This window comes from Lissotriton helveticus, chromosome 3_2 (genome assembly GCF_964261635.1).
Source record: "Lissotriton helveticus chromosome 3_2, aLisHel1.1, whole genome shotgun sequence".
NCBI classification, from domain to species: domain Eukaryota; kingdom Metazoa; phylum Chordata; class Amphibia; order Caudata; family Salamandridae; genus Lissotriton; species Lissotriton helveticus.
In genome coordinates, this window is record NC_136062.1 from 273,117,985 (window position 1) to 274,117,869 (window position 999,885).

Here is a 999,885-nt window from a genome sequence, read left to right on the forward strand (position 1 = left end):
ATTGATTGATTCAAATCTATCCACAGGACCCTTTGATATTTTCACAAACCTGTCAACCTGTCTGTACCATCCCACTGGTTTTTCCCTCAATTTTGGAAAATCGTTTGTGAATGATGCAACATCACTTGAATATAGCTTCCACCAGGCACTTCTCTCATAGGAAGGATTTGTGTATCCTCTTCCTTTGCTCCAGACGGAGGCAGTTCTAGTCTTACTTTCCTTGGTTCTTCTTTGTCCACCTACCTTCACATCTTTCCAGCTCACTCCAAGGTTGGATATGGCCAATTAGTCACTGATCTGTAATTTCATTCCCGATGGTCTCTTGCTAGTGAGATCACGGCCATTGAAATTTAAACAATAACTTCTCTGTAAGGCATTGGATCAATTTGGGCTGGACTGTTCCCATGAGGCACAGGGTCAGACTGATTTGCATATGGCCATGTCTGAACTGGGGGTGGCTGAGTCGGCTAAAGAATGGTGATGGATTAAACCCAGATCATTGACTGGAGGTGAATGTTTGATTTGCTCAAACGCTCCGTCCATCATCCCCTTTTGTATCGCTTTGTTCGCCCTAAGTGTGGCAGGGTATGCTCAGACGTGAGTCCCTTGCTCACTTGGCCACTGGATTCAAGATAGCCTGGCTGATGAGGATTATGAATCCGAAACCGGTCCCAGGATGCTTGTTTCCGGTCCAGGGAAGACATGGCTTGGCAGTGCGGGCTGGACTGTTCCCATGAGGCACAGGGTCAGACTGATTTGCATATGGCCATGTCTGAACTGGGGTGGCTGAGTGGGCTAAAGAATGGTGATGGATTAAACCCAGATCAGTTGACTGGGGGTGAGTGTTTGATTTGCTCAAACGCTCCGTCCATCATCCCCTTTTGTATCGCTTTGTTCGCCCTAAGTGTGGCAGGGTATGCTCAGATGTGAGTCCCTTGCTCACTTGGCCACTGGATTCAAGATAGCCTGGCTGATGAGGATTATGAATCCGAAACCCGTCCCAGGATGCTTGTTTCCGGTCCAGGGAAGACATGGCTTGGCAGTTCGGGCTGGACTGTTCCCATGAGGCACAGGGTCAGACTGATTTGCATATGGCCATGTCTGAACTGGGGTGGCTGAGTGGGCTAAAGAATGGTGATGGATTAAACCCAGATCAGTTGACTGGGGGTGAGTGTTTGATTTGCTCAAACGCTCCGTCCATCATCCCCTTTTGTATCGCTTTGTTCGCCCTAAGTGTGGCAGGGTATGCTCAGACGTGAGTCCCTTGCTCACTTGGCCACTGGATTCAAGATAGCCTGGCTGATGAGGATTATGAATCCGAAACCGGTCCCAGGATGGTTGTTTCCGGTCCAGGGAAGACATGGCTTGGCAGTTCGGGCTGGACTGTTCCCATGAGGCACAGGGTCAGACTGATTTGCATATGGCCATGTCTGAACTGGGGTGGCTGAGTGGGCTAAAGAATGGTGATGGATTAAACCCAGATCAGTTGACTGGGGGTGAGTGTTTGATTTGCTCAAACGCTCCGTCCATCATCCCCTTTTGTATCGCTTTGTTCGCCCTAAGTGTGGCAGGGTATGCTCAGACGTGAGTTCCTTGCTCACTTGGTCACTGGATTCAAGATAGCCTGGCTGATGAGGATTATGAATCCGAAACCGGTCCCAGGATGCTTGTTTCCGGTCCAGGGAAGACATGGCTTGGCAGTTCGGGCTGGACTGTTCCCATGATGCACAGGGTCAGACTGATTTGCCTTTGGCCATGTCTGAACTGGGGTGGCTGAGTGGGCTAAAGAATGGTGATGGATTAAACCCAGATCAGTTGACTGGGGGTGAGTGTTTGATTTGCTCAAACGCTCCGTCCATCATCCCCTTTTGTATCGCTTTGTTCGCCCTAAGTGTGGCAGGATATGCTCAGACGTGAGTCCCTTGCTCACTTGGCCACTGGATTCAAGATAGCCTGGCTGATGAGGATTATGAATCCGAAACCGGTCCCAGGATGCTTGTTTCCGGTCCAGGGAAGACATGGCTTGGCAGTTCGGGCTGGACTGTTCCCATGAGGCACAGGGTCAGACTGATTTGCATATGGCCATGTCTGAACTGGGGTGGCTGAGTGGGCTAAAGAATGGTGATGGATTAAACCCAGATCAGTTGACTGGGGGTGAGTGTTTGATTTGCTCAAACGCTCCGTCCATCATCCCCTTTTGTATTGGATCAATTCAAATCAATTTAATATTTTTGAACTAATTCGGCTAACCTTTCATGAGCCTGTCCAGCACGTCTTATAATATCTTTACACATGAAATGGGCTTATTGTCTTGGTAGGTTTCTAATTGGGACATGTCACTATTTCCAAGTATCATTTCATTTAATTCTAGTTTTAACTTAGCCACACCTACTGTCTTTTCACTCACTGGGGTTTGAACAGTCTTTCCACTTGATCCTGAACCTTCACTTCAGATGTCTATACCTTTAAACCAATCATCTAATTCTTAGGCACTAAGACCAGGTTGTTTTGCAGGTTTATTAATTATCTCTCCTCCAGAGGTACTAGGATTTGCATTGGCTAGTGAATTCCAAATGCACATGTCAGATTTTGGCAAACCCAAAAGTATTCCTGTCCTAGGGGGTGCTGGAAGGTGCACTTGGAGATACATTTGTGTCGGGTATGAAAAATCTTTCTGAAAACCTATTTGTGGAAATTCCTGTATGATTTAAAGTCTGATCTGCACTTACAGCAGGTGGAGTATTCACTTGTGTCGGGGCCAAAGGCATTTTTCTCACTGTCGAGCCCAAAGGATTGTCATCTGAGGAGCCCATCTCAGTAGGAACAGCCAAAGTATGTGTAGTATTTGCTGCCAATCCAGGTTTCTACAAAGAAACTACAAGGTCAATTGTGACAGAATGGTCAGTGCATATGCGGTATTTAAGACAAATTTGGAGGGACTGTCATTCCTGAACCCTCTCCCATCGAATTAGAATCTACATCTACTGGTGCCGTAGGCACATCAGAATTCTCACTGGCATTTGCATTACTCCCCCAGTTTGGTTTATATTGTATGGTGGTGGACGGTTTAACAATAGTTCATTTATGGAATCCTCATCTGGATCACTATCACTGTCCTCACCTCAATTCTCTATGTCATCTATCTCTTACTTTTTTTTCTCTTCTTTTTGTTTGCCTTTCCCTTCTTCCTCACACGTCAATGCTGGGTACAGTTTAGTTCCCTCGATCATATCAGTTCTCTATGTCTTCTGTTCCACGTCCCACCTAGCATCTGCCACAAGTGAGTATTGATGCCTTGACCATTCCTTCATATCCTTCCTTGTGTCTAAGGTGAGCAATTTTTTTTATTTCATGGAGTTTTATATAGGGCAAACTTGACCCGAAGGTATCGGATATCAGAGTGCTTTACACGAGCACCAGTTACCTTACATTAGGACACATTAATTTTTTTGTTAGGCACAGGAAGATTAAGTGATTTGCCAAGAATCACAGAATGTTGCACGTTCTTGCCGAGACTCGAACCCGGTTCCCCTGTGCCAAGGTCAACCGCCCTAGCCCTTAGGCCAACTCTTCTCCCCAAGCTATGTGTCCCAAAGCCTTAAGTGCTTTGTATTGTGCAGGTCTAGGAGGCAGTTTCATATTATACAGATCCCACCTTAAATGTTCAATGATTCTCAAATTATGTGTGCCGTAGCAGGGAAACAACAGTGCACCCACTTTTTCTGTGATCTTATGCCATTGTTCAAGCCAGATACTTGTGTGAAGACCCTCTTTCATTGCCATATAATGATCTAGTGTACCTTCAGGCGGTGCTTCTTTTCCCTTTCTAACAGGTATAGTCATATCTCCCTTCATTAGACTTTGTAGTGCTTTAAAGAATTTCATATTCAGTCGAGATATACAAAATTCACAAATAGCTTTCTTTAAACCAGGAAATTAGTCTTCACCCACAGTTCTTTGTCCGGCGTCCACAACCAATACCAACGCAGCTCTTCACCAACTTATACTAGTGCGGCACCCTGTGACGTCAATCTCACTCCTTGCAGCGGGCCACACTCATTTACAATTTTTCATGAAAGCATTCTCTCATCAATTTACGCGCAAAAACAAATGCAAAGCAGCTTCAACAACTAACTTTGTCTGCTCCTCTAAAGAAATTAAAGTATTCATACACACAAGAAACGGTCTGGAGTAACACTTTCCAACCTACCCTGACGCACACTTGAACAAAACCTCAACCAACCACACCTCAAAATCATGCAGAGATAAAGTCTCTATCTCAGTTGTGTTCTTGACAGCGTCTCACGACTAGCATCACAACACAGCAGACAACTACATTATAGTGCGTTCTACACTTTTTAATACCATCCAGGGATCTTCGGCCACATCGGACCCGATAACCACTACAACTTCTAGATTAAGCGCAACACTCACACAACAATCTAAAAGCACCTCCATAGAACACCACACAATCACGGCAAAACACCACAAACTAAGCATTTGCAAAGTGAAACCCTATTGATACTCACACCTTGGCTGTTACAACTCACTCTCGAACCACTGAAACGCCATTAATCCTCTGAATGAACCATGTGCTTTAGGGGTTTGGACTGAGTTTTAGCAATTTCTGAATTGGACACCCGGACTCCCTCATTTCAGTGACAAACCTTCTGACAAGCTACCAGTTGACCCAGCGCTGGGCCAACTACTTAACATTGATTATCTGATGGGTCTTTTCTTTGTCGACTGAGAAGTGAAGGGAGCTAGCATAAGTCAAACACATCAACTTCATAGTATACCCCATCTAGCTATACAATTAGACAGCCGCGGTGCGTCCATTGGGGCGTAGGGGCATAGCCCCACAAGCCCATGGACGACGCTGCTCGGATGCTGCAAGAAATTATAAACACACACACTGACTGATGAAACATTTAGTAAAAGTCGTGCGCGCGCCGCCAGGAATCCGGGAAGAACCCGAGTAATCTGGGAGAGCGCTGCGCAGGGGGGCTGGTCTGGACTGCTGCGCAGCTTGAGTGACAGTCCACGTGACGCAATCACTCAGCTGCAGCAGCAGACAGCCAGGCCAGCCAAGGTATCTAGCGTAGCGCGCAAGTGATGCTTGGGGCAGAAACTAGCCCGAGCATGCGCATGAAAGGTCCCCCATAGAGAGTGACCGGGGGGGTGCTCGTTTAACCTGGCCGCAGCCCCCGGCTTTACTGAGGCGACACAGGGCGAGCAGTCAGTGAGCCCCCCTAGCCAATCCTGGCGCTGCTTGCAGCGCCAGGATTGGCCGGTCACCGCGCAGCAGGGCAGGGCAATCCATTATTGGATGCCGCGCGTGGGTAGTGACACACACACTGCATAATGGCCAATCACTGTGTGTGACTTCATGTAGTCATACAGGGATTGGCCATTTTGTGGCACTGCAGAGCTTACGTCAGATCATCTACTCGCCACCATTCTCGCCTTGTGTGGACCGTGTGCATGAAGGACTCCTTCCCTGTGAACGGTGAGTGGTTTGACTGTGTCACGGAGCACAATTTTAGGCGAAGTTGTGTTTTAGCGACCGGTATTTCAAACATTGTAAAAATTAATGTGTCCCTGTGTAAGGTAACTGGTGCTCAAAAGCGCTCCAATACCTTCGGGTCGAGTTCGCGCTATATAAATCTGCGAGAGAGAAAAACAAAACCCTGAGGGTAAAGCATGATGTAGCTCTGCGCTTTCTGCTTGCTAGAGACTTGGGCCCCTCCCGTGTGACAGAGCACTGTTGTGTCAGGTGGCCGGTGCATCCATGCAGTCCTTTATTTAACGCGTACAGGGAGTAATTTCAGCCAAGGTATTGTGTGACCTACATTCGTGGTGTAATAAAGGTGTAGTTGGCCCTGAAAGAAGCAATTAAATTTGGTCCACATTCCCTAGATTTACAGTACAAAAAAAATACAGGCACTAATTGGGATGGAGTGATCTCCTCACACCACCCATGTGCCCTACCTAGTGTAACTGGGCCTTCTACATTATTGACAACTCCCCATGGTCGCCTGTTGCTGCATCGCGAGATGGTGGTAATCCCCATCTATAATCACCGGCTTCCTTTTTACTCACCACTGTAAACTAGAAGTGCAGTACAATGTATTCTCTTGAAGCAAATAGACTTCAACTCCCATAATGCTTCTGTCAGTAGGTCACCAGCCAGGTTCTCCCTGTTTGTTTTCTTTGTCTGCTTCTCACATAAAATAAACTCGACTACCAGGTTCCACATTATCACTCCAATCACCATGACAGTTCCTTTATTCCATCAAAGAAGACTACCAATGAGACAGACATTCCGAAGGGAAGAAAGGTAAAAACACTGAAAATGTCAAATTTGAATCTCTGTTCTTACTTTACTTTTTGCTGGATGATTGTACACTGTCCTGCGCATTTCTTTTGTATTGACTATGCATCCCCGACCAGTTCAAAAATAAAACTTCCACCAAGTAACAGCACAGATGTTTTTTTACGTGGAAACGCTTTGCAGTGATGGGGTACATTTATAAAATGCTTCACTGCGAACGGATATATTTGCACCACTTTCGTGCATTGTAAATTACTTTAGCAATAAAACACTGCACATATTTTCTTCTCAGTGTAAATGCTAAATATCTGCTTAAAACCATATGCATTAATCATTATAATTGATTAAAGGTTAATTCCACTCATTTTGCCAAGGCATTCTGGAGAATATGCTGTAGCATTCCCTGAAGCTTCAGACAATAACTAGCATCCCTTATGCATCAGTCGTCTTATTTACATTTAGGGTCCTGCTATGGTTAGTAAAATTGCTGTTAGGTGCTGCCTGATTTTTGTTTGTAATGTGTGTTCTCCTAAGCGGTATACTAACAGCTAGAGTTAACTTTTCATTGATATACACATTAAGGATCACTGAAATATTATCGACGGTCACATTATCGACTAGCAATAATATCGTTGAATAATTATCGACTACAAAAATATCGACTTTGTATACTTATTACACAAAATACAAAAATATCGACTAAAAAATATCGAGTATTTAGAATATCGAGTACATAAATATCGTCTTATTAAATATCGACTACTAATATATTGTTGTTCATGAAATTACACCTAACACTACAAAAATATCGACTACTAAAATATAGAGTACAAAAATATCGTTTCTAAACAAATATCGAGTTATTTTTTGTACCCTTTCATGTCTAAAATACCATATTAATGGTCTATAAAAGTCATTGCTCTATACAAAAAACATTTTACATATAATACCTGTGACTTTTATAACATTACTATTTATCATCATTTGCTATACATTATATTAAATGCGTTCTATCATTTGAAAAAGAATCTTTACATGTAACTAAAATTTTCATAATATTTTTACACTTTCACATGTATTTTATTTAACAACTAACCTGCTTTAATGCGGAAAGCACCACTTACCACCATTCTCACATCAACAAACACACCAATTAACATAAAAAAATTCAAACTAGCCTATACAATCCTTCCTTTCATCCTACAACCAATCAAATCCAAGCACACAAAATACACATACTATAAAAGGGATACATGCATTCTACCATTTGCTGCTGCTAACTCCATAGAAAGAAGATGCCAACACTCTGAAGATTTTGTTCCTGAACAAAGATCCAGGTCACTAGCTAATCATTCAAGTAAGTTACATTCCATTATTTAAAAATCTAAATTAGTAGTCTATTATTTTACTTATATCTCCTAACTCTTCCACTTATTTAATTTTTATCTCCTCCTACTTTTCTGATAGAAACTACTACAAAAAAATTCCTAATACATGCTCCTATTTCTTCCCCTGCAAAATAAGATAGTAAGTATATATTAATGGTCTGTTATACAACAACAGCTGTTTTTAAACATTATTTCACAAGATTCATACTTAATTTAAAACATTTTATTCACAGATATTCAGCGATTTTCCGATTTCAACACTACAAATGTATAGAACTACACTAATTAAACATGTAAGTATATATGTTTTTGTTAGTAAACAACCAATATTTAAAATGCTATTTTCTAAACAACATATCTTGCATATTACATCTTCCCTACAGATCCAATAAAAACATCCTACATCAACTATACCAAAAGACAAGACTACCCTTGTAAAAAATGTAAGTGTACTTCAATTTGTCTAAAACTTCATATAAAAACAAGAACTATGTTCTTAACAGCATGTTATGTATTTTATATTTCCTCTACAGATATTGTGAATACATCATACATCTATTCTACCTACAGCAAAGAAAAGTACATATTTAGAAGTTAGTATAGTTTTAAATATTTCCAATTTCCCAACGCTTCAAAATAATTTTTATCATATGTGACATGTATTTATTCTATCTTCTCTACAGATCTAAACTTTACTACCTTGATGTACTCCACCAAATACTACAACTCAACTATTTAAACAAGTAAGTATATGTAATGTTCACATCAAATGTAGTACTAAGCAAATTAAAAAACTGCTTTTTCCTAGGAAAAACGTTTGTTATGTATAAACATTAATTTAGCATTTCTATATTTTCATACCAACAGTAAATAAAGAAATACATACAAGAAAGTCCTTCAAAATACAGTTCTGCATTTGTGATTACTACTTTTAGTAAACGTAAGTATAAATACAACATTAATTATGTTAGCACCACTAAGTGAAATATATGTTATTTGATTTTGTTTCTTTCTACTCTTTCCTAGAACAAGTAAAACAAAATGACAGAAGGTGCAGAATTTGTTATGTCACAGAAAAATAAATTACTGTTATGTTATATGGGTTATGTTTATAGCCAGGAAAGACAAAGTGGTAGAAAAGTTTTTTGGAAATGTACAAAATATTACTCAAACAAATGTTATGGAAGGGCTACTACAGAGGAAACTAATGTGCTATTTACCAGGGAACACAATCATCCCCCCAATGTCACAGAAATTGAAATAAGAGATGCTTTAGAAAGTATAAAGACTGCTAGCACACAAAGTGATAGACCAACAACACAAATCCTTAAAGAGGAACTGTTAAAAGTCCCAGCCCATGCTTCAGGTCAACTACCCTCTATTGACTCCCTAAAACGCACAATTGCATACACTAAAAGACACACTTCCACTACCCCACCCAACCCTACTACTTTTGAGGAAATTATTATTTCACCAGAAATGTCCATCACACACAATAAAGACAAATTTATCCTTTTTGACAATGAAAGCAGTACAAACAGAATCATAATGTTTGCAACTGCAAGTAATTTAAGAAAAATCCAACAGTGTCCCCAATGGATGATGGATGGAACATTTAAACCATGCCCAAAACCTTTTTATCAACTATATTCCATCCACGGGTTATACCATAACTATAACATCCCTTTCATTTACTGTTTGCTACCAAACAAACAGCAAAACACTTACACAGAAATATTAAATGTTCTCAAAAATGAAATCAATAATTATTTTCCAGAAAAAATAATTATTGATTTCGAATTAGCTATGATTAATAGCATTTTGAAAATATTTCCCCACACAGCAATCCAGGGTTGCTACTATCATTTCAATCAGAGCAAAAATCAACTTTAAGTATTTTGTACTCAACAGATAGCACCTTTGCCTATCAAATTAAAAAATTGATAGCACTGGCCTACGTTCCTGTTACCGATGTAGCGGAACACTATAATTTATTAATTGACAGCACATATTACAAGAGGAATGAAGATAAACTAACCCCATTACTGGATTATTTCGAAGATACTTGGGTGGGAAGGTTGCACAGGTCTGGACATCGACGCCAACCCAAATTCCAAATCCCTTGGTGGAATGTCTATCTTAGTACTTTAAACCAAGAGTCTAAAACCAACAACAGTGTAGAGGGTGGCATAATGCTTTCCAAGCTACCACAAGCAGAACAAGACCCACATTCCATAACCTACTAGAAGCTTTGATAAAAGAACAAAGCTATCAAGAACTAAGAATGGAACAATCTGTGACCCAAATTGGTCCAAAACTAAGTAAACAAACTAAACAAATGTTCCGACTACTGCAAAGTCAAGTCACACTATACCCTACAACTAGAGGATTAGAATATCTGTCAATAATAGCTAAAAACCCTACTATAAAAATGTCGACAAAATATACTAATATCTTCTTACAATAATGATACATATAACAATCATAAACATTTCTAAACAATTATAAATAAGACATATTTGTTTTACAAACTTATCAAAATTTTGCCCATTATTTCTGAACAAATATGCAATATTTATAATTACATCACACATACACATTACATAAAGATCGACATTTCCCACCCAATAAATAGAAATATAAAAATACTTACAATTTCTGTAGATGAAATAGACGTAATGAAGCAAAATACAATCCATACAATCCATTACAAAGTAAGAAAAATCCAATATGGGAAACCATCAAAAACCCGAAAATTATGTAAAAATAAAATAAACGCTCCAGGAAATCCCGAAAACAGTAGTGTGGACACTTTAGTATTTAAAGTGATATACACACAACTTTAAAAAAAACGGTGACGCATACCAATGTATCAATCCAATACGAAACCCTCAAAAATCCCGAAAAAAGGTTAAAATTATTAAAATCCGCTCCTGGCAAACACGAAAAATAGGAGATACACGTAAAAATATAACCATAATAAGTCATACATTAGTATCTCCGAAAAAAAACACGCTTCCTTCCATGTAGTTTTCATGCGAGGAACCGGAACCTGTTAAAAAACATACATAACCAAACCCACCCACAAATAGCCCATAAAATTTGTAAATACACTCACAATTAACATTAACCATGTAAGAAGACATTTCCTAACAATTCAAATAACACTAGAACTAAAACATACACGACGCATCTATAACGACGACATTACACCTAAACGCTACATTAACAAATCATACATACACACAAAAACACTACACAGTTCGAATATACCCTCAAACATTACCACTCAGTCATAAATGGTATATAAAATTTACCTTACCTCTCTCCACACGAAGCAACTCCCAACCGCGAGCTTCTCCTGTCTTGAATGAAGCGCAATAACCTTACGCGGTAAAAAAGTAGTCCCCTTAAACCAATTTTGAAAAGGTATCATAGAAAATACAATGTTATAGTATAAAAATATAATACATACACATTGTTATTGTAACAAATTAATACAGTAGACTCATTATAATTTAAAGTGTTAAAAAAATGTAAATTTCTTTAATATTAATTAATATATAGTAATTAATATATATTATTAATATTAAATAAGTATGTAACACTTGAAATAATATATGTAAACATTTTATTTTTGTGTACATTTATAGGAATAAGTTTGTGTTTGTTTATAACAAAAAATTGTTAATTGTTTTGTAAATAATTAATAATAATAAATAATATAACTTATTTATTATTATTAATATAAAGATTATAACCATTTACTATATAAATAATGCCCTTAAATAATGTATTTTTATTTCTCTGAATGTATATATTTCTGAAAAGAAAAGATAAATGTTTAAGTTTATTAATTAATAATAATAATAATAAATATATTTGTTATTATTTTTATTAATAATTTTTTTTTATAATAATGTCTAAGTATTATAAAAGTATATAATTGCATAAATAATCTTTTACCAATACCAGATATTATTATTAAACATATTATTCCCCTTTACAGTTATAAAGTTAACAACATAATATATTTATATGTATAATTTAAAAACAACATTGTCAGAAATATGTGAAAAAAAATGTCTTAATTAGTATAATATATAATATTAACATTATTAAATATAAATGGAAGAAACAGAAAAATAACTTGATTTTTATTTATTTCAATATAAATACTTGTTACAGAAAGTGATTGATAATAATATTTTGTTTTGACATAAAAAATGTTGTGAAAAATTTTTGTGTGACAAATTAAAACATGTACATAAATGATAATGTGTTATTCTGCAAATACAACATTTCCAAAAATGTTTATGTTATATTTGATAGTGATTGTATTGTATTACACATGAAAAAATTGGAAAATTGTAATAAAGTTTTGTGAAAACATCCATTTTGCATTGTCTTGTAATATAATAACACACTAATGTAAAATTATATGCAAATGTGCTGGACACTGACCAATTAATAATTGCTATTCCTACTCCAGTCAAAGTATTATCAGAGAAGTTGCTGGACACTTACCAATTATTATTTACTATTCCTACTCAAGTGAAAGTAATATCTGGAAAGGTGCTGAAGACTGACCATGTATAAATTAGAATAGCTACTTTAGTATAATGTTATAGTGTAAAATTTGTCAAATATTTATATATATTTTATAAATATTATTAACATATATTAGTAGTATCTTTTTTGCTGAGTAGTTCACAAAATTATTATTAGCATAAAAATGAGCAACTATTTTTCACAAAATTTTTTCAACTATTTGTAATATTTATAAAAAAAATTCTCACACTTTATATACACAAAACAGACCCTGAACCCTAAAAATACCCCTTTACCCTAAAACTGAAAAGTGTCCATGAACTCAAAAATATACTCCTTTACCCAAGAACTGGAAACTGACCCTGAACCCTAAAAATACCCCTTTACCCAAAAACTGAAAACTGACCCTGAACCCAAAAAATTCTCCTTTACCCAAAAACTGAAAACTGACCCTGAGCCCTAAAAATACCCCTTTACCCAAAAACTGAAAACTGACCCTGAACCCAAAAAATTCTCCTTTACCCAAAAACTGAAAACTGACCCTGCGCCCTAAAAAATACCCCTTTACCCAAAAACTGAAAACTGACCCTGAACCCAAAAAAATATCCCTTTATCCAAAAACCCAAAACTGACCCTGAACCCTAAAAATTCCCCTTTACCCAAAAACTAAAAACTGACCCTGAACCCAAAAAATACCCCTTTACCCAAGAACTGAAAACTGACCCTGAACCCAAAAATATACCCCTTTACCCAAAAACAGAAAACTGACCCTGACCCATTAAATATACCCCTTTACCCAAAAACTTAAAACTGACCCTGAACCTAAAAATATACCCCTTTACCCACAAACTTAAAACTGACCCTGAAGCTTAAATAAACTCCTTTACCCAAAAACTGAAAACTGACCCTGAACCTTAAATATACCCCTTTACCCACAAACTGAAAACTGACCCTGAACCCTAAAAATACCCCTTTACCCAAAAACTGAAAACTGACCCTGAACCCTAAAAATACCCCTTTACCCAAAAACTGAAAACTGACCCTGAACATTAATTATACCCCTTTCCCCAAAAACTGAAAAGTGACCCTGAACCTTAAATATACCCCTTTACCCACAAACTAAAAACTGACCCTGAACCCTAAATATACCCCTTTACCCAAAAACTGAAAACTGACCCTGAACCTTAAATATACCCCTTTACCCACAAACTGAAAACTGACCCTGAATTCTAAAAATACCCCTTTACCCTAAAACTGAAAACTGACCTTGAAACATTAAAATACCCCTTTACCTAAAGAGAGAAAACTGACCCTGAACACTAAAATTCCTCCTGTACCCAAATGTAATTAATATTATTTAATTAACTATTAATGATTAATTAACTATAATTAATAAGTTAATATATTAGCAAAATAGCTGTAATTAATTAAATATAATTATTTATAATATTTATTCCCAAACAAATATTTAATAATAACAAAATATGAAAAAAAGTATTAATAATTAAATCAACTAATTAATATTAATTAATTACTATTTATTTACTAATGATATATATGTACCAAATTATATGAATTAATTAACAAATTAATATTTATTCTTTACCAATTAATTCATAATTTACATTAATCACAAACATATCATAATTAATTATTTCTTTTTATTTACTCCCCACCCTTATCCCCTATTAACCCAACATCCCGCTCCTAAACATTAACTACAATTTATACCAATAACAAAGATGAAAATATTTTAGCACATTAGCTGTAATTATTTTCATGTAATTATTAATAAATGTTTCCCCAATTATTTAATGAACTATAACAAAATATTATATATATAACAATTACTCTAAATAATGTAATTAACTAATTAATATTAATTATTTACCAATTAATTACTAATACAAAATTTATACCAAATTATAATAATAAATTAACTAATTTATATTATTTATTTTCCAATTAACTAATTAATACTAATTAATTACCAATTAATTACTACATAAAATTGTATTACCAATTATATTAATTAATTAAATAAATATTAATATTGTATTTCCAATTAACTAATTAATAATAATTAATTACCAATTAATTACTACATAAAATTTTATTACCAATTATATTAATTAATTAAATAAATATTAATATTTTATTTCCAATTAACTAATTAATAATAATTAATTACCAATTAATTACTACATAAAATTTTATTACCAATTATATTAATTAATTAACTAATTTATATTATTTCTTTTCCAATTAACTAATTAATAATAATTAATTACCAATTAATTACTACATAAAATTTTATTACCAATTATATTAATTAATTAACTAATTAATATGATTTATTTTCCAATTAACTAATTAATATTATTTAATTACCAATTAATTACTAATAAAAATTTTATAGAAATTTATATACATTAATTAACTAATTAATATTAATTATTTCCCAATTAATTAAAATATAAAAATATTTACAAACATGTATAAATTAATTAATTATTTTAAATTACTCCCCACCCTTATCCCCTATTAACCCAACATCCCGCTCCTAAACATTAACTACAATTTATATTAGTATTACAATTTATTTATATTTTTTACCTTTTTTCAACATATTATCGATATTTTTTACTTTGACTATTAATCGATATTTTGTCATGTTGATATTTTTGAGTCGATATTTTTGGACTCGATATTTTATTATCATTATTGTAATCGATATTTTTAACAACGATATTTTTGTTCTCGATATTTGATTATGTTCGATATTTTTTACTCGATATTTTGTCCATTCGATATTGTGGAGTCGATATTATGTCTGTGCACCACACATTAACACTTTGCTATTTTAAATTCACATCTTCAATTCTTAGGCCTCGCGTACAAACAGCTTCAGCTGTGTGTTGTCAATGATTCATTGTCTCCAATACAAAATACATAGAGTAAGCCAGAACCTAGAGGATGATTTAATGGCTTTCTTCTCTGTCTCAGTTCCCTGCTCCTACTTAATTGCTTTCTTCCATGTTCTTGATGTTGTCCCCCCACTGCAGCATAGCTTCTATAATAATTTTTAGGTTGATTTGTATCCTTTCACTGCTCTGAGGGGACTATTTTTTCACTCCCTTTCAGCACTCCATGGGAGCACATGATTTCCTTGCTGACTTCCCTTTCCCTGACTTAATTACTATTATTATTCTTTTTTTGCGAGGACCCAGCGGAACACTGCTACTGGGCCACTCACTATGGAGACCCCAATTGGAAAACCAAAGAACCAAGGCATTCAACAAACATATTATGCACCTTTTTGATGATGCTTTTAAATGCTTTTATGTGGCTGGTGTTACCCTTTCGCAATACATCAGTCTGTATGCATGTTGGTAAAGAGGATATGTTTGTATTTTCTCCTGTCTCAAAAATGAACTGAGCTGGCCTGATTGATTTGTGTTTTTCTGGGCTTCCCTGCGTTTTTTCTGTTGTGAACCTGAGTCCACAGAAGGTGCGGCACATTGTATTAATGTCTGTATTCTGTGTTTGTGCTTACTTTTTATGGTCCTGGTGATGACTATTTGCGTGCACAGTAATGTATAAAAAACAAACTGTAGTTCGGACCGAATCTGTCCCCAGTTTCTGAGAGGGCCGTTACGGGGTGTGACCTGTCTGAGTGAGGCCCCGATTACCGTCGTGTTTTCAGCCTGAATGGAACTGGAGGTGAGCCCGCTGCCTACACATGGCCTGCCAGGGAGGTGCCTAATGTGCTACAGGGCTGATGTGATCCCTCAAAGACAGATACTCTGCAGATACAGTTAGTAGTGGGCTGCTATTGCTGGTTACTCCCTGTCATAGGTTCATGAGCCTCCTGGAGCTGACAGTGACTCATTGTTTATCACAAGGTCAAGGGGACCGAGCACGATATCTGCATGAGGCCACATGTGGCTGGACTGGAATCAGGCAGTTCTGTGTGTCTGTGTGTGTTTGCTAGATCCTTTATTTGCCTTTTCGAAAGAACAGTGGAAAATGTAAATCGCAATGGTATATAACCTGTTTGTGCCCATGGCCACTCTGGTGTATTGGCTTTTGAATTTAGTTTGATTCTTGGTGCCTAATAACATGTACAACTTTCTCCCCAATTCCAAAATGCCTCATCATTAGTTGTCATCTTGTCTTGTATTGTGTCCATGTTGTACACAGGCCTGCTCAGCTTTCTGGCTTCTGATGTTTACAGCCTCCTTCTCATGTTTAGCCTCTCTGAGTGAGGTTTCACAAATGACTAGGTCAGCATCTGAGACTATATATTCGTTGTATCTTTTTCAAAGTAATTTTTTGTTCCTTTCAGGAGAAGGCTGTGCAACTGCTAATGAGAGTTTTGGTTTCTGTTATGCGTGCCTCATTCGAAGCAATATATGTAGAAAATATTTAGGTCATGCAAATTGGGGCGTGGTTTGCCTTATTTGCTCATTGCTAGGGGGCTTGTCGCTGCATTCACAGTTTTGTACTCTGGTTACTGTGTCGGATAAACTTGTGCAGACTTCCAGAAAGAGTGCAGGAGTGCAGGGGGTAGAGCAGGCCCCTGAAACCACTGTAGGTACACAACTGCATTTGTACACTCCAGCCCTGGCCGAAAGCCAGATTTGGGAGACTCGAGGGCCCTCATGACACACTGCAGGGAGCCCCCATCATTTTGGACGTGTGGGTTCATTCTCTCTTCCAACAGGAAGTGTGCTTCTCTTGGGTCATTTATATGCCAAGTTTAGCTGGATCAGGACTCATCTGGCGTGCAAAGGGGCTGCACATTTCTTTCAAACACAAGCGTTCTTTATAGCTTTCAACTGTGTTGGGCCAGAGGATGCTATACTCAGCTTGTAAGTGAGAGCAATGCTCACGCTCCTCCTGTTTTATTGGGCTGCTCAGATTATTGATAAACGTCACCTGTACACACTCTGCAGTGAATGTGCTATGAATAGGCGGTGCTTTGGGTGTGAGTGAAAGAGACTGCTTATTAAAAGTTAATAGGTTGAACGTTGTTAGAAAAACAGAACCAATGCCAAAGCAGTAAAATCAGGTCATCTTCAATTTCATGTGACTAAAGAGCACACAATGGCTGCCAAAGTGCCACCATATTTTTGTGGGCCCGCTGCTTCCATCTTTCCCTTAGCCTGTAAGACTACACTGCTTCAGAGTTGGCCTTGCTACAATATTTATGGTTTTGCGGTTTTGCTGGTGGGATGTGCTCACTTTTGGGACACATCTAAGATGTAAACAAAGACGGACTGTAAAAACTGGCTGCAAGTACTTAGGCCTCAAACAGCCTGACAGCAAGCTCCCTGCAGGAACACAATCTGCATGAGTGTGTGTGTCTGTGAGTGTGTGTGGGAGTGTGTGTGTCTGTGTGTGTATGCTAGATCCTTTATTTGCCTTTTCGAAATAATAGGCATGTGTGGTAGCGAGCTGGCACCTCATGTAGTGACTGTGGAGAGTGGAATCTATCTAGATATGTGTGTGTGAGCATGTGTGTGTGTGGGGGGTGTCTGTGTGAGTGTGTGTGTTGATTGATGTGTGGGTGTGTGTGTGAGTCTGTATGTGAAAGCGTGTCTCTGTGTGTGGGCGTGTGTTTGTAATGTAATAACTGCACTTTCGCAATTGCTTTATTAACCTTCCTGCTTTCTAAAATTTGCTTGAAAATGCACAATTTTTCTTCTCTTTTTTCAAAATTTTCCGAACCCCCCTTATGGGCAGAAAGGCACAAAAAACGAGTGGGACAGAGGGCAGAAAGGCACAAAAAACAAAAACAAGTGGGACAGAGGGCAGAAGGGCACAAAAACGAGTGGAACATGGGGCAAAAAGGTACAAAAAACGAGTGGGACAGAGGGCTTTGTAAAGGCTGTCTCCCAACTGCTATGCAACTTCTTCTACTCTTAGAGCTGAGATTTTTCTTCTTTTTTTTCAAAATTTTCTTGGGGGGGGTTATCCCCCCAAACACCCCTTAAGGGGTTTGGGCTCGCTAGCTGCGCTCGCTCGCTACGGTGCTGTATGCAAATCACTTTGCGCCTCACCACTTTCAAATGTCACCCACCGCCCCTGCAATTAGAACTAGGAATCAAAGAGTAAAGTTAAAGTTTTATTACGAGATAAGTTAGGATATTGTAAATGAATCTCAATACCATGCTGTAGAGATACAAGACAACAACGGGACAGCCAAACCTCCTAAAGAAGTTCAGTCACAGCAATGCAGAAACTTAACAGTAAAATCTGGTGCTCAGAGAAGAGTCTCCGATCCTCTCTTTTAAACATGAGTAATGTCTAAAGGTATTTAATTTATAATGTAAACCATCATGGGTGATTAAATCTAAAGGGGTCTAAAAAAGGTTGGGAAAATGTAGAAAAAGAATTTTGGCAGTGCGGGAAGGTGTCAGCATTTCAGAAGCTCGAGGATAGGAAAATAAGTTTTAGTCTAAGCCACACTTCGCAAAGAATCAAAGGGGATAGCATAGAGGTCTGTACCTCTAAAAGTCCTAAGGAATAGTTGCAAACATCAACCTGTGAGAACACCAGTTACTCCCACACAAATCTCCTGGGTAACACACCTTGTTCCTACCATCAGGGGCTTCATTGTCCTTTCCATTCTCACTTTGTGGGCTGCAACATTAGCGGATTCTCCCAGACCAAAACTGTGAACGATATCGACCATGGGTACCTGCAACTCCTCAAAACATTATTGAATAGGGACTATCATTTAACGCTCTGGTTTTCCATGTTCTTTGTCAAGGTCCTCTTCTCAAGCTCTCTATCACTAGTACAGTGCTACATCTATTCTCATCCTAACAAACCATGTGAACGTACCTGCAAGGAAAAGGACACGCAAGAAGAAATGGAAAAGCAGTATTTTATGCAGAAAGAAATACAGACCTTCTCCTGTCAACATTTAGCGTATAATTCAATGATGCACATTAATACATGTCATTTGTGCACATATAACTACAAATAAATGAAGAATGTCAGTACAAAAAATTCAGAACTAGATTGATGTTGCAATTTAAGAAAATGCAATTAAACTTTGAATGCATGAGCAAGTATCAATGTAACTGAGAAGTACATTATAAATTGAAATATGAAAACTTTAGTGTGCACATTTACATAAAACACTCTTGTTTCCACTGTAAATACATTTTAATAGTGTGAGGATGATTTTATCCCATCTCAAAAGACTATGGTGCACATGCATCAAAATTCGGTAAAGCGATTCCTTATTAGCGATACATAAGGAATCGCAAATAAGGATTCGTTTTTCGGTACGCATGTACAGATTCGGTAATTTTTAGCGATTTGGTAAAAATCGCTAAAGAAATCCGAATACACGATAGCGATTCCTTAAATAAAAAATGAGCTATTACCGAATTCGGTATTAGCTATTTCGGCAATAGCAAAATCGGTAATAGCGAATTTGTAAAAAACGTGTTGCTCCGGAAGCAGGCTGATGACATCACAACCAGTAAGTCATCCAGCCCATGCTTCATTCAGTGCCCTGAGGAGCTCAGAGGAGGAGGCAGAGCACAGAAGCTGACCTGAGAGACTTCACCCTCACAACCCAGCTACACTACACCTATCCAGGATGGACAACAATGCTGCAAATACATCTGCTCCGCCAAGGAGGAGGAAAAGAAAGTTCTCTGATAGGGAACTTGAACACTTGATAGAGGGGGTGAGCAGCAACCAAGATACTTTTTGGAAAGTTGTCCCTCAAGGTGCCAGAAGCTGAGAAGTGCAAGATATGGCTGCGCATAAAGGAAAGGGTAAATGCTGTGGGAGTCACACACTGCAGCATTGACGTCCTGAAGAAGAGGTGGTATGACCTCAGGAAACATGCGAAGGAGCGCATTGCAGAAAGTACCCGCCAACACAGCCCTGAAGGACCTCTCTGAGGGGACTTTTGAGCCAGAGGCAGTCGTGAGAGTCACCCAAATGGACACTTCAGGCGCAGCTACCACACAACAAGGTAAGATGCAAGCCTGCGCTAATATGCTGCGTATTGTATAACATGCACATCCCCTCAGGCTAATCAGTGTGCAGGAAGAAGTGCATTACACATATACCCTCACATACGAATTGCATCATGGGAGTTGTAGTCATGTTAGCCAAGTGTGAATGTATGATCACCAATGCGCAAGAAATGAGACCAGCAGTACAAGTCCAACAGTGTTTCTAAATATGTTATTTATTATGTGAAAAGTAGGCTAAATGATAAACAGATAGAGTAATAAAATAATATAACAATGCATCTCCGGTGGACTCAGATGACAAGCGAGCGCCTCATCATTTTGGAGACACCGGCAGAGACAGATGGAGAGACTCCGCAGGACCCTCAATCCACACCACCACCACCACAACCGACAACACTACCACCACCACCGACAACACCACCACCACCCCTGACAACACCACCACCAAGACGCAGGGCACATGTCCCCGCCCTGCAGGTAATGGAAACAGAGCTGAGCCCAGCACCCACAAGAGTTTCCAGCTAGATACGTGTTACTCCGCCAGCTCCAACACCAGCATGTGGCCGAGTCAGACAGCGGCGCAGGTCCATGGGCAGGATTGCGGCAGGATCCGAACTGGCTCCAAATGTCTATGGTGGGGTAGAGTCCCAGATGCTGCGTGTTCAGCTCCTGCAAGGGAGACATATGGGCACAATGAACCTCAATATCTCAAAACTGGCCAAACATGATGACAGACGCTGTGTGTCACCTGACCACAGTTGTAGCGGAGGGGAATCAAGAAATCAACAAGACCCTACAGGAGCTCACCCGTGGTGTACTAGCAGGACAACACAGTGAGCGTAGGAGGCATCGGCAGAGCTTGCTTCGTTCTTCTGCGTCTACTAGGGCCATGACCAAGCTCTGCAAAAGCACTGCTTTCTTATCACGACGCTCCGTGTCACTGCAGATAGACCTAGGAGATTACTGCAGGGATGTACCGAAGGCCGTAGGCCAGGTGACCACTGCTGTGGAACATCTACAGTCTGGGACATTCAGTGCTAGCAACTTGGGAGAGGAGGAGGGCAGGGAGGCGGCATCAAGCGTAAGTAGCGTGTCCGTGCAGGAGACCAGTAGCAGGAGGTGCAGTTCACGCAGCTCAACAGCCACAGGCACACATCGTGGTGATGTTGAGGAGGCATGCGACAGGAGGCAGGGGGTACATGGCAAGAGGCGCTAGACAAGCAGTTCCGCCTGTTTGTCCATGGTGGTGTAACCTTGGGCCACTGAAATATTGTGACTGCACTCCAGTGCTGTTAACGGATATATTTCTTTTCACAATGGATTCAATCACCGTCATGTTTCCTAAATATGAATATTTACTTTGACAAGTGCTCATGTGAATTAAACATTTACATTCAACAATATTTTGTGATGGCTCATTCTTAACCGGCTCTGAAGTGATGTTGTGTGATATATGTCCGCCTCCTCTGACCTCCAGCTGTGTTTGGCACGTGTGACTGTCGGTGTTGTGTGGGTGGTTGGTCATCCCGATCGTTGTCATTTCCATCCATCTCAATTGGTATCCCCCTTCTGGTTGCAATGTTGTGCAGCATGGCACATACTGCTACAATCCTGCAGCAGGTCCCGGGGTTATATTGCAATGCACCACCAGTCTTATGTAAGATCCTGGAGCGACTTTTCAGGATCCCAAATGTTCTCTCAACCACATTTCTGGTGCTAATGTGTGACGCCTTGTAGCGTTGAGGTAGGGGGTGAAGATATATTCCCGCAAGGTGATTGCGCTGTCACCTACAGGGGGGGAAGCAAAGGCTTAGCATCAGTAATGCAAATACATATGTGATAATGGTGTAATGAATAGATATATGTATGTACCAAGTAGGTGTCCCTCTCCGAATTCACTGTTGAGCAGACGCCTGTGGATGCCACTGTGTCGGAATATATATGCGTTGTGTGTGCTCCCTGGAAATTGTGCCACTATGTCCGTAATTATGTGCTTGGCATTGCACAAGACCTGCACGTTGATCGAGTGATAGGCCTTCCTGTTACGGAAGATGTACTCGTTGGCTGAGGGGGGACAGATGAGGACATGCATGCAGTCAATGCATCCTATGACATGGGGGAATTGGGCCACCTGGTAGAAGTCCTGTTTGGTCTGGTTCAACTGCTGTGGGGTTCTGTGGAAGGTGATGTGGGTATGTATCATTGTCAGCATGGCATCAATGATTTTACGGAAGAAGCGTGAAAGTGCGCTTTGTGAGACACCTCCCGCTACCTCTACGACCCCCTGGAAACTTCCAGACGCCAGTAGGTGCAGGCTGCATAGGACCTGAACGTGCGCAGGAATGGGATTGGTCCTACGGGTCTGGTGCTGCAGTAGTGGTTCCAGGTCAGCAATTAGGAGCATTATCATGGCACGATTCAGACGGTACTTGTCATATACTTCATCCACATTTTGGCCTAGCAATGTAATGCGCACTCTGAATACCCTCTCCTGGATCCTCCTCCTGCGCTGTGCTGCTGCATTTATTCTCATCCTCCTTGCAAGCACGTGGAGGGCTGCCATTTTGAAAAAATTACGGGGTCTCCAGTGCCATTTTCGAAGGTTTTCTGATTCATTACACCTGTGGAAAACTTTGAATTTTTTTTTTGTGTTTCAGCAACTCCTGGTTGAGATTCCCCTTATTCTGCTCATGCTAAATAGCGATTTGATGATTTTCGGTATTAGCAAATTTTGATGCATTCATTTGTGATTCTTTGTTTGCTAATCGCTATTGGCATGCGTAATTGTTGTTTTCGCTATTTCCGATGATTTATTTTGCGATTCGGTAATTTACAGTTTTTTTTAACGATTCTTTAGTTTTTTCGCTATTGGGGTTGATGCATTGGAATATGTTGTTTGATGCTCGCTAACAGCCTATTTTACCGATTCAATAATTAAGCGAGGACAATTTTGCTTGATGCGTGGGCGCAGTACAATTCTTTTTAATAAGGTTAAGGCACACCGTGTGTAGGAAAGTGCCCTTTTTTGCATTGTTACCCCCCACTTTTTTCCTGATGTTGATGCTCTTTGATTAAGTGTGTCCTGGGCTTCTGTCTGCCAACCAGGTACCCCAGGCCTGAGTTCTTTGCCTAAAACTGTACCTTTGCACCCGAAATTGGCACCTCTCTGGCCACACGTAAGTCCCTGATAAAAGGTGCAATGGGTACGAAGGACAGGTGAAGCCTCTAAGGACTCTAAGGACTGCAGCATATATTGTGCCACCCTTAGAGGTCTGTACCTTAACCCACACACACTGCCCTGGCAGGCTGTATGTAGTGGTGCAGAGAAAAGTGAAGTCGACATGGCACTTGTGTGACATGCCTACAACCCACTGCCTGTGGTATAGGTAATACACTCCTCTAGATGGGTGCATTACACCACTGGCGAGGGTACAGGTGCATGAGCCCTGTACCCCTACAGTGCCTAAGTCCATTATTAGGAATTGTAAATGCAGTAAAGTCATATTGCGTATGTGGTTTGGGAGTTTGTCATTAGGAACTCCACAGCACCATAATGGCTTTACTGAATTCTGGGAAGTTTGGTATCAAACTTCTCAGTCCAATAAACCCACACTGATGCCAGTGTGGAATGTAATGCCAAATGCATTCAGAGGGCATCTTAGAGATGCCCCCTGAAGAACAACCTAACTCTAGTGTCCTGGCTGAGTGGCTGCTCATCAGCTGCCACCCCAGACATGTTTCTGGACCCCTGGGTCAAGAACCTCCCGCTCCCGGGGTTCTGAAACAAAGCACATCCTGAGCAAAGGTGCCAAGACTCCTCCCCCAGGATGAGCAGGGTCCATGAAGGAGAAGCTTCAAAGGCTTGCCGCCTTGGTGACCTGACCCAGCCATTTTCTGCTCCCAACAATTGGCCCCACTGGTTCTAACCCCCATTTTGGGAGGCAGAATCGGCAGGAAAACCAAGAGGAGGAGAGGTGTGCCCACCTTTGCCAACTCCACCCCTCAGGTGAAGGAGGTGAGGCGACGCACACCTCTCTTGAAGATGGGATAGGGTGGCTGCCAACCAGAACCCTGCCTCCTCAGACAAGCAAGAAGAAGAAGGACCGAAGAGCTGTGCTGAGGGAAGAAGAGTAGGACACCATCTGCCCCGGCCCCAGCCCTACCGGCCTGCTCTGTCTTCCCTACAAAGACTTTGTCTCCCATGAACACCTGACTTGCTCAGGAGACAGACTCTGGCTCTGGCCGAATCCGCAAGTCTGCACCTGATGTCCGCAGTCCGAGTTCTAGTGGTCCAACACCACGAGGAGGCCCCCCACAGTGAACCTGATCTGGTGATTCCTGACCAACCTCAAGCCTCCCAAGGACACCTGCAGCCTCTATCTGGAGGTTCCCCCACCCCAACCGTGACCGGAGCTGGTAAGGAAATCCAATACCTAAAGACAACCCTGCACCTGACGTTCCACGGCCTTGGGTGGCCCAACCAATGGTGTCCAAGCGACCCCCTGCATCCCAACTTACCTCTCCAACTCATGGTTGCCTCCAGTAAGTCTCCTGGATCCAACCTGCAGTGTTTGTTCCGACCGGAGATCTCCATCGAAACCAACAGGGCACCAGATGCCAAATCAGCACCCTGCACCCTGCCGCTCCTGTGCCGCTACGGGTGCACCTTGATAAAAATAAAATACAACCGAAGAAACATTTTTGATACAAAAATTGGTCTCAAGTCAGTCTTTGAGTGTGTGACATCATTTCTTGCCTGAGTGTGTACAATAAATGTTTTGCTTTGATAAAGCCTTACTGCTCACCCACACTACCACAAGTAGAGAGTAAGGTATTATCTACTTTTACCTCTGTAAGCCTTTGGGGATCCACTGGACTCTGTACACACTATATCTTACTTTGGTATAGTATATACAGAGCCAGCTTCCTACACTGTATATCAATCAATCAATAATACTTTTATTTGATTTCGTTAAAAATCATAAAAGAATGGCAAAAGCACATAATACAAAAATGATTTAAAATAGGGGTCTGTAAAGTGCTAAAGATAAAAACACAGTGCGGTCATATACTCAATCATTATCAACAGTTAAAAAAAAAGTATTACATTAGTAATCAGTGCAATTTATAAACAATATAAGGCGGTTCCAATCGTGTCAGTGCAGTTGAAGAATGTCCAGGCAGTCATGTCATAGCCACTCGAGTTAATTCATTTTTTTGTCCAATTCTTTGGCTGCCATTTTCCAAAAGGTAATGGCTCGGCAGGACAGCTGGATTGACAGGCCTCCAAAGTATGACTGCGGCTCTGCATGTCCTTAATAGATTTTTCCTAAAGATCTCGCGAAGGACAGCTTTTTGAGTTTGTAATTGTGAGAAGGTGTAGTAGCGTCTCTTCTCCTTGACCGCACCATCAGCATTCTTTTGTCGGCTAGGTAAACTTCCATTTCTGGGTCAAGTCCTTGTGGGGAATGACCCTAGCCGCAACAGCGTCAGATAGTGCTTTTTATGATGAGAGAAGTGTTCACACAAATACGGTTGGGGTTTCAGCATCTGATATGATTGAATCACTGGCCATGCATGATTTTTCTTGGAAAAGGCAGTTTTGTCTATTAATAACAAGATTCGTTTGGGGGCACTATTCACTATATTTTTAAACCCAGAATAAGAGGTAGTTGTGTGCCAGGCCTCCTCAAGGTGTAGGTCCACAAGTGATTCTTTTAAAACTGTAACAATGGAGTTGTTTAGCCACGCTTGCTTCTCAATATCTTTCCAGCAAAAGTGTGCTAAAGAGTTGTCTTCTGCTTGCCACATCCTCCAATAATTTTTGACCACCGCCCCTTGCTTGGCTGTTTTCTGGTTTTTAAGCCCGTATTCCAATCAAATTAGTGCCTGAGAAATGTGCTGGGGAATTGAAAACAGGCTTTTGAAGAAACTCAATTGGGCTTGATTTAAGGCGGCGGCGTCTTTTGTGTTCATGATTTCCGACCCATACGATATGGTTGGTAGGAATTTTGCTGCAATTACCTTAAGCAGTTGACCGGTTGAGCAGCCTTTTAGCTTCCTCTGTAAGATTTTGAAAGCATAGAGGAGTTGTTTTGCTTTCATGTTCCCTTGGTCCAGGTGTTGCTTAAAGTTAAGGTTGTGGTCGAGTTGGAATTCTAGGTATTTGTGTGAATCTACCTGGGATATTGGTTTATCATCAAGTGCTTTATACAGTTTCGGGCATATGCATATCAAATTTTTGGCTACCACAGAGTCGACACGCTGTGGTCTCCAGCTTGGATAATTTGCTAATGAAGGAATCTTTCCAAAGTGCAATGCCATCAGTTGTTTATTTAGGTGGACCGAAAATGTATGGTCTAGATAGACCGCTGGTTTAAGAGCTTCATAGTTGTTGATCACCATCCAGGCGTGGGATCTAAGGCTAAAAGTACTTTTGCCAAGTATTAAAGAAAGAAGTTTGTCAGCTTTATTTATTACTATTTTGAATGTTGTGAAAGGCAGATTTATGTTCCAAAGGTCGCTGGTGCAAGTTGACCTAAGCGCATTATAAAGGATTGATTGTACACTGATTTTTTTGTCTTTCTCAAGTTCTAATCATATTGCTTCATTAAGTCCAGAACTCTCTATGTTTTGATTTAGTCGATACCAGACCTTTAAAGATGTTTACATTCTGCCTATTGTTTCATTCATGAGCCTGAATTCAAGACGCACTTGCGCCGGCGAAGCTGTCTGGGGAAGTTGTTATTAATTTATTAAGGAGAGCTGAATCTTTTCTGCATGAGGCAGTACTAGCAAAAGTTACAGATGGAAGAGTTGTTGCTGCTATTACAGAGAGCAGCGGTCTGAACGATGGACCTTACAGTTTTTTTGCCAGTGACCTGTATGCAAAGGTTAGTTCACACGCACGCTAAGCCATATAATTGTTCTGCTCATGGTGGTTTAGTTTATTGTCAATACAAAATCCCAGGTATTTGTAGGAGGATACTTCCTCCAGATTTTTACCATCTATCCAGATGTTCTGATGAAGACTAGACCTATTACTAATGTGCATTGAATACATTGATTTCTAATTTGTTTGCTGTTAAGATGTCTGTCATTTCGGAAAGTAATCTTTGTAAGCCAATCTTATTTAGACTCATTAAGAACATCATCTGCATAGGAAAGATGTGATAGAGGTAACGGACCCAAGTGCGGTGGGTGGGAGTTGATCTTATTGAGCTTATCGGACAAGTCTGACATAAACAGGTTAAAAAGATGTGGTGCCAGCACACATCCTTGTTTCCAGCCCTTGTTTGTGTTAAATTTTCTCGAAACTCTAGAACCGTTGCCAAGTTTTACTCTCAGCCAAGTTTGGGAATAGAAGAGCATTATTCCTTTTAGAATTCTGTTGGGTATATTCCAGGTCCAGAGTTTGTTCCACAAAAGGTGCTGGTCCACACTGTCAAACGCAGCTTTTAAAACAATAAAACAGAGGTGAAGGCTCTGTTTTTTTCCTGATAAAATATTGGAGATAGTTCCAATCCCTTTTCTAAATCCAGTTTGGTTGTTTGGGATCAAATTGAGTTTGTCCGACCAGTTCACCCGATCTTCCAGGATAAAGGAGACGTGATACTTTGCTTCTACATCCAGCAGTGCAATAAGCATGTGATTTGATGGATTTGTTTTGTCGCCTCCTTTGTTTACAGGTGTAATGATTGATCCTTGCCAGCTGGATGGTATTTGGTTTTGGTACTCCACTTCTTTAAAGACCGCAGCCAGGTGGTTGCTCCAAAAATATGGTTTCTGTTTAAAGATGGCTTGCGGGATGCCATTAGGCCCTGGAGCACCATCTCCTCTAATTTTGTTTATTATATTTGTTATTTTCTCCACGAAGTAGGGAGAGTAGTATATTTTATTTTCCCCTCGAATATCAGATCCCTCATTCCTGCCTGACAGATGTGCTAAAGTTTCGCTGGACTTCGCTAGGTCTTGGTGACTCGGGCCGTCCGCAGGATTCTGAGTCAGTCATAGAGAATATGTGTTCTCTATACATTTCTTTGTTATATAATTAGCCCAATCATGTTCTTGTACATGGCCTGTTCAGATGGTTTATCATTTGCCAAAATTTACTCGAGTTAGGTTGCCTTGCGCTGTATAATAATTTGGACGAAAATATCTCCTTAATCATTCTTTTGTCTTCCCATAGTCTCTTTTTGTAAAGTTTCCTCAGTTGCTGAAATGCTTCCCATGTGGTTCCATCATAGTCCGTTGAATGAAGTTTCCTAATTGATTTTTTTAGGTCATGTTTCAAGTTTTGGACTGTCAATAGTACTTCTCTGTTTGTTGGATTTAGCTTCAGGAAATGTATTGCCATCAGCTAGTGAAGTATGGCAAGGGATGAGGTAACCACCATGCCCGGTGGAATGAAGTGCAATCCTCAACACTTCAAAAGAAAAAGTGGGCGAAGTAAAAGTGTGCTCTTATTTCAGACCTATTGCCCTGCCCTCTCTGAGGTATTTATGATCTTTTGAATTAATTTACTTGCCTTTTCATTACTTAAGGTGGCCGCTGCATTTGACAAAGTAACAATGGGTTTTGGATGAAAAATATCTGGGACATATTGGCAGCACTTTTTGGGTTCTCGTTTGTCTTTTATGTCAAATTTGGTTTTTTTGGTTTTAGAGTTGAAACAATACAAGACAAACATTGGCGGAAGACACCAGTACAACTTACAGATCAAGAGTTACAGAAAGCTGGATAACAATGTTCAGTTTGTGTACTAGGACTCGATCTGCAATGATTGCTCACTCCATGACCCCTGCTGGCCCAGACCAGGCAGATCATGTGTCACTACTCAAGAAGCCTGCATTGTTAATCATGTTATTCTTTGGTATTTTCATCTCCCCCTCCCCCCAAGCCCCTTCAAAACTCAATGATAAACAAAAGTAAATATACTATGGTATCCGGTCAAAAAAAAGTTCAAGCTTGGTCGTGAGTGAGAACAAGTCAATGGGGACAGGGAATGCCCTGAACCTCCAAGAGCTCCCAACCCCAGGTCATGGGCCTCTCGGGAATACTAGATATGGAAGAGGTGGAGAGCCCTCAATGTGGACCCATATGCAAATAAGGGTAGACCCTTTGACAAATATTCAACCAGGGGGCCCAAACATAGTCAAACCCCTTTCTCGAGTCCTCCACTATATCCGCCATTCATTCAATCGCTAGTGCTTGCCATAACCTGGCGTGCCATTGCGTAAGGGAGGGGGCCTCCACCTTTTTCCAAGCTGCTGCTAATGCCATCTTGGCTGCCCCCAAGCACAGCCCCATCACGGAGCGGTCCCCTTGTGTTTGACGTTTCAAGCTGGGATCCCGAACCCCCAGGAGAGTGTGTTCCATGGTTGCAGGAATTGGCTAGCCCAGGATCAGCTGATTGGGGATAATGTTTCCTTTCAGAAGAGCTGGATGCATGGGCAGCCCCACCAAATGTGCCTGAAGTCCCCCAGTAACCCGCAACCCCTCCAACATCTATCTGAGGCAGCAGGAAATATTGTGTGCAGTTTCTGAGGGTGTGGGTACCAATCGTACATAATTTTATAGTGAGCTTCCCTTAAGAACATGGACCGGTTGTATTTGGGGATGTCCCTGCATAGGGAGTTCCATTGTTTTTCCTCCAGTGGAGTGGTCAAGACTGAGTCTCAGAACCTTTGCTGTCTAGGCGTTGAGTGAGACCCCAGATCCCGTATGAGTGAGTAAAGGAAGGAGATGGTCCCTTTCCTGGAAGCCCCCGTTTGTGCAAACTGTTCAATGGGAAGTAACTCCTTAGTTGCGGCTAGCCGAACTTGTGGTTGTTGAACCCAGTGTTTGAGTTGTATGTAGTGGTATTTTTCGGAAGGCTGGAGTTTAAATGTTTTAGTGCAGTCCTCAAATGTAAGTAGCTTCCCCTGTTTATAAAGATCAGATATCATGAGGCAACCACCCTCTCCCCAGCTGTCGAATGGCCCCTCCTGAAGAGCTGGAGGGAACACAGGGTTAAAGTGGATGGGGGTATAGGGAGATGGGAAGATGGTAAGGGGTGTGTATCTGGCAAGGTCATCCCAAACCCTCAGGGTGGTAGCCGTGGGGGTGCTAATATAGGCATTTCATGGCCGATTGTATTTCTTTTTCCACAGGAGATCCCAAATTGTCCTGCCCACTATTTGTCGGTCCATGTGAAGCCAGAATTTGTCCGATTCACGGAGTGACCAGTCAGTGATCACTCTGAGTTGAGCCACTCTGTAATACCCCAAGAAATCCAGCAAGTCAATCAACCTTTCCCCGCGCCTTGGTTAACACTCGATGCGACTCTGACCCTGCCAAATGAACTTAGTGATCATTTTTTTCAGGTCGCTAATGAGAGCCCTTTCTTCCAGAATCGGAAGACCCGGGAAAAGATAAAGCAGCCTAGGGAGAACGTTTATTTTGATGGCGTTGACTCGCCCTATCCAGGAGATGTAGGCTGTTCTCAATCTGGCCAAGTCTGCTTTTAGCTGGTGTAGCAAGGGAGGATAATTAGCTCCATAGAGGTGCATTAGCTTAGGAGTGAGTCTGATACCCAGGTGTGTGATGTCTTTGAGTTTAGTTTGGAAAGGGGACATTGTTTCTGTGCTCCGCATAGTCTCCTTGGGTAAAGAAAGATTAAGGAGATAGGACTTCGAAAGGTTTACCTTAAACCCCGAGGCTTGCTCATATAAGGCGAGTTCTGTTTGGATGGCTGAGCGAGAGTACATCGGCCTCGTGATTGGGAGCAGCACGTCATCTGAAAAGAGAGATATTGTGCTCGTCTGTTCCGAACGGGACCACCCCCCTATGCAAAGATTGAACTGGATGCGTTCTGCTAGGGGCTCGATGCTGAGAGCAAAAAGCAGGGGAGATAGTGGGCAGCCCTGCGTAGTTTCCCGGGAGAGATCAAAGGGTCCAAAGCCACCCCATTCACCAAAACTCAGGAACTCGGAGAGGAGTAGTTGGCAAGCACCATACCTATAAAGGTCTTGTTGAACCCAACCGCCTCAGTGTTTGAGTCAGAAAGTCCCAGTCGACCCGATCAAAGGATTTCTCTGCATCTAGCGAGAGAAGGGCTGTTGGAATAACTTTCCTCTGCACCTTCTCAATGATGTGTACCACCCTCCGTAGATTATCATGAGTTTGCCTCCCCTTAATGAAGCCCGCTTGATCTGGCTTAATGAGCAACAGCATGAGATGTTCTAAGTGAGTGGCTAAATATTTTAGAGTACAATTTTGCGTCCAAGTTCAAGAGTGCGATAGGCCTGTAAGAGGCACAACTTGTGGGATCTTTTCCTGGTTTGGGGATAACGGCAATCAGTGCTTCCCCCATGGAGGGGGTCACCCGCTGTGATGCAGCCATGTCATTATAAAGTGTCACTAAATGGGGAACTAGCTCTGGCACGAAGGTACCATAGAAGTTGGCATTTAACCCATCTGGGCCAGGTGGCTTTTGAAGCTTAAGCATGTCTATCGCCTTTTGAACTTCCTCACTAGAAATAGGTCTGCTTAGATCTTCGTTTTTGGAAGCCGGTACCTGAGGCAGAGCAAGAGCCTCGAGATATTGCTCCTGGACTGCAGTTTCTAACGGGTCAGTGGTACTCTGTCTTTTAAAAGACCAATTGTCACACTGAGCCATTTGCGTTGTGTTTCATATTTATTTATTGTTATATTACAATTGCTTTGAAATTATACAAGATTATGCCGAAATAATGGGCCTTCTTTCAACCCAGGTATACTGAGTACAATAAATGCCTGTCAATACATGCCTTAATAGGGATGTACTTTAAGTGCATTCAAGGTTCTGGGTATCAAAATCTTGTTAACTCTATAACTAGTCAGATGTGGTCCTGTATGACATTTTTCCTCGTTTCACCCTCTACCAAGTTGGGCACCTACCAAAGTAGCTCTGTGGTGTGAGGTATCTTTGACTACTCAGATCTGCTAAGTAACTTCTTGCACTATTTAAAGTGCACAGCATTGTTTACTAAGGCAGAATTATCTTAAAATGCATTTCCCTGCTTACATCAGAACTATATTCTGATTGCTATTAGTTTGCCATCCTGTGATAATAATTTTGTCGGAATTTGTCAGCCTGGCAAGGAATCACCCATCACCATTTGATTTTGAAGATCCATTGCATAATTATTTTTATTTGATAATAGGAGACATGCAGTGCTTAATAATATGAATTGTATGCTTTCTTTTTAAACTTAGGTCAGGTATCAGAGGTGAAATTCTGTTAAATATCACATCTCGTACTGCACTTTGGACTTGATTGATCCTGTCCAAAGTCATCATTTTGGGAGACCTTGATTAGCCTTATAAAAGCATTGTGTATTACCAAAAATGTACTTGCACCTCTTTCCTCACAGCAAGCAGATGATCTACAACATGGATACTTCTCAGTAGTGATGCTTCCAATAAGGGGAGCGTTATGTTACATATATCTTTATTAAAATACTTGAGGTTCACTTCTTATTTGACCTGTACTTTGATGAAGATGCTGCAAAGACTGCTTTCTCGAAACATTGCCCAATCCATTCTTTTTCCCAGTCTCGCACTGTAGGAGGGAGCGGCGCTCCCCATCGCTGGGCAATGTTTCTCTTGGCTAGCATTAGTCCCAATGTAACCCATTGTATCAAGCAGACATTCAAATCTGTTGGCTCCCAAATGTTTAATAGGCACCTGCGGGCTTCAATTCGAAGTTGCACGGACAAGACAGTATTAATTATGTCATGAATATTGCACCAATAGGGTTGGATCAGCTCGCATTCCCAGACTATATGAAGAAAGGTTCCCAGCTGGCCACATCCTTGTCTACAGTCTCCCTTGTCTGCCCTCCCCATCCACACCAATTGAGGCCCTGTTGCATATACCCTGTGTAGGAATTTTAGTTGGATAAGTTGGAGACAAGCTAGTATCGCCACCACTCTGGGAGAGGAGATAGCCTCCTGCCACTCGTTGTCGTCCATCTCAATGCCATCTCTGGTCCACTTCTCTCGGAGAGGCTGGAGAAGGATCCAAGATGTTGTTGACCAGCTTTTTGTATATCAGTGAAATGGTACTTTCAGGAATGTGGCCGTCTAATATTCTATCTTCTAGTGGGGATTTTTATGGTAACGTGACCTCGGGCTGTAGGTGAGTGCGTAATGCGTGTCTGACCTGCGTGTAGCAGAAGCATTCCGAGTCGGCCAACTTGTACTGTTGCTGCAATGCGGCGAATGACTTAATGTCTGATTTTCCCCACAAATCGCCTATATGGGAAATATCTAGAGATCCCATTTGTTGAACCCCTTACTCCCCGTAAGTGGATAGCGCCGGGGCCTGGAGTAGAGGGCTCTGTTAAAGTTCCCCCCAGAGAGGAGCCATCTATCCATGCTATAACCTGGGTCTCCAGGCTGGGCGTAAGTGCAGTGGTTAATGGAGGACAGGTGAGCTGCCCAATAGTACAATTTGATATTGGGAAGGCTGATGCCGCCATCATACCAGCTCAAGGAAAGCTTACCTAGGGCGATACGTGGTTTGCCATTCCACAATAGATCCCTTTGGGGGCCCTCTAGTTCGCTGAAATAGGATGCGGGTATCGGGTCCAAGGAGTTCTGGAGGGCATACAAGAAGCGGGGTAAAGACATCATTTTAAAGAGCAAAACAACGAGTGGTACGCAGTTCCCCAGACAGGGAGGCTAGAAGAGGGGGAAGTGAACCAGGAAGTGGGTGGAGGCACACCTAAGGGGGAATCTCCCCTTTGGAACTAAAACCCTCACACACCCAGCAAGCTAGGTGCAATGCTTCATCATATGGGTTTGCCCCTTGTCGGGTCGGCGGTGCAATACCCATTGGGCACCCATAAAGGGGCTCTTTAACGGAGATCTTTTGTTCCTGCCGTTTGGTGCCGTGGGTGTGAGGGCCCTAGGGAAAGAGTGTAGATGTGGATGGGTGGTGAATTAAAAAAGGTTAGATAGTCCACTGGGTAAGTTTAATAACATGATAATCTGCCTTATTAAAAATTGTGAAGAGAGGCTGCTCGCTGGTGCAATGATCCAGAAGAGCAATGCTCTACTCTGTGTTTTACTGGTCAACATGTTTCATGCTGAGTGTTCAATAAGATACGGTGTATTTCGTCAGGACCTAAAAAAGAAGCTATCTACACCGTGGTATGGTGAAAGTGTTCTACCCACCACTGGACTCTGGGGGCGGACAGAGAGTCCCGCCACTTCTAGTGATACCCTATAAACCAGAAGCGCTGGCTTCAACGGTCTTCTCAGTATGAAGCACCTCAAATGTAGGTGCCCTGTCCTTTTGAAGGACTCACTCTTCAAACCTACCCGCGCGCTGGGAGAAGAGAGAAGCCATTTTAAAGAGGGCAGCCTTCCCTAGCAGGGAAAATGGGGGAGCGTCTTGTTATGTTATGTTATGTTATGTTATATGGGACTTTTATAGCGCAACGGCTACTCCAAAGGAGTGTCCCGGCGCTTTATGCTCCAGACCTTAAGAGAGACTAGAGAACATAACAGTAAAAACAGAAACCAGAAAGGGAGAGGCACACTAACCAGAGAACAGCCAGGTCTTTAGACCCTTCCTAAAGACAAGCAAGTTAGATGTGGCCCGCAAAGACAGTGGTAGGGAGTTCCATAGCTGGGGGGCAAGGAATCTAAAGGACCGACCGCCCAGTCGGGCCCTCTTTATACGTGGCACCACCGCCAGAGCCAATGACTCCGATCTTAAGGATCGTGCAGGCCGGTAAAGGTCCAGCCTCTTCTGGAGGTATTTTGCACCATTGGCATGCAGGGCTTTATGGGCTAAGGTCATAGCCTTAAACATTATCCTCTTCCGTATAGGAAGCCAATGGAGGGATAGAAGTAGGTTTGAGGCACTAGTACGGCGATGCAGGCCAAAAATCGCTCGTGCTGCAGCGTTCTGGGTCACCTGCATGCGCTGTAAGAAATATTCTGGCACACCCAGATACAGAACATTTGCAAATTCCAATCTGGATCCAATAAGTGCCTGAACAGTTATCCTGCGATGTTCCTCGGAAAGTAGGGGAAAGAACTTTCGAAGCATCCTGAGGATCCCGAAACACGTTCCTGTAAGAGTAGCCACCTGGGATTTGAGCGAAAGCTCATTGTCGATTTTAACTCCCAGGTTCTTAGCCCATTTAGATGACTGAGCTGGGGGGAACATGTCAGCGGGCCACCAACCATGCCAATCCGGTTCCGATGGGCATCCGAAGAAAAGTATCTCGGATTTATCCGAGTTGCACTTGAGGCTGTTAAGTTGGAACCAATTAAAAACAGCCCCAAGGCACTCACGGATACTTTCCCCATCGAAATCTTGGCTCTTACGGCAGGTGAACAGAAGCTGGGTGTCGTCAGCATAAGAGACGATCCGGGCCCCATAGGATTCCGCCAATGTCGCCAGAGGGGTCATGAGGATGTTAAATAGAGTAGGGCTCAATACTGAGCCCTGAGGAACTCCGACTCCCAATGGCGGCATTTCGGCAGATCCAGACGGGACCCAGATCGTCTGTCGGCGGTGGGCTAGAAAGGAGCGAAACCAATTGAGCACCGTCCCCCCTAGACCGATGTCATGTAGCCTAGTGAGGAGATCCCCATGGGGGACGGTGTCAAACGCCGCCGACAGGTCTAACATGACTAACATCACCCTGCCTCCGGTGTCCAGCACCTCCTTCACAATCTCAGAGACTTCCAGGAGCGCCGTCTCGGTGCTTAGGTTCGATCGAAAGCCCGATTGGGACTCATGGAGCAGCTCGTTCGACTCCAAGAAGTTGGAGAGCACGCTGTGAACGTGTTTCTCTAAGATATCTACAGCTGCCCCTAAGGTAAGCTACTCACGTCGGGAGCTACTAAGCCTCAGACCCCCCACCTCCCCTTGTGAATACATTCATGACCTAAATGGACCTTTCATCCGCTGTTCCCTCTGCAAGCCAGTCCAGCTCAAACTACCTACAAAACCTCACAAGCCCGCTGGCCTGAAACTGGCATCGTTAAACTGCCGATCGCTCCCTAAACACGCGACGCAGATTAACCACCTCATAGAAGACCAGGAGATTGACATCCTCTTCCTCACGGAAACATGGCTCGCCCCACATTCGGAGTCAGACATGGTGCTAGCTACCCCACCGGGCTTCCTCATTCAGTCCCTACCCCGCCCCTTAGGCCGAGGTGGTGGTGTTGCCATCATTCATCGGGACTACCTTCATTGCAAATCCGGCGATGCGCAGATCCCTGACTCTGAAAGCCTGCAATTTGCAATCAAGCTAGACCCGACCAACTCACTGACAGGAGTCCTTGTTTACCGCCCTCCCGGTCATCCAGGCCCTTTCGCTAGCTCTCTCCTGGACACTGTAGCGACCCAGGCACACTCCTTATCAAATTTCCTGATCGTAGGGGATCTAAACATCCATCTGGATGACCCTACCGACCCGGCAGCAGCTGACCTGATCTCCGATCTGGCAGCACTTGACATCCACCTCCTTAATTCTGGAGCCACTCATACTAAGGGTCACCTGCTGGATCCAGTGTTCACTAACACCCCTGCGATGCAAGTGAAGGAGGCCTCTCCCTTACCCTGGACAGACCATTTCTTAGTCTCCTTCCTACTACCAGGATCTTTCAGGACACCTCAAAAACCGCCTACCTACATCAGAGACAGGACCTGGTCCAGACTTCCCACCGAACAATGGGCCAGGAATCTTAAAAACACCATCCCTGGACACGCAGAAGACCCGGTTGTCGCAGACAGTAATTTCAGAGAGTGGATCACCACCTCCCTGGACTCCGTACTCCCACTAAGAACCAGGGAGGATAAAAACGGTAAACCCGGGTCCGCCCCGTGGTACACTTCGGACCTCCGACTACTCCGCAAAAACTGTAAAAGAGCCGAACGGCTCTGGAGGAAAGACTGGCAGCACACCAACAAGGAAGCATACCATAATACAGTCAGACTCTACAAAGATGCCATTAGGCACGCCAAAGCTTCCCATTATGACACGCGGATAACAGAATCCTCCAATTCGGCCAGGGAATCCTTCCTAATTGTTAAGGAGCTGCTTAAAGTACCTAACTCTCCTTCCTCCAGTTCCCCCCCGGTGGACAGAAGTAATGATCTAGCCACCTATTTCGACGACAAAATCGCCCGTATTCTAGCTTCCCTCCCATCTCCTGGTCCCGGCAGCCATTTGGACAATCCTCCACCTCCCAGCCAGACCGAAAATAATCCCCGCCCTCAACTTGCGACATTCAGGCCAGTAACATACGTAGAGGTAGAACGAACCATGACCAAAATGAGAAGCGGATCACCTCTGGATCCGGCTCCCATTAGATTCCTCAAAACCGTGGCCCCTGTCATCGTCCCCACGGTCATGGAGCTTATTAATAGCTCACTTGCCCAGGGATCTGTTCCTGCCAGCTGGAAGAGCGCCGTGGTAAAAGCACTCCTAAAAAAACCCCAGCTCGATCCAGCAGATATGGCAAACTACCGACCAATATCACTCCTTCCGGCAATCAGCAAGGTAGCTGAGAAACTGGTCAACGGACAATTGTCCCAGTTCTTTGAAATAAACAACGTCCTACGGGAATCCCAAACTGGATTTCGCCCGGGTCATGGCACAGATACTGCCCTCCTCGCCGTCATCGAGGAGGCAAGGCGCATACTGGATTCAGGAGGGTCAGTGGCAGTGATCCTCCTGGATCTCAGTGCAGCCTTCGACACAGTTAACCATCGTGTCCTTCTCCACCGACTCGCGGCAGCAGGGATCACCGGGACGGCACTCAGCTGGATAGAATCCTTCCTCACCGGACGCACGTTCCAGGTATGGGACGGCAATTACCACTCATCCACCCTCCCCCTCACAAGCGGGGTCCCTCAGGGATCTTCCCTGAGCCCGACGCTTTTTAATGCATATATGGCCCCTCTTGAAGACGTGGTGACACCATTTGACATAAAAATGGTAAGCTACGCTGATGACACTCAACTGGTCGTCTCCCTATCCCAACTAGTCGACCACCCAGAGAACCTGGCCAACTGTCTCACACAAATCCACAGCTGGATGAGTGATTCATCATTAAAATTAAATGGGTCTAAGACGGAAGTGATGCTCCTGGGAAAACAATGGGCGACCATCCCCCCAACAGTCTGGCCTGACGTGTACGGAGAAATCCCTCCTCCGAAGCGTGAAATCAAAACCCTTGGAGTGTGGCTAGAACCTGAGCTCACCATGAAGACGCAAGCGGCCAAAACTGCGGGGACCTGTTTTGGGCTCATGCGTACTACCCGTAAGATTCTCCCCTTATTACCACCTGCTTCCAGGAAACTCCTTATCCAGGGACTAGTATTGTCCCGTCTGGATTATAGCAACATGGTCTACCTCGGAGCCCCAGAAGCCACATTGACGAGACTGCAGCGGACACAGAACGCTGCGGCACGTCTGCTCATGAACCTTCCCTCGAGAGTGTCAGCAAAACCAGCCCTCAAGGCCCTGCACTGGCTCCCTGTGCGCCAAAGGGTGGAATTCAAAGCCATGTGCACGACACACAAACTAATCAACGGATCTGGCCCTGCGATCCTCAGCAGCTTGGTCACCCCCTACAAAGCATCCAGATCCCTCCGTTCGGAGAATGAGCACTTAGCCAACATCCCCAAATCCAAAAGGACACGCACAGGAGGACGACGATTCTCGGTTCAAGCGGCCATGGGATGGAACTCCCTCCCACGCACCCTCAGACTGGAATCCAGTTACCTGGTTTTTCGCAAAAAACTGAAAACGCACCTATTCCCGAAATAGAAATAGTCCCTCCTCCCTTCCCTTCCCTCAATGGATATCAGCCTTTTTACAGCGCGGGGATGCCCTTGGGTCACCAGGCGCTATACAAATCGCTAAATAAATAAATAAATAAAAATTTTGGTAAGTGCTGGAAGAAGCGAGATCGGCCTGTAATTGGATGGCACTTCTGGGTCCAGGTTGGGCTTCTTAATGAGAGGAATAACCATAGCCTGTTTCCAAGGAAGAGGCAAAGCTCCCTGACTCAGGGAGAGGTTAAGAATGGGATTGGCTAAGGGGTTGACAACATCTGCCATTCTCGCTAGAACTTTTGCTGGGCACGGATCACGCGGTGAGCCCGATTTAAGGTTCCTCATCAAAGCTAGGGATGCGGATACCGTAAGGGGCGGGAAGTCTAACAGGACTGGGCCCGAAGTCGACAAAGGAACTGTCTCGATCGGCAAAATCTGAGGATCGTCTATTGGTCTAGGAGGAAAGGAGTCCTGGATTTGCCTAATTTTGGTGGTGAAAAAATTAGCAATGGTGTTAGCCCAGGTCTCGGCCGGGGCATCCTGAGCTGAGGGTAAGCGCGGAGTGGTAAATTCTCGAACAATTGCAAAGATCTCCTTGCAGGAGTTTGCTGCTTCCTCAATTCTTTTGGCCAAGTAGCATTTCTTGCCCTGAAGGATTAAATCATGATAGGATTTCATCATGGATTTATAGATCTGTTTAGCCTCAGTATCATAATGGGCTCTCCATGCCCGTTCGGCGACTTTACATTGTCTACGGGAATGGGCCAGTTCCTCCGTAAACCAAGGGGCCGAGATCCGTTGGGTAGCAGATCTAGGTGGCTGTAATGGGGCAAGTTCATTTAATCTAGCTAGGAGCCAGGATTGCAGACTCTCAAGGTCATTATCCAGATCACCCATGTAGGACAGGGGATGATCCACCAGAGCCTGAGCTAGCAGATCTGGTGTCACCCGATGGAACGCCCTGTGGCTGCTGCCCTGTAGCCTTGTAGCACTGACCGTTGGTTTCACAGTGGCAGATATTTCGAAATGGACGAGACAATGGTCAGACCATAATACCGGCAAAAGTGTAACAGCCATAATAGGTGAAGTGGAGAAGACCTGGTCAAGCGTATGACCTTTATCATGGGTCGGGCCGAAGAGATAGGGGAACAGGCCCAGAGTAGATGTAATATCCAACAGCTTGATAGCATCTTGGTCTTGAGGATCATCCATGTGGAAATTAAAATCTCCAGCCAATAGACACTGCTCAGATCTTAGAGCAAGGACAGACAAAGCCTGCTGGAGATCATCAAAAAATGATCCCACAGGGCCTGGAGGTCTGTAAACGACAAGACCCTTCACCGCTTGCTGGGGTGATAAGGAGAGGGTGAAGGCGAGAGAGTCAGCCCCTGCGATTGTGTTTGTGTGCGTGACTGTGCACGAGAAAGATTTTTTCACAACTAGGGCGACTCCTCCCCCTCTTCCCTTGTCTCTGTCTTGTCGATGGATAATATAATCAGAGGGAATGGCTGCCATTATGTCCGGATGGGAGGACTCGTTGAGCCAAGTCTCAGTGAGCATCAGACAAGTTGGACTGGTCGTAGAAAGGAGATCAAAGATCTCCTGAGTGTGTCTATGCAGCGACCTCGTATTAAGGAGTAGACAGAGATGTTTAATGCTACAATCCTTGATCGGACAGGTGGAACGGAGGTTGCTGGTAGGATGCCATTTACAAACAGGGCACTTATATTTACCCCTATAACGGCCTGGGAATACTGAGTGACAGGCAGCATCCACGGCTCGCAGGGAGTAGAGCTCCTGCGCGGAGTAGGAAAGCATAATGGCCAGAAGTCCCTGCCACGCCGAATGCCTCCGGGACGCTGACGGGCGCAGACGGGCAGGACTCTGGCGCGACTCCGGCGCAGGTCCGGCGCAGGTCCGGCGCGTCCGCAGTACGCGTCCGCTGCGCGGAGGGAGAGGGGAGCTTTTTATAGCGCTACTAGAGCGCGAGGGCGGAGAGTCCTACCCCCAAGATGGCAGCCGGAATGAGATCCCAGCCCTCGGCGTCAACACTCAGCCGAGGGCGGTCTAAAATCCCAAGCAGGGGAGAGGGAGCAGGCGAAGCGCTTACAAGCGCTGGGAAGTCTAAGGCAAGGCAGCAGCACGCTTATAACTCAAGCGCGAACATAAGCTGCACAAAAGTACAATAAAATTGACAAGCATGAAAGTCACAACACACTCGTTTAAAATTGCCAAAGAATAGAAAAGAGACCTCCCGGCTTCCGCCTCAGGAGGGAAAGGTAAGGTAAGGTAGCAGTTGTTAATCACATGCACGATGTTGCAGTTCCCTTTTATAGCGCTACTAGAGCGCGAGGGCGGAGAGTCCTACCCCCAAGATGGCAGCCGGAATGAGATCCCAGCCCTCGGCGTCAACACTCAGCCGAGGGCGGTCTAAAATCCCAAGCAGGGGAGAGGGAGCAGGCGAAGCGCTTACAAGCGCTGGGAAGTCTAAGGCAAGGCAGCAGCACGCTTATAACTCAAGCGCGAACATAAGCTGCACAAAAGTACAATAAAATTGACAAGCATGAAAGTCACAACACACTCGTTTAAAATTGCCAAAGAATAGAAAAGAGACCTCCCGGCTTCCGCCTCAGGAGGGAAAGGTAAGGTAAGGTAGCAGTTGTTAATCACATGCACGATGTTGCAGTTCCCTTTTATAGCGCTACTAGAGCGCGAGGGCGGAGAGTCCTACCCCCAAGATGGCAGCCGGAATGAGATCCCAGCCCTCGGCGTCAACACTCAGCCGAGGGCGGTCTAAAATCCCAAGCAGGGGAGAGGGAGCAGGCGAAGCGCTTACAAGCGCTGGGAAGTCTAAGGCAAGGCAGCAGCACGCTTATAACTCAAGCGCGAACATAAGCTGCACAAAAGTACAATAAAATTGACAAGCATGAAAGTCACAACACACTCGTTTAAAATTGCCAAAGAATAGAAAAGAGACCTCCCGGCTTCCGCCTCAGGAGGGAAAGGTAAGGTAAGGTAGCAGTTGTTAATCTATCAATATCTTTACGCTGACTAAGCAAGGGGGGTGGAGGTTTTGGGAGTAACGGAGAGAGGGATCTAAGGAGAGGAAAATACCCATATATTTAAAACCGTCTGTACAGGTCTGTATAGGACACCCACGTGGTGGGATTGGCGGTTCACCCGCCACCACGAACATGAGGGACTTGCTCCAGTTTATGGAGTAGCCTGAGTATCTACCAAAGTTCGTAAGGATATCTAAAACCACAATCAATGATCGTCTCGGAGAGGTCAAATAAAGGAGAATGTCATCAACGTAAAGGGAAAAACGGTCCCCCCATTCCGGAGATCAGCGCATGCCCCGAATCATCGGGTCCCTGCGTATCCAAGCTGCCAACGGTTCTAGCGCCAAGGCAAATAGGAGAGGGGATGGGGGCATCCCTGACGGGTCCCCCTACCCAACTCAAAGGCGGCTGATTTTTTATTGTCAACCACTACCTGGGCCAGAGGTTGAGAATACAGTAGCTGCACCCATTGTATGTATCTCGGGCCGAACCCCATTTTCTCCAACACTGCCCACAAATATGGCCATTCGAAGGTATCAAACGCCATGGCAGCGTCTAAAGAAACTATGGCCGCCGGCTCCAAGATGGAGTGGTTAAGAAAAAGGGGTAACCCTGTGTCCCTCAGAACCTGGGTATTAGTAGTTTAGAAAGAAAGTGGTTCTGTTGGGTTGGACCAATTGCTTTTAGACACATTCATTAAATGGAAACAAAAAAGGGGGCTCTCTGATACTGATACAGTGCATTGAGAAAAGAATGCTCAAAATCTTGAAGTCGTGTGATCAATCAATTATATTAAAAAGAAGAAATCCAAAACATTTGGTATCTGAATTGTAATCATTCAAGGATAACAATCAATGTATCTGGTGACTGTCAAGTGCAAAGTGACTTTTTACAACACAAAGTATGTACAATTATATACAATGTCTTCATTGGCCAGAAACTGTTTTTAAACCAAGGAATCCTAGGGTTCTTGTATGGATCCTGGTCACTCTGGGCCTATGGAGTTCGTCGACGTTTCGACCCTCGTGTGCCCCGGTTGGTGGTCACGGCGGGTCTTTTTCAAGACGGGGGAAAGACAGTTTGTTGTTCAGGCAGGACCAATTCAGCCTGAGGCCGGTGTGGGATGAATGCCAAATTGCTCTTGTGAGCGGATTCTACACGGTAAACGGAGGCGCTTCTTTCCTCTCGTGTGTACCGCTGCGGCCAGAGGTTGAGAATACAGTAGCTGCACCCATTGTATGTATCTCGGGCCGAACCCCATTTTCTCCAACACTGCCCACAAATATGGCCATTCGAAGGTATCAAACGCCATGGCAGCGTCTAAAGAAACTACGGCCGCCGGCTCCAAGATGGAGGCCGCTCTGCCCAGAACACCATGCACCCTACGCAAGTTAAGTGTGGTGTTGCGGTGGGGTATAAAACCAGACTGATCCGGGTGAACCAGGGTCTCAACCACCGTCTAAAGCCGGTTGGCAAGGAGCTTAGCCAGAATCTTGGGCTACACGTTCAATAGGGATATCGGCCTATAGGACCTGCAATCGGTTTTAGGCTTCCCCTCCTTGTGGATGGTAACGATAGTGGCCGGCCTTTGGTCCAGGGGTAGGAGTCCAGAGTGTCTCGATTTCTCATACATAGCCTTTAAGTACGGGGCCAACCTGTCTGGCTTGCGTTTGTAAAGTTCGATCGGCAACCCATTAGGGCATGAGACTTTGCCTGGCGTAAGGGACCTTATTGCTGCTGCTATTTCATCATTAAATATGTTACTCTCCATGAAATCATGACCAACCACCGACAGTCTGGGCAAAACTATATCAGTGAGCATCTGGCGGGAATCCTCCTTGGAATAGGGGGAGGCTGAGGTGTTGACTGCCCCAAAATGGGCCGTGAACTGGTCCACAATACCTTGCGAATCTGTAAGGGACTCATCTTCATGCCTGTGGAGCTCAGATACTAACCTACTTGCCCAGTCTCTTTTATCCAGCCAGGCCAATAGTTTCCCAGCTTTGTCACCTACATCATACAACTGCCCCAGCGCCGCTCTCCCCAAGGCCATAGCCTGATCAGTCGCCAGTGCCCTATAGTCCTGCTGTTTGAGTTTGAGAAGGTGGAGCTTATCAGGTGTGACATCTGAGTCTAAATCTGTTTCTAACCGCCTTACTTCCTCCTCCAGAGCCTCCAGCTCCCTCCGGCGCTCTTTCTTCTTCCCCGAGATTAAGGAGAGGGCCTGGCCCCGAATTACCGTGTTAAAGGCCTCCCAAAGCGTCTGCGGGGATTCCACAGGACCCTCATTCTCATTGATGTAGTTATCCATGGCAGCGAGGAGTTCGCAGCGGATGTGGGGATCCCGAAGGTATCACGGGTAAATGGGGCCACTCGCCCCACCTGCTTGTAATTAAGAGCCACATGCAGCCATACCGGTGAGTGTCCAGAGATGCCTCTAGCAAGATGTTTTACTTCCCGGACATTGGTAATTTGAGACGCAGGGACCAAAAAATAATCAATCCTAGATAGGCTCCCATGTGCTCCGGAATGAAAAGTGTGTTGGAGAGTGTCAGGGTGAAAGGCCCTCCAACTGTCCATCAGCCCCATGGATTCGAGGAAATCAGGTAGCCTACAAGATGAGTGAGCGAGATCGCGTGCTAGGATGGCGAACTAAGTCACCGGAGACCACAGAATTCAAATCCCCACCCAACACCAACAAGCCCTCAGGGATATTTACCAACAGTGTACCCAAGTCCCTAAACGTGACAACTTGGAGGCCCGGGGCACGTAAATCGAAAGGAAGGTGATAGGGTGTCCCTCCCAAGTGCCCGAGACCCCAACGTATCTCCCTCTGTCATCCTTCCAGGTTACCTGCACTACCAGGGGAAAGGACTTCTTCATCAATATGCCAACTCCTCGGGAACCCGTGGTAAAACCTGCATGGGCCAACAGTACGTAACCCCCTCTATGCAATGCCCTACATGCATTACTATCTAGATGAATTTCCTGGAGTAGGATAGCGTCAGAGGTGTGGCGCTTTATATATTGAAGGACCACGCTACGTTTGATTTTGTCCCCCAGTCCATTGACATTCCAACTTAACAATTTAACACTACTGTCCCAACCTGAAACCATCGCAAATTGTACAATTTGAGATTACAGTACGTGTTTCTACTCCCCCAATCAATGTTGCAATAGTAGATGCTGATGTGGAAAACTCTTCAAAAACATAACAAAACACCCCCGCCCAACAGCCCCCTACCCCGCTACCCTGCACTCCGGACTTTGAACTGCCTGTCGCCATGAAAGAGAATTCAAGAAAGAAAGGAGAAGAAAAAGTGGGGAAGTTAAAGCGCACCCTTCCCCGGCCCCAAAAAAGATAAATATAAACCCACCCAAGTGCAGATACCTCAGGTCCAACAGAGTCCACGAACACCAATACTACGAAAATAGAGCCCTCCCACCCAGGCCCACCCTCCCACAGCCCCGTCTACTTAGTTCAAACTCAGCCACTGCAAGGGTCACCACATCAGGCCGGTTGACTGTTCTCGTTTTCACCACCGTCACGGTCCGTCGGGCTCCTCGCTCCACGGCTCTCGATCCAGTCTGCCGCAGCTTCGGGGTGCTCAAAGAACCACACCCTCCCCTCTGCCTCGATCCGAAGACGTGCCGGAAACAGCTTGGAATATTTCAGTCCCTGCTCTCTGAGGTTGTGCTTGACCGATAGAAACAACCGTCTCTGCCGTTGCACCCTCTGCGTAAAATCCGGAAAGAAGGAAATGTCCGAGTTTTCGTACCGCAAGGGTGCGCCCGCCCTGCAATTTTAAAGGATAATGTCTCTGTAGCGGAAGTTCAAGACCCGCGCCGACATGGGCCGCGGGGGAGCACCCGGTTTGGGACGGCCGCCCGGGACCCTATGGGCACGTTTGATAACAAAGAACTTACTGAGGCCCTGGGCTTGCAGATGTTTCAGAATGAGGTCCTCAACAAAGAGGTCTGGGGTTTGTCCCTCTGATTTCTCCGGAACCCCTAAGATGCGCAGGTTATTGCGATGCAGGCAGCCTTCGTAGTCGTCCAGCTTGAGGTCAGTGAGTTTGCGGATGTCCTGAAGGTCTGCGCAACATCACTGAGACTGGCAGTAGTAAGTTCAACTTGATTGACCTTCTCGTTCAGTTTGCCCATATCGGCCCTGATGAAGTTGACATCGATTGCCACTGTATCCAGGGAGGCCTTAACACCGGTGATGCCATCCATTATGTCTTTTAGCAAGATTTCTTGCTCCTCCTCACCCAAAGCCTCCGAGTCTTTGGGCAACCAGGATTGTTGCGTGTCTTTTCGGACAGTATAGCGGTCCAACTTGTTGGATTTCGTAGTCTTTGATCCACGGGCCCCTGCGGCCTTGACACGCTCTATTGTGACCCCCTCCGTGCTCTACCAGTCTGGCCACAGGCACCCCGACAAAGCGGCCACACCGCCTCCAGTAACGAGTCAGGAGTCGGCGGATGTTGAAGGTGCCAGAGCGCCCCTGTGCACAGTCTATTGGTCCTCAGTAGGGCCATTCACCAGAAGGAGATCTGCCCCCACGTCAGCCGCGAAGGTGGCGGCAGCTCAAGGGGTCTCACCAAACAATCAAAGTCTATGCGCCCTCCCTGTGGCTCCTGGAGGTTGCAGACCCCCCTCACCCCTGTGCAATGGGCCCACCGATCACACGTTGTCAATTCAAGGGCTCGGCAACGCAGTTTCCGCTCCCTCGAGGGTAGTCCCAGCACGGCATAGGATCGTGGCGGTGCAGTCTAGGGTCCCCGGGAGGCTGCGTGTCTCACCTGCGGCCACTGATGCAGTATGCAGCTCTGGGGGTGGGGTGCGGGGAACAAGGCACAACGGATGCCCGCGGCACCAAGGACCGCCCCTGGGTCCGACTCAGGCGGTAAGTCAGAGCAGGCAAACGGCCTGCCTACACCGCACGGAGCAGTCCTGGGACGCCTCTGTCAGCAGCGGGGTCGAGGGGGCCCTGGTCCTTTTAAGCGGGAGCGATCTTCTCTTCCTAGCGGCGGCGCGCTCCAGACACAGCGCCACCGTAAGTGCGGGCCAAGTCTCCCGGAGCTCTGTCTCGGCCCCACGCAGCACTGTGGATCCCGGCGCGATTGTGCGAACTGAATATCTGTCGAGAACAGTGTCAGACCATAATCTTTAATTAATCACTATGCAGTGGCTCCCTACCGTCTCCAGTGTCCCTACTTGGAGGCTGCGTCCGGAAACACTGGAAGATCCGCTTTTTCATGATGTGCTGGAAGAACGGATCACGCAATACTTTGACGACAATGCTGACACGACTGGAGCAAGGGCGACAGAATGGGATGCCTTCAAGGTAGTCATCAGAGGGTTTTGTATAGGGAAACATGTTGGGGTGCGGAAACTTCTCCTGGATGACCTGGAACGGGCTGATAAGAAGCTCCGTGAGGCAGAACTCCTAAGACCTGGTCACCCTGAGCTGCAAAGAAAGGTTAGCGAGGCGAGAGAAGCGGTTGCAGCGGAAACAGAGCGCCTCCGCAGTTTCGATTATAAAGCGTATACAGCAAGGACCCACGCAGAAGGGGACAAAGCAGGGACCCTGCTGGCTTGGCTTGCCAACCCCGCGAAAAGAGAGTCCCCCATAGTGACCATGCGCACAGTGAACGGAGACGAGGTCTACACCCAGGCTGAGATTTCACATTGCTTTACGAGCTGTTATGAAACCTTGTACAAAAGCACATTAGCGACCGGTAATCCAGACACGGATGTTTTCCTAGAAGGGCTCTGTTTTCCGGAATTGGACCACGACCAGGCGAAAGAACTTGGCAAGAAGATAGAGCTAGGGGAAATACGGAGCGCCATAAAACGTATGGCGCACAACAAAACCCTGGGTCTAGACGGGCTTCCCATAGAATTTTATGGAAAGTATACTGACCTTCTAGCACCCAGACTGCTAGAAGTCTACAAAGAAGCAAAACGGTTGGGGCGATTACCACAATACATGCGCGAAGCATTGGTAATACCCTTATTGAAGCCAGGGAGGGAGAGCGGAGACACCGCATCATATAGACCGCTGTCGATGCTCACCACTGATTATAAAATATTAAGTAGCATCCTGGCGTTTCGCCTGTTACAACACATGACTGCGCTGGTACATGAGGACCAAGCTGGTTTCATACCAACGCGCAGTACGGCCACGAACATACGGCGATTGATGCGATTACTGGAGGGAGATCCTCCTGGTGCTCGGCAGCCAATAATATTATCGGTAGACATAGAGAAGGCATTTGATAGCCTGGAATGGGAGTATCTTTATAAAGTGCTGAGACGCTTCGGAGTGGGGGAAGATTACCTGAAGTGGACGACGGTGCTATATACCTCAGCAGTGGCCAGAGTGAAAACGGGTACGTTAATATCGCCTCAATACCTGGTGGAAAGGGGCACGAGGCAGGGATGCTCACTGTCTCCCCTGTTGTTCGCGTTCGCAATGGAACCCCTTGCGATGTCAACCCGGACGGGAAATCACTATGGGGGATTGTACAGCGGGGCAGGGCGACAATACATATCGCTATATGCAGATGACCTCCTGCTCTTTCTTGAAGATGCCGGCGAGGCAATGACGAGAGCCGCAAACCTACTAACGAGCTTTGGGAAACTATCCGGCCTGAAGGTGAACTGGTCCAAGACGTGTCTGTTCCCAGTGCGTCGGGGGGGAGTTCCAACCCCTCACGACCCAAGAGGTGCGATGGGAACCCAATTGCTTGAAATACTTGGGTGTATACATTTACCATACGCCAGCCGACCTGCTGGAGGGCAATATCGGACGCGGACTACGGGCATTGAAAGGCAGCAAGGCCTTTTGGGCTACTCTCCCGCTGTTAGTGGCGGGCCGAATAGCACTACTGAAAATGATGGCGCTTCCACGGCTCCTATATTACTTCAGGACACTGCCAGTATGGATAACCGCCAAAACCTTCCGCCTTCTAAAGTCCATGATAGTGTCCTTCCTTTGGGGGACGGGGCGCCGAAGGGTAGCACTAACAACGTTAATAAGACCTAAAACGGAGGGGGGACTAGCGGTTCCTGATTTTGAACTATACTACTTGGCAGCTCAACTGCAGATCTACACACAGGAAATAGCGTGATAATTCAGTGGTCCGGAGCATAAAAGAGGCCTAGGCATACCTCGCCATGTTCTTTCTTTTATAGCACTACAGCAGAGATTAGACCTTAGGGATCTGACGCAGGAAGAAAAAACTATCCGGTTATTTTGGAATCGATCGCAGCGCAGGGTGGGCGTATTACACCCATATGGCCCCGAAATCCCAATCGGGATGCTAACAGCGCTACCACATGGTGGCGATTGGTCGCAGCTGCGAGATTGGGAGGAGGCGGGAGTTCAAATGCTGGGGGACCTATATGAAAACGGAGAACTAATACCATACCCGATACTCCTAGAGAGGTTCAATCTACCTAGAGGGGGTTTCCTGCTGCATGCAGCACTCCTGCGAGCAATACAGAAGCATTGGAGAGAGGGTTTGGAGGAGCCAAGAACAACAATGGCTTGCCAATATACTATGATGGCGGCGGGCACCTTTAAGGCGGTCACGTGCCTCTACTCCAGAATGCTCGGTGAAGGGCTACCACCTCTGGCAACACTGAAGGGAAAATGGGAAGCTGACATAGGGAAAGATATTCCCGAGGCGGTGTGGGCACAGTTACTGCGGAGGGCCTGGAAGAGCACGCGCAATGCAAGATTCCAGCTCGTGCATTTCTATATCCTCCATCGGGAATACCTGACACCAGGAAAGATCAAAAAATACTTTGCAATAGACTCGGCAGCGTGCCCCAGGTGCACGACGATGGGGGCAGAATTAGATCACATGCTATGGATGTGCCCTATGTTAGCTCCTTACTGGAAGGAGGTGGTAGACACTCTGAACGTGATAACGGAGAGGGGCCTGGAATTTGATTTAGCCGTAGGTGTCTTGCACTGGTTCCCCCATACTCCCAAGAACAAGATCACGAGTAAATTCACAGATATGGGTCTCATATTGGCAAAACGCGAAATAACAAAGCACTGGAAAGCGACAGCGGGACCCAATAGTACTAGGTGGAGGAATGAATTCCTTAAATGGGCCGGAGGCGAAAGTGTGCTAAGATTCCAAACTGCGCGGAGGCAACGCAATGAAAAGGCCTTAGAAGCAGCTCAGGCGTGGGACGCATTAGTGCAATCTCTGCGTGACTATGGTATACAAGATGAACACAGTTGGAAATATCCCCGAGACATGACAGGCACATCACCCAGAACATTACTTGCCAACTCCTGTGCACACAGAATACTACGACTAGTGCTGATTGTACACATCGATGATGGGGATCTGGGGAGGCGGTAGGGTTTATAGGGGAGTTAATTACGAATCTGGAAGAGTGTGTTGGAGCTCATCCTTTATTGGGGTTCCGAATATTTTATTTTGTTCGCATTCTAGCCTGTTACCCGAAATGTAGCTAAGGGGGGCCTATACTGGGGGAGTAGGAAGCATGGGAATATAATTGATTTTGTATGCTGTATGGAACAAAACCCAATTAAATTTGTTTAAAAAAAAAAAAAACACAGCTATCGCCTATTAGCAAGGCAGACTGTGCGATTAAAAAAGTTGCGCTAAGCGCGATTATTGCCAGAACCTAATGCCTGCTCAGACCATGACTTAACCTGTATATCCAATGGGAGGTGGATATTCAGGTTAAGTCCCCATTAGCGTTAATGCCTGAATATCGCTGGATTTCCAGCGATATTCACGCATTGAGCCGCTATCGCAGGATATTTCATCGCATTAGAGATAAACGTTGCTAATAGCATGTTATCTCTGCGGTAATATCCGGTGATAGACAGCGTTAATACAAAATGCGCTGAGCGCATTTAGCGATAAATATCGCTATTTGTTGCTAATATGCCCCTAAGTTTTTAAAAATTCTATTTCCTAACTATAACGTCCCCATGACCTCTGTATTTTTCAGTCAATTTCTACAATTTTTTAATGATATTTGCTAACTATAACATCTTGTAACCTTAGTTTTTTTCAGTGAATTTTTTTTAATATATATATATATATATATCAATATAACCTTGGTCTTCTAAATAGCCATGAAGAAATGAAGAAACAGCAATTCTCAGTTGAGAATATAGTCCCATGGTGCACCAGCTTTTATTTTGATCGCCATGTACGGCACTTACAAATTTAACTAAAATAAATAAATCAATTTCACACATATGGATTTATCTATTTATGACTTCACATCTCATAATACATTTTCAGTGAAGCATCTTCCTTAATCTCTGTATTCCATAAAATGGCGTTGTTGCTTTATTTATTCAGAATCATAGCCATGTATCTTGTGTAAGATATTTAAAAACACTTTTCCCGTCCACGCAGGACAAAAGACTCTGTTAATAACCCTAATGCACGTTGGACTACTATGGCCCATCGTCAAGTATACCTCTAAGAAGTAAAAAAAAATAAAGCATTTGTTTGCCACTTTAATATGTAAACACTCACCAGATCATCTAATGACACATCAAAAACAAAAACCTGGCACATCTGCAAACTATAACTTATAAACTAAGCATTTATTTAAAAAATATGGTTGATTATAAAGTGTAGATACTGATGCCAATCCCTTCAAAGAACAGACTGTGTGTGTGAACACATTGACCACTATTAAAGAAGTGAATATTTTTTACAACCTCACTCTTTTTTGTGTACTAAATCGTACAAGAGAAACCAATCTTGAAAATCGTGTGTGTAAAAATCAGAAAAGCCATCCCCCAATTTTCGCTTGGTCATGTAGAGAACCCCTAAAACATCATTCAAAGTGACTTTCTTACAAAACATCTTTTTTTAGATAAATGCTATTGCCACTGCCTCCCTACTACCTGCAAACAGGCAGCATTGCAAAGGAAGAATTGCACAAATATTTAACCACATTACTTCCAACCACAGATCCATACATTATTATTAAAGCTGCAAGGCAGTCCGGAACAGTGGACTTTGCGCTGCTCCAGGTCCCAGTTGCAAGGAAGGTACTGGGTCTGCTCACAAGTCATTCCTGCCAGGCATGGTCAGGTTACCCCTCACAAGAAAAAGAAAACCAGGAAGTTAAAGGCTCTTCGACTGTGTTGTGCAGGTCCAAGTGATCGAATGAGGCTCAGAAATGACACCACAAATCTAGGCCCTGTTTCCACAAGTCAGTTGTGGAGTCTGAGTTTGGGTTCGATCCGTGCCTACTAGAATTTCCCTGAGGGTCTCCTTGTTGGAAATCAGGACCTCTTTGCAGTGTTCCCCACTTTTTGCCTTATTTCTGACTCTGAGAATGCCCTGGGCTCTGCTAACCAAGCACAGGGCCAGTGCGATGTGGAAAACACACTTACAATACAATGAAAACACCTACATATACTAGGGTACACTATGGGTTAGAATACCCCTGTTGGCATGCCGTCCCCTAGAAAGCCCTAGTGCATAATAAGGCACGTTGATTAAAATTAAATTTAAGTTTTACTATATTTATTTATTTATTTTAAAGGTTTTATATAGCGCTGATGGACCCAAGAGTATCAGAGCGCTTTACATAGTAAATAAACATGCTAAAATACAGAATACAATTGTCAATGAGCAGAAAAATTAAAACGAGATAAAAACATTGCGTTAAATGGGTGAAGGGGGCAAAGGAACAGAGGGATAGTAGAAGGGACATGGGGAGTTAACAATTAGAGAGAGAGCGGGGGTGAAGTGAGGGAGAGTGAGTGGAAAAGGGGGAGAGGGGTTAGGTAATGATAGCAAATCAGAGCAGAGAGGTAGAGAGCGGGGACAAAAGTCAGTAACATTAATAACCCCAATATTTATTGAGGAGGAGAACTTTGAGTCTTGTTTTGAAGAGAGGGTAAGAGGGGTTGCAGCGAAGATCTTTGGGGAGTGAATTCCAGATCGTAGGAGCGTTACAAGAGAATGCACGAGATTGGGTCTTATTGCATTTTAATCTGGGAGGGATAAGGACAAGGGAGTTTGTGCTCCTCAGGGACCTGGAGCACCCTGCCTTTTGTAGTTTGCTTGAAAGGTAGGAAGGGGTGTTTTGGTGAAGAGCTTTGTGCGTGATGCAGGCAATCTTGTAGGTGGATCGACCTTCAATTGGGAGCCAGTTTAGGTTTTTAAGGACAGGAGAGATATGGTCAAATTTTAAAACAGTCAGAAATAAGTCTGGCAGCTAGGTTGAGAACAGATTTAATCGGTGCTAGATGGACTTTAGGGGTGCCAGCAAGAGTGGCGTTACCATAGTCAATCCTAGAAAGGACAAGAGATTGGACCACGATTTTGAAATCATTGCTGGAATGAAGGGTTTGATTTTTTTGAGGTGGTGAAGAGAGAAAAGAGCACTTTTTGCTGCATTTTTAATGTGGGGGATGAGAGTAAGATTATGATCGATGCTGATACCTAGGGATTTGACAGAGTTAGAGGCGGAGAGGGAGCAATTAAGTGCTTTGATATCATTGATCCATAATGGGAAGGGAATTGTTTTTGGGAGTGAAAAGGATGATTTCGTTTTTTTTAGGATTAAGTTTGAGATGATTATGATGGAACCATAATTGGACTTTAATCAGCGTGTCATTAATGTGGAGGATGTCATTGTGGGATTTGATCCTATAGTATAGTTGAGTATCGTCGGCATAGAGGTGGTAACTGATTTTGGCTTCTTTGAGAATGAGGGTGAGTGGTTCCATAAAAAGATTGAATAGGGTTGGTGAAAGGATAGACCCTTGCGGGACACCGAATGAAACAGGTTGAGGTTTGGAGAGTCAATGACTGAGCTTAATTTGTTGTGATCTATTTTGAAGGAACGAGGAGAACCATTTGAGTACAGTGCCTTCAAAGCCAAAGCAATCTTTGAGGGTGTTAAAAAGGGTGAGATGGTGGACAGTATCGAAAGCAGCTGAGAGATCGAGGAGGATTAGTAGTGAGGATTCGCCTTTGTCTAAAGAGCGATGAATGTCATCTGTAATATTGAGCATAGCAGTTTCGGTGATGCACCCCTTTCTAAAACCAGATTGGAAAACATCAAGGAGATTGAAGAAGATGATATGGTCATCTAATTGAGATAGAACACATTTTTCAAGGGCTTTAGAGAGGAGAGGAAGGTTTGAGATAGGGCGTAGATTGTTCAGGTCATTAGGGTCAGCGGTGGGGTTTTTAAGAATGGGGGAGATTTGACCTAGCTGAAGGGAGGCAGGAACACAGCCAGTGGACAGTGAGGAGTTGATGATATCGGTCCATAATGGGGCAATGATGTATTTGAGTTCTTGAACTAAATGGGCGGGGAGGGGGTCTTTGGAGTGAGAGGATGGTTTGAGTTTGGAGATGATGTTAATGATGGTGGTTTCTGATATTGGACTAAATTCGTTCCATAAGGCCTTGTTTTTGGAAAGGAGATCAGTCCGAGATGAGTCAGGATGGGGTAAAGCAGGGAGGGGTTGAGATGAGTCGAGATGGGGGGAGAGGAGGCCAAAAGTGGATTATGAATGTTCGGGAGGAGGTTTTGGTTGAGGGGAGGTTGGAGACAGAGAGGGGGGGAAGAGAAAGATAGTTCGATGTTGTTGACTTTATTCGAAAAGAAGCTGGCAATTTCTTCACACCTTTCCACAGAGGCTGCTAATTTAGGAGGGCCAGAGGAAGTTTGTTTTTTAACGATGTTAAACAATTCTCTGGGGCGGTTTCTGACCTGGTCAAGTTGTGAGCGGAGAAAGGAGGCCTTTTCGTTGAAGATATGTTTTTTTAATGGGCTCTGGTGGTTCTCAGGAGAGCCAGGTTGTCAGCGGAGGGATGACTCCTCCAAGCACGTTCTGATTGTCTGAGGGCCCGTCTTTCATTATTGAATTCGGTGTTGAACCAGGACTTGGGAGGGATGTTTTTTAGTTTTTTTAGTTTAATTGGGGCAATTAGGTCAAGGGCACTAAGAATAGAATTGTTGTAATGGTCAGTAAGGTCGTTAGTGCTATGAGAGGGAGGGGGAAGAAGTAAGCGGGTTTTAATTGCGGATTCCAATTTGCCAGGTGGGATAAGGTGAAGATTGCGAGTGGGTTTCATAGGTAAAGTACTAACGGGGGCGGGGCGAGTGATGGGGAGACTCAGGGTGAAAAGGTTGAGGTGGTGATCAGACCAGTCTACAGGAAGAATATTAGAGAGAGAGGCCAGATCCTTCTCGTCACAATAGCATTGAGGGTGGCACCTTTGGTGTGAGTCGGTGCATGGCAGAATTGGGACAGGTCAGTGATGTCTAAGGTTTCTTTAAATAGGATGACAGTAGGGTCATCGGTTTTGTTCCAGTGGATGTTGAAATCACCAAGAAGAGATTCTTGGAGTGGGAGAGCGATGCTTGAATAATAAGATCGGTCATCTCTTCGGTGAAGGAGAGACCATTTAGAGGGGGGTGGTAAATGGTGTGCAGTCGAGTGGTGGGAAAGCCCGGAAAGGAGAGGTCGGCGCAAAGGTATTCAAAGGACGAGGGGTCTTGGAGCTGGACAAGTGAGATGTCGAGTTCATCCTTAAAGATAAGGGCAAGGCCTCCTCCTGTTTTGCTCGATTCTGGCAGTTTAGAGGCCAGCAGCCCTTTCTGCACTTGCATGTGTGCACTGCTGAGAGTCTGAGGTCAGTTTAAAAGCAGCCCTGTGTTACAGGACTGCTTTTAAAATGTGATTCGTGCCTAAACTCGACTTTGGTATTTAGGGCACTTAAAAATGTATAAACTACAATATTTTGGCATATTAGGTACCCCCAGGGTCTCTATTAGGTGTCACAGTGGTGGGGGTTCAGGCACTTATAAGAAGTACCCTTATAAAAGGTTCTATATGCCTTGGTGATAGAGAAATTGTACATTTCACTTCCCTCATTGTAGTAAAGTTCTTCACAAAATCGACTTTTGTGCTACGAGCACCATGGAGTGGAGATCTATGTACATTTTGTATATTCGGCACCTGTAAGGTCTCCCCTAGATGTTCAAGGGGTTGGGGTCTTGTAGTTAGTTATAAGCAGGGTCCTTATAAAAGCATTTTCTAGGCCCTGGTGCTGGAGAAATTGGACATTTCATTTTCCCCATTGTTGATCCCCAGCCACATGGGTTAACATTGCAATAGTTAAATTGATAACTATGGCAGGGGACAACTGAAAAATATCATTCAAGGTCTAAGGAGAATGGTTGTCACTTCCTCTCGGTTTGAGTGCTTCAAAACATCTACACCACTCCATGCATGAGTTGTTTTTCCTCCTTTCTTTTCCTATTCTTTTCTTTTCCATGGTTTGAATTAAGTTACTAGAATGGTATATACACAAACATAAGTGGTATGCGTATACGAAGGACTGATGTTGGGCGTCTGCCCACCTAAATGATGTGCTATAAATGTAACAGTGGAGCAAGCATTGGAGAATGTAGTCAATACTTGATGGTGTAAGCAATTTCTTAGACTGCTGCGAATGGCGTATTAGGCACTGAAACGGGTATTAGACGAGTAGAAAATCAGTTACACTGAGCCAATAGTATTTATGGTTGCTTGTAGTGCCAGTGGATAGGAGTCTGCAATTATTTACTGTATAGTCTGGACCTTATAGATGTACTATCTTCCTTCCTTTCCTTTTTGTATCCTGTGTGATGATTTGTATAAAATGTCAATACAAATATGCATTATAAAAAAAGGACTAAGAAGAATTGTATTGATAAATCCAGAAATATGCTGTTGTTAAATGTATCCTACCATTTGCATTAAAGAAGTTATAAGACTTGCTTGCAAAATTCAGCCTTCCAGTGGTCTGCCCTGATTGGTCAGAATTAAGTGGATTTGCCAGGCTGCTTTGATGAAGTGATAAGTGGCACCTGCGGTGAGGATCCATCTGGGAGGAGAGGGTCCTGCTGCACAGGAATGTCTGAGCAAGGGGAAGGGGTTGTAAACCATGAGCTTCAAAGGAAGATGGGGACAGGCAGAAGGGGCCAGGTCCATCTACACCTTTGTCCTCTGAACCCAGACAGATGGCAGGCAGATGCCAGGGGGAGGGAGGCTATGTAGATAAGCCATCTTGGAGGTTGGTTTACTAGCTCTTGCCACTCTGCTGAAACTTCAGCCATATTGAATTTCGGAATAACAGTGCTTTCTGGGAGACCATTGTGCCACACTTTGGAGAAATGGTCATGCTCTGGTGTGCTGCCTAGCACCTCATTGGACAGGAGTGCCCTTCTGATTGACCTCTGAGAACACGGAATAAGTATCCGAGAGGGGCAGAGTCTCGAAGCTCTGCTGCTTGAAACTGAGAGAAGAAGAAGGATTACCAAGCTGGAAACTTAATGTGCAACATCAGGCCCTGCGATTTTGACTGACTGTGCCTGCTGCATTATCTGGAACTACAGCCCTTTGAATGTACCTTGCTTCCATCGGAATAAAGAGTGGCCGCCAAGCTGGAAACTTGATTTGCACCATCAGGCCCTTCCTTCTAACTGACTACATCTGCTGCATTATCTGGAACTACAGTCCTTTGGATGTACCTTGTTTCAGGAGGAATAAAGAGTGGGTTCCCTGCAAGCTACAGGTAAACAGAGCTCACTTGCGTCAACCCGACCAAGAGTTCCCTGCCTGGAGTGTTTCCTCCGCCAGTCTCGCATTACGATTGGTGAACACTGCATGCCTTTTGGGCCGTTATTCCCATTCTAAATGGGATACGATTGTGCACGTGCAGCCCAGGGTCTTGGAGGAGGACCGAGCCTTACTCGCCTTTGAATGTACCTTGCTTCCATCGGAATAAAGAGTGGACGCCAAGCTGGAAACTTGATTTGCACCATCAGGCCCTTCCTTCTAACTGACTACATCTGCTGCATTATCTGGAACTACAGTCCTTTGGATGTACCTTGTTTCAGGAGGAATAAAGAGTGGGCTCCCTGCAAGATACAGGTAAACAGCGCTCACCTGCGCCAACCCCACCAAGAGTCCCCTGTCTAGAGTGTTTCCTCCGCCAGTCTCGCATTACGATTGGTGAACACTGCATGACTTTTGGGCCGTTATTCCCATTCTATCCCGGCTTTCCTGAGGCAGAAAGCCGGGAGCTGGAGGTACTAATGTATTGCAGGCACTTGTGGTAACTTTAAAAAAAAAACGAAGCTCATTTTTAGATTTGCGTGGTGTCACTTACTCTGTTTTTAATCTTGCACCACAGCCAGGATCTGCTATTCTTGAGCGCACAGCCGAGCTGAACGCTGTCACGCTCCCACCATCCCCAGCGGCCGCCATCAGACCAGGCGTGCACGCTGACCACGCCCACTTAGGCCACGCCCCCCGATTAACCTACAAAAGCGCTGACCACTAGCGCTTCTGTATTCTCTTGACCCAGTTCCTGAGGCGGAAAGCCGGGAGCTGGAGGTACTAATGTATTGCAGGCACTTGTGGTAACTTTAAAAAAAACGAAGCTCATTTTTAGATTTGCGTGGTGTCACTTACTCTGTTTTTAATCTTGCACCACAGCCAGGATCTGCTATTCTTGAGCGCACAGCCGAGCTGAACGCTGTCACGCTCCCACCATCCCCAGCGGCCGCCATCAGACCAGGCGTGCACGCTGACCACGCCCACTTAGGCCACGCCCCCCGATTAACCTACAAAAGCGCTGACCACTAGCGCTTCTGTATTCTCTTGACCCAGTTCCTGAGGCGGAAAGCCGGGAGCTGGAGGTACTAATGTATTGCAGGCACTTGTGGTAACTTTAAAAAAAACGAAGCTCATTTTTAGATTTGCGTGGTGTCACTTACTCTGTTTTTAATCTTGCACCACAGCCAGGATCTGCTATTCTTGAGCGCACAGCCGAGCTGAACGCTGTCACGCTCCCACCATCCCCAGCAGCCGCCATCAGACCAGGCGTGCACGCTGACCACGCCCACTTAGGCCACGCCCCCCCCCAGGGTTAAATATGTGCATTTACAGGAAGCGCAGCAGACGAGCGCAGCGGGAGCGCCATTTGCGCGCCGAAGGCGCGCCTAAGGCAAGCCCGTCTGCGCCCGTCCGCGACCAGATGGGACCCGGGGCCAGAAACCTTGGCTCCCACCCCACCCAAGGCATGACTTACAGCTCGGCGGACCTATACAACATAGGTAGGACTGTCACTCCCCAGTGCTCCCATATCTTTGCTCCCACAGAGCTACCCGCCCATTGCCCGGGGTGCAATCACTTCTTCCGTAAATCCCCGTCGACCGCGGCACAAACATACCATATGTATGCGCTCAACTGCCGCTCCTTACCTAAACACAGCCTACAGATTGCCATGCTGCTCGAGGAGCAAAAGCCTGACGCGGTTTTTCTGACAGAAACGTGGCTCACTGCTCACTCTGAACCTGATGTGGTTCAAGCCTTACCCATAGGCTACCATATCATTAGAGTGGATAGACCGGCAGGGAGAGGCGGAGGGCTGGCGATCATTCTGAAAAACCAGTACCGATGCCGTACTACAGCAGAAACTATCCCTGAGTTCGAAAGTGTAGCATTCTGCATTGAGTTCAATGCGAATAACTCTTTCTCCGGCACCCTGATCTACCGCCCCCCTGAGCCTGTAAAACTGTTCCATAGGTCTCTCCCAGAAATTATAGCGGAAAGAATTCTTTCTTCCGCCAACCACACGATCCTAGGGGACCTCAATCTTCACTTTAACTCCCCCTCAGACCACATTGCCCAGGAATTACAAGATGACCTGGAAGCCCTCCAACTGTCACAACTGGTTACAGCCCCGACCCATGACAAGGGTAATTTACTTGACCCTATATTTAGCAACTGCCAAGATCTAACTGTTGATCAACCCACCCCCCTTCCATGGTCGGACCATTTTTTGGTCCCATTTACCTGGACCAAACTCAAAACCCCCCAGCCACCGCCCCAATTCACCACCAGGAGGAACTGGTCAAAACTCCCACTGGAGTCCTGGCTGCATAAACTGGACTCCACTCGCCCGCTACCCTGCCTAGACCCCAATGCGGCAAACGCCCACTATGAAAGCTGGATCACCCATTCGCTAGATTCGATCCTCCCGCTTCGTAGATCCTCCTCGAAGAGACTTCAGAAATCAGCCCCCTGGTTCTCTGACTCTCTAAGACAGCTAAAACGCCTTTGCAGGCAACGAGAGAGAGCTTGGCGTCTAGACTTCCTCCCAGATAAAAAGGCTTCCTACAAAGAGGCGATCAAAGCCTACAAAGAAGGGATCAGAACGGCCCAGGCAACCTACTACTCTGCCAAAATACTAGAGGCAAAATCCAAGCCCAAAGAAATTTTTCAAATTATAAAGCAATGTTCCAGTGCCAGCACAGCACCCTCTCCCAACAAAACTCAGGACCAATGCAATGAGCTTGCGGATTTCTTTCACGACAAAGTTCTAAAAATTTACTCTACCTTCCCAACGGCAGCCACAACCCTGGATGCTATTAATCCACCTCCCCCTAGACCACCTCTTCACGCAGACCAGTCTTCCCTCGAGGACTTCCCTCCTCTGGACCTCGACACTTTAAGCAAGGTGGCACGACAAGTCAAGTCTGGCTCTCCTTGTGACCCTGCTCCGCCAGAAATCCTGATGCAGGCAAGCGAAGGTACCCTGCCGGTAATCTTGGATCTTCTAAACACATCCATATCCACTTGCTCAGTCCCCACAGCTTGGAAGCAGGCCATGGTACGGGCGCTGTTGAAGAAACCCAGCCTGGACCCTAATGACCACTCCAGCTATCGTCCCATCTCACTTCTCCCTTGGGCAAGCAAGGTGTTAGAGAAGTATATAAACGCACAGCTGGTCCAGTTCCTGGAGGACCACGCTCTTTTACACACATCCCAGACAGGTTTCAGACCGAAGCATGGCACGGAAACCGCCCTGCTAGCGGTCACCGAAGAAACCAGAAGGATACTGGACCAGGGAGGATCAGTGGCAGTGATCCTCCTCGATCTAAGTGCCGCCTTCGATACGGTCAGCCACACCATCTTGCTGGACCGTCTCTATAACATCGGGGTTTCTGGTGACGCTTTAAGGTGGTTTGACTCCTTCTTGTCTGGGAGGTCGTTTCAGATCTTCGACGGAGAGACGATATCCTCAAGCAAACCCCTGAGCTGCGGAGTACCACAGGGCTCCTCCCTGAGCCCTGTATTGTTCAACGTGTACATGGGACCGCTGGCGGGTGTTGTCGAACCATATGGCATTAAAATCGTGTCATATGCCGACGACACCCAGCTTGTGGTCTCGCTGGCCACGGAGAACAACAGGCATTCCCCAGCCGACCTGCTAAAATGCCTAGAGGACGTTAAGGGTTGGATGACCAACTCCTCCCTAAAACTAAACGGAGAAAAAACGGAGCTTATGCTCCTAGGTCCAACCTCTCCTGTGCCTTTTTCCTCCCTGTGGCCCAGCACACTAGCCCCCCCCCACCCCTAAGGAAAGTGTCAAGAGCCTGGGAGTGTGGCTGGACAACAAACTCTCCTTCTCCACCCAGGCCACAAAACTGTCCGCCACCTGTTTTGGCCTACTTAGAATCTTGAGGAAGGTTCTCCCGCTACTTCCCCTAGAGGCCAAAAAGGTGGCGATACAGGGTCTCATCCAGTCTCGCCTGGACTCAAACAATGCCCTATACGTGGGGGCACCTGAGATGACCCTCCGGAAATTGCAGGTTGTGCAAAACTGTGCAGCACGCACCCTGCTGAAAATCCCACGCACCCAGTCAGCCAGACCTGCTCTAAAAGATCTTCACTGGCTGCCAGTGAGGCAGAGAGTGGCCTTCAAGGCGCTATGCTTGGCGCACTGCGCCTTCTGGAAGATGGGTCCAGCCATTAACACCGACCTTGTCACCCCCTACCACCCTAACAGGAACCTTCGGTCGACGGAGGCGTTCCTCGCCGTTGTCCCCAGAGTAAAGCGAGCCAGGTCTGGGGGTAGGCTGTTTTCTCTGAACGCCGCCAGGCTCTGGAATGCTCTCCCCATCTCACTCCGGTCTAACCCAGACCTCCTCCCATTCCGGAAAAACTTAAAGACACTGCTGTTTGCAAGTTCCTTCGTACCTTAGCCTCCCGTCTCTTCCTTGCTTCAACCCAGCGCTTGGACGCCTACGGGCAGCAACCGCGCTTAATAAATATTTTTACAATTACAATTACAATTACAATTACATATGATTGTGCACGTGCAGCCCAGCCCAGGGTCTTGGAGGAGGACCGAGCCTTACTCGCCCAAGCTATTTCCAACGGGATAGACACTGCGAAGTTCGCTATCAGATGTGGCTTGGACACAACAGACTTGCTGGGCAGAGCCATTGCTGCTTAGAGCCGTCCATCGCCACGCCTAGCTGAGAACGTCTAGCTTCTTGGGGAGAGTCCAAGCTAATCTCATGGACATGCCCTTCGATGGCTCCCCTCTCTTCGGAGACAAGGCAGATGCAGAATGCAGCACACATAAGAAGAGGACCAACGAAGAGAAAAAAAGCTTTTATTCATTGTTATACCATCCTCTGTGAGGTGAAGCGATTGTAAATCTGGGATTGCATGAAATCCATGGGTGGATGCATGGAACGCCCATGTCAGCCACCCCTGCCAACATGGAACTCCTCCCAGAATTAATTGTAATGCAATGCAGCACAAGTCACTGCATTGTGTGTTTTTTCACAAAGCCATGCAATGGGGCGCAAATCACACCTTGCGTTGCTTTGTAAATACCTACAAGCATTTAGCATCATAGATGCACCACAAAAGTGGTGCAACCATGACTCAAAATGTTAGTAACCTAGGGCCTGAGTGTCCAGGTACAAACAGTATATTCCCAACATACTACTTAGGAATGGGTGGTTTTATGACGAGCGTAAGCGTATGACCTCTTGTATACTTTACTATACTTCTCTTGTGGGCTTAAAGCCATCCCCTTGCTTTTGATTTGTTTGTTTAAGTGTCCTTTAAAAATCATTGCTTGTTAGTGGTCAGTCCTCCCTCTTTGTTATGTTATGTTATGTTATGTTATGTTATGTTATGTTATGTTATGTTATGTTATGTTACCCAGCATTTATAATGCGCACGGCTACTCGGAAGTGTCCCGGTGCAAAATGAAAGAAGCGACAAAAGAGGTAAAAAAGTCATGTTTTTAACTGCTTTTTGAACACCCTAAGATCGTGGATGTTCCTGAGCTCAAAAGGCCAGAGCTGCCTTTACAGAGAGGGAGCACCCTCCTTTTCTCTTCCATTCCTCCCACAGAGCAGGGACTAAGTACTCTCTCATTCTGCTATGGTTCTTGATCTGTTCTTTCAGGTACTATGTTTTTCTTGGTTTCCTGCTCTGTTACTGTTTGCCTGTGTTCAGCTTAAGCGCATAGTTGCTTACATTTAAATATCGCATTCCTTCCCCCGCCTCCTCTTAATGCTACAGTTGTGTTACTGCTGCCTCCCGCCTCTGTTTTTTTTGGGGGGCGGCTTTTTGCACTTTTAGATGTTCACCATCAGTAGGGCTCGTTTTGGTAGGATACTGGTTTGGTTTAGGCTTCCTTTTAAGGGGGATTGGGCTTGTTGAAGTCGAGTTTGTAAAAAGGCATGAGGCATTGTAGCCCCTCATACTCCTCCTTGTGCCTGGTGCTCCCGTCTGATCCCTCACCCCTCCCACCACCATGTTAGAAGAGCTGCAGCCACGTAGGAGCCACCCAGGGCTCGAGTCGGGGTACCACGCAGGTGGACGGCATCCCCCCACTTATTTTACCGGTAGCTCGATAACTGGAGCAAATGGAGCCACACATTCACTCTTTGGCCTCTCTGGGGCGAGATAGGAGCGCTGTCACGCGCTGGCTTCTCTGATGCAATCGCATGAGGGAAGGCAATGAGGCTGATGGTGCAAGCCACCTTTCGTGATGTCACTTCCTGTCGTGACGTCAGCATCCCCCACTTCTTTTTTTAGGACTTGTACCCTGGAGCCACCTGCATCCACAGTTTAAAAAGGCTTCGCTTTTTGAACACAATCAGTAATAAAAGTACACCAACAGCTCATGATGGGGAATAATATCTGCTTAGTTTTGTTTGTGTGCTTTGTAGGGGTTCTTTTCCCGCATGTTCTGGTGATGTATGTCTCGCGATTAGGGCATGTGTGCTAGAAGGTACGTGTTGTTTCCATTCCCCTTAGAGCCTCATTGTTCTTCCTCTCACGGTGAGGAAGCTACTTCTTTAGATTTTTGGGAGGTCATCTCCCATTGAGTACAATCAGAGTGTGACACTTCGAGAAGAGAAACATGGGCTGCCTTCAGGTAAGGTGCGTTACGCTGCCTTCATCTATTGTTTAGGGGTCATGGATCTTCTAACTTTCTTATGTCCAGTGATAATAAATAGGGAATGGTGTAACTCCTGTAGTGACTGGCATTAAATACTCTTAACATTGTAAGTTAGCAGTTAAGTGGTGTTTATTTGCAGTTATACTAAAAGTAAGGTAAACATGATAATCACTGACACGCAACACCTATTAGGCTGAGTGGGCTTTAGTTCCCCCAGCTGGCCTGACTGAGCTGGGGTTGTCAACCCGACCTGATTAATGTATATTTCTCTGGTCCTCTAAAGGACTTTTACGTTGGACATTTTTTTTCCACTTTCTAATAACTAAGGAAGCACCTCCCACCACACTATGCCAACCACATTCCACGAGGCCTGACGAGAATAAACTAAACCCTTTGACTATCACCTCTCTGTCGTCCTTGAAAAAGAATGTGTATTTTTTTTAATGTATTTATTGTAGGATAACACACTAATTTTGCATCTAACACAGGCTAAGAATTAGTTTAAACGTTTCGTGGTCAATGGCTAATTCGGTGCTTAAATTGTTTTTATGGTTTTTACGTGAACAGTTGATAGCGCACCCTTTCAACCCTTTCAACATGGCAGCTCATTTGAGAAAATTGTAGTAACTTTTTTTTTTTTTCACAACAAAATTTTTATTTTATTGATCAGGTAAGGCATATATGCAGTTCTCCACAGTCAGGAGAGTCCTGCCAAACGTCAAAACATGTATAAGCATCTCACAGACCCAACCAAAAACAACCGCACTTGTCCCCCCCACCTCCCACATCCACCCAGCGACCCACCTACCCACCCCTTATCCCTCCCTAACCCCGTGCACATGATCCCAGTAAGCCTCTAGTAACTGCTTGTGTCAAGCCAGGAAACATGCGCCTCCTCAGGCCTGAACTCCATCTTCCAAGTCTAGACCATCGCCAGGTTCCACTGGAGGTACCAGAGCTAAACCCCTAAATTCCGCCCACCGCTTCCAAATTTTGTAATGTTTCCGGGGGCATCCTCTGGCCTCAAACACAGGGCGCTCTAGCCCCATAAAATATTCCATCCCTGCCTTCCACACGTTCAACGGGGGGGCACGATCACTCTTCCATGCTCGTGCCAAATCCCGTTTGGCCACGACAAGACCCAGCAATAAGAGGTGGCGCTTGTAGGTATTCCCCCCACGCCCTCCAGGACATGTAGAAGGCCCAGTCTATGAGTACGGGGAAGATCCCACCCCAGCACCTCCGACAGACAGCCCCATACACCCCTCCAGAACCTGGTCAGGCCAGCACACGACCATACAGTATGCTGCAGGGTACCCATCTCAGCTCCGCATCGCAAACACTCCGGGGACCCAATCAAGCCTGCTTTCCACAGCCGCTCCCTCGTGTAATAAGCCCTATGCAGATATTTAAATTGGACTAGCCTGAAACGCACCGCGATAGCAGTCCCTCGCGGGGACGCCAAGGCCTCCCTCCAATCGTCCTCATCTAGGGGTCCAACGTCTCCTTCCCAGGCTTCCTTTAATGCGCGTAGGGTAGAGGAACAATGGATGACTAGGGTTTGATAAATACGTGACACCTTCTTGTCTCCAAGGTCTCCCATGAAAACTTTCGCTTCCAGGGGGCTGAACTCCGGTAGCGAATCCAGACCCACCAAACTGGGCTCAAGTGCGTGGCGGAACTGCAGGTATTTGAAAAATTGGGTATTAGGCATATGGAACTCGTCTCTAAGCTCCTGGAACGATTTAAGGGCTACTCCGGACACAACATCTCCCAGCGAAGAGATCCCTATAGAATCCCATCCGCCAAACCCTGTCAGCGAGGCCAACGCGGGGAGTCGCCCATTTCTTCACAGAGGAGTCTCCGCCGTCAATCTGCACCACCAGCCCATGCGACGCAGCACCTGTCGCCATATCACAAAAACCACTTGCGTGGCACGGGGCTACTGCCCCCGCATTCTGGCAGAGTACAAGAGCGTGTGCAGCGTGTTAACACCCATCAACGAGCGCTCTAAAGCATATGCCGGGTCTCCTCTATCTCCGTCCCACCATTCATTCAACACTAACAAGTGGGAGGCCTGGTAATACGACAGCACGTCAGACGTTGCAAGACCACCACAATAGGTGGACAGGAAGCAGGTACGCAGCGCCACTCTGACGGCACCTCCCGCCCACAAGAATCGTCCCAGTACGGAATTAACTTGCCGGAACCACTGAGGTGCGACCAAGTGTGGATGGTTCTGCAGCTGATACAAAAGGCGCGGGAGTGCAACCATTTTAAAGATCGCAGACCTACCATATATAGTAAGGGGCATCCGGGATCACGTTCTAATGTCCAACTGGACCTTTTCCCAAACCGGTATCATGTTTCGCTCCCAAGAGATCGCCACGGACTCGGACAGGAACACGCCAAGATACAGCAGGCCTCCAACCGCCACCTGCAAGGCTGACGCCCAGGAGCCCGCATACGCCCCGTCACCCAGCACCCACAGGGTGGATTTACGCGGGTTAAGATACAGACCCGATACCTCGCCAAATATGCGCATAATTTCCAACACCCGTGGGTCCGATCTATCCAAGTCCGTGAGGAAGAAGAGAACGTCATCCGCATAAAGTGCGATCCTGTCCAAGAGTCCCCCGTCCCACCTGAAGCCCCATAGCTGCGCATAGATTCGCACCCAAGAGGCCAGGGGCTCCATGGGCAGCGCAAATAAGTACGGAGACAGCGGGCAACCCTGGCGGGTTCCCCGACCATTTGGAAACCTCTCGGAGACCGCCCCGGAGACTCGCACGGACGCCGTGATGTCGGTATACAGCAGTTTGAGATACGAAATAAAAACAGGGCCCAGGTTAAGACGGGGCAGGAGCGCAAACAGGTAGGTCCAGCTCACGGAGTCAAATGCCCTATCAGTGTCTGCCAACAGTAGGGCTGCCTGCTCCCCCGTGGCCCCCATCGCGTCCACTGCCGTCTGTGCCCGTCTAATATTGTGCGGCGTTGCCCTGTGCGGCATAAAGCCAGCCTGGTCCGGGTGGACCAGATCAGCCACGTAGGAGAGAAGACGGTTCGCCAACGCCTTTGCCAGCAACTTAGCTTCGATGTTAAGCAAAGATATAGGGCGGTAGGAGTCATGTCGATCTGGCGGCCTACCCGGTTTCTGGAACACCACCACTTCAGCGTGGCGCCAGTCAGCTGGCAGCCGACCCAGCTCCCGCGCCGCTTCCAATACAGCCCTGTAGTGGGACCCCAATTGGAGTTGGAATTTCTTATAGAATTCGCACGGGAAGCCACTCGGCCCAGGTGCCTTCCCGGTGTTGAGGTGTCCTAGCGCATCACCCAGTTCCTCCGCCGTAAGAGGGAGGTCCAATGCCGCTCGCGTCTCGTCAGAGACGGCCTTCGGGGGCAAATCAGCAATAAATTTATCGACCGCATCAGCTGGAAGGCAGTCCTGTGGCGCATATTGCCCCACGTAATATCGGGCAAAACTAGCCGCCAACTCCACCGGATCCGTCAACGTGACTCCGTCGTCATCCGTGAGTCTGGGCAGTGTAAGTGGCTGCAGGGTACGTTGACACAGCCTATGGAGCATAGTGCAGGACACGTCCCCCCACTGGTAAACCCTACTTCACGTGGCTAGCCACGCCTGTCGGGCCTCATCCAACAACATGGACGCATAGGACTGCTGCGCCTGCAGGAGTAGCCGCACCGCCACATCGTCTCTCCCTCCCTGACACCGCCGCTCAAGAACCTCCACGCGCGCCGCAGCAGCAACTATGGCCTCCTTACGTCGGCGACGGGCCGCCGCACACCACGCTATGTCGACTCCCCTCAATGTGGGCTTCATGGCCTCCCAGACTACCGTCACATCCACGTCTGGCACCAGGTTCTCCTGCCAGTAATGGGCAATCGCCCCCCGCATGTGGTGTACATAATAAGCCTGCTGAAGATGCCATGAGGACATCCTCCACCTAAACGGTTGTCTCCTCCTGTGCAACTCAATATCCACAGCTACTGGGGAGTGGTCAGACAGCCCCCTAGGCAAAATATCTGCCCCTCGCACCCTACTCAGAAATGCACAGGGCACAAAGACACAGTCCAGTTGCGAGAATGAGCCATGCACAGCTGAAACATAAGTATACTCACGGACCTTAGCATGCAAGTGTCACCAAACATCAACCCAGCCCAACCCTTCCACCATCGCACTCAACCGGGTGGGGGTAGCAGCAGTCAGTGTCCCCTGCGGTCTCCGACGGTCCATACTCGCATCCATCACATCATTCCAATCCCCTCCCAGTACTGCCAGGGACTCTGGGATTTCCACCCACACTGCAAACAACCTCTCAGCCAGGGACCACTGCAACGAGGGAGGGGCATATATACTCCCAAACTCAACAGATTCTGAACCCACCATTCCCTTCACCAAGACATACCGACCCTGCGGGTCAAGCCACTGTCGCTCATGAACATAAGCCAGCCTGCGGTGGACCAATATGTCGACCCCCCTGGAACCCCTAGAAAACCCAGCATGAAAAACGTGTTGTTACCCAAAGCGTTGCAGACTAAGCACTTTCGTCCCCATCATATGCGTTTCTTGTAGCAGTAGAATATCCGCTGCTTCCCTCTTCCCCATCGCAGAATTGCTCCCCTCTTGATTTTATCCAGCATCCCCCTAACATTCCAACTCAGTATGCGCATGGACGCCCTAGGGAGTCCCGGAGTTGATGCATCAGCCATGATCCCAGGGGACACAAAACCAGAGCACCCAGCAGCAGGCCTGAGTAGACAGCACAATCAGTAGTAAGGCAGTAGAAATCACGGGCACCCCCCACCAACCCCCCCTGTCCCTCCCACCCCCCCACAGAACACCCCCCTCAACACCCAGTCCCCCTTCCCCCGCCACCCACCCCGATACCTCATAGAACACTGAAGTATCTGTCGCGGCATGGGCAACCTCGGGCCCAAAACAGAGCGCCCAAGGCCAACCATACCAATGGATCTCAACTACCCACTCAACCAAGAAGAACCCCCCCCGCCAACTCCTACCCACGTAGGAGGCAAGAAGCCCCTGTATACAAGCTCCCCGAACCCCACCCCGCAGCCCCACACAATCACAAATATGCAAAGCGAACAGTCAGAAGCATGGCATAAGTGCCATATTATATCTAGATTTATGGGTAGAGTATACCAAAGAGTTAGAGGAAAAGTATAGATGGCCTGTGTCAGGCACATGGGATGCCGAGTGCATCATGAGAGTAGAAGAAGCATTATGGAAAAAGAAAGCCAGACAGTCACAGAAAGATGCCATCGAGTTATGGCGCAAAGAATCTCATAAAAGAACCGAAAAAGAAATCAGAAAGTCAGAATTAAGTAGAGAATCCTTGGAACGAGCCCAAGAAAGGGAATTGATCGAGATTGGTGAACGAGTTAAAACCGAACAGTCTGACAGACAGAGGCATGCTCTTATTAAGGGTATGTATCCTCTTCTTGCCGAGGGCCTGCCAAAAGCGACCCCGGAGGCATCCAGTAACTTTCCGCCACCATTAGTTCCGACCAAGTTACGTCACAAACCGACCGCAGCTGATATTTTCATCTCGTCCTATTTGGACGACACAGTCCCAGAATATGCAAATCCTGTTACTACTCCGCCAGTCCCTGTAAATCAGGCACTTCCCACTCCTCCAGACACCGGAGTACCTGTTACGGTACCCCCGGTCCAGCCCGCCATACCAGTTCAGCCCGCATTTCAATTTCCTGCCACACTAGTACGAAGAGCATCAGTAGACGATTCTAGTTTAGGGGCCGCAGGAGGTCCTCCTCAAACCCCGCCGCCACACAAGCGTTTAACGTTAGTCGAATTACATGCTCAAGCGTCACAGCGTACGCCCAGATATCAGTCTGTTGCAGAAATAAGGAAAGCCCTTAATGAATGCGGCTATGATCCAGTCCCAGGCGAGGATAATATGGTTTTATATTCATTACGCATAAGAAAGGTGGCCGAGTATCTAGTCACCCTACCGAATATGAAAGAAGATCTAGACAGAATATATCGTTTCATCCGTACAGGGGATGATCCAGAAAGCATTGGCGAAGTCATGTCTCAAAGGAAAGCCGAGATCCAGCTCATGATACTAAAGTTTTTGATTAATTGTTTAATAAGAGAACAAGATTACCCGTCCAAAGATCAAGCCGAAATGAGAACCCTGACAAAGTGGAGTGATAATATAGCCGAGGGTAAGCACAAGACCATCAGTGCTATGGAAAGTATGTACAAGAAAATCCGTAAAGAAATAATAAAGTTACACGAACAGCGTAAAGCAGCACAAGTAAGCGAGAAAGAAAGTAACTCTGATACTGAAGAGGTAGACGACGAGAATCCCGCCAGAATAGCGTATGTAGGAAAATCTAGATTTCCAGATCGCCATTTTCGCCTAGAACACAAGTCAACTTTCCATCATCCAGCACCAGAACAAGGTTCTCTAGAACAAGTGTTTCAAGCTACCGATCACATTCTGAAATCACGAATCGGTTATAGCGAGTTAAGTACTATGCATGAACAAGAACTAGCCCGATCAGCAGTCCGATGGATTACTGATTCTACCACTTTTCCAGACGAAATAGTGGCACAAATGTTTCTGAAAATGCCCCCAGCCGAGCAACGACTGGCGGGTATGTATATGATTCAGCACCTCATTACATTGTATGAGGGTCAGCACTCTGATCCAGGCCCGTTACATGATATCCTGAACGAGTTACTCCAGTATAGATGGAAAGGTTTAGGTACCGATTTAATTAGTGTCATTCTAGAACAGCGTCACAAATATAGAACGTTTTTGAACCCGCATTTTGTTCATGTCTCACCCCCAGAAAGTAAACCATTTTACATGGAGAGACAGAATCCGTTACGAGAAGTCCACCCAGTTAGAGGAACGGGTGGCGAACTAGAACGAGTGTTTGTTTACACCCCGATCACAAAGATGGAACTCTTAGAGATGAAAAAAATAATCCCCTGTCATGATAAAGATCCAGCAGGGTTCCATCGAGAATTAAAAGACATGCTCCGTATGGGAGAATACACGTATCCAGATATAATTAAAATGTTAAAGGTTCTGCTGCCCGCAGGGGTGTATGAAAAGCTCAAGGAAAAAGAATGGGAGGTGGGAGAGAAAAAGATAGATTGGGCAGTTCTAGAAGCTGAAGATAAGGCACGAGTACCAGGTACCGGTCTTGGAGCGAAATGTAAAGAATTACCTGAATTATTGATTCAAGTTTTACCCAGATTGTTAACAACGAAAAAGGAAGACTGGGATGCAATCTCAGCCTGTAAACAGAAACAAGACGAAGACATTAGTGATTTTTATTCTAGATTTGAGAAATGTTTTAGCATCAACAGTGGCCTCAAGACAAGTAGTGAGTCATACCCTCACCTCTTTCTTACTAAATTAGTCGAGAATTCAAGTCCACAAATTAAGAATCGAGTTTTGAAAGTCGAAAGTACCTGGCAAGCTAATACCCCGTCCCAGATGTTACAGATGCTCCAATACCACCAGAATAGAATCAGAGAAGAGCAAGAACACGAGAGAAAACGTATGAAAGACACGAAAATGAAAGTACTAGTTGCACAATCTATTCCACAAGACAGCCAGAAGAGGGGTCCGAATCAAGCCAGTCATCCTGCAACTCCCGTTAAAGGGAACTGCAATTATTGTAAACAGCCAGGTCATTTTATAAACGAGTGTGCAGTTCTGAAACACAACATAGCTACTGGTAAGACTAAAGAAAGACCACGTCCGCCTAGACAAGAGCAAGTTTCACAGATTCCTCAGTCACAGAATGCACCACAGACAGTTACAGCACCGCAGCCCATCGCTGCAACACAGCACGTTACACAGCAGATGTACCAGTATGCACAGTCTGAGTATCCAGAGTATCAGCCATATTCATGAAACAGCCTAGAGAGGGAGGTAGGCTTGCCTCTCATCGAGATACCTGTAGATCAAGAAGGTCCCTATGTTCACAGTCAAGTATTAGGGAAAGACAGAAAGTTTCTGATTGATACAGGGGCAAGTAGGACCACAATTAGTCACGCCGAAGTTCCAGGGGCTCCGCTCTCAGGCTCAAGAAATGTTTCCCTTGGATTTTCAGGAAAACCCATTGTAAATGAAATATCAAAGCCAGTTACTCTAGAAGTAGGTCCATTGTCCCGCACTACTGATCTGTTACTTACTAAGTCATGTCCAGAGAATCTATTAGGCATTAAAACACTGAAAGAATTAGGTGCAGTTATATGCTGTTCCCCAGAGGGAATACGTCTGTTCCTACGTGACTTTAAGGGTCACTATGTATTACGAGATTTTGATCCCAGATTGTCTAATGTTCCGCAGCATTTATGGGCGCAAGGTCCAACTGATGTAGGGTACATGCAAATCACACCCCATCGTGTGACTCTCAAGCCAGGTGTAGTGTTACCACGAATCAGACAGTACAGATTGCCACCTGAGGCTGTAGCAGCCTTATCCAAAATTATTGACGAGCTCATCGCTCAAGGAGTGGTTGTAGAAACTGACTCCAATGTATGCAATTCTCCGATCATTCCAGTCATGAAACGTACTGATCCAAATGCACCCCCAGTATATCGATTAGTGATTGACCTACGAGAACTTAATAAATGTATTATTCCCCAGTACCCAGTTGTCCCAGATATCTCTTCCCTATTGACAGCCATTGATTCAGAAGCCTCATTTTTTACAGTCATAGACCTCAAGAATGCATTTTTCAGTGTTCCCATTCATCCAGACAGCCAGTTTCTTTTCGGATTCTGTTTAAATGGAAGGAGCTATATGTTCACACGAGCTCCTCAAGGTTTCACAGAAAGTCCTAGTATTTACAGTCAAGCACTTAAGAGACAGCTTGATAATGTTCACATGCCAACTGACACTGCCCTGCTCCAGTATGTCGATGATCTACTGATCACAGCCCGTTCTGAATGTGCTTGCGAGCGAGCATCCCTTACAGTTCTGTATTTCCTAGCCGAGATGGGGCACAAGGTGTCCCCTTCGAAGCTTCAATTCTGTGTCCAGCAAGTGGTCTACTTAGGACACTTACTGTCCAAGAGGGGTAGGCAGTTGACACCAGACCGTATTCAGTTAATAGCGAGTCTTCCTCAGCCCAAGACCCAGAAGGAGGTACGTGCTTTTATCGGCCTTACTTCTTATTGCAGACAATGGATTCCTCAGTATGCATTTCTAGCCAAGCCACTGATACAGTTAACGACACAGGAGGCAGCCGTATCGACTGTCCTCCCTTGGACATCTGAACATACACTTAGCTTCAATGAGTTAAAGAAAGCTTTATGCCAAGCTCCAGTTCTAGCTACACCAAACTACAGTAAGCCTTTTACACTTTTCGTCACAGAACGTGAAGGTACAGCATTATCTGTCCTCACACAAGATCAAGCAGGACAGTACAAGCCCTGTGCTTATTTTTCGAGCACATTAGATCCTGTAGCCCAGGCTCTGCCTGCGTGCCTCAAGTCAGTTGCAGCCACAGCACTAGCTATCAGACAAAGTGATTCCATAGTATTAGGACACTCCCTGACAGTACAAGTTCCACACTCCGTGGAAGTTCTTTTAAATCGAACACAGACCCAGCACTTGACAATTGCACGTTTAACAGGTTATGAATTGACACTGTTCCAGCCACACATAGAAATCAGACGCTGCAACGTTCTCAATCCTGCTACACTGTTACCATCAGCTAATCCAAATCCTGCCACACATGACTGTGTGGAAGTAGTCAACATCACGACCAAGCCAAGACAAGATCTGACAGATATTCCATTACCAGATCCCGACCTGACACTTTATGTGGATGGTTCATGTATGAGAACAAGTACAGGAGAACTAGTCGCCGCGTATGCAGTGACCACTGACACTGAAGTTATTGAGACACACCGTATTGACACCCTGTCCGCTCAAGCAGCAGAGCTAGTTGCTCTGACACAAGCCTGCATACACGCCAAGAACCTGAAAGTTAATGTTTACACAGATTCACGCTACGCATTTGGAGTCGTACACGACTTTGGAGTGCTCTGGCAGGAGAGAGGTTTCATGACTTCTCATGGAACCAAGATTCAGCATGGTCTCCTTATTCAAGCTCTGTTAGATGCAATACATTTACCGACATCCATTGCTATCATGAAATGCAAAGCACATACGAAAGTTACTGACATTATTTCCCAGGGTAATGATCTAGCAGATCGCACAGCCAAGCTTACAGCTCAGACTCCAGACATTCCAGCTAACATGACACACACTCCAGATCCGACTACATGTATGACAGTTAAGGACCCTACTCAAGATGTCATAGATATCCAGTTACATGCTACTCCCGAAGAAATCAAGAAATGGTCCGAACAAGGAGGGGTCCAGACAGATCAAGGATGGGTGACGAAGGGAAAAGCCACATGGTTTCTCCCCGACTCTATGGTTCAAGTCATTATCAATACTGCACATAGTCCAGCACATTTAGGAGAAAAAGCTATGTTAGACAGTATCCAGAACATTTGGTTCAACAAGCATTTACGAGCTGCAGCCAAGCAGAAAGTCCGTACCTGTATGATATGTTGTCAGTTTAATCCAGGTAAAAGTGTCCCGGTGGAACAAGGGGGATTCCAACCTCCTGACCACCCTTTTGAAGTCCTCCAGATGGATTATATTCAGATGGAGCGATGTCGAGGTTTCAAGTATGTCCTTGTAGTTGTATGCGCTTTGTCCAGGTGGACAGAAGCATATCCAGTCCCAGATTACACAGCCGCGACCACTGCCAAGCAGTTGGTTCGTGAGTTCTTCCCCCGTTATGGACTCCCTAGGGTCGTATATTCTGATAACGGCCAGCCATTCTCCTCAGAGTTAATGAAGCATGTTTCCCTTTTGTTAGGGTACCAGTGGAAGTTCCATTGTGTACGCCACCCTGAAGCAGCAGGTCTCGTAGAGAGACATAACCAGACCCTGAAAATTCGCATCGCCAAAGTATGTAAAGAGAAAGGTGTGGACTGGCTAGTAGCTCTGCCAGTCGCTTTATTTTATATGCGTATGGTCGCACATTCTAGATCAGGTCTGTCCCCGTATGAGGTCGTATTCGGCCGCCCCCCTAACATGTGGGGTACTCCTAGACCCCGAAGTATTACTGATGTTTCATGTAATATGCTGACAGATTACCTAGCTTCCTTGATGTCTGCCCTCAACTCATGTCGTTCACAGGTTGCCGCCACATTTCCAGACAATACCGAGGTGGCACCGCATGAAATCGTTCCAGGTTCGATGGTGCTCGTACGTAACTTCGACAGATCAAGTCCGCTGGAGCCACGTTGGAAGGAGCCCCGTCAGGTCCTCCTCACCACCCGTACAGCTGTGAAATTGGAAGGACGCCGCGGCTGGGTGCACCTTTCGCACGTCAAGAAATTCTACGGATTGAAACCGGTCTCCAAGAACATTTCCCAGGATATCAAGACTTGTCAAAACATTGTTTCTAAGGACTGTCCCGCAAATGACATTGACACAACCCCTCCCCTGTTAGAGAAAACTCCGCAACAGGAGTATAAACAGAAATTAAGGTCTAGTAAAATAAGTCAGCCAGTTTGATTGTCTAAGTCCTCCCCTAGGTGAAACGGTTAGACTGTTTCTGACATGTATAAAATAGACCCCCATAGTGAGAGAGTTAGTCAAAACTCAATCCGATGTATCGTTTTTCTAAGTTTCATATTATTTCTCAGCCTTTTGATATCCTGCACTAGTTACGCATTTTTCCTGTGTTTTCCAGTTCCTCATGTAAATAAGCCTTCTAATGTTACAGTAGAGCACACGTTTAGTGATCTGCCTCCTCACGAATATTCATACCGCCTCGCTATGCGTAACAATACATTTATCCGCATGTTACATTACTCACACCAGGCCAGCAATGCCACTAATTGTTGGGTGTGTGGTCGACTCCCCCCTTTTCAGACGTCAAAGGGAGTTCTGCCACTTTTTCCTTATCCTTTTTCACATAATGGTTCGTGTGGAGCATGGTCCACGTTAACGTCATCCTTAACAGATATGTCTTTTCTTAACAGCACATGTTTCCCAGACAAGCAAGGTTTCCCCCACAGAACAGGTTTAGATCTAGAAAATGAAGTGTATAATTTAGGTAACTATTCTTCGAATTTCATGGTCCTGAATGTTCAGTCTGATACTACTCCAGACTCACCTGCTATTTCAGTATTACCAGTCAAAGGCGAATTATGTGTCCGTAATTATGGTTCTGTACACGTAGGACATAGTGATTGTACTACTATTATCCAGTATAGTGACAGTGGGAAATCTATTTTTAAAGCTTCACGTCATTCTTATTTTGTTTGTGGTCAAACCGCATATGTTCGTCTGCCCCTCGATTGGGAGGGAACCTGTTACATTGCCTTCCTACTGCCACCTGTTTTCCTAGCCCCACCTGACTACCATAGGAATTCCTTCCTAGTACATACTAGACACAAGAGAAACCTCCCGATTGTCGATTATACTGAAACTGCTGCAGAGCAATTCATTGATATCGATAAAGGTGTGTTCCCTTATTTAGGTACAGTTGTAAACAGTAAGCTAATCCGTAGGTTAACAAGAACCCTTGAAGCTGTAGTAGATGAGACTGCCTCCGCTCTAGGTAACTTAACCGAAGAGCAATCCTTTATGAGAATTGTTGTGCTCCAGAATCGTCTCGTCCTTGACGTCATACTGGCCGATAGGGGCGGGGCCTGTAGAGTCATCGGATCCAGTTGTTGCATTTTCATTCCAAATAATGCGCCGTCTGTTTATTCAGCTATAACCAGACTTCATAAAATTGCCCATCTGTTACACCAGGATCCAGGCACCTGGACATGGTCCGGTTGGTTCTGGAATATAATTTCCGCATGGGGATGGAAAGTCCTGTCCTTTCTAGGTATCGCAGTAGCGATCATATTCAGCTGCTGCCTCTGTATACAATGTGGCCCTGCGATTTGCGGCATGTGTGCTACCACTTGTATTCCTAGTCCCAAGCCCTGTTCTAAATCCCGTTCCAAGACAATTCGAGATGAACAAATGGTACTGTATGAAATGATAGATGGTATCATGAATATTGATGTTTCCTGATGGAAACGTAGTGACAAGGAGGGAATGTGGAAAAGTAAATTTTGCCATGTTCTGTGTCTCTACGTGTCATCCATCATATGTTATGTGTGCATGACCAATATGCATATGTTATTCCCCATGTCCGATTCAAGACGCAATTACAGTTGTGTCCTCCTCTAGTATGCCAGTTTCCAGTCCTCGTGAATACTACGAATATCAGGCCTATGTAAAGCTACGTTGCCACGTTTCTCAGTGTGCACGTTATTTCATTATAAAGTCCCCGTTTCCAGGCCTCAACAGGGCCCGGACATCAGATTCAGCTCCTGTCTCCTGAACCCTTGCTGAGGAGCGATCCAGCCCCCACCTGTATCCTCGACCCTTCACTTACTTCTGCCTCGCAGTGCCCGGTGCAGCTTGGCTCTGCCTCTGAGTCTGCCAAGACTATGTTATGATTCCAGTTATCAGTTTAGTCCTCCTTCTCTGCATTCCTAAGCTACTGAACTACATCAATAGTTTCCGTCATTGTCTAGCCTATGCGGCTCCATGTTAAGAGAAATACTGTATTTAATGGTCATTTAATATTCTTCATCACGCACTATATGTAGAATAAATGCATGCTCCAGTCTTAGAGTCAGTTAGCTTTTCCCCTCATGACTTCTAGTTTATATCAACATGTTCCCTAAACATCAGATACTAGATAGGGTTTAGGTACATGTCGCTCCGACCCTCCAGACTTTAGTCTCTGCTCCTAGCACAGAGTTCATAGCCCCCAGCTTCTCCTCGTAACACGTCATTGCCAGTTTGCGCGCACCACCAGGTTAGAGGCCCCGGCTCCTTAGGTAGCCCCCTCCTATGTTTCCGCCCATTCATGACATATTCTGTTACGTTTGTATCACATGTCTGAGTTACACCTTCTTTTTACTCTTATCTTTCGCGACTGCTACGCGTCACGCCTTCTGCTCCACCCACTGCTACGCCTACTGCAATGTCATGCTATGTGTTTGCGTTATGTATATATGCTCATGTATTGTTATTAAAAGGCAGCGCGCTCATCCCAGACCCAGCCCCAGCAGCTGCTGGGCCCTGTCATCCTATTCCTATGCAGGTTGTCCTGTTCCTGTCCTTATGCTGTATTAAACCTGCAAAAACTCCTACTACCTCGAATCTTGACTCTTATTTATTGAGCTATCTGTTATGATATATGTCTAGTCAAAAATAGGGTATTATTTATTTATTTACCACATAATGGCGCCCGAATAGGGACTTGCCCTTTCCCCACGCGTCGGTGAAGCCACGCCGACCCCCTGACCCTCTGCAGTCGTGACGGAACTCTTCTGCGCAGTGGCAGATATTTCTGCTCAAGTATCCCTCAGGCCCACGGAGGAGACGGAGGAGGCGGTCCAGCATCCAGACGAGACGGTGGAGGAACGCGGCGAGTCCCGACCAGAGCCCAAGCCAAGAGTCCAAGGTCCGAGGTATCCGGAGGTCCACCCGTAACTGAAGTCCGAAGTCCGAAGTTCGTCGTCGTAGCAGTCCAGTCCAGTCCGAGGCCTTCCGTTCTTGCTGCCCGGTGAGTACCGTTACTGGGGTGGTATCTAGACAGGGTCAATTTAATTGACTCTGGTCTGTGGGTTGGTGGTACACAGTCCCACAAACGAAGTGTCCACTTCGGTGGATGCGGGTCCTGACGTGTCTCTTTTAAGAGACCGGTAAGTTTCGTACTGTTTCAGCAGTGCATCTAGTTTCTGTTCTAGTCAGTTCTGTTCTCGAGAAATTTCAAGTATTTTCAGGTGGTATTCTGTTCGAACTGTTATTCATAATGTTCTTCATGTATTTTAATGTTGTGGTATGAGTGCGACGTGATTTCATGTTTTCATTGTGTATTGTATTATGTCCAGATTATAGTCCAGTCATGCCGCTCTTCTCAAAATTACGTCAGTTAAAAACTAGAAAGGGTCTGCTGGAAGCAGCAGTTCCCGTCCCGCCCAGGGACAGTCCAGGTCACTTTATGTATCAGAAGCATGGCATAAGCGCCATATTGTATCTAGATTTATGGGTAGAGTATACCAAACAGTTAGAAGAAAAGTATAGATGGCCCGTATCGGGTACATGGGATGCCGAATGCATCATGCGAGTAGAAGAAGCATTATGGAAAAAGAAAGCCAGACAATCACAGAAAGACGCCATCGAGTTATGGCGTAAAGAAGCTCATAAAAGAACCGAAAAAGAAATCAGAAAGTCAGAACTAAGTAGAGAATCCGAAGAACGAGCCCAAGAAAGAGAATTAATCGAGATAGGTGAACGAGTTAGAACTGAGCAATCAGACAGACAGAGGAATGCCCTCATTAAGGGTATGTATCCTCTTCTGGCTGAGGGCTTGCCAAAAGCGACCCCAGAGGCATCCAGTAATTTCCCGCCACCATTAGTTTCGACCAAGCTACGTCACAAACCGACCGCAGCTGATATTTTCATTTCGTCCTATCTGGACGACACAGTCCCCGAATATGCAAATCCTGTTCGCGCTCCGCCAGTCCCTGTAAATCAGGTAATTCCTGCTCCTCCAGACACCGGGGTGCCCTTAACAGCCCCCCCGGGTCAGCCCGCCATACAAGTCCAGCCCACGTTACAATTACCGACCCTGCCAGGACGAAAAGCATCAGTTGATGATTCTAGTATAGGGGCCGCAGGAGGAGGTCTTCCTCAAACTCCGCCGCCATACAAGCGTTTATCAGCACTCGAATTACATGCTCAAGCATCGCAGCGTACTCCTAAAAGTAATAAGTCTGTTGCAGAGATCAGGCAAACCCTTGGCGAATGTGTCTATGACCCAGTTCCAGGCGAGTTTAATATGGTTTTATATTCCGTACGCGTAAGGAGAGTGACCGAGTATCTAGTCACCCTGCCGAATATGAAAGAAGATCTAGACAGGATATATCGTTTCATCCGTACAGGGGATGACCCACAAAGTATTAGTGATGCCATGTCTCAAAGGAAAGCCGAGATTCAGCGCATGATATTAAAGTTCTTAATTAACTGTCTAATAAGAGAACAGGATTACCCGTCTAAAGACCCGGAAGAAATGAAAACTCTAACAAAGTGGAGTGATAATATAGCCGAAGGAAAGCACAATACCATTGGTGCCATGGAAAGTATGTACAAGAAAATCCGTAGAGAGATAATAAAGATACACGAACAACGTAAAGCAGCACAAGTAAGCGAGAAAGAAAGTACCTCTGATCCTGAAGAGGAAGACGACGAGAATACTGCCAGAATAGCGTATGTAGGAAAACCTAGATTTCCAGATCGCCATTTACGTCTAGAACACAAGTCTATTTTCCATCATCCAGCACCAGAACAAGGTTCCCTAGAACAAGTATTTCAAGCTACCGATCACATTCTGAAATCACGAATCGGTTATAGTGAGTTAAGTACTATGCATGAACAGGAACTAGTCCGATCAGCAGTCAGATGGATTACTGATTCTACCACTTTTCCAGACGAAATAGTGGCACAAATGTTTCTGAAAATGCCCCCAGCCGAGCAGCGACTGGTGGGTATGTATATGATTCAGCACCTCATTACTCTGTATGAGGGTCAACATTCTGATCCAGGCCCGTTACATGATATCTTGAACGAGTTACTCCAGTACAAATGGAGAGGTCTAGGTACCGATTTAATTAGTGTCATTCTAGAACAGCGCCACAAATATAGAACATTCTTAAACCCGCATTTTGTTCATGTCTCACCCCCAGGAAGTAAATCATTCTACATAGACAGACAGAATCCGTTACGAGAAGTCCACCCAGTCAGAGGAGCGGGTGGCGAAATGCAGCGAGTGTTTGTATACACTCCGATCACAAAGATGGAACTCCTCGAAATGAAGAAATTAATTCCCTGTCATGACAAAGATCCAGCAGGGTTCCATAGAGAATTAAAAGACATGCTCCGTATGGGAGAATACACTTACCCAGATATCATTAAAATGTTAAAGGTTCTGCTGCCCGCAGGGGTGTATGAAAAGCTAAAGGAAAAAGAATGGGAGGTGGGAGAGAAAAAGATAGATTGGGCAGTTCTAGAAGCTGAAGACAAGATACGTGTACCAGGTACTGGTCTTGGAGAGAAATGTAAAGAATTACCAGAATTATTAATTCAAGTTTTACCCAGATTATTAACAACGAGAAAAGAAGACTGGGATGCAATCTCAGCCTGTAAACAGAAACAAGATGAAGATATTAGTGATTTTTATTCTAGGTTTGAAAAGTGCTTTAGTATCAACAGTGGTCTCAAGACAAGTAGTGAGTCATACCCTCACCTTTTCGTTACCAAATTAGTCGAGAATTCAAGTCCACCAATTAAAAACCGAGTTCTGAAAGTCGAAAGTACCTGGCAAGCAAATACTCCGTCCCAGATGCTCCAGATGCTCCAGTACCACCAGAATAGAATCAGGGAAGAGCAAGAACACGAGAGAAAACGTATGAAAGACACGAAAATGAAAGTACTAGTTGCACAATCTGTTCCTCAAGACAGTCAGAAGAGGGGTCCGAATCAAGCCAGTCATCCTGCAGCTCCCGTTAAAGGGAACTGCAATTATTGTAAACAGCCAGGTCATTTTATAAATGAGTGTGCAGTTCTGAAACACAACATAGCTACTGGTAAGACTAAAGAAAGACCACGTCCGCCTAGACAGGAACAAGTTTCACAGATTCCTCAGCCACAGAATGCACAACAGACAGTTACAGTACCGCAGCCTATTGCTGCAACACAGCATGTTACATCGCAGATGTACCAGTATGCACAGTCTGAGTATCCAGAGTACCAGCCATATTCATGAAACAGCCTAGAGAGGGAGGTAGGCTTGCCTCTCATCGAGATACCTGTAGATCAAGAAGGTCCCTATGTTCACAGTCAAGTATTAGGGAAAGACAGAAAGTTTTTGATTGATACAGGGGCAAGTAGGACCACAATTAGTCATGCCGAAGTTCCAGGGGCTCCGCTCTCAGGCTCAAGAAATGTTTCCCTTGGATTTTCAGGAAAGCCTATCGTTAATGAGATTTCAAAGCCAGTCACTCTAGAAGTAGGTCCATTGTCCCGCACTACTGATCTGTTACTTACTAAGTCATGTCCAGAAAATCTATTAGGCATTAAAACACTGAAAGAGTTAGGTGCAGTTATATGTTGTTCCCCAGAGGGAATACGATTGTTCCTACGTGACTTTAAGGGTCACTATGTATTACGAGATTTTGATTCCAGACTGTCTAAAGTTCCGCAGCATTTATGGGCGCAAGGTCCAACTGATGTAGGTTACATGCAAATCACACCCCATCGTGTGACTCTCAAACCAGGTGTAGTGTTACCACGAATCAGGCAGTATAGATTGCCACCTGAGGCTGTAGCAGCCTTATCCAAAATTATAGACGAGCTCATGGCTCAAGGAGTAGTTGTAGAAACTGACTCCAATGTATGTAACTCTCCGATCATTCCAGTCATGAAACGCACTGATCCAAATGCACCCCCAGTATATCGATTAGTGATTGATTTACGGGAACTTAACAAATGTATTATTCCTCAGTACCCAGTTGTCCCAGATATCTCTTCCCTATTGACAGCCATTGATTCCGAAGCCACGTTCTTCACTGTCATAGACCTCAAGAACGCATTTTTTAGTGTTCCCATCCATCCAGACAGCCAGTTTCTTTTCGGATTCTGTTTAAATGGAAGGAGCTATATGTTCACACGCGCTCCTCAAGGTTTCACAGAAAGCCCTAGTATTTACAGTCAAGCACTTAAGAGACAACTAGATAATATTCACATGCCAACTGACACTGCCCTGCTCCAGTATGTCGATGACCTACTGATCACAGCCCGTTCTGAACGTGACTGCGAGCGAGCGTCACTGACGGTTCTGTATTTCCTAGCCGAGATGGGGCACAAGGTGTCCCCTTCGAAGCTTCAATTCTGTGTCCAGCAAGTGGTCTACTTAGGACACTTACTGTCCAAGAGGGGTAGGCAGTTGACACCAGACCGTATCCAGTTAATAGTGAGTCTTCCTCAGCCCAGGACCCAGAAGGAGGTACGTGCCTTTATCGGCCTTACTTCTTATTGCAGACAATGGATTCCCCAGTATGCATTTCTAGCCAAGCAACTGATACAGTTAACGACACAGGAGGCAGCCGTATCGACTGTTCTCCCTTGGACATCTGAACATACACTTAGTTTCAACGAGTTAAAGAAAGCTTTATGCCAAGCTCCAGTTCTAGCTACACCGAACTACAGTAAGCCTTTTACACTTTTCGTTACTGAACGTGAAGGTACAGCATTATCTGTTCTCACACAAGATCAAGCAGGACAATACAAGCCCTGTGCTTATTTTTCGAGCACACTAGATCCTGTAGCCCAGGCTCTGCCTGCGTGCCTCAAGTCAGTTGCAGCCACAGCACTAGCTATCAGACAAAGTGATTCCATAGTCTTAGGACATACCTTGACAGTACAAGTCCCACACTCCGTGGAAGTTCTTTTAAACCGAACACAAACACAGCACTTGACAATTGCACGTTTAACAGGTTATGAATTGACACTGTTCCAGCCACACATAGATATTAGACGCTGCAACATCCTGAATCCTGCTACACTGTTACCATCAGTTAGTTCAAATCCTGCCGCACACGACTGTGTGGAAGTAGTCAACATTACGACAAAGCCAAGACAAGACCTGACAGACATTCCGTTACCAGATCCTGACCTGACACTTTATGTGGATGGTTCATGTATGAGAACTAGTACAGGAGAACTAGTCGCCGCGTATGCAGTGACTACTGACACCGAAGTTATTGAAACACACCGTATTGATACCCTGTCCGCTCAAGCAGCAGAGCTAGTTGCTCTGACACAAGCCTGTATACACGCCAAGAACCTGAAAGTTAATGTTTACACAGATTCACGTTACGCATTTGGAGTTGTACACGACTTTGGAGTGCTCTGGCAGGAGAGAGGTTTCATGACTTCTCATGGAACCAAGATTCAGCATGGTTTCCTTATTCAAGCTCTGTTAGATGCAATACATTTACCGACATCTATCGCTATCATGAAATGCAAAGCACATACGAAAGTCACTGACATTATTTCTCAAGGTAATGATCTAGCAGATCGCACAGCCAAGCTTACAGCACAGACTCTAGACAGTCCAGTTAACATGACACACACTCCAGATCTGACTACATGTATGACAGTTAAGGACCCTACTCAAGATGTCATAGATATCCAGTTACATGCTACTCCCGATGAAACCAAGAAGTGGTCTGAACAAGGAGGGGTCCAGACAGATCAAGGATGGGTGACGAAGGGTAGGACCGCATGGTTTCTCCCCGACTCTATGGTTCAAGTCATCATTAATACCGCACATAGTCCAGCACATTTAGGAGAAAAAGCTATGTTAGACAGTATCCAGAACATTTGGTTCAACAAGCATTTACGAGCTGCAGCCAAGCAGAAAGTCCGTACCTGTATGATATGTTGTCAGTTTAATCCAGGTAAAAGTGTCCCGGTGGAACAAGGTGGTTTCCAGCCTCCTGACCACCCTTTTGAGGTCCTCCAGATGGATTATATTCAGATGGAGCGATGTCGAGGTTTCAAGTATGTCCTTGTAGTTGTATGCGCTTTGTCCAGATGGACAGAAGCATATCCAGTCCCAGATTACACAGCCGCGACCACTGCCAAGCAGTTGGTTCGTGAGTTTTTCCCTCGATATGGACTCCCTAGAGTCGTATATTCTGATAACGGTCAGCCATTCTCATCTGAGTTGATGAAGCACGTTTCCCTGTTGTTAGGGTACCAGTGGAAGTTTCATTGTGTACGCCATCCTGAAGCAGCCGGTCTAGTCGAGAGACATAATCAGACTCTGAAAATTCGAATTGCCAAAATATGTAAAGATAAGGGTGTGGACTGGCTAGTAGCTCTGCCAGTCGCTTTGTTTTATATGCGCATGGTCGCACATTCCAGATCAGGTCTGTCCCCGTATGAGGTCGTATTCGGCCGCCCCCCTAACATGTGGGGTACTCCTAGACCCCGAAGTATTACTGATGTTTCATGTAATATGCTGACAGATTACCTAGCTTCCTTGATGTCTGCCCTCAACTCATGTCGTTCACAGGTTGCCGCCACATTTCCAGACAATACCGAGGTGGCACCGCATGAAATCGTTCCAGGTTCGATGGTGCTCGTACGTAACTTCGACAGATCAAGTCCGCTGGAGCCACGTTGGAAGGAGCCCCGTCAGGTCCTCCTCACCACCCGTACAGCTGTGAAATTGGAAGGACGCCGCGGCTGGGTGCACCTTTCGCACGTCAAGAAATTCTACGGATTGAAACCGGTCTCCAAGAACATTTCCCAGGATATCAAGACTTGTCAAAACATTGTTTCTAAGGACTGTCCCGCAAATGACATTGACACAACCCCTCCCCTGTTAGAGAAAACTCCGCAGCAGGAGTATAAAGAAAAGTTACGGTCTAGTAAGTCAGCCAGTTTAATTGTCTAAGTCCCTCTCGGGTGAAACGGTTAGACAGGTATCTGACATGTATGAGATAGACCCCCATAGTGAGAGAGTTAGTCAAAACTCAATCCGATGTATCGTTTTTCTATGTTTCATATTATTTCTCAGCATTATGATTTCCTGCACCAGTTATGCATTTTACCTGTATTTTCCAGTTTCTCATGTAAATATGTCTGCTAATGTTACGGTGGAGCACACGTTTAGTGATCTGCCTCCTCATGAACTCTCTTACCGCCTCGCTATGCGAAATAATTCTTTCATCCGCATGTTACATTATTCACACCAGACCAGCAATGCCACTAATTGTTGGGTGTGTGGTCGACTCCCCCTTTCCAGACACCGAAGGGAGTTCTGCCACTCTTTCCTTATCCTTTTTCACATAATGGTTCGTGTGGAGCATGGTCCACGTTAACGTCATCCTCAACAGATATGTCTTTTCTTAACAGTACATGTTTTCCAGACAAGCAAGGTCTTCCCCACAGAACCGGGTTAGATCTAGAAAATGAAGTGTATAATTTAGGTAATTATTCTTCGAATTTCATGGTCCTGAATGTTCAGTCTGATACTACTCCAGACTTACCTGCAATTTCAGTACTACCAGTCAAAGGCGAATTATGTGTCCGAAATAATGGTTCCGTACATGTAGGACATAGTGATTGTACTACTATTGTCAAGTATAGTGACAGTGGGAAATCTATTTTCAAAGCTTCACGTCATTCTTATTTTATTTGTGGTCAGACCGCATATGTTCGTCTGCCCCTCGATTGGGAGGGAACCTGTTACATTGCCTTCCTACTGCCACCTGTTTTTCTAGCCCCACCCGACTACCATAGGAATTCCCACCTAGTACATACTAGACACAAGAGAAACCTCCCGATTGTCGATTATACTGAAACTGCTCTAGAACAATATATAGATATCAATAAAGGTGTCTTCCCTTATTTAGGTACAGTCGTGAATAGTAAACTGATACGTAGATTAACCAGAACACTCGAAGCAGTAGTAATTGAGACTACTTCTGCTCTAAGTAATTTAACCGAAGAACAATCCTTTATGAGAATTGTCGTGCTCCAGAATCGTCTCGTCCTTGACGTCATATTGGCCGATAGGGGCGGGGCCTGTAGAGTCATCGGATCTAGTTGCTGCATTTTCATTCCAAATAACGCGCCGTCTGTTTATTCAGCTATAACCAGACTCCATAAAATTGCCCATCTGTTACACCAAAATCCAGGCACCTGGACATGGTCCGGTTGGTTCTGGAATATAATTTCCGCCTGGGGATGGAAAGTCTTGTCCTTTCTAGGTATTGCAGTAGCGATCATATTTAGCTGCTGCCTCTGTATACAATGTGGCCCTGCGATTTGCGGCATCTGTGCTACCTCTTGTATTCCTAGTCCCAAGCCCCGTTCTAAAACACGTTCCCAGAAAATTCGAGACGAGCAAATGATACTGTATGAAATGATAGATGGTATCATGAATATTGATGTTTCCTGATGGAAACGTAGTGACAAGGAGGGAATGTGGAAAAGTAAATTTTGCCATGTTCTGTGTCCCTACGCGTCCTCCATCATATGTTATCTGTGCATGATTAATATGCATATGTATTCCCCATGTTAGATTAAAGACGCAATTATAGTTGTGTCCATCTTTAGTACGTCAGTTTCCAGTTCTCGTGAATACTACGAATATCAGGCCTATGTAAAGCTACGTTGCCACGTTTCTCAGTGTGCACGTTATTCCATTGTAAAGTCCCCGTTTCTAGGCCTCAAAAGGGCCCGGACACCAGATTCAGCTTCTGACTCCCGAAGCCTCGCTGAGGAGCGATACAGCCCCCACCTGTATCCTCGACCCTTCACTTACTTCCTGCCTCACAGTGCCCGGTTCAGCCTGGCTCTGCCTCTGAGTCTGCCAAGAGTATGTTATGATTCGAGTTATCAGTACAGCCCTCCTTCTCTGCATTCCTAAAGCTACTGAACTGCATCAATAGTTTCCGTCATTGTCTAGCCTTTACGTCTCCACGTTAGAGAAATACTGCATTTAATGGTCATTTAATATTCTTCATCACGCACTACATGTAGAATAATGCATGCTCCAGTCTTAGAATCAAGTTAGCCTTTCCCCTCCTGACTTATAGTTTATATCAACATGTTCTCTAAACATCAGATACTAGATACTGTTTAGGTACATGTCGCCCTGACTCTCCAGACTTCAGTCTCTGCTCCTAGCACAGAGTTCATAGCCCCCAGCTTCTCCTAGTGATACGTCATTGCCAGTTTGCGCGCACCACCAGGTTAGAGGTCCCGGCTCCTTAGGTAGCCCCCTCCATGTTTCCGCCCCATTCATGACATATTCTGTTACGTTTGCATCACATGTCTATGTATACGCCTCTGTTACACCTACTTTCACCCTTATCTTTCGCGACTGCTACGCGTCACACCTATTGCTCCACCCACTGCTACGCCTATTGCAATGTAATACTATGTGTTTGCGCTATGTATATATGCTCATGTACTGTTATTAAAAAGTGATCCCTTCCTAGCCTTCTTGTCCAGATCCTGGCAGCGCTGCCAGGGCTTGCCATCCTATTCCTGTGCAGGTTGTCCTGTTCCTGTCCATATGCTGTATTAAACCTGCAAACTCCTACTACCTCGAATCTTGACTCTTATTTATTGAGCTATCTGTTATTCATTTATGCATTCAAAAAGAGAGGTATTATTTATTTATTTACCACATACTCAGTCCTCAATTGTCTGATCAGCATAGCCATCCGACCACCCCCGGCAGGTGCCCACAATACCAGCAGACAAGCTCGCACCCCGGTGTCCTTCAATGTTCCTTTCCTGAGTGGTCAGAGTCAGCAGGTGCCCCATCCTGTGCTCCACTGCGAGAGGAGGAGCGCTTCCGCGACCTAGATCTCCTGTGCCTCTTGCTCCGGACACTTTGGTCGCCTCGCTCCTGTGACGAACCCCGTGACGGACCCGGATTCAAACCCGGTTGGGCATGTGGCCAGACCCTCACCGTCTCATCTGTCCACCTGAAGACCTCCTCTGGAGTATCAAAGAAATGGGTCTGTGACTGGAATACCACCCGGAGGCGGGCCGGATAAAGTAAGGAATACTGGAGCTTCAGGCCTCGCAGTTTCGCCTTGGCAGCTATGAAGGAGTGTCGTTGTTGTTGTACCATCCTAGTATAGTCCGGAAAGATCATGATCTTCTGGTTCTCGAATGTAAGAGAATCCTTTGCCCTCGCCTCTCGTAAGATAGTGTCTCTGTCATGGAAGTTCAGAATCTTAGCAATCACCGGCCGGGGCCGCTCCCCGGCAGGCGGCTTCTGCGTCAGGGCTCTGTGTGCACGCTCTATTACAAAACAACGTGATAGAACATCCGGAGGGAGCCAGCTCTCCAGCCACTGGGATAAGAAGTGTTCCATGTTCCCTTTCTCGCAGCCTTCGGGAAAACCCACAAAGCGAAGGTTATTCCTGCGCGCCCGCCCTTCAGCATCCTCTACTCGGAGCGCAAGACCTTTTTGGATTTTCTCCATCGCAGCCACCTTCTGCTTTAAGGTCCCCACATCATCTTCCTCACTCAAGATTCTGGATTCTGCCTCTGTGATGCGAGTCACTGCATTGTGAAGGTCCTGATGCTCCTATTTTGGCGTCCAGCATGTCTCTGGATTGAGTTATCGCCGCCATGAGCGGTGCATTGTCCGACCCCGCGCCCTGGCCACCTCCAGATGCACCGGGACCCCCGCTCGGCCCAGTGAATTTGTCAATGGGCCCTTGCTTGGCAGACCTACTGCCCCCTCCGCCTCTGGTCATGTCTGGGATGCACAGGGAGGCAGCCCTCTGTAGTCCGCTTTCAAGACGCCTCAGTTCGGATTCACCGCGCCACCGATATCAACAAGGGCCACTCCACCCTATGGTCTCCACCGCCCCCAGGTGCACGGCTCCTCCACGCAGTCGTCCTCCGATGTCCAGGGACACCTCAGGCCCTCACGCAGCTCCGACCTCCTGCCAAAACGTAGAGCGTGGCTCCGGCGCGGCTATGCCTCCCCGCTCTATGACCTACTGGTCAGGATACTGCCCCTTCTCAGGAACACCACTGCTTCGGCAGGGGGGACCCTCCCAGGGCACTCCCGGGTCGCCCGGATCAGCCAGTCACCCGCACCGCCGTCACTACACCACCGCCCCTGTCGATCGCCGAGGCGTGTGTGCGGACTCATTGGGCCCCACGAGGGGCCTCGTGGTTCTATTCCAGACCCCTCAGTGGTCGGCCGCAAGCTTTGGGCTGTAGGGGCCCCCTCACTCCACTGCCCAATCTTCCGGGGTAGTCCACTGGCACTCAGCAGCGGGCTGCGGTTCCTCAGCCACTCGTCCACACACACAGGGGCCACGGGGACACTCACTTCTCTCTCCTCGCCTCCGCTACAACTGCTTACGGACGCCCTCGGGTCCCGGGCGCCTCCCCGTGTGAGCCTCAAGAAGTCCAGCGGTCAGGGGTCCAAGCGAGCGCGGCATCGCTAAGCCAGGCACACCGGGCAGGACCTCGCCCCGGGGGCCACAGCGCCGGCGGTCCCTCTGCTTCACCACCCAGGCCGCCTCCGAGCACCACCACTAGCAGCCAGGGACCTCCAAATTCAAGGCCCCGGTCTCCGGACCCCAGCGCAGGCCGCAGGTCTCCACCAACGCCTCCGCAGTGCAGGCAGCCACACCTGCAATAAAGGGCACCGCCGGGCTCCCACTCTCCACACTGCCGCCGATCAGAAGCCCAGGGCGAGGGCCCAACAGTCGAGGCGGCAGGCCAGCGCCGGGATCTCCCGACCGGGAGTCGTCAAAATCGAGGCCCCGACTGCACACGCCGGGACTAGGCCTCAGGCCACCGCCGTTGCTATCGCCACTTCAGGGGGTCCGGGAGCTCACCACTCCGCACCGGAAGGCACTCCCCGCCGATCGCCACTACGGCTACACTTGTGGGCTGTAGAGCAGGTCCGGGAGCCAGGATAATTGGTCGGATTAGTGTCGGGCTGGTGGGAGCTTTAGCAGGCTGCGTCCACCATCTTCGTAGGCGAAGCCACGCCCCCATTGTAGTAACTTTTGAACTTGGATTTGTATCTGCCGCTCTTGGCAACAGGGTTACATCTGTTGACTGCCCCACTGTGCCAACTTATCAGGGCATCAAGATGGCATCTCATTTAAGCGGCGCGCTACAGCTGACGGATTTGGATGATTTCAGCAGGTGAGCGCAGTGTTTGGGGGTGTGCAGCTTCGAGAACAGCTCCAACCCCAAGTAAGTTCACCCGCCTGGCTGGGCACCTCTGTGCAAGGGGTGTTGTGATGACCACCTTACCCCGGGGGTGCTGGGCTGACCATAGCTCTTTCGGGGGGCAGGGGTGACCATTTTCTTTAGGCGGCATATGTGCCTCTATATTCATTTGTTGTTGTGCATTTCATGCTTTTTTTTAACAACAAATTTTATTGATTTTCAAGGTACCATATGGGCAAAGCCCAGTGAGCATCAAAGCATGTATAGATACAATATACACTAGCAAGGCACCGTATATCATCCCCAATGAAGTCTGCAGAACAGCAGACCCTAAACCCCCTCCCCCACTCCCAACCATGCACCATACATCATTTATACAACATTATACAAACATAGTGTAAACTTGCTTCTTTACCTCTGCACGACACCACTATCCTGTATCGGTGAATTGCTCACAACCAACCTATCAATTGGATCTCGGAAAGCCACTGACTCCAGAAGTGACAGGTCAATGCCACGGTACGCAGCCCATCTGGCACAGATCTTCTTGTGTTTTTGCGGACATCCCCAGGCCTGAAATAATGCAACTTCAGCGGACAGGCACCTATCCATTTCTTTCTGCCAAGTACCTATACCAGGTGGGAGTGTTGCCTTCCAGTGTTGTGCAATGTCGCGATTAGCTAGTGCAAGCCCTAAAAAGCAATAAATACCTTTTATATCTGTTCCCCCCAATGTCCTTGGTACTGTGTAGAAGTATCAATTGAGGATCAGCCGGAATGCCCCCTGCCAACACCTGCCCCCAGCAGGACTGTATGCCCAACCAGAAATTATGCAGTGCCGCACAGGTAGACACAGTATGGAGAAACGACCCCTCGTCCGAATCACAACGGAGGCACATAGGATACTGAATAGTCCCCATCTTGTAAAGGCGTAAACGTGGCAGTGGGGAGAGCGGACAACCCTGCCGTGTGCCCCTGCGAATGGGGAAGGGGCAGAGCAATGGTCAGCCACTCGGACTGGGGAAATGGCCACTACAACGCGGCCGTTTCCACGAACACCTTTACCACGCATGCATTACAACGCATGCGTGGTAACAACGAGAAGATTTACCACGCATATCTTTACTACGAAATACGTAGTAAAGGTATGTGTGGGGAATGAAAAAAAGGGGGGTTTGAGGGGTCTCCCCACAAAAACGAAAAAAACGAGGGATAAAAAAGGGGGTTTGGGGGGGTTTCCCCCCCAAAAAAAGAACTAACCTGAAGTGACGAACATCAAGCAATCACCGTCGTAAAAGAGGAAACGGAATTAAACTTCCGCTTCCTCTTTAGGACGTACGGCCGACGTACCCAAGAAGAAAGACGTAACAAAGAAGATGGACAGGAGACGAGTTAAAAAGGTAAGGGAAAATGATTTTTTTTTTTTAAATAAGGGTTAATGGCAGGGGTAATTAAAAGGAGTAGAGGCTGGAGGCGTGAAAGAGGACAGATGTAACCTTTAACAAGAATATGCCCTCACCATGCATAAATTAACAACGAAAAACGTTGTTAATCTATGCGTGGTAAAGGAATATTAGTAGTAAAGGTTATGCGTAGTAAACGAATTCCATTGTAACGCATGCGTGGTAAAGGCATGCGTTGCAACTGAATTCGTTGTAACGACATATAACCCTCGGACTGATGCAGTGAGGTCCGTGTAAACAATTTCACGTAGGCCCATGGGGGCCCAAGTTAACCGCCTCCAAGAGCTTAAAAAGGTATGTCCAGCTTAATGAATCGAACGCCTTGTCGATGTCAGCCAACAGGACTGCCACAGGATGTCCCAGACGGTGAGCCACCGCATTGTGAGCATGTCTGATATTATGTCTGGTACAGGGCTGTGGCATGAAGCCCGACTGGTCCGGGTGGTGCATTGCATGCTTTGACAACAATGCAGTTTTGTGTCAAGTGTTTATGAATGTTCAAAGCGCATCAAAGCGCTATGATATTTCATTCACACTAGAAAGTTAGGGCCTCATTTATGAGGACGTGCATCACTTTTACGCCACTGGTGCGTCACTTTTTGTGACGCACCAGCAGTGTAAAAAATGTGCCTTGTTGCACCATATTTACAATGTGACACATCTAGGTCTAGGTAGATGCGTCACTTTGTAAACCCCTGAGCTACATTATACCTACGCCAGGTATAATGTATGCACGGGGGTGCGTTCTGACGCTAGAAAGGGTGATAGAAGTGACGCAGTGAAATCTATAAGATTTCACTGCGCCACTTCTAGGACACAAATGCGTCAATTTCTTAGGCCTGCCTCACAGCAGGCGTAAGACTGACGCAGGCCCTTTCACATGGGGCTTGCCCCATGTGAAAGGACACTTTGCTGGAGTGTAACTCCTTGCGCCATGATGCGTCATACTGCAAATATGACTCATCATTGGAGTCGCATGGAGGGTGCAGTGAAAAGTGACGCATCGCTGTTTTCATGCAGCGATGTGTCACTTTTCATAAATGAGGCCCTTAATACATAGACGAGGGGTAATTTTTGGACACCCCCTGCTTGTTCTCTTTTACGAATCTCGTGCACAGGCCGATGGAAAGTTGTCAGTGTGCTACGCTCTCATCCACCTCATCCAGCATTGGACAGAGGCACGGATGGTTTGCATTAGCGACCAGTGCGTCCTGCAAATTAGCGATTGTGCAAAGGGCAGTTCACCTATGAGTTGATAGGAATTGTTTCACGGCTAGAACCGGGGATGGCTTATGTTTTCAGTTTTGGTTAAACATTTTAGAGTGCCTGGAACTGCAGCACCTTCTAAAGTACACTAGAACTTGAACAACAACAAAAAAAATACTAAAAAAAACGAGACAGAGTTTGTTTTATTTCCTCTGTGTTGAAAGTGTTTTTTCAGTATTTTATTGTTTCTGCCCTTTAACTTTACAATTTGTTGGTTTTCTCCTCACCAAGACCCTTGCTTTTTTGGGGGCCCGAGCACCAATGCCTGCTTAGCAGCTAATGTCACGCCATCTTTCGAGATCTAAAGTGTACTTAGAGATACTGGGGAAAGCTCATATTCTGGACTTAAACCATTTTTTCTTATTTTGTTAATGCTATTTATTCCAAATGATTTATATTATGCAATTGAGACTATCCATTTTTTTACCTTCTGTATTTCACTTTAACGTTTTAATAAACCTTCATGGTTTCTAAATTACTAATCTGGAGCCTTATTGAATAAGTGTTGATTTAAGCATATCAACATTGACTTACACATTTACTGGTATTTGAAATACAGTTTAAATCTATGATTGGTTAGGGACACATTTGCTCATCTAGTCTTGAAGACAGCACTGTCTCAAATCCTGCATGGACACTTTGGGTCTCATTTATGAGGCCCCTTACGCCATCGGAACTTCACTTTTTGTGGAGTTCCGCGGCGCAGAAGCTTGTGTGATATTTATCAGGCAACACTAAGCCGCTTTTTTTGGTGTACTGCTGCCTGATAAATATCTGTCCCCTTAACGCAGTGTTCTACGTTAAAGGGGCGTGCAATGGGTGTTGCTGGGGTTGTTCCCAGCAACATCCATGGCCTTTTGACACAGCCCCAGATTTACGAGAAATCGTAAATCTACGGCAGTGCCAAAAGCTTACGCCTCCCCAGGGGAGGTGTAAGGGAGGCGCAACTGGGAGAAATATCTTTATTTCTCTACGTTTTTCCTTTTTATATGTGTGCTGCATTCTGCAGCACACATAGAATGAGGAAAAGCCTCTTGTGATTATTTTTGTACAGAGAGGTTTCCCTTTCTGTACAAAAATAATCATCCCCGCTATGCAGGCACCCTTGCACCATTGTGCAAATGTGCCTGCGCTGGCAGCCCATTGTGCACCAGCGCAGGGGAAAAGGACAGGACTGCGAAGTATCTTATAGATATAGCACATTCCTGCCCTTTTCTTTTGCCGTAGGGAAGCGCAGCAGGAAGGCCCGCTGCGCTTCCCTGCGGCAAAACCTCATAAATTAGGCCCTTTATTTCTACCTCATCATATCACCTTAGATAGAGACAACACCCTGTATTATGACTTGCAAGCTACTAGCTTCGTGGTTGACAACTGTGGGGCATATTATCAAGTACAGGTGTTACATTATCGCCGCTTTTATCGGCAGGAAACCGCCGATAAAGCGGCGATAATGGGCTTGATAATATGCTCTATGAATTCCAATGGAAGCCCATGTTAGATGTGAAGACATCTAACATAGGCTTCGATTGAAATTCATAGAGCATATTATCAAGCCCATTATCGCAGCTTTATCGGCGGTTTCCTGCCGATAAAAGCGGCGATAATGTAAAGCCCTTATTGATAATATGCCCCTGTGTTCTTCATAAATGTGACGAGACAGATTTTTACAGCTACCACAAATCAGGATATGGCTTCCTTTTATGGTGTTCGCCAGACAGGACAGGAAAAAGCAAATGTATATTTAATTGTTTATGGCCTCTATAGCTGGGGAGGGAGTCCCTTTTCAGTTCGACATCAAGGGTATTCAAGCCTTGAAATATGTCCATAAATGTTTCCGGGAGCAAGCGTATATTCCTGAATCAGACTGCATGACCCAGTGTATAGTAATTGTATAGCTATTCAATCCCTGGCGGCACAGCACCCAGGATCATATAGTGCAGTGCTAAACACGTATTAGGTGCCATAGGCCACTGCACTGTAAAGCAAAGCACATAGGTAAAAGACAGTGTCATCTACACCACCAATAGCTCTAACTCTCGCAAATGCCAGACCTATTGCATTGCAAATGCTTGTTCTGTTTCTGGTTATCTGGAATAGAATTGCTGTGTGAACCCGCTATTTTGGAGATAGAATATATTGGAATGTTTTCCACCAGTCCTACGGAATGGTCTGACTGCCGTGACCAGTTCTGATTTGTTGATGGAAGACAGAATTACTGAAACGTCATATTCATTTTAGATGATATATCTGGTGTCAGACTTACATGACCTAAATGTTTCCAAACACAGTGCCCGCTTATCTTTCATGTCTGTACCCCTTTTAAGTTGGTACTTTCAAGGTTTGTCAGTTGTTTGTCAAGTACTTCAAGACTCAAACTTCCGCTTCAATTTAATTTAAAGGATGAATTATTCTACTGACTGAATTATATGGTGCAATAAAAATGTTTGCCGCTGTCGTGACTATTGCGCTGTCGGAATTAAAGAAGAGGAATATGATGGACAAATATTCAGATTTTAGCCTACATTTTTTTATTTTTTACTTGTGCCGTCCACCACACACATCTGCCATTCTCACCGTACTCTTCAAACGGTACACAGACAAAATATCGAAAAAAAAATATCGGAAAGACAAAATATCGAAGTTAAAATATCGAAGGTAAAAAATATTGGGAAGCAAATATATCGGATACAAAAATATCGTAATAGGTAAGTAAGTAGAAATATCGAAAAAAATAATATCGTATGACAAAATATCGACAATACAAAATATCGTGTAGTAATGGAAAAAATAAATAGTGTAGGAAAAAATATAATAATTGTAAATAAAAATTTGATAAAAAGGTCTATATTAAAAAATTACAATATATTTAATATAAAAATATTTTTTAAAAACATATATAGTTTTAGGAGCGGGTTATTGGGTTTATAGGGGATAAGGGTGGGAAGTAATTTAAAAATAATTAATAAATTAATATATATTTGTAAAAAAAATGTATTAATAATTAATTGGTAACTAATTAATATTAATTAGTTAATTAATTAATATAATTTTGTACATTATTTTATATAATAATTAATTGGTAATTAATGAATATTAATTAGTTAGTTAATTAATATAATATCGTACATAATTGTAAATAATTAATAATTGGTAATTAATTATAATTAATTATTTAATTAATTAATTAATATAATTTTAAATAATAAATAATTGGTAATTAAATAATAATAATAATTATTTGGTAATTAATTAATATTAACTAGTTAATTAATTAATATAATTTTGAATATTTTTTTAAAGAATAAATAATTGTTAATTAATTAATATTAATGAGTTAATTAATGAATATAATTTTTTACATTTTTTTTAATTATAATTAATTGGTAATTAATTAATATAAATGAGTTAATTATATTAATTAGCTTCATTTAGTTTAATATATATTTTTTACTTATTGTAAATTATTTTGGAAAATATAATATTCATAATTAAATTTATTTCTTTACAGCTAATGTGCAAATATATTAACTTTATTGTTATTATTAATTAATAATTAATTTGTAATTACATAATAATAATTATTTTTGGGGAAAGGAGTATTGTTAGAGTTCAGGGTCAATTTTCAGTTCTTGGTTAAAGGGGTATTTCTTGAGTTCAGGGTCAGTTTTCAGTTTTTGGGTAAAGGGGTATTTTTAGGGTTCAGGGTCAGTTTTCAGTTTTTGGGTAAAGGGGTATTTTTAGGGTTCAGGGTCATTTTTCAGTTTTTGGGTAAAGGGGTCTTTTTTGGGTTCAGGGTCAGTTTTTAGTTTTTGGGTAAAGGGGTATTTTTTGGGTTCAGGGTCAGTTTTCAGTTTTTGGGTAAAGGGGTATTTTTTGGGTTCAGGGTCAGTTTTCAGTTTTTGGGTAAAGGGGTATTTTTAGGGTTCAGGGTCAGTTTTCTGTTTTTGGGTAAAGGGGTATTTCTTGGGTTCAGGGTCAGTTTTCAGTTTTTGGGTAAAGGGGTATTTTTAGGGTTCAGGGTCAGTTTTCAGTTTTTGGGTAAAGGGGTATTTTTTGGGTTCAGGGTCAGTTTTTAGTTTTTGGGTAAAGGGGTATTTTTTGGGTTCAGGGTCAGTTTTCAGTTTTTGGGTAAAGGGGTATTTTTGGGGTTCAGGGTCAGTTTTCAGTTTTTGGGTTAAGGGGTATTTTTAGGGTTCAGGGTCAGTTTTGGGTTTTTGGATAAAGGGGTATTTTTAGGGGTCAGGGTCAGTTTTCAGTTTTTGGGTAAAGGGGTATTTTTTGGGTTCAGGGTCAGTTTTTAGTTTTTGGGTAAAGGGGTATTTTTAGGGGTCAGGGTCAGTTTTCAGTTTTTGGGTAAAGGGGTATTTTTTGTGTTCAGGGTCAGTTTTCAGTTTTTGGGTTAAGGGGTATTTTTAGGGTTCAGGGTCAGTTTTTAGTTTTTGGGTAAAGGGGTATTTTTTGGGTTCAGGGTCAGTTTTCAGTTTTTGGGTAAAGGGGTATTTTTTGGGTTCAGGGTAAGTTTTCAGTTTTTGGGTAAAGGGGTATTTTTAGGGTTCAGGGTCAGTTTTCAGTTTTTGGGTAAAGGGGTATTTCTTGGGTTCAGGGTCAGTTTTCAGTTTTTGGGTAAAGGGGTATTTGTAGGGTTCAGGGTCAGTTTTCAGTTTTTGGGTAAAGGGGTATTTTTTGGGTTCAGGGTCAGTTTTTAGTTTTTGGGTAAAGGGGTATTTTTTGGGTTCAGGGTCAGTTTTCAGTTTTTGGGTAAAGGGGTATTTTTTGGGTTCAGGATCAGTTTTCAGTTTTTGGGTTAAGGGGTATTTTTAGGGTTCAGGGTCAGTTTTGGGTTTTTGGGTAAAGGGGTATTTTTAGGGGTCAGGGTCAGTTTTCAGTTTTTGGGTAAAGGGGTATTTTTTGGGTTCAGGGTCAGTTTTCAGTTTTTGGGTTAAGGGGTATTTTTAGGGTTCAGGGTCAGTTTTGGGTTTTTGGGTAAAGGGGTATTTTTAGGGTTCAGGGTCAGTTTTGGGTTTTTGGGTAAAGGCGTATTTTTAGGGTTCAGGGTCAGTTTTCTGTTTTTGGGTAAAGGGGTATTTTTTGGGTTCAGGGTCAGTTTTAATTTAATGTACGCTGGATTTGGTATAGTAATAATTAAATTATTAGACACCAACATATACTCACATTTAATATACAGTGCTAAATTTCTGATAAGATTGTTACATTATAGTAAGATAATGATACAAATAGTACAACATGATTGTAGAAACATTATTTTTATTTATGTTTCACAAATAAAATGTTATTTCATTACAAAATTCTTTTTATTACATTTGGTTTTATAAACATATTTTATAAACACAATGATAAGCAACTATACAGAAGCATTATTATTTTCATACTTTTTGTACAAAAATGAATATTATTTATTATCTCTTTTACATATTGTAATTTAATAAAGAAATGTAGAAATAACAAAAGTATTTTTTACACTTTATTTCAATACATAAAATATTTATTATGTGAGTCACATATTTTTAACACATTTTTCTATTATTATAATTTTTGACAATGTAGTTATATTTCTATACATTGTTAATATAAATATTATTCTTTTCATAATATGTATTTATTACATTCATTTACATATTTGTTAATCAAATCATTGTAGGATTAAAGTAAATATTTCTTTACAATAATAGAAACTTAATGTTCATTTTTGCATATTTAGTGAAGTATATATATTATATTTTATACTTGGGACTATTTTATTGCATTTGGGTGCTTTATTTTGTAACCGGGTTAGGTCGTTTTGGGTTATTTGGAAGAAGGGCTGATCGCGGTTGGGAGACACTTCACGTCGCTTCAGGTAAGGTTTATTTTATATGTTTTATGTGTATTTTAATGATGTTTTGAGATTAGTGACCTTATATTTTGTGTTGTTGAATGTGAGGGAGGTATGTTTTAGATTTCGAAAACAGATAATTACTTATGGTATATACACGTAGTGTTAGTTAGTTAACTCATTATATATAGAGTGAATTTTAGTCTTTTACGGTATATCTACAAGTGAAATCATCTATTTTAATATGTTTGTACCTAATTACTAGCTAATTAATGTGGGTGGGAATGTCTGTTTTCTATGTTTTTGTCATAGGTGTACGCTACATCGGAAGTTCCGTTTTTTTTTAAAGGAAGTGTTTGTTTGTTTCATTCAACACTGCTTTACAAACACTTCTTTACATTTTTCGGTTTTGCTGGAGCGATTCTTTCTATTTTTCAAATTTTTCGGGTTTTTTATGCTTATTCGATGGCTCTGGATAACGTGGATGTCTTAATTTTGGAACAGTTGTATTTTTACATTTTTTTGGGGTTAATTTGGCACTACCTGGATTACTTTGGTGGACAAGGAGGTTATTGGATTGACAACATGATTGGTAAATCCTTGCTTTCTTATTTTGTGTGGGTGGGTAATGTTATTTTTATTATGGAATAGTTTTTTACTTGTTATTTAGTTTTAATGTGTGCATATATTATAATAATATCTCTATATATTGCATACATTAAATACTTTAGAAGCTCACGTTACATATTTTTCAATACTTAGGTGATACTTTTAGTGTTTTATAACATTTTGGGAATTAATTAGAGTAGTGTTTTAGCAATGATATTTAGGTATTCTATGCCTTTTGTACTAGGGTAAAGTTTAACTTGTTCTTCTAGGTACTTGTGCATTTGTTTATTTTGCTTTGATGTTTTAGGGACAAGTTCAGTTACAGATTGGTCCATTCTAAATTCCTGGTAGCTCTGTTCTTTCTGTAGGCATTTAATGAAATGTTCTAGAGTAGGTTTAGTTCTGCCAGTTGATTGTACAAATGCATTGTGCCAACCTTCCACTGCATTGTTAGTTTTTGAATCTCCGTTAAGGGTACTTCTGTAAACGTTCCACCAGGGTATGAGGAATTTGGGATTTCGTCTGTGGCCAGATCTGTGGAGTCTGCCTGCCCAGGTGTCTTCAAAGTAGTCGAGAAATGGACTTAATTTAGCTTCATTTTGTTTGTAGAAGGGGCTGTCTATAAGAATGTTGTAGTGTTCAGCTACGTCTGTTTCAGGTACATAAGCAAGTGCAATGAGTTTTTTAATTTGGAAAGCAAAAGATGAGTTTGTAGCATATTCGACACTTAGGGTAGTTTTTTGAAGGTGTCTCCATAAACACTGGTTTAAATGATAATAGCAGCCTTGAATGCAGGTATGGGGGTGGATTTTTATGATAGTTGAGAGCATTGCTTGCTCAAAATCAAGAATGATACTTTCAGGAGAAAAATCATTAGTTTTTTGTTTAATTATATTTATTAATTCCATATATGTGGAATTATTTTAGTTTGGTAATAGTGCATATAGCAAAGGTATGTTGCAGTTGTGGTAGAGGCCATGTATTGTGTATAATTGGAAAAATGGTTTGGGACAGATGTTAAATGTTCCATCCATCATCCAATATTGGCTTTGCTGCAGTTTAACTAAATTCATACTGGTACCAAAAATTATAAGCCTTTTGTCATTGTTTTCGTTGTCGTAAACTATAAATGGTTGTTTATTTAAAGTTATTATTTGGTTAGCAGTTAAATTTATATCCTGATATGTTCTGGGAGATGGTGTTGTAGAAGTAGTAGCTTTTTTAGTTCGTGCTATAGTTCTTTTTAAGGAGAGGATATTTGGCATTTGAGTTGTGGCAGTTTTTGGGATTTTAGGAATGGCTTCTTTTAAAATGACATTTGTTTGCTTTTGGGAACCAGTACTAGCTTCTTTTATATTTTCCAAAGCTGTTCTAACTTCTATTTCAGTAACATTAGGTGGATGATTGTGTTCCCTAGTATACAGTACTGTAGCTTCTTTAGTTGTTGCTCTGCCATAGCACTTGTTAGAATAATATTTACAACATTTCCAATTAACTTGCATGCCATATTGCTTTTCTTGTGTATAAGTGTAACCCATGTAGCATAGTAATAGTTTTCCTTTCTGGCTGGTCACAAATTCGGCTCCTTCGGTCATTTTGTACTTTGTATATCTATAAAATGTATATATAATAGTTAATGTCAAATTAAATGTGATAAATAATCTATGTCAGTGATAAGTAGGAATGTTTATACTTACGTGTTTTTGAATTTACAGCAAAATTAGGAGCTGCTTGCTTCTTTAGTTGGGGATATTTATTTGTGATGTTGTTGTAGCTGTTATGAAAAACATGAAAGTAGTATATTATTAATTAATGTTTCGGTACATTTGCAATGTTAGAGCTCATTTCTACTACAAAAGTGTATCTTCATGATTCACATTGTGAAGATACTTACATATTTTTTTAGGTTGGTCTTTGCCAGTATAGTTGTTTCTTCAGCTTCTGGAGAGTAGTTTGTAGTGTTACCTTAAATAAAAAAGGAACATATGTATTAGAATAATCACCATGTTGGTATGTTTTTTAATAGATTATCTGGTAATTATGTTCTTTAATATACTTACTTTGTGATTATTATCTGTATTATTCAGAATGTGGAGTTCTGTATTATGTCTGTATATCTATTCGTTGTGTTTGCTCTGTAAATAAACAATATATAATAGAACATATTTAGAACAGTTCTAAATGTTTGTATTGTTTTTCCACATTTATTTCAGTTGCATAATACTTACGTAGTAAAATGTATTGGAGAAATAGTACTGATGTCCTTAGTTCATTAGTAGTGCAGTTTTCAGTAGTAGAATCTACAGAAAAAAAGAAATATGTGGGGCAAAAGTCATTATTTCTGTGTGTTTAGATTTATGTGCACATAATGAATCAATGTGAAATTACTTACATAGTTATTAGAATCTGTATTCCTAGGGTTTGTTCACAGTTATTTTGAGTAGAATATTCAGTACTCGTTGTATCTAAAAAAAATAGTTTCATATAAATATTTAGCATGTTAAGTAGTATGAATAGCAAAGGGGCACTGGGTATTTAGCAGGTAAGTAAGTAGTATTAGCAAATAATGCATTTTCTATTTTATTTACTTACTTAGAAGATGTGATAGTAGGTTGATAGTCTGGTTCTTCTAGTTGTTGTGCAGCAATTCGGATAGAGATGAATCTCCTTCAGTGACTTTTGGCAAGTAGTTTGTGCTTAGATTTTAATTGTTTATATAGGGGAGTGTCAGTAGTAATTATTTTGCTATTGGTTCATTTAAAAAATTAGGTTTGTGATTGGTTAGTTAGTATATTTGAATTTCAGTTGTGATTACTTTGGAATAGAAGTGAAAAACAAAAACAAATTATAAAATTATACAAAGTACTATAGAATATTTTTATATGTGTAGGTGATATAATTATACCAATAGGATATTTTTGACAAATTAATAGTGTGTCTATAGTATTAATTTAAGTATTGTGTGTTTATTTAGATGTGAAAACATATAAAACGTTAATTAATTATGCAAACAGATGCATATAAAAAGTCGATATAGCTGATAATCCGATATTGAAGTGCACGATATTTTTGATGTCGATATTATAGTTAATGTCATTATTTTTTGTAGATAGCGATATTTTTGTTTTCCGATGTTAATGTAGTCGATATAAAAGTAAACGATGTTTTTGTATATCGATATTAAAAAATCGATATTTGTGTATATATCTAGTTAAGTATAGGAACCCGATATTTTTGCTCCGATATTTTTGTACGTCGATATTGTGAATCTCGATATTTTGTCAGACATTCTCTTCAAACATCTTGGGCTCAAATGTGAAGGACTACTGTTAAAAGCAAGTAGGAGTTGTGGAGTACACTCAGTGGTAGAAGTGGGCGAGGACGGAAGGGCACGGCGTGCCCTTACTTTTAAAATTTAACATAGTCCGTTACCCTACTTCTATATTTTAAAAATGCGTCCCAGGATGACAAGAATGGTACGAATGTATAAAGTACGGCGTGATTGTCCAGGCCTGTGTGATGCAGATTGAGGAAAGCCTCTGAAGTCGACACGACTTCCTCCCCCTTCCTGTCTGTATCTGGGCCCAGGAGCCTGCCCGACAATACTGTAGGAGAAGTGTTTCACTGTAGGAGCAATCAATCAGCAGTGAACCCGGCTTCCTTTGATGGCCCGGCTGCTGCAGTGAGCTACACCTCATTTAGTGAGGCGGCCCCCTGCCTGCCCCCACTGTGACCAATACAATGGTCACATCAGGATGCATTTAAGGCACCACCCTTGACCTCATCTGCCCTTTGTTTTGGGGCTCACTCAGACTGACGACACCACAAAGAATTCCTGGCAGACTGTGCCCAAACCTTGGCGCTTTTAAAAATAAGTATTTACAATGCAATAGGTCTCGCATTTGCGAAATTTTAAGGTAATGGAATTGTTAATGACAATGCCTTTTATTTATCTGTTTTCAAAACTAACACAGATAAAAGGTTTGTCATTTACAATGCCAATAGTTCAAAGTCTCGCAAATGCGAGACATATTCCACTGTAAATGCTTGTCCATGTTTGTGAAAAGCAAACTTTGACAATCTTGTATACCGAGCGCTGTTTAGTAAATTTGCATTTAAAAAAGCACATACAAAGAAAATCACAGTATACACGTAAAAACAGCAAACAAAGCAAGAACTTAGGGGCAGATTTACAATAACTGGCGCATCCCAGGGGATGCGCCAGTTATTGTGCGCCATGCCGCCACCACCATGGATGCGCCACATTTACAATGCGGCGCTCCAAGGGGCAAAAATGGCACAGATGCGTGACGCATCTGTGGCGTAAATGCGACGCATTACTGAAGTTGCGTCGCAAGCGCGACACAGCTCCAGCAATGCTCTGGGGGCCCTATTCTCACAATGCTGCGTCAATCCTTACGCCTACTTCAAGCAGGCGCAGGTTTTTGACGAAGCATGGGCCTCAAAGTGACTGAGTGAAATCTTGTAGATTTCACCTAGCCACTTTTAGGAGGCATTCCTGCGCCGGAACGCCCCTCCCCCCTGTGCAGGAACGCCTCCTTCTGGCGCAGGGCTATACAACGTGACGCATCTGAGAGATGCGTCACGTTGTAAATACCCCACACCATGGCGCATCTTTTGCGCCGCCGCTGCTTCACAAAAGTGACGCAACGGCTGCGTAAAAGAGCCGCAAGGGGCATGTAAATCTGCCCCTTACAATGTACAGAGAACAGGAGGGGTTTCCATACAATTTATTATGATCTCTGTCCAACAGCACCGACCCTTATAAACATACTCATGAAGCAATGTACAAAATCTGCCCAGACATGTGATCAGCGTTTATTGAACTGAACTGCACTTCTATTAATTACACATAGTTTCACTGGACCTGGTTAGAAGCATTAGGCAATGCAGTCATTAACAGCAAAGAAAAAGGTTTAAAAGGTGACAAAAACAAAAACCCAAGACTAATGAACGTTGTCCAGCTGGATTTTGGCATAGGCTGGAAACAAAATGGAGAACATCTATGTTCAATGCAGCTGCATCTTAGAATTGGCATCTATTAGTCTATATTGATTTAAACTAGTATTTAACCAGTGAAAATCCCCTTCTTAATTACATACATTCTTTATTTTATACATGTTGTATTTATCATATGTACAATAATACACAATAAACAACTGATAGGATGCAAATGGATCCAGTTTCAACCACTTCAAACCAGTTCAAGTATAGCCATTTGTAATTGTTCAAGTAGAATTTTCACCACAGTCAGCCACCTGACCACAAACTAACAATTTAAAGCTTAACAAAGGTTGTTTTTGGGGTGGCGTGGCCGGCAACTGAACATGGCGGATGCGTGTTGAGGGAGCTCTGGACCCGAGCCTGCATAATCCTGTAATTACCTGCACTTCTGCACTGCGTGGAAGCCTGCGGCTGTAGTCCTCCGTGACTGGGGGGACCGTGGTCGCTTGTCACTGCCCAAAGAGGACATTGGCTCCCAGATTGTGGGGGCACCGCAGTGTAGGCTGATTACCGTCTGACAGAGAGGTGAACCCGCGTGGGCCCGTATCCTGTGGAAAGCTGTCCCCGAATGTGGAGCGCCGCACTGGAGGACACCCGTTTGCGCGGCGGGGCGCTGTGCCCTTGTAGGCCTGGTGAGGGCGGCGGACACCGCGGTGCGAGGCGCGCTGCCTGGCGGGGAGCTCTGTGGACTCTGTGGCCAGGGAGCGCTCCTACGTGAGCCCGGGGCTGAGAGGCCTGCTGCGGTGGGGGCTGGGTGATGCGGCCGAAGCCGGAGGCGGTCTGCTGTAGCCTCGGCACTCCCCAGACATCAGTGGGCACGGGCAGGTAACATTGCCGCTTGCTGCACGGGTGCCTCTGACCAGGGGTCCGGATCTGCCTTGAAGGGAGGCTTACCCGGGGCGCCGGCAGCTACATCGTCACTGCTCAGGAGACTGTGGAGGCACGCCCGAGGGTCGAACAGGAGACCCCCCCCTCGTGTGGACTCTTGCAACGCATTATCCACCCTGGACACTCCCCTCCCCCTCATACAAACATAGGGGGAGACGGAAAAACACTGCAAACACCGAAAAAACAAAGGGGAAACCACTGCGACCTACAGCTCCCCCCCCTTCCGCCCTGAGTGGCGTAGTCAATGACTGGACCCTGCCGAGCCCTCCGTGCTGTTGACAACGACGCTGCTCTTAAAGCTGCAGCTGGAGCCCCACTGGCGGCTGTGCGGAGCCCGAGAGAGTGACACCCATTCGCTTGCCATGTAGGACTGACCTGGTGCGACCAGTTACCGCACTGTTCGGGTGCTATGAGGCGCAACAAGCCGAAACAGCAGGGACAGGCTGGAGCTTGTTCCACGCAGGATACGCAGGACAGTGTGGATGGTACACCGGAGTCCAGCTGTGTCCCCCCCAAGATGGTACCTGCGCAGGAGGATAAGCTGGACCTTATCCTGAAAGAAGTGCGCGACTCCAGGAAGGCTATCGAATCACAGATAGGGTCCCTGACCATGGGCCTGAACCTGCTGAGGGCGGATCACGCGAAGGTAGCGGATACAGTGAAGGAACACACAGCGAAACTAGCGGAGGTGCTCCCACAACAAAAGCAGACTGCAGCTGACGTGAAGCTCCTACAAACGCAGGTGGCCACCTTAATGGATCGAGTAGAGGACGCGGAAGGAAGGGCAAGACGGAATAACATCCGGGTGATTGGCCTGCCGGAGAAAAGTGAATGGACCGACGCAACTGGCTACATGGAGCAGTGGTTTAGGGATCACGTCATGATGGAGGGTCTCTCCTCGCAATACTGCATCAAACGGGCACACCGAATACCTACTGGTAGACCGAAACCGGGTGCCCCACCACGACCTCTTATCGTGAAATTACTGAATTTCAGAGATAGGGATGCGTTATTGCAAAAAGCTCGGGAGATGGCGCTGATTACCTTTGAGAACACAAGGGTATCCCTGTATCCGGACTACACGATGATGGTGCAATGCCAACGATCCTCCTTTGTGGCAGTGAAGCGTCGGTTACGGGACCTGCATGTCCAGTACGCCCTGCTATTCCCTGCGCGCCTCAAGATACTGCATGAGCAGAAAACCTACTTCTTCGAGAGCCCCGGGAACGTGGAGGACTGGCTTGAGGTGATGGAGCTGATCAACGCTGCGGACACCGCCACATGCATGGAAGTCGAAGAAGGGATCACAATTGAATGCATCGACGAGACGTAGAGGTGGTCGAACCCGGCGAACCATCAAGAGCAGACGAGTCACTTCACAACAACTGCAACAAACTAAACAACAGGCGATCATAGTTACAGCAACCTTCACGAACGCCACACGAACTGAAGCTAAATCCTCTACAGAGGGGGAGACGTCACATGGATCGGACTCTGAGGGCGGTGTGGCCGTGTTCCCCTCAGCCACACCGCAACTGATCACGGACTTATTTGGTTGACGTACCCACGCAAGTATACAATGTGTTTTGCTCCTAAGCTGTAACTAGATTACACTGCTATTAATTTACACTGGCTCTTTTGCTGCAGAAAAGTAAGGAATGGGCTCGGGTACCGTTGTAGCTCTAGAGTACCAGATCAAAGTGCTACACAAACGGGGGGCGTGGCTGACGGCCGAGGGAAATGGCCGCCTAGTCTCGGAGCTCCGAGGCCGACACAGCCCGTTTTGTTAAAATCCGCTCAATAATCCGTTACTAGGATTCCACTAAACAGCTCCCCCGACATCGGAACCTGAGCAGTGCAAATCGGAAATACTCCGATCTCAATCCGACACCGGCATCGGTAATTAACATCGTTCGACTGCACGCGGTCTAGCGGGGCCTGCGGAGCCGGGGACCTGAGTGAAGGAGGCGGCCGGAGACTGACACCCTGAGGCCTGAGGCTCAACATAGCTGAGCGCCGGGACACGCCGGCGTTGACATCGCCCCGGTCGCTCCCTCCTACGATTCCCGCATTGGTCCTGGCAGCGGAGGCTTTGTGGTATGATCTGTGCGCACCTACGCTGTGGCTGATTTGACCGGCTCCCGCCCCAGGCGCTGCTGCGTACCTGCTGGCCTCAAGATTGAAGGATCCGGGTGAGAGGCGACGGCACTGTGGCACCTCCGGCACCCTCCCTGCTGCTGCTGGGCACGTTTTTACTCTTCTGGACTGTGCTGACCCTAGTCCCTGAAACCCGCTGGCTCTGGGGTGGGGCCCTTGCCATACAATTGCAGCGGTGCACGTCCAAAGAACCGACCCTGGGATTGTGATGGGCCTCGGGCTGCACTTGTAGGGACACCACACTGCGGGGGTGCTCCCGTTGCGTACTGTTGACACTGCCAGGCACGCTTTACCCTCGAGAAGGCGGGACGGTCTACTAACCTGAGGTGGTGTAGCCTGCGAGATCCTCGTTGAGTCGGCGGTTCCTAAGAGACCACCCCCCTCGCCTGTGGCCCTAGGACTCTCACCTTTACAGACCTCGCTGTACCGACTGCAACACTTGATAATAGCGATTTGTGGCATCTTCTCGGTTGTGTCTGCGACGCGCCTCGCCACTCTCGTTAATATGGAGGGCAGAGGGCCCAGAAAACACGCTGCTCAGACTAAGCTGGACAAGTACGCCTATGAAAAAGGGCCGCACACGACCACACCCCAGGGCAAAACGCAGGAGGGCGATGGCGGGAAGAAAGTCACCCTTGAAGACATCATGAAGGCCCTAGCGAACCTCCAGACGACAGTTGGAACGATCTTCACGGACGTAACCCTGCTTAGGGCGGACCTCCACAAAATGGCGGATAGGGTGAAGGAAGTGGAAATAGTGACAAAATCCCTGGTTCAGGACACCTCAGACCTCCAAATGTCGATGACCCGCCTGGAAAGAGAAAACAAGATGCTAGCGGAGAAGCTGGATGACCAAGAAGGACGTGCTCGGCGCAATAACGTGAGGATTATAGGTATTCCGGTGACGGAGGGGACTCGGGCGATGGATCTCTATGTCGAAGAACTGATAAAAACCAGGCTGCAGCCCAAAGGACTTTCGCACTTTTTTACGGTCGAACGTGCTCATAGAGTGCCCGGAGGGAAGCTAAAACCCGGGGCTCCACCTAGACCGGTACTGGCCCGCCTTTTTAACTTCAGGGACAGAGATGCAATTCTACAGGCGGCGAGAGTTTCTCCCCCTATCCGGATACTGAACTCCAACGTCTCCTTCTTCCGGATTACACGGCGGCTGTCTCTAGGAGGCGCCGCAGCTTCTTCGAAGTCAAGAAACTACTCCGGGCTAAGGAATTACAATATTCTATGCTCTTCCCTGCAAGATTGCGGGTGGTGGCTGAAGGGCAGACCTGGTTCTTTGACTCTCCGGAAGCGACTCACGACTGGCTGGAGGGATGTCGACCGGTACCTGAAGCGGGTCGAAGACCGAGATCGCACCGACGCAAAGAGGGAGAAGATGCCCCGGATGAACTGGACTCTGATAGTCAAGAGGCCCATCGTGAAGTGCCCCCTGAGGAAGAATGACATTGGCAGTGTTGTTGCGAACAATTTCTATGCCCGATGCGGAGAATTGAACATTTGTGTTTTTTGGCTGACTCATGGTCTTGGACTGGGGTGAACCTGGTGGGCTCCGAAAGGCGGCTGCCTCGTAGGACTCTTTCCCCCGACACGCAAGTATTGCAGCTATGGGAGGGAAGAAGCACTCTGCTGAGTTGGGGTGGTGGGCAGTTCTAGGTTCGCTAAGCAGGGAGGCAGGGAGGGGAGATGGGACTAGGGTTGGGAAAGTAACTGATTTACTTAATTCTGTTGATTCCATTGCATATGTGTTTTCTTTTTTTGGTTTTGTTGCACACAAGCTGGACAGGACAGTAATGTTGTTTGCTGCTTTACCCTCTCGGGACGATTGTACTCATAAATGTTTGACATGCCTCGCCTTTCCTAATGGCTGACACTGACTTGCAGGGGCTTAGGGCTCCACTCACGACCCTCACTTTACTGACCTGGAATGTCCGTGGCCTAGGGGACAAGGTGAAGAGGGGTCTGGTACTGCAATATCTGAAGCGCTGTGGGCCTGCGGTGGTCTTTCTGCAGGAAACACACCTGGTGGGATCTGCGGTCCGGGCTATGGATCGCGGGGGGTACAAGATGGTGGCCCATGCAGAAGTTTCCTCAGGCTCCAGGGGCATACTTGTTAGGAAAAACTAACCACTAGTGGTGCATCAAACACGAGTCGACGTTCAGGGCCGATTCGCGGCCCTGACCTGTCAATGGGAAGGAAGATTACTTAATCTTGTCTCGGTCTATGTGTCGCCTTCCCTCCATGCGCAGGCCCATGCGGCTCTCACGACATTTCTACTCACATTACCGGTAGCAACACTTTTGATAGGGGGTGACTTTAATGATAGGACATACGGGGTGGGAGCCGGCTGCTTGGTCTTTTAGACGCCCTGGGACTCACTGATAGCTGGAGATTCAAACACCCGACTGAGACACGTTTCACTTTTTACTCCCCAGTACACAACTGCCTTGCACGCATTGACTATCCTCGGATGCCCTACAGGGTGTAGAGGAGGTCACTATACGCCCAAGGGGTATATCAGATCACTCCCCAATATTGTTAAAATACACCTATCACCAGACCTGTAGGAGATGTATTTTTCCGATTCACGACAGTTTCCTCCAGGTAGCGCCTATCATGTCGACACTTACACTTACTACTAATCGGTTCTTTCAAGAAAATCAAGCCTCGGTGGATTCACCCAGTGTGCTCTGGGAGGCATATAAAGTGGTCCTTCGGGGACAGGCGATGGCCTCCATCACAGGTCACAAACGAGAGCGCCGGGCAGTTTTGGACAGTCTTGAAACTGACCTGGCCTTGGCCACTGTGGAGCAGGAGGCCCACCCGTCTCTTGGTGCCGCCCGCACGGTTCGCCTTAAACAAACTGAAGTCCTCACCCTCCAGAGAGAAATGGCACATACGCAGATCCAAGCCACTCGGCATAGGGTGTACGAGTTGGGTGACAAGGCGGGGAAAATGTTGGCCTGGCTAGATAGAAAAGAAAGAGCGAATAAAGTCATTGCGCAACTACAATCACCTGGAGGCTCCATGGTCTCTGACCCTGACGATATCGTTGATGTCTTAGCTGACCACTTTGAACAAATGTATGCTCCCAGTGCGTCCTATATGGTCGCAGAGGCATATGACTACATTAAAGATCTCACGATACCCAAACTCTCCCCAGAGGCGGCGCTTCTGTTGGAGGCAGACATTACCGCTGACGAGGTGCAGGTAGCTACCTATTATTATTATTATTATTTTGACATTTATTGAGCGCACAGCTACCCCCAACGGGGGTGTCCCGGCGCTGAGGAATGCAGGATAGAGGGGCAGTTGCTTTTTTTTTTATTATTGACTTAGTGGCCTGAAAATAAAAAGGTTTTCAGTTTGCCCCTGAACTGAGATTCAGTGTCAATAGTCCTAAGACTGATGGGCAAAGAGTTCCACAGTTTGGATACAGCCACTGTGAAGGCTCTGCCACCCTTTCTCGCAAATCGAAATCGGGGGGTTGACAGCAGGTGAAGGTGATTCGATCTGAGATTGAGAGTGGAGTGCACTGGTTTTAGTCTGTGACTCAGGTATTTAGGGCCTTTCCCATTAAGAGCTCTAAAAGCTAGTATCAGGGCCTTGAATTTGACGCGAGCAGTGATCGGTAGCCAGTGCAATTTCTTCAGGTGGGGGGAGATTGAGTGACGATAGGGGACGTTGCAAATTAGCCTGGCAGCGGCATTCTGCACAATTTGCAGTCTGTGAAGCAGGTAGGCAGGTAGTCCTACATATAGACTATTCACGTAATCTAAGTGTGACGTAATTAGAGCATGTGTCACTATTTTCAGTGCTTCCTTGGGAAGAAAGGGGGAGATTTTCCTTATCATGTGAAGTTTCCCAAAGCATGCTGAGGTGACTTTCTGAATCTGAGTCTTGAAAGATAGGTCGTTATCAAATTGAACTCCAAGATTACGGGCCACCCTCACCGGGGCAGGTGGAGGGTTGAGTTCCACAGGCCACCATGTAGAGGGGGATAAGGGAATCGGCTGATTAAAAAATAACACCTCAGTCTTATCCGTATTCAATTTTAGCGTATTTGAAGTCATCCAAGCCACGATATTGGAAAGACAACTTCTGAAATTGTCAAAACCTGAGGGTGAGTGATCTTTAAAAGAAAAGATAAGCTGAGTGTCGTCAGCGTACGATATCACTCTTACCCCCAAAGACTCGACTACCTTTGCTAGGGGTGCAACATAGATGTTGAAAAAGAGGGGGCTCAGAGCAGAACCCTGGGGCACCCCGCAGTCGAGTGGTTTCCTGTCTTTGGACCAGAAAGGGCGGCACCAGACTTGTTGTGTGCGGCCTGTGAGAAAGGAAGTAATCCAGGCCAAAGGGGTGCCGTGGATCCCCATCTCACGGAGTCTCCTCAGGAGGATGGCATGGGAGACCGTGTCGAAGGCTGCAGACAGGTCGAGGAGCACTAACATGGCTACCTCTCCCCCGTCCACAGTCTCCCGCACGGTCTCCGCCACCTCTAGAAGTGCAGTCTCCGTGCTATAACCGGTCCTAAAGCCGGATTGCGAGTCATGTAACAGGTCATGACTTTCAATATAGTCCGCTAGTTGTTCCTGTATTATTTTTTCCAAAATTTTGGCAGGTTTTGGTAGCAGGCACTACGCACTACTATGCACTCGCGTCCGGCAAGGCGCTGGGACCTAGTGGACTCCCAGTTGAACTGCACAAGAGAACGATGCAAACTACGGCTCCCTTTTTCTTGAATATGCTATCCAACAGCCTTGAGAAAGGGGAGCTGCCGAGAGATCAGCGGCTAGCCACAATTGTCGCAATTCATAAGCCAGGAAAATCGAAGATAGACTGTACATCATACCGTCCAATTTCTCTTATAAATGCGGAGCCTAAGATTCTGGCCAAATTGCTTGCGACGCGATTGACCCCACACCTAGAGTCTCTGGTACATCCAGACCAGTCGGGGTTCATGCCACATCGGAGCACAGCCCTTAACCTCCGCCGGCTCCATGCGGTCCTAGCGCGAGTCACAGATATCAAGGAACCTGCAGTTATCCTCTCGCTAGACCCTACGATTGCGTTCGATACCGTAGAATGGCCCTATCTATTCGCAGTGCTCCAACACATGGGGTTTGGCCCCAAGTTTTGCGCCTGGATTCGATTGTTGTACACTAAACCCCTGGCGCATGTCACTGCCAATTGACACATTTTGCGAGACTTTCCTCTCGGCCGAGGCACAAGACAAGGGTGCCCACTGTCCCCGTTGCTATTTGCACTGCTCTTGGAGCCACTTGCGATCTGGATTAGATGGGAGCCCTCTATCAAAGGGCTTCGTTGGACTGATGTATGGGAGGATCGCATATCCTTATATGCAGATGATATCCTTCTATATCTCACCTCCCCTAGAAAGTCCATTCTCGAATTATTAAATGTCTGTGAAAAGTTCGGTAGAGTGTCTGGGTACACAATCAACTGGACTAAGTCCATCCTCTATGTACTTGTGGGCCCCTCACCTATCCTACCCCTGAGTTGTCCCCTGAAGACCTCAACGACTGCATTTAAATATCTAGGTATCTTCGTCACACCAGACCCCCACGAATTTTACACCCTAAATCTCTCCCCCCTCCTTGAGAGGTTGAACGCAATGTCACGGTGTGGCAGACTCTCCCTCTCAAACTTTTGGGGAAGGCCGCCCTATACAAAATGATGGCACTTCCTCGCTTCCTTTACGTGCTTGAAAACACTCCATCGACGGTTCCTGTAACGTATTTCAAAGCGATCGCAGCGACAGTATCCCATCTGCTGTGGGGCGGAAGCCCACCCCGAATTGCGCAAGACAAATTAACTAGAAGCTGGTATGATGGAGGGATAGCGCTCCCTAATATCGAGCTATATTATTGGGCGGCACATCTCAAGGGGATTAACTTCTGGCTGCACGCCCCGCAAACCGAACCGGCATATCAGGCTGATATTTATTATTTAATTTATTTATTTATTTAAAACATTTATAAAGCGCAGCTGTCACCTTTCAGGTATCCTGGCGCTGAGACAACTCTCTAAGATGAATGCAGTAGGAGATGAGCAGTAGAGTGATTGGCGTTTAGCATTTTGGATAAAGCCAGGTTTTGATCCGTTTCCTAAAAGGGAGAAGTTCTGTTATTTGGCGGGCATCCAGAGGCAGGCTGTTCCAGAGTTTTGATGCAGTAACCCTGAATGATCTTCCTCCTGTCCTGGCTTTTTTAAATCTTGGAACTTTAACCAGACAGGCTGTTGTGTATCTGAGAGCTCTGGTTGGAATATACCATTCGAACAGAGATTGCAGAGGAACAGGGCCAACTCCGTGCAGAGCTTTAAAAACAAGGCAGAGCGATTTAAAAGCAACTCGCTGTTTCATAGGGAGCCAGTGGAGTTCAACCATTGCCGCAGTAGCCGAGGATCTCCTAGGCCATCCCAGGGCCAGTTTGGCGGCAGCTGATTGAACTCTTTGGAGTCTGTCCAACAGTGCAGACGGAGCCTCAAGCAGCAGCGCATTACAATAGTCAAGGCGACTAAGAATGGTGCATCTGGCGATTAAGGCCCAGGCCTGCAAGGGTAGGAGTGGGAAGATCTTGCGGAGTAAGCGAATCAAAGCAGTGCAGGTAAGCACTGTTTTCGCAACCTGGGCTTCCATGGTGAGCTTGTTGTCTATCATAACTCCCAGATTGCGAACGGTGGTGACCGGCTGTGGTTTTTCCAGAGTTTCAGGGGGCCAGAACTCAGCTGGAAACGGGCGGGGGATCCGACTTCCGGCACAGAACAGAACCTCGGTTTTGGTGGCGTTGAAATGTAAGGAGTTCTTGTGAAGCCAGCAAGCTGTGTCTCGCAGAGAGTCATGAAACGACTCCAGAGGAATCGATTCCTCACCCTCCCAAGAGAGAATGAGCTGAGTGTCATCGGCATAGTTGATTGCTCCTAGCTTGTGAGCTTTGATTAACGTAATTAAAGGTTTTAAATACACGTTAAATAAAATCGGGCTTATGGACGAGCCCTGAGGCACCCCGTGGATCACCGGGGAGAAGGCTGATTGATACGGGGGGAGGGACACAGCCTGCTTCCTATCCCGCAGGAAGGAATGAAACCAACGCAGGGCAGTACCGCCCACCACGGCCTCTTTTAGTCTCTCCAGCAGAATCATATGGTTGACCGTATCGAATGCGGCAGACAGGTCCAACAGGATCAAGGCAGCCGCCTGACCCCTGTCTGCACGCATACGAAGGTCCTCCATGGCAGTGAGTAGAGCTGTTTCCGTGCCATGGGCTGGACGGAAACCAAATTGTAATTCGTCCAGAAAATGATTCTGCTCCAGGTGTTAGGAGAGGCATGAGCTCACCAAGCGCTCGGCAATTTTTGCCGGGAAACGTAACAGGGAGATTGGCCGATAATTCTGTAGACACTCAGGGTTCAGGGAAGGTTTCTTCAACTGTGGCCTAATAAGAGCCTGCTTCCACCGGGCAGGAACTAGGCCACTGCTCAAGGATTGATTACAAATCCTACAGAGAGTGGGGAAGAGTTCCTCTCCAGATGACTTCCAGTATTTAGGGGGGATGGGGTCGAGAGGAGAGCCCGAGGAAATCCCATGAGCTAGTCTGTTAAATTCTACCTCAATAATGGGGGGAAATTCCCACAGGAGATCCATGGGCTGGTGCTCTTGGCTCGCGGCTCCAGGGTCAATGATGTCAGTGTCAGGGCCGATGGAAGCAACCAGAGTGGGGGGGATGCTTAAGTTTCGAATGATGGTCTCAATTTTATCATTGAAAAACAGCGCCAAAGTGTCGCACAGAATTTGAGTGGGAGGGGTAGCTTTTTTTGCGCAATCAGGATGGATAAGGCTGTTTAAGATCTGGAAGACACTTTTGGAGCTGTTGGCGGCTGTACAAATTGTGGAACAATAATAAGCGGCTTTGGATTTCATAGTCGCATTTTTATATTCCAAGAGTTGAGTTTTCCAGATTTGCTTGTTAGCATCAAGGTAGCCCAGTCTCCATTTTCTTTCAGCCTGCTTACAAGCTGATTTAAGAAGCTTTAGAGAGTCGTCAAACAAAGGGGCTGATGCTCTCCCCTTATGCTTACATGTTTTTAATGGAGCTAGGGAGTCAATGGTTGTCGACATCTTGAGGCAAAAATCCTCATAATTATCCTCGGCCGGACGGTGTGGGGAGAAGCTGTCCTCCACTTGGAACATAACGTCGGTAGATCTGCGCCTTTCCAGAGCCTTCCAATCTCTATAGGTAACTTCAGAGGGAATACTGTGTGCTAGTATTTTAGTTCCCTTACAGTTAATGAAAAATTTAAGGAGAGAGTGGTCTGTCCAGGCCATGGGCAGAATGTCATTCAAGAGTACTAGCCGAGGGGTGGAGAGAATAAAATCAAGTATATGTCCTGCCCTGTGAGTGGGTTCTCGGACTAGCTGTTTCAACCCCACGCTCTCACAGGAGAGGAGAAGGTTATGTAGTCCAGTATCTAAAGAACCGTTAGGCCATAGATTGAAATCCCCTAGAATAATTAACTTATTGTGGGAAATCGCCATGTTGGACAGGGGAGTGAGTAGCGATTGTTGGTGCTGGGCACTGAAAGCCCCCGGTGGGCGGTAGCAGATGATTTCCGTGAAGGTGACTCCTGTTTGACTGTTGATTGAAAGTCCGAGGAGCTCAGTCCCAACAACCGGGTCCATATCCAAGATGTTAACGTGCCAGGAGGCTCTATAGATGATTCCCACTCCACCCCCCCGACCTTTGGGTCTGGGTAGATGCAGGATTTTGTAGTCCTGCGGGCAAGCCCAGTCGAGCTCAATTTCACAGTTAGGATGGGTCCAAGTCTCGGTACAAAAAAGAACATCTAACTGATGAGTTTCTACTAGGAGTTGAATTTCAGCGGCATGTTTTGGCAGTGATCTTACATTGAGGAGTCCGCCAGCTATCAGACCACTGGTCACAAAGTCACTCAAAGGGAGGGCGGTGGCGGCAAAAGAAAAGTGTCCTTCACACGCATGCTCCCTCAGATGGAGCAGAGTCTCCCGAGAGTACAGTGGAGGAGAGGCCGCATGGTTAACGATGAGTCGGGCAGGGTGGCTCGCGCTCGTCGCGGCTTGGTCGCGGACGGGCGCAGATTGGCACGCCTTTGGCGTGTCTTTGGCGCGCCCGCTGCGCTCGTCCGCTGCGCTTCCGAAAAGTGAACATTTTTAATGGCGGGGCTGGGGGAGGAGATGGGGCGTGGCTTGTGTGGGGGGCGTGGCCTATCGTCTCGAGGGCGATGGCGGCGCTGAGGAGACCCTCCCTGCAACAGCGCTGGAACCGCTGTGCAAGTACCCCCAGTCAAAGCAGCAATCAGAATAAACACAGGTAGGCACACAAGTTTAAAATCAGAATGAGTGCAAATGGCAATTTTTTAAAATATTACTGAAGACTCCCGGCTTTCCGCCTCAGGAGAGCTGTCTAAGACGCCTGCTCGCAGTCAGCGTGGCGTTTTATAGCGGCGAAAAAGGGGCGTGGCTTGTGTGGGGGCGTGGCCTATCGTCTCGAGGGCGATGGCGACGCTGAGGAGACCCTACCTACAACAGCGCTGGAACCGCTGTGCAAGTACCCCCAGTCAAAGCAGCAATCAGAATAAACACAGGTAGGCACACAAGTTTAAAATCAGAATGAGTGCAAATGGCAATTTTTTAAAATATTACTGAAGACTCCCGGCTTTCCGCCTCAGGAGAGCTGTCTAAGACTCCTGCTCGCAGTCAGCGCGGCGTTTTGTAGCGCCGAAAAGGGGGCGTGGCTTGTGTGGGGGCGTGGCCTATCGTCTCGAGGGCGATGGCGGCGCTGAGGAGACCCTCCCTACAACAGCGCTGGAACCGCTGTGCAAGTACCCCCAGTCAAAGCAGCAATCAGAATAAACACAGGTAGGCACACAAGTTTAAAATCAGAATGAGTGCAAATGGCAATTTTTTAAAATATTACTGAAGACTCCCGGCTTTCCGCCTCAGGAGAGCTGTCTAAGACGCCTGCTCGCAGGCAGCGCGGCGTTTTGTAGCGGCGAAAAAGGGGCGAGGCTTGTGTGGGGGGCGTGGCCTATCATCTCGAGGGCGATGGCGGCACTGAGGAGACCCTCCCTACAACAGCGCTGGAACCGCTGTGCAAGTACCCCCAGTCAAAGCAGCAATCAGAATAAACACAGGTAGGCACACTAGTTTAAAATCAGAATGAGTGCAAATGGCAATTTTTAAAAAAAATATTACTGAAGACTCCCGGCTTTCCGCCTCAGGAGAGCTGTCTAAGACACCTGCTCACAGTCAGCGCGGCGTTTTGTAGCGGTGAAAAAGGGGCGTGGCTTGTGTGGGGGCGTGGCCTATCGTCTCGAGGGCGATGGCGGCGCTGAGGAGACCCTCCCTGCAACAGCGCTGGAACCGCTGTGCAAGTACCCCCAGTCAAAGCAGCAATCAGAATAAACACAGGTAGGCACACAAGTTTAAAATCAGAATGAGTGCAAATGGCAATGTTTTTAAATATTACTGAAGACTCCCGGCTTTCCGCCTCAGGAGAGCTGTCTAAGACGCCTGCTCGCAGTCAGCGCGGCGTTTTGTAGCGGCGAAAAAGGGGCGTGGCTTGTGTGGGGGCGTGGCCTATCGTCTCGAGGGCGATGGCGGCGCTGAGGAGACCCTCCCTACAACAGCGCTGGAACCGCTGTGCAAGTACCCCCAGTCAAAGCAGCAATCAGAATAAACACAGGTAGGCACACTAGTTTAAAATCAGAATGAGTGCAAATGGCAATTTTTTTAAAATATTACTGAAGACTCCCGGCTTTCCGCCTCAGGAGAGCTGTCTAGGACACTCATGAGAGCTGTCTAGGACACTGTAATAGACACTCATTGGAGGGCAAGGGACTGCTTCATAATCTCTACTGCGGTCGCCCTCCGCCGGACCTGATAGGTCCGACACAGCATTCCGTGCAACTATGGTATAAAGCCAACAGACGTCTTAAATGCTCAGGAACCATCACCCAAATGACACCGCTGTGGGACTCCTACCAACTGGGATTCCTCTGTAATAGTAAAGGGTTTCAGGCCTGGGACGCAATCGATATTTCGGTGGTGGGTGATCTCTGGAAGAAGGGCAGAGTGGTGGACTTTTCCCACCTTCAAACACAATATGAGATGTCGCAGACGGAGAGGTTTAGATATTTGCAAATTAAGCATGCACTGCAGTCGACTATACCGACAGGCACCATCTTGCAGGAGTCATCCCCTCTTGAGGACAGACTCCTGACAGAACACATGCAGGACAAGGCCACTTCATTTACATATAGGAAGCTTGTCAATAACCTCCCAGATGGGACGTCCACATTGAAACAGAACTGGTCCATGGACGTGGGCTCCTTTGAAGATTCTGACTGGTGGGAGGGCCTTTCCTCACCACGGGACACTGCCATATCCTCCAGGTTGAAGCTGGTTCAACTGAAGGTACTGCACCGTACGTATTATACCAGGACGACCCTCTGTAAAATAGGAAAAGCTGCGCACAAATTCTGCCTGCGTGGCTGTGGGGAGGAGTGGACTTTTTTCCACACCATTTGGGACTGCAGACACATGACATCATATTGGACAGCAGTAATGCACACGATTTCCCAGACAATAGGCATCTCCTTATTGCCGGAGCCTTGTCGTTGTCTACTTAATGTGTGGGAACCTAACGACCTTAACCACCGGCAACAAGACTGGGTGATGCTGGGTATGATGATGGCGAAACGCAACATAGCCATGCTGTAAGGCTCGGCTGTATCGCCAACGCTTAATAAATGGTGTAGAGACATGGATGAGGCGATGGTGGCAGAAAAAGCTGTTTACGTTCACCGTGGCTGTCTGGGGAAGTGGGACAAAATTTGGGGAGCCTGGAACAGATTTTGGGGGAATATTTGTGAGCCACCATGTGTTGTTGGGTTTGAGGAAGGCCTAGACTGATTGTGTATGGCTAGATTCCAGGGGGTGGAGTAATGCAATGATGAAAAGCTATATATTTACAATTATCGTCTTTCGTACGATGTAACTGAGATGCCTGCTGTAGCATGATTAAGTGATGTAGACAACTATGTACAAAACTATCCGAGTTGCTGTGTTTGTCTTTAAACTAAAAACATTTAAAAAGAAAAAAAAAAGTGCTACACAAACGCATGCGAAGTGCAGGCGCCGCCCCCGTATGGCGAAGGCCCTTGGTTTGCTATTTTTGTTCTGCTCACTTCAATGTTATGTTGTGGTCTGGTGTGGTTCCGGAACCAGACCATGTATTGGAAATGTTGGGGGGTGGGTCGGTCACTTTTGTAATGTAACTGCAGGTATATTCGATCTATCGCGAATCATGTTAGCACCCTTGTGGATTTACAGATTGCAACAATGCATGTGTTGGATAACTATACAGTAATTACTTGGAATGTGCGAGGCATGGGCACCACCCACAAAGGACATAGGATACACACATATCTGCTACGCCGCAAAGCGCAGATAGCTTATTTACAGGAATCGCATTTGGTGGGCAGTGGAAGTGAAGTGGTAAAACTTAGAAAGAAATGGAGAGGATAAGTTTTCTCCACCTCTTACTCAGGATACGCTAGGGGTTCCACGATCTGGGTGAGACATGGGGTACCATTTGTAGCGCATGACCAGAAAATCGACAAATGGGGCAGATATGTATTTGTGAGGGGGGTACTGGACGGACAATTGGTGGTGTTGGGATCCATTTATGCCCCTAATTTCGATCAAGACAAATACTGGGACATGATTAGTGGAGCGCTAGCAGGGTGGGATATATGCCCCTGGATAATTGGAGGGGACTGTAATACGGTGATGGATGTGGCCTTAGATAGATCACATCCGCCATTATGTGGTGCGGAGGTGTTCAAACAAACTGAGGCGCTGGTACGATGGGTGACGGGGTGGAGACTGTGTGATATCTGGAGGATGCGACACCCCGAACATCGGGAATACTCATTCTATTCGGCAGTACATGCCTTGCATACTGGAATAGATAGGATTCTCTGCTCTGAGGGTATAGCAATGCAGGTACTCCACTCTACATACTTACCCACGACCTTTTCCGATCACAACCCACAGGAGATCAGTATCACATGGAGCAGGGTAACCTCCCCGGTCCCCACATGGCGCTTATGGCCACAGTTATTGGAAGACTCAGTGTTTCGTACAGATCTGTTGCACACAATAGACCGCTACTTTACAGAGAATAGCAACTCGGCGACCAATAGATTGATTGAGTGGGACGCGTTCAAGGCGGTAATATGAGGCAAGGCGATTAGCGCGACGGTCAGTGCACAACAAGAACTCCATAGGTCTCTGGTGGACACTGAAACGAAAATGGGCAGATTAGAGCAGATGGCGGTGACTGATGACACTCACACAGGTGCACTCCAGTAAGTGAGGATTAAACATGCTGAGCTGTTGGAATCCCTTAGAGTCAGAGATTACCAGGAATATACCCGAAGAACACATGTAGAAGCGGATAAAGCAGGCACTTTACTAGCTAGATTGCTCCGGGATACCCCTCCCACAATAGTGATTAATGAAATCAGGAAGGAAGATGACACGAGAGCCTGCACACAGGGAGAGATTAATGAGGCATTTAAGACATACTATGCTTCCTTATATAGCGCACCCGACGGAGTACCCAACGAGCAGGCGGATGCTTACCTGTCCACCCTGACATTTCCAACGTTGACGCCCTCAGCCCAAAAAGACCTAGCAGGGCCCATAACCTCACAAGAAATCAGAACTGCTTTGAAGGGACTCCCTCTTAAAAAAATCCCTTGGTATGGATGGCCTCCCCATCGATTTTTACGCTACATATGCGGAATCGCTAGTGCCCAAATTAACGGACTTGTATAAGGCGATATGGGAGGAGGGTTCCCTACCTCTTACTACCGCACAGGCACTGGTTATATCATTGCCTAAGCCCGGCAGAGACCATACGGAAATGGCCAATTACCGCCCACTGTCGCTTCTACCTACTGAGTACAAAATACTAAGCAAAGTGCTGGCCAATAGATTACAGCCGTTCCTGACGCACTTGGTCCACGTGGACCAGACAGGGTTCCTGCCGGCGGGTAGCACTTACCGAAACATTAGGAAACTGCACCATCTGATGTTGGTAGCGCCGATGCAGTTCCCCCACGCGGGCTGTCTCTCTTTAGACCTTAGGCAGGCGTTCGACTCGATTCACTGGGAATATATGTTTCGGGCACTACCACGCTTTGGGATACCAGAGGGGTTCATGAACTGGCTGCGAGTGCTATACGAATCTCCGACAGCGCGAACAAGGACGGGTAGACACATCTCGGGCGAATACATGATACACAGAAGGACACGTCAGGGCTGTCCGTTATCGCCCCTGATTTTTATTCTGGCACTTGAACCCCTGCCTATAGCAATGAGACAGTCCTTCCCGGATATGGGAATACCGATAGGACGCACCACCCACCTCTTTTCGGCATATGCAGATGATATTATTATCTATCTGCGCGATCTCCGCCAGCCCTTAACGCCAATTTGTGATTTGTATAGGCGATTCGAGACCTTATCCGGCCTCGCTGTAAACATTACAAAATCGCACGCCTTTTTCTTTACGAATCGCGCTGAGATCACAGAAGTGGAGTTCGGGGATACCACACTACAGGTAGCACCCACTACGTTTAAATATTTGGGTATTCAAGTTTATAGAACACATGCTGATATGTTGGAGGGTAACCTTGATAGAACAATACGGTCTCTACGGTGCAGCGTTGTCTTCTGGACCTCACTGCCCTTATCCATCATGGGGAGAGTTGCAATAGCGAAAATGGTAGTCTTACCGCGTGTGCTCTATTATTTCTCAAATTTGCCCCTAATGGTGCCGCTATCCACTTTTAAAACACTGAACACGCTGCTTGTAGATCTTATTTGGGGTACGGGACGGCATTAGTCTGAAAAGGCTTCAAGTGGGCACTAGACTAGGAGGGCTGGGAGTCCCAGACTTCCAGGCGTATTACTACGTCTGCCAGTTGCAGTGGTTATCATACTGGACGGCGGGATGTAACCTCCATGAAATAGGGTACACTGCTACAGACATTGACAATGGTGCCCTACATACTCTATTACTGCCGGGTCATAGAACACTAAGAGGCCTGCCTACACTGTTAGACGTTGCAGATGCATGTTGGAAAGCGGCGTTAAGGTATGCCAATGCAACCTCCACGTATGCGGGCAATATACCATTGCTGGGCATCCCACTCACCGCTGGTACCCCCACTAAATGCAGGATAACACCCTGGACGGAGGCCGGCATCACCACGGTGGCGGACCTTTTTAGCCACAAGCTCCTACTGGATCATGACACCTTTGTAAATGAGACGGGTGCTCCACAACACTTATTTTTAACACACGCTGCACTGATAGAATACATTAAAAAGCACTGGGCACCACAAGGCCAGTAGCCCGAATAATAATGAGTTGGTAAAGATGGTACACTATATGGGGGGAGGGAGACATTTGGTCCGCTGGATATATCATGGGATCAGCACGCACACTTGGATGCCCCTAGATACTCTGAGAGCTATCTGGGTGGGGGAGATAGGAAGGGAATTGATGGACAAGGAATGGGCAATGATACTGGAACACCCCAGGAAGGTATCCCGGAACTCGAGATTTAAGTTCATTCAAACTATAGTACTACACCAAGCCTATCTGACTCCAGGAAGACTGGACAAAATGTTCCCCCAGACGCAGCACTCCTGCCCTAGATGCAACGCAGAAGGGGTGGGCCTACTACACATGTTTTGGGCATGCCCCAAACTGCTAGACTATTGGGGTATGATTAGGGAGGTTACAGGAGTGGCAGCTCACCACGTGATACAGGCTACAGTGGAGGAATGCTTGCTAGAGCTACACAAACACACGTCCAAACACAAGGTGCAATTTCGATTCATAGACCTGGCAATGCTACTAGCTCTCATTAATATCACTATGCGATGGAAGTCTGGTAGACCTCCGGGGATGCATAGTTGGCATGCAGAAATGTTAAAGTGGGGTAGTGCAGAGGGCGCAACGCTGCGCAGGGAGGAGGCACGAGGACTACGTAAGACGCCAATAGCAATGGAGTGGGAGGCTATTTTGGAGGAGTTAAAATCTGCAGAGGTTGACATGTCAGTTTAAAGGATGCAATGTATGCATAGCCAGTACTACTGATTGCCTAGGCCTTGTTATCTACTGGACTGTAAAGATGCGTTATGCCTTAACAAAATGACCGGGATATTGATAGGGTGCACATGTTTTGGTACTGTTGCTGCATCAGAAATGTGACCAAAAGTTCCTAGGGAGGAGGTGGGGGGGAGGGGTTTACGAGGGGTGTTTTAAGATTATATGTTCTGAGCAAAGGATATGTATTCTGATTTTTTTTTTTCACTATGCACATGGAAAATGTAAATGATAATTGTAAATGTAACACGCCATAAAACATAAGCAAACACTTTGCATGACTGTATATGGAAGTTGAAAATCAATAAAAATATGTTTAAAATAATAATGTATTTGTTTACCGTGGTGAACACTCTGGCATTCCATACAGCACACAAGGTCTGACCCCTCCTGCCCCAGGAAACCCACACAAAGTAGTGAGCCATCAGCCACACATAGGGTGAATTACAAGAGTCTTTCAAGTCTAGCCTGAGAAGCCATTCATTCCCTTCTACCTCGCCCAATGGGTAGTGGCTTTGAACACTCCCATTCGTTCCATGAGATCAGCTACCATCATCCTCTCATCGCGAGAAGCCCTGTCTTGCCCTACAATGTGCTCCCTCAAAGTTCTAACTCTTTTGACTACTCTGAACTCTTCCATGGAAATAAATGTCTCCCAAATCACATCAGGGGTACACTCTTCCTTACGTAATTCAAATAAATAAACAACTTGGAACAAGCTTCCCCTGTATCTTAGAGGTATGTCGAGCCTTATGGCCTTTCGAAAAGCTTTAAAAACCTGGCTGTTTACTGATTAGCATGACACTGGTTCGATCCTCAGGCAAGATTTCACATAGCGCCAGGACACCTACAGGTAACAGTAGCACTCAACAGATGTTATAATAATAATAATAATAATAATAGCTCACCTCATTCAAGCAAGGTCTAACTCGACCTTCAACCTCCCACCACTAGCCTAGTCCTTAAATGTAAATATGTATATATAGTATATAACAGTATGTGCATTATCATTATTTGTATGCATTGACATGCAATGCTGCAACGCATCAAAAAATTTTTTTTTACTACTGGCAACTATCCTTAGCTTTAAAACTAAATAAAGTGAAAGCGCAATACAAAAATAAACACGCGGCCGCCATTGCCGGCTGGGGGAGCCGGCTGGGGGAGCGCAAAACAACAACTGGCTTCGAAGCTGGCATCTCACAAGTGTATTTAAAGTAAACAGCAGGCATTATTAAAGCGAAAGCGCACATGGCGCACTGCTGCAAATACAAACAGGAAGGGTGCAGTTCTTATGCGCTCTGACGTGCCTGCTTCAGCATGACTGGAATTTAGTAAATAGTGCATCCGACCTCTTAATGAAAGGTATAGAGCAGGGATACATGTAAGAGGGGCAGTCCTGATGGGAGGTAACAACAGGAGACAGGGAGGTACTAAGGAGGGACTAATAAGCCCAACATTTACAAAGGACAGTCACAAAAGCCAATACAAAATTGGGGGGGGGGGAGAGTGGATGCAGCTTCAAATCTATACCTCAATACAGCATGTCTCGGAGAGACAGCGCAAGCGTTGCCTAGGCAAAACCTAAAAATAACTGTAGAAAACATTTGATGTCTTTTTTTTTTAACTTTATTTTTATTGCAGAATTAGATAATATACAACCATTCGTTCCAGGTGTCCCACCAGCAAAACAGATAAATGCTTTGCGTTCAACATGAATCAAGCATACCACAAAACATTTGATGTCTTATCAGCTGTTTTCCTTATTTTATTTTATAACATGGGTAATGCTGCTCTGTCTGTGTTCAGGGATGCGGTCTTTTTAAAAATACTGTTTGCCTTTTTTAAGGATATGAAACAAAAAGCAGCCCTAGGTGTCTAGTTCTGTGACACTCAAGCACCAGAGCCACTTGGGTACCCCCTCCAAGGTGGGACTGTACAAACAAATAGGCCCAGGCACCAAGGCAGGACTGGTGTAATGGGCATCGGGTGGGAGGCAGGACGCTGGAGGGGTGAGAGACTGGTTTTGTTACTGGGGGCTGAAAAACCGGCCCTCAGTAACAAAATCAGCAGGACTGTCCAGCACAATTTCTCACTTCTTACTCTCAAAAATTAAGTCACATCCAGGTGTTTATAACTGGGCACATTTGGGTTGTAGCTGAAGGCAACGCAAGTTTATCTCAGTCAGGCAAAAGACGTCCGGGGGGCTGGGGTGGGGTGGGGTGAGATGTGGCACTATGGCCAGAGCTATGGAATTTGAAACTGGAAACCAGGATCAGGCTTCCTGACCAGAACAGTCTCCTGAGGGAGCACATTCCCCTACTAGACTATAGAAGGCCTGGTCTCTTAGCACTAGCAGGTGGACCCTACCGGTGGCCAGGGCGGGTTAACCTTGAAGCCCTGTCCACCACAATTCATACTGAAGTTCACCTCCAGTTTTACAGGCAACCCTGCGAAGCAGCACACCCTAGATAAACAGAGGCTTTGTCACTGAGGTCACAGGACCCTTGAGGCCACTCCGCCTCACCCATTGGTACCTCCATTGGCTTTGTTCCAGCAGTAGCAGTGCAACTCACCAGGGATTGACAATTCAGGATTTGCACGCACACCAAACTAAGGGACCTATTTACGAGGTCCTTGCATCATGTTTGCAACACAGGACGTGATAAATGCACAACACAAATCTCCAAGTCATATTTATGAAGCCACTCATAGCCACTTTGCATAGATTTGAATAGTTTCATAAATATGGAGTAATGCGACACAGCGCAAATCGCTGCTTTGCCTTCCTCTGCAGTAGGCACACTTTGTGGTGGGTGTTCCCATGCACCACCCATGGTTTTTGATGCATTCTTAGATTTACAAGGACTTGTAAACCTGGGAACGTATGGAAATCTTACGCCTCCCCAAGGGAGGCACAACAAGGAGAAATATCTTTATTTCTCACTGTTTTTTTCTCTTTCTAGGGACAAATGGCATCTAGTTCCACTTATAAGCGTATTTGGGACATTCTGTGATTGAAAACGTATCCCACATTGTAAATTAATTTTAATGTCATTAACTCATATATTAAACCTTAAATAAACGTGTATCCATTGGTTGTATTAAATAATGTTATAAGCTGTAACTGGTCAGTGAAATGCCAAACATACTAAAAATTGGTATGTTTTGCTCTTTTTAGCCACATCTCTTGACTCCGCCCTCTAACCCAATCTGTTATTCACGCCTCCTGATACTCCACCCTCAGTTCCCCTACTTTTTTTCCCCCACTTCGACCACTGAGTACACTTGCCTGGGAGGCACGTTCGTGCAATGGAAGTTCTCGGTAAAAGGAGCAGCCGGTCGGTGCCTCGTAGTTTTGGCGGTCTGTATATTTCCTCAGCATTTAAGTCTCTTTCTAGGTCTGAACATTTTTCTGAGGTGCTGCCTGTATTCATTGCTGCGCGCGTGCTCAGGGGAAGAATGTTCTGGGAGCCGCCCGCGCTGAGTGATTGTGTGACGTCATCTATGGAATGTTGATGTGGATTAGAAAGAAAAGCTGTGTGAAGAGGTGACGGACGGTAGGAACATCTGGTCGTTTACAAGAGGGCTTCCATGTGTATTCCCAGTGTAGAGTTTATTTAATTCCCAGGGTAGAGTTTATTTAATTAAACCTATCTGGTACCTTTTACATATTAGTTCATCAAATTTAGTTTTGATGATTTTCATGAAACCAGGATTATGAGCCGTAGAATGTTGTAATTTTAGACTAGTAGTCCAGGGGTCCTGGGCATAAACAAACAACATAGTGCATACTGAAAATAGAAAGGATTCAGCTTATCAATTGAAGTATTATCTAAGAAGAGATTAGTGCCTCAAACCTAGTCTATGCGTAATATGTTCTAATGTCTTACCAAGCAATTGGTTTGACTTTTGTTTACATATCTAAATTTCGTTCATCTCTCTTGTACAATGAATTATTTTGAAGAAGCAAAGACATACATTTTGATGAGTAAAGAAACGTAATCTGCTGGATAGTCATCAGAAAATGATGTTCTGGGGGGCGTGGTTTGGCCGTCGACCAAAATGGCTGCATGGAACTGAAGCTCCGGAGACCGCTACCCTAATCCTGAAGGTTTGTGGACATTCAGCACGCCCATCCACATTGGTTTCCAGAAAGGACACCCTCTGGTCATGCCGCTGGTGCCCCGGTGGTATTGCTGCTCTGGTCCATTGCCGCCAGAGACTGCTGGAGACTGAGGCGGCCCAGCCTGCCTCGGAGGCCCATGGCGACATGGGCTGCAGGCGAGCCTGAGGCCGGGGCTGCATTATCCCGCCGGCACTCCTTCCCTCTGTAGCTCCACCTGTGGGCTTGAGCTGGCGGCGGCCGGTGCGGACGTGCGTAATTCCCACATTTCACTTACGCTGTGAACTGACCTGCCCCTACAGCTCCATGGCGATGGGAGCTGCTGGGGGGCCCTGAGTAGGGGCAGCATGGGTGCACGGCCTAACCGCTAACAGCACAGACCACATTCCCTGAATACAACCAACCCCCTAGTGGGAAACCTCCCTTGCACTTGATCCAGCGCTCTGAATGAAAAACTGTCTCACCAACGCTACCTATCACCACAATACTCACCATTAATCATGAATAATTTACAAAGGCCCATAAACCAACAAGACAATTTTTGAGCAACTGAATCATGTGACCTAATTAATCAGAACTATTCACAAACTATTTACATATTTATATACAACTGCAGTTTAACTTTTCTCACCATGGTTTTTAAACATATATCATTTTAATTAGGCCACTAAGGCGAATGGATCAACTGATGGAAACTAGACCATGAATAAACAAGACCAGATTGTCTTTTCAAATCTAATTTTTATTAATTTTATTATTCAAAGAAAGAGCATTTACAATAATGATTCTTTATTTTATAAGCAAATAAGAAAGCAGCATTTTGATAAGGAAATGATTTATTAGACTGACATTCTCAAGGCAAACTCAGAAAGCATGAATATTAGCAAAATAACAGTTTCCATTCCCTAAATCTATTTCCCTGACTATTCTCACTTCACCTAGAAAGTAAAATCAATTAAAGTCTGCTGTCCTTACGTGAGCCAGAAGTCCGACAGCATGTCACGTCAATCAGGAATCGGAAAGCGAGAAGCGCCCTCCTGCCAATGATGTCAGGTTTTATACCTTTCTGTCTAGCTAAACTTGCTACATTTTACATACTTTCTTAGAAATCCGAGCTTCTTATTTGCTGTCTTATGTCAGTCCACGATAATGTAGTTAGCTCATCTCCGTTTCTAGACCAAATTCATTGCTCCATCAACTCCCTCATCTGGTGATTTCAAAATCACCACATAACACCCAAAACTTAATTTTCTACCCATGAACATGTTTTGGACTTTCTTAATATTAGTATTTCTAAACTTTTGATTCATCTGTTTTTCTGCAACTCTCATATTGAGTTCTACGAAACTCTTCTAATTCTATTTCTTTTTTTTTCTTTATGAGATTGTAAATTCTTTTCTTTTCCATTACATATTTTCTTCTCCTGTGTATCATGCAACTAATTTTTAACAAAAGTATCACTATAACTATGACTATTAAAGGAAAAACTATTTTACCTATGATTGAACTACCAATCTCTAGAAACCAGTTTTTAATTGCTGCAAATCTTTTACTCAAACGTTCTGAAATTTTTTTATCTTCTAAAGGTTCTACCTCACTATGTAATTCTGTTATATTTTTAATATACATTTCTATATTCTGACTCTGGTCAGGTATATACGTACAGCAATGTTGGACATGTAAAATTCCACAAACTCCTCCTTCTTTGGCTAACAAGATATCTAAAGCTAAACGATTCTGCATTACCATAGTTCTCATGGCAATAAGCTTTGTATTCACTAATTGAAATCCACTAGCAGTATCAGTAGACAATCTATCAACAATTGTAGACATTTTTCTAATTTTGTTTGCATTCAGGGTTATTCCTACCATAGGTATTAATGCACCAAATATGTCACCCAATATTTCTGAAAAGCTTTCCCTTCTGAATCTACTCAGATGATTACTAATTTCAAATGAACCTTTTGCATTTCTTTCTACATGAACATTTTTGGGAAAAACTAAACCCACATAGCAGGTCCCATACCAGTGATCGGGAAGATTGTAATAAGCTTTGTTCCCACAAACAAAATAAATCCCAGGCAAAATTGGATATTTGCCTCTTTTAAATCCCCATCCCCCTAAGATACGATAAGTATCTTCACATTGACTAGCACCTACAAAATAATTATCAAACAACGTGTTATCTCTTCTTATACAAAGTTTTCAACTAACAGGTTTATCTATATGAATTGCAACATTTTCATTTCTACCATTGAGCTTTTCATCTTCAATCTGCCAAAACATAGATTTGGTTTGTTTCAGCATCTCATTTCGCTTGTAGATTGCCCTTCTCTCTTCGACCATATTTAACAATGTTTTCTCTTCCGTTCTCAATTTACATGTTAAGTTATTTCTAAAAGCATACTCATAAGTAAGTTCACTAGTTACTATGAAAAATTCCCTCATCTGTTTAGCATGTTTCAGTTTATTCAGGCTATTATCAACTTTTAAATTTGCAAAAATCTCATAAAAATTTGAGTTATAGTATTCTAAATGACCTGTTTGATAAAACAAACTAGCTATTACACTACAGGTTATGCCATAAGTAAGAGGAAGCATATTATATGTAACACCTTCAGACACAGAAGTAGGTAATTTCACACAAATGTAGCAATATTTTACATCCATCTCCTTAACATATTCAGATAAAAGTCTTAAAAAGGTATTACTAGAAAAATCTCCTACAGAATCTCTGGTTTATGCTCAATGATTTTATTAGTCTTGTCTACTATATCATGATTATCTTGTTTAACAACAACTTTACTAGTCATGTTAGTTTTATACATCTCTTTATCTATTCCAAACGGAAAAATGACAGCTAAAATTAACCAAACCAAAATTATCAGGATTACACATATTGAAGACAATTTGCAACATCTTCTGAAAATTGAGCATCTCGAATTATTATTAGTAGAAGGCATCTTTAATTTCAAACAAGAGCCTTTTTAAAAAAAAAAAAAAAAAAAAAATTACTAAATATACACCCCTCTTTTTTTTTTTAACAGAAAACCTTATTTTCTAACAGCTTTTCTTCGACCTTATGTCTTACATCAATGTGTTTTTCCAGCTAACACAATTTCTTCGACCTTGTGTCACCTAACACAATTTCTTCAACCTTGTGTCAAAACAAAATCAATCATTATCACTTGTATCATCTAAATCTTCTTGACTACTATTTACTTCCACTACTGGTGGGATGATTATATAGGTCCATTGGCTTTATTACTCTTTTTGCTCTGCTGTTTATCACTTCAATTTTCTGACCTGCTTGATTTTTCTTCTCTGAGTCTCCTTCCCTTTGACTTGAGATCTCATTAACCTGCTCTTTAGCTTTGTTCACTAATTTGAATTTTAAGCTCTCATTTTCATCTGGCCAATTATCTCCTTTTCTTGATAATTTCTTTTTTGGTTCAGTTAGATTACACTCTACTCTCCAAACTCTTTTCCTTGATCTTTTCACTTTGGATTCATCATCACTTTCATCTGATTCGCTTTCTGTGATATCAGCTCTAGATCCAGGTACTTCTTTACTCTGCAGTTTCACTCTGTTAGGAACATCATCCTTATAGCTGGTACTTGGAATTTCCTCTTCTTCTTCTTCTTCAATTACTTCCAATCCACCAGTTTCATAATTTTCGTTCCTTCTTCCAGAGCTTCCAATCTGCTTTTCAATACTCTCCTGACCTTGAATCACCTCTTGTTTAGACTCCTTTTCTGCTTCTTGATCTAGCAGATCTTCATCATTTTTAGAGTCTTGTATCACAACCTCTTCATTTTTTTCATTCAATGCCTCATTCGCATTTGAATTTTCCAGGTGTCTACCTTCCTGTCGATCTTCAGGATCTGGATTTCTTTCAGGTTCTTCTTCAGAATCTGAATCAGCTGTTGTTTCACCTTCGTCAGGATTTTCAGGTGCTGGCACAAGTATGGTATGACTAGCATGAATCCATCTTTTCAATCCTCTACACTTTACTGCATTTGTTGTGACTAATATCACCTGTCTTGCTTTCTGCCACCTTGGTACTAGGCAATTTCTTCTTCGGTGTACTTTTGTTCTCACCCAGTCTCCTGGTAACAGATCATGAGCTTGTTCTTTCTCTTTTGTAATCACTTCAGTTCCCACCTGATGGAACACAGAAGTTACCACATCAGGTAGATTTTTGCAGTAATCCATTATGACGCTATCATTAATGCTCAACAGTTTATCAACCGGAACAAATGCTTGTCTCATGACCCTGCCCATAAGGATTTCATGGGGGCTCAAACCTGTTTTTCTATCTGGAATGCTTCTCAAAGACATCAAAACAAGAGGAAGTGCGTCAGTCCACTTCATTCCTGTCGCTAAACACATTTTTGCTATTCTGTTTTTTATTGTGCCATTCACTTGCTCAACAACTCCTGATGCTTCTGGTCTGTAAGCACAATGCAATTTTTGCTTTATGTCCAGTGCTTCACAAATCAATTTTAGAAATCTGTTTTCAAAATGTGTGCCACGATCAGTCTCGACCGTCACTGGAAATCCATACCTTGGTATGATTTCTCTCAAAAGCAGTTTTGCCACAGTAACTGAATCATTGTGACGTGTTGGGAACGCTTCCACCCATCTCGAAAACAGACAGATTATCACCAAGACATATCTGAGTTTGTTATGAGATAGCATGTCTACGAAGTCAAGCTGTAATCTGGTAAATGGACCACCCTCCCGTCCTATGGTTCCCATGCTCACAACTGTTTTTCTATTTGGATTAATCTGCTGGCAAACTAAACATCTCTGACAAAAAGATTCTGCAATTATTCTAAATTTTGGATTGTACCATGTTTGTCTAAACAATCTAATCATTGAATCTCTTCCAATATGTCCTGGACCATGATACATGCGAGCCATGTCAGAAATCATGCTGTCTGGCATTACTGGTCTGTCATCTTTGTAAACCCAAATCTCATCTTCTTCTCTCTGTCTGCAACCTGCTTTTAACCATGTGTCTTTCTCCTCATCATCTGCCTCATCTTGCAACTCTTTCACTCCTTGCCAAGTCTCAACTACAGATGTTAGCATAAGTGAGTTCAAAACATGTTCATTGTCTTTTTCCCGATTAATGGACATATTATTCTTTGCACAGAATTTTGCTATTGTGTCAGCATATGCATTTCCCTTTGTTATGTAATCTTCTCCTTTCTTGTGTGCTGTGCACGTTACAACAGCAATTTTCTCTGGTAGCTGAATTCCGTCAATTAGCCTTTTAATCAATTTTGCATTTCTGATTGGTGTTCCCGCAGAAGTTAAATAACCTCTTTGAGACCAGAGCTGGCCATAGTCATGGACTACGCCATATCCATACTGACTATCAGTCACTATGGTAACTTCTAACTCTTTTCCTTTTTCACATGCATGAATCAAAGCAATCAATTCTGCTACTTGAGCTGAACGAATTCCTTTGAGACAGGAGGCTTCAATTACATCTGTAACTGTGCACACAGAGTATGCTGCGCTCAGAACACCTTCATCTGTTCTTAAGCATGAACCATCAACAAATAAAACATAATCTGATTCAGCTAATGGGACATCTTTAATGTCTTGCCTAGGTTTAGTGCAATATTCTAATACATCCAAGCATTCATGATCAATATCAATTTCATCTCTGACTTCTGTTACAGTACCATCAGGTCATTTTGTGTTGCCCTCACGTAGGCCGTGGAGGTAACCGAACGAACAAAGTTGCATGGGCCTCATTGTTCATGAATGCATTAAACAGGCCCTTTTCTGACTTGTGAGTGAACTGCAGGACGCTGACCCCGTCACCTGAAACTGACCCTTCACAAAGCCAATTTCTCTGGCTGATCCTTGTCTGAGATTGCCAATCAATGTTCAGGACCTCGTTAACCTTTAGTTTCCTTGCACATATCTTATCCTAATCAGCATCTGAATTGTTTCTTTCCTTACGACTTTTCATTACATGGGTTGTGCTTTTCAATTATGGGTTTGTCCGGCTTGTGGAAATTGAATCTGGGACAGTCCTAATAATTAACTTTTGGGTTGGGTTACTGTAAATTGGGTTTTTGTTAGTGTGATACTCAGTTAGAAAATGTGTCCTATTGGTCAGAATTTTGCGCAGTGGGTGTGCATTTGTAATGAGAATATTGTGTATAAAAAGAGATGTCTTGCTCTATGAAAATTGAACAGTTTCTTGAGTTGTACACCGTGTTGTATTGCTGAGATTACTGTTACTAGCTGCAGCTAATAAATTTGATCTCTGAAGCCACCTAGAAGTATTCCGTGTCTCTGTTTGCCAAGACAGGAGAACCCGAAGACTTTGGGCGTGTCCCTGGCGCCGCTGGGTTCTAAGAAAACCCGGTTCTTCAGTTGGCGCTCAACGGTGGGGCGACTTCAGCGGTACCGGTCCAAGCCTGATGATCGTGAGGAGCCACGTGAGGAAATTCTGGAGGGAGGCCGCCACTTCATTGACCCCTGCATGTCGACGTGGAACGAAGGTCTTTTCTGCGAGGCTTCCCGCTTTCCAACGGCTACGAAGGACTGCTGCCCTGACTGTCGCCCTGTCTTGGACCCTTGATTGATCCTTTGTAAAGCGAGACGATAGACGGTCTTCTGGTGGCGTGACAGATATTTGGTTAAGTATAAGTCGGTCGCTCCCACGACTTTGTTTTGGTTCTTGGTTTTGATTCGGTTGTTGCAATAATCGAAGCCGAGGGGCTCGTATATTTACGAGTGTATCGATAGTTGATAACCCCTTGAAGTTTGAAGCTAGATTAGTGAGCTATAAGATGCCTGGTCTTAGCAAAATTAGGAAATGGTTTAGTTGTGGTTGCACCAGGGATTCCCGATTGGAGGATTCGTGTCCGATACCTCCGGTTGGAAATCCGACTTATGAGCTCTATTCAAAACACGGAGTGGGTCCTATTACTTATAATGAAGTGTGGGTCCGCTATACTAAAAAGGATGGTGTCTTACGATGGCCCCAACATGGTAGTTTTGAAGTAAATGTTTTAGATAATTTGGAAGTTGCGCTATTTAAGAAGAAAGCCCGGCCGGCAATGTTTGACTCTTTCCTCCTTTGGCGAAGGGAAGCCAAACAGCGAGAAATTAAGCAAGCAAAGAGAGATAGGAAAGATAAGAATATGTCAGTACTACAAGCTGCTAGGCAGTTTAAGTCAGATGAGGAAGATCGAGTGTGTGAAGTTTTAGATAGACAGCGTTGCATGGCCATAGATAAATGTTATCCGGCCTTGCCGTCTTCTCCTCCGAAAGTGACGGAAGACCCTGAAAAAGATCCTTTGATGTCTCATTTACTGAGATTGCCACCCCCTTATGTGCAGGGTGCTACTGCGCCTCCATTACCCCCGGTTGTTCTAGCCTTTGTTGTTCAACCTCTTGCTGTTGTTCAGCCACCCGGTGCTCCACAGATGGTTTTGCCTCCTACTGCGCAACCCACTCTAGAGTCGCAAGCTTTGCTTCCAGCTTTGCCTCAAACTCCTTTGCCTTCTGCATCTCAGACTCCTACTGTTCCTGTTCCTCCTTTGTCTCAAGATTTTAACTTTCCTGTTTTTACGCCTACTTCTTCTCCTTCTGCACGAAAACGAATGACGGAAACTGTTGTTAATCTGTTGTCTCCATTGTTTGGGTCACTGAATATGACCCCTGTTTCGGAGCGTAAGCAGAGTCGTAGTCAGCTTCCTAGTTCAGAGGAACGGACAGTGTTGGATTTGTTGGCTCGTAGATGGATTTTAAATGCTTCTAGGTATAATTTGACAGCGGATTATGGATGTTTTCTTTCAGTAGGAGCCGCCTAAGCAAAGGTACGTTTTTGATGTAATGTGTACTTTTTTGCGTCAGGAATGGGAAGATAATGAGTTGGGTCCGATTCCACAGGAAGTGCTCGATGTTCAGTCAGAGTTTGCTAAAGGGACGGTAGTGGAATCTGATGTTACAGATGCCGTGGAGACGATACTTGTTTTTAGGTCTAGATTACCGCCTCAGACATTGTACGAACCTGATTCCTCTGTTAGGAGGAAAGTGAAGCAGTATCCTATGAGAGAGGTTCCCCCTGTATGGAGAGAGGAAGTTGTTGCTAATGTTAATCAGGGTATTCAGGGTGTACCGGCTCATTTTCAGCAAGTATGGGTACATGTCCCTTGGAAAAGAGCAGAGATCTTGGCTCTTAAGCAGACCTTACCTGACCCCCGTAAGAATCCTACTGGTTATTACAAGGAGTTGTCTCAGACGGTTGAAGCGTGTATTATGAATTTAGCTGACATAGATATGTTAATGGGTAATGTAGTCCCTCAACCTTTGTGGGCGAAGATTCGTCATGAGAATCATGCGGCAGAATTAGGAGATACGTGGGCTAATATTGTTGCTGCAGATGGTCGCAGGTAGGAGGTGCTAAACCTGAACCTTTAGTTGCAGAATTACCAGGTAGGATTATTAATTTGATGAAAACTATGATGCCTCCTTTACGAATGAATTGGGACAAGTTAGCAGCATGCAAACAAAATAAAGACGAGAATGTGTCTGATTTCTTCACGAGGTTTGAAGAAACGTTTATTGATCATAGTGGTCAGGACATGAGTACGGAAGGTGGTCAAAGGTTGTTCGTGGACTAATTTGTCTTTAATTTGCTTCCCGAACTTTCTAATAAGTTAAAGGACTCTGAGAGTTCATGTGCTGTTTCTTCGTCGGCCCAGATATTGGCTACTGCACAATATTATGAGAATAGGGATAAAGATGAGAAGGATAAAATAGAGAACAAGACTAAAGAATTAAAAACGAAAGTTCTTTTGCAGCAAGCTTATCCGCCTCGTCAGAATCAGCCTCAGTTTCAACAACCTCCACAGTTTCAGAGATTGTTACAGAAGCCTGAGCCTTATGCTCAGCGATTCTTTCCTGGTCCTAATCAGTGTGCTTATTGCAGAGAGGAAGATCATTTCAAGAATAGTTGCCCGGCTTTGTTACAGCGTGCGAATGGTGTATCTGGTCAGAGAGGTCGTGGTGGTTTCCAGCAAGCTCCTAGGGGTAGGGGACGTGGTGTGTTACCCCAGAATGAGCGTTCCTCTTCCCTTCAGAATTCTGCGAATTATTTCGACAGACAGAATGTTCCGAGTGTTCAGTCTGCACAGTACTATGTTGATGATTATTATGTCGAGAGTGAGAGTGCTGGTTATAATGATAGTTAGGACAGCCATGGGCAAAGAGAGGGAGTAGTGTCAGTTCCAGTAGACCAGAGTGGCCCTTATGTTGAAGTGATTACATCAGGTGTGGCAGAACCTTTTCTTTTGGATACTGGTGCGACGAAGAGTTCTATTATGCACTCTAAACTTCCTGGCGCACCTTTGTCTGGCTTGACCAATGTTTCCGTAGGATTTTCAGGCGCCCCAGTTCGTAACCCGGTTTCTAGTCCTTTGTCCCTTTCTATTGGTCCTTGTGAATTGGAAGCTCCACTTATTCTAACGACTGGTTGTGGTGAGAATCTGTTGGGTATGGACTTGCTGAAAAGGCTGCATGCGACATTACATTGCTCTCCTGCAGGAGTACATCTTACCTTGGGTAAGAAAGTGATTTCTCCGATGTATTTGTCTAAAGATTGCCTTCCACTGAAATTGCGTTCTCTTCCTGATACACTTTGGGCTACAGGTCCCAATGATGTTGGTCTTTTGCAGATTCCACCTTATGTTGTCACCCTCAAATCGAATGCTAGGCTACCTCGTATCCCACAGTATAAAATATCTAGTGATGGCGAGAGAGCTCTATTAGCGATTGTCTATGATCTGGTTGAGAAGGGTGTAGTTGAGAAAACGAGAGGTAATGTGTGTAACAGTCCGGTTTTGCCTGTCCTTAAGCGTACTGATGCTTCTAAGCCACCTGTGTATCGGTTTGTGATCGACTTTCGAGAGGTAAACAAGATTGTGGTGCCACAGTTTCCTGTTGTCCTGGATATCACTGCTTTGTTGACTCTGATTCCTGCTTCGGCAGCTTGGTTTTCTGTGATCGACCTAAAGAATGCTTTCTTTAGCATTCCGATTGCTGAGGAGAGTAGGGATATTTTTGGCTTCTCTTTAGGAGGTCAAAGCTTCCGGTTTAAGAGAGCTCCCCAAGGTTATTGTGAAAATCCCTCTATCTATAGTCAGGCGTTGAAAACTCAGCTTGATAGTTTTGTGTTGCCTACTGGTGCTACTCTTATCCAATACGTTGATGATTTGTTGGTTGCTGCTGATGACAAAGAGATTTGTAAAAAGGCTACTTTTTCTTTGTTACGACATTTGTCTGACCTTCATCATAAAGTGTCACCTTCCAAGTTACAGTATTGCCGACAAGAAGTAACCTACTTAGGTCATCTCTTGTCGAAGGAGGGAAGAAGGTTGAACCCAGAACGAATTCAAACGATTGCGCAAATGAGTGTACCATCCACACAGAGAGAAGTGCGTGCTTTCTTAGGTATCACCTCGTATTGTAGACAATGGATCCCTAATTTTTTCCTGCCAGTGAAACCTCTGTTGGCGCTGACTCTTAAAGATCCTCCGCATCCTCTCTCTTGGTCTGATGAGTGTCAGAAAAGTTTTTCTGAATTACGTGATGCATTGTGTTCGGCTCCGGTATTGGGAACTCCTGACTACAGTAAACCTTTCGTGTTGTACGTTCACGAGAGAGAAGGTTGTGCATTGTCAGTATTGACTCAACAGTTTGGAGACAAGCAACGTCCATGTGCGTATTTTTCAGCGACGTTAGATCCGGTAGCTAAAGCGTTGCCGAGTTGTTTGAGAGCTGCAGCGGCTGTTTCTATCCGACAGTCTGCTGGTTTGGTATTGGATAATACGTTGATTGTGATGGTCCCACATGCAGTGGATACCTTATTAAACAGGACCAAGACTCAGCACCTTACTAGTGCACGTCTGTCAGGTTATGAGCTGACTCTTTTGGCTAGCCATGTTCATATTAAAAGGTGCAATGTGTTGAATCCAGCTACTTTGTTGCCGATTTCTGTAGAGACGGATGTTCAGGAACAGCATGATTGTGTTCTTCGGACAGAAGAGGAAACAAGGGCTAGAGTCATTCTAAAAGATACTCCTCTTACGAATGTTGATGGTACCTTATGGGTAGATGGTTCGTGTTTCAAGCTCCCGAATGGTGAGACGACTGCGGCATATGCCGTCACAACTTTACATACAGTTGTTGAGACAGCACGCATAGCACAGAATTCTGCGCAAGCAGCAGAGTTGATTGCACTGACTAGAGCGTGTGTGTTGTCGGAAGGAAAGCGATTGAATGGTTACACTGATAGCCAGTATGCGTTTGGTGTTGCCCATAGTTTTGGACGTTTGTGGAGAGAAAGAGGATTCCTTACTTCTCATGGTGCGAAAATTCAGCATGGGCAGTTAGTGAATGAACTTTTGGAATCACTTACTCTCCCAAAGCAGATTGCAATTGTGAAGTGTAGTGCACATAAAGAAGTTGTGGATGATGTAGGTCGAGGAAATGCGTTTGCGGATGAAGTTGCGAAGGAAACGGCGAAAGACATGATGAGCCGTATGTATGTTTCAGGCCCTGCTGATTGGGTTATGGCTGGTGGAATGTGTGAAGACACAATAGAAAGTGTGAAGATGATTCAGGCTGAAGCTACGGAAAAAGAAGTGAGTACGTGGAGAGAGAGTACGGATATGTTGGATTCGACGGGTTGTTGGGCTGAGTTGTCAGAACACCAGCGATGGTTGTTGCCTGATGCGTATGTACTCCCAGTGGTTACAATGGCTCATGGAATGGCTCACATTAGTTCGAAAGGAATATGTAAGTTTTTGGCTCCAGTATGGCAGAATTCCGAAATGTGCTGAGAACGTGGTGAAGCATTGCATGATTTGTTTGAAGTATAATCCTGGCAAGGGAACTCCAAGGGAACTCCAACTCCAGCTGGTCATTTTGCTCCTCCGACATATCCGTTTGAAGTGATACAGTTAGATTACATTCACATGGAGAGATGCAATAATTTGAAGTATGTCCTTGAGGTTGTTTGCGCCTTTTCCAGATGGATAGAGGCCTACCCCCTAAAGGATAATACTGCCTTGTCTACAGCCAAGGTTTTGCTCAAAGAGTATTTCCCTAGGTATGGTTTGCCGAGAATTGTATGGTCGGACAATGGGAGTGAATTTGTGGGTCAAGTCATGAAGAAAGTGTGTGCTGGAATAGGGATAAGGCAGAAGTTCCATGCTGCGAATCACCCCCAGTCAGCTGGACTTGTTGAATGTTACAATGGTACCTAGAAGCTGAAACTAGCTAAGATTCAAGCGAGCACTGGTCTTACATGGCCAGATGCCTTGCCGTTGGCTCTTTTGTCAACAAGGACGACTGTGCATTCTCGTGTGGGACTTAGCCCATACGAAATAGTGTTTGGTCGTCCAGCGAATGTTTGGAGTGTGCCTCGTCCAAAAGAATACAGCAGTATTGAGTACCCTATGTTGGTGGATTACCTACATGACTTGACTGCTAAATTACGTGTTCTCCACCAACAGGTCTATGACACTTTGCCGACAGCTACTACAGATCCAGGCCACGTGATCCAGCCTGGTGATTCCGTACTCATCAAGAACTTTCAGCGAGCAAAAAATTTGGAGCCGAGATGGACTGGTCCCTATTTGGTTTTGTTAGTAACTCGGACTGCTGTTAGAGTAGCTGGTAAAAAGAATTGGGTGCATGCCACCCATACTAAGAAAGTTCCGTTGCCCTTACCGTATGACAAGTGGGTGAGGGATGGAGTAGCTGACTCGGAATGCGAAAGGGTTCCCAGATTTGTGCCTTTTAGTGATGCTCATTTGACATGGACACGATAAGAACGTGAGGATGGTGATGTTCTGCAAGCTGCTGTGCCTCCGTCTTTGAAAATCGACACGACGAATCCGGAACTCCTCTTTAAGGATAAGACTGTGCTTGGCAAAGAGCGCTACAATCTGAGATCGAAAAAGGATGTTTGAAATGGACAAATAAATCTGAATTTTTTTATATAGTGAATTACACCTTGTCAGATCAAGAGACTTTTTTACTTTTTCTTTTTCGAGTCACCATCCGGACTCAGCTGCAGGGTCACGGTATAAGTTCTTAAGGGGTGAGCTGCGTATTGACACAAGGTCTGTGGTTTAGTACGATCTTGATGCACACTTGAGTGAAGAAGGAAAATTGCCGTGAGCAGCACGTTAGAGGATGAGGTCTTTTGAGTCCAACAAGGGTGTTAAAAGAGTTGATTTCAGAGTGCAAATGTGTTTATTGGTTCGTAGCAAATGTTTTTTAATAATGTGTTTTCTTATGCTTTTGAACATTACGTTGGTTTGTGTGGGTTGGGTTTTCTATGTCACACAACAGACGCTTGCATCTACCTCTCAACCTACTCTTTCTTTTCCTACTGTTTCCCCACATGAGTTTCATACGTTGCCTGAACATGAACAGACACGAAGATTAGAATTTGTGAACAATTCGTTTATACAGATGTTGCATCAGCATCAGTTAGTTGTAAATACCACGAATTGTTGGGTGTGTGGTCTTATGCCACATACGACAGATAAGGGAATGCCATATTTGGTTTTGCCTTTTTCGGCTAATGGGTCAGTTTGGGCACTCCAATCAATGTTTATCTATGCAAATGAAGCCTCTTCTGTACGTTCTGTTAAAGACAATGCGAGTAATAATGCCTTGATACGGGGAATAGTTGATATGATTAGAGATATCGATGCGTATAACGCTATCCCTAAAGATGAGGTACGAGCATATGTTGGTTGGAACAAGACGAGATATAGCATTAGTTTGACAGAGAAGGAGAGACAGAAAAGGTCTCCTCCTATTTGGATCGTACCCCACTGAGGTCATCTTTGTCTGCAAGGCAATGGTCAGAGTCCGAGAGCTCAGTTTGGTGAGAGTGTGTGCGTTCACACCTATGTCTATACGTCCCAGAAATCTCCACCGTTCGTGCCAGCCAAAGGCACGTATTTTGTTTGTTACGACAGAGCATATACATGGTTGCCTTCTGATTTTTCAGGCACATGTTATGTGGCGTTTTTGCTTCCCCCTACATATACAGCTGCTTTCAACTACCATAAAACAAGATATGGTAGAGGTGTTATCGGTGTGAAAGACACTGCTGCACAAGAAGTTGGAGACCTCTTTAAGGGTTTCTTGCCCTTTTGGGGTCCTATGGCTAATAGTAGGAATATTCGTTAGCTTACGAGAGTGGTTGAGGCCACTATCAATGAGACTGCAGGTGCTCTAAGCAATATTACAGCTGAGCTTCAAGCGGAGCGCCTTATGACATTACAGAACCGCTTTGCTTTAGATATTATACTTGCAGATAGAGATGGAGTATGTAAATTGATCGGGTCTAGTTGCTGCGTTTTCATACCAGATAACGCCCCGACAGTGTACCAAGCCATCTTGAGGTTACATAAGTCCGCTGAGTCTATACATGTAGATGAAGGGAACTGGTCATTGATAGGATGGTTTTGGGAACTGCTGTCCAAATGGGGATGGAAGATTCTGATGTTCCTTGGTATGGCTTTAGCGATCCTTTTCTCGTGTTGCTTATGCATCCAGTGTGGTCCCGCCATTTGTAGTCTTTGTGCTACAATCTGTGTGAGAAGACCAGTCCCGAGAGAAGCAAAGGATAATAAGATGATGTTACAGCAACACCTTGATGACCTGATGAGAATAGATATAGACCTGGATTCAGATTGACGTGAGTTTAGGTCATTGCCTACGTAATGGCAAAAGGAGGGCCTGAGGTTACGTGGTTTTCGGGACCGGACTCCATTTTGTTTTCGTTGTTCATAACGCCATTTTGTGTTGCCCTCACGTAGGCCGTGGAGGTAACCGAACGAACAAAGTTGCATGGGCCTCAATGTTCATGAATGCATTAAACAGGCCCTTTTCTGACTTATGAGTGAACTGCAGGACGCTGACCCCATCACCTGAAACTGACCCTTCACAAAGCCAATTTCTCTGGCTGATTCTTGTCTGAGAATGCCAATCAATGTTCAGGACCTCGTTAACCTTTAGTTTCCTTGCACATATCTTATCCTAATCAGCATCTGAATTGTTTCTTTCCTTACGACTTTTCATTACATGGGTTGTGCTTTTCAATTATGGGTTTGTCCGGCTTGTGGAAATTGAATTTGGGACAGTCCTAATAATTATGTTATGTTATGTTATGTTATGTTAAGCTGTTTTATAGCGCGCACAATTACTGCCGGAGTATCCTGGCGCGAAGAAGAAGAAAAAAAAAGTGTAGCAGCAGAGCCCTGAAGTAACATAACAAATTAAACAGCTAATCTAAACAAATGAGTTTTTAATGCTTTCTTAAAAGCCGTGAATTAACTTTTGGGTTGGGTTACTGTAAATTGGGTTTTTGTTAATGTGATACTCAGTTAGAAAATGTGTCCTATTGGTCAGAATTTTGCGCAGTGGGTGTGCATTTGTAATGAGAATATTGTGTATAAAAAGAGATGTCTTGCTCTATGAAAATTGAACAGTTTCTTGAGTTGTACACTGTGTTGTATTGCTGAGATTACTGTTACTAGCTGCAGCTAATAAATTTGATCTCTGACGCCACCTAGAAGTATTCCGTGTCTCTGTTTGCCAAGACAGGAGAACCCGAAGACTTTGGGCATGTCCCTGGCGCCGCTGGGTTCTAAGAAAACCCGGTTCTTCGCGACAATAACCTACCATTCCTAGAAACTTTCTGACCTGTCTCTGTGTTTTTGGAGGTTGCATTGCTAGAATCATTTTTATTTTCTCTGTTGTCACTTGTCTGATTCCCTTTGCAATTCTGTGACCAAGATATTTTACTTCTTGTTTGCAAAACTGTAATTTTGCAGGAGACACTTTATGTCCCTCATCTGCCAGATGATTCAGAAGAGTAATGGTATCTGTCACACAATTATCCCTTGTTTTTGCAGCCACAAGGAGATCATCAATATACTGCACTAACGTTGATTTTCCAGGTAAATCTAGATTTTCCAAGGATTTCTTTAACAACTGATTAAAAATAGATGGACTTTCTGTGTACCCTTGAGGGATTCAACACTATGCTAGGATACGCTCTTTGAACCTGAACGCAAAAATTTGTTGGCTTTCTGGATGCAAAGGAACAGTAAAGAATGCATTACATAAATCTATAACTGTATACCATTCTGCATCATGCGGAATCTGATATAAAATTACCGCTGGGTTTGGTACAACTGGGCAACATGGAACAACTATTTTATTAACCTTTCTCAGGTCTTGAACAATCCTGAAAGTTCCGTTTGGCTTTTTGATTCCCATAATCGGTGAATTACGTGGACTGCTCTCAATTTCTTTTAGGACACCTTGTTTTATAAATTTATCAATTACAGGAGTGACTCCTTCAATAACTTCTGCTTTCATTTTATACTGAGGAATGTTTGGATAATCTGCTCCTTGTTTTCATGACCTTTTTACTGGGTCTACATTTTTCATCAAACCCATTTCATCTCCAGTGAAATCCCAAATTTTAGCATTGACTGTCTCTTTTAATTCTTCAGGAAGATTATTTTGATCAAATACAGGAAATAATTTACTTTCTTCTGCTTCAACCATTAACATTGTTAACTTGTAAAGCCCATCTTCTTCTTGAGTTTGGAGCTCAATACCATCCGGTGAGCAATATATTTTACAATTCATCTTACAAAGGATGTCCCTTCCTAACAGGTTTACAGGACTGCTGTCACAAACTACAAATATATGCATGTCCTTAAATTTACCAATTTCAACTTCAACTGGTTCTGTTAAATCTGTTTTAATTTATTGGTTAGCTACACCTACTACTTGGATCTTTTCCCTAGAGAGAGGCAGGTTTTCTATTTCCACTGATCTAACAGTAGAACGGGTAGCACCTGTATCCACTAGAAAAGTGATTTCTACATCATTCACTTTACCATTTACAAATGGACCAGATTGATCTACCTCAAGAGTGGCTCCAAGCACACACTCTTCCTCCTCTCTCAGGCACCGGCAGAAGTAATCCTCAGATTTACTCCCTCCATCTTCTTTCAACCAATACTGTTAAGAAACATTTGACACATTCACTCTTGGCGATCTGTTTACCTGTTCACCTCCGCTGAATCCTGTTTCTGTACTGTATCTCTGCACATTTACAGAGTTTGGAAATGGCGGTTGTGGTATCTGACTTTGCTGAATCACTACCTGTCGCTGTAGCTGTTGCTGCTGATTTATCTCATTCTGCATCTGTGGATTTAATGATGCATTTTTTAAATTTCTGGGCGGATTCTTACATTCGCGCTTCCAGTGTCCAATTTCGCCGCAATTAAAACATGGGAGTTTCTGCTTTAACTCTTCAATATTTCCCATCAATCTTGGCTTATCATAGTTACCTTTAACTTTCCCTTGATTCTGATCAACACTTTTATTTCCTAAAGTTGCTATTTGTTGTTCAGCCACTTTCACCTGTGCCCACATAGCCTTTTCCTTTAGCTTCTTTTGTTTAGCATCTAATTCATCACTACAGTATTTTGCTTTCCTCAAAATATCGTCTACTGTGAGCGATTGCCAGCCAACTATTCCAGATCTTATCATTTCACCAATTTCAGGTCTTAAGCCATATACAAATCTGTATATGAAATGGCTCATATCCTTTTTGCTCAAACTTTCATAACCACTGTATTGTTTAAATACCAGCAGTAATCTTTCATAGAATGAATGTACTGATTCTTTTGGCTCTTGCGTTGTTCTATCTATTTTAACCCAATCTACTTCTTTTGGAGGAATCTTATTTTTCAACCACACAATTACTTTATCGAACACTTTCATTACTTCTGAAGAAGGAGCACCTGTTACTTTATGTTGAGGAGGTTCTTTTGTAGGCCAATCTATAGAAATTTTACATTCTGTCCATAAATCTGATGGGACAACTATATCAAAGAATCCATTGAGATCAACCCACAGAACTTTTGAAACTTTCACAAATCTGTCTACCAGTCGATACCATTCCACAGGTTTTTCTCTCAGCCGAGGAAAATCATTTGTAAACAGTAAAATGTCCTGTCTTTTTCATGGGACATGCACATACCCTCCTCCCGGTATTTCTCTCATTGGAAACTCATTTACTACTTCTACTCTTTCTCTGGCAGGGAAAGCTAAACTTGTTCTGTCTTCCTCTCTTTTCTTTGTCCATTTTACTCTCCATTTACTTAATTCACCCAATCTTTTTAAAAACACAATTAAATCTTTTATATAAATAATTCTTCCTGTGGTAGTCATATTTTCAATGTCTTTTTCAGAGAAATCCACCCTATAATGTTTCTGCAAATTCTTCTGTCTACTTAAATCTACTTCTAATTCAGCAGCCATTTCTTCCAATTGATCATACTTGGTTTTCGTTTTCCATGTTATGCTTTTATAAATAAATAATAACTCATCATACTGATATGTCTTCAAACTGTCAGTTCCAATTGTTCCAATTATTAATTCCTCCAAATCTGCCTTCAATTTTGCAACATCAAGTAATTTACATTCTGGGGTTTGTGGGGTGTGCGTTAAATCTATTTTATTTATGCTCTTTTCTGGAGTTCCAGAATCAGATTCTGCACCAGATGGAGTTTTACATGACAAACTTTGATTAAAAGTTAAATCGGGCATCATTGTTTTCTCTCGGTGAATTTCTGATAAATCTGAATAAAAATTTTCAGCCACTTTCTGAATTCCTGCATTTAATGGAACAGTTAAAGCTGAATGTCTAACTTCCCTTTGATCAAATACTGGAAGAACAGGTCCAATCGTTACTGGTACTGTTACTGCTTCCATGTTTTTAGTTAACTGCTGTATTAATTCATCTTTTGATCGGAAATATTCTGAGGTATTTGGTAATTCCTCACATCTTTCTGTTCTCATTACATTTCTTGGGGTTTCATTTCTCTGAACTGGGGTTTCAGCATAATTTCTATTTTCTCCTGATATACTAGAATTGCATCTTGTTTCTACTCTTTCAGGTGTTTTTCCATTATTCGGATTTGATCTAGGTGATGTCTCATCAATAATTTCTCTTGGAGGAGCACTTGGGGAAGTTCTTGGTGGGACTCTTGGGGAAGACCATGAACAAACTGGTTGGTAAGGTGGCGGTTTTCTAGTTAAAATAATTTCTTCTAATACCGCATCCTCTTGATCACTTTCTTCACCATTTTTCTTTTTCTTTTGAGCATTCTTTTGACCAGTTGCCTCACCAAGTAATCTCGCTGGGTACAAGCCATCACACATGTCTGCACGTCTCCATCGACGCATTCTATCCTCATGTGTTTCCCTATTAAGACCTAGTCCAGTACCTCTTGGTATTCCTCTATTTTCTCGTTCTAATTCAAACATTTCGTCCTCCCATTCAGCTAAAGCCTCAAATTGAATAGGTCGAGGCTTTGGTACAAGGGTTGTCATTTTTTCTCTTAAGTTTTTCAAAACCCCAATGTTAAATAATCCATCTTCCGGCCATGCTAATTCACCATCATTTTTAGTATATTCCATCCAATTCTCAATCCAAAGACAAGTATGATAACCATATTCACCTAACATATAAGCTGCAGGTGTTTTGTACTTATGAAGTAATCTTCCACCTCGTGTTTCAATTTTCTTGTCAGGTTTAATTTTATTTTTCAATTTCTGAAACCATGAAAGCTTCTTTTTCTCCTTTATATAATAATAATCCATGTTTTTAAACAATTTCTCTTACTTCGGAATAGATCATAACTACTTCCTTGTTGTTCCGCAAAACCAACCAATCCGTGCGCGAAACTCACCAACAAGCCAATCAGGTTAAGCTTCGTCACTATTTTGCTCAACCAATAGAATTACTGCTTTTCAGGATGAGCCAATCAGCTGTAAGCCTGCCTAGTCACATGAGCCAATCAGTGTGCGAATACTGTGACGTATGTTAGCCAATCACAGCGCAACACCTGTGACGTATACTGCCGCTGCAGCTTCTCTGTCCCTCGCTCCGCTCTGACACCTCCTTTACAAAATATTTTCACAGCGCCATATTTTACAAAACTTTCAATTGAATTCAGTTAGTAACTCCACAAAAACAAACCATTTGTCTGTTTCTCTAAAAAAAAGTGATAGCTTTCCCAGTCATTCAGGTATTCTTTTGCGTGAAATAGACGACGCTATTCTCACAGAATATTTAAATTCATTGATAAAGTAAGGCTACTCTACCCTTCTAACAAGTAATAACAAACTCGTTTCTCTCTGAATGCACATATAGTGACAATTCAAAGTTTCACTCGATCGTATATTACAAAATCATTTACGCTCATTCAAACGGAAAAAATTCCTAACCATACATACATAAATCTTAATAGGACTTTAACCCACCATTAGAAATCGTCACTCGCCAGTAAGATAGACAGCACTTCCTTACCCTTCATTAAAGCTTGGATAAATTCTACTACTCTTTTCACAGTGAGTTTTAAAACAGGACACCAGTCCCTATACTCGAAAGCTACAATTTTATAGACAATCCTCACTATACATTCTACCTTACACACCTAAAATCCCTAATCTTGTGCTGTACATCCACAACACTAGTGATATATGACAATACCACTATTTTGAAACAGAACAAATGCACTGTGCAACTTCACCTGTTACACTTCACTTGCCAGCAAACCAGGAATTTTCCCACTGCTGGAAAAAACCTTTCAACTACATATAACAACTGAACAAACTTAACATGTTTTAGTCATCAATCCTATGTATTTACCATGTAACATGTCAGTTACCATAGTAACCAAACTCTGCTACCAGGTTATTGATCCAGCGCTCTGAATGAAAAACTGTCTCATCAACGCTACCTATCACCACAATACTCACCATTAATCATGAATCATTTACAAAGGCCCATAAACCAACGAGACAATTTTTGAGCAACTGAATCATGTGACCTAATTAATCAGAACTATTCACAAACCATTTACATATTTATATACAACTGCAGTTTAACTTTTCTCACCATGGTTTTTAAACATATATCATTTTAATTAGGCCACTAAGGCGAATGGATCAACTGATGGAAACTAGACCATGAATAAACAAGACCAGCTTGTCTTTTCAAATCTAATTTTTATTAATTTTACTATTCAAAGAAAGAGCATTTACGATAATGATTCTTTATTTTATAAGCAAATAAGAAAGCAGCATTTTGATAAGGAAATGATTTATTAGACTGACATTCTCAAGGCAAACTCAGAAAGCATGAATATTAGCAAAATAACAGTTTCCATACCCTAAATCTATTTCCCTGACTATTCTCACTTCACCTAGAAAGGAAAATCTATTAAAGTCTGCTGTCCTTACGTGAGCCAGAAGTCCGACAGCATGTCACGTCAATCAGGAATCGGAAAGCGAGAAGCGCCCTCCTGCCCATGATGTCAGGTTTTATACCTTTCTGTCTAGCTAAACTTTCTACATTTTACATACTTTCTTAGAAATCCGAGCTTCTTATTGGCTGTCTTATGTCAGTCCACGATAATGTAGTTAGCTCATCTCCGTTTCTAGACCAAATTCAGGCTTTTACATAAGACCTATTGTCCTTTGCTTTCGCGTCATCCAGCTTCCTCAAAAGAGATACTTTTCTCTCGAGTTACAGTCTATAACTTCCTAGCCTTGGCAGTCACGTTGGTTTCCTGTCCTTGAGCCTTTTTCGCCAAGAGCACGTTCAGCACAACTAATAAACTGCTTTTTCTGTCAAAGATGACAACGTGGTAAAAGTCTCCACATCTGCGCATGTGCAAGGCTCCACTCTGGACAAGTTTTCGCAACTGAATCTCTATTATCCATTTCTCTGTATCAATCTTAGGCCTCACTTGGAAACTATTATTCAAACAAACACAAGACATCAATTAATTAAAGAATTGAGACCCATTCTGTTACCCACCCCCTTTGCTAATTAAACCCGTTAATTTATGTTACCTAGCTAAGCACACAAAAGCAGCGTTCATATTTACTTTTCTTCTTTTGGACTGCAAGAATTCTCCACGAGCTTTTGTCACAGAAAAGACATAACATAAGCACACAAATAAGCACATGCCATTAATTAAACAGCCGCATTTAATACTGACAAGGACAATAGACAAGGTTAGTTTATTATTTTCTTTGTGTTTGCAACATAGAGCACATTAGTTAATCTCACGTGTTCTGATAAAGGCATTTTTAAACTAAGTTGATTAATAATTTCACCACATGCTTGTTAATTCAATTACTTTTATTATGGAAGATTAACTTTGCAAGTTTGAACAAAATCTTGTTCATCACCTTGCTCCATCACACTCAATCACACACTGGGATATGCTACTGCTGCATCCAGGGTGTTGCACCCCACCACGGCTGACCTTGAGCTGAGTTCTACCAGTGGGGCACCCCTCCCTGCCCTCCTGCGCGTGGAGCACCCACTTGATGACTTTCTACCCCTCTGGCTGGATCCTGCACGGGGCCTCATATCCAATTGCTTGACTTCGGTCCCCTGGTGTGCCCCTGCTAAAATATGCGCTGCGGGGACCCCAAGCAGAGACGGCTCATCAGAGCAGGTACTGAATACGGATGCAACAAGGGGACGGACCTTCCCCCTCGCCCCCTTGAGGGTGCGGCAGCCATTATGGCTGAACTCGATCGGGATTCCATGCCATTGATGCCAGATTTGACACCCTTAACTACCCGGCTGGACCGAATGAGATAATGGCTGGATGGGCAAGGTGCCCGATTGGATGTGGTAGAGGAACGAGTTTCCACGCACGAGGACCATTTCAGTGCAATGGCCCGTCGGTTGGAAAAAAACAGAACGGCTCCTGAAGGCAGTTGCGGTCAAATGAAGATCTGGAACCAAGATCTCGGAGAAACAACATGCGTATTCTCAGTTTGGCCGATTCTACCAACATGCTCGAGTCTCTACTCTCCTCTCTGACTTGTTTGGAACACAACACTTATCCAAGGCGTTTATAGTCGAGAGGGCACACAGGTCCTTGCGCAACCGCCCACCCCCCTTAGCCCCTCCACGTCCCATTGTGGCCCGCCTTTTGAATTATAGGGACCAAGACACTATACTTCAACTGGCCTGTAAGAACTGCCCGCTGCAATATGAGGGCACCACGCTCTCCTTTTATCCCAACTACACAGTTACAGTTCAGGAGGCAAGGCGAAAATTCACTGAAGCAAAGGCACAGTTCAGGAATCTTAAATATGGCATGCTACACCCTACGAGACTGCGAGTGACAGTGGATGATAAGCCCAGGTTTTTTGATTCACCCTCAGACGCCCTTGCCTTTTGTAAAAAACTGATGGACCGCAGCCTCTATTCTACACCAGGACACTCATCACCGGACAGACAGTTAATGACTAGCGCGTAACTCTTTCCCTCTGATTACTTGGCAATACCTATGGCTGTGATGTGAGATATGACCAGACACACTGAGGCTACTAATGTTGCTGATGTTTTATGTTTTGTTCACAAGGTTGCATAACCACTACTTTCGTTTAGCACAGATGCTTGAAAAATTTTGCACAGCTAGGGTGTTGGGCCCGTGGCGTTGCCCGCCTCCCACGGATGATTCCGCCTGTTAACTTGTTGGGGTTTTGGTTTCTGGGTCCTGGGCAATGGTAATTGGGAATTTTCTAGGCTTTCCCCACCTGGTGTTGGTGGAGGGTGGGCTAACTGGGGTTTAATCAGATTTGCCTTCTCTCCTCAGTCTTTCCCCGTGTTCATACCATTCCCCTCCGATATAAGCCCCACTCAATACTAGATGCAGAGTCAGCACCATTCTGATGTATAAGAAATGGGAGCCCACAAACCAGCAGTTGAGACCCGGCTGCTAACCTGGAATGTCCGAGGACTTAACCCACAAAAATGTAAGCTAGTCTTATCCTACCTACACAGGAACCACATCAAGATAGCTTTTCTCCAGGAAGCACACCTCCCCCTACAGACCCCCCCCCCATTTGCCTCTACCTGGGGATCTAATAGATACTTGCTAGGTACAGCACATACTCTATGGGTGTGTATATACTCATAGCCTCACATTCACACACCATACCACCATTACAGACAACCAGGGACGGTATGTATTGGTAGTGGGGAAAACTGCCTGGCAGGGAGACACTGTTTTTAAATATATATGACCCACCTGTCCTTGTTTAATAGCATCTCCATTCTCCTTGACCAATTTGATCCAGATGCCTTATGTATAGACCTGAATCTATGGCTGTACCCCAGCCAGGACATATCAAGCTCAGGCCAGGGTAACAAACATCAATCCCTTCGTATTGTCTGAGATCTCTTGGACTCACTGGCTCTTCGAGATGCATGGTGAACACGACTCCATGGAATCCCAGTTTAGACATTTCATTGCGCTCCACACTCGGTATGGACGCGCATCGATTATTGGTTTATCTCCGCTGCCCCCTGTCAGTGGATGCGGTACGTAGAGACGCTGCCACGCACTGTTTCGGATCATCAACAATGCTCGTACATATTATGATATCCTACACCACAGGCTGGTAGTGCAGATGGTCATTCCTTGCGACTGTACTATTAATGAAGTATTTTGCTCGGAACTCCATGATGTCAGCCTTGAATACTTTGCACTCAACTCAGGGTCCGTTACACAGCATCCCATTTTATGGGATTCCTTTAAGGCGTATATTCATGGTATTTGCATTTCCAAGCAGTCAGGCGTGTTGCGGGCACTTTACAGCAGCCTGACCCGACTGGAAAAAGAGATGGCGACCATTGACAGTACATATGACTCAACCATCACAGCGAACACATTGCATAGGCGAGTGAACCTCCTTGTAGAATTTAACAAACTGGCTGACAGGGAAGCCATGCTACTGGGTAAATATAGTGCAGCGCGCAGGTATGGGGAGGGGGAACGCCCCGGGAGGACATTGTCTCGACTCCTGCCACCCCTCCCCCTGCAGGTAGCAAGGCACATCACGTCCCTTTTTTTCGAAGATGGCTCTTGTGTCTCAGACAATGCCAACATAATACGCAAAACTAGCCTTGTATTACAAATCCCTCTATACCTCCAGGCTGCCCACCGACTCAACAGCCCAATTTGCCTATCTTGAAGAAGTTGCGATTGTCTGGCTCGCCACTGGACAGGCCCAATTTCTCAGCAAATCTTTTACGGCTGAGGAAATCACCCAGGCAATAGACTCACTTGATGACTCGAAGGCCCCTGGTTTAGATGGGCTATCGAGCACCCTCTACAAAGCATTCAAACAGATGTTGGTGCCTCACCTATTGGAAGTATACTCGGAATCCTTAAATAAGAATATACTCCCTCCCACGATGCGGGAGGCTGCGAGCACACTATTACTGAAGCTTTGAAAAGATCCTACCAGATGCGCCTCATATAGACCTCTATCTCTCCTTAATTTCGATAATAAGATATTGGCCAAGGTAATGGCAAATAGGTTGTCGCTACTCTTGGATCTGATCCTTTCACAGATCCAAACAGGCTTAATCTCACATAGGTTAACCACGCTTAATCTCAGGACTGTATTCTTGGTAATAAACAGAGTATCCCCTGCGACGGTGCCACTTCTGGATAATGAGAAGGCATTTGATTCACTTGAGTGACCCTTTCTTAAGAAAACGCTCCATAAACTTATCATATCCATTAGTTTTAACGCGCTAGTCTCACTCCTGTACTCCTCACCCATGACTCGGCTGTGGGTAAACGGTTCTCTCTCAGATCCATTTCCGATTTCCAGGGGCACCCTGCAGGGTTGCCCACTATCACCATTACTATAGCCATGGACTCTTTGGTCAGACACCTCCAGGAAAAGTATTTGCATCGGGCCCCCCTGGTTCTGACCAGGCCCTCTTTTAATGCCCATGTATGCAGACGATATTTTGCTGTTTATCAGGCATCCCTGTGAAAACCTAAAACCCTTAGTGGAGGAAATCGTCCGCTTCGGAGATATGTCGGGCTTGCGTTAAACTGGGAAAAATCTGAGCTTTTCCTTTTGACAGAATCAACAACTCCCCCACTTAGTGAGCGCCCCCTTCAGTGGGCAGCTGATTCCACTAAATACTTGGGGATCACACTCCACAGAAACATGGATCAGATTATCCGCCTCAATTATGGCCCTGCTATGGATTAACTTGCAACCCAGGCGGACCGATGGGTCGGCCTGCCGCTCTCCATGGCCGGGCACATAGTGAGGTTCTGTTATTTCCGAACCAGACTCCATTTTGTTTGCGTTGTTCGTGACGCCATTTTGTGTTGCCCTCACGTAGGCCCGTGGAGGTAACCGAACGAACAAAGTTGCATGGGCTTCGTTGTTCATGTACGCATTAACTAGGCCTTTTCTGACTTGTGAGTGAACTGAAGGACGCTGACCCTGTCACCTGAAACTGACCCTTTGCTAGGCCAATTTCCCTGGCTGATCGTTGTCTGAAATTGCCAATCAATGTTCAGGATATCGTTAACTTTTAGTTCGCTTGCACATATCTTATCCTATTCAGCATCTGAATGGTTTCTTTTTTTATGTCTTTTCATTACATGGGTAGTGCTTTCAATTATGGGTTTGTCCGGCTTGTGGAAATTGGATTTGGGACATTCCTAATAATTAACTTGTGGGTTGGTACAATGTAAAGTGAGCTTTTTACGATGTAATAATGTGTGGGAAAATGTATTTCATTCGTCAGTGTTTGTCGCAGTGGGTGTGCATTTGTAATGAGCAAATTATGGATAAAAGGTGATGTCTTGCTCTACGAAAATTTGTATTGCTGGGATTACTGTTACTAGCTGCAGCTAATAAATTTGATCTCTGACGCCACCCAGAAGTATTCTGTGTCTCTGTATACCAAGACAGGTGAATCCGAAGACATCGGGTGTGTCTCTGGCACCGCTGGGTTCTAAGAAAACCCGGTTCTTCAATAGCCCTCATCAGGATGAATGTCTTCCTCCACTTCTGATATCTTTTTGTAAACATACCCATCCCTTTGACAAACGTGTTCTTCCTACAGCTCCGTAACCTGCTGTTGCGCCTTGTGTGGGTGGGCTGCAGGCCTTGTATAGCATAGGACACGCTCATACTCCCCTACAAACGGGGCAGATTTGCAGTCCACGTCTTCCGCTTATACTATTTAGTAGCACAGGCTCTGTTTGCCTATTATTGGTTTCATCCCTATGCCTACATACCGTATAGTAAGCCTGAGCAGGATTTAGCAGACCCTGTACCCCTTAACGCTATATTGCAACAAGGCATTCGACTAGACCCAACTCACGTTCAAACACTATCCACTACGTGCTGGGCCTGGCGAAAACTCAGCAGGCTGCTGGGCATTGGCTCCCTGTACTCCCCTAAATTACCCTTATCTCAAAACTCGTGGATTCCATTAACATCCAAAAGACTGGTGCAGCGCAGCTTGCAGAAACTGTGCCTGAACACCTTCGGGGACCTTTTCCCAGATGGCCATATTGATACACAGCTTGACATCACCCATGACAGAGAATTATCATACATGGACAGATTCATCCTTAATTGGCTGCACAATACTTTGTGCGCTGTAATGCCGTCCTATCCACTATCGCCTGTGGAATTTCCACCTCCCACACTTCCCATAGTGGACCCAGGGGGCTCCCACCTCTTCACTAAACTCTACTGCTCATGTATAGCTTTAAAACAGGTGCACAATAGAGGGGTTTGCTGTCGCTGGGAGGAAGACCTGGGACAGCCACTCTCGGACAAGGACTGGGCCCACAGCTTCGCACAAATAAAACTTGTATCGTCTAACTATAGCCACAAGCACCTCCATTTCCAATTTGTCCATAGATCATATATCACCCTGTGGAAATGGCTAAGTACAATACGTCCAGATCCTCGCAATGCCCCAAATGCCACTCACCCGTGCTGATTTTGCCCACGACATGGACCTGCCCCGAAATCACAGCCTCTTGGTCATCAGTGTTTCAAGCATTATCACTCATGATATCCACAACAATTGCACCCTCCCTCATGCTGGCCCTGCTGGGCATTGTTTCCAACATCCTGGTCTGCTGCAGCAGATTTATAGCTATTGCCCTATTATTAGCTAAGAGGGAATTTGCAGTACATTGGGGGGATTGGTTCCGCCCCACAAAGGAGGCCTGGTTCCAGAGCATGACCTATTGCGACATGCAAACTGAGATATACTCCACACTCTACAAGGGATGGAACAAACCCCCAGATAACATCAGGCATGAAACCAACCATTTGGCTTTCAGGAAGCGTCTAAAGACATTTTTGTTTCAATAGTGTCTTTTACGTCCCCTGGTCTTACAGCGCTGGGATGCTCAAGGGTAGCCATGCGCTTTATAATAAAGTATTCATTCATTCATTCATTCACTACAACCCCCACCTTGCGTCCCAGGGATATTTGGCACGTATATCGGGCCTACCTACTTACCTTGCAATCTGACTCTGATACCTTCCCATCCTACCAATCATGACCATAGCGCTACTCCTCCCACCCCCCTTCCACCCCATGTTGCTAGTTCTCATAGTTTTGTAGGACTATCGCATCAGGGCTCCCCAACACAGTCTCAGATGCACACAGACTCTGCACTGATATACCACAGAACTGCATTATCATTCAAACTGATGGACTCTGAGAGCATGCATAACTACCCTCCCTCCCCCACCCCATTTTGGTGTGATGTTTGTCGTTTTCTCTACAACAGTTTGCTAGAGTGCTACAAATTACGATTTATAGACAAGGTTTATAACAATGCAATGTCAAGCAAGTATGTGGCTAATGTAGCACCTTGAAAGCTTTCTCAGGCAAGATGATGCAGTCAATGTATATCTGTTGTTTTTTCCCCAATAAAACAATAAAATAATTAAAAAAAGAAAAAGAAAAAAACGAATATGAGGATTCGGTGAAAGAAAAGAGAACCACATTTTGTAGACCTGGCTCTGTGCCACAAAATAATGCCCGGTTGAGGCAGGCGCAAAGTAGGAGAAATGTTTTCTTTCTCCAACCTTTTCCCAATTTGCATGTGTACTGCACTGTACAACACACATACAAATTGGGAAATATTTTAAAGTTAGTCTAGACATAATGTTTTGTACATAAAGGGTGGTGTGGGATGGAGCAGAACATGCAGTCTAAGGACCTTATTATGAGTTTGGCGGTGCCAATCGCCATATTACGAGATGGAGGGATTGTCTTTGAGAAGCCTGCCGATGTACTGCCGAGACCACGGACCGCCGGGTTCACGACTGGGGAAAGGCAGCCGTTATAGGGTGGTACAGGAGAGCTTTACTGCTGTCTATATTATGAGTTGCCTGTTTCATAGTGGACCATGGCAGTCCAACCACCTGCTTCAAGGTGGCAGTGAATTGGGGTGCGTTCTCACCTGTTTAGTGTTCTTTCAGGTAGCTTCCAACATGGATCCCTTTCTCCAGATCTCTCCTTCGCTGAAGGATCTTCACGCTGAGGATTATGACCTTGTTTGCTGCGATCAACAGGAAGGTTATTTTCGTATCATATACCTTTTCCAGGACTGCCAACATATGGGCTGAAACCCGGCAATGGGTATGTGGTATTTTTCCACATATATCATGCATTTGTGTGCACATCTGTAGTCGAAATGCACACAGAGGCATTGATATATATGTGAAAAGTACTCACCACCACTGCAAGATCCTTGTCTGCCCACCACTGGCCCTGTGGTCAACTCTTAATGCGGCGGTCTTTGAACTGCCAGCTCCGTGGGCTGCTGGCAGATGCGGTCCTACAGTAGTTGGACCGCCAGTTTCGCAATAAGGTTGTAAGTGCTTACATGCCTGCAGAAACAGACCGATATGCTACACTGTTGCTCTGCAGTGCTTACAACTACCACCTTCTTTTTCATTCCACCTATTTCTCTTATAATGCAACACTGTCCTTATTACGACTTTTCAGCCATACGCTAGAGTCACATCAGTACCTCTAAGAAATGTTTGTGGGTTTAAGTGTCTGCCGGTAAAGAGACAAGAGAAGCAGTGAAATCCACATGTTACACCGCTGATGCTGCTGAAGGACACGTCTAAATGGCTGTCTCACAGGGAGAAGATCTAAGTAGTGCGCCAGATGCAAAGCCATCTGAACGTCCACAAAACAGAACCAAATGCAAAACACAAGGTACATTTGATGAGCATAAGCAACCTTGACCAATTTTTGTTTTTATAAGACTGATAACAATGGTTGGTAACAGCAGTTATTCTGACCTCACTGCTCCTTGTGTTTGCTAGTAATCCCTGGGTGCAAATCAATGTGGAGCACGTAAACAGAACGCTACCAGAATATCGAGTTTTAAATACCATGTTATCAGAACTATTGTAGCAAAAATAATGAATTTGTCATTGGGACGTTTTTTTAAGAATCAGCTAGTTGTGTAAAATATAATTTGGGGGGTTTCCTATAAATGAACGTAGGTACTGAATGGTTTTCACTCTGGTTCTTGTTCATAGAAAGAATGCATGAACTCAGGGGATGCTTAGAAAACCATAATGATTAACACTTAAGGAAAGTAATCTGTGTGTGCCTTGATCTGATGTTCAGCTGCCTCAGTACTTAATCAGTTGTAGGAACACATTTAACATTTAGTTGGCAGCAACATTGACACTTAAAGTGTTAGTAAGTGATGAGAGTTTATTGCAAGGTGATGGTAGCAGAGTGGTAAATTCCATAGTGTGTTGAAAGGAAGCTGCAGACACGTGGTAATGAGCAACTATTTTATTTCTCTACCGGCTCCAATGACCAGCCGCAACTGACACGGCCGACACCCTGCACAAAGTTCCACACAGGGAACATATGCCAACATGCCATGCCCACCATTCCATACCCTCCCTGCACATCCCAACACATCCACTTCCTTCCCAAAATGAAAAGAAATACTAGATGAAGAAACGCAATTTACAAAGAGTACAATTTAACATGAAAAAATGGCATGCAGTAAATACATAAAACCATGATTTAAGAGCTAATAACAGCTAACAGAGCTAATGACAGGTAACAGAACACAAAATGGGGCTAATACAGTGTGTAGTCTTTAAAGTTCACGGGACATAAATTTACTCTGAGTAAAACCCTCCTATTAGAAACAAAATCAGAGTGTACACCCATATTGCTGCCTTCAAACTCAGTTTTGGATTCAGGCATCACTGAGAAAAAAACATGTTCCAAGTTTTACCATTTTCTAATACAACCACATGATCTTTCGCCTCCTTCACCCGATGGGTGCAGAAAACCATGACAAACCCTTGGGAACAAAGCTTCTTGATTCTTACCCAATTCCCAGTCTGGACCGGTAAGGTTCTATGTGGATTGTCCATGGTACTACGGGGCAGATTTACAAGCCCCTTGCACCTCTTTTATGCCGCCGTTGCGTCACTTTTGTGACTCAGCGGCGTCGCAAATCCAGCACCATGGTGCGGGGTACTTAGAACATGACGCATCTGGGAGATGCGTCACGTTGTAAAGCCCTGAGCCACATGTAGGTGTTCCTGTGCAAGGGGGGCGGGGGGGAGCGTTCGGCGCAGGAACGCCTCCTAAAAGTGGCTGAGTGAAACCATGTAGATTTCACTCAGCCACTTTTAAGGCCATGCTGCGTCAAACCCTGTACCTGCTTGAAACAGGCGTAATGATTGACACAGCATTGTAAGGATAGGGCACCCCCGAGCCTTGCTGGAGCTGCGTCGCGCTTGTGACGCAACTCTAACAATGCGCTGCCTTTACGGCAGCAGATGCGTCACGCATCTATCCATTTTTGCCCCATGGTGCGCCACATTGTAAATGCGGCGCATCCATGGTGGCGGAGCCGTGACGCACAATAACTGGCGCATCCCTGCTGATATGCAGGGATGTGCCAGTTATTTGAATCTGCCCCTATATTTCTTCTGAGCTGCTTTTACATCTACTACTCCTGCCATTTTTTTTCAAATCAATGGCCTTTCTGCACATCCAATCTTTGTTCAGTTCGGACCCTGCAATCCTACCTCTTAGTAGTGTAAATGAAGATACCCCTGTTATGATGTGAGGGGTTGTTCTCACGGCCCACAACATATCCTCAATTGCCTCCCTGCAATACAGCCCATTAATGATAGCCAATTGTAACTAGTCCTTAATGAGTAGGTTCACTCTCTCGACTAAACCATTACTTAGGGGATGATATAATGAGGTTAGAATGTATTTTATGCCACATTTGTTCAGGAAACTTTCCATTACTATGGATACTAATTGTGTGCCGCTATCAGCCACTAATTCTTAAGGAAATCCCTCTCTATGAAATACTTCCCTTAAGAATTTAATGACTACGTCAGAATTTACGCTGTCCACAAACTTAACTTCAGGCTACTAAGTCATGTAGTCAACTAAAACTAGAGCATACTTTGCTGAGTTACCAAACACACACACCATAAAGACCAGCCACATCAAATGCCAGTTTACTCCAAAGAGTGTTTTTAACCATGACAGCGTCAACAGGGGTGGGACACGTCACTTGCAATTTGTTACTAAGGACACACATGTTACATTCTTGGACATAACTTTTAATAGCTTTGCCCACCCCAGCCAAAAAATATCCTCCCTTACTCTTTGCTTCATAGCTTGAATCCCAAGATGACCTTCATGGGCTAAATCCAGAACTTTCCTACACAGGATTACCAAATGTCCACCTCTACGCATAATTACCCCAACAGTGGACAATTCCTTCCCTAGCCTCCTGTAAAGCATCAAATCTGAGGTGGTGTCTTTGTTGTTGGCCCAAACCACTGCAATAAAGTTCACCACATCCTTGAGCTCCCTGTTGTCAGACCATGGAACGCCCCTTTCACTCAAAGTGCTGCGTGCAAAGAGGCTGTATTTACAAGGACAGGAAAAGCCACCTGTCAAATCCGCTGACAGTGCATCACAAAAAGTGATGCACTGGCAGCGAAGGGGCTTGTAAATCTGCCCTGAAATGTTTTATTAATGCAGCCCTTTATTTTGGTGGTGGTGCAACACTGTCTAGACAACAACTTTAGGCCGAGCATAAGGCCTCTGCACAACTTTCCTGCATGGCAGTCAATTTTGTTTCAGTGTATAAGCGAAGCAGAGTGTTCCCCATCTGTACTTTTGCCGTGCATGCAAGGATTGCGTGAATGGTACCGACCACAGCAACAGGTTCTGTTCGTTCCAACAAGAACCTCAAAAGTTGTTTTTGGCTTGTAAAAAACACTTAACAGTATTTTCGGTGTGTGCTGGTAATGCAGAGCTCTCAGAAGTGCCTATTTCAACGAGTGACTAGCCTTATCCAGAAAAACAAAATTCTGTGCAAGTGGGCTTGTTTTGTAACCAAACATACAAAAACACGAGGAAAATCAAAATAATTATTTTTAAAACAAAATGTGATGTTTGCAGAAGAATACTTTGCAAACAATTTTAACATTGTCCCTGGACTAACCTGTGCGCTAAATAACATTTCCTCAGCCTTGTTTCTAATAAGAAATTGATATCCAATAAAACTACTGAGTACATCCAGGATTTGCTTAGATCTTTTCCGTGGGGGAAGTACTGTTTGTTACTTCTATGTTAAAGAATGCACTTATCTTCTACATGTTAGTAGTGAAGTTTGACATTGCCATTTTAGAAAAAAACACAATGCCCAACAATATCACTTTCAACTGTAGTACACAGGGCCGGCCTCCAGCATGGGTGGGCTGGGCAAAGGCCCAGGGCGCCAATACTCTGAGGGGCGCATGGAACTGTGTGCAATAAAGTTATGTCAACAAGGGCACTCTTCTCGTTCCAGCCTTGTCACTGCCTGTTCGTTTCTGTATGATTTGCCAGTTTAAAGTGGTTTTAGTCCTTTATTTTCATATGGTGGGCGATGTCTTAAACCCCTTTAGCTCCCTTTCTTGCCCTCCCTTCACCCTCTGACCCCTGCTGCCACCCTTCAATAAAAACATCATCTGCGCGTGGCAGCTAAGCTATGATTTAAGTAAGCTGGGGAAGGTCCAGGGATATTTGTGTTCAGGGGCTGCTCATCCAGGCAGGTACTGATCAGTGAATACAAACGGACCCCCCACAGGCAAAACCCTGCTGCCTAATTTAATTCACTACCATCAGCAAGGGCGACACAGTTCTCTACCCTCACGACCAAGGCGCTATCTTAGCAAAGGCCGGCTGTGGTAGTAATAATGCAAAAACTGCAGCGGCGACATGGCGCAGCGAGATGAACGCTCACCAATTAAACATTTGATCGGCAAGTGCAGCGACATTGCTATACAGCAAACCGGAAGCGCTCTCCTGCTTACTGTGCTTGAAACCGGCAAGGCCGTGAAACCATTCCACAAAAGTAGGCTCTGTCAATCAGACCGTACTGGGCCAATGAACGCGCACGAGGGTTGGATGTTTCGCTATGGGAGCCTTGATCCTACAAAACATGCTGTTATGGTGTGTTAAAATGCCGCCCCTTTCACGCTTTATTTTTTAGACGTCAGTTAGTCGCCCTGTCACGAGCATCACGCTGCCGAAAGAGGAGCGCTGTCATGGCAACGAGCTCCGGATCCGAGAGAAAGGCCACCCTGACGTATCTGTCTCTGACTCATTCTCCGCCATTGACACTGAAGCGAGTTTGCGGACAGAATGCACTTTAGGAGAACAGCAAAACCGACGACACTGCCCGTCCATACCTTTCATACCTAACATTATTTGTGATTGCTGGCTAATCACATGCCTCAGGGTCAGCCCAGGAGCGTAGCTGCTCATGAACCCAGGTGCAAGGGAGGACACAGGCTCCTAGCTGAAATATACGATAGTGCGATAATCAGGGCTCAGAGGGCCCCCAGTCCTCGGCCCGGGTGCCACTGCACTTGTTGCATCAATGGAAGCTACTCTCTTAGCATCCCGCGTTTAAGCACCTGTTCCCCCAGACGTATGCACGTCTATCCACCCTATCATTGAACTGGGCAGCAGTCTACAGACAGCTCTTTGCAACCTTGATGGTACCTGGTTAAAAATGGCATTTCAACACAGATGCTTGGAGATTAATATGTTTGAGTATATCTAGGGTCTCAAATAATTATGTGGCAATGTAAGACCAAACCTTGCAGGAAGAAAAGTCAAATTATGCAGCATAATGCCCCAGTTACTAACCGGTAATGTTCATTACAACTAGTCCATGTCTTCCTCGCCACAGTAATTACTCATGAGCCTCCGGCTCCACACAGAACTCCAAGTTTTAAAAAAAAGCGCTCTAGTCTCCCTCTCCCTCCACCAAGATGGCCCCCAGTGGCTTCAGCCACTCCCATAAAGGGACACGAACACACAGCACGACCTGAGAAACCAAGCCGCAGACATGAAGCCACCACCAGGGCCGGGAGGGAAGGGAAACCATACTGTGGCGAGGAAGACATGCACTCGGAGTAATGAAGATTACCGGTAAGTAACCGGGGCATTACCTCCTCGTCCTGTCTTCCTCGCCACAGTAATTAATCATGAGCCGATACCAAAGCAATCAGCTTCATGCAAGGAAAACACTCCACAGAAACCATGCAGAGAAACATAATGAAATCACGAGTGGCATAAAAATGCCACAGAAACATACACCACAAGGAATCTCAGCCGACAGTACAGAAGAGGCAAAGGAAACAGAGTCCCCATCCCCAACCTGAAGGCGATAACGGGACACAAAAGAATGCGGGGACGACCAAGTGGCAGCCCGGCAAACCTCCACCATGGACACCCCCAGAAAAGCGGCCCACTATACAGAAACAGATCTGGTGGACCGACCCTGAACAGGAAGAGGGGGAAGACCAGAAACAGAACCATAAGCCAACAGCATGGCCTCCACAAACCAACGACTGACAGTGGACAGGGAGGGCATCAGGCCCTGACGAGACAAACCAAAATAGACAAATACATCGTCAACCTTACAAAAGGAGGAGCGCGTGACAAATAAACCAACAATGCACGACGCACAACCAACAGGTGGAGAAGGCAATCCTCAGCCGAGGAAGGACCAGGACAAAGAATCGGAAGAACCACTTCAGCAGAATGGCGAAAATAAGAATCCACCTTAGGAATAAACGTAGGATGAGGGCGCCATACCACACGATCAGACAAAATGACCAAAAAAATGGAGCAGACCGCAGGAAGGCACCCAGCTCACCAACACGCCCGGCAGATGCAAAAGCCACAAGAAACACCACTGGGAGTGTCAAGAACCTCAGGCCCACCGACTCCAAAGGCTCGAAAGGAGCCGACTGCAAGGAACGCAATACCAGAGGAAGGTCCCAAGGAGGAGAACAGAAGATAGGACGGGGACGTCGCAAATAAAGCGACTCAAAAAGCCGAGCTACCAAAGGAGAAACACGAACCAAAGGCAGGACATGAAATGCCCGAATGGCGGCCCAACGAGCCCTGAGAGTGGAAATGGTCAAGCCCAAAAGGAAACTGTAGGAGAGTAGGGTCTGCAATCCTATGATCACCCAGATTTTTGCTTTTTGCTGCACTGGTTTACGACTTTCCCTGGCTGTGGGCCTGCTAATCAGACCCACAGCCTAGCTGTTCTCTCTATCCAAATTGTACTCAGGTACTGAATTGGCACTGGGCCCTCTCCAAGTCCCTGTACCCAGGGCTGAGGTGCACCCAGAAGTCTCCCAGGGGCTGAAGCATGTATTATGCCACCCCTGGGCTGACTAACTAAACTGACACAACTGGCTGCACGACAGCTGGGGCAAGGTGGTGTACTCACCCTTTGCTTTAGATATAGTATACCTATATCTAACCCTAAAATGGACACACAGATCTCCTATCAGTCACTCCTATGGCAGGCCTTAACAATCCTGAAGGCAGAGTGCTTGGAATCGTGTGAGATGGTGCTCTGGCATGAGCTGAGCCTGTCTGCGGCTTTCGGGATCTATCCCTTAGCCGTTTCCATGATATCGCATACCATATACTCTTAAGTGCATTATAATCCTCGCGGTTATATGCCAACTCTGGTATCGCTTTATCAAAACATGTCGAGTAAGGTGTCATACGAATTGGAATACTAACCCCTCGCCAATTCTGGCGACGGGGTTAGCATTCCACCCTTCTAGAGGGACACGACATGTATGTAACCTGTAACCCCGGTTAAAGTCAGACAGAGCCTTAGCATCCACAAAATGGATGCTGCCACCGAGACACAAGTCTGCCCTCCTGCTGCTGGGAGTCCTCCCAGAGCAGGAGGCAAGGACAAAGGGTTTCCTGCCAGGGGCGGTGCCATCACCGTCCCAGACAGGGTTTTGTGTATTCCAGGTAGGCAGGGCTACAGAGGAAGGTGACTGCAAGTGGCACCCCGGTGCTCACTGTGCATAGGCCGGCTGAAACCAGTTCCAGGGGCACTCCAGCCCCTGGCCTGGGGAAAGCCCGCCAAAGGAGAGGGGTGTAACCACCCCCCTCCTGGTCCCACCCATAGGGCAGGACTTAGTCGCGTGCCAGCCCCCTTTTCCCAGATAAAGGTAGGAGCAGGCCCCCTTCCAAATTAGATCATCTTTGGAATCAAGACACAACTTTCTGCAAAAGGACTTCAAGATTTCTTCTTCAAGATTCTCCCTTGTGACTAAGGAGTAGTCACCCTGCATCCGCAGGCACCATCCTAAGAACACTGCGGTCTGCTGTAAGTCCTTCCTCCGGAATCCGACTGCCCAGCTCGACAAGACCCGGCTTCCCTGGTACCTCCGACCTCTACTCACCTCTACAGCCAAGCTGAGAACCGTGAGTGCGACGAGACCTCAAGGGACCGACTATTGCCAAGACTGCACGACTTCTTCACAGCAAGCCCGCCGAGTAATCTCCTGGCGAGTGCTTTGGGGTCCGAGAAGCCCCAACCCTGAGCAGCTCCAGCACCGAAGAGCAGCCCCCCAGCATCTCCACGATCGGCATGGGGCCCTTCTGCTTTTTGCTGCTCACCGCGTTGTTTGGCTACTAGCCCGCTGGCTTGTGGCCTTCTGAACGACGCCCGACGACATCACTGCTGCTGGTCTGGTTGCTCCAGACTGGCTCTTGCTCCCTTCCAGAAGAGGAGCACCCCGGACCCTCCTGGTCCACTCAAGACGCCATTTTGAGTCCACCGCATGGGCTTGAATTAGCCAAGGCTTTGTTGCCCAATCCTGGGTTCTTCGACGCCGACAGCTTCATCCATCGTGGGACAGCTCGCCCCTCCATCCTGGTCGCCGACAATGCCTCCTGGTCCGTGAGATCTGCAGAGCCCAGCGTCGCCCACTCACCTAGCCGAGGTGACTCCCATCCGGTGCCCTCCTGGTGCCCCCTGACTACTGGCTAGTAGTCACAAACTTGGTCCCCTCTGCTTTCAGGTATCATCCATCTTCGAGATCCAGGCTTGGATCCCTTCGAACTCTCTCCACTGGTCGCCTGCCAGCCTCTTTCTTCCAGGCTCCTGGTTCGTCTACGAGGATTCCCGACGTCTTTTGAGACATATGCAGCTGCAGCCCCTGGGCTAGGTAACTTCGGCATTTTGGTGCCCCAGCATAGCCTCACTATCCAAGGGTCAGGATCCACTTTCGTTTTCTCCCTACCAGGTCGGGTTCGCCCGTGAACACTAACTTTACCTTTACTAGCTATCATAGACTTTGTCCCGCATCCCGCGTGAGAGTGCACACTCTGCACCCGAGTCCCCTGGGCCTCCTAGAAGTAATCTAACGATTCCATAGTCAAGTCCTAGCGATTCCAAAGCCTATTAGTACTGTACTTACCTGCTAGTAATTTGGCATTCCACTTTCAGAGTATATGGTTTTTCGTGCCCCTCGGGCATTTGTGTATACTGTGCTAACTTAAGTATTTTTATAAGAGTTTTGTTGTGTGCTTAGCTCCCTGTCTCATAAAGAGCCAGGGTAGTCTTGTTATAAATAAATACACTGTTTATTTTCATAACAACTTGTGTGGTGTCCTTTCACTGGGTGTTCAAGGGGTAATGTGATGGTAAAACAGCTGGCTTAACACGCCCTCTAGAGTCTTAGCCTTAGACTGCTCGTATCCATGCTACTAGGATAGCTGGTCTATAAGGTTGACTTACAACCAATCATCAATAAGGGTTGTTTGGACTGATATATAGTGATCACTAGAATAGTGAGCACTGCACATCAGGCCAACTTCTCACATTGGTGAGCAGTGGTTGGGATTTGAGCTTGCTGTTGTTTTACCACACATATCCTAAGAATATCTTGTGAAAGATCACATAAGTACTAAAGGTACATATAACTTAGCTTAGAATACTCTGAGTTCTACTGAACCAGCTGTTGTAGCTCCTAGGGCCTAGCACACCCTAAACTACAACTCTAGCAAGGGATCAGTAGGCAAACATATAGTGTAGGTAAGTGCACCACTTACACCTCACTAGAAAGAGCATGTCTACCCAAGGAGAATCTACTGAGACTCCCCTTGTGGATGTTGACCCTCCACAGGTCAAATCAAGATATGCAGCTCTCAGTTTTCAGGAGATGAGACAAGTGTGTACCTCCAGGAAACTGAAACAGGGGTCTAACCCCACCATTCCCTTTTTAATAGGTCTCTTAGAGACTTATGATGCGAGAAAGCTTTCTCAGCTAGATGGGAATATGCCAGCCTTAGAGGGTACCTCTGGAGATCCAGACCTCCCCAACATTGCCAATGCAGTTGAGGAGGAGGATCAAGGGGAACTCTCTGGGGATGAGGTAGACAAAGGTCTTGAGGTAGTCAGAAGGCTAACTAGGGCCAACTTAGACTTGCTTGGGCTAGGATCTGGGGGACCCCCAGTACTGACCCTAAGTAGGCCTAACCTTGGAGTTAGGAGAGATAGATCTCTTTCTAGGGACTCCAATAGATCTATGCACTCTAATGCCTCTTCTCAGAGGAGAAGGAACTCTCCCCAAAGGAGATTGACTTCCCCTCAGAGAATGGAGCATGAAGCTAGGATGAGACAGGCTACTCTGAGGATTGAAAGGGAAGAAATTGCCCTGGCCAAAGAGAAGCTTGCCTTGGCTAGAGAGCAGCAGATGAGCGGGTTAGCTCCCACTGGTGGCAGCAATCTCCCAAGAGATAGAGAGAAGGGTTTAGATACTAAACACCTGACTAAGATAGTGCCCCCCTTTAAGCAAGGGGATGACATCCAGAAATGGATGGCTGCTCTGGAGAGGGCCTGCACTGTGCAGGGCATTCCCCGGAGTCAGTGGGCAGCTATACTGTGGCTCTCCTTTGATGGTAAAGGTAGAGATAAGCTCCTCACTACAAGAGTGGAGGATGCTAATGATTACCAGGTCCTGAAAAATGCACTGATTGATGGGTTTGGTTTAACCACTGAGCAGTACAGGTTGCTGTTCAGAGACACCCAGAAAACTCAGTCTCAGGACTGGTCTGACTTTGTGGTTTGTGCCACTAAGGCTTTGGAGGGCTGGTTGCTGGGTAGCAAGGTTACTGATTACACAGGGTTGTACAATCTCATGATGAGAGAACAAATTTTAAATAATTGTCAGAACCAGTTGTTGCACCAGCACCTTGTTGATTCAGATCTGACCTCTCCCCAAGAATTGGGAAAGAAGGCAGACAAATGGGTCAGAACAAGGATCAAGCAGAACCAGAACCAGAACCAGGGTGGTCAGAAGAAAGCAGACCAGAAGGGTAATGCTAAGAGTGAACAAAATGACCAGAAGTCTTCACCAGGTCCCCAACAAACCAAAGAGGGTGGGGGTCAGGCTTCCCAGAAGAAGAAGACTCAAGAAGGCCAGTCAAAGAGGTGGTGCCAGTACTGCAAAAGTAAGTCTCACTGGTTTAGTGAGTGCACCAAAAGAGGAGGACAAACTCCTGCCACTACAGCCCCTAAGGCAACTGCACCCCCTAGTACAGTCAGTAGTGGTAGTGTACCTCCCAAGGCATTAGTTGGGTTAACCTTGGGAACTGAGGGGTCTGACAACTTAGTTGGCACACTCACTCAGGCTGTCCTTGTCTGTACAGGGGATATGGATATATCCCCTGATATAAGTCCCAATTATTTGGGCAAATACAGGCAGACACCTTTGATTAATGGCAAGATGGCTCAGGCCTATAGGGACACTTGTGCCAGTGTCACCATGGTGACACCTAACTTTGTGGACCCTGGACAGATCATGCCAGGTACAGATTTCCTGGTGACCAATGCCAGCAACGTCACTACCAGTCATAGTATGGCGATTGTGGCTTTCTCCTGGGGTGGAGTGAAGGGTCAAAAGAAAGTTGTAGTCAGTTCAGACCTCCCAGTTGATTGTTTGTTGGGCAATGATTTGGAGTCATCACTATGGTCAGAAGTGGAGCAGAGGACTCACATGGAGATGTTAGGCTTGCCAGCACATGTGCTTGCTGTGACTAGCTGTTTAGCGGATAGATGCACAGCTATTGAAAAAGTTGAAATGAGGATCAAAAGTCTCTTGTGGTTTTATAGGTGCTCACCAAGGTGGCGTCGAGGGCCCAACGACGTCAGACTAGATACTGAAACGTGAGGCCAGAGGATCTCTGGTCTCATCCCTTAGTTGGCACACAAACTGTTGTCCCTCCTTGGAAACAAGAAAGTGACTTCCATTCAATGTTCATTATAGTTCATATTTATTCCATATTAAAGTTCTTTTTTGTTTTTTTTGCAAAACTCATTGATGGTTTTAAACAATCATTTGCAGCGTTAAACTTTTAAGCACTGTCTTTCAAGGCGTGTCCAATGCATTTCGGGCATTTTTGCTATGCCCTTCATCAGGGAATTGACACTAAAAACAACAATATACATATGTATTAGAATCATAGTAAATGATATGTCAAGCATCATGTAAAATCAAACTTTTTACAGAACATATTGGTAAGTGATTAAAGGAGAAGATAAAGCAAACGAACGATAAACCATCTTATAACATTGCGTTGTCCAAAAACATTCTACATGGCTACCTATATACATGGAGGTTTGGAAAACGACGTCTCACTTACGTGCTTCTTGTAAGCAGTTATGTGAAAAATCTAAAGGAAAAGTACATGAAACGGTGTTACACTCCGTGGTATAAAAAACCACATTCTACTGGGTGCAGTGTATTAAGATGGTGAAAACTAACCTGAGCGGATACGTCAATGTGCTTAGGTCCGATGTTTGTTTCCTGCAAAACGCCGGCGGGAAACCTTCGTTAGCCGCGCTTCTTAAATTCAAATGGGAGAGTATCACAGGTGTGCTCACGATCTCATGAACAGAGTAAACAGACTAAACTTAACAGTTTAAGCTGTTCGTATCGGGGTTTTCGGTTAGAAGCTTCAAACCATTGTGTTTAACATTACCAAAAAAAACATGGTAATGTAATGTATGAGATGCTAACGAAATATAAAATGTAATGTGAGTTTCAAAAAAAGTTAAAAAAGCAATAAAAGAAATTTGGGCCATGTAAATCTAAACCCAACGTGGGATCGAACCCAGGTCTGTGAGAATGTAAGCGCAAACAACTAACCAGATGGCTACGTTAGACGGTGTTAAGAGTATGCTGTTTTTAGGCAGTGTCAACATGCTAATGAACGGGAATACACACAATAACATCACAAACAGGTATTTAGAGCAATTAAATCATAAGTAACAGGAAAATTCAATTCTTTCATTGAGGCCCATTGGCTTCTGGGTCGATAATTTGTAGATCCAATAGTTCTCTCTCCGAAGCAGAAATTTGTTATTGTCTCTTCCTTCTTGTTTTGTGACTATCTCAAGAATGATAAACTTGATTTGAGATACATTATGTTGAGCTTCAACAAAATGCGATGATAGAGCTGACTTGGAATTTTTGAGTCTGATATTGGACTTATGTTCCGTGAGTCGAACCTTCATGCGGCGCTCGGTTTTCCCAACGTATAGCTTCCCACATGGGCATTTGATTCCGTATATTAAGTTACTGGAGTCACAGGTGGCATTAACATGTAGTTTGATGGAGTTGCCATATCTCGGATGTTGGATTGAATTACCTTTAATAATATTATTGCAATTGCCGCAATTTAAACAGGGTCTAGTTCCATGGAATGAAATGCTCTCTTTAGGTTTAAGTTGTACCATTTCACCTAAATTTCTGGCCCTGGTATAGGCAAATATTGGTGATTGGTTAAAAGAGTTCCCAAAGTCAGGTTCTAAGTTCAGGATTGACCAGTGTTTCATGATACTTTGTTTGAATTTCCTGCTTGAAGTCGAGTATTTAGAGACTACCACCGTCCGTGTTTGTTCAGGTTTGTTGGTTGGTGTTAATAACTTGTCTCTATCAGTCTCCACAATCCTCTTTTTCGTATCTTCTATTAAAGATTTAGGATAACCTCTGTTGGTGAACTTTTTGGACATTTCATTAAGTCTCACTGTCAAGGTAGTTGAATCTGACGAAATTCTTTTAACTCTCGCCATTTGAGAGTACGGTAAGTTCCGTATAAGGTTAGGTTCATGGAAGCTGGAATGTAATAACATATTATTCCTGTCTGTGGGCTTCACGTACAAATCAGTGACGAAGCCTTGTGGAGTTGCACTAACTTTCACATCAAGAAAGTTAACCGAGGTATCTGAGATCTCCCAGGTTAATTGAAGTCGTTGATCAATGGTATTGAATTTGTTAAGTTGCGTTCTTAGTGACTCTTCAGTGTCAGTCCAGACGATGAAATAATCATCGATGTATCGAGATATCATTTTGAGGTGTTTAATCCAATCACTATTATTGAGAATGTGTTGTGTTTCATACCATTGCATAAAAATATTCGCATACACAGGGGCTGCTGAATTGCCCATTGCCATCCCTGTAAGTTGTTGGTACCATTCATCTTTCACTCTAAAATAGCTGTGGTACAAGGTGAAGTACATCAGTTCCATAAGGAACAGTTGAAAGTCTTGATCTAGATCGGTCTTCAAGAGAGCTGCTTCTATTGCTTCAATCCCCATGTCATGTGGGATGCTGGTATACAGACTGCAGACGTCTGCCGTACATAATATCAACTTCTCAGTTGGATCCACTGGTAATTTACGTAATTTGAGTAAAAAGTCGGTTGTGTCCTTGATGTATGTTTGCATTTTTTGTACTGAGGGTTGTAAGTATTTATCAATCAGTTGTCCTATAGGTTGATGCAAACTGCCTATGGTAGAGACTATGGGTCTCATGGGTGGGTTTTTCAAATCCTTGTGTATTTTGGGTAGCATTCTTAAGGATGGACTTTTGGGGTTGACGGTCGTGAGAAAGTTTTTAGTTCTTTCTGTGATTGTACCATGTCGCGATGCTCGTTCAATAATGTTCCTCAAGGTAGTTGAATATTCCATGGTGGGGTTACAAATTAGTTTGCTGTAAGTATTCAGATCGCTGACGTGTTCCATTACTTTGGCATCATACATGTTAGTGTTCATAATAACGATTGCTCCCCCCTTGTCTGCTTTAGTGCAGATGATTTGATCATTCTCTGCTAGTTTTTTCAAAGTATCAAGATCTTTTTGTGTAATATTTCTGGATTTTGGTTTAGTGTGTTTGAGTTTATTAAGATCTTGTTTAACTAAATTCTCAAATAAATCCAATGTCTTGTGGCTCATTGGTGCTTGAAATGAGCTCTGTGGACGTAAGCCCAACAGTTGATCCTTATCTTGTAATGGACGTTCAGGTACGACGTTGTCGAAGAAATGTCTGAGTCTCAGTTTTCGCATGAGCTTGAAGAAGCTCACTTCAAGTTCCAGATGGTCCGTGGAAGTTGTGGGTACGAATGACGTACCTTTCTGTAATAATTCCAATTCATAAATGTTAAGATTTTGGTCGCTAATGTTGATGACAAGTTGTTCTGAGGTTAAATCTTTTTGGGTTTCTTCTCCTTCTCCTTGGTTGTGGCAGTCGTGCTGCGAGTATTTGGAGGATCCCTTTCCTTCTCTTTTTCCTTTTCTCTTCCCTCGCCGGGGTCTCCTCTTTGAGATTGGCCCTGTTCTAAAAAAGGGCTACTGTCGGGAGTCTTACTGGTAGTGGGTTCCACTGTGGAGGTTTGCTCCTGTGGTGTGCGTGTTGGTTGTTGCTTTCGTGACTTTTGACTGGATTCACTCTCGGTGGATGAGGTGTCAGTGTTCGAGTTGTAAGGACGATTTCTGCGTTTTTGAGCATAGATGTCAGCCCACGAATAGACCTCTCCCAGTCTGTAATCCAAGGTGTCCCGCTTGAACTTACGTATTTTTCGTTCATTGATCTCTCTAGAATGGCGATCCAATTGCGTTTTGATATCCTCTAAGGTTGTTTTGAGATCATCTTCAGACATCAATGTGGAAAGTTCTGTGGACACTTCCTGAATTTCCGCCGACAATTCCTCCAATATTGTGGACAGTTCTTGGATGATAAGGAGAATTAAATCTAAAGAACACTTGTTCAAGATCTCATACCAGCGTTCTTGAAATTTTTTTGAATGCTTACATAGAGATGGTTTTAATGCTATTCTTAGGCCACGAGGTATGCGCTGGTTCCTGTGATATTTAATAAGTGTACTGGCATGAAGTTGTTGATTCGTGCGTCTCTTGGATAGGTAAAGTAATTGTTTGATATTTTGCTCTTTTGACCGACTTGGAGTTTCTTGTGTGAGTTCCTCCCTGATTAAAGAATAGATCTGATCCACGTCTTTAGCTTCAAACGCGAATGTGGAGGCTCTGGCCTCAGTACTTTTCGAAATGTCTTCATAGTTACTCATGATATATTTTATACGAATCTATTGAAAAAGTGCGTGCTACCCATCCAGTGGACACTGTAGAGGATACTAACTGTTTAGCGGATAGATGCACAGCTATTGAAAAAGTTGAAATGAGGATCCTCCAAATACTCGCAGCACGACTGCCACAACCAAGGAGAAGGAGAAGAAACCCAAAAAGATTTAACCTCAGAACAACTTGTCATCAACATTAGCGACCAAAATCTTAACATTTATGAATTGGAATTATTACAGAAAGGTACGTCATTCGTACCCACAACTTCCACGGACCATCTGGAACTTGAAGTGAGCTTCTTCAAGCTCATGCGAAAACTGAGACTCAGACATTTCTTCGACAACGTCGTACCTGAACGTCCATTACAAGATAAGGATCAACTGTTGGGCTTACGTCCACAGAGCTCATTTCAAGCACCAATGAGCCACAAGACATTGGATTTATTTGAGAATTTAGTTAAACAAGATCTTAATAAACTCAAACACACTAAACCAAAATCCAGAAATATTACACAAAAAGATCTTGATACTTTGAAAAAACTAGCAGAGAATGATCAAATCATCTGCACTAAAGCAGACAAGGGGGGAGCAATCGTTATTATGAACACTAACATGTATGATGCCAAAGTAATGGAACACGTCAGCGATCTGAATACTTACAGCAAACTAATTTGTAACCCCACCATGGAATATTCAACTACCTTGAGGAACATTATTGAACGAGCATCGCGACATGGTACAATCACAGAAAGAACTAAAAACTTTCTCACGACCGTCAACCCCAAAAGTCCATCCTTAAGAATGCTACCCAAAATACACAAGGATTTGAAAAACCCACCCATGAGACCCATAGTCTCTACCATAGGCAGGTTGCATCAACCTATAGGACAACTGATTGATAAATACTTACAACCCTCAGTACAAAAAATGCAAACATACATCAAGGACACAACCGACTTTTTACTCAAATTACGTAAATTACCAGTGGATCCAACTGAGAAGTTGATATTATGTACGGCAGACGTCTGCAGTCTGTATACCAGCATCCCACACGACATGGGGATTGAAGCAATAGAAGCAGCTCTCTTGAAGACCGATCTAGATCAAGACTTTCAACTGTTCCTTATGGAACTGATGTACTTCACCTTGTACCACAGCTATTTTAGAGTGAAAGATGAATGGTACCAACAACTTACAGGGATGGCAATGGGCAATTCAGCAGCCCCTGTGTATGCGAATATTTTTATGCAATGGTATGAAACACAACACATTCTCAATAATAGTGATTGGATTAAACACCTCAAAATGATATCTCGATACATCGATGATTATTTCATCGTCTGGACTGACACTGAAGAGTCACTAAGAACGCAACTTAACAAATTCAATACCATTGATCAACGACTTCAATTAACCTGGGAGATCTCAGATACCTCGGTTAACTTTCTTGATGTGAAAGTTAGTGCAACTCCACAAGGCTTCGTCACTGATTTGTACGTGAAGCCCACAGACAGGAATAATATGTTATTACATTCCAGCTTCCATGAACCTAACCTTATACGGAACTTACCGTACTCTCAAATGGCGAGAGTTAAAAGAATTTCGTCAGATTCAACTACCTTGACAGTGAGACTTAATGAAATGTCCAAAAAGTTCACCAACAGAGGTTATCCTAAATCTTTAATAGAAGATACGAAAAAGAGGATTGTGGAGACTGATAGAGACAAGTTATTAACACCAACCAACAAACCTGAACAAACACGGACGGTGGTAGTCTCTAAATACTCGACTTCAAGCAGGAAATTCAAACAAAGTATCATGAAACACTGGTCAATCCTGAACTTAGAACCTGACTTTGGGAACTCTTTTAACCAATCGCCAATATTTGCCTATACCAGGGCCAGAAATTTAGGTGAAATGGTACAACTTAAACCTAAAGAGAGCATTTCATTCCATGGAACTAGACCCTGTTTAAATTGCGGCAATTGCAATAATATTATTAAAGGTAATTCAATCCAACATCCGAGATATGGCAACTCCATCAAACTACATGTTAATGCCACCTGTGACTCCAGTAACTTAATATACGGAATCAAATGCCCATGTGGGAAGCTATACGTTGGGAAAACCGAGCGCCGCATGAAGGTTCGACTCACGGAACATAAGTCCAATATCAGACTCAAAAATTCCAAGTCAGCTCTATCATCGCATTTTGTTGAAGCTCAACATAATGTATCTCAAATCAAGTTTATCATTCTTGAGATAGTCACAAAACAAGAAGGAAGAGACAATAACAAATTTCTGCTTCGGAGAGAGAACTATTGGATCTACAAATTATCGACCCAGAAGCCAATGGGCCTCAATGAAAGAATTGAATTTTCCTGTTACTTATGATTTAATTGCTCTAAATACCTGTTTGTGATGTTATTGTGTGTATTCCCGTTCATTAGCATGTTGACACTGCCTAAAAACAGCATACTCTTAACACCGTCTAACGTAGCCATCTGGTTAGTTGTTTGCGCTTACATTCTCACAGACCTGGGTTCGATCCCACGTTGGGTTTAGATTTACATGGCCCAAATTTCTTTTATTGCTTTTTTAACTTTTTTTGAAACTCACATTACATTTTATATTTCGTTAGCATCTCATACATTACATTACCATGTTTTTTTTGGTAATGTTAAACACAATGGTTTGAAGCTTCTAACCGAAAACCCCGATACGAACAGCTTAAACTGTTAAGTTTAGTCTGTTTACTCTGTTCATGAGATCGTGAGCACACCTGTGATACTCTCCCATTTGAATTTAAGAAGCGCGGCTAACGAAGGTTTCCCGCCGGCGTTTTGCAGGAAACAAACATCGGACCTAAGCACATTGACGTATCCGCTCAGGTTAGTTTTCACCATCTTAATACACTGCACCCAGTAGAATGTGGTTTTTTATACCACGGAGTGTAACACCGTTTCATGTACTTTTCCTTTAGATTTTTCACATAACTGCTTACAAGAAGCACGTAAGTGAGACGTCGTTTTCCAAACCTCCATGTATATAGGTAGCCATGTAGAATGTTTTTGGACAACGCAATGTTATAAGATGGTTTATTGTTCGTTTGCTTTATCTTCTCCTTTAATCACTTACCAATATGTTCTGTAAAAAGTTTGATTTTACATGATGCTTGACATATCATTTACTATGATTCTAATACATATGTATATTGTTGTTTTTAGTGTCAATTCCCTGATGAAGGGCATAGCAAAAATGCCCGAAATGCATTGGACACGCCTTGAAAGACAGTGCTTAAAAGTTTAACGCTGCAAATGATTGTTTAAAACCATCAATGAGTTTTGCAAAAAAAAACAAAAAAGAACTTTAATATGGAATAAATATGAACTATAATGAACATTGAATGGAAGTCACTTTCTTGTTTCCAAGGAGGGACAACAGTTTGTGTGCCAACTAAGGGATGAGACCAGAGATCCTCTGGCCTTGCTGTGACTAGGTCACAGGCCAGAAGATGCCCCACTGAACAGGTGCTGGATCCTGAAAGAATGGACCAGACACCTTCCAAGAAGAAGAGCAGTAAGGGTAAGGCTTTGCCTTCCCCCTTGCCCCAGGTTGAGGATCAAGTCTCTGAGGAGGCTGATCTGAGAGAGCTGAGGGAAACTGAGCCTAAAGAGCTTGAACTTGATCAAGTTGAGTTTCTGGGCTCAGGGGGACCCTCCAGAGCAGACCTGGGGAAGGCACAGTTAGACTGCCCTTCCCTTGAACCCCTCAGACAGCAGGCTGCTGCTGAGGCTGCAGGGAATGCCACAGGTGCCCACAGGGTATACTGGGAAGATGGACTCCTGTACTCTGAGTCAAGAGACCCCAAGCCTGGTGCAACCAGGAGGCTGGTCATCCCCTTGTCTCTGAGAGGTTTCCTTCTCACCATGGCCCATGAGATTCCCCTTGCAGGTCATTTAGGTCAGACAAAGACGTGGGACAGGCTTGTCTCACACTTTCACTGGCCCCACATGAATGAGAATACCAAGGAGTTTTGTCGCTCCTGTGTCACTTGCCAAGCCAGTGGTAAGTCAGGTGGCACAACAAAGGCCCCCCTCATACCACTACCTGTGGTGGGGGTTCCCTTTGAAAGAGTGGGGATTGACATTGTTGGTCCAATGGAACCCCAGACAGCATCAGGGCACAAGTTTATACTGGTGGTAGTGGATCATGCCACCAGGTATCCTGAAGCTATTCCACTTAGGACCACTACAGCACCTGTAGTGGCAAGGGCCCTGGTTGGAGTGTTCTCCAGAGTGGGCTTCCCTAAGGAGGTTGTTTCTGACAGAGGTACACACTTCATGTCAGGATATCTGACTGCAATGTGGAAGGAGTGTGGTGTGAACTACAAGTTCACCACACCCTACCACCCACAATACAATGGGCTTGTTGAGAGATTCAACAGGACCCTCAAAGGGATGATTCATGGGCTACCTGAAACTCTTAGGAGAAGATGGGATGTCCTGATCCCCTGCCTCTTGTTTGCTTACAGAGAGGTCCCACAGAAGGGGGTTGGCTACAGCCCTTTTGAGCTTCTGTATGGGCATCCTGTGAGAGGACCCCTGTGTTTGGTGAAGGAAGGATGGGAGAGACCTCTCAAAAAGCCTGCAACCAACATAGTGGACTATGTACTTGGTCTCCGCTCCAGGATGGCTGAGTATATGGAAAAGGCATCTAAAAACCTTGAGGCCAGCCAAGAACTCCAAAAAGCTTGGCATGACCAAAAGGCTGTTCTGACTGTGTACCAGCCAGGACAGAAGGTGTGGGTGCTGGAGCCAGTGGCCCCAGCAGCTCTGAAAGACAAATGGTCTGGGCCCCACACCATCATTGAGCAAAAGGGAGAGGTTACCTACTTGGTGGACCTTGGAACTCCCAGGAGCCCTCTCAGAGTGCTCCATGTAAACAGGCTCAAGGCATATGTTGACAGGAAGGACATGAGCTTGCTCATGGCCACAGATGAGGGACAGGAGGAAGAGAGTGACCCTCTCCCAGACCTGCTCACTCAGAATCCTGATGATGGGTCAGTAGATGGTGTTGTCTTTTGTGGCAGCCTCACTGAGCATCAGCAACAGGATTGCAGGCAAGTTCTGCAATCCTTCAGACATATGTTCTCTCTAACACCCAGCCAAACTGATTGGTGTACCCATGATGTTGACACTGGGGACAGTCTGCCTGTCAAGAGTAAAATCTACAGACAGCCTGATCATGTTAGAGACTGCATCAAAACAGAAGTGCAGAAAATGTTGGAGCTGGGAGTCATTGAGCCCTCAGATAGCCCTTGGGCTAGCCCAGTAGTTCTAGTGCCAAAGCCTCACACCCAGGGTGGTAAGAAAGAGATGAGGTTTTGCGTAGACTACAGAGGCCTCAATGCAGTCACTAAGACTGATGCCCACCCAATACCAAGAGCAGATGAACTTATAGATACATTGGCTTCTGCCAAATTCTTAAGTACATTTGATTTGACAGCTGGGTATTGGCAAATCAGGTTAGCTGAGGAGGCCAAACCCAAGACAGCATTTTCTACCCCTGGTGGGCATTATCAATTTGTGGTAATGCCCTTTGGTTTGAAAAATGCACCTGCCACCTTCCAAAGGTTGGTGAATCAAGTCCTCACTGGGCTGGATGACTTCTGTGCAGCATATCTTGACGATATTGCTGTCTTTAGCTCCACCTGGGAGGATCACCTGGTCCACCTGAGGAAAGTGTTAGAGGCTCTGCAAAAGGCAGGCCTCACTATCAAGGCCACTAAGTGCCAGATAGGGCAGACACAGGTTGTATACCTGGGCCACCTTGTGGGTGGAGGCCAGGTTCAGCCATTGGAGAGTAAAATACAGGCCATCCAGGACTGGGCTCCTCCAATCACCCAGACTCAGGTTTGAGCTTTCTTGGGCCTGACTGGTTACTATAGGAAGTTTGTCAGAAATTATGGGTCCATAGTGACCCCTCTTAATGACCTGACAAGCAAAAAGATGCCAAAGAAAGTTCAGTGGACAGCAAGCTGTCAGAAAGCATTCAATGACCTAAAGCAGGCCATGTGCACAGCACCTATCCTTAAGAGTCCAGATTACTCCAAGCCATTCATTGTCCAAACAGATGCTTCTGAGTTGGGTGTGGGAGCTGTTCTGTCTCAACTGAATTTTGATGGTAATGATCAGCCTATTGCTTTCATTAGTAGGAGGCTGACCCCCAGAGAGAAAAATTGGTCAGCTATTGAGAGGGAGGCCTTTGCTGTGGTTTGGGCCCTGAAGAAGCTGAGGGCCTACTTGTTTGGCACTCACTTCACCATTCAGACCGACCATAAGCCCCTCTTGTGGCTAAATCAGATGAAGGGTGAAAACCCCAAACTGCTTAGGTGGTCCATTTCCCTACAGGGGATGGATTTTACAGTGGAGCATAGACCTGGTACTGATCACAGCAATGCTGATGGGCTCTTCAGGTATTTCCACTTAGAGCAAGAAGACTCACCTGGTCAAGGTTAGTTTATTGTCCCAAAGTTTGGGGGGGGGTCATGTAGGAGAGTAGGGTCTGCAATCCTATGATCATCCAGATTTTTGCTTTTTGCTGCACTGGTTTACGACTTTCCCTGGCTGTGGGCCTGCTAATCAGACCCACAGCCTAGCTGTTCTCTCTATCCAAATTGTACTCAGGTACTGAATTGGCACTGGGCCCTCTCCAAGTCCCTGTACCCAGGGCTGAGGTGCACCCAGAAGTCTCCCAGGGGCTGAAGCATGTATTATGCCACCCCTGGGCTGACTAACTAAACTGACACAACTGGCTGCACGACAGCTGGGGCAAGGTGGTGTACTCACCCTTTGCTTTAGATATAGTATACCTATATCTAACCCTAAAATGGACACACAGATCTCCTATCAGTCACTCCTATGGCAGGCCTTAACAATCCTGAAGGCAGAGTGCTTGGAATCGTGTGAGATGGTGCTCTGGCATGAGCTGAGCCTGTCTGCGGCTTTCGGGATCTATCCCTTAGCCGTTTCCATGATATCGCATACCATATACTCTTAAGTGCATTATAATCCTCGCGGTTATATGCCAACTCTGGTATCGCTTTATCAAAACATGTCGAGTAAGGTGTCATACGAATTGGAATACTAACCCCTCGCCAATTCTGGCGACGGGGTTAGCATTCCACCCTTCTAGAGGGACACGACATGTATGTAACCTGTAACCCCGGTTAAAGTCAGACAGAGCCTTAGCATCCACAAAATGGATGCTGCCACCGAGACACAAGTCTGGTCCTCCCAGAGCAGGAGGCAAGGACAAAGGGTTTCCTGCCAGGGGCGGTGCCAGCACCGTCCCAGACAGGGTTTTGTGTATTCCAGGTAGGCAGGGCTACAGAGGAAGGTGACTGCAAGTGGCACCCCGGTGCTCACTGTGCATAGGCCGGCTGAAACCAGTTCCAGGGGCACTCCAGCCCCTGGCCTGGGGAAAGCCCGCCAAAGGAGAGGGGTGTAACCACCCCCCTCCTGGTCCCACCCATAGGGCAGGACTTAGTCGCGTGCCAGCCCCCTTTTCCCAGATAAAGGTAGGAGCAGGCCCCCTTCCAAATTAGATCATCTTTGGAATCAAGACACGACTTTCTGCGAAAGGACTTCAAGATTTCTTCTTCAAGATTCTCCCTTGTGACTAAGGAGTAGTCACCCTGCATCCGCAGGCACCATCCTAAGAACACTGCGGTCTGCTGTAAGTCCTTCCTCCGGAATCCGACTGCCCAGCTCGACAAGACCCGGCTTCCCTGGTACCTCCGACCTCTACTCACCTCTACAGCCAAGCTGAGAACCGTGAGTGCGACGAGACCTCAAGGGACCGACTATTGCCAAGACTGCACGACTTCTTCACAGCAAGCCCGCCGAGTAATCTCCTGGCGAGTGCTTTGGGGTCCGAGAAGCCCCAACCCTGAGCAGCTCCAGCACCAAAGAGCAGCCCCCCAGCATCTCCACGATCGGCGTGGGGCCCTTCTGCTTTTTGCTGCTCACCGCGTTGTTTGGCTACTAGCCCGCTGGCTTGTGGCCTTCTGAACGACGCCCGACGACATCACTGCTGCTGGTCTGTTTGCTCCAGATTGGCTCTTGCTCCCTTCCAGGAGAGGAGCACCCCGGACCCTCCTGGTCCACTCAAGACGCCATTTTGAGTCCACCGCGTGGGCTTGAATTAGCCAAGGCTTTGTTGCCCAATCCTGGGTTCTTCGATGCCGACAGCTTCATCCATCGTGGGACAGCTCGCCCCTCCATCCTGGTCGCCGACAACGCCTCCTGGTCCGTGAGATCTGCAGAGCCCAGCGTCGCCCACTCACCTAGTCGAGGTGACTACCATCCGGTGCCCTCCTGGTGCCCCCTGACTACTGGCTAGTAGTCACGAACTTGGTCCCCTCTGCTTTCAGGTATCATCCATCTTCGAGATCCAGGCTTGGATCCCTTCGAACTCTCTCCACTGGTCGCCTGCCAGCCTCTTTCTTCCAGGCTCCTGGTTCGTCTACGAGGATTCCCGACGTCTTTTGAGACATATGCAGCTGCAGCCCCTGGGCTAGGTAACTTCGGCATTTCGGTGCCCCAGCATAGCCTCACTATCCAAGGGTCAGGATCCACTTTCGTTTTCTCCCTACCAGGTCGGGTTCGCCCCTGAACACTAACTTTACCTTTACTAGCTATCATAGACTTTGTCCCGCATCCCGCGTGAGAGTGCACACTCTGCACCCGAGTCCCCTGGGCCTCCTAGAAGTAATCTAACGATTCCATAGTCAAGTCCTAGCGATTCCAAAGCCTATTAGTACTGTACTTACCTGCTAGTAATTTCGCATTCCACTTTCAGAGTATATGGTTTTTCGTGCCCCTCGGGCATTTGTGTATACTGTGCTAACTTAAGTATTTTTATAAGAGTTTTGTTGTGTGCTTATCTCCCTGTCTCATAAAGAGCCAGGGTAGTCTTGTTATAAATAAATACACTGTTTATTTTCATAACAACTTGTGTGGTGTCCTTTCACTGGGTGTTCAAGGGGTAATGTGATGGTAAAACAGCTGGCTTAACACGCCCTCTAGAGTCTTAGCCTTAGACTGCTCGTATCCATGCTACTAGGATAGCTGGTCTATAAGGTTGACTTACAACCAATCATCAATAAGGGTTGTTTGGACTGATATATAGTGATCACTCGAATAGTGAGCACTGCACATCAGGCCAACTTCTCACAGAAACCAACATGAAAAAATCCAGAATTCGAGCAGGGTCCAAAGAAGCCAACGACAGCCCATGACACACACATCAAGAGGCAAAGTGATCCCAATGCTTAGTGTAGGATATAAGAGTAGAAGGCCTCCGAGATTGCTGAATGACGCCAGCAACCGCAAAGAACAACCTCCACGCATCAGCAATTCCCTCTCAAGAGCCAGGTCCGTAGACACAGGGACCGGAACACAGGCAGAGGTAGAAGAGGACCCAACAGAGGAAAAGGCACGAACAGTAACGTCCAGCCCGGTGATACAGCCAATTCCAGCAATAGGGGAAACCAAGGACGACTGAATCACCCCGGAGCAAGCAGAAGGACAAACGACCCCTCACTCTTGATCCACCGCAATACCTTCGGAATCAGGGGAACAGGAGGAAAGGCATACAACAGGCCCCTTGTTTAAAGGATCCAGACAAGGCATAAATGTGTAAAAACAGCTGAATGTGGCAGAGGGCCGGGAAGCAAAGAGGTCTACAATCGGAGACCCAAACAACCACCGCAACCATCCGAACATCAAGGGTGGCAGGGACAAAGACCCCATGGATGGAAACACACGGCTCAGACAATCCGTCACAAACACCTCCCGACCAGTCAGGAAAAGCTCAGACAGGGACGCCAGGCCCATCTCCGCCCAACAACAAACCGACGGCCGAGGCAACCAAGGGAACGTGACAGTCCGTCCGGACCCACACACGGTGACCCCGCGGAGATCCAAAAAGGTCAACAGACCCAACAGGAAGGACCCAGCCTCTCGTAGTTGGAAGAACAAAACAACACCGCCAGAGGCCAAACCCCCGATACACAGAAACCCCCAGAGAAGTACCCCACCTCAGCAGGCCGGAATCTGCAGTGATAACCCGGGAGGGAACAATCAGAAACAGGCGGCCCCTGGACAGACGACATTCGGCCAACCACCACACCAGGACCACCCGAACCCCCGGGGACACAGGGAACAAAACACCCATATCAAGGGAACAGGGGTTCCAAATGCAACAAAAGTGCGGGACACCCACTAATATATGTGAAGGCGAGCCCATGGCACGGTCAATAAAGACGCAGACATCAGACCCCGAACCCGCAATCACAGGCTCACAGGATGAGCAGGCCTCGACAACAGGGACCGCACAGCAGACACCAGGGACAGAATCCGAGCAGGGGTCAGGAACAACATCCCCAACCGAGACCCGAACAGAGCCCCAACGAAGTCAACACCAGTGCGGAACCAGGGAGGATCGTGGAACAATCACCAGAAACCCGTGAGGCATCAGGACAAGGCACACCTACCGGACATGCAACTCCGCCTTTGAAGAGAAGAAGCAGAGATCGAAATATCGGCCATAAAGGGAAAAACACCAATGCCCAGCCCCTGCAAATGGCCAATAAGAGGAGTCAGAACCATAGCAAAAAACCTGGGCGAAGGTACCCGGAACCGAAAGGGACGACCCAGGATGCAGAAACAGAGAAACCTCTGAGAATCCGGGTGAACAGGCACATGCAGATAAGCATCCCTCAAGGCCATGGAGGCCAGGAAATCCCCTTGAGACATCAGAGGGAGGAGCACCGGGAGGGAAACCAAAACGAAAGTCGAACGAAGAACGAGAGAATGCACCCATTACAAATCCATCACAGGTCAGAGATCCCACGTGCGTCTTGACACCAGAAAGAGGATGGAACAAACCCCCAACCCCAATAGATCGTTAGGCATGGGAACGACGGCCCCCTACAGAACAAGGGACTCGACACCCCCCAAAAGAGCCAATCGCATCAAGCGGCTCTGGAACAAGGAGTGGACAGGAAACCGTCTGGGGGAGCCAGGGAAATCCAAGATGAACACCTCCTGACACCACCTGTAGCACCCACCGATCTGACACAGACCAGCGCCAAGATACCACGAAGAAAGTGACGCGACCCCTAACTGGACCCACACCGGGAGAGAACCAGCAGGACATGGAAGCGGGAGCGGAGGATGAAGAAGCACCCGAGAACCGGGAGCAATCAAAAGAAAGGCGCACCCCGGACACGCCCCCTCCCACGGAAGGGCCGACCATCACGACCCCACCCGGAAGGACCAAAAGCCCTCCGAGAACAAACGGAACGGACTCAACCAGCCCGTACAGTAGCAAGGACTACACGGTCCACCGCCGTCATCATCACCATTTACAAAGGTGAACCAAAAAGCCAAACCACAGAAAAAGTGATCGTCACCAGGAGACACAGCAGTGCAGCATCGGCCTCCCAGGAGGGAAGCCACAACCGACGCCTCGCAGCGACAGAAGACCCCGCCGCAGAAGCCGCCACCACCAAGTAATCAAAGAGACCACAGAAATTAGGTGAACCCGCAGATCCAACAAAGCCAGAGTAGAAGAGACATCGTCCCCCTGGCCCAACAAGTCAGTCAAAGACTGAAAACCCTTAAGCAAGGAAAGGAGCGCGCAAGAGGAATAGGCCGCAGCCCGAAATAAAATCCAGCAGCTGCAAAATTGCGACAATCTCCCCATCCGCCATACGAACCACAGGATCCGCAGGAGAGGAACCCTCAGAAACAACAGCCCCCTGAGAGGACATACAGGCCAACAATGAAACAACCCCAACCGAGGATGTGAAAATATGAGCAAAGTCCAACAGAGGATAGCGCCTATTAAAAAAAAACGCGAAAAAGAGCCCATGCCCAAAAACCTTCAATACAGAAGAATGCAGAGGCAAAGAACCAGGCTCAGGACGCTGATACCGTGAAAAGGTATCCCCCAGAGGCACGACCAACCCAGGATAAACCCATTACAAGTCGCGAAAGTGACATAGCACCTCCATAAGGACGGCACCCTGCACAAAGCGACCCTGGACATCATTGCCAGAGTCAACCTAAGGAGCGTCAACAATCATCGCCCATTAGACAGGAGGAACTGGCAATCAATCCCGCAAAGCAGGAACCACAGCAGAATTGCCCATATGCTGCAACCATCCCATAGAAGGAATTTGCACTCCTGAACCAGAAGCCTCAACCAAGGAACCAGGAGTAGGACATTCAGGCGAACCACGCTCCATTACAGCCACCCCCTAGTGAAGTAGCTGAAAGAAAACAGGCAAGGAACGGGACAAAAAGCCCGGCATAAAAAGGTCCCGAGGTTGTCAGGCAACCATACAAACTATCCCCCGCCCGACCTCCAACGACATAAAGGCAGCAAGAAGAGCCGCGCGCAAGCGCAAATACAGCCCCATAACGTCACCGGCAGCAGGAGCAATGGAGCCCATATAAAAGAAAGACCGCTAAGCAGGACAAGAGGCGTGGAGGCAGAAGAAGGGGGGAAAAAACAACCTTAACACAAACACAGTATACACAAAACTACTTCCCCCAAACTAGATACCCTAGGACATAAGGGGACTGCTCAAGCAGGACTCCAGCCCCACTCACCTGACCAGCAGGGAACACAGCACTTGGAGAAGTGCAGAAAAAAGCACAGGTCGTTCTGTGTGTTCTGTGTCCCTTTATGGGATTGGCTGAAGCCACTTGGGGCCATCTTGGTGGAGGGAGAGGGAGACTAGAGCGCTTTTTTTTAAACTTGGAGTTCTGTGTGGAGCCGGAGGCTCATGAGTAATTACTGTGGCGAGGAAGACAGGAGGAGGAGGTAATGTGATATATTTTGTGCCAGTATTCCCTCTTTTGCCATTTAAACACATTAATCCTGGCTGGGCAAACGGTGCTCTTCGTTAATGGCAGTTTTACAGTGGAGAAATGCAACTGGCAATTAAAAAGTGACCCGTTAACTTTTACAAATGGTCTGCCCCGTGCCACACTACATGTGGCATCCTTTCTAGTAAGTATTTATCTGTTTGTATCAAAAACTAAAATAATTTGTTGAAATCTTCAAATTATGCTACAGACAATACAACATGTGGCAAATCCTAGGGTTTTCAAACTGGGGACACCAGGCTTTGGCCAAAAGAAGTATTATGCTGATAACAGTGCGTTGTTATCGGGTGGGGGTGTGGGGGGGTGGATTGGAGTGATGGGCCTTCACTAACATGTTTTGTCATTTATTGTTCGCGCTATATAAAACTTTGAATAAATAAATAAATAAATATCATGACTGGGAATCGGTTTCAAAAGGGAAGGGACTCCAAATATTCTTCAAACTCCCCACCCCCATTTTTAACAGTTACACTGTGGATACTTTTTAAAGTTAGTAGGGGCTGCCTGGCCGGAATAGTATGTTCGGCAATTATGTATTTGATTGCATTTTAAAACATTAACAGAACTTAACTGCAATGTTTAAATAAGTCTAGACATATTTAAACATTGCCAGTTTAATAAAATAATTGAGAACATTTTTTAGGGGTCCTCAATTTTTTCCCCCATTGGGGGTGTGCAGCGTTAAAATGTTTGAAGACCACTGGGAAAATCCATAATTATGTGGAAAACAGTGCAACTGATTTAGCACATAATTATAGTGGCCCACGAGAACATGTGTTTTCGTAGCATTATTTCTACCTTCGTTTCAAATTTTATATTGTACTGTAAATTATGTTACAGGCCAGAATTACCCTGATGCAGGGTGCCCAAGGCTAGCCAGGTTTGCACAATACCAAAGAAATAGACCTAACATTTGGTACTAAATTTTTAACGATTGTACCTTCTCAGATACACTAGTTATTAAATGAGGAAATTATACAAAGTTTTGCCTGGGAGATTTAGAAGGGTGTTGTGAGAAAGTAAATTATTATTTAGGTGGTTGTGAGACCTTACCAAGTCATAATGTCACTATTCTGTATCAGGTCCAGTTAAGTTGCTTTAATTTAAACCTTCATTCAGTCCTCATTAGCCGTGGGACAGAGAAGTCAGGCTTAACTCAAACAAATGTGTAAATCACTTATCTGTACCAAAACAGTTAATACGTCAACACCACAGCACATTAGAAATTCCACTCCAATTTATAAAAGTAGGCAAAATTCTAATATACAAATAACCAACAAAACAACAAAAATCAGATATGGGGAACCAGTGGTACAACAAAACGACAAAAATCCGATATGGGGAACAAGTGGTGTGATTTTTGGAAGTTTTAAAGTTTTCTATTTCCAAAAATCGGAAAGCGCCAACCACAGGTATCTTGTCACACTGAGTCAAAGTCAAAAGTTAAGTCTGAGGGCGATGGATTGTGGGTCGGATACAGGGCCAGGCTCATCCTAATGAAAAGTTAATTTTTTTTTTTCAGAATACATTTTATCTGTGGTGGTGTGGGCTGCCGGCTGGATCTGACAAAGGGCTGATCAGCGGCAGGGTGCTGCTCAGCTTGTGTCCCAGTGATATCCCCCACGGAGATGTAGAAACTTTTCTGGAAGCAGGGCAATTTTCAGCGTAGCAAAACAGCAAGTTGAAGCCAACCAGCTACGGATATTGGCAACATTGGTTTGGTGGCGGTCCAGTGGTAACCTCTGGTTCTTTTGGGAATAAAGTTCAGTAAATATTTCTAAGTGTCCACATTTGCATTCCTGAGGTGAAAGATTACACTCTAACACCAGCCAAGGACCCAGGAACGTTTGGGCACCACTTGTTGAGTTAGGACTGAATCTCCATCAGCAGGGTCCAGAGCAAAGCCTGTTGGACCTGGGTTAGCTTGGCTCTTCTTTCTTGCAACCTTATGGAAGCTTTCATGTTCCTGGAGCTTAACAGGAGGCTAGCCAACTACTCCTTGAAGTCCACTTTTCTATGGTGGGTTCAAATGGGCATTCCAGTGCTTTGGTTCATCAGGTGTAGCCCTTCTTCTTTTTACCAGAAGTCCAGCAGAGTTCTGAGGCTGGTATTCAGGCGTGCCGATTTTCAGGCAATTTTGAGTTGGTGGGTGGGAAGGACTCCCTAATCAATTAGGGTAACATTTCCATGTCCAAAAAACCCACAGTGAATCTCTCTCTGCTTAAATCCATAAAGTCAGAACCTTTCCTCACTTGGTCAGTGCTATCAGCACACTGGTGACTAGTCACAATACCGAAAAAAAAATATCGACTGGACAGAATATCAAGTTTTTTATATAGAATGGACAGAATATCGAATTGCAAAAATATAGTGGTGCAGAATATCGAAATTCAGGTAAGAAATATCGATGTTTATAATATCGAAGTTAGTAATATCGACAGTCATAATATAGTTGTTAAAATATCATTTTCTTTGTGTTTTAAGTGTTAGTATATGTGTTAAAAGTATGTATTATTTTAGTAATGTATGTTTGAATTTTTTTAAAGTAATGAATTTTATGTTATTTAATTTTTGCGTAATTTAATTCCGTAACGGGTTGTGAGTTTATAGAGGAATAGGGTGGGAAATAATTTAATACTAGTAAATTAAATATTCATTTTGAGGAATTATTAATTATTTTTAATTTAATTTTGACTTTTAGTTCTGTAGCGGGTTGTGGGTTTAGAGGGGAATAGGGTGGGAAGTAATTTAATTGTAATTAAGGACACTGCTGAGAACTGCTTCACGGAACCGGATTATAGCGCCACAGAAAAGGACCGGCCTCACGCTACCTCTGGCCGCACCCACTTCGCGGGTGCCGCTGCGACGACTGGAGACCCTGTGCACTGGTTGTGTGTGTACAGCAAGGCGGGTTGAGCAGCGGAGCAGGGACTCAAACTCCCAGGAGTCTCTGCTGGTTTACCATCACCTGCTCCTCCATCGACACCGAGACCCGCCCACCACCGCCAAACAGGTCAAAAGCACGATCACCACCCTGCAGACCTTGGGACACTGCTGAGAACTGCTTTACGGAACCGGATTATAGCGCCACAGAAAAGGACCGGCCTCACGCTACCTCTGGCCGCACCCGCTTTGCGGGTGCCGCTGCGACGACTGGAGACGCTGTGCACTGGTTGTGTGTGTGCAGCAAGGCGGGTTGAGCAGCGGAGCAGGGACTCAAACTCCCAGGAGTCCCTGCTGGTTTACCATCACCTGCTCCTCCATCGACACCGAGACCCGCCCACCACCGCCTGATCACCTTTAAAAATATCAGAGACTACCGCTGCGCGGGAGCGCCGGGCGGGCCGTCTGTGGCCGTCTGTGGCCGTCCGGGGACGGAGGAGGACGGGACGGGACACCCCTCTTTCATCCTCACAAGCCACCCAGGCAGTTGGGAAGGTAGGACACTTCCACCATGACCTCCAATTGTGATAAATTGGCGTCTGCGGGGGGTGGTAGTAAAGGAACACTAGAGGGCTATTTTACGAGGACTTCTACGGAGCTGGACAAGGATATTGAGATGGCTGAGCGCAGGTCTGAGCGACGTCGCTCCATCGAATCAATGAAAACTAGACCCTTGTTGGAATTGATGGCCGATTCCACTCTGCCGGTCTCTGCCTCTGTCCCCTCCAGCGAGGACCCACTGTCCCTGGACAAATTTCCATTACTCCTAAGAGACACCTCACCGCACCCAGTTGTTGTAAATACCACATCTACACCCATTGTGGCGTCCCCAAGTATTTATACTACAGGTCCAAATGTATCTAACGTGCCTTCTCTTCCAGCCAGGGAGCTACCTAAAAAGAAGGGCAAGTTGCCCAATGTCCCCAAAGTTCATGGTCCCCCTCCAGCTAAACGGAGAAGAGGGGGGGGCACCCCAGAGAAGCAAGCTCAGTCATTTAGAGTTCGGCAAATCATTAAAAACTAATGTTTCAGTTGTATCCAAGTTTAAGGCCAAAGATACTTCTGTGGTAGTTTCACCGGCCCCTGTGGTGCTGGTACCACCGTCCATTGAGGTTTTGGATACATCTGATCTAATGTCTGTCACTGATTTAGTATGTGAAACGAGGTCAGCCCTTCCCCCTTTAGAGAAAGATTTAATGTCCAATGTTCCATGTGAGTCTATTGAGCACCTACTTAGGTCCTTTATGCACCCAATATTGGATATTTTGAAGAGGGTGGAACAAAGGCTGGGGAATCTTGAGTCTTTGTTTGTTGATAATGTAGAGGCAGGGCCCTTATTGATTAATGATAAGCCAGCCCTTCCATCGAGGGTCACAGTCCAGGCCCAAATTGCTCCTGTCCAGCCCCCGGCTGTCACCAAGGGCCCTGCTAAGGGCACTACTGGAGTTAACAATCTCCCCATTAATACTCACTCAGGAGTACCAGCTACCCAGCAAGTTGTTCAACAGGTCCCTTTGGTGACAGCAGTAAAATCAGCTGCATTGGCGACTAGAGAAACTCTGAAGGGAGGGGAAAGTCTGACACCCCCTAACCAACGAGCGGGCCGGGGAAGGTTGAGTCGACCTATCAAAGATAAATTGCAGGGCCCTAATGTTGAATTGCCCCCCGATTCTGTGCCCTTTGTGGTCGTGCTTACTGGCGTCCCAACCCTAGAGGTTGGTAAAAGGGAGGGGTATTCCCAACTGAAAAACAAAACACTGCACTGGCTGGGACTAAACAGACCACTCCCATACTATGTTAATGGAGAGATTGTTCACGTTAGGCGCATCCCATGGTTGGGTAGTAGGGAAAAATATCTAAAGGGATACCTTATAGTTATAAACTTTAGAGACCCAGAGGCAGTCAGACTTATACTGAACGGGTCTTCGGGGAACTCGAGCAGTGCCATAGTTCCACACGATCTAACTTTTTTCTACCCAAGATCCCTTGTGTGCCCCCCCCTTCTTCCCGGGAGGTTTAGCTGACACTCAACTTAATATGTATATGCCATCCACCAACAGTTACACGGGGCAAGCCTTTAGACCTTTGCCCATTAGGAACGACCTTGGGTGGAATACAGTGCCCGTTAGAAACTATTGTATGCCACCAGGGAGGTTGGACCAAGCGTATGGGGACAGGAGAATGGACCATCTGATTCCATTCACCCCGTTAGAAACTTCCAACAGATTTAATATCCTCTCCTGCTTTGATGGGTGCGATTGACAGCCGGGGCATTCTGTTGGCAGCCCACTGGGTACGTTCACTCCTAGATCAAACCCACTATTAGAACCAGCATATGAGTGGCCTTTACCTGCCTTATCTACTGAGCTCAAAACTGTCCTCCCTTCCGCTGATTGTTGCATATTTGTTGAGGGATCTGAACAGGGGTTATTCGTTGGTTTAAATGCTGACAAAGCCATCCTTGGTGATTTATTATCTCCAGTTTTGCCTGTAGGTTCCCAACCATCTTGCTTTGATGCTAGCCCTACTCTTTGTCCACCATGCCCTGCCATATTTGGCTCGGCAGGAGTGGGGAAGGGGGTAACCGACCTGTGTTTGTCGAAGTTACGGATATGTTCCTGGAACATTGCTGGACTTGAATCAAAGCTTGATTTGCCGGATTGGGGGACCTTTATAGACCACTCTGACATTTGGGCATTCCAGGAAACCTGGGCCCTCGGGCCTATTTTTCGTGCTGGGTTTCTGAACTATTCTAGACCAGCTGTGAAGGGTGCAAGGGGCAGACCAGTGGGTGGTCTAGTTATCTGGGTACGCCAACATGCAGGTGTAACAGTGGAGGAGTTCCCATTGGATAACCCCGATATGTTAGCCATACCGGTAATCTCGTCTTCTGGACTGAATATGGTGATTGTAAATACCTATATGAGGGGTATCCAAGGGGGTAAATGTTCTCCTGTTGCTCTGGTGTTGGACGGATTCCTAAGCTCATTACCGGTGAATACAAACAGGGTGGTATTGGGGGATTTTAATACCTGTTTCGAACCTATGGGGTTGGATGATGGTATGCTTACCGAGGACGAGGATTCTTTGTGGGGCATCCCGGGTCTGGAACTACAACCCATCAAGAAATGGTCTCAATCAGCCATATTTTCGAAGGGTCTTTGTTTGAACCAGGGAATGCGTGCAGTTAATGGGCGTCTGAAGTCCGATAGGTTGGGGGCAATGACTTTTGATAATGGTAGATCTGGCTCTCGCATTGACTATATCCTGGTGAATGTGGAAATGTGGCCCAGTTTACTGGATATGGTGGTAGTAAATAGAGTCGAGAGTGACCATAATCCCTTGGTTCTATCGATTAAAGAAGGTGCTTTTGTAGTGCCCACGGTGGCAGAGGCGTCCCTGCCACAGGTCTTATTAACCAACAATGAAAAAAGGGTTAGTTGGCCCAAAATAGCCCTGGATGAGGAGGTTCTGTTAAGGATTAGAACCATGTTGAGGGATACAATGACCCAAATCAGCGGGTTCAGTCAGGAGTCGGCCCTTCTGGACAATATTACATCACTACATAGGGATCTTTTCTTAAATCTCAAAACCTTCTTTATTAAATCTACTGGCCCTAGTAGGAACAAGCCGAAGCCCCTAACCTGGTATGACAGCGCCTGCAGGGAATCACAAAAGGCGCTACACGCAGCTTTAAGATCAAGAGACCAGACCTTAATCCGCTGTTGCAGGGCCACCTATAAAGTTGTGCAGGCCACTGCTAAGAAGAATTGGGACGAGACCCGTTGGAAGGAATTGTTGGAGGCTTGCCAGAGTAATAATATGACCAAATTCTGGCGGCAGCTTAAATGGGGCAATCGCCCACAGGATAGATCCCCCACAAATAGTGTTGAGCCAAGGGAATGGGTTGAGTACTATGGGAATCAATTCAAAGAGAATGTTTCCAGCCCCGCAAATCTGATGCACATTACTACCAACGAAGGCTTGGTTTTTACGCCTACTGAAGTTAGGGCAGTGTTAAGGGTTATCCCGGGGGGTAAAGCACCAGGTCCCGACTGCATACCAGCTGACATGTTTAAGCAGGAACAGGACCTTTGGGCCCCATATATTGTTCTCTTGGCCAATGCATTGGCAAGGGGTGCGAAAGTCCCTGAATCATGGCTTGGGGTGGAGATCCTCCCCATTTATAAGAAGGGTGACCGCTCAGTAACGGCTAACTATCGACCCATAAGCCTCATTGATGCTGTACAAAAGATTGTGGCCCGCCTTCTTTTGGGTAGGATCCAGACTTGGATTTCTGACCATGATGTTTTAAGTCCTCTCCAGGCGGGTTTTCGGCAACATATGGGGACCTTAGAGCAAGTTTTTAGATTTATGCTAATATATTGGAAGGTGGTCCATCTTGGGGGAGGCCTGTTGTTTGCAGCATTCGTGGACCTCAGGTCAGCTTTCGACCTTGTACCCAGGATTAAGCTCTGGGAAGTTTTGCTGGATTTAGGCATGCCCAAAGAGCTGGTGGTGCTGCTGATCAATCTGCACTCAAATACCTACGCCAAAGTAAGATGGGGTGGTCCAGGGGAAGTCACTGATAGCTTTAAAGTTGCTAAGGGGGTTAGACAAGGGTGTGTGTTGGCCCCCACCCTTTTCTCTTTGTTTATTAATGGGGTGACCAAGTATTTTTCTAACTACCCAACGGACGCGCCCACCCTTGCTGGAAGGAAAATTCCCCTCCCCATGTTCGCGGACTACACGCTTATTATTTCTAAAACGAGGCAGGGACTGCAGTCCGCCCTGGCCCGTTTTGAGTGTTTCTGCAGCGAGCATGAGTTAGAGGTGAATGTCAATAAGACCAAATTCATGGTTCTGCGAGTCCCCAAGGCTGTGAAGGCCAAGGTGTCAATGAGCGGTGCCATTTTGGATCAAACGGAGGTTTTCACATACCTGGGTGTCACATTAAGTGAGAATTTGAGCTGGAAACCTCAAATGGATCTTATGACCCTGAAACATGCGCAACTTGGGGGAGCCTTATTGAAGAAGTATGCAAAATCTCTCACCAAACCCATGGCACCGTTGGTTAAAATTTATGGTTCCAAGGTAATTCCTGCAACTATCTACGGTGCCGAACTGTGGGGGTATAGTGATTTATCCTCTTTGAGGGTGGCTCAGAATAGGTTCCTGAGAATGGCAACTGGCCTCCCACAATCGACACCCTGCTTACCCCTGCGGCTAGACCTAGGTGTCAAATCCATTGAGGATGAGGTACGGTATAGACCACTGGCGTTTTGGCGGCGTCTGTGGACTACACCGGAATTATCCCTGTTCGCTGAGGCCATCGATGATGTGAGGGGTCTTGAAGGGTCTCACAGGGTACCCTGGTTCTGTCACCTCAAGATGCTCCTGAAAAATTTAAACCTGGAGGCACTATGGGTTGATCCAGCACGCGCGACCTTTCCTTCAAAGAAGGCACTTAAAGATATTTACTGGCATTGGATCACTGAGAGGAGATCCGCTATGGTTGATGGTCCTACCATGACACTGGAATTTTTGGTCGTAAAAGATGTCCCTAAATACGAAGCCTATTGGGACTTAATCACCAAGCCAAACGATCGCAAACTGTACCACCAACTACGAGTAGGCTCGTTACCTGTGCGGGGGCTCACGCACTCCTGGACAACTGGTGGTAGTGATAAGTACCCCTTCTGTGTAACAGCAGTAGAGAATATTGAACATCTTTTTTTCTGCTGCCCCATGTATTTGTTACCCAGGAAAGTTTGGCTTTTACCAGTTTGTCGGTTACTAGGCACCAGATCTGCTGTCGCAGCGTTTAGGATACTTAAAACTGATACTTCCCCCTCCAATGCTATTGGTGTAGCAAAATTTGTGAGCTGGGCGTGGTCAATCCAAACCCGTAACCTTGGCAAATGAAGTTCTCATTGTACAGTTTTTATGACTATTTGTTTAAAGTAGCATTGTTTTTATGTAGCAAGGGGTCTTCTCGTTCATCATTGTCTAAAAATTTAATACCTTTTAACATGGTTTTAAAATGTAATGTATTTATTATCTTATTGTAAAATGAATTGTTTTTTTTATATATGTATTTGTCTTTTATGATGTGAATCGAATAAAGACCTCTTGACTTGACTTGTCAATTGGTAATTAAGTAATTATTTATTTATATTTATTGGAATTGATAATTAATTATGTATTGTTAATTATTAATTGGTATTACAATTTTATTAATTGTAATTCATTATTATTAATTGATTAATTGACAATTATGTGAATTGTATTAATTTATTATTCGGATCGGGGTGTGGGTTTATAGGGGAATAGGGGGGAAATAATGTAATTGTAATTAAGTAATTATTGAAATTATTTTTGTGTATTGATAATTAATTTACTGTTAATTAATTATGAATTGGTAATTTTTGTATTACTTATTACTTTTTGGTATTGACAATTCATTTGTTGATCATTATTTATTAATAGGTAATGCATTTTAAACACATACTATTTATTAGTATTTATAAATAATACATTATTAAATATTTTGTAATTGGTAATTGATTTAAATAATTTTTGTATTGGCATTGATAATTAATTTATTTTAATTTAAATATTAAATCATTACTTTTCCTACTGTTGCACTCACTGGAGTGGGATTAGTAATTTTTACCCCAACGCTATCCAACACTTTCCCTACTGTTGCACTCACTGGAGTGGGAATAGTAATTTTTATCCTCCTGCTATCCAACACTTTCCCTACTGTTGCACTCACTGGAGTGGGAATAGTCATTTTTACCCTCCCGCTATCCAACGCTTTCCCTACTGTTGCACTCACTAAAGTGGGTATAGTAATTTTTACCCTCCCGCTATCCAACGCTTTCCCTACTGTTGCACTCACTGAAGTGGGAATAGTAATTTTTACCCCTATGCTATTCAACGCCTGCCCTACTGTTGCACTTACTGGAGCAGGAATAGTAATTTTTACCCTCCCGCTATCCAACGCTTTCCCTACTGTTGCAGTCACTGGAGTGGGAATAGTAATTTTTACCCTCCCGCTATCCAACGCTTTCCCTACTGTTGCACTCACTAAAGTGGGTATAGTAATTTTTACCCTCCCGCTATCCAACGCTTTCCCTACTGTTGCACTCACTGGAGTGGGAATAGTAATTTTTACCCCTACGCTATCCAACGCTTTCCCTACTGTTTCACTCACTGGAGTGGGAATAGTAATTTTTACCCCTACGCTATCTAAAGCTTTCCCTACTGTTGCACTCACTGGAGTTGGAATCATAATTTTTACCCTCCCGCTATCCAACGCTTTCCCTACTGTTGCAGTCACTGGAGTGGGAATAGTAATTTTTACCCTCCCGCTATCCAACGCTTTCCCTACTGTTCCACTCACTGGAGTGGGAATAGTAATTTTTACCCCTACGCTATCTAACACTTTCCCTACTGTTGCACTCACTGGAGTGGGAATAGTAATTTTTACCCTTTCACTATCCGACGCTAAAAATATTGAATATTTCTTAATATTATTAATTTAATATATATATGTATTACAAATTAAAAAGGCATTTTTTTAATGAAATTAATTATTTATTAATTTTAAGGTTATTTAAGTATTTTTAAGTATGTTTTACTTAATTATATTTTTTATTTTATTATTTTACATTACTTTTAAGACATTTCAAAAATTCGATATTTTTACAAACTGTGGGGTATATTATCAAGGGGTTTTATCTCCGCTTTTTTGGCTTTAAAAGCCAAGAAAGCGGAGATAAAATTATCTCCCTATTACCAAGCTGTCGCTAACACCAGTTAGCGACAGCTAATAGGAGATAGCGACCATCATGGGCCCCACTTTGCATGTCAGTGATATTTATCACTAATGATATGCAAAGTGGGCGTGCCAAGATGTTAGCGACTGGAAACAGTCGCTAACATCGCTATCTCCTATTACCAACTTTTGGAGATATTTGCGCTAAGGGCGAATATCTCCAAAAGCTAACACCTGCCCTGAGCAGTTCTTAGCCATGTTATCCAATGGGAGGTGGATAACATGGCTAAGAGCATTTGCTCGATAATGCATGAATATCGCTGACTTTTCAGCGATATTCATGCATTGCGGGCGTTTTTTATCGCATTTGCGATAAACCTTGCTAATAGCAAGGTTTATCTGCGATAAAAATCGCCGATGTGCGGCGATAATTTTTGTCTCTAAACAAGTTAGAGACAAAAATTATCGCTAGTTGTTGATAATATACCCCTGTATTATTTACAACAATATTTTGGATTCAATATTGTTGTACTTACCTGTTTGTAGATAGGAAGTCGATAGTTTGGCTTTACATATTTTTTCCTCGGTACTTTGCCAGGTCGATATTTTGCTCCTCGATATTCTGTCAGTGATCCGGGTGCACCCCTGAATTGTGTCTAGTATAATGAGCAACTCCTTCTGGAAATCCAGTTCTGCAACAGATTTTCCACCTCTGGGCGAGAAGCCAGCCTGTCGACCTACACAAAGGAAGAAGCAGGGTAAAACGGGACTCCCAATTCCCTGCGATAAATGGCTGCCCCTTTGAAGTTTGATCATCTGCCGCTACAGCTCACTCGCCATCCTGTCAGGAAGAGGTCACACCTCCTCCAACCAACAGGCCTTTTGTATCGCTTTCCCAGGAGCCATTCACTCCTCCTGGCAGGACGGCAGCAGGCTGTCTCAGGAGACACTGCTGAAGGTAATGAGAAACTTGTACAAGATATTTGGGATAAGGATGAAGTAACTTTGTAAAGTCATCCTTATATTAAGAGTTACTTTAAATCCGACTTTAGCACTATGTTAGGTTTAATGTAACTATTAATTTGATCCCTTGAAGTACTATATTTGGTGGTCCCAAATGGAAATTAGCACTTAGGTACAGTGAAAATGACATTTAGTTTTCACTGTCCGGTCATATAAAAGAAACAACGGGGCAGATTTATGTCGGACTTGCGCCACGTTTACGCCACCGTTGCGTCACACAACGGCGTGGAAAACGTGGCTCATCCCTGCGACCTATTTACAACGTGACGCATCTAGGCAGATGCGTCACGTTGTAAAGCCCTGCGCCACATGAAACCTGCGTCAGGTTTCATGTGGGCGTTCTGTTGCAGGGTGGGCGTTCCCTCGTAGGAAAGCCCCGTAAAACTGACGCTGTGAAATCTACAAGATTTCACTGAGTCAGGTTTACGACGCTGCTGGGTCAAATCCTTACGCCTGCTTGAAGCAGGCGTAAGGAGTGACGCACCACGTTATGTATGGGTGGCCTCTGTACATTGCAGGAGTTGCGTCGCACTTACGACGCTACTCCAGCAATGCGCCGCCCGTACACCACAAGATGCGTCACGCATCTGCCCTTCCTTGCACCATGGTGCGCCGCATTGTAAATGCGGCGCATCTGTGGTGCCGCAAGGAGGGAATTGCGTGACGCATCAGTTCTGGCGCATCCCTGCTGATTTGCAGAGATGCGCCAGAACTCATAAATCTGCCCCATCCTTTTTTAGGTCGGGCCTCCAGTGCTTGCGCTGCAGGATGATCTGTAGTATGTACTTTCTTGAGGTTTGACTCCTCCCATCACTTTGAATTGACATCTGTCTGTGTCAATAAAAAATGGTACCTTTCAAATGGCTAATGGTTGGTTCTTGTCCCACCTTTTTTCAAAAGTTAACTCTCATGGGGTATTGCCGTGGAAACCAGCGGTGGCGCCTTCTGCAGCGGGACACAGCGGGGCGAGCGCTTCGTTATCCTCCACTCACGCTTGTTATAAATGAAATAAGACTTTCCCTGGTTCAGCGCATCACCCACGAGGTCGCGTAACTCCAGGCATGCCCAGCGCAGCTTAGCGGCAACACTTTAAACTTTAAAGCGGGGGATGAGTCAAATATATTTGAGAGGGGCCTGATGTGCGACTACAGAGCTTTTCAATGCTTGCTCTCTTTAAAACGCTATCAGTGCTATTAGTCTCGGCGTCAGCTTAACATCCTGTGATTTTAGACACATCTCGTAATCTTCCTGTGCCTTAACCGCATGCGTGCGGCATGATTTCCGCCCGTACGCTGGATTTTGCGGATTCGCATGTTACGTGACGAGCTGGGCTCGTCATGAGCGTGCCAGGAGGCTACCTCATGACGAGCCCAGCTCGTCATGAGCGTCGAAGGGGTTAAAAAGAAAAAGAATGTGACAATGTGTAATGTAACTGGTGCTCATGTATAGCAATACAATACCTTCAGGTCAAATTTGCGCTATACAAGGCCCCAAAGGTTTCGTTTGTTCTAGACAGTTAATGATGGGATCTGGTTGCGGGGATTTTTTCGCCCCACTGTGATCTCTACTCTAGACATCTGTGTTAGGGTCGTCAACACAAAGGAGCAGAAGCGGGGCACTCAGAAGATTAGGTAATTCTCACCCACACACTGTACACTGCACAATGCCGCAATTACGTCAAGTGCAATTGTGTTGTTCCACGTTTGGCTTCTACTGATAAGACCCTTCAGGACAACAGGGCTTAGCTTATAAGCAAACACCGCTTTTCGATGCGTGCTCTCTTTAAAACGCTACCACTGCAATTAGTCTCAGTGTCAGTGTAACATCCTGTGATTCTGGACAAATCAAGAAATTCTCCTGTGTCGTAAAAAGAAAATAAATGTGACTATTTGTAATGTTACTGGTGCTCATATATAGTGCTCCAATACCTTCAGGTCAAATTTGCGCTATACAGAACTGCGAAAGGCACTGAAGATTTTGTTTGTTCTTGTTAATGGTGGGATCTGCGTGCCAGGACTTTTTCTCCTCACTGCCATCTCTACTCTGGACATATGTGTTAGGGTCGTCAACACAAAGGCGCAGAAGGGGGCCCTCAGAAGATTGCATAATTCTCACCCACACACACTGTATGCTGCATAAAGCCGCAATTACATCAAGTGCTGTTGTGTTGTTACAGGTTTGGTTTCTGCTGATAAGACCCCTCAGGGTAACAGGGCTTAGCTTATAAACAAACACAGCTTTTCAATGCGTGCTCTCTTTAAAACGCCATTGGTGCTATTAGTCTTGGCGTTGGCTTAAAATCCTGTGATTCTGGGCACATCACGTAATCCTACTGGGCCTTAAAAAGAAAATGAATGTGAACGTGTGTAATGTAACTGGTGCTAATGCATTGCGTTCCAATACCTTCAGGTCGAGATTGCGCTGTACAAATCTGCACAAAAAAATGTTTCGCTGAGGTTTCTCTGACCTGCTTCATTCTATACGCACCTTTGAAAGTGTAAGGTAGTTTCTTTTGCTTTTAACACTCTATGAGAGTGCAAGTGTTTTCTTGCCCTCTCTCTGCCGTTTGCTGCGTCCCACTTAACGCTCCCATCCCCATATCCTTTCCAGGTAGCTCTCCCACCCCTCCATGTTTTTTTTTGTGTGCAAAAAACCCTTCCATTGATTCCCAACTCAACACTGTGCACATCAAAGGCATTTACTTGCTCCCGCCAACTTCCAGCTCCTCCATTCATCTCTGGCTGCTCCATAGTCAATCACATTTAAAAAAAAGTTTGTAGGAGGGCTTTACAATTTCCTTTCTGAACACACACTTTCAAGAACCTTTTATTATTCTTTTTGTTGTTGTTGAGCCAATTAATAAAAAAAATGGTTGCCATATGCGCACATATGTCTCATCATGCTGGGGCCCCTCTAGCTTCAGGACACATGCATACAAATACATATTTGGATTTTTGTTTCTTTTTACCTATACTGAACAGTGTGTCCAGAAAGCACTGGCATAGCCAGTAAGTTAACAGTGGCAAAGCCAAAAGGCAAGACTTATTGGCATTGACAATGCTTGTTTAATATTCTGCCCCCTACCTTTTAAGACCTACATTAGGGGTGATATAAATATTAACGAGCATTGGTAAAACCAATACACCTGGCTTGTGGTTGAAAATGCTTCTTGTGTGTTTAGGCACTCAATAGTTCATCATACATGCGCTCTGTCCCTCATCTTTGATCTCATAGGTCCAATCATCCAACCACTGACTTTTTCTTGCTTTCATCCCCTGACCCACTGACAATTAAATGCACAAAAAACCAACAACTTTTGAAATGGTATACGTTTCTTATGGGCTGCCCTTCTCCCATCTGTGTTGCTGGCAGAAAAAGACACCATACATTCTAAGACACTTTTACAGCATTACAATGTCATGTGTGTGCCCCTGAAAGGTCAAGCTCAGGCAGCTTCATAAATAAAGTGATCACAGCTGTGTTGACGGCAAACACACAACTTCTGCCATATCAAAACATGTACTCCTGGCTCCCAACTTGTCGATGGAATGTAAGCTCCCATCTAGTGATGCTCAGATAACTGTCTGGCGGCAGCTGCTCTGTCAAGCCAAATCATAAACGATAGGTTTGAACTTGGCAAAAGGGTTAATTTGCCAGGTCTGTTGGCATCACAGAAGTAGACCTGGGAAGATTTCACAAACCTACTTCCTGTAAGCATATACAATGAGAAAAATATTCACGGATTGTCATAGTGCCCATGTGTGACACATACTCCAGTACCAACCTTTTTGTTTCTGGCAGTATCACTGCTCCTGTCCACACTCTTTATAGTTCACAGAGAGAGTGATCTCATATGAGAATGTGGGCTAGAAACCGTGACCCATGAAAAAGAAATGTGGTTCTCTGCAACCAGTGGCGGCTGGCAACTATGGGAAGTGGTGAGCCCGGCATATGGGTGGTGGGTGGGTGCCTGCATGTAAATAGCTTATACACTAAAATTAATAGTCACTTACCTTGCCTTCTGCATGGCACATCCTCCTCACTCCGATGTTCTTCTCCCCTCCAGGCTCTAGTGCGGGCACCAGCCAACTCCCCATATGAATCCTGGCTCTGCTCTCATGCTGGTAACCCGCATGAGAGAAGTGTCCGTATTGGGGGGAGCCACCTCTCTTAGCGCTCTCATGGGCACTGTGCTTTCTATGAACCCAGCTGTCTAAGACAGCTGGATTAGAGAGGTATAAAATGTGCATGTCTGGCAGGCTGTCGCAATAAAGCTGGCCAAATGGGCATGTACACTTTAAACTTAAGTGTACCTCCCACCATTCCTCCCAGCTGCTGCCACTTAGCACCAATGGTCCCGCACCGTCCTGACACTCGGTTCGAGATGGGTTGCTGAAATATAAAATGGTAATAAATGACCTTTATTACCATTTTATTTTTCATCTCTAGGTCTTTTCTGGTGCCATTTTAGTTAGTGGGGCGACGCTCCTCCTCCCTAATGGAGGAGCATTTGGCGTTTCAGCGCGCGCAATGAAATTCATTTTATTTATCTATGTGTTTACATTTCTCCAGTCGGCCGTGAGCCAGAGTTTACTACCCCCCACTCTGCCCCTCCACCGCCCCACCCCACTGACCCGCGGCACTCCCTCCACAAGCCGCTACTGGTACTGCAACTGGTAAAACTAATGTGATACCTACCATCACTGATAATATATTTGGACAAGGATCAGGCTTTTGACCTACTTAATATATAATGTATGCAGTCAGTATGACATAACATTAACCTTCTCTTCTCAGTTCACCAGGAATTTTGTGCGCTGTATATACGAATTGAAGCAACAAGTTATGGTAAACCGAAAATGGTGCTTTCACTTTATCAAAACACAAGAACCTTTATTTAGCACAGAAAACAGCAATTGGCTTCCTGGCCTGGAGTTCTAATGTAACCACCTGCTGAATGTCATTGAAACGCATAGATTCAAATGTTTTAGGAGTTAATAGTAAGAGAACAAAAATCAAATCACAAACTTGGTGGTAGGCATCTTCTAATGAGGAGATGTCGATAGATTACTGCTTCAAAACATATTTTACCAATACTGTAAAGAGAAACAAAAATCTCGGATCACAAATCAGCAACAAATACGTAAGGCCTACACCACTCCACCTGCATGCCATAAATGACCGACTAAAGGAGAAAGGTCAAGACATTGTTAAGTGTAGGTAATGCATGCTCTTTCCATAGTGATGGTAAGGGGAGCAAGGAACGATGCCCCACTTATGATTCCTGACTATGGAGCTGATCAAAATGCCAGATCTCCACTTGTCTCACATGGGGAAGGTGTAGAAAGATCCTAAGGTTGGTGTACACAGTAGGGGGTTCTGCCAGAGCTCACTTGAAGCTCCAGTCATACACTAGTGGTGCTCTTGTCATCTACTCAATGATCTGGTCTTCCATAGGCCCAGATCCAGGGCGGGCTTCATTCAAAAAGATACATGAACATGGAAATAGGACAGGATAGCCACAAGATGTTAGTATGCAATATCAACTTCCGCTAGACGATACATGTCCAGAACATGGTGATCCCAGGAATTAGTTTGGTGCACATCGGTTGATTGCAATTTCTGCTCCTGCTTCTTCCCTCCTTAGCAGAGACCCTAGGAATGGGGATCAAACAGAGCACCACAGAGAGGGGTTCCTGTACATTTTGGGATACTTGCACACAACTGATTTAGCCTTCAATCCTTACGACATTGAGAAACTCAGTGCCATTACAATGTGTATAAGTAACATCTTTTATTTACAGTGCTGAGAAACGGCAGCCGTACAGTATAAAGCAATATATAACAAACTATTACATATATCTCATTGATCACAAATTTAAAAGGTGTAATACATCTGCAAAGAAAGGCCTAGTTGATTTTAGGTACCCTTAAAAGAAAGGCTACGAATCTCGCATCATGTCCCAAAACTGACATGATGGTCAACACTCATGCACACATAAGAAATCTTTCATACCAACCCCAAATGAAATAGTTCCAACTCCAATAAAAAACAGACTGTACATAGAGTTTATTTCTTTCCCGGGAACACAAACAATATATCACAATTAATGAAAAATAACCAATAAAATATTGTCCATAGGCATAATTACTTCAGCAACATCTCTAAGAGGATGATTAAAGCGGGAGGGGAATATATAGCACGCTGTTTACAGACCTCTATGCTAGCCAGATTGCTAGAAGCCTTGAGAGCCAGGTGCATTGTGGTAAACTGTGTATTTGCCTCTAGATCCTGTGTGACTTGACATAAGCGTAAGGGCTTCCAATAGTGGCTCAATAATTTTTGTTTCATAACACCAGCGTATCTGTGAGTTATTAGCCAGTAATGGTCCTTGCTCATTCAAAAAAGTTAATCAATCTGATGACCTAAATTCAAAGTCATATTTGCATGAATCTTGTTGACAGAGGTAAACATATCGACAAACCCTGTATCAAGTTGAATTATGACTTCAAGTAATGCCTCGTTGAGCACATACACAGTTACATTTAATTACAAAGTGAAGGTACTTCGGAAAGTCATAATAATTGAGATAAGTAGAAGGCAGGTTAACATTGGTGCAAAACTGCTTACTGTAATATTAAATTATGCAATGTTTATACAAGCAATAGTAAAATACATATCAAATATGTACAGCATTGATAAGAGTGACATTACATAAACTACAGTGTACACCCACATGGGAGGGTACAGCTCCCGAACAACACATATCTGGAATAAAAAGAATGTACCATATAAAAGAATTTAACGGCTGAAGACTTTGTATTTACTGTTAGCAATATGTGATGTATGAACCATTCATGGTTTGGGGCAGTAAAAACTGTATTTTATCTGTGTACTTTAAAAAACACAGTTTTCATGTTGTAAATGTTTAACATTAAGCCATATTGGAAGACTGTGCTCCCTCCGCCAAGAAATCCTTGAAATTCAAATACAAATTATACATGTATTTAAAATAATGATGCATGTCTATCACTATTCGCAGAGGAGTTTTTCGGTTCCAGACAAAAGTTTAAAAGTTGAGCATTTTACGCCTTGCTTTCAGAAGAAGGGAGTAAAATGCACAAATATATATCGGGCCAAAAACATGGTTGAACTTGTAATGGAAATTACCTTTTTAGATTATTTAAACTATGTAATCACATAGGCAAAGCAAACTTTGTTTTTTTACTTTGATGTTCTCTTTAGGCGGATGAAGAAGAGTGACCCTTTGTGGTGCAGTGACTACCACCTGATCGGAACACATTCGTGCCACAAAAGCAGGTGTGGTGAATTGGTCAAAGCTTTGAAACAGGAAAGGTAAATGGCAATGTTGGGTACACAGCTCAGTGTTACATTCTCGATGCAGCAAGCATGTTTAAAAAGAGTCCTTCAGTCAACACTTAACTCTTATGGAGACACAAAGACAATACATCAGTGAAAAGGAAATCAAGATTAACTACACTCAGACAAAGAAGAAAACATTTTGATTCCACCTAGTATCCACCTATAACCCTGTGGAATATAACTATTTAGGCTTTGTATTATTCAGTAAAGAATCCTAGATAAAATAGATGTAATATAATAACATATACGTTTTGAACTTGCTGGTACAAAAATGAGAAATCCACCAATTACAAAGTGAACTGCAGATGAATTTTAGGTGGGACACCTCACTACTGTTTATACAAGATGCTTGCCGATGGGCAGACACTCTTACAAGCTGAATCTGACCTCCTGGTGCCTAATTCCAGCATCTAATTTTAGGTTTGTGTCGGTCAAATTTTTTTCTTTGTTGGTTGACTGAGACCTTTGGTTGGTACCGACCACGATTTTTGACTTCTATAAAAGTTAATTACTTCAGAAGAGCAAATCCCCTCTTTGGATCTGACAGCAGGGCAGCCACGGTACGTGCAGGTAACATCGGTGGGTGGTGGGGCCGTGTAAGGGGGGATTCTGAGGGACGATGCTGAGGGAAAATTAATTATTTATTTACTTTTCCTTCTGCATCGTCCCTCGGAATCCCCCCTTATACGGCCCCACCCCTGTAACCTGCACATACCGCGGCTGCAGCAGGGAGTTGGAAAGTCGGTGGGGTGCTTGAGGCCAAGTCATCTTCATGGAAATCATCATTGTAGTTTATATTCATTTGCCCAATTATTGCTTACCCCTTAAATATTTAAATGTACCATATTTACTAGTAACTTTAATTATGGATACTGTGTTTCAATGTACCTATAATGTGACAGTTGTATCATTAATTTTCATTAATGGCTACAATAATATTCCTCCATACTTTTTTAGTGACTGTTGAGGTGACATAATTGACATCATTTTTCTTTTGTTACATCTTTGTTATTTAGCGCACACTGCCTTCATTATCATTTTGACTATTTTATTTTTTCTCTTGACCCTTAATGCTTTTCAACATATATGTTTTTGGGGATTTTTTTTATTTCGCATTAATTTTAAACCTGGTATTTTTTTAACACTGAGTACTTATTGGCATTATTTGCAAATCACTATATACTTTGAGTCTTTTTACAAAACTTTCATGTGTTTTGCCATAGATTTCTTATTAAATTGTAATATTTCCACTTCCAATTGTGGACAGTGACTTTTTAGGTAAAGCATAGCGGCAGCAGGCATGCACTGCTCTTATTGCAATGCATGCTGTATTAGGGTATGCACTAGAAGCTACGCCCACTCTCCGCCCATTTTTTTAATTAGCTTGTGCCATTGTCCTTCGTCAACGTTGGCTTCCAATTCATTATGAGGCTATTTGAAGGAGGATCGAGTGTCTATTCTCTTTTCAGAGACATCTGCAAGTCTGGAGTTCTGTTTAAGTCTTATGTACTGTGGCTTTATAGAAGCATTTCTGGCGGGATCGTCTTCATTGTTGTCATGTCTGTGAGTGCTGAGACACCTGTACCGGTGTCTGTACTCTTTGTCGAGGAGGGGGATTTATTCTATCTAGCATATTTGTTAACATTTCTTTTGTTTTTACATTTCTTCTTACCATAATTCATTTTTACCTCAATTGAAAATTTCTCTAGATTTCACTCTTGGATGACCATCTGTTGTTGGCATGTATATTGGGGGGGGGAATAGCGGGGAGCGCACTGTGTTGCCTTCTGTATGTGGGGTAGGTGCGCTTTCACGCTAAAGCAGAGCTTCAGATTTATTTCTATTTTGGTTGGCGGCGTTGACTCAGGAACGATTGTGCGACGTTCCATGCAATGCCAATACCTTAAACGCTAGTAAACGCGAGACCTATTGCAGTGAAAATGCTTGTTTTTATTTCTTACTGTATTGTTTTGATGATACTTCATAATCTGGTATATACCTATACTTTCCCTTAAATTGGCCTTGTCCCGATGGTAGGGCTACCAAAAGTGAGCAAAGGACACCACAATGCCCCTGATCAGTCATATGATCACAACACTCTTGAAAAAACACTTGCTTCCAACAGTTTACCAAACTATCTGTGTGAGCAGTCTATGTACTGCATAGAGTATTCAGATGTATGATTAGAAAATTTGAAAGTCTATTATTTTAACTTTTAACTCATTTTTTATTCCACCTCATAATATGTTTCCCAACGCGTCTCTTCTTGATGTAGTCACTTTATACTTTAACTTTATAATTATTGTCTTGAAAATCAGGGAGTAACCCATAAAGCATCTAATGCAGTGATACGTCAAACTTGCTTGCTATGAATATCAAATGTGGACACAATTTCTGTCCACAAATGTTAGGTCTAAGGCTGAAAGCCCGTACATGCGACTAGCATTTTGCTCTTTATTCTGCTGTTCTCTTCCAATGATGTCCCCTGATTTGCTTTTCCATTTGAATTTACTTTCCTAGGTGTCAAACTACTTTCCATTCCTCTCCCACACTAAGATACAACTATGACTATATAAATGGGCCTCCTCTCCATCTGAACTTACTTTCCTGGGTGTTAAACCACCACTGTTTCTAATTATCTCCCTTCTGAACACTAACAGACAGCTACATAAATGGACCTCTTCTCCTTCTGAACTTACTTTCCTGAGTGCCAAAGCACTTATTTTTCCATTTATTTCCCATCTGAACACTAACACACAACTTTGACTGCATGGATGGACTTCCTCTTTTTCTCCTGCATATATACTCAACCAGTCCTATTTCACTTAAACAAACATATAACTGTGTAACTTGTGTACGGGATGATATCGCTCTCACTGATGAAATACAAAACAGCTTCTACTCACCTTCACCTGCCTTGTTTACTAAAATATATGGAATCTAGCCATTTTATATACCTTCCTATGTTAGGCTGAAGAATATTAAAACAGCTGCATCCCAGCTAGTGACTAACATACAAATCTTAGTAGTTATTAATTTACAAGGGTAGTTAATCAACAGTAAAGCAAACACCTGTAAATCCTACAACACAATGCATTATCTATAGGTAAAAAGAGTAGTCTTGTTTTAATTTTGATCACTGGAGCACTTGTAAAAGAAAACTGAACGCAATGTGCTCCCATTTGATTTGAAATAAATGTAAAGGTGATGGATGAAGCACCACTATCCCTTGGTCTATCACGTACTCAGTTCCGTACACTAGTCACTGCACCAGTACTTCAGTCCCTCACCCTGCTCCCATCTCTAGTCCACAACCACCTGTAGCGCTGATCATTGGGCCGCTGTGGGAATCAAGCACCTCCGAACTTCTCTTCTTCACAATATCCTTTTATCGCTAAACCAGCTCTCTCCTCTACTCTTTTCCTAGTCTAATCCTATTTCTTTCTCTAGTAAGAATCCCACTTTCCCTGTTTGTCTACTCCCGTTGCACTCCATGCTATAGTTCTCCCTCTTCTGTTTACTAAACTCTGCTCTGATCTTTCTTCTACATCCAATTTTACTCTCTCCTCTAATTCCAGTCCAGCGCTTTTCTGTAATTTTATGCTTTTCCCCTCCACTTTACCACCCTCATAGAGCCTACCTCACTCCTCTAGTATTCACCCCCCATTCTCCTCTAGTCACTTCGACATCCCTCTACTCACCCACTCCACAAGTGCCACAGGTTTATGATGCTCATGTATGTGAGCCATCTCTTTCATATATTATGTGCCTCACTACCAATTCAAAGGGCTGATTGATTACCAAGTACATTACCATCTAAAAGACATCAACACATTCCCTTTGAGGAACACTATCACGCAGAAGGTGTTAATGACTAACCAAATAACATGAAGATAATTTATGGTAGCTTACTTTTGAACCTTCAAGTAAGAAGACAGTAACTTATTTTTTCCATGAAGCACCTCAGGCAGAGAAGGGATAACTTTTGGAATTCCACTGATGGTGTTATAGCATATGTAGCCACTGACAAAACAGCTTTTCTGGCCAACAGCAGTCGAATGTATGGTGAGAGATGCTAGGTTATTTTACAAGCAGGCCTCTTCTTTAAAGACACGCATCCTTTAGGAAATTCCATCTGTAGCTTTGTTTGTTTTTTGCCTGTGTGATGACATACTTTCTTTTGTAAAAAAAAACAGCAGTGTCAGCTGGTATTTTTTCACATTTTGACTAATCTATAAATCTGGCACTTATTGTGTTAGAAAACGTGCCGAATCAGTCAGTTATGTGCCAGTAACCATGCCCCTAGCAAGGTATTAAAACATTTTCCAAGCACTATTTCTAATATGAATATAAGACTGTTTAGTTGAATAATAGGCTACAGCCTATGTGACATTTCTATACATATGTGTGGAGGTTTCATTTAACAAATGTAATGCTATAAAAAGCGAAGGCTTACAACTGATGCATCTCCTAATGAGCTCTTTCGGTTACAGTGACAAGTGACCCTTCATTCCCTGCTTTAAGACAAAGGAGATTTTGAGCTCTACCGCACCTAATATTCCTTAACTTCTCAATTGAATTCAAACAGATTCATTTTTCAGAGGTACCTAAATGAGAACTCTAAAGTACACCAAAGGCTGCAAGAAGCTCGCTCAACAATTGCAATAATACTTTAAATATTCCCATCCAAGGTCCAGATTGGAACCACTGAAACTAGAAGTCAGAGGCTCGTAACACAGTGCCGACTCGTGTTAAGCCATCACGGCCATTGATGTTTCCTCTGAGGATGCAGTGAAAAAAATGAGAGTGGCCTAAGCAATAATATCACAAGTATTTTTGTTCTTACTTTTAAATTAATTTCTAATTTCTCCTGGATTTGAATATGACAAAGAAGCACATTTAATAACCACCTTCCTTTTACATTATTGCAGTAAAAGTTGCATCCAGGCACAGAAAAAAATTACACTAGCTAGTACATCTAGCTTGTCCTAGTGCATTGTAACCAGCTTGCAATAACACCCACAGAACTGGGCGTCAAAAGAGCGCCTCATACATCATGTTTTAAATAATAGATTTCTTAGCAATAGTATCAATATTATCCTGAGACTTTGAAGTTTTGTGTGAGAGCAGCTTTTGATACACAGAGCTAACGACTGCACCTTGACAGTGGGGAGCACAGCTCTGCCTATAGTCTAAAGCGTTTGAGACGCTAGCACGTTCCACCTTTGCGGGAGAAGAATACGCTGTTAGGATATACTGCTTCTCCTTCTCTCCTGAACTGGCGTCCTTCTCGAGAAGTCTTCCTCGTCACTTTCACAGTTTCGCTGAAACTAGAAATGCAAAGCAGTTAAACACACGCACAAATTAAGAGACCAGAAAAGAGACCGAAGTGACAATTTTGCCCACAAAACAAACACACTGATAAATAATAATTAATTGCCTTATTACTCTATAAAAGTGTTCTACTAAGGTCTTTATTTACAATTATCTATGTTTGCAATTGAGCAAAAGTAAGACAGATATATTTCAACCTATTTTTTGGTTGAGCCTAGGCAGCGCACATGCTCTGTCTTCGAGACATGCTGTATCTTCTCTTTGGGCTTCAAGTACGCTATTGATTTCCATTTGTTCTTTTATTTGACGTTCAGAAATGCTGGCTTTTTTTGGTGCATTGGTTGTATTTGTCTATTCTTTGGGAGCTTGATTCCCTCCATGGCGACTGGCCCTGTTACATGTAGACGTTCGCCTCTGTCCTTTTCTGTTACATTCAGCAAACTTTTTTTTTAATCCAGCTTGAGCCGTGTGATGTTGCAATTTTATGCTTTTGTTGCCCACTAGGCTCTTATTTAATCAGCACGACGCCACACTTCATGTTTCATATTTTATTTTTCTTTCAAGGAGGTAGCGTGTCGTGTGCTTTTGGAGTTGCGCAGATCTGTGAGTGTCCTAATAGTTAAACTTAGAGGTGGTCAATCAATTAATCACAACTCATTGGTAGAGTTATAGTCTGCTCACAAGCTCACTTTCCCAGCATTGCTTGTGCACCCCCTTGTAGTGAGTACCTACAATTTTTTAATTTGAAGAGGGGAGAACCTACACTTATACGCACTTCTGCAATACATTTAATAGGAGAGAATTGGCACTTCTCGAGCATTCTGGCACGCTAGATAGTGAGCACCAGTACTTCTATATTTCAGTTGAAAGCACTGGATATGTTACTGGGATCTGCAATGTTCAGTAGCATTATTAATGCATAGCAGCACATTCCAAACTGGGGCCCTTTCGTGTGGATCTATCAGTGTCAGTTTACAGATTATTTTTTCCTGTGTAGAGAGGGGTACGTGGTTCAACTGAAGTGAATTAAGATTATAGGTCTTAAAAGGCACTGTGGCACTAAGCGAAATACATAGAGCGTGTGTGGATCCTGGTGTGTACCTCTGGCTTGGGCCTTCATTTCCAGTACAGTTGAAAGAGTAACGTGTTGGGCTTTGTTTTGTTTCAATGTCTTAACTTTTCAAACTATTACTTAGTTGTTTGGTTCCGAAAAAAATACATTATAATTTCTTGTCATTTGTTCAAAATACAAATATAATTTACTTTATCTCGCATTCGCCTAGGCTTCTGCATTTAGTTACACAGATTTTGTCATTAATATAGCGGCACATAATAGTTGCTTCGGAGATCTTTCCTCATTCATGTAATTGAATAGAATGTTTGAAAATAGCAATACTACTTGTTGACTTTATTTGTATGCCTGTGAATATTAGTGAAAATGTTCGAACCGATTTACACTGAGTACCGAATGATATCTAGGCATTTCAATGCTGAATATTATATTATTTCTGCATAGTATTTGTTCCTGGAGTTTGACCTGTTTAATAGCACTCCCGGTTGTAACATAAAAGGCAGCTGATGGACAGTGAGACAAAGTGATTTGTCCAATAGCCCACGTTTCTTTACAGATGGGGAAAGCAGAATTAGGACCCAGTTGCGTTGTTCTAGATTTGGCAACTGGGGCACTAGACCACATCTTGTTGTTGTTTTATATCTCTGTTGCCTCAATGTACACGTAATGAATGGCCTATGCCACTTGGAACAGGGTATTTTATTATTGTATTTATAAAGTACCCTATAAGTCATTGAAGCACTTTAAAAATGCATTGCTTGAGTGCATTGCTTGCGAGTTCCAACTGGTGGTTAAAGTATAGGGTACTGTGTAAGGCGGACTGAGAACAGCAGATGTTGCAGCACCCAGGATAAAGTGCTGCATGGATAAATACTTATAAGGTCCCAAAGGCAGAACTTATTGGCTAAGCCAATGCTTGTTTAACTTGCAGCTTCCAAAGTATACCCCATGGTAGAGATTGGATTTTAGAATTATAAAGGGAGTTACAGGTTCAATATTCCACCCCATAATACTATATTTGTAGAGACTGGATGAGAACAAACTGATTTCGCCTTAAAAGATATGCGCTTGCTTTTGAAACTTTGGCTTTTGAAGTGGAACACAATTTCTAAGCTCTATTCCCAGTTACGTATACATAAAAAATACATGACCAAATATTTTGCTGCATGCTGTGCTGTGGTATAAACAATTACAGCCCTGATTAGGTATGTGGGTGGTCTGTACACCGTGCTGTAGGCCTGCTGATGACCATTGGTATGAAATGCCCATATTGTGATGTCTGCAGGCAGCAGAAAGGCAGCCAGGATGGCATCGTTCCTGCATGGCCGTCTCCTCATGCAAAAAGTGCATCAGCATTCATATTACTGCCAGCCAATATAAATTTTTGAATTACAGTTCTGAATCTATCAAAACTAACACCATGGGGCTGGTCGGGTACCCTTTGGGTCTCCCACAGTCCTACTGGCGTGTGGGAGGATTTTGTAGGATTACGTCTGTCATTGGAGATAGGGACACAGAGACCCCCACCCATGAGTGCTATACTATACGGCAGGAAAACAGCAACAGCATTTTCTGTTTTCTTTACCCCTCCCCGATGGAGAGGGAGTTTTTTATGTAACCAATGGACCTATGGTAAGAATTATGGTATTGCAAATTTGACTTAATATCGCCATATGTTACATGCCGTTCAAAAGCAAAACCTGTTACTTCATTCCTTATTACAAAAAAGCAGAAAAATTGGTCCAGAATAGAATTGATACATTCAAGGCCGTGGAGTATTACTTACATTATCTGCTAGTTACTTACAAAAAGTTTTCATTCGGCCAAGAATGGCGCATATCAATTCTGCTAGGTGAGGAACACTTTAAAGAAGCTTCCAGTGGTCAATGTGAAGGTTGTGCCACAGGAAGCCACATTGCTTTATCTATGTCTTGCAGAATTCTGGTTACTAAACAGGACCTTGATATCTGGTGAAGATGTCTGAATGGTAATTGGTACTGTTGGAATGGAGGCATTTGTGCTGTATTGGGAGATTATGGAAGAAAAATGTTCTTTTCCTGCAAAGAGGTTTCCCACCCACGTGGACCTGTCCTAGAGCTGTTTGTTCAAAGGGGTAGCTTTCGAACTGCCAAAGCAAATGTGTAAGAGTCAATGTTTACTCATTCAGTGTTGCTTGCACATTCATGTCACCGGGAAGGCAAAGCCAAGTCCGCATTCCACATTTTTAGGTCTGGATTGACAGTGCAGCTGTCTGCATGACCTGTAATTACCAATTCTTTAAAATCTACATAGAGTAGCCATGTCTCCACACAGAGGAGCATTACCAGCTCCCCTTATGCTATATGGTGGATAATACTTCCCTCGCTCAAACCACTGTTCTATTTATCTGTTCTTGGAACATCGGGGTGGGGGTGTGAGGGGATAGACAGGCAGCTCGCTGTTAGTGGTTCGTGACGTTCAAACATTTTCTAAACACTTTTTATGTGATCTACCTACAGGAGTTATGGAAAACGATGCCATTTGCCTTCACCAATATTTTTGCCTTCGATAAGCCAGATATTAAATTAAAAATGGGTAAACCCAGTGGCGGGTCTGTCTATTTTACATTTCAAAAGTACACTGAATCATAACACCTTAAAGTCTTTATATGATAGATTTGTTATACAGGAAGCAATAATTTTCCAGTTTTTTTTTCACCACAGCAGGCTTTTAAAAAATGTTTTATTCTGGACGTAAAATCCAAGCAAGGCCTATTGGCTTTGTCAACACTCGTTACCAATGCAAATTACAATCCATGAGAAATGTTACAACCACAAGGTATCATTATTACTGCTACTGGCTTAATGAGCAACTGTGTATTTAACAATTGTTATCAGCTTTACAAACCCTGAGATTGTTTGGACTTAGCCACCATCGCCTAATTTCCTTCATGTTCTTTTTACTCGTTTACTACTGAAGTGAGATTACATCTCAGATCACCTCTTCGTGATCCTTGCTCTGGACATTGAGTATGGGGTGCTCTAAAAAAAGGACCAGAATACCAGACTCTTCCCTTGGTATAGAGCTCCCTTAGGAGATGGGAATCTGAGGAGGTCTCTGCTGGGATATGACCTGTTTGACTACTTCTTGATGCCTTCTTGAGGACAGTTGTGATACAGGTGTATGAAGTGGGATAGGAGCAATGGTAAACAACCTGCTGTTTGTAAGCCTGCACTTGGCCCGCGGAATCTGCAAGTGTTCAAGTACTTGGAAGAAGTAGTGGGGAGTAATAGCAGAGAGAGCTTCTCACACACATGCTTGTTGGGAAGGCAACGGGTGTGTTGTGGATTGGTGGTCAACTTGTTGATTAATATTGTTCCGCCAAGTAAGGGCGTCTAATGGAGAGTGGAAGGAGCAAAAGTGCCAGGTCAGCAGAGAGACGCCATATAATTAGTGCACATGCAAGTTTCCCACTTCTGGTTTCATCACACAGGTGCCAGGAAAACCATTAATCTGAGCACATAGAGTTAAAAGTGACAGTGTTCTATTACACCATAGTGGTTGCTTAGAACAAATCTGCGACAAAGGGCAGTTCTTGGGGAAGCGTACTGACTAAAATCATTTGTACAATAAGTTTCTTTCATCGAATAATGACTTCTCCTCACCTCACATGGCGTATAGAAGCAGGAGGCATGGGAAGCCTGCTGATTCAAAAGCAATGATCAAGGTTCTGATTGCAGAAGTAGCTAGACATGGTTTACATAAATTCACAGGTGTTCTGTTGTCTATGTCTATGGAAGGGGACGTATTAAAGGTCCACACGGAAAAGAAGAAAGATGTAACCCTGAAAATGTTCTATAATACAATAAACTTTGACCTCCTGGTGAATACTTTAATACAGCCTATTCAACACAATTCCACAGAGCCAATTCCAAATATCTATTTCAGAAGTAGCGGACAAGTGTTTGATGCAGGGTCGTGGCATTAGCACTGGTATCAGGGGTATTTGTGGCAGTCTGCACATAGATTCTCCCTTATGCCTACTTTGAATCCCCAATTTGTTTTATTAGCTGCTCGCTCAGCTCGGCATCTCCCTAGACAATGTCTCAGCTACCCCGTTTACTCTATCAAAATCTCGGCTGTCCTTAAATGTGTCTGTGAAATCAATCAGAGATCTGCATATTCAGACAATAGACATGTTTAAGAATCCCTGTGACCACAAGTTCTGTGACAAAAATCATGATCCTGAAATGATACTTAATCCCATGATTTCCAACAGGCACACAATAAACTTCACAAAAACAAGGATTTTGTAAAGCAGTTGCCATCACAACTGAAAAGTCTTCATTTCAGCCTAGTCCCCTTTAAAGTAGCACCATATTGATTTTTAGACTATGTAGTTTGAATAGTCAAGTCAAAGTAATAATTAATTGCAAAGGGTCTATACATCTGAAAATATAATGATTTCAGTATAATGGATGCTAGGGACAGCTGTGGTAGACAGCATGCACTAGATAATGGACTATATCTTTTAATTGTAATACTAGGGCTGTGTCGGTGTCCTGCTCAGCAGGTATGTTGGCACTTTAGCAGCTCCAGGGCATCCTTGCTGTGTGACATTGTAGGTCACAGTGTCCACCCGCCTTTGAGCAAACTGTGTTACCACATATCTGTTTGCGCAACCTTTAGTACTTTTGCACGCAGGTCAATTACTCTCTTACAAAACCATCCTTTTGGTGGACATGACTTACTAGATGGTCGCCAAGTGGTCCGAAGGTCTTTTTCTTCAACGAACGACTGAGGTGATTGCACAGTGCGACGATACTGATGGTCAGCTGAAATAAAAAAATAGGTTTTTTTATAATGACATGACCGGGATACAGTGGGGATCATGTAATAGAACTATTCTGGAATGAACCATACCTTCCATCTTCTTCTGGCATATTGTTTTTTGAAATTCTCCAGATTTATCAAAGATTCCCTCCTCACCATTGCTTGACGTTTATCTACTGGCTAGAAAACAAGAAAAGCCAAGCTCAATATTGGTGCTTTCTTTCACTTATTAATAGATGACAAAATGGAACAACTTATTGTACAGTTTCATGTTCATACTTCATAAATCTAAATATACATGTGTGAAGAGCAACGCAGAAAATAATTGTGATATTTGATTTTATATAATCTAGTACATGTTTGCACATCTTTAGGGACTAAAACCTGCAATTCTTACACAAGAGCTGAATCGTGCTAACAGGGCGTTTTACTAGAATAGATTTTACGCAGACGATTGAAATATTTACGCAAGGTCACCAGATATCTTACTGAATCAATTTAAATCTATTATTGTCTGATACTATTTATATCCACACGCTCTTATCAATTCCCGAGTCTATGATCTGCATTCCCAGTTCTTCCTACAACTTTTCCTTTACTTTAAATAATTTAAAGTTAAGCACTTACCTTCTGATATTAACCCCTTCGACGCTCATGACGAGCCCAGCTCGTCATGGAGTTTCCATTGATTTCAATGGAAATTGCATTGAAGTGCAGCAAGGTGCTTAGCATCCAAGTGGTTAACGATCAACTAGCTAGATTTGCCCTATGTATTTCTAAATTCTTGGGAAAAGACCTCCAAGTTTTCTGAAATCCTGCTGCCAGGCCATCAACTGTAAAAAACCAACCCAATGACACAAACCTATTTCCGATATCTGCAAGTTATAACCATATCTCCTTCATACAGCTGTTCTTCCATTTCAGGTTTATGCCTGCCCGCTGGCCAAGGCTGTGGTCTCTCGGTATGAAATGATTATCTTGTTTCTGGGAATTCCACCATATGTACAACCTAGGATCATCCCCCCCAGCCTCACCAGGTCAAAGATGTGGCACTCTGTATTTTTGATACCATATCTACTGGTCCCTTTTGCTAAAAACAGTGGCGTGGATAACACTTGTTTTCACCTTTCAGGTGAATCTTGACCATTCCTGAAACAGGATCCAAGACATCAGCTTCAAATGAATTTACCACATTTTGTAACAGTGCTGCAAACAGTATGACTCAAACTTTGGCGGTTCCAGGCCACCCCTGGAGTAAGATAGTCACAATTGATGCAGTGCTGTTTTACAGGACCCTTACTCCAGTGCAAGGATGAGAGTTTGTTATGTATTTGCTTAAAACAGGTAATGGATATGTATATAGGAGTGATCTGGAAAATAAAATATTCCCTTTGGATGGGATCTAGGTTCAACAAGTCACACTTCAACCAAACTTATACCCCACACATCTCGGACTAATCAATGATTACGGCACTTATAAATCGACTGCTTATTTTAGTCAAATCAAATCAAATCAAAAAGCTTTATTCGATTTTCAAGAAATCATAAAAGCATACAGATAAAATTTATACAAACAATAAAAGAATATTCATATTGACAAAGTTTCCAAGATAAATTCCTCAAGGGATCATAAAACCAGAAATAGAGTCTCTACATAAAGAATATATATAAAAATATTAAAGAAATATTTAATGGAATGCATGATTTCAACAATAGATAATACATTTCTCCTAGGGTGAGAGACTAATTCAGTGCTAAAAAGCATGACATCATTTTGCCCTGGTCTATTTAAGCAGCCCATAACAGTTTAACTCATGGTATTTCTGAATTTCATCACTGCCATTAAAAAACGAGAGACAGCAAAGATAACATTCACATCTTCTAGGAGCAATAATTTGGAAAATGCAAGTTTACATGTTCTTATTCCTAACCGTTTAAGTAAGGGTAAGAGGAATAATTTTCTCGGACTAGTATACAGTTTGCAGAAGAACATAATATGTATGTTACTCTGTAAAGAGTGGTCATCACATGGGCATATTAGCTTCGATGAGGCCCAATCGTTCTGTATTGGCAGAGTGACCAAACGAAAAAAGATCCCTAAGCGCAGCCTAGTTAAGAGAAAACGAGCATAGGTTGCATTTTCAATCCCTAGGTACAATTGCAAACCTTCCGTTGGAGTAATTTGCTGATAGGTTAGAATGTTGTCATTGTGTTTCTTAGTGTCCCATCGTACGCTCTCTAAGTGTGTAAATAGTAATTTTTTAAGGGCAGATCTAGTCATGGTTTGTGTAGACTCTGGTTCATCATAAAATTCCGGGTGACCAATATTAGAGAACATCGTTTGAACATATCGTAACCATTTGATTTTTGATACCCCATCCAAGGCCATACAGTCTTTAATGAGGGTTCTATTCAATTTGCATTGTTCTGTGGTCCAGATCTTATGCCAGAGCAAACAGGGTGATATTTTTATGGTATCGCTAAGGTATTTAACACCGACCTCGATGTGGGTCATAAATGTCGACGTTGTTTTTGGCACACCTAATAGGTAACAAATGAAGGTGTTCTCACGTGTTTGAATTGAGGACACATTCTCGACACCCCATATACCTGCGCCATATGTGGCTGTGGCTATACACTTTGCCTGGTAAATCTGCAGCATTTCCCTAGTGGGTTTACCCCCGATTTTTACAGCAAAGGTTCTTAGAGCGCCTATGGCGCGAACAAAGGCAAGATTCCTGGCTGATACTGCATGTTTCCACCTACCCCACCTATCGAACACAATGCCCAAGTAGCAAAAAGAATCAGTAACTGCAATCCTTTGCTGGTCTAAGTATATTGTACATGCTGGTCTATTTTTCTTTTGGGAGCAGGGCATGGAGAAAGTTTTGGATATGTTCACCTTTAAATTTCTTTTACCCATAAAAGATGAAAATTCATTTACAGCCTTCTGCAGGCCTACCTTAGTTCTAGACATGATGGCCGCGTCATCGGCGTATAAAAGAATGGGTATAGGCCTTCCATTTATAGTGGGGAAATCGCATGACAGAGTTGTTAAACTGTCGGCGATAGAGTTTATATACAATGTGAATAGCAAGGGGGCAAGTATGCAACCCTGCCTAACCCCTCTATTTATTGAAAATTTCTGTGAACATTGCCCCTGGGTCCCGAACCTGACTCTGGCCCCTGCCTCTCTGTATAATTCTTTGATGAATGTGAGGATGATATGGTCCACCCCAATGTCTTCCAGTGTCGACCAAAGCAACGCATGGTCCACGCAATCAAATGCGGAGCTGAGGTCGACAAAGGTGACAAAGAGGTGCCCTTCTTTGGCCTGCGTGTATTTAGAGACCAAAAGGGACAGGTTTAAGCATTGCTCCAATGTCCCCAGGCCCTTTCTGAACCCATATTGGCACTCCGAAATAACCCTCTTCTCCTCTTCCCAGTGTTGGATCCTCTTAAGGACTATCCTTCCAGCTATTTTCATAAGGCCGTCCAATAAAGATATTGGGCGGTAGCAAGCAGGATCGTCCCTATTCCCCTTTTTAAAGATGGGTACTACGATCGCATCCGACCAGGTGGGAATGAGGCCACACTTATTTCCCATGTTTAATACATTTGTTAACAGGGGGACCCAAAAGTCTGGTTCTGATTTATAGACATCCACTGGTGTAAGATCCGGGCCTGGGGCTTTACCTGATGGGCTTTCTCTAAGGGCATCTTCCACTTCTGATATAGTAAATACTAAATCAATGGGATAAGGAGATACTGGGGAGGCGGTGGGTTTGTCATCCTGGTTTAAACTATCTATGAGGGAGATCCGCTTAGAAAGTTTGAAGGGATTACCCTGTATCTTGTTTGAATAAAGGTTGCCATAGTGTTCTACCCAGAGGTCAGCCGTTATCGCCACCTCTATGGAGTTATCCCTGTCTTTTGAATTATACACGGATCTAATGACTTTCCAGAAAGCATTACTATCCTTAGACCTGGCTGCCTCCCCCAAGGATTCCCATGCCTCTTGCTTCAAAGTCGCCCGCCGTTGATTAATTGCCAGCTTGTAATCACGTCTTGCTTGGCGAATTTGTACCCTGTCTTTCGGGTTCGCAGACAAAACTTTCTTAAGATTTTTCAGCATGGAGGTACATCCAGAGTCAAACCACCCTCGGGTCTGGGTCCCCTTGGGTTTGTAATTTCTTGTCAGTGCATTCTTTATGTGGCGCTGAATGTTAGAGAAAGCAGCCATAAGGCTCGCTGCGTCCATGTCTTCCTGTAGGCAGGTAGATATGTCGGTAGGACAAGCGGACATAAGATTACGGAGGAAGGATGCAGGATCCACTTTCTCCCACTTAATTACATACCCGTTGGTTCTAACTAGAGAAATCTCAATATGGTGTGAGGGCCCACTGGATTCCTTTTCCTTGGTATCAGTCAGGTTTACCCCAAAGGTAATTGGATAGTGGTCAGTCATCGGGTCATCCCCCGTTTCCCAGAAGGTTACAAAATCTGGGTCGGTTGATGATATAAGGGCAAAGTCAATTGTGGATCCACAGCCTCTGCCATTGAACGTTGGGGCAAAGGGGACCGGGGGGGAGCATACTTGATTAATAAAGTTGAGATCAAAGGTGAAAATAACGTTATTAAGGAGGGACCCCACAGTGGAATGGGAGAAGTGTAAGGGACCGTCCTCTCCTACATCTGATAGGCCGCACAAACCTAACTCGGATGACGGACAGACGGTACAGTTAAAATCGCCCACCCACAATATTATGTGTACCCCAGAGGCTTGGTCTCTCATTTTATGGATGTGGTGGATCATGGTATTCAAAGTTGATTCCACTTCATTAGGCGGCAGGTTATTATAAAAATTCACGAGGATTACCTTTTGCGAATTGCCCCATTTAAATGATATAATTTGAAAATATTGGTTAGATATGAATTTACAGAGTTTGATATCCCCTATATTCGAGATATATGTGCACAGGCCCCCCTTATTGCGCCCCTGAACTGATGGCGCCGCTGGTGAATGGAGGGTTCGGTAACCTAGCATATGTGCTTCCTCTATAAGCCATGACTCTTGTAGGCATATAATGCCATGCTTCTGGACGGTTTCTAGCCAAGGTTTATGGGTGATCTTACTGGCTAGGCCTGCTACATTCCAGGAAATAAGAGAGTGCATGGGTTTTCCAGTTTCCTTTGAATGTAGCTTTTGCCCACTGGTCCTCCTTGTACCTTTCAGATCTCTCAAAAGCATAGGATCTGCCTGTGTAGTAACCTGAGCGGGAAGAGTGTGCTCTTTTAATAATTCTAAATCCGTCCCCTTGGTGCTAGAGACGTCGGGTGGGGGGTTTAGTTTTTCATTCCGAGTAGTCTCTGTTAGGGGATCTAGGGTGTTGGTTTGAGGAGCAACAAACCTTTTTCCCAGTCAATCCACCTGGTCGAGACATTCAAACCTATTCCTCGTGGGCGCTCCTTCCCACCAATTGTTGGTTGGTTGCCAGCCATCCCCATATCCTTTCCCTCTACGGTTGTGGACTAATGTCCATGTCCCAAATGGATCGATGGTCTGTTTTGGGGGGTAGAAAAAGGTTAAGGGTCTGGTGACGATGGAATGGTCAGTTTCCTGGTTTTCCCATCTAGTGATATATTGGGCTGTATGGGGGTCTGCAAATGAGATCACTATGCAGTCTCCAGGAATAGACTTATTAGTACGACCCACCCATGGTACTCTCCTGGCCATTAGAACCCCTGTCCTGCCGGGGTTGGGAGGACGCCTATTCGTATTGAGCCAGTGAATCACCTTATTCTTTAGAGACCATTGGGTCTCCACAGAATGCGGATCAAGTGGTGGAACACCAGCCAAGATGGCCACATAGGGGCCCGCTTCAGGAGGGAGATCAATATATCCCCCCCGGAAATTCTGACGACCATAATGCTGGTTAGCTATGTGGTCAGTAGAGGGGACAGTGGTCTTGGTGGACTTAAAGGCAGCATTAGTGATAGGCTTGGGTGTAGTCTGGGTTACTGGACGTTTTGGCATTGGTGTGGAGAGCCTTGGTGTTATTGCAGGAGGGACATTTAACTTAGACCGTGGTTTGGGTATTGGATTTGGTTTTGGTAGTGGTAAAGGTGGAGGCAGGACCGAAGGTATTGTTTGTAGGGGGGGGGGACTTACATTGGGTAGAGGGGCCGGAAGAATTCCATCGTCCTCAACCTGGTTACTTCCCTCGACGATGTTAGGATAAGTTGATTCCAGATGTTTTAGAGTGAGGGTAGCCAGGGAGACTAGAGTCTTATCCATATCGAGTAAGTTATTCTCGATACGCGAAAGTCTCAGTTCTAGAGGTGACAATAGCTGTTTTAATGTGGCCCAGACTTTTTTAAGGAAATCTTCGTCTTCATCCCCCTTGTTATTGCCCTTTCCAGTCTCAGATTGTACGCTCTCCATTTGGCTCTCGCTATGTGTGGGGGAAAGCACATGGGTGGGGACAGGGAGCACATCTAATGCAATGTGCGCCTCGGCCCCCCCAGTTGGGTTAATATCCTGATTGGGCGTTTGTGTAGTGTCCCCCAAGATTGGTAGTATTCGCCTTTTATTGAAAAAGTGGAGCCTTGCACTTTTAGCTTTTTTACGGGCATAAGTATTTCTTTTACGGGCATAGGCAGATCTGATACTATTTTTCTTTTGTGAAGTTGTACCGGCAAAATTTTTAACATGACCAAAACAGTTTGGAAGTTTAAGAGTGTCCGAGGGGTTACTCGCCATTCTTGCTCCAAGCCCACTGCCAGTTCCAGTGAGGGCTGTTCCCTCAAAGATGTTAGGGGATATAATGACCGGGGTGGGTATTGGCTCTGGGGGAAGAGGGGCTAGTGGAGGAACAGAATGAACATCAGCATGTATTAACAATAGAGGAGGACAGGGCGGGTGTTGTGGGGATACAGCTGACGCAATTTTCCCTAGGGAAGATTTTTTAGAATTTGCAAAGGTCTGAGAAAGCCTGCGTGCGGCATCAAGCTCAAGTGACACCCTGGTCTGCAGTTTGGTAATCTCATTGTCGATTGCTAAATTTGTCTTTACAAGGAAATCATCTAATGTCCCGCTAGGCTTGCTGAGCCCCATAGCAGTTTTACTACGACTCCCCCGGGTATTCATTTTGTGTTTAAGTGTCAATCCCGGCAATGTACTTACTACTACAAAGAGGAGCTAGTCAGGGCGCACGGTCCAGGGGGAGTGGGCCAGTCCAGTCCTCGGCCGTCCTCGAACGGCCTCAAACGGCCCAGTCTTTGCCCTGTCTTAGCCCGGGCTGCGTCCCGCGCTGCGGGAGTGATGTGTTGTTTTGAAGCCTCAGGAGGGCGGGGGGCGGGCCAGCAGGGAGAGCGGACCGGAAGTTCACACTCGGTCTAGCAGGGACTTCTGGGAATTGAAGTCCCCGCACGCTCGCAGCCCCGCTGCAGCCACACGCCCGGTTCCGCTCCCTCCTTACCGCTTCTGTGCTCCTCTCAACGGCAGGTGTATTTCCCTCCTGGTGCAGACGATGGGGCACCCGCGAAGCGGGTGCGCCGAGAAGTGAAGTTGCGCTTGGCTGAAGACAGGTGAGCCGCTAGGGCAATGCGTTCCTCCGTTCGCTGTGCAAATAAGATTAAAAAGGTCCCACTTGCTTTGGCCTGTAGGTGTGGTTTTGAAGCCTCAGGAGGGCGGGGGGCGGGCCAGCAGGGAGAGCGGACCGGAAGTTCACACTCGGTCTAGCAGGGACTTCTGGGAATTGAAGTCCCCGCACGCTCGCAGCCCCGCTGCAGCCACACGCCCGGTTCCGCTCCCTCCTTACCGCTTCTGTGCTCCTCTCAACGGCAGGTGTATTTCCCTCCTGGTGCAGACGATGGGGCACCCGCGAAGCGGGTGCGCCGAGAAGTGAAGTTGCGCTTGGCTGAAGACAGGTGAGCCGCTAGGGCAATGCGTTCCTCCGTTCGCTGTGCAAATAAGATTAAAAAGGTCCCACTTGCTTTGGCCTGTAGGTGTGGTTTTGAAGCCTCAGGAGGGCGGGGGGCGGGCCAGCAGGGAGAGCGGACCGGAAGTTCACACTCGGTCTAGCAGGGACTTCTGGGAATTGAAGTCCCCGCACGCTCGCAGCCCCGCTGCAGCCACACGCCCGGTTCCGCTCCCTCCTTACCGCTTCTGTGCTCCTCTCAACGGCAGGTGTATTTCCCTCCTGGTGCAGACGATGGGGCACCCGCGAAGCGGGTGCGCCGAGAAGTGAAGTTGCGCTTGGCTGAAGACAGGTGAGCCGCTAGGGCAATGCGTTCCTCCGTTCGCTGTGCAAATAAGATTAAAAAGGTCCCACTTGCTTTGGCCTGTAGGTGTGGTTTTGAAGCCTCAGGAGGGCGGGGGGCGGGCCAGCAGGGAGAGCGGACCGGAAGTTCACACTCGGTCTAGCAGGGACTTCTGGGAATTGAAGTCCCCGCACGCTCGCAGCCCCGCTGCAGCCACACGCCCGGTTCCGCTCCCTCCTTACCGCTTCTGTGCTCCTCTCAACGGCAGGTGTATTTCCCTCCTGGTGCAGACGATGGGGCACCCGCGAAGCGGGTGCGCCGAGAAGTGAAGTTGCGCTTGGCTGAAGACAGGTGAGCCGCTAGGGCAATGCGTTCCTCCGTTCGCTGTGCAAATAAGATTAAAAAGGTCCCACTTGCTTTGGCCTGTAGGTGTGGTTTTGAAGCCTCAGGAGGGCGGGGGGCGGGCCAGCAGGGAGAGCGGACCGGAAGTTCACACTCGGTCTAGCAGGGACTTCTGGGAATTGAAGTCCCCGCACGCTCGCAGCCCCGCTGCAGCCACACGCCCGGTTCCGCTCCCTCCTTACCGCTTCTGTGCTCCTCTCAACGGCAGGTGTATTTCCCTCCTGGTGCAGACGATGGGGCACCCGCGAAGCGGGTGCGCCGAGAAGTGAAGTTGCGCTTGGCTGAAGACAGGTGAGCCGCTAGGGCAATGCGTTCCTCCGTTCGCTGTGCAAATAAGATTAAAAAGGTCCCACTTGCTTTGGCCTGTAGGTGTGGTTTTGAAGCCTCAGGAGGGCGGGGGGCGGGCCAGCAGGGAGAGCGGACCGGAAGTTCACACTCGGTCTAGCAGGGACTTCTGGGAATTGAAGTCCCCGCACGCTCGCAGCCCCGCTGCAGCCACACGCCCGGTTCCGCTCCCTCCTTACCGCTTCTGTGCTCCTCTCAACGGCAGGTGTATTTCCCTCCTGGTGCAGACGATGGGGCACCCGCGAAGCGGGTGCGCCGAGAAGTGAAGTTGCGCTTGGCTGAAGACAGGTGAGCCGCTAGGGCAATGCGTTCCTCCGTTCGCTGTGCAAATAAGATTAAAAAGGTCCCCTATTTTAGTCAAATACTTAATATATTTTATTTAGTAAAAAAGCATTTTCGTACAAGTTCATATGACACACAAGATTAAAAAAACATAAAAATTCATGAGTATTAAAAAACACAATAATCTAAAAATACAGCTAGAAAGGAGAATACTTCTATTGTGGGCGTTGAAAATGCTTTTTTACTAAATAAAATATATTAAGTATTTGAATTGATTAGTACGAGATGTGTGAAGTATAAGTTTGGTTGCAGTGTGACTTGTTGAACCTAGATCCCATCCAAAGGGAATATTTCTTTTAACTTGACAGTTATTGGGTACTCCATCCCTTTGGACTAAATACCCCCTCTCCTTGATTTCAAGGTGATATGGAAAATAGACAGGGATCTGGAGAGTATAATCATTATAGCCAGCAACATTTTTTGCACCGACTCCTTGTAACAATGCTGTTCACAAGTTTCCTGATCTCATCATGGCTGCTAGGGAGAAGCATGACCAAGTCATCGAACTTCTTTAATTCACTCTTAACAATGATGGCCATTTCCCTTTTAGCAACCCCTCCAGCGGCGTCCATGCACGCTACCCCGTGTGGCCCTGCCTCAAGGCTTTCTATCCCCAAGACGAACAGAAGCATTGTTGCAACTAGCCTAGGTGGCCTTCTCGATGGATAGCATGGTTGAGCATGAATATATCCACAATGTCCAGGATCTTCAAGGACTAGGGGCAGCAATACTTGGCTAGGTGCCCAGTATACACACCTACAGGTGATCCATGCTAGTTATAACACACTCCCAAGTTTTTTAATTTGTAAATAAATAAGTATAGAAGTCCAAAGGATTTCTTATAAGCCTGCCACTGGCTCTGCCAAATGTCCAGGGTTGCTGAATATCACGGTTGTATATTTTTGATTCCACCTCATGCCTTTTTCTTACACGACCCTTATTCTCGCTCTTGCAGGATCTTTATTCATCCTGCTTTCACCCTTTGGCAGTTTTCCTATTGTTCTCTAGCTCCTCGTTTCTTCCATTTTCTGAATTACTCTCTCTTACTCTAAGTTAAAGTCTGATGATGAGACTCTGACTCAAAACTAAGTGCCGGTACCCACCACCTGCAACAATTAAGCACTGCCTACACAACTTCCTTTATCCACCTACAGAATTCATCACTCTGACCGACAAATACATTTTTGTGACTGTGAAAGGTATGGGTCACCTTGGTTTACTTTGTACTGGTCTGAAGGCCATGGAGTTTAATCTTATTCTGCCCTTCACTTCTTGAAGTACTAACTTAAGGTTACAGATAAGCCCAACTATTTATCAGTTTCCTTCATGATGGAGAGCAGTGTTTTAGATGGGACTCCAACATGACCCCAGACAGAGTCTTGGGACTACTAGTATGCTGGTGTTGGTAGGGCAAGACCCATTTTCACCACTGTTTAAACACCAAATCTTCCTAGCACTGCCAAGTAATAAACATGACTTTTAAACACATTAATATCAAGGTATACTGTACTGGCAAAATGGGAGTGTGTAACAGGCTGATTAATTTCTAGCTATGATCAATCACTATAGCACTTAGAGACCTGTAGGTGATAAGGCACTCTATAAATAACAATTACATTAAGGTTCATAACAGCAATTTTACTCTCTCTTTCCTTAGAAGATCACTCAAAGAGCAAGGCTTCTTAGGGTGTCTAAGATGGAAAATCCCTAACTAACTCTAAACCCAAGCATATAGAAGCACACAAGCAGAAGGTGCCTAGGCATGAGCCACTGCCCACATGCTTTCCATTCCAACATATTCTCTCAAACTTCCATGAGCAACCTATCTGTACACTACTGTTTCTGCCAACATACACCATTAAAGTTACTTTTCCATAGTGGAATGTTCAGGCCACTCTGCTGCCCCACATCTTAGTCACATGCCTACCTGCCACTATGAGGCTGATGAACATTCTTTTGTACTTAGGATGTTGAGTACTGCCCCAGATACCCAGTAAAGTGGTACTTGGAGAACACTCCATGTACCACCCCGTACCAAAGCCAAGGGTCAGAAAGGCCGTATGAAAGGGCACTGTCTAATTATCTGGAAAAAAAGATCCTTCCATGTCACATCACCTTAGACAAAAAGAGTCTGCAGCTCTCCCAAACCTCATTAGCTATTTTCTGGAGTAAGGTATGCAAGAAAATATTTTTACTTGGACAAGCTGAAATCCAGCATGCATTTCCACTACACGAGCATAGTCACACAAGTCTTCCCGGTCAAAACGCCCCGTTCCCATTCCCATCTGTCTCTCAATTTATCTAGAATATCCACTCAAGTGTTTACAATATTTTATAAGTAAGTAACAGCCCCCCTTTCTGGAGTAGGGTTGACAGTACTCCAGCCTCAAGAGGAGGGCAATCCTGAAAGTCTGGAATGCACAGTGAGGGCATGCTTAAACTGTCAGTATTTAAACCAAGGAGATTCAGCCAGGCTAATTTAACCTTGAAAGATCTGAAAGGCTTTCATTCCCTTCGGTTCCCACTCATCCTACACTCTAGGCGTTCTGATTATATCCCATTTTTTAAATTCAGTCAGTCCAGACACCTCACACAGAATCGCAGCATGGGGTTTCAATACATTATGATCCCTTGTGCCCATCAATGAGAGGGTCTTTCGTTACAGTCAGCACTACCGCCATAGGGTTGGGTAAATGTCATGTCTTTATCTGGACGTATAAAACCTCGACAAAACCGCCAACTCCGAGAGCATGCTTGTCTTTATTAATAGAAGGTCCTTTCTGTGGATCAAAGGCCCTGTTGTTTCCTATTAAGTTAGATGTTCAATAATTTGCTCGCTGGCCAGGTAGAGCAATCACTCTACCATAAACCCCAAATATACTGGATGAACTTCCATCCCAGAACAGACAGAGGTCTAGTGAAGAAATCAAATGGAATTTAGAAATGTGCCTACCGCAGAATACAGAGGAAAATAGTGCAACTGTTAAGCTCTCTTTGTAGGATGAGTTGCAAACTAATAATTCATCAACACTCTTTGCTTGAACTTGATTTGAACATATGACCATTCCATTTTTGAGAAGCTCAACTTTTCGTAATGAAGAATGGGCCAATGGATGAATCTTGAAGTGCTGTTCACTGCTACTGTATTCAATATATTCTGTCTTGGCAAAATAGATGCCACAGCTGTGGAACTTAAAGGTTCATTTACATTTTGGATTGCCGGTTTCCATATCTGTTAGTACATATTTGCTTCCATGAGTTTGTTTTGCCTCTAATTAAAAATCTGTTAAACAGTTATTAGATCTACATTGTGGTGACTTGTCTTCTTTCTTACAATAAAATATATCAGCATAGGGCTGACATTCAGGCCATTGATCAACAACAAACAACTAGTACCGGCATAACAAGAAGACCTGAAGAATTAGTACCCCATTAAATCACAGCTGGGGAATGCTCAGCATAAGAGGAAATGAGAAGCTACAATTCCTTCGCAAAAATAGGGACCTTACGATGGCACGCACATAACAGTTGTAATGGTATGGGTTAATTAGGCAGTGGCCCACAGGTCACAGTGAACATATCATCTGAATGATTTGCTTTAGGTAGATGTTTCCTATGCAAACACAAGGTATGAGCAGCAACAAATGCATTATATGCAAGATGTCCTTCACTTGATCTCCTCCTACCTTTCCAAACAACACCAGTTTGTTTACATGGGCACCTCCAGGTCTCAAAGGATCCTTTTGGCTTGCTTAGTCCCCCCGATTTCCATAGTGTAACCTGCCATCTTCCATCTCTACATGGGACAGTTTTGTGCTGTACTAATAGATAACCACATCAAGAGTCACCAATATGCTGATGATATACGACTCTCCTTGAAAATCTCCTCTGCTTCAGACAAGCAACACCTCAAAGGCTGCCTGCACATCATCCAGACATGGATATCTGATGTCTAACTGAAGATCAACCCAACCATCGAAGAATTCCTTTAATTTGATAAGAACAAGAAACAATATAAACCTGGTTCAATGGCACGAACATTGACAGATTTGACTCCCAATTTTCACTAAATACCAAGTCACATGGATTCACCCTGGACACCAACCTCACCCTCAAGGAACACACTGGAATAAAAATAGACAGCCTTGTCCTAGCTCTTTCTACTAAAGAAAGTAAAACGGTTTCTTCCAGAGAGCGACTGCAAAACTGCTGTTCAGGCCCTTGTACTCTTGTAGCTGGATGGTGGGAACACCCTGCATCATGGCCTCCAGACTCCATACTGGCACCCCTTAAGGGCATCCTACACGCCATAGCAAGTCTCATTCAGAGCCTAAATACATATGATCCAATAACCCATAGCCTGATGGAACTCCATTAGCACCTGTTGTGGAACCACACCATCTTCATTATTTACAAAGTCATCAGGAGCTCTGCTTATCCGCATCGATGCTGATGACGGAACCGCTCCGTCATCAGCCGCGGTGGTGCTGTGCTGATGACGGAGCGGTTCCGTCATGGCCCGCCCGACACGCCTGCGCGGCGCTGAATTTGCGCCTGCGCGGCGCGTTCTATTGAGTGAGCGGGGCCATGACGGAACCGCTCCGTCATCAGCACAGCTCACCCGAGGCTGGTGACGGAGCGGTTCCGTCACCAGCGTGTGAGCGCCGCACGGCCCCCCCGCCCCCTTAGCGCTGCGGCAGAATAGCCGCCGCAGCGAAGGGGTTATCTTGCAGGCAAGCTCCCCATTTCTGGTTCTTGGCACACCACCAAAAGACTGCAGACTAAGAGGTGTAAAAAAGAAAAAAACAAGGCAGCAGGCCTTTTCTATCTGTGCTTCCAGGGTCTGGAACAACATTACTGCATCCATCAGGACTGACACACCTCTTTAAAGAACACTACATCACAATGCATAAACAGTCAATGAACCAGACACAGCTTCACGGCCTTTTGGCTAGGATCGTACTATAGAAATGCCATATACATATACACATACATACAATTAGATATGTCATAGGCACAGATGAAATAAGTAAAAAAGGTATCCTGAGCGATGGGGCTCACTGGCATGCTTGCTAACTTCTAGTGGAGTGTGTTGTATGTTCCTACATTCTGTAATAGAAGAAGCTGCAACAATAAAGGTTTAATGCATGGTTGGTGCATCACTGATGTAAATTTGCACCCGCCGGGAATAAACATTCTGGTGCTTGGCGTTCAGGGGGCTGACAAATGATGGCACTTTGCAGCGGGAGTCTGTACAGCACAGTTTAGGCAGTAAAACAAGTGAAGTTCAGTACACAACTCCTTTGTTTGATGGTGACTTGGTAACTCAGACCATGCTAATGGAAAAGAGAATGGACCCTGTGATGCTGGAGGAAATGCAGTCTTTGGTCCCAACAGACCATAAACTCTGCCTGAAAAATTAGATGCTTTGCTGGATCTCAGTCTTTGATTTCAAAACGGAACTGAGGGCCCTCCTCCTTCAACAATATGTCATAGTTTAGCCAAGACACTGTAACTAATCCTCTCCAGTGGGAAATGTTCACTCACCTCTTGGCACAGCATGACTCACCCTCCAGTTCATCAGGCTGTTACAACTCTTTCACTGCTGTGTACATAGTTCTTGTACAAATTGCTGTTCTATAATGATTTATCAGTATGTAATTCTTAACCTTATGTAACTAATTTTGGTAATATTTAGTAATTATGAACCCTCTGTAATTATCTATGTAACTACTACAAAACGCTCTAGCACCTTTGGTGTCCACGCTTTAAAATAATGCATAAATAAATAAGTAATGACCATGTGGCGTGTCCCTTGCAAACTAGGCTCCTCTTTAAACACCTGGAACCATGAGGTAAGGTCGGAGAAGCAACTTTTACAGCGGATCTGGCAATAGACTGCTCACACCCAATGTCAGGAACCATCGGGAAGCAGCATAATGCGTGTTGTCCTTCCCTTGTATTTAATTACCTGTTCTTTCTCGTTTGTAATTGAGTCAGCCGTAAGAAATAAAGCATTTTGCATCCAAAACTGTGCAGCATGCACACTGACATGCTGAGCTAACTTAGTTGCTCATTTACTTTCACATGGAGCTGGTGCAAGTGCAAAAAAATGAATGTACGTGCGCCTCTAAATGACTATAACTGCTTCTTTAAAGAGGAGGAAGATCTTGTGTTTTCGTTTTGAACACTTCTAAATACTATAGAAGTTAAAAAAAAGTTTTATTATTATTGCAACTCTTCTGTGGCATTAAAATAATTCGGGTTTCAAAAGACAATGGACTTTTGGAAACCAAGAAATGGTAAATGGAGCGTGAATCGGCAGTAGTTTAGTATTGTAGTAAAACGTTTTTGTGATAGTATTTTTAACTAAGTTATATTTGTGAGAGAATAGGTCACACATGTACATGACAAGGATATTGCCGTGTAGAAGGTGTTTTTCTTTCTCATGGAATCCTACAGACCCTCCTTTTAGATAATGGTATGCACACGCCCCTTCAGATCACTCCAAGTACACCTGCCACAGATCACCTCTAACGCACTTTAGCGACTACACCAAGCATCCCTAGCAATGCCCCATAGATACCACCCAAGCCACTATTATGTTCCACCCCAGCATCCTCAACCTCAGGGCTACAGCAGAACACCCTCCACAAACATTCCATTCAGAACCCCCAGCATCTCCCAGGAGGCCACAATAAGCACCCCGTACAAACCTTTATGCCTTCAGACCACTTTGAAATATTTGACACAGACCAATAGAATACCCAAACTCTCCCTTCCTACTCGACATTAGACTCCCTGGTACTCCCTCGAAATGATGAACCTACAGCCATAATCTCTTCTTAGGATCTCCAAGCATCTATACACCCCCCCCACCCTCAAGAATAACCTCTGCTGATCATCGAGGAGCTTGGATCAGTCCTCTCCATCCGTTTGTCTGTTCAGCTGTCCTTCACATTTGGAGCAGTGGAACAGCCCCCCCCCTCAATCGGTGGCTCTCTTGACATATGAGTGACAACATTTTGTCTGATCACCTGTCCCATTCGACTAACCAGGAGTTTACTTCAGTCCCAGTGCTAGTGGGCTGAAATTATACTTTGCCAATTTTTTAGCCTACTTTTTTTTGGGGCTGATACTTGTGTATTTGAACAATGTGTTAAGGTTACAGAATTTCAAAGGCAATAGTAATTTTTCCTTGTGTCATTAAGAATCATACTGGAGGCGGGTACTCGAGGGAGGGGAAGAGAAGTGCAGCAGAGTTTAGCTCACACTGAGCCAGATGGGCAGCCGAGTTTGCAGTCGCAACCAGAGGAGAGGCTGACTAAAAGAGAGGGGCGAGAGCATCCACTTCAGCTTCAAAAGATCCACGATCCACGACCCACCACCACCCGCAACAGGTACCTCACAGGAATTGGAGCAAGATCACCGCAGACCAGCTCACCACCTCCCTCAGCCAGAGCCCACCCGCCAACACAACGGACCCCAACGAAGCAGCCCGCAACTTCATACAGTGGCTGACCGCCTGCGCCGACGACCTCGCGCCACTAAAGAACCCTCCCAGCAGACCCAGAAGCAAGAAGGCATCCTGGTTCACCGACGACCTCAAGGACTCCAAGAAGACCTGCCGCACCCTCGAGAAAGCCTGGCTCCTCGACCGGACCACCGACAACATGACCGCCCTCAAACACGCTACCCGCAAGCACCACCAGCTCATCCGCTCCACCAAGAAGAAATCCCTGAAGGAACGACTGGACAACAACGCCCACGACAGCAAAGAGCTCTTCACTATCGTCAAGGAGTTCTCCAACCCCAGCACCGGCACCAACGACATCACTCCGTCACAAGACCTCTGCGACTCCCTCGCCTCGTTCTTCCACCGCAAGATTTCGCCCATCTTATGCCAATTCTCTTTGAATTTGCCCCTATTTCGGAAAAATGATCTTTGCGGAGGAGGGGGGGAGGCAGGTTGAATCTGCAGTTCAGTTGAAGAGCCAGGTCTTGATGTCCTTCCTGAATTGATATCCAGGATATGTCTGGCGGAGGCATTCTGGATGCACTGCAACTTCTTTTGGAGTTTCTGGGTTGTGCTGGCGTAGAGCGAGCTGCCGTAGTCAAGCTTGTTTCTGAAGAGCGCCTGGGTGACCGTTCTCCTGGACTCGGTGGGGATACATTTGAAGATCTTTCGAATAAGTCAGAGAGTGTGGAAGTAGAAGGACGATATGGCATTGATTTGGTGGTTCATAGTGAGCGAGGAGTGGAAGATGATGCCAATGTTGCGTGCATGGACGGTGGGTGTGTGGGGGAATTTCGAGTGCTGCTGGCAACCAGGAGGATTTTAGTTTTGTCGGAGTTGAGTTTAAGGGAGCTCTCCATCCAGGTGGCTACTGCTTTCATCCCATCGCGGAAGTTCTTCTTAGCGGCTGTAGGTTTGTCGGTAAGGGAGAGGATCAGCTGTGTCATCGGCATATGAGACGATGTTGAGTCTGAGGTTTCTGACGATTGCTGCAGGCGGGGCCAAGAAGATGTTGTAGAAGGTGGGGCTCAGGGAGGAGCCCTGGGTGACTCCGCAGTTGATCTCTGTCGGATTTGAGAAGAACAGTGGGAGCATGACTCTCTGGTTGTGGCTGACGAGGATGAGTGGATCAATTTAGCGCTTTGCCGTAGGTGCTGGCGTCGTGGGGTCTTGTGCAGAGAGTGCGGTGGGAGAAGGTGTCGAAGGCAGCAGAGAGATCCAGGAGGATGAGGGTTGCAGTTTTACCTCGGTTGAGGAGAGTGAGATGTCAGTTTCGGCAAGGAGTGCAGTATCGGTGCTGTGGTTGCTCCTAAATCCAGATTGGTAGGGGTCCAGGATGTGGTTTGTCTCTATGAATTCTGTGAGTTGAGCGTTGATGGTCTTCTCGATTACTCTGGCTGGGAAGAGGAGCAGAGAGATAGGATACCTCTCTAATGACTAGAATTTTTCCTTCTTCTTGGAAACAGATATCTCTTCTACCATTGCTAGAACTCCTAATGCGGACATTACATGGATAAACAGTTATAGGCTCATATCTATTCTCCCAGATCCTGCAAAGGTCCTTGAGAAAGTGGCCAATCGACAACTGCCCACTTTTATGGACGCTAAATCTATTCTCCATGACTCGCAGTGTGGCTTTCGGACAGGTTTGAGTACAGAGACAGCCCTTCTGGCGGTGGCTGAGTTTGTCAGGGAGAATTTGGAAAAGAACACACTTGTCATGGTGTTGCTCCTTGATTTGTTGGCAGTGTTCGCCACTGTTTTGCACGCTATTTGCTGAACAGACTTAGCAGTGTTGGCATTCAGGGCAAGGCACTTTTGTGGGTCAAAACTTTTTAGGAGGGCAGATCCCAATGGACTCTTCATCTTCTAAACGATTGATATGTGATGTTCCACAAGGATCTGCTTTGAGCCTGCTTTTGTTCAATGTATACATTTCCCCCCTTGGCAAATTTAATCGAAACATGGGGTGTTAAAGTAGTGTCTTTTTACCTTCTAAGATAACACAGACGCAGCTTTTCACAATTTTAAAGAATGTCTTAAAGGTGTTGCAACTTAGATGGGTGCAAATTGTTTAAAACTAAATGCAGACAAAACTGAAGTTCTGTTTTTTAGCCAAAATGGACCCTGCCACCTTCCCTTTGGTGGCCAGCTGAACTTGATACTCTTCTTAAGTCTACCTCGTCCACAAGAAATCTGGGCATTATCTTTGACTTCACCCTCTCTGTTATGGTGCAAATTAAACATATTTCCTTTGTTTTTTGAAGATCAAAACGATAAAGAAGTTTCTTGATCAGGTTCTTGAAGAGATTAGGAAAACAGTAGTTCATTCTTTCATCACATCCCGTCTGGACCACTCTTCGTCAGTCTTCCTGCATATTTGATTTGAAGACTTTTGCTAATTCAAAATGCAGCAACATGGCTAATCAGGAGAGTGCGGAGGCTTCATCATATCTCTCCACATTTGAGATATATCTGGATTGGCTACCGGTGGAGCAGCATATCAATTTTAAAGTACTTACGATGGCTTTCAGAGCTTTTCATGGAGAGGCCCCACCTTATCTGTTGGATAGACTGACTCCATATACTCAATGGGCACTTAGATCCAACAATAACCACCTTCTGCGGATTCACAAATTTCTGAAGTTTTGTTGTGGCAGCGACTCCTTTACTGTAAACACAGCAAAACTTTGAAACTGTCTTCCTTTGAAGTAATAGCAAGTTGAGTGTCTGTCAGCCTTCCAAAGACAACTTAAAACTTGCCTATTTTACTCTATTTAGCTTTCTATTACTTCGGCTTGCCTATACTGTCTGTTAGAGCACCAGGACGCTTTCTTCGAAGTAGCTGTGTGCTTTAAGATTGATAAAAAAAAAATCATATATAAAAAAAAAATATAGACATGTAAAGAGAGCCTTTGGTGATCTGCAGGTTACGATTTCAAATCTTGGAAAGGCTGATTTGGCCTTTCTTCTTTCTAGGTTGGGTAAAGTGAGTGCCATTTAAATGGAAATGGATATTTATAATGCCCGTTCTTTACATCGCTTAGAAATGGCAGAAGTGTGGTGTGAAGCACTATATAAAACAAGTAATTATTGTTATAGTACGCCTGGCAGAGCTGGCACCCAGTCATCTCCGGGATGCCCTCTTTAGTTTTAGTAGTTTACAAACTGGGGAGAGAGAGACAAAATTTCTGTCCTAAGAAACAAAGTATGATTCCCATGAGACACAGGGTCAAGAATGATTTGCATATGGCCAGGTCTAAACTGGGGTGGCATGGTGAGCAAAAGAATTATGGATTTAACCCAGATCTATTGACTGGAGGTGAATGTTATGATTTGTTCTGCATTCCGTCCATCAAATGTGTGTCTTTTGTTTGCTAGCCCTAAGTGCGCCGGGTATGCTCAGACGTGGGTCCCGGGCTCACTGTGCCACTGGAATCAACCTATCCTGGCTGATGAGGGGTGAAACCCCGAAACCGGTCCTAGGATGCTTGTTTGCGGTCCAGGGAGGACCTGGCTTGGCAGTTCGGGTTGGACTGTTCCCATGAGGCACAGGGTCATGACTGATTTGCATATGGCCAGGTCTAAACTGGGGTGGCATGGTAAGCAAAAGAATGATGGATTTAACCCAGATCTCTTGACTGGGGGTGAATATTATGATTTGTTCTGCATTCCGTCCATCAATTGTGTGTCTTTTGTAGAACATTTTTTATACCAGCTTGACTACATGGAGTGTGAATCCATAGTAACCAAGGCCAGCCTTCTCAACCTTTTTCCGTCCAGACCATGACAAGTTAAAAAATATTCGGGCCAAATGGTTCATGCAATAGGCACATTTTTCAAATATAATGCATACAAGTAATAGTTCAGTAGAGGAACTCAGGGGCATATTCACAAGGACGGAGTTAAAATTATCGCGGCCTTAGCAGCAGGATACTGCCTTAAAGCGGTGATAATGGATTTGATAATAGGCTCTTGAGAATTCCAGAGAATTCCAATAGAAGCCCAAGTTTACACCCAAACATGGGCTTCTATCGGAATTCTCTGGAATTCTCAAGACCCTATTATTAAGCCCATTATCGCCGCTTTAGCTGCAGTTTTCTGCCGCTAAAGCAGCGATAATTTTAACTCCGTCCTTGTAAATATGCCCCACAATTTTTCAACACTTCAGAGTCTGGTACAGTACTCAAAATCATTACCTAAGGAGACCAACGAATCATGTGTGCCTATATGAAAACTGATTCTTACTTTTTCAGTGATGCGTTTCGGCCTGGATGGACTCAGTATCACGAAGAGCACCCAGCCCAAAATTCAGTCCTCTGTTCTTTAGCGCTATGGAATTTTCGTGTGTTCCACGTGGTCCGTCTAACCGGAATCTGACCCGACAGCACGACCAATGCATATCTCAGTGTAATTTGCACCTTGACTGGCCTTAGTTTTGCTATCTTCCTAGAAAAGGGGTGTGCAAAGCTGGCATAAAGTGACTGGCACTGAATAGGTATGAGTGAGGGCTGCACATGTGGGACTCGAGGAAAGGCACTCACTTGTGTCCACTCTCCACAGAAAACCTTAGATTTCCTGATTTTGTCTCTAGCAAGTCGTCTGATTGGGCTGTCCATCTCAAGTGTCGGGAATCACATGACGTTTATCTACAAATAAGATTTGACTTCTACTTTTATTTCATATAATGTTCTCATGCACATTTCAAAAGGCCAGGGGGTGGCTGTAATTATTTTGCTTGGTCCCCGACTCTCCCACTTGTATCAGACAGATTGGCTTTGCTCTTTACCTTAATGCCCTTCCCTGGATGCTCTTGCTCAGACACCTACAGCAAAAGGTGGACAGACTAAGAGTAATATCAGCAAGAGGCAAATCCTGCTGTCTGTAACCCTGTAAAGTACATGGCGTGGTTTAATAAAGGGAAGGTACTGAAAAGCAGAGCAATACATACTGAGGGAATGCTCTAAATGTTGTATTTAACTGCCTAGGTACTGATAACTGAAAATAAAATGATAGAATTTCTTTAATTGTAAAATGCATTAAAAGCTATGTTAAATATACATAAAACAATTTCACTTGTGTGTGATGAAATAATGCACGCTCCTAGAAATATTATGCATCATTTCTCATCATAGAAGAACAGGCCTCTCTATGCTTCTGCATTTTCCACAATTGGGTGGTGCCAGGTGTATTGGTGAGATGGTATATCAGCTCTTTGTTTAGACAGAGGGAGTTCTCAGGTCTTGTTACAGGCTGCTTTAGCTGTCTGATGTATGAGCCCCCGATTTCGGCAACAGGGGTCAAAAATATGTAGGTCAAATTTGACAAGTACCTACCTTTTAAGCCGACAGTGCGGCCTTAAAGACGACTTCCTTTTCAGTTCTAAAACCTTTAAAAAAGACTATCAAATCACTTCCTGTGCACGTGAGGAAAGACATCGTTCCTGCTCTTATTACAGCCAGACTAGACTATGCCAATGTTCTGTATATGGAGGTCACTGCTGGAAGGTTGTATGTCAGTACAACGCATGCTTTTACCCCCGCATGCCATTACAACGCGGGGATTACAACGCAAGTCGTTACAACGACTTGCGTTGGGGGGCGCTGGATAGTGGAATAGTTTAATTTTCTATTCCAACTCCAGTCCCCGTGGATAGTAGGGAAGGTGTTGGATAGAAAATTAAACTATTCCCTATCCAACAGTGCCCTCCAGTGAAAGTCGTTGTAACGACTTTCGTTGTAATCCCCGCGTTGTAATGGTAGTGCGGGGTAATAGTTGCGTCGTAAAGGATGTTTCGCCTGCTGGAACGGCTGCACAAGCTCCAACTGGTGCAGAATGCTGAACATCCCTAAAAAGCAGTCCATCCACAGAGGCTTTAAGGTAGTGCATTAGCTTCCTAACAGGCAAAGAGTTAAATGAAAAGCCTTATGGATTACTCTCAAAGCACTGCACAATGTAGTCCACATTCACCAACAGGAAAGAGCCAACGTTTATGCGCTTCTATCAGCTAACCAGTGCCATTAATGTATTCCTAAATTCATCAAAGCAAGCGCATGGGGGCAGATCTTTCGGGGCGTTGGGCAGGTAGGCTGTGGAATTCCATGCCAAAGCATTTATGGGACATCAAAATGTAATCTGCTTTTAAATCTGGCCTGAGGACTTTGCTTGGGAGGTTATGAGTCTGGCCTTATGGGTGTGGAGGCAGGATGCTGTTACTGCTTTCACCTGGGCGGACATATCCAGTTTGCTGTCGATAATGGTCCCTAGGTTCCGGACATAAAACCTGGGGGGTAGGATTTAGGACAGCTGGCCACCGGATGGAGTTCCATGGAAAGGTGGTTTAGCCGAGTAGCATTACTTCTGTTTTGTCTGTATTTGAGACCGTTGGACTAGATCTAAGAGGATAGTTCTATAATGCATTAGGCAAACTTTTTTCGTTGTGTTTGGGGTTTTGCCCAAGATGGACGGTATGAGTTGTGTGTCATTGGCGTAAGAAAGGATTTCAATGCCATGGGTGCAGATGACGTAGGATAGCGGGGTTATGTAGGTGTTGAAGAGAGTTAGGTGAAGGAGGAGCCTTGACGTACTCTAGAGATGAGTTTTTGGGTTTCAGAGGAGTATGGAGTCAAGTTGACTGACTGGGTTCGGTCCTTCAAGAAAGAGCAGATCTATTGGAGGGCAGATCCTTGAAACCCAGTTTCGAGTAGGTGCTTAACCCCTTTACTGCGGCGGCAATTCCGCCGCAGCGCTAGGGAGGAGGGGGGGGCCGCGCGGCGCTCCCATGCTTGTGACGGAACCGCTCCGTCACGAGCCTCGGGCGCGCTGTGCTTGTGACGGAGCGGTTCCATCAAGGCCCCGCCCGCTCATTAGAACGCGCTGCGCAGGCACGAAATCAGCGCCGCGCAGGTGCTCCGAGCGGGCCGTGACGGAACCGCTCCGTCACCAGCACAGCGCGACCGAGGCTGGTGACGGAGCGGTTCCGTCACCAGCATGGAAGGGGTTAATGAGGATTGGGTGAAATACTGTGTATAATGCTGCCGCTGATAGGTCCATTAGGATGAGGGCCGCTGGTTCTCCTCTATCCAGGATCATGCAGATGTCGTCAGTGACTGCAGTGGGTGTTGTTTCCATGCTGTGGGTGGGTCTGTAACTGGACTGCGTCGGGTTGAGGAGCTGATGGTCAGCAAGGTGGTCAGTGAGAGGTCTGTTGATGGCTTTCTCTAGGGCACTGGCCAGGTAAGGAAGGAGGGAGATCAGTCGGTAGTTAGTGAGATTCGCAGAGGGCAGTGGCCCTGGCATGCTTCCAGGCTACTGGAAGGTGCCTGTGTCACTTTCAGGATGAGAGTGAGGACTTGCCTAATAGGGGTCACTCTTTTTTTTGTTTGAATATTTTTATTAAGTGTTCAGCTTATAGTCACAATACAATGCAATATATTGAGGAGAGTAACAGGTCATCCTTTCGAATCACAGCAATGATCATGTACAGCAGTAGTATTATACATTACATTTTTCTCATAGCACAACCATTAATGCGGAAAGGGAAACAGGAATGCATGGATCAATAACAGTTCCTCACAGTACGTTATACCGAAGAGTGCTTCCCATCTCCACTGAGCAATGGGTTATCAGCTGAAAGAGAGATGGTGCTTAGGAACTGAGTTAGCGGTATTTGTCGCAAAGTCATGGCCCATCATGTGCTGTAATTGTGTGCCCAGTGGGGTGTCAAAGGGTAGGTTGTCGCCTGGATCGGTTACAGATATGGCTCAAGTCACATGAGCGTATCAATTAAGGCCCAGCATCATGCGCATGTGGCAATTCCGCTTTTCACCTATCTTGCTTAGAAGACCCGTTATGTGGAGTGGCCCCTCAAATTTAGGTGCGAGTATTGCGAACCAATTAAGGAACAAACGTGATACATTCAACGCTACGGTCTTCAAATATTTTAACTAACGTGTCCGCGAAGGAGCTTGTCGGGACACCACTAACTCGGTCAACTGGGGCGGAGAACGAATATATAGGTTAATAATGAAAATGATCTATAACAATAAAAGGGAAAGAAAGAAAATAAGAGCATTATTCTGGGGGAAGTCAATAAGGTGGGTAGGCAGGTAATTTGGTCATACGTGTCGATAGGTGTTGTTATTGCCCCCAGGTATGAGGGTTGCAATGTGGGGGTGGGTGGGTATAACTGTAATGCGTGTATTGTAGAGTATTGGCATCTGGTCTCTTGCATAGGGGGCGGGTCAGATCCACTCATTGGTGACGTGCGGTCAGTATATTGTGTCGCGAGCATGACATTCCACTGGCGGTTGAGACCAAGACCCCCCTCCCAAGTGTACCACCCTCCCTCTCGTCCGTCATGCCAATGACGTCCAGCAAAACAGGCGCCTAGGTGATTCCCTGTTGAAGGCAAGCTTGGTGAAAGGAGCTTAGAATATCATCCCAGGGTTGCGCTATTGGAATGGCCCTCAGTCCCGCTGTCTCCTCCCTGCGTAGGGTTGCACCTTCCGCCACCGCCCAGTTGTTAAAAGAGGTACACCAATGCTGAATGTGCGGTGGGTCCTTGCTCTTCCAGTGCCTGGTGATGAGCCTCTTGGCGGTGACAAGCCCCAGATCCCAAAACCTAGCATGAACTTTATGTTTCGTTCTTTTAAATAAGCCAAGCAAACACACCTCCCATGTTTGTGGCAGCTCCGCGCCAGCCCCCTGTGCTAATAGAGATGTTATGCTGTGCCAGTACGTCAGCAGCCCAGGACAGGCCCAGAGCATATGCTGCAGGTTCGCGTTCACTAGTGAGCATCGTGGGCACATTGACGTGTCAATTGCGAAATATTGGTTAATTTTGTCAGGTGACAAATATGCTCTGTGCATTATATAAAATTGGATGAAGCGCGAGTTGCGTGGGATATTAGTAGGCCGTTCCAGTATCCTTTCCCATTCCTTGTTCGTCCAATCTCTGCCCCTGTCTGCTGCCCATTTGTCCCTCAGTGACTGGAGGGTGCAAGCCGTGTGTGACAACAGTGCTTGCGCTAACCAATGGATCACATGGGATCCATTCCCCATGACATGCAAGTATTGTACTAGTAAATGTGTCTGCGGTTCCTCAGTCATATCTCCCCAAGCGTATCAATGATGTATGCAAGAGAAATTGCCCTGCTGGTAAGTCAGTGGTCGCCGCTATTCTATCGAATGGGAGCAGGGCGCCTTCTGTGTACAGCTCAGCCATTGTTTCTATCCCGGCCTGCACCCATCGTTCCAGAGTAGACGCAGTTATTATCTCTCCATCTCTGGGAGTGCCCAGCAGAGGGAGTGCAGGGGCATAGGGCGTCACCTTTCGTGTGAGCCGCAAGCTACGTGTATAGCACTTGTGGGCCACTGCTAAATGCAATTGTGTCGGGCGAGGCATTTTGGCTAGGGGATGAAACAGAGCAAGGATCTGTGTATGGGTCAGGGTTGAGGCGCCGGAGGTGGTGTCAGTCAGGCACTTCCCACTCAGCCATCCAGCCACCCACTCCAATTGTGCTGCCAGGTAGTACAGTTCCTGATTGGGAACCGCCAGACCCCCCGCTGCTACCGGAGCGTAAAGTTTCATCAGCGCTACTCGGGGTCTACCGGCGCTCCAAATGAGAGCTCTGACCATGGATTCCAATTCACGAAAAATGCGGTTCGGGACGTATATTGGTATGTTGGAATAATAGTATAGTAGCCTCGGTAGTACAATCGTTTTCGTGAGGGTTACTCGGCTGGGGACATTGAGGGGGAGTGTTTTCCAAAAGGTCATTTGTGCTTGCAGGGAGGAAATGGCCCTGACCAGGTTACCCTCCAACACATCCGCGGGGGACCGGTAAATATGGATGCCTAAATATCTGAACGTGGTAGAGTGCCAGGCTAGCTGTACTCCGCCCAGTCGCACCTCGCATTCTGGCATGTCCGGGCTGAAGGAGTACACCCCGGATGTACCCCAGTTAACCCTGAGTCCTGAAAGGGCCGCAAAGGTGCAAAAGGTGTTCGTTAGTGCCTGTGGCACATGAGTGAGATCTTTAATGTATAGAAGCAGGTCGTCTGCATATAAGGAGACCGCATGGATATCGTCCACCAAGGGAATACCCCAATCCGCACTCTGCCCTCTTAGTGATTCTGCCAGTGGCTCCATTGCCAATGAGAAGAGCAACAGTGACAGGGGACAACCCTGCCTTGTGCCTCTCCGAACTCTGATGGTTTCGGACAATAGGCCGCCGGTACGGACCCGCACTGTGGGTGTCTGATACAGCAAGTTGACCATATCTATAAAGGCGTCCCCCAGCTCATACTTCTGTAATACCGCCCTGAGGTAAGGCCATTCCACCGAATCAAAGGCTTTTTCTAAATCAAGCACTAGGCACCCCGACCTTGGCCACTGCTGTACTGCATACTCTTGTACTCTAAATAGTCGGCGGATATTGTGTGAGGTGCTCCGCATGGGCACAAAACCATTCTGGTCGACATGTACTAGTGTGGGTACGAAGGGGGCTAGTCTCTGCGCCAAGGTGGACGTCAATATTTTATAGTCAGTATTTAGAAGAGCAAGAGGTCGGTACGAGCCCAATTGCTTTCCATCCCTGCCTGGTTTTAGGAGGGAGATAAGGGTGGCCTCATTGAGCGTGGGTGGGAGGGAGGAGTCCTCTATTGCCGATTCATACATCCGGATCAACTCCGGGATCAGCAGGTCCGAGTAAGCCTTATAAAACTCCGCTGGCAATCCATCCGGTCCTGGGGACTTGCCATTGGAGAGCGCAGTTATGACCACGCGGAGCTCCTCAGGTGTTAGAGGGGCTTCCAAGTCTCCGCGCTGGGCCTCCCCCAGTGATGGCAAGGGTATATCTGCAAGATATTCGGCATTGTCCAGAAGGGGAGTCTGCAGTTGGGAACGATACAGCGCAGCGTAATGAGCGGTAAAAGCTTTGTGTATCTCGCTTTGCGTATATAGCATGTCGCCCTGGCTGTTATGTATCGCCGTTACCGGCATTGTTCGGTCTTCTCAGCTAATCAGCCAAGCCAGTAGCTTGCCAGGCTTATCACCCATGCTGGGAGTGCGGCCGAGTGGGCCACATAGTTGAGGCAGCGTAGCCTTTCCAGCAATCGCTCATGCTCCGCCTGAACCTCTAACACGCTCTCCTCCCCGGTCTCATTCGCCTCCTGTTCTGTCTGTATGAGGGTAACCTGAATCCGCGTTAGATGTTTTTCTAGTTGTCTCTGTAAATTAGCCTGCGTACCTAAGCAGTGGCCCCTTATCACAATTGGAATGCGTCCCATTCTATTTGGGGGCAGATGCCGTGCCTGTGTTGTCCTCAAAGTAGTGTACGATTTGCGCAGCTAGAGAATCCCGAAATGGGGCGTCAAGAAGCAAATCTGGTTGCAGTCTCCAGGTGGGGATAGGGGTGTGTGTGTGTGTCCACGCAAGGTCCAAGACATGTGGGTTGTGATCTGAGTGTGTACGGCCCATATAATAGGCGTCAGTTACGTGTGGGAGTAAGTCACTAGTCAACATGTATCTGTCCAGTCGTACGTGCAGATCGTGGGCGCCTGAATAGAACGAATATATCCTAACATCGGGATTGCGACTCTGCCATGCGTCACGCCGATCCCATTGTGTGGCCCAGGTTGTAAGGATTTTCATGGCTCCCAACATGGGTGCACCTGGCAGCGGCGGAAAGGAGCGGTCCAACGTGGCGACCAGGATGCAATTATAATCGCCACCTAATAACCAGGGGAGCCCATGACAGGGGGATAGGACTGCAGAGATTTGTGCAAGGAACCCCTGTTGGTCTGTGTTGGGGGCGTATACCGATGCCAGTACTATGGGGCGCCCATCCAGCCGCCCTCTCGCTACCACAAGTCTACCTTCCTTGTCAATGTGAGAGTGTTCCACCTCAAAGGGAGTCCCCGACTTCACCCATATCAATGCGCCGTGGGCATAGGAGGAATAACCCGTGGCGTAGAGATGCCCACGTTTCATTTAAGTGGGTCTCTTGTAGGAGCGCGATTTGGACACGATGTCGTTTCAAGTAAGAATAAATTAGATATCTACGTGAGGGTGTATGCATACCACGTACATTCCAGGTACAGAATTTGATCGCCGCCATTACGTTTGTTTAGGTGATCCCCACCCCCCTCCTCTCCGATGTCGCCATGCCACTCGCAAGGACATTGCCACCCAGGAGTCCCCACAGTTGTACACCAATGACATTGTTATGATTACCTGCAATGTAAGGATAAGGACACAATAAATCAACAAACGATCCAGACAGCTCCATAAACCTGAATAATAATCATGGGGAATAATACCTAAAGGTCGGCTGCAAAACGTGCAGACGTCCAAACACTCTATCGAGATAGTCAACATTCAGTTCTAGGGGGGTTGCTGCTTGCCGAGCAAGGTCGAGGTGTCATAACCAATGGGTAAATGATATTGTATATCCTCCCTCCCGGGGAGTAACTATCGAACACAGTGGTGTGTCATGTGGTAATTCTTACAACATGGTAGTCTGCATGGTAGTCTGCATGCACTCCACCCCCAGTGTGGCAGCCGCTAGCATAGGCGATGCAGTCCCTGTAAGCCTATCGGGCCAGAGGATCAGCCAGTCAGTCCCTGCCGGCTGGAGCAGTTACCTGTCCCTGGCCGCCAGGATTCCTGCCAGCTGCCATACAGTCAGGATCAGTACTCACTGTGTCTCCCGGCTGGTAGCCAAGTGTCCCAGAAGCGGCCCCTCCTTATGATGACCCGGTACCAACGATCAGCTGGAGTTAGATGTGGCCGGCTCTTTCAGCCCTCCCGCTAGGTGCCCAGAGCAGGCACAAAAGTGAAGGGGAGGAGGAGTTCGACTTGGTTTTTCAGCCGAACAGATCCACCGTTTGCGGCGTGACATCCGGTAATTCTGAGGAAATCTGAGAGTCCGGTAGTCCATAAATTGCCTCACCGTCACTGGGCAGGGCCCGAGGGCTGGTGGTCGGCATCGATTGTGCAGTCGGCGAATGGCTGATTTCCGCAACTATACGTAAGGCATCCTGTTGCTCCTGGTGCATGACGTCCTCAGGTGGTCCGGCACCCATCTGTGTTTGGTCTTCTGAAACCGGCAACAATCTATTCTGGCGTCTCCTCCTCGGACCTCGGTTCCGTTTCAGATTAGAAGTTTCTGCAAGTCGTCGGGGAGCCTTATCTGTGCCACTGTCCAACCATGCCTCCACTTCTTCTGAGCTTGTTAAAAAGTGCGTTTTATCATGTGCCACCACACGGAGTTTAGCAGGGAACAAGAGAGAATATTTGAGACCAAGATGGCGTAATCGTTGTTTCACCGCCAGGAAAGAGTGTCTTTGGCGCTGCACCTGGACCATGTAGTCAGGAAAAAACATAATTTTGCTGTTGTCGATCTGGATGTCGTGAAGTTTACATGTTTCTCTCAGGATGGAGTCCCGGTCTCTGTAATTCAGAATGCGGAGGAGGAGTGGTCGGGGATTAGAGCCTGTTGGAAGAGGTCTCGTTGGTACTCGGTGTGCCCGTTCCACCACAAAGTGGGGCGATAATGTTCCCTCTGGTAACAACGTACACAACCAGTCCTCCATGTGCGTCGTGGGATCCTTCCCTTCCCATCGTTCCGGCAGTCCCACTATCCGCACGTTGTTCCGTCTCGCCCGTCCTTCTGCATCCTCCGCCCGATCCTCCAGAAACTCGACTCTGTTGAGAAGTTCCCTCATTAATTTGTCCATCTTGCCCCGCAGTTTCACTCCTCCGGAGCCAGTGCGCGTCCTGGTGCCTCCAGACATGGGCAGTGCCAAAGGTGCGTGCGTTATATCCGTGAGCACAGTGTCTGATAGCGCAGACAATACCAGGCTTAGTCCCAAAAAGTGCGGACAGGGAAGCGCTTGTATGTGGGGGATGGGCTGGGATATGGGTGGCGTCTGGGTTTTTTTCTTGTTTTGCTTTTGTTCTTGTTAGTTGCTTATTACAATGTCCCGTGTCCACTGAAGGGCAGCAAGGTATGTTCTGGTGAGTGAGGGCGAAACTTCCACTATCAGAGATTGTCCGCTGGGACGTCTCGGGCCAATCCGCTGTTCTCCGCGCAGCGTGCCCGGTATCTTCTCCAAGTCCGTATCGCCGGTGCTTCCTGTGGCGCAGCACTAGCAATCACTGCGCCGTGCGCTTGATCCCGGTGAACCTTCCCCCGGTCTCATGCGTCCACCAGCAGTTGTGCCTCGTGAGTGTCCTGGACGCCGCAATTCGATGTATTCCCTAGGCAAGGCCCGGTTGCTGCGTGGTACAGACCTTCACGGAGGCAATCCCAGTGCGTCGCAAGGTCTAGGTCGTCAGCCGCCCCCAGTTGCAGCCACTGTTTCCGCCCACCACAGTAGATATTCCACCATCAGCTACGGGTCCCCAGCAGCGCACTCACGGTCCAGGGGCTTAGCAACTTCGCCCTGCAGCTGCTCCACACTGTTCTGCCGGCGCCACCTGCAAGGCCGATGGTCGCGTCTCCAGCTAGATGTCGCTCGCTGGAGTTGTGTTGTTGGCGCACCACTCGTGTTTCCCGGCCGGGAAACAGTTATCGGTTACTCATGTGGGTGCGGTTCTCGTTTAGAGGGCTGCACGTCGGGGCCTCGGTGTCCCGACCCGTTTCCGCCGCCTCTGTCACTCGCGCCAGGCCTCGCTTCGCGGCCCTGTTCTTCGTCGCAAGCCCTGGGTTTGCGTAGTTCCTGCCGCCGACGCGGCCCTCAGGAGTGCGGCTGCCGTCGGACTGGAGGTCCCGGTGCGGCCAGAGGTCACCCAGCAGCGTGAAATTCGGCAGGGCGACAGCCGGTGGGTCTGGGCTGCAGTTGCCGGAGTATGGACCGGCTGTGGTCAGTATTCACAGAGAATTATCCCGGGGAAGGGGAGCTCACATCGGAGCTCTACCCAGAGACGTCCGACCTCGCTGCGTGCATAGCCACGCCCCGTCTTAATAGGGGCCACTCTTGATGAAGGAGTGGTGGAGTAGGGGTCTGTAGGCGCCCAGAGTGTATGGACTTTATGACCGCGGAGATTTCATCTGGGGTGATGGTGTACTATGTGGTCTGTATATCAACTTGTGTTTGTATTCTTGTTGTTTTATTGCATATAAAGGGGGCCATGATGTCTGCAAACATGATGATCCAGTTTCTGAAGTTCTTGATATCATACGTTACGTTGCTTGGATAGCTCCGGGTGACTTCTGAAGAAGGCGAAAGCCTAGTCCTCCTCTGCAATATTTTTCCAGCAGTGGCATCCAGCCCTGAGATGTTAGGAATTTTATGGTCCAGGATGGTGATGCTGATGAGGGTGTGGTCAGCCCAGGTGCCAGGTGTTGCTTTGCTGTGATGTTACATAGAGTGGAGAAGATAGAGTCCAGGAGGTGTCTGGTGGCATTGATGAACCTATGATGTGCTGGGCGAGGCTGAGGTTTCTGAGGCTTTCGAGGAGGGTAGTCAACTTGGGGTCAGTGCAGTCTTCTGAATGAAAGTTCAGTGTCCGAGAAGGATATATGTAATCGAGTCGATGATGCGGGGCACAGTGAAGTCCATGAGGTAGCAGACCAAGTTGGGTTGGGATTCTGATTGACTGCATATTAATGTTCCACAGAGGGTAAGGCTGGCTGTGATTTGCAGCTGGAAGGTGAGGTGCTTCATGTAGTTAGCTGCAGTGTCCGCGGAGGTGGTGCAGCTTAAGGTGCCTTGAAAATAAAATGATCTTGTAGCCATCTGGAGTATCTAAGGCAATGTCTGGTGCAGAGGCTGGTTTCAGCCATGCTTCAGTGAGGAAGGTCTGGAGTTCAGTCGTGCTGCAGGCCCCAGACGTTCGTGGTTTGGTGCTAAGTAATCAGGTGTTGAGGAGCATGCACGTGAGTGTGTATGGGTGGCAGTTGAAGTGCACTTGAGAGGTGCTGGGTGCTGTGGGTGCAGGAGTGGTGAGAACGCAAGAAGGCTGAGTGCAACAGAATATGCAGGAGGTACAGGTGAACGCTTCTTCCATTTTGTACGGCATGATGCGGCAGCAGTGCAGTGGGCAGTACCTGGGGTCGAGGGCATGGAGGGATGAGGCTAGGTAGAGGTGGGTCTGTGTAGGCCCCCATGGTCCTGACACTGGGAATGGTCCAGGCATGGACGAGTGTGGAGAGGTGTGCAGTTGGCATGTCCACTGCACATGAGGTGGAGAGCACCTGCCAAGTTTGTGGGAGTGCGGAAGGCGGGAAATGGACAAATGCAAACGAGCTGGAGGAGTGATAAGGAGGAGGGGGCAAAGGAGCAGTAAAAAGAGACATTGTGGTGGCGATAGGGGCTTGTAAATAGGCCCCTAAATATCATCTGAAAAAAATATCATATCCTTACTACTGTGTCCAAAAAAATCACCTCATTGTAGTTAATAATGTAATTTTTGCACCCAACGCAACTGTTGCAAAGAAAGTTCCTTTGTAAGCACGATGCAGAATTTACCAGTTCATGTAGTATCCTTCTATATTCTTTATTCCATATAGTTACACATATGCTGCGTGAGGAAGTAGTATGTATGATGTAGATGTGAATACGACACTCCAACAGGAGCAAGGAATTGTCTACTCTGCCTCAGGACCTCTATTGACTCACTCAGCCAACATCCAACACTTAACTCAATTCACGCATCATCACTCAAACAGGCTTGTGATATTGAATATAGGGCATAGTGCAACACATCCCCTTTCCTTATAAGGACAGCAAAGATGCAGATGTAAAAGGGATGATATTTTTGTAAACTATATTTATAACAGATGCTTTTTGGCATACGACTCTTATGAAATGAGAGTGAACAAATGAAATATGGGAGAAATACTGGGGGATGTCTATGTCTAAAAAGTAAGGTGAGAGTGCCTAGGTTTGAGTGGTGTCATCAAAGTAAAGCACTGTGTACCCATTATTCGAATTTTAACTATTCAATACTGCGTAAAACAACTGCCATGTTTATCAACCTGCAGCCATTTCGCATACCGGTGATATATTAAGATGTTTGAGTTCTCTCATATATCTGGTGTACACAGGCCCCATTTTCGTGTTTGGCAGGACAGAGTGAAAATCCTCAATGAACCTACCTTAGCATCTGAGATCTTCACTCTTGTATGATTCTTCAAAGTCTTTTTGCACTATTCTGATGAAAAAAACCTCTACACCTGTTAGTTTCTTCACCTAAAGTTTCAGTTTCTGCCTCGTGTATACTGCTTTTGCTCTCTATGTAAAGAAACGTGTAAAAGTTGGGGACATTCCGGGAGGGATTAGCATTAAATGCTAAACTGCTTAGTGAGTGAATCTCAGGATGTCTACTCGGCAAGATTGCTATTTTTGCTTACCGTTGAATAATAAACGTGTTTTAGATTTTTTAATTTGGCTCGCAGCTATTGTTTTCTATCACGGTACTATTATTGAAGAAGGGAACTGAAACCAGGCAACTGATGAGAAACAGGCTCTTTCCTTCATAAATTCAGACTTCTAATGGTCATTACTTAACATGCTATGACCAACTGGGGATTGTAAAGTTTTGATAAATGCCCAGATTGTGCATGACGAATACTAATTTACAAGTGGTAATATTTTAATGCTGCGTTCCCTACAAAATAGTTTGTTTACATGCCTTATATCTTGCCCCATAATTAGTATTTTGCTGGTGTTTGCTGTTACATGGGGGGGGGGGGGTCCTTATGTCCACTAAAATGAAACAATTCAATGAAAGAAAACAAAATCAATGAAGCTGAGCATGGCTAAATGATAAGCGAGGAGGTCGCGCTGTGGAGAGTTCAAGATGTATTCCTGTGACAACAGTGGCCCCTATAATTGGGGCAAAATATACGGGTCCGCAAGTAGCATGTAGTGTGCTACTTGCCAAAAAGCACTTCAGCACCTCATCGGGGGTGGCAAGCGCTATATAAATTCAAACCTTTTCCTCTACTATCTCCCCACTATTGTTCTCAATCCAAATAACAGACTAACATATCCACCGCTCAAATTCATTTTATATTTCACTATAATAATTCACTAATAATCCTTTTTGGGTTCCAGAGTAGCGAGCTAACTGACGAAAAAATGCTTTGAAGCCTTGTCAGGGGTAGTAAGCACTTTATAAATCAGTGCAATTACAATAAAATACATTGAAGAATGTGGCTTTTGTTGTGATCTGATCTGTTTTTGAGAATTACGAACTCATACACTCACATCAATACCCAGCAATAGATAACACCATGTTTATTTGACTGATCATTTCAAATCCATACATATTTTAATAACCAATCCGTAATGCTTGTGAATGTATTAACGGCACCTTAGTCACATACACATTCCAGAGAGTTGCCGCAACAATCATGCATATATTGTGTTCCGATCTTCTAAATTTCGGGTTTGTTCATCATGAGGGCAAAGTGTACTATGTGTATGTGACATAATGGTTAATCTTATGTATCCATCTTCCAACCTTTGACATGAGGCACTATTTGAAGCAAGTGTTCCCCAATATCACAGAAAGTGCACAATCAGATGCACCATCACAATGATGCTTGGCACAACATTAAAGGACGTACTGCCATGTTACCACATTTTGTTGATGCCGAGTGATGATTAACCCCTTCCATGCTCATGACGAGCTCAGCTCGACATGCAGTACACTGGTCGTGTGCTTATGACGAGCTGACCTTGTCATGAACAATGGTAAATCTGGGCATGCAGCACAGGAGGGGAATTGCCTTAGCATTGAAGGTGTTAAGCACGCACCCGACCCGAAGAGTATACACAGTACATGTAACTCAACGGATATTGGTATATTTTCATTGCATTCAGCATTCACCTTGTGTGTGGACATTCATGATACTCTCCAAAACACTGACAGCAGTGACTCATTTGGCCTCCCCCTGATGGATCTCTCCACAGCCATTAACGAGGAGAATCATCAAACCCTGCTCAACATCCTTACTTAAAGAATGGGCTTTTATGCATTCCCTTTCGTTGGCATGAACAATGGACCCCAACCCAACCAGATGAGACCTTCAGATCAGAGTCTATGCTTGTGTTACATGGAGTCCATCAAGAATCCATTGCATTTCCATATTCTCTATATGAATCCCTGAGAGCCTATCTAGTTGACACGACCATCAAGACCCATCAGAAGGAAGACGACAGCTATTACTATTGTAAAATCACACCAGGAAATGGCAACACCCAGTTCAAAGATTGACTCACCTCCATCCGTGCCTGGATGCCTAAGGAATATTAAAGGTTAACACCTTGAAGAGTTTGTGCTAATCGCTAGTGAAAACCAACAGTAGCATGTGCATGACTGGTACTCTGCCTTGAACATTGATGGCTTGGTCCCCAGGATTCCACATCAGCATCACTTTCAGCTTCATAATGCACATCTTAAAAAACATAAAAGCCTCCTGGTAGCAACTCATCATGCTCCATAATGGGACAACATTTCTACCTGGAGTTGACTTCAGAATACCCCTACAGGCCCTGGTCCTATCTCACCTCAGTGGAGGTAAGACTTTGCTCACTGGCATCCCAAAATCACATCCCCATTCCATGCAGTGAAATGTCATTCAAGCAGCTATCTGAGTAACCTAGGGTCTCAGAAAGGTTGGCAAAATCTCCCCCTCCCACATATTTTAAAAGAATGGACAGGAGGAAAGAAAGCATGGTGTAGCATACAGATGGTCAAAAATATGAAAAGAAACGAACGAATGAAAGGAAAGAATGAAAACAAAATGCAGTCAATAAACAAAGGAATACACAAAGAAAGGAAGAACGAATCAATGACCAGAATTTAGTCATCTCATTTCTCTCCGGTTCGAATCTTTGATTCTATCTCTTCACTCCCTCAATCATATGTCAGTCTTCAATTTTGTGCCTAATCTGATGATCTGTTCAGGAGCTGCAGGATAGCAGAAAGAGTTTGTGGGGTGAGAAGGGTGATAAACGTGAATCTGAGAGAGAAAGGTAGGACCGAAGAAGCGATTCAGATAAGAGAGTGCATGGGGACCGTAATGGAGATGAGAGAAGCTAGGAATTAGAATTGATTGAATCTGACAAAGGTGGAGATGAGAGGAAAATAGACTGAATTTACAGTGATATTGGATGAGACTGGGATGGACATTCTATGCATTATGTTGGCATCTCCCAAGGCTGACTCTTGTGGCATACTGTTAAGATGGTCCTGGTTGGGATACTGACAGCAATCTTAGCAGTATATTGGCTCTGGCATAAGATGGCCCACCTTTACATGTTCTAGTACTTCTACAAACTATGGTGGCACTAGCTTAAAGCGATAGTCCCTGGGATATTGCAGGTAATTTAGGCATTATTGGTATCCAGGCATTAACATGACTTTGATTGACATATTGTGGGAATTCTTGCCATCATGTTGGCCGTGTATCAGATGGCTCTGTTAACATCTTTGCCGTTATTGTTGCAATTGTTGATACCGTGGCCTCCCACGGTCTTTACATGGGTATTTTGGTCAGGTTCTGTCCAAGTGGGCTTACAAGTGAGTAATTGATGAAAATACCAAGCTGGTATTTGGGGAAAAACAGTGGATTTATTCAAAATAAAAAACTGGTACTTTGGTGAGAAAACGTTATTTTAAATATATATATACGGTTTTGTTTTGAGTGGTATATTTACACAATAGGAAACGTTTGCACCTGGGAACTGTGTAGGCACAAGTATTACATTTAAGTATTATATTTAAAGTGTTTTTTTTTAAAGAATGTTTCATGTTGAGCTGAGGACACTTTTTTAATTTGGTTTACTGAGTATCTTAATAAATGACATCAACCAATACACATACAATAAACGAGAAAAAGTACATGCGTAATACATTAGACATTACAAAAGTAATTTAAACTTCCTAAAAAATAAAATCAGAGAATTACAAATATGTGAACACGTACAGGTTAATAGAAAAGACGCCATTTGATTATCATTCATTGAATCCAACCATTACAGTGATTTCATTAAACACCCACAGAGAAAATATAAACAACGTTACAATAAACAAGAATATGAATTAAACAAGATCCAGTAACTTCAGCACAGAATCAACAGGAGAGACTCTAAACAGATATATCCCACTTTATGGATTGTTTTTTGCATAGGAATATTATCAAAATAAATTCACGTTAACACATAATTGCCACTATAGAAACTTTAAAATAGGGCTTCTTAGTTGAGGCTTTGAGGTCACCTTAAAATAAAAGCTTCTTAACAAAATGTATCAATTTCTACTTGAAACAGAGTGGACAGATAGAAGATTGATAGATTGTCAACAAAATCAGATGTAAATTGTAATGTTGACAACCAACGAGGGTGAGAGCAACTGAGGTGAGCGCAGCCCACAGATCTATACATCCTCCTCTCATTGGATAACTCATCAAAGGGTCAGCCAGTGAGAACATCAGGTAGCGACAGAACATGAATCAGCCACTTGCACCTCTTCTATCACCACGGCCTGCCTCCTCCTGTCTTTTATACCTGCACCTGGCCTTCCATCTAACTCCTGGGGTGTTAGCTCTCTGCGTCCGCCCTCTGAGCCCTGGCCCACTCCATGTAGTTGATACGCACTCTCAAGTCTCAAAGGCAGAAAGTGGCAGCCGGCAGCTCCCCGTCTCCTGAACAATCAGTAGTCCTTGCACCACGTGGCTTCCTGGTCCTGAGGTATACAACTCCTTGCTCCCGTCATCTGCACTTGCTGCCATGGGCAAAGAAGGAAGAAAACACTGAACCAGGAGCAAAGGACACCAAGATGGGATTACTGCTGGCATCCAGGAGGTAAGCTGGGAGGGTGACACAGCCTGTGAGACAAAATCTGTGCATGTGTGAATGAGCTATCCTGTGTGTACCTGCTTGCCTATTGCTGGAAGGGTCTGGCTGGAAGATTAATGGAAATTTTGTGCAACAATATTTTGGCTATTCCTGGCATATCAGTGGCCACACTAGGTGTATCGTCGGGATTCTTGGCAACACTCTCGCTCTCTCTGGCATAATGGTGACATATCCTTGACATCTATTGAGCATCCTTGCTGATATTCTGATTATCCTTAACATAACATTGACCTATCCTTTAAATACAGTGAGAACCTTTAGAAACATACTGACCATTCCTGGCATAACAGTGTCCCATTCTGGACATATAGATGGCTTTCTTGGCAACATTCTAGCTATCTCTGCCATAACCATGGAACGTTCTTGACATACAATTATTTTCATATTTCACAATACTAATTAAACACTAATCCTTTATGGGTTCCGGAGTAGCGTGCTATTAGCTGAAAAAGCGCTTCAACTCCCCATCAGGGGTAACAAGCGCTATATAAATTCAAACCTCTTTTCCCTCTTCTATCCTTCCGCTATCCTTCTGAATCCAAATAACTGACTAACCTATCCACAATTCAAATTACTTTTATATTTCATTATACTAATTCAACACTAATCCTTTATTGGTTCCGGAGTAGCGTGCTACTTGCCGAAAAAGCGCTTCGACCCTTCGTTAAGGGTAATAAGTGCTATTTAAATGCAATTACAATACAACACAATACTTTTGGCATGACTGGTTACATTCTGACGTAAAGGTGTGACTCACCTTATGTCTGTTGACATAAAAAGAGCATTCTTAGAAACATTCTAGCTGTCCCTGGTGTAAATACTGGATCATCCCTCACTGAGTGTGATAGTATCGCTATCCATGGCACGCCAATAGCCCATACGTGATATATACTGATGCTTCTTGGCAACACTTTGACTGTCCTTGGCATAATGGTGGCCCATCTAGGCGATACAGTGTGCATCTCAGCAAACATTTTGAGTCCCTGACAAATTAGTGGTCCATCCTTGACATAACGTGGATACTTTTGACCACATCCTCTAGCATAATAGTGGCCCTTCCTTTAATATATTGTCGGCATTCTTGATATAATTGTGGCTGTAGGCTACGTAACGGTGACACTCTCACAGTAGTGCTCATCCTCGACTTAGTTGTGGCCATTCCTAACATCATTCTAATTATCCCTTGTATAGTAGTGGTTAAAATGCCTACCACATGATGAACATCCCTAGTATTTTATGCTAAACTTACATGACATAAAAGACACACTCTCTCTATGTGTGAGTGTAATATATGTGAGTGATTGGTGAAAATGACAAGCTGTATTTGGGTAACAAACGTTTATGTACTAAAAATGAAAGAGGCATTTCAGGACATACAAAGTGATTTTTTTTTTTTAAAGAAAGGGCAGGCTTCTGTTCCAGGGAATTGTGCTTATATGTCCAAACTTCCACTTTTTGTTGCAGGGCATAATATTTCAGAAAATTATGTTTTGGAAAACATTCTTCATTAGGACAAAGTATTTAAGGTTGATAACTGAGTTTAGTATGGTTTAAAGGACCCCCTAGGGAAATTGTTCGGCCTTTAGATAGTTTAAAATAAGGAATCTTCACCTTTAGGTTAAAGTAGGGGATCTTGGTGGACAAAAGTGCTCCAGGTAAGATCAGGCCGACTGCATGCATATCTACTGCAGGGGCTATTGGCACCGGTAGGGTATCACCGCCTTATCCTGACTCTGAACCCATGCTTACAAAAACAAAGAGATATTTATGAAAATCATTATGTTTTGCTGGTTTGAGCACCTTTTCTAAATGAAGATTTAGTACAGCTGTTTTATTGTTACCTTCTCTAGGTATGTTACCTTAAATAAACCCCTACGTGCGAAGCACAGGGACACACATGATGAATGTGCTTCTGTAGCCTGATCAGTCCCTGCTCTTAAGGGCTTGCTTCGGTCACCTCGAGGTTCAAGCCTGCAAGAAATTCCTCACTGCAGGATCTATTTAGAAGATCCATGATAGACTGACTGCCATCCTTGTTAAATACGGATGCAAAGCTTCCATTCAGGCCTCCCCCTTGCCCGTCCTCCACGTGGAAGCCATTCATGACATCCTGGACAAACTTGAGTTCTTCAGCGATCTCTTTACCTAGAGATTCGAACTGGGAATTCAGCTCAGTGTACTTTGCAGTAACATTTGTGACGTTCGAACCCACAGTCGTGATGTCATCTTGCAGATGTTTCTTCATTGACTCCACTTTACGGAACTCATACCGGAGTTGCGATAGCTCATGCCGGACGTTCTCATTCTCCTCTTTGTACCAGGCTTCCTTCTCGTTATATATTGAAATCAAAGCATCAATATCTTCCTGCAAGGAGTCGTGAGACACGGCAAGCATCCCGTAGCTTGATTCCATCTGGGTTATGTCTTCCACCACATGGGCAAACCGTTCAAAGTTGATGTAGGTGTTGTTGGGCGGCATGCTCGAGTGGCTTTTGATGGTGTACTCCTTCAATCGCTTGATCTTTAGCTGTCGTTGCACAAACCTTTTACTTTCAGTGACTTTGGTTTCTTCTTTTGACTGATGAGTCTTCAGACAGAAGAATAGGTTATTATTCACAGTGTCGATAAGCGATCGGGTTAGCACAAACTCAACTCCATGCTTGGACAGGGGTGCACAGCGAGCTGCTGTTTAAAGGATCTGGCACCGCTTTGCTTCTCTGCCGCTGTATTCATGCATTGTTATCCAAATTAACGTGATCAGCAGGGAACGCTTACATATGGCAAATGTAAGTACAAGCTGCAACTATGCGCTGCTTATCCTCCAAATACCAATCGTAAGCGTGTAAGTTAGTACACACTCCAAACTTCCATTTAAGTGTTTACCTACAGTGTTGCTGTAGGTAAAACCAGTTATTGTTAATACAATAGGATGCATCCCAAAATGTTACATGAAAATGTTGGTCACACTCGCTACAAAATCCCTTATAAGACCTGCCAAGTACATCAAAATGTGATTTTTAATCAGGAGGGTATTATAAAACAGCATGTGAATCAAACAAACACACGGAAACAATAAATGTTTATAATTAAAATGGCCGCTACTAAAATATGTTCTGGTAGTAGTTCAAAGTTATAAAACGAGTCTGGATTTGGGAATGTCTTGGTCCTAGTGTAATGCACACCCCACAACATGCATTTATATAAAGCAAACAAAGACAAACAGCAAAAACAAAGGCAACACAGAAATCAGAAAGCAGCAAGTTTGTGTCCTCACAATAACGCTTACCGTGATCCATGGATGAGAAAGGGCTTCCCGGATTGAGAGTCGTTTTCTGCAGACGAAAAAAAATAATAGACTTTCTGAAATTCTAAGTCTTTGAGGTTCTGTGAGACAAATACAAAAAACCCTAATGTGGTTTCTGCAAACCTGTAAACTGTGAATGGCTGTATAATATAAAACCCCAACAGGCAATTTCTAAGGCATGCAGATCTGATATAACTGGAGTCACTGATTTAAACAGCATGACAGTCAACTTGGACACAAAGCAGACGTTCCTGCCTGAAGAAAGATAGATCTTTGGACAAGATGTGGCCAAAAACAACCACATGATGGACACTGATAGGACACAACTCCCATTCAACTGTGAATATCTATATCAATTTGGTTGCAAAACAGGAGAAACCAGCTATGCGGAGAGGAAGAGTTTTAACTGGAAACAGTGGTGCGTTTGGATGGCTGCTGATCAATTCTTGTTAAACTTCACTGAGTCACAAGATGCAAATTTGCACTTGTAAATGGATCCTCTCACATTGAAAATGATTTTAATGAAAACACATGGGCTTACAGGAGGTGGCGTGTGCACATTCCAAAATGGGAAGACCTTACATAGCTGGTAAACAGGGTTGTGGGTATATGCAAACCCTTTGCAGGTATATTCTCATCCTGAAAAGATTCAGAGATTAAGGGCCAGATGTATCAACATTGCATTTTGCGAGTCCATAATAGCAAATTTTACCGATTCACTATTATGGACTCACAAAATTCAAAGTATGTAGGTTTCGCAAAATAAATTGCGATTCCTACCCATTTCTTATTTGCGACTCGCAAATTGCAAGTCGCAAATAAGGAATGGCTTCCCATTCATTCCTATGGGCCTACAGGCCCATAAGAATGAATAGGAAATGCATGCGAAATTTGCGAGTACCCAATAGATACTCACAAATTGCGCATGCAATTTCAAGGGTGCAAGGGTGTCAAATGGACACCCTGTTGCACCCCTGAAATATGCATTTGTGCTGCAAATGTTGCGCACATACATGCCCTAAGGGCATGTATGTACGCCACATTGCACCTAGAAATATGTGAAAAAGGGAATTTTTCTTTGAATTCACATATTACCACCAACTTGAAGTTGGTGGTAATTTGTGATTCCTTAAAGACAGGTCGTAATTTTTTTTTGCTGCCTTCATTTCATTTAGGGAATCGCAAAACGGGGAAAACGCTTGATACATCTGGCCCTAACTCCTCTAATGTGTAGGAATAAATCTTCCTTCCAGGTGGAAATACTGTGAACCTGGTCCTACAAGAATTGTCTCTCCTACTCTTTTCCTACCACTGGCTGTCTTTCAGTCACTTTCTTTCACTTCTATCTCTTTCCCTCTCATTCCCTCCTTCTTGTCACCTCCATTTCCTATTTCTATCTCTCTTATTCTTGACCCATTCGCCGGTACTTTCTTATTTCTCTCTTTTCTCTCTCTATTTTCCATGTGTTTCACTTTCTCCCGACCTTTCTCTATTCCTCCTCACTTCTCTGTTTAGCTCTGCTTCTCCCTCCGTCTTTCTCTTTTTCTCCCTTAATTGCAATGCTCATCTACCCTCTTCTTCCACCTCCCTTTAGGAGTTCACCCAAACTCTCTTTCCTTCACCATTGCCCTGCTTTTTGAGGTTCGCTTCTAAACTAGAAGGTGGCTGGTGTATAGGTCTGGGACCATCAGAGAGCACTATCATTAGACAGGGGAATTTGAGGCATGCGTTGGGCTAGTTAGACACTGAGACTAAGAACCAGTTCTCAAAGATTTCTCTGTGACTGTGTCTACCTCAAGAAAAGTTGTAACATCCACAACTTACCGGCGAGTCACCACTTAAGCATGGGGAAACTAATGCCTAGCTTATTCAAGCACTGTGTAATTTACTGAGTTATACGTTGTACGTTGAAAGAACGGGCAATAAAATGCATAAAAAAATGGAGTGTGAGAGGAGTGGTTAAGGACATTCAGTACTAATTTTGCTAATTAATTATTCATTAATTATTTTGGGTGTATTCTCGACAATTTTAAAAGTAGACTTGGAACACTTTGTTTAAGGGAAACAACTGTTACAACGCATGCTGTTACCCCACATGCCATTACAACGAAAGGGCTTGCTCTGGGGGTATAAGGTGTTTGGTTTAACTCCAACACCTTCCCTACTGTTGCACAGACTTGAATTGGAGTAGTAAATTATACTATTCCAAACTACAGCGCACCACCGACAGCAAGTCATTGTAAAAACTTGCATTGTAACAGCATGCGGGGTAAAAGCATGCATTGCAACGTCATACAACCTTTTTTTTAATATATATCTTTATTTACATTTTTACTTCATCATTCTATTGCCAGCCACATGCTGTGACAAATAAGTATCAGATGTCAGTGTTTCATTCAGACTGTAAGGGAACAATGTGTCAGTACTTAAACTGAGCCTGTGGTTTCAGGTGCTCAGCACTGGAACTTAATCATCAACATCGGCGCTTTTCATGAGCAACAATTAAGGGCACATTCATTTACGGTGAGATTAAGCGATTTTCCCAGAATTGCAGGATGTTGAGCCGACGCCAACACTTTCATGGTTCTGTATTTGGTTCTGTTTTAGGCTGCGCTAACTGGAGAAATGGGCTGGTGCAAGCTGGCTCCTGATGAGAGCCCCAGCACTTATTTATTTTTACAAATTAACCACTGCAATGTGTTACATTAAGGCCCTATGTACAGTGTAGTCCCGTAACCAGCAACCTCAAGAGCGGACTGTTGCTTCTGTAGGTAGCAGATATATTGCCACTATATTTAGTCCCAGAGTCCCAAAGAATCCGTCCTGACTCCCCTGTACTGTAGAGCAGTGCAAACAGCCATTTCCGCCCTAGTCCACTAGACCATCTCAGTGCACCATAGGCTCAAGAGAGGCACTACATCAGGTTTCCAATTCATTGCTATACATATTTTCATCAAAATCAAGGCCTGACTTTGGAAGCGCACAAGGCCCTCTGTCTCTTATTAACAGATCTCACTTCTAACAAGCAAGGGACGGGGTCCAGCGGGAGGATGTAAGAATTCACCTCTGATATGCATTGTACCACCTGTGACCAAAACTGGGATATCGTCGGGCAGGACCACACCATGTGCATATAATCTGTGGTGTCAGCCATGCATCGAGGACATGAGGTTCTTGCTCCCAGATACATTGTCCGAATTCTCTCCTGGGTCAGATAAGTGTGATAGACGTAATTACATTGGAAAAGTCTAAATCTTGTATTCTTCTAAACCTGTTTGACGGAGTGTAAGCATTGGGCACAGGTCTTATCCTATATGTCAGTGTCCAGTGCTCAAACCCACACTGTGTCCCGAAGTCCCTTTAAAATAATGTTGCCGGACTGCCATGTAAATATACTGTATGGCCTTTGGAGTTCCCCCATTGGACAATATCACCTCTAGTGGTGCCACCATGGGGCCACATTCTGATCTGTTTCCTACAGGACACCATCACTCTTTTCAGGGCTGATTGTAACAGAAATTGTCCTGGCCCCAGGTCGTATGTGTTTGTCAAGTTGTCAAAGGTTCTCAGTTTACCGGCCGTCATCAGATCCGCCTAGACCTGTCTTCCACCTCCGTCCAACCTCCTGTCCTATACAATGTGTGAATTAAAGTACATTTTGGGATTATCCAAATAGGGAGTCTCAGGCATAAGGCGTTGTCCTACTGTCTCCATTAAGAAAATGGGGTATCACCCAACACGGCCACAGGACCTGGGTATCAAATGGTATAGTAAAGAATTGGTCCTAGACCTATAATTATATTGAAGAAAATACTGCTAATGAATCAAAAGTATTTCATAGGACTTAATCCTGAAAAGGAAGAAACATGAAAAAGAGCCAAATGCGTTTTAAACAAAATCAAAAGGTATACCCATCAATAATTCAAAGCATGATGTTCCATAGAGACATATTAATTTATTTATAGTATATACATATTCATAAAAACAAAGGGATGCTGCCAGGTGCAGTAGAGAGTGCAAAAAGTCACATAGGAGTTCCAGGATGATAACCAGGACGTTGGTGCCTGCAACTTATATGTGATTCTAAGGGTATATTTCAGTAGAAAAAACTTTACAATCTCTGAACATTGAATAGCAATTGAATAAGCAAGACTGCTGTTGAACTGTTAAAATCTGCAGTTTGCAACATATTATAATTTAAGATAATTTAAATCTATGGGAGGTTATTTAAGTGAACATTTTTTAGTTATTATTATTTAGTAATCATTACATTATAATTGCGATGCAAACAGGCTTGTAATAAAATACAATTTAGGTTAATCTGTTGTTATGTTGGATACTTGTAAAGCGCACTGTTACTCTACCCGAGTGTCCTGGCGCTGTAGACCGCTGGGGAACCCGTCCTGGTTTTCCCTGTGAGATGGTCCCTTTCTGGGTGTCTCCAGGGTGAAACCAGGCATCCCCGGCATCTGTGGGGGGCCGTTGTAGAGATGAGGCAAGCTTAATGCCCAGAGTTACCGAGTGTGTTCCCTGGTTAGAGTAGGCACTGAGGCGAGAATTATCGAGTCCGTTGACCCTGGTCCAAGACCCTGCCGCGTTGGGAATTGAACCCTGGTCACGGGCCGTTCTCTGCTTACAGGTCTGCCGCCTCTAACCAGTGAGCCACACCTCTCCACTCTGCAATAGTTATAATGCAAACACAAACTAAAGTAGCTTTAAGCATAATTCACAGAGCTAGAAGGCGCTCCTAAACATTCAGCAAACGTTTGCCCAAAAAACAATATGTCACAAGGTTGGATCCTGGACCTGGTGGTAATATTTAGAGAACCCCATGTTCCAGGAGAGCATATTGGAGAGAATTTGAGTTTGTGATCTGGAAAGGGTTGGCACTTATAGGCCTCTGCGCATGCTCAGAGAAAATATTCGAGCCAGAACGACACAGTGGGTCTCTTCAATGCAATGTGGCCCCGTTGGTCTCACGTTGTGGTGTTGTATCTGGAGATATCGGCCTTTTGTGGAAGAGTTTGGAGATTGAAAATGGGATGGCTCACAAACCTGATTAATGATGCATAACAGGTTGCAGTGCACCACAGGACCTGGTAGTATGATCTGTGGCCAGGGAAAGGCTGTAATGGGAATGTGAATAGTTTATAAACTGAATCATTGCAGACAGAGAGTGCCCTGGAGCCAAAGGTGGTCAGAACCTTGAATCCGGACGTCATCACTGGAGAGATAATGATTTTGGCTTAGCTTTTCTTTACAGAGCTCTATTAAAGGGAAAGTGCTCAAACTGGCTTTGCCTTGCAACGGGGAAGCATTTGAGAAGAACTGGTGCTATGCTGATGGTGAAGGCTTCAGCCGATCACCTATAATGTTTCCCAGTTACAGGAGAGTTTTGTAGGGTTTTATGCACCAAAGCCACTTTTGAGGCTCCTTTACAGTAAAACCGGCAGAGAGGCTCATTTTCTCATTTTCCTGCTCACTCCAGGCACGTGTGCATGTACTTCTGGCGTTATAATGTTATATGTCTATGTACGAATCTGTGATTTTTAAGACATTGTAATCCGCCCTACTTGCATTGCCCTTGTAATGTTCTAACTTCAGATCAGTAAAATATCATTATCAAAAATGGAGAGCTGAAATTACACGGCTATTGTTTGTTCACAAGAGCTCTGCAGTTACACATAATGACAAAGTCTTTATCATTATGTATGACTGCACAGATCTTGTAGAACATAGGCCTCAAAATATTCCCTGAACTTTATTCCCCACAGTTTCCCCCAGTCCGGAACAGTCTACCTGCTGTGCCTCAGTACCGAGGCCCTGCCAGCTTTAATAATAATTTCGAACCCATCGCAGTTTCACCTCATCATGTCCCGTCCTACTGCTGTCACCCAATCACCCTTCCTCGCCATCTTCCATTTCATTAAAAACCTATAGTTAATTCAAGTGAAAACCTCCTCAGCCCCAGCCTCGATCTGGTTCTCTCCACCACCAACTACACTGTGATCTTACTACTTCACAAACTGCAGTCTGCAGCCTTCTTGTTCACTCCTCCACCCTTGTAACCCCAAATTGCCTCTTTTTTTCCTGCGTGCCCCACTACCAATTCTGGTTCATTATGGTGCTCCCATGTCCACCATACTTTTTTTATTATAAAGTAATTTTAAGCACAGAGACATTCTGCATTACTTGGTGAAATCCATTTGATTCGTAATTGTGTATTAACTTACACTTGGGACAGATTTACAAGGCTATCATATTTCCTATAAGGAGAAATGAGGTAGTAGGTTGAATCCCACGAGGACTCCCTTTGATAATGTGGACGTTTTGAACTGGAGCAATGGACAATGTTCAACTAAGTGGCAAGCTAGTAGTAACTAAACACATTGGGGCTATTGTGTGACAGATGTGCATTCAGCATCACCATACTACAAAACCTCCTCTGGGAACAGTCAGTCAGAGTAGGAACATATTGAATTACTTAATGTGCATAAGGATGTAATGGTATATGTGCTCAGCACTTTACAATTAAGATTTAAAGCTCAAAACAAGACCCTATCATGAAGTAAAATGAAATTCAAAAGTGTTACAAACAGTCCCACAGCAGGTGCAGTATGAAAAGCTGTTATTATCTTGCTTTTGGCTATTCCTGTACCCTCAGCCTTCAGAACCTCTGTAGGGAACCTCCCGCCCTCGCCCGGTTTCCTCTAAAGGACACTGTCTCCGGCAGTAACGTAGCAAGGATGCAATAGGCCCTGGTACAAACAGAGAAAATAGCCCCTTTGACTGCTGTTGGGGTAGTAAAATACAGCAATTGTCAGGGATCCATGGGCCCCTCAAAGCTCTAGGCCCCGGTGCCACTGCACCTTCTACATAAACTGTGGCGTCGTCCTTGCCTCTGACCATTTTGCCTGGGTCTCTCTACACCACCTGCTTTTTATTTGCAGCCACAATTATTAATCAGTGGATAAAAAATATAATGAATAAACCCACAATTCTATTATATCATTATAAAAGGGCATTGAGATGTTTGCTAGATCATAACTTCTCTTTACAACAATCTTATGTTTTTTTTTTATTCTGATCTTAAGCGGGATAATAGAATAAACATTCTTTGAAAACTGGAGAGGAGGTATGGCACAGCCCTTTGATCTGGGTGTTCACTGGAACACCTGCAACTGGAACCTGCACCTTTCAGATTTCCTTAAGCTTTGATTTGAAAAACCCTGACGCCAGAAGCACTGTACCAGGCTTAATGAAACAGAGGAGTTGGAGTCTGCACTTATAATAATTCCAGAACAAGGCGAGGCAGCATCACATTTTTAATTCACAAAATAGATTGCTATCCGATCATGCACACATTATGTATTTATCACTGCATGGTTTTGGTCTTACAAGTTACAAATTACTATATAGCTTTACCAAAGAGAAACAGATAAAAATGATATCCAGCACTACATGAAAATAAATGCATGCAATTTTATTTTAACAATCATATTCATGCACGTTTTTATCGATAAACACACCTATAGGCAATTTGTCTTTTTCTTTTGATTATCTTCAAAACAGCAGTGGTTTCTACATAGGGTCATTGAACCCTAACTGCTGCCATTACATTACTTACATCAAACCATCATGCAAACAGTATGTATGCCACCACACGGAGCTGCCTCTCCTGGCAGACGGTAGTAGGCGTGGCTTTGTTGCCGACCGGCAGCTAGGGCTGTTTGACTGAACTGCGCATGTCCGGTTGGCCGGTACTTTGCTTATGGCCAACCTGACATGCACAGTTTAGGGCTTCCCTAGACAGAGCAGTCAGCGAGCTGGACAAATAACACAGTCCCATCAGTCTCAGATGGAGTGCTGTGGTCAACTGTCCCAGCCAATACTCGCACTGCTCTTATACTGTGTACTGTTTTAAAAAGCATGAGAGCAGTGTTCATTGGCTGAGATGCATGGTGTTTTAGTTTCATTTTGCCGAAATTGCTCCCTGTGGGGAAATCAGCATTCCACTTAGACCACAATACTTAACCTGTGTCATGGTGCACCATCGAGTTGTATATCCTGATGTCGCTGACCAGAAGCATTTTATGAACACCATTGGATGCCGTAGTGAGTCAGAATCAAGCATATCTCTGGTCTAGATTCCACGCAGAAACATAGCCTGGTGGGTCCAGTGCAGGGTGCAGGAATCTGACAGTCACATTTGAAACTGGACAGGGCCAATGGAGGATTTATTTTGCTTGCTAGTAATACCCATGATAAAAGGAGAAAATCAAAATTCAGTTTGCGGTGGGTGCCATATAAAATATCAATATATCCGGAGCAATGCCTCCAGTGTCTGCGCTTGAGTTGGCAGCTCTAAGCTGTCCTGGGGGAGCAGCCAGCCTCGAAAGGTTGGTGCCAGCAGTCTATCTTCTAAAGTCCTTGAAATCCACACACCTCAGGAAGAGCTAGAAGTATCTGTCTCAGTAGTCCCTAGTAGGTCTGATTTAAAGGTATTATACCAGCTGTACAAATGCCGCAGTACAATGCAGGCCAGTGTCCTCTTTTTGCCCCCCAAAAATAATGGCAACTGTTTCACAGTGGCACCGTTGCTGGAGTCTCAGCAAAGAAGGCAAAGATTGAAAGAGCATGACGTCTGACTCCACCTCAAGCATGGTTCATTGGGCAGTACTGGTGGGGACAAAGTCAGGTTCCAGTGCCCAACTTTCTTGAGTGACAAAATTCACACAACTTTCTACACATAATCGATTTTGCAGCTTGCGTTATTTACACAAAAAGCCAACCACCTTCTTTGTTGTCAGGGGAAAGGGTGTGATGCTTAACAGAACTGAAATGAGCTCGAAATCCTACCCATTAGTACTGTGTGGTTTTTCTGCACATTGAACTGCGAGCACATCAAAAGGACAGGAGTGAATGTTGGCAACCTCGAGGTGAAAAGTGCTGTGTTCGTCGCTAGCCCGCCGAGACATGGGGCATTTACCCTGGATTTGCAACTTCTTACTAATCCTCGGTTCTCGTTGTGTGGACTAACATTCTGGAATGAGCCTGGGGTTCCCAAAACAGTGGAAGTCTTTCACCAGCGCACCCTGGAGCCTGTGCAGCAGGTGGAAGATGATCCTACCCTTCGTGCAGCACACTAAATATGTACGGCTATCTGCTGTATGGCAATACAACTGACTCTATCTTCATGCCCTTAACATTAATGCCAAAAACATGGATTGATTTACAAACAATGAATGTTAAAAACGTTAAGGCAATGCATGTCTGCGATTTAGTTCTCTGTTATTTCACATGTTTTACCTAATCTTGCATTCCCCAAGAGTGTTAGCTATATTACCGTGTTGTGTTGCTGTATTTTTCTCAGACATAGTGCATACTTGGAGCCATGCCAGATATTTATGAGGGGCTTTGATTGAAAGCACTGACGCTGAGTCTGAAGCTAAAGTAAAGTGTCTGTCAGTGCTTTGGCTTCTCTGCAGAGTGCACATAACAATGGTAATTTATTCCAGTTGCAATTGAAATTCTGTGGAAATAGTTGTGAAGGGGGTACAAAGATGTCAGAAGGAAAGGCTGTGGGTGCTTCCAGAAGCCTGGTTGGAGCATTTTCTTCCAAAGTTGATGCTGCATGCAGTGCAAGACACGGGGCTAGCACACACCTTAAAGGACTGAAGTTGTTGTGCAGTACAATTTGCACATTTCAGTAACTGTTAAACGTATTAATGCAATACGATATGGAGCAGTTTTAATGTGTTTAATATTTCAAGTTTATACGTTCCCTCAGATTTATAAGCCTGGCTTTATCACTAAATGAATTTGCTTTAATTGCACCATTTGCCAATATTGATTCTATTTTTTCTTGGGCAGACGGCCCACCCTGGACCCCACGTTTGTCCATTGTGCTTGTTTACATCGCTTGCTACATAAAAGTCATACCCAACTTTTACGCCTCACCACTTTCAAATTTCACCAGCCGCCACTGTTCAGAAACATTATGGTTACAGAAAGTGAAAAGCACAACAATTGTAAATTTTCAACATACTTAAATATAGTATGGCATCAATACATCTAGCAGTTGAAATGCAATACATGGGTCCCATCCCCCTGTCAGGGATTATTGCCACACAGACTAAAAAAAACTGATTCCACCACAGTATCATGTACTAACACCGCATGGAGGAAGATAGCCAAAAACTGGGTACACCGATGTTCACCGTTTGCCTCTAAAATATCAACCAGAATTGAAAGTCACTTATGAAGGAGCATGTAGACAAGTTCTAGATAAAGTTCAGGTAGAGACTTGGGGAGAACTGTACGAAGATGGGAAGTTTCTAACAAAAGAACCGTTCTTCCTCAAATATACAACCACAGGGTTGGAGTTATTCATCTTTGTGAGACTTAGGCAAAGTGTAAGGGCGGCCACCCCAGAGTTCCTACATAAGCCACAAGTTTTCCCCCATTACAAGAACTACTGCAATCGGAGCCACCTCGGCACGTCACCTCTCTCATATTTCATAGCACACAAACAGCTTTTAAGGCACCCCGGACACCATCGCGCACAAACTGGGAGACAGAGCTAGGCACGACACTATCGGACCAGCAATGGGAGTACTGCTGTAAGCAACTTGGCAATATTATAGCTAATAGTAGGCTACGAATGATCCATTATAAGTTCTTACACCACCTATACTATACCCCGGCCAAACTGTTTAAGTTCCACTTAAGGGACAGCGCTAAGTGCAAGTGGTGTAAAAAGGAAGGAGCTGGCTTTCTACACCTGGGTGGGAGTGCCCAACAATTAATGAGGACTGGCACCACATATTTGCAGCCATGACACACATGGTGGGAGTCCCACTTCAGATATCCCAGATTACTGCCATTCTGGGCTACACTAAAGAAGTTGAAACAGCAGACAAGAAATATACAGTGCTGGGGTTATTGATAGCTAAGCGCAGGGTTGCCTGTAAATAGGGGAGAGGAAGGGCTCCCAAATTTAAAGACTCGGTCCCAGATCTAATCTTGTGACAACAACAATCAATCACGTATGCAGAATTACTTCCACCCACATCTAGAGCTAGGGATATATGGGAACCCTTGAGGACCTATCTTTTGGCCACATCAGATGCGGCATAGACCATTGTAGATGCGTAGGATGTGGTGGGAGGAAATAATCGAGGAGCCAGATGCACAGTTCCTTAGCGGGCATCATGCTTAAACGAGCCACCTACTGGAAGGTGTACTTGTGAAAGAGGACTAGGGGAACTGAGTATGTAATTGGTATATACAGAAATAGGATGTTGCCATTTAATTGTACTATAATCAAAGTGAATGTATAAGACAATCGGGATACAACGTATCGGCAATGTTTACTGATATGACACAATGCAATATGAAGATGTTTATATGCAGTGACTGCACTATATAAGCTGTGAATGTAATGTTGTGAAAAAGTTTAATAAATAATAAAAGAAGGGGAAACAATTAATATATATATATGGATATATACTGGCAACTGGCAAGCATTGTGAACCGAACATCTTCCCACTGGGGGCTTCAATAACAATTTCACTACAGGGCTGCAACGTATGGACTTACTCTGCACTTCGAGTCCCAGAAGGCCCTTTGGTGGGCCACGCCCACTCGGGCAGGACTTTTAAAGAGAAAATGGTGCGGACATTTCTTGTTTGTTGTAGCAGCGAGTGTGCCACTGAGGAAGGGATTCATCATCCTGAAACGCGTATGGCAAGAATAAATTGATGTTTTGAATTCACCCTGCCTTCTGCAGCCTTCTTCGAAAATTGCGGGGTTAATCGCTTACTAGGCAGCTCTTCCAGGGTAACTCTGCTTTTGAAATTATATAGCGGCCGCCCCGGCTGCAAAAGAGCTGCCACCTCAGGTGAGGGCCCGGGGAGCCATTCACCGATGCCTCCAACCTTTCCGGGAGTAAGCCCCAGGCGATGTGAGGCGTGAAATATGCAACTGGCAAGCATTGTGAGCCGAACATCTTCCCACTGGGGGCTTCAATAACAATTTCACTACAGGGCTGCAACGTATGGACTTACTCTGCACTTCGAGTCCCAGAAGGCCCTTTGGTGGGCCACGCCCACTCGGGCAGGACTTTTAAAGAGAAAATGGTGCGGACATTTCTTGTTTGTTGTAGCAGCGAGTGTGCCACTGAGGAAGGGATTCATCATCCTGAAACGCGTATGGCAAGAATAAATTGATGTTTTGAATTCACCCTGCCTTCTGCAGCCTTCTTCGAAAATTGCGGGGTTAATCGCTTACTAGGCAGCTCTTCCAGGGTAACTCTGCTTTTGAATATATATATATATATAAATATATATATATATATATATATATCCATATATGCTCTGTTACTGTATTCACAGAAACTGCACAATTATTTACTTCTGTGTTTCCCTCTGCAGTCTGTTTTGGCTTTCTGATGCCCTCCAAGACAGCTGTGATTTGTACTCTTGTTTTGGCTTGCGTAGCTCCAAAGCTGAAGGCTGCATTTTGCTGTTTAACAACAAACAATGTTAGTTTCATGTACACTAAAGTTTGCCTGCTTTCCTGTTTTAGTGAGTGCACATTCTGGTTATGTGATAAACACTCAACAATCCATGCGGATTATCTGTGATTTCCTACTTCGGTATTCCTGGAGTCCTTAAACTCGAGAATAGTTTTAGCTGTGTTTAGTAAGGTCTGTGCATTCCCTATAGGCAGTCCTTAATTTGTAAAATGAAATAAGTGCCAGGGCCCTCGCAAGGAGACCACTGCAGCTTACACCACCCATTACCCCTGCCAGCATTGCAAATTACAGTACCATCACAACTACTAGCCATCATGCTCCCACGAGTATGGCAGTACTGACTATTCCAGTTCCCTACAGCTATAAGAATGGTGTTGGGCAGCAGGTATTATTCATTTTTATTGTATGTTCAATTAATAAGTAACTGTTGGTGTGCTCATCTCTAAATTAAACAAACAGCGCCACCATGTGGCAGGCTGTCATAAGTGCTGGTGTTCACAATTAACTGCTGGTCCTGAGTGCCGGAAACCACTGTCTCAAATTAAGCACTCTCTATAGGTTCCTTGTAAATCTCCTGTTATGTACTTGGTTCCAACATGCTTTATAGTATCAGGTTGGTTTCACTTTACTGTCTCTGTGTGGTAGCTTGGTACAACGGCCTAGATTTGCGTCCTGTATCTGCATTGTTGTGATGACATCTTTTCATGATCTATTGCGATGCAGCACCTTAACAGTCAGAGTTATCTCTGTCAGTTAATGCTCAGGTTCCTAATTTCTGCTCAGATTGCACCGGTATAAGCATTGTGCTTTAGTGAGTATATCTTTTCTGCGTGGCATCACTTGCATGTTAAACAAAGATGTCAATGTTGCACACTCTCTTCCTCATAGAAACTAGGATTGAAGGAACTTGTAGAATTTTTGCCTTCTAAAATGAGCATAATTTTCACAAACTTTACGTGAAATTGTGTGTAGTATGCAATAAGCACTTAGGAAGTTTCAGGTGTTATAACTGAGTGCGAGGGCATACCTCGCATGCATAAGTCATGCAAGACAACAGCAGGAGTCTTGTTTGAGCAAAAACTGCATTTTCTACCCAACCCATTTGTGTGTGGGTGAAAAAGATATGTGAAAAACTAAGACTGCTAAACAAAATATGTGAAATACATGAAACCATGCAGTGGGGAGATTAGACTTGTGTAATATAAATTGGTACTTTGTGTAACAGTGACACTGAGGTGGTGACATAGTACAGTCAGTAACAACATATTTGCCTGTTTGACTTTGTGTTGCAGGGTGACTCCTGCAGACCAAACCAGGGCCTTCCAGCTGATATTCAATGAAGATGGTTGACACCTTACTTTATTGTTACTATAGTGCCCGAGAGTGATATTCTAAATACATTAATCACACATTAAGGCTGGATCTGGCATACAAGATACTTATGGTTTTTCTGCAACTTTTATTACTTACCAATTAAGATATGGGTATAATATTCTTCAATACAGATCAGAGAATTTGCAGAATGAAAGAAACACTGTGGCAGTGGATTGTGGGGGCGGAGTAGGGCATGGTGGTGGTTTTAGAAGGATCAAAGCAGGGCGGTCCATCTGAACTACAAGGGATGAGATAGGGCAAACAAAAACTTGCTGGCAAGAGATGATGGAGCTTTTGTCGAACTCGCTGAGCCGAGACTCGCATTTGGGTAAAATAACGAAAGGACTCTGCTTGAAAAACTTCAATAAAACTTACAACCCATATTAATGATTTTAGCATGAAGTCCAAAAACATGCACATATTATATTTTGTGCAGTGGCGGCTGGTGACATTTGAAAGTGGTGAGGCACAAAAGTTGGGTATGACCTTATGTAGCAAGAGAATCGAGCAAGCTAATGGACAAATGTGGGGTCTAGAGTAGGTCCTCTTCCTGAGAAAAAATTAAAAAATATTGGCAAATAGTGCATTTTAAAGCAAATGAATTTCATGATAAAGCCAGGCTTCCTAAACAGTAGGAACGTACAGTCTTGAAATATTAAACACATTAAAATCTGTCTCATATCGTACTGCATCAATATGTTTAATAGATACTGTAAGATGCAAATTGTACAGAGTAACAACGTAAGTCATTTAAAGCAAGAGCTTGACCAGTGTCTTGCACTGCAAGGGTCATCAACTTTGGAAGAAAATGCTCTAACAAGGCTTCGGGAAGCACCCACAGCTTTTCCTTCAGCCTTGTAAATATTTTGACATCTGTGTACCCCCTTCACACACATTTCCCCAGAATTTCAATTGCAACTGGAATACATGACCATTGTTCTGTGTGCTCTGCAGAGAAGCCAAACCACTGACAGACACTTTGCTTTGGCTTCAGCCTCAGAGTCAGAGCTTTCAAACAAAGCCCCTCATAAATATCTGGCATGGCTCCGAGTATGCACTATGCAGGAGTAATAAGATGTCTGAGAAAAATACGGCAAAACAACATAATAATATAGCTAACACTCTTGGGGAATGCAAGATTAGGTAAAACATGTGAAATAAGAGAGAACTAAATCGCTGACATGCATTGCCTTAACTTTTTTAACATTCATTGTTTGTAAATCAATCCATGTTTTTGGCATAAATGTTAAGGGCATGTAGATAGGGCCAGTTGTATCGTCATATAGCAGATTTCCCATTGGACAAGAAGTGGCTTTGCAAAAGGAAGGCCTACATATTTAGTGTGCTGCATCGAAGGATAGGATCATGTTCCACCAACTGCACAACCTCCACTGTGTGCAGGTGAAAGACTTGCACTGCTTCGGGACCCCCCGCGCGTGTTCAAAAATTTTAGTCCGCACAACGAGAGCTAGGGATTAAAAAAGAAGTTGGTCATTTAGACACGAGGTGAATGCTTCATGTCTTGGCGGGCTAGCGTTGAATACAGCACTTTTCACCTTGAGGTTGCCAACATTCACTCCTCATTTTTTGATGTGCTCGCAGTTCAATGTGCTGCAAGTTTTTGTCTCAGAGGTTCCTACTAGACCTGATTTAAGGGCATGATATGCACTGTACAAATGATGCAGTACAATGCAGGCCAGTGTTCTATTTTCACCAAACAAAACAAGGTGGGAACTGTTTCACAGTGGGAACCTTGTAGCAGTCTCAGCAAAGAAGGCAAGGATTGAAAGTGTATGGAGTCTGACTCAACCCCAAGCCTGGTTCAGTGGGCCCTGCTGGTGTGGACGAAGTTGGGTTCCAGTGTTCAACTTTCACCAGCAACAAAATACACACAACCTTCTAGACATGATCCAATTTGCAGCTTGCGCTATTTACACAAAAAGTCAACCGCCCTCTTTGTTGTCAGGGGAAAATATGTGATGCATAACAGCACCGAAATACGCTTGAAATCCTACACATTAATATTGTGCGATTATATGAAATTGCCCCCTGTGGGGAAGTCACCATTCCATGAGACCACAAAACTTAAAATGGTATACCTGCGTCACGGTGCACGATCGAGTTGCACCTCCAGATATCGCTCATCAGTAGCATTTTATGAGCAACACTGGATGACTCAATGAGTCAGAATTAAGCATATCTCTGGGCTAAATTCAATGCAGAAAGATAGCCTGGTGAGTCCAGTGTCAGGAGCAGAAATCTCTGTTACGATTCTATCTGGACAGGGTCAATAGAGGATTTATTTTACTTCATAGTAACACCCAAGGTAAAATGAGCAAAGCAAAATTCAGCTTGTGGTGGGCACCATATAAAATATCAATGTATCCAGAGTGATGCCTCCTCTGTTGACGCTGGAGTTGGCAGCTCTTACCTGTCCTGCAGGAGCAATCGGCCTCAACAGGTTGGTGACAGCAGTCGACGCTCCAATCCCCTGAGCCCGTCTCTTTGAAATCTACATGACTCGTGAACAGCTGAGCAATGCATGCTGGATGGGCAAAATGAAACTAAAACACCATGCATCTCAGCCAATGAAAGCACTGCTCTCATGCTTTTTAAAACAGTACACAGTATAAGAGCAGTTCGAGGATTGGCTGGGTCAGGTGACCACAGTGCTTCATCTGAGACCAATGGGGCTGTGTTGCTTGTCCAGCTCGCTGACAGCTCTGTCTAGGGAAACCATAAACTGAATGTGTTGGGTTGGCCATAAGCAAAATACCAGCCAACCTGACATGCGCAGTTTAGTCAAATTACCCTAGCTGCCAGTTGGCAATAAAGCCACGCCTACTACTGTTTGCCAGGAGAGGCTGCTCCATGTGGTGGCATACATACTGTTTGTATGTATGGTGCAATGCATTGCATGTACGTAATGTAAGGCTGCAGTCAGGGGGTCAACGCCCCTATGCCCCTTATGTGGAAACCGCCACTGATTTTGTGTACTTATGTGATGCTCAAATTCTGTGGAATCCCGTAGGATATGCAGAGAAAAGGTTCAATGGGGTGACAGAGAGACGGGGATGAAAAAATGTGAAAATGAAAGAGAAATACATGATGCCTTTTTATGGTTTAGGTGATATATAAAATAACTAACCACCAGGAGGCCACAAACACGTCAGGCCACTGGTGTCCAGGTGGACTGTTTATGTGGTTGTTGTATTGTAATTATGACCCTGATGTCTAACTAATTTATTTTTTAAATATTTGTCATTTAAACTCTCTGATAAGTAACATTCCATGATCTGCATACGTCCCACCCTGAGCCACAGCCATTGCTGATCATCCTCATGAAAACTAAAGGCAAAAGTGAGAAAAGTAATGTTGGAACCGCAACCCCCAGCCAGGTGCAACGTGGGTTTAAGTAACATCAGTATTCTTAAACATATGGGTTTGTTTTCTAAAAGTTATTTCCACTTTTAGCTCATTTAAAGGCTGTTTTCTCACAACTTTAAATAAATGAGCTATGTGCAGAAATGCCCAAGTAATTCTTGGACTTTTGGGATACCATGAGAAGAATTATACTTAATATACATTTAGGACCACTGATTGCCTGTAGTGTCAGATTGTGGGATGGTTCTAAAATATCTTGAAATGAATCTCCCTTGGTCGCCCCTGCATACTGGCCGTTCTCGCGTACAGGGCTGTCAGGTGTTTTGCAGATTCCCTCTGTCTCCCTTTATAAATAAATAAATAAATAGAGTTGGGGCTCTCATCATTCACCAGGCCTCATGCTTTTTCAGGGCCCTCTGCTGCAAATGTCTTTCAATCAATCCTGCCCTAGTTATTAATTGTAGTGCAGCTAATATAGGAATAAAGCTACAAGCTACCAGATGCTGCAGCTTCATCTTTTGTTTTTCCCTGAAAGATATTTTCTGAACTTACAAATAGGTAATCTTCAACCCACGTCCCACAAAAAAGAATGAAACACCTGCCTACTGTAGGTCTGTGAATGGGAGACAAGTTGGTGGTCGGGAGGGAAGTGAAACTACTTCAAGAAGTCTGTACAGTCAGTATTCGCAAAAGTGAAAACCTGAGATCGAATGAGCGAAATCTCAAATGGAGATAGAAACCTCCCTTTCTGCCCCAAACACCAATAAAATGAAATACACAAGCAGGCTGTGGAACGCAAATGTATAGCATGCATAGGGCCGTGTACAATGGCTTTCAATGACGCTTCCCCTGTCCCTCTTTCCACCATGGGCTGGAGAAAAGAGCAGATGATACCTCCTCTGCATAAGCAAGACATTGGTTTAGCCCGTATTCTTCCAGGGGAAGACACTGTTCATGTTTAGGCATGAATAAACATTGCATCTTTTTCGGCATATATTTCTTGACATCAAAACAAATATTTCTGAAGCAAAATATGTACACACAAACAGAGGCAGGGAACATTACACCCTACCTGGGCAGATCCGCACCACCCACATTTCAGTTATGACAACACCGCAGTTCTCTGGAGGCTCAAGAGCCACAATACTGCAGGATGTAATGTGCTCTCACCTGGTCTCCTTTACCAGCAGTTTTCGAATGAAATCTTTAGCCAGGTCGCTGGTATGACTGAAGAACTCTTCGTCAAATTCATAGCTGACCGCAGTGATGTTTGCCAGAGTTTCCTGCTTGGTGTCACCAAGAAAAGGAGAGGCTCCGCTCAACCTAAAGGAGACAAACAGAATGCATGGAGGCTTAGGGTACCAGAGAAGGCAGCGCCTGGTAGCAGGTGGACCATTATTAGCAACCACCACCACAACTCACCCAACACAGGCAGACAAACAGCCCAACCATTCCTGTTTTATGTATGTCCCTTCCTTAATCTACTTAAAATGACGTCAAAATAAAGGAGCTTGTACTAGTGGTCTATGCATTCTGATTGGCGGAGCAAATCTCAGAATGCTATTCAGGGTGCAAATTAAGCAATTGCTTGCAGGGGGAGGGCAGTCCCAGGTAGTTTTTGACTGCGGTGGAGTACAAGGGCGTTGGGCGCAGATAACACAGTGAAACCTTAACCATACACAAATTAAACTGCTTTTGGACAGTTGGTCAATGTGGCTAAATCATTTTTCAATAGATATGGTGGCCTTTTTTCTTAATATGCATTAGCATCCTCCTCTGTGGCCTTAAAATGCAAATAATTACAGGTAAACTAATAATTAAATACATTAAAGATGGTTTCCTCAGTGTTTTTAAATTGCAGTCAAGTCACAGCAGATTGGTTCTCCTGGCAGCCATATCATAACATATTTAGGTGGTATAAATACACACTGCAGCCCACATTTGAAATTTAACTTCCATTCCAGCGGTGTGTTTTCTGGCTCATCTACCAGAAACTTAAAAGAAAGTTAAATAGCCTAATGAGATGGCACCAATTTTAACAGCACAATTGTAGGGCCCAGTCAAAACTGTGGCACCGCTGCATAAATAGTGTCCTGTACAAGGTAACAAATCTGCAGTAACTATGAAGAACACGCAAATTTCCTCCACAATACTACTATAATAAAGAAAATATGTTTAAGGAGGGCAGACTGAAGGTGAACAAAGCTACAACCCTTTAGGCAAGAAACATCTGTGCCGCACCCAAAACATTACCTATTAGTTCTAGTGTTTAATAAACATATTTCCCAAAAGAAAACCAAACTCTACCACCTCCCTTGTCCAAGCACGTTGACTCATAGTACTAAGAAGTGACATAATGCAAGTGAGAGGCAAACTAAAAATTCAAAACTAATGATGGTTGCCAATATATCTGACAAAACGGTGCAGGCATAAAACATGGCAGAGTACCTTAGCCTCTTTTATTCTTTCAAGGGCAACAAATGGGTCCTAGATTGAATAGGGCACAATCATTTATATACCAAGGCTAGGGCCTTGCCTGCTGAACATTCTACAAAACAGGGTTGGAGTCATGAGTGTCAGTGCAATACCGACATCTGCTTTAAAAGCTTTTATTGCAAATGTACAAATGGCATTTTGTCTCTCAAAAAGTGAGAGGTAGAATTTAAACCTCAGGTAAGAATTTGTGTATTTTTTCCATTATTGACTGAAACTACTAGTAGGTTTGATTTCGCCATTCTATCCGGCATGGAGATCTCAGCAGTTAAACTTATTAACTCTGGCAATACTTATATGACATCTTCTGTTACCTGTTGTACCTCATCTGTAGTAGTGCCTTCTCAGCCTACAGAAGGAAACCTCTGAGGTCATAAATCGGGTACAGTGATAGAATTATGGGCAGAATTGAGGAAGAAAGACGTAAAAATACGGGCAGAGATTTACACATCGCTGCTTGAACATACTTTTATGGTTTTTCCTATTCACTAATATTCTCAGTGGTATGTCTGGAAAGAAGAGTCACGCGTAAACTTTCAGGCGTACTCCTGAGAATGTCATGTTATAATTCCTGCATGGCCCGATTCCCACTATATGGAGTGCTGCACAGCGTAGAAGTCCGCACGTGGGCATTGGAGATCTATTTAAAAAATGCATGTTTTTTTCACATTTCTGAGGGAAATCATTTTCCCCATGGAGAAAACTCTTATCCCTACCCCTCCACCAAACTTTGGGGTGCACTGTTTACCTTCCCATCCTGGAAAGGGAGTTTCTGAAGCTCTTGGCTGGAGTACACCTCCGACCAGCTCCACAGTGGAAGGGATGGGAGGGGAAATGGAAAGGGAAAATCCCCACAAATGTACATTTTTGTGGGCATTCCAAAACTTAAAAGACAAATCATGCCTTGGAATGCTCACTTCTCACCTTATGAGTTTGATTTACTACTGCAGATTTCTGAGCATTTGTCGCAGGGAAATCCACCGTAGTAAATGTATTTATGCCCACCAGGAATCTCTTTGTAAATTACTGGCTGCATAAAATAGGTATTTTTGGCCATGAACTTACTTTTGTAGTCGAAAATATCCTTTGTGAATATGCCCCTACATTGGTACAAGTGGATGTAGAGGGGCTTTTTTAATCCCTGACATATTGCAGACTAGTGAGTAGCCATCGATTTGTAAATGTAAAATGGCAAACAGTAGGATATTTTCTCAACTGTGTGATTATTAGTAATTTACACTATCTTTAAAAAATCTGTATCTTTTTTATGCATTTCTAGAATTTTACTTTTCTTATTGTTTATGAATGGTTATAAACTGAATGAACATTTTTTTTTACATATGGCTATACCAAAAATTATACAAGGATAAAAAATGAAAGGGAAAACGCACTGGCAAAGTAATATTGGCCCACCAGCCCTAGCCCTAACTCTTTTTATACTGATGTGTACATGTGTAGTGGTGGCTCCCCACTAGGTTGCATTAAACAGTCTGGTGGGGAACATGCAAAGGCTCCCTGTCCTCATCTGTTCGCCGAACTACGGCGCTCAGACCAATCACAACGCTGTATTTCAGCATTGTGATTGGCTCAGGGGAGACTGGGAGCCTGGGTGCTTCCTCCTGCTGGACCAGAGACAGGAAGAAGAGGACGGAGGAGAGGTGGCGGCTGGCTGTCACAGGTGAGTGGTTTTGCTCCCCCACCGCCGCTCCACCACAGCCGCTACTGCACATGTGATCACACAAAATGCCGTCAATCACAGTGCAAGAAGGCAAGTGAATAATTTGGGCTTGCTCATTTCCATAAGTTGTACGGTTTAGTGGGCATAAGCAAAATATGAATGTGACCAATGGATGAAGGGAGCTGGACCAAAGTCTGTCTTTGTTTGTATTTTGGTAAGCATTTTTTATTTATGAATGTTTTGATTACATGAGCCCAGTCCTAAAAAGTAGTACATGTAGAGGTGAATACCAAACATAGCCTTGCAAACGCTGACTTGCCAGTTCTGTAGTTCAGGAAACACTGTAGAGACTTTTAGGAAATAACAATGATATGCTAAGTAATATGTACTCCTCCACCATTAATTTTATCAATACTGGATGATCCGTTATGTGAGGCGTCGGTGGAAGAATGATTTTGAGGTCTACATAGCCTGCTATGTGGGTAATAGATTTCAGAACTCAAATAAAATATAATCAATTGTATTACATTGATTATGCACAAGAGGGCCAAAGTATATATTCGGAATTTAACACTTATGTATGAAGTGGAAGAAAACACTAATGAGTGCAGGTGCTCCATTAATGATTGGTTGCATAATACAACGCAACTGTAGTCATCATAAGACACTTGGAGGTGAGTGTAGCAAGGTGAGAAAATATAGAGAGCTATACCACAGGACTGAAGGGATGATTAAGGCTCTGGTTCTTTAGGTCCCTAATAATTCCCAGGGGCCTGAAGACATGTGGATCAAGGGAGATCTGTCATTATGAGGTGTTGATTGTGGTGAACAGGCATTTGATTGTGGCAAGAGGTCGAAATATAGATTTCCAAAGAGCAAGAAGGGTGAGGAAGAGATTGTCTAATGTACATCATGTATGAATAAGGATGGGAGTGGTGTCAACTCGAGGACCAATTGAGAGAAAAGCACATTGGTGTGTTTAAACCATAGGAAAGAAGGGGACAGATTGCTAAATGCCGCTAGATTTACTCCTGAGTTTAGACACAGTGAGCAAACTAGGAGAGTTTTATGAAGGTTTAGGTTGTAAAGGTTAGTAGTCGTAGAAGGAAGAAGACTCTAGGACCTTGTTTTGCAGAGTGGTATATGCCGCAACAGGTTGACGGAGTAAGGTTCAAGCTGTTAGAATGTTTTTAGGTGATGTGAAGCTGGAATGAGGTTGCAAAATATTTGAGAGCTCAAAAATCCGCCCAGATTCTTGGTTCTGTGATTGATCTCTGACACTAAACTGAAGTGCCAAGTTAGCTCAGCTGGTTAATGCACTCACGGCAGAAATCTCGAGGTGCCTATGTATCACAGGTTTGAATCCTGGCAGGCTGAGCTCACTTCTAGGGCAGATAACATAAGTACTGTTGAATAACATTGATGGCTGCAACTACCGTGTACCCCAGGAAGTGATGGCTAAAATCAACTTTAATTAGCTGCACTGCGGCGCGTCACCCCCAGGCTGTTCTTTGCTTCTGGGAGTCGCACCCTCCTGGACTGCGTTGCTGCCTCCCTTTTGAGGGGACCGCTGCCCCAACACCTGGGCAGATTTCCCTGGACCTTGGCGTGTTGATCTACGGCACTACTGCCCCTGCGAGCCAGAGCCTGTGCATTCGGATGGACCATTGGGGTTCTACTCCCTCCAGCACTCCGCTCTCCTTCGGCGCTTTTGGAGTTGTCCCCGTTCCAGCTCCATGCCGTAAAATACGCTCTCAGGAGTTTATTTTGGGCCTTGACTTGCGTGTGTCCCGCCATTTCGGGATGTTTTTGTTGGCCCCCTCAACTTGGATCCTCCATCTTGTCGACCCTTGTCTGCTTCCCCTTCCCATTGGACTCCATCTTGGCGATCCTCGAACGTATCCCTCTACCGCAGGACTGCTCCTCGTTCTTAGCCATATAGTCCTTGAATTTTCACCTCCCCCTTAGGTCCCCTTCACTCGTCTCTCCTTTTTCTGGCTCCGAATCCTGGGTTCCTGAGATTACAGGTCCAAACACCGGTTTGTTTTTCCCTTTTCATTTCCTTGTCCTGATCCGCTTTCCTTACCCCTTTATACTTTTCCCCCTTACCCTCTTCATCCCCTATGATACTCTGTCCTCTGTTACTCCATGCTCTTTTAATTAATAGTTACTCTTGTCCTTTATGTAACTTTTTGTAACAAATGTAATAATTTTGTTTGTAACTTGCAACTCACTGTTCCGTATGTAAAGCACTCTGATACCTCCGGGTCTACCCAGCGTTATATAAAACTCATCAAATAAATAAATAAATAAATAATTAGCTATCTCTTTCGTCATACCATATGTCTCAATGGTACCGATTCTATATCAGTAAAAATACCTCTCATCAACTGCTTGTTGTGTCTGGCTGGTCTTTCCAAATCACAATGCAAAATTCACAAAAGAGCTGTTAAATACACGAATATTCATATATTGAGACACATGCTGTGTACATATGAGGATAGACGGGTGTGGTACTCACAGAATATAAGTGATGACACCGATGCTCCTGCAAATAAAGGAATAAACAGTAAAATAAAAGTTTTACAAATGCAACTAATTCATCCAGTTTTAACCACATATTGTATCACTTGCATGAGTTAAAACAGATTTGATGCAAGAATGCTGCCAAACCAATACCTTCAACTATTTAGCAGAAAGCTGAAATTCACTGCTGTCATCCTTGCTTTACAGGAAGTCAAACAAAATACGTGTCTGCAAAAACAGATTATCTATTCTATTGTGTTTGCAAATTCCATGTCTCAGCATCTACGCAAACCTGTCTCTCTACACGCACAGGGGATGGATATACAGGTTTTAAATAATCAGGGGCTGCTGAAATGCTGTTCAAAAGTCCAAACAAACACCGAAGTGCAAAAAATGAATTTGTGGGAGGAAAGGTTGTCCACTACTTTCATCTAGTTACAGGTGTATAGATGTTCATTAAAAGTAAATTCAGCAAACACTGCAGATTCAACCTCTTAAATGTGGATTTTGAAGTGATTATCCAAATAAAACACAAAAGTACAGTTCTTCTTACATAATCCTACGTTACAAGAAATGACCAACAATATGCCACATCCCAGAGGGACCATCTACTCATAAAGTTACCCACCACTCCCAGTACTAACCATAAATGATTCCAGATACAACACAGAAGTAGGAAAAGGGGTTACACACACTCACCTCATGGTAACATCTAACAGAGCCAAGAGAGAGCTCAATTTATTAGGAGATATGATTCACATCAAAAGTTGCTTACTCGGGCTTTGAGTTTAGGAGGCCATAGACTAAGGAGACGTGTTTACTAACATCTATATTTGCACTTTCACTTTGGTAGGTTTCTGGGTCATAAAGGCGAGTGGCAGTATTTCCATTGAACTGTGTTTGCTTCTATTTGTTGTATCAGTTCGCATCCGACTATTGTACTTGCTTTAGTTTGATATTTTTCCTCTTTTCGGTTCCACCTGACCTCGTTTTTACATTATTGTTCATTTTCTACCCACACTGTGTGGGGTTGGAGACTTTCCTCTGCCTCCTCTTGCAGGATCAAGTTTGGTTTCTGGTCTTCTTCGGGCTTGTCAGTGTTTTGGACTTTGGGCAGGCAGATGATATTTCACAAGGGTTAATCACCGAGAAGCTTATACTTGAACTCTTGATATTTCATTGTGATAGTCACTGTATGTACATTTCTTGTAGATGTGTTGTCTGCATCTCTGCAAACGCTATCATGAAACTAATACCCAATACTAGTGTTTCTCTTTAAGACTGAGCCTCGGGCACATCAACCGGCATCTTTAGTCCAAGTTACGCGGAGTGCTTAACGCAGGTCGGCACACTGGTTCTGAAGCAAAAGAAATGTGCTCACTGACACAAAGCTGCAAGCAATGTAACAGCTATGAGGTCAGAGTGAGTTCAGGGTGTTCTGTGCTTGGGTAGTTGTGGACAAAACTGATCCTCAAAGCAGGCCTGATAAACATCTGTTGCAGCACCTGAGGGTATGGGTGCGGAGGGGCAGGCACATCAAATAAGTGACAGATCTCTAAGCCAATCATGTGATAGATACCTCGCCCTGAAGAGTTACAAAGAGTGACCTACTACACTCATGGACCTCAAAGACCATGGTTGTCGATTTGCCAAAATGCTAGCACCGTCGCAGCCCTTTAAGCCAATGACGTCACAGAATTGACACATTTCCTCTGGTGGACCCTGAACTGGCTGCAACCTCACAGTGAAATCCTAAGGGAGGTAAGAGCACTGTTCATCCCAGTGCTTGGGGCACCAGTGGACAAGTCTGGGATAGCAGCTGGTGCCCTAATTGAATCCCATGCTCAGGTGTGAGTGAAGGGCCTGCCCACCACACAGTGTTCAGAAGCCTTAAGTTCATTAAGAATCTGCAAGCCTAACATGAAGACGTCACCATTGTGTCGAGGGGGGAGAGGAGTATCAAGACCCACATTAGCTTTGACTTTTATCCCTCAATGCCCCTCCCCTTTTCTACGATGTTAATATTTTTTGCCAAATGACTAGAAGAGGAACAAACACTGTGAGGCCCTACCTTCAGGGTGCACACTGCTGAAACGCAGAACAAGATTCCAATGAACATTCGATCTGAACCTACACTACTCAGATTCAAGAAAAGGTTGAAAACCTGACTATTCTCATATGAGGTTAAGGAGCGCATGGAATCTGTTCTGTCTATAATGTGGTTGGCAACATTTCCCTTAGGTCATGCCAACAGATCCTAGGAGAGATTGTATAAGAGCTGTATAAATAAACATAACATACATAAATATAATCAACTATGCCAATCAAAGAACGGAAATAACCAGTTGTGATCCAAAAAGTTGTTTATTTCAGCCCATTTATTAACATAATTCACACCAAAGATATCTTCAAGGATATCCAGAAATGTAACTCTTAGGAATTTCCCCTAACTTATAGTTCTGCTTGTTGATTCTGCAAGGATATGCCCCATCACAACTTCTGTTTTGGTTGTGTTGATCTTATTTATACCTAGTAAATGTTCCAAAGGGGGCCAGAATCAATAAATCGTCAATATAAAGCTTTAGCTTCTCCTGAGAAGATCCTCCCCGCAATCCCTTTATTCCACGATTGACCTACTGGGAGCTGCTAAGTGCTCAATACATTTCACAAACAGCAGCAGGGAGAGAGGACACCGCTATATCAAGATTATTTTAAACAAGAACTAATACTGTTGTCCATTACCTATAAAGAAGAACTTATGCTGTTTTCAAATTACCTATAACAGCCACAATAGGCTGGTGATACTAAAGTTTGACTTTGTAAACAAATGTCAAAGAGAAATTGTGCATCATTACACTCGATAACTAATCCTACTGGACCAAATGAAAAGCTTTTCTATCGATCAATCAGTAGCTTTCAGAAGAAGAAAGAACAAGAAGTCTCAATCTAAGCCAGGAACTCTGAGATATTCTTCCCTAACTGTCGCTTTGACAAGCATCTCAGTGATCTGTGTGAATATGATGGGAGAGAATCCTTTTGGAGGGAAGAATCTGAAGCTTTGAAATATAATTGACTATAAATTTTCAAAAAGTAGATTGGTCCGAGTTGGAAGGATCCTAAGCTGGTTTACAAATCAGCACATTTTTAGTACCTTTGGCAAGAGAGTGGGGTAGAGCCTCGATCAAAGACTTTCTGCCAGAGCATCGGGAGAGGCTTGACAATGTGCGGGACCGAGATTCGAGCTGGGATTCCACTGGGGCGCAGCGCTTTATCAATCTATAGGTTATTCAGAACTTCCAGTCCTCCATAACATCATAATGCCAGAATGTTGCTTGAGACAGAAGGTCTAAAATATAATTTCCATACAAGTTTGTGGCAAATGGTATACTGCTGATTAATTAATCAACAAAATCTTATTTTATCACCTCTTTAGATGTCGCGTGTCGACATGGGAGAAGCAGCGTTTCTGGTGTTGCTTGACATGTCGGCCGCGTTCGACACGGTTGACCACGCGGTCCTATTGGGTAGGCTCCAGGAGTCTGGGGTAAAAGGCTTAGCCTTGGACTGGCTGGCATCATACCTCTGTAACAGGCGGCAATCTGTGGCTATGCCGCCGTTTCGTTCGTTGGTAAGAGAGGTAAAACAGGGAGTGCCGCAGGGTTCGGCAATCAGTCCGATCCTTTTCAATTTATACCTTCGCCCTCTAATAAGTCTGATTAAGTCATTCGGCATGTCTGTCATCAATTATGCCGATGACACTCAGCTTATTTTTTCCATCGAGGGCAGGGATGCGGTCCCCTTGGAATCCTTTCACCAATGCATGTCGGCAGCTGCGGGTTGGCTGCGTCAGAACTCGTTACAGTTTAACGGGGCAAAAACTGAAGTTCTCTGCTGTTCGGCAGATCGTATACCTCACCCTCTGCCAGAGGGACTCTGGCCTTCTTCTACCTTAGGCACTGTCTCAGCGGCGGACTCAGTCCGTAACCTAGGTGTCCTGCTCGGGCCTGGTCTCCAGCTGGACGCCTTCGTTAATAAAACCACGGCGACCTGCATGCTGCTGTTACGCATGCTGCGGAAGATTCTTCCGCTTCTCCCTCACTCAGCGAGGACAGAAGCAGTGCGTAGTATCATTCTCAGTAGGTTAGACTACTGTAACGCACTGCTTCTGGGAGCTCCCAGTGCCCTAATTATGAAGCTACAGCGGGTACAGAATATGGCGGCTAAACTGGCGCTCTCGCGGCCATGGCATGCTTCGTCCTCTCTTGCCCTTTCGGACCTACACTGGCTTCCGGTGCAAAAACGGATCTGTTTTAAATCAGCTTGCTTGGTCTTTAGAGCCTTGCACGGGTTGGGTCCAGTGGTGTTGCGAGGTCTTTTTTCCTGGTACTCTGCTGCCAGACTTTTGAGATCCTCCTCGGCCTTCTTGGTGATTGTTCCTAAGATAAAAAGGGTGAGGATGGGCGGCCGTTCATTCAGCTTCGCGGCCGCCAAGCTCTGGAACTCCCTACCCCTGTCCTAAGGTGCAAGGAGGACCTCTCATCTTTTAGAAAGGATCTTAAAACCTACCTTTTTCCTAAGGCAGTGTAATTGTCATCTGTAAGAATGTCTGTGGTCAAAGCGCCAGGATGCCCTCTGGGTGACAGTTGCGCTATAAAAGTATGCCTACATACATGTATATGTCAACCACCACCAATTTTGCCCATGGGAGCAAACGCTAATCAGAATTACGGGTTACTGTCCGAGTGAAGAGTTTATTCAAATGTACTGAAAAAGTGTACTGAAGAAAAGAGTGTCCAAGAGTAAAATGTGTTTGTATAAGGTGCTAACTAAATTCTAAATATTTTGTGTAGCTTTAAAAACAGATAAATTCCATTCAATCACCATGAATAGTAAATAGTAATAGTTATTTATATAGTGCGGACCACGTTTGGCAACAACAGAGCGTTCAATGGAATTCATCAAACGGAGGCTGATACTGTCTTGAGTGTAACTAACTTTGATTTTCATTGTGTTGATTGTGCTTTCTGACACACAGTTCTCTGGCTCTTTCAGACACCCGGGCAGATAAAAAGGGATGAGTTGTTAGCCATGCACATAAAGAAAACATTTTTTTGTGCGCACTATGTGAAAATACATATCCTGCCCCTCAGGAGGTCACCAAAAGGCTACACAATTATGGTTGTCACAGAGAAAAATGGAAAACAGGATGTAGAGATAAACAACCACTCAGTACTACTATGTCATTGAAGAGATTGCAATTTCCATGATGTTTGAATCATTCACTCAGAAGTGGTGGATTGTAGTTCACTGTCCTTTCCCAATAGTCCTAATACAAACAGTAGTAGAGATATCAAAAGCAACTCAAAGTAATTTCATGGCCTCCTAGTTAGTGGTACTTGAGGCTGTGGAAGTTTCATGACTTGGCCTGACGCCAAGATGGTGGCATCTAGGTCTTCTTGCCCTTCTGACTGGGAACCACACTGACATGTCTTTCTGTTGTCTCCAAACCCTATGCAGTGCCATTATATTGCCAGCGGGTTCATGGTGCAATGGAGGCACACACCTATGCGTGAAGGCTGGATCACACTGAAGCACCAGTTCTTTTGACCAACATTTGCAGCATCTTACTTAAGAGATGTGCATTTATGGATACAAATGCATAGTTTGGGAACATCAACCAGACCATTGTAATTAGCAAGAAATCTCACACCTCCTTTAGAACTAGTAAGATAATGTTTTTCAGGGCTAGGGGTGCACAGGTTTCGGAAGCATAAACCTAGATGTGTTTCAGCTCTGCGCACAGACCCTGTTAAACAGGAAAATCGTTTTTCGACCCCTCCTACACTACAAATCTGATTCCAACAGATCAGCCATGCAATAAATGATTCTAGGTTTGTGGATATAAAGGAGATGTCATACGGTTATTGAAATGACAAATTATTCTTAGTGTTACTGAAATCCATAATTTTTTGGCATCTAAAACATCACAAAAATTCCAACATCTACGTGTTTTTTTGATAGTTCTGTTGTGATACAAAAATTTTGAAGTCTCATACGCAAACAATGAATTCCTCCCAAAATGTACATTATTTCCATGACTATCTTCTTTCGATTTACAAAAAAATCATACATACTGAAAGATCATTTTCTGCAAATACATAAATATGTTAGTCAGGACAACTAGCTCTAATCTGAAAAACAAGTCAGTGCTTTCATTAAACCACTTATATCATAAGTATAAAATTGCAACGACTAATGCTTTATGTTTCCACTGTATCACTCCAACTTCAACAAAGGTGGGGAAGCTATGGGCATTTGCGGTATGACTGAATACATTATGACCATGACAAGGAAGCAATTAAATAAAGATTAATTTGACAGCTCGGCGGGATGAGTGGAGACTCCAGTCTTTGTTTTTCAATTTTTGAAGCTTCCTGCAGTCTAGCTGGGGGCCCCTGCGGCATCTCTTGCTTACGTTCCAGCAGGAGCAAAGATACAGCAAGGTGTGGCTCTACATGCAGGCTTCTGTCTGTTAATGGATGCTGAAAGAGCACAGAAACTAGCAGCAAAGGCCACCACTTGATATAGATTTCCACACTAGAACAACAAAATCACCATTTGTTTCCGGAGCAACAAGACAGCTAAGCTACTTACAAGATATTTCCACCATAGAGCAACAAGGCCACATCTTGCTAAAGTTAACCACACTAGAACAGCAAGGCTACCACTTGCTAGAGATGACCACACCAGAGCAATAAGGCTACCTCTTGTGGAGATACCCACAATATAGCAGCAGGCCTACCTCTTGCTAGAGATGACCACACTAGAAATGTCGTCTGAGCTGCCCATGGCTGCTATATAAACACTAATATAGCAAAGCATCTGTCTGAAGAACTTAGTTCACTGGGTTACTTGGATGTTGATAGAAAGGTGTATTAATGATATTTTCTGATTCTAAATAGTATCTGTATTGAGATTTAATACACATCAACAATCTACTCCATTCTGAGATCAACATTAAAAGTTGCTTTACTTAGTGTTAAAAGTCTTTCCTCGATGATTTTGTAGAATTCAAGCATTCAGGAAGTTCACGGAAATTGACGCTGAACAAAAACCAAAGAATATAATAAGTAGTACTGTTTTTTAACTATGATTGTATGACTATGATACTGTGAAATGCACACACATGTACTAATGGATTTAATTTGGCAATAGAGAACAGCAAAGTGCATTGGAGAAACCAGTTCCCTACGCTAACCAGAAACCTGATTGCACTGAATAACAAAGAATACAGAGATGCATAATTAAAAAGGTAACACATCGACTTTCTTTAAAATGTAGCAGGCATCTGTGCCAAGATACCTCATGGTGAATGTGAGCTCTACAAGTGACCAATAACATAACATAACATCTGATAGAAAGGGGAAAAGAAGAACATTTTGAGTTGGACGCAACGAACATAAGGAATAACCTGATGCCTTCCTGTGTTACTGCAAATTGTCGCTTCCTTGAATGTGTTTAATTGATTCTTAGCCGAGGTCTCGATTGATCAGGGACAATCCTGGAGGGACACCGCAACCATCAACATGGAGTCACATCAGTCTGTGGTTCTCAGACATGGGGGCCAGAGATGAAGTCCTCCTGCCCTACTGAACAGGAAAGCCTTTGTGGAGAAACTAAACTGTGGAGTAGTGTGGCTCACTGGTTAGAGGCGGCAGACCCGGGAGCAGAAGTCGGCCCGGACCAGGGTTCAATTCCCAATGCGGCAGGGTCGTGGACTTGGGTCAGTGGACTCGATAATTCTCGCTTCGGTGCTTACTCTAATCAGGGGTTCCACTCGGCAACTCTGGGCATTAGCTTGCCTAATCTCCACAACGGCCCCATCAATTCCGGGGATGCCTAGCTCCACCTTGGGGACTCCCAGCAGGGACCATCGAACAGGGAAAGCCAGGACAGGTTCCCCAGAGTTATACAGTGCCAGGAAACCTACGGACGGGTAGCAGTGCGCTTTACAAGCTCAAATACATTTACATTTACATTTACAAGGAGAGGCATGAAAGTCTGACTGTGCCTGTGATGTGCTTTTAAAAACATGCCAAGAGAAATTATTTAATGTGTCCAAGTGTGCGTCAAAATGGAGTAACGGTAAATTATGCATGCATGCCGCCTTCCAGTGCAAGCTCAAGGGCATTACAAGTGGACCTCCTTTTCATGTACATTAGAGTATCGATGAATATTCATAAGCAGGAAAGGGATCATGGTTCGGTGGTGCTGACCAGTGCCGCTCTCTTGCAGGTCACCCCCGCCCCCACAGAGCGTCCCGACACACAGTATAGGTCACTCAGTTGCTAGGTTTCTTCAGTGAATGAATGTACTAGAGGAATGGATCTGAAACAGTGGGACTTTGGAAAACGGTCCAGCCATGACCAGTTACATTCATCAGGGCTTCAACTAACATTGTTCATGGTCCTACAAGCACTGCCATACCACTACGGAAGGGCCCAGTTTTTAACACGCAGTATTTTTATCCTACTGCAATACAAGAACATGTTCACAAGATAACAGTGCTGATTTCCCTGGTAAAAAATATTGTAGAGATGATAAAAATGTGTTTGCCCTTAATGATACATGAACCCATCAATATGAGGAACCAGATTGAAAACAGGCAACAAAACGATAAACAGCGACAGTTACCACAAATCTGCAGGCAGTCCAAGCGGCTCGTAGTTTATAATCTCTGGAGCTGAAGGAAAAATGGGTGATACATGAGAAACAGAACTCAGTCTGTTAAAGCATCATTGCTGCACACAACTTCAAAACAGCATTGCTTTAAGCTCATTTGTTTAATATATAAGTATACTTTCAAATCCCCCACCCTTTTACAAATCCATGCAGAGTGTTCTTTACTGGGAACAACCAGAGATCCTTCTTTTAACACATAGGTACAACATGGAGACCAGTTCTATTTCTTTTATTTCTTTTTATAAAGCCCGTTCGCTAAGCCTATTTACATATTCACAAAGGAGAATGCTTGCCTTTGCACAAGTGAATGGCATTTAGATCTGAACAACACTTGGCAAGAATCTAAGGAGGAAGAAAGAGAGCAGGGAGGCAATTGAGAACAAGGAGATAACTCTGAGTACAGTCAGTGATGAAGAGTTTTAAAGGTCGTTTGAGGGAAAGGCCTTCCACCGTTAGGACGGGGATGTCCAAAGTCGATCAACAAGCCCCAGACCGGTTAAATAATTAAAGGGTAAGTACAAAAGGTTAGGAAAGAGGTGCCCAGTGTTGGCCCGTAAGTCCCAGGCTGATTCCAGAATTTAAGGATGGGTACAAAATGTTAGGAAAGGGGAGCCCAATGTTGGCCCGTAAGTCCCAGGCTGATTCCAGAATTAAAGAATAACTATAATTCAAAGTAGGTCAGTTTAAATTAAATATATGCAGTGGCGGCCGGCACAGGTAAGAGCGGTGAGGCGGGTAAGGGGGAGTCGATGGACCAAATCAGAATCCATGTTTAAGAAGGCTTTACAAAAATGGCTCTTCGGTCTTCCTTAGAGTACTCTGTCTCCTTGAGTTCTCTCCATAGGTCTATTGCACTACTAGAGCTGGGACACTTCCATTGGAGGTAGCTGTACGCTCTATAAGCTGTAATAATAATAATAATTTTAATAATGGGACAGGTCAAATTAAATGAATAAAAACCACTTACCTTGCACTCACCGCATCGATTTTGTGGTTTTATTGATTGTTTTATTTAATTTGACCTGTCCTGAAGTCTTTTAACCCCCCCACTCCGCCCCATCGGTCTTATGTGTGCCAGCCACCACTAAATATATGCAATTTTCTTCCATATGAATTGGAAATGTGGTAAAGATCCAGCTATGGGGGACCACGGTTGGATATTGCTTGATCAGGTAATTTTAAAAAACATAAATAGTTTTGAGAAGTCGGTATATGTGGCCAGAGGGTGCCCTCGTAAGTGTGGGAAGATGTGGGGATCATGGAACAGTATAGGGGCGATATTTGTGTCCCCCCGGAGCCCAGCCCTGATGAAGATGTACCCGACACCAGTGACCCCTGAGATTTTAATGTGGAACATATACTCCTGAACCTTTCCCTTGTACCACAGTATTGTAATGTTTTGGCTTCCCTGAGATTTTTATTGGTTTGTATGTGTGTTTTATAATTTAATAAAAAGATTAAAAAAAACAACAAAAAAAACATAAATAGAACCAAGAAGTGGCTCAGGAAGGCAAAAGGGGCATCAGTAGGGTTTGGGTAGGTGTGATGAGGAAGCTGTTTTAATCTATAGGGTATTGCTAGAAAAGCTGATGTCATAAAACACTATATTAAGACTGAACATCACGCAAAAGACACTAACACGATTGTCATGCACCATCAAATCATTGCATTGCCATGTGTCAAAACTGTGAGCCCGATTCCTGATAAAAAGTAAAGTACCGATACCTGAACATACTTCTTTGGGTTTTCTCAACTCACAAACATTTCTTGAGGTGTGCCTGGAAAGTTGCGCCAGGCGCATGTTTCAAGGTGCACTTCTGGGAATATCATAAGACATATTCCCCTTGTTCCTGTTCCCACTGTGTGGAATCTTAAACTTTGTAGAATTACGCACAGGTGGAAGGGGACGTCTGTACAAATGCACATTTTTTTTCACAGTGGAGAAAACATTTTTCCTCATTGAAAAAAGCCCTTTACCTACAACCCCGTAAAACGTAGAGGAGATCTTTCCCTCTTTCCATCATGGAAGGGGCGGTAACTCCAGCCTATAACAAAAGTAACTTTATAACTATTTCCAGAGCGGTAAGGGGTCGGATCAGCGTTTGTGATTGCCTACAAACAGACATATTTGTGGGTGTTCACACACTTACAAAGCAGTCATGTTTTCTCATGCCCATTTAGCACTCCTTGTGCAGAATTTACTACTGAGAATCTCTCAACATTATTGACTGTGTAATCTCCAGTAGTAAATGCATTTACACTAGCCAGGACAACTTTTGTGAATTTCTGGCAGGCGTAAATTAGGTGTTTTCAGAGACAATTATACATTCATGGTCGCAAATACCTTTGGGATAGGACTCACTAAGGCTCTCATCACCAGCCGCCCATAAAATTCCATTACATGGTTTAAATCCTATTAATGCACATACCGGAATGCCGAGATTCGGCACACCCACAATAAAAGTGAATAGAAAGTACTTGGGCATGCAAAATTGTGATGCACCCGAATTGGCGTCTCATGCCCAGTTTTGCAGGGGTGAACTTGGAAAAGGCGATTATTGCAGCTGTTAAATTCCTATCCCCGGGATATCAGACTTTTATTGCATCTGGGCTGAGCCACCCTTAATTTGCACAGAACAAATTGTTCTTGAGCACTTCAATGGCCTAGTCTCCATTGTTTTTAATTGGAATCATCTTTAAGTACCAGTTTCTAAGTGGTGTTAAATATTTCTCCATAAGTGGTTAAAGACTGTTCGGTGAATAACCAAGATCATGATTCATGGAGAAAAAAAAAGCGACAGTGCAGGGGGAGAATTTATTCAGAGCAGTTGGTAAATGTATGAGGTACACTGCATGGAATAGCTTGTGGTTTGCTTGCCAGAAATGCAGTAATTTCCTTTTCCACCTGGTTTGACTCATAACTGCATTGCACTGGGGTAATTTTACTACATCAAAACGGTAACATCGCGTGCTATTTTACCATGTAGTAAAATCGCCCCAGTAATGTGCAACTTTAATTAAGGCCATAGGGTGCAAAACTGCATAACAGGAAGGGGTCGTTGTACAAATGCATACCTTTTAGTTATTTATTTATTCATTTGAGCGTTCCCTAGACCCCATCAAATTTGGGAGGAAGGGATTCACCTCCCTTCATATTCTGGACTGCACATTACGCCCATTTCCAGAGCGCGGAAAGATTAGCTTGCAATTCGTGAATGTTCAGAAATGTCCACCTTGTGGGTATTCACAAAGTTACCAGGCAAACCAGGCCTTGAAATGCCCACTTCCCACCACTTGTGTGGGATTTACTCTTGCGGAACAATCCGCAGTAGTAAATGCATTTGTGTGTGTCTGGAACCCGTCTGTGAACTGGTAGGTGTACTGATGAAGTTTCAGCTGCAAACATACGTTTCCCATTGAATTTACGTTTGTGAAGAGGGTCACGTGTATTTATTAGTTCACGAAACAAGAGATAGGTTATCAGAAAGGTCTGAAAGGCCCTCCCAGCTGTCCACGCCTTCTTGAGTGCAGGTGCTGGAAAGGATTCCCTTTCAGTCACTCAAAGACACCTAGAAGGCCAAAGCCATGTGATTTCTTGGAACACCCAGCGTGCAAACAACAGAGCTGGCAATTTCATTTGTTTGGCCCAGAGAGCTTGGACATGGACAAAGAGTTGTATTGTACCAAACTGGAATTAATATTACGCTTCCCACGCCCCCGGCGAGACCTAATGACCTTTCTTGATTGGTTAGCAATTAGTTAATCCGCAAGTGTCATTCATGACTCGCGTCTCGACCCATAATATTAAAGAGGACACCAAGGAACAATGCAGGGGCTACTAGGAAGAAACTCTTTAGACTAAAAAATGAAATGAGAAAAAATGAAAAAGTAAGATTTCTATTTATTTTGAATAAAAATGAAGAAAATCGATTAATGATGAACAATTTCAGTAATTCACCAAAACGATATCAGGGTTTGTGTGAAGTATATATAAATATATAATTAAGGTAAGGGTAAATGATGGTGGGAGTTAGAGATATGTTAGGCTTAGGGGCTGTGATTATGGTCCGAGTTTGAGAAAGGCAAAGTTACAAGCTGGAATTATGTTTAAATTATTTACACTCTTTAAAAATCAATGAAAAAGACTGAACAAGAAGACGTTATGGTTAGGTTTATGATTAGAGTTAAATGTATTAGGGTTAGGGCCTGGGCTTTGGTTCATGGAAGGGTTAGCATAGGAGTTACATTTACGGTTTGTGACTGGTTCTGCATTAGTATTAAATTAATAACTGAGTTTATGTAAGAGATTGTCTTCTTTGAGGCATTTTGAGATATTATTTTTTGCATATTTGTAAATACAAAATACAAAGATTTTTTCTTGAATAGTTCTTGATATACATATATCTTTTTTAGCATTTTTATTTTTATAATGTTACAGAAAATACTCTGTGCAAACGGCACCTAAGACCATGTCCGTTGTATGGAGTGTTTTTAAATATATATATATATTTCTCAATGTCAAAACACATACAAAGAGGGCAGGGGCTACTTAGAACAGCACCCAACAGATTGAATTGTGCCCTAAAGTAACAAAAAAAGGTGCACGAAACCAGGGAGTACTTCCCTCTATACTCCCCATAATATGGAACAAAGTCCCACAACAAATTGCACTGCAAAATGGTTTCAGCACTCTTATGCATACATATTACTATATCATGTTAAAGTCCACAAATTATTGGCACAATGATGAATTGTCCAACCCCTGTTGTTTGTATTTTCAAATGTGGTTCGTACTTTATTTTTTTTTCATCAACGGATTTACTCCACAGTTCCAAAAAGCATAGCCAACGCGTTTCGTCGACTGAGAGACTTCTTCAGGGCTTGGCAGTATGGTAAAAAGTGTTGCATCCCATCTTGTGGTATTCCTATCCCCGAACAGGTAAGTGCTTGATTATTTCACACTTCCTTAGCAGCCTGATAACCGCTCCTCATTCCCGTCAAAAGGTAATAAACGAAAGCTCTGAAGAAGTCTCTCAGTAGACGAAACGTGCTGAAACCATTTTGCAGTGCAATATTTCTCAACGTATTGCCACTTAGATGCTTCGCTGTGATGGTGGCAGCACTTGTCAAATATACAAAAATAATACAATTCTGAAGGGAACAAAGGAAAGCGGCACACCAGGAGGGAGGAAGCGGAAGAGAGAGTAAGAGAATATATATATATATATATATATATATATATATATATATATATATATATATATATATATATATATATATATATATATATATATAAATAGAAGAGGCTGCGCCTTTAAATCGTGGAATTACCTGATATATATGGGTGCTGCGGCCTGTGCAAACAATCCAGGAGGTGGTCTACGTTTTGTGCAGCCTGACCAAGGACTTTGAAGGTGTAAAAGCTAAATTATTAAGGCTCATTTAATGCATGTCCCATGGCGAAAACGACATTTGATCACATGAAACTCACCCACGAATTCCGGCGTTCCAAAAATATTTTTAAATTCAACCCCATCTTCTATTTTATGTGCCAAACCAAAATCAATGAGTTTTATGTGCGGTATTGGAATATTCTTGTCCAACAGCATAATATTTTCTGGCTGAAAGAAAAAAGATATATAATAAAAATATAAAACTTTGCTATTTACATTCTCAGTTCAATATATTGACATGGATTCAACTATTCACATATATTACAACACAAAAATACAGCGGAGTATTATTCATGTGGAAGATATGAGGTACCAATGCCACTTTGTATATCGACTCTGTTATTGCCAATCTAAATTTTAGCCTTTGGGAAACTCACAATTTTTCTTCTAATGTTTAAATAATTTAACACCTACAAGTGATAGCAACAGCATCTTTTCGAAAGTTCTAAATACATTATTTTTTGTATCCCATCTGTAATATGTTTTCAGGAGAACACACATATACAAATTGAACTACAGAAAACTACACCAAGGATAAACCTCCTTTACTCCAGAGACACTAACTACATCACAGTTTGTAATAACTGCTTAGAGGTAGTGGACAAAGAGTACAGGAGTCCAGCTGGATAGGGGACTGATGTCATAATAAGTAGATTTAAAAGATCCACAAAGGAAACTTGCATTACAGGCAAGCAAACGTCCTCTCATACAATTCCTTCCACAAACCCCACAAGTGGGACATGGTGCTAATGAAGCTGACATCACAGAATTACTGAGTGAAGCGGTGTTGAGTTACTGGCTGACTGCATGGCTGTAATTCTTCTAATATCCATTACAGATAAGACACACATGCAAGTAAAAACTGCCCCAAGCTCAATCCTGTAGATTGCTGATATGCAATGATGTGTTAAGGCCTACGGATAGCTACTGTTAGAGACGTCGGTCCTCGACTCTTCCTCACAAGAGGTACTCAAATTACATCAAGAGTGAGGCGCATTGTTAACATAAAACATGGCTGACTCTGCCGCAAGCTAATTGGAATGTGGGTGCTTTTGAGTCAGATGGCGTGGTTTTTCAAAGGGGTTATACTTCCTGATCACGTGTTGTGGTCTTTAAAGTCCTTTGGTACACCTGTTACTAGTAAACATGCCAGGATGTACGCTTTCTTCTCTCTGTGTCACACACACCTTATAAAGCAAGGGACACTCTTGTCTCCTCGATTGTCCATACCACCCTTTCCACCCACACAGCAGAAGACATCTCAAAAAGAATGATGAATTAAGCTCCTACTATAAACTTAAAGTCATGCATACCTTAACTGCCGCAATGGAACACAATATTGCGGAGAGCTTTAGGGTCTGATTCTGGCTTAAAGGGGCAGCTATAGTCAGGCACGATCTGATAAAAAATAGAGTTTTCAGGAGTGCTACAGAGCGGCACTGTGGCTCCTCCCAGATGTTGGCTCACCCGAGTACTGCTTTTGATTTGGCCACAGTTCTGTGCTTCCACAGGAAGAGATCCTAGTCTCCAAGCATCTGTGATCATTTGTTAATCAAGCTGCGTGAGCCAGGGCTCTTTATCTAGTAAAGTTATTGTGTTATGATGAAGCCTGACCTTCAGGTCACACACATGTCACTAAGATGCTATATGTCTCCTAGATAATTAGATAATTGCATGTTTGTTCTTCTTTGGCAGCAGCAATGCTGAGGAGGGGAGTCAGGAGGAATGTGTTGCTTTATTGAATTACCAGCCCCCCCAACGTTTCCATCGCCATCTTCAGAGATACCTCAACATGGAACCACTTTAGAGAATGGTATTTTTTCTTTCTAATTGATAGTTTGAAGAATTATGCGCATGAGAGACGTGCATGTAGAGGCTTTTTTTAAAGGTCTTTTGCTCTTGTTTGCGTATTCCTCTCAAAGCATTCCTGCCCACGGTCTTGTCAGTTATTACTTCATCAACGTTTACACAAGGGAGTATTACATCAAGATAAGTACATTGGGAGTACCTTTACATTCCTTTTTTTTCCATTTTCTTTTTACATATATGGTGCCTTTACTTTGCAGGTCAATTTATATATTTAAATACCAAAAATGTAATTTAATTATAATGTTGTTAGTTATTAATTAATTTGTATTAATTGCAATACTTACATTGTATTTAATTTATTTCAAATGTAATATTTTCATATGTTACATTAAATGTATTTAATATACTATAAATTGACATTTCTCTTTCCTGGACCTTAAATATCCCCTTGCTATCTCTTATAGCTTCCATTTTCTTCCTTAAACCCTAAAACCCCTTACAAATGCTTATCACTAGTATTTCCTTATAACCTGTTAATGCTACCTTCCTTGAATCCTAAAAACCTCTTAAAGCTACACTTCTCTGAACCCTATAAACCTTTAATACCCCTAAATGCTACCCTTTCCTGAAGCCTAAAAAACTCGAACAACCCTTTCATGCTACTCATTCCTAAACCATAAAAACTCTTTACTACATCTTAACGCTAGCCTTCCATGAACCATAAAAACTCCTTACTACTCCGGCAACTCTTCCCTGAACCCCACAAACTCCTTACAAATCCATAACGCTCACTCAGGGACTCTGTCTGCTGAAAGTCGGTGAAGCCTAAGGAAATATCAGGAACCAAATTCCTGATTTCCTCTGGTAATTCCTCAATTTTAAGGGAACTCTCAGAGCCCCACTGGATGATCCCTTTTATTTCTATCGCCAACCACCTTCCTGTAGTTATCAACTCCCTCTGGTATCAGTAACTCTCGGGAGGTGATTGGGAACGTTATTATGAGGCCCTGAGTAGTGCTGAGCAATCTGTAATAATCCGAGTGATTTAACGAGTGTAAGAAGAAAGTTTTAGGGCATCAGTGGAAGCACTTTCAAGACTCTGATGGAATACATTCTACAGCAGGTTTCTCCAATGAGTAGTTTGTGAGCTGCTAGTAGCTAAACTCCTGTGTGCAGCCCAGTGAACAAAATTAGAAGCTTTTCATTTGTTATATTAATGTATGTATACCAAAATTAAAAAGCGTGTATTTCAAGACGAAAATGTGTATATTTTCAGACTTCATAAATTGATGTTTGGGGAAAAATGGTTGATTTTCCAAAATATATTTAAAGCTGATATTGTATTGATAAAAATCAAATAGTGATGGAGAGACTTATAACTAATATTATTAACTAGTTGCTAGGGGCAGTACAGCTATGGCTATTATAAAGCATTTTTACATCACTGCTGTCAACAGTACCTGATGTGAGGTGATCACTGTTGGTAATCTAGCATATGGTGTGAGTCACTTGCAGAATGTTGGATTTTTTCCTGTTGTTCCACGATTCAGTAACAGCCTTACCACAACTTGTAATCATGAGAGCCCCAAACGTTTGAGGGAAATGAGCAAGCATAGTGTCAGTCAGTTTTTCTACAACTATTGGGGTAAAATTAGCACCAACTTTAAGCTTGAGCTCTCAGACTAATAGATACAGAATGCAGTACTTTCCTGTAAAAGTAAAAATAGCATTAAATGCACTAAAAACCACTCTCCACACATTTCACCAGATATTACAGCTCCATTCATACTGTAAATAAATCTCTAAATAGTGTATCCATGAATGAAAAATACAACAAATATTACTCCATGACTACTCTAATTTGTTCGTAATAGTGACCTATCTGTGAAAGGTAAACTTCTGTCATTAGGTCTGGTTTGATGGCACAGGTGTCTGGGTGACATAGTTTTACCAATTCTTTAAAATATGCATAGATTGGGCATTTGGCTTTGCTGGACCCAGAGGAGTTTTACTCTCTAAGCTTGTGCTATCAGCTGGCTCATTCCACCTTCCAGGAGGTTCTTCCATTAGAATGTACTTTTATAAATTTGAAAAACAAGTTTAACTATGAGGTTTGTCACATTACATCTTCTTCCTCTATATGCATTCTACATAGAAAGCAATACGTTTCACCACTTCTTCCCAGCATTGGCAGAGCCAGTGAGGCAGAATTAGTGTGACTTGTCCACGGCCTTCGACTGCGTACGCCACTCCAAATTGTGGGAGCTCCTGGAGTCGATGGGCGTGGACAATTCCGTAATCCTTTTTATAAGAGAAATCTATAGAAAGGCAGGAAAGGTTATATGGTTTTGTGAAGAGGGGGAATGTATGAAACTGTTTAAAACCGAAAAGGGGATTAGACAGGGATGTGTGCTCGCCCCCTTACTTTTCTCCCTGTATACCAATAACCAAAATTAAGTTTTGACAGTGCAGTGTAGGGATGTTCCTTCTGCAGGTGGCTTATTGCTTCTCGATCTTCTCTACGCAGACAATGTGGTTTTTCTGGCCAGAACTCCTCTGGCCCTTCAGCGTTCGATTGGTATTTATTCTAAATATACGGCAGATTGGGTCCGTCAGTAAATAAACCCAAAACTTTTATTATGACTGCAGGCTCGGAAAGGAAAAAGTATTTTTAATTTAACCCCTTCGCTGCTAGCAGGATTCCCCTGCTGTGCTGGGGGGAGGGGGGACACGCACAGCGCCCCCATGCTCATGACGAGCTCAGCTCGTCATGAGCCACGGCGCTCCGGTGCTCATGACGAGCTCAGCTCGTCACGACCATGCCCGTTTAATGGAACGCTCAGCACAGCAGGGGAATCAGCCCAGCATGCCAGCGTTCCACGGACCATGACGATCTGAGCTCGTCATGAGCACCGGAGCGCAAGAGGGGTTAATTTAGACGGAGGTCCCTTGGTTTGCGAACAGTCTTTTACGTACTTAGGTCTCCTTTTTGATTCCAAACTTAACTGGTCTGCCATGGTAGAAAATAGAACCAACAAGCTGAAACGAAGTATAGCTGCGATCTGAAAGTTTTCTTCTAATTTGGGCAAAAAACCTTATAGGGCACTGGCAGAAGTTTGCTCTGCAAAATCGGTTGCCATAGCCACCTATGGGGCCGAAATATGGGGTACGATTCCAGTGGGGACGTTTCTAACAGTGGAAAACAAGTTTGTTAAAAAGCTGCTATCAGTCCCTCAGAACTGCTCAAATCTGATTGGCCTTAAAGAACTTGGTTTGACATTATTATTGATACCATCAAATTAGCCCCACTCTTTCTTTGGCAGGGAATTTGGAAGAGGGACTCGGTTATGTTAAATCAAGTGATACTAAATAATATTATCAAACTTGACAGAGCAAATAGAATTCCATGGTTAGCTTATGTTAAATAGTCATTTACAGACTTGGGGTTAGCTTTTCTGTATACATCACCCTATAACTGTTTGTCCTTCCCTGAGAGTAAGTTAAGAGAGGATTTTATAAATGAGTGTGATTTATATCGCTGGCATCGCAATCAAGGCAAACCCACGGTTTTATTTTACCAGAACCTGCCTGGTGCTGTTACTGCCAATGACTCTTACCTTTCTTTCGTCTCAAACAATTTGCACCGCTATTTATTAACTAGAATGAGACTGAATTTTTTCCCCTTAATGGTAGGTGTTCAATTATGCAGAAATAAAACCATTAACATCTGCCATATTTTGTTTTGTGGACACCTGACATGTGTAAGTGAAACCATTTTGGACATAGGTTTGTAGATATAAATAGCTTTGGAATCAGGCCCACAATAGGTAACTCAACTGGCAATAATATATCAATATTTAATGTCGCAAACGTTTGTAGGCTCAAGTCATGGCTAATTGTACATGTAAAGCCCAGGGTCACATTCCAATATGAGAATGCCCGCGAGATCTATATTTATTAGTTTTATGTTTCACAAATCACAACCTACGCTATATGGCAGTCATGCAAACACTGAACAGCAAACATTATCTATCATTCAACAATCAAAATGAAAATAAATCTAAAAACTTAGAACTATCCTCATTAAAAAAATATACGACGGGTCAGAAATAGCACTTTATGACCTGGAAATATGCCACATGGCCAAGACCAAAATGGAGGCCGATGACTTGCAAAGACAATGAAATAGATCACTCGCTGGTCCTAAACTTGAGGGTGGTTCGTCTTTTTTGCTGGTCATAATGAAAATGTAAAGGAATTGGCACTTTTGCAGTGGAAAATAGGGTACATTACTGACTAGATCTCTTGGACAATTTCCAATTACATCAGAAATACCGTGAACTTTGAAGGTTGAGGATAGACTGACCTGCTCTTCGGAACCTACGAGCAAGGTCAAATATCTTCAATTTTCTGGGACAACAGGACTATGACCTGCCTCCCTGTGGTGCAACGGCCTTTACTGCTCACTCGCGAACAGGTCATGCCTCTGGACAGAAAGCTCTACATCTGGTTCTGCTGCGTCTGGTGGTACGACTGCTAGTGACACACAAATCATTGTTTGTCTGTATATCCCTGATATGGGTGTATGTTGAACCGTGTCTGCCTGCACCCGGATTAAACCATGGGCATTCTTCAATGTTGGTACAGCTCACTTGCCAGTTTACAGGGCCAATGTAAAGATCCGGGGTAGACATCAAGGGTTCTGTTCCTCATTCCTGCAGAGCAAGCTGCCAATCTTCATTACTCACATTCTAGCCTTCATCAGCACAGTCTTCAGGTGCAGCACAAAAATACCATTGTTTGAATACTGTCTGACGTAATTTTATTGTCCCAAATATTGTCTACAAAACTGTCATTCCCCTGGAGTTAATAATAGAGGTTCTCCACGCAATGGTCGGTACTTTTCTAAACGATATTTATGTCAGACGATATTTCTTTATAAAATATTCTTATAAACCACCTACAAATGATAGTAGTAAGCCTAGACGCACTGAGAAACTACTACAGCTTTAAGGTGGACGGCTGTGATACAGTATGCACAGACAAGGTGAAGGCACTACTGGGCCAATTAACATATTCATTCAATGTATGAGTATGTGAAGAAGTACTACAGGCGTACAACTTCATGTACTCATCAATGCCATGGTGACCTGCCCATAAATGTCCAAATCCCTATCAATTAAAAAGGATGGAAGGCACGGACCTTTCTATTAGTTCTGAATGTATATTAATATTTCATGAATATTACTCTTTTAGATGTTTAGTAGCCAAAACACAAAGGCATTCATGAATAGGGTATGTAGAACTGTATGGTATGCTACCACTTCACTTGCTCAAATTCCTTAGTAAATGGATCCCAGGGATCACCGCCAGCTGCCGCCTCAATCCAATGGGGAGGATTACGCCCCTCTCAGAGATTAAAAAAAGGGGCAGGGCAGACTATTGCATCTTTCTGTACGTGGGCATCTGAAAAATGAATACCGGGAAGCTGCATGTTCTACAGAGCTCAAGACCCTGGTTTGCAATGCTGTTACAGAAACAATGCCAGAATACCTGAAAGCAAGGTTAGGGGGCTACGATCAAGGGGCAAAATGTATTCAAAACAAAAGAAAGTGCAAACAGCAGCAGCACAGGGAAGACGTTTAGGGCACGTCATCCCAACAGCAGTGTACTTCTGCACCAACCTGCTGCCCCTCAGCACAGTGTTAAAAACCCACCCATTCTAACTTCATATGAATACTAAGCGCTTGGATGCCTTGGTTGCATAAGTGTTTTATGAACGTAAAATAATGATGATGTCTCTAGGAAGGTGTCCAGTGGTTTCCACATCCCCCTAGAAGATGGTTTTCAGGATGAGTTTTACAGGGCCCTGCTATCTGCTCCTCTTAGGTATGTCACCCAGTTAAACCAGCACCTGTATGATGTTTTAGCAGTATCTTTCCAGTTTGTCAGGACAAGCTTGACTGCTGCGGTCAGAAGGAGGCCCTTGACGGCAACACAGAGGGCTCCAGATGGATATGCTTAAAAGGCCAATTTGCACTGTTGGTAACAGCAAATAAGCTAATATGTAAATTATTTCTCCTGTTTTTTGTTTTTGTTTGTGACAATATGTAACAACCAACTGGACCTCTCAACTGCATTACGAATGTACCTGTATTTGTAGAAAAATAATAAAAATGAAAAGAAATTAAAAAATAAAATAATTATGATGATGATACATCTAGCATTGGTGGCTTTCCCCTTCTTGTACAATAAAATCTATCACTCAACTTCAAGTTCATCTTTGGGTAAAAGATAGCAATATTTTCATCCACAGATGTCAAACCACACCCGAAAGTGCTCCACTCACTCTCCATACAGAAATGAGCACAATTCAGACTCCTTCCCCCAGACTTTCAAGGCACTATATAGTACTGGCCCAGCATACCTCTACAATTGCATCTTCTTTTACAAACCTTCCAGTTACCGCTCCTCGTCTGAACTCCTACTTGCACACATCTCACACATACGGAAAACCAGATCTAGTGGTGGAGACTTCTCCTACATTACTTCTAAACTGTGCTATGCCCGGCCGCTAAAGATAAGAGCCTCCTCCTCACTACTTTAATTTCGCAAGAAGTTGAACACCTGGTTTTTCGACTAGTCCCTCTAGGTCCTGGATTTAGCTAGACTCTCACCTGTTCAGCGCCAAGATACCCTCCACCAGAGCCAATCTGAGAATCAGCATACTCAGTGAAGTAGGACGTGTACATGCTGTGTGCTACGTGTGACACAATGCACCATGCCGCACTTCCAGAGGATTGGCCAGCAAGCACGTTGAGACTCATCTCTTTCTTCCAACCCCCAATCTGGCCTTCTTTGAACCAGTGAACACTGTCCCAAGCTTCCTGCCCTCCTTGGCTCCCCAGCTTGCCGCTCGTCGCCCGGGCCAGACTTTCAGATTACCCGGGCAGGCGGGGTCTCTGCTGCCAAGTAGTCACACAGCTACGCGGCCTGCACGGCTGTGTCAGGGGCTTCATTTTGCCTCCAGACAGGGTGTCCAACGCCTGTGCAGTGGGGAGTGGAGAATACTCAGGGGCAGGCTCGGACTGGCCGTAGCGGGCACCGGGCAATCCCCTGGTGCGCTGCACGGGTGGGGGCCGGTTTTGCAAAATCGGCCCCGTCGGCCCTGTAACAAAATCGGCCGAAAATCGGCCCTGGCAGAGCTCGGCGGCGATAGTGAGCTCTACAAATCAACATAACATTACATAGCAATACATAACATAACGGCAAGTCATGTTCACAGCTGTTAGCACTTTACCGCCAGACTGACTGGCTTTGCTAATGCATATGGTATTGGCTTACAGGATTGTTCGTCACTTTATTAACATTTTATAGCATTTCACAGATGTATACTTTTAGACCTACATGGAAAAGTAATCCTTTTCAGTTTTTTTCAAGTTCTAAGATGAATTTTTTCTACTAATGGCTGCAGTAAAGAATCTGATGTGAGAATTTCCAAGGCTTCTGAAGCTATCTCCCTCCTAATAGCGGCAATTAGAAATTGTCTATGAGTTATTAATGCAACCATGTGCCTTGTGACAGCTTCATCTATCTTTGATTACAACTTCTAAAGACATTATAAAAGCACTATCTTTTGCTCTGCTTATACCATTTTTTTACTTTGCAACTAATGGAAGAAACAGTGCAAACCACATGCACAAGATAAAACATTTTTTTTTAAAATACCTGATTTTATGCCAAGACAAAAGGCTAGCACTAGGCATTATTCTTTTGTTCTCACCCTCTGATCAGAAACACTTTAAAGAACCTTAAAATAGAACCTTAAACACCAAACAATAGTTTGTTTGCTGCCACTGAAGCAGGTAAGTATTCTCTACTCTTTCTTAACTAGCATATTTGAATGATTGGTGTGGGATTGTAAAACATAGGTCCAATTTTTGGACCAGTATGCAAATGAATGACTGTGGATATGAATATAAAGTAGTTTGTTAATTAGTGTATGTTATAATAAGAAGGCTGCTTTCAGAATCTATCAGAATTCTGTCAGAAATCTATCAGAAGAAGATAGATTTCAGAATCTAACCAAAATTTACATTGACAGCATATTTATTTAATACGGGTAAAACTTTTCGGCAGAAATTTAATTCGAATGTGAAACGTTTGTTTTTAGTAATCAGAACGAGGCTTGCACTTACTGTTGATGGCGCAGCTTTGGATTTAAGAAACGCGGCATGTGAGGCACGCGGCTGTCTGAGGTGTCAGCGACCATTTTAGAAATAGTGCGGAAGCAAGAAGAATCTCAAAGTTGTAAACGCGCCTGACAACATTTTTCAGATAAATTCACGCATTCGCATTGTAGATGCAGAGTCAAATCATACCGTGTTAGATTGGGCGTTGGTTACAAATAGACAATATTGAAGGTGCCATTTTAAAATGGGCGCTCGATGCAATGTAAGCGTTTAGTAGCTTCAAAAGGAATTTGGGACTATTATGCTGATGCATAGGAGATGGTTACTAGGCAATGTGCTTTGCCATTGCTAGCAGCAGACTCTCTGTGAAGAAGTTGGATTAGCAGAGAGAGATTACGAGCAGTTGTGTGACAGTAAGAAGCAATACTTGATAAAGGAAGTATTTATAACAGAAGTTTATTTTTATTGTGGTATTAGTAAATAATTACAGATTGTCTGTATTTTTATTGTGGTGTAGTACAGATTGTTTACAAAATTTTGTTAAAAGTAATAATCTGGCAGAATAAATATAGCTGAGCAAATTACAAGAGGGGATACTCAAGAGGATATGCTAAAGAAATTGCTTACACAGGAAATTAAACATTTGGTCCAGGAATCGGTAAAGTAAGCTATGAGTAATAGAAAGAGGAGTCTAGTTGATGAGGATGATGAGTATTGGCATTGATGAATATATATTTGACCTTAATAATAAAGATGGTCTGGATAATGAGTTTGGTGATAGTACCAATAGCAAGATAAAAAATTAGAGATATGTAGTTTTTCTATTTGGTCAAAAATTGTTTGACCCAAAAGATATTAGACATCTTTGGGGGTCTAACTGGTGGCCTTCGAGTCACATAGCAGAGTACTCAAAGTACTGGATCAGAAGACCCTTGGAAAAGGAGGAAAGAAACATAATGAGGACTGAATGCTCTCGCCCAGTTATTGGGAAAAGAATTCAGTGACTCCTAACTTAGATCCGGAGTTGAGCACTTATATGTTTAAATTAGGTAGGGATCCTGGGAAGTATTAGAGAGATTGCTTAAACAGTGTGAGGATAAATTGTTAGACAACCTGGGACCCCTTGCCAAGATGTATGATATGTTTGATATGATTGAGGAGACATACTTGAAACATACTGATTTAGAGATCAATTTATTGAGGGAATGGTGCCAATATTTTAGGATTTTATAGAGGATCCCAAAGTAGTTATGGATTTTACCCCCCAAAGAAGAAGGAGGTCCAGAATAAGACCAACAAGAGGACGAGGTCAAACTCACTTCACAGGAACTGGTGAGTATGAATATGAAGATTACTTCTGGTTTTATCCAGGAAAAAGTGGGAGGAAGACTGAAGTTCCAAATAGATCAATAGAAAAAGCTCCTGAACGATCCTTGGGTGCTGGGTAATGTCTCAGGTTACCAAATAGAGTTCAATTTGGATCCCCACCAGTTGCAGAAACCAAGAGAACTTTGTTTCACAAAAGATTTGGAGGAAGTGGTTAAGAAGAAAATGAAAAGTACGCTACAAAGCGCATAGTTATAAAAGAAATATGCAACAGTCTGATTGGGTTTGTGAGCGCATTGTTTCTTGTAGAGAAGGACAAGAGGTGGCGGGTTGTGATTAATTTGAGGGAACTGAATTATTATGTGACATACAGACATTTCAAAATGGAGGGAGTGCATCTTTTGAGAGCTGTGTTACAGGAATTGGATTGGCTTTATTGTAGACACAGTGACAGGGCAACTGTTGTTACAAGAAAAGAAAGAAAATAAGACAGGAAATAAAATAAGTTCTGAAGAAAGAAGAGGTAAAGTTGAGAGATTTAACCTCGGTGATAGGTTTTTGTCATCATCAATTCAAGCAATGTTGCGAGGTCCTTTACATTACAGAGCTTTGCAGCATTTGAAGACCTAAGGTCTTGCAAAAGGATTTTGGTATGGAGATTATATGAATATGTAAAACAAGCAAAAGAGGAATTGATATGGTAGTTGGCGAACTTGAAGGACTGGAATGGTTGAGCGATTTTTGGATCAAAACCATATTTTGTAATAGAAACAGATGCGAGCAATTATGGAGGGGGAGTAATGTGTTCAATGGAAGAGGCAAGTTGTGCTTGGAGAAAAAGAAGCAACATATTAACTGTATAGAGATGAAAGCCGGGAGTTTGCATTGCTCAATTTCAGATCTCATTTCCAAGGATACTGGGTTCTTTTGAAGATCGACAATATTTCAGCAGTAACGTATATAAACAAATTGGGAGGCAGGAGATCCAAGAAGTTGACAGAGTGAACAAAAGAAATTTGGGAATTTTGTCTAGATCACAAAATTAGTCTGCAGGCCCAATACTTAGCAGGGATACAAAACTTTGTAGTGGACTGGAATTTAAAAAACGTGCTAGATCACAGTGATCGGATGTAAGACAAGGCAGTTGTTCTGGAAATTCAGTATTGTCAGGGCCCTTGGAAGGTAGATTTGTGTGCCTCGAGGCTGTATCATCAGTTTAAGAATTGCATAAGTTGGAGGCCACATCCAGGGCCCATAGCAGTGGATGCATTTAATCAGAATCGGAAGGAAATGAAAGGTTACGTGTTTTCTCCTTTTGCTATGATCCAGAGAGTGTTGATTCGTGTGAGGAGGCAGGTCTGTCAGATAGTGTTGGTGATACCCTTTTGGACTTCACAAGCATGGTTCCCTTCATTGATGGAGATGGTGATAGAGATTACTTATTTAATAGAAGATTACAAAGGGTTGTTAACATGAGAATAAGGGATGGAGCATACTCTGGTAGAGGCAGGTTCACTCAAACTACTAGTTTAGAGAATATTGGGAGATCCAACGATTCTCAGGCCTTTCTGGAGCAATTTCAGAAGTGCCGAATGAGTCATGGGCACCAGGAACACAAACAAACTGTAGGAGTGCATGGAGTATCTGTTTATGGAGAAGCGTGGCTCAATGGTTAGAGCAGCAGACCCTGATGCAGAGGTCTGGCCCGGGACCAGGGTTCAATTACCGCCTTGGCGGTTCTTGGACTCAATTTCCCCGGACCTGATAATTCTCGCCTCGGTGCCTAGTCTAATCATGGGTCCCACTCTGTGACTCTGGGCAATAACTTGCTTAATCTCCACAACGGTGGAGAAGTGTGGCTCAGGGGTTAGAGGCAGCAGACCCGGAAGCTGAGATCGGTCCTGGACCAAGGTTCAATTCCCCGCCTCGGCGGGTCTTGGGCTAAAAATTCCACGGACTCGATAATTCGCGCCCCGGTGCCTCCTCGACTCACGGGTTCACACTCTGCGACTCTGGGCAATAGCTTGCTTAATCTCCACAACGGCCCCTCGCGGCGGGATGCCTGACTTTCACCTTGTGGATACCCTGCTATCTCACAGGGGAATACCAGGAAGGGTTCCCTAAGCAAGCGCCGGGAAACCCACTGCGGGTAGCTGTGCGCTATATAAGCTCAACTACATTTACATTTACATTTACAACAGCCCCAGCAGCGCTTGGATGCCTGGCTTCACCTTGGGGGTGCCCAGGAGTGGACATTTCACAGGAAAGCCAGGATGGGTTCCACAGCGGTATGAATACAGCACTACGAGACCTCTGGGTAGAAGTGCGCTATATAAATACAAACACATTTACATATACATTATAAGGGATATGGATCCCAAGGATGGTGATTAGATAATGATAGCTAATTTTCGTGCAGACTTATTTCAAAAAGGTTTTTGATACAGAACAGTAAATTGCTACAGAATAGCTATGGCAGCTGGATATTCTTTGGTTCAAGGGTTGTCAAAAGGCAAAAGTCCTCTAGTGTTTTAGAGTGCTGAAAGGAATTAGGTGGAAAAGACCTCCTTAGGCAAGATATATCTCTGTTTGGGATGTTAGTTTAGTTTCTAAATTATTTGAGAGATGGCATACAACCAAGTATCTAGGTATACATGAATTGACATGGAAGTTGGCAACTTTGTTGTGCATGGTTTCCTTTAAGAGTTTTTCAGATATTAGAACTCTTGATATCAGTGGCAGATTTTATCAACCACAAGGAGTTCTGTTTGAGATCCGGAGGAGAACTAAGACTATGTCAGAGTCTGTTTTTTATCCAAAAGTGGATACTTGTCCTACATTATGTATAGTCAAGATGTCTGAAAGAATTTGACTCTAGAGTAATGGAGAATAGGAGCGATGGAGTAGGACATTTGTTTATTTCATATGTAAATCCATTCAGGAGTGTTTCGTTTGCTACTATTGCAAGATGGGTGAGATCTGTCATGAAGGAAGCTGGTGTGGATTTAACACAATTTGCAGCGCCTTCAGTCGGAGGTACCATGGCTACTGAGGTTTGCATAAAAGGAGAAAGACTAGAGGAATTGGTCTAATGCAGAAGTGTTTAGAAAATGTTATTCCAAGCCAATAGAGCCTGTTTCAGAGTATCAAAAAGCTTTGAACATGCATAATGCTAGCCTCCTGTCCTGTGATCCCCCATCATCAAACTATCATATGTTTGGGCGCAGTATCACTGAAACGACTACGTCCTCTATGCAGTCTTTCTCCTGAAAATTGCTAAAGATTGTCCCCCATTAATTCATAATACACTTGTTTACATGTTTTTATATGCCCGACATCCATGAAATGGACGAAACGAAATTATTTATAAGCCCCAGGTCCACTCAATGGACGAAATAAAATGAGCCCGGTGAACAATACACCGCGCATGCGCGGGCGATCACCCGGCATACGCCGCACATGCGCAGACCAGCCCGGTCATAATGCGCATGCGCGTACAAGTAATACTACCCTCCAGGGCGTTCCCCTGAGGAGCTTGCACTTGGACCTATCGCGCATGCGCTAACTATAGACGCGAGCGCCTGGGTGGTTCCCTAGTGGCCCATAACGATGCCTCCCAGCGCGACAGGGCGTTACAGCGCGCGCGCACCTAAGACGCCCATACTTACTCCAGGCAGCATGACTCAGGCCTGTGAGTCTTTTCACCATTGCCCTCCATCACAGGTGCACTTAATTAGACCAATTAACAAGACTACTTAAGACCTGGGAAAACACTCATTCCCCACCGGTATGCGAAGGAGGCACTACAGGTCCAGAGCAGGCTCAACCCAGAAGTACTGTGAGTATGAGAAACCACCATCACGACTCCTGGTAAGCGCTATTTTTCTTTCCTAACAGGTCTCCCTAATCAGTATGGTAAATGTTTGTCCCCCCAGGGTCAAGCCTTTTGCCACCTCCCAACCTTGAGGTCAGACTGAGCAAATAACTTGCGTAAGAATCCCTCCTTGCGCCGCATTTTCACTAATGCACCCTGTTTTACTCCGTCTCTTAAAACACCTCACTTTCGAGTTATCAGTGCGATTCCCACTGTGATGGTACCACCAATACCATCACACCATAGCCGCCTATAGCCCACCAGCACTCGCTATAGTGACGGCATCAGATGTGCGTAAAACTGTACATCCTAATGACTCTACCTTCTCCTTGTGTGTTTTGTTTTGTCCTTCCATGTTATGTGTACAGGTGGTCTTGAGAAGGGAATCCCCCTCTCACACGTAGATACACTTTAGGGCGTGTAGACACATAGTCTCCCCTACACCCCCACTAGGTAATTTGCACTCACTTATTTTAGGTCCTGAAGAAAGCCAGTCTAGTCATAAGGCACTGGCTGAAACATGTTGACCCATTGGATGTGAGAGGTCGTAACTCGCCTCTTACATCCCCTTGCCTTATTTTTAACCGCTGACGGAGGCCCAGGTATTAAAGTCTAATTTTACCTTCGGGTACTGGGACCACCGTTCAGCCGTTTTAACATCACTTCCTTAACTATCTTCACCGCACACTCAGTAAAATACCAGCTCCGCTGTAGTCAGGCGTTGAAGCACACCCGGGGCACGCTAGGTGCCACTAGGTGGGCCCGATGATGAAGCATGCCACCAACTAGGTTGGTGGGTGAGGGCTTTTTTGAACACACCTGCTGGGTGTTCACACTCCGTGACAAAACATATCAGAGTCTTCCCCCTCCCCTAAAAGTAACTTGAGCTAGTCTCTTTTTGATTTAATCAGCCTCCTGTCTTGCCATAAAATTTCCATTTTCATAGGTTCGACTGCATACAGAATATACATTTTATTAACCCCTTCCATGCTGCCGTCGGCCATTGGCCGACAGCAACGCTACCTCGCTGGTGCTGCCGTCGGCCAATGGCCGACGCGGCCCTGCCCGTTTTGCAGAAGTGCCGCACTTCTGCAAAATCGCGGGTGGAGTGGAGGGGTTAAAGACATGGAGGCTCGCAGGCCCACCCTGAAATAAGGGGAAGAGGAAATGTGCTTTATTAAACATTAATAGTGTTTAAACGATAAAAAATGAAGGATGGATATATTGATCAATATACATTTTAATTACCTTTTTTTAAAAAATCTTTGCAGAGAATTAGGAACCGGATTTGAACATGATTAATAAAGATGAAGGTTGTAAGAAGGTGGCAACAAAAGAGGAAGAATAACGTGACACAACGCTAATACAGGACTTTAGAGGTTTTTTTCAATTGTTTGGTGTTCAAAGTTCTATTATAAAGGGCTGCTGTTCTATTTAAAGTGTTGCTGCTCAGAGGTGGCAAATAAAAGGATAATGCATAATGCTAGCCTCTTTGTCTTTAATAAAATCACAACTCTTTATGCAGTTAAACCTATGAAAATCATACTTTTTACTACATCATGATGAGGTGCGTCTTCAATGCCTTTCTGCACTGAAGCAGGGTTGGGTTTTCCTGATGGGTATGGGGTATTGTTACAAATCCTGGGAGCTTATAGGGAAGAGGCCTGTTGCCTTGTTTTCTTCTTTTTCATACTTCTTTAGTCCAGTCTGGTATAAATTAACACACTCTACAGAATGTTGAGATTATCTCAGCCAACTTGAATACTTAAAATTCAGGCATTGCCTACAGTGTGTTGTATTTTAATCCTGCCTGGGTTCTGTAACTATAGAAGAATGGTCCTGAAATACATGGGGACAGAAGTTGCCTTTTTGCTTCAGACTGCCTGGCGTTCAAGGTTGTTGAATGGCCTGCCAACCTTGTATGCCCTTTTGCTTCATGTTATGCCCTCACATTTGGTCTTGGCCAAAAATTGTGAGACGTGTAATTAGAAGCCATCAATGCGATTATACACAGGGTAATAACATTTAATTATAGGGTGAACCTTGGCGATCAACAACTGCTTCAAAGTTGTAGTGGATGTAAGCGATAATGCAATAAGTTAAGTAGCCATAGGAATCAGTCTGTGAGGGTATATTTTACTCAGTGTTCACAAAGTGTGTGTTGCGACCCACTGGTGGTCTCTGAGAAGATTTTTGGTGGGTTTTGATAGTCCGAGCAATAAATAAAGAAAGTTGCCTTTAATTTCTGTGTTTATCTTGTCTTATTTGCTATGCTTAAAGGACAGAGGTCCACAGTAAGGCTATATCTTCTGACAAATACATATTTTTGATATGGGCATTGGTGTTTACAAAGTACTCACACTTTGAGGTCAGAAAAGAAAAGTTAAGTGAATTATGTGACAATCTTGCTGGGGTACGGAGAGTGTGAAAAGAAAGGCTTTAGGATTTCAATTTTGTAACACACAACAGAGTGTAAATACCTGTAAATGAACAGCAAACATGCAGAAGTAATGAAAGCAAAAATTAAGTACATTTTTGTAATTCTAAATTGTGATGCAAACAAAGATTTTTATAGGATCAAAACAAATCAAGACCCTTTACTTGGTGATGCACAAATAATAAATATTCAATGAAACCATAGTCCCACACATAAACATTTATGTGTAATATGGTTTTATCTATAAAACTGTATGTCTGTGCAAATTTAGAGGCCATTTCAATGTAAAATGTGCTGTCTGTAAATAACAGTGCACTACCACATATATATTTCAGAACTGTCCCCCCACTTGGTGACCCTGTATGCCAAGTCCTTGCAGCTTGGTCACCTGCCCGAGACCACTTGTGATGTTATGGTAATCCCACTTCCAAAAAAGAAGACCCCAGGGGCCGAGGTGGTACATTTTAGACCCCTCTGCATGCTTAATATGGGTTATAAAATTATTTGCAAACTCTTAGTACTTAGATTGCTTCTACAAATGAAGTCCCTAATACATGCTGACCAGAATGGGTTTATTGCCACTCACAACATTTCCTACATCTTGCGTAGGTTGTACTCTGTGTTGTATCAACCTAGGGCACCGATTCTCATTCATGCAGCCATCCTGTCGATTGACCTGGAGAAGGCAATTCGACGCGATAAGTTGGGATTACCTTCACGAGGTAATGAAACGCTTGGGCCTTGGGGAAGTGTGGGTGAAATGGGTGCGTTAGCTATATGCATGTCCTATGGCAAGGGTCCGAACGGGCAAAACCATATCCACTCAATATCAGATAGCCTGTGGCACGCGTCAGGGTTGCCTTCTGTCCCCGCTCTTGTTTGCCATGGCTATAGAAACCGTGGAGGCGAAGTTCCGAGAGGGGGGGAGGGCATGGGGCTGACAACAGATTGAAGATCGTACCCCATATCACTATATGCAGATGACCTCCTGATTTAGCTACACAAGGCTGTAAGGGGCTCTGATACAGCCCTGCGGCTTCTAAACAGTGTTGGGGGTTTGTCGGGTTTGCGGGTAAATAAGAATAAAACATACATATGTTCCCGGTGGCTGGACCGTTGCCCAGGCCCCCAGATATACCGGTTGATCAAAAGCACTGTCTCACTATTCCCTGATTTCACCCTTACATTCCAGACTGCTCACCGAGAATTTCTCCTGGTGAAATGTATCCCATAGCAAGCTGGGATCACTTACTCCTTGCACTACCCATTCAAACTGTGCATGAATCTTGAAGGCAAGCACCATTATTTTACATACCCTAAAGCAGGCACAGTTCTGACAGAAATAGGCAACAACCAGCATGGCCACAGCAATCCCTCACTCTGCTGAAGCCAAGGGACAGCACCGCAACTATTACTCACCGTTGCTCTACTATTCTGTTAATTTCCGTCTCGCCATTGCAAAGTGCAACAAGAATAACACATTCCCAGGCCTGCACCGATGGCTCCCTCGGCCAGGCTTAATGACACGGCCCTCATGCAGCTTTTATCCCCCGCTCCTCTAGCTTGGCCACCCAGTTGGAGGAGAAGGGAGTCGAAGCGTCTCATTGAAGACCCTGAGACGCCCCATGAAGGAGGGAGGCCTATGAGTGCCGGATTTTTAGCTCTACTGGTTGGCTGCTCAGCTGCAATGGCTGGCTCAGAGGCTGGAGCGTGTTAATGAAGAGGGGACATTTCTTACAGAGCCTAACAAGCACCCACATTTCTTACTAGATAAAGTGTTGGACGCCACAACCAAGGTCGCATACTCTTCAATATTGCAAACAACTGCCCTGCAGTGCTGGAAGCGCTGCATGCCAATGATAGCCGAGACCCCACTGTATTCTCTGGTGTTACCCCTGGTGGGGCTGCCCAATGGGGATCCGCAATGGAACATCTTGACAGACCAAGTAGTAGCGTGGATGGAGTCGGGACTTGAGATGGTGGGCAACTGTTACCCAGAGAAGACCCTGCTCCCGTTTGCAACACTGATGGAGGAGAGGGGCCTCCCGCTGGGCAGTTCCTGCAGTACGAGTCGCTGGCTTGAGCATTTTGGGGTTAGGCAAAGATGAACCGGAAACGCAAACAGTACTGCACTCACTGGTCACCCTGAGCTCAGCTGGCTACCAAATTAAATAGGTTGGAGAAGAAGCTGATACTGACACGTCTACATGGGCATCTTCTCACTAAATACTTGCCGGCTAACATAATACCAATGGGTTACATGTGAAGATCGAACCTACAATATTTGTGGACATTCCTAAATTCAAGGAGGGCTTCAGTCACGTGGCAAATAACTGCTCTCAATGCTGGATGGTGCTGGGAACAGAAATTGCCATTGAACAAGTTGAGGAACTCTTTAAGGAGATCACCGATCTCAAACGTGAGACCTCTAAAGACATCGCACTAACAAATGCCAAAGAGGTCTTGGAACGCCTAGAAATCGACACTAACCCAGGCTCAGAAGTTGGACAAACTATCTGAGGATATCCGCTTCTTCGACAAGAAGCCAACCTACTCTTAGCTTCAGGAGGATTATTATAAGTAGGACACACAGGGACGATTCTCCAATAGAGGCAGAGGAGGAGGGTACAGGGGCTACAAGCGTTTCACAACATTCTCCGAATAATCAGGCTCCAACAGCGCTGGAAGCGAGGGTGAGCAGCAGAGCACCAGCTCTGGGCACCAGCACCAGGACAACTGGTACCAGCCACCACAAAGACCGTCTTTTTTAGAGGACGCCCAAAGGAGACCACCCAGAGGGAGAGGATACAACTGGAACCAAGGGCCTCAGAGGGCCCATCAACAACGAGGGCAGAATTGGGAAGGAGGCAGGCCCCGGGGTAAGAATTAAAACAGGTTTGGTTCCCCCCGGAGAACCATGGGGAAATCCAGACCGGATGGCGTGTATACCAATGGTGAACAGATCACAGAGCCCAATCATCAAACTATCCTCCTATGAGCTTAGAGAGGATGAGGAAAATGTTCTGAGCAAAGGATTGTCGTTTGTACCTACCACTCACCCGGACCAATTGAACATAAAGACTGAAATACATTATTTCTTCAGAAAAATCAGACTGAGATACTACTTAAAACATTCTCAAACGTCACCATCAACGTCTTACACAGCCCAAAGGGTACCCTAACATTCATGCCACCTACACACATGATGTCCCATAAAATACGGACTCATGAGAGTGTTGTCCTCAGGGATGTATTGAAGATATGCTCTACCAAACAGTATGTCAGACATAACATCACTAAAGGTGAACGGCAGGCATTGAATTCGCTGAAAGGAAATAAGTCGAATGTGATCAAGCCAGCCGACAAAAGCAGAGCCATTGTGGTTCAAAGCACTCCTGACTACAAGACGGAGTTCTACACACAATTGAGGGACGGTGTGAGCTACACACGTTTAAACTCATATCCAACTAATTAAACCAGCAAATTTATTCTGAGAATTACGGTAGAAGTAAGAAAAATGGGTTTCTTATCTGACGTGGAGTTTAACTATTTGAAACAGAAGCAACCATGCCTACCCACAATTTATACTTTACCAAAGGTTCAAAAAACATGGAACACCCACTGGGACGCCCCATAGTGCCTGGATGTGGATCATTGCTGGAACCACTCTGTAAATGTGGCGATTCCCTTCTAAAACCATTGGCAGAGTCAACCAGATCTTACCTTCAGGATATGATGGAGGCCATTAATTTGGTTGACAGTGGGCCTTTTGACCCTACTTGCCAGTTATTGGTCACCATGGACATTGTCTCCCTATACACCAGCATTCCCCAACGGCCAGCCCTCAAAGTGATAGACAGTGCTCTGGACAAGAGACCACTACCAGCCCTGCCCCGACGGAATTCATACTCCAAGTTTTGGAGATAGCCATGATGAGGAACTTCTTTTATTTCCAGGGTGAATACTACCTACAAACCAAGGGCATTGCCACGGGTGCGAGTTTCACTCCGGACCTTGTGATCCTGCATAGGGATACCTTTGAGGATACATTCATTTACAACCAAACCAATCCCTACATGGACCACATCACCACGTGGAAGCGTTACATAGATGACGTGTTGCTCATCTGGCCTGAGAGTCCAACAGAGCTGCACACATACTTTGAGTGACTCAATGAGAGATCTAGTGACATTAAATTCACAATTCACTGGGATTTCAAGACCATTGACTTTCTGGACATCACAATCAAGTCTGAGGACAACTCACTGTACACCACTCTCTTCAGAAATCCAACGGAGAGGAACGTCCTACTTAGATATGGCAACCACCACCCCAGGGGGCTGAGGGACAATTTGCCCTTTGGCCAATTCCTCAGAATACGTCGGAATTGTTCACATAAGGAGGATTACTTTGCAGAGTCCGATGGCCTTCTGAATCGACTTGTGGAACGAGGGTACCTTAGAAGAATGGTGAAACGAGCCAGAAAAAGATGGTGGTTCAACCCAAGGGAGACTCTTTTGACACCCAAGCAACGTGCCAATGATCCTATGGACAGGCTAATATGCGTCACCACACACTGCACTCGCAGCAATGAAATCAAACGGATTATTAACAATCATTGGAAGTTAATCTCTGATGACTTGGATCTGCCAGACCATCCGATGCATTCCTCAAGAACATACGGGACCCTGTGGTCCGCTCGCTCCTAGAAACCCCGCCACAGCCTTCCATTCAAACTCTGCAATCTCATGAGTGTAAACCACCAAATATACACAAGACTCTAACGTACTGGATCTGTATATAGCAATATACCATAGGGATGCAGTAGGAGGTACAGAAATGCAATAGATCCTCAGTGATATAATGCACTTTACCGATAACCTTGTAACTAATCTATATACATTATCAAATCTCACATGTGAAATGTTATCTGTTGTAAATTGCTCAAGAAACATTATAAGAGTATATTGCGGCGTAATGTACTGTACACAATCCATATGCCAATAAAGATACCTTTAAAAGAAAAACGTGCACTACCACATGATACTTTAGCTACATAAAAAAATTGTGGATCACAAACGTTTGTCCTTATATTTGTGTCGAGCTTCTAAAAGGTTTGGGAACCACTGTTTACTGGATTACCTTTTAAAACTCTTCTTTACTATTCAGGATCCATCCACTAGGTGGCAGGTATATATCAATATAAAATAGATTAATGGTGCAAAAATGTTTTTGCTCTTATTTCTCTAATATCTAAAAGGAGGCGTGTACTATATGCTCATGATATAACTAGGAGATCAAATTAAATTCAGTGTATCTAAGTCAGCGACATTTACATTAGCAGTAGCACCACTTAGCCAGAAAATCTGGCATGTATCCATCCAGCCCTTTTAGACCAAAGTTGGAAACTCTGGTGTCTGTTTCTTTTCAGACGCATATTTCCGGCTTAAATTCGTAGTTATTCTGGTTACTGTTGTGCAGAACGCAGACATACCCTCCGGCCTCGAGAGACAGGTAATACTTCTGCAAATAACAGGTTAGTCACGAACAGGCATGCGAGTTTCATGCGGGGCCTTCTTACACAAATACAAACTCACAGGAGTGTGACATCACATTATATCAGATTGGGGACCCATATTATAACGCAAAAAATGCAGCCTTTTCACAGTGACTCGCAATAGCACATTCCTATGACAACACGTCACGTGAGCATCCTCAGTTCCTACACGCCCTTTGTATACAGGGGTGGGGGGCCATGTTCAACTTGTTTTCTTAAAATAAAATAAAATAAAAATGATGAATATTACAGTATTACCTCAAATAACAAAGTTAACGTGGGTCCTACTTTATCTTACAGTATGTAACACCAATGGACGTGCAGCCTCAAATACTAGCTGCCCGCCTCCGACACCCACAGATAACAATTCAAGAACACCATTGTAAGTTTCTATGCTTCAAAACATGTCCATGAGTGCAGAGGACGCTGGGAACGTTTATGCTAACTAAACTGGCTTATAATGACCTTTCCCTTTTATTTCCACTTCTCTTTAGTTGTAATACAGTTGGCTTATATTTAGGTATTGGAAAACAATGTCATTGTCACAATATCGTAATTATTATGTCCGAAATATGGCTTGCAAAAATATCGCTCTGTAGAAATGTTTTTGGTTTTGACCAGTGGCGGCTCGTGACTCTTGAAAGTAGAGAGGCATAAATATGTTTTCGCCTTTCAATGTGTGAGCGACACTGACTGACACAAAAAGGCTTGGAATTTGAGTGGGGTTCCCCTCCAAGAATATTTTGCTTAAAAATCTGAAGCTTGAGAAGGCAAATCAGATAAGAGAAAATAAAGGCCTGTGGCACTGACTTAAATTCAGTAAGATAAGTAAATGTTAGACACTGGGACCAAGCGTGATGGTGCAGAAGAGCGAGACATTAATTTTAGTCAGGTTCCAATAAGTGCGTTTGATTTGTGATAATATATAAGTAGGACCAATAGATTGATGTTGAAGCATAACAGGCGGCAAAGGTTTGTAGATTGGCTTTATATTAGCACTAGCAGCCCGCCCCGACGTTGTCCGGGAGCAATTATGGCTCAGGGCCCCCGCCCGCCCTGACGTTGTGTAACCTGCCCACCTCACTGGTCATGTCACTTTTTCCTGCTGTAATGCCCCGTTTGGTACCTGCCCACGTCACTTGCCACGTCACTTTTTCGTCCTGTAATGCGCCGTTTGCTACCCGCTCCACTTTGTATGCTTTTGTCCCCTACACACGTTTGTTTTTCCTCCTGTTAACCTGCCCACGTCACTTTTTCCTCCTGTAATGCCCCGTTTCACTTTTTTGTCCTGTAATGGCCCGTTTGCTCCCCGCTCCACTTTGTACGCTTTTGTCACCTGCACATGTTTGTTTTTCCTCCTGTTAACCTGCCCTTGTTACTTTTTCCTGCACACGTTTGTTTTTCCTCCTTTACCTGTGGCTCGCTCACCGCTCCTCCCCGCCGCCGCTCCTCCCTCACGTTGCTGACTGGTAACTTGGCGCCCTATTTCATCCGCCGCTGACCGCTCCTCCCCGCTGCCGCTCCTCACTGTCTGCCCGCCGATCCTCTCTGCCTGTCCGCCGGTCATGTCCGCTGCTCCCCTGATCTCCGACGCTCCTCGTCACTGCTCCTCCCCGCGCTGATCTCCGCCGTTCCTCCCCGCACTGATCTCCGCCGCTCCTCGCATGTACTCCGCTCCTGATGTCAGAACGCACGTCGCGGCCGGCGCTACTTCAGAAGGGACTACTTTATTTTTTAACTTATATTTTTTAATAACGTATTTATTTTTAATTTATATAGCCTATGTCCATCTGCACACCCTGAGGATTACAACGATGTATCGGGTGTGTGGATTGGCGCTGTGGCTCCCGAGTTTACCTGGCTCAAAGGTTTGTGTTCTCTCTTTATAATAGTAGTATAGATAAATCCACTAGAGGAGTCTATATGTAAGTGGATAGTTGGACATGTGGGAAGTGAAATTATCAGTGCTATATTAAACACTATAAATTAAATAATGGGATAGATTTAGACTTATACACTAATTCACCAAACTTCTATATGCTATACACAGTAATTTCGAGAGATTATAAGACTGATTCAGGTGTGTGTTACAAAAGTATGTGAGTGGCTAACAAGCTTTGCGGGGAAAGTTTTTTTTTTTTTGTAAACAGAAAATTCCAGATTACAACCACATTGTGGAGTGATGCAACTATTTCAGATAGTGAAGCAAAGATAGAAGAGGGTATGGTCTCTGCATTCACTGAGAAGAGAAATGTAAGCATAGCTCCTTTACGTGCTGCTTTCAAGGTGGTAGTTATTTTTTTTCCAATCTGTTTTTATTATTAGTTTTTTTTAAAACCTGGTGGACATGCATAGATTATATTTCTACTGATAGCGATCACTGAATGAGTACAATGGCATCAGTTATACATGAAGGCAGTTATAAGCAAGGTAAATTCCCATTTGCTACTGCGGTGCGTATACATGACTTTTGTTTGTATTTACGTCTTGAATGATATTCCTTGGTGTTTATATGGACCCTGGAGTTTATGCATGCACGCTGCATGGCAATTCTATCGTTTTTCTGTGCAGTGGTCTAGAAACTGGGGAGGTTGGTCCTAATGCAACAGGGGCAACTGAGAACATTACAGGTAATAGTATGGTAATGGATCGGAGCGTTGTTTGGTCCCTCCGCTTAGTGTGTTTTCTGGATTGTCACACATTCAATAGAGATTATCTTGTGTCTGAGGTGCAAAATTAGGGAGCGCACACCCACATTTGTTTCCTGCTTTCTTAGAACAAGCTTTCAGTGATCAATATTCTCATCTTGTAGTGTGTACCTCTAGGCAGTGGGGCGCATAGAGGGTCAATCATCAGTATCATTGCAGTGTAAATTGTGTACCTCGGTTAATACTACATCTCAGCTTGCAGCGAGTGGAGTTTTGCGGCTACCCATGGGGTCTTCCAGATGTAGCGCAACGCTTTCAGCCTTAGCCCGCGTCATCATGGAGAGTCTCCATGCTAGTATGTGTGCAGGATCCGGAGCCTTCCATCTTCTGGGGATTAGTCTATATTTAGCTACCGCTATGGCCAGATCAGTGAACCTTGAAGTCACCTTGTATGCCTGGCTTCTACGATACAAGTGCAGTATGCATGCTGACCATTCGAACTGGAGGGAGCGGTCTATAGACAGGGTAAGAGTATCTGCCACCTCTGTCCAGTATCTGCGGAGGTTGGGTCATTTCCATAGCACATGTAGTAAATCAGCTACTATGAGGGCGCAGCGGGACAGGAGGCGTCCACGCGGCTAAAATTGTTTCAATTTAGAGGATGTGAGGTATGCTTTGTGTGTGATGTAATATTGTGTTTGGCATAGGCGTGCATTCCTGGGGATACGTACTGGGCTTTCCAATACAGAAGCCCACTGGGGGACTGTGAACGGGCGTAGCATGTCTTCCTCCCAGTGACGACGAAGAGGTGCCAGTGTGACTGCTGTGTGTTGTCTCAGTGATGCAGCGTACCATCGGATGAGGTGCCCACCGTGTCCCATTATATTTAGATACTGTATGGTGAGGTGAGTTTGGGATTCATTGGTTAAATTCCTTCATTTAGAAGCCAGGGCCCGAGTAGTGAAGGGTACAGCAAGATTTGGCCTAGGTGTAATCCGTCATCGTCTATTAATATGTCGTATGGGATGAGGGAACCCTCTCGGTATAAATCTTCCGTATCCTGGATCCCAGCCCCGTAGTTTGGCTGCTGTGGTTGTCAGTTGTCCTCTGGGCATTCCCTCTAGTGGCATTGTGGGTGCGTATGGCGTGACAAGTCTAGTAATGTATAGGCTCCTGCTGTAACATCTGTGCGCCACACCAAGTAGCAGTGAATCTGGGGGTTTTATCTTCAAGCAAGGGTGAAATAGCCTAAAGGGAGCAGCTAAGGAGCAGGGCGGTGGAGTGGTCGCTGTACTGCAGAGTTGGTGATCCACCAGCCGTTTCGCCACCCATTGCAATTGTGCCACCAGGTAATACTGTTCTAGGTTTGGAACCACAAGACTCCCCTGATCCATGGGCAAGTAGAGCTTCCTCATCGTCACTCGGTGTCGGGAGTTGCCCAAAGTGAAACCTATGACCAATTTCTCAATTGGAACAAAGAAGGAGTGGGGAATACATAATGGCAAGTTAACAAAATAACAGAGAAACCTTGGGAGGCTCACCATTCTGGTAAGGGCCATGTGGCCTGTTACTGACAGTGAAAGTGTACCCCAGAAAGTCATCCGAGAGCGGACAGCAGTCAACGCTCTTCCCAGGTTCCAATCTAGCAAATCAATTGGACGTCTATATATTCATATTCCCATATAGCTTAATGCGTCTACCTGCCATTTTACGTGCACCTTAGCACGATTTAGATGCATTAACTTTTGGTACTGATAGAGAAGCAAAGTCTCCAGGTATTTGTGCCAATCTCGGTGCCATCGAGTGCATAATTTTGATATATATTAGAAGATCATCGGCATATAATGATATCGTGTGTATGCCATCCCCTAGTGGGATGCCCCCGCCTACCCTGGTGCGTATGATTTCTGCTAGTGGTACTATGGCTAGCAAAAATAGGAGAGGAGATAGCGGGCTTCCCTGCCTTGTTGTTCTTTTAACCGATATGGAGTCGGTTATTTACAGTGATAGTTATAGTCCCAGTTCACTTTATACTTTTCCCTGCAGTATTATTTAAAATTTGTTGTATTCATTTACGCCTGTTTGTGGTTTTCAGGCAGTGCATTTTTTTTTCTACATGTTGCTAGAGGACTTTTATTCAGATGATGATGACTAGTGCCATGGATGGTGCATTTACATGATTGCAAGGGGTCTGCTTTCAAGAAATTGGGCCAATAGGCTACTAAGTGCAGTTTGTTTATGGTGGGGGGCACCAGGCCAGCTGGTATAGTTATAAAAAGGATATCAGTGCACTTAGAAGCATAAGCACCTAATGCCAGCTCTAATCAATAACATTTTGTTTTTTGTTAATCCTTGTCAGTTGGAGGTTTGCGCATTTACGTTGTGCTGATATAGAACAATGTAGACGTGACAGTTGCTTTAATGCAAAATTTGAGGAGTCCACAGAAGGTGACTGGATGATTCAATCTATATGTCGCTCCAAACAAAAGACATACATAAGCTTGTGTTTAAAGCACCTGACTCATTGTTTAACTCATGTCATGCACTTTACATATACGAGGTAAGATAAACCTAGTTTGAAACAGAAGCAATGTATTTCTTTCATCATTATTTTTTTCAGTTTAATATAACACAAACTCGACCTGAATATATTGAAGTGCTTTATATAAAAGCCATTTACATTATATGAGGTCATATGCATGTTTTAGAGGCTTGAGGAGATTAAGTGATTTGCCTATAATCACAAGATGTTGAGCTGACGCTGAGACTCAAACCTGGTTTCCCAGTTCGAAAGTCGGCAGCCCTGGCTGTAACCCCATATCCGGTCTCTATGCTGTGTAATTGAACTTCTTTATGCCATCTTTTTTTGAGGTCCTCTTACCTGTAAAACAATCTATGGGCACCCGCAAACAAAGAGTTAGACACACACTCCGCCATACACAGTACAATGTCCTCACATCAGCTCTTGCCCTGCTGCATGCTAGGCTCACTTGCCTCTGACGTTTTGCAGCATGGCACGCGATACCAGGCTCCGCTCTGTGACTTGCAGAGGTTTAAAGACCAGTATCAGGCCTTGCGTCGCACTCCCTGCTCTAGTCCTTTAGAGGGAAGACAGCCTGCTATGGCCCAGACAGGGCTTTAAGTGGGAAAAAAACCTGGGGGTGCTCTAAAAGGAGCGGGGCAAACCTCAAAGGGGTGTGGCCTATCTAAGTAGGGGTAAGGTCTAAATAAAGATAACTTGTGTAGCAGTACCCACTGCTCTGACAAGCTGTCAGCTCTAGGAATCATCAGAGCCCCACCCCACCCCACCCCCTCTGTGTGGCAGCCCAGGCTGAGACAGCTTCCCGAGCGCACACACAGCTGCACTCGAGTACTTCACAGGTCTTTAAAAGACCATTTGCATGTTAATGATTCTTTGTCGTTTTTTTCACCCCTTCTTAGAGCCCATGCATCTCCACACTTCCTACTACTGTGCCCACGGGTGTTTTGTTCAACAGTGCAAATGCTCCCTTTTCCCCTTCGTCGCCCCGTGGGTATGCCAGTGGGTGCTTGTCGCCAGGACACTGAATAGGCTCCTCTGTGGCTTTAACACTGGCGGTTAACACACCGAGAGGCTTGTGGTGTTCCAAACAACTGGGCGATGCTGCAGGCCAGTGTCGCAGCACACGAAATCAGCCTGCTGTTCTCACACTTGCAAAATAGGGCTGTCACATCCTCGTTATGATGCGGTCACATACAATTTCCTTCTATGCAAACACGTTTGTATTATTTCACGTCTAACTTTTGTTTGACTGGACTTTTACAAGCAAGTTTCCCATGATCAGAAGTAAAGAAGAGATATCAAAATGTAGGCAGTTTCTCACACAAAGTGTTTTAAGCTGATAAATGATCCCACTTGAGTTACCATTGAGTGACACAATGGTGCAATGAAAGCACGCTACCAAGGAGTTGTGGGCACTCTAGTTGCGCCTCTGATCGAGCTGGTGTGGGGTTGCCAAGGGTACTGGGAGCGCATTAGCTTGATTTGCTTAAGCAGTGCACACGTATGCTTACCCGAAACACCAACAAAAACTGGGACGTCTGGTCACCCTACCTTTGACCTTTGAGGCCCGAAAATAGAGCCCCCTAGAGACCCCTTTTCGAGGCCCCCCCCCAAAAAACTGGGGGTGCTCAGACCCAGACAGCCCCCTCCACTTAAAGCCCTGTATTAATCAATAAACAGAACAAGTCAGCATTGACAGTGAGTGTGTTTTGAACAAGATGAATCGCGCTTAGCGGCGGAATGAGAAAGCTGAGGGGAAGGGGATTAAAAAAACGGCATTAAAATACTCACATTACAAGCTTGCAGGCTGGGAGGGCAAGTTTTGTGCAAACACAAAGTCATGGGTGGGTCGCTGCTCTCATACCCAGCCCACAGAATCGAGCCACCCCAGTCATGACTCTGCCACCTGCCCTTCCCCACTGTCTATGCTCCTCGTACACTACCGGGCCACACGGCCAGCGCCCGAGGGAGAACAAAATCCAAAGCACTGAAAGAAGGCCAAGCCCCACAGCTGACGTAACTGCCATGGCTAGAGCACCATGGGCAAGGGGAGTCCTCGTCCGAGTCTGCGCAGTTATATGCCCACCCAAAAAACAACAATCTCCAATCTATTTCAGTACAGAACAACCAGCCTATGGCTGAGCTCATCTTGCCTGCCCACCTGTCTTCTTCTTATTGAATGGTGGGTCTACAGCCATCACGCTCGTGAACACAATCCGCTGTTGATTAGTGCTTTGTCGACTTCTTTGATCACATTCTGCGTGACATTCTGTGGGAAAAACTAACGTTGGGGAATCCTGTACAACCTTTTGAGGGCAATTAAGCTGCTCTATGCAAACACTTGGGTCAAGATCAAGGTTGGAAATAGAACCTACTTGTGGAGGGAGGTGAGCACATCAATTGGCCTCAAGCAGGGGTAAGTCCTCGCACCCCTCCTATTCAACCTGTGCATCTTGTACCTCTCCCCGGCACTTAACCATCTGACATCCCCTGCCTGGGTCTTGGTGGTCTCCCACTGTCAAACATCCTCTATGCATATTACCTACTACTTCTTAGTAACACCAGAATAGAGCTGCAGAGGCTAACTAATTGCTTTGCAGCGTATGCCATTGAAAACCAGCTCAAGATCAAACTCACGAAAACCAGGGTAATTCCGCTAATGTGGCGTATCTCCAAGCAGAGAAAATGGCACCTTAATGGATCCACAATAGACGACACAGGCAGCTATGTTTATCAACGTGTCACGATAGACTTAAGGGCCTCATTTGCACTGTAAAAAGGGAGCAATTAAAGGAAAAGCCCTGGCCCTAAACTTTGCGTTTTCGAGCGTAGCAAAAACCCGTCGGGGGACTAACCCACAGATTCATCGAAGTTATGTTTTGCGAGTCCTTAATAGCGAATTTTAAGGATTCGCTATTAAAGACTCGCAAAACGGGATGCATGTAGGAATCGCAATGTTATTTGCGATTCCTACTGATTCCTTATTTGCTAATCGCAAATAAGGAATGGCTTATGAATGGGGAGTCATTCCTTATTTGCGATTAGCAATTAGCGAATCGCAAATGTGCCGCAATTTCAAGGGTGCCAGGGTGTCCAAAGCACACCCTGTTACACCCCTGAAATGGTAATGTTCACTGGTGTTGCGCACACACATGTCCCAAGGACATGTGTGTGCATAATATACAACTGAGAAAAATGCACTAAAGTGCATATTTCTAAGTTTTTGCTATTTACCACGTAGTTTGACTTCGCGGTAAATAGCGGCCCCAGATTGCGAATTCGCAATCTTGGAATGGTTCATGTATTGCATTTAAGGAATCGCAAATTGCGATTCCTTAAATGCAATCGCAATTTGAGAACTCGCAATTATTTGCGAATACTTAAATTGCGAGTGCATGAACCCTTGATGCATCTCAAATGCCATTTTTGTGGGCGCAAACGGCCGAATTTTGCGATTTGCACCGTTTGCGCTCGCAAAAATGCTTGATGCATCTACCTGATAATCTCAAACCTCTAGCCTCGGTAATCAAGTCAAAACTGATGCCAACCCTCTTATATAGAGGTGAAATAATGTTGGGTTCAGATGCCAGCCTACTGGATAAAATTACAACGAACACCTTCAAGCAAGCTTTCCAACCAGCGAGATCAGCATCGTCAGTACAAGTTAGGCTGGAGTTCTCGCTGGTAAAGCAGACCCCGCAAAGCCTGGAGTATTTGTAAAATGCTGCCACAAGCTAGCTAAAAAATGCTGCTAAGGAGACATGAGCGCATCATGTCTGGTCTGAAATCAACATCCAAAGAGGAAAAAGCGATTAAAAAAATTAAATGGAGGACAGCATAGAAAAACTCAAGTTGGGTGAGTTGTGGATGCTAGATATAACCGAGCAGGCATTCAAGAGAATAGTAAACAAAAGTGTTAGACTGTTAAGCCAGCTAGAGGATAAAGAAATAGCGGCCAAGAGAGCCCTCAGATGGCTGGTGCTAAGTTCCTACAATGACCAAAAAGAACAACCTTTCTTAGAAGCTGCCTACTTTCTTATGATTAAGCAGAAACTACTGTTGATGAGACTAGGAGAGCTTTCCACACTAGATTGCAGGCCAAAATGGTAGGAAGAAGGTCCAAGGGGACACATGAAGTGCTTTCTGCTTGTGACATCAGACAAATGAGACGTTAATGCATGTCCTTTGTATCTGCCCCGTTTAGGCTCAAAGTGGAGGTCCAGGCCACGAAGGGAGTTCAAAACACTAGGAATTAGGTGGGGTAAATCTGCAGCAATGGAGTCAATAAATACACGAAATATGATGCTTATTATTCGACTGGTCCAGTTTATGGACATATTTGAGGACCTGGTTAAAGCCAATAACTTTGTTTAGGGTGCTGGGTGGTCCAAGACTGAACCCCCCCCCAACCCCTCCCATGGGAAAGGGGGGTGATGGGGATTTATAGCTGGCTTGAAAAAGTGTGTGATGGAGGCAATATCCTCCTATCCTGCCGTAGGCTAAAGGTGGGCTGCTAATGGGGTAGTAAGAATAATAAGACCTAATCCCCCACCCCGCCAATGCCAAGTGCCACCACTATAGGCTTTACACTACATGCTGTATGTGGCACCTCGGGGCTGCCCTGAGCGATGACAACAGGCGTGGGCGGGGGTACTGTCCCCTCAAAGAGACTAACAGACACCGGTACTCTGGGCAACGCAGGCTTTATTAGCTTAAAAGTGCGTTTACGATGTATGGTTTTGCGATAGTAAGGAAGTGCTGTCTCGGCCTCTTCAGTGAGTCTTTGAAGGCGTTTCTCTGACGCTGTTCTCCTCTCGTCCCGGTGTCTTCTGGGACTGGGGGTCCGATCCTTTTCCTCCACGGTGTCGTGCCGACTCGTCCGTGTAGGAAGAAAAGACGACAGCGTTTTAGTCTACTGGTCAGACCGATAACACAGGGGAAAAGAAGTGAGGAATCACACGTGCACAACTCTCCGCCTCGGCTCTATGGTGCTGGGTAGTGAGGGGGGGGTAGTGCTTAGAGTGGGAGTGCGGTATTTCTACGGGGGTTTCGCCCACTTAAAGCCCGCCCAGCCCGCAAGCCGTGACCGTACCTCTGGTAGCCACACTTCCCTCGATGAAGTGTGGCTGGGCGAAGAGCCTTCTTGTTGGCCTCCTGGCTTTCCCCGTCGTCCTCTCTCCGCCGGTCTCGTCTCCTCTCCCGTCTCCGTCTCCTGCCTCCGAAGGTCTCTCGTCTCCTCTCCCGTCTCCGTCTCCTGCCTCCGATGTTCCGCTCCTCCTTCTCCTTCTCTCCTCTGCTCCCGCCTCTCCGTCTCCACTCTTGATCTCCGCTCTTCCTCCTCTTCACTTCGCTCGCCGTCTCTCTCACCTCTGTCTCCTCCGAGTGCATAACACACCTGTGAGTGTTCCTGGGCGGCATTTACCTGAGTCGAGGGGGCGTGTCCGGTGACGATATCGCTGTCCAGCTCCGCCCAATTAAAGAAACAGGGACCTCCAATATCGTCCGTATCCGTGTCGTCCTGGTCTTCTGCTCCTCTCCAGGCCCCTGCATGCTGGTCAAAGAGAGGTGAGACAGGTAAGCCAGGCGGACCCGAGTCCTCCCCGTCACACTGTAGCACTCATGGTCAGTAATACCTACACAGCTCCATCCATGGTGGATTGCTAGGGGGGTAGTAAGTACAATGCCCTAAACACCTATCTCGCCTTGCTGTGCATTCGGCTCATTTGTAGGCCTCACATAGGCACCTCTGCTCTTTATATATAACGGCTACCCAACCCTACCTAGGCTACGGGTGGGTCGCGAGAGGCCCAGTACAGAGCAGCAATGTTCTAGTTCCCAATTCTGCTTGGCTGAGGTCTGCCCATACTTTAGGCACCATGCACCAATCACTTCATGCGCAGGGAGGATGTACGACATTACAACGCATGCTTTTACCACGCATGCTTTTACATCGCAAGTTTTACAACGCATACCATTACAACGCAAAGTGCTTTGGGGCGCTGGATAGTGAATTATTTAATTTACTATTCCAACTCCAGTCCCCGTGGATAGTAGGGAAGGTGTTGGATAGTAAATTAAATATATTCCCAATCCTAGAGCGCCCCCAGCGCAATGCGTTGTAATGGTTTGCGTTGTTAAAGGTGCGATGTAAAAGCATCGCGTGGTAAAAGTTGCGTTGTAAGTGATGTTTCCCGCGCAGGGATCATCGTTGGCATCACATATGTACCTTTGCATTTTATAGATAGCGGCTTCCGTGCCCTGCCTAGGCTATGGGTAAGTCGCAAGAGGCCCACCATAGAGCAGCAATGCTCTAGTCTCCAATTCTATCTGGTTGAGATCTGGCCATAAGTCAGGCAGCATGCACCCAGCACTTTATGCGCAGGGGTCCTCATTGGACAGAAGCAAGGTCCGGTCCTCCTGGAGTGGTATTACCTAACAACCCATGGTATTCTATAGATACATCAATACAATAAATACCTGGCTGTAAGAGAGTTTCTTTAATATCACTTTTGGGCACTGCATCCACCGTGGGTCTCTTTTTTTTCTCCCAGTTTTTGGTACCTCCTCCAATTTCCCGCAGTCCCAGAACTCTCAAATTAAGAACCGCTGTCAGTCAAGTCGCCCATTCAAGCATACTCTCCCGCACAACTTGTGAGTGAAGAACACTTACTAAAAAATAAGTGAAAGAGTGAGAGGGCACCTCACGCATGCAACACCAGGGAGGCTACCAGCAGAATGAACTAAGAGCGGCCATGCACCACCGCCCACAGAATCGAGAAAGAGCTATCAATCTGTCAATCCTTTCTGTGTCCAGGCGAGGTTTTCCGTGTTGGTGCATGGCCGTTCTTAGTTGGTGGAGCGATTTGTCTGGTTAATTCCGATAATGAACAAGACTGCAAACTAGTGACGCGAACCCCAGAAAGCTGCATTGAACACACTGTTCTCTGCATATATCACGGGGTTTCTACTTTGGGACAGTTGAGTTCTTTTTTTCTGTCTTTCTTGTCTTTCCCTTGGACACTATTTTCTTTGTTTCAGTGAGTGGGCAACTGATGATGATATACATGGGAATACTGGCGAGAACCTGCTGGTAGCCTTCCTGATGTTGCATACGGGAGGTGCCCTCTCACTCTTTCACTTATTTTTTAGTAAGTGTTCTTCACTCACATGTTATGGGGAAGGGTATGCTTGATTGGGCGACTTGACTGACAGCAGTTCTTTGTCCTTTTTAAAAAAAAAATATTAATTTGAGATTTCTGGGACTGCGGGAAATCGGATGAGGTGCCAAAAAGTAGGAGAAAAAAGAGACCCACAGTGGAAGCAGTGCCCAAAAGTGAGATTAAAGAAACTCTCTTACAGCCAGGTCTTTATTGTATTGATGATTTGTGAGAGGAGGGTGGCCTGGTGATTTCCCTCTGTAGCTCCTTGTTGTGAATATTCCATAGATACAGTCAATGGGAAATGCCAGTTTGAAGCAGGGAAATATGTAGCACGTCAGGGCCCCGGCTTTGTGATTAGGGTGTTTTTTCTAATGTGATAGTTATACTTTTTTTATAGTATATTATTCCCTGTAGCAATATATGCCACAGTGGGGAATGCGCAGTGTACTGAGCTCCCCGGTGTTATGATTAGGGGGCATTTTAATGTGATGTTAAACTTTTTATGTCACCCATATGCTTTTTTTAATAACAATGATCGAAGTGATGTCTAATGTATGTTTTGCAATGTCTATCTATTCTTTTATATTACTTCCTGCAGCAATATAAGCTAAGGTGAGGAGTGTGTACTGTACTAGGCTCCCCGGTGTTATGACTAGGCGTGGTTTTGAAAGTGATGTTCATCTTTTATATTACCTATATTGAAGGATGTTGAATGTATGTCTGTAATGTTTATGGTTTTTATTAACCAATAAACTATTAGTTTCAAAAGTTCTTCAAGTCTTCTCACAGTCATCTCACGAGAGAGCCTCCCACCTCATTGTTAGTGTGTATATAGTTTTAGTTGTACCACATGTACTTTCCTCCATTTCTTTGCACTGAGGAAAAGAGTATAAACATAATGCCTAAATATATGTAACTTAGCATTGCATGACCAACTGACCAAGGAGCGAAGGTCTGGGACGCTAGTGTGGCTATCTGTGCTCAGCTGAATTTTGATACTTGCTTGCTATTTTTGCATTAAACATGTGTTAAACTTCTATGAGCTTTCCCAATGCTTAATTTGTAATAGAATGAGTGCTGGTGTCCAAAGCTCTGCTCAGAAACCTGCAGCTGGTGCTTTTGAATGTCAGTGTGCTGAATACCAAGGCTGCGAGGTCTTAAATCGGCCTCATGGCTTTTCCATCCACTACCAGGCACTCCATGCTCCTTTATCACAGCCGTGCAACTCTCGGGAAATATCTGATGAGGATAAATAAAGGCCGGTCCCCAAAAATGAGTGCTTGTGGCCTTCAGCGGCACCCACTGGCTCAAATTAAGCACTAGCTTTCCAGAGTATATGTTTTATTTTACCCAAAGGGATTGGTAAATGGCTAATCCAGTGAGACATGGAGGAGTTCAAGAGGTGGGACATAGAGGTCTGTATCTGAAAAAAACAGCACATCACTTAACATCTGGTATTTCCTAATGTCACTGGCTTCATAAAAGAAGGAGCAGCAACCGGGGCCATTATTAGAAGCTTGTTCGCCGAGTTCTGCCTTTAGGGCAGACGACACCTTGTTAAAAGCATGTTGCCTAATGCCTAGGGCTCCACGTGTCAGCTTCTTGAGAGCAGTGGCGCGTCATATCGCTACAGGTTTTGCACTTTTACTCGCTGTTGCTTTGCTTTTGAGGATGTTCATCCTCAATTCTATATCTGCAGTGCCCCTTGCATTGACATTTCTCTGCATTCTTTTAGCCTCTACATTTATTGACATTCTTCCTGCATACAAGCTGCGTTCCCTTTGCTTCAACCCAGAGTAACCTCTGTGTAATGCTACTCATGACATACCAGTATTTTATACCAGGAGTCTTTTTATACTGGGTTGTTGTCTGGTTTTTTTAGGTTTCGACCTGGCGAAAAGCTGCGCCGCGCAGCTTTTCGGCGCAGGTCGAAATCTTTTGAGTTACACTGTGTGCTTTAGTTCAGCCTCTCTCTTCCATTGGCTAGCTCCATAAATGGAGGCTAGCCATTGGAAGAGGGAGGCGTCTGTCATTCACCGAGGTGATTGGTGGGCGTTCCGTAGAATTTTTCCCTTTTGCTTACGTCATGCGGCGGTGGGCGTGTTTATTTATTTATTTTTTCTCTGCAATGCGGCCGCCATTTTTTCGTGGAGCTGGGGCGGACGGGTCGATCCTACATCCTGAAACATCAAGGGTGGTCTGCTGATTTTGTGAATAGTGTTAGTTTGTGGCACTCCTGTAACCCTGTTGGGTACTGTGACATACGCGGAAGATGAGGGAGGGCGTTTTAGGTTGATTGTGCAAACTGAAGTCCTCTAATTTTACCTTTCATTTGAAAAGATGTGATGGGTTAGCGGCCGTGCTTTTTTGCCCTGCACAGCCCGTAATGCAGAGCCAGACTGATTTCCTAGAGGCTGTGTGGACTTTGATGACAGTAGGTGGTGGCGTAGACGTTGTTTTAGACTCTTTAAGCATGTTAAGCTGTTCAGCACAGTTGAATACTCTGTGCAACCGAACACTGAGCGACCTCACTCCTTTCCTTTTATCCCTGTGGCACCTTATTTTTGCTGACGGACACACAGCGACTTAGCTTTTCTATATTGAAGCAGGGGTTTGAGCTCAATTGCGAACACAAACAGTGCTTGGTGTAAGCATCTTTAAATTTCAGGTTGTGTCTCGTATGCTTTAAACTAACTTCCTTTCAGATTTAGGCTCAGTTAAATATTTTTCTGCCTAATAGCCATTCGGTAAGTGGCCGTTGGACTACTTAATATAATAAAGATCACATGGCCTAATTCCAGGCATTTTAACAATTCTGAATGCGTTTGTTTTTCTTAACTTCCTCCATGAGAGTAGGCACTGGAGCCGCATTGCCTATTCTGCTGACCTGTGTTTTCACTCTGTGGAGTTTGGCGAAGAAAAGTGATTTCTGCCTGTTAATATAAAGGATCTTAATTCAGGATTGACCAGATAAATTTATACAGCTGCCTAAGTCTGTAATTGCAGTGCAGAGTGCAAAGTGAGTGTGCAGAGTAGTGAGTGCAGAGTGAGTGAGCAGAGTAGTGAGTGCTGAGTGTGAGTGCAGAGTAGAGAGTGCAGAGTAGAGAGTGCAGAGTGCAAGGGAGTGCAGAGTGCAAGGGAGTGCAGAGTGCTAGGGAGTGCAAGGGAGTGCAGAGTGCTAGGGAGTGCAGAGTGCTAGGGAGTACAAGGGAGTGCAGAGTGCTAGGGAGTGCAGAGTGCTAGGGAGTGCAGAGTGCTAGGGAGTGCTAGGGAGTGCAGAGTGACTAGGGAGTGCAGAGTGCTAGGGAGTGCAGAGTGCTAGGGAGTGCAGAGTGCTAGGGAGTGCAGAGTGCTAGGGAGTGCAGAGTGCTAGGGAGTGCAGAGTGACTGCAGAGTGCTAGGGAGTGCAGAGTGCTAGGGAGTGCAGAGTGCTAGGGAGTGCAGAGTGCTAGGGAGTGCTAGGGAGTGCAGAGTGCTGGGGAGTGCAGAGTGCTAGGGAGTGCAGAGTGCTAGGGAGTGCAGAGTGACTGCAGAATGCTAGGGAGTGCAGAGTGCTAGGGAGTGCTAGGGAGTGCAGAGTGCTAGGGAGTGCAGAGTGCTAGGGAGTGCAGAGTGCTAGGGAGTACAGAGTGCTAGGGAGTGCAGAGTGCTAGGGAGTGCAGAGTGACTGCAGAGTGCTAGGGAGTACAGAGTTCTAGGGAGTGCAGAGTGCTAGGGAGTGCAGAGTGCTAGGGAGTGCTAGGGAGTGCAGAGTGCTAGGGAGTGCAGAGCGCTAGGGAGTGCAGAGTGCTAGGGAGTGCAGAGTGCTAGGGAGTGCAGAGTGACTGCAGAATGCTAGGGAGTGCAGAGTGCTAGGGAGTGCTAGGGAGTGCAGAGTGCTAGGGAGTGCTAGGGAGTGCAGAGTGCTAGGGAGTGCAGAGTGCTAGGGAGTGCAGAGTGCTAGGGAGTGCAGAGTGCTAGGGAGTACAAGGGAGTGCAGAGTGCTAGGGAGTGCAGAGTGCTAGGGAGTGCAGAGTGCTAGGGAGTGCAGAGTGCTAGGGAGTGCTAGGGAGTGCAGAGTGCTAGGGAGTGCAGAGTGCTAGGGAGTACAAGGGAGTGCAGAGTCCTAGGGAGTGCAGAGTGCTAGGGAGTGCAGAGTGCTAGGGAGTGCTAGGGAGTGCAGAGTGCTAGGGAGTGCAGAGTGCTAGGGAGTGCAGAGTGCTAGGGAGTACAAGGGAGTGCAGAGTGCTAGGGAGTGCAGAGTGCTAGGGAGTGCAGAGTGCTAGGGAGTACAAGGGAGTGCAGAGTGCTAGGGAGTGCAGAGTGCTAGGGAGTGCAGAGTGCTAGGGAGTGCAGAGTGACTAGGGAGGGCTAGGGAGTTCAGAGTGACTAGGGAGTGCTAGGGAGTGCAGAGTGACTGCAGAGATTAAGCTAATAGCAATGTAAATGACAATGCCATTTATTTATCTGTTTTCAAAACCAACACATAAATACAAATTTTGGCATTTACAATGCCAATAGGTCTAACTTTTCCAAAGGCGAAACCATTGCATTGTAAATGCTTGTCTCTTTAGGTGCTGATGCACGTCCCCAATGCAAGTTTGATAACTCTGCCATGTGTCTCTTGACAATCCTTGTTTGAGCCCACCAAGGCCAGGAAGATGGCTGCCTGGAAGGAAGGAACTACCTCATCGAATGCAAAGGGAGGTCAACCCAAGACTGAAGGCCCACAGTCAAGACATATGACGCAATCAACTGAGTGTATCTCACGTGTAGCAGGGTTCCTATATTTCTATAACCTATCCATGAACTATTTAAGAAGCCGCGCTCACTGCACATCGATTGATTTAATTAATGTAGATAGATTTCTGCACTGACACAAACACAATAAAATACAGGAGCAGAGCGGAAACTGCAAGCAATATATGCCTATTTATTTATATATTTAATAGTTTCCAGTAGCGCTTGGGCATTAATGGAATTGTAATTGTATTTTACATTGCAAAACAAAAAAGACAAAGCAAGTTTAACAAGAACACTAAATGTGGGAGTGCGAAGGAAGGGATAGCAGGGGACAGTCTATGCCAGATGCAGTCAAAATAGGTGAGCTTTGATGAGTTGTCAGAATGCCATAAGCAATGATTTGGTCTTTAGACCCCAGGCATGTTTTGCATTTATCAAGGAAACCTAAAATAATCCCTTGGGTTTAAGGTGACCCAGCACCTGCTGGACCCAGGACAACGGTGAGCCTCGCTCACCATATCAACAACCTTACTCCATAATCCTCGACATGAAGAAAATAAATAAATAAACGACAAATGTTACTAATTTAATATTACGGAACAGAGAGTTTGAGCAGCAATATGTCCTTTTAAAACGTTATGATATAAAAGTTAAAATCTAGTTCTTGCTTCTTTCTCTACGTTAGAACTTTGAATGTGATTTGCACCATCATAGTTTAACTTGTGTGGTTTTGTTTAGGCAAGAGCAACACTGTTGCCCGTTTCCCGTTCTTATCTCATCCTCCTGAGGGATACAACAGAGGTATGTTCCTGTAACATTTAGCAAAGTATTACAACAAAAAAAAGAGATGAACTATAGTGACCTCATCACAAGATCTCTGTTAACCCCAATTCAGCTGTATATTTCAGTGTAAGGCCAAATCAGCCTTACAAGGTGTCAGTGCCAAATTAAACACCGTGGAGGGCCCTAGGCATTCGAAATTTCACCCCCACGCAAATTATCTCCTAATACCCAATTTACCGTTCTTTTTTTTTACTCACTGACAGCTGCCAGGAGAGGAGCTTTTAGGAGACAAACTGTAATGTGAAGATTATGTCTCTGGTTTATGTACTTTAAGTTGTTAATAGGTACATTACATTAATACAGTATTTTCTCTATAAAGTCTTTAATGTAAAGTTTTCGCTTCTTTGAGTTTATTCATTTTTTTCTCTCTTTTGGAAACAATTTTTAAGAAAGCTTGAGTGTAATTTTCTTTCTATATCAAATCAATATTATTTTGATCCATTGTCACAGGACCCCTAAAAGGAGAGGGGCCCAGAGGCCGGTGCCTACTTTGCCTATTTTGGTATTCTGCAACCACAGCAGCGTCACGCAATACTTTTTGAACCCCGATGCACATATACTTAGTGTATGCTTTCTTGAAATCTTGTAGATTAATTCATGGAATTTGTCATCACTAAGACTACTTTGGATCGAAATTGACTAACACAAAGACGGAAGGTTTCACTCTCCAACGAAGAGGTATTTCTTTGTGGTGTGTTTTGAGATCTTGGGCTGTGTTTTTTTAGATGGTTTTTGGTAATCTACTTCTTTGTTAAAGACAGTGATTGATTTTGTTCTTAATGTGACTCAATGCAGACAGTATATACAGTAAATATTTTCACACGCCCCCCAATTTCAACACACTATGGACTTTATTTAAGCATAACTACCTGTTTCTAATCGATGGCAAGCTTGGTCGTGCCACTCATGGATACACCTTATTGTTTAGGTGATACCGTGCTCTCCCAGCGCCACTTGGAGCCCACTGGCCCATCTTTCGATTGAACAAGTGCCACCCGAATTTGGTGGTTTATTGGTAAATATTGGCAATTTTGTACGCCCATTCCTGAATAGGTGTTTTTTTTCCTTGATTAAATGTGTGTCTCATTGTTTTTAGGTGCCCCTTCTTCTCTTTTTAACACACGTCACTTACCCCAGTCCTGAGGAAGACCCGTAGTAAGGTGGCAAACAAACTTACATCTATAAGGGGTCGAAACGTCGACTATCTTCACCTTTACCTACCCATGAACAACAGACTATAATTGTTGTGTTTCTATATATGGTTTAGGTTCCCATTGTTTTTATATGTGGCTTAGTAACAAATGCATATGTGATGTCAAATGATGAAATCTGTGACCTCACTGGATCTTTAAACTCTTCTCACTAAACTCTCAATCCTCACAAAACCACTTTACTTACCCCACCCCACTTCTTTCCTCTGGGCACGTTGTAGATACTGTATAATGAATTTTGTAACACAATACATTAATGAGGATGTGATTAAACAACATACCTCATGTTAATTGTTGTTTCACTGTCAAATTCTGTGTCTAGTAATTGTTTTTGATTGAAATTGTATGCACTGGGACCCCTTCCCTGTAACTATTTTGGTATTCCGGCACCGAGTAGGCTTTCTCACACACATTTCACCAGGAATAACAAAATAGTTAAAGGTGCGAGAAAATGTACCTGAAGGAGAGAAAAAGATGCAGGAATCGGTGTGTCACCGCTGATTCCTGGGGCCAGTCCCCATTCCTAAATGGAAAAATGATCAAAGGCACTAATATAGCATATGGAATTACCGTACCCCAAGGTATGCGTAAAGGTGGGTTCAGTGTTACAGGTGTAGCATTCCAGCATGCTTTGTTATGAAACTCATTGAAATTCATCATACCTGCTATAAAATGTCTTCCAGTCTACACCATCCTATGTAAGATGTCTATTACCCATAACAACGTGTTGGTTCCAGTGGGACCAATCAGCTTCACGGGTATAGAAGCTGGAATGTATTGAACTAGTCTTCAGCACAGGTACAGCTCTTATGATGGTTTGCCACTCAATATTTCCTCCTCATTTTCCATGATCAAGAGATATTAGACGTTACTTCTTTGTTTGAAGTTGTTTTGCTTTCTCGCGAGACCTCTTTCTAATCAAACATGTACAACAGAATCTAGTTGGAAAACATATAATGGCAGGGACCCAAAGTTCTTATTAGGATCCTACTTTGGAGGTTGCAGAGTTCCGGGCTTATCAAATATAAAGCCTGCCTAGCCTTTTTTTTAATCATAACTTTCTTCTTGTTTTCATACAATCGAAGTACATATACAATGAATTCTACTCATCTGCTGCAGATAGTTTTAAATTTGTTGGCAATGCCCAAGAGTGCACATCTAATATTCAACTACTGCCACAAGAAAAATCAATAGATATCGATAACACGATTAGAGGCTAATAGAAATCCAAAACAGTATAAAATAAAAGAAAGAGCTTATCCCCAAAACAACAAGGTACTTTAAATATTCCAAACTGTTGGGAACTTAAACTCCAGGAAGCCTGGGGCCAAGCAGTTACTGGCACTCAACATTATCATTATCAGGAGTGCACTAATTTTATGGACATATGCATCAACCCTTTTCCCCATGGATGATCCTCAAATGTTCCCTCCCTTTTCCGCTTCCCCTTCTCTCCATACCCTTGCATCCCTCCCACCCTCCCTTTGTTCTGTGACTGCATCCACACTTATGGAACTCTGCTCTTTGACTTATTGTAATAACTCTAATCAATGGTATTTGCTTTAGACCTTGCACCATATACCTTGGCTATGTGACTCTTTAGTATATCCAGTCTTATCCCCTCCCTATGTATATAGAGAAAACTCTAATCACTAATGTATGCAGTAGACCTTTGTACTCTCTACCATTCCTATGTGACCCTTAGAGTATATCCGGTCTTATCCCTTCCTATGTATATAGAGATAACTCTAATGACTAGTCTCCTATGTGACTTTTAGAGTATTTCCATGTGTATCCCTTCCCTATGTATATAGAGATAACTCTAATCACTAGGACATGCAGTAGTCCGCTTTGCTCTCTTCCATTCCTATGTGACTTTTAGAGTATATCCAGTCTTACCCCTTCCCTATGTATATAGAGATAACTCTAATCACTAGTTTATGCAGGAGTCCGCTGTGCTCTCTACCATTCCTCTGTGACTCTTAGAGTATATCCATGTGTATCCCCTCTCTAAGTAGATAGAGATATCTCTAGTATATGCCTAGAGTTTATCCATTTGTATCTCCTCCTTGTGTGACTCTATCTCTTGTACATTTGCAATTTTTTCTGTTTGTACCTTTTTTTGTAACGCATGTAATCCTAAGTCCGTATGTTTTCAACTGGTTCTTATGTAAGTCAAAAATTTGCAAATCTGTTTTTCCGAATGTAATCATCAGTCCTTATGGTTGAAACTGGGTCCTATGTAAAGCGCTCTGACACCTTCGGGTAAAGTTCGCGCTATATAAAATCGCATAAATAAATAAATAAATAAATAAATACATTGTCCATCATCATGAGGCTACTGGAGATACCCGAAGCTGCAATCCCCGTTAAATAAATGGGCACTTAGCCGCATAGTCCTGACTTATAAGGGGTCAATATCTGACAATGCAGAGGTGCTCTTTTTACCATTCATAAGGGCTTATCACTACGACTGTAATCGTACTCAAGGAGGTGCAACAGTATTTATTTGCTTGATCATAACTTAATGAAACTTATTATTAAAGTACTTGGGAGTGAGAACTCAGGTTTTAAGGGAGGATTGCTATCCTTGTACCTGTCCATCAATGCCTACATTATAGTTTTCCCAGGTGTCAACTGCTCCCCTATTTATAATCCCTTTCTTACTCTCTACATTCAGCATCACCCCTTGAAGTTCAAAAGCCTACCTAGTCTTGAGTAAGCCTCATGCCTCTTTGTTTCACTACCCTATTCTTCCTGAGTCTTTATGTCTAGGAGGGTCTCTTCCTCCTTTTTTGCCCTTTTCTGCCTTTGTCTTATGCCGGGGCATAATCTGCTGATGAAATGTAAAACCGGATTTCCAAAATTGAGTGCTGGTCCGCCACCTGCAACCACCAGAATAAATTAACCTCAAGTGACCTTGTTAGTGTTGGAGTGGCACAGGCATTGTATTCTATCACACTTTAGCCATACACAGCCTAGAACTACCAATTCTGATTCACTGCTTTTAAACTATGATTTGAATGAATGAATGAATGATTATTTCTATCGCGCATGAGAACTTAACCCCAAAAGGGCATCAAGGCGCTGTAGGTTTGATCTTACTGTTCCAAATGTGTTTAATGACATATGTCAACATTGCTGCTTTCGTCTTTCCACATAACTGTGTGATTAAGTGAACAATTCGCAATGGACTGAAACTTAATTTACAAGTTTCGCATTAAAACGAAACAACACCTGAAGTAGCATCACTGGATCTGAAGGTCCGTGCTGGAAGGACTCCCTAATTCATGGAACTAAAGTTGTATAATTTTCTAAGTCAACACTACTTGATTTCCTCTTGGTGGGTGATTGCTCAACCATCACACTCCTGATACATTTCAGCAGATGAAGAAGACATGTCAGTCTGTGTAACAAAACTTTTGCGGTCACGTAACATAACGTTTAAAAATTCTACATTTTTACGCAGGGTGCAAAGAGAAACCGAATGCCCCGAACATGCATGGGTATGTGAGGAAAGAGGCTTCCCCTGTTCACTACAGAGGGGGAAATATCTGCAGATATGCAACAGGGGGCCTTACTCAAAAGATGTATTATTGTCTGTTTCTATGTAGAATTCTTCAATAGTCATGCCTGGAGCTACAACTGACAAAGGGCTGAAGTGCCAGCACGCACAGCTCAGAAGAGAGGGGGGTCCACTTCACCTGAAGTAAGTTGGTCAATTAACGCCGAAAAGCACTTCCACTGCTGCAGTGTACAGAACTGACAGGAACGACTAACCAAGCATTAAATTAATCAAGAAAAAAAACGGACCAGAGTGGGCAACAAAAACCCCAAGGCCTTCACAAAAAGATCACTCTCTCGTGCCTCCGGAAGTTGAAATGTTTGGCAACAAATGTTTTTGTGCAATGCCAGGCCCTCTTTGTTGCCTTAATTAATTGTGTGGTTTGTCATCCTTGTTGATTCAAGGCACCCTATTCAGGAGAGCATGTTTGGCTGAACTCCACTCTCTTTGAATGGCTCGGCTCTCCCTTTCATCAGTGCTCGGAGGGCCACTGGCTCTCTGCTTGTTTGCTGTTGTTTAGAGATGTCCCCGGGCCGCTCAGGCGTGCAGTCAGGCCTCAGAAACGAGGAAGCCCGGTGCGTGGGAAACGGACATTTTGGGTCTTACACCGTTTGTGGTCCAGCGTCATGCGCTTGGTCTCAGAAAACTGATGACGTTATCTAAATATTTATGAGTCTGAAATTAAAACGAGGGGAACAGGTTTAATGTGAGGACAGTCCTAAGGGACTCCTTGGGGCTCAAAGGGTTAAAGTGAGCAGAGGGGCCGTACTGAGCATACCTTTCACCTAGGAAGCAGTCGTTTCCAAGAAAGGGCTGAGCCACTGATTGAACAAAATGGGCACGAGGAAACATGTGACCAACCAATGGCAGCCCACCACGGCATAAAGATGACAAGAGCTATTTGATTTTATGAGGCACTGAAAATATTGTATCAAAGTCACTGGTAAGCGAATACGAATATTTCGTAGTACCTTTCAACACAATGGGGAAGGAGGGAATTATAAATATTCAGAGCACACACACAGCCATTCAGCAAAAAAATAGATACAAATCAAGATACAAGCTACATAGTGCAATCCACATAGTGAGGGCACGTTCAGCACATTCAGAAGTGAGTCATAGACAGATTGAAGCTGACATATTTTATGTGAAATACACCTTCATTTCAGTGTAACAGACAGATTCTTCACATTGTGAAATACGGTTTAGTGTGGCATAAACATATTCAGTAAAGTGTGACACATAGCATGCTTGGATACAGAAACAGCCAGCACAGAGTGACAGGCACATTTGCCACACTGGGATACAGATGCATCAGACACAGAATGACAGGCACGCTTCCCACAATAGGCTACAGATGCATCCGGCACCGAATGACAGGCACGCTTGCCACAGTAGTGGGATACAGATGCATCAGGCACAATGTGACAGGCACGGTTTCTAAAGTGGGGTACAGATGCATCAAACACAGAGTGAGAGGCACGCTTGCCACAGTGGGCTACAGCAGCATGAGGTACATTGTGACAGGCACACATGCCACAGTAGGATACAGATGCATCAAGCACAGTGTGATAGGCACGCTTGCCACAGTGGGATTTAGAGACACTTAGCACAACATGACAGGTACGCTTGCCACAGTGGGATATAGATGTATCAGGCACAGAGTGATGGGTATGCTTGCCACAGTGGGTTACAGATGCATCATGCACAGTGTGACAGGCACGTTTGTCACAGAAGGATACAGAAGCATCCAGCACAGTGTGATAGGCACACTTGCCATAATGGGATAGAGATGTATCAGGCACAGAGTGACAGGCACGCTTGCCACAGTGGGTTACAGATGCATCAGGCACAGAGTGATAGGCACTCTTGTCACAGTGAGATACAGATTCATAAGGCACAGTATTACAGGCACGCTTGCCACAGTAGGATACAGATGCATCCAGTACACTGTGACAGGCATGCTTGCTACAGTGGAATACAGAGACATCCAGCACATAGTGACAGGCATGCTTGCCACAGTGGGAGACAGATGCATCAAGCACAATGAGACAGGCATAGTTGCTACAGTGGGATACAGATTCATCAGGCACAGAGTGAGAGGCACGCTTGCCACAGTGGGCTACAGATGCATCAGGCACACAATGACAGGCACGCTAGCCACAATGGGATACAGATGCATCCGGCATCGAATGACGGGCACGCTTGCCACAGTGGGATACAGATGCATCAAGCACAATGTGACAGGCACGGTTGCTACAGTGGGATACAGATGCATCAGGCACAGAATGAGAGGCACGCTTGCCACAGTGGGCTACAGATGCATAAGGCACAATGTGACAGGCACTCTTGCCACAGTGGGATATAGATTCATAAGGCACAGTGTGACAGGCACGCTTGTCACAATGGGATAAAGATGCATCAGACACCGAGTGACAGGCACACTTGCCACAGTAGCATACAGATGTATCCGGCACAGTGAGACTAGCACATATGTCACAGAAGGATACAGATGCATCCAGCATAGTGTGATAGGCACGCTTGCCATAGTGGGATACAGACACTTAGCACAGCATGACAGGCCCACCTGCCACAGTGGGATACAGATGTATCAGGTACAGATTGCCCGGTATGCTTGCCACAGTGGGTTACAGATGCATCAGGCACAGAGTGACAGGCATGCTTGCCACAGTGGGATACAGATGCATAAGGCACAGTGTGACAACCACGCTTGCCACAGTAGAATACAGATGCATCCAGCACACTATGACAGGCACGCTTGCCACAGTGAGATACAGAGACACCCAGCACAGTGTGATAGGCATGCTTGCCATAGTGGGATACAGAGATACTTAGCACAGCATGGCAGACAACACTTGCCACAGTGGGCTACAGATGTACCAGGCACAGAGTGACAGGTACACTTGCCACAGTGGGATACAGATGCATCAAGAACAGAATGATAGGCACACTTGCCACAGAGGGGGACAGTTGCATCGGGCACAGTGTGACAGGCATGTTTGCCACAGTTGTATACAGATGCATCCAGCACAGTGTGAGAGGCACACTTGCCACAGTGGGATGTCCAGACACCCAGCACAGTGTGACAGGCATGTTTGCCTTAGTGAGACATAGATATATCCAATGTGTGGCAGGCATGCTTGCCACTGCGAGGTGCAGATTCTTCCAGCAGAGTGTGACAGGCACAATCAGGATAGTGTGGAATACATACTTATCGAGTAAAAGAGACCCATTCAACACAGAGGGTCACAAACAAGCATGTAGCACAACAATAGAAAGAAATATTGAGCTTAATGCATAGCCATATAAATCACAAAATCACACGCCCAAACGCAGCACAGTGAGTCATTAAGCGCAGTGTGACATTCACGTTCAATTCCTGTGACAGAAAGATATTTAGTATAAAATATTCAGCACCGCGAGACACACGTGCAACACATTGTGACCCACACCCATTCAACAGATTATCTTATATATTAATGACAACAAACATTCCGTGAAATGCAGGAACGTTCAGCACAGAATGACAGCTGCACAGAGACACTCAGCACAAGAAAACAGACCCATTCATTCCAGGGCGAGACAAACATTAACAGTATCACACGAATTCAGAGCCCCGGCCCACCTTGCAACGCACACAAACACATTCTGTAGAGTTGCACTCATGAGCATGAGGTGACATACAGTGGGAAACATCCTTTACAACGCAACTTTTACCACGCAGTGCTATTACAACGCAGGTTTTACAACGAAAACCATTACAACGCATTGCGCTGGGGGGCGCTCTAGGATAGGGAATAGATTTAATTTACTATCCAACACCTTCCCTAGTGTCCACGGGGACTGGAGTTGGAATAGTAAATTAAACTATTCACTATCCAGCACCCCAAAGCGCTATGCGTTGTAATGGTATGCGTTGTAAAAACTGCGTTGTAACAGCATGCGTGGTAAAAGCATGCGTTGTAACGTCATACATCCCATACAGTACAGGTAAGAGCAGACCCTTCACAGACTGGCACATATAGAAACATATCCAGTGCAGCGTGACAAAGACTGGCGCATATTTACAATACCCCTGCCACACTTTTACACTGCCAGAGGGACGCTCCGGAGGCGGAGTATGCCGGCCCACATTTACAAGGACACGTCAAGCCACCCGACATGGCTTTTCATAGCCTTATAAATATGGACCCTTTTCATTACTGTGCGTAAAAGGGTCATTCCATGGGTGCTGCTGTGGGTGTTCCCATGCAACACCCATGGAATACGTCGCATTCCCAGATTTACAAGGTTTTGTAAACCTGGGAATGCGTCAGATTGTAACACATCCCCTGGGGATGCGTGAAAGTGGTGCAGTGAGGAGAAATGCCTTTATTTCTCCTTGTGTTTTGCTCTTTCTAGGTTTGCAGCATTCTGCAGCACACATAGGAGGAAAACAACATCAATAATTATTTTTGTGCAGCAAGTTTCCCTTTCTGCACAAAAACATTCATCTTTAGAAAGCGGGCACCCTTGCACCAAGATGCGAGGGTGCCTGCATTGGCACTAGCCAGCAAAGTTTGCACCAGCACAGAGGAAGGCACAGCGATGCGTTGTATTGCTTTAAATACCACGCATCCCTGCACTTTCTTAATGACTCAGCTCGATGAAGTAAGATACTTGCAGCACCGTCCTGCGTAATTTTCGAGTAAATATGCCCCACAATGTACACAGAGCGGTGCAGGTTTTCAATCCAGAGTGATGCAGGCAGGGCCGGACTGGCCGTTGCGGGCACCGGGCAATCCCCCGGTGCATCGCAAGGGCTGGGGCCGGTTTTGGGCCCTTGAGGAAAGTTTTTGTTACAGGGCCGTTTTTGCAGTATAGCTGCAAAATCGGCCCTGTAACAAAATCGGCCGAAAACCAGCCCCGGCGAAGAGCTCGGTCGCACCCCCAACCTCCCCAGAGGGGGGGGCGGCCGAGCACTTTGCCAGGGCCGGTTTTGGTTCCCAGTCCGGCCCTGGGTGCAGGCACATTCTGCGCTGCTGTCACATAAACCCACTCAGCACAGCAGGGCATGCACATTCGGTACAGTGCGAACAAAAACTTTCAGCACTGGGAAACAATCATACAAATGCACTTAGCAAAACGTGGGCTGTGTATGAAAAAGACATGACAGCTTGAAGACAGGCGCCCTGCTTTCTCCCCACCGAACAATGCTTTAATGTGTCAGTCTGCTACACGCGCCCTCCCTTGTCCGATGACTCACTCTCATTACAGTATTGACTCAGAGGGAACATTATCAGCATTTTGACAACATTACAAACAGTGCTGTGCTTTGCCTTGTTTGCTTCCAACACATACAAATGAGCACACCGAGAATGTCTACATCTGAGCTGCATACATATCATTCTGGAGCCTGCTTAGGACCTCGTGTGCTGTGGTGGAGGGAAGAAGAGATACTAATGCACCTTTTTCCTGAATTACTTAAACATTTTTTTTACCAGGAATTCACAGAGCTCACCTGCCCCAGCTATCTAAATTTGTTACACCTGACTGAACCACAGCATTAACATGTCCGAGGAGACCTCCACAAGAATATCAGTTACATGTTCATGGTGGCATATTAGTTTTTTTTTTACGGGCACCTAGAGGAGGGGGGAAGGGGTTACGAGTGGGGGTTTAGGAGTACGTTTTCTTTCCTTATAAGTTGTACAAAAGGCTGATGGTGGCTGAATATTGACGCTATGTCCGTAACTGATTAGTTTTCTCTATGTACACTATCTCGCAACAATAAAACAAATATAAACATACATTTATTTCTTTTATTGCACAACTGGTTAACAAAAAACTGTCAAACACACAAAAGGTGATGGGAGTAATGCTTTCAATATGTCTAACCACTTTTGATCACTGAGAAACATTAGTAACAGTAGCACTTGCATACAGACATTAGCTTGCTCACCATGTCACTGTAGTTTGGACCCAGTGGAATGCAAATCAGGCTTGACTCTGCTCCAATAGGAACAGTCCAGCCCTATCTGTCAGTCAAGGCCTTCCCTGAACCGGAACACAAGCAACCCAAGAACAGTTTCACCCTGATTGGGGCTCTTCAGTTGGGTGTAGCTTGGTTCCAGTGGCACCGTGAGCACAGGATCCACGTCTGGGATTACCCTTGGCCACTAAGAGCAGTACATCAAACACACAAAAGGTGATGGGAGGAATGCTTGCAATGAGTCTAACCACTGGCAATCGCTCTGGTAACTGTCCAACCCATCGTTCGTTTGCCCACCATGCCACCTCAGATTAGACCCAGCCATATGCAAATCCGACTTGGCCGTACTCCACTATCTGATAGATGATGCTCACACGTGAGGGTCCCACATTGGCCAACTGTTTAGGTCCTCATCCCGGGGTTCATGCACAATAATCTAGGAATGTGGATTGGAGGGAGGCACAAGAGAGCAGGTCCTTGTATTCCAGGAGGTTTTGCAATTCAAAACGTATCATGGAATTTTTCAAAGAGGGAAAAAGACTTTCTGTGTATCCAGGATACCTGGATTGGCTAGGGCTGCAAGAATAAAGCTTACAAACCGGGGCGGCTCCTCCGCTAAGGCAGAGGAGGGTCGTCCCACTTCTCTCAGAGCTGTGAAGAAATAAAAATAAAATGCTAATAACATCATTATTATCGTTTTATTTTTCTTTGCTATGGGGCTGGTTTAGGTCGGGCGAGCTGGGTTTACAGGGGGAGGAGTGGTGGGCACAGTCTAAGTGCACATGACGGTTTGGCTGGCCGTCTTGAGTTGGCTAAACAGTCATATGCACTTTGCATTTCCCCATTAGGCTGTAACGCACAGCCTGGTGGGAAACATGTACAGGCTCATAGTCCTCGTCTCAAAGCCGAACAATGGTGCTCAGACCAATCACAACACTGCATTGTAGCTTTGTGATTGGCTTAGGGGAGCTGTGTGCTTCCTACTTCCGTTCGAGGACTCATCGGTAAGTGCTTTTTTTTTCAAGTTTGTTTTTCCACTTTCCGCCCGCCACCCTGTTCCCTGCCAGGCGCCATTGCTTACACAAGCATGACCTGCACTGCTGGGCATCAGCTACAGTTTCAAGCTACGGTATGGAGAAATGCCATAGGGCATGGGTACACAACATTGACAGGAACAGGAAATCACTAGGGAGAAGCACCAGGGCAACTGGAGCCCTAGTGCACTGGTAGTGCTCTGCTAGGGAATGATAACAACGCTGGAGCACTGTAGCACTACTAGAGAAGAGGCTTGAGGATAGAGGATTCGGTTTGGTTCAGAGAAAGGAGGGAGACGCACACCACTGACACCTTTCATATTCAATAGTGACATGTACACACCACAAGTTAACACAAATTCCACTCAAAATCACAACCCAAACTTAACATGCGTACATGCCATTGATGCATATACAATAACATTACTCTGTCTATACACTTTCCGAACAAAAAACACGAGTACCATTCACAAACACCAATGAATCACTAACACAAGCCATGCTCATACGATTCACAGAGACAAAGAGTACACACTCAAACAACTCGCACACATACCATTCAGTGCAACACCAGACATCTACAGTCATAAAATTAGTATGTCTACAAGTCAAGGGCTTGCTTCCGATTTTCAGACTCACTCAAATTGTCCACGAGGTTAAACTTGGGGAAAACTCCATGTGTAAATCATTTCCAACTTGGACTAAATCTTCTGCGCCAACGTGTACATGGGTGAATTGGGGAATCTACCCACCAAAAATGCATTCCAACGACAATCTTATTTTTATACATGAATTTGGGAACAATCATGATTACCAACAATGGTCGGAGGATGGATGACAGTTCAAATGATGCCACCCTCCTGAAAAAAATTCTGCGAGAGCCCATGATTGCTTCTGCCCCTTCACTGGGAACACTCAAGTTTCCACTCCTTTCCCAAAAGTAAAAGTCCAGGAAATCTGACCTATTTCCATCCGAGTATAAAATGTCTGCAGATGCGCTTCCATGAGGATGATCTGTCATCTGTGCTCACAGATGAGACATTAGGTGCACCTCATTACAACATATGTGAATGACCGGCTCTGTGATTGTGAGCCATAACAACTGGGTCATACGTGCAGAAAGTGGCAAATTTATAAAGTATATACATATGTATTATCATTTCAACTATTTCACACCCTGTGACCCCACCCTTGCAACTGGTGCTTTTATATTTGCCTTAAACAAATATATCTGGGAGAATTTTGTATTGAAAAACCAGATTTAAGCTCCTTATCGTAGCTTCTTTTGGTACAACGAAAATTTGAAAATGAACCGTCGTGGCCAATTTTTTGGTCTCGCCCACTGACAGCTTACATTCTCTTTTAGCAAACTCGCCTATTGAGTCCACTTCAGACTTAGAATCGGCTTTGGTTCCACCAGTTGCAAGTGATTCACTGGTTCTCTTGTCTTTATCAGCTCTCTGCTCCTTCAAATGATCAAGCCTCATGGTGCATACTCCCACTGCAGATATTCTGCATTGCAGTGCATGAGGGTCTATATTCTCTCCCTAAATTTTGACTCCCTACTCCCTGTCGTGCTCCCAGACCCAGGAGAATACGCAGGACACCAGGGCATTGTATAGGTATGTCTTTATTGTTTCTTTCTGCACAGCATATATATATCACAACCTCCTGCCTCGAGGTCCAGCATCCGAGTGAGTCCTCTCCCCACCCCTTGACCGGATGTGGTGTCCGGTGTCCCCTCGCCCCTGCGCTGCCCCAGGGTCCTAGTGCCCTTGTCCTGGACAGGACATCTCCCCCCCTGTTGCAAAACAAACATTTTGAGAAAGGAAAAAGAGAGTGAGAGAGAGAGAGAGAGAGAGAGAGAGAGAGAGAGAGAGAGAGAGAGAGAGAGAGAGAGAGAGAGAGAGAGAGAGAGAGAGAGAGAGAGAGAGAGATGTTGTTCGATGGCCCAGAGGCCTCTTCTTTTACACCTCTTCAATTAGTCTCTTTCGTTCCATGTGCTTCCTTCTTGATCGCTGTTTTCTGATATCCACTTGAGCTTCTTCCTTTTGTGTGCCTTTCTATAGTTCTTGCTTTGACCTTTCCGCTTCTCTTGCGTCTGCCTTGCTGACATGCGACAGGTGCCCTGTGGCGTGACACTGGCCAAACTGCCACCTTTGCCATCCGTTCTTTTGCTTTTGTCATCTTCAATTTGTCTCCGGGGATCTCGTTGCTCCATTTCCTCGCTTGTCCTTCTTTGACCGTCACAGTGCCTCCTTTCTTTCTTTTCCGTTTCTTCGCATGTCTTCCTTTTTTCTCCTGAGCCTTTGTTGTTGCGTTCGCTGTTTGAGCTCTTACAGCAGTGTCTTCTTGTTCCACGCTTTTTCCTTTCTTCATTCTCTCATTTCCACCACCTGTCTTCGGTAATTTTGTTCTTTGTTGATGTTGTGTCACCTTTGCTACCAGTTCTATTTCGTTGCCATCTGAATTTGGCTTTCTGCTCTGTCCCCGGTCAGCATGTGCTGCGTCGTACTCGGCCGCCATAGCAAATCTTGTCTCTTTTAATTCTTTGTGGTGCTCTTCTGTCCACGTGACATGTTTTCCTTTGTTTGTTAGCCCCTTCGGTGGGGTGCTTGTGATGGCATCATCTTCTTCCAGTCTTTCAGTTGCCATAAGACCCATCATTTGCGTTGTGACGTTGCTCAACAGGCACGGCACTGTTTCTTCTATGACCTTTCCTCGCTCCCTTTCTTTTGCGTCTGCTGTCGCTCTAGCCTCCGCTCTTGCTAGGGGCAGGATGTTTTCCAGTGATGTTGGGTCTTGTAGTATCTTTGCACGGAAGCTCCTGTCACGGCATCCTTCTATTATTCGCAATCTTATTGCTTGTGTGTTGTCAAATTTGTCAAATTCACAATGTGTCACAAGTTTCCTCAGCCTGGCCGCAAAGTCATCTGGTGTTTCGCCTATTTGTTGAGACGCAGTTGCGAAATTGTATCTTTCACGGTCAATATTTCTTTGCCAGTCAAATTTCCTTGTTAGACATTTCTTTAGTTTTTTATAATTAGTTGTTTCCTTTGCTGGTAGCGTCACCAGGAGGTCCCCAATGTCATCGCCTGCATAATTTAGTAATAGACCCAGTTTCTTTGCCTCTGTCACATCCGTCTCCTCCATGTATCTCTCCAGATGTCTGATCCAATTCTCCCACCTTATTCCTACTTGTGGCTCCGACAAGTTGAATGGTGGTGGTTTTCTGTATTGTGCACTTTGTCTTTCTGGCTTGGGGTCTGTCATTTCTTCTTTTCTATGGTATTCTTTTGTTGTTTCCCGTGCTCTTTTTGGCACTCTTCTGTTTCCTGTGCTCCTCTTGTCACTCTTCTATTCTCCGTGCTCGTCCTGGCACTCTTTTTGTTTTTATTTCTTCTATCGTCTTTTCTTTTGTTGTTTCTCGTGCTCTTTCTGGCACCCTTCTGTTTCCTGTGCTCTTCCTGGCACTCTTCTATTCTCCGTGCTCTTTCTGGCACCCCTTTTTTCTCGTTATGTCTTCTATTGTCTTTTCTTTTGTTGTTTCCCGTGCTCTTTTTGGCACTCTTCTGCTTCCTGTGCTCTTCTTGGCACTCTTCTATTCTCCGTGCTCTTCCTGGCACTCCTTTTTTTTCTATTGTCTTTTCTTTTGTTGTTTCCCGTGCTCTTTTTTGGCACTCTTCTGTTTCCTGTGCTCTTCTTGGCACCCTTCTGTTTCCCGTGCTCTTCCTGGCACCCCTTTTTTTCTGTTATGTCTTCTATTGTCTTTTCTTTTGTTGTTTCCCGTGCTCTTTTTGGCACTCTTCTGTTTCCTGTGCTCTTCCTGGCACTCTTCTATTCTCCGTGCTCTTCCTGGCACTCTTTTTGTTTTTATTTCTTCTATCGTCTTTTCTTTTGTTGTTTCTCGTGCTCTTTCTGGCACCCTTCTGTTTCCTGTGCTCTTCCTGGCACTCTTCTATTCTCCGTGCTCTTCCTGGCACTCCTTTTTTTCTATTGTCTTTTCTTTTGTTGTTCCCCGTGCTCTTTTTGGCACTCTTCTGTTTCCTGTGCTCTGCACTTTGTCGTCTTTATTTTCTCTTATGTGTCTTTATTTCCTTTCTTTCCGTGTACTTGTTGTCTTTATTTTCTCTTATGTGTCTTTATTTCCTTTCTTTCCTTGTACTTGTTGTCTTTTCTCTTATTTCCTGTTTTTTTTTTTTTTTTTTTTTTTTTTTCTTCGCTTGTGCTTAATTAGCGCTCAATTCCTTTAGTTCGATTCTCTTGTTCGTCCTTGTCACCCTTTGTTCTGTCGTTGTTTTCTTCTTTGTTTGTACTTTGTTCTCTTGTATCTTCTTTATTTGCACCTGTTCGTTGTGCTGTCGTCCTTTATTTTGCCTCGTTTTGCCTTTGCATATGCTTGTTTGTGCCTTTTTCTTAATTTCCTTTCTTTTCTTTCCTTTGTCCTTTTACTTGTTGTCTTCTTCTCTTATTCCCTGTTTTTGTCTTCGCTTGTGCTTTATTAGCGCTCAATTCCTTTAGTGCAATTCTCTTATTCGTCCGTGTCACCCTTTGTTCTTTCTTTATTTTCTTCTTTGTCTGTGCTTTGTTCTCTTGTATCTTCTTTATTTGCACCTGTTTGTTGTGCTGTCACCTCCTTTTCTGTTCTTTGTTCTATTGCTCCTTGTTCAACCCTTATTTCCTTATTCTGCCTCTTTTTGCCTTTGCATATGCTTGTTTGTGCCTTTCCTTCCTTTCCTTTCTTTCCTTTCTTTTGTCCTTTATTTTGCCTCGTTTTGCCTTTGCATATGCTTGTTTGTGCCTTTTTCGTAATTTCCTTTCTTTTCTTTCCTTTGTCCTTTTACTTGTTGTCTTTTCTCTTATTCACTGTTTTTGTCTTCGCTTGTGCTTTATTAGCGCTCAATTCCTTTCGTGCAATTCTCTTATTCGTCCGTGTCACCCTTTGTTCTTTCTTTATTTTCTTCTTTGTCTGTGCTTTGTTCTCTTGTATCTTCTTTATTTGCACCTGTTTGTTGTGCTGTCACCTTCTTTTCTGTTCTTTGTTCTATTGCTCCTTGTTCAACCCTTATTTCCTTATTCTGCCTCTTTTTGCCTTTGCATATGCTTGTTTGTGCCTTTTTCTTAATTTCCTTTCGTTTCTTTCCGTTGTCCTTTTATTGGCCCCTCTTCTTCTTTAGTTGTACCTGTATTTATGTATTTATGCCCTCTTCCCTGGTACTATGCTCTGTATGCTGCCTTTTTGTCACTTATGTGCTTTACTTGCTTCTCTCCTTTTTGCTTTTATTTATTTATTTGTTTATTTGTCTTGTATGGCCCTCGTGTTGATTGTCTTTTGCTTTACCCACCCTTTGTGGTCTTCTTTTCCTCTTTTCGGCGCCTTTATCCCTTATTTCTGTCTTTTTGGCTCTTTTTCGCGCTTCGCCTGTCTTCAAAATGGCCGCCGCACTCGGTCTTGGCTCCTATTGGTTTATATGCCTGTCTTCAAGATGGCCGCCGTGCTCTCGCGGGACTTCACGTCCAATTGCGGCGCTGCCTGACTCCAAAATGGCCGCCGCGCTCTTTTCAGTTTCTATTGGCTCCCGCGCCTGACCCCAAAATGGCCGCCGAGACTCTCGTGGGTCACGAGAGCTCGCGCTGCTTTTCTATTTCAATTGGATTTCGCGCTCTTTGCTAGGCGCTTACCGGAGGGGTCGTTTCTTGTTCCTTTCCTCGTGCAGCGGTCGGGGTGGGCTCCCGCGTCGCTGCTGCTCTGCTCAATCAATATTGCTGCACTCCTCCTTCTGGGCACGACGCGATCCAGGGTGGGCTCCTGGTTAAAATCGCGATTTCTCCACGTCGGATGATTCCGATCCCGCCTCGTCGCCAGATGTCGTGCTCCCAGACCCAGGAGAATACGCAGGACACCAGGGCATTGTATAGGTATGTCTTTATTGTTTCTTTCTGCACAGCATATATATATCACAACCTCCTGCCTCGAGGTCCAGCATCCGAGTGAGTCCTCTCCCCACCCCTTGACCGGATGTGGTGTCCGGTGTCCCCTCGCCCCTGCGCTGCCCCAGGGTCCTAGTGCCCTTGTCCTGGACAGGACACTCCCCTTTTATTTCATCTCTTATTTTTAATATAAAAATGCCTCTGGTGTCCTTTGCCTCCTCCTGCGGTCCCACTCACTGGTAGCCGATACCTTTTAAAACTATTCTAAGATGGCTGTCCTGAGTGCATATGGACACGGAAGTGCACACACCATTACTGCTTTTTATCTTATTTATTAAAATATGTTTTTATTCAATTTTCTCTTAACATGAACACAATAACATTGCAGTTTTGCACAGTACATCAATATACATCACGGTTTGCATGACGCGTGACAGCTTTTTATTTAAATGTTAACAAAACCCATTCAAAAAATGTCCTTCATCTGTGCACGCACGCGAATGTACCGTGGCCATCGTGGCATTAGTTCTGTTAAATTTAAAACAAAATGCATTCCAGGTGGCCGCCATCTGCACGCACACGTGTGCTTGTGCATCAGGACCATCTACCAATGCATTTAGTTTTGTTTTTTAACAAAACACATTTTTTTGCAGTTTTATATAGCGCGAACTCGGGCCGAAGGTATCAGAGCGCTTTACATGAGCACCAGTTACATTACACAAGGATACATTCAATTTTGGTGGGCAAGGATGGATTAAGTGATTTGCCCAGAATCACAGAATGTTTGAGCCTCCCGCCAGCTCGAACCTGGTTCCTCTGCTTCAAGGTCGGCCGCCCTAGCCGTTAAGCCACAACCGCACCACATCCAAGATAATCGTTGCACGTGTACACACACACACGCACGCACGCACACACACACGCCCGCGATCAAGGAATCCATTTTGTTCTCTTTTTAAGAAAATTCACTACACGATGGCTGCCAAGTGCAAGCATGCACACCGGTCATCTTGGAATGGATTTTGTTAAAAACAAAAAGTATTCTAAAAAGCATTAGCAACAGCACAATGTCACGGCAGAGTCCTCTTGACATTACCAATGCCTGTTTCATATGTGGTCTTAAATGTATATTGTTTTTAAACAGATGACAAATTGTGTTTCACACAAGTACAATTGTGTTCCCTTATGCGACACATTTCGGAGGGTTGCTGAGAAAGGACAATAAAAAAAATTAAAGATTGGGTGATTTAAAAAGTAACCATTTGGCATCACCTAACTCCTTCTTACAGTTGTTTATTTGAATATGTCACTATTGACCCATACCATAACCTTGCCCCCTATTCTTAACTTGATTGGGTAGCACAAAACCCTAATTTTGCACTAGTCCCAAGTACAATCGGTTTAGGCTTAGCCTGTTGGGAAATCTGGCTACACCAGTGTCTTCCACTCATATCAGACACCATGCCTTCACCAGTTGGGTGGGGGCCACTCTCTATAAACATGCGATGGGGTTTACCGGCATGTGTGTCCTATTCAAGGGCTATTCAAGTCAGAGCCTGAAGGCTTCAAAGTTCAAGTTATCAACTATTCTGCTGCTCTTCCATGTTTTGTAACTGTGATGTCCTTTCAAGCTAGAAGAACCTCATCGTGTAAGTTTATCAGCAGATAGCACACCACCTCTCAAAGAAATGTGGAGCTGGGAGACAGGATGAAGGTCAGAACCTTATTAACTTTCTTTAACAAAGTACAGAATATATTTATTTCAACACCATTTCGACAAGCTCCTTGCAGATACAGTTACTGTAGCCCAGTCAAGGCTGCTTAGAGATGTAAAGCAATACACATTTGATGGCTTGTTTATTGATGAGTTTTATTAGAGTGCTACATGCCGTCTTACGGCTACATTAAAGTGTTAGGCTGTACATGAGGGTCCAAATTAAACACAGCAGTTAGTTAGAATGCCACCCGATGCAAGGTGGAACATGCTATCCAGTATTCCTGACTCCTTTGCTGGTCTTCATTCAAAACCCTGTGCGGACAGCTCTGTGCTCAAAGGTTTCTGTAAATATAGGTTGATGAGGCCTGCCTCTACTCTGACATCAACATGTCACATAGTTTATTGCTCTGAGTCCCCAGAGGTGTGCGGCCATGTTTTTGGTGCTTGTTGGTTGATCAGATGTGAGCTGGCAGGCTGCCAGAGTCTGGGTGGAAACTTCGGTGCACGAGTTTCTGCATATATCAGGTCTTTGCTTCACTAGGCCTTGGGCGGGTCCAAAGTCTTTTGAAATTGTTCCTAATCTCCACCTAAAGCCAGCAGAAGGTTCCCAAGGCTTCGAGGGTGGTTGTTTTAAGGATGAGATCTATTCAGGCAGCTTGACTCTGGAAGCTTTGCAATCGATGAGCCTTTCAGGTAGTCAGGTGCAGATTTTATTGCAGATGTCAGCACGCGCCAATACAATGCCCCTTCTCAATGGCCAGTTTGAAGAAACTAAAGAATTTGTCTGAGCCAGCACAGTAAGTAATCTCTTTATTGCTTGATTAATTAAAATCTTAGCGATCAGTACATCAATATAAAATATATAAAAGAGTACATATGTAGCAGAGTTTCATATTTCTTAAAATCAAGATGGCTATGTAATAACAAGCATTTACAATGCAATGGTCTCGGCATCATTAAAGGTAGAGCTATTGGCATTGCTCATGACATTTCTTTTTTTTTCTTTAAATCATAAATAAATGGCATTGTCATTTACATTGCCAATACACAGCAATCTGCACTCAACAGCACACAGCACTCTGCACTCAACAGCACACAGCACTCTGCACAACAGCACACAGCACTCTGCACTCAACAGCACACAGGACTCTGCACTCAACAGCACACAGGACTCTGCACTCAACAGCACACAGGACTCTGCACTCAACAGCACACAGCACTCTGCACTCAACAGCACACAGCACTCTGTACAACAGCACACAGCAATCTGCACTCAACAGCACACAGCACTCTGCACTCAACAGCACACAGCACTCTGCACTCAACAGCACACAGCACTCTGCACAACAGCACACAACACTCTGCACTCAACAGCACACAGGACTCTGCACAACAGCACACAGCACTCTGCACTCAACAGCACACAGCACTCTGTACTACAGCACACAGCAATCTGCACTCAACAGCACACAGCACTCTGCACTCAACAGCACACAGCACTCTGCACTCAACAGCACACAGCACTCTGAGCTCAACAGCACACAGCACTCTGCGCTCAACAGCACACACCCCTCTGCGCTCAACAGCACACAGCACTCTGCGCTCAACAGCACACAGCACTCTGCGCTCAACAGCACACAGCACTCTGCACTCAACAGCACTCTGCACTCAACTGCACACTCACTCTGCATTCTGCACTCACTACTCTGCACTCACTACTCTGCACTCACTACTCTGCACTCACTACTCTGCACTCACTACTCTGCACTCACTACTCACTACTCTGCACTCACTACTCACTACTTTGCACTCACTACTCTGCACTCACTACTCACCACTCACTACTCACCACTCACTACTCACTACTCTGCACTCACTACTCACTACTCTGCACTCACTACTCACTACTCTGCACTCACTACTCTGCACTCACTACTCTGCACTCACTACTCTGCACTCACTATTCTGCACTCACTACTCTACACTCACTACTCTACACTCACTACTCACTACTCTACTCTACACTCACTACTCTACACTCACTACTCACTACTCTACTCTGCACTCACTACTCTGCACTCACTACTCTACACTCACTACTCTACACTCACTACTCTACACTCACTACTCTACACTCACTACTCACTACTCTGCACTCACTACTCACTACTCTGCACTCACTACTCACTATTCTGCACTCACTAATCACTACTCTGCACTCACTAATATGTACTCACTACTCTGCACTCACTACTCTGCACTCACTACTCTGCACTCACTACTCTACACTCACTACTCTACACTCACTACTCTACACTCACTACTCTACACTCACTACTCTACACTCACTACTCACTACTCTACTCTACACTCACTACTCTACACTCACTACTCTACACTCACTACTCACTACTCTAGTCTGCACTCACTACTCTGCACTCACTACTCACTACTCTGCACTCACTACTCACTACTCTGCACTCACTACTCACTACTCTGCACTCACTACTCTACACTCACTACTCTACACTCACTACTCTACACTCACTACTCTACACTCACTACTCTACACTCACTACTCTACTCTGCACTCACTACTCTACACTCACTACTCACTACTCTACTCTGCACTCACTACTCTGCACACACTACTCTGCACTCACTACACTGCACTCCCTACTCTGCACTCACTACTCTGCACTCAGTACTCTGCACTCACTACTCTGCACTCACTACTCTGCACTCACAACTCTGCACTCACTACTCTGTACTCACAACTCTGCACTCACAACTCTGCACTCACAACTCTGCACTCACAACTCACTACTCTGCACTCACAACTCACTACTCTGCACTCACTACTCACTACTCTGCACTCACTACTCTGCACTCACTACTCTGCACTCACTACTCTGCACTCACTACTCACTACTCTGCACTCACTACTCACTACTCTGCACTCACTACTCTGCACTCACTACTCTGCACTCACTACTCTGTACTCACTACTCTGCACTCACTACTCTGCAGTCACTACTCACTACTCTGCACTCACTACTCTGCACTCACTACTCTGCACTCACTACTCTGCACTCACTACTCTGCACTCACTACTCTGCACTCACTACTCAGTACTCTGCACTCACTACTCACTACTCTGCACTCACTACTCTGCACTCACTACTCTGTACTCACTACTCTGCACTCACTACTCACTACTCTGCACTCACTACTCTGCACTCACTACTCTGCACTACTCACTACTCTGCACTACTCTGCACTCACTACTCTGCACTCACTACTCACTACTCTGCACTCACTACTCTGCACTCACTACTCCCACTCACTACTCTGCACTCACTACTCCCACTCACTACTCTGCACTCACTACTCACTACTCTGTACTCACTACTCTGCACTCACTACTCTGCACTCACTACTCTGCACTCACTACTCACTACTCTGCACTCACTACTCTGCACTCACTACTCTGCACTCACTACTCACTACTCTGAACTCACTACTCTGCACTACTCACTACTCTGCACTCACTACTCACCACTCTGCACTCACTACTCTGCACTCACTACTCTGCACTCACTACTCTGCACTCACTACTCTGCACTCACTACTCTGCACTCACTACTCTGCACTCACTACTCTGCACTCACTACTCTGAACTCACTACTCTGCACTCACTACTCTGCACTCACTACTCACTACTCTGCACTCACTACTCCCACTCACTACTCTGCACTCACTACTCCCACTCACTACTCTGCACTCACTACTCTGCACTCACTACTCTGCACTCACTACTCTGCACTCACTACTCTGCACTCACTACTCTGCAGTCAATACTCTGCACTCAATACTCTGCACTCAATACCCTGCACTCAATACCCTGCACTCTACACTTACTACTCTACACTCACTACTCTACACTCACTACTCTACACTCACTACTCTACACTCACTACTCTGCACTCACTACTCTGCACTCACTACTCTGCACTCAATACTCTGCACTCACTACTCTGCACTCACTACTCTGCACTCACTACTCTGCACTCACTACTCTGCACTCACTACTCTGCACTCACTACTCTGCACTCACTACTCTACACTCACTACTCTACACTCACTACTCACTACTCTGCACTCACTACTCTACACTCACTACTCTACACTCACTACTCTACACTCACTACTCTACACTCACTACTCACTACTCTGCACTCACTACTCTGCACTCACTACTCTGCACTTACTACTCTGCACTCACTACTCACTACTCTGCACTCACTACTCACTACTCTGCACTCACTACTCTACACTCACTACTCACTACTCTGCACTCAATACTCACTACTCTGCATTCACTACTCACTACTCTGCACTCAGTACTCTACACTCACTACTCACTACTTTGCACTCACTACTCACTACTCTGCATTCACTACTCACTACTCTGCACTCACTACTTTGCACTCACTACTCTGCACTCACTACTTTGCACTCACTACTCTGCACTCACTACTCACTACTCTGCAATCACTACTCTGCACTCACTACTCTGCACTCACTACTCTGCACTCAATACTCTGCACTCACTACTCTGCACTCAGTACTCACTACTCTGCACTCACTACTCACTACTCTGCACTCACTACTCTGCACTCACTACTCTGCACTCACTACTCTGCACTCACTACTCACTACTCTGCACTCACTACTCTGCACTCACTACTCTGCACTCACTACTCTGCACTCACTGCTCTGCACTCACTACTCACTACTCTGCACTCACTACTCTGCACTCACTACTCTGCACTCACTACTCACTACTCTGCACTCACTACTCTGCACTCACTACTCTGCACTCACTACTCTGCACTCACTACTCACTGCTCTGCACTCACTACTCACTACTCTGCACTCACTACTCTGCACTCACTACTCTGCACTCACTACTCACTACTCTGCACTCACTACTCTGCACTCACTACTCTGCACTCACTACTCTGCACTCACTACTCTGCACTCACTACTCACTACTCTGCACTCAGTACTCACTACTCTGCACTCACTACTCACTACTCTGCACTCACTACTCTGCACTCACTACTCTGCACTCACTACTCTGCACTCACTACTCTGCACTCACTGCTCTGCACTCACTACTCTGCACTCACTACTCTGCACTCACTACTCACTACTCTGCACTCACTACTCACTACTCTGCACTCACTACTCTGCACTCACTACTCTGCACTCACTACTCACTACTCTGCACTCTCTACTCACTACTCTGCACTCACTACTCTGCACTCACTACTCTGCACTCACTACTCTGCACTCACTACTCTGCACTCACTACTCACTACTCTGCACTCACTACTCTGCATTCACTACTCACTACTCTGCACTCACTACTCTGCACTCACTACTCTGCACTTACTACTCACTACTCTGCACTCACTACTCACTACTCTGCACTCACTACTCTACAATCACTACTCTGCACTCACTACTCACTACTCTGCACTCACTACTCTCTACTCACTACTCTACACTCACTACTCTACACTCACTACTCACTACTCTACACTCACTACTTACTACTCTACACTCACTACTCACTACCCTACAATCACTACTCACTACTCTGCACTCACTACTCTGCACTCACTACTCTGCACTCTGCACTCACTACTCTGCACTCACTACTCTGCACTCTGCACTCACTACTCTGCACTCTGCACTCACTACTCTGCAATCTGCACTCACTACCCTGCACTCTGCACTCACTACCCTGCACTCTGCACTCACTACCCTGCACTCACTACCCTGCACTCACTACTCTGCACTCACTACTCTGCACTCACTACTCTGAACTCAATACTCCGCACTCTGCACTCACTACTCTGCACTCACCACTCACTACTCTGCACTCACCACTCACTACTCTGCACTCACTACTCAATACTCTGCACTCAATACTCTGCACTCAATACTATGCACTCAATACTCTGCACTCTGCAATCATTACTCTGCACTCACTACTCTGCACTCACTACTCACTACTCTGCACTCACTACTCACTACTCTGCACTCACTACTCTGCACTCACTACTCTGCACTCACTACTCTACACTCACTACTCACTACTCTACACTCACTACTCACTACTCTGCACTCAATACTCTGCACTCAATACTCTGCACTCAATACTCTGCACTCTGCACTCAATACTCTGCACTCACTACTCTGCACTCACCACTCACTACTCTACACTCACTACTCTACACTCACTACTCACTACTCTGCACTCAATACTCTGCACTCAATACTCTGCACTCAATACTCTGCACTCTACTCTACGCTCACTGTCATTAACGGAACTGTTAACTCGTATATATGGTATAAAGAAAATATATAAATACACTTAATTTCTGTAACCAAGCCCTACTTGAGCATTTACGTTCATGAATAACTAGCCATGTACCGATAAACTTACCAAAGACCAAAATGTCGGTGGGCACGCAGTTTTAAACATACTGGACATATTAAAGTGTAACGTATGGGGACTCGGTACTCAATCACGTGCTCACTCAGCTCGTGTTGATGTTCTTTACAGAGGAGCGGGCGTGCACGCCTGTCACACTCTCCAGCACACCCCATGCACAACCTATGCAGCAGGGCCCCTCCCTGCAGAGGGAAGGCCGCCCGTCCAGCAGGGTGGCACCGGGGCCACTGTGCACTGCACGTGCACCTGCAAAGCGGATGGCATGCTGCTCTCCTGCGCGCGCCCAGCCCAGGAAGCATCTGCCACCGCAATAAAGATATCAATGGGCACCCGCAGTGCGCAGCAGCATCTCTCGGCCCCCATCAGCCGTGGGAGTGGACGCCCTGGCACAGCCCACGGCTGGTCCCCCGTAGTAGTAAACAGAAGAGAAGCATCTACCCCCAACCCTTCTCTAGCCCTAAATACTAGCCCTCCTCGCCTTAAACCTTCATCGGGATGCGTCCGCTCTGATAACCTCCATCTTTCTGAGCTCGTTGCTCAGCTGCTCTGCGCCCCGCGTAGGATGCAGCTCAAAGCCACAGGAACGCCCTTTACGTGAGCGTGCACGGAGGCTGAGGATCGCCGACGAGACACGCAGAGCCCCGAGTCTGCCTGCTGCCGAGACTGACCCGAAGAGCCCGGTGAGTTTGGGGGGTCGGTGACTGTGTGTGGTGGGGGGTGTGTGAGTGTTGGGGGGGGGAGAAGGAGGGGATGTGTGTGTGCCTGTGTGTCTGTGTGTGTGCCTGTGTGTCTGTGTGTGTCTGCGTGTGTGTGTGTCGGCCGGCCTGCAAAAAGCGCGTCCCCAGACCCTGGTAGGCTCGTGCACAGCTCTGTCCTCCCTTGAGAGCTGACTCGACTGCAATAGGTCTCGGCCGAGACCTAAAAAATTGAGCGGTTGACTAGTTAAAATACACAGAAAATATTTGCGATAAAGATATATAGTTCGAGTCAAAGCTGTAGATGAGTCCTGGTCGAGGGGCAACATCTGGGTCCTTGGATCAGATGATCTGTTGTTTGGTCGTAGTCTGCCGGACTTAGTGTCAGAGCGTGGTGGGAGTCAAGGAGAGTTGCCGAGCTATAGGGCTTGGGCATAAACAGTTATACTCAGACTGCCGCGGAAAGTTTTGTTTGTGCAGCTTTCATGAAGCGGACAAAGCTGCAGATTAGTTTAGCGTTGGCCCCTTTGAAGCACGTCTTCACTGCCTGCCTGCAAGACCGGATATGCATTTCGTTCATATGCGGTTTTAACAACTCTCTCCTCTCCCGGTCTAGGGACTTGCATATGCATAGAAGGTGCAGCATGTCTTCTTTGGTTTCGCCACATAACCTGCATGATGTGGTTGCGAATGTGCGTTTCCAGGAGGGCATGTGGGGTTTGACCGGTAAGATCCCCATCCTCAGTGACAAAAAGCCATCTTTAAGTGATCCAGAAAAGCAAGTACTGAGATACGATTGTGGCGTGCATTTTGAGTAGCTTTGTATCACGAACCAACTGTGGGCCCTCTTATTTAGCCATTCTTTGTCATTTTCGGTGGAGACAAGCTTGGTCAGCTTATTTACCAGATCTTTGACGTTTTTAAAAGGAAGTCCTGACTCCGAGATGTTCTCCATGGCCAACGTGCTAATCGCGGATTTAAGATAGGCCTTTGCGGGGGAGCCGTTTTCCTTTATATTTCCTTCCAGAGGAATGAGTTCAGCGATCCCGCCTCGGCGCTCTTTATTTTATACCAGCTTTTTACATACGCGGCCTTCCTGCATATTGTCTGGTTTGCTATTCCAAATTCGAGTCTTAATTGGGCTGGAGAGGTGTATTTTGGAAGCTTGAAGATTATTCTTAGGGCTTTGGTGACCGTTTTATTCAGAGTTTCTTCATCCATCCCTCGCATGGCCTCGCTACCATATGTTATCGTTGGTAGTAACTTGGCTTGGAGCACCTCGGGCAGCGGGAGCAGGTTTGGTCCTGTTATTTTGCTTTTAAGGTTTTTCAGGGTGATTGCTAGGAGGGTCCCTCGTCTCTGAATCGCCTCTTTTTGTTGGTCGTGCGACCGATTCTTGTCAAAGATAATTCCTAAATATTTGTAATCTTTGACGACTTCAAGTTCTCTCTTGCCCAGCTGCCATTTGAGTCGTTTCTTTGGATTGTGGTGGTTTAGCACCATTATTTTTGACTTTTCTAGGTTTATTTCTAACCCGTTTTTTAAGGCAAAGTTGTTCGTGGTGTCAAGCAGGTGTTGTAAGCCGACTGGAGTTTGGCTGATTCATATCAAATCGTCTGCGTACAATAAGTTTGAAAGAGGGAGGCCTCCCAGATTTGGTGCATGATGGTTGCAGTTGTCGAGGTCAGTTGAAAGGTCACCCACGAAAAGATTAAATAAGGTGGGGGCCAGAACGCAGGCCTCTGGTGGTTGGGATCCGCCTCGACACGATCGTACCGCTCCCCAGTTTGATTTGGACCCATGTCTCGGAATGTAGTAGGATGAGTTGGTTCAAGAGGGCAGGAGGTATTTCCCATTGAGCTAACTTTGACCATAGTTTCCCTCGATCTATGCTATCGAAGGCGGCTTTGAAATCGATGAAGCAAACAAATAATGGTTTTCTTGTTGCTTTTGTGGAGTCGACTAAGAGTGAGAGAGCCAGGATATTTGTAGTGGTTCCCAGGTTTTCTTGGAACCCTGTTTGGTTAATTGGGATTAAAGATTTTTCCTTTGCCCATTCCCGGAGTTCGGCCAGGATAAGGCTGGCATAATACTTCGCCTCAATGTCGATAAGGGCGATGAGCCTGTAGTTTTTTGGGTCGCTCTTGCAGCCCTTTTTATAGATAGGGGAGATGATGGAGCCTTTCCAGGACTCTGGAATTGTTCCTGTTGCGGTGATATTGTCAAAGAGTGGTAGTAGTGCACTTGACCAGTATTTTCGGTCTTGTTTGTATAACTTTGGTGGTAGCCCGTTGGGCCCTGGTGCTCCGTCCTGATGGCTTTTCTGGATTCTGCCCTCGATTGTTTTTAAAGAGGAGCTTGCTGGTGGATTATTCCTGTAAAAGGGAGGCGGAGGTAATGCAACATAAAACTCAGCTGGTTTTTGCAAATTACTTTGGGGGACTGCGTTAAAGTAAGTTTTCAAGTGGTTTGTCCAGACATCCTCCGTTATATGGGAGTTAATCCTGGGTGCCGATGGATTCTCAATGCTCTTGACCGTTAGCCAGAATCTTGCACTATTGTTCATTTTTGCGTTGTGCAGTAGTTTGGCCCAGAGTGTTTCCGTGTGGTCCTTTTTTTGCGCGCCAGATAATTTTCTTTTTCCTTGTTCGGAGTTTTCTTAGTGCTTCTACGGTTTCGGAAGTTGCGCTGTTTTGGCAAAGGGAGCGGATTGCTCTGTTTATGTCGCCCCTTAGTTGTCTTAGTTCAGCATGCTGGCTTGATGACAGCTGGGTGCACTGGCTTGTTCCCGCCCGGAGGTTTTGTTTTGGCTGGTACTCTTTTTGTGCTGACTGGGTAACGGACGATGGGGCTGGTTGGCCCAGAGCTTTAGAGAAGATTTCCCAGGCATGGACAGTGCTTCCTTCGATGAATTTAATTTGTTTTCGCCACGACTGATAGCTTTTCTGGGTCGCGTATTTTGCATCGAATTCTCTTGAGCTGATATCCCGTCGTTGGGTAGGGGTCCGGGTTTGCATATGTTAGGGCAGTACCCTGGATGCCAAGAGTGAGCTCTTGCGGTTGATGATCGCTGTAGTCGGACACCCCAATCCTGAAGTCTTTTACTAAGCCAAGAAGCGGTAGGGCAAGAAAGGTGTAATCGATTGCAGTGTTAACTGAGTTTCTATGGAAAGTTGGAGCTTGAGGTCTGTCTGTCCATCTGAGCCAGCACAGATGAACTTTGAGCCAGCACAGATGAACTTTGACATCCGTGACCAAGTCTTAAAATGAGAGGTAGGATGTGAGTTCTATGTAGAATTCATTTTTTCCTGTCTCCGTGGTGGCAAGGGCATTTCATACTCTTGCATTACTTGCACGTGAGCTACTGTCAAGATCCTACCAATGGTAGGATCACAGTTTTCACTTTATTCAAATACGCTCCTTCACCCAGTGGTACATGTTCTAGGCACTTGTTTGACTCGCGGAGTCAGTCTTGTCTGCTGCAGTACTGGGTGAAATCCACGTACATTTAGTAGTGAAGTAAATAAGGTTTACTGCCTACACCAGAGGGTCTATGCGGTCACAGAATAAGCGAGGTGAGAGAGGACCACTGACGCATTGGGCATAGTAGTCAATTCCACCATCCCATTCAGTACTTTACTCCGGGGTTTCAGAATAAAAGCATAAACCATTGTACTGTAGTTTTGCACCCATGAAGGCTTTGCTACGTTTTACTTCAAATGTTCTCTTTTTTTTCAGTGGTAAAGCCACATCAGTGTGAAACTTTCACACCAATCACATGATCGCTCTACTTCCTTTCTGTGACCTCAGATAATGTTCTCAAAGACTATGGTCAGGAAAGGAAGTTCAGACACGTTTAGACTCCCTGCCTTTTAATAGTTGCTCAGTGAGTTAAGGGTTCTCTGCTGGTCTATTTCTGACCTGCAGGCCACACTTTTTAATCTCTACAAGGCCTACTCAGCGTTTTGTGATTACGTGGCACCTTAATGGGTGATAAGAGTGTATGGGTAAAACTGTACTACAATGTCCTATAAATGGCATATTATTAGTTACCATTACGATGACATTGTCAAGAAAGCTGTCAAAGAAAGCAGGTACAGGGGGGATGTTTGTATACATTATGAATACATTGTCATGAAACCAGCCAAAGACAGTATGTTCAGGGATAACATTATCTCAACCTGCTTATGGATAAACAATTAAAGAATAGCTCTCTAATAGTTTCAACCTTTTTTAAGTAAATTAAATTTACATCTATAATGGGATAAGTACTTTTGACTACTTGACATTACGTTTTTCTTAAAAAGTGTATGAGAACAGGCATTATCTATGTGATTTATTCTCCGACATGTCACATGTTGTTTTTGTCTTACACTGGATGGACTAGAAGGCATTTTTCGGGTTCTAAAAATAAGAAGAAAGTTTAATTCTGCCGACTCTGGCCTGTTTTAGGTGCTTGAACATTGTATCTCAAGCGGACATTGTTTTTAGGCCGAGCCTACTTGACAGCGCAAGTTGTTCACTTCCGAAAGACCAATTGTGAATTTACAGTGGGCTTACGGTTGGCTTTATTGTCACTCTCAGTAACTTGCTTCTTATTCCATGGCTTAACTCTCTCTTCTTGTGTGTCTCCCTGCCCTGGACCTTTGACTCTTTAAAATCCTTTTTTTGGCTGACTTGTATCTGTCCAATGCTCATATTTACGAAACGACTTTTTTTCTTTTTCCTTTAGCACTCCATGAGTGTGCAGGTGTTTTCTCCTTCTCTTCCTCACATGCTGCATCCCCCACTTAAACATCTCCGGAGCTGTTGCTCCCACTCCTCCCAGCTTGTCTGTAAAAACACAACAAGTATATCAAGGATGTTTTTGCTGGGGTATGTTTGAAGAGTAGCCATTAAGGATTATTTATGTTTTATCTCCTGTATTCCACATTGCTTGAAAGCATAAGCTGGGGAACACAAACAGAAGAGGCCCACCTGTACGGGATGGGGGGATTGGGGTGGGGGGGTACGCTCCACACTCTTCTTTTTAAGCTAGGAGCACTAAGGAATCAGGCTTTTGGCTGCCAGAGCTGAACTTTGCCAGGCTAATGATTGTTTTTTGACGTTTTATATTACGCGAACTTGACCCGACGGCATCAGAGCTCTTTACATGAGCACATTTCATAGCCCTGTGGAAGTGACCTCCTCAGCCTGGCAAAAGGGATTCAAGGCCCTCCCCCTCGTGACGAGGGGTAGCGTCACCCCTTGCTTCGGACCTAGACACTTCAGTTGTAATCCCTGAAGTGCTTAGGGCCAATCAGTGACACCTTGTCACAGAGTGGAGTGGGGTCAGCAGTCTCATTGACCCCATCACACTCTGTGACGAGGTTGGGACTGCTGCCTTCCCTCATTGGCTGGGAAAGCAGCAGTCCCAACCCTTCTGGGACCTCCGAGGCTTGGGACTGCTGGCTTCCATCAGAAGCCAGCACATCCGACCCTCATGGGACCGCCGAGGCTTTCCTCTCGGGGATCTGCATGAAAGGGAAGTTTTATGTTTTTTTTAAATGTTTGGTGCGTACTTGTGTGTATTGATTTTTTATTTTTTTATTTTATAAAGTTTTATATAGCGCGGACAAGATCCCGAAGGATATCAGAGCGCTTTACAATAAGTTGGAGGGGGGGAACAAAAGGAAGTATACACCGAATTAATGTGTATTTGTTAGTGAGTGTTGTGAATGGGAGTGTGAGCATGTGTGAATGCATAGGTGTGAGAGATGTGAATGTGTGCTTTTGTACCCTCCCCTGCCCCCATCCCCGGTAAAATTACTGGCCACAACTGCACACAAAGGCTTTTTAAGATACAAGGGAAAAGCCATGAGCTGTAGTCACTCAGCTGGTGTTTTAGGCAGAAGGTGTACCTAACATGGCGCTTCTCCTGGAGGCCCATAAATCTGCCTCCCAGGATACTACAGATTACCAAATTAGGCCCTCTCAAGCTTTTTGTTTCACATTCTGGCACTTCCTTATGCTTTTTAACTTCTGTTCAGCGTATCCACAGTGAAAAGCATTTGAAAAATGCACCATGCCATTAGTAATGATTGAAAACCTTAAATTCAATGTACAATTTTCAGATACTACAAGACATGTGTTTGTTTTTCCCTTAAGTATTTTGAACCATTTTTCTTTTTCTCTATTTCTTTTTTTAAACAATACGGGACAAACATTGACAAAACGAACAGAACGGCACTCGCATTATAAAGGCGAGATCTACTGTCTTTGCCAATGTTTGTTAGGTCAAGCTTACTAGAAATTGCAAGCTGTCTGGTTGCAAAACGCCAATTGTCGGCTTACTAAGAACATACAAGGGCTTATCTCGCACTCACTACTTACCGCTGGTTGGCTTTATAGTCACTTTCATTTGCTTTGTTCTTATTCAATGGCTGTCCTTGTCTATCACCTGCTTGCCCCTTCCTTGGTGCATAGGACCTTTATCGCTCTCTTGACTGGCTGACTTTTGTTCTTGAATAGTTCACTTTTAAGGAACTACTTTTTTCTTTTTGGTTTAGCACTCTATCAGAGTGCTTGTGATTTCCAGGTGTTTCCCTCTTGTGCATTACTTTTCTACTAGTGCTCTTCAGCACTGTCAAAGAGCATTGACAAAGTCAGCAGATCCTAGAGGAAAGCTTTGCCAATGCTTGTTCCATCAGCGATTCCTTTGTCTGACTTTTAAAGATAAATATTACAAGAATGAAGCATAATGACAAGATTTGAAAAAGCTGCAAAATGAAACTAATAATGGAAATATGACAAAGTGCCCAGAATAACACAGACAAGAGTACATGTAGTCCTTCCAATATAACAAACAGAAAGAGACTGAAGCTGTGTCAGTGTTCTGAGCCCTCTGACCCATGTGGTGCCTAGGAACATCTCAAAGCGGTCATTTGTGAGTGAGAAAATGGCAACAATGCTAAAGAGTCCTTCTTAGCTATGGTTATAGTCCATTAGAGCCCATTACCAGCACAGCAACACTCCATGCAGCCACTTAGTCAACAAAAACACATGTGCTAATTATTCGGGGGTTTCGATCACAACTGTGGTATGAATGAAACCTCTTTATGGTACATCATGTAAAGTCAGAGCTATTTCCTTCATTTCCAAAATCTTTACTTTATGTGCATGTCTGTGACCACAGGGGACAATTATCAGAGCATGAAGGTGCTAGCATCACTTGTATTGTCGGACGGGGTGAGGGAGGTGTTTGAATAACAAAGGCTTTGGGAATATACATCTTGTTGCTCTTTAGTCACTGATATGTGTCTTTAATTCCAGCATTTGTGTACAGCATATGTGCAACATTGGGGCCGAGTAAACGGTTTGCTTGGCTGGGGGGGTTCCGGGTTTGACATCCTATGCATATGGGACCCCTTGAGGGGGAGGTTAAAAAATCATTTCCAACTGGCTGGCTGGCACACTACTACAAAATACGAAAATACAAATTGACAATAGTCAATTCCAAAATAAAAGACTTCTATGAATTGGTTTCTATGCAGCAGTAAGTTCCAATCATCCTGCACATTCATATTAAACAGTTTTTAAGGTGTACATGCAATAGTTACAGGTCGTACTTTGAGAAACATTTTTGCCAGAGGTATTTATTCCAGTACTTTACTATACGGGACATTATTTCGGATTTATATCTTTTACATTGTCAAACGATTACATTGGATACTTTGAACTCGCGGAGCCCTCACCACCCCTAAACACCACCAATCTCTGTCTCTTCAAAAGTCTTCACCACGCCAGAACTACACCCATCCTGTCTCCTAAACTACACCATTCCTGAACCCTACAATCCCCCCACCACACCTAAACTACCCCATACCTGAACACTAAACTCCACTCATCCCTGAACCCTAAATCTCCTCATTACCCCTAAACGCCATTGATTTATGAACCCTAAAAACCCTTTCCTATACCTACACTCCACCCATCCCTGAACCCTTAAAACCTCTCACACCCCTAAACCTCACTAATCCCTAAACGCTAAAACCCAAAACTCACCCATGCATGAACCCTAAAAACCCTTTCTGCATCTAAACTCCACCCATCCTTGAACCCTTAAACCCCTCACAACCCTAAATTCCACCTGTTCCTGAACCCTTAAACTCTTTCTGCCCATAAACTGCAACCATTCCAGATCACTAAAACCCCCAACACCCGTGAACTCCACCTATTTCTGAATCATAAAAACATTCACCACCCCTAAATCCTACCCATCACTGAACCTTAAAACCCCATCACCACCTTTAAACTCATCTCATCTGTGAACCTCAAAATTCCCTCACCAGCCCAAAGTCCACCATTCCTGATCCCTAAAAACCTCTTTCTACGACTGAACTCCACCCATCCCTGACCCCTAAAATCTCCTCATCACTCCACAACATCACCCATCCCTGAACGCAGAAACACCTCACGACACATAAAATCAGCATAGGTTTAATGTAATTTTGGATTTTTCCTTAAAGTTATCTTCTCTTTCAAATAGTTCCTTTATTTTTTATTTATTTGTGTTTCCTCAAAATAGTTTTTCCATGATTTGGTTTCCTCTAATGTGGTTTCTCAGTTTTTGTTTTTCCAATAATTCACATACATCAATGTGATGCACTATATTATTAATTAAAGGGGCCATCTGGTGAATGATGTCGCAATAGGTCACACAACTCATGATGACAGCAAAGAAACATTCTAGGATGTCTATTGTTGGTGATTGCAAGACTGCGGGAGGACAGAATAGTAATCTAGGCATGGAACAGAATACTGGCTATAGCTAGACAATGTACACTGTTTAGGTTTGGTATTTGTGAAGACAGTTGAGGGAGTCGCTACTCTGATGGGTGGGCAGATACATCCTCAAATAAAGGAAGATACTCCAGATAACTCTGTTGGGATTGTGTCACACTTTAACACTTGCAATGAGCGAAACAAATCCAGAATTTAACATCTTCTTGAGAATAATTCCAGATGAAATATTTTAACAGAAGTTTGTCTCCGACTGTCTCCTGAAATTTGCTACAACGTCATTGTTTGGTAATGTTGAAAGCTAACGCCTAAATTAACAGTGCACACGGTATCTACTTGTTAGCGTGTCACTCCTGTTCTGAAAAACATTGCATATTTGTGACCTTACAGGAGAATGGCCCATATTAACCCCTTGCATGCGTCGGCCGGCCGGCGGCTGTCCGACGTCACGGTGGGCGTGTGCGGAGGACGGCCGGGGGCCGTCCGAACCACGCCCACGCCATAAATCACCCGGTCAAGGGGTTAAAACAACGTGTGATTTTTTTTTTTACCGGTATGAAGGCGGTGTGGCAACACAAATAATACTGTATAGCTAGCATAGCTAGTAGAACTGACATTGCCACTTTGTTACTATTATGACAGCTGTTACTGCTTGAGCGCCGTCCCTGTGCTTTCCCGCTTGTACACCTGCTATCACGCTGCTCTCGTGCCCCATCAATTGTACGCCTGTGGTGGCGCTATGCTAGTAGTAACGCATGAATGAACTGAGTTCTCCGCTCCAGGATTGGCGAATAATCACATTGTGGCATTCATCTTAAATTGGGATCATCACTGCAGTGATTCAGTCCTTTCATCGTGGCAAGGATAAGAAGGACATTTTTGTGAAGGAACTATTTCCTGGAACCTATAGTTACGCCTCACTATTTTTGGTATGCAAGGAACTCCATTAGCAGTACTTATTGTTGATTCTTGCTGAGCTTTGAACAGTGACGATCGTCAAATCATTCAAATTGAATTTTGAAAATTAACATCAACAAGCTATTTATAATGCAAAAAAAGTTAGTATAACCTTTATACCGTTTTGCAAAAGTTGGGTTTTGTTTTTTTGCAGGTAAGCGAGGTTATAAAGGTATAGGACAGATACCGGCGCTCCCATCCAACAGCGGGGACGGCTGCTTCGTTATGGCGGAGGAGTCTCGCCCCACTGTTGGAACCAGCAGAGGCATGTAAAAAAATGCTAATAAAGCAATTGATAAAACTGCTTTATTATTATTTTATTTTTCTCCAGCGAAGCAACCGAGTCTTGAGGGCGGGGCCATCAGCAGCAGGAGGAATGGTGGGCACAGTGCACGGTAAGTGCACATGTCGGTTTAGCTGGCTGCCTTAGCCTGGCCAAACCAACATGCACACTTGCATATCTCCAGGCTGCTGCTTGAAGATATCAGCAGGGCTCAGCAGCACAGGCTCCCAGTCCCTGCTGGAGCATAGCACGAGCCTGCTCTGCCCAATTCTTATGCTTCTCTCATGCTTGGTAATGCAGCATGAGATTAGCGTCTCGATTGGCGCAGGGGAGTCTGGGAACCTGCATGCGCATCGTTGGAGCTGAAGAGGTGGTGGGCATCAAGCTTCAGGAAAGTGTTGTTTTTTTTTGTTGTGCCCCCCCGCGTTGCCCCAACGATTTCCCCTGCTAACGGCTGCCACTGTCCAAAAGCTCTTGGGTATTGTCATCGAAAGCCAGTGTTGGCATTTGCATTTTCAGGATATTTGTCTTGGGTATTGCCATTGAATACCGGTGTGTTTTATTTTTCTTATATTTGTTATTTTCCTTCTCTACTGGTGATTTGCTTGCTGCATATTGTTGTGATGCAGTATGTAACTGCGCTGCCGTTTTTTTCACTTCACCTGGAGATCCTCCTCTTCCTTGGAAAAAATAGAAGAAAGCTTTCAGTCACTACACAATGGTTTGTGGAACATCTTTAAGTGTGGAATTAAAAATGTCATTACTTAAGCATTGTTTGGGTCCTGATGGCCAGGAGATTTTTGAACACCTCCCTGATCTACCTCCAGTTGAAGAAAATAATCAAAATGAATATGAGATTTGCTTAAAGAAATTGGTCACACATTATCTTACAGTCTGTGTAGATGCCATTTGAAAAAATACAGTACACTATGACAGGGATGACAATGAAATAATGCATGTAATAAAATGTGCTCCTATGACAACAAGCCCGAAAGGTTCAAGGAAGTTTGAGGGTACAATTTTTAGATGTGGAAATACTGAACACATGACCTATTGTAAAGAATTCCCAGGTAAGAAAGCAGTTTGCAAAGCATGTGGAAATAAATGGCGTATTACAAGTTGTTGCAAGTATAATGCAGAAAAGAAAAAGGTTAGGGAAGTAAGTTGTATCTCTGATCTGGAATGTGAGGAACTGGTTTTGAAAGTTTCAGATACGTTTGATGATAGGCCGTTTCGAAGAAGTGTGTGTTGGTGGATTTGCTGTAAAAATGTTGTTTGACTAAGAAGCTGAGATAACTTTGGTGGCAAAAATTAAATTTGAGGAAAAAGTGAAGGGGCCACAAAACTATTCAAGGCCAATATTTGACCAAAAGATTATGGTGGAGAACCAGTCAAGCTGTTAGGTTACATTTGGGGGACCATAGAATTTGATTAAAAAATAATTCTAGGGAAAATCAATGTATCTATAAAAGGTAAATCATTGATAAGTTGGTCTCCAGAGAGCGATTTGGCTATGTATTTGGACCCAAATTAAACTCCTTCGGTTAAACTAAGAGGGAATGTAAATATAGCTGAAATTGTTCAAGAACCAGTTACTACATGGAAATAACAAGAAATGTATCCTGAAGATTTTAGAATGAACCATGAATGTTTCCAAAATATTGTGCATTTTATAAAGCTCAAGCAGAGGTCACTGCCCAGAGTAGAAAAAGTCTGAAATGTTCTAGTGATGGTAAAGCAATCCATGTTGAAAGAAACTGAGAAGTTGAAAGAACAAGGAATAATTCAAGTAGTAGAAGAGAATGAATGGTTAGCTCAGTAGTAATGGCTTGTAAACCTTATGATGATGCTAGGTTATGTGTGGACCTCTGTGCCCTCAATAAGTGTGTGGTAGTTGAACATTATCCCCTACCTAGTATAACAAAGATGATATGCTCTCTAGCTAGTGCAAACCATTTTTCATCCCTGGATTTAACATCTGCGTACCGCCAAATTAAGCTATTCGTCCAGTCACAAGAACCTCTTTTGTCATTCCATTCAGTTTGTACGCACCCCTTTTTTGTTAATCTCAGCCTCATCAGTCTTTCTAGGAGCATGGAAAGTGTTTCCAATGGAATTGATGGTGTCAAAATTTATCAGGGAGATGTCCAGGTGTACAGTGGCAAATTCGAAGAACACAATGCGAGGCTACATGAGGTTCTAGCTAGATTTAAATTAAGGGGTCTTATACTCAAAGTAGAAAAATGTTAATTCAGTGTTTCAATAATAGAGTATTTGGCACACACAATTATGGTAAATTGTATACAAGGTCAGGAGGATCTTCAAAAAAGATGCCTATACCTATAAACAAAGAAGGAAAAAGGTTTTAGGTACAGCAGAGAACTATAGTAAGTTTGTCCCATGTTTTTCTGAAAAAAGTGGCAGTTTAAGGAATTTTTTGACAAAGGTTGTTGAATTTGAGTGGAGCCAGAGGAATGAGGAAGAGCTTAATGACATTAAACTGTGTTTGTACAAAGCATCTACTTTTAGTAGCTTTGAGTCAGGTGCTCAGGCAATATTAATTACGGGTGCCAGCTCAAAGGGTCTGGCAGCAGTTCTTTTACAGAAAGCTGATGGTCAGGAAAGGACCATTTTATTAGTTTCACGCAGATTGAAGGGAGCAGAAACTAAGTATTCAGTTATGGAAAAAGAAGCATTGGCTGTATATTGGGGGGTGAGGGAACTAAGGAAATATTTGTGGGGAAGTAATTTTGAGATAAAACAGACCACAAACCATTGAAAGAGTTCTTTGACAAGAAAGGCACTGATTCTATCCCAAGCAGAATTTGAAGGTTGGTTTTGGTTCCGCAGGAGTTTGATTTTGGCTCAACATATGTCCCTGGTGTAAGGAATACTGTGATGAATTACTTCTCAGCTTTGTGTGTGGTTGATTCAGAAGGTGACGAATTGAATAGTGAGTTTTTCGACAAGACCAAGGAGGTGGAAGTGAATGTTTGAGTGGTGTATGAAGGCATAGTAAAAGAGGAAGATTGGAGAAAGGAATTGGTGGGGGTGAAATATTGCAGAGTGTGATTTGTAAGTTGAAGGTTGGTTGGAGGGCAAAGGATGACAAAGACGAGTGTGTGAAAGGATATTGGCATGTGATGGATGAACTCTGTCTTGTGAACGGGATTGTAATGTGAGGCAGCAGGTTGGTGCCACTAAGTAGTCTGTGATTAAAACTGATCAACTTTGCGCAAGAGAGTCTCCTTGGGTTATCAGAAACCAAAGAAAGATTTAGAGGAGTATATAGGTGGCCGGGTATGGACTTAATGGTGTAAAAAAATAGTATGTGACTGTGTGCAATGCACCAATAGTGACAAGGAAATGAAGTGTAGATGTCAACCCATCATTTTGAGGCAACCTGCAGATGGTCCTTGGATTGATATTGTTTTGAACATTCTTGGCCGGCCCAAAAAGGATTTCTACGGTGGACAAGCTTATTGTTATTATTTGTATAGATATGTATTCAAGACGGCTGGAAATGAAAATATTAAACTCTGCAGAGACCTGAGATGTCAGTAAATTTCTTGATGAACTGTTTGGGAGGGAGGTTTTCCCTTCCACTCTTCTAATGGATAATGGGGTACAGCTCATGTCCAAGGCTATGGGAGATTTTTGGAATCTAGGGGCTCACGCACAAGAAAATGGCTTTATACCATCCAGAGGCCCCGGAATGATAGAATGATTTAACGATTCAACATTTCCAGCTTAATTAGCTGAATTGGGTGGATTAATTGAAAAGTAAAGTGAGCATTTACCGTTTAACGCGCCATTCCACCACTGGTGGGTCTCCTTTTATGTTGTTTAAAAAACATAACTCCCAAATGTTGGGTATGTGCCAGATGGGTAAATGTGAAAAACGTAAATGGAAGTAATATATTATGTGGAGAAGAAAAAAAGAGAAGAGAGAAATAGATTGAAATCGTTGAAGATGAAAGAAAATGTTGATAGACGCAAAGCGGCTAAAGAAATAAAGGTGAATATTGGTGATTGGACAAAGTAAATAGTGCAAGAAAATGAGGGTCATCCAAGTTCAATCGACCTCACAAGGTTATAGAATTGTTTAAAAATGTGGTGAAAAACGATGATCACAGGATTGGGAACCTGGAAAGGGTGGTAAAATGTAATCATGTATCAAAATCACCAGAGAGCAATGTGACTCTCCGTAATGACCCAAAGAAGTATCCAAGAAGAAGTGCTCGCAATGTAAAAAAAAAACCTGTATATCTGCATGGTTATGTTTAAGTTCCAGTACCATTTTGGAAAAGGGGGTGGTGATGGACAGAGCTTCTGAATGATGCAGAATACTCTTACCAAGTCAAGAGATCATGGTTTTAATCCATCACCGTTTTTTAGCTCACTGCACCATCCCAGCTCAGAACCTGGCTATATGCAAATTAGTCTGCTCCTGTCCCAGTGCATGATGGGAACAGGGCAAACCAAACTACCAAGCCAATTCTTATACTGGGAAGGAAACAAGCTTCCGGGGACCGGTTTCTGGCATCACAGCCTTCTTCGGCCCGGCTTGCTTGAATCCTGATGGTGCAATGAGCAAGGGACTCACGTCTGAGTATACCCTCCCACACATAGTGTGGATAAAACCGATTTTGGAAAAGGGGGGTGGTGATGGACAGAGCTTCTGAATGATGCAGAATACTCTTACCAAGTCAAGAGATCATGACTGGGGGAGTGTGTGACATTGATCCACATTCAGTCCATCACTTGTTGTTTTTGCAATTGCCGCCCTAAGTGCGCTGGGGATGCCCAGACGTGGGTCCCAGGCACTCCACACCACTGGAATCAAGCTAGCCGGGCTGAAGAGAGGTGTTACCTCGAAACCGGTCCGGTCCTCGGATGCTTGATTCCGTTCTGGGAAGGACATGGCTTTTGTAGTTCGGACTGGACTGTTCCCATGGGGCAACAGGGTCAGAGCTGATTTGCATATCGCCATTGTCTAACCCAGGGTGGTGTGGAGTGCAAAAAAACGATGGATTTGGGCCCAGATCTTCTGACTGGGGGAGTGTGTGACATTGATCCACATTCAGTCCATCACTTGTTGTTTTTGCAATTGCCGCCCTAAGTGCGCTGGGGATGCCCAGATGTGGGTCCCAGGCACTCCACACCACTGGAATCAAGCTAGCCGGGCTGAAGAGAGGTGTTACCTCGAAACCGGTCCGGTCCTCGGATGCTTGATTCCGTTCTGGGAAGGACATGGCTTTTGTAGTTCGGACTGGACTGTTCCCATGGGGCAACAGGGTCAGAGCTGATTTGCATATCGCCATTGTCTAACCCAGGGTGGTGTGGAGTGCAAAAAAACGATGGATTTGGGCCCAGATCTTTTGACTGGGGGAGTGTGTGACATTGATCCACATTCAGTCCATCATTTGTTGTTTTTGCAATTGCCGCCCTAAGTGCGCTGGGGATGCCCAGACGTGGGTCCCAGGCACTCCACACCACTGGAATCAAGCTAGCCGGGCTGAAGAGAGGTGTTACCTCGAAACCGGTCCGGTCCTCGGATGCTTGATTCCGTTCTGGGAAGGACATGGCTTTTGTAGTTCGGACTGGACTGTTCCCATGGGGCAACAGGGTCAGAGCTGATTTGCATATCGCCATTGTCTAACCCAGGGTGGTGTGGAGTGCAAAAAAACGATGGATTTGGGCCCAGATCTTTTGACTGGGGGAGTGTGTGACATTGATCCACATTCAGTCCATCACTTGTTGTTTTTGCAATTGCCGCCCTAAGTGCGCTGGGGATGCCCAGACGTGGGTCCCAGGCACTCCACACCACTGGAATCAAGCTAGCCGGGCTGAAGAGAGGTGTTACCTCGAAACCGGTCCGGTCCTCGGATGCTTGATTCCGTTCTGGGAAGGACATGGCTTTTGTAGTTCGGACTGGACTGTTCCCATGGGGCAACAGGGTCAGAGCTGATTTGCATATCGCCATTGTCTAACCCAGGGTGGTGTGGAGTGCAAAAAAACGATGGATTTGGGCCCAGATCTTTTGACTGGGGGAGTGTGTGACATTGATCCACATTCAGTCCATCACTTGTTGTTTTTGCAATTGCCGCCCTAAGTGCGCTGGGGATGCCCAGACGTGGGTCCCAGGCACTCCACACCACTGGAATCAAGCTAGCCGGGCTGAAGAGAGGTGTTACCTCGAAACCGGTCCGGTCCTCGGATGCTTGATTCCGTTCTGGGAAGGACATGGCTTTTGTAGTTCGGACTGGACTGTTCCCATGGGGCAACAGGGTCAGAGCTGATTTGCATATCGCCATTGTCTAACCCAGGGTGGTGTGGAGTGCAAAAAAACGATGGATTTGGGCCCAGATCTTTTGACTGGGGGAGTGTGTGACATTGATCCACATTCAGTCCATCACTTGTTGTAAGTTCCAGTACCATGCCATTTCTTTTACCTTTGTATTTCGTAAAAGAAAAATGTATTTATTTGTCTACTGAGGGGGGAGGTGTGAAGTACTCCAGGGTTGGAATAGAATACTGGCTGTAGCTAGGCAATGTAGAAGGTTTAAATTTGGTATTTGTGTTTTGTAAAGACGGTTGAGGGAGTCGCTGCCCTGATGGGTGGGGTCGCAGATATATCTTAAAATAAAGGAAGATAATTAAGACAACTCATTTGGGATTGTGTTACACTTCAACAGGAAACTATTATTGTCTCTACACTGGATGGCTCCTTTAAGGAAATACAAATGAATTTGATTAATGACAGTTCAGGGGTATAAAATGCATTCAGAAATGGGCATATGATCTAAAATCCCTTTGTCTGTAAAAAATACAATCACTCCTTATGATGTAAAATGTGAAACTAAAAGTCCTATAGTATGTGGTACTGTTTCAGTAAAAATAAAGGAAAAAAGCAGATAGTGGTAACTGAGTAATTATTTTTAAAAGTCACGTGACTTGATATGACGTGACCGGAGTGGTGTGCTTTCAGAAAGAGAAACTTTCTAACCTGTGATGTGAAATTACATTCTTGGTTCCACACACCACGGCACATTGCTGATATGCTACAGTTCGGCATTGGTGTATTGATGGGGCGCTATAGAAGAAACGCAAGACAGTCGTAATAAAGTAAAAGAGCGTTTCACTTTGAAAAAAACACCACATCGCTTAAAACGTAAGAATGTCCATGACAGCTACTGTACCAGGTCTGCTTTATCAATAACATCCCACTCTTGGTGTCTGATAGAGTGTAGGAATTAGGGTAGCAGTTTCCATTAAAAAAAATATTATATTATGGTTTCTGATCCCAGTTTCAGAGGTAATAAGGCTCCACCCTGCTCAACTCGCCAGATGTGCCATCAATATTTATTAGTTTTTTTTTTTAAACTTTATTGAGAATAAGGCATGTTACATTTAATGCATTCAATTATACAATTCAATCCCAGGTGTCTGGCAGAGCATCATATCGGCAACGGCACATAGAAAATACATGGCAACTTGGTAAATATCCAGGCATGCAAACAACATTTTGGGCTGGCATGTATATAAGTCTCAATATCTCCTCGTCGTAAAGTTACGGGTCTGCCACTGTCGGGAATTGCACTTACATTCACGGCTGCAGGATCTGGGGCATAGTCAGAGGGTTCCTCAGTATCTGATTGGCGGAGGGATGTCACCGGGGAGGCCAGATGTTGTGCGCCCTAGTCGCCAGAGGCATTAAGTTCCAATATTCACTTAGTTGTGTCTAGCAGTGTGGATATTTAATAGTTAAGTCAAGGAGGATGAGCTATTTCTACACTTAGGAAGAAGGGGATGTAGGCAATGGTGCACTTCATCAATAAGTAGGATTACAAAGCTGCCATTATTAGCTCTAAAAAGAACTTCTATATTAGTAGGATCAAGGGGGCCAAACATTCTGCTAGAGAACTCTTTAGGACCGTCAATACACTATCCAAACTCCAGCATAGCAATGCATTTGCTCCGGATCAAGCACGGTGTGATAAAATGGGCACTTTCTTTCAGTCAAAGGTTCAAGTTATATATCAGGAACTAGAGACACAGAGCCCGAACACTCCAATTTTCTCAGGCCGCACCCACATCAGACATCACACCCAATACTTGCCATCTAAGCAACTTCTCAACCTTGACAACTGATGGAGTAAATGACCTACTATTGGCTATCAAGTCTGGATCTCCTCCAGACCCATGTCCGCCCGATATCATCTATGGTGTCTCTAACATAGTCAGCACAATACTTGCCCCTTTTTTGAACAATGCTATCAACACATGTGTTTTCCCGTCCTCCTGGAAGAAAGCTTGTATCCGACCCATCCTAAAGAAACCTCCCATGACCCTCTTGAGGTCATAAATTACTGCCCAACCTCCTGCCTGCCCCTGGCAGCGAAATTCCTCGAAGAGGCCATTAATGTAGAGCTCATGGACTATCTAACCTCTAACAATCTGCTAGACTCTACACAACATGGCTTCCGTTCAGGCCATTCGACGGAATCAGCACTAATCTTGGCCACGGAAGAAATAAGATAGCAAGTTGAAAAGGGGGGAAGGGGTATCCTGATCCTATTTGACCTATCAGCCGCGTTTGATATGGTTAATCATACTGTACTTACATGATGGCTGGAAGCAGTGAGAATTGGGGCGCTGCCCTTTCCTTCTTACCTCCTTCCTCTCGGCTAGAGAACAGAGGGTGTGCTGTAACTCCCTAGAATCAGGTACATTCTATTTTTCTGGGGGAGTGCCGCAAGGATCAGCACTTTCTCCCAACGCTTTTTAATATTTGCGTGACCACATTGGCCAAACTAATTAAAGACCACGGCTTCCCGTTAGTGTCATATGCTGACGACACTCAAATTATTATCTCCATTTCATCAAAGGCAGAAATGGTGGCGGACTGATTTTAATGCTGTCTTGGCCACATTATGGAATGGATGCATAGTAATTACCTAAAATTAATCGCGTTCAAGACCGAGGTCATGGAATTTGGCTATGGTCCTCCCATCTGGTCCCAAGCTTGGTGGCCAGCAGCGGCTGGGTCTTTCCCTGTCCCAGCCACCAAAGTGAGAAACCATGGCTTCTTATGTGAGCCCAGCTCAATTTCTCTGGGCAGATCAATCAGTTGACATCAGCCTGCTACTTTCTTCTAAAAACACTTTGGAAAATTCGGTCTTTTTTACCTGAGGATTTGAGAAAAACGGTTATGGTGGCTCTTATTCTTTCCCGCCTCGACTATTGTAACGCCCTATACTTAGGCGTTGATAAACGGCAGCTGTTGAAACTCCAGTCTCTACAAAATGCGGCGGCGCACACCCTGCTAAAACTCCCAAAATGTTGTTCTATCTCGGGTGCAATCAGAGATCTGCATTGGCTTCCGGCCAAGCAGAGAAAGGCACTGTGCTTGGTCCATAAAGCCCTTTAAGGAGGGGGGGGCCTACAACTACCATAAACTATTAAAAAGGCATTCCCCTAGCAGGACGCAAAGATCGGCCAACAAAACCCTGGTAGATGTCCCCAGAGTTAAGAGAAACAGATGGGGAGGCTGCTGCCTATCTTTCGTGGCTTCTAAGCTTTGGAATGAACTCCCACTCAATATTAGGCTACCGTCAAGATCGCAGTTGAGGAGCCAGGTTAAAACCTGGCTTTTCCCTCCACCACAGTGATCTAGCCCTCCCTGACTTCGCCGCTGTCCTGCTTTCCTCAGCTCCAAGACTCCTCGGCTATATAAGACTTTACTTACTTACTTACTTGCTATATCCTGTTATGTCTGCAAAAGGGAGAAACTGGAAGGAGGTTTTCCGTAAGTCTAAAAACTAATCGCAGGTTGGCAACGTATGAATTAGAAAGACAACTGTCGTCAGAATTGGGACGCCACACAGAACATGATTTGCCAATGTCAATAGGACTGGATTTCATGTGCTAACATCTGGTCACACATTACCAAATTCAAATAGACTGTAGACATATACAGTTGGGATGAAGATGTGGAAGACAGTAAAGGAGGTGGACAGCAGAACCAGGAGGAGGACATTATGGGAGGAGAGGGGGGAGGATGGTAGTGATGGAAGGAAAAAGAAGAGCAGGGATCGAGAGGGCCAAAGCGATAAGGATAGCTAGAAAGGGATGAGAAGGAGGGGAAAGCGACGGTGATATAGAGAATTGTGAAGAATGAGGAGGCCAAAGCAATGAAAAGGGAGAGATGACCAAGGAGTGGAGAGGCAGAAGTGATTGCAATGAGGAACAAGACACATAGAAGAGAGTGGGGGGGACAAGGAGTAACTTGCATGTAAGGGATGGGGGAGCAAGCAGGAATAAGCCCAAAATGTATCTTTCATAACCAGATAGCTGTGCTGTCTGCTAAGCCTAAAATAAAAATGGATATGTGGGTTCCAACACAGGAAATCGCATGTGGTGCTGGCAATTCATGGACTAATGCTGGAGGACTGGTCACAGGTTTAGAGCGTCCATGTGACTGGGTATTGCGAAGATAGGGTTAATCGATACCTGGTTGCTACCGCTGGTCCAGCCATTTGCAGACGTTCCCTCAACCTCACAAATGTCTTTGTGATTCAGAACGGTAGTTAGTGAGCGGTGTAGGTAGGTAGCGACAAGGAAATGGGTTATAATGCATGTTCCTAGCCTAACTACGCTAGTTAAGAAGACAGCATCTTGACATAGAGGAACTTTGTTTAATTTACAGTTGTTTTGATACCTCCTAATGCTGGAGGCTGCGGTAACAAGCCAGGGACCAGTAACAGCCAGATAGGCGAGCAAGATTAGCCTTCTACCCCCTCACTGGATCTGTTGATAGCTGGACCTGTCTTGTTCTTATTGCAGAGACATTTAATTATTTATTAACAAATTCACAGAATGTGGACTTAGTCACATGGCTAATGGATAGTCGCAGGGATCAATAAACCCAGTAATGTAGAACTGTAGAACATCTGCAGAGCAGTGCTGTGAGGAAGGAGAACTAGAGTCAAAGGATAAGTTGTAAACGAGCTGACCTTGAAGGCTTTCAGTAGGAGACAAGGAGCCAAATGTACAAAGCATTTTTGCGGGCGCAAAGGACCCAACATGTAGAATCGGGCTGTTAGCAACCACAAAACTGCTTTTTCAAATGTACAAAATGCAATTTGTTAACTGGTTACCAACTCACAGTTTGCATTTGCGATTTGGTATTTAGAAGCAGCGTGTTTTGGGCGTCTCTTCCAAATACCAAATCGGTATGATATGTATTAATATTATGCTACCGAATTCTAGTAGCAAAACAGTAATTCTTTAAACCAGTTTAAAAGTGGTGGTAACCCATTCACAATGGGAAAGGGTTCCCCAGGGGCCTCCTTTCCTTTTGAGAATGTTAAAAAAAAGAATTTTAGGTGCAGGCAGAGGTCCCACGGGCCACTGCCTACTCTTTAAAAATGTAACTTTTAAGGTTCTTTTTTTCTTTTCAAAATATTCACATTTTTTTAAGGAAAAACGGGCGGCATTAAAATAAAAAGATTCCTTTAAAAAAGCCAATCAGAGACATGGTGGTTTGCTGACCTCATCAGGCCATCAGCCTTGTCACGTCTGTGATTCCTATTGGGTTGAAGTAGGTCGATTTGTGATCTACTAGGAATCACTATTTGGGAATAATAATACTTCATACATTAGTAATACTGATTTCCTGATTGCGATTCTAAGATAATCACAAGTAGGAAATTGGTATTTCTAAGGTTTGTACATCAGGCACATTTAAGTTCGTAAACTGCATTTCCTTTTGCTTTCATTCACCTATTACCTTAAAAATGTAAAGCTTCTACTCTGGCACCGGACGTTCCTCAAATAAAATAATTACCCTTCTTGAGATCATCCCCCTTGAATTGGTATCCTATGAATAGCTCGTATCGTCAGGATTGCTCAGCGAGTTGAAAGATGGCCACTGATATCAGGTGTGACTTGCAGTACCCTGGCTTGAAACCTAAAAGGTCCACTCAGCCATCAGATAATTAAATTGGATAACAGTAACACTGTTATTTATATTGCTTAGTAATAGCAAACTCTGCAGAAGCCAGTGTTACATAAAAAACACAAGCAATTATATCCAGTGCCAGCCACCTCTGTCAGGGAGACCCCATAGACCGGGCCACTGGAATTATGCACAGGACAGGACCAAATATTGCAACAAAGTTGACAAAATTATGCACCAAGTCCGTAGGGGCTGTCTAAAAAGCGGACAGGGCAGCAAATGAAAACCCTCCTTTTCAATGGGAAGCCAGTGTTCACCCTAAACGCGGATGGTAACCAATGAAAAGGAGGGGTGGGGCTTACAGTACCCTTTTTCTTACAATATCTCTCGCAGGGCGTGGCAGCTTCGCTGCTCCATCCACACGAACACGAGACCTAAAAATGATAGGACACTAATGGTTTATGTTTAAAAACTATGGGACAAGACACTTGTCATGTAAACCCCTCACGTGTCGCAGATTATCATAGAGCAACATTAAAGTCTAATAAATCTAGCACAATAGGATTTAGTACAAGTAGCATTCTGAACGTACATATTCGAAAATGCTTTCGTACATGATAATAAAGCAAAAAGAGCTTGGTAAAATAAAATATTTCCCAAACACACTGCCCTTTCAAAGTCGGAAACCGGGGGGAAGGGTCGGGGAAAGAATAATTACAGGGGTCCGCGTTCGCATTCTCCCTATTAACTAGCAATCACACAAAAAGCAAAAGTACTCCTTCTTCGTGCTTACTCTTGCATACATACATCACCAGTTACTAATTGCTGGTAGCGGCAAAACATTTTGCTCTTAACTTGCTAAATGGTCCCTAACTGCGGGAAAACCACACCTCATGGATGATTAAACAAGTGGAGCTTTGTAGTCACACATTCGTCAAAGGTCTCATCCTACTGCGGTACCCAGTTCCACGTGTGTAATCACGGCCCGATGCTCATCGGAGCATTGGGAGGAGATTACATTTCACAAATTCAGAGAAAAGCTTTTAGCCAACACCAGCAATTAGTAAGTGGTACTGTATGTATGTATTTGCACCGAGTTAGAGTGAGAATAAAGACAGGAACACAACACAGGGAAAAGCAGGGTAAATGATTTGCCCAGAATCAGAGGATGTTGAGCCGACGCCGAGACTCAAACCCGGTTCACCAGTTCCAAAATTTGCAGCCTGGGCCATAACTCCATTTCCTGGCTCCAGGGAAGAGACAAGCAAAAGCCAAATGAAACCTCGGCCTGTTATAGGTTTGAGGTTCCAACAGGAGCTGAGCCAGAGGCAGGCTTCAGGCTCGAGCCTGGCTCGGCCGTCAGTGGCTCGCCCATCTCGACTTATTAGTGCTAGCTTAACAAGCAGAAACAGCAGTGAGCAACAGAAAGGTGATCAGTTAACCTTTGTGAATGGCCTTCCACTGTGCGTGAACCCATATTACCACATTTTTAGTCACTTCTGAACTGTTTGAGGTGGAAACAAAATGTTTTTTGTTCAAATTTGCAGATTATGCAGCAGATAATGGACTATGTGACAAATGTGGTAGATCCATAATTATGAGGAAAATGCCACAGCAGCAGAATCGCCTAATTCCATTAGTCCTGCCTGTAAACAGGGCCACTGGAATAATGCACCACAGGAGGACGAAATTATGCAGCAGGATTGACTAAATTAGGAGGCAAGAAAAGGCAAATTGTGAGGCACAATATGTAATAGTATTACTTCATTATTTTGTAATTTTTTACTCACAGTATCACCATCTAGGCAAAGATTTCACCCCATTAGTACCAGTCTAATCAACCAAATACAGCATTGGGATCAGGCAGGTGATCAGTCAACTTTTGGGAAGGGCCTTACACTGCGCAGGAACACAGGTTGCAATGTTTTTGCAACTTTTGATATGTTTGAGCCAGAAACATTTTTTTTCTTAAATTCTACAGATTATACAGCAGTCGAAGATATATGTGACATATGTAGCAAATCCATAATTATACAGAAAGAACCATGACCCTACATTTAGAGGACACACGCACAAACCGTGTTACACCTGGATTCAACTCGAAGCAAACTGGCACTCAGGTCATTCAATCCACACAGGGTGAGTCTGGCCTATCGGCTGTGGTTTATCAGACAGGGGTGCCAATGCCCACCTCTCCACCCATGACATTTTACTGCTCATTAATATCTCTGCTCCATGATATTATGACTACTGGCAAGCTGAGTCTACGCAGTGGCGTAACTATAGCCGCCGCAGTGTGGGTGGGGGAGCCTGAGCTCCAGGCGGCCCCTCTGGCACTGTGCATGGGTGGCAGGACCCTGGCATGAGAGCAAGAGCACTGGCCGTACCCGGCATCTGGTATTTCCTGGGGAGGCTGGAAGGGTGGGAGCCTGGTTTTGTTAATGGGGGGCGGTTTTGTAGTAGTGCTCCAATATCAGCTCCCAGCAACAAAACCAGCGGGTCTGGCCATTATAACCACTACTCACTTCTCCATCTCGTTTCCAGCCTCCCGGGGCCAGCCAACACCAATGTGGACTTAACGTTGTTTTTTTAAAAAAAAAATCAAAATGAAACCATGTGACCACACCTAGTGGTATGTTTGTTCACACAGCCATAAATCAGTAGTAGTGCGCAAAAATGCTACCAATGGCGGCACTTGAACAAATCATTTTGCCTGCCCCCGTGCTCCCCATCCTCCCTCGCCTCACCACACACAGCCTCACTTCAGAGTCTAGACAGCCACAGCCAGCCAGGCCCATCTAGACTCAGCAACCAACAGCCAGTAGTAGTAACTGACTGACTGTCTTGGCATAATTATTTGTTCTGATCCCCCCGCGATATGTCCTAATTTTTCCCACGTTGGCCAACATGTTGGATAAACAGTGTTGAGTGAAGGTAATAGAAGGTACCCCATTATCAGGTCCATAGGTGGCACCCTGACCTTCCCTTGGGTATTTTAATGAGGTCATATAGATGCACACGGTAAAACCGAGGGCAAACCTGGCTTTAGCTCACTCTTTCTTTTGCATAAATGTAGTGCTTTTGTGAGATGCGGCTATACCATGTCATTGACGTGATGGAAAACCTGTCTGCCATTTAACTGACAACAGCTGCACAGGGGAAAAGGTGTGTCACAGCCCCTCCCGCCCCACCTCGTCTACTGCTAAATCCAGACATATGGCTCACGCAGGATTGTGCTGTGTGTGGGATGCCACTGGATGCTGGTGGAGAGATCACCATTATCCTCTTATAAGCAGGCAATGCCCTGCGACATGCAGCCTCGGCGGCATCTATGGTCGTCCTCTCACACTGCTCACTGAGTACTAGTAGAATACGTCTGTCGAGACCTGTGTGCCCTGAACTGCTCAGACTCGTGGGTGAGCCGCTGAAAGCTCGAGCCAGGACTCAGCCTCGAGCCTAAAGCCTGGCTCTGGCTCAGCTCGAGGTCCTGCTGGAAACTCGAGCCCATATCGAGCTGAGCTTTCAGGTGGTTCCTACCTACCACCTGCCTCTACACCCAGGTTTGACACTGGAGTCACAACTGTCGACTTTGGACCTGAGGAACCAGATTCGAAACTCGGCGTCAGCTTAACATCCTGTGATTCTGGGCAAATCACTGAATCTTCTTGTTGGACAGGCCACATGAAGGGCTCGCTCCCTCCCCGCAGGACAGGGCCCGGGCCACCGTCAGCACCATTGCCCGGCCCAGCCGCCATCTTGGACACGGCACCACGCGGCCGTGCGGCCTCAGCCCGACCCCAACCCTGGGCCTGGCCAGGCCCCGACATCCCGGCACCACCCTCCACCCAGGAGGTGAACGGCCCACTTGGCAGGTCAATGGGAGTACGAAGTGTCGATGGCTCTCCCCCGCCAGGTGCCGAGCACCCCCAGCCTCCTCGGGCGCTGGCTCCACCCCCCTGCTGGGTGTCTGGACTCCCTCATCCCAGACCTCCCGACCTCCAAGGGCGAGGGTCCGGACATCAAAGGGCGCCAGACCTATAACTGAGGCAGCCCCAGGACAGGAAGGCAGTTGTATCTTGGAGTCGAGAGACACCGCGACGAACTCATCCTTGACGGACTGCTGGCGCTGCCACAGCCCTGCCTTGCGAACTATTGTCCTGCCTGCTGGCGCTGCCGCGGCCCTCTGCAACCTTCATCCTCGTTGGGACCTGCTGGCGCTGCCGCGGCCCGTTGTAACCTTCATCCTCGTGGGACCTGCTGGCGCTGCCGCGGCCCGTTGTAACCTTCATCCTCGTGGGACCTGCTGGCGCTGCCGCGGCCCGTTGCAACCTGCATTCTCGTGGGACCTGCTGGCGCTGCCGCGGCCCGTTGTAACCTTCATCCTCGTTGGGACCTGCTGGCGCTGCCGCGGCCCGTTGCAACCTGCATTCTCGTGGGACCTGCTGGCGCTGCCGCGGCCCGTTGTAACCTTCATCCTCGTTGGGACCTGCTGGCGCTGCCGCGGCCCGTTGCCACCTACGACCTCTTCGGGACCTGCCGGCGCTGCCGCGGTCTGACCCCTCCGAACACCGAGCTCGAGGATTGTGAGCCATCACCGTTACACCCCCGTACCCGTGGGTACCCAGACTGTCCCGCTACCCCCTTCCCCTACTAGAGACTAGAATTGAGAGGACCATCGTGTCCTGATTGCCTTGTATCGTACCACCCTACTCCCAGAAGTGCCTATAAAAGGTGTTACCCTGAACTTTGTGTGGTGTCCATCTGTGGGGGGGAAGTTACCTGTCTGTGCGATCACTGTGCTCGGCCGACCCTCCAGGTCCCCGTCTAACATTGGTGGCTAGCGGCGCGATCCGAACCAACGCGTACCGTACAGACAGTAACTCACCCTACGACTAAAACCACAATGACGACCAAAGAGAGCGGATCGGCGGAGAAGTTCCAGATGGAAAAGCTGGAAGAATACAACCACCGAGAGCTCAAACAATTTTGCATGGACTTAGGCATTGCTACCACCGGGCTAAGCACAAAAGAAGACTTCAAAAACGCCCTAGAGGCCTGGACAGAGACAAATACCGCAACCCCCCGGGACCCCGCAGCCCCGGAAGTCAACACCACCCGGACGGAGGAACGGAGAACAGGCCCCTCCCATGAAGAGATCCAAGAGCGGGAAAAAAATAGATTACACGAGTTAGACTTGGCACGACTCAGATTAGACGGAGAATTGAAACTGGCGGAACAAAAAATAAACTTAGAACACTTACGGCTCAGAGAAGAGCGAGAGGAAAAACAGAGACAGAGAGACCTCGAAGAAAAAAGACTGGCATACGAGCACGAGTGCAAACTAGCGGAGATAGAAATGCGCAAACTGAACAAAAACCTAGGGGTGCCCGAGCAACCGCACTCCCCGGGTCCTACCGAGCAGAAGGTCCACATCCCCAAGGATGTGGTCCGAGAATATCACCGGAACGACGACATACAGCAGTGGTTCAAGGCCTATGAGATTGCCATGACCGCCCACCGGGTCGCTCGAAGTGACTGGGGAGCCGGTCTATGGGGGAGATTCGTCAACGAGGGTCGTGATGCCCTGCTGCAGCTTCCGGACCATCAAATGACGTCCTATGACCACATGAAGGCCGCCCTCCTCAGTCGATATGGACTTACACCCGAAATGTACCGCCAGAGGTTCCGCAACTGCACCAGGATCCCAGGTACGACGTGGTTGGAATACGTGAACTATTTCAGCCGAGCCTTCGAGGGGTGGATCAAGGGTAACAACGTAACCACTTACGAACAACTCTTCAATCTCATTGTGTGGGAGCACCTCTCCAACAACTGCTTTGTCGAGCTCAGGCAGCACCTCCTCGACAGTAAATTGACTGAACCCCGGCAGCTCGCCACCGAGGCTGACCGGTGGGAGAGCACCCGAGTGGCCCGGAGTGGGCCGAACGAGCAGAACAGAACCAACCAAGGTCACCATCGTCCCCGAGGAGGAGGAGGAGGCCCGGGCCGGGGCAGAGACGCCGCCCCGGCCGCACCCACTAACGCCACCCCGGCCCCAGCAGGCCGGGGAAACCCCCCGATGCGCCCGGGGTTCCGAGCTAACGTGACGTGTCATCGATGCCAGCGAGTCGGCCACTATGCCAGTGACCCGACCTGCCCGAAGAACCAGGCCCCCGGGCCCCGCCAGATGGCGGCCGCCGCCCTGGGAGAAGAACAAGTCTCCGAAGACACGGAGACCTATGAGTCGGAGCAGTTCGAGTGGGAACCCGCCGCCATGACCCTGGCATGCCTAGGAGGAAGAGACATGGTCCCGCGGACTCCCCTGCCCGCCAACACTCGGAAGTACAGCCAATGGGTGAGCATCAATGGGCGCAAGGCCGAGGCCCTGCGTGACACCGGGGCCAGTGTGACGGCCGTCCGCTGTCACCTGGTGACCCCAGAACAAATCCTACCAAACGTACTATGCCCCGTCCGGTCGGCAGATAACTCGGAGAGCCTGTGTCGGATGGCCTGCGTCCCCTTCGAATGGGGAGGAGTGTCCGGCATGCTGAAAGTAACTGTCCGTGACGATGCCCCCGTAGACTGCCTCCTGGGGAACGATCTCGAGAGCTCCCCGTGGGCCGCTGTGGAAAGAAGAGAGCATCTGGGGATGTTGGGTCTCCCGGACTGGGCGTGCGTAACCACCCGGTCCATGGCCACCCGCACCATCCCTAGACCAGAAGAACCAGAATGGGCAGCACCTCCGCCCTCGATCACTCCAGAAGAAGACTTCCTCCAGACCGACCACCCGGACCCCACCCCAGAGGGGTCCACACAGCCCCCCGAGCTTCCCGACCTGGCTCAGTGGCGTCAAGAAGGGGGGCCCACCCAGGAACAATTCCGGCAGGAGCAAAAGACCTGCCCCTCCCTCGAGGGATTGCGACAGCAAGCGCTCGCCCAGAGCCAAGGAGACACCACCGGGGCCCACTGGGTTTATTGGGACAATGATCTCTTGTACAGCGAACAGAAAATCGCAGAACTGGGGGCCGGGCGAGTGCTGGTGGTGCCCCTCCATTTCAGAGACTTCCTGTTGAACCTAGCCCATGATGTCCCCCTGGCCGGGCACCTGGGCCAAGACAAGACCTACCACCGCCTGGTGACTCACTTTTTTTGGCCCAAGATGAGAAATGACGTATCCAACCATTGCCGGTCCTGCCCGACCTGCCAGGCCAGTGGGAAGAGCGGCCGCAAACTCAAGGCACCCCTACAACCATTCCCCGTGGTGACCACCCCGTTCGAAAGGGTGGGAATAGACATTGTGGGGCCCCTGGACCCCCGAACAGCACAGGGACATCGCTTCATCCTGGTCCTGGTGGATCACGCTACCCGCTATCCTGAGGCGGTCCCCCTTCGTACGATAACAGCCCCAGTAGTGGGTCGAGCCTTGATGGGGATCTTCTCTCGAGTGGGCTTCCCCCGGGAAGTCGTCAGCGACAGGGGTACGAACTTTATCTCAAAATACATGAAGTCCCTCTGGCAACAGTGTGGGGTCACCTACCGATTCACGACCCCCTATCACCCTCAAGGGAACGGACTGGTTGAGCGGTTCAACCGCACGCTCAAAGGGATGATTGGGGGGTTGGAAGAGCCCCTCCGTCGCCAGTGGGATGTGCTACTACCGTGCCTTCTCTTTGCCTACCGAGAAGTCCCCCAGAAGTCCCTCGGCTTCAGCCCTTTCGAACTCTTGTATGGACACCCGGTGCGAGGCCCGCTCAGCCTAGTCAAAGAAGGCTGGGAAATGCCCCCTCTAAAGAACACTCCAGATGTTTTCAAGTACCTCCTAACCCTCCGCAACCAGACCAGAAGGTTCAGAGAGATGGCAAAAGCAAACCTGGAGGCCAGTCAGGAGGACATGAAAAGGTGGTACGATCAAAATGCATCCTCCATCGAATTTGAACCCGGCCAACAAGTGTGGGTAATGTCTCCCACCGAACCATGCGCCCTGCAAGACAAATGGACGGGGCCCTTCAAAGTAATCGAGCGCAAGAGCCCTGTCACCTATCTCATCGATATGGAATCTTCCCGAAACCCTCTCCGGGTCCTCCACGCTAATAGACTGAAACCCCACTTTGTACGCTCCGAACTCAGTCTCCTGATGGCAACCGACAATGGAACCGAGGAGGACTCCGAACCCCTTCCTGACCTCCTACGGTCACGGGAGAAGGACGGCTCCGTGGACGGGGTCCGACTCTCGGAGGCCCTCACCCTGGAACAGCGCCAAGACTGCCGAGTCCTCCTGCTCCAGTTCTCCACCCTGTTCTCCCTCACCCCAGGGGTCACCCCCTGGTGCTTACACGACGTGGACACTGGAGACAGTCCCCCTATCCGCCATCGGGCCTACCGCGTACCAGATCGGGTACGGGCCTGCATCCAAGAGGAGGTGGCCAAGATGCTCACCCTCGGGATCATCGAGCCCTCAGACAGCCCCTGGGCCAGCCCAGTGGTACTGGTCCCCAAAGCGGCCGCCCCCGGCGCCACGCCGGAGCTCCGGTTCTGCGTCGACTACCGGGGCTTGAATGCGGTCACCAGAACAGACGCACACCCCATCCCCCGAGCAGATGAACTAATCGACCGCATGGGAGCTGCCCGCTACCTCAGCATCTTCGACCTGACAGCGGGCTACTGGCAGATCGGTCTCACACCCCGGGCCCAAGAACGATCGGCATTCTCTACCCCTGATGGCCACTATCACTTCAAGGTCATGCCATTCGGCATGAAGAATGCGCCAGCAACATTTCAGCGGCTAGTAAACCAGGTCCTGGCAGGACTCGAAGGATTCAGCGCCGCCTACCTGGACGATATCGCTGTGTACAGCCACCACTGGTCCGACCACCTCCACCACCTCCGAGAGGTGCTACAGGCCCTCCAACGAGCTGGCCTCACGATCAAGGCCAGCAAATGCCAAATTGGCCAGGGGTCCGTGACCTATCTCGGGCACCAGGTGGGAAGCGGTCTGGTGGCCCCTCTGCAACTCAAGATCGCTGCCATCCAGTCGTGGCAGTCCCCCATCACCCAGACCGAGGTCCGCGTCATCTTGGGACTCACAGGCTACTACCGACGGTTCGTGAGGGACTATGGCAGCATCGTAGGGCCCCTCACGGAACTCACCTCCAAAAACCAACCAAAGGAGGTCAACTGGACCCCAGACTGTCAAACGGCCTTCGAGAAGCTGAAGGCCGCCATGTGCTCCGCCCCGGTGCTCCAGGCCCCCGACTACAGCCGGGAATTTATCGTCCAAACAGATGCCTCCGACCATGGCGTTGGGGCAGTCCTTTCCCAGCTGAACCCCGAAGGACTTGACCAGCCAGTGGCTTTCATCAGCAGACGGCTCCTGGCCCGAGAACGACGCTGGAGCACCATCGAGAGGGAGGCCTTCGCCGTGGTGTGGGCCCTCAAAAAGCTCCGGCCTTATCTCTTCGGCACCCACTTCCGGGTCCAGACCGATCATCGACCCCTGCAATGGCTCATGCAGATGCGGGGGGAAAACCCGAAACTACTACGTTGGTCCATCTCCCTGCAGGGGATGGACTTCACTGTGGAACATCGACCCGGCCAAGACCACGCCAACGCGGATGGCCTGTCCCGCTTTTTCCGCCTCGACGAGGAAAGTCCCCAAGAAGATGGGTGACTCTCCCCGCCTTCAGCTGGGGGGGACGCATGTTGGACAGGCCACATGAAGGGCTCGCTCCCTCCCCGCAGGACAGGGCCCGGGCCACCGTCAGCACCATTGCCCGGCCCAGCCGCCATCTTGGACACGGCACCACGCGGCCGTGCGGCCTCAGCCCGACCCCAACCCTGGGCCTGGCCAGGCCCCGACATCCCGGCACCACCCTCCACCCAGGAGGTGAACGGCCCACTTGGCAGGTCAATGGGAGTACGAAGTGTCGATAGCTCTCCCCCGCCAGGTGCCGAGCACCCCCAGCCTCCTCGGGCGCTGGCTCCACCCCCCTGCTGGGTGTCTGGACTCCCTCATCCCAGACCTCCCGACCTCCAAGGGCGAGGGTCCGGACATCAAAGGGCGCCAGACCTATAACTGAGGCAGCCCCAGGACAGGAAGGCAGTTGTATCCTGGAGTCGAGAGACACCGCGACGAACTCATCCTTGACGGACTGCTGGCGCTGCCACAGCCCTGCCTTGCGAACTATTGTCCTGCCTGCTGGCGCTGCCGCGGCCCTCTGCAACCTTCATCCTCGTTGGGACCTGCTGGCGCTGCCGCGGCCCGTTGTAACCTTCATCCTCGTGGGACCTGCTGGCGCTGCCGCGGCCCGTTGTAACCTTCATCCTCGTGGGACCTGCTGGCGCTGCCGCGGCCCGTTGCAACCTGCATTCTCGTGGGACCTGCTGGCGCTGCCGCGGCCCGTTGTAACCTTCATCCTCGTTGGGACCTGCTGGCGCTGCCGCGGCCCGTTGCAACCTGCATTCTCGTGGGACCTGCTGGCGCTGCCGCGGCCCGTTGTAACCTTCATCCTCGTTGGGACCTGCTGGCGCTGCCGCGGCCCGTTGCCACCTACGACCTCTTCGGGACCTGCCGGCGCTGCCGCGGTCTGACCCCTCCGAACACCGAGCTCGAGGATTGTGAGCCATCACCGTTACACCCCCGTACCCGTGGGTACCCAGACTGTCCCGCTACCCCCTTCCCCTACTAGAGACTAGAATTGAGAGGACCATCGTGTCCTGATTGCCTTGTATCGTACCACCCTACTCCCAGAAGTGCCTATAAAAGGTGTTACCCTGAACTTTGTGTGGTGTCCATCTGTGGGGGGGAAGTTACCTGTCTGTGCGATCACTGTGCTCGGCCGACCCTCCAGGTCCCCGTCTAACACTTCTCATGCCTGTACAAAATGAACGTGACCTTGTCCAACCTAATTGGTGCTTATGTAAAGCGCTCCAAAACCTCTGGTTCGAGTTCACGTGGTATACAAACTGCGTAAAAATGCACAGAAATAAAAACAAAGCATCAACATAAAAGAGGAAAAACAGTTACCCATTTGGTGACTGATGTGAACAAAGTCATACAATAAAACCTGGTAAATCGCGGCTTATCTACTGAAAATGATTGATCTAAAGCAAATATTTTATTTCACCAATACTCCTTTTTCAACATTAACGCATATGTAAGCCCTTTCGAATATGTGAGCTCAGAATACCAGTTGTACAAATCCCTATTGTGTCTGATTAAATAGACAATAATGTTGGTCTATTATGAGCTGAGCCACGTACATGGTTTACATGCATTGGCGGCCGCTCCATTAGGGAGTTGGAGTGCCGCCCCACTGCTTTTTCGCTGTGCGAGAAGCAGAAAATAAAATGGTATTTTAAATACCATTTTATTTTCTGCTTCTCGTACTGCGAGAAATCAGAAGGCAGGGGTATGTCTGGTTGGGGGTGGGTGGGAGGGTATGTTTGGTTGAGGACAGGCGGGTCGGGGAGGAGTGGCTTGCACCCCTATGAGTGCCCTGACTGTTAGGTCGGCCCTGGGGCCGACCAAAGCAGTCATGCAAACTCTATATTTTCTCTATGTAGGCTGCATGCAGCCTACATAGAGAAAATGGCCTCCCTGCGCCGTCCGGGACTCTGCACCAATCACAACGCTGCCCTTGCAGCGTTGTGATTGGCTTACAGGAGGGGGAGGGAGCATGCCTGTTCATGTCCAGGAGCAGAGGCGCCACTGGATCCAATCACCACCGGTCAGGTAAGTTTTATTTATTTTTTGTATTTTGTTTTAACCCCCCTTCCCATGTAATGCGAGCCGCGACTGCTTTTAGGGCCGACACCACTTCAAAGCACCGGCCATTTCCTTCCAACCCCGGCGATTAACTTTATTTTGGCAGGAAAGTTAGCTCAGCCATTTATCGTCTTCTCCGCTGCTGTTTACATGATAACTGCGTTGCCTTCTTAGTTCACTAATGGTTTATGTTTAAAAACTACCACTTTTAATAAGCACTTCTTCATGCAGTGCTATAATGTGCCAATGCACTCTGTAAACATTATGGAGACGTTATCTCATTTTATGTGATGTTTGTTGTCTGATTTATATAGCAGTAATACAACAAGGAGCTGCAGAGGGAAACTAAATGCCAGGCCACCCTCCAATCGACATATAATCAAACAGCAATAACCTGGCATTGATAGGCACTTTCATCAAATTGTGTATATGAATACGTAGGATTACTTATAGGGCGATATATTTATCTATTCCCCAAATCGGTAGTTCTTATCATGAACTCTGACCTAAGCCCCCGTGCCTTACTAAATATTTTTTTTTAATTCCCACAATAGGGAGAAGTACCAGTCAGCGGGCAGTTCACTCAACCAACACCAATCAACACATGGATGTGTGTATACACTGGCCATTAAATATAGAAGAACAATGGTCCTCAATCCGAACATTGACAATATCGGAATTAATCTCAAAATCTTAATTTATGAGAAAACAATGAATTTGCGCTCCTCATGAGTAATAGTACTTCATTATGATCTTTTCTTATGATATGCATGAAAGGATGTGCAGAGATATGAGCTTCATATGTTACAAAACCAAATTTATTTACATCAATGGTTTTAAATCACTATACATTTGGTAGTTGCTCCAGGGGGGACGTGCAAGGAAAGTGGTGCTCGAAAGTAAGTGAGTGGGGGAACTTATTCCCAAGGTGAAGAAAACAGTAAAAAATTAGAGTTTTTTTGTGTGAGATTGATCAGACGTATCAATCTTGGTGTACTGTCACAATGCTATTTTAAAAAATACATATGAAGCTCATATCTCTGCACATCCTTTCATGCAAGATTTTGAAATTAATTCCGATATTGTGAATGTTTGGTTTGAGGTCCATTGTTCTTCTATATTGAATGCTACCCAGGTCCACAAACTTGTAACAGGTTACCTCTTACCAGTAATGGACACTGGCCATTAAAGGCCTGCTCCAGCGTTAGAGACACCGAAGGTGGGGGCCTTTAACAAGAGAGCGGGCCTTTAATGGCCGGTATAGCCCGCTACGGAGGCCTATAAGGCTACCAGAACATTACGCCCCTATAGGACAGAGTGTTCTAAATAGTAAAACAACGGCTTCACAGAGCCCAGGTAGTTGAAATCCCCTCAGGCTCTGTGAATAGAGAAAACTTTGGAATGTTGATGCTCCGGGCTTCTAGAAGCCGGCATAAGCCCAGAGCACTCCAGTGTCTTCATTGGAGCCTCCAACATTCCAATATGCTTTAAAACCTAACAATTAAATATAGCATGAAAAATGTGTTGTGGAATGCACAATTTCAGTCCTGTGTTCCCTCGCGCGCTTCCTACGCACTGCGCGGGGGCTGGTCTCACAGCATTTGCCAGGGCTGCTGAGGGTTCCCAGTCCGGCCCTGCATGAGAGGTCCTGACTGGGTCCGGAGAGTATAGTCCCTCCATGTATTCTCCAGAGGAACCCCCCCTCAAGTTTCAGTGAGTCCACCCCAAGGGGGTGAGTGACTGACATATGCACCGTCTACAAGGCCGCAGGGTCAGTCACCCCTTCCTGGTGGGGAACGGTGTTTGCGAAGCACATTTATTGAAAAGCATCGCATTCGCTGAATTCCTTTCCTGGGGACTGGAACAATATTCCTGTCAGAAAGATGGATGGGGCTTGTTTTCGGCGGCCACTGCCCAAGGTTACACCTAAGCTCTGTGTTGAGTAAGCGGCACAGCAGAGATCACACATCACTCACCGCAGCAGGTCGAGGTCACGTGAGAGAATAAAGAGCTCGTTCATGGCTCGGTATCCATTTACAGCCAAAGATGGCCGACCGAGTCCAGCTCTATCAGCGGGGCTTACCTTCAGATCAAAGTGAGCGATCTTCTTGGAGTGGAGGTAATTGACGCCGTCTAAAATCTGTTTGATGAACCTCGTGGCCTCCTCCTCGCTCAAAGACTCCTTCTGTGCCAGGAAGTCGAAGAGTTCGCCTCCAGACACTCTGCAAAACAAAATGAAAGCACTGAGTGTTTACATCTGCACTTCAGCGAGTCATTAGGACATAGGAGATGGAGGAATTGCTGAAAAACGACCGTCTGAGGCTTACAGAGCGCCAGCTACATCAACCTGACAAGAGCCACCAGCGTCTGTGCTTGCTTATCATCTCTGAGAGGTGGCTCCCAATGTGACCTTTAAGTGACACGGCCTTTAGATACTGACACTATTCTTCGATATTTTGTTATCATTGCTGGGATATGCACATTTATAAGAGTAGTGCATTGTCCACATTAGAAATGTCGTTACTCCTAGATAATAAAACTCGATTATTAAAATGCCATCTCCTAAACTAAGAGCTGTTCAGAGAGATGCACTGTTCCAAGCAAACGGTTGTGGCTTTCACAAAATAACTTTTAGTGAAAGTCACAACAGTAGTTCATTAACTCTATAGTATTAGGGGCAACAAATGTGGCAGAGTACCCTGTCCGCCAAACTGATGGGTCACTTGGGCTGGCTTTAGGGCAGTGCGACCGGTGCAGCCGCACTGGGCGCTGACCTCAGTGGGGGCGGTGTGTTTAGCAATAACTTATGATTGGAGAGATGAGAGACACTTTGGTGGGTAGTAGTGAGAGAATCCGAGGAGGCGGTCAGAGGGTGTGGGGGCACCAAAAATTATTGTTGCACCGGCACCAACAGCGCTAAAGCCGTCCCTGGGGTCGCCTGCTCTGTTATTAGTTAAGCGCACCCTTATCTTTCCACCGGCGGTGCTCTTGCCACTGTCGAAAACCTTACATTGTCGGTCCCACTGACACAGGCCGTCTGTGTAAGTTCCTCAGGCGGTCCCCTCTACTTAGGCCACAGACACATGTACAGATGAACTTTTTTGCTGTTAGGGACCACTACTTTGGCGGTCTCGCACAGAAAAAAAAACAAATAGCCCACAGAGCTTCAGGTGCCTTAGTATTTAATTTTTCAAAAATTGCTTTGGGAGTATGTCTTTCAAATTAAATATAAAAAATAAAAAGGTTTGTTAAGCAGTCATATAATATTTGGCAACCTTATTATGCCTTTAGAGAAGCTGACGTGATGGTGGGCCGCCCCCCATATCTCTGAATAAACCCTCAGGTTGCCAGGCTGCCACATATCGTTAGTCATGCTTAAGCCAGCCTTTCACTAACAGCACATAGCATTCTGGGAGTTGTAGTTTTGTATTTGCGTGGTCGCTCTGGACATGGGACTACTGATAGGAAGGAATTTGCAGCACCTGGCAGAGGTATAATCAGTGGCAGCTGGTGAACCTTGAAAGAGGTGAGACGTAAATACCCTCCTGAAATTGTCTTAGACGGTGAGTGAGTTAGAGTTTCTGCATGGGGACTCACTTTCCCACCCAATACAATGGGCCTTAGGGTGCAATTTACAGCACAATTTTCACATAAATTTGCTGTAAAGCCATAGGTTCTGGAAGGGCACTCATGGAATATGCCAGAACTTTCTTGGTTGGACAAGCGTGCCTGATCCGTCTCAGGAGTTTTGAAGGCTCATCCAAACCAAGAAAATATTTAGATAATTGTGAAAATGGTGCATTTTTTTTCATCAAAGTAGTCCTTTTTATGAATTTTCTCTGGAAGAGGATATGTGGGGGAACGCTTTCAAACCCCTCTAATGGAAGTTAGGCTCACTCACACTGAATATATAGCTCCAAAACTTTCAAAGATCACTTGCCACCACTGTCATCAACATTGTCGAGACCAATAAGGAGGCCGTCTCCTGACTATCAGGCGTGTTCTGTGGGTCCGAGGCCTTGAACACCGCACCTTGATATCTACTTCTGTCACGCTTTGACTGCTTCCCCTTTCCATTCTGCTCCCTCAAACCAGACACCCAAGGCCAGCTACCCACAGAGTACAATCACTCCTGTCCGGTGAGATACCAGCATTTGTTGGACGAACACAACAAACATAGTAACTTCTTTGTCGTCGGCTCTATCATCGATTCCATCATGTATATTTTTTCATCCGTCCTATTCATCTCAGAGCTCTGGGGTGACCTTAAGGTGGCTTAAAGTTCTATATAAATAATCATTCATAACAAAACATGACTAGTAGCAGTGTAAGATTTGAGGAAGAGAAACAGGAATACTTTGCCGGTAGCTTCCTTTAAACGGCCTGCCAGGGAGCAGTGTTGACTGAAGTTGCTAAAACTATTCTTCCTCATGTGTTTGAAATGGAATGTTTGTTTAAAGTGAGCCTGTCCCTGAGGTGTAGATAGACATGACTGAGGTTTAGTACATTTGCCAATTTCTTTGGGATCTGTGGATTCTAGAAGAATGCGGACATCATCCTTTAACGATGAACCATCGCCCAGTCCCCAGGGGATACCGCACAGGTAGGTCTGGAAGGAATTCAAGGTTGGCATCCTTTAAGGCGGAGTGTAGGTGTTAGAAACGCTATATGCGACTTTTGTGTTTGCTCTAATTAACTGGCAATGAACTAGCCTAGTACCAATTTTAGCAAGCGGAATCAAACCTCTGAGTCTTATAAGGGAGTGAAATGATGATTGTTCTAGGGGCTCTAACAGGAAATGGGCACGGAAGGTGATTGGAACAGAGCAATGATTGGCAACATGATTAGGGAAGAGATCTGTCTGCAAAGGGGTGAATACTTTTTTTGTTCATTAGTGATGGTTGGGAGAGTTTCAATCAATTTTACAAATGGTAGTTTATCTGGAGGCATGAAGTTCACTACATTGGTTTTAGGTGCCACTAAAGCAATTAAAGACTAGGACAAGCCTTGCTGGCCAGATGACTCGGCTAGTCGAGTGCTACTACTGACATCTGTTGTGATCACTAGTTTGAATCCCTGAAGGCACAACTCCGCCTTTTTATCCTGGTGAGTGAACAGAGCACTGGCAGGATGGATAATAGTAACATCTGCTTTTTAAACAGTTCTTGGACCTAGCAAAACTGTAATATTAATCACCCAAATGGGCAAAACGTATAAAGCACATCACGTCACCTCACAAAAGTACCTAATAGGAAACAAGAAAACCCAGATGAGATTCCCTCTAAATAGTCTCCTCTGCTTCTCGAGACCCTTTGTTACAGCAAACCCATACCCACATCTGAACATACTTGTGCTACGCAGGATGACTGCATAACACGGCACAAATTCTTGAATCTATCCCAACCACATTAAATTATTCTTTGCAAACATAATTTTTAGCTACACTATGCTATTCCAGCGGGCAAATCAGATGTGGACCGGCCCCAAAGAAAATCATCCAGCCTAGCCCACTAGGTCGTGTCCCTAAACAAATGCAAGTGTAGGTGCGTTTGGGCTCTGAATTGATTAAATTGTGTGTCTGTTTCAATCTTGCCTGGCAATCACTAATGTAAGCACACATAACTAGCATATGCGATACAGATGTTTCTACAGGTTGTTTGACCATCCCTCCTTCTAATAGTGAGAATGTTCCTCTACTGTCACGCACTGAAACATCCATATTTCCAGAACAATGTGCACAGATACAAGCTGCACTATCTCATTTAAATCCCACCGGGCCAAAATCCCATCTTAAATCCACTAAAACAGACAAGGATCATAGGCCAGCAATGTGTGATTGGTCTGACTTCCTGCTCCACTCGTGTTTTGACCTCTAAGGCTTCATGTCCTAAACACAACACAATTTGGTCTTTGTAGACATAATCCATCCCTAATTCTAAGGTATAGGTCGCCACCTGACTCCCAAAGTCATCAACTCGGATTATCCCCCTAACTTTGTAAACTAACACTAGAAATAATTGTCCATTAATGAAATTGAAGAAAACCAAGTAACTCTAACAAGTCAGACAGGGTGAGAAGGTTCAAGTGGCGGGCCAACCACAATTGCCCTTTAGCTGCAATCTTTGGTAACTGATTAGTCAAAATACAAAGTCTGTATGAAATTCTTTGCATGGCTTTAACATTAAAGTATATGGATGAAGAACCAGGATTATTGTGTTCGACAAACTTCTTACTAAAGGCTAATTTGACAATCGCCAAAATCTGTCTCTATCCAGTTTAAGCACTGGCTTACTTTGACTAGCCTCTTTTAGCCATTTTATGTACATAGGTATGTGGTATTGATATAGTACAAATCTAGGAAAAGGCAGCAGAGCACTGTACAGAGACCAAGGCAAAAGACAGTCAGTGTTTGACTGGAGGGGTAGCTGGTTTCAAAGAGCTGAAGCCAACTGTTACTGCATCATGACATACTGTTTTCTAAAGAAGCGTGCCTTCCTAAATTAGATCAGGCAGTGTTTCCAGATCCTGGATGCATATATGAAGAAAGAATTCAGCCGTTATTTCTTTTTTGCACTTCTTCATCTCCAGTCTAATGGTATCCTAGCTTGACACTTTGTCGATCACATTTTGGCTCAGCCCAGTGGATTACTCACCTCCCATCTAATGCTATTGGATGTTTGGGTGTATGTTTCTGGCTCCACTCAAGTGTTTTCATTGAAATGAATGAGGAATTACTCTAAAGCTGTAGTCCTCTGTGTTACTTCTCATTAGAACCACCAGGACAAGTTATTTGATTTCCTTTTTAGGTAGAGCATTCGAGACCTCTTGTATATACTTTAGTATATACTTATATGTGTATGTACTTTGTGGGCTCTGGAGATCAGCCCTAGGACTCGTCTCCTTCCGCTTAGGGACTTTTTTCTGTTCAACTGCCTCTATTTAACTGTCTTGATAGAAAACGTCCAGTAGAGGCCAGTAAAATACCAGTATTGGTTTCTGCTTGTTCAACTGCTTCAATTTAACTGTCTTGATAGAAAACGACCAGTAGAGGTCAGTAAAATACCAGAATTGCTTTCTGCTGAGGGACTTTCCTTTTCTTATTTTTCTGGCAACTGCCTGTATTTAACTTTTGTGTTAGAAAACGACCAGTAGAGGTCAGTAAAATATCAGAACCACTTTGGCATTCTCTAGATTCCAGTCCATTGAAATTGTCTTTCCCGAGCACCTATAGACAGTAATATTTTTTACAAATCGTGTACTTTCAGTGATATGACCACAAAGGCCCAGATTTATATTAAAAACAGAGCTATGGACTATACCATTTCTCGATGAAAGGCAATATTTCTCTCCATGTGTACCCGTACCTGGTGTGTCACGCAGTTTGGTGCTTACTTTCCCTCCACGTTAAAGAACAGTATATGTTTCAGCACCCAGGCTAATGTGCTGCATAGCTAAATACATACAAGGTCCAAAAGGCGAGACTGATTACATCGCAAATGCTTGTTTCTACTTTCTATGATGGAAAGGAAGGCTACACTGAAGGCTCACTTGCCTTCAATATGGTCTTGATTTTCTTTGTGTGCCAACATAACATAGGGTGGCAACAAGACCTTTGTTATAGTCTTTCCTTTCTTTTTATGTTATAGAAACTGAGGAAGTACTATAATGTAGTTTGCCATCTGACCTTTATTTCAAATGGAAACAAAGCCTTCATGCAGTCTGCCTTTTCATTTCTCTGTCTGGCTTTAATGTGCTTACACTGCATCTATAGCCACATTAAGCCCAGACTTATTGACTTTGCCACCGCCTATCTTTGTAAGCAGCACTGTAACTCAGTTAACATAAAACTGTCTGGCTTACACTAAATAGCACTATCAAATGGCTTTGCTTCTAAGCAAGTTATTTCATATGCATAAATATGTTATCTTAACAATATACTGAATTTATACTTCTACTTCATAATTGCCTTTAATAGTCCACTATTACACTCCACTAGTTATGATGCTGTTTTGGAACTAGGGAAGCAAAACCATCTGGTGCATAACTGTGGGTATCATTATTTGAAGATACACCTTTGTCCACCCAATATAACGCTTCTTAATTCTCGTAGATAAACTAATCTGTCCCCAATCATTAGCTTGTTAATATTGGCATGCTGGTGTTTGAGGACAAAAAAAGTGTATTTACTAGAAAGGAAAACTGACACCCGGGGACAAAAACAATTTCAATCAGAAAATATCAAATTGATGTTTGGAGACACAATACAATTTAATATTAATAAAAAAGTGGGTATTTGGGGATTAAGTGAGTGTGTGTGCTGAAACTGACACAATAATACAATGGGACAATACTATTGCATTTCCGAAACATGTCAAGCTGCTATATGACTGACAACTCATGCTAATTTCAGAACATATTGCTAATGTTACAGCGTCATTTTAGTTGTATGACACTATGTTGAGGTTACCAATGCCAGTCTACTACAAAATCCTCTCCGGTACATCACCTACAACTATATCATCATTCTAAGTATATAATACATGGGATCCCTGAATAAAAGTCCTTTCTTCGCTGGAGTCGAGTTGTGACGTCTCTAGTCACCCATAATAATGAAATGGCATAGCCGGTGAACTGTAATAACTTATTAAACTTGATTTATGATGTCATAATGTCTGCAGTCTGACCCAGCAGTCAAGATGAAAGGCATTTCACAGAGCATCAACACAGCTGGAGTTTAAACAAGAACAATAATTGTTTTTTCCTTCTTCTTCTCATCTGTCTTTCTTAAACGAACAGTCCTCCACAGAAAGGAGATATTTAGGACAACAAGTTTAATTATTCACTAGAGCTCTTTACAGGAAAGACAGAATATCTCTGCATATTTCTACACATTCTGAGCAACAGCTTTTCCTAAATTTGACTTTATTGCACTGATACGAATATCTTTTTTTGGAACAACTTACTGTTTCTTTGGGGTTTAATTATTCACTCCAGATTCTGCTTTTATTTTTCAAGCATGCAACCATATTATTTTTTCATAGGAAAGAGTAAGATACCAAACGTTTAAGCAGTTTGTGGCACAGGGTGTTAGTGAGATCATGTATAATGAAGAATAAAGTACCTTGCTGTACATTATAAGGATATTGCAAGTCACCTTTGTCCTTGTTCCTCTATAAGGTCTTAAAATTCATTGGTGACTTGCAATATCCTTATGATGTATGGCAGGGGTTACTTTATCTCATATATAAACAACTATTCTGTCTGAGGCATGAGCCAGTAAGAATGGTGCAAACTAATATTTTTGTTGTACGAACCAGTATTATCTATGCAGCATTAACGGTACGTCTGCTGTTAGAGCTTCTAAAAACTATCAAACCTAAGAGACAACTCTGACTATCTAAGGCCCGTGACTGGGATATCTGTGCAACGTTTAATTTTTCTATTCTTGCCCTTGCATCGAGATATTTCTTTTTACTATTTTCCTGTTAAGATCCAAAAAAGGCGCGAGATTAGATAATGAAATAAAGCGGACTATAGAAGTGAAGCGAGATGCTTCTTAGGTCCTGGAAAAAGACAGGAGGACATGTCAGACTGCACACTTATATTATTTAAGCTACCTTTCCAACTTTGCTTTTTAAACAATGCCTTTAAGAAAATTTGCTATGAAAAAGAGCATTTTAACCCATTTTTTCATACTTATTTTTTTAACAAGATCCCCTGTGGAGCGCTAAACTGAGTAGGTAGAATCGTTCCAGTTCTGCAACATTTCATATGTGCCCTCTCAGAACTGTCAGTAAAACCTCAGAACTTTACCAATTACTTTCAAAACCTGCTCTAAAATGTGCCATTAATGAGTTTTTATAATACATTTTGGGGAAATTAAATTCAATCAAAACCCATGGGTGGTGGATTGACTTACCCTGCTCGTTCAGTGGGAAAAGGGGTGAGTATTTACTCCTAACCCATTACAGCGACCAGCCAAAAGCTGATAAGGGGTAATTATGAGGCATGGGCGCGGATGACCATTACCGTTGGGAGGAAATGATTAGGTCATGGTGGTGAGAGTCATTAAGCCAATGAGGATGGGTTTTGTAAGTTAGGAGAATCGGCTGGAGTTTACATTCACTCAGTTGTAAGGCACTAAGGCCAATATTTGTACATTTTCAGCTCAGGCCAGTCCAAAATAAAGCATCATATTTAATTACATAGCTGGGTCAGTGGCAGGTGCTGCACCATTTGTCACCACAGAATTGTTGATACATCACCTATAATATTGATGACACTTTCCCGTTAATGGCAATCCAGTTTGTTGGTATAACCTTATTGTAGGTCTATGGAGCTTGGCAAGGAGGCGGGGCAAACACTGGCTGGAAGTAGAGGTGGCGGGAATAGGGGAAGTGCAGCATCCCCATTTGTCCCTGATGGAGTTGAGATGGAGAATTAATAACAAAGAGGCCTTTGTTTACTCATCTTGAAGCTTTCACTGTGTGTTCCACTACAAACTGTATCGTGACAGGCAACTTTGGGTGACTAAGTGCTACTAATTCTTTTAACATACAGAGTTGTGTTTACGATTCTTTTCTCAGCATGTTTAGGGGATTTTGTGTTTTCAGCTGACACTCTTGCAGGGGTACAGATAAAAAGAGAACGGCCACAGTACTCCAGAGATTTTCTAATACAAACATAAATAAAGACACGCTTGATTTACATAGTAACACACAAATATATCAAAGTATATATGACCAGCATAGAAAGAACAATCAATGCACTTAAGTCAGGTGATCCCGGTTGTCAGATTAATAGAACAGGAGGCAACTATCACCGCCTTCATTAGTAGGGGAAGCTATGAAGTAGTGAAATGTAGGGGAAGCTATAAAGTAGTGGAATGGGCGCAAAGCAGCCGAACATGAGAGCCTTGTGAGGCAACTGGCACCGAGGACAACACCCAGCGCTGTGTTCTGAGGATAAACCCAGGGGGGTATAACGGTGTGCGAAAAGGAGGTGGGCGAGGGTGGACAATCTCCACACTGACTCTTTGCTCTGCAGGTGTTAGGGGCCATTTTGCTATTTTTAGCAAATCCACAGACCTCAGGCCCACAATGCTTTGAAATCCTTGGCATTAATGAGGAGGCTTCCGTTCTCCTGGTGACAGAGGCCAAATACCTGTTGGTCCCCATTCCACGCGATTCAAGAGGCTCTTGGCGCTCTGCGATCCATTCTTCACAACTTATCCTTTCAATACCTGGGTATCCATATCTCGTGCCTCCTGGACCTAACGTAGAGCCTTAATCTGACCTCCCTGGTCCAGAGTATGGAAAGGAACCTGCAGAGATGGAAGCGTCTCCCGCTTCATGTCTTGGGGAGAGTGGCTCTGTTTAAAATGATGATTTTTACCTTCTTTCTTTATGTTTTTTCAAACTTTCCACACTTATTCCCAGGCGTTGGTTCCAGTCCCTCACTTCTATGATCTGTACTTTCCTTTGGGCGGATAGTCAGCCTGCATGGCCTTTATTAACTGCCAACAATTTCCCTATGATGGTGGGACAGGTATGGCTGATTTGCATTGTTACTACCTAGCCCCCCATTTGGTGGTGATTAGCGATTGGTTTAATGGAGGGGTTGGACGACCCGACTTACAGCATGGAATTGACAGGCTCCTGGACCTGCTTTATGGAGCCCCGATGCATCGCTCCCTTCCGGAGAACACCTGGACATCTCTAGCAAGGGGACATGGTTTAACACTGCAGGGCTTGAGGGCTTTGTGAAATGGGATAAGATATGCATTACTCATCTTGGGGATGTTCGAGTAGGTGCCTAGCTAAAGGTGTTTGGGGACCTACAGGAACAGTATCAAATTTCTAGCACCCAGTTCCACAAATACCCGCAGTTGCGACACACACTGTCGGACAGTATTCCCCCCGACACTTAGGTCCTGGAGTTTAGCCCCCTTGAGACTAAACGTTTGATGGGAAAGTTTCAGAGGGGAGCCATTTCATAGCTTTATCCCTCCTTAGTCGTCAATGCCCTGGATCATTCTCCTAGGCGGAGGTGGGAGGCTTGGAAAGGGGAGCTTGAGGATGCCGAATGGCGCGAGGAAAAGATGAACTTCCGAGAATTGTCTATCTCCACGTACCTTTGGCTGGTTCAACTTAATTACCTACATATGATTTATGTGACCTCTTTACAGCTTCACCATGCTGGTAGGATCCCTCAGGCCAATTGCTTTTGGTGCTCTTGGCCGGATGCAGATTTCTTCAATATAGTCCTGCCTGAAATTGGGGCACTATTGGGATCGGATAGGAAGGGAGCTCTCATCACTCTTGTGCCGGCCCCTAGACCTTACTCCCAATGTTGCTTTGCTGGAGTTGCTGGAGTATGTGGGCGGGCAAAGGATGGAGCAAATCTTTATAGGATTTGCTTTGCTGGTTGCCGAGCGGGATATCGCCTGCAAATGGAAGTCTCCAAGCCCCCCATCTGTGGTGGAATAGCAAAGTGGGGTGGACTAATGTGCTCAACGAGAATGGCCCATCTATGAAGCCCGGGGCTGTCCCCAGAAATATGAGAAGATATGGGGCAAAAGGTGGGACTATCAAGGACTGGATGCCGGGAATGACTATGACTCGATTATGCTTTGTAATGTACTGTGTTGTGCATGGGTGGGCTATAGTCTTGGTTGTGTTTGGTTGTCAGTGTATGCACAAATCAATAACAGTTGGTTATCGAAAAATAAATAAAGAGGCTTGGAGGGTATATCCAGGAATGCAAATCTGGAACAGTGGGACTTCTATGACAAACAGAGAGGTGTGTGTAGCTCTGCGGCCAGAGCGGGTGTCTCTGGAACGTAGGGTTCCTGGTACGATCCCCGGCAGCAGCTCAGCTCAGCACCATGTGATTCTGGGCAATAGCTCACTTAATCTCCCTGACGACCAAGCGCCTTGAAACCTTAAGGGGTGATATGTTTGTGCTTTACAAAATATGTATTCTAATACATTACAAATGCCATGATTAAATCCCCAACCTCTCCCCCCACCGAATAAAAACCCATTTGAAGCATGTTCTACTGTTGGATCTATTACTAGATGTCACACATTCTTTAAAAAATTGCATTAATCAGTCTTGGTTTTTGCACACCACTTAACTGACAAGTCAATATCAGGATCACAGATTACATTCTGCAAATCCGGGAACATTCTGCTGCTTGTGCTAAGGGATATTTTCAGAAATACCGTCTATTTAGTTTCGCTTTTTAGCTCCAGGATTAACTTGCACTCGTACTACATAACAGAGTCACCGAAATGTTGACCTTTTACCTTTATGTACAAAATGTGGTCAACTGTGTTCCGCCTGTAAGTTAGTCCTCAATCTCATTTCACAACGCATATACTGAGATGGGTACATTTAAAAAGAAATTCGTTATCTAGCCATTAGTCAAATAATGTTAGAACTCTAAATATAGCAGAAAAACAGCCAAAGCTCTGCAACTGCATAATGAAAAAACATGAAACTAGTAAACAGAAGACATCTGGGTAGAGCCTGCACTCAGGCTTTATTATCACTCTCATTTGCTTGCTTCTTATTCATTAGCTTGTGTGAGCTTTCCTTCCTCTTTTTAGATCTGCACTGTCTGCTGTGCGACATATTGTTAGCTTACAGCTAGCTTTCCATTGGTTGTCTTCATAATCACTCTCATTTTCTTGGGCTTGTCTCCATGTTTAATAATATATACTCTTTTTGTGAGTCTTTAGTGGGGCACAGCAGCAGCACATTATATTGTAATTGCATTTATATAGTGCTTACTACCCCTGACGAGGCGTCAAAGTGCTTTTTTGGCGAATAGCACACTACTCTGGAACCCATAAAGGATTAGTGTTGAATTACTATAGTGAAGTATGAAAATAATTTGAGTGGTGGATATTAGTCAGTTATTTGGATCGAGAAGGATAGTGGAGGGATGGAAGAGGGAAAAAAGTTTGCATTTATATAGCGCTTGTTACCCCTGATGGGGTGTTGAAGCACTTTTTTGGCGAGTAGCCTGCTACTCCGGAACTCATAAGGATTAGTGGTGAATTAGTATAGTGAAATGATCTGGGGCGTGTTATTGGGGACAAGGAATGGCAATACTGCTGCGAAATGACGAAACAGGTATCACTGAATGGCAGGCAACGCCTTACACATTTCAAACACATTAACAGAATGTACTACACCCCAGAGCGCTTGTTTAGATATGGATTGCGAAAAAACTGCTTCATGCTCGGACCCTGTGGCTGGCTTTATGCATGTAGCCTGGAGTTATCCTGGTATACTATAGTATTGGGGGCAAATATTTCATGTGATAAAATTACTGGCCTCACACTTGTTTTAGACCCGTTTCTAGCCCTCTTGGGGTATAATAAGGCGATTGATAAAGACGTTAGATAATTAGTGGCGATGGTGCTATTGTTGGCTAAGAGGCGTATAGCGATGAGGTGGGGCAGGGTCCGATTACTACAATCGAGGAATTGACAGAAGACATGACTTATTGTAACACCCAGTCTGAGGTATACGGCAAACTCATCCCGCTACAGTCCAGGCCAATTGCGTATTGGAGTGTATTTCAACAGTACCTGGTGGGTAAGGAAACTGGTGAACCTGAAGGCACTGGAGACAGCAAAGAATCTATGAATCATAATGGGAGCAGGGATGGGCCGGTAACCCTGGTTTGAATTCGAGAAGTTTGGGGAGTTATCCTACTGTACTAGGTATACCTTTCTGGAGATGCATGCAGTATCATGTATGGATACGTCTGTCTCAATGTGCTCTCATATAAGCCAATAAGATGCTCTTGGTGATAATGCTTGTACTGCATTCTTGTATTGATAATGTATCACTATATTCATGTTGTGTTATTAAAACCAATAAAAAAAATAAAAAAATTGTATAGTTAAATATGAAAGTAATTTGAGTAGTGGTTATTAGTCAGTTATCTGGATTGAGAAGGATAGCAGAGGGCTAGAAGAGGGAAAAAGGTTTGCATTTATATAGCGCTTGTTACTCCCAATGTGATGTTGAAGCGCTTTTTCGGCAAGTAGCACGCTACTTCGGAACCTATTACAGGATTATTGTTGAATTAGTATAGTGAAATATGAAAGTAATTTGAGTGGTGGATATGTTAGTCAGTTCTTTGGATTGAGATGGTTAACAGAGTGATAGAAGAGGGAAAAAAGTTTGCAGGAGGGTTAAGTCAGACACTCAGATTACACCTTGCAGTTTAGCAGGCTGGACAACAATCTCACCTACTTTGGGTGTTGGTAGCCCTGTAGTTGAAAAATTTGCAGCATGCGTGACAATGAGGGCATGTCACCAGTTTGGTCCGTAGTTTGTACTGGTACCAGGAATTTCCCACCAGGGTAACAGTTATGGTGCTGGGCATATTCCCAAGGTAGTATTTTGGACATTCCCCCATGTGCAAATCACATCTTCCATCGTAGGAGCGTTGGAAAGTAACACTCCTATGATATCCCGATCTAGTTCAGTGATCTGGCATACTAGCGAGGTATAGGAAAAACTGGGAAAGGTAAATACTCACCTCAGGTGCAGGAGAAAAGGTACAATGACAGCAAAATAGGGGGAGTCAAGAAAACCTATTAGCTTAGCTAGATAAATAAACCACTGGAAAGTTGGTTCCTAGGTTTTTCATTTTTTCACTAGAATTGTGCAAACAGTATCATTATCTGGACCCCAATTTACTCTTCTATCACACTGATAAAATGTGCCCTCGGTGACTTTGTAAGGAATGTGTGGCTGTTGCCCCATCAAATGAAAACAAACCAGAAATGGCTGTGGTAAGAAAGAAGTATAGTTGTGGTTAGTGAGATGAACATCATGTGTGATGGGGGACAGTAAGCCATTCCTTTCAGAAGAGCATGAACGGAATTGTGAGGAAAGGCCTTGGTTGGCCTACTCCAGGATCAGGATGCAAGAAGACACTCATGCTCAACCTGTGACAAGGCAGGACACTTAGATTGATTTCAGGATGAGATATGATTCCCTCACCCATACTATAGGAGTGTCAATAGATAACCTGGCACCCTTTCTGACTTTTGCTCTGTGTAGCATCAAGGTAGAGCAACTGTGTACAGATCCACATATCACAAACAGTGATTCGCCTTCACGAGTACTCTCATCCCCCTGTCTATTGGAGCCTGTTACTTATAGTGATCAAGTTACCAGTCTGCAAGGGGTCATTCAGTGAAGTTAAAAAACTGTTCAGTGACCGGGAGCGGAGAAAATGGCCTGTCTGCCCTTCTGAAGGTCCCCTACACAACAGGATTCCAAGGGGTAAACTGGGATGGTGGGTACTGTAAACAAGTAACTGCAAGGACACAGAAGCAAAATAATACTTTTGTTGTTGCAGGAGCTATGATTTTGGTCATAGCAAAAGAAGCCTCTCTGCTGCCTAAGTAGGAACTGCAAACTTCCAAGAACTGTTAACACTTGGTAATGTGTGTTTCCATGCTAATCCTGGACCATGATTGGCGTTGACCAGTTGTAAGCAAATATGAATCATTCATCCAAAGGCTTCAGGCCTGGGTGGCTTCAAAAACTTCTGGCACCCTACTGATTCAGAGTCTTCCTTATATTACATAAGTCTAATTCACTTTTATACCATTGATCACCCTTTTAACTGCTCTATTAGCTAGATGTAAATAAATATTCCTTAAAGGTTAATAGCTCTGACTGGACATTGAACATTAATGGTCGTTATACATTATTGCACAGTAATCTGATACAAATCTTCACACCACCTTTTAAGAGTAAGTCTTAAGTGAGCGAAAATTAGGGCAGTTTAGGCTCACAGATGCTGTCAGAATCTAGTGTATTGCATCCAGAATCCAATATCCTTGGCTATTAAGAAGCTCAGGAAGCTTCCCTTCTGTTACTGCCAAATTCTCTTTACAAAGCATAAGATCTGGAAAATAGACATAAAATCATTCTATAGACACAACAATAAAACAAAACTATTACCCACTAGTTCACATCTCATGAAACAGCGATCTGACACAAGACAGAAACCTCTCAGGTACATCGGCACAAGGCAACGAATCCCAATACATAAAACTACTCCATTCTGAGACATGTCAACAAACAGAGCAACCACAATACCAGGTATGTGCAAAGCAACAGGAAACACAGCGCACATACCATAACCAGGTAACCACACCAGCAGCATCAAAGTAATGGTCCTCTATACAAGTGTTCAAGCGAGGCTTAGTTGCATGTTGCACATCAGAAGGTATGTACATGACCACCGGACGCTGGCATCCTCACCCTCAGCTAAACTCTCCAGCTGCCAGCTACAGTGCAGCACATTGAACACTTACTCACACTACGCTCTAGGTCATCAAACCTCGCTCACTCATAATATATATTGGAACCACCATGGTATGTCACTTCCACTCGTGTGCAATTGGCGGTTTGGGCTTTGCCGTTCTTACAGCTAGCTCCTTGCCATGTGGGACACATGACTTTTTAGCAGACAGTTCTTGTCATGCTGGGAGCTTTTAGCTTGCGATTCTAAAAGAAAACGCAAGATTATAAGCACCATAACTGAAATGAATGATGACTGAAGGCATCACACGTGGATAATAAATATGGAACTAGGCATGCCCCGGTAAAGGCATCATTACAAATTGCAGTTGGCAATTTGCTACATAAATGTCTTCAGCAAAAAGTTAGAAAGGTCCCTAGAAAGATTTTCAAGTCATGGGAGGCAAAATAACCTACACTACAATAAGTAAAAACTCCCTAATGTAAACAAGTGACGAACAAAGCTTTCCTTTATAGAGACAAACTGTTCTGATGAGTTGTAAATGGTATTCAACACTGTCACTGTCAATATCTGCAACCAAGTGCCCAACAGAGGACAACTCTTTGCTAGTGTTCAGAGACCCTACATGCCGAAGTGCTGGTTAGTAAAAGGTTCTTGGCAGGGCCATCAAACCTGGGGGTGACAATTCAACAATAAGAAGGTAGTACATACTGCAAACTGGGACTTCTCTAGCCCAAGGGTTCACGTGATACCATTGCACTAGAGGCACTGTGTTCCAGAGCTGAGCTTTAATATAAGGACCTATTGAACTTTGGGGGTTGCAGTCCCAGTTCGCCTCAATAGAACTGTTTGAGTTCTAGATTGCAGATGATTATAGAAGGAAGAATGCATTGGAATATCGTCCCCCCAACGACAAACGATGACCTGACATAGCACAAAATCATCAGGGTTTGCCCAAATACCCCTTCACCTTCTGGGAAAACAAATATGACATCATACAAGAAGTGATGTGGAGGGATGAATACATTCAAAGTAGACATAGGGTACGACAAATTACTCCTATTTCTTGGTGCATAATCCCATCTTATTTATCTGCGTCTCAAAAAGCTACATACCGTCATGTTGACGTTATCTGTTCTTAGCTAAAAACCCATTGGTCCAAAATGCCAAAACCATCATAAAGGGTTAAGAAATGGAACAGCAGGAAATGCAGGACCAGCGTTGAGGCTGGCGAGGATCTCTCGTTGCCTTTCAACCTTTCCGTCACAAACTACCAAAATGTATTGTTCACATTAAACATGTAGTGTCTGATAGATTGGCTGAGACTCGGGCACGTGTATGACAATGAACGGGCCGCATGCTACCACCAGAAGGCAGTAATCTTTAGAATAAACCTTTATAGGAGGCCAGAGAGCTAAATGCGTGTTTGTGGGCATTCAAGTCCGCAAAGACTAGCCAGCTCACTTCTAATCTTCAGCTGACTTGTGATAGCGCCATGTTGGTGTGGTGTGGACAAATGCAGTCATTATTTGCGTTTAAATTTATCTGAGTTCACTTTTCTGGTTGTAAACACAAATAGAGGAGGCCTCTAAAGCAATCTTAACTATCCACTGACTGTTCAATTTTTATCCAGATTTTTTAACTGAACAAAACTTTTGTATATTGAAAAACTTTGGTGGACAACAGCTCAGGCAGCAGCCTCCAGTGATGCTAAGTCTGCTAAACCGAGTTTATCTTTATTCCTGGTGCCAGGGTGTGGTCAGGGTATCTGTGTTTGAATCTGGTGGCTGCTAGAAGTACACAATTTCCTCCCCAACTTGTCTCTCTGCTGACAGCTACATTTTCTAAGGAAGGGAAATTGTATATTACATGCTTGTCTCATTTATGTATACGTCTGTTGAATGATAGGCCTATATTCTTACAAGATTGTAGCAGATGGCAACATGCACGTGTCTAGCCGTCTACATGCAACCTTGCACCCTGTCCAACACTTGCCTATCTTAGGTGGTGGAATGTCCTAGTCATCTGCATCGGGGTACCGTCAAGAGGCTTCCTCACAGATTCGGCTGAAAAGGTAGACAGTGCAGCTTTTGTTCCAGGCCCTGCACTGAAAACACAATGGCAACTAGACCATAATTTTATACTTTGAGAATTACAACTCCTGCAGCGCTAAGGATTCCTTGGTATGAAATTGGAGCACAGTCGGCTACATTTGGTGCTGGGTGAGCTTAGAAACGAATAGGCTCCAATTTGTAATGGACCCTGGACTAGGTTGGCTCAAAAATAATTGAGAGGACAATATCATAGAATGTGCACTGGACACTAATTATTCAGTTGTTAAAGTTGACAGGTGATCTCTTGTATCACCCTGATGTCAATGTAGTAGGGAGGGTACTCCCTGAGGAGAGCACAACAATTAATGGTTAGGGATAATTTTGCCCCTCGTGGGTTAGCTGGCCACCTTCGACCTCAAAGGAGTTCAGTCATTCCAAGGTAGACTGTTAGAGAGGGAGGGTGGGTGTTGCCAGGTTTCCATGCTTGGCCTCATACTTTGCCTTGTGGTGCTACTATGCTACTGGAGGTGACAAGAGAACCAGACCTAAAGTGTGGACTCCAGGTAGGAGTATCAGAGACATCCTCTTTAACCAAGTCAAGAGGTACCAGCGGTTTAGGAAGCATAACACCTGTCTATATAGGCAGGAAGAAACATCATCTATCAGGTGTTTCGACAGTTAGTATAATCATACCCTTGCCAGGAGGAAGTATGAGGGAACCACGCATGCCATTACCATGCAGGCCTTTATCACACATCCATTACCATGCAATGCCTCTACCATAAATTGCCTTTATCGCGCAAGTCATTACCGCATATATGCCTTCACCACACATTCCTATCCAACGAAAATGTAAGCATATCGCAGGTAAGTGAAAACTCTTTGTGTGAATACATCCCTGTTTATGAATGACACCCCTGGGTAAAGGACCACTGCTAGCCTGCTAGACATATGTTTTGCTCCCAGTGCCTGGATGAATGTGCACAGCATTGTGGCTCTTTATATGGTCGAGGTTGAGGGATGTTTTCCACCTCACTCCCGTTCATTGCCCGTCATTGCATTAAAATCGCCTCTGCTCCATTTCTACATTCACCATTTGTGACAAATTACTGGCTACAATATACTATACTATAGTCTAAAAGCACTGTGTTTCCCTCCGAAAAAGTCATAAACCTGAGCTTCCTGGGCATAAGCAATCAAAAGGCATACCATTTGGTAATAATAGAATGTATTAATACTTAGAAGACCTCAACCAAATTTAAGCAAATATACAACTCAACGAATGTACAATGGGTGCTCCAGTTGAAGGCAGAGGTGAAAGTGACATATATGAATAATTGTGCGAAAATAAGCAGATTAGAAACTCTGTAGACATATTTAGAATACTACTATACATCTTGACTCAGATATAGAGAACAACTGGGCGAATGGCAATAAATGACAGTCTACATGTCATAGTGTCAATGTTTCGACTGCTATGTGTTTTCATAGAGTAATCTTCATCAGGACGACTTTGCAACTAATGGGCATGGTAACTGTTTATACCAAGGAAGCTCAGGCTTATGCCTTACTCCGAGGAAACCACTGTCCTTTTAGAATATTGATTACCCATGTTCCCAGGAATACTGGGTTGCCCCATATTTGGTACTAGATTTACAATATACTATAAATACAGATTATGGGCTCAATTTCACAAATGCCTTTTGGTTGATTAAAAGAGACATATGCAAGCAACATGGCTGAGGAGTTAAGTTTTCATTTCTTACATCCTAATTCATTATATAATATTTTCAACAGTATTCCATAGGAACTAGTAGAAGCAAAGTGTCTTTGCACAGAGCTTTGTGAAGCCAGCATTTTAAAAATACATGCTGCAAATGAATGCATAACTAGCCTACTGATTAATTGGGTGTTAGCAACAGTCATCAAGAAAAATAATCAGAAGCAGATAAAACAAAACGGTGAAAACATTTTAAAAAACTTGTAGAGGTTACTGTTGTACTTGCTGTCAGAACGCCCCCCCCCCCCACCCATTCAGGAGGGCCGTGGGGCTACAAAGTCTAATCATGGGGGTTGAATTGAATAATTTTACCCCTGATGCCCCGGGCCCAATCTACTATGGGTCCAGAGCAATTGAGTCAAGTACTGCCCCGTCCTGAGTTGACTCCCAATAGTAGCTCAGGACAAGCAGTCTAAGGCAGCTCAGGGAGAGGTAGATGCCAGAGCTGCCAACTTTGGAACTGGGGAACCAGGTTCGAATTTCGGTGTCGGGTCAACATCCTGTGATTATGGGCAAATCGCTTAATCTCCCCATGCTTACAAAAATGAAAGTGTCCTTGTGTAATGTAACTGGTGCTTGTGTAAAGCTATCCAATACCTTAGGGTCGTGTTTGTTTATATCAAACTGCAACAAAATTCTAAAAGCTCTAAATTAAAATGGGAGAAACAGAAAGACAAAAATTGGAATGTTAGAGCAGAAGATTTATACCAGCTTTTATAAGCCCCGAAACACTTCATTGTCTTCAATGGAGCGTCCAACAGTCCAGTGTTCTAATCTGATTTCTAATCCCTTTTGTTTATTTTGCTAGCCATGTGAATGTAGCAGAATGAGCAATCAGAAACTTCAGTGAATATGGATGGGCTCAAGGGACTCTCGAACTGATGCATTCAATGCTTGATCTCTGAAGGCTATATCATTACTAAACCATTGTGAAGGTCTTGCTAGGGTAGCAGTATTGTAACAGGGGCCTTATCTGATAATGTGCAGCTACTGTCTGTGGTGGAGAGAATCAAAGACAACAACTGTGCACAGGCCAGGGGATAGTTTATAATTCTATGTTAGGTGCACACTTGAAAGGTATGTATTAATGCTTTTCAGAAGAGTCTCTGTGGGGAAGGGGGGGGGGCTTTGTTGTTTCTGTCACCTCTGGCACAGTGCTGCTCTCACTTCTTTTTAGGACTCGCCTACGCAGCATGCATGTGCTGCAGAGAAGGAGACCTCTTGGAATCGATTTTCTTTTTCGCCCAAAAACGTGCACGCTTTGCATTGCTTTCAATGGCAACGCGTGCACATTTGGCGATTCCATTGCGGGAGCGAGATTTGGCGACATCTGTTTGTAATTAACTTGCAAACTGTTGGTGCCCCTGCTCGCTACCGCAAGGGAAACACTTTGTGGGCCTGTTTTTTGGGGGGTTTTTTGCCTGTCAAGTTCTGCAGACACACTTCCCCCACTCTGTGGCTTTACTGTCAGCCTTTCACCTGTGAACATGTTTGCAAAAGGCTCAGACAAAATCATTTAGCGGACCTCTTTGAGGCTCGTTCCAGGTTCACGGTCCCCAAATCTGCCAAAGCCTGCGTAAACAAAGTGTTAGGAAATGTGTCTGTGCTCCCATTCACGTCAGCATTAATTCTCCAATCAGCGATACCTTGCGTGAAGGCATTGAAAGCAAATGAGAGACAGTGAGGGCCACAAGCTCTGTGCACAGCCGCGTTGTAAAAATAAAAAATAAGAAAAGTAACAATTCAGCGCCTCGGTGGAGTTCTCAAAAACAACTTGTCTGCTCCGGCGGGGCTTTATTCAGGGCTTTGGGAATAAAAGCAAACGCCAACAACGTTATCTCATGCACCGCTGATCCGAACTCGTGGTTTAGTAAACCCAGATTACGTCTTGACCTCCGGCTGTTGCTTTTGGGGCTCGCATCTCTCCCGGAGCAGTTTCCGCTTGCAACGCATCATTTTGGGAGCCTCGCACGAACCGTCGCTGTCTAACAAGTACTTTCAAAGTGTTGCGATGGAGATGTAGCAGTGATATCTATTAATAGCCCTTGCCGTTATTGTGTTGCTGTTTTTTGATACAAGCAAGGCCCTCGGCTTTGGCTTGATTACTTACAGGCAGGGCCAGGGTAATTATGCGATTGTGCCTCCACTGCGTTTTTTCGCACAATTATGGATATGCTGTGTTTGCCACATAATCCATCGTCTGCTTCATAATCTGCAGGTTTTAACAAAAAAACATGTTTCTAGCTCAAACGGTTCGAAAGTTGCTAAAAATGCTGCGACACGTATTGCTGCGCAGTGGGAGGCAAATGTTTACTGCTCACCTTGGGTAGCTGATTGCTATGTTTGGTATGTTAAACTGGTGGTAATTGGGGCCAACCTTCCCCAAACAGTAACAAGCATTGGCATAGCCAATAGGTCTCGCCTTTGGGACCTTATAAGTGTTTAGCCATGCAACAGTTGATGTTGTTGCACCAAGGAAATTGTGCTGCATAACTAAATACTTATAAGGTCCCAAAAGTGAGACCAATTGGTTATGCCAATGCTTGTTTTAATGGTTACTTCCTTCATTTTCTTTTTTTAGTCAAATTGATCAAGAAACAATGAAAAAGGAATTTCCAAAATACAAAATATAAAAAAGTATAGAAAATAATTAAGTCAAAAGACTATCCAATCGTACAAGCGCTTATATATCATAAATAATCAACATTATAAACTGTAAACAAAACCATTAGATAAATGATGGAGACAAATTATAGTTCAAGCTACATTATTATTATTACTGCTTTAGGCAAAATAGATCAAGTTACTTCAGAAAAAACCCCAATTAAATCCCAATTAAACCTACTCCATGATCGGTCGAATTTTTTTAATAGAGCCTAATCCCCTAGTTCTAGCTAAAGCAAATTCCCTCTCATATACTCCCCTAAGGATTGCCCACCACTCTGCTGCTCTTGGGGGTGTTGTTGAGACCCATGCCCTGGCTATGCACAGCCTGGCGGAAACAATTATAACAGTGAAAAGAATGTTAGGCCTACGTCCTCCACAACCCTATACCCCGGCATGATCACCTTATTTGTTAATTACAGCTCTAATCTGAGGCAAATCCTAATATGATTACTCACAGCATCCCAGGATTTCCCCAGTTCTGGGCAAGTAACAAACATATGTAACAAATTTGCAGCCTTCAATCCGTATTTAGGGCATTTATTTTTCTCCCCTCTATCCCTCTCCTCATCACTTAGCCACGTAACTATTCTATCAGGCGTGTAGTATACCATACTGTTCTGAATTGCTGTAGTTTTAAGTGTACGGAGTGAACTGACCTGTCCATGGTATCTAATGCTGCACTTATTTCCAAAGAAGTGATATTTTCTGAGAGGAGGTTACTCCATTTCAGCACAAGCTTCGAACTATCGTTAACTCTTTGCTGACAAAAATTATGGTAAATTGTTTGTAATAGCCACTTTCTGGGTGCCTGATAAAAATCTCTCAGCAGATCCGAGCGCTCCAACATTTTTATCCCCCGGCGTACCAGAAGAAAATCCCTGATTTGCAGGTATTTATAGAAGAGCCAATGAGGAAGAGCATAGGAGCTTTGCAAACTTTCAAATGTGCAAAACCCATTTATGTTATACAGCTGTCCCAAGCACTCAACACCATAATTTGACCAGATCTTACAAGTTGAGTCATGAAACACTTCAGGAAGCATTGGGTTTTCCCACAAGGTGAGATACTCGCGGAAAAGAGGGAAGGAGTATTCAGCAGAGATTTCATGCCAAGTATGAACGATATCCCTTATAGCCTTAAATCTTACTCTTTTGAAGTAACTGGGATCATTAATTCGATGTAAGAATAATCTGCTGTCTGAGCCTAGCGCAAACCTATAGCAAAAGTTATAGTTGTCTCCGGCCAACAATTTACAAAGGCGCCGGCAAATGCCACCCAATAATATAACTTAAAGTCCAGAAGCTGTAACCCACCCTGATTATAGGGAAACTTAATATGCTGTATTGCGGGCTGTGCTGTCTTATACCCCCAAATGAAACTCCTGAAAGCCCCTTCAAGTTTCTTTAAAAAATAATTTGGAACCCATAATGGTATAGTACGAAACAAATATAAAATGTTGGATAATATATTAATTTTAATGAGGTTGCACCTACCATTGATACTGATGGGGAACTTATGCCAACTTTTAAAGCTTTGGACCACGCGCTGTAGAAGAATCACATAGTTTAAAGCAACAATCTGTTTGACCTGGAAAGATATCTGCACCCCCAAGTATAAGGCTGATGAACAGTTCATTTTCTCCATACATCTTGCACCAGAGGTTCCTAACTTTTTCAGTGGTCTCAGTTTACGGTACTTTCAGTACTTCTTTTGCCTCCTCCAACACCTTGACCACAAAATGTTTGTTAGTAAGGGACAAAGACAAGCGGAAAGGGAAGTCTCACCAATTTTGAATCTTTTCACATTGTCGATGGGTTGGGAAGTCCTTGAAGGCTAAAGTCAGGGACACAAATTCTTGGAAGAGGGTTATGTTGTCTCCTTCGAACTGCGTTGCAGTCAGGTTTTCTTATTTAACACTGAAGAAGTTATCGCTTGTCATGACATCGACTACAAGGTTTTCACAAGCCTGGAATGCAGAGAAAACCCCGTACATGTGGTCATTGCACGTTCTGGTTATATGGGGACTGCAGTATGTGGTGCATGAAAGCCTGTAAACAACATTTAAGTGCTGTGTTGCTGACCACCTGGTTTATTCCCCTGATTCTTAAGTTGCTCCATTGGGAAACTTTATTTCTGTCTTCGATATTGCCTGCTAGATCTTTATAGAGCCGTTCAAGAGTGTCAATTCTGGCCAATGGTTTATCCTGCTTGTGTGCTCTAGCCATTAGGCTGTTCTTCACCCACAGTCTGTTCCTGCTTTGGCCTTTTGTAGGGAGGGGTCAAAATCAATGAGAACCTTGGTGAAATCATGTCTTAGGGCTTTCATGTCCTTTTTAGGTCTCGCGCCTAGCGTTGTAGTGCGCTGTAGTGCTCGCGCAGCGCGAGACCTCTTGTAAGGGGGTTTGAAAGCTAACCACACGCTCGTGCGTGCGGTTTTGCTCACGCTGGCTGCCATTGGGCTTTGCTTGTTTTTTTAAATAAAAAACGGCACGCGATTGGGCAAAGGCGGCGCATGTCCTGCCTTTGCTCTGCCCATTCCCACCGGTGGCCAGCACGCCCAGCAGTGTGTGTTCGCCTTGCTGCTGCACTCCCTCCCCCCGCTCTTCTGTGGTGCGCGCGCACCACCACTAGTCTTATTCAGTTTCAGAAGCGGAGACCTCTCTGCACTCAAGATGGCGAAAGGCTGCATGAAAGTGACGAAATACTTCCTCTTCCTGTTCAACCTCCTGTTCTTTGTAAGTACCTGTTTCACTCTTGTGATCTGCGTGTCTTCATAGCTGTATGATCCGTGTAACTGGTCACGGAGGCGGGCAGGGGATTACAGCGGAACTTTCCATGACGTAGAGCATAGAGTGGAGATCTGAGGCTTTTAACTCTAAAATGATAATTTTCACAGAAATGTGATAACTCTGTAAGGTCAGTGGGTCCACTGAGGGTCCCAGGAGTGAGATTGTGTTCCAAGGATGCGTGTGGCCTGGCTTCTGTCTTACAGATATGACGCGACAGGAGGAAACACAGGATCTTAGGGCACTGACTGTCCCTGCACACAGTCAGAGGTGGTATGGCAGTTCAGCCAACTTTTCTAGATTTAAGTTTATAGTGCCCGTGGGTCTTTAGCATGTGACCTTTGCTGGCTGGCCAAGCACAGCACGCCAGTGTCGAGTGTGCTGAGTCATGTGTACGTAATCCTGGTGCTGGAAAATAGTGAAGCAGTGTAGTGTATCTGCACTTTCCTAGCAATATCAGTGTAAAGTATCCTTGTTGCGTTTAGTGTCAGAGTAGCACCAGTGTTAAATCTAAGGTCAAGGGACAATCGATATTTGCCCGGCGGTATCGCCTCTTTAACCCACGAATTATTAATCAATGAAGAGGCAGGCGCTGGAGACGGGAAGGCAGGAAACAAGGTTTATTCTCTCCGGAGGAGAACACATCAGTTCAGACAGCAGGTATCGTCATGAGGTGCTCTACCCGCATCTCTGAGGCCTGGCCTCTTATACACAGGTTTATTGCTTTATTACATACAACACATTCTTGGCAATGCTTTGATGTACGGAGGGATATCCTCCGACTCTCTCCTTCAGGCCCGTTCCCACACATATTTACAGTTGAAGTCCCCACCCCGATCACAACAGGTGATGATTACCGCGCAGCTGGACATTCCGCCGATTCATGGAATGTGGGGATTTTGATCGGATCTCATAGAGTGGGGGCTTTGATCAACTCGGGGGTCCTTTGATGAGGGAAGCTTTCTACTGTACGGGGAGGGGCAATAAACAGTATCGGCAGAGCTAGGTGTCGGCCTGGGAACGAGGAAGACAAACGGGCACACAGGAAAAGGGGATTTGTATCAAAAAGGGCCTGGGACCATGAAAGGAAGGAAGGGAGGTGTCGCGCCGGGGACAGGATGGGGTTCTGAGGCAGAGCTGCGCTGAAGAGGGGTTTATGACCCAAGGCATGTGCGAGCGGGGGTTGTCAGAGTGCGGGCTTTGTGAGGGAGGAGGGCTATGCTGGGGGCCAGTGGCATGCAAAAGGGTTTGTTCTGATCGAGGCACCTAAAATGGCGGGTGCGCACGACAAAAAGTGTGGCATCAGGGGAAAAAGGCAAGATGGCGCAGATAATGTTTACCAGACCGTACTAATTTTCCACAGTCCTCCCTTTAACATATCCAAGACATCTTGCTGGCCTATTTCCAATTCATGTCGACTGTGGTGGTCATAGGAAAAGAAGTAGGTACCCAGGTGAAGGAGTTATAAACATTACATTTTAAAATCTTTCATCTTAGGAGGCGGGTCTATCGATAAAAAAACTCGTTTGCAGGAATGCCATAGTAATGCAATAACAGACAAAGATGATTCTGTAGTGAGAGCATTGGGTACATTTCATAGCTGCTTATAGTCGTTCGGAATGTAAATTGATAGGTCATTACATATGTGAGTTCTGTTCATGTTTGGTTGGAGCATAATTAATACAATGGTGGCTGGGAGAGAAATGAGACGTAGTAGAAACGATAATTGAGGGTGTCAATGTTCGAAGTTAATGAGTTCTCAGCATTCTTTGTCGTCTTTTGTTGGCGCTGTGGAGCACCGGCGGTGGAGCTACGGGTCCAGCTCTATTCTAGGTCCCGCGTTGCAGGGCACGACCTTTTCCTTGCGTTTCTGGTCAAAAAAGTCCTTTTCGCCCTGTGTCCTTTGAGTTGATTGTCAAAAAGGTTCAGATGGAAGAAGAGTGTGTAGTCCATAGGGTAGGTCGGAGAAAAAAGGGGGGATGGAGCTGGGCCAAATCGGGAACAGATCAGGGGGGCGGAAATTTCAGGTAGGCGGGCTCATGACCGAATTCAGAGAGCGGGGACTTTTCGGCACACGTTGAACATTGAGCAGGGGCATCAGGTCGGCCCTTTCCTCTCACTTTGACGGAAACAGTGCCTCGTCCTGCAACTCCTTTCTGTCGCAGTCTCGCCTTGGCCAATGTCGCAGATGTTCCACGATCTGTAGTCAGGCCACGTGCTCCCACATCCGGTCCTTCTTTCCTCCGACAGTCGTACCCTTAAATGAGTTTGAAAAGACAGTCTTTAGAGAATTGGCAGAGGAAGGTAATCACATAAGTCTATTTCTCTCCCAGCTCCAGGCAAAAATGGAAACGTCCGTTATATTAGGGTTCGCAACTAACATATAAATGATTGATGATGGGCCTGCTGGATTTACTATAACTTTCCTTCACAGCTATTTCTTTGGTGTTTGTTGGTCGTGGGACGAGATCTGGCACCTTTTATTGCATTACAGTTACGTCAGTTCTTCTGACGGAGACCCACCTTCCTAATACGAGCCTTACGAAGCTATACCGTTCTCCAGGGCTTTATATTTAAAAAGGGTGCTGTGTGCTATCACCATGGTCTGACAGGTATCTTGCTGAGGGACGAACATAGGCTAAACATTTTTCATTCTATCAATGCATCCTGCCTTTCAACTAAACATTTTCGCTTTCAACAGGGTTCATTGCAATGATTTCTTCGCTTCGGTCTAATCTTTAACTTTGTAAAACATCATTCTGGTTCCTACGTAGCCTCTTACGGCCTGACTACTTAATTAGAAAAGACAGGGGTCTTATGGGAAACAACTAGGGACATAGAAAACTGTGGTAAGGGCGTAAATAGACCCATCTCTTACGACCGGGGGTGAGGGACAGTTTTATAACCCTCGTCTGGGGCAGCTGATACGAAACAGGGGGCGTTCCGGGAACATGAGGAGGTTTCGATCACCTTTACTGTTTGGGTATTGCGACAATTCGGGACGGGGAAGGTCGCGTTATCTGAGGCATCTTTTTATAACACAGGAGCCGCTGACATGTAGTTCCCTTATTTCGGGTCAGATTAGGGAACCTCAGTCGTCTTACCTGTCCTTTCCCTAATGGCCAAATCTCGGTTTCATCAATTTTTAGCAGAAAGGAGAGGTAGTGACACGGCGTCAGGGTGATTTTTATTTAGGATAAATTTTGAGCAAATACTTGTGGTATTTGGAGCCAATTGGGTGGTGCACTAGGGGTGGCGGTTTGCCAATTTAGGTGCTAGTCGTTCGGAAGAGCGAGAGAGAGAGAGAGAGAGAGAGAGAGAGAGAGAGAGAGAGAGAGAGAGAGAGAGGGAGAGAGAGAGAGATGTGCAACCAGGCTAAATAGTACACGTGCGACATGGGGAGTGGCCGTGCATTAAGATAGGCTATTCAGCGCATTATACAACATAAGACATTACGGGTCTGTGTTAGAATGTTGAAAGCATGCAGTTTGGGATGGACGAGCATTAGGCCGGGTACAGGGGACATGCATCGAGTAAAAAGGGCACCATTGTGTCGCATTTCTTGCATTCTCGGTCCTTTAACCAGTTAAGTCAACGCGTCAGTCATACACAAACATCATCTCATAGTTTCAGACATACGTGACAGGTGTCCATTCACGCAACACGGATTAAGGGTGATCGCTTTCATCATGTCATACAATTTATTGGCTCTTTTGGTACAAGAGCAGTTTGTGGGTGTGTTTAGGTGCCACCAGGCAGTGTTAGTCCGCTTCGTGTATCAGACATGGCGAGGCTTCAGATCTTCACCATACCTTGGTCGTGATTCCGATGTGGCCTGCAGGGGGGGGAAAAAGAGGGGAGGGGAGGGGGACAACATTCGAGCATATCAAAAGCACGGGTACGAAGGTCTTTTACTTACCTCATACTCGTCTTATCTCCTCGGGATAGAATCCCTGGGGTTGTGGTTTCTGGAGCCAAGGGGGGGGGGCAGTGTGTGTCCTTATAGGCTGTGAGTAGGAAAACGTTAGAGAATCAGAAGCACTTAGCGCGAGGTTTCTAGTTGGTAGGTGTACTTAGCTATCGGGGTCCTTAAATCTCTTCCAACGCTGTGATGTTCTAAGGTTTATCAGCTCTTCGGTCAACTCTGTTCCCTAGTACCTTTGAGTGTCGTATCTTTATAATATTCTATCATTTACATCGTTTCACTTTACCCATCCTTTATATTCCATCTTTTACACCGTTTCGCTTTACCCAACCCCAGAAATCGAGGTCTTTCTCCATGCGCGAGTCCCTGAGTCAGTCGCATATTTGACGGCAGAGTGTCGTGTCTTAGATTCGATCCTCCATCCGGGGCTGGGCAACCATCTTCTATTAACCTTAAAGAGAGAGCAGAGTAGGGTGCACAGAAAAAAACTCTCCCGCCGATCCCACATTTTAAATAAAGCATGCAATACCCGTTCATAGTTTCGAAAACCTTTATTTGCACAATCGTTCAGCATGTTGATAGGACAATGTGATCGGGGTTGGCCGGATACGGCAATGGCTAAAGTGCGTATAGTAGAGGGGGGGGGGCTATCTTGTAGGATTAAAAACATGTTTAAAAAGGTTCATTCATTCATTTGCAGGGAACTAAAAACGTCTATCGAATAGTTGAGGGACCAAGGGGCATTTCATTTCATAATTGGAAACACAGTTGGACTAGTTGTAATCAAATTCCTATAGGTATACCATGGGTGTGTGTTATAAGCGAGGTTACATGATAATATCATAATGAATCGTACATTGAAAAAAACAGTTTTCACGGGGCCCTTCTACATGTTCATCGAGTGAACCCTCCCTCTTTTTAGTCAAGTGTACAAAGGATCATATATATTTTTCAGAACATCGAGTCTTTTTAGCTAAAAAAACACCACGAGGTGTTCGTGAGTTCCTATTGATACCGGCGCCATTTTGGGCGGGGCCGGGTTAGTCCGGAAGTAGCGTCAGGGAAAAAATGTTTCCTACAACCGGCAGTTGGACCAGAGTCCTTTTCGGCAGTTCGAGAATTCATGCTAACAGAAGGAGTGGCTATGTCATGCTTATTTCGTTAGCGATCAAGGCAGTTGTTCCTCACCGGAAGCCTGCAGGGGCCGAGGGCTCCTGGGACTTTTGTAGAATCTTCAAGGCTGTGGGGGTGCTGTCGGAGGTGGGGGCTCGTGCCCCGGTGGGCAAGCGCCCGAGTTACGTTGCTGTTCAAAGTTACTCTAGCGGCCGAGACCCGCCTTCCAGGGGGCCCAGACGCCATTTTGAGGCCTGCAGCAGCCGCCCTTCGTCGAGTCTGCAAGAGTGGAGGAGACCTTTTGGAGTGAACCCATGTCCAGTGCTGCGGAAGTATGGCCACCTGCGGTGCATGTTCGGTGCTGTGCGGGTATTGGCGCAGCCGTTGCATGTTCGGCGCTGCGCAAGTACTGGGGCGCCACCATGGTATGTTCGGTGCTACGCAGGTATTGGCACCACCGCCTGGCTGGAGGAGTTCGGCGCTGGGCCGGGGGCTGGGAAACCTCCTATCCGTGGAGGTGGGAGAGGCTCGTCCGCGTCGCCTCTCCCTCCCAGCCCGACCTGGACTAATTTTCGCCGAGGTATGTACAAGACATCCCTCCCCCCCAGAGTTGTCGCAGCCTTTATTCAAGTGGCGCCGGGCGTGCTGCTGCGGCCATTACGGAGGGGAAAAGAAAGAAGTGTCCCGTCCTTCTCTGGGCCGGGCTTCCGGTGGATGTCGGCCGGACGCCCCTTGCTCTGGCCCCATGAACGGGTTCCTTGGCTCATCGGCTGCAGCCGGATCCAGTTGGCCCCAGTCCCCGGCCATTGGTGGCCGGACCGGGAAGACATGTGGCGGGACTACCTGAAACTCCCACGCGCCACCGTGGCCGGACTGGGGGAGAGAGAGAGGGGGGTCGATGACATAGACATTCCCCCCCCTACAACTCTCCGGTGTGGTCAAGGTGATCCCCTGGCTGGGTCCCGCTGGCCCTTGTCTCTCCTCCGGCTCCACCCTATGTTACGATTTCCTGGCCGACTGTTGGCAGCAGGACCCGCCTTATATGGGTTGCTGCCGGCTGGGCGTAGCCGTAACCCTGCCCTACTTTGGAAGGTTCCAGAATGGGGGGGGGGCGAATGTTCTGCTGACTTTCATTTTCTAGTTTACCATTCTTGTTTCAAACGTTTTCTGTTGTTAGGGCATTGATAGGTGTTATTATTACGTACTGTTATTTGTTTCTTGTTCGTTATGTTAAATAAAAGTTCAAGTTCATCAGTGGCCTACGGATTTCGTTTTCCCATTCCTTTCTTTCCAGGTTGTTCCATGCTAAAGCTTCTGTTAACAGAAGTTTAAGTAACACGGTAACACAGGCAGAGGGATGACGCAGATTCATGCATCACGTACACACAAACTCAGACGGGGAGACAGTACAAATATTATATAAAAAGACCCAAGACAAACATAAAACAGTTATTGGCCATAATTATCTTATTTCTATATGCTGCGCATACTTTTTGTTAGAGCAATGGGGCAGGCTTTAGTTATATGCCTATAAGGATGCGGAAGAAAGGAGGTAGTAGGTTTTCAGACATTGGCAATATCCCTAGTCCTCTCGGCGAAGGATACTTGTGTAACCCTTACCTCGAAATACCCTAAACTTTTCCCTACTTGGCTAAACGTAAGGATGCTTGATCATGTGTATACATTATTCTTTCTGGTTTCTTTGGGGTTTGTCGTCTGTCAATTTAGAGCTAGACTGGGTTTTCCCGTCTTATCGTTGTTTGATCTATGAGGACTCGAACATGTCGCTGAAATCGGCCTGGCGAAATCTGTGCCATCGGGCATAATCGAACGTGGTGGTTCTATCTGGCCTGTCCATGTCAGTCTGATTCATCTTTGTCTCGCGCCTTTTCCCTTTCTGCCGGCCTGTTATTCCTGTCGGTCCTCTGCTCCTACTCACGTTCAGTAGAGTCGGGCATTGGGCTTTCCAGTGCCCGGCATATCTACAAAAAGCACATTGGTTTTGCCCTAAGTCTGGCCGTCCTGTGCGTAGTGTCGGGGGATTACTTTCGGGACGTTGTGTCCTGGGGTCGTCCTGTCGATATGTTCCTTTACCTGCTCTGTCCTCGTCTCTTTTCTTTCGTTGCATTGCTTCTTTGCGCCACATACCGAGGCAGTCGAGCATAATAGGCGTTGTCTTATTATCACGAAGGGCTATTTCTAACGTTTCTATTTTATCAAGATCGAAGGATCCTATCAGTGGCCACTGTTTCTCTTGACTTTCTTTGGTATACCTGTGCCACAGTTTACTATAGGCTATGGTAACTAATCCATAGTTTAAGAACATGTCTTTATTAGGGGTGCCTTCCAGCGGAGCTAGATGATCCACCTCTAATAAACGGTCCGGGTTGAACCAGCTATCGACCAGTGGGGAGAAGACAGACATGACAGCTCACAACGAGGGACAAAAGTCAGCACTGCCTATCTTATCACTGTGTGCAAAGACTAGACAGAATATTTCTATTCTACGTTGTTTGCAGGCAGTGAATACCTCATGAACCAATATCAAATGAACAAAAAGAGGACCAGTGGGAAGAATAAGTAGATTCGCAAAAGATCTGCGTCCTCTACCCTTTCACTATCTGCAAAGGGGAACCTGTTCTTTCCTGTTTGTAGACAGAGAATCTCCAGAAAACAATCCGCGAACAGTAGCTCGGGGTCAAAAACAGTTAATCAGTGGCCGTTAATAAATAATCGATTCAGTGGGGGAGAAAGATAGGCGCGACGGCTGCGTTACCTATCCTTCACTGTTTGCAAAGAGAAAGAGCCTACTGTTTCTTCGTGTGCAGACAGTGAATCTCCAAATAGGTCAACAAAGAGTAATACTAGTATTTTCTGAACAATTAAACAATTATTTCGTGTTTCGTCGTGTCTACACGACCTTACCCGGACCGTATGGACAGTTTCTTGTCTTCCGAATCCAGCGCCCGATCGTCCTCTTTTCTTTGTATTCCTCGCAGCACTCCTGATGGTTCCCAGTCAGGACCGTAGATCACTCGGGAGAGGTCTGTTCGGAACCAGTGAAGTTCGGATGATCGGCTGCCAGACGAGGGTCTATTGGGCAAGAGCTCTCCCGATCGTTGCAGTCGTTCACTCTGTCGTCAGGACCTCTCCCACTGGATCCACGAGTCGCTGATGGGCCCCACGTTGGGCGCCAATTGTTAAATCTAAGGTCAAGGGACAATCGATATTTGCCCGGCGGTATCGCCTCTCTAACCCACGAATTATTAATCAATGAAGAGGCAGGCGCTGGAGACGGGAAGGCAGGAAACAAGGTTTATTCTCTCCGGAGGAGAACACATCAGTTCAGACAGCAGGTATCGTCATGAGGTGCTCTACCCGCATCTCTGAGGCCTGGCCTCTTATACACAGGTTTATTGCTTTATTACATACAACACATTCTTGGCAATGCTTTGATGTACGGAGGGATATCCTCCGACTCTCCCCTTCAGGCCCGTTCCCACACATATTTACAGTTGAAGTCCCCACCCCGATCACAACAGGTGATGATTACCGCGCAGCTGGACATTCCGCCGATTCATGGAATGTGGGGATTTTGATCGGATCTCATAGGGTGGGGGCTTTGATCAACTCGGGGGTCCTTTGATGAGGGAAGCTTTCTACTGTACGGGGAGGGGCAATAAACAGTATCGGCAGAGCTAGGTGTCGGCCTGGGAAGGAGGAAGACTAACGGGCACACAGGAAAAGGGGATTTGTATCAAAAAGGGCCTGGGACCATGAAAGGAAGGAAGGGAGGTGTCGCGCCGGGGACAGGATGGGGTTCTGAGGCAGAGCTGCGCTGAAGAGGGGTTTATGACCCAAGGCATGTGCGAGCGGGGGTTGTCAGAGTGCGGGCTTTGTGAGGGAGGAGGGCTATGCTGGGGGCCAGTGGCATGCAAAAGGGTTTGTTCTGATCGAGGCACCTAAAATGGCGGGTGCGCACGACAAAAAGTGTGGCATCAGGGGAAAAAGGCAAGATGGCGCAGATAATGTTTACCAGACCGTACTAATTTTCCACACCAGCGCATAGTGTCCAAGCAGCAATCATGTAAGTGTACGGCTGCACACGTGCCTGATGTTCTAGCGGCACCTGTGCATGATGTCCCAGCAGCAGCTGTGTATAGTGTCCTGGCAGCACCTATGTAACGCCGCCCAGCAGCACCCATGCATAATGTCCCAGCAGTACCCATGCATAATGTCCCAGCAGCACCTGTGTATAGCTTCCAGGCAGTACCTATGTAATTCTGACGAGCAGCACCCATGCATAATGTCCCAGCAGCACCTGTGTATAGTGCCCTGGAAGCACCTGTGCGACGCCTTCCAGCAGCAACCGTGTATAGTGTCCCAGCAGCACCTATGCATAATGTCCCAGTAGCACCTATGCATAATGTCCCAGTAGCACCTGTGTATAGTGCCCTGTAAGCACCTAGGCAATGCTTCCCAGCAGCACCCATGCATAATGTCCCAGTAGCACCCATGCATAATGTCCCAGCAGCACCCATGCATAATACCCTGGCAGCAGCACCCATAAGTGTACTGCTACACCCGTGCCTGATGTCCCAGCAGCAGCTGTGTATATTGTCCTGGCAGCACCTATGCAACACTTTCCAGCAGCACCCATGTATAGTGTCCCAGCAGCACCCATGCATAGAGTTCCAGCAGCACCTGTTTATACTGTCCAGGTAGCACCTATGCAACTCCTCCCAGTAGCCTCTATGCATTGTGTACCGGCAGCGCCCGGGTATAACTTCCCAGCAGCTGCCATGTATAACGTGGTGGCAGCAAATGTGTAACACCGCCCAGCAGTGCCCTTGTATAGTGCCCCAGTAGCATTTGTGCTTACTGCCCCTGCAGCACCCGTGTATATTGTCCCAGCATTACCTGTGCATAATGTCCCAGTAGCACTTGTGTATAGTGCCCTGGAAGCAACTGTGTAACGCTTCCCAGTAACCCGTTGTACATGATGTACTGGAAGCACCCATGTGAACCTCTCGGCAGCACCCGTGTATAAAGCCCCAATAGCACCTGTGTATAAAGTCACAGTAGCACCTGCGCATAATGTCTCAGCAGCACCCATTTATAAAATCATAGTAGCACCTTGGTATAGTGTCCCGGAAGCAGCTACGTAATGCTTCCCAGTATCCCCTGTGCTTTGTGTACCGACAGTACAGCATCCCTCCAGCACCCGTGAACACTACCCAGCAGTCCCATGCATAGTGTCCTCAGGGGTGACGCCACGCATTGCTGCAGTCCCAATTTGATCTCTTCAGCCCAGCACATTGCGGATTGCTGGATCTGAGGCGTTGCACTTTGTAAGTGTTGCTGAGATTAGAGGCTGTATCTGTGCCCCTCAAGGCTGCCTGTGAGATTGCTGTGATAAGTCCCCGCCTAGGGAGGGCGGGGTTCACCCAGCAGGTAAATCATTACACCTGGACCCAGATGCAGTGTTGCTAATTTACTCATTAATGCTGTTTAACTCGATTCTGGATCTGGGGATCCAGGTTCGAGACTCGTCGTCGGCGCAACATCCTGTGATTCTGGGCGAACCACTTAATCTCTCCGTGCCCATGGACAGCGTCTAGATGCCCTCATGGGTGATAAGCCGCGCTATATATATTTGCAAATTAACCACCTTTAACAGTTGGCGGTTCACCCTGCATACCATCTTTGCTAGTTGGATATGTGCTTTGGGTTATACATGTTGCTTTCAGTTTCACACATCTTCGAATTTTATTCTTTGATATGTGCCTTCTTCGGTTTTAGTGATTCATAAAGGGGGTGGTGATGGACAGAGTATCTGAATTAAACAGAACACTCCTACCCAGTCAAAAGATCAGGGCTTGATCCATCACCGTTTTTTAGCTCACTGCACCATCCCAGCTCAGAACCTGGCTACATGCAAATTGGTCTGACCCTGGCCCAGTGCATCATGGGAACAGGGCAGACCAAACTACCAAGCCAATTCTTTACTGGAAAGGAAACACGTTTCCGGGAACCGGTTTCTGGCATTACAGCCGTCTTCGGCCCGGCTTGCTTGAATCCTGATGTTGCAGTGAGCAAGGGACTCACATCTGAGCATACCCTTCCACACTTGTGGTGGCCAAAACGATTCATAAAGGGGGTGGTGATGGACAGAGTATCTGAATTAAGCAGAACACTCCTACCCGGAAGCTTGTTTCCTTTCCAGTGAAGAATTGGCTTGGTAGTTTGGTCTGCCCTGTTCCCATGATGCACTGGGCCAGGGACAGACTAATTTGCATATAGCCAGGTTCTGAACTGGGATGGTGCAGTGAGCTAAAAAACGGTGATGGATCAAGCCCTGATCTGTTGACTGGGTAGGAGTGTTCTGATCAACTCAGATACTCTGTCCATCACCACCCCCTTTTTGTAATTATTTTGGCCACCATGAGTGTGGAAGGGTATGCTCAGACATGAGTCCCTTGCTCATTGCACCATCAGGATTCAAGCAAGCCGGGCCGAAGACGGCTGTAATGCCAGAAACCGGTCCCCGGAAGCTTGTTTCCTTTCCAGTGAAGAATTGGCTTGGTAGTTTGGTCGGCCCTGTTCCCATGATTCACTGGGCCAGGGACAGACTAATTTGCATATAGCCAGGTTCTGAACTGGGATGGTGCAGTGAGCTAAAAAACGGTGATGGATCAAGCCCTGATCTGTTGACTGGGTAGGACTGTTCTGATTAACTCAGATACTCTGTCCATCACCACCCCCTTTTTGTAATTATTTTGGCCACCATGAGTGTGGAAGGGTATGCTCAGACATGAGTCCCTTGCTCATTGCACCATCAGGATTCAAGCAAGCCGGGCCGAAGACGGCTGTGATGCCAGAAACCGGTCCCCGGAAGCTTGTTTCCTTTCCAGTGAAGAATTGGCTTGGTAGTTTGGTCTGCCCTGTTCCCATGATGCACTGGGCCAGGGACAGACTAATTTGCATATAGCCAGGTTCTGAACTGGGATGGTGCAGTGAGCTAAAAAACGGTGATGGATAAAGCCCTGATCTGTTGACTGGGTAGGAGTGTTCTGATTAACTCAGATACTTTGTCCATCACCACCCCCTTTTTGTAATTATTTTGGCCACCATGAGTGTGGAAGGGTATGCTCAGACATGAGTCCCTTGCTCATTGCACCATCAGGATTCAAGCAAGCCGGGCCGAAGACGGCTGTAATGCCAGAAACCGGTCCCCGGAAGCTTGTTTCCTTTCCAGTGAAGAATTGGCTTGGTAGTTTGGTCTGCCCTGTTCCCATGATGCACTGGGCCAGGGACAGACTAATTTGCATATAGCCAGGTTCAGAACTGGGATGGTGCAGTGAGCTAAAAAACGGTGATGGATCAAGCCCTGATCTGTTGACTGGGTAGCAGTGTTCTAATTAACTCAGATACTCTGTCCATCACCACCCCCTTTTTGTAATTTCTTCGGTTTTAGTGGCATTTGCATTTTTACTGCATCTCGCCCATTAGCTTTTTAGTAGGCAGCTGTTATATTGTATTGCATTGTATTGTAATTGCATTTGTATTGCACTTACTACCCCTGACGAGGTGTCAAAGCTCTTTTTCGGCGAGTAGCACGCTACTCTGGGACCCATAGAGGATTAGTGTTAAATTAGTATACTGTGGTGGATATGTTAGTCAGTTATTTGGATTGGGAATGATAGTAGAAGGATAGAAGAGGAAAGAAGGTTTGTATTTATATAGTGCTTCCAACCCCTGATGGGGTTTTGCAGCGCTTTTTTTTTGGCGAGGAGCACGCTACTCCGGAAACCCATAAAGGATTAGTGGTGAATAAGTATGGTGAAATATGAAAGTAATATGAAAGTAATTTGAGTGGTGGATATTAGTCAGTTATTTGGAGTGAGAAGGATAGCGGAGGGATAGAGGGTAAATAAAGTTTTGCATTCATATAGCGCTTTTCTGGCGAGTAGCAGGCTACTCCGAAAGCCATAAAGGATTAGTGTTGAAAATTAGTGTAGTGAAATATGAAGTAATTTGAGTGGTGGAAATGTTAGTCAATTATTTGGATTGAGAAGGGTTGGGGAGGGGTAAAAGGTTTGCATTTATATAGTGCTTGCAACCCTGATGAGGTGATGAAACGCTTTGTTGGCAAGTAGCACTCTACTCTGGAACCCATAAAGGATTAGTGGTGAATTAGTGTAGTGAAATATGGAATTAGAGAAGTGAACATGCTAGTCTGTTATTTTGATTGAAAAGGATAGTGGAGGGATAGAAGAGTGAAGGATTTCTTTTTTTTAGGTCATAGCAGTAGGAAGAGGCTTTTGGATGAGTAAAAAGGGTTTTTGGGAGGGGAAGAGTCAGAGGGAAGAGTTTAGAAAGGTTTATTTTGGGGGATCGGTATAGTAAAAGAGGTGTCAGATGATGTAAGGAGGGGTAGAGTAGGAGAGAGTCAAGAAAAGGTTATTTTGGGGAACATAGTAGTGGCATGGGGTTTGGGATAAAAGAGAGAGTGGGTGTAGAGGATATAACGATAAATGTATAGGGTGAGAGATAGGGTAGTGAATTGGAAAGAGTAGTAGAAAGAAGTTTGAGATGAGTCAGATAGTTGGGCTAGAAGATATATTGACAGAAGTATAGGCTGAGAAATAGGGTAGTGCATTGGAAATGCCAAATTAGAAGAAAGTGATAAATATATAGATCCATAAGTACATTGAAAGTATATAGATGCATAAAGGAGGTAAGAATATTCAGATTAAAGATATTGATAGAGGTATTGGGTGAGAAATAGGGTAGTGCATTGGATATGCTTTTTCAGGAGAAAAGTAAAAGACACACAGATCCAAGTACACGGAGGTACATAGATGCACAATGGTAGCAAGTACATGTAGACGAAAGATGATTTTTTTCCTTTTGTTTTTATAACATAATTATTGTAAATGTTTATACAAAGCAATACACAAAGATAGGCACATATCTATAGTGAAAATAAATGCTTATATACAGAGGGACAAATAGATAGGGTGGGTATTAATGAATGGGGAAATGGGCAGCATTCCCGGCCCTGGTCCTGACCAGTCTCGAACAGGCTCAAACAGGCACTCACCCTTGTCCTCTCCACCCTTAAACAGGCTCAAACAGGAACTCACCCTTGTCCTCACCACCCTTAGCTTCAACGCCCGGGCTAAGATGCTCTAAGCCTTGGCTGTTTGTAGCTCTAGTAGACCCCCATCAGCCAATGGGAACCCTAGTCCTAACACTATCCAATCACAGCACTAGCCATAAAATGTAGAACCAATAGGAGCGAGGACCTTACAGCGAATCTTGGCCCTAGTCCAAGCACCTAATCAGTTAATAAACCCTGATCTCTACGTCCAATAGAGGCCCTAGCCCTACCAGTAGTCTCAACCCTAGTCCAAACAACCAATGGCAAAGGAAGCCCTAGTTCCTACTTCTAATAGAAAGCCTAACCCTACTCTTAGTCCCACACCTAGTCCCAACAACCAATAACACAGGAAGCCCTTGTCCCTACTTCCAATAGAAATCCTAACCCTAGCCCTAGTCCCAACCCTACATAACATTGATTGAATCACAGACCCAGAAACCAATCGGAACCCTCAAATGACCAACCAATGAGGACACTAACCCTAATGCAATAGAAACATCAGATACAACCACCAATCAGTGTACACATGTACCAAACAATATCAGACTGTATAAGGTCCCAGCTACCTCAGACAAGGTTTGCTGGCCAGGGAGTTGGAAGCTGCTCCTCTATTCAGAAGTCTCCTAGGAGACAGACCGGCTCAATCCACACTTTGAACTTCTGAGGGTAAGGCCCCCAACAAACTTGTCCTCTAACAACACTATTTGTATAACACTTTACTCCCTCTCCTGGCCAAAAAACGAAGTGCACAGTCCCTATTAAACAAAGTTTAAAAAGTTTGCAGCAGATTACTGCTGTCTCAGGGGCGGAAGAGGAGCTGGATTCACTGACTTGTTAACACAAAATGGCCGCTGGGGGTGCACTGCTTAACATAAAGGTCTTAGCACAGAGAAAAAGAGACATTTGGAGTGAAAAACTGCTAGTCACGGGGAATGAGAGGGAAAAACTATAGAGTTTGTCCTGCAAATCCCACAGTTCAACAAGTTAAATAGAAGCAGGAAAAAACACAAGTTTAAACACAAAAACATGGGATAAATTATGTAATCACTGGCAGGTTAAAACTACAATTTTAAACTGTGACAACCACAGGCAAGGACAGTTAAAGACATTTTAAAAGAAAAAAATAAGATGATGCAATCAGAGGTAGGGAAAATCGTTTTTTACCTTTTTTTAGGAAAGAGACAGCACTAGTCTGCCTCCTTGCCACTTCCTGGGCTGTGCTCACTGCAATCTGGGGCATAGGTAGGCTGCAACTCACAAGATAGAGGAGAATGATTTGGGGTGCACCCAGCAAAGCCTTAAGGGGCCAGGGCAGGTGTAAGAGGAGGGCTTGGATTTGCTTGTAGCTGGGGAAAATCCATAGCAGTCCTAGGTCAGCTGGCCTGGGGGTGGGGCTGGGACAGGGGAGCTGCTCTATTCACAGATCTCCTAGGAGACAGATAGGCTCAATCCACACTTTGGTAAGCCCCAACAAACGTGTCCTCTAACAACACTATTTGTATAAAACTTTACTCCCTCTCCTGGCCAAAAAACGAAGTGCACAGTCCCTATTAAACACAGTTTAAACAGTTTACAGCAGATTACTGCTGTCTCAGGGGGGAAAGGGTGGGGGCTGGTTTCACTGACTTGTAAACACAAAATTGTCGCTGGTATTGCACTGCTTAACATACAGGTCTTCGCACAGAGCAAAGGAGACATTTGGAGGGAAAAACTGCTAGTCACGGGGAATGAGAGGGAAAAACTAAAACTAGACATCTTTGTAGTATGTTGGGATTCTGTTCTGTGTTTTTGGAGGTAGGCATGCAAGGGAAAACAGTTGACTGAAAATTATGGAATTTCTTCTTAAATTATTTTTGTTGATTTTGGGTCATCGGGACGAATCTTCGTCAGAATATTTGTTCATATAGTCATAAAGTAACACTGCCCTGTGAAGGCAGTGTTAAATGGGCACATGTTGGCATTTAACTGTCCTATAGGAGCACTATAACTTATCCCGCTTTCACTTACCGGGCATTGGCGCTTCGGTTTGGGTTTTGAGGTTCTAAATCTTTACAGCGCTTTCGTTTGAGCAACACCAGGCATTGTAGCAAGTCGACTCATGTTATGGGCCTGGTTGGGGTTCTCCTGTGTGTGGCTTCATCTATTTTAACGGCGCTTCCATGTTAACACAGCACTACCTATTAATGTGCTAATGCCGCGCACACCTATTCCTTGGGTTGCCATGGCAATTTCCACACACTTGGCGTCTAGGTGCAGCCCGGAAATAAAGTAAAGAGGTGGATGAAAAACAGCGCGGACAGTCCGTATATACCAAGCACACCAATGCCAATACTACCACAGCGAAGGTCACCCAGGAGGCGCTATGGGAAATATTCTCATACTTGGCATTTTGCCAAAGCCTGGTAATAAAGTACAAGTGAGACAAAGAACAGCGCGCACAGTCATGAAATACTGAGCATGCAGTGCCTACTATGAACAGAGCGAGGGTCCCCCACATGGCTTTTACGGAAACATTGGAATGAATTCAAAGGTTGTAATAGTGCACAACGCGTGCAGTGATATGTGGTCCACCTAATAGTGACAAGCTAAAATCTGTGCATGTCCGCTCTGTTTATTAGCTTCCCTATTAAATACAATTTTAAAATTACTCTCACGACACGTAATCACCAACTGGTTAAACACATACCAAGCTATTTTAAACCGGTTTTACATATACAACTATGTATACGTGGTTACATTTGTATGCCCCCAACGCAACTTTAGCTACAGGTCTGCCTGTTGTTTGTGAAACACCTTGCGATGTCCTACAAGCAGGGGTTTGTTTGTTTATCAGCCTATGGACGCAGGGAATAGTTCATAATTACAATAAAGTACGGCATGCAGCTTATACATTAATTGATGAAATATAGGGAAGTGTGTGTGTTTTTTGGTGTTTCATATCTAGACTGCAAGTATGTGTCCATCCCGGTAGAGCCGCTAAATAAAGTGCCGGTCGCACGTTGCTAAATGCTGGAAATACATTTGGGGGGGGGGGGGGGGGGAGAGCAGCGCGCGTACATGGTGGATTTTAACACGGTAGCGCTTACAAAGAAGAAAGCTACGGCCACATAGGGTGTGTTTATGAAGCAGTACGCAATTTATAATGTGTACAATAGTTGTAATCCACCTTTAAGGCATCCTCAGGACGTTTGTAATATTTAAAAATCACCATCTGTTAAACGTTTGCCTAACAAGATACTTCCCAGGGGGCAGACACATGCCCTCCAGCACTTTGTTTACTGTCTGACCAGCAAGTCTTTGAATCTTATCTATATCACCATCTATTGTTCCTTGTAAATTAACCGCTAAAAGCAAAGTGGTCTGGTTTGTAGACCACAAGTTGCGACTTTTTTCATGTCTGTGTTTTTCTATTTATTGACTTTTGTAGAAATGGCGGCATGCTGCGCTTAGCTTTAAACATCTACTGCTAAAGTGCGGCACACCACCATTTCTACAAAAGTCAATGAATACAAAAAACAAAGGCAGGCGGAAGCCACATTTCTTTTCCATTTGCAAAACCAATAGCTTTACATTTATCTAATGCGAGACCTATTACATTGCAAATGCTTGTTTTAATTCTGGTAACAAGAGCAGGAGGCCCCCTTTTGGGGAAACCATCGGAACACTGTGGTCTTAACCACACGTGTTCCGACTACGCTAGCACAACCATGCTTGCAGTAACCACACATATGCCTTAATCACGCATATGCATGGTTAAGGCAGTGCGCAGTCTAGGTGCTGGCTAGATTGAAGACAGTGAAGACAGAAGCAGGAAGACGCCCAGAAGAGATGTGATGAGGTAAGTGGGGCTGGGGTAGTTTTCAGGGCTCGGTGGGGTGGTTGGGGCAGTTTTAGTGACAATGCAGGGGGGTCGGGTAGTCTATGTAAAGCGGCAGGGTTTTAGGCCCGGCAATGGGAGGAGAATGGGTAGTCGGGGTAGTTTTTAGGGCAGAGGGTCAAGGTAGGTCTCACGGAAGTGGGAGGGGAATGGGTAGTTGGGGTAGATTTTAGTGCTGGGGGGTTGGGTAGGTTTCAGGGCAGTGGAAGGGATTGGATAGATTTAGGGACAGTGCGGGGTGTGGGAGGGTAGAGTAGTGTATGTAAAGGGGCAGGGTTTTAGGCCTTAGGTCAGGGGGAGGGAAATGGGTAGTGTGGGTAGTTTTTAGGGCTGGGGGATCGAAGTAGGTCTCAGGGCAGTGGAAGGGGTTGGTGTAGTTTAAGGGACAGCGCGGGGTGGGAGGGGTCGGGGTAGTGTAAGTAAAGGGGCAGGGTTTAAGGTCTTATGGCAGGGGGAGGGGAATGGGTAGTCAGTGTGGGAGTGTGGGGGTTGGGGTAGTGTTTGTAAAGGAGCAGGGTTTTAGGTATAGCGGGGGTTTCGGGGTGTGGAGCGGGTTGGGGTAGTGGAGAACTTAGCCACACATACCCCTTTACCATTCATGCCTATACCACGAAATTGCATGGCAAAGGCATGCGTGGTAAAGAAATGCATGGTTACGACACATTTGTGGTTCAGGCTGCGTGGCAGAGGCATGAGTGGTTTAGCCATGCGTGCCTCTATTATACAACCCCCCTGTTGTGAAGGACTCCATTGAAGTTTCAAGGTGAGTTGATTTGTCCGTGGCTGACTGCCCTGTATATTGCACATCAGTATTGTCTTATTTTGAATTCTTTTGTGTCAAAAAGCATATCTTCTATTTGAGGGAGTTTTAGGAGGCTACCGCTTCATCACCCACAATGGATGGCATGCTATTAATTGTGAAGCTGAGTTAACTGACTTGCTTTATTGGGGCCTACAAGTGGCACTTTTTTTTACTGCTAGTAGTATGGTGAACAGGGATTCAATAAATTAAAATTTTCTCCTTGCTGTTCTCCAACAAGGCGTGCATCCATTTGGAGCCAGAAAGGTAACCATTCTATCCATTTACATTATAAGTGTAGATTATTTGGTACGATGGGAGACCCATGGGTTATTTTAATGTCTGCTTTTCTTGGCCAGGTCTTCTCACCTCCCTAGTGCTGATGGCTCCAGTACCTGCACTCTCTGGGGCCCATGTGGTCTATGTTATCGGAATTTACCTTTTGGTGTCCCACTATTACTAGACAGCAGATTGTGTTGGGCCTCAGAGAGTCTCTCCACCCCAGATGTTGGGCCTCAGAGAGTCTCTCCACCCCAGATGTTGGGCCTCAGAGAGTCCCTCCACCCCAGATGGTGGGCCTCATTGAGCTCACAAGCTGTCCAATTTGATCGGTGTCAATGCTGAATTAGGGGTTCTTCTCCACCCCCGTCCGTTGCATTTTCTTTCAAGCACTGTTCAGCGCATGTATCGGGCCCACAATGTTTTTCATGTCCTGAGGCCATGGTTGCGCTGAGCTTGACTCCAACATGCTGGATCTTTAGTAGAGTGTCAAGAAGGTCAGAGAAGGGGTTATCCTTCCCTATGCCCTTCTACTTCCCCAGCAGATGCTTAAAGGAAACCTCCCCACCCAAAGTCTCTCCAGTCTTCAGAACTATGAGTCTCTTCTCAGTGCGGGAAGTTCAGAAATATCTTTCACATTCTGAATAGTTAAAGTGAGTTTCAGAAAATCCATAACCAGAGACTGACTAAGTTGTGTAGGTGGCTGTCTTCAGTGTGAGGCTGATACCTGTATGGTCCCTTTTTAGAAATCCATCCACTTCAGTCTGCTGCTTCAGATGGCACTGCATCCCAGGCGTGAAGCTTTGCTAAAGAGTCAATGTTCACCATCGTGGAAAATGAATTATCTGCATCTTCTAAGTTGTCAACCCAAGCCAAATACCTGGGAACAGTAACCTTGTCAATCGCTTTCCATTCTTTTTTAAATGAAATCCTTAATCAGCTGATGGATTGGTAAACGAGGGCTTTGATCTTGTTGAAAATTATAAAAAACATCACCGCTGGGATTGGCTTTCACCTCAGGTAAACACTGATTACCTCTTAAATAACCAGAAATCACTCAAAAGTTCTCTTTTCTGTGGAATTTACCCATGGCATCATCCAAACCAAAGCCGACTCCTCCATATCTGAAGCGTAAGATCATGAAGTAGAAGACGAAACTCCTGTATGCTTTTACGGCTTCTGCACTTTAACTCCGAGGAGGAAAGACGCTATTTCAAAGTGGATTTCATAAGTGTCTTCAAATATAACTCACACAACCCTTTCACCAGAATATCCATCTATTTCCTTAGATGATTCCCCAATGGGCTGGGAACCAGAAGCCTTGGGGCCCATTGCTTCCTTTTCTGTGCGTGTTTGTCTATGGTTCTCGCTCAGAGCCCTCTGAAGCACAAGCAGGGCCTTGCATGTCTGCCTGATAAAAGCCCTGGGGCACTGACAAAACAACCCTGTATTGCACCAAGAATGTACCCCACAAGGCGAGTGGGAGATGGAAGGGCTTCCTGTACACCTGTGTCGACAGAGTTCCCTGCCTTTCACAGTGAGATCTGCAGCTCTGAGTAGAGAGGTAATGTAGACTACAACAGACTACCTGTCTCCAATGAGAAAGACATAAAACAAGCTTTGGCAAAGCCAATAGGTCCCGCCTATGCAAGAGCTATTGGTTTTGCCAATGTGTTTTAGCCATGTTGTACACGAGTATGGCTGCTGTTCAGCATGGATAAAAGCTAGTGGCATAGAGGAGAGTGGCATGGAGTGGACTGGACTGGAGAATTGTAGAGTGGAGTGTCGTGGAGTAGAGAGGAGTGGCGTGGAGTGTTGTGAAAGGGAGTAAAATAGAGTAGAGTGGAATTCCGTAGAGTAGTGTAGAGTGTTGTGGAGTGGAGTAAAGTAGAGTGGAGTAAAGTAGAGTGTTGTGGAGGGTGTAGAGTGGAAGAGCATAGAGTAAAAGGGTGTAGAGTGGAGTAGAGTTTTGTAGAGGTGAGTGGCACAGAGTGGAGTGCATTAAATGGAGTGTAGTGGCATAGAGCGGCCTAGAGTGAAGGGGCATAGAGTGGAGTAGAGTGTTGTAGAATAGAGTGGAGTAGAGCACAGTAGTGTGTTGTAGGCTGGAGTAAAGTGGTATGGAGTAGGATAGAGGGAATTGTGTAGAGTGTTGTAGAGCGCCATAGAGTGTCATAGAGTTGAGGGGTATATAGTGGACCAGAGTCGAGTGGCGTGAAGGGGCATAGAGTGGAGTAGTGTAGACTGGAGTAAAATGTCATAGAATTGGAGTGCTATAGAGTGCAGTGCCGTACAGTGGAGTGGAATGGAGTGGAGTGGAGTGGAGTGGTGTAGTGTAGAGTGAGGTAAAGTGTCAGAGTGGAGTGGCATAGGGCGGAGTAGAGTGACCAAGAGCGGGGTAGAGAAGACTGGCGTAGAGTGAAGTGGCCCTGTTAGAAATTGGGTTTCTGGTTGGCAGAGGTATGCACCCTGTCCAAGCTGGAACCACAATCCTAGTCCGGGTAAGTCAGTCACACACCATAAATTATCCTGTGCTCACCCTCTGGTAGCTTGGTACTGAGCAGGCAGGCCTTACTAAGGAGGCAATGTGTAAAGTATTTGTGCAATACTACACCACAAAAAGACTCCACACCAGGTTAGTAAAATAGATATGAATTCTATAAATAAAACAAAACAAAACAACAAAGATCCAATGAGTAGACGTCGAGATATGAATTTTAAAGCATAAAGTAACAATTGCGCTTAGAAGCAATAAGCGCCGCACTGGTCCAGGGCAAAGTCAAGAGTACAGGATGGAGAGCGGATTGGATACAGGAGCCACGTAGGCCCACTGAACAAAGTACCTTGATCCTGTTTGCAACAGTGAGATGCGACGGTGTCGATCCTGCACTCGAGGTGATGGGTCGATTTCCTTCATGCAGAATGGTAATGCGTCGGTTCCGAAGTCGATGGGCTGAGAGGCGTTGGTTCCATAGATGATATGCCGGGTTTCTCCACGCAGTCGAGGAAATGCATTGATTTTTCCACACTGCAGCAGTGATGATGCGTTGGTTCTTTAAAGCGATGCGCTGGTTCAGACTGTGATGCACCGATTCTCCTCCTGCAACATGGTTGATGTGCAGGTTCTGCTACATGTAGACTTGTGATGCATCAATTTACTGGAGCAAGCACCTGGGTCCACTTCCAATGTACCAGGCACAGGCGCAGATTATAAGACTTTGATATCCCTGAGTCTCAAGCAACAGGAGGCAAGCCAAGAAACCCTTGGAGATCCCTCCGGGTTCAAGGCAAAGTCCAGCTCTCCCTCAGCAGGGCCAGAGAGAAGCAGGTAGCAGTGCAGCACACCAGTTCTTTGAGAGCAGCAGTCCAGCAGAGTGAAAGTCCTGTAGCAACTATTCAGTTCTTTTGACAGAGGTTCTTTACAGGTGCAGAAGTGTCTGATTTGGTGGGGCCAGAACCCCAGTACTTATACCCAGTTGTGCCTTTGAATTGGGAATGAAGAAGGATCGTTGACATGTACAGAGGTCCTATCTTCCCAGCCCTGGCTCCAGTCTCACTAGAGGAGGGTAATCAGCCATTTTTCTGGGAACAGGACACTAGCCATTCAGGTGTAAGTGGCAGCTCCTCCCTCCCACCATACCCAGAATGAGCCATCAGGATGCAGATGGGCACTCAAACCCACCTAACCTTCCATTGTGTGTGGCTGTCTAGAGGGAATGCACAAAGTCAAGCTGTCACCCACCCCAGACGTGTATTTGAGGCAGGCTACAGGGACACAGAACTTTAAGAACAGAGAAATGGCAACTTTCTAAAAGTGCAAAAAGTACAATTGATGAACAGAATGCTGACCGATGTAATTCACCATCTGGGCCTAAATCCATTGTTTATTTGCTTCACATGCCATACCAGTTTAAACCCAGTTGTAAACAAATCAGACTTGACACTGCTCCCCATGGAAACAGTCCAGCCCGAACTGCCAGACCATGAGGGTTGATACTCCGAAACCTGTCCCAGGTTGCTTGTTTCTAGTCCAGGGAGGACCTGGCATGGCCGTTCAGGCAGGCTGCTCCCAAGAGGACCAGGGTCAAGACTGATTTGCATATGGCTAGGTCTAAATTGGGATGGCATGATGAGCAAAAGTAGGATAGATTTATCCCAGATATCTTGACTGGGGGTGAACGTTTGATTTGTTCCGTATTCCGTCCATCATTTGTGTGACTTTTGCTTTATCGCCCTACGTGCGCTCGGTATGCCCAAACGTGGGTCCCGGGCTCACTGTGCCACTGGATTCAAGCTAGCCTGGTTATTGAAGGGTGATACCCCAAAACCAGTCCCAGGATGCTTGTTTCTGGTCCAGGGAGGAACTTGCTTGGCAGTTCGGGCTGGACTGCTCGTATGACGAGCAGGGTCTAGACTGGTTTGCATATTGCTGGGTGTAAACTGGGGTGGCATAATGAGCAAAAGACAGATGGTTTTAACCCAGATCTCTTGACTAGGGTGAATGCTTGATTTGTTCAGCATTCCGTCGATCATTTGCTTGCCTTTTACCTTCTCGCCCTAAGTGCGCCAGGTATGCCACTGTGCCACTGGATTCAAGCTAGCTTGGCTGATGAGAGGTGATACCCCGAAACGGTTCCCAGGATGCTTGTTTCTGGTACACGAAGGACCTGGTTTGGCAGTTTGAGCTGGACTGTTCCCATGAATACAGGATCAAGGCTGATTTGTATATGGCTGGGTCTAAACTGGGGTAGCATGGTGAGCAAAAAGGATGGATTTAACCCAGATCTCTTTACTGGGGGTGAATGTTTGATTTGTTATGCATTATGTCCATCATTTGTTTGTCTCTTAACTTTCTAAAAGTGGCATTTCTAAAATAGTAATTTTAAATCCAACTTTACCAGTAAAGAGGATGTATCCTTACCATTCCAATTACATGAAATATGACAGCTGCTCCTTCTCAATCAGGAATTACAGCTTAAAAGTGTAATAAAGAATTCTCAATGTTATCCTATGAGTAGGCCTCGCACGAGTGAAACACAAATGTAGGTGTTTTTCATTACCAGGACATGCAAAACTTGAAAATACATGTCCTTCCTTTTACTTACATGGCACCCTGCCCTATGGGCTACCTAGGGCCTACCTTAGGGGTGACTTACGTGTAAGCAGGCAAAATGTTTAGGGGAAGACCACCCTAAGGCTGACAGGTCTAACACACACAGACTGAAGCAGAGTGTCGTAAAGAAGAGAGGCATAGTGGGAAGTGGCGTAGAGTGGAGTGGTGTAGAGTGGAGTTGCATAGAGTGGAGAGGTGTAGAGTGAAAAGGCTTAAAGTGGGGTGGCGTTGAGTGGAGTGGTGTTTCATGTAGAGTGGGGTGTTGTAGAATGGAGTGGTGTAGAGTGGAGTGGTGTGTCGTAGAGTAGAGCGGAGTGGCATATCATATAGTGACATATCATATAGTGCCTAAGAGTGGAGTGGCAAGTCATTGAATAGAGTGAAGTGGTGTGTCGTAGAGTGGAGTGGCATGTTGTAGAGTGGAGTGGCGTAGACTGGAATTGTGTGTCATAGAATGGAGTGGTGGGTTGTGGAGTGGGGTACAGTGAGTGGCACAGAATGGCATGGAGTGGAGCGTCGTGGAGTTTCGTAGAGAGGCGTAAAGTGGCAGAGTGTAGTAGTGTGGAGTGGGGTAGTATGGAGTGTGCATGGTGTGGTAGCGCACTACCATTACAGAGAACACATTCTCAATTGAAAGGACTATTACACTTGCACAGGCACTGATAAAACTATGCAGCTCACAAACAATAATGTATGGAAAGGGCATCACCTAGTGTTTTGATTTGATTGTATTAAAATATTTGTTTCTGCCATACTTCAGAATTACAAAAAATGTCCTTCATTTGTGCTTTCCTAATTCTGAAATTTTCTGAAACATCTGCATAGTTCATTAACAGATATTTAAATTTAGTTGTGTGCTAAAAAAGCTGTTCCTTTCACAGCAAGATTGTCACATAAATCATCGCAATTTGAAGTCAGAGAAAGAAAAGTAAACACTAAGCTCCCTCAGAATACAGAGTCTGACATATGGCCTCTGCCTTTGAGTGCACAGGAAATGTGACAATATAAAAACAAAACGTAAAGCCCTGGTTCCAGAAACCGAGCACTCATGGAAGAATACAAGGAGCGGTGATAAACAGGCTATGCTCCACGGGAGGGACTAACTCAAGCTGGACGGCCTAAAACAAATAGAGACAGAATATAAAACAAAAACAACTGTGAGTTACAAAACACAAAGTCAATGGTAAGCAATGGGTGGAATTCATTCCCTGGGAAGCTTTTCTAATATCTCCAAGAATTCTTTAACAAACCAGACAGCTGCACTGTCTCTTAGGCTTCGGCTAAACAGGAAGACTTTATGGTATCATGCCCATCACATGCACTATAAGTTCGGTAAAGTGAGTTATTTAAAATTGAAAACAAACAATCAAATGCACTTGGCTGATTTCCTATCTAAAGGGACGTACTCAGAAAGTCGCCCTTAAGCCATATGAATCTCAACCGAAACAGCTATGGTGTGGGGTGCCCCAGGGCTCAGCTCTGAGTCCGCAATTCTTTAACTTCTACCTAGCTCCTTTGTTCTCGTTGATTGCCAACTGGGGAGTGAAAGCAATCTCGTATGCCGACGACACCCAGTTGGTTTTCTCGTTCAAAGAGCAGGCGGTGGATGGTTTTAAGAATTTCAAGGGTTGCCTATGCGATATAGCAATCTGGATGAACTCTAATAAATTGAAGTTAAATGCGGATAAAACAGAGGTTCTTTTTCTTGGGCAGGGATCTGTGCTAGAGTCTGCACTATGGTGGCCATCAGAAATGGGTGCTCCACCATCCCCAGCCACCTCTATTCGCAACTTAGGAGTGAAATGGGAAGCGAATCTCGCCTTCTCAGTTCAAATACAACAGGTCTCTGCGACCTGTTTCAGCAGGATTGCCGTAAAACAGTTGTACATGCTATTGTAACATCTAGGCTAGATTATGCCAATGCCCTGTATCTTGGCCTACCTAAATATCCAATCCAACGCCACCAGATGATTCAAAATTCGGCTGCGAGACTGATTTGCCGTATACCTTTCCGACACCATGTCTCTCCGCATTTACACAAACTCCACTGGCTCCCTGTGGAGAAAAGAATCATATTTAAGGCTATGACAATGGCCTATCGGGCTCTGAATGGTAACTGCCAGAGCTATTTGAAGGAAAGATTATGCCCCTACAAGCAAAACCGGGTGCTGCGCTCAAACTCTCTCAACCTGCTACAGACCCCACGTTTTAAGAAATCCCGGCTAGGTGGGAGAGCATTCACAGTCAGAACGGCCGCTCTGTGGAATGCCCTACCAGTCTTCTTACGGAATGTCAAGTCAGAATCCTGTTTTAAAAAGACCCTGAAGAAGTGGCTCTTCAGGGCAGCGGTTATGAAGGATTAATAAGCATATTACTCTTCTTGTCGCGCTATCACCTGTTGTTTTTTTCGCCGGGACACCCCTGTGTTTGGGGGTAGCTGTCGCGCTTAATAAATGGCAGTTTTATTATTATTATTATGTCCTGGTGGGACACTATTGTCATACAGTAAGGAAGGGAGCAAGCAACTGGTATCAGCAGATATTACATGATTAAAGAAAAGAAAAGAAGTATGAACTGGGCATTCAAAAAGCACTGTGTTGGTGCTGTAAGGACTGTGGTTATTATTTGAAGAAGATAAGTACCCACCAAGAATAATAATCACAACCCTTGTCAGGGTGAACCCTAAGAGTCACTAAATTACCGTGAGCTCATCCCCTAGAAGATAAGGCACAGAGCAGAGAGACATAACTTAGAACAATATGTAAAGTATTTATGCACTACTAAAACAGTAATAAAGTTGAAATGCAAAACAATAAAACCTCAACATGACTTAGAAAAATAAAGTAACACTTAAACAAACAAAATGACACCAAAATAATAAAAGTCCAGTTAAGAGACAAGAATGTAAACTTTTAAGTACAAATGAAACCAATAAGCCATATTTGCTGCAAAGTGTTATTTGCATGGTCATAAAGCTCTACATATTAGAGCGCCAAGTTATGTTGAGGGTTGATTCACTTCCGCTTGCCATTAACCTTCTTCGTCAAATCTCACAGTCATTAACCACATGTGGGCTGATGCAAAGGAAGTGTCTGTACTATGGCCACACGCTGCTCGTAACCATTTTAGTTAAAAAGCTGGCTCTTTAAAAGCTAATAGATCTGGCCTTTGCAAGCATGCAATGTTTTTTATTGTTAGCAATAGACTTTAAAAGTCTAAAAGTACTCAAAAGTAAATATGCTGCCTGTTAAAGGTAGCGTGTATATGTTGGCAACTAAACATAAATCAATTAAAACTGACCCATCGCAAAAATAAATAGAAAATAAATGAATACAGACAAGTGAAAGCAGAGATTGGTACACCAGCCTTGCACTGAAGTGGACTACTTTTCAGGTGGATGTGCACATGTACACAAGTAAATGCAGTCACTCACAGCGAAGAGTGAGAATAGTTTAAGCAGCAGCGGCTAGGTGGGGCGGGGTGGGGCGGGGTGGGAGGGGGGTAAGTTGACAAACAACGGAATAGGCATAATTAAATAAATAAATAATACCTATTCCTTTGTGTCTGTCCCCCCCTCCCCCCTGCCCTATCCCGCTTACCGGTGCAGGCCACTGCTAAGTTTAAGTGGTCTGACTCTTTGCCTCATGCTCTATGATGGGCAAAAGAAATGCTTTTAATGACATATCAATAGATCAACTGGTTAAGACAGCTGACTGAAATTCCCTGATTAAATATATGTGCATGTATTTTTATCATTTTGTTTTTGGAAAACATGAGGGTGACTAAACAATTAAACCTCTCTAGGAAAGACCCAAAAAGTGTATTTGTTGCTGTGCTGCAAGGAAGAATTCTGGATGCTGTTATTCCTTTCATTGATTTGACAAAAATCCTAGAGGTGTCGTGGTTAAGCAAACTAGGCAACAATATGTGTGTGCAAAATCACATTCCTCTGCCACATCTCCACGTGGAGCTTTCAACAACAAATTATTTAACATAAAACCAAACAGAAGCTTTATTTGTTTTACTGCCTAATCTCACATCACCATGAGAAGCTTTCAACAACTAATTATTTAACATAGAACCTATCAGAAGCTTTATTTGTTTATATGTCTGGGTTTTTTATGCCAAAATCAGCAGATGCACTTATTAGGAATTGCAAGCAGGTCTCATGGTAAGCGAAAGGCGCGGAGTGACCTCTCGCGACACCTCCCCCCTTCCGGTTCCTGTTTCCTCCCGCCCCTGGCAGGAAGCGCAGGAAAGCCCGGCGTCTACTCACAGCTCCAGGATGAGCACCACGTCGGTTCTATTCTCGTACACGTCGTGTAGTGTGACAATATTCGGGTGCTGGATCTGCTGCAGGATGTTCACCTCGCGCTCGATCTCCTCGCGCCGCACCCCCCGCCGGCTGACCCGGCTCTGGCGCTTCTTGATGAACTTGGCCGCGTAGTCCACCCCGGTGCTCTTCTCTTTGCATTTCTTAACTATTGCAAATTGCCCACTGCAAGAAAAAAAAAAGACGCAATGAGAACACTGAGTAATGTATTGCAAAAGCACAAATCCCTCATTAATATAAGGCAATCTTTGCTCATAGTGACGTCGCAAAATGGTGCTTTTAGTGACACGCTAGAACTTCTCCCACATGACTTAACATTTTATATGTTGTCCCATTTTAATGTTTTATCATCAAAATGCCTCGTCATAACTTTATCCTTACGGATAAAACAGAAAATACCAAATATAAATTATCTGACATGCACACATAGTATGTCCCCATTTCAGTTATAAAGTAGAACAAGCATTTACAATGCAATAGGTCTCCCAGCTTTAAAGTTTGAGCTATTGGCATTGTATATTACAATGTTTTACATTAACTTGTTATCAAACTCTGAATTGTTGTATAAAGATGATTTGCAAACTGTCAAATGTTGCTGAATAGTAAGCAACGTTGTGAATAATATTGTTTGCTAGTCATCCTTGGGTACCAGAGTACTTCACTTGAGGCAGCTCACTACTCTGCACTCACTACTCTGCACTCACTACTCTGCACTCACTGCTCACTACTCTGCACTCACTACTCACTACTCTGCACTCACTACTCACTACTCTGCACTCACTACTCACTACTCTGCACTCACTACTCACTACTCTGCACTCACTACTCTGCACTCACTACTCTGCACTCACTACTCACTACTCACTACTCTGCACTCACTACTCACTACTCTGCACTCACTACTCACTACTCTGCACTCACTACTCTGCACTCACTACTCACTACTCTGCACTCACTACTTTGCACTCGCTACTCACTACTCACTACTCTGCACTCACTACTCACTACTCTGCACTCACTACTCACTACTCGGCACTCACTACTCACTACTCTCCATTCACTACTCTGCATTCACTACTCTGCGCTCTCTGTAAGCTCACTGAAAAGTTTAGTTGTGCTATTGAATGGTCAAAGATCCTCTGTTCAATGGTACTCATTTTATCGACCTTAGAAGGATGAAAAGCCATGTAAACTCATGTGGAATCAAACAAGTGAACATGTGAGTATAGGAGAGCAAACACAGATCCTTGGAGTAGGCACATTAGCTCCTTTGGCCACCAGTGTAATACATAACTGTTACCATACCACATGTCCCAGTAAGATAACGGTGTTCGGACAGTGTAGTGACACACACAGTAGTGTGTTTTACTGCTACTGCCTGTCTTCAGAGCAGCCTGTGACCGAAAAGGGGGCTCTCTGTAAGCTCACTGAAAGTTTAGTTGTGCTATTGAATGGTCAAAGATCCTTTGTTCAATGGTACTCATTTTATCGACCCTCAGCGTGAAGGCCCCTGACAGGGCTATCAGTAACGTCATAAATCCACGTGCTTGTCCCGCGCTGACGGACTGACGCTGAGCCCTGGCAGCGCGCGCTCTTGAGGCGTGCTGGGCCACACCGCGCGCCATTCCTGGGGGTGGCAGAGCCTTCCAGCGCCGCTGCAACAAAATGATATGTAAACACACTGGAAACCCAACCCTGGAGAAGGGTTCAGCGAGGGGCAGCCAGGTCAGGCTGTCCCCAGCTGTGGGGGGAGGAGGTTTTCAACACACGCTAATCTGAAAGATAAAGAAAGGATGGCAAAAAAAGTCGACCCGTAGCCCCCCTGCCGGAGGAATACCAAAAGGAGGCCAGAAAGCCTTTTGGTGAGTCTATGGCGACCTGGGGAGTTAACACATCAAATGGCTGCTAGAATATCAAAGGGCTGACCCCAGGACACTTCCCATGCCCCAGTGTCTGTACTCAGGCAGGCTATGCTGATGTCGTTATAACAGCGAGGCCTGGGGCTACCAGCCAGAAACATCTGCCATTCTATCTCGTCCTTTCTCAAGCAGTTGTACCTCAAAACTTCAAAGTGCAGCAGGTCGAGCGCATTTCATGGAGATCAGGCGGCATTCACCACATGATTTAGTGAGCTTCGCCATTTATTTGACTTCTTTTTTCCAAGTAAGGGATACAAGTCTACCTCCATAATCACCCGTGCCCCCATATCTCAGCTGCTGCCTTTTTATCAAGGAATATTACCCAAGAACCAAGGAGACGCGAGTCGAAACTGCACAACTGCAGAGGCGGGCATTGAGAGGATTTCAAGCAAAAGACCATAATAATGCTACACTCTGGAAGCACTGCCTCTTTAAACGGGATTTGTCAGAGAAATGCGGAAGCTCTCAAAGATCTCAACAGTCACAGACTTATTTTGCTCTATTTAAGGTGCGTTAGTTGGAGGCAGCTTATAGGATTTGAGAGTAAAGGTTCCAGCACAGGTCATTATTGTAAGTGGCATACTAGCGCCATTTTTGGTGGTAGGGAAACCCTACTTATCAGAACACGTCTTCTAGGAAATAATTATAGCTGTTTCAATCTAGATTGAACTATGAAGCGCATAATATCTGCTATTCCTAAAAATCACCTGGCACCTCTCAAAGTCTCACTGCATGCCTCCGCTCTCTTGCCCCATTTGAAGGGGAGGATGTTCTGGCCATATCACTTAGGTCCTCCACAGCGATGGGGTTAACGCTGCTCAAGCAGGAGTAGTGTTCGCCGCTGGATCTGGAAAGCGCATGCGTGCAATCACACGCATGCACGCTAAACGGCCAGAAGTGGGATCACAGACCGGCAGAGACGGGCAGCGGGCAACGAGAGGAGAAACCGGCGGAATCCAAGGACTGCACGGAAGAGAACAGGACCGGACAACTTAGTTGTAGGAGGTAGGAGGGGGTATCGGTGCACGTGTGTGTGTGTGTGTGTGTGTGTGTGTGTGTGTGTGTGTGTGTGTATGCGACGGCGGGGGGGCCTCGGCGCACTCGTGTGTGTGTGTATGCATGGGAGAGTGTGTGTCTCTGTATGTATGTATGTATGTATGTGCGTGCGTGCGTGCATGGGTGCTCGTGTGTGTGTCTGTGTCTGTGTGAATGCGCATGCGTGTGGGAGCTTCCCAGGAGACAGCAGCTGGCCACAGCGCTCGTTCGCGTGCGCGTGGCCAGCTCTAATCGCCTCCTCGGAGACAAAATGCGCGCGGCCGGTACTGTCTCCTGGGGAGCACAGTCAGTGACAAAAGATCTCCTGGCGGACACAGCGCTGACGCGCTGTTAAACGCCAGGAGACCTAAAAAAGCAATGAACTGATTTCAAGTTTAAACACTACTCCTTGTTGTAGCGGGAAAAACATGGCGAATATGTCTTGCTTTTACTGGGAAAGGGCATTAAACGCCACCAAACACTGAAACACCAACACAGGATGAAAATGTTCCATTCAGATCAGCTTATCTGAGTATTCAGAAACCCGAAGACTTTCCAGGGTTTCTATTAAAAGAACATAGTTGCTACTTTGCAAGGGTTTATGTAGACTGGGAGCATATGTCATTGTTTTAAGAAAGAAATAAGCCTTGGTTAATCGCTGCCTTATTTCTAACTAAAATACTACTTGGTTAATCTGAGCCGATTTAAAATGCCTTGATTTACAGCCAAATCCACAACAAATAGTTCTAGTCAGTAAAAGAAATGAGTAAGGAATTGCCCTCCCTCCACTGATAGGAACTGAACCACCATTTGGCCGGGTACCTACGTAGGTCACATTGAGTAGAAGGCGCTTGTGCATTACACACCATGTTCCACACTTCAATCCTGTGCACTGCAACCTCTATTCTTGCACATATGCCAGTAATCATAAGAGTCTCTACTGCATTAGAAGTCTAAAAACTACATATGTGTTTCTATTTTTACAACAAACAGCACCATCTGCTCGCAGTGATATCCAAGCAGAGACAAATGAGAGGACGAAAGTAGAACCAGGAGAAAAGGTTTTCAGGTACCTCCTACCTGTACTCGATATCCGCACTGGAGATAGTAACTAATCACTGATATTTGCTAAATGTGGGTCAACCATGTGGCTGCCTTGATGATCAGTGAATTAGCGATATTGCCTTGATATCTAAATTACTCTACTTTCTTTCTAGTGGGATGGACATGAGCACCTTCTGAATGCTGAATAAGATGGCACACTAATAGGATTTAAAGTAGACTTAAATGAGGAAAGGACTTCCTTGCTTGCATCCAACCCCTCTCTTTACTTATCTGAGGAAAGAAATTTGGGATAACTGCACCCCCAAGCTAAGCAATGCAGAGTAAGAAGTTCCTAAAAGTTATTAGAAGTTCTCGTGATAAAATCATTCTGATGCAGTCTCCTGGCCTTAGAAGCATAAGGCAATGGAAAAAAGGTTCAAAAGAGATTTCTCAATTTAATGTTTAAATGAGATGACAATGTGCAACAAGGGGACCATCATATGCATGTGAAAAATATGCATGAATGTATTTCCTGTATTTTATATGTCACTAAATTGTCACCTTGGTGTGACTTCAGATCACTTGCTTTCACGTCTGCTAAAACACTAATGTAAACAGATAAGTTGTATTTCTCTTTTGTTTTTAAAGCCTGATTTCCTTTTTTCTGCAAAGCTGGTGTCCTGAGAACATAACTCGTCACATACATGGCAAGAGAAGGACATACAAAGAGCAGCGGCTCCAAGAGTGTGTTGTCCATATTGGATCACAGAAAGTGGGTATGACCAGTGTAATAATCGTACATCGGGGGCAGCCTGATACCAGCTAGGATGTACAACTGGAATCAGCAGCTGGTCGTGAATGGGAGGGCTGGCATGCTGCATAATTCAGCAGTTTAATCACTCGATTGTAGCCAACAGTTGCATTCACTATTCCAAGAGGCTGCCTTGAATGTCTTACTCCCCTGCCACCCCCCAGGACACTGTGCACATAGCACACGGCTAAGGAATGCAGGAACGAACAATGAGTCAAAGCTGCTGCACAGATGGACACTTTGTGGACTATTTTTCGTTCTGCTGTGCCATTAAAAACTGATTGTGAGTGTCTGTTCACGCTGCCCTTTCAAGTTACAAGGCTAAGATCATGGGTTATGCAAGCAAGCGTACGAAGCTGCAGGCCTCCACACTAAGGGCACAAAGCACTTCCATTCATCACATTGGACAGTCTGCAATTGCAGCCCTCCAGGTCAGGATGTATAGAGTGCCTTCTGAAGCACCGGGCCTGGTAATACTGTACCCAAAACCTAGTTTCTAGGCAGAAACCTCTCTGGCTATATCGGCACCCGCATCCTTACCAGGCCTTACTAACAATGGTGCACTAAGATCAAGCAGAGCTAACTTGATCACAAGCACCAGCTAAGCCCGGAGAAAGCAAGGAGGGAACTCACTGTCATTAGAACTCAGGAACTGTCCTAAACTGACTTTCTTCCCCAAAAAGCGTAAAACGCATCTCTTTCTTCATTGCTTTTTAGTGTCTGTCTTTCTTCCCTTTTTTCTCTCTGCCCTTCTCCGCTTCCTCTCTATGCTTTCTTCCTTCTTATAGCTTTTTTCTCTCTCCCCTCTCTTGCCTTTTCTATCTCTCTTAACTATCGTATATAAGTAATGTTTGCTATTAGTGCATGTATCATAATCAACGTGCATGTCACTGTATTTCCTGTTATTTTTCAATTCTTAATTATACCCCAAAAAAACCACACACATATCTATTCAGAAGCGTCCCCGTCGCCTATTGAAGTTCCCAGACTCAACTCGACCTCCTACATGTCTGACAGCCCCCTAAACAGTTGAAAGCTACTTGAAGGCGGACCGCGGGGGAGAAATCTGCCTTCGACCTCGAGCGGCCACTGACAGACTGATCAATGTTGGGGGCTTCTGCACCCACGGACGGCTTGTCCAAACAGCAACAGGGATGCACAGTGGCTTATTCACAAGCCGGCACTTTACAAATCGTGTAAATCTACATGGCGCGTGTATAGCAGCATGGGCTCAGGCGTGACAAACACTGTTTGCAGCTGTGCCTTCTGCGCACCATGAAAGTCAGTTTAAGTTGACACGTTTTCCCAAGACAGCTGCATTCCGACAGAACACGTCTCCTGTTTACGCGCGGTGTCCTCTCCCACGACACGAAGCTCCCTGGAGCCGCAGGGCGGCCAACCCAGCCGGTTCAGATGGCCTCATGTATCAGGACAGAGTGCTCGGACAAAGGGGCCGCCATGGCGACAGAGGGCTGCTTGATGACAGAGGGCTGCTTGATATGCGAGGGCCGTTCTCTGGCACGCTGTCTGTCTGTCTATCTCTCCAAGGCTGTGGCGCGGGAAAAGACCCCACGCTCTGCCGTGCTGCTATTCGGAGCCAGGGAGATACGACCTAGCCACTGCAACACCTGGCCAAGACTCAATGTGTGCTCGCCACAGGGGGGCACCAGTGGCATAACGAAATCTGTGGGGGCCTCCTGCAAAATCCACGGAAGCCCCCCCTGTCCACCCCCAACGGTCCTGACCCAGTCAGGACTCGTAGTATCACTTTTCAAATTATTTAGTATGAGCCTCTTGGTAAGGGGCCAGTTTAGTTGACATGTACGACCATCATGAACATGAAATTATAAATTAAAACAAATTCCAAACACTTACTGATTTTTTTCAATTACTTACTGCTTTGCTGCCACAAGTTGCGAGCATGCAGCTTCAAAGCAAAAACCACAAGTACAAAACGATGAATATACACAGTGTTGGCCAGACGCCGCTGCTTACTTTACCCCCTGCTGGCGGCTGCGTGTTATTTTAGTGTGTGTGTTAGAGCGCTGCTGCTTGTTATGACTAGTGTGCCCGATATCGCCACTAGAGTTCCACGAAGGCCAGCCGGCGTCCAAAGAGCAGGCGTGACTGTCATCGTCCAGCGCGTGCATAAAAATAGCAAGGGGGTGACACATGCGGCAGCGCTGGCACCGAGTGCAGCCACTCTGCTTTATGCACTCAGAGGCATCGGTTTAAATTCTGTTGCTAAGAAAACACTATGACTGCATGGCATATGTCTGTGCTGTCCTATAAACAGAGCCACTGGAATTATGCAGCAGGAGAAGATTAAATTATGTTATGTGGGAGAGTTGAGTAAATTATGCGGCAAGAAAAGGCAAATCATGCGACATAATGTAGCACCTTTTTTAATAGTATTACTTAATTATTTTGTACTTTTTATACTTGTTAACACTGTATGGGCATTGGGCACACCTTGTTAGTACCCGTTTATAACCCAATATGATAAGTAACAGAAAAGTGACCAGTCAACCTTTGCAAAAAGGCATTTCCCTGCGCAGCAACACATGATGCTGGATTTTTAGTAATTTTTGAGCCATTTGAGCTATAAACTGTTTTTTTTGTTAAAATCTGCCGATTATGCATGCAGCAGATGATGGATTATGTGACAAATGCGGTAAATTATAATTACGCATAAATCCAGTGGCCCTGCCTTTAAGTGTTTAATATGGCCGTATTGGACAGCAGGGATGCCGATTGCTCTTTTGACTCTTTTTGGATCCGAATCACAGTCTCATCAAGAACGTAAATTCTTCCTAACGTTATGTAATTTTGAACAACATTCTTAGCAGCCACATTGCAACTTGTGATTGAGCCTTTTTTGAAGCCTGGTGTAAAGGATATTACAAGATATCAGTTCTGTCATAACCATGCTCTTGTAAATACCCTCATTGGTTGTGTTGAGTAATGGAAGGATTTTCCTGAGGAGGGGAAACTACTGACTGATACTTGTGACTACTTTGTTGACTTGGGATATAAAATACATCTCTGAAATGACTAGAACTTTCAACTTCCCTACTTTTGTCAGGTACACGATAAGGTATAAGACTATAAGGCCGGAGGACCATTTTAACAGGATTAAGGTGGATTCTGTTCTGCTCTGCATCAGATACTCAGTTTATGCTCCATTCAGGCAGAGCAATCTCATTTTAATTGATTGGAAAGGGTGATCCTGAAGGGAGGTAGTGAAGCTAGTCTGGTCACTGGTTGTTGCAAGTTTAGAGGTGTATTTGAGTATCATTGTCAGCATATGAAATTTCAACCAATACTGGTAATGAAAATGTGCTAAGGGGTGTACATAGACAAGAAGGAGCCGGAAGGATAAAGAGGACTCCCGAGTTACTCAATATGTCTTGGCACATGATGATGATTTCGTAGCTCCAATGCAATATCACTTCTGCTAGTATGAAAGGAAGGACGTAAGATTCAGTTTGGACCCCTGAGGAACACTTCTTGATCTCACGGCGATCTCAAATCAGCATTTACTATCCCTCTGGATTTGTATTTCCTATTGAAATCCCTTCTTTGAAACTTATATGCCATGCAGACCACACAGGGCTCGAAAATTCCACTCGACCGCTCGCATAGTCGAGTTAAATTTAACAAGGTCGAGCTGTTTTTAGGTCCTACTCGCCCTTTCTGGCGAGTAGGAAAACAAACCAACTATTGTCCTCTGTCTGTGAAAACGGAGCAAATGTGACAAGATAACAAGATTTAAAGGCATTTTTATTACTCACAAAGATAATGAGCAATAAAGATGCCTTCAAATCTTGTTATCTTGTCACATTTGCTCTACTTTCACAGACGGAGGTCAAGTAGGTTGCATTCAGGTTGAGGACATTTTTTAAGGTACTAGTCCTGCAGGACTAGTAACATTTTTTTGATTTTTCGAGCCCTGCCACAGTTGCGAGATGACAGTCCTCAGGCAGAACCTCCCCCTGGATGTTCAGGAAGAACTTCACTCCCTCTACTGTCTAATTTCCGGGGATCTGTATAACCCCCTACCCCAATCGGTGGGTACAGAAAACTCTGTATTAAAGTGGTGAGGGAACGAGCCACCATAGCCTGCAGTGGCACTCCCAGAAGTCTTATATTCCAGACATTTCTGCTCCGTACAACTGGCCCTGGCCACCATCCGATGGATCCGCAAGACCACGGCTGAAGGAAGATCCTTCTCCTACCTCGCTGCAAAGACCCAGAACTCCCTGCCTCTACATCTCAGGCAATCACCGTCTCTGCCTTAATTCAGGAAGGACCTCATGACCTGGTTCTTCGACTGAACCGCAGATCCTCCCTCCCTCTGACTCAGTGCCTTGAGACCCTAACAGGTGAGTAGTTGTGCTTTACAAGACTCCTGATTGATTGATATTTGCTGCTCTTGCTGCATCCTCCAGAGACTCAATTCGGGTATCAAAGGGGATTCATGGAGGCCCCAGGTGCTGATGAAATTAGTTTCTTCTTCATGTCCAGCCATTTAGGTTTCCATTCACTTCAAGGGACCCTGTGTCTCACCTTCTGTCTTATTGAGGTTCTTGTTTAAAGATAGCAGTGTGGAGTCTATGGACGCTTCCTTTTCTGTGATAGCTACTGTAATTCATTGTAGGCCCAGCAGTGCTACCAGGATGCACAGTTCTCCAATACAGGTTCTGTCTCCACTCTCGTTTTGTGATCTCTGGTTCTGCGCCCATGTCTTCTCATCTTACCAGGTTTCGTGTAGCAAAGATGTCAGCTTACCCCTGATTTTCCCAGCCTTTAGCACCTTTGGGAGGCATTAGTGCAGTGAGCAGGGTTCAGGGCTGATTCTGTAATGTAGAGTTTTTTTTTATTTCAAAAGTTTTATTAAAATATAAATTTGCATATCAGAAGATACAAACAGTACAGAGCAATGCAGGGGGGGTATACATTCAGGGGTAGTTTGGGCTTGTTTAGCCACAGGTTGTGCGCTGTATACATGGTTGGAGTATAGGCTTGGCTTGTCCTTGAGTATACAACATTACCCCCCCTGGAGAGAGAAAGAAAGAGGAGAGGGAGAAAGTGTGGGGGGGGGGGGATGGGTTAGGTCTGGCGTGTTTCCAAGTGTGTGTCGAGGGCTTCCCACATGTCGTTTTTGGCGTTGTGCTCCTTCGAGAAGTTGCCAGTGATGTTGTCTGCGCCTCTGAGGAAGGTGACCCAGTTTATCCAGTTTTTGAAAGAGGCTTTGGCCGTGTTCTTCCAGTTTGTTAGTATGATTTTCACTGCCGCTGTCAGTAGGATGTCTACTAGGTCTCTTTCCTCCTTGTTTTCTAGGCAGTCCGCCATGAACCCTGTGGCGAGACCAACAAAACTAATTGGTATATCTTTGCCTCTGACGGCGTTGATGAAATTGTTCACATTCCTCCAGAAGTTCCTGACTTTGTGACACTCGAAAATGAGGTGTTCCAGGCTGCCATTCTCTTTGTCGCAGTTCCAACATGTTCCAGTGTCCCTTATGCCTGCTTTGTGTAGTCTCGCCGGTGTCCAGTAGGCTCTATGAAGGAGCCAGAATTTCGTTTGCGCCAATTGTGGCGTGACTTTGTTAGTTGTGGCTGACTTCCACAGTTTGCTTTTTTCCTCGTCACTGAGTTGTCTTTTTGTCAATGCTTCCCATGTGCTCATCACTTTCTTGTTCAGCGTGGATGTTTGAGGGCACAGTAGTCTGTAGATTTTTGCTGTGTGGTGGCCTGTGGCGTTGAGGTTGTCCATGTATTTGATGATGGTCGGTGGTGTTTCGCTTAGGTTCGCCTTCGTTGTGGCCGTTTTTATTTTTAGGAATGTGTATAGTTCTATGTCTGGGAGGCCGTGGATTTGTTTCAGATTCTGGAAGATGATAGGGCAGTTTTTCGTTTCCAGTTGGTTTGGCGTGGTGACTCCACTCTTCATCCATGTTTCGTTGTCTAATGTCTTGCCCTGGTATAGTATCCTTGAGTTATACCAGATTGATTCCCAGTTGGTTCCCCCGATCCTCCGTTTCATAAGTTTGTCCACCTTCATTAGGGCTTCTTTGGTGTGTTTGATGATGGGGTTTAGTCTGTGAGGGTGTTTGTTCGCTGTGAGCAATGCTATTGGGTTTAGCCCCCCAGGATGTTCCTTTCCACTTTCAGCCACTCCGGTTAGTAGTCTTGTGTTTGTGACCCAGAATATTCCTTGCTTGGCTAGGCAGGCTGTTTGGAAGTGTTTGAAGTTCATTATGTTCAGCCCGCCCAGGTTTTTCGTTAGTCTCAGCTTCTGCAGACTGATTCTTGGTCTCTTGTCTCTCCATATAAATCTGTTTATTAGTTTGTCAAGCTTCTTATGAAAGTTCTCTGTCATTGCTAGGGGCAGCATGCTGAGTGTGTAGTTGAAGGCTGGTGTCACCATCATTTTAATTGTTTCAACCCTTCCCCACCAGCTGATGTATTTGGGCGACCAGAGGTCTAGTCTCTCCTTTATCTTTTTCAGGGTGGCTTTTTCAGTGTGTTCTAGGGTTGCTTTTAGGTCTCTCCCGAACAGTAATCCTAGATACTTGAGGGGTTTTGTTTGCCAGGCAAGGCCTGATTGGCCCAGTACTGCTCTTGTAGTGTGTATGTTCATCGGCTTGCACTCAGATTTGTCCTTATTGAGTTTGTACCCTGAGGCGGCTGCGTAGTCTCCTATGGTCTCCATTAGGGCTGTGATTGATGTGGTCGGTGTTGTGGTTGTAATGAGAACGTCATCTGCGTATGCTGCCAGTTTCACCGTTTTGTTTTTGATTTTGACGCCGGTTATGTCGTTGTTGTCTCTTATCATGGCTAGTAAGTGTTCAAGTGCTAGCAGGAATAGTCCCGGTGATAGGGGGCAGCCTTGTCTTGTACCCCTTTCTAGCGTTAAGGGTTCTGATGTGCCTCCAATCACCACAACTCTGGCCCTTGGTTTGTTGTACAGGGCCATTACCATTGTTCTGTATTTAGTACCCAGACCGAATTTCTCCATGCATGAGTCTAGGAAAGGGCAGGAAACTCTGTCAAAAGCTTTCTCGGCGTCCAGTGCTATCATCACGGCCTGTTCTTCACTGTGTGTTGTTTGATTGATGAGGTGACAGAGCAGTCGCATGTTGTCTTAGGATAGTCTGTTCTTGATGTAGCCTACTTGCGAGTTGTGGATTAATAGTGGCAGGACTCTGTTTATTCTGTTTGCCAGTATTTTTGCGTAGATTTTGCAGTCCGCATTGATGAGTGATATGGGTCTGTAGTTTTGCGGGACTTGCAGGTCTTTCCCTTCTTTGGGTATCACGATGATGTTAGCTTCTGCCATTGAGTCTGTCATTCTACCTCTGCGGATACAGTGTGTGTATGTCTCTGCCATGGTTGATCTCAGTTGTTCGAGGAATTTTTTGTAGAAGGCTGCGGTGTACCCATCTGGCCCCGGTGCCTTGTTCGGTTTCAGTTGGTTGACTGCTGCATCGATTTCCGCATCTGTTATGTCCTCTTCGAGTAACCCACTTTGTTCAGGTGTTAGTGCTGGCAGATTGACTCTACTGAGCAAGTTCTCCCCTCCGTCTGCATCCAGGTTTGTGTCTGCACTGTATAATTCCTGGTAGAAATGTCTGAAGACTTCTAGGATCCCTTTGTTCGTCGTTTGTGATTTGTTTGTTTTGTCAGTTATAGCTGCGATTGAGTGCTGCCTCTGCTTCGCTTTCAGGTACGATGCCAGTTGTTTCCCTGCCTTGTTGGCTGAGCATAGATTTATGGCTTTGAATGTATTTATCCATGTACCTGCTCTCTCACTCAGGATCTTGTTAAGCTCATATTTATTCTTTGTTAAGGTTGTTAGGGTATTTTTGTCTGTGATGTTTGCGCAGTGTCCTTTCTCCAAGAGGCCAATTTGTTCTTCTAGTTCCTTTATCTTCTTGTTCCTGCCTCTGTTCATTCTGGCCTTGATGTTTATCAGTTTCCCCCTGATTGTTGCCTTTAGGGCATCCCAGATGGTGCTTTTCTCCACTTCGCCGTTGTCATTGAGGTCCAAATAGTCTCTTATGGTCTCTTCGATTTCCTTTATGTTGCTCGGGTCTTGTAGGATATCGCTGTTCAGTCTCCATCTGCTAGTTGGTTTGTCGTTGTGTTTCCCGCTCATTGAGAGTGTGATGTGCGCGTGGTCCGAGATGGTTATCGGCGCTATTTCTGTGTGGTCAATCAGGTGTGAGTGCGTGTTGGACATTAGGATGTAGTCTATCCTGCTGTAGGAGTTGTGTGGATGTGAGTAGAAAGTATATTCGAGTGCATCAGGGTGCTGCAGCCTCCATGGGTCTGTGAGTTGAAGCTTGGTGCAAACGTCTTTCAGGATGTTGGGATTGTGGGTGTCGTGGCTTGCTCTGTGCGGGTGTCTGTCTGTTGCTTGGTCTAAGACTTGATTCATGTCTCCTGCCATGAGGAGGAGGTCTTCTTGGGGAATTGCTGATAGTCTTGTGGTAATTCCTTCCCAGAATTCTTTGTCATCCGAATTTGGTCCGTATATGTTGGCTACGTGTATTGTTTCGTCCCCCCTTTTCAGACTCGTTAGTAGTAGTCTTCCTTCTTCATCTGTGTGTGTTTTTTCTAGGGTCAGGTTGGCCTTCCTGCTTACTATTGTGACTACCCCACGCTTCTTGTGCTTGGCTGGTGAGCAGAAGACTCCCTCTATCCACCTCGCTTTCAGGTGGTAGGCCTCTTCTTGTGAGAGCTTGGTTTCTTGTAGTACATAGACGTCCCCCTTCAGTTTTGCCAGATATTCGAGCGTCTTCCTGCGTTTGACTGGGTGGTTGAGGCCCTTGACATTTAGGGACACTACCTTGAGGTTTGTGGCTGGCCTGGCTTGTGTTGATGTGCTCATGGTGGTTTCTTGGTGTCGCCGCCTGTCGGTGGGTCATTTAGGTTACTTGCTGTGGGCGCCATCGGTCTGCGCTTCCTGCTCAGAGATGCCCCCCCTGGGCTGTGGCTTGGTAAGAGTAGGGATGTAGAGATAGTAAAGACAAAGAAAAAGTAATGCATGCTTCTGTACCATGGTGTTCACTCGCGATCTCCCCTTCCCCCCTCCCTTCCGTCCTCCACCCTCCCTCCCCTCCCACCTCCCCCCGCTTTTTGAACTGTGAGCGTGTGACAGCAAGAGTCCTCCCTCTCTCCCTCCCCCCAAGTCCGTATCTATGCTGAAAGGAGAAAGAAAGCCCTTGTCACACTGTGTCCTTGCATAGAATTCCCCGCCTTAGCTCGATTGTGATTATGAGGGGAAAAAAAAGGATATGGTTGGACTGCTGCGCCTTCCGTGCTGTTGCGTGTGTTTGTAAGGTAGCTTGTTGTGTCCTTCTTCCTCTCCTCCAATCCCTTGGGGTAGGTTTGGTCAGGTCGTCACGCTTGTGTTTGTCTGAAAAGACTGAGGTAGACAGAGGTTGCGTACTTCCGTTGCGCTGGTGCTGCTCTGCGATTGTACTAAGTGTTCTATATCTTCTCTCTTCCGAGTTGAGGTAGGTGTGTCATCAAAGTTAAAAACAGTGCTCGCCGGCCTTGGGACGAAGTGTTCCAGTGTCGGTTTAGGTAGGCTTTACTCCTCTCCGCCTTCTGCAGCATCTGACGAGGCCCTTCTCTTTGCTCCTGGGCTCTTTGCCTCCATGTTCTCTGGTTCTGGCACTCTTAGGGATCTATTTAGTTCGTTGGGGTCGTCGAATAAGAGGGTGTTATTCCTGTCAGTTATTTTCATCCTGGACGGTCCGGCGAAGCTGAAGGTGATATTGTCTCTTCGCATTTTATCCCGTAGGGCTAGGAACCCTTTCCTGGTCTCTACTGTGAGTTTAGAGTAGTCTTGCGTGATTGTTATCTTCGGGCCGTTTATGGTCAGCGGTTGGCCCTTTCTGGCGACTGCAAAGATTGCATCCGTTTGGTTGCCACGCAGTGGTTTGCAGATGATTGGCCTTGGGCTGTTGCTATTTTGGAGCTTCCTTGCTGGGATCCTGTACGCTTTTTCTATTTCGAAGGGCTTGTCGAATCTCAGACCTGTGAGTTTCGGTAGTAGGTTTTCCAGCATGGCTGCGCATGATCCTGGGGCATCTTCTTCTGCTTCTGGCACTCCCAGTAATCTTATGTTCCCTTTTCTGCTCTTATCGTCGTACTCTGCCTGGATTCTCTCCAGGGTGTTTGTCTTCCTTATTACAATGCCCAGGTCCTTGTGAGTCACTCTTGTGAGGTCTTCAAGGTCACTGACTCTTTTCTCTGCTGCATCTATACTGCCGTCCGCCCTGCTTTGCGCTGCTCTTATGGCTATTAGTTCCATCTGGATGTTGTCGACTGTCTTTTTCGTGGCTTTTGCCAGGTCGTTACCCTCGGTAATTTTCTTTAGGAGTGTGTCTAGCGTCGTTGCCTCACTACTTTGGCCCTCTTCTTGAGTTTACCTGGGGATTCTGGGTATTCGTTCCTGCTCTTTTTCGGATCATTGGCGATCTTTTTATCGTCCTTACCCGCCATTGTTTCAAAACCTCTTCTGATCTGGTGCGTTAGGTGCCTGCCTGCTTTTTTCTGTCTGTCGTGGTTCTCCTTTGGGATTCCGGCCGCCTTTGTGGTCGTGCTGTTCTGTGTCAGTGGGCCTTCTTCCCGAAATCGACTTGGCCCCCTGACTATTCTGGTTCTGGTCTTTGTGTCCGCCAGTTCCTTGGAGTACCTCCCCTTGGCTTAGTGGCTTATTGGTTCTCCTTTGTTATGGCTGCTTGCCTTGAGCTGCGTGCTTCTTTCACTTAGCTGCTGTGTCTGGTCGCGCTTCTTGTGTTGCATCGTGCACTGCGTACCTGCTTATGTGCAGGGTTGGTGGGCAGGTCCCTGCTGCACCTGGTGCTTGTGTTGGTTTCACTTTCTTCTGCGTTATTTTGTGTGCTCACACCCACCCCAAGATGGCTGCCTTGTACTGAGTGCCCGGTTGCTTTGCGGGCCCTTCCCAATATGGTCACCGCTTTGTTTCTGTTCCGCGAGGGATTCCCCTTGGCCTAGACTCCCAGGTCGGCTCGTGTTATGGCTTCTGTTGCTGCTAGTGGCGTGTTGCTCTGTTTGCAGCTCTTGTCCCCTCTTAGCAACAGGTGTGGGCTTTGGTCGGCCCGGCTCGCAAGTTCATGTGCCCACCTCAAGATGGCCCCCGCCACAGCACTCCGATTTTTTTACCGTGCTCCGATCTGCCTCTTGCCGCTCCAAAGTGTTCCCCCCTTCACGTCGCTTACTTTGGATTCCGCTTACTTGTGTTGCCTCTGTGGTGCGCTCTGCCGCCGGCAGCTTCCTCTGACCGTCCTGCTTGCTATGCGGCTACTGCGTGCTGCGGGTTGTTTACCTCTCCTCATTCCCACTCCGTACTGTCCCCCAGTTGCCCCGCCTGTAGCACCTGTAGCTCCTGCCGTCGCTGCCTCCACTGCCACCGCCAAGCGCCAAACGTTAGTGTCTGCATTCCGTGTCTCTGGCTTGGTAAAGTGGTCGCCTCACAATGGCGCACAGCCTGTTTGCTTTCGGTTTCGTTTCCCCGAGTGAGGGGGTGGTGGACTCACCGCTGCCGAGTGCGTGTTGTCGCTTCCTCCGCTCGTCTTGCTACGCTTCTCTCTTACTTCTTCTTGCCGCAGGGTTCCGGTGGGTCGCGCTTGTGGTGCTTCCCCCTGGCTAATTGCTGGTCCCTCGGTTATGCCTTACTTGTTGCCGCCATCTTGGGTTCTCCCCCGCTTTCTCTGCTCGTCTACTTCTTTGCTCGTCTCTCCTTTCCTGTTGCTTCTTGGGTGTGGCTGGCTGCTGCTACGTGTGCCCTCCACCTTCGCACATCTTCTCCTGTGTAACTTTCTTGCTCTGGGCTTCTACGCTGTTATTTTCGCCGCTAGTTCGACTTGAGGGTCGGGAGCTCTGGACCTAGGTGTGCTTCCTCCTCGCCATCCAAGCCATGCATGTAGAGTTTTTGATTAAAACGGAAGAGCCTATACTCCTCTCTGGAGTCCACACCCATGAACATCAATTCACCAAAATGCCAGGGGTAGCGGAAGTGTCATCAAATTACATTTAACCTTTACTTTCCCTCAAAGTTGCATGCATGCTTACACATACACACACATTCACACACTCTCACTTAAACACGACCACACCTGCAAGTAAGTACACAACATATATTTAAAAGCATTTTTTACCTACCTCAGCTGTTTGGGAGTCTCATATTCCAGCTAATTGTAATCCATTCTTTATTGCAGTAATAGTGAATAATAAGTTATTATTCACTATTAATGTAATAAAATTGTTGACAGAGATCAAGGACAGCGGTGCCGCAACTGATACTCATAAGGATGACAGGCCTTTGTGTTACCGGCACTGATGTTGCCACCTCTGAGGCCAAGGGTCGCAAAGGCAGTGTCAGGGGTCGCAAGTGGCAAGCCAGGTTCGCAGCTGCGACCCCGCAAACATCTAAATGACATCCATGCCCACACCACTCAGCGGTCTAGCTACAAGGACCGGCCATCAGTCAGACTCCCATTAGCTTGGGTCCCCACAGTCCCATGGTGTTACTCTTCTGTAGGCTTCCGTGCCACCGTCACCCACATCGGCAGGCACAGAAAAATTGAGCAGATCCAATTCTCTGCTCTCATTCTGAGATGGGTCCAGGTCTCCTCTTCGGATAGTATCAATGTGCATTGAAGTGCCCATCTTAATCATGCAGCTGCGTTTCCCAGAGAGCTCATCTTCCTGGAGTGGCGTGGGTGATGCCATCACGAGGTCCTCATGGATAAGGGGGGTCCAATCCTTACCTTTTCCGTGGTTGCTGGTATTGTTTCTTAGTCCTTCGGCTGGCCTTGGTGAGTCCCTTTGGCCCTCATATGTCGGTGACTGTTACCAGGCAGCCCAGAGCGCAAAGAACACATCGACACGGCAGCGTGGCTAGCCTCAACCCCAATTCTGCTGCGTGACGTTACAGGGGCGGCTCTAGGCTCATGGCGGCCCTGGGCAGGGAGCGTAGGTAGGGGTCCCCGAAAGAGGGGGTCTGGCCGGGGCGGAGCGGGGAGGTCTGTGAAGAGGGGGGGGGGGGGTCAGGGTGTTTGGAAGTGGAACAGAGCCGGAGGCCGCCAAATCCCTGCCAGGGGCCGCCACGCAAATATGTATCCATCCTCAGAGGATTATTATATTAAGGATATATATTGGCTTGGTGGCCCCTGGGGTTTGGTGGCCCTGTGCAGGTGCACAGCTTGCACATGCCTAAGGCCGCCCCTGGACGTTATTTTCCATTGCTTTCATCGCTTCGTTTTTTTAACCTTTCTTTTCCATTGGTTTGTCCTGACAAGGCTAACCAGCACCTAGAAGCCAAATCGATGTATGTGTAAAGCAAACTGATACTAGTGTTTAACTATTGATAACTAATCGAAGGGTCAAAACTAAACTGGCTGAGAAGTCAATTTGGAAGTAAATTTGCATACATCAGTAAGAGATGCTCCTTCTTACAATGAACGAACATGGCGTCATTTGTTTGTTTCGATTAGCCAAGGTGTATTTGCACACATCACTAAAGATAGCCCACAGGCTCTAGCTGCTATGTGTGGCATGTCGGCTGGCAAGGATTGACACAATGGGATCATATGTTAATCTGGGGGTTTACGGAGAGCCCAGGCTGGCACCGGGAGACTTACAACACACTCGGGTTGCACATGCCAGCCGCCGCAGGCCCTTGTGATGAAAACCACAGCAGGCGTGCCCTTGAAACCATGAGCTCACGGTTCCAGCACGTAGGTAGACACCCAAGGAATGTGGTGGCGGTCGAAGGGGGGCAGAGGTTTCTGCTTTCATAAACAATTAAACAAAATGACATGTGTCTCACATTAGAATCCCCTCTCACAAAACCCTCCCGCCTCCCTGCCCCGGCGGCCGTGTCTATGAACGTGTCTCGTGAGCTCCGACACTACAGCTGACCCCCATTGTCACGTTTGACCTCTCTTTCCGATTATGTCAAAAAGTTGCATTTCTTAGTCTCCACAGTGACTCGGCCACCCGCGTGGCGGCGTGTGGGTCCTACCGTGGCGGGCTGCTATAAAGAGGTTTTATGAGCTGCAGCAACACAACCCTATACAACCCCTAAGGGCTTGGTGACTGATTGCACCAAGGGGGCCCCAGTGATATATCGCGACAGAAGGCGTGCAGTCTCGAAGCAGACGGGTCACCGCCGGAATGTTTGTGTTAATTGCTAAATCGAGCTAAACTCGCATCCTTGTTCACTGCCGCTGCGTCATATCTCCATACATGCCAACAGACCCGATTCAGGCGGGAGACTACCGATTTTAAAAGCCAAAAATTGCTTTATTTTAGCAGTCTCCCGCCTGAAATTGCATTTTCTACAACAGAAGTCAATGGGGAATTTATATTCTCCCGTTTTTTTCTTTTAAATCTCCCACTTCCTGGTCCTTAAATGTTGGCATGTATGTATCTCTCACCAAACTCTATAGAAATGCGGGTACGCCATGTTTGCTCCCAGTCCTCCTAAACACCAGATAAAGTACACAACTGTGTTCTTGATTATTTCGGACTACTTTGCTATGAACGGTAGACACACTGTTATGATAAAAGCCATGGAAGGTTGTAAAGTTGGTTTTGCTGTAATATTTTGCCTCGAATGAAATCGCCAAAAACAGTAGTTTTTCGTGTCAAACTCAGAACCGAATGGTCACTCATTGCAGCTACGCGGCTCATTCGATTATTTGAATTTCCGTCTTGGAAGTTGCAACAAAATGTAAGTGGCAAACGGTTGGCAACTTCTCCAGAAGTGGCCACGGTGTGAAAATCTTGTAACACACACATACGTTCACTTTTTGGCAAATTATTTGCCCTGAACCCCATGAAAATACTGATGCACACACGTCCAGAATACACTACCATCACCAGTTAATTAAAAGAATCGTCGGTGCTGAAAATAGGGCTCTGTGGGGCTGATCTGAGCGCTCTTCAATTGACCATCAATGTACTCAGAAATATTTTCACTTTTAATCCACAGCCCCCTCAAGTCAGACGGCATCACAACAGCCAAGGGAGTCGTCAACAGAGAAATAAAGAATAATCAACTTTAACCCCTTGGCCGCGGCGGTAATTCCGCCGCGGCGCTGGGGAGGAGGGGGGCCACACGGCGCCGCCATGCTGGTGACGGAACCACTCCGTCACCAGCAACAGGCGCGCTGTGCTTGTGACGGAGTGGTTCTGTCACGGCCCCGCCTGCTCAATGGAACGCTCAGCGCAGGCGCGGAATTAATGCTGCGCAGGCGCGGCCTTTAGGGAACCACTCCGTCATTAGCACAGCCCACCCGTGGCTGGTGACGGAGTGGTTCCGTCACCAGCGTCCAAGGGGTTAAATAATCAACATACAGAAAAACCAAGAAGTAACACCTAAAAGGGGCAACACTCAAAAACAACTGCAACACTGATGAAGAGAGCACTTCGACTCACTTAGGAATCACAACAAAGTGTTAACTTCCGCAATTTATAATGACAAATTTTATTGTACTAGGATTATTTAAACAAGCATTGGCTGTCATGCTTTATCAATACTCGTTTTGTTTTTTCCTGTTTTTTGCTAAACATTGTTTATTGTTGGTGGTAGGCACCTGGACACCTAGCTTGCTACTTCCTTGTAGATTCCAGTTCCTGCTTGTTCCAGACTGATGCAGTGACAGCGCAGCTGCCTGGGTTTTCCCACTGGGGTTTTATTCAACATAGCTTTCCTATTTTCCATTCCTCCCGCCAACAGAAGGCCTGCCCACCCCAGGACCTACTTAATGCATGCCTCAGCGCGACCACGGCAAAGGCAAGCCCATCTGCACCCGTTCGGGCCTGGACCGTGCCACAACCCCCGGCCCTCCCCCCCGAAGAGGCACCATCGCCGAGCTCTACACCCTTGACCCTGCAACAAACACTATCAACGCAACAGCCCACTGTAGGATCTTTCGCTTACACCGACTGCCACTTCACCTGCCACTGCACACACCAACCCCACCCCAAATACACCACAGACACCAATCAAACAAGCATTTGCAATGCAATAGGGCTCGCAATAGTAAAGTTTGAGGGATTATTATTGTAAATGACACATTTTTTATTTGTTTTTGTTTTGAAATTTTGGTAAATAATAACTTTGTCATTTACAATGCTAATAGTGTTAACTTGTGGAAATGTGACACCTATAGCATTTGTAATGCAATATGTGTTGTCTTTACATGACTTAGATGTATTAATATTAAAATTAGGACATTTTTTTTTACCAATATTTAATAGTTAAATTCAATAATTTGTCATATATAATGGCAATAGCTGAAACATTAGCAAATAATTTTGTGGAAGATTATGTTAGCAGCAAATCACAATGTTTTAACAAGAACAGAAGTGAAAACATTTAACATCTTTTTATGACATTTGCAATAAAGCTTGAAACATTGACAGAAAATATTTTAACCAGTTGTTGTTGAATGGTTGCACAGATTGATGCTGTGGTGGCGCTGAGTGATGTTGTTTTGGGGACAAGTGATGCTGTGGCGTTCAGTAATGCTGTTGTAGCGCATAGTGATGTTGTGGTGCCCCTGAGAGATGCTGTAGTGGTGCTGAGTGGTGCTGTGGTGGTGCTGAGGTGGAAGTGTGCACTGCCGGCTGGTGGTGTGTGTGCCTGGTGGAGTTGAAGGGTGGAGTTGGAGGTTGGAGTTGGAGGGTGTATTTGGAGTTGGAGGGTGTATTTGGAGTTGGAGGGTGTATTTGGAGGGTGTATTTGGAGGGTGTATTTGGAGGGTGGAGTTGGATTGGAGGGTGGAGTTGGAGGGTGGAGTTGGAGGGTGGAGTTGTATTGGAGGGTGGAGCTGGAGGGTGGATTTGGAATTGGAGGGTGGAGTTGGATTGGGAGGGTGGATTTGGAGGGTGGATTTGGAGGGTGGAGTTGGAGGGTGGATGTGGAGTTGGAGGGTGGATTTGGAGTTGGAGGGTGGATTTGGAGTTGGAGGGTGGATTTGGAGTTGGAGGGTGGATTTAGAGTTGGAGGGTGGAGTTGGAGGGTGGATTTGGAGTTGGAGGGTGGATTTGGAGTTGGAGGGTGGATTTGGAGTTGGAGGGTGGAGTTGGAAGTTGGAATTGGAGGTTGGAGTTGGAGGGTGGAGTTGGATTTGGAGGGGGGAGTTGGAGGGTGGAGTTGGAGGGTGGCTTTGGAGGGTGGATTTGGAGTTTGAGGGTGTGTGTGCCTGGTGAAAGCGTGCACTGACGTCTGGTGGTGTGTGTCTGCTTGGTGAAAGCGTGCACTGATGTCTGGTGGTCTGTGCTTGGTGGAAGTGTGCACTGACATCTGGTGGTGTGTGCCTGGTGAAAGCATGCACAGACGGCTGGTGGTGTTTGTGCCTGGTGAAAGCGTGCACTGATGACTGATGGTGTCTGTGCCTGGTGAAAGTGTGCACTGACGGCTGGTGCTGTGTATGCCTGGTGAAAGAGTGCACAGATGGCTGGTGGTGTGTATGCCTGGTGATTGGAAATGCAATAGGTCTCGCAATAGAAAAGTTAGAGCTTTTGGTGTGGAAAATGTAAATATTTTGTGAAGTTTTTTTTTAAATATAAAAGTATTAATTTTGTTATTAGAAACGGCAATAGTTATGAAATTATCAAATGTTACATGTATAGCATTAGTAAAGGTACATCTTTTGTTTTCCCCTGTCTTACATGTATTGCTCTTACAAATCACAATGTTTTAACAAGAACAGAAGTGAAAACATTTAACATTTTTTTATGACATTTGTAATAAAGCTTGAAACATTGCTAGAAAATATTTGAACGAGTTGTTGTTGAATGTTTGCACAGATTGATGCTGTGGTGGCGCTGAGTGATGATGTGGTGATGCTGAGTGGTGCTGTGGTGGTGCTGAGTGATACTGGGGTGATGCTGAGTGATGATGTGGTGATGGTGAGTGATGCTGTGGTGGTGCTGTGGTGGTGCTGTGGTGGTGCTGGGTGGTGCTGTGGTGGTTATGCGGTGGTGCTGAGTGGTGCTGTGGTGGTGCTGAGTGGTGCTGTGGTGGTGCTGTGGTGGTGCTGTGGTGGTGCTGAGTGGTGCTGTGGTGGTGATGAGTGATAATGTGTTGGTGCTGAGTGATAATGTGGTGGTGCTGAGTGGTGCTGAATGATGCTGTGGTGGTGCAGAGTGGTGCTGTGGTGGTGCTGAGTGATAATGTGGTGGTGCTCGGTGATAATGTGGTGGTGCTGAGTGATAATGTGGTGGTGCTGTGTTGGTGGTGAGTGTTGGTGCTGAGTGATGTTGTGTTGGTGCTGAGTGGTGCTGTGGTGGTGCTGAGTGGTGCTGTGGTGGTGCTGAATGATAATGTGGTGGTGCTGAGTGATAATGTGGTGATGCTGAATGGTGCTGTGGTGGTGCTGAGTGATGCTGGGGTGATGCTGAGTGATGATGTGGTGATGCCGAGTGGTGCTGTGGTGGTGCTGGGTGGTGCTGTGGTGGTGCTGGGTGGTGCTGTGGTGGTGCTGTGGGGGTGCTGTGGTGGTGCTGAGTGGTGCTGTGGTGGTGCTGAGTGATGCTGTGATGGTGCTGAGTGATGTTGTAGTGGTGCTGAGTGATGCTGTGGTGGTGCAGAGTGGTGCTGTGGTGGTGCTAAGTGATAATGTGGTGGTGCTGAGTGATAATGTGGTGGTGCTATAATGTGGTGGTGCTGAGTGATAATATGGTGTTGCTGAGTGATGAAGTGGTTGCGCGGAGTGATGCTGTGGTTGTGCTGAGTGATGCTGTGGTTGTGCTGAGTGATGCTGTGGTTGTGCTGAGTGATGCTGTGGTTGTGCTGAGTGATGCTGTGGTTGCGCTGAGTGGTGCTGTGGTGGTGCTGAGTGATGCTGTGGTGGTGCTGAGTGATACTGTGGTGGTGCTGAGTGATACTCTGGTGGTGCTGAGTGATGCTGTGGTGGTGCTGGGTGGTGCTGTGGTGGTGCTTGGAAAGCGTGAGACAGGGCAAGAAAACAATGAAACAGGCAGAGAGAGCAAGTCAAAAAGAGAGAGCGGGCAGAGATAGAACGTGGAAAAGTGAGAGAGGCAAAGTAGAAAAGAGAGAGACAGCGGGACAGAAAGAGAGACGGGCAGTCAGAGAGAGAGGCTGGTACAGACAGTGGAAGAGAGAGAAGCAGGGACAGGCAGGGAAGAGAGAAAGAGGGGCAGAGACAGACACATTGACAAAGAAAGAGAAGCAGCAGAGGCAGAGAGCGGATCAGAGAGGGAAGGAAATACAGGGGAAACGATAGAGGGGCAGAGACAGACACAGTGGAAATCACAGAGACAGGGAGGCTGATACACAGAGCAAGGCAGAGGCGGACTGTGGAAAGATAGATACAGAGACAGACACAATTGAAAAGACAGAGACATTCAGGGGCAAAGATAGAGAGAAGCAAAGAATGACAGTGGAAAAGAGAGGGGCCCAGACTGAGGCACAGAGAGAGGCAGATAGCGACAGCTGAAAAGAGAGGCAGAGACAGGCTCAGTGGAAAAGATACAGAAGCAAAGGCACAGAGAGAGAGAGCGATAGACAGTGGAAAAGAGGGCACGAGCGAGGCAGATATATTAGAGTAGAAAGAGCGGCGAAAGAGAGAGAAAGAGGAGGAGAGACAGAAACAGGAAATATTTCTGCGGTTTGTTTTGGTTCTGGCTGGCGGCGCCTCGGCCAAAAATGAAAGATAAAGGGAGAGACTGCGGCATGGGGAGCGGGGCAGAGACGGGCTGCAGAGGAGAGAGCGCGCGAGGGGGGGGGTGACAGACAGTCATAGAGAGACCTCCAGCAGAGTCTTACATTTAGGAAACAAAACGTGAAACTATGGTGCAGCCTCGAGAATTGGTAACATTACCTCAGGACCCAGAACATCATATGCTGCCTTCATTGAAAGGGATAATCTAACTCCTGAAATGTTCTTGATTATATAACCCAAGATCAAACAAAAACGAATTAACTATTGGAAGAAAAGCACGAGACCTTTAAAAAACACTTTCCTCCTTCACTAAAACATGAAGGTATACACCAAGTTCAATAAACTGGGTTCTAGAATATTAATTTAATGTAAATATAACTGGTATGGCTCTGATTTTATACTTTGCTTATACTTTTTTGTTAAACAACTGTGTAAACTAAGTGTTCTGGCATCTAGATGCGACGGACCACACTGTAGAAAACCTCAAATCCAAAACCGTGGCATAATGTAAAGAACAGGAATTATTACCACGATAGCCCATTTTATTGGCTTTATAGCTAAAACAAGCAACTGTTAGATCAGTAAAAGCTAAAAACACATTGGGATTTTGACGAGAACAAAACATTAAGTGCCCACATTTTGAAAATCATTGGGATTGTTATCTCGCTATACTAATGTTTAAGAGGAAAAAAGGTCAATGAAACTCAACTGCGTGTACCAGAGATGAGGAAGAAGAACTGTTAAAGTAAAGTGAAGTAAATAATTACAAGGGAGGACGGGCGACGAGACGCACGGAGAGCAGCAGCCTTTGATGTGCTGTCCGGCCGTGCAGTGAATAATTAAGGGAGGAGAAATGCTGGCATGTGGCCGAGCGCACGCTGGGGTTTTAGGAAAAAAACAGAGGAGGTGGGCTTAGGATACATGAAAGGAGAGACTGAGGTGGAGTGGACTGGAGGGGAAGGAGAGGCAAAGGGCAGAGAAAGGGCAAATGGAGGCAGAGCAAAGATGGAACGGCGAAAAGAGGAGGGGTGAGGTTACGTTGGGGATGGAGAACCCAGAACGGCGAAAGGCGAGCAGGAGCCTTTATGTAATATGGACTGCAGAGTGCGTTTGCTCCAATTTATATAACATAAGCAGCTAAGGGGTGCAAACAAGCATGTGCGCTATTTTTTGCACCAGTGCCAAATGTATGTGATCTGGCCCGGAAGTTGCTTAAAGAAGAGACACGTGGCTACACTACTATAACAAGGGAGGATACCCGGAGAAAAAAAACGGCAAGCTCGAGGGACAGACAACACAGCATTTTAGGACAAGTAAAGCACTCCAATTACGTTGGTCGAGTTTGCGCTTAATAGGAAAGGACGAGCCCTAAAAATATAATTTGTGGCATCACTCCCAAATAAATAAGGAGAGGAGGCAGTGGTGAAAGGTTTTGGAGTAGTCTGGTCAACATGGCATGTTGAGGGGAAGAAGCGCTGCATAGAGGAAACCAGGATTGACGCTTGTGCTGTTTAATGGGGGGCTGACGAGACGCATGGGGAGCAGCAGCCTTTGATGTGCCGGCCGGCCGGCCATGCAGTGAATAATTAGGGGAGGAGAAATGCCGGCCTGAGGCCGAGCGCAAAGCAACAGATGGCTTTGATGTGGAGGCAGGCAGCTCGGGCGAATTGAAGCGCGTTCACGAGACCTCATGCACTCGTTGAAAACCGCTTTTTGAGAGCTTAGTTTAGCTCTTAGTTTCACCACAATAGACTCGTCCTATTCATTCCTTGCGGAATGGAATAGGACGAGCCCTAACAAAAACCACTTACTCGCAGGAACCCTTCTCAACACACGCTCACTATACAAGCATCCACTGAATTATGGGACCTCATCGTTACCCTCACACCAAACATCGTCTTCCTCACTGAGACCTGGCTTAACCCCACATCCACCCCAGAAAAGCAATCCCCAACAGATGTAAAATAACTCACCAGGACCGCATCAATAGGCTGGTAGGAGGAACAGCCACAGAGAGACCATACACAGGGTTCCACCACCACTGACAATACAACCACCCCCATGGAATATCTCAACTTCAAGCTCCACACGGACTAGACAACCATCAGAGGCACCCTTGCATACCGATCCCCAGGCCCGCACTCCAGCTTCTGCAACAACATCGGAAAAGCTTCAGTGAGCCCCAGTCATAGATTCCAAGGGCTACATCTTCCTTGGTGACCTAACTTTTCACATCGATGACCCCAACAACAAAAAACACTACACACCTCTGCGAAAGTATGAGGAGCCTGGGATTGACCCAGATCATCCACAATTCTATCCACACCGCAGGGCACACGCTGGACCAAATTTTCACCTCCAGCAACCGCGTCAAATATAACCATGTCACAGAACTCGCATGGACCAATCACTCCAGTGTCCACTTCAGCATCTCCAGTCCCCACACCGCCAACACCAAGATGACCAACGCCTCCCACCGGAGGTGGAACAAAATCTCAGTGACCAGCTGGGCAAAGGCCCTCAACACCTCTAACACTGCTACTGCCACCAACTTCAAACAGGGAGTGAAAAACGTCAACCCCTGGATCACCAACTGTGCAGACTGCATAGTCCCCATCATGAGCAACACCTAGAGAAAATCCTCCAAAAATACCAGCTGGTACACCTAAGAACTCAGAACAGTGAAACGGGACAACTAACAGTTGTTGGAGAGGAGATGGAGTGCCGGCAAGGATACCTCCGACAAGGTAGCATTTAAGAATTCCTTCAACCTCTACCACCTCCTGCTGAGGACAACAAAGAAGACAGCCCTTGCATTCATGTACCGAAACCAGCACCAACAACTTCAAGGAACTTTCATCATCGTTAAGGAATTCAACCTGGTTGCCAGCGAAAACGACATTATACCCTCACAGTCGCTATGTGACCACCCCACCCACTTCTTCCACAACAAGATCGCAACCATATACAGAAACTCCTAACCCCAACCCACACCTGTGGAACTCCTTGACATATAAGTCACCACCGTAACCGACACGAACCACACAATGACCACCTGGAACATCCTCTACACCCAGGACACCACCTACACCATTAAATCCATCCACTCAAGAGCTACCACAGACCCATGCCCGCACCACATCTTCAAGCTCAGAAACTATAGGGTCGACCAGGAACTCACCACCCTACTCAACACCTCCGTCACCCCCGCAACATTTACTGACGTCTGAAAACACGCCAGAGTCAGACCACTACTCAAAAAAAGACTCCTCCACATCGATATCCAAGGAGATGCACTCAGATGGATCACCTCCTTCCTCACCGGTATAACCCAGAGGAGCCACTTCCTACCTTTGAACCCAAGGAAAACACCTGCGGTGTACCTCAGGCCTCATTCCTCAGCCCCTCGCTTTTTAGCACATATATGACCCCGCTGGCCAACACTGTCAGATCCCATGGTCTCAACAGTTTCCTACGCAGAAACTCAACTCATCCTCTCACTCACCAACAACCCTACCACCACCAGAACCAACTTCCACAGATGCATGAAAAATGTCACAGATAGGATTAAGAACAACTGCCTACAGCTGAACACAGACAAGAATGTAGTATTGATCTTTGGCAACAGCAGCAACACATGGAACGACTCTGGTTGCCATCAGACCTAGGACCCTCACCCACTCCCTCTGACCACGCCAGCAGAAGTGGAGGGCACTCTTTCTCCCACATTACAGCAAATACCTGGAACAGCCACCAGACACACCTCTGGACCATCAACTCACTTCTGGAATTCCTATTGACCCTAAAGACCTGGCTGTTTGAATAAGCCTCCGATATCTGCAAGTGCCTGGTTACCCTATCGGGTGATTAGCCATGTTTTATAAATCCTGGTTGATTGAAGAACCTGCTTGGCCTTCGTCAATCTAAGAAAACATGGACTAAAAGCAAAAGTCAACTAGCTCTACTGGTCCATCCTCTTAGACTAGACCATTGTACCCGGGTCCCCAAATACTGCTACATTTCTGTAATCTCTAAAATCTGAGTTGGGGCACCAAGATGAAGAAATTTATACTGGCAGCGTTGAAGGGCTTTGTCAGTACCTTGTTTAGGGTTCTTCCATTTTTGTCAGAAAAATAATACCATCTCAGGGGTTACAGGTAACCTGTGTGGTAATATTGGTCTAGGGTATTCAGCTTGGGTTTTACTCCTATTGGCTTTATCTATACACTTCCTAATCCAGTGATCAACAAATTGTGTGTTAGGGGGAGAAGGTGCCCATTCACCCGGCCTAGGGTGTTTTATGACCTCACTAATAAAATCGTGGGTACCTAGAGCATCTAAGATGACTGCGCTGTTCCCTGCTACTGGGTCTAATGCATCACCTGGAGTATGAGGGTTACTCATGTCTTCCTCATCCACGTCACCTGGATGATGTTTAGGAGACTGCAGCAAAGCTGATCCTGGGAGAATCAGAGCTGTTATCTCAAAAAGGTTTTGCTAGTAAAGTAAACTTTTCAGTTGTTTTTAATGGGTTTATAATTAGGATCCTGATCTCTCGAACAAGATGGGATACCTACCCGTTCTTGAGTTTGCGACTACTCAAAAGGTCTTTTCCTGGAAGAGGATTCTCTACTGCCAGAAGAAGAGATTATCCTCCTTTGGACCTATATATTGTCTCTTTAGGACATGGGAGAAGGTGATCAATGAAAGTGGCCACAATGGAATGGCTAGTGGCATCCTTCATGGACTGCATTGGTGCACTCGCAGCCGGCTGTATGACCTCTCTGGCTGTGACTTGCCTTTCTTTCCCAGACTCCTGTCTTTTACACCTTCGTCAGCTTTCCTCGTCCGCTGAGGAGTCAGACTCACCATGATCTGAGCTCATTGGAGGATTATTAATTGACAGTATCCACAGACCACTTTTATCAGTGGCCTCCTTGTTGTGCCTGCTAAGGCTAAATTCTGCAGCAGTCAAAATCAAAGATGTATAGATTATTGTATCTGGATTTCTCAAGTTTCCTGTTAATTTATTTTTTTCTTTTTGATTCAGTAAACTACCTACAGTAAATTTGAATACACTCACTAGCCAATAAAAGAATGTGCACCTCTCATATGTATCTGCCAGGATAAAGATGACGAAAGCTCAGAAAGTGTTAAGAGAGGCAACCGGCGTGTTACAATGTTGAGCTTTAGAAGCCGTTGAGGAAAGGCAGTCGATAGATGGAGCACGTACTATAATGTTGCAAAGAGGTAATAACAGAAGCCTGCGCGTCCTAGACAGAGGGGACATGGGTCCTCCATCTGCTGAGAAGGTGCCTTTGGATTTACGGAGCATGCGCAGATTCATGACAAGCGACAGGTTTTGGTGAGAACGGAAGTCCATTCATCTCAGCAAGAGGTGAAGCAGGTCCCGTGTTTAAGAAATAAAAGGAAGCGCACGAAGAGGCCAGATGCCTCTCAAAATAAATTAGCCCCAAACTGAAAATGAAATATATAAATACACAGCACCAATATTTTACCAATTTCACCGAGTTTTAAAATAAACTATCACTACTAAATAGCAACATGCAAGAAGTGAATAATAAGAAAAAACGAGAAAGAAGTATTTATCACTGCTAGAGCCGCAAACAAGAGGGAGTCTGCTGCTCTGTCCACCAGTCACCAGGCATCCTGTAGTGCATGGCTACTAGCAAAAAATCTCCCGGGGCCACAAAGTTTGATCTTTGGTGTGCCTGAGGGCCACACTGAAACCAACAGGGTGGTGGGAGGGGGCGGGGGGTGCAATGGGTGTAGAAGAAGCAAAGCATGTACTTCTAGTGGGTGGACTGAATTGCCCAATGTGGAACCAGAAAACCTAGGATGGATCCCGGCATCCCAACATGCGCAAATTGTGTGATCCTGGACAATTGCTTTATTTCAATTTCCCTCATTTTTAGGTCGAGCCTGAGCCAGCATGCATGCGCTGCTCTGCGAGGCTTCTTGTAAGCACTCTAAACTACTCGGTGTGGGTCTGACTCCTCCCACGCATAGGTTTGGCTTTGCGTGTGTCTTTCACTAATGAAAGCACACAAAAGGCTAAAGGAGGGTGCATGTCCCACCTTCGTTTTTAATGTTCACTCCCACAGCGTTTTGCTCTCGGGAGCGAGCAGTGGCGTGCAGGGTGGCAGCTACATTCCTCGTGGGTCAGGTTACACACAACGCGCCATGCTTGTTTGCCTCCTGGGTTATTACACTTAAAACTGCCCCAGCTGAGGGTTTCTTCACCTAGCGAGGCATTGTGAAAGCCCATAGAGCACTTCATTTAAATGTGTGTTTTTTGGGTGAATGATCAGTGTGGCACCCGTTTCACGGACACCACGTTTCATCTCGTGGTTTATAAAGGCATTGTGAACGAGTACCGAGCACTTCCCTTATCTCTGTGTGCTTTTAGGGGCACGATGAGCGTGGCACCCGCTTCACAGGCACCATACATCATCTGTGTTTTAATCTTTCCTGCGTGCACCGGTCACTTAGTTTGCAATGCTTGTTTCCATTCTAAATGCGACTTTGCTCTTTCACATGATTCATGTGGCACCCGCCTGATGGTTGCTGTGCTTCATTTGACCCTTTAGCAGTGTGACATTGAGAACGAGCACTTCCCTTAACCGTTTGGGTATTTGGGGGCTTGATGAACACAGACACCGTGCATCATCTGTGTTTCATTTCTGTGGATGCTCGGGCATTCTGGTTTTGATTTAGGCATGTTCTTGTGAGCCAGTGGTTGAGTATTTCCGAATGTGTAACACTTTCATGCAATTGAACATGCATCAAGCACGAGTACTTCCCTCAAAGTGTGTTTGTTTTTTGGGGCACTATCACTGCAGCTGACGCTTTACCTTTGCGCTTCATCTCCTGGGTTATTAAGTTTTAAACTGCATTGGCCGATGGTTGCTGGCTTAGCAAGGTGTCATGTTGGCCCTTTAATGTTTTACCTAGAATTGTGCCTCTGTAACATTCTATGTTGTCACAGGGTTCTTCTCCAGCTCTGTGCTGACAGTTGCTGGGGAAGAAGTCCTGTGTAGGTTGTTCCCTACCTTGCTCCTGTGCTTTTTTTACAATAAATCTCTTTTATTCATACCTCTCTGTGTGGATCTTACACTACAATTTTGGCGACGAGGTCCAAGAAGCACTAGGAAACCCCCGAACCCTGATTAATTCAACTTCTAAGATTTTTGAATTTTCGAGCTATTCACAAGGAAAACCCTCGTGTGGAAGTGACTTTCCTGACGCTCCTGTATTGACTCCTTGAAGGACGCCGTGTTTAATACCTCCCTTGCCGTTTTATGAGCACCAAGACGCCGTGTTTAATACCTCCCTTGCCGTTTTATGAGCACCAAGGACGCGCTATCTGCCTCTTCAACGCGTGAGTAAAGTTTTTATGGGATTCCACTGACCCTTGCGCTACCCTTTCTTTGGGGATTATTGTTTTTTTTTTTAACACCCTGGGTCTGGTTCCCAAGACTTCCAACTTAACTCACTGGTGCATCTTTTGACTGCGGAAACCTGGGAGGCGGTTACCGGCGAAAGCTTAGAGGGCGGTTACCTGAACGAGCGAGCGCTCGTGTTTCGAATCCTCCTCGAGGGCCTCCATTCTTGTTGTGATGAACGTTCATGCTCCAACTCTCTCACGAACGCCCTGACTCCTCTTCATGACGCCGGATTTCTTCTTCATGACGCCTACCTTGTGATGTGTCACGCACGTCGCGTGATGACGCAGGACGCCGGAAGCCATTTTGTAATTCTCCATAGCAACACAGCGCAACGCTGTTAACTCCTCCGCATTCAGCTTTAGAAATATCGATCAGCTGTGCTGTTTGGACTAATTTTAACGGCGCTTCTTAATTAAGCAATAATCCGCCCTCCTCTTTATAGCTCTTCAGTTTTCCACAGATTATTGCCATCTTTCATCGTTCATTGCTGTTCCAGCTGTCCTATACAGTCAGTATTTTTTTTTTGTTTTATTACTTTGACTACTCATTGCATTTAAAATTCTTTTTCACTGACTATTTTGAGTCCACACAACATATATGGCTACTCAAAACTTTACCATCCAATCACCTCAGGCATTTTGGCCTTCTGGCGCAGAACCCTGCATGAAATGGCTTCAATGGAAAGCTTATTTTTTAAATTTTATTGATACCATCGATGAAGAAGGGAAAATTAAACCTGAAAGGAAAAAGAAGTTATTATTACATTCCCTAGGCGCTGGTGGTTTGAAAGTCTATGAGGAAATGTCTAAATGCACTGGTGGTGGGGAATCCAATGTTTTTGACGATGTGTTGAAGGATTTTGATAATCACTTTTCCCCTAAAGTGTGTATTGTTATTACCAGGTATAAGTTTTTCCGCAGGAAACAGCAACCTGGTGAAACTATAGACGTTTATGTTTCAGAGCTAAAAAAAATAGCAGATGATTGTAAGTTTGATCACCTTCAAGAGCAATTTATAAGGGATCAAGTTGTGATGCATGCTTCCGATCCTTCAATCCAAGATAGACTGTGGATTAATGGCGATTCAGATCTCAAGGATGTTTTAGCTATCATTAGAAAAGCTGAACTTTCTGGCCGTAGTGCTAAGGCTATCAAAGTTAATGACAAATCTATCGATTCTAATGTTGTTTCAGAGCATACTGTGTCTAAAGTTCAAGGTAAATCCAATTATAAGCAGAAACTCCAAGTTAAAACTAAACCTACTGAGGTCAAAAGTTCGGAGAAACTCAAATGCTTCAGATGTGGCAGTAGTTCACATTTGGCTAATTTTAAGTTGTGTCCAGCCATGAAGGAAAAATGTTCCAATTGTGGTCTAATAGGGCATTATTCTAGAGCCTGTCATAGATCTAAGAATAAAAAAGTTAAAGTGATTTGTAATTCCTCTTCTAGTGAAGATGAGGATATTATTAGGAAAGTTCTACATTGTTCTGTTGAGGATGAATGGATATATGACGGTACAACGCGTACCGTCACAACGCATACCTTTACAACGCGGCCGTGACAACGCAAGTCGTTACCACGACTTGCGTTGGGGGGGCGCGGATTTCGAATAGTTTAATTTACTATTCTAACACCAGTCCCCGTGGACCCTAGGGAAGGTGTTAGGATAGTAAATTAACTATTTTTAGACCTTGAGCGCCCTCCAGCGCAAGTCGTGGTAACGACTTGCGTTGTCACAGCCGCGGTGTAAAGGTACCGCGTTGTGAAAACATCGTTGTAAACGATGTTTACCGGATGAATGTATTAAAAAAGTCACTCATTGCTCCATGGAAGATGATTGTATTCAGAAACCACTTGAGAAAGTTTATATTTTCAACATTAATGACTCTTTTAAAAGGAATATTCTCAAGAAACCTATATGTAACATGTTAATTGGTGGTGTTCCAATTAATATCTATGCTGATTCCGGCTCTCCTTATACCATAGTTAATGAGAAGGTATGGAATTTGCACAACATTTAGGGAATGAGTTTTATCCTTCTGACATTTCTCCTGAAGGGTTTTTGGGGGAAAAGATTGAGATTGTTGGTTTCAAACCTTTGAGATTTAGATTTAAGGATAGAGATTCCTTAGGGAAACTATATGTGTCTAAGTGAGGTCCTTCTGTTCTGGGATGGAAGGACCAATGGGACTTGGACATCATTCTCAATCCTAATAGCCCTGAACCAGTTTTGGTGATTAATGATGGTGAAAAAATTGGTGTCTCCATGTTAAAAAAAATTCCCACTGTTTTCAATGACAAGATTGGGAATTTTCAGGGATTTTCTCATCGCATTGTTTTGAAGAGTGATGCGAAACCTAAAGTTTTTAAAGCAAGAAATATCCCCATTTTAGTACGAAATGATGTGGAAAAGGAACTGGAGAAATTAGTTGGAGAAGACATAATTGAGGCAATAGAATCTTCTGAATGGATTTCTCCTGTAGTGATCGCCAGACGTTCTAATGGCAAGATTCGCCTATGTGTAGATCTTCGCCATTTGAATGAGAACATAGTTGTCGATAAATTTCCATTACCTAAGATTTCTGAAATGCTGTCTTCAGTTAAAGATGCCTCTCTTTTCTCGACCTTAGACCTCTCTGCTGCTTGCCATCAGATCTCCTTAGATACTGACAGTAAACATCTCACAGCATTTATTACACCCATGGGTTGTTTTCAATTCAAGAGGATGCCTTTCGGCTTAGCCTCTGCTGCGGCTATTTTCCAACGCATTATGCACCAACTTTTTGGCAAACACCCCAAAATTAGATTTTTTCAGGACGACATATTAATTTATGGAAAGGATGAGGATGAACACAATTCTATTCTTGAAGAGGTCCTTACCATTCTGGAAGAGAAAGGGTTAACTATTGAATTTTCGAAATGTCACTTCGGGGTGAAATCTGTAACTTATCTGGGTCATGTTTTATGTTCTGATGGTGTTTCAACCAAACCCAAACTAGTGGATGCTATCAAAGATGCACCTTCTCCGACTAGTAAGGATGATGTTCGTTCGTTCCTAGGTATGGTTGAATTTTATTCTAAATTCGTTAAAGGGTTTTCTAGTAAAGTATTTAACATTAGACAACTCTTGAAAAGTAAAGTCAAATTTGAGTGGTCTGCTCTTTGTGAGAATGAATTTAATAGAATTAAGTCTGACATCATTAATGCTCTTGTCCTATCTCCTTTTGATGTGGATCTCAACTCTGTTATTACTGTTGATGCAAGCAATAAAGGTCTGGGAGGTGTTCTTTCGCAAATTGACAATTCTGGTAAAGAACACATTATTGCTTTTGCATCTAGAGCTCTTTCTGTTCCTGAAAGTAAATTCTCAGTTATTGAGAAGGAAACTCTTGCTGTTGTTTGGTCATTAGAGCATTTTCGCAGTTTCATATGGGGTAAGAGATGTGTAGTTAGAACTGATCACAAACCTCTTACCAAATTGCTTTCCACTGAAGGCCTTTACAATGCTACTGCTAGAATTGCTAGGATGACTATGCGTTTACAATACTTTATCGTTAAAATTGAATATTTTCCAGGGAAGAATAATGTTATTGCGGATTTCTTATCACGCATGCCCTCTGATTTACAAGAGTGTACAGTAAATGAATGAGATTCTTTTCAAGTGGCCCTTATCCATGATGAAAATCCTTTCTGCATCAAAAAAAAAGTTTGGATAGAGGAGTATGTGAAAGATAAGCTGCTGACCTTGGTTGTTTCTTCTATTCGTGAAGGTTGGCTAGAAAAAAACAAATTGACTTCCGACCTTAAACCTTTTTGGGAGGTTAGGAATGAACTTACTGTCTTGGACAATACTATTTTTCGAGGCGATAAAGCTATTCCTCCTGTATCCTTAAGGGACTCTATTTTAAGTTCATGCCACAAAGATCACTGTGGAATTGTTAAAACCAAGCAGAATATTAAGTTGTGGTACTGGTGGCCTGGTATTGATGTCATGACGGAGAGAATGGTACGTGATTGTGTGGTTTGATCCAATTCTGATAAAGTCCTTAATACGTTAAAACCTGAGATGTGTCTACCAATAGTTCCTGATGGCCATTGGCACACTGTTGCTATGGATATTATGGGACCTGTGGGGGATAGTCACAAATTTATCATCTCTATTATTGACATTTTCTCTAGATGGCCTTGTATTACAGTAAATCTTATTTTGATAGAACAGGCATCACTCACAGAACCACTTCTCTTTACAATCCGAGTGGTAATGGTTTATGTGAAAGATTTAACAAAGTTCTTAAAAATGCTATCCAAATGGCCAAATTAAAAAAAGAAGATTGGGAGGTTAGTGTACATAAAGCTGTTTGGTCCTACAGAACCAACATCCATGACGCTTTGAAGAAGTCACCCTTTGAGATCAGGAGGGGTCGTATCGCTAGGACCAAATACAATCCTGATTGGTTACATAAGAAGGGTTGTGTTGACATCTGCATGAGTGAAATCAAAGACAATATAATGGAGAAACATCTCCAATACAAGAAGAGTTTTGATAATAAATATGCGTCTGGTTCTATGAATGTTGAAGCTGGCATGTTGGTGAAAGTGAAATTACCTTGGAAAGTTCGTAAAGGTGAATCTCAATTTTCAACTCCCTTGATGGTAAAAAAGGTTTTACGAAATGCTGTGCTTCTTAGCGATGGGAAAGTATCGAATTTAAAGAGAATTGCTATTTATAAAGGAAAGAAAGATCTAAGCTCTAGTTCCTCTAATTCAGGGACATTTTCTAAAGTTACTCCTGATTCTCAAATTGTTCATGATGGAGATCATGGTTTCCTTTTTTCTGAAAATGTTTCTGAAAATGTTTCTGTTCCTGTTGGTACCTCCAATGTTGTATTTTCTGATGACATTAACACTGAGTATATTCCAGGATTTGGAAATGTATCTATTCCTGATGGTGAAGGTTCTAGTTGTATAGACAATACAACTACTTCTGAAGTTGACAACAAAGACAGTTCAATTTCCACTGGAAGTGTTAGTGATTCTCACCTTGCAGGTGAAGGTTGTTCTTTAAATCAAAACTCCAACAACACCAATGTTAGAAATTCCATTGGGAAAAAACGTGTTTGTTCAAAACCCATTTGGCTACAAGATTTTGTTTGTGATTAATTTTTTTTGTTTTATAAGGAAGAAGATGTGTCATGTTGGCCCTTTAATGTTTTACCTAGAATTGTGCCTCTGTAACATTCTATGTTGTCACAGGGTTCTTCTCCAGCTCTGTGCTGACAGTTGCTGGGGAAGAAGTCCTGTGTAGGTTGTTCCCTACCTTGCTCCTGTGCTTTACCTACAATAAATCTCTTATATTCATACCTCTCTGTGTGGATCTTACACTACAGCAAGGCATAGCTGTGACATGATTTAAAAGTAAAAGATGCGGGACAGGCCTTAACAATGCACCTTTTTGACCCTTCTGAGGGGTGGATACTGCAACAACAGCAGCTGCCGATCTTGAACCTTTCCTTCTATGCAATCCATAGTTGAATACATCAGGTTATTACAAGATGCTGTTTCCTGATGTGATAGTGTATAGGAAATAAATACACGTTTTAAGTTACACAGAAACAAACAGTTGTGCCTTTATTGCTAGTGCTATAGACTTTTAGTTTTGGGAATCAGGGTTCTTGTCTCGGTTGCTGGTTTCACATCCTGTGTTTTGTGAGAAAAAAAAATGCAGCTAGTAAAGGAGATAACAAACTTTACAGCCATGCTAATCTTTCGGCTAGTCTGTTCCATCTGGAACATTTCAAAAGAAAGCTAACAGATTTGCTACTTTCCTAGGCTATATGTGACACCATCCTGCACCGATGTTGACAAAGAAGGGGAGGGACTCTGAGAAGGTAATTAAAACTACTATACGTTCTGTAAAGGCTGAATTCTCACTATAGTGCTATCAAAACAGGTGTGTCACATCTTTAATTTCCTTTAAAGTTCAAAAGGACTACCGATTTAAAATTAATTTACAAGAAAACTTTCTTTAAAAAAAAAAAGGCTGCATTAATCTTCTTTACAGGTCGCACAAGAAGTGTACCCAGAAATAGATTTTAAAGTATTCCACATGATACCTTTCTGATATACAGTTTTGTTGATTTTTAAAATATTTAATGGTAAGCAAAAAACAATGAAAACATATGGGCATGTTACATTGTTACTTGTGAAATTGAATTTGTTTTCTGGGGTTCAATTTTAGACACAGTGGCTGCTTTAACGTCCAAGATTATATTTTAGGTTTACTCTATTGCTTTATACATAATACAAACACAATTATCGTGTTTGGCACAACAGCACTAACTATATAGCTTGGAAATGGATAGCGATGTGGGAATACATAGGCACTACCTATGCACCAAAGCAGCACCCCCACCTCAACATAACTCAGCACCATCTCAGCATAACTCAACAACACCGCCTCATCGCTCAGCATCACTCCGCACCACCTCAACACCACCTAAATATCATTCAGCATCACCTATGCATCACCTCCGTGACAGCGCAACACTACCTCAGTCCCACCACAGCATCACTAAGCACCACCTCAATCTGCCTTTGGAATATGACATCAATTAATTCTCCCCTACTGTCCGTCCACTGCTCGCATTAGAATTTATTACCTAGTTCCCAAAGTCCAAACTTCCATAAATTATGTCCCCACATCATAGCAAAAAATAATAATATAACAAACAAGCATTACAACACACACACAAAAAAAACACTATTGCAAGGACAATAAATATAAAAAACATTTTATGATAAGTTTTTTATGATAAGGTTGTTGTGCACAATGTCTTCTTGGTGATATAGAAAATAACAGAAATTATTTATAACACTTTTATGTTAAAAATTATCAACATGCTGCACAGCAGCTGCAATACTCTACACCATACCTAACAAACATTGGCAAAACCAATAGTTCTAGCTAAACACTTGTAAGGTCCAAAAGGCGAGACCTATTGGCTATCCCAATGCTTGTTCTTTATTATCACATACAAGAGGACCTTGAAATACATGATTTCCAGATTTGTGCTGTACAAAACCTTCTCCTGTGTTTGGATTTAATCACTAACAGCATTGTTATCATGGTAGGGGGAACATTTCAAAAGTCATGTTTGAAAACGATCATAAAAAACCCACTTCTGAATGCACTGCTGTAATCTGATTTACTAAGTTTTACATGTTTGCTACCATTAAAAAGGAAGGTGTTCATAAAGTTAAGGGGTGCAGTACATACTAGTTACTTCCTTTCTTCAACTGCAAATAACCTTCAAATAAATGCTTGCTGTTTAACATTTTAATATTAGTACTAAGTAGAGTAAACAACAGCCCAGTGCTGTTGTTGCCCAGGGGGCCACATGTAAAGTCAGGAGGGCTGCATGCGGCCCCCGGGCCGTACTTTGAGTATCACTGCTAGTATAATGATCTCTACAGTTTGTAGACACCATTAAACTACAGGATGCTTGATGATTGGTGGCCCTATTGTGATGTCCTACTACAACTTGACTGCTAACCTGCAACAATATCACTGCAGTAGTTTTTTTCATGCATGTTGAATTTACTTCTATAGATGTACTATATTTGGTGGTACAGGTTGCAGTAAAGAAGAAAAGGCAATAATCTTCTGTTGCTTTAATAGAATTCAAACCTCCCGTCACATTACCATAGACTATTTTCTATTATGCTACATCACTAATGGAGTTTGTTTAAGTGCATCTCCTCCTCTATCATTACCATTTATTATTTCTCTTTTTTCCTTGTACGGTAGTGGTCTCCTGGGTCTCTGTCATTGTAATATTGTTTTTGATTTCTTTAACAGAGGCTACTCTCCAAGGTGGTTATTTTTGAATATCCACAAGGTTAGTAGGTTAATCCCCATAGGCTCCTATTATATATGAAGTGTGTGACACCAAACTTCCCAATGGCCCGCGCTTCTTTTAAGGACATCATCAACCCACCATTTTTACTCTTCCTCTGAGCTAAATGTGCAAAGCAAGATGCCCAGGGTACTGGACATCCCAGTATAAGCCTTTTTCTCAAATTTTGAAGGGGAAAACCCCCAGAGGAGATGCTGAAGACTCTTGCCTCGCTCAGACCTTCCTGAAATGAAATGAATTCGTACTTGTATAGCGCACTTATACCCTGAGGCGTCTTGGCGCTGTACGCATACCGCTGTGGAACCCTTCCTGGCTTTTCCCTGTGAAATGCCGACTCCTGGGCACCCCCAAGGTGAAGCCAGGCATCCAAGCGCTGTTGGGGGCGTTGTGGAGATTAAGCAAGCTATTGACCAGAGTTGCAGAGTGGGACCCATGATTAGAATAGGCACCGAGGCGAGAATTATCAGGTCCGAGGAAATTGAGCCCAAGACCCGCCGATGCGGGAATTGAACCCTGGTCCCGGGCCAGACCTCTGCATCAGGGTCTGCCGCTCTAACCATTGAGCCACACTTCTCCACTTATGCCTCCACAAAAGCTTGTCCGCGTAATAATAATAATAATAATAATCCACATTTGTAAAGCGCACAATCACCCGTAAGGGTCTCTAGGCGCTGGGGGCCGTCGGGAAGATTAAGCAAGCTATTGCCCAGAGTCACATGGTGCTGGGCTAACCTGCCGCCGGAGCCGGGGATCGAACCCTGATCCCCAGATTCCAGTGTCAGTCGCCCTGGCCGCGGTGCCACACCTCTCCCACGTAGCCTGCCTGCGTTCTACACCGAGGCCCAGGATGGATGCCGTACCATAACATCTGTGGAGCCCATTTGCCATTTCTGAATTAGCGCTTCCTTTCCTCATAAACATCAAGATGCCTCTTCGCCACCACAGAAGTGTCTACGACCAAAAGGGGAGCTGATCATGGGTCCATCACCTGAGTACCTTCATTGCTCCAGCAGTGGCCATGTGCCCACAAATATTTGTTATGTCTGAACTATATATAATAATATTTCTTCGCTGCCCAATTTGCCCCAGTTCTTAAAATCACCAGGCTAAAGTAAGCAAAAACAAGTAACTTCAGCAGTGAAGACAGGGGCGTTGTCCATATGTCATATTCTGTACTCTAGAGGATGAGGGGTCATCTTTCATTGTTGTTGCTGTAAACTATCCGAATGGCAGCTCCAGTTTTAATCTTTACCTTGCAGTCAGTATGGATATTTTATGGGTTCCCCTTCCTGTTATGTTCTCCCAAATCCTGGAAAGTAATAATTGAGCTGTTATGATTTACTTTCAAAAAAACATTTGTCCGCAGCTCGACGCGACCAAGGTAGTGTCACTGTTCAAACAAGTGCCCAGTAAATCAGAGCAATGCCTCAGAGGCCTATATTTTAATCAAATAAAGTGGCCGAATGGGTAAACCGACCAAGATGGGAGAGGATGTAGCCTTACGGATAGAGTGGGCGACCTCGAAGCTGGGGAACCGCGTTCGAGTCTACGCGTGGACGCTCAACATCCTGTGATTCTGGACAAATCACTTAATCCCCCGTGTCTAACAAAAATAAATGTGTCCAACTGTAACAAAACTGGTGCTTATGTAAAGTCTATGATACCTGATATCTTCGGGTCTAGTTTGCGCAATATAAAACTAAAAAATAAAAAAGTTGAGGGGAGGTTAAAACAGAAACATATCTGCTTCGTAGTGTTTCTAGACCCTCAAATGCACAATTGATATGTCATAGCGGCAAAACACCATACTTTCATTTGGCAACTAAGTGCATTCTGGAAGTTGACGTCTTGGATATTTTGTGCATTGAACTATTCTGAGTCCTAAAGACCTAGTATTATACACATGTACTACCACAAGTCATGGTAAAAACACAGCGAGGAGAACCAGAGCACTGCTAACCGAGGCGCACCAGCTGCCTATTGGTTATTATTTGTTGTCTGGCAGGCGTGGAGCTCTCAGCTGTGACTAGTGTGGCATTGCAGCACTAAACCAGTCTTGCTCGATTACAGGCATGCCTGTCTGCTGCAGTAGTATGTCCATTGTTGGAAGAGTTGGGTGGTGCGTGTGAGGTCCTGACACACGATCTGGCCCTGCTGTGGTGAACATGTCATGGTTGGTTAGGTTTGCGAGAAGTGACAGAGTGAGCGATAATGACAATTAGAAAATAAATGCTGTGCCTGGGAGCCATTCTACATTCTGTCTGCGGGTATTCACCATGCTTCGGGAAGAGAAAAGGAGAGATTGTAGCCCCCACCCTTAAATGAGTGGGTCGATTACCATGTTTTCCCCCAGAGTTTTATATAGTGCAAACTTGACCCGAAGCGGGCATCAGAGCGCTTTACATAGCACCAGTAATGTTACATAAAGACACAGATTCATTTTTGTTAGGAATGGGGAGATTAAGTGATTTTGTCCAGAATCACAGGATGTTCAGCGTCATTGCCGAGACTTGAACCCAGTTCCCCAGATTCGAGGTCTACCGCCCTAGCCGTTAGGCCAACACCTCTCCTCCTCTGTGACTCTATAACCGCATGGCAGATGGGCCACCATGTCAGAGGTTTACAACAGCAGAGCCAACCGAGGCTTAACTGGTGTAAAGACAATACTACGATTGCAAATAGTGTGGGGGAACAGCGAGCTACCAACCTGCTGTCTGTGGTGCCCAAGAAAACAAAAATGATCTGTTAACAGCAAAGCACCGCTCATTAGAGAATAGGAAGGTTGGAGGTAGGTTAGCACATCCGGGTGAGGTCAAGGAAGAGAAACAGGACTGCGACCCATTCACCTCCGTCTATAAAAAGAATACAATTTTGTATTTAGCAATACACAAATATGTATATACACACTTTGAAAGCACCACATAAATGTCAGCAACTAATGCATTACAAATTGTCTCTTAGTGCTGCCAAGACCTCTTTTTTTTCAAATTCTGTTTCTCAGGCCTCCAACTCCTCAAGGGTTCTTTTCCAGGCAGTCACCAATCTGCTTTGAGGCAAAATGAATGTTCCCTCTCCCAAGTACGTGAAAGGTTGGTATTTTTTGTATGAGAAGATCAAGTCCATTCATGATTGTATTGCACAACTTCTGATTTCATGCTGTCATACAGCATGTTTACTAGACTTTGCCTTTTTAGCACTCCTCTCAAACCTCTCCCAATGATTAAGTCAGTCAATCAAATAGTTGTTTATTTAGATCTTTAACAAACAGATCTACCAAATATACAAAATATAGAAATACAAATAAATAATACCCAGTAAAATGTTGAGGCGCTAATTAAAATGATAAAACAAATCCACCAATTGCACAATTCATTATTAATAGCTATTTACAAAATTCATACTAATACTTCAATCCTGGCAGGTATCCCTGATATGGGCGTTATAACAAGGTATAATAAAACCATCAAAGGAAACAGTTAAAAGGGCGGGTTCCCTATCACTCACAATTCCAGTTCTGTAAGCATTTTCGTAGTACATCACGGTTCCCTTAAAAGCCTCATTCAGGTTAGTGCTTCCTTTACTGCTCATAAATATCTACCCAAAGCACACGTTACACTGGGGTACTTCATATCCAGTGAAAAACAAGTTACTTGACTTCTGATATCAAGTTCAAATTTACAAAGTATGATAAAATATGGATGGCAATACATTTCACATTTAAATTCAAAATTACAAATGGTATAACCAGCTAAAAAACCTCTTAGTGGAGTAAGCCAGACTGAATTTCTTACCGCAACTAAATGTTAAAAGTGCCATTCTTAGAGTTGCATTAAGTAATCATCTAGGTAAGGAAACATTTCATGATATATCCAGGTCTGCCTCAGACAAAATACAGATATCTTATTGTCAAAATATCTCATATAGTTTCCCCTTGCCATCTTTTTACTTAATATGGAAACTCACCATTGCCTAATGATTGAGGAAGAGGGGGTGCTCCCTCGCCTACTTACCTGAAGACGGGCTCCCCAGATGATGTTTATCGAGTTAGGACTCTAAAATGTATATCTGCGGTTGTTACGCATACTTTTACTTTCATCCTTTACGCTAGTTTTCATTTGCCATTGTCCGTAATGGATGTAAAAAAGGGGTCTTCAAGACCCTTCTAAAGACGTCAAACCTGGAAAGCAGCTAAATAGCAGCTAAATAGCGGCTCATCGGCTTTCTAAATATCTTGAGGAGCACCAGTTACTAGATGCTAGATGGATTAGCTGAAGTTCTGGTTTAGGCACCAAGACTGGCCCTGTGGATATATTGAATTACGTCAGACAAGATTACAATGACAACATTTCCACCTGCCTTATCCTGCTGTTTCAGTTGGGTCGCCTGGCCCCTTCAAATGAGGATCTTGAAGAAATTGGTTCTTTTTATTCTGTGCCACTTGAAAGCTTGTGGTGTTAAGGATACCATCAATTCTAGATTGAACTATGCTAATGCTTGCTACTTTGGCTATTCTGATTCGGCTATTTACAAGCTTCAAGCTGTTCAGAATATGACAATATTACTGGTCATGAATTTCAGGAAGCATGATTGGTTCTCCGAGGCACGCTGAAAACTACACTGGTTACTAGTTTTTAGAAGGATCCTTTGTAAGGCGTTTACCCACAGAGCCTATTATGAACCAGGCCACGTGCTGCTTATGTGTTTACATACAAGTCCAAGAATCCCTTCTTTTTGGCTGCTGCCTCCTGCTTGCAGACCCCGGTTTAGAAAAGCTCACGTATATCCCATGCTCCATGTAAATATATTTTTTTTTTATATACTCAATAAAAAATTACAAAACAAAAAAAAAGAAACGTTAAAAAAAAAAAAAAAAAGAAAAGGTTGTGTGAGGCGAGGGGTGGATTTGGAAAAAGGCGGAATTCACAGCGACTTGACGTACAACATAGAGGACCAATCTATGTTTATGAAGGCTATTAAAATCCATCTATTTTATAGATTAGCTTAAAAAAATTCTGATGTTGTTAGGAGGTTTGGCACCAAGAAGCTTTTGGATGTTTCTTTATTAGTAACAACTGAACTCAAACCTTGAAAGTACAGGATGTCAATACATTTGGCGGGGACAGGCAGGAACTAAACATGGGGCTGGTGGCAATTTTAAAAGAAATCAAGCAGAAATAACCTGGGGCTCTTGTTCTTTGGTGATGGAGCATTGTCACCCGAGGTAGCTCAGGTGTTTCACACCAGCTTTAAGGGCAGGATGAGCGATAGCTCAGCTATGTGAAGCCTAAACATAAAATGTATGTCTAACCAGAGGCGTACAACTGCTCATAAAGCAAATGCACCTATGATCCTTTTCCCAGAGTACATTTTAAAACAAATGTAGAATTTACTTTAACTTGTGTGGTTTGTCTCCAGGATGGGGTTTATGAAAACACATTAAACCCAAACTCATGTTGTGTAAGAATTTCACCGCTGTGTCCCGCCTCTTCAAACTAGTGTAGTTTGGCAGCAAAAAGCATGTGAAACCTTATTCTGCAGTCAAACTACACCTGGGTTTTTCAAAAGCAGCATAACTCTGATATTGTGTATTATAGGTTACCAATGCAAAAGCACTGCTCTATGAAAACACTACTTGTTCGAGTGTTACAATGAAAACTGTTGTCTGTATGGTGTCTCTCTTGTGCCTCATTCAAGTTATCCGCTTCTCTAACCAAGCCAAGTTACTGAAGATGATCAGTATATACATTTAGGAACACCCATTATAGAGAATATGGCCATTCTTTAATTAATTTTGGAGCAAATCATAACAAATTTGCATTTTGTAATGGACATTGGCCCTGTGGATTTGAAAACAACATTGATATTTTAGACAGTAATTATGCTAGGGGCTTCAGATCAAAATGTAAAGCATAGTTGTTATAATAACGGATGAAATGAAATGACGAGTCAATATTTCTGCTTCTGTTGAAGTGATCTCTTTGCAGAAATGTGCCTTCAGCCACACATTCTGTATGTCCTGGGGTTTGAACGAATACTAGTATCCTTTACATGCAGGAACACCATTCATTCCAAAGTTATTACAAGGAATCCACATGTTTTGCTAGTTCTTTAAGCCTGGTGGCTTTCTGCATGGGCGTAGTTCAGTCATCACATAGGAGAACTGGTCAATGTGGGGTGCTAACAACAGCTATGTTATTTTGATTTAGAATAGTGCAGATTACTGGCAGAGTATTTAATAGACTGCATTACTGCCAACTGATTGGCACACACTTGTTCAATCTCAGGAGGAATGGAAGAGGCATTAGCAATCAAACCCAAGACATGCCAGTCACACAGCCCGAGGTCAGCAGTGCTAACCTACTAAGCTCCAAAATCAGAGAACAAGCCTATGTGGCAATCGTTTAGCAGACTGAAAACGTACCTTTGGTCAGCAGTCAAACAGGAGCATCTTTAGGAATATGGAAATGAAAATATTCCATGATCTCATAGTCATTTAACCAAAGGAGTTTTCTGAGAATTGTCAAAAATGGTTGTCCTCTTGAAATAACCTTGCGAAATCTGATTCTACAGTGCTCTATATTGAAGTCTGTAGAAGCTGCTTTTTAGTTGTCAAATCACACATTGCCCTTTTTAAAGATATCTGCCAGTGGCCCATACACCTTGTCAAATCCACTAAAGCAAGTATGTTATAATCAAAACAGTTTTGATTGAGATGTTTAAAAAGCACAATTTATCACTCTATTTTCTTATATTGAGTCTCAGGATAGCTCCACCCCATTGTTTGAAGGGTTAGCCTCTCTCTATTGATTGACCTGTTAGCCCCATCCCCTAAAATGTGCATCTAGTTGGTCCCCTGTGGCGAGTGCATGGTGAGGAGCAGGAGAGGGCTGCATTGTGCGTTGTGCAACAATTGTCCTGTGGGACCTTGTTGTCTACAAACGCTCTTCTGTTATTCAGCGGTCTGCTTGCAAGCATCAGTTATTCATATCATAATGAATATGCATGAAAACTATTAAATATATGACACGTTTCTCTTGGTCTGTCCTTATATATTCCTAGTTTACACTCACAACAAGGATCCACCCGTAAGCAGGATATACAATAGAGGGATATTGAGTTGGTTCAGACTAAGCAGTGCTCAAGTGAAAATCATATAACCAATGTGAACATTAAACAAAGACACTGTATAAAACTCCCTGGTTGTCATATGACTATCAGAAACTCAACATGTAGTTTGTATTTCGTCATGTACACTATCCCATATGTAACTTAAATACAAAGACCAGCCCGGGAGCGGTGTTGATGTTTTGACCAGTGAATACTGCTCATCAGGACCAAAGTCATCGATCATACCTGTAGAAAAACAAGAGTAACAACAGGAACATAGTCAATGTCCTGCATCTGTGTATGGAGTGGCCATACCGAATCCAAGGTGTGATTACACACCACACGGAGCGTGGGCACCGGGGAACCTCCATAAATTCAATTGTATAGGCTCCTAAATCTGTAAACAGACACCCACATAAGATATCAGTATAGATCACTGTGATTTAATCTGAAAGGTGCGCAGAATCATTTACAGGCCAAACTGTGGTCGTCAATAACACCTACCCAGTACATGCGATGTATGGAGTCATCCAATAAGATAAATGATATACTTCTCCAAGAATAAATACCTTGCATCTCCCATAGCATTGCAGGTGGCTGAGCTTATAAACCAAGTAACCCAGTGTACAAACCATTTTTTAAAAAAAACTGCTTGTATTAGTGTACAAAGCAGCAGCATGAATACAGAGATAATTGGATCAATGGGGTACACCCAATTAATCGCAGGACCTGGGTAACAGTTTATATATAAAAAGTGGTCCTGGATATAACTCAAGACGCAATTAATGAAAAACTTGTTATTAAATTGAGCAAGTTCCGATTAGGCAGAATAAATCTGTGCCTGAGGAGATGTATAGTTTACAAACAGCAGTATTAGTTGCAATAAACCCAACACATATAAATCAATAACCAATGCTACTTTATATCATAGGTTTATTTACATGAAGCTACAATAAATGATCCAGGAAAACTGCAGAATGCAGTAGAAGAAAAGGTGAATAAAGGTGGTGCTCAGGTGAACTGGAATGAGGAAAAGTTCAGAGGACTGAGTTGAAATAATTCAGTGCAACTAAAAAACCAAATGTTTCAGTTTAAACACAGGGAGCCTACCCATACATTAGTATATACATGAATTAAAACAAAGGGGAATAGGGATTGGACAATCGGGTGCAGGCCTGAGGTTGGGGGGATGGTAGTCGATGTTTCGACCCAAGCGCAATAAGGGCGATTTGAAAGCCTCTGCTGCGGGTCTTCTTCAGGACAGGGATGGGGGTGGACATTATAAACATTATAATGAATTAACATGGATGGTGTTGGGTACATTACCAATGATAGAGCAAGGGGGTCACGTCAGTACAGTTAATACGGGCCACCTAAAAAAGGACAAAAAACAGACTAAGTGCCCATCTCCAAAAAGCACTATTAGTCTAACTAGTCTAACTAATAGTGCTTTTTGGAGATGGGCACTTAGTCTGTTTTTTGTCCTTTTTTAGGTGGCCCGTATTAACTGTACTGACGTGACCCCCTTGCTCTATCATTGGTAATGTACCCAACACCATCCATGTTAATTCATTATAATGTTTATATTGGAATAGCAAATCTAATTTGATTAATTAATTTTAGGTTACCTGATCCAGTCCCTGTCCACCCCCATCCCTGTCCTGAAGAAGACCCGCAGCAGAGGCTTTCAAATCGCCCTTATTGCGCTTGGGTCGAAACATCGACTACCATCCCCCCAACCTCAGGCCTACACCCGATTGTCCAATCCCTATTCCCCTATTGTTTTAATTCATGTATATACTAATGTATGGGTAGGCTCCCTGTGTTTAAACTGAAAATGTTGGTTTTTTAGTTGCACTGAATTATTTCAACTCTGTCCTCTGAACTGTTCCTCATTCCAGTTCACCTGAGCACCCCCTTTATTCACCTTTTCTTCTACTGCATTCTGCAGTTTTCCTGGATCATTTATTGTAGCTTCATGTAAATAAACCTATGATATAAAGTAGCATTGGTTATTAATTTATATGTGTTGGGTTTATTGCAACTAATACTGCTGTTTGTAAACTATACATCTCCTCAGGCACAGATTTATTCTGCCTAATCGGAACTTGCTCAATTTAATAACAAGTTTTTCATTAATTGCGTCTTGAGTTATATCCAGGACCACTTTTTAAATATAAACTGAATACAGAGATAGGCATATGGCATGGCCATGCTGATACATCTCACATTATACAGAGTCTGCACCCAGTGTCTAAACCTATAGTTAAATCATGCGTATTAGCCTAGTACCAACGCGTGGTGCATTGCATGCATCGTCACAATCATTTAGATGTACCTATACCGCTCAATACGTGCGCATGTGCATCCCAAGAACGCGGTACTTTAATTAATTCCAGCATCAACCTGTCTGGAATGGTAAAGAAAGTACCTGTATGTCACAATCCTGGTGTGAAATGTCAACACCCCTCCCTGGGCTGGTCTTTGAATTTAAATTACATATGGGACATTGTACATGACGAAATAAAAACCCCATGTTGAGTTTCTGACAGTCAAATGACAACCAGGGAGTTTTATACAATGTGTTTGTTTAATGTTCACATTGTTTATATGTTTTTCACTTGAGCACTGCGTAGCCTGAATGAACTATCAATCAATTGTATATCCTGTTTACAGATGGATCTTTGTTGTAAGTGTAAAGATGGAACATATCAGGATCGACCATGTATTTAATGGTTTCATGTATATTCATTATGATATGAATCAGCGGCAGCTCCTCCTCTATGGCGGAGGATCGTCACCCCCGCCAATACTTAAAAAAATGTAAAAATAAAACGGGTTTAAAACTTGTTTCATTATCATTTTATTTAGCTTGTGCTGGGTCTTGCGGAGAGGCCAGGGCGATGATAGGCTGGAGGGGAAGTAGTGGGCTCTACCTACACTGCGCATGTGGTTTTTGGCCGGTTCTCAGGCTGGTCAAAAACTAAATGCGCAGTGAAGCTCTCTCCAACCGCGGCTGCATTGCTAGAGTTGGAGAGAGCAGGCACAGACCCCCAGTCTGTCCTGGAGCGACATCATCGCCGCTCAGGCCAATCCTGAAGCTAATCTCATATATGAGAGCAGCTTCAGGATTGGCCGCAGTGCAGGCTGTGAGCCTGTGCCTGCCTGCAGCGGCAGAGAGGAGCGGAAGAGCGCAACGCGGTGCTGGAGGGCAGCAGGTAACTTTTTTTTGTCTTGTTGTCCCCCGTTCCCTCCCCTCCACCCCCGCTCCCTCCCTCACTGACGCTTGCAGGCAGATCCGTGAATACCAGAAGAGGGTTTGCAGACAAAAGAGTCCCAGAAGACAATTGTTGTAGGCGAGTCCATTCTCCCTGGTCCCCGTGGGCATACAGGGTCGTCCATGTAATATATACACAGGGTGTGCATAGAGAGCATGCAAGGAGGAAGGGCAGGGAAGCCGCAAGTGGGTGTGAGCCTGTGTGGGTGAGTGGTACGCCTGTGTGAATGTGGGTTGAGTGGAGTATCTGCGCAAATGTCGGGTGATTGCTGTGCTTGTGTGAGTGTAGAGTGTGCACTGTGTAAGTATAGGGTGAGTGCTATCTGCTGTCTATGAGCATAGGGTAAGCTCAGTCAGCATCAGTGTGAGTATAGGGTGAGCAAACTGTTTTGGTGTAGGGTGAGCACTGTGTGAGTGAGTGCAGGCCCCCCCCCCCTTTAGCCACCCCAAAAACACCACCCTGATAGGACTCCGGTAATTTGTGGGTGAATCCTACAAGTTCAAGGTTCCTCCCTAGTGTCCTTTCTCCCTCACTATTTACCAGGAAGCGATTTTCAGGAAATCCAGAACAGGACTGAATAACACCTGTTGGACAGGCGTGAGGTCTTCATCCCAGTAGGTCACTGCACCTGCTGCTGCCTGTCCATTCCCTTCCAGTCAGAAATATCTTCGTATGGCTGTTCAATCTTCCTGGTTCTGTTTACCTTCCTGCCCTAAGTGCTTTGAAAATGCAAACAGTCAATGTTAAGTGCTATATCAAATCAAAAGTAAAATAAAATAAAAAATAATGCATAGGCCATGACGCAAAGCTGTCAGTTTTGGTCACTTTAATAAAGTCCCTATGCACATTTAAATTTAAAATGTTTTTCCGTCCTGTCCTGGTTGCTACAGTGGCACTTTGAGGTGAAACTTGAGAAAAGACTTTCTTCTTTAGAAGTTGGCAGTGTTGGGAGCTGCCTCATCTTCTTGGAGAGGTTACAAAATACACAAATAAAGAAGATACGTTACTTCAAATCCGGCTCCAGAAGCCATCCGAAGGCATCGGGTGCATCCATCTGTGGAGTGCACAGATTAAAAATAGCCCCGGGGGCTCAGCACCTGCTGACGCGCGCCGGGCATCACTGGCTGCGTTCCACCTGCTCCCTTGACATTGTTTACTTCGGGAAAACAAACCGTGCAATGCATTCCGCCGCACTTAGACACCTCAGGCAGGCTGCCACGTGACCAGGCCTAGGCAGGCACTGTCCATGTATTGACGGAGTCCCTTGCGAGGGGTGCATGGGCAAGCAGGAGGATTCCTGGGGAGGACCGAGCTAGGGGTACAGCTAGGCTCCAAGTACCAAAGCACCAGCCGAGTCTGCCAAAAACCATTATGAGAATGGCTGCTCTCTCACTCGCGCTCTTCATTAGTTATTCTGCCTTGTCTTTCTCCTTTTTGTTCCTTTCTTATTGCCTCTCCCTCTCTCTCTTACCTGTTCCTTTGTCTCTCTCTGGCTCCACTTTCTCTCTCACCTCACTCCCTCGTTAGCTCCCTACTCACACTGCCAACTTTGCTAGGTCAATCCCCGACTACTTAGTCCAGTCTCGGTTTTTTCCCTCTTAGAATTCTGGGATTTGTAGTCCTGGTTTTATACTGCATTAAATAGGAATAAAAGTCCCAGAATTCCACGGAAACAATGGTACTTGCCCTATCTAGTCACGCACATAGCTGGGAACTATGCCTCCTCCATCTCTCCCTTTATATATTTACCTTCATCATCCTCTCCCTTTCTTTCGCTCTACCTCCCAATGCCTCACTGCAATTCCTATCCTGTGAAATTGTAAATAAATACGCAGACGAAGTAGCATTTCAATTAGTAGCCTTTATTCCCGGAGCGCCGGGAGCTTCCGACTCTTACAGCGGTCGGCGCCAACAACCTAAAATGGCCGCCTTCCGTTTCCTGTCACTCCCCTTCCTGTTCCGGGGACGGAACACTAGACCGCTACTACATATCTCCCCCCTTTATGCAATGATCAAACAATTAACAACAAAGTCCTTACTTCCAGTCCATATCATAGTCCTTGAACTTCTCGGGTACCTTTACTCTCCTTCCCACTCGAGTTCTCACGCTTTCTCCGCTTCTTTCCACTTCCGGCTCCTTACCAACCAACCTTGTTTCCGATTCGCCCTTATCTTTGTCCATAACTTCTCCTTCGCTTTCTGCCTTGCGCCCGCACCTCTCTCTTTCTCTTGTGTCCTCGACTCCTTCTCCCTCTGCTACTTGCTGCGTTCCTTCTTCCACGTTCTCTCCATTCCTTCCTCTATATTCTCTTTCCTCTTCTTCGCCTACTTGCTCTGCTCCTTCAATAGTCTCTTCTTCCCACTTCAAAATCTTGCTACATTTAGCCATCCGATCCATTGACCACACCTTGCCGTCACTTAGCAGGGCCGATCGGGCGTAGGGCTCAACAACTTTCAAAGGTGGTGAAAACTTACTTTCTCCCTTCCTCTTCAAAATGGCCAGTTTTACCCGAACCCACTCACCCTTCTCCAAACCTGCTTCTTGGGTGTTCCGCCTCTTGTTGTAGTGGGCCGTGTATACCTCTTGTGCCTTTTCTAGGTTTCTTCTAACCACCGCTGGTGACCACTTACTCTGCACCACTAATTTCCTCCATGCCATGTTATCTTTGGTGAAAGCTTCTCTTCCTCTCAGCACTTTAAATGGGCTGTATCCCGTGCTACCCGGGGTGATGCGGTAAGCCCAGATCATTTTCTCCAACTCCTTTTCCCAGTCTAAACCATCGTCTATGGCCGCTTGAATGGTGCCCATGATTACTCGATTGAAACGCTCCACCTGGCCATTTCCCGCAGGGTGGTAGATGGGCGTATGCTTCACCTCAATGCCATTCCTGTCCGTAAAGGCAGTCCACTTCGCCAAAGTGAATTGGGGTCCATTGTCGCATGTGATTATTTTTGGGATTCCCTCTCTGACAAACGTGGTTTGTAGGAAACGTACCACCGCTTCCGTGTCTACACGCTCCATAATCTCCATCTCCGGCCACTTAGAATACTTGTCGATGAGGACTACTGCATACTTCTGGGTCCCTTCTTTGTCCAGTATGGGTCCCATAATGTCCACTGATACCATTTCCCATGGCCCGTCAGGTACTGGGAACTTCCCCAAGTGTGGTCTTATCATGCTCTGTGATTTGTCCGCCTTGGCGCATGATTCACACTGTCGCACATGACGTTCAATCTGCATATCCATGGCGGGCCACCAGTACGCTTGTCTGGCTAGTGCTTTGGTTTTCGTGATGCCTTGGTGCCCCTCTTGGAGTAGGGACATCAGATGGTCCAGGATGCCTTGGGGTGGGACCACTTTATCTCCTCTGAGTAGGAACACCGGATTATCCGCCAGCGATAGTTCGTCCCGTACTTCCCAGTACCTCCTCAGTTCTTCCTTAAGGTGTCTCTTTTCCGGCCACCCATGGACTACGTATCCTTTAACGGCTTCCAAATCCACGTCCTCCCTGTATGCTTCTTCCCATTCTTGGGCACTTATCACCCCCTCCGTGTCTTGTATGGTGGCCACCACATATCCTTCCCAGGCCTGTTTTTCTCCGCTCTCTGCTGCATCCATGGCCGCTGCTCTGCTTAGAAAGTCTGCTACTTTGTTCTGCGGGCCCGGAATGTGTTCCACATCGTAAACGAAGTCCAGCAGTCTGAGAGTCATCTTGGCAATTCTCGGAGTGGCATGATCATGGCCACTGGAGGTCAGTACTCGAACCAAGGGTTTGTGGTCTGTTCTCACCAGGAATTTCGCTCCCCACAAGTACTGTCTAAATTTCTCCACCGCCCAGACCACCGCCAGCATTTCCTTCTCGATAACGCAGAATTTTTCTTCGTTGGGAGCCAGCGACCTCGAAGCGAAGCTGACGGTCGATGTTTCTCCCTTTTCTGATTTCTGCGTTAGGACTGCTCCCAGGCCACGGTCACTGGCGTCCGTGGTGAGGATGGACTCTGCACTCGGGTCGAATCCTTTGAGGGGGATGGCAACACTCATTTCTAGTTTGAGGGCATCAAATTCCGCCTGTTCTTCTTGTCCCCACTTGAACATGTTCTTTTCCCTGAGCAGTCGGCGAATGAAATGCGTCTTTGTGGCAAAGTGAGGAATGAATTTGCTGTAATACTCGGCCATCCCGAGGAATGACCGAACATCTTCTTTCTTGCCAGGCGTGGGTGTCTCTAAGATGGCCTTCATGTTTGTCTTTTTTGGTTTAATGCCTTGTTCGCTCACTTCATGACCTAAGTACGTGACAGACTGCACTCCCAGCTTGCACTTTGACCACTCAGCTGTCAGGCCATTGTCCTGTAACTTCCGCAGCACTTTGTGGAGTTTCTCGTTGTGGTCCTGTTTCGATTTACCCATTACCAAGATGTCGTCTTGAAAGAACAACACGTCTTTTATGTCCTTCAGCAATCTGTGCATTAGTTTCTGGAAGACTGCCGCTGCCGATGCTAGGCCAAACGGCATCCTCACAAATTCGTAGCATCCGAAAGGTGTAATAAAGGACGTTAAGTGGCTGCACGATGGGTGTAGTCTTACCTGATGGTATGCCGACGACAAATCTACTGTGGAGAACCATTTGACGTCTTTTGTCCTCGCCATCATCTCGTTGATGCGGGGCAGGGGAAATTTGTCGATGACAATGTTTTTGTTCAATTCCCTGAGATCAACACAGAGTCGTACTTTGCCATTTGGCTTCTGGGCCACCACCAGGGGTGAAAGCCACTCTGCACTCTCTATGGCTCTGATCACTCCTTCTTTTTCCAGCCTTTCTAGTTCAGTCTGCACAGCATCCCTACTGCGGAACGGGATGTTCCTCACTTTGTGCACTACAGGTTTCGCTCCTTCTTTAAGCTTTATGAGATGGTTATATTTTCCTAGCTCGCCAATCTGGCCATTGAATACCTTGGGGTATGCCTTCTGCCACACTCCGACATCTTCCACTTGATCCATGTCCATCAGTAGGATTTTTTTCGATGCCTCCCGGGTTGAGTTGGATTCCCAGTGCTCCTTGGTCCTTCCAACTCAAGCCTGAGGGCCCCTTCTCTGCTACGTATAGCTTACAGCTGGCGTGGCGGCCTCTGAACTCGAAGAGGAGAGGGCAGTACCCCAACATGGGGATCTTTTGTCCTGTATATGTGACCGGTCTCAAATCCATTGGTTGAAGCGTCTCTTTGATCTTGGGCGTGAACTTTTCCTCCCAAACTTGTCTTTGTATGATGGATATGGGTGCCCCGCTGTCAGCAATCATCTCCATTGGTACTCCGCCGATGTGCATGTTCAGTCTGGGTCTATCTGTATCCGAACCATCCATTTCCAATACCTGGACATCTATGTATAGGAACTCCACCTCGTCCTCAGCGCCTTCCAGGCCGCTAACGTCTTCTTCACGTTCCTGGTCCATGTACCTCACCATCGCGTTTTTTGGTTTTCGGCGACACACCTTTTCGTAGTGTCCAAAAATGCTGCAGTATGAGCATTTCGCCCTGAACGCGGGGCACGCCTTGTCATTCCCTAGATGTGCAGTGCTACCACACCTGTAGCAGCTTGGCCTGCCTCCTTTGTTAGTCCTGTTGTCTTTCTGGTATTTGTAGTTACTGTTAGATCTTCCACCTTCCTGATTCTTGGGCATGTCCTTTTGCCTCGGCCGTTCATTTCTCGACGGTGTCATTATCCTGCAGACTGTTTGCGACTCTCCTGCTTCCTTCTTAGCAGCTTGCGCGCACCGCCGTGACAATTCCGCCTTCTTGACCATCGCCCAAATTTCTTTGAGTGGGGCATCTCCATTTACCCACAACTTCTCCTGTATGTGGGAGCTGGATGTGTGCATGATTATTTGGTCCCTGATTAGTTCGTCATGCAACGTGCCAAAATTGCACGTGAGGGCCAATTTCCGTAAAGCCACGACATACTCGTCCACTGTCTCGCCGCTCTTCTGCTTCCTCTGAAAGAAATTGTACCTGCCGATAGCGACGCATACTACCGGCCTGTAGTGTGCATCTAGGTCAGCGATGGCGTGAGCGAACACGTCCGTGTCTGTGGCAACCCTCTCACCTTTTACTATGGTGTCATATACTCTGAGCCCTTCAGGACCTAAATTATGCAACAGAATCTTCTTTTTTCTTTTGCTCGAGAACGGAGTATCCCCTTCTTCTTCTAGTGCCTCTAGATAATTTAGGAAGTACCTCTTCCAGTCTTCCCATTTCCTTTCCGGTTCGCCACCTTTCGTCAGAAACGGGACCAGTTAAGTGAGGGACGTAGACTGGGACGCCATGTTGGACGTGTGTCTCCTGTTTGGCGCTGCGTGGCTTGCCCTTCCTGGGGGACTCCCAGGCGTGTGCTGCCTGTCTGTGTCCTCTACACTGCGATCCTCGTCGCTCTCTTCCTCTTGCTCTGTCCCTGTTAGACTGTTTTGCTCTGTGTGGCTATCCTCATTTAACTGGCGCGCCAAGCTTGTTGCTTCTACCGACCTCTGCTGTTCCCCCAGGATGCCGGGCGCTATGCACAGCGGCGGGGATGGGTTTGTCCTTGCTGTGCCCCTGCTTGCTCCGCGTGTGCTTTGCGTTGCCCAGCGCTGAGGTGTGCTGCCTCCAGGTCGTGATTGTGCAAGAGGTAATTCTGGGTGTTTATCGTTTTTTTTTTCTTATTCCGCTTATGTATTCTGAGTCAGTTGCTCCTTTTACCTTCTGGAACGCCTGCATGTGTTTTGCGCTCTTTTGTCAGCCTCTTGACAGCTCCTCTGCCGCGCTCCGGTGTGTGTCGGCTATATGCTCACGCCCGATGCGTGATGTAGCGTCGTCGGTAGCGTGCCTGTGGATATAATCCCATCCTCGTCGCCATTGTGAAATTGTAAATAACTACGCAGACGAAGTAGCATTTCAATTAGTAGCCTTTATTCCCGGAGCGCCGGGAGCTTCCGACTCTTACAGCGGTCGGCGCCAACAACCTAAAATGGCCGCCTTCCGTTTCCTGTCACTCCCCTTCCTGTTCCGGGGACGGAACACTAGACCGCTACTACATATCCTCATCTTGCTTTCTGTTTCTCCACGAGCCCTGTGTTTATGGTTCAGTGGAATGCCTCCAGCCAAGGTCCTCTGTCTACTCGGTCCCTTTCTGCTCGGCCTGCAGCTCTCTCCTGCACCATCACATCATTCTCCAAGCCACGTGCCTTGCAGCAGACAAGGCCTGTCCAGTCCCTTGGCCTATGTCTTTCTTTTAGTTTGATGAATCTATTCGATGTTATGAATTATTATACATGTTATATTTCACTTGGATTTTAATAGAATATTTTGTAATCATCTCTAACTCTATTATAATTTTGTATCAAAATGTACTTGAAATCCTTCTTACTGTCTTCTCTTCACTCTCTTGTTTCTCTTTTTAACTTTCTTGAATCTTTCCTATTATAATATCACTCCATATATTGCCTTTTTGGTGACTTTTTTAAATTTCTTTTTATTTTGATATATCGTTTACATACTACTATGTTGTTGACTATATGATGTACTGGCTTACCCTCTTCCATGTGTCGAACAGCCCCCGGCCATCCGATGTCACAGTGGGCGTGTGCGTCGGACGGCCGTCCAATCTGCGCACGCGTAGAATTCTCCCACACCGCGGGGGAATGTGTGCCGTGGCGAAGCGGTTAAGTTATGATTTATTGTTTTGATTCTTCAATTTAAATAAATGAAATAAAAATATGGAACAATAATAATAATGTGTTTTCATTTCAAAAAGGCATTTTCATAGATGCCAAGTAGCCATAATATCACGTGTGCCATCTTGCTCTAGTTCTAACTTGTTAGCTAGCAGCTGGTTGCATTCTGAGACCTGCAGTTAGACTGTTAATGTTCAAAGTTGTTGGATACCAGTGGGTCTGCAGCACTGATTGTGCCACTCACATGAATAGCCTGCAAACATGTCCCAGTCCTGCCACTGCAGTGTCTGTGTGTGCAGATTTAAAACTGTCATTTCGATCTGGCAAGTGCACCCATTTGCCAGGCCCACACTTTGCCTTTTACTACATGTAAGTCACCCCTAAGGTAGGCCCAAGGTAGCCCCATGGGCAAGGTGCAGTATATTTAAAACGCAGAACATGCGCTGTGGTTTTTTGGTAGAGAAATACTGCTAAATTCACTACTGCAAGGCCTATCTCTCCCATACTTTAGCATTGGAGCTTCCCAGTAACATCTTACAAGTGTATCTTCTAATTAGGCGCTGATACAGAATTGAAGTGTGGGGTCTCTGAATTCACAATTTAAAAATACATCTTTTAGTGAAGTTAGATTTTGAATTGCAAGTTTGAAAATGCAATTTTAGAAAGTGGGCATTTTCTGATTAACCATTCTGTGCCTCTGTTTGTCTGTAGAATACACGTCTGGGTTGGCTGACAGTTGGGCTCTTGTGTATTCACTCTAGACAGTTACACAAATGGAGCTGAGGTGTGCCCTGCATATCCTAATGGCCCATCACCAGTCCAATGGGTCTTCCTGAGCTAGAGTGTTGGGAGGTGGTGTCACTGATACCTGAATAGGGCTGTGCCTGTCATCACACAAAGCTGTCTCCAACCCCCTGTAGTGTGTCTGGTGCCAGGTCAGGAAAAGGCAGTGTCTTGTGCACTACAAAGACTTTCCTTTGAGGTTTGCCTACTTCAGAGGCAAAAAGGATATTATTGGAGCTCTGACATGCCAAATTTAGAACACTTCCGGACTGAGGACATTCTGCCAGGAAGAAGATCTGCATGCTGTAGGTGGGACTGTCACTCTGTCCGTTGCGTTGTTGTGCTGACCTGCTGCTTGATGCTTCTGTCCACGTAGTGAAAGGACTGGACTTTGCTTTATGTATATTTCTTCCAAAGTTCTCCAAGGGCGTGTGTGCGCTTGCCTCCTTACCAGTGCCTGGGCTCTTCTACTGAGAGTCCTGAGTAGCCAAGTGGTGCCAAATCCAGTTCCTATGCCCTTGGAAGTGGTGACCCTCGACCCTGCTCCAGGGCCGGCTCACTCCGCTGCCGCCTCAGCACCACCTGTGAGCGCTCTCCCTCGCTGCTGCCATCCTGACTGGGGTTCGAGCCTGTGCCCAGATCAGCCAGGGTTTGTCTCCCGTTTTGGTATTATTGTTTGACTGTTGCATTTTCTGCTCTGTTCCTTCCCATACTCCCCTCCGTAGCTGCACCCTCGCCCCACCAGCCCCCCACTCTCCCCTTCTGTGCCCAGCTGTTCCCGCCGCTCCCATACGGCCACGCCCCCCTCGCCGCCCCGCTCCCGCCTCCCAGCTGCTCCTCCCTCCTCGCCTCTTATGACGACCACCGCCAGGACACGCAGCGGACGCGCGCAGCGGGCGCGCCACAGGCAAGCCAGTCTGCGCCCGTCCGCGCCTGGACCGCGCCCAGCGCCAGAACCCCTGGACCCCGGGGCCGCCAAAACACCGGACTGCACTACGACGCGAGCACCCTCCACGCACTCAACCTAGGACGCATGCACTCTGGGCCACCCCAAAGCGCACCCAAGGATCCTTCACCTGCCGGAATTGCAGCTTCACAAGCATCCGGCCCGCCAAACCATCATCCAGAGAACGCAATCACCTCCGATGCATCCTCCTCAACACCCGCTCCGCTCGCAAGCACGCCATTGAACTCTGGGACCTCCTCGACTCTACCGCCCCCGACGCCACCTTTCTGACGGAGACCTGGCTAAACACCACCTCCGCACCAGACATCGACATAGCCATCCCAGAAGGCAACAAGATCTCCTGCAGAGACCGCACTAACGGAGTGGGAGGGTCAATCGCCATCATCCACAAGAACACCCTCAGAGTCTCGACCAACACCGACGACACCCTCAGCACCGCTGAGCACATGCACTTCCGGATCCACACCGACCCCAACACCACCCTCAGAGGAACACTCGTCTACAGACCACCCGGACCCCGACCACAGTTCAGCGACACCATCACCGACCTCGTCAGCACCCACGCCCTCGCCTCCATGGACTACATCCTCCTGGGGGACCTGAATTTCAACCTCGAGAACAACAACGACGCCAACTCCACCGCCCTGATCGACAACCTCGCCAACTTTGGACTCAAACAGCTCGTGACGACTCCCACCCACGCCGCTGGACACACACTGGACCCCATCTTTTCCTCAAGTCCCCACGTCTCCTTCAACCACACCACCGAAACCCACTGGACCGACCACAGATGCGTCCACTTCACCTTTAGGAAACCCACCACACACCACCGCACCCAACAGATGCCACGCCGCTGCTGGGGCAAGGTCACCGAGGACCAACTGACTACCACTCTCGCCTTGGGACCACTCGCCAACCCCACCGACACCAACACCACCGCCATCAACCTCAAACAGTGGATCAACGACTGCACCGACACCCTCGCCCCACTCAGGACACCTGCCGCCACCCAAACCAACAAAAAAGCCACATGGTTCACCGAAGACCTCCGGACCTCCAAGCGTGCCTGCTGGAAGCTGGAGAAGAGCTGGCTCCACGACCGAACACCTGACAGCTACACAGCCCACAAGAGCGCCACCCGCAGACACCACCAACTCATCAGGGCCGCCAAGAGGACTGCCTTCAAGGACCGCCTAGACAGCAATGCCCACAACAGCAAAGAGCTCTTCGACTGCGACTCACTGGCCACCTTCTTTCACCGCAAGATCACCGACATCCACGACAGCTTCAACACTGCCACCACCGCCTCCGAGTCCAACACCCATGCAACCACCACCCGCACCATCCGCCTGACCGCCTGGTCCAACGTCAGCGACGAAGACACCACCATGACCATGAACTCCATCCACTCTGGATCCCCTTCTGACCCATGCCCACACCACGTTTTCAACAAAGCCAGCACAGCCATCGCACCCCATCTCCGGAAAACAATCAACATCCCCTTCGAGACAGCAACCTTCCCGGAGAGCTGGAAGCATGCAGAGATTAACGCCCTACTGAAGGAACCCAAGGTGGACCCCAAGGACCTCAAGAACTTCCGGCCCATCTCCCTGCTCCCTTTCCCGGCGAAAGTCACGGAGAAGATCGTCAACAGCCAGCTAACCCGCTACCTCGAAGAGAACAATATCCTGGACCCCTCCCTATCCGGCTTCCGCAGCAACCACAGCACCGAGACCGCCCTCATTGCCGCCACCAATGACAAAGGAGAAACAGCCGCCCTCATCCTTCTGGACTTATCAGCCGCCTTCGACACAGTCTGCCAGCGCACCCTAACAGCACGCCTCCACAACGCCACAATCCAAGAGAAGGCCCTGGCCTGGACCACATCCTTCCTCTCCAGCAGATCCCAGAGCGTCCGCCTCCCACCCTTCCGCTCCAAGACCACCGAGATCATCTGTGGCGTTCCACAGATATCATCCCTCAGCCCGACACTGTTAAATATCTACATTGCACCACTCGCCCACGTCGCCCAATAGCACAGCCTCAACATCATCTCCTACGCCGACGACACACAGCTGATCATCTCCCTCACCGAAGACCCCCGCACCGCCAAAACAAACCTCCACAGAGGAATGAAGGCCGTCGCCGAATGGATGAAGGAGAGCAGACTGAAGCAGAATTCAGACAAGACGGAGGGCCTCGTCCTCGGCTCCACACCCTCAGCCTGGCACAACTCTTGGTGGCCAACATCGCTATGAACACCCCCGGAACCCACTCACCACGCTCGCAATCTGGGGGTCATCCTCGACTCTGCCCTCTCCATGACCAAGCAGGTCAACGCCGTCTCCGCTTCCTGCTTCAACACCCTCCGTATGCTCCGCAGGATTTTCAAGTGGATCCCCTCAGACACGAGAAAAAACGTCACCCAGGCCCTCGTCACCAGCCGACTGGACTATGGGAACGCCCTCTACACAGGAACAACAACCAAACTCCTAAGACGGCTCCAACGCATCCAGAACACCTCGGCACGACTAGTCCTCGACGTCCCCCGATGCAACCACATCACACCCCACCTGAGAGACCTACATTGGCTCACCGTCAACAAGAGGAACACCTTCAAACTCCTCATCCACTCACACAAAACCCTACACAACGCCGGACCAGCATACCTTAACGGTCGAATCAGCTTCTACACCCCCACCCGCAGCCTCCGCTCAGCCAACCTCGCTCTCGCCACAGTTCCACGCATCTGGAAAACCACCGCCGGCGGCAGATCCTTATTCTACCTCGCCGCCAAGACCTGGAACACTCTCCCTACCGGCCTACGTCAGACCCAGGACCTGCTGACCTTCAGACGACTGCTAAAGACCTGGCTCTTCGAGTAGCAGCAGCCCCCCGCCCCTACCCCCCCAGAGCCTTGAGACCGTCACGGGTATGTAGCGCGCTCTACAAATGTTTGATTGATTGATTGACTCTGGTGACTCTTTAGGAGAAAATACACTCATCGACTCCCAGCGCCTGTTTCTTTTAGCACCGCTGCCTGACCTGAAACATGGTTGCCGCTTGATGCATCGACCATTGCTTTCACCGCAGGCCCCAGCTTGCCATCACAGCGTGTCAAAAAAGATCGTTGCAGCATGAGGTTTGAGCACTGTGTCACCGAAGTCCGTGACTCCCTCTCTGACTCCAACGCAGCACCTGCTTGCGGCTGTGAAATCGACAGAGCACCTGTTTTGCCGCTGTCGCATCGACGTAGCATCTCTGGATTTTCAACACATTGTCCCTGGGCACGATTCTTCATCAACACCATGCCGCAGTAAGGAACCAAGGCCACATGTCTGGAAACCATCTCCCCTGCCAGTAAGGAACTGATGCATCACCTCTCCTGTCTAGTGGTAAGGAACCAACGCATCACCTCACCTGTCAGTAAGGAAAGGATGCATCACCTCCCCTGGCAGTAAGGAACTGCAGCATCGCTATGCTTTTCTGGTACCTCACCTCCCCTGCACCGTTTTTGATTTCTGGAGTATCCAAGGTACGTTGAGCTAAAACAAACACATCCATTAATTTCTATGGACTAAACGTGCTTAACGTTTTAAAAGTGATATTTGGACTTGTGTATGTTGGATTTATGTTGTTTTGGTCTTGTTTTATTCAGATAAATATTGGCTATTTTTCTAAACTGGTGTGGACTCCTTCTGTAGTGTTCCCACTGTTTTACTGTGAGTGTGCATACATTATTGAAACCTGCCTCTGCTAAAATCATACACGCAACCTCGAACTGTAGTTATTCCCTACAAAATATGTGTAGGAGGGATGCGTGCTGAAATGTGCTTAGAAACCACAATGCACCTTAGGGCTTTTTCTGTTAAAGTGACATGATGTTTGGAATGGTTCAGAAACCTGTGGGTGTTTGCCTGTCTGCGCCTGTTTATGCCAGTAGTTTTTGTTTGTTGTGTGATTATGTGTGTAAAGAGAGCAAGAGTATGTGAGCATGAGTATGCCAGAGTGTGTGGTAGACATGCCACATTCTCTTGTAGGTGCCCCAAATAGGTAATCAACGAAATAAAATATAGTTCATATGGGTAACATCAATTTATAATGGTACAGGAGGACACCTCCATAAGAAGAAGAAGTCTTTTCAGTGTTGAGACACTTTGTGTTGGTCTTTGGGAGTTTTAAGTGACATCTCTGTTCTGATTTGTAAAGCTGTTTTTCCCTCAATTTCCACACAGGGTCGACAGAGAAGCTGGTCTTTAGATTTTGAATTCAAACCATAGGCCATGAAAATGTACGTTTTCATATGCAGTTCTGTATATTTCTAAGCTATGTATTTTAAACTACGTCTACACACTGAGGTCTGGTGGGTGGACACGGTGGAGCTGACGCAGGTGCCAATGCTTCTTGAGGGCACCTCAGAAGACCTTCATGGAGGGAGATGCGCTTTCGACTGGGGGACTAGTATTGTGTTGTGGGGTGCCAGAGAAGAAGAGGGCCTGAATGTGGAGGTGTCGTAGATGAGCAGCGGTGTGGAGAAGCAGACCCTAGGTTACTTTGGGTTTGCAAGGAGAAAGGATGGCGGTGGGTGTAGAGAGATGGGTTAACGTATGAAAGGTGGGGCAAGTGGTGTACTGATTTTAGTTCTAGGATGAGGGATCTCTACAGGACCCTCTTTCGTATGTGAACCTACACAGCCTGTCGGTGTCAGTACTAGGGTGAGGGGTCTGTACAGGCTCTCTTGTGTACAGTCATACAAAACATGTTGGTGTCATGAGCACCAGGCATGGCTCTTGGGAGGCTGAACAGAGCCGAAGTGTTAACGTTCAGGAATATGTCAATATTTGGTACTAACGCATATGTAATGTCGCCCAAAGGGACATTGGGGCAAATTTGGTGGAACTGGAGGATCCTGATGACCCAAGAAGGCTAATTCATGAGATCAAGAATCTTAGGGATCAGTCAGATGGAAAATCTGACAAGAGTTTGGTGTTTAAATGTATTAACTTGTTCCTACGAGTTCAGAAACAAAATGGTTGGCACTTACAGATGTCCAGAGTGATGTTACTAAAGAGTCGGTAGGCTGGCTGGATGCATGTCCCAAGTTACATATAGCAGTGCACGCAGACACCACTTAATCTCCAGTTTTGCCCTGGTTTTCTCTGCTCTTGGACACTACTACAAATATTACATTGCCGGAATTAAATTGCACTGGCCTTAAAAGGATATACCAAGTAGAAGTTTGGTTTCGAGCGTTCTTCGCCTAAAGTTCAGAAATGTGAACGATTCCTGAGGCATATTAAAGTTGTGTTTTGAACCTGAAAGTGTGAAATAAGGCTAGAAAATGGTGACGAGGACCCTGCATTGGGAACGAGGTTGACTGGCCATGTTAGTGACTTAGAGAGGACACACCCACTTTCACCAGTCATGCTCGGAGTAAAAACCTTTACTACGTTGTCCCGCCTCCTCGTATTTATATTGTGTAAATCATCCAACTATAAGGGCAGCCACCTAAGGAGTCCAGTCCTTTTTTTGACCTCCAGAGTCACAGGCATAAACAACAGGCATGACAGATCTCACTGTCTCTCTTATTTCTCCTGGTCCACAGCTTATGCCTTTATCCAGCTGCTCTTAATGAGAAAGTTTTGAAAAGAAAATATCCGACTCATGCTCAAACCAGGCCTCGCAATATGGTTTCTAGGTCATCTTGGGGTTGTACCGCTTCCCCTTGAGGCACAAAGTGCTCCTGATTACTACAGACTTCTGACCTCGGAGGAGGTTAACCCTGCCAGAGACTTTCTTCTTTTTCTCTCCAATGCTTTTTAGACTGGATTATTTCAAGAAACAAAGAGACATCAATCCTCGCTATAGACCCGTGTGATTGGTCTGACCATCACGCCATAACATTCGCGATACCTACAATGAAAAAGGGCAGGACCGTGCAACCCCGCAAGTTCAAAAAACTGATCCGAGATACAAAAGAAGCTAATATTGAACTATTGGTTGAAAGATGTGAGAAAGACCTGAAGCCTCGTAACAACAGGCAGAATGTCAATGAGCTGACAGATCACTACATAACCTCGATAGGTAATATAGTCAATGACACCTTGCCTCAAAAACTGAAAAGAGTCTCAGAAAAGCCCAAAAATCCTTGGTTTAATGAGGCACTGAACGAGGACAGGCGAAAACTGAGAATGGCTGAAAGGAAATGGAGACAACATCCCTCCTCCCCCGAGCTGAAAGCCCTCAGAAAAACCAGAAAACAATATAACAAAAAGATAATCAACTCCAAAAAAGAATTTATAAGGGCTGAACTGGACAATGCCATAAACAGACCACGAAAACTCTTCGAGATCCTAAAACAACAGTCAAATAAACTAGCCAAAACGGCTCAAGAGAACTCAAAAACTCCCATAAGCTGCGAGGAATTCTCCTCATTTTTCACGGAAAAAAACAAACTGCTAGAAGTTGAGCTCACAAGTGCAGCGGCTAACCTCACGACCCTTCCCTCACCTAAAAATGAGGCTAATGTGACAACTGAAGGTCTTCAAACAAAAAATAAGGCAAATTGGGACACATTTGAACTATATGACCAGGGAAAGATCGCCAAAACGCTAGCGGAACTTAGACCGAACAACCACTATCAAGACCCTTTACCGGCAAAGTGTGTAAGAGAAATCAGCCACACTCTAGTTCCGATCTGGACTGAGATAATAAATGCTTCACTTGCACAAGGGACCCTCCCTGACTGCCTAAAAACTGGGCAGGTAGTTCCCATCATCAAAAAACCGACAGCGGATGCAACAGACCCGAATAACTATCGACCAGTGACCAACATCCCTTTACTGCCCAAACTTATTGAGAAATGCGTGCAGGGCCAACTGAGTCAACACATCGCTAAGTTCTCATTACTAGATGACTGCCAATCAGGTTTCAGAACAGGGCACAGTACTGAAACTGCGATCATGCATATTGTTGATGACGCCTTACAAGCCCTAGACCAAAATCATGCGTGCCTACTGATCCTTCTAGACTTGTCATCAGCATTTGACATGGTAAATCATGAATTACTGATGATCAGGCTACAAGACAGGATGGGTTTATCTGGAAACGTACTGAAATGGTTTAATTCCTTCCTACAGAACAGGTCTCAACTATTCCTGGTCAACCAAGCAATCTCCTCCCGGTGCCCTAACGCAATCGGGGTCCCGCAAGGTTCAACGTTATCCCCAGATCTATTCAACTTGTATGTAGAACCTCTCACGGAGATTCTTCGAAAATCACAGATTTCCTATCACATGTATGCAGACGACACGCAAATATATATGAAGATCGCCTGCCGTGATGACATTGACCTAATGAATGAAACACTAAAGAGAGCGTTGCAATGGCTAACAGCTAATCATCTGAAACTTAATGCCAATAAAACAGAATTCCTGCTAATATCACCGGCAAGGAGTCAACCAGAGGTAAAGGAATGGGCTAAATTGGTGACTGCGCTAAACTGTACTCCGACCCTAGTTAACTCAGCTAAATCACTAGGAATTACGTTAGATGAGAACCTCGACATGAAAGACCACATCAACTCAATGGCCAAGAGCGCCCGTTTCCACTTGAACTATCTAAGAAAACTGAAACCCTTTATCTCAGAAGCGGATCTAAAACTGGCTATCCAATCGCTAGTGATCTCGAGGATCGAATATGGCTGCACCACGTTAGCTGGCCTACCGAAAACATCCACTGCACCACTAAAAGCCTGTCTCAACGCAGCGGCAAGACTCATCACGGGAACGAGGAAATTCGATCACATATCTCCCCACCTGAAGGCACTAAACTGGCTACCTTACGAAGCTAGAATTAAAATGAAGATGGCCTGTATTACCCACAAAGCGGTTCACTACAACACGCCTAGATATCTAGCCAAGAAAATTAAGCTATCGGGAGGTAACAGACCAACTAGAAGCGCTAAAGAGTTGCTATTGCGGCCGGCCCTCTTCCGGAAGAAAAAGACCTATGACCGAGCATTCTCCGGAGCCGCCCCCAGAGTCTTGAATTCACTCCCTCCTAACATCAGGAAGATTCAAAATACTGTAACATTCAAACGGGAACTGAAGAGCCACTTGATGAGTAAATACCCTACATAGAGGGAATACCTGTGGAGCTGTGAGGACACCGCCCCCCTTCTGCGGAAGCCTGCCTGTTCCTACCTCCCCTGAACGGAAGCCTGCTCCTGTTTGAAGCCGCGCCTCGCCGGACCCGCTACGCGGGTCCCGCTTCGCGGTTGCGGTGCAGCAAAAGGAAAAAGCACTAACCTCACCGGCAGGGCTGCGAGCGAGAGCGGGGGACTCCGAGGACCAGGAGCCCCCGCGCGCCCATTGACCAGCTGGGCTGCTCTCCCTGCCGGTCCTGCCCACCCTTGTCCAACATCAAAAAGGGCTGTGGACTGGCGCTTGGTGGAATACCTGTGGAGCTGTGAGGACACCGCCCCCCTTCTGCGGAAGCCTGCCTGTTCCTACCTCCCCTGAACGGAAGCCTGCTCCTGTTTGAAGCCGCGCCTCGCCGGACCCGCTACGCGGGTCCCGCTTCGCGGTTGCGGTGCAGCAAAAGGAAAAAGCACTAACCTCACCGGCAGGGCTGCGAGCGAGAGCGGGGGACTCCGAGGACCAGGAGCCCCCGCGCGCCCATTGACCAGCTGGGCTGCTTTCCCTGCCGGTCCCGCCCACCCTTGTCCAACATCAAAAAGGGCTGTGGACTGGCGCTTGGTGGAATACCTGTGGAGCTGTGAGGACACCGCCCCCCTTCTGCGGAAGCCTGCCTGTTCCTACCTCCCCTGAACGGAAGCCTGCTCCTGTTTGAAGCCGCGCCTCGCCGGACCCGCTACGCGGGTCCCGCTTCGCGGTTGCGGTGCAGCAAAAGGAAAAAGCACTAACCTCACCGGCAGGGCTGCGAGCGAGAGCGGGGGACTCCGAGGACCAGGAGCCCCCGCGCGCCCATTGACCAGCTGGGCTGCTCTCCCTGCCGGTCCCGCCCACCCTTGTCCAACATCAAAAAGGGCTGTGGACTGGCGCTTGGTGGAATACCTGTGGAGCTGTGAGGACACCGCCCCCCTTCTGCGGAAGCCTGCCTGTTCCTACCTCCCCTGAACGGAAGCCTGCTCCTGTTTGAAGCCGCGCCTCGCCGGACCCGCTACGCGGGTCCCGCTTCGCGGTTGCGGTGCAGCAAAAGGAAAAAGCACTAACCTCACCGGCAGGGCTGCGAGCGAGAGCGGGGGACTCCGAGGACCAGGAGCCCCCGCGCGCCCATTGACCAGCTGGGCTGCTCTCCCTGCCGGTCCCGCCCACCCTTGTCCAACATCAAAAAGGGCTGTGGACTGGCGCTTGGTGGAATACCTGTGGAGCTGTGAGGACACCGCCCCCCTTCTGCGGAAGCCTGCCTGTTCCTACCTCCCCTGAACGGAAGCCTGCTCCTGTTTGAAGCCACGCCTCGCCGGACCCGCTACGCGGGTCCCGCTTCGCGGTTGCGGTGCAGCAAAAGGAAAAAGCACTAACCTCACCGGCAGGGCTGCGAGCGAGAGCGGGGGACTCCGAGGACCAGGAGCCCCCGCGCGCCCATTGACCAGCTGGGCTGCTCTCCCTGCCGGTCCCGCCCACCCTTGTCCAACATCAAAAAGGGCTGTGGACTGGCGCTTGGTGGAATACCTGTGGAGCTGTGAGGACACCGCCCCCCTTCTGCGGAAGCCTGCCTGTTCCTACCTCCCCTGAACGGAAGCCTGCTCCTGTTTGAAGCCGCGCCTCGCCGGACCCGCTACGCGGGTCCCGCTTCGCGGTTGCGGTGCAGCAAAAGGAAAAAGCACTAACCTCACCGGCAGGGCTGCGAGCGAGAGCGGGGGACTCCGAGGACCAGGAGCCCCCGCGCGCCCATTGACCAGCTGGGCTGCTCTCCCTGCCGGTCCCGCCCACCCTTGTCCAACATCAAAAAGGGCTGTGGACTGGCGCTTGGTGGAATACCTGTGGAGCTGTGAGGACACCGCCCCCCTTCTGCGGAAGCCTGCCTGTTCCTACCTCCCCTGAACGGAAGCCTGCTCCTGTTTGAAGCCGCGCCTCGCCGGACCCGCTACGCGGGTCCCGCTTCGCGGTTGCGGTGCAGCAAAAGGAAAAAGCACTAACCTCACCGGCAGGGCTGCGAGCGAGAGCGGGGGACTCCGAGGACCAGGAGCCCCCGCGCGCCCATTGACCAGCTGGGCTGCTCTCCCTGCCGGTCCCGCCCACCGTTAATTACCCATTAGAACCGCTACATAGAGGAAGTAGTCCCCCCGCCGCGCGGGAGCGCGCGGGAGGGCGCCGGGAGAAGCCCGGGACAAGGGCGGGACCGTCTGTGGCCGTCAGAGGCCGAAAGAGGCTGGGCTGGGCCACCCCTCTTTCCTCACCTGATACTACGTAATCTCTGTCGACGGAGGACTCGAATACGGAGATGCCCTCACCAGCACTTTGTGAAACCCCTTCAAGGGTGGGGGGAACCAACTCAGGCACATTGGACAATTATTTTAAATCCTCCAAAGGGGATGGGGGCAAAGAAAACTCCTTGGAGAGGCGTAGGGCGGAGCGTCGCCGCTCTATTGAATCCATGAGGAGCAGGCCCCTTACTGACATAATCCCGTATCCTACTTCCCAAGAGGATGGCACTGCCACTGATAGGCAAAATCTACTAACACCAGAGGACTTTCCTCTATTATTAAGGGAGACCTCGAACACCCCTGGTATCTTGCCCGAAAAGACTATAGAGATCGCCCCATCCACATCATCCCAAATGGCAGTGGATTTGGTTACCCAAACCCCCCCGGGGAATAAAAACAAGAAAAACAAGCCAAAGCAAAGTGTCATGGTGGAGTTGCTTGGCCCTCCACCTAGCAAACGTAGAAGAAAGACAAGGGGGGGACAGGGGAAATCTAAACTATCCCATTTAGATTTTGGCAAAAAACTCAAAACTGTACCCTCCCTAGGCAGGGACAACGACATGGCGCCTATTGAGATCCCCCCCAATGATATCAGTTCTAACACGGCCACTAACATTAGTGATCCAGCGGCTAATACGTCTAATCCAGTACCTTCTCCTACATCCCTGGGGAGTATTGAATTCTTACTTCGCTCACTTTTACAGCCCATTAGTGAAAGCCTGAAAAAGGTGGAGATAAGGCTTACCATCTTAGAGGCAACTCTTACTACCTTGAACACCTTAGTTAGTAAGCAAACCAAATGTACGGGGTCCAATCCTCTCATAGCCAATCCTCTGAGAACTGGAGTTGAGCAGGGTATTACCAAAGCCCCTTCTCAGGGTATACCCACTGCCCCCCCCTTGCGGCCGCTTATGGCCATTCAAGTCCCGGCCCCACGAAACAACTCAACTAATAGGCCTCTTGAACCATTACACACTGTCCCCCATAGCTCTCAGACAGGGACTAATTCTGACCTTTCCCAAGCTGATAACACTTCCTCTCCCCCTCCGGCCCAACTCGCCCCAAGACCTCGGAGGCCTGACTTGCCGCCAGAAGCCAATAGGCTCACGGTGGTACTAGCAGGGGCCCCTCAATTACAAAGAGGAGAAAATGAAGACTTCCAATCCCTGAAGAAAAAAGTCATCAAATGGCTGAATTGGAACCGACCCCTGCCACCACGATTCAATAATGAGATTATCATGGTCAGAAGGGTCCCCTGGCTAGGGAAGACGAGGAAATCAATAATAGGGGATTGTATTTTGGTAACCTTTAAAGACCCGGGCACTGTTCTGCACATCTGCGAAGGGGTAAATCGCTCGTTGGATTCTACTATCCAAACCCTGCCAGTATCCTTTTTCTTTCCCCCAATTCGCATGCATTACGATCAACAGCATGAAGAGTGGACAAGGGTGGAACGCAGACACAGGCATACAGATCATGCCCGACGACCAAATTTCCAATTACCTGACACACCCTACTTTCACTTTAATCGCTTCAACTGCCTGAATAGTTTGGATGGGGTTGACTGACTGCCAACTAGTAACCCTGTGACTCTGGCGATTGGCTCTCCAACACACCCCCATCCATCCGCCCCCACTGATGGCAATGTTCTTGAACATTTGATTGACCCAGAACCTGCAACCGTCCCCGTTCATCTTTCTGGCACGACACCCGGCACCCCAGGACTTTTGAGACTAATATGGTGGAATGTCGCCGGATTGGCCAACAAATTGACCGATCCCGACTGGGCGAACTACATTGAGACTGGAGACGTTTGCATGTTCCAGGAAACCTGAGCAAGAGAAGACCATGGGCATCAAGGTTTCCAGTCATTTTTCATTCCAGCTAGGTGGGAGGGTAAAGGACGCCCGTCAGGCGGGCTCACAACATGGGTTGCTTGTCATCTAGGCTGTAAGGCTACACGGTTATCAGTCAGCTCTGACGACATTCTTGCGGTCTCACTATCCTGGCCAAATCAAGCTAAACTTGTTCTAATTAACATCTATTCCAGGCCTGTGGGAATTGCCAAGGAATCGCCGACCATAGCTGAACTTACGAACTATTTAACCGAGCTACCGAGGGACTCATTCTACCTGGTGGGAGGGGATTTTAACTCTCATTTTGAGCCACTACCAGGTCTTTTAGAGGGATTCCCATCAGAAGAAGAGGCTAGATGGGCGGTGCCCGTGGTTGAAGCTCCCCCCCCGAGGGCATGGACCCCACTTGCATTACAAGTCACAGCCCTCACCCTAAGGTTCGGACTTAGAGCCTGTAATGGGCGAATGAGATCTGACATACCCAGCAGAACCACCTACAATAGGGTGGGAAGAGAGTCCCGCTTGGATTATGTCATGGCCCAAGTAGAGAAGTGGTCAACCATTCGAGACTTTAGGGTAATGGAAAGGGTAGACAGTGATCACAATGCACTAGAGCTCGACCTAGCCCACCCTGACCTTCAGACTCCAATGATCGCTCTGGAGGGGAGCAAACCTGCGCTTCTCCTGGAAAACAGCAGGAGAAGAATCAGGTGGGAGCATTTGGTTGCAAGTGAGAAGAAACTTCCCATGCTTTACGAGGGAATAATTCCAATATTGGAAACTGTGGGGAGTTTGGAGGCGGAGGTGAATAACAAAGATGCCCAGGTTAAACTAGGTAAGGCTCACGAGGACCTCATAAAAGTAGCGGGCCCTATCCTCTTTAGTAATACACGGAAACCAAGTAGGGGGCAGCATTGCAAGTTCTCATGGTACAACCAAGCATGTAGAAGGGCAAAAGGGGAACTTGTCAGATCCATCAAGGAGGGTCTAGGGGGGGACATTTTAAGAGAAAGAAGACGGGCTTATAAGAAACTTGCTGCCCATGCCAAAGCTGAATGGGAGGAAAATAAGTGGGAAGAACTCACTAAGGCCCTAGCAACGAAAGATCAGCGGCTGTTCTGGAGGATAGTGAGTGGGGGGTCGGGAAATCTCCAAAGGGCAATTGAGCCAAACATTGCTCCAGAGGTTTGGCAGGCACATTTTCAGTCCCTATACAGCTCTGAACCAGGAGAATTAATCTCTGACACCGGGGCTGGCTGGCCAGACTATGAAGGGGATTTAATAACACTGGGCGAGGTTACGGCTGCTATAGCCGGACTTTCCTCGGGAAAAGCGCCAGGACTGGATGGCCTGCCCGGAGACCTGTTTAAACTGGAACCTATTGTTTGGGCCCCCTATCTTGCTGCTCTTTTTAATGGAGTGCTCAGTGGCATGGAAATTCCTAGTACTTGGCTGGGGGCGGAGGTGGTGCCCATCTTTAAAAAGGGTTCGCCTCTCCTCCCAGTCAATTACAGACCCATTAGTTTAATCGATGTTGCGCAGAAACTGTTCGGCAGGGTTCTGCTGAACCGGCTTCAGGACTGGGCAGAGGAGGTGGGTGCCCTCAGTCCCTACCAGGCAGGATTCAGGAAGGGGGTTTCCACAGTGGACCAGGTTTTTAGACTAAACATTATTTACTGGAGGACAGCAATACTCGAGGGCGGCAGTCTCTATACCATCTTTGTGGACCTACGGGCCGCATTCGATCTGGTCCCCAGGGGGAAACTCTGGAGCGTCCTGGCAGAGATGGGCGTTCCCCCGGACATCCTATTAATCCTGCAGAGGCTGCATTACAACAATTATGCCCGAGTGAGGTGTGGAAGGTCCGGGGAGCTTACTGAAAGGTTCCCCGTTGACCGGGGGGTAAGGCAGGGTTGCGTGCTGGCTCCGACCCTGTTCTGCCTCTTCGTCAACGGGGTAATCGCCCACTTGAATGCCACTGACTATACCGACGCTCCCAAATTGAATGGCAACAGGGTGCCTGCAATAATGTTTGCAGATGACACCCTGCTGCTATCTAAAACCCCTATGGGGATACAGAGGATCCTCGACTCATTTGTGACCTTCTGCACCGACAGGGGGTTGGAAATTAACGCGACCAAAACAAAGTTCATGGTTTTGAACCCGAGCCAAAAACTGCGGCCGAATCCGATTCTAGGAGCAGTACGGCTCGAGAGAGTATCCACCTTTGAATATCTTGGTGTGACTCTTAACGAAACCATGTCCTGGGGATCCCATCAGAGTAGGGCAAACCTTAAACTGACACAAACTACCGGGGGTATTGCCCGGATGATGATTGGTTCTTCATACCGCCCGCTGGGGTCACTAATCCAGATATATAAGGCCCAGGCCAGGGGAGCGACATTGTACGGGGCTGAACTTTGGGGACACACATCATGCCGCAGTCTGTAACTAACAGAAAACAATTTTATTAGGCAGATAGCCGCACTCCCGCCCAGCACCCCGCTCCTCCCCCTAAGGCTTGATCTAGGTCTACGACCAATAGCCGAAGAAATAGGTCTGAGACCCATAGCCTTCTGGCGTAGGCTGTGGAGTAGTAACAATCTTGCTGCCTACAGGGCGGAGTTGCTGGAATTATTGACCCATCCAAAAGCGCTCCGCATCCCGTGGATAAAACACATCCAAAACATTTGCATGGAACTAGGGTTATCCGACTTATGGTATGATCCACCCAGCGCCGTAACAAATATCTCCAAAAGATCTCTGGCTAATGCATACTTTGAACAAAAACGAGCGAGGGCCCTAGACAGCCAGGCCGAAGGGTCACTATCGTCGGCATTTGTACAAAGCAAGGACCTATATAGGTTTGAGGGGGTCCTGGATGCCATTTCCCCAGTGCTGGCCAGAAAGCTCTTCCTCCAATGGAGATACGGTACGCTGCCATTTCGATCATTTACTAGTTCCTGGTCATCACCCCCTTCCACTAAGCAGTGTCCGGCCTGTGATGCCACAGAGGAAACTGATCTACATGTGGCTTTTTTCTGCCCAGCCTACAAGGTTGCAAGGAAATATTGGCTGTTGCCACTGATAAGAAATATGGGCTGCAGGGAATATGCACCAATGTACAGGATTTTAAAATCTGATGTTTCAGGCCCAACTGTGTTTGCTCTGGCTAAATACCTTACTAATGTCTGGCATACTCGTAATCGCATTTTAAAGACCCCGGTTTCCCCCTAATTTTAAGACTCATAGTTTTTAATGCATTTTAGTATATTATTCCAATGTTTTATATTGTAAATGCACTGATTCTTATTTTGTATATGTGTATTGTGTATCTTTTATGGCCAAATGGCCGAAATAAAGATTGGAAGATGAAGACATAGAGATGCCTACAGACCATTGGTATGAACATTTACGCCAAAAGAGGATCGGACTCATCATGAATAATTTGAAGATCAATAAGACAAATGACTGATTCCCGATCAAGCCTCGGCTGTACACTTTACTGCTACCTCATATATATGTGATCCCTACACTGTATCTCACACCCAAAACGATATAATCTCTACCTTACTTTGTTTATCTATATGATCCTTGCTACAAGCTAAACCTATTCAACTCTTATTGCTAATTACTCATGTAATTGTACTGATAATGCTATGTAACCCTACCTCACCGAGCTTGACTATATGACTATGACACAAGCTAAGCCTTATGCACCTCTTAATGCTAATTGCACAGGCGTTAGGAATATATTTATCTAATCACCCTTGATAGCATATCGCCTTCTACCTCATATATGTTTGTTTGTTATAATTGCTACTATAATGTCAATCTGTAATCTGTAATCTTTTTATGTTAAGCGCTCTGATACCCACGGGTCTTGTTCGCGCTATATAAAACACTATAAATAAATAAATAAATAAATAAATGCTTGGCTCCAAGATGTTCTCAGACAAGTAGGTTCCGAACATATTTTTATCATCCTTGATCCAACTCCTCCTCCTGCTACACTTTGGATCACCCAGTGGCCAAAGAATCCTTTCAAGAAAGAATGCCTGAAGATGGCTGTCTCAGAGCCGGTCAAAAAGGGTGATATGGTTACCCTTCCCTTTTGTAGAACAGTGATCAGGTACCTGCTCATTTCTGTTTCTAGTCCACAACCATCAAGCAAGTTCAGTCGCTTAAATGACTTCAAGGATATGATTTCAGGTTCATCCTACAACCTTTGGGATGGACACTTTCACACGTTTCATTAATGTCAGGGGATTTTCTGACTTCCATAGACATGACTGATGCATATTTTCACATTTCCATGCATCCTTCACACAGCAAGACCTAACATTTGCTCTAACATATAGTTACTTTCAATTCCACGGCCTGCCATTCAGGCTGAAATCTGCCCCTTGGGTATTCCCTAAAGACATGGCCTCTTTGGTAGATAATCTTCTTGGGTAGAGTATCCATGATCGACCCTATCTGAATAACTGGATGGTCCATGCTTCCTCTCTACATCCGGCATAGCCTCGCACAGAAGAGTTAGCAATGTTCTATCTTTTTCACGGAACTTCCAACGCCCAAATATGTAATGTACAACCAAGTTGAGAGCTTGATGAAAGAACTCTTTGACACCTCCATTGGAAAGGATCAGCCTCCGCTACAGATAAAGTTTAATCCTGTCTCACCAAACATCTAGCGAAGATATGCTGCCAATTCCTTCCCTCCCACGTGTTCCTGGCAGGTACAGAACTGCTTAAAGACTTACATCAGTGAAGTGCTTCATTTGAGGTAGTGATTGTTGGTGGGTTCACCTGCACTTATTTTTATGAATCAGCACTTACTTTTCAACGCAGATATTTACTGAGAACAAGAGAGGAAAGCACACACAAATATGAAAGCCGGAGCCAGAGAATGACAGAAAAAACATGACGAAGGGAGAAAGTAGGAACTTGCAAGAGTGAGATAAAAGAACAGGGAGTGTTTGGTAGAGGATTGAAGAGGTATGAATGAGGTGGATTCGAGACTACCAGCCTTGGTATACGGTGCACCAGTGTTTAATTGCACAGGCCGTTGGCTTCTGAGCAAGATTTGGGCACTGGCACTCTTACTTTTAAAATTTAGCACAGAATCGGAGAAACCACAAAACAATCTTCTCATGAATTACTCTGAATAAACTGTGGTGCTCCCAGGAGTTGCAGAAGGAAATTAAAACAATCAGGTTTTATATCTATATATTTGAAAACATTTTCAAAGAATTTCCGCTTTGTTTCCACTTTGATTAAACCTTCTTGTTGGAAAAGTTTACATAGTCTCGTAGAGTAAGTGCTAGAGAGCGGTCCTTTACAAATGCATATAAAAACCAGGACTGGAATCCACATAGCAAACTGACATATTGGCAATTATTAGGTTTCACCTGGATAGCCCATGCGCTGTTTCTACGCCACTCTACTCTACACCACTGCACTCAACTGTACGCCAGTCGTGGTTGGCATGACTCGCGGTGGGGATGCGGGGTTCGCGCGAGGGGGAGTAATTTAAATTTTTTTTTAAAAAAGGTTTCTTCGGCAGTCGGGTCCAGCGTCACATCATCCTGGCAGGAAGTAGCTGCAGGCAGCCTCCCTCCCCTCCCCTAAGCCAATCACAACAATGCAATGGCAGAGTTGTAATTGGCTGGCATGCAGACCACCCGGCATCTATGGGGAGGCCGTTTTCTCCATGCATGCTGCATGCAGCCTAGATGGAAAAAACGGAAGAGTGTGCATGACTGGTTTGGTCAGCCCTGGGGCCGACCAAACAGTAAGCGCCCACAACACAGGGCTAGCCACTACTCCACGACCCACTCACCCACCCACCACCAACCAAACCCTTCTTCTGCTTTCTCGCAGTGCGAGAAGCAGAAACATAAAATGGTATTTACACCATTTTATGTTTCGGCTTCTCGCACTACGAGAAAGCAGTGGGGCGACGCTCCTCCACCCACATGGAGGAGCCGCCCCTGCTGTATGTCACTCCATTCTACACCACTACATTCTCCGCCAATCTACTCTACGCCATCCCTCTCTACTCTAGGCCACTCCAACCCCACTTGACACCACTCTACGTCACTCTAAGCCACTCTATGCCACTCCACATCATCTGCTGTACAACATGGCTAATTGCCATTGCTTGTTTTACGCTGCATGGAACAAATAATCCGTCTTCTGGCTGGCTGACTGAATATTCTGGTGAAAACCAGGCCATTGATATTTTTAAGATGATTTCATTAAATGTATGTCATTAAAGGGGGCATGTTAAGGCGTACAAACACGCCAGTATTGCCACACAGCAATAACACTGGTGCACTCCTTAAGTAACGCAGAAAGTAATCTCAGCAGTAAAGATAGTAGTCAAAGGTGCCCACTGGGACGCGGCACAAAGTTCAAAGAGGCGCCTACAAGTCCTCACCCAATAATGGGATCCTACTTTCTGGCTGCACTGTTTGCGAGGGTATTGCCTCTATATAAACATGCTAAATACAAGCTTATAATAACCAGTACTAGTATTAGTGAAAGGAGAAGTAATTCTATCTAATATAACTACCATCATGTCGTTATTACTATCACTAATATTATCATTTAATTTATCATTCATTTTATTATAATTATTATACACATTACAAACCCTCTCTTAAGTGAGAAAGCTGGTCTACTCCCTTACACTTCAGACAGAAGGGATAACACATGTTAAGTTAGAGAGAGATGAGTGGGCTGTCACAACCATTCAGTAAAGCTGTAACAAAACGGGACGGTGTTAGTTTAAGGCCACACGCAGAAAGTGTGGGTGGGGTGCCCAAGCAAACAAAAAACACCTCATGCACGAAAACCCTTTGGCGTTCTCTGACACGCAGAACAAATACAGCAACACGGGTCAAGGACTCACTGCCACTCTGTCACTTCTATTTATACCGGGCAGCACATTCAACAACCAATCAACAGGCAGGCTTGTGCCCCGGCAGTCCTACAGTGAAATCTGACCCGTGCCTGACATCCCGTGCAAGGTAAGAGGTGTGAAGAAACCCCTTCCTGCCTGCAAGCGCGTGGCGAGAGGCGAGCTCCAAGCGAGTTCAATGCGTACAGATTCTTAGCGTGACTGCATGGTGAACGCAACCACACTGACGGAAAGGCTGGGGTTTAAACTTGCATATAACATGACGGCCACAAAGCTCTGAGGGGCATATTATCAAGAACTGTGTTAAACTTATCGCCGCTTTAGCGTCAGGAAACTGCCGCTAAATCGGCGATAATGGGCTTGATAATATGCCCTTATGAATTCCCATAGAAGCCCATGTTCACACCAGAACATGGGCTTCTATGGGAATTCCCAAAGGCATATTATCGATCTCATTATCGCCACTTTAGCTGCAGTTTTGTGACAAATTTTAACGCCGTTCTTGATAATAAACCCCCACGTGAGTTGAGCTTTCGTGTGAAAGTACGTGACTTTCGCCCTGCTGCTCGTGAACCTCCTCGGGACCCTGCCATGCAAGGGGAAGAGGGGGGAGGGGTAGCATGGAGTGGGGGTTTGGGGTTAAGGCTTGTCCTCATTCCTGACGCCACAGTCCACAAAAAGGTGGCCTCACACCTGATTGACCTGTATCTCCGCAAATGGATAAAGCTATGCACTTAATGCGTATAATTGTGGCTTTCATATATGTATGCAATTGTAAGGAAGTCACAAAAACTGACAGAAGTTAGCCTACAATTAATAAAAATGGCAGCTTCCAGCCCTTTACAATTCTGTTTCTATTACACCTTTTCCTGTACCCCCAGAAAATATGTTATCATTTTACCCTCCACCTCCGAATACACACTCACTCTAACCATTATAGGAAGAATGTTTCAGTCAATCAATCAGGGGGTTTAAAGCGCGCTACTCACCCGTGAGGGTCTCAAGGCGCTGGCGGGGGAGCAGCTCCGTTTCGGTCGAAGCACCAGGTCTTGAGGGTCTTCCTGAAGGTGTGCAGAGTAGGGGAGCGTCAGATGTGCACTGGGAACTCGTTCCAGGGTTTGACCGCGATGTAGGAGAAGGCTCCTTCCCTGCTCTAGTTCTGCAGATGTGCAGTGTTTCTGCTAGGGCGAGGTAAGCGGAGCAGAGGTTCCTTTTGGGTACATGGAAGGAGACTTTTTCATAGAGGTATTTGGGTCCGGTGTTGTGGAGGGATTTGTAGGCGTGGGTAAGTAGCTTGAAGGTTACTCTCTTCTCGACGAGGAGCCAGTGGAGGTCCCACAGGTGTTGGGTGATGTGCTCATGTCGCGGGATGCCAAGCATGAGTCTGGCCACGGTGATCTGGATGGTCTGGAGTTTGCCTAGAAGGGATTTGTTGATTCCAGCTTAGAGGGCGTTTCCGTAGTCCAGTCTGCTTGTTATGAGTGTGTGGGTGGCAGTCTTTCTGGCTTCGGGGGGATGCACTAGAATGTCTTGCGGAGGATGCAGAGGGTGTTGAAGCAGGTGGAGGCAATGGAGTTGATCTGTAGGGTCATGGTGAGGGAGGAGTTGATTATGATGCCGTGGTTCCAGACGTCGTCAGTGGGGGTGGTGGGTGTTGCCGAGGGCAGAGGGCCACCAGGAGTTGTCCCAAGCTGAGGGGGTGGGTCCAAGGACAGGGACTTCTGTCTTCTCCAAGTTGAGTTTCAGACAGCTGCTGCTCATCCAAGCTGCAACGTCTTTCATTCCTTCTTGGATACTGAGTCTGGTTGTTTCGGGGTCCTTCGTGAGGGAAAGGATGAGCTGGGTGGCGTTGGCAGAGGATATAATGCTGAGTCCATTCTGTCTGACGATGGCGGCGAGGTGAGCCATGTTATTATTATTATTATTATTATTATTATTATGCGTTCTTATATAGCGCTCGATTACCCGTAGGCATCTCGGCGCTTGCCTTGGGAACCCGTCCTGGCTTTTTCCCTGTGAGATACCCGTACTGGGCATCCCCAAGGTGGAAGCCAGGCATCCCGCCACGGGGGGCCATAGTGGAGATTAAGGAGGCTAATGCCCAGAGCTGCAGAGTGTGAACCCGTGATTCGAGTAGGCACCGAAACGAGAATTATCGAGTCCGTGGATATTTGGGCTCAAGACCCTGCCGCGTCGGGAATTGAACCCTGGTCCCGGGTCTGACCTCTGCTTCAGGGTCTGCCTCCTCTAACCAGTGAGCCACACTTCTCCATGTAGATGTTGAAGAGCGTGGGACTGAGCGATGATACTTGGGGTAGTCCACAGTTGATCTCTGTGGGTTCGGAGACGAAAGGCGGGAGTCTGATCCTTTGGGTTCTGTGGGCGAGCCAGACGAGCGGAGCCAGACGAGGGCTGTTCCCTGTGTTCTGGCATCGCGGAGTCTGGCTGCAAGAGTGCGGTGGAAGACGGTGTCGAAAGCTGCGGATAGGTCCAGTAGATGAGGGCTGCGGTGTGGCCTTGGTCGAGTAGCGTGTGGATGTCGGGTGTGGCGGCGAGGAGGGCGGTCTCGGTGCTGTGGTTTCTGCGGAATCCGGATTGGGAGGAGTCAAGGATGGAGTTCTCTTCTATGAAGCTTGTCAGCTAGGCGTTGATGAACTTCTCAGTGACTTTGGCTGCAAAGGGAAGGAGAGATATGGGTCAGTAATTCTTCAGGTCCGTCGGGTCTGCAGAGGGTTTCTTGAGCAGGGGCTTGACTTTTGCGCATTTCCAGTCATCAGGGAAAGTTCTGGATTTGAGGGAGGCGTTTATGGTGCATCGTTGCTCGGGGGCTCTGGCGGCGGCAGCTTTGTGCAAAATATGCGGCAGGCAGGGGTCCATAGGTACGCCTGAGTGAGTGCTCATCATGGTTGTGGTGGAATCTTCGGTGGTGACTGGGGTCCAGGTGGTGATGGTGGGCTGGCAGTCGTAGCTAAAGGGAAGGGTGGTTTCCGGAGTCTGCTCGCTAAAGTTGACGTAGAGGGCCTTGATTTTCAGATGGAAGTAGGAGCCGACCCGAGGTCCTGGGAGGGAGTGACATCAGTGGCTTCGCTGGGGGATTTGGTGAATTGCTGGATGATGTTGAAGAGTTCCTTTGAGTTGCTGGAATTGGTGATGATTTTGTTCCGGATGAAGGTCTTCTTGGCGGATCTTATGCGTTGGTGGTATTCTGGCATGGCGTTCTTGTAGGTGGTCAGGTCTTCCGTGGATTTGCTGTTTCTCTTTCGCTTTTCGAGATGTCTGCAGGAGTGTCTAGTTTCTTGAAGGTTGGTGGTGAACCAGGTGGCCTTCAGTGGGCGTTGTCTGTCGGTGGAGCAAAGGGGTGCAAGCTTGTCTGGGCATTTGGTGATCAAGTGGTGAAGTTTCTTGGCTGCAGTGTTGACGTTGGTCGCGCGGGGGCATTGTGTATGAGGGTGGAGTTGAGGTGCTCCTTTGTGACCTTGCTCCAGTTCCTTCGTGGAGAGCGGGGAGTGGGTTTGAGAACGGTGGTAGTATTGACTGAGAAGTGTACGCAGTGGTGGTCCATCCAGAGGAGCTGTATGGTGTGACTGAAGCGGATGTTGTTCCTACCTGCGAAGATGGGGTCAAGGGTGTCTCCTGCCTTGTGGGTAGAGGTGGTGACGAGCAGATTCAGTCCGATGTAGCAAGGTTGTCCAGGAGTGCGGTGGAGTCTGGGTCGCTGAGGTTGTTGAGGTGAAAGCTCAGGTCTCGATGACGTGCGGTGCGATGAGGGCAGCAAATTTAGTGGCGAACGAAGAGTTGGGTCCGGGGAGTCTGTAGGCGAGGGTGCCGCGCAGTGTGGTTCTAGGGCTGGAAATGAAGGTGTTCGGTGGTGAAGGATGAGTTGCACGTGGTGGAGGTGGAGAGTCGGAGGGAACTCTTGAGATCGATGGTGAGGCCTCTAACTGGCCAGTTGAGGCGGTCTTCTCTCTGGATCTTGTAGCCGTCGGGAATGGCGGTGGCGATGTCGGGGCAAAGGAGGCGTTAGTCCAGGTTTCCGTGAAGAAGACAATGTCCGGCGAGAGGGTGTTGAGGAGGTCCCAAATATCTATGGTGTGTCTATGCAGGGAGCGCACGTTGAGGATGATGCATTTCAGGGCTTGGGTGGTGTTGGCTTCCGGTGTGGTGGCCATGGGGGTGCGGAGGGTGTTGAAGGTCTGGCGGCAGTGCCGGCAGGAGAACTGGCCGTGAGTGTTGTTCTGCGTGGACATCTGGCAGTTGAAGTTTCTTCCGGGGTTGAGTGCCAGGAGGGCAGCTGAGTCGTAGCGGTGGGTGGTCGGAGATCCAGGGTCTCTGGTGCTGGTGGCGGACAGGCGCAGACGGGCTGCTTGTGGCTCACCTTCGGCACGCCGGCGGCGCGGCCACCATTAGATAGGGAAGGGTCGAGGGAAGCGCAGCTGGGAGGCGGGAACAGGAGGGGGGAGGGGCCGCTGGGGAAGCGGCGGCAGAAAAGGGCAGCGAGCGGGCACGGAGGACAGCAAGAATAGGAACAGACAGGCAAAAATAAAGCAGAATGAAGAGATGACAATAACAAGGGACAGTACAGAAAATACAGAAAAAGACAGACAGGAGACAGAAACGGGCACTAACACAGAGGCAGACAGCGGGCCTCGAACCTAAGAGTGGAGGCGAGGCGGGGTCAGCGGCACAACAGCGGAGCTGCTGGGTGAGAGAGCAGGTCTTTGACCAGGAGGTTTAAGTCAGTGGTCTCCAGCATATATGTCCAGGAGGCTCAAATCCTTGCCTTATTAGGAGAGCATCCACATAACGTACATATCTTCCAATGAATCGTTGAGACTCATCTATAGTCACTGGTTATCTTCAAACTCTGGCATGGATCTGGACCTCCTGGACATGGTGTGGACATACCACTTTTAAGTGTTCATTCACTGTCCTGCAAATACCAATGTCACTTCCGCGTTTCCTTCCAGCCCAACTGCTTTTCCGCAGTGGTAATTTCCTTCCGAGGGAATAAATGCCCATAGATTGTGCTTCTTTGACTCACGATCTGTACTATGTGCTCACAGTTTATACTTTTACGACATTACTCAGAATCAAGCTTTCAGTAAAGATATGAACATATTGGGCAAACTTGAAACGATCTGATTGATTACGTCACTACGCTATTGGTTTCTGCCTGGGACTCGAGTCTCTGAGCCTATATTTCCTCTGTCGGTATTTGATTTGTTCTCATGGTGTGTGCTAACTGGAAAGTTTGATTTTAATCAATATACTGATGTTTTATAGTATGAACAAAAGAATACTTATATCAGGCCACATCACAAAAGGCAATTTAAAAAAACTGAGGTAGAAACGAAATCACATAACATTACTAAAAACATAATCGTAAAACAGCATCAGATTACAGATTTTTTAAAATTTGTTTACGCCCCAGGGTTTTCATCTACTTTCTACATGGGAGCAGAGCAGGACATTCCGCCTTCTACCTGGAAGTGAGTTCCAGGGAGAAGAGGCGTCCCAAACAGGGACGGGGTTGAGGTGTTCCTAGAGCTGCCTGCGGGCCCCTGTTATGCGCCGCTCTCAGCTAGTCTTGACTCTTAAGTTAACAGCACATAGTATTCCGAGACTCGTGGGGCCTTATTTATGAAGGCCTTGCGCCGCCGGTGCGTCACTTTTAACATGGGAAAAAGTGACGCACCGGCGGCGCAAGGCCTTCATAAATAAGGCCCCACGTGGTGCCACAAGTCCCGCACACAGGGCCTGTCTGTTCCTAGTAATAGACAGAGCGAGTTATAGGGACAGAAGAAATGGTATAAAATTGGCACAATGCTGCATCAAACTGGGGCCTTGATAGGGGTGGTGATCTGACCCGGAACGCCCGCCAGTTCGAGAACACCCTCATCTATTTACCCACACACAACTGTGTGCTCTTGTAGGAGAGAGTGAGTGTGTGGATGTGTTTATGTGTGTGTCTGAGCTCACACAAGTGCTTCACCTTTGTGGCTGGAGCCTTGACACCACCACCATTGCACCCACATTCACTTCTTATCTTCTGCACGGAAGTGCTCGGCGCTTTGTAGCGCCTCCTTCTGCTCCTCGGTGTCTTTCATCGAGGTTACGCTTGTTGCATTCCAGGTTACTGCTTGATGGATCTATTCAGGAGTGGCATGGCATACCAGTGAGGGCGGTTGTAGCATCGGACAGTCCATGCCCCTTGCAGCTCGGGGGCATGCATGGTTGCCATACAGAGTGTCCGTACAGTTACTCTGACCTGCCTCCTTGGATAGTTTGTGCACAGACTTCACCAAGTCTCGTGTGATATTGAGTCACTTTGCACACAGAACTAGGCGGCAGGGTGATGTGGCCACTGCCCTAGTAGGCCACACCTATCCCCTGTTTACTTGTCCACAATTCATACATTTGAGCACCCAGGCTGCGTGCATGGTTTTTGGGTGTCGGTGCATCTCCCAGCATAGCCGGCCACCAGGAGTTGTCCCAGGTGGAGGGGGTGGAGCCGAGGATGAGGACCTCTGTCTTGTCAGAGTTCAGTTTCAGGCGTCTGTTCTTCATCCATTCTGCGACGGCTGTCATTCCTTCGTGGAGGTTGGTTTTGGCGGTGGTGGGGTCCCTGGTGAGGGTAAGGATCAGCTGGGTGTCGTCGGCGTAGGAGATGATGTTGAGGTTGTGTGATCGGACAATGTTGGCGAGCACGATGGTAAGATAAAATTAGTTCTCTTTGTTATTTATTAAAATCCGACATCAGAAGTCTCATACTCCGTAGGGAAATACTCCACGGAGATGAACACAACGTCCGTGTTAGTGGCGTGTACGGGAGCGGATAACTCCTCGTATCGAAAGCGCAGTTTTATGGTTGACACGTATTTGTATCCCCGCTATGCGCATTCCGCGTTCTGACACGGAAAGCGCATAGAGGGATACAAATACGTGTCGACCATAAAACGGCGCTTTCGATACGAGGAGATATCCGCTCCCGTACACGCCACTAACACGGATGTTGTGTTCATCTCCGTGGAGCATTTCCCTACGGAGTATGAGACTTCTGATGTCGGATTTTAATAAATAACAAAAAGAACTAATTCTATCTCACCATTGTGTTTACCTACACCCAGCGAAACAATCTTTTCAGGAACTGCGGATTAATCTGATCCTTTTTTATTGAAGCACCTTTACATTGATATTTGAGTGCCGGGCCCTGCCGGTTCGGAATTATCACCGGTGGAGTGACTTCCCCAGTGACGTCCAATTACATCATAGCCCTGAGGAGTCGCGGGAGGACAATCCCACATGCGACGAAACACGTGTCCGCTGGATTGCTCTTAAGAACATTAAAATACTCTATGTCTCAAGGACCAGTTGATGTTTAATTCTGTTTACTTACAGGCTTTGTTTTTTGCTCAAATTGTATATTAGTGTCTACACGGACACAAATTGTTATATGTACTGTTGTGTGCAAGGGTGTTTTGTTGTAATTTTGTGGTGTGCTGACCTTGGCTGACACACACATTGAGGGGTTATAGGGCTCATCCCCTCCCCCTTTTTTGCACATTTCTAAACCGAAAGTTTCAAACACTATTGCGTCCACTTCTAGAAGTGCGCCCTTTCTTTTCTTTTCCTTGACTAGAAACCCTTTAGAGACACTTTAATGTTGGCGAGCGGTGCCATGTAGACGTTAAAAAGCGTTGGGCTGGAGGATGATCCTGGGGGTACGCCGCAGGTGATCTTGGTGGCTTCGGATTGGAATGGGGGGAGGTGGACTCTCGGGGTTCTGCCGGTGAGGAAGGAGGTGATCCAGTCCAGGGTTTTTATCGCAGATCCCTACCCCGTGGAGGCGTGTGCGTAGGGTGTGGTGGCAGACGGGGTCGAAGGCGGCTGAGAGGTCCAGGAGGATGAGGGCCACGGTTTCGCTGTTGTCCACCAGAGCTCTGATGTTGTCGGAGGTGGCAATGAGGGCGATTTCGGTGCTGTGGTTGCTGCAGAATCCGGATTGGGATGAGTCCAGGATGTTGTTCTCCTCGAGGAAGCGGGTTAGTTGCCTGTTGACAGTCTTCCCGATGACTTTCGCCGGGAACGGGAGCAGGGAGATGGGCCGGAAGTGCGAGAGGTCCTTTGGGTCTGCCTTGGGTTTCTTGAGGAAGGCGTTGATCTCTGCGTGTTTCCAGCTCTCTGGGAAGGTGGCGGTCTCGAACGAGCTGTTGAGGATCTTCCGGAGTTGGGGTGCGATGATGGAGCTCGCTTTGTTGAAAATGTGGTGAGGGCAGGGGTCGGATGGTGAGCCGGAGTGGATGGTGCTCATGATTTTGATGGTGTCGTCGTTGACGTGGGTCCAGGAGAGCAGGAGGCCGGTGTGGTTGGGGGGCGGTGAGTCTGAAGTGTGGGCAGCTGTCAGGGGGTCTGGGTGTTGAAGCTGTCATGGATGTCTGCAATCTTGCGGTGGAAGAAGGTGATTAGGGAGTCGCAGAGGTCTTGCGATGGCATGGATGTCATTGGAGCTGGAGCTGGGGTTGGCGAGTACTTTCACGATGCTGAAGAGCTCTTTGCTGTTGTGCGCATTGTTGTCGATGCGTTCCTTGAAGGAGGTCCTTTTGGTGGTTCGAATGAGTTGGTGGTGCTTGCGGCTGGCGTTCTTGAGGGCTGCGTGGTTGTCCGGTGTCTGTTCGTGGCGCCATTTCTTCTCGAGTATTCGGCAAGTCTGCTTGGATGCCTGACAGTCAGTGGTGAACCAGATGGCCCTCCCGTCGCTGCGTCTGTTTGAGTGTTTCCTGATCGGGCGAGGGTGTTGGCACAGTCGTCGATCCATTGTCTGAAGTTGTGTGCGGCTGTGTCGGTGGGTCTCGGACGAGGGTGGTAATTAGCTGGTCTTCGTGAGCTTGTTTCAGCTTCGGTGCGGGATTCATTGCGGTTGGTTGTGCATGGTGTGTTTCTTGAAGGGGAAGTGGATTCAGCGGTGGTCGGTCCAATGGAGTTCGGTGGTGTGGCTGACGGTGACGTGGTTGCTGGCAGAAAAGATGGGGTCGAGCGTGTGTCCGGTAGAATGTGTTGGTGTTGTGACGAGCTGTTTGAGTCTGAGTTTGGCGAGGTTGTTGAGCAGGGTGATGGAGTTGCTGTCGTTGGCGTTCTCGAGGTGGAAGTTCAGGTTTATCCTAACTTTTCGGTCAAGAATGTGATCCAACACCCATAGAAGTTCTGTAGAAGTGAACACAACAGTCCAAATTAGGCCTCCAGAAATGGAAACCAATCCAGAATTTTTATAAAACTGGTATTCATTCTTGCCCTTGCTCTGTTCAATTGTGAAGAAAAAAACCTTAGACAAAGGTTGTATAACCCTATAGCAGAACCAGTCCAGTCTAGTCAAAAGTGGGTAACAGATGATAATGCCAACTAGGCCAAAAGATCTGACAGACATAGTTTTTTTCCGATGGATATCTGCGCTATTAAGTATTTCAGGCATTTTAGACAAAAGAATTACAAGGTTGCTAGAAACTGGCAAATGTAAGGAGTTTTTTTTGGATAACTGAAATGTACAGCTTCCAGAAGTGACACACCCACCTACTCCACTGAGCTAGAAACTAAACACCAGGGCACCTACACGTGAAACAGCTATAAACACAGCGTTGTTAGGACAGAAGAGTTATTGAGAGAGGTTCTGGGAAACACCTATGGGCCTGCGCCAGCGAGCAGTGAAATTACTAGACACAATTACAATTAAACGCATTAGAGATGCACTTCCAGTTGGCTAAACACAACAGCCTTAGGTCTAATATAAACACCACACCTATGTAACCAAGCACTTTCAATCCACAGCACCACACCTTACAAAGCCTCATTAACTGATTCAAACAATAAGATGTTTGCACGTACGAGTGGGAAACCTCCAGCAATACACCCAAACGCTCATTAATTTATTAGTGATAATCGCTTCCACACTATTCTCTGCTACTGAAGACAATGAAAAACTGACGACTGTGCGCACTTCTTCACTACAGACACAATCCCTTTAAGCTCCCATAAGTGACCAATGGGTGTGTGCAACATCCTCTGTGCCACAGTTTCACCTCTCCCAGCCAGATCCACTCATCCCTACGCACAACTCCGCTCAACCTTGTCCATGCAATGACCATCAAGCGCTGACCTTTGGTTGGTTATTCTAGAAGAAGCAGAGATCAGATGATACATTGACCCACATCATGGCTTATTCGTAACAGATTCCAAAAAAGCATCGCAACAAATTTCCCCATGGTTCGGATTTACAGTTTCAAGGCCTGGGTCCTGATCAGAAGCTGACCCCCATGGTTTAAAATGGTTTTATCTGGACAGGAGGTCCGGTATTGGACAAGGTCTGCACTGCTATCTCTCTGTTTGATTCTCCATGTCTGTGCACCGGATGTATGACATTACAACGCATGCTTTTACATCGCATGCTTTTACAACACGTTTTTTACAACGCATACCATTACAACGCATAGTGCTTTGGGGCGCTGGATAGTGAATAGTTTAATTCACTATTCCAACTCCAGTCCCCGTGGATAGTAGGGAAGGTGTTGGACAGTAAATTAAACCTATTCCCTATCCTAGAGCGCCCCCCAGCGCAATGCATTGTAATGGTTTGCGTTGTAAAAGTTGCGTCGTAAAGGCACTGCGTGGTAAAAGTTGCGTTGTAAAGGATGTTTCCCCTGTGCACCATGTCTAGCAACTGCCCACAGTAATTGTGACCGGAAAGAGCTTCTAGTTGGCTACGAGTAACTGCAGAAAATCCTCAAGGAGCTCCTCCTAGGATATACCTCTGGAAAGTATCTTTAGTATCCAAACCACTTGGGGTGTGACCTGAAGGAAGTCAGATGCACTGCTGAAACTTTGCACTGGTGCAAATACAGCCGAAACCATTTTGGCCTTCTTTGAAATTTACTTTATAAGTAATGAAGCACGTTTTATACACCGTCTATACTGCAGAAAGTGTTTTTGAAGAAAGGCAATAAAGTGAAAATGGATTATGGAACCACTGATAACCATAAGTATCACACACGCCTACTTAGAAATCATTTTACTTTGCTACAGACGCTACATTTGTAACCAGAAAACAACAGTCCCTGTCAGAGCTTTGTTTAAATAGTGCAAACTGAGTTTGCACAACTTGTGCTCTGTTTATTTTCAAAACTATTCCCTTATGCCATGACATGGGAATGACTAAACATGCTCAGCCTTCGGATGCCCAAACCCCACAGAAGAACCAAAAGTGCCGTCTCTCCTCCTCTCCTACCTGTAATTTTTTGATAGAATTGAAGATAAGGAGAAATAAATATTCCTCAGTTCAGTCATCAGAGGAGGAAAAGTATATTAACCCCAACCAAGGTTTAAGATCATGGTGCAGGGTCTGGACTTTGTGGCCCTTACAGACACAGGGACTTCATGGACCAGGCAAAGTTCCTGCAGCTGAAGCCCCACCAGACGCAGACTCAAAACTGCACCTGAACGTATGTCTATAGTGCCATAGAACTATGGACTGGCATCAAATGTAAATGTAAATGTGTAGTACTTGTATAGCGCACGAATCACCATTAGGCATCTCGGCGCTTGTACGCATACCGCTGTGGAACCCTTCCTGGCTTTTCCCTGTGAAGTGCCCACTCCTGGGCACCCCCAAGGTGAAGCCAGACATGCCAGCGTTGTTGGGGCCGTTGTGGAGATTAAGCAAGCTATTGCCCAGAGTTGCAGAGTGGGACCCATGATTCGAGTATGCACCGAGGCGAGAATTATCAGGTCCGAGGAAATTGAGCCCGAGACCCGCCGAGGCGGGAATTGAACCCTGGTCCTGGGCTAGACCTCTGCATCAGGGTCTGCCGCTCTAACCATTGAGCCACACTTCTCCATCAACCAAAACCTAACACAGTGAAGAACAAATAGTAGAAAAAATCTATGTAGCTGTGGCACAGGCTACCTGATCAGCTCCAGAAATGCAACTTCTTCACGTGCAAACCTGTGGAATTGTTGTCTTTCTACAAGAGTACAATCATCGCTTCATAGGCCTTGGATGCCTTTCCGAACAAAGTCAACGACAACTCAGACCCTTTTCCTACGACCTCTCGGCAGACCTGAAGGATGCCCAGTGCTTTTCAAAACCAGATTTGACTGATGCTTACTGCCAGATGGAACTTGATGAAGCAAGCAGGCACATAAGGACCTTCTGAACACACACCAGGCTACAATGAGACAAGAGACTGAACGTTGTCATTTCCTCAGCAGCCTCGGTATTTCAAAATGGCATCCAAAATCTGACAACCTTAACTGCACCACTAAGAGATCCAAGGAAGAGCAGAACCATGTGGGAGGGGGCTGACAAGCACAACAAAAATATCAGGCTATGAATGACTCCTTCCTCGATGATGCATCAATGTAAGGCTGCAACCTTCAACGACAGCTGAGTTTTTTTTTACAGTGTTTATATAGCGCATACTTGACCCGAATCGGGTATCAGAGCGCTTTACATAGCACCAGTTGAATTACATGAGGACATTTTTTTGTGTGTTTTTTTGTTAGGCACATGCCTGTGTTGGTATGTTTAAGCCTGAACTGTCTACTTTGCCAATGCTTCTTTCCAGAGTCTTGTATAGAATGAGTAAATAACAAATTTGTCGGTAGTTGTTGCAAGTCCTTGTGGGCTAGGGGCTTTCCTGCTTCAAGAACAATGTCTCAACAAACGAGCCCCCACTACTTTCTCAGTCAGAGTCAGTCAGGGCTCTTACAGACAATGTACATCATATACATCATCTACATTTTAATAAACTGCATATTTTGAGATTAAAATCAATTGTTGGGATTAAGGGGCTCGATGTTATCAGCTCAAATCCCCCAGTGGGACAATTCCAATGAATCCCTAGACTACCCATGTATTAAGTTAAAGCAACTTTAAGGGATAACCCGGAAATCAGTGTAAGACTGGCACAGAAAAGGGAACACTGTCTGGGGGGAAAGCTGCAAGTCCATTCATCAGTTCTTCTCAACTCTTCCCCCCCACATTGCAGCTCTGTAATCATTCATTGGAGACTGGCATTGTTCCACGGAACTGGAAGAAAGCTATAGTCGTCCCTCTGCTTAAAAAACCAATGGCAGACCCATCAGTTCTCAATAATTGCAGGCCAATTTCATTCCTTTCTTTCCCAGCAATGATACTTGAACGCCTGGTTAGCAGGACGTTGTCCCTCTTACTGAAAAACCACTCTGTTTAGAGAGGGAGTTTTGGTTTTAGACCAGGACATGGGACTAAGACGGCCCTTCTCACAGCCACTGATGACTTACCTTTAAGGGCGGACAGTGGTCAAGCCACGGTTCTTATACTGCTCAATCTGTCGTCCGCCTTTTCAACGGTCAACCCCCAAATCCTCTTGGACAGACCTTCCTCGATTGGAGTTGGTGGGCCGTATTAAGGTGGATCAGCTTCTATATTTCTGACAGATGCGATGGGGTTGCTCTGCTCCCCTGTCATTCTCCTTCCAAATCATGGAGCTCCCCAGGGCTCGGCCCTCAGTCCAATCCTTTTCAATATATACCCGACACCACTTATTACACTGATCAAACCCTATAATATCAGTTTAGTCAACTGTGTGGATGACACACAGCTGATTCTATTCATTATGGATAGCCAGCAGGATGTCATTGACTCCTTTCATAACTATGTGTCTGACATTAAAGATGTTTATAAGGTCGCAGGGACCTGCTTCGCACTCCTGCGAGGTTTCAGTAAACTCTTCCCACCGCTGCCAGCCCAAGCTAAATCCCTTATAGTGTGCAGTGTTATTTTGAGTAGGTTAGATTATTGTAATGCACTGCTACTTGGAGCACCAGACTATCTCATTAATAGATTGCATAGCGCCCATGCTTCAGCGCCAAACTGGCATTGAACAGACCTCGTACAGCATCTACGTCTGCGGCAAGAAAGGAACTACAAAGGCTTCATCTGAAACAGAGGCTAGCCTTGAAGTCTTTGTGTCACCGGCCCCGTGCCCCTACAATGGAGCCTAAAGATATACACCCCAGGGAGACGTCTTCGTACAGCCTCCAACAACCTCCTATGCATACCAAGGTTCCACAAGACCAGACAAGGCGGTCGAGCCTTTTCCGTTAATGCAGCCCAATTGTGGAATAAGTTACCAGCCACTCTTAGAGCATCTATTGCATTTTAAGAAGTCTCTGTAGTCTTAGCTCTTTCCTAAGCAATGTGTAGCCATTGTGTTCCCCCTTCATCGCCGGATTGTCTAGATGAAAGCTCGCAGTTCAAGTTCAAGTTCAAGAATTTTTATAGCGCACTACTCACCCGGAGGGTCTCAAGGCGCTTGAGGGAGGGGGGTACTTTACTTATCGAATAACCAAGTTTTAAGTTGCTTTCTGAAGGAGAAGCAGTGGCTGGATACCTGTAAGGTGACAGTTGCGCTCTATACATAAATAAAATAACTCTTAGTTAGCAGAAAGTTTCTTTTATTCCCTTCGAATAGATAATCATTTTAAGCTGGAACAAATGAAAATTAGGCATTTTTTCACACTGTGCCAGCTCACAGCAGCGTTTTAAAATCCACACAGCACATGTATATAGCTTTTAAAAGCAGACCCTGGGAGGTATGGTTAAAACGAAGGGGAATGTGTATCCTTTAGAAGGAAAAAACGCATATTAATGAACATTATATGGCTTGTTATGCCATAGAGATTAGCTTTCTTGAAAGACAAAGAATACCTGCTGGAAAAATAGCTTAGAGGGCAGTGCAACTGTGGGAGAGATGTGTATGCAACATGTAGGTAAGTGGTTCAAATCCAAGCAGGTGCAACCTGCCTTTCATCTTTCGGATGCTGATACGCTAATAAAATGAATACTAGTCAGAGTTAGACTAGAGTCATTTCCATATCCCAATAAAGTAGAGTTAAGTACCCCACCAAGAACCCTGAGAAGAATTTATCTTATTTTGCTTTCTCTGCCATTGTAACACGTTTCTCAACCAAAGCGTCTGAGTCTACCATCGAATTATCCAATGGGTGGCAGAAAATCAACCAGTACTCACCCCTGCTGAAACCATTCAAACCAGCAAATGTAGGTACTGGAAATACACAGCAGCGGCTAACTCCACCATTATGGTGGAGAAGAACCACACAGCAGCGGCTAACTCCACCATTATGGTGGAGAAGAACCGCCCCGCTGCCAGCAGAGACAAACTTTAAAAATACAATGATAATATAACAGTTTTAACATCATTTTATTTTTCTTCAGGGAGCCAAGTCTTGGGGGCAGGGCCATACTTACCAGAGCACTGGAAGTACGGAGGAGGAATGGTGGGCACTGCTGCCAGTGCGCATGTCAGTTTGTCCGGTGTCTGTAGACGGTGAAACCGACATGCGCATTGACATCTCTCTAACCCGAGCTGCATTGCTGGGTGGAGACCTGCAAGCACAGGCTCCCCCCGTTCCCGTTGCAGCAGAAAACCAGCCCGCTCAGGCAAATCCTAGCGCTTCTTTCATGCTTGCAGCATGAGAGCAGCGTCTGGATTGACCGCATGGGAGTACGGGAGCCTTAGCCTGTGTACAGCAGACAGCAGAATAGCAGCGAGCGTTAAGTAAGTTCTTTTTTTGTTTTTATTTCGAAATTGTCCCCAAAGCCCGTGCTGCCCCACCACTTTCACCTGATACGAGCCGCTACTAGAAATACACCCCTTATCTGGTAGTACACAGTCAGTTCCCGCATATATCTGGTCATCCTAACATGCAGCAGCGCACTTGTTGCGGATATTTCCTTATTTTAGCTTGAATGCCTTTAAGAGGCAGTATTTCAAAGTGGTAAGTCAGCCAAACATGGTGGGGCTCAGTCACCCCATTGCAGTTGCTCGACAGAGTGGATGGTGAAACCAGAGCAATGTCTGCCATTTGCCAATCTCAATAGCCCGTAACACATCAAGTGGGCACTGCAGGTCTAATTGTAGACATGGTTTCTGCCACAACTTCGGGCTGGCAGGTACCTTTGGTAACTGAAGAGCTGGAGCAGCAATATTTTACCACCTTAGAAAATGGTAAATGGTTGTAAAAGGAATGCAAAAAGGCAGAGAGGGCATGGAGGAAAAACTATGATGCCAATCTAAAACTAGACTATGTCATGCTCCAAAAAACCTACCATCGTAAGATCTGCAGAATAAGGGCGGCATATTTTGCCAAGGAAATCAATAACAGCTCTAACACCTCGAAAGCTGTATTTAAAATCTTGAAAGATCTTACTGCAAAGAAAACTGTCAACACCACTATCACTTCCCCTGACCTCTGTAATAACATGGCCAACTTCTTCACCAATAAGATCTTGAAAATCTACGACACCTTTCCCAAAAGCCCGCAGCCATTGGCCATCTTTGATCCTACTAGGCCCTCTCTCTCCTCTTTTCCCACGCTTGAGCGAGAGAGTTTCCAAAAAATCTGCAAAAAGATTAAATCAGGCTCTCCTGCAGATCCCCTTAAACCGGATACCTTCTGTGAAGCCCATGAATCTGTCACTGAGCACATCCGAGAAATCATCAACCGGTCCCTTCTGATCGCTAAAGTTCCCTCCAAGTGGAAGCAGGCCTGGGTTTCTCCCATTCTAAAAAAACCCACGCTAGACCCCTCGCTTCCTGAGAACTTTAGACCTATCTCCCTGCTCCCCTGGCCTGCCAAAATTATCGAGGCACACGTCAATAATATTCTGACAGATTTCCTCCTTACCAATAACATCTTGGATGACTCTCAACACGGGTTTAGAGCCGGTCATAGCACCGAGACCGCCTTGCTCAGTGTTTCAGAGGACCTCCGTACCATCCTAGACACCGGAGGCACGGCAGCACTGGTCCTGTTGGACCTTAGTGCTGCCTTCGACACGGTGTCACATGAGGTCCTCTTGACGAGACTGGAGGAAATTGGGATTACTGGGTCAGCGCTGGGATGGTTTAGAGACTTCCTTCTCAACAGGTCTTTTAGAGTCTCTACCCCTCCTTACATCTCTGAGGAACATAACATTGGACAGGGAGTGCCGCAAGGCTCTTCCCTGAGCCCTACCCTGTTCAATGTATATGTCCGCCCCCTGGCAGAGGTAGCTAGAAGAAATGGACTTGCCCTGGTATCCTACGCTGACGATACCCAGTTGGTGGTGGCACTTAATGACAACAGTGGTCTGGAGGCTCAACACTTCAAACAGACACTCACGGACATCACCAACTGGATGACGGCGAATTTTCTTCAATTAAATGCCGGGAAAACGGAGATTCTCCTCCTGGGCAAAAGCACTTCGTCCTGGGGTGACAACTGGTGGCCGGATGTGCTAGGCCCACCCCCTACGCCTAAGGAATGTGTCAAAAACCTGGGAGTTTGGGTGGACTCTGCTTTAAAGTTCACGCACCACACCAAAAAAGTTGCCGCCACATGCTTTGGCGTCCTGCGTAACATCAGGCCCATTCTGAAGTTCTTCGACTGCCGCACTCGCCAACTTATCGTCCAGGCGACCATTCTTTCCAGACTGGACTATGCGAGCTCCCTTCTATTGGGGGCTAATGTAGCTGAAATTACTAGATTGCAAAGAGTTCAGAATGCGGCCGCCAGGGCTCTGGTTGGTCTCCCGCGCCATTCCTCAGTATCGGGAACCTTGAAGAAACTGCACTGGCTCCCGGTGGGCAAAAGGGTCCAGTTCAAAGCACTGTGCCTCGCTTTCAAAATCCTTAAAACCTCCTCCCCCCCAATGCTTCGCCCACTCCTGTCAGAGTACATCCCTAGGAGATCGCTCCGGTCAGAGGGGCAGCATCTTGCGATTATCCCTCGCACCAGACTGGCTAGAGTGGGCGGCCGCTCTTTCAGTTTCCTAGCGGCCAAGCTATGGAATAGTCTCCCTGAAGCTATCCGTGGGATACAAGATCTCCTAGTCTTCAGAAAGGCTATCAAAACACACCTCTTCCAACAATAGTTTCGTCCTTAGCGTCTCCACCTCACTGTACACTGTCCTTCCGCAGCGCCGGGACGCCCCTTTGCTGAGGCAGCCGTGCGCTATACAAGTCACCAAGAACGTTAAATGACTGTACTGTTTTTGGTTGGAAATGTACAGACGTGTGACATCTCTAAAGTAATCGTAGAGCAGAAAAAAGGACACAATACAACAACTGCAAACACCTAAATCAGGGCTCAAGTCATTGCATTTCTGTTACCACCTTAGGAGAGTTCTTACTCTTTTTAAGGGGATCTGTGAGCCGGATATTCACCATGGCCCTGATATGAGTATGTCGGAGCGGAGGAGGAGGTGCTCCCGACTCCCTGGGGTTCGGATTTATTGGGTGTGATAAATAGCTTCTTGTCCAAATTATTTTAGATTAAACATGCAGGTTTTGGTTGCTTAAGTTACCAAAATGTGTTTGTCACAGTAAATACCGTACTGTTTTCCGCCGGTAAATCCCGCTAGGTTTGAGCTGCCAAAATGTAAGGAAGGTTGCGGTATTTCACACACGTGGTACTTGCCATATGTTGTAAATACCAAACAACTCCAGATTCTGACCCTTGCACAAAGGGTCGGAAAACAGTAAACACAGACCCTCTCATTATCACGTTTTATCTTGTAATATTATGAAATAGTGTGCATTCGGGGAAAATAGACACTCAAAGGGGCTCACGTGCCGAGTGCTGGCAGCCCAGCATTCTGACGCACTCTTTCTTGCATGGTGACGCGCTTAAAACCCAGAAATAAATAACGACAAATGAGATGCGAGGTATATGGCGGTAATCTCTTATTACAGCATGTCTGTGGCATTTCTCAGCTATTGAATGACGACTTCAAGAAGCCTGGACGCATCCCTGCTATCGACTCCCACCACACCCAATGGGCATCAAACAGGAAACCTGGGATTTAGTTAAAACCCTCCCTCTATTTTTTAGACCACGGCACACCGTGTACCACACTGGATGGCAGCTCTAGCACTGTCTGCTCAAACAGGAAATACGTCAGAGAATGACGCACGCAGGTGAAGGGCAAGGGCCACTCCGGATTCACAGAGGCATTTCTTAATAGGGATGATTTCGGGTCCAGCTGTGAAAGAGCAGGAGATGAAATCAGATGAAGGTCAGTGCGCGTGACCTTGGGAATTCCATTCCAAGTAGTTTCACCAGGTGTCTCCAGTCCGAGCCTTTCATCTGCAAACTCGTGCGCATAGGGTTATTTATTGTCTTGGCACGCGTCAGCTGAAGCCATTTTCATAAAGTTCCAGGGAACACAGATTTAATAGAAAAACCCAAGAATGGGGCATTCTGCCTCTGACGAGCTGGAATCCACGAAGTAAGCAGGATTCATGAAGGAGGGCTGTTGTGGTATATGTTTCGCTCGCATCTTTAATGTACACTAAGGGCCTGATTAAGAGTGGGTTGGTTAATTCTGAAACCCCTGTTTACGCACAGGTGGGAATTACAAGTTTTGTTTTATGTAACGAAAGTTGAGTTATTTAAAGAATCCGGTGATTGGATGTGTGAAATAACAATTTTCATTAATTTGCGGCAGGTCAATCCCGCTGAAATTTAACAGGGGATATTGTACAGTATTTACTGTACCATGCGGATTTTGGTGCGTTAAACACCAAAGTATGCATGTTACTCCCCACAAACTCATTATAGGTGATATTTATCGCACACAATATTGTTATTTATCATGTGCGATAAATAACACCTAAACTTGTAATCAGCCTATAGGTTGAGATGAAAAGACCCGTATTCCTGCAGGAGCAGAGAGGGTGCTCCTAGAAGCTACAAAAGGCATCATAACTAACGGCAGTGCTTTAATTTGAGCTGGTGGTTTCCAGTGCTCGGCACTGGCACTTAATTGCCAGAACCTGCCCTTATGACAGCTGCCACATGGTGGCGCAGTTTGTGTAATTTAAAGATGAGCAGAAAAACAGCTATTTGTTAATTCAATATACATTAAAAACAACTATAACCTGCCACCCACACCAATCTTAATTCTTTGACAGCCGCAAACAGTCTGAACTGTCACACTTGTAGCAGTGTGATGGTTTGCAGCTGTGTAAGTACAGTGGCAAGGTGTGGTTCAAACTGCGGTGGCCTCCTGACGAGGGCCCGGCACATATTCTTTTTTACAAATTAAGCACGGACTGGCAATCGAACTGCGGTGCTTAGAGAGACTAACATATGTTCTTGACTAAGTCCTGGATCCGAGTCAGGGCAGATGCAGTGATTTTTCCCACCTCAGGTGAAGATTAAGTGTGATTTTGCTGACACCCCTTCCACAGCAAGAAAAGGGATCACACATGCTATTTGTAGGGTAATCTAACACCCACTGCTGGCGCCTGGCGGACATATGATGGCTGCATCAAGGGTTGCCTGGCGCTGCTAGAACTAGCTGTACCCTGTACTCAGGAACTTTTGACAGTCCTTACCAACACACTGTCCACAGCTTTCGGAAGCAAATCCAACCAGCAACTTCTTGTTTATTTTTAGTGAAGAAAAAGCTGCCCTGATTACATAAGATCTGCGTTACCCCTCAGGCAGATGGAACCAGCCATGTGCAATTACTGTTGAAATGTCCACCCCTCTGCCCTCTGCATACTTTGATGCAGTTAAACTGGAACATTTGGAAGAGGTAAGAGGTCTGGCTACCCCTGGTCGCCCTCACCCCACACCCCCTCAATAAAATGCCCCTTGCGCCCTACACCCTTGCAGGCCAAAGTGAGTCCCACTGCTTCCCTGCACCTTAAAAAACACATAGAATGATGCTGCCTAAATATGTGTGCACGGTTTGCACCTTGGTGGGTTAAGGAGTAATTATATCGGTATTATTTGCTCAATTTATTCCTCTGTTATGAGATATATGGTGTTATTGCTTTGGCAGTAAAGTGTTTACAGCCAAATTGGGGTTGGGAATTGTGATAGAACATGGAATGCAGGGGATGGATTACTGTTCTTGCAACTAATGGGTCAACATGCTTCAGCCTATTAATTGACCCGGGATGGGGTCCCTGGCTTTCATCAGGGACTAGAATCCCTACTTTCCTTATTCATATGCCTGTCAACATTCATTCATCAGGAGCAGACCAATGCTGATCTAGGTGCGGCGGGCAGGGTGAGACCTTTGACAAAAGTGTGACTATAAGGCTTTTGTCATTGAACTCCTCCATTAACCCCCCCCCCCCCTTCACCTAGTGACCTTCCAAATCTTGCAGAATCATTTGTTTCCGGCAGAAACAAACCATTGAGTATTCAATGTAAGCATGCTGGTATCTGAAAGAATAAATGCTGACAGGCATTTAGATTCAGAAAGGTAGGGATCCCAGTCCTGACGAAGGCCATGGACCCCATTCCGGGTCCAATGAAAAGGCTGAAACATGTTGACCCATTAGATGCGGGAGCAATAATCACTCCTATGCATTACTATATATTTTTAACTAACTTGCTGCTATCCCACCAATAAAAACCGAATACCCGGAGAAGGCAAACAAGATTTTTACCTTTTCACACTGGATCTCCGTTCCTTCTCCCTGCAAACACAGGGAACCCACTCCCCATTAAGAGTATTCTTGGGCGAGCAAAGCTGGCCTATGATGCTGCATGACACCCAGGGTGATGTGTGAGGCCATGCCTTACAATGTTTTGTAATTCCATGGTCCTGTTTTTATCTGAAGCCCACCTAGACACCAATGTTCCCAGCATGAGGGTAATTTCCCAGGTAAGGGTCCTGTCATAGCCTCAACAGTAAAGTAGCATGTGCTACTTTGTGTTATCGATTGTGTCTTGGGAGGACACAGAGAGCCCAAGGGCCCAGGAACGGCCGCTGAAGCAGGCCCATGCAACAAGGGCTCTTTGCGGACCGGGGTGAATGAAATTCAAGGAACTCATGGAAAGGGTCTCACGCTGGATCTGGCTCAAAAGGAGTCTGTTTGCAGAATTTTGTGTCCTATATTAGGAAGCTTTAGATAATTGGAAAACAAAACACTTATTAATTGCAATATAGCAGGAAAGGCTTATAGGTGATGTTCATAAGACAAATAATGCAATAAATAACCGTAAAACAACATAAATAAAAGAAAATATAAAATTGTCCCAAAAAATTACTAGAGAGAATATTCTACTAGGAAAGAAAAGCAAGTGTATTGCAAATATATTTTAAAGCCCCAAAAAATAAACGACCTTAAGTGCCGCTTCTGAAAAGGAATGTTTGGAGAACGCAGAACGACAACATTTGTCGACTGCTAAACGTATACCAGCCCAGCTCCTGGTCTCCATGGAGCCTTGAGGACTAGGCAACGTCAGCCATTCCCCAACCCAGCAATCAAGCCCTCAACTACTGACAAAGTCTGCCTTCGGCAGCACTAATTGGAGAAATGTTCTCCATGTGCGACCTGCAGGCTGACCTTTGCCTGGGGAAGTTCCTTCCTCCCGCAGAACTACTTCCGGAGAGTCACCTGCCTCTCTCGCACAGCTTTATGTCATGGAAACGTCATCTCCTGCAAAGCTAAGCACTGTCAGCATTTAAAGGACAGCTCTTACTCAGCTGAACGAAATCAAGCAAGTTCACAGAGAGAAAACAGTGTGTTCGTTGACTTTTCCAACACCTTTGACACAGGTGACTACAGACTCAAGTTCTCATTGTACCAGCTGCACTGCAGCCCGGCAGGCAGCTGCTCCCCTGACCTTGCAGTGTAGGAAGGGTGTACAGTGCACCTACTAGTCATCAAGTACATTAACCAGGGTGTGCCCAGTTTCCTCAACCAAACGAATTCATTAGCAAAGGGAATTATATTTAGGTCCAACCTCTTAATGTGTGGCTGGTGCACCCTGAGGAACCGGTGCTCATCTTCTGCACACGTGAGAGTACTTAGATGTACCCTAAAAAAGAGAGACTCTATCAGAATTCATCTGCCATACCCGAATGCCCACCCATGTTTTTATGAAAATTTGTATTAATAAAGTAAATTAGTTAATGCTGATTTGCAATAAGCAGGGTTTACTGCTTTGGCAATTTAGGTTTAGGACAAGAACGTGAGCTATCTGGAGAGGGTAGTGACCAAAAGTCAGTAAACATCCACAAATTTATAGGTCTACCCACGACTGCTCAATTAAATGCCCAGGGCCGGACTGGCCGTAACGGGCAGCGGGCGTTTCCCCGGTTGGCCGCTAGGATGGGGGCCGATTTTGGGCACCTGGGGGCCGTTTTTGCTACAGGGCCATTTTTGCAGCATAGCTGGAAAATCTGCCCCTGTAACAAAATCGGCCGAAACCGGCCCTGGCAAACAGCTTGGCCGCTCCCAGGGGGGCCGGTCGAGCTCTTTGCCAGGGCCAGTTTTGGTTTCCAGTCCGGCCCTGTAAAGGCCCCTTTCTGAAGGGCTCCGGTGGCCTAGTTAGGTCTGCTGAGTTTAGATGCCCTGTTAGAGTCTCTTGAGTTAAACGAGCTAGGAACTGTCCTTTACTATGAAGCCGGAATCGTGTTGTGCCTTCACTGTGCCGGCAACAGAACAAATGCATCTTTAGCACGCAATCGTTCTGCACGCAAGTCGTTCCAACAACTTGCATTAGCAAGGCGCAATGGTGGAGTGGCGTTGGAATTAAAGTACAACACCTTCCCTACTGTTGCGCAGACTGAAGCTGGAATAGTAAATTAACCTATTCAAATATCCAGCGTGCCCTTAAGGCAAGTCATTAAAACGACTTGTGAGCAGAACAAATGCATGCTAAATACGCCTTTGTTCAAATGACGAGTTCCTAAGGCATGGTTGAAAAATGCGCACGGAATTCCGTCATACATTCAAACAAGCTTGCTGTTGCTGCTGATGATGCTGATGAAGACAGACCTGCATATGCAAATCTACTCCTGTCAAGGGTATGCAGGCAAATCTATTCCTGTCAAGGGTATGCAGGCAAATCTACTCCTGTCAGGGGTATGCAAGCAAATCTACTCCTGTCAAGGGTATGCAGGCAGATCTACTCCTGAAAAGGGCAGGTACGTGTACAGCTGGGGGGTAAATAGCAGGGGGTGGTGGGGTTGGCTGAGCCTAAAAAAAACAACAAATTTAATGGGAACATAGGGGATGAGTGTTCTCTACAAAGACAATGTAGGGTAGGCCCACTCAAAGACACTAGGGGGCATATTCACAAGCCCCGATCGCCAACACAACGTTACTTTCAGTGACGTTGATGTGGCAATAGGGGCCTCGCCTTATTCACAAGGCAGCGTTAAGCCACTTAACGTGGCTTAACGCTACCTTGTGAATAAGGCCCCCTTTCACGCTGTGTTTAGCGTGAAAGGAGCATGCAGTGGGTGTTGTGGTGGGCGTTCCACTGCAACATCCATTGATTTTGACACTGCCCCTATTTACAAGGGCAGCGTAAATAGGAGACAGCGCCAAAATTAAGGCCAGGAAAACCCTGGTCTGAAGTTGGCGAAACGAGGAGAAATGCTTTATTTCTCCTCGTTTTTGGTTTTTCCATGTGTGCTGCCTTGTGCAGCACACATGGAAAAAGCAAAATGCCATGGTTTGTGTATGTACAGGAAGGTGTCTCTTCCTGTACATAAACAAACCTTTTTTTCAGATGCCGTTTTGTAACTTGCATGTGTGCTGCATGTAGCAGCGCACATGTAAGTTACAAACTGGTATTTTAGGTTTATGTGCAGGAAGGGACACCTTCCTGTACATAAACAAACCTCTATGCTTGCAGACACCCTTGCACTCTGGTGCAGGGGTGCCTGCGTTGGCGCTAAGTTGTGAAACTTAGCTCCATCTCAGGGGGAAACGCAAGGCTGCACCACATCCTTGTGAATATGATGCAGCCTTGCGTTTCCAAAGTGGCGGAGAGAGGCGTTAAGCAAAGAAGGCTAACGCCTCTCTCCGCCACTTCCTTGTGAATATCCCCCTGGGTGTCGTGGGTGAGGACCCGAGGCAGAGGCATTCCATCAGTGTAACTGGTAGGTGAGGGACCTTTTAAAACAAAGATGGTATCCCCCATCATTTAGATCTAAAGGAGACTAGACTGACTTGTCATATCAGTTCTCTCTCTTGTGAAAGTGGTTGGTGTAGATGAATGAGCCGACTTGCTCACATGTGGTGTTGATGAATAAAGCCAACTCTGTAATGTAATGTTGATGAATGAGGCCAACTCGGTAATGCAGTATTGATGAATGAAACTGACTCGTCCATGTCATGTCAATGATTGAAGCCGACTCGGCCATGTAGTGTCACTAAACGAAGCAGATGTGGTCAAGCTTGTTCTCTTTGGAAACCTAATTTGGGGAAGTGAAGAGCTGGCCCTTTAACTTCCACAAAATATATCGACTATCCTTGAATTAAGGACCAAGCAGTAACTGCTGTAGAGCGTGCCCATATATTCTCTTTCTTAGATTAATTTAAATAACTGGCCAAAATTGAATGAGATATTATATTTTCAAGATGTATACTGTACTGTACCAGTGAATTATGTGTTTCCTAGTATATAGATATTTTGATACCTATTGTAAATTTCTCTTACCATTTTCTCCTTTCTTCCTTTAGTAAGCCTTCAGAAAGCACCATAGGCCCTGATTACAATGTCGGTCGGAGTTGCCTCAAACTGACATGCTGAGGATGGGGGAACTGAACCGACCTCACCGCAATTTGGATGCAACCGCACATGGTGCAGTCGCAAACTTCCATTTTTCAATGGGAGCTTGCGCGCCGGGCCAAAATCGCCAGCAGCAAAACCTACCATTGAAAAATGTAAGTTTTTACACATCCCTGCACTATGGGGCAGACAGGAACTTCGAGTGGCCTGTGGTAAAGAGTCCAGTCTCTGTGCGCTATAAAGTAGGTGCAAGAAGTAAGTACTTTCCATGGCCCTGTGTTCAAGCGCGAACGCCGGGTCCGAGGGTGAGTTGTACCACCAATTATTGATAATCCACAAATGTGCCGCCGGGTAGTAGCAACAGACATCTGCGGCAGTGATGCCCCCACAGTACGTAGACTGTGTGCACGTCTGAAGTGCAACACGTACGGCTACCCCCCCCCATAAGAAGTTGTTAAGTAGGATGTTGACCTGTGCGAACCATGCCCGCGATATGTAGTATGGGAAGTTCTGCAGACGATAGAGTATCCTGGGAAGAGTGACCATCTTGAAGACGGCGGACCACCCATGTAACGAGAGCGGCAGGGAGGACCCAACTGTTGTATTCTCACGAATGTTGGCCAGGAGCGGGAGCACGTTATGCGTCCACGAAATCTGCTGGCAAGGGGACACAAATCTACACAAATATTGAAACCCGTCCGTCGCACGTTGTAGTTGGGACGCCCACCTGCCACCCCCCTGCTGGCCACAGACCGGAAACAGTACCGACTTGGCTGGGTTAGTATGAAGTCCCGTGTTTTGGCCAAAGGCCCGAAGGATCTCCAGGATTCGAGGCCCCAAGAACCACGGGTCAGTAATAAAAAAACAGCACGTCGTCCACATATAGAGCAATGCGGTCGGATAGAGAGCGAGAGCGCTCAAATCCTCGGGAGGTCCGGATCCCTACGCACTCACACCGGCAGGGAAAAAAGGAGAGGGTATCGCGGACAACCCTGTCGCGTACCTCGGCCCACCGGGAAAAATGATGAACGGTGACCGGCTATTCGCACAGAGGCCTCTGGGTCTGTATATGAGAGACTGACATATGCCAGAAAAAGAGGACCACAATTGACAACCTCCAGGAGTTGCAAAACCATATTTTTAATTTTTTTATGAATTGTAGATTATGTGATACCATTTTTTACAACAATATTAATAGTGTAGAATAAAATAGGGGTTTACTTGAAGTTCAAAGTTGAGAAATAAAATGTTATTAAGGGATGGATGTTATAAAGTAACATATGAGTGAGACCCGAGACTCAGCAGTAGCAGACCCTCAGGGGTGCTCAGCTTTATTTATCAGGGGCGGAAGGAATCTACGTTACATGTTGCCTATCCAGTGGCATGATCAGTTGATACATGTCCAATAAACAGATAACAATGGACTAATAAATAGATAAATAAATAGCAAATGCAATGGCGCAAGCGCGGATCCGTTTTGAAGATCGATCACAAGGTATATTTTGCAGGTTTCAAAAATTACATATACTGTTTGAGAAGTATAATTGAGGCCATTGTTGAATAACAAGAAACATATTAATACAAAGACATATATGTAAAAGAAGAAACTGGGAGCCCTTGAAAAAAGGAAAAGTAGACCGGCCAGGATAACACATTTGTTTGCAAACAACTACGCAATAATTAACTTACTTTCAGATGGCAAATTAACTTTTAGATCTTTAGCACTTAAAAAACAAGCATTTGCAAGGCAATAAGTCTTGCATTTACACAAATTTAAGCTATTGGTATTGTAAATGACAATGCCTTTTATTTAGGTTTTAAAAACGAAACAACAATAAAAGGCATTGTTATTTGCAATGTCAATAGTTCAAACTCGTGTAAATGCGAGACCTATTGCATTGCAACAGAGTACAGGTCTGCCAAACTCTAAATCAGTCCCAGAGGCCCACATTCTGCAAATCAGAACTGACCCTGCTCCTTATGGGACTAATCCATCCCACAACATGGTCAACCCACACATTCTCCTCACCCTGTGGCCCACTGTTTTAGGTGAGAAATGTGAGTCCCCCTCCCGAATCTTACTGAATAAACTATGCCCCTGGCTCCTTAACATTTCTATGAGCTCTCGGCACGCGTGATTCGGGCTGCTGTCATACCATGACCACACTCAACTACCTAACCTGGAAGAACACTGCTAACCAACTTAAATCTTGGGGTTTCTGCCTTTAGCCACAGAAAAGAAAACCTGCGTTCCATGCTCTAACCACCTCCAGACTTGACTACGCTACATCATTTGTACCTGGGTCTGCCTAAATATCTCAATAGGAAACTTCAGTTGGATCAAAACTCGGTGGCTAGGTTGTTTTTGAATCTACCTTTTATTGGTACTAAATTATGGAACAAGCTCCTTCGAAAGGTTTGTGCTACTCAATTAGGACAGTTGGCGACTCGAGTCTTAGAAAATATGAATTTTTTTTATCAAATGTAGTCGTCTGGGTCTTTTTTTAATCCCTTCTCCCAATACCCCAGATCTGGTAATGGGAGGTATCTCGCGCCTAGAAGCTCTTTGAGCTGACCTGACACTCTATAAATTCACTTTATATTTACATCACATTAATTTTCTCGACCTTAGATGGTTGAAGAGCTCGGGACAAGCAGGTGCCCATAGGTGGTACGCGCACGACGAAGAATTTTTTTTGCAGGAGGCACGTTATCCTTCTGACATATCAAACTAATATTCGAAAATGTAATCTTCGAATCACACCTATACTGCCAGTGCATTTCATCCCTGTCATCTCAGGGGAGACAATCAATCAATCAATCAAGGCATTTATAGAGCGCACTACTCACCCAGAGGGTCTCAAGGCGCTTGGGGGGGGTGGGGTGCCGCTACTGCTCGAACAGCCAGGTCTTGAGCTTCTTCCTGAAGGAGAGGTGATCTTGGGTCAGGCGGAGGTCGGTAGGGAGGGTGTTCCAGGTCTTGGCGGCCAGGTAGGAGAAGGACCTTCCTCCTGTTGTCGCTCTTCGGATGCGGGGGACGGCGGCGAGGGCGTGGTTGGTCGAACGGAGGTGGCGTTTGGGAGCGTAGAAGTTGAGGCGGTTGTTGAGGTAGCTCGGGCCTTGGTCGTGTAGGGCTTTGTGTGCGTGGGTGAGGAGACGGAAGGTGATTCTCTTGTTGACGGGGAGCCAGAGCAGGTCTCTCAGGTGTCCGGAGATGTGGCTGCGTCGGGGGATGTCGAGGATGAGTCTGGCTGCGGCGTTCTGGATCCGCTGGAGTCTCTTCTGGAGCTTGGCGGTGGTTCCGGCATAGAGGGCGTTGCCGTAGTCTAGTCGGCTGGTGACGAGGGCCTGGGTGACCGTCTTCCTGGTCTCGGTGGGGATCCACCGGAAGATCTTTCGTAGCATGCGCAGGATGTTGAAACAGGACGCGGAGACGGCGTTGACTTGTCTGGTCATGGAGAGGGAGGAGTCCAGGATGAAGCCCAGGTTGCGTGCATGGTCTGTCGGTTTGGGTGCGGTGCCCAGGGCGGGGGGCCACCAGGAGTCGTCCCAGGCGGAGGGCGAGGAGCCCAGGATGAGGACTTCCGTCTTGTCTGAGTTTAGTTTCAGGCGGCTGGTCGTCATCCACTCGGCTACGTCTTTCATCCCTTCGTGGAGGTTGGTTCTGGCGGCGGCGGGGTCGTTGGTCAGGGAGAGGATCAGCTGGGTGTCGTCGGCGTAGGAGATGATGTTGAGGTTGTGCTGGCGTGCGATGGCTGCGAGGGGGCTCATGTAGACGTTGAAGAGGGTGGGGCTGAGCGAGGAGCCCTGGGGAACGCCGCAGATGACTTCCGTGGCTGCCGATCTGAACGGTGGTAGGCGGACTCTCTGTGTCCTTCCAACGAGGAAGGAGATGATCCACTCCAGTGCCTTCTCCTGGATTCCGATGTTGCTGAGGCGCTGCACTAGGGTGCGGTGGCAAACACTGTCGAACGCCGCGGAGAGGTCTAGGAGGATGAGGGCCGCTGTTTCACCGTTGTCCAGCAGGGCTCGGATGTCATCGGTGGCAGCGATGAGGGCGGTCTCGGTGCTGTGGTTGGCTCGGAAGCCAGACTGTGAGGGGTCGAGGGATCCATTCGTCTCGAGGAAGGCGGCCAGCTGCTTGTTGACGGTCTTCTCGATGACTTTGGCTGGGAACGGGAGGAGCGAGATGGGGCGGTAATTCTTGAGTTCGGTGGGGTCCGCTGTTGGTTTCTTTAGTAGAGCGCTGAGTTCGGCGTGCTTCCAGCTCTCAGGGAAGGTGGCTGTGTCGAAGGAGGTGTTGATGATGTCCCGCAGGTGGGGTGTGATGACAGCGTCGGCCTTGTTGAAGACGTGGTGGGGGCAGGGGTCGGTCGGAGATCCGGAGTGGATAGAGTTCATCGTGCAGATGGTGTCTTCTGTGTTGATCTGGGTCCAGGCGCTGAGGGTGGTGGTGGGGGGCGTTGGTGCGGTCGTGGGGAGCGTTGTTTGTGGGCTGAAGCTGTTGTGTATGTCAGCGATCTTGTTGTGGAAGTAGGAGGCGAGGGAGTTGCAGAGGTCTTGCGAAGGGGTGATGTCGTTGTTTCCGGCGTTGGGGTTGGAGAGCTCTTTCACGATGTTGAAGAGTTCCTTGCAGTTGTGTGCGTTGTTGTCCAGTCGGTCCTTGAATGCTGTTTTCTTGGTGGCGTGGATCAGTTGATGGTGCTTCTGGGTGGCGAGCTTGAGGGTGGTCATGTTGTCCGGTGTTGGCTCCCTTCTCCAGGCTTTCTCGAGGGCTCGGCAGTTCTTCTTGGAGCTCTTGAGTTCGTCGGTGAACCATGGGGCCTTCTTGCTGCCGGGTCTGCTAGGCGGGGTCCTCAGTGGGGCGAGGTCGTCTGCGCAGTTGCTGATCCACTTCGTGAGGTTGTCGGCGGCCTGGCTGGGGTTCGCTGAGCTGGCGGGAGGGTGCTGGCTCAGGGAAACGGCGAGCTGGTCTGCCGTGATCTTGTTCCAGTTTCTTCGAGCAACCTGTTGCTGGTGGTGGTGGATCGTGGTCCTTCTGAAGCTGAAGTGGACGCAGCTGTGGTCCGTCCAGTGGAGTCCGGTGGCGTGGCTGAAGATGATGTCCTTGCTGGATGAGAAGACAGCGTCGAGTGTGTGTCCGGCGAGGTGGGTGGGGGTGGTCACCAGTTGCTTAAGTCCGAGGTTGGCGAGGTTGTCAAGCAGGGTGGTGGTGTTGCGGTCGTTGTTGTTCTCCAGGTGGAAATTGATGTCCCCCAGGAGGATGTAGTCAGCGGAGGGGAGGGCATGTGGGCAGATGAAGTCACAAGAGTAACGGAGGGTATACAAAGAGAGATAGAGAAGGGGGCAGCGAGAGTAGAGGCGCAAAGAAAAATGAACAGAGGAACGAAATTTAAATTGAAAAAGATAGTAGGGCAGAACGAGAAAAAGAGAAAAGGGCGTAGAAGCAAAAAGTAAGGAGAGGAAGAGACGAACACTGCAACATGAAAAAGAAAGTAAGAAGATAGCAGGGGAAGACAAACGGAACCGAGAGAGGAAAAGAAAAGGGGTAGAGGAGAGGGACGAGACAAACAGCCCTGAAATAGAGGAGGACCAGAGGGAAAAGAGACTTTTGGAGGAAAGGAGAAAGACGGCAAGCAAGAGGAAAAGGAACGAGGGAGCAGAGGAGAACATAAGAGAGGAGGAAAGACGACGAAGAGAGGGTTTGAAATGAATGAAGGAGAGAAGGGGGGGGGCTTGTGCTGGCGGACTGGGAGGTGGGAAGCGCCGAGGCGAGCCGCACTGCAGGACAAGCAGGTGAAGGAGACAGTAGCACCAGGGGTACTGGGACTGAACCTGACATCCAAGCAGGCATGGAGGGTAAGAGACGCCTCCCATAAATTTCTCACTTAAGTTTTGTATAGCGCTGTGTCATCTTCTGAGCGCTTTTCATGAGATTGAACAGGACGCCTGGATTTCCTATCTCTGCGGTGGAATAACTCAGCCAGGAGGTTTTATCGTCGCATTCTGATATTTTTAGTCGTGATTTTATTGTGCGCTAAATAGAACGTCCAGGGAAGTCCCAGAATGCAAAGCAAAAAAAAACACGGGCCCGATAACCTACTTACACAGGAATCTCACAATCTTGACTACACCAAGGGAGTTTTCCCACACAGTGTCGGTAATTGCGAGGGTGGGGCAGCAGCTAAACTGGGGAGACTCGCGCCTCACCTTCGAAGTTTCTGCAATTGAAAAGCAGCCAGCCACTGAGTAAGGATTACACACTGGATGCAGCTTAGCCCCGGCTAAAATAACATGGAAGAAAAATAAAATAGAGTGGGGTGTCTCTGAAGTGGACGCCGCGCTCAACATAAATGTGAAATGAGAATAAATAAAGTGACCGCTGTGTCCCTAGCGGGCGCCGCGCTCTTTAAAGAAATAAAACACATACAATTTAGAGCGATCGCAAGTCACAAAAAAGAATCGAATGGCACCCATTATTAGTGCTGTGACTGCCGCGACGTTAAACAACCGGTCGCCATTGCGTAAATGATAAAAAGAAGTGCTCACCCACTAATTGAATTAGACAGTCTCAAGCCGCAAGCAAACAATCAAGTCCGGATGGGCTGTCCAAGAAGAAGACAGGGCGGTAACAAAAAAGCCTTGTTTTCAATCGGAGACCAGCGTTTAGCATAAATGATGATGCCATCCAATCGGAATGATGGGCGGGGCTTTAAGTCCCCTTCTGAAATCTTATCGATCACAATAAGCCCCGCAGAGCGAGGAGCGCAAGCGTGCTCCAGCGCTAGGTCTGCGGGACCTAAAAAAGGGAACAACATGTGGCAGCTTCCAAAACATATGATTCAAGCTGGATAATGCTTTGGAGCTTCTGCAACAGGCTAGAGAAATGCTACTATAAAGTGCAATACAAATTCACTGGGATCAGCAATCTGAAAAAAATCTTGACTACTTCTCTGCCACATTGATCACAAAATGGTGGTGGAAAGATGAACGAGGTGGACAAGGGAGCGCTTTGAGTTCTTGATGGTTAGGGAAGTGGTGGAGGGGGGGCACAACAGAGCAGGGGGTGTTCAACGAAGGTCCAGGAGTTCTGGGTCCAAGCCACATTTTCAGGATGGCCGCTAACTATGTGAATGATGTCCATTTAGATATGTTTTATGCACATGTATTGTTTGCTTATCTATACTTGGCACCCCAGGACTAGGGAAAAATCCTAAAACGGGACCTTAGACAAGTAATCTTGGAAGTAATGTTAAAGTTGGTTTTTATTTCATTTTTTTCATAATAGCACAGTGAGGTGATGCACAGAGGATGGGGTTCTGGGGTGGCGATAATGCAACTGAGGCAGGTTTAGCAGACAATGGGCCATATGTGGATGCAAGAGAGGACGCACTACAGGTTTGCATGGCAGAGAATGTTCCATATGTGGGTGCATTAGAGGTTGTACCATAGGTTGGTGTGGCACAGAATGGACCATAGCTGTCAAGGTGGCTCAGTGAGATTAAAGGCCACCGCTGGAAAATGAGGTGAGCTGCAGAGCACAACTTCAAATTTTGTCAAGACACTCGCCGTTCTATGTTTTCGAGGTCAGTAAGTTGAAAACCACTACTGTTGTTTGCTGTTCTTGGAAAAAATACAGAAGTGCAGTATGAGGTGCTAAAAAAAAAAGACAAATTGTGCTTCTTACCAGAGGTAGCTGTTACATGGTGGTGTGCTATACAGGGAACCACGGGAGGGAGGGATGCAGTGAAGAAAACCTCACAGAGGGGTGTTGTGGAGAATGAATGACCTTTTGATTAATTCAGAGACCTAATTAGATTAAAGACAAGTTGCTTCCAGAAGAAACATAATGCTGTTCTCAATGGTAGAGCAGCAGGTAAAACAAAATACTAACTAAACATAAGGCCGCTCTCAATGGTAGACCATCAGTTAAAACAAATTTTGAGCAAGAGTCCCAAGACTTAAGATATCTGGAGGACTCACCGCTAGTTATAGGGTGGAGGAGAGAACTCAACAATGGCTTCTCATTTAGACTCAGCCTCCCCGGAAAGCAGCTGATTTCCTATCACTAGCCTGCAGGACGACTCAGCGAGTCAAAAGCTCACAGGTGACAGAAGTGTGAATCCTGTAAGATTAACTCAGCTTTCCGTACGTCTGAGGTTGATAAATTGAGCACCAGTTAAGAGGGCAACAGTAACGCCTATAAGTTACAATGCTTTCAAATGGCAGAAGTGTGGTATGAAGTAGATATATGTAAACACAAGGTAATAAAAAACAACTTACTATAACCAACTCTGAACCAGAAAAAAGCTTTTATTACAGAATCATGGCTAATGTCTGATTTCTTTCCTGTAGTCCTTCTAGTTCCTCCAGTGTTAAGATTTCACATTTAAAAAACAAGTTGGCAGCACTGCAAGTAGCTGTTGCTCTAATCTGGACTTTAAAGTCTCAGCTGCACCGAATCTCCAGGCCTTGACATCCAGCTGGTGTCGACCAACTTCGACCCCAATATCTGACTCTTGTTTCTCGACACCCTCTCTTTCTTGGTTTTTTTTCCTAGACACCATGATCAACAACTCCATCTCAGCAGACCTGCTGTTAATATTAGGGGTTTTCAGTGTTTGCTTGGATCAAATAAATCTGTGTTTATGCCTAAAAGCCCTCCACCTAACCAGTTGTTGGAAACAGCCAGTCACGGGGCAGGACATGTGCTAGACCAGGATCTTCATTTGGGTGTCTGATCTCTGTTTTACTGCAGTTCCCAATTATTTGGTCAGGAAGCTGTTTCATGTTGTAATCCCAGATCATGCCAGCAGTGCATAATGCATATAACAAACCACCACTGACTGGTCATGGGTGCAAGGTACAGCCACAAGGATGCAGTCATTCTAACAACACCCACACACTACTTAACCACTCTTAAAATCTGGACATTAGTCTAGAGGTTCTTAATTATTGTGTTGCATATACTTTGATGCCTTTTACTATTACAGAATGTGAATGCTTTGGCAAAAGTTCCACCAAGGCGCTCATAGAAGAGGTAGCTAGAAGAAGCATGTTTATGCTTTGCTCTAAATGAGATAATGTCCAAGACTTCTCTGATTTTTGTCTTCAAAGCCTTTTCAACTCAACATTTGATTTCAACTCCGATATTTCAAACTGTAGCCTCCTCGCCAGCCTGGGTACCCGTCAATGACTACACCACAAACGGAGCTTGGTATTACATGTCTTTAATCTGCTGCGTGTAACCGTGAAATCAACATTCTAAACCTGCATTCACTTTACTAAGCTCTAACACTTACATCACAGCTCTACCGAGTCAATCGGGAGCCAAAAGGGTTCCCTCACTGCTAACTCACACGACACTACCTCTCCCCCTCTGTTAAATGAAAAATATATTTTGTTTTTACCAATATACACAATCATAATTCTTCATTAAGTCTCTGTGGCGCTCTAATCACTTGTCCTGATTGTGTCATCAGAAACTGGGAACAGACAGGAAAAGTGTCCATGACCAGCGTTGGTGTTATAGGGACAGTAGTCAGGGAGTTCTCAGTAGTCTCCTCAGAACCAGTCCGGCAGTAACAACAGGGGCTGATGAGCAATTAATTAAATATTGAAAGTGAGAGGAGTCTCACATAATGGACTTTCCAGGACACTGGGCAGTCACTGTGTGTCCTTTGCTAGCCACAACGTGAAATGGCTCAACATCAATAGGAGCATCAGATTTGCATTTTCTCGACTGATGGATAAGCACATGATCTCATCTAGTGAAAGTATTGTCCTTAGCACATCAGCAGTTATCTGCATATGCTTTTATTTCCTGTTTACGATCCAAGGGCCAGATGTACCACCCTTTTTTGCATGCGCAAAACAGTTTGCGACCTGTTTGCGCATGCAAAAAACAAATGGGCGATGTACTAACCATATTTAGAGAGTCGCAAATAATTTGCAACTAGGATTAGTGACTCGCCATTAGGAAGGGGCATTCCAAGGGCGTCCCTTCCTAATAGCGATTTTGAGCCATATGTAAGACTGTTTTGCCACCGCACTTGCGGTTGCAAAACAGTCGCAGTTTACCACCCTTATCAGAAGGGTGGTAAAGCACTCGCAATCGAGAAGGGGTGTCCAGGGGAACCCTTCCCCTTTTTGAATGGATGTCTGCTGAGCCCAGCAGGCCACCATACCTGCGAGGGCCAGTTATTCCAAATGGGGTCGCAAATTGCGAGTGCCTCATAAATATGCATGAGGCAAGCAATTTATGACCCCATTAGGAATCGCTAACAGTGTCTCTGTTACTGTTGTACATTGATGTTTGTGACTTGCAAATTGCGACTCGCAATTTAATGCAATTTGCGAGTTGCAATCATCAATGGTTGTACATTTGGCCTCAAGTCCCTTTTGCAAGTTTCATCCTCATGGGTAGATCTTTTGTTGGGCCATTGGGGCAACTTGGTTGTCATTGCTCTCCCAAACATTAATGTAGTAGGGCTTTCACCTGAGGTCGAATGAAGGGTCGAATGGTAAGCTCTAAGAGTGGAATGTAAGACTGTTTTAAGGTCGAGTGTTTCTAACACAGCATGCTGGACAGCTTTCTTTAATGTACTAATGAAACGTTCAGCAAGGCCATTCGCCTGTGGTCAAAGAGGTGTACTTTTCTGATGCTACACATTAAGATGAGTGATAAAGTCTCTGAATTCTTTACTGTTAAAAGGTGGGCTATAGTCAGATGTCTTAGATCGAAGGAACACCCCATGTCGCATACATGCCATCTAATCTCTCGATGACTTTTTCTTGAGTGAGGGATGAGACATCTTCTACCAATGGAAAACAGGAGTATTGATCAATAAACACCATCAGGTGATGTACATTGTCAAGAGGGCCAAAGAAGTCAACAACAATTCTTTCCCATACATGTTTTGGCAACTCGACAGGCTTAAGGTGTGTTGAACAGTTTTCGAAGATAAGCAGTTGCATAGGTGACAGACCTTCAATTCTCTTTCAACTCATTCATCGAGATGAGGGAACCATACTCGGTTTTGAAGAGCTTGTTTTGTGGCAATTATTCCACGATGTCCAACATGAGTCTATTTAATTGTCTGTTGTCATAAACTTTCCGTAATAACAATTTGCCACCTCATAAGATAATACCTTCTTGAGAAGCAGACATTTTTTAATTTCTGGCATTCACTGTCACTGGCAAGAGGTTGATTCTGCTGGGTCCAAGACTGATGTGTGATAAAGACCTTTAACTTCAACATATCACTATCTTGGCTTGTGGCAATGACCATTTGTTCCAATGAAATGGCAGCATGTGTGTTCGATCTCACAATGACATTTATGTAGGCTTCAGCTGTTTTGAAAGGGGTACCATGACACTATAAATGCACTTGTGAGGAGTAGTCAGCAGTGTTTGATCTTCCCTTGAACGGTGCACAATTCTATAATCTGATTCTTGTAATCGAAGACCCCACGTTCCATGCGAGGAGGCATTTGGATTGCCAAAGATAGTCAACAATACTGGAAGATCAGTCACCAGCGTGAAAGTCTTTTCCAGATAAAAAGAAGGTGAAATGTTCACAAGCCCACACCATGACTTTCTTCCTCAGGTTGTGAATAGGGACGTTCAGTTTGTGACAAACAGCTGCTTGCATATCCCACAATATGCTTCGAGAGTCTGTGCATTCACTGTGCTGGGCAGGGATCGCACCTAACCTGACTGGGCTCACGCCAACAACCTCTTTATGAAAGTATTCCATTTCAGTGGCGTTCTCGATAGCTTGTTTGATTCTCTTAAAGCGTTGCTTGCCTTCATTTTTTTCTTTTTGAAATATGTTTTTATTGCAGAGTTAGAAACAGAGCATCAAAACAAGTCAACCATTAAACTCTCGACATTTCAATGCACAGCAATATCAGTAAAATTGCACACAGCCTTTCAGCCCACATCCCGGAGGCTGGGCGGCGTATCAGTATGTCCCAGCAAAGTGTCACGGTGGTCATCTCATAGAGATGCCTGGTCAACAACAAAATATAGTATATGCATTTTCTATCCATCAAACCCCCCCCCCTAATTCCCCGCCTAGTATAGCCATCCATCCCATGTGAGCGGCGTCAGTATCACCATTGCCCGCTCTAGCAGGTCCATGCTAGTACCCTCCTATGGTGACTGTCTCTGAGGCCTACCGGTAGCTACAGTACATGTACCCAAAATGTGCCGCCCGAAGATCCCTTCCTGTCCGGTACTTGCCATGGTTCCTGTCTGCTGGCACCCCTCCTAGCACTACAGCGGTACTCTAATAACTACCCTCCTCCCCCCTCCCTCCAACTGCTAATGATGTGGGCTGTATTCATGGGATCCGACACTAGAGCTTGCCGCCAATCGAATGCATACAATTGTTCTTCCAGGCCTCATACCACCCCACTCTCTGAATGTTCCTGCTCTTCACCCACTGTCAGGTAGTCTCGCAAAGCCTGCACTATCATCTCCCAAGCTCTCGCTGCCTCCAAGCCCTTCTCATTACCTGCCCTGGTGGCTTGTCGCATCCTAACCACACTTTCACACCTGGACCATTTCAGCAACTCATTCAACCATCTCCTAACCGATGGGCCCTCCTTGGACTTCCAGTGCCAGGTAATTTCTCTCTGGGCCAATACGAGTCCCAGGTCTATAAATTTGCTCGTAATTTTTGTCCTTGCCGTGTGAGGGAACCAAAGCAGAAGGCATGTTGCCATGTCGAATTCCACCTCCCTGTCAGTAACTGTGTTCATAAGCTCTCCCACCTCGGGCCAATACGTCCCTAACTTCGGGCAATCCCATAGTAAGTGATCCAGCTCCACCTCCGGGGCCAAGCACCTCGGGCACGCTGCATCTTGTACCCGAAAATATCTTCTAATCTTTCCCGGGGTCAGATAGGCCCTGTGTAGTACAAAGAAATGCACCTGCTGGAAGCGGGCATTCCTGCTACCCTTCCACGTCCTCTCCAAAATATGGCTCCATACCGTGTCTGGTATTGGTTTGCCCACGCTTACCTCCCATTTCTCCTTCAGTGCAGTTAGCGGCTCTAGCCCTTCACGTAGCATTCTAGAGAGCCTTGATCGTTCCTGCCGCCATCACTACGTACTGGCAAGCCAAGGTTGTGTCTGGTTCCGCTAGTCCCCCTTTCCAGTGCTTTTGCATCGCCGCCACCACTGCTGCGTGCAGAAGGTAGCTCCATCCGGGAGGCCAAACTGGTCTTGCAGTACCCTGAAGGGGACCAACATCCCGTCAATAAATAAGTCCCCCACCATCTGCAAACCCAGCTCCTCCCATTCCCGTCAGCATCCCTAGAGGGATTTCCGGCGCGTATGGTCGAGTTGCTTTCGCCCTTCTCAGGCTCCTGTGCCAGCACAACTGGGCGTTGCTTGCCTTCATGTGACCAATGAAATGAAACATTCTTTTTTGTCAAGTCTCTCAACAGAGCACTCGCTGTGGCAAAGTCTTGTATGATCTGGAACAGTAACTGGCCATACCAAGGAATGAACGTACCATGGAAACATTTCGTGGGAGATTGGCAGTTGACAAGGCTTGCTCTTTAGCTGGATCAGGTGTCAGACCCCCTTTGAAATGATATAGCTAAAGAATTGACGTTTTGTCTTGGGGAGCTCACATTTCTCAGCATTTAAGTTAACCTGCATCCTCAAGTAAACGACACACTTGCATGAGAGCTTTGTCGTGCTCCCTTTGTGTTGCTCCAAAAACCAATATGTCATCACTATAATTGCATTCATGTCAGGCTGTATGATATGTCAAATGATATCTTTGCAGCTGATGACAAACCAAAACTAAGCCTTTTATATCGGAACAGAACCAATATGTATCGAAAAGGTGGTAATGTACCTGCAATTCTCTTCGAGTTCCAACTGATATCCTTTGTTCAAATCAAGGAGAGAGAAAATCTTTGCACCATTTAATTGTGTGATCATGTTGGCAATATGTGGATCTGGATGTTGTTCTCTTTCAATTGCCTTATTAACCTGATGCATGTCAACACAGACGCGTTAAGCTCCTTCACTGTCCTTTTTAGGTCCTACCACTATGGGAGAAATCCATGGCATTGGACCAGTAGAATGCTCAATTATATCATGTTTGAGTAAGGATTCAAGCTCTTTCACAACTGCTTCTTGTAAATCAAATGCAATTCGTCTGTGTCTTTGAGCAACAGGACAGACGGCCTCATTGATATGTAACTGTGCTTTCATTGTCTTAAGTTTTTCTAAACCATGGAACAATGAAGGGAACTGACTTACTATTTCATGATGAGCATTCATAATGTAGTTCACCGATATCAGTCCCTTATCAGCAGCAGTACTGAAACTGAGCAAACAGGCACTTGACGCAGTACCTTGAAGCACCTGAATGCAAGCTTATACTTTTGTATTCTTGTGTTTCATCGTAGCCACGAATGAACCTTGACTTTTTGATGGCGTCGATGCAGGCCATGTATACAATTTAGTTTTCAACAGCATCAGTCGGGGCAATGGAGACAGTTGATTGTACTTCTCCTCAGAGATAATGTTTATCGGGACCCCACTATCAATAATAAAAAGTACTGAGCAACTGCTTACCCGTAATTTAATTTTAGTACAATGCTTGAATGACTTTGGTGCTTTTTGTTGTCGACTTTATTTTGACTTGCATTTTTCTACACATGCTAGTCCGACATGCGCCTGGTTTTCTCAGATAAACATTGACATCACACAACCATCTTCTTCACTTTCACTTGATGTTGATGTTGCCCAACTTTTTGAAGAAGATTTAGATGATGATTGACTAGGTTTGGTGTTGATTTGCTTCAACTTGTGTTCCCACTTGGCCTTGTGGGTGTGCGGAGAACGTTTCTTCTGGAACATTCTGGCGGCCATTTTGTCTTCTCGCTGTGATGCACTTCATTTTTCCTGCGCCTTGCAAACCGTTACAAAATGGTTCTCCTTCCTACAACCTTTGCATGTTTGCCAATGGTGGGGCATTTACCTTTGTGTGGAAACGAAAAGTCACAACTGAAGCACAACTTATTTTTCCGTGAAGACATCACTTTGTACCCTTCACGCTTCTGCTTGTTTTTTATGTTCATGACTGACTCACAGTGGGTACCTCCAGCCTCCATGTCAGCAGTTTGTTGATCAGTATGCTCTTCAGCTCTGGCAGCCATGAAAACTCGCTCCAGACTAAGAGTCTCTCTCAGCATTCGCCGTCTAAATGAATCTGACAGACAGTCGTGAATAACTCTGAGGCATATAGCTTTTTCATCATTAAACCTACAGTGTTTGATGAGTGTATCCAGTCTCTCAACAAATTCATTAATTATTTCACCGGCTTTCTGTCATTCTAGACTGAAAATGTACCTTTCGTTATCAACATTTGGCATGGGATTGAATTTGAGTTTCAAGGCTTCTTTGATTTTACAATATGTAACTCCGTCAGCTTGCATCATTTTGTTTATTATCTCTTTTACACCTTCACCGGCATTATTCTTGAGATATTTGATTACCTTCTTGTTATCTGTTTTTTCCAGTGCATCAATAAAATCATCAAATGTCTCTATCCAAGCAGTTCATCCGTCGCCAACATGCTGCTTTTTGGCGAAATCGAATGGTGGTTTAAAAAAAGTGGAAGCATTATAACTGTTTGTGGAGCTTACTGACTTTGAGAGTGGAGTTCTCTCCAGCACTGTTTGGTAATCTTATTTATGCAAGCCATCTCTGAGGCCTTTTACAATTGCGGGAAAGGTGGCTTCTTTCTTCTTGGCCATTGGAAACACAATCTTTCAATCTTTGAATATCATTGGGGTTGTTCTGAACCCCACCTGGCAGCTTTGGTGGCATGCCGCTTCAGGTATCAACAGCTCTGTCAGCATAACCCAAAGCACTTCTCCAGAGCCACCTCACCCAGTGAGGTGATTTGATGACCCACCTTAATCGTTCTGGTAAGCAGATGACTGTTTGTAGTATATAAATCGCTTTGCTTGTGGCCGCCTCTTGGCACTGTCCTACACCTGGTTGATTTCTGCCTCGCATCACTTCTGATCGCAGTGTTATCTTACAATTGCCTATCGCCACTCGTTGCCGCTCAGTACCTGGTTATCACTGCCTCAAAGCACTTCTGATCGCAGTGTTATTTTGCAATTTACATTTGCTATATTGTTATTGCACCGTCTGATGTATAGCTTTATGTTGCAAAGTGGCGCCGTGCCTCTCTTTATAACCTTACCAGAAGGTACCTGGCCATTACTGTGTAGACTTCTCAGTGAAACTTTCATTGTCGTTACTCATTTCACACCAGCTGGAGTGGCACTTTGACTCCACATACACCAATGTCGATCTTCATTTCGGCTGAGGCACACGTGGCATGCACAAGCAGGTCTGTTGGACCATGGCAAAATTCTCTGGGTGAGCACTGTTGCTCTTCGGGTTACGTACCCCCTGTCTCGTTGGCAGCTGTTGCGTCCTCCCCAACATGGGTACCTGCCAATGACTACACCAGACATGGAGGTTGGTATTACACATCTTTATTCTGCTGCGTGTTAGTGGGAACTCAACATTATAAACCTACATTCACTTCACTACATTCGAACACTTACGTCACAGTTCTACGGAGTACATCGGGAGTCAAAAGGGTTCTGTCATTGCTAACTCACACGACAATACAAATACCATTCTTTTAAACCCGAGAACCATTTACTTTACAAATTCCTTATCACTGTTAAACTATTGCTTTATCTTTTTGGTTTGCAGACATGATAAACTCCAAAGAATTGTATATGTACCCAGCTATGGTATTCATTACAGTGTTCACCAGAGGGAATCTCCGGTCTCTATTACTTGCAGCTCTCACGTGCTCCTCAACCCTTTCTTGATAGGATCTCTTCATGGTATCTACATTCACTTTACCTTATGGGCATTCTACGTTGTATTTTATACCAACACAGAATGAAAATGTTCTAATTTTTTTTGTCCTTTACTTCAGTGTCTTAGACTAAAATATAGTTATTAATTCTATAAGTACACATGCTTCACTTTCTCCTGATAAGTATGTGGTTTGCCAGATTCCATATTTTCTTTTGTTGTCTTTCTGGCCTGTACACAGGAAATGTTTATGGTTCTCTCATTTTGCAAAGGAAATCTGGAGGTTTTTTAGAATGTGTTTTAGATTTAGATGTGTGATAAATATGCCCCATCTTATTTTTAAGTTGCTATATCTTGAATGGTTGTTTCCACAATATTATGGAAAAAATCTCATTACATCCCTATGGAATTTGGGCTTCTTACATCTGTCATTTTCATCTCCTTTTATTTGTGAACTTCATTACGTGATTTGTGTATGGTTTTACATTCTCAACTTTTTTAATCCATCCTAAAACTACTGTTTAAATACAAATTATAAAATGTCAACAACATTACTTCAGACTCTTACTATTTATGCTTTGATGTATTTATTTTTTCTGTGCATGGGCTGTGGTCTCCTAACAAGTAATAAAGAGTTTAGTGTGGTTGAGCAAGATGGGACTGCTCACTGCAGTGGATACATCCCTGGGTGGGCCACCAGCATCCTCCAGGGTCAGAAGGGTTATGCTGTGTTAGATTTCACTAAGAATAGTGCCCTCTTAAATAGTATGCAGTACGGCAAACAAGATGTGGTGAAAAAGAAAAGTTTGTCCTTGGGAAAAATGTTCCCATTGGTCTAGGCGTGTCCAGGAGTAATTACTAACTCATTAGCTAGTTACTGCTACAAGAGTGACATCTCACCCCTAGCTTCTCAGAACACATCTGGACTTATGAATAAACAGAATATCTTTGGACCCATTGTCTTTGACCTTTGAGGAGTTCTGAAGGGCTGGACCTTCTCACGTGTAACCAGGACAGACAGAGAAGAGGACTTCAAGGGTCAGCCGGCTGACCTACTGTGTGGCTACAATGGCATTTTAAAGTTAGAAGAGTGCCCTTTCCCTACAGTGACCAACTGGACTTGGATGGTGCCCTGCTGGATGCTTCTGCTGGAGTGAGTATTGGCCTGAAAGTGCTGAGCCTGAGGTATATCGAGCCTTAGAAATGACCAAGATGAGCTACACCAAAAAAGATTTTAAAAAATAGGGGCTTAGACCGTTTTTTGACTCACACCACCTCGGCAGCATCAGTGGGACCCTGTAGCAAATGTTTCTGATTTGTAGAGGGATTCTTTGGATACAGGTTCTAGGCTTGCTTGCTGGAATTCTAAAGGTAGAAATCTTGACTGACTGAAGCCAGGAAAAGTAGCAGGACAGCAAGTAGATTTTGTTGAGCTCGATATTTGAATTTTCCCACCAGTTTCAGCGGGACCTTGTCTAGCACCTATGCAGCTTCAATTAGGAGTCTGGCAGTCCATGGACTGCCAGACTCGTGGGGGCACGGTGATCTTCTGACTGCCCTGTTACAACTAGGGCGGTGGAGCAGACCTGAGGCAGCCGCAACCGCCATTGACCAGAGATCCCTAGTGGTATCTTGACGGTCTTGAGGCCACAATATGCTTGGCAGGACCACCTTGATCCCACAAAGCATATTACTTTATTCCTCTCTGCCGCGGTATTCAGGGCAGTTCCACTTCCATGAAAACCATGGCATAGAGGAAACAAAGGGGGCCGTACAGGGCCCCCTGTTGGCTTTGGTCCTGAGGATGCATACCGGGGGTACATGTGCCCCCCTTTGAGCATGCACCCCAGTACTTGCACGGCATTGACTGCAGCAGTCCATGCCGTGCAGGCACTGGTTTTGACATTCCCATTGCGGTGCCCACCCGCCAGACCAGGAGAAAACTCCTAATATGGCGGGTGATTCAACCAATGATTTGACGGTGCCGGAGTGGGGCGGTTCTGCTCCCGCATCCCCAAATGTGTAATCGGCCCTATGTCAGAAGGTATAAACTTTGACTGGGATGACCAACTCGGTGTATCTGTCCTTCGCTCCAACACGGCTAGCCTGTAATCGTGCCTAGGACCCAGTCAACTGCAAGTTGTGATTTTGCATCAGCACTTTATTGTACTTGGCAATTTTTGCTCTAACACTTTAAAACATTTAATTTCCTTATTCTCCTTAGCACCTTATTATATTTTATTCATTTTGGTGGTATTTTTCTTATAAAATATTTCTTGATTTTTAAAAATTGGTAATAGGTTGTTTTATTGTGTTGAGTTTAGACTTTTTCATCGTTATGGTACTGCTAAATACTTTCCAACATTAAGGGGGTCATTAGGATGGCGGATTTCCCGCATACTCCGGGCCGGCGGAAGCCACCGCCGGCCCGGAGTATGCGGGAAATCCGCCGAGGAGGCCTGAAAGACCCACCGCCAAATCAGGATGGCTGGTGGGTCTCCTAATCCGTCCGCCGCTTTTCCGCCGTGGTCGGAAGACGACCACGGCGGAAAAGCAATAACATGGCTGGCGGTGTCTATCAGACACCGCCAGCCATATTAGGATGCAGGGTGAGTCATGCTTTTCCGCGGCGGCTTTTCCGCCGTGGAAAAGCATACGGACAGTCACTTTGGGGGCCCGTTGCGGGCCCCCTGGGTGAAGGTTGCGTGGGGGGTGCACATGGGGGGTACCTATGGTACCCCCCTGCCCTTGCGTGCACGAAGCGGCAGGCACCACGCGGTGCCTGCCGCTTTGTGCATGCAAATGCACACCTTTCGTTTTTTGCATTGCGGCGGATGCTGCTTCAAGCAGCATCCGCCGCAATGTAAAACATACAGGATGTGACCGCCAGGGTGGCGGTCACATCCTAATTGCTATGGAGGGACCGCCGCTGCCCATGCGGACGGTCCCTCAAACTCAGGGGTGGCGGACGGACGCAAGTCCGTCCGCCATCCTAATGACCCCCTAAGTCTCGCTGAGCTCTACAATAGCTACCAGGAGTTGACCCAGGTTTATATTAGCTAAAGTGTATGCGTAGCCTGACAGTAATTTTGACTTATTACACGGGAAGGACTTACATCCTTCCCAACTAATAACCCATGTTCCTGTTGATGGGGGAGGGTCGAGTACCAATAATTACCAAAACTGACCTGCCATGTGGTTATGATGATTTATTTTTGGTTTGTGTATCCAGAAAGGTGTAATGCCATGAGATTCGTGACACAGCACTCGTAGACAACACTAATTACCAGAGTATCCTTTCACTTTTTCTGCCAAGTGAATTCAAGAACGAAATGTATCCCTTTGATGGCGCTGTATAGAAGGGCGATTATTACAGTTGTAATGTATTGCTTTTGTTGAAAACAATAAATACAAAAATAAAAAATCCTAATAACCCATTTTCCTACAGCTGCCACTGTAGACAGTAAGTATATTAAATATAAACAGATTACTTTGTAATACAAATGCTGTTGACTCTAAACTATTTTAGAATGCCTCAAGTGACCGTCTGGTCAACCATTTCTACCATACCTAAACTTTGAATTGCTTCCAAACCTTTGATGCACTGTAATGATATGTACAATTCTTTTATATTGTTTGTCACCAGTACATACTCCTTTTTCCATGAGTCATGATTTACCGATTGTTGGACCAATCTCACTCCTTTCATAAAAAACTTAATAGCGCAACTTCAAGATACTGGAAAAAACATTTTAGATGTATCTCAAACTAGTTTTAGAGTGCACAGTGTGTTTCCCAATTTCTCACTGATTTACGAATTAAGGGGCCCATTATGATCGCGGACGGACTTGAGTCCGTCCGCGACCATAGAGGAGGAGGGAACCTCCGCATGGCCTGCGGAGTTCCCTCCTGTCCAATTAGGATGTGACCGCCACCCTGGCGGTCACATCCTCTATTTTTACCATTGCGGCGGGTGCGGCTTCAAGCTGCACCCGCCGCAATGGTAAAAATGCATACATTGCATTTGTATGCAGAAAGCGGCAGGCACCGTGCGGTGCCTGCCGATTTCTGCATACAAATGCAGGGGGGTACCATAGGTACCCCCCATGTGCACCCCCCACCCCCTCTTCACCCAGGGGGCCCGCAATGGGCCCCGCAGTGGAGTTCCACATGCTTTTCCACGGCGGAAAACCCGCCGTGGAAAAGCATTTTTTAAAGCCCATCCTAATATGGCTGGCGGTGTCTGAGAGACACCGCCACCATATTAGAGCTTTTCCGCCGCTGTTGTAAGCCAACCGCGACGGAAAAGCTGCAGACGGAAACCAGGACCCACCATCCATCTTAATGTGGCGGTGGGTCTTTGGTGGGTCCGCTGCGGTTTTTCCGCATCCTCCAGGCCGGCGGTGGCTTCCGCCGGCCCAGAGGATGCGGAAAAACCGCAATCGTAATAGGCCCCTATGCTGGTGGTTTTGGGGGTCCTAATACATTTTTGATCTTTGATCTAATCAATCAGCCACTTTTGTTACAGTGCATCTTTGAGGAGTGTCGCCCCAATGGGGAGGGATCTTTCAACTCATTTTCATTAAGAGTTGATTCCAAGGCCGTCAAGTGGTGTGTTCTCCAGAGGTTTGGCCATCTTTTTAAGACATTTGGCCCCATAGTGTGGAAACAAGTCAAGGGTATTTATTTTGTTTGATGCCATCCAATTTGGTTCAGGCCTGAAAAAACCACAATAGAGTACCTAAGAATATTATCTGTATAGTGCTAGATACTATCTTATAATTGTTTTCCAGAAACATTTCAAACCTGAACTACAATGAGGACATATCGTTTCTGAGTATTATGCAAGACCTTGCCATGTTGAAATATTTCACTAGATCCCATGATAGACAAATGAATAAAGATATGAATGAACAAGCTCCCAGCATGTACCACTGTACACGTGATTCTCAGTTTTAAGGCTAACCCAACTGCTACAGAATTGGAGTATATCTTACTTGAATGATAAACTTCATATACGGGCATCAAGGTTTGCTGCAGGTGTCCCAGAATAAGCAGATAAGCTATTTTAACACTAAACTTCCAAAAAAAGATACACAAAACTACTTCTCGAGGGACCTGCACCATATGCCCTTAGTGACTGTAGGTAATTCTAATTCTGGTTCTATTAAAAGCCAGAAAGCACAGTCACATTTCCGTTTGCCAATATTCTGCCATGCATAATGAACCTTATATTGCACCTTTTTTTTTTATCATGGTAGGCTCCACCAGTTTTGCTAGTGCTATCTCAGACTACTGGGATTTCCTGACTCATTTCTCCAGGTAAATGTTTGGCCCTGTCAGCATGTTGCTACAACATTATTCTTTGTACTGTGATCAAAGCATATCGCGTGCCCGGGCACAAATCATAAGTGTAGCACACACGCCCTTTGACCAAGCTTATCAGCGAATTACGGTCACACACTTTTATAGTGTGATCATCATAATAAAGCATAAATTAGGATCCTCCCATGACAACGCTTCCCCGCCTTGCCCGCTGTGGGGTTACACATATACGACCTATCCTGTAACCATGACAGTCACAGTAGCAACAAACTAGAGGATTCCGCTCCTTTTAAACTTTAAACTAGTGCCGTATGTGGCACCTAAGATACTCCTTCTCTGGAAAGAAGAAGCGCTCATCCACTCATCTAGTTACCCTGCCGCCCTCATCAACCGCGGTGGCAAGAAATCAAGGTGTGCTGTTTGATACCCAGCTTGCATTTGGAGCATAGTCCTGTTTCTGGATTTTTCGCATTCTGACATTGTTTTTTTTATTTACTTCCTCATGAGGCCCAAATCTCAGTGGTCAGATCACAAATTTTATCCAGGACGGACTATACTAATGTCCTGTATCTTGGTATCCCGGAATATCTGATCCAGCGCCTACAGATCATGCAGAATATGGTTTACTATATACAATTCCGAAATTCACGTCAGTCTCAGTGTATCGAGGTAACCTTCACTGGCTAAAGCTTTGACCCTAACGCATCAAGCCTTCCACAATAAGGGACCTAGCTACCTAAAGGATCGTATATATGCTTATTGCCCAGGGAGATTACTGCAGTCGAGCTCAGCAGGCTTTACTGTGTCCCCGCGCTGTTAGAAACAGCAGAGGGGAGGCGCCTCCTTCATGGTTATAAAGGCATATCTGTAGAATAAACTCCTGGATTACCTTAGACGGATACCCACAGAAGCAAAATTTAAAAGGAAGCTGGAGACATTTTTATTTTTTTATGAAGACATTTTTATTTTTTTCTGAAGACATTTTTTATTCAGAGGTTAGCAAGAGATAAAGGCTTCGACCTCAGGTTTTCTCACTTCTGGGCATACTGAACAGCGCAGGGATACTCGTTTTTGAGTACCCGTGCACTGTAGAAATGCATAATTCATTCATTCATCTACTTCAGTTCTTCACAAAGATGTCTTGTATTTTAGGACTTTGTAGGATCTCAGCAAGGTGCCAATGAAGGCAACATAGCATTCCAATATTTTACTCTCAGTGTGTTGAATAACTCGATTCCTTCCATCATCTTAGCCCATACATTTTATCAACCTATACATACCCTTCCTGCTGCTAATTATCCCACTTACTATGTGTTGAAAAGTTTTGATTTTCATTATGGAAAGGGCCTGCTGAAGCTATTAGTTCAATGCAGTTGCACATCTGATGAGCACCTTTTGCGATGAACTTTTGAACATATCGGTCACTTTGATTTCCAGATGCTCAAAATTGGGCTGATCTGTCAAAACACACGCAGCACAATGTCAGTGAACCATGTTCTTACCAGATATAACCGGACAAATCCTTACAAAATATGTGAGGTAACTAATTAGCACGCTCAGTATTTATTTATAGAGTTTTATATAGCGGGAACGTGACCCACGAGGGTATCAAAGCGCTTTACAGTAGAAGAATAACAATGGATGAGGTAGTCAACACATACAGAATTGTCAATTTGTATCTCTTAGCTTTGATAATTCTTCATCAGCAATGACAGTTTCAGTAAAAATCAAGATGCATTCTTTCAAGTGAAGTTGCCAAGCAACATTTCAGAATCCAAAACAGAAAAGTTCCAATAATCCTATTTATTTCATTTATTTCAGTACACAATGCTATCACCGGAAGTGGTGTCTCAGGAGGTGAAGCACTAATCCTATGAGGGCTCCTGCCTTTAAAAGGAAACAGCCAATGATAGGCTAATTTCCCCCAAAGATTCTTTAGGCACAGACACCCAATTAGGAGTATGTTATTTGTCTTATAGAGTTTATCTTTATTTCTCACATTTGTCCGATCCTAGCAATGAAACCGCTCATTTATGTTTTAATGAAGCTCCCTGCATACATGAAGTAAAGACAATTGAGTTCAAACCGTTTCTCTGTAAAGTGGTAATTAAATATGTGTTATATAAAGACCAAGTTGTTAACAACATAAAAGAATGATACATTTTATTCACTGTTAACTTGTGATGCATTGGTTTCCTGCAAGCACGTGTTTGTTAACTAGAGTGATGGAGATATTCTCACCTTTCAACTAAAGAATACAACAAAGGAAAAGTAAATGGTGGGCAATAAAATTTGCAAACATCTGTAAGGCCCAAGGCGGCTCCTTTACGGCCACTGTCAACTGTAAAACATGGAAGCAGCAATAAATGTGAAACACGCGCTAGTGAAGATAATAACACTGGGTGCCTTTGATTTAATCTTTTATTGCATGCAGATGCAACAAAATAAAAAGAAGAAAAAAAGAATACACACTGCGCCTAACAAATGAGGGGCACAGTGGAGAAGCGTGGCTCAATGGTAAGAGCGGCAGACCCTGATGCAGAGGTCTGGCCTGGGACCAGGGTTCAATTCCCTCCTCGGCGGCTCTTGGACTCAATTTCCCCGGACCTGATAATTCTCGCCTTGGTGCCTAGTTTAATCATGGGTCCCACTCTGGGCATTAGCTTGCTTAATCTCCAGCACGGCCCCAGCAGCGCTTGGATGCCTGGCTTCACCTTGGGGGTGCACAGGAGTGGACTTTTCACAGGAAAGCCAGGATGGGTTCCACAGCGGTATGAATACAGCGCTACGAGACCTCTCGGTAGAAGTGCGCTATATAAATACAAAAAGGTGGTTGCAATTTGCGCACAATATTTTTGTGAATTGTATGGTATTTTGTGAATCAACCTATGGACTAATAGGTTGGATGGCAAATTATTGTATCTTAGTGGGTCGCACATTGGCCTACCTCATAAATGAGGTAGGTTGCAAATTGCAGCCTTCTATGATTCGCTGCCATCACAGGGATGTTGGCCTGCTGGAGTTAAGAGAAAATGCGATGCATTTAAAAAAAAAAAAAATGTAAATCTTCACAAACTTATTTTTAGGTTTTTTTTAGGAGTAAGCAGTTGGTAACATTCCCTTAGGTGATGGGGGCCGCATGGGAGACCCGTTCCTGTTAGCGAAGGGTTACCACCAGCAGCAATCCGTGCAGGTAACAGCGGTGCGGGTGCATGGGGGGAGTTTAGAGGGATGATGCAGAGGGAAAAATAAATAAATTCCCCTCTGAATCGTCCCTCAAAATCACCCCCACCACGCGGCCCTAACGCTATTACCTGCACGGAAAGTGGCTGGTTACCACTAGGTTTGTGTCGTTGGTAAAATATTAATGTTTTGCACTGAATTTCGATTGCAAAACATTAATACATCTCATTGTGAATTGCTGTTTGGAAGGGACGCACAATATATACGATCCGTCCAAATAGCGATTTGGTATGCACTCGCAAAACCTTTTTGCAATTCAGAAAGATTTTACCTAATCGCTATTTGGGTTTGGTACATACCAAAAAGCTATTCTGAGGGCACAGACTCAGATTTTGCAAATGTAAGCCTGTGCAGCCTCGAAATAGGTTAGTACGTCTGGCTCCATATACTTGCAATTAACATTTTAAAATAAAAAATACTAACAATTAGATATAATTTTAGTAGAATTGTATGGGTGCTTCTAGCAGACAGATGTACTTAGAATAGGTATATGAACCCTTTTTCGTTTCAATGCGCGTCAAAGGAAAATAAGATTCTTATTGGCGCAAAGCAAAAGGTACTATTGGCTTTGAAATATTGCAATCGGAAGACATAGTTTAATCACATAATGATGAGTAAAAAACATAAAGAAGAATGACAAAAAAATCAACAAAGTATTGACCCCATAGCCGACATCTTTTCAGGTGCATGTGCACATGTAATAGGGCAATACACCATCACTCACAGAGCAATGGAGCTAAAGGCTGAACTGGGCTGACCCCTGCCCTACGCTGTATCCTGGAGTGGGCAAAGCAACATGTCAATGAGAGAGTTGAATAGGCCAGTGAATGAAGAGGGCTGACCCAAAGCCACACTATGTGCATATACATGAATATTTCTAATTATGTTTTTTGACTACAGGAAGCCGATGAATAATCTAGAGCTGTGTCAACGCCAGACCTTAACTCATTAACTGCAGCGGCAATTCCACCGCGGTGCGGCCGTTTAGCGGAGTGGGCGGGCGCATCGGCCAACGGATGTGCGCAGCACTACGGAGGTAGTGCTTGCGACGGCCGTTGGCCGACAAACGCACGCAACAGATTAAAGTGCATTTAGAAGCCCTTTTGAAAGTATCACATGCCTGTGGAATGAGTGACTTTGTGACGCCTCCCCTCCTATTTCTCGCAAAGTCCCGTGACACAAGGAAGATCAGCTAACAACTACCCAATATCCTTGCCTGCAATTGTGTAATGGTTAACAGAGCACCAGGGATGCTCTTACATGTTCCCTCTTTCCTTAACACTCAAAGCAATGAGGGGGAAGAAGGTCACGACATTTACTACAAAAGGAGAAGAAGGTCTACACGTTTACTACAAAGGGACAGGATGTGACGTGCCCTGGCAACATGATATTACAGCTTTTTATCTCTTTTGCAAAGACAGAAACCTTGAGCAAGGCCGAATGTGGGCCCTCGAACACAAACTCTCCCAGCCCTCAGGCAAGGCCCGGATGGGTTTGGGAAGTTTTCCTTGGTGGTGTCACATTCCCGTAGACTGTAAAACAGTTAAGTCAAACAAAACAAATATTATATGCGGCCTTCCATTGTCACAGAGCAGTAAACGCTTAGAACAAAAAAATAAATAAGAATGGCAATGCCAATCCATGTGGCTTATCAATGAAAGTGCATATTCTGTCATGTATAGTTTTAGGCACTCATTTAAGCCTTCACACATGCCCACTGTCACCCATCTTTTCATGCATGCATCCTTTCATCCAACCTCTGACTAATTCTTGCATTTACTTATTTGCACAATAAAATATGCACAGAAGCTCCACAACACATAGCTCTATTTCTTGCATGATTTATGTGGCACTCTACGCCTCAAAGGGTATTGTCTTGACTTATATTGGGTGCTACCTTGTGTCTACACAAAGTTATACCTGTCTTAAAAGCGCTTAAGAGTGAAACACGTGTCAGTGGTTGCTTTTATTTATTCCAGCTAGCTTGGGTGGTATTTTACCAATCCAAAGCTGTAATACTGTTGCTGAGGTGGTGAAAAGCGTTTGTCATTGCTGTTAGGCATTGATGGCACTAACTAATCCTATGCTTAAAGGCTTTTGTTTAAAAAAAAACTGCAAGACGTTTTGTCACTTTCTAGCTCGGTGTGGATGGCACTGTGCTAATCCTATACTTAAACGCTCTACTACAAAAACAGGCATTTCAGGTGAGAAGATTCATAGTGTCACTGCTGAAGTAGGGTGCTCTGTATAAAGGAGCTGCTCTCCAACAAACCTTGGTAACTACCCAGAGTCCCATGCTTCTTTTTGTCATGACTTATACTGGGTGCGCCCTTATGTATGGACAAAGCTATACCTCTATGACGAGCTCTAAATTAGTGTCAGGGTTGCTTTTATGCATTCCAGGTTGGCGAGGATGGTATTTTACAAATCCAGAGCTGTAATACTGTGCCTGGAGTAGTAAAAGACTTTTGTCATTTTTCACCTCTGCATGGATGACACTGACTAATTCTATGCTTAAAAACTTTGCTGTAAAATTTAAAAGAGGCTTTGTCAATTTCCTGCTCAGCATGGATGGCACTGTGCTAATTCTTTTCTTAAAAACTCTGGTAGAAAAACAGACATTTTAGGAGAGCGTATTCAGTGTCAGTGGTGTTCTAGGGTGCTCCATATATATATCTATGGGAAACACCCGTTACAGCGGAAGCACTGCATCGCGTTGCTATCGCATCGCGACAATTACATCGCAGATGCCTGCACACCGCATGCTACTGCGACGCATGCCAAGACGCCGCAATGACTTTCAGAGCGCTAGCCATTACATCGCATTACAGGGCAAAGCCATGACATCGCCACAAAGACTAAAACGTTCACCAAAGTAATTACGGGAAATAAATACACCAATTACGGGGAATAAACGTACACCAAAGTTATTACGGAGAATAACAAATACACACAGATGCAAATAATGCAAAAGAATGATTTACGACAACTTCCGGAATTTACATAACGAGAATAAATATACCGGGGAATAAACGTACACCAAAGTTATTACGGAGAATAACAAATATACACAGATGCAAATAATGCAAAAAAATGAAAATATACACAGATGCAAATAATGCAAAAAAATGATTTACGACAAGTTCCGAATTTACATAACGAGAATAAATATACCAAGCTAAGTTATTACTGGAAATGTACACAAGAGAAATGTACACCAATGTTATTAACAAAGCAAATTATGCAAAATAATGATTTACGACGACGGGGAATAAACGTACACCAAAGTTATTACGGAGAATAACAAATATACACAGATGCAAATAATGCAAAAGAATGATTTACGACAAGTTCCGGATTTACATAACGAGAAAAAAAATAACAAGCTAAGTTATTACTGGAAATGTACACCAGAGAAATGTACACCAATGTTATTAACAAAGCAAATGATGCAAACGAATGATTTACGACGACTTCAGATTCCGGAATTTACATAACGAGAATAAATATACCGGGGAATAAACGTACACCAAAGTTATTACGGAGAATAACAAATATACACAGATGCAAATAATGCAAAAAAATGAAAATATACACAGATGCAAATAATGCAAAACAATGATTTACGACAAGTTCCGAATTTACATAACGAGAATAAATATACCAAGCTAAGTTATTACTGGAAATGTACACAAGAGAAATGTACACCAATGTTATTACCAAAGCAAATTATGCAAAATAATGATTTACGACGACGGGGAATAAACGTACACCAAAGTTATTACGGAGAATAACAAATATACACAGATGCAAATAATGCAAAAGAATGATTTACGACAAGTTCCGGATTTACATAACGAGAAAAAAAATAACAAGCTAAGTTATTACTGGAAATGTACACCAGAGAAATGTACACCAATGTTATTAACAAAGCAAATGATGCAAACGAATGATTTACGACGACTTCAGAATTTACGCCCCTAAAAATGGAAAAATAATTTGTCTGAGGGCAAGGCCTACGTTAATTATGTTTATTTCATATGCGCCCAAATACCAGTAATGATTTAAGGCCACATAACGGGTAACGATGTGGTCTGAGGGCAACGCGCACAAGTTTGGTCCCGGGGACTAATGTTCGAACCTCCTGTCACGTCGACAATACAAAATACACACACAATGGACATTCAACATTCACAAAATAAATTATTTTTTTATACACTGCGTGTCAGATTCAACAATATACCCGTAATACATTTTCAGTGTTTTTGTTACTTGCAAACATATATATTTCCTTTTTATGGCTGCGTGGACGGGCTGGATGGGTTGGGTGTTGGATGCGTGGGTGGGTCGGTGGATGCATGGGTGGGTGGATGCATGGATGAGTGGGTGGATGCGTGGATGGGTGTGTGGATGGATGCGTGGGTGGATGCGTGCATTGAGGCGTGCGTGGGTGGATGGGTGGGTGGATGGATGCGTGTGTTGTATGCGTGTGTTGTCTGCGTCGGTGGGGTGGATGGGTGTGTGGATGGATGCGTGGGTGGGTGGGTGGCTGGATGCATGGGTGGGTGGATGCATGGATGAGTGGGTGGATGGATGCATGGATGAGTGGGTGGGTGGATGCGTGGATGGGTGGGTGGATGGATGCGTGGTTGGGTGGATGGATGCATCGATGAGTGGGTGGGTGGGTGGGTGCGTGGATGGATGCGTGGGTGGGTGGGTGTGGATGCATGGATGAGTGGGTGGGTGGGTGGGTCGATGCGTGGATGGGTGGGTGGATGGATGCGTGGTTGGGTGGATGGATGCATCGATGAGTGGGTGGGTGGGTGGATGCGTGGATTTATGCGTGGATGGATGCGTGGGTGGGTGGGTGTGGATGCATGGATGAGTGGGTGGGTCGATGCGTGGATGGGTGGGTGGATGGATGCGTGGTTGGGTGGATGGATGCATCGATGAGTGGGTGGGTGGGTGGATGCGTGGATTTATGCGTGGATGGATGCGTGGGTGGGTGGGTGTGGATGCATGGATGAGTGGGTGGGTGGATGCATGGATGCATGGGTGGGTGGATGCATGGATGAGTGGGTGGGTGGGTGGGTGGATGCGTGGATGGGTGGGTGGATGGATGCGTGATTGGGTGGATGGATGCATCGATGAGTGGGTGGGTGGGTGGGCGCGTGGATGGATGCGTGGGTGGATTTTGTGATACAATTAATGGAAAAGAATGATTTACGACGACTTCAGAATTTACGCCCCTAAAAATGGAAAAAAAAGTTGTCTGAGGGCAAGGCCTACGTTAATTATGTTTATTTCATATGCGCCCAAATACCAGTAATGATTTAAGGCCACATAACGGGTAACGATGTGGTCTGAGGGCAATGCGCACAACTTTGGTCCCGGGGACTAATGTTCGAACCTCCTGTCACGTCGACAATAAAAAATACGCACACAATGGACATTCAACATTCACAAAAGAAATTATTTTTTTATACACTGCGTGTCAGATTCAACAATATACCCGTAATACATTTTCAGTGTTTTTGTTACTTGCAAACATATATATTTCCTTTTTATGGCTGCGTGGACGGGCTGGATGGGTTGGGTGTTGGATGCGTGGGTGAGTCGGTGGATGCATGGGTGGGTGGATGCATGGATGAGTGGGTGGATGCGTGGATGGGTGTGTGGATGGATGCGTGGGTGGATGCGTGCATTGATGCGTGCGTGGGTGGATGGGTGGGGTGGATGGGTGTGTGGATGGATGCGTGGGTGGGTGGGTGGCTAGATGCATGGGTGGGTGGATGCATGGATGAGTGGGTGGGTGGGTGGGTGGATGGATGCGTGGATGGGTGGGTGGATGGATGCGTGGTTGGGTGGATGGATGCATCGATGAGTGGGTGGGTTCGTGGATGGATGCGTGGGTGGATGGGTGGGTGGATGGGTGGGTGGATGGATGCGTGTGTTGGATGCGTGTGTTGTCTGCGTCGGTGGGGTGGATGGGTGTGTGGATGGATGCGTGGGTGGGTGGGTGGCTGGATGCATGGGTGGGTGGATGCATGGATGAGTGGGTGGGTGGGTGGGTGGGTGGATGCCACCCACCCACTCATCCATGCATCCATCCACCCACCCACGCATCCATCCACCCACCCACCCATCCATGCATCCATCCACCCACCCACGCATCCACCCACCTATCCATCCACCCACCCACGCATCCATCCACTCACCCATCCACGCACCCACCCGCCCACGCATCCACCCACTCATCCATGCATCCATCCACCCACCCACGCATCCACCCACCTATCCATCCACCCACCCACGCATCATCCACTCACCCATCCACGCACCCACCCACCCACGCATTCACCCACCCACCCACCCACCCACCCACTCATCCATGCATCCATCCACCCACCCACGCATCCATCCACCCACGCATCCATCCACCCACCCATCCATGCACCCACCCACTCATCCATGCATCCATCCACCCACCCATGCATCCACCCACCTATCCATCCATCCACCCACCCACGCAGCCATCCACCCACCCATCCACGCACCCACCCACCCACGCATCCAAACCCACTCATCCATGCATCCATCCACCGACCCACGCATCCATCCACCCACCCATCCATGCACCTACCCGCTCATCCATGCATCCATCCACCCACCTATCCATCCACCCACCCACCCGCCCACCCACTCATTCATGCATCCATCCACCCACCCACGCATCCACCCATCCACGCACTCACCCACCCACCCACTCATCCATGCATCCATCCACCCACCCACGCATCCACCCACCTATCCATCCACCCACCCACGCATCCATACACCCATCCACGCAAACATCCAAACACGGTGTTTTGTACATGTGTTTGGCCTTGGAGTGCAGGAAGAAACACTCGCCACAAACACAGGCCGCGCTAATTTCCGTGCCAATGTAAGCATGGCAAGCAAACATATTGTACATTAACACAAAGATTATGTATACAGCGCCACCTCAATTATACTTATGAATGTTACCGCACAAACTACAGACATTGATTTGAACCCCCCCATTTTTGCTCTGATATCTTTCCTGTTAATGAGTTCACGATTCCCCCCACCACAAACCTTTCTTGCCACGTTATACGTTTCTTTCATTTTCACATTCACACATCCCTTCTGCCATGCCCTGCCCTTCTAAAACCTCTGCTGCAGGTACTTCATGTGAGAGGAATATTACTCAGAAACACATTCAAGTGCATCGTATCCTGATGTCTTTCATGACTCACACCCTAAAAAAACTGGACCCACGTTCGTAGCTAAACACACAATAGGTGCTGCAATTGCGTTGGTAGTAAATACTAAAGGGCAAATCAAGTGCGCGATACAAGGGGACTGGCATGGGGGGCCGACTGGCATCGATGCAAATGCGGGACGGTGAGTGTAAAAAAACAGGACAAAGGTTACACATCATAACAAAAAGTAACTAGATTCGGGGCAAAAGGTACATCATATAGACACAGCAGAGCGCAAAGAGCTGGTTTCACGCTCAAAAATATTTTCGTGTCACTTACTTGCAATGGCGGAGGTCGGGCCGCTGGGACGTTGCACTCACGTCTGGCTAGCTGGACGAACAACTGCAAAATGGATGGAGGCATGGGGGGCGAGTCCTTTTATACCACCCCAATATGTGTTCACAATATATAAGGGGAAGCACTTTAAAAAGCCTGCTATTTCTTAATGTATAATTAAAAATGTCATGATCACAACCCCACAAAAAAATTAAACATGTGCAAACATACGATAGAAAGCGAAGAGTTGGCGTTGAGGTGAGGGGGGGAGGGGGGGAGATGGGGGCCAGGGCTTAGAGGCGGGTTCTCGCAGGCGATTACAAAGACCGCGTTGTTTTGCCATGCGACATGCTGTACTGCGGGGTAAAGTACGGCCCCATAGAAACCAATGGAATCGCGCTGCAATAGATTGCGCGGTGAAAACAGACGATGTAATGGACTCGGCGATCAAATAGATGCGGGGAAAAAGCGCGCGATGTGATTGTGCGCGATGGAACGTCATACATCCATATCTATACCTCTCTCTCTCTCTCTCTATAAAGGGTTTTGCCTGAGTGCGCGCTCTACAAACTTGTTGATGTATATATATATATTTTTTTTTTTTCATCAAGGAAACGCCGCACTCAGGAGCTTTTAGATTTTCAAGTTTTATTCACACACAGAGCCTAGTCTGTACACCAACGCGTTTCAGCCTGATGCCTTGGTCAGACTAGGCTCTGTGTGTGAATACAACTTGAAAATCTAAAAGCTCCTGAGTGCGGCGTTTCCGTGATGAAAAATTGACGTTTTGGCTACTGGCCCGATGTTTGTTGCTGCTCCGGTGAAGTCAGCCACATTGTTGGAATTATATACATATATATATATATATATATATATATATATATATATATATATATATATATATATATATATATATATATATATATATATACACAATATATATATAAAACTTTAAGCTTGCAGTACGTCGCCATAGAGGGCTTAACAAGGAATATCACAGTGTCAAATCTGTATCCCCACAGTTTGCTGGAGGGGGTAGCCAACACCACAGCCAGGGGAGTCCGCAGGAGGAAGTAAGGCGGACTCGCTTGCCCCCCCCCCCCCCCCCCCCCCTTCCTGGATTTTTCACTTGCCCTGTAATGACTGTGCCCAGGGCTTTAAAGTGGGGTGGAAAAACTGAGGTGTCTCTCAAAGGGGCGTGGCCAATGTAATTAAGGGCATGGCTTAAAAACAAATAAGCAAAAAAACTGTGTTTAACACAGTGTGCCGCCTGACTTGTATTTTGCTGTTTCTGTCATTGCATCCAGATATATGATACAACAAGTAACATCATACCAAAATAAGTCGGGTCTATTGGCTATGTCAATGATTGTTAGTTGCATAAAATAAATAGGCAGCAACTAAGGCTTGTATATAATATTGAAAAAAGCTTCCACTTAAAGCCCTGGTGACACAACGACAATGTTGCTGCTCCTGAGTTTCAAAAAGAGAAGGGAAATCCAGAGAGAAAATTACTCTTTAAAGGATTTCCCTTCCCCTACAACGCTCACCTGGCAGGATGTCATGACGTAACTTCTCCACTAGTGAGAAGTGAGCAGTGTGAGCAGCACACATCAATGTACCTCCTGTTACTGCAGCCCGAAAAAGCGGACCGCCTGTGCCAGAGCCCGACAGAGACCCGTTTCGAGGCCCTCTTTAAAAACCTACCCGTGCTCAGCACCGGTGAGACCCGGCCCACTTAAAGCCCTGACTATGCCCCTGCCCTTTGACCTTGTCAAAAAGCGTCAGAAGATGGATGGCATTAAAATTATGCCACACGGGGAGGAGCCTAGCTCGCGACCGAGATGGCCGCGCTTTAGCTCGGCTCCGTTCGCCTGCCTGTATTTTCACATTTATCCTGCTGTTATCCTGCCCCGGGAAGCCCTCTTTGCTGTGTGGTAGTGCTACGACGCCCTGCAGGCACTTACCTCTTGTTCCGGTTGTCCTGGCTGCTGTGGATCCGGAGCGGTGCCCCCCGATCGTTTTGTGGCGTCGGAGGCGGACTGGCCTGGATCTTCTTGCTGGCTCCCGGGCCGGACGGAGCCTGCGGTGCTGCCCTTCGGGGCGCGGTGGAGGTGGTCGGAAGGCTGTTGTTCGTGTGGGCCGGAGGTCCTTCCTGGCTGATTCCTGTGGGGAGGAGGCCTTTGGTGGAGGCGCTGCCTTCCATTGCCGGAGCTCCTCGTATATCCGGCTTGCTCCCCCTTTGTTCTCCGGTCCGGCCATTTTGATTTTGCCGCCCGGACTCGGAGAACGGAACCGGCGGCGTTGGGTGGCCGGTGAGGTCCCTTTCTTCTGGTGGCCCCCCTTCCTGCCCGGGGTGCTCTGCCGCTGGTCGGCGCGACTATACTTGCCTTTCCGTCGCCCCGGCGGAGGTTGGCGGCCGCGCGGCCTTGTTGGGCTCTCAAATGGCGACCGACCCCAATTGTCTCGGCCGGGCCTGGACGAGCGCTGGAGGCCCGCCGCATGGCCCGGGTGCCGAATACTGTAAAGGTTTTCCTACACTTAAGGAGGTCCTGGATGCCCTGCTCTCCTGGCGACTATTGGTGGCCGCGCCTGTCATTACTTCGGAGATGGTTCCTTGCTACGGGCCTCCCGGGCCCCCACGACCGGATATGGCTTTGCCGTTGCGGGGTACGGCTGGAATTATCCTGGCAGAATTGGCCCCGGCTACGACCGCGTCCGTGGGTGTGCGGACCTTGATGATGCCTCCTCCTCCGGCTCTGCCTCCTTTGCCTCTGGCCCGGGAGCTGGATTTTGCTCGGCCTGACTTTCATGACTCTCCCGGTTCCTTTTTGCCGCCGCTGCCCGGCGATCTCTCCTGTGCTGGCCCAGATGGGTCGGTTTCTTTGGACATATCCTTGGACCTGTGCCTGCATCGTTTGCTACACTTCGTGACTTTCCTGGATCTTCCGTGTTGTACTTCACGTGTCTTTTCTGGACTGCCGTTGTATTTTCCTGCTGTCTGCCTTCTGTTCTTCGTGGCCTGGTCCTCGCTGGACCGGACTGTTCTCACTTTGGACAAACAGGGACAGGGCTGATGTGCACTGGCATCTGCGTGCGGTAGTCTTGTACTGATTTGGATGGTCAATGTGTCCTGGTATGGTTATGTGTGATTGTTTGGTGCTCTTGGACTTTAACCTGATAATCTCTGGCTTCCCGGGGTCTTGGAGCTTCGATTCAGGCGGGTGGCCGGGTGCGTTTCCTCCTGTTTCCCGGCCCTCCCCCGTGTATGTGTATGTATGTGTCTCCCATCCCGTGTTCCCTTCCCCTGCCCCTCCCGTTTTTGTCTTCTGTTTCCGACTTAACTTTACTCCGCTATATTTCGGGTTCTAATTAGGGCGACAGGCACGCTGCGGGGGGGTAGGCCGTAGCCTTCTGCAGGGGTGCAGGGTGGGCTTAGGGGTGGGTGGGTGGGGTCTGTCTCTATTGGGGGGTCTTTTTCCCCCCTCATTTCTTCCTTTTTTTGTTCTATGGCTCTTGTGTATTCACCTTTTCGGGACTCTGTCTCCTCATATGTCCCCCTGGGGAGTTTCTGTGGCGTTCGTATTCCGGTGTGTGTCTGATTGTGGCCCGCTGGTTCTTTTGGTATCGACTTTTTGGTATACCACTTGCCGGGTCATGTTGTTCTGTTTTGTCTCCTGGGGGTGCGTGATTTGGTGGGAGTCCCTCTTTTGTCCCCTTTTTCCCTCTTCCCCTTCCTCCTTTATGGGGGTCTCTTTCTTTCCGTTGGGGTGCGTATCGTATTGTATTTTGCAATGGGGGCCTTTTTGGTTCTGTCTCTACAATTTGGGTGGGGGCGGTGAAGGGTGAGCGCGGTTTGACTGATGCCATTGTAGCTTCTTTGTACGCCGATTATGTGTATATTCTTTGGTAGCTATGTTTGTATGGCTTTTTGTTTCATCCTGTGTTCATAAAATGGCGGCTTGCCGCGGCCCCTCCCCTGTTGTTCCTTCCACGGCCCGTTATTCTTCTGTTCCCCCGCCCCGTATTAGAAAATTAACCTTTTGTTATCCTGTTTTTGCTGATTGCTCGATGGCCTTTGTTGTTTCTCCTGTGCTCCTGGTGTCATATCCTGTGAGGAACTTATTCTCCTTTGCTACGTTTTTTACCGTGTGGTGGCCAGCCCGTGGGGTTGTAGGCCCGTATTTGTGAGCTTTCTTTGTACAATAAAGGTTTTAAAAAAAAAAAAAAAAAAAAAATTATGCCACACGCACCCGAAACATTTCTGAGGACGCCCAAGACCACAACTCTTGCCTACTACAGTAATTTGTGAGATTCAATGCAACAAAATACCTCTCTACAATCTTTAATACAGAGTAACAGCAATCCCCCATTAAATGCCTTTAAATGCCTATTGACTTTAAAATATGCTTTACACAAGAAATACGGCAGACCTATTACCTGTACCACATGTTTTTTAAATAAAGAGACCAGGCTTATAGCGTTGATCATTGGCTTGGTGCCATAGCCAACAAAGTCATGCTGCATTGCGCATGAGCATGCCCACAATCCAAAAAGTGCAAAAAAAAGCACACAACTTCACCCAATCGAATGCTGAACTCAAAATCCAACATGGGGCGGAGCCTAGACCTCTCTCTCAGTAGTACTTAAAAAAGCTTTTTTTCTGTTGACCACTTAATAAATAAATAAAAATAAATAAATAAAAAGGGGTTTTATCATGCGCAAACATAGCCCAATGGGCGTCAAGGCGCCTAATTCCAAATCAAGCTCATAACATAGACCCAGCAGCTCAACCTGTATAAGCTCTCGAAAAGCACCACGTTTTAAGGGCCTTTTTAAACAAGACTAAAGAGGGTAGGGTCTTGATCTCCATTGGCAAGATGTTCCAGAGCTGTGGAGCAACAACGGAGAAGGCCCTGGCTCCCCATCTGGTGAGCTTAAAGCGAGGGACAACAAGTTGGAATAGTCCCGAAGAGCGCAAACACCGTGTGGGATGGTAACGGGTAAGCAGAGAGCTGATAGCGCCATTAGATCCATCCTCGAGTGCTCTATAGGTCAAGCACAGAATTTTGAAATTGATTCTGTGTTGAATGGGCAGCCAGTGAAGATCTCTCCTCGCAGCAGTGGCAGAGGAGGCCCTGGGAAGATCCAGGACAAAGCGTGCAGCGGCATTCTGCACTATTAAAATAAAGCGTTCTCTTTTTCCCTATTCGCTCTGGGTTTTTGCGAACATCAGGCAGCCTGCACCCTTTCAGCCATGGCTGGTGGGGCTGATTGGGGGGGAGTCGACATACGACGACAAGGGAGAATAAAATTTAAAAAAAAGAAAAACACTTACCTTGCGAACGCAGAATCGCTGAGTCGGCGAGCGCAAGATAAGTGTTTTTCTTTTTTTCATTTTATTTTCCCTCGTCGTGGTATGTCGAGTCGCCTCCCCACCCCACTCCTCCCTGCACCAGCCACAGCAGTACCCTGTAAAACAACAGGCCTAGAGCACCATCTACATCATCAAGCCAGCACATCACAATGTACTTGCTTTATTAACCTTCCAGAAGAAATGCATTATTCTACTCTATGCGACATGGATGGCTACTCCACCACAGCACACTCTTTACTGTGTGTGTGACGGCTTGACTAAACAGTGTTTTGAAATGTCTGCTCCTCATCTCAGACAACTAATGGCATGTGCATTTATATAAAATGTGACCAATTAGAAGCAGAATTTAAAAACCCTACAACTCTTTGATTCCTTGTAATGTTCAGCTACAAACTCTAATACATTCTAGTCGTAGCACCTATGAAAATGCTAACACTTGATACCACCCCCCCACTTTAGGATGGCAGTCAAGTCATGTTGCTATATAGCAATTTCAGATGTAGACAGGGCGCTGGAATGGCCCTTAATTGATCACAGATGATGCATACCCAGGGTAAATGATGAACTTTTCACTGTACTTTTAATATGATCCTTCTTTGTCTTATAAGGATGATATACATCTAAAGTCGAAAAAAATGAATTTAACAAGCGCTGTGGCAACATTTAATACGTTAAAAGCAAAACAAGTCAGCAAAGTCAAAATGAAATGGCTGGGTGAGCTTATCTCATCAGAGGTAACTTTAAAGCATTCAGCATTCAGCTTCCAAGAGAGGTTTAACTGCCAAGCATAAGTAAAGGCGGATCAACGCCTGGGGAGAAGAGCGTCTCACTTTAAATATGCATCTTAAGAGTTTTACAGCCCAAAACATTAAGGGCTTTGTTCCAGAGACATTTTAGGTCGGGCAAAATGGGTTCTGGCCCAGGGCCCTAGCCTTTCAGGGGCCCCCTGGTAAAGCCAGCTTGTTCAGCTGAGAGGCTTGCCCTGATGACCTCAGATAATTCTTAAGCAGATTGTTTTAAATAATGTTTCCCTTTAATTTTGTTTTGATGTGAGTGACGTGTAAGACTCTATTACAGACATTTTGCAGTGAAATGTTGTGTTTATGTTTCATGCAACATCCATAAAAAGTTTCTTTTAGATCAAAACATGATCTCACATATGAGAAAAAGGAGAGTGTCACAGAGCTTATTTGCAGTAATATTAGTGAGCTGCTGTGTTAACATATAGAAAGCACACACCACCATCCCTAAATATTAGATTTGATGTGCCTACCCAAAAGAGGGTATGAAAGCGATGAAATTGGATCTTAACGCCTTAACTGCGGCGGTTTTTTCGCCACGGTGCGGGCGTTCTAAAGGGTGGGCGGGGCCGCGTCGGCCGTTGGACGTGCGCAGCAACAGGGAGGTAGCTGGCGTGACGTCCAACGGCCGACGGCATCAGCGAAGGGGATAATTTCAAAGCTGTTCCAAACACAGGTCCCCAAAATATGCTTGGCTCTAGGTCCCCAAAATCCTTAAGATGTCCCTGCTTCATTCTACTTTCTTCTGCAGGCAATCCTGCCATACAACAGTAGAGCTTTAAAGCCAGCCAACCAAGGCAGAAAGTGCAGCCTTCACTGTGTGACTGCAAAGCAGTGATTAAAACCACAAAGTACTTGGTTTAGTAGTTTTGCATGTCATCGCAGCCCGCCTATAAGAGTCCATCTATTGTAACCCTCAATACTATTTGTAAGCGGGGTATAATCTTTATTTTGGATACATTTACTGTAAAAAAATTCCATTTGGTAAAAACAACTTTGTTTTGAAATGTAACAGTGGAATCAATAAGAGCTAAATAGCCAACAGCACGAGCAGAAAAAAAACCTATGGCATTGATGCTACCAACCCTAGGGGGCAGAAGGGCTTTAGGAGAGCAACAGTGGCCAATTTTAACCCATGGACCTGTCAATCAACTTTATGAGGCTTCGGAGCACTCCCTGACTCCAGGCAGAAGGATGAGGAATAATGGAAGGCCAAACCCTACCTTCCAAACAGAGAATCATGGAGTCTACGGAGCCACAATGGCCATGCGGGCCACAGACACCGTAACAGTGCCATCCTAGATTGGCATTTCACAAATGTAATCTAGAGATTAAAAAACAATAAACAGTAATTCCTAAAACCCAAATAGGCACTGAAGACAGGAAGATTGGTCCCAGGGCGAGGTTGTCTACCCACAGCCAGCTGTGCACATCTGGAATATAGGAGAAGCAGGTTGTGGAAATACTAAGGGTGGACACAGGCTCTGATTGAGGCCAAGCCATGTGTTTAAATCTGGTTGTATGTGATTTCACAGAAACACGATTTAATGGTACACCATTACTGCGAAACCATTTCATCTAAACGGTTTAATGGACATTTTCAGGATGAATGGCATTTACCGGTTCAGAGCAACGAATTCATAGAAACATTTTTTCCCCAAAAAAATAGCTTCTGCATACCCATTTGTAAAATTATATAATTCAATCCCTTATGTCATGGGACATTATTTTTGATTTATATCTTTAACATTGTAAACAATTACTTTGCATGCTTTCAATTTTCTGAACCCTCACCGCCCCTAAACCCCATACATGTCTGCCTTCTAAAAATGCCTCCCCACATAAACTACACCCATCCCTAATCCCTAAACTCTACCAATCCCAGAACCCTCAAAGCCCTTTCTAACCTTTAACTCCACCCATTAAACTCTCAACCTAAACCCCCATCACTACTGCTAAACTCCACCCATTCATGAACCCAAATACCCTTTTCCACGCCTAAAGCCCACCCATCGATGATCCCTTAAATCCTGCACCACCCTGAAACCCCACTCATCTGTGAACATTAAAAAACTCTCACCACCCCTGAAAACCACCCATTCATGACCTCTAAAACGGCTCACCACATCTAACTCCTTAAGCTCTAAACCCTAAAAACCCTTTCTAAATATAAACTCCATCCCTTAATCCTTAAAACCCCACACCACCCTAAACTATCCCTTAATCCTTAACATCCCACACCACCCTAAACTCCACCCATTCCCGAATACTAAACACCCTTCACCTCTCCAAAACTCTACACATCACTGAACCTTAAAACCCCTTGCCAGCCCTAAAGCCCACCCATCATTGAACCCTAAAAAACCTGAACACCCTTACATGCCACCCATCTCTCAACTCTAAAAAACCCTCACCACCCCTAAACTCCACTCATCTGTGAACCCTAAAAACCCATTGCCACGCTGAACTCCACCCATTCCTGAATCCTGAAAACCCCTAAATGCCCCTAAACATCACCTATCACTGAATAAAAAAAAAACGTCACAACCCCTAATCTTCACCCAAGGGTGTGATTTTAGATGTTTCCTTAAAATTATCTTTCCTTTAAAATGTTTCCTTTAATTTTCAATGTATTTGTATTTCCTAAAAATTGCTTTTCGATTATACAGTTTTCTCCAGTGTGGTTTCATGATTTCATTATTTCACGTACATCACTCAATCTGTGCATAGCGGGTTCTGTGGGTAAGTTGTGGCTTCTTTATCTAGATCCATGCTCAGTTGGTTCTGGGGGAAGGGAGCCAGGTACATTCTTGGCTGAGAGCCATGCCGTTTGCTAACAGCCTGCTGTGCCTGGAGGCTATGCTCAATAAAATTTGAAGCTGAGGAGGTCCCAAGCTACATGAGGGCCAACCACGCTTAAACCTGAAGCTTCATGATTCCAACAAGGCTAAAACTGGTCTGTGAGGGTATTTGTTCCCATGCAAGGCGTGATCTGACTTTTCATCTGGACTGTTCCGACTGAAACAGCAAAAAGGGTGATTTGTCTAAATGCAAACGTTTTCTCGGTGAAGGGCTCTATGTTGTACACTGGCTAACCCCAGACATGGGTCCTGTTTTCACTGTGACATAAGACGTAAGGAGCATATCACATGAGGGCCAACACGGCTGAAACTCGTCCACAATTGTTTTTCTCCATTTTCAGGGCAGATATATCTTGGAAGTTTGGGATGTACTGGTCTTTCGGGAAAAGGTTGGTCCCTGTCTGAAGTGGCACAATGATCAACAGACAAAGGATATACAGCAGTGAGTGGTTCCTAGTGGTTGGTAAGTCAAGCATTCCCCACTCCATATTGTTTTGTCTGAGAAATGTCATCTCCCCTCCATCGTACAATTAGGAAAGAGCAAAGAATCCTTCAATTTCTTTGTAGGCTTGGAACACGATCCTGCATTTCTAGAGACCCGATCTCTCAAGAAAACTATGCTGGATTCAGGACCTTCTCGGTCTGTTATTATTTAGAGGTGCAATTCGTTCTGGATGTTTGTCATAGAGAAGTGACAGACAACGCTCCTATGGGTACATGATCGAAGGGCTGATATAGTGGGCATTCAAGATCAGTGGCATCGTGAACCCCCGCTTCAGCAGCTTAAGTGGGGTAAAGCCTAAAGTCTCATGAAAAGTTGTTCAATTATACATTTGTTTCTTCAGTCTTCATGGCTGCAGACGAAAACGATCTCCTGGAATAGAAGGGCAGGATCTTATGGAATATCAGGGCAGGGCTGAGCTGTCAGGATCAAGGGCTGAACTGTAGGCCAAGTACATTAAAGCAGAAAGAAATAATGCAAACTATGACAAAACAGACAGAGAGAATAGCAAATAGTGGAGTAAAGGCAAGTAAGAAACAATGCCAGAAAATATATAATTGTGGTAGACACTAGATAGGGTAAAGAGTTAAAGGAGCAAAGGGTGAAAGTAAGGAAGGTAATATGAAAAGAAAGCAGGAAAGGTGAATGGCGTAGTGGAAAGAAGGGTGGGTGAAAAAAAGGATGAATGCAAAGATTGAATGAAAGAGTGGTAGACGTAAGTGAGAAAGAATCAATTGGTGAAAGAAAGGAAGGGGGAAAGAACTGATGGATGGATGGATAGGCAGGTGGAAGGATGAACAGAAGAGTGAAAGGGTTAGTGGTTAGAAGAGTGAACGTATGAATAGATCTAAGTGCGAAGAAAATTGTTATAGGATGATGGAGGGATGGACAGATGGACGGAAACATGGAAAGGTGAAAGGATGAAATCATGTGAGAACAGATGGATGGATAGAATCTCAATGGCTGGTTGGAATAATGAAAGGATGGATGGATAAAAAGGATGACTGAAGGATGGAAGGGTAGCAGTATGCATGGGTAAATTAGGTTTAAGGGTGATGAGAGCTATTCTAGAAAGGGCTGGGCTCACTTGCTTGGCATCACTTAGAGGGTTGGTTCAAAGAGGGGGTATCTTAATTGTCCGGCTACTCCCTTGTTCAAGATGGCAGTCATGTCTCATCATGTTGCAGCCCCGTGACTGCTGTGTCTCACTTGACGTCTCCCGCATGGGCACCTCGACTGTATGGATGTGACTTTTCTCCCCTGATGGGATATCAAGAATGTGAGATGCACTTGTGGGCTTAGGTGCATCTCTCTTACTACCCTCGAGGGGGACTAGCGATACCCCAAATCCCCTTTTACAGAACCTCACTTTCAATTTCTGAACTCCTTCACAACAGGCCGACCCTGGCCAGGAAGGGCATTTTCAAAGAAGGGATTTCTGCATGCACATCATTACGGAGTAGTGGGGGGGGGGGTCAGCTGGTATCCATGGCTTCACCTTTGGTACCAAGGCAGTGCCCTTGCTACTCCTAGCCTCAAGGCTCACGAAGTAAACAAAGGTCCAGCAGCCCCGTTTACATACAGAAGTTTACACTCCTATCTCACTTAGTAGCCCTTCAATTGTAAAAAAGAGTGTGAGAAGCCGTCAACACTATGATCTTATTGATGAGGGTCCTTAGATGTCACTTCCGGTAGACCGGGATTTTTGTAAATAAACATCCATGGATCTGTGTGATGTTTTTCGTGTATTGTCCCCTGAGGTGCGAAACGGAGTTTAACCAATGCCACGGAAAGGAGGTACTCAAACAGGCCAATTCAGGAAACAGGAAGTGATGGAGCTTTTGTTGTCGTTATGGAAAGCCGCAAGACTCAGACTTCAAGGCCTTTTGATAAAACATGTTCTTCTGTGAAGTGTAATAGGAGATCTGCTCACAGGGCTGACCTATTTATAATGTGAAATGAATAGTGTTGTGTCTAGTGTCTTCAATGAAAGTGTAGCGGCTTATGGTAATACATATGGGGTGTGTCCTGCTGAGTCCCAGGATCAAGGCGCGCCTTTTCACTGACGGACGGGACAGGTGCAAGTTGTTAACCCTTGAATGTCAGGAATAGTAAGAATTATAGAATAGAGGTTAGTTCATTTGTCACAACACCTACTTTTGGGGTGGTCATTGTGTTGTGTTCGCACACTGTTCCTTTTGTTGACGTTTGTTCATGATGTGATCTAACTTAAGATGTATGTGCTACTTTTGTCATATACTGTATTATCTATCATTCTCCAAACCACAACTCAACACCATTGGCAAACACTCCCAAGGATACAGGCTGTTCAGGAGGCAACAATGCACAATATTCAGATGCTAGTGCAGCACAACGGATGCTGATGAGGTAGTGTGAGCTGCTTGTCTTTCTGTACCGGGACCTTTTATCATAAATTGATTTTATACATACCATTCAAACATATTCCTTACTTTCACCAAAAGGTATTTCCATCACAGATTACCACCATCTGAAAAATATCCCTATATGGCTGTACGGCAACGCCCTCCAAGCAACTGGAACTAAGCTTATTGATGAATGTTGGCCATACCTCTATACCACCCTTTTCCGTCCAGGTCCTGAGAGTACAGGAAGATATTAGGTGGGAAAAATAACCAAGTAGAAAAGCAATCGTACCAAGAGGTCTCCTGCTTATCACCCCCCTTAATAGTCTCTTCATAGAAGTGCAACATCAGAAGGCATCAGGAAAGAAGACCATAAGGAAACAAGGGTCGTTCAAAGACATAACCGAGAAAGACTGTTGGTAACTGTATCAACCCAAAGACCTTGAGCTCTGAAATCAGTCAATGCGGTGAGGTCTGCTGCAGAGGTTTGGGTGGAAAAGATGCATCCGTTAGTTGATGGGTTACTGAATGCATCTAACATGGTGCCTGCAAAGTGGAGGTGCCACGCACTGGTAACGTGGCGGCGTGAAGGCAACAGAAACAGAGGGGACTGCAGTTGGATACCAAGGAGCAAAGGGGAGGAAAGGGAACCAGAGAGAGGAGTGGGGTAGAGTGGGACTGTGAGATAATGAGGTAAGGAGGGAAGAGGAGGCCAGATGACCAGTAGTGTCAGGGGGAAACGGCACAGAAATAAGAAAGAGAGTAGGAGAGAGACGCAGAAAGTGGAGAGATGCTGGGAGAGGTTGGATGCCATGTTTGCCCAAAAAAATACACTGGCACCAGGAGCTGGATATGCAAATGGGGAGTTACACAAGGGAACCTTTTTGATCTTTCCCACGCGGCATGTCGGGATGTGCGCCATCTATTTGAGTTCGTGATCTCCTTCCAACTTGGAGTAATAAGTGTTTAACCAAGGCCAAGATTTTTTTATAACAAAATGTGTAAACCTGACAAGCTGTATACAGGCAATAACAACACTTCCATCAAACTGAGTTCCCCTGAATATGTTCTTTGTCTACTTTTTACCATCATACTTTGAGGAAATTCTTAGAAGGCAACAGTTTAAGTCAAGGAATACAATGCTAATCTGTAATTTGCATTTGCCTATAAGGAGCACCCTGTTTAACCACTCAACTTCAAGCAAGCAATGGTTTGAATATCTTTCTACTGATTAGATAAACTTGTGCAAAAAAGGAAAGAGCAAACACGTGTTACCTGTTTGTAGAATTGGCAATGATGATTAATGATTTTACCAAAGCAAAAAACAGAGGGCAAATAGTTTTAACCCCCTGTTGTGTGATTTAGTTTTATCCAAAGAACAAATGTATCCATGATGGATCAAACTTATTCATACTATTTATGCTATTTCCATAATAGAAAACAGAAATGATCCATGTTGCTCAATGTTTTCCTCTGCAAAACCTAGTACCTCCAAGACAGATGGTTCTGCCTGGTCACCACACACTGAACTATGTAGTGCCGTACAGTCGGTGCCAGAGTGATACCAAGCCTACCAGGAGGTTCCCATGTGCCCTTTCAAATGATTCCACAGTCTTGGAAGCAGAGATCAGCAGCACTGGCAGGCAGGGTATTGACCACCTGGGGCCGAATTATAGAAAGTGCCCTGGGGACTCAACGGTCATATATGCCAGCTTTGCGTGCCCCCTGGCACTTTAGTATTAGAGAAAGGTCTGCAGACGCCTGTGCGGCCCTTTCTGTAAAACAGATAGTGCCAGCGCTATCACCTGAGGGTGTTTCTTCATTTGCGTAGGGGCATGGCCCCATGCAGATGAGGGAATCCCTTTACCTTTATGCCCGTACCGTATTATGGACGTGGGTGCAGAGGCAAAGAAGCTGTCAGGAGGCGCACTGACAGTGCGCCACCTAAAAGGTGATGCACTGTCAGTGCGCCCCCTAATGGCAACCCTCTTGAAGAAGAAAAAGGGGTCATGGGCAACCACTTACTGCACCCGCCTGCAAGGAGATCACTAATCCCCCTCAAAAGTGCAGGAGGGTTGCCGCCTGCACAGTGAAACATGGAGCGGCTGCTTCAAAGTCGCTCTGTATTTCACTTGAATGCGCTTCCTCCAGGGAAACGTGAGTTCGCGGCTGCCCTAGGGGCAGCGCATTCAACATAATGTGGCACACTCTCCTTGTGAGCGCCGAACGCACCTTTTGAAAGGTGGGCTCGGAGCTAACAAGGAGAGTGCGCCGTATACTATAACTGTCTCCATCACTATAATAGATGTGCGCACTCTTTGTCATGATAAAGTCCCTTATCCCGTCTCATTTATCACACAGGGGTAGAAGTCCCTGAATCAGTCTCATTTATGATATCACAGAGAATTAGAAGTCCCTAACCTGTCTCATTTATGATATCACAGAGGGGTAGAAGTTCCTGAAACCGTCTCATTAATAATATCACAGAGGGGTAGAAGACCCTTAACCCATCTCATGATATGAAATGATATGAGGGGTATTTATAAATCGCACAGCTACTCATGAAGAGTGACCCGGTAGAACCTCCAAACCAGGCTGCTGCTGTCCCAAGGGAGGGGGAAACTTAAGGTAGGTGTTGGAAGAGCCAGGATTTTAGCAACTTCCTAAAAGTAAGAAGTTCAGTCACCTGTCTGAGTGTCACCGCAGGAGGATTCAGGCCCGGGCGACCGGCGTTTGGAAGGAGCGACCTCTTGTACGGTTCTTTTTTTTTCTTTCAGAGTTTTATATAGCGCCAACTAGACCCGAACAGCCAGATATAATGAGGATGACCTCAGGGTTCTGCGGGGGCTATCGTGTGTGACTCCCCTTCTGAGATAGTGTGCGCCAGTACCTTGAAGTGCCTTAATAGCCAAAACCAAGGCTTTAAAAGCAAATTATTTTCCTCACGGGAAGCCAGTTGAGGAGCCTGATATCACAGAAGGGTAGAAGCCCCTTAACCCGTATCATTTATGATATCACAGAGTGTAGAAGTCCCTAACCCGTCTAATTTATGATATCACAGAAGGGGAGATGTCCCTGAACCGGTCTCATTAATGACATCACAAAGGATAGAAGACCCTGGAGCCCTCTCATGTCTAATATCACAGAGGGGTAGAAGTCCCTAAACCTGTCTCATTCTTGACATTACAGAGTGTAGAAGTCCTTGAAACTGACTCATATATGATATCACAGAAGGGTAGAAGCCCCTTAACCCGTATCATTTATGATATCACAGAGTGTAGAAGTCCCTAACCCGTCTAATTTATGATATCACAGAAGGGGAGATGTCCCTGAACCGGTCTCATTAATGACATCACAAAGGATAGAAGACCCTGGAGCCCTCTCATGTCTAATATCACAGAGGGGTAGAAGTCCCTAAACCTGTCTCATTCTTGACATTACAGAGTGTAGAAGTCCTTGAAACTGACTCATATATGATATCACAGAATGGTAGAAGTCCCTTAACCCATTTCATTTATGCTATCACGAAGGGGTGGAAGTCCCTTAACCCGTCTCGCTTAAATCACAGAGGGGTAGAACTTCTCTTACCACCTCAGTGAAGGATGGTGAGGGGGTGTTCCCATTCCCTTGACCACTCCCAACAGGAAAGAAATAGTCATTTTGTTCCCAAACATCCGCTATGGAAAATGGCAGCTCATGTGAAAATGCATTTTCTCAACTACCTACTTAAATTATGTAAAGGCATCATTTTGACACCATTTTCTCAAAATGATCCTAGAGCCTGTTAGCCAGCACCACTCTGGAGAAGGAGGAGGGGCGGTCCAACCTGCTTATCATAACATGAAAGAACTTAGCACATTTAACTGACATGTGTCTTGAAAAATTACTTATGAGATGTTCTTGCGAAAAGTAACTCTCCCCGAAGTTCCCTCTGAGGAATGTGGGCTTGCACACTTCGCTCGCTTGCTGTATTTCAGGCAGTGGCAGGGACAGCGGTGGTTCAGGGAAACAGCAAAGGTGGTAGTGGGCAGCACCCTTCTAGGGAACATTTTGAGCAGGGCACATATATTTTTTAACAAATTAAGCATTATACAGGAGTCTTAGTGTATAGCCCTGCTGCAACCAATGCTGTACGTGTTTTGTGTGTGTAAAATAAAGCATGCACTGCTGGCGCCGTATTAAGGAAAGTGCCCCGGGCGTGGCACGGAGTGTGTGCCTGCTTCTGGGGCACTATGGAATTACAGAATGGGCCGCAGAGGCTTACACGGGCTCTTCTATAATGTAGATAGCACAGGCCTACGTTTAGTAACAGCAATATCCTAATAGGGCTTTCCCTAATTTGCATGGTGGCATGGATTTTGCAAATGAAGAAAACAATTTACCTCTGCACCCAATCCATATTATGGACACCGGTGCAAGGGGCAAAGAGGCCGCCAGGAAGCACACAGGACTGTGCCACAAAAAAGGGTACACAGTCAGTCCCACCTCCCGCCTCCCCAGGGCTCTCCTCTGGAGAGTGCGAAGGAGGTCTCCCATGGACCCCCAGACATCCCCCTTCAGGTGGGTGCAGTTGTTCACTTCAGTCACCTACAGGGGGCTCTCGGTCTCACCTAAGTAGGGGTGCCATTGAGGTGAACAAGCATTGGCATAGCCAATAGGTCTCGCCTTTGGGACCTTATAACTGTTTACCCACGCAGCACTTGATGTTGTTGTACCAAGGATATTGCGCTGGATAACTAAACACTTATAAGGTCCCAAAGGCAAGACCTATTGGCTATGCCAATGCTTGTTTCTTTTTGGGACTGCCAGGCTTGCCCTGACTGTCCCGAACAGGAAAAAAGTATTTCAAAACATCCACCCTAAATAAAATGGACCATCTCAGGTCCCAAGATCTGACGATCCAAGAGCCTTTGTGTGCAATTGGTCTGAGCTTCTTGCAGATTGAGCTACCGGAAGCAAGATGGCGTGCCCGGCTATAACTATGTTTATGTTTATGTTTATGTTTATTGGATTTGTAATGCGCAACAAATACCCGGAGGTGTCTCGGCGCAGAGGATTTATACAGTGACAGTGAATGAAGAATGGTACTATTGATCAAAGAGCCATGTTTTCAGCTGTTTTCGAAAAATACAAAGGGTAGGACTGGTCTTAATGGTAAGAGGGAGAGTATTCCACAGTCTCGCCGTGGCTACCAAAAAACGTCTGTCTCCCCAGGCAACTGTTCTGGTGCGAGGAAGAGGAAGAAGGTAGTTGGAAGCCGAACGGAGAGACCTCGTGGGAGTGTAGATCCTGAAGGCATTTATCAGAAATTGAGGGCCTGAATTGTGAATAGCTTTATACGCAATGCAGAGGGCCTTGAATTTTATTCGGCTCCTGACTCTGAGCCAGTGCAGTTGACGTATGGCCGCAGAAACAGATTGATGTTTGGGAATAGCAAGAAGTGCTCTCGCTGCTGCATTTTGGACTAATTGCAATTTGTCCACAACCTGTTGTTGGGCATTTATCAGGAGGGCATTGCAGTAGTCCAATTTTGAGAATATTAATGCAGTTATCAATGTTCTTCCAGCTGCCGGGGGTAGGTAGGGGAGAAGTTTTTTAATTTTCCTAAGGGTGAAGAAGGAGGATGAAGTCACTGTATTAACATGATGGATAAATGTTAATTTAGTGTCAAATATGACTCCAAGGTTCTTCACCTTGGCAACCGGAACGGGAGGAGGGCCAAAGTCAATGGGCCACCAAATGTCAGACCATACTGGAGACAGATTGCCAAAGGTCATAACCTCAGTTTTATTAGAATTTAGTTTTAGGCAGTTCATCATCATCCAGGAGCCTATGGCTAGCATAGCCTCCTGGAATCTAGATGCCACTGCCAACCCATTTTTGTGGACCGCCAACACCAGTTGGGTGTCGTCTGCGTAGGTGGTCAGATTCAGCCCATAAGTTTTAATGACCCTCGCCAAGTCCGACACGTAGATGTTGAAAAGTGTCGGACTTAGCGATGATCCCTGAGGCACTCCACAAGGTAGTGAGGAAGTGGGCGAGTAGAACGAACCTAGTTTCACAGATTGGGAGCGGTTGGCCAGGAAGGAGGCTATGAGATCTCTGGCTAGATGATTAAGCCCCAGTGCTGAGACACGGTCGATCAAGATGGTATGATCGACCGTGTCAAAGGCAGCGGAGAGATCAAGCAGTATAAGGGCAGCTGCCCCATTCTGATCTAAAATTGTTCTGATCTCATCAGCCGCCTTTATCAGTGCTGTCTCTGTCCCATGACCTTTCCTAAACCCAAATTGGGTGTCGTCCAGCAAATGATGTTGATCAATGAATTCAGAAAGTTGACGGTTCATAAGGGCTTCAAAGATTTTTGCTGGGAAAGGGAGACAGGCAATGGGTCTGTAACTGGCTGGTTCCAATGGGTCCAGTGAAGGCTTTTTTAACAGAGGTTTGATTATTGTTTTCTTCCATATCTGTGGGTACTCACCTGTAAGAAACATGGAGTTGCAAATCTCGGTGAGGGGGGGTGTGATAGTTTCACTGAGTAGATTGAGTACCGATGGAGGACATGGGTCAAGAGGGGAGCCTGAGGTGATAGTTGTGGCATATTTACTAATTGTCTCAGTGAGGACGGGCTGAAACAAAGAGAACGAAGGGCCAATAGTTGGTAAAGAAACGGGTCGAGGGTCCGGATCTTTGGACTGAACTAATGATGAAAAAGTATCATAAATGTTCGTGACTTTGCTGGAAAAATAAGCAGCTAAGGAGTTACAAAGATCTTGGGATGGCTCAATCGCAGGAACAGAAGGAGGGGTGGATAAGGTGTCAACTATTTGGAACTAGAGTGGGTGAAACAACAGTTTTGCTGAGGGTGTGCCCCGCCATGTTTGTCCACTCTAAATAAGGCCGTAAGATTCTTCGGATGTTCGCCTGCTTGGCTTGTTTTTAAAAATTCTACCTCTAAAATCTGCAACTTCTATATGAAGGGGTTGGGATTGAGGTCAATAATGCAGATTCAGCTGAGTTCAGTGCTGGGTTGGATGAGTTTCACAGCCTCTTCTCTGAAGACCACTTTTAATTATGCTAAGATGTTTGGATCCTGTCTACAAAGGCCGCGCGACCAAAAGGGAATGAAAAGTAGTCGGACGCGTTGCATCTGCTCACTAAAAGGGATGATATCCCCAACTATTGTGAGAATTTAATCAAGGGTGTCCAACGCAGGTCAAAGATCGCTGGCTTCATGGGCCATTAATAATATGAGCAGTCAGTTGCTTTACATGCGCATACTGGAGGAAATATATTCCTCAATCATGTGACTATTTATTCATTCAATGGTGTTCAACGCCGGTCCAAGAGGGCTGGGTCCTTGTCCTACTGGTAATAAATAGCAGGCAGTCACTTTACAGGTGCTTATTAAAGGAAAGATGTCCCTCAATCCTGTGATAATTTATTGAAGGGTGTCCAATGCTGGTCCAAGAGGTCTGCATCCATTAAGAGATTAGCACAGGGGCCCCATGAACCCTCTGCTTTAGTGGGGAGTGGGGTTGGGGGATTCCCACGGAGAAGTCTGTCTGACATTAAACCTTTAATATGTGTTGATATTTACTTTTATTCAATTTGGAGACACTGGTGGGAAAAGCATAATGGATCCGTGGGGAGAGAGGAAAAATGCGACCACAGAGCATGATGTGAAAGAAAGAAGATAGGGATGGGTGGAGTGATAGATGAATGGATGAGTGGAAAGAGGTTGATGGCGAGTTGATGGATAGAGCGTTGGGTGGAGCGATGAAGGTATGGATGGGTGGATAAGAGGTGGCTGGATGGGTGAAGCAATACAGAGACAGTAGGAATGATGAAAGAATGATGGAATGAAGTGAGGATGGTAGATAGATAGAAGTAAGGGTGGTAGATAGAAGTAAGGGTGATGGATGGAGGAGAGGGGTAAGGATGATGGACAGATTAGAGGAATAAGGATGATGGAGAGAAGGATAGATGGATAGAAGTAAGGGCGGATAGAGGGGTGAATGCAGAGAGTGAATGATGTGTGGACAGAGATAAAGAAGGGTGAATGAGAAAAAGAAAGATGGAGAGAGGATGGACAGATAGATATAATTTAGATAGATAGATGGATTAATTTCATGGATGGATGTATGGAGGATGGATGAGTGGATGGGTGGAAGGAAGGAAGGGTGGACGGATGGATGAAGGATGGATGAATGGGTGGAAGGAAGGAAGAATGGACGGATGGATGGATGGATGAAGGATGGATAGATGGATGAAGGCTGGATGGATGAATGGATGGGTGGAAGAAAGGATGGATGGACGAATGGACAGATGGATGGATGATGGAAGGATGCAAAGATGGATGGACAAATGGATGGATGGATGGACGGGTGGACAGATGGATGGATGGACGAATGGATGGATGGATCGACAGACGGACGGATGGATGGATGGGCAAATTCATTAAGAATGCAGGTACAAAGGCACAATTTGGGCTTATTGTTTTCAGGATTTCCTCGAGGAAGTGACCAAAGGAGTGATAGGCTTGCTCGCCTCACTCATTCAGTGTCATCTGGGATAGGTTTCAAAGTGGGGGTATTTTATTTTTCCATCTGCTCCCTTGCTTCAGAATATCCAAATTAGATAGATTTAAATACAATGTAACCAAATGCAACGGATTTACCGAGTTACTGGTTAGCCTGAGTGTCTGCCATTGATCGGCCGCTCCTGGACCTACGCTGCACACCCCAGAAGAGAGCATTGAAAGTGGCGGTAATGTACCGGTAGATTGGGGCTGGTCACTGGTGCCATTTGTAAGCGTCACCCGCTCCCCTGGCCGCTACCAGCTCTGTGTCCAACTGTGAGAAAGTGGCTCTATATATACTAGACCGGAATAAGGTACAGTGTGTATAGAGTCCACAAACCCCAGAGGTATAACAGAGGTTAAAGCCAGGTGTGACCTTACTCTCTAAAGTGGTAGCTTGGTCGAGCAGTAAGGCAGTACCAGAGGACAGTGTAAAGCATTTGTTGTACACACTCAGTCAGCAAAAGATTTCACACACTCAAAGACTGAACTCCAGGCCAATTGTTTTTATACCAAAAGCTATAGTTGTTTTATTTCTAAAACCAACAGATATCAAAATATACTGTTCTCAATATGAGAGGTCTCAGATGAGTACTTTGTAGAAAGGCAATAAACTTTGTAAATACAATAGGTACAGGGGTTGCAGTAGGCAACACAATTATACACACAATTTAGCATTGAGCTTAATGGATTTCCTTATATAAACACAGTTGATTACTTTGTAGATTACTTTGGTAATTCCAGGACTGGCTCCTAGGTTCAGTCCTGGGGTCTAAGCTGAAAACAGTTTAGCAAAAACGTTTTAGATATTGTAGTGATTTTTCAGGAATAAAAAGCTATTTTAAAAGTTCACACTTAGAAACTTTTCAACAGAAATCTGGCAATGTTATCCAAAAGGATAAAAATTCAGGTTGCAGGGAAACTACGATCTTGTTACTTTTGTAATCCAGTACTGGGCTCCTGGGGGGTTGTTGCAGCAGAGCCTCTGCTGATGGGAGTCCCAGGCTTTAAGAGGGTCAAGGCAGGCAGGTCCTCTGGGTGTCCCAAGATTGCTGTTGACAGGAGTCGCCGGGCTTTAGGCAGGAGCAGGTTCCAGGATTGACGGCCGGTAGGGCTGGGGCCAAGTCAGTTGTTGTCGTCCTGTTGTTAGCAGCTGCACGGCGGGTCCTCTTCCTCTTAGTCTTCTTTCTTTTTTCTTTTTGGGATCTGAGGAAGGAAGGTTCAGGGAGCCCCTAAATAATGAATTTAGGGGCGTTACAGGTAGGGCGAGGGCAGGGACCTATAGGCCCCTGTCTTGGGGTGGGTACACCCCCTAGCCTGCTCCTCTCCTGTGGGAGGGGGGCAGGAGCCTAGCTGTGATTGGGCAGGGTGCTCCATCTTCAAGATGGCCGGAGCCTGGGGTCGTGCTTCACCTCGTCTCCCCCACCTGAAGGGTGGGGTTGGCACAGGCTGGCACACCCCCCTTCCTGACGTAGTTTTTCCCACCAGTCTTCCCGCCAGAGTGGGGGTCAGAACTGGTGGGGGCCAGTTGCTGGGTACAGCAAATGGTCTGGAGAAGCTCACAGAGGCCTTTGAAGCTTCTCCCTGCCCATCCTGGGGGAGGAGACCTAGCACCTAGCCCAGGATGTGCATTGTTGCAGGCCCAGGAGAGTGGTGGGCTCTCCACCCAGGGGTACAGCAACATGTCTGCTGTGTGGCAGCCTCTGCAGCTACTCAGCCCAGACGTGGAATGTAGGTTGGGTTTTCAGGGGGCATCTCTAAGATGCCCTCTGGTGCATTTTACAATAAATCCCACACTGGCATTAGTGTGGGTTTAATGTGCTGAGATGTTTGGTACCAAACGTGTCAATCTTCAGTGTAGCCATTATGGTGCTGTGGAGTTCGTAATGACAACCTCCCAGCACCATATACTCTTAATGGCATCACTGCACTTACAGTGCCCAGGAATGGCCCTGGGTACTGTAGGGGCACAGGGCTCATGGACCTGTGCCCACAACTCTGGCATAGGGCACCCAGCTAGAGGGGTGACTGAAGTATGCCAGGGCAGTGGGTTCTGTGGGCAGGGATGTGTGCCATGTCGACTCTTTGTTTAGTTTTGTACTTAGACACTCAGCCTGCAAAGGCAGTGTGTGGGTGTCAGGGTACAGGGCTCCCGTGGGTGGCACAATAAGTGCTGCAGTCCTCAGAGGTCTTCTCTGGTCACCATACCCTGGGTACCTAGGGTACAATTTACTAGGGGCAGATAGGGGGCCAGTGATGCCAATTGGGTTTTAGTTTCAACACAGTTTTTAGGGAAGGAACACAGGCCCTGGGTACCTGGTTGGCAGGAACCCAGGGCACACTCAGTCAAAGTACATCAGCAGTTCAGGAAAAAGTGGGAGCACACCAGTGCAAGAAAGATGGCACTTTCTCACACCAACAATAATATTATTCCGTGTGCTGATCATCAGCTGCTGTTGTGTCTGGAGCCCCGCCAGGCCTGGAGCAGTCTTTCATCGCTGACCACTGAAGGCGAGGAGCCCCCGGGCGCGCTGCATAACAAAGACATTGCCGGGGGGAGGGAGGGCACTGCTTCCCTGTGGTGAGTGCGGAGGGCTCATGTGGATGTAATGCAGTGCCCATGAGTGGAACAGAGCCCGGGATACAAAGGCCTCTGTGTGAGCTACTTAGTGGAAAAATGCATACATCTAGGCAGCAGTAGTGGAACACCTACTTCCGCACTTTCCTGTTTCCCAAAGCCACCAGCCACTAAAGAAAACTGCTATTTTTTACCGTATGTATGTTGTCAGGGTTAATTTTACATCTTCGAGTTGTCTATGGGGCAGATAACCTACAGGCATGGGAGAAGGGGAGTGTAATTTAATACACCCCCACCTTTTACGCACATGGTACATTCTTCCATGTATTGCATTGCCTCTACCACACAAAATAGGGGGGGGGCAGAGGGGGGTCATGCCCTTGCTCAGTCTAACGGTACCACCTACGCATGGGGTTTTATATGTCCTCATATGTGTGCAGATAGGCGGGTAATTGCAATGTAGTAGACACTCACAACAAAGCTGACACCGTGTGGGCGTTCAGCACAAATTAAATGGCATTTGAGTGTGGACAATTCTTTATCATAGGCCACACTTGTGCTTGGGGACATTCCACCCCCTTAGCAGAGTTTCCGCCGATTGCAAGTGCCATTCAGGATCTTATATATAGCCACAAGTCCTGATTCTGAGATGAACGATCACCCATTTGTCGATGCATATGACTATTTTTTTAACCTACCAAAGTGCCGCTCAGTTGCGCAGAAAGGATCACTTTTTTCATTGCCGAGATGCCTATGTGCAGCTTTCTTGTTCACTCATTTCCCACATAGGGAATGTTAAGTGGTTTTCTGCGTGTGCAGCTACTGCGTGCTTCCTGAATTTGTTTCTGTTGTTCGCTGAGAATGGTAGAGGGAACTCAAGAGAGAGGGGGTGGAGGAGCATGGTTCAGGCACTGTAAGGCTTAATGAGCCATTACAAAAGCCAGATGGCTCCTGTGCACGTTCACGATGTGCATAACCATACGCTGGTGGCCGGGAAAAGCCTTTGGCAGCACTTTGAAAAGCCACTTACTAAATGTCTCGCCTGAGACAGCACATGCGCTGCTCTAGGCTCGACCTAAAAACAGAGCGGCTGCTTCAAGTTGCTACTGTCTTTCACTAATGCTCTGCCCTCTCAGCAGGTGCGAGTTTGCGTTTGCCCTAAGGGCAATGCATTAGCTGCAATAAACAGCCTTGTCCCTGTTTACGCCAGTAAAGTGTGCGCAAGATGCAAACGTAACAGTGCGCCCCTGATGTAATATAGACTCTAATCTCTTGTCTAGTATCTTACTGATGCTAAAGAAAACCTTTTCCACACACATACACCAAAAATGACTGACATTGTCAGTGTTTGGTGCATAGAAGCATAGATTATGAAGCTTTTCTGTTTTTTAAAAACCTATTTTTAATAATGCCTGGTATTACTGAATGTGTGCCCTCTCTGGATTCCTTCATATAACATTAATAGAGTACACGATTATGTTGCATCACATCAATGCTTGCATTTCACTTTTTAAGACACAGGCTCTCATACTTTCAGCCACCATGCTCCACTAAGGCTCCTCATTTTTCTTGGCTGCCTTTTTTTGAAGGACACTGTTCTTCTGCATGATCATAGACTACACGTTGATGAGGGGGAGCAAATGTTTTTAAAAGACAATCTAGAAGCGAAAATAAATGGTCGATAAGCGGGTGTTTTGGCCAAGGAAAAACACAATAATAACTACTTTAAGGACAAAATGGAATCAGTTAGTTGAAGAGTTCAGACACTATGTAATCTGAAATGCTTTAGAACCGGTTTTCCCGAAGGGAGACCCGACTGATTATTCACAACCGGTACATTTTCCACAGTAACTCGTATATACTCAACAAAGAAGTGAGTGCCTTAGCAATCACGCATAGAATGGATGTGTTGATATAGGTAACTTTTTTTCTAATTACTTCTCAGTGAAAGTATCCCATGAGGCGATAGGGAAGCTAAAAAGAGGAAGATGAACAGAAAATGGAAGTAATAGAAATGAAGCTAACGCTTGAGAAAGGCAGTGAGGAGTTGCATGTTGGCAAGAGTACAGAATGAGACGCCAGCAGCTTGCATTAATAAAACCTAAAAACTTGCCTGGACAGAACCGTCTGACGAACTTTCCTGAATTTCAGGTTTTATATATCTGCCCCAAAGCACTTGCAGTTGAACTCAGTGGGAGAGATTAAACTTTAGAAATACGGCAGCCCATCAGAAAGGAAGTGTGGAAAGAAAGCATATATTTCTCAAGTGAAAGCTGACTTCACAAGAGCAAAACTGTTTCGTTTATCAACACCCTAAAATATGAGTAATGGACACAAGAAAAGCCATCTGCAACCAGGCGCTGTAGTAGTGTAAAGCAGTGATGTGGACATACGGTGGCGCTCGAGAGAGTGGCAGCGCCTGGAGACCCCCTGTGGTGACAATCCGCACTCTACAAGACCCTCTGATTGACTGATTGTGCCACAGTCGGGCTGTGCACTGCTGCAGTCAGTGCATGCAGGTTTGCCGTCTGACCATGCACCTCTAAGGTCGGGTCGTGCAGTTCTGCAGCCACTTGATGGAGGTTAAATCAGCCAGATAGTGAGTGCCATCTTGTGGCAGCCTGTCACAAGCGTTGGTGTTGACAATTATGTGTCAGTGCTGAGCACCGGAAATCGCCGGCTCAAATTAAGCACTGTAGAGGTCCACAGTGTCACACTATGCAGCAGTGGAGCCAACCCATGCATGTCTTCAGTCACCTCAAGCAGCGATGTACCTCTTCAAGAAGTGCCTCACCATGCATATCTGCAGTGTTTGACCGTGAATATGCACAGTACCACATCACAACGTGCAGTCATTTCATGCAGGTTCGCTCTGTCTCACCATGCATGGTTGCAGGTGCAGCACGCAGCTCATTCACTTCATGGAGGTCTACTGTCACACCATGCAGATATGCATCTCTGCAACCAGCTGAAGACGTGTTGCAACATTAGACCATGGTGCTTTCCACTATAGCACAAGTATGCTGCGCACCACTGCAGACCGGCACCGTGCAGCGCCTTCAAGTCCCTAGTACTGGAACTTATCTTCATGTTATTGTTAAATGCCTCAATGAGGTCAATTACATACGTATGTGATGCATAGAAACATAATATCATTACATTAAATCAATCTCATTATGTAATGGACAGAGTTGCTGGTCTCTTTCTTGACTGGATCATATGTAACTTTTCGTAATAAAAAATATCTTTGTACGCGGGACCCCAAGTGTTGGGGGACCTATACGAGGATGGGGGCATGTTACCTTACCAGACATTACAAGATAGGTTTGATCTTCTGAGAGGGGGGTTTCTGTTACATGCAGCCTTGACGAGGGCGATACAGGCACACTGGCGGGAAGGACTTACGGAGCCTACGGCAACAATGGCCTGCCAATATACCATGATGGCAGCTGGGATATTTAAGGCGGTCACATGTCTTTACTCAAGTATGCTTAACGAGGGGTTAGCACCCCTGGAGACATTGAAAAGAAAGTGGGAGGTAGACATAGGGAAAGATATCCCTGATGCCGCCTGGACGCAGATAGTGCGAAGAGCCTGGAAGAGTACACAAAATGCAAGATTTCAGCTGGTGCACTTCTACATACTCCATAGAGCGTACTTGATGCCTGGAAGAATCCATAAATACTTTAAGGTGGCAGAGGCGGCATGCCCCAGATGTACACGAGCTGGGGTAGAATTAGAACATATGCTGGGGTCCTGCCCAATGATGGGACCCTACTGGGAAGAGGTGGGAGCCATCCTAAATGAGATAACAGAGAGACAACTGACGTTTGATATGGCCACTAGCGTTCTGCACTGGTTCCCCCACACATCCAAAAACAAGATAACGAGTAAGTTTGTTGACATGGGGCTCATACTAGCAAAACGGGAAATCACGAAACATTGGAAGGCGACAGTGGGGCCTAGCAGCAAAAGATGGAGGATTGAGTTCATAAAGTGGGCAAATAGTAACAGCACGTTAAGATATCAGCAAGCATGTAGGCGAAAAAATGATAGAGAGTTGGAGGCAGCGACAGCATGGGAGGCATTGGTGCAGGCACTACGAGACTACAAGACACAAGAGGACTAAGTCAATCAATCAATCAATCAAGCATTTATATAGCGCGCTACTCACGCGGAGGGTCTCAAGGCGCTTGGGGGGAGGGTCCTCTACTGCTCGAACAGCCAGGTCTTGAGTTGCTTCCTGAAGGCGAGGTGGTCTTGGGTCAGGCGGAGGTGGATGGGGAGGGAGTTCCACGTCTTGACAGCCAGGTAGGAGAAGGATCTTCCTCCCGTTGTGGCTCGTCGGATGCGGGGAACGGCGGCGAGGGCGAGGCTGGTCGATCGTAGTTGGCGGGTGGGAGTGTAGAAGGTCAGGCGGTCGTTGAGGTATCTGGGACCTTGGTTGTGGAGAGCTTTGTGTGCGTGGGTGAGGAGTCGGAACGTGTTTCTCTTGCTGACGGGGAGCCAGTGCAGGTCTCTCAGGTGTCCGGAGATGTGGCTGTGTCGGGGGACGTCCATGATGAGTCGTGCTGAGGCGTTCTGAATGCGCTGGAGTTTTTTCTGGAGTTTGGCTGTTGTTCCGGCGTAAAGGGTGTTCCCGTAGTCCAGTCGGCTGGTGACGAGGGCCTGGGTGACTGTCTTCCTGGTTTTGGTGGGGATCCACCGGAAGATCTTCCGGAGCATGCGTAGGATGTTGAAGCATGACGAGGAGACGGCGTTGATTTGTCTGGTCATCGAGAGGGAGGAGTCCAGGATGAAGCCCAGGTTTCGTGCGTGGTCCGTTGGTTTGGGTGCGCTGCCGAGGGCAGGGGGCCACCAGGAGTCGTCCCAGGCGGAGGGTGATGATCCCAGGATGAGGACTTCCGTCTTGGAGTTCTCCATCACAAAGGGGAAGCCCCGTAGCATGACAGGTACATCAAAAGGACTATGACATAGTGACTCCTGAGCACGACTGATAGAAAGGGTTACTACTGCTGTACGCGTCGGTGACAAGAAATGGGGAGGGGGAGGGGGTAAGTCTTCTGGAAGAGGGGAGTTGAGGGTGTATAATTGACGGGGTTTATTAGTCTATTTTGGAACATTGATCGCACAAGGCTGTTACAAAATCATAGCATGTAACGAGTTTTAGATGGGTGTTTCCTATCGAATTAGAGATGTTATTGGGATCATTGGTTCGTCTGTGTTTATGTATGTATCGTACAGAAAATCAATAAACTACGTCTTAAAAATAAAAAAATAAAAAAATATCTTTGTAGAAAAATGTACATTTGTAACAAAAAATGTAAACGTTTGGATCACAGCCAAACTCAATTAACAAATTGGCATAAGGTCACCCATTAACAAAAACATACAGAAAAATGGAAGCAGGGAACTATGGGTAGTTCCCAAATTTAGATGAAGAGCAGCTCGTTTATATGGAACACCCTACAACACCACCATCGCTCTGAATCTGATCAACGCGAATGGCTGTTTTTCAAGTGAAAGGGTATTGTCTTGACTTATACTTGCCGCTCCCTTGTGTTTGAACAAAGCTATACATCTCTGGTGAATTCTAATCAGAGCGAAACACGTGTCAGAGTTTGCTTTTGTTCATTCCAGGTGTGCTTGGATGGTATTATACCAATCCAAAGCTGTAATATTTTGCGTGAAATGGTAAACGCCTTTTGTCATTTTTCAGCTCGGCTTGGATGGCACTTGCTAATCCTATGCTTAAAGACTTTGCTGGCAAAATTGAAAAAGGCGTGTAACCTTTCTAGCTTACATTGTCACTATGCTAATCCTATTCTTGAATACTCTAGTAAAGAAACAGACGTTTGAGGTGAGCAGATTCAGAGTGCCAGTAGTGTGGTAGGGTGCTCCATATAAAGGAGCTGCTCCTCATCTAAACATGGGAACTACCCAGAGTTCTTTGCTTCCTTTTTTTGCATGATGTATGCTGCACTCTAAGCCTGAAAGGGTATTGACTTCAAATGTATATAATATATATATATAAATAATGTAAGCAAAATGAAAAAATAAATATTATTTTCTGATAAAAATAAATGTAACATTTGTTTTTTTGATAATTACATTATTTTAAATGAATTCTATATACATTATAGATACATATAAAACATTTACTTTTGGTCGGATTTTTTAAATAAATATTCAAAAATAATATTTAGTTCATTTAATCTGTTTACATTAAATAGATATTTAATTCCAAATGAAGGTAATAGTGCTGTAGCATTTTTTATTTTGTTTCAGTATTTAAAATAGACATATACAATTAAGCTACATTAATATTTAGCATAAAAATATTCGTCTTTTTTTTTTCAAGTTTAATAAACTTTTGCACTTTCCCCTATACTTTAGCATAGGGAGATCTCCAACCAGATGCAAGAGATTAAATTATAGTAAAGTTAAAGTATAGGAAAAAAGGAAAAAAGTATTTTAAGTTTGAAAAACATAAGCAAAATATTTTGATGTTAAATAATAATGTAAATTCATTTGATATATTTATTATATATATTTTAAATGTAGAAAAAAAGCAATCCTACAACACTATTAACTTTAACATAATTTTTTTAACTATTTTGAATATATTAAATTACAATTTAATTATTTTTCTAAAGTTTAGATTAAAAATAGTTTTTCAAATAAATACAAATATTAAACGTGATCTAAAGTATTAAAAGTAATTTCATTATATTTTAAGAAAAATTAAAGTTACATTAATTTTTTAATATAAAATGTTTATTAAAATATTTTAAAATAAAAATATGTATTCTTTTAGATACTTTTTACATTTTAAATGAATTGTATTTATATTTTTAAATAGTTTAAATAATTTTAATTTTAGGTCCCTACCTCCATTACTTTCTATAAGAGGGTGTTGCAGTACTACTGGTTGGCCATTTGTGGCACTGGATGTACTCCAGCCCTGAACAGGAGTACATTTACTACCATTTTGGGTCCTTGTTGGCTGTAGTAACCTTAGAAGTGCAGTTTGTCAATAGCAATGAGCCTACTCTTTTGTGGGTATGCATCTGTTTCTACCTAAAGGGCTCATTATCCCGCTCTAAAGCTTCCCTTACTTCTCTCATACCCCTCCCTTTAGTAGTATGTATGCTCCTTTTTCCAGCCACTCCCCTTGGCCCCGCACACATTTACTACCTAGTAGTAAATTGATATGTGCGATGATTTCCCCATACGTAAGATGGGAGAGCGTGAGGTGGAGAGTTACACGTGTGTTTGTAAATTGGATTTTGTAGTAAGTAAGTAATACTACTGCAATACTTTTACATACTACAAAATGCATGCTACATGAATGTGCAAAAAATGAAGAAATGAATGAGATAGTGCTAGGCCTTCATGTCGCGAAGTGTGAGCCACTTACGCCTTCATGTAATAACAGGTGCAGACCAATTCCTCTTTGCCATAGTTTAGCTCTTAAAAGAGTGTACTTGTAAATTCTCGTAAACTTGTAAATTACACTTTGCTCTGGGGCAAAGTTCTGCGCTGCCAAGGCGCGCTTCGTGTTGGTATCCTATAATTTGTAACTTTAGTGCAGTTTATTCGCAGCTATATTTACTCAGATTTTATGAGCATGAGAAAGTCCCCTTGATGCTGAATATTCTACGTAGCCAAATACTTTTTTTCAATAACCTAGTAAATTTGATTCTTTATTTAGTGCCTAATCTGATCCCATTGTAATCCAGACAAGGTGCAAATAGGAGTTTGCACCCACATCTTAATTTCAGGGTACGCAGGGAAAGAAAAAAACATTCCAAACGTTGTGCCTAAAAAAGAAAATACGTATTATAACTGTATTGCTTCCCACTGTATGGTGAGCAACTCACCACGTAAGTACCCACAACACCCAACACACACAACGGGTTCTGTATTACCATGTTCCCATACCAAATAAAAAGGTGAATCAAAATGAGAGCCTTTCATATTGTTCAGCTTGTTTTACTGCTTACTCTCATGGAGAGGTTTATAGTGGACATGGAGATGGGTTGCTGTTTTTTTTTTGCAGCTTTCTACAGTGCGAACAAGAACCGAAGGTAAGTGAGCACTTTACAAAAGAACAGTTCCCAAACATAAACAGTGATATTTATTTGGTTACATTATAGTTAGGCTACAAAGCATGTTACTGGAAGACATTACTTAGAGGTAATAAAGGCAGTTCGTGTAGCCAAGCCTAGGCCAAAACTATTGGGCATGTTGTCCGTTCACCTGCCCCTTCACTGAGCAGTACCACCCTGTTGCTGTGGAGCTGCTCCCAGCCCTGTCCAGGTGCAACCACTCCCCCAGATGTCGAGACTGATTAAAGTCCAGCCGGGGTCTTCTGTTATTCTGTCTTCCAGCAATCTAGTTGCAGGCTGGCCCCTTGACAGTAATAATCTGTTGATTTCACATATCTTTTGGAGATGATTAGACGAAGTCAACATCATTGATATAAATGGGCGCGCGACCATATTTTCTTCCATCATGGCTGCTAAAGGGCAGGAAGGTAGTGGTGGGTCTAACCATGGGTGCAATCAGAACAACACTGTCCAGTGATGACGTCTCTGACTGGAAGGTACAAATAAAACACATACAGACCCACCCACTTTATTTTTACTATTTATAAAGCGTGACAATTACCCGGAGGTGTGTTGGTGCTGAACCACTAATTCTCTGGGAACAGATGAAGAGACCAGGTTTAGAGAGTGAAAAGACAGGTTTTCAGGCCTCTCCTAAAGGTAAGTAGGTCCGGGGCATTTCTTAAACTGGGGGGAAGCTTATTCCAAGCTTTGACTGCGCATACCATAAAGCTTCTCCCTCCCCATGGGGATTTTTTGACGAGTGGCACAGTCACCTGCTTGGTAGGGTTCTGCCGGGTATATACCACTGCAATTTCCGTTTTAGGAAATCTGGGCCTATCCCGTGGAGTGCCTTGAACACGGTACTCAGAGTTTTAAAAAGCACTCGATTCTTGACTGGCAACCAGTGTAGTTTTCTCAATTCCTTAGAGATGGAGGCATATTTGGGAGTACCCGTAATCAGCCTTGCAGCTGCATTTTGTAGCATTTGAAACTTGTTCGCGAAGCCTTCCTGTATATTTAAATACAGGCTGTTGCAGTAGTCAAGTCTGGACAAAATGAGAGCAGTGACTATGGTCCGCTGACAAGTTGTAGGCAGAAAGGGCAATATTTTCTTAATCATTCTAATTAAAAAATAGACCAAAGATGCCACTGCATTAATTTGGTCCCCGAAGTTGAGTTTTTGGTCGATAATGACTCCTAGGTTCTTCACCTTCCTAACAGAAGTGGGAAGTGTCCCCATGTCCTCTGGCCACCACCTTGGGGTCCAGAAGTTAGGGTCTTTGCCGAACAGGATGACCTCAGTCTTGCCAGAATTCAATTTTAGGCAATTTTGTGACATCCAGCTTTCAATTGCTGCCATGCAATCATGGAACCTGCCCTCAATACATGTTGTCTGATCAGGCCGTAAAGCCACCACAATTTGCGTGTGGTCAGCGTATGAAGTCAGGCTGAAGCCAAATGATCTGATCAGGGTAGCCAGTGAGGTAACATAAACATTAAAAAGAGTAGGGCTAATCGAGGACCCCTGGGGTACTCCACACGACAGTGAGAAAGGTTTGGAATTAAAATTACCCTGTGCCACCGTTTGAGATCTGTCCAACAAAAAAGATCTAAGGAGTTCATAGGCTTTGCCCTGAATACCACACACAGATAAACGGTCCATCAGAACATCATGATGGACCGTATCAAAGGCTGTGAACAGGTCCAGCATAATCAGTGCTGCTTGGCCTCCCCTGTCCACAGCCTCCCTTATCTCCTCCGTGGACTTTATCAGTGCAGATTCTGTACTATGCCCTTCTCTGAACCCAAACTGAGTTGGGTCCAGAGCGTTGGTCCCAACTTGAAAGTTGCTGAGCTGTGAGTTCATGGTTTTCTCAACCAGTTTTGCAGGAAATAGGAAGAGAGATATGGGTCGGAAGTTATTTGGCTCCTTTGAGTCAAGGACAGGCTTTTTCAATAAAGGCAATATCGAGGCCAAATTCCAAGGACTAGGGAAGTGTCCGGCTTCAAACATTGTATTGAACAATGGGGTGAGTATTAAGGCCACAGGCACCTGTGCCTGATTAATTGTGGAGACTGGGCAGGGGTCATAAGGTGAGCCTGATCCGGCCGAGAGGAGCAGCTTCTCAGTGTCTGTTGTGGACAGTGGCTCAAATTTATTGAAGACGTTGGGGGATCAGAAATTGGCTGCCTTCCCTCCAACCGCACCCCTCCTTCCTCCAGATTAGGGTGATTAAAAAAGATGGCTTCTACTTTGTTCAAAAAGAACTTGGCGATATCGTCGCGAACTTCCAGACTTGCCTCAACTTTTGTCATGGTGGGGGAGGCCAGACTTTAGACATTTTTGAAAAGTTATTTAGTAGAGTTGTTTGCAGAATTGATTCGTTTTGTAAATAAGTTTTTCTTTGCTTCCTCTTCCATATAATCTTTCCTCCAGCTTTGCTCAAAAAGCTTACAGGAACGTTTTTGTCTCCGCAAAACTTCTGAATACCAAGGGGCTGTGGGATGCGTTCTTCTAGGGCATATTGTTTTAGCTGGAGCTAGTGTATTACAGGCTAACTCTACCCAAGTTGTATAATGAGTAACCGTCTCTTCTGGATCAGATGGTAACTCACCAACAGAGGCCATGAGTACAGCCTGTAAGTCCGTACTCTTAATTCTGTTCCAGGCTCGGCTTGCGCTTGTGCTTGTGTGGTGAGCTAACTATCTGTGGTGTATGTCAGGTGGGCTCTGGCTCATGGGCTGATACGTTTCAGTTCGCATAAAGGTGGAATGCTGTTCAGAGGGTGGGGGGTTGCTGTTCATGTGCAGGTGCGTGCCTGATCCCCTGAATTACGGCTCAAGTCATGCTCAGTTTTCCTTCACGTTTTTATGAAATATTCAAGTCTTGGCCTATGAACACCCAACAGTTATGCGCACCCAGGAGATAAAAAAGGAAAAGGCATCACAAATCATTTAAAATTAGTTATTTGCAAAGTGTGGGGAAAACTGGAACAGGAAGGAGGGCAAATAAGTCAACATTGATTTCCTCTTTTAACTCTTCCGTCGCTTGCATTCCACCCTCTGTATTCGATTTCCGCAGGAGTTTCCTCTCACTTTCCTCCTGCGGATTTCCTTAGCGAGCGCACAGCTGCCAGGCTGATCATCTCTTTGAGATGGTTTGCCAGCAGATATTTAATCATTTCTTTGTAGTCGCAGATACCAGATGCCTTCATTGTTCTGAGGGTGATTGTCTGTCTGAGATCTCTGTAGCAGCCATAAAACAAAAGCCAATGATACAGGCATTCTGCATACTCTCCATTAGTAGGGCCTTTTGGATCAACATGTTTTCCTTCTTAGGATGAGGGCTACTGTCTCCACAGTATTTTAGCATCTTTCACAGATAGGTGGCTGCATTCTTCCCGGCTTACAATACAGATTGACTACTGGATCCTTCAGCATTCTTAATTTAGTTCTTACTTCCTCACTCTACGCTTGCTCTGGAAAATCTTCAAGCGGATACCCATGAACACCAGACGCACACTCACCCAGGGCCCTCATCACCAGCCACCTGGACTATGCCAAAACCCTCTACATTGAGGTCACCACTCGGCTACTTAACAGACAACATACAATCCAGAACGCAGCAGCCAAGCTCTTCCTCAACCTTCTGAGGTGAGCCCACATCACCCCTCACCTCAGAACACTCTACTAGCTCCCCGTACACAAAAGATGTCAGTTCAAAATGCTGACTCATGCCTACATGGCCCTACACAACAAAGGACCTGCCTACCTCAACCACAGACTGAACTTCCACCAACCTGCCAGACACCTGATGTCCACCACTCTCTCCCTCACCCACACTCCCGGCGACTGCCTAAGCATGAACGGCAGCTGCTTCTTCTCCTATCTGGTTGCCAAGTCCTGGAACAGCCCCCCCTACCCCTCCCTGTGGGAATTCAAAATCGGTCTAAAGACCTTGCTGTTGGAATGATGACGCCTGGCAGCAGGAACTCCCCCCGCACCTGGATACCCTCACGGGTGATGCACATCGCTTTTTAATATCCTGACTGATTGACTGATTGATTGATTGCTCATGTCTCTTCGGATATTCAGCCTCAGTGCTTATATTTCGATTTAACATTTTTCCAAGCAAATTGCTTGATGAAATTACAAATTTTGCTCGGTACTCAATAGTAAGGGTTTTTTCCTGGCACCTCTTAGTTGTATAGCACGCTGATGCCTTGCAGACAGCAACTTCAGTTGGATTAGAGCTATCTATTTCTCCAGCTGCTTTCTCCGTGTTATTACATATAGTTTCATGATAAATGCTCCAAACTATGGATGATGAATGTGTCCGGGTAGTTGAAGATGTTGGCCCAATTCACAAAAGTAATCTGAGACAAAGTCCTAACTTTACAACTTTCGGTATTCACAGTAGGCATTTAGAAGTACTAACGTTAGGATTCCTAACTTTACTACTCCTTAACTGAGAAAAATCCTAACTTTACAACTTTCTGTTTTCACAGAAGGCATTTAGGAGTACTAAAGTTAGGATTCCTAACTTTACTACTCTTAAATATGATCCAGATACACTGTATAAAAAGCTTACTTTGCTACTAAACAGTTTGAAAGTGTTTTTCCTATAAGGTTGACCTAGGAGACAACAAGCACTTCTTCTAATGAACTGCTTCAATACTTGTTACAATCTGCAGTATCCTGCTCAGGGATAATGAACAGGGCTTTCCCCGAGGTAAGGGGGATGCCTGCTGCCTCCCCAGGGGGAACCCTTTGGCCGCCAATGGCTTTCCTGGATTTGTTAAAAGCCCTCTAGTCAGTCTCAGACACCTCAGCGTGGTTGCCGTTGGCTGTTCTCACTTCTCTTTTTGAGGTGGGTGTTGTCTCCTTCACTGAATGTCCAGGTGCCCCCGAGGCCCACTGGCTGCGTTTGTTTGAAGTCCAGAGGTTTGGCTGCAGTTCGGAAGTGTGCTGGGTGAGGTGACGAGTTTTCATTGGAGGTAGGTCACAGACCCTACTATCGAACAGTTTGTCGTAGTCGGACGGTTGTTGTTGCATTGAACTTACTTTACAGCAAAACCTAAGCTGGGGAGACAGAAGGGTGAGCATGTGACACTGATATGCAGATGTATCATCTCCCAATAACTGGGGGCTGTTTACTTTTGGGTTACAATGGAAATAGGAGTAACAATTGTCTGCGATGCCCCACGGAACCCTACTAGGAAAGAGGGCTGGCCCTTTCTTATTGCACCCCCCCCCCTCCGTACCGGCCACCACTTCCAAGTACATATTAGTCATGGACCCAACTTCCCTTTAATATCACTTTTCAGGCACAATGTAGGCAGAAAACAGATAAAACAATTCAAGTCAATCGTGGGTTGTTGTTCGCTATTTAATGATGACATTTTTTTAATCTCTGTTATTGCTTTTGTTTGCAGTTTAATATCGTTTTCGCTCTTACAATAATATATTGTTGTTTGTTCATTTGTCGCTGGGAAGCAGCGCCCGATTGGGCAGCTTTTCTGTGTAATCTTGGTGTTGTTACATTAGTGAAACAAGCATTTCCAATGCAATAGGTCTTGCATTTAAGGGAGACCTATTACATTGTAAATGGTAGGCATCACGACAACGGGAGGGAGGGTATGGGGGAGAAGGCACAGACAATGGGAGGGCGGGGGGACGAGAAGGCATGAACAAGGGGAAGGAGTGTGGGGGGAAGAAGGCATGACAATGGGAGGGAGGGGGGAGTAAAGAAGACAGTAGGTGAGCCTTAATAAAAAAATAGTGCAGAAATCCTAAATAACATGTACCCTGTAACGCTCGAAGTAAAGGGGCCAGTCGCCATGGAAGGTGACAAATGAAGAGGAGGCGGTACTAAGGAGGGACTAACAACCCTATTGATGAATCAGAATCCAGCAATTAAGACAACCAATGGGGAACCTGGGCAGAGTGGGCGGGACTTCTATTCGCTACTCCACCACAACAAGTCGTGCAGAGCAGCGCATGCGCGCTGGATCAGGCTCAACCTAAAAAACAGTGGGTGAAAAATCGCAACCCAAATCACAGCTCCACAGACATCGGACTGCACACCTTCCTCCATAGTCTAAGCCCGTTGGGGTCCAATCATACAGATGAGCTTGCCCAGCCCTATTTCTGCCACCCGTACCAGGGTACAAGAGCCTGAACATAGAACTGGGAGAAAACCTCTTGCAAACCAAGCCTCCTAATTGTTCCCTGGTGGCATTCTCTCCTTAAGCAACACTCCTTCATTAACCTCACTCCATAAGAATTCAAAACGCTTTCAAAATAACACTAATGATGGTTGCATAATGTTAGTGTTGCGTGCTCCATCACATCTCATCACTTGGTGGGGCCCGTATCTTGAATTTGGGTGTGGTACAGAAACTCATGAAGGATATGTGGGATCACCTGCCACTTGCACCAGACCTACGCAAGATGAGCCACTCAACAAATGTGCTACGCAAACAGTGGACTTAGGCCCAGATCTCTGTACTGGGGTGAATGTATGACATTGTTCTGCATTCTGTCCATCAATTTTCCTTTTTGCATTTGTCACTTGAGTGGGACGGGTATGCCCAGACGTGGGTCCCGTGCTCTCCATGCCACAGGAGTCAAGCTATCCTGGCTGATGTGGGCTAAAAGCCCGAAACCGGTCCTATTTATTTTTTTATTTATGTATTTATATAGCGCTCTACTGCCTGGGGGCATCAAGGCGCTTATGGAGGAAGCCCACAGAGCATCTGCGTGTGTAGGAGCCAGTGCATACACCAGTTTACAGAGTGTAAAGCCATGCTTTCAGTCCTTTCCGACAGGAGATCAGTGGAGTTTCTTAAATGAAGAGGTAGCGTGTTCCACCATCTAGAGGTGATATTAAAGATCTGGCCTGGCAGTTCGGGCTGGACTGTTCCCATTGGGAGCAGGGTCAAGACTGATTTGCATATGGCTGGGTCCAAACTGGAAGGGCATGGTGAGAAAAAAAACAATGGATTTAGGCCCATATCTCTGTACTGGGATGAATGTATGACATTGTTATGCATTCTGTCCATCAATTGTTCTTTTTGCACTCAACAAATGTGAGCCCTTAAAACTTTCTGGAATTGATTCAATATCAGCAATCTCTATTTGCAACCAAAGGGTGGTGCAAGGCGGTATATGACCATCCCCTACGTCTTCACCTCCCGTCACTTCAGGTACTTCTGGGAAGCTTCATTAATGTCTCTACAGCATCTGTTGTTCTTTAGGTATGGGGGAACTGAGACCAGCTGTGAACCCAGAAAATCTTCGTGCACCCACATGCTTTCACTGGATCTGGTACCTCCCGCTGTGCCACGCTACAAAGCATTAAGAGACGAGCACCAGTAATGCAGTATATCACACCCTCTGTTAGACAAGTATTTCCAGCACGCTCATGACAGACTTTCCCTTGAACGCCTGGAGAGCTGACCATAGCCTGATTCGAAGGCTAGTCATCTGCTGTGTCTGCTATCTGGGTGCATCTTGATTTTGGCTCCACGGGGAGACCTTTCTGCACAAATCTCAGCTGCTAGATAGTGGACATATATCACTGAGCATGGGCACATTAAATGCTGCACTGCTTCTACCCAATGTCTGTATCCGCAAGCCTGTCTTAACACCTCTCAACCCAGCTGCATTTCAGGAGGTGGAGCTGATGTAAGAGCAGCGGAATAATACGTCTTCCCCAGAACTCGGTTGGCTTAGTCATCTCTGTAGCCATTTACGTGCCTCAAAGAACCCCAGACTGTTTGACCACCCTTCTGACACACTCAGAGGCTGAGTGGCATCAGCCCTTTTAGTGACAATGGAGAGAAAGATTGCAATCCAAGTCCCTTGTCTGAATTTTCCTTGCTGTGTCAATGGTCTACCCTCTGGCATTTTTCCAACATTTATGGAGGCTCCTCTCTAGTGCTATTTTCAAACTGTACTTGACGACTTCTTTTGTATTCGATTAGTTTGGGGTACGCTTTGCAAATCTCCATATTACCATGTGAAGCTCTAGGCTCACTTCTAGGTGGCTTACTCACTAGTGTCACAAAGGGGTGGGGCTGGGGAGAATTGCCACATCCCCCACTCTGAAGAGTATACCGCACTTCAGCTCACAGACACAGATGAACAGAAGATTTATGGCTCCCAATGAAACAAGGAAACAAACCCTGGATAGGAAGTCGGTGATCAGAAAGATATGTCTTGTTGACTGGTCAAGCTTTTTGAGGGGTTCTTCTCCGCAAACAGTATCCTAGAGAGTGTGTGCTGTGGCGCTGTCACTTTTCTTTAAATTAAAAATAAAATCATGTGCCTTGCTGCTGAAACTGTTTGTGTTACATACTGAGATTCTAATATATTTAATTATTGAAAATCACATTGAATTAGTAAAAATTTGTTAGGGATTCATAATGGACTTGCATGGTGTCCTTTGTGTCAGTGCTGAGGGACACTGACAGAGCAGTGTATGGTTCTCTGGATGAATTTGACAGACTGCTACAAGTTGCCAAACATGGAATTTGTCTAGGAGGAAGGGAGTACCTGAATCTCAAAACACAGTGGTGGCCGACACATATAGTTACTGGCGGGGCGGGTGGAGTGGGTGCTGGGGGATATAGAGGGGGCCGGCAGGATGCGCGCAGGGGGAGTTTATTAATCATTTTTATAAAACACTTAGCTGGTGCTGCCGGCTGCCTCGTGCTTCTCTGCTGCCAGTTTCTGGTACCAGAAATTCCTGGGACAGCATCACAGACTCCCTATCCAATCCCTGTGCAGCTCTCAAGCAAGAGAGCAGCATGTGGATTGGCCTGAGTGTGCTGGATTAATGCTCACTCAGGCACAGGGAGTCCGTGCTGTTTCTCCAACCTGGCTGAGCAATACAGCTGGGTTGGAGAAACCGAAGTGCGCATGCAAGCTTGGCCGGCCGTCTCAGGCCAGCCAAACTGACATGCACGCTTAAAAGTACACATCTACCAATCCTCCTTCCCCCTTCCCCCTTCCATGGCCCGCCCCGCCCCTCCCCGCACAAGCTGGCTCAGCCAGCAGCTGAAAAATAAAACAATGGTAAAATATACTTTTATTTTTCAGCTGCTCTCTCTGACCCAGTAGGGCGACGCTGCTATCAAAACATAATTCTGCCCGGAGCTAAGAAAAACATTACACTGGGGCTTTTCTAACTGAGATTTCATTCCTGCTTACACAGGGAAGTGTCTTTTGGGTGTTAGGGGACACGTGCATGGGCCATGTGTGAGCAGTTTAGTAAAATCAAAGAGGTAAAGGTGGCGATGGAAAACGCAGAAAGAGAGGGGTAAAGAGAAGAAAAAAAGAGGAGCAGAGGAAAGAGACTCAGTGTTCAATGTAAGATGTGCAGGAAAGAGACAGATAATGCATGAAAAATGCATGTGAAAAGGAGCGGCATAGGGGAAGGCCTTAACAAGTATGACAAGGCACAAAAAAGCTTATGGATAAAATAAAAATTTTAAACAATTATGGAACCCACCCTATATACTGCACAAAACAGGTTGTGGGGGCTCCACCAAATATTTTTGCCCAGGGCTCCACAAATGCCTGTGACAGCCCTGGGCGTTCTGCTCATATACAGGCTGGCAGTCCACTAAGCTCTGGTACATGCAATGATTCAGTAGATGAGGTGCCTGATGAGTGTCTGGAGAGGCCTCACTCTAAAGCTGCTGAGACTAATCTCACGTCACGTTACCTCGCCTCCAGTGGGACAAGCGATTGCTTGTTAAAAATAAAAAAAATGAATACTTACCTCACATCAAGCACGAAGAGCCGACCGCTTCAAGGCAGATCCGTGACTTTTTACGGCTGTGCAGCTATTCAGATCTGAAACATTAAGATGGCTATCTCGTCTCACCCAATAATGTGTCAGTACACACTGCAACATTTAAAAGGAACCCCACCCACACGTACCTTCAAAGCGACTTCCCCCAAGCACCCGTGCGAACCTACCGCCAGCGCAGAGTTCCTCTGCCTTCCTCTCGGTGAATGTGAGCCATGAGGCAGGCGACCAGTTAATACAATGTAGCAGTGTAGCAGTGAAGCTTGTTTCCGGTCCAGGGAAGGCATGGCTTGGCAGTTCGGGCTGGACTGTTCCCATGAGGCACAGGGTCAGACTGATTTGCATATAGCCATGTCTGAACTGGGGTGGCTGAGTGAACTAAAGAACGGTGATGGATCAAACCCAGATCAGTTGACTGGGTGTGAGTGTTTGATTGGTTCTGATGCTCCGTCCATCACCACCCCCTTTTGTACCGCAGTGTACCTAACAGCATGACTTTGGGTACCATACTGGAAAGTATGTCAAGAATTTAGGACCTGATTACGAGTTTGGCGGATGGCATACTCCATCACAATCGCAACGGATATTCCATCCGCTGTATTACATGTTCCATAGGATAGAATGGAATTGTAATCTAGCGGACGGGAAATCCGCCACGTTTGTGACTGAGTAACCCTGTCCGCCAAACTTGTAATCAGGCTCCTAGTCTAATATGGAGTCAAAAATTATTGTTTTACAAAGCACCTTATGACCAGCAAATTAAAAAAAAACATTAAAACTACACACACAAAGCAAGTAATTTCAAAGGGATTTTTTAAAATATGGATCAGCATTTGATTAACATGAGTATCTAGTATTCACCTTCCAATATTTTAACTTATATAGACATAACAGGCATCGCCTTGATAAATGGTCTTATATTATCATCAAGGGGTTCTTGTGGCATCATAATCCAGGAGGGAGAGTGATTTGCAAATGTCATTAGATTCTCATTATGTGTTTTTAACTACATGTCCATTTTGGTGCAGTTAGCCTGAAAAAGATGCTTTTATCACATATGGAAATGCTTATTACAAAGATGAAAGCAAACTTGGTTGTTTGATATTAAAACCAGACAATCTTTTAAATCATGTTGTTAAGAAGGTACAGGTTATAGAGATAACACACTTTGCTTTATGCAAAAAAACACATTTTCTTTGTAAATTCAGAGATTTTTCTTTTTGCTTAGCTTTCATGAAGAGGATATACATTTAACAAAGGTGTATGGAAAGTATGAAGAGTGATTTAAAACGATAATTTAGATTTTTTCTAAACTAATAAAACATTTTTGTTTTTCATTAAAAAATGTGCTTTCATGTTGAATTGTGTGAGGGGCCAGTTGGAACGTAGCGTTAAATGCGAAACAACCATAGGAAAATAGACGCCCTGTGGGAAGTTTCATAAATGAAAAGCGGGAAGACAACAGAGAAGTGGAAAAGAGGCTGGCGGGGAGTGGGCAAATGGTGATTCAAGCACATAAAAGGAGGAAAAGAAGAGGATAGAACCATTAATCCATAAGAGTTACAAAAACAACACACACGGGTGACCTCTCCAGTGACACTGTCTGCATCCAGCTAGGTGAACAGTAGTGACATCTATGCTTGTAGTGATAATCTAGCAGTGGGTTTACAGTCCAGTGTCAAACCTCATCAATGTTATTGTGTTTGGATTCACTGGAAATAAACTAGTGCAAACTTCAATGCTTTGCAAGTTGGATCTTTATACACATTTTACAGACTAAATGGAATATATCACATGGTCCCCTTCACATGAACACAATACGTGTGGATTACTCTGCTGCACCGAGTGGTAGCAGGTGATGCTTCATACTTCGGATTCATACTGTTACAATGTTCAGTAGAATGCCAAAGGCTTGCCCAGGATTACCTTCTTGGAAGAGTGACAGGATGCCATCTGTTTCTATGTGGATTGTATATGTGTGTGTGGGTGGAGTTGACTGAGGGAGTGTGAGGTTGTTGTTGTAGCGTCCTTCCCGGTCTGGGAGCATGTAACAGACTATGCCACACATGGAGCTCTTGTTTGCACTTCTTTATTCTTCAGCATGCAACTGTTAACTGATCGCACTGTACCACAAACTTTATTAACCACACTCAGTCACACCCAACAGATTGAGTAATACTTGTAAGGAGTCTGCCAAGGACCACTAGAGGCCTCGTATGCATGAACAAGGTACGCAACATCTACCCCTTGGTTAAATAAAAAGTAAACAGATATATACATATATTCACATTGTAAATCCTCAATGAGTCATCGGGATGCTCACACCACTTTTCTAGATCCCGTTGAAGAGGTAGAGGAGGGCGCGTTCATCTGGCATCTTAGGAGAAGAGTCGATGCTTGATTTGGGCACTCATGTGGATGTGCCTCACTCATGAGGTCTGGAGCCGATGAACATTGAGGCAAATACTTAACCACATCGCTGCGGCGGCTATTCCGCCGCAGCGCTAAAGGGGTGGGGGGCCGTGCGGCGGGCCCATGCTGGTGACGGAACTGCTCCGACACCAGCCGCGATTGAGCTGTGCTCATGATGGAGCGGTTCCATCATGGCCCCGCCCGCTTAATAGAACGCGCCGCACAGGCGCGAAATCAGCGCCGCGCAGGCACGTCGGGCGTGCCATGACAGAACCGCTCCGTCATCAGCACAGCGCCAACGCGGCTGATGATGGAGCGGTTCCGTCATCAGCACGGAAGGAGTTAAAATGTGACAAGCCTCTGGTTATGGATCTTCCAGGTTGTTGGGCAGTTACCATATGTCCTTTGCTCACCCCATATTTTAGGGGCTCAGCATCAAACAAAGTGCCAGTCTTGCGTGTCTACTGTTGCTTGACAAGAAAGCGGTCTCCTTTCTTAAAGACAGTGTTTCGAGTGCCTCAGCACTTATCAGTGTAAGCCTTCATGTTGCATTTGTGAGAGGTGTCAGTGACACAACTCTCATTAGGGTCTCTTAACTGGCTGGTGGTCCATTGGGGTATCTTTATTCCAAGAGCTATCTCAAACAGCAAGGCAGCAGGATTTTCTCCTGTTAGGGAATGAGGAGTGGAATGGTAAGCCCGAAAGGCTGGGCGTAAAAGCAACATAAGGTAAATACCTTCTAGCACAGCACACTGAACCACCCATTTCCAAGTATTCATAAATCGTTCAACAACGCCATTTGCCTGTGGCTAGAGAGGTGTGCTTTGCTCATGTTTGATGTTCAAATGGTTAAGAAAGTCTTTGAACTCTCTGCTATTGAAGGGTGGACCGTTGTCAGGTTTGACAATGGAAGGAACGCCCCATGTTGCGAAAATGTCACCCAGCCTCTTGATGACGTTATCATGTATGGGTGATGATAAGTCTCCCACTAGAGTAAGATGTGAGTATTCATTGACAACTACCATGAAATGATGTCCATTATTGAGGGGGCTGAAGAAGTCAACCGTGATCCCTTTCCAGGCCTGCTTAGGGAGATCAGACATATTTAGCAGATGCTGAGTCGATTTGGGAGACAGACAATTGCACAGATGACACATTTTCAGTTCCCTTTCAACTCGTTCATCAAGATGCGGGAACCACATTTGATCCCAGTTGGCTTTCTTAGTAGTGGCAATGCCAAGATGTCCTTCATGCACCAGTTCAATAACGTGTTGCCTCAGGCTTTCAGTGATAACTATTCTCACCCCTTTACTAGGATACCATCACATGTAACAGAAAGTTCTTCCTGAACATTCTTGAATTTCTGGTACTCAACATCATCTGTAAGAGGTTGAGCATGTTTCCTCCATGACTATGTTGCACTGATTTCTTTAAGCTTGATCATATCTTTGTCAGTACTATTAGCTGTCAGAATTTGTTCAATAGAAAGAGCTGCAGGGACACTTGAGTTTGCTATGAAATTGATGTACCCCTCAGCGGCTTTGGACATTGTACTATGATGCGGTAGCGGTACTTGTGAAAAATAGTCTGCAGGGTTTTGATTCTTCCCCAGTTTATGCACAATAGTGTAATCATACTCTTGCAGACGAATATACCTCTTCACTCCACATGTAATGAATAAGCATGCTGTCACAACGCGGTCGTAACAACGAACGCGTTGTGACAACGCATACCATTACTCCTCAAGTCGTTACAACGACTTGCGGAGGGGGGGCGCTGGATGTTGGAATAGTAAAATTTACTATACTATATAAAACAGTTTACTATTCCAACTCCAGTCTGTGTGGACTTTAGGGAAGGTTTTGGATTTTAAATCCAACACCTTCTCCCCCCCTCCGCAAGTCGTTGTAACGACTTGCGGAGTAATTGTATGCGTTGTCACAACGCGGTCATTGTAACAACAGCGTTGTGACAGCATGCGGACTCACGGATGCGGGGTGAATGTGCTTCACCCTTGCAGAAGCATCCCCCCACCTCTCGTTGCGAGGGGGCATCTTGGCTTTCAGATTTCCGAAAATGGTGAGCAACACCCGATGATCTGTGGCAAGGGTGAAATGCTTTCCATTCAGAAACACATTGAAGTGTTCTCAAAGCTAAGTTTTCTTTCTCAGGTTGAGAATAAGCAAATTTGGTCTGAGATAGACTCTGGCTAGCATAAGCCACACTGTGTCTCTGAGCATCGGGCTGTTCATTGTGTTGAGCAAGGATCACGTCTAACCCCATTGGGCTTGCATCTACTATCTCTGTATGCCATTTCAGATCAAAGTAAGATGTTTCAGTTGCATTTTCAATGGTGTGTTTTATTTAATTGAAACTTCGGTCATATTCAGATGGCCATTCAAATGGAACATCTTGCTTTGTCAGTTCTCTTAGAGGGGCACTCACAGTGGCAAAATGACGAATATACCTGAAGCAGCAGTTGGCAATGCATAAATAGGATCACTGCATGGTCACATCTGTTGGATGACAAGTAGATGACAATGCTTGTACCTTTCCGGGGTCAGGAGTCATTCCCTTTTCAGAGAAAATATGACCAAAGAATTTAAGTCTGTTTTTGTGAAACTCACACTTCACTGCATTTAGTGTGAGACCTGAACCAGCAAGCAGACAGCATACATCATTGTGGGAGTGGCTAGAGTGCTTCTGGAACTTTCTGCCACCCATCTTCTCGTCTCTCTGTTACGCACTTGGTTTTTGTTTTACTTTGCAAATCGTTATGAAATGGTTTTCTTTCCTGCAGCCTTTGCTTATCTGTCCGATGTAGGGACATTTACCTTCATGTGGAAAGGAAAATCCAAAGAGAAAACACAACTTCTTTTTCTTCAGAGACATCACTCTGTGGGCCTCGGACTTGTGTTTCTGCTTACTTTTCATACTCAATGCTGATTCATTTTAGGTTGTTTCAGCTTCCATATAAGCAGCCTGTAAATCAGCATGTCCCTCTATTCTTGCAGCCATGAGCACTTTCTCCAAGCTGAGCATTTCTCACAGAATGTGTCATCAGAATGATTTGGAGAGGCAACCATTGATAACTCTAAGATACATGGCTGCCTCATCATTGAAGTCAGCTTTATAAGTGTATCAAGGGTCAAAACAAACTCATCCATAGTCTCACCAGGTTGCCGTCTTGCTTGGATGAAGGTGCACCTTTCATAGTTGACATTCGACATTTGATTGAACTTGGCTTCCTGCGTCTTCTTGATTTGATGGTATGATACTTCATCAGTTTGTGATATCTTCTTTGATCAATTCTTTTACTCTGTCACCTGTGAGGTTCTATAAGTATTTGATGATCTTTTGTCATCTGCTTCTTCTATGGCATCTATTAAGTCATTGAACATTTCGATCCAGTCCATCTGAGGCCAATATTCTGCTTTATGGCCATATTGAATGGAGGTGGTGGGTTCAGGAACACAGCAGCATCGTATTTTAAGCTGTTTCCTATGGAAATTGAGAGTATATGTTGTTCAGGCAGAGTTTGGCTTTCTACATCTCTTGGCTGGGCAGCACCTCTGTAAGCATATACCTGCTCACTAGTACTTGGGTCGTCGCGCCCGAGCTGAGGTTGGCGGGCGCCATCTTCTATCTTCTCAGTCAGTAATTGTTTTGCTTCTTGCATGTGCTCTCAACTTTATGCATTGTACCTGGCTGCCCCTGCCTTTAGCATTTCTCTGGGCCTGGTAGTCTTTGACTTTAGCGCTTTCCTGCACCTGGCTGTCACTGCCTTTAGCACGTTTTTCGAGGGTCTCTCAAAAGCTGGAGTTGCACTTTGACTCCACCGCTGCACTGCGTTGGTCTTAGTGGACCGCTTCTTCGGGTGCGCGTGGCACTCACAAGCAGTTTGCTGAACCATGTCAAACTCTCAGGGAGAGCAGTCTTGTATTCTTGGGGGTCACATATCCCCTACCTCAGAGCCAGTTGTATCGTCATGTCCTGCCCGGGAGCATGTAACAGACCACACCACACACAGAACTCTGGTTTTCATGTCTTTATTCTTCTGCATGCAACCATTAACGGAAACTTTATCAACCACACCAACAAATTATGAAATACTTGAGACCTCACGTTGCGATCGTAGCGTGTGGTGGATTCCCCTATCTGGCAACAGAAGTTGATACACAAATAAATGTGTGCATCTCTGGATAGAAATATTAGAACTTAGATAAAGGAAATTTTTTCACTGGATGCCCAAACAGTCCGTAATCAGGGACATAAAGTTAGAAAACAGAAATCGCAGAATAATACCTTGCTTCAGCATATTTACAACTCAATACATTTTTTAGCTTCGACTATCACGCAAGAAGTGCCTCACAGCCATCCACATATAAAAGGATCTGTGAAATCACTAGATTGATAGATACAAGAAACCAACTCTAATCCATTGTGGCCCATTTTCCTGATGAAGGCACAGCTCAGTGCAGAAACGTGCGTCGAACACGAGAGATCACTACTTGTGTGCCACACTGTTTTCTCTTCTTTAATATTGAAATTGTTATTATTGCATTTATCTGAAATGTAGAACAATCGCAATTTTTAATGTACAGTGTCTTTGAGGATTGAATGAAGATGAATGAGTGAGTTTGTATGGGACCTTGTCTTTTTAAAGAAATGAATTTTCTTACATTATCATCAATTAAAATGATGTCGATTTTGTAAAATATATCCAGATCCAGTTGGTTATCCTTTCATCCAGACTAGTTTGTTATTAATTGTTGACATTTCAGATAATGTCTATAATTTTGTTGCCTTAAGTCTGTACACTAGATTGGATAGTCCCTGCCTTAAGGAACAGTACCCTTCCAGTAGTGGGCCTCTCTCTTTGCAATACACTTGTAACTTCTACAAGTCGTAAACTTTACAAATCCTGAAATGAATGAATTAAGTACTTCACACCTGTCCAAGGTTTTATAAGATTCACAGCTCTGGTAGATTTTAAAGTCAACCAACCACTTATTTAGGTTTTAGGTGAAAGAGATCATAAGTTCTTTGAAAAGTGATGAATCAGTGGCGTAGCTAGACCTACTGCCACCCAGGGCAGCCCTGAGTTTGCCGGCCAGAGCAGGTAAAAGTGTGGGGGTGGCGGCGATGGATGACTTGTTCCGGGAAGGTGGAAGGGGGAAGGTGGTGGATGACAGACATCTTGTTCTTGGGGGGCGGGGATGATGGTAGTCGACAGACATGACTTGCTCACCTCCGTGGCCCCCAAAAAGAGTGCCGCCTGAGGCTGACCGCCATCCCCCTGCTGCACCTAGCTACGCCACTGGTCTGAATTGTCATGCATTAGATCCACCACTGCCCCATGCACCATGGTGTAACATTGCACCATACAAAATAATTCTACTGCAGTGGGTACAGAATACAAAATGGTGCAATGCTGAGACGCTTTGCATAAAAGGCCACATACTTGTGCTTTAACGATAAACCACAACGTAGTCCTCATTCACCTCGATTGAGCAAACTGGACCTAAGATCAACATTAAATGGATTACAAAAGGAAAATTAGTCTACTGTCATGCTAGGGTAACACAGAGTCATCTGGTACCAGGAAAATCATTGGTCAACGTTGGTGGGGTAGAGGGAGAAAGCAGATCTTTCTGAAGACAAACCTGTCTTAGACATAATCAGATTTTGCAGGATTCCGACCTGCCTTTCCTTCTCAGGACCAATTTTTGAGGAAACATATTTTTTCTCGAGTCAAAAATGTCCGACTCATATGAAATATTTGGTAGCACTCTCAGAGTATGACAGAAACTCCTTTAGGTGACCCGAAGAAGCTTTAGGTCCTGCCTAACAGAACAGCTAGAAATGGATCCTATGTAGGTGATGGATAGAATGGACATATTCACTGCTACAGTACGTCTGCTGGGCATGTAAGGGAGTTGAGTCAGGATACTGGCAATGGCACCATGAGTTATGCCAGGGCAATGGCAATGAGGGTGGCTCGGGCTTTTAGGTCACTAGTACTGATATTAAATGAGATTATTGACAATGACAGTGCATGGTATTGCTTTCAGTGCAAGGCCACCATTTGTACTCAATAATAATCAATCTTCTAGTTAAATAGACTATATACTGAGTCAAATCACTTAGCCATAGGAGTGCAGAAGAATCGATGGCTACCACTAATACAAAACTATGCACTGGAGAAGACCAACTACATGTGTGTGGAGATGATGGTGAATCAAAATGGTCAGGGTCTGGAGTTTAGGAACTTATCATGGAATTGTTCTAGAACATAAGGGTGGTACAGATCCCACCTGGGAGAGGACTCATGCATAAATAGCTGCAGCAAGGCCAACAACAGCAAAGCTCCAGCAAAGGCAGAAGGTAAAGAAGAAGAAAAAGACACAAGGATTGTGAGGAGTAACTCAAGAATGACGAACAAGATCTGAGCTGAATAAACCAAGTCTGCCTGAATAATGCAGGGAGAATGCAGTGCTCTTCAAATTATATATGGCATATTATTTTCAAACACTAAAGTAAAGGCATACATTCTCACTTATATGAAGCAATTAATATAATATCATGACCATAATGCAATGTTGAGTGGGCAGACTGATTATAAACACTATCAGCAATAACCTAACAAATACAAATATCCTGAAACAAAATAAATCTAAAAATGAAAATACACAATAAGATCTCCAAACAGGTCACTGCCAGATACTGCAACATGAGAGCACAAAGACCCCAAAATGTCCAGTGCATGGCTAGAACATGGCCACTATCTATACATCCAATATGTTACAGACACAAACTAATAATGAATGAGATGGGAGACAAACACCATTTCTAAAAGGAAGCTTTAGAAATGTGTAAGGAAAAAGGATTTCTGCGTGAGGATGGTTTTAACTGAAGCAAGGTACCAAAACAACGAAAGGAACCCGCTTGGACGAGAAGATGTAGAACTGAAGTTCAAATGAAGTAAATAAAGTCATCACAATAAATCAAGAAACACAAAAACAGTATGATTTATTCAAGATTACACAAAGCACAACCTCTACCGAGAAGGTCAAATCAAAACAACTATCACACTTACAAAAGGTCTTCATATGAATCCTTTCAGATTGGCCCTGTACCACAATGTTTACACGGTTGAACATTGTATTGACCACTGGAACAGAGGTGGGGACCAGTCCATACCTCATGCTGCTCTTAAGGGGCTTGAAGGGTGGCCTGAAGGCAACATATATTAATGACCCACTATTCAACAGTGATGTATCAGGTCTTTAATCTGTCCGCTTAACATCCCTGGTCCTACCCTGAAGACAGGATCCTAGGGCTAGCAGTTTTTTGGCAGAACAAGTGTAAAGTTCAAGAGAAGCTACCTTACTAGATAACTGTGTGAGTGGTGGTAACCATGATGTACTAACAGTCCTATTGGTAAGAACTGACATAAGTGTGAAGTACGAGTTTAAAAAGTGTTTGGGAAAGGTAACTTTTGTAACAAAATGTAATATTTTTTCACTATACTTAACCACCATTCAAGGGTGTTTCCACACAAGGGATGCAGTCAAAATCTGTTGTCCCAACAAGGTGGCAAGAAACAAGGTACTTGAAAAGCCAACCTCAACAGATGAGATTTTTTTTTAGAATTTAATCTTTACTATTTGGATCAACAGAGAAAAGTGGGGCAAGGACTTTTAATTGTCTGTCATTGATTTCATACTTTAGAAAAAGCCAGCCGGTGGGTACCACTCACACCCTCATATCAGAACTCCAAATCAGATGTGTTGGATGACAGTCACCTATTTTCGAAGTGTGCCAATACCAGCTTGGAAACGAAATAAAAAATAACATATTGAACCTTCTAGAACTCTACCTAAACTTCCACAATTTCCCTTATAAACTGGGATAGTGAAAGCCCCCTACCTGGGCTGTCTGCACATTTGCAACCTAAACGTAAATGTTAGTCCACTGAGTCAACCTACAGGACTCTGCAATGCAGTTCACAAGGAGTCCACTTCAATAAAGCATAGAGTTACTCCCGCACATTAACTAGCAAATATTACATGGCTTTTTAGGGCTCGCTGCCGGTAGCAGCGCGAAGCGCTGCCGCAGCGAGTATTACAGTCACCGTGCTCACAGCCAAGGGAGTACAGAGCTGTGCACCAGCGGCTATTGGCCTGTGCCCGAGCCGATTGTGCTCTGTGAACGTGCACGTCTCCGGAAGACGTGCTGCGCCCGAGCTGGCTCCAGCTTGGTTTTTTTGGATCCATTTCGCGGCCGACGCAACTAAACGCTGACGTCTTGTTAATCGTTCTCATTGCCCCAACCTGCCACTTAACATCCCCGTGCAGTCCCCTACCCCCACCACCACCTCGTAATGTAGAGCACTGGGATTTATTAAGGCAGTCGCACTGCAGGCCCAATACGTTCTCACCGCCTTCTCTGCATCGGAGAGGACGTGGCACCAGCTAAAGAAACAATAACATAAACTGGAACGGATTTGGTGGTAGATTTCCACATTGCCTTGTGTGCACCGATCGTAAACATGCAGTAAAAATGCTGTGGTTCATTTTCAGGTCTGTAGCCCTTAAATCTTCTTTAGAGAAATTATCCTGCGCCCCACCCTCCATCACTGCTTGTTATTTTTAATCCTTTGGCGCCCTTTGCCGTCACTTTTAATGAGCATTTTCCTGTCTCAGCTCAATGACCAATTCATCAACAGCGCGCTTTATCTTTCACAAACGCTTGCTCGGTAGCCCTCTCTTACCCCACTTCTCCTCTCTCCTTCCAGGCACCTTGTCCCTCCCTCATTGCCCCCCTCTCCTTTCAGGCTTCTCGTTCCACCCTCGCTGCTCCACTCTCTCTCCAGGTTTCTTGTCCTCTCATGCTGCTCTCTTCCTCCTCTAGGCCTCACGTCCCTTCTCTGCTCCTCTCTCTTCCTCCAGGCCTCTCGTCCCTCCCCCTCTCTCTGAAAGTCTCTCGTCCCTCCCTCGTTGCTCTCCTCTCGATCCAGGCTTCTTGTCGCTCACTCGTTGCTCCCTTCTCCCTCCAGGCTTCTCATCCTCCCCTGCTGCTCTCTTCTCACTCCAGGCCTCTTGTCCCCCCTCTGCAGCTCTCCACTCCCTCCAGGCCTCTCGTCCCTCCCGTCTCCCTCCAAGCCGCTGGTCCCTCTCTTGTTGCTCGTCTCTCCCTCCAGGCTTCTCATCCCTCTCTTGTTGCTCCCCTCTCCCTCCAGGCTTCTTGTCCTCCCATGCTGCTTGTCCTCCCATGCTACTCTCTTCTCCCTCCAGGCCTCTCGTCATTTCCTTCTCCCTCCAGGCTTCTCATCCCTCCCTTGTTGCTCCCCTCCCCCTCTGCTTAATTTGAGCCGGTGGTTGCCGCACCCAGGATAATGTGCAGCATGGATAAATACTAATAAGGTCCCAAAGGCGAGACTGATTGCATTGCAAATGCTTGTGTTTGGGCTGTTCCCATTGTTTGAGTTGCTGCTTTTAAGCTTCTCCCGCTGTTGATTAATTGTGGTAGACTGTTGCCTTATTTGTTGTTTTTTAAGGAGGGGGGCTCTGCTGCACAACCATTCAACAACAACTGGTTCAAATATGTTCTCTCATTGTTTCAAGCTTTATTACAAATGTCACAAAAAGATGTTAATATTTCACTTCTGGTCTTGGATTTTCGTCACAATAAAATACACTGAACATAATCTTCACAAAAGTTATTTACAAAAGTTTAGGGTATTGCCATTAAACATTACAATAACTTTTATTTAAGTATTAATTATAAAAAAAATGCTATTGTTATTTGTAATATCAATACAGCTAAGTCACGTAAATGCAAAACATGTTGCATTACAAATGCTATAGGTGTCACATTTGCAAAAGTTATAGCTATTAGCATTGTAAATGACAAAGCTATTAATTTTGCTATTTTCAAAACCAACACATAAATACAAAATTTGTCATTTACAATACCAATAGCTCAAACTTTCCTAATGCGAGACCTATTGCATTGCAAATGCTTGTTTTAAGTGTTCCTTTAACAAAAAACTCCAAACCTGACTAGATGATTCACAAAGACTAATTCATTTTGCATTAAAAAAAGAATAAAAAATACAAGAAGCATTTCCAAAAGTGCATTCAACAATTGCAAAGCCATCCGATCAATGCAGAGTTCTGTATCAGCGGCCCTACAAAGGCTACAATCCATTGAATGACGTGCGCTTAGTGAACTGTACCTTCCCAGCTCTTCTCCTATTTCGTACAAGTCTTCCACCTTCTGCTGTTTGAACACCGCCATGGCTGGACTCCTCATTGATGCTCTGAGTTGGTTGCACCTAGAACAATGACGAAGAGGTTAGTTAGGTCTGCCACCCGCCTGTCAATCAATACCACAGCCACCAACACGACAGGCCCACATATTCAATGGCCCGGTTGTAAATAACATTTTACAGCAACCAGAACAACTTGAGCCGAGGACTTTGAGGGTGGAAGTGCCCACACATTTAAACCTTTCCACAAAATGACAGATTGCTTGGCTAGCTCTGTATTCAGTTAGGATGACTTCCAGAAATGCATTTACTGAAAGAGTAGAGCTCAGCTGCACAGATATGAAGCACACAGCGATGGCTGCCAGGGAACAGTGGCGGCAGGGTGTGGGGGATTAGAAAAAAAAGCACCAAAAAAAACAACTTACCTGCCGAACGCCGGCTGCTGCCTCTCCTCCGTCTCCCTCTGTTACTGGCTCCCGGCAGCACCCAGGCTCCCCTAGCCAATCACGACGCTGCTGTCACCAATATACCAGCAGCGTCGTGATTGGTATTGGCACTCAGACAGGGAGTGGGAGCCTATGCATGTTCTCCCCCCAGGCTGTGCAATACATGGAAAATATAAGGAGAACATGCTCAGTGCGCATGACTGTTCGGTCAGCCCAAGACGGCCGGCCCAATAGTCATGCGCACTTAAGTGCACCAACCACTCCTTCCCCTGCTGGCTGTGACGACAGTCCAGCCCTTCCCCATAAAACTGCCTCAGTACGAAAAAATAAAATGATAATAACATTGTGATATCATTTTATTTTTCCTTTTTGCACTGCTCAAAGAGCAGTGGGGCAGCGCTCCTCCGCCTTAGCAGAGGTTCTGCCGCTGGAAGCACACAGTGAAAAGAAGCGGTGTGGGGCTAGTAAGCAGCATAGCATGAGACAGGCAACTGGGAAGATACAAATGTTTGGAAGAAACACCACCCAACTTAGAGTACAGTAGATTCCCTTTCAGGATAGCTAACTTCATGCCAATAAACAATCACGCACAAGGCCCTGCAAAAGTTCACGGGTGTCGCCCACATTTATTTAGTAGAATGGGTATAATAAGGGTAAATCATGAAGGGAAGTACGGTGTGCATGAGGGCCAGTTGGGTACGTAGAACTCAGCAGTCAACCTGCGTTATTGTGTACACATGTGGCATCATATGGGTCAATTCAACAGAGCACCCGGGGGCTCAAGCCGGTGATAATGGATACCACCTTACTTACTCTGCCTTGTACTTATACAGAATGTGGAATGTACACATGGGGAATAAGTATCTGAGAACCTTGAATGGTACCAGTTTGAGAGACACGGTTGGTCTTTGATATCAGTGCCCTCAGTCTCTTTCTTCTCTGTCTATCTGCCAAAATATTGATGTCTGTCCCTCAAGTCTCATGTACGTTCTTCAGAAGCTTTGTCCCGCCTCTATAACTGGCCACTGCACTGTCTGGATACAGAGACTGTCCTACTTGGAAGGCAAGGGATGGAATGAAGGGTGCTGTGGTCCTTTTGACTCCACCCAGTGGCACACAATCTGTCATAATATGGCAGTGCATTGTCTCACTTTGCTTTTTCAGTAGACTTCCCGCATGTTTCCACTGCAGACAGATTCTGTTTTTAAGGCGTATGTCAGTTAGTCTGGGGAGACAGAATTTTGCATAGATTGGAAACACTGCACAAGGAAACGTGAGTTCGCGAGTCTGGCGTGGTCAACCACCTGTCACTCGGGAAAACAGGGGCTCGCGGTCAATGTCCTCATGACTGCTGCTGATGTCCCTGGGACCTCCATTTTCACTGCTACCAGGGCTAGTCTGATGCACCGCCTTTACCCATGAGGGCTGCCGTGCATGCCAGTGCCAGTGCTGGAGTGCCAGGGTCTCGTCTGGAATAGGCTGACCCTGATGTGTGCTGCAGTGGGCGGATGAAAACTGTGAATGACACAACACAGACCAATGGACGAGGAAGGCGGGCAGAAGGCCATTTTAAATATATTATATATATATTATTTAAGTAAAATGAGAATTCTCCAGTGAAATGGCTGGACTCACCATGAGTAAAGAGGCAAATCTACCCGTTTCCAGCACATGTTAGCGAGGCACATTCATACCAAAAGAACCAAACTGACTCTGCGATTCTCCCTGCGCATTTCCGCAGGATGCAACCCTTAGCTAGTGTCAGACCAAAAAAAAAAATGGTACTCACAGAGAGGGGTACAGCCACAAGGAAATAACAAGCATTAGAAATGCAATCGGGCTCGGATTTATTTGAGTTTGAGCTAATGGCATTGTAAATGCCAATGTCTTTTTGCCATGTGTTATGGAGTGTGTGCATGTGGTGTGTAGTGGAAGTATGTTGGTTGAATTGTAATTTTACCAATGGTGGCATGCTGTGCTTTATATGAATATGTTTAAAAGTAAAGTGTACCATACTGCGATTGCTTGGTGGAAAAGTGCACTGCCGGCTGGAGGTGTGTGTGCCTGGTGGAAGGGTGCACTGACGGCTGGTGGGTGTGTGCTTGGTAAAAGCGTGCACAGATGGATGATGGCTGTTGGTGTTTGTGCATGGTGAAAGCATTCATTGACGGCTGGGGGTGTGTTGTTGTGTGTGTTGTTTTCTGTGTGCTGGTGAGTGTGTGCTGGTGAGTCTGTGGGGGTGAGCCTGGGGAGTGAGTGTGGTGGTGAGTGTGTTGTGTTGAGTGGTGACAAGTGTGTGGTGTTGAGAGACTGAGGTGTGTGGTTTGTGTGTGCGTTATGTGTGTGTGGTGTATGTGTGTGTGGTGTTTTCTGCACACTCACACACTGCCCCGTAACATTCACACACTGCTCACCCACACACTCCCAATGTCACCCTGCATAGTCACACACTGTCACATAGTCACACACTCAGCAGCACACAGCACTCAACAACACTCTGCCCTCAACAGCACTCTGCCCTCAACAGCACTCTGCAATCAACAGCACTCTGCAATCAACAGCACTCTGCCCTCAACAGTACACAGCACTCTGCCCTCAACAGCACACAGCACTCTGCCCTCAACAGCACACAGCACTCTGCCCTCAACAGCACACAGCACTCGGCCCTCAACAGCACACAGCACTCTGCCCTCAACAGCACACAGCACTCGGCCCTCAACAGCACACAGCACTCAACAGCACACAGCACTTTGCCCTCAACAGCACACAGCACTCTGCCCTCAACAGCACACAGCACTCTGCCCTCAACAGCACACATCACTCTGCCCTCAACAGCACACAGCACTCAACAACACACAGCACTGCACTCAACAGCACTCTGCCCTCAACAGCACTCTGTCCGCAACAGCACTCTGCCCTCAACAGCCCTCTGCCCTCAACAGCACTCTGCCCTCAACAGCACTTAACAGCACTCTGCCCTCAACAGCACTTAACAGCACTCTGCACTCAACAGCATTCTGCACTCTGCACTCAACAGGATTCTGCACTCTGCACTCAGCAGCATTCTGCACTCTGCACTCAACAGCACTCTGCACTCAACAGCATTCTGCACTCAACAGCACTCTGCACTCAACAGCACTCTGCACTCAACAGCACTCTGCACTCAACAGCACTCAACAGCACACTGCACTCAACAGCACTCTGCATTCAACAGCACTCTGCACTCTGCACTCAACAGCACTCTGCCCCCAACTGCACTCTGCCCCCAACAACACTCTGCCCCCAAAAGCACTCTGCCCCCAACAGCACTCTGCCCCCAACAGCACTCCGCCCCCAACATCACTCTGCCCCCAACAGCAGTCTGCCCTCAACATCACACAGCACTCACCAGCACACAGCACACACTATCAACAGCACACATCACTCTGCACTCAACTGCACTCAGCACTCAACAGCACTCAACTGCCCTATGCCCTCAACAGCACTCTGCCCTCAACAGCACTCTGCCCTCAACAGCACACAGCACTCAACAGCACACAGCACTCAACAGCACACAGCACTCAACAGCACACAGCACTCTGCACTCAACAGCACTCAACAGCACTCTGCACTCAACAGCACACAGCACTCTGCACTCAACAGCACTCAACAGCACTCTGCACTCAACAGCACTCTGCCCTCAACAGCACTCTGCCCACAACAGCACTCTGCCATCAACAGCACACAACACTCAACTGCACACAGCACTCAACAGCACACAGCACTCAACAGCACACAGCACTCAACAGCACACAGCACTCTGCCCTCAACATACAGACGCTTAAGGCTGCTCCTGAGCGGTCGTTTTTACTGAAAACGCTATTTTAAACCCTTAACAAATAAGCCTGCAATTGTGTATTGAATTTCCCCTTGTGTCCGCCCCCCCCCCCCCCCTCGAGTCATTTTTTGCACACTTAGGGGTCGATAATTCTTATTAGGACACGCCAGCACTTTTAAATCAGTTTTCCCCGCTTCCCAGGCGCAGCTTGGCCGTCCTCGAGGCTAAGTCACCGGGTCCCGGATTGTTGGTATTGGCGGCCATCTTAGGTTGGGCGCTATTGAACGAGCGCTCTACTCGCTCTATTTAAGGAAGGGCTCTCCACCAAATCAGGAGATTGCCCATACAGACGCTTAAGGCTGCTCCTGAGCGGTCGTTTTTACTGAAAACGCTATTTTAAACCCTTAACAAATAAGCCTGCAATTGTGTATTGAATTTCCCCTTGTGTCCGCCCCCCCCCCTCGAGTCATTTTTTGCACACTTAGGGGTCGATAATTCTTATTAGGACACGCCAGCACTTTTAAATCAGTTTTCCCCGCTTCCCAGGCGCAGCTTGGCCGTCCTCGAGGCTAAGTCACCGGGTCCCGGATTGTTGGTATTGGCGGCCATCTTAGGTTGGGCGCTATTGAACGAGCGCTCTACTCGCTCTATTTAAACGGTCAGTCATGCCTCCGCGCAGCGGACGCGGACAGCGGACCTGCGCCGGAGGTGCGCCAGAGGTAAGCCCGTTTGCACCCGTTCGCGCTCGGACGGGCCCAGGGGCCAGTATCTCTGAGCGCTCTTCTAGCTCTTTACAGACCTACTCCCGCCTGACTCTCCTTGCACTTAAGAGTATCTTGCCGCCCTCTTGCATTCATTCTATAAATCCAGCGGCATGCCGTCCCCTCTGTCAACACTGCCCATTTAGAACCACGGAAGCGGACATTAACACAATTAAAACAGAAGGTATCTTGAAAATGGCTTTGGTCAACTGTCGCTCATTACCTAAACATGCCATTGAAATTTCCTTGTTAATCCAAGATCTTGGACTTGACATTCTCTTTTTAACTGAAACGTGGTTGGGATCCACGTCTGGCCCAGATATTGTCCAGGCTCTTCCTCCGGGATATTTGATACAACGTAGGGATAGACAACTTAAAGTTGGAGGAGGGATAGCCATAGTATGTAGGGAGTCTCTAACCTGTCGTATGATCGACAGCTCCATCCCTGATTGTGAAAGTGCACAATTTGCTATCACTGTATCCCCAGAAGTGTCATTTTCTGGACTCTTAATTTACCGTCCACCTGGCGCCATTGGACAATTCCAGGAAGGAATTATTGAATCAACTATAGAGTTGGCTAGTAAAGTCTCCAATTTCATAGTATTGGGAGACCTGAATCTTCATTTCAATAACCCCTCAGATACTATTGCCACTGAATTAACTAAGGATCTTGCGGCATGTGAACTGAATCTGATAGTCTTCCATCCCACCCACTCTAAAGGGAACCTTTTAGACCCTATATTTTCAAACATCGTGGATTTAACATCAGCCGAGCCATACCCTATTCCTTGGACAGATCATATGCTCATCCCCTTCACCTGGAATACACCCACACCCGGTCCAGCAAAACTGCCCAGTAAAACTCTGAGTAGGCGGTGGACAAAATTAGACATGAATGACTGGATAGAGGCACTGAACACGAGCGAACCCCAGGCCAACCAGGACATTGGCAGGGCTAATGTGGAATTTAACCAATGGATTGAATTATCATTGGATAAGGTGCTTCCAAAAATAAACATCTCAAAAAAGAAAGGCTCCACTAAACAACCTTGGTTTACTTCTGAGCTAAGGTCACTAAAACAAGAATGTAAACGGTTGGAGAGACAGTGGCGAAAACATTTCGAGGAAGAGAGAAAAACCAAATATAAACTCTCTCTAAAAAAATATAAATCCGCCCTTAACGTGGCCAAATCCACTTTTTTCGCAGAAAAAATAGAGATCTCGGCCAATGCCCCAAGAGAGATGTTCAAGATAGCTAACTCTCTGTTAAAAGCCCCCGACCCGCCATCACCACCACTCAGCACGGAGGAGGCTGATGCTCACTGCAACAACCTGGCAAATTTTTTTGCTGAAAAAATTCAGAAGATCCTCCTGTCCCTCCCCCCTCTATCTTTGGAAGAACCAATCCTCCCTCTGCCTGATGAAACTGATTTCACTCTGCCTTGCCTTTCTTTCTTCTCCCCCCTTAGCACTGAGCCTTTACCCTCACTCTTCAACTCTGTAAAAAGCGGATCCCCGTTAGACCCAGCCCCTATGAATATTCTAAAGCTGGCCCTGCCTAATATCAGTACACACATCATCCATCTAGTCAACACCTCACTTGAATCAGGAAGGGTACCCCAAGACTGGAAACTGGCCATGGTTAGGGCCCTGTTAAAAAAGCCTCATCTCGACCCCCAGGACTTTTCCAACTATCGTCCCATTTCCTTGCTCCCGGGCATTAGTAAACTTGCCGAGAAATGGGTAAATAAACAATTAGCATCCTTTTTGGAGACCCACAACCTACTCCATCCAACCCAAACTGGGTTTCGGAGAGGGCAGGGAACGGAGACGGCACTGTTGAGGGTGGTAGAGGATTCCAGGAGGATTCTGGACGCAGGTGGCAGCGCGGCCATTATCCTTCTGGACCTCAGTGCCGCCTTCGACACGGTGAACCACCGGGTCCTCCTGTCTCGTCTCAGAAAGCTGGGCGTCAAAGACAGGGCACTCATGTGGCTGGAATCCTTTCTTGGTGACAGATCTTTTAAGGTCTTCTCAGAAAATAGCTGCTCTCCACTAATGCCATTACAGTGTGGGGTGCCACAGGGTTCCTCCCTTAGCCCCACACTGTTTAATGTATATATGGCGCCCCTGGCGGAAGTAGTAGCTCCCTTTGGGATCCAACTGGTAAGCTATGCTGACGACACCCAGCTAGTTGTCTCTCTCAATCAGGTGGAATCCGCCCCCTCCAGGCTTTGCCGTTGCCTGGAGGCAGTAGCAAACTGGATGGACTTGTCCCACTTGAAATTGAATGGAGGAAAAACAGAGCTGATGCTATTAGGAAAACGAGCCATATTCAATAACACGATACATTGGCCCCCTTGTATGGGTCCAGGACCTACCCCAAAGACCGAGATAAAGAGTCTCGGGTTTTGGTTGGATGCAGAGTTGTCATTCAAGAACCAGGCAAGGAGGACAGTGGCCACCTGCTTCGGACTGCTGAAAACAATTCGGAAAATCCTCCCTCAGCTACCCGAAGCAGCAAAGAAAACCATAGTCCAGTCCCTTATTCTGTCTAGGCTGGACTATGGAAATGCTATCTATCTTGGAGCCCCCGTGTCGGTTATCCGGCAACTTCAGGTTGTCCAGAATTCCGCAGCACGGCTACTTACGGGCACCAACCATCGTACATCAGCCAAGCCCGCACTCTGCACCTTGCACTGGCTCCCCATAAAGGAGCGAATCCATTTTAAGACACTCTGCACGGTCCATAAAACACTCTATGGGAGTGGCCCCCCCATTCTAGATGACATGATCAGACCATACAAACCCACCAGGAATCTCCGCTCGAACCAACAAAACCTGCTGATAGCTCCCAGGATCAGCAGAGCCCGCACAGGAGGTCGTCTGTTCTCCCACAATGCGGCTGGGCTGTGGAATGCTCTTCCTCCACCTCTTCGTCAGGAGCCTAACCTTCTTGTCTTTCGGAAAAAGTTAAAAACTCTTCTGTTTCCAAAAACTAGATAATTCAGATCTCCTTTTTTAATTCATCCCTGTCTGGTCAGTTTTAAGCGCTGGGATGCTCCCGAGTGGCCATGCGCTATAAAAGAACCTTTTAATAATAATAATAATAATAACAGCACTCTGCCCTCAACAGCACTCTGCCCTCAATAGCACTCTGCCCTCAATAGCACTCTGCCCCCAATAGCACTCTGCCCTCAACAGCACACAGCACTCAACAGCAACCAGCACTCAACAGCACACAGCACTCAACAGCACACAGCACTCAACAGCACACAGCACTCACAGCACACAGCACTGCACTCTGCACCCAACAGCACACACCACTCTGCACTCAACAGCACACAGCACTCTGCACTCAACAGCACACAGCACTCTGCACTCAACAGCACACAGCACTCTGCACTCAACAGCACTCTGCCCCCAACAGCACCGTAGCGCTGCTCTTTAACGTAAACGACAGACGGGTGCCGTGCACAGTATGTTCGCTTGGGAGCCTTGAGATTACCGGCTCAGGATTATCCCTCCTGGTAGGTTTTGCATATGCACCCTTTAAACACAGTGTTTAAAATATTGGGGGTTAAGAAGGGTCCTTCATTTCTCTCCGTTGGTTTGCGGTAGCCTCATTTACGTTCTGTTTACAGAGGTGGGGCTCCTCCTCCACATTGGATGTGGCTGCCTCATCCAGCACGTAATGTTTACAGAGGTGCCCCCTCCCGCGTTGCCTGTTGTCTGAGCCTTGATTTACACAGCACAGATGGCAGACACCATCGGAAGCAGTAGATCAGTGGAGGCTTGCGCGCGCACTCCCCTCTCGGAAACGCAAGTTACATGCATAATTAAATATCGTGTTAGCCTCGTTTTGCACAAGGTGCTTGTGAGGATGGGTCTTAACAGTTCGCATCTGTGTTGAGCTCTTCTATTTTGACTTCCCGAGTCACCTATACCAGGATTATACTTTGTGTTTCATATATTGTTTGTTTACGAATGCGCTGATTATCGTGGGCTAGACTTGTTTCCTGCAGATCATAATGTGTTCTGCTGTCATTTGTTTGGCCGCAATGTCAGTATAAACCTGGCTTGGAAACAGCACGCATATAGGCAATTCTGGCTGGTGAAAGGTAGCTGTCTAGTCATACCAGGCTTTTAGAAGAGATGGTTGGTTTATCATGCTCAAATTGTTTTCAGTGAGTGTTATCTTGCAACACATTATTTGGTACAATATGTATGCATTTGCAGAATGCATGAGGGTAGCTAAAGGGTTGCTGTGTGTTGCGAAGTGAAACCGATCCATACGTAATATTAATTTTACATTTCACCGGGGAAAGCACTATCATGGCACGCATTATTTGGAGAAGAAACAAATAAAATAATACTGTGAATACAATTAACAAAGGCACACTGTTGCCTGAAGTCGTACTTAAACGAAAGTGCACTGTGAAATTTTTTCAAGCTGCTTAACTAAAACGACTACGAAATCAAACAAAGGGAGCTGCGCGCTGAGCGCTGCTGAATGGTGAACGCGCCCGGACATCTGGATTCACTTACGGAGGCACCCTGACAGCTCCTAATTATAATTAATGTACTTCTTTGCGCGAGCACGAACGAAATATGCCCAAAATGGCGGAACAAAACTACATTTACCCTATCACTTCAAGCCTATTAAAACGAAAACACAAGGAAGACGAATCACTGGCCAGATGACAGAAAACGCTAAGGAATGTGTGGAATTCCTCTCGCCAAGGCTCTAAGGATACTTCTTCTTTTTTTTCTTATAACATTAGGATCTCGAAACTCCTCCCCCACTTACAGTGGGGAGGAGTCCGAGCCCTAAAAAGGAAGAAGAAAAAAGAGAGGGTGACACAATGAATCGGTCTAAAAAATACCAAGACCAAAGGAGTAGATGGAAAGAGGAACAAGCTTTGGCAGAGCCAATAGGTTTCACCTATGCATGAGCTATTAGCTTTGCCAATGTGTTTTAGCCATGTTTTACACCAGCGTGGCTGCTATTCAACATGGCTAAACGTTTGTGGGGGTAGATGAGAGTAGTGAGTGGGTTGGCGTTTGAGTGGAGTGGAGTATCATTGAGTGGAGTGTCGTAGAGAAGAGTGTTGTGGATTGGAATAGAGTGGTGTGTCGTGAATTAGAGCGAAGTGTCATGCATTAGAGTGGAGTGGTGTAGAGTGGAGTGGTGTAGAGTGGAGTGATGTAGAGTGGAGCAGAGTGGAGGGGCATAGAATGTAGTAGTGTATTGTGGAGGGGTGTAGTATGGAGGGGAGTAAAGTATCAGAGAGAAGTGCTGGAGAGTTTCTTAAACTGTCATAGAGTGGAGCAGCATGAAGTGGAGTAGAGTGGGCTGGCGTGGAGTGGAGTGGAGTGCCGTAGAGTTTAGTAAAGTGGCATAGCGTAGAGTGGAGTGTCATACAGTGGAGGGTCATAGTGTCGTGGAGTGGTACAGAATAGTACAGAGTAGACACATCATGTCATAGAGTAGAGGGCCAAACAGTGGAGTTTTGTAGAGTGGTGTAGGGTGGCGAAAAGTGTTATAGAGAGTAGTAAAGAGTCATAGAGTTGAGATGAGTGGAGTGCCGAGGAGTGGAGTGGCGTAGAGTGAAGTAAAGTTTCGCAGAGAGGGGTGGTGTAGCATGGAGGGGTGAAGAGTGGAGTAAAGTGGCATAGAGTGTTGTAAATTGGAGTGGTGTAGAATGGCATAGAGTGTTTTAGAGTGCCTTGGAGTGTCTTAGAATAGAATGTTGAAGAGTGGAGAAGAGTGTCGTGGATTGGAGTGGCGTAGAGTGTTGTGGAGCAGAGTGGAGGGGCATAGAGTGAAGAGGCATGGATTGGAGTAGAGTGGAGTGGTGTAGCGTAGAGTGGAATAAAATGTCAGAATGGAGTGGTGTAGGTTCACAGAGTGGAGCAAAGTGGCGTAGAGTCATAGAGTGTAGTGTCATAGAGTGAGAGGCCATAATATAACAATCCATTGTTTCTAATAGTACCGTACCAACCCCAAGTAGGGAAGCGCCATTGTGAGTTGTTGCGCTATTGCAAGTGGTCATAAGAGTAGAGTGAAGTGGCGTAGAGTGTAATAGAGTGGAGTTTAGGGGCTTAGAGTGGAGTGGCATAGAATGTTGTAGTGGAACGGAGTATAGTGTCATAAAGTGGAATGTCATGGAGTGTCATAGGATGCAGTGGAGTGTAATAGACTGATGTGTCAAAGAGTGGAGTGTCGTAGAGTGCAGTGGAGTGGAGTGTAATAGAGTGAAGTGCCATAGAGTGGACTGTTGTATAGTGGAGTGGCGTGTCATAGAGTGGAGTGTTGTAGAGTGGAGTGTCGTAGAGTGGAGCAGAGTGGCATAGAGTGAAGTGGCGTAGAGTGGAGAAGAGTGGCGTAGAGTATTTTAAAGTGAAGCGGCATAGAGTGGAGTAGCGTAGAGTGAAGAGGCGTAGAGTATAGTGGAATAGAGCAGAGTGGCATAGATTGGAGTAGAGTGCCATAGAGTTGTCTGTTGTGGAGTGGAGTGGCGTAGCAAAAAGGAAAGTAGAGTGTTAGTGTGTGTTGTGGAGGGAGTGGCGTAAAGTGTCATAGAGTGATTTTCAATTGAAATGGCCATTACATTTGCACACACATACAGTTTGATTGATAAACATATACAGCGCACAAAGGATAATGTGTGGAAAAGGCATCACCTAGTATGCTGATTTGTTTTAATCTTATTAAAATATTTGTTTTCAGCACACTTCAGAAGTACACAAAAATTTGCTATGTTTGTGCTGTACTAATAGTGATATATTCTGAAATATTTGCACTGTTCATTTCCAGAAATGTAAATTTATTTGTGTGCTAGAAAAAATAACATCCTACAGCCATTCAACTCATATGGGTACCCAACAGAATTGTCACATAAATTCTCTCACTTTGAAGTGAGAGAGGAAAAGTAAACACCAATCTCCCTCAGAAAACAGAGCCTGACATTTGATCTCTGATAAGAACAAAATGTAAAGGCCTTTTTACAAAAAGTGAGAACTTGTGGAAATTTTCTTGGAAGAATACAACAGGCTATGCTCTAAGGGATAGACTAACTCAAGCCGGACTGCCTAAATTAAATAAAGGCACCAAATAGAAAGCAAGCAAGTGTGACTTACAAAGCCAATGATTAGCAATGGGAGTAATGAATTCCCATGGAGGCATACTGAATGTCCCTAAGATGTCTTTAGCAAATCAGACAGCTGAGCGATCTGGTAGGCTTCGACATAAAAAGGGGTATGGAGTCTCCCCAAAAGGAAAAAACAAAAGATAAAAAAAGAAATAAGGGGACAAGGGAGCAAGGGAAACCATACACAGGCAACCACCACATTACAAATCAATACATACACATGGGAACAGTGCTGTGGTTTGACTAAAGGGCGGATTATGAAACAATATCTGTGTAATCAGAATACATGTAGATCGAAATTGGAAGTAAACATTTAAAACGTAGAAGGTACATCTGTCAAATACCAGAGTGAGGGCAGAGTAACAACTACAGCAGCCTTCATAAGACTTCCATTGAGCATGATTCAAAAAGAGATGCCAACCTAACAGCCATAAACTTAGCATTCGTAACAACGTCAGAAGTCAGGAGAAAGAAGTGAAAACACAAAGATGGCCGGTGTCCTTTTCTAGATGAATATCATTGTTACTGAAGGCGGGAAAACTGACGTCAGAAACAAAAGACTTTGCTATTTATTTATTTATTTATTTATTTGCGAGTTTTTATAGCGCTGTGAATAGACTCCCGAAGGAGTATCTCCGCGCTGTTGGCAACCAGTAACACAACTGACAAAGGAGCATTTCAATTAAAAAGAGAGTATTGTGAGGTTCCGAGTCCAGAGAATAAACAACTAAACTGAGCCAAACAGAAAGGTTTTCAGACATTTTCTGAATTGGAGGTGGTTATGACACTGTCTTAGTGAAAGTGGGAGGGAGTTCCAAAGATTAGGACCTACTACAGACAAGGCCCTACCACCTAGTCTGGATTTGGTTATCCTAGGAACATTCAGTAACAGCTGGTCACTGGATCTGAGGGATCGAATAGGGGCATAAGGAACAAACTTGCTGGCTAGATACTCTGGTCCCAATTGATTAAGTCCCTTATGGATAACGCAGCAGGTCTTGAACTTCACACGTTGGCGTATTGGTAGCCAATGTAGTTTTTGAAGTAATGGTTTGGAGGGGGATCTAGGAGGTACATTTAACACCAGCCTAGCTGCGGTATTTTGTACCACCTGTAGACGGTCTAGAACCTCCTCATTTGCACCTGCCAGAAGACCGTTACAATAATCAAGTCTGCTTATGACCAGAGCTTGAACTAAGGTTTTCCTATGGGAGTCCGGTAGAAAAGGAAAAATCCTACGGAGCAGACCAATCGCATGGAAACAGGATCCCACAGTGATGTTAACATTATGCTTCATGGTCAGCTCCGGCTCCAATGTGACTCCCAAATTCTTGATTACTGTTTTGGGCTCAGGAACTGGGCCCAAGTCTGAAGGCCACCAGTCGGGGGACCATTGAATCCTAGCTTCCCCGAAGAGCATCACCTCCGTCTTTCCAACGTTACATTGAAGGAGGTTGGAGTACATCCACCTAGCAACTGCCTTCATCCCATCGGAAAAAGATTGTATTATTTCCGGGGAAAGGTGTTTAAAAGGGAAGAGCAGCTGCGTGTCGTCAGCGTAGGACACTGGATAGAACCCAAAAGCTCTGGTAACATCTGCCAGGGGAGCCACATAGGTGTTAAATAAAGTCGGGCTCAAGCAAGAGCCCTGTGGTACTCCCTTGGTGATGTTAACCTCTTCCGACCTAAACTCACCCATGCTGACAGATTGGGTGCGGTTGGAGAGGAAGCTCTTGATCCAGTCCAGTGCCCTGCCGCCGATTCCACTCCTGGACAGTCGTTCGATCAGAATGGTGTGGGAAATCGTATCGAACGCTGCCGATAAATCTAGCAGCACCAGGACAACAGAGTAGCCCCTGTCCTGGTACAGCCGCAGATCGTCCGTTACCGACAGCAAGGCCGTTTCTGTACTGAATTTTGGCCTAAAGCCTGACTGAGATCGGTCGAGGCTACCAGACTGTTCCAAGTAGGTGGATAGGTGCTTATTGGTATGTTTTTCAATAATTTTCCCTAAGAATGGTAGGAGGGAGATAGGCCTCAGGTTAGACATGTTGGTCCAAGGAACAGATGAATTCTTCCTGATGGGTCTAACTAGGGCTTTTTTCCAGCACTGTGGGACAACTCCAGATGTAAGTGAGAGGTTCACCAGTTTCTGAACATCAGGGCCTAGTGTACTCCCTAGAGGGCCCATAAGTCTGGCTGGAAGCAAGTCCGCGGGACTTCCACTTTTGATGTCCGTAAACAGTCTCTCAACCTCTGCTAACGATATCTCAGGGAAATCATTGAAAGAATAGATGTTAGTAGATGCAGTCTGTACCAGAGTAGGGTTATCCTGGCTACTTATGCCAGAACTATATGCCTCTATTTTATTGTAGATGGCATCGATTTTGTCTGTGAAGAAGCAGGAGATGCTGTCGCAAAGCTGTTGTGAGGCCATGTCTGCACTTTCACACGCTTTGGGTTTCAGAAATGATGTAACAATCTGATAGAGAGTTTTTGAGTCATTGCCGGCTGCTTCTAACTGGGCAGTGACATGGTTTTTCCGTGCAGATCTTATGGCTTTGTGATAGGTACTAAGATTAGTTTTGTATTTGATTTTGTCTTCCTCCAAGGAGGTTTTTCTCCAAGTTTTCTCCGCCTTTCTAACTAAGCGTTTGAGATTACGCAGTTCCTCTGAGTACCAGACCTCTTGCTTCCTGGCTAGACTAATTTTAAAAGTCTTCATCGGGGCAATTTGTTGTACCACGGCAGTGACTGCAGAATCCCAAGTAGAGAGGGCAGTATTAATGTCATCTGTACAGAGAATAGGGGGAGAGAGATATTTCTGCGCAAAATCAGTGTTAGCTATATCCCTATTACCTTAATTTAATAATCTAGTTTTGTGGTGGTGCTCGGATACAGGGTCTCCATGACCCAAAAAGGCGCATGATACAAAAGCATAGGCATAAAAAGCAATTATGACCTACTACGTGGAGCTGTGTGGTGTAAACCTACAAGGGAGGTTTTTGAAACAGTCTGACGCACACAGATCTGTCCTGGGGCACAGATTGCCATGTTTAGGATGCGCCTGTTTTACGCCCTCCTATAAGTCCAAATAAAACACTTCCAAACAACTTAAGAAGCTGTAGCAAAGTAATTACTTCATGTAGTCTCTAATTTGGATTTAAAAAGCGAGTTGATGCTTGAAATATCCTGGGGAAGAGCCATGACACTTTTCTGAGAACAAATTTAGTAGTGATTGGACCCAGCTTCCTGGGCACCAGGGCACTCAATTGTTACTGCGCTTCAAACGCATCAACTGGAGTGTTACCCACTGGTGTCCTGGGGCCTCAGTACTGGTGGACCCAAAACGGGATAACTAGGTACTCCTCTCTAGCACTTGACTCTCTCAGGGTAGCAAGACAGAGCAGTTTAAGGCTTACTCAAGGGGGTGAGGGTAGACATTCAGAATATAGTGCACACTGTACTACCAGCTGATAAAATCAATGCCCAGTCAGTTTTTATAAAAGAAAAATACTTTAATACACACAAGAGAATTATACAACACATAAAACAAGGATAAACAGTGAAAACTAGATATCTCTACAACCTTCTGGGCAAGAGTTCTGACCGCAAACAGTATTATAGCAACTAGACGCCAAGCACTATAGAAACACAGTTAACATGCAAACACAAAATTAGCATAGCATATTATAGACCATGTTGCACAGGGATGCTCTCATTCGCTAGAACCTTGATATCAATCTTTGGATTGAAAGGATATAGTTTCAGCATATGATGTGAAGTCGTGGTTCTTGATCAGCCCCATAACCCACACCCAAAACAACAGAAGTGCCCTCCTGCCCTAAGTGAGAATACTGTTCTAGTGGAGTCAGGGATCTGACCGCAGGTGCCTGATGTCTTCGCACAGTTTACTGGAGTCCCACTAGTCCAGTAGCTACTGGCTAGCTGTAGGAGGGTAGTGGCTGGACAGAGTGCCAGTTCACCATGAAACCCCCAGAGATCAAAACAAGAAAGGTGGGGTCTGTTTCACTGGCCTCTATTCCCCAGCTACTGCTTGTACAGGCTCCCTCAGCGCAGGGGAGGGGTTTAGAGGAGATTTGATTTCACCTTCAAGGACTAGAATCAAGTTTCCCCTTCTCTGGCTCCCTTGAAGTGCTGTAAACTTCCTTTTCACAGTAGCCCCCTTGATGTGCTGCAAGCTTCCTCTCCACACCAGCTCCCATGATGTGCTGTAAGCTTCCTTACCACACCGCTGCCCAAATTCCAGATGCAGTGAGCAAGTGTCTTTATCTTGCCTTCACACCGCGAGTCGTGGCTGGCTTCCTTTGGACGGACCTTGTGTGGCCGCCTCTTCAGTCACAGACCAGTCTTCAACAATGGCTGACCACTCACCTCTGATTGATAGGCTGATCCAATCAGAGGGTCTGCTACTTTTGTAACCTGATTACACCTCCAATCACAAACCATTCATGGCGTGTTCAATTCCTGACCAAAGCATGAACAGGATGACCTACTGTCTTCCCTTGTACCAATCCGGGCTATTCGCTAAAGAGAAATTTTAATTAACTCCAGACTAGGTGGCAATGACCAGGGGGGAGGGTCTTTTTAGCACAGTTAGTGCAGATACCCCCATTCCGGGCTATTCCCTAAAGAGAAATTTTAATTAACTCCAGACTCGGTGGCAATGACCAGGGGGGAGGGTCTTCTTAGCACAGTTAGTGCAGCTAAACCCAGATAAGTGCTGAGTGTCTACCCCAGCCCACCAGGCCTCTCCAAGGAAATGGGGAGGGAGACGGGGAGCTGTGATGTCCAGCAGAAGAGCTCACATTACACACAATGGCTCTCAAACACACGTCAGGTAGACCACGGCAATAGAACCCCAGGCAAGGGACAGACTGCACAGAATTGATCAGGAGGGTGGCTAGTGACTCACTCCTCCTGACTATAGATTTATTGCTACCACTACTGTCAGTCTACCACAGCCTGGACAGAGAGGGCAGTAGCCACACTCTGACAAATAGGGGTGCACTAGCCATACCCCCTCGACCTTAGAGACAAGCTCTAGATCTCAATTCATGTAAACAGGGACACCCTCAGTGGACATGTATAATTGTCATGCTCACGGAGGTAGGGATCTAGAAACCATACAGTAGCTATTGAGTGACTTGCCTGGAGATTAGCATAAGGCAGGGGAAGTACTCCCTCCGGAGACATGCAGAGGACTTCCCGTCCCAACAGGAGTCGTCAGTGGTCAGGGTGCAAAGAATTGTGAAACCACGAAAGGAGATGGGTGGAGACCGCAAAGGTTTTTGTTTCAAGTCCAAAAAGGTTATAGTTTAGGGAAATCTTCCATGGACTGTGCTGTTTCTTCCTGAACAAGTTTTTCAGGAGGAAGAAAAAAGCTAATTTTTCAGGCTCTGCATCAATACAATAGCTAAAAGAGATGACATTTTCGAGGTACCGCTTATGTGGCAATAAGGATTCCAACTACAACTATATATTATTTCTCGAGAGAAGAAGCTGAAGAACACAACTTAAAACACGTCTGGCCTCATAGCTGTGTGGAAATAGTCATGATACTCCACAAAAGGTGTTTCAGGAAATGAGTCATTAGGAGCAGTCTTGAGCCACTTCTCCACGTCACTCTCCCCTGCCTCCGCATAGCGCCAGTGTTCTCAGCATCGCATCCCGCCACAAGAATCGAGTCCTTCCTGGTTCAGGGCAGCGTAATTGGTTGGGCACCCCGCATAGTTGTGAAATTATAGTACTTGCCATCTTAGGGCCCGATTCACAGAACTAACTTAAGACAAAATCCTAAATTTACTACCATTTTGGTATTCACAGAAGGCACTTACTCATTTTGGTATTCACAGAAGGCATTCACTCATTTCGGTATTCATAGAAGTTAGGAGTCCTAACTTTAGGACTCCTAAATGCCTTCTGTGAATAAGGAAAGTCTTAAAGTTAGGATTTTCCTCAGTTTAGGAGTAATAAAGTTAGGAGTCCTAACTTTACTACTCCAAACAGAGAAAAATCCTAACCTTAAGACTTTTGGTATTTACAGAAGGCATTAAGGAGTCCTAAAGTTAGGACTCCTAACTTTACTACTCCTAAACTGTGAAAAATCCTAACTTTAAGACTTTCCGTATTCACAGAAGGCATTTAGGAGTCCTAAAGTTAGGAGTCCTAACTTTACTACTCCTAAACTGAGAAAAATCCTACGTTTAAGACTTTCGGTATTCACAGAAGGCATTCAGGAATCCTAAAGTTAGGACTCCTAACTTCTGTGAATACCGAAATGAGTAAGTGCCTTCTGTGAATACCGAAATGAGTAAGTGCCTTCTGTGAATACCAAAATGGTAGTAAGTTTAGGATTTTATCTTCAGTTAGTTCTGTGAATCGGGCCCCATGTATTTGATGCTATTGCACTGTACTGTAATTGGTTCTTATTAGAATCCATATAGTCACTTAATGTAGTCACTTTTAATCTCAGCCCTTATTTTTCATTTTTGACCGTTCTGCTCTCTCACTGTTTTTCTCCGCTGGTTCCCGGCCCTTGGCTCCCTGACAGCCCCTTCCTCTACCTAGGGAATATTTACGCAACCATTGCCTGGTTCGTCCCCATCGCCAGAACTCCTGGCTCTCCCAACCTCCACTGCAATACCATTGAGGAGCTCCCGGCCTTGTACCCAGATCAGTGCAACCACAGCTGCTTCACGGCCTTGCCATAATCTACCAATCGATCCTTCACCTGCCGCCACTTCCACTTCGCGTGCCACACAGCATCTCCTGCCCACACCAGACCTCACACCATGCCCGATCAGACGACTACGAACAGACCAGAACCTTTCCAATACATTCTGCTCAATGCCCACTCACTCTGCAAACACGGCACTAAAATCTGGGAAATCATCACCACCCTCTCCCCAAACATGGCCTTCATCACCAAAAAATGGCTCAACACCTCCTTGAAACCCAACATCGCCACTGCCGCCCTGACAGCTATAAGATGATTCACTGAGACAGCACCAACAAACACGGCGGCGGCAACACCATCTTCTTCAAGGAAACCATCCGATGCACCGTCACCAACGTCGATCATACGCCTCTCTTGGACAACCTTAACTTTTATCTACAGACTGATGCCAAGACCATGGTAAGAGGCACCCTCGCTTACAGACCCCCAGACCCCATACAGCATTTTCCAACCTCATTCCCCCTTGGCCATCGACTCCCACCACTATATCCTACTTGGCGACCTCAATTTCCAAATTGAACCTCACCGGCGCCAACTCCATCACCCTCCTGGAGAGCCTGAACAACACTGACCTCATTCAACTGGTCACTGAACCCACGCACAAAGACGGACATACACTTGACGCCATCTACACCTTCAGTGACAGAATCAAATTCACCCACGTCACAGAACTCACCTTGACCAATCACACCACCGTCCCCTTCACCATGCACCACAGCACCACATAACGCAGCTAGGGAAAGGTAGCCAACATACAATAGACACAGGCCTTAAACAGCACACAAGCCAAAACTTCAGCAGACCTCGACCAAGCCGCCCAGAACTTCTCCGCCTGGATCACCAACTGTGCCAACAGAGTCGCCCTGCTGAAACCAGTATAGGCCAACAACACCTCAAAACAAGCCAGGTGGTACACCTCAAAACTGACAAGCATAGTTGTCACCTACTTGAGAAGACCTGGCAGACCACAAAGTACCGCTCACAAAGAGGCCCTTAGCAACTCCCACTGGCCCCTCAATGAAGCCAAGAGAGCATCCATCACTGCCCGCATCAATACTGTGGCCAACAACATGAAGAAGCGTTTCAGAATGGTCTAGGAATTCTCCAATTGACTGCCTCTGAGAACACCGTCCACCCCTCCCAAGAACTCAGCAGCACACTCCTGGACTACTTCCTGCAGCAAAATGGACACCATTTATAACTTCGACCCCCAACCTACCTCACTCAGCCTCGACAACCTCAATCTCCCAGGGAACACCAGCTGAACTATCACCACCGGGTCTCCACTCACCACGCAGACCACCACAACCATCATGTTGTGCATCCACTCTGGGGCCACCCATGGACCCCTGCCCAAACCACCTTTTCAAACTTGGAGCCAACCCTATAAATCCTATCAGCACAGGTACTTGAGAGATCATCAACAAACAGCTCACAGAATACCTGGAATGCAATCACTTCCTCAATGCCTTACAATCAGAATTCTGCGGCAACCACAGCACGCGATGATTGCCGCCACAGACGACATCAGAACTCTCCTCAACTGTGGAGAAACTTTGGATCTGATCCTCCTTTACCTCTTTTAAGCATTTGACACCGTCTCCCACCCTCATCGACAGGCTCTACAATATCGGCATACAACAAAACGCCCTCAAATGGATTTACTCCTTCCTGACAGGATGAACATAGGACACCCGGCTGCCCCCCTACAACTCTGCACCCAAGGACATCATATGCGACATACCGCAAGGATCATCCCTCAACACAAACCTATTCAACATCTACATGACCGCCCTCGCGGATGTCATCAGATCTCGCGGATTCAACATAATCTCCTACACAAATGACACTTAGCTAATCCTCTCTCTCGCCAAGGACTCCTTCAATGCCAAAACTGACTTCTGCCATGCCGTGACCGATATAACCAAATGGATGAGAGACAACTGCTTCCACCATGACTGATGTAACCAAATGGAGGAGAGACAATTGCCTCAAAACTCAACTCTGACAAGACAGAAGTTCTGATCTTCAGGAAGAAAACCTCCACCTGGGATGACACCAGAAGAACTCAGACCCACACTCAGGCGCAGCCGGTACAGGTAGAGCAGTGGGGCGGGAGTCGACATACGAAGGGATAGGGAAAAATAAATAAATAAAACCCCTTACTTTGCACTTGCTGCATCGCCGAGTCCTATGTCGACTTCCCTCCCCCCGCTCTTACCTGAACGGCCACGCTGGCCCACACCCATACCGACCGACCATGAACGCAACCTCGGCATCATCCTCGGCAGCCAACTAACCATGAAATGACAAGTTAAGACAGTCGCCTCCTCCTGCTTCCACAGCGTTTGCATGCTCTGCCGAATCTTTACATGAATCCCAATCAACACCAGAAAGACCATTACACAGGCCCTTGTCACCACCTGCCTCGACTCCGGCAAAAATGTTTTACACCGGAATCCCCACCCAACTCCTTGGAAGACTCCAGACCATACAGAACGCTGCTCCCAGACTCATCCTAGACATTCCCACATCACTCCACACCTCAAAAACCTTTACTGGCTCCCCATTCAGAAGAGATGCCAGTTCAACATCCCCACACAAAGCTTTTCATGACTAAGGACCATCCTACATCAACCACCGACTGAACTTCCACCTGCCCTCAAGGCGCCTGAGCTCTGCCTCGCTTGCCCTCGCTCACACCCCCGCATCCGACACAGCTGCAGAGGGGAACGCTCCTTCTCCTACCTCGCTGCCAAGACTTTGAACACTCTGCTCCTCCACCTCCGAACAGCACCCTCCCTGGCAGACTTCAGAAGAAAGCTCAGTGACAGGCTCTTTGATGGGGACCCAGCATCCTCAGTGCCCAGATACCCCAAGGGGTGATAGCATCGAGCTTTACAAATACTGATTGATTGATTGATTACAAATACTGAATACAGCAGTTTAAGTTGGCACTTCACTGACCTTTCTTTCATGATGTCCCTAAAATGTAATATTGTTTGACTTTATCACTGTTTATCACTTCAAGAATTTAGAAATGTTCAACAGTAAAATAAAGAAGCACATATTATGGCGGATGGGAAGAGAAACACTGTTTTCTTTTTTAAACTTACATTTCTCCTTCAATTAGTAATACTGTGTCAACACTCATTGCTGTAAGATGGTACAGCTTTGCATGTCCATGATGTTACAGTTATGGATTCATGAATAAGTGTCTATGTTGTAATGCTCCCGTATTTTATAAAACTCAATAAAAAGATGTTAAAAAAAACTTACATTTCTCCTCACACCTGCCTTTCCCCCTCTGCACATGAGTTTCCACAATGACGTCCCTTGAATCATGAGGGGGGACCTCTCTCAAAGATGAGGCAGGAGCCGCTTATACAGAGGATAGTACTTATTTATTTACATGTTAGGACCAAAGAATGGATATTTCCATTTCTGAGTGAAATTTCTCAACATGACAAATATGCCACTATGGTGAAACATTACACATTCAAAATCCAAGATTGGGTGGGGTAATGGCGTATCAGGGTGGTAAAACTGATAAACACCAAGAAACCTGTACTTTTGAGGGTGTCTTAGCAACAATCTTTAGTTAGTCTGTCAGCCTGGAATAACACCCAGATTTACGCCTGGCTAGTGCAAAAGTAAGTACCTATGAACATAAGAACTGAAAATAAAACCCCCACAATTGATGATGGTTCACAGATGAAAATATCTATGGGTAACCACATTTTTCTCAAGTAGACATATAAATGACGTTCTATGTGCATATGCTACATATGGAAATTGGTACCCATTACAGAATACCTAAAATCAGTGACTGTCAAGGACTATTTGCCTTCCCTCTCTTGTCGCCCTCCTTACTCTTCCCCTCCCCTTTCCTGCTACTTCTCTATTTATTTAAAATATCACCAGAGCGCTCTCTTGCCCGCTCGAGCTCCTGTGAGCTTATTCCATCCCCTGCCACCAATACTATAGTGAAATTACCATTTTTGAATAATGTCGAAACCATTTAAAAAATAGCTGCCTGTCCGCGTGCAAGCAGTGAGAAAACATAGTAATGGATTTTTAATGCTTTATGAAACAAGCATTTACAATGCAACGGTTTCGCCTTTGGAAAAGTTAGAGCTATTGGCAATGTAAATGACAATGCCATTTATTTATCTGTTTTCAAAACCAACACATAAATAAAATTTTTGTCATTTACAATGCCAATAGCTCAAACTTTTCCAAAGGCGAAACCGTTGCATTGTAAATGCTTGTTTTTGAGGATTGAGGCGGATGTGCGTACCTCTAGGCACCTCCTGCCTTAACGAGCTTTAAAAAAAGTGATGGATGCATCTAGAGTCTACCACACAACCTTTAAGACATTCTTCCTTAATTTACTGTCAGAATCCAAAATTCAAGCCTCTCTAAGCGCACAAGCTTGAACCGCACTTTCACAATTGCAAGCATACACATATATTACCTACTGGCGGTCGCCAGTAGGTATATATAGTTAGGATTTTTTCTCTATGGGATTTTTGAAAATTCTATGTCTAATAACTTTGGCGTTTGTGGACGGAATTGGCTGAAATTTTCAGGAAAATGGCACATTTTGTTTCTGAGCAGCCCTTGAAAATTTGGGGGGGGTTCGTCAAGGGGGGGCCGAGAAAAAAGGGGGGTCCCAAAACGTGTTTTTAACATTGAGTTTTCCATAGGGCGGTTGGCCTCACTTTTAGCCCGAACGGCTGAATGGATTTGCACGAAACTTGGCAAAATTGTAGGGACTGGTAGCCCGATGTGCCTTTTGTAGGTCTCAATATATGTGCTCCAGTGGATTTTGAGAAATTAACGTTTAAAAAAAGATATATATCTGTAACAGCGGACCTGGCAGCGTAGCGGCCGCCATCTTGTCTCTCGGTAGGATCGAGAGACAAGAGGAGGTCAAAACAAAGGGGGAAATAACTATAAGGGGGCATAGTAGATCCTCGCTGACCCCCTAGGTTTGATGTGGAGGTTTTAAAAGGGCCCCGCGGGGCAAAAAAAAAAAATAATAATAATAATCGAACGGCTGAATGGATTTGCACGAAACTTGGCAAAATATTAGGGACTGGTAGCCCGATGTGCCTTTGCTAGGTCTCAATATATGTGCTCCAGTGGATTTTGAGAAATTAACGTTCAAAAAAAGATATATATCTGTAACAGCGCGCCGCTTCGCGTAACGGAGGTTTGCGAAGCTGATTGGTCATTCTGTCACTGGGCTATAGTTGGGCTACATCTGGCTGATATTTGGGCTACATTTGTTTTTTTGTGTGTCTGGCGGCCATCTTTGGGCTACATTGGGCTACATTGGGCTTCATTGGGCTACATTGGGCTACATTTGGGCTCCAACATATATATAGGCCAATGTAGCCCAATATATATTTTTCAAAGTTAATTTTCGTAAAAACCACTGGAGCATATATCTTGAGACATAGCAAAGGCACATCGGGCTACCAGTCCCTACAATTTTGCCAAGTTTCGTGGAAATCCATTCAGCCGTTCGAGCTAAAAGTGAGTCCAACCGCCCTATGGAAATGAAGGAAATGAATGGGTAATTTGTAATTAGCAAATAGCTAATCGCAAACTAGGAATGGTAAAGAATCGCTATTTATTCCTTAAAGTTCGCTATTTAGGAAATGCAAAAAACTTTGATGATACATATGGCGGTTCATCTCTAACAAGATAAGAAGCATAGGGATACATTTATGATGACTGGCGCATCACCATGGATGTGTTAGTCATTCTGTGCCGCTGTTCCGTCACCTATGGTGTGCTGCATTTACAATGCGGCGCATCATGGGGCAAAAACAGCACAGATGCGTGATGTATCTGTGCCGTAAAGGTGGCGCATTGCTGGAGTTGTATCGCAAGTGTGATGAAGCTCCAGCAAGGGTCGGGGGTGCCCCTGTCGCAGGGTTTCTGTTCTCACACAGAACTGTGGACAGAGGATTGGAACCTCGGCGAATTAGGTTGTCCCAAAACTCACGTTAGTAATCAAAAACTCCTTAGCAAGCTAGGTACAGTGTCACATTGGATATAACAAACTCTCAATGTTTAGACAATCCAGAATATGAACTTATAGTACCTCAGGATACGTGGAACTCATGAACAGTCGGTCGTTATATATTTCTTAGAAACCAGAACATGGAGTTAAGAAGAACACATGTGTATTTGAAATGTTTATTTACTAATGCCGTCTTCTCAGGCGTAGTATCTTAGATAATACAAGTACACATATTATCAGTAGCAAAATTACCAGCATAGTTACTAGTACATAAAAAGCGAATGGTGATAGTATGTTAACATGCTGTAAATGAATAAGAGTTAGCAACACTTATAAGCAGCCGCGGGCCGTGGAGGGAGTTACGGTGAGGCAGGGAGGCGGGGAGGGGGAGAAGCAGGGTGGAGAATACAAGTACACATATTATCAGTAGCAAAATTACCAGCATAGTTACTAGTACATAAAAAGCGAATGGTGACAGTATGTTAACATGCTGTAAATGAATAAGAGTTAGCAACACTTATAAGCAGCCGCGGGCCGTGGAGGGAGTTACGGTGGGGCAGGGAGGCGGGGAGGGGGAGGGGCAAGGTAGAGAGGGCTCCACCCTGCTTCTCCCCCTCCCCGCCTCCCTGCCTCACCGTAACTCCCTCCACGGCCCGCGGCTGCTTATATCTCACCCTCCCTAATACACATATTATATTATTTGCTAAGAAGGTCTCTTTGTGTTGGTTTAGGGCGTGCCCATACTTTAGTGTCTTAGATTTGAAGGAATCACATCAGCATACACCAGCTCTCTCTTCATGTGAACCGCATCAACTGTTGTGTATGTGTGTTCGGCAAAGCAATATAAAACCCGCCTCATGCCCAGAATTGGCAGAAGTTGCACTTATGTTATGAGTATGAAGTCGTGGAGATCAGACCTCATAACAATTCTGTATCGTGTTGTTCTTGAAACTTTAGCACTCGCTGTACAGATATAGTTTAACAAGCAAAGCAGATAGTAGAGCAATAACATATTATTCTCATGTAAACCACGATGAACTACTAGGTGGAAAGCTAAAGCAACAACTAAGTGTTGTGTGCAGAAGTTGCAAAAAAGGAAAAATGGTGTTTAAACCGGTAATGAGCCCATGCTAACTTAACACGGTGTAAAGATATCCAGGACCTAGATGACACCTCCCCATGATCCGGAAACGAACTGAATAAGATAATAGAAGTGCCATCTCATGAGAGCAGATTGCAAGTTTATATGTGGACGGTCCGCAAGGTAAAGCATTAAAAACTAGGAAAATTTAATGCTAAAGAAAAATAAAACAGCCAAGTACTTTATCGAGTCTTAAGCCAATAGGCAAGGTAAATAATAAAAACTTGAAAAATAAGTCAATGAATTGTCAATGAAATGCTAGTACTCAGCATATCAAACATGAAAAAGGTCTATGACATAACTGTGTATGCAAAATAAGCTGCAACAGCCTCCAATAGGAAGTCACCGTCTTCATCCGAAAACAGTTCAGCCATCCAATTTAAAAGCGGAAAAGAACATACGTGCTCTCCCAGCACCGGATCCTCTATCACCATCAGAGGACAGCTCGGTGGGTTTTCAAGAAAGCTCTGTTCCAAGAAAGACTGTGCTGCCGCCAGTAAATTCCAGGGACCAAGTAGTCCATGCATCAATGCCACAGCCATAATCCTTTCGCCAGGACAAACCAACTCGTGAGTAATGATAGGAGTCATCAGCTGATTAAAGTCGACGTCAGGAGAAACCGGTCCGCAGAGACACAAATCAATGGCCCAATCGAAATCACAGGTCAGGCAGTGAAATACAGGCTGGACACAGGTGAAGTAGGAGAATCGAAAAGATAATCCATATGCCGTGCTTAATATCGCCAACGGCATTGTGCCGTAATATTCTAGCATGCGATTGCGGAACAGTGTCAGCAGCTGCAGGGTGGGAGGTTGCATACATTGGACATACCACCAGGAAAGTGAAGTCCCGTATTAGTGAACACAAGAGCACAATACGGTGCAATAAACAGTCCACCTGCCTCACAAACCACTTTTTGATTAAAAAGCATAAAGCTGAAGATCTAAGGTGGGTTGTTTTGGAACAACCATTCATCCCACCGCACATAACGGACATTTCAAGGTTTCTTTTCATCAAGGAGCAACGCTGGATTTTTAAATTGAAAACCGACATCTCAGGGTTGAATGACAACATACCTTGGGTGTCCATCTAACCAGCTGCGAGCTTCCGGAGACGCCATCTAGTACTTATGACCCAACACACTATTAGATGGTGTTATCCATACTTCACATTATGCAGACCTCTGCAGCAACTAGACATAATTTAGTACACGTCAGAAAACGGTTTATCTCACTTCCAACATGATACCACCATCAGGCTAGAGTCTGTAAGCTCTGTTGTCTCTGCTCCTGGTAGATTCACCCTAGAGTATAGCCAGCGATTATTACTATGTGTTGGAATCCCCTTGTCTTATAGTGACAACATCTACCGTGTCTTGGACCCTTCCGCTTTAATTGGCTGTTGGTCCTGGCATCTAGCATACTTTTACACCCATTCTCTCTACATCTACAGATTACACTGATTGACTATGGTCTGTATCTAATTACACCATTGCCATTATTAGCACTTTGGTGTTCATTGTCCCCTTAGGATGCATTGTGTCTTTTTAGGGACTTCGGCAAATATAACTACGCTCGTACTGAGAGCTGGTATGTACTGTGTTATCAATATGATTGCCTTTGGTGGGTTCCCTACGTGATAGCCTCGAGTGGCAGGGTTATTTAATGTAGAATACTGAGTCATTCTCCTGCCGAATGGTTACTCTCGGCAACGCGCATTATGCATATAACACAAAGCATGCACATCACAGAGCATGTGCACACCAGCTAGGATCCCTGCTGTTTTTTGCGAGCAGTCCGTTTATCTTAACGCGTACGCTGCTCTAATCCCGGCGCCTATATGGAGGAGCTGGGGTACATCATTGCGCATGCCCGTGAATTGTTACACAGCGCTGTTTAGTGCCACTTTGCCGCGCATGCGCATAATAAAGATAGCGCTGTTCAGTGCCGCTTTGCCGCGCATGCGCATAATAAAGACGATCGCTACATCGGCAGCAGCGATAGGAGCACAGCTGCTGCCGATTTTCCAATCAATAGGGGTATAAATACATTAGCCTCACCTCTCCTCGTTGCCTCCCCTTCGGCTTAGGTGACAGCCGAGAGGTACCGACGGAGAGGTGAGTTAGCCTGTTTGGAACGCGCATTTTTTAGGCTTGGTGGTCTTGCTGTGGCCCCTATTTCACACATTGCTTATTGTTAGCTATACTCACTTGGGGCAGACGCTTTTTGCAGTCAGACCTTCAATATTGAGCATTTAACTTATTCCTTCTTCACCTATAGTCTAAGGGGATTGGTTCATACTCTATTTTATTTTATTCCATGTACTCTTCTATATGAGCACATTACATGGGCCTTCCCACTCAGACCCTTAATTCTGGAATAACTGTTCCTGAGCCACACTTTTCACATTTATTGCTTGGCCTAGGTGGGTGGGTATGTACAACCGACTGTACCATCATTGTATGGGCACTAGATGAACATGGGTACTCATTCTAAGGTCATTCTACTAGCCAGCGACTAGACTCTGATCTGGTCAGACAACCAGTCCTTTTCTTTGTTCTCCATGGGGCAGCGTTCAGTGAGGACAGTCACACAACCAGTTTTTTTAATGCACAGACTCTATAACCTGACACTGACCACAGATCTCTGAGTCAACTCAGGATGACACGTTATATTTTTTTATGTTCTGTGCACAGAGCGGGGCCTCAATCTCCGAGCCGTTGCCGGGTGAGGTGAGGCTCGACTCCCACATATTGCTGGGTAAGTCTTTGACAGTATTGTTCATAATTAATGTTCAGCAATGTCTGGTGGTTGACTTGAATATGAAACCTTATTTAACATGTGGCCGTCCTAATAGGGACTAGCCCGGCTGAGTTTATATGTTGGTCCTGTTATTGTGATTGGTCCATAATGATGGCAGAACGAACAATATTTGTTGTCTTTTTTTGTTTCCATTTTTAGGATCTCTACCTCTATTAACTACTGATCTGGAGGATATGGTAGGATGGTCTATCAGACCACACCAGTAGTTTGGACAGTTCTTTAACAAATCACTTGGTCTGTCCCTTTTTTTTGTCTGCACTTTGTATTAATTGTCTGAGTGTATTTTTGCAGTAGCAACATCTTTGTGTATTCGGCCCTGAAGAATGCCGGTGTAGTTTCACCTTCGGCAGAAACATGTTGGCCTGATCCTTAACACAACCAAGCATCACAGTGATTATTTCACACTGTTCCACACTCTTTTTTAATCTGGCGTCTTGGTGAATATCTTTAATAAAAACATTTTTTTCTTTACCTCGACCGTCATTTTAAGATCACTTATTCTTTATTCCCTGTTTTGCACTGCATTTTCTCAGCACCATTCAGTGGCACGGACACGTTTACATGATGAACCAGTAGTGTGTGGTGTCTAGCCAATACATCTGGGCTTGGACTCACCACCCTGGTCAGACGTCCTACATGATGAGGCTCCGCCAGATGGGTGGGCTGATAGGATATCTAATACATTATCGTGTCATGTTACCATTTGGTCTGGTTCAGTGCAATCCAAAAGGGTCACTTTAGTAGGACCTCATAAACTCAGCTACCTAGCTCAACAGACCTTCCGACTCTTTTTGTTCTTGGTAGTTTGATTAGGGGTATTGAGTCTGGTAGGTCTTTAAACATAGTCCCCTTGACCCTCCTCAATCTTTGTTTTCCGGTTGCATAGGAGGGACATCCATATTTAAAAATGTAAAAAAGCACAAGAGCGTCCGCTGGTAATGCAAGTAAAAATGCCAATCCACGAACCAGAGTGGAGAAAATAGAATGAAAGGAAGCAGGGATGACTCCAAAGATTTTCTCAAATGAAGTCACGAGACCACTGGTAACAACTTTAAAAAAGTGCGCCAGGGTCTTTGTGGAGGATGCGTTAAAGATAGTCGGAACCATCTTGCTGAAATTGAAAGGCAAATCTGAATTGAAAAGGGTCTGCACCTCTGTACGGGTGTTCGCTATGTGAAGCACGAAAGTTTGACGGGCCGAACTCAAGGCCACCTCTCTCTGAGACAAAAGAGCTCTTATTCTTGCCATGCCGTTGAAATCTGTCCCAAGGTTGGTATTTGTGGCCAGATTGAAAACTCCCTATGTTCATGTGTGGGAGGAAATAGAACATTTCTGCAGCAAATAACCCGTTCACTTACTGTTACGATAAAAGGAATACTTTTAATTAACTCAGAACAATCTTCATTATTGAGCATCAAATAACTACCATTTTCCAACAACTTGAACGTGGGGATGATAGCAGGAACTGGCGTGCCTTGCAACACGCAAGCCATATTTGGTCGGTGTTTGTTGCATGAACCGTGTTACTGTATGTGCCTACACATTAGTGAATGATCTGGCGTCTCAGTGCATTCCTCTCCATTCAGATAAACTTCTTGATCATCTTTGAAACATCTGTATGTGTATGGAAGCGACCAGACCTCATGAAGAAAAGCACTACCTAAAGGTTCATAACGACCTATTGGTATATATTTCATACAATTTGAAAACTTATATAAAGCAAAAGGCAGCGTTATTAAACCGTGGATAAGGCACGTTGCCAAAAAACCCGCAATCCTCTGCTGATGATGTCACTGAGCATGTCATGAATGATGTAATATGTGACATCATCAGCAGTGGATTACGGGTAATAGTATCTCTAGTTTACTCCCCTATAGCTGTCTTTCTTTTAACATAAGTGTCTGTTTCCTTCCCTTATACTTACTGTTTTTGGTTCGCTTCTGGTTCGCGTACCGGCGAGCGAACTGGGAAGCGAACTAAGAGAAATAGAGGTTGGCACAGTTCCAAATATTGTACCAATTTTTTAATAACGGGGAGGTAGTTCTGAAAAGAACTTTTTTTTAAATTGTTTTTGTTGTTTTATATTTTTTTTATTATTTTTCGGAACATTTTTTTACTTTTTTTGAATTTTTCTGAACAGTTTTATATTTTTTTGGGTTTTTCTTGGAGGGGGCAATGAAAACGATTCATTGTAAAGGGCTCAACAGGAGCAACAAAACAAAAAAAGAAGTATTTATTATTTTGGGCGTTTCGTACAAACTTGCATATGATAGTCAATAGCTCTGTTGATCAGAGTGATGCTTTTTTCTCCGTAGGAAATGAATCCATCGCAAAATACGCAGATGTGTTTTACTTCACCAAATTTCATTTGTATATTTGGCACCATCTCCCTGCCCTCTGGTCCCGTTACTTCCGGTACAACAGATCTTCTGGCCATAATAGGGAGATTATCTAGGTCGTTCCGAAACTGTGCAGCACTGTAGTTGTTAGGATGCCACCTAGTCATATGGCGATGCATTGTGTAGTTTCCGAAACTGTATTTTTTCTCGGTTCCTCTGGACAGTCTATCTTGACAGATAAGGCAAGTTACGTATCTTGCATTTACTTTTTTCTGACCTTTGGGAATTTTAAAAAATTGCCAAATGAAGTTTTCTTTCCGGTGAGACGTCCTGGGCTGCTCAGGCAAAAACTGCCTCTCTTCGTGCTCGTCGTCCTGTTCCTCTTCTTCTTCTTCTTGTTGAATTATAACTTGAGCAGGTGGTCCACTCTTCCTTGGATGTGGTGGAGGTGGTGGGGAAGCACCAGCTGAAGCTACTAAAGAAGCCATTGCTCAGTGATCACAAAGGGTCTTTCTCTCACAATGATGAAAGTCAGAGTGAGGAAAGAAGGAGGGATTTTCATCATTTGGGAAAAACAAGAGTTCTCAACCAATCAAAAGTGTTCATTTTAGATTATATGACCTAGTCTTACATCATTAGGAAACCAAAAGTGAAATGAACCAATGAAAAGTGTTATTACCAAGTCACATGACTTGCTGTGTTTACGTTAAGCGCTTTGCAGGGCCTCCCGGTTTGCTTCCAGAAACCTGCGCTTTGCGACTCGCTTCGCGTACCAGTTCGCTAACGTAGCACGTCATATGACATATCACGCGACAACGTGAAACGTCATGCGGACGGGAGGCGTCACGATGTTGTTTTCTAACGCGGCACTTGCGGTAAAGAAACGTTTACCGGCTCGCGGTCTATTTCGCGGCATCAAGGTCAGCTAACGGGAAGCTTCCCGATTCGCGAAGCGGGAACGAAGAAAAAAAAATATTTAAAAAAAAAATTATTCATAAACATATAAAATATATTTTTGGATTTAAAGAAGAATACATTTTACAGCTACAGATATTAGCTGTTAAAAAACCAATGAAATTCACAGAAAAAACCATAGGTTATAGACCATATATAGTTAGGTATTAGCATTTACAAAACCTTGAAAATTCACTGAAAAAACCATAGGTTATAGACCATATATAGTTAGGAATTAGCATTTAGAAAACCTTATTTTACTCACACAAAACCATTGAAATTCCATATATAGTTAGTTGCACTAACTATATATCGCGCACCCGCAATCCACTGCTGATGATGTCACATATTACATCATTCATGACATGGTCAGTGACATCACTGATGACATCACTGATGACATCTCAAATGACATCACTGATGACATCACTGATAACAACATCCAGTGATTTTTTGTTTCTATAAAGTTTAAATATGTCTTACATATTGAAGAATGAGTGGATGTGTAAGTGTCTGGACGAAGGATTTAGTAGGTGCATGACTGACTGTATGAGTGAGTGATTAAATGTGTCTCACTGACTGCATGGGTTAGTGACTAAACTGTCTTAATTTGTGCATCATTATGTCTGTTGTTCTGTAAACTGCTGCATGTGTTGATCAGTAGCTATATGAGTAACTATATGGGTTATTGATTGATTGCCCAAGTATTTGTATGGGAGACTGAGTGTGTGTGTGGCTAGCTGGGAGGTGTGTGACTCTGTGCAGATCAATCTGTACTTGTATCAATGATTGTATAAGAAGGTAAGTATGTGTTAGTATATGTTTGAAAATGTAAGGTGCTCTATGTTTAACTGTATAGACAAGAAAATGGAAGTGTCATTGATTCTTTACAGGACTGACTAGGTGTGTGAGTAACTCCATGGATGAGTGGCAGACTGTGAGTGTCTGTATAGGTGTATGAGTGCATATGATAGTGTTGTAAAGATGAGTGATTGTATGTATGAATGATTGTATGGGTGAATGAGTGAAGGTGTGTGTAGACGTAGCAATCAGTGAGTGCGTATGTAGTAACTAGTATTGGTGTGTCAATGGTTTCAAAAATTATACTCTCTTTTTAACACTGGGTGAAACAGAGGTTATATTAAAATGTGAGGAGATGCATTGTATTGTCACATGAATGATATCATCAGTGATGTGGTCATTGATGTCAAATGAGATGTCATCAGTGATGTCATCAGTGATGTCATTTGAGATGTCATCAGTGATGTCATCAGTGATGTCACTGACCATGTCATGAATGATGTAATATGTGACATCATCAGCAGTGGATTGCGGGTGCGCGATATATAGTTAGTGCAACTAACTATATATGGAATTTCAATGGTTTTGTGTGAGTAAAATAAGGTTTTCTAAATGCTAATTCCTAACTATATATGGTCTATAACCTATGGTTTTTTCAGTGAATATATATATATACACATATATATATATACCCCCACACACACATATGTAAATGCATACACATTGCGTACATGTAATTCTATGTAATAATAAATAATGCCCTTGCCCTTTAATAATGTGATTAAATGATGGTGACCGGTCACAGAAAAATGATAACATTCTGAATTGTACTCCTTATGACATAAACACACTGAACAATTCTATCATAATATGCATTTACTTAAAATGGTATTCTTTCTTGGAAACTCTCCTTGTTTTGTTCTAGGTTGTTTCATTTAGAAGTAAGGTTATTCGTGGTTTCATCTTCACTCGGTGACAACCCAGCCATCAAAGTAATTCATGTTTTCGAGATTGCTTTTCCTGAAACCACCACCAGGTGACACTTGGGAAGCATATGTAGGCATATGCACTCCAAGGAGCAGGCTGGCAAGATTGCACTGGGGTGTGCTCAGCTGCTTATCCAAGCAGAAAACTAGTTTTGGGGAGCACGGTCAGCCTACAGCGAACAGCTACGCATTCCCAACTGTACGCTGTAAATTTACTACTCCATATAATTTGGGAAAAGTGAATTATATGTAAATGTACTCTCAAGGAACACGTTCGGTGTGAATGAAATAATGTACACACTGATTGCCTGAATCACGTCATGTTATGTCATTTAAGGCTTTCCCTAGAGGCGAAGTAGTGGAACGAGGGCAGTGAAATACACAGATTTTTAAACAAAAGGAAAAATAAGCATTTTTTCGGATGAACGTTTTAATCGTTTAATCTTAGTTTAAAATAGATAACATTTCATCAGATATGACCCTAGGTGGGCAAATTATTGAGAAACCATTCCTATACACAATGCTATATACAGCACGTGTTCTCTGTTTTGCAAAATATTGCATTATTATTTCATTAGAATTGCACATTTGCGGAGAGCGGTAGCCCGGACATGAATTCTTGCAGACAATAAAATGGACTGAAACGGATTCAGCTACAGACTTGTCCATCGAACTAAATCCCCCCAAATGCTCTTAAGTATATGAGGCTGCTGGTTGCAAAACCTAGAACAGGAGACCCAACCCCACCATGCACCACACGAGATATGACTCGGAAGCATTTATTTACTGCATCTCTCGACTGAAGCCCAACTCATTACCTTGTAGCTAGGCATCTAAATGTTTATAGCGAGGTGTGCCTACAACAGTCGCTTGTTAACCCGTTGATGGCTGCCAATGTTAACTGCTGTCCTACGTTTTGTCACCTGCAGACCGCCCCCTGCGGAGTGCGGCTCGTGCTGCTCATTCACACCACCGTGTGTGCCCTCCTTGACATTTCCCCCTATCATTCTTACTTGCCCATGTATACCAGAAGAATGCACGAGCCCAATTGTCTCCGAAGGTACATGCAAATATGTGAAGACCCTGCTTGCTCGGTTTAAAGCAGAAACGTCAGGTGGGAACAGAGCTGTATTGAATTATACCAGGCTGTATATTGGGAGAACACTGGGTCTCCTGAATATAAATCGGACCATCTACCAAACTGTATGCGTGAACCAGTTGTACAAAAACAGAAAAAAAACAGCAATCACACAATTTAGGTTTATGCTTGGTTAACACTAACAAATGCCACCTTAGTTTACAGAGTTGCGCCAGATTTGTTGCTACTGTAAACTCTGAAAAGCTGCCTGCATTCAAATACAAAAAATTAAAATCCGCATCACCGAAACAAACCACTGCCAGGAGTCGGAGTGTATCAACTTTTCGGCAGGGGACGGCGCTTGCACCCGAATTAAATGCAACTTTATAAACTGGTGGTTTCATGCGGACTCCCAGTGGGCTCTGACTTCAGCCACCCCCTGCGCCGGACGCGTCCACTGTGCGTCGCCATTATTGGGAGCAAAGAGGGAGCAAGACAGACAGACGCGGAGGAGGCAGCGCACGTTGTCACGAGAAGCCGGCGACTGTGGAGTTAGATAGTAACGGTCCTCTTACCCTTGGTGTGCAGGGACAGTAGCATCAGCAGGGACACATGCAGCTGCCAGCTGGGCTCCTCCAGCCAGCCCATCTCGCGGCGGTGCGTGCGGCGTTCCCGGGCTCGCCTGCTGCTCCCGGCTCCTTCTCCTCACTCGCAGCCCTTCATGCGGCGGCGGTGCCTCGAGACGCCTGCGAGAAGGCAACACACACTCACACGGCTGTTACTGCGGGGCTCTGCCACCCGGGGAAGGGGACCCCGCCGGCGCACCTCGTGGGGAGGAGCACCGCTCGGCTCCCGGGCTGGCTCGCCTCTGGAGGCAGCACGCGGCTTTGTAAACACTTGGAAGCATTTACCCTCGCGCCGGCTCTTTAACCCCTTCCTGACTGCTGCAAGCGGCGCACGCACAGGCTGGGCAAGGGCGCGAGGCTCGGTGCTACATCCAGCACAAGGTGCACTCCACCACTACAACAACAAGTCAGGTCCCGGGCCGGCCAGCCAATCACAGTGCGGCCCGGGAATGACGTCACGGGGGTGTCCCGGGCCGGCAGCCAATCGCAGCGCGGCCCGGGACAAAGGGGCGGGGCTTAAAAAAAGCACCAGAAACGCCCCCGAATCGCGTTTTCAGGAGAAAGCGCGATTGACAGCCTCTGTCTCCCAATGGATAGTCTCCATTTATGGAGCTAGCCAATTGGAAACAGAGGCGGTCCGAACCTCACTACTGAAAACAAAAGATTTCGATCTGGGAGGGGCTTTGCCCCTCGCCAAGTCGAAACCTAAAAACGTAAAAATATAGCCAAAGAAACAGAGAAATATAGCCACTAAGGGTATGCAAGCATGCATTGAAGCCATTTTGTAATGATTTTTCATGAATCGCAGTATCCCAAGGTGGTCCCAAGCATGCACATGCATACACATCAGCCATCTTGTAATGTTTTAGGTCGAACCTAGACAGCGCATGCACTGTCTGTAAGATCTGTTGTTATCACTTATGTTAGTTTGTGGCACATCCATGAATTTCCATTGGCTGGTACCTGTGGCATTCGGAAATGGTGGCATTTCATTGGTGTTTGTCCCTCAATTCTCTGTCTGCCCCCCCCCCCCCTTCGCGATTTCACAAATTGTTTCTTTTGGTCATTCCAGCAGGTGTCTATCTCGACTACTCCCTAGGGTGACCAACTGGCATTGGTGCAAATTCAGGACGGTGAGTGTAAAAATTCAGGACAAAGGGTCAAAATTCAGGACACAAATTCAGGACAGGAGGTCAAAATTCAGGACAAAACTTCAGGACAATAGGTACGTTTTAAAGACACATCAGAGGTCGCGCAATAGTATATAAGTAAGCCCAGCCATTTCCAAACATATTCAACCATTTGCAAACCTATCCATCATGTATCCTTCCATCTATCATTTCACTCATCCATCCCTTCATCCATCCCCTCATCCATCCTTTCACTCATCCTCCATTATCCATCCATCCATCCATCCACTCTTTCACCCTATCCATCTGTACACTTATCCATCCACTCTTCATCCCATCCATCCATTCACTCATCCATTCAGCCATTTACCATTTCACTAATCCAGCCATCCTTTCACTTACTAATCCTTCCACCCATCCACTCTTTTAGTCATCCATCCATCCTCCATTTCTCTCTCCATCGACCCTTTCACTTAGCCATCCTTCCTTCCATCCATCCATCCACCCACCCATCCATCCATCTACTCATCCACTCATGAATCCATCCATTGACCCTATCACTCATCCATCTATCAATTCACTCCTTCACACAACTATTCATCCTTTTGTCCATCTACCCTCCCTTTCACTCACTCATCCATCCTTACATCCACCCTTTCACTCATACGTCCATTCATTCACCCTTGCACTTATCAATCCATCAATCCATCCATCATTTCACTCATCCACCTACCCACCCATCACCCACCCAACCATCCTCCCACCCACCATCCACCCACCCACTCATCCATCCTTTCACCCACCCACCATCCAATCCACTCATCCATCCTTTCACCCACCCACCATCCACCCACCCCCTTATCCATCCATCCTTTCACCCACCCACTCTTTATCCATCCATCCTTTCACCCACCCACTCATCATCCATCCATCCATCCTTTCACCCACCCACTCTTCATCCATCCTTTCACCCACCCATCATCCATCCGTCCTTCCCCTCATCATCCATCCATCCTTCCCCTCATCATCCATCCATCCTTCCCCTCATCATCTATCCATCCTTTCACCCACCCCCTCATCATCCATCCATTCCCTCATCATCCATCTATCCATCCATCCTTTCACCCACACATCCATCCTTCCCCTCCATCCATCCCCTCATCCATCCACCCTTCCCCTCATCCATCCATCCTTCCTTCCCCTCATCCATCTATCCCCTCATCCATCCATCCTTCCCCTCATCCATCCACCCTTCCCCTCATCCATCCATCCTTCCCCTCATTCATCCTTCCTATCATCCATCCTTCCCCTCACCCATCCATCCTTCCCCTCATTCATCCTTCCTATCATCCATCCTTCCCCTCACCCATCCATCCTTCCCATCCATTTATCCTTCCCCTCATCCATCCTTCCCCTCCATCCATCCATCCATCCTTCTCCTCATCCATCCATCCTTCCCCTCATCCATCTTTCCCCTCATTCATCATACAGCTACCCTTCCACCCATACATCCAGCTATTTACTTTTTCTCTCCATCCTTCCCCTCACTCAATCCATCCATCCATCCTCTCTCATTATCCATTTATTCACTCCTTCATTCATCCATTCAACCTTTCACTAATTCATCCAGCCATTCACCCATCCCTTCACTTACTTACTCGCCCACCTTTCCATATTAATTTTGAGCTGAGCCCTTTTGAGAAGAGGCCCATCAAGAACTTCACCCTCGCTGCAGGGGCCGTTCCAGGACTGGGACAGAAGCCACCCAGGGCGGAGACAGGATCCACCACAGGGGGGGACAAGAGCCATCACAGGCAGGGGTGGACTGGAGCCACAACATGGGGGAACAGGAGCCATCCCAGGCGGGGGGTGGACTAGAGCCACCACATGGGGGGACAGGAGCCATCACTGAGGGGAGGGCAGGAGCCATCACAGGAGAGGGAACAGGATCCACCAGGGTGGGCACAGGGGTGGGCATGCAGTATTCTAGTATCATCTTGGGCTCCTCGCCCCCTCCTGCACAAGACAACGAGAAGACAGGCTCTCTGTCCAAAATGCCATCACCCACTTCCCCCACTGTGATGTATAGTACTTACAGGAGATACTCTAAGAGAACTGATTGAACTGATTGTCCTCCATACTTTGTTAATCAGTGTGGGTGCGATTGTGCCACTTCTTTATTTTATTACATTATAGACTGCATGTTCAAAGAACCGAGGTTTGCTTACAATTTAGTAACAGTAATTAATCTCCGTGAAGAGAAGCACGTGCTGCCTCGGTGTAATCAGGGGTGTAATCTGGTCGAGTCTAGGATGTTTGGGGCCCTGGGTAGAAATAGAATGTGTGAGCCCCTCTCTAAATAGCAGAAACATGATGCATTCAGGGCTGTTTGCATCTGAATAGATGTCGCTGCTCCTGAACCTGCAGCCCCTCCTCTCAGTCACCTTAGAGCACCTCTTAACAGCTCATCAAGGGCTGGAGGTGTCAGGGCTGCCATCCCGCTGTGCCTCTCCAATGCTGCGGGGTGTCTGAGCTTTGCTACTGCATGGGAGTCAAGAAGGGAGGTGGGGGCAAGCTGTCCCGGCTTTAGGGTGGGGCGACCAGGGCCCGGCTAAAATGACGGACAAAAGGCGTCCGTTAAAGAATCCTTCACGGACAACGGACAGACGGCCGAAATTACGGACTGTCCGTGAAATTTACGGACGGTTGGTCACCTTACTACTCCTGCTCCTTCACATAGCGAAGGCCCTTCCTCCCGCCTCCCATCTGGGAAAGCAGCCCATCGTTTCGTTGCCCATCCCATCATAATGCTTCCTCATGTCACAGCATTCTTTTACCCGAGTGTCTCAGCTTCAGCAAATTCAACTATTTACAAATACAGCATTGTTTTATTTCCTTTTATGTTGGGATGTTGTTTAACCCGTTCGATGCTTCTGACTGCCCCATCCGTCCAACGTCACGCGTGTGTGGAGGCCGGCAGGGGGCCGTCCGAACCACGCCCACTCATTATTTCATCCACACCGCGGCGGAATTCGCTGCGGTCAACGGGTTCATTTGAATTAGCATTTAATTTGTTTCATCTAGGAGGGCAGAGCTGACACTGAGACTCGAACCGCGGTCTCAAGTCCCAAAGTCGGCAGTTCAGTATGTTGTGCTACATTCAGCCATGTTCAGCACCAACTATAAAGTTTGATATGTTTAATGGCGGTCAGAAGGGGCAGAAATTTGGCATGTTGATTCTATAAAAAAGCATTTGCAATGCAATAGGTCTTGCAATTACGTGAGTTTTAGCTATTGGCATTGTAAACGATAATGCCTTTTTTTTGTTTTTGTTTTTAAAATATAAATAAAAGGCATTGTCATTTACAATGCCAATAGCATAAACTCGCGTAAATGCGAGACCTATTGCATTGCAAATGCTTGTTTTTTTAATGCTTTATGAAAAAGCATTACTATATAGTTGCTGTGCATGCGTGTTCATGTACAGAAAAAACACTGGCAAAGCCATGAGGTAAGTGCTCAGAATCCAAGGCCATACCTATGGGCTTCGCCAAAAGTTCTTTGAAAAATGTACATGAAAAGCTTTTTTTTGTATAAGGGTGAGGCTGTAGTTTTGATACCTGCAGGCTTAAATATTTGTGCGCTTGACACTCCTGACAGATAAAGAACAGGACAGTGTGGGCTGTGATCTGCAGCACACCTCAGAATCCATGGTCGAGAGGGTTTGAATGCATGAGAGTGGGAGGAACACTCCTTGCTTAATATCTTTGTCATTTTTTCTTAATTAGATGATATATTAAAGTTCTAAATCATAATATCTGGCAAACTGATAATATCAAATTTTCTTAAGCAGTCATAAGGCTTTGTTTAACCTATTTTACCTTCTTACCCAGACAACCCCTCCTTGGTGTGTTTGTCCTTATCCTCGTTCAGGTTTGTCATGAGGTTTTCCTGCCCTCATTATGATACCACCTGCATAGCTGTCATCCACCCACCTCTTGTCTCATATGACTTTTTTAAATCAAAAACACATTTCTTTTACACACACAGTATTATTATTTAGAGGGCCGTGGGGCAAACAGGGTTTACTGGGACCAACCATACAGGATAAGACCTTTTCCTCCCGAAGCCCGACCTACTATGGATCCAGAGCAATTGGTTGGGCCAAGTACCCTTTCAGCACTTGACTCTTAGTCCTAGTGTGGGTCGAGCAGGCCAAGGCTTCTCGAGGGGTAGGTAGATACAGGTTGGTGGAGACCGGCTTACAACTCATAAATCAAAATACAGCAGCAGCAGCAATAAATGATCATCTAGTTCAGGGGTCTCCAACCTTTTGTGTAGTCAGAGCTACTTCTGGCCAGTGAAAATCATCGTGACCTACTGAACCCGAATCAACTCGCGCATTTTTCCAAGAGACCCCCACGCCCAGTTTCATTTACTTTAAGCCTAATTTCATCAGAGCCCATACTGTGGTTTGAACAAAATACCCAAGACAGGCCTGACTTAAGAGTTCCCTAGAACATCAAAAGGAATGACTTTGGATTTGTGACTCTTCAAGACATTTCAATTAATAGGTCCAAAATTAAGGTCCAAAATTAAGACCTCGTTTTTGTGCCCTTCTGCCCTCTGTTCCACTCGTTTTTTGTGCCTTTCTTCCCTCTGTTCCACTAGTTTTTACCGTCGTTTTTGCGCCTTTCTGCCATCTGTTCCACTCGTTTTTGTTGCCTTTCTGCCCTCTGTTCCACTGGTTTTTGCTTTGTTTTTTGTGCCCTTCTGCCCTCTGTTCCACTTGTTTTTTTGTGCCCTTCTGCCCTCTGTGCCACTCGTTTTTGCTTAGTTTTTTGTGCCCTTCTGCCCTCTGTTCCACTTGTTTTTTGTGCCTTTCTGCCCTCTGTTCCACTCGTTTTTCCCTCGTTTTTTGTGCCTTTCTGCCCTCTGTTCCACTCGTTTTTGCTTTGTTTTTTGTGCCCTTCTGCCCTCGGTTCCACTCGTTTTCCCCTTGTTTTTTGTGCCCTTCTGCCCTCTGTTCCACTCGTTTTTTGTGCCTTTCTGCCCTCTGTTCCACTCGGTTTTTGTGCCTTTCTGCCCTCTGTTCCACTCGTTTTTGCTTCATTTTTTGTGCCCTTCTGCCCTCTGTTCCACTCGTTTTTGTGCCGTTCTGCCCTCTGTTCCACTTGTATTTTTCCCTCGCTTTTTGTGCCTTTTTGCCCTCTGTTCCACTCGTTTTTGCTTCGTTTTTTGTGCCGTTTGGCCCTCTGTTCCACTCTTTTTCCCCTTGTTTTTTGTGCCATTCTGCCCTCTTTTCCACTAGTTTTTTGTGCCTTTCTGCCCTCTGTTTCACTCATTTTTTGTCTTGCTGCCCTCTGTTCCACTCGTTTTTGCTTCGTTTTTTGTGCCCTTCTGCCCGCTGTTCCACTCGTTTTCCCCTTGTTTTTTGTGCCCTTCTGCCCTCTGTTCCACTCGTTTTCCCCTTGTTTTTTGTGCCCTTCTGCCCTCTGTTCCACTCGTTTTTTGAGCCTTTCTGCCCTCTTTTCCACTCGTTTTTACCTTGTTTTTGTGCCTTTCTGCCCTCTGTTCCACTCGTTTTTGCTTCGTTTTTTGTGCCCTTCTGCCCTCGGTTCCACTCGTTTTCCCCTTGTTTTTTGTGCCCTTCTGCCCTCGGTTCCACTCGTTTTCCCCTTGTTTTTTGTGCCCTTCTGCCCTCTGTTCCACTCGTTTTTTGTGCCTTTCTGCCCTCTGTTCCACTCGGTTTTTGTGCCTTTCTGCCCTCTGTTCCACTCGTTTTTGCTTCATTTTTTGTGCCCTTCTGCCCTCTGTTCCACTCGTTTTTGTGCCGTTCTGCCCTCTGTTCCACTTGTATTTTTCCCTCGCTTTTTGTGCCTTTTTGCCCTCTGTTCCACTCGTTTTTGTGCCGTTCTGCCCTCTGTTCCACTTGTATTTTTCCCTCGTTTTTTGTGCCGTTTGGCCCTCTGTTCCACTCTTTTTCCCCTTGTTTTTTGTGCCATTCTGCCCTCTTTTCCACTCGTTTTTTGTGCCTTTCTGCCCTCTGTTTCACTCATTTTTTGTCTTTCTGCCCTCTGTTCCACTCGTTTTTGCTTAGTTTTTTGTGCCCTTCTGCCCTCTGTTACACTCGTTTTCCCCTAGTTTTTTGTGCCCTTCTGCCCTCTGTTCCACTCGTTTTCCCCTTGTTTTTTGTGCCCTTCTGCCCTCTGTTCCACTCGTTTTTTATGCCTTTCTGCCCTCTGTTCCACTCGTTTTTACCTTGTTTTTGTGCCTTTCTGCCCCCTGTTCCATTTGTTTTTGCTTAGTTTTTTGTGCCCTTCTGCCCTCTGTTCCACTCGTTTTCCCCTTGTTTTTGTGCCATTCTCCCCTCTGTTCCACTCGTTTTTTGTGCCTTTCTGCCCTCTGTTCCACTCGTTTCTGCTTAGTTTTTTGTGCCCTTCTGCCCTCTGTTCCACTCGTTTTTTGTGCCCTTCTGCCCTCTGTTCCACTTGTTTTTTGTGCCCTTCTGCCCTCTGTTCCACCAGCGCTCTCTGACGCCTTGTCAGCCATCCCTCCCACAGGATCCCTAATTCCACCATTGAGCTTACCTGCGGTGGAAGGCACGTCTCCTGGCTGCTTCTGGCGGTGGAAGTCACGTCTCCTACTGCTCCGCGCTGGCACCCGTCGCACAATCGCAGACAGTGCGATGCCAGCACATTTTCAGTTCACGATGAAGTCACAAGAGTCAGACTCTCACGAGAGGAGTCTGCAGCTACAGGAGAGGAGCGTCATCCTCTTCGCCCGCCCCCACCCCAGCTTAGCTCCAATCCGAGCAGCTGGTTTGGTTGAGGGCAGGCAAATGGAGCCGGAAAGGCTAATAGCCCAAAATACCACCAAATACTACTGAAGGGCTACACGAGCTACTCCCGGGGTCTCCGCGAGCTACCGGTAGCTCGCGATCAACCAGTTTGAGACCCGGATCTAGTTAAACACTTGCTTTAATACAAAAAAATAAGTACTTATGTTACAGATATGACCACAAGGGGAAATACGACACTCACAACCAACTTACACAGTCCCTTGAAGTCAGGGCTCTATCATTTCTTGGGCGGTTCCCTGAGTCTCACTCCCTCCTAGCTCTAGCAGTAGTGATTATTCCCTATTCAGTATAGGCAACATTTAGGTGAAGCCCCACTGGTAGTCTGAGTCTCAGGCTACAACTCTGTATTAAAGTCTAAAGTGTTCAAGCACGAAGCGCTACTTGGCAGGCAGGTTCCCCCCACTTGCCCAAAATCAATCTTACCCACACCTGCAAGACCGGCGTGACCAGAGTCCCTGAGCGTGACACCTCTGCAGTCGCTGCAACAACTGTCTCCGGTAAGTGCGCTGCACGTAGCCCAGGTAGGCTGCGCTCAGCGGTCCTCAAGTTCCTAGCACGTGGTTGTGCAGCCTCATGACCAGAGGTTCTTTGTGGCTCTTTCAACCTGCATAAGATCTATGGTCCTTTCCACAGGCGGGATGGGGGCGTGTGGAAGTCTGGACGCTGATCCTCAGTCACAGTGACAATCCTGACCAGGTGAGACTACTTACTTGGTCACGGGGGCCTCTTCTAGCATCCGAGGTGTTGTGAGGTTACATAGGCTCTGGGAACAAACTCTTCCATTTTACATGCTCACTTTTAAAATTGACAACTTTTTAGATGATGACTTAAACACACATTTGCTTGTGAGGCCTCATGAGATCATGCACTCAGAAATGGTTTGCTTACAGTTACATCTCTTGGTAGGCATATTATCTGGCCTTAGAATATTCTGTACACGGACTTAGTACACTGCACAAAATATTGTTGTTTGTTTGTCCGTTCAGCGACAGCTCTTGGTGGATAGAATCAACAATGACAGTAGGATCGGGACTCAGGCACGGAACAAATGAGTCCAGTTTAATATACAAACTGCTCTACGTCTCTATTTCGACAGAGGAACGTCTCGCTGGATTGTCGAAGATCGCCCCATGCCTGCATTCTAGCCCAACTGAATTACAACACCATCCTGTAGAGGACGGTGGCTTGTTCAACGCCAAGGCTGGCTGCCAGATGGCACAATCATGAAGGTGAATGGGGCGTTAGACCAATCTAAGGTATTCTGGCAGACTGCACACCCTATGCTTGATGGGATAGTCAGCGCCAGGTAAGATTGCAATTATATGAATTTATATAATCCAATGCAAATGCACAATGGTTGAACTGTTCCTACAGTTGACCATTTTTGAATTGCTGGTAAGATTTTTTTGCTCAATTCTATTAATCCTTGCAGTGCATGTGTTTTACACAAGAGTACAATTTATCCAATAAATATTTGAAATGCAAATTTGTGAACTACTTATACCTCCCTTTGGGCATGCCTGAGTAACTAATGAAAGGGTAGGTTCTGTTTCACGATCTTCTTGGGGGAATTTGAGTTGTCATGTTCTGAGGCTGCAGACACCATCCGGTGCCTTGTCAGTTTAGGGGCACTGTGAGCTTGCCAGGAATTCAGTCAACCTATTCTAATGGTATGAGTGGACTCAGTACTACATAGTTTTGCAGCTTATGTTGCTTAAATGCACAGTTGTACTGAGAAAGTAGGAACCGTACGACAGGGGTCACCGTTTCACCACTACAAACTGGCTCCGACCCGATCAACATGGCAGGTTTCTTCACAGCAGCACCTACGGCGTACGGGGTCACCAGCTCACCCCCGCACAAGGGCTACGGCCCACTCAGCATGGCTACTGTGTGTGGTGGAAACCTGGATACCCCATATGACAGCCCCTTCATGGCATACGGCGTTGCTAGCTTTCCCACACACACAGTCTAGTGAGCCACTTGTATGGCAACCTCTTTGTGTCGGCCCCTCATGGCACATGCAGTCGCTGACTCCTCCCTGCACATGGGTGATGACCTGGTTGGTGCAGCAACGATCATGGTTCACTACTTAGCAGCGCTTCTTTGGCATACAGGGTCGCCAAATTTCTCTGCCCACAGGCAACAACCCGATCGGTGCAGCAGCCGTCTCCTCACACCTTGCTAAAGGAATCCACTCAACAGGATTCCCCACTAAACCACACTCTCTCCAGCGCTCTCCTTTCCCACATTGGTCTTAGCAAGCAGGCAGGTCCTGGTGCTCCAGGCTCCCTGGGTGATGCTCCTTACTCAGCTGAGAGACTAGCAAGCCTTGGCCATCAGTCCTTAGCACAGGCAGAAGTCTTGCAAAGCCTCTCCTCCTTGCACAGCCTGATTGCCAGCTTGACAGTTGAAACATTTTTAGGGTCGTGAGCTCCCCTACTTATGGTCCATTTTAAGACACCAAATGTGATTTAGAGTCTGAGCCTTTGAAGTTTATGTCGGTGGTCTGTTTCCTTTTGAAGTGATTACTCCTCTGCCTTCTATCCCTCCCTCTGTCACAGCAGGAGAGACTGCAGCTGACAGCCTCACAATGCAGGCGATGGGAGTGACGAAAGGTTCACAGCTGGATGTCAGCCCCAATGATACGTGCATCAAAATGTTACCCCAGGGCCTCATCCCAACTCTTTATTATTCTTTTATCAGCCCCAACTTCTTTCTAGGTTGTGCCCAGGCCCCTTCCTTGTGACCTCTCTTTGAATCACAGAGCACCCTTTAAAGTGTACTGGGGAAGCCTAGCTCTCCCCTCTCTCCAGTGTATCTGCCCAGCTTAAAGGAAAACACCAATACACAAATCTGTCTGGTACGATTCCTCACCCTCCTCTCCTCATGTTTCACCATGCAGCCCTGGGTCTCCCACAAAGGATCTCAGAATGTGTCATGTATTGTGCCATTCACAGCACACATACATTCAACACATGCATGTAACATACATACAATGCCCAGCACTTTATCCTTCATGTACTGTACCACTTAGAGGCACACATACACCCAGTACATGTATATATTATGCATGCACTGCATAGTATTTCTTTATCCATGTACTGTATCATTAACAAGCATACATACACCCAGCACAAGTAAACAACATACATGCAACGCCCAGCACTACATCATTCATGTATTGTACCATTCACAGGCACACATACACCCAGCACATCTTCCCTACACATGCACGGTGCAGCACGACACACCAAAGCAATGTAGGCCAAGGGTGAGTAAAGCACACACCAGCAGAACTTAAACTGAGGGAGCCTGTAGGCCTCTCTCCAGTGACACAGGTAAAAAGGACTTCTTCACTCCTACAGATCATTACATGGTATGCTGCCATAACTGTGCTCGAGCTGCTAACCTTCTGGTAAAGGGAGTAGCCTTTCACCATTATGAGGGTAGTGCTTTTGGCGCTCCTCCTGGACCAACAAAACAACAATCTGTTAGGCAGGTCTATGTCATGACGCACATGCATAAACAGTGTATGCCTATGACAACAAAAATCAGCATTAGAGAGCCAGACATCAGTACAGTTGGGGCACCTAGGGCAGGAGTACACATCCATTACCATACAGAGGAGTTTTCTGTCCCAACAATTATTAGGAACAATCTGTACATGTGTGTCAGGCATGCAGTTGAAGCTATGCACTCAAATAGGAATAGCGGTGAGGGTCCCTAGCAAACAGTGATCAAAACAAAATGTTGCAGCAGAAAATTGACTGACAGTTCAGACCTAAATCAAAGGAGGTAGTATAAGGCGTGACTGGGTACAGTAAAACACAATTATAACAGCTACAATGAAAATGCACATGTCCAACTATACAAATATAGGCTGTAAACAGTGCTTAATTTGAGCCAGTGGTTTCCAGTGCTCGGCACCGCCACTTAATTGTCAACACCAGCTCCTATGACAGTCTGCCACATGGTGGTGCTGTTTGTGTAATTTAGAGATGAGCAGAACAACAGGTGTTCCTTAATTCAATCAATATTAAATGGAGCTAATACCTGCCGTCCAAGAAGCTCTTATAGCTTTGGGAACCTGAAATAGTCTGAATTCTCACGCTTGTAGGAGTGTGGTAGTTTGTAGTTGTGTAAGTACCGTTGATGGCAGCTCTTGCAGGGGCATTGGCTGGTGCAAACTACAGTGGTCTCCTGATGAGGGCCCTGACACTTATTTGTTTACAAATTAAGCACTGTCTGCAAATGTAAAAAAAAAACCCTATATAAAAAAACACTAATTGCATATTCCTAACAAACAAATATAGCACTCTGATGCCCAGCAATCCCGGAAATAAACTATTCAAAAATTTAGCAGAGTTCTGATGGTCTCAAAACTTGTGGAACACAGCTCTAATGTTCATAAAGCTTGTCAAATAAGACACAAACCTAACACAATAAGCAGTCAGTAGTGCTGTCACAAAGATTTCACACACAAGTACTGCTGGCCATCACAACTGATGAGCAAGAGAATGATGAAATAGAGGAATTTTGCAATATTCAACCCAAACTGTTTACTTTGTCAACAGCTGATAATGGTTAAGCTTCATGACCCGCATGGTTCCCAAACATCTAATCAGCACAAAGAACACACAGTTCTCGTGATCCTAGAGGTTCATAAATACCAAACGAGCACAAAGAACACAGAAAAGCAACAATAATTGCAGTTACGTTATACACTCTATCTGCAAATAACAGGTGTCAGTGACTCAGAGTTAACATATCTCAGAGAGGTAGCCATCTCCTGGTGCAGGAAGAATAAGGGCTTGTAAGCGTCCCACTTCGGATGCATCTGCAACAACAGGGTCCACGCAGTCCCAGAGTCAAAAGATGCGCAGTGAACTGAAGCGAAGCTCCAGCTCATATGCCAAAAGCCAGGCAAGTGGGCAGACGTCCACTGCCAATCAGTGCCCAGTACAGTCAAAATGGTCCGTCATTTAGCTCAAACTGGGTCAGACATTCTAGTTCATAGTTTTTCGCCCAAAATGCCACTACAGACAGAGGTTCAACTCATGCACATTAGTATTGGCCCTGCCCCTTTTAGAAAGAGTCTACCCTGAAACACCAGGCGAGGCTTCCTCCAGAAGGAAATAATAAAAGCAACCTCAGACTGGTTTTGGGCTATTTGGGCCTCGTTAGTTCGATGAAGCTTGTGTCCTGCTGCACAGTGAGCACAAGACCCGCCTCTGAGCATACCCATCACCAGCCCATACTAGTGCAGAGGCGGCCAAGGAGGGCTATTCCCAGACACTGTAGGACGGCGAGGCCAAATTAGGGCCTCGCTCTCAAAGCTCTGAGGAACAACAATTTGCAGTTGAAGTGTCCCTAGGGACCAGGTGCCTCACACACTGAAAAGTAAACAATATTCATCTTTCAGGAACAAATGCTATATCAAAGCTGCAGTATATTAGCGCTTGACCTCGTGGGCGTGGCTTAAGCGCTGATGTAGGCAGAGGCGAGCTCCGGAGCTCCTCCGCGGCCGCCCTCCATAACCACCGATCCTGCCCAGCAATCCTGGCACCCGGCGCCACAATCTACCTATGAAGGTCCAGTGTCCCTTCTGAGTGCTACTACCTGCGGCGGCGGAGGCGAGAGGGGCCGAAAATCGGAGCTTCTTACCCCTATCTCGACTTGTCCAGTCCTCCGACAACAAGATGGCGCCTGCGACCGGTGAGACTGGCGTCAGGCAGTGAGGGGACCCTCTGAGTCTGGCGGCTGCAATGAGGGAGCTGAGACCCCTCCACGGGAACCAGAGGAGAGACCACCGCTTCCGATCACGACTGCGGTGAGGAGGTGCTGCGTACCGGCAGGAGGGGACCCTACGGCGACATCTGTGTTCTCCCAGCTGCCTGACCTTAAGATGGCGGAGCCCGGGACGTGACGGGCGCCATTTAGCGTTAGGCGCGAACTCTCCTGCTGGAGGCCCTGCGAGCTCCCCATTGAGGACGGCGGAGACCCCCACTTCGTCTAGGACCTGGGACGACTCGAGGAGAACTACGGAGCGGCCTGACAGCCGGTGGGGGGACCTGACGCACACGGCTCACCTGGCGACCGGCTTCACGCGGTGGCTGCTGGATTGGAATCTGGTCCGACTTGCACGGAGGGCTCTTCTGGATGGCGCTCTGGGCCCCTTGCTGCGCCGGTCCAAGATACGGCCCCTGAGCACCTGGTGGATGGCCGGCGGCGACTCGCCTGGCTGGACGCCCAGGCCACCGCGCCTAATCGCCCCTGCACCTTCAGGGCACACTGACCCCCTGTGAAGTACCCAGGGACCCGCTACTGGTGATACAGGAGTGCCAGACCCGGGCGAGGGGTGCACGGTCGGATGGCTAGTGGGTGACACCACCTAGACGCTACCTACCACAGACCAGAAAGCTTGGCGCTGAAGTGGGGTTGCAGGAGAGGGCCCCTGCGCAACACAGAGCCTGACCGGATCCAGGGAGACACCCAAGACTGGTTGGTGGCGGTGCCATCCTACTGTGGGGCGTGGACGGGGCATCTCCCCAGAGCTGTAACTACCGAGAATCCCCCCCCCCCACAACGATGGGTCGTGTCTCTAGAACAAAGAGGGGCTTTGAGGTGCTGCGCCTCGAAGACCCGGGACACCGCACGAAGATGGAGGTGCGGGGAGCAGAAGGCCGAGCCCATCTGGAGACCCTACCTTGGGTGAAATAATGCAGGCCATAGTGGCGTCACGGGAAGCATTGGAGAAGAGAATGGACGCCATTGGCACGAACCTCACATTATTGAAGGACGACTACAGGAAGCTTAAGGAGCGGGTTGCGACACAGGAGACCACCATGAAACCCATCCCTGATGTGGTGTCCGCCCTACGACGCTCCTTGAGTGAAGTGACGCACAGAGTCAAGGCCCTTGAGATCCGAGTGGAGGACAGTGAAGGCCGCTCGCGGCGCAATAACCTTCGCATAGTGGGTGTGCCGGAACGCGAGGGTCAGGATGCGGTCCAATTTCTGGAGAGTTGGCTGAAGACAGAGGTGGCCCCTGAGGGCATCTCCCCATTTTATGCACTGGAGCGATCCCACCCAAGCCGGGTGCTCCACCCCGGCCGATGGTGGCGTGGTTATTGCACTACCGTGATCGGGACTTCATCCTACAGAGGGCTCAGGAACACCAGAAACTGCAAATCGGAAGCAATCGAGTGATGATATTCCCAGACTACACCAGGGAAGTACAACGACAGCGGACCTCCTTCTTATCTGTCAAGAAGAGACTGCGGCAGCTCAGCATCCCTTACGCCATGCTCTTCCCTGCACGCCTGCGGGTGACGGCAGATGCGAAGACCCACTTTTTCCTTACTCCGCAGACAGCATGGGACTGGTTGGAAGGTCGGAGTGGAGCGACTGGGGGCTCCCCACGACCAACTCACCCCGAGAACAAGAGCCTGCCTCACCAAGGGGGAGCCACGCTTTCTCGGAGACCCAGAGACATGACCGTGATAAAGCAATCCGGGCTGTGATGGCAATTAGTGCGGGAGCGACCAGCCCATCCAGTGATGTCACTGAAACAACGAAGAGTGGAGCGGGGAGCCCGGGCTCCGGCAGCTCTCAAAGACTCTCAGTTGTGGAACTGCCGAATGTCACCCCACAGACGGCGGACGGAATGTTTGGGTGATGGACCTGCAGAAACTATAGGAGACACATGATATGGGGCCTGATATGGTGCCTGCTCTCGGGGGGCCCTTGAAACTGGGGTAGCATGTCTGATGTTGATTTCAAGAATGCCGGGGCTTTAGCCGGGGTTTTCGCTGGCTATACAGGTTACTTTCCAGGAGGGGGGAGGCTGGGGAGGGGGGGCTCTGGGGGCATCAAGCGCGAGCTGAGAGTTTCCTCCTAGTTGCAGTTATGCTTTTGAGCAGTTTGGTTTGGATGGGAGCCTGTTTGTGTATACCTGTCCTGGGGAGTGGGAGTTGGGGACAGTTCATGTGTTGGGGGGGCTGGGGGAGGGTCAGACATGCCGCAAGGGGGGGTGCAGTGACTGTGCGCACATGCTAGATCCATGGGTACCTCCATAGGCCTTAAAATCATGACCTGGAATGTCCGAGGGATGCATACCATATGAGGACGACGCAAAATACATGCATATTTGGTACAGAGGGGGGTGCAGGTCGCTCTCCTTCTGGAAACGCGTTTAACGGAGGCAGAGGGTAAGGCACTCCAGCGTCGCTGGAAAGGTCACGTTTATAGGAGTACCATTCTAATGTTTGAGGCAGATGATAGACCCTGAGGGTAGATTCACAGTGGTCACGGGACAACTAGATGGAAGGGACATTGCACTGGGAAGCATTTATGGGCCCAATATAGATCAACCCACCTTCCTTGCACAACTCTCACAGAAGCTGGCGGGGGTGCTCACGGGCACTGTGTTACTAGGGGGGATTTTAACTGTGTGACGGACGTGGACCTGGATTGTTCCCACCCACCACTACATGACGCCCCGACTCGTAGGATAGCGGACGGCTGGCCAGAATGGCAACGGAGTTGGGGGCTTACTGACACCTGGAGAGCCCATCATCCCAGGGAACGTGACGACTCCTACTTTTCTACTGTTCATGAGTTGCATGTCAGACTAGATGCGGTTTTATGTTCCCCGGACGTTCATTTGCAGGTTGCGACGAGTGAATACCTGGCCAGAACGACCTCCGATCACAACCCCCTACTGGTGGCCTTGACTTGGGTTCGGGTTAAGACGGTGATCCCAAATTGGCAGCTTCGCCCGGAGGCCCTGGAGGACCAGGTCTTCCGGACTACTATAGGCACAGCCGTAGAAGAGTATTTCCAACACAATGCGGGCACCTCCTCCAGTCTGCATAATGAATGGGACGCGTTTAAAACGGTGATCCGTGGGCGATGCATTGGAGAGGCGGTGGGTGTTCGTAGAACTCTCTTGGATGAGGTATAGGGGGCGGAACAGCGGCTTCTGGACAAGGAACGGGTTAGACCGGGGCGGGCAGAGGCCCAGGAGGAACTCCTAAGGGCAAAAGAGGAACTAGCCGCGCAAGTGGAGAGGCTCAGATGCTTTGATTATAAAGCTTACATGGTGAGAGCGCACGCGGAACGCGACAAGTCAGGGGCGCTCCTGGCCTGGCTGGCGAATCTGGCCCGCAGGGGCACGCCGATCCTTGAGCTGAGGGACGAGGGGGGGAGATCCCACTTCGGGAAGCAGGCAATCAATACGCAATTTTTGGATTACTACTCCACGCTGTATCGTAGCGCGCTGGACCCCAGAGACCTGGGAAACGAGGATTTCCTAGCTATAGAACTCCCGCAGATTGAAGCAGAGGAGGCTGAGGAGCTGGGCCGCTCGGTGGAAGTGGGTGAGGTCCGGAGAGCCCTCAAACGTATGGCTAAGAACAAAACCCCAGGCCCTGACGGGTTCCCGTCGGAGTTTTATGTCACTTACATTGATGCACTGGCCCCGCACCTGGTGTCGTTATATAATCGATCGAAGCAGGTTGGTTATTTGCCCACCTCGACGAGAGAGGCGGTGATTGTCCCGATCCTTAAACCCGGGAAACCGGAGTGGGATCGCACTGCGTATCGCCCCCTTGCGATGTTAAACATTGATTACAAGGTACTGAGTGGCATTCTGGCGCATCGCCTGATGGGCCACATGACGACCCTGGTGCACGAGGACCAATCTGGTTTCATCCCCACCCGGAATACGGCAGTGAATATTCGGAGACTGTGCCAATTGCTACAGGCGTCAGGGGCCGGGGACGAGGAGGCATGTGTGCTATCAGTTGACATCGAAAAGGCCTTTGATAGCCTAGAGTGGCCATACTTGCTTCGGGTCCTGAGGGCATTCGGCCTAGGTGAGGGGTTCATAGCATGGACACAGATCCTATACACAAATTCAACGGCCAGAGTCAGGACAGGCGGGGTGATCTCGGAGGCGTGTACGGTGGGTAGAGGGACGAGACAGGGCTGCCTTCTATCTCCCCTCTTGTTTGCCCTGGCAATGGAGCCCCTGGCGGAGCGTGCGCGAGGGGGAGAGCACTACAGGGGCCTGGAAGTGCAGGATCGAGTACATCACATTGCCTTATATGCGGACGACTTACTGATGTTCCTTGCCGATAACGATGGTGCGCTCCGTGGAGCTCGGGAACTGCTGGAGAGACTGGGGGAGGAGGCGGGACTGAGGGTTAACTGGGCTAAGACCTGTCTATTTCCGATGCGGGGTGACAGAGGTGCTCCCCCCGAAGGGCTGGATGTGAGATGGGAGGGTCACTGCTTACCGTACTTGGGGGTGTGGATTTACCATGGGGCAGCCGATCTCTTTGAAGGTAACATAGGCCGGGCCCTGCGCAGCACCAAGAGTAACCTGGAATTCTGGGGGTCATTACCCTTATCGGTCACGGGGCGAGTGGCACTTCTGAAAGTGATAACCCTCCCCCGATTGCTCTATTACTTTGTGACTCTGCCACTCTAGATACCAGGGAGGTACTTTGCCCAGCTCAATTCCATGATCTCGGGCTTCCTCTGGTGATCGGGACGGCGCAGGGTGGCACTACCTACCCTGATGCGCCCAAGACGGGAGGGTGGTCTTGCAGCGCCTGATTTTGAGGCCTACTACCATGCGGCCCAACTTCAATGGCTTACCCATAGATTAGTGGGAAGATTAGGTCTGGACATAGCTCAGAGAGGTTGGGACGCAGAGATGCACCATTTAACGCGGATCCTTTTATGTCTCCCCCTGCGGGCTGGAGAGGTCCCTGGGGACCTCTGGGTCATGAGGCTCTGCTGGGAGAGGGACCTACGACGCCAGAAAGGCGGTTTGGCGTACTCGCCTGAGATCCCGATATGGCTCTGCATGGAGCTTCCCCATGGGGGGAATTGGCAGCGGCTACATGAGTGGGAAGAGTTCGGGATCTCCACCCTCGGGGATCTATACGAAGAAGGTGCACTCCTACCGTTTCAAGAACTGGTGGACAGGCATGAACTACCAGCGCAGGACTTTCTCTTACACGCGGCCTTGACGGCTGCGGTGCGCAAACACTGGAAGGGTGGACTGGATGAGCCGCGTGCTGTCCCCCCTGCCAATATGTAGTCACCTCTGCGGGCAGGGTTAAGGCGGTCACGTGCCTGTACCGCAGATTGACACAGGGCTTGAGGACCCCGCTGGAGAGATTGCGCGCCAAGTGGGAGACAGACCTGGGAATCCTCATCGAGCCTAAGCCTTGGGAAATGTTGATGGAAAGAGCGTGGAAATGTTCCCGGAACGCCAGATTCCAACTCATCCAATTCTATGTGTTCCATCGAGCGTACCTCACTCCTTCCAAACTCAATGAGTTCTTCGACTCCCATGCCGCCTGTCCACGATGCAGACTGGAGGATGCAGGATGCATACACATGCTCTGGGATTGCCCTACGCTCTGGGACTACTGGGGAGGAATCTTGACCAAATTGACTGAGGTAACAGAGAGGGACCTGCAAAGTACCCCGGCTGTATGCCTGCTGCACTGGTTCCCCCACACTGCCCGCAAAAAAACTACCAGCAGGTTTTTGGATCTGGTGCTGGTTCTAGCAAAGCGAGAGATCACCAGTCATTGGAAAGCGGCTGCAGGCCCTAATGCGGGGCGTTGGCTCAGAGAATTCCTTAAGTGGGCGTACTATGAGGGGACGCTCCAACTCCAACTAGCTCGAAGAACTGACAATGACAAGCTATGGGACACAGCCAGAGCCTGGGTAGCACTGACAGACCTACTTAAGGACCCGACTGACGATGTGGATGGATCCCCCTGAACTTACCTATCATGTAGATTGTGCAGGATCCAGGGTGCGGGCAGTGCAATGACCAAGTAGGCGGCGGTGGGGTCCCATGATCGGGCGCTTTCCTTCGGAGGACGATTAGACCACTGACACAGGGCTCCATTGGAGAGGGTGGGATACATTGGGGGCGGAAGACATAGTGCTGGAGAAGCGGCATGTCTGAGGGGAGATGGAGGGTAGGGGGAGGGGTGGGGGAAGGTCGGGTCTGAGTATGTTGAGGGGGGGAGAGAGAGTTGGATGTTCGGTTACTTGATCTACTGAAGGGCAAGGAGGATATGTCTATCATGCTTGAGGATTAAACTGCTGGTGCCCTGAGGAAATGTGCTGCTAGGTGGAGACGATATGACACCTGTCACCAAAACGGCTGGGCACTGAAAACTGAGATTACCGGGAGTGCAACTGACTCGCAGAAGGGTGACGCAATATTCTATTCTGTCTGCATTGACACATAGAACATAAAGCGAGCAACATGCGTTCGGGGACAATCTGAAAAAGCTGTATGTTCTTAATGCATAAAACCTCAATAAAATCTGTTTTTTAAAAAAAAATAGCGCTTGACTTCCTAAAAATATGGTTTTAAATATTTATGGATTGTAGTTTTTTTTCCTTTTTGCATCACACAATCAGGTACAAAGGAAAATTTGTGTGGGGTCAGCTGAGCTCTTTCTGGAAAACGAACGGGCCCCTGAAAAAAGGCTATTTGGAAAACAACAAACACCGGGCACAGTGCTATTTACTGCAGAAGGGCATGTAGACTCTAGATAAACATAAACATATTACAATTGTAAAAATCATAACAAGTATGGTTTCATGAATATTTTTATTTTATTTTATGTAATTCTCTATATATTTTTAGGTAATTTTTTAAAATATATTTTGCATATAGAAATCACAAATAAGCGAACAGATATACAATCCCAATGAATTAGTGCAAATTAGAACCACGTGTACATATGTATCCATACAGTCAATACAATTGATTTGAACTAGAAATGTACTTATTCCTCCCTCAAGAATTCAATACAATAAACATGATCATTCACTGTTGCAGCTTAATAATTCAATATAGTTAATAGTTTATAGTCTGACTGTGTTTTATTTACATAATGTTATATTCTTTCTGTTATGCAAATTGACATGTAATAAGAACCAAATATGCAGAGACTGGTGACAAATGGTGAAAAAAAACGCGTTTCGGCTAGGCCTTCCTCAGGATTCCTGCACCAGTGGTTACTCCGCCTACTCCTTGGATGCCGCTAGTGATTATTAAGCCAAATACCCTTAATTAATATCTATGGCATCACTCTTCTGTGTAAATAACTTCATTTAAGTGGACATATATGTGGACCTGTATATGGTTCCATGTCAGCAAAAAAAGATTAAAGCACTTTTAATCTGTTCTCTTATATTAAGTCCTTTAGCTACAAAATAACCCAAGATCCACTTCTATCTGTTTCTATGAAGCATTTGTTTTGATGTAGAATAAGGTCAGCCAGTGATGCACTCTTAGTCTAAACCGATCTGGATCATTGATAAAAATGATTCTGTCATATATCTTGGCCTGCAACAACACTCGTTTCTTGCTCTGACAGAAGCAGTCACTGATTCAGTAACGTCTGAATTTAGTTCTTTTGCAATCACCCAGTGAATAGAAGAGAAGGGGCATTTTTGGATCTTCTACCCTAGTAGCGGCTTCACAGCATGGTTAGATATTGTCATCTTTAGAGTAAGAACAGAGCACTCACTGCGCACCTTGAGTATATCCAATTCTGGAAGATGTAATTGCCATGGATAACACCTTCAGCTTGTATCTCTGCTAAATGTCATTCTAAAGCCAAAAAGGTAAGTAATGACATCCAACTCAAAACTAACAAAACAGTCAATGCATACATTTATGCTGTAAAAAGAACTGTACGTCGATTCCTAGAGTACTTTTTTCCAGTTTAAAAAATATAAATGCTTGCTGCCCGTATCTGCTATCATCTGCAGGCCACAGGTTTGAAGTCAAGTAATACAATTTAGTCTTTCTTATGTGTGTAATCCGACCATCATTCTGGGTAAAAATAACACCTGTTATTTTACTACTTAAGAGTAATTACAACCAGCAACTATGTCAATAATTGCTCTATACACCAGCAGACACGCCGTAATGTTTGAGTATGAGCCATCAGAGTAAATCTTCAACCTGGGACAGTAAAAACCCTGTTCTTGAGTGCTTTTCCAGACAAAAATTGGTGAACACCGGCTAACTATTTAATTTGTGTGTATTCAGAAATATTTTGCATATTAGTTCCAATCTCTAAACGTGTGTAAGTTATTTCTGTACAAAATAAGTGCCTTCCATGGTGGGACAGAAAAGGATTAAAACACCCTTTCCTGTGGAGAAAACTATTTCAAAGAAATAATCGGACTTTTCATATTTCCCACTATTCACACTTCTGTCATTATGTACCATGCAGTGAATCCACTGGAGTATTCATTGACTACTAAATGTTTCAATAGAACTCCATTGCTTAAGGAGTCATGAAAAATGCACAAACACACATTTTGGGCGATGGCAACGTATTCATTTTTTTAAAAATTAGTCCCATATTAATTTGTTAAGAAGAACATTTCAGTTTATTCCATCTGCATTTTGGAACTAGTTTTCTGCTTCTAATGCAATCAGTTGGTTCCTGTTGATATATTTTCAAACAATGGCACTTCCCTTTGCTTTTCAGCTGGGCATGGTTAATCTAATGGCCAGAACTGGATTCAGGAGAAACAATTTAACACCAGTGAAACAGAACTTCCACAAGGGTCAGTGCTAGATTTTATCAAAGTTTTCCCAGTTGGAGTACAGTATATTTGTTAAATAAACACCTTCATTTTAATCATGTATAACGTTACACCTAAATGGGATTTAGAAGACACAAATTTGCCCTTGCCAACTGAATTACTCACAGGTAAAATTACAGCGGCTGGTTCTGGGTGTTCTAGGGAAGGACACCTAGAAATGGTGGGGAACCTCTATACACACTCACAGGTTTGTGGGTATTCACAAAACTTTTGCAAGCAGTTTAAGACACCATGAGCATGGAGATTTTCTGCAACCACGATCAAAGGTAAATCAGTTTTTCAGGTTGCAAAGAACAGAGAACACTTCAAAAATTGATGATGGTGATGGCGCAGACTGAAGCATTTGCTTCCCAGTAGAAACAGTAATTTAGGAAGTGCAAATGCCCTTATACAGAACATTATTCCTATTGAGAAGACAAAAATGAAGTTGGCACTGCTACCACTATACTGCCATGGCAAGCACCTACATGTTCGTAACTGTACATGTACATATATTGAATATATGTATACCATCGACAATATATAAATGGGATGTTAACAATGAAAAATAAACTATATCTATTTATATTAAATGTCGTGGTAACGGATATCCTGCACTCAATACTGCTGCAGGACGATATTATATACTTAACATTACAGTTACAAACCTTTATTTTGTATTGGAACATTCCCCTATACAATGTACAATGTCACCTTTTTGACCTGGTTCATGCTATGAAACACGTCTAATAATTAAATAGGTTCCAAACGTGTGAATATTAATGCATGCGAGTACTCCCAGGTAACTGCGAGTCGCAGCTTCGCACGACTGCTCCTGAAATACTTAAGTAAATTCCAATAAGTCTGAAATGTGCTTCAAACCGAGGCGTAACCATCCCACGAATAGACATCTCCACTTATTGGCCCAGGGGTTCCTGTTCTGTGGCTGCTCCCAGGCATGTCCCGAGCTGCACACATTCCAAAGCGCCTTTCTTCCGTCTCTGTTTAAAATATTCTAAAAACATGCTAATCCGCTGACATCCTAATCACTGACCCTTCGTGGGTGGACTGACACTTTCTTGGACACAGCAATGAGAATGGAAGTAGCAATTTGCACTCAGCACAATCTCTACTCGATTAATTCCTTCAAGTTTTTTTTTCCCTCCCAAGAGACGCCATTTCCCGAGGTACAGGCGCACCAGGTCACTTCCGTCTGACCTCTGACCTAGCTGCTCAGAACAGGAAGGCTGCAGCAATCTTCTCTGTTTTCACCCTACTAGGGTTCTAATGAGAAACGCAAGTTTGTACTTATCTTTCAGAGTTTTCAGACATATTTGTAAAAGTCGCATAGTTCTCTCCTGGGAGAGCTTGCTCTAGTGTGTACTGAGCACACAGGTCACGAGAGGGAGTGCAAATATTGCGTGACTTGTTTACTTTTCAGTTAAGCCAATAAGAGTTCTCAGAAGCTAAAAAAAATCGAATTATTTTCTGGAATATTTGTGTAATAATATACCTGATTCCCATTAGTAGTGATTCATAAAAGGCAACTTATGTCTCGCAAATGTACTTACTGCCACAACGATGCGGAATTTAGACGAAAATGAGCCCAGTGCAAACACAAAACATAAACATCATGCACGTTTGTAAGTGTGAGCTGCATTTACTTTCTTAAATGCCTTTAATAAAATAATGGCATTTTAAAAAGTCAAGAGTGTAGTAACGAGGTCGGGTCGCAGTGATATAACAACTCCAGTATTTATTAAGGAATAAATACATACAGGTCAACAGGTGAGCGCCAGGGGGAAAATGTACCATCTATCACACAGCAGCTCTGCAACTGACAACATGCAGAATCTCCTAAGTAGAACCAACATGACATTCTAAACACGAGCTGATTAAAGGAATACATACACACTAAGCAATACAACAAAGAGTTCTTGTTATTTTCCTTACCAATACGAACTATTTATATAATTGTTGCAACACATAAATTGGAAATTTTCGGGAAATCGTCCGTTTTCAATAACTGTGATGTCTAGTTGCTGTTAACTAATCATCAGTTTAAAACTTTATTTAAATTTTTTATTGGAACTGTGATCCACTACTGAATGATTTTAGTATATTTGTTGAGCGTGGTTTCGCATACCAAAGGTGACCAGTGAGGGCATATTTCACAAATTCGTACCAGAAAATACACACAGAAGGCGCGTGCAGCCTACGTGGCTTCATTTCATGAAAAGCTGATAGAAGAAATACTCGAGAAGATGGAGTCACTATATTTCCTTAATCCACCTACATTTCCTCATGATAAAGTAATGGTTCGCCTTCATTCTCATCCTTTCCAAAAATCTACAATGGGGAAAATCCACATCTTTACCATCCTGCAGGACAAGTCTGTAGATTATAAGAAGATCTAATGGAATTACTGTGATTCATTCTATTAACAGTCTTCAGACAAAGGTACAGCCTACCAAATAATACCAGCTGCCAGTAAATGCAGTCAAACCATCTTCATCAACTATGATCAATACTTTCAGGCGCCAGTAACTTACCCTAAATGGAATAAAATCCTTTGCAAGTTGCTTTATTTTGCTGGGAAAATATAACTTCAACTGAAATATAAGGGACTTCTGCAAAACTTCAAACGAGGTAATCAAATGCTGAAAAAGGGAAGCTATCATGTAACAGAAGAAGGAACTACAACATGTGGTAAATAATGATCTCAATGTTTATTGAAAATAATAATGTTTTGTACCAAATAAAGAGTTTGAAAAAAAATGCTGAGAAAGGGGTACAGAAATAAACACTGTAGAGTTCGGAAGGACTCTTCAGTGTGCAAACCTTTCCCTCTTTTTAAAATACATTTGATGTTGTAGAAGAAACTTATAAATATTAAGCACTTATTATTGTTCAAAACCGGCCACTTGCATGTACATTTGAATTACTGGTGCTAGTTATCATTGAGCCGAGAATGGATTACCATTTCCCAAAAACGGTGCATGGGTGGTATGGGTTCACCTTTCTCTTTCTGCAATTCTTTTATTTTCACACAGTGACTTCAGTACTTGTTTTATAACAGTAATCTTGTGAATGGAATAATACATACTCCAAATAAGTGATCGCCTTAGAAAGACACAATGCCTATGCCCTCAGTATTAAACCACGCACCCGTCCATTTCATAAACAAAACAGTATTCTCATATGCCTATAATGACTCCAGGTCAGTAGTGCTGGATTCCATTCATTTTAAACCTTAATTCCAGAAAGATTATAGATAATTTGGTATAACTCTGAGCCTCTCCAGCGATTCACTAAAACATGAATCAATGGGATGGATTCTAGTAATCTACTGTCATAGTTTTTCCTAGGCATTTATCAGTACATGGTCCCAGTGCCTCACCACTTTTCCTTGGTGGACATACTGCTACTTAAATAGCGCAAGCCTAGCTTCAAAGCAGTGTAGTGCTGTACATTACATGCAGTCGTGCATGTGTTGAGAGACGCTCTTAGATGCTGTACCTCAAACTCAGATTACACATATATATTTCACACATTACATATTGTAGGCCCAGGGAGATTAAGTGATACACTCAGAATCACACAATGATGAGCCATGTGCCGAGTCAGGGATTCGATCTTTGGCCCCCAGTTCGGCAGCTCGAAACACTAGACCACATCTTCTCCCATTGTGTGGGAGAAACAGCTGAGATGTTCATTCATTGAAATGTACATTCTTTAAATGCTCAATAACATAACCATAAAACGTACTTCTTCATAAGATGCATGTACTTTCCGATATGTAATCTTGGATGCCAGGAACCAGTGTAGTAGGATACCACCATTATCTCCCAGGAGGTTATAAACTGTCTTCATCTTTAGTATTAACACACTTAGGATGCTGCACACTGCTTTGGGAACATTTACACATTTGCAGGCGGAATAATATGAGGGCCCAAGTCACAAATAAACTTTTTTGCAACCAAAAGTCCACTTCCTTTACCACACCTGCCCATGTGGAGAAATATGCAGTAGTAAATCATAGTACTGTAGTAAGAAAAAGGTAACAAGTAAAATGGCAAATAAATCCAGGAATCTTCAGTGGTTCTTGAAATAAGGTTTATTCCAGTAGGTAAGACCCACAACTGTTCACACCAACAGCATGGCTTCATCTGACAATCACATATATATTCTAGAACATAGCTATATCAAATGGATTGAAAGAAAAACAACCTTGCCTTAAAGAGACATATATATACAACTAGTATACCTTACCTCACTACACACATCCCCCCCTTTCAATAAGGGAGAAAAGCAACTAATATACAAAAAAAACCTAAAACAAGATAAGAACATTAATACATGACAAAATCACGGAAACGTACAGGTACATTTCTAACTCTTCCACTAGCACTTATATTTATTCCAGTTCTATTGTCACCATCACCCGTACTGAGACAAACAGCTTGTGAACCAAAACGATGATTCAGAAACTTGGAATCCCCTCTCCCTGCTGGTAAAATAGAGCCAGATGGTACCGTAGAACAAGTATCGTTTGAAACAGCAATAGTGTTGGACGTATTAATATTGTCACAAACACCAAACCAATCAGAACCAGAATGATCATTCACAATATCATTACGTTTGTTTTCAATAATAATACTTGCCTGTTTCTTAGTTATTTTAACCACAGCATTAATATTCCACCATCCCCTATCTTGCAAGAGAACAGCCATCCGAGAAACTTTTACAACTTGGACAGGAGCAGAAAATTTTGATTGACCTTTGGATACTTTAATGGGCTTTCTTATAATAACCCAATCACCAGGAGACAAACTTTTCTCCGAAACCTGCATAGGTTTGTCATAATTTTGCTTATACAACTCCTGCTTTCGTTGCACATGATCCCTGATTTTCGTTAAATCAACAGGAACTTGACTACATTTTTCAAGTAACCAATTAGGACTTAGGGGCCTATTAGGATTGCGGTTTTTCAGCATCCTCTGGGCCGGCGGAAGCCACCGCCGGCCCAGCGGATGCTGAAAAACCGCAGCGGACCCACCAGAGACCCACCGCCACATTAGGATGGCTGGTGGGTCCTGGTTTCCGTCCGCAGCTATTCCGCCGCGATTGGCTTACAACCGCGGCGGAAAAGCTCTAATATGGTGGAGGTGTCTCTCAGACACCGTCCTCCATATTAGGAAATGCTTGAAAAGATGCTTTTCCGCGGCGGATTTTCCGCCGTGGAAAAGCATGGTGGGACTTCACTGCGGGGGCCCGTTGCGGGCCCCCTAGGTGAAGGGGGGGTGGGGGTGCACATGGGGGGTACCTGTGGTACCCCCCTGCATTTGTATGCAGAGATCGGCAGGCACCGCGCGGTGCCTGCCGCTTTCTGCATACAAAAGCAAAGTATGCATTTTTTACATTGCGGCGGGTGCAGCTTGAAGCTGCACCCGCCACAATGTTAAGGATAGAGGATGTGACCGCCACCCTGGCGGTCACATCCTAATCTTCACGGGGGGAACGCCGCTGCCCATGCGGACGTTCCCCCCTACTCTATGGTGGCGGACGGACTCAGATCCGTCCGCCATCATAATCGGCCCCTAAGTTTGGAGGAAGGCATGCGACCTCTCAACAAAATAAAAGGGGCAATTCCAGTAGTACTATGTGGAGTTATATTATAATTCCAAACTTTCTGGCCTAAGAAAGAAAAAACATTCAAACCATTGGCTATTGCAGAGTGCACACCATCTTTAAGTAACCGATTAGCTCGCTCCACCAAACCAATTGAGGCTGGACTTTACAAAGGAACTAATATGTGTTTCACATCTAAACTATTTAAAAATGCTTCTAAATCATGGGCAATAAAATGTGAACCATTATCGGTTACAATCTCTTCAGGCGTGCCTTCAGAACAAAATAAATGTTGTAAAAATGATATTACTGTGCTAGCATCAGCATGTTAAACAAATGCACAGTAAATCCATTTGGAAAAATAGTCAACTGCCGCAATTAAATACTTTTTATCAACACCCAGAGTAGAAAATGGTCCAGAAAAGTCTAAACCTATTTTTTTCCAAGCACCACTAGGCCACTGAACAGGACAAAGGGGAGAATTAGACAACTTCCAATGCTTATCAGAACAAAGACATTGGGAACATTTATCAATATATGTTTTCACTTGATTATCAATCCCAGGCCACCAATACATTTGTTTGATTTTGTTAATAGTAGCAGTAGTTCCAGGATGCCCATCATGAGCCAAAGCAATAATAGTGTCTCTTAAACCTCTCGGAGGAACACATTTGTCTTGTCTAAGGAGTATGTTTTTAGAAAAAGACAATTCCGAAGCAATCTGAGCAAATGTCTTTTCCTCAATAGAGAGATTTCTGTCATTAGGCCATCCTTTAACAACATTTTTTTTACATTTTGCAAACAATCATCTTTTGCAAAATTGTCAGCCCAATCTTTTTGAGTGATTTTATAATTTTGAACCACATCTTCAAGAGCATACACACACTCAACATCGTCACTCGATTTACAGGAATCTTGAACATTTGGAAGAGGAATGCGGGACAAACAATCAGCCCTGACATTACTTCCACCGGGAATATATTTGATATCAAAATTAAACTCCTGAAGTCTAGCTAAAAGTCTGATAAGTCGAGAAGATGCTCTGTTTGAACAGCTATCACCAAACATGTACATTAGAGGTTTAAGATCAGTATACAATAAGAACTTAGTACCCCAAATATATGTTTTAAACTTTTCTACTGACCAGGTGCAAGCTAATGACTCGCGTTCAATTGTACTATAATTTAGTTCAGCTGAACTAAAAGTGCGAGATGCAAACGCACTGGTGCATTCTTTTTCATTAACCATTTGACTTAGAACAGCACCAAGGCCTTTGGCACTAGCATCCACTGTAATAATACTTTGAATTCCATAAGTGAAGGGCTTGATGGCAGGAGAATTTACAACTAAATCTTTAACAGAAGAAAAAGCATTTTGTACGTCAATTGACCAATCAAACTTTGCATGTTTTTTCAACAAACATCTTAAAGGTTGCACTACCAAAGCATACCCCTGAACAAATCGAGCATAATATTCGCTAAGACCAAGAAAAGCTCTTAGAGAATCCTTGTCAGTGGGAGGAGGAGCGCATTTTATAGCATCAAGAAGTGCAGTCTTAGGTTTAATGCCCAATTCCGATAGACTGTGACCCAGGTAATCTACATTTTGAGAAATAAATTTACACTTCTTTATATTGACAGTCATGCCATGATCTTGTAAGATATTCAAGACTTTCTTAAGCAAAAGATAATGTTGTTCTTTAGTTTCTGAATGAACAAGAATATCGTCCTGAAAGGCTTGAATACCCGGACAATTATCAAACATTTTGTCCATCAGTCTCTGAAATATACTCGCTGCCGACGCTAGGCCAAAAGGAAGCCTTTTGTACATATAAACTCCAAACGGAGTAACAAAAGTGGTAAGGGGTTGGGAAATAGGTGACAAAGGAATCTGATGATACGCTGAGCGTAAATTGATTGTAGAATTTATTTTACTACAACCGATCTTCGCCAACATGTCATGAATTTTTGGAAGAGGATGTGCATCCACAATAGTATTACGATTAAGAACCCTTAAATCAGCGCACAGACGAATATCTCCTGAATGTTTTCGAGCTACAACAGCAGCCGAAATCCATTCCGAAGATTCAACAGGACAAATAATACCTTGAGCACACAGCAAACCCAGATGTCTTTTTAAGTCATCCCTGACTGAAAGAGGTACAGGCCGTACTACAGGAGTCACATTCTCTTTAAGCCTAATGGTGTGTTGAAAATTTTTAACTAAACCAATATCATCACCAAACACACTCTTGTATTCATCAAACAGCTTGTTTAAAATAGGATCATCCATAACAGGATCAGTGACAGCTAAAATAGGAAAGTCACCTAGAACCACAGGTTCAGGATGTCCAGGCTTGAGTAAAATTCCTAAACTAGCTTGGTCCCGCCAACCCAAAATGTCTCTACCATTAACAGCGACATAAATCTTTGTGTGAATAACTCTTCCTTTAAAGTTGATAGAGTCAATAAAATAACCACGCATAATGATATCATAGCCACCGAATGCCTTTGGATTGACGTCAGTTGAAAGCAATTTAGTGTTAGGCCAAAGTTTATAAAAAGTTATTTAATCTAATATGGTAATCGGTGAACCCGAATCTGCCATGACATTAAGAGAAATAGGACCAATTAGAATACAAAAATTGGGTCCTTTCACAGTATTACCATCTAAAGAATTAATCTCAATAGATAAAGCTGACACATTCAGAGCTTGACATAGTTCATCCTCTGTATACACTAAATTGACTTTGCTTTCATCTTTGGGTGCTTTGCAAACATTAAAGAAATGGCCAATTTTCCTACAATTGTTACATCTTTTTCCCAGAGCTGGGCAATTTGGATTGTTACCCACATGAAATCTTGAACCGCACCTGTAGCAAGAAATATTAAGTTTCCTTTCAACAAACTTTTTATCTTTACAACGAGCATTTACAACATTAACATTGCATTAATTATTGTCATTAGGAGTTAACATAACACTAGTTGTAGGAGTGACAGATGTACTCAGCCAAAATTTTCGAAGAAGTAACCGAACATTCAGTACTTTTAGCGATAACCATCACTTCGTCTAATGTTGGATTCTTGCATGTTAAAATCCTTTCTTGAATTTTTTTATTGAAGCAGTTGAAAACCAGTTGAAGAGCAGTATCAAGATATGTACCATATTCACATTTAGAAGCAAGAACTCTCAAAGTAGCCAAATAATCCTCAATTGATTCTTCCGATGACTGTTTACATTTAACAAAAACATGACGCTCAACCATTATAGATGGTTCATCCTTATATTGTTTTCCAAAACGAGCCAAAGCTGCAGTAAAAACATTCCACGACTCATCAGAAGTTGGATTTTGAACCACAGGTAAAATGTCAAAAAGTTGTTGACCAGCATCCCCCAGGTGATTAAATAAAATTGCCCTCTTTCTTGAAGGTGAATACTCAAGACCGTCTATAGCCTCTAAATAGTTCGTAAAAACCCTCAACCATTTATGCCAAGGTGTAGGAGGCTTACCTGGAACTTTGGGAAAACAAGAAGGAGCCAAAATGCTGTTGTTGGAATCAGTCATGACAAACCAAATAAACAAAAAAAAATAATAATAACACAAAAAATATGATGTTTCGAGCGATTAACGTAGTTTTTAAAACAAGCAAATTGCATTCCGTCGTATATGTTTAACGTAGTTGTCCGTGAAACCAATGAAAGTAAATGAGAGTACTCACAAATCAGCCGCAGTCTAGAGGGGATAAGCAGTAAAGCAGCTTCTTAAAGCCAATATTATTTTAAATGGTCCGTTTTTTTCCAGATGGTCGGTGAGTCCACAATAATCCAAATAAATTTCCCAAGAAATCGTTGCCAAATGTAGTAAGCAAAAGGTAACAGGTAAAATGGCAAATAAATCCAGGAATCTTCAGTGGTTCTTGAAATAAGGTTTATTCCAGTAGGTAGACCCACGACTGTTCACACCAACAGCAAGGCTTCATATGACAATCACATATACATTCTAGAACATAACTATGTCAAACGGATTGAAAGAAAAACAACCTTGCCTTAAAGAGACATATATATACAACTAGTATACCTTACCTCACTACAAGTACATCCAGGGTGAAGTTTTAAAAGCTTTATTGGAGAGATAGCAGTGTACCTGTGTACAGTCCAGGCAGTCAACTACCCACTGTCCCACAATTCTACATCCAGAACACAGGCAGAGAAACTGGCATAACAATGACATTAGATAAATAACAAGGGTTTTAAAGTGAACCAATCAAAACTATCTAAATGCACAATACAAGTAACCCTTTGCAAAACATATAAAGAGGAACACACCACAACACAGGAACAGGAAGTCAGGAACACTATAGAGACACTACACAAAATGTACAAATGTACTAGGAGGCCGTCTGACACGACTACTAAGTTTGATCCTTGAAGCTACACTATCCAGTGGATCCTTTTCATAAACATCTTCCTACTGTCTCATGCTTTCTCCATTACCCTTAGCCACCCTCCTGACATTCCATACTTTTCCATCTTGAGGGACCACACTGTTCCTGTTGACCTTAACTACTTATATAGCTTTACCAAATTTAAGCTCACTTTTGGATAAAACTCCTGGTTTGCGTATCCTGACCCAGTCTCCTACTACAAAATCAGGAACTTTAGTCTTCTACTTGGTACCATAAGCATGTTTCACCTTTTCTTGCTTCTCTTCCACTCTCAGCAATACCTCTTCTCTCACTTTTACTTCAACCTTTTCTACCTGTTTACTCTTGAACCACCAGGGACACAGTTTAGATACAGGATCTCTCCCTTTAAGGATTTTAAATGGGCTAACCTCTGTAGTGGTATGAGGTGTGATGCAATATGACCACAACGTCTCTGTTACTTTGTCTTTCCACACTCTGCCAAAATAATGTGCCCACAAAATACTCTTCTTTAACACACGGTTGAATAAATCCACTTGACCATTACCACAAGGTTCATACAGTGCAGTGGTAACGTGACAAACGTTACAAAATGTAAGAAAATTGCTAATTTCCTGTGACTTTAATTGCACACCATTGTCCGTGATGAGACCCTCAGAATAACCTACATTTGTATATGGTTTCCAGTGCATTGCATCTTTCCTGCTTCTTTGCCCTTGCTGCTCAGCCAGTGTGGATGTGCTATGGAATGTTGGTGTGCATGGTGAGGTAATGGAATGTTGGGATGCCTGGTTGTGGAGTGTCAGCTGAGAGCATGGGCTGAGCAGCAAGGAAGCTGTTCCTGGTGGGGCTCTATGCTTGATACCTATTTACATCTCTAAGAATTTAATCAATAAAGCTTTCATCTTTATTCTACACCTCGGCTATTGGAATGATTACACCTACCCCTCCAAAGAGTTCTTTGAAGAATTCTATACCTGAAGCAGTAGTAACATGAGACACAAACTTGATCTCTGGCCACTTCAAGTGGTTATTCACCGCCACCATTGCAAGCCTCCACTCATGGGGCAAAAAACTGAAAAGACCTGAGATATCAACACCTATTTTCTGCCAGGGTAACTCAGGCCACTCAACATGAAACAAAGGACATGGCATCACTTTGAGCATCTTCTCATTGTTAGTGCACACTCCACACTCTTACACTACTCTGTACACAAGTCTATATAAACACACACAGGCAGAGGCTGCTTTTCTATCAACGCATACTTTCTCTCCGCCTCACTAAATGTGCGTGAAACAAATGCTACATTTCACTCTTCACCTCCACACTTCTGTGATAGAACACTTCCCACCCCATAAAGACTGGCATCCACAGTAATTATTCATTCTTTGTTCATACAGAAAGGCTTTAGAGTAGGTGCTCCTACAATTTCAGATTTCACTAAATCAATTACAAGCTCTTGTCTATCAGACCACATAAATTCCACATGCCTCTGTTAGTTCTCTTAGGGGTTCCATTTTTGTCGCAAAATCCTGAATAAACTTGCTCTACTACTCACAGAGACCAACAAATGAGAGCAACTTTTCTTTGTAGTCAAGTGCAGGGGCATCTACCAACGACTGCTTCAGTACCACCCCTTCCTGATACAACGTATGTCCCAAATATTTACCTGATTCTTTAAATAACTTGCATTTGCCCTCCTTCAATATCAATCCCTTATTCCTCAACTCTGCACAAACCTGTTGTAAATGCTCCAAGTGTTCTTGCTTATTTAAAAACAAAATTCAAATGTCATCTTGAAACCACTTGACAAAAGATTCTATTCTCCTGAAAGTATGAAACGTTGCTCACTGGAAAAGGGATGCCGCTTATGTTAGGCCAAATGGCGTCCTCTTGAACTAGTATAAACCTTGAGGAGTAATGATAGCGGTCAAAGACCTAGAGTCTACACTGAGTTCAATTTGTTGATAAACTGAATGTAAGTACAGCGTAGAAAACACAGCTGCATCCTCTAACATACTAACCACCTTATTGATGTTGGGTAGAGGGTGGCAGTCCACCACAATTTTCCCTTTAATGCTCTAAGGTCGATGCATAATCTCAAAGTTTTATCTGCCTTGAGGGCCAAAACTATGGAAGATACCCATTCAGAAGACTCTACCTCTTCCATAATTACTCTGTCCAACATGTCTTTAAGAGTACTACTAAGCTCATATCTCACCTTAATGGGTAATCATCTCAGTTTTTGTTTCACCAGTATAGCCCCTCTTTTGAGCTTAATACGATGAGAATAACCTTGTAAATTGCCCAACTTTCCTGAAGCCACATCAGGAAATTGAGAAATGGACCAGAGACAATCCTCTGAGTCACCAACCACTAGTACAGGTTCCTTACTGCAAGGATTTAAAATGATGCCCAGCTTCCACTGGTCCTGCCTTCCCCAAACATTCACCCCTTTTCTGGCAACATATAACTTAATATGAGCTGCCCTACCCTTGAACATAACATCCACCTCCATAAATCCTCTCATTTCAATAGTAGACCCATTAAAACTTTGTTCCATTATGTCAGACTCTTTCAGTTCACCCGAAATTCTAATATCACCAATCTTCTCCAGAAAATACTCTTCTGCGATCATAGTCATAGGAGACCCTGAGTTCACCATAAGCTCCAACTCCCACCTAAGCACTTGTACTTTGCATTTTGGAGGTTTAGAAGCTTCTCCCTTCCACTCCTGATTATTCAAAGATAAAAACAATTCCCTTCATGCCACTATCTGAACCACACAGACACCATGAACACAAAATGCTTTCTTTGCAGTCTCAACCTTATTATTGGACAGAGAAACATCTTTCTTCCTTTCACTCCTACACACACATGAAAAATGTCCTTTACGCCCACAATTGCTACACTCTTGCCCTATGGCTGGGCAGTGAGGTGATGAAACCAAATCATTGGCGCTACCACATCTATAACAAGTAAAAGTTTTGTCATACTTCTTCCCCAGTGGCACATTCTTGCGTTGCAAATGGCCATCACAGCACACAACTTATCAGTAGACTTCTCCTTCTTCAAGGCCCTATCCTGCATGGATTTCATCCAAATTTCGTACTGTTCTACGGCTTTAACTGTGATGGCAGTGCCCTGTAACTTTGGATCCTCCATAACCCACAGTCGTTCTTGTACTTTCTTATTTTTAACATTCACTATAATCCGATCCCGTATCATTTCCTCAGTGATAGCTCCAGAACTACAGTGTAATTCAAGATCAAGTAATGGGGTCAGAAAGTCATCAAATGAATCCCCTTTCTGTTGAGATCTTGTGCAAAACTTAAATCTGTTAAGTGCCAAACTAGAGAAAGGCTTAAACCTAAGTTTCATCCTAAACAAAGCTTCCACAAAAACATTCTATTTCCCTACTCCTCGAGGAGGAACTGATGGTAAATTTCTGAAAACTAAGTGGCCTGACCCAAACAATGGAGAAGTATATTCTTCTTCCTCTCTGCACCCAACCTTTCACCATCAGTGGCCTTCATATAAGTTATGGACCCCTCCTTCCATCTTGCCCAAGGTAAAGGAATGGTGTGTGTTTTCTGCCTAGCTCACTGTACCTTTCCCTGTGTAGGCCTACCTGTGCACGTTGTAGACCTTATTTTTCTTTGCACACTTTACTATATTAACACAATGGCTTTTAGCCACATTATACTTTCACATTGAACCTGCATATGTTTTTGCGTTCTGATTTTTTCCTGGGATTTAGTGTGAGCACCACTGAGGTGCTCAGACTAAAGATCAAACACAAATGTCACTTGTTATTCTTTTTGGCCAGGCAATAGCACCTAGACATAACACAAGAATGCAGCTCTTGTTTATGTGCATACATGTCCTAACATATAGATAAGTACATGAGCCACCAGCAGACACATGGAACGAGAATTCTAAGATGAGAACACTGCGTCTGCTGAGATGTAGAGAGTTACTCTGTGTATGCAAAGGTACCGGGGTCTGTTGATAATCCCAGAGATCTTTTATATAATCATTTAGCTTTACACACATAGTGGGGGGGGGAATAGGTTACTCTGTCTTAAATAATTAACAGAACTTTTCATGGTATATAGATTACTGACCATATTAACAGTATTATTATTATACCTTTGTTTTCTAATTGTGGCACTTGTACTGCATTTCAAAGCGTGACAGTTTAATAAATATTCTAAATTTCCTTCATGACTCTTATTTATCTTATTGTGGACTAGTACAAGTGAGGGAGCAAAAGGGTGTGTCCTGTCACTCCAATTCTTGAGAGGGTCAAAAGTGTTGTGATCTTAGGGTGCCAATACACTTTTTTTTCCGGTATGGTCAGGAGGGCAAGTGAGGCACTTAGCTAGTCGGGCTCAAGGATACTGAGGTAGTATAAGGGCTTAGTCCCTACATACTGATGTTCCATTGTCACAAGCATAGTTCTGTTCTAGAGCAGAATTCCCTGCATCAGCAGTGTCGTCTATTGCTTGTAAAAACTCTGCAGGCGGTTCAAACTGCTTTTTTTTTCACCCAAAAACGTACAGTAACCCTTATGGAATAACTTTCAAAGCGTTATGTAAAAATAACAACAATGCTAGTGAAACTATAACTGTTTATAGTCTGCTGAGTTTGATCAGCGGCATTGAAAATGAAGACTAAAATGTCGTACTGTGCACAAATTCCAAACATGCTGTGTGTATCGACATGATGAACACGGCTGTTGTGTTGCTTACTTACTGCACTGTTCCTTTAATCTCACACATTCTAGTTATGTCATCATTGATGTAGAATGTTATGCATGTCATGTTAAGTACATCCTTTGTAAGAGAGTTACTCCTTGATGCTGAACTTGCTGGATTACTTGTACAGTGCTCTTCGATTGAATAAAGGATCTTCCTCAATTATTGATTGGATCATCTTCATTTCAACGGCATTAAATGTTCCAAAATTGTTTTGAATAAAGCAGTGCTCATTGGCGCTGAAACTCAGAAAACACAGACACACACAAGCCGTGTGCGTCAGCGATGGAATAGCACAGGCACTAGAGCAACAATGCGTGGGTGCAAAGCGCACCCAAGATGGAGTTGAAACCTGAAAAGCGTCTTGATGCCAAACGTGACGCAGATAAGGTTGCTAGGTTCTTCCAATATAGCATCAAAATGTGACCATCGTCCAGTCGTGCACTGAGAAATCCACGCAATGGTGATGTTAAAGGTAAAGCGTGACATGAAGAACCAGTAGATTAACAAAGTGCGAGAGAAGAGACGCATGAGCTTGCCGCTACAGAACGCAAAGAGAGCGAGGAAAACACAAACGCTTCATGAGCAATATTTGAAAGATGCAGTCATTGAATAAAATCCAGGTATCTCTTAAGTCACCCAAAACATGGTTATCCTTTGCTGCAAACGCTTTGAAACGCTGGAATGGCGTACCATGAAGAAATTCAGGATAAATTCAGGATATACAGGAAAAAATGCCAAGAACCGTACAATCCACAACATGCGTAAATCCAGTCCAAAAGAATCGCACTCCTCCTGTGCTGTCGACTTGTAGAAGGTACCACTTCAACTCGTCACCAAAATTGTAGTAAATCCTGGGGAAAGTTTTACAAGCTTTTCTGGAGAGACAGCACAGGATTTGCCCTCAGTCCAGGCAGTCAACTTCTCAGTGCCCCACAATTCTAGATTCAGAACACAGGCAGAGAAACTGACATAACAATGACAATAGAAAAAAACCGGGGTCTTAAAGTGATCCATCTAAAACTGTCTAAATGCACAACAAACGTAACATAAATCCTATTTAGGGAGTGGTACGTGGGTGGAATAGATCACTCTCATATCTTCTAGGGGTGGAGGGAAAAGGCTTTATCCACAGGTAAACAAAACTGTGCATTTTTCCATAAGACTCCAATCCGGGAGCTAAATGAATGGGTCTGGATCTTTGCTCCACAAGTTTAAACCTCAAATATCATGTGGTATCATATCACCACAAACTAATAAGGCCTTAAGCATCAATATTGGTTTCGAAAGTAACACCAATTGAAATGTAATGAGAAATGGGGAAGAAAGGGCAGGTTATGCACGTCACTGAATACTAATAGCATTAGACCAAGAGGAGTATTTAGCAACCCACAAAGCCACGTCTCCTTGCGAGAGATGATGTTTCCCAGTTAAAAGGCATTGTTTTTGCACATTGCACGAGAAAGTGTCCAGTGCCTTCACAGAACTTCTGCCGCTTTCTGTTGCTTCCAGAAAAAGAGACAACTCAACTTGACCCCCCTGCATTGTCTCTGGTGACAAACATCTATCTGTCACCCCATTTTACTTCAAGAGGCACTGATACACCATTATTTATTTTTGTAATTTTATATAACGCAGACATGGCCGGAAGGCATCCGAACTGTTTACAACAAGCAGGATACAAGGGTTACAGCGGGTTACAATAATAGTAATTAAACTCAGACGTTTACATTAGTGGGTGTGTGCAGGAGTTATCACAACAAACAGTTACAGTGAATGGGCAGGGAAAATACACACTTAAAGCGTCGACTTAGATGGTGGGGTCATATAAGGCGGGAAGGTCAGATCGCAGTGGGGAGAGTGCTTAAGTCAGTTCGAGGGGGAATTAACTGAGGTGTCTGATAAAGAGGAGGATCTTGGGGTCCTTTTTGTAGGGTACTTTGCTTGTGTTTAGACACCATCTCCATTTCTTTTAAGTCTGTTTACATCCTCTCTGGCTGAACTGTTCCAAGGTGAGTGCATTAATGCTGGTCTGTCAGCTGGTAGGGTGTCAAATGTGCAATTGGAATCTTTAAGAGCATCTGAGATTCTACTGTAAAGTTGTTTTCAGCATATTCTCAGGTCACTGAAGCTCATATTCTAAACCATGAATTTGCACTATGAAATCCATCATTGAGCATACTGGCATGACAGTGATGCGTTTTTCACAACAAAACTATGGCGTTCAGGGAAAGAGGACTCCTCCTGTACCAAAAGGGCAGAGAGACTGCCTATGGTCGGAGTACTCAAACCAATCATTAATTGGAGTAAATTCAATTACATTATTTTCTTAGGTACAGAGCTAAATGAATACTACGCTCTTTAAGTTAACAGTAATTCTACAGGAAAATTGAGGATGTGCAGCACTCAATACTATATGAAACAAAATGAATTTATTCCATTGAGTAATGCTTTTCCAATTTATGCAATAACAGTTTAGGGGGTTGCTCCAAGGGGAACGTGCAAAGAAGAGAGTGCTCAAAGGTTGGTAGGCGGGGAGGTAATCCGACTGACTAATCCTCACAGAATGGACAGCCCCATCTTACCCACCGGGCCAATCATGCCCTTACCCTATGCACATTGGCTGCAGGATCTTGCATTTGTAGATCCAAGTGAATATGATGGCATGAGCAAAACATAAATTAAGTATGACTGGTTCATTAGTGTATGTTTTAATAGTTTTACTAGTTATAAGAGGCATCAAGAGAAGTATTTTGAGTGGGTTGGTGAAATCTAACACTGTCATAATACAATGTCTTAAGATATCAAATACCGCATCAGCGGCATAGCGTGAGTTTGTAGAGTGCAACGTCAATCATAGGTGATCACAAAGAGAACAGGAAGGGAGTTGCTAACCAACAAATACAATGCCATGATAGTCAACTTCAAGACTATTAAGTATAAGGAGCTTCTGCAGATACTCCAAGGCGAGGGGGTGGATGTGATCTTAAATGAATAGAGTGAAACATTAAATGACTGATAGAATACTAAAGCTGTTGGAGTCAGAGTGAGTGCATGGTTGCTTAAGACTCTTATCTCCTGCATTGCAGGAGCTCTGCAGGAGAGGGCTGATGGATCGAATATGGAAGTTGCTGATTCTGGCATGCAGGTGCACAAAGACGCTTGCCTTTGTTGTCCCAGGAGGTATGCCTTCTTTACATAAATGCTACACAGATATATCAGTCCCTCACCTAATATGTCATACATGCCCTTCTCAGTACAAACTTCGGGTTCTAAACTATCACTGTAGACTTATGTGTGGGATGGGCACCATCCCAGGTCCCATGCAAAGGCTTGATTCTAGCTGATCCTTGACTGAAAGGGAGTAGGGGTCACAATAGGAGACCCAGCGAGGAAGTGGGAGGTTGTGAGGAAACATGGAAGTCCATAAAAAAGTAAAGAAGAGCTGTATCTCCTCAGAAAACACTGAAGTATGCGTGACATGTTACTGGTTCAGTTTCTTGGAGAATCAGATGCAGAAACATCAAACTTCTACAAGAGAGGCTGGCTACTAAGGCCTAGATGTAGGTAATTTCATTTTACCACTTCTTAAATACCGAATTTTACAGATTCGGTATTTAAGAAGGGGTAAAATAGAGGGGGGGGGGAAAATAGGTATTACAGAATCGGTAAATACTGAATCGTTAAGATTCGGTATTTACCGATTCTGTAAATTCCGATTCGGTAATGCCCATTGATTCCTATGGGCATTGAAGCCCATAGGAATCATTGGGCATTACCGAATCGGAATTTACAGAATCGGTAAATACCGATTCCAGCAAGGGTGCAGGGGGTGTCACTTTGACACCCTGTAGCACCCCAAATACAGGCATGTGTGCCACCACAGACATGCCCTAAGGACATGTGTGCCACCACAGACATGCCCTAAGGGCATGTCTGTCTGTCACATGGCATAGGTGTGCATGCACACATGTGCATGCACACCTGGATTCGGTATTTTACAACCCAATTGGATTGGGTGGTAAAATACCGAATCTGAAAGGCCTTTGGGACTCAGAAGAGTCCCACCTACATCTAGAAGTTACCGAATCGGTAAAAATACCGATTCGGTATTTTACCGATTCGGTAAATTTACCGATTCGGTAAAATTGGCCCCCTACATCCCAATAACTCATTTACCGGTCGGTAACGGCCGAAATCGGCCGTTACCGGCCGGTAAATGGCCACCTACATCTGGCCCTAAGTCTCTTCCAATGCAAACACAAGGAGATAATGGATGGAGTGCTGAAACTTTTCAGGCACTCACCCCCAGTCACCGATCTGGGTTGAATCCATCATCGTTCTTTAGCTCACTTTGCCACCCCGTTTAGACACAGCTATATGCAAAACAGTCTTGACCCTGTGGCTCATGCGAACAGTCCAGCCCGACAGCCCGAACTGCCAAGCCATGTCTTCCCTGGACCGGAAGCAAGCAACCTGGGACCGGTTTCGGACTAATAGTCCTCATCAGCCAGGCTATCTTGAATCCAGTGGCAAGGTGAGCAAGGGACCTACGTCTGGGCATACCCTGCCAACTTAGGGCGAACAAAGCAAACACAAGGAGATGATGGACGGAGAGCTGAAACTTTTAAGGCACTCACCCCCAGTCACAGATCTGGGTTGAATCCATCATCGTTCTTTAGCTCACTTCGCCACCCCAGTTCAGACACAGCTATATGCAAATCAGTCTTGACCCTCTGCCTCATGGGAACAGTCCAGCCCGAACTGCCAAGCCATGTCTTCCCTGTACCGGAAGCAAGCAACCTGGGACCGGTTTCGGACTAACAGCCCTCATCAGCCAGGCTAGCTTGAATCCAGTGGCAAAGTGAGCAAGGGACCCACGTCTGGGCTTACCCTGCCAACTTAGGGCGAACACAGCAAACACAAGGTGATGACGGACAGAGCACTGAAACTTTTCAGGCACTCACCCCCAGTCACAGATCTGGGTTCAATCCATCATCATTCTTTAGATCAGTGAGCAAAGTGAGCAAGGGACCCACGTCTGGGCAAACCCTGCCAAGTTAGGGCGAACAAAGCAAACACAACACTTCCAGAGCCAGGTGGCTGACATCCAAAGGCCCTTGACTGAAAGCACCACGACCAGGGGAAAATACTGACGAGAAGCATGTCAGCTGCACAATAAAGAATAAGCTAGGTGCTCAGAGACTGCAGGAGACTTTGTAGATACCTGTCCTAGAATGCTTACCCGGGTGAAAGTATATTGAACCTGCCAGCAAGGCTGGGTTGCCATTAGCTGCATCTTGGCTGTACAGGGTGTCTGGGAGGGAGGCATGCAGTGAAGCAAGTTAGATGAACAATACATTTAGAGACGTCCAGGTACTCGATCAGCACAATAGATTATTAGGATGCCTTCCCTTAATCATGCTCCCATACATGTAATCAATTCATATAATTCCACAAGTACCTACTGTGCGCCATTGGACGATAAACCTCTAACACAAGAAGGAGATGTGACAAATACATTACTACAGCTCTCTTTATTCTTCTGACCTTAGTCTCTAGTTTTGCTCCAGTTGGCAGAACCAAGAAAAGGCCGATCCCTCTCTCACATGTAGAAGTCTCTCTCTGTGAGCCAAAGCTGTACCTTAGGCTTAGCTGCGGATGAGCAAACCAGAGAAGCTACCAAGAGACTTCTCGATGTCAGTCACACATTTGCTTCTTGTCTGAGGACACACTCAACCAAGCGTCTTCTCTCGTTGATATGATCAAGCTGCACCCCACAGAACTGCAAGCATTCGGATGGGGTTTGCTGGGAAACACTGGCTGTCAGCTAAGACCTCAGAAAGCATCACAGGACTCCCAATGCTTCCAATGTGTCATTTGGTCTCCGCATTGTGCTCCAATGAGAGATAATGAGTGTGGATGCTGCTTAGATTGTTCAAAAGAGCATATTCCACACTAGCAAACAACTTCAAATAGGGTGGGGCCGAACATGGAGACAGGAGCCCAGGTACTGGGCATTCATAAAAGATCTCCACATATTCTGCTGTCTGCTATCTTTAACATATTTGTTTTCAATACTGATATTTTTCAAAGAATCAAATAAAAAGCAAGAGCTACGAATTTTAATTTTTTACCAGCTGTAATGTGAAAATGGCAGTCCTGTTCTGCAATTACAAGTCAGGAGCCTGTCCTGTTACCTTGTGCCTTTTGGGCAACGTATTGCATGCTGTCTACTTGTCCCACCTCCAAAACATTATCCCTTCCCTCGGTCTACTCCTTATTTCTTCCACTAGTTTCTAAGTAGGCAAATAGTTGTCAGAGACAATGTAATAATTAGCCTTCTCACTGCAACACTCCTCACCTCACTCTGTGAAAGCCAACCAGATCAACAAACAAAGGTTGCATCTGAGTCTGCAGAATGCTTGACAAACAGCAGCCTCAAACCATTGCATGAAGGCTCAGATCTGACGTTTTAATCTTTCCACTTCTCCTAAGTGAATAAAAACATCTCCAAATGTTAACTAGAATTCTGGATGGTCTGTAGTCTCTACAGTAGAAGCAAGGTGATTCCTGTGTGGAGTGCGTTACCATAGTCCAGCCTGCTGGAACCAGGGCTTGGGTGATGGTGCGTCTGGTGTTGATCGGGAGCCATTTAAGGATCTTGCAAAGCATGCAAAGAGAGAGGAAACAGGTGGTGGAGACTGCGTTAATCTGGCTTTTCATGGTGAGCTTGCTGTCCAGGATGGTGCCGAGGTTGCGGGCACAGTCTGTTGGTGAGAGTGCTAGTTCTGAAGACCACCAGGAGTTGTTCCACAGGGAGGTGTTTCTCCTTAAGATCAGCACTTCCATTTTATCTGTGTTGAGTTTCAGGCAGTTGTCTTTCATCAAATCAGCGATTTCGTCATACATCTGTGGAAGTTGGCTCTCGTGGAGGAGGGCTCTTCTGAAGGATGAGCTGGGTGTTGTCGACGTAGGAAATGATGTTGAGTCCATGGGTTCTGACGATATCGGCCAGGGGAGTCATGTAGGTGTCGTACAGGGTAGGGCGGAGGGGTTGAGCCTTGTGGTATGCTGCAGCTGATGCTCTTGTGTTTGGAGATGTAATGGAGGAAGGTGGATTTACTTGGTTCTTCCAGTGAGGAAGGAGGTGATTCATTTGAGGGCGTCTCCTTGAATTCTGAAGTAGTGGAGTCTCTTGATAAGGGTGTGGTAGGACACAGTGTCAAATGCTGCTGATAGGTCATGGAGGATCAGGGCAACCATTTCCCCTAGGTCTTGGACTGCTTTGATGCCACCCATGGCTGCAATGAAGGTGGTGTATAGTTGTGGTTGGTGCGGAATGCAAGCTGGGGGATGTCCCGAAGGTTGCTGTTCTCCATGTGTTCCGTGAGTTGGTGGTTGATGGCTTTTTCAAGGACCTTGGTTGTCAAATGGAGGAAGAGAGATGGGATGGGAGTTCTCAAGTTTGCTGGGGTTGGGGGAAAGTTTAATTAATTGGGAAGGTGGTCGTGGTGATGGATGCATTGAGGATGGTTGTGAGTTTGTTGCTGATCGACTTGCTTCCAAGCTTGAAGAAGTGGTGGGGACAGTAGTCCATCAGTGCTTTTTAGTGGTTAGAGTTCATGATTTTGTTGGTGCTTTGAGTGGAGAGCCTGTTCCAGGTGGTTAGCTGGTGGTTGGGTTTTCCCATTGTGGGAGCAGGAAGGTGGAGTGCGCCTAGATCAATGGCTTAACTCAGGTAGGAGAAAAGAGAAGGCCCAGCAGTGGCCATTAGCAGGGAGCCTGAAGGGTGAGGGGGGCCACAGCCAGCCTGTTCACCACCAAAATACTTTTATTTGCAAATTACTAACGATCCAATAATAATACACTCCTCCCTGAGCAATCTAATAGTATATGTCACTGTAAGCTCTAAATCGTTTTAAGTTTATACGATGTCCTTATAGAACAGCATGGTCCATAATATGATCATCCACTTTAGTTCTTCAATTAATAGTCCAACTCCAAAGTCTTGAAGTACATTTATTCCAGTTCACAAAATCTCCAAAAGCAGCCTAACGATCCAAGACAAAAATTAGAATTTAGAACTTAAAAATACCCAGATACTCACTCACCTATCCCTTCATCTCCTCTGTGCATTGCCAAAATCATCCATCCATCCATCCATACACTTACTCACCAATTTATCAATCCGTTCATACATACATCAACAGACTCTTTGATCAAGTTACTGGCTTTCTTCCAGTTCCCACCCTCTCTCTTGTAGTCACTTCCTCGTCCCTCATCTCCCCCCAAAGCACCCTCCCCTTTTACCCTTCTAATGGTCTCCTTCTCCCTCTGCAAGTTTGCTTACCGTTACTCTCTCCTTTTTACTCCTTTTCCCTTTATTCCCCACCCATCCTCTTAACATCGCCACATCTTGTAATGTTAACCTTGGTGTACTTCTAGTTTCTCTGTATAGTCTGTGCCCTTCCAGTTCTATGTAAATCATGTGTCACGTTAAGATTTGTAAAGCACATATATATCTTGAATGACCATGCTTTATGAAAATCTGTGAATTAAATAACAATAATAATCATCCATCGGTTCATTTATTAACCCATACACTCAATCACACACCAGTGGCGGCCGCCATTAATAAAGGCTGGAGAGGCGGGTGGGGAACGCGGGGCACGGGTTAATAATAATTTTAAAAACGTACCCGATGCCGCCGTCACCTCGCACGTTGCGTAACTCCTGCTGGCCTCTTCTTGGGTCCAGCAACCCCTGGGACAGACTCCTAGCCAATCCCTGTACTGCAGAGCAGCACAGGGATTGGTCTGAGCAGGCTGAAAAGACGACCGGCTCAGACCAGAAAGTCTGTGGGGGGTTTTCCAGCCCGGCTGCTGAATGCAGCCAGGCTAGAGAATACTAGGTGTGCATGTGTGCTTTGGTCGGCCTGAGACAGCCGGCCAAACACACATGAGCACGTGGGGAGTGCACAAGCACTCCTCCTCCACCCTCCCATGCCCCGCCCCTCCATGCACAACCTGGCTCAGAGCCGGCAACCAAAAAATAGATTTTGTTTTATTTTTCGATTGCTGGCTCTGCGCCAGGCAGTGGGGCGATGCTCGTCCGCCAGGGCAGAGAAGCTGCTACTACTAACACACACACACTTGAACAAGGAACAAAGATTCAACCTATAAAAAAAGACAGACCCATTAGCCTCTGTCTTCTTGTTTTTAGTTGGTCTTTGGGGTGACCTTGAGTCAGGCCAGTGATGGCAGATGTTCTGTACAGTGTACTCTTTCACAAGGTTCTCTTAATGACAAGTCATGTTGTGTACTGTACACTGATACACCAGAGGCCGTTCTTCATCAGAGTGACCTTGCACTGAGATCCCATAAACAGGAAGACAGTACCTCTTCAACGTCATTCAAGCCACTGATGTACAACCAGCACTGACAAGAACTGGTGCAGGTGATACTGCTGAGTTTAAAAAACATGTATAATGCTTTCGTAGACATTTCGCGGATGGAGAAGCTATTTGAAGCAGCAAGCAGGCACAGCCAATAGGAATGCCATGCATCATCATGTGATTAATATAGGTGCTACTATCTACCTTGAGCACTGCCCAGCCTTAACTCCATTGGACGTTGGATGTACATATTATTTATTTTAATATTCATATCCTTTTAAACTTAAACATCACCTATAGATATTAGAGAAGTTCAAAATCTAAATACAACAAAGAATCCTGAATTATTGGGGCATTAGCGACAATAGGCCGTCAACCTTTTCTGACAGGTAAATACCTGCTCGGGTGTCTGCGGTTCCACAACACTTTGTTAACGGCCCAATATATAGCCCTAAAAATGCTGACACGAGATATTAACTTTTTCAGATCTCTGGGCCTTCGGCAGCTCTTCTTCCAAAAAGACCACTTTGATTGCTAAATATCAGGGCAGAGGGTAAATCTCTGCCGCCCCCACCCCCTCCTCCAAATACTTTGCAACCATAGTCTTTGGTCTACAAACGCCAGGCATCATTTTAATCGTCTGGGGACAACACGTGCAGGTGTTTTCAGTCTGTCTTTCCAGCTTGGGTGGGTGGGGAGGTTGGGGGAGGAGTCAAGTGTGCGGCTGAGCTGTTTGCTAGGGCTGGTTTTGGATGATTTCGTTACAGGGGGCCAATATTGCCAGCACCAGGTAACAAAAACGCCATCCCCACCCCCACCCCCACCCCCCCAGAGGCCCAAAACCACCCCCCACCTTGGCAGCCCACCGGGGAAACACTACCCGCTACGCCAGCCCAGCCCTGTGTGAACCATAACACAGCTTCCCTGTTTTGTAGCACTGTACACTGCACAGTTTACTGTTATCCTTTTTAAAAATACAAATGTATTATCCTTAGAAAGATTAAAGGCTGAGCTGGCCCTGGCAGGATTCACACTCGGCACCTCACCTGTGGGTAACATATGAATTTCAGCAACGACTTCATAATACACAGCGACTTTTTGTCGACGAACACAAAAGTAGGTTCAATGGTTGAAGACTCGGATGTGTTTGTTTTACCAGTTTAGTTACTTGTTTTCTTCACATGTTCACAGTTGCAATTGTGTGTCCAGGATAAACTCCATTGACTTTACTTGTGCATATAGAAATGATGGCTAATCTCCAGACTTGGTATGGCTGTAAATGGGAGTCTGCCTACATGTATGTTTGAGGGTCATATACAGAGCTTAAAGTTAGAAATCAAAAAACTAAATAGGTGTCGGTGCTTAAATGAACCCTCAGGGCAGCTGCAAACGTGTGCTAACAAGGGGGCAACACATTCAAGTGAAATATGGAGTGGCTGCTTTAAACATATCCTTTGTGGTTCACTGTGTCACCCCCCTATACTTTCAAGAGGGGAGAGAGATCCCCTTGCAGGCAGGGCAGTGAGTGACTGAACCCGCCTGCAGGGGGGTGTCTGGGGGATTCATGAGGACTGCTTTCACCCTTTGAGAGGGCCGCCTTAAGGAGGCGCACTGACAGCGCCCAGTCTTTTTGTGGTGCACTGTCAGTGCGCGTCCTGGGTTCATGTTTGCCTCGGTGATGGCATCGGTAATACAGCGTGGGTACAGATACAAAGAGATTCCTTCAATCGCATGATCCCACGCCCCCATGCAAATGAAGGAATGGCCTCTCTCACCAGTGCTATCAGTAATACAGAAGGGACTGCAATTGTGTCTCTTGCTCCTTATGTAATCCCAAAGTGCCCTGAGCTAGCACAAAGCGAGCGTAGCTGCTCGTTGTACCCCCCAGGCACTTTGTGTAATACGATCCCTGGCTGTGCGTCATGGCTGTCAGACCATTTCTTACACTTTTCTTGTTCTACCATCAATGGTGACCACTCACTCACTGTTCCAGCGCCGGGAGACCCTTTTGGGTATCTGCACACTCTACAAGTGTCTTTAATAACAATAATTATTATTATTATTCACTGTTTTTGCACTAGCCTCTAATGCTAATGGTTTGTTTACCACCATTTCTACTAAATAGTACTCTCTAAGTCTAAGATTCATGAAGCCAAATTGCGCTCGCAATGGCTGCGAATTCGCATTTGCGAGCGCAATTTGAAGAAATTCTTGATAGTGAAAACTCTATAATTGCGAATTCGCAAAAGAAAAAATGCGAGGTCGCAAATAAATTCGCAGAATCCAGGAAGAAGCCCATTAGCGAATCGGAATTTGCGAGATACCATGGATTCTGCTAAACAATTTGCGAAATCGCAAAATAATCGCTATTGCTATTCAAGAAAAATCACAAAATGCGAAAATCCCAAAAATCGCTATTTGCAAGGCGCAATTTAAGGAGAACCCAAACCAGGTGGTAACCATGAAGGAAAAAAAAAAAAAACTTTACCAAACTACCAACAGGTGCAGTTCTGACCAAACACACTTAAGGGGACGCAGCTGGAGCATGAGGACTCTCACAATGCCAGGACTCTACATGGTGGTCAGGCGGCGAAGGCTACAGCACAGAACAGACGCAGGATCCAGGAGCGAATTTTCCGCCAGCGGATCACCCTTCTGGGCCAAACTGATGAGCAAATTTACTCTAAGTACCGCCTGAATGGGGCAATGATCATCAAGCTGATCCGGGACCTAGACCCCCTGATGCAGCACCCAACAAGGAGGACCAATGCCGTGCCCACCCATGCCCAGGTATTGTGCAGCCTGCACCTACTGGCCTCCGGAAGCTTCCAGGGGATAGTCGCTGTTGCAGGGGGGATATCCCAGCCCACCATATCCCGCTGCCTAAGGAGTTTCCTGGATGCAATGCTGACCCGGCTACACCACTACATCTCATTCCCCAACACCCAACAGGACTTGAATGACACCAAGCTTCATTTCTACAACATTGCACAATTCCCACATGTAATTGGATGCATTGACTGTACCCACACCACATCTGCCCACCAGCACAAACGGAATACATGTACCGCAACCGCAAGTCCTACCACTCCCTCAATGTCCAGATGGTGTGCAACGCCAAGACTATCATCACGGACATAGTGGCACAATATCCGGGGAGCACACATGACTCCTTCATCTACCGGCACAGCGGCATGCACACACGACTGGCCAGGGGAGACTTTGGCGAAGGACACCTACTAGGTAAGTACACATGCCCCCAAATAGTACACTGTGATCATGTATCTGCGCAGAACAGGCACTCACCCTGTGCTTCTTACCTTCAGGTGACAGCGCCTACGGTCTACGTGAGTACCTCCTCACCCCATACCTCAACCCTTCCACACCACAGCAACGGCGTTACAATGCTGCACACATACGCACAAGAAATTGCATTGAGAGGACATTTGGCCTATTGAAGAGCCGTTTCCGCATACTTCACAAGACTGGTGGGGCCATCAAATACACACCTGAGGTCTGCTGCCGCATCGTGGCCGTGTGTGCAATACTCCACAACATTGCTACCAAGCGCAGGATACCAGTGGAGATATCTGGCAGTGAGTCGGAAGGGGACAACCGCCCACCTCCACATGTGCGTCATGCACGCGGGGAAAATCCTGCTGAAGGACACAGGCGCCGCAACCACATCACTATTAACTGTTTCTAGTGCACCCATACCCCTCACAAAACACTGCACTCATGCATGACAAATGTAATAATGACATGAGTTTGATTCAAGTCAGACCATAAATCTTAATTGTTAATGCACAATAAAGTGGCCTTTTGTTTCTTTGGTGTCACATGAGGACAGTATTTCTTCATACCTCCCCATGCAGGGGTAGAGGGCTTGCAGGGGTGTCCAGCATGGCCCCACCGACAGTGTCCAAGTTCTCACTGGCGGTTGCGACGAGACGCACCAAGTCGTCTCTCTGGGTCCTGAGGGACGGTGTTGACCCGAGTTGATGCTGTGGGCCTGCTGCTGCGGCGACGTACAGGCACAGGCGGCAAGGATGTGCTGCTGTTTGTCGACGCTACCTCGCTCACATGGTCAGGCCCCCCTGGTTCTCCATGGGCAGTGGGCTGGCTTCCGAGCACTGCTGCTGTTAGCAGATCAAGTGACCTGGCCACATCCTGGCAACACTGTACCATCTGGCCCTGCATGGCAAGTGACCTGCATGCCAGCTGTGACGTCGCATTACCAACAATGTGGTTCGACCTGGTGTAGGCCGACAGGCGGTCCAGTAGTTGGCAGTGGTGGCGGCGGGTCATGTCCTGCTGGGCTACCAGCAGCTGGCTGTTCTCCCTGACAGCAGCGGTCATCTGGGCGATATTTTGGCCAGTCACCTGCAGCTGAGTGTGGATTGCTGCCAGGTGACGCGCCTGGGTATGGTGCACCGCCAGCATGCGGCGTTCAATGGCCAGGCCAGGATCAGGAAGAAGGAGTGCCCTGCCCGTGCCTGTTGAGGCCTGACGCTGGTGGCGCCTCAGTGCGCTGGAGTGTGTTCTTGCTCCAGCTGTGCGCCTCGTCTGCCTCCTAGGCGCTGGTGGTGTGGCCTGTACCACTGCTGTGGGTGTCTGTTGGGGCGTTGGCTGGACACCTGTGGCTGCAGGGGTGGCCCTGTCCACACGGGGTGGTGGTGGTGGAAGCACTGCAGGTGGCTGTGATGGACCGGGTTGTTGGTTGGACTGGCCCTCACCCTCAGTGTCCTCCTGGGTCTCCGCGATGTGCAGGGCCTCGCTATCAGTGCTGGGTTGGTCGACAGCACCTGTGATGTAAAAGGGTGCATGATTAATGTTATGTCTCTTGCAGATGAGATGTTGCTACATGTATGCAGGCTTGCTTTCCCTGACTGGCTTTTGGAATTACTTTGATTTGACAGGTCTGGCTGTGTTGAGCTATCTGGGGATTTATGATTTTACTACAACTACCACAATGCAATGGGGCATTTCAGGTGTGCATGGCCTGCATTACTGGGGATGTTATATTGCTAGCTCAGGAGTCATGGGCATTGTTGGGGGACAGGGTCGCAGTCACATGGCACTTACCTTCTGATTGTTGGCTGGGTCGGGATGAGTCCAGCTGGATTACCCCCACGCAGGCTTCTGGTTCGATGGTGTCCTCTATGAGGTGCTCCAATGGAGTGTTTGGTGTGGCAATAGGTTCCCCTCCACCGGTGGCCAGTCGCTCCCCAAGCCTCTCGGCAATACGCTCCTTTGAATGACCTCTCAGGTCGTACCAGCACTTCTTGAGGTCATCAATTGACCGCTGGGTCACCCAGAATTTACTTTAGCGCGGATGCGCTGCCAGATCCGGCGCTTGTCTGCCTCTGGCACCCTCCGGGAGTCTTTGCCGAAGAGGCGTGCATGGTCCTTGGAGACCCCCTCAATCAAATACTCTAGTTCTAGTTCAGAGAACTTGATTTTTCTCTTCCTCCCTTGCCCACTGCTCCCTGCTGCTTCCTGGGACATGTTGAGGATTTGTGTCCTGCTGGGGTGCTGCACACTCAAAGGTTTGGAGCTCTTCAGAATGCTGCTTCCACTGCCTGGCTCTGTGTTCTGTTTGTGGGTGGGAAAAGCCTACTTCCTGGTTGTGATGTCATCAATGGGCTCGAAATGCGACTTCCCGTTTTTGCGATCTCGCAGTTAGCGAGATCGCAAAATGCTATTTCGCTAATTGCGAGATTGCAATTTCTACATGGAAAAATGCCGATTCTGCGAAATTTAAGCGATTGTGGCAAAATCGCAATCGGCAATTGCGGCCGATTGCGATTCGCTTTTTTCAATCGCATTTCTACATGAATGCCATTCTGAGAATTTCAAATTGCGAATCGCTATTTCTCGCAAATTGCTATTCGCAGAATGGCACTTTCATGAATCTGGGTGTAAGGCTACCGTTGGGCCCCTTTTCTATCCCTCCATAGAGGCGCCTCTAAAGGGAGGCATTATAGAAAATACAAACAGACACTGCACCATGCCACACACATTCATTTGTCCAATCATAGTTCCTTGCAAAGTAGTGTAGTTTAATAATCGGACTTTGTATGTATGTGTGTATATTTCTACAGCTAAATATACATAAATAGATTCAGTGTAAAAACATTATAGTAAAATGTTGGAATGAGGCACGAGTCAACAGTACAAATCCCTAAAACCACACCAGTTACAGTTTAGTGAACTAACTATAACTTGCGCACATCACGCATGGTTTATATATGTGCACGTATGTGTGGATATATATGTCCCCAACAACTCCTCAGAAAGGAAAATACCAGCACTCCATCAGCAACAAACAGTATTTGCTATGCAAAAAGACCAACAATGTGTTTCGGCTCAAATAAGCCATTGTCAAGTTGTAAGCATGATCAACCGCACATGAAAAATATAAGCAAGCCATCATACACATAGACAAATTATTCAAAATCAGTAACACATAACAAATGTGTTGGATGTATAGGATGACAGTAAAAGAATAAAATGCTTAATGACATCAAACGCATTGTATGTATGAAACATATCACTATTCAAATTCATTACATTTCAATTAATCATGGAAACAAAAAAATACTGCACTGTTATACTATCGTCCCACATTCAACATTGATATACAATATATATTATTCAACAAATTATTCAAAATCGACAATGTATAAACAAATATGTGGAATAAACAGTAAAATAATACTTAACTCTATCAAATGCATCACTCTCCAAACATATCACATTTCAATTGATCCTAGAAACTAAACAAAAACTGTGATACTGTGTAAGCATCCCATATTCAACATTGATAAACAATATAACACTTTAAGGCTTCTTAATATAATCCCAATAATAATACAGACACAGAGGTCCTATATTATCATAAAAAAATGCATAGACGCACTCCTTCCAACACCACAACCATACTAAACTCTCCCTATTCCTCCCACTTTCTCTCTTTCTCTTTCTCCTCTCCTGCCACTGAGGGGGTGGACAATCAATGGCCGCGAAAGAGACAATTTCACCGGCCACACGAACTTATACAAGCCCAACCGTGAAAGCGGGGGAGGGCGGGACGGACGGCCGGAGGCCGAGAGGTGACCTACAAGACAACACGAACAGGATGCAACGCCAGAACTACGCAGCCAATCAGAAATGCCAAATGCCATTGTTACACCCTTGTCCCTTGTCCCCAACCCCCGGGGCGTCTCTTTCGCCTCTTGTATCTTCTTCTTTTTGTCTCGTCTCATTACTACCCATGTAAGTGCAATGCACCTTGTATATATAAATTCAATAAAAAAATTACTGAAATAAAAAAAAAATGCATAACATATACAGTTCACAGGCATGGGATGCTGTCGATAAATATGTTAAGCAGCGACCGCCAAAGTGCATTATTTTAAAAGCGCAACAATGCTAAATTCATACCAAGAACCTATCTAGTGTACAATACATTGAAACAAAATATACAGAAAGGTGGCATAATATCTTTAGAATGAATGAAATCGGAATAGAAATCAGTAAACAGAGTGCATAGTCTGCTGCAATGGAAAGTCAGGAGAATTAAGGAAATATCTTGCACAAGTGCCCTACTATGACATATCCAATCTCAACACCTGGTAGAAAATAATTGGTACAATCTAGATCATATCTCCAAGCCACATGTAATCACTATTGTCTGGCTAGTACACAAGTCTACTCCATAATCTGGTATGAAATACCCAGTGCAAAATAATACTGACTAGTAAAATTGACCAAAAAATGTATGTTGGAGACTTAGTATAGTATATACCAAACAAAAAATAATAAATGTAAAGGAAAAACATTCGCTCATACAAACATACAAATATACAGGCATCATAATTATTCAAAAGGAGCTGGTATTTGTGATGCACATCGAATGTTAGCATCACCTGACCAGGTAGTTGAAAACCTAGGAGGAATATAGCAAGCTTAGAACCAACAGAATGGGTGATATTCAATATCTTCCACAATTAACAATGATCACAATTGTTGTTATATCAATGTTCAATACAAATATGCACAGCCTGCTCCATGTCCTTATTCAAACACGATGGGCTTTGGTGTGATTCGATCATTCAGTGTAGTTTCTCTCTGACACCACCTCTTTTCAAAGAAAAAAAGAAACAAAGCCTCTCAAACGGTTGTATGTCAGTACAACGCATACTTTTACCCCGCATGCCATTACAACGCGGGGATTACAACGCAAGTCGTTACAACGACTTGCGTTGGGGGGCGCTGGATAGTGGAATAGTTTAATTTTCTATTCCAACTCCAGTCCCCGTGGATAGTAGGGAAGGTGTTGGATAGAAAATTAAACTATTCCCTATCCAACAGCGCCCTCCAGCGAAAGTCGTTGTAACGACTTTCGTTGTAATCCCCGCATTGTAATGGTAGTGCGGGGTAATAGTTGCGTCGTAAAGGATGTTCCCCTCTCAAACTAGTTGTCATGATACACATAAAAGTGTCTTGCGATGTGGTAATCCCCACCCACATTTTTTATGGTTCTTAAGTGTTCCAGTATTCATATCCATAATGGATGTGGACTTTCCAAAGCATACACCGTATGATCCTAGGTACAGGGAATATACTTGGGTATTTCCTTTTACAGCCTGTGGGTAGCTTATACTCTTTCTTATTAGTGGTATACTTGCTGGCTTTACTGGCACCAAATTTGAAAAATCTTTTGGAGCCTGGAGCAAGTTCTTTGTGGGGGTTCCATGAGGTGACTATGTATCAATAAATCCCCTAGAGCAGTGTTTCCCAAACAGTTGGCCGTGACCCACTGGTGGGCCACAAGCTGATTTTTGGTGGGAAATGAAAATCCGAGCAATAAGTAAAAGATGCCTTTAAATTCTGTGTTTAACTTGTCACACTTGCCAGCGATTCAAAGGCAAAGTTCAAATGTAGGACTCCTTTATTCTTTGAACATGAAGATTGGTGTTTACTTGTCTTTCTCTGACTGCAAACTGAGAGGAACTTTTAAAGTGAATTATGTGACAACGTAGGATGTTGTTTATTGCAATACACCACAAAAAGAAATTACCTACAAATGAACGGTTTGCATCCAGCAGTTAAGAATGCAAAAATGAAACTTCGCTTTTGTAATTCTGAAGTGTCCAAGAAACAGATATGTTAATAGGATAAAAACAAATCAAGACATTTTCTTGGAGATGCACAAATGACAAATATTCACAAAAACCCAATTTCAACACACTATCATTTGTGTGCTATATAGTTTTATCAGTAAAATTGTATGTCTGTGCAAATTTCGTGGTCATTTCAATGGAAAAGTTGATGTCAGTAAATGACAATGCATTGACACATGATGCTTTAGTTTAGTTATATTCACAAATCTCCCCGCCTCATGCCCATTAAAGATGGGAGAGATGCGATAGGTTGTTGTTCTATTCCGCGATTTTAAGCTATTGGCATTGTAAATGACAATGCCTATTATTTTTGTTTTGTTTTTTAAAACATAAATAAAAGGCATTGTCCTTTACAATACCAATAGCTTAATCTCGCGGAAATGCGAGGCCTTTTGCATTGCAAATGCTCGTTTGTTTGTGGCAACCAACTTCTGATCGTTAAAGCGATATAAACAAATTTTCATTCTGTTATGTTACAGTTCTGTACTGCCAGGTTTTGCATTCTCTGTTCGCTCGTTGAGGGAAAGACGTTTTAGGTGCTTGTGCATTTCAAGTACGACAGATTATCACAATAATAGTAATGGTCATTTTATTTCTCCAGACACTGCTCATGGCTCCTGGTCACCAGGCGTGCTTGTTTATTACACAACCCCACAAATGTAATAACAACAATGTCTAATAGCCATAATGCCTACAACATTGCAAATGTTTGCAGGGCAAAGTACATACTGTACTGTGATTTAGTTAATTTCAAAATGTTTAAAAAATATGAATCATAATTATGCAGAAGGAGCTTTGCAGAAAAGGGATCATTGTGACATGTGTCATACGAATCAATAGGATTAGCAGAAACGCTTATGAAATTTTACATTATTTCAGCAATGCGCAACCACGGGGTGAAAGTCACTCAGAAAAAGGGTGCGCTTGAAAGTAACACAACTTAGTACGTGCAATACTGCTGTGTTTTAAGCAAGGCATGATTTCAGTGCAAGAAACGATCAAGCGAGGGTAAAAAAGAGATGAGCAGTCCTTTTCACTTGTGCTTCTGATCTGTGGGAAACAATGCCCTGGCGGCAGAGCTGGTCTTCCCAAACTCAAGTCAGTTAAAAACTACTTGCTGTACAAATAAATTTCATGAAACATGCTTGCTGAAACTTGAAAAAGACCCGAAAGCCCACAGTCTTCCTTTGAAATGAAACACAGCAATAGGACTAAACAATCTGTCGCCATTGCGCAATGGCAGCCGCTTCTTTATATTTGCATCGCACTTTCACTTTAACAATAGCTGCTGCCCCACACAACACTCGCGGGGTGGAGCGGCAGCTATTGTTAAAGTGAAACGTGATGCAAAAATAAACAAGCTGTTGCCATTGCCAAAGCCGAATGAAAAAAAAAGTGCCTACCGACTAATAAAGGAGACAGTGTAACGCCGTAAGTAAAAGATCCAGTCCTGATGGGCGGTCACAAAAGGAGAAAAAGAGCGGTAACAAGGAGGAACTAAGATGCCTCATTATCAATCGGAAGCCTGCATTTACCATGGACGACACCAGCAATGAAAAATATGGGCGGGGCTTCCACACCACTTCTAAAACATACCCTACTGCAGAATGCCTCGCAGACCGAACAGCGCATGCACTGCAACGCTAGGCTCGACCAAAAAATGGATTGTGGTTCTAAAAAGTTTGGGAACCACGGCTGTAGGGATTCAGATTTCCTATTTGTGACTGTAAAAGAGCGCTCACACATTTCCCCATATGACAGGATCAGCCTTCAGGAGGGACTAGTATTAGCTAAGAATTTTCTTAACCCTTTAGGACTGGATGTTATGCCTAGTAATAAACCTCACGGTGTGCATGCACATTTTCTTATTTTTTATATTGCTTTTGAAGAGAGGCTTATTTCTATTCACATCAGCAATCTTTTTCTTTGCCTTCAATAACACTCTTTGGGTATATCCCCTGTCATTGAAGGCTTTATTAGTACTACAATTGTGTCTGGCTCTCATGGGCTTCCCATATGGGAGACTTCATTTCAGGGCTGTAGAGTGATGGCTCGTGGCATGCAGAACTCTGTTCCCTGTGGTCTTCTTTCTGCTGATGTTATACAATCACCTACAATGCTCCATTGTACATCAAGGTAATCTATTTCCTTGTTCCTCAGAAAGTAGGTGAGACATACATTTTAATCCTAAACAGGGGGATATGTCTGGTATAATGCTCATTGCGCTCCGTCCAGACCATCCTGCTCCTCCTGCCATCCCATTAAAAGATTTGCAAAGATGGGCGTGAAGCAGGTGCCCATCACTGTTCCGCAGCATAGACAATAGAGTGCTTTCTGAAACAAAAACATATTTCTCTTGAGAAATTAAGTCATCATGGAGTGCAACACCTCAGTATGAACAAATAAGGAAAAGGTGCCTCATGCTTCTATGCCCAAGGTATGCTATGTGCTAGTATACAGGGAGCATACCTCCAGGATCATCATGGTGTATGTGGGTTTACTAATTCTGCGTAAAATACAGCACTCTCCTGGTAGAATGATGGTAAGGTTGTAACATTTGGTGCTAGAAAGTGGTTCAAATAAATAGCCGTATTCTCTAGTAAGCCCCCATTGGAAGATACAATAGACCAACCTGGTAACCTACTCAAATGCTTGTGTATTTTATAATTTTCTGAAGCTGGTACAGTCATGGTGTTCGAGGAGTGTCAGTTTTTAAAAATCAGCAATCATTAATGTCTATTAGACTGCTTTCATGCCATTCCCATAACACATCATGACAAGCCTTAATTGATTGTTTGTATGTTGCATAGTCTAACACCTCATAACAATCAATGTCAGCCAGTTGTCTCATGGCTTCAGCCCTGTAGCCCTCGATGTTCTTCAGGACTATATTTCCACCTTAACCGGATGGCTTTATGACTATGCTTTAATCACTGAAGAGCTCTGGTAGCGCTACTCTCTGTTCATGAGTTAAGTTACGCAGAGAGTGGGTGATAAGTTGATGCAAATCCATTAGATCATATATGATCACATTATGAAAAGCCCACAGTTTGTCATACAGCATATTGGGATTATATTGCACTTGAGTTTGAACCTACTGGGGATGGTTGAGTCTAAAATAAAACCCATCTCTTGCAAGACATCCCCAGTATCATTAATGTCAACATTAGAATGTTCCTGATCCAACTCACACAATGGTAACAGTATATCAATGTCACCTAACTTAAAGCTACTTATATTTTCCACATTCAAATCTGACCATTTCTCATGCTTACATTTGATAGTCAATTTTTGTAATTTCATCAGTTTCAATTTTTTTTATATGAAGGAAGGGGTCTATTCTTGCTTTGGTATAAACTATGTTACTATCTGGGCAAAGTGATAAACCAAGCCTTAATTCTAATTCCTTTATGGGTGTCAATGTACTCAGAAACAAATTCACTACAGTTATTTCCTCATCGGTTAGTCTGGTGGTTGTTCCTTTTGTTGTCCCAGTCAGGCAGATCTGCCTCTTCTTGCTGATTCACCCTCTGCCCCTTATTTTGCATATCAATTGCCACTTCCTCTTCCTTGTCCCTTTGGCCATCTTTGCTGGTGACATTCCTACGTTCTTTTCAACAGTTGACACTCCTCTAACAAAGATAGAGATCTTCTTCCAGCTGCATCACGAGATGGCTCGTCAAGTTACATCCAATTTCTGAAGTAGGGGCCAGCTGTACAAAGCAGTTTTGTGGTCGCAGAATAGGGGCAATCGCAAATGCAAAAAATTCCGATCACAAACAGTAATACTTTACCATGAGTATAAAAGTAGTGGTAACCTATTTGAAAATAGGAAGGGGTCTCACTGCCTGCTATTAAAAAATTAAACTTAAACATTTCATTTTCTATTTTTAAATGCATCACGTTTTCCTTTAAGGAAAACAAGCTCCATTAAAAAAAAAAAAACTTCTTTATTAAAAAGCAATTACAGACATGGTGGTTTGCTGACCCCAGCAGGCCACCATCCCTGCGATGGTAGTGATCCCTAAATGGTCGCAAATTGCGACCTTTCTTATTAATATTCATGAGGTAGGTCGATAAGCGACCTATTAGGAATAGATATTTGGGAATAGAAAAAAGCATACATTAGGAATCCCGATTTCCTGATTGCAATTCGGAAATGACCGCAATTAGGAAATTGGAATTCGTAATGTTTTTATATCTGACTCTATATTCTGTTGATTTTATCGCTCGTCTACTCTGACTGCGAGCCAGTTTCACATCAATATGTTCTGAGGCAAATTTCCAGGCAAAAGTAAGAATGTTCCTGTGATACGGCCTCATCCCGTGTCGCCCTGGGACCGCGTCTCCTCAAAACCATACGCGGCAGGGAAAACTAACCCGGAGCGTCCCTAGCAACGGCCTTGCCAAACAGACACCCACCCCTCTGTCCTCTGTTCCATGAGCCAATCAGGAGAGGACTTGGACCGGAAGCACTGCAACACGACCCCGGAAGGACCTCCCCCTATCTGGATCCGGACGCTGGAAAAGCCGGAAGCGAGAGGCACACAGTCGTCGGATCAAGCTCGTGGCAGGAGACCCAGACCGGAGAGGCGACGGAGAAGACGACCGAGGAAGAAGACGATTGGAGCGAGGACTGGTGGTGTCCGCAGGAGGTGGCTGGGGAGCGGCCGCAACTCAACCTGGAGAGTTGCGGCGGGAGCATGTGAGTAACCGAGAACCGCCCCCTGTCGCACCTTAAGTGCAGTGTTGATAGCCCCTGTTTTGTAAATAGTCACCCGAGAAGCACGGTACTCCTAGTTCACTGTAATTAATTGTATAGCACGACAGAGCCCTGTAAAGCACTTGTGGTTTTTGCCCACTCACGGCCCCTCTCACCGCTCACGATCTATTTCTCTGCCCCGTTCTATTTCGAGTCCGACCTGACCCTTCCCTTCCCCTCCTCACGGTCACTTCTTTCTCTCTCACCGAAACCTGGGTGTTGGTAACGGTTGAAACCTACATAGTCCAGTGAGACTAACGGCTCCCTTTTCTTTTGTTTATTCCTCCCGGAACCTCCGAGGACCAACCCAGACCGACCAGGGAAGGAACCACGCATCACGCGACCCGGACCAGATCATCCCTATCGTTGAAGTGGAACTGCTTTCCTGCTTTCATTTGTCACAAACTTTTACGCACTGTATATGTTTAGTGGCAAGAATAAACAACATTGCCCACTATATCAGGCCTCCACGCTTGTTATTCCGGCCCGCCAGTCCCACAAGTTCACAGTTCCCTTCAGGGTAGTTGTATTTATCTCTAAGGAACTTGTGCTGTCTCTTTGTTTTGATCTCCTCCTCGTATGTTTGTTACCCTGTTTTCAAAAACAACAAGAAAGTCCTTCATTTTCTGCAACAGTTTTTGGTTCTCTACCATTCTGTCCAGCTATTGCTGTGCACATTTTTTACTGGTTTCTAAAATATCTTTTTATGTGGCTTGTCTTTATTTGGACTTGACCACCAAAGGTAAAACCATTGATTTATTTTAAATTTAAAGGATTTGTGAGTTACTGCGATATAGTGCAATACATCTGAAGCCAAAGTTTCTTACAGGCACGCCAAAAGAAGAGTAAATATTTTGTGCTATAGAAGCTAAAATCCTAGTGCACTCATTTAAAACCTAAAGAATCATGTATAGTATAGTTCTGAAATAATTCCATGGAACATATTAGATGGAATTAAAAAAAAAGAACTTTTAAAATGAAAATGTCCAGACCGCCACTTCTTCAAATGGATCATAGTTCCTTTTGGGGTAATATTAGCTGTACTAATCTTAGCTATAGAGGAGACAGTTCGGGGATTCCCTCCTTGGACGTCACCTACCCAGTCGGTCTTTAGACAGACTTCCTTTCGTCTCTCCTGTCGTCTCTTCCCGCATCCTCCCTCTATATATGTCTCTCCTTCGCTCCTCACTCAATGTTTTGAGACTGAACTATTTTGTCTGATGCCCGATGGAGCTACCTGGTTTAGCTATAGGGGAGATGGGCCGTAGATTCTCTCCTTTGTCGTCACCTACCCAGTCGGTCTTTGGACAGACTTACTTTCGTCTCTCCTTGTTGTCTCTTCCCTTATCCTCCCTTTCTCGCCTCCCCTGGCCCCTCCACTACTTTTCTCTCTCCTTTCTCTCTCCTTTCTCTCTTCTCCTAACGTATTGCCTATTTTTTGATGTTTTGTATAATTGTTGATCTTTTTCTGTTACATTGTTGATTCTCATGTAAAGCGCTCTGATACCTTCGGGTCTAGCCAGCGCTATATAAAACTCTTTAAATAAATAAATAAATAAAAAAAATAAAACAGTCACCTGGGGACTTCTGAATAGTTAGTTCAAGGAAGTCCCTTCCACCATTTGTTCATCTCATGTTTAGCAAGTTTCTCTAACTGGTGCAATTTCTACTTTGCTGATAAGTCTTTTGTGTCTGAGTCGCACGATTGTGGGCACATTGATGCTGCCTCCACTTCTTCACTAAATACAGAATGGGCACCATCACACCTTTGTTTTTCCCATCTATTCATTGTTTTCACAATTAGACAATAACACAAGAACTAATAACACAGATCAAAGTCTATTTTATATACCACCAATTTTAAATAAGTTGCTCATTTGATGAGAATATTACACATTTCTCTTTTTTACTGCATGAAGCCATATGAGATTGTTCATCGAAGCAACACTGCGAACTCACATTATTTAAATCAGTTTTTTCCTGCCCACCTATGCACCATGCACATCACAGATATGACGTTTTTCATTCAAATACATAATTGTACATTGTTTTACAGTAACGAAATTTGACAACATGTTTAAATCATAGTTCATTTTTTCATTTGTTCAAAAATGTGCGCATTGCATTGCAGTTCACCTTTTGCTCTTGGCAAAGCCTTTGCCACCTCTAAAGCCAGGGTCGCAAAGGCAGTGCCAGTGGTCATGAGGGGCAATCTAGGTGTAACAGATGCGACACTTGGCAACCCCTAAATGATGTCCATGAGCACTAGCCCCAGTATGAGTGTAGACAGGAGTGTTTCGGGGGGAATGGTCGCTGGGGACTGTCCCGTTGTGCGATTACCCGACCCAGCACCAGCGCCGCGCTCAGCCAGCCAATCACTCCCTCTATCACCCGCTACATGCATCAATTGCAGTTCATCTCAACGCAAATGGGAAATGTCTACAGAGCGGCGGGAGTCAGTGCTCCCCAACTGTGATGCAACAGTCACAAGTCACCAATTGTATCCACCTTTGTTATGTTGGTGTTCGTAACGGTTGATGGCAACCGCTTGCAATGTTTTCAAATACTCCTCAGAAAGGATAAGAGCCGCACTCCATCAGCAACATTCATATACCACATCTCTGAGCCAGAACCCTCCCGCCAGCTCAACGGACCCCAGCCAAGCTGCCAAAAACCTCACACAGTGGATCTCCGACTGCGCAGATGACCTCGCTCCACTGAAGACCCCTCCCAGCAGACCCAGCAGCAAGAAAGCCCCCTGGTTCACCGACGAACTCAAGAGCTCCAAGAAGAACTGCCGTACACTCGAGAAAGCCTGGCGCAAAGACCGACTACAGACAACATGACCAACCTCAAGCACGCCACCCAAAAACACCACCAGCTGATCCACACCACCAAGAAAACCGCATTCAAGGAACGACTAGACAACAACGCCCACAACAGCAAGGAACTCTTCAACATCGTCAAAGAGCTCTCCAACCCCAGCGCCGGAAACAACAACATCTCCCCCTCGCAAGACCTCTGCAACTCGCTCGCCTCGTTCTTCCACAGCAAGATCGCAGACATACACAACAGCTTCGGCGCACAGACCACGCACCCAACCACAGAACCAACGCCCCCGACCACCACCCTCCGTGCCTGGACCCCGGTCAGCACCGAAGACACCATCCACACGATGAACACCATCCACTCCGGATCACCAACCGACCCCTGCCCCCACCACGTTTTCAACAAGGCCGACTCCGTCATCGCACCCCATCTCCGGGACATCATCAACACTTCCTTCGACACCGCCACCTTCCCAGAGAGCTGGAAGCACGCCGAGCTCAGCGCCCTACTGAAGAAACCATCAGCGGACCCCACCGACCTAAAAAACTACCGGCCTATCTCGCTCCTCCCGTTTCCTGCCAAAGTCATTGAGAAGACCGTCAACAGTCAGCTTGCAGCCTTCCTTGAGACAAATGGATCCCTCGACCACACGCAGTCCGGCTTCCGAGCCAACCACAGCACCGAGACCGCCCTCATCGCAGCCACCGACGACATCCGAGCCCTGCTCGACAACGGGGAAACAGCGGCCCTCATCCTCCTGGATCTCGACACTGTCTGCCACCACACCCTAAGGCAGCGCCTCAACAACGTCGGAATCCAGGAGAAGGCACTGGAGTGGATCATCTCATTTCTCGACGGAAGAACACAGAGAGTCCGCCTCCCCCCGTTCAGATCCGAGGCCACCGAAGTCATCTGCGGCGTACCACAAGGATCATCTCTCAGCCCCACCCTCTTCAACGTCTACATGAGCCCACTCGCAGCCATCGCTCGCCAACACAACCTCAACATCATCTCCTACGCCGACGACACCCAGCTGATCCTCTCCCTCACCAACGACCCCGCCACCGCCAGATCCAACCTACACGAAGGAATGAAAGACGTAGCCGAGTGGATGAAGAACAGCCACCTGAAACTGAATTCAGACAAGATGGAAGTCCTCATCCTGGGATCATCACCCTCCGCCTGGGACGACTCCTGGTGGCCCCCGGCCCTGGGCAACACACCCAAACCAACGGACCACGCTCGCAACCTGGGCTACATCCTGGACTCCTCCCTCTCGATGACCAGACAAGTCAACGCCGTCTCCTCGTCATGCTTCAACATCCTACGCATGCTCTGAAAGATCTTCCGATGGATCCCCACCGAAACCAGAAAGACGGTCACCAAGGCACTCGTCACCAGCCGACTGGACTACGGTAACACCCTCTACGCCGGAACCACAGCCAAACTGCAGAAACGACTCCAACGCATCCAGAACGCCTCCGCACGACTCATCCTGGACATCCCCCGACACGACCACATCTCCGGACACCTGAGAGACCTGCACTGGCTCCCCGTCAGCAAGAGAATCACGTTCCGACTCCTCACCCACGCACACAAAACCCTCCACAACCAGGGCCCCAGATACCTCAACAGCCGCCTGACCTTCTACACCGCCACCTGCCAGCTTCGATCAACCAGCCACGCCCTCGCCTTCGTTCCGCGCAAGGAAGATCCTTCTCCTACCTAGCTGCCAAGACTTGGAACTCCCTCCCCATCCACCTCCGCCTGACCCAAGACCACCTCTCCTTCAGGAAGCTGCTCAAGACCTGGCTGTTCGAGCAGTAGCAGACCCCCATCCCCCAAGCGCCTTGAGACCCTCCGGGTGAGTAGCGCGCTATACAAATGCTATGATTGATTGATTGATAGCCTTTGTAGGCGACCCCTCCAGTTTTATTGACTACCCTCCTCAAAAATCCTCTTCTAGATACACAACTATCCCTCCACCCACATCTTCAAATTCTATTTTCTAATTGTAAATGTCACTTGCTTGCTAAAGTTTTCCTCACCCAGGACAAGTAACAGAGGTGGCAGTGAAGCCCTCGTGCATATTTACTAAAGGTGCAATGCAGACAACAGAAAGTAGTGCAAAGTTCCCTCCCATACAGATCATGCACTGGAGCAACAGTGCCAGTTTCATTTTCACACCAAGCACTGCAGAGCAGTTTAGCAACATACAGAGCCTGCACCATGGGTGCAGCAGTGCAAGATTAACTCACACTCAGAACTGACACAAAAAGCCCAAGAGCAGCACAGGCCTCTCTTAAATAGGGTGACCAGGCGACAAGGATTTGCAAGGACAGTATCGGGTTTTCATCAGTTGTCCCGGCCGATTTTAGCTAATTTTTAGGGAGGGTTGGCTGAAAACCGAGAGGCACATTTGCATGTGTTTTATAGCAGGACTAGTTAGTAGCTCTTATCAGAAAGCAATTTATGTAACACCATGATATTAAGTTCAAAAGTTCCATTTAATGTATTCCGGTAGAGCCTCGTTAGCTGTGTTTCTATGGTGAGGAGTGCTGTCGTTTAAGTCATTCTGTACTCCTTGGTTGATGTAAAATTGTAGCCTTTCTTCTATTTCTGCGAAATGTCCCGGTATCAGTTTTTTTTTAGATCAGGTCACCCTACTCTCAAATAAATAAAAGCATCACGCTAGGTCACCAATCAAGTATTAATCTTAAGGGATCACAAGAAACAAGTCATTGTTTGCAGCAAACTGTACAAAGTAAACATGCCGGCTTATCGGTCTCTGAAAACTGAGTCACTGAGATCCTTTCTTGAGCAAAAACTATTTTCGTTTTCATGCATGTATTTCTTGGGGCAGGTAGGTCTGTGGGATGGCTCGGTGAGTTAATGCTCCTGCTGCAGAGCTCTCAGTGCAGTCTGCAATAATTTCAAATGACTTCTTGTGCAGCCTTTCGTGATTGGAAGCCCTGTAGAGTGTCATTATGGTGCGGGATGATAGCACAATATTTAGTAACAAGGGAAAGATAAGAGATTGCTGATGAGACTTTCTATCAAAGAGCTCACCCGGGGACATCATCACCTCACCATAAGCTCCAGTATGGACCCTGGGTTCATAGCACGGGGTCGGTACTGATGGACGCCCTGCAATGAACAGAGCGGATGGCTACCTGAAGCTCCAAGCTGTTGATGTGCAGAGCAAGAGAGGGATGTCCAGTTTAAGGGGGCTTAGATGCGCTGCTGGGTTGGCTGCAGAGGCAACCACCCCCAATGTCCAATTGACAGAGAGGGAACTGTGTCACAATGGCGACAGAGTTTCCTCCCCACCAACACTATTCCCAATTTCAATGTGGGTGGACTATAGTTTGATGATGGCGGATACAACTCCAAGGTTTGGCTGTATGACCGCTCAACTAATTTAGATGCACGGTCATATAGCCATTTTTCAATGCTCGTCAGTGCCAGGAAAAGCCTGGAGGTAAGGGGAATTAAAAAGTGTTCATGCTCAGAGCCGGACAGACAAATTACAATGCATCAACAGGAACCACTATGACGGCCGTTCTTGTCAAAGCTTGAAATGTCCACTGAGCTGGCGGACATTTCGTTATTTGGCTGGCATGGACTCCGTCAGAGAGATGGAATAATTTACTCCGTCACCCTGACGGAGTTTACTCCATCCGCCAAATTATAAATCAATCAATCAATCAATATACTTATAAAGCGCACTACTCACCCGTTAGGGTCTCAAGGCGCTGGGGAGAGGGGATGCTACTAGTCAAAAAGCCATGTTTTGAGGTGTTTCCTGAAAGTTAGGAGGTCCTGGGTCTGGCGTAGCTGGAGTGGTAGAGAGTTCCAGGTTTTGGCGGCGAGGTGTGAGAAGGATCTTCCTCCGGCGGTGGTGCGGTGGATGCGGGGGATGGTGGCAAGAGCATGGTTGGCGGAGCGGAAATGGCGTGTGGGAGCGTGGAAGGAAAGTCTGTCGTTGAGGTAGGCTGGACTGGTGTTGTAGAGAGCCTTGTGTGCGTGGGTCAGGAGCTTGACGGTGATCCTTTTCGGTACATCAAGCCCTAATTTTGTTTATATTGTAAACAATCTTAGATTAGTAGAAGGGACGAGTCAGCAGCCTTACCCAATAACCACTGTCTGTCACAGTGGAGGTTACTTCAATGTCTGGCCTTTTTGGGTTAATAGGACAGGGCAGGCATTTGAACTTTCTAGATGTGCTTGTTTTTTGGGACTTCCTCTGTGGGGAACAATGAAAAACAAAGAGTCTTGGAGGGGAAAAAGGAGTCCAAGGGGGCTCACCAGCAAGCACCAGCTCTCTTTAACTACTTAAGTAGTATGAACATAAAAATATTGCATTGTATTGTAATTGCATTTATATTGCACTTACTACCCCATACGAGGCATTGAAGCGCTTTTTCAGCGAGTAGCACACTGCTCCGGAACCCATAAAGGATTAGTGTTGAATTAGTATAGTGAAATATGAAAGTAATTTGAGTAGTGGATAGGTTAGTCAGTAATTTGGATTCAGAAGGATAGCGGAAGTATAGAAGAGGGAAAACGGTTTGTATTTTATAACGCTTGTTACCCCTGATGGGGTGTTGAATCGCTTTTTTCAGCGAGTAGCACGCTATTCCGGAACCCATAAAGGATTAGTGATGAAATAGTATAGTGCAATATGAAAGTAATTTGAGTGGTGGATATCAGTCAGTTATTTGGATTGAGAAAGATAGCGGAGGAATAGAAGAGGGAAAAAAAGGTTTGCATTTATATAGCGCTCGTTACCCCTAATGGAGTGTTGAAGCGCTTTTTTGGCGAGTAGCACGCTACTCCGGAACCCATTAAAGTATTAGTGTTGAATTAGTATAGTGAAATATGAAAGTAATTTGAGCGGTGGATTTGTTAGTCAGTTATTTGAATTGAGCAGAGGGATAGAAGAGGGACAAAGCTTTGCATATATATATATATATAGCACTTGTTAGCCCTGATGGGGTGTTGAAGCGCTTTTTCGGCAAGTAACAGGCTATAAAGCAACAAAGCGCTGTTCAGAAAAGATGTAAACAGATATAGGCAGTCACATTGGTGTAGGTGGCCATGGGGAGAACAAAGAGGAACATATGGGGGTATAGGCAAGAACCAAGGGAGCATAGGAAGATTCTCCTGGGACACGGAGGCATGTGGGAGATGGGGATGTCTTGCAGAGAAGGGCTGGGAGGACAGGCTGCAGAAATTGGGCAGCTAGGGAGGTGGCGTGCTTCAAGAGTGTTTAGCCTTGTGGGTATTATTTCACAACTAGGTATTAATCAAAAGATGAGTCTTCAGTTCTTTCCAGAAGTGGAGAAGGGCTGAGCCCTGCTAAACTGGAATAGAGTTCCACTCAGGCAGCCTCAGGTATCCTTAGGTTTGGAGTTGGAGAAAGCGTTGCACATTCTCTTACATTGGAACCCAGACCAGATCACTCCTGGCCAGGCAGAAAGATGGCTGGGTGGTTGGTACTCCTCTGCTCTATGTTTGTCTCTCTCCGCTCTCATGCAGGAATTCGGTCTTGGTTGCATTGAGCTTTAGGTAGGCACTGACCATCCTGGTCTGGTTCATGCAGGCCGTGTTTGAGGCATTGAATGTCTGAAGCAGAGGAGTCATTAATGTAGTGCTGTATATGATTGTCATATTGTTGAATCTCTTGCCACTTCACTGCTATCTGTCACCCCACAGCAATTTTAAGGACACATTTGGTTTTAAGGCACTAGGTGGGATGGATCCTTCTTGTCTAGCATTCTGGACAGCTGTGGCATGTAAAAATCAATCAATCAATCAATCATACATTTGTAAAGCGCACTACTCACCCGTGAGGGTCTCAAGGCGCTGGGGAGGGGATGCTGCTACTGCTCGAATAGCCAGTTCTTGAGTAGTCTTCTGAAGGTCAGTAGGTCCTAGGTCTGCCGTAGGAGGATGGGGAGGGTGTTCCAGGTCTTGGCGGCGAGGTGGGAGAACGATCTGCCGCCGGAGGTCACTCTTAGGATGCGGGGGGCGGTGGCGAGGGCGGCGGAGCGGAGCTGGCGGTTGGGGGTCTAGAAGGTGAGTCGTCTGTTGAGGTGTGCTGGTCCGGTGTTGTGGAGTGCTTTGTGTGCGTAGGTGAGGAGTTTTAGGGTGATCTTGTTAAAAAGGTTCAATGGGCAGTGTTTGCTGAGTTCCCAAATAGCCTTAGGTTCTCCTGGCTCAATTTCTGGAAGTTTGAATGGCAGTGCAGGAAAAAAGAGCATCTAGCTAAGGGAAGATTGTGCTAAAGAAGCATCCATGCTCAGGGAGTGTTATCAGGGGTATCGGAACTGGGCCCAGAGGGAGCGTACATTGAGCGAATCACCACTTCCCTGACTCTCCAGATATTCAAATTTCTTCTGGCCTGCATCATGAGTCTTGGATGTTTGAGCATGGCTTGTCGACGGATCAGATGAGTATGGCTTAGAGTTTAAGTAGCATGGACAATCCTGTGAAAGAGAAAAGCACCCTGAAAATGTGTAGCAGGTTTGAAATGGAGCTCTCTTTGGTTCTATACCTCTGCCTTTGGGTGCTTGGCACAGAAGACAACTTTGGGGATGTAAGGAAGTAAGGACGATGATTGTTTCACTCATTGGGCCCAAAAGAGAAAGCTGGTTCAGAATATGGAAAGGCCAATGATGCAATCTTTCAAATAGCTAGGAAAACAATATGTCCTGAAGAAGGAGGGTTTTGAGAAAGGAGAGGTGAGGCTGAAACAAGCGTCAAGAATTTTAATATCCTGTAGCTTTGGAAAACTGAATACAGGTCAGAGAGGGTAATAACCTTAACAAGGCCAAAGAAGTTTGAGGGAATTGAACAGGGGCCAACGTGGGCCATGCACAGGGTCGTTCCAAAACTGGATATTGCGATAATGTTTATAACTGTAAAGATTCGGTATGTTCTTGTGAGCAGCTTACTAACTTAAAATGAACAGTCGTAATTGTATACTACTGTAAAAAGTAAAAGTCACAATAAATTAGAACATTTACAGGTGTGCAATACAGTTGTTAATAATAACCTTGTTACATCTAGAAATAAAGGTATCTGGAACGACCACATCATGAAAATAATGGAAATAATGCATGGACTTATAGAGTGGGAAGGATTCCATTCAATAATTGTTTATTAGCTATACGTCTGAGGCGGGATGGTGCCTCACAAAAATGTAAGAGCCCAGAGATAGCCTGGACAGGCTAAACTCACCGAAAAACAATCCGTGTCAGTGGAAGAAAACTAATTCCTCAAAATGGTGAAAATTTGGTCAATTGGAATTTTAGAAGAGCCCCCTTATTGCAGACAAAGCACCAAGGATACTCCTACAAGTGATGTGCTGAGTAACCAAGTCCAACGCATTGAACTTTATTGTAGTAACCTGTGCAAATGAGCATTGCTCTCTTTCTTACCGTTTTATGCCTTAAAACCTATGCTGCACTCAGATCGACATAGGCAAACATGGCTTTCTTTTGTGAGATCTTCAAACATATTCAATAGACACTTGGCTAAGCAGGAATTCTAGTTGGTTGCCCTCTAGCGTGTGTCTAGTCGCCCATCTGTTTCAGGGGCCCTCCATAAGACGGGGTGCTGTTGTGTGATTCCAGGACTGGTGCATAGTCTCAGAGGTATAGTGCCATTGCACTGCGAAAGTACAAAAGAGAGAACAATTCTTGCTTTTTCGCCTTCAGCGTTTGGCGGGATCCATTATGTTGCAATAAACAAATTATGTTCACAGGACTCGAAACCCGGCATGTTTTCTCATGGTCTCTTCTGCGAGGGTAAGATAGTGCAAGCGTAGTTTTTCAACAGCATAAGCACGTGGGAGCACAAGCACCTTCTAGATATACCAGTGATCCTTCTAGTTTTGGCCCACACTCTCGAGTTGCCACTTGGCACCTGTCCAAATTTGACCAGAACAGTTTCGGGTTTGCGCCGATCTGCCAAGGGCACAAGTCTCTTTCCATTTGGGAACTAAGTTGTATTTGGGCTACAGTAGAACTTAGTTTGAGCTCTCACGCCGCTTTCAGGACTTCAGTGAGCTTGATTCTAATGAAAGCGTGATTGAACACAAGCTGACAACATTAAATCGAGTCTCAAGAATGTATGTCCAACTTTAGAATCAGTGTCACAGTCCCACACATTACAACCAATTACAACTGTAACCACACACCTCTGCTGCCATTGTTAAGGAGGGACAGCCCTTTTTTGAGACCTAGGATCCGGTTTCAGGACTTCTTTGTCCCTTTAAAAGAGACAGCACTGGCAAACGAGCTCCAATAAGGAGTCAGTATCACACCAGTTTTCTGGCTAGATAGTTTCTAATTTTAAGGTCATGCACCAAAGGATTGGGGGGAGGGGTTAAGTTGGCTTTCCTAAACCAGAGAGCGTTCCAGGGAATTAGACAGATAAATGGATGACATTCATTAAAAAAGGCATGTTATTGTGGTTACTGTTTTTGGGTTGGGCGTGATACCTCTCTCTCCCCATCCAATCAGAGTAGATAAAAAAAACCAACAACTTGAAGGCAGCAGGCATGAACCTGCAAAGCTCAAGGTGGGGCAGACCCAGACGTTTCCAAGTGTGACTCCAGGCAAAGGGAATGCGAGCACACTTGTTCTGCTGACAACAGTGTACACCGGCTCACGCGCTGTCAGGATTGTGGCGTGCTTATGTCTATCAGAGAGTTTTATGAAACTAAATCCTGGTCCTGGGGCAAGACAGAGCTGCATGCTGACTCTACTCAGCCCAAGGACACAAGGGGAGCCTGTGATCTGACAGCAATGCCTGCCTGAAAAACCATTGCCACCAATGATCCACAAAGAAAATATAACTTTCCCATTGTCCAGCACTCCCAACATTTGTCTCATGTCACCACAATTATGGGGGTTGAGGAAACAAAATCATACGCCTTGTGCTCTGGATGAGCGCACAGGAACTGATATCGCATGGATTCTGATTACAATGATAGTTCATTTGTTCTAATGAATGTTTTTGACAATGCTTCCCACAGCCGGCCAATAAACATCCGGCAACAGACCCCATCAAAAGATAGAGTCATGTTATTAGTAACAGGTCAGCGGTCAGTTTTAATAAATCAGCTGCTGGAAAAACAACCCACGGGATGGAAGTAGCAACCAATATCCTGTCATCGTGTCCATGACACCAACCAGATGACATCTATTCGAGACATTGCTTGCCAATACCTAATTCCGGTTTTACTGAAATCAAAATGAAAAGAAACAAAATGTGTGGGCAAAAATAAGAAAACACTTGCAAACTTTTTGTTAGACGATCCAGCCAATACCAGGTAAGTTAGATGCATATTCAAATTGAGTAACACATCGTCAAAGCTGATATGCAGCCGAATTTGTCTTTCGCACTAAAAATAGAAATCAATAAAATACAATGTAAACTAAACATAACAGACATAAAGGACACAGGCAAAGCACTAAAATAGTGAAGCACAATGATATTCTTGGAAATCAACCCACACTGTGTTGAAGGAAAAAGGAAAAGAAGTAAAAGAAACACATCACACCTATTGAACTAATTTCTCACATCTCACGCACTTATATCAGTCAGTCAGCGCCAGGACACCTCCGGGTAACAGCGCGCTCTAAAAATGTGAAAAATAAATAAATAAATAAATAAACCACTTGCTGCGTTCATTCTGGCCTTTCGCCACTTTGTTTAGATTAAGAATCCGTTTATTCTCTTTTTGTTATGATTTTATCAATGTTGCGGCCTCTTGGGTTGCATTAGTACTTAATTTGCAATCCATGGTGCATTGAATATACATATTGCTCTTAAAGAAATCTTCTACAAATGATGCATTGGGTACTCTGCGACAGAATCTGGATATGAGTGGGTTGATTAGTTCTCAAACTTCTTGCAGAGCGTTAGCAATGTTTAACAAGTCACGTAGAACATTGATTGTTATTCAGTTTTCACATTTATAGTAGTCCTGTTGTTTTGTGTAGGGATTCCTCACAGGATGAAGATTGCATGGACTGACCAACTGTTGATGGAAGTTTCTTCCTCTAGGGAAGGTAAAGACAAGAGCTTTGAAGTGTGCACTTCCACTGGGGCGATGGCCTGGTTGGAGAGTATCAGTTTCACTGTCCTTTGTAAGTCTGATCACACATACTTATTTATCACCATTCTCTTTGATGTAGGTTGCAGCATTGATTTTCTATTGGAGTATCGCCCTGGTTTCTCCCTTAAGAAACATGAACCACCGCAGGCAGGCTGTTTGTGACACTACCTTGTTCGGAAGCAGAATCATGTCCTAGTTCACACTGTGAGTGGGAAAATTATCTATAAGTCACGCTTCTGCGCATGTGCTGACGTAAGATTATTTTCTTACTGCATCACTTAACGGTCCATCAAAAGTCACTTAGACCTAGAAGAACTAGCCTGGAACCCTGTGGCCAATAGAAAGGTGAAGGCCAAGCTTGAGCATAGACTACCCAGACAATGGAACAGTAACTCACTTTACCTCATCTCAGCCATCGTGGTTGGTGGTCCTCTCAAGTGGTGATCTGCATAGCATTGCCCATTTTACTCCAGTTTATGGGTCTTTGGCCTGCAGTCTAGTTTCCCACCCACTCTTCTTCATCACCCTTGCCTCCATTTATCAAGGGGGTAGAATGGATAAAAGGGTGACTCCAGGGGACACAGTCCATTGGCCATCCAAGTCATGTTCATCCTCCATGAGAAATCCATCTCTGATGGAGCTTTTCTCCACACTGTCCTCCATGCGGGGGGTGGCAGAGCTGTGGCCCTGCAGAGCCACCATACTGGAACCATACCTGCGGCCAACGACCTCTAGCAGGAATCGAACTCCAACATTTCAGGACAGTCTGACCTCTTTCACACTCAGACACTCCACTGCAGGCTCTCATTCAATCACAGACGCGCAGAATCAGCTCAAGGCATGCATGACCTGTGACACCATTTATTCTTCCTTAAAAACAAAAAGAATGTGCCTCCACATTTCCTGGCACAACGCATGAGGCATTGGTGTAGGAACACAGCACAAACATTCCCGTACATGACAACTTAGCTACCATGCTCACTTATCTCGTGCCATAAGAAAGAGGATCCTATACTAGAATCATGCACATTTTTGGGCAGTTTTAATTACATTAACAGATGTTTCCTAAGTCAGACTCGTCAAAATATCCCACAACTATTTTTGTATTGAGTCATATCTGAAAGAATTGGCCTAATGGCCAGCAGTCCCATAGGTTCCTGTAGGTTTACTGTTGTTCCTGAGGAGTACGTTTCACCCGCCCTATTACCTTAGAACTGTTTACTTTCTTACTGTTACTGTTACTGTTTACCATCTTCAACTATGTCTAAAAAGTTGTCATCAGTACCATGGCTTTCCACAGAAAGTTCAAACCATCTCTTTGTGAATCAGTCACTATTGAATATCTTTAAGTAATTGTTCATGGCCTTTCCAAATGAGAATAAACTCATGATTATTTTTTTCCCATAGTACTAGATTGCTTTTAAGTGGGTTCACATCCCCATAAATAGATTCCTTCTTAAAGACTGCCACAAATTCACCATGTTAGTGGAGAAAGGAGCACCACAAAAAGTGTCAGTTAAATAGAAAGAGTTTCACTATTGATTCATGAAACATCTAACAATAAAATTAATAGGCACAAGCGTTGGTCTGCCTCTAGTTTCCAAAGTGCCCCTAACCACGCTCATGGTTTCCAACTGAGGAATATTACTATATAATGACTCGAAAGTCACCGTCATAAGAACATCTTGTTCTATTCTAATTGGAAAATCTCGGTATTGATGATTGACACCACGTTGCCAAAGAAATTAGGAATTCTTGTAGCAAACAGTTTTCCTGAAATACACAGCCTTTATTACGAGTTGCCCAGTATGGTATCCGGGGGGATACCACATGGGAAATTACAGGGTTTGGGAAATTTCAGGTTTTCTGGTGTCTCTGGGCTTGAACATTTCTGGCCTGCAAATACCAAACCTGGAGATACTGGAACCAGACCTTATAGAGAAGGTGCAGGGGCTCCCCTGCTGTGCCTCGCAAACGAGGGCCCTCACTTGACAATGAAGAGTGTTATCGTTTCCAGAATTTCAAATTCGTCGAGAATGAGGACAATAACAAAATCCCCTGTTAGAAATGTAAGAATATGTGTAAGAAAATGAGTCTTGAGGAATTCCTCTCATTCATAAGTCATATGTGTATGTTTTTTCGGACCATTCAGAAAAGCCATATGAAGAATAAGTAATTAAACTTAGCTTTGATTTTTCAATGCTTTCAATTGGAGATAACATAGGCAATATTAAATAAACAAATAGTGTGCAATATGGTCGAACAACAGGCCAAGTTAGATATTTATTGAAAGGAGGGGCGACCAATGGTACCTCTTAGCTCAAACATGTTCATCACTTGTTTTCTTTCGAAAGCGACCAAATGCACATCCTACTAACTTAATTTTGTAAACAAAGCAAATATAGAACAATTAGAAATGGATGTCACTGACATATGCTTTGGAAAGAAGAAATGTATATTCTGCTTCTGTATGCTGGGCGGTAATACCATGATAAATTTAAAACTTAATTTGCAAGCATTAGTGCAAATCCCTTCAAGATGTCAATTAAGTTTGAACACTTCCATTTATCAACAAGTTTCTCTCTCTACTAAACCCTTGACTTGTGGGTTGTACCATGCAACTTTCCTGCTAAAGTTCCTGTGTTGCTGCAGTGGAAAAAAGTGGTACTCCATTATCTGTTACTAAAGTCAGGAAAACCCTCTTAAGAATCCAATTATCTGCATTTGGCCTGGTTACAAAACCATACTTCACCCATTGCAAGTAACATTTCCCCAACACAAACATGTATTTCATATTATGTGGCAAGATATCAATCCGTGCCACAGCATCTATAGTTATGATGTTTATAAGGGCGATTTAGAAGTGCAATAGTAATCTATAGCGTATTGTTCCATGTCCAGAGCTTGCCCAATATCCTTAAAACAATTCCTCCCTGAGCACTTATAGGAAAATGAAACCCAATATGTAAAGTCCAACACTTGGTATTTTATTTCCCATTATCCTATTTTATTTACTCATGCACATTTTCGATATTGCTATCTATTTTTGGCAACCAGTACATTTTATTTTAATTTTTTAAGTCTCGACTAGACAGCGAATGCACTGTCTCTTCGAGACGTGTTGTTAACAGTCGGTGGGCTACAGCCCTCCCACATGCATATCATTTGTTCGCTTCTACATCACTCTGGTATACTTCGTTCTCGTTTGCTAATAGCATAAATGTGTCATGACTCTTCCTGTATTTGGCCCTCCCCTTGAGCATGGACCTAGTACTTGTGTCCATCCACTGCTCCAGTTCTAGAAACTACGTTTTTCCTTGTCTTAGAGCACCCCATACGAGTGCTCGTGTTTTCACAGTGATATGTAGTACAGTCCCATTTGTATGGTTGTTTATTGCATTATGTAATGCGTGTAACTAAGCTCTATATTAGTAACTAATGTAAGGCTACATTCAACAAATAGGAACGTTCTGCTAACCAAAAACGTGAAAACTTTAAACGTACTACTGGAGAAACGATAAAGCGGTTACTGATGTAGCAAAATCAGCACAACTTGCAAAACTGATTACGTACTGTACCATCATCTGAGGTGTGTGCTGTTACAACTTCTACATAATGGTACCTGCTTGTCATTGTACTCCCAAAATAATAAATATACTTTTTTGAACTGTCAGTTGCTCATCCTATAACATCTACTGTACTCCCCTGTGCATCACAGATCTCACAGGCTTTTATACGTAACTTTTGCAATCTCATTAAATAAAATGGAGAAGACTCTCGCCATTCATAGCCATATAGCATACGGAAGGAAGAACGTTTACACATGTGCTGCCTTGCAAAGATGATTTTGTTGGCTGGCATGGCGTCGCCAAGGGTGACAGAGGAAGACAAAGGAACAATAAAGTGACTACTTCTCCGCTACACCACTACATACATGGCCGTCAGCAAATTCGGAGCAACGCTCGTTGTTGATCTTTTAATGCATGCCATTTCCCCGTACTTTTATCACTTCTGTGTTCCATAACAACCAATCCCAAGGCTGAATAGATTTGTGAAGACATCTGTGAAGTGAGAGGCAATGCTAATGTCGAAAGTGACCTAGGATGTGGAGCATTGACAGCACCTTAGCCAATGCCAGTGGGCGGTAGTTTTCCAAAGTGCTCATTAGCTGTGGAGTCGCCATGTGCCTATCTCCGAATCCAGTTATCTGCATTTGGCCTTGGTTTTAGGTCTCAGCTAGACAGCACATGCGCGGTCTCTTCAGGACGTTATTAACAATCAATGGACTGCAGCCTGCCCACAGCCTTACCATTTGTTCGCTTCTATGTCGCACTCACTAGACAGCGCATGCAATAATGGTAAAACACATATACATTGACAACAGCACTAGCTCAGTCATTGCCGAGACCAATTGGCTTTGCCAATGCTAGTCTTTCCTGCAGTTATACCACAGGTGATGTGTTAACCTGTACTTGAGATCAACTGGTAGAGAAAACTTTGCAGATTGTGCTAGCAATTCAACCTTCACTATTCTTCACAGCAGTTGCACACAACTTTCCATCCATCTTTCTTTAGGTCCACGTTGAACTATTTACCGGATCACCTGCTTCAAAATTCCATCATCATGCATTGCACCAATCCCCTCTTCCAACATAAGCACCTCTTTTCAATTTTTATGGCATCCACCAATCCTGCCACATATTCAGTACTAGAAGTATCACTTTCAGGTCCACGATTTGTCAATTGCATGCAAGATTAAAAAATAAATCCTTTTATCTGGCATGCCCAATATCAAAATGATTCTCCTGGGGTTCTGACACTAACGTCATCAGCCTGGTTATCATTCACTTGTGCGATTCCGCTACCAAATACCAAATGCCGCGTGGAAAGGATTTGAAATGATAACATGATGGTTTAGACACTCAAGCTGTGGAACTCTCTGTTTTCCACCATCCAAACAATACTTATATTCATAGGACTTGTGTCTACTATGCGAATACATCTCTCTCCCGCTACATGAGGATGCAATACAAGTGCAACCACAATCATTACCTTTACTCAAGAGATTACTCATCTTCTCAACAAAATATTGTTCCCTCTCTTTTTTTTCCGTGGTTCTTTGATAACTGATGGAACATGACCTAATCTAGAATATTATTCATATGAGCTCAAGAATGACCAGAGGTACTCTTTATCTTTGGAGAAAAGCGGATCAGTGATAGTTTCAACAAGATTTGTCTTCGGTATCAAACCTTGTGATGTTAAAAGATGGCCCAAATATTCCACCCTCCCTTGACAAACAGGTATATTTATATTTCTCAGTCATTCTCCACCGTCTCAATATACTTGACACTTTCTCCAGCACTCTGTCGTGCTCCTCATGAACGACTACTTTAATCAAAATACCATCCGAAGATGCTGTAAACCCAGAACATTCTGGAACAACCCAAATAGTAATCTCAAATATCTAAAAATCCTCATTTTGTGTCACAAACATGACATGTGAATGGGATTCAGGAGTGATCCCAATATGTCGCAAAACTCTGACTTACAGTCGAAGACAGAGAAATAGTTTTCTGGCCCGTATTGAGCGATCCATTCTTGCATTTTATGTGGGATTGATAATCAATCGGATTGCTTTTATATGGGGAGCATTGGCCTTCAAATAGGGGAAAGTCAACTGATGTTTTCTTAGCTACAACCACTGGAGCAACCCGCAAAGAATCAACACATTCAATGACTATTCTCTAAACACGCAGCTGTCTACTTTCTAAAGTAAAACTACACATCTGTGGATAAAATCAGTGATTTGAGCCAAAATACAAAGCAGTTTCTATGAATCAAAATGACGACATCTTTTAAATGGAAAACATGACAAAATATGCAGATGGGTAAACAGGAAGTGCTCAAATAAATAGCATGGGAAGATACGTTTCCTACAAATTACAGCACTTCAGCGCAGCAAAATTTAGCAACATTAGACAATTCACAAAAATAATCATTTCTGGGACAGTGAGGTACAGTCTGATCCCATTTATTGGAAATAAAAGAAGAAAATAACAAGTCATTGAGAACCCATCTTGTTTCATGATGTTCAAGCCGTAATTCAACATAGAACAGAATTCCGGAAGATGCTGATAAGGGAATTTATGAGGACTTGGTGAGACCAAAAGCAAGATCTAGATATTATCAGACAGAACAAGAAGTTCCAGTGGAAAGGACCCAGTGTCCGGATGGAATCCTAGAGTATAGAGTTTAATCCCACAACATATGTTAGTTCAGCTGTAAGAACTAAAGAGATGTCACATCACTGAGTTCTGAAGACGCTGCTGATGTTTATATCATGTTACTTTATCTGCAGAACAGAAGAAAACCCCGATAAAGACCATGCCAAGAGGCGTCTGCCATGCAGAGGGCACTGGATGCCCATGCGCCACTAGAACAGTAGAGCCATGGGCTCAAATGTAGAGGAGCTTCAGTCTAAAACAGAAACATAGGCTTTTGTGAACATGCCACACATAAACTGAAGCTGGAAACTAAAAAAAAACATGTATACAACTAATGTGTTGAACTTAGAGAGGAATCCTGCCAATTGGTGCACTTGGAAAGCTGTATCAAACATCAAGGTAATCTACACAAGCGCTTAAGTGCCACACATAGGGGTAGAAAGCGCTTTATAAATGTTATAGTGCAATAAAATTCAATACATATATCATAGGTTTGGCACAGATCATGTGCTATAGCAGCAGAGTTGGCAAGGTTTCAAAGTCACAGAGTCCCCTCAGCGGATGACAGCCACACTTACGCCCCATTAATTACAGCTGAGATGACCTGCATTTTCTGCACGAGTCTAAAGCATATAGGAGCTGGTGAAAAATAAAAACACTGGGCAAATCTATTTGAACCATTTTAGTTTCTTGTGTAATACGACTGGAGCAAACTCATTTTACACCAGTGCATATGATGGAAACTCATGTTTGCACCAAAAATTGATGCAACAGTTAAGAAACCACATGCAGCCCTCTCAGTTTAATAACATAACAAAACACTTACTGCTTATATATCACTTAAAGTTAGCAATAAAAAATAGAACAAAAAAGACCTAGTCCATAAATTTCGTATGGAAATATTGATGAAACTCTATTTGCACTGTTTTTTTATTGGTGCAATGAAAAACAGGAACAAAATGAACGTGCATCAAAGGTGCCCTTTTTCACTAAATACGAAGTAGGCAAAATCAATTTTCTCCACTTTGTGATGTGAATACTGTAAAAATAGTTTCCCAACAGTTTGTGCCAAGCTTCCCTGAATGTAATATAATTTGCTCCATTGCCTATACACAAGCAGCAAACAAGATGCTTATGGATGTGCACAATTTATTTTGCAACAGCACAACATTTCTGTGATAGCCTTCCAGGTGAGTCCCAAGTCTAAAATGCAGAAGAGAGCCACTTGTTATTAGGTCTCGCCTGTCGATGCGCATGCGCATCGAGCAAGCGAGACTATAGGGGCTCATCTACTCTTTATCTAACTTGCAAGGAATCGTGGCGATTCCTTGCAGTGCCCGCGACTTTTAAGCTCAATGCGCATGTGCATTGAGCTTAAAAGCGCGTGCACAGCCGCCCGCATTCCTCCGACACCTTTGAAGTGAAGCTTAGCTTCACTTCAAAGGCCCGGCTTCCACGGCCGCCAGGCCACATCAAAGGCTTCCCCAGCACTGCCCCGCCCATCAATCACCCTCCCACTGCCACCCCCCTCCCTCTCCATATGGTGCGCTCTGCCTCAGGCCTCTGAGCCGTCCCTACGCTCCCCGCCCACCCCCATCCTTCACACCCTTTGTCATTACTTCGGCCCCGAGCCCGAGCCACCCCTACGCTCCCCGCCCACCCCCATCCTTCACACCCTTCGGCACCACTTTTACATGAGAGCTAGTTTCTGCTTTGTACCAGAACATAATGCACTGTTATTTTATCTCCTATTTGCTCAACCATCTCAGGAGCACAGGAAAACACTTTCGAGAGTGCATTGCAGGATTTCAGTTTAGCAGAAGGCGGCGTGCATTGCAATGTGAAAGGGTTTTTTTCTTCAAATTGTAACACATGCTTTCCAGCACGTTCGTGCTTAGAAATTCGATTGCCAGAGTTGAGGGCATTAGTTACAGAGCCGAGAATGTTTTAAAACAGCCAGCTGTGTGAAATTCTGTTACGTTACCTCGAAACGTTGTTACGTTACGTTACGTCCGAACTATTATGTGAAGTGTTCACAGGAATTTTGATAGGCTTGCTATTTCTCTCGAAAGCGTTCACACCTTTAACATTGCAAGTCCACGCTGAATGACCTCCATTGCTTGCATGGACTGCAGGCCACGGATCCCAAGGGCCACGCGCTGTCTCACGTATGTAAAACAGGTCTGAACAGGACTTGAAGATTGAAATATTGACTGATTGACAGCATTTGTAAAGCACATTCGTCAATTAGGCTTCATGGCACGAGGACAAAGCAGCAGGGTAGTAAAGAATGGAAACGTTTTTAGACTTTTCATGGAAGATTGGTAGAGTTACAGTCCAGAGCCTTGCAGAAAGTGGGACTAAACTTGAAACTTACTATCAAGGAGGTTAGTACAACTTATGTCACTCGCTAATAGACCACACTGAGCTGTCAAATAATTACGCAGAAACTGATATAAAGCATATACTGCAGTTATCTTATGTTTGACTTAAGGGCGCTTACGCCATGCCATAACTTTGACAATGATACCATAAGACCCTAGGGTCTGACAGTAGGCCATCAGGTTTTCAGTATTCACTCCAGCTAATGGCTTGCATTTCGAGTTATTCCTCAACCCCTCACCCTCACACAGTGCAATAGGTCTCGGAGCATTTGAGTTAGAGCTTTTAGATTTGTTTATGGCTTTTTTTCTTTGTAATTCTTTAGCATTGCCTACAGGAAACAAAAATGCTAAAGATTTAAAAAAAAAACCCATAAACAATTCTAAAAGCACTAACTCTAATGCTGCGAGACCTATTGCATTTCCAATGCTTGTCTCCTCTTTGATTCCAGACACACAACCTAATACATCAAATGTTGCAGTGTGTGCACATCAGTTTACTCACAGTTCACACTGAGTAAGGGCGTGCCAAACACACTCCACTCTGAATGAACAGATACATGTCACGTATGTAAACCCTCATAATGGGTTAATGTGTTAATTGCACACTCTACTCTCAGGGAATAGGTACATCCCACATATGTAAACCCTCACAATGGGCCTGTCAAAGTAGTTAACCCTCACAGTGGGTCAAGAATATAAACATTCACAATGACTGCATACAATGGACTTTAACACCCACAGTGACTAAATCGCGGTGTGTTGCACACATATAACACACTACACACTGCGTGAACACGTGCACCTCGTGCAGACAGGTTCTGTGACTCGGTAGCAACGCAACACATTTTTTAACCACGTCACACATTTAACACCCCCGTCACCACCACTGAATAAACGAGTGAATTATCCCTGTCACCATTGCTTTAAATGGGCCGGCTGTCCGGTACTGAGTACCGGCACTTTTTTGTTTAGAGGGGGAGAGTACCAGCACTTCTCAAGAGAAATGTAATACTTTTAATTGGAGAGCACCAGCACTTCTATTTTCCCATTTCAAGCACTGCCTGTCACATCACAGCCTTCACGGTGACTGGATGGAAATGTCGCACAATCCTTACCCTCACAGTTCGAGCAGCTTTAATGGTGTGCAGCCCACTTGAACTCTTCCAGAGAGAGTCCAGGTGTCTGACACACGTGAATTCACCCGACTGAAATGCTGCATGTAAAACATTTACATTCGTAGACTAGGCGAACAGCTCCTCTCACACAACTTAACCCTGACTACAGAATAGCCCCATGTCACACTTTTATAACTCCGTGCTGCACGCGCGCTTTCAGACCTGCACTCTGAGGAGGGAGATGTCACACTTAAACCTTCACGCCGAGAGGCTGCATAAGATCCTTCACACGGAGGGAGTACCTGCATGCCACACTTGTGAACCTTGTTCAGGCTGTGAAGGTGCATATCTCAGTTCTGATACTTCACACGAGTACAGCCATGTCACATTTGTGAGCCTTCATTCTCAGTAGCAGGATGTCACGCTTTTGAAACTGCAAGGTGCGTAAGTAGTTGCGTGTCACACTTGTGAAATATCTCACTTCTATTCCTTCACGGTTAGTAAGTGGCGGCATGTCGCACTTGTGAAATGTCTCACTTCTATTTCTCCACGGTGAGTAAGTGGCGGCATGTCACACTTGTGAACTGTCTCACTACTATTCCTTCACGGTGAGGAAGTGGCAGCATGTCACACTTGTGAACTGTCTCACTTCTATTCCTTCACTTGAGTAAGCGACGGCATGTCACACTTGTGAACCGTCTCACTTCTATTCCTTCACGGTAAGTGGTGGCATGTCACACTTGTGAACTATCTCACTTCTATCTATTCCTTCGCAGTAAGTAAGCGATGGCATGCCACACTTGTGAAATACCTCACTTCTATCTATTCCTTCGCGGTAAGTAAGCACTTCTATTCCTTCACGGTAAGTGGCGGCATGTTACACTTGTGAACTATCTCACCGTCACGGTGAGTAGGTGGCGGCATGTCACTGTGGTAAACCTGCACCTTGAGAAGCCGCACGTCCCATTTACACCTCCACGCTCGATTACCTTCACATCCCACTTTTAAAACTCCACGCTGAGTACCCGTCACACTTCTCAGACCCCGGGCAGAGCCTGAGCCGCACATTGCAGCCCGGGGCCGGGTATTCACCGGTATAAGCCTGCAGTCCGGGGTCGGGTACTCACCGGTACAAGCCTGCAGTCCGCGCGGTGTGTGGAGCTATGCTAGCCCGCTCCGCATGCTTCTGTGCTGTCGCTTGGAGAGACTGCGCCGCTCCGCCTCGCGGTTCTCTGTGCGACTTCTGAATCTTCTCCGGGATCTTTGGACCTGTCCCCCGGGCTCCCCTGCCAGTCTGCCTCCTCGCCGCAGCCCGCGGTAACTTTCAGAGCCGGGCGGCCCGCCCCGCAGGAGCGCTCCTGAACCCACACACTTCAAGGTAGGCTCCGCTTAGGACAGTAATTATGGGCAGAATGCGCCCTCTGCCGGCAGTGAGGTCTAAGGACCATAGGACTCACCGGGAACTTTCACACAGTAGTGAGCCGAAATTAGCACATGGTAAATAAAGCCAGTGTGACGTGGGTCGACTTGTCAAATAGCTCCACAAGAGGCAACACAGGCACGTAACACTAATTTCAATGAGATTAGGGGAGAGAAAGGATGCTGTTATCTACATTATAGTAAGCCCCACACAAGCTGAAATCTAGTTGTTATTATTCACCATAACTGAGACAGTGTGCTTTTAACTAACAATGTAAAACAAACATGTTTTATTAACATCACTGTGAGAAATCGTGTTATTAGTTGATGAGTGTAAGTATCCACCTCAAGTAATGGGAATCCTTGCCTTGTCAAGGTAAAGGACTTAAATTTACCAAATAAACCCGAGCTTAACAGGGCAGGGAGCAGACAGGCTTAATTTAGGGGCAATGTGTAAAGTATCTATGGAGCACTCAAGAAGTAATAAAGTCGAAATCCAAAACAATAAAAATCCCAAAACGAACAATAAAATTAGAGTCAAACTTAGTAAAGAAAATAACACACAAATAACAAAAAACAAATAAGAGGAATAGGAGGTATGAATTTTTTAAGTTTCGGGTAGAAATAGCACAAAGAATCACTAAGTGCCAATGATAGTCAATTGTCACAGAAGAACAGGACCTGGGGGCAATTTGACGCTGGCCGCATTGGAGTGCAGGTCGGATACACTAAATGTGTGTATACTTGTAAAGCGCACTGCCGCCCCATCTCGGGGCATCCTGGCGCTGTATACCGCTGTGGAGCCCATCCTGGCTTTACCTGTGAGATGCCCCCTCCAGGGCACCCCCAAGGTGAAGTCAGGCATCCCAGCGCTGTTGTGGCCGTTGTGGAGATTAAGCAAGCTATTGCCCAGAGTTGCAGAGTGGGACCCATGATTAGAGTAGGCACCGAGGCGAGAATTATCGAGTCCGCGGACATTGAGCCCAAGACCCTGCCGCGTCGGGAATTGAACCCTGGTCCCGGGCCTGACCTCTACTTCAGGGTCTGCCGCTTCTAACCAGTGAGCCACAGGTTTGTCCTGGTCAAAGATTTTACCTTCTGTCTTTAGTCCTTTAAGTTTCAATCCACCACAGGTCTACCTTTCTAAAGCCCCAGGATCTCAGGAGAAGCACTTGGAGACTCGCAGCAGGCAGACAGAGGCCAACAGGAGAGTCCAGTTCACGTCCAGTAACAGGAGATTGCATTTTTCTGGTTATTTGAAAAGCACAGGGCTGGAGGGGGAATTCTGGATCAATATGTGAATAACTGTTGTTCTTCCTTTCTAGGGTTGTTGGGGGCTACATCGTAGATTGAGGTGACACCCCCTCCATCATGGGCAGTCCAGTGAACGGACTGTCTTCAAGTCCGTGGCCTGTCTCCTCGTCCTGTTGCTCTTGCCTACCCTTGCCCCCCTAAACAACCCTCCTCTAAGGGCAACTCGGTGCAAGGGAGGCTGACCATCTGTGGTATATAAATAAATAATACCGGATCTATTTTTGGATGAATGAATGAATAACAGATAGCTCAATAAAATAAGAGTCAAGATTCGAGGTAGTAGGAGTTTCTGCAGGTTTATTACAGCATAAGGACAGGATCAGGACAACCTGCATAGGATGACCCAGCAGCTGCTGGGGCCGGGTCTGGGATGAGCGCGCTAACTTTTAATAACAATACATTGACTTATATACCTAGCGCAAACACATAGCATTACATTGCAGTAGGCGTAGCAGTGGGTGGAGCAGAAGGCGTGACGCGTAGCAGTCGCGAAAGATAACAGTAAAAAGAGGTGTAACTGGGAGTATACATAGACATGTGATGCAAACGTAACAGAATATGTCATGAATGGGCGGAAACATAGGAGGGGGCTACCTAAGGAGCCGGGACCTTTAATCTAATGGTGCGCGAAAACTGGCAATGACGTATTACTAGGAGAAGCTGGGGGCTACGAACTCTGTGCTAGGAGCAGAGACTAAAGTCTGGAGGGTCGGAGCGACATGTACCTAAACCCTATCTGGTATCTGATGTTTAGGGAACATGTTGATATAAACTAGAAGTCATGAGGGGAAAAGCTAACTTGATTCTAAGACTGGACCATGCATTATTCTACATGTAGTGCGTGATGAAGAATATTAAATGACCATTAATACAGTATTTCTCTAACGTGGAGCCGAAAAGGCTAGACAATGACGGAAACTATTGATGCAGTTCAGTAGCTTAGGAATGCAGAGAAGAAGGACTGAACTGATAGCTGGAATCATAACATACTGTTGGCAGACTCAGAGGCAGAGCCAAGCTGCACCGGGCACTGCAAGGCAGGAAGTAAGTGAAGGGTCGAGGATACAGGTGGGGGCTGTATCGCTCCTTAGCGAGGCTTTCAGGAGACAGGAGCTGAATCTGATGTCCGGGCCCTTTTGAGGCCTGGAAACGGGGACTTTATAATGGAATAACGTGCACACTGAGAAACGTGGCAACATAACTTTACATAGGCCTGATATTCGTAGTATTCACGAGGACTGGAAACTGGCATACTAGAGGTGGACACAACTGTAATTGCGTCATTAATCGGACATGGGGAATAACATATGCATATTGGTCATGCACACATAACATATGATGGATGAGGCGTAGGGACACAGAACATGGCAAAATTTACTTTTCCACATTCCCTCCTTGTCACTACGTTTCCATCAGGAAACATCAATTTTCATGATACCATCTATCATTTCATACAGTACCATTTGCTCGTCTCGAATCCTCTTGGAACGGGTTTTAGAACGGGGCTTGGGACTAGGAATACAAGAGGTAGCACACATGCTGCAAATCGCAGGGCCACATTGTATACAGAGGCAGCAGCTGAATATGATCGCTACTGCAATACCTAGAAAGGACAGGACTTTCCATCCCCATGCGGAAATTATATTCCAGAACCAACCGGACCATGTCCAGGTGCCTGGATCTTGATGTAACAGATGGGCAATTTTATGGAGTCTGGTTATAGCTGAATAAACAGACGGCGCGTTATTTGGAATGAAAATGCAGCAACTAGATCCGATGACTCTACAGGCCCCGCCCCTATCGGCCAGTATGACGTCAAGGACGAGACGATTTTGCAAAACGACAAATCTCATAGCAGATTGTTCTTCGGTTAAGTTACCTAGAGCAGAGGCAGTCTCATTTACTACAGCTTCAAGGGTTCTTGTTAACCTACGGATCAGTTTACTATTCTGGACAGGTCCTACAAAGAAGAAGAAACCTTTATTGAAATCTGTATACTGTTCTAGAGTAGTTTCAGTATAATCGACAATTGGGGACTCCCTTCTATGTCTAATGTGTACTAGATGTGTGTTTCTGTGATAATCAGATGGGGCTAGGAAAACAGGTGGCAGTAGGAAAGCAATGTAACAGGTTCCCTCCCAATCGAGGGGCAGACGGACATATGCAGTCTGACCACAAATAAAATAAGAATGACGTGAAGCTTTGAAAACAGATTTCCCACTGTCACTATACTTGACAACAGTAGTACATTGACTATGTCCTATATGTACGGAACCATAACTACGGACACATAATTCGCCTTTGACAGGTAGTACTGAAATAGCAGGTAAGTCTGGAGTAGTATCAGACTGAACATTCAGGACCATGAAATTCGACGAATAATTACCTAAATTATATACTTCATTTTCTAGATCTAAACCTGTTCTGTGGGGGAGACCTTGCTTGTCTGGGAAACATGTACTGTTAAGAAAAGACATATCTGTGGAGGATGACGTTAACGTGGACCATGCTCCACACGAACCATTGTGTGAGAATGGATAAGGAAAGAGTGGCAGAACTCCCTTCGAGGTCTGGAAAGGGGGGAGTCGACCACACACCCAACAATTAGTGGCATTGCTGGTCTGGTGTGAGTAATGTAACATACGGATAAATGAGTTGTTGCGCATAGCGAGGCGGTAAGAATATTCGTGAGGAGGCAGATCACTAAACGTGTGCTCTACTGTAGTATTAGCAGACATATTTACATGAGGAACTGGAAAATACAGATAGAACGCATAGCTGGTGCAGGAAATCATAATGCTGATGAACAATACGAAACTCAGAAAAACGATACATCTGATTGAACTTTGACTGACTCTCTCACTATGGGGGTCTATTTTATACATGTCAGAAACAGTCTAACCGTTTCACCTAGGGGAGGACTTATACAATCAAACTGACTGACTTATTTTACTAGACCTGAGCTTTAACTTATACTCCTGTTGCGGAGTTTTCTCTACCAAGGGAGGGGTTGTAATAATGTCTTGTGCGGGACAGTCCTTTAAAACAATGTCTTGACAGTCTTTCGAATCTTGAGAATCCTTGGAAATGTTTTTAGAAACTGGTTTCAGTCCTTTAAAAAGTTTAACATGGGACAGGTGGATCCATCCTTTTCTGCCTTCTAACTTGACGGCTGTACGGGTGGTGAGGAGGACCTGACGTGGCTCCTTCCAACGTGGTTCCAGCGGACTTGATCTGTCAAAATTTCTGATCATCACCAAGGAGCCTGGAACGATCTCGTGCGGTGCCACCTCGGTATTGTCTGGAAATGCGGCAGCAACCTGTGAACGACATGAGTTGAGGGCAGACATCAAGGAAGCTAGGTAATCTGTCAGCATATTACATGAAACATCGGTAATACTTCGGGGTCTAGGAGTACCCCACATGTTAGGGGGGCGGCCGAATACGACCTCATACGGGGACAGACCTGATCTGGAATGTGCGACCATGCGCATATAAAACAAGGCGACTGGCAGAGCTACTAGCCAGTCCACACCTTTTTCTTTACAGACTTTTGCAATACGGATTTTCAGGGTCTGATTATGTCTCTCGACCAGACCGGCTGCTTCAGGGTGGCGTACACAATGGAACTTCCACTGGTACCCTAACAAAAGGGAAACGTGCTTCATGAGTTCGGATGAGAATGGCTGACCGTTATCAGAATATACGACTCTAGGGAGTCCGTATCTAGGGAAGAATTCACGAACCAACTGCTTGGCAGTGGTCGCGGCTGTGTAATCGGGAACTGGATATGCTTCTGTCCACCTGGACAAAGCGCATACAACTACAAGGACATACTTGAAACCTCGACATCGCTCCATCTGAATATAATCCATCTGGAGGACCTCAAAAGGGTGGTCAGGGGGCTGGAAACCACCTTGTTCCACCGGGACACTTTTACCTGGATTAAACTGACAACATATCATACAGGTGCGGACTTTCTGCTTGGCTGCAGCTCGTAAATGCTTGTTGAACCAAATGTTTTGGATACTGTCTAACATAGCTTTTTCTCCTAAATGTGCTGGACTATGTGCGGTATTGATAATGACTTGAACCATAGAATCGGGGAGAAACCATGTGGCTCTACCCTTCGTTAACCATCCTTGATCTGTCTGAACCCCTCCTTGTTCAGACCATTTCTTGATTTCATCGGGAGTAGCATGTAACTGTATATCTATGACATCTTGAGTAGGGTCCTTAACTGTCATACATGTAGTCGGATCTGGAGTATGTGTCTGATTAACTGGAATGTCTGGAGTCTGTGCTGTAAGCTTGGCTGTGCGATCTGCTAGATCGTTACCTTGAGAAATAATGTCAGTAACTTTCGTATGTGCTTTGCATTTCATGATAGCAATGGATGTCGGTAAATGTATGGCATCTAACAGGGCTTGAATAAGGAGACCATGCTGAATCTTGGTTCCATGAGAAGTCATGAAACCTCTCTCCTGCCAGAGCACTCCGAAGTCGTGTACAACTCCGAATGCGTAACGTGAATCTGTGTAAACATTTACTTTCTGGTTCTTGGCGTGTATACAGGCTTGTGTCAGAGCGACTAGCTCTGCTGCTTGAGCGGACAGGGTATCAATACGGTGTGTTTCAATAACTTCGATGTCAGTAGTCACTGCATACGCTGCGACTAGTTCTCCTGTACTAGTTCTCATACATGAACCATCCACATAAAGTGTCAGGTCAGGATCTGGTAACGGAATGTCTGTCAGGTCTTGTCTTGGCTTTGTCGTAATATTAACTACTTCCACACAATCATGTGGGTCTGGATTTGAATTAACTGATGGTAACAGTGTAGCAGGATTCAGGACGTTGCAGCGTCTAATATCTATGTGTGGCTGGAACAGTGTCAATTCATAACCTGTTAAACGTGCAATTGTTAAGTGCTGTGTTTGTGTTCGGTTTAAAAGAACTTCTACTGAATGTGGAACTTGTACTGTCAGTGAATGTCCTAAAACTATGGAATCACTTTGTCTGATAGCTAGTGCTGTGGCTGCAACTGACTTGAGGCACGCAGGCAACGCCTGGGCGACTGGATCTAATGTGCTCGAAAAATAAGCACAGGGCTTGTATTGTCCTGCTTGATCTTGTGTGAGAACAGATAATGCTGTACCTTCACGTTCTGTAACGAAAAGTGTAAAAGGCTTACTGTAGTTCGGTGTAGCTAGAACTGGAGCTTGACATAGGGCTTTCTTTAACTCATTGAAACTAAGTGTATGGTCAGATGTCCAAGGGAGGACAGTCGATACGGCTGCCTCCTGCGTCGTTAACTGTATCAGTGGCTTGGCTAGAAATGCATACTGGGGAATCCATTGTCTACAATATGAAGTAAGGCCGATAAAAGCACGTACCTCCTTCTGGGTTCTGGGCTGGGGAAGACTCGCTATTAACTGGATACGGTCTGGTGTCAACTGCCTACCCCTCTTGGACAGCAAGTGTCCTAAGTATACCACTTGCTGAACACAGAATTGAAGCTTCGAAGGTGACACCTTGTGCCCCATCTCGGCTAGAAAATACAGGACTGTAAGGGATGCTCGCTCGCAGTCACGTTCAGAACGGGCTGTGATCAGTAGATCATCGACATACTGGAGCAGGGCAGTGTCAGTTGGCATGTGAATGTTGTCTAGTTGTCTCTTGAGTGCTTGACTGTAAATACTAGGACTTTCTGTGAAACCTTGAGGAGCGCGTGTAAACATATAGCTCCTTCCATTTAAACAAAATCCGAAAAGAAACTGGCTGTCTGGATGAATCGGAACACTAAAAAATGCATTCTTGAGGTCTATGACAGTGAAGAACATGGCTTCGGAATCAATGGCTGTTAACAGGGAAGAGATATCTGGGACAACTGGGTACTGAGGAATAATACATTTATTAAGCTCTCGTAAATCAATCACTAATCGATATACTGGGGGTGCATTTGGGTCAGTACGTTTCATGACTGGAATGATCGGAGAATTGCATACATTGGAGTCAGTTTCTACAACTACTCCTTGAGCCATGAGCTCGTCAATAATTTTGGATAAGGCTGCTACAGCCTCAGGTGGCAATCTGTACTGTCTGATTCGGGGTAACACTACACCTGGTTTGAGAGTCACACGATGGGGTGTGATTTGCATGTAACCTACATCAGTTGGACCTTGCGCCCATAAATGCTGTGGAACTTTAGACAATCTGGAATCAAAATCTCGTAATACATAGTGACCCTTAAAGTCACGTAGGAACAGACGTATTCCCTCTGGGGAACAGCAAATAACTGCACCTAATTCTTTCAGTGTTTTAATGCCTAATAGGTTTTCTGGACATGACTTAGTAAGTAACAGATCAGTAGTGCGGGACAATGGACCTACTTCTAGAGTAACTGGCTTAGATATCTCATTAACTATTGGCTTTCCTGAAAATCCAAGGGAAACATTTCTTGAGCCTGAGAGCGGAGCCCCTGGAACTTCGGCATGATTAATTGTGGTCCTACTTGCCCCTGTATCGATCAAAAACTTTCTGTCTTTCCCTAATACTTGACTGTGAACATAGGGACCTTCTTGATCTACAGGTATCTCGATGAGAGGCAAGCCTACCTCCCTCTCTAGGCTGTTTCATGAATATGGCTGATATTCTGGATACTCGGACTGTGCATACTGGTACATCTGCGATGTGACATGCTGTGTTGCAGCAATGGGCTGCGGTACTGTAACTGTCTGTTGTGCATTCTGTGACTGAGGAATCTGTGAAACTTGTTCTTGTCTAGGCGGACGTGGTCTTTCTTTAGTCTTACCAGTAGCTATGTTATGTTTCAGAACTGCACACTCGTTTATAAAATGACCTGGCTGTTTACAATAATTGCAGTTCCCTTTAACGGGAGCTGCAGGATGACTGACTTGATTCGGACCCCTCTTCTGACTGTCTTGAGGAACAGATTGTGCAACTAGCACTTTCATTTTCGTGTCTTTCATACGTTTTCTCTCGTGTTCTTGCTCTTCTCTGATTCTATTCTGGTGGTACTGGAGCATCTGGAGCATCTGGGACGGGGTATTTGCTTGCCAGGTGCTTTCGACTTTCAAAACTCGATTTTTAATTTGTGGACTTGAATTCTCGACTAATTTGGTAACGAAAAGATGAGGGTATGACTCACTACTTGTCTTGAGACCACTGTTAATACTGAAACATTTCTCGAATCTAGAATAAAAATCACTAATATCTTCATCTTGTTTCTGTTTACAGGCTGAGATTGCATCCCAGTCTTCCTTTCTCGTTGTCAATAATCTGGGTAAAACTTGAATCAATAATTCTGGTAATTCTTTACATTTATCTCCAAGACCGGTACCTGGTACTCGTGCTTTGTCTTCAGCTTCTAGAGCTGCCCAATCGATCTTTTTCTCTCCCACCTCCCATTCTTTTTCCTTTAACTTTTCATATACCCCTGCGGGTAACAGGACCTTTAACATTTTAATGATATCTGGGTAAGTGTATTCTCCCATACGGAGCATGTCTTTTAATTCTCTATGGAACCCTGCTGGATCTTTATCATGACAAGGAATTAATTTCTTCATTTCAAGAAGTTCCATCTTTGAAATCGGAGTGTATACAAACACTCGTTGCATTACGCCACCCGCCCCTTGGACTGGGTGGACTTCTCGTAACGGATTCTGTCTGTCTATGTAGAATGATTTACTTTCTGGGGGTGAGACATGAACAAAATGCGGATTCAGAAACGTTCTATATTTGTGGCGCTGTTCTAGAATGACACTAATTAAATCGGTACCTAGACCTCTCCATCTATACTGGAGTAACTCGTTCAGGATATCATGCAACGGGCCTGGATCAGAATGTTGATCCTCATACAAGGTAATGAGGTGCTGAATCATATACGTACCCACCAGTCGTTGCTCGGCTGGGGGCATTTTCAGAAACATTTGTGCCACTATTTCGTCTGGAAAAGTGGTAGAATCAGTAATCCATCGGACTGCTGATCGGACTAGTTCTTGTTCATGCATGGTACTTAATTCACTGTAACCGACTCGTGATTTCAGAATGTGATCGGTAGCTTGAAATACTTGTTCTAGAGAACCTTGTTCTGGAGCTGGATGATAAAAAATAGACTTGTGTTCTAGGCGTAAATGGCGATCTGGAAATCTGGATTTTCCTACATACGCTATTCTGGCGGGATTCTCGTTCTCTTCCTCTTCCGGATCAGAGATACTTTCTTTCTCGCTTACTTGTGCTGCTTTACGCTGGTCGTGTAACCTTATTATTTCTTTACGAATTTTCTTGTACATACTCTCCATAGCACCGACGGTCTTGTGCTTACCCTCGGCTATATTATCGCTCCACCTTGTCAGGATTCTCATTTCGGCGGAATCTTTAGACGGGTAATCTTGTTCTCTTATTAGACAATTGATCAGGAACTTTAATATCATGAGCTGGATCTCGGCTTTCCTTTGAGACATAGTCTCGCTAATACTTTCTGGATCATCCCCTGTACGGATGAAACGATATATTCTGTCTAGATCTTCTTTCATATTCGGCAAGGTGACTAGATACTCGGTCACTTTTCTTACACGGAATGAATATAAAACCATATTATCCTCGCCTGGGACTGGATCATAGACACATTCGGCAAGGGATTTTCTTATTTCTGCAACAGACTGATATCTAGGCGTACGCTGTGACGCTTGTGCATGTAATTCGGCTAACGTTAAACGCTTGTGTGGCGGCGGGGTTTGAGGAGGACCTCCTCCCGCGGCCCCTAGACTGGAGTCGTCTATTGACATTCTTCGTCCTGGCAGGGTCGGTAATTGTAACGTGGGCTGGACTTGTATGGCGGGCTGGACCGGGGGTACCGTAATAGGTACTCCGGTGTCTGAAGGAGCGGGAAGTGCCTGATTTACAGGGACTGGCGGAGCGCGAACAGGATTTGCATATTCTGGAACTGTGTCGTCCAGATAGGACGAAATAAAAATATCAGCTGCGGTCGGTTTGTGACGTAGCTTGGTCGGAACTAATGGTGGCGGGAAATTACTGGATGCCTCTGGGGTCGCTTTTGGCAAACCTTCGGCAAGAAGAGGATACATACCCTTGATGAGGGCATGCCTCTGTCTGTCTGACTGTTCGGCTTTGACTTGTTCACCTATCTCGATTAGTTCTCTTTCTTGGGCTCGTTCTTGGGATTCTCTACTTAACTCTGACTTTCTGACTTCCTTTTCAGTTCTTCTATGCGCTTCTTTACGCCATAACTCGATGGCATCTTTCTGTGACTGTCTGGCTTTCTTTTTCCATAATGCTTCTTCTACTCGCATGATACATTCGGCATCCCATGTACCCGATACGGGCCATCTATACTTTTCTTCTAACTGTTTGGTATACTCTACCCATAAATCTAGATACAATATGGCGCTTATGCCATGTTTCTGATACATAAAGTGACCTGGACTGTCCCTAGACGGAACAGGAACCGCTTCCTCTAACAGACCCTTTCTAGTTTTTAACTGACGTAACTTGGAAAATATAGGCATGACTGAACTGTAATCTGGACACAATACAATACACAATAAAAACACGAAATCACGTCGCACTCATACCACAACATTAAAATACATAAAGAACATTATAAATAACAGTTCGAACAGAATATTACCTGAAATACTGAGAACAGAAACAGAACAGATTTTCTCGAGAACAGAACAGACTAGAGTTACTGGATGCACTGCTGTAACAGTACGGAACATACCGGTCCCATAAAGGGACGCATCAAGACCCGTATCCACCTAGGTGAACACTTCGTTTGTGAGTCTGGGCACCACCAACCCACGGACCAGGAGTCAATTTAGATTGGTCCTGTCTAGATACTACCCCAGCAATGGTACTCACCGGGCAGCACGGAACGGAAGGCCTCGAACGGGACTGGACTGCTACGACGACGGACTTCGGACTTCAGTTACAGGTGGGCCTCCGGATACCTCGGACCTTGGACTCTCGGCTTGGGCTCTGGTCGGGACTCGCCGCGTTCCTCCACCGTCTCGTTTGGATGCTGGACCGCCTCCTCCGTCTCCTCCGTGGGCCTGAGGGATACTTGAGCAGAAATATCTGCCACTGCGCAGAAGAGTTCCGTCACGACTGCAGAGGGTCAGGGGGTCGGCGTGGCTTCACCGACGCGTGGGGAAAGGGCAAGTCCCTATTCGGGCGCCATTATGTGGTATATAAATAAATAATACCGGATCTATTTTTGGATGAATGAATGAATAACAGATAGCTCAATAAAATAAGAGTCAAGATTCGAGGTAGTAGGAGTTTCTGCAGGTTTATTACAGCATAAGGACAGGATCAGGACAACCTGCATAGGATGACCCAGCAGCTGCTGGGGCCGGGTCTGGGATGAGCGCGCTAACTTTTAATAACAATACATTGACTTATATACCTAGCGCAAACACATAGCATTACATTGCAGTAGGCGTAGCAGTGGGTGGAGCAGAAGGCGTGACGCGTAGCAGTCGCGAAAGATAACAGTAAAAAGAGGTGTAACTGGGAGTATACATAGACATGTGATGCAAACGTAACAGAATATGTCATGAATGGGCGGAAACATAGGAGGGGGCTACCTAAGGAGCCGGGACCTTTAATCTAATGGTGCGCGAAAACTGGCAATGACGTATTACTAGGAGAAGCTGGGGGCTACGAACTCTGTGCTAGGAGCAGAGACTAAAGTCTGGAGGGTCGGAGCGACATGTACCTAAACCCTATCTGGTATCTGATGTTTAGGGAACATGTTGATATAAACTAGAAGTCATGAGGGGAAAAGCTAACTTGATTCTAAGACTGGACCATGCATTATTCTACATGTAGTGCGTGATGAAGAATATTAAATGACCATTAATACAGTATTTCTCTAACGTGGAGCCGAAAAGGCTAGACAATGACGGAAACTATTGATGCAGTTCAGTAGCTTAGGAATGCAGAGAAGAAGGACTGAACTGATAGCTGGAATCATAACATACTGTTGGCAGACTCAGAGGCAGAGCCAAGCTGCACCGGGCACTGCAAGGCAGGAAGTAAGTGAAGGGTCGAGGATACAGGTGGGGGCTGTATCGCTCCTTAGCGAGGCTTTCAGGAGACAGGAGCTGAATCTGATGTCCGGGCCCTTTTGAGGCCTGGAAACGGGGACTTTATAATGGAATAACGTGCACACTGAGAAACGTGGCAACATAACTTTACATAGGCCTGATATTCGTAGTATTCACGAGGACTGGAAACTGGCATACTAGAGGTGGACACAACTGTAATTGCGTCATTAATCGGACATGGGGAATAACATATGCATATTGGTCATGCACACATAACATATGATGGATGAGGCGTAGGGACACAGAACATGGCAAAATTTACTTTTCCACACATCACAGAGATTGTCTTGGTGAAACACCATTTCACTGCGGCAGACCACGCTGCTAGTAAGCTGATGATCAAGGTCTGTGCTGGGTGAATGATCAGGGCTGGTGGTACATCACAGGCCCCTTTCTACGGCAACCACTGGGGGAGTGGTAGCATTCATGGAGACATGCAAGGGCTCATCCTACTCTCAACTCCATGGGACCACCTTTGATAACTCGCGCTGGGCAGTTGTCGTAGCCTCACCTCCTATTGAACTATGCATTCACCCTCTTGGCTCCAATTAGCAGAACTAAAGGGACAAGGAAAATGACTTACGGAGCTTAAATGAAGTCTGAGGTCCCTTTGTTGATCGAAGGTGTTGTTAGTGAAGACTCCTTGTCCCCTTCCCACAACCCTAATGGGATTGCTCTGCTTTACACACACCAGCCATGTCCTTCAGAGCAAATTTGATGCTGTGACCATTTATCTTGGGTTGCTGAGAGAGGACCAATGTAAGCTGAAAGAGACGGATCTGCATAATGAAAGTGCCTCACTAGGCCTGCTCCTGCAGGCCTCAGACATGACTCTGCAGATACAGGATCTGACAGATCAGGTGAGTTCCTCGAGGCACAGGCTGAGGATGTAGAAGGGAGAGCTATCAATCAATCAATAAGCAGTTAAGGGGAGGGTGAACGTTCCAGGGATCCTGATACTGGATATTAATCCCTAATGTAAGTGGAGGAACTTTTCTCATGGCTCTGGACCTTGACAGCCTTGAATAAATAATTGTAGGAGGGGTTGTGAGCAGGTGTTCCTCCTTTCCAGAGTTACATTCACATCAAAAAGGATAATTCGTTGCTTAAAATTAACACAATAGTCCAGGTTGGTTTGATTGAAAGTGATTCTTTTTATTCACCACATTGTTGTGTCCATTTCACTCATTTTTTATTTTTCATAAAGTAAAATGTGAGGGAAAATTAACAGCCGACACGAGTTTCGCCCTATGTGACAGGTAGAGCCATGGCTTTCTCAAGGCTAGTCGTTGTAATCCAACATCATAATATCAGAAATAAGTCTGTGTATTTTCGGGTTTGTCATAGAACAATATATTAACAATATATTAACATCCAATATTTGGCAGTCGTTTAGGAGAAAGGCTCACGTAGGGTCCTCGGGTAAATCCTCGAGACAAAGGGGTTGTGTACATTTTAAGCAAGGAATTATCCTTTTTGATGCAAATGTTACGCTGGAAAGGAGGAACACCTGCTCACAACCCTTCCTACAATCAATCAATAAGCATTTGTATAGCACAGCACTGTCCCCCCTAGTGCTATGGGTGGGAAGTCTCTGTTAAAGACCCAGGTCTTGAGTTTCTTTCTGAAGCCCACCAGGGAGGGTGCTGTTCAAATGTGGAAGTGTAGGTCATTCCAGGTCTTGTCAGTGATGTATTAGAAGGATCGTCCCCCACTGTGGCTGCAACAAATGCAGGGGGTGTGCTCAATGGCTAGTCTGGTGGAGCGAAGGTGTCTTGCAGGTAGGTGGAAGTTCAGTCATTCGTTGATGTAGGCCGGTCCTTGATCATTCAGAGCTTTGTAGACGTGCAGTAGGATCTTAAACTGGCACTGCAACTGGATGGGGAGCCATTGGAGGTTTCTGAGGTGGGGGGGCGGGGGTAATGTGGGTCTGTTATGGGAGGTCCAGGGTGAGTCTGGCTGCAGCATTCTGTATGGTCTGGAGACTTTTGAGGAGCTGGGTAGAGATGCAGGCATAGAGAGCATTGTCGTAGTGGTGGCTGGTGACGAGGTCCTGAGTGACGGCGTTTCTGATGTTGACTGGGATCCATTTGAAGATTCTATTGAGCGTGCAAAAGATGTAGAAGCAGGAGAAAGAGACTGCATTGACTTGTTTCGTGAACGGTTTGCTGTCTAGGATGATGACTAGGTTGCGTGCATGGTCTGTAGGTATGGGAGTTTGTCCAAGTTCTGCTGGCCACCATCTGTGGTTCCATACGGTAGTGTTCTTACCGAAGATCAGTACTTCTGTCTTGTCGGAGTTGAGTTTAAGGCAGTTGTCTCTCATGCAGTTGTGTACGTTGGCCATGGTGTCGCAGAAGTTGATTCTAGTGGTGGAGGGGTCTTTGGGGAGCGAGAGGAAGAGTTAAGTGTCGCCTGCGTATGAAATTATATTGAGGCAGTGGGATCTGATGATGTCTGTGAGGGGGGTCATGTAGGTGTTGAACAAGGTGGTGCTGAGGGATGAACCTTGGTGTACACTGCATAAGATGTCCTTAGGCTCGTAGGTGAAGGGAGGCAGGCAGAGGCTCTGTGTCCATCCTGTGCAGAATGAGGCTTTCCACTTGAGGGCGTTTTGCTGAATGCCAATTTTGTAGGGTCTGTTGATGAGGGTGTGGTAGGAATGGTGTCAAAGGCAGCAGAGAGGTTGAGGAGGATCAGGGCCACAGTCTCTCTGAGGTTGAGGAGGGTTCTGATATTGTCTGTGGCAGCGACCAGGGCGGTCTAAGTGGTGTGGTTGGCATAGAATCCTGATTGGAAGGCCTCAACTAGGTGACTTTGTTCCAGGTATTTAGTAAGCTGTTTGTTAATGGGCTTCTTGGGTACTTTGGCCAGGTAGGGGAGCAGGGAGATCGGTCGATAATTTTTGATTTCGCTGGAGTCGGCGGAGGGTTTCTTTAGGAGGGGTCTAACCTCTGCGTGTTTCCATCTGTACGGGGAGGCTGCTGTGGTGATGGATGTGTTGATAATGCTGGTGAGTTCTGTGCTCCTAGGGTCAGTTCCAAGGTTGAAAAGAAGGTGGGGACAGGGATCGATAGGTGCCCCGGAATGAATTGATAACATGATGGCCGTGGTGGCTCAGTGGTGAGTGGAGACCAAGTAGTGATCATTTAGCTGGTGTGTGCTGTTTAGTCTAGGCTGTTGAGGTTGATAGTAGCGGGTTGGGGGTCTAAGTTGTTGTAGATGGTGGCAATCTTGCTGTAGAAGTAGTCCGAGAGGGTGTCACAGAGTTCTTCAGAGGGGTGGATTGTGTTCTCTGTGTCTGCTGGGTTAGAGAATTCCTTGACTATTTTGAAGAGTTTTTTTATGTGGTTGGCCGCTATATCGACGTGGGCTGTGATGGCTGTTCTCCTGGGGTACTTGATGTACCGGTGGTAGTTGTTGAGGGCTGCTTTGTGAATGGCTCTGTTGGAGGGGTTCTTTGTAGTGCCCCACTGTTTCTCGCGTTGTAACAGTTGTGCTTAGTGGTTCTGAACTTTGGGGTGTACCAGATGGCTTGCTTTGAGCCTGTGTTGGTCTTTGCTGGTTTCATCAGGGTGGCTCTGCCAGCGCATTTGGTGATACATGCAGAAAAGTTCTGGATGGCCTCGTCAAGGTCTGATGAAGCTTCAGGGTTGGGTGGGGCACTGAGGGGCTCTGTCATAACAGAAGAGGGCAAAACAGAGGGCAGGAAAATGAGCAGGAAAGGAAAACAGAGGCCAGCAAAACAAAGAGCAGAAAAGGGAACACAGAAATCAGAAAATGAGCAGGAAAGGCAAGACATAGCAGAATAATGAGGAGAAAAGGCAAATTAGAGGGCAGAAAAATGAGCAGGAAAGGCAAAACAGAGGGCAGAAAAACAGGTAGAAAAAGGCAAAACAGAGCAAGAAATGAGCAGAGGAAGCACAAACAGAAGGCAACAGGTAGAAAGGCACCAGACATTAGCAGACTGAGGGCAAGCTGGATGGGAGGACTGTTGCAGAGGGAGCTGGCATGGGGACCTTCTCCCTAGCTAGGAGAGCTAACTTTACTATAGACTGTCCACTGGAGAATACTGAAGGCTCTAATGCAACTACATTTATCATGGCTCAAATCCCTAGTTTCTTCCCAAGGTCGTCTCACCTCTTTCATTCTTGAGCATGCAAACATTATTCTAGAACCCACTCCAGGGGTGCTGCCTAGACCCACAGCGGTAAAAATACTGAACTATAGGAACAAAGACACCATACTGCAAGCTGCCAAGAAGAAGGATTCCTAGGCATTTGAGGCCTCCAAGGTGATGATCTTCCTGGACCGTACAACACCAGAGGGCCTCTTTCATGTCCATAAAGAAGAAATGAGCTAAGTCCAAATATGCCATCATCATTCCCACAAAAAGGAAAATCATTGGGGATGAGCAAGCACATATTTTCTTGGGCACCTTCCTAATGCCTGGACCTGGTTGGCACAACGCTGCAACATTGGCAGCATTCAGCCACCACCCCAGCGTCTTCCACGCTGGCGACTTATAGAGCATTGATCTGAACGGCAATTAAACCCCTGAACAAGTATCATGTCAACGCAATCTCAGGAAGAATGAGGGCCACATTGGAGGTGGCTGCCACTCTCAAGGACATCAACATGCGCACACCAATAAATGTAGCCGTAAGCTCAGCGTCCAATCCAGATTGATCCCATAAGGTCTAGCAACTTATGTCCCCTGCTAGTGATCACACCACAAACTGCTGATGATGTATTATCATTAAAATGTGTTGGTTATGCCCTGTATTCAGGTTTATGCTTTACCTTCTGCATAACTCATGATTTTACTGGTCGTGCTCTGATGTTTCTGATGCTGTACCTCTACAGTTGTTCAGCTGGTCTACACATCAGCCCTCGGTGGGGGCTGGAGGAGGAGCTCTCTCCATGGGTTCCACAGGTCATGTTGTGGCCCCTGCAGGAGCCCCTCTCTAATCTTCTACCTCAGTTTCAGGAGGTGGTTCCTCTCCCTACTTTGATTTAGTGCGCCATCGAGAACCAAGCTGGAGGTACCATAGGTGCGTTTATTAGACAGTGTGAGCGCAGCTTTGCTGGTTACAGAGCACTTTGCCCCCCTTCCCTAAGTACCTGGTGTCTTTGAACTGCAGTGCGGGCCCTCGCACCTGTAATGTAATGTAAATTATGTGTTTTCGTTCTTGTTTGGACAGGTCTGGTTTCAATCTGCCAGGGGGGATTGGGTTTGGGATGGGGGTAATTAAAAAGGTAGCACTTTGTCAGGACCATACCTCCTGGGCCTTAGTTCTATTGGAGGTTCAGAGGGTCCTTAAGTAGGACACAGATGGTCGCTTTCGCCTATAAAGCTGCACCTGTCTTTTTATGGTAATTTTAAAGTCCAAACCTTGCAATATCCGCGGCATGGCACTCCTACCAAATGCATCAGTGTTTACTCAATGCTTAAGAGAAGAGGGGTTCACATAGTTCCCTTGCAAGAGATGCATTTAAGTGCTGTTGAACGTGAAAGGCTACAACGTAGGTGAAGGACTGCAGGCAGGTGTTTTTAATTCTAGAAGGGCAGCAATGTGGGATCACCCAGGGATTCCCTTGGAGGCCTACACTGCTCTCCTAGACCCTACTTGCAGATTCACCCTTGTGATGAGTACAGTGGCTGAATTTCCAGCGGTTCTTGGCAGCATTCATGTACCCAGTGTGGAGCATCTGACTTTATTCGGCTACTCTCTTTATATTTTCTCTACCTGGGTGGGAATTGCTTGGATTCCAGTAGGGGATTACAACTGCATCCTCCCTATCCACAATCTCCAGTCATCGCTAATGCTAATGCATTACCAGACTGGCAGCAACATTTGGGCACTAGTAGATTCTTGGGTTATAAACCCTGACACGAAACAAACATTATTCTTTTTACTCTACCCTACATGATTCACATGTCAGACTTGGAAGTCTTTTGTACACTACAGACACAACAAAGTTAGGCTTCGAAGGCCACAAAAGTAAGAAAGACAACATCTGACCGCAACTCTTTAGCGCTCTAGATGAACCGGGTAGGCTTTCTGAGCTTATCCCGACTTGGGAACCACCACCTTCTCGGATGGAAGATGACATCTTCCATGACACTCCTAGGGAGGAGGTAAAGAATGACTTTACCTTAAATGCAGGCACATCCTCGCCCCAACCCCAACCCCACCCCCACGAGAGGCTCTCAAGGTTACCATCTTGAGAGCCTTGGGGGTGGTTTGCATGACACAGCCTATGCTCCCAAAACTATCAAGACTAATGTCCACCAGGTTGAGACTTCACTCTCACGGCTGTAGCAGAAATTCGTCAGGAATATAGAAGAAAAGGCGCCGCTAATACCAGATAAAGTCAGTGATTAATTTGACCCGGTGGTTTCCTGTTCTAAGCACCGGCACTTACTTGTCAATACTGCACTTATGACAGTCTGCCACATGAAGGCGCTGCTCATCTAATTTAGAGATGAACAGAAAAACGGTTGTTTATGAATAAAATATACTTAAAAAATGACTAATACCTGCCTCCCCAGCATTTCTTTTGCTTAGGGGACCTGGAATAATCTGAATTGTTGCACGTTCAGGCGAGAGAGATGGTTTGTAGTTGTTTTAGCAGCAATAACGGGCGATGGGTGGTGCAAGCAGCAGTGGCCATATGGTCAGAGACCTGGCACTTATTTTACAAATTAAGCATTGGATAAAGTGAAACACGCGGGGTACTCAAACGCTTGAAGAGTTTGGAATATAACTCCAGTTGGTCCAAAATACACACACAGTCTAAATAAAACAGGGCACGTTTCTAGCATGGCTGGTCATCTGCATGGGCTGAAGTCCACCCGCATGGGCTGATGCACACCCGCATGGGCATGGAAGTCCAGTAATGGCGGCAAAAGAGGGTCCGGTACAATAGCGCTATAAACAAAGGGAGGAGGACCCCACACAGGCTTGTAAGGGACTGGGGGGAAAGGTTAGTGTAAAAAGAAAAGGTCCCAATTACAAATGGACAACAGAGGATATGTCCAGGTTCAGTATTCTTACTGAGGGTATCTAACTAAAGACAGCATGCCAGATTAATAGGCGGGAAAGGCAAAGATACAATTAAACATTGTGGGGACAGTTGTTCAACAATACACAAAATACTTCAGGCTATAAAAATCATCTGAGACTTATCGCAACACATGTTTGGTAAAACTCTTGTTTCAAATTTATTAGCACAATCAATTAACACAATCAATTATAGTTCATGTAAGTATTAAAAACAATAAAAAACCATGTTCAATTGGACAAATGTACTTCATAATAATAAAAATTGACTTTTATACAACATAATTAAAAACGAAAAGAATCACAAAAGTCGACGCGGCGTTTCGGTTTTTCTCTTAGTACACCTTCTTCAGGACTGATTCTAAACAGTTAAGAAACACAGAATTACCATCCATTGCCACATTAATACAGCATTCTACAGCATTATCTCTATTTTACATTTTATCACATTCAATGTGTTGATAGTTGCATATGCTTTTTTTTACATAAAAGTTTTGGACAGTCCTCCCAGACAATTGTGCCCTTAATTGTTTACTTCAACAATGTTATTTTCATGGTATCATGTACATATTCCCCTTTGGTTATTCAGTATTTACTCGCTTTCCCTGCATGATTCAACAATTCAACTTCGTTTGCCTTTCCCTTGGAATTCTTATTCCAATGCTGATCATTACATTATCAAACTTTATCTAATATCAGCCTACCTTGTTCCAGAAGAGTGAAAATGGCTCTGCTGGAGGGTACTGGCTATCCCCAGAAGTTTTCTAAGGGTTTATCGATGAAAGATGAATCACAACCTGCTGTATTCAATTAACAAGGTGTGATAGCTCTAGATAAAAGATATTTATTTTTAAGTCGGCCATCCTTTAGTTCTTTTATTATTATTCTGCCAGGTTGCTACTTTATATTAGATGGGCAATGCCATCACTACATACCTCTTTGGTTTAGGGATTGGACCAATGTTCATTTAGTAGCCATCTGCATTTATAAGCGGGCTTCAGGATGTGTATATGGACCTAAAGAAATAAGCATTCCCCTTAGTACATATCATTACATAGAACATCCTACATCTGTTTATTTGAGATGTTGTGCAGTTAACCTACTACCTGTTGGTCTGCTATGTTCTTGCTGGATATTACTGCCAGGAGGAGCCACCGTAATCAATATCACTTGGACGGTTCTTTACCTGGAAAATTCAATTAATCACTCACTCACTCAGTGTTCCAATACCTAGTATTACCTGGGATCAAGTTTACTATCATTATGTCCCTTACCAGATAAGTAAGAATTGAAACGCCGCTGCTGTCTTAATCCTCTTTGAATGCGATCGAAGATCAGCAGGTAACAGATCACTCAACTGGGGATAATCACGTGATTCTGTGGTTCTCTGTAAATGTATTGGGCATAGTGTCATTAATAAGCTCTTCTTATTATGTCGTCTATTATTTATCATAACTATTACAAACTTGCCTTGCGTTGTTTGGTTTAAGCATTCAAAAGGTACTCTATTTATCTTAATGTCCCCACCTTTAATCGTAAGCGCATTCTACTTTTCTATCTCATTTTATCCATTTCGCGCTGTCATATTCTATAATTTAGAGAGAGTAACCATATCTCTAACTAATCATATCCCCTAAGTTAGGTTAGTGTCGTTCCTCCTCTTGTTACCTTCTTAATTGCAGTCGGCCTCCCTGCTCCTTTCTCCTGGCAGCCCGTCTCTTCCGGTCGAATTTCCGAAAGCGAAATAGATGATTGCCGCCGTGTCTCCTGGTTTAAATGCCTGCCACGTTCTAATAGGGCGCTCATTCCGCTTCCACCGATAGGTTGAAAAATAGCGATTGTAGAGATTGTTGCTATGGTTCAACTACGTCACTTCTACTTGTTCATTTCTGCCCTCGTATTGGTTCAGGGCGATTCCGTTGTTGGTGACCATTGGTTGAGAACCCAAATGCGTTCCTATGGTGATATATGCTTGTGTCTTATCTGTAAGACTGCGAGTGGTTCAGGGCATTTCCGCTGTTGGTTCTCATTGGTTGAAAGTACCAATGTGTTCCTATGGCGATATGCACTCGTATTTTATCAATAAAGCTGCGGATGTATAGTTTCATTTGGGAGATAAAATCTTACTACTTTTGTTATCTCGAGTCATTGCAGTAGCGACTATTTTATGTACTATCGGCATTGGACCGCCAATGACGATTTCCGCCCATTATCAACACCCTGTGATGTATTTTCGTGAGGCTGTATCATATCCAATTTCGCCGCCTTATGTATCCATAATGCCTTTTTCTCTTTATTCACGTGTCCAATAGCCGTATCTGTTTCTGTTTCTTTCAATAGGGATATTCATTACTATTCAAATGCTAGTTTTTATTGTTATATGCGTAAAGAGAAGTATCATGGTGACCAAAGAGAGGTATCATGGTAACCACAATTGGTTAGTTAGTCTAGGTAATCTCAATAGAAATATTTCTTACTATTAACATCCTGGTTTACTGCGTTGTGAACATCTTTAGAAGTATCACGGTGACCATAATTAAATCATCTAGATAGTCACCATGGGGATTTTTATTACTCTTAAAATCCTAGTTTTGCATGTTATAAACATTGTTTTAGATATTAAGGTGACCATAATTAATTAGTCTAGGTGGTCTCACAGGTTACAGATTCTGAGTGCCTACATAAGACCTGATGGATTCACTTAATAATTTTCTCCCAGTCTTCTCTTGAATTTAGACCCCCTCTCACACTGTTGAGGGTAGACATATAGAATTGTTCCCTTTTCTTCCTTTTATCATTACAGTTTCCTCCTCTTTTACTAATTGTTACCCTCTCTAGTCCACACCATCTCAGGTCATCAATCCCATGGCCGGTACAATAGCGCACATGCAGGAGGACATTAATTCAGATTTTTACAATAACTATCTGAGGTTCGTTCCCCTTTCCCCCCATGCAGGAAGTGATCTCAGGCTTCCTCTTTAAGATAACTTTTTCCCATTTAACTCCCCTTAAGGTTGCACTTCCAAAGCAGCCCATCACGGAGCATGGAATTAGAGGGACCCTATTAGAATTACAGTGTGTAAAACCCCTCGCTCTGATGGGGTTCCTGTCAAGTTTTATAAGAGTTTACTTGACGCCGTGTAAATTCCAAGAGAATTACTGGATCTTGCAGCAGAGGGCTCCAGGTATCATGATGATAATGTGGATTTTAAACGTATAGGGCCAGATGTAGGTAAATACCATTTACCGATTCTAAAATACAGAATTTTACCGATTCAGTATTTTAGAATGGGTAAATGGTATGTAGGTATTAATTCGGTAATATTTACCGAATCTGTAAAATTCGGTAAATACCGATTCGGTATTTACTGAATTGGTATTACCCATTCATTCCTATGGGCCTCCAGGCCCATAGGAATGAATGGGGAATACCGATTCGGTAAATCGGTGTTTCCCATTCATTCCTATGGGCCTCCAGGCCCATAGGAATGAATGGGGAATACCGATTTGGTAAATACCGAATCAGTAAAGGGGGGAGACCTACAAGGGTGGCAGGGTGTCACATTGACACCCTGCCGCACCCCTGAATAGTGCATGGGTGCACATGTGGCACACATGCATGCCCTAAGGGCATGTATGTCTGCCCCATGGCACTGTTAAAAAAGCACAAAATTGCTTTTTTAACAGTTTTCGTTATTTACCACCAACTTGTAGTTGGTGGTAAATAACGAATCCTTACAGGTGAAAAGCACTCACTTGAGTGCTTCCTACATTTTAGATTCGGTAATTTACCGAATCGGTATTTAAGAATTCGGTAATTTACTGAATTCTTAAATACCGATTCGGTAAATTACTGAATCTCAAATGTAGCCACTTAGGGCCAGATGTAGGTAGCCCTTTACCGGTCGGTAACGGCCGAAAATCGGTATTTTCGGCCGTTACCGACCGGTATTGAGCAATCGGGATGTAGGTGACCGAAATTCGCCTAAATCGGTAAATTTACCGATTCGGAAAAGTTACCGAATTGGTATAATACCGAATCGGAATATATACCGAATCGGTAAATTTACCGAATCGCAACGGTTAGCGAATCGGTAAATTTACCGAATCGGTAAAGTTACAGAATCGGTAAAATACCGAATCGGTAATTAAGAATTGGTAAAATTGAAGATTGAGATGTAGGTAAGCTCTTAAATACCGATTTTGCTTCAAATTCGGTATTTAAGAGTCGGTATTTACCATGGATTCAAATTAGGTGGTAACCAGGTGCAGCCTATAAAAATGGACCCAAAATGCAATTCTGTTTGCACAATGTCATTGCAAGACGGCTACGGCTACAGGAGGAAGAAGAGAGGGAATGGCAGAGACAGGAGCAAGTCTACAGGCAGAGGGTTACCTTGTTCATGCTCACAGAGGCAGAGATACTGCAGAGGTACAGGTTGGCCCCAGACACCATCTTGGAGCTCATTAGGGACCTCCAGCGTGGTTGCTGCGGTGGGTGGGGTGACCCAGAGCAGCCTCTCAAGGTTTTTCCACAAATTCCTTGACGCCATGTTACAGAGGATGGGCCATTACATATCTTTTCCTGCTACCCATGCTGAACTGGTCCAAACAAAAACGGACTTTTACCAGATGGCTCGATTTCCAAATATAATTGGCTGCATAGATGGCACGCACATTCCCATTTGTCCCCCTGCTGCCACAGAATATATCTACAGGAATAGGAAGTCCACCCACACCATCAATGTGCAGGTGATTTGCAATGCAAAGTGCGCCATCACAGATATTGTGGGTAAATTCCCTGGGAGTACCCACGACTCCTATATTTTTCAGAACAGCGGCATCTATGCACGGCTGACTGCAGGGAATTTGGTGAAGGATACCTTCTAGGTAAGACACAGTGTGCAACCCCTTTAACACCTATTGCAGTAAGAAGTACATGTATGCATGTGAGTAATGTATTCCCATTTCCTTTTAGGAGACAGTGCATATGCCCTCCGCTCATTTATACTCACACCCTACCTCAACCCCTCAACACCCAGCCAAAGGAGGTATAACCGGGCCCACTAAAGCACACGGAATGTGGTCGAACGGACCTTTGGCATCTGGAAAAGCAGATTTAGATGCTTGCACAAGAGTGGAGGTGCAAGGCAGTATAACCCCATCACCTGCTGTAAGATAATTGCTGCCTGTGCCATGTTGCACAACCTGGCTGTGAAGAAGGGTACTGAGGTGGAGTTGTCAGACTACGAGGATCATGACGACGACATTGCTGTGCCTGAAACACAACCTGCTGGAGTGTCAACACCAAGTGATGGCAGATATAGACGTGAGGAGATTACGCGTAACTATTTCTGAGTAAGTAATGAGACACAGACAGGTTGTGTGGGGGACCACCATATTTTAATTTAGCCACAACGTTCAAGCACTTCAGTGCAACAAAATTAACATCATGAACGTGGGGACTGTATGTCCCGGGTTACTTCACCCATGACCGGCAATGTCACTTGCGCCCGCGCTTCCCTGAGCCACTGGGATGTTGTTCGCTGCTTTCAGCATGCCCTGAAGCCTCAGCTGGGCGCCTGCTACTCCTACGTGGCTCCAATACAGCGCTTGCCATGCTGCTGCGGCTACTACTGTCTTCTGCCTCTGCCACATCCAGGGCAGGATTCTGTGCAGTGTGTGAAATCAGCATAGCCTCTAGTGCACTTGTGATTCTGGCCATGCCCCTGGTGACCTCGGCCGTGTTCTGTGTCAGGCTCTTCTGCATATTAATGCCCCTACGGCATAGCTGGGATGTGGCAGTGGCCAGACGATTGATGGCCATATTGTGGACACGGGCCTCCCTGCGCCTTGTGTGTTCCAGGCTTTCTAGTTTTGAGCAGAGCTGGCTGATCCCTGCAGAAATGTCCGCATTTGTTTTTGCAACCTCCTTATTGGAATCAACAATGTCACTCATGCCCTTCTCCTTGTCTCCTATTTTCTCATTCAGGATTCGGAATTGGCGATGGCAGGCCTGAATGGATTTTCCCTGCATCCGTTGTATGCGCACCATGCTCCCCTCCAGCCCACGGAACACAGTGCCATCTCCACGGCCACCTGCACTGCTGGGTCTGCGTTGCCTTCTGCGCGAGGTGACTGGGTCATTGGTGGACTGCAGTGCAGCAGGATTCACATGTAAAGTGACTTGAGCCTCACCCTCTGCTGCCTCCATTGCTGGTAGTGGGGCCACAACACGCCTCCTGGCTGGTGGGGTTGCAGGAGCGGACAGGAACAGTGTTGGGGAGGTTTCTGGTGAGAAAACCAGGGAAGGGGAATGTGAGAGCTGTGGGGAGTGCATTAACTCTGGGGTCTGTACTGTCTCATCTTCATGGGAGATGCCAGTCGTGCCACCTTCCTCCTGCGAGGCTTGTACTTGGCTTGGCCCTGCTTCCTCGCTCTCCTCCCTCGCTGGTGCAGTCCCTTCTGTTTCTGTGGGTCTACTGGCTGATTTTGCACCTAGGTATAAATAAGCGTATATCAACTGTGTGCTACTGTGTCACAGTGACTAGAATAAATTCTTCACACATTTCACTTTCATTTATCTGCATTACTTTCAGTGACTAGCTGATGTCTGCGCAGTTACACATGTTCCTACATTGGCTGACTACATTTCCCATAATGCTTTGCTCCTGTATAGTGCTAGCAGTACTGGACTGGGGTTGGCTTGTCCACAAAGGGTAAAGGGAAGCAGGTTGATATGGGGTGTCATGCTGCGCATGCGTCTTTCCTTTTTTTGTTGCAGATCGGGCTGAGCTGTCCACATCTCCGAGTCCCACATCGCTGTCTGCCTCAATGGTTGAGGCCACCAACTCCTCCAGGTCAGTCAGGGGGGGCGCTGGGTTCCTGCCTCCTCCGGTTAAGCCAGCCTGCTTGTGTATTTCAGACATCTTCTTCTTGGTGAGGCTCCTGATGTCATAAATTCATTTTTTCAGATCCTCTGTATTCCTGGGTGTGACTCCCACTGCATTAACTTTTTCTGCAATTGCCAGCCAGATTTTCCTTTTTGCAGACTCAGGGACAGTGAGGGAGTGCCTGCCAAATAGTTTGCTGTGCACTCTCACAACCTCCTCGACAAGTACCTGCAACTCCATGCTGCTGAACTTAATCTTCCTCTTCCTTTCAGCCTTCTGACTTTCACTGCTGCTTGCCATTTTTGTTTTTGTAAAGTTTCAACAAAACTCTCCCTGCTGCTCTGTGACTCTGCTCTGCTCTGACTGCCTCTCCAGAACCTTCTAATTAGTTGCAGATGCTTGTGTAGCCACTTGCTGGTAGGGAGGGGGAGGGTGGTAGCACCTGATTGGCTGTTTTCTTAAGTTTCACTTTTGCTTGCTTGCCGATTTGAAATTTACCGATTCGGTATTTACCGAATCGGTAATTACCGATTCGGTATTTCCCATTCATTCCTATGGGCCTTTTGGCCCATTGGAATGAATGAGAAATACCGAATCGGTAGTTACCGATTCGGTAAATACCGATTCGGTAAATTCCAAAAGACGGATACCGATTTTTACCGATTAGATAAAAAATACCGATTTTTTACCTACATCTCATTTACCGATTTTTGAATACCGAATCGGTAAAATTCGGTATTTAAGAATCGGTAAATGACATTTACCTACATCTGGCCCTTACATCCCAAATGCCTAATACCTTTCGGTAATGGCCGAAATTCGGTACTTTCGGCCGTTACCGACCTGTATTAGGGTTCCTACATCTGGCCCATAGTGTAGAGCGGTCCCTCTCTGCAGACTTATTGGCTGAAGACTGCAAATGTTTTGGGCCAATGCCCTGGGAGAAAGGTTGTGGCAAACTTTGAGGGTTGTATTTTGGGGTTGTTGGAAAGGCCTAAGAAGAATAAAGCTGCAACTAGGTTTATTCACCTTGCTTTGCTGTTAGCTAAGACAACTTACATGGCAGGGAAAAGCACTAGGGCCACCCTCACTGGATAAAATGGAAGAGCAGTGTTACAATCTGGGCTGAAGCGGTGAGTTGTGCCCAACATAGAGAAGAAAAAAGTGCCCAATTGCACTCCAATGAGATGATTTACCGCTTAGGATAAAAATGATGAAAGTCTCTGTAAACTTGGAATTATGTTAATGATTGTCTTTGTACTCATTGTTGTGCTGTAACACTCTGCGTGTTTTTGACATTCAGAATAACAAATATAATGGTACTCCTAATCCGATATCTCCCCATTGCATGGGATATCTGGCTGGGAGGGATTGGGTCCTGACCGTAGGCTTAGCTCAACTAATTGGGGTGGCGGGTTTGAGAGAGTTCTTTTCACCTGATTGAAGTCTGCTTATGTAATTGGTAGGCTTTGTATTCAGAGTTGATTCTGCTAACCTAACTTCGGTGGAATATGCTTATATCTATCCACATTAATAAAAGTTTTAACTATTAAAAAAAATAATGTGTTGGGACCTAATTCACCGATTCCGAGGTTGTTACAGATAGTCAAAGTATTTGGCGGATACTCCAGGATTAAAATAAATTGGGATAAATGATGCATCCTTATATCTGTTAAAGAAGTGGGAACCTTTTCATGACCTCCAAGCAACAAGGGATGGGTTTCGATATTTGGGTATCTATATTGTAAACAATGACACCAACTCGTTGAAAATAACCCACAGATTGTACTGAGGTGGTTTCAGATGAACACGGCCTACAGGAAAAGTAGTATTATCAGGCCAGGCCACGCTGTATGAACCGTTCTTCATAGCGTAGAAGTCCTTTAAGAGGGTGGACGTGGCACTTTGCTCATTGCTCTGGGACAGAGGCCTGGCTTTCCCCACACAATATAGGATTACACACAACGGGAGCATTGAACTCCTGCGCTTGGGAAAATATTACTGAGCATCGCAGTTTGTGATTGAAGGAAAGTGCCTCTTTTTGACATGGTCACTCCCATGTTTTGCTCACTGGTACTGTGGCTTTTGATTGGAAGTGCCACTGTGTCCCTGCTAACCAGGTGCCAGTGCCCTTCCAATAAATGATACAAATGTTGATTTTAACCCAATTGGCAAGGAATTTCGCACCCTTGTAAGACCGTGGTAAATGGAACCCCTGGTGCCCTGGGCACCAGTTGTTCCATTTACCACGGTCTTACAAGGGTGCTAAATTCCTCGCCAATTTGGTTACAATCAACATTTGTACAAACGAGGGTCCCTAAGGGCTGCAGCATGTATTATGCCACCCAAAGGGACCCACACACAAACTGCATGTAGACTGCCATTGCAGAATGTGTGAAATGGTGCAAGCCATTCCTAAAACACGACATTGCCCACACCCTGTGTGCAATGCCAGAGTACACTATATGTACTATATGTAGGTCACCACTACAGCGGGCATTTAGAGCCCGAAGGCAGGGTGCATTATAGTGAGGGCACATCGGCATGAGCAGATCTGTCCCTGTGATGCTTACTTTCATTGCTATTCATTGCAAGTAATCAGGAAGCCATTTTAAAGGTTTGTACTGGGCTCTGGTCATTACGAGTTATATAGCTACATAATGGCTTAACTACAAATAACAGGGTTTGGTATCAAAAATCTTGTCTTAATAAATGTGTACTGATGCAAATATCAGATTTATGAAGCCATGCACACAGAGGGCACCTTAGAGGTGCCCCCTGTAACCCTACCAGTCTCTTAGTGTGTTGGCTGACTGGCATCTTCCAGCCTGCCACCACATATGAGTTTCTGACCCCCTGCAAGGGAGAGCCCACACAGTCAGAGGTCAGGGACAATGCCTGTCAGCAAAAGGTGTGCTCGCCTCTTCCAGCAGGATGGCTTGTGATTTATCATATCAAGGCCAAATGTTTCAAAGCCATCTGGCACCTTTGATATACGACCCCGGCTTCCCCTCAGACCTGGGAAATGCCACGCCTGCTCTAGGGCACATTTGGCACCAGAGCAGGTGGCAAATTAGATATCCAGGAGCCGTGTTTCAGTCACAGGATATTCAAAAATGTGGTTGTTGTTATCTCCGTGCACTCCTCAATGTTGAACACGTTAAGTGAGCGCGCCCTTTGTGATCTCCGAATCACATATTCTTCTCAGTCACAGGATAGTCACACACCTAAAGTGGGCTACTTGAAGTTAAAGCTAAAAGAAGGGTTTCACCATCTTGATTTTTGGGGAAATTGAGACTTCTGGGTGAGGGTTACGCCCACTCCCTCAAAAGAGTGGACATATAGGGGGGGGCAGTCACCTTAGTGGTAGGTAGCCCATTGGCTACTACCATGTACTCCCCTAAATGGAGTATTTAGGTGTTCCCCTGGCACCAGATAGACTGACAGATTCCACTTCCTGGGAACTGAAGAAGGACAAAGAAGAGACAACATTGCGAGAACCAAGGACAGGCACAGAAACTAGCCCCAAACCCTGCCTTACTGCTTGCTCTTTAACAATGGGAAAGACCTGAACTAGTTCTGTGGCTATTCATCCTCCCCAACACTGGGAAGGCTGCCTGGAACTTCAACAATCAGCTATCATCTCCCTTAGGATGGAGGAGCCATCCCCCTGCATCTGCAGGCACCGACTGCATCTGCCTGGTTCATTATGTTGTTGACCATCAGGCCCACAGAGGGAGCAACACTTCAGGAGTAGGTTTTTGTGGCTGTGGGAGGTCAGCCCCGTTTCTCTGTTGAGCTCCGAGACACTAGACCCTCCATGAGCCCTCCCTCACCAATACCCTGAGTACCGGGGCACATGAATAAGCGAAGGCTTGGTCTTCATCCAGCCTGGACACCACTGCATTGGAAACCTTCCTGCACATCGAGGGATTTCAGGACCAAGGAAAACTGTGACCAGAGTGGCCCCGTGGTCTTGTTTTTCCCTTCTCTGCAGGTATACCAAAAACTGTAGGAGCCTCAAACACAAGTGGAAGTACCGCTGCGCTTGAGCCCCACGGCCACTATGTCCCCATGACCTGAGCCCCCCCCTGTGGGTTCAGCCAGACTTGTCCCCAAGTCCCCCATCACAGCCTCTTTGTTTCAGGTCCCCAAGCCTTTACCAGTGTAGTGCTCAAGGCTACCATTCCAACCAGCACCTCTGCGTCCGGACACACCAGGTCAGGTAATAGGAAACTGCTGGTGGTACTTTGGACCTTGGACCCCTAGCAGCTTAAGTCCCAAAGACCACCGCTGAACTCTGACTGCAAGTACCTGTTTGCTATGTGTGTTCCCCCACCCCCATAGGATAACATTGCAGGGTTTTGGCAACACCCTTATTCGTGTTATTTTACTGTTTACTTCTAAATTCGATATCTCAGAAACTTCTTACGTTATTCTAAAGATCTTGGTGTCTAAATTCATATAAAAATCTGCTTTATTTTTTATAAATTTGTTTCAAATTTCTTATTGAGTGTGTGAACCATTTATTGATTGTGTGTGTACAACAAATGCTTAACACTTCCCTCTAGTGAGCCTAAGCTGCTTAACCACACTACCACAAATAGAGCACTTGGATTATTAAAGTAAGCCCTGTAAAACAAGTAAGGGTCATCTGGGTTTTTTGCATGGTATGCCCCTACATTGGCATCACTACATAAAAAGCCAGCTTCCTACAATGATGCAGAACAAATGGGCATTCTCACCAAAAAAAGACCCATCTTTGAGCATTGATAAACGTGAGGAGGGGGTCCAAGCGTACATTAGCAGTCTGCATGGGACAAAGGTAGGAGGAGCTCTACCAAAACCCACAGTAGAGGTTCTGTGGTGTGGCAGAGAGAATTGAAAAGTATCTACTGGGAAGGAAGAATTGCTGCAGAGACCCCTTCATGGGACAGCACTATACTTCAGGAGGTGAAAATCGTATCTGGTTTTAGGAAATGTGACACTATAGGGAGAGAGAAGGTGGCAGATGTCTGGAAAGTAGGAAAAATGAAATCCTTCGAAAACCTGAAGGTGGATTTGTCTCTTCAGGACATAAGATAGCTCGAGTCTAGCTCCCCACTGGATGCAAATTATTATCAGAAGCAATTCCAACTAAAGTGACATCCAAAATATACAAAATAATGTCATACAAGCGGGATATGCTGGGGAAACTGAAGGCCAGATGGGAACAGGATGTTAGGGCATTGGAAGTTGCGGACTGAGAAAAATCATGTGGGCTTCCCTGGGAGGCAGAAATACAAGCAGGTTTCAGACTGATCCAATTGAAAATACTGCATCCTATCCATTTTCCACCCAAACAAGTGACACATTTTAGTAAGACCAACAGGGTGAGAGGGAGGGTATGTGGAGAAGAAGGAACCTTCCTACATACAAAATGGGACTGACTCCAGGTTAAGCCATTTCGGAATAGAGTGGAGTAATCCCTATCCGAGGCGACCGAGAATTGAGTCACTCTCACGGCACAACTGGTGTCCCTGATAGTCTGGGTGATGAAATCCCATCAAAACGTAGGAAAAACGTACGAAACTGGGCTGGCAGTAGCGCAAAGGGGCAATGTGAGATTGTGGGAGGTGGAGGGGGGGGGGCGAAAGTGGCAGCAGAATTTGATTCTTGGAGTGATAACAAGACTGCTTAGTGAAGATTGAAAAACATGATTTGTAATGGAAAGGATGCCAAAATAAATGTGCCAATATTTGGAGATGATGTGAAGAAATTCAGGGATGACAGATGAAGCAATACTAAAGCAGTTGTATCACCTTAGCAAGAGATGCACCAGGGATTAGATGGGCTGAGGGCGAAGTACAGGTTGGAAGCAAATTGGTGGCGCCTTCCGCACAGGCCGCATTGTGACTGATGAGGTTGATTGCAAGCTGGGTGCCAATAATCTGGCTGAAATGATGACTCAAACAAGATCCTAATTAACACAACTCATATAGCATTACATGTTGTTCTTCTGTTATAAGTTTTTAAACATTTTTTTGAGGTATTGTTTGCAGTCGTTTTTTGAAGCACTGTCTTACGTTAGTTTCCTCCTAAAATGGCAGCAATACCTCAGTGAAGATGCTTTTCTCTAACATTCGTGGTCGTATTATACAAAACCTTTAACTAAGTCAAAAATATCATAATATTCCATAATTCCATATTCCATAACACACCACAATTGTATATAATGGTATAGAAATGTTAACATATTTGTATAGTGGTATAATAGTTTATTTTTATTTTTATTTAAAGTATCTTACCTGATATGTTTTAGTACTATCGATACTTTTTTTTCTTTCAGGTGTTCCAGCCCCTATCCATTGTAACCTTCATTTTCATTAACACAGTTGTTTTCCATTTAACAGAAACCTAATACCTTGTGTTTCACTTTGCGCTTGCTTTAGATGTTGCAGAAAGTATAACTCCTTGGAGAGGATGCAGTACAGGCACATGTAACTACAATACACATTTATCCCAAGATATATTCATCTGCTTATCAGGTGTAATAGGCACAATGACTGAAACATCTGTTCATTGAATGCTTCATCTCACAGGGCTCTGAAAGGTCTTCCAATACTGGGAAGAAAAAAAACTTAAATTAAGACTTGGATTGTAATTTAATTCATACGTTTATGTACTTTTTCTTGAAAAGGCAAACTCCTCGCCAGATAGTTCCTGCCATTTCACTGTCCATCGTTTAATTCCATCCTGGTTTGGCTAACTTTCTTTTTTTTTGTAGGTGGTGGAGTGTACCATGACACCCCAGTGTTTTTCGTTAATGGGCAGGGGTGAGAAAGGAGCAACTTTCTCACCGAATCCAGGACACTTGGAACGCACCATGTCACTCACGTCTGCATAGAGGAGCACTAGGAAGGGAACACGGTGGCAGTAATTGAAAGAGATGAAAGTCTCTGAGTCTAAGGGCGCGTGCACCTGCACACGGCCTCGGTGGGAGCGACGGGGCTCCCCCACACTTCAATGAGCGATGCCAGCCCCGGCTGCCCCCACAGCTGCCTGGGGAGGGGGCGGGGGCTAAAGTCCTTTCCGCCCAGTGGGCTCCGCACGTCTGCAGACCCGTGAAAACAAGAACTTGTCAATAAGAGGCCGGACACGCAGCCAGACTTGGCTATCTCAGCCATGATATTAGCTCCACAGACACAACCCAGTGAGCTCCATCTTGGTGCGAGTCTAGATAGCAGGTTCAGAGACAGGGGTGGGGCTATTGTCTGTTTGAAATGTTATCTACGGGACTTTGAAACTGGACTAACACTGCGACAACTCTCCCGTCTGACGACAATAGACTGAGCTACTGTAACGATGAAGGGGGATAACAGGGCGCCAACAAAAATACACGATATAGTAACTGGTTCGCGTTTGATTTTAAGACAGACACATAGGTTTGTCTAGGATAAACTTATTTATATAAACATTTTGAGTTTTGTTTCAGACACTAACAACATTTAAATAAAAGTGTTTATAATAGAAGGTGCAAATTTGACATTCTAAAAGCGATAATGGGAAGCAGGGCCAGCTTTAGGGCAGTGCGACTGGTGCAGCCACACCGGGCGCTGACCTGTGGAGGGGGGCACTGTGACCTCAGGGTGTCGCTGTGTTTAGCACAATTTTATGAAGGGAGAGATGAGGGGCACTTTTGCAGGTGGTAGGGGGAGAATCCGAGGAGGCAGTCATGGGACGTGGGGGCGCCAAAAGTGTTTGTCGCACCAGGCACCACTAGCGCTAAAGGTGGCTGTGATAGGAAGAATTCTTGGAAACCCCTTCTGCGTTAAAGGAATGCACAGATTGTTACTAGAGGGGGTGCAGGGCGCGGGTACAGCGCCGAGAGGAGTGTATGAGGCACGCTGCACGCACACATCTGCTGCCTTATGAGGGTGCGGGCACAGCACCAAGAGGAGTGTATGAGGCACGCTGCACGCACACGTCTGCTGCCTAATGGGGTGCAGGCACAGCACCGAGAGGATTATATGAGGCAAGCTGCACGCACCCGTCTGCTGCCTTATGAGGTGGCGGGCACAGCACCGAGAGGATTATATGAGGCAAGCTGCACGCACACGTCCGCTGCCTTATGGGGTGCAGGGTGCAGGCACACCGCCGAGAGGAGTGTATGAGGCACGCTGCACTCACACATCTGCTGCCTTATGAGGTGGCGGGCACAGCGCCAAAAGGAGTGTATGAGGCACGCTGCACACACTTCTGCTGTCTTATGGGGTGCAGGGTGCGGGCACAGCACCGAGAAGAGTGTATGAGGCACGCTGCACACACTTCTGCTGTCTTATGGGGTGCAGGGTGCGGGCACAGCACCGAGAAGAGTGTATGAGGCACGCTGCACGCACACGTTTGCTGACTTATGGGGTGCAGGGCGCGGGCACAGCGCTGAGAGGAGTGTGTGAGGCACGCAGCACGCACACATCTGCTGCCTTATGAGGTGGCGGGCACAGCGCCAAGAGGAGTGTATGAGGCACGCTGCACACACTTCTGCTGTCTTATGGGGTGCAGGGTGCGGGCACAGCACCGAGAAGAGTGTATGAGGCACGCTGCACGCACCGGTCTGCTGCCTTATGAGGTGCAGGGTGCGTACACAGCGCTGAGAGGAGTGTGTGAGGCACGCAGCACGCACACATCTGCTGCCTTATGAGGTGGCGGGCACAGCGCCAAGAGGAGTGTATGAGGCACGCTGCACACACTTCTGCTGTCTTATGGGGTGCAGGGTGCGGGCACAGCACCGAGAAGAGTGTATGAGGCACGCTGCACGCACACGTTTGCTGACTTATGGGGTGCAGGGCGCGGGCACAGCGCCGAGAAGAGTGTATGGGGCACGCTGCACGCACACGTCTGCTGCCTTATGGGGTGCAGGGTGTGGGCACAGCACCAAGAGGAGTGTATGAGGCACGCTGCATGCACACATCTGCTGCCTAATGGGGTGCAGGCACAGCACCGAGAGGATTATATGAGGCAAGCTGCACGCACACTTCCGCTGCCTTATGGGGTGCAGGGTGCAGGCACAACGCCGAGAGGAGTGTATGAGGCACGCTGCACACACTTCTGCTGTCTTATAGGGTGCAGGGTGCGGGCACAGCGCCGAGAAGAGTGTATGAGGCACGCTGCACACACACATCAGCTGCCTTATGAGGTGCAGGGTGCGTGCACAGCGCTGAGAGGAGTGTGTGAGGCACGCAGCACGCACACATCTGCTGCCTTATGAGGTGGCGGGCACAGCGCCAAGAGGAGTGTATGAGGCACGCTGCACACACTTCTGCTGTCTTATGGGGTGCAGGGTGCGGGCACAGCGCCAAGAAGAGTGTATGAGGCACGCTGCACGCACACGTTTGCTGACTTATGGGGTGCAGGGCGCGGGCACAGCGCCGAGAAGAGTGTATGGGGCACGCTGCACGCACACGTCTGCTGCCTTATGGGGTGCAGGGTGCGGGCACAGCACCAAGAGGAGTGTATGAGGCACGCTGCATGCACACATCTGCTGCCTAATGGGGTGCAGGCACAGCACCGAGAGGATTATATGAGGCAAGCTGCACGCACACTTCCGCTGCCTTATGGGGTGCAGGGTGCAGGCACAGTGCCGAGAGGAGTGTATGAGGCACGCTGCACACACTTCTGCTGTCTTATAGGGTGCAGGGTGCTGGCACAGCACCGAGAAGAGTGTATGAGGTACGCTGCACGCACACGTCAGCTGCCTTATGAGGGACAGGGCGCGTGCACAGCGCTGAGAGGAGTGTATGAGGCACGCTGCACACACACATCTGCTGCCTTATGAGGTGGCGGGCACAGTGCCAAGAGGAGTGTATGAGGCACGCTGCACACACTTCTGCTGTCTTATGGGGTGCAGGGTGCGGGCACAGCACCGAGAAGAGTGTATGAGGCACGCTGCACGCACTTCTGCTGTCTTATAGGGTGCAGGGTCCAGGCACAGCACCGAGAGGAGTGTATGAGGCCTTATGGGGTGCAGGGTGCAGGCACAGCGCTAAGAAGAGTGTATGAGGCAAGCTGCACGCACACTTCCGCTGCCTTATGGGGTGCAGGGTCCAGGCACAGCACCGAGAGGAGTGTATGAGGCACCCTGCACACACGTCTGCTGCCTTATGGGATGCAGGGCGCATGCACATCGCTAAGAGGAGTGTATGAGGTACGCTGCACACACACGTCTACTGCCTTATGAGGTGCAGGGTGCGGGCACAGCGCCAAGAGGATTGTATGAGGCACCCTGCACGCACCCGTCTGCTGCCTTATGGGGTGCAGGGTGCAGGCACAACGCCGAGAGGAGTGTATGAGGCACGCTGCACACACTTCTGCTGTCTTATAGGGTGCAGGGTGCGGGCACAGCGCCGAGAAGAGTGTATGAGGCACGCTGCACACACACATCAGCTGCCTTATGAGGTGCAGGGTGCGTGCACAGCGCTGAGAGGAGTGTGTGAGGCACGCAGCACGCACACATCTGCTGCCTTATGAGGTGGCGGGCACAGCGCCAAGAGGAGTGTATGAGGCACGCTGCACACACTTCTGCTGTCTTATGGGGTGCAGGGTGCGGGCACAGCGCCAAGAAGAGTGTATGAGGCACGCTGCACGCACACGTTTGCTGACTTATGGGGTGCAGGGCGCGGGCACAGCGCCGAGAAGAGTGTATGGGGCACGCTGCACGCACACGTCTGCTGCCTTATGGGGTGCAGGGTGCGGGCACAGCACCAAGAGGAGTGTATGAGGCACGCTGCATGCACACATCTGCTGCCTAATGGGGTGCAGGCACAGCACCGAGAGGATTATATGAGGCAAGCTGCACGCACACTTCCGCTGCCTTATGGGGTGCAGGGTGCAGGCACAGTGCCGAGAGGAGTGTATGAGGCACGCTGCACACACTTCTGCTGTCTTATAGGGTGCAGGGTGCTGGCACAGCACCGAGAAGAGTGTATGAGGTACGCTGCACGCACACGTCAGCTGCCTTATGAGGGACAGGGCGCGTGCACAGCGCTGAGAGGAGTGTATGAGGCACGCTGCACACACACATCTGCTGCCTTATGAGGTGGCGGGCACAGTGCCAAGAGGAGTGTATGAGGCACGCTGCACACACTTCTGCTGTCTTATGGGGTGCAGGGTGCGGGCACAGCACCGAGAAGAGTGTATGAGGCACGCTGCACGCACTTCTGCTGTCTTATAGGGTGCAGGGTCCAGGCACAGCACCGAGAGGAGTGTATGAGGCCTTATGGGGTGCAGGGTGCAGGCACAGCGCTAAGAAGAGTGTATGAGGCAAGCTGCACGCACACTTCCGCTGCCTTATGGGGTGCAGGGTCCAGGCACAGCACCGAGAGGAGTGTATGAGGCACCCTGCACACACGTCTGCTGCCTTATGGGATGCAGGGCGCATGCACATCGCTAAGAGGAGTGTATGAGGTACGCTGCACACACACGTCTACTGCCTTATGAGGTGCAGGGTGCGGGCACAGCGCCAAGAGGATTGTATGAGGCACCCTGCACGCACCCGTCTGCTGCCTTATGGGGTGCAGGGCGCGGGCACAGCACTGAGAGGTGTGTGTGAGGCACGCTGCACACACGTCTGCTGCCTTATGGGGTGCAGGGCGCGGGGACAGCGCCTGGAGGAGTGTATGTGGCACGCACACGTCTGCAGCCTTTTGGGGTGCAAGCGCTGAGATGAGTGTATGAGGCACGTGACCAAGGTGCGGCTGCACCGAATCGCGTCAGGCGTTTTGCTTGCCACATGCTGTAATAAATCACTTTTTGTGAATGGGATTGGGCTTGAGCATCTTTTTCGTTCATACGAAATAATTGTTTTTCATTTTTATATATATATATATATATATATATATATATATATATATATATATATATATATATATATATATATATATATATATATTTATATATATATTAACTGAAAAAACCATAGGTTTCACACACGTTATAGTTAGGAATTAGCATTTAAAAAACCTTAGAAATTCACTGAAAAAAACATAGGTTTCACACCAGTTATAGTCAGCTGGACATTTTACTCATACAAAACCATTGAAATTCCCCCGTTATAGTTAGTTGTACTCACTATAACTCGTGCGCCCGCAATCCACTGCTGATGATGTCACATATTACATCACTCATGACATGGTCAGTGACATCACTCATGACATCACTTATGACATCTCATTTTTTTGTGATTTTTTCCAACGTGCGCACACCGTGCGCGCACCTTGCAAATTTTTTATAAAAAACAAAAAGATTTTTGGGGCCTTTGGGTCCTTCAGGGACCCCATGAGAAGGCCTAGGGGGTTAGGGAGTCTCTACCCTGCCTCCTTTTCACATTCTCCACTACTGTTTTGAGTGACTTCTGCCTCGAGGGTGCGCGCAACGTGCGCGCACCTCGCGATTTTTTTTTTTAATTGGGTTTTTTGCCCCTCTGGGTCCTTCAGGGACCCCCTGAGAAGGCCTAGGGGGTCAGGGAGTCTCTACCCTTCCCCCTTTTCACGTTTTCCACTTTTGTTTTTCACTCTCTTCTGAAACTACACAAAATGGCGGCTGAAGGGTGCGCGCAACGTGCGCGCACCTCGCACAATTTAATAAAAAAAAAGGTTTTTTTGCCCTTTGGGGTCTTTCAGGGACCCCCTGAGAAGGCCTAGGGGGTCAGGGAGACTCTACCCTGCTCCCTTTTCATGTTTTCCACTTTCGTTTATCACTCTCTTCTGAAACTACACAAATGGCGGCTGAAGGGTGCGCGCAACGTGCGCGCACCTCGCAGAATAAAAAAAATTAAACATTTTTTTGCCCTTTGGGGTCCTTCAGGAACCCCCTGAGAAGGCCTAGGGGGTCAGAGAGTCTCTACCATAACCCCTTTTCATGTTCTCCACTTTTGTTTTTCACTCTCGTGAGCCTCTCTACCCTGCACCCTTTTCATGTTCTTCACTTTTATTTTGCCCTCTTTTCAGCCTCACACTGACAAAATGGCGGCCAACACTTCCTGGTTACCACCGAATCGAATGTTCACAGACGTCTAACAGCAAATCAGAATTCCGCTCGCGCACGCCTGGTGCGCGCACGGTGCGCGCTTATAGATATATACATTTTTTCACATTTGATTTTCTCAACAACTACTGGAGGGATTTACACCATTTAAACAAAAGGGCGATCTGTGAATCAGACTCTACCATTTTGCCAAATTTGGTGTAATTCCGTTCAGCAGTTGGGGCTGTAGCCGTGTCTAATCGTCCTATGGAAAATAACATGGGGAAAACACATTTTGGGACCCCCTTTTTTTCTCAGCCCCCACTTCACGAATCCCCCCAAAACTTTCAGGGAAGGAGTGGAGCGGAGCGGGCCATCTTCTTTGAGAAATTCACAAAGATTCATCAACCGGCGCCAAAGTTATTCCCAATAGAATGTTGCGGATTTCCTATGGAAACTAGGTCCTAACTATAACTACCTACTGGCGACCGCCAGTAGGTAATATATATATGTATATAACTATATATATATAACTATACCGTTATATATACCGTGAGCAAGACAGCGGACGCTGTCGAAACGCGTTGGTTTCTATATTGTTTTACAACCCCCGATGGATTAATGGATTAAAAGAAAATATACACTCTAGAACGCCCACAGCCTGTTTTTTTCTGCGACTCCATCCTTCCCTTTGCTGGGGAAACCTGTTGAATTTATAGCGGTCAGGCTCGACCGCAGGAGTAACGCGACCAGAATCAAGGAGCGCCTAACGGAGGAAAAGGGAGCCGCCTTGTTGTAATATATATATATATATATATATATATATTTCGTAGCGTGGTCCTGTGTAGAACGCCGGCGCTCTGTTTTTGCAGCGTGGTGCCTTCCTCAAAACGACAGAACCAGTCGTAGAAATACACACAGAAACCGGCTGGAAACCGGTAAGGAGGCACTCGCTCAGGCAATATTCAGTTTTTATACCAACTGCTTTATTTTCAGCATACTCGTCTTAAGCCAACGCGTTTCGCCTTCAGCCGAAGGCTTGGTCACGGGTGTTGAGCTCTAACACGAGCCTTCTTTTATTTTTAGTGCACAGTGAAAAAAACATAGTAGTGAAATGCAATAGCATTGTTGGTAACATAGTTTTTCACGTGAAAAGTGTTAAAGTGCTCAATTTCTAATAAAATTACATGGAAGCAATTATTTGGATTTAGCATGGACAATTAAAGCAATGATTTTCAATGTTCATGTTTTTTAAAGTCTTAGGTGACTGGCTTTCTCAGCTATAGATGTGTCACAATACATACTCTCTGGTGAGTGATTTCCACAGTGATCAGTCAGTTTTTGCTTTTGTGTCCTCCGAGTTTTGCCATTTGTTCTCTCAGATGAATTACAGATAGTAATTGAGTAGATACAAACTCTCTAGTGAGTGGATTCCACACAGTTGTAACCTTATGTCTCCATTATAGTCCAGACTCATGTTGCCGGAGGTTGTAAATCAAATTGGTTACAAGTGAACGTGTAATTCTTCAGTTTGATTAAGACCTTGTGGCTCGAGGGTCCTGAAGCCAATAATATGTTTTGATTCCTTTTGTCTCAATGCTTTTCTGCGGTTCCCTCCTCTTTCCGAGTTCACTTGCTGATCAATTGCACAGTACTTGAGAATTTCCCAATTGTGCTAATTAAAGCCCTTTAAAAACCACGGAAAGGTGCGTCTCAAATTTCCTCTGTGAGAGAGAGACTGTGGTGGTATTTAGAGGCTTGGTCCTGCCTCGAGACTGCACCTCCAAAAGTGAGCGCCGCATTGCCCGAACTTGGACCGTCACCTGTGCTGCACAAGAAAATCTGGGAAGCGAGCGCCCTCCAAAGACTGGACTTTGGATGTGTCCTCACAGCTTAAAAGTGGCTGCGGGGATTCCGTGAAACGCAGCAGCATGATGAAGCCGGCACTGCTAATCACCAAAAGGAGTAACAGCAAGTAACTACAAAGACCAGCGGGCTTTGAGAGACTGTGAGCCTCCCGAGGCATCCATCAGATGGCCAGACCCCTTAAAACAATCAGCCCACCTGTTACGCAGTTACATCCTGCAAACGCCGTCAGCACCCTCGTCCTTTGAAAAAGGTCTAGTAGAGACGGAAATGCATCAGGAGGTGCTTTTTGCTGTAAACTGTGCTAATTAAAGCCCTTTAAAAACCACGGAAAGGTGCGTCTCAAATTTCCTCTGTGAGAGAGAGACTGTGGTGGTATTTAGAGGCTTGGTCCTGCCTCGAGACTGCACCTCCACAAGTTGCGCCGCATGGCCCGAACTTGGACCGTCACCTGTGCTGCGCAAGCAAATCTGGGAAGCGAGCGCCCTCCAAAGACTGGACTTGGGATGTGTCCTCACAGCTTGAAAGTGGCTGCGGGGATTCCGTGAAACGCAGCAGCATGATGAAACCGGCACTGCTAATCAGCAAAGGAGTAACAGCAAGTAACTACAAAGACCAGCGGGCTTTGAGAGACTGTGAGCCTCCCGAGGCATCCACCAGAGGGCCCGACCCCTTAAAACAATCAGCCCACCTGTAACGCAGTTACATCCTGCAAACGCCGTCAGCACCCTCGTCCTTTGAAAAAGGTCTAGTAGAGACCGAAATGCATCAGGAGGTGCTTTTTGCTGTAAACTGTGCTAATTAAAGCCCTTTAAAAACCACGGAAAGGTGCGTCTCAAATTTCCTCTGTGAGAGAGAGACTGTGGTGGTATTTAGAGGCTTGGTCCTGCCTTGAGACTGCACCTCCACAAGTGAGCGTCGCATTGCCCGAACTTGGACCGTCACCTGTGCTGCGCAAGCAAATCTGGGAAGCGAGCGCCCTCCAAAGACTGGACTTTGGATGTGTCCTCACAGCTTGAAAGTGGCTGCGGGGATTCTGTGAAACGCAGCAGCATGATGAAACCGGCACTGCTAATCAGCAAAGGAGTAACAGCAAGTAACTACAAAGACCAGCGGGCTTTGAGAGACTGTGAGCCTCCCGAGGCATCCACCAGAGGGCCCGACCCCTTAAAACAATCAGCCCACCTGTTACGCAGTTACATCCTGCAAACGCCGTCAGCACCCTCGTCCTTTGAAAAAGGTCTAGTAGGGACCGAAATGCATCAGGAGGTGCTTTTTGCTGTAAACTGTGCCAATTAAAGCCCTTTAAAAACCACGGAAAGGTGCGTCTCAAATTTCCTCTGTGAGATAGAGACTGTGGTGAGAGATATATATATATATATATATATTACCTACTGGCGGTCGCCAGTAGGTAGTTATAGTTAGGATTTATTTCCATAGGGAAATCGCAACATTCTATTGGGAATAACTTTGGCGTTGGTTGAGGAATCTGCCTGAATTTTTCCTCAACTTTGCCTCGTGGCTCTCCGCTCCTTCCCCGAAAGTTTGGGGGGGATTCGTCAATCGGGGGCCGAGATAAAAGGGGGGTCCCAAAACGTGTTTTCCCCATGTTAATTTCCGTAGGGCGGTCGAACTCACTTTTAGCTCAAACGGCTGAATGGATTTTCACCAAACTTGGCAAAATTGTAGGGACTGGTAGCCCGATGTGCCTTTGCTATGTCTCAAGATATGTGCTCCAGAGGATTTTGAGTAATTTAGGTTAAAAAAAAATTATATATCTATAGCCGCGCCCCGGGACGCGCACCGGGGAGCGCTCCGGGCGCGCCACGCGACTTGCGCACGGAAAGCTGATTGGCTCTTGGGTGTTTGTAAACATTCGAAACAGTCCGCAGTGGCCGCCATCTTGTGTCTCGGTAGGATCGAGACACAAGAGGTGGCAAAAAACAAAGGGGGAAATGACCAAAAGGGGGCAGCGTAGACCCCTCCCTGACCCGCTAGGTTTGATGTGGGGGTCATAAAAGGGTCCCGCGGGATCAAAAAAATGTTTTGTCGATTTTCGCGGGGGGAGCGCCCGGTACCCGCACCGGGGAGCGTACCATGGGGAAAACCCAGTGAAACAGGAAAATAATAATTGAAAGTGATTAGAGGTAGGGTAGCTCTGCATAGAGTTGTTGTGTTGTTTGGGTGTTTTAAGTACCAACATGTAGGTACCAATGCTGAGTCTTAAATTTAATGTACACCGTTTCCTCTGTAGATATCTTGCATGTTGTTACAGAAGTTATTGTGGTATATTAAATCCATATCATAGTCTGTCAGGAAAGCAGAAACAACATGGAGGCAGGAGATGAAAAAGAGATGTCAAATACATATTGGAGATAATATAGTGGGAGAAAGGAAGTATCTATGAGCAAAATTACTATGTTAATACCAAAGGTATGATAGAGTTCAAAGAACGAAAACCAAGTTGATTCCAAATCAATTTGTAATTGTATTAAATCATTTCTTCATTACAAATATTTGTTTTTCATCAATGTAATACTCTTCATTGTTTAAATATTATATCCAAAGTTCATTGTTTCCATATCCCATAATATGGACATATTCCATATTGTCCAGCCCTTCATCAGGGGATCAATCTATAAAAACAAATCAAAACGGACTGATATCAGTGATGATATCTGCTATACATACTTGCACATTGCAAACGGTAAAAGACCGACTGTTGTTAAAACCAATACATGTTCATGCGTTACGATGTAAACCTCTATGTTATCGTTGTCAATCATGTGCTAAAAACAGTATCTGAAAAACCACCACCAAACCACTGTAGTTAACGTCGTGTGAAAAATCCATCAGGGTGCGGTTCAAGATATACAGTTGTCTCAATTCAAGTGCGTTTGAGCTCGCGTGTGCCCTACGAAAAAATATCCGAAACCACCGCATGCGTATCCCATATTTCGTGCAACATAAATAATCTACGTGACTAAAAGTACTCACAGAGAACGTGTTACCGGGACACTATAAGTCACGGTTCTCCATCCACGCTGAAAGTTAGTGCTCGTGTGGTTAAAAAAGCACGGAGGTGCATTCGAGTGTAAACATCAATGACGGACCAATTACTGATCCACAGCATGGGGGCCATTTTGGAACAGTAAGTAAATGAAAACAAACGGGTGCCATTATGTAAAGGTGAAGATTCAAAGTAAACAAAGATCAGACAGGTGTTCAATCACACAAAGATAGTTGCATCAACATTAGAAGAACCTAATAATGATACCCGAACTTAAAGGTGCATAAATGGAAAAACGACAGTATGTAAACGTGCAACATGATGATAGGATGACATGACATGATGAGGCTAATTAAAGATAACATTGAAATTCCATACGATCATTCAACCCTGTGGGTTGCATCGTGCTCAGGTACCGTATCCAAAAGTTCTCTCGTTGGAGTAATTTGTGTTTGGGGTTCATGCCCTCCTGATTAACTACATTCTCCAGGATCATGAATTGTAGTTGTGCTACATTGTGTCTATATTCCGAGAAGGGCATTGCCACGGTTGATTTGATGTTGGCAGTTCTTATGTTGCTCTTGTGTTCCAAGATTCTTACTCTGATTTTTCTTTCTGTGTGGCCAACATAACACAAGCCACATGGGCATTTCAATAGATAGATCACGTTGGACGTGTTACATGTAGCGTTGACCCTCAGTTTGACTTTGTGGCCTTTCATTGGGTGATACAAAATGTTACCCTTCATAACATTGTTACAGTTACTACAATTGTAACATGGTTGGAGTCCTTAGTATCTGACTGTGGTACTGGTGGTTCTGGGGTGTGTCAACAATTCTTTGATTTTGGTGGCACGTGTGTGAGCAAAAATCGGTTTCTGTTCAAATATTCCTCTGAAGTCTGGCTCCTTGCTTAATAACGAGCAATATTTCAGTATCATGTTACGATATTTGTTGCTCAGTGTTGAGTATTTGGAGACCACTGTCATGCGCTTTTGTTGTTCTTTAAACTTAGGTCTGAGTAAGTCTTCTCTTCTCATGGATTCACACTTCAATTTTGCAGTGTTCACTATGTCATCCGGGTACCCTCTCTCTCTGAATCTTTGGCACATAATGTCTATTTGCATTTTACAATCTGTGTCATCCGAGACAATGCGTCTGATTCTCATGAGTTGAGACAAAGGTAAATTATTCCTCAGGTTCTGCCTGTGAAAACTGGTGTAATGCAACGTGCTGTTGCAGTCTGTGTCTTTTCGATATATTGTAGTTCGAAATTCCAGATTCTCTAGTGTGACATGTACATCAAGGTAATTGATAGTGTTCCGATCATACATCCATGTGAATTGAATTTGATCATTGATCTTGTTCAGGTCTTCCAAAAATTTTATCTGATGGTTTTCTGTTCCTGACCACACGAGGAAAATGTCATCAATATATCTTATGTACAGTCTGCCAGATTGGGCCCAATCTGGTAGGTTGAGGATGTTGTTCTGTTCAAAGTAGTGCATGAACAAATTTGCATAAACTGGGGCAGCACAATTGCCCATTGAGGTCCCGTTGAGTTGTAGGTAGCATGTGTCTTGCCACATCAAGTAACTTTGATAAAGGGTGAATCCCAATAATTCCATCAGGAAAGGTTGAAGTGTCGGGTTGATCTCAGAATTTAAAATGGCATTTTCGATGGCTTCAATCCCTAGGTTATGTGGGATGGACGTATACAACGCCTTAACATCTACTGTACAAAGCCAATATTCTTCATGAGATGATAATTGAATGCTCTCCAATCTGTTCAAGAATTGAGTAGTATCACGTATATATGTTGGTGTTCTAACCACCAAGGGTTGAAGATGTCTATCCAATAGTTTACCCACTGGCTCATGTATGCTCCCCCTTGTAGAGACTATGGGTCTGAATGGAGGTTTCTTGAGGTCCTTGTGGACTTTCGGTAGCATATACAATGAAGGAGTCTTAGGGTGTTCCTGAGTCAAAAACCGCTTGGTTTTCTCAGTGATGATGTTATCTTCCAAAGCTTTAGATAGAATATTCTCAAGTGTTTGTTTGAATTCTTCAGTGGGATTCCTATCCAAGGGTGCATAGGTGGTAGTATCAGTAACATGTAATTCAACTTGTTGGTAATAAAAATCCTTGTCCATTATAACCAAGGCGCCACCCTTGTCAGCATTCTGGCAGATTATGTCAGTGTTATCAGCCAACTTCTTTAATAAGGATCTTTCCTTGACAGTCAGGTTACTGTGTTTCAGTTTCGTTTGGAATCGCAATGTCATGAGATCTTGTTTCACTAGGTTCTCGAAAGTGTCGAGGAGTTTATGACTGATGGGAGCCATAAACGTGCTGCGTGGACGTAGGTCCAGTAAGGTACTGTCTGGTTGGGACTCTGTGGTGATCACATTTTCAAAATAATGACGAAGTCTAATGTTTCTCATCAGTTTGAAGAAACTCACTTCTAGTTCCAAAGTGTTAGAGTTGGTAGTAGGTACGAATGATTGACCCTTTTGTAATAACTTGATCTCAAGTTCAGTCAAAGGATGTGAGGAGATGTTGATGAAGAGATTGTCACTGTTCATCGTTTTTTCCTGTCTTTCCTTTTCTCTGGTTCTTTTGTTTTTTCTACTGTTCTTTCCCCTCCGGGTTCTTCCTGTGCCTCTCGGCCCCCTTCTAAAAAAGGAACCGCAGGTTCGGGTGTAGTCACATTTTCCTTTGAGGTGGTGGGTCTTGAAGCGTTCTTGTTGGATTGTATATCGCTATCGGATGAAGAGGTTTCAGTGGCAGAGTAAAGGTTGTAAGCTTTGGGTTGGCGTCGGCGGGCATACACTTCTGCCCAAGTGTATACCTCCCTGAGCTTATAGTCTATTGTGTCCCTTTTATATTTGCGTATCTTTCTCTCCTGAATTTCCTGGGTGTATTTATCTAACTGGGTGTTCAAATCCTCTAACATTTTGGTATAATCAGTGGTTTCCATCATCTCAGACAGATCCTTTTTGGTGTTGTTAATCTCATCATTAAGTTCTTCTAATGTTTTGGAAAGTGCCTCTACAATCAGTAGAATCAGATCCAATGAACATTTGTTGAGGATTGCAAACCACCTCTCAACAAATCGGGTATTGTTCTTACATAATAAAGGTTTCAGTGGGACTCTTAAGCCCCTTGGAATACGTTGAGCCCGGTGGTACCTCACAAGGGTGGGCGCATGTAATCTTTGGTTGGTTTCTTTTTTAAGTAAATACAACAGTTGTTTAATGTTGCTTTCTTTGCTTTTCTTGTTGGAGAAAGGCGCAGTTTCTTCTCTGATCAGTCCGTAAATTTTCGTTGCGTCATCGACGGTGAAAGCAAAAGTATCAGCTTTTGCATCTGTGGAGCTAGTGATGTTGTCGAAATTCATTTTAAATGACGTGCTGTGTCCAAAAGTCAGAAACAGTAAATACACATGGAGTTAGACACGCACCGTTAAGTACACCAAACATTGAGTAGCTGAAAAGTTGTACCGTGCAAACCAGGGCTTCGCTGTCTGTACCAATCAGCGTTAAAGTCAGAATGATATCGCAGTCTCCCTAATGGGAGCTGTCCCCCAGTGCACCGCGTTGTAAATACCAAAGGTATGATAGAGTTCAAAGAACGAAAACCAAGTTGATTCCAAATCAATTTGTAATTGTATTAAATCATTTCTTCATTACAAATATTTGTTTTTCATCAATGTAATACTCTTCATTGTTCAAATAATATATCCAAAGTTCATTGTTTCCATATCCCTATGCATTTCGGGCTTGTCCAGCCCTTCATCAAGGGATCAATCTATAAAAACAAATCAAAACGGACTGATATCAGTGATGATATCTGCTATACATACTTGCACATTGCAAACGGTAAAAGACCGACTGTTGTTAAAACCAATACATGTTCATGCGTTACGATGTAAACCTCTATGTTATCGTTGTCAATCATGTGCCTAAAACAGTATCTGAAAAACCACCACCAAACCACTGTAGTTAACGTCGTGTGAAAAATCCATCAGGGTGCGGTTCAAGATATACAGTTGTCTCAATTCAAGTGCGTTTGAGCTCGCGTGTGCCCTACGAAAAAATATCCGAAACCACCGCATGCGTATCCCATATTTCGTGCAACATAAATAATCTACGTGACTAAAAGTACTCACAGGGAACGTGTTAACGGGACGCTATAAGTCACGGTTCTCCATCCATGCTGAAAGTTAGTGCTCGTGTGGTTAAAAAAGCACTGAGGTGCATTCGAGTGTAAACATCAATGACGGACCAATTACTGATCCACAGCATGGGGGCCATTTTGGAACAGTAAGTAAATGAAAACAAACGGGTGCCATTATGTAAAGGTGAAGATTCAAAGTAAACAAAGATCAGACAGGTGTTCAATCACACAAAGATAGTTGCATCAACATTAGAAGAACCTGATAATGATACCCGAACTTAAAGGTGCATAAATGGAAAAACGACAGTATGTAAACGTGCAACATGATGATAGGATGACATGACATGATGAGGCTAATTAAAGATAACATTGAAATTCCATACGATCATTCAACCCTGTGGGTTGCATCGTGCTCAGGTACCGTATCCAAAAGTGCTCTCGTTGGAGTAATTTGTGTTTGGGGTTCATGCCCTCCTGATTAACTACATTCTCCAGGATCATGAATTGTAGTTGTGCTACATTGTGTCTATATTCCGAGAAGTCCATTGCCACGGTTGATTTGATGTTGGCAGTTCTTATGTTGCTCTTGTGTTCCAAGATTCTTACTCTGATTTTTCTTTCTGCGTGGCCAACATAACACAACCCACATGGGCATTTCAATAGATAGATCACGTTGGACGTGTTACATGTAGCGTTGACCCTCAGTTTGACTTTGTGGCCTTTCATTGGGTGATACAAAATGTTACCCTTCATAACATTGTTACAGTTACTACAATCGTAACATGGTTGGAGTCCTTTGTATCTGACTGTGGAACTGGTGGTTCTGGGGTGTGTCAACAATTCTTTGATGTTGGTGCCACGTGTGTGAGCAAAAATCGGTTTCTGTTCCAATATTCCTCTGAAGTCTGTCTCCTTGCTTAATAACGACCAATGTTTCAGTATCATGTTACGATATTTGTTGCTCAAGGTTGAGTATTTGGAGACCACTGTCATGCGCCTTTGTTGTTCTTTAAACTTAGGTCTGAGTAAGTCTTCTCTTCTCATGGATTCACACTTCAATTTTGCAGTGTTCACTATGTCATCCGGGTACCCTCTCTCTCTGAATCTTTGGCACATAATGTCTATTTGCATTTTACAATCTGTGTCATCCGAGACAATGCGTCTGATTCTCATGAGTTGAGACAAAGGTAAATTGTTCCTCAGGTTCTGCCTGTGAAAACTGGTGTAATGCAACGTGCTGTTGCGGTCTGTGTCTTTTCGATATATTGTTGTTCGAAATTCCAGATTCTCTAGTGTGACATGTACATCAAGGTAATTGATAGTGTTCCGATCATACATCCATGTGAATTGAATTCGATCATTGATCTTGTTCAGGTCTTCCAAAAAAAATTTCAGATGGTTTTCTGTTCCTGACCACACGAGGAAAATGTCATCAATATATCTTATGTACAGTCTGCCAGATTGGGCCCAATCTGGTAGGTTGAGGATGTTGTTCTGTTCAAAGTAGTGCATGAACAAATTCGCATAAACTGGGGCAGCACAATTGCCCATTGAGGTCCCGTTGAGTTGTAGGTAGCATGTGTCTTGCCACATCAAGTAACTTTGATAAAGGGTGAATCCCAATAATTCCATCAGGAAAGGTTGAAGTGTCGGGTTGATCGCAGAATTTAAAATGGCTTTTTCGATGGCTTCAATCCCTAGGTTATGTGGGATGGACGTATACAACGCCTTAACATCTACTGTACAAAGCCAATATTCTTCATGAGATGATAATTGAATGCTCTCCAATCTGTTCAAGAATTGAGTAGTATCACGTATATATGTTGGTGTTCTAACCACCAAGGGTTGAAGATGTCTATCCAATAGTTTACCCACTGGCTCATGTATGCTCCCCCTTGTAGAGACTATGGGTCTGAATGGAGGTTTCTTGAGGTCCTTGTGGACTTTCGGTAGCATATACAATGAAGGAGTCTTAGGGTGTTTCTGAGTCAAAAACCGCTTGGTTTTCTCAGTGATGATGTTATCTTCCAAAGCTTTAGATAGAATATTCTCAAGTGTTTGTTTGAATTCTTCAGTGGGATTCCTATCCAAGGGTGCATAGGTGGTAGTATCAGTAACATGTAATTCAACTTGTTGGTAATAAAAATCCTTGTCCATTATAACCAAGGCGCCACCCTTGTCAGCATTCTGGCAGATTATGTCAGTGTTATCAGCCAACTTCTTTAATATGTAACACGTCCAACGTGATCTATCTATTGAATTGCCCATGTGGCTTGTGTTATGTTGGCCACACAGAAAGAAAAATCAGAGTAAGAATCTTGGAACACAAGAGCAACATAAGAACTGCCAACATCAAATCAACCGTGGCAATGCACTTCTCGGAATATAGACACAATGTAGCACAATGTAGCACAACTACAATTCATGATCCTGGAGAATGTAGTTAATCAGGAGGGCATGAACCCCAAACACAAATTACTCCAACAAGAGAACTTTTGGATACGGTACCTGAGCACGATGCAACCCACAGGGTTGAATGATCGTATGGAATTTCAATGTTATCTTTAATTAGCCTCATCATGTCATGTCATCCTATCATCATGTTGCACGTTTACATACTGTCGTTTTTCCATTTATGCACCTTTAAGTTCGGGTATCATTATCAGGTTCTTCTAATGTTGATGCAACTATCTTTGTGTGATTGAACACCTGTCTGATCTTTGTTTACTTTGAATCTTCACCTTTACATAATGGCACCCGTTTGTTTTCATTTACTTACTGTTCCACAATGGCCCCCATGCTGTGGATCAGTAATTGGTCCGTCATTGATGTTTACACTCGAATGCACCTCCGTGCTTTTTTAACCACACGAGCACTAACTTTCAGCGTGGATGGAGAACTGTGACTTATAGCGTCCCGGTAACACGTTCCCTGTGAGTACTTTTAGTCACGTAGATTATTTATGTTGCACGAAATATGGGATACGCATGCGGTGGTTTCGGATATTTTTTCGTAGGGCACACGCAAGCTCAAACGCACTTGAATTGAGACAACTGTATATCTTGAACCGCACCCTGATGGATTTTTCACACGACGTTAACTACAGTGGTTTGGTGGTGGTTTTTCAGATACTGTTTTAGGCACATGATTGACAACGATAACATAGAGGTTTACATCGTAACGCATGAACATGTATTGGTTTTAACAACAGTCGGTCTTTTACCGTTTGCAATGTGCAAGTATGTATAGCAGATATCATCACTGATATCAGTCCGTTTTGATTTGTTTTTATAGATTGATCCCCTGATGAAGGGCTGGACAAGCCCGAAATGCATAGGGATATGGAAACAATGAACTTTGGATATATTATTTGAACAATGAAGAGTATTACATTGATGAAAAACAAATATTTATAATGAAGAAATGATTTAATACAATTACAGATTGATTTGGAATCAACTTGGTTTTCGTTCTTTGAACTCTATCATACCTTTGGTATTTACAACGCGGTGCACTGGGGGACAGCTCCCATTAGGGAGACTGCGATATCATTCTGACTTTAACGCTGATTGGTACAGACAGCGAAGCCCTGGTTTGCACGCGACAACTTTTCAGCTACTCATCGTTTGGTGTACTTAACGGTGCGTGTCTAACTCCATGTGCAAAATTACTATGTAACATAAAAAAGTTGCACAGTATACTATAAGTCTGACTTTACATTATAATCAATTTGGTACTAGTTTATGAATTACATATAAAAATGAATAATGTCTCAAACAATTTTAGAATTATTAAATATAAATTTATTTTTCTGATTCTTTTTCCAAATTTAACCGAACTTCTAATAACAGATTGTCGGAAATGTCCTCCCTTTGAATCAGCAAATCTACTGATTCTACACATTGAACTAATTCATAGTCCCGTGATTCATCCATGAATTCTAAGTCATCATTGGGTTCAATAACTTGTTCAAGGAAATATTCTGCTCTCCTTCCATTTTCTTGCTGTAATTTGCCTAAAACATAAATATATCAGTAGAGATAGGGCACTGATGGGTTTAAGTTCAGACAGGTAGTTTGGATTTTTTAACAGTGAAGTTATCTTTGGGCAGTGTATGGTATCAGGCTGGAAGTAGAAATATAAAAAAGTGTATATCATGAAGCCTAAGTAAATTCATAATTATACAAGAGAAGCCTAACTCTATCCATAACTATAACAGAGAAGTCTATCTCAATCTATAACTATTACAGAGGGATAGTATGTAACTATCAGAAAATGTTTTCCAAATTAACTTAAAGTGCACAACACACTTCAGTTTTGAAAATAACATCTTACCTTTAAAAAAGAAGTTTAAGTTCTAAGTGAAAATGCTGTTTAAATGTACTTCAGGAAGTAGTAGTCAAAATGGCTGTGTTTCCCTCTCTTTCTTTATATATATTCATGTACATAACCAATCAAATGTCAGGAAATAATAGTAGAAAATGAAAGTAACATTTTAATTGGTTGTAAATTCTAACACTTCAGATGTGTTTTTGTGAAGTAATTTACCTCAGGATATTTAGAGAGGTCTACAGGCTAAATGGCTCAATGGAATTCCACCAAATTTAGGAATATTGGTAGGGACTAGTATGTAGTATGAGCTATTCTATATTTGGTGAAAGTGTCTCCAATGATTTTTATGTGAATTAACTTTTAACATTTTTTGGGAGCGCTTCCCGGTGCGCGCCCCGGTACGCGTACCGGCAGCGCTACGGGAGTCCTCCATTTTGTGTTTCGGTAGATTTGAGACAGAAAATGGAGGACAAACAACGTTGGGAATGGGTATAAGGGGGCACGGTAGGCAACCTCTGACCCCCTAGGTTTTCTGAGGGGGTCTTAGGAGGCCCATATAGGGCAAAAAAAAAAAGTATTTTTTAATTTTCGCGTGGGGAGCGCCCGGTACGCACACCAGGAAGCGTACCGGGGAGCGTACTTTGGTGAAAAATAGTGAAAAAAGTTAGAAAGAGATAATCATTTGGAGTGATAAGAGGTAGGGTAGCCCTGAAAAGAGCTTTTGGGTTCTGTGGCTGATTTAGGTACCTAAAAGTAGGTTCCAATGCACAGTCTTAAATTCAGGAGGAATATTCGTTTCCCCTCATCTGAGAAGTGCACACCATCTGCTCTGTAGATATCTTGCATGTTGTAACGCAAGTTGTTGTTGTATATTGAACCCATTCCATAGTCTCTCATGTAAGCAGAAACAGATTTATTCACATGTTTCCGTGCTTTCTCAAATTGTGGACAAAATTGGTTGGACCAGTTCCATTTCTGTCTTTGGCATATATTGGAGTATACCATGGCAGTTTGTGGAAAAAGTGTCATCAATTGCCCAAAGGTGTCCTTTAAAAGCATCTCCAGACCTACCCCAGTCAAAGTGCCTAGGTCATTTCCACCACAGTGCAAAATTATGAGGTTAGGGTGTGGCAGATGGTGAAAGGTTTTCACCAATGGTATCAATTGATGACATCTCAATCCTCTTTGGCTAATCCATTGTATGTGCACATTTGGTAAATCAAGGTTGTGAAAATTTCTGTTAGCTGCATACCTTTGAGCCCAGTGAATGTAGCTATGTCCAATAATCCAGACAGAATACATGGTGAGAGGAGGTTCTGGTGCAGTCAGATGAAGTGTAGGAATGAAATGGCAGTTGGAACAGTAGGAGTTTGTAAAAAAAAACTGTGGAGTTTCAGTGCTTTTGAATCACAAGTAATGATTGGTGGATTCAGATAGTTGAAAACTGAAAGTTAGGGTGCATGGTTCTGTTGTGTGAAAGAAGTCATTTGAATGGTTAAAAAACAGTCATTTAAAGAAACATTGCACCAGATAAGCTGGTGTATTTTCAGGTCAAACATCCGTGCTGAGGTGATTTGCAACATTGTAGAATAAACTTTTAACCCTGGGAGCTCAGTGAGGAGGGAGTTGCTATGGTAACAGGTAGAAAGGGCTGAGGGGGGGAAGGGTGTTGGTTTGAAAATACAGAGGGAAGAGTTTTGATTGGTTACCATGAGCAATATGTGTGTAGAATTAGAGGTTTACTGTTCCATTAATGGTTGCAGTGCCTGGAGAACATACCTTTTGCTCTGCTAAAGAAATATTGGTGTGTGTATCTGACACTGTTCTGAATTTCCCAAAGCATTTGTAAAGGTGAGTTATGATTCATTTAGATAGAGAGTTTAGATTCAGAAGCACATTGATTTTCTTTGCTTTTGGTTTGTGTGATGCTTTTTAAAAATACATGGTTTCTATATTTGCAAAATAGAGGATTTGTATTTTGTGAAATAGTGATGTTTCAATAGTGAAGTTGAATGGTTGTACATGGGACTTGCACTCTGTATCTAAAATGTTATTTTAAAAATCAATTTTAGGGTAAATCAATGGGTTTCAGTAGTAAAAATGAATGCTTGTATATGGAATCTGTGCTCTGTTTCTAAAATGTTAATTGAAAAACGATTTTAGTGCAAAACAATGGGTTTTAGTGGTGAAAATGAATGCCTGTAAATAGGATCTGTGCTTTGTTCATAAAATAGTAAATAAAAAATGGTTTTAGGGCAAATTAATGGCTTTCAGTAGTGAAAATGATTGCTTGTACATAGGACCTGTCTTCTGTTCCTAAAATGGTAATTGAAAAAAGATTTTAGTGCAAATCCATGGCTTTCACATTTTTAAGAAGGAATAAATAGTGTGTGTTTAATTACATAAAAATATTTGAATCTTTTACAAACATGTTACCTGTTTTACCTCAGATTGGTAAGCAGATTGAGTTTCTTTGCTGTTGGTTTGCTTAATAGTTTGGGTAATGCTTGGTAGGAATGTTTGCAAGAGATAGGAAATTTATTTCGTAAAATAGTGACTTTTCAGTACTGAAATGGAATGATTGTACATAGGACTTGCACTGTGTTTCTAAAATGTTATTGAAAAATCGATTTTGGGGCAAATTAATAGCTTTTACATTTTTGAGAAAAAATAAAAAATGTGTGCATGATTAAGTAAAATAATTTGAAGCTTTCATAATCATGTCACCTGTGTTACCTCACATTAGGAAGCACACTGAGAGCTTTATTTATGAAAACAGCGATGCATCACTTTTCACTGTGCACTCCTTGTGACATCAATGATGCATTATATTTAATGTATGACGCATCATGTTTCTAGGACTTACAGATAAGTCAGTATTTGTGATGTATCTGTAAGCGCAAAAGTGACGAATTGCTGGAGTGTGTCACAAAAATGACGCAACTCCAGGAATGCATACTTTCACATGGGGAAAGCCCCATGTGAAAGCGTTTGCCTCAGTCTTATGCCTGCTGTTAGGCAGGTGCAAGATTTTGACGTAACAGTGTCCTAAAAGTGGCGCAGTGAAATCTCATTGATTTTACTGCGTCACTATTATGAGGCTTTCTGCGGAGAAATGACCCCTCTGTGTACATTACACCTGACAGAGGTATAATGTGACGCAGAGGTTTAAAAAGTGACGCATCTACCTACATGCGTCACTTTTAAAATATGGCGCAACAAGGCACATGTTTTATGCCGCCGATGCGTCACAAAAAGTGACGCATCAGCAGTGGAAAACTGATGCAGGGCTTTATAAATGAGGTTCATCTTTTGTTTGCACACTACTCCAGTTTAGTCCTGTCCACTGCACTCTTGGACACAAGCCTCACCTTTTGTGCTCCCCTGGACAGGCTTCATTACATCTGCACTCCTGCTTAGGCCTCATAATCTTTTTTAAGAATAACATTTGAAAAACAGAGAAAAGGTTATATGTATAAGCCTTTCATTACACTACTGAAACATTTTTAGGGCAAATTAATGTCTTTTACATTTTTGAGAAAGAATAAATAGTGTGTGAATGATTAGATAAAACAATTTGACCTTTTCACAATCATGTCACCTGTGTTACCTCAGATTAGGAAGTAGATTGTGCAGATGAGGTGAGGAATGTCTAGAGGGACAGAGGAGGTGAGGCCTGTGTTCAAGACTGTAGTGGGAGAGAGGCTTTTCTTGGAGAGTGTAGGTGGTGAGACCTGTGTCTAAGAGTGCAGTGGACTAGGCTTCATGAAGCCTATCCCCCACTGCACTCTTAGACACAGGTCTCAAGTTCTTTGCACCCGTGGACAGACCTCTCTTCCACTACACTCTTCAATACAGGCCATACCTCTTGTGCACCCCTAGACAATCCTTATCTCATCTGCAACCCTGAATAGACTTCAACTAATTGGCATGGTTAGACAAGCCTCAGCTTATTTACAGCCTTGGACATGCGGTAGGATTGTTTGCAAGAGAGAGAAAATGTATTTTGTAAAATAGTGAGTTTTCAGTACTGAAATGGAATGCTTGTACTCCAGCAATGCATTCTTTCACATGGGGAAAGCTCCATGTGAAAGCGTTTGGCTCAGTCTTATGTCTGCTGTGAGGCAGGCGCAAGATTTTGACGTAACAGTGTCCTAAAAGTGACGCAGTGAAATCTCATTGATTTCACTGCGTCACTATTATGAGGCTTTCTGCGGAGAAATGACCCCTCTGTGTACATTACACCTGACAGAGGTATAATGTGGCGCAGAGGTTTAAAAAGTGACGCATCTACCTACATGCGTCACTTTTAAAATATGGCTCAACAAGGCACATGTTTTATGCCGCCGATGCGTCACAAAAAGTGACGCATCAGCAGTGGAAAACTGATGCAGGGCTTTATAAATGAGGTTCATCTTTTTTTTGCACACTACTCCAGTTTAGTCCTGTCCACTGCACTCTTGGACACAAGCCTCACCTTTTGTGCTCCCCTGGACAGGCTTCATTACATCTGCACTCCTGCTTAGGCCTCATAATCTTTTTTAAGAATAACATTTGAAAAACAGAGAAAAGGTTATATGTATAAGCCTTTCATTACACTACTGAAACATTTTTAGGGCAAATTAATGTCTTTTACATTTTTGAGAAAGAATAATTAGTGTGTGAATGATTAGATAAAATTTTTTGACCTTTTCACAATCATGTTACCTGTGTTACCTCAGATTAGGAAGTAGATTGTGCAGATGAGGTGAGGAATGTCTAGAGGGCCAGAGGAGGTGAGGCCTGTGTTCAAGACTGTAGTGGGAGAGAGGCTTTTCTTGGAGAGTGTAGGTGGTGAGACCTGTGTCTAAGAGTGCAGTGGACTAGGCTTCATGAAGCCTATCCCCCACTGCACTCTTAGACAAAGGTCTCAAGTTCTTTGCACCCGTGGACAGACCTCTCTTCCACTACACTCTTCAATACAGGCCATACCTCTTGTGCACCCCTAGACAATCCTTATCTCATCTGCAACCCTGAACAGACTTCAACTAATTGGCATGGTTAGACAAGCCTCAGCTTATTTACAGCCTTGGACATGCGGTAGGATTGTTTGCAAGAGAGAGGAAATGTATTTTGTAAAATAGTGAGTTTTCAGTACTGAATTGGAATGCTTGTACTCCAGCAATGTATCCTTTCACATGGGGAAAGCTCCATGTGAAACCGTTTGCCTCAGTCTTATGTCTGCTGTGAGGCAGGCGCAAGATTTTGACGTAACAGTGTCCTAAAAGTGACGCAGTGAAATCTCATTGATTTCACTGCGTCACTATTATGAGGCTTTCTGCGGAGAAATGACCCCTCTGTGTACATTACACCTGACAGAGGTATAATGTGGCGCAGAGGTTTAAAAAGTGACGCATCTACCTATATGCGTGACTTTTTAAATATGGCGTAACAAGGCACATGTTTTATGCCGCCGATGCGTCACAAAAAGTGACGCATCAGTAGTGAAAAACTGATGCAGGGCTTTATAAATGAGGTTCATCTTTTTTTTGCACACTACTCCAGTTTAGTCCTGTCCAGTGCACTCTTGGACACAAGCCTCACTTTTTGTGCTCCCCTGGACAGGGTTCATTACATCTGCACTCCTGCTTAGGCCTCATAATCTTTTTTAAGAATAACATTTGAAAAACAGAGAAAAGGTTATATGTATAAGCTTTTCATTACACTACTGAAACATTTTTGGGGCAAATTAATGTCTTTTACATTTTTGAAAAAAGAATGAATAGTGTGTGAATGATTAGATAAAAAAATTTGACCTTTTCACAATCATGTCACTGGTGTTACCTCCGATTAGGAAGTAGATTGTGCAGATGAGGTGAGGAATGTCTAGAGGGCCAGAGGAGGTGAGGCCTGTGTTCAAGACTGTAGTGGGAGAGAGGCTTTTCTTGGAGATTGTAGGTGGTGAGACCTGTGTCTAAGAGTGCAGTGGACTAGGCTTCATGAAGCCTATCCCCCACTGCACTCTTAGACACAGGTCTCAAGTTCTTTGCACCCGTGGACAGATCTCTCTTCTACTACACTCTTCAATAGAGGCCATACCTCTTCCGCACCCCTGGAGAATCCTCACTTGATCTGTAACCCTGAATAGATTGTTTGCTTTTTGTCATTGCTTTGATGTTTGATAATAGTGGTCTATAATGTGCTATATTTTTCTTTAACACAGATTAAAAACAAGATTTCAAGAGTAAGGAAAGATGCCCTCAAGGCAAAGAACAAGAAAATTAGAAATACGGTTTAAAACAAAAACAGCATCGGAATTACAGCAGTCCTCCACAACAAAGACTTCAAAAAACAGGAAAGAAGCTCCTGGTAAGATAACTAAGTCTTTCTTACGGAATATATGTAAAACAAAAAAAAATGTTGGACAGCATGTAGAAAAAGAGAAGGAGAGAGTAATTTTGAAAAGGAAGGAGAGACCGTCAGAAAATGTTACTACTGGAGCAGGAGAGAATAATATGTATCGGAACAGAAGGCAGAATCAGTTTAGAGACATTCGTAAACGAATGTTTCGCAATAGGGTGGTTTTAAATTTGTTAAAAAACATTAGGAAAGGTAAACAGAGAGCTGCTTTTTATAAGAAAAAGAAAAGTGTAGAGAAGATTGTTGATCAGGCTTTTGAAGTTAAGAAAAAATTATTTATTTTAATAATCAATAGAATTAGGACACTTAACAAGACAATTGATGTTTTCTAATCAAACAGTACATGGAAAAGAGTAATTAATCGGACAAATTTTTGTAAAGTTTTTTCAGGAGAATGGATGCACAGTTCAAGTTGTGAGCCATTTTTTAATGAGGAGAGTTACTTCCAGGAGAATGATTTAGTGCATGCAGTTGACACCAGTGGTCGAGCGTATGAAGTGAAAGACGGGTGTCCGATTGAAAAAGAGAAACTTGTGCCTAGAGAACCAGAAGAGGTGTTAACTGATGAAGTTTTAGGGAGACGTACTAAGGGTCCAGTGTACACTTGGAAGTGTAGTCGTATTTGTAGTGTGCGACAGGAATCAATTGATTTGTTTTGTAATTTCTTACATACATATAGTAAGAAAAGTCTAAAGCAGAAAGTGAAGTTGTTGCAAGACTTAGATCCTTGCAGAGTGAGAGAAAACACAGGTTTGCAAGGGCATTCACTGGCTTGTCTTTCTTGAAAAGTCTGTCAGAGTGTTTTTCATCATTTTAGGATGTTAGCAGTGCATCATACCAAAATGAGGAAATTAGTGAGAATGTTGTATTATGCAAAAAGTCCAGCACTTAAGCTTAAACAATTAAACAGTGCTCTTTTGCATGGAACTGAATTAGATGTGAAGAAGATTTGTGAAGAAATTGAGATTTGTTATTTTGGTGAAAAAGAGGACAGTGTAGAAATTGACACAGCAATTCAAGGTAATGTGGAAGACAATGTACAGATTTCAAGTACAGAAAAGTTTGAGCAGGAAATTACCAGGTTTAAGGTGAAATCAAGTGAAAGGCCGAATTTTACTTGTGTGTGTTGTCGACGAAGTCATTATAAGCATCAAACTACATTAGTTGATTTATACGTAAAAAGTGAAAAGATGAATAATTATGAGTGGAAGGATTTTGCAACTTATTTGTGGGTGGAGAATTGTTTTGATTTGAGTTCTGATCAGCGTATTTGTAAATATTGTTATGATAAATTAAATCAACACAGAATGCCTGCTAGAGCTGTTCATAATAATCTGGAGTTGGTAGACATTCCCCGTGAATTGATGGATTTAAATACATATGAGTCTATTTTGATTCAATGTGTCCATCCTTTTCAGGCAATTGTTCGCATGGAGCCTAAGATAGGGAAATTGCCTCCTACAGATTTGCAGAGAGGATTAAAGGGAAGAGTTGTTTATTTGCCTCTAGATTTCAAAAAAAATATTGATACAATTGGTATAGAAAAAGTAGAAGAGGAACCTTTAGTTATTCTAGTTAATGGGTTCCGACAAAGAGTAAGAAAATCTGGCAAGATTTAGTGGATGTTAGGAAAGTCAAAAAGGCAACGTTGTATTTAGTCAAAAACAATGAGTATTACAAAGATGTATGTGTTGCAGCAGAGGAAACAGCTGCTGATGAAGACAGTGATTGTTCAGGCGGCCAAATTGAAAAAGTTGATGTGTCTAGAAGTGAAGAAATATATGAACATTATACTGTTCATCCTTTGCATTCCAAAGAAGTAATGGGGAATGCAATTGAATTGTTTCAAATGAAAGTAGCAAAAGGAAGTCCCATTAGTGTATGGGAAGAAAGTTTGGAAGCTCGTTGTTTTCCACAGCTATTTCCAACAGGTCGAGGTGGACGATATGACGATCGACCACTTCAAATTCCTGCATCTGAATATCGAACTGTAAGATTATATGCTGAAGATCCAAGGTTTCGTCAATGCATTCCCTATTTGTTTCATCTACTGTATGAAAGTGACTTGTCTGGGCTTTCTTATGCAGTAAACCATATACTGAAAAGTGGAGCACATCTGCAAAATGTTTCGGCGAGGGACTTTATGGAGAAAGTGAATCTGCAAGATAATATTTTAGAATCTCATCTAATCAATCTCATGGCATGTCAGCGTGGTACAAACGAGTATTGGTACCGTCGTCATGGGGAATTGAAATGTATGCTAAGAAACTTAGGAACTCCTACACGGTTCCTCACTCTTAGCTGTGCTGAGTATGCATGGGACGACTTACTTCAATTTCTACGAGAGGCAAATGCAAATATACAAAATATAGAATTCAAAACACCTGGAGAACTATGTTCTTTGGATCCAGTGAATGTATGCAGATATTTCAATCATAGATTTGAAGCTATGATATCTTTTATTACCAACAAAAAAAATCCTCCCCTTGGAGAGGTTTTGGATTTCTTTTGGAGAAAGGAGTATCAAGCGAGAGGTGCTCCTCACATACATATGTTGTTATGGATTAAAGATGCACCCAAATTTGGAACAGATTCGGAGGAGACAGTGATGAGCTTCATTGAAGAGTATTCAGCATGTGCTGTTCCGAAAACTACCGAAGAAAACAGTTTAAGGCAACAAGTTTTACGCTTTCAATCCCATCGTTGTGGAAAGTACTGTCGTTGAAAATTCAGAAATAAGGACACGTTCTACACAAAATGTCGCTTCGGCTTTCCACGACCAGTGATTTCTAAAGGAAGAGTAAATAATTTGATGTCTTCTCTGCGACATACTGTGACGAGGAAATCACCAAAAAATAAATACAATTTAAAAAGAAACGAAGAGTCCAAGTACATCAATGACTACAACCCAGTGATTTTGTCCATGTGGAATGCTAACATGGATATTCAATTCGTTGCTGACAACTCTATTACTGTGGCTCGATATGTGACATCTTACATCACAAAAAAAGAAAAGACAGAACTGAAGGAAATGTGGGAGGACATTTCACATGAAAAGAGTCTAAGCAAGAAATTATACAGTTACAGTCTGAAGATGTTGTCGCATCGAGAAATTGGAGCATATGAATGTTCTGATCGATTGTCGTCAGCAAGTCTCTATGCCAAATCTAGAACCATCATTTGGGTGAGTCTAGGTCTTGCTGCAACACGAAATCGAGTTTTGAAATCTGTACAAGAAATAGAGTATTTGGCGGAGAAAGAACCAGAAAGTACAGATATTTTGAAGACAAACATGTTGGATACATACTATCCAAATAGAAGTAGTCATCTTGAGAACAGTTGTTTGTATGAAGTTCTGCAAAACTATATTTATAAGAGAACCATCAGAGAAGATATTAACGATGGAATATATGCTATCATTGGGTGTGAAGGATGTCTAGTGAGACAGAAAAAAGGCCATTTGATTAATCATCGAAAATTGAGTTGCGAAAATCCAGAGAAAAGGGAATTTTACTATTTAGCTCTTTTGCAACTCTTTAAGCCATGGCGTACAGAAGAGGAACTACTTGGAGATTTTCTCTGTTACGAAGATTCTTTTAATGCAACCAAGGATACCATAGAATGTCCTGTTTTTCCAAAATATCTGCAAATGTTGAACGAAGAAATAGAGCAAGAAGCCACAATTGCTGCAGAGATTGCTAGAGACAGTTCTCAAGACAGTCAGAGTACTGCTTCATTGAGTCAGGATCCACTTGGAGGACCAATTATTCAAAATGAAGCTGCCACTGCCATGGATGAGGTGGAAAGAGCTATGGAACAAGCTCAAGATGATGTAGTTAACTTAGAAGATTTGGTGACACAACTAAACCTTGAGCAGAAACAGATATATGACGAAGTCACAGATCAGGTTGAACATGGATTCACTCATGTGAAAAAAGAGTGCTCATGTTTATCTTTTAAACCAGTCCAACTGTACGTGAGTGGAGAAGCGGGAACTGGAAAAAGTTTTCTGATTAAAGCAATTGCAACTTATCTGCAGAAAAGGACTGAATCACCGCTGTCTTGTGTTGTTACTGCTCCAACTGGGCTGGCTGCACATAACATTAAAGAGATTACTTTACATCGTTTACTGATGCTGCCAGTGGAGCATGATAACAAATTGCAATATCACAAGCTATCTGGAGATGCGTGTTCCGAAGTTTCGAGAGTCCTGAAGAAAATGAAACTTCTTATCATTGATGAAGTAAGCATGGTGTCAAATATAATGCTTGCTTTTGTGCATTTGAGAATGCAAGAAATTCTTAGAACAGACTATGATGTCTTATTTGGGGGAAAACATATTATTGTTTTTGGAGATCTTCTGCAGTTGACTCCAGTGAAAGGACAACCTTGTTGTGTTCAAAATGCTCACGCATGAAGATACCAGGAAGTGGCTAGGAAGCATTGGAAACGTTAATATATGGTTAAACTTCAAATATGCAGAACTGCTTCAAAATATGCGGCAGGCAAAGGATGAAGATTATAAAAATATTTTACAAGATGTAAGAATCGTAAAAGTAAGTCAGCAAGGGAAAGAAGCTTTATATGGACGGTTAATTTCAAATTTGTACCCAAATAAAAACATTCTTCCAGAATATTTTTAAGAAAATTAACGAGAAGAAATCTGGCATATGTTTGATGCCAACTCTGTAAGAATGTTCCATGTTCAACAACAAAATGTTAAAGTTAGAAAATGAAGAGATAGTGAAACTGGAAGCTACAGATAAAATAGAGCATATGGGAGCAACAATTATTTTGTCTGAAAATTTGAAATCAAAATTGGATTCATTAGAGAAGACTATATCTAAAACTGCTGGTTTTGAAAAGACTCTGAATGTGTGTTTGAATTGTCATATCATTTTGAGAAGGAATTTAAATGTTGAAAGAGGTCTGGTAAATGGAGCAATGGGTCATGTTGTTGGTTTTGTGAATTACAAAAATAGAGATGGAATTGAAATTTTAAAAATTAAATTTGATGGCATTGATGAAATAGAACAAATTTGTCGTTGTTCAGCTAGATTTTTGCTCGTGAAAGACTTATATGTTAGCCGAAAATAGTTTCCTATTTGTTTGCCATATGCAGTGACAATTCATAAATCTCAAGGTTTAAGTGTAGATAGCGCTTTGGTGAACATTGGAAGTTCTGTGTTTAAAGAGGGTATGGCATATGTGGCATTATCACGAGTCAGAACTTTATCATGATTGTACTTGATTGAGTGTGATGAAACAAAGATTTGTGCAGATCATTGTGTTAAAGAATACAATAGGTTAAGAAGAGAGTATGTTGGGTGATCTAAATTTACATATGGACTCGATATTGGACGCTGATGCATCCAAGTTGCGGGATATTACTGCACTGTTGGGGCTTGCCCCTTTTATTGACAGTCCTACCCACGTCAAAGGCCACACGTTAGATCTAATCTTTTCTACGGTGTCGATCGAGGTGTCCCTGCCGCTCCCAGTCCTTTGGTCTGATCATTTTTTAATACATTTTGCTATCTCATATGAGATTAGGACTAGCCATAGAACACAGAAGGATGTGTTTCATCAGTCCAGAGCGTTTCATTTAGTGACAGCAGATATGCTATCGGATGCTCTCTGCCAACACCCGTGTAAACTTATAGGGAATTTAGATGCTGATCTGACTTTGGTTCAGAAATGGCTGCAAACAAGATTTGAGGAGCTAGCTCCAGTGAAGTCAACTAGAGCAGCCCCCTGCCATGATTCCGCTCCTTGGTTTACCTCCACACTAGGGAAAATGCACCAAGACTGTAAAAAGGCGGAAAGACTATGGCGTCGCAAATACGACCCAGTGGAGAAATTAAAGTACCGTGATGCCATAAAACAGTACCACAAACACATCTCCGAAGCCAAAAAGGAATATCTTGAGCATAGAATAGACCGGGCGGACAACATGAGTAGGGAACTTTTTAGAATTGTTAAAGAGTTTGTTGATCCTGCCGCAGGTGCCCTCTCACACTCTCATACAGAAGGGTGGATTAGGCAGCTGGCTGACTTTTTTGTCACAAAAATTAAAACTATTCAAGATTCCTTCCCCCCCGTGGATTTTTCCACGGTTGCTGACGACTTAGGTCGTATATGGAGCCCGGTACCATCCTTAGAGGCAGAGCCCAGACCTACATTATTGGTCTTTCCGCAGATGTCCTGTGGAACGTCGCTGGAGCTACTGTCTCGGCTTCAATCTGGCTCACCCCTGGATGCATGTCCAGCAAAGTGTTTGGGCAAGGTGGCATCGGCAGTAAACAGCTTGCTGAACCCCCTGCTCAATTTGTCTTTGAGCTCTGGAGTGGTGCCCAGGGAATGGAAACACGCACTCATTCTGCCGCTGATCAAAAAACCTCTGTTAGATCCTTTGCTGCTGGCTAACTACAGACCGATCTCCCTCCTCCCTGCTCTGGCGAAGGTGGTTGAGAAGCATGTTCAGTATACACTTACCACCTTTATTGAGAATAACAACATTCTCCATGATTCTCAATCGGGTTTCCGTGCTAATTATAGCACGGAGACAGCCCTTGTGGAGGTGACCGACGCCATCAGGGAGACGCTCGATCGAGGGGGAAAGGGGATGTTAGTCATGCTGACTTGTCGGCGGCTTTCGACACCGTCTCTCATGCTGGTCTCCTTTTAAGACTCAGGGAGATCGGACTGCGGGGGACGGTGTTGGATTGGTTTCAATCCTTCCTATCGGGCCGCCGACAGGTGATCTGGGCTCCACCGTTCTCCGCTGAAATGCCATCGCTAGAGGTCGGGGTTCCTCAAGGGTCCATCCTGAGCCCCACCATTTTTAACATCTATATGGCCCCTCTGGCGATGGTAGCGGAGGCTTATGGGGCCCGGGTCATCTCATACGCTGATGACACCCAGCTCTTGTTTACGTGCAGCAAAGGAGAGGTCTTTGACGGTGACAGGATCAAAGACTGTCTGAGTGCAGTCTTTGCGTGGTTTCAGCGGCACAGCCTGAAATGCAACTCGGATAAGTCTGAGCTGCTTTTCTTTGGCTGTGCCCCCGATCCGAGCTGGAAGTCGTGGTGGCCCCAGGACATGTTCCCTCCTGAGAAGTCATCCTCCCAAGTGAAAAATCTTGGAGTGGTATTTGATGACGACCTATCTTTCCGACCCCATATTATGGGGCTAGCAGGGAAATGCTTCGGCATTCTTAAAATGCTGAGGAAATTTCTTCCACTGCTTTCCCTGCAATATCGAAAGACTGTAGTCCAGGCGCTAGTGGGGTCACGGTTAGATTACGCGAACGCGCTTTTTGCAGGTCTGCCCAAGTATCTTCTGGCTAGACTGCAAATTGTCCAAAACTTGGCGGCCAGAGCCATATTTGGCCTGCCAAGGAGAGCCAGTGCTTCTCTGCTTTTAAATAGGTTGCATTGGCTACCTATTTCTAAAAGAATCAGGTTTAAAATTCTCACGCTCGCGTTCAAAGCCCTTTACTATGTTGGTCCTAACTACATTAGAAAGCGTACTGCTTTCTATGTGCCACGGAGGATGTTGCGGTCAGCCGATTTGGCTAAAATGGAGGTGCCCACTGTCAAACGAGTTCGGATGGGAGGACGGTCCTTCCAATATATGGCAGCGTGCCTTTGGAATTAGCTCCCTCTCTCCCTCCGCAAAGCTAATAGCCTCCTAGCTTTCAGGAAAGAGCTGAAGACCATGCTCTTTTCCGTGTAATCACTGTGACTGTAGCGTTTCTGCCTTTGTGTTTTTGGATTTTAGGCCTCTTTGCCAAAGCGCCGGGACACCCCCTGGGGTAGCCGTGCGCTCTAAAAGTACGGCCATAACATAACATAACATATGCTCCACATTTGCCTCAATATCCTCTGATTGAAAAACGTGTGGTAGGCCGAGAAAGAAGAAATGAGAGTAATTGCAGTGAGGTAGTAGCAAAAAGACAAAAAGTAGATGAAACTGTAATTGTAAGCAGAAGGAAAAAGGATTTTGTTGAAGATGTTGTTGGAATTCAGTTTGAAAACAGTTCTGGTGTCAACTGCTGTGCTAATGTAGTGGTTAATGTTGTTTTTTTTCTTCAAAATATACAAGAACAGATTGTTGAAAATCGGGATCAAAGATTCTGTTGTTTGTTGAATTCCGTGTTTGAGAAATGTACCAGTGATAGAGCAAAAATAGAAAGTGTTTCAGAAATTCGAAATCTTCTAGACGTATGTTCTGGTGAAAATCAATTTTCACAGAATATTTAGCAGGATTGTCAGGAATTTTTAATGTATATGTTTGATGTATTGGAAGATGAAGGTATAGATATAAAAAATCTTTTTAGCCTTTCTTATCAATGGCAGCATGACTGCGACAACTGTACTTTATCAAGTACTACTAGAATAGACACTGAAAGATTTATATATTTGACTTTACCAGACTGCAAATCAGTGCCTTTTAATAATCTAGTTAAAGCAGCGGATCACAATATGGTGTGTACCCAATGTAAGTCTACAATGCTGTCCACATTATTTCTTCAAAACTATGGTCAGTATGTCATTTTAATGTTCCAACGATGTAGACCTGATGGAACTAAATTGACAACTTCTATTAAAAATTTTGTGGCTTCTCAGTTATCGATATCAGGAAGAACCTTTGCAACTGTAGCTATTATTTTTCATGACGGTCCTTCTACAACATCAGGGCATTACACATGCTATTTAAAAAGTTGTAAAGGTTGGACCCAATGTAACGACACTCATTTGACTTTCAAACAACGTTTGCCTTAAAAAATTCATACCTAGTGTTTTTACAACCAAAATTTAGGTAAAGGTAATTGGCCTATGAAGACGGGAGCAGTTAATAAAGGTTATTTTGCTGTTTAAAAATATATTCTGAGTAAAAGTGATCCAGGTAATATAAATAATTGACTTGTCATATAGGTACTGTAAGTGGATCTCATAGTAAGTGATATTAGTATTATACAAAATGATGAACATGAGTGAGTCAGAGATGGTTTTACAAATACTTAAATATTGTGAAAATGTTGTAGAGCCTTTCTTTCAGAACGTCGGAAAAAAGGTCATTTCAGAGTTTCTTTGAATTAATTTGAAAATATACTCATACATCTGACACTATTTGGCCAAAAGGAAAGGTACAGGAATGAGTAAAGAGTCATGACTGAAAAAAAGGAGTATATGAAAATAATGAAAATATTTCAGATGTTCTTGGAGCTTTTCTTCTAGAAAGTCGATTTTTTAGTGAACAGCAAAGTACTTTGCAACGAGAAAAGGACCTCCATGATATACTATTTGGCCTCAAGGAAAAGTAAGTCAATCAAAGATTAGTGTACATTTGTCATTTGTCAGTATCTAAGGTTTTTTTTAAAACACAATCTTTTAGATTGTGTTTTTTTTTTCCCGATGTCATATGATGAGTAATTTGAACTCACTGTTTTAAGTGAAATTCAATATATTCTGAGAACAGCAAGAATAAACTATGTAACATGTTGTACAAGTTATTCTATACTTTGGATTGTGTAAATTAAATTGTATTCCCATTCTCTGACACTCACTTTCCTTTTTCCTTCCTCTTTCAGCTCTTTTTACTCACTTATAATGTCTTTCTCTCACTCTCTGTAACCCCCGTTCCTTTACTCCACTTGTTTGACAACCCCTCATTCTCATTTCAACTGTCTGCATCCCCTCTCTCCCTTGCATAACTTTTCAGCTTTCAGTCTCTCTGCTTTACTTCCCTTTTCCGTATTTTCCTCCTTTGCTCTTTTAGTAATTCCTGTTTACTCACTCAGCAGTATTATCGCACTCTATCACTATAAATCACCCACTCTCCCTCGCTTATCTTTGTTTGCTCCTTACTTTTGACCTCTTCTCCCTATTTTTCGTTCACTACTTCTATGTCCTCAGTGCCTCACTCTCCTTGTGTTATGTTCACTTGTGTTTATCTACCTTCTATCATTTCTTTTACAACAACTTCACTGCTCCTCTCTCATCGTTCTTCATCCCATTTCTTTTACTCTGGTTCAATTACTATCCCTCATTTCCGTTCTTTCAATGTCCTTCTCTTTACTTTCATCACCAAATTATTTTCTCTCAGTACCACTGTTTTAGTCGTCTTCTCCTCTCTTTCCTTTTTTTGCTCCCTTACTCATTTCCTTTTCTCACTCATTGTACTCCACCTCACTCAGTTTTTAGGTCTCGCGACCTATCAATGCGCGCAAGCGCATTGAGGGAGCGAGAATTCAAGTGCTCAAAAAACTCGTGAAACCAAGGGTTTCGTTCGAGCGGTTTTCATTAAGTTCACGTGAATCACGTGAGCAAACAAGCACGCGCATTCACGGCCGCACAGCACATCAAAGGGCTTCGCCCAGCGTGCGCTCTGCGGCTTCTCCTTCCCTAATTAGCAGCTTCTCCCATGTCTCTCCGGCTTCCCTCCGGCCATTTGCCACACTCCTTGCCTCTGTCTTGCCTCCCCCTCCATTCTCCTTCCCTCGCTCGCATTCCCGCCCCCCACCAGGCTCTGCTCACAACAGGCAATCCCACTTGTTTTTAATTGTTTCCTGCTTTCTTTGGCGCTTGTTTTTTTTTTAACCCACGAATTGTAGGAGACTGCTCTCGTCTTGCAGATATAATCCACATCTTGTCACTGTTGTAGGTTATAATATTTACCCAGCTGGGTCAGAGCGTTCTGTCACATTGTAACCTCCACATAGTTGCACCAACAACATCTCAATTGACATTGCAGTAAGTCAGCATAGTCATAGGCATACATCATGGCCATCTTAAGTACTCGCTCATCTCGGAGGTAAAGCGCACTCCTACCAACGACTGATAACACCATAAAGAAGCCAGAAACAAAAAGCATTTGCAATGCAATAGGTCTCGCAATTGCGAGATTTAGATCTATTGGCATTGTAAATGACAAAGTCTTTTATTTACGTTTTAAAAACAAAAACATAAATAAAAGTAATTGTCATTTACAATGCCAATATCCCAAACTCGCGTAAATGCGAGACCTATTGGCAACGCCAGTGCTTGTTCTCTTAGTGTGTCTGTCTACTAACTTCCTCACTCCATTTCCCTCAATCGTTGTATATTGTCCTCTCTCCCTTCATCCTTTCACTCTATGACTGTTCTTCACTTACTCTCAGTTATCTTCTATTCCTCATTCTTCTAAATGCATCCTTAATTAGACTGTTTTCTGTCTCAGTCATTATCTTTTTACTTACTACTGTTTCCTGATTTAGTTTTGCTAACTCACATTGTTTTAGTATCTTTCTTACCTTCAGTTCATTTCTCTGTTCTTCTCTTCCTCTGTGTCAGTGAATCTATACGCCTTACTCTTAGTAATTTGCTCTCATTCTATTTCTTTTTTTCTCTTTTTATCCTTCTACCTAACTTTATTTCCCTTTCTGTGTCCTTCACTCTTACTTTATTTCTAAATACACTGTTATGATTTTTAACCTCTTCAATTGTATATTTTAATTTAAAATACACATTTTACTAATTATAACTTATTTTTTCTTCTCTCTTTCACAGATACAAAGTGTAGTAAAAAAAAAAAATTTAAGTTACATTTATTATATGGTAAGTATGACTAAAAAAATGTAGTTTGTCATCACCCTTTGCTTTAAGCTTACTAATATTTTCTCAACCAACCTCACTCCTGTGTCTTTATTCTGCTTCCCTCACTTATTCTTATTCTCCATGTTTACTCCAATTTCCCTATTTCCCCTCTCATATTCAACTTCTTTCAATCCCTATTCTTTACTTCACTTACCCTCTGTTCCCTTCCTTTGCTTCTTCACTCATTTTGTTTTTCTTAATTATTTACCTTACTCCTACACACACACCTCATCCCCCTCTCAACACATACACACAACTCTAACATACACCCCACACACCACACACACACCTCATACACACAAAAATCCCCCCACACACACTCTTCACATACACACACACATTCCATACACACACATACATCGCACACATATACACCCCACACCCATACACTCCTCACACATACTTCACACACCCTCACCTCCACCCACACCAAAACACCCCACACAGCCACACCCACAGACACACCTTACACACCCACACCCTGACCTACACCCACTGACTCCCTATAAGTCACACACACTGCATTACTTATCTTTCTTTGCTGTTTCACTCAAACCCATTCAGGTACTGTTTTCTTTACTCTCTTTGTCCTTTCTCTTTGTCACTCCCCATGTCTTATCCTAATTCAATTTTTCACCCTCTTTCACCCCTCTTTACTTACACTAACTGGTCTTTTCTTACCCTCACTCACCGTTCTTCATTTATCCCGGTTACGCCACTACCCTTCATTCTCAATTTTTTACTGTTTTTTCTTTTTCTTTCAACACCCACTCACATTCTCCCACTATCTCTACTTTAGTGTTCTTCCTCTCTCTTCCCTTCTTTCGCTCCTTTAGTCATTTTACTTTTCTCACTTTCACCCTATTACACCTTCTCTGTTTTTTACTATGTAATAAACAATCCCTCTGTAATCATCCTGTAGCTCTCTTTCTCTTAACATTACTCTCTTTGTGTTCTTCCCTCATGCTAACTCCTTCATTAAAATTTTTCTATTTTTTGGGGGGGCGCGCCCCGGTACGCGTACCCTAAGAAAAAAAAATTGACAGAGATTCATTAAAAATATATATTTTTATAAATGAAAGGTAGTTCTAAAAAGAACTGTTTTTTTTCTTCTTTTTGTTGTTTTATATTTTTCTTAATGTTTTTTTGAACATTTTGTACTTTTTTTGGCTTTTCAAAACAGTTTTATATTTTTTTGTATTTTTTATGGGGAGAAACAAAAAAAAGGGAATTGAAAATGGCTCAACTGGAGCAAAAAACAAAAAACGGAAAAATGACTTTTTTTTGGGGCAATTGTGATTGTCACCAGCAAGGACGACGAGCTTTACGCTCTTTTCACCATAGGCGATGAGCTTGCCACATTCAATACATGTGATTCTAAAATCAGCAAATCGTGGCTGAATACAAGGCATCATCTCTGTTGTTTCTGGTCCCGATGGAGTGGGTTGTGTTCTTTTGGAGGTGGTCCTTGAAAACTGGGGGAGGTTACTGGCCAGTTCCCTGAGCTCTGCACGAGAATAGTTGTTTGGATGCTTCCGGGTCATATGTCGAATCATGGTATTATTACCAAAGGAATATTTTTTGTTTGGGTTGCCCCTTGAGAGTTGTTCGCCACAGATTAGGCAAGTTACCTTGGCCGCATTCACTTTTTTCTTGCCCTCTGGGAGTGAAAAAAACTCCCATACAATGTGTGACTTGGGCTTGTATGGGGTATTTTGTTCAGGCAGCCATGTTCTCCCCTCCTCCTCTTCCTCTTCCTCCTCCTCGTCTTCCTGACCACCAATGTACTATTGTGGTGGTCCTCTTGGTGGTGGTGGTGGTGCAGATGCTCTAGCTGTTGCAGCTACAGTAGCCATTTGAAAGTACAAAATAGTTCTCTCTCTATTGCTGAAACAGGTCTTCCTCAGTCAAAGGACAAAGTCAGAATAAGGAAAAAAGGTGGGGTCTTTCATCATTTGGAAAAACAAAACTGTCCTGAACCAATGAGAAGTGTTATTTTCAGGTCATATGACCCGGGCTTTACTCATTTGGAAACCAAAACTGTTCTGCACCAATAGAAAGTGTTATTTTCAGGTCACATGACCCAACGCGCTTACGCTACGCGCCCGTAGTCGCGCTCCGGGGCGCGCGGCGTAAGCGCGTCGAGACGTTGCGCGATCGTATGCGCACGCGTGCTTCCGGGTGCGCTTACGCTGTGCGTCATATGACGCATCACGCGTCTACGCGATACGTCACGATGTGGTTTTCATTCGCGAGAATAGCGCTACCGGGACGCTCCCCGGTACGCGACCCAGGGCGTGCCGTAATATTGCGCTTACCCGTGCGTTCACTGGTACGCGCCCAGGGAGCGCCCCGGGGTTAAAAATAAAAATAAAAAATAAAAAATTTGACATAATTTTACAATATAAAATTCATTTTAAAATTTATTATTTTTTATACCTATAAAGATTTGCTATTAAAAAACCATTGAAATTCACTGAAAAAAACCACGTCATGAATGATGTAATATGTGACGTCATCAGCAGTGCATTGCACGCGCAAGTTATAGTGAGTCCAACTAACTATAACGTGGGAATTTCAATGGTTTTATGCGAGTAAAACTTCCAGCTAACTATAACTGGTGTAAAACCTAAGGTTTTTTGAGTGAATTTAATAGGTTTTTTTAATGCTAATTCCTAACTATAACTGGTGTGAAACCTATGGTTTTTTCAGTGAATATATATATATTTGTAATTTAAAAGATGAGATAACGTTAGCTTATGGATGACAACACAAGGCTAGTGTGCCTTTCTGGAGCCAGACAACAGTGGCTGCGAGGGCGTGAAGGATCTGCATTGCCCACGTACAGGAGACATTTTTTGAACACGTTGCTTATAGAACAGGCTGCCGTACAAATATCAACTGCAATGCTGGCTACGGATAGCAGAACCTCTTTAGGTGGTGCCGCTTTCTGCCTTGTAACCCCCCCCGCCCCGACTCTACTTTTACTTGTGTTGCTGAAAAAGGTACTAGCTCTTGATATTACATTTTTCAAAGCGCTGCTTTCATCACAACTTGAAATCACGGGCGCAAAGGAATGGTCTATAAAAATGGGGGCTCACATCAAGACAATAAGGCCCTAGAGACTGGACAAGGATGAATCATAAGTTCCTTTGATCTTTCACTCGATGTCATTCCCGAAGCCTTTTCAGAGCATTTAAACTTGCCTGCAGTTTCACACTGAATGCTCACTTGTCTCGATGTCAACTGCATTATCTGTAGTGGTGTCTTGATGTACATGGCTTTTCAGCCCTGGGCAAACAGCTACCTTGACGCACGAACAGCCACATCCATGCTTTGCAGCTCATGTGGCACCCAGTCAAGAAACCTGGCTCTGTGCAATATTTTGTTAAACCGTGCCAAGCTACCTAGGCCGAAGGAAACTGCTTCAGTGAGGGCTTAAGCGCCATTATATTAGAGGTAAAATAAAACGAAAACAACGAGTTGGGCAAGCCGCGCACAACACGTGTGACCGCCATTAGAAAAAAATTAAAACTAGCTGCCGCCATTGTTGCTAATTAGGAGTGGCGTGCCGCGGTGCTTTATAAAAGCGGGCACCTGCTGTGAAAAAAAAGCTGCGGCCGCCATTGTTGTATTGCACCCAAGTTGTTGTTCATATGAAAGCAGGTGCCTTGCTGAAACATTAAGTACGGCTACCCCCTCCCCCCCCCCGATCCCCCTCCCCGGGCGATGAGGAACAGAGAGTTGAAAAGTGGTCCCCTACAGGAAAGCATGTACTGGTAGCAATAGGAGAAAGTAGTTTAAAAAAAATAGTGTCACAGACTGTAAATGAAACACACCGAATAACAACACACGTAAAAAGGGCCAGCCGGGGGGGGGGTGGGTGTGAGGGGTGGACGAGGGAGGGGGGGTAGTTGGGGAAGTTAATTCTGGGTTCCTTCTTATGTTGCGACTTGCCTGGCTCTTGGGTTGGACATTAGACCTCGGCTGAGGTTGGGGCTGCCTTTCTTAACCACGAACAATGCATTCACGGCTGGAGCACCAGGACTGATCTGAACGCTTTACTGGGCGGCCTTTCCGGCCCGAACTCTGTTGCTTTGCCTGGCTGCTGTCATCTTGTAGTGGACTTTGGAGTTCTACTGCCCCTTCCTTTGCGAATGCTTTCCTCCCCAATTTTTTGCTCCCCCTGTGTGGGGATTTGTGGCGATATGTCGCCTGTTCTTCCTTTCCTCTTTTCTTGTTCCTCTTGCTCTATTCCCCTTCCCCCTTTCCGATTCACTTGCATATTACAAAATAAAAATAAAAAAAAAAAAAAAAAGGGCCAGCCATTATGGAGGTTATAAAAGGAGAAAAGGAGGTACTAACGAGGGACTACTAAGCCTATTCATGAATCAAAAGCAACCATGTAGAAAGGACAGGAACAAGAGCCAATTGAAAAGTTGGGCGGAAAATAGGCAGAGCTTCAAGTCCATACCTGAATACAGCATGTCTCGAAGAGGCAGCGCAAACGCTGCCTGGGGAGACCTAAAAATGGATGCAGAACGGATCCGCAAAATTGGATAGTTTAATATGGTATGAGTAAATTCCCAGGCAGAAGTACAGCCTTGAGACATACATATAAAGCCATGCACTGGGTGGAGAGAGGCAGATTGTTACACTCATTAACACTGCGGACATAATTTCAAGTGAAATATTTAAAGCTACAGTGGCGCACCACGTAAAATTACCTACATCAAGGGTTTATACACACCCCAGGTCTGCATTTTATTTTAAGTGAATCAATATTATGTCAGGGAGTATACTACATACACTTTTAAAGTTACTTCCTCATCAGGTGAATGTTACTCTGGGGCAGTGGCATTAGTCTGGTCAGATGCCTTGAGTGGCATCTTATACAAACAAAGCCACCTTGCTGGGGAATCCTTGAGGCAAAGTTAAAGTGATAAAAGACGTGGGTCGAATCACGCCCTAAGCTGGTCAGAATTCTTTACGCTTCTGCTTACGATAGGAAGGATAAGGAAGTGGCATAAAAAAGGCCCCTCACAGTGCGGGGAGGGGCCCAAGTTCCAGGTACCCCTCCAGCACAGTACCCTGACCTGAAAGCTCCTGATTTAGACCGGAGGGGGCCCCCTCAATGTACCTTGCAGGGAGGCCCCTCAAGTTTAGTTACACCACTGGGAAAAGGAATGGTGTTTAATCTTGGTTTCCTGTTTACGTTCTCAGAGAATTCGTGGTTCAGCACCAGGACACCTCCGGGTAATTGCCGAGCTTTATAAATAGTGATAACATAACATACCAATGAAGGGGTGAGATCATGTATTGCTGTGGCACCCAGAGCTTATAGAAGTCGTATGTCAAAATATCGAGTACAAAAATGCACTGGCTGGAGTACACACTACTAAAATAGAGGGAAGATAAGTGTATATAGGCAAGGATATATGGATTTACTATTCTTAAATTGCGATCTACGTACCTTGAAGATATATAGCTTGCTGTTTAACTACAATATGAGTAATGATTTACAAGCCCCTATCGCCACACAAAAGTCACGTTTGGTGATGTTCCTGTGGTGATTATACGTTCAGCTTATTTACAAGGCGGCGATAATTGACTTCAAAGGGCCTAATGATACCTTATAAATGAGGACCCCTTTCACGCTACACTTAGCATGTAAGGGAGGGGCAATGGGTGTTGCGTGGGTGTTCCGCCACAATACCCATGGATATTGACACTGCCCTCTAATTACAAGGGTGGGGTAAATAACCGGCTGCATCAAAATTAAGACAAGGGAAAATCTGGTGTTGATATGGCGAAATGAGGAGACATGGTTAATTTCTTCTTGTTTTTGCTGTTTCTTTGTGTGCTGTATTGTGCAGCACACACAGAAACAGCATATTGCCATGAATGATTGTTTATGTGAAGGAAGGTGTCCCTTCCTGCAAATAAACAATCATTAACCCTTTCCTTGCTGCCGTCGGCCAACGGCCGTGGCGAGCACTACCTTGGTAGTGCTGCGCACGTCCGTTGGCCAACGCGGCCCCGCCCACATAATAGAACCCCCCGCACTGCGGCTAAATTATCGTTTTGGTAAACGGGTTAAACAAATGGCGATTCACAACTTCTGTGTGTGCTGCACAATGCAGCACACATAGGAGTTTCAAATCTGCATTCTGGTTTATGTGCAGGAAGGGACACCATCCAGCACATAAACAATAATTCCCCCCAATGCAGACACCCTTGCCCTATGGTGCAATGGTGCCTGTGTTGGCGCTGGGTAGCTACATTTAGCGCCAGCGCTGAGGCAAACGCAGGGGTGCGCCGCATTCTTCTGAATATGGCACATCCCTGCGTTTACAGAATGGCGAAGCGTGACGTTAGAAATATTTGCTTAACGCCACGCTTCACCATTCTGTCGTAAATATGCCCCAAAGTACCTATTCCAGTGCGTTCTGGTAGTTGTAGATCACGTAGCCAACACATAGCCACCATGCTCTAACACACCTGAATTGTTGATGAACAGCCCAGGACCTGGTACTCTATACCCTCGTGACATGGAACCATATGGTAATCCTAGATGTTAGTATCACTCAACTGCACCTAATTACTGGCTCCATTCACCATCACTTACCACACTGGCACCATGATTAGCCACACACTCTCCAACTTTCATACACACTCTTCCTGTCACTTACCACACTGACACTCCCCTCCTGTCTATCACTCTCTATATTTCAACATCACACACATGCACTCTCATTTGTCACCATGACTTTGCTGTTTTCCTCCAAACTTCTATCAACACACTCATAATACCTCACTACACACCACAATTCATCAAAAGCTCAAGTTATTTCAAGTGCACCATACTGCAAGGGTCAAAATGTTTCTTTAAATGACCGAGTAAGTAGCTACTCCTTTTGTATGATTTATGTACTGCTTCATCCCTTGAACAGGTCATAAGGGGCTTTAATTTGCTTCGTGTTCCTGTGTATCATGTTTTCTTTAAAGAACATTTTTTATTGGAGTACATGGTTGAAATGTTGTTGGTTGTAGTTTGCCCACTATGGGATATGGTGAATAAGACGTTTGAAGGTGGGGTATATTCTTGGTGCAGCGAACATCGCTGTGCATAAGAATGAAGCACTGCAGAGTGTGTGAGCATAGGCGCGGTTGCACATGCAGGTACTTCTAAAGTAGGCTGAATCGTATGTATAGAATTTCCTTGATGCAGTTGGGGGGTTAACCAAGGCATATACACCATCAGGGTCATAGCAATGAAAGAATTTCCCTGGGGTAGAAGGTGTGTGTGCCCGCTTTTGCACCCTCGGGGTACTTTGGTATTATTTAAAGGGCAACAGACACTCATAATGGTCCTTTTTGTACCACTTGCACCAGCATGATTTCAAAGCAGAATTCTCTCATGTATAACAGGCACTGTGGCTTTCACACCTGCACCATATTATGGGAGCAGAGTCAAAGGAGCAGTCAGGGGGCCACTAACTAGGCGGTGGCACACGCCAGTGCGCCCCCCAACGGCGCCCGTTGAAATGGGGGAAAGGAGGTCCCACCTTAAGGGGGATTTTTGCCCCTCCCCCTTCAAATGCAGGCTGCATAGCCGCCTGCCCAGTGAAAAGTGGGCTGGTGGCTACGAACAGGCGTCCCACTTTTCACGAACGAATAAGAGGAAGAAGTTTGTGACTGCACTTGGGGCACAGCATTCATTGTGACCAGGGCCGGCTTTTATCATGGGCGAGCTGGACCGAGGCCCAGGACGCCAATTTTCTGAGGGGCACATGGAGCTGTGTGCATTAAGGTTATGCCAAAAGCAGAGCCCTTCTCATCTTGCTTCAGACCTTATCCCTGCCTGTACGTTTCTGTCTGAATTGCCAGTTCAAAGTGGTTTTAGTCCTTCATTATCCTACGGTGGGCAATGTTTTTAACACCCCTTTAGCCCTTCCTGGCCCCCCCTTTCCCCTCTGACCCCTGCTGGCACATATCAATAAAACCATCATCTGCATAAGGTGGCTAAGCTATCAGTGGTTCCGGTGAGCTGTGGGAGGTCGGGGATGTTTTTGTTCAGGGGCCAGTCCCTGCTCGTCCATGTACTGACCAGTGAACACAAAAGGGACCCGAGCTGCCCTATTTAATTCACTACCATCAGCAAGGGCGCCACACTTCTCTCTGCCCACCTCCAGGGCACTATCTTAGCACAGGCTGGCTCTGATTGTGAAAAGGTGAATTAATCAATCAATCAGTGGTTTTCTAGAGCGCACTACTCACTCGTTGGCGTCTAAAGGCATTGGGGGGGAGTTGGAGTGGTGGGGGAGGGGGTGCACAGCTTTGATGGGGCCATTCGAAGAGCCAGGTCTTGAGGTCTTTCCTGAACTGGTCCAGTGTTGGGCTTCGCTGGAGGTGAAGGGGGAGATCATTCCAGGTCTTGGCTGCGGTGTGAGGTACAGAACCAGTCTGAACCTCACACACTCAGCAGCGCAGATCAGTGCACTCTATCTGGGATACGGCCCTGGAGTCCACCCAGGAATGACAGAGGCACAAATCAATGGGGACCCTGTTAAGCCACCCATGGGGTACTATAAGAGGTCTGTCTGCTTGCCAGGCCCAAATCCACGGGAAGCGCTGATAAGCAACATGGTACCAGGGATTATTTCTTGGGGTGCACCCAGAAGTGACAGCAGACCATCCCACCTGGGGCGCAGTTTAGCCATCATGGAGTACAAAAAGGAGGAGTGTACCCAGAAGCGATGAGACCTAGATTGAGTGGAGGCACGGTTAAGCAACCAGACACTGTTATAAAGAGTTCATCCAAGATTGCGGAGGACCAGCCACACTGGGGCACTTCCAAGCCACTGTGCACATCACTTAGGGGCACATGCATCATTGTGTGTTTTTGCGATTCCTTATTTGCGAAAATTAAGGAATCGCAAATAAGGAATCGCAAAAAGCAATGCATCATTTTTTTCGCAATTTTTATGCGAATCGGTAAAAATTGCAATTTTTTCCGATTCGCTATAAAATTGAGATTTCTTATGTGCGAATTTGCATATTGCGAATTCGCAATTAGAGAAAACACGCACATGATGCATCTCATAGTGATTGTAGCCTGGGAGCCTGGAGAGTAATTACAGCCACCTGGTGCATTTTTTCAAAGGCTGGAGTGTCTTTTGTCAGTTGGAGCTGGTTTCTGTCCCTGGAGGAGGCTGTTTGTGAACTGCTGCTGTGAAAATGCCTTCTGAAAATGTTTTGGAAGACCCACAAGCCAGAAAGAGGAAAGTTAAATTTAGCGAGAAGGAACTTGAAATTTTGATAGAAGAAGTAACTGCAAGGCAGGAACAGCTGTTTGGGAAGCTGTCCCTCAAGGTTCCTGAGGGGATTAAAAGAAAACTTTGGCTTGCCATTCAAGCTAAAGTGAATTCTGTGGGCGTAGCACATAGAGATATTAATAACCTGCAAAAAAGATGGTATGACCTGCGAAGTCGTGCAAAAGAAAGGTTAACCACCCGCATCAAGAGTGCCAAGAAAACTGGAGGTGGAACACCAAGGGACAGGCCAAATACCCCCCTGGAGGACCTTGTGGAAGGGACCCTTACCCCTGAGGCAGTGATTGGAGTCATTGATATTGATACAGCTGCGCAAGCTGGCACTTCTCAAGGTAAAGTGAATTTTATTTTATTTAAAACTCTCATTTGCTTTTCATTGAAATGTAGAGAGGATGTAGGAGATGCTTTCTTTGAAATGCACGAGGAGTTTCTACAGGTTATTGGGATGGTGGTCTGTTAAAGTGATTTTGATTGCTGAATGCAGTGCATCATGGGACTTGTAGTATATGCTAACTTGCCAAGTTACTGGAAACACAATTACAGGTTGCAACAATTAGAAACTTCACAGGAAGCTGAGTAAGCTATCAGGCTCAATGCACCTTTATTAGTCAATGGAAGCAATTTATTAAATGTACTTTCACAGTCATTTCACTTATAGTAATACACTCTTTACACTCTCTTAATACTAGATGCAGATCTGGAAACAGACTTCATTGAATATGCAGAATCTTTCACTGAAGAACTGCTTAGCACAGCCACAAATACTAATGATCCACAATCATCTCCAACAATACAAGGAAGAAATAGTAGGCAAAGAGTGCGTCAAATTGCAGACTCAGACAGTAGTGAGCCATCAAATGTCCCTGTTGCTGGAGATAATTCAGCTGCAACTCCTGCATCACAACCCAGACAAGGTAGAAGGCGACAAAGATTGCAGCATTTCTTCAGGCGCAGGCCACGTCCAGCACAGCATAGAACCAACTTAGATGAAGACACCAGTGGTACTGTTCTTGAGAGGAAGCTTTTGAAAGTACAACGTCTGCAGGGGAAAGACATAAGGGTGTTGAAAGGAAAAATTAGCCACATTAGTGAAAACATCAGTGCCATCAGTAAGTGTCTCAGTAACATGTCTAATGTCCTGGAAAAATCCCAAATGGTGACAGGAGACAAATTAGACCGCATGACTGCAGCCTTAGAAAACATAAGTGCAGGGGGCGTGGCTTGGCGCCCGACGAGGACGGCGGCTCTCATGTGAGCGCTCCCGGTCTGAAGGGGCTTTCGCTTCACGCTTTACTTCACCACTTCCTGCAAAGCGCATTTTCATGCACCGGAGCTCACGGACACCAGCGGGCTCCTGTCGGCGGAACGAAACGAGCAGCGGAATGGTCGTTTTTTACAAGTTGTAGCGGACGCGGCTGTGAGATAGCTGCGCCCGCCATCTTGGCTCCTGTCACCACGGACGGCGGCGCTCCCGTTTGCTCACCATGACAGCCTACCATGGAGCCCTTCGTGCCTCCAACTACTTTGGGTGAGCCAACTTCTGCTTTTTAGCACCACCGCTGGGCACCTATCCCTCATGCCGCCTTTTTCTCAGTGAAATTAACAGCCTCCACTTCTCTCCTGACGTCCTTGGCGGCCATGTTTGCTGACTGTTGCTTCTTTACCTCAGGCACCCTGTATGCCTATTCAGCTGCAGCCTACTCTATATTATGAGAGCGTTTAATTTCTTCACGCTCTTACTTCAATAGGTATCTACTACGTGAAGCTGTCCTGCGCACTGTTTTTACACGTTTTTTTTTCTCTCTACATGATCTTTTTGCATCTGTGATGTTCCTCACCAGTTAAATCTCTGCTGCACCACCATGTGCCATTCTTGCATGCCCTAGTGCAGTGCTGTTTTTTCGCTCTCAACCTCAATGTGCTGCCTCTTCAAATGACTCAAGTGCTGCTCCATTTATCTGCGTAAATCCTTGGCGTTCCTGAATTCTGCGCAGACAGCTCTCTTCTTCTTTTCATTTTTTTTTTTTCTTGGAGGGGAATTTGCTTGTTTCCCTCCCATCACGAACTCCTGCGCACACTTGCAGCTGTCTACAGACCAGCAGAGATTACCACTGAACTTTATTTTCTCTCCCCAACAACTCCCTTTTATGGAAAGAAAGGCAATTTCTCGCACTCCCAAGACTCCACGTCGTGTATTCATTAAGAACTCAAAAGTCTTCTCTGCATTGGCACACCTCGAGGCCTCCCAAGCGCTCGTCACTCAGATGTCGCAGTCTAGCACGGAGCGGCCTGCCCAGCCACCAGGGAAAGTCACGCAGAAACGCCTTAAAAAGGATCCTCCATCGCCATCAGGATCTACTTCCACTGTTTCCATGGAGCTTCTGCTGGAGGAAATCCGTGCCCTCAGACCTTTCATGGAGGAAACTAATTCTAAGCTACAGGTTCTCACCGATAATTGGTCTCAGATGGATGCCAGGGTGACAACAGTAGAAAAGTCTTTGACCTCTCTCCAAGAGTCGTCCTCCAAGGTCTCCCACATGCAGTCCCAGATTTCCTCCCTCCAAAAGCAGGTTGAAGAATTGGAGAACCGAAACAGACGCAACAACCTCCGTCTCTACGGCCTGGCAGAGAATTGTGAAGGGACTGACCCCATCGCCTTCTTTAAGTCTTTTTTACCCAAACTCCTTCATTTACCTGAGGATACTACGCTTAATATCCAGCGTGCACATAGGTTGGGCCGCCTACCTTCTACTCCTTCTCCCTCTTCACGGCCGCGGGGTGTCATCATGTACTTCTTAGAGTACACTGACCTTCTCAAAGTCATTTCTGCAGCACGAGCATCACCTCGTCTTCAATGGTCAGGATCTCGTCTCTTCTTTGCGCAGGATTATGCCAAAGCTACAGCAAGCCGTCGTAAAGCTTTTTTAGACATGAGACCAGAGCTTCGTGCTCTTGGAGCCAGATACGGCCTTTTTCATCCTTGCCTGTTCAGAGTTACACACAACAACAAGACCACGACCTACGAGGATCCTGTTCGTCTCCGAAGTTTCTTGAACGCTGCACAGTCATCTGACATGGACTTCTCTGGCTCCTCATCAGCTTTCCCACCATGAATCTTGTTTTCCGTGACTTTATTGGCCTAACCAAAATTATATGTTTCATGTTTGATGTTCGCTGTTTTGTTGTTTGCCTTTCATGGATTTTCCAGTATCTTCAGTTTTTATGTTCCTTTTGACCCCTCCCTATCTTTCTTCCATCCTCGATGGATGGCCAAGTATTCTCTTTTAACGTTGTTCTGTTTTCTTCTTCCTTCATTCGTCTCACTCATTTATGTTTTCGTTCCCTTTTTCTTGCAGGTTTATAGTATGTTTGGCGTTTTCCCCTCGACCTGTCGGTTCGCTTGCATTGGATGCTTGCTTCCTCTGCCTGGCGCTCCCCTCCCACTCATTTTTCCTCGTCTCCTTTCCCTGGTGATCATTCCTCCCCGCCTCTACCCTCCGTAAGTATGTTTTCCCTTTCCTTCCGAATGTTCACTTTCCTCATTGCGATTTTCTCCCTTTCAAGTTCACTAGTTTCCTTTATTCCACAGGTGTCTTCCTTTCATATCTCTCGACAACTCTTCTACTTTCAATTCCTTCCTATCATTCTTGCTACTTCACGGTCTACCTTCTCCTATTTCTTATATCAATTGATTCTATCTCTCTCTCCTCCGCTCTATTTTCTACTCCTTCACCCCTCTTTTTCTCATTTTAATGCATTGCCTTTTATTGCTTTTCCTACTTTCTTTGACTTTCTTCTTCCTCTGGGTTCCTCTTGCATCTTTTTTCTGTCTTATGACATCTTCCTCCTTTCTTATTTGATATGTCTCTGAAAGTAATTACATGGAATGTTAAGGGCGTTAATTCCCCTATCAAACGACAGAGAATCCTATCTCACCTTGCACGTTTGAATGTGGATATTGCTTTTTTACAAGAAACTCATTTATCTGCTGAGGAATCTGTTAAATTGAAAAGAAGTTGGGTGGGCGATGTTTACTACTCTCCTGGGGATGGTAAACGCAATGGTGTTGCTATTTTATGTCACAAAGCTCTTTCTCATTCCCTGCTTGTTCAAGAATCAGACGCTGAGGGCCGATGGATATATGCCAAACTTTCTATCAAGAATGTTCCAATTTCTCTCCTAAATGTTTATGCCCCTACCACTGGTGAACCCACTTTTTGGCACTCATTTTCCCAGCACATCACCAGATTTATTGACGATAATTTTATACTGGCAGGAGATTGCAATCAGCCCCTAGACCCCTTCCTAGATAGGAACTCCAAAGCACACTTCATCCCTAATAAATCTCATAAATCCTTTTCTCAAGCTATTTCCCAACACAAACTCACAGACGCTTGGCGCCTCTGTAATCCAGAACTTCAGGAATTTACTTTTTACTCTCCATGCCACCATTCCCAATCCCGAATTGATTATGTTTTTGTTACCCACAACATCGCCCAAACTCTCACTCATGCGGACATTGGTCCAATTTTACTTTCTGACCATGCCCCCACATTAGTTCAATTGGACATCTTACCCAAATCAATAGGCCCTAAACGATGGCGTTTCAACAATTCTCTCCTGCTGGACTCTAAATTCACCACCTCCTTTACTTCCTTCTCTAATGAATTTTTCTCCCTAAACGATAACTCCCCTGTCCCTAAACACACCATTTGGGATGCCTTTAAAGCGGCGGCAAGAGATTTCATCATTGGCTTTGTTGCTAACAAACGTAAAGCTGCCCGCGATTTTACCAAAGCTATTCTTTTGGATATTAAGAAATTGGAGCATTCTTATTTTACCTCCCGCTCACAGCAAACTCTAACCGCCCTGGTCAACGCTAAGATGCAATTTAACAAAAAATCTACGGACGACGCATCTTTGTACTTATTAAAATCTAGTGCCAAGTTCTATGGAGGCAAAAATAAGGCAGGCAAGATCTTAGCTAATTATCTCAAGGTGAAACACAATAAATTGAATATTGAATCAATCTACGACGCCAGCTCAAACCTCAAACATACAGACGCAGACATCCTCACTGAATTCTCTACCTTCTACAAGACCTTGTACTCTTCTGAAACTCAGCCTTCTTCTCACTCTCTGGACACATTTTTCTCCTCCATTCACAAGCCATCTCACTTCCCACTTGATCTTTCTCACTTAGAACTTGATATATCTCAACAAGAGCTACTCAAAGCGCTTCACACCCTCCAGAAAGACAAGGCCCCTGGGCCGGACGGCTTCACAGTAGAATTTTTTCTCCACTTTTCAAAACTCCTCATTCCCAGACTCCATTCCCTTATTGGCACCTTCCTTTCCCTGGGTTCATCCTCAGGCTCTTTTTCAGATGCCCATATCTGCCTCATACCCAAAGAGGGGAAGGATCCTCAACACTGCAAAAACTACAGGCCAATCTCCTTAGTCAATATTGACTATAAAATTTTTGCAAAGTCCCTTGCGGCACGTCTCGACCTTCTTCTTCCAGACCTCTTGGGTGAGGAACAGTCGGGCTTTGTCAAGGGTCGTTTTATTACGGATAACACCAGACTCCTCTTCAATATTCTTTCTAAATCTCGCCTCTTACCCCATCCCCTTGCGGCCATTGCCCTGGATGCCGAAAAGGCGTTTGATAGAGTCGAATGGACTTATCTATTTCACACCCTCCGTTGGTTTGGTTTCGGTCCTGTTTTTATATCATTAATTTCACTACTTTATTCTAACCCACGTGCAGCGGTTTGTGCCAATGGCCACATTTCTTCCTTTTTTGATTTAAAAAGAGGTGTTCGCCAAGGCTGTCCCTTATCACCCTTTCTCTTTAATCTAGCCTTAGAACCCTTCCTCTCCAAACTCCGTCAAAATCCCTCCATTCATGGTTTCCAATTGTCAGATTCCCACACCAAACTAGCTGCCTATGCAGATGACATTTTGCTCTTTGTTTCCAACCCCTCCGTTTCCATTCCTGCCTTTCTCAGTGAAGTCCATGCTTATTCCCGAATATCTGGCTATAAACTCAACAACGACAAATGCGAGATCCTCCCCTTGACTAAATTCACATTCAAACCTGATTTTGCCGCCTCTAATTTCACGTGGAAACCTTCCCATATTAAGTACCTTGGAATGCATATTACCCCTACCATCCCAGACACTGTTTCTCTGTGCATGTCCAAATGTATTAAAAAATTAACGGATCTCACATCCAAGTGGCATCCCCTTTACCTATCCTGGTGGGGTCGCCTTGACACTATTAAAATGATGTTGTCTCCCATTGTTCTCTATACCCTCTCCAATATTCCGGTCCCTGTCCCCTCCAAATTTTTCAAAAAGATCAACTCTATTCTGGTGTCCTTTCTTTGGAATAAAAAGAAGCCTCGAATGTCTTTACAACGTCTGATCCGTCCTAAGTCAGAGGGTGGGGTTAACTTTCCTGACTTCCCAGCCTACCACAAGGCGTTCCAATTGCGGCAAGCCTCTTTTTGGCTACAAGACCCTGACACCCCATGTCCTCTATGGGCCAAATTTGAACGCCTCCTTCTTTCTCCCTTCTCCTTCGCTGAATACCTCTCCTTCTCTCGCAAACCCACTTCTATCTCTACTCCGATTCATAAGTTCACCACTAAATTACTCCTCTCCTTCACTCACTCACCTCCTACCACCATTGCTGATTTCCTCTCTTCCCCCATATGGCATAACGCGTCCTTACTTATACGTAATAGACCCTTTTTTTGGAAAACTTGGCATGCCCGAGGTCTTCGGCGGATCTCCCAACTTTTTTCTCAATCCTCTTTCTTATCTTTTGACGCCCTTCGCTCCCTTTATGACCTACCTACTTCCTTTGCACGCAAATACCAATTACTTAAAGACACAGTCCTAACGAAATACAATGACCTTTCCCAGCCTGGCCCTCCTCCTGCTTCTTCCACTCCCACTTCCACACTTCATTCCTTCTTACGCACTACGCCAAAAGCTGCTGCTATTTACAAATACCTTCACGCTGGTGAGACTCCTAGACCTAAATCTAAAGTGGAAGAGTCCTGGGAGCATGATCTGTCTATCTCTTGGTCGGTTTCCTTCTGGGACAAAATCTGGATCAAACTTCGCAAATCTTCCAGAGCAGCAACCCTTACTCAGACTTTGTTTTTTATTTACAATAGACTCCTCTTTACACCCTCTGACCTTCACAAACGCTTCCCCAATACTCCCCATACATGCTGGTCTTGTTCGTCACCACAAGCTAATTTATTTCATATGTTATTTTTATGCACTCCTGTTTGTAATTTTTGGCTACAGGTCTGGGCTCAAATTAATTTAATTTTCCGCACTTCTATCCCTTTTTCCCACACACATGTTTTTCTGGGTAGCCTCTCCCCTTGCTGGGATGACGTTGATCTAAAACCTCAGATTGTTGACCTATTACTTGCCGCTGCCTTCCAACAAATAACGGCCAACTGGAAAGACTTCTCCAAAATTTCCTTCAAGGCGTGGTGGTTTAATGTGTGCCATAACCATAGACTCGATACTGCTCATGTTTTCCCGGCATGTATGGCTACTAAACGCATGGACTTATGGACTCCCGTTACACTCTATTTGGACTCATGTAGTAAACGCTTGTTTCACCCCTCACCTCCACAACAGGAAGTTCCCAAACCTCCTTAATCGCTCGATACATTCCACTTATCCTTCATTGTACCATTTTGTTTTAATGCTTTCCAATGTTCTCATGCTTTTCATATTTTTTTGCTTAACATGCTTCTCTTTGCCTTCTCCCTCTCTCTCGTCTTGTACCCAGATTCCTTTCTTTTATTCTAATGCTTGCATTTGTATGATTGTATTATTCTGCTCAAAATCTTTAATTTGATATCGCATTGTATTTTGTTTTGACACCTGGTTTTCTCTCTTATCAATATCAAATAAACTTTTCTTGAACTTAAAAAAGAAAACATAAGTGCAGTAATTCAGGAACATCATGGTCATCAATCATCTAACTCTAGCACATCATTCTTAAATATGCAGTCATGTTGCAGATCAATGAGTAGGACGTGTAACAGCACTATGCAACTTAATAAGCATGCATTTTGCATGCAGAGGGACATGAGTAAATGCTGTGAGGAGATTACCTCAGGGATGAAGGCACTTCAAAGTTTTGCCAAAAACATGCAAGGAATGCCAACAGCAGGAAAGTCATTTGAACCAGGAGTCACAGAAGTTTGTTCAACAATGAATGCTGATGGAAATGCTTCTGAAGTGTGTGAATGCCGTAGCAACAGACATAAGGGGAAAGCTAGCACTAAAGGCATTGCAAAAGTAATTGTTGCCAGTAAGGCTTTAGGTGTGCGCAGTAGAAAAATTTGAAATTTCTTAATATGCTACTCTGAAGATTGACATCATAAGACTTCAAGTAAATATGTGTTTGTTACCAAAGGCAGAAGGCAAAATTATAATTTTTGAAAATTTGCATTATGATGTTAATAAAATCAGCCATTTACTTTACATTTCAAGTTAATAAAAACAAGTTTATGGCATCAGCATAAAAAAGTAAGGGTCATACCTTTTTTAAAAAAAAATGTTCAGTGACTTCTGCCCTCCTTCTCCTCCACTCTGCTGCATCTGGACCATGTACTCTTGCTTGAGGTTGGTGAGGTTGGTTATAAATGTTAGGGAGCACATCCTCTACATTTAATTCAAGACCTCTCTTAATGGCTACATTATGCAGCATGGCACAAACTGCAACAATTTTGCAGCAGACATCTGGACGGTATTGCAATGCTCCTCCTGTTTTGTGTAATATGCTAAATCTTGACTTCATTACACCAAAAGTCCTCTCTATAACATTGCGTGTTGCAATATGCGCATGATTGTACTGCTGCTCTTTGCGGGTACTTGGATTGAGATGGGTGTCAGTATGAATGTTCTCACACTATATGCACTGTCACCTGTGGCATTTATAAAAGAAATACAGAAAAATTCAGGGTCATGTAAAGTATATCATGCCAATTGCTAATTTCACTGATAATTTCAAATACATACCAAGCAAATATCCATCTCCAAAAAAGCCAGCCTGCAGTTGTGTATAGATAGCACTATGCCGGAATATGTAGGAATCATGGGCACTTCCTGGATAGCTAGCAACCAAATCTGTGATGACTGTTTTTGAATTGCAAATAGCTTGAATATTGAGAGAATGGTAACATTTTCTATTGCGAAAAATGTACTCATTCTCTGAAGGTGGACAAATTGGAACATGCGTGCCATCTATGCAACCTAAGACATGAGGAAAATGTGCCATGTTGTAAAAGTCCAATTTAGTTTGCAGCAATTCCTGCTGAGAACTTGGAAAGGTAATGTAATGCCTAATCCTTAGTAACATGGCATTTAAGAAGTCTTTAAAAAATCTGGAAAGGGAACTCTGGGACACACCACCAGCTATGGCTATGACACCCTGAAAAGATCCAGAAGCAAGGAGATGGAGGGAACACAATACCTGGACATGGGTAGGAATGGCTTGGGTCCTACGTGTTGGTCTCTGTAAAATAGGGTCCAAATCTGCTATTAACTCCAAAATAGAATCAACATTAAGCCTATATTTATCATAAATTTCAGCCTCTGTCTGTCCTAACAAAGTAATGCTCACTCTAAAAATCCTTTCATTGATCCTCCTTCTCCTTAATGCTCCTGCCCTTATCCTCCTCCTAAGCGCTACTGCAATCACTGCTGCCATTGTGTGAAATTTTGCAAAGCATTTTGGGAACCCTTATATACCACTTTCATCAATCACACCTGTTTCTGTAAAAAAAATTTTTTTTTACCACCAGGTCAGTCATTCTGAAAATAAGAATTCCAATTTGCGAATTCCAGAAATTTCGCTATTTGCGGATTTTCATGCATACACAATTCCACTCTGGAAATGCGATTTCTTAAAATGTGCGAAAAATTAAGAAGTCGCAAACACAATTGCGATTCCTAAAAATGCGAAAATGACCATTATAGATAATGCATACCAAACACTGAAAATGCATTCGCAAACGGGCTAAAATTGCGATTCGCTCCGATTGCGAATGCATTTTCAAATGATGCATGTGCCCATTAGTGCCATCATGTTGGTTCCAGCGACTTGAATACCAGTCACCTCCAAAACCCTAAGGCACAACCTCATTTTACATGGGGTGAGGAGGAGTTAGGGCATTCCTGTGTCTACAAGTTGTAGGTATTGATTTGGTACAGGTTCAATTAACTCTGCAGTGGAAACTCCCAGCCGCCTCCCAAGAAACCAGAGGCTAGATCGCACCCCGCTGATCAGAAAGTAGTAAGGGGATGAGGAAAGGGTAATAGGAAATACATAGAACTGAGGGTTTAATGGAGTTGCTGGGTCATAAGTGATGTAATTTGGATTTCGCAGTCCCTTCTACTTCTGATTGAGCCTGCAACATAAGCAAGCCACATGCCCTACTCTTTCAATAAGCTGTCTCTGAGAGTTTGGGTCGTTGTTGAGGCAACATTTCTCAAATTTTTGAAAAGTAAATACCCCTTGGAATATTTTAAGGATGGGCTCCTATTGGTGGCTAAAGTGAAATGGAAGTAATTTGGACTTTTCATGTCAACAGCAGAGGATGCGGCGCCCAACCACCTGGTTGATAAATGCATTGATGCCAAGCCGAACATTTCCTCTTCACTGGTGTCTTTTTTCACATTTGGAGTCTTAAGGCACCCATGCTGCACAGTGTTTGCGTAAGTTATCTTTCCCTAAGTAGGTGGAGGTCTGTCCCATCACTTTGAAAGATTATGTCACTGTGCACGTTTTGTTTTGCTGATGCTTCTGGAGATCTTGGCAAGGGAGCCTCAGTGGATGAGACCATGGAAGTCAGACAACGGAATCAGAAATCTCTGCTGCTTCTGTAAGTCCTTGAACAGAGGTTGTTTTGTCTTTCTGTCACCAGTTCTCTAGATTCTCTGAAGAGGATACTAGTCTTTCTACTGAATGCTACATATCCTATGTGACCTTGGTGGTCCCTTTATTTCCTCATAGTGTAATTCTTTTCTAGAGACCGCAGGGTCAATATTTAAAAGTTAAAATATTTCAAACACAGGTAACTTGGCCTTAATTCCTACGGGGTCCAATAGGAGCAAAATTGGTCGGAGCGTTAAACAAGCGATTGCCGCATGGACAAGGAGAATACAGTCTCCACAGATAGTGTGGTTGAGTATCCACCGACCACTAGAGATTCTCAACCCACAGCCCAGTTTTAATTAGATAACATTATAGGCCTCTAAACAACTCAGAACCCTTTCATGTCAGTCAGAGGTCCCCCACATTCCCCATGTAGGATGAAACTGTAGAGGAGAGACACATACAAAGGAAATCAGCAGGAAAGGGTTCTGCTGCGTGGAGCAGCACCCCAGCCCCTTCGCCCATGGTCGCAGGTCCCCAGAGTAGCCTCTCTGTTCTCCAACTAGTTAGTTATATATTAGGATCTGAGAGAGGGAGAGGTGATCCTTCTCCCAGGTCCGGATGGTAGAGAGGCCCTTCCAACTTATGGAGGGACAGACAGGAGGGATTCGCCCTCCCTAATTAATTCAAACATGCAAAGAGTATCCAACCTAAGAAATTCTATGTGGAGTGGGGGGCAAAGGTAGTATGTTATAAGTTGGGCACTGCACTACTAGAAGCGGGGAAAGAAAGGATTCCTTTTCTTTAAATAACCTTCGTACACTCTAGTAGTGTCATGCTTTATCAGCGGGATCACCCTGACTCCTAAAGGGCAGGGTGGGTTCGACCATCTTTCAGGGAGCACTTAAAAGAAAAGACATGGGCGCATAAAGATTCAAAACCCTTCGGCTCACTCCAAGTTATCTCTTTATTAGTCGAGTAGTTGGATGTTAAAATGAAAAATAAATAAGTAAGGTATTAGGATATAATGGTCCTATGACCCTATACCCGACATGTTTCATCGCAGATTTTCGCGATGTGCACATGAAGCATATGAACATACAATAAAATTAAATGTGACTTTTTTACAGAGTTCTAAAGTTCCCCAGGTCCATGCAGGAGTAGCTAATCCTGTCCAGTTTCTTTGTATTTTGGTACATGTCACAATTTAGAATCTGAACGATAGGTCTTCAAGCACCATAACGCAAAAATAAAAATCTGGACTAGATTAGCATGCGTAGACCTGAAATCTTGCATGACCCTGGGTAGAAAAAATAAATAAAATCTGCATTGGATGCCTAACCATATGTGCCTAATCTTTCTGGTGGGTGATCCTTCACATCAAAATGAGGCATATTTGCTGCAATTAGGGGTGGTTGGAACACTTATGGCAATTCTCCTGCCTCACCAATTTCTAGAAGATCTCCTTAATTTCCCTGTCAGGATTTTAAAATGATAGTGTAATTCCCAAAAAGAAATATAGCTGACAATCCTAATCATCTAGCTGTTCTAACCAAGGTACTGAATAATATTATGTCGATTAGGAACTCAGGGAAAAATGGGGAATGGTAAACAACACAGGAGACATAGGTTCTAAACTGCACTAACAGCAGCCTCCGACTGTCTTGGAACCACTGCTCGAACATCACTGGCTTGGCGGAGATGTTACTGTGACTAGCTCCAGTCCTGCTAGGAATCAGGCCTACAGACAAATGACTGAGGAGCAATCAAGGACTGCCAGACTGGAATGAGACAGCACATTGGTTCAGCAGGATGGTTACCACAGGAAGTAATACAAATGCCACTAGTGTGTTGCCAAGATGCAGAGCAGCAGCATCCTCTACATATGGATAACACAGAGCTAGGGCAGCAAAATAAATTAGTGAGCACAAAAGGGTAAATGAAAAACAGAGGCTAAAGACCAAGAGGTTTAAAGGACAAGCAGAGGTGGAGAACTAGGAATGGAAAGACAACAGAGGGATTGCAAATTCAGAGTGGTGAAGTGACATAAGTAAAGTAAGCCAAAATAGCTGGGAGATGTTGCCAGGCAAGGACCCAGTACCTGCACTGATATTTTATAGTAAATGACAAATAAGGGCACATAAGTCCCATCCACAAACCGGAAGTGAGAACCTACAGCCATGAAATGAAAACTAGCTAAGCTTTCATGTTCCTGTCCTTCATACTCCACAACTTAAATGAGGATCCAAACCATGCATCCCTGAGTAAAGGTACTCTGCTTGCATGATCTTTCCGAGTTTTCTGACAGTGCTTTAAGAAAATGTGTCAACTATTTGGCACAGGGACCTGTGACATTAGCCTGAAAGCACATATCAATGTCACTAACAGAAAGGCCCAGTAGAAAATGCTGAGTGCATACTGGTCTTCAAGAAGGATACTTTCTAACCGCTGTCATTTTCCAAGGAGGAAGATTAAAAAGTGCAAGGTAAGTGTCAGACATAATCCACTAAAAAATAGATTAGTACCTTTAAACTAAAGGCAAATAAAGGAACCTGCCAGATCTAAAGGCAAACCATATGATCCAAAAAATGCAGCATTGCTATCACACAAGTAGTTCTCAACATTGACCCTTCTTTCAAAGGGAGAGCCTTCAAGGTTACAAGGGTGAATCATAGGATCTCCAGTCTTGCAGGGCTACCTATGTAGGAAATTATGAATATAATGATCTCCGTGACCCACATGAATTGACTGAATCATCTGATGAGTAAATTGTATTTGATACATTTGAGAACTAGCAGAATATGAAAAAGAGCAAAACTCATTAGTAACACAGCAGTAGATTATTCTTGTCCCCAACAGAGTGATCATTTTGACTCATCCAAAGTGCAGCACCTCAGAGGATCAAATAACTGGGAATTAAAAATAATGGACCAGATAAACTTAAAGTAATCTAGAAAACCGTGAATGACCAAATGTTCCAGGCGTCTAAACAAGGGGCAACTGTGGACCATCCTTGATATATATCCAAAGATAACGTTAAAATAGCATAAACCAATCTCCCATATAGTACTATAATAAACACTACACTCTATGTCATTCCCAAAAGATGCAACCCTACTAGCATAGAGCCCCTTGACGACACAGAAAGCAGAAAGGTCAGTCTTACTGTTGGACTTGCCCCTTTTTGCAGGGCCATCCTCTATTTTGTCTGACCTGTTTTTATTGGTTTTATGACTCTGGGCACTTTACCACTGCTGATCCGTGCTAAAGTGCATATTCTCTCCCTATTGTAAATTGATGTATGGATCAGTGACTCCATGATTGGCTGGTTTGGTTTACTTGTCAGACCCTAGTACAGTGCACTGAGTGTGCCCAGGGCTTGTAAATCAAATGCTGCTGGTGGGCTTGCAGCACAGGTTGTGCCACACACAGAAGCAGCCTGTAAAAGTGTGTCTCATGTCTGCCATTGCAGAGCTTGTGTGCAGTCTTGTACTGCCATGTTGACTGGGCAAGTGCACCCACTTGCCAGTCCCTAAACCTTCCCTTTTCTGCATATTCGTCACCCCAAGGGCAGGGAGCATTGTAGGTAAAAGGCAGGACAAGCCCGATGTGTGTGGCATGTCCTAATTGTGAATTACAGCCATTTTGATTGTTCACTACTGCAATGCTACCTGTCCCCCATAGACCAGAATGGGCAGTTTGATTATTACATCTTATAATCTTAACTGACTCAGGGAACTAGGTAGAAATTCAAGTTTAGTATGCCTAAACTCAGAGTGAAAAATGCATCTTTTAGTGAACTTGGTTTTAACATTCTGTGTTTCAAAATACCACTTTTAGAAAGTAGGTATTTTCTTGTTTAACCATCCTAGCCTGCCTTTGCTAGGTTGTGTATTCCTTGTCTGGAGTTTGAGTGACAGGGGCTGGGGGATTCCAGGAGACAGGGTGAGTCTGCACCGGGCTGAATAGTGAGATCTGCATGTAGATGGGAGGGAGGTGTTGCACCTGGGACCTGAATAGGGCTGTGCCTTCCCTCCACAATGCTGACTCCACTTCCTGTGGTGCGTCTGATGTCCCTGCCCTGCACTGTGAAAGGAAAGAAGGAGTCATGTAAACAGAGTGCTCCAGGACTGACCAGAACTGGTTTGGACTAGGCAAAGGCCTCTCTGCCTTCAAAGAACAAAGAGAAACTGTGTATAAAAGAGGGGACCCAGACCCCAAGAACTTTAGATCACTTTTGGGAAACAAGAAGAAACCTTTGCTGAGGAAAGGAACCAGAGAGACTGAAGAGAGACTATCCCTAAGCGTGAGGGATTGGCATGCAGTGGTTGCCTGACTGCCAAAGAGAGGAGAAAGGACTTTGTGCTACTTTCATTTGACTTGTGAAGTATCTCCAAGGGCTTGAGATAGAGCTTGTCTCCTGACCAAAGTCTCAGGGCTAGTAGACTTCACCAACCTTTGTGCCCCGGTTCTGGAAATGCTGTTTCAGTAGCTACAGAGGAAGGGCGCTGTGACCAACTCCGTGGACCGGCTCTGTGTCCTGACGGCATCGCCCAAAAGCACCGTCCGCATTACGCACCGCAACCCTGGTCTCACTGACCACGACGTTTGACACCACCGTCACTGAGCCTCTGCGTGCACCGTGACCTGTGGACACGGCACTTCGCACCGCCTCGCTTCACCGAATCGAACTGGTCTGACTGTCGCGGTTACTGCTGCTAACTTCGGGTCCCGAGTCCACATCGTGGCTGGCACCCTGCTCGTAAGCTTCACGACGCACCACCTTGTTCCACCCCGCAACTGGGCTGACTGAAGTCAGCTCCTGCCAACTGGCTCCGTCGCTGCAACGCAACTTGCCAGCACCGCTTCGAGCACTGTCTCGCCCTGCACCGCACGCCTTGGTCTCACTGACGTCGTCCTGACGACATCACCGAGCTGCTGCTGCACCGCATCGAGAAGACGCCGCGCCCTGCACCGCTTCCATCTTGCAACGCAACCGCGACAGTTGCCACATTCGGCTCGCACACCCGTGCCCGCCGCAATGAGTAAAGGTACTGTGACCGAGTCTGTTCACTCTTGTGCTGACCCATATCGACGCGGTCAGCTAAAATTGCTGGACTCTGTTGTTTTAACATCGTAGTGGCCGGACGGGGCTATTGACTCGTACAAACCTTGATTTTACTGTATTTCTACACAGAACCTTATTTTTGTGATACAGTATTGTGGATTTTTGTCGTTTGTGGTCTTGTGATAAGTGTATATAAAAATACTTCTTTTTAATTTACAACTTGTGTGGTGTCCATTTGTAGTGTTGTCACTTGATTACTGTATGTGTTCACAAACGCTTTACACACTGCCTCTGAGATAAGCTTGTCTGCTCGTGCCAAGTTACCAAGGAGGTGAGCAGGGGTTATTTTAGGAGTGTACCCCGTTACCCAGACTAGACGCACAGGTCCCTATTCGTCACTGGCACCTACCTCTGCCAACTAGAGACCCCAAATCTAACACTTACCAAAATGTACCCCAAGGTGGGGGATGCACCAGCCTGAGTTTTTCACAGATCTGCATGGTCTTCTCTTTGGTGACACATGTATTAAATAACAAGCAGAGTAATCAGTGCTTTAAACCCTTTATCCAATATTGACCACCTTGGTTCTGCACTAAGTTGTTGCATCATGTGGCAGCAAATTAGAGCGAGAGAATATTTGATTGCGGTCTAGCCAGAATCAAGCTTATGTGACACAATCAGAATAAGGTAAATTAGCAACTAGACAAGAATGTGACACTATTACGGAATCAACATTTTCTTTTAAACACTGAGAAACTCATAACAGCACCAACAAAATAAGTGAATTTCCTTAGATTTGTGACCAGCATTTACAGAGGTCCCTCCCCCACCAAGGAGGAGGAGCGTCACCCCACTGCTCACTGAGCAGGTTAAAAAGGAAAAATACAATGATAATATTTCAATGTTATTATCATTCTATTTTTCCGCACTGACTTAGGGGCAGGGCTGGACAAAGCAGGGGGAGGAATGGTGGTCACTCTCTAAGAGCGCATGCAAGTCGGCCAGCCAAACAGTCACGCACACTTAGCATGTACTCCACTGGCTGTATTGCTCAGCTTCGGTGGAGAACATGCACAGGGTCCCAGTCCCTGTCTGAACGCTGAACCATGGCGTTAAGACCAATCATGACGCTGCTGTCATGCTGAAGAAAGCAGTGTTGTGTATGGCTAGAGGAGTCTGGAAGCCTGTGTACTTCCTCATTCATCGTAAGAAGGACTGAGGAGCGGCGGCAGCAGTATCCAGATAAGTGCATTTTTTTCGTTTCTCTCCCCTTGCCCCCTCGCCACGCCAGTCCGGAAGCAGCCGCCACTGAACATTTATAGAAAAATAAGTAAAACATGCTACACTTGAAATCTTTACGAACCCTAGTGCCTAGTGGTGTGCCATATTGTAGTAGTTATCTCTAAGGCCCCTACTAACAAATCATTTAGCCATTTGTATTAAGTCTGGCCTAAAGACAGCTTAAGTCGTCTTCTTGCCTCATGTAATCAAACAAATTCATATATTTTAATAAAGCATACATATTTACACATACGTACAGGAGCTATGGTACAGCCATCTTCGTTCACTGTTTTTTCTCAAATGGCATTCTCAATTTGCTTCCACACATGACAGCATAGCACAGGAGAATGTGAAAGCCCTCTTCAACCCTTGCCTTGTGTATGACAGTATTTAGACTCATCATATGTTCAAATCTGCCCAAATAAAACTGCACTACGGTGTCAGGGTTGGTGAGCCAATGATTTGCTTTCCAATTTTTTCATTCCATTCTTTATATTTTTTTTAATTCCTCCTTTTGTGTTTAAAATATGTGTTTAAATTACATTAGTTCAAAATAATAGTACTTATTATTTGAGCCAATAATAGCCATATTTTCCTGTGAGGCACATTAAAGCTTAAAATATAGAGGGGCGTGGCCAAGATGGTGGCAGTGTAGGACGTAAATTACAGTCCCTCCGGTGCTGCCTGACATAAAGCTTTGTTTCTCGCCCTACCTGGTGCCCATCCACGCTGCCAACGGGGCGCACGGGAGTCCCCTGACTGTCCTGACTCCAGTGGTGCCACTATCTTGGTGCGGGCTGACAGCGAACCGCCTTCCTGCAGAGACGTGGCCTCGGAGTCCCCGGAGCCTGGCCGGCCACGTGGGGAGCGGAACGGAGGTCCCCTGCGGAGGAGTGGCGCATCCCGGGCTGTGAGCAGCCGGTCCCGGGGCAGACGAGCTGTGCGGGAAGCGTCAGTGGGACCTGCGAAGATCCGGGCACCCGGGCCGGGCTGAGTCCGGCCACCGGAAGGCTCGACGCTGCCGGGGCGCTCCCGCTGTGACAGTGGTGGTTGAGCGGCCCAGGCGCCAATAGCCGGTGCCCGCTGGAAGATGTGAGGGAGCGGCGGCCTAACAGCCTATGAATCAGTCCGCGGCTCGGCGGACGTAACGAGGCCTGCACCTGTTCCTACGGCAGTGAGCGCGGGACCCCCCCATGTGGTGACAGCCTAAGGAGCTCAGCAACGGCCCGCGGATCGGCGGGTGGCACTTTGGGGCCTCGTGGGGGACCCTGCCCTTCCCCCAAATATTGCGACTGCGGCCTGGACTGGGCCCGTGAGCGGGCAGCGGTGTGGGGGCCCCTACGATTACTGGCAGAAGCGGGCCCCAGCTGCGAAGTGGAGAGCAAACCCCCTTCCCCCAGGTCTAGTCTGCCGTGCACGATTATCTGAGCCCGGAGCCTGGGCACTTGATCTCGGCCCGTGGGTCGGCGGGCACGAAGGGCGCCGGGGCACAGAGGCACTTGTGAGGCCCGCTCTTCTGCTACTGCAGCAATTCAGAGGGTTTCGCAGCAGAGCCAGCATGAAGGCTCGTCATCGACCCGCACCTCGGCAGGCAGTGGTCCTACACAGCATTGAGGTGAGGAGAGCGGGGGCGGCCTCAAGAGGGACCCAGCGGCTCAGTCCGTGCTCCAGCGGACGGTGCAGGAGCGGCCTAGTGGCGGGAACGGCCGCCTTCGGGGCCTGAGGCTGGGCCTGCGACGCTGAAGCTCAGCCCCTCCGACTGAGATAGGGGTGTGATTCCCTGCCTTCCCCCCTCACTTGCCAATCTGTTCCTTACGGTGGGGACCGAGACCGGAGCCAGGGCCAGCTACCTGGTGGCGCTGGTAGGAGGTGGAGCGCCTCCCTTCTGAGTAGTGGTCACCGGCCTCGCGCATGTGGAGCGCCGCTGCCCTTAAGCCTCTCGGCCCCATACGGCATAGCTTGCTGGGGCCAAACATTGTGAGACGACTGTGGGAAGCTGAGCAAGGTAGCATAATTTGAGCAAGATTGGTACCCGCATAGGACTGCCTGTAGTGCCGTTGTCTGCAGCGGCAGTGGGTGACTGCTAGGCGGGCGTTGTGCCTCTCCTCCCTTAGCTGGCCTTTACCAGTGGGGGGCCACGATGGCCCGGGAGGCCCCGACTGCCCTGGTGTGGCGCGAGAACGTTTGCCGTTGTCTGTGGGCAACCATCGGGCCCCATGGGGCCCCGAGGGACGTGCCACCTCGGTCTTTCCTGGCGCTTGGGTCCGTGAGCCCGCCGTAACAGCTAAGCAGCTGGGGGTGATTGGACATTGACTTGCACTCCCTCCATTGTTACAGGCGGGGGACAAAATGGCGGCGAACAGGCCTAAAAAGACAATCTGCCGAAGGATAGCTCCCAGAAAAGCGCCCCACAACTGACCTCGCCGGCTGCTGATAAGTCCCCACGTCGCGACGACAGCGATGCGCCAGCCACCAAAGCTTTCATGATGGAATTGTTTGCTACTATAAAGGAGGACATCACGGAACTACGTTCCCAGCTTGCGTCGGATCTGAGGGAGATGCGGTGGGAGGTGGACGATGTGGGGGAGTGCGTCGCGACACTGGAGGAACATGATTTAGGGACGGCGGAGGATGTGCATCGGCTCCAACAGGATGTAATACGTCTCACGGAGCAAAACTTGGACCTGCAGGCCCACACCGAGGACTTGGACAACAGATCCCGCCGCAATAATATACGGATCAGGGCGGTGCCATGGAAGGGCGAGGGAACGGACCTGCGGGATTATGGAGAAGCTCTCTTTCGGCAAGTCTTGAACAAGGAGGACCTGCAAGAGATTCAAATGGACCGAGTGCATCGTGTTGGCCTGCTGCGGGGACCCAAGGCCCCTCCTCCTGATATATTAGTGTGTGTACACGATTTTTAGCTCAAGAAACGGATTCTGCAGAAGGCGCGTGGCCTCGCTCCCCTTCAATTTCGAGATCATCGCCCTATGATGTTTCTTGCGGCATTTACCCTGGTCAAACGGAGAGACTTTAAGCCTGTCACTAACTTTCTAAGGGAGCAGGGTGTTCCCTACTGGTGGGGGCACCCGTTCAGACTTATCTTCAAATGGAAGGCCAAGCTGATCCAGGTTCGGTCGCTGGAAGCAGCCCGGGACATTTTGGGTCTGGATCGACCCGCTATCCTGACTGAAGCCGGCGGCTCCCCCAACAGACAGCGGCGGCATTCCACGGAGTGGAAGAGGGTTGGCAAGCCAGCACCGGCGACAAAACCCAACCTGTCAGTGAGCCTGCGGGAAAGAGGAGCGGCAGTGGCTTCTGTGGCTTTGGTGACAGAGGCCCCAGCAGGTACATGAGGACCGGATCTTTTGCTTGGCCCTTGCAGGGCCTATAGCTGGAGCCGGAGGAGACTGTTCACAGGATCCAGATGACTAATGTTTTTGTGTCCTTACATGGGGGAATGTCCTGTATCAGGAACTGGGTAATGGGTTGGTTGGAGCCATGTTCCCTTGCTGTTGGGGCCTGTTTAACGGACTGTCGTTCACTTCTTTTGCTTGTCTTGTTGGGTCCTGTGGTTACACTGTTGGGGCTTGTGTTGGTGGAGGTTTTTTTCTTTTTGGGAGGGGGGTGTTGGGGGTAGGGAGGTCTGGGGGGGTGGGGGAGCTCCGCATCAGCTCCGGGAGGCTATGAGTAGACTGCTGAATGTCTTACATCCACGTGCAGGACGTCTGATGGGGATTCTTTGGCGGCTTGTAATGTATTTGACATGCAATGTTGGTTTGGATATAGTACTGGGGGTTAGCGCTGTGCCTTTGATGTATGACAGATGTCCAGGTCTTTGAAAGTGGTGAGTCTCAATGTTAGGGGACTCAATAATCCGGTGAAGCGTGCTGCGATCCTGTCCCTTTTAAAGGGTGCGGATAGTGATGTGTGCCTCTTACAAGAAACGCATCTCCTTGCTAAGGATGTCCGGCGCATGTGAGATAAGCGGTTCCCCCTGCAGCTCTGGGCTTCTGGCCCGAATAAGAAAAATGGGGTTGCGTTACTGTTTAGTGCCCGTATGCATTGTAAAGTACTGTCCCAAGTAGTTGACATCAGAGGAAGGTGCCTGGCTGTGCCGTGGGGGGGGGGGACCTTTACGCTAGGGTCCATTTATGCCCCTAATGTCCAAAAAGAAGCCTTCCTGCATTCAGCCCTTGCTCAGGTGCTTGCGTCCCCAGATGCGCTGGTGTTGGTGGGTGGTGACCTCAATCTTGTCATGGAGGGTGGCATAGATAGGTCGGAGCAGCGATTCCGTCAAACAGGCGCTTGGTCGCAGGACGGGAAGCAGTGGCTCTTGGAGGGGGGACTGCATGATGTGTGGCACGTCCAGCATCCCCAAGAACGCAATTACACCTACTATTCTGCTGCTCATAAGACCTATGCGTGCCTCAATCACTTCTTAGCCTCATCCTCCTTTTTACCCCATCTATCTGCTGCAGACATTACACCGCGCTCCCTCTCCGATCATGCGCTCCTTTCCGTGGAAATATCGCTTATCGGTGCTCGCCTCCGAGATACCATGCTCCATTCTGACTCTGTAGTGGCGAAGCTGCGAGACACTATTACACACTACATGGAGGAAAATAGGGTGGAGGACACTCCACTTGCCTTGATCTGGGAAGCGTTCAAATTGGTGGTGAGGGGCGATTTGATAGCACTCTCGGCAACGTACGCTAAGTTGCGCAGGGAGAAGCGAGCAGAACTGGAGGGGGATATGCGCTGCCTGGAGGCAATTCATAAGAGAACGGAGGCGCCCCGGGTATGGAGAGAGCTTGAAACCAAAAGGCGCATGCTCAAACATCTTGATCTTGACAGGGCGGCACACGCATTACTGCGCTTACGGCACAAGTTCTTTCTTTGCGGGGGTAAAGAGGGTAAGATGCTTGCACATAGGCTTCGTGCGCGAACAAAAGCACACACAATACACGCAATCAAGGATCGTCAGGCACAGACTCACACCGCGGACGCTGACATACTAGACACCTTCTGTCACTTTTATCAATCACTCTACCAGAAGGAGGAAACTGCCCTGGAGAGCATACGGGAGTATCTTGCATCCTCGGGTATTACACCTTTGTATCGAGACTCGGCTTGGACGCTGGATGCTGAGATATGAGTCGAAGAAGTTATTTCGGCTATTGCGCGGCTGAAACTGGCTAAATCGCCCGGGCCGGACGGGTTCTCAGCTATTTTTTACAAAACATATTGTAAGGAGCTGGCTCTTCTCCTAACTCGCCTTTTTAATTCTTTCCTAGACACCGGGGTGGTCACTCCCTCCATGACTGAAGCGGCCATAACGGCATCCCCAAACCGGGGAAAGACCCAATGGAATGCGTCTCTTATAGGCCGATCTCACTCCTCAACATGACGCCAAATAATTTGCAGGGGTGTTGGCTGCAAGGCTCAGCCCTTTGATGGATGGAGTGATTGACCCTGACCAGGCGGGGTTTGTACCAACTAGGCAGGGGGTGATAATACTAAGAGGCTGCTCCACCTGCTGGACTTAGTACACCGCTCCGGGTCGCAAGCTTTCTTGCTTTCTATCGACGCGGAGAAAGCATTTGACCGCGTCGACTGGGGCTACATGTTCGAGGTACTACGGGCCTTTGGGATTGGCGACAATTTCCGGAGGTGGATTCAGTGCCTCTATGCAGCCCCTACAGCAGTGGTGCGGGTAAATGGGTGTTGATCCAGTGCCTTCTCTATCACTAGGGGGACGCGGCAGGGGTACCCCCTATCCCCGCTGCTCCTTGCGCTCTATATGGAGTCTTTTGCCCAGCGCGTTTGCTTCCATGCTGATATTTCGGAGCTCTGGTTCGGGGCGGATGTCCACAAAGTCAGCCTGTACGCGGACGACGTCATTTTAGCTCTAACTAACCCCCACCCCTCTCTGCGGTGTCTATGGGCCCGATTCACAGAATGAACTTAAGACTAAATCCTAAACTTACTACTATTTGGTATTCACAGAATGCACTTACTACTTTCGGGATTCACAGAGTTAACTTACTACTTTCGGGATTCACAGAATAAACTTACTACTTTCGGTATTCACAGATTAGATTTAAGACTACTAACTCGAAGTCCGAAATCGGGGAGTAAATTCCGGCCCGGAGGCGGAGCTTCCGGCTTGGGGGCGGAGCTTGTGGCCCGGAGGCGGAGCTTGCAGCCTGGAGGCGGAGCTTCCGGCCCGGAGTCGGAGCTTGCGGCCCAGAGTTGGAGATTTCAGCATGGCAAAAATCCCCACCTCCGAGCCGGAAGCTCCGCCTCCAAGCCGCAAGTAGTGAGTTCACTCTGTGAATCCCGAAAGTAGTAAGTGCATTCTGTGAATACCAAATAGTAGTAAGTTTAGGATTTAGTCTTAAGTTCATTCTGTGAATCGGGCCCTAACTGTTTATAGTAGGGGATTAAAAGCAATACCAACACGAATTGCCATCCTCTCCTCCAAATTCACACATGAAGATCATTACTAAATTCACAGTTACTCTGAGAAGACATATTGCTGACATACTTTCGTTCTGCCCTTGAGAGCAGAGAGCAGTGTTGCAAGGGATGAATCAAAGCACCTCAATCTCTGTGGCTCCAATAAAATACCTGAAAGACAGAGCCTTACACCAAAGGCTGCTCCCACATAATGAATATGCCTCTTTATTCAGCTTGCCGTCACCCATGTTCTTACACCCCAGTCGTTACGACAACTGCGTTGTAACAATGCATACCATTACCCTGCAAGTCGTAACAATGACTTGCGGAGGGGGGGCGCAGAATGCTTGCATAGTATAATTTACTATTCCAACTCCAGTCTGTGTGGACAGTAGGGAAGGTGTTGGATTTGAAATCCAACACCTTCCCCCCCTTCGCAAGTCATTGTTACACCTTGCGGGGTGATGTTATGCATTGTTACAACAAGGTTGTTGTAACAACTGCGTTATAACAACATGCGGGGTGACGGATTCATAGTAAGGGCTGTTTACCCTCTCTGATACGTCCTTGTGATGTAAATATCAGATATTGCTCCTGCTTATGGCTGACGTAGACGCATTTCCAGAGTGGGAAGGGGACCTGAACATTCCCAAATTTGGTGGGGGGTGTGGAAGAAGAGCTTCCCATTTGTTCCCAGAGAATTATAAAAAAGACAAACGTGGAAGTGCTTATTTATTTGAATTTGAATTTAAAAACATTTGTACAGCGCTCGCATACCCAGTGGTTTCATGGCGCTAGTGGTGATCAGTGGATGGCAACAGCAGAGAGATTTAGGGGTAGGCTTGGGTAAACAAAAAAGTTTTAAGGTTTTTCCGGAACAGGGGGTAGGAGAGTGAGGTGCGCAGGGCAATCGGGAGGGAGTTCCAAAACGTTGGAGCCAGGACAGCGAATCTCGCTCCGCCCGCCCTCTGTTTTTTAAAGCGGGGAATGGTAAGGAGGGCCAAGTGGGCCGAGCGGAGTTCTCTGCCTGGGCAGTATGGTTTGATGAGGGAGCAGATAAACTCGGGAGCAGTGCCCGCTCTGGCTTGATAGGTAAGACAGCCGAGTTTAAACAGGGCACGCTCTCTTATGGGGAGCCAATGCAGGGACCTGAGTAAAGGGGTAACCCGATGATATCTGGGAAGGCCATGAATCAGACGGGCCGCCTGATTCTGCACCAGTTGTAAACGATGGATCATGTATGCAGGGGCTCCGTTATAGACTATGTTGCCATAGTCTATACGGGACAGTACCATGGCCATCATGATGATTTTTAGAGCTGGGGGGGAAAAGAAGCGGGAAACTTTCCTAATCACTCTGAGGGAAAAAAAAGATGAAGAGACCACAGAATTAACTTGTGGGAGAACAGTAAGCTGGGGATTAAGAAAGATACCCAGGGTCTTCACTTTGGGAACCGGAAGTGGAGGGGCACCAAGGGAGGGGGGCCAGAAAGAGGGAGACCAGGGACTGCAGCCACCTCCGGTCAGGACCAGTTCGGTCTTGTCCGGGTTGAGTTTGAGGTGGCTGCAGTTCATCCAATCTTGAATGAGGGTCATGATGGTTTGAACGTTCAGGGCAGATGAAGGTGAGTGGGACAGGTTGAAGATTAACTGGAGATCATCCGCGTAGTTGAATACGGTGACCTCCAGTTGCTGTAACATAAAAATAAGGGGGAAGATATAAAGGTTAAACAGAAGAGGGGAAAGTGATGAACCTTGCGAGAGGCCGCCGCAAAACCAGCCAGATGGACTCCCTGTGTTCTCCCTGCAAGAAAGGACTCTAGCCAGCATAAGGCTAGGCCCTCTACACCCGCCGCCTTGACACGGCTGAGAAGAATGGTATGATCCACCGTGTCAAAAGCGGCGGATAAATCAAGGAGAATCAGGGCTTGCGGAAGGTTGATGTCGATTCCTTCACGCAGCTTGTCCATAACTGAAATGACCACTTTTTCGGTAGAGTGCAGGGGGCGAAAACCAGCTTGACAAGGGGAGAGGCAATGATTTGCCTCAATGTGGGTGCTCAGCGTGGAAGTGATGTGGGTTTCGAGTACCTTTGCAAGGTAGGGGAGGAGTGAAATGGGGCGGTAATTAGAAGCAGAGGAAGGATCGGCGTCCAATTTTTTTAAAATTGGGATGACAGTCACTGATTTGTGTGAAATGGGAACATGACCATGGATAAGTGAATCATTGAGGAGGGTCAGAGGGGGGATGGGACAAGCTAAGTAGATTTCCCTGAGTATGTTAGCAGGGGCAAAGTCCTGGGGTGAGCCTGATTTGACCCGTTGAAGCAGGGGACAAAGAGTGTCAATGGTAAGGAGTGGGAAGTTGGTCAGTTTAGCAGTGGAGGGGGGGGGGAAGGGTCCACAAAGGTGGGGGAGGGTTGGGGGATGTTATGTTTAATTTTTACAACTTTATCTATAAAAAACTCGTTAAGCGAGTCACAGAGGGATTGAGACGGGGGGATGGTTGATGTGGCTCTAGTGGATGAGGCAAGCTCATGAACAGTGGAGAAGATTTCTTTCGATTGTGACTCCGCAACCAGTATCCTGTGGGTGTAATATTCAGCCTTAGCTTCCAGGATGCTCTTTTTATAGGTGTGCAGAGTGGCCAGATAAATTGTTTTTAAGGCAGGGTCGTAAGTTCTTTGCCAAGCTCTTTCAGCTCTTCTTGCAGCGAGTTTTTTCTCTTTAAGGTCGGAGGTAAACCAACGGTTGGCTGCATGGGCCCGTTTTACTGAGAGGCGCCTAAGGGGGGCGAATTCGTCTCCTGCCCTCATGAGCCAGTTGTTAATTGCGGCCAATTGAGGGCCGGCTGTCAAACCAGTAAGGTCCGGGCAGGTCGTGGCCAGGGCCGAACAGAGGGAGGGCATGTTTACCTTACCCCATTTCCGAACCCAGGTGTTTTTGGGAAGGGGGGGTTTGACCGGGAGTGATAGGGCAAGGGAAAACGTGATGGTGAAATGATCTGACCATGGGCAGGGAAAAATAATAGGAGGAGTGGATGAAACATTTAGTGTCCAGATTTGGTCCAGTGTGTGGCCATATTGGTGGGTAGGACTGTGGATAAGCGGTACAAAATTCAAATTTTTCATGAGGCTGGTGAATTCCTTGGATAGGGGGCTTTCGGCCGGGTCATTGGGCCAAAAACTAAGGTCCCCTAGTACTAGTACAGAGGAATAATTAACTGCCAAAGTGGCCAAAAGGGTCTGGATCTCGGGGAGGAATGAAGGAGTGGACTGGGGAGGACGGTAGATAAGAACAAAAGTAAGGGGGACTTGATGGGAGGTAGAACGGGCTACAAGAAGGTCAACATCGGTGATAAGTGGGGAGGGGAGGATTTGAAAAGTGACATCAGTGCGGGCTATTAGCGCCACTCCACCTCCCCGCTTGCCGTCAGGGCGATCCGCACGAATGGCGGAATAAGTAGATGGTAGGGCGGCAAGCACATTGGGCAGGGAGTCGGTCTTGAACCAGGTCTCAGTTAAAAACAGGAGATCTGGTTCATTTGTGTCAAGGTAGTCAAATAGCTCGTATTGGTGGTTTACGGCGGACCTGGTGTTTAGAAGGGTAGCCGAAGTAGAAGGCAGTTGGGCAGGAGGGACTGGGGGTGAAGGAGGGACAGGGGAGGATGTGGAGGCAGATGAAACAAGAGATGATACTAAATTGGGGGGGTGGGATGGGGGAGGACTATATAGACCGAGGAGTTGTAGGCCGGTGGTGGTAGCAGAATTTATACAGCCGGGGGACCACAGGAGGCATAGCTGAGACGGGGTATAGGTGGTATAGCCAGCAGCGTCCCGTGCCCCTAGCCCCGGCCGGCCGCGGACGGGCGCAGACGGGCTTGACTCAGGCGCAACTCCGGCGCGCCTCCGTCGCGCCCGCTGCGCTCGTCCGCTGCGCTGCCTCATGCTGTCCGTATAAGTAGGGGCGGAGCGGCGGGGCAGGGCTGTGGTGGAAGGCGAAGCCCAAGCCAAGATGGCGCCGCGAAGGACCCGATCAGCCCCAGCCGGCAGCTCACCCCTAAATGCCCAAGAATGTCAGATACCTGCACAAGTTTAAGGTAGGTTAATAACAGTTTTAAAAACAATTTCAGCCAGGATGTCGCCACCGCTCGCAATCAGCGGGGCGGAAAATGGGAAAGGCAGCAGCTCGCCAAGCAGCCGACCAATCAGCCCACTGCCACCGGGCCACTGGTCAGACACGAGGGGAGCAGGAAAACGCGCTGCTAAGTAGGGGCGGAGCGGCGGGGGAGGGGCAGGGCTGTGGTGGAAGGCGAAGCCCAAGCCAAGATGGCGCCCGCTGCCGCTGGGAGCCCGCGAAGGACCCGATCAGCCCCAGCCGGCAGCTCACCCCTAAATGCCCAAGAATGTCAGATACCTGCACAAGTTTAAGGTAGGTTAATAACAGTTTTAAAAACAATTTCAGCCAGGATGTCGCCACCGCTCGCAATCAGCGGGGCGGAAAATGGGAAAGGCAGCAGCTCGCCAAGCAGCCGACCAATCAGCCCACTGCCACCGGGCCACTGGTCAGACACGAGGGGAGCAGGAAAACGCGCTGCTAAGTAGGGGCGGAGCGGCGGGGGAGGGGCAGGGCTGTGGTGGAAGGCGAAGCCCAAGCCAAGATGGCGCCCGCTGCCGCTGGGAGCCCGCGAAGGACCCGATCAGCCCCAGCCGGCAGCTCACCCCTAAATGCCCAAGAATGTCAGATACCTGCACAAGTTTAAGGTAGGTTAATAACAGTTTTAAAAACAATTTCAGCCAGGATGTCGCCACCGCTCGCAATCAGCGGGGCGGAAAATGGGAAAGGCAGCAGCTCGCCAAGCAGCCGACCAATCAGCCCACTGCCACCGGGCCACTGGTCAGACACTTATTGTCGCTGACTTTTACCAATGAAGAATTGTTCTAGTAGCACTAACATCTAAAATGTCACAAGACGTTCATGATAGACCGTCTATAAAGCCGAGAGTGCTACAACTATCGAGACGAATTACTTGGAATATATGTGGATTCCCACAAGTCTAAAACGAGACCAAGTGCTGACGAGTACAGGTGTGCATGTATTACATTTTAAAACCGATATTTGTGTGTTCTATTATTCAATGTTTTTTTAATTTTTTGTATAGGCATCACATTGGCTGATATGTGACGAAAAGACAGAATGATGCATTCATATTATTTTGTTCATATTTCATTATTAAAATAGATGTAATAATAAGCGTTGTTTTCACTGTCATTAGTTCTTCACTAGAGGTCTGGCTTCCTCAAGCATAAACTCAGAGTAGGGAGACATTACTCTCCCGGTGTGATACATAACAACTCTCAGAGATCATATATAAAAAACAACATTATTTGAAGAATAAGAAAAGGCTTGTATTGAGAGGGGTCTGTAAACTGCTCTTGTTTTTTTTTTTTTTAGCATGAGCATTTATTATTTGAACGCTACATCGAAAGCGTACTTGGCACAAAATCTGGAGCTCAGAAAGAAGTTACAACTTGTAAGTTTTCATCAAGCATTAAATATGAACCAGTCGAGTGTTTATTTAAAATAACTACATTTAAAAAAAACACTTCTCCTTGTAGGAAGCTGAAGAAAACAAGAAAAGAAGCAAAAAAGCATCTGAAAAAGAGGCAGACAATGCCGAACCTATTGCCAACCCAAAAGAGCATACAAGGGATGGCTCACCACACAAAGGTACAGAAAACTAAGATTTTAGAAATGGATTTCAGATCGGCCTAGTCAGATTAAATTGGTGTTTCAAAATGTTATATAATTTCTACTGTAGACTATACCAATAAATAATTGCCTAAGAAACAAGTTAACACGATACGGGGAAAAAGAAAAGCATATAGTGCATATTGTATGTATGTCAGTAAGATTTTAATTGTATAACTTTTATTATTTGTCATGGAACTTCAAATTTTTAACTGCAGTGAGCAAGATATCAAGCAACGACTGGGTGAGTGGTACTTCATTCACAAACAAACACACACACACACACACATATATATTTAACAAAGACATCAAAGTATATACAACTCAGAAAGTAAATATCAATAAATAGCAGAACATAATACCTAATGATGCTGTAGTTTAAAAAAATAGAAGGGAAATCGGGCGGAGGATGGAATGGTCTCATGGATTGCTGATGCTACATCAGTGCTCATGGGTGACATTAAAAAAGTGGAAGCTGTTCCTCACGGACAGCTTTCCTTCTGCAGATGGCCATTAGCTGCTCTAAGGAGCGAACGCAAATCACAGTTGTCAACCTTGTCACCATAACTGAAGTCTCTGATCACTTCTTCTCCCCTGAACCCTCTAAGCTTGACATATGTCTGCTCCCTTTAAACTAAGGACGCAAGTCCTAGCTTGCACGGCATTGCTTTCCTCTGATCCTGGTGGGCATGGCCACCGACCATACTCAGTTGGCCCTCAGAGCATGGTCTGGCATTCACATTCTGCTGGTGTTTGTTGAAACTATGGCTATTCTTAGCTAGTTCAGAGTGCACAACCTAGCATTTCTATCTGCCCCGTATTTGGCTCCTCCCTCTCATATCTTTCTGAATATATTCTTTGGCATCTAAAACAGTGTAGGTTAACACGTGAGTTACCTAACAGTCACCTGCCTGTTTAGCGATGTCCCAAATTGTGTCAATGGTGACGTGGCAGCACAAGCACTACTGGTACTTTTGAAATGATCACTGTGTGTTATTGACTCTCATTACTGTGTACCACAACCCCCAGCAGTCTCTAGCAAAGAGGCACATGAAGTGACAGACTGACACCCCTCCTGTTGGCCAGTGACTACATCTCCTCACCGGAAGCATGCCTTGGTACTAATTTTCATAGACAGAACAGTAGCAAGGATTAATCAAAAGGATGCAGCTAAATGTTTTCTGCCATTCACTGCCATCCACAGTAGAATGCTGCCTGAACTTGTCAATCATGGGAATAATGGTTTTCTGTGTGTGCTGGACAGCTACAACTAGTGAGTGGGTTTTGAAGTTACCAGTTGGACTTGGTGACTATCAAATTGTACTGCTGCTTAACTTGTTTCTTCCTGATTCTACAAATAAGTCTTTGTGCCACATTTACTTAGAAATGCTGTTATGTGTCTTTGCATAAAAGGAGGCAGCAGAACAGCGGCATATACACAAAAATATGGTGCTTCTGCTTTCATTGAATCTGATGGCACACTTCAGGCTACCATGTGCCACACACAATCTTTGCACCACAGTGGAAGGGTGTGTGCATGATGCCTAGCATTGGTTTTGTAATGAAAGGGTATTCTTGCAGTACAAAACAAACTCCTATTAGACATAATTTAAAACCTTTCTAACTTTGTATGTGTGGTGTACATTATAATGCACATGAAAAGTTAGAAGAGTTCTGAGAAAAGAATACGTTTACCAAAATGTATGCTTGCCTCACTGAGGCATACAGTTTAGGTGCAGGGCTCAGTCTACCCTTTTTTATAGAATGGTGCTGGAATACAAATCCCAGATCAAGACTTTGAATCAGTTTGCCTCACTAGTTGTGACAATGCACTGGCTTAAAGCCTTGATAACGCTGACCCTTCATTTATGCACTCAGTATTCCAAAATGATTCATGGTTTTAGATAGTTTACTACTTTAACTTATGAATAGCCCTAAACAACATTTACTTCACTGAAACAAAATAAATTAGGCATCGCAATATCAGGATTTCAAATCTCTCTTAATCCATTCAGATGGTATACATGAAGAGTGCATCGTTTATTATACACATAGGGCCCGATTCACAGAATGAACTTAAGACTAAATCCTAAACTTACTACTATTTGGTATTCACAGAATGCACTTACTACTTTCAGGATTCACAGAGTGAACTTACTACTTTCGGGATTCACAGAATAAACTTACTACTTTCGGTATTCACAGAATAGATTTAAGACTACTAACTCTAAATCTGAAATCGGGGAGTAAATTCCGGCCCGGAGGCGGAGCTTCTGGCTTGGGGCGGAGCTGGCGGACCGGAGGCGGAGCTTGCGGCTTGGAGGCGGAGCTTCTGGCTCGGAGGTGGGGATTTTTGCCATGCTGAAATCTCCAACTCTGGGCCGCAAGCTCCGACTCCGGGCCAGAAGCTCCGCCTCTGGGCCGCAAGCTCCGCCCCCAAGCCGGAAGCTCCGCCTCCAGGCCGGAATTAACTCCCCGATTTCGGACTTAGAGTTAGTAGTCTTAAATCTATTCTGTGAATACCGAAAGTAGTAAGTTTATTCTGTGAATCCCGAAAGTAGTACGTTCACTCTGTGAATCCCGAAAGTAGTAAGTGCATTCTGTGAATACCAAATAGTAGTAAATTTAGGATTTAGTCTTAAGTTCATTCTGTGAATCGGGCCCTATCTGCGGAACTTTTGGCCTTTCACAACGCAGCAGGATTTAAAGTCAATTTTTCCAAATCACAAATTCTCAATATCTCGATCCCCGACGCCGATGTGGCGGACCTGCAGAGGGACTTCCCTTTTCAGTGGCTTCAATCGGATATCATGTATCTGGGTGTACGGCTGGCCCCGACCCTCCCTAAGACACTCTCCTTAAATTACTTGATTCTGGCCGAACAGATCGCTAAGACCTTGGCAGACTGGTCCCGCCTTAGGTTGGCATGGATCGGGAGGCTGCCCGCTATCAAAATGACGGTGCTGCCCCGCATTCTTTATATTTTCCAGATGCTGCCTCTGAGCCCACCGCCGGGCATGTTGCGGAGACTTCAAAGCCTCCTCAACAAGTTCTTATGGAATCATAAGAGGCCAAGCTTTGCCTTTACTCCGAAGGCCGCGGGGGGGGGGCTGGGTTTTCAGTTACTTACTGCATACTTTCAGGCATCCTGTCTTTGGTACATAGTCGCATGGAATAGGCCCCTGTCCAGTAAACACTGGAACTTTATGGACCAGTCGGTGGCTGGAAGTAATATCTGGCGGGAGCTCTGGTTGCCGCGCAAACATAGAGCGTGGGGTTTGTACTCCTCTCCGCTGACTTCGCCGACACTCAAAGCTTGGGATTAGTTGGCGTTGTGCAAGGGATGGACGTCCTTCCCTTCTCCGATGACACCCATAGTGGATAATCCTGACTTTCCGCCGGGCCGAGCATCCCCGATCTTCCATCGCTCGCGAGATGAGGGATGTAAGCGGGTGGGCTCGCTCTTCGATCTGGACGGTCTAATTCCATTTCACAAATTACGTTCGGACTACTTTCAGTTGCACAAGGAGGACGCGTTCTATCATGCTAAAGTCGCACTTTGGGTGACCCAACCAGCCAATGTTGCACTCATGTCGCGACCCCGCACAGCCTTTGAACGTTGGCTGGTGTGAAAGAAGGATGACCGGAGTCATATATCGGAGCTTTACGCGATGATTCTACGCTGCCCGCAGAAGCAACGTACCAAGGCGCAGGTCCGCTGGGAGGTAGAGTTAGGGCGCCCACGGACACCCTAAGAGTGGGAGCATGTGTTCTATAGGGCGCAACACACGACATCTAACACTGCTGGGACCGAATCGGCCTACAAAACTGCAACATATTGGTATTACACGCCAGCGCATATCGAGACGTGGGACAAAGCGAAGTCAGGCCTCTGCTGGAGGGGTTGCGGGATGACTGGGACTTTGATCCATTTGCTATGGCGGTGCCCGAAACTGGAGCGCTACTGGACTGCGGTCCTTGATGAGCTAGATTCTGCTTTTCAGATTACACTTCCACGATCCCCTGCACATACACTGCTGAGGTTACCACATTCCAAATCTTTTCCTCTGCGCTCTCTTAGGGGCAGACAGATTGCATTGGCTTTGCTAGCGGCGCGACAGGTCCTGTTGGCTCAGTGGGGTTCCCCGGTGATACCTGACTTACGAGACTGGATTCAACGATTGTGGCATACCCTTGCCATGGAGCGTCTTTCCTTGGGTATGGATGGAAAGGGCTCCGAGTATGCTAAGCTATGGGGTCCTTTTTTGCGACTCCTGTCCAAAGATTTACAGGAAGTGACATGCCCGAAATACCTGCAAATCTTACAACTTATTCCACTGGAACCTGTGGGTGCCTCGCCGGACCCTTGAATGGCAATGCATGCGGTCCGACTGGTTTGTAGGATCACGAGGATATTTAGGACGAAGAAGAGCTGATGCGGAGCGGGTGGGTCTGGGAGACGGGAGGGAGGGGGGTTTCAGTTGGGTGGGGGTTTTGGAGGGGGGGAGTGTTGCCTTTTTGCTTATTATTTTTTGCTGTTTTCCTTATAAAATGGTGGTTTTGTTACAGGTGAGGCGGTGGAGCCTTCATTCATGGGGGGGGTCGACCTCTGGGGTGTAGATCCAAACGCTGTGTCTCTGATTTGTGTATCCGACCTGCCAGCAGGTTGATGTAGGCAGCTGGGCTGTGTTATTTGATGTCTTGTCGCTTAATAAAAATGATTGATTCTAAACTAAAAATATAATACCTGTTCTAAGTATACCTGCCTGCTATGATGCACTGGCATTATTCTATTAAAATAGAAAATAAGTAACAAGCAGTGGAAAAACCAAGGGGTCTGTCCAAGCCAGTTACATCATTTTTTGTTTTTTATTTCAACCATGTGTAACAAAATAAATACAAGAAAAATAAAAACAAATTATGCCAGCTTCTAAATGTGGCAACCATAGGCATGCAAAAAATAAACAACCACACAATTTTCACTAAAGTATAAGAAAAACACATTTTAGTCGCCCAAAACCAATCTTATGCTATAGCCAGACAGGCAAAAAGGCCATACAACGAAGAATAACTACATTTACAGAATAGTCAAGCTCCTAATGTGTTGCACTAGAGCAGATACATTGAAGAGTACATTTGCATTCCAATCTCTTACTTCCTCCTGCTTCATTCTTGCAGTTGACTGTACTATCAATGGTAGTACTGTTCGATGAACTGAAGAACTCGAACATTAATTTTGTGAACCAAGGCATTCAGTGCCGTTGCCCTGATATAACAAATAATACAAGCTTGAACGTAGTTAAGGACACAGCTGCACCTATAATGCCTTTTTGATGCTTAAGCTCTTCAATGAGAAATTTCAATTCTAAATGAAAAAGTACTCCTCCGTTTGCACCGCTTAGCTTTATTTTATTTTCCTCCATATTCTTCCATGGGGGCTACTCCTGACTACGTTGCTTACACTGCAAGTCTTAGTTTAGGTAGTACACGTTGGAGGATGTCATGGGATAACTGTAGGCACTGTAAAGCACTAACAATAGCACAATATTCAGCTATTGAAATCAGATCAGTGAAGTAGCACATACAATTGGGCTGATAGAAAGATGCAAGTGACTTCTTCTATCGCCTATGGCCGTGGGGGCACAGGAGTGGCATGTATGAGCCTGTCCACCTATATTAAGTCTTGATAAAAGGCCACACGCACAGATAGGATCCTGACCATACAGGATGAACAGGAAATAGCAGATGTCACACAAAGAGAGACAATCTTTAAAATTCTTAGAATGACAATCTTTCAGGCTCATCTTGGGCTAGATGTAGGCAAATCTTATTTACCGATTCATAAATACCGACTTTTACTGATTCGGTATTTATGAATCGGTAATTTTGAAGGAGGGAGATGTAGGGAGAATCAGTAATTGAATTACCGATTCTTTAAAATTCGGTATTTACCGATTCGGTAAATACCGAATCGGTATTTCCTATTGATTCCTATGGGCTGTGAAGCCCATAGGAGTCAATGGTAAATACCGATTTGGCATTTACCGATTCAGTAAATACCGATTTCAGCATGGGTGCAGGGGGTGTCACTTTGACACCCTCTAGCACCCCAAAGACGGGCATGTGTGCCATGTGGCAGACAGACATGCCCTAAGGGCATGTCTGTCTGTCACATGGCTAGGTGTGCATGCACACATGTGCATGCACACCTGGATTCGGTATTTTACCACCCAATTGGATTGGGTGGTAAAATACCGAATCTGTAATGCCTTTGGGACTCTGAAGAGTCCCACCTACATATGAAAGTTTCCGAATCGGTAAAAATACCGATTCGGTAAAAATACCGATTCGGTAAATTTACCGAATCGGTAAAATATGCCCCCTACATGCCAAATCTTAAATACCGGTCGGCGTTACCGACCGGTATTTAGGCTCCTACATCTGGCCCCTAATCTTTTACAACACCCTTGGTAGGAAAGGAATGGGAGGAGATTCGGAGGCAAATATGCCGGACCATGTAATTGAAAAGGCATTCCCCCCTAATCCCTGATGGGGATGCCAACTTGCGAAGTACCAGTATTTGTCGTTGGTGGGGGTTGTGAAGAGGTCTATGCTTGGCTTGCCCCATCAGGAGAAGACGTTGCTGAGAGTGCGTTGATTTAACTCTTACTTGTGGCAGGTTGTTTTTGCCTGCTTAACATGTCTGCTATGGTGTTTTGTTTTACTGGTACATACTCCACTGTTAATGATACCTTATCTGGAACTGGGCGATGCAGCCCAAGGTATCATTGATGAGAGTAATAATATTGTTGGTCAAAGTATTCTTGGTCATCCGAGCCCTCCTGATATTTAACGTTAAGCTCTGATGGGCTTTGAGCTGCTCCAAAGCGGCTGTCATATTAAGAGTCATCATCATCATCCAAAAGAAGTGAAGGCAACAATGATTTCACTCAACTTGGTGATGTTAGGGATGGCATTAAAATGTTATACTTTATCTTTTGGTGGAAACCAATCTTTTCTCTCCTTGTTGTCAGAGTCATCGACAAGGGTTTCTTCACGGTCTTATCAGGATGGACCGTAGACCTGATAAGCGTCGTCGACGTGGAATCATTGGTGAAGTGAAGCTGCGTCGATGACGACAATGGGGCTGCCTTTGAAGAAGTTGTGGACATCATGTACACCGTTGATGAGATATTGGCCGTGGAAGAGAAAATTGCCATAGACGAGGTGGTCGACGAGGTTGTCTTTGAGAGGTCTATCATCGACAAGAGGTATGCCGCTTATAAGAGGTTTGCTGTTGACAAGAGGTTAGTCAACAGGTGATTTTTCGACGATGACCTTGAAGACAACGTAATCTCTACTGTTGACGACGATGGAGCCTGACCTGTAGACAATGACGTTGACCAGAAAAGTGCCACTGACGATACTGTGACAGCAGAAGCCGTTTACGTTGTTGAAACAGCACTAAGAGAGGATTTTCTCGTCATCAGGGATGTTGTCGACGTGCTCTACTTTAGCTGAGCTGAGGTATGCTTCTTAATAGTGTGTTCTACCTCCAGAGGCGGAGTAGAAGGCTCTGAAGCAGGTTTCTTAAGGGATTTATCAGAATCCGTTTTTTTGTCCTTCTGTAGTTTGATAGGCAACTTAGAAGGAGCACCATATCTATGGGAACCCTCTGAAGATTTTTTGGATGCCTTTTTAGGTCGTTGCTGAGAAGAATGACCTACAGGGTCATCAAGAGGTCTTTTAAGAGGCGTTTTGGAGGAGGATCTTCAAGAGGTATAACTCTCTTCAACAGAGACAAGAGTATCTCTGTTTTTGAGCCTCTGCATCCACAAGGGAAGCCTCCCTTCACATCTTTCAAAGTCTTAGTAGAAAATATGTGACATACCTTACAATCATTGGGTTTGTGGTAAAGACAAAGACAATAAAGAAAGTCTTTATGAGGGTTGTTGATGGGTAATCTCTTCTTCCTGCTAGCGCCACAGGGTCTGAAGAGGCCTTTTTTAGGTGTGTCTGACATGGTGGGCGTCAGTTTAATTCACCTAAACAAAAACCTGACAAATGGAGACAGTACACCTACCACTCAGCAGTACACAATAGTCTATCTCGAATTGACTATTTCTTGGGGATGGGAGATGGAGTGCAGGACATCGATACCATCGAGATCCTGCCCAGGGGAATCTCGGACCACTCTCCAATAGTGTTTGCACTACGCTGTCGGGAAAAGACTCGCAGAAGGATTTACCCCATATACCCTAACTTCCTGAAAATCCCGAACATCAAGAAAGATCTGAAAAAAGCGACGACGCATTATTTTGCCGAGAATAGGGGTTCAGTGTCCTCCCCCTCGACCCTATGAGGCGCATATAAAAAAGTTCTTCATGGGCAGGCAATTACCTCCATTGCAGGACATAGGAGAGCACAGAGTCAGGAACTCGAAGAATTAGAACGTTCCTTGCATGCAGCCACTATGGCCCAGACGACAGATCCCACGACAGATACAACTCACACTTTACAGATATGCCAGCAGCGACATAGGGAACATCTTAGACTACAAGTGCTGAATAATATCTCGGCTACGGCCCACACAGTCTACGAGGTGGGCGATAAGGCAGGAAAGATGTTAGCCTGGTTAGACAAGAAAGACAGGAGCAGTAGAGGCATTCAGCAGTTATACACCGACACGGGTCAACTACAAACACACCCCGAGGAGATTGTGAATATACTAGCAGATCACTTCGAGGAAGTATACACCCCAGTTCGGGAGATCACAGAACATGATGCCTTGCATTCTATACAACACATAGAGATCCAAATGCTTACACCAGAAGTGACCCAAGTCTTGGAAGCCGACCTCTCCGCCGAGGAAATACAATCGCCAATCCACGTGTTGCAATCAGGGAAAGCGGCAGGCCCGAATTGGAATCCCATAGAATGGTACAAGCTTATGTCGGACACACTTGGCGCGCCCCTGCTAGAAATGTATACAGAGAGCCGAGAGAAGGCAAGACTCCCCATAGACCAACGGACAGCTACCATAGTGGCAATCCTGAAACCCGGCAAGCCACCTGCAGCATGCACGTCATACCGCCCAATTTCTCTCATCAATGCTGAAGCCAAAATCCTTGCGAAAGTGCTAGCCACGAGACTGATGCCCTATCTCACACAAATGATACACCCCGACCAATCAGGCTTCATGCCGAACCGGAGCACTGCCCTTAACCTCAGGCGAGTGCATGGGGTGATGGCGCAGGCTCCGTCACTAACGGAAGCAGCTGTGATTCTTTGACTAGACGCAAAGATGGCGTTTGATATGGTTGAGTGGGGGCACCTCTTCGCAGTCCTGACACGTATGGGCTTTGGCCCCAAGTTCATAGCTTGGGTACGTCTCCTATACACTAATCCGATTGCACATATCACAGCCAACTGTCACATCTCTCGAACGATTCGTCTGGCGAGAGGGACTCGACAGGGCTGTCCCCTCTCCCCCCTGCTATTTGCCCTGGTCTTGGAACCACTGGCGACACTGATCAGAAATACCCCGTTATTGAAAGGTATCAACTGGAGAGAGGGATGGGAGGACCGCGTGTCCTTATACGCCGATGATATGTTGGTGTACCTTACAGACCCAGACAGAAGTATACCAGCCCTGTTGGCCCTGTGTGACGACTATGGGACGTACTCAGGATATACTATTAATTGGTCAAAGTCTATCCTCTACGTACTAAGGGGGCCCGCACCGCAGCTCGGTATACAATGCCCGCTGCAACTGACCACATCATCCTTTAAATACTTAGGTATCCACATAACTGACAACCAAGCAAATTTTTTCGATAAGAATCTGATTCCACCTAAGTCCCGGCTCCGAACTGATGTTAAACACTGGGCTTCATTGCCGCTGACGCTCCTGGGTAGAGCGGCGCTTTATAAAATGATGGCACTTCCGAGGTTCTTATATGCACTAGAAAACTCACCTTACCCTGTCCCAACGAGTTACTTCCGTCAGGTACAAGCCTTGGTATCCAACCTACTCTGGGGCAACAGGCCGGCACGTATCGCCCAAGTCAAGCTGACCAAGAGTTGGTATGAGGGGGGGATTGCTCTGCCGAACTTGCAATTGTACTACTGGGCCGCTCAACTTAAAATCATCAACCAGTGGATTCATGCGCCTCGAGATGACCCCGCATACAGGGCAGATAGGGCACAGCTTGGCACGGACGGTATGCTTTCAGTACTCTACAACAGAGGTTAGATGGCTCGACTGATAGGACCCACGAAACACACGGTCACGCTGTGGCATGCGGCACAGGCGAAGCTGGGGTGGAGGGATACCATCACTAAACTTACTCCACTTTGGGACACTAAGGCATTGGGGCAGCTGAGAAAGAGTAAAGGATTCACACAATGGGATAACATTGGCATATCCACGGTGGGGGACCTGTGGGACAAGGGAACAGTGGTCCCGTTCTCCCTTCTCGAGCAACAGTACAATCTAGGCCCAAACGAAACCTATAGATACGTACAGATAAGACACGCATTGTTGCAGGCGATACCACTAGACAGTGAGGTCCCGGAATATTCCCCGCTGGAGGATAGATTGCTTACGGATTATATGCAACACAGCCCCACCCCCCTTACCTATTAAAAACTATTGAATAACCAACCAGACCCTACGCTGAAACTGCGCGAAAAATGGGTGGATGAACTAGGGGACATGGATGAGACGGAATGGAATGAGGCGCTAGCATCCCCAAGAGAGGTGGGAATCTCGTCTAGGCTCAAACTAGTCCAATTAAAAATCCTGCACCGCATATACTATACAAGAACCACACTACATAAAATACACAGAGCTCCGCATCCCTACTGTCTTCGGGGATGTGGGGAGGAAGGCACTGTTTCATACCCTTTGGGATTGCCCATTAATCGCCGCCTACTGGCGTCAAGTGATGCGCACAATGTCACAAACACTGGAGGTGTCACTGACTCCTGAAACACGAAAGTGCCTGTTAAACATCTGGGAGCCAAATGATCTATCCAGGTACGGGCTGATATGGGGTACTTTAGCCATGCTGGTGGCAAAACGAGACATAGCCCAACAATGGGGGTCCCCAGAGCTGCCCACAGTGGCACAGTGGTGCAGAAACATGGACCTATTAATGCTTACGGAGCGAACAGTATAGGTAAATCGGGCATGCCCTCGTAAATGGAACAAGGGTTGGTCCTCATGGAACTCGTACAGGGGTGACCTATGTGAACCACTACCGGAATGCGATGATACCGGCTCTGACGAGGAGATGGAGGGAGAGTGGGAATAGTAAGAACATCTTTGGGCATAAGTCAAATACATGGTGAGACGTTCTATTTGATACACTGTGGGTCTACTCCGATCCCAAGCGTGACTTTACTCTTACACCTGCTGGGACTATTATCGTGTTGCATGTCGACGAGTTTGTTTGTTCAAAGTTTAATATAATTGCATTATGAGACAAGACAGACTGCTATGAGAAAAATATAGGCCTTTTTGATGGTCCGATATACACATTGAATAAATTGTGCACACCACTCCTCACAACGCCGCCGGACCCCAGGGTTGTCGGCTAAAGGGCTGTGTTACCAATACGACGTTGAGAGGTACTTGTAATTGATGCGGCCAGCCCCGAGGGTTGTAGGCCAATAGCCGTGTTATTCTGGAAGTGTGCAATAAAGGTCTTTTAACCAAAAAAACTGACAAATGCTTTCAAAAGCTGTGAGGAAAAAAGCTCAGCAGAGATCAGTGGAGACTCCTTAGCACGATGTGCTGTAGAAAATATAAAGGACTGGAGTTTCTCTCTGAAAGGTTCTACAGGGTGGTGTCATCTGATTGTTTGGTCCTTTTTTTTTTTAAGATAATGACTAGGATATGTCACTAAAGAGGGAGGCCTTAGACCTTTATGTTCAATGTCTGTTAGGACTTTACTTTTTTTTAGGTACAGGGGACTCCCATCTCGAAGATGGGGAATGATTCAAGCATGTAATTCTATGAAAGTTCCAATACTGGAATAAAAGTACAAATCCTAGAAACAGTGAGTAGCAGTGGAGATAATCTACAACCAAAACTAGCACCGGCAAAGCTAATAGGACTTGCTTGATATTTATATTGTATATAGTATTATTAGTTCTGGTGAAAACACAGTTGATTTATTTTTTGTGTTATTTTTGTTTTATTGTACGATATATTTGAATTACAATAGATATATAAATGTGCAATAGAACAGAAATGATACAGTTGAATTGTAAGACTTCTAAATGGAATTGAAAGCAAAGTAATCCTTGTTTTTAATGAAGTATTACTTAATTATGTGTTTGCTCAGTTTAATGTGCATATCTTGCAATTGGTCAGTAGTATAAAGTTAGGAAAGCAAAAAGGGAGTAGTGGTAGCACAAACATTTTTGATGCATTAACAGTCCACACACCTGCTACCTCTCCTACCACTCGTTGACTTTATGCTGGTCTTTTTCCATGTAGAGCACGCTGCTGCCGTTTGTCCAGGTTGGGTCCAAAAATAGCACATTTAAATTTTAAATCTTTGATTTATTTTAAAGCAGACTTTAGTTAGTTTTGAACTTGATAGAAGCATTTTGCTTTACTTAGTGTTAGTGTTTTGAAGTAGAGTGATTCCTGTAAGAATGTTGATGTGTTGTTAGTTTTTTTATGCTATTGTAAAGTACTCTTTGAATGTAAAGTGTTGTGCTTTCGTACCTGTTCTAAGATACAGTGCGAGTTTCTGTCATATTGCAAATAGTTAGGATGTAAGAAATAAGCGATTAGTATCCGTGGGTCGTGTTCTTTCAATCATAGGGTTTAGTCTTTTCAGGATAGACACTGAAAAGACTATTTAACATTTTAAAGGGAAGTTGTGAAATATTTTTTCTTCAATATTTTGAAATTCACCCTAACATAATCTGCCTCTTTTTAAAAAACTTCAAACTTTAGGTAGTTTTATGATATACGCACTGCTGAGGCACGCTACAAAAGGGAGGTTATGTATGGATGGTAGGTGTGGCCCATCAAGTATGGCAGGCAGTATTGCAGGTAGGGCATGTTAGATTAAGTATGGAGGGTAGATTTGGTATGACAGGTAAAATAGGGGTTAGCAATGGTGGGTAGGCTAGATAACAATGGTAGGTTAGGGATGGTAGGTTGAATGTGGCAGGTATGTTAAGTTAGATGTGTAAGTAATGGTAGGTAGGTAGGAATGGTAGGGTAGGTTGTATAGGTAGGTCAATATTGTGGGTACGTACTTAAGGAAAGATATGGTAGCTTTCAGATTGTAGGTTTGGTATCGTATGATCTGTAATATTTTTGTCTGATATTTAAAAGTTTTAGCTACTAAAGTATTTCTTGTATTGTAGGTTACAAATCCAAGCACTGTTAAAGAGAAGCACATGCTGCAATTGATAAACACACTTTTTTTGCTTATATAGGAGCAATATTATTATATTTCATGCTATAAATATTTATGCTTGTAGTTTATAATTCACAGCATAGCGTGCGTAAAGATCCAAGTATGTAGGAGAAGAAAAAGAACAGTTTATTAATACAATAGCGTGTATCTTCATTTTCTTAATGAAAAAAAAGCCCCATTGGCTGAACAGATTGCTTTCGTAGAGTCAACCTTTACCCTTAATGACAAATTTTACTAAAACCAGTGCTAAAATGAAGTTTGTGCTGTAAATATTGAACATAATAGCTAAACACTGGAAAATATTACAGAGTAGTTGCTTTTGACAAAGGGACAGTATTTTCGCGGCATCTTTGAAAAAAGCCTATGTGGAATGACAGGCGTAGCTCAGTAGGAAACGATAGCGGCTCCTGGTGGGAGTGCTGGGGGGGGCGGTAAGGCGGGGGCCAAATGGCGATGCAGGGTGCGCAATGTAATTTGTTTTGTTTATTTATTTATGTACTTACCTTTGTTTGGCCATATTCAGTGGTTTACTACCCCCCAACCTACCCCTCTCCTCCCCGCCCCGCCTCACCACGTGCAGCACTCTCACCAGGAGGCGCTACTGGCAGGAAAAGATGGCTGCATTCTGAATGAGCTCCTGGGTTGGGTAACGGAATCAGCACACATCACCCCTCATGTCTGAACATCATGCATGAAAACCGTCTCAGGTGATTGAACAAGCAATGCTGAGCCAAAGTGGGGCAAGTGAGACTGAAAAATTAAGTGAGGTGACCCTCGTACTCCAGTTGTTGAAGGCAGATAGAGACAGGCCGATCACTAATTAAAATCCAGAGGGAACCAAGGAGAGCCACTACTGTCATGAAGGTGAGGAAGTCTGCGGATGCTCGTGAATGGCATGGAATACTATACTGCAAAGGCCTTCTGGCAGGAGCAACAGGGCCCCAAGACACGAAGAATGATTTCCGGAAAGGCACCAGATGTAGGCCACCCAGAGGCGAATTTCCAGCTGCCTACTTCATAGAACTGTCTTGAGGGCAGGAGCGTCTCTTCCGCTAAGGTTAGGAGTGTTGGAGAAGGATTTTGCAAAAATGAAACCTGCTCGAATTAAGTACCCCCATAATACGTACTAATAATAAGTAGATGTAGTAAAATTAACGTGCACTCGACATGAACATGGGAATACTGCATTGCGCATGCCTGAACTAACGCGTAAATGAATAATAATGTAATAACTTTGTGGTTTAAAAGAAATTGCAAGAATAGGCCACATGCGTTTCAGTATTTTGCCTATTGCATCATGCTATAAAGTAATAATTAATGGCGCTTTTCGCACTAGGCTTATGCTAGGTAACATTAATGGGAAGTAGCGAATGGTGGGGGTGGGGGGGAGCTGTTAGGAGCGAGTTCGTTCTGCCATGAGGAGAAAAAGATGTGCTGTGCACCGTGGATGACATGAAGGAGTGAAGGCCAGTGTGTCAGTTGCCTGCCAACTAATGTACCCGAGCGTGGGACTGGAGAGGTTCTCTGCGAATAACTTTAATTCATAAGAAAATGACTGTAAATTTGTATCTTTTGTGGGAAACATGTGCATAAGCGGAGATTCAGACCATGGGAAACTGTTGTACACAATAAAGTTGGTGAATAAAGGTGAAGTCATAGTAGTGTGATAACACCACTTCTCCAGCCCACCAATCCCTGTGCTAGTTAGAGGGTAAAATGCAACATTTGAGGGATGGACATGTCAATTTAGACTATAATTAGGGTGCCTTTAGGGGTGTGGTTGGAAGAAGCTTAGGCTGACAGGAGAGAAGAGGGGAGATGCGTCGTTGTTCGTCGGTTTGCAGAGAGACCTAGCTGTTCCGGTCCTGTCCCGTTTCCTTCTTTATATCTAGTGCTTCCTGATTCCCTTTTGGGGAACCCCCATCATCTCATGGGTCCAGGGGGTGGTTTTTCCTACAGAAAGAGAAGTTTGTATTTAGCCTATGCCGTTCTCAGAATCTCAGCTTTAATGTATTTGTCTCTGAATCTTTTGTCTCTCCACCTATCCACTCCGTCAACAATATATTGATATGCATTACTTTAGATTAACCTATTGTCTCTTCATCTATCCCTCCGTTAGGTATATTATTGTTTGGCACAATCATTTGCTAAATCTTTTATCTCTTACTCTATCCACTCCTTCATTGCATAATGTCATTGCATAATTTCCCCTGTCATGAGGTGCGATGTTTGTAATTATGACCGGATGCAGATGAGCATTTACCTTTAAATTGAGATAACATTTCATTATTAACCTTACTGAGAGTCTGTAATTAATTTTGACTAAATGGTTAGTAAGTTAGTATGTATCGTTACCATCAACTATTCAACTAATTGGTCCATCAACCAAATAGAAGGAAAGTTGATATCAAGATTAGTTATTTAACGGATGACCCAAAGGGATCTATAAAAGAAATATTTGATGAAAGGAAACAAATTGACCCCAGCGCATCAGGGATACTGGGTGAATCTGTATGGGCCATTGTAGTGATGTTGTTAAGTATCGATCGCTGATCAATTATTGGTATTGGTGCTGGATCAGGAGCGTCTCCTACTGCTCCATGAGCTGTTTGAAAAGGAAAAATAAAATGATAACGCAGTTATTATCATTTTATGTTTCCGTCCTGGCTCAGCTGGGGCAGAGCTGGGCTGTCACAGGAGGAGTGGTGGTCACTCTCTTAAGTGCGCATGATGGTTTGGCCGCTGCCTTGGGACAGCCAAAGAGCAAAGCGCATTTAGCATGTTCTCCACTGGGCTGTATTGCACAGCCTGGGTGGAGATCATGTAGAGGCTCTCAGTCCGTGTGTAAGCGTCGAATCACGGTGCTCAGATCAATCACAATGCTGCTGTCATGGTGACTGAAGCATCGTGATTGGCCAGGAGAGCCTGGGAGTTTCATGCCTCCTGCTGCCTGCGTTGATGACCAGGTTGCGGCCGCCTCCCTGAAGGCAAGTACGCATCAGCCGCCACTGCCTGCAGGCAGTCTGAGGGTCCCAGAGACAGTGGTCCTGCCAGCAACAGATGAGGGTGGCAGTAAGCTGTTAAGTGTGGCAGGGAGGAAGAGTAAAACAGCAGAGAGAAAGAGGGAGACTGAAAAAGGCGTTGGTCAATAAACTGTAATGGGGGTTAGTGCCTCATACTGGGGAAACAATAGACACAAAAAGCAACAGATTAGAGTACCCTCCTATTATGGTCTAACAAAAGCTATACATGTGAATTAGAACAATGACAGAAAACCCCCTAAGTTAATCAGATGCAAACGTTCCAAAGCAAATGCCCTCAGAAATGCCACTTTCTGGAGTACCAGAAATGTCTACAGCTCAATGGTGATAAAATAGCAATAGTGCTATTTTGCAAGGCCCACGACTACTAGTTGGATGCTTGGTGTCCATCTAAGCTAGGCACTTCACTTCAACCCAAAAAGGTGGTCCGAAATCTTGGTGTCCTAATTGATGACAATCTCACAACAAGAGAGCAGGTAGGTTCCACATGCAGCACCTGTTTTGGTATAATGCTCATGCTGAAAAGAGCATATTAGTGGTGTCTCTCCACACAAGAAAAACCCTCATGCAAGCTTCTGTAGTTAGCTGCTTAAACTATTGAAACGCCCTAATGGCATCAGCCAATGAGTCACTCTAATCAAAACTACAGGAGGTGCAGAACACTCTGGATTGCCTTGTTCTCAAGCTTCCATCCAGCATTCCCTCAGAGCCCACTCTTAGATCACTTAATTGACGTCCTATCAGGAAACAAGCCATTTTCAAGTTACTGTGCATGGCGCACAGATCCCTATCAGTTAAAGGTCTGGCTCCAACACAAACTCTTCCCCTATCTGCCCACCAGAAACCCGAGATCCAAGGATCAACTCTTGCTCAGCCCACGCCGCATTAGCACAGCCCGACATGGCTGGCGATCTTATTACTATCTTGGCCCATTTCACTGGAACAGACACATCCACGCTTGCTCAAATTTTGTTTTGTTATAAAAACTTCTCAAAACCTAGCTTTTTTAATCCTTCCTCTCTTTCTTATCCTCCTTTTTCTGGGTCCGGGGTCTAACGCCGAGATACCCCTTTGGGGGAAATTTGCCATGCTTTATTACGAATCAGTAACATAAGATAACATACCAAACTTTAGACAGGGAAATGGCCTAACTCACCAAATGCTGAAGCCCAGTAAGATTTGACCACATAGGTTAATAATGGCATCTGACAATCATAGCACTAGCAGATTATGCTATCACGAACCCTAGAGGAGAGTAGTCTTAAAGTTGTGGCTAAAACTTTTTCAAGGTGAGCACAAATCTACCACATGAAAATTCCAGCTTCCTTAGTTTGTACATTTACCCTCACTCCTCCTGGTTGTAAAAGAAACAATGAGCAGCCAGTCAGTAGCTCTGCCTCCCCTTACTTGCTCCCCTGAAATCCACATGCACCAGTAGACAGAGAATTAGAGAAGGTACATCGTTAACACAGAATATAGTCTTTCAGAACAAAAAACACCCTCTGTACGAGGACAAGGACAAGGACACCCCCCAATTCATCCTTAGCCTGCATTTTCAGTCCTAATCAGAATATTCCATAGCTGCTTATCATTAGCCGCAGTGGACAGTTCTTTCGAAGTCTGCTTCAGAGTGACTCTCAGACTAGGCTTTTGTAAGGGTGAAGCATACACGTTCTCTTCAAAACCAGTGCAAAAGCTGCCCTTTTTGGAAGCCATCATAGGGATTCATTACCACAAAAAAAGGTAATACATCTTCACTGCTACAGATGATGGCCACCCACCCGCTATCACAGTGGACATGATAAAGGCATAAGTGAGTCTTTAGGGGAAATTAACTCTAGTCTAGCTGAAGTCACAGATAAAGTAAGGCCAGTGATAATGGAGCTAACCTCCTTCCATACCCGCCTTACTATAGTGGAGAAAAGAATAGTAGAAATGGAAATGAGATCAAAACATCTGGCTGAATGTGGTCCTGACTTGATGATGAAGCACAATTTTACTGACCTGGAGGACTGGTGTTGCTTAGATAAAGATTCAAAGGTATCCTCCCCCTATATCAGAGTGGGAGGATCATTTTGGCTCCCTGAGGAATGCGATCCGCAAACTCCTTAGAACTAACTTTGCGGAGCCATTTGAGTTGCAATGGATTCTTAGAATTCAACAAAGGAACATGTAATTTGTGATCTCATCGCAACTGACAACCCTATGCATTCTAATACATTCTCATGTAGGTCCCTATAGGAAGCAGCAAAGAAGAGAGACGGAACTTTCATGCTAGACAACCTTCTAAGTGGACTACTCAACTGAAGTAAACGCTTGTAGAAAGTGCTTTCTCCCCCGCCACCATAGAATGAGACAAGGGAACATAAGGTATGTCTTCTTGAATCACCAACTATGGCAATCGCAAAATACAGAAAAACATCAGAATACATGAATTTCAAAAACTAGGAAATTTATTTAGACACTTTAGATCAAAACTTCAAATACACAGAACCATCTTACCCCCACATGGCTGGAATTAAGGAACGTTTCCCTTCTTAAATGCTGTATGCTAACAGCGAAGAACACAGGTGCGGTAAAAGTGGAAAGCAACAATTGGACAGAAACATCCTATATTACATTGTAGGGATCCATAAAAAAAGTCAAAGACAAATCTGGATCAACGTTGAAAGAAGTTCCGCAAACTACACAACACCTAAAGGCCTCCCCCAGAAGTCTACATAAGAATATATTCCTGAACATAATAAACAAACACTTTGACTATGCAATATGTCAAGAGAGTGAATCTCGCCACAGAACCCTTGGGGTGGAATGCAAAGTAATTAGGCCAATGTGTGTTATCCACTCCTACCACCATGAAAGACACTGAGCAGTATTAAGAAAATCCGATATGTTTAAAAAATGATTGTTGGGGGGCGTGTCCAAGATGGCGACGGAGTGAGACGTGTTCTCTGTCCCTCCGCCGCCGTGATCTATTCAGCCTTGTCCAGCGCCTTCCCTGGACCTTACCAGCGGCTCTTCTCCTAGCGCGACGCCCCCTGAGTCACTGGGGTGCTCTGTGCGCGACCGGGGCCGCGAGGGTGACAGGCTGGTCCCGCATCCACGTCGAGGCCTGTGCCGTGGCGGACGTGTGAAGCCGGGGACTTGCGTACAGCGGTGAGAAGGCAGGACCATCAGACTGCGCTGCTGCGGAGCGGCCCGCCCGGACGGAGGCTGACTGAGCCCACAGTGGTCGAAGGTCCGGCCTCACTGGGGTGCGTCGCGGAGCTGTCCGGAGAGACCCCTGGAGCGACACCGCATCGAGCTCTGGGACACGGCGAGGCCCCTAGACTACGCGAGCTCGGGGATCTGCGGCCTAGCTCCCGGACGCGGTTCCCAACCTCCTGCTTGAATCCTGAGGAGTGACGGGGGCGGCGCCCACCCCCGGACCAGCGCTGCCGGACACGGAGCTTAGCTGGGGGTTCTCTGATCCTGGGACCGCCGGCGGCCCATAGCGGTTTCGGGCCCCGGTGGCGGCCGGCTAAAGTTGGTCCACGAGCTCCCTGCCTGCTGCCCTGAAGCGTGGTCCGGTTGGGCCACGGAGACAGAGCCGGCCTCCCCTTGCACAAGCCCCGGGATCTGCGACCCGGTGCCGAGACGCACTGTGGACGATCCGGCCTCCTGCGGTGCGGTCGGTCGCGGCCCAGGGAGGGGTCGGAGCGGCGCCGCCCCCCCCCCACCCCCTGACTGGTGCTTAGGAGCTAAGGGCTCCACTGGGGGCTCCCGCCGCCGAATCTTACAGGAGTGCCTGGGTCAGCCCCCCTGGTGGCGGCCTACCTGCGGTGGGCCGCAGGCTACCTGTCTATTACCTGTGAGGGTGTTGGCCCTCACCCGCTGAAAGAGGCGCGAGTCGCGCGAATCCACGCGGGGGTGGCCTGGACTACCGGAGGAGAGCAGAGAGGGGTCGCCTGGCCCTGGTGGTGGTGAGAAGGGGAGCGCAGTGAGCCCTCTGGGGGCAATCGAAAACTTCCCTGAGGCCCGGGGTTGCAGTGCTTACCCAGACGCGACTGGAGGGGGATCATCATCATCGGAACGGACTCCCTAGCAGGCACCTGTGACTGGTCGGGTCGCGATGGCTCAAAGAAACCGCAAGGATAAGCCCGGTAAGGAGGGGCCTCTCAGGGGATCGCAGGCGACGTCGTCCCCAAGCACTAGCACCGGCTCCTCTCCCCGGCTGCGTGATGATGAAGCTCCGGCCACCAAAGCATTCATGCTAGAACTCTTCTCGGCCATTAAAGAGGACATCTCGGAGCTGCGGACTCAGCTCGCCTCGGACCTTAGAGAGGTGAGAAGGGATGTGGATGGCATTGGCGAGAGGGTCGCAACATTAGAAGAGCACGATCTGGGCATGGCGGAGGACGTGCAACAGCTGCAACAGGACGTGATCAGGCTGACGGAGCAAAACTTGGACTTGCAGGCCCATGCTGAGGACCTGGAGAACCGTTCTCGCCGAAATAACATCCGCATCCGCGCGGTGCCATGGGAGGGTGAGGCGGGGGACTTGCGTGGATACGTGGAGGCACTCTGTTTGCAGATCCTGGGTGAAGAAGACCTGCGAGAGATCAGAATGGACAGGGCACATAGAGTTGGGCTGCCGAGAGGCGCGGGGGCTCCACCCCGGGCATTTTGGTCTGCATCCATGACTTTCAACTTAAACAACGTATTCTTCGGAAGGCGAGAGAGATTGCTGACTTGCAGTTCAGAGGACACCGTCCCCAGCTTTTCCAGGACTTGGCTGCTTCCACGCTGCAGAAGAGGCGCACCTTTAAACCTGTGACTTCCTACCTGAGGGAACAGGGTGTGGCGTATTCCTGGGGCCATCCCTTTCGCCTAATCTTTCGCTGGCAGAACAGATTAGTCCAGGTCCGATCGCTGCAGGCGGCCAGGGAGCTACTGGGCTTGGACGAGCCTGCCCCCTCCCCGGGCGCGGATCGATCCCCGGCGCGGAGGCGGCGACGTTCGTCTACCTGGCAGAGAGTGGGGCGCCCGATGATGCACAGCAGACCAGATCCCTCGGCCAGCCAACAGGAGAGAGACGGAGCAGTGGCCTCGGTGGTGAATGTAACAGAGTCGTTGTCACAGAGCAGCTCGGGAGCGGCATGACTCTGCAGGGAAGGCTGATGGGCGACGGAGGGACACCCCCCCCTCCGCTCAGGTACCGTGGGTAATTATGTACTTTTGGAGAAGACACCCCGGTCCAGGACCTGAATGGGACATTACCTGGTGTCCCAACCGCAGCCTGCGGTGGGCTGCTGAAGCCGCCCTTCTGGTGGCCTTTTGTTTTTTCTTTTTTTTCCCTTTTTCTGTTGCCCCCTTGGGGCCTTTGCAGTTGCTGGTGGAGGAGGTACTCCTGTTGAGGCTCTCCAGACCTGGGGGTGGGGAGGGGGTGGGTGTTTGGGGGGGAGGTTGAGGGGGGGGAGGTGAGGTGGTGGTGGTAGCGAGAATGCTTGTCGCAGTTTGTTTCTGTCTCCGCAATCTCTGGATGTGGGGGGTCGGAGGGAGGGAACCGGGTGGCGTGTGTGTTTGATAAGGTTCCAATGGTGCTGGGTGGAGTGGTGTGTGTCGGGTATAGGGAGAAGGGACGCTGAGCTGAATGTGAGTGTTTGTCCGTCATGCCGGTCATTGTTGGCACATGGAATGTGACGGGGTTGAATTCCCCTCAAAAGAGGCAGAAGGTGTGGAAATATATTTTGGATCATGATTTGGATGTGGTGGGCCTCCAGGAAACACATCTGACAAGGCAGGACGAATCCCGCCTCAAGCACAGGCAGTATCCGCTGATATATAGTCAAACCCTAGTACATGCTCTGGTGACCGCAAGGCTGGACTATGCGAACCTGCTGTACTTGGGGGCACCGGGGAAAGCTGTTGGGCGACTTCAAGTGCTGCAAAATGCGGCAGCACGCTTGATCCTCAGGCTGCCCAAAAGGGCGCCCTCGAAGGTGGCCCTGCAGAAGCTACATTGGCTCCCTGTGAAGAGCAGAGTCGAGTACAAGGCTCTTTGCACCTGTCATCGTATTCTGAATGACAGGGCACCTCGACCACTGCAGAAACTAATTGAAGCCTACAAACCTGCCCGAGCGCTTAGATCTACGGGTGGGGGACTGCTGAGGATCCCTATGGTGAAGAAAGCTCGTATGGGAGGTAGATCTTTTAGGTATTTGGCGACAAAGTACTGGAACAAACTCCCAGTAGACCTTTGCTTGGAACCAGCAGAAACGAGGTTTCGAGCTAAATTAAAAACCTTCCTCTTTGCCAGATAATAGTCTGCCTGGTAGCTCTCCCCTGTTTTCTGCCTCTCCCACTGTCAGCGCGGGGACACGCCGGTGTGCGTAACTCAGCGCTCTATAAATGCCCCTATTATTATAGATCTTCGGCCCACACTAAGCACAGAGGGGTGACTCTTATGTTCCGTTCAGCAGTGCGATTTCAACCGCTGGGAGTCAGGAATGATAAAGAGGGTAGATGGATTTTGGTCAAGAGGGTGCTTCGGGGTAGATTGTGTACCTTTCTTGTCCTCTACGCTCCTAATGTAGGTCAAAATAAGTTTCTCCAGGACCTGCTGACCACAGTGATGGACTTTGTTGAGGGGGCGTTTTTTGTCCTGGGGGACTTTAATCTAGTGTGGGACCGTGATATGGACGGCTCTCGTTCCCAGAGGACGGAGGCTGGAGTTTGCTCAGCTGAGACGAGTGAGCGGTTTGTGGACTGTGGGCTGTTTGACGGGTGGCGGGCCCTCCATCCCCTCACCCGGGACTACACTTACTATTCACATGTCCATCAGTCTTATTCCGGCCTAGACTATGGATTTCTGAGCCAATCCCTAAGGGGAGCCCTGAGCGATGCTAAGATCATCCCCCTTTCGGTCTCCGATCATAGCCTGCTGACCCTGTGTTTTCGTTGGGCGCCGGATGGCGCGGGATCGCGCAAGTGGTATTTCCCGGCCTCTTTGATCAGAGACGACCCCTCCTGTAGAGCTTTGCGGGCGGCGATCCGGGAATTTTTTTATCTTAACCCTGTCCAGGACACCTCAATCTTTGTCACTTGGGATGCCTTTAAGGCGTCGATCAGGGGCAGTTGCTTAGCCCTCAACGCGGCTATCAATTGGCAGCGCCGGGAGGAGAGAGAGGGTTTGGAGGACGAATTGGCTAGGTTGGAGGTGTCGCATAAACAGAATCCCACCAGGCAGACACTCCGCTTACTGACAGCGATCCGGGGAAAACTCAGGTCCCATTATAATAATAGAGCGGAGTTCACTCTCCTGAAATTGCGCCGTCTCTCCTACTTGCAGGGTAACAAGATTGGGAAACACCTAGCGCGCCAGTTGAGGGACAAACGGGAGAAGGAATATATAGGCGGTATCCAGGATCCTAGGGGTGACCTGCATCATCGTGATGAGGAAAAGGCGGAACTTTTTGGAGAGTTTTATGCAGCGCTCTATTCAGGAGATTACCTGGACCCTACGGACCAGAGTGACTATCTTGGTGCTCTTCCACTCCCCCACGTCTCTCCCGAATGGAACGACCTGCTGGAGGCCCCCTTCACTAGGGAGGAGGTTCTGACGGCGATCAAAGCCCTGAAACCCAATAAGTTGAAGGGGAAAGGTTCGGGTCCTGTGTCTGTACTGGCTTGGACCACTCAAATGTACTAAACAAAAAAGAAGCCAGACAGATTTTATTTTTTCATTTTTTGTTCCCACTCAGTCAGAATGTACTGGAGGGTAGTCTATTTTATTTTAGTTTTTGATTTTTTAGAAAAACATTCCTCACTTTAAAAATATGTCATCAGAAATAGTCATCAAACAGTGAAAGAATTACATACAAACAACAGATGTGCAATACTGTGCAATAATAAACTGTACAAGTGCTCAAAGAAATATGTGTAAGTTGATACAGGCAACACAAAACAATACGCAATCATATACCTAACGATACACTCTCATTAGGAACCAGTCCTTTCTATTGGGTACAGAAGACAAGCGGGCCTCGAGTTACAGGGAAATACCTGCCTGTCTTACTAGAGCCTAGGATCAAAAAACTAATTGGGGGGTTGCACAACTAGGGAACACACAGTGTGGATTTGAGCAGCCCTAGTGTCACCCTTATTATTTTTCCAAGGCTCAGGGTCAACACGTTTCGAACCACCACGTGAGTATGGGTTCTCCTCAGGACACGGACTGGGCGAAAGCCAAAACTGAAAATGATAATAAGACAAAGTAGTGTAAGTGTGGTGACCAATAGTGAAACTGGGTTGCATATTACAGACTCACGACTCGAACATCAAAGAGTGTTTGAAAAGTACCTGGAAGTGACATGGTATGTCACTCGTAAATAGTTGCAATGTCGCTCGAGTAGGTGTAGCTCAAATGGAGGTAGCAGTGCAATCAGGGGTCTCCCATGTGTCGTATTTCTATAACCGGACACAGGTAAGCATCAGAGAAGTCTCATGTCAAATAATTTAATAAGTGTGGACATTATACACGGGAGCCTACCTTAATGGAATGGCGTATGTACTGCGAAGGAAAGTCAGGCGCGGTCCCCCGATATTTAGCAGGACCAGACTAGGCTGGGGCCAACCTACAAGGAAGATTGGAGTGCTCGTTATCACTCTAAGTCGTTACACGGGAGGCATACGGTGCTGTGTGCTGAGAGCGGCTAAAACACTCACCGTAAAGGTGGCGGCCAGCACAGGAGCCCAGAAGTCTCTCTGTTGGCGTCCGCTGGTATTGTTCAACCAATGTTAGTAAACCTGCAAGAATCAAGGGCCAGAGTTTTAATAAACATGTACCCTCCTGGTTCTTACAAAGGCGCTTCACGCGGAGAGAGGGAACTGGCACTTACCAAATGGTGACGAGCAGTCAGAGCGATCTGTTCGTTGCACTCGATAGCGGCGTTCAGCTTGGGAAAGCCGCGCGCAATGAGTTTAGAGTTAAAGGGACCGCGCTGGGTCACATGGGTGTCCGGGGCTGCTGGGACATGTAGTCCACAGTACCGTGCGGTTCAGCCTCAGAGTTAGACGGCAAAGACACGACGCGGAAAGCCGGGTGAGGGGCTAAAGAGGACCTTGCACTGCAACACTCCCTTTGAATATTGACATTTACTATGTTAAAACGCAACGAGACACGCCAGAACCGAACACCTCGCGGACAGCATAGCCAGTAGGGAAATGAGTTAGAGGGCACAGAGAATCTACAAGTTGTTTATTTCAGACAGATCGTTCAATCCGGAGTGGGCTGTGTCAAATTTAAGTATTAGGTATGCTTCCCTCTGAGACAGGCAGAGGTCGGGAACGCCTCCTCCCCCTGCTTTGATCACTGAAAGCACAGTCCATTTCAAATCGTCCGCTTTGTGATTTTGCTGCTGGAAATGGGCCACCAACGGAGCTGTGAGAATTTTGTTGTTAATTCTGGACCGGTGTTGAATGATCCGTTGTCTGACTTCTTGAGTTGTTTTGCCAATGTACACCTTTTGACAGGGACATTGGATGGCATACACCACGTACTTGGTTTTACAATTGGTGTGTTCTTCATGCCGCCAAAATTTCTTTCCGTCGGAAAACAAAGAACATTCAACTGTGAGGTTGCACACTGAACAGGTGCCGCATTTTCTGTGACCCTTCACAGGAGTGGCACCAAAGATCGTGCTCTGAGTGTCACGCTTCTTTTGTGGTCTTGTTGATGTAATCAACTGTCCTATGCTGCGATTCTTTTTTAGTGCAAATAGAGGTGATCCCACATCCGGGAGAACTTCTTCGACTAGGTGCCAAGCATTACGGATAATTTTCTGTAATGGGTGAGTGTGGGGTCCAAATGTGGATACACATACCATCCGCTGAATAGGTGGCTTAGATCTTTTTTCTAGCAGATGCTCTCTTGGTGTCCACCTGGCTCTCTTCATGGAGTGTTTGAGAAGCTTTCTGGGATAACCTCTGTCATGTAATTTTTTGACCAGGGCTTGGCCGTGGATGTCGAAATCTTGGATTCTTGAACAATTCCTTCTGACCCTAAGAAATTGTCCATAGGGAAGGTTGTTCTTAAGGCTCCGAGGGTGGTAGCTTTTGAAATGCAGGGCGTTGTTTTTGTCCGTCTGTTTTTGGTATAGAGTGCAAACCAACCCGTCCGTAGTAGCCTTGACTTCCACATCTAGAAACGGTAATGATTTGGAGTCATAAGTGAGGCTGAACTTGATGTCAGGGCTCCGGTTGTTCAGCCAAACATGAAACGATTCCAATGATTCTATTGATCCGTTCCAGATGCACCAAACGTCATCAATATATCGCAGCCATTGCTGGATATGTGACTTGTATGGATTATTGTTGTAAACGAACATCTCTTCGTATTGCCCTATATAAAGAATCGCCATTTCAGGAGCAAACGGACAGCCCATTTCTGAGCCTTTGATCTGCAGGAAAAGCTCATCCTCGAATAAAAAATAATTTCTTTTAAATGCAAGTCCAGCGAAGGCTAGAAGTAACTCAGTGGGGACCCGATGTGGTCTTGGCCTTTTTTCCAAATATATTTCCAGAACATCGAGTCCATCTTGCTGCGGGATTTGCGTATACAAAGACGCAACGTCCATCGTCACCATCAACTGCTGAGAAGGATCGAAGTGTAGCGTTTCTACTTTGTTGATGAAGTCCATTGTGTCCCGCAGGTATGATGGTACTTGGACTTCTAGCGGTTTAAGAAAGACGTCCACAAATTTGGAAATAGGCTCCAGGACGGAGTCGCACCCAGACACTATGGGGCGGCCAGGAGGTGTCTTAGCATCTTTGTGGACTTTGGGTAAGAAGTACAGGTGTGGCACCCTAGGATACTTCTTGATTAAATACTCTGCTTCCTTGGGGCCAAGTATTTCTTTCTCTCTGGCATCATGGACAAGTTGCTTGACTTCCTGTGATATTTGGCTTGTAGGGTCCTGTGTGATAGGACGGTACCATTCTCGATTGTATACGTTGCATCCCAATAAGGCACCCGGGGCAGACGGCTTTACGGCGCTCTTTTATCGGACCTTTGCGGCAGACTTAGGTGACCATTTGGTGCACCTCTTCAATGCCATGGCGGTCTCGAGCACGACCACGGGCTCCATGGCTGAGGCAGTGGTGTCGATTATCCCCAAGCCAGGGAAGGACCCTACCAAGTGCGCCTCCTATAGGCCCTATAGCCCTGCTGAATATAGATGCCAAATTATACTTGTCCATACTGGCAACTAGGTTACAAGATCTTATGCCCACGCTCATCCACCCCGACCAATCCGGATTCATTAAGGGGCGCCAGACCCACGATAACACTCGCCGTGTGGTCCACCTTATTGAAAAGGCTAACCGCTTCCGCATCCCTGCGGTATTGGTAGGGTTGGATGCGGAAAAGGCCTTCGACCGGGTGGACTGGGGATTCCTTTTCCGGACCCTGACAGCTTTTGGCTTTTCGTCCAAATTTGTGACCATGATCCGTGCGAACTATAGTTGCCCCCGCTCCAGAGTCTCGGTCAACGGTCACCTGTCGGCCTTCTTCCCCCACTCCCGTGGTACGAGGCAGGGGTGCCCGCTTTCGCCCCTGCTCTTTGCTTTGAGTATTGAGCCACTGGCGATGGCGGTGCGGGAACACCCTGCCATCCAGGGACTGCCTTTTACGGGCGAACAACACAAAATCTCGTTGTTTGCTGACGACGTCCTGCTGTCTTTGTCGGATCCTGCACGCTCCCTGCCCCAGGTCCAGGCTGAACTAGAGCGCTTTGAGGGAGTGGCGGGCTTCAAGGTCAACTACGACAAGTCCTTTATTTTGAACCTTACGCTTACCCTGGCTGAAGTGGACCGTCTTCGCCCGTTGATTGACCCCCCTGCCATGGACGCTTTCTTCCCTTCTGTACCTGGGGATCCACCTCACTCCAACGGTGGGGAAGCTGTTTGCCGCCAACTTTCCCCGTTTGCTGGCGCGTATCCGCTCTGATCAGAGGCGCTGGCTACCCCTTTATATCTCGTGGCTGGGACGGATACACGCGATTAAAATGACACTTCTCCCCAAGCTGCTGTATTTATTCCAGGCGCTCCCCATTGTGGTCGACACCGACTTCTTTTGCAGTATAAAGACCCTCATGCTCCGCTTTATTTGGAGGGGAGGGAGGGCTCGCTTCTCCTTTACCACACTTAGACGGCCACGAGAGGAGGGGGGGGGGTCGGCCTGCCGGATATGCTTCTCTACTATAAAGCGGCGCAGCTCTGGGTGTTAGCGGAGTGGTCTCAGCCGGAGTCAGAAAAGCACTGGCTCCATATGGACAGGAGTGTGGCGGGGAGGTCAATCTGGGATCTGGTGTGGAAACCCAAGAGGGACAGGCCCAAAAATGCATACATCAGCACTCCCACGGGCACCACCTTGAAGGTGTGGGATTCACTCGCCGGGGATGAGAGATGGACTACGTTCCCCTCCCCGTTTACGCCCATCCACTTCAACCCTGCCTTCCCGCCTGCCCAATTTGAGGGACCCTTTGATGTCTGGAAGAAGGGGGGATGTTTGGCCCTCACCCACCTGTTTCATGGAGTAGCCCTGCTGACATTTGACAACTGCAGACGGGACTACGAGGTCCAGCCGACGGAACGATACCATCATGCCCAACTTCTCCACTGGGCGCTTTCCCCTGCTGTACGCGACGCCGCTACTAGAGCCCTCACCCCCTTTGAGTCCTTTCTTGTTCGGGCCTCTAGCATGCGGGGTACTATCTCCTTTCTTTACCGTCACCTCCTATCTACGGCGATGTCCCCCAGGCCACGATACATGGGGTCATGGGAAGGGTTGTTGGACCGAGAGATTTCTGAGGTAGAGTGGTCACGGTTGTGGAGAGACTTAGCAAAGCACAATCACTCTGTTGAACTTCGAGAGGCCCATCTCAAAACAATGATGGACTGGTACCTCACCCCGGCCAAACTTCACCGTATATTTCCGGGCACTTCCGACAGATGTTGGCGGGGCTGTGGTCTGCTGGGCGACTTCCGCCATGTTTGGTGGGACTGCCCCGCTATCCGCCCCTATTGGGAGGAAATCCTCTCTCATGTTAAAGAGATCCTGGGATACCCAGTGGCAGACTCCATGGCACATGTGTTACTGGGTCTCCGAGATCCACTGCTGGAACATCAGACCCGGGCGGATAAGAAGATCTTATGGTTGTGCTTTGGGGCGGCCAAGACTACCCTGCAAGCAGCGGCTTGGAAGAAGCGGGAGGCCCCGGCGATTTTTTTATGGTATGCTAGGCTGTGGCGACTGTTAAGCATGGAGCGCATGGCTGAGGTCTTCTTAGGGGATTTTAAAAACTTCCCCTTCCGCTGGGGTCCACTGATCCGCTTCCTCTCTAAGGGGCTTCCATCTGCGGTCTACCCACCAACATTGCGGGCCCTGCATCTCTTCCAGGTTTGAATGCTAGTTGTGTGATTGGATGTGCGTGAGGGACGCTGCCACCACCGGGGGGGACGGGGGGGTTTGGGTTTCATTTCTTGTTTTCTCGTTGAATCTCTGGGGCATTGTGCCTCGATTGTGGCGGGTGTCACTCAACGCTGCTACGGAGGGGCGGCTGCTGATTGCGATTATCCATGATACCGAGGCCTACCCGGACTGTGTCGCTAACGCCCATGGGCGCACTGTACTTGATTGCCTGCTTTGTAATTGTTATCAGGTGAGCCCCGACCTCTGGCTGGGAGTCTTCGGCTGTTCTCTTGACTCTCTCCCGCCTGCCAAGATTGCCCCCTGTGAGGGAAGTTGTGCGAGATTGTCGCGAGTGTTTTATTTTCTGTTGCCTAAAAATAAAATACATCTTTGACAAAAAAAAAAAAATGATTGTTCAACACTTGTTTGTTAATGCACAATGGGATTGAGCATGAGGTTAGGGAATGTTTTTAAGAACACTGATCTGTCACACTGCATTCAACTACATACATTCTAGACCTAAAAGTCTCATTTCCTCATTGGAATCACATGCCTGGGCAGCTCCCACGTAGCAGAGAACTCTTACTCCCAAATAGGGAACCTTCTTGACATCATAATTATATAGAAACCCTAGATGACACAAAATTCACTAATGAAAGCAGACAACTCTAAGGAAACTTGTCTGAGCCATATCTCTACACAGTCGCCACACCAGCCTGGTAAAAGATCGCCTTCTTTTGTCCCTTCAGGGTTATAACCCACAGGCGAAAGTTGGTAGAATATTGCCTAGATCATTGTTTCCCAAACTGTGGTCAGTGGGTCGCGAGCTGGTTTTTGCTGGGTTATGAAAGTCATGGCAATAAAAGATGCATTTAAATTCTGTGTTTAACGTGTCACGGTGATTCACAAACAGAGGTCAAATGTTTTATTCTTTTAACATGAGGACTGATGTCAATGCAGTCAGAGCGTTCTCTGACTGTAAAGTGAGACAAGTGTTTAAATTGAATTATGTGACAATGTAGGATGTTGTTTTCTGCAACACACAACAACATGCAATTACCTGTCAATGAACTGTATGCATCCAGGAGTATGGAAAGCAAAGATGAAACACTTTTTTTGTAATTCTGAAGTGTGCTGGAAAAAGAGATTTTAATAGAGTGTAAACAATGCAAAACACTTAATTGGTGATGCACAAATGATACATATTCACAGAAAACTGATTTCCACACATTATCATGCATGTGCTATACAATGTTATCAGTAAAACTGTATGTCTGTGCACATTTAATATCCATTTCAATTGAAAATGTGCTTTCTGTAAATGACAATGTGCTACCACATGATGCTTTAGTTACATTTGAAAATCTCCGGGCCTCATTTCCGTTTAAGGTAGGTGGGTTGCGAAGTGACCACTGCGCCTACGGCCTGGTCACCCCCACGCTCCTGTGCCTGCTGCCGCTGCCGCAGCCCCAGCCTCCCGAGGGCCGCCGAGCCCACACCAGCTTTTCCCGCCGCCCCAGCCTCCCGAGGGCCGCCGAGCCCACACCAGCTTTTCCCGCCACCCCAGCCTCCCGAGGGCCGCCGAGCCCACACCAGCTTTTCCCGCCGCCCCAGCCCGTGGCCCCGCCCCCCCAACAGCCGATTGGCTCGCGCTCCCGCCTCCCCGCAGACCCTCCCGACCGGCTCCCTTCTTATGACGTCCCCAGAGCGACCGCGCAGCGGACGCGCGCAGCGGGAGCACCGATTGAGCGCCGAAGGTGCACCAAAGGTAAGCCCGTCTGCGCCCGTCCGCGCCTGGACCGCGCCCAGCGCCAGGACCCCTGGCCCTCGCAGACCCCAGCCCACCCGCCGGACGTACGACGCCGCCACCCTCAACGCACTCAACGCCGGCCGAACCCCTGGATGCTACCGAGCCACCCCGAGACGCACCCACGGACCCTTCATCTGCCAGTCCTGCAAGTTCTCCTGCACCCGGACCTGCACTGCACCAGCACCCACCAAGCCGAACTCCAGCAGCACCCACCTGAAGTGCATCCTGCTCAACACCCGCTCCGTCCACAGACACGCCGTCGAGCTCTGGAACCTGTTCGACACCACAGCCCCAGACGTCGCCTTCCTCACGGAAACCTGGATGAACGCCTCCTCAGCGCCCGACATCGCCATCGCCATCCCGGACGGCTACAAGATCATCCGGAGAGACCGCGTCAACCAGACAGGAGGAGGCATCGCCATCATTCACAGGAACACCATCCGCATCACGACCAACACCGACGACACCATCGCACCCGCCGAACACCTGCACTTCCAGATCCACGTCAACCCCAAGACCACCCTCAGAGGCACTCTCATCTACAGACCCCCGGGACCACGCACACAATTCAGCGAGGACATCGCCGACTTCATCAGCCCGCTCGCCCTCCCCTCAGCCGACTACATCCTCCTCGGGGACCTCAACTTCCACCTGGAGAACAACTCCGACCGCAACACCACCACCCTGCTGGAAAACCTCGCAAACCTGGGACTCAAGCAGCTGGTGACCACCCCCACCCACCTCGCCGGACACACTCTCGACGCCGTCTTCTCATCCAGCAAAGACATCGCCTTCAGCCACGCCACAGGACTCCACTGGTCGGACCACAGCTGCGTCCACTTCACCTTCAGAAGAACGACGACCCACCACCACCAGCAACAGGTTGCCCGAAGAAGCTGGAACAAGATCACAGCCGACCAGCTCGCCGCTTCCCTGAGTCAGCACCCTCCCGCCAGCTCAGCGAACCCCAGCCAGGCCGCCGACAACCTCACAAAGTGGATCAGCAACTGCGCGGACGAACTCGCCCCTCTGAGGACCCCGCCCAGCAGACCCGGCAGCAAGAAAGCCCCATGGTTCACCGTCGAACTCAAGAGCTCCAAGAAGAACTGCCGAGCCCTCGAGAAAGTCTGGAGAAGGGAACCAACACCGGACAACATGACCACCCTCAAGCTTGCCACCCGGAAGCACCACCAACTGATCCGCGCCACCAAGAAAACTGCATTCAAGGACCGACTGGACAACAACGCACACAACTGCAAGGAACTCTTCAACATCGTGAAAGAGCTCTCCAACCCCAACGCCGGAAACAACGACATCACCCCATCGCAAGACCTCTGCAACTCCCTCGCCACCTACTTCCACAACAAGATCGCGGACATACACAACAGCTTCAGCATTCAACCATCGCACGCAACGACCGCAGCAACGCCGCCCACCACCACCCTCCGCGCCTGGACTCCAATCAGCACCGATGACACCGTCCGCATGATGAACTCCATCCACTCCGGATCTCCGACCGACCCCTGCCCTCACCACGTCTTCAACAAGGCAGACGCTGTCATCGCACCCCACCTGCGGGACATCGTCAACACCTCCTTCGACACCGCCACCTTCCCGGAGAGCTGGAAGCACGCCGAACTCAGCGCTCTACTAAAGAAACCAACAGCGGACCCCACCGAACTCAAGAACTACCGCCCCATCTCGCTCCTCCCGTTTCCAGCCAAAGTCATCGAGAAGACCGTCAACAAACAGCTGGCCGCCTTCCTCGAGACGAATGGATCCCTCGACCCCTCACAGTCTGGCTTCCGAGCCAACCACAGCACCGAGACCGCCCTCATCGCTGCCACCGATGACATCCGAGCCCTGATGGACAACGGAGAAACAGCGGCCCTCATCCTCCTAGACCTCTCCGCGGCATTCGACACTGTCTGCCACCGCACCCTAGTGCAGCGCCTCAGCAACGTCGGAATTCAGGAGAAGGCACTGGAATGGATCGTCTCCTTCCTCGACGGAAGAACACAGAGAGTCCGTCTACCACCGTACAAGTCAGAGGCCACCAAAGTCATCTGCGGCGTCCCTCAAGGATCCTCGCTGAGCCCCACCCTCTTCAACGTCTACATGAGCCCCCTCGCGCCCATCGCACGCCAACACAACCTGAACATCATCTCCTACGCCGATGACACCCAGCTGATCCTCTCACTGACCAACGACCCCGCCGCTTCCAGAGCCAACCTTCACGAAGGGATGAAAGATGTAGCCGAGTGGATGACGACCAGCCGCCTGAAACTGAACTCAGACAAGACGGAAGTCCTCATCCTGGGCTCTTCGCCCTCCGCCTGGGACGACTCCTGGTGGCCCCCCGCCCTGGGCACCGCACCCACACCGACAGACCACGCACGCAACCTGGGCTTCATCCTGGACTCCTCCCTCTCCATGACCAGACAAGTCAACGCCGTCTCCTCGTCATGCTTCAACATCCTGCGCATGCTACGGAAGATCTTCCGGTGGATCCCCACCGAGACCAGGAAGACGGTCACCCAGGCCCTCGTCACCAGCCGACTGGACTACGGCAACGCCCTCTACGCCGGAACCACCGCCAAGCTCCAGAAGAGACTCCAGCGGATCCAGAACGCCTCAGCCAGACTCATCCTCGACATCCCCCGACGCAGCCACATCTCCGGACATCTGAGAGACCTGCACTGGCTCCCCGTCAACAAGAGAATCACCTTCCGTCTCCTCACCCACGCACACAAAGCCCTACACGATCAAGGCCCGAGCTACCTCAACAACCGCATCAACTTCTACGCTCCCAAACGCCACCTCCGATCAGCCAGTCACGCCCTCGCCGCCGTCCCCCGCATCCGAAGAACGACAACAGGAGAAAGGTCCTTCTCCCACCTGGCCGCCAAGACCTGGAACTCCCTCCCTCCCGACCTGCACCTGACCCAAGACCACCTCTCCTTCAGGAAGAAGCTCAAGACCTGGCTGTTCGAGCAGTAGCAGCACCCCCCCCCCACCCCCCCCCCCCCCCCAAGCGCCTTGAGACCCTCCGGGTAAGTAGTGCGCTCTATAAATGTCCTTGATTGATTGATTGATTGATTGATTGAACGTTTGTGGTTCTAAAAAGTCTGGGAACGACTGGCCTAGAGTCAATTGAGTCATAATTGCTCTTCTGATAAACTGCAAACTGGTTCCTAGGTTCAATTGAGGCATGGTTCATAATCACCTCGCACATTCCAGATTCCTACCACCTACTCCACCCAGAACACAATTAGGCCAATTACCTCCAATCTCAAGCAACCAATCACAGAATTACCACTAAGAGATTGGTGGCTAGCATCATGCTGTTCAATGGTCATTGCCCTCAAGGAATGTCAACAGCCTGGTGCAGTACATTCAATGCTGCGCATACGTGCTGTTAACCTAAAAGGTTTGAAATCATGATTCGGAAATTGGAATATCTCTTGGCTATGGGCGCTATTTGTATATTTTAAACTGACATCCGCTCTTAAGAGTCCACCCTTTTTTGTTTTACAGCATGCATTCACACAGTGTGTGGCTCCACTCTGACTCATGGAGTCAAACCGCTACCTTAATTGGGCGAGTTAACCCAGGAAATACAGTGTATGACATTTTTTACCTTATTTTGTGGTTGTTGTCTGTCACGTTTATGTTCCATGTTTGTGTTAGTTTACACCGCACTTTGTGTGCAACAAATAATTGTCATGTAGATACTTACTATGTGATTGATTCATTCACCTTGCTGGTCGGTTTTTAACTTCATTCCTGAAGGTATCTACTATAATTTGGACAGATACCCTGTGGTTGATCATGTTTTTTACACATGTCTACATAAGATTACAACCACTGTGTTGTGTAGCTTAGGAGGTATAGGTCCTGACAAATTGCCACTAGTTCTCTACGACTGATATAGGCATGAAACATATTATAAATTATGATTTCTGATGATAGCAACCATGTTTTTAAGCTAGGAAGGTGACTCGCTCATTAAAATATTTTCAGAGGACTGCGTTACCTATTTTAAACCTTCACTATCTCACTTATACACACACATCAATCACATCAATCTACACTTGTAGCCCCCACACCCAGGCTCCATATGCAGCAAAAAGAAAAGATCTCCAGGAAAGAGCCTCCTCGTGGGTGGCCATCGGGTATTGCAGCACCAGCCCGACGTGGAGCACGCCTGATGATAAAGCATGATACCCACCTGGGTGTGTGAGGGCACTTGCTCCTGGGGAGTCACACGCCCTACTGACTCTCTAGGCTAACACCAACCTGCCTGTCTTCATTAGGTACTACATACCCTTTTTGTCTATATTGTATCCATTGAGGAACATGTATGCTGGGCCTCTAAACACTCCTAGTCTCTCTTTTTTGATATAACTCTAAATTTCCAGCCCATCAAAATTTACATTAGGCATTTTAAATAAAGGCAAAACACATGCTTTTTTTTAGACTTTAGGACCCATGTCTGTAATTGAGGCATTGATCATTTCTGTTGCAATTGGGTTCCACCAATGTAGTCCACCAAGATTGTTTGCTTTTTGGATCACCTGGTTCTGGACCTTTTACTGTGGGTGAGTCTCACTACATGCATCTCGCCCATGGTAATCACATGGCAAATAGACTGCGCGTCTTTACTACCTGTGTCTGCCTTTTTACATCAGGTGCTGTGACGAAGCAAAAGTAAGGGGCAATTGGCTGGTTACACATGAAAATCTGCGCACACATGTGTGCAGACTGCAAGTGTGAGACTACTATTGTGTGTAGACCGGTAACTGCACACAGGTAGCCTGGCCCAGAGGGGACTACACAGGATTAGATATTGACCTGTGGTAGGTCATATAATGTTAGTGTACACTAATAGGAAAAGATTTAATGTTTTGTTTGTAGTGACACTTTATTATGTACATAAGGAGAAAACTGCCTTAGAGTGCAGTTTAACTACCCCTTGGCCTACAGAGACTTATGGAAATGGGGTGTAACCTGTGAGAGAAAATCAAATCTGAAAGTTCCCAAAAAATATCTGTACAACTTATGGGTCATCCAAAATTGTCATATTTCTCTGGCTCAGCTCAAGATCAGAGCCCAGGCCTTTTCCCAGCCTTGCATGCCAGGTTCTGATGGGATGTGATGAGGTATTTGTAGAGCGCGCGGCTACTCCAAGGAGTGTCCCGGCGCTGTTTCAAAACCCTTGACAAAGCAGTTTAACCAGAAACAGGCGCCTCCCTACTGTTGGAAAAGCCAGGTTTTAAGAAGGCGCCCGAAATCTAGAAGGTCATGCACCTGTCTAAAAAACTGAGGCAGGCTGTTCCAAAGCTTTGCGGCTGCTACCTGAAAAGAGCGCCCCCCACCCCCATTCGAGACCGAAAGAACTTAGGCATGATTGTTACTCTTGAGGGCGTGTAAAGCCAGATGTTTTACCATATGTAACCCCTTGAATATCAAATGAAAGGACACCACACAGGATATATATAAAATATATATGTACTTATTTACTAACACACTCCTCTGAACTCTTTATGAGATCAGAGGCAAAAGCACATAAGAAGATACTTCGTCAGAACACGTTAAGTTGCACAATTTACGGTTAGGCCCTAGGGGCGAAGCAAACCATATATTAAGAAAGTGGTATAAGTACCACATCACGAGAAAAGGAAAGGCCTAGGGCCTAGGGAATCGCTGGGGCTACCCTATCTGAACCTTAGTTTATAAGTAGGAGGCCTACAGGCGGCGCGTGCAGTGTCTTTACACACACGCGTGAGTCAATGCAAAGTCAATGGGAACTTAGAAGTTAGATTTAGAAGGATTTAGGACACTTCCGGGTTAACTAGGGGAAACAACTAAAAACCTAGACACTTGGATAGTCAATACCCTTGGGAGCACCGAAGTACTCGCGTTACCTCACCCACGGACGGAGGGTGCATAGGTGTGAAGATGTGTCGGGTTTCGCCGTTGAGTCCTATGGAGCCTTTGAAGAAAGATGCTGCAGGCGACCAGGAGGAAGATGTCCGGGTGGATCGAAGATGAAGAGGACCTGAAAGCAGAGGGGACAGAGTCTGGGTCACTAGCCAGTGACCGGGTGGAACCAGGAAGGAACCAGACGACGTCGAGGAGCAATCAGGTGCTGTCTTGAAGTTTGTCTTGGCAGCCACGTGGACCAGGAGGCGTCAACGATGACCAGGTGCTGGAGACGGACTGTCCCACAAAGGTTCTCGCAGATGGAGGAGTCGACTTCAGGATTGGAGTCAACAAGCCTTGGCAAAGGCAACCCGCGCAGGATAGAACAAAGGCTTCTGGTGCAGACCAGCAAGGTCTCAGGTGCTTCACCTTTGCAGGGAGGCAAGGGCCAGTCTGGAGGAACCAGACCAGTGAGTTGATTCAAAAGGATTGTCGTCACAGAGGCTACTAGCCAACGGGCCAGCAACCGGACAGCGCGTCAAGCAGAACACAAGCAGAAGGGCCCCACGCAGAACTCGTGGAGTGTGGAGGGCTGATCTTCGGTGCAGGTGGAGCTCGGATTCGGGGCATCTCAATCCCCAGTGCACAGCTTCGAGGATACCTCAGGAGCTGCACAGGTAGCAAGTTTCAGGCATTTTCAAGTTGCCTGGAGCCAGAGCAGGTAAGAAAATCTGACGTCCCAAGGCACCCCTGCACCTGACGCCCAGCGGCCTTGTGTGCCCAAATAAACGGTGCCTAACCAACCCACGACATCCCAACTTACCCCTCATAGTGGTGGTCGCACCCAGAAGATACTCGTCTCCGAGCCTGCAGTGTTTCTTTGTCCCGGAGGTTCTCCATTGGAAACAACAGGGCACCCGACCTCAAAACAGCACCCTGCACCCAACCGCCCTAGTGCCGCTGAGGGTGCACCTTTGGTGCTACTTTGGTCCCCATCTTGCCCAGAGCTATGTCCTAGGTGCTTTGATCTCACAACCCCGTGGCCTGCTTGCCAGCAGCCACCAACCGGAGGCCCTATCCATTGGCTTCAACACTCTGCACCCGGCCGCCCTAGTGCCGCTGAGGGTGCAATCTCAGTGCATCACTGACCCTGGGGGACCCCTGAGTCTAACCCTAGAACCTTAACTCCCACAGTCGTTTACTTACCTGCATACCGATAACCTGTTTTTCCTCCATAGGATAACATTGACAATTTTCCTTCCAAAAAAACAACTAAGTGTGGAGTTTTGAAAACTAAAGATATTCTTTAAAAATCGAACAAATAACAGACCCCCCAGGATATTGCGGCATGGATTAGCAAATTTAGCGGCACAAATATGGAAATTTAGCGGCATTTTTGCGGCACTTTATTTTACTCATAATCATTCATTTTCAGCCTAAAATCAGTGGAAACTGTTTTGGCAGAGTATTCCACTTTGAAAAAGGCATGTTTAGAGTGTCTGCAGCTCTACAGAAGCACAGCTCAAATCATAACCTCGAGGAGGGAAGCTGTATTTCTTCCTGGGATGTTCTATTGCCCATGTATGCACGCAAATAGAAGACGTACTGTATGAACATAAGAAGTACACACTTCCTGCATACACAAGAATTAGTACCACACAGTCATCAGCATTGCAAGCTTCCCTTAGACAAACACGCACCCACAAACACAAAGTGTTTTCAATGTGTGTTGGTGAGTTTTCATCATTCGTGGGTGCTGTTTGTGTTGGTCTCTGTGTGACCATGGAAGCCAGTACGTCTTACTCTGTCTGAACATGTATGTGTCCTTCTACATGTATGTCCTATACAGAAGTCAAACCTATTGAATTTGACATTACTTTTTTTGGCATGGCAGTACCTGTTCTTAAGGACATCAAGTTATTTCTAAACAGCCCGACTGGACCTTCAGAGGTGGATGCGCGCCACTCTGCCCCTGCCATGCCTATCCGTCAAGGGAAGTCTGACGTGCCTGAGTCTGTGTCAGCTCTGTCTGCCTACAAGTAGTGTTCCTGAGATAGTACAGACATTTCCCAAGTTTTACTGGATTATCATATGTACCCACAGCAGGTGCCTGATTCTACCCCAGCCCTCCTGATGTTTCAAAAACACACCAGATGTGACCAAATCTGGCAGCACCCTGTCATTTGCAAAGTGAAGTTTGCATGCAACTGACTGTACCCCAGCCCTACATCCGCAACCTCTGTCCTACTCACCTATGAGAGATGTAACTAGCTTGTAACTGGCCCTTCTTCAGGCCTATCTGCTTCAGGACTGAACATGTAACATGTAACTGACTCTTCCACATATCTGCCAGCCTTTCTAACACATGCCTGAGATTTAATAGTCTGCCTCATTGATACTGCCCTTTAGGATATAAGTGTGACATGCTCTTCGTCAGTCCTACTTTCCGTTCAGTGGTGCATCTGACTGCCAAAGTTTCAGTTGCCATTACAAGTTCCTTCTGCCGTTTCCAGCTCTACTTCAGCCATACTTGCCTTTCAGAGCGGCACTGGCATCTGGTTGAGATTATTACCCATGCTATACCAGCTTGACAGATGCGCATCTCGCACGAGAATGAATATGTTTCAGCTGTACTGGCCTTTCAGATGTGCCCTTCAGACTGTAAGCGCAAGCAGAATTTCCTCGATGCAAAACATTTTGCATGTATAAATTGGACAAAAATGTGCATTGGCCATTTAGCGTTTTCTTTCTTTATCGGGAAAATAGTTTCCAAATGGAGAAACCACCTCTCCCTGTATGGTATGGCGGTGCTCCCTCTCTGTGCAACTCTGGTAACAAATTAACACCTGCACCAGCGCAGGGCTGACATGGTGTTTTGCCTGCCCCTTGGTGCCAGATGGAGGACTCTGGTATGACATAACGTACTGCTCTGAAACCAGCCTGTGGTTCAATCAGAGCAGACAGAGGAGTGAGGGGTCAACAGCTCTGTTCAGCATTTAACTGCTCTGCAAAATAGTTTTGCATTCCTAAGTATTGGCGAATATTTGGCCCACCATTACCTTGCTCATCATACATCATTTCCACATTTATAGTCCGAAAAAAAAAAATGTGATCACATTTTCCAGATTTCGCGGGCAGTTTTGTAAAAATCGCGGCATTTTTACCCAACTGCCGATTTCCCGATTTTTTTGCAAATCGCAAAATCGCGAAATCCTGGAGGGTCTAAAATAACAAAAACGCATTTACTCACCTGTTTTCAGGAAATGTTCCAGTGCTGAATCTAGGCATCCAGCACTGAGTTAGAAAAAATAACGTAAAACTAACTTACCTGCAATTTGTTGAAAAAGCATATTCAATTCAATGTATTGTGTTTGCTGAGTGTTGTTATCTATTACATTAACTGTAAATCAAACCAGGTACAATTTCTACTGAAGTTTTTAACTGTATTCAATCAAGTAACTTATTACTGAAAAGTATTACATTTTTACCTCTGCCAGGCTTGCTTGGTTCTAAAAATTAAATAACTGTATATTTATTTATACAACAACAATTGGCCTAGAGTTGAGTTATTGAGTGTGTGAATTCATTTTCTGACTGAGTGTGTACATCAAATGCTTAACATTGTCCTCTGATACTGCCTCACTGCTCGACCAAGCTACCACAATTAGAGAGTACGGTTCTATCTAACTTTAACCTCTGCCTACCTCTGGGGACTCTTCGACTCTATACACACTACAACTCATTTTGGTATAGTATATATAGAGCCAGTTTCTTACAGTGGCTCTCCCAGTGCAGCAGGAGAGCTGCTAATCAAGTATGCACTGCCGCGGCTGGAGCGCCCCATAATGCCATGAGGAGAATACCAATTCGCGTTTTCTCTACTCGTGGTGGCTCCATGATGACAGGGGCACCACCAACAAAGTCAAGCAAGCATGGAAGAGCTGCAGCAACGCAGCAGCTCCCGCCTAATAAGTTTTGTAAAGGTACTGACCCAATGTCTGCGGGAGTCAGGAATCCTAGACCTTTTCGGGATTTTCGTCTATGTTTTCAAAGCACTCCTGAGACTGGAGCTTCTGGTAGTGCAGTACCCTCTAGAAGCTTGCTCTGTAGTTACATTTATTATGACCTAAATATCTTAAAGAAGGCGCATGTTGTACAGCGCCCTGTAGGGGCTACGTTTAAAGTTGCAGGTTATGTGATCAATATGTGATGCCCTCTAGCGGCTGGTTTGATGGTTGCAGTTTCTATGGTTTCAGTTTCATGGTTAGAAAGTTAATCAAAAAAGACACACACACCCGTTTTGTTCATTATACATGTTTTATTGATATTATAATTTTGACAGTGATTACTGATCATAGTGAATATGCTTTATTGACATTAGCAAGTTTATTTACACATAATTATTATTATTCTGATTGTATTTACATACAAAATTATATCTTTACATTTGGCTTGTTAATCTTAAACCTTTACCAAGCCAATAGACTTACCCGATATGTTTGTATGACTGCTTTAGGCATGTCAAAGGTGGTTATCTGATGTCATGGAAAGTATTTCCCATCTGTCAATGTACATATTTGTAAATTACAAGAGATAGTATTTAGTAGTGTGTATGTGATAAATGTACTTTTACTTGTTTTTTTTTAAAGAAAAAGCACTGACTGGACAATCATTTATTGAGTGCTATTATTGCGTGAAATTGAACGGAGAATACTAGCCCTCACCACCTCTCCTGAGTAGGCCTTGGACTGCATTGCTTCAATACTCAGACAAAGTCAAGCGCTACAATGGGGTGCTGAGCTCCCAGTAAAGAGAGTTGTGGACCTACTACTTGTGCAGGCCACACCACTAATAACCTAATTTGCCTCTGGTCAAAGTAATTTAACAACATTAATTCTTGTGAAATCCGAGGGTCTGCTTCCACTTAGACTATAATCTTATTGTTTATAAACTACACTGTTTAAACATAAAAGTAAATCAGTTAGTTGCATCACTCCTGTGAATAAATCACTCCTTGGTAACTCAGGGCAATTCCAAGTTCCTTTAAAATCTGGAACAAGGTATTTTGAGGGCTCTCAGCATCCTCCTTGATCAACTGTGTTTTTTGTAATTCATAACTTTACTCTAATCACTTCTGTTGACGCACCGACAAAGTCTTGCCGTATTTTAAGGCAGTGGCATTTTAGTTGACAGAGCCAAGTACTCATTAATTTTAATTAATCTGTGAACAGGTTTGTCAGTTTTTGTTATTGCTACACATCAATAACTGGGGTAGGGAATAGATCACAGACCGTGTTAACAGTAATTCTGCATCATTACTTTTGCTAATCTTGTTAACTTTCCTGGTGAAGCCACCACCTAGTTTGTTTATATCTATTACAATGTTTTGACAGTTCTCCTGGGCAGATTATTCACTTTCTCAAAATTGGAGGGATGCAAGCTCCAATTAAAAGAAATAACAAAATAGTCACACCAGAGGACTTCATAGACCAGAAGGATAGTACATTAAATACAGTCAGAACAAACAATGCTAACATAAGTCTTATGAATCCAAAAATCACTAGTTACATTAGAGTTAAATAAAGACACCAAGTCTTTACATTAAATTTGACTTGGGTCTGAAGAGTCATCGCAATGCACATTTATATACCCTCCAAAAAGTAGGTTTTTCATATTTACAGATCTGATATTACTTATGTAACATCTCAAATGATCTAGTGTAGCATTGGGGCAGCCATTAGGCATCAATTTCAAAAGGAGCCCATCATCAATACACAAAAACCCTGCGGCATGGGCGATCAATATATCTATTTTGTTTCTGCAGAGAGGATGTCTCCCATCAATTTCTTCCACTGCAGCACCCGTCTTACTACTAGTTTATGGGGGTGTTTCCAATATGTCGCCCTTTATCTTGTTTTTTTTAATTCAAGATGAAAACAACCTTTTTATAAGTTTCAACTGACAGTCAAAAGGAACAAAGCACACGATCGATGTCTGCAAAGGAAGTCAACAGTACATCATAAAGTGAGAAAATATGTGAAGGACAAAAATGACCCCTCACGGGCGCACCACCTTCGGGGTAACTGGCAGGTACTCACCAGATTGGGCCCCTTTTCTCATCATAGGCAGTCATTTTTGTTGTCCCAGAAAAGAAAAGCACAGGAGAAAGTGTCCAAACAATGAAAAGAATGTGTGAGTACAAAGGAGCGACAAACGATCTCACTCCATTAGTGACAAACAGTGCTTAAAATCAACAGGCACACCACTGTCACAACTTTATTCTTAATTCCTGGGTGTGTTCTGTCGAATTAAAAAGGATGGTAGCTATCCTCGCATACCAATACCCACTGTCAACATGTTTCTCTGCCTCTACAATTTCGGCAAATTCTTCAGGGCTAGACTCCTTTTCACAGCACCTCTGTTGGACACTTAATTCCTTTAGACTGTCAAATTGAAAATGTAAAAGAAACACATTAAAATGCACCCAAAAAGAAACTTGCTCCAGATCCATATAATAGAATGTCTGTAACATCATAATTACCCTCTAGCAGCCCCTGTCTCTCATACCAGCTGCAGAGGAGAATGGCTTTTTCTCAAACTCCTTAAGTGAGTCCTCTTTTAGATTGACCCAACGACTGTGTTATCAATCTGGAAATCCAAACACAGCCGTTAGTAGCATTACACCACATCGAAGGACAGACAACTAGCCTCATCGTCACAACTCTTCTCTAAAATGTACCTTAGCCCAAACGACACACTGTTGACTTTACCACATGTATCTTTTATACCAGAACAGCCGCCCTGTTATAGTTTCTGCAGGGTCCGCTGTAGCGTTACCTTAAAAAAAAAAAACTAACACAATATGCCAAACGCTACCTTTCAAAACACATTAGCTCGGCCGCTTGCCAGTATACACCACATACACCGTAGTTCTTAAAACGCTGTTTCAATCATGACACCCTTTGGCTTGAATCGGTTTTCTCTAATTCTATTACGCTCTTCCGTATAACCCAGCTCCCCCACTCCTCACCCATTGAAGCCTCACGGAGCTCCTTGTCTCCACCTTCATCTTCGGCATGCACCGGCTGTGTGTTTATCCGCGGTGCTGCGGAGACACCAGGTCACGTGACTAACGCCCTAAGCGTCATCCGCCATTTTGGGTAGGGAAAGATTTCTGAGTCAAGCTCAAAGATCTAATGCAGGTCCATGCTAATATAAGTATTACCAAGCAGTGACTCCGCACATGTTGATCTCGATCGTATTGCATTCTGACGGCAAATTCAAAAACGTCTTCTTTTGAAAAAAGGATTCTTATTATTAAAAAACCTGGTTCATAAACAATTCTTATATCCATAATCTATTTGAAAAAGGGGACCCGTTCATACTATCCTCAAGCTTTTCCAAACAGCACCAAATGAAAAAACGAAAACAAGCCTGTTTCGTAAAACACCGCCAGCTCTTCAGACTGCATACAGCCATTTAGCGTCAGCTTCGCCATTTCGGCAATATACTCAATGGCACACACATAATCTCGTCTATGCACGAAAACGTCACATCGGTCATGTAACTGGCAACCTTGAATTTCTGTGCACATCACCCAGAACATAAAGGCATCGAACGTGTCCCTCAATAGGTCTACATAATATAGGGTAACCAAGGGCACTATCATAAGACAAGACTCATCCTTGTTCCTAATGATATGTCCAACTAGTGATCCACTCCTATTGGTACTGCATGTCATTCCCTTCAGAGTGTGGTCTACGGAGCAAGGAGTGATCGACCTCAAGGAGCTCTGGCGGGCACCATAGAGCATACAAGCAAAATCATGATTTGGTAAATTGTGGTGAATTTATCGGATCATGTACTGACCACTAGTGAAGAAAGAGTGCTGAATAAGGGCCTTGGCTTTATTCCCACTCCAAATCATGATTCCTTTAAATGTAGGATAGAGTTCCATGAGACTATGCGTAAAATCAAACTCAGGAAATTTTTCACTAAGAAAGAGCAAGATACCGCGAGGTTTTTCTGTACCAATCTTAAGAGACCTTTGACATTTTGTCCTCCTTCTTCTGCAGTGGGACCTGAAATAGCGGTATTTGAAACCAAAGTACTTCAAGATATTGCGAAAATCGAAACAGAAAGTGCTTCCTTGAAATATAAGAACATGACGAAGGATATTAGGGATGCTGTCAAGAGTTTACAGGGCAACCGCTCCCTGACTATTAAGTCAGCGGACAAGGGTGGGGCGGTTGTTGTCTTGAATTCCAAGGATCATGACACTGAGGTCATGAGACTTCTTGGGTCACGTACTAATTATCAGCCTCTAGCCCGTGACCCAGCTCAGGAACTCCTTGAGATCATTAGAGACATGGTGGGATGAGCGAAGGAGAGCAAGTGGATTTCAGTTAAGGAGGCGAAGTTTCTGGTGAATGACACCCCCAGAACTCCCGCCTTCTATATACTCCCTAAATTACACAAGTCCACTCGCCCTCCCCTCGGACGCCCGATAGTCTCGGGTATCCAGTTGGTGTTAGAACCGCTCTCCCAGTATGCTGATTTTTTCCTCCGTGAATCGGTCATTAATCAAAAGTCATTCATTAAAGACACCACTGAGGTCCTTAACATCCTTGAAAGCATACAGTTTGATTCAATTAATGAGTTTCTGCTGACGATCGATATTGAATCACTGTATACGTGTATCCCCAGGACGCAACGCTGGTGGCAGCAGCTCATGCACTGGGGGATCAAGAGTGGTTTTATTATGCGCCGCAATCTTTTGTGATGCAGTGTGTCGAATTGGCCCTCACCAGGAATTATTTCAGCTATAAAGATCAGCTATACCTGCAAATCTCAGGTACTTCAATGGGGGCCACTATGGTCCCCAGTCTGGCATGTATTTATGTCTGACAATTTGAGGAGCACGTCGTCTATCCTAGGAATCTCCGCCTCTGGAAGAGGTATATCGACGACGTGCTCTGCATTTGGTCAGGAACTGAGGAGCACCTTTTAGCATTCTTCCAGTGGCTCAATGCACAAGATCCCAGCCTAAAGTTCACATGGTTCTACAGCCATGCCATGGCTGTATATCTGGACCTGGTGATTGAGGCGAAGGAAGACATCAAAGGGACCCGGGTTCATCAGAAACTGACGGACAGGAATTCCCTGCTTCTCTATGATTCATACCATCCTAGAGCGCTTAGGGATAATCTCACAGTGGGGCAGTTTCTTCGTTATAGAAGGAATTGCTCCACCACAGAGGCATACTTGGAACAATCCCAGGTCCTGGAGACCAAGTTGAAACAGAGAAATTATCCACCCAGACTGGTCAGACATGCTAAGAAAAGAGCACTCCGCACCCCACGGAGCGTTCTTTTGGAAAATAATGTGCGAAAGAGAGAATATTGTCTCCCGGTCATCATGACTTTCGATCCAGGGGCGACCAGAATTAGATAATCGATCCGCAAACACTGGTCCCTTCTATCGAATAAAGTTTTTCAAATGCCACCACCAAGGTTTGCTTTAAAGAGGTCCAGTAACTTAAAAGACAAGTTGGTGCATACCCGGGAACCGACCGAAGTACACATGCTTGACACCACCATTCCTAATGGCCATTTTCCGTGTGGGTCGTGTTCGGTATGCCCCTTGACAAAAAAGACCAAGAGTATAATTTTGACATGTGGGAGAGAGTGGTTTCTTAATCATTTCACCAATTGCAATACCTCTAATGTGCTGTACCGATTGCTCTGTGAATGTGGCCTCCAATATATTGGGCTCACATCTCGGAAAATCAAGATCCGGGTGCAAGAACATCTTATCACCATAAGGTCGGGGAAACTTACCACCAAAACTTGTACAGCATTGTTTTACTGAGAAACACAGTTTTACCTGGGTAGTCCTTGAGAGGGTGAAGGCCCCACAAAATGTCGAAAACGTGCTCCTCTCCAAGGAAGCATGTTGGATTTACCAAGAGAAAAGTGGTCAGTTTGGACTAAATGAGGTCATCGAATGGAACAGGGTTAAATAGAACAGCACATTGTGGTTTTGCTTGTATGCTCTTTGGTGCCCGCCAGAGCTCCTTGAGGTCGATCACTCCTTGCTCCGTAGACCACACATAGGAGTGGATCACTAGTTGGACATATCATTAGGAACAAGGATGAGTCTTGTCTTTGAAAGTGCCCTTAGTTACCCTATATGATGTAGACCTATTGAGGGACACGTTCGATGCCTTTGTGTTCCGAGTGATGTGTACAGAAATTCGAGGTTGCCAGTTACATGACCGATGTGACGTTTTCGTGCATAGACGAGATTATGTGTGTGCCATTGAGTATATTGCCGAAATGGCGAAGCTGACGCTAAATGGCTGTATGCAGTCTGAAGAGCTGGCGGTGTTTTACGAAACAGGCTTGTTCTCGTTTTTTCATTTGGTGCTGTTTGGAAAAGCTTGAGGATAGTATGAATAGGTTCCCTTTTTCAAATAGATTATGGATATATGAACCGTTTATCAACCAGGTTTTTTAATAATAAGAATCCTTTTTTCAAAAGAAGTCGTTTTTGAATTTGCCGTCAGAATGCAATACAATCAAGATCAACATGTGTGGAGTCATTGCTCGGTAATACTTATATTAGCATGGACCTGTATTAGATCTATATTTGAGCTTGACTCAGAAATCCTTCCCTACCCAAAATGGCGGATGACGCTCAGGACGTTGGTTACGTGACCTGGCGTCTCCGCCGCACCACGGATAAACACACAGCCGGTGCATGATGAAGATGATGGTGGAGACAAGGAGCTCCGTAAGGCTTCAACGGGTGAGGAGTGGGGGAGCTGGGTTATACGGAAGAGCGTAATAGAATTAGAGAAAACTGATTCAAGCCACAGGGTGTCATGATTGAAACAGCGTTTTAAGAACTACAGTGTATGTAGTGTATACTGGCAAGCGGCTGAGCTAATGTTTTTTGAAAGGTAGCGTTTGACATATTGTGTTAGTTTTTTTTTTTTAAGGTAACGCTACAGTGGACCCTGCAGAAACTATAACAGGATGGCTGTTCTGGTATAAAAGATACATGTGGTAAAGTCAACAGTGTGTCGTTTAGGCTAAGGTACATTTTAGAGAAGAGTTGTGATGATGAGGCTAGTTGTCTTCCCTTCGATGTGGTGTAATGCTACTAACAGTTGTGTTTGGATTTCCAGATTGATAACACAGTCGTTGGGTCAATCTAAAAGAGGACTCACTTAAGGAGTTTGAGAAAAAGCCATTCTCCTCTGCAGCTGGTATGAGAGACTGGGGCTGCTAGAGGTTAATTATGATGTTACAGACACTCTATTATATGGATCTGGAGCAAGTTTCTTTTTTGGTGCATTTTAATGTGTTTCTTTTACATTTTCAATTTGACAGTCTAAAGGAATTAAGTGTCCAACAGAGGTGCTGTGACAAGGAGTCTAGCCCTGAAGAATTTGCCGAAATTGTAGAGGCAGAGAAACATGTTGGCAGTGGGTATTGGTATGCGTGGATAGCTAACATCCTTTTTAATTCGACAGAACACACCCAGGAATTAAGAATAAAGTTGTGAGAGTGGTGTGCCTGTTGATTTTAAGCACTGTTTGTCACTAATGGAGTGAGATCGTTTGCCGCACCTTTGCACTCACACATTCTTTTCCTTTTTTGGACACTTTCTCTTTTCTTTTCTGGGACAACAAAAATGACTGCCTATGTTGAGAAAAGGGGCCCAATCTGGTGAGTACCTGCCAGTTACCCAGCAGGTGGTGCGCCCGTGAGGGGTCATTTTTGTCCTTCACATATTTTCTCACTTTTTGATGTACTGTTGACTTAATTTGCAGACGTCGATAGTGTGCTTTGTTGCTTTTGACTGTCATTTGAAACTTATAAAAAGGTTGTTTTCGTCTTGAATTTTAAAAAACAAAATAAAGGGCTACATATTGGAAACACCCCCATAAAATAGTAGTAAGATGGGTGCTGCAGTGGAAGAAATTGATGGAAGACATCCTCTCTGCAGAAACAAAATAGATATATTGATCGCCCATGTCACCGGGTTTTTGTGTATTGCAGCCATTAGGCAGTTTGTAACAGGCAAACGGATTCCATTTTACTTTCATAGGGTCATCAAGTCTGACTTGAAGTATTTCTAAATCATTTAAGATGGCTGGCCTTATTGTCACACAATTCATATTCTTTATTTAAATTACTGCTAGTGTGCTTCTTGTTTGAATTCCCTGTTCACTTTAATTAGTTGACAAGCTTCAGGTATGCATTCATTCAATGTAGAAGTTCAATCGTCTCGCAACTAAGATTTAGTGAGTGCCCCCCAAAAAATAAACAAAGTAAAAATCAATGCTGTTGGTCAATATTAAATTCAGTAAGTTTATGACTGTTACTTACAGCAACATGCATTAAATAAAGCCTGCTAAACTGATTCTGGCGACAGAAAGGCTCCTAACACCTCACTCCCAAATTACTATCATTGGAATATATACCCCTCATTGGCTTGATTGTGATATTTAGCATAATTAAAGAATGGTATCACTATACCTAGAACACTCTGACATAAAGTCTCAAAGGTCAGACTCTATTTTATGTAGGCCACGACTCCATCTTGGATAATGGAAGTCACCATGTTCTAGATCTTAAACAGTGGAAGCGCCATCTTTATTGATTTATCCAGAATCATTGTCATGTCTGGCATTTGACACAAATATCATCTGACCTCATCTTTCTATTTGTAAGAACTATCAGATTGCCAAGTTATTTGACTAATGACATAGATGTGACACCTGATGCGACATTCGTCTGGGTCAAATATCTACTATTCACCATCTCATTGTTAAATAAGAACACATACAGATTATCACCCGAGAGTCTGTCAGACACTGCCTCACCTACTGCCAGCACACTTCACAGATGCTACACTTTGCCAGTAGCTTGAAGCTGATAAAGTTGAGTCCCGGAGGAAGACACCAGTGTGTGTTTGCCCTTCGAGGGGAACACTGGGAACACTGTCTTCACACCTCTATTGATATAGACAGTCTTTGCTGTCAACAAAGGTATGCAGCTCCCTAAGAATCTTTAGACTTCAAATTGCTCTGCCTTCCATGCTCTTCTAGTGTAGTACATAGAAATAGGCATGGTTGTTAGGTGACATTTTAAACAAACATGTTAGACATTTTCATTTTGTTCTTGTTACTTATAACATGTCTTCTTGCTGTTTTCATATTATTCTGTATAGTGGTTTTAGATGTACTGAGAAAAAGATTGTTACTGTAGTAATACATACTTTTACTTAATTGTGTTCATTCTGCTCAGTACAGTGTGTGATACTGTGAATAACAAAATAAGGTTTGTTACTATTATCACAGTGCCCCTGATCCCTTTATGGGATTGTTAGTAATTCAAAAGCAATGCCTTTATTTCAATTAGATATGTATTAGTGCTTTACAGAGCCACAATAACATGTCTCACATTCATCATTGGTGCATTGAACCAAGTTAAGTCTGTGTCACCTGTGGGTGGAAAAGCACACCTTGTAGAACTAGGCCAAAGTCGTTACTTATGCAACAGTTGGTATCCACCGTGGCGTGACTTATCTTACAGTTAGGTTACGACTTGAGTAGTTTTCACTTATCACACACACGTGTACCATTATTACGTTCTTACAGAGACATCCATAGTAATCATGGTTACCTCCTACTGGGGATAAGGGAGCACCTATTTCCGTAGGTTTGTCAAGCTTGAATCATAAAAGGTTATCCCCCATTCTGTGGGTTTTCTCATTTGATTCCAATTTTAAATTAAATTTGTTCATTATGGCAGCACCTATTGTGATAAGGGTCAATTGTAGGGAAGCAGTTCCTCAAAGCCCTAGATGTCCCCGATCAGGGAGGGGGTAGTTACTTTTGTAGTAGCTGGACAGTCAGCATATGCCTTTGAGACATTTCACTCATGGGTAGAGTTTGTGACTATTGATGCTGCCTCAGGGCAGTTTCAAGAATATACTGGGGTAGATCTGACAGCACATTACAGGAGTAACCATGATTTGGAAATCCCTTTAACTTACTAGGAACACCAGAATTGGTTTGGTAGTCAATTGCCACACATGAATAGAAATGTCTATTTGGAGCCCCTGAGCAATGAAGGGGCTATGTGGCCAGTCTTGGATGTCTACACTCCTGTTTCTTGTCCTGCCAATCAAACCCTTGCAGAGGTTGTAGGGGACTAAAATTACAGTTGCCTTATACAGGAGACTTGTGCAACATACTTTGAGTTCCAGACCTGAGATCGGAGCAGTACCAGTTGCTCAGGTTGCACATGTACAGCATATTAGTCCACAGACTATTAACGGCATCATGGGTAAAGCGCCCACCTAACATGATGCAATGGTTTTCTGGATTGCTCGGAAGGCCAGTCAATTAGAAGCAGTGTATCCATACACTAGCTCTACAAGAGAAACATAGAATACTGACTATGTGTCTCTGTTTTGGAATGTTGCCTTCTATAGTGGAGTGTAATACGTAGGAAAACATCTTTGTATGCATTTACACCAGGATGCCTTATAAATCCCTCATTGTCGGTTCTCCCTGATGTACTTAGACAGGTACAAAATGTGTGTGGAGCTGCACCATCTCTGAATTTAGGAATAAAGTTAATGAGGAACTGCTTTACAGTATTCTCTATCATCGTAAGCAATATCAAGGGGTGGCTTCAGTTCTGACTATACATCAAACTGGAAGCAGTTTAAGTTCAATAATGTGAAAGGGAACTACCAAAACTAATCACAGAAGTTTATACCTCTATAGGTATGCCAGAGACGCGCTCCAGAGGCCCCCGCATCCTGAAGTTGGCCTTGGCTCCACTGGCATCTGCTGCGGCGGACTCTTCACATTTCCAGGATACTGGATCACCAAGGCCCACCACCGGGGCCAGGATGAGATGGGGCGGTGAGGGAGCTATTTCGGCTCCACGATGGGCGAGATTGTATTTACGGTCTTGCCCCCGCCGAACGGATTTCTGTGTCACGGAGGTTGATGCGGTTGGGGGACCCAGGGCGACACTGGCATTTCATCATATGCAAGGGATTAAGGCTGTATGACATCGAGAAAGGACATTTTCCGCAATGATTAATTTTTAATCACCCGCCTTTCTCACCTGGATCCCTGTTGCATTCTGGGAATTGTGGTGCACAAGTACCGAGTGCACTGCGATTGGAGAGAAAGGACACTGTTCCCGAGGGCGGGGCGGAAATGAACCAATCAGTAAGGGGCTAATATTTAAACATGATATTACCTGCAGCTGCCCGTGAGACTCTTGGCACTGAAGAAGGCATATGGGATGCCGAAATGCATTCGCCTGTAAGGAGAGCAATTGATGGAATAAAGAGATCTCCCTGCCAAACCCCTCTGTGGCCTCTGCTCTTTTTCTGAAGGAGTTGCTTGCTATATTTTGCACGTATGCCAGAGAGGCGCTCCAGAAGCCCCCGCATCCTGAAGTTGGCCTTGGCTCCACTGGCATCTGCTGCGGCGGACTCTTCACATTTCCAGGGTACTGGATCACCAAGGGCCACCCCCGGGGCCAGGATGAGATGGGGCGGTGAGGGAGCTATTTCGGCTCCACGCTGGGCGAGATTGTATTTACGGTCTTGCCCCCGCCGAACGTATTTCTGTGTCACGGAGGTTGATGCGGTTGGGGGACCCAGGGCGACACTGGCATTTCATCATATGCAAGGGATTAAGGCTGTATGACATCGAGAAAGGCCATTTTCCGCAATGATTAATTTTTAATCACCCGCCTTTCTCACCTGGATCCCTGTTGCATTCTGGGAATTGTGGTGCACAAGTACCGAGTGCACTGCGATTGGAGAGAAAGGACACTGTTCCCGAGGGCGGGGCGGACCTGAACCAATCAGTAAGGGGCTAATATTTAAACATGATGTTACCTGCAGCTGCCCGTGAGACTCTTGGCGCTGAAAAAGGCATATGAGATGCCGTAATGCATTCGCCTGTAAGGAGAGCAATTGATGGAATAAAGAGATCTCCCTGCCAAACCCCTCTGTGGCCTCTGCTCTTTTTCTGAAGGAGTTGCTACCTCTATAGGTAGGGATACCTTGGGTGCTCGAACAGTTAAGCCACACTTAAAATCTAAAAATGACACTGAAGACTTCGTTAAAGAGAAATCTGCAATGGAAGGGAAAAAACCCAGAAAGATAGACTAAAGGCGGTCTGGATCACCCTCCTCTTGAGAAGCCGGCAGGGGTGGTGTTAACTTCAGAGACAACAGAAAAAATGTAAAAATCTGACAGTATCAGTATTCTGATAGCTGCTCTTAAAGCTCTTTTTGGGATACTGAAATAAAAGAACATACAGGGGGAGCCGATCAGAGTAAAGAAGAAAAGAAGAGTACATTAGTAAAACTGTAGCAGGACGCAAGACTACGTCAGTGTAAAGTAGGAAGAGAAATGATTGGACTCTGTAATGAAGAAGAAAGTAGCAGGACTTTCTAAGAAACATGCCGATCCAGACATGAGTCCTCCTGCGAAGTAAGACATGGGTGAGAGTGGTCCTAGACAGCACCGCTGAAGTCACAATAGTACATAAGCCCCTTCAGGGCTTTGCAGATATGAATCCAACTTATGACTTTCTATAGATCGAGATTCCAGATCAACATTTAAATCCTCCTGATAGGGTTTACAACCTAAATGTACAAATTGAAGGGGATATGCCACATATTATCAAAGTATTCTTTTGGTTACAATTATCTGATGATTATAGTGTTTTTTAGGGATGCATCCCAGGGTAGAGGAACTCATAAGGGTAGCCTTCTCTGAAGAAATCAAGTACATTTATGCCAGTGAATTGACCTTCAGACCAGCACCAGCCTTATATTGAAAGCAAGCGGAGTGAAACAAACACCCTAGTCAAAATATAATTCGCTTACACAGGGACCACAAGCTTAATATCCTTTACAACCAGAAGCAAAACATGATACAAAAACAATATGCAATCAGTAGTAGTACCAGGGCATAACAGTGCCTTGCCTCTCCCCATGAACATTTTTCCCATCTCCAAGCTAGGCGGTTCTTATAGTACAGTCTTAGACTATAGAAACTAGAATTCGCACACACAAACGTATGATATTAACTATGTGCGTACGCTTTGGGAAGGTTCCCCAAATAGGTGACTGTGCCTCTCAGGGCACAGTCATTGCTGCAGTCTATACTATAATGCATGGTACTCAATCTATGGCAGTTTTGCTAGAGGTGTTGAAACAAATACAAAAGGAACACTGGGCAGCTTCTGCTTAGATTTTGGGAAGAGATTATTGGAAATTTTTTCTGTGATCTTTTCAATGCCTCTAACCAACATTAAAGGCGCAGCAGCATCTTTGGCTATACACCAACAGCTTGTGCAGGTCGCCTGATCGACCAGGAACGTGAGCTGCCTATAATTATTGCAGAGGTGTACACCCCTATAGGTCACTATAATTTGGGAACCAAACAAAATAAACCTCATCTTGGCAAACCTGGTTCCGGTAAGTACACTGCCAAGTAAACCTCAGAGTTTGCTAAAAAAAATAATTATGGGACAAACCCAAACCTAAAGAAAAAGCTAGGCTGTGAGGAGGTTCTCCACAACAGGAGCCTTCTGACAGAAGCTATAATTTGCGTAACCGCACACAGTTGATGCCATCTGATAGGTATCAGTATTCTGATACTCATTCTTTTTGTTCCTTTCAGGACTCATCGGATAAACAATATGAGAGAGGAGGGCATTCTGAGCGCAGACAGGAAGAGTATGTGAAACCGAAAACAGACTCCATGCTTGTCTGACATGAAGATAGAGGAAGGGAAACTTCCTCAGTTTAAACCCCAATTTCAGAAAAAGAAGGTTGCAGCTCTATCTGTAACATATGCCACTAACACTGAGAACCCTCCTTCTGAAAAGGAAGTGGGCAGTGACTCTACTCGACAGCGTGGCAGAGATCATTATAGTTCGCCAGAATCTACAGGAGTTTATGGTGGGGGAAAGGCACTGATAAATACATTACAGTTGAAACCCAAGATCCGCGGGTAGGCCCTCCAGATAGATTATATGATTTTGATATACAAATTGGGGGTGACATACAATGCACCATATGAGTATTAGTCTGGGAAAATTTAACATTATCATATGACATTCTGTTGGCGGAGGATGATTGGCCCCAGGAGTTTGTCCATACAATTTAACATTATCACATGACATTCTGTTGGCGGAGGATGATTGGCCCCAGGAATTTGTCAATACATCACCACAAGGTGAGGATGTAATAATTCATCACAAAAAAGAGGGGTCCGAGGAGATTTAAAGACCTGCAAGGGTTAGTTCCCCGACCTATACATGTGCCACAATCAAGAAACCCATGGATCTAAAAGACAATATACAAATGTTAAAAGAATATCATACCCGCAAAGGGATATCCCTTTAAAAGGATGAATTCCCTCACCCATCAAAGGTGGCATGCTTCATCATAGGGAATATGTCCTTGTGCCATGATGCTTAATCACAGAATGAGCTACAACTCCCTGTCTGAGAGGGAGGAGCTCAAGGATGTTTTTTCTGTAGAGGAGGGTATACTAAATACCACAGTGATGACCTCAAGGTAGTGGGGGTAGCATAGCAAATGAAAAGTGATTATAAAAATAGTGTCAAGTTACGCAATACACTGTATTTGTGCAACCCTGGGCCAGGATTAAAAACAAGGCACTCGCTGGAAAAGCATATACCCACAGTTAGTGTTAAAATGTGTCCCACATTTTTTAGCCTTGTCACTCTTACATAGAGGTGTAGCGGCTTTCTTCAGGACCAACTTGATAGTGCTGCTGCTTAGTGTGTGTGAATATCAAACAATAGTAAAAAAAGATATTGAATATACAAAACCATTGAATGATCCTGTATGTTCATCTTAGATTAGTGGATTCACTGATGGTACCTACAGAAGTATATACGTGAGAAGAAATGATTAAACAAAGTGGAAAAAGCAAGGTCTAGCTTAAGACCATTACACTGGCCCCACTATGAAGCTAACCAGTCAAGGACAACAGGCGGAAGAATCTCACCGTGCCTTGCTTAAATACCATGTAGATTAAAATCAATCAGTGGTGCATAGAGAAACGTAAAACACCACAAAAGGCCAAATCTTGGCATAAACGTTTACAAAAGAGAGGCGTACCCGCTGATGTCGTGGGACATTCCTCACATCAACTTGGCATTTGGCTCAGGAGGACTCTCAGCCCTTAAATTCATGGGAAGGGAACACATTAAAAAGGAATACAATGCCCATTGGTTTTCTAGACATTCTATTCACACAGGATATCAAAAAAGGCAATCTTTCGACAGACAGGTGAACCCAATCTATGCACACAAAAGAAGAGTTGGCCTAATGCGCAGAAAAGACCCTTGTTTGGCAGAAAAAGAGAAAGAAAAACGGTAGTTAAACCCGGACCTTTCAATCCAAGGGCACTACCCAGGAGAAATTCAAGTTCAAGCAGTCTACTGACTGTGTGTTTACAGATAAGCAGACGCATAACATGTATTCCCATTAGCATCTTTCTTGGAGCCCAGGACCCGCAGAGTCATTCCATGCCATAGGGGCAGTATGTGCTTGTTTAAAAACAAGGAGATCCATTTCAAAGTGATTGTAATAATGTCATTAGAATAGTTCAGGAGCTAATGGGAATACATGGTGTGCACCTGCTTATCTGTATAAACACAAAGTCAGCAGACTGCTTGTCAATTCTACAGGATATTGACCCAGACGCATCGTCCGACAAGGATGATATCTAACTCAGGGGCAAGGAGTTAAATACACATTTAGCCAGAGTAGATCACATAATATTGGGATTTACTGAAGATGGCACCAAATTCAACTTTAGGAAATCTTGTATAGCGTTTCTAAGTGTCCTGTTTCTTTGATACAAACTTAACCATGAAGAAAAGATACTTGCACCACATTTTCGAGAGAAGTGTGCTCTGCTACAACCACCAAATACTACCATCCTTACTGGGATTACTAAATTTTGGCAGAAATTACACTCCTGCTTATGCACAACACATTAAACTGTTATATGAATTCATTCAGCCTGACTTTTCTAATGTTCATTGGACATCAGATCATATAGACATTCTCAGATCACTACAGTCTGACTTTCTTGCCACATGACACTTACATAGACGTGTCAATACCAGAAACCTGGTCATCCGTATAGTCACGGGTGCCATGGGCTTTACATAATGAAGGTGAGACAGGGCCGATTGCATATAAATAGCACCTATATACCAATGTGAAAATGCGTTTTGCATCCACAGAAAAAATACAGATGGTTACTATTAAGGAACAGAATCTTGCACAGGGGAATCACGTTATTGTCGTTACTCCCATTTCAGCCTTAGAGACCGCCACAAAAACAAGCTTCCCTAAAGCAAAAGCCCTACATCAACATTGGATACAACGGGCAACATTCTTAACAGCTACGGACGTATACTTTAACTTTGACCCATCTTTACAGACACAAGAATTTCTGCAATATGAGCAGGTCTATCACAGGCCTAGCAATATTGTGCCTCTTGAGCAGTATAAATATATTGTTTATACTGATGGTTCAGCCCAGCCTGCTACATGCACCAAGGACTAGTATTTGGAGGCGTGCACCACAGTTTATGGCGTAATGCTGGATGGTAAATTCCAACCTGAATAAAATGCGCAGTCCTTCGGTGAGTTCACTGCACAGTTGGTTGAACTGATAGCATTCATTCTGGTACTGAAGAATATGGATCCTGACTTCCCCACTCTTATAGTGTGTGATTTGTATAATTGTGACCAGTCTTAATGATAATTTCCATTATTGGCGCCAAAATGTTTTCAGAGACTCTAAAGAAAACACTATGAAGTATAAAATGATTTTGATAAACATAGCAGAACTTTAAAAGATAGGTTACTGCAAGCTCATGAAATTCATACATTGAGTCATCAGTGTTGGAATACACGTTGTTGGGAATTCTTTGGCAGATAAAGCTGCCAAATCTGCTGTTTCGACTGAGACAGTTGGTGCGATCACTCGTTCTCGTACGAGGGCAGATAACCATATACTGGCTGGCTGATTATACAACACCCGACGGCACTTCTTTGCCTAGGGGCTTTCAAGCTAAATATACTTATCATTTAAGCGAATAAAAAGTTCCCTTCACTACAATTTCAGGAGTTAGTGATTGTGTGATTACCAACCAAAACCGCATGCTAGCCTGAAGAGATAGCTGCACATGAAGGTTTTGCATCTGCACAAGTGGGTGTGGCGGCCACAATTTCCTTATTGCAATAGCGTTATTAGAGGCATGGCTTATTCAAACAAGCCAAGAAATATGTCCTTTGTCAACAGAATAAAATCTCCACCATGGCTCGTCCCCCACAGATACACCTGTAGATTTCCAACAAGCCCTTCAGCTGCATTTACTTGGACCATTGTGGTCCTCTTAATTCAGATGGTGCTATTAAATTTATCCTACTTCCACTGATTCTTGCTCATGGTTCCTTTGGGTGTGGCCACAACGTTCAGCTGATGCTCGCACTGTTATTAAAGATCTGCAAGTTTTTATCGGAATATATGTGTAGGAAAGTAGATCTGCTTTCATGGTTACCCCCACTTTTGTTATGTTATGTTATGTTAAATGGAGTTTTGTAAAGCGCTCAGCTACTCAAACAGAGTGTCCCGGCGCTGACAGACCCAATGAAAAAGCACAAAACAGGGACACAGAGGAATTATTGGCAGATTTTTTGCTGGTGTTAGTCTGTTTTGACTAGTCGACTGGGATCCTGCTAATGAGGACCCCAGTCACTGTGCTTCCTCCCTAAATTTGACTTGATAAGTACGTCTGTACCTCCACAATTGGCTACTTGTACCCTTGTAAGTCCCTAGTATATGGTACTAAAGTAACCAGGGCTTAAATACACCAGAGGTCTCCCACGGGCTGCAGCATGTATTGTGCAACCCATGAGAGACCACTCAAACTGTGACTACAGGCATGCCATTGCAGCCTGTGCGAGTTGGTGCTTGCACCTCTCACAACATATACATATTTGAGGTCACTACACTTAAAACCTATAAGTCACCCATCTGGTAGGCCTTTCAGTCCTGAAGGCAGGGTGCTTGGTTATAAGTGTGAGGGTGCCCCAGAATGAGCAGGACACCCCTACAAACCTTGGAGTCGATTCTACAGGCTTTGTAAGTGCATTCAGCCATTTTAATACATATAGTGGACATCAGTCATCACGAGATGTCTAACTATATAATGGCTGCATTGAACCCGGTCATGTTTTGTATTAAACATGCTGTAATCATACCCCATCACTTATTCAAGTGTTGGAAGTATGATCCCATGTACTTGGACCCCTCCTGAGGCGGAAAGCCGGGAGGTAGACTGCTGCTGATTTCTGGATGTTAACTTGCTGAATGCGAGCGTGTTAACTGAATTTTTAAACGGCGATTTTTAAAACTTATTTCTTTTATTGCACTTACCTTAGAATTCTGCCCTCATTAAACCTTTTCCCTGCACATTGACGGTAACAGCCGATTTTCGGGCTGTGTACCAAGTCCAAGGGAAAATACTTCCAAACGGCAGACATCTTGGGTGGGAGGCTTCAGCTTCGACAGCGCTCTAGCCATCCCTACATAAGGTACCCATTGGAAACTAACGCGAGATTCGTGTATCTGGCTAATTGAATTGGACCCCTCCTGAGGCGGAAAGCCGGGAGGTAGACTGCTGCTGATTTCTGGATGTTAACTTGCTGAATGCGAGCGTGTTAACTGAATTTTTAAACGGCGATTTTTAAAACGTATTTCTTTTATTGCACTTACCTTAGAATTCTGCCCTCATTAAACCTTTTCCCTGCACATTGACGGTAACAGCCGATTTTCGGGCTGTGTACCGAGTCCAAGGGAACATACTTCCAATCGGCAGACATCTTGGGTGGGAGGCATCAGCTTCGACAGCGCTCTAGCCATCCCTACATAAGGTGCCCATTGGAAACTAACGCGAGATTCGTGTATCTGGCTAATTGAATTGGACCCTCCTGAGGCGGAAAGCCGGGAGGTAGACTGCTGCTGATTTCTGGATGTTAACTTACTGAATGCGAGCGTGTTAACTGAATTTTTAAACGGCGATTTTTAAAACTTTTTTTTTTATTGCACTTACCTTAGAATTCTGCCCTCATTAAACCTTTTCCCTGCACATTGACGGTAACGGCCGATTTTCGGGCTGTGTACCGAGTCCAAGGGAAAATACTTCCAAACGGCAGACATCGTGGGTGGGAGGCGTCAGCTTCAACAGCGCTCTAGCCATCCCTACATAAGGTAACGGTAATCCTCCGCGTTAGCGGACGCGCCTTCTTCAGCGCCGGAGTCACGCCAGAGTCAGCCCGTCTGCGCCTCGGACGAGCCCGACGGCCATGGCTCACACTCCATTGCATCCCAGATACTTATCACAGTTATTACCCAGTAGAGTAACAAATAAACCCTATATAACTCCTTGTCTCATAAAATATAGTCCAGAGCAATTATTGGCTCTGAGATCCCCTAGACAACTGTCCTGCTGTCTTTTTGAGTTAGACAGGGAGAATAATGTTTGCCACAATTGTACTCTTGCTATAAACTCTGTTGGGACGAAAATTATGGAGGATAGAATCAATAAGAAATATCCTAATCTTGATTCAGGATTATTTACATTTCTTAGCCTGAATTGCCGTTCCCTACCAAAACACAAGACTGAGATATTTAACCTACTATTAGATGAGGCTCCCGACGCCTTGTTCATAACTGAAACTTGGCTTCAGGAAAGCTCCGGACCTGATGTTGTCATGGCTCTCCCGGATTCATATGCGATTACACGACTTGACCGGAAAAATAAGTTAGTAGGAGGCATAGCAATTATTTAAAAAAAAATCTACAACTGTGATTTCAAAAAACTCCAATGCGCCGGATGTGAAGGTGCCATCTTTAAAATTATACTTGCCCCAAATTTCACTTTTTCAGGAGCACTTATTTATCGACCGCCAGGTGCGGCATCAAACTGGATGATCAATATGTCAGAATTTATGGGCCCTTAAGTAATGAAGGCTGCTAACTTCACAATTATTGGTGATTTGAGTTTACATCTGGACAAAGAGGACTGCACAAATGCCACCAAACTTATTGCTGATCTTGCGTCTCTTAATCTAACTTTGAAAAACTCTGGTCCTACACACATCGCTGGTCACTTATTGGATGCAATTTTTTCCAATATTACTGATAAGGACACTTTCCCTGCCTTACCTATTCCTTGGTCAGACCATTTTCCTATTAAATTCTCATTTCGAGTACAACTGTCAAATAAGGACATAACACCGGTTCCAACCCATGTTGTTAGAAAATGGAAAAGATTAGATATTAATATTCTGAATACTTTTTTGGAAGACACCTCACCCTGCACTAAATCAAGGGTGCAAAATCTTTCGACATCTGGCCAAACATGGCTTATGACAGCCATCGACTCATGTCTGCCCAAAACAAAGTTAAAAGGTCATAATCAGCACCCCCCTGCCCCATGGTTCAATGAATCTCTAAAGCAAGAAAAAACCACATGTAAAAATGCTGAACGTCAGTGGAGGAAGACTTACTCCCTGGAAGCTAAGAAGGAATATAAAATAAAAATAACACACTATCAAATGATGTGTAGCAAAGCTAAAGCAGAATTTGTATGCACCAAAATCACAGAGGCTTTAAATCAATCTAAAACACTTTTTAAAATAGTGAAAGAGCTGGCTGGCTCAAATACTTCACAAACCCCACCTGACCTCAATAAAACACAGTGTGACCAACTAGCTACTTTCTTTGTAAACAAAGTGGATAAAATATATCAGAGCATCGAACAAGCACAAAATGAATATAATAAAGCTAATATGGATGTTCATAACTCCTCCCCTGACAGACCGAGCAATCAAACTGGTATACTAGGCTCTAATGCCTGTGACATTCATACTGCCTCACTTGAAAACTGGCCTATGCTCAACATTGATACTGTTATTGACCTACTTAATACGATCAAATCAGGCTCACCAAGAGACCCGTTACCATGCTCTGTCCTAAAACAACTTAGTAGGAAAGCTATGTCTATTATCACCGACCTTTTAAATACATCCCTGCAGGAGGAACATGTGCCAGATGAATGGAAACATGCAATGATCCATCCACTGCTGAAGAAAGCTGATGCTGATCCTAATCTACTCTCAAACTTCCGGCCAATCTTCCTCCTCCCCATTTTTGCTAAGATTCTGGAGAAACACGTTCACCGATCTCTCACGGATTTTATAACCATGCACGACCTGCTGCCCTCCCATCAGTCAGGCTTTCGCTCAGGCTTCTCTACTGAGACTACCTTGTTAGGTGTTACAGAGAATATCCGAGCTTTGATAGATAGAGGTGAAACGGTGGCACTTGTGCTTCTTGACCTCAGTGCCGCATTTGATACGGTGTCACATGCGGTACTAATGCGGATACTCCATTAGATAGGCATCTGTGGCGCTGCCTTAAATTGGATTAAATCATTGTTAGAGCATAGAACTTTCCAAGTCTTCTCTCAATCTGCCTGTTTAGATACCCTGACTTTTAAACACGGAGTACCGCAAGGTTCAATTTTAAGACCGCTACTTTTTAACTTGTATATGAGTCCGCTCGCAAAAGTAGTAGAAGAGACTGGATTGCTGATGTTCTCCTATGCTGACGATTCTCAGCTTCTCTTCTCCCTTTCCTCCGAGGGAAGCGATAATCCCTCTACCTTAAAACTAGGATTGGAAAAGATTGCAGGGTGGATGCAAGAAAACTTCCTCAAATTAAACGGTGATAAAACCAAGTTAATTGTCCTGGGGAAAAATAAAGAACTTTGGGGGCCCCAACATTGGCCATCAGAAATGGGTACCCCCCTGATTCCAACCACACAGGCTCGTAATCTAGGCTTAATTGTCGATGACTCGTTGAATATGCACCAGCAAGCTGTGAAAACATCGGCCACTTGTTTCGCAATTCTAAAATGGCTAAAAAAAATCTGCTGGATGCTACCAGAACACACCAAAAAACGGTCATCAATGCCTTAATAACATCCAGGCTTGATTACGGCAATGTGTTATATCTGGGGGCAAAAAAGGCAACGATCCGCAGACTGCAAACAGTGCAGAACGCAGCGGCGAGACTGTTATGGAAAATCCCCTTTTTTTCATCCACCTCCAAATACATCCGAGAGCTGCATTGGTTGAGAATAGAGAACCGGATCAAATTTAAATCCCTATGCTTCATGCACAAGATCTCCACTAAAAAAGCCCCTAAGTACTTACAAAATCTAGTCCGCCCTTACCTCCCTTCTCGGGCTTTGAGATCGACAACAGCCCACAATTTTGTTATCCCTAAAATAAAACTATCACGCATGGGTGGAAAATCCTTTGCTTTCCTTGGCCCCTTACTGTGGAATACTATGCCACATGCACTGCGCTCTGAGGCAAGCTATATGAAATTCAGGAAGGCCTTAAAAACTTGGCTATTCAACATCTAAATTGCCGGTCCTGTCATTTACTACTGAATCATAGCGCCGGGAAACCCTTTGTTGGGTAGCTGTTGCGCTATATAAGCTAAATAAATAAAATAAATAAATAAATAAATACCCCCTGTACTCCTGGGTAAAGCCTTTCAGGGCCTGACAGCAATCTAGTGCTGCTGCAGATCACAGACACGATTGTGCCTTCCTGCTGCTGAGCTGAGCCAAGGGGAGCAGGTAGAACAATAGGTTTCCTGTAGCAGGAAGGTGTGATGACCTCCCCAGACAGGACTTGGTGTATTGGGCTGGGGGTGGGGGCGCTTGCCAGTGCTACCAGACTGCTCCAAAGGGTGCATTTGGTGTCCTCCTTGCATACTCCAGTTAGAACCAGTTCAGGGAACCCTTGGCACGCGCTCTGGCATGAAACTGGACAAAGTGGAGGCCCTCTTTTCAGCCCCTCCTCTGGGAAGGACCCCTGAGTTGTCCCAACCCTTTCCCTAGGGTAGTTTGGGCATACCTTTGGGTGACTCTTCAGATTCGTCGTGAGACAAGACTCAAGCCTGAAACCACGTCACTCTTCAACCGTCTGGACTCTTCGACTTTGCCCGGAACCGAGACCGCATCAAGGAAGACTCCTGCTGCTCCTGGTATCACTGTTCTGCAAGACTTCTTCATCATCAGTGCTTCTTCCAGGATCTTCAACAGACTTGTGGGCATCAAGGACACCTGAAGTAATCTTGGAGTGAAGGAGTCTACTGGCAATGCAACAAAGCTGACCAGTCTGCTGCTCCCGATGTCCCACTGACTTTTAAAAGCTCAGCAACACAGATGGTTGTTCCAAAACTCCCTCGAGGTCTGACCTGTCCTCTCTACAATTTTGAGGCCAGTATCCCTCGTCGGAACCGCTTGGACCAAGCCCCTGTGCACTGTGTTGACTTGCCGTTGCCAAGGCTTGTTGGCTCTGCTCCCCAGAGACCTAAGGGCTACAAGAAAATACAGCCTTCAGCATCTCTTCCTACCTAGTGCAGCATCTTCACTGCATCCTCTGCACCGTGGGTCTTTCTTCTTGATGAGCTGCTCGAGGTCCTCTTGCAACTCCGGTGCCTTTGGCCTGAGAGTCCTCATAAGGTCTTTTCCTGCCTTCGTGGGCTCCCCTGTATGGGGCCTGCCCTGACTCTCCTGCTTGTGGAGAATCCTTTGGACCTTTCTGGTCCCAACATTGCTCTTTCTTTGCTTTCTACACCTGTTGCAGCTGCCAAGGCTTGTTGGCGCTCCCTTCCAGACACTGGCCAATTGGTTCTCGACTTCTGACATGGGACAGCTTGTGCACAGCTCCTGGTCTTCCTCAGTGCCACTTGGTCCTCACAGCCATAGCAACAAGGTCATTGTCAACTCCTTTGAACCCTCAGTCATCAGTGAGTATTGCTCTTATGTGCCTCCTGGTCACCTCTGAGTGGCATAGACACTGTCCCCTCTACTTACAGGTTCTCCTCTTCAAGAATCCACCCTTGAATTCCACCAGACTCTTGCAGTCTTCTCCAGCGGCATCTTTCCTGAAGTCCTCCATTGTGGTCTTTGGCAGTTTCCGAAGTCACTTCGTACCTATGCACCCAGCTTCCCTGGTGTAGGTATCCTTGTTCTTTGAGTATCCACGGGTGGGGTGACTCTCTAACCTGTCTTCCACAGGGTTTCTTCAGGATTTACTGAGAAGGGACCTTCTTTAAAACAGCAACCACAAATTCCCCGTTGACTTCTATTGGACACTCTGCTGTGTTTCCACTCTGCACACATCCTCCGTGGGGTCCCTAGGTACTTACCTTCGGTGGTTCCTTGGGTCCCCAGCTCCTCTGATTCTCCTGGCCCAAGTCCCGACTTTGGTCGCAGCGCGCAATCCACTTTCTTAAAATATGGTTTGATCTCTACCTAGAGACCACTGTACTTTGTGCTTACTTACCTGTTACAGATATACCAATGTATTAGCGAGTGTTGTGTAATAAATAGAACTATTTTTGTATTACACTATGTGGTTCTTTTTCGTTTAACCTACACTACATGATTAGATCTTGTAAAACAAGCTGCTTAACACTCCTTCAAGATAAGCCTGAAGGCTGCTCTCTACAGATACCCCTCAGAGTGCTCTCTATGGTTGTCTAAAACCATTAAAATCACCATAAGGTTTGTCTGGATTAGTGCAAGGTGCTTCACTTAAATAAATGTGCACCATATACTAAGCCCGCCTTCTACAACATGCATGCACTACATTCCACTCGGACCAGGGCCCTGCTTTCGCCTTGAAGGCATATAGGGATTCTATGGCATCCCCAGATGCAGAGGAAATAATGGTCAAGAGGGTGAACCATGTCTTAAAGTTCTTAAAGCTAGAGTATTAGGTTCCAGACATAGTTGGATTCATCACTTATATGGGGTACAAAAAAGTACTTAATAATCTACGGAAAAGATCTGAATGGCAGGACCCCATTAGAGGTCCTCTTTGGTATCAAAATGTATGTTCCAGACCTCAACAGTCCAGACATTGTAGCGGGACCATGTCCTTTGCCGTACATAATCGTTCTATTGTCTTACAGGATTTGAAAAACTTCTGTGATGGCCAAGCTAACGAGCAGTTAAACACCTCTACCTCTGTTGGAATGAAGGAGCAGCTTGCACCTTCCGGATGGATTCTACAAGTTGGGGATTTTATTACTGAGAAGATTGCGATGAAGAAGGACTTTGGGCCATCATACTGTGCACTGGTGCCAGTCCTCGGCGTTCAAGGAACAAGAACTATAATCCTGCCCCGCTCGCTGGTTGTAAAAGTTGTTTTATCTCCATTGATCAAGTAAAGTTACATCATGTGGCTGATTCTAAACAGTAGGCCCGAGGACTCCATGGTAGTTCCATAATGGCTCTTGCTAGCACACAGGAATTTCCTCTATAGCTTGTGAGCAACGTCAAAGCAGTTTCTTCCCTGCTGGAAGGTAGGAGATGGTGAATGAACTTCATTTGATTCCTGATGCTGCTACAAATGGCAGTGAATACTGTACTTGCTACTGCATCTTCTGCAGATGAAGTGGTTTATAATGATCCACCCGTAAAGGAATCTACCAGTAGTTCTTCTACACCTGTCGCTCCTGTTTTTCAACAAACTGCTTCTGTTTTTTTTTTGTTACAGAAATGTGTCTGTTTTCCTTTCATGGCTGAAACACACTTTCCTGTACTTTGGATATATGTTTGGATAACTCTTTGCTTGGTTTTCTATTTCTTTGGATTAGATTTGTTACTATTTTCTTCTTGCTAATAAATGTCCATTACCTTCCAGAATACATTGTCACTGGACTGGTGGATGAGGTGTTAATGCATCACTCATCTTCACATAAACTGAGAAGAGGCCTGTCTGTTGTTATCATTTCAGCTCCAGTAACTGATGGACTTGTTTGGGATAAGGTCCCCTCTGATATTTTCGGTCCTACAGATATACTGCAGATTCCTTTTGTTTGATATTTTCGGTCCTACAGATATACTGTCGATTCCTTATGTATTTAAGGTCTCCATGGGTGATGTTATTGTACCGGTGTTACATTCTGATGACAGGGATGTTTGACACTTAACTCAATGCTCTCGGAGCTGGAATATTATACTGTTTCTGAAAGTGAGGACATGTATCAAAATTCTGCTAATTATGGTGAAATGTTCTGTCATCATTACCACATTATTTTTACATAGAGCTAGAGTTCAAAGCACACTTTAATTACACACAATGGGAACATTATCCAACTCCCCTCAAAGGGAGTTCAAGAAAATATAGGGATAAATTCACATATTTGCTGGCCATGATTCATCAGACCCAAATTTTTCTATTTTAAACTTGTCCCACACCACCAAATAAATATATGCTGATGCAAACCATATTCACATATACAGATTTGTCACAAAATTAGTATTATAAGACTATGAGTATTGTAAAGACACCATTGAATTGAAATCAATTTGGGGTACTAAGCATTGGCAGATTCAGGGAAGGGACACCTTATTTAGAGTGTGCTTTATTCCAAGAAATGATTTTTCTAAATGACACTGTTAAACAGACTACATGTCTAGGACTTGCTAAAATTTAAAACATGGATTCATCTAATATTCCTTCCATTGAACAATTTGATAATTTGCCGCATTTAACAAATTACAGTGAAGAACAGCTCAATAGTATGGTGCAGAATGCTACACTCTACTCCACACTTTCCGGTTGAAGTGGGAGGTTTTTGAGACCAGTGAACAGAAATCTTTTTTGTGTTACATTTTTATTGAAAAGAATGAAGCAGATAAATAAAGTGACTTTTAGCAGTTACAGTGTGTACACATCATGACCAATTACAGAGCATTCTCACCTCATATGATACAAACTATGACATCTCCTCAAGTGCATAGCCGCATTGCTAGCCCAAGGTCCACATCTCACGACCCTCTCCCGTCATCACAGTAAGCTTCACTAACATTGTCTTACAGAACAGTTTGTTTACGTGAATGAATGAATGATTATTACATTTATAAAGCGCTAACTTAGCCCAAGTGCGTCAAGGCGCTTCAAAGGGACTGTCGTACAGAGATAAAATAACATGTTGCGTTAAAAGCCAAGTCTTCAGGGCCTTGCGGAAGAGAGAGTGTGACACCTGACAAGAGAGATTGTCAGGGAGAGGGAGTTCCACAGCCTAGCAGCGGCAGTGGAAAAAGACCTTCCTTCCCATCTAGCCTTCTTAAACCTCGAAACTATTGGTAGATTCTTACTTGCAGACCTAAGCTGCCTAGTAGGAACATAGCGCTGAAATAGTGCTTTAATGGCCTTAGGACCTAGGCCATAATAGGCATTATGGGTCATGCATAGGGTCGTAAAGAGAATTCTACTGTCCAGAGGAAGCCAATGTAAAGTGATGAGGGAGGCCAAAACAGCGTGGTATTTCAAAGATCCATTACCAGCCTGGCTGCAGCATACTGCACCAGCTGCCTTTGTTGATGCTCAGATAGAGGGCATTACAATAATCAAGTCTGGACATTACTAAGGCAATAACAGCCTGTTTTCGTGAGGCAAACGAAAGGAACTAGGAAATATTTCTAAGGATCCTGATTATCCCCAAACAAGTGGACACTGTTCTACTAATCTGCAAACTAAAAGAAACAGAATTGTCCACTATGACCCCTAGATTTTTCCCATAGGACACAGGGCAGGGACAGCTGCCGAGCGTATTAGGCCACCAATCGTTGGACCAGATGTCATGTTGGTTACCAAATATCAGGACGTCACTCTTTTCCCCATTGCATTTAAGATAGTTTTCAACCATCCAAGAGGAAACTGCCTGCATACAATTCTTAAAATGTGTGGCAGATTCCCTAATACTATTGGTAATGGACACCATTATGTGTGTGTCGCCGGCATAAGACAACACCTCCAGCCCAAAAGATCTCACAACCTTAGCCAGCGGGGCAACATAGATATTAAAAAGTGTCGGGCTCAAAGAGGAGCCCTGCGGAACTCCACATACCAAGGAATTTGGAGCCAAGTAGAATTGGCTCATTTTCACTATCTGTGTCCGATCACTAAGAAAGGATGCAAGAAGCCCAAGGGCCGTGCCCCCGATCCCTATCTCTTTGAGACGTTCCACCAGCCTCAGAGGAGATAGGGTATATAAAGCTGCAGTGAGGTCAAGAAGAACCAGCAGTGTGGTGTGCCCTGCATCAACCGGAGTACGGATGTTATTAAATACCGCAGTTAAAGTTGTCTCCATACTATGATGGCTTCTAAAGCCATGCTGCAAATCATCAAGTAGCTGGTGATCCTTTAGGTAGGCACTAAGGTGAGAATTTAAATGTTTTTCCAATATCTTGGCAGGGACTGGTAGCAGAGAAATCAGACAATAATTTTTCAATTCCTTTGGGTCCAATGAAAGTTTTTTTAAGAGTGGCTTAACTACGGCAGTCTTCCAAGAGATAGGATAAAGCCCCTCGTAAATAGCTACATTAAGTAGAGAGGTGAGGTGGGGAACAATGACTTCTCTTCCTAATTTTAGTACTTTCAGAGGACAATCGTCCAATGGAGAACCAGATGTGACTCTTCCTAGCAGCTGATCTGTAACATCAGGCGACATGCAAGGGAAGGTGAATAGCCTAGGTACCTCCTCCATGATTACCGAATCATTAAGGTGGAGTTTAGGCTGAGTAGATAGAGGCATTTTAGAGTTGGCAGCCACAAACAGAGAATATATATATCTGTAATTTTAGTGCGGAAAAAATCTGCCATTCTATCACAAAGTTCCTGTGAAACATCTGAAGGATCTGTAACGGGGAGATGTAAGAGTTGATGACATTAAAAAGCTTTCTAGGAGATTTGATTGACTAGGTGATCTTTGAATAATACATTTCTTTTCCTTCCATATTAGCCGCCTTATATTCCCTCAAGCGCGGTTTGTGTAACTCTCTACCCGCCGGCGCTAAATCTGTACGCCATAGTCTCTCCTGTTTGCGGCACAATTGCCTCAGCTTTCGGAGTATCTCAGAGTACCAGGGAGCGGAGGGCTTTTTCCTTGCTGCATAGTGCTTTTTAATGGGTGCTAAAGTATCCATGGCTACTAACAGCCTTTTAGATAGTTCAACTGCTGCCTAATTTGCATCAAGGTGCCCAGGAAGCTGAAAGTTCTTAAAAAGATTAATGAGATCCTCCTTACTAATAAGGCTAAGATTTCTTTTTCCCTCCATTATTCTTTTATAAGCTAGAACAGTGCCTGATACAGAGGTCTGTAAATTAAAAGGAATGGCAACATGATCTGACCAAGTTAGAGGTATAGGCTCTCCCACCTTGATCTGTAGATCATTAGAGAATATGCTATTTAATATATGTCCCGCCACATGGGTGGGGCTCTTAACCAGCTGCGGAAATACACAGCAGCCCAGGGTTTCCAAAAGAGTTTGTGTGTCGTTACATAACATTTTGTCCTGATGGAAATTAAAATCACCCAACATTGTAAGATTGAATCTCTCCAGGTACTTGCTGTGTAGCCTCGCAGCAATTTCGCAAAACAGTGTCCCCCAAGTGCTACCCCATGAGGGGGGGGGCCTGAAACAGCATCCTTGACAATGACTCAGGCGCTGCAGGTACCTTTTCAATTAGTAGATGAGGAGGGCACATTTCCTCGTGAAGCCAGTGGAAGGCATGAGATCCCTGCGCCGTTCTATAGTATAGCTCCAGATCTGGAGCCCACAGTCCACCAATTGAGTGTGGTAGTGTGAGAACGCCCCACATAACCCACGGCTGCTTCGCTGCACTGGCCAATCTCGTCAATAGAGAACACATTGTCTTAAAAATGTGCCCAGGTAGCACAATCGGAATGTTCAGGAATAAAATATCATTAGAGATATGCGTCCTAACAAGGACAGGGTGAGGCGGATCCACCTATCCACTTCTTCCTCTAATCTGCTGATTGCTCTGCCGTAGTTTTCACTGAGCACCAGGGCCGAATCCGTATGTAAGCATATGCCCAAATAAATCCGATCTGATGTCCACTATAGGGGGTAGTCAAGGCTAACATGATTTATAGCAGGGGACAGAAGGAAGATTGTCGACTTAGCCCAGTTGATTTTAAGTCCGGACATTTCACAGTATTGCACAACCTCATCTATTTATTATTATTTTATTTATTTATAGAGTTTTGTATAGCGCGGACAAGACCCGTGGGTATCAGAGCGCTTCACATGTAAGATAGATTACAGACATTATAGTAGCAATTGTAACAACAGACATATATGAAGTATAAGGCGATAGGCTATAAGGGTGATTATGAGTAAGAGTTCTTCAGCCTATGCAATTAGTATTAGGAGGTGAGTGAGGTAGGGTTATATAGCATAACAGTGCAAATAACATGTGTAATTAGCATTAGGAATAGAAAGGGTTGACATGTATCCGGGATCCTAGGCAATAACAACAAAGTGAGGTAGAGGGTATATAGTATTGTCTGTGAGTTACAGTTATCAGATCACATAGATGTGAGGTAGTAGTAAAGTGTGTGGCCAAGGTTTAAACATGAAATCAGTCAATTGTCAGATAATTGATCTTCAAGATATTCTAGTCGAGGCCGTCGCTCTTTGGCGTAGATGTTCACATCAGTAATCAGTAAGCTTCTCTATGAAAGGTATTTGCTCATCATGTGGTTCTTCAGTTCACGTTTGAATGTTACCGAATTTTGAATCTTCCTGATGTTAGGAGGTATTGAATTCCAGACTCTGGGGGCGGCTCCTGAGAACGCTCGGTCGTAGGTCTTTTTCTTACGGAAAAAGGCTGGCCTCAATAGCAGCTCTTTAGCGCTTCTAGTTGGTCTGTTGCCTCCCGATAGCTTAATTTTCTATGCAAGGTATCTCGGCGTGTTGTAGTGAACTGCTCTGTGGGTAATACAAGCCATCTTCATTTGAATTCTGGCCTCATAAGGTAGCCAGTTTAGTGTTTTCAGGTGAGGAGATATGTGATCGAATTTCTTCGATCCCGTGATCAGTCTTGCCGCTGCATTGAGACAGGCTTTTAGTGGTGCTGTGGATGTTTTCGGTAGACCCGCTAACGTGGTGCAACCGTATTCGATCCTCGAAATAACTAGGGATTGTACAGCCAGTTTTAGGTCCGCCTCTGAGATGAACGGTTTCAGTTTTCTTAAATAGTTCAGGTGGAAACGGGCGCTCTTGGCCATTAAGTTAATGTGGTTTTTCATGTCAAGGTTCTCATCTAACGTAATTCCAAGTGATTTAGCTGAATTAACTAGGGTCGGGGTGCAGTTCAGCGCGGTCACCAGTTTCGTCCATTCCTTTACCTCGGGTCGGTTCCTTGTCGGTGAAATTAGCAGGAATTCTGTTTTATGGGCATTTAGTTTCAAATGGTTCGTGGTTAACCATTGTAGAGCTCTCTTTAGTGTCTAGGATCGGGGTCAACTTGGTCTCCGGATACTCGATATATAGCAGCATATCATCTGCTTATGCCGATACAATGAGGTTATATTTAGGAAATCTATTCCCCCGATGGATGGTATTCCCTTAATGCACATGCAAGGGGCTCAGCTATTAAGGCATAACGCAAAGGGGACAGCGGGCACCCCTGTTGAGGGCCTCTCTATATTTTAATAGTGGGAGACTATGAGACTATGTAACCAATTTGTATAAGGAGAACTGTAAAGCACCCATGCATCTCAGTACTGTATGCATTAAATTCCACTCCACAGAATCAAAGGTTTTTCTGCATCCAGAAAGACTGCTGACGCTTTAACCTCAGGCTTCATTTGTTGTATATATATATTTTTGTTAAATTTTATTTTGCAGAGTTTTATATAGCGCGAACTAGACCCGAACCGAATCAGGTATCAGAGCGCTTTACTTAGCACCAGTTACGTTACATGAGGACGGACACACATTCATTTTAGGCACGGGGAGATTAAGTGATTTGCCCAGAATCACAGGCGGTTTTGGCGTCGTTACCGAGACTCGAACCCAGGTCTCCAGGTCCGAGGTCGAGTGCCCTAGCCGTTAGGCCAACTCCTCTCTCGAAAACCGTTCTGAAATTGTATGACAAGTTGTGCTCTGGGACTAAACCCGACTGCTCCTGGAGAACCAGTAGCGGTACCAAGGGGGCAAGCCGGTTAGCCGAAATCTTCGCAAAGAGCTTGGAGTGATAAGGGCCGAAAGGACGAACATTCGTCCGGGGGTTTGCCAGGTTTTGATATAGTAATAATAAGTGCTTCTCTCATTGAGGGTGGCATTGTCCCCTACTCGCCGATCTCCTCAAATAGCGTGATTAAATGGGGGATCAAAATGTCCTTGAATTATTTATAAAATGCTAAGTTGAGGCCATAAAGTCCAGGTGCGCCTCCCACCCACTTCAAGTGTAATGCAACAAGGACCTCGTTAGGATCTAATGGTTTCATTAGACGCTCCCTATGTTCGTTAGACAACCAGAGCATCTGTATATGCTCTAAATATTCTGGGATTGCTGCCGCATCTGAACTCATTCTTGTGCTGTACAGTTCCGAGTAATATTGACTAAATCTTCCTGCAATCTCCATAGGGTCAGTCAGCAACTCCCCGTCTGCAGTCTGTAAGTCCATCACACTTCCCGCCTCGGTCTTGTCGCGCAGCAAAGCAGCCAACACTGCATCCGAATGCTCTCCCTCTCCATATGTCCTAGCCACAGCATACTTCCCTAAATACTTTATTTCACTATCTGCAACCTCATGATACTCCGAGCATTCCTTTAGCATATTGGCTACCCTAGAGTTACTATCTTCCAGGACTTCCTTCTCTAATTCTGCCAACCACCTTTCCAGGCCTACCAGGCATTGTCGTTTGAGTGAAGGACCCCAGCATGCTTGGACATGGCTACCCCTCTGATGTACACTTTGAACGCTTCTCAAACTGTGGAAAACCATTGGACAGACCCAATATTTGTATCAAAGAAGGTGTCTATGGCTTCAGCTCATTCAGACCTAAAAGCACTATCCATCAGGGAGTATGAAGGGAATCGCCATGTGAAGGGAGCTGGCTTCTTCCTAGAGCATTCAATATCTAACATTATTGGGGAATGGTCAGAAAGGGAATGGGGTAGTACCTTGCAGTCTCGTACCTGCTGAAACATGGTCCTCGATATGAACCAATAATCTATTCTGGTGTGCAAGTTATGCGGCACTGAATAAGTGAATCCCCCTACTCCCAGGGAGCGCTCCCTCCAGGCATCTAGGTTGTCTAGTTTGACAGCAATATCACCTATAACTCTGGTCACGGCAGATGGGCATCACGCCGGGCCCCCGGAGCGATCCTACGAGGCCTCAAGACACAATTCAAATCACCCCATTTGTTTTTGTGCATTATCTGTCTCCATTTGGGCGTCCTCATCCTCGGATACTCTCCTTTCCATCAGGTCGAGGCGCTCCGCATGTTTGTTAATGCGCTTCAACATCCGGTCCATCCTGTAGGCCAGAAAGTCCATTTTTCCATCTATGGTGGAAAGGCTCTTCTGCATTGCAGACAATATCTGGTGGATGTCCCCCTCAGACTCCTCTGTGTTATTACGCTGTTCTGCAGCTGCTTGACGTGTATTGTCATCTCTATGGCGTGACTTTCGCTGCTCAAACTGCAGCTTAGGCTGTGACTTGTCCACTTCACATATAGTGTCTGCAAGCCTATCCAGTTATGCACTGCTATCCCTCAGGGCACAGTTAGGGTCCCTACCGCAACCGCAGAGAAGCGAGGCCGTACACAGCACTGCCAATCTCGTCAGAAGTCGTGCACTGTAGGCCACGTCTTGGAGGGGTTTGATTATTCCCGTCCTCTACCCCTTCACCTGCCGATGGCGGAGTAGTGATGCTCACACTTCAGAAGCCTACAATCAAATACCAGGTGCAGTTCTTGCAGTACCTCATCGCGTGGTGCCGGGAATGACCAAAATCCACCTTGTTGGATGAGTGATCCAGCCGTCCTCTCTGCGACCAATATTGTGCAGCTCCCTCCCGCTGGCTTCTAACTTATCAAGCTCCTTGATCAATGGTGCCAGATCCGCTGCAGGCCCATTCACCTCTCCACATCTGCAGTGTAGCTATGGCGGTTGTACGTACGTCTTTGGGCCTTCCTTAAGGCGAATCACCCAGCAAAGCAGTGGGTGGGGGCCAGTCCTCACGGCCCATCAGATCTCCGGCCTTGAGCTTCGTTGGACCCGCCTACTCACTCCGCAGCACTTATTTGCCTGGGAAGGCGCCGCAGCTCACCCCTCCGAACCGGGCTATCAGCCACAGTCCCCGCCTTGTAGCAGGACTCAGGATGTAGCAGCTTCCGCCTGGGCATTGCAGTGTCTCCGCAGCAGGAGGCCTCTCCGTGTTTCCACACTGGGCCGCAAATCTTCTCTTTACGACACTGCTCCTTAACTTCGCGCAGCGTCCCCATTCAGGTCACGGCATATAGTTCGCTCCTGGCTCACTTGGCGACGGCCGGCTGATCAGTTGCGTTCACCACCTCTCCGCGGCATTACGTAGTGGGTACCAGAGTTCCTCTGTTTCACACCGGGCACCGCAGGATCTCCGCCGCAGCAGGCATCGCCACACTTCAACAGCAGGCAGCAAGTCCTCTCAATTCGATGCCACATTTTAACCTCCCGGAGTGCCACAAAACAGGATGCAGCAGAAATCGCACACAGCGCACTCGGCAACAGCAATCTGCAGGTATTCAGTGCACAGAAGTGTCAGGATTCATGCTGGATAGTTTAGATGTCTCTCGGAGTTCGCTCAAGCAAAGGCTATCTTCGAGCCAGGCAAGCTCCGCCCCCGGACCCAAATGGTTGTTATGCTCCTTTTTGAAATTCCACACCGTGGTCTAAGGCAAGCAGAGCAGACGGTCGTTATTCCCCAGTCTCAGCACTTAGGGATAGTCACCACCTATTTGGTAGGGAAATTGTGACAACAATGGTTGGAACATTCCACACTGTCTGCAGTTAAACAACATCTCTCTCTCTCCTCTCAATTTACATGGATCTATCATACTATCATTCTTGTCTTCTCAAAGCTGTCTGCAAAAACTTTACCATCTCCGTGAGAGGCCTCACCAGAAAGGAGGAATACCAAAAGGCGCTGAGGGCCTGGTTGACATTTAGGAATGCCAGTTGAAATCTAGGAATGCCAGTGAGCATCCAGAAGAGCCTATGGTGGAGGGAGAGAATTTAGATGGGCAGCAGGAGGGGCCATTGGGCCTGACTGGGGGGAGGCGCCTTCCAGGGTGGGCAGCAGCGTTTCTTCAAAGGGTCAGTTTCCAGAGGAGTTGGAGGACAGGGAGAGAAGCAGAGTGCATGAATTGGAGCTTGCTAAGCTCAAACTGGGGAGCCAGGGTGAGTTAGAAAATAAGAAATTGGAGTTGAAGAGCAAGAGATTGGCCATGGAGGAGACAAAAGATGCTTTTAGAGCATGAGAGAGTGTTGAGGGAGTTCGATCTGAAAGCAAAAAGTTTAGAGATCAATCCCTCTGGGGGCAGCACACCATCCGTGCCTGGGGAACGGAAGGTATAAATTACCAAGGATGTTATTAAGGAATTCCGGAAGCAGGAGAACATTGGTCAGTAGTTCAAAGCCTATGAAGTAGCGATGAAGTCCCACCGGTTCCCTGAGAGAGATTGGGGAGCAGGGTTGTGGGGACGCTTTCTTCGTGACGGAAGGAAGACATTGCTAGAATTGCCCACTGAGCATCAGATGTCCTATGCCCCCATGAAGGAAGCCTTAGTAGCAAGGGATGGGCTGACTCCAGAGCTGTACAGACAGAAATTCAGGAACTGTAGGAAGCTGGAGTCCAATACATGGGTGGAGTATGTGTCTTACTTTTGAGAGCATTGGATGGTTAGGTGAAGGGTAGCAATGTGAATTATTTGCAGGGGCTCTATGATTGATTTGGTTGCATGGCAGCACTTGTCAGATAATTGTTTTCCAGAGCTACGCCAGCACTGGATTGACAGTAAGTTGACTGACCCCAGAAAGCTTTCTGTGGTGGCAGACCGCTGGTTCAGTACCAGGGTCCAAAAGGGTTGTGTGGGAGACTCCACCAAAGGTGGGCAGGATCCCCAGCAGAAAAGTGAGGGGGGAGAAGGGTAAACAAAGGGCGTTCAAGAAAGGACCCCAAAGTAATCCCCAAGGGAACCAAAGTAAGGGTTCCCAACCTCCCACTGAAAATAAACCATGGGTCCCGACAGGTAAGCCTGTTCAGGGGGTCCCAAGTCCTGTTTTAGTTGTGGTCAGGTGGGTCACCTCCGGGGGGATCCTAAGTGTCCGGAAGCACAAGTTACTACTTGTGTAACGATATATCTGTAAGAGATATTAGTTAGTGATAGATTCCTGACCTTAGAATATCCCCAGGCGTCAGACTGGATACGGAAAATTTATGCATAGTAATACCCCCACGCGCCGGCAGGCGTCGTCCCCGGCTCCGCGTCCGTCGTCGGCGTCGTTAGCGCCGGAATGACGTCGTCGGAGTACTTAGACGCCGCCCATGCGCACTGACGTCAGTTCTGATACACAGCTTTTCCGCACCAGATACGCAGAGCCATGATAGAACCAACACTGGTGCCATGAAACTAGGGCCCTGAAAGGGGATGACTTTAACCCTAGATATCGGTTCGCAGAACGGGGAGGATGGGTGGGTCGGTAAGGAATCTATCACTAACTAATGTCTCTTACAGATATATCGTTACACAAGTAGTAACATGTGCATCTGAAAGAGACACGTTAGTGATAGATTCCTTACCTTAGAATAGATACCCCAGCAATACCAACCCCGGTGGTGGGTCTGCGAACCAATAATCACACCAGAAAGTCCTGGGGGACGGAACGGCCAAAGAAGCCATCCCTCCGGACTTGGCTGTCCAGGCAGTAGTGTCTTGCAAACGTGTGCAGCGAGGCCCACGTAGCTGCCTGGCAAATGTCCTGCAAGGGCACTCCTCGGCCCAGGGCAGTGGTGGTAGTCGCCGTGGCCCGAGTGGAATGAGCCCGCAATCCAACAGGGGGCTCCTTCTTAGCCAAGGAGTAACATGCCTGGATACACAAGATGATCCACCGAGAGATGGTCCGCTTGTGCAACGCCTTTCCCTTCTTAGCGCCCATGTAACCAACAAAGAGTTGGTCATCCACCCGGAACTGGCGTGTGCGATCCAGATAGTAAGAGAGCGCACGTTTTGGATCCAGACGGTTGAGTCTCTCTTCCTCTTTCGAGGGACGCGGAGGCGGAAAGAAGGTGGGCAAGGTAATGGACTGCCCGATGTGGATATCCGTGACAACCTTGGGCAGGAAAGAGGGTCTCGTCCGCAACACAACCTTGTCCGGATGGACGGAGAGGAAAGGAGGTGTGGAAGAAAGAGCTTGGAGCTCACTCACCCTCCTGGCAGAGGTGATGGCAACCAGGAAAGCAGTCTTCAAAGTAAAAGACGGAGAGGACAGTTATGGAGCGGCTCAAAGGGAGCACACATTAGGTAAGTAAGAACAAGGTTCAAGTCCCACTGGGGCATCACGAAAGGAACAGGAGGGAACATGTGTGTGATGCCCTTCAAAAACCTATTTACAATTGGGGACTTGAACAAGGAAGGCTGATCAGGTAGCCTTAAGAAGGTGGAAAGGGCAGAAAGGTACCCCTTGATAGTGCCCAGAGCAGAGCCCTGCTGGGCAAGAGAAAGAAGGAAGAGGAGAACCTCAGAAAGGGGTGCAGAGAGTGGATCCACAGACTTTGCTGTGCACCATGCCACAAATCTGTTCCAACTGCAGGCGTATAACGACTTTGTGGAGGGACGCCTGGCTGCCAGAATGACATTACAGACGTCAGGAGGCAAGTCAAATGGCCTCAACTGCCGCCGCTCAATCTCCAAGCTTGTAGGGGGAGACTGGACAGGTTCGGGTGGAGAACCGTCCCCTTCTGCTGTGACAGAGGTCCTCCCAAAGAGGCAGACGAATCGGGGGATCGACTGACATGCTGAGTAGCTCGGGATACCAGTATCTTCGTGCCCAGTCCGAAGCCACAAGGATGACCTGGGCCCAGTCGTGCCTGATCTTGTTCAGCACTCTGGGCAGAAGTGGTATAGGCGGAAAGGCGTACAATAGACCGCAACTCCACTCGCGACGAAAAGCGTCTCCGAGCGAGTGCCGCCTTGGAAATTCCAACGCGCAGAACTGATGACATTGCGCGTTCTCTTCTGTGGTGAATAGATCTAACCAAGGCTCTCCCCACTGCTGAAAGAGGCCTTGCGCCACGTCCAAGTTCAGACGCCATTCGTGATCCATCATGCACCGACGGCTGAGTTTGTCTGCCCTGGCATTCAGAGAACCTGCCAGGTGTTGAACCACCAGGGTCACGTCCTGATGTTCCAGCCACTGCCAGAGGCGTAGAGCCTCCTGGCATAGGGTCCACGACCCCACCCCGCCCTGTTTGTTGCAGTACCACATGGCGGTGGTGTTGTCCGTGAACACCTGCACTACACTCCGCCGGACAGAGGGGGGGAATGCCTTAGTCAACACTACACTGTAAGCAGCCCCCTCCTCCGTAGCCACGGTGGGAGGGGAGACAAATCCAGTGTCTGGCGAAGTGTCAATTCCACTGGCCTCCCCAAGCTCATATGTCCAGTCCTGTTGAGACTGGCAGTCTTGTGCCAGAGGGTCCGCAGACACCTCCCATTCACCCTCGTCACCCATCTCCTGAAGAGCAGGGTCATCAGACGGGGCCGTTTCATGGAAATAGAAATCTCCAAAGGCCGTCGGAAGCGGTGCCCAGCGGTGCCGCTCCGGCGCCAGATCCGGACCGAAGGGAGGATTGGGGACCGCATCCATAGTGGGCGCCGGGGGTGACACCCGCAGGGCCGGCGCCGGTGAGGTCGTGAGGTCGATCGGCGACGACCCGGATCCGGAAGCGGATCCAGTGAGGGCCTGCGGCACCGAGACCGAAGTCGCCGACGGCGCCGGGGCCGAAGCACCCGACGGCGTCGGAGCCGAAGCACCCGACCCGCTAGGCCCTCCAGCCGGGGCCGTTGGGCCCGGAGGCGCCACGGGACTCGGCTGAGAAGGGAGGGACCTCATGGCCAGGAGGTACCGCTCAACCTCCTCTGGCGGCGCGCCATGCCCAAGGACCCGAAGGTGTGGGGCAGGCGGAGACGCCTGCGACTCCGTCGGAGCCGCGTAAGTGGTGTCACCCGAACCCCCGGCCGCATCGTGTGAGCGTCGGGGTGGGTCGGAGGAACGATGACGTCTCTCCGACCTCTCATGCCTCTTACCCGAGGACTTGGATCCTGACGACCGATGTCCACGACCTCTTGTGGGACCGGGACCTGGAGCGGTGCAGGGCCGACTGCCGGAGCTCGAGTCGCTTGCTGGACCGCTCCCGCCTAGCTTTAGCCGTCAGGGCCCGGCAGTCGGAGCAGGTGCTGTCGTCGTGGTCGAGGCCTAAACACTTGAGGCACCGGCGATGGGGGTCGGCAACCGACATCAGTTGGTCGCACTTGGAGCAGGGCTTAAACCCGGGCATCCCTACCGGCACCGTTGGAGTCGAAGACTCGAGTATACAAAAGATCAAAAAAGTTTAGTCAAAAAATGACTAAGGGGTAGAGCTTCTCCGGATCTGCGCTAGCTGGCGCGGAAAAAAGAAGAACTGACGTCATTCCGGCGCTAACGACGCCGACGACGGACGCGGAGCCGCAGACGACGCCTGCCGGCACGCAGGGGTATTGCTATGCAAAATTTTCCGGATCCAGTCTGACGCCAGGGGATATTCTAAGGTAAGGAATCTATCACTAACGTGTCTCTTTCAGATCCGGTTACCACCGCGCCCACTGGTGCACCGCCCCAGCAGATGGCTAGTGTAGCCTTGGGGGAGGAGTTGGGTGCCCAAGGTGGGTGGGGTCCCACAGAGATGTCCCTGGTCTCTTTAGGAGACAGTGAGATGGTACGAAGAGCACATCTGCCTGATAACACTAAAAAGTACAGGCAGTGAGTGACCATCCATTGCCATATTGTGGAGGCTCTGAGAGACACCAGGGCCAGTGTAACAGCTGTCAGTTGTCGGATGGTGTCTGAAGAGTAGGTGGTCCCCAACGCATTCTACCCAGTAGTTTCCGCTGACATTTCAGAGTGCCTCTTCAAAGTGGCACAGGCTCCCTTTGAGTCGGTGGGCTCAGGTACCTTGAGAGTAGCTGTGAGGCCAGCCATACCTGTTGACTGTCTGCTAGGGAATGATTTGGAGATCTCCCCTTAGGCGAAGGTGGAGCAGAGGTCTCATTTAGAGATGTTTGGTCTGCCTGAGTGGGCATGTGTGACCACTCTGTCAATGGCAGCCGGTAAGGGCATTCAAGAGGACCAGGAGCCTGAAAGAGTGGCCCAGGTACCTGCCAAGAAGAGAAAAAGGATGGGGCGCGTGAAACCGCCCCCGAAGTTCCCATGGTCCAGGAGGAGGTAGACCCTGAGGGGGATGCCCTGGAGCCTACAGGGGAACAAGTGGCTGAACTGGGAGACCTGCCTGAGCTGACCCATTGGCAACAAGAAGGATGACCCACCCGGGAGGAGTTCTGCCAGGAGCAGCAGAAGTGCCCTTCTCTCATTGGTATGCAGCAGCAGGCTGCAAACCAGGCAGCAGGTGATCGGTCCCATCACATTGGATTTACTGGGAGAATGGTCTCCTATATAGCGAGGCTAAGGTTGCTGAGCCTGTGTCGGCTTGTGTTCTGGTGGTACCCCAGTGCGTCAGAGGCTTCGTAGTGGGTCTGGCTCATTATGCGCCTTTGGCACGACATCTGGGGCAAGACAAGACCTTTTGAAGGCCTGTAACCCACTATTACTGGCCCCAGATGCGCAAGCACACTGATACTTATTGTAGGTCTTGCCAGGTAAGTGGCAAGAGTGGGAGGAAGTGTAAGGCTCCTCTACAACCTTTCCCTGTAGTCAGCACTTCCTTTGAGAGGGTGGGGTTTGACATTGTGAGGCCTCTGGATCCCAAGACAGCCATGGGCAACAGGTTTATCCTGGTCTTGGTGGACCATGTCACCCGGTACCCGGAAAGCATCCCTCTTCGGACTGTGACGCCCCCGTGGTGGGTCGTGCGTTGATTGGGGATCCCCCGATAGGTGGTGTCCAACTGTGGAACCAACTTCATATCTAAGTATAAGACGTTCCTGTGGCAGGAGTGCAGTGTTACCTATAAGTTCACCAATCCTTACCATCCCCAAGGTAATGGGCTGGTTGAGAGATTCAACCAGACCCTGAAGCGCATGATTATGGGTCTTGTTGAACCCATGAAGCGTAAGTGGGGCATCCTCTTACCATGCCTTTTGTTTGCTTACAGAGGTGCCCCAGAAGTCCTTAGGGTTCAGTCCCTTTGAACTGCTGTACGGCCATCCTGTAAGAGGACTTCGGAGTCTGGTGAAAGAAGACTGGGAGAAAGCTCCCAGTAAACCTCCCCAGGATGTACATAGCTACATGCTGGCCTTCAGAAACCAGACTTATTGCTTCGGGCAACTCGCTCAGGCAAATCTGGAAGCCAGCCAGGAGGAGATGAAACGCTGGTATGATCAGAATGCCACTCTGTCGAATTTCAGCCTGGACAGAAAGTTTGGGTCATGGCCCCAGTGGATCCTTGTGCGCTCCAGGATAAGTGGACGGGAACATTTAAGGTGGTGGAGCGCAAGAGTAACGTCACCTACTTGGTGGACTTGCAGTCTCCGAGGAACCCTTTGCGGGTCCTGCATGTGAACCGCCTGAAGTCCCACTTGGAGAGGTCCGAAGTGGGCATGCTCCTAGCAACAGATGCTGGGATAGAAGAGGAGACTGAGCCTCTTCCGGACCTCCTGTCTGCAAAGGAGCAAGATGGGTCAGTGGACGAGGTGAACCTCTCTACTGCCCTGACCCCTGAACAGTAGAGCGACTGTCGCCACTGTTGGGACAGTTTTCTGACCTGTTCTCCTTGACCCCTGGTTTCACTCAGTGGTGCGTCGATGATGTGGACACTGGCGACAGTCCTCCAGTAAAGCATAAGATTTACAGAGTGACTGACAGGGTCAGAGCTTGCATCAAGGAGGAGGTCTCCAAGATGTTAGTCCTAGGGGTGATTGAGCCCTCAGAGAACCCTTGGGCCAGGCCAGTGTTCTTGGTCCCGAAGGCTGTCGCACCCGGTGCCACGCCAGAAGTCCGTTCTGTGTGAACTACTGAGGGCTCAATTCAGTCACCAAGACTCATGCACACCCCATCCCCAGAGCTGATGAGCTCATCGATCGGTTGGGGCTGCCCGGTACCTCAGTACGCTTGACTTAACATCTGGGTACTGGCAGATGGCCCTAACTGATGGGGCAAGAGAGAGGTCAGCATTCTCCAAACCAGATGGGCACTACCAATTCGGGGTGATGCCCTTTAGGATGAAGAAAGCCCCTGCCTCCTCTCAGAGATTGGTCAACCAGGTGTTGGGTGAGCTGGAGGATTTCAGTGCCGCCTACCTGGACAACATTGCAGTGTTCAGTGCCACTTGGAAAGAACATCTGCACCACCTCTGGGAAGTGTTGAAGGCACTGCGGAGAGCAGGCCTCATGATCAAGGCAAGAAAGTGCCAGATCGGGCAGGTTTCTGTGGTGTACCTGGAACACCAGGTAGAGAGTGGCCAGGTGGCGCCCCTACAGCCCAGAATTGATACCATTCTGGCTTAGGAACCCCCCAAGGCCCAGACAGTAGTGAGAGACTTTTTAGGACTCACCAGGTATTACAGGAGTTTCCGCAAGGGTTATGGCTCCATTGTTGCCCCCTTGACAGAGCTGACTTCAAGGAAGTAGCCCAGGAAGGTGAACTGGACTGACGCCTGCCAGAAGGCTTTTGACGCCCTGAAATCTGCCATGTGCAAAGCGCCCGTGCTTCAGGCGCCCAACTTCTCAAGGAAATTCATTGTGCAGACAGATGCTTCAGAGCATGGTGTGGGAGTGGTGCTCTCACAGCTAAATGAGGAGGGCCTGTAGCCTTCATTAGTAGGAGGTTAATTCCTTGGGAACAGACGTGGAGTGCGATTGAGCGTGAGGAATTTGTTGTGGTCTGGGTGCTGAAGAAGCGGAGGCCATACTTGTTTGGGACTCACTTCCAGGTTCAGACATAAAACAGGCCCCTCAGATGGTTGATGCAGATGAGGGGTGAGAACCCAAAGCTGTTGAGGTGGTCCATTTCCCTACAGGGGATGGACTTTATGGTGAAACACCGCCCTGGTACAGAACATGCCAATGCTAATGGTCTGTCCAGATTTTTCCGCCTCAGTGAAGAGAACTCCCAAGATGGTGGGTAGTTCTCGCCACATGTCAGCTGGAGGAGACGCATGTTAGACCTGGCACCATTGGTGTGGGTCTCCCTTCCATTTTTGCTTTGGCCTCCTATGTTTTTGCTGTGTGTTGGACTTTGTTTTGCTGGTGTAGATGCTTTGGGCACTTTGCCACTGCTGTTCAGTACCAAAGTGCAAGTGCTCCCTTTGTAAAGTATTGTTATAGATTAGTGATTCCATGACTGGCTTATTTGATTTACTTTTCAGATCCTAGTACTGTGCACCATATGTGCCCAGGGCCTGTACATCAAATACTGCTGGTGTGCTTGCAGCACTGATTGTGCCACCCACAGACGCAGCTTCTAAAATGTGACTGAGGCGTGCCATTGCAGAGCCTGTGTGCAGTCTGGAACTGCCATGTCGACTTGGAAAGTGCACACACTTACAAGTCCCTACACCTGCCCTTTTTCTACATATTAGTCTCCCCTAAGGTAGGTCCAAGGTACCCCTGTGGGCAGGGTGCATTGTATGTGAAAGGTAGGACATGCCATGATGTGTGTGGCATGTCCTGATAGTAAATACGGACAATTTCGTTTTTCACTATTGCAAGGCTATCTGTCCCTATAGGCCAGAATGGGGAGTTTGTTTATAACATCTTATAAACATAACTGACCCTGGGAACAAGATAGGAAAATAAAGTTTAGTATGCCTGAACTCAGCATGGTAAGATGCATCTTTTAGCGAGGGTGATTTTTACATTCTATTTTTGAAAATACCACTTTTAGACAGTAGGTATTTTCTTGCCTAACCATCCAGTGTGTCTCTGCTAGGTTTGTATATTGCATGTCTGGCTTTTGATGGACAGGGGCTGGAGAAGAAGGGCAGCGGCTCCAGAAGTCTGCTGAGTCAGGGCTGGGCTGAATATGCCTGGTCTGCATTTGGAGTGATGAGAGGAGTAGCACCTTCACCTGAATAGGGCTGTGCCTGCCTTCCACAATTTCGGCTCCGCCCCCCTGTGGTGTGTTGGGAACTAGGGCTCACACTCATATAGGAGGTTGTTGTGCACTTGCAAAGTGCCCCACACAACTGGTTTTGGCTGGGTACAGACACTCTCTGCCTTCAGAGAACAAAGGATTTTGGTGTATTAAAAGAGGGGCCCAGACCCCAGACTTTTAGATCACTTCTGGGAAATCAAGAGGAACCTTTGCCAAGGAGAAGAGCCAGATAAGCTGAGGGGGAATACTGCCCCTGTGCGGTTTGCTGTCTGGGATTGGCCTGCAGTGGATGCTTGCTAGCAAGGAAAGGAGAAAAGCACTTTGCTGTTTGCTTTGTCATCTTGAGGAAGATCTCCGAAGGGCTTGAAACTGAGCTTGCCTCATGTTCTGAAATCTCAGGGACACAAAGACTTCATCACCAGCTCCCCTGAATTTCCTTGCTGGGAATTCCAACCTGCATAGAGGTACCTGCTGCGGTTTAGGACCTCTAGAGACTGTTTGTCGCTGGGAGCTGGAAAATCAACGCAACACTGAAGAAGCCTGTCGCATCCGCACCTGTTTTCCAACGCATCGCCGAAGAAACCTTTGCAGCTCGTGCCGCGGCTCGAGATATCGCTGCACGACGCATCGGGTGCAACGAACTCCGAGATATCGCTGCACGACGCATCGGGTGCAACGATCTCCGAAATCCAAGATCACCGCACCGATCCAGACGCAAGCCTGCTATGCGGCTGCACAAAACCACGCATCGTACCAATGCATCATAGCGCCAAGACTGTTGCATCTTTGGGGGCGCAGTAAGAAACAAACGCATCAACAACCCCTGCAGTAAGGAATCGACGCATCAACTCCCCTGTGCTGCAGTAAGGAACCAATGCATCACCTCCCCTGAGTGTAAGGAACTGACGCATCACCTTCCCTGCGGCCATTTTGTTTGTTTTGCATTACGCATCTAAGGTACTTTTGAGAAAAAAGTGTCGCATTTACAACTTGCATTGAAATGAACTATTTCTACCATTTGAAAGCTTTGTTTTTAATACTGTATTGTGGATTTTTGTTGTTCGGTCTTGTTTTGGTTTAAAGTTTACTTCTTTTTCTACACTGGTGTGCTGTCCATTGGTAGTGTTTTTACTGTATTACTGTATGTGTTCACAAATGCTTTACACACTGCCTCTGAGATAAGCCTGTCTGCTCGTGCCAAGCTACCAAGGGGGTGAGCAGGGGTTATTTTAGAAGTGTATCCCCTTTACCCTGACTAGAAGCAAGGGTCCCTATTTGCACAAAGGTACCTACCTCTGCCAACTAGAGCCCCCCATTTCTAACACTTACTGATTCAAAAGGATGTGACGTTATCATTGGCCCGAAAAACGTTTGAACTACAGTTTACAACATCCATCGAAATAGTCGCTTTTAAGCACTAACCTCCCATTGCATCTCAGTGAGCTTTTGCATTGTATTTTTAATACTTGCAATACTGCTGATATAGGACACATTTTTAAAGCACTTGGGACTGGCTTAGTCAGTACCTTCCAGGAACTCTATGGACTTGGAGTAATACGGCCTTCTTACATTCCCTATTTTCAAGTTTTTTCAGGGGCATACCCTGAGTGTTATTCCTCATTTGCAGTATTTTGGCTCTCTGTTTGCTGCTCCGCAATGGATGTTCTATTTCTAAGCCCACTGGTAACGGAATTCCGATCAGTCCAACTATGCCGTGAGCGCATGATATGATTCTTTGGAGCTCCACAGCTACGGGAACTGAGCATTGACTAGTCGTTGTCTTTCAGACCCACCTGGTTTACCTGCGTGCAATCAGTCTTTCATAGGATATGGTATCCCTTTGGTCTTGCAATGCAATTGACTTTCTATGGACATGGATCGATTTAGGAGTACAATAACGACCCATGTTCAGAGTTGTCATATGAATTTGCAGTTGATTCAAGACACCTGCTAAGAGCCACTCCCTTCTTTGTAGATGGGGCCTTTGGCTCCTGGACTTTCAAACTCTGACTAATAACAAGGACGCAGCACGAGAAAATACTTCTTCGGCATCGGCTGATAACGAGTATAATATCTGTTCTTTGGAGCTTTTGAATGGGGCTATTGCCGCTGAATCAGTTCTGGATTTAATAAACAATGGCTATGTGGAAGACATCCTGGATGCCTCCATTTCCCGTGAATTTGGTCCCTTTTCTAAATGTTCAATTTTGTTTTTTGTTATTATACATAATAGCGTAGTGATTTCCTTCTGGGCCCACTTTGATTCTCCTTTTGTTTTGCGCCTTAGATGTTTTAGGCTGCCTCAGCTTGCTCCGCATAGCCACATATAATACATTTGTTTTTGCAACATCTTTCGGGGAATACACTGTACATATTGTTTGTTATTCAGGGGCTCTTGCTGGGATTTAGTCTACATACCTTGTAGAGGGTTGTCTGGAATAAATAACAACATAGTGTACAGTTTTCTTTGCTTATTCAGCAACCACTCCTAATGATTTAGACTTAACATGGTCACACAGCTGCATCTCCAGCACAACATCTCATCATATAAACTGTGTTCCGCACCCATAGGGGCCAGAGAAGAGAATTATGAAAGAGAGGACAGTTCTGGAACCACAGCACTGCCCGACATGGAGCCCTGTGTACACTAAGTTTACACTCATGATGCGGACCACCTAACTGCACACACCAGGTATGAGGTCCTAGGCCAAGCCCAGAGATCGTAAATATATTCATGTACCTGCAACATTAGTGAAGACCCAGAGAGATCTATAATTTGCCATAGCTGGGAAGTTTGTCCTAAATAGCTTTTTAGTAACACTTATTAGCTTGTTTTGTTGCATTTGCCTAATGATCGAAGCACATTTGCTACATAATGGACTAGGATAGTTTCAATAAATGTATTGTGAACTTTCTTTCTGCATTTCTTCTATTTACTACAGGCATTCATGAGTGAGTAACGAAAGGGGAGAATCTGTTTCCATGGTTCCCTTGGGGTATGGAGGGCCATGTTTGAGGTTGTAGATATCACCCATTATTCTGGGAAGGTTAGGAGTTCAGGTGAGGCACTGTGAGCTAGCCAGGATTGAGCCAATAGGACCGAACGTTGTAGAGCTACTCAGTCCCTACATTCTGATGTCCTGTTGACCCAATACATAGTTGTGCTTTTCCAGCAAAATGCTCTTGGGTGGTTAGTGCACTATAAAAATCTACATAACGTAACATAACATATACCCAACTTCAGGTAATCTGCTGCACTTAGAGAATCATTTTCAACAAATGGGAGGAACTACCCTGTGTGAGTCACCAGGCTTTGCCTTTGTTCTGACACCTATTTATCTTTCTATATCCTTCTAAACTAGACTGTGATTATCATTCTTCATGGGAAAAATTGGACTGGTGGTGAGATGGATCAATTAGTTCATGACAATCATTCACAGTAAAGTGACAATGGCAACATGCCTCTGTCACGTCAATAACTAACATGAACTGTGAGGTGCACCAGCCTTTTCAACATTTACCAATCACACTTATCCTTTGTTGTTATAAACCTGGATAGCATATGTATGCAGATGATATCCAGATGCAACTTAAAAAGTACAGAAACGATCCAGGAAGGACATACACAATTTACAGGCTTCTTAAACCCCATCCATAACCACCCCATTAGCAGGGATATCCCACAACTTCAAATTCCAAGTTGCCTCCATCCATAGTCACAAATCGTATGCCTGCACAGAATGCCATGCACTGCATGCAACCCTGGATGCTGCACTGCTATTTGTCTAGCAAGCTAATGCTGCCAATAAACATCCTTCTACCACTCCTTCACTAAATCTACCAGACTATTAAATTAGAACCAGTGATGGCAATGTCCTGTTTTGAGTATTATAATGGAATATACTTATGGATTTTCACTAAAAACACCTTCGGACTGCAACAATACCACAACAATGCCGCCAACATATTCTCTGGATTAAGGCACTCTGACCACATATCAGTGGCTAGTAAATCCCAACAACTCCGGTGGGTCAAGAAGTAAGTAGACAACACATCTCTGTAAGGCATGATTCGGGCAACCTCTCTGAACAACCGCTCTATTACCACACTGATGCTAGATTCATATACACTGTACAAATGCACATATTTTCTGAACCTGATTGCCTCAAGATCAGAAAAGTAGTGACAACTCACATATTCAAGAGTTTGTAGAATTGAATGCACAGCAGGTCTTTTCCCATCCTTCTGGCAAAACACTTGTACGCAGCTTCAGAGACACCTAATAAAATAAAACACTATCACAACAAATAAAATAATCATACATTCTATGGAATTAAGTAACCCCTTCCTTACTTAAAAACTATATTTTATGGCACCTTCTTACACGTGTGTTTTGGTCTAACTCCTCATCTAGAGATGTGAGAATACTACCTGATTTTCTTAAATCATACAGTAGAAAGGTTGAACGTCCCATATATATCTATTCTGTGAGATCAGTCCCTAAGCTTGTAAATTACGCTTGCTGAATCGTGAGAGATGCTAGAAAAATCAATGTTTTTTTAGCTAAACGATTTTCTGATTTGGTGGCTATGAGTTTTATAATGGATTCGGTTGTTATGAATGTTGGACAACCGGTTGTGTTTGGCTGCTGAAGATTTTATTATGTTAAGAGAACGAGATTTGAAGACCAAGACGATTGATTGATTAAGTAGGATACTGCTCTGATATCCTATGAGTCTTAATAGAAGAAAAGATAAGATAAGGGGAGTTTTAGATAGCACATTGCACAGACAGTGCCTGTGAAAGGATATGAACTCTCTATATGAGGCAGGGATACCCTCCCTTGTTTTATCTTTTGTGTCTATTATATATTTTTGAGTACATCCGTGAGATTACCTTTGATGTGTTTTAATCTCCCTGTAGGTACCCTCACATAGACAAAGGACCTATGTAAGGTAGAGGCAGAATTTATTCTGCTTATGGGTGAGAATATTGATTTTCTCATTGTTTTGTCACAATGGTGGTGTGTTGGCACTTGTCACGTACACTTGGGAATTGACATGTGGGCATATGTATGAATACATTATTAATTTAGGAATGTTTTGTTGTTAGAGAGACTAGACCAGACGGAAGGTGGTCCAGATAGAATTCACATAAGTATGTTTTTTTAATCACAATTTACAGCAGAGTGACATGACAATGGTCCTGACGAATGCCACACAACTCTTTATCTGACAGAAACATGTTGACCTAGTCTGATAAGGAACATCTATATCCTTATTGTTACAATGACTTATTTCATCCATTAGTGATACTGATTAAAGAGAATTTTCCCTAGATGAGATGATTTTAATACACTTTTTGTTATAATTTTTGCACTCTGCCCCTCACTCACAAATGACATTGGAGTGATAAACACCTCACGCTCCTCTCCTGAGGGAGAGTTGTAGCCCACACAGTGCACCTTGCGGGCAATGTGTGCAAGAGGGAACCCAATGATGAAGCATGTCACCAGAGTGGTGAGTGAGGGTTCTCGTCTTTAAGAAGCAAATGCCCAATTCCTTATAATATAATTCAGTTATTCTGTACACATTGATTCATATTTCAGCACTTTACCATTAGGTTATCCTTTAGTATTGTATACCAGATGCCACTCAATGTGCATTTAGGGAAGTCCAAATGAGAGCATTGGGTGCCTAACGGCATTGGTGAAGCAGCTTGATTATAGCATGGAAGGGATACTCTTTGTAAATACCCCAACCATTGCAAACAAGATAGTTTGAATCAAGGAATATGTATTGCTACAGGTGTCAAGGCAGGTCAATTAGTGTGTGAAAAGAATGCTGCAGTATCTGAGAACCTCTGCACATTTCTAAACCTAAGCCAGTGATGTTGTCAGAAAACACATCTAAAAAGTAATGGGACGAAAATGTCCAAAGGCTTTCACTGCATCACTCTTTAATAAAGAATAGGAGACAAACTTATATGCCTGTATTTAAGCATCATCCCCCTCCGTTCTATGTCAACCAGCAACCCCCTTCCTCTATCGCAGCCCTGTCCTATACCATTCATAACCTCTCACCATGACCCTCCCAAATGTACCTTTGCCACACATTGTAAGACACTCTCCTGTACAGTGCTCAGTTACTCTACAGATAGGGGGCTTTACAGATACATCCATTCAAGGTAATATATATTGGAGGATCAATTAGGTCACAGCCTGCGGAGATCAGAAGTTGCTAACTCATAATGAAGTAATTCTACGAAGAAGAAGGGTAATGTTTCTTGATGCCATTTATAGTAACACCTATAATTATGTTCAAAGATAGATACATGCACAAATCCTGCTCCAGAAAAATATGTAAGCAGGATTAAGCATTCACATCTTCATTGATTTGAGTTCAGTTCTGCTCCTTTGAACTCCAGACAAAAACATCTTGGCCGACACTCAGAAATTTCACTTAAATATTAGGAAATAAATGTCTGCCAATAGTTGCAAGTTGAGCTATACATTTAGGGCAAAGAAAAATGTTAATAGGGCAGGAGAAATTAATTCCCAAAGTAACACCAAACGGTTATCACTCGGCACAGGCTTTCCCATGAAAATTAGTTTCCTACTATCCAAGTGTCCTGTTTACAATTTGTACGGGAAAATAACATTTAGCCCAGCAGTCTTATTCATTTGAAATCAGAAATATTCTACATTACTAAGAGATCTTAAGGAGTCTGCTGTAGGTCATGGTGTCAAATCAAGAAGATCAACTGCCTTAGATTAACATGGTGACAAAATGTACATAAGAGCAAAGCAGATTTTGTCGCAATTTCACAATTGAAACAAAACCATTTCGACTTTGGAAAGCAGACATGTGAGCACTACAATCTACACCATACACTGGGAATAAATTATTGGACTGCGATGGGTTAAGCGTGTCCAAAGTGATGTATTCATTATCATGAAGTGGCTTTGGATGTGTCATTTGGGCTTAACACAATATATTTATGCCTCACCACTCTACAAGCACCTTATGTGCATTTTCCAGGTAATTACATATGTCTTACAGTTAGGTTTAAAAGATAAACAAAGAACAAGAAATTACATTATTACAGTCTTTATTTCAAAAGTAGAAAAATGTACACAATTATATGTGCCAACATGTTTACGGGTATAGATACAACATTCTCCCGTATAAAATTACTAATATCTACAATGAAGTGTGGAAGTATTGATTGGAATGCTGCAGTATGGTTCAGAATTCGGAATCAAGGGCAGCAAGCCACATTATTCACAAATGACAAATGAAAGCTAGATTCCTGCTTAGTAGTTTCATACCGTGTAAATCATACATACATTTGATACAATTGGGAGAAGTACAATTACGGTAATTATCTTAGTTGCCTGCATTCTGTACTGTCTTAACCGACAGATTACTCTGCTTTGGACGTACATACGGCAGATCATCTAATAGATCTTTACATCATTTGGTAAAGCATACATGTAACCATAATTGTTTTTTATAAATGAACTCCTTGAGTTTTATCATGCATAGTGAAACATCAAGATCTGCTAGTAGCAAAACTGTCATGTTAAGAGGTTCACTGCGAAGTGATAATTTTTACACAATGCAAACTGTTTATGATAAAGACAACAGTAAAACCACGGTCATCCAATAAAAAATTACGGATAGCGTTGGCTTGTCAATCATTTAGCATGTGGCTTCACCAATATATCACATACAATTCAGAGATTAAGACAGCAGGCAAACCTTTCCACACAAAACAGAATTTACAATGCATACACCACTAGGCATTAACAAGACAATCTTAGATAACCAGAGTGGTTTCACTTACGACTCCTGCTTGAGACCACCAGCCCTAAGGTTTGCACCAAACACTACCTAAAAATGCAAGTCTTTTAGAAACATTAAAGCAGTTTATTAAATGATAGGTGATTTCAGAATGTTTCTGAACATTAATCCAGCTCATGATTAATGCGCGGTTACTCACCAGCAATATTCATTACTCCGTGTCATGGTCTTCCCGTCCCATTCCTTAGCAGTGAGCAGCTATTCTGCTCCCCAGAAACCTAAAACCTAGCAGAGCTTTAAACACTTACCCCAATATGGCACCTCCAATCGGTGAGGATAAAGGGGGAAGTGTGTAACATCACATCCTGAGAATACCAAAGAAACCCAGAAAACAAAAAAAAAACAATCACCATAAACAAAACCACAAGGAGGGAGGGAAGGGCACAGGAATGAGACGGGGAGATGAGGACTCGGAGTAATGAATATTACCGGTGAGTAACCGGGCTTTACTCGTTCTGTCTTCCCATCCTATTCTTTAACAGTGAGCCCACACCCAAGCACATGGTGACTGTAAGAAAAAAAAGACCAGAAATGCGTCAGACAGGTCAATTTATTAAAAAGAAAGCAGAACAAATCATAAACCATGTACAGCAGACAAAACATGAGCGTCCAAAGCAGCCGAGGCCGCCATCCCCAACTGAAGATGACAATGAGAAACAAAAGTATGGGGAGAAGCCCACGTGGCAGCATTACAGATGTCACGCATGGAGGCACCCTTGAACAAAGCCCAGGAAGAGGAGACACCCCGGGTGGACATACCCTGGATTGAAGAAGGGAGAGGACAGTGAGCCGACTCGTAAGCCGAAGACCCTTCCCAGAGAGGCCATAAGTGACAAACAAAGAATCAACCTTCCGAAAACCACTGGTCCTGTCTAAATAGATGCGGAGAGCCCTGAGCACATTCAAAGAATGGAGAACCCCCTCCTTTGGGGAGGAGGGGTCCGGAAAAAAGACAGGGAGGACAATATCCTCCTGACAGTGGAAAGAAGACAAAACTTTGGGCAGAAAAAACTGATTAGGACGAAGAACGACTTTATCGGAGCAGAAACGCAAAAAGGGGGGGAAGCCGTCAAAGCACCAAGCTCACCAGCCCAGAAGTAATGGGCATGAGAAAAATAAACTCAGCAGAAAGGAACTTAAGGTCCACCGAGATCAGAGGCTCAAAAGGGGGCCCGTAAAGGCCTGGAGAACCAGTGGAAGATCCCAGGCCGGCACAGGAGAGAGATAGGCTGCTGATTCCGAAAACTCCGCAAGAGGCGAGCCACCAAAGGGGAGATAGAAGAAACAGAAGAACCTTGAAAAGCCAGAATGGCAGCCCGCTGCCCCCGGAGAGTGGAAACCGCGAGCTCCATGACAAACCCCTCCCGCAAGAAGTCCAGCACCCACACAGCCACACAGGAGGAGTAAGACAGACCCTTACCTAGGCACCAGGCGGAGAAGTTCTTCCAATGACGGTCGTAGGACTTCACGTGGAAGGGCGCCTAGACAACTAGATGCACTGGGCAACCTCAACAGAACAATCCTGACCCAACAAACTCAGCCTTTCAAGTGCCAACCCCCCAGCCGGAGGAGGCACAGGGAGAGAGGCGGAGAAGAAGAGCCCTCAGGTGGGAGGGACACAGGGTAAACTGCCAATGGGGGCAACCAAACAGAGTCGGAAGAAGGGGAAACCAAGGCCGACATGACCACTCCGGCACCACCAGAAGAACTTCCACCCGGTCCAACCGAATCCTCTGGAAGACCCGGGAGATCAAGGCAAACAGCGGGAAGGCAAAAAGGAGACCCAGCGACCATGGAACTGAGAAAGCGTCCATTGCCCAGGCCAGACGAGACGGAATGAGGCTGCAAAAATGAGAAAGAAAGACTGACTCCTCTAGGGCAAACAGATCCAGCCAGGTAAGGCGGAACCGGAGGACAATCTGATTGAACAGAGCCGGGGACAGACACATTGCCAAAGAGGAAGGGAACACCCTGTTCAGAGAGTGCGCAGGACCATTCTCCCTCCCCGGAAGATAGACAGCCATCAGAGACAAGAGACTTCGCTCTGACCAAAGACCGATCATCCTGGAAAAGAGAAACAGAGATCGGCACATGCCCCCCTGACGATTCACATAAGCCCGAACAACCTGGTTGTCGGTCTGAACAGAGACAGCACGGCCCAGGAGAGGAGCAAACCACAGCAGAGCCAACCAAACCGCCCGCAGTTCCTTCCAGTTCGAGGACTGGAGGGACTCGAATCGGGACCACCGACCCTGAGCCTTGGAAGCACCCAGGACCGCACCCCAACCCACTGCACTGGTAACAGTGGACAATACAACCACAGTCGGAGGGAGAAGAAGGTCGAACCCCCCGGGAAAGAAACTGAGGGGACAACCACCAATGGAGAGCAGACCGAATCTCCGGGGTGACGGGAACAGGAGCGTTGTAATCCTGAGAAACGGGATCCCAGTGGGCCAGGACGTGATGTAGGAGGGGATACAAATGCAGACGGGCCTAAGGGAGGAGATGCAGAATGGAAGCCATCTCCCCTTGACTCCGCAACCAGAGTCGTGCAGAAACATGTGACTGGGACAGAACCCAAGAAAGGTGATGGAACAAAGTCAACTGTCTCTCCTGGGAGAGGTACACCATCCCCAGATCCATGCAGAAGAGAGCCCCCAGGAACTTCAGAGTCTCGGAGGGCAGCAGGGAGGACTTCCGGTGGTTGATGAGGAACCCAAAGGACTCCAGAAGGTGACACCTGGTCCACATCCATCAAGCCGGAGATAAAGAAAGAGAACCAATCAACCAATCATCCAGGTAGGGGACAATCTGAAGACCCTTGGAATGGAGAATACCCACCAGAGGGGCCAAGAGCTTTGTGAAAAGCCTTGGCGCTAATGAAAGGCCGAAAGGAAGCACTCGGAAATGAAAATGGCGAGAGTCACAGCAAAACGGAGGTACTGCTGATCCGCAGAATGGATAGGAACGTGAAGATACGCATCCATGAGATCCAGGGAAGCAAGGAAACAGCCCGGTATTGACCCTCTTCAGATCCAAGACAGGGCGCAGATCTGTTGTATCCTTCTCAGAGACCAGGAAGAGAATCGAATAACAACCCCTGCCCCGCTCCAGAGGAGGAACCTCCATGATAGCTGCCTTCTCAAACAGAAGGTGCACACCCTACATCAAGGCTGCCCGCCACACAGGGTGACAGGCAGGGGAGTCTCTCGGAATACTGGCGGGGGAGGAGAGGAGAACTCTATCCGATAAGCCTCCGACACGGTCTGCACCGCCCAGGCATCCAGAACAGTCAACCACTGACGTAGAAAAAATGTAAGGCAACCCCCAACCGGAAAAGGCAGATAGTCACTGGGCAGGAGAAGGGGCGGGGACAGCACCACTGGCGGGGGCCTGGGACTTGGCACCACCGAGGGCTCCCCGGCCACGAACCCTGCCACAAAAGGGCTGCGGAGCAACCCATGAAGAAGAACCAAAGGCACGGCGGTAGCCAAATCCCCGCCCCCGAGAAGGAGGAGCCACAAGCTTGTGGTTTTCCGCTGACTGCTTGACCATTTCCTCCAGCTGGGGCCCGAATACCCGGGAACCCACAAAGGGCAATTTAAGCAGGACTGACTTCTGAGAGGACTCAGCCTTCCAAGAACGCATTCAGATATGATGCCTAGCAGCAACCAAAGCCGCAGAATCAGCCGCAGCTGCACCCAAATCGTCAAAAGAAATGTCCAACAAATGGCGCACCTGGAGCTCCATGAGGGCCAAGATAGAGGAGGCATCCTCCCAGTCCTGCAAAAGAGGGAGGGCCTGGAAATCTATCAGCAGGGACTGGACCACGTAGTTGGAGTAGGTCGTAGCCTGGACCGCAAAGTTGGAAGCAGCGTAGGAACGCTTCACCGCCCCTTCCACTTGTTTATCTACAGTGTCAGAAGGAAGGGCATCATCAGACACAACCAGACTCGTGGAAAGACTAGCCATAAAATTGTCCACCTTGACAGACTGAGGGAACTCGGCAGCAAACGCTTCCAAATGATACCGCTTACCCAAAAAGCGAAGGAAGACAGACTTATCCACATCCTTCCACTCATGAGCAAGCACCTTGCGCACAGCGCCATGCAAGGGTAAGGACTCCGGATCCGGCTGGCGATATTGAGTGAAAAAGGAAGGCCATACCTCGAAGACCTGGTAAAGCGAAGACCTATAGTGGCTTGGTTAAAAATTTGGTCTAACCCCGAGGCGTCCCTGAGCAGGGAAATTTTAAATGATTGCCTAGGTAGAGAGAAATGTATGAGAATCCGATGGCTCAATTATGTAAAGACCACCTTAGAAGCTCTGGGCTACAAGAATCTCTTTATTGACCCGGCAGTAATTGTACCCCAGCATAAAGTGATTGTAAAGAAAGCTTTTGTAGCCCAGAAAACAACACAGAGATCTGAGGCCGAAGGGTCAAAAAAGACTGTGAGGGCTCATAGTCTGGTTAAGAGCACTGAGGGAATGGAGCCATATTTGTACCTCATGTATAACGCTCAGGACAGGTTTTTAATGTGTCGTTTTAGGCTCAATTTATTACCGTATTTATTAGCATCACCAGTAGGGTTTTTAACTACAATTGAGCAGAAGGGAACCTGCGGCTGCGACAATAGGTCTCCGCAGGATTCCCTTCATTTTGTATTGTTGTGCCCTTTTTACTCAATGCCTAGGCGTAGTTTTTTGGTAAACATTTTAAAACAAGCTAAAATTAAACATGCTTGAGAGGCCTTAATCTATTTACAACAAGCGTCTGACCCTTTAACATTGTGCTGCATCATGAATTTTATTAAAGTGGCGGTCCGATTAAGGGCAACCAAAGGGGAGGAGTGATTGTCAAGAGTGTCATTGTATTTTTTAGATTGTCCTTTTTACATTTATATGTATTAGATAGTATTACAAGCAGGATTCTGATAAAGAGTTTATGGAATTTTAAACTGTTGTATATATGTACGTGTTTTTATGGTGATTTTTAATCATCGAATAAAGAATTCTTGACTTGACTTGACATGAGTGAAAAAGTCATCTTCCAGTACATCTGGCACAGGAGGAGCAAAACCTAAATTGTCACGCAAATGGCCAAACAAGTCAGAGAGCTCCCCACTCTGAACAAAGCGACCATGCACACAATCATCCTCCTGAGTCCCCACATCCTCAGCAGAAGGGTCAGGCTGAGCAAGAGACCCACGAGGAACCTTAATTGGAGGGCCAGTCGCTTCCCGAGCCCGGAAAGCACTAGCAACTGCCTCAATCAGGAGGCGAAAGGCACCCAGAGTAGGAGCGGCATCAGGAACACCCATGGCAGCGCAAGCGAAGTGTAAGGGGCACCATACACAAACAGCAGAGGCGGGAACCAAAAGAAAACGGAGTCCTGTTTTGAAAGAAACGAAGTCCCGAGGCATCCGACCTCTCGCTGTACCAGGCAAGGGGGCGGACGCATAAAAGAGCGACCGGCAGCCCAAAACACCCCCAGGATGCAGGAATCCCAAAAGGACGCTCCGCGTGGGCAGGAAAGACAGAGAATTCCCGCCCACTACAGCAGGGCACGCCGGGACCTCGCCAGAGAGGTGCGCATGTAGCAGGTGATGAGTTGGGAAAAAATGAAACCGGTACAAGCGGCCGCTAGAGCGAGCTGCAAAAAGCAGCAGAATGCTAGCATGAGCCACCACCACAAATAAGACAAAAATGGCCGCTACAGCAGGGCGTCAACAAAACACATAAAACACGGAGACAGAACTCACCCGGCCCAACAGCTCTGCTAGGCAAAAGGAAACTTTTGTGAGTCAGAAAAAACTAACAGGATGTGATGTCGCGCTCTTCCCCCTTTATCCTCACCGGATTGGTGGCACCAAATTGGGGGTAGTTCTTAAAGCTCTGCTAGGTTTTAGGTTTCTGGGGATCAGACTAACTGCTCACTGTTAAGGAATGGGACGGGAAGACAGGACGAGGAGGTAATGACACGTTTAGCCATGATCAAATTGTAAGTTCTTGCTCGTAATTTGTGTGAAATACCATATAGCAGAACAACTGGTTAACATATTTTGCTTGATGGAAACCCACATTTAGTTCAAGGTGCGGAATGTTGTACAGTAAATAGAATTACACAAACATGCTCAATTTCCAAAGACAAAAATAAGGATGGGAAAGTTGATTTTAATAAAATGTCACATTGGGGAAAATATGTAAGTGTGGTGAACCTGTAATATGAAAAATATAACAATTGTACCCTAGTAACTAATTACATTTCACAACCCCCTAGGTTTAAGTAAGAAAGTAAAAAGTCAAACTCAATCGACCTTTAAAAGTTTAGTTTAGTCAACAGTAATCCATTTACTACATCTTATACAAGCCAAAGTGCTAAGCACTGATTATTCAATAGAAAACCTTACTCTGTATTTACAGGCCTTATAACGCAAGACTTTTCATGTGCACAAGTACAGCTAAAACAATGCCATCAGAACTGTATCTGTAAAGTATTTTTATATGCAGAATAGGTATAGAATGAGTTTTGTGCTTGGTGGCTCGTTTGATAAAATTGTTACAGCTGACTAACTTGGGACCATACCCATGCACATTTTAGTAAGTTGCCTTAAAGATTATTTAAAGAAGTTTCTTTATGGAGTGCAGAATTATTTTACATAGGACAGTACAACTGTTGACAAAGGAAAATTTAGAAGGTGAATGAATGAGTGTCAACAAGGCTGAACACAATGACTGACTGATGTACCCGAGATTTGGTTGTGCTAATGCAGTTACCATGCAACCACAAATGTTAAGTTAGAACTGTCAATCTGAGCATATTGAAAAATGTGGATTTATTAAACTTGCAGCTTTAAATTCCTTTAATGTATTATATAGCTTCATATGCTTACTTTGAAATACATTTTATAAAAAACCCTGAAAGAAATACACTGGAGTTCTCTGTAATGGCCTTTTCAGGCTGGATTTGGCAGCTACACGTGAAATATATTCTTATATTAAATCCAACCACAAATATAACACATTTTAAATTAATGCAAGTGTTGACATGTTAACTAAGATGACTGACGCTTATAAAACCTTTGATGAAAGTATTTCAGAAGTAGGTGACAAAAAAGGTATCCTACGCTGTACATGGGAGGAACAATACAAAAATATGTATAAAACTATAACTGCTTCCTGCACAGCAAACTATATCTCAAAGATTGCTCGTCTTCTGGCGTTTCGGTTTCTGCTGAGGGAACAGAGATACAACTTTGAGAGGCTTCAGAACGAGTAAACGGTATAGACTATATGGAGTTTATGTCAAGACTGAACTAGCATTATATGTTAAACTCTTTCATGCCATGCCACAACACCAGCCTTCAAAGATAAAATTGAATGGTAATAACTGAATTATGACCACAGCAATATATACACCAACCACATTCTAGAATCTCTCTTTATATGCTTGTATGTCAGACGGAACATTCATTCTTGATTAGCCCTTTTTCTAGAGCATGGAAATATTTAGGTCTCTGTATTAGGTTATTATGGTATATGATTTCTTTGTTTTGTACTGACTTAAGTTTCTTTTATAATTTACATTTGTTCTGAAAGTATTTTTGTTTCAGTTTTCCAAAATGCTGGGACTGCATAAAAGGTTTGGGCAATACAGAGACTGATTTGAATGGGTCATGGTTTATCATGGAGTGAGTTTCATGACTTCTGTAACATGTCCGTCTCTCCTGGGCTTACCATTGTGGTGCATGCTCAGTGGATTTGCCTCAGTGGCCAGGCGTCATACAGCAGCTGCGTAATCACAAGTGGGGGCCTTTTTGTTCTTGAGTCTTTCTAGCCGGACAAAGCTCAGCATCATCAGGATTAATCTATGTAGTCATCAAGTAGGTTTAGCATCAGGCTTGCAAATCTAGATGATAAACAGCTGAATGCAAAACCTGTACTTTCGTTAAGTTTCACATGGCTACCAGCTTAAATTGATGTTTTTAACACTGAAAACACTAAGCATAGCACTAATGTTGAGTCAACGGTCTGCTAGACAACCATTATAGTGCCTCACAAGTGTGACACTTCACTTGAGAAGTGTCTTGGGTTGTAGAAAATAATGCTTTAATAGTAATTGAACTGTAGGTCCTCTGATGACTTTAGCAATTTGTCAGCTTTTGTTTTTACTTGCAGACAGGTTAGGAGACTGGCTACAAAGAATGTGATCCAAGGCAAACAAAGAAAAGGAATGAGATGAATTTTGATCCATAGCAGAAGTGAGGAAAAAGAAAGGAAAAACTGAGAAAATGCGACATGCACTATTGGAGAAGATTACATGATTTTCAGGCCCTTTCACAAGCAAGCCCCTGTTACATGGTTGTGTGCAGCAAGCACTTTTTACCTAAGCAGATGTAAAATCACGACTCCTGACACAAAGAATATACGTCCCAAACATGTTGAATGGACTACCCAGCAGGCTGATCCTGAGGCATAGGGCGACCTTATTTTGAGAAGATCTGGTAAAAGTGTAAGATTTTTTTTTATTATCAATTCATGCTTGCATGTCTATGGCTCAGGGTATTTACTGGTGTAGGTGTTTTTGATTAGGCAGGAAAAAAAGAACAGTTTTTCCAGCTGAAGAATTTCAGGACTCTTTTCATCCTCACAGAAGAGGCTAGTTCTGCGGGTTTCCAAGAAGTGACAGGCTACTTATCTCAATGTGGTAGAGTACCAAGGAATAGTGTTGGATGAGTTTGAGCATAAATGTCTTGCTTCAATGGGAGTACACAGACCATTTTAGTTTATCTTTAAATGTGGGAAGCAGGTTAGCAGAAAGTGTTTGCAATGCAGAGAAAATAACCAGCAATTCATGGATACTGCAGCACAGTTAGTGAATATTCTGTTGCAGCAAAGTGGCCCTATGATGAAGAGTTTAATGAAGCCTTCAATTTGTTTCATGAGTTCATATACATAGCAAATGCTTTTAAAAGGCTTCTAAAAGATCAATTTTTGGGAGCTATTCTTCGGCTCTCAGACTGGTTAGTAAAATTAGACTGAAAAGGTGATTACATCACTGCACATGTTGAGGTGGAGTCTACAATATTTGCATTGCAGAAGGGCAGATAGCAACCTCCTCCTGTACCAAGTAAGGAGTAGTTTCTTACCTGTAACTCCAGTTCTGTAGTAGGGGTATCTCTGTTATAGTCATAATCTTCTGAATAGTCCCGCCCATGTGCATGGACCCCTGAGCAATCAAAATAGTCTCTTAAGGTGTCTTCTTCTGCAGTCCTGCATAGACACTTAAGAGAAAATCAAAGACAAACAATGCAGCCTAAAACTACAAAGCTACATTGGCCAGCACTTCATCTCAAAGGGAAAAAGATAGCCAAATAATATTAAATTTTACACACTTTGTAAAGTTTCACACCTAGAGAAACTTCCCGTCAAAAAAATCCTTTGTCATGATAGAGAGGAAGGGTTGGACAGACAAGCCCCATAGGCTGCCATTATGTGTCTGGAAAAGGGATACCGTGCCTTTAAGGAACTCTCCAGAGACCCTCGGTATCCCAGAATATACAGCCAAAGGAAAGTTACTTTAAGTTCTTTTTGAAGGCATATAAAGCCAGGCCTGTAGCATTCAGTACATTATCGTTTCATCCATCGGGAAGGAGGGTGGGCGCTTATGACTATAACAGAGATACCCCTACTACAGAACTGGAGTTACAGGTAAGAAACTACTCCTTCTGTAGTAGGGGATCTCTGTGTATAGGCATAATCTTATGAATAGAATGGCAAGCCCATCCCAACAAACCAAACCAGCGGTGGAGGAAACAGACAAAACCACTACTGTGCAAACAGATTTCTCAACGAAGCTTGCCCAACCTGAGCGTCTGCCCTGGCATCAGAGTTCAGGCAGTAGTGTTTGGCAAAGGTATGGACCGACTTCCAAGCGGCAGCCCTACAGATATCTGCAATGGGAACATTAGAAAGCAAAGCCGTTGTAGCCGCTTTGCCCCTGGTGGAATGAGCCTTAGGCTTACCCCCTAAAGTCTTGTTAGCCTTTTGATAACATAACTGGATACAGGACACAATCCACCTAGAGATGGACAGTTTAAAGGTGGCAAGACCCATCCGGACCGAACCATAATTGACAAACAATTGGTCTGACCTACGAATGTCCTTGGTCTTATCCAAATAGAACTTCAACACCCTTCTCACATCCAGGGAATGAAGAGACCTTTCCGCCGGAGAGGAAGGATGTTGAAAAAACATAGGCAAAGTTATCGTCTGATTGACATGAAAATCGGAAATCACTTTAGGAAGGAACTTAGGGTGAGTCCTCATAACAACCTTAGAAGCATGGAATAAAGTATAAGGCTCTTGGCAATGCAAGGCCTGGATCTCACTCACCCTGTGGGCTGATGTTATAGCCACAAGGAAGGCCGCCTTCCAGGATAAATGCTGTAGAGAAGCCTTATGAATAGGCTCAAAAACCTCCTTCATCAACCTTGACAGCACCACATTCAGTTCCCACGAAGGCGAAGGACGCCTAACGGGGGGAAATACCTTCTTCAAACCCTCCCAAAAATCTTTAATTACAGGTATCTGGAAAAAGGATGTTTGTGAAGGGCATTTCCTATACGCAGTTAAAGCTGCGAGGTGAACCTTAATAGAATGGAAATTAAGGCCAGATTGAGCTAAATGCAAGAGATATGGAAGGATGACATCTTCCTTGCAGGAAGTAGGATCAGCGTTCTTGGACGTGCACCAGAGGCAGAACCTTTTCCACTTAGAGGCATAAGAAGTCCTGGTGGATGGTCTCTTAGCCTCCCTGAGTATTTCCATGCCGTTGTCAGGCAAGTTCAAGTGTCCATATTGTACTCTCTCAGGAGCCATGCCGCCAAACTCAACGTTGAGAGGTTGGGGTGTACCATCTGCCCCCGAACCTCGTGAGAAGGTCCGGCCGACATGGAAGCCGCAGATGGGATTGGAGAGACAGGTGGAGCAGGACCATGAACCACCATTGTCGAGGCCACTCTGGGGCAATGAGGATCATTCGTGCTCAGGATTGAGACAGCTTGATGAGTACTGCCGGAATCAGGGGAATGGGTGGAAAAGCGTTCAGAAAGCTGTTCGACCAGCTGATCCATTGCGCATTCCCCAGAGTCCCCGGTTGGTAAAACCTGGAGGCAAAGTCTCGGCATTTTCTGTTTTCGGCAGTGGCGAACAGATCTATTTCTGGAGTGCCCCATCTTTCGAAAATGTTTCCTAGCACCTCGTCGTTTAGGTTTTCCTGGACCAGCCTGCTGAATGTGTCCGCCTGAGCATTGTGCACACCTGGTAGAAGGGTAGCCGTTATTGTCAGTCCTCTGGCTAGCAGCCAGTGCCAGATCGCCTGCGCTTCCTGTGACAGTGTGCGCAATCTCGAGCCCCCCTGCATGTTGAGGTAATACATTGCGTCGTATTGTCCGTCTGTACAAGCAAGGAGTTGGTCTGGAAGGATGGATGAAAGGCTTTCTATTACAAAAAGACAAGGGAACCCAGAAGGTATACCATAGGGACCTTGGGCAGTATCATATTACACAAAAACAATGGTCCCTATTTTTTGGACAGAATATTATACAGCAGCAATAATCATACACTTGATAAGTGATATGTCTTTTGTCCAGCCGGACAAGAAATTTATGTTTGGCGTACAGAAGGATTTCTTAAAATGCGAGAACCAATTAATGACAAGCGGGCACAGCCGTGACCCGTGACATTCAAGACACAACAACGAAAGAATGGTCAAAAGAGCAAAGTAAAGATCTGTCTGTGTACTTGTAGTCAGTGTTACAGATTCAAATTATTTTGAACACACCATTGCTTTTTACAATATTACATTTACATATTGCATATGGGGTTTTGTGGTTGACGACGTTTCGATGCCGCCTTTAAATATAGGGCATCATCATCAGGACAAACATATTTCCATTGTTGTCTTTACACTTGAATTATTAACACTATGCCTTTTGTTACATTACTTTACACAAAATAATTACACGGGAAGAAGGGGGAGGAAAAGAGAAAAAATAAGAGTTTAAGGCATGTTATTAAAACTTCAAAGGTGCTGAGTGAAGTATTAAAAAACGGCGAGTGAAGGTGTTGTTCCACCTTTTTAAAGAAACGGCGCGCGTGTCAAACGATTCTCGTGGAGTGGTGAGGGATGGTGAATAGGTCTGTAACAAGGAGCTTTGAACCTCTGAATAATAAGCCAGACGTTCTTATATGTGAGGAGGCATTATCGCGAACGTGTGTCTATAATGGTGAGGATCATTAGTGAATAACGTAGCGAGCGAGGCAGACTATATTGAGTCGAAGGGCTAAGGAGGCGGTTGCTCCGGGCATGCAAGGTAGACGGCTGCGTCAGGATGTGGACTGATATCTAGATCTACGTGGAGAAAGAAAACTATGCGCAGTGCGTGAATTGATTATGAGTAGACATACGTGCTTTGTACTCTCGTAGTTCCAACAATTCTTATTACAATTAGCGATTTTGTAAATTCTTTCTAGGGAGAAAGGAAATGTCAATTAGTCAAACCGTTCACTTGGACAGTGACCGGGAGTTGGAAGTCGGGGGTCTTTTAACCATATTTACCAATTTTCAGAAGATACACCTGAGTTTCAGGATCCGCCCGGGTGTGAGCACAATCACTCAATCTGAAAAAGGGGCGAGGCAGTGGTTAGTTACCACGTCCGGGGGCTGCGTTGTAAGATTAAAGAGTAAGCAAGTTCCTAAGGCGAGTGACTTACTTCAAACCTCGGGGCACTGTGGCAGGTACTGCGGACCGATGTGTTGTGGCTCCAGGTCGACGGAGCGGTGCATAAAACCACGTGGTTCGCAGTGAGAAAGGACTCTAGTGCCGAGTGACTAGTGGTGAGTGTGAGAAATCAGGGCGGCCATCTTAGAACAGTGAAACTAAAGATGAAGGGTGCATAGGACGGCGCTTGTGACTTTCAGAGAATACAGTTCTGCGTACTAATTTCATTTGACATGAAAATTACAGTAGGGCTGTCCAATCTTCAAGACCGTTTAAACCATTTTTAATGCTGTTAGTTTTCAGAATCCAGTGGAGTTCTTCCTTGTTGAGCAATTTCGATATGTCCGCTCCCCTGGGGTGTGGTTTGATGATGGTTACCACTGTCCAAAGTAGGTCTTTTTCGCTGTCGTCTTTTTCTGAGATGTTCAACAAGGGGTGCATTGGGCGTTTTACATCGAATCCTGCTGCGGTGCTGGCCGATTCTAAGCTTCACTTTTTGGCTTGTCTGTCCTATGTAGAGAAGCATGCAGGGACATAAAATGGCATACACCAAGTTTGCAGAGTTACAATTGGAGAAGTATTTCCGATCAAATTTAATGGAGCCATACTCAAACGTCTTACCTTCAATTGTGGAGTCACAACAAACACAATTTCCACATTTATTAAGGCCTGTGAGGGGAGGGAGACCTCATACATCATTTATTGTGGTTTTGAGGGGTTGCTGTAGGAGGGAAGCCCTTACCAAGTGGTCTTTAATGTTCTTAGCTCTTTTAAAAGCGAACATTGGGCGATCTAGTGTCAGTTGACCGGCATTTAGAACTGGCCAGTGTTTAGGCACACTTTTTCTGATGGCATTAGAGGCTGGTGAAAATGTGGTAACGCAGATAAGCCTATCCTGTTCTTTTTTCTGTTTTGGCTCCAAAAGGGTTTCTCTTGGGCAATACCAAGCCCTCTTCAAAGACCGGCGCACCAATTTGCGCGGATAGCCTCTGTTTCTGAGTTTCTTGCTGAGGGTTTTAGCTTCAGTAAAATAATCCTCTTTGAAATAACAATTACGCCTAATGCGTAAAAATTGGGAGAAGGGGAGGGAATCTTGCAGGGCTCGTGGGTGGTGACTGGTGTACTCAAGCAGAGTATTACGCTCTGTGGGTTTGCGGTGCAAAGAGGTGGTTAGACGGCCTTCAGTATGCTTTATTTCTAAGTCTAGGAATGGGATCGAGTCTTTGCTAGTGTATAAAGTATATTTAAGTCCACCACTGTTGTTGTTCAGCCAGTGTTGGAAAGACGTGAGATTGTCAAGGGATTCAGTCCATAACAGGAAGATGTCGTCGATGAACCGTTTCCACACGACGATGCCATTGTGGAAAGGGTTCGACGTATCCAGAATGCTGTTGGTCTACAGATGGTCCATGTACAGAATGGCCAGATTTGGGGCAAAAATGGCTCCCATGGAGGTCCCTCTCACCTGGCCATAGAACTGTTCTTCGAAAAGAAAAAAGTTTTTCGTCAGGCAAATCTCCAATAGCTGGAGGATGAACATGGATGGTACATTGTGAGGACGTATGCGTGTCTCTAGCACCTTTTCAATCACTCGAAGGGATTCATACTGTGGGATGTTAGTATAAAGTGATTCCACATCCAGCGTGCACATGGTGCTGGATGTGGGATCAAATGGGTAGTGTTAGGTCAGATTAATCATTGCCATACTATCCTTGATGTAACATATTGTCTCGGGGACAAATGGTTTTATGAAAAAATCTATGTAATGGCCTAGAGGTTCTAAAACTGAGACTATGGGGCGGCCCGGGGGTGTTTGTGGGTTCTTGTGGATTTTTGGAAGACAATAGATAACAGGGGTGCGGGGAGACTTTGTATTGAGGAAATCAAACTCTTTTTTGGACAGGAAGCCTGAGTCAAGTGCCTCTGTGGTGACTTTGGTGATCAGCTCCTGGATCTCACTGGTGGGGTTGCGTGGGAGTTTGCAGTAATGCTCTGTGTTATTCAGTTGGTGTAATATTTCCTTTTTGTAAAGGTCGACATCCTGAATCACTATGCCCCCTCCCTTGTCTGCAGGTTTTATGATCAGGGACTGGTTGTTTTGAAGGGAGGTAATAGCGTTTTTTTCATCGAGAGTAATATTGTAGGGTGTGAAGGCCCTCTTATTCTCAAGGTTAGTCAAGTCTTTAAGAACCAATTTCTCAAAAGTTGGTATTTCAGGGGGAATCATACCAGCCGTGGGGGAGAATTTAGAAGGAGACTTAAACGGAGTGTTGCAATGTTTGGATGGTGAGGGGTTCAAAAGGAAAAAACTTTTTAAATGAATTTTTCTGAAGAATTTCAAGAGTTCTATTTGTGTGTCCTGAAAATTGGGACGTACTGTTGGGACAAACGAGAGTCCTCTGCTCAAGAGTGACACTTCGTTACTGGACAAGATATGTTTAGTTAGGTTAAAGATTGGTAGGAGACCATTCTCTAATTCATTAAGGGCGTCAATGGCAGTAAGATTGGCATTAGATGTTCCTGCCACCGGTAATGCTGGCGGCGTGTAACTCGTTCGCCTGGGGGGTTGGACGGTTTTTGCCATGTCTGTGGCTGCTTTGCCCTGCCTCTCGGTTGACCCCGGCCGCCTTCTAAAAAAGTGCGGTTGGAAGGGCCAGGACTGTCACTTTAATCTGATTGTCCTGACGACTCAGCTGAGCTGTCAGTGAATCCTACGTACTGTTGCCTCTTGTTAAACCTACCCCAGGGTCTCTGGTTTTGTGGGCCGTCATAGGGGCGGTTGGTATAGTAATCTTTGGACAGATAGGGGTACACTCTTTCTTGACTGAATTGATATCTTTACGTACTTTGATTGTTTTTTTGTTCTGTTCAAATTTTTGAAAATCTTCAATAGTTTTGTTTATTTGGTCTAGAAGTTTGCTGGTCTCTGAGCTAGTGTTATTGTCTTTGATCTGTTTTTCAAGGTCTGTAATTTCTGTACTGAGTTTTTGTAGCTCCTCTGTAGCGATGTCAATCCCTAGCACCATCCAGTGCCGGGAGCATGTTGTGCTAATGTAGCTGAAACCATTCAAATACTTGGGGTTGCTAGTAAAGACCCCTGGCATATTGCGTACTTGTTGCCCCAGTGGGATTGTATTAGATTTTAAATAATCTGTTAGTAGTCTGATCATTAAAATTAGCCATATCTCTTTTTTCTTTAGTTTCTCTAAATCATCTACTAGTGACGTGCTCGACCCAGAAGGTGTTTCTGCTGAGTCAGAAAGGAGAGAAGGACCTCCTAAAATTTTGTTAATGTATTCTAGATTATACAGTGGAGGGTGAGGATCAGTCATGCCTAATGGGAAAAGTTTTAGGGGGAGGAAAAATTTGAGGGATTGACAGAGGTAATACAAACAGGGGTGGACAAGGTGAACCCACTTGTAAGAAAGGGGCTAGGATTGCCTGAATCCCTTGCAATCCGGCGATTGCGCTGAACACTATTACAAAAAGACAAGGGAACCCAGAAGGTATACCATAGGGACCTTGCGCAGGATCATATTACACAAAACAATGGTCCCTATTTTTTGGACAGAATATTGTGCAGAAGCAATAATCATACACAGGATGAAAGGCTTTCAGCGCCAAATGAACAGCTCGGAGTTCCAGAAAAATGATGTGATACTTGGCTTCCGCCTGGGACCGCTTTCCTTGGATCTGCAGATGGTCTGAATGCGCTCCCCAGCCGCGGAGAGAGGCATCCGTCACAATAGTCTGTATGGGAATGTCCTTGTGGAACGGAACCCCCAAGAGGAGATTCTCTGCCGAACACCACCATCTCAGGGACTGTTGACCGTGTAGAGCCAGTTGGATCCTGTCGTCCCAGCTCCCTCTTTTCTGGTCCCATTGATCCTCCAGACATTCCTGCAGTGGTCTCATGTAGAGGCGTGCATGTGGTGTGAGGAAGATGCAAGAGTCCATCAACCCCAGAAGAGAAGACACCGTCCTCACTGTCGTTGATGGAACGGACTAGAGAGCCTGAGCCTTCCGAATGATCGATAAGCGTCGCTCCTCCAAAGGAGACACGCTTGCTCTGAGAGTATTGATGGAGGCTCCCAAGTACTGCAGGCACTGAACAGGAGTCGGAACGGACTTGGACAGGTTGATGTGCAAACCCAGCTGGTTCAACAGAACGGCCGTCCTGTTGAAATGCAATTGCGCTTCCTGGAAGGTGGAGGCTTTGATCAACCAGTCGTCCAGGTATGGGTAGACAAACACCTTGTTCTTTCTCAGGTGCGCTGCCACCACTGCCATGCATTTCGAAAAAGTCCTGGGTGCAGACTACAGACCAAAGGGTAGTACGGTGTACTGATAGTGATTGGTGCCGACCAGGAAGCGCAGGAACTTTCGGTGTTTCCGTGCACTGGGCACATGGAAGTATGCATCCTGCAGATCTATTGCACAAAGCCAGTCTCCTGGTTGCTGCTGAGTATAAATCTGGTGCAAAGACAGCATGCAAAATTTCTCCCTGCGGATCCATTTGTTTGCTTGTCGCAAATCCAGAATGGGCCTGAACTCGTTTTTGTCCTTTTTGCGTACCAGAAAGAACCTGGAGTACAGACCCTTTCCCCTTCAAGCCAGAGGGACATCTTCTTTCGCCCTTTTTCTTAATAGGGTATCGGCCTCCGCTTGAAGTTCGCGCAGCTGGTATTGCGAACGAACCGGTCGAATAGCTGGAGGAGGGCTGAAAAAATGAAGACTGTATCCATTGCAAACAATAATCAGCACCCACTTGTCCCGAGTAATTTTCTCCACTCTGCCAAGTAATTCTGTATGCTTCCCCCCACCGGAGTGGGTAACGGACGAGGGGGAAGTAACTCCTCAGGGCTTAGACTCGGCCGGGCCCTTATTCGCCGAGGAGGCCTGCTGGCCGCCTCTGCCCGTCTGACGCTTCTGGAAAGGTTATCGCTGGTATTGCTGTTGTTGCTGCTGCTGTTGGCCAGCTTGGCGACCTTGCCCTTGCTGAAATCTCTGAGAAAAGTAACGCCTCTGGAAGGGGCGGAAGGACTTCCGCTGTTCCTTTGGTTTCTCCAAACCTTCAGCTTTCCACTTCCGCCTTCATGCGGGCCATCTCTTCGTCCGTATGCGTCACAAAGAGTATAGATCCCGAAAAGGGCAAGTTAGCAATCCGCTGTTGCCCCTTTGGTTTAAGAGAAGTAAGGCGCAACCAGGAGTGACGTCTCAAGTTTATGCCATGGCACTACCCATGAGCAGCCAGGAGAGAGGCGTCTGCCGCCGAACTGATGACCTGATTCGAGACCATCATGCCCTCATACAGGATCTCTTGGAAGCCTTCTCTCCTGTCCTTCGGGAGGAGCTCAATGAACTGCTGCAGGGACTCCCACAAGGAGCGGTCATACCGACCCAAAAGCGCTGATGAACTCGCAGCTTTCATAGAGATGGCAGCTGTACTGCAGACTTTTCTCCCTGCAGAATCCATTTGAAGGCTCTCCTTGTCGGGAGGAACTGTAGACGAAGGGGCAGTAGAATGCTGGTTCTTGGCCGCTGTCACAATGATTGAATCCGGGACAGGATCAGATCTTAAGAACGCTGGATCCAAATCCGGGGTCCTGTACTTCTATTGAAGCCGAGAAGGCGCTGACTTCACCGAGGCCGGCGTCAGAAACAGCTCCATGGCCGGTTCTTCCAGTCCTGGCACCAAAGGGCGAGAGAGGTGCCTGCGCTGCCACGTTTGAAATATCACAGATGTGGAAAGGGTGGGCACCGTCAGTGTGATCCCCAACAACACTGCCCCCCTCAGCAGCACATCCTGGAACGTCACAATGTCATCCACTGGCGACACTGTCGTAGGAGGAGAGTCCGACAAAGTGGGAGAATACCTCCTGTCACTGGACGAGTCAGTGTACCTGGACCTTGACCTATCCCTCTGCCGGCGATGACGTGACCTCGTCGAAGATCTACGCTCACTGCGAGAGAGATGCCTCCCTCTGGATCTTGACCTTGGCCTCCTGGGTCTTGCAGGAACCACCGGCCCAGACGGCTGCGGAAGAGGCTAAGCTGAAACCAAAGGCTTTGGTTGTGGAGGCCGAGGCGGCGGTGGAGGAGGAGGCGGCGGTGGTGGTGGAGGAGGAGGCGGTGGTGGTGGAGGAGGAGACGGAATTTGCAGAAGAGCAGGGGGCGTAGGAGTTCTTGGCCTTGAGGGCGAATAGGTCCGGGAATAATCAGAGTCCAGGGACCTAAGAACTCGCCTCTTCTTACAAGCAGGCCTTGGGGAGGATGCTCTGGAGGTAGACCTCTCGGAGGACGAGAGCCGGCACCGCAGCGACCGGTGACTCGCCGATGATGATGAGATGCTAACCAGAGGCACTAGACACCGTTCTGGGCCTAGACTTCCTCTTCGACGTAGACTTGTCCCTCCTCGACGTCGACCTCTTCGACGTCTCTCTTCTCGACGTCATTCTTCTTGACGTAAACAAACTCCCGGACGTCAAGTGTCATCGCCTTGACGTCGATCTTTCTCTCCTCGACGTCGACCTTTGCGTCGACGTTGATGGCGAGCGCCTGCCTCTTCGAGACTCATCACGACGTCAATGGTGTGTCGACGCCGGTGAAGTCCTCGACGTCGACCTCGTCCGAGGTCTCGACGTCCTACCCCTCGATGCCGAACGTCGACGTCGCTTCGACCCAGAGCCCTGGGTCGACGGGGAACAGATTGTGGTCATACCTCTCGACGCCGACGTCAAAGCCATCGATGTCGACTGGGACCGGTGCCTTTTCTTGACAGGGGAGCCCCCCAGATGCCGAAGCACGGGCAGAGGATGATGACAGAGTCCCTCCATGCCCAGAAGTCCAACCCGGTTCTTGATGTCTCCTCTGCTCTAGGCCTTGGAGAAAAATCTTCTCCCTGTCACGCAGGGTCCTCCTGGAGAAAGAGTGACAGATATCACAGGAGTCAGGGACATGGGAAGAAGGAAGACAGAGTATGCACACTCTGTGGGGGGCAGATTTAGCCTTCTTCCTACCACACTCAGGGCACTTGTCGAATAAAGCTAGCATTTTGACAATATAGAGGTGGCAAACCTGGTCAAAAAAGACAGCAACTGGAAGAAGAAGACCCCAGACATCGAGTAAAACACTCAAATCCCTGGAAAAGCTAAACAAATTGAAGATATACCCAAAAGGGTAGAGCTCAATACTCCAGGGTCCTGCTAACAGGAAACAGAAAAAAGAACTGAAAGTAACCTGCCTTTGGCTGTGCATTCTGGGATACCGAGGGTCTCTTGAGAGTTCCTTAAAGGCATGGTATCCCTTTTCCAGACACATAATGGCAGCCTATGGGGCTTGTCTGTCCAATCCTTTTGTATCGCTTCAATCCTTCCTCTCTATCATGACAAAGGATTTTTGAGAAGGGGAGTTTCTCTAGGTGTGAAACTTTACAAAGTGTGTAAAATCTAATATTATTTGGCTATCTTTTTCACTTCGAGATGAAGTGCTGGCCAATGTAGCCTTGTAGTATTAGGCTGCATTATTTGTCTTTGATTTTCTCCTAAGTGTCTATGCAGGACTGCAGAAGAAGACACCTTAAGAGACAATTTTGATTGCTCCGGGGTCCACACACATGGACGGGACTCTTCACAAGATTATGACTATACACAGAGATCCCCTACTACAGAACCATCCCTCTTTAAAATGATCAAACACCAGGAAAAACATACCTATATTTTGCAGCTCTAAGTCGAAGTATTCAGGCCACAGCATCCAGTATTTTATCATGCCATATTGCGCTCCCCCCCAATCTCAAAAAACAGTGCCTGAGGAGGTAATTCTGTAAAGGCCACACAATTCATTTGAGAAGATGGCTTTGTCAGCAAGTCAGATTGATAGTCTATTCGTCAAGATTTCTAAACCCTACTCTCTTACTGCAGGAGTCCTACAGAAAAATATAATATTTCACACCTAGCCTACCCGAAGCACTCTTAAGAGTGCAATTTAATATTCGAGAGAACCCCAGAGGAAAAGAATGAGAACACGTAGAAGATAGTAAAATTCTCATCTTGAAATCCTGGGAAGATATGGCAAACAGAAAACGTTTACCTCATAACCTCCAATTTATGAATATTTACCATTATGAAGGTCACCTACCACCACTATTAGTATTGTTTATTGACTTTGTTTCTCTTTCATCTTAACTCCTTAACAATATATTAATTTTTTATCAAGATTATCAAACATCTACTTATTCTAGTATTGTTTTGTTATGAGATTACACCTTCATTCAAAGACTTTAGAATAATCTCAGTGCACTGCACTGCTTCTGAATATGTGTATAGCAAAACAATTCAAGTCGTGAACAACTTGTATACAAATCACATGCTACTTCATTGCAAGAAAGTAAGTAACACTGAGAATATGTATAGGAGTCCAAACCTCCCTACCGGAACAAAAGGATTATTAAAAAAGATGCTGATGAAAGTTTGCAAGGACACTTAAGTTCTCACTTGTCTCGTAGATGCAGACTCCTGTAGCGAAGACTTCCAAACTCTTCCCTACTTCAACATATGTTCGATGCAAAAAACTTTGAGCTCCAGAAATGAGAAACAATTGGGAAGCATTACGTGATGCATCAGGCTTTCCGATTTACTTCCCACATGGGCAAATACTACGGAACAATTACACATCTCAATATGGCCAGTTTCACATGCGCCTTTTTACAGCACCACTATAGTTTTAATTTCAGATGTACAGCTTCTTCCTTTTACTCAGTTTGATAGAGTTCAATTTCTCCATCACAATAAATTACTTTGCTGACATATGCTGCACACTTTGATTGAAGTAAGTACTTTTCACAAAGAATTCTTTATTGTGGGCAATACCTTCACAGTTTGCAATATTAAATCGCCTGGGAGTTTGCAGAGTGAAGCAACTTTGAGAGTAGACGAAGGACGACCTTTGGCATGACTGTCTCAATCAGAAATGCAGAAAAATCTGGTAGCAGACTGAAATCCCCAAAAATTGTGGATTTTAAGAAATGGACGTTGAATCAAAGGAGTATAGCAGCAACTCAGAGAGCTTGGGCGCCTGTGGAAGTGGATCTGTTTAGCTTCCAGATCAGCTTACAGCCTATTTCAGTTGGAGAATAGATGCTGAAGCACAGTGGATGTGTTTCAGCTGGGTCAAACGGAAGCTCAGGTTTTCCCACCTTTCTGATGCTTCAGCAGATGCAGTTACATGGGTACTTTCTACTATGGAAAGGAGTCAGATTACTGTGAGAACATATGTGATGGTATAACCTTTTTGTCAGAGCTTCTCTCAAACTGATTAGGCTACACAACCATAAACTGGCATAAGACACCACTTTTATCATACCATGGTTTGAAGGGGGTCCTTGAATGCCTTTATAAGACTACAGTAGCATCCTTGGATGCTAGCTACTTTGTAATGCAATGTTTCACAGCTTTTAGATGGAAGACAATCGGAGGTTAAGTGAGATTTTTCATTCTGGATGGAGTTAGTTTTGTTTTGGCTATGAAATCCACAGCCATGTCACCTATAATATATTAGCCTTTTTATCAGGGAGAATTGTATGCAGTTAGATGCTTGTAGGAGTTCGAGATTAGGCGATGGAGGACTGTCCACCAGTGCCTGTATAATAGACAGGGTGCACTGTCCCTTTTTGCGTCACGGAGCACCTTCAAAGAGGTGTGTTGGGCACAAACAGGGACAGCACACTCTATACCATTCAATGAGATTCTACCCAGGGCAGCCGAGAACCCTGCGCCTGTAAAATACAGAAAAGAAATACAGTAAAATACAAAGCGGCTGCTTACAATACGCTTGTGGCTCACAGTACAGGCTGCACTTTAAAGAGGAGACAGGGATACCCCTGCAGGTGTGTGCAGTGAATGACTGCATCCATATGCAGGGGGATGTCTGGAGAGTCTCCTGGACCCCCTTCCACCTCTCCATAGGGCTGCCTAAAGGATGCACAATGACAGTGTGCATGCCACCTTTTTGTGGCATACTTCAGTGCACTTCCGAAGTGTCTGTTTGCCTAAGTGCCCATAGTATGGTGTGGGTGCTGAGGCAAAATGATTCCCTCATTTTAATGGGGCCGCGGTCTCGAGATACTCTCAAGATACCGGTGGTGCTACATGTGCGCTTCGGGAACTATGCATAATACGTCCTAGGGCGAGAAACAACTGGTAAGTTGTTTAAAAAAACTTTTAAGGCAGTTTAATAAATTTCTTTGGCTAAAAGGGTGAAAACAGTTGAGTAGCCGGTGTTACTATACGTGTGTTTACAGCTCATTCATTCTGTGCGGCAACGGACAATAAACTGTTTCATTTGGGGGGGGATTGGAAGACAATTTGAAGGTAGCAATACTGATGTGATTAAGAGATTTTCGCATTTTACTTGAAGCAAACAGAACATATTTCTTATCGGAGTTCCTTAGAGCTCTTAAAATGCCTAATGCTAGTCTCCAGTGTCGGCAAAAAGTTACGATTCTCCACGTGTGTGAGGGGAGTATCAGGATTTTATTTTAGAAAAGTAAACTAGCATTATCCCTTTCATCCCAAATATTGTTGCATACGTGCGATAGGTTTGAAATGTATGAAAAGACGCAATCAAGTAATATGGTCGTAAGAAGTGGAATGCTACTAACAATTAAATGAGTGTTTGGACTAGAGATTATACAGAGTTGTTTTATAGTATTGTTGTCCTTACATATTTTAATGTTGGAGGGAAATTTGTTCCGGTATTCAGTTTGCTTCAGAAGCACAATCACTTTGTTTATCAAGATACAGATTAGAAAAGGATCACAGCATCGTCTTGAGAGCATGTAAGACTATATTTCTAGGATACTGTTGGAATCTGTAATGTTGTGGAAATTCGACATTGTTCTCTCTGATTTTTAGAGGTTGGTGCTGTAAAGTAGAACGTAGCTGCTGTCCCTTTATTAAACTCCTGATTCTGTGCTCTCACAATTGGAGCATCGTTATTCTTAATGCAGCCGCCTGCATTTTGGCCACCTAGTCTATTTGGACAATGTACACTTCTTGGTGGTATTCTTTAGAAGGCAGTCCCATAGGGGCATGTGTTTAAACAATTAGCCACAAATACATTCCACCTAGCTGCATCAGGAAGCACCGGGCACAATGCCTTCCATTCACAGTTTGTTTACAATATCTAGGCACAGAAACGTTCCAAGGCTTGGTCCACTGCCCAGATTTCTAAAATGCTGGTAATGCTTCATGGCCTATTTAAAAATTAGGAAACTGTAGAAAAACAAAAAGGACTGTACTAAGCATTGGATTGAGTTACTAATGAAGCCAAAATAACTGCATATAAAACATGGGATTAGAAATTTGTGCAAATGAAATTATCACCTCAAACCAACCCGAAATTAATATTCCTTTTTCATCATGGAGTTAAATAATTGGGAAGGATCCTCTTTTGTAAAATAGGGTGGGTAAAAGAATGTTATTATGAAGCAGGAAGAAGAGCAGAACTAGGATTTCATATATTCTCAGATCTATACTCCTGTGAAGTATGGACTCGAATACTCAGAAAATAAACAATTCATACTAGCCTCAATATTCATCTGATTTCAGTCTCATCCCACTATGCATTTCATGTTGCACAGTTTTCTTATTTTTGTGTGATTTTAATGAAATGCTGGAGACAAAAAGCATACACATAAATCAAAACTCCATATTTAGCCGTTTAGATTAAGTTAAACTTCAGTTGAGATATTCCAACTCTTTGGGCTATGACTAACTGAAAATCTAGAGCGGAAGCACAATGTTGGAGAAATTATTTGAACAGTCCAATGCCCTGTTGAAATGCTGCTTGCCTCCATCTATTAATATTAAGGTGCAATTCTTCTATAGCCTGGTTTAAAGAGGACTGACTGGTAAGGACTATATACTGCAATTAAAGATTGCACATAGGTTCTTCTGACATGAAGCCTAATAAGTCATACATATTAATACACTGCTGTAACAGCACATTTCAATTCATTTGACTTCCTAACAGGAAAATAAGAGTCTTTTCTAAATGCTTAAAAACCAAGTACCACTGGTCCAAGTGCACCAGAAATTCCACACCTGAATAGAGCTTTAGGGATGACAGGGCTCTTTCGGGTCACATGCTGTTCTGTGAAGGAACGAAAAGGCAGAGAGACTTTAACCCCTTCACTGCGGCGGCTATTCCGCAGCAGTGCTAAGGGGGCGGGGCGGCCGCGCGGCAGCCGCATGCTGGTGACGGAACCGCTCAGTCACCAGCCGCGGTTGAGCTGTGCTGATGACGGAGCGGTTCTGTCATGGCCCCACCCGCTCAATAGAACGCCCAGCGCAGGCGCGGAATCCACGCTGCGCAGGCGCGGCGGCAGGGTCATGACGGAACCGCTCCGTCATCAGCACAGCGCCACCGCAGCGGATGATGGAGCGGTTCGGTCATCAGCGTGCAACGGGTTAAAGGGAAAGTGAAGGAGCACTTACCACTGCCAGATTTTAAAAGACACACGATTCAATAAGCAGAGGAAGGGGAGGCTTAGTTGGTTGATGTCACACACCCCAAATATCAAACACTACAAAACGTATGCCTCTCAGCCATACGACAGAGGCTGGGATTTAAAAGTTAAATTTACATTTTGTGAGTAAGCGGAAAATATCAACAATAAAAAATAATCACCGGCTGTCAGTTAAGGGATGCCAAATGCAAAACATATGCTGCCTAGAAAGTCATAACATGACAACTGACACTAACTTGAACAGTAAGCTGTAAAGGTCATTTACATCATGTAAACAAGTTATGTGTTGCACGTTTTGTGGACTTTGTGTATGTAGGTGGTGTAGCCTGTGGTGACCATCCCAATATTATGACCTCCAAATGGAAGTTGGAGTTCCGCTAGGAGTATATGGCACCACTTAATGTGCCTGAAAAGGAGTAAATTATATATTTTATTCTAGTCCTATGAAACAGCTAGTAGGACACTTTAAGCAGCTGTTTATAAATTGAACCTGGTCAAATCAATTAGGGAGTGCCAGAGTCACAAAAAATATACAGAAGGAAGCAACTCTCAACTGGGAATTCCAACCACTGTATACATTAAACACAATATAAAACAAGCATTTGCAATGCAATAGGTCTCGCATTAGGAAAGTTTGAGGTATTGGTATTGTAAATGACAGATTCTTTATTTATGTTTTGGTTTTGAAAATCGCAAAATTAATAGCTTTTTCATTTACAGTCAGTTTGGACCCAGCCGTATGCAAATCGTAAGACTGCTCCAGTGAGAGCAGTTCAGCCCGAACAGCCAAGACATGATACTTGGCATGACAGCTGGCATGATCGCATACACCTTTCAGACCGCTTGCGTAATTACTGGAACTACCATAATGACAAAACATTAGACTGCATATTCCTCCTGCTGGGAGAGTCCTTGTATGACTGCTTGCATAATTGTTAGAGACAAGAGTGATTGGGCTTTCTAAGGCTTTTCTGCTCGCATGGACATTGCCTGCCGTTGTAGGTCAGCATGCGTGATCACAGGCATGACAGTTAGCGTAACTTCCTAACGACCTGCATTGCATGACGTACTGCATTAAAATGTTGACAACGGGCATGAGGCTGTGTTTCAGTTTACAAAAAAGATTGCATAACAAATTGAATGTCCAACTGCTTACAAATTGTGTGGGAACTACGCAATAAACAGCAGGACAGTTTTAACCCAGTATGTGTGATAAAGCCTCTAATATCAAAAAGCCCCACTTAGTAATGTTCTATCAGCCCTCTAAAGTGCTTCAGGCCGTCCTCGGGATAGAAACAGTCCTGTAAATGCCACTACAGTGCAGTAAAACCCAGAGGCACTGCCTGTTGTCCAGTTCTGTAAATCAGCACGTGGTTGTAAGGGTTGGCACTGCCTGTTCTCCAGTCCTATACATCGGATCGTGGTTGCCGTGTGTTAAAAAGAAAAATAATAATAATGTGCATGACCTGTTTATTTAACTGGTCCCAGGTAAATAGATACCTTCTTGGCGTAAGGAAACGTTTCTTTTCGTTGTCTGCATGCTTTATAGGCGCCCTGAAGGGGGCAGTATGGTACACAGATAATTACGGAAAAAGTGTCCTTGTTGGTTCGGGATGATTTTCTCCATAAACTGGCTGCACTCTGTGTAAACGTTGAAGCGGGATGTTCTCTCTTATACATGTAACGTTGCGAAACGACGGAGCCGATTAAAATGACAGGTTGTGCAGTCCTCACTCAAAATGGTCGCTCAGGTGGTCCTCTCAAAGTTTTGTTTCGTGTGGTGCCGTTCCACCCTTCACATACTCGGTACAGCCAGCCTGTTCCAGGGTTGGCTGGTACTTTTGTGGTTTTCACCAACCCTGCTGAGATTGCAGCCTACGCTGCCAACCTTTTCCCTGATTGGCCGGCTGGTTGTGCACCTGAGTGGATTGGTTCATAACGTGGCAGGGTTTTTGCTGCACAGAAATACTTGGCAGCAGGGCCTCTGTTCCCATGCTCATCTTCAAAACTGAACCGAGAAATAGGTGTCCGACTGATTACACAGATCAGTGGGCACAAACACGCGGCAGTTGCTTATGCCGTTTTATTTGCAGTTTGCCCTCCGCGTGTTTATGCTGTGAATATGAAGTCCTTGGTCTGTTTGTGCGCGGTATTTTCTCCTCCCTTGTGTTAGAGAGCCCAGTCTCAATGGATTTTCCCAGCAGCAGGAGGATGAGTTGTAGGAATTACTGCAAGGGGACAGAAGTAGGCGGTAGGTTTTAAAAGGCAGCTTTATCTAGCGGTGGGACTGAAGAATTCACCGTTTAGTCTGGCGAGTGGCATGAAAACTTGACTGAAAGCTGGCTTTTAAGAATACAGTGTGAAATGGGTGGGTTTTGTAGAGAAGGTATTTTGTGGTAGGGGTTTTATAGAGGGAAGCCCGAGGTGGAGCACATTGGGAAGTATACATCCACGACTTCCTGATAGGTAGATGTACAGTTTACCTCTTTAGGTGCGCCATGCGTTGATACCACTCGTTGATAAAAAAAATAATATGGTAGGACCTGGTGGGTAAAATGTTAACAGGGTGGCCGATGTAAATGTTACTGGGAGAAAGCAGAGGGAAACTAATTGTAAATGTCCGTTCTTTTTTGTAAATAGTGCTTCCTATTGAGTCTGTTTCAAAGTGAGGTAAATATATGCAAATAAAGGAACTAAGAGCACATTGAAATCAAACGTCTTGCACAGTATCACACCATTTTTGTCAGGTCTCTTGGTTCGACAGTCTGCAGTTGAGCCACTAGACAAATGTGAAAAAGAAGCAAGTTAATGCTACCGATTTTCTGAAACATCATCCTTTAGCCTTACTGTTTTAGCCAAGCAAAATTGCCCTATGTTGTATTCTCGTGCTTTGCTTCTCTAAGTGTCCAATCATTTGGGGTGGGTGGCAGAGAATGAGACTAAACGTGGCAGCAGGACAGGCAGTTATAATTGTGGCGAGGAAGCTTGTTGTGGCACATGCTGGTATCTTGTTTTCTAAATACCGCTTGCAGACAGACCAGTCTTGGGGCTTTGTAGGATTGTAAACTCAATGCTGAGCAATGCAGCAGTTAGCAGTTAAGAGACGTGCTTATAGAGAAAAGGTATAATGTTAGAAGTCAGAGTAAGCAATACCTGAAATGGGAATAGAGAAGTGCAGGTGCTCACACTCCCACAGTAACTGTTTTCTTCTGAGAAGTGCTGGTAATCTCCTATTTTACATATTTCATATCTATTGATAAGTGCAGGTCCGCTCGTAAATTAGAGAAGTGCAGCTACTCCTAGCTGACAGCACATACCCATTGAAAGCACTGGTGGTGGTAGGAGGAGGATGATGATCACCAACACCCGTGGTTTCCTGTGGTCGGACCTCGAGACGCGTGCTCTGCTAGATATTTGGGGTGAAGCAGACGTGCAGACTGCTCTGGATGGAAACTTCCGCAACAGCCATGTGTATCGGGATGTTGCATGCCGGCTTGCAGACACGGGCTTTGAACGGACTCCAGAGCAATGCCGAGTCCGCATCAAAGGCCTGAAGCGACAGTATTATCAGGCGAGGGAAGGCATGAAGAAGAAGGGGGCCCTTTAGTTCTGGCACTGAGGTACAGGCGCGGCCCCTCCAGTTCTCACGACATCTTAAACACCGTCAGGCGGGCGCACGCACTTCTGCGCAAGCGCAGAGTGTTCTTGGCCGCGTCTCCGGCTCCGCCTGCTAATGGAGTACAAGAGGTGACTGGAGTCCCTGGCCGTTCCTTGCCGCGTAGTCCCCGCCCGCCGTAGCAGCACTGGAGCCCCTGGCCGCATCGCACCCGCCCATCCACTGGGAGCCAGGCAGAAGGAGCCCGGAAGAAAAGAGCCTGGTGAGGTAAGGGGGGGGGGGGGCATGTGTGTATGC

The 999,885-nt window shown here is 45.3% G+C and overlaps 1 protein-coding gene across 3 annotated transcripts; it reads right to left on the minus strand.

Annotated features, from left to right (window-relative positions):
• Positions 1–208,034: 208,034 nt before the first annotated feature.
• On the minus strand, positions 208,035–767,011 carry DAPK2 (death associated protein kinase 2). Of its 3 annotated transcripts, XM_078685202.1 has the most exons (12): positions 766,773–767,011; positions 646,395–646,493; positions 455,066–455,287; positions 402,006–402,144; positions 298,433–298,562; positions 292,894–292,942; positions 284,195–284,221; positions 278,673–278,825; positions 260,189–260,234; positions 218,244–218,333; positions 218,072–218,155; positions 208,035–212,265 (listed from the first exon to the last, which is right to left on the minus strand). In XM_078685202.1, the coding sequence occupies exons 2-12, from the start codon at positions 646,469–646,471 to the stop codon at positions 212,182–212,184; spliced, it is 1,101 nt and encodes a 366-aa protein (XP_078541328.1). In that variant the 5' UTR covers positions 646,472–646,493; positions 766,773–767,011; the 3' UTR covers positions 208,035–212,181. The 3 variants fall into 3 exon arrangements, with proteins under 3 accessions (XP_078541328.1, XP_078541326.1, XP_078541327.1); XM_078685200.1 differs by lacking the exons at positions 208,035–212,265; positions 218,072–218,155; positions 218,244–218,333 and adding an exon at positions 258,704–259,489 and having other exon boundaries at positions 766,773–766,901; XM_078685201.1 differs by lacking the exons at positions 208,035–212,265; positions 218,072–218,155; positions 218,244–218,333; positions 766,773–767,011 and adding exons at positions 258,704–259,489; positions 766,738–766,750.
• Positions 767,012–999,885: the final 232,874 nt, after the last annotated feature.

What these genes read in the sequence shown, in the direction of transcription:
- DAPK2 (XM_078685200.1), bottom strand. Translation starts at nt 646,471, where the DNA reads ATGAGGAGTCCAGCCATGGCGGTGTTCAAACAGCAGAAGGTGGAAGAC. An exon ending in TGGAACGCCGGAATTCGTGG is followed by an intron (nt 292,943 to 298,432) that starts GTGAGTTTCATG and finishes TTTTTCCTTCAG; the next exon opens with CTCCAGAGATTATAAACTAC. An exon ending in CTGCTGGTAAAGGAGACCAG is followed by an intron (nt 260,235 to 278,672) that starts GTGAGAGCACAT and finishes TTTCGTCTGCAG; the next exon opens with AAAACGACTCTCAATCCGGG.